Source organism: Rhinoraja longicauda, chromosome 14, assembly GCF_053455715.1.
Source record: "Rhinoraja longicauda isolate Sanriku21f chromosome 14, sRhiLon1.1, whole genome shotgun sequence".
In the NCBI taxonomy this organism is placed as follows: Eukaryota; Metazoa; Chordata; class Chondrichthyes; order Rajiformes; family Arhynchobatidae; genus Rhinoraja; species Rhinoraja longicauda.
In genome coordinates, this window is record NC_135966.1 from 48,229,189 (window position 1) to 49,326,309 (window position 1,097,121).

The 1,097,121-nt window shown below is 45.4% G+C and overlaps 3 protein-coding genes and 1 non-coding gene across 7 annotated transcripts; 1 reads left to right on the forward strand and 3 right to left on the reverse strand.

The window, feature by feature from the left end:
• Positions 1–52,514: 52,514 nt before the first annotated feature.
• Positions 52,515–52,586, reverse strand: trnaa-cgc (transfer RNA alanine (anticodon CGC)). The gene has a single exon. It is a non-coding gene; the product is annotated as a tRNA-Ala (tRNA).
• A 106,556-nt stretch (positions 52,587–159,142) lies between these two features.
• Positions 159,143–865,292, forward strand: LOC144600250 (dedicator of cytokinesis protein 2-like). Its single transcript, XM_078411810.1, has 52 exons — positions 159,143–159,257; positions 209,998–210,081; positions 213,409–213,449; positions 215,349–215,404; positions 219,370–219,466; positions 234,839–234,987; positions 238,057–238,192; positions 239,441–239,595; positions 241,140–241,221; positions 245,538–245,673; positions 259,080–259,155; positions 267,162–267,241; positions 280,444–280,569; positions 293,997–294,121; positions 295,171–295,269; positions 309,179–309,251; positions 310,038–310,141; positions 326,814–326,994; positions 331,611–331,708; positions 337,232–337,321; positions 345,944–346,044; positions 355,038–355,172; positions 366,062–366,170; positions 368,362–368,432; positions 374,883–374,989; positions 424,104–424,243; positions 456,655–456,747; positions 601,511–601,609; positions 626,416–626,510; positions 679,371–679,449; positions 685,055–685,155; positions 695,160–695,218; positions 696,757–696,905; positions 705,165–705,250; positions 708,542–708,698; positions 714,111–714,151; positions 736,527–736,617; positions 747,124–747,243; positions 751,058–751,147; positions 756,422–756,526; positions 816,666–816,807; positions 822,722–822,803; positions 829,783–829,867; positions 830,375–830,461; positions 833,305–833,481; positions 841,918–842,001; positions 846,564–846,701; positions 848,887–849,014; positions 853,888–854,065; positions 859,970–860,087; positions 863,309–863,469; positions 865,045–865,292. The coding sequence occupies exons 1-52, from the start codon at positions 159,215–159,217 to the stop codon at positions 865,072–865,074; spliced, it is 5,469 nt and encodes a 1,822-aa protein (XP_078267936.1). The 5' UTR covers positions 159,143–159,214; the 3' UTR covers positions 865,075–865,292.
• Positions 459,814–559,447, reverse strand: LOC144600251 (protein INSYN2B-like). Of its 4 annotated transcripts, XM_078411813.1 has the most exons (5): positions 558,962–559,446; positions 552,886–554,899; positions 531,122–531,196; positions 461,595–461,696; positions 459,814–460,921 (listed from the first exon to the last, which is right to left on the reverse strand). In XM_078411813.1, exons 2-4 carry the CDS (start codon positions 554,070–554,072, stop codon positions 461,642–461,644), a joined length of 1,317 nt encoding a protein of 438 aa, XP_078267939.1. In that variant the 5' UTR covers positions 554,073–554,899; positions 558,962–559,446; the 3' UTR covers positions 459,814–460,921; positions 461,595–461,641. The 4 variants fall into 4 exon arrangements, with proteins under 4 accessions (XP_078267939.1, XP_078267937.1, XP_078267940.1 ...); XM_078411811.1 differs by lacking the exons at positions 459,814–460,921; positions 461,595–461,696 and adding an exon at positions 471,283–476,094 and having other exon boundaries at positions 558,962–559,444; XM_078411814.1 differs by lacking the exons at positions 459,814–460,921; positions 461,595–461,696 and adding an exon at positions 475,955–476,089 and having other exon boundaries at positions 558,962–559,445.
• A 229,776-nt stretch (positions 865,293–1,095,068) lies between the features above and the next one.
• On the reverse strand, positions 1,095,069–1,097,121 carry LOC144599785 (forkhead box protein I1-ema-like; the record flags this gene model as incomplete). The annotated part of the gene is made up of 2 exons (XM_078411021.1): positions 1,095,069–1,095,586; positions 1,096,725–1,097,121. Coding segments are annotated over 2 exons (915 nt in total), but the record flags the coding sequence as incomplete, so codon positions are not given.

Consider the following 1,097,121-nt stretch of genomic DNA (forward strand, 5'->3'; position numbering starts at 1 on the left):
ATACATGAGGATTTTTCACACAGAGGGTAGTTAATTCAGTGAGGGGACATTGGTGCATAGGACATAGGAAATGGAGCACAGGGAGGGAGAAGATCAGATGTTTTCTGTACTACCCTTCAGGCCCTTTTTAGTGTTGCTGTATTTAGTGGTTGCTCAACTTATACTAACGCAGGAAAGCCAACAATATTCTGCTCTGAATTTACCCAGTCCGAACTTGAACCCTTCAGTCCACAATGTATGTGCCGAACATAATGCCCAGCTAAACTAATCTCATCAACCTGCTCCGTTACATGTTACATTGGTCCCGCCTGTTTGCCTGATTCCTCTTCCAAAAGGCTGATTATTAAGGGGTTGGACACGTTAGAGGCAGGAAACATGTTCCCAATGTTGGGGGAGTCCAGAACAAGGGGCCACAGTTTAAGAATAAGGGGTAGGCCATTTAGAACTGAGATGAGGAAAAACTTTTCAGTCAGAGAGTTGTGAATCTGTTGAATTCTCTGCCTCAGAAGGCAGTGGAGGCCAAGTCTCTGAATGCATTCAAGAGAGAGCTGGATAGAGCTCTTAAGGATAGCGGAGTCAGGGGGTATGGGGAGAGGGCAGGAATGGGGTACTGATTGAGAATGATCAGCCATGATCACATTGAATGGCGGTGCTGGCTCGAAGGGCCGAATGGCCTCCTCCTGCACCTTTTTGTCTATTGTCTATTGAAACCCAAATCACTAGAAAATGAAGGCCATTACCAGAACATGCACAAAGATATTCCGAATGAAAAATAAGCATAGAATTGTCTCTTCCTTGCCTCAGGGACTCTCAACTTACTGGTACATGTAAACTTTAGATTTCTGATTGACAATCTCTCTAAAAACAGGAAGGATTTTTAACTTAAAGAGTTTGTGGCGTGATCACTGATATAGCAATGGGAATGTGTGGATCATAAATGTGCCAATAGATCACCTGGACCTCCGCCATGAGGCTGGCCTTGGTCTCCCAATGGGAATGTAATGTCTTTGCTGGTCATGGAAATAGACCAAGATGCTGCAGTAACTCAGCGGGACAGGCGGGAGAGAAGGAATGGGTGACGTTCCGGGTCGAGACCCTTCTTCAGACCAACCCAAGCATTTTGTGTCTGTTTTCGGTGTAAACCAGCATCTGCAGTTCCTTCCTACACATGGAATTAGAACAAATCCAATGCTCTTCCTTTAATTGCAATAGCAACACTGGAGCAAATCGGCGTGAGTTTAGTACCCAGTTCAGCATTAGTGTGCAACATTGGAGTGAGGACTAGATACCAGGAAAGTTCCCCTGGAGCTGTTCTACCGGGTCTGACTAACATCACAGGAAGCACATTGAAGAAGCCGCAACAGTGCAGGATCACAGTAAAAATTCCCATCCATTATTTGTAATAAGGAAACAAAAGAAGCAGCTCCAACCTCATGATCATTGCTCGAATGATCTGATAGAAATGAATTAAAGAAAAAAAACACAAGGCGTCATTTATTGATGTAGTTTAGTTTAGAGATGCAGCGCGGAAACAGGCCCTTTGGCCCACCGAGTCCACCTTGACCAGCAACCCACACACGCTCGCACTATCCTACACGCCAGGGGCCATTTACAATTTTTATTGACGCCAATTAATCTGAAGAAGGGTCTCGACCCGAAACGTCACCCATTCCTTCCCCCCTGAGATGCTGCCAGACCCGCTGAGTTACTCCAGCATTTTGTGATACCTCCAATTAATCCCCAAATCTGTACCTCTTTGGAGTGTCGAAGGAAACTGGAGCACCCGGAGAAAACCCATGCGGCCAAAGGGAGAACGTACAAACTTCGTACAGACCGTACCCATAGTCAGGATTGAGAGAAAGCAATCACCACTGACGTTGTGCTCATCAACGAGTCTACATAAGGTCCAAGCTGTAACAGTCCACAAAGGCAATGAGGATGATAGCCATGGGAATGCAATTACTGCCAGACTGAACACATTGTGCATGTGAATACCTGCACAATGACCTGTTGCTGTTTTTGAACCAATATGTGGGAGTGAACACTTACGGCTACTGATGATTTTTTTTTAGAGAGATACAGCGCGGAAACAGGCCCTTCGGCCCACCGAGTCCGTGCCGCCCAGCGATCCCCGCACACTATCCTACACACACTAGGGACAATTTTTTACATTTGCCCAGCCAATTAACCTACATACCTACCTATACCTCTTTGGAGTGTGGGAGGAAACCGAGGATCTCGGAGAAAACCGACGCAGGTCACGGGGAGAACGTACAAACTCCGTACAGACGGCGCCCGTAGCCAGGATCGAACCTGAGTCTCCGGCGCTGCATTCGCTGTAAGGCATCAACTCTACCGCTGCGCCACCGTGCCGCCTCATTCTCATGTGTAATCTCATTAAGTCACATAACTCCAAGCCAGTGTGCTGATATTAAGAATGACACTCAGTGTAGTCGGTACACCGTGGAAGCGTTCACGCGAGGTTAAGATGGCGATGGCTTTATGTAACATCAACATGTATTCTGAGATCTATCCTCAATTCTACCACACTGGTAAAAGTTGCTTTTCAAGTTTGAGGGGGAAATGGCAGGATTTGATCAGAAGGAAAGAACCCTGCCCTGTGAATTACTGGACTTGTATGAAGTATTAGAATGTGGGAGTAACAATAGCAGGGACGACACAGCTTACCCCAAAACAAACCGGCAATACAAGAGACGGCTGTGTCCTGATACAAAGCATAAAGCTAAAGAAATGGCCCATTGATTTGGTGAGTATTTGTGTCAACTTGCTGTAAAAGATGATTTTTTGTTTGGCTTTGAATAAGAATGGCACAGTGTGCAGGCAATGTTGATGCCACCTAGCTCAAGTGACCCAAGTTTGATACTGATCTTCGGTGCTTTCTTTGCAGAGTTTTCACATTCTGCCCATGACTGGGTATTCAGGCTTCCATTGCCATCCCAAAGACATATTGGTTTGTAGATCAACTGGTTAATGTAAATTGTAGATCAACTGGGTTAATGTAAATTGTCCTTTGTGTAGGTGGGATGTGCGAAAATCAGGATTATGTTATGGACATAGAAACATAGAAACATAGAAAAATAGGTGCAGGAGAAGGCCATTCGGCCCTTCGAGCCGCCGCCGCCATTCAATTTGATCATGGCTGATCATCTAAAATCAGTACCCTGTTCCTGCTTTTTCCCCATGCCCCTTAATTCCTTTAGCCCTAAGAGCTAAACCTAACTCTCTCTTGAAAATTGGATGTTCGAGATATTTCATGTTTCATGTACGAGATATTTAATGACAAAGAAATCCGTGGGGGATTTGTGATTGATGGGATTGCTCTGGCAGTCATCGTCGACTCGATGAGCAAATGTCACAAGAACTAAAAGGAACAATTTGAGCAGAAAATACAGAGCAATGAAAGACACAGATCTATACAACCTCAATTGCACATCATTCAAAGGGTATAGCAACTGTCCATCCTGTTTGAGTCACGAAGGTCATTCTCACTTAGACCTGAACAGTTGATGTTAAAAGTTAATTCCTGCTGCAAGTCTGATGCTATTTTGATGTAAAAGTGATGAGACTGTAGAGGCCAATTGAATTCAGATGTGTTGAGATAACAAAATTGAATTGGAGACAAGTTTCGAAAAAAAGCTACTTATCCCAAGCAATCAATTTTGGTCTGAAGAAGGGTCTCGACCCGAAACATCACCCATTCCTTCTCTCCCGAGATGCTGCCTGACCCGCTGAGTTACTCCACCATTTTGTGTCTACCTTCGATTTTTTAACTAGCATCTGCAGTTTTTTTCCTAATCAATTTTGGAGCTTACCTTCTCGAATATTGCTATGTTCAGGAATAGGAATACTTTATTGTCACATGTGACCAGGCACAGTGAAATTCTTTGCTTGCATACCTCCAATGTACACAAATGTTTCATTGTACATTTCCTTTTTAAGTACATTACATGTATTTTGTCTTTAAATCAATGTGGATAATTGTGGAAAGACTGCAAGATATGGCTAAGAACAGAATTTGTGAAGAAAATACAAGCCAGGGCAGAAGGTTCCACACAATACATTTAGCAGAGAATAATCATCAATGTCAGTGAGATTAGTAGACCAATCATACCATGTCTCGGCCTCCCATAATTTTATGTAGATCTCACCTCAGCTTTTGATGCTGCAGACCAAACAACCCACATTTGCTTTGCTCATGCCCTCAAACCATTCTTTGCTCATGTGTTCAACAATGACGCGATCCAACTTATACCATAGACCCCCAGATGAGCTTGGAAGGATGAGAGGGGATCTTATCGAAATGTATAAGATTATTAAGGGGTTGGACATGTTAGAGGCAGGAAACATGTTCCCAATGTTGGGGGAGTCCAGAACAAGGGGCCACAGTTTAAGAATAAGGGGTAGGCCATTTAGAACTGAGATGAGGAAAAACTTTTTCAGTCAGAGAGTTGTGAATCTGTGGAATTCTCTGCCTCAGAAGGCGGTGGAGGCCAAGTCTCTGAATGCATTCAAGAGAGAGCTGGATAGAGCTCTTAAGGATAGCGGAGTCAGGGGGTATGGGGAGAAGGCAGGAACGGGGTACTGATTGAGAATGATCAGCCATGATCACATTGAATGGCGGTGTTGGCTTGAAGGCCGAATGGCCTCCTCCTGCACCTATTGTCTATTGTCTATTGTCTATTGACTTATCCTCAATCTCAGCAGATTCATTCCTGATTCAGCGCTGCCATCAGATCGTTACAGCACGTCACCAGAGCGTCAACAGAATGCACATAGACTGAAATTCACCGAAAATGAAGTTTGCTTGATCAAACAATGTCTAACTGCTGGTTTACAACAACCCAGAGAACAGCGTTCAGCTGATTGTGACACGCGCCCAGTCTGAATGATGTTTCGGGTCGAGACCCTTCTTCAGGCTGATGACATGGGAGTGGGCGGTACATAGATAAGGGGGTGTATAGATAAGGAAGTGTAAGGTGAGAAAACAGGACAAAGGGAATGGGATCAAGCAAAATGCAAAATAGACCATTGTTAGTTTGGAGAACTAAGTTTGGCGGCACGGTAGCGCAGCGGTAGAGTTGCTGCTTTACAGCGAATGCAGCGCCGGAGACTCAGGTTCGATCCTGACTACGGGTGCTGCACTGTAAGGAGTTTGTACGTTCTCCCCGTGACCTGCGTGGGTTTTCTCCGAGATCTTCGGTTTCCTCCCACACTCCAAAGACGTAGGTTAATTGGCTGGGTAAATGTAAAAATTGTCCCTAGTGGGTGTAGGATAGTGTTAATGTATGGGGATCGCTGGGAGGCGCGGACTTGGTGGGCCGAAAAGGCCTGTTTCCGTGCTGTATATATATGATATGATATGATATGAAGGTAACTACAAATGTAGTCAGAGATAGTCAGACTGGTCGGAGTACCATTTCCCTCTTCTGCCTTTAGCCGGCATCCTCTGTGTATAACTCTGGTCCCATGTTAACATGAGAGAGGGAAAGCAAGGGCTATTTGAAGTTAGAGAGGTCAATGTTCATACAGCTGGGGTGTAAGCTGCCCAAGCGAAATATGAGGTGCAGTTCCTCCAATTTGTGCTGGGCCTCACTATGACAGTGGAGGAGGCCCAGGACAGAAAGGTCAGTGTGGGAATGTAGCGGGAGCTGAAGTGTTTAGCAACTGGGAAATGAGGTAGGTTTAGGAGGACCGAGCAGCAGTGTTCAGCGAAACGATCGCCGAGCCTGCGCTTGGTCTCGCTGATGTACAGGAGTTGATACCTGGAACAGCGGATACAGTAGATGAGGTTGGAGGAGGTGCAAGTGAACCTCTGCCTCACCTGGAAAAACTGGTGGGGTCCTCGGACGGAGGCATGGGGGAAGGTATAGGGACAGGCGGTTGCAGGGGAAAGTACCTGGGGAGGGGGTGGTTTGGAAGGGACGAGTTGATCAGGGAGTTGCGGGGGGAACGGTCTCTGCAGAAAGCGGAAAGGGGTGGAGATGGGAACACATGGCCAGTAGTGGGATCCCGTTGAAGGTGGCGAAAATGTCAGTGGAGTTTGTGTCTCTTCGATTTCAACCAGCATCTGCAGTTCCTTCCTGCACTTTGCACCCAGTCTGAGCTTGCGTTTGAGTTTAGTTCATTGTCACGTGTACCGAGTTACAGTGAAAAGCTTTGCAGAAGGGTCTTGACCTGAAACGTCACCCATTCCTTTTCTCCAGAGATGCTGTCTGACCCGCTGAGTTACTCCAGATGTTTATGGCTATCTTGTGAGGAAACACATGGCTGGATCTGATTTATCGTCTTTCTAAGGATTGCATAACTTTGCACTTTGTTAGGCAACCGTCTGAGTTGCATGAGCACTGGAACAACTTTGCTGACACGACGGCCAACTCCAGAGTACCATTTCCCTCTTCTGCCTTTAGCTGGCAGCCTCTGTGTATAATGCCGGTCCCCATGTTAACATAATAATTTTTACCAGCTCAGCATGATTGCCATGATCAACCAGGGGCAGGCAATAAATACCAGCCTTGACAGAGATTCTGTAGCCAAAGGATAAGAAATAAATACTGATACGATAAATAACACTGCAAGTTTATAGTCAGGATATATTATCAGAACAGGTGAACAACTATTAACCAATAATATATGAAGCAATTGCAGATGTTGGTTTAAACCGAAGATAGATACAAAAAGCTGGAGTGGCTCAGCAAGACAGGCAGCATCTCTGGAGAAAAGGAACCGGTGATGTTTCGGGTTGATCCCCCTCTTCAGACCCAATCTGAAGAAGGGTTTGGACACAAAACATCACCCATTCCATCTCGCCAGAGATGCTGCCTCTCCCGTTGAGTTACTCCAGCTTTTTGTGTCTATTAACCAATAATATATCTGCCCAGGAAGAATCAAGACAGAAACTGAAGTTGAATTGTCCAATTGTATTTCCCGAGCTTCCCAAGTGATATTCTGGATGAAAACAAAATTAACCACCATGTCTGGTGTCTATTTCAGGCAGGTGCTATTGGGTCAATCATCTTTGTATCAATGGCACAACACGTTAGCGCAGCTGGTAGACCTGCTGCCTCACTAGGGCAGAGACTTGGCTTATATCCTGTCCTTGGGTGCTATCTGTGTGGAGTTTACACCTTCTCCCTGTATTTTGTGGGTTTCTTCCAGGTGCTCTGGTTTCCTTCCACATCCCAAAGACGTTTGGGTTTATAGGTTAATTGGCCTGTGTAAATTGTAAGGAGTGAATGAGAAAGTGGGATAGCGCAGAACTAGTATGAATATTCTATACTCAAGGCCAGCAGCATAATCAAGGACGAGTCTCACCCCCAATACTCTCTCTTCTCCCCTCTCCCATCAGGCAAGAGGAATAGAAGTGCCAAAAAGCTCACCTCCAGATTCTGGGACACCTTCTTCCCAACTGTTATAGACAATAGACAATAGGTGCAGGAGGAGGCCATTCGGCCCTTCGAGCCAGCACCGCCATTCAATGTGACCATGGCTGATCATTCTCAATAATAGACAATAGACAATAGGTGCAGGAGGAGGTAAATGACTCTTCCTATCACCAACTAGAGAGCAATCCTGACCTATTCATTGGAGACCCTCGGACTATCTTTAGTCGTATTTTACTGCACTTTATCTTGCACTAAACATTATTCCCTTTATCCTGTGTGTACATTGTTTGATTATAGTCTTTCCTCTGACCGCATAGCAAGAACACAAAAACGTTTTTACTGTATCTCAGTACATGTGACAATAAACTAAACTAAACTAAACTAAACCAAACCAAACTATACTAAGCTAAACTAAGCTAAAGTATAGTTTACCATGGACAAGTCTCACCCTGGATACTCTCTCGTCTCCCCTCTCCCATCAGCCATTACGAGCAAAGCACCAAGTCAAATTCCTCATATGTATACATACTTTGCCAATAACATTTTATTCTGATTCTGATTCTAAAGCTAAACTAAGCTAATTAGATTTGCCAATATAATCAGTGGCACTGACTAAAGAGGGAAGAAAGGCCATTCCTTTTTCTGTCAGTTGATGTCTGATCTGACCCTTTACTCAATACACCTGTCTATGAACCTTAATTCTTTGCCTGTTAAAAAATAAATTAGCAACTGTTTTAGAATTGTCATTCGATCCCTGCTTCTGCTACGTTTTATGATGGTGTGAGGAGAGAACCAGATTTCTGCAAACTCTTAACGGCTTCCAAAAGTCATTCCTCTATGTGGTAGTGATAAGTATAAGTTAGAGTATAGCATGGAAATCAATCGTCTGATTAAATTGTGCCAGAACACCAAACTTGCTCCTTCCCATCCCCTCCCCTTTCTGCATTCTGCAGAGACCGTTCCCTCCGTAACTCCCTGGTCCACTCGTCCCTTCCTACCCAAACCACCCCATCCCCGGGCACTTTCCCCTGCAACCTGCAACGAGATGCAACACTTGTCCCTTTACCTCCATCCAAGGACCCAAACAGTCTTTCCAGGTGAGACAGAGGTTCACCTGCACCTCCTCCAACCTCATCTATTGCATCCGCTGCTCTAGATGTCAACTTCTTTACATCGGCGAAACCAAATGCAGGCTCGGCGATCAATTCGCTCAACACCTTCGCTCAGTCCACCTTAACCAACCTGATCTCCCGGTGGCTGAGCACTTCAACTCCCCCTCCCATTCCCAGTCTGACCTTTCTGTCATGGGCCTCCTCCAGTGCCAGAAATTGGAGGAACAGCACCTCATATTTCGCTTGGGCAGCTCACAGCCAGTGGTATGAACATTGACTTCTCCAACTTTAGATAGTTCCTCTGTCCCTCTCTTCCCCTCCCCTTTCCCAGATCTCCCACTGTCTTCCTGTCTCCACCTTTATCCTTCCTTTGTCCCGCTCCCCTGAAATCACTCTGAAGAATGGTCTTGACCCGAAACGTCACTCATTCCTTCTTTCCTGAGATGCTGCCTGACCTGCTGAGTTACTCCAGCATTTTGTGAATAAATACCTTCGATTTGTACCAGCATCTGCAGTTATTTTCTTACACTAAACTTGCTCCCAACATCAGTAAGACCAAGGAGGTGTTTGTTCACTTCAGAAGAAGAAGGCCAAGGATCCACAAAGCTGTCTTCATCGATGGGTTGGTGGTGGAGGGAGTCGACAACTTCAAGTTCCTGGGCATGAATATCTCTGAAGATCAGTCCTGGGGCCTGCACATTGATGCAACCATGAAGCCTCCACAACCTTGGAAGATTGAGGAAATTCGGTGCGTTGATGAATACTCTCGTTTGGAAACCCAGTAAGATGCACCAAATTTTAATGCATGCACACACAAGCATTGCACACAGTTGCAGACACACAAGCACACACATTCCACTGGATAAAGTAATTTGTCATTGGTCGGTAGACCCTGGCAAACTTATATTTATATGATAAAGACATGATAGCACAGAATGGAACCTTCTGCTGCAATGCCAACGTCCCAATTACAGACCCGGCTACCTATGACCTGACTGCTTAATATTGCCAGTTTAGTTTAGTTTAGTTTATTGTCACGTGTACTGAGGTACAGTGAAAAGCTTTTGGTTGCGTCCTATCCAGTCAATGGAAAGACAATACATGATTACAATTGAGCCATTTACAGCGTATAGATACATGATAAGGGAATAACGTTTAGGTCAAGGTAAAACCAGTAAAGTCCGATCAAACAAAGTCCGAGGGTTGCCAATGAGGTAGATAGTAGTTCAGTACTGCTCTCTGGTTGTGGTAGGATGATTCAGTTGCCTGATAACAGCTGGGAAGAAACTGTCCCTGAATCTGGAGGTGTGCATTTTCACACTTCTATATCTTTTGCCTGATGGGAGAGGGGAGAAGAGGGAGTGGCCAGGGTGCGACTCGTCCTTGATTATGCTGCTGGTCTTGCCGAGGCAGCGTGAGGTATAAATGGAGTCAATGGAAGGGAGGTTGGTTTTGTTGCTGTCGTTGGTGGTAGTTCTTTTCACGATGGTCCCATAATCTAAAGGGTGGCATTAAGTCTGTCCTTAACTTCATTTCACATCACTCCAGTTTGAAATGAACCCAGGCTCTTGAATGTGATTTGTTTCCAATTCTTAGTTCCACATTGCTATCTTATTGGTATTGTTTCTCATACTTTATCCGACTGTTTCTGGATGGAAATAAGGGGACTCTTGAGGTGTATGAATAAAGTTTAGTTTCACCATAGATTAAGTGTCAATTAGATACTTTGGTCTGATACTTTTTTGCCCTGGGTCATTCACAACACCAAATCAGGAGTTCACAAATTATGTAGGGGATATCTTTTAACTAAATTGAATTGAGACCTGGGAATCCTGGGGCTTTCACAAGAAACTGTGATCTAGGTCATTAATTTCAATATTTATCTTGGTTAGCTTTATTTGGATTACTTGACTTAAAAACATCTTACTGTGAACAATAAAATATGATGGCTCTCTGTTCACGGCCCTCCCCACACGTCATAGTGTACACACACTTTCTCTGTTTCTGTGTCTGTGTCTGTGTGTGTGTCTGTGTGTGTGTGTCTCTCTCTCTCTCTCTCTCTCTCTCTCTCTCTCTCTCTCTCTCTCTCTCTCTCTCTCTCTCTCTCTCTCTCTCTCTCTCTCTCTCTCTCTCTCTCTCTCTCTCTCTCTCTCTCTCTCTCTCTCTCTCTCTCTCTCTCTCTCTCTCTCTCTCTCTCTCTCTCTCTCTCTCTCTCTCTCTCTCTCACTCTCTCTCTCTCTCTCTCTCCAGTGTAAAGTAATTGTCCAGTAGTATACAGCACATGCAAGCTTGAAGATAATTATAAATTATAAACTTTTAATTATAAAGACCACGGAAGCAGAACCTTCTCTGCACTGTCCAAGCCAACCATCGAACACATGTTTACACTAATCCTACTTTATTCTCACCACAGTCCCAGCAATTCCCTCAGATATTACCATTCATCCTACCAATCCAAACATCTTTGGGGAAAGTGGGGAACCTGGAGAATATGCAAACTCCACACAGACAATGCCAAGATCCCCCTGTATGTCAATGATATTAAGGGTCCTACCATTAACTGGATACTTTCCCCTTCCATTCGACCACCCTATGTGTCGACCACACATATTCGACCACACTTGTCCGGATTAAAGATAGGCACAAAATGCTGGAGTAACACAGTGGGACTGGCAGCATCTCTGGAGAGAAGGAATGGGTAACGTTTCGGGTCGAGACCCGTCTTCAGACTTGCTCGGATTAAACTCCATCCATTTTTCCGCCCATTTTCTTAGTTGATCTATAACTCGCTGTATACTTTGACAGCCTTCCTCACTGTTCACAACTCTACCAATTGTGGTGTTGGCTGCAAACGTACTAACAAAGCCATCTGCACTTATGTCCAATTCCTTTATATACATCCCAAACATCGGAGATCCCAGCATAGATCCCTGCAGAACCTCACTGTCCACACACCTCCAGCCAGAATAATACCTTTCCACCGTAACCCTCTGATCTCGATGGGTTCTGAATCCAAATGTCTTAGGAGTAGGCAAAGGTTAAGTGGGAGTGGCTGTTAATCAGTAAAAGGATGATTGACAGGTGGGAAGATTTTAAAAGTGAGATAGGGAGAGTTCAGGGTCAGTATGTTCCCGTTAGAGTGAGGAGCAACGCTGGAAGGTTTAGGGAATTCAGGCTAATCAGTGATGTTGAAGGTCCAGACACAAGGAGACATATATTTGGTATGGTCAACTGGGATCAACCAAATTCCTTGAAGTATAATGGTGGAGGAGTATACTTGAAAAGGAAATTATGAGAGCAAAAAAGGGGACGTGAGATATTCCTCAGGGAAAAGGTAAAGGAGAATCAAAACAAAAATGCTGTATGTATATTAAGAGCGAAAGATTAACTGGTGAGGGAGTGGATGCTTTGAGGATCAGTGCGGTCATCTATATTGGAGCCACATGACATGGACAAGGTCTTCAATGAAGACGTCTCGACTGAACTAACTGTGGAGAAGGTCTTGGGATATCATGAGTTTAGTGAAGAGAAGACTGATGTTCGGAATTCTATTTTATCTTCGTTGGCCCATGGGTAAGGTACCAGTAGTCTGAAGGATGGCCAATATTGTGCCTTTATCAAGAAAGTCTGGAAGTATAAGCTCAGGATCTATAGGCTGGTAAGCCAAACGTCGGTGGTCGGAAAGTCACCTGAGGGGATTCTGAGGGGCAGGATTTATTTGCAACTGGAGAGGCAATGATTGATTAGGGATCATGGGCATGGTTTTGGTTGTGGAAGATCATGGAAAATCATACATGTTGTTTGAGAAGCTGATTAGGAGGACTGATGAGGGCTAGGCCACATAGTCTTTAGTAAGGCCCTTGATAATGTTCTGCATGGTAGGCTGGTCTCAATCATATGGCGTTTAGGATGATAGAACAAATTGATTGTAAAATTGGCTTTGTGTGTGGTGGCAGAGGACAGTAGTGGAGGGTTGCTTATCAGATTGGAGATGAATTAGTGACTGGCAGTGAGTCCTTTACTGTTTGTTATATATAATAATGATTTGGAGGAAAATGTAGGTTGCATAATCAGTAAGTTTGCAGATGATGCCAAACTTGATGGCGTGGTGAATAATGAAAAAAGGTTGTCTACGATTCTAACATAATTTGGATAAACTGGGAAAGTGGCCAATCAAAGGCAAATGGAAATTCATTTGGAAAAGTGTGAACTGATGCATTTTGGAAGTGAAACCACGGCAAGAAATACAGATTGAATGGAAGGGTTCTGGGGAGTGTTATTAAAGATATCATTCTCTGATATACTTAACACAGGCAAACAATGGCAACACAGGTGAACAAAGTGGAGAAGAAGGCATATGGTTCACCAGACAGGGAATTGAGTGTAGGAGCTGGGACATCATGTTACAGTTACACAAATTGTTCTTTAGGCTGCACTGGGAGTATAGTATGTGATTAAGCAGGAGAGGGTGCATAGGTTTGGTAGTATACGCTTTTGAAGAAGATTGAACGACTTTGGTGAGAAGGTTCCTTGTCGCTGGACATACCGTTCTGAAATTCCCTCTGTCCTTTGGTAAATAGTGGAGTTACATCTCCACCATCTAATTGACAGGAACCATTCCATAACCTATAGAAATTTGGAAGATAACAACCAACACTGTAACAATAGATAGTATAAGAAAATAACTGCAGATGCTGGTACAAATCGAAGGTGTTTATTCACAAAATGCTGGAGTAACTCAGCAGGTCAGGCAGCATCTCAGGAGAGAAGGAATGGGTGACGTTTCGGGTTGAGACCCTTCCTCAGACTGATGTCAGGGGGGGGGACAAAGGAAGGATATAGGTGGAGACAGGAAGATAGAGGGAGATCTGGGAAGGGGGAGGGGAAGAGAGGGGCAGAGGAACTATCTAAAGTTGGAGAAGTCGATGTTCATACCACTGGGCTGCAAGCTGCCCAGGCGAAATATGAGGTGCTGTTCCTCCAATTTCCGGTGGGCCTCACTATGGCATTGCAGGAGGCCCATGACAGAAAGGTCAGACTGGGAATGGGAGGGGGAGTTGAAGTGCTCAGCCACCGGGAGATCAAATTGGTTAGCGCGGACCGAGCGCAGGTGTTTAGCGAAGCGATCGCCGAGCCTGCGCTTGGTTTCGCCGATGTAAATAAGTTGACATCTAGAGCAGCAGATGCAATAGATGAGGTTGGAGGAGGTGCAGGTGAACCTCTGTCTCACCTGGAAAGACTGTTTGGGTCCTTGGATGGAGTTGAGGGGGGAGGTAAAGGGACAGGTGTTGCATCTCGTGAGGTTGCAGGGGAAAGTGCCCGGGGATGGGGTGTTTTGGGTAGGAAGGGACGAGTGGACCAGGGAGTTACGGAGGGAACGGTCTCTGCCGAACACAGAGAGGGGAAGATATGGCCAGTGGTGGGGTCCCGTTGTAGGTGTCGGAAATGTTGGTGGATGATTTGTTGGATCCACTGGCTGGTGGGGTGGAAGGTGAGAACGAGGAGGATTCTGTCCTTGTTGCGAGTGGGGAGAGGGGGAGCAAGAGCAGAGCTGCGGGATGTAGAAGAGACCCTAGTGAGAGCCTCATCTATAATGGAGGAGGGGAAGCCCCGTTTCCTGAAGAATGAGGACATCTCTGATGCCCTAGTGTGAAACACCTCATCCCGGGCGCAGATGCGGCGTAGACGGAGGAATTGGGAGTAGGGGATAGACCTTTTGCAGGAGACCGGGTGGGAAGAAGTGTAGTCCAGATAGTTGTGCGAGTCAATGGGTTTATAGTAGATGTCAGTCACTAGGCTGTCTCCTATAATGGAGATGGTGAGGTCCAGAAACGGGAGGGAGATGTTGGAGATAGTCCAGGTGTATTTAAGGGCAGGATGGAAATTGGAAGTGAAGTGTTTGAAGTCAGTGAGTTCTGCATGGGTACAAGAGGTAGCACCAATGCAGTTGTCGATGTAGCAGAGGTAGAGTTCGGGGATGGGGCCGGTGTACGCCCGGAACAGGGATTGTTCGACGTACCCGACAAAGAGGCAGGCATAGCTAGGGCCCATGCGAGTGCCCATAGCTACGCCTCTGGTTTGGAGGAAGTGGGAGGAGTCAAAGGAGAAGTTGTTAAGGGTAAGAACCAGCTCTGCTAGGCGGAGGAGAGTGTTGGTAGATGGGGTTTGGCTGGTTCTACGGTCGAGGAAGAAACGGAGGGCTTCGAGACCATCCTTGTGGGGGATGGAAGTGTAGAGTGACTGGACATCCATGGTAAAGATGAGGGAGTGGGGGCCTGGGAGCCGTAAGTTATCGAGGAGATGGAGAGCGTGTGAGGTGCCTTGGACGTAGCTGGGGAGGGATTTAACCAGGGGGGATAGGATGTAGTCGAGGTAGGTGGAAATAACATTGTAGCAATGGTCACTATTTCAATGTGACCAATATGAGGCTTTGGGAATTTATCAGTTTCCAGACTGCTCTCTCATCTTAATTTCTTAATTTCTCCAGAACATTTTTTCCTCTTACTAATTTCTTTTAATTCCTCCTATTCATTAGATTCTTGGTTTTCGTGTACTTTTGGAAATTTATTTGTGTCATTTTCTATGAAAACAGTATTTGTTGAATTATTCTGCTATTTCTTTGTTCCTTATTATAAATTCAGTTTCTGACTGTGATGAATCTACTCTTCTGTTCACTATTCCTCTTCTTTTTGTATATGCTTTTTCGATCTATTTTTACATTCAGCACAAGTTTACTCTCATGGTCTATTTTGTCCTTTTATGCAATCTCTCAGTCCTATTTCACAATTCCTAATTGCTCCCAATCCTCAAGCTTGCTCTCTTTTCCGGCAACTATAAATGACTCTTCATGGATCTAACACTATTCTTTAAACTTTTTTGCCAGCCTTGGTTTGGTCAATTTTCTTTTGTGTTTTTATGAAGAAAAAATGTCCTTCATTCTTTTGTTAAATGCTAATTATTTCAATGGTGCTTACCAATATATCCCAGCTAACCCACTCCTCTAACTTAATTTCCTTGTTGAAATTTAGGGAAGTAGTTTGCAGCCGGTGTTATTTCACTTTACATCATTATGATGAATTCTGTCACGTTATGATCACACTTTCCCGGTCAACAATCTGATTAACTGTCTGACAGTGCTTTTACCGAGCACATCCATGCAAGCACCCTGTTCTTTTACGTTCAATTTGGGCCATACTAGAATCAAATACGACATGAAGAAATCCTGGTTTAAATCCTGGTGAGGATTTCCAGTTAAGTAGATAGTAGTTCAGGACTGCTCTTTAAAGGGCCTGTCCCACTTAGGCGATTTATCCTGGGCTAAACATCCAAGGACGTACACGCCACTGGAGATAGATGGGTCTACTGTGGATAGGGTGAGCAGTTTTAAATACTTGGGAGTCCGCATCACAGAGGATCTGACGTGGGCAACGCACATTGCCGCACTGGTGGGTAAGGCTAAGCAGCGCCTTTACCACCTTAGACAATTGAGGAAATTCAGAGTGTCTCTGAGGATCCTTCATTGCTTCTACTCTGGGGCTGTAGAGAGCATCCTGTCCGGCAACATTACAGTCTGGTTTGGGAACAGCTCTGCCCAGGACAGGATGGCCCTGCAGAGAGTAGTGCGTTCGGTAGAACGCACCATGGGAACTACACTCGTCCCCCTGCAGGACCTATACATCAGGAGGTGCAGATCCAGAGCAAGCAAGATCATGAGGGACCCCTGCCACCCCAGCAACGGACTGTTCCAGATGCTACGATCAGGCAAACGCCTCCGCTGTCACGCTGCGAAAACGGAGAGGATGAGACGGAGCTTCTTCCCACAGGCTATCTAAATTTTTGTCGACACTAATAGTAACTTATTAACTTTATTTATATGCTGTAACTGTAATTCTTTTTTGTGCACAATCCGCAGGCATTGCCACTTTCATTTCACTGCACATCGTGTATGTGTATGTGACAAATAAAATTTGACTTGACTTGACTTGACTTGGTTAGAAAATGTTAATTGACATCAAAAGGAAAATGGGACTCGCATCTTGCTGAATAATGAGTTTTTTAGTTTATTGTCATGTGTACCGAGGTACAGTGAAAAGCTTCTGTTGCGTGCTAACCAGTCAGTGGAAAGACAATACATAATTACAATCAAGCCATCAACAGTGTACAGATACATGATAAAGGGAATAACATGAATGATCTTGAGTGCAAGATAAGGTCCAGTAAAATCCGATGAAAGGTAGTCAGAGGATTTCCAGTTAAGTAGATAGTAGTTCAGGACTGCTCTTTAAAGGGCCTGTCCCACTTAGGCGATTTTAAGGCGACTGCCGGTGACTAGGCTGTCGCCAACAGTTCGCCGGGGTGTCGCGGGCATGATCGTGAGGAGTCTTCAAAGAATCGTAGTGGATCTCGGCGCGTCGCTGAGAAATCAACCGGTATGAAATTCTTCGGCGACAGCTGGCTTGTCGCCAGGTATCGTTGCTTATTGCGGGCGCTTTCGCATGCTGTCCCCAGGTTTGCTAGGTTCTCTTAGATGCATTTTTAAGCACGTAATATTAAATTAAGTAAAGTCATTTGAAGATACCATAAAATACTTGTGTTTAACCAATTTATTTACCGTCAGGACATTTGACAGGTAGATTGGAGGCGACAGTTTGACGGTCAGGTAAGCGTGGGAATTTTCGCGATGTTTATGGCCATCAGCGATTACATTTAAAGTGGGCTCCCAACCCAGATATGCAACCCAGAAACCAGATATGCATCTCCCGTATATTTGCAAAGAATGCCCACACTCCGCACAAAAATCCATTTAACCACTTATAAAATTACATTTCTTAATACTGCTATTAGTAAACTGGAAGTTAAACCAGTTTATGCCTTGTTACAGTGAAGCTTGGTTTTCAAGTAGCCCGGGCAAGATGTTATATTTCAAAACTCTCAAGTACTTACCGACTTGTCAGTGATTTCAGCGAAAATGAGGACGCCGGAGAAGCATTGATAAGCGTGGGAATTTTGCGATGTTCCCGAAGACGGTGTAATCTCGACCTGACTCGGCATTGTCGTGTTCATTGTCGTAGGGTAAAAGAAAATTTCGGTGATCTGCTGCGACTTAGACAGTCGCCTAAAAAATCGCCTAAGTGGGACAGGTCCTTTAGGTGTTGTACGATGGGTCAGATGCCTGATAACAGCCGGCTAGAAACTGTCCCTGAATCTGGAGGTGTGCATTTTCACACTTCTATACCTTTTACCCGATGGGAAAGGGGTGAAGTGGTCGGTGTGAGACCGTTCCTTGATTATGCTGCCGGCCTTGCCGAGGCAGCGTGAGGCATAAATGGAGTCAATGGAAGAGAGGTTGGTTTGTGTGATGGTCTGGGCCGCATCCACAGAGAAGTTCCTTCATTCTTTACCTAAATGCTAACTATTGCCTTCCACTAGTGCCTTTCAATAGTGCTCATCAATATATATATTACCAATATCCGTTACCAATAATGATAGTGTTTGTTGGAGGTAATGTACTGAACATCAGTTTGGAGTTCCTCATGGCAGTGTCTAATGCTCAACCATCTCGTTTACACTATTACACTTTGTTTCTCCTGTTTTATGAGCCCACCTTCTCTTTCCACCCATGCTTCTCTCTTCTCGGTTTCTATCCAGTTTCTATCGGAGCAAAAGGAGGCTACAGACTTTTGGTTGTTGAGTAGACCTCCAGATTCCTCTGGTTTCCTCCCACACCCCAAAAGACATGCGGCCTTGAAGGTTAATTGGCCTCTGTAAATTTCCCCTAGTGTGTCGGGAGTGGAAGCAAAAGTGGGGCAATGTAGTAGTGTGAACGGGTCATCAATGGACTCAGTGGGCCGAAGGGCCTGTTTTCATGCTGTATCTCCAAACTAAGCTAAACTAAAACTAAACCAACAGAACTCTCAATTGTGTGAAAGATTAACACTGATGGCTGTACTTTCTTTGCGAGCTTATTTCCTGTCATTTAAGGTTCTTGCAGCACTCAGTTTCTCTTAAATCACCACAGAGGTTTCGCACACAGCAGGTTCAACTCTCAGGAGGTACAAGAGACTGCAGATGTTGCAAACCCACGCAGTGGGTTTGTTCCATGCCCCATCCACACGCACAGTCATTTCAATAAAACTTTCACAGCTGCTGGAGTTAAAGGTAAAAATAAGGTGATATTTTAAGGTGGATTATTTAAGTTTGTGGTGATGATTTTAGGTCCTTAAACGTCTTTAAGTGCCAATGTGATTTTTATATCAGGGGCAATAAAAATCTTGAGTAGGAAGGAACTGCAGGTGCTGGTTTAGACCGAAGATGGACACAAAATGCTAGAGTAACTCAGTGGGACAGGTAGCATCGGTGGAGAGAAGGAATGGGTGACGTTTTGGGTCGAGACCCTTCTTCAGTCCGAAGAAGAGTCTCAACCAGAAACGTCACCCATTCCTTCGCTCCAGAGATGCTACCTCTGGGTGACGTTGCTTCAGTCTGAAGAAAGAGTCTGGACCCGAAACGTCTCTCATTCCTTCTCTCCAGAGATGCTGCCAGTCCCGCTGAGTTACTCAGGCATTTTGTGTCTCTCTTCCCTAGCCTATTATTCCTTGGAGATTCAACTGTTCATTCAAATGCTTCTAAAGTGTTCCAAGAGTCTCTGGCTTCACTCCCTTCAGTAAAAGTGTCCCAGACACAGTCACACAGGGTGAAACATTCTTCCTCACATTCCCTCTAATCCTCTGATCTTAGACAATTCTACCACAGGAAAAAGGCTTCTTATTATCCACCCCATCCATACTTTTGCAGACCCTACTCAGATCCACTTGCTCCAAGGAAAATAATTCCAACCCATACAGTCTTCACTTCATGACTGAAGAGCTTCATCAAAGGAAACACCCATGTTCTGGTCCACCATGTGTTTCAATTGCATTCAGCAAGGCATCCAGCTGGTACCACTCTGGGCTCACAGACAAGGTAACTGCAGATATCAATGGTTTCCTCTGCCTACCCAACATCATCTGGACTATAATCCTATGGTCAAAATAAACCTATTTTCTCTTTATGTTCTGACATTCAGAATCCAGCTGGATTAACCATAGCAGACTAACTATCGAACTTTTCTCTCCTCTCCCTAGTCACTTCTTAATGAGCGATAAAAAATAACCAATACTATACCATTTTGGTTCGGCCAACACTTTGTCCAGTGGACTTTACTGGGTGCTACTCTTTACTTTGTGCTTCAGAGAAAAAAAAAAACTTTCATGGGGTTCTGCTTCCACCAGGCGGTCCTCCATTCATGTCCATAATCAATGGTTCAATGGTCAACAGTTCATTATTCCCACGTGTATCGAGGTACACTGCCATTCATGTCCATAATCAATGGTTTAATGGTCAACATTTCATTATTCCCACATGTACCAAGGTACACTGCCATTCCTTTTTTGCATACAGTTCAGTTAAAATCTTAAATTAAACCCCCCACAACTAAAATGTGGATTACGGAAATGACCGAGACCTTGCATTTGGAAAAAATAAGGTTTGCCTTCATTAACAAACCAGATCTATTTTTTAAAATATGGTCTCCATTTATTGAATTTTTAAAAAAGTAAATGGGTTTGTCACAAAACTAAACTTTTAAAACTAAAGTTAAAACTTGAGTTTAGGGTTGGATGTTCAACTATACTCACTAACTCCCGGATCTATCCCCATAATTTTTATGTTTGTAATTCTCTATTTTCTTTGCTTTCTCTCTATTAGTTTATAGTCTTTTTTTTTTCAGTCTCTTTTCTTCTTTATTTTTTCTTTAAAATTTTTAAATTGAAGCTATGTAAGAACTCTATAACCAGTTTGTCGTTTATTATTATTTGTACATATGCTTTAAAAAATTAAAAATTAAAAAATAAATTAAAAAAAATCTTAAATTACTTTGCACAGTCAAGAGTAAGTACAAAGTGCAAGAATAGAGGACACCGTGGCGCCACACAAGAGTGGTCACATTTTCGGTCCCATCTCGCACCCCCCTTCAGGTTCAAAGATGTTAAAAATTCCATGAAGGCCCCTTATCCTGATGATGGCACTGGGTCAGAGGTCCAGAGGTCGGCCGGGCCAGATAATGCTGTCGATGTCTTCTGCCGCTGCTCTGCTGTTCTGCGCTGTTACTGGTCGCATCTGAGTTTGTGCGCTTGGACTCGGAGTGGTGCCCGATCCAGTCGAGCTCCAGGCAGCAGCAGGGCCTCCAGCGGCCCATGCCAACAGAACGACGATCCAGACACGACGGCCCACGATTGTGCTATCCCTTGCCTCACGTGCCACTGCTCAGCCTCCATGTCCCTAGGCACCTCCTGCACCTGACTTCAGAACACAAGAACGCCTTCGAAGATATGGGAGGATGTGCTGACACGCCTCATGTATAAGCCTGCAGCAGCTAGCAACATCACTTCCACTCCTAGCCTTGGCATCATTCCAGCTCATGGTTGCTGCCACATGACACATCTCACAGTATGCTGGTCACCAACATGTCAGGGAAGTAAATGACTCTCCAATGCCTAACACCACACTTTATCTACTTCTCAATCAACCCATGGCAGCAGGAATGCCAGTCACCGGTATTCATCTGTATTGTCAACGTCCCCAAAGTTCAGGCATTCTGGGCTGCATGCGCCCTTCCAAAGATCTCCCTGCAGTTTTATGTCTAAAATGCCCGGCTATTGTTTGCCAGGTGGAAATTTCTGCCACTGTATACATCAGCATACAGACTCAACCTTTGAACTACAATATTCAATATTCTGTTCTGCATGGTGGCGCAGCGGTAGAGTTGCTGCCTTACAGCGAATGCAGCGCCGGAGACTCAGGTTCGATCCTGACTAAGGCGCCATCTGTACGGAGTTTGTACGTTCTCCCCGTGACCTGCGTGGGTTTTCTCCGAGATCTTCGGTTTCCTCCCACACTCCAAAGACGTACAGGTATGTAGGTTAATTGACTGGGTAAATGTTTTTAAAAAAATTGTTCCTAGTGTGTATAGGATAGTGTTAATGTGCGGGGATCGCTGGGCGGCGCGGACCCGGTGGGCCAAAGGGCCTGTTTCTGCGCTGTGTCTCTAAATCTAAATATTGGTATTGCTAGTACTCCTGCCTTCTTTCCACGCTGAACAAAAAGTGATTCTAATTCAGTTAGCTAATTCAGCTAACAATGAACCATTCTACATTTCCTTACCATCATATGCTTTGATCGGTCGTTTTCACACCTTACCCTTCCATATCTCTGTGTCTCCCTCTCCCCTGAAGTTTGAAGAAGGGTCTCGACCCGAAATGTCACCCATTCCTTCTCTCCAGAGATGCTGCTCAGCAATGCTATTTCCCAGTTGCAGCTAACAAATTTAACAACCATATTTTAACATACAGAACATGCCGCTAATGAATTTCCAACCCATTGTTTTAAATTGTGTTATTGCCAAAAGAGATTTGTATTTCCTCTCTCTCCTTCCAAATGGAGAACTTCCTTGGCCTCGCCGAGCAATCTGATAGCATTGTGGTTTCAATTCACATGATTCTCGATGACTCATCCTTCGATGAGTTATTTCATGACCACTTGCAAGTTTCAATGAAAATCCAATTCTGACCAGATTTGGATACACGTGAGCATCTAATGGCCCATGATGCATGAGTAGTTTTGGCAATGCATGTATGATGTAAGTTTGCACATGTTATTGTTTGTCTCTATATATGTATATTTGTTTGGGTATACATGTGTGCACACGTGGGTACAGTCATAGAGTCATACCGTGTGGAATCAGGCCCTTCGGCCCAACTTGCCCACACCAGCCAACATGTCCCAGCTACACTAGTCCCATTTGCCTGTGTTTGGCCCATATCCTTCTAAACATGTCCTATCCAAGTACCTGTCTAATTGTTTCTTAAACGTTGCAATAGTCCCTGCCTCAATTACCTCCTCTGGTAGATCGTTCCATAGACCCACCACCCTTTGTGTGAAAATCTTTAAACCTATTAAATCTTTTCCCCTTCACCTTAAACCAATGTCCTCTGGACCTTGGTTCACTGTGCCTAATCTATTCCTCTCATGATTTTATACACTCCTATAAGATCACCCCTCTTCCTCCTGCGCTCCAAGGAATAGAGTTCCAGTCTATTCCACCTGTCCCTACAGCTCAGGTCCTCGAGTCCTGGCAACATCCTCATAAATCTTCTCTGTACCCTTTCCAACTTATGCATTGCTTGTGTGCAGATGTGTGCACATGCATGTGCGTATATATTTATTCAATGTATGTATTCATCTGTGTATGTGTGTGCATGTGTGTATGTGTACATATGTGCAATAGACAAAGCATCTGCAGTTCTTTCCTACACATCCTGTGTGTGTGTGTGTGTGTGTGTGTGTGTGTGTGTGTGTGTGTGTGTGTGTGTGTGTGTGTGTGTGTGTGTGTGTGTGTGTGTGTGTGTGTGTGTGTGTGTGTGTGTGGGTGTGTGTGTGTGTGTGTGTGTGTGTACATGCGGGTGCTTTGTGTGTATGTGAATGCCTGCATGTATTCAGGTCCTGCAGTCATTTGCAGGGATTTGCAAATGTGCATGTATTTACACATAGACAGAACATGCATGTAGGTCTGGATCTCCTGTATAGTGTAGTGTTTCTTAAACTATTTCAGTGTCGTTCACCCTTGAGTCTTTATCACAAAATTTCATTCACCCTCGACTATATTTTCTTATGTTTTTTGGTAATTTTCGTCTTATTCTCCCTTGTGTATAATTTGATATATAATTTATTTTGTCACCTGAGCAAAAAAACATAAATTAACTCATTTCTTAAGTGTTTATTTTATTCAACTTTTTGAAAATCCTAAAAATATGTAAAGAAAACTAGGAGTGAAAGACAAAAAAAAAAGTTTAATTACCACTGGAGTTGGAAAATCATTCTATTAGACGATGCTCCAGTGTTGCCATTTGTAAATTTATGATCCCACTAGTTCGTCTGGTCTTCCCTAAGATTCAAGATTCAAGAGATTCAAGATATCTTTATTTGTCATCCAAAAAACTAAAACGAAATTCAGTCACCCACAGTCCAACAATAAAAGCATTAAAATAGGCAAATTACACAATAAAAGCATTAAAATAGGCAAATTACACAACCCCAACCAACACACAAAAAAAAAGAAACATCCATCACAGTGAGTCCCCTCCAGTCCTCTCCTCTCTGTGATGGAAGGCCAGAATGTCTTTACAATAAATTCGGGAAATATCCTGCTACTTTGAAATTAGAAAACCATAGGTAGAGAGAAAAAAACATATCAAATTTCCATCTCCACTGCCATTAAAACCAATAAGAGCTTACTAACCACTTTAATGGCAATGCCTTTTTTAAGTATAGAAAAATATATATAAATATCTGAATAAATTAAGTCATTCACCCTTCATTCACCCCTCTAGTTTCATTCACCCCCCAAAAATAATTTCATTCACCCATGGGTGAACCATTGACCAGTTTAAGAAGCAATGGTCCAGTGCATCACCATCCACTAAAGTTTCCAAATGTCACTGGAATCTGAAATGGTGGGCAATGGGAATCCATCGGCATTGGGGGGACACAGATAGACCGGCGAAAGGAGAGGTATGGCCGACTAAAACTGGTGCAAATCATAATTAAATGTGGTGAATTTTGGAAGGAATAATGAGAGACTCTATAAATTAAATACAATACAATACAATATATCGTTATTGCCATTGTACAGGGGTACAACGAGATTGGGAATGCGCCTTCCATACGATGCAATAAATTAATTAGCTAGTCAGTATTAATTTAAACAACCCAATGAAACAAATTAGAACAGTTTTAAAACAGAATAAAGTTCAAGTAGATCTGTGCCGGATCACTGTGCGATGTGACCATCCGGCTCAGCAGGACCGGTTCATAGCAGCTATGGCCCTGGGGACGAAGCTGTTCCCGAGTCTGGAGGTGCGGGCGTAGAAGGCCTTGTATCATCTGCCCGATGGTAGAAGTTCGAACAGACTGTTGCAGGGGTGTGAAGAGTCTTTGTGGATGCTGGTGGCTTTTCTGAGGCATCGTGTGTTGTAGATGCCCTCCAAGGCTGGTAGCTGTGTTCCGATAGTCTTCTGAGCTCTATGGACTACCCGCTGAAGAGCTTTCCTCTCTGCCTCCGTGCAGCTGAGGTACCACACAGGGATGCCATGCGTTAGGATGCTCTCTATGGTGCAGTGGTAGAAGGTCGTCAGCAGCTGTTGGGGTAGACCAGACTTTTTCAGTGTTCTTAGGTAGAACAATCGTTGCTGTGCCTTCTTGACCAGTGCAGCGGTGTTAATGGACCATGTTAGGTCCTCCGAAATGTGAGTGCCCAGAAACCTGAAGCTGGACACTCTCTCCACACTGTCCCCGTTGATAAAGATCGGGGCGTATTCCCAGTTGTGTGACCTACGGAAGTTGATGATCAGCTCCTTGGTCTTGAATCATTGTGAACAAAGTTCAGGAATAGAAGATTGAAGCTGGTTTGATAAGAACATAACATAAAAATAGGAGCTGGGGCAGGCCATTCAGCCTGACGTATCCGCTCTGTTATTCAACGTGGTCATTGCTAATCTTTTATCTCAGTGCCACTTTGCTGTGCTAACCTCATATCACTTAATGTCCAAAAGTCTTGTCTATTAATAATAATAATAATAATAATTCATTTATTTTATATAGCGTCTTATCGGGTGCTCAAAGCGCTTTACAAAAACAATCAACATAAAAACAAACAGACAAACTATCCTAACGGAAAAGCGGCGAATAAACAACGCCAGCGTCCTCTCACGTCAGGGTCCGGCAGTAGACAACAAAAAGCACAGGACACACAGATACAATTTTTACACAAACAGCCATCACAGTGATTGCTCTAGGCACACCCTCACTGTGATGGAAGGCAAAGTGTTATCTCCTCCTCATTCTTCTCCCGTGGTGCCACGAGGCGATCGAGGTTCCCAACTTTTTGAAGCCCCCACCGGGCGATGGAAAGTCCCAGGGCCGAGCCGAGCAGGCCGATGAAAGTCCTGAGCCCCCACCGGGCGATGGAAAGTCCCAGGGCCGAGCCGAGCAGGCCGATGAAAGTCCTGAGCCCCCACCGGGCGATGGAAAGTGCTGCGGCCGAGCCACGCAGGGTGATGAAGGGCCTGCGAGCGGGTCGATCGTACCTCGCGCTTCGGGGCGGTCGAAGCTGCTACGGCTGGAGCTCCCAAAAACCGGTCGCCAGCCAGGGACCTGCGAACTCCCGATGTTGCGGTCTGCAGGGCCCACGGCCGAAGCCTCCGAGATGGTAAGTCCAGGCCCTGCGACCGGAGTCTTCAAGGTCGATCCCAGCTGGAGGCCGCCGACTCCACGGTGTTAGGCCGTAGCGCGAACGGAGATACGACACGGTAAAGGTCGCATCTCCGTTGAGGAAGAGATTAGAAAAAAAGGTTTCCCCCAACCCCCCCACCACCCCCCCACATACACAGAGTTAAAAATAGAACAAAACGTACATTAAACGATGACAATAGACAAAAAACAAAAAAAGACAGAGAGACTGCCGGTGAGCCGCAGCTGCAGAACACAGCCACGCCTTGAATATACTTGAATTAATGCCTTGAATATACTCAGCCTAAACAGCACTCCAGGATGGCACCTCCCAATTATCATTAGGGTCATAGAGTGGAAGCATGCCACGCTGGCCAACATGTCCCAGCTACACTAGTCCCAACTAGGCCCTTATCCCTCCAAACCTGTCCCCTCCATGTAGCGCAGCGGTAGAGTTGCTGCTTTACAGCGAATGCAGCGCCGGAGACTCAGGTTCGATCCTGACTACGGGTGCTGCACTGTAAGGAGTTTGTACGTTCTCCCCGTGACCTGCGTGGGTTTTCTCCGAGATCTTCGGTTTCCTCCCACACTCCAAAGACGTACAGGTATGTAGGTTAATTGGCTGGGTAAAGGTAAAAAAATATTGTCCCTAGTGGGTGTAGGATAGTGTTAATGTACGGGGATCGCTGGGCGGCACGGACTTGGAGGGCCGAAAAGGCCTGTTCCCGGCTGTATATATATGATATGATATGATACCTGTCTAACTGTTTCTTAAATGTTGGGATAGTCCCAGCCTCAACTACCTCCTCTGGCAGCTTGATCCATGCACCCACCACCCTTTGTGTGAAAACGTTACCCCTCAGATTCCTGTTAAATCTTTTCACCTTCACCTTGAACCTATGTCCTCTTGTCCTCGATTCATCTACTCTGGGCAAGAGATTCTGTGCATCTACCCGATCTATTACTCTCATGATTTTATACACCTCTACAAGATCATCGGTCATCCTCCTGTGCTCCAAGGAATAGAGTCCCAGCTTACCCAACCTCTCCCTATCGCTCAGACCCTCGAGTCCTGGCAACATCCTCATAAAGTCCTGGCAACATCCTCGTAAATTGTCCTCCTGTTGACAATTTCCCCTCACCTCAACCCTGAATGACTGACTTCTTGATCATCATTGGACCAAAAACGCTCACCAAATCCACCCACAAGTTCACCCTCAACATCGACGGTTTCTCAGTATCCACCTCCCCTCACATCCGGAATCTTGGAATCATCTTTGATCAAACCCTCTCCTTCGACACACACACTAAACACATCACCAAGACAGCCTTCTTCCATCTCAAAAACATCGCCCGTCTCCGTCCATTCCTCTCCTCCACAGCTGCAGAAACCCTCATCCACGCCTTCATCACCTCCCGTCTGGACTACTGCAACAGCCTCCTCTATGGTTCACCCTCAAAAATCATCAATAAACTCCAAAACATCCAGAACTCCGCTGCCCGTCTACTCACCCACTCCCCGACCCGTGACCATATCATCCCTGTCCTCTACAAGCTCCACTGGCTCCCCATCCCCCAAAGAATCCAGTACAAAATCCTCCTCATGACCTACAAAGCCCTCGATCACCTGGCCCCATCCTACCTGACTGACCTCCTCCACAGACACACTCCCACCCGCACCCTCCGCTCTGCTGCTGCTAACCTCCTGTCCCCCCCCCATCCGGACCAAACTCAGATCCTGAGGGGACAGGGCTTTCTCCATCGCTGCTCCCACCCTATGGAACTCACTACCCCAAACCGTCAGAGACTCCTCCTCATTCACCACATTCAAAACATCACTGAAGTCTCACCTGTTCAACACCGCCTTCAACCACTGACCGTCGCTTCACCTTATTCTTCCTTTTCTGTTCGTTTATTTATTTATTTTAATGTCTTATTTACCATGTAAAGCATCTTTGAGTGTCTAGAAAAGCGCTATACAAATGTAATGTGTTATTATTATTATTATTATTATTATTATTAAGGGAAATATTGTCCTTACATCTACCATGACAAGAATTCTGTATGTATCATGGAGATAGGCCCAATTTACACAATCCCACTGTAATGGCAGTTTCTATACCATCTCGAAACCCCACTTCGATAGCCATTACTTCTCGGGGATGAAATGTAGTTATAGTTTACGCACACGTCGCACCCTGATATGAGAAAACGAATCTTCCAAACTTCTTTTCTTCATTAATTGGTTTTATTAAAGTAGCACAAATCATAGAGTAATTCATCAGTTTCCGTACTTTATCAACTGTTTCTTCTTCTAACAATATCTAGAAATTCTTGCAGTTATTACCGTGTGGTTCTTACAAATATAGATGATACAAGCGTATGGTGCGAGCGCGTGGTAAAGAACTGTATGCTCGCCATCCTCCGAGTCTAAACTGACCCACAACCTCTGTCGACACACACTAGCCTCCTCCCATCTAGACACTCCCAATTACGCATTAAGTCACACCCACAAGCAGGCAAAAAAGACATCAACCAGAAATATTAAAACATAGCCATAACACAATGACAATAACTGAATTAAGCATAAATGGCTCCTACATACCGGCCCCTAATTGTTCTGCGTATATAACGAAGCAATTACTAATAGATATCAAAGCTGGCTCCTACACCCACCTCAACCCAAGGAGCAAGCTCGTGGGCTTTCGATGCACTCCCTCAAAGACAAGTATGTCCTTCCTTTGGTAGCAAGACCAGGCTTCCACAGGAAAATCTGAATATGTTCTCACCAGGGCATGACCTAAATTTAATCATTGCACCTTTATTTTGATGCTGAAATCTTCCTGCTATAAATGCCAACATACTGCTTGTCTCCCCTATTGTGTGATGTACCTGAATGTTAACTTACAGTGTTTCTTTAGACTTTGGACTTTAGAGATACAGTGTGGAAACAGGCCCTTCGGTCCACCGAGTGTGCGCCGACTAGCGATCGTACACTGGCACGATCCTACACACGAGGGACAATTTACAATTTTACCAAACCCAATTAACCTACAAACCTGGACGTCCTGGGAATGTGGAATGAAACCAGACCACCCGGAGAAAACCCACGCAGTCGCAGGGAGAACGTACAAACTCCTTTCAGACAGCACCCATAGTCAGGATTGAACCTGAGTCTCTGGTGATGTAAGGCAGCAACTCTTCTGTTACGCCACTGTGCTGCCCTAATACGTGTTTCATATATGAGGTATAAGAAGATAACTGCAGATGCTGGTACAAATCGAAGGTTTTTATTCACAAAATGCTGGAGTAACTCAGCAGGTCAGGCAGCATCTCGGGAGAGAAGGAATGGGTGACGTTTCGGGTCGAGACCCTTCTTCAGACTGATGTCAGGGGGGCGGGACACAGGAAGGATATAGGTGGAGATAGGAAGATAGAGGGAGATCTCGGAAGGAGGAGGGGACGGGAGGGACAGAGGAACTATCTAAAGTTGGAGAAGTCGATGTTCATACCGCTGGGCTGCAAGCTGCCCAGGCGAAATATGAGGTGCTGTTCCTCCAATTTCCGGTGGGCCTCACTATGGCACTGGAGGAGGCCCATGACAGAAAGGTCAGACTGGGAATGGGAGGGGGAGTTGAAGTGCTCAGCCACCGGGAGATCAGATTGATCATATATGAGGATTCAGTGGTCCCTCCAAACATCACCTCTCAGCCTCTCACCATTTTTAAGAATCTTGGTTTTCTATTTTTATTTTACCTCTGTGGATGGTCACACAGATTTTCCCACATCGGCTGTTAAGTAAGCATGTATAGCTGTTTTATTTTCAGAAACTGCAGTCGAGGGTTTGAAAGTTGTGATGAAGTTTATAAAAGCTAGCTCGACCTTTGCCTCTGATTCCGGCTAGCATTGGCCCTAGTCTGAGGCATTCTAGCCACATCCAGGGTGACCTGCAGGAGTGAACAGAGCAATGTTACTCAAGGGAGCCCAGCACAATTGTTTTCCACCTGCAGTGAACCAATTTTGCAACGACGTTTTCATGATCCCCCTTTCTCCTGCCAGGAGGTCATGAAGAGTATGGAGAACACTGACATGTGATGAACAATTGGATGCCACACATGTGTTGAGTGTGGCCGTGAGTGAGAGGCATGGTGTGGCTAGAAGGCAATTGATGGAAAATTGAGCTGGTAAAAGCTAGTAAAAAAGACAGGGGAGACTGCAAGATGTGTTCACGGGATGTAGAGAGGAGACTTGAAGGAACAGAGAGATGGGACTGATAGCTGAACTTGCTCCTCAAATCTGATGAACTCACTCATGCGATTGATGAATGACAGTTAAACTGATCACCGCCCGCCTGATCTTGCATGTTCAGCATGACGTCCAGTCACTAAACCGTTACTTGTCCACAGGTTATGTTCTACCTTCCTTGTATTAGGCTGCCTACTCCAAAATCTCTCAAGTGCCTGGTTTGAAATGTATTTTTGAATAGTAATGTGTGAGTTGGCTCGTCTATAAGTGTCATTCTCGTCGCCACTCATGCAGAGTTAAGTAGGTTTTATAAAAGCCACTTATCAGTGTGCGGCAGGAACCTGCTGTTTCCCCTGTACTCCCAAAGTAGACTCCCTCCTAGCTCCCTGTATGTTGTTAAGCTAAAGTGCAGCTCTGTGTGTTTTTGTGGGGTTTAGATTAGTTTAGTTAAGTTTCCACAGTGGAGCCGACAAAACGTGTAGGAAGGAAGCTACAATTGATGGAGTAACTTAGCGAAATTTCAATGTCTCCCTCTGCTTTTCCAAATACATGTATATCTTATCCCACAAAATCCTCTCCAGTAACTTTCTTACAACAGGCTTACTAGTCTATGGTGTCCAGGTTTTTATCCCAATGTTGGGAGAGTCCAGAACCAGGGGGCACAGTTTAAGAATAAGGGGTAGGCCATTTAAAACGGAGATGAGGAAAAACTTTTTCAGTCAGAAAGTTGTAAATTTGTGGAATTCTCTGCCTCAGAAGGCAGTGGAGGCCAATTCTCTGAATGCATTCAAGAGAGAGCTAGATACTCTTAAGGATAGCGGAGTCAGGGGGTATGGGGAGAAGGCAGGAAAGGGGCACTGATTGAGAATGATCAGCCATGATCACATTGAATGGCGGTGCTTGGTCGAAGGGCCGAATGGCCTACTCCTGCACCTATTGTCTATTGTCTATTGTATATTTGCAGCCCTTCTTAAATAGAGAACCACATTGACCAGCCTCTAGTCTTCTGGCACCTCGCCTGGGCCTAATGATGATTTGTCTATCACAGCCAGGGCTCCTGCAATTTCTTCTCTAGCATCCCACAGTGGTCTTGGATATAACTGATCAGTGCCGGAAGATTTGTCTACCTTCATATGTCTTAGGAAGCCCACCATCCAGAACATTGAACAGTACAGCACAAAACAAGCCCTTCGGCCCACAATGTTATGCTGAACATAACGCCAAGACCAACTTTTAACTGCCAACTTTTAACTGCTTTAACTGTGTTGAGCCTTCCTCCTTAGTGAAGAAGGCTCAACAACGCCTGTACTTCCTAAGGAGGCTAAAGAGAGTTGGTCTGGGTACATCCATTCTCTCCAGGTTCTACAGATGCACCATGGAGTCCACTCTGACCTGCTGCATCACTGTCCGGCATGGGACCAGTTCAGCTGCAGACAGGGAGGCCCTGCAGCGTGTTGTGGAGACAGCCCAGCACATCACTGCGACCAGATTCCCTGCCATCAGTGACATTTACAGAGGAAGGTGCAGAAGTAAAGCCTGCAGCATCACGAGGGACTCCTCTCACCCCTTCCAAGGTCTATTTGACCCGCTGCCTTCCGGGAGACGGCTGAGAAGCATCAGCTGCAGAAGCACCAGGTTCAGGAACAGCTTTTCCCCTCAGGCTGTTGATCTACTGAACTGCCCCACCTAACTCGAGTGCACTCTGCACTTTATAATCTCATTTAATGTGCAATTAATAATTTACCTGCTCTCATTGATGGTTTTAAATTCACCGTTTACATGCTTTAAACTCTAGGTTAAATGCTAGATAACTCTAGGTAAAATCCTTTTACCGTTTACATGCTTTAATGCCCTTCTATATGTATTGTATTGTGTTGCTAGGCAACACAAGGCTTGTATACACTGGAATTTAGAAGGATGAGAGGAGATCTTAACGAAACGTATAAGATTATTAAGGGGTTGGACACGTTAGAGGCAGGAAGCATGTTCCCAATGTTGGGGGAGTCCAGAACAAGGGGCCACAGTTTAAGAATAAGGGGTAGGCCATTTAGAACTGAGATGAGGAAAACCTTTTTCAGTCAGAGAGTTGTGAATCTGTGGAATTCTCTGCCTCAGAAGGCAGTGGAGGCCAATTCTCTGAATGCATTCAAGAGAGAGCTAGATAGAGCTCTTAAGGATAGCGGAGTCAGGGGGTATGGGGAGAAGGCAGGAACGGGGTACTGATTGAGAATGATCAGCCATGATCACATTGAATGGTGGTGCTGGCTCGAAGGGCCGAATGGCCACCTCCTGCACCTATTGTCTATTGTCTATAATGGACAAGTGAGGGAGAATAAGTGTTGTTGCCTTGAGGCGTTAGTAGTGAGCCACCTTCTTGAGCACCTTATGACTCTCATGAACCTACTCCGATGGAGTTGGATGGATAAAACTATTCTTTAATGTCAGCGCAAGAAGGATGAAGGATGGCAAATATTAAAGTAAGGCAGTGTAAGAAAATAACTGCAGATGCTGGTACAAATCGAAGGTATTTATTCACAAAATGCTGGATTAATCAGTGGGTCAGGCAGCATCTCAGGAGAGAAGGAATGGGTGACGTTTCGGGTCGAGACCCATCTTCAGACTGATGCGAGTGCATCATTTCAAGTCTAAGATAGACGTATGGGCGGCACGGTGGCACAGCGATAGAGTTGCTGTCTTACAGCACCAGAGAACCAGGTTCGATCCTGACTCCGTCTGCACGGAGTTTGTACGTTCTCCCCGTGACTCTGTGGGTTGTCAATGGGGTGCTCCGGTTTCCTCCCACACTCCAAAGACATGCAGGTATGTAGGCTAATTGGCTTCTGTAAATGATCCCTAATGTGTAGGATAGAACTACGGGTGCACGGGTGATCGCCGGTCAGTGCGGACTTGGTGGGCCGAAGGGCCTGTTTCCACACTGTATCTCTGAAACTAAAATTAAAATTGAAATAAGAAGGGGGGGGGGGGGGGGGGGAATGAAACTGAGGGGATTACTCTGCTGGGAGCCAACAAGGAGTTGATGCCTTAAATGGGCTCATTATTACAATGTAAGTGAGAGGTGAGTGGGAAGGTCTCTATGAGGGCAGACACTACATGTCTGTACTATGGGGAAGCTTTAGCTCTGACAGCTCCTGGGGGCTGAAGGGAAGGTCAATTGTGTCTCCACTCTTTGAATGCTGAGATGAGGACGCGCTGAGCAGTTTGGAAGCTGAGAGTGACAAGGAGAGAGTCTCTAAGAAACATATTTTCTTGGGTAGACACAAAATGCTGGAGTAACTCAGCGGATCAGGCAGCATCTCTGGAGAGAAGGAATGGGTGGCACCTCGGGTCGAGACCCTTCTTCAGACCGACCCCTTCTCCCATCTCCAGCGGAACCCCTCCTCTTGGACTCCCCCGGCTGCCCCTCTACCTTCATTAGACCTTTTCATTTCTAACTGCTGTTGGGACATCAACCACCTCAAATTTTCCACTCCCCTTACTTACTCTAACCTCTCCCTTCCTGAAGGTACAGCCCTATGCGTACTCTGCAGTAACATAAGTAGTTTAGCAACATCTTTTCTTGATGGTAAGCAGCACACAGCAAACAGCAAACAGCAGTGCAATAAAAGTCATACCACATGTACACATTATTTAAAGGTATGCACATTCATATATTCCATAGCCTTAGTAAATCAGATGAATGGATTCGCAAAACTTTATTATGGCATGATTAAATAGAGCTGTCAATTTTTAGGCCAGTCAGATCAAAAAATTCTGTTGCATCAACAATATTTTCAAGTGTGAAAGTTACTGAAAGTAAGGATTTGCGTTTCCCTTTGAGCACTAAGGCACATAGAATTGGGCTACTTCAGGTAAATCAAGTTCAACTGCCCAGGACAGGTCCACCATCGATTTTCCAGCAGATTGGAGCGGAAGTCCCGATGAGGTGGAGATTGGCCGCCTCATCCGGCACGAGGTGCCACATTTTCGGGGGGACTTCCAGGGGACGGGATTTCAAGTGCACTCTTGTAACTTTGTGCGGATTAAAGCAGGTGTCAGACCACCAGTTTAATTTAGTTTAGATTAGAGATACAGCGCGGAAACAGGCCCTTCGGCCCACCGGGTCGGCGCCAACAAACGAACCCGCACATTAACACTACCCTGCACACACGAGGGACAATGTTTACATTTACCAAGCCAATTTACCTACAGACCTGTACGTCTTTGGAGTGTGGGAGGAAACCGAAGATCTCGGAGAAAACCCACGCAGGTCACGGGGAGAATGTTGGGATCAAACCCACGCGGGTCTCCGGCGCTGCAAGCGCTGTAAGGAAGCAACTCTACCGCTGCGCCACCACCGTTGCCGGACAATCGGTGGTAGACCTGTACCATTTTCCTTTGGAACTGTGCAAAGGAATTTCCCAGCCCTGATCTGTTATCACATCTGTTACCAATGCGATCCTGCTGAACACAACGCCAAATACCTTTTTTAGATTGTGATAAAAGTGTGTCTCTTTGGATCACCCTGGAATGTCAGAGCCATAGAGTTGTATAGCACAGACACAGGCCTTTGACCCAATACGTCCATGTTGATCAAGATGCCCCATCCAAATTAGACCAGTTTGTGCCTTGCCCACATTCCTCTAACCTTTTCCTATCCATGTACCTGTCCAAATATCTTTTAAATGCTGTTATTGTACCCGGCTCAAGTACATTCTCAGGCACCTCGTTTCATATACCCACCACTCTCTGTGTGAAAATGTTGCCCCTCAGGTCCCTAGTAAATCTTTTCCCTTTTACTTTAAACCTATGCACTCTATTTCTCAAATCCCCTTCCCTGGGAAAAGATTTCACCCAAATATAGGCACAAAAAGCTGGAGTAACTCAGCGGGACAGGCAGCGTCTTTGGAGAGAATGACTGGGTGACGTTTCGGGTCGAGACCCTTCTTCAGACCCTATCTATTCCCCTCACGATTCTATGGACCGGTATAAGATCACCACTCAGCCTCCTACCCTCCAAGAAATAAAGACCGAGCCTTCCCAATCACTTCATGTCTTGAAGAGCTCATGTCTTGAGTTCTGGCAATATCTTTGTAAATGTTCTCTGTACTACTTCTCTGTATTAAGCCCATGGCATCTTTCCGATTGGCATCTTTCCTATTGCAGGCTGACCGAAGCTGAACACAATGCTCCAAATGCAGCCTTACTAATGACCTGTGCAGCTAAGTATTTTCATTTTCTGTGTTAAAATAATAGTTCCTTTCTAACTGCTGGATTTGTCTTGGGTTTACATGCCGAGTCAGAGCAATGGAATGAGAAAAACCACACACACAGCTGCAAGGCATTCATGATGCAATTTGCTTAATCTGAAATTTAATCTCAGTGCTGGCTCTGAGCTAAAGACACACCCACATCTTCCGTCACCTTCTTGGTTAGATTACAAATACCTTCACTTCATAACACTTCACTTCCAGACTACATGCGTGTTGATGTGTGCTAGCCCGTCCATTATTCTGCTTCGTTCCCTTTGCTTGTGTCTGGTACTCGTTAGTTCTTTTCCTTTCTGTTTCCAATCAAAACCTCATCAGTTGAATTGACACTCCTACCATTTTAATGAGACCTTTCTGTATTTCCATGAATATTTCAATCTAAACGTTTAGTTTTAGTTTAGAGACACAACACGGAAACAGGCCCTTTGGCCCATCGACTCCTGGTTTCATTCCTAAGTGGTTAAGATCCAATTTTAAGAATATTTTTCCTTATCCTGGTGCAGTAAGCAATTCCATCAGATCACTCCCAAGTCTTCCAAAATCAACGTATTCAAGCCAAGTTTCTCCAAGAGAGATACAAGGAACAGCAGGTGCTGGTTTACAAAAAAGGCACAAAGTGCTGGATTAACTCAGCAGGTCAGGAAGCATCTATTTAGTTTAGTTTAGAGATACAGCGCGGAAACAGGCCCTTTTGGCCCACCGGGTCCGTGCCAACCAGCGATCCCCGCACATTAACACTATCCTATACCCACCAGGGACAATCTTTACATTTACCAAGCCAATGAACCTTGGAACATCTTTGGAGTGTACATCTTGTACATCTTTGGAGTGTGGGAGGAAACCGAATTCTCGGAGAAAACCCACGCAGGTCACGGGGAGAACATACAAACTCCGTAGTCGGGTTCGAACCCGGGTCTCCGGCACTGCATTCGCTGTAAGGCAGCTACTCTACCGTTGCGCCACCGTGCCGACCACACATGTTCTCTGGGTATGTGATGTTTTAGGGCTGGACCCTGAAGGGTCCTAAATGTCCCATGAGGTTCCTGACCCAAGACATCATCTATCCATGTTCTCCAGAAATGCTCCCTGCCCCGTTGAGTTAACCAGCACTTTGTGCCAAGTTTTGCAATCTCCCCTTGGAATTTGCTAACAGTAATTCAGTGAGAGATTTGGGATTTTTTTCGGGATAACATTTTACGTCTTCATTAAGTATTCAATTTTTGCATAGATTTAACAGTTATTGTGCAATGACTTGGTGACAATCCATCAAATGCGTGTTGACATGTTATCTAAATTAGCTTTGCAGCACATTGATCAATGAGTTACAACTCATTGATCAATGACTTTCCTGCTCAGCAACATTCCTGCTCTTAACCTGTGATTGATCACAGCTTCAGCCTCCCCATTGTGCATGGCATATACGTGTGCGGAAAGAAAGGTTGTTTAGTTTAATTTGATAGAAAAGTATAGACAAGTGAGCAAGTGAGCAGTTGATTAAATATAGGAGACTGAAAAGTGAGGGACCTGTGTGACCTGTGTGACCTTATTTATGAGTCACTTAAAGTTAGTGTGCAGGCAATTAGATGGCGCTTATTGCAAAAGGTGTACGAACAAAAGTAATGTCTTATGTGGGCAGGGTCTGCCGCTGTAATATCATCTACAGGTCTGATCTCTGTGCTGTAGGAAGGATATGTTTGTGAGAGGGAATGTGCAGCTAAGGATCATCAGATCATTGGAGGCCGCGACGGCAGACGGCAGGAGGCCCCAGAGAGCCGGGCGGCAGATTCCCGCATCGATGGAGACTCCATCAACGGAGCCCCGCATCCGGACTCTGGGTTGGTGTCATGGAGGTGTCGGGCGTGGACCCGGCAGCGGTCATCGAGGAGGTGGGATTGCCGGTCATCGAGGGCACCGGGCCATCGAGGGCACCGGTCATCGAGGGCAAAGGTCATCGAGGACAACGGTCATTGAGGGCACCAGTCATCGAGGGCACTGGGTCATCGAGGGCACTGTGTCATACAGGGCACCGGTCATCGAGGGCAACGGTCATTGAGGGCACTGGGTCATCAAGGGCAACGGTCATCGAGGGATAGGGTCATCAAGGGCACTGGGTCATCGAGGGCACCGGTCATCGAGGGCAACGGTCATGGAGGGCCCTGGGTCATTGAGGGGACTGGATCATCGAGGGCACCGGTCATCGAGGGCAACGGTCATGGAGGGAACCGGTCATCGAGGGCAAGGGTCATCGAGGGCACTGAGTCATCAAGGGCACTGGGTCATCGAGGGCACTGGGTCATCGAGGGCACCGGTCATTGAGGGCACCAGGTCATCGAGGGCAACGGTCATCGAGGGCAAGGGTCATCGAGGGCACCGGTCATCGAGGGCACCGGTCATCGAGGGCAAGGGTCATCGAGGGCAAGGGTCATCGAGGGCACCGGTCATTGAAGGCACCGGTCATCGAGGGCAAGGGTCATCGAGGGCACTGGGTCATCGAGGGCACCGGTCATCGAGGGCAACGGTCGAGGGCACTGGAAAGGAAGCATGCAGGTACAGCAGGCAGTGAAGAAAGTCAATGGAATGTTGGCCTTCATAACAAGAGGAGTTGAGTATAGGAGCAAAGAGGTCCTTCTACAGTTGTACCGGGCCCTGGTGAGACCGCACCTGGAGTACTGTGTACAGTTTTGGTCTCCAAATTTGAGGAAGGATATTCTTGCTATTGAGGGCATGCAGCGTAGGTTCACTAGGTTAATTCCCGGAATGGCGGGACTGTTGTATGTTGAAAGGCTGGAGCAATTAGGCTTGTATACACTGGAATTTAGAAGGATGAGGGGGGATCTTATTGAAACATATAAGATAATTAGGGGATTGGACACATTAGAGGCAGGAAACATGTTCCCAATGTTGGGGGAGTCCAGAACAAGGGGCCACAGTTTAAGAATAAGGGGTAGGCCATTTAGAACGGAGATGAGGAAGAACTTTTTCAGTCAGAGAGTGGTGAAGGTGTGGAATTCTCTGCCTCAGAAGGCGGTGGAGGCCCGTTCGTTGGATGCTTTCAAGAGAGAGCTGGATAGAGCTCTTAAGGATAGCGGAGTGAGGGGGTATGGGGAGAAGGCAGGAACGGGGTACTGATTGAGAGTGATCAGCCATGATCGCATTGAATGGCGGTGCTGGCTCGAAGGGCTGAATGGCCTACTCCTGCACCTATTGTCTATTGTCTATTGTCTAACAGGCCCTATGGCCCAACTTGCCCACACCAGCCAACATATCCCAGCTACACTAGTCCTACCTGCCTGCGTTTGGTTTGTATCCTTCCAAACTTGTCCGATCCATGTACCAGGCGCATAAAATGTATTCAAGGTTTTTGAAAGGAACAGGGGGGTGAAGTAGTAGAGAATTTGACTAGGCAAGGGATGATATCAGGAATCTGGAAAACGTGTTATTATTTCGTGTCATCACGTTGGCCTCTGCAAGATCCCTTAGTGCATGTGTCATGGGCCGTAGCATGGGCCATAGCAGGAGCGATCTCGCCGCGGTCCCTGTCAGATTCTACAAGTATCTGTGAATACTGCTACCACACCACGCACTGTATCCATCTGGACAACTGCTAACATGGTATTGTTGACTATGCCTGATCCAGACATAAAGGGCCATCAGAGGTGGTAAAATTACACTAAACCCTCGCAATAACAGACCTCTATAGAGCAGATTTTGGCGTACCGTGTTGTCACCCACACTCCCCCCCCCACCCCCTTCACTTCCGCCCGTTACTCCATGAGCCGGTCACCTGGCCTGCTTTCAGGTGCGGGAGCAGAGAGAGCAAGCAGCAGGAAGGAGAACATGACAGATGCACTGTGGAGAAAGAGCTTTGGAAGCCTTGCTGATTTAGATTTCCCTGGTGAAGTTGAACATTTCTCTGTTCTGAGTATAGTGGCGATCATATATCATATATCATATATCATATATCATATATCTACAGCCGGAAACAGGCCTTTTCGGCCCTCCAAGTCCGTGCCGCCCAGTGATCCCCGTACATTAACACTATCCTACACCCACTAGGGACAATTTTTACATTTACCCAGCCAATTAACCTACATACCTGTACGTCTTTGGAGTGTGGGAGGAAACCGAAGATCTCGGAGAAAACCCGAGATCAGTTTGAGAATCAGTTTGCCACTAATTCATTAGCCTACACTGGATTTCTTTTATTTACATTTAGTGTAATGATTAATAATTATTGGTGGTATTTTTACTCAGTAATATTTGAAAACAAACATTGAGACATTTTAAAACCCACACTCTTGGAGATCAATATTGGTTTTTTTGGTGACACCCAGCTTGTATTTCTTGCTGGAATGAAAATAAGCCCGAGGGAGATTTATTTTAGTTTATTTTAGAGATACAGCGTGGAAACAGGCCCTTTCGGCCCACCGGGTCCGCGCCGACCAGCGATCCACACACATTAACACTATTCTATACCCACTAGGGACAATTTTTACATTTACCCAGCCAATTTAACTACACAGCTGTACGTCTTTGGAATGTGGGAGGAAACCGAAGATCTTGGAGAAAACCCACGCAGGTCACAGGGAGAACGTACACAGCACCCATAGGAAATCACCTGCAGTATCCATTCTCGGATCCATATTAGGATTAATATTAGAAGGACAGCAGAGGAGAGTATTTGGACAAGAGGTATTTTAAGTAGAGTAAGTGGAGCAATTGTGCTTGTTTTTCTTTCATCAGAGAAGATCAAGAGCCGCTCTGAAGAGGTTTTCAAAATGTTGAACGGTTTCGATATCATATCATATCATATATATACAGCGCAGATAGAGATGATTGTGTTTCCCTTGGTCAATAATTAGATGACGCAGATTTAAGATGGGTGCCAAAAGAACCTGATTATCTGATTACATGTGATGATCAGTTGACACGCATGAATGATCGGGAATGTCTGCATAGAAAGTGAGTGAAGTAGAAATGATCAGAACAAAACTGGGCATCACTTTCAAGAGGAATAAATGCAGGACCATGTGGGTTACTGGAGACACAATTAGCTGTGTGGCCTGTCCGTACACGACACCTTTCTATAATTCCATCACAAAGCAATGACAGTAATGTTGGCTGAATTAAGGCCATGAGCAAAGGCCAAATAAAGCTCTGTTGAATTAAGGCCATGACCAAAGTGTTGATTGTGGGAGGTGACATCTTACCACACTGCAACATTACCAACTGTCTTTCACCACTTTATTTGCCTAGACCATGAGATGGTGGAGTGAACATCACATTTTGACTACTGTATCTTCCCAACTCAGCTGCCACATTTTCCTCCTTAAGGCAGCCTCTCTACTTACCTGGTTGCTCATTTAAAGTCCATGTTCTCCAGCACCAATCCCAGCCCAAGAACACTAAGAATGGCTCCACTGAGTATATCTTCACTCTTTCTCAATCTTTTTAACCTACATCTCTGTTGACTTTGCTCTCTGAGTTTATTACCTTTTGTTCCTCTTTAACTCCAAACATGTAAAATCCCCAAACTAGACCGTTAGTTACCATTTGACCTTACTATCCCACAAGATCTCGTGATGCTCAATGTCTCAATCACAGCAAGTTTCTGATTACTTTCTTGCATTATTGCATTCCTCTCCTGACTCTACTTCCTGTTGTATCTTCCAAAGTGCTTACATCTGTATTTTCAAAAACTCAGTTGTGTGAATTTGGGCCTATTTTAGGCATTGCATCTTGGATCACCGACCAACTGCCAAATTCTTGTGCAGGAAGGAACTGCAGATTCTGGTTTACTCCAAAGATAGACACAAAGTGCTGGAGTAACTCAGCAGGACAGGCAGCATCTCTGGAGAGAAGGAATGGGTGACGTTTCATGTCTTCAGACTGAAAGTCAGGGGAGAGGGAGACACAGAGATAAGGAAGAGGTTTCATGGCAGTAGCAGCAGCAGCAATCAGCAGTAGCAGCAGCAGCAGCAATCACCAGTAGCAGCAGCAGCAGCAGCAGCAGCAGCAGCAGCAATCAGCAGTAGCAGCAGCAGCAAGCAGCACCTAGCTGTGTTGCTTGGGAAGTAGTGTGTGGGGATTGTGTGGGGATTGTGTGGGGATTGTGTGGGGATTGTGTGGGGATTGTGTGGGGATAGTAAGGAGTAAGACCTGTGTGATCTCCCGGACTAGTTTCGATCGCCTAGCTTGGGGTCGGAGAGGAATTTCCCGGATTTTTTCCCAAATTGGCCTGGGTTTTTTATCCGGTTTTTCGCCTCTCCCAGGAGATCACTCAGTTCTTTTGGGTGGGCGGTTGGAGCGGTTGGAGTAGCGGCCGGGCGGTAGGTTTAGTAACCGAGCGCGGGGCTTTGTTTGGAGAGTATGACTGCCAGGGCAGTTTTTTGTTCTGGGTGTCAGATGTGGGGAATCTGGGAGTCTGATAGTCTTCCAGACATCCACATCTGCGCCAGGTGTGACGAGATGGGGCTCCTAAGGGACCGTATTAGGAACCTGGAGCGGCAGATTGATGACCTCCGTCTGATCAGGGAGAGTGAGGAGGTTATAGATAGGAGTTACAGGGAGGTGGTCACTCCTAGACCACGGGAGGTAGACAAGTGGGTCACTGTTAGGGGGGGCAAGGAACAGAGGCAGGGACTAGGGAGTACCCCGGTGGCTGTACCCCTTGGAAATAAGTACTCCTGTTTAAGTACTGTTGGGGGGGACAGCCTACCTTGGGGCAATGACGGTGCCCGGGCCTCTGGCAAGGAGTCCGGCCCTGTTGCTCAGAAGGGTAGGGAAAGGAAGAGGAGAGCAGTAGTAATAGGGGACTCTATAGTGAGGGGGTCAGATAGGCGTTTCTGTGGACGCAGTCGGGAGACCCGGATGGTAGTTTGCCTCCCTGGTGCCAGTGTCCGGGATGTATCTGAACGTGTCCAGGATATCCTGAAAGGGGAGGGAGAGGAGCCAGAGGTCGTGGTACATATAGGTACCAACAATATAGGTAGGATAAGGGAAGAGGTCCTGAAAGGAGAATTCAGGGGGCTAGGAAGAGAGTTAAAAAAAAGGACTTCCAAAGTAATAATCTCAGGCTTACTGCCTGTGCCACGCGATAGTGAGAATAGGAATGGAGTGAGGTGGAGGATAAATACGTGGCTGAGGAACTGGTGCAGGGAGCAGGGTTTCAAGTTTCTGGATCATTGGGACCTCTTCTGGGGGAAGTATGACCTGTACAAAAAGGACGGGTTGCATCTGAACCCGAGGGGAACCAATATCCTGGCGGGGAGATTTGCTAAAATAACTGCGGAGACTTTAAACTAGTACGGTTGGGGGGAGGGACTCAAACACAGATAGCTAATAGGCAGTGTGTGAGGCAGGAGGCAGAAAAGGGAAACACTCAGACCCAATATGTAGGAGAGAAAGAAGGGAAAAGAAATAAACTGAGAATAAGAAATGATGGGTCCCTTAAATGTGTATATTTTAATGCTAGGAGCATTGTAAGAAAGGTGGATGAGCTTAGAGCCTGGATTGACATCTGGAAGTATGATGTTGTGGCGATCAGTGAAACATGGTTGCAGGAGGGTTGCGATTGGCAATTAAATATTCCAGGATTTCATTGTTTCAGATGTGATAGAATCGGAGGGGCAAGAGGTGGGGGTGTTGCATTGCTTGTCAGGGAGGATATCACAGCAGTGCTTTGGCAGGACAGACTAGAAGGCTCGATTAAGGAGGCTGTTTGGGTGGAACTCAGAAATGAGAAAGGTTTAGCAACACTTATAGGGGTGTATTATAGACCGCCAAATAGGGAACGAGAATTGGAAGATCAAATATGTAAGGAGATAGCAGATATTAGTAGTAAGCACAGAGTGGTGATTGTGGGTGATTTCAATTTTCCGTATATAGACTGGGAATCACATTCTGTTAAAGGGCTGGATGGTTTGGAGTTTGTAAAATGTGTGCAGGATAGTTTTTTGCAGCAATACGTAGAGGTGCCTACCAGAGAAGGGGCAGTGTTGGACCTCCTGTTAGGAAATGAGATGGGTCAGGTGACGGAGGTATGTGTTGAGGAGCACTTTGGGTCTAGTGATCATAATGCCATTAGTTTTAATATCATTATGGAGAAGGTCAAATCTGGACCAAGGGTTGAGATTTTGGATTGGAGAAAGGCTAATTTTGAGGAGATGAGAAAGGATTTAAAAGGAGTGAAATGGAAATTGTTGTTTTATGAAAAGGATATAATAGAGAAATGGAGGATATTTAAAGGTGAAATTTTGAGAGTACAGAGTCTTTATGTCCCTGTTCGGTGGAAAGGAAAGAATAATAATTTGAAAGAGCCATGGTTTTCCAGGGAAATTGGACACTTGGTTCGGAAAAAGAGGGAGATATACAATAAATATAAGCGGCAGGGAGTAAATGAGGTTCTTGAGGAATATAAAGAATGTAAAAGGAATCTTAAAAAGGAAATTAGAAAAGCGAAAAAAAGATATGAGGCTGCTTTGGCAAGTAATGTAAAAGTAAACCCCAAGGGGTTCTACAGATATGTCAATAGCAAAAGGATAGTGAGGGATAAAATTGGTCCATTAGAGAGTCAGAGTGGACAGCTATGTGCTGAGCCGGAAGAAATGGGGGAGATATTAAACAATTTCTTTTCTTCGGTATTTACCGAGGAGAAAGATATTGAATTATGTGAGGTAAGCGAAACAAGTAGAGTAGTGATGGAAATTAGGAGGATTAAAGAAGAGGAGGTACGGACACTTTTGAAGAATATAAAAGTGGATAAGTCTCCAGGTCCTGATAGGATATTCCCTAGGACATTGAGGGAAGTTAGTGCAGAAATAGCAGGGGCTATGACGGAAATATTTCAAACGTCATTAGAAACAGGGATGGTGCCGGAAGATTGGCGCATTGCGCATGTTGTGCCTTTGTTTAAAAAAGGTTCTAAAAGTAAACCTAGCAATTATAGACCTATTAGTTTGTGGTGGGAAAATTAATGGAAAAGATACTTAGGGACAATATATATAATTATTTGGATAATCAAGGCCTGATTAGAAACAGTCAACATGGATTTGTGCCTGGAAGGTCATGTTTGACTAATCTTCTTGAATTTTTTGAAGAGGTTACCAGGGAAATTGATAAGGGCAAGGCTGTGGATGTTGTCTATATGGACTTCAGTAAGGCATTTGACAAGGTTCCACATGGAAGGTTGATTAAGAAGGTTAAATCGTTGGGTATTAATAGTGAGGTTGCAAGATGGATTCAACAATGGCTGAATGGGAGATACCAGAGGGTAACGGTTGACAATTGTATGTCAGGTTGGAGGCCAGTGTCGAGTGGAGTGCCCCAAGGATCTGTGTTGGGTCCACTGTTGTTTGTCATTTACATTAATGATCTGGATGATGGTGTGGCAAATTGGATTAGTAAATATGCAGATGATACTAAGATAGGTGGAGTAGTTGATAGTGAGGTAGATTTTCAAAGTCTACAGAGAGACTTGGGCCTTTTGGAAGGGTGGGCTGAAAGATGGCAGATGGAGTTTAATGCTGATAAGTGTGAGGTGCTGCATTTTGGTAGGACAAATCAAAATAGGACGTACAGGGTAAATGGTAGGGAATTGAGGAATGCAGTGGAACAGAGGGATCTGGGAATAACTGTGCATTGTTCCCTGAAGGTGGAATCTCATGTGGATAGGGTGGTGAAGAAGGCGTTTGGTATGCTTGCCTTTATAAATCAGAGCATCGAGTATAGAAGTTGGGATGTAATGTTGAAATTGTACAGGGCATTGGTGAGGCCGAATCTGGAGTATGGTGTGCAGTTCTGGTCGCCAAATTATAGGAAGGATGTCGACAAAATGGAGAGGGTACAGAGGAGATTTACTAGAATGTTGCCTGGGTTTCAGCACTTAGGCTATAGAGAGAGGTTGAACAGGTTGGGTCTTTATTCTTTGGAGCGTAGAAGGTTGAGGGGGGACTTGATAGAGGTTTTTAAAATTTTGAGAGGGACGGACAGAGTTGACGTGGGTAGGCTTTTCCCTTTGAGAGTGGGGAAGATTCCAACAAGGGGACATAGCTTCAGAATTGAGGGACAAAGGTTTAGGGGTAACATGAGGGGGAACTTCTTTACTCAGAGGGTTGTGGCTGTATGGAATGGGCTTCCGGTGGAAGTGGTGGAGGCTGGCTCGATTTTATTATTTAAGAGTAAATTGGATAGGTATATGGATAGGAGGGGATTGGAGGGTTATGGTCTGAGTGCAGGTAGATGAGACTAGGTCAGGGAGAATGGTCGGCGTGGACTGGTAGGGCCGGACAGGCCTGTTTCCATGCTGTAGTTGTTATATGTTATATTTGTTATATGAAGGGTAAGGTGTGAAAATGAGACATCAAAAGAGATGCAGTGCAAGGAAAATGTAGAATAGATCATTGTTAACTAGGTGACAAACAGATCAAACAGTGTTAAAATGTAATTGGGGACAGTCAGACTGGTTAGAGAACTGGGAAGGGGAGAGAGGGATGGAGAGAGAGGGAAAGCAGGGGTTACTTGAAGATCGAGAAGTCAATGTCCATACCGCTGGAGTGTAAGGTGCCCAAGCGAAATATGAGGTGCTGTTCCTCCAATTTACGCTGGCCCTCACTCTGACAATGGAGGAGGCCCAGGACAGAAATGCCAGTGTAGGAATGGGAGGGGGAGATACAGTGTTCAACAACTGGGGGATCAGGTAGGTTATGCGGACTGAGCGGAGGTGTTCAGTGAAACGATCCCCGAGCCTGCACTTGGTCTTCAAACCCTTGTCTTCAGTTTGTTCCCATTATAACCATGGTGGTCCCTTACTTTGCCTGCTCTCTTACTGCCATTTATTTCAGTTCAAGGTACCTAGACTTGAATAGATGTGGTAGGTCAACCATTCGTCAACACATTTGGCTAGACCACATAAAAGAAAAATTGCAAATATTGTGCCTGCAAAAAGTAAAATAATTGTAATGCAAGGATCTTCCTGGACTGCCATGTCTTTGTTTCTCGATTTGTCAGTCAGTTTGTTTCTCGACTAGAAGCCATCTACTTAACTCTATCTTCCTACCATCGCCAATAACAAATGCAGGAGGGTTAGGTCATGGGTTTGTTTGGTACTAAGATTGAAACCACCTGTGTACCACATCTGCCACTTCCCCTCCTTCTTCAGCTCACTGGGTCAGCCACTTAATTGCTCTCCTAACTTGCAGCTTGAATTTCCTTCTCACCAGCCTGCATGCCACCAAATTCATCCTCATCAGATAACTTGCCTGACCAACTTCCCTTCCTGCGCTCTGATATTAATAATATATATATAATTTTCACATTTTCTCATTTGTCTCATTTTCACACCTTACCCTTCCTTATCTCTGTGTCTCCCTCTCCCCTGACTTTCAGTCTGAAGACCTGAAACGTCACCCATTCCTTCTCTCCAGAGATGCTGCCTGTCCTGCTGAGTTACTCCAGCATTTTGTGTCTATCTTTGGAGTAAACCAGAATCTGCAGTTCCTTCCTGCACAAGAATTTGGCAGTTCCTGCGCTCTGATATTATTAATAAATCTTCCTCCACTTAAAGCCTGCCATCATCAACTCTCTCTCCAGAAGAGTGACCGTTTACCTTTTCATCGTTGTAAACTGCTGTATTTTTTTCCAATCTCTTTATCCTCTCCAAATGCTTTAGATATATTCTACTTTCCAAAGTTCTTTGGCCACTTGTAACTCCACTTTGTATCACTCCAATCAGAATTGAAAAGATTTCAGCTCTGATCAGAGTCATGTATAAATTCCCATGGGACGTGCCCTGCATTGCATTTACACATTGCAAACCTGCAGTCGCTGCATATTTCTACTCACATCCCTGCATCAAAAGCCAAGAGTCGACAAAAAATTCACTTTCCATGACCCCATCATTACCTCTTGCTCCCTTGCATTTATCTGCAAAATGGCGGTTCTGGCAACATCACCTAATAGTTCAGTTTAGTTTAGTTTAGAGATACAGCGCGGAAACACGCCCTTCGACCCACCAGGTCCGCACCGACCAGCGATCCCCGCACACTAACGCTACCCTACACCCACTAGGGACAATTTACATTTGCCAAGTCAATTAACCTACAAACCTGTACGTCTTTGGAGTGTGGGAGGAAACCGAAGACCTCGGAGAAAAACCACGCAGGTCACGGGGAGAACGTACAAACTCCGTACAGACGGCACCCGTAGTCAGGATCGAACCCGGGTCTCCGGCGCTGCATTCGCTGTAAGGCAGCAACTCTACCGCTGCGCTACCGTGCCGCCCTAGTAGCAACATAAGTTTTTACAAATTTGGGAATGACACTGAACTTTACCTGATCATCATTTCTCTTGATCAGCTCCAAATTACCAGCCTGACACTCAACAGAAAGACATTCAATTAAAGTTCAGTTCAATTATAGTTAAATGCAAGTTTTGATGACCAAAAGCAAGGTTCTCTGGACTAATCACAAACTCTTCTTTCTAACAGATACTCCAATCTTTACCTGACAACAGCCTGAAACTGAACTAGACTGTTAAAACCTTGATGTCACATTTTAGTTCTGGACCTCTCATCTAATAGACTTTACTTTAGATTCCAGAGACACAGTGTGGAAACATGCCCCTCACCCCACTGAGTCCACGCCAACCAGAGATCGCCCTGTATTAAAATGTAAAATAAAACAAATACAAACATACTGGAGCTACACAGCTGGTAAGACTGTGGGAGAGAAAGAGTTAACTCTTCATCAGACCTGGAAAAGTTAGAAAATAATTATCTTTTTGGCTACAGAGGGGAAGAGGAATTCGAGTCCAAATGCAATCCCTACTCTGGGGCTGTAGAGAGCATCTTGTCCGGGAACATCACAATCTGGTTTGGGAACAGCTCTGCCCAAGACAGGAAGGCCCTGCACCGAGTAGTGCGTTCAGCTGAACGCACCATGGGAACTACACTCGCCCCCCTGCAGGACCTATACATCAGGAGGTGCAGATCCAGAGCTAGCAACATTATGGGGGACCCCTACCACCCCAGCAACGGACTGTTCCAGCTGCTACGGTCAGGCAAACGCCTCCGCTGTCACGCTGTGAAAACGGAGAGGATGAGACGGAGTTTCTTCCCACAGGCCATCAGGACTGTTAACTCTCATATCACCAGGGACTAATTTAATTTACTGTATTAATTTATTTTTTGTGTTAAAAAAAAAAAATCTATTGTGTTTTGTAGTTTTAGCACAATCCGCAGGCATTGCCACTTTCATTTCACTGCACATCTTGTGTATGAATGTGACAAATAAATGTGACTTGACTTCTAATCCAGTGTATTGAATTTGATGCTCACTATCTGTTCTCTAGAGAGACTATATTTAATTTTAGTTAGTTTAGTTTAGTTTGTTATTGTCACGTGTACTGAGGTACAATGGAAAGCTTTTATTTGCGTGTAATTCTGTCAAAGAAAAGGCTAAACATGAATACAATCAAGCTGTCCACAGTGCACAGGTAAAGGATAAAATGTACAAAATGTAATGCGAGATAAAGACTGATAAAGTCCAATTAAAGATAGTTTAAAGATCTCCAATTCAGTAGTTGGGAGGTCTAGAGCATGAGAGGACCGTTTAATTGCCTGATAACATAAAGTCATAAGGTCATAAGTGACAGGAGCAGAACTAGGCCATTCGGCCCATCAAGTCTACTCCGCCATTCAATCATGGCTGATCTATCTCTCCCATCTAAGCCCATTCTCCTGCCTTCGCTCCATAACCCCTGACACCTGTACTAATCAAGAATCTGTCTATCTCTGTGTTAAAAATATCCATGACTTGGCTTCCACAGCTTTCTGTAGCAAAGAATTCCACAAATTCACCACTAATTCACCTGTGACTAAATAAATTCCTTCTCATTTCCTTCCTAAAGGAACATCCTTTAATTCTGAGGCTATGACCTCTAGTCCTGGACTCTCCCACTCGTGGCAACATCCTCTCCACATCCACTCTATCCAAGACTTTCACTGTTTGTTAAGTTTCAAATAGTGAAACAGTGAATTGGTATGAGATATCAAAGAGCTAATTTCCTCGGTAATGGCGAGTTTTCCAAGCTCATTATTTCTTACTGTAGGGCGGTCTGGTGGTCTCAGTCCTGGAGTTTCACTGGAGTTTAGAAGGATGAGAGGGGATCTTATAGAGACATATAAAATTATAAAAGGACTGGACAAGCTCGACGCAGGAAAAATGTTCCCAATGTTGGGCGAGTCCAGAACCAGGGGTCACAGTCTTAGAATAAAGGGGAGGCCATTTAAAACTGAGGTGAGAAGGAACTTTTTCACCCAGAGAGTTGTGAATTTGTGGAATTCTCTGCCACAGATGGCAGTGGAGGCCAAATCACTGGATGGATTTAAGAGAGTTAGATAGATCTCTAGGGACTAATGGAATCAAGTGATAGGGGGAGAAGGCAGGCACGGGTTATTGATTATGGATGATCAGCCATGATCACAATGAATGGCGGTGCTGGCTCGAAAGGCCAAATGGCCTCCTCCTGCACCTATTTTCTATGTTTCTATGTTTCTATGTTTCCTGACAATGGGTCATAAGGTCATGTGATAGGAATTGAATTAGGCCATTCGGCCCATCAAGTCTACTCTGCCATTCAATCGTGGCTGATCTACCTCTCCCTCCTAACCCCATTCTCCTGCCTTCTCCCCATAACCTCTAACATCTGCACTAATCACGAATCTATCTCTGCCTTAAAAATATCCACTGACTTGGCCTCCATAACCTTCTGCGGCAAATAACTCCCTGTGGGGGAGTCCAGAACCGGGGGCCACAGTCTAAGAATAAAGGGGAGGCCATTTAAAACTGAGGTGAGAAAAAACTTTTTCACCCAGAGAGTTGTGAATTTGTGGAATTCTGCCACAGAAGGCAGTGGAGGTCGATTCACAGGATGAATTTAAAAGAGAGTTTGATAGAGCTCTAGGGGCTAGCGGAATCAAGGGATATGGGGAGAAGGCAGGCACGGGTTACTGATTGTGGGTGATCAGCCATGATCACATTGAATGGCGGTGTTGGCTCGAAGGGCCGAATGGCCTCCTCCTGCACCTATTTTCAATGTTTCTATGTAATTAGTCCTAAAAAGAACATCCTTTAATTCAACATCTGGGAAGAAACCGTCTGTGAATCAGAAGGTAGCATTTTCAAACTTCTGCACCTCGTGTCTGATGGGAGAGGGGTCAGACTGATTATGCTGGCTGCCTTGCTGAGGCAGTGTGAAGTGTAGATGGAGTCAATGGAAGGGAGGTTGGTCTGGACCATGTCCACAACGGAAATTTCTTACAGTCTTGTTTGGAGCTGTTCCCAAACCAAGTTATGATGCATCCTGGTAAAATGCTTCCAGGGCACATCTGTAGAAGTCGGTGAGGGCTGTTGGGGTCATGCCAAACCTCCTAAGCCTTCGAAGGAAGGAGAGGTGTTGATGTGCTCTCTCAGCCACAGCTTCGATGTGGCTGGTCCAGGACAAATTACTGGTGATATTTATTCCTAGGAATAAGTAGCTTTTGACTATCGCTACGTCTGTGCCATCGCTGTTTACTGGGTGAACTGCTTTGCTTCCAGAAAACAATCACAATCTCCTTCGTCTTGCTGACATTGAATGGGACGTTGTTGTCTTGGCACTAAGTTACAGGGTTCCCAATCTCCTTTCTGTACTCTGTCTCATCATTATTTGATATCCGGCCCACTAGAGTGGTGTCATCTGCGAACTTGCAGATTGAGTTGGATTGGTATTTGGCTGCACAGTCTTGAGTGTATAAGGAGTATAGTAGGTGGCTGAGTATAGTAGGTGGCTGAGAACGCATCCTTATCGGGCACCAGTGTTGAGCATTATCGTAGAGGATGATTTGTCCTTTATCCTCGCTCATTGTGGTCTGTTGTTCAGGAAGTCGAAGATCCTGTTGCAGAGGGGAGTGCTGACACCAAGTCCCATGAGTTTGAACTTGAGTTTGAAGATGAGCTTGGGTGGGATAATGGTATTGAAACCAGAGCTATAGTCGATGAAACGTAATCTGACATAGGTGTTCTTCTTATCCAGGTGTTCCTGGGATGAGTGTAGGACCAGGGAGGAGGCATCAGCCATGGACCTGTTGTGGCAGTAGGTGAACTGCAGTGGTGACACCTTCACAGAATACTTCTGCTCAGCCCCTCAAAGACTTACTTCAACAGCCAGTCCCCTGTCTTTGTGTGGAACACAAGAGGGAGCAGAAGAGCATCACCCACTTGGCATTTCTGTCCGAAATGCTTTAATGCATTAGCCTTATTATATGCACCTAGATGCAAGATGTTCCTCCTGTTATAGACAATAGACAATAGGTGCAGGAGGAGGCCATTCGGCCCTTCGAGCCAGCACCACCATTCAACGTGATCATGGCTGATCATTCTCAATCAGTACCCCGTTCTTGCCTTCTTCCCATACCCCCTGACTCCGCTATCCCTAAGAGCTCTATCTAGCTCTCTCTTGAATGCATTCAGAGAATTGGCCTCCACTGCCTTCTGAGGCAGAGAATTCCACAGATTTACAACTTTCTGACTGAAAATGTTTTTCCTCATCTCCGTTCTAAATGGCCTACCCCTTATTCTTAAACTGTGGCCCCTGGTTCTGGACTCCCCCAACATTGGGAACATGTTTCCTGCCTCTAACGTGTCCAACCCCTTAATAATCTTATACGTTTCGATAAGAACCCCTCTCATCCTTCTAAATTCCAGTGTATACAAGCCTAGCCGCTCCAGTCTTTCAACATACGACAATCCCGCCATTCCGGGAATAATTAGGTGTATAATTGTCCACCAACATCTGCAAACACAAGTGCACCTGCTGTGCTGTTTAATCTTGGTTGTCAGATTGCCAAGCATGGTCTATTGCAGGTTGATTTTGTTCTTCATCAACATGCATGATATCTCGTCTGCAGATATACATGATGCTCACCAGCATATCCTCCTGCACCCCTCATTGAAGTAAGGTTGATCCCTGGCTCAATAGTAATGGCAGAGCGGGTGGATATGCCAGGGTAGGCGGTTACAGATGGTGGTAGAGAGGGATATGCCAGGGTTGGCAGTTACAGATAGATCACATTTCAGCTGGTGTTGTTGGTCCACCATGCCACTATGCTGCCAAAAGAAAAGCAATGCTGGAGATGCCGGGGATTGAACCCGGGACCTCACACATGCGAAGCGTGCGCTCTACCACTGAGCTACATCCCCAAGCACTTGAAGTTGGATTATATTGCCTTGTATTTTGATCTGATCAAGGTTTCTAAATTAGGTTCATTTCTAAGATTAAACCTGGTTTGCTCATAAAACAAATGACGTGATTTTCCCCAGTGTAACAGAAAGCAGGAGTTTTCTTCCTGTAAGGCTGCTGATGCGGGAACAACAGGAACTTGCAGGACTGTGATGAACAGATTTTTGTTGGGTGTGGGCAATGGGTGATAAAGAGATCAGGAGGCAGTTCATGGTCTATGGTGTAGAACCAATGGGTGCAGTTAGTAGGGCTGCTGCCTCACATCTCCAGCAACCCGGGTTCGATCCTGACCTTGGGTGCAGGCCCTGTGGAGTTTACACAGCTCCCCTCTGACTGTGTGGTTTCTTTGTTTTCCTCCCAAAGATGTCCTGTTTGACGGATTAACTGGCCAATGTATATTGCCCTCTAGTGTGCAGGTGGGCGGTGAAACCTAGGTTCAGTTAATGAGAATGTGTGAAGAATAAAATAGGACTGGTGTAACTGGGTACTAGATGGTCAACACATACTCAGTGAGCTGAGGCCCTGTTTCTGTGTTGTCGGATTCTTCGGTTCCGAGATCTTCAGTTTCCTCCCACACTCCAAAGACGTACAGGTTTGTAGGTTAATTGGCTGGGCAAATGTAAAAATTGTCCCTAGTGGGTGTAGGATAGTGTTAGTGTGCGGGGATCGCTGGATGGCACGGACCCGGTGGGCCGAAGGGCCTGTTTCTGCACTGTATCTCTAAATCTAAAAAAAATCTATAGCTACAAATTCATATTTCATGCCAGAGAGTTATGGTTGAAGATGTATGGCTGGGAAAGGTTTGGAGGAACATGGGCCAAAGGCAGACACACGGGGGACTAGCTCAGATGGGCATTTTGGTTGGGCAAAGGCCCTGTTCATGTGCTGTATGTCTCAATGACTCTATGACTCTATATACATAGAAACATAGAAACATAGAAACATAGAAAATAAGTGCAGGAGGAGGCCATTCGGCCCTTTGAGCCAGCACCTCCATTCATTTTGATCATGGCTGATCGTCCCCAATCAATAACCCATGCCTGCCTTCTCCCCATATCCCTTGATTCCACTAGCCCCTAGAGCTCCATCTAACTATCTATACCATTTATGTTGTCAATCTTTGCACTAACTCTTGGCGACAACACCATAAGCCACTTCCAATTACAAATCACTGGAATGAAACAGAGACAGGAACAGGGACAGCTTTAACTGGAAACGGCAGCTACTCAAAGATAAAGAATGTAAAAGGAATCTTAAGAAGGAAATTAGAAAAGCGAAAAAAAGATATGAGGCTGCTTTGGCAAGTAATGTAAAAGTAAACCCCAAGGGGTTCTATAGATATGTCAATAGCAAAAGGATAGTGAGGGATAAAATTGGTCCATTAGAGAGTCAGAGTGGACAGCTATGTGCTGAGCCGGAAGAAATGGGGGAGATATTAAACAATTTATTTTCTTCGGTATTTACCGAGGAGAAGGATATTGAATTATGTGAGGTAAGCGAAACAAGTAGAGTAGTGATGGAAATTAGGAGGATTAAAGAAGAGGAGGTACGGACACTTTTGAAGAATATAAAAGTGGATAAGTCTCCAGGTCCTGATAGGATATTCCCTAGGACATTGAGGGAAGTTAGTGCAGAAATAGCAGGGGCTATGACAGAAATATTTCAAACGTCATTAGAAACAGGGATGGTGCCGGAAGATTGGCGCATTGCGCATGTTGTGCCGTTGTTTAAAAAAGGTTCTAAAAGTAAACCTAGCAATTATAGACCTATTAGTTTGACGTCTGTGGTGGGAAAATTAATGGAAAAGATACTTAGGGACAATATATATAATTATTTGGATAATCAAGGCCTGATTAGAAACAGTCAACATGGATTTGTGCCTGGAAGGTCATGTTTGACTAATCTTCTTGAATTTTTTGAAGAGGTTACCAGGGAAATTGATAAGGGCAAGGCTGTGGATGTTGTCTATATGGACTTCAGTAAGGCATTTGACAAGGTTCCACATGGAAGGTTGATTAAGAAGGTTAAATCGTTGGGTATTAATAGTGAGGTTGCAAGATGGATTCAACAATGGCTGAATGGGAGATACCAGAGGGTAACGGTTGACAATTGTATGTCAGGTTGGAGGCCAGTGTCTAGTGGAGTGCCCCAAGGATCTGTGTTGGGTCCACTGTTGTTTGTCATTTACATTAATGATCTGGATGATGGTGTGGCAAATTGGATTAGTAAATATGCAGATGATACTAAGATAGGTGGAGTAGTTGATAGTGAGGTAGATTTTCAAAGTCTACAGAGAGACTTGGGCCTTTTGGAAGGGTGGGCTGAAAGATGGCAGATGGAGTTTAATGCTGATAAGTGTGAGGTGCTGCATTTTGGTAGGACAAATCAAAATAGGACGTACAGGGTAAATGGTAGGGAATTGAGGAATGCAGTGGAACAGAGGGATCTGGGAATAACTGTGCATTGTTCCCTGAAGGTGGAATCTCATGTGGATAGGGTGGTGAAGAAGGCGTTTGGTATGCTTGCCTTTATAAATCAGAGCATCGAGTATAGAAGTTGGGATGTAATGTTGAAATTGTACAGGGCATTGGTGAGGCCAAATCTGGAGTATGGTGTGCAGTTCTGGTCGCCAAATTATAGGAAGGATGTCGACAAAATGGAGAGGGTACAGAGGAGATTTACTAGAATGTTGCCTGGGTTTCAGCACTTAGGCTACAGAGAGAGGTTGAACAGGTTGGGTCTTTATTCTTTGGAGCGTAGAAGGTTGAGGGGGGACTTGATAGAGGTTTTTTAAATTTTGAGAGGGACGGACAGAGTTGACGTGGGTAGGCTTTTCCCTTTGAGAGTGGGGAAGATTCCAACAAGGGGACATAGCTTCAGAATTGAGGGACAAAGGTTTAGGGGTAACATGAGGGGGAACTTCTTTACTCAGAGGGTTGTGGCTGTATGGAATGGACTTCCGGTGGAAGTGGTGGAGGCTGGCTCGATTTTATTATTTAAGAGTAAATTGGATAGGTATATGGATAGGAGGGGATTGGAGGGTTATGGTCTGAGTGCAGGTAGATGAGACTAGGTCAGGGAGAATGGTCAGCGTGGACTGGTAGGGCCGGACAGGCCTTTTTCCATGCTGTAGTTGTTATATGTTATATGTTATATGTTATATGTTATATATGATAAAATGCTGCATCGAAATCTAAAATCAATGTGCATCCCTCATCCAATTCAGTACTCCTGGTAGACTGGTCTTTTCATGATATCACTGGATAAATCAGAGCAACTTCAATGTTCAAAATTCACGCCATTTCGTCCAAGAATCCATGCGGCCCAAATATCCAGTAACTGATGGTCTACCCACCCCTATAATCTGTCAAAGTCATGAAAACTCGGTTGAAATTCCATGTGTGACCACAGGTGGCACTGTGTGTGTCGAGCGCTCTATCTAGTTGTGTCCCTCCATCCTGAAAGGGTTATTTGTTTACATCTAAAGATTGAAATATCTCCTTGGTCTTGTCTAATTCTATCTCTACTGGCACAATGTTGAGGTTTGTTGTGTTTTGACTCTGCCTGGACTCCACGACCCCTCCTCCCACCACTCCGGGGAGGGGTTAACAAATTGTGAATATGAAGATGAGGTAAAAGGGAATACAGGAGATATTGCAAAAGACTCTCGGAAGAATGGGAACAGAAGTTCTAGAGGGGAAAAGAAATTAAGGGCAGGGCCAATTGTGAACGATGTGAGAGGGGAGGTAAATACAGAAGTTAAAGTGTTGTACTTAAATGCGCGTAGTATAAAAAATAAAGTGGATGAGCTTGAGGCTCAGTTAGTCATGGGCAAGTATGATGTTGTAGGGATCACTGAGACATGGCTACAAGAGGACCAGGGCTGGGAACTGAATATTCAGGGGTACACAACGTATAGAAAAGACAGACAGGTGGGCAGAGGGGGTGGGGTTGCTCTGATGGTAAGGAATGATATTCATTCCCTTGCAAGGGGTGACATAGAATCAGGAGATGTTGAATCAGTATGGATAGAAATGAGAAATTGTATGGATAAAAAGACCCTAATGGGAGTTATCTATAGGCCCCCAAATAGTAGCCTCGACATAGGGTGCAAGTTGAATCAGGAGATAAAATTGGCGTGTCAAAAATGTAATGCTACGGTGGTTATGGGAGATTTCAACATGCAGGTAGACTGGGAAAATCAGGTTGGAAATGGACCCCAGGAAAGAGAGTTTGTAGAGTGCCTTCGAGATGGATTCTTAGAACAGCTTGTACTGGAGCCTACCAGGGAGAAGGCAATTCTGGATTTAGTGTTGTGTAATGATCCTGATCTGATAAGGGGACTAGAGGTAAAAGAGCCATTAGGAGGCAGTGATCACAACATGATAAGTTTTACTCTGCAAATGGAAAGGCAGAAGGGAAAATCGGAAGTGTCGGTATTACAGTATAGCAAAGGGGATTACAGAGGCATGAGGCAGGAGCTGGCCAAAATTGATTGGAAGGAGGCCCTAGCAGGGAAGACGGTAGAACAGCAATGGCAGGTATTCCTGGGAATAATGCAGAGGTTGCAGGATCAATTTATTCCAAAGAGGTGGAAAGACTCCAAGGGGAGTAAGAGACACCTGTGGCTGACGAGGGAAGTCAGGGACAGCATAAAAATTAAGGAGAGGAAGTATAACATAGCAAAGAAGAGTGGGAAGACAGAGGATGACATAGACTCTTTTAAAGAGCAACAAAAGTTAACTAAAAAGGCAATACGGGGAGAAAAGATGAGGTACAAGGGTAAACTAGCCAATAATATAAAGGAGGATAGCAAAAGTATTTTTAGGTACGTGAAGAGGAAAAAAATAGTCAAGGCAAATGTGGGTCCCTTGAAGACAGAAGCAGGGGAATTTATTATGGGGAACAAAGAAATGGCAGACGAGTTAAACCGTTACTTTGGATCTGTCTTCACTGAGGAAGATACACACAATCTCCCAAATGTTCTAGGGGCCGGAGAACCTAGGGTGATGGAGGAACTGAAGGAAATCCACATTAGGCAGGAAATGGTTTTGGGTAGACTGATGGGACTGAAGGCTGATAAATCCCCAGGGCCTGATGGTCTGCATCCCAGAGTACTTAAGGAGGTGGCTCTAGAAATAGTGGAAGCATTGGAGATCATTTTTCAATGTTCTATAGATTCAGGATCAGTTCCTGTGGATTGGAGGATAGCAAATGTTATCCCACTTTTTAAGAAAGGAGGGAGAGAGAAAACGGGTAATTATAGACCAGTTAGTCTGACATCAGTGGTGGGGAAGATGCTGGAGTCAATTATAAAAGACGAAATTGCTGAGCATTTGGATAGCAGTAACGGGATCATTCCGAGTCAGCATGGATTTACGAAGGGGAAATCATGCTTGACAAATCTACTGGAATTTTTTGAGGATGTAACTAGGAAAATTGACAAGGGAGAGTCAGTGGATGTGGTGTACCTCGACTTTCAGAAAGCCTTCGACAAGGTCCCACATAGGAGATTAGTGGGCAAAATTAGGGCACATGGTATTGGGGGTAGGGTACTGACATGGATAGAAAATTGGTTGACAGACAGAAAGCAAAGAGTGGGGATAAATGGGTCCCTTTCGGAATGGCAGGCAGTGACCAGTGGGGTACCGCAAGGTTCGGTGCTTGGACCCCAGCTATTTACGATATACATTAATGACATAGACGAAGGGATTAAAAGTACCATTAGCAAATTTGCATATGATATTAAGTTGGGGGGTAGTGTGAATTGTGAGGAAGATGCAATAAGGCTGCAGGGTGACTTGGACAGGTTGTGTGAGTGGGCGGATACATGGCAGATGCAGTTTAATGTAGATAAGTGTGAGGTTATTCACTTTGGAAGCAAGAATAGAAAGGCAGATTATTATCTGAATGGTGTCAAATTAGGAGGAGGGGGAGTTCAACGAGATCTGGGTGTCCTAGTGCATCAGTCAATGAAAGGAAGCATGCAGGTACAGCAGGCAGTGAAGAAAGCCAATGGAATGTTGGCCTTCGTAACAAGAGGAGTTGAGTATAGGAGCAAAGAGGTCCTTCTACAGTTGTACCGGGCCCTGGTGAGACCGCACCTGGAGTACTGTGTGCAGTTTTGGTCTCCAAATTTGAGGAAGGATATTCTTGCTATGGAGGGCGTGCAGCGTAGGTTCACTAGGTTAATTCCCGGAATGGCGGGACTGTCGTATGTTGAAAGGCTGGAGCGATTGGGCTTGTATACACTGGAATTTAGAAGGATGAGGGGGGATCTTATTGAAACATATAAGATAATTAGGGGATTGGACACATTAGAGGCAGATAACATCTTCCCAATGTTGGGGGAGTCCAGAACAAGGGGCCACAGTTTAAGAATAAGGGGTAGGCCATTTAGAACGGAGATGAGGAAGAACTTTTTCAGTCAGAGGGTGGTGAAGGTGTGGAATTCTCTGCCTCAGAAGGCAGTGGAGGCCAGTTCGTTGGATGCTTTCAAGAGAGAGCTGGATAGAGCTCTTAAGGATAGCGGAGTTAGGGGGTATGGGGAGAAGGCAGGAACGGGGTACTGATTGAGAGTGATCAGCCATGATCGCATTGAATGGCGGTGCTGGCTCGAAGGGCTGAATGGCCTACTCCTGCACCTATTGTCTATTGTCTATTGTCTATTGTCTATTGTCCGTTCAATTCTCATCTTACCCTCGAGAACTCTGAGCTTCCTGTCAAGCCCTTCTCTAATTCACTGGGCACCTTTAAAAGGCTGCTTCCCAAAATTCCCCTTCAACTATGCACAGAGGCATGGTGTTACAGCACGTTGATCATTATTCACAGTATTCCCTCCAACATGGATCCGCACACTCTGGATGGCTTGCTTGTAATCATCTATTGTCTTTCCACTGACTGGTTAGCACGCAACAAAAGCTTTTCACTCTGTGCCAGTTTAGTTTATTGTTACACGTGACAATAAACTAAACTACGAAACTAAAATTGCTACCTCACAGCTTCAGTGCCTTGGGTTAAATCCCAACTTTGGGTCAAGAGTTAAGAGTGTTTTATTGTCATGTGTCCCAGATAGAACAATGAAATTCTTACTTGCAGCAGCACAACAGAATATGTAAACATAATGCACTGTAAACAATATAATAAATGAGAGAGAAAATAGTTCAGTGTGTATATGTACACATACTCACAAATACACACACACACACACACAGTCTGAAGAAGGGTCTCGACCGATACGTCACCCATTCCTTCGCTCCTGAGATACTGCCTGACCCGCTGAGTTACTCCAGCTTTTTGTGATACCTTCGATTTGTACCAGCATCTGCAGTTATTTTCCTACACACATATATATATATGTATATTTCTACACACACGCATACATATGTGCACACAAAGACAAACAATAATAGTGCAATAATAATAATAATAATAATAATAGTCTATTGTAGTTGAGAGTTTATTTGAGGTTGTGGTGTGTAATAGCCTGATGGCTGTGGGGAAGAAGCTGTTCGTGAACCTGGACAGGTTACAGTTTTGGGGCTCCTGTACCTTCTTTGCAATGGCAGGGGTGAGATGAGTGCATGGCCAGGGTGGTGTGGGTCTCTGATGATGCCGGCTGCCTTTTTGAGGCAGCGACTCCTGTAAATCCCTTCGATGGTGGGGAGGTCAGAGCCGGGGATGGACTGGGCAGTGTTCACCACTTTTTGCAGTCTTCTGGGCGTTCAAGTTGCCGAACCAGGCCGTGACGCAACCAGTCAATGTGCTCTCCACTGCACACCTGTAGAGGTTCAGGATGAATCCTCTCTGACGTACCGAATCTCTGTAATCTTCTGAGGAAGTAGAGGCGGTGATGCCCACATGGAGATATCCTGTTCTCTCTGCGACCACATGAGTTTCTCCCACAAACCAAAGACATGCAGATTTGTTAGGTTTATCAGCCATTACAAATTGGCCCCAGTGCGTGGATGAGTAATGGAATATGTGAGCTGATGGTATTGGTGAAATGTGGTGGGTTTGGTGTAGATGAATGCTTGATGCTCATCACAGACGCGGTGGGAAAAAGGGACTGTTCTCATGCTGTATTAATCAAAAACAATTGGGAGTTGTTTTTGTCCTTATAAAAGGATGATATTTGTTCTGACTCCTCACCCACTCTTCCTTGATCACCCCCCACTGACAATGATTTACATCCAAGAAGCTGATCTCCTTTACAAAGTATGTGTCTGGCAAGGTTATTTGCCCTTACTCCAACATAAAACATTTGGTTTAGTTTAGTTTAGTTTAGAGAGGCAACGCAGATACAAATCCTATGGGCCACTGAGTCCGCACTGACCAGCGATTCCCGCACATTAACACTATCCTCCACGCACTAGGGCCAACCTACACTTATACAATACAATACAATACAATATATCTTTATTGTCATTGTACAGGGGTACAACGAGATTGGGAATGCGCCTCCCATACGATGCAATAAATTGATTAGCTAGTCAGTATTAATTTAAACAACCCAATGAAACAAATTAGAACAGTTTTAAAACAGAATAAAGTAGATCTGTGCCGGTTCACTGTGCGATGTGACCATCCGGCTCAGCAGGACCGGTTCATAGCAGCTATGGCCCTGGGGATGAAGCTGTTCCTGAGTCTGGAGGTGCGGGCGTAGAAGGCCTTGTATCGTCTGCCCGATGGTAGAAGTTCCCACAAACCCGTACGTCTTTGGAGTGTGGGAAGAAACCGAAGATTTCGGAGAAAACCCATGCGGTCACGGGGAGAACGTACAAACTCCGTACAGTCAAGCACCCTTTGTCTGGATCAAACCCGGGTCTCCGGCGTTGCAAACGCTGTAGGGCAGCAAGTCTACCGCTGTGCCATCATGCCACCCCTGCTCTATCTTTGACCCATTTTCTCTATCTATTTAAAATTCAGCTGAATTATGATTGGTGTCTCCCAAATCCTCTCTTGCTGCTGCCTTTTCACTTATCTGTGTTCTTTCTTTAAAACTCTCCAATACCACTCCTCTCCTGTTGGGCTTACTGTTATGCTGTGACTGTCTCAGTTATGGCAGAATAGCTAAAATTCCAATACCACAGTAAAACTCAAATAATTTGGCACCTTTAGGACTTTGGTGGGACTGGACCCACTGATTTTCCAGAGCATTGGACATTACAATTAATACCTCGAATCAGTTTCAATGCAGAGACATCAGTACTTGCAGTCTCTTGTGTCTGGCGTTTTAATTTGTTTTTTAAAAAATATTACACAGTAGAGTAATAAATGTTCCAGTGGAAACAGGAACAGCTGAGCCAAATGCCAAACCATTGGGCTTTCTGAATAATTGAATTGTAAATTATTAGAATTTTATTCTTTTACAGTTTGTTTGGACTTCTCAGAAACATGGACACATATTTTCTCATCTATTTCTCTCTGACTGTTGGCTCTTCAAAAGTACACGTCTAACAAGGCGATTGACACGAAAACAGAAAATGCTGAAAACCACAACCGATCAGGCAGGGAAAGAAGCAGTTAATGCTTTAGGTCTGTGACCGTTCATTAGAACCATACAAGTCGGCTGTAAATATTCTTTGCAGCGTCTCCTGCTTCTGTCCTGAATTCCCAACTTTCTGACCATCAACGATTAGTGTGTAGAAAGGAACTCCAGACACTGGTTGAAACCAAAAACAGACACAACAAAGCTGGGGTAACTCAGCGGGTCAAGCAGCATCTATGGAGAAAAGGAATAGGTGACGTTTCGGGTCGAGACCCTTCTCCAGACTGAGTCAGGGGAAAGGGAGGACCTGACTCTCAGTCTGAAGAAGGGTCTCGACCTAAAACGTCACCTATTCCTTTTCTCCATAGATACTGCCTGACCCGCTCAGTTACTCCAGCACGTTATGTCTGTCCAATGCTTAGCATAGCCTGTGTACATTTAGACTGGGTTGTTGTGCGCGGAGTTTGAGAATTGTCAGTTGACTGTGAAGCCTGCATGCTTTTTGTTCTATCAGACTGAGGGAACTGAAGCTGTCTCCATATTCCTTGATTCCCTCTATAAGATTACCTCAGTCACTATTCCTAAATATTCAACGGTAGAGGTGTGAAAATGAAGCCGTAACTGCCATTGATTTTATGGCCGACCCTTGATATATGGCTTATAACTGCGTTCTGTGTGGAAAACAGCAAGCAAACAAAAGTGCAGGAAATCATAAGGTGTGTTAATCAAAGGCACGTTATTTAACCATGATGCTTATGGATGTTTTAGTTCAACGGCACAATCCTCCAGCAAATGTTGGGTCATCCTGCATGCAGAACATCCCAATGCATTTTACAACTGATAAGTCATTCAGTAAAATGCAGTCATTATAATAAATGTCAAACGCAGCAAACTACTAACACAGAAGGAAAAAAAGTGCAGGAGTAACTCAGCAGCTCAACTGGTGATCGTGGATCGGTGACGTTTCGGGTCAGGACCCGACTTCAGACTGATTGTGGGGGAGGTGGAAAAAGGCTGGGCGAGAGGAGAGACAAACGAAGCATAGCGGATAATAGCCGGACACAGACGAGAGGGGCAGGGGGTTGATAGGAAGATTGCACAAAGGCCAGAGATTAGGACAAACAGATTGAAGAGTGGTGAATTGTGAAGAGAGAGAAAGGAATGTCGGAGTAGGGTGAGGAGTGAAATAGTTGCAAGTGGGGGGGGGAGACAGGGGGGGGGGGGGTAGGTAGAGAAGGGGAGGTGTGAGGGAGAAAGAAGAAGGGGGGGAGGTTTGTTAGAGATTATCTAAAATTAGAGAATGCAATGCTCATACTGTTGGATTGTAAGCTACCCAAGCAGAACATGAGGTGTTGTTCCTCCAGTTTGTGTGTGGTCTCACTCTGGCAATACAGGAGGCCCAGGACAGAAAGGTCAGTATAGGAATGGGAAGGGAAGTTAAAATGATTAGCAACAGGAAGATCCAGTAGGCCTTGGTGGACCGAATGCAAACGTTCGACGAAACGGTCACCGAGTCTAACCTGAAAGGACTGTTGCAGAGGTTCACTTACATCTCCTCCAACCTCATCTATTGTATCCGTTGTTCAAGGTGCGGGCGGCACGGTGGCGCAGCGGTAGAGTTGCTGCCTTGCAGCGAATGCAGTGCCGGCGACTCAGGTTCGATCCTGGCTACGGGCACCGTCTGTACGGAGTTTGTACATTCTCCCCGTGACCTGCGTGGGTTTTCTCCGAGATCTTCGGTTTCCTCCCACACTCCAAAGACGTACAGCTATGTAGGTTAATTGACTGGGTAAATGTAAAAATTGTCCCTAGTGTGTGTAGGATAGTGTTAATGTGCGGGGATCGCTGGGCGGCGCGGACCCGGTGGGCCGAATGGCCTGTTTCCGCGCTGTATCTCTAAATCTAAATCTAAAATCTAAATCTAAGGTGTGGACTTCATACATCGGCGAGACCAAATGTAGACTCGGCGATCGTTTCGCTGAACACCTTCACTCAGTCTGCCTGGACCTACCTGAACTCCCGGTTGACAAATATTTTAATTCCCCACACTGACCTCTCTGTCCTGGGCCACCTCCATTGTCAGAGTGAGGCCAAATGCAATTTGGAGGAACAGCATCTCGTATTTCGCTTGTGCAGATTACAACTTAGTGGTATGAGTATTGATTTCTCTCAAATCCTTGCATCCCCCCTCTCTCCATCCCCTCCCCCACTCAAGTCAAACCAGCTTCAAAGTCGGAAGAAGGGTCTCGACCCAGAGAGTCTGAAGAAGGGTCTCGACCCGAAGCGTCACCCATTCCTTCTCTCCCGAGATGCTGCCTGACCCGCTGAGTTACTCCAGCATTTTGTGTCTACCTTCAAAGTCGGCTTGTTGAGTTTCATTGTCTATACTCGTTTTCACCTTGGCCACAGTTAACAATGGCACAGTTATCATCATTACTTTTTTGCATAACATTCATTCATTTGTTCTATATCTCTCTACATCACCGTCTATTTTTCTCGTTTCCCTTTCCCCTGACTCTCAGTCTGAAAATAGTCTCGACCCGAAAAGTCACCTATTCCCTTACTCCAGGGATGCTGCCTGACCTGCTTTTTGTGTCTATCTTTTGCCTCTCAGCAAATAGGTTCTGCATGGGGTTAGGAAGGCTTGGATGGTCCGATCAACTAATAAGGAAAAAGTCTTATGCTTGATCTAAGCTGAAGGCAGCGTAGCTCAAACTAATCTATTTGTTGTGGTTTGGCACCTGCTGCCTTGACCTATGCTAGAGATTCAGCTTCCGTGTAGCGTTAGTTAGGATAATTGGCTCTGTGTCAAATACTGTGGTTACAGTGAATGGTGACACGACAGGAGCAGTTTGAGCCACCTGTGTCCAAAATAACTATTCCATCCAAGGGTGGGGGTGGTTGTTTTCACTTTTATCAATGGCAGAAAAAGCATGGAGCAGCCACTCAGACGCTTGTGAAAATGAAAGGCAATATTTACCTGTCAAAATCCAATTGTCATCCTGAACTACACAACGTAAACTGAAAGTATGCTCAGAGTTGGGAGGGTGTGGATTTGGGCTCAGGTTCGGACTTGGGAGAATAAACCATTGATCTGATGCGTTGCAACGTAATACCTTTCACTTGAGATATTTAATTGTTCAGGTCTCATGTCACTGCACAGAGTAGAACAGAAGAGCTTCTGTGCCTTTCCCAACTTCACCGGTTGCAGATTAGTCATTAATTCATTCGTTGCTCTGTTGCTCTGTTGCTCTGTTGCTCTGTTGCTCTGTTGCTCGTTGCTCTGTTCTGTGCAAATTGCCTGCTGCGTTGGTCTATGCAACAATGACAAAACTGAAGTGAGTCACCATTTCTAACGTCTGATGGGACATGTTAAGGCAGTGTGTAAGTGCAATTTTTCAAGTCACGTTTGCTAGTTTGTAACAGTTCCAAACTAAAGGATTCTTAGCACCATTCTAAACCAAATGGTTCATTACAGCCATTGATTGTGGGTTTACAAGTGCGGACCTGAATAATAAACAATTTAAACTAACAATATCTCTATGTACATCAGACTATCGAGAAATACAGTGTGAATAAATCATGCAACATTTGTGTTTACACAATTCTGTCAGTAAATTGATAATAATATTTTCCCTTACTCCAGGAAATGTGTCAGTGTAAAATTGCAAGATTTGTAATTGCACATGCCCTTTACTTACCAATAAGTTCCATTGGTTAAAGGGCACAAAGTGCTGGAGTAACTCAGCGGGTCAGGCAGCATCTCTGGAGAACATGGAGAGGTGACGTTTCGGGTCGAGATTATTTTCCAGACTGATTGTAGTGGTGGAGAAGAGAACTGGAAAAGAGGTGGACACAGGTGAGAAGGGAGTTGATGTTAGGCAAATGGTTGAAACAAAGGCAAGAGAAAAGAGCAGGAGGTGTGAACAGGTTTGGAGTTGCAGATTGCGGAGCCAGAGGGGGGAAAGTGGCGAGGGGGGTGGTGGTGTGGGGGGAGGGTGGGTGGGTGGGGAGAAGTAGGAGGGAGTCGAGGGTCGAGGTGGGGCATAAAGGGGAGGGAAGGGGGGAAGAAAGGAGGGGGCTTGGGGTGGGGTCTTGGGGGTTAGCTAAAATTGGAGAATTCAATGTTCATACCATTGGGTTATAAACTGCCCAAGCAGTATATGAAGTGCTGTTCCTCCAGTTTGCGCGCGGTCTCACTCTAGCAATGGAGGAGGCACAGGACAGGAGGGTCAGTGTGGGAATGGGAAGCAGAGTTAAAATGGTTTGCAACCAGGATATCCAGCAGGCTTTGGCAGACTGAGCACAGGTGCTCACCCTTTAGTTTTCCACTCCCCTACCCTGGGGAAAAGGCCACCCACCCTATCGATGCCTATATAGAAACAAGGAACTGCAGATGCTGGTGTGCACAAAAGGACACAAAGTGCTGGAGTAACCCAGTGGGTCAGACAGAATCTCTGGTAAACATGGATAAGTGACATTTCGGGTTGGGAACCTTCTTCAGACTGATTGTGAATAGAAACATAGAAACATAGAAAATAGGTGCAGGAGTAGGCCATTCGGACCTTCGAGCCTGCACCGCCATTCAATATGATCATGGCAGATCATCCAACTCAGTATCCCATACCTGCCTTCTCTCCATACCCCCTGATCCCTTTAGCCACAAGGGCCACATCTAACTCCCTCTTAAATATAGCCAATGAACTGGCCTCAACTACCTTCTGTGGCAGAGAATTCCACAGATTCACCACTCTCTGTGTGAAAAAAAACTTTCTCATCTCGGTCCTAAAAGACTTCCCCCTTATCCTTAAACTGTGACCCCTTGTTCTGGACTTCCACAACATCGGGAACAATCTTCCTGCATCTAGCCTGTCCAACCCCTTAAGAATTTTGTAAGTTTCTATAAGAGGTCTGACCTGCTGAGTTACTCCAGCACTTTGTGTCCTTTGATCTGTGCCCCTAATGATTTTACACACTGGATATTGCTTGTGATGCTGTCTGGCCTGCAGAATCTTTCCGTGATTCTCTATTTTTTGGGCAAAGAAGCGTTATGGCAGCTTTCTTTGATGTTGATGAGAAAGAGGCCGGGGAGTGACTAACAGAAATGAAAGCTCCATTCTGTAGCCCTGCATCCCCGGACAACTGAAAGGAATAACCCCGGTTACATCATAGCATTCACAACTTCAGTTATGACATAAAACACTTTACAGGTATGGAATTGCATCATGAGATGTAGTCTGTGTCGCAACAACAACTTCATGACCCGCATTGTAAATTGCACAACTGCAGTGACATGGACACCAAGTCGTTTGTCTCCGTGACGTTAGCTGAGGGATGGATGTCGGCCAAGTGTGAACTCAGGTGCTCTTTCTCTGCACAAATACTGACTGACATTGGGCAGTACTGTGCCTGTCATTACACTGACTGATTTCCCAACGTCCGAGCTGTTACATCCTTATTAACCACCCTGTGACTATTATTCAAAGAAAAGAAATAAAGGCTGGACGCCAATCTGCACATCTATCAACATTGCCAGTATACTCTTTCAGGTCAATTCCTCATGTTCAACTAGCTGTGATCCCACTCGCACTCCCCCTCCCACTCCCAGACTGACCTTTCTGTCATGGGCCTCCTCCAGTGCCATAGTGAGGCCCACTGGAAATTGGAGGAACAGCACCTCATATTTCGCTTGGGCAGCTTGCAGCCCAGCGGTATGAACATTGACTTCTCCAACTTTAGATAGTCCCTCTGTCCCTCTCTTCCCCTCCACCTTCCCAGTTCTCCCTCTATCTTCCTGTCTCCACCTATATCCTTCCTTTGTCCCGCCCCCCCCGGACATCAGTCTGAAGAAGGGTCTCGACCCGAAACGTCACCCATTCCTTCTCTCCTGAGATGCTGCCTGACCTACTCCAGCATTTTGCGAATAAATACCTTCGAATGAGGTCTCAAATGGTGCTATATAAAAACAAAGTTATTTCCTTTCTTTCTAAAGGTATTAGTTTATAATAGTCATGTGTACTGAGACACAGAGAAAATCTTTGTCTGTGCTACCCAGTAGAATCGTGCTGTACCTGAGTATAATCAAACTGTACAGAAATACAACCGGTAGAACAGAGGAAGATATGCAAGTGCAGAATATAGTGACCCGGTGTTATTAGTGACAAACTCGCCCCTTTAATAAGACTCATGGTACTATAAGGTTAACCATCAGCAGTGAGTTTTACTTGCACAAGAGGAGAAGTGTCTCAGTCAAAGGCTGTGATCACATCTCCAAAGTTAAGTCTGTACAGCAGGACATTTCTACACCAAAAAAAGATAACAACTGAGGAAGTTCGGATGTGAAGGAAAGAAAACTGCAGATGCTGGTTTAAATCGAAGGTAGACACAAAATGCCGGAGTAAATCAGCGGGTCAGGCAGCATCTCGGGAGAGAAGGGATGGATGATGTTTCGGGTTGTGAAGAAGGGTCTCGACCCTAAACGTCACCCATTCCTTCTCTCCAGAGATGCTGCCTGACCCGCTGAGTTACTCGAGCATTTTGTGTCTACTTACAGATGTGAGGTAGTTTGATATGTTAGTTACAGGTATTATGCTTCACTCTTACATTGTACGAAAGTAACAACTTCTCAGTTCCGAATGCAACAAGGTACAAAGGTAAGCATAACCTGACACTGGATCGTGACTTTTTGGGTCTTGGCTTAACGGGGCACACAGATCGGGAAGTAAATGTGTTTAATAGCAGATAACAGCTGGAGGCCTCTGAGTGTTGCATGTGTCAAGATAAGGACGATGAATATATTGACAATTGATACTAGCTGGCGTCCTCTCAACTTTACATGCAGTGGAGTTCAAAGGTCCTGACAACAAATGTGTTAATGGCAAGTCTGTGTGTGTACTGGAGGTACAATGGAGATAACAATGAGCATGTTAAATGGTCGATACCAGCTATCAACTTCTGAAAGACAGGGAAAATGAATATGTGAAGCAACAGATACCAACTGGCAGCTTGTTTTAATGTACTGATGAATTGCACAACTCCAACAGCTTTTGGGATTCCCACATTAGAGAAAGCGCAATTTTTAAAAAGTGCATGGCCGGCAACAAGGAAGGCTGGAAGATCGGGTCAGCAACCTAGTTTATGGTAGGACCACTCAGAGTCTGCTAACACCAGGGAAGATGGTGTTCCTGAATCTGGTAGTACATGCTTTCAAGCCTTTGTATTATCTATTTGATAGGAGATGGGAGAAGAAGAAATGGCCAGGGCGGAAAAGGTCCTTCATTATGTTGGCAGCTTTCCTGAAGCCACGTTGAAGTTGATGGAGGGATGGGTAGGGAACGCAGGGGGGGGGGGGGGGGGGGGTTGGCTGGTTTGTGTGATGGGCTACATCCACAACTCTCATCAATTTCCTGCACTGTTGGGCAGAACTGTCTGTGTCTCAAGTCAAGTCAAGTCAAGTCAAGTTTATTTGTCACATACACATACACGATGTGCAGTGAAATGAAAGTGGCAATGCCTGCGGATTGTGCACAAAAAAGAATTACAGTTACAGCATATAAATAAAGTTAATAAAGTTAATATAGAGAAGACAAAATTTAGTCCCTGGAGTTATAAAAGTTGACAGTCCTGATGGCCTGTGGGAAGAAACTCCGTCTCATCCTCTCCGTTTTCACAGCGTGACAGCGGAGGCGTTTGCCTGACCGTAGCATCTGGAACAGTCCATTGCTGGGGTGGCAGGGGTCCCTCATGATCTAAACTAAGTTGCAATATAACTTGATAGAATGTTTTCAAGACTCAATGGTCAAGAGGGTTTAATTGTCATATGTACTAATGTACTTCTTCTAACCATCCAATGGAATAATTAAATTCTTAGTTACAGCAGCAAACAGACCTGCAAACAGTTCCTTTTCTCTGGAGATGCTGGCTGACCCACTGAGTTAAGGGCCTGTACCAGTTGGGCGATGTTTAAGGCGACTGCCGGTGGACTAGGCTGTTACCGCACGTTTGCCGGGGTGTCGCGGGTATGATCGTGTGTAGTCTCCAATGAGTCGTAGCGGAAAATTGTTCTGTTCTAAATTTTTCGCTGGCAGCTGGCTTGACGCCAATGATCATCGCTTGTCGCGGGCGCTGTCGCAGGTTGGCGCCAGGTGTGGTAGGTTGTCGCCGGTACTGAGGACGGATGAATTTCATTGGCGACTACCAACGTCAACTGGCGACAGGTACCGGGATCAGGAGAAGACAAGTTGCGACAGGAACTGTCAAAACACGTCCACAGATGTTCAGCTGCAACAGCCAGCTGTGGAATGGGGGCGGAGACCACGATGCTGTCAAAAGGGGGGTGGACACCTGACCATACCGGTCGCCTCGGTAGGGGTCGAGCTGTCTGTCCGTGGGCATGGGGGTAGAGAGGGGAAGTTTTGTTGCCTTCCATCACAGTGAGGGGTTGTTTGGAGTCACTGTGATGGATGTTTGTGTTGGGGTCGTGTGTCTTGTGTTCTTTTCTTTTTTGTGTGTTCTGTGACTGCTGGAAATGTAATTTCGTTCGGTATCTCGGTACCGAATGACAATAAAGCTCATATCATATCATATCATATCATATCATCTTGCGATAGTCTTTATGCAGCACTGTAGCAGTGCGTGAGGCTGTAGCCCATCTACAAGGGACGGCTTTCACCCATTGGGAGAATCTGTCCACTGCGACCAATGCTTCAGAGAACCCTTGGCACAGCGGAAGGGAAATATAATCACCACCTTATAAATGCTGGACAGGTCCCAGCAGGGCAGGAGCTTGTAATGGGGGCAGGTCCATATTTGATGCTGGGTTAGTGTTTTGGCAAGTTACACAGAGGTCATAGATTTTTAGATTTAGAGATACAGCACGGAAACAGGCCCTTCGGCCCACCGGGTCCGCGCCGCCCAGCGATCCCCGCACACTAACACTATCCTACACACACTAGGGACAATTTTTACATTTCCCCAGTCTTTGGAGTGTGGGAGGAAACCGAAGATCTCGGAGAAAACCCACGCAGGTCACGGGGAGAACGTACAAACTCCGTACAGACGGCGCCCGTAGTCAGGATCGAACCTGAGTCTCCGGCGCTGCATTCGCTGCAAGGCAGCAACTCTACCGCTGCGCCACCGTGCCGCTGGGTCTATTTTCGGATTTCATGACCCCACCAGTTCTTTGGAACCGTGTTATCATTTGTAATGGAACCAGTTGCCCCCAGGAATGAATTTGATGATGCGAATAAGGCATTGATGCTTGTGGTGCAACTGATGGATGGCCCGGTCTCTTCATGTCTCCATTAGCCACTGGAGCACACTTTAATACCCTCCCCAAATCCAAGGACACTCTTCTTCTTTCAGGGCAGTTGTCTTGCATTTCTTTCAAGTCTCGACCTTCACCTGGAGTCTGAAGCTTGGAGAGGTGCATCTCATCACCAGTACGGGAGAGTACAGAGGCAGCTTCCCCAGCCATCTGATCGGCCATTGCATTTCCCCGGGCTTCTAGAGTCTTGCATTTAAGAATAGCAGATTCTTGTGGTAGGCAAAGAGCTTCTTGAAGATCCTCGCTTCCATCCCATTTCGGACAGGCATCCCCTTCGCTGTGAGGAAAATTCTTTTCCGCTGCAACTGTGCAAAGTTGTGGGCGATTCCAAAGGAAGATATGTGGATGTTAGATGTTCTTCCTTCTGCCATCTGACATCGTTCAGCTAATGCTCATAAATCTGTTTGCTGAGCTGACGTACCCACTGGTGGTGTAGGAAGGAACTGCAGATGCTGGTTCCAAACGACGATAGACACAAAAATGCTAGAGTAACAGGCAGCATCCCTGGGGAGAAGGAATGTTCCAAGATGGCTGCGGCTCGCCCGGCAGTCTGTTTGTCTTTTTTCTTTTTTTGTCTATGTTAGTGTTAGATGTGTGTAGTCGTCTATTTTAGCTGTGTATATGTGGGCGGAGAGGGGGGTGGTTGGGGGGGAGGGTGTGGGGAACCTTTCTTTTTTTAATAAATCTCTTCCTCGGCCACGGGGCCTACCATCGCCTGGCGCGGCTCGGCCGCGGGGCCTTCCATCGCCCGGTACGGCTCGGCCGCGGGGCCTTCCATCTCCTTGCGGGGGCTGCGCGAGTCGGGAGCCTCGGCAGAAGTCGAACTATCTGTCCGTGGGAGAAGCATGGGGGAAGAGAGAAGACTTTTTTTTTTTGCCTTCCCTCAAAGTGAAGGGGTATCTGGAGGAGTCACTGTGATGGATGTTTGTGTTAAAATTGTGTGTCTTGTGTCTTTTACTCTGAACTGTTGTGGCTGCGTGGCAAATGATTTCCGTTCAATTCATTTTGAAAGACAATAAAGGTAAATCAGATTCAGAGTCAGATTCAGAATGGGTGACGTTTTGGGTCTGAAGAAAGGTCTCGACCTGAAACGTTACCCATTCCTTCTCTCCTGAAATGCTGCCCGTACTCGCTGGTAGACTACCTTTTGCTATCATCCCATGCTAACCTTAGCTGCCATCCTGGTTTGCAAACACCATAACTCACGAGGCAGGAGACATCAGTATAGAGAGTCAGGTCGGGATTTTCCAGCGGTCTCTCTGCTGCGAGGTTGGAAACGTATAAGATTATTAAGGGGTTGGACACGTTAGAGGCAGGAAACATGTTCCAATGTTGGGGGAGTCCAGAACGAGGGGGCCACAGTTTAAGAATAAGGGGTAGGCCATTTAGAACGATGAGGAAAAACCTTTTCAGTCAAAGAGTTGTGAATCTGTGGAATTCTCTGCCTCAGAAGGCAGTGGAGGCCAATTCTCTGAATGCATTCAAGAGAGAGCTAGATAGAGCTCTTAAGGATAACGGAGTCAGGGGTTATGGGGAGAAGGCAGGAACGGGGTACTGTTTGAGAATGATCAGCCATGATCACATTGAATGGCGGTGCTGGCTCGAAGGGCTGAATGGCCTCCTCCTGCACCTATTGTCTATTGTCTATTGTGTAATACATTAGATTTTAATTTGTGTTACTGATTCCTGTGTTCAAATGTTTTCTTTTGTAAATTGAAGGATATATAGATAGATAGATAGATAGAATCCCCTTGTGTCCCGCACACTGATAAACAACATGGAAATCTGAAGTTTTGTGTGTAAGTTAGCAACAGCATTATTGTTGCACACTGCCCTCTTAGATTTTTATTTCCAAAACCCCCATCAGAGTCCCTGTGTAGTTTAAAGGGGAGGGCTAATTTTAATTTTCCCCCTCGAAACTTGATGAGATTTTGTTCAGGTCTGTTTACGAAATACTCATAAGGTCCTAACGTGAGGTCCGCCTGAACCACAAAGGGAAATTAAAATGTACGCGCGTAAGTTCTGTGGGAGATCAGTTACCTGTCAGATTAATATATTATCAGAGAAAGAAACAAGTTTAGTCAGATATCAAAGGAATGCCTGAGACAATATTGCAGAGGATCCTCAAAATAACCAAGCAAATGTTTTTTTTTTGCGCAGTGTCTAAATGACTTCCTGAAAGGGAACTAGGCATCAAGGGAAAATATTTAATGTGTAGGAAGGAACTGCAGATGCTGGTTTAAACCGAAGATAGACACAAAATGCTGGAGTAACTCAGCGGGGCAGGCAGCATCTCAGGAGAGAAGGAATGGGTGACGTTTCGGGTCTGCGCCGCAGGTGTCACATGTGGCTGCGCCTAACGGCTGCGGCTCGCTGGCAGTCTGTTTGTCTTTTTTGTTTGTGTGTCGGTGTTGGGATAGTTTTTGTTTCTGTTTTTGGCTGTGTATGTGTGGGGGGGTGTGGGGGGGTGGGGTGGGGGAAACCTTTCTTTTTTTAGGTCTCTTCCTCGGGGCGCGGCTCGGCCGCGGGGCCTTCCATCGCCCGCGGGGCCTTCCATCGCCCGGCGCGGCTCGGCCGCTAGACTTAACATCGCCGGCGCGGCTCGGCCGTGGGACGTTTCAGCGCTCGGTGCGGCTCGGCCGCGGGGCCTTCCATCACTCGGTACGGCTCGGCCGCTGGACTTAACATCGCCGGTGCGGCTAGGCCGCGGGACTTAGCAGCGCCCGGTGCGGCTCGGCGGCGGGGCCTTCCATCGCCCGGTATGGCTCGGCCACGGGACGTTTCAGTGCCCGGTGCGGCTCGGCCGCGGGGCCTTCCATCCCCTTGCGGGGGCTGTGCGGGTCGGTCGCCTCGGTAGGGGTCGAGCTGTCTGTCCGTGGGGGGAAGAGAGTGGAAGTTTTGTTGCCTTCCATCACAGTGAGGGGGTGTTTGGAGTCACTGTGATGGATGTTTGTGTTGGGGTCGTGTGTCCTGTGTTCTTTTCTTTTTTGTTGTGTTCCGAATGACAATAGAGCTCTGTATTGTACTGTATTGTATTGAGACCAACAATCGGTTGTAGACAAACTACATTGAAGCAACAACCAAGAGTCATACTTATACCTTTGCTTCCTCGTGAATCTTAAGGAAATTTGGCATGTTTCTGATGACGTTTACAACTTCTACTGATGAACCATAGAAAGCATCCTATCAGGTTGAATCACAGCTTGCTTTGGGAACAGCTCTACCTAATACCGCAAGAAATTGAGAGAGTTGTATACGTAGATCAGTCTGTCACTTAGACTGGTCTCCCTACCATTGATTCCATCCACACTTCACACTGCCTCGGGAAAACAGCTAACAAAATCAAAGAATGTTTTGATCCTAGTCATTCCATCTTAATCCTGCTCCCACTGGGCAGAAGATACAAAAGCTTGAAAGCAGAACCATCAGACTCAGGAACAGTTTAGAAACATAGAAATATAGAAAATAGGTGCAGGAGTAGGCCCTTCGGCCCTTCGAGCCTGCACCGCCATTCAATATGATCATGGCTGATCATCCAGCTCAGTAACCTGTACCTGCCTTCTCTCCATACCCCCTGATCCCTTTAGCAAAAATGGCCACATCTAACTCCCTCTTAAATATAGCCAATGAACTGGTCTCAACTACCTTCTGAGGCAGAGAATTCCACAGACTCACCACTCTCTGTGTGAAGAAATGTTTTCTCATCTCAGTCCTAAAAGACTTCCCCCTTATCCTTAAGCTGTGACCCCTGGTTCTGGACTCCCCCAACACCGGGAACAATCTTCCTGCATCTAGCCTCTCCAACCCCTTAAGAATTTTATATGTTTTTATAAGATCCCCCCTCAGTCTTCTAAATTCCAGCGAGTACAAGCCTAACTTCTGAATGGCTCTCCCATAATCCAGTGTGTGGTCTCAATCTTCCAACTTACCTCATTGTGGACATTGGACTTTTTCTCAGGAACTCAGGGTGGCACGGTGGCGCAACGATGGAGTCATTGCCTTACAGCGCCAGAGACCCACGTTTCAGCCTGACGACAGGTGTTGTCTGTACAGAGTTTGTACGTTCACCCTGTGACTGGATGGGTTTTCTCAGGGTGCTATTGTTTCCTCCCACATTCCAAAGACATGCAGCTTTGTATGTTAATTGTCCGTAAATTGTCCCATTGTCCCCAGTGAGTAAGATAGAACTAGTTGACAGGTGATTGCTGGTCGACATGGACTCAGTGGGCTGAAGGGCCAATTTCCATGCTGTATCTCTAAACTAAACTGAACTCAACTAAACTAAACCAAACTAAACTAAACTAAAATGCTAGTTGAAAGATGAAACAAACTACAGAGCGGAGGTGCAGAACCTGGCGGACTGGTGCTCTGATAACAACCTGTCCCTAAATACCACCAAGACCAAGGAGCTGATCATCAACTTCCGTAGGTCACACAACGGGGAATATGTCCCGATCTTTATCAATGGGGACAGTGTGGAGAGAGTGTCCAGCTTCAAGTTTCTGGGCACTCACATTTTGGAGGACCTCACATGGTTCAATAACACTGCTGCGCTGGTCAAGAAGGCACAGCAACGACTGTTCTACCTAAGAACACTGAAGAAGTCTGGTCTACCCCAACAGCTGCTGACGACATTCTACCGCTGCACCATAGAGAGCATCCTAACACATGGCATCCCTGTGTGGTACCTCAGCTGCACGGAGGCAGAGAGGAAATCTCTTCAGCGGGCAGTCCATAGAGCTCAGAGGACCATCGGAACACAGCTACCAGCCTTGGAGGACATCTACAACACACGATGCTTCAGAAAAGCTACCAGCATTCACAAAGACTCCTCATTCCCCTGCAATAGTCTGTTCGAAATTCTACCATCGGGCAGACAATACAATACAATACAATACAATACAATACAATACAATACAATACAATACAATATATCTTTATTGTCATTGTACCCAGGGATACAACGAGATTGGGAATGCGCCTCCCATACGATGCAATAATTTAGGTAATTTAGACAGCAGCAACCCAACGAAACGAAACAGTTGTAACAGTTTTGGACAGGGTAAAGTGCAAGTTGATCTATGCGTTGTGGCCATCCGGCTCAGCAGGACCGGTTCATAGCAGCTATGGCCCTGGGGATGAAGCTGTTCCTGAGTCTGGAGGTGCGGGCATAGAAGGCCTTGTATCGTCTGCCCGATGGAAGGAGTTCGAACAGACTGTTGCAGGGGTGTGAAGAGTCTTTGTGGATGCTGGTGGCTTTTCTGAGGCATCGTGTGTTGTAGATGCCCTCCAAGTCTGGTAGCTGTGTTCCGATGGCCCTCTGAGCTCTATGGACTACCCGCTGTAGAGCTTTCCTTTCTGCCTCCGTGCAGCTGAGGTACAACACAGGGATGCCATGCGTTAGGATGCTCTCTATGGTGCAGCGGTAGAAGGTCGTCAGCAGCTGTTGGGGTAGACCAGACTTTTCAGTGTTCTTAAGTAGAACAGTCTTTGTTGTGCCTTCTTGACCAGCGCAGCAGTGTTATTGGACCATGTTAGGTCCTCCGAAATGTTAGTGCCCAGAAACTTGAAGCTGGACACTCTCTCCACACTGTCCCCGTTGATAGAGATCGGGGCATATTCCCCGTTATGTGACCTACGCAAGTTGATGATCAGCTCCTTGGTCTTGGTGGTATTTAGGGACAGGTTGTTATCCGAGCACCAGTCCGCCAGGTTCTGCACCTCCGCTCTATAGTTTGTTTCAACCCCGTTGGTGATCAGCCCGATCACCGTTGTGTCATCTGCAAACTTGATACAAGGCCTTCTACGCCCACACCTCCAGACTCAGGAACAGCTTCATCCCCAGGGCCATAGCTGCTATGAACCGGTCCTGCTGAGCCGGATGGTCACATCGCACAGTGATCCGGCACAGATCTACTTGCACTTTATTCTGTTTTAAAACTGTTCTAATTTGTTTCATTGGGTTGTTTAAATCAATACTGACTAGCTAATTAATTTATTGCATCGTATGGGAGGCGCATTCCCAATCTCGTTGTACCCCTGTACAATGACAATAAAGATATATTGTAAACTAAACTAAACTAAACTAAACTAATCTACTCTAATCCAAACTATGCCACTGCAATGCCATAAAGTATTTTCTGCACTCTTGTATTGTTCTCTTTGCCCTGACTGTTGTACATTTGAATGATGTATAATTGTACTGATGGTTTGTGTTATCTGATTTAATTGGATAGCACACAAACAAAAGCTTTACACTGTATCTTGTGGCAGTAATAAATCAACCCAAATTAAACAAACGAAACACATCATGACTTAACAGAATAGTGTCAGAAGGTTGCAATCCGTAATGTTGGTTGTTTACACTCATTAAAACAAGGAGTAAATTGGAAACCACACACAGATTCAAGGGATGTGTAGGAAAGAACTGCAGGTGCTGGTTTAAATCAAAGGTAGACACCAAATGCTGGAGTAACTCAGCAGGTCAGGCAGCATCTCTGGAGAGGAGAAATGGGTGACGTTTCGGGTTGAGACCCTTCTTCAGAATGAAGCCAGGGGAGGGGGCGGGACAGAGATAAAATGTAGTTGGAGACAGTAAGACTGGTGGGAGAACTGGGAAAGGGGGAGGGGATGGGGAGAGGGGAAAGCAAGGGCTATTTGAAATTAGAGAAGTCAATGTTCATACCGCTGGGGTGTAAGCTACCCAAGCGAAATATGAGGTGCTGTTCCTCCAATTTGCGCTGGGCCTCACTATGGCACTGGAGGAGGCCCAGGGCAGAAAGGTCAGATTGGGAATGGGAGGGGGAGTTAGAGTGCTGAGCAACCGGGAGATCAGCTAGGTTAAGGCGGACATTTGCGGAGGTGTTCAGCGAAATGATCGCCGAGCCTGCTCTTGGTCTCGTCGATGTACAGAAGTTGAAACCTGGAACAGAGGATACAGTAGATGAGGTTGGAGGAGATTGGAGGAGGTGCAAGTATATTATCCCCCATCTGGCCCTATCCCCGAACTCTACCCCCGCAACGGGCCCTATCCTCGAACTCTACCTCCGCCACTGGCCCTATCCCCGAACTCTACCCCCGCCACTGGCCCCATCCCCGAACTCTACCTCCGCCACTGGCCCTATCCCCAAACACTACCTCCGCCACTGGCCCTATCCCCAAACTCTACCCCCGCCACTGGCCCCATCCCCGAACTCTACCCCCGCCACTGGCCCTATCCCCAAACACTACCTCCGCCACTGGCCCTATCCCCAAACTCTACCTCCGCCACTGGCCCCATCCCCGAACTCTACCCCCGCCACTGGCCCTATCCCCAAACACTACCTCCGCCACTGGCCCTATCCCCAAACTCTACCCCCGCCACTGGCCCCATCCCCGAACTCTACCCCCGCCACTGGCCCCATCCCCGAACTCTACCTCCGCCACTGGCCCCATCCCCGAACTCTACCCCCGCCACTGGCCCTATCCCCAAACATTACCTCCGCCACTGGCCCTATCCCCAAACTCTACCTCCACCACTGACCCTATCCCCGAACTCTACCTCCGCTACACTGATGACTGCATCGGTGCTGCCTCCTGCACCCATGCAGAACTCACTGACTTCATCAACTTCACAACTAATTTCCATCCTGCACTCAAGTTCACTTGGATCATCTCTGACATCTCCCTACCATTTCTGGATCTCACCGTCTCCATCACTAGGGTCTCCTCGATATCCCGCAGCTCCGCTCTTGCTTCCCCTCCCCCCATTCACAACGAGGCTAGAGTCCCCCTTGTCCTCACCTTCCACCCCATCAGCCGTCGCATACAGCACATAATCCACCAACTCTTTCGCCACCTCCAACAGGATCCCACTACTGGCCACATCTTCCCATCTCCACCCCTTTCTGCTTTCCGCAGAGACCGTTCCCTCTGCAGCTTCATGGTCAACTCGTCCCTTCCCACCCAAACCACCCCCTCCACAGGTACTTTGGAGTACCCGCCCCCTCCCCTGACATCAGTCCGAAGAAGTGTCTCGACCGGAAACGTCACCCATTCCTTCTTTCCAGAGATGCTGTCTGACCCGCTGAGTTACTCCAGCATTTTGTATCTACCGGCAAATTCAAGGGAGATGGTTTATGTTTGTTTTTATAGACTCCCACCCTGTGGATTTTCAAGCGCAGTTGTTTACAGTCAGGGAATGTGTAGCAGGTTGATGGTACATTGGAGTGGGGAAAGAACCTGATTAAAATCAGTCAAGGTACCATCATCCTTGGTACAATTTATGAATAAGGGGTAGGCCATTTAGAACGGAGATGAGGAAAAACCTTTTTCACTCAGAGAGTTGTGAATCTGTGGAATTCTCTGCCTCAGAAGGCAGTGGAGGCCAATTCTCTGGATGCTTTCAAGAGAGAGCTAGATAGAGGATAAGGATAGCGGAGTCAGGGGGTATGGGGAGAAGGCAGGAACGGGGTACTGATTGTGAATGATCAGCCATGATCACATTGAATGGCGGTGCTGGCTCGAAGGGCCGAATGGCCTACTCCTGCATCTATTGTCTATTGTCTATTGTCTATTGTCTATTGTCTATTGTCTATTGTCTATTGTCTATTGTCTATTGTCTATTGTCTATTGTCTATTGTCGATTGTCTATTGTCTATTGTCTATTGTCGATTGTCTATTGTCTATTGTCTATTGTCTATTGTATATTGCCCTCTTGTGCAAACAAAAGGTGTAAGGAAGAAAATCAGAAGTTGATGATCCATCTCAATGTTGAATGTGAATTAGAAGGATCGACTGGAGATGAGAGTCAAAATGGGGCAGAATTTGGGACGGTGGGAGAGGTGCACCCTCTGAATGGTTTGCAGTAACCTGGTCATCAGCTGTCAGGTGCCTTCAGTGTCACCATCTCAAGCACAGATGTGGCCCATGCTCTGCTCCTGGTTAATCTGACCTGATTTCCTGCCTTCACCATTGATTTCCTCCCCCTAGATTTCACAAAACACCCCTTATTCTGTCCTCACACCCCTCTTCCTGGTAGTCTCTGTCATAAGATCATACAGCTTTGAAACAGGCCCTTTGGCCAACATTGTCCATGCCAGCCAAGATGCCCCATCTAAACTAATCCCATTTACCTGCATTTGGCCCACATCACTCTAAACCTTTCCAATCCAAGTATCCAAGTTCATATCCTAATGGCTTCTAAATATTGTTATTCTACCTCCCTCAGCTACTTCCTCTGGCAGCTTATTACGCATATCCACCACACTCTGTGTGAAATCGTTGCCCCTCAGGTTCCTTTTAAATCTTTCCCCTCTCATCTTAAACCTATTTCTTGTTTTCCTCATCCTGTGAAAAAGACTCTGTGCAACTACCCTTTCTATTCATTCATGATTTCATACACCTCAATAAGACCACCCCTCAGTCTCCTTCACACCAAGGAATAAAATTCTAGCCTGCACAACCTCTCTTTTTGTAGCTCAGGCCCTCAAGTCCTGACAAGACTCTCGTAAATCTTCTCTGCACCCATTCCAGCTTAATGGCATTATTTCCTATCGCAGGATGGCTAAAACAGAACACAACAGCACAAGTGTAGTCTCACCAATGTTATATACAACTGTAACATCTCACCAATGGTAACATCTCACCAACTGTAACCTCTTTCCCAGGATGGGGAAAACAAGAAATAGAGGGCGTAGGTTTAAGATGAGAGGGGAAAGATTTAAAAGGAACCTGAGGGGCAATGATTTCACACAGTGTGGTGGATATGCGTAATAAGCTGCCAGAGGAAATTTGTCTACTCCATTTCAAGCATGCCAAAAGCCTTCTTCACCAACCTATATACTTGTGATGACACTTTCAGAAGGCTATGTACTTGTATGTTCGAATCCCTCTGCTCTCTGCAAGTCACTGTGAAGGTCCTGCCCTGGTTCGATTTCTCAAAATGCAACGTATCACACTTATCTTAATTAGCCATCCCTCCGCCCATTTGCTCAGTTGATCAAGATCTCACTGTAATTCTTGATGACCACGTTCACTGTCTATGACACCCCCTATTTTAGTGTCAACTACAGATAGGCACAAAAAGCTGGGGTAACTCAGCGGGTCAGGCAGCATCTCTGGAGAGAAGGAATGGGTGACGTTTCGGGTTGAGACCCTTCTTCAGACCCGAAACGTCACCCATTCCTTCTCTCCAGAGATGCTGCCTGTCCCGCTGAGTTACTCCAGCTTTTTGTGTCTATCTTTGGTTTAGACCAGCATCTGCAGTTCCTTCTTACACATTAGTGTCAACTGCAAACTTTTAATCATTCTTTGTACATGTTTTAATTTGATGAGACCTGATAAGTCGTTAGGACAAAATGTAAAGGTTAATAATGTCTAATTTCTAGATTGGAGTTTTATAAGGAAGCAAAAAATAAATGATGTTGGCTTAATTTTCCTGGTTTATATATTTGTCATACAACAACATTTTACTTATTTCCGTATGGATCTTTAGAGAAGATAGGACATCACGTGAACTGGCCCTTGGTCTTCAATGTCTACGCCGACCATGATACTATTTTAGATATGATCAGTCTGAAGAAGAGTCTCGACCCGAAACTTTTTTAGTCAGAGAGTTGTGAATCTGTGGAATTCTCTGCCTCAGAGGGCAGTGGAGGCCAATTCTCTGAATACATTCAAGAGAGAGTTAGATAGAGCTCTTAAGGATAGCAGAGTCAGGGGGTATGGGGAGAAGGCAGGAACGGGGTACTGATTGAGAATGATCAGCCATGATCACATTGAATGGCGGTGCTGGCTCGAAGGGCCGAATGGCCTCCTCCTGCACCTATTGTCTATTGTCTATTGTCTATTGTCACCCATTCCTTCTCTCCTGACATGCTGCCTGACCTGCTGAGTTGCTCCAGCATTTTGTGAATAAATACCTTCGATTTGTACCAGCATCTGCAGTTATTTTCTTATGATACTATTTTAAACTAATCACAACTCTCTGCATATGGTCTGTATGCCTCTGTACCCTGTTGGTTCATGTGTCTGTCTAAATTACATCCCAAACATTGCTATCAAACCTCTTGTGTTATATATTTTTTAAATTGTCTCATTAATATGCCATAAACTTTTGCTCTTTCACCTTAGAATTATACCATTCTGTATTTGACATTTCCACTCTGGAAAAAAGAAATGAGCAATCTGTACCTTCTTCCTCCTTGGATTACCGCAGTTCCAAGATATGTACCTGTTTATACAAGGAACAGGTAATTTCATCCCCTCAGTATTAACACCTACAAGAGAAAGCAACTCCTTTGAACTTTCAAAACACACTGCAACAAGGTTGAACTTTGAAATTTGATATTGTATGAAGTTTCATTAGTCCCACGTGAAACTCACAATAGTCCTTCATGTGGCAACTTCAACAGCCTGACCGCGGGACAAGACGGCAGGGGAAAATAAAAAACATTCTGGCCTTCCATCACAGTGAGGAGGTGCCTGGAGGAGTCTCACTGTGATGGATGTTTCTTTTTTTTGTTTTGTGTTGGTTTGTGATTGTGTGTGTTATTGCTTATTTTTATTGCTCTTATTGTTGGACTGTGGGTAACGGAATCTCATCCAAAAGACTTGTTTTTTTGGATGACAATGAGGGCTATTCTGATTCTGATTCTGATTCATATATAACGTAAAGAGAAAATGCTGGGAAAACTCACTCTCATCACATCCTGAGACTTACAATGTCATGTGTTGGCCAATGCTCTTGAACTCTTTCCACAACAACACAGACTCACTCTGTGTGGGAAGGAACTGCAGATGCACAAAACCGAAGATAGGCACAAAAAGCTGGAGTAACTCAGCGGGTCAGGCAGCATCTCTGGAGAAAAGGAATAGATGATGTTTTGGATCAAGACCCTTCGTCAGACTGAGAGTCAGGGGAAAAGGAAATGAGAGATATGGATGGTGATATATAGAGAGAGAGAGATATAACAAATGAATGAGATATAGAAAAAGTAACGATGATCCAAGAAAGGTGGAACCCACAATGATCCATTGTTGGCTGTGGGCTAGGTGATAACGAGTTATACAGACAGTGAAACTCAACAGGATGACAGTGAATTATTCACAAAATGCTGGAATAACTCAGCAGGTCGGGCAGCATCTCGGGAGAGAAGGAATGGGTGAAGAAGGGTCTCCTTCGTCTGAAGAAGGGTCTCGACCCGAAACGTCACCCATTCCTTCTCTCCCGAGATGCTGCCCGACCTGCTGAGTTACTCCAGCATTTTGTGAATAAATCGATTTGTATCAGCATCTGCAGTTATTTTCTTATATTTGGATGACAGTGAAGCTAGTACGACAACGACGGTGGGGGAGTTCAGAGAGAGAGGGAAGGCAAGGGTCACTTGAAGTTAGACAAATCAATATTCATAGCGCTGGGGTGTAAGCTGCCCAAGCGAAATATGTGGTGCTGTTCCTCCAATTTGAGGTTGATGAGGTTGAGATCGGTTGCCACATTTTTGGGGGGACTTCCGGGATTAAAGAGGGGGGGGGGGGGGGAGGGGGGGATGGCCGGACCACCAGTTGCTGGAAAATCAGAAGTTAACCTGTACATTTGACAAATAAATGCTCTTAACTCTCCTGACTCTTGACTCTTAATCTCCCCCACCACCATACCACTAATCTTCCTGCTAATTACAGCAGTCAATTAACATTTCAGCACATCTTTGTGATGTGAGAGGAATCCAGCGTGCCCAGGGGAAACCCACCCGGTCGGTCATCAGGAGGCCATGCAAACTCTTCACAGATGGGACATATCAATCGTACTTGCAATTTTTGTGAATTTCTCCAAGTAGTTTCGCATCATGGACTTTCCAATGAGGCAAGGCCAATTATAATGAAGCATCACGGTTTATTTTACATTTAACATATAATTGAGTATAGTTTGCAGTGAGATTTAAATTCTTCCTTCTTCATAATATCAAAATAACAAACAATAGAGCCTTTGCTTTAAAACCTACTTTCCCACTTGTCAGTAAGAATTCACAAAATGTTCTTTCTTTGAACTTAACATGAGCAATCCCTCCTCCTGAAGTTGATTCCGTGCTCTGATTTGTGGGTAGCTTCTACTCATATTTCAATATTCTAGTATCTCCAGTAGAGGCAGTTCTGTTTTAACATGATGGTTGTGCTGCTAAGAAAACTTGCATCATCTCTGACCCCTCTCACCCTGGCCACAAACTCTTTGAAGCACTTCCCTCTGGAAGGCAACTCCGGACTGTCAAAGCAGCCACAGCCAGGCATAGAAACAGTTTTTCTCCGCACGTAGTAGCTCTACTCAATAACCAAAAGTCTGTAGTCTCTTTTTGCTCTGGTTTATTTCACTCACACGTTTAAACCGTAATGTTGCATTCTTAATGTTTTAATGTTTCATGCTTTATTCTTAATTGTTACTCTATGTTCGTGTTGTTACTTGCGAGTGGAGCACCAAGGCACATTCCTTGTATGTGCACATACTTGGCCAATAAACATAAACTTATTCATCATAGAAAATGGTTTTAATAAAATCAATTGTGTCAATGGAGATTAAGAGGCTAAAGAGGCTGAAGGTTCAGACTCTCAATGATAAAGTTATTTCTTCTGCAGGATTTTCAAAAACAAAGGATTTTTTTAATAGCCCAAAGTTTATTTTTATTACTGCAAGCTAAAAATACTAAAGGCTATATGTTACATTGCTGGATGGAGTGAATGCTATTCAGTTTCTATGGCCACCGGTGGAAAGATTGATTGAATGTGTTCTTAGACAATAGACAATAGGTACAGGAGGAGGCCATTCGGCCCTTCGAGCCAGCACCGCCATTCAATGTGATCATGGCTGATCATGCATAATCAGGACCCCGCTCCTGCCCTCTCCCCATACCCCCTGACTCCGCTATCCTTAAGAGCTCTATCTAGCTCTCTCTTAAATGCATTCAGAGAATTGGCCTCCACTGCCTTCTGAGGCAGAGAATTCCACAGATTCACAACTCTGACTGAAAAGGTTTTTCCTCATCAACGTTCTAAATGGCCTACCCCTTATTCTTAAATTGTGGCCCCTCGTTCTGGACTCCCCAACATTGGGAACATGTTTCCTGCCTCTAACGTGTCCAACCCCTTAATAATCTTATACGTTTCGATAAGATCTCCTCTCATCCTTCTAAATTCCAGTGTATACAAGCCTAGTCGCTCCAGTCTTTCAACATATGACAGTCCCGCCTTTCCGGGAATTAATCTAGTAAACCTATGCTGCACACCCTCAATAGCAAGAATCCTATGCTGCAAGCCCTCAATAGCAAGAATTGGAAGACAATGCCGTCTAGTTACTGCAGGGAGAGTACTGCAAACTTTCCTCAGACTGTTTTATTCTGTGACAGCTTTTTTTCTGCTGTCAATTTCCAAATTAACTTTTAAATGCATTAATGTTCTCTAATTTTCATTCGAAATTGTGTTGTAACCATTTTGGTCAACATTATACAAAATAGCTTTTCCTAATTCATCAGTCACGTTGTGTACAATTTGCCTGATGGAAGAGTCAAGATTCAAGAGTGTTTTATTGTCATGTGTCCAGAAATGGAACAATGCGATCCTTACCTGCAGCAGCACAAGTGGTATGCAAACATAATATTTAGTAGATACCATTATAAGAACAAAAAGGGTCAATAAATTAAAATATATACAGACAATAGACAATAGACAATAGGTGCAGGACTAGGCCATTCGGCCCTTCGAGCCAGCACCGTCATTCACCGTGATCATGGCTGATCATGCACAATCAGTACCCCGTTCCTGCCCTCTCCCCATATCCCTTGACTCCGCTATCATTAAGAACTCTATCTAACTCTCTTTTGAAAACATCCAGAGAATTGGCTTCCACTGCCTTCTGAGGCAGAGAATTCCACAGCTTCACAACTCTCTGAGTGAAAACGTTTTTCCTCATCTCCGTTCTAAATGGCCTACCCCTTATTCTTAAACAGTGGCCCCTGGTTCGGGACTCCTGTTGATAGTGCATAAACAAAAACAAAGCCCCTAGTCCCTGGTGCAATCAAGGCAGTTCATTGTTCGGAGTTTGTCATGTTCAATAAAATATTGGTTGTTGGGAAGAAGCTATTCCTGAACCTGGTTGTTTCAGTTCCAGAAGAACTATCTGCAGTTTTTTTGTTTCATTGATGTGCTGTAGTCCCCTGCAACAGTATGGAGTTGTAGAGTCATACAATATTGAAATAGGTCCTTCAGTCCACCCCTTCCTTGTTATTATCAAGTACCCATTGGTACTAATCCCATTTGCCACTGCTTGGTGTTTAGACTTTTATGCTTTGGAGATTGAAGTGATTATGTAGAGGCATCTTCAATGTTGCCTGGGAATACCTGCCATCACTCCACTCTGTGCGTTCCAAACTTGTTTCCCGGCGTGTGGCTCGCCGGGAGTATTCCAGCGAGCGGGACTAAGCCCGACAGCAGACCCGGCCGAGGATTCCCTCAGCAAGGACGGAGGACCCACCTGACAGGCCCAGCTTGCCCACTGCAGGCCCTGAACCCACCCCCGAGCCACCGTTGTCGATGGGACCCGCTCCGTCGAGAGCGAGGAGGGACCCACAAGCAATTGGCGAGGGTGAGGGGACCATCGGGAGCGAGTAGGGCTATGAGAATGAGGTGGTCCACCCAGGGGTCGCTGAGAACGATGGGGAACTGTTCGGATCACCTTTGTAACTTTGTGTTTGTGCCAAAACATGGCAACACTTGGGTACAGCCCAGGTGAGGTCTGCCACATGATTTACCTGGTTGTGTGCAAAACAAAGCATTTACACTGTGCATATGTACATTTATATGTACATGTGTACATTTATATGTGCATGTGTACATTTATATGTGCATGTGTACATTTACACTGTACATGTGTACATTTATATGTACATGTGTACATTTACACTGCACATGTGTACACTTATATGTACATGTGTACATTTATATGTACATGTGTACACTTATATGTACATGTGTACACTTATATGTACATGTGTACATTTACACTGTACATGTGTACACTTATATGTACACGTGTACATTTATACGTACACGTGTACATTTATATGTACATGTGTACACTTATATGTACATGTGTACACTTATATGTGCATGTGTACATTTACACTGTACATGTGTACACTTATATGTACACGTGTACATTTATATGTGCATGTGTACATTTATATGTGCATGTGTACATTTACACTGTACATGTGTACACTTATATGTACATGTGTACATTTATATGTGCATGTGTACATTTACACTGTACATATGTACATTTATATGTACATGTGTACATTTACACTGCACATGTGTACACTTATATGTACATGTGTACATTTACACTGTACATATGTAAATTTATATGTGCATGTGTACATTTACACTGTACGTGTACATTTACACTGTACATGTGTACACTTATATGTACATGTGTACACTTATATGTACATGTGTACATTTACACTGTACATGTGTACACTTATATGTACACGTGTACATTTATACGTGCATGTGTACATTTATACGTACATGTGTACATTTACACTGTACATTTACATGTGACAATAAAGTATCATTGAAAGTATCATTGAAACTCCAACCATCCTTTTCATTTAAAAAATATCTTCTTTACGTCTTCTTCATATTCCCTCAATAGTTTGTACAAGATGCTATAAAGTGGATCTTTAACATTTCTATGTGACCAGGATCGTCGCCCGTCAACCCAAACTTCAACTTTGGAGGTAGACAATTCTCACTTTGCAAGTATATGGTCCTTTCAACTTCAATTCCGTGTTGCGTTGAAATGAAGGTAGAATTTCCAATTAATTAAATTCTGTTGTTGAAGTCCCATTTCCATAGGTTGATATGCTGAGTGGGAAGTAGCCTATAACTTAATCAGTCATTTAATATCGCTCAAAATGTGCAAAACTTTCAGTGATCTGATTAATTGAACAGCATGATAAAATAGACTGAAATCTTTCCTGGGGAATATAGTGAAAAATCCCAAACACAGCAGAAATAATTTTATTTTCTTTAGGGATTTTATCATAAAAATTGAAGAGAATAAATGCCACCTAAAGTCTGATTTCTGTTTTAAATGCAGTCTCTTCTGATGCAGTACCGTTTCGAGCGTCTTATCTTTCCTATATTTGATAATGCAAGGGCTTCCATCTTCTCAAGACAAATACTATCTTATGGCACTAATTTAAAGAAGCATAAGGGATTTCTCCCAATATACGAGGAAATATTTATTTGACAACCAATATCAGTAACAAAAACAGATGATCTGGTCATTGTCACATTGATGCTTGCAAGAACTTATCGAGTGCATTTTTCATACTGTAGTTACTCTACGTTAAAGTATCTTATTGAGTACAAAGATTTCGAGGAATGCTAATCTCTATAAAGACATTATATAAATCCTGGTTCTACTTTCTTTAGCTTTACTACCAGCCAAAGTTGTGTTAGTCAACATACCTAGCCAAAGGTGGGCAGTGGGCAAGTCCTAAATGGGACTTGTATGGGAGTTGGACGACCCCGCCCCCACGATGTCTCCACTGTCTTGTGTGCATGCCACATGTACAGTCGGCAAGTCGTTGGTTCCAGCGGCTTTAGGGCTTGTCTACGTAGCATGTGAAGCCTGGGTTCGGCAGATTGCGAGGAGGAAACCACCAGAAGGTTCAACGGGCAGAAAGACGATCCCAGCAAAGCGCCGTGGAGCGCAAACAGGGCAGAGTGAGATACGTGGGACACTTCTGACCATCCACTGCATCCTAACCTGTCCCCAGCTGTCCCCACTATGTCTTGCTGTTGGAACCCGATAGGCCGGGACGAGAGAGTGAGGCCGATGATCTGTGCAACTCCCCCTCACTTAAACCCAAGTCAAGCGCAAGTCGTGACCAACCCCATACCGTGCAAACTCAAGTCATGTGGCAATGGGAGAGTGGCGAAGCAGCAGGTGTGGATACACTGGAAGCTGTAGTCACAAACCTGCACACAGGTGGCCCAGGGCATAGGGTTGCCCTCTACTGGACCGAAGCAGCAGTGGAGTTCGGCAGTCCCCTGGGTGTCTGAGCAGCCATCTTTAGGATTCGCTCTGCTCACCTCCATGGAGGAAGGGGCTAGAAAAGGTGCCTCAAACATAGCCTGCTTCACGTCACCTTGGCCAGCGTACCGCGGCTGGCAGCGATCCCAATCAGCGGTCGAAATAATAATTAAAAACAAGTTGAAGGTGGTCAACCTTGGCACGTGGAACGTGTGAACCCTGCTGGACAACATCAAGGCAGATAGATGCACTGCAGAGGCCCAGAGGAAACGCACCGCGCGCAAGGCCCGGGCTACCTCCACTTCCACTGCAGCACCCATCCACTTGTGTCCTACGTGTGGGCGTGCCTTCCGGGCCCGGATTGGCCTCACCAGTCACTTCCGGACCCACAGTCACCAATCCTCCAACTGAAAGTGAAGTCATGGTCATCTTCCAACCCGAAGGACGAACAACAACACCTAGCCAAACAGTGAGAATGCAACAAAATAGTTTCAGCACTTCTGGGCATGGGACAAAAAGGGAGTATCCAAAATTATCAATCATTTCTGCTAGAAAATCTAAATGCTGAGGTTCAATTGAGATAAAATATGACTAATCTACACAATTAATATACACCGATCAGCCAAAACATTATGACCTGATGAGCCAAACCATTATGACCACCTGCCTAATATGCTGTTGGTCCTCCCGTGACCACCATTAACATTTTCTGTGACTTGTGCCACAGTCGACCTTCTGTCGGTTCGGACCAGACGGGATAGCCTTCGTTGCCCTCGCACATCGATGAGTCTTGGGCGCCCAACACCCTGTCGCCGGTTTGTGGTTTGTCCCTCCTCGGACCACTGTCGGTAGGTACTCACCACTGCTGACCGGGAGCACCCCACAAGCCTTGCCGTTTCAGAGATGCTCTGACCCAGTCGTCTGGCCATAACAATTTGGCCCTTGTCAAAATCGCTCCTGCCCATTTCTCCTGTATCCAACACATCAACTTCAAGAACTGACTGTTCACTTGCTGCCTAATATATCCCACCCCTTGACAGGTGCCATTGTAACAAGATAATCAATGTTATTCACTTCGCCTGTCAGTGGTCATAATGTTTTGGCTGATCGGTGTATGAGCAACAGTTTAAAATAATTACTCATTTAAGGCACAGGAAAGTGGTGGACATTGCCCTGTCCAACATGGCCTACACGATCTCCTGGTTGCTAAACATTTTAACTCCCCCTCCCATTCCCACACTGACCTTTCTGTCCTGGGCCTCCTCCACTGGCAGTGAGGCCACATGCACATCGGAGGAACAGCACCTCATATTTTGCTTGGGCAGCTTACAGCCCAGGGGTATGAATATTGATTTCTCCAATTTAAAGTAACCCCTGTATTTCCTCTCTCTCCGCACCTCTCCCACCATGGTCGTCCTGCCAGTTCCACTGTTCCCATCCATAAACCCCTTCGTTATCACCTCATTCACAGCCAACAATGAACCAATGTGGGCTCCATCTTTCCTTGGTCATCGGTGGCGGCTCGGATTTGTTCTGAACCTTTTCATACCTCTAGTTTCCCTTTCCCGTGACTCTCAGTTTGATGAAGGGTTTCAACACGAAATGTCACCCATTCCTTTTCTCCAGAGATACTGCCTGATCCACTGAGTTACTCCAGCATTCTGTACCTATCTACAGGATTCAACCCGCCCACTATTGAAGGGATCTACAGGAAACACGACCTCAAGAAGGCAGATACCATTCCAAAGACCCACACAGCTCTGGCCACACACTCATCTCACTGCGATCATCAAGGAGAAGGTGCAAGAGTCTGAGAACCATTACCTCCAGGTTCAGGATCAGCTACAGGATCAACATTCAGGCCCCTGAACCAAGCTGTGCAACCCTAACCACAACCCTATCTCAGCAATAAACTACTATGGACTTTGTATGAGTTGCACTATGTGATTTGTTTGCACTATTATGGTTTGGTTACCTAGTATTATTGATAATTTATTGCATTATTGATTATTGGATATTTATTTGTCATGTTATTGCATTAATGTGACCATAACGCTGCCATGGGTCAGAATTTCGCCCTTCTGTTCCTGGTGCGTCTGACAATTAAATATTAATACTTCAAGTAGCCCTTGCTTTCCCTCTCTCTCCATCCCCTCCCCCTTCCCAATTCTCCCACCAGTCTTACTGTCTCCGATTAGTTTAGAGATACAGCGCAGAAACAGGCCCTTTCGGCCCACCGGGTCCGCGTCGACCAGCGATCCCTGCACATTAAGGATAGCGGAGTGAGGGGGTATGGGGAGAAGGCAGGAACGGGGTACTGATTGAGAGTGATCAGCCATGATCGCATTGAATGGCGGTGCTGGCTCGAAGGGCTGAATGGCCTACTCCTGCACCTATTGTCTATTGTCTATTGTCTATTAACACTATCCCCACTAGGAACATTTTTCTTTTACATTTACCAACCCAATCAACCTACAAACCTGTACGTCTTTGGACTGTGGGAGGAAACCGAAGATCTCGGAGGAAACCCACGCAGGTCACGGGGAGAACGTACAAACTCCGTACAGATAGCACCCGCAGTCGGGAAAGTACCCGGGTCTCCGGAACTGCATTCACTGTAAGGCAGCAACTCTACCGCTGTAGCACCCTGACTACATTCTATCTCTGTACCGCCCACTCCTCTAACACCAGTCTGAAGAAAGGTCTCGACCCGAAACGTCACCCATTCCTTCTCTCCAGAGGTGCTGCCTGACCCGCTGAGTTACTCCAGCATTTTGTGTCTGTTATTGACAGCCATGGTTATTATTGTCTCTTGTGTTGAGACGGGTCTGTGTTGAGGTTGACAGAGGTTGAGCAGAGATCCTGGCAAGTGTCACAAGCAGAGACTTGAAACAGAGCATCTGTTCCCACTGGAGCACAAACGGCCACCAGAGTTAAAAGCACATTGTTAAAATGAGAAAGTATCTCAGTGGAGTGAGCATCTATATTTTTTTAGAAACATAAAAACATTGAAAATAGGTGCAGGAGTAGGCCATTGGTCCCTTCGAGCCAGCACCGCAATTCAATATGATCATGGCTGATCATCTAGAATTCAGTACCCCATTCCTTCTTTCTCCCCATATTCCTTGATTCCATTAGTTCAAGAGCTATATCCAACTCTCTCTTGAATACATCATTTTAATTAATGATTCGGCATGAAATGGGCATCACTGTAAGACAATCACTCGGACACCAAGAACTGAGAGAGGAGAAAGCTGGGGCTTTGGAAGATGTACCATAAGCAATGGCTGGCACAGAGACTATTGATAATTTTAAGGACAGATGATAGACTCGCAAAGCAGGGTCACAAGAGGCCAGTTTTGGATGCTTTAGTAAAACACAATAGACGTGATGAGCAAAATGATTTACTTCTACATTGAATGTCATTATTGGTCCAAGGGAGAGTCAGTGGATGTGGTGTACCTCGACTTTCAGAAAGCCTTCGACAAGGTACCACATAGGAGATTAGTGGGCAAAATTAGGGCACATGGTATTGGGGGTAGGGTACTGACATGGATAGAAAATTGGTTGACAGACAGAAAGCAAAGAGTGGGGATAAATGGGTCCCTTTCGGAATGGCAGGCAGTGACCAGTGGGGTACCGCAAGGTTCGGTGCTGGGACCCCAGCTATTTACGATATACATTAATGACTTAGACGAAGGGATTAAAAGTACCATTAGCAAATTTGCAGATGATACTAAGTTGGGGGGTAGTGTGAATTGTGAGGAAGATGCAATAAGGCTGCAGGGTGACTTGGACAGGTTGTGTGAGTGGGCGGATACATGGCAGATGCAGTTTAATGTAGGTAAGTGTGAGGTTATTCACTTTGGAAGTAAGAATAGAAAGGCAGATTATTATCTGAATGGTGTCAAGTTAGGAGGAGGGGGAGTTCAACGAGATCTGGGTGTCCTAGTGCATCAGTCAATGAAAGGAAGCATGCAGGTTCAGCAGGCAGTGAAGAAAGCCAATGGAATGTTGGCCTTCGTAACAAGAGGAGTTGAGTATAGGAGCAAAGAGGTCCTTCTACAGTTGTACCGGGCCCTGGTGAGACCGCACCTGGAGTACTGTGTGCAGTTTTGGTCTCCAAATTTGAGGAAGGATATTCTTGCTATGGAGGGCGTGCAGCGTAGGTTCACTAGGTTAATTCCCGGAATGGCGGGACTGTCGTATGTTGAAAGGCTGGAGCGATTGGGCTTGTATACACTGGAATTTAGAAGGATGAGGGGGGATCTTATTGAAACATATAAGATAATTAGGGGATTGGACACATTAGAGGCAGATAACATGTTCCCAATGTTGGGGGAGTCCAGAACAAGGGGCCACAGTTTGAGAATAAGGGGTAGGCCATTTAGAACGGAGATGAGGAAGAACTTTTTCAGTCAGAGGGTGGTGAAGGTGTGGAATTCTCTGCCTCAGAAGGCAGTGGAGGCCAGTTCGTTGGATGCTTTCAAGAGAGAGCTGGATAGAGCTCTTAAGGATAGCGGAGTGAGGGGGTATGGGGAGAAGGCAGGAACGGGGTACTGATTGAGAGTGATCAGCCATGATCGCATTGAATGGCGGTGCTGGCTCGAAGGGCTGAATGGCCTACTCCTGCACCTATTGTCTATTGTCTATTGTCTATTGGAGGGAGAGGCTTGAAAAGAGTATTAATGAGTAAATTTGTATTTGATCATTTGCAGAAATTCTGGTGGCATGGCCTGGTGAGACAGTGAAGGGGGGTTGGCTCAGTGTTTTCTTTCTGTTGGGGAGATTCCCAATCAGCTCTCAGCTCAGTTTTGGAAATACCCAAACATTCGTCCTTCCAATCCAAAATTAGTTGATGAGGAGCATTTTTGCTCAAATTACAAATCGAGAGGTAGTGATTAAAAATAGATCTAACATGTTAATTACTTGATATGACAATGCCATATTTGTGGAAAGTAAGGTACAAAATGGCAGGGTTTAGTGATTTTTGTAATATTTTGGGTTGCAACACTCAGTCCGTGTATATTCAACAGTCTGCAAGTGTGAAGAGACTCTACTTTGTATTCTCGCTAATGGGGAATCCAATAGAAATCAACACAAAGGGATTTTTTCCTGAGACTCATTGCAGTATTGTTTGCATTCTGCCCTGTCTCGTATCCTACCTCTTTAGAACAGCACTGCAATGTCTGTGCTGTACATGATGCCACGTTAAACTAATATCTGCCTGCACGTGATCCATATTCCTCCATTCTGCACATAACCATGTCCCTGTAGTGAGTCCAGACGAGTGGTTTTATCTGAATCCTTTATTAGTATCAAACCCGTAACAAACGCGACAGACTTCTTCCTGGACAAACACTACTTCACTTACTAATCTAATCTCTCTAATCTGGTTTGGCGCCAAGCATTTAAATACCCCGCGCTTCCTCACCCCGTGACCGTAATCCAATCCGAGGGTTCTATTACCTGGCCAATCCCTATGTCCCTACATGACCCCCCCCAGAACCCTCGAAACCATACCTCACGGGCGGCCGAACCTCCCGCCCAGAACGTGTACGGATGGGGGAAACCGATACCCCCAGTGTGACAGGAGGCGGGGGGGACGCCGCCGCTGGAGGCGATGGGAGGTTCACCGGAGCGGCGGGTGCAGGTGACGTGGGGCACTTGATGAACAACGGCAGCCCGGGACCAACCATAGGCGGCGGAGGCCCAAAAGGTGGTAAACTGGGCGCCGCTGACGGGACCAGTCGAGCAGCCACAGGCCGGCCCCGGCGCGGCGGCTGAGCCACCGACACGGGGAGGTCCTGGTCTAAATGGGCCGGCTTGAGACGGGACACTGAAACCAGCTCCTGACGATTTCCTACCTGCAAGGTGAAGGTTACAGTCCCTCTTTTGAGCACCTGGAACGGGCCCTGGTAAACCGGCTGCAGAGGGGGACGGTGGCAATCCTTCCGAAGAAACACGAAATCACAGCTCCGCAATTCCGAAGGAACGTGAACTGCTGTGCTTCCGTGACTAGAGGTGGGGACTGGAGCCAGAGAACCCACCCGTTCCCGGAGGGAGCCCAAGACTGACGTGACGGATGGCGGCAAGGCGGGAGTGGGAGGGAGAATATCGCCCGGCACCCGCAGGGGCGAACCGTAGACGAGCTCGGCCGAAGATGTGCCCAGTTCCGCCCGCGGGGCCGTACGGATGCCGAGGAGGACCCAAGGCAGCTGGTCAGCCCAATCGTAGCCAGTCAGGCGAGCACAGAGGGACGCCTTCAGCTGCCGATGGAAACGCTCAACCATCCCGTTGGCTTGGGGATGATAGGCGGTGGTCTGCTGTAATCGAGCACCATAAAGCTGCGCCAGCGCGGCCCAGAGAGACGAGGTGAACTGGGCTCCCCGATCTGTAGTAATAATAGCCGGGACCCCGAAACGAGCCACCCAATGCAACGCCAGGGCCCGTGCACAGGAGGCCGCCGAGGTGTCCGACAATAGGAGCGCCTCCAGCCAACGAGTGAACCGATCAACCACCGTCAGTAGATGAGTGTAACCCCTAGAATAGGGCAATGGACCCACCAAATCCACATGGATGTGGAAAAAACGGTCGGGGGGAACCTCGAATGTCTGGTGCGGGGGCTGGACATGACGATGGACTTTGGAGGTCTGGCACGGAATGCAGGCGCGTGCCCAGGCTGCCACCTGCTTTCGCAGGCCATGCCAGACAAACCGGTCGGCCACCATGGCTGAAGTCGCCCTGATGGACGGATGTGCCAGACCATGAATGGCCTCAAAAACCTTACGCCGCAGAGCGGCCGGCACCACCGGGCGAGGGCGTGGGAGAGTAACGTCGCACCACAACTTGGTACCTGTGGGGCCACACGCCACCTGTTCTAAACGCAGTCCCGAGGTTGTGGAGGCGTACACCGCAGCAGTTCCTTCCAGGCGCTGAGCCTCCGCTAGCTCCTGGAAATCCACATGTTTACCAACCACGGCTACGGAGGGAATGGCCGGCCGGGACAGGGCATCAGCAACGGCATTCAACCTACCCGCAATATGACGGACATCGGTCGTGAACTCCGAAATGAGGGTTAGGTGCCGCTGCTGGCGAGCCGACCATGGATCAGAAACCTTAGCGAAAGCGAATGTCAAAGGTTTGTGATCCGTGTAGGCCACGAAAGAACGGCCTTCTAAAAAGTAGCGGAAGTGCCGGACTGCTAAATAAAGGGCCAGGAGCTCCCTATCGAACGCACTGTACTTGAGCTCCGCTCGAGAGAGCTGCCGGCTGAAAAACGCAAGAGGCTGCCATTCACCGTCAACCTGCTGCTCCAAAACCCCACCCACTGCCACGTCTGAGGCGTCCACCGTCAGAGCTGTGGGGGTGGAGGAGCGCGGGTGCACCAGCATGGTGGCATTGGCGAGGGCCTGTTTGACCGCAACAAAAGCCGTCTCCGCAGCTACGGACCATACCAACTCCGCGGGGTTACCTGCGAGACACTGAAAAAGGGGACGCATAACCCGAGCTGCTGCAGGCACGAACCGATGATAAAAATTGACCATGCCCACAAATTCCTGCAAGCCCTTGATGGTAGTCGGGCGGGGGAAAGAGCGGACCGCGTCCACCTTAGCTGGTAAGGGAGTGGCCCCGGCCGGAGTAACCCGATGACCCAAAAAATCCACCGCGGACAGGCCGAATTGGCACTTGTCCGGATGGAGAATCAGGCCATGGTCTTGCAGCCTCTGGAACACCGTGCGGAGGTGGACCAAGTGCTCCTGGACCGAACGGCTGGCAATCAATATATCGTCTAGATAAATAAAGACGAACGGCAACCCTCGACCCACCCGGTCCATCAGACGCTGGAATGCCTGAGCTGCATTTTTAAGGCCGAAAGGCATACGCAACCACTCAAACAGTCCGAACGGGGTGATGGTCGCTGTTTTCGGAATATCCGGCGGGTGGACCGGGATCTGATGGTATCCCCGCACCAAATCAATTTTTGAAAATATTGTAGCCCCCTCCAGGCTAGCTGAAAAGTCCTGAATGTGTGGAATCGGGTAGCGGTCCGGCCGTGTTGCCACGTTGAGTCTACGGAAGTCACCACATGGTCTCCACCCCCCAGATGCTTTGGAAACCATGTGCAAAGGGGATGCCCACGGACTACTTGAAGGCCGAATGATTCCCAACCTCTCCAAGTTTAGGAACTCCTCTCGCGCCCTGGCCAGCTTGTCGGGTGGAAGGCGCCGTGCCCGGGCAAAAACCGGCGGCCCTTCGGTTGGAATGAAATGGACGACCCCGTGCTTCTCCGAAGGTGAATCAAAACGCTGGACGAGGAGCTGCGGGAAATCGGCCAGGACCGCATCGAACTGACCGGGAGCCGTGGTAATGGACTGGATGACTAGGCTGGGTGGGGCGGCGCTTGTAGAAGCCTCTGGCCCAGTATCCCGAGGCCGTACATCAGCCAAGGGTTGTAGGCCCCTCCCTCGGACGTCTGCGACCAAGGAAAACGCCCATAGGAAATCCGCCCCCAATATGGCCTGGCCCACATCCGCAACGATGAATTCCCAACGGTAAGTCCTGGACTCGAAGGACAAGGACATGGTCCTTTTACCGTACGTACGGATGGTGCTACAATTCACTGCAATTAGGGGCGGGCCCTTTTCCCCCACTCGAACTTCACAGTCATAGGGGGGCACAATACTTACGACCGCTCCCGTATCCACCAGGAAAACGATCCCGGTACTCTGATCCGTAGCGTAGAGGCGGTGGTTACGGCCAACCGAGACTGCCTCTACAGTCGATCGGCCCCGGCGTTTCCCGGAAACGAACACGGGGATCTACAGCTTCGTGCCTCGCTGCCCCACCGCCGATGGAAAGAGCACCAGCCACGCCTATCCGGCTCTGTTGGTCGAGCCCGCTGCCAATGAACAGGCGCCGCCGCCCTCTCTTGGCGGGCCGGCTGCGCAATAGCGGCCGATGCATCGCTCTCCCGGCCGCACCCCCGACTACCGCTGGGCCTCGAGACCCGGTTAACGGAGCCGTCTCGGGCGTTGCGTTCCCTCACGAGCGTGTCTGCCTTCTCGGCGAACGCTACCGGCTCTTCAAAAGGGACGTCCGCCAACACCAACCTGACGTCCCCAGGTAGCTTCTCCCGGAAGGCCGCCTCAAATATCATGCATGGCTGATGGTCGCCCGCCAAAGCCAGCATCTCGGACATCAGCTCCGACGGCAGCCGCTGCCCCAGGTCTGGCAAATGGAGGAGCTTCAGAGCCCGCTGGCTCTGGGCCCAGCCGAAGGTCCGCAGCAGGAGCTTCTTAAGCCCCACGTACTGGTCCGTTTGGGGTGGACTGGTCAGGTATCGGCTGACCCGCGCAGCCACCTCCGCCTGCAGACAGCTCACCACATGATGGTACTTCTCCTGGTCTTCCTCCACCTTCTTGAGATGGAACTGTGACTCTGCCTGCACAAACCACAGGTGCGGCTGATGGGCCCAGAACGGCGGTAGATGGATTTCGCCCGCGCTCGCTCCTGCCTGCGACATGCTGCTGCTTTCTTCCAACGTTCGAGGTCACCAATGTAGTGAGTCCAGACGAGTGGTTTTATCTGAATCATTTATTAGTATCAAACCCGTAACAAACGCGACAGACTTCTTCCTGGACAAACACTACTTCACTTACTAATCTAATCTCTCTAATCTGGTTTGGCGCCAAGCATTTAAATACCCCGCGCTTCCTCACCCCGTGACCGTAATCCAATCCGAGGGTTCTATTACCTGGCCAATCCCTATGTCCCTACATCCCTATCTAATCATAATCATAACCATACTTTATTAGCCAAGTATGTTTTGCAACATACGAGGAATTTGATTTGCCATACAGTCATACCAATAAAAAGCAACAGAACACACAAAATACATTTTAACATGAACATCCACCACAGCCACTCCTCCACATTCCTCACTGTGATGGAAGGCGAAAAAAAGTTCAATCTCTTCCCTTCTTTGTTCTCCCGCAGTTGGGGGCCTCGAGCCTTCCGTTGACGGGACGATCTTGGCTCCCGTAGCCTCTGCATCGGGGCGATCAAGCTCCTGCATCGGGGCGGGGGGGGGAATCTCAGCTCCCCCACGCCGGGCGATCGGACACCGGGTCGGGTCTAGTTGAACCTTCTGTGACTTTGGAGCTTCCCGACATCGGTCTCTACCTGGGACTGCGAGCTCCTCGATGTTGAAATCGATGTTGAAGCGTCGAACCCAGGCAAGGGATCGCAGCCTCCGATGGTAAGGCTCAAAGTGAGTCTCGAGCAAGGCCGCCAGCTCCACGATGTTAGGCCGCACAGCGATCGGAGATACGATCTGGAAAACAATCGCATCTCCGGCAAGGTAAGAGATTGAAAGAAAGTTTCACCTGACTCCCTCCCCCACCCCCCACATAAAACACACCAGAGAACATTAACACATACTTTTAAAACACACAAACAATAACAAAAGAGACAAAAAAGACAGACAGACCGTTGGCGAGGTGCCATCGCTGACGGCGCCACCCGGTGGAATCTCAAAGATTTAAATGTCAATATAGTAGCTGCCTCCGCCACCACACCTGGTAATGCATGGAAGGCTGCCACCACACTCTCTGTATAATATTTCCCCCACACATCTCCTTTAGTCTTTGCCCCTCTCACCTTAAAGCTCTGCCCATTAGTCCTTGACATTTCCACTTGAAGAAAAAATTGTTCTGACTGTTTACCCTTTCTGTTTCTCACCATTTTTTATACCTTTATCTTATTTAACCTGAATTGTGCTATCAATGTACGGTATTAATTAGTCTATTTATCCTCTCCTCTAACCTTTGATAGCTGAATCCTTACAAATTCTCTTTCAAGGGTTATTTTTGCTGACTACAAACCCCAGTGACATCTCATAGACCCTCCTTCATCTATGGGCTCAAACGTGGAGTTGAATCCAGCGCAGCCTTCACCTGATGCCTCTACACATTCGTTCAATAAAGTGCATTACCATCACCTTGTCAAGGGTCATTAGGGATGGGCAACACATGCTGACCTCATCATCATCATCATATATATACAGCCGGAAACAGGCCTTTTCGGCCCACCATGTCCGTGCCGCCCAGCAATCCCCGTACATTAACACTATCCTACACCCACTAGGGACAATTTTTTACATTTACCCAGCCAATTAACCTACATACCTGTACGTCTTTGGAAAAGTTGGTGTCCTAAAATATTTGAATAGACATCTCCACCAGCCAGCAGTGTTCAGGTGCACGACCTCCATTGCTGGCCCAAAAGGAGTTGAGGCCAATTGTAGAAACCCATCTGATTCCCACAGCAGAGAACAGATTAATCAACATGGTTTACAGTGGAAGTTGAGGCCTCAGAGACTGAATGGTCCAGAATCTGGAACTCTTTTCTGGGCTGGCTTTATGAAGATGTCAATGTGGTTAGTAGTGGTGCTTGCCACCCAACCTGCCGTTGTCCCCAACTCTGCTCTAAATTTATGGGTAACTGGGACTCATAGAACTCTGCTGCTGAATGGGAGCAGTCTCCCCACTGACTGACGCGACAATGGGAGGAAAGTGCACATCGTATACTGTCAACCTTGCAGTCTTCAAATCCTTCCAAAGATTATAAGGATGCGCACGCAAAACGATGATCAGGTTGTAAGTGGAGACAAAGATAAAATACCTTGCACTGAGGGGAGTGGTTGAAGTATCATGGCGTTATTTAAGGAACCTGGGATCGACAGCTTAAGCAAATAGACAGTGGGGGAGCGGGATTGTTTCTGAATTTCTCCAGCCAAGAGTCAGTATTTGATGAAGGTGGCTCGGTGGTGTAGCGGTTGAGATGCTGCCTTATAGCGCTGAAGACCTGGCTTTGATCCCACCTATGGATGCGTGCTGTACGGAGTTTGTACATTCTCCCTTTGACCGCCTGGGTTTTCTCCGAAATCTTCGGTTTCCTCCCACACTCCAAAGACGTACAAGTTTGTAGGTTAATTGGCTTTGTATAAGTGTAAATTGTCCCTTTGTGTGCAGGACAGTGTTAATGTGCGGGCTGAAGGGCCTGTTTCCGCGCTGTATCTCTAAACTGTATTAGGTGGTGTCCTTTCCTGTTGAAGTCCCCTTTCATGCTTCCTGCTGGTTCTTCCCAGTGTACCTTTCTGAGTAATCTTTTCCATCTCAAGATGGTCGATGTAACAAAATTGTGACTGAACACAGCCGTTCCTTTTCCACGTCACTTCCAACCTTGATGGCCTTGGCCTCATTTCGAAAGTCCTCACTGTGCGACAAACTTTCTCTCAGACATCCCGAGATTGTGAAATGCATTTATATTATTGCATGCTCTTTCCACTGTCTTAAATTACTCCGAGATTCGAAGCCATTCCAGGGTCAACACCCTCATGAGAATCTAAAAATCAAGATGAAAAGAAAGACAAAGTAAACTCAGGGACTGAGTTCCATTCTTTCATGTTAATCTGCAGGATTACCCAGCAACGTCAGAACCTTGGCAAATGTTATAGTCAATATTTAGCTCACGTCAATGACAATGACAAGCTCTGGAGAGGTTAACGGAAGCTGCTTGCTCTATAGCGTTCAGAGCTGGTGAGAACTCTGCAGCAAACAGTTGATATACACTGAGTACGAATGAACTGCAGATGCTGGTTTACACTGAAGGCAGACACAAAGTGCTGGAGCAACTCAGCGGGTCAGGTAGCATCTCTGGATAGAAGGAATGGGTGACCCTTCTTCAGACAGGTCTCGACCCGAAACATCACCCATTCCTTCCATCCAGAGATGCCCCCTAGTTGATACACACTGATTGCTGTTGGCTCTTTGCTGGGAGGTTGACGATATCCCGACTGGGAAAATCACAGTAGATGAGATGATTCCTGATCAACCTCACCAGAGCTCATTTTGAACATTTCCATCCAACATTTCGGACTTGTTCAAAGCACATAATGCTGGAGGAACTCAGTGGGTCAGGCAGTGTCCATGGAGGCAAAGGAGGAGTGGACGTTTAGGATCGAGACCCTGCAGGACCAAAGCGGTGATGCTCCCTTGACCTGCTGAGTTCCTCCAGCACCTTGCTTTTTGTTTCAGATTTCATCAACTGCAATCTCTCCTGTCTCCATTTTCCAATCTTGTGGTCGTCCAGATGCACACCTCCCTCTAGTGGAGACAAGTGGCATAGCTGTGCCACCGGATTCACCTGTGTCTTTGATTGCTGTGGACCATGAAGTGAATCACTTCAGCTTCTTGTTTTCTGTGAAACATCTATATACTAAAACTCTCGTTTGTTTGTTTGTTTGTTTGTTTGTTCCTGAACTACAGCCAAAACGGTACACGATAGCGCAACAATTTTAGGCCCACCTTGCTCACCGTCGTCCCTTTGGTGCTAATGGAAGAAGTTTAATTGAAATCGGTGTTATATTTTTTAAGTTATTCACATTTTAAAGTTTAAATCTATCTCCTAGGGTGGGGAGGGGAGGGGGAGGGGAGGAGGGAAGAGGGGGGGAGGGGAGGGAGGGGAGGGAGGGGAGGGAGGGGAGGAGGGGAGGAGGGAGGGGAGGAGGGAGGGGGGAGGAGAGGGTGCTGCATCAATGCAGGAGAGGTTTGGGCCCAACTTGGTCAAGTAATGAAATAACTCTTTATACATCTAAACATGCGCCTGTGTAACCTGTGTACAGGATAGGTGCTCCACCCAGTGGTGGCATGGGGACATGCGCCTTGAAGCACAACTCCCTGGTCCACTCGTCCCTTCCTACCCAAACCACCCCAACCCCGGGCACTTTCCCCTGCAACCGCACGAGATGCAACACCTGTCCCTTTACCTCCCCCCTCAACTCCATCCAAGGACCCAAACAGTCTTTCCAGGTGAGACAGAGGTTCACCTGCACCTCCTCCAACCTCATCTATTGTATCAGCTGCTCTAGATGGCAACTTATTTACATCGGCGAAACCAAGTGCGGGCTCGGCGATCGCTTCGCTCAACACCTGCGCTCGGTCCGCATTAACCAAACTGATCTCCCGGTGGCCGAGCACTTCAACTCCCCCTCCCATTCCCAGTCTGACCTTTCTGTCATGGGCCTCCTCCAGTGCCATAGTGCCATAGTGAGGCCCACCGGAAATTGGAGGAACAGCACCTCATATTTCGCCTGGGCAGCTTGCAGCCCAGTGGTATGAACATCGACTTCTCCAACTTTAGATAGTTCCCCTGTCCCTCTCTTCCCCTCCCCCTTCCCAGATCTCTCTCTATCTTCCTGTCTCCACCTATATCCTTCCTATGTCCCGCCCCCCTGACATCAGTCTGAAGAAGGGTCTCGACCCGAAACGTCACCCATTCCTTCTCTCCCGAGATGCTGCCTGACCTGCTGAGTTACTCCAGCATTTTGTGAATAAATCGATTTGTACCAGCATCTGCAGTTATTTTGTTATAGGATTCATTGCTGCCTCACTCGGCTGGTGACTCCAGATTAGCTCGCCTGCCTTGCTCATCCCCTTGGCTTCCCTTTCAGGCAACACCTCGCCAAGCAGCAAGCAATCATCCAATGTGATCAGAATATCTCAGGACCATCACAGCTGGGAAAGAGGCCATTCAGCCTGTCAAATCCATGCTGGCTCAATGCAGTCCAGTGAGTCCAACTCATCTCGCCTTCTCCATTAACCCTGCAAATTCGTCCTTTTCAAATCCTTATCCAGCCCCCCTCCCTTTGAATATTACCAGTAAATCTCCACCACTATCCCCTCCCCAGGTACCTTCCCCTGCAACCGCAGGAGATGCAACACCTGTCCCTTGACCTCCTCCCTCGACTCTGTCCAGGGACCCCGGCAGTCCTTTCAGGGGAGGCAGAGGTTCACTTGCACCTCCTCCAACCTCATCTACTCTATCCAATGTTCTCAGTGTGGACTCCTGTATATTGGCGCGACCAAGTGCATGCTCGGCGATCGTTTCGCTGAACACCTCCGCTTAGTCCGCCTATGTTTACGCTATCTCCCAGTTGCCAAACATTTTAACTTCCCTTCCAACTCCCACACTGACCTTTCTGTCCTGGGCCTCCTCCACTGTCAGAGTGAGGCCACATGCACATCGGAGGAACAGCACCTTATATTTCGCTTGGGCAGCTTACAGCCCAGCGGCATGAACTGTGATTTCTCTGACCTTAAGTAACCCATGCACTCCCTCTCTCTCTGTCCCTGCCCCACTCTGGTCCTCTTGCTAATTTCACCCTTTGTTATCACCTTGTCCCCAGCCAACAATGAACCATTGTGGGCTCCACCTGAGTCATCGATGCAGGCTCTGCTTTGTTCTGCGCCTTCCCATACCTCTAGTTTCCCCCTCCCTGACTCTCAGTCTGATGAAGGGTCTCAACCCGAAACGTCACCTGTTCCATTTCTCCAGAAATGCTACCTAACGACCTGAGTTACTCCAGCATTTTGTGTCTATTTTCAGTGTAAACCAGCATCTGCAGTTCCTTCCTACACTCTATATATTGGACACAGCGTCTGATGACTTAGTGATCATGAAATCCAAGGCTTGTACATATATTCACGATTATGGTTGACCAGTGTAGTTAAGCATCTGTTCCAGGGACATATTTGCTACAGGATTACAGCCAGATGTAATAGTTTTTTATATCTTTCATTTTCTTCTGACATTTCTCCTTCTCAAAGTGGAGGCTCAGGCTGCATCACAGTTCTGTGGGTGATATCATCCCATCTGTAATGCACTCGTGACCCACTCTTCATATCCATGCTTTGGCAATGAACACCGATAGCTTTGTCTTTGAATGGATGTTTATAACTAACCTGCCCCTGTCTCCATCTACATCTCTGCAAGGTGTCTCTCACTCATAGCTCACTGGCTAGCAACTTGCTGCAATCGGCTCACGATTATAGGAGCTAAGAGGTCCTTCTGCAGTTGTACAGGGCCCTAGTGAGACCGCACCTGGAGTACTGTGTGCAGTTTTGGTCTCCAAATTTGAGGAAGGATATTCTTGCTATTGAGGGCGTGCAGCGTAGGTTTACTAGGTTAATTCCTGGAATGGCGGGACTGTCGTATGTTGAATGACTGGAGCGACTAGGCTTGTATACACTTGAATTTAGAAGGATGAGAGGAGATCTTATCGAAACGTATAAGATTATTAAGTGGTTGGACACGTTAGAGGCAGGAAACATGTTCCCAATGTTGGGGGAGTCCAGAACAAGGGGCCACAGTTTAAGAATAAGGGGTAGGCCATTTAGAACTGAGTTGAGGAAAAACATTTTCAGTCAGAGAGTGGTGAATCTGTGGAATTCTCTGCCTCAGAAGGCAGTGGAGGCCAATTCTCTGAATGCATTCAAGAGAGAGCTGGATAGAGCTCTTAAGGAAAGCAGAGTCAGGGGGTATGGGGAGAAGGCAGGAACGGGGTACTGATTGAGAATGATCAGCCATGATCACATTGAATGGCGGTGCTGACTCGAAGGGGCGAATGGCCTCCTGCTGCACCTATTGTCTATTGTCTATTGTCTATTGATATGATATGATACAATAAGATACGGTAGAACTTTACTTATCCCAGGAGTGAAATTGGTCTGCCAACAGTCATAAAAACACAACCAGATACATGAAACATGAAATTAAAGTGATGAGTGGAGAGCCCAGGATTGGGGATGTGCAAATATTGAGGAGGGGGTGGGGGGGGGAGGAAGGGGAGTCAGTCTACCCCATGACAGAGGGGGGAAGGAGTTGTGCAGATTGATAGCCGCAGGGTAGAAGGATCTCCTGTGGCGTTCTGTGCTGCATCTCGGTGGAACCAGTCTGTTGCTGAAGGTGCTCCTCAGGTTGACCAGTGTGTCATGGAGCGGGTGAGCTGTATTGTCCAAGATGCTCCGCTGTTTGAAGAGTACCCTCCCCTCCAAGACCACCTCCAGTGAAACCAACTCCACCCCCAGGACGGAGCCAGCCTTCTTGATGAGCTTGTTCATTCTGTTGGCGTCTGTGGCCTTCGTCCTGCTGCCCCAGCACATAATAGCGAAGAGGATGGTGGTACTGAGTGATACTGATAGACAATAGACAATAGACAATAGACAATAGACAATAGGTGCAGGAGGAGGCCATTCGGCCCTTCGAGCCAGCACCGCCATTCAATGTGATCATGGCTGATCATTCTCAATCAGCACCCCGTTCCTGCCTTCTCCCCATACCCCCTGACTCCGCTATCCTTAAGAGCTCTATCTAGCTCTCTCTTGAATGCATTCAGAGAATTTGCCTCCACTGCCTTCTGAGGCAGAGAATTCCACAGATTCACAAATCTCTGACTGAAAAAGTTTTTCCTCATCTCCGTTCTAAATGGCCTACCCCTTATTCTTAAACTGTGGCCCCTTGTTCTGGACTCCCCCAACATTGGGAACATGTTTCCTGCCTCTAACGTGTCCAACCCCTTAATAATCTTATACCTTTCGATAAGATCCCCTCTCATTCTTCTAAATTCCAATGTATACAAGCCTCGTCGCTCCAGTCTTTCAACATATGATAGTCCCGCCATTCCGGGAATTAACCTAGTAAACCTACGCTGCACGCCCTCAATAGCAAGAATATCCTTCCTCAAATTTGGAGACCAAAACTGCACACAGTACTCCAGGTGCGGTCTCACTAGGGCCCTGTACAACTGCAGAAGGACCTCTTTGCTCTTATACTCAACTCCTCTTGTTATGAAGGCCAACATTCCATTGGCTTTCTTCACTGCCTGCTGTACCTGCATGCTTCCTTTCAGTGACTGATGCACTGGGACACCCAGATCTCGTTGTACATCCCCTGTTCCAAACTTGACACCATTCAGATAATACTCTGCCTTCCTATTCTTACCACCAAAGTGGATAACCTCACACTTATCCACATTAAACTGCATCTGCCTTGCATCTGCCCACTCACACAACCTGTCCAAGTCACCCTGCAACCTCATAGCATCTTCCTCACAGTTCACACTGCCACCTAGCTTTGTATCATCTGCATTTGGATCACCATTGGTTAATCTGATGTTGATTGGGACATTACGTGTGGTCTGCCTTCTCTGGTTGTTTTTGTTTGATGTATATGCTGCCACAGGATCCTCCCTGTCATGAAACTAATGCTAACTTTAAAGGAAGCCGTGTAACACAGTAAGGAATCGGGATATCCAATAAAAAGCCAACTCAGTCCTAACCCTAATTTTTCACTTACGTAAAGGCCACTGGAGACACGTTTTTTTGCTGTACTTTAGTTTAGATTAGAGATATAGGGTGGATACAGGCCCTTCAGCCCACCCACTCCACACCGACCTACACACACTGGGGACAATCTTTAAAACATTTTATACCAAGCCAATTAACCGACAAACCTGTACGCCTTTGGAGAGTGGGAGAAAACCAAAGATCTCAGAGAAAACCCATGCAGGTCACAGGGAGAACGTGCAAACTCCGTACAGACCGCACCCGTGGTCAGGATGGAACCCGGGTCTCTGGCGCTGTAAGGCAGTAGCTCTACCACCACGCCACCGTGTCACCCTGTGTATAAAGGATTATCAGTTAATAGACCAGTTAATCAGATAAGGTTAACAGATGATGTGAATTTCCCAGAAATTTGTAAAGAACCTTCTCTATTACCCAGTCTGACCACCCGTGCATAAGTGGCAAGCAGATATTTTAACAGATGGATGTACAGTTGCAAAGAACGCACTGAATCCTTACGGTGAACATCTACAAAATTGTTAGCTTCTACCAAATTTGATTTTGGCTTTTGAATCAGTTACTAGTGATCCGAAGAAAACGAGGACCATTATTCTCTCTCGTCAATCCGTACAATATGAACAGATGAACGTTGAGCTATTTTGATGAGTGAGCACTGAAACTGAATGTGGTTTTGCAGAATAATATCAGCCAGTGAAATCCTCGACCAGCAACTCATTTATACAATTGAACCAAGATTTGAGAGCTAGCGCTGTTTGTCTATCACTGCTCAATTTGTATTTTCAGTACAAACTCCTTCTGTACCAGCTAATACCTCTTGTCTGTACCTTCCTGAGGCACTGCCTGAGATTGATTGCACGTTTAACACCTCGTGAGAGGAAATTGGTGAATGGCAATAGTGGGAATGGGAAACGCTTTGGAATTTTTGTCGAAGTTAAATGTGAGGTCTTTCAGTGGTTAAGATGTGTGTTTAGCTAGTAAATATTCCATTAATGAGGTTTGGGAGGATGATTGCTCTCATCACAAGGTTTCTAGCAGCAGATGCTGAGGAGGTCAGATGGCGTTGGTCAATTCAAGGTAAACATACATTTCTGTTCATTAAATCTTTAATAATTGGAAAAAGTTCTGTTCAGGATCCTTAATTCCTGAACGTCTAATATTTCTCATTGTCATGGCAACCTGTCCACTGCAATTTGTTGAAAATGTCAAATGTCCCTGCAATCTATTTATTTAGTTTTTTTTATGATGTAACTGAAGTAACTCCACAGGACTCAACTCCCCAGCCCAAGTAGTGACCACACTGGCCTGCACCATTTTCTGATGCTTTACATCATTTGTTGTTTGTTGGCCCTTGCTGTGTGCATGTTGGTTGCTGTTTAGTTTAGTTTTGAGATGCAGCGTGGAAACAGGCCCTTCAGCCCATCGAGTACACACCGACCAGCGATCCTCGCACATTAACACTATCCTACATTGCATTTATACCAAACCAATCAACCTACAAACCTTTTCGTCTTCGGAGTGTGGGAGGAAACCGAAGAACTCGGAGAAAACCCACACAGGTCACGGGGCGTACGTACAAACTCCGTACAGACAGCGCCCGTAGTCGGGATGGAACTCGGACCTCTGGCGCTGCGAGCGTGGTAAGGCAGCAACTCTACCGCTGTGCCACCAGGCCGCCCTTTTCTGAGTTAAAACCATGACAACAATTGGTAATTACATTGCACCTTAAATGATGCGATTTATTCACAAGAAGCTGCATAAGACCGATGTCAATAAATAACTTCTAACACTGACCAGATACTTGCTCGAAGGGGTGAACTTTAAAGACCATCTTATTGGAGGAGAGAGATGCAGAGGGAGAAAAGCACAGGATGGGAATATATTGAATCTCGAATATCAAAAAGTACAGCACAGGATAGGGCCCTCCAGCCTGGAATGTTGGCACCAAGCATGATGCCTAGTTCAACTCATCTCAACTGCCTGTGCATGATGCACATCCCTCTATTCTCTGCACTTCAATGTGCCTATGTAAAAGCCTCTTAAACACCACTATTGTATTTAATACTTGAACTTACAGCCAAATTAGCGGGAGTGATCATTTATTGGAGATGGAGAGACTACATTTGGCGCTGACTGCCAGCTATTCAATAAGAGAATTACTGATTTCCCTTTTACCTTACTGCCACTTTTCTGTTCTAAGCCTCGAGCTATTCATTGCATTAAAATCCAAATATCAATCTTGACTGTACTTTAGTAAGGGAAAGCTTCCACTGGCTTTTTGAGCAGATGATTCCAAAGATTCAGCATCTTCTGCACATAGAACGGTCTTTACCTTTGTCCTGAATAGCCGACCCCCTACTTTGGGACTGTGACATGGTTCTCGACATGCCAGCCAATTCAAACATCTCCCGAACTACCCTCGAAGAACCGTGCATGTTTTAATGAAGTCATCTCTCTTTGTTTTAACCTCCAGGGGGAAAGGCCCAGTTTATTTAATCATTCCTTGCCCGACAAACTCCCCATCTCAGGAATCCATGCGGTGAAGCTTTGTAAGTGTATCCTTCCTTTGTTAGGAGGTGAACTCATTTATCCCAGAATCCAGAAGTGAAGGATTGCAGATGTTTCAAAGCTATACAGGGCTAGGGGAGAACATAAAATGGAAACGTTTGACAATAATGATGAGTATTTTCAAATGGAAGGCATGGGCAGTGAGCATGATGAAGTGGTGAACAACAGTCGGGAGAAGTCAAGTTAATGAACAACTGCACAAATACGGTGAGGTAAAGGTACAATGAAAGTCTTGCTGCATGGGAAAGAACTTCTTCTTTCATGTCCATCATCCATGTTTCAAATGTTACATCACTGTCATCGTCCGTCCTGAAAAGTACACTGGAATTTAGAAGGATGAGAGGAGATCTTATCGAAACGTATAAGATTATTAAGGGGTTGGACATGTTAGAGGCAGGAAACATGTTCCCAATGTTGGGGGAGTCCAGAACAAGGGGCCACAGTTTAAGAATAAGGGGTAGGCCATTTAGAACTGAGATGAGGAAAAACTTTTTCAGTCAGAGAGTTGTGAATCTGTGGAATTCTCTGCCTCAGAAGGCAGTGGAGGCCAATTCTCTGAATGCATTCAGGAGAGAGCTAGATAGAGCTCTTAAGGATAGCGGAGTCAGGGGGTATGGGGAGAAGGCAGGAACGGGCTACTGATTGAGAATGATCAGCCATGATCACATTGATTGGCGGTGCTGGCTCGAAGGGCCGAATGGCCTCCTGCACCTATTGTCTATTGTCTATTGTCTAAATGGACGCAAGCTTCCGGCGACAATCAGTGGGAGCCATCACTTGTACAATGGATGATGGTGGTAGCAGAATTAGATTTAGAGATACAGCGCGGAAACCGAAGATCTCGGAGAAAACCCACGCAGGTCACGGGGAGAACATACAAACTCCGTACAGATGGCGCCCGTAGTCAGGATCAAACCTGAGTCTCCGGCGCTGCATTCGCTGTAAGGCAGCAACTCTACCGCTGCGCCACCGTACTGAATTAGCTCAGGACACTTCCAGTTTCCAGCCCCGCGACGTGGGCACTTCTGCTATGGGGCCGGGAAAGAACTGCAGATGCTGGTTTAAATCGAAGGAAGAAAATCTTGCTTGCCGTAGCAACACTGGAACGTACAAAACAAAAGTTATACAGAAATTACACAAGTTATACAAGACAGTGAAAAGGAAAAAAGACTGATGTAAAACAAGACATTAGTGCAAAACACAATTCGAAAACAAGTTGCTGGAGGTGTAAGAGGTTTTAGTTTAGTTTCAAGATACAGCGCGGAAACGGGCACTTCGGCCCACCGGGTCTGTGCTAACCAGTGATCCCCGCACACTAACACTATCCAACACTCACTAGGGACAATTTACAATCTTATCACGTTAATTAGCCTACAAACCTGTACATCTTTGGAGTGTGGGAGGATACTGGAGCTCCCGGAGAAAGCCCACGCAGGGCACAGGAGAATGGACAAGCTCCATACAGACGCACGCTTAGTCAGGGTCGATCTCGGATCTCTGGCCCTGTAAGGCAGTAACTCTACCGCTGCGTCACTGTGCTGATCCGTAGTGTTCCATTACTGAGGTAGGATTTGGCTTGTGCAGCTCAGTTCAAGAACCTGCAGGTTGTAGGAAAGAATCTGGTCCTGAACCTGATGGTGCACAACTTTAGGCTTTTGAACCTGCTGCCAGATGGTAGCGAGGAGAACAGGACATGGCTTTGAAGGTGGGAATCCTTGATGATAGATGCTGGCTTTATGAGGCAGCACCTCATTGGCTGCACGGTGGCGCAGCGGTAGAGTTGCTGCCTTACAGCGAATGCAGCGCCTGAGACTCAGGTTCGATCCTGACTACGGGTTCTGTCTGTACGGAGTTTGTACGTTCTCCCTGTGACCTGCGTGGGTTTTCTCCGAGATCTTCGGTTTCCTCCTACACTCCAAAGACGTACAGGTATGTAGGTTAATTGACTGGGTAAAATGTAAAAATTGTCCCTAGTGTGTGTAAGATAGTGTTAATGTGCGGGGATCGCTGGGCGGCGCGGACTCGGTGGGACGAAGGGCCTGTTTCCGCGCTGTATCTCTAACTCTAAAAAATCTAAATCTAAAATCTAGATGCCTTTGATGGTAGGGAGGACTGCGCCCTTGATGGACCAGGCTGGATCACCACTCCCAGCAGTCTCTTGCGTTCCTCTGCATTGGACTCGCTGTACAAGGCCATGATGCAACCAGGCAGCATACTTTCTGTGAATTAAGATGAGGAAATACGAGTTAAGATGAGGGTGGCAGGTGTTTATTTGAGCTCAAATTGAATGTGGAAGATGGGAGGGGCCAATGAGGTTGGGTACCGGCCAGGAAAGTATAACAATAAGAACAGGAGTGGTGAGGACTTAAGCAACATGCGACCTTACCTTCATGGTCACTGGGCAGCACAGTGGTGCAACTGCTAGAGCTGGTGCCTTAAAGCTCTATCCCGCGGTCTAGGCTTAAGCTCAGGGGTGACCGTGCTTTTGCGGTTGCAGCTCCTAGACTGTGGAACAGCATCCCTCTCCCCATCAGAACTGCCCCCTCCATCGACTCCTTTAAGTCCAGGCTCAAAACCTATTTCTACTCCCTAGCGTTTGAGGCCCTCTGAGGGGGCGCTGTGAACTGTTTATGTATGTGCTGTTATGTTTGTGTGCCATTGTATGTTCGTTTTTAGTACCTGAACTGATTTACAGCACTTTGGTCAACGTGGGTTGTTTTTAAATGTGCTATACAAATAAAATTGACTTGACTTGACTTGATAGCTCCAAGGACACAGGTTTTATCATTGCAATGTGGCGCAGCGGTAGAGTTGTTGCCTTACAGTGAATGCAGCAGGTTCGATCCCGACTGCTGTCTGTACGGACTTTGCGCATTCTCCCCGTGACCAAGTGCGGTTTCTCCGAGATCTTCGGTTTCCTCCCACACTCCAACGACGTGCAGGTCTGTAGGTTAATTGGCCTGGTAAATGTAAAAGTTGTCCCTAGTGGGTGTAGGATAGTGTTAATGTGTGGGGATCGCTGGTCGGCGCGGACCCGGTGGGCCGAAAGGGCCTGTTTCCGTGCTGTATCTCTAAACTTCAGGTGTCTTCTGTGTAGAGTTTGCACATTCTCCTTGTGATCACGTGGGTTTTTCCTGGGTGATCTGGATTCCTCGCTCACATGTAAAATATGAAGGTTGCTGGGTTTATTGGCTACTGCAAAAATGCCCCCGGTCTGTCGGTGAATGGGGGTGTTGATGGGAGTGTGGGGACAACAGGCTACAAGAAAAGTCAGGGGTGGAATGGGATTTCTGCCTGAGCTGGAACTGATTGCCTCTATGGGCCAAACTAGTCTTCACCCTTATTGTAACAAGACAAGGAAATAATGTACTACAGAGGTGGACAGAGTTATCCTTGATGTTGGGGCTGGTGAGTGGTGACAAGCTCTACATGATGCCCGATGTCTCACTCAGCTTCAGTTTGCAGGGAAGAAATGTGTGGAGGAGGAGATGAATATTAAGGTTAGTCATCCCAGTTTTCGACTGCAGTATTTCTTGGTCATTCAAAGTCCGGCAACTGGGTAACAAATCAAGGGCAATAGTAGTATCTAGCTCAGTGGTGGAGAGGGGGAGGTGTTGCAGTACCTCACTGGCAGTCTGCATTGGCTTTTTGATGTTGTGAGAAACGTGACAAAAGTACATGTTTTATTGTGCCATAACCTTTTGCTGTGTAGGAAAGAACTGCAGATGCTGGTTTAAACTGAGGATAGACACAAAATGCTGGAGTAACTCAGCGGGACAGGCAGCATCTCTGGAGAGAAGGAATGGGTGATGTTTCAGATCTAGACCCTTCTTCGGTGTTGTTTCTTAAGAAATGCTGCCTCTTTGGTTTTCGTTTACAAGGTTTCCGCGTTATCTCAGCTCACTATCTGAGCCTTGTCTAGAATCTGTGTAAAATTCCTCAATTTCACTGGCAGTCAGCTCCAATGACCAAATAATTAATTTTCACTTATTGGAGAACCCTTTGTTCAAACTAGATAGGGTTGATATATTTTGTTTTAAGGAAGATACCAAATTGTTTTCATGGAGCACAAAAATGCCACTTCAAGTAAGCTCTGTGATTGTGGCTGGTTTCTATAGCAACCAGACCTGGCTAGCTCTGACTTTAATAGGAGGTGTGCAGATGAAAACTTCAATTTCAAGTTGACATACATATGAAATATAATAAAATTGCTATGTGGGCTGCATGCTTTATTAAAAAGAACTGCATTGAAAGTATTCCCTCTGGGAAAGTAATTGCAAACATCTCCCCACTTGCATACCGTGCCACTAGGTGGCGATAAGAGCACAAAATCAAAGACTATGAAGAGAAGGCCCACCAAAAACTTCAACTCCCCTTCCCATTCCCACACGGACCTTTCTGTCCTCGGCCTCCTCCATTGTCAGAGTGAGGCTAAACGCAAATTAGAGGAACTGCATCTCACATTTCGCTTGGGCAGCTTACAGCCCAGTGGTATGATATTGATTTTTCTATTTTTTTTTTTAGATTTAGAGATTTAGAGATACAGCGCGGAAACAGGCCCTTCGGCCCACCGAGTCCGCGCCGCCCAGCGATCCCCGCACATTAACACTATCCTACACACACTAGGGACAATTTTTATTTATTTTCTTTAACATTTTTTAACCAGTCAATTAACCTACATACCTGTACGTCTTTGGAGTGTGGGAGGAAACCGAAGATCTCGGAGAAAACCCACGCAGGTCACGGGGAGAACGTACAAACTCCGTACAGACGGCGCCCGTAGTCAGGATCGAACCTGAGTCTCTGGCGCTGCATTCGCTGTAAGGCAGCAACTCTACCGCTGCGCCACCATGCCACCGTGAATTAGACAATGCTATTTCTATTATGCTGGTTGCATTAGTTATAGCATGATTTCGATTAGGAACAAAAGACTCACTTAAAGTTACTTCGGTAATTGACAAGCAGAAAACAATCTGTCATGGGTTTAAACAGTACAGTGAAAAAAACCCAGTTTCAAGTAACCCCTGCATCCCCTCTCTCTCCATCCCTCCCCCACCCAAGTCACACCAGCTTCTTGTTCTCACCTGGCAAACAGCTAACAATGGCCTGTTTCCTTTATCATCGTTACTTTTTTTGCATATCTTTCACTCATTTGTTCTATATCTCTCCACATCATCATCTATATCTCTCGTTTCCCTTTCCCATGACTTTCAGTCTGAAGAGGATCTCAACCCGAAACATCACCCATTCCTTCTCTTCAGAGATGCTACCTGTCCTGCTGCGTTACTCCAGCATTTCAAGTCTATCTTCAGTTTAAACCAGCATCTGCAGCTCCTTCCTCAACATGTAGGCGATTTGGCCTCTCCCCCAACTACTCTTCCAGTTAATGAAATCACGGTCAACCGGTTTGTGTGTGTGCTTGTGTGTGTGTGGTTGTGTATGTGTGTGTGTGTATGTGGTTGTGTGTGTGTGTGTGTGTGTATGAGCGTGTGTGTGTGTTTGAGTGTGTGTGTGGTTGTGTGTGTCATTGTGTATGTGCGTATGTTTGTGTGTGTGTGTGTGTGTGTGAGTGTGTGTGAGCGTGTATGTGTGAGTGTGTGGTTGTGTATGTATGTGTGCGTATGAGTGCGTGTGTGTGTATGTGTGTGTGTGTGTTTGTGTGTATGAGGGTGTGTGTGTGTGAGTGTGAGTGGGTGTGTATGTGTGTGTGTGTGTGTATGAGTACGTATGTGTATGAGTGGGTGTATGTGTTTGTAAGTGTGTGTATGTGTGTCTGTGTGTGTGTGTGTGTTTGTGTGTATGAGTGTGAGTGTGAGTGTGTGTGTGAGTGTGTGTGCGTGTGTGTGTGGTGTCTATGCATTTGTGTCCATATGAGTGAATGTGCAATTGTGCGTGTGCATGTGTGTGTGTATGTGAGTGTGCATGAGTGCATGTGAGCATGTGTGCATACCTGTGTATGTGTGTGCATGGGTGAGTGTGAATGTGTGAAACTGTGTGCAAGTGTGTTTGTGCAATTGTTTGTATATGGCAAACATGTGTGTGTGTCCTCAAATAAGTGTGTGTGTGTGTGCGTTTTGTGTGTGCACACATGCACATGAAGTGGAATATTCAGCACAGGGAGCTCTCCTGTAATGCATTTCATAACAGAAGTTGGATATAACATGAGTGATGAATTAGATAATACTACTTCTATTATGCTAGTTGCATTAGTTATAAATCAGTTCCTGATTTCGATCAGGAACAAAAGACTCACTTAAATTTACTTCGGAAATTGACAAGCAGAAACAAATCTGTCATGGGTTTAAACAGTACAGTGGAGAAAAAACAGTTTCCACGTAACTTTCCTACAGTTATTAGACACTATTGTCTTTTCAGAGCACAGCTGCCATTTAACTGTGGATGGCCATTGAAATTGACAATCACTTCGATTGACATTTGTGCAATGATACTCTATAAAACAATGTAACATACTGCCTTGGGCATTTTAGCTTCCAGTAATAAAAATAAACCTATTGCTATTGAAAATACGTTTACTTGTAAAAGTCCTACAGCAAACATTACTTCGTTATTGCAAATTTAAAACTGTCGAGTCCTAGCCACCTTTTACCCATTGCTACAATTGTCTTTATAACACAATTTTCTACAATGTAAGCTTCTTAGGAACATCCCTGTCATGTTATAGCAGAACTATCTTTATGGCAAGCATCACTAGTGGAAGGGGAAGCAGAGCCAACATTAGGGCGTTCACGGTGGCGCAGCGGTAGAGTTGCTGCCTTACAGCGAATGCAGCGCCGGAGACCCGGGATCGATCCTGACTACGGGTGCTGTCTGTATGGAGTTTGTACGTTCTCACCGTGATCTGCATGGGTTTTCTCCGAGATCTTCGGGTTTCCTCCCACACTCCAAAGACGTACAGGTTTGTAGGTTAATTGGCTTGGTAACCCTTGTGGGTGTAGGATAGTGTTAATGCGCGGGGATCGCTGGTCGGCGTGGACCCGGTGGGCCAAAGTGCCTGTTTCCGCGCTGTATCTCTAAACTAAACTGAACACAGGTCAATGAGAACTAAGAAAAGGTCACCAGCCTGAAATGTTAGTCTCCTCCCTTTCTGTGTAGATGCTCCCCAACAAGTTCTCATTTGCTTCGGACTGCCAACAACCTCAGCTCTTTGCTTTTGTAACAGAAAAGTGTTTTTTAGAAAAAAAACCCTACTCTGTCTGTTTAGATTGAAACATCGAGAAAGGGTGAAGGATGTTGAAAATAAAATAGTCACTCCACAACTCATCTGCAATTAGGCACCTGTATAAAGGGCCTGTCCCACTTAGGCGATTGTTTAGGCGACTGCCGGCGACTGTCAAAGTCGTAGCAGATCGCCAAAATTTTCTTTTACCCTATGACAATGACCACGACAATGCTGAGTCAGGTCGATACAAGTTACTTTTTTTGTGAAACTAGCACCTGGCTAAGAGATTACACCGTCTTCAGAAACATCGCAAAATTCCCACGCTTATCAATGCTTCTCCAGCATCCTAATTTTCATTGAAATCACTGACAAGTCTGTAATTACTTGAGAGTTTTGAAATATAACATCTTGCCCGGGTTACTTGAAAACCAAGCTTCACGGTAACAAGGCATAAACTGGATTGATTTCCAGTTTACTAATAGCAGTATTAAGAAATTTAATTTTAAAAGTGGTTAATGGATTTTTGTGAAAAGTGTGTGGACATTCTTTGAAAATGTACGGGAGATGCATATCTGGTTTCCGGGTTGCATATCTGGGTTGGGAGCTTACTTTAAAAGTAATCGCTGATGGCCATAAACATCGCAAAATTCCCACGCTTACCTGACCGTCAAACTGTCGCCTCCAATCTACCTGTCAAATGTCCTGACGGTAAATAAATTGGTTAAACACAAGTATTTTATGGTATCTTCAAATGACTTTACTTAATTTAATATTACGTGCTTCTAAATGCATCTCAGAGAACCTAGCAAACCTGGGGACAGCATGCGACAGCGCCCGCAATAAGCAACGATACCTGGCGACAAGACAGCTGTCGCCGAGAAATTTCTATCCGGACAATTTCTCAGCGACGCGCCGAGATCCACTACGATTCTTTGAAGACTCCTCACGATCATGCCCGCGACACCCCGGCGAACTGTCGGCGACAGCCTAGTCGCCGGCAGTCGCCTTAAAATCACCTAAGGCCTTAACTATACAATATGGTACTGAAACATCAACCCAAAGGAATGGCTGAAGTACTGACACGAGACCATACAGGTCGAAGGTATCACAAAATTCTGGAGTAACTCAGCGGGTCAGGCAGCATTTCAGGAGAGAACGAATGGGTGACGTTTCGGGTCGAGACCCTTCTTCAGACATGCTCTCTCACTGCTCCCCCTCTGTACCAACACCTGCAGTTATTTTCCTACAGGAGTGAATTTAACAGAAAGATACCCAAGTCCCGTCTTCTCCCACCTAACTAAATAGTTAATCCATGCAGAGAAAGAAATCCACCCTGCAATTTCAATTTTATAAAGTGTTGTGATGGATAATAATGGATTTATAATGGATATAAACGGCACCATCTGCATTTGAAATATCCGCTTTTAATCTTTGTACCTCTTGGCTTCCAGTCACTCGAAAATGACTCTATAATAATCACTTTGTCATCTTTTAATCGTTTGAAACTATATCTGGAAATTTAGAACACCACATTAGTCAGGTGAAAGCCCATCACAATAATCACTAATGCTCTCTCCCAGCACACTAGATACTTACACAGTTTCACCTCACACTCCCGAGTCCCCTGTTCCTCTGCTCAGTCCGCCTAAACCTCCACGATCTCCCGGTTGCTAAACACTTTAACTCCCCATCCCATCCCCACACTGACCTTTCTGTCCTGGGCAGCTTACACCCCAGCGGTATGATTATTGACTTCTCTAACTTCAAGTAAGCCTTGCTTTCCCTCTCTCTCCATCCCTCCCCCTTCCCAGTTCTCCGACCAGTCTGACTGGTCACCTGATTACATTTTATCTCCCTTTGCTCTGTTGTCACCTTCTCCCAGCTAACAATGATTTATTCTAAGATATCAGTCTGAAGAAGGGTCTCGACCCGAAACGTCACCCATTCCTTCTCTCCCGAGATGCTGCCCGACCTGCTGAGTTACTCCAGCACTTTGTGAATAAATATGATTTATTCTACATTTTCCTTCATCAGCATCTCGTTTGAAGTCTCATTTTCACACCTTATCTCTGTGTTTCCCTCTCCCCTGACTCTCAGTCTGATGAAGGGTCTCGACCCAAAACGTCACCCATTCCTTCTATCCAGAGATGCTGCCTGTCCCGCTGAGTTGCTCCAGCATTTTGTGTCTATCTCCTGTTCTATCTTCAGGTGCAAGCAGAGAGTTGACTGTGAAGAGACGGTTGAATGTAAATGGTAGCCCTCCTCAACTCAGTGCAATGGTGTGTTCTCATGAGGATAGCGTGGTCCGATCTGTGGATCATGGAATGGAGCAGCACAGTGGTACAGCCAGTAAAGATGCTGCCTCATAACTGCAGCGACCCCTGTTCAATTCTGACTTTGGGTATAGTTTCATATTTCTAAAGGACTTGTAGTTGAGGCACACAATACTCAGCCTCTTAGACAGATATAGAAAGTCCCAAGTGGACACTATTTAGCTGTAATCAGGCAAATGAATCATCCAACCACAACCAGAGAGCAGTGCCGAACAACCTCTTTGGTGACCCTCGGACTATCCTTGATCAGACTTTGCACTAAACGTTATTCCCTTATCATGTATCTATGCACTGTAAATGGCTCAATTGTAATCATGTATAGTCTTTCTGTTGACTGCATAGCACGCAACAAAAGCTTTTCACTGTACCTCAGTACATGTGACAATAAACTAAACTGAACGGAACTGAAAGATTTAATTGAAAAAATGTCTGTGTGAAGTTTGCACATTTCACCAGATGCTCCCGTATCCCAAAGATGTGTGTGGGTTGTTGGATTAATTGGCCTCCTGTAAATTGCTTCCAGGGTCCAGGTGGTAGAAGGTACTGGGGAAAGATGATGGGCAATTGGGGAATTAAATTAATTGGGAATTAAACAGGACTAGTCTCAGTAAGTGGATGCTGAATGTTCAGCATGGTCTCGGTGGGCAGAGGGGGCTGCTTCTGTGCTGTATGACTGTGACACCATGCCAAAGGCTGGGCACACCAGGGCAACAAACATCCTGCTCACTTCGCACAGAAATGCAGAAAGCTTAGCCATGAACTAACTTGACTGAAAGAATGGACAATAGACAATAGGTGCAGGAGGAGGCCATTCGGCCCTTCGAGCCAGCACCCCCATTCTATGTGAGACTTCATTATCACATGTGACAAGCTACAGCAAAATTCTTTGTTTTGCATATCATACAGAAAGTAAGCAAGGACTCACCACCTAAAGGGCGGCAACAAATTTACAAGTGTTCAATGTATTCCAGTGGTAACTCTTCGTTCTCGGCATCACCACCCCCCCCCCCCCCCCCACCAGGCTGAGCCCCTATTTGTTAGTTTAGTTTAGTTTAGAGATACAGCGCGTAAACAGGCCCTTCGTTCCCCCGAGCCCACGCCGACCAGCGATCCCCGCACAATTACATTATCCTACACGCACTAGGGGAAATTTACAAATATACCAAGGCAATTAACCTACAAACCTGCACGTCTTTGGAGTGGGGGAGGAAACCGGAGCACCTGGTGAAAACCCATGCAGGTCAAGGGGAGAAAGTACAAACTCTGTACGGACAAGCCCATAGTTAGGATCAAACCCGGGTCTCTGGCGCTGTAAGGCAGCAACTCTACCAATGCGCCACCGTGCCACCACTATTCCCCCCCCCCCCACGCCGGTCCCTCTTTGTTCTCTCGGCGCGCTTCGTCGTCCAAACTCTGACAACCAACGTGAGCCTGTCCGATGTTTCAAGGCGGGACTCTTCTTCGCACTTTAGAAGGGACTAATGTTGGTCCCTTCTTTGTTGCCATAGCGCCATAGAGTGAGTGACACATTGTGGAAACAGGCCCTTCGGCCCAACCTGCCCACGCTGGCCAACATGTCCCAGCTACACTAGTCCCACCTGCCTGCACTTGGTCCATATCCCTCCAAACCTGTCCTATCCATGTACCTGTCTAACTGTTTCATAAATGTTGGGGTAGTCCCAACTTCAACTATCTCCTCTGGCAGCTTGTTCCATACACCCACCACCCTTTGTGTGAAAAAGTTACCCCTCAGATTCCTATTAAATCTTCTCCCACCCTTCTCTTTATTCTCCCATCTTCTCCCACCCTCCCTTTGTCGTTGGCTCATCCACCATGGGCCGACCTCAGGTACTCTGACCTCGGCCTGACCTCCGGGACTCCAATCTCTGTCTGTCCTCCAGCATCTCTAACCTTGGCCTTGTTATTATCACAGCTATTGAGATCATTTAACTTTTCATGTCCCCCTGAAGCCTCTCGGCAACCTCCTCATATCTCATGCTGTCACCCAGATTTGTATCTCTGCATGCTTAAATACATTGTATTTAGTTCTCTCATCTAAAGCGTTGAAATGGATTGTGACCATCGGAGATCTGACACAAAACCTTTTCATTACTACTTCTAAAAAACTCAAAAAGAACTCACAAGCGTGATTTCCTTTCCAAAAAACCATGTTGACTGCCCACCCCTGTTTCTATACCCTAAGTACGCTGTTTCCAATTCCTTAATAATGAAATGTAGCATTTTCCATTCTACCTAAATCGAGAAGATGCATTTTCTCATATTGATCTGAATAGAAACATAGAAACATAGAAAATAGGTGCAGGAGTAGGCCATTCGGCCATTCGAGCCTGCACCGCCATTCAATATGATCATGGCTGATCATCCAACTCAGTATCCCGTACCTGCCTTCTCTCCATACCCCCTGATCCCTTTAGCCACAAGGGCCACATCTAACTCCCTCTTAAATATAGCCAATGAACTGGCTTCAACTACCTTCTGTGGCAGAGAATTCCACAGCATCATCACTCTGTGTGAAAAAAAACCTTCTTATCTCGGTCCTAAAAGACTTCCCCCTTATCCTTAAACTGGGACCCCTTGTTCTGGACTTCCCCAACACCGGGAACAATCTTCCTGCATCTAGCCTGTCCAACCCCTTAAGAATTTTGTAAGTTTCTATAAGATCCCCCCTCAATCTTCTAAATTCCAGCGAGTACAAGCCGAGTCTATCCAGTCTTTCTGAATAGTAGGTTATAAATCCAATTGTAATGAAAAACAGAAACAATTCATGTAGAATATTTCCTGTCAACATTGAACCATCAAAACGTAAAACATTGAATAGTACATCCCTGGAACATGCCCCTCGGGCCACAATGTCTGTGCTGAACATGACGCCAAGACCAACTCTTATATGCTTACATATCTCTCTATTTCCTGCTTGTCCATGTGCCTATCCAAGTCACTTAAATGCCACCATCATACCTGTGTCCACCACCACACTGAGCAGTGTGTTCCAAGCCATCACCACCCTCTGTGTAAAAATAATTATTTCGCATGTGTAGGAAAAAAAACTGCAGATGCTGGTTTAAATCGAAGGTGAACACAAAATGCTGGAGTAACTCAGCGGGTCAGGCAGCATCTCGGGAGTGAAGGATTGGGTGACGTTTCGGGTCGAGACCCTTCTTCAGACTGATGTCAGGGGAGGGGGCGGAACAAAGATAGGATGCTGTCAGAGACAGGAAGACTGGTGGGAGAACGTTACTCTATTCCTTATCTCCAGCGATGCTGCCTGACCCACTGAGTTACTCCAGCTTTTTGTATTACCTGTGTCTACTTATTTCGCATGCCTCCTTGAAACTTTGGCCCGTTTACCTTGAAGCTGTGTCTTCTGGTATTTGATATTTCCACCCTGCGAGAAAGGTTCTGACTGTCAACCACATCTATGCCTCTCATAATTTTATATGTTTCTTTCAGGTCTCCCTCAACCTCTGGAATTCCAGGGAAAACAATCAAAGTCTGTCCGACCTCACCTTATAGCTAATACCCTGTAAACCAGGCATTGTTCTAGTAACGCTCTTCTGCAGCCTTTCCAATCCAAGTGTGTCCAACCTCACCTTATAGCTAATACCCTGTGAACCAGGCATTGTTCTAGTAACGCTCTTCTGCAGCCTTTACAACCAAAGTCTGTCCAACCTCACCTTATAGCTAATACCCTGTGAACCAGGCATTGTCCTGGTACCCCTCTTCTACAGCCTTTCCAGTCCTCCACATCCTTTCCATAATGGGGTGACCAGAACTGCACACAATATTCCAAATACAGCCGAACCAAAGTCGTAGAAAACTGCATCGAAACCTCCTGGCTCATACTCAATGCACCAATCGATGAAGGCAGGTATACCATATGCCTTGTTTACCACTCTACCGCTGAAGTGGAAGATATTTTTACGAAATGTTTGAATAAAAAATAACAGATAATGTTAGCAAATACAATATCACCTTGGCAACTCTGATCTGCGACATTACTGTGATGTGGGACCAGCAAGAATTCATTACCATTTTGAACGTTGTGCCTGGGTGTTCTTACTTTCTGTCAGCATTAAGCCACGGACCTGACTTCCAAATCCAACATTTGGCCACCGTCATTGGACATTTCATAAGTTGAAATTTCATCCCAGCTGCCCTCTCAGTCAAAAATAATTGTATACCCATCTGCAGTATCTTTTCAACTGATAAGTAAAATCATCCAAATAAATATATACAATTGAACAAAAATATTGGAAATAAAATCCCAGAGAGACCACACTTACTGATGTGGGATGTGTGTGTGTCTCTCTCTAGTTGGTTGGGTGTGTTTTGTGCCAAAACCACTTGTAAGGCTTGATGCAAAGAAACCAGTTGATGACACCTCTCCCACCATCCTAAACGTGCTCTCTCTCCACTACTGGTGCTAGGTGGGTACTTATTATCAGCAGTCTATAAAATACTCTGGAGCAATGCATCAGGGCTTCCTTTGCATCATCTTTCAAACCAAGGACCACCGCGGTCCAGAAAGACAAGGGCAGTAGGCATTTGGGAACATGAACACCAGTTGACTATCCACCAAGTCCTACGCTATCTCAATGTGGTGACACTTTGCCATTGCTCCATCAGTGTAAGGTTAAATTCCCAGAGGATTCATCCTCACCAGTGGAGTGAGGATTGCGGAGCTTCAAGAACTTGAACATTCCTGTGGAAGGTAAGGGCTGGCAAAATGCCTTAACCATGTAGGCTAGGGCTGGTCCCTAAAGACTTCTTGTAATTATTAGAATATTTTCAAAATGCCACTTACAATCCCACTCAAACTTCTAATCGTGGAAAAACGTTCAAAATCAGTCATTTTTACTTTGAGAAAACAAGAATGAAAGGGGGCGTGGCTGCATTCTGCAGCTGTGACTCACCGGCAGTCTCTCTGTCTTTTTTTTGTTTTTGTCTTTGTTATCGTTTAAATGTTTCTTTTGATTTATTTTTAACTCTGTTTATGTGGGGGGTGGTGGGGGGGTGGGGGAAACCTTTATTTCTAATCTCCTCCTCAACGGAGATGCGACCTTTACCGTGTCGTATCTCAGTTCGCGCTACGGCCTAACACCGTGGAGTCGGCGGCCTCCAGCTGGGATCGACCTTGAAGACTCCAGTCGCAGGGCCTGGACTTACCATCTCGGAGGCTTCGGCCGTGGGCCCTGCAGACCGCAACATCGGGAGCTCGCAGGTCCCTGGCTGGCGACCGGCTTTCGGGAGCTCCAGCCGTAGCAGCTTCGACCGCCCCGGAGCCCGAGGTTTGATTGACCCGCTCGCAGGCCCTTCATCGCCCTGCGTGGTCTGGCCGCGGCACTTTCCATCGCCCGGTGGGGGCTCAGGACCTTCATCGGCCTGCTCGGCTCGGCCCTGGGACTTTCCATCGCCCGGTGGGGGCTTCAAAAGTCGGGAGCCTTGATCGCCTCGTGGCACCACGGGAGAAGAATGAGGAGGAGATAAGACTTTTCTTTGCCTTCCATCACAGTGAGGGTTTGCCTGGAGCAATCACTGTGATGGCTGTTTGTGTTAAAAATTGTAATTGTGTGTCTTGTGTTCTTTATTGTCTACTGCCGGACCCTGACGTGAGAGGACGCTGGCGCTATTTGTTCGCCGCTTCTCCGTCAGGATAGTTTGTCTGTTTGTTTTTATGTCTTGACTGTTTTTGTAAAGCGTCTTTGAGCATTTCGAAAAGCGCTATATAAAATAAATGTTTATTATTATTATTATTATTATCTCTTTAGAGTGGGGAAAGATGGGCAGTTTTTAACAATGCTTTTCGATTCGCCCTCCGTTATCACCTTAACTCATTTTCAATGATTTCAGTACATGCAGCATTAAGCAAATGCAAAGTTATCTTTTTGCCATATTTATTTTTCTCACCGATGCCTTAAAGTAGCGACTGAAATCGAAATAAACACATCTTTTATTACACAATTCGGTCAAAACACAACATTGGCTTGATTTGCATTCAAATCATTTTCCAAACTTAAATATTCGTGGATACAGAGGCAACTTGAGCCAACCACTTGGAAAAGTACATGATGGAAGTATGAAATTTAATCAAAAGCTTTTCTGAGTACCTTCAAAACCACCAACTACTGGGGAAATTGCCCATTCACCCATGCAGGTGAATATCCCATGATATAGTGAACTAAAAGACATTGTCATTGTCATAGAGACATGGAGACATATAGCACATAAATAGGCCTTTTGGGCCCCACTCATGCTGACCAAGATGCCCCCTATCCCTCTAAACATTTCCTATCCGTGTACCTGTCCAAGCGTCTTTCAAATGTTGTTATTGTACCTCTGTTGGCAGCTCAGTCCATATACCCACCACTGAGTGAAAAGGTTGCCCCTCAGGTTCCTTTAAATCTTGCCCCCCCCCCCCTCTAACCTTAAACCTATATCCTCTGGTTCTTGATTCCCCTAGCCTTGGTAAAATACTCTGTACATTCACCCAATAAGTTCTCTCATGACTTTATATTTCTCTATAAATTCACCCCTTAGCCTTCAGGCATCAAGGAATAAAGTCTGCATTTGCCCAACCTTTCTCTATAGTTCAGGCTCTCAAGTCCAGGAAACATCCTCATAAATCTTCTCTGCACTCTTTCCAGTTTAATGATTTCCTTCCTATAGCAGGGTGACCAAAACTGAACTCAATGCTCTAAATGCAGCCTCACCAACATCTTGTATAATTGTAACATAACATCCCAACTTCTATACTCACTAACCTGACTGATTAAGGCCAAGATCCTTCTTTACCACCCTATTTACCTCTGGCGCCACTTTCAAGAGACTACACACCTGTAATCCTAGATCCCGCTGCTCTTCAATAGTCCCCATATCATTCACTATGAAGGTCCTGTCCTGGTTTTGACTTTTCAAGGTACACCACCTCACACCTATCTACATTGAATTCCATCAGTCATTTTCAGGCCACTTGGCCAGCTGATCAAGATCCTGTTACATTTTTTGATAACCCTCTTCACTCTCTATGATACCACCTACTTTAGTATCATCTGCAAGTTTACTAATCACACCTTGCACATTCTCATCTAAATTATTGATATAAACCACAAACAGCAATTGGCTCAGCATCGAACCCCGAGGCACACCACTAGCCACAGTCCTCTAGTTCAGTAAACAACCCTTCCATGCCCACTCTCTACTTCCTTCTATGAAGCCAGTTCTCTATCCAGGCAGCTAGCTCTCCCTGCATGCCATGTAATCTAACCTTCCAGAGCAACCTACCATGTGGAACCTCATCAAAAAACCACACTGCCGTCCAAATAGACTATTTCTATGGTCTCGCCCTCGTTTACCACCTTGTTTACTTCTTCAAAAACATCTATCAAATTTGTCAGACTCAATCTCCATGCACAAAACCATGTTAACGATTCCTAATTAGCCTCTGTCAATCCAATTACATGTATATATTATCCCACAGAATCCTCTCTAGTAATTGATATCTATCAAAAATGTTAGGCTCAATGGTCTACAGTTTCAAGACTTTTCCTTAAAACACTTCTTCGATAAAGGCACAACATTAGCCAGTCATCCAGCACCTCACTGGCTTCTAACAAAGATTGATAGATCTCCATCATAGCTCCTGCAATTTAGGCTCTGGCTTCCCAATGTGTCCTTGGAAATATCAGATCAGGTTCCAAACTGTAGGCTATATGTGCTTATATATGTCTTTACAGCTTTACTTTCCTATATTTTTTCTTTTTCTGATTTATTATCTTTGTGCTGGTTTCCTTTAACCTCTCTGTGATTTGCCTCTCTTTCTTATCATTTGTCACCCTGTTTCACGTCTGTCTTAGAGTTTCTCTTTCTATCTTCATCATCATCATCATCATATCATATATATACAGCCGGAAACAGGCCTTTTCGGCCCTCCAAGTCCGTGCCGCCCAGTGATCCCCGTACATTAACACTATCCGACACCCACTAGGGACAATTTTTACATTTACCCAGCCAATTATTTGGAGTTCTTGTGATTTCCTTTGGCTTCTCACTCCCGTACTTGGCTCCTGTCCAATTCCGGTTCTCTCGCCTTTCTCTCACGCTCATTATTATCCCCGCATCGTTTTACCTCTTTCTCTCCTTTTGCTTCTCTTACCCTTTATCTGGCGGTGGAGTGGATGAGAAAAGATTTGTGCCGGAGATAAGAACAGCTTTTAACTTAACTTGGAAGAAAAGTATGTTGGCTTTCAGCATGACAACGAGAAGGGGAGGGGTGTGTCTAGAATTAAAAGATTACGTGCCAGAAAGTCATAAAGCCAAAGAGGACGTTTCCGCATGCAGATAGTGCTGTACTACTGCAGGATGTGACAGAAATAGGATGATGTGATTCCTCTCATATAGGACACTTAATTCCCCATGGAGTGTCGGAATCCATGTCATTTTTGGGAAAGGAGGAGTGAGCAGACAGAAATAATCACAGCCATAGAGGCAGAGAGCACAGAAACAGGAGCTTCAGCCCAACAAGTCCAAACTAACCATCAAGACTCTTTTTTACCTTAACCATGGTCTAAGTCCATTTATTCTCCTCGTCAACTTCATCCAAATTCGACTATTAATCTTCACAGCAGGGACAATTTAGGATGGACAATTAATCTATGAATCAATCCCACGCAAATTTGGAGTGTGGGAGGAAACCAGACCTCTCAAAATAAGATCACGTGGTCACAGGGAGAACTTGCAAAGTCCCCACAAAGTCCACACAAAGTCCACACAAAGTCCACACAAAGTCCACACAAAGTCCACACAAAGTCCACACAAAGTCCACACAGGCAGCACACTGCAGTGTCCGAATGGAAACAAATGCACCGCAGATGCAGTTGATTTAAAATAAAAACAGAAATGCTGGAAATACTCAGTCGGGTAGGCAGCATCTGTGAAGAGGTGAGTTCAAGAACATAGAACGGTACTGCACAGGAACGGGCCCTTTATTTGTGTTGAACATGAAAGTCTGAAGAGAGGTCTCGACCCGAAACGTCACCCACTCCCTCTCTCCTAGATGCTGCTGTCGTGGTTACCGGTGTTCAAAATGAAGCAGATGACACGGAGAATTCTTCAAGAAGTTAAAAGCCTTTATTTGCAAACAACGGCTGGAACAATCAGGATGTCATCCGTCTGACTGCCCACTTAGTACATCGGGCAGTCTATGTTTATAGGATTATTCCAAACCTTATCTTCTTTACATTACCTCATACCCACACTCCTTTCTTCAGTCATTCATTTCTTTGCAGCCACCCGTCTGTCCCGCCACCATTAAATCCCATTCAGTAATGTATCCTTATCTCAATGCTCACATCCCCTGATACTTCGCCTCCCTTATTTCCCTGCTAGTCCATCCCTCACATCCATTCATCACCCCAAGGCCTATGTCTTTCTTTATCTGTCACCATTATCTTCTATTCTGGTTCATCCATTATTCCAACACATATGTTTCTCCTCCTTGCTCCACCATTAATTATCCGCCTGAGTAGAGCAGTTACAGACATGTGTCAAGGGTAAGGAATGTCTAGAGCGCCTTAATTAGTTACAGAGAGGCACCTAATGCCTAAGTAGTTACAAACCTTAAACAACAATGTTTAATGTATAAAATAATATCGTAACAATGTTTAATGTATAAAATAATATCGTATTATCTCCCATGCTGCCTCACCTGCTTGGTTACTCCAGCCATTTGTGATGATGCCTCGTTAAGCTCATTTCATCTGCCCGTACATAATTGATATCCCTCTTTTCCCTGCACTTTCATGTGCCCATCTAAAATTCTCTTAAACACCACTATTGTATCTGCCTTCACCACCACCCCTGGCAAAGCGTTCTCGGCCCCCACCACTCTCTGTGCCTCACACATCTGCATTGAACTTTACCCCTCTCACTTTATGGGACATTGCCACCCTGGGAAAATGGTTCCGACGATCCACCCTACCTTTTATAATCTTATATACTTCTCTCAAGTCTCCCCTCAACCTCCGACATTCCAGAGAAGACAGTCCAAGTTGATCCAACCTTGTAGTTGAACCTCCCTCATCCAGTCAGCATGCTGGTGAACCTCCTCTGTACCCTCTCTAAAACTTCCATATCGTTCCTGTAATGGGGCGACCAGAACTGCAGGCAATGTTGTGAATGTGGCCTAACCAAAGTCCTATAGAGCTGCATCATGACTACCTTACTCATATATTCAAAGCCCCTAGCAATGAAGGCAAGCATACGGTATGCCCTCTTTATTGTCCTGTGTACTTGTGCTACTACCTTTAGTGAGCTATGGACTTGGACTCCAAGATCCCTCTGCAAATCAATGCTGTGCAGAGTCTTATCATTAACTGCGTACTCTCCTTCCTGTCAATCTCCCAAAGTGCAACACTTCACACTTGCTTGGGTTAAACTCCATCTGCATTTCTCCACCCATTTCTGATCTGCGGCCTGCTGTATCTCCTGACAGCATCGCTCAATGTCTGCAGCTCCTTCTATGTTGGTGCCATCAGCAAACTTGCTCACCAACCCATTTACATTTTCTTCTGGGTCATTTATATAGTTCTGACAAAAGGTTTTCAACCTGAAACATCAATTCTCTTTCTAATGCTCCTTACCTGCTGAGTATTTTTATTACATTTCTAGCACAAAACTATACACCAGTCAGCTGTAGATGTTAATCTCCCCACCAGCGTACTGAAATCTCTTCTTATAAGCAGGTAGCACTGCGATACTGCTCTCTGCAGACATTGTTCATAGAGCACTTTCACTGATGAATGGATCCTCACAGAGCAACAAGTTCAAGCCAGGAATCTTCATTACAGAAATGAGCATAGGCATTTAGAATGAAAACACTGAGGGAAATGGCACACTGTCGTAGGGCTTCTTCGCAGTGAATGCATGAATAGGTGAAGAGGGATTCAGGATTTAAAATGACATTTTGAGACTTCTGTGCATGACCATGTCTGACCATGGAAGTGCACATCATTCTAATTCCCATCTCACATCTATCAATATAGAATTCTTGCACAGCTTCAGTATTTATTGGTATAAACCAGCTGTCCAAGTTCATGTTCAATCATTGATGGAGGTATCACGGCAGTAACATTGGTGGAAGTGCCTCCATGTTGTAGATATTGTATATATGGATTTGTATATATGGATGTTGTACATATGGATTTCAGCAGGCACTTGACAAGGCTCTGCAGGGTAGGCTGCTCTGGAAGGTTAGATCCCATGGGATTCAAGGAGAGATAGCTAAATGGATAGAAAATTGGCTTAATGGAAGACAGGAGAGGTCGATTTTGATAGTGGAAGGTTGCTTTTCAGACTGGAGGCCTGGGACTAGTGGTGTGCCTCAGCTGTTTGGCATTGGCAGAGAAGATTTGGCAAATTTTTCATGGGCGCAACCCATATACTCATCTCTGCTGCTCATCCCACAAATGCATGTTCCTTACAAATGTGGCACCATTTAAAAGGGAAATAAACAGGCTTTCCAACGGTATAAGATTTATTGCCAAGAAGCATTGTTACAACAAAGAAATAATCTACCAAACACAAATTTCCTTACTTTTTGTGCTATGTTTATATTAATGGATGAGAATGTACATGAATGTACAGTTAGCAAGCTTGCAGATGACACAAAAGTGGGTGGAATTGTAGATAATCTTACAAGATCCTTTAATATACAAGTGAAAAGCTTAATGCCAGTTTGAGTCTCATTTTGTAAAATTAGGATGCACACTAACACAAATGGATGGGATGATTTATCCAGACATTTGGCAAACAATCGGGGTTTATGGGTGGTGGACATTCTTACGGGGTGACCTTATGTGCTAGCAGGAGGTGGCGTGGGAGCCTCTCACAACCTCACCTGGATGTTTCCATTAGATCATGACTGCCACCTGCAGGTCACACAGGTGGTGAACAAATGAAGAACAATGTGTTTATCTGTGGTGGTCCATCACGGAAACAATTTTAGGAACAACTCCGTTTCTAGCCCATCCACTTGAGTAAGCGTCTGTCCCTTGAGACCACGGAGGAGAAAGAGGCAAAAAAGCCATTCATTTCCTCCTGGTTTCTTATGGCCTTGACGGCTCATCTATCAGAAGGATGAGAGGAGATCTTATCGAAACGTATAAGATTATTAAGGGGTTGGACACGTTAGAGGCAGGAAACATGTTCCCAATGTTGGGGGAGTCCAGAACAAGGGGCCACAGTTTAAGAATAAGGGGTAGGCCATTTAGAACTGAGATGAGGAAAATCTTTTTCAGTCAGAGAGTTGTGAATCTGTGGAATTCTCTGCCTCAGAAGGCAGTGGAGGCCAATTCTCTGAATGCATTCAAGAGAGAGCTAGATAGAGCTCTTAAGGATAGCGGAGTCAGGGGGTATGGGGAGAAGGCAGGAACGGGGTACTGATTGAGAATGATCAGCCATGATCACATTGAATGGCAGTGCTGGCTCGAAGGGCCGAATGGCCTCCTCCTGCACCTATTGTCTATTGTCTATCAGCCACAATTGCGAGCTGTAGAGAATCAAGCAACTGCCAAGCTACTTCACTCAAAACTAATCTTCAATCGACCTCAACATATGTCCACTTCGTCAACAGGGGGCTGCTGGGATTAAGGGCCAGATGTACCGCATTGGCTAAACGATAATGGAATTCCTGATGTCCGAAGAAAATGTTCTAAGTGGCCTTGCAGGTAGATGGATGGTGAAGAACGTTGAGCTGCAGTAGCGCTAAACCTCGACAGTTGGTGGCTTTTGACGGTGCCGCCTGGCCTGGGGAGGCGTGGCGTTTTGCGGTCTGCAGACGTGGCAAAGTCATTAGTTTCGCTTTAAGGGCTTATGAGCCTGTAAGCTACTCGTGGGGGAGGCCGCGTAGAGGCTGTCTTTGTCTCCACATAGTCACCAGTTGCCCCAAATACCGGCCACCGAATGGTGAACGAGGTCTAATTGACCTGGACGATGACACATTGGCCTGGCTCGCCTCAACGGAGCTGCAGGTCTAAAAGACATACGACAGAAGAAGAAGATGGTGAAGAAGGCTTTTGGTACACTGGCTTTCAGCGGTCAGGAAATTGAGCTTAAAATGTTGGGATGTTAAGTTACAGTTGTTAAAGATGTTAGTGAGGCTGCACTTGGAGTATTGGTATTGTACCTGCCCCAATGGCCATCAGCCTCCTGCGCTCCAGGGAATAAAGTCCTAGCCTCCCCCAATCTCTCCCTCTAGCTCAAGCCCTCAAGTCCTGGCAACATCCTCCTCAATCTGCTTTCCATCTTAATGCCATCTCTCCTGCAGCAGGGTGACCAAAAGCGAATACTCCAAGTGCAGCCTCACCAATGTATTGTACAGATACTGTGCAACAGCGGTCACGGTGGCGCAGCGGTAGAGTTGCTGCCTTACAACGAATGCAGCGCCGGAGACTCAGGTTCGATCCTGACTACGGGCGCCGTCTGTACGGAGTTTGTACGTTCTCCCCGTGACCTGCGTGGGTTTTCTCCGAGATCTTCGGTTTCCTCCCACATTCCAAAGACGTACAGGTTTGTAGGTTAATTGACTGGGTAAAATGTAAAAAATTGTCCCTAGTGTGTGTAGGATAGTGTTAATGTGCGGGGATCGCTGGGCGGCACGGACTCGGTAGGCCGAAGGGCCTGTTTCCCCGCTGTGTCATAATGGTCCAACTTCTCTGCTCTAAATTAATCAGAAAAATTGTCAGGGAATGGTAATGGAAGCAAAGGAAAGGGCTGTGCTACTGACAGAGAAGTTCAGAGGATCTTAAAGAGACGAAGAGAGGCAAATAATGTACGGGTCAAAATGGCTGAATGTAAAGCAGATGGTGGTGGGGTGACAGCGACAGAATCTCCGGGATCGGAGAGGTCAGAAAGATGCTGAAGTAAATTTCAGAGGCCTTCGAGAAAAAATACTCCTTGGCCCGATTGCTTACTGGAAATGATGAAGATCTCCAATAAGGCTCTTCCTAGTGGGAAATATCCTCCAAAAGTGCACTGTTCACATCCCTTCATTAGAAACTCTTCCTCAGCCAACAAGGGGGCTCCCCCTCCCTAGTCATCGGTGCCGGCTCGGATTTGTTCTGTACCTTTACATACCCCTAGTTTCCCTCTCCCCTGACTCTCAGTCTGAAGAAGGGTCTCAACCCGAAACATCGCCTATTCCTTTTCTCAAGAGATGCTGCCTGACCCGTTAGGTTACTCCAGCATTTTGTGCCTATCTTCGGTGTAAACCAGCATCTGCAGTTCCTTCCTGCACTGCCATATCTTGTGGTATAAGAAAATAACTGCAGATGCTGGTACAAATTGTAGGTATTTATTCACGAAGTGCTGGAGTAGCTCAGCAGGTCGGGCAGCATCTCAGGAGAGAAGGAATGGGTGACGTTTCGGGTCGAGACCCTTCTTCAGACTGATGTCAGGGAGGGCGGGACAAAGGAAGGATATAGGTGGAGACAGGAAGATAGAGGGAGATCTGGGAAGGAGGAGGGGAAGAGAGGGACAGAGGAACTATCTAAAGTTTGAGAAGTCGATGTTCATACCATTGGTCTGCAAGCTGCCCGAGCGAAATATGAGGTGCTGTTCCTCCAATTTCCGGTGGGCCTCACTATGGCACTGGAGGAGGCCCATGACAGAAAGGTCAGACTGGGAATGGGAGGGGGAGTTGAAGTGCTCGGCCACCGGGGGATCAGTTTGGTTAATGCGGACCGAGCGCAGGTGTTGAGCGAAGCGATCGCCGAGCCTGCGCTTGCTTTCGTCGATGTAAATAAGTTGACATCTAGAGCAGCGGATGCAATAGATGAGGTTGGAGGAGGTGCAGGTGAACCTGTGTCTCACCTGGAAAGACTGTTTGGGTCCTTGGATGGAGTTGAGGGGGGAGGTAAAGGGACAGGTGTTGCATCTCGTGCGGTTGCAGGGGAAAGTGCGCGGGGTTGGGGTGGTTTGGGTAGGAAGGGACGAGTGGACCAGGGAATTGCGGAGGGAATGGTCTCTGCGGAACGCAGAGAGGGGAGGGGATGGGAAGATCCAAAACTGTGTTGACAATGTCACCGTCGACAAACGCATCCGGTTGTATCCCAATCAAAAACCCTGGATGACAAAGGATGTCAGGTCTCTCCTCAAGGACCGTAACACCGCCTTCAGGTCTAGTGATAGAGCTCTATACAGTGCTGCTAGAACCAACCTGAAGAGAGGCATCAAGGATGCCAAAGCGTCCTACAAGAGGAAGATTGAGGACCACTTTTCCAACAATGACCCACGGCGGGTATGGCAAGGCATCCAGCACATCACCAACTACAAGACCAGCAACCGCACGACTGCCGACGGCGACGCCTCGCTGGCAGAGGAACTTAACTGTTTCTTTGCTCGTTTCGAGGTGAAAGCTACAGTGGCAGACATAACACCCTCTCCAGCACCTGACAGCAACACCTTCACTGTGCAGGAGTATGATGTTAAGCGCGTGCTCAGAGCAGTGAATCCCAGGAAAGCTGCAGGCCCCGATGGTGTGACGGGCAGAGTGCTGAGGGAATGTGCAGACCAATTATCTGAGGTCTTCACAAAAATCTTCAACCTGTCCCTTTTAAAATCCACCATCCCTCCCTGCCTGAAGTCCGCCACAATCATCCCACTGCCGAAAAAGTCTGTCATCAGCGGTCTTAACGACTACCGTCCGGTAGCACTCACACCGGTCATCACAAAGTGCTTCGAGAGACTGGTCCTGCAGCACATCAAAGCCAGCCTCCCACCCACCTTCGACCCACACCAGTTTGCCTACAGAGCAAATAGGTCTACAGGGGATGCCATCGACACTGCTCTTCACACTGCACTGACCCACCTTGAACACCAGGGGAGCTATGTGAGGATGCTCTTCCTCGACTTCAGCTCTGCCTTTAACACGGTCATCCCGAGCAGACTGGTCACCAAACTTTCCGACCTTGGATTTTCCCAAACCATCTGCCAATGGATCAAGGACTTCCTGACCAACCGCCCCCAGACCGTCAAAATAGGCCCTCACCTCTCCTCCACCATTACACTGAGCACCGGCTCACCACAGGGCTGTGTGTTGAGCCCCATCCTTTACTCCCTCTACACTCACGACTGCGCCCCCACCCATCCCACCAACACCATCATCAAGTTCGCGGATGACACGACTGTGGTTGGACTCATCTCAGAAGGAGATGAGACAGCCTATAGGGATGAAATCCAAAGGCTGGCAGCATGGTGTTCAGTGAACAATCTGGTCCTGAACTCCTCCAAAACAAAGGAACTTATAATTGACTTTAGAAAAACCAGTGGAGATTACGACCCACTCTACATCAATGGGGTCTGTGTGGAAAGGGTACCAGCTTTCAGGTTCCTGGGTACGCACATCGCAGAGGATCTTACCTGGTCTACCAACACCATCACCACAGTAAAAAAGGCACAGCAGAGACTCCACTTCCTGAGGATCCTCAGGAAAACCAACCTGCTCATGTTGTCCTTCTATCGCTGCTCCATCGAGAGTGTGCTGGCATACTGTATAACCACATGGTATGCCAGCTGCTCAGAAAAGGACAGGAAGGCCCTTCAGAGGGTCATCACGACGGCCCAGAAGATCATCGGCTGCTCACTGCCCTCCCTGGAGCACCTGTTCAGCCTACGCTGCCTCAGTAGAGCAGGCAAAATAATAAAAGATCCATCCCACCCCGGCCACCGTCTGTTTGTTCACCTGCCCTCTGGTCGACGTTTCAGGTCGATCAAATCCCGAACAAACAGACTTAAGAACAGTTTTTACCCCAGGGCCATACGAGAACTGAACACTACCTTTGCACTAGGCAACACCGTTAAAAAATCTTGTACTTAATATAATTGTATTTAATTGTATTTATGTATTTATTTGTTTTTGCATTTATTGCATATATGTTTGTACGCACCGTCAGGATTGGCTATTTTTTAATTTCGTTGTACTCGTTGCAATGACAATAAATGAATATTATTTATTTATTATTTATTTATATGGCCAATGGTGGGGTCCCGTTGTAGGTGACGGAAATGTTGGTGGATGATATGTTGGATCCGCTGGCTGGTGGGGTGGAAGGTGAGAACGAGGGGGATTCTGTCCTTGTTGCGAGTGGGGGGAGGGGGAGCAAGAGCGGAGCTGCGGGATGTAGAAGAGACCCTAGTGAGAGCCTCATCTATAATGGAGGAGGGGAAGCCCCGTTTCCTGAAGAACGAGGACATCTCCGAAGCCCTAGAGTGAAACACCTATCCCGGGCGCAGATGCGGCATAGACGGAGGAATTGGGAGTAGGGGATAGACTTTTTGCAGAGGACCGGGTGGGAAGAAGTGTAGTCCAGATAGTTGTGCGAGTCAGTGGGTTTATAGTAAATGTCCGTCACTAGTCTGTCTCCTGTGATGGAGATGGTGAGGTCCAGAAACGGGAGGGAGATGTCGGAGATAGTCCAGGTGTATTTAAGGGCAGGATGGAAATTGGAGGTGAAGTGTATGAAGTCAGTGAGTTCTGCATGGGTACAAGAGGTAGCACCAATGCAGTTGTCGATGTAGCAGAGGTAGAGTTCGGGGATGGGGCCGGTGTACGCCCGGAACAGGGATTGTTCGACGTACCCGACAAAGAGGCAGGCGTAGCTAGGGCCCATGCGAGTGCCCATAGCTACGCCTCTGGTTTGGAGGAAGTGGGAGGAGTCTTGTGGGTTCATTTCTTGTGGTGATGAGGAGACCAGGCAGGGAGCAGAGATACTCTCTCCTCCAGCTTCCTTAGCATAATGCTGTTGAATCCAGCAGATTTTTTTGGCAAAATGAACCAGTTCACTTCCAATCAGTCTGAAGAAGGGTCTCGACCCGAAACGTCACCCATTCATTCTCTGCTGAGATACTGCCTGACCTGCTGAGTTACTCCAGCATTTTATGAAATAGATACCTTTGATTTGTACCAGCATCTGCAGTTATTTTCTTACAGTTCACATCCAAGTTTTGTTCTCAGTCTGTGTTTAGTTCCCCAGTCTGAATCAGTCTGGCTGGAGCTGTACAACCTGACTCATCAGCATTTGGTTCATGGCATGTCATTTAGTCATAACTGTTTCAAGGCAGGGTGTCGTTCGGCTATGGCGCTACCCACCCCCGCTGGCAAGGTCTTTGCTGGGCGATGAAGCCAGCCTGGCTTTACTCCAGGCTTTGCAGGATACCAGTGCAAGGAGCTGCAATATATCAAGCATCTGTAAAGGGAGGGGAAGCTGGTAATGTTGAACAACACTTCCTCTCCTCGACACCATAAATGACAAGTATGTCCCACTGGTTTGCTCAAAGAGGAAGTATTCATTCAGGATGTATTTGCCACGGATTAATAAAAACACTTTTATAACCCCTGGTTATTTTTGTTCAACAAATTAAGGAGGAAGCCCGTACAATTCCGAATTAAAAAATAATAAAGAATGGGTCGACTGGGCTTGTATTCACTGGAACTTAGAAGGATGAGAGGAGATCTTATAGAAACATGTTAAATTCTTAAAGGTAAGATGCAGGAAAAATGTTCCCGATGCTGTGGGGGTCCAGAACCAGGGGTCGCAGTTTAAGAATAAGGGGCAGGCCATTTAGGACTGAGATGAGGAAAAACTTTATCACCCAAAGAGTTGTGAATCTGTGAAAATCTCTGTCACAGAAGGCAGTGGAGGCCAATTCACTGGATGTTTTCAAGAGAGAGTTAGATTTAGCTCCTAGAGCTAAAGGAATCAAGGGATATGGGGAGAAAGCAGGAACGGGGTTACAGATTTTAGATGATCAGCCATGAGCACATTGAATGGCGGTGCTGGCTCGAAGGGCCGAATGGCCTTCTCTTGCACCTGTTTTTCTATGTTTCGATAACTCACAACTCTCAGCAAGCTGTGCAAGCCTTCATGATGTTTCTAGAATGGCTGAAGACCGCTGCGATAAAGCATATTGTAGCGACCATGGAGAATGGTCTAGGTCGTCGAACCCTCGGATTGGCCAGCGAGGTCACGTGGGAACGCGACCATGGGGATTGGTCCAGGGAAGGACATCGCTGATTGGCCAGCGATGTCATGGGTGCGTTTGGCGCCCGATTTAGTTAGTTCGTCTAAGTCTTCAAGGAAGACAGTAAGTTTATATTGGTTGTCTTGCGACTTGTTGTTTTGATTCTGTATTCGTGTATTGCGGCTGCAATAAACTACATCTACAACTACAAGTTTCGGACTCGCCATATTGGTGACCCCGAACGTGATCTGGACGATCACCGACTGAGAAAAACCCGACGCCTCGTTGACGATGACTGAGCAGGGCACACCGGAGTCAAGCGCGGCGGACGTTCATCTTCCGTTATTTTGGACGTACGCACCGCAAGCTTGGTTTATCCATGCCGAGGCCCAATTCCATATAAAGAAGGTGTCGGATGATTCCACGAAGTACTTCTACCTCGTCAGCGCGCTATCGCCGGACACAACCAAGCGCGTGATGCGGTTCATAATAAATTCACCTGCGGAAGACAAGTATGAAACCATGAAGAAGGTATTACTGCGGACCTTCGGGTTAAAAAAGCATGGTGGTGCGGCAAAACTTCTGCACCTACCGGAGCTTGGAGACAAACTGCCTTCCGTCCTCATGGCCGAAATGATGGTGCTAGCCAGTGAGCATACGGATTGCCCGATGTTTGAGCAGGCATTCCGCGAAAAACTCCCCGAGGATGTCCGATTGCTGCTTACGGATTGTTCTTTTAAGGACCCCGAAGCATATGCAGCGAAAGCGGACGCGCTCATAGCGGGAAAAAACAAGGCAGGGGATTCCATCAACAAAGTCTCGACATCGGTGACCACGCCACAGCGACGGCAATTCTCCGAAAGCCCGCCAAAAAGATCCGCACAAGCACGGCTGGTGCTATTATCACCTACGATGGGGTAACGAATCCCGCAACTGCCGTTTGCCTTGTACCTTCGCGGGAAATGCCTCGGCCGATCGTACATAGGGGCAGTTACGATTGGCCAGAACCGGCGCCTCTATGTCCATGATCGATTCACGGACACAGAATTTTTGGTAGACACGGGAGCCATCGTCAGCATAGTGCCGCCGACCGACCTCGAAACCAGATCGGGTAAGACAGGTCCCACCCTCATCGCGGTGAACGGCAGCCCAATTCGCACTTTCGGTACACGGAAGATGTCCCTGGGTTTAGGCCTCCGCACGTACGAATGGCCATTCATCATAGCCGACGTCAAACAAGCGATCCTGGGCGCAGATTTTCTCTGGGCTTTTTCACTGGTTCCTGATGTCCGCGGTAACGACCTCCGACCTTCCGCCGAAGACGAGCACGTCGCTCCGACAATCGCCTCCTCGCTCAGCCCTACTGTCCAGGCCGTCGTCGCGGCCCCCGACTCGTATGCTGCGATTCTGGCCGAGTTCCCAGAGCTGCTCGTTCAACGTTTCGACGCACCTTCGGCTAAGCACGGTGTGGTCCATCACATCCGCACCGAAGGCCCTCCCGTTTTCGCTCGGGCCAGGAGACTACCGCCAGACAAACTGGTGGTGGCAAAGGAGGAGTTCAGGAAGATGGAGGAAATGGGAATTGTCCGTCAGTCTGACAGCCCGTGGGCCTCGCCGTTACACATGGTCTCCAAGGCATCTGGGGGGTGGAGGCCATGTGGCGATTATCGGCGTCTCAATGCTGTCACCACGGCTGATCGCTACCCCATACCGCACCTACAGGACTTTTCATCTGGGCTGGAAGGTGCGGTAGTGTTTTCCAAAATCGATTTGGTGCGAGGATATCATCAGATTCCGGTGCGACCGGAGGACATACAAAAAACTGCAACTATAACTCCGTTCGGGTTGTTTGAATGGTTGCGTATGCCTTTCGGTTTAAAGAACGCGGCACAGGCTTTCCAGCGACTGATGGACCGCGTGGGCCGGGGTTTACCCTTTTTGTTTATCTATCTAGACGACATCCTGGTAGCCAGCCCCTCCGTGCTGGAACACCAGGCCCATTTGAGGACCGTGTTCCAGCGGCTCCAAGACCACGGGCTCATTATCCAACCCTCCAAATGTCAATTCGGCCTGCCTGCCCTTGATTTTCTAGGGCACAGAATTACTCCTGCCGGTGCCGCCCCTTTACCCGAGAAGGTGGAAGCCATTCGGGCCTTTCCCAGGCCCACCACGGTAAAAGGGCTGCAGGAGTTCGTCGGTATGGTTAATTTCTACCATAGATTCGTTCCGGCAGCGGCGCGAGTCCTGCGCCCGCTTTTCCAATGCCTTGCAGGGAACCCGGTAGAGTTGTTGTGGTCCCCGGCCGCAGAGTCGGCTTTTACGGCAGCTAAGGCAGCCCTGGCAGACGCCACCATGTTGGTCCATCCGAGCCCCTCCGCCCCCACGGCCCTGACGGTTGACGCCTCTGACGTGGCGGTGGGTGGGGTTCTGGAGCAGCAGGTTGGTGGCCATTGGCAGCCTTTAGCCTTTTTCAGCCGGCAACTAAATTCGGCCGAGCTGAAATATAGTGCATTTGACCGAGAGCTTCTAGCTCTCTATTTAGCTGTCCGTCATTTTAGGTATTTCCTCGAGGGCCGCCCATTTGTGGCATTTACGGACCACAAGCCATTAACATTTGCGTTTTTGAAATTGTCTGACCCATGGTCGGCCCGCCAGCAGCGGCACCTGACTGCTATCTCCGAATTTACAACAGATGTCCGTCATGTCGTGGGTAAGCTTAATGCCGTTGCTGACGCCTTGTCTAGACCCGCTTTTCCCCCTATTTCGGCGGTGGACTGCGAGGTGGATCCCCAGGAGCTCGCGGAGGCGCAGCTTCTGGCGGATACCGTTTCGGCTTACCGGTCCACCACTTCGGAATTAAAGTTGGCCCAGGTGGCTTGTGGGTCGGAGGGCACGAAAGTCTGGTGCGATATTTCTCTTCCTCGTCCCAGGCCGGTAGTGCCGCCTTCCCTTCAGCGCCGAGTTTTCGATGCCATTCATGGGTTGGCGCACCCGTCCATCCGCTCCACCTCTGCCTTGGTAGCAGCGAGGTTTGTCTGGCATGGCCTGAGAAAACAGGTAGCGGGGTGGGCACGTTCCTGCGTGCCCTGTCAGACCGCTAAAGTCCAGCGCCACGTCCAGCCCCCCGTACAGGATTTCGAGGTCCCGGCCTTTCGTTTTTTTCACATCCACGTGGATTTGGTCGGACCTTTGCCTTCCTCCCGGGGCTACACCCACCTCCTCATGGTGGTGGATCGGTTCACCCGGTGGCCAGAGGCTTTCCCATTGTTTGATATCTCGTTAGCGTCTTGTGCTAGGACTTTGGCCCTCCATTGGGTAGCTCGTTTTGGGGTCCCGGCAGTTATTACCACTGACAGAGGGCCACAGTTCACTTCGTCCCTCTGGGCCGCGCTGGCAGAACTGTACGGGTCCAAGTTACAACCCACAACTGCATATCACCCCCAGGCAAATGGACTCGTAGAATGGTTCCACCGCCAACTTAAGGCGTCCCTCAGTGCAAGGCTTGAAGGCCCGGACTGGGTGGACCAACTCCCTTGGGTTCTTTTGGGCATCCGGACTGCTCCTAAGCCAGATCTCGGTGCGTCGTCTGCAGAGCTAGTATATGGCTCGACACTTCGAGTACCCGGAGACCTTTTTTCGGACCCTTCAGCCCTGCTCCCTTCGGTCCCATCAGCGTTAGCATCTCTCCGGGAACGGGTGGGCTCCCTGGCTCCAGTGCCGACTTCACGCCATGGGTGTTCCATGGTACATGAACCGGCTGCCCTGAAAGACTGTGAGTTTGTTTTTCTGCGTAAGGATGCCCATCGCGCCCCGTTGCAGAGGGTCTATCAAGGGCCGTTCCGGGTGTTACGTAAGGGAACGGCTACTTTCACCTTAGACATGGGCGGCAAGAGCGAACTGGTCTCGGTGTCCCGGCTTAAACCTGCCCATTTGGACCCGGATCAACCAGTTTTGGTCGGTCAAACCCCTCGGAGAGGCCGACCTCCGTTAGTTCCGCCCAGTCCAGAAACCCCCGTTCCGACAGTTCCTTCAGGACCTCCCGTTTCGGCAGTTCCTCCAGAGCCCCCCGTGCCGGTAGTTCCTCCAGAACCTCTCGTTCCGGCTGTTCCACCAAGTCCGGAACCTCCGGCTCCTGTGGTTCAGGCTGTCCCTCTCCGTACTCGTTGTGGTCGCGAAATCAGGCTCCCAGCTAGGTTCCGCACCTCGGGTTCTGGGGGGGGTCATGTAGCGACCATGGAGAATGGTCTAGGTCGTCGAACCCTCGGATTGGCCAGCGAGGTCACGTGGGAACGCGACCATGGGGATTGGTCCAGGGAAGGACATCGCTGATTGGCCAGCGATGTCATGGGTGCGTTTGGCGCCCGATTTAGTTAGTTCGTCTAAGTCTTCAAGGAAGACAGTAAGTTTATATTGGTTGTCCTGCGACTTGTTGTTTTGATTCTGTATTCGTGTATTGCGGTTGCAATAAACTACATCTACAACTACAAGTTTCGGACTCGCCATAATATAATCAAATTGAAAGAAGCATTCACATTTATATTTTATCTGTGGTAGTGGTAAGGGGTCGCCTGACAAGGGAGGGCAGTTGTACAGGATGTGTGGAAGCCACTACTGAGGCATGTAGTCTGTGTGTCAGTAACTCAAACTGTTCTATTTAGCAACTAAAAAAATAACCACAATTCATATCCTGATGATAACACAGTTCCCTCAAACGAATGATAATTTCGTAGAACAACCTTAAAGTCTGTAGACTTTATAAATCAGACAGTTTTGTGGTGAAATACAGATAGTTCTGTTATAATGTGTGTTATCCATTAGGCTAACTGAAAATAACGCGACTGGTTATTTAAAAATTCAGTTTAAAGTTATTTTGGAAATTGATAATCAGCAAAAATTGCTCTCTTGGGAGAAACAGTTTAGTTTAGTTTAGCTTAGAGATACAGTGTGGAAAAAGGCCCTTAGACTCAAGAGTGCATGCCCAGCCACAAACTGGTTCTCTCCTACACACCTGGGGCAATTTACAGAAATCTATTAACCTACAAACCTGCACATCTTTGGAATGTGGGAGGACACTGGAGCACCCTCAAGAAACTGATTAACGGGACTGATTATGTTGAAAGACTGGAGCGACTAGGCTTGTATACACTGGAATTTAGAAGGATGAGAGGGGATCTTATCGAAACGTATAAGATTATTGAGGTGTTGGACACATTAGAGGCAGGAAACATGTTCCCAATGTTGGGGGAGTCCAGAACAAGGGGCCACAGTTTAAGAATAAGGGGTAGGCCATTTAGAACAGAGATGAGGAAAAACCTTTTCAGTCAAAGAGTTGTGAATCTGTGGAATTCTCTGCCTCAGAGGGCAGTGGAGGCCAATTCTCTGAATACATTCAAGAGACAGCTAGATAGAGCTCTTAAGGACAGTGGAGTCATATTAAAACACTACCCCACACACACACTAGGGACAATTTATTTTTATATCTACCAAGCCAATTAACCTACAAATCTGCACGCCTTTGGAGTGTGGGAGAAAACTGAAGATCTCGGAGAAAACCCACGTGGTCGCGGGGAGAACGTCCAAACTCCGTACAAACAGCACCCACTGTCGGGATCGAACCCGGGTCTTTGCCGCTGCAAGTGCGGTAAGGCAGCAACTCTAACGCTGTGCCACCTTGCCATTGGGACCTTTCTTAGGACTGATTGTGTGGGGGGTGGGGGAAGAAAGCTGAGCGAGACGAGAGGCAGGACAAAGCTTGGCAAGTAATACGTGAATATAGGCAAGGCGGGGGGGGTTTCGATAGGCAGATGATTAACACTGGCCAGAGATTAAAATGGAAGATGTGAGGCAAAAGGATTGAAGGGTTGTGAATTGTGAAGCCAGAGGAAGGAATGGGAGTGAATGGGGAAGGGATGGAGGGGTGTGAGGGGGAAGGGTGAAGTAGGTATGGGTCTGTGAGGTGCGAATAGGGGCAGAGGAAAGGGTTTAAGGTATTGTGGGGGAGAAAGTGGAGAGGGAGGCTAGAAGTTGTTGGAGTTGTTGTACTTCGTGGTCCGGTACCTGTTGTACCTTTGTTGAGACTCTGGACGGACCACAAGTACACATGTGTAAAAGGTTACAATGCTGGAGCTTAACTCCAGGCTGTTTATTCCGTGGCCACCTGGAACCAGAGTGGCCACCTAATCACCTCATTCCCTTATATTCATGTTACTACACAGGCAAACAAAGTAGTCCTTGTGACACAACAAAGTAGTACCTGCAATATCACAACAGGAGTTACCTAAAATTTGAGAATTCAATGTTCATACCATTGGGTTGTGAAGGAAAAGAAAACTGCAGATGCTGGTTCAAATCGAAGGTAGACACAAAATACTGGAGTAACTCAGCAGTAACCAGGAATGGGTGACGTTTTGGGTCGAGACCCTTGATCAGACTGAAGAAGGGTCTCAACCCGAAACGTCACCCATTCCTTCTCTCCCAAGATGCTGCCTGACCCACTGAGTTACTCCAGCATTTTGTGTCTACCATTGGGTTGTAAGCTTTCCAAGGTAATTTATACTTGGTGCTAACAACGCAATGGGATGTACATTGAATTCTCCAATTTTAGTTAACCTCTGACACCCCCCTCGCCACCCCCTCCTCTTGCTCCCCCACACCCCAGGCCCTTCCCCCTCTGTAAGATTTGAGAAGTTTTCCCTAATTCTGAAAGCAACACCAAACCAAAGAGCTGCAGTTTGGACATTTTAAACGGGAGACTGGGGCTGATAGCGGAGAAAGGCTGCGGTCAGATTACCAAGGGATGTCACAATCTGTGGGTCCTAAGATGGCTGCAGGACCTCGTGACCAGCCACAAAAGTAAAAACCTTACAGCCCAGTCTCTAGGTTTCTGCAAAGCCACGGCCAGAACAATGGATGGGTATTGGCCATGCAGAAACCTGCGAAACCAGGTTGAAGTCCAGACACTGGGGCGCTGACATCAGCATACTCACAATGCCCCAAGCCGACCTACACAGTTAATCTCGTTAAGGGGGCACAATAGCCCATAGAAAACCTCCTGGTAGGTGATGGGAAACCAGTTAAACCCATCACCTCGCAACGAAATACCAATTAACACCGTCTGGCCATCCCCGGTACCCCTGGACATAAGCGCAGATCAAAGAGAAAACTCAATACATATCTTTTAAACAAAGAAATCCCGAGATCTGGCGGGAGATAGGACGGGTCAGAATAGTATAAATGGCCACGACTTTTGGGTTTTAAACTCATGCAACAAAGAAGTCAAACGGATGCAGGAGGAAGAAAAGACAGGCAAGAAGAAGCGAAGTGCAAGAGAGAGGAACCGGCACGCAACTCGAGAAGAAATACTGCAAGAAAACCTGCAAGGAACGCAAGAAACGGAAGGAAGAAACTCAGGGGACAAGCACGACCCTCACGGAAAGCAGCGGAGAAGCAGCACGAACAGCCAGTAACCCCAGTAATAGCCCCATGGTGAGCATGTACCCCAATCCTGCATATCCTGGACATAGTTTAGTGTAGAGGGGAGGGTGGTTTGAATAAACGTGGGTGTGTAAAGGAATATGTGTTGGTCAATTTTGCGATGTGTCGTACGTTCCCCATCTTACAGTTGTGTATATGTCTTGGAGAACTGTGCGTTTTAGAATTCAGAGTAAAAGGTATTCATGTATATGTCTTGTAGAACTGTGCATTTTATGATTCATAGTCAAAAGTATTCATGTAATTCGGTATGTGTCTTATGGATATGTCTTATAGAACTGTATAAGTATTCATGGACAATAGTCCCAAGCGCTCAATAAAAGCCTTTTCCATTTAAACCCTGGTCTTCAAATCTGGTCTGGTTGAGTTTTTTCTGCACTATCAACGCTCCTGCATCTAAGTCCAGTATCTAGAACCGTAGGGGGTGAGTGGGTCGAACCACTCACGGGGAACCAGTGTGCGCGGCCTGGTCAAGGGATCAGAGCACGGCACGGGGACCTTAGGTCGGGCGAAAGCTCGGCGCAGAAACCCATTACACCTCCTATCCCCTATTCTCCATCTGGACTCATAGTTGTTTCTCCCCTCCCCCTCCATCCACACCCCTTCTTGTGCCTTCACAGTTCACAGTTCTTTTGCCTCACACACCATCTGCATTAATTGTTGGCCTTTTGTTCCAACCATCGGCCATCAAATATTCCCAAAAGGTTAATCTGCAGGTTGCGTCGATGGTGAGGGAGGCTAATACAATGCATTCATTTCGAGAGGACTACAATATAAAAACAAAGATGTAACACTGTGGCTTTATAAGACTCTGGCGGGGCCTCATGTGGAATGTTGCAAACAGTTTTGGGCATCATATCTGAGGAAGGATGTGCTGGCCCTGGGGAGAGGTCAGAGGAGGTTTACGAGAATGGTCAGGTTAACGTGCAAGGGACATTTGATGGATAATGGACCAGTACTTGCTGGAGTTTAGAAGGGTGAGAGGGGATCTCATCAAAACCTACCGGATAATGAAAGACATAATGTAATGTCCCGTCAGATCTGTTAGTCTTGTGTCATGTTCTGTGTTTAGATTCTCATTTCAGGTCCCTTGACTTCCTGCCATTGTAATTGTCAGCCCCGCCTTGATTGTTTCCACCTGTGTGCCCTTACCTCATGTATATATAGTCCACGCCTCCCTTTGTCCTGTGCCAGTTCGTATTGTGATTCATGTGCTCTCGGTCGTAGTATAGCTAGTAAGTAATTTTTGTAACTAATGTTTTTTGTAGCTGAGTAAGTTTAGAGTTTTTGGTTCGAATCGCAGTGTTCTTTAATGTGAAAATTAAAGAACGCCTTTATTTTCTCCAAATTGACTCTTGTGTGTGAGTCGTGCGTTTGAGTCCAGTTCCTGTGTGCCCCAGAGCATAACAGAACGAACTGGCCATAATATGGACTCAGCCGACTCTAAGATTTGGAAATCAGCCCTTGCCAACCAGGGCACTAAGATCCAGCACCAGGAGGAGCAGCTGCGCTCAGTCAGTCACGGGGTGCGCGAGCTGAACGATAGACAAGGCGAGTTCCAGTCATCAGTGACGACCCAGATTAACCACCTCGCTGTACAACTCCATCAGGTTCTGGCTCGTCTCGACCCAACCTCGGCAGCTTCTCCACTGGCTCACATTGAACCTTCAGCCGGCCATCCGCCTGCTGTTCTGGCCACACCTGCGAACCCCACGCTGATTCTACGCCTGGCTTCACCAGATAAGTTCTCTGGAGACTCGGAGAATTGTAGATCATTCCTTGTACAATGTGATCTCCACTTCAAGCATAACCCCTGCACACTTCCCCTCAGACCAGGCCAGGGTAGCATTTATTGTGTCCCATTTGACGGGACGAGCCGCAGCATGGGCCACTGCGGAGTGGTCTCGGGGCTCCACAGTCTGTCAGGATCTAGACCTCTTCCAAAGAACATTTAGCAGTATTTTTGATCACACTTCCTCTGCTAGGGAAGCTTCCCGAGTCTTACTGCAGCTAAAACAGAACACTCGCCCAGTGATAGACTATGCCATTGACTTCCGAACCCTTGCAACAGACAGTGGGTGGAATATGCCTGCACAAGTGGATGCATTCATGAATGGGTTGTCGGAGGCTATAAAGGACAGACTTTCACCTTTTGAGTTACCCAGTGATCTAGAGACTTTAATTACCAGGGCTATTCGTGTCGATAACAGGATAAAGGAAAAGGAAAGACACCAGGCTGCTGATCGTCCTCCCAATCACCAGGGGCGCTCCTCCGGGTCCTTCACACCGAAGAAGTCATCGTTCCCTGTCCATCGTTGGTCAGAGAAAACAGCGTCCTCTCAGCAGTCGGAGGAACCCATGCAGCTAGGACGAACCAGGCTGACTCCGGAGCAGCGACAGCGCCGCCTGAAGGACGGAGCCTGCTTTTACTGCGGTCAACAAGGACACCGTCTGGCCGACTGCTCGGTAAAAGGGGGTGGCTCACCAGTGAAAAGGAGGACACTGGTGAGCCAATTCCCCGTTTCGGACTTACCTCCTCGACCTCTGACACAGGCCACCCTCACTCTGAATCAGCAAATTGTGACTCGGGGGGTTTTGATCGACTCCGGAGCCGACGAGAGTCTCATGGACTGGACTCTAGCTCGATCGTATAAGGTTAAATCTGTGCCCTTGTTGCAACCTATTGTGGCGAGCGCTTTAGATGGACGTCAGTTGTTTGAGATAACTCATCGTACAGAACCTGTCAAAGTCATGTTCAATGCTAACCATGTGGAGATAATGTCTTTTCACTTGTTAGACTCAGCTCAACATCCCTTGGTCTTTGGTTTCCCTTGGCTGCAGAAACACAATCCTCAGATTGATTGGCGATCTGGTAAGATCAGACGATGGGGGGTTGAGTGCACACAATCATGTCTTGTTGAACCAGTGAACAAAGGGGTGAGTTACGGGAAGATCGGGGCGGTTTTGGGAATAAATGTTCTTAAATCTGAAGAAATAAAGATTTCTAATGATGATGATGACTATCCCGATCTGTTGAAGGTTCCACCCTGTTACCATGAACTGAAGGAGGTGTTCAACAAGTCCAGGGCCACCACCCTACCTCCTCATTGCCCTTTTGACTGCGCTATCAACCTGCTGCCGGGGGCCCCTATTCCCAAGGGGCGACTGTACTCCATATCCGGCCCCGAGAGGAAGGCGATGGATGAGTACATTGAGTCCTCCCTGAGGACGGGCATTATTCACCCGTCCTCCTCGGCAGCAGGCGCGGGGTTTTTCTTTGTGGGCAAGAAAGATGGGTCACTTCGTCCCTGCATAGATTACAGCTTCCTAAACGAGATTACGATCAAGAATCGTTACCCACTTCCTTTGATGTCTTCTGCTTTTGAACTGTTGCACAAAGCCAAAGTATTCACTAAACTAGACTTAAGGAATGCATACCATCTAGTGAGAATCAGAGAGGGGGATGAGTGGAAAACGGGCACTACGAGTATTTGGTGATGCCGTTCGGGTTAACCAATGCCCCCGCAGTCTTCCAAGCTTTTATGAACGAGGTCCTCAGGGAATTTCTCAATGAGTGTGTTTTTGTCTACCTTGATGACATTCTTATCTTCTCTCCAGACATACAGTCTCATGAGCGTCATGTCAAGTGTGTGTTGCAGAAGCTCTTAGCTAACCGTCTGTATGTGAAGGCCGAGAAGTGCGACTTCCACGCAGACACAATGTCCTTTCTGGGCTACATTATATCGTCCGACCACATCCAGATGGACCCTGGTAAGGTCAGTGCGGTGGCCAATTGGCCCACCCCCACTAACAGAAAGAAGGTGCAACAGTTTCTCGGATTTGCAAACTTTTACATACGTTTTATTAGAGACTTCAGTGCTGTTGCTGCTCCTCTGCACTCTCTCACGTCTTCCAAGACCCAGTTCCAGTGGAATCCTCAGGCCGAAGCCGCCTTCCAGCGCCTCAAAACATTGTTCACCAACGCTCCTGTTCTGACCATCCCAGATCCCCAGAGACAGTTCATTGTGGAGGTGGATGCCTCCAACGAGGGGATTGGGGCGGTACTTTCCCAGAGAGCGGAGAAGGACAACCGGATTCATCCCTGTGCCTACCTGTCACGTAAGTTGACCCCAGCAGAAAAGAATTACGATGTCGGAAACAAAGAACTGCTGGCGGTCAGAGCCGCATTGGGGGAGTGGAGGCACTGGCTGGATGGGGCCGAGCAGCCTTTTCTGGTATGGACAGATCACAAGAACCTGGAATACATCCGTAAAGCCAAGAGACTCAACTCACGTCAGGCCAGATGGACTCTGTTTTTTAGTAGGTTCAACTTCTCTCTGTCTTACAGGCCCGGTTCCCAGAACACAAAACCAGACGCCCTGTCCCGACTTTATGACCCTGAACCTGATACCAGAGAACCCGAACCCATCCTGCCACTTAACCGTGTGGTAGGAGCGGTGTCTTGGCAGATCGAAACAGATGTGAAGCAGGCTAATGATGAGACTCCAGCACCGAGTGGCTGTCCTACTAACTGTTTGTTTGTTCCTGTGACATTGCGCCCCCAGGTAATCCACTGGGCTCACACGTCCCTGCTCACATGCCATCCAGGTGCCAAGAGAACTGTTTTTGTGGTTAAACAGCGTTTTTGGTGGCCTTCACTTGAGAAGGATGTAGCTGAATATGTGGCCGCCTGCCCTGTCTGTGCAAGGAGCAAGCCCTCCAGACAAGCCCAAGCGGGCCTGCTGCACCCACTTTCAGTCCCTCAGAGGCCCTGGTCCCACATCTCCATTGACTTTGTTACTGGGTTGCCGGCCTCCAAAGGTAACACAACTGTCCTGACGGTGGTAGACCGATTTTCAAAGATGGTACATTTTATCGCTGTGGCCAAGCTCCCCTCTGCCAAAGAGACGGCAGAGGTAATGATGTCTCACGTTTTCCGTATCCATGGTTTCCCTACAGACATTGTCTCGGACCGAGGTCCTCAGTTTGTGTCCAATTTTGGAGTGAGTTTTGTTCCCTCATAGGTGCCACCTGTCTTCTGGTTACCATCCGCAATCCAATGGCCAGACTGAGCGGATGAACCAGGAGCTCGAGACCTGCTTGCGCTGTCTGATCGCGCAGAACCAGACCACCTGGAGCGACCATCTCATCTGGGTCGAGTACGCACGCAACACGCTTCCTACGGCTGCCACGGGACTCACACCCTTCCAGTGTGCCTACGGCTACCAGCCCCCCTTGTTCTCGGCTTATGAGGGTGAGGTGACGGTGCCTTCTGCCCACGCCATGATCCGACGCTGTCGCCGAATCTGGGACGGAGCTCGGAGAGTTCTACTCTGGGGTTAGTCCCGGATGAAAGCGGCAGCCGACCGCCACCGCAGATCCGCTCCGCATTATCGCCCAGGCCAGAAGGTATGGCTGTCTACAAAGGACTTGCCACTTCACGTCCACGCCAGAAAGCTGGCTCCAAGGTTCGTGGGTCCATTTCCCATTTCGAAAGTCATTAACCCTGTTTTGGTCCGTCTACAACTCCCCAGGTAATTAAGGGTTCACCCTACATTCCACGTCAGCAAAATAAAACCGGTCAAGGAAAGTGCACTCGTGCCCGCCTCCAAGCCTCCTCCACCCCCCCGGCTCGTCGACGGTGGTCCGGTCTACACAGTTAAGGCACTTCTTGCAGTCCGCAAGAGAGGTCGCGGTCGCCAGTTTCTGGTCGACTGGGAAGGCTACGGTCCTGAGGAGAGGTGCTGGATTCCTGCCAGCTTCATTTTGGACAAAACTTTGATCAAGGACTTTGACAAGACTCATCCTGACCAGCCTGGACCATCAGAAGTCGGTCCTAAAGGGGGGGGGTACTGTAATGTCCCGTCAGATCTGTTAGTCTTTTGTCATGTTCTGTGTTTAGATTCTCATTTCAGGTCCCTTGACTTCCTGCCATTGTAATTGTCAGCCCCGCCTTGATTGTTTCCACCTGTGTGCCCTTACCTCATGTATATATAGTCCACGCCTCCCTTTGTCCTGTGCCAGTTCGTATTGTGATTCATGTGCTCCCGGTCGTAGTATAGCTAGTAAGTAATTTTTGTAACTAATGTTTTTTGTAGCTGAGTAAGTTTAGAGTTTTTGGTTCGAATCGCAGTGTTCTTTAATGTGAAAATTAAAGAACGCCTTTATTTTCTCCAAATTGACTCTTGTGTGTGAGTCGTGCATTTGAGTCCAGTTCCTGTGTGCCCCAGAGCATAACACATACGTAGAGTAGATGTGACAAGAATGCTTTCAGTAATGGGAGAGTCTAGAAGCAGAGGCCTCAGAATAAAAGGACGCAACCTCAGAATGGAAATGAGGAGAAATTCCTTCAGCCAGAGGTGCTGTATCTGTGGAATTCATTGCCACAAACAGTTGTGGAGGCCAAGATATTGGATATTGTTAAAGTGGAGATTGATGGATTTTGATTAGTAAGGGCATCAAAGGTTATGGTGTGAAGATAAGGGAATGGAGTTGAGACGGAAAAATAGACCAGCCATGATTGAATGGTGAAGTAGATTCATTGGGCCAAATGGCCTAATTCTGCTTCTGTCTTATGGTCTTACGGTCTACAAAACCCTCCTGCCTGTCTACACCTATTACCTGCCATACTATCCTGCCTCTCCTCACCCCTGACTTTCTTTCCCCCTCCCCTACAATCAGTCTGTAGAAGAATCCCGACCCAAAACATCGCTTATCCATGATCTCCAGGGATGCTGCCTGAACTTAGGGCGGCACGGTGGCGCAGCGGTAGAGTCATAGACAATAGACAATAGACAATAGGTGCAGAAGGAGGCCATTCGGCCCTTTGAGCCAGCACCGCCATTCAATGTGACCATGGCTGATCATTCTCAATCAGTACCCCGTTCCTGCCTTCTCCCCATACCCCCTGACTCCTCTATCCTTAAGCGCCTTTCAGCAAATGCAGCGCCGGAGACCCGGGTTCGATCTCGACTACGGGCGCCGTCTGTACAGAGTTTGTACGTTCTCCCCGTGACCTGCGTGGGTTTTCTCTGAGATCTTCAGTTTCCCCCCACACTCCAAAGGCGTACAGGCATGTAGGTTAATTGGCTTGGTAAATGTAAAAATTGTCCCTAGTGTGTGTAGGATAGTGTTAATGCGCGGAGATCGCTGGTCGGCGCGGACCCGGTGGGCCGAGGGGCCTGTTTCCTCGCTTGTATCTCTAAACTAAACTAAACTAAACTACTGAGTTACTCCAGCACTTTGTGTTCTTTTTCTATTAAACGGTGTAGCACTCAGCCTGTGGTATTTTCATCTTACAGTAACCAAAATAAACTTATATCTATTAAAAAGACCGACATTGTTTATTGTGAGATTGAAACTCTCTCGTTCCTATCCCCCCTTTCCCATTGATAAAATGATCCTTTCAATATGATTTTGTGTAACATGTTTTTCTTACAAACATGACTATCACGTTATAGCAGAAATACTTACATTAGGATGTGAATTCTTTCTGCATTTGGATTAAATTTCTTCAGTCCGATTACTCCAATTAATAAGGTTGGACCACTGACTCATGCAGGGCCAGAGTGTAAATCTGTGTGTAAGCAAAACCTTGGATTCAGTGCACTGTCTCAAGCCATGATTGCTGGGCATGGAGAACGGATGATGAAGACCTGGAAATGTCTTTCTGCGGCTGTGGCTCAAGTTTAGAGGCACACATCTGGATTGTTTTTAATTCACTTCTCGTTTGCTTGAATTGTGGATTGTAGAAATCTGGGCCACACAGGGACATAGTGCAGGGAGATTAGACTGGGGAGCAACTTGATGGGAGGGATGAACAAGACTGGAATAAGGAAAAGCAACAGACAATAGACAATAGGTGCAGGAGGAGACCATTCGGCCCTTCGAACCAGCACCCCTATTCAATGTGATCATGGCTGGTCATTCACAATCAGTACCCCGTTCCTGCCTTCTCCCCATACTCTGCTATCTTTAAGAGCTCTATCTAGCTCTCTTGAAAGCATCCAGAGAATTGGCCTCCACTGCCTTCTGAGGCAGAGAATTCCACAGATTTACAACTCTGACTGAAAAAGCACCCGGGATGGAGGATATAACTGCACCCTCTCTAGCTCAATCACATCCACTTGTCCTCCTGTGTCTTCAAACTGGGCACCCAAACATCCACTCCCTCAAAACATTGCTGTTTGTGAGTCCAAACTGTGTTATTATGTTACTTCCAAACGCTATTAGAATGAGCTCTGTTCAGTTCAGTTTATTGTCACGTGACCCAAGGTACACCAACAATCTTTTGTTGTGTGCCAACCAGTGTTTTAAACTTTGACAGTAAAACACCAGCACGACAGCAATGACATATTCTAAACTTACTGGAGAAGGAGGCATTGGCGGCACGGTGGCGCAGCGGTAGAGTTGCTGCCTTACAGCGAATGCAGCGCCGGAGATTCAGGTTCGATCCTGACTACGGGCGCCGTCTGTACGGAGTTTGTACGTTCTCCCCGCGACCTGTGTGGGTTTTCTCCAAGATCTTCGGTTTCCTCCCACACTCCAAAGACGTACAGGTATGTAGGTTAATTGGCTGGGCAAATGTTTAAAAAAAATTGTCCCTAGTTTGTGTAATGTTAATGTGCGGTGATCGCTGGGCGGCGCGGACTCGGTGGGCCGAAAGGCCTGTTTCCACGCTGTATCTCTAAAATCTAAATTGGGCCCATTATGTCAATGCCAGCTTTCATACAAATCCCATCAATTTCATTCCCTATGCCCAACACTCATGGGTTCCTTCATTGAGCTTCCTCAACGAAGTTGAACCAAATGTTGAGGCTGAAGGTACTGGAGTTGCATTATGGGAAGAGAGACCAGCCAATCTCCCATCAACGACATCCATGTCCATCTGTGCCAAAGAAGAAATCCCTCCTGGGGCCAAATCAAGCTGGGCTGAATGGAAATGCCAATAGACAATAGACAATAAACAATAGGTGCAGGAGTAGGCCAGTCTGCCTCAACAGACTGAGAGCTGGTCCTGCTCATTGTAAAGCCACTCTCAAGAAGTGGGGTTATATAGACACTGAAGACGTCATCTGCATATGTGGCACTGACCAACAAACTATGGAGCACCTATTGAGATGTCCTCTATTGGAGCACCAATGCAAAGCTGAGGACCTCGCAGAGAACAATGTACACATCTTGCTAAGAGCTGTGTTCAGTTTTGGCTGAAGCACAATATCTAGCATGTGTGGACATGATAATAATAAGAATTCCATTCCCCCAATTACTCCTGTGTATCCAATTCTCTCGCATGGCCCACCAACTCTAACCCCTGCTTCTCCTGCCACCCAACAGACAAGCTTGGATGCGATGAAGCTAGAGAGGGTGCAGAAATGATTTGAGGGGTGACTCAGTCTGAAGAAGGGTCTCGACCCGAAACATCACCCATTCCTTCTCTCCAGAGATGCTGCCTGTCCCGCTGAGTTACTCCAGCATTTTGTGTCTACCTTCGAGGGGTGACCCTGCTGAGGTTTGTAAAATCGTGAGGGACATGGACAAAGGGGGCAGTCACAGTCTTTTCCCCAGGGTGGGGAAACTAAAACTAAAGGGCCTAGGTTTAAGGTGAGAGAGGAAAGATAAAGGATGTGAGAGACAGTTTTTTTCACACAGAGGGTGATGGAATATGGAATGAGCTGTCAGAGAACGTGGTAAAAGTGAGTGCATTTACAATGTTTGAAAGACATTTGGGCAGGTACACAGCGAGGAAAGGTTAGGATAGATGTTGCGTGCACAGTTTGAAGGTTAGTTTAGTTCAGTTTATTTTAGTTTAGTTTAGATCAGTTTATTATCATGTGTACCGAGGTACAGTGAAAAGCTGTTGTCGACCCATTTACAGCGTATAGATACATGATAAGGGAGTAACGTTTAGTGCAAGGTAAAGCCAGCAAATTCCGATCGTGTACTCTGAGGATAACCAAGGAGGTAGATGGTAGTTCAGCTCTGCTCTCTAGTTGGCAAATATGATTAGTGTAGATAGACATGTTTGTCTGCATGGATGAGGGTTGAGTGATTTGTTTCCACGCTGTTTCACTCCATTTAACCTACACTAACAATAATTTATAAAAACCAATGAACCTACCAATCAGCACGCCTTTGAGACGTAGGAAGAAATTAGAGCATTCAGGAGAAACACACCCTGTCACAGGGAGAATACTGTATGTCATCTCCAGCCAGGCAGCACCTAGGATCAGGATGGAACCCAGGTCGATGGATCTGTGAGGCACCAGTTGCTATTCCTTCACCACTCGTTATGTGCACAACTATTCACATTTTTTGCCATTTTACCCTGCAGAGCTAACATCTTTTAGACAATATACAATAAACAATAGGTGCAGGAGGAGGCCATTCGGCCCTTCGAGCCAGCACCACCATTCAATGTGATCATGGCTGATCTTTCTTAATCAGTACCCCGTTCCTGCCTTCTCCCCATACCCCCTGACTCCGCTATCCTTAAGAGCTCTATCTAGCTCTCTCTTGAATGCATTCAGAGAATTGGCCTCCACTGCCTTCTGAGGCAGTAGTTTTCCTACTGTGTTCCTGCCCTGTGCTTCCTCAGAATTAATTTAGAAACCAGGATCCCAGTACTGGGTTAACGATGTCCATGAAACCCATGCGCATATGTCCAGTTATGTCAATCCTTAATAGTTGGAGATTAAGGAGGAGGTTCCTTTCTAGCTGGGCTGATTCCTTGCCCTTGTTTTAATGGGTAGCTATGTAACCTTTACATTCAACCTCACGTGCTGTCTCTGTGGATTTCCCCGTATGATTGCACAGGTTTCTTACAGGTACACTTGTTTTCCACCCAATCACAGAATGCCTTGGGGGGGGGGGGTTGTAGGCTGGCCACTGTGATTCGGTACCCCGTGACTCCATGACTCCAGCCAGACATTTGAAGTAACTAAATCTGACAATATACACCGATCAGCCAAAACATTATGACCACTGACAGGCGAAGTGAATAACATTGATTATCTTGTTACAATGGCACCTGCCAAGGGGTGGGATATATTAGGCAGCAAGTGAACAGTCAGTTCTTGAAGTTGATGTGTTGGATGCAGGAGAAATGGGCAGGAGTAAAGACCTGAGCGACTTTGACAAGGGCCAAATTGTTATGGCCAGACGATTGGGTCAGAGCATCTCTGAAACGGCAAGGCTTGTGGGGTGCTCCCGGTCAGCAGTGGTGAGTACCTACCGACAGTGGTCCGAGGAGGGACACACAGGGTGTTGGGCGCCCAAGGCTCATCGATGCACGAGGGCAACGAAGGCTATCCCGTCTGGTCCGAACCGACAGAAGGTCGACTGTGGCACAAATCACAGAACATTTTAATGGTGGTCACGGGAGGAATGTGTCATGATACACAGTGCATCGCACCCTGCTGCGTATGGGGCTGCGTAGTCGCAGACTGGTCAGAGTGCCCATGATGACCCGGGTCCACTGTCGAAAGTGCCTACATTGGGCACACAAGCGTCGGAACTGGACCTAGGAGCAGTGGAAGAAGGTTGCCTGGTCCAATGAGTCCCATTTTCTTGTTTTGCCCTGGCCTCCAAATTCTCCAGATCTCAATCCGATTGAGCATCTGTGGGATGTGCTGGATCGACAAGTCCACTTCGCAACTTACAGGACATGAAGGATCTGCTGCTAATGTTTTGATGCCAGATACCACAGGACACCTTCAGGGGTCTTGTAGAGTCCATGCCTCGGCGGGTCGGCGCTGCTTTAGAGGACCAACAGCATATTAGGCAGGTGGTCATAATGTTTTGGCTCATCACTGTATGGTTCTGAGGCAGACTTCAGAGTCTTCAGGGACCAAATCTTCATGCTGAAATGGTTGTCTGAGCTCCATCCACCTGGCCCATGAATATTTCAAACAAGAACCATTACCACAATTATGTCAAGCACACCATGTGCTCAAAGGGAGATTTCGAGTTATTCAGGATTAATGAATCAAACAATGAGATGGTGGAGAAAACAGTGCAGTTCAAGTTGCAAGTGGCCCTGTCTTATCAGTCAGTTGTTGGTGTCTTGTTTTCACACCTTACCCTTCCATATCTCTGTGTCTCCCTCTCCCCGACTCTCAGCTTGCAGAAGGGTCTCGAGCCAAAACGTCACCTGTTTCTTCTTTCCACAAATGCTGCCTGTCCCATTGAGTTACTCCAGCATTTTGTGTCTAATTTCGGTGTAAACCAGCACCTGCAGTTCCCTCCTACACATATTGATAAGGTCATAAGTGATAGGAGTAGAATTAGGCCATTCGGCCCATCAAGTCTACTCCACAATTCAATCATGGCTGACCTATCTCTCCCTCCTAACCCCATTCTCCTGCCTTCTCCCCATAACCTCTGACACCTGCACTAATCAAGAATCTATCTATCTCTGCCTTAAAAATATCCACTGACGTCCTCCACAGCCTTCTGTGGCAAAGAATTCCACAGATTCACCACACTCTGACTAAAGAAATTCCTTCTCATCTCCTTCCTAAAAGAACATCCTTTAATTCTGAGGCTGTGACCTCTGGTCCTGGACTCTCCCGCCAGTGGAAACATCCTCTCCACATCCACTCTGTCCAAGCCTTTCACTACGTAGTTGAAAGCCATCACTGCAGAGACTAGGGATCGGACCAATTGGTTTATGCCATTCAGTGTTGCTTGTCTGAAATCCTTCACCAGGTCCCCACAGCTTCATTTATTGCACCTTGCCGCCTTTGTGGTTGTAACGTCAGCACTGGTTCGTTGAGAACTTTCCGGAAATGCTGAAGTGAAAGCGCCTCAAACGCAACTCGACAAGATCTCAGCTCTGCTGGTTATCAACGGTCTCCAGATTGACGGCCCCACACACTGTTCATCCAACCATGCCTTCTTGGAGCAGGGCAGTGAGAGAGAGATACGGAGTGGGTAAGGGATGCCGGCTTCAACTATTTCAGAGCTTGTTTGTCACTAAATGGGTGCAGAAAATGTTCACATTTGCCAGTGTCGCACTCTGTCAACAGGATGTGGCTAACTTGCTTCAACACTGGGAACAGCTCAAAGAGCTGGTGCAAGATGGTATAAATCCAAGCTAAACTCTGTCAGATGCAATATAAAGATAGTTGTTTTAATTTTTTTTCTATGCTGTCATTGGTATTGATCACAGTCAGATGGGTTTTACTGCAAGACGGAGTTTTTTGTCACGGACTAATTTCAACTGCCTGATCAGTCCCGAGTTAATGTCAAGGTTTTTTTCTGCCTAACACCCATTTGACGAGCTTTGAAATAATTTAAAACAGACGCCCGGTTTGGATAGACACAGACTCGCGATGGAGGAAGTGGGATGTGTGTCTGATTGATGGTGGTTGTTTGAGGAACTTCTTCGCCGCACGAGCGCACAAACGCGCATTTTAGAAATGTAGAAACATAGAAAATAAGTGCAGGAGTAGGCCATTCGGCCCCTCGAACCAGCACCGCCATTCAATATGATCATGGCTGATCATTCTAGATCAGTACCCCGTTCCTGCTTTTTCCCCATATCCCTTGATTCCATTAGCCCTAAGAGCTAAATCTAACTCTCTCTTGAAAACGTCCAGTGAATTGGCCTCCACTGCCTTCTGTGGCAGAGAATACCACAGATTCACAACTCTCTGGGTGAAATTTCTTTTCCGCATCTCAGTCCTAAATGGCCCACCCCTTATTCTTAAACTGTGACCCCTGGTTCTGGACTCCTCCAACATCGGGAACATTTTTCCTGCATCTAGCCTGTCCAATCCCTTAAGAATTTTACATGTTTCTATAAGATCCCATCTCATCCTTCTAAATTCCAGTGAATATAAGCCCAGTCGACCCATTCTTTCATCATATGCCAACCTGGTGAACCTACGCTGCACTCCCTCATTTACCATCCTCTATGTCCTGTGCTAACCAACTATTTAGGTTGAGAACTTTATACATTATTTCAACCCCATCGAGTGAACTGGGGTACCTGAGAACCTAATATATCATTTTTGGCAAAGAGACCACAATCCCGTCTGTGCATGGCTTGCCCTTATCTCTGAGCATTTCCTTTAACACATAAGAGGTGTTATCCATCAATTTAAGATATGACTGTGTGAACCCGAGCTGTTTCAAAGAGAGTCTGCACCTCAGTTTCAAATTGCCATTTGATTCCCGGTCACGGTGGTGCAGCGGTAGAGTTGCTGCCTTACAGCGAATGCAGCGCCGGAGACCCGGGACCGATCTGCCCCCTCCCCTGACATCAGTCTGAAGAAGTGTCTCGACCCGAAACATCACCCATTCCTTCTCTGCTGAGATGCTGCCTGACCCGCTGAGTTACTCCAGCATTTTGTGATGCGGGTGCTGTACTGTACGGAGTTTGTACGTTCTCCCCGTGACCTGCGTGGGTTTTCTCCGAGCTCTTCGGTTTCCTCCCACACTCCAAAGACGTGCAGGTTTGTAGGTTAATTGGCTTGGTACATGTAAAAATTGTCCCTAGTGGGTGTAGGAGGGTGTTAATGTGTGGGGATCGCTGGTCGGCGCGGACCCGGTGGGCCGAAAGTACCTGTTTCTGCACTGTCTCTCTGAATTAAAATAAAATTCACCGGAGCTTTGTGTGAAATGCCTGCTGATTGTGAGTCCAGGCAAGGGAAGGGAATGGATGAGCAATGGTATCATTTTGCACCAATGTTTGTCTTGAGAAAGCGTACCTAAGCTGGGTTAATCAAAGAATCCCAGCAGGAGTCCAGTCTTTGAATCAGGAAAGTATAGAAGCATGGCTGTCAAGGATAATTAATGCTGAGCTGGGAAAGAGAGACGACTTCAAGGAAAAGCCTGTGGTTTAAAATCTCAAGAGGGAATGATTGTTGACTCAAAGTCAACGATAATTGTCCCAGGCCGCAAGTGACAGGAAAATGGTACTTTAATATTCTTTGAAAAGAAATTTAAAAAGCACTGCTTGTGCTTGGTGGAAAAATAACAATAATTATTGATCATTGCCACAGACAGCCTACGTCAGCTTTTCCTCTCATCCTTCAGTTTTTCCATGCATTATACACCTGGTTTCCAACATATATCAAATTTTACCAGGCTTATTTATACCTGTTGCCCTTCTTAAAATAGGGGACAACATTAGCCACACCACAGCCACATACCTGTGCTACTGCAGATGCAAACATTTCTGTCAAGGGTTCAGTTTTCTCCTCCACTGCTTTTCATAGGAGCCTGGGATTGATTTCATCTGGCCCTAAGGATTTATTAACTCCTCACCCATAGCATGGCATCTAACACCTCCTCCTTCTTAATACTGACCTGCCACACATACCCTTCTCCAAATTCGATTCTTTTCATTCGTAAATACAGATGAGATGTCTTTATTAGGATCTCAACAACATCACCAGACTCTGCTCATAGATGACCTCGAAAAGTCATATCATCATACAGCACGGAAACAGGCCCTTTGGTCGAACCAAGATGCCCCATCTAAGCTAGTCACATTTGCCCCCTTAACCTTCTCAACTTTTCCTATCCATGCACCTGTCCATGTGTCTTTTAAATGCAGTTATAGAACCTGCCTCAAGTACCCCTCATTCCATAAACCCTCCACCCTCTGAGTGAAAAACTTGCTCCTCAGTTCCTATTAAATCTTGCCCCTCTCACGCTAAACCTATGCCTTCTGGCTTTTGTTTCCTCTACCCTGTTAAAAGATTCTGTGTATTCATCTGTACACCATGATTTTATACACCTTTATAATATCACCCATCAGCCTTCTGCGCTCCAAGGAATAAAGTCGTGGCTTGCTCAACCTTTCCCTAGAGCTCAGGCCTTTGCATGCTGCAAACATCCTTCTAAATATTCCCTGCCCGCTTTCCAGCTTAATGACATCTGTCCAATAGCTGGGTGACCAGAACAGAAAACAATACTCTAAATGTTGCCTCACCAATGTCTTGTACAATTGTAATATAACGCCCCACGTCTATACCCAGTTCTCTGACTGGTGAAGGCCAATGTACCAAAAGCCTTCTTTACTATCCTACCTACCTGTGTCACCTCTTTCAGGGAGCCATCTACCTGTACCTGTACTCCTAGGTCCCTTTGCTCTACAACACACTCTATGGCCCGAACGTTCACTGTGGTTGGCTTGCCTGGTTTGACTTCCCAAAATGCAACATCTTGCACTTATTTGCATTAAACTCCATTAGCCATTCCTCAGCCCACTTGCCCACCTAATCAAAATCCTCTATGAATCAAATGCAACCTACTCTTTCACAAGCTGCTGTTCCCAGGCTCTGTTGCTCCTGATATACTGTAGAATTCTCTGCCACAGAAGGCAGTGGAGGCCACTTCACTGGATGTTTTCAAGAGCGAGTTAGTTAGAACTTAGAGCTAATAGAATCAAGGGATATGGGGAGAATACAGGAATGAGGTACTGATTTATGATGATCAGCCATGATCATATTGAATGGCGGTGTGATGGCTCGAAGGGCCGAAGGGCCGAATGGCCTACTCCTGCACCTTTATTTTATGTTTCTATGTTACAGTTTACCTTGGGATTATCCATAATCTTCCTTGCCCAATATATTTCATAGCCTCTATTTGCCCTCCTAATTCCTTTCTTTGCTCCTCCATAATTTATTTTCCTCAAGAATGGACCACGATTCCAATTGCATTGAGATGCCATATGTTTCCTTTTTTTCCCCTGATCAAACCTCCAATATCCTTCACCATCAAGGGGGTTCCCTAGCCTTGCCATCTTTGCCTTTCACCTTTCATGCTGGCCTGGATCTCTTACTAGCCACTGGACCTGGTTGATTTACCCTACCCACTTGCTGCATTGCTGCTCTGCTTCCCAAATCCCTGTCAAGCCAGTTTAAACCTCCTGTGCAGTGCGACCAAACCCCCCGGCAACATTATTGGAACCCCTCCAATTTAGGTTCAAATAGACCAAGTGGACCCGTTGGGCCCAAACCTCTCCTGCATTGGTGCAGCATCCTCTCCTCCTCCCCTCCTCCCCTCCCCCCCTCCCCCCCTCCCCCCCTCCCCCCCTCCCCCCCCTCCCCCCTCCCCCCTCCCCCCCTCCCCCCCTCCCCCCCTCCCCCCCTCCCCCCCTCCCCCCCTCCCCCCCTCCCCCCCTCCCCCCCTCCCCCCCCTCCCCCCCTCCCCCCCTCCCCCCCTCCCCCCCCCCCTCCCCCCCTCCCCCCTCCCCCCTCCCCCCCCTCCCCCCTCCCCCCTCCCCCCTCCCCCCTCCCCCCTCCCCCCTCCCCCCTCCCCCCTCCCCCCTCCCCCCTCCCCCCTCCCCCCTCCCCCCTCCCCCCTCCCCCCTCCCCCCTCCCCCCTCCTTCTCCCCCTCCCTCCCCCCTCCTTCTCCCTCCCTCCCTCCTCCCCTCCCCTCCCTTTCCTCTCCCTCCACCCCCTCCCCCTCCCCTAACCCTCCCCCCTCCCGTCCCCCTTCCCCCCTCCCCCTTCACCCCTCCCCCTCCCTCCCCTCAGGCCAGAGCTGCTGCTGAACCCGGAAGCAAAAGGAGAATGTTGGAGAGTCTGGAAAGAGACAAACAGAATTAATGTTACAGATGATTCTCAATAAATAGATCTTTAATTGCTTAGCGTGGAGAACGGTTCGGCCAAAGGGCCTGTTTCCATGTTGTATGATGATATTCTTGCTATTGTAGAAACGTATACAATTCTGAAGGGATTGGACAGGCTAGATGCAGGACAAATGTTCCCCATGTTGGGGGAGTCCAGAACCAGGGGATCACAGTATAAGAATAAGGGATAGGCCATTTATGGCTGAGATGAGGAAATACTTTTTCACCCAGAGAGTTGTGAATCTGTGGAATTCTCTGCCACAGCAGGCAGTGGAGCCCAATTCACTGGATGAATTCAAGAGAGATATTGCTCTTCGGGCTTATTGGATCAAAGGATATGGGGAGAAAGCAGGAACGGGGTACAGCCATGATCATATTGAATGGCGGTGCTGGGTCGAAGGGGTGAATGGCCAACTCCTATATTCTATGTTTCTATGTTTCTGGTATAGCCACACTGGATGGAAGCATTCAGCACTACCATTTACTGCATCTTTAATTGAGAAGGAAAGTAAACCTGGAACCAGCACTACAAGAAATGTTTTAAATCTGTTATACTTATTCTAAGATGCATATTGCATGCATCAAATGGTTGGTGACTTAGATTAGTACTAAAAATTCAGCATGTGTGCACATTTCCTTTCAACTTCTCACTTTTCTATAAATGGAATTTCTATAAATGAAAATGAAAATGTAAACTTTTCATGCTGTGTTAACACCCAATGGTTTGCCTTTTGTTCCTGTTTTCCCAGTCTGCATTGCAGGTAAACTTGCATGCTCTAATAAACCCTAACACTGCAAAATGTAGTTCTGTTCTGTGGTTTCGAGATTGTATCTGGCATGAGGTCCCGTGTTTGTACTGTGGGTTAAACAGAACATGGTATGGGTTGGGGCGTTCATGATTACACAAGCAACAGCCATCGAAAATATACAGGGTAGATGGAATCTGCAGGTGTACTTGTAATGCAGCTCGTAGAGCCATTGCCCCACAGTTCCAGTAATCTGGGATTAATTCTGATCTCAAGGGCTATCTAAGTGGAGTTTGCATGTTCCCCCTGGTGCTCCAGTGCCCTCTGAACATACTAACGCATAAGAGATCTAAAATGTGTTTCTCATTGTGCAGGTAGATTAATTGTCTGCTGTAAATTGATGTGAGGGTATGTAGGCGAGTGTAGAATCTGAGGGGGGGAACTCTGGAAATGTTGGGTTGAATAAAATGGGTTTATTCATACTAACGCATAAGAGATCTAAAATGTGTTTCTCATTGTGCAGGTAGATTAATTGTCTGCTGTAAATTGATGTGAGGGTGTGTAGGCGAGTGTAGAATCTGGGTGGGGGGGAATGCTGGAAATGTTGAATAAAATGGGTTTAGTGTGTGATCGGTGTAATGAATGGTTGGAGGTTGGTGTGGCATTGATGGGTTGAGGGGCTGGGTGGGGATCCGTGATCATACAACGTGCACTGCGATGTGCACACATGAAGTGGCTTTAGCACAGGTCAAATTCACCATCTCCAAGACGTCGTCATGATATTGTTTCCTTGTTTGAAAAGCGGGAAGATTTTGCAAACCGTCCGACGTGGGTGTGGGCGTTGGGCCTCAGTCGGGGAAGGATGAGGTGAACTTTAAAATGCTAGATTTGCATCCTGATAGATAGAGATTATCAGCAAATGAGCAATTCTGCAGCCTATACCTTCCACTTAGCTCTATCTATTGTACTAGATTTCGACCTGGTTTGTATTTATGTGTGGTACATCTGATCTGTTTGGAATGCATGCAAAACAAAGCTCTTCACTGTACCTCAGTGCTCGCGACAATATTTAACCCTAAGAGGGGCAGCCTAGTAAATCCTGGCGCAGAGGTAGAGTTGCTGCCTTACAGGGCCAGAGACCCAGGTTCGATCCTGACTACGGGCGCCGTCTGTACAGAGTTTGTACGTTCTCCCCATGACCACGTGGGTTTCCCCATATGCTCCCACGCTCCAAAGACATGCAGGTTCGCAGGTTAATTGATTTTGGTAAAGAATGTAAATTGTTCCCAGTGGGTGGGAAAGTCCTAGTGTACGGGATGATCGCTGGTCGTCGTGGACTCGGTGAGCCACTCCTGCCTGCTCCTAATATACTTGTGGAAGATTTTCTTTTCCGGCAGTCTGCTGCTCCATAAAAAATAGTGCAGATCTCTCCTCATCTTCACCAAGACCTCACTGAGTCTCGCAGAGTGAAGAGTCCATCATGTTTAATCGTCACATGTATAGACAATGGAACAATTCCATTCTTACTTGCAGCAGTATAACAGTCCTGCAAAGACAATACCCAGAGATACCATATAACACACAAGAGTTCAAATAAATTAATAGGCCCAATACAATCGTGCAAAATAAAAACCCGTGAAGTCCTCAGTGCAACCAAAGACAGTCCATATTTCATTAATATAGTCAGTGTTGTGTAGTGTTCAAGGACTCAATGGTCTTGGGGAAGAAGCTATTCATGAACCTGGTGGTTTTGGTTTCAGATTCCTCTTCCTTCTTCCCAATGCTATGCGTGAGATGGGAGTGTGGACATAATGGTGTGGATCATTGATGATGCGGGCTGGTTTTTTTGAGGCACACTTCCTACAGATCCCGTTAATAGTGGGGAGGTCAGTCCCTGTATAAATGAGCAACTGAGTAAGTTTGAAGACCTTCTCTCAGGTTGACTGAGCTCTCGAGCATCCAGCAGCTCCTGCTACTTACTTTAGTTTAGTTTAGTTTAGAGATACAGCGCGGAAACAGGCCCTTCGGCCCACCTAGTCCGCACCGCCCAGCGATCCCCGCACATTAACACTGCCCTACACACACTGGGGACAATTTACACTTAGACCAAGCCAATTAACCTACAAACCTGTACGTTTTTAGAGTGTGGGAGGAAACTGACCTTGGAGAAAACCCACATGGTCACGGGGAGAACGTGCAAACTCCGTACCAACAGCACCCGCAGTCAGGATTGAACCTGGGCCTCCGGCGCTGCAAGCATAATAAGGCAGCAACTCTACCGCTGCGCCACCGTGCTGCCCCAACGGTGCCACCACTATGCAGCGGCCGTTCAAAATTCCTTCCCTTTTCGAGATGTAGGTTGTCTACCTTTAACTAGGCCCCGTCTGATTAATTGACACGAGCAGAATGTAGTGATGTGTAAATATTGGCTCTCCGAGTCAAACATTGGCAAACAAGCACCCGTCTTTACACTAAACCCCCCCTAGCCCACGTTATTCTCTCCACATTCCCGTTAACGCTTCCCAGATTCCATCACTCCATGCAAATTGCGGGGGTCAATTAAACCCACGCGCTTTGAAACGTGGGACAAAACCAGAGCACACGGAGGAAAAGCATCTGGGAGAAATCCACACAGCAAATCCACACAGTCAGTACCAGGGCTTAGGATTGCACCTAGGTCATTGGAGATGTGAGGTGGCAGCTCTCAACACAACCGCAAATGTTAATTTCCTTTCTGAAAGTAGGGTGAGTAATAACTCACTTCTAGATGAAGTCAGCCCGGTCTATCTTATTTGGAGGTTGTTAACAATAAAGGAGGGGTTGGACAAACTTGAATTATTTTCTCTGGAGAGTCAAAGACTGAGGGGAGACTTGATAGGAGATTGCAAGGAATGGGGGGATATGAATTACGTAGAGGCGGAAAGGATTGGTTTAATGTGGCTTCATGTTCGGCACAGAAAACGTGGGCCGATGGGCCTGTTGCTCTATCGTGTCTGTGTTGTGCATTCTCTGTTTTATGTTTTATGAAAAAAAAAAATGATTGAGCTACCAAGCAAGACCATTATCACCGTATTAATTTCAGTTACCACAACCAATCATTTTATTCTGTGCATGCCACAGGAGATATAAATATAAACTGCACAGTTTTACTACAAGGTTCTTCCTGCCTTACAAATAATTGCTTTAAGTAACATCAAGCTTTTGTCACCATGTTTTAAGGCTTCTACTTTTTCTGTCACTTTTTAGTTAATTGGCTCAGAATTGAATGGTTATGATCCAGAAGTGAGATCTTGACAGGAAAATTGTACTGAGATTTCCAATTGTTTATATTGTTGCTAACAGAATGGAAGGGCTTTGTGTGGAAGATAATGCAGGGCATTTCTGAAGAAAGTTATTTGTTCATAGAGTTATACAGAGCAGATACAGGACCTTCGGCCCAACTCACCCAGGCTGACCATTAATTACGTCATTCTACTTTTCTGACGTCTTTGCCTTGGCAATTCAACTCAACTAGATTCTTATTAAAAGTAGTGAGAGTACCTGTCTCCACCATCTCCTCAGATCCCATCCATGTCCTGGGTGAAAGTAATTCTACCCTGGATTTCTTCTAATCCTCTTCCAGCTGAATGTATGCCCTTTGGCTTTTGTCACTTCTGGACAAGAGCTATTCTTAGGTTGCTTCATCAGCAACCCTCCCTCCACACTTTTCGAAGTGGCAATGTTTACTGATGTTTGCAAAACTGTTCAGTGTGTTCGCAGCAACTCGGGTAAGGAAGCAGAACGGGACAGCATCCAGCAGCTATGTCCAGCATTCAAGCTGGATCAGTGAATGTCAAGGGGTGTCTGTTATTGCATAGAGTGAGAAAATTGGCATCTCCAACAAGACAGAAGAACCATCTCCCCTCAACACTCAATGGTATTGACCAACCAAGGGGTGACCATTGACCATAAAGTTAGCTGGGCTTTCCGCATGTCGAGTGGCCTCGAGAGCAGCTACGAAATTGGGACTCCTTGATGAGCGTGGGATCTCCTGGTTTCTGGAAGCCAGAGATCAGGAGTGCAAGGAATACCCTCTATTTGATTGTACAAATGGAGTTCCAACACCACTGAAGGTGCTCGACACCATCCACAGCAAACTAGCCTTTTTAATGGTCATTCAGATCTGCATCTTGAACTTTACTCCTTCCACTGGTGGACATGGCCACAGTGTGTAGAGTTGGCAACTTCCAGTGCAACCACGCAACAAGACCCAGAAGATTAGGAAGCATGGAATCGACAGGGATTTGGTAGTTTGGATTCAGAACTGGCGTACCCAACATAGATCGAGTAGTGATGGAAGGGTCTTATTCTGGTTGGACGAGTGTGATCAATGGTGTTTCGCTGTGATCAGTGCAGGCAGCACTGATATTGATGGAGTCAGAGACAGAGCAGAAGGCGGTCAAGCATATGGCAGGACATAGATCAGGCTGCAAGTATGGGCAGAGAATTGACAGCTGGGGTTTAACCGAGCCATTGGGAGATGATGCTCTTAGAGAGGTTGAATGTAAAGGAAATGTATACTGTTAATGACAAGACCCCTAACAGCATTGATGTAGAGAGAGATCTTGAAATCCAAGTCCATCGGCCCCTGAAAGTGCCACACAGGTAGTTAGAGTGGTAGGGATATGGTCTGCTTGCCTTCATCAGTCGCTTCATTGAGTATAAGAGTCAGGAAGATACGATGCAGCAGTTCTAATCACCCCCATTACACGAATGAAGTGGAGGCCTTGGAGTGAATGGGGAAGCCTTTTACCGGGATGCTGCTTGGATTGGAGGGGTTTAGGTATGAGGAAAGGTTGAACAAACGGATTATATTCTCTGGAGTATCGGAACCTGAGGAGTGACTTGATAGAAGTGTATGAAATTCTGTATGAAACAATCTAAATATTTTTCCATGGTTGGAAACAACAAAGATTAGAGGCCATAGCTTTAAGGTCAGTGGGGAAAGTTTAAATGAGATGTATGAAACAAGATTGTTACACAGAGAGAGCTGGATGCTTGGAATATGTTGCCAGGGTTGGTGGTGGAAACAGATGCAATCGTGTTGTTTAAGAGGCCTTTAAATAGTCAGATGTAGTGAATGGAGGGATATGGATCACATGCAGGCAAAGGAGATTAGATTAACCTGACATCATGATTGGCGCAGACATTGTGAGCTAAAGGGCCTGTTTGTAAACAAAGCCTATTACAAAACCACCGGCCATGTTGACCAGATGAAAATGGGCAATGGATGCGTGGAAACAACGACTTAGTTTAGTTTAGTTTAATTTTGAGATACAGCATGGAAATAGGCCCTTTGGCCCACAGAGTCCACGCCGACCAGCGATTCCTGAACACTAACACCATCCTACACATTAGGGACAATTTATAATTTACAATTAAACCAAGTCAATTAACCTACAAACCTGTACGTCTTTGGAGTGGGGGAGGAAGCCGGAGATCCCGGAGAAAACCCACGCAGGTCAGAAGTACAAACTCCATACAGACAGCATCCGTAGTCAGGATTAAGCCCGAGTCTGTGGTGATGCAAGGCAGCAACTCTATCGCTGTGCCACCGTGCCGCCCATAAGTCTATCTTTGACTTGAAATCATGCACTAGCCTACTTAAATATTTTGCTACCCTTCATCCTTCTTGCGCTGAAATCAAACACTATCCTACACACACTAGGGACAATTTCTTTACATTTACCCAGTCAATTAACCTCCATCGGAGGTCAATCCAACTCCACAGAGTAGGTTCATGAGAGTCATAAGGTGCTCAAGAAGGTGGCTTACTACTAAAGCCTCAATGCAACAAAAGCACATCAGCAAAAGCTAGCTACCTTAGTCAGTGATAGTAAAGTGTGATGAAAGGACAAAATTAGCAGCTTTCCTCTTCTTAGTAAGGCTAGAATTGGAGAAACAGATGTTACTTCTGTTTTTACTGGTGTCTATTTACAGATAGTTGACCATTATGGGGTCATGGTTCATTGTGCAATTGCTTTTTGTGCTTAATGAGCCACGGTTTCAATTGCAATATGTAGCTGCTTAAGCCATGTTCAAAGTTGTGTCAAGGAACTTGTTAGGAAAGACACATTTTACTTGTCAACATAACTGCGAGTAGCTGAATTTATATCGAATAATAAAATGGTAACCTTGAAGAAAATAGTGCCAAATTAACCCTGGAACTTAGTAAGCAATGGCTGCAATGCATATTTGTTCCCACTTGGAACTCAAAGTAAACAAAGGCTCTTGTAAAGACACAGCGAACTGATAAGAAGCTGGTTTATTCAACCAATTATTGTACCAATAATCGTGTGTACATGCTTGCAACATATATATGGTCACATATTTAAAGACTCTGCATTATTTCCTCATTTGGAAAAGGAAGGGTGGTTCTGTGGTGTGTGATGTATGAGGTAGGTCCATGCTAACAAGTGCTGGTACTCCGCAAGACCCAAAGATGATCCGCACAGTGGCACAGTGGCGCAGCGGTAGAGTTGCTGCCTTACAGCGAATGCAGTGCCGGAGACTCAGGTTCGATCCTGACTACGGGCGCCGTCTGTACGGAGTTTGTACGTTCTCCCCGTGACCTGCGTGGGTTTTTTCCGAGATCTTCGGTTTCCTCCCACACTCCAAAGACGTACAGGTTTGTAGGTTAATTGACTGGGTAAAAGTTTTTAAAAAATTGTCCCTAGTGTGTGTAGGATAGTGTTAATGTGTGGGGATCGCTGGGCGGCGCGGACTCGGTGGGCCGAAGGGCCTGTTTCCGCGCTGTATCTCTAAATCTAAAAAAATCTAAAAACAATTTTCAGGATGCTCCGTGATGGCTCCCACTCTGCAAAATAAGTGGCCGGTGTTATCATGTGGCAAGAATACAGAGTGAACAATAGTGATCAGGAGGCCACAGCTACCATCTCAACTCTCATCACTTGACATTCACCTGGGTCCTGGGACTCATCTCACACCAGACTCTGGTTTCTGGGACTTAATTCAACCTGTGACCTGTGACAGGGTGGGGTACCAACCTCAAACAGGACTAAGTTTCAGCACAGTCTAATTGTTTGTGTCCATGTACCCAACAGTATAGGAACACGTTGTGTTCCTCCTAGACTGCTGAGTTCCTCCAGCACTCTGTGTTTTGCTCAAGATACCAACATCTGCAGTTTTAGTTGCCAATTTTATTCTCCCCACATTCCTGTCAAATCCCCCGAGATTCCACCGAACAACTACCCATGGGGGACAATTTACAGCGGCTGACTACTCAATCACAGGACTTCCGAGTTGCTTGTGCAGTTGGCATTTATATCCGTTCCTTGACTCAAAGTACTGCCTAACTTTGTTTAGTTTAGAGATACAGCGCGGAAACAGGCCCTTTCAGCCCACCGGGTCCGCGCCGACCAGCGATCCCCGCACATTAACACTATCCTACACCCATTAGGGACAATTTTTACATTTGCCCAGCCCATTAACCTACAAACCTGTACGTCTGTGGAGTGTGGTAGGAAACCGAAGATCTCGGAGAAAACCCACGCAGGTCACGGTGAGAACGTACAAACCCCGTACAGACAGCGCCCATAGTCGGGATCGAACCCGGTTCTCCGGCACTGCATTCGCTGTAAGGCAGCAACTCTACCGCTGTGCCACCCTGGTACCACCTTAACTCCCTGGTTAACTCATCCCTTCACACCCAAACCTCCCCCTCCCCAGGTACCTTCCCCTGCAACCGCAGAAGATGCAACATTTGTCCCTGTACCTCCTCCCTCAACTCTGTCCAGGGACCCCAACAATCATTTCAGGTTAGGCGGAGGTTCACTTGCACCTCCTCCAACCTCCTACTGTATCTGTTGTTTGAGGTGTGGACTCTTATACATCGACGAGACCAAACGTGGACTGGGCGATTGTTTCGCTGAACACCTTCGCTCAGTCCGTCTGGACCTACCTGATCTTTTCTGTCCTGGGCCTCCTCCATTGTCAGAGTGAGGCCAAATGCAAATTGGAGGAACAGCACCTCATATTTCACTTGGGCTGCTTACAACCCAGTGATATGAATACTGATTTCTCTAATTTCAAGTAACCCTTGCATTCCCTCTCTCTCTATCCCTACCTCACCCAAGTCGTACCAGCTTCAAAGTCAAGCCTCGTTGTCTGTACTCATTTCCATCTAGGCCACAGCTAACATTGGCCTGTTTCCTTTATCATCGTTACTTTTTTACATATCTTTCACTCATTTGTTCTATACCTCTCGTCATCACCGTCTACATCTCTTGATTTGCCTTTCCCCTGACTCTCAGACTGAAGGAGGGTCCCGACCTATTCTTTTTCTCCAGAAAAGGCTCTGTCTGACCCGCAGAGTTACTCCAGCTTTTTGTGCCTATCTTCAGTTTAAACCAGCATCTGCAGTTCCTTCCTAACCCAATTCAATTGATCCTTGCGTCACATGGAATAAACTAATAAGAAATGGGAGCAGGAGCAGACTGCCACACTTTCTCAATCATTAGGTAAGATGATGGTTGGACTGATATTGACTTCAGTTCCACTTTACTGTCCCACAACATTTGACTCTCTTATAATCAAAACCCTGTTCATAGCAGAATGAACCATGTTCAATGATTCATCCTTCAAAGCTCTTTCTGGAAGAGAATCCCAAAGATTCTAAACCCCTGAGGGAAAAGAAAACCTTTCTCATCTCCCTTTTTAAATTGGGGATTGCTTATTCTGAAACTTTGCCTCCAGTTCTAAACTCCCCTCTCTCATCTCCCTTATCAAGTCTGCACTGAGTTTTGAAAATCAAACAAGATCTACTACAAACCCACTGACTCCCATAGCTATCTTGACAACACTTCTTCCCACACTGTTTCCTCTAAAAACTCCACCCCCTACTCCCAATTCCTCCGTCTACGCCGCATCTGCGCCCAGGATGAGGTGTTCCATACCAGGGCATCGGAGATGTCCTCATTCTTTAGGAAATGGGGGTTCCCCTCTTCCATTATAGATGAGGCTCTCACTAGGGTCTCCTCAATATCCCGCAGCTCCGCTCTTGCTCCCCCTCCCCCCATTCGTAACAAGGACAGAATCCCCCTTGTCCTCACCTTCCACCCCACCAGCCAGCGTATCCAACACATTATCCTCCAACATTTCCGTCACCTCCAACGGGACCCTACCACTGGCCACATCTTCCCATCTCCATCCCTTTCTGCTTTCTGCAGAGACTGTTCCCTCCGAAACTCCCTGGTCAACTTGTCCCTTCCCACCCAAACCGCCCCCTCCCCAGGTACTTTCCCCTGCAACCGCAGGAGATGCAACACCTGTCCCTTTACCTACCCGCTCGACTCCATCCAAGGACCCAAACAGTCTTTCCAGGTGAGGCAGAGGTTCACCTGCACCTCCTCCAAACTCATCTATTGTATCCGCTGTTCCAGATGTCTACTTCTCTACACCAAATGTGAGACCAAACGCAGGCTCGGCGATCGTTTCGCTCAACACCTTCGCTCAGCCCGCCTTAACCAACTTGATCTCCCGGTGGCTCAGCACATCAACTTCCCCTCCCACTCCCAGTCTGACCTTTCTGTCCTGGGCCTCCTCCATTGTCAGAGTAAGACCCAGCACAAATTGGAGGAACAGCACCTCATATTTCACTTGGGCAGTTTACACCCCAGCGGTATGAACATTGACGTCTCCCACTTCAGGTCGCCCCTGCTTCCCCTCTCTATCCCCTCCCTCTTCCCAGTTTTCCCACCAGTCTTCCTGTCTCCGTCTACATCCTATCTTTGTCCCGCCCCCTCCCCTGACATCAGTCTGCAGAAGAGTCTCGACCCGAAACGTCACCCATTCCTTCTCTCCTGAGATGTTGCCTGACCCGCTGAGTTACTCCTACATTTTGTGTCTACCTTCGATTTAAACCAGCATCTGCAGTTTTATTTGCTAAGAACTGCAAATGCAGGACTCTGAAATGAAACTGCAAATGCTGGGAACATTTAAGGTTTCAGGTCAAAGGTTATGTCAGTACCTCAGTCTCGGGTCCAAGGCCGTGTCAGACCAGAGAGCCCTGGGCCCATTGTGGGCCTGGCCCCTGTACCAAAGTGGATATTTGGGAGAAGTTAGGCCTACCTTTTATCTGCATTGTCAGCCTCCTGAATGTCCCTTTCAGATGATGTGTTTGGACAATGGATTCAGGGAGATCCTAGCAAAACTATAGTTGGAACATTCAGGAACGTGAACACTCTCGTTCTTCTACCTGCTCCAACCTGCTCCAACCTGCTCCAACCGGCTCAAACCTGCTCCAACCTGCTCAAACCTGCTCAAACCTGCTCCAACCTGCTCCAACCTTCTCATCAGCTGAACCACAATCACCATTGGACCAGCTTCTGCAATGCGCACATAATCACATAACCTTTCAATATGAAGGTAGACACAAAGTGCTGGAGTAACTCAGCGGGTCAGGCAGCATATCTGGAGAGAAGGAATGGGCGACGCTTCGGGTCGAGACCCTTTTTCTTTCCAGAGATGCTGCCTGACCCACTGAGTTACTCCAGCTTTTTGTGTTTACCTTTGAATTAAACCATCATCTGCAGTTTTTTTTACCTAACTTTTCAATATTCTCTTACTTGTCCCTTGCTGTGACTGGACAGCTGATGCCTACACCTCTGCTTTCATCTCGCTTTCCCACAAGTTATCTATGCAATGCTTTTTTTATCACTTCAACATCGCATTTTCAAATGTCAAATTGGAAAGGAATCATTGGTTGATCCAGAGAGGACAGAGGGGAAGTGGTGGAAAGTTTTTTATTCTGTCTGGAGGTCTCTGACCAGTGGTGTTCCACAGGGTTATGTGTTGGGATTTCATAGTGTAGGAAAATAACTGCAGATGCTGGTACAAATCGAAGGTATTTATTCACAAAACGCTGGAGTAACTCAGCAGGTCAGGCAGCATCTCAGGAGAGAAGGAATGGGTGACGTTTTGGGTCGAGACCCTTCTTCAGACTGATGTCAGGGGGGAGGGACAAAGGAAGGATATAGGTGGAGACAGGAAGATAGAGGGAGAACTGGGAAGGGGGAGGGGAAGAGAGGGACAGAGGGACTATCTAAAGTTGGAGAAGTCAATGTTCATACCGCTGGGCTGCAAGCTGCCCAAGCGAAATATGAGGTGCTGTTTCTCCAATTTCCGGTGGATATCACTATGGCACTGGAGGAGGCCCATGACAGAAAGGTCAGACTGGGAGTGGGAGGGGGAGTTGAAGTGCTCAGCCACCGGGAGATCAGGTTGGTCTGCCTGACCTGCTGTGTTGGGATTTCCGTTGTTTGTGATATATAGAAATGACTTTGGCGTACATGTAGGTGTGATGTTTGATGGACTGTGTGAGGTGGGAGGACCTGTTTCTCCTCCCGTGCAGCAGGTGGCGCTGTACAGGACAAAGGGAGATGTTTGTGGGGTGGCAGCCATTTTAGTTGCCATTTTAGTTGTCTTGCTGCCAGCATTGAGTTACTGTAGTAAAGACTTCTGTTGTACCTTGAAGACTCGCAAAGTTTCATACAGGCATAGAACAAGAACATGAAAGTAGATAGCTTGGTTAGCAAGTTTGCAGATGGCAACAAAACTGATGGAGGTGCGGACAGTGAGGAAGGTAGTCACAGATATAGGTCAGTTACAGATAGAGAAATAGAGATTGAGTTTAATCTAAGTATTTGGAGGTTTGCATGTAGTTCTGGGCACACCATTACAGGAACAATGTGGAGGCTTTGGGGAGGGTGCAGAAGAGGTTTACTGGAATGCTGCCGGGATTAGAGGGTATTACTTATTTGGAGAGGTTGGCCAAACTTGGATCATTTTTTCTAGAGCATTTGAGGTTGAGGGAAGACCTCAAATGTAGAAATATATAAAATTCTGAGACACATAGAGAGGGTAGACAGTGGAATCTTTCTCCCATGGTGTAAATATCAAAGATGAGAGGGCATTGGTTTAAGTTCAGAAGGGGCGAAAGTTAAAAGGAGAGGTGTGGGACAAGTTTATTTACAAAGAGAGTGATGAGTGTGTCGAATGTGCTGCTAGGAGTTATGGTGGAAGCACATATGATAGTGGTGTTTAAGAATCCATGATTTTGCTTATACGTTTTTTCTTCTGTCTCATTGGCGGTCTCGGTGGCGCAGCGGTATAGTTGCTGCCTTACAGCAAATGCAGCGCCGGAGACCCGGGTTGCATCCTGACTACGGGTTCTTGTCTGTACGGAGTTTGTACGTTCCCCCCGTGACCTGCGTGGGTTTTCTCCAAGATCTTCGGTTTCCTCCCACATTCCAAAGACGTGCAGGTTTAGACAATAGACAATAGGTGCAGGAGGAGGCCATTTGGCCCTTCGAGCCAGCACCGCCATTCAATGTGATCATGGCTGATTATTCTCAATCAGTACCCCGTTCCTGCCTTCTCCCCATACCCCCTGACTCCGCTATCCTTAAGACCTCTATCTAGCTCTCTCTTGAATGCATTCAGAGAATTGGCCTCCACTGCCTTCTGAGGCAGAGAATTCCACAGATTCACAACTCTCTGACTGAAAAAAGTTTTTCCTCATCTCAGTTCTAAATGGCCTACCCCTTATTCTTAAACTGTGGCCCCTTGTTCTGGACTCCCCCAACATTGGGAACATGTTTCCTGCCTCTAACGTGTCCAACCCCTTAATAATCTTATACGTTTCGATAAGATCTCCTCTCATCCTTCGAAATTCCAGTGTATAGACATATCAACATATGATAGTCCCGCCATTCCGGGAATTAACCTAGTAAACCTATGCTGCACGCCCTCAATAGCAAGAATATCCTTCCTCAAATTTGGAGACCAAAACTGCACACAGTACTCCAGGTGCGGTTTGTAGGTTAATTGGCTTGGTAAATTTAAAAATTGTCCCTAGTGGATGTAGGATAGTGTTAATGTGTGGGGATCGCTGGTCAGCGCGGACCCGGTGGGCCGAAAGGGCCTGTTTCCTCGCTGTATCTCTAAACTAAACTAAACTAAACATTGAGGTCTGCTGAACTATGCTCAGTCTGAATCTCTTGTTATCTGTTGGAGAATGGCCGCGTTCTGCAGTTCAACAAAAAGTTAGCCCGTCAATGAATGATCGTTAACTTGAGCGCCCCTTAATGTTGGTTTCTTTGGAGCTGCTTTTGACAATTCTTATTCACCTCTTTGCTGCTGGATTCATTTGAAGCTGAGTTCACAAGGCACCCGAGCAGAAATGAAAGAAATTGAAGATTGTAATCCGAGAATATCTTTTCAGGTAAACCATGAGATGAAAAATGGATTTCAATCTTCTGCGGTACAAGACCCAACACATCTTACCTCAATCCATTACTGCCTTCGTATAATACCAGAATGTTCAGTGTAAATCCTTTCTGCAATTTGCCTTCTCAGCACACTTGGTTTGACACAACCTCCTGTCGAGAGTTCACATCTTCAGGTGCACTGTGGTCTCCCATCTTCATCAGGGCTGACGTCTGATGCAGGCTGCCATGTAATTTATTTTCATATAAGCCATTTTCTCAGCTCCCCTGTAACTATCTTCAATGTGACAATCATGCTTTAACCCTCTATCTGAATTCTTAAACAATAACCTTGACAATGAATTCTATTTTCAACTTTTATTTATTTAATCTTTTAGTTTAGAGATACAGCGCGCAAACAGGCCCATTCGGCCCACCGGGTCCACGTTGACCAGTGGTCCCAACACAATCCTACACACACTAGGGACAATTTTTTAACATTTACCAAGTCAATTAACCTACAAACTTGTACGTCTTTGGAGTGTGGGAGGAAACCGAAGATCTCGGAGAAAACCCACGCAGGTCACGGGGAGAAAGTACAAACTCTGTACAGACGGCGCCCGTAGTCGGGATGGAACCCGGGTCTCTGGCGTTGCATTCGCTGTAAGGCAGCAACTCTACCGCTGCGCCACCGTGCCAACGATTTTCAATCATATAATAATGTTGAGATGGCAATACTACTCAACTTTGCACTCCTGGGGCAGCTGTTGCCAGTGCAGGTGATTTAGACCCAGGAATGTCGCATAGGACAACGTATGACATGTCATTGTTGGAGCTGATTAAATATTTTCTGTCCAAATGTCTCCTTTGTCTCGTGAGTTTCATCTCACTCACTTTTTATCAATGTGACCCAAACACAATTTGTCTTCTATTGATCATCATTCTTTAAATGACGGACTACAATCTCCTGATCAATAACCCCAAGAATCACACACATTTTACAGTCCTTGATGGATTGAAGTGAACCAACAGAAACTTGCCTCCCAGTTTCTCCTTGCATAAGTCATATTCTCTCTACTTTTTTTCTGAAATTCCATTTTTCTTATGTATTCAAAAACTGATATCATGGCATCTGTCCAGTCACAATGTCTTACAAAAACCTAGCAGAATCCCATACCATGTCGAGGAATGAAGGGATTTACAATGTTTTCAGGTCTCCTTGCCTTCATGTTTGCTTCCACTTTTTTGTTTAATTGGCTTCATTCGTTTTTATCTCAGCCCAAAATAAATGATTTCTTTCACTGTGAATGCGCATATTTAAGCTTTACATTGTGTTTATGTAGCCACCCGACAGTCCTAATATTTGAGACTTAGCTCCTGGAAGTTATTATTATATTGAACTGATGCATGGCAAACAAACTACCTCTTCCCCTGCTTGAGTGAATGATGATTTTTAGTGGCAAACTCACAACATAAGGTTGTTTGTTTGCTGGTTTGAGGAGCCTTGCTTGTGTTCAGTTTAGTTTGGAGATACAGCACACTCAGGCCCTTCGGCCCATCGAGTCTGCACCAACCAGCGATCCCCGAATACCAATACTATCCTACACACACTAAGGACAATTTACATTTATACCAAGCCAATTAACCTACAAACCTGCACGTCTTTGGGGGTGTGGGAGGAAATGATGATCTTGGAGAAAACCCACGCGGTCATAGAGAGAAAATACAAACTCCGTACAGACAGCACCCGTAGTCGGGATCGATCCTGGATTTCTGGCGCTGTAAGCGCTGTAAGGCAGCAACTCTACCGCTGCGCCCCTTGGTGTTAAATACCAAATACTTAAGCCTCTCCTTATCCACACTTACCTGAACATCTTCATGAGACTGATCCAGCTCCTGCTAACTGCAATAAGACCCCACAAAGTAGATGAAGTCAATTGCTTGTTTCAATGTCACCTGGTGAAAATTACAAGGTCAGGAAGTTTTGTCCAATTCAGGTACTGTTGCCTATTTGTTGTTTAATCACTCATAATTATTGTAACAGAACTCCAGTGATTTGATGTAAACATCATTCCACATACACCTTCAATATCTATGGACAGGTCTCAGCCAGCAGTGGGTTGTTTTCACATGTCTTGATTAGGATAAGGCCATTGTAACTGTGTAGGCATCATGGAACATTTCAGCATACCTTCCCATTAGTACACCGAAGTATGATGTTGAACATTCATCCAGCATCAATGTTCAGAGGCAATCTCTACCCATTGACACTGGTTGCGTAGTGTAATAAGCTGTAGTCTTTGATGGCCATTAATCTATGTACTAAAACTCTCGTTTGTTATCTTGTTTGTGACTGAACTTCAGCCAAAACGGTACACGACAGCCTGACAATTTTAGGCCCACCTTACTCACCATTGTATTGAAATCGGTCATATATTTTTAAAGTTATTCACATTTTAAAGTTTAGAAGGAGGGGAGGGGGAGGGGAGGAGGGAAGGAGGGGGGAAGGGGGGGAGTGGGGGAGAAGAGAGAGGGGAGGGGGGGGTTGAGGAGAGAGGGGAAGGGGGGAGGGAAGGGTGTTGCACCAATGCAGGCGAGGTTTGGTCCCAACAGGTCCACTTGGTCTAGTATGCACTAAATCTTGCAACTGGCCTGATGTCATAAGTAATTTATCTGTATGTGTTTTCAAGTTGAATGTGAGTTTATTTATTGGTATATGGTTGAACTGACTTAGGCCTTTATCCTTGCCCTTTACTGAGTAGTCTGCTGCTCAGATCAATGAACAGACCATATTTTCGCGTGGGCAGCTTACAATCCAATGGTATAAATATTGATTTCTCCAACTTCAAGTAACCCTTGCTTTCCCTCTCTCTCTGTCCCTCCCCCACCCTAGTTCTCCGACTAGTTTCACCGTCCTTCTGATTAATTTCACTGATTGTCTGCCTCCTTGTCACCTTCCCCTCAGCGAACATTGAACCATTCTCCATTTCCTTTTCATCGTCTGCTTTGATCTGCTGTTTTCACACCTTACCTTTCCATATCTCTAGACTCCCCCTCCACTGACTCTCAGTTTGGACAAGGGTCCCGACCCAAACATCGTCCATTCCTTTTCTCTAGAGATACTGCCTGTCCCGCTGAGTTGCTCCAGCATTTTGTGTCTATCTTTCATTCAACCATAAAGTTGCTCTGTCTTTCACCATTGTTGCTGCTGATGTAAATACCACATACAACCAATTCTCCATTGGCACTGCATTCAACATTGTGTCAATTCCTTATCACGCCTTCCAGTTGCAAATGTGTCCCCTCAGTGAAGATTTATGAGGGGAATAGATAGGGTAAATGCACACTCTTTTACCCAGATTATCGTAATTCAAGAACCAAAGGAAGACCCAAAATGCTGGAGTAACTCAGCAGGTCAGGCAGCATCTCTGGAGAATATGGATAGGTGACGTTTTGGGTCAGGACCTTTCTTCAGACTGCCAAAGGGTCCTGACCCGAAACATCAACTAATCATGTTCTCCAGAGATGCTGCCAGACCTACTGAGATACTCCAACACTTTGTTTTTTTTTGTCCACTAGCATCTGCAGTTCTTTGTTTAAGGTGAATGGGGAAAGATTTAATAGGAACTTGAAGGACAACTTTTTCACTCTGACAGTGGTGAGTATGTGTAGCTGCTATTGGACGTAATTGAGGCAGGTACTTTTACAGTGTCTAGAAAACATTTGGACAGGAAAGGTTTAGAGGAATATGGGCAAAATGCTGGCAAATGTGACTAGCTTGGATGGGGCATCTTGGTTGGCATGGTCTTGGTGGGTCTAAGGGCCTGTTTCAGTGGTATATGACTCTAATAGAGGCCACAAACCTCATAGGAAACAATTCAAGAAGCATTTAATTCCAAAACACTGGCAGCAGTAATTTTCAGAAGAACTGAAATCAAAAAGTATTATTAAACTGCTGTTCCAATAAACCAGCATCAAACCTGCCAATGTTTAATAGCAATTTCTTTTTGAGATTTCTATTGGAGTCCGTAAACATTATGGACCTGGATTCCGACATGTTGAGATTGCATCACATGTTCCTTTGTTTACTATGGGGCAAGGATAATAAAGCACATTTTATTTGCTTGAGGATTGACAGAATCATGAACTCCTGATGTCCCCCACCTCCCCTCACTCTCCCATGAGCTGAAACCATAGAAATTCCTCAGCTCGACACAAAATGCTGGAGTAACTCAGCTGGACAGGCAGCATCTATGGAGAGAGGGAATGGGTGACGTTTCGGGTCAAGACCTTTCTTCAGATTCTTCGATTTAAACCAGTATCTGCAGTTCTTTCCCACACAAATTCCTTAGCTGTTGATTGGACTGCAGTTTGTCTTTTTCATTTGATTAGGAACCAATGTTTCATAACTGCTGCCCCATATTTCTCTCTTTGAGTCCCAAGTGTGAAAACGCACACCTCCAGATTCAGCGACAGTTTCTTCCCAGCTGTTATCAGGCAACTGAATAATCCTATCACAACCAGAGAGCAGTCCTATAGACAATAGACAATAGGTGCAGGAGGACGCCATTTGGCCCTTCGAGCCACACCACCATTCAATGTGATCATGGCTGATCATTCTCAATCAGTACCCCGTTCCTGCCTTTTCCCCATACCCCCTGACTCCGCTATCCTTGAGCTCTATCTAGCTCTCTCTTGAATGCATTCAGAGAATTGGCCTCCACTGCCTTCTGAGGCAGAGAATTCCACAGATTTACAACTCTCTGACTGAAAAAGGTTTTCCTCATCTCCATTCTAAATGGCCTACCCCCTATTCTTATACTGTGGCCCCTGGTTCTGGACTCCCCCAACATTGGCAACATGTTTCCTGCCTCTAACGTGTCCAACCCCTTAATAATCTTATATGTTTCGATAAGATCCCCTCTCACCCTTCTAAATTCCAGTGTATACAAGCCTAGTCGCTCCAGTCTTTCAACATACGACAGTCCAGCCATTCCGGGAATTAACCTAGTAAAAGCCCACAATAGCAAGAAAATCCTTCCTCAAATTTGGAGACCAAAACTGCACACAGTACTCCAGGTGTGGTCTCACTAGGGCCCTGTGCAACTGCAGAAGGACCTCTTTGCTCCTATACTCCAGTCCTGAACTACTATCTACCTCATTGGTGACCCTTGGACTATCCTTGATCGGACTTTGCTGGCTTTACCTTGCACTAATCGTTATTCCCTGTACCATGTATCTATACACTGTAAATGGCTCGATTGTAATCATGTATTGTCTCTCCGCTGATTGGATAGCACACAACAAGAGCTTTTGACTGTACCTCGGTACATGTGACAATAAACTAAACTGTAACTCTCCATTGCTCTACCCTAAGAACACAGTGGTACATCTGCTATTTTTCATTGCTGTCAGTATCATGAAATCATGCAGCCACAACGTGTGCCTTGTTTGAGTCATATCAGGATGCTGATATTCATTGAAGCGTGAGACATACCTGTGAAACTCCACAAAGGGGACTTTCCAGTATAATTGTCATCCTCTCAGGGGATGAAACTATTTAACTTCGGTACGTTGATTGCGGGTGTTTTCCAACCAAAGTCCATTTTGATTCTAATTAAACGTAGAGCACAAAGTGAGAATTGCAGGTTTGTAATCGATGAACATCTCAGAAGTCATCGTCTTATAGACTGGGAGCATCCGGAATCCCCAGGCACATGACCACTTGAATGGGGTAGACCCTCTCCAAATTAAATTTGATTTCATTTTGGGGATGAATGCATGCGTGATCATATACCCATTCAAGATGGGATGTGGTGGAAGTTTGCAGGATGTCCTCTAAACACTCATCCCTTTGTACACCTCAGTGGCCACTGGAGAACCATTGATGGCCATGTTCTTCCACAAATCTATCTATCTAGAATTAAGTTATTGATCCAAATTGCACCCTCTCCAGGGGCAGACCTATCAACAAACAAATATTTTCACTTTTACCCAATTGATCCTGGATTTGGCCAACTCTTAGACAAGCGGTGTTGGAAAAAAAAATCTGCAGATGTTGGTTTAAATCGAAGGTAGACACAAAATGCTGGAGCAACTCAGCGGGTCAGGCAGCATCTCGGGAGAGAAGGAATGGGTGACATTTCGGGTCGAGACCCTTCTTCAGACAAGCAGGTTGAGTTAGACTAAACTCGATCCTGGTATATGTCCTGATCCTGGATTTAAACATGATCTGTGAGTTGCATGGGCAGAATCAGGACCAGTTGATGGGAAAGTTAAGCTTCTCTCAATCAATAATGCTTGCGGAGTAGGCCAGGAACTATCAGGCCAGACGTTTGCCTCACATATGGAGAGCAGTTCACATTGTGGACATGTTTCATTGATGGCTAATGTTGAAGGATGAGGTGATAGAACAAAAGCACAAAATACTTGTAAGCCTGGGTTTCACATGGCAATGTGTGTTTGCCATTTTGCTTTACTCATGAGGGAACTATTGGTATTGGCATATTGAGGCAAGCCTGATGTGTCTGGTGAAAGGTTTAATGCCTGTGAATGTGACATGCCGTATTAGTTTTTTTTGGACATTTTACAAATCTGCACATTGTGTGCATTGGCTTCCTGCTCTTAACATAAGAAGCTCTTTGTGGTGATTGAATGTTTAACACATTACAGGGCACATTAACCTTGCAGCCGTAAGGGAAGAGGCCAATGCCATCGTAAAGACACTACAGATCAAGTGGTGGTAAACAGGATTCTTAAGCAAAGGTACTTGATGGCCAGCATGGACAAGGTGTGGCAGTAAGACTTGCCTCAATGCACAACAAAAATAAATAAAGTGGTTGAAGAACTCAGCAGCCAGCCAGCATCTGGAGAGAGACGACGTTCTAGGCCTGGTCAAGACCCTCCTTCAGACTGAAGCTGAACATTGCCTGTCTATTACCTCCCTACAGATGTTGCCTGACCCACAGAGTTCCTCCAGCACTTTGTGCTTTGCTTCGGATACCACTGTCGGCATTCCCTTGTGTCTCCTTGTCTCTGTGCCACATGGCTCCCTGACTCTATCATCAAATGAACCATTTGTAAATGAACAATTGAAAACATTTGTTAAAATATTTTACAAGACAATAAGAATTCAGAGCAGGCTGTTCAACACTCATCCCTCATACTTACCTCGTGATTCCCCCAATATCTATAAAACCTTTTTGCTGAACATCTTAGAGACTGAATCTCTGTGATCCTCAGGTAAAGATATTTGCAAAGATTCATTGGTGAAAAAAAATCTCCTCATTTCATAAGTTTATAAATTCTTAATTTATAGGAGCAGAATTATGCCATTCGGCCCTTCAAGTCTACTCTGCCGTTCGATCATGTCTGATCTATCTCTCCCTCTCAACCCCATTCTTCTGCCTTCTCCCCATAACTCCTGACACCCATACTAATCAAGAATCTATCTATCTCTGCCTTTAAAATACCCATTGACGGCCTCCACAGCTTTCTGTGGCAATGAATCCCACTGCTTCACCACCCTCTGACTAAAAAAATTCCTCCTCATCTCCTTTCTAAAGGTACGTCCTTTTATTCTGAAATGATGGCCTCTGGTCTTAAACTCTCCCATTAGTGGAAACGTTCTCTCCATATCCACTCTATCCAGGCCTTTCACTATTCGGTAAGATTCAATGAGGACCCCCTCATCCTAATAAACCCCAGCGAGTACAGGCCCAGTGCTGTCAAAATGGTTCTGACTTAAATGGTCGATTCTTTCTTTTGAGACTACAACCTTTGGTTCAAGGCACGCCATGCAAGGGAAACATCAATTAGTACGTACCCAGTTGAGCTGTTGTGGAAGTGTGTATGTCTCAATAGGGCAGTTCCTCTTACTTCCAAACATAAGAAAGTACAAGCCCAGTCTACTTAATCTCCCCTCATGCAACAAACCCAGCATTCCATTATATTACTTGCTGAATCTCCACTGCACTCCTCAGTCATAAGCACATCCTTCCTTAGAAAACTCAGATCTGCACATCATATCTCAGATAAAATCTCACAAGTTCTCCAATTGCAGCAAGAAGTCTCCACTGTTATACTCTTGCAACAAAGACCGACATTTGCCTTGCTAATTTCTTGCTGAACCTGCATTCTAACTCACAGTGATTAATGCAATTCAGAACACCGACACTTTACAACCTCACACCATTGTAAAAATGCTGCGCTGTTGTATATTTTCCATAGAAAGTGAATAATAGTCACGATAGCGGGACAGGCAGCATCTCTGGAGAGACGGAATGGGTGATGTTTCGGATTGGGACTCTTCTTCAGATTAGTTAGGGATAAGGGAAACGAGAGATATAGATGATGATGTGGAGAGATAAAGAATAATGAATGAAAGAGATGCAAAAAAGTAACGATGATAAAGGAAACGTGCCATTGTTAGCTGTTTGTTGGGTGAAAACGAGAAGCTGGTGCGACTTGGGTGGGGGAGGGATAGAGAGAGAGGGAATGCCAGGGCTACCTGAAGTGAGAGAAATCAACATTCATAGCACTGGGCTGTAAGATGACCATGCAAAATATGAGTTGCAGTTCCTCCAATTTGCATTTAGTCTCACTCTGACAATGGAGGAGACTGAGGGAATGGTGTCTAGCCTCACTCTATTTACATTTTTCCATATTATATTCCATCTGCCAATTACTTGCCCATTCACATGGGCTTCCCTTGTATCTCTGCACTCTCCACACTACACACAGTAGTTCTGTATCATCAGTAAACTTGAATATATTATTCTTGATCACCTTGCCAAATCTTTGGCGGCTTCAGAACTTATCCCTGCAGTTCTCCATTTGTCACGGCCTCCCAAATGGAAAATGTCATTTATTCCTTCTCTCCATTTCCAACCATGAACCAATCCTCAATCTATGCCAGTGTATTACTCCCCAATCCCATGTGCTATACTTTCTTTGACAATGTCCTGTGTGTCCCCTTATCAAAGTTCACATGTTCCACATTAACTGATCCCTTCTGTCTATCCAGGTGATTGCAATGACAAAAACATGTACAGATTTGTCAAACTTGTTTCCCTTTCACAAATCCATGTCAACTCTGCCCAGTCCTACAGGTAGTTCTGCTATGACCTGTGTTCCTATACCACAAGTTGGATGTAATGTGAATTATAAAACATTCTTGTATTACACGGGTCAAATTGTTTATGTCATGATTTTGATTGAGAACTAGAGAACCACTAAAAAGTTATTTTAGAAACTAACAAACAAAGAAAATAGTGTCTTAGATTTAAACAGTGCAGGGAATAAAAAACTGTTTCCAAGTAACCTCCCCACAGAAATCAGACACCGTTACCTCTTAAGAACACAGCTGTTATTTACACCATGCATGGCAAGCAATCACTTCTATTCACACTTCTGCAAAAATACTCTATTAAACACTATACACACATCCTTTAGTATTTTTACCTTGCAGTTAGTATAAAGATATACTTATCGTTATTGAAAAGACCTTTAATTTTGAAAACCCTGCAGGAAAAAAAACTTTGTTACTGTGAGTCTGAAAATCTTTATCCCTAAACACCCTTCTCCCATAGATTGTTCGTCTTTATAATATGATTTTTTATAACACGAGGTTTCATAGTAATGCGACCATTGCATTATAGCAGGTGTAACTATTATCATATCCCCAGTGCCTTATGACAAGTTTCCCACAATTCCTTCTTCTGAAGTGGCATAGTTCAGAAGATCCAGTGTGGTTGATAGTGATATAGTTGAAAAATAACAGTCCAAGTCAATGGTTTCCAACCTGTTTTTGTTTTTCTTCTCTGGATCCCTAAACAATTTTCAATTGAGAAGTGAACGCCTTGGGGGAATTTTGTGTCTGGTTGCCGAGTATTAGTTTGCTGTCAAGGAAAATGACATTTTAACATTTTATGATTTGTCTATATAGCCAAGGAGCTTTTAAACAGTCGGGTCATGATTGTTGGCTTTCTTAGTAATGCTGGGGGTTGGGTCCAGAGCGTTCACTAGCAAAGCACTTAATCTAAGTTTGACCTATCGAAAGGCTGATATAAAGATGCCGTGGACAATTATTAATGCACGGGGCAGCTTATAAATTAGAAGAAAGACAGAAAGACATTCTTGTTTATTTCTAAGTCATCGTTAACTGTAAAACAGATATGAAATCCTGGGTTCAATCCCAGCTATCACACAGTTATTTAGGAAAAGATATCACATGGTAGTGATTCTCAAGGTCTTGCTGTATCTTAAACACTCAAGAATAAAGGCGGCACATTGGTGCAGTGGTAGAGTTGCTGCCTTACAGCACCAGAGACCCGGATGCAATCCCGACTACGAGTGCTGTCTTTGCGGAGTTTGCACGTTCTCCCCATGACCTGCATGGGTTTTCTCCAAGATCTTCGGTTTCCTCCCACACTCCAAAGACGTACAGGTTAATTGTCTCCTGTAAATTGTCCCTCGTGTGTGGGATTGAACAGAGGGCGGTGTGTGTCTGCAGGAAGCTGCTGGGGGTGGTGGTGGAGGCAGACATAAGTATGGGATTTAAGAGACTTTGGATGGGGTCATGGTTATGCATGGAATGGAGGGATATGGATTATGTGCAGGCAGATGTGGTGGTTTTGGCTACATGTTCGGCACGGACATTGTGGGCTGAAGGGCCTGTTCTTGTGCTGTACTGTTCTATGTTTTATGTTCTATGTTCTATGGAATGGAAGGTAGTCCATTGCAGATTGATGCTCTGTCATTTATCATGCTTGACAGATCCAATGGTAGATTGGGCACATCGTTTTTATGGCCAGCTTTTGCAAACGCTTAATATATGGTCAGTAGGCCCCTCAGAGTCATGGCAACAAGTCAACACCAACAAGTGGCTTGCATTAGATAAATGATTAGGATCTGAATTCCTTTTTAATGCAACTGCACATAAACTCAATTAATTCCAGTGAAATATAGTGACAAAATACTCACTGCCTGAGTGAGGCCACATGTAAAAGAAGGACAGCATTTCATGTTCCCCTGAGTTGCCGACAACCAAAGAGTATGAACATTGAAATCTCCAGTTTCAAGTAAAACCATGTGACCTTCCCTTCTCTTGCCCCCCCCCCCCCCCCCCCCCACTATCAACCCCCTCCCCCATGTGCACATAATTCTCCCATTACCCCCATTACCCTGTTCCTTTTTTCTCCTCCTTATACTTGCGGGATGTTTCAGTGCCTGGTGCGGCTCGGCCGCGGGGACTTCCATCCCCTTGCGGGGACTGTGCGGGTCGGTCGGGGACGAGCTGTCTGTCCGTGGGCGTGGGGAAGAGAGTGGAAGTTTTGTTGCCTCCATCACAGTGAGGGGGTGTTTGGAGTCACTGTGATGGATGTTTGTGTTGGGGTCATGTGTCTTGTGTTCTTTTTTTTTTTTTTTTTGTGTGTGACTGCTGGAAATGTAATTTCATTCGGTACCTCGGTACCGAATGACAAATAAAGCTCTGTATTCTCTGTATTCTGTATTGTCTCCCGCCTCTCCCTACCGCGAGTCCAGTTCAACCATTCCAACTGTCTTCCTGATTAGATTTTATCTTTGTGTGCTTCGTTGTCAACTTCCCCAGCTAACAATGATCCATTCTACATTTTCCTTGAACTTCGTCCCCTTTGATGTCCAGCACAAGAACAGGCCCTTCAGCCCACAACGTCAGAAGGGCCTGTTTCTGTGCTGTATGTATTCACACCTTACACTTCCATATCTCTGTGTCTCCCTCTCCCCTGACTCTCAGTCCGAAGAAGGGTCTCGACCCGAAACATCACCCATTCCTTCTATCCCAAGACGCTGCCTGTCCCGCTGAGTTACTCCAGCATTTTGTGTCTATCTTCGAGTCTGCCATCTCATTTCCTCTCCCCTTCTTTCCCTTCCATCCATTTTCCTCCCACCAGCTTTACATTTCACTCCACCTCTCGTCTTTGTCACCATTTTCACTAGATAGAGCTCTTAAGGATAGCGGAGTCAGGGGGTATGGGGAGAAGGCAGGAACGGGGTACTGATTGAGAATGATCAGCCATGATCACATTGAATGGCGGTGCTGGCTCGAAGGGCCAAATGGCCTACTCCTGCACCTATTGTCTATTGTCTATTCACCCACTTGCCAACCACCCTAACAAGGGAATCCACCCATCACCTGCCAGGATTTGTCCCATCTTCACCTCTTTCCAGCTTTCTCCCCCCGACGCCATCTGTCTGAATAAGGGTCCCGACCCGAATCAACATCTGTCTATTTCTATCACAGATGTTGCCCGACAGGTGCATGGATAGGAAAGGGTTTAGAGAGTTATAGGCCAAACATAGGCAAATGCAACTAGCTTAGATGGAGCATCTTGATAGGCATGGATAAATTAGGCCGAAGGGCCTGTTTCTGTGCTGTATGTATCTATGACTATGACACTCTGACCTGCTGAGTTCCTCCAGCACCTAGTTTTTCTGGACAAAATACCAGTTCAGACCGAGCACAAGCCCTACCCACTGAATCACTCCGGAAATATAAGAACATAAAGAAAGCTTGAACGGCCTGCTACAAAGCTCGCTTCACCCAGTATCAGAGCCATTGAGCTATTTGAATACCTTTGAAAGTCGTGGGCACGGAGAAGCATTTGAAGGTGATAAAAGAATAAAATGTACGTTCAAAAAATGAAAACATGTTTTAAAAAATAGCAAATGCATGTGAAACGCATACAAAATACCAGTTCAGTGTTCATCCCGGTTGCGTTTATTGGCGTTTGAGATGCTTCGATTAGCCTCAAAGGACATACACCAATTTAAATGTTATTGATGAGTTCGGATGCAAGTGCATCAGTTGTTGCTGCTGTTCAGTGTAGACAGACCGTGGTCACATAAGGATATCCACATGCTCTGGATTTGCAACAGGAGAGTAGAATCTCACTGGAGAAGGGAACATGGGACAAATTGGACAAAACATTAGCAACTTGCAGCTGAATTAACCAATCCAGCATCAATAAATTGCATCAAATTGCTGGAGGAACTCAGCGAATCAGGCGGCATCTCTGGATAGAATGAATGGGTGGCGTTTCGGGTCGAGACCCTTCTTCAGACCCAAAACGTTACTCAATCCTTCTATATCCAGAGATGCTGCCTGTTCCGCTGAGCTATTCCAGCATTTTGTGCCTATCTTCGGTGTAAATCTGCAGTCCCTTCTTACACATCAATAGATTGCAGTCAGAATTGTAAAATTGTGAGGCGCAGAGAAGGCCATTCTGCCCAACGTTTGCTCTGGATCTTTGTAATTCCAAAGATTCCATTATTTCATTACATACGGGTGTCAGAGGTTATGGGGAGAAGGCAGCAGAATGGGGTTAGGTGGGAGAGATAGATCAGTCTGAAGAAGGGTCTTGATCTGAAAAATCACCCATTCCTTCTCTCCAGAGATGCTGCCTTTCCCTCTGACTTACTCCAGCCTCTCTTAGATCAGCCATGATTGAATGGTGGAGAAGTCTTGAATGGCCTAGTTCTATTCCTATCACTTATGATCTTATATCACAGTAAAACGTTTCAGGTAATCTTATAGGACTAAACCAGTCAATTGCTGAAGTACAGAAGTAGATACACAGGCCCAAAGCTGGGTCAAAAGTGTTGGAGGAATCAATTTCCAAGTTCAATTTCTATATGATTGAGGTTTAGTTTAGTTTAGATTACTATTATGTGTGTACCGAGGTACAGTGCAAAACAATTTGTTGAACGCTCCACCAGTTATCAAAAAAAGCTATACATGATTACAATTGTTCACTGTGCACAAATACAGGATAAAGGGTATAATGTTTGTTCCAAGATAAAGTCCGATTAAAGATAAAATTCAAAGGTCTCTAGTGAGATAGATGGGAGGTCAGGACTCCGCTCTCTAGTTGGTGAGAGGCCGGTACAGTTGCTTGGTAACAGCTGAGATGAAACTGTATTTGAAGACTTTTCCAGACATTTCCAGACTTCTGTACCTTTTTGCCTGATGGGAGAGGGGAGAAGAGGGAGTGATCTGGGTGAGACTGGATTATACAGGTGGCTTTGCCTAGGCAGAGTGAAGGGTAGTTAGAGTCAATGGAAGGAAGTTTAGTTTGTGTGAGAGTCTGGGCTATGTCCACAACTCTCAATAATTTCTTGCGGTCTTGGTTGGAGCTGTTCCCAAGCCATGTTGTCAGCTTACTCTTATCTCAATGACAATGGCACATGCATTTGAACATCTTTCTGCAAAATATAACGACGAAGAGCAGAAACCCTGTTCAATGCCTTTCCTCTCAGCCCAAGGAGATCAAAACATCATTCCAGCTGTAGGCACGGGAATCAGTATTTGAAATCAATGAGTAAAAGGCTGGAAATCTGAAATAAGACCGAAAATGGTGGAGACACTTAGCAGGTCAGGCAGCATCTGCGGAGAGTGAAACAATTAAAATTTCAGGTTGATGACCTCTCTTCACAAATTCTGAAATGGATTCCAGCATCGTTAGCCTGTTACGGCTGAATTCCGATTGTCTTTGCTTTAAACAATTTTTTTAAAAACTTGTATTCAAATGGAGCTTTCCAAGTATCCCAATACATTTCTTCGTGTTTTTGAAATACGGTCATTATTATGGGATATGTGGCAGCCAATCTGAACATAGTAAATTCCAAGCAAGTATCAATGGTTGGGGTTGCCATCAGTTGTTGGTGAATCACACCTAACTTATTTGGATCTACAATGGTGAGATTGCTGGTCGAGAGGATCTGTGACCTTATGGGTTCTGTGCGGTGCCAGGCACTTATGGACTAGGACAAGCCCTGCCCACTGAACCACTCTGGAAATATAAGAACATAAAGAAACCTCCAACTGTTTGCTACAACCCCATCACTATCAACGCCATTGAGGTATTGGAATACTTTTGAATGTTGCTGACCAGTTAAAAACATTTCAAGATGATAAAGGAACGAAATACACAGATAAATAATTAAAACATGTTTTTGAAAAGAGCAAAAGCATGTGAAAATATTTAATAATTGAAATCATTATTGCAAATCCCCCCAAAAAATATATATACCATGCCATATCTTATTCTGAGTCTTCCTCCCACAGCAGCAACATGTCCACTGAACTTCTAATAGTTCTAACATGGGAGCAAACATACCCCAGGCTAAGTCTTGGCGATTCACAGCAAGTTAGCATGTTCCTATTGGACTTAACAAAGACTTCAGAGGAAGGTCATGTGGACAGATCTGTTGGTTGGATTTGGCCAACGAATGTAGAGCTTCCATGGGCACCTTTGTTCCAAACCTACTTACATTCATCTAGACAATGATCAGCAGGTCGCCAATTGATCCATTATGATAAAGACCAGATAATCTATGTCTTTAGCGACATTGGTTGGGAAATTGCTGGAGGGTAGGACACTCGGATGAAGGAAAATTATCATTCCAGCCCAATCAACAGAAAACAATTTATTTACACTAAGTCACTAGTATTTACACTAATAGTATCAATTGCTCAAATGACTATTTGTTAGGAGATGAAGTTATCGGTACAATTCCAATGAGCCACCATTGTTCTTGATGGGATTCAATGTCCACTCAGTTTTGGTCACCACTTTCCAATTGCTGGCTTTGCTGGAGCAGGGAAGAGAGCAGAGGAGAAAAGAGTCTCTGAGAACATTCAATAGGAAGCTGCATATAATATCACAGACAGCATTTTGAAGACACCTCCAGAATGAAGATCATACATCTCAAAAACTAAATATGGTGAAATTCAGCAGAACTTTCTTTGTAACAGTTGTGAGGAAATAGGACTACATTATTCAGCTAGATCTGACTTCCTGAATTTTAAATGCTATGTGACTGGTTTAAAAATAAACTAAATTGGAGCATTACCAGAAGTCTGTTTCTCCCATGTCATAAGAGGTGAATTCAGTCCAAAATACTGTAGAGTTTATACTCACGGGTAAGGTGACAATACTTCCCCATTTATGATTTAATCCAAAGATAGACACAAAATGCTGGAGTAATTCAGTAGGTCAGGCAGCATCTCTGGAGAAAAGGAAAAGGTGACGTTCTGAGTTGGGACCATTCTTCAGATCCAAAACATCACCTGTTCATTTTCTCCTGTGTGAGATGCTGTCTGACCCGCTGAGTTACTCCAGCTTTGAATGAATGAATGAATGAATGAATGGATGAATGAATAAATAATGAATGAATGAATGAATGGATGAATGAATGAATAATGAATGAATGAATGAATGAATGAATGAATGAATGAATAAGTTTATTGGCCAAGTATGCATATACAAGGAATGTGCCTTGGTGCTCCGCTCACAAGCTCCGCTCACAAACTTTGTGTGTCTATCTTCGGTTTAAACCAGCGTCTGCAGTTCCTTCCGACACATATTATTTAGTCCAGTTTGGTGCCACAGATTGGGAAAGCTGACTCTCTCCAGTCACATCAACGTGAGTTGGGAATAATGAGCTGGAATGAAAGATAAGTAGGAGGAGGTGTCTGAGAGTTGTCGTCTGGCCTCAGTCTGGCGGAGGACAGCGGCCCGTCTACCACGGCACCTCCCTTGTCGGCAGGTGAAGAAGGGTCTCGACCCGAAACGTCACCCATTCCTCCCCTGAGATGCTGCCTGACCCGCTGAGTTACTCCAGCATTTTGTGTCTACATTGGGAATGATGATGTTGGATTCTAGCTGAAACTCAGTTGGACGAAGAAGGAAGAGGCTGGGTAAAACCCTGCTTTTTAAAGAAATTTTAGATTCCCAACAGACCACTGAATGTTTTTCTGATGGCATGGTTAATTCTGGTTTCTTATTAGACTATTGGGGAGGGTGAGGGGGGAGTTGTGTAGAATTCCTGACCAAATAATTTAGATAGGGAAGTTAAATATATTAGGACAGGAACTTTAATGAACACAATAGACAACCGTGGGTGTTGGAGAATACCAAGGTGGTCCCAGTAATGGATTGGCATGATTTGTTATCTCAAAACACCAGCCAAATAGACAGCACAGTAGTGCAGCTGTTAATGCCGGTGTCTCACAGCTCTAGGGACGCAGGTTCAATCCTCACCATGGGTGCTGACCGTACGAAATTTGCACATTCTCCTTGTGATCATGTGGAATTCCTCCTGCATCCCAAACATGTGCTAGGAAGAGAATACGCTGCTGGAAATTATCCCTTAGCACAGTCAGGGGCAGTAGAATTAAATAAAGATCAATAGGCATCAATTGTAGGGGCGGCACAATGGCGTAGCAGTAGAGCTACTGCCTTACAGCGCCAGAGATCCGGGTTCAATCCTGACTACGGGCGCCGTCTGTACGGAGTTTGTACGTTCTCCCCGTGACCTGCGTGGGTTTTCTCCGAGATCTTCGGTTTCCTCCCACACTCCAAAGACGTGCAGGATGGTAGGTTAATTGGCTTGGTATCAATGTAAAATTGTCCCTAGTGTGTGTAGAGTAGTGTTAATGTGTGGGGATCACTGGTGGGTGCGGACACGGTGGGCCGAAGGGGCCTGTTTCCCCTGGACCAAAACCAAACCAAACCAAACTAAACGGGAAATAGGAAAGAGGGACTTTGACTGCGTAGGATGGCTTCATGGGGAGCCAGGTTGAATTTGATGGGCCGAGTGTCCTTTTCCTCTGTCATTACAAGTATGTAAGATAAGTACAATATAAATGATGCAAGGAATATTGCCTGAGAATTTCATGTTGCCCAAATTCCCGGTCTTCCTGATGCTTACTGAGATCACGTTAGAGTAAAACAATGGGGTCCTAAGTGGTGGAAGGTCCTTCTTCATCAGAGTGGAGTGACGTGCTGGCCAGAACAAGCACCGCATATAAAAATACCTTTCCATGATGGCTGAAGATTTCTTCCAGCTCCAGCACCTGCCAAGGTTTCTCGATGCACTTGAACACTCCTGATACTCCGAGCCATTAACACCATTAAAAATGAAATCACCAATTTAAAAAAAAATAGTATTAAATACATGAAAGCATAAGAAACTGCAAATTATTGAATTTTGAGCAAAAAACAAAGTCCTGGAAGAACTCAATGGGCCAGGGAGCAGATGTGGAGGGAGAGGGACAGTTGTTTATTGGCCAAGTATGTGCATATACAAGGAATGTGCCTTGGTGCTCCGCTCACAAATGACAACAGAAACATACAGTTAACAATGAAAAATAAAGCATAAACACATCAAAACAACAAGGATACACCATTACTGTCTAAACATGTGGGTGAAAATAAACCAGAGCAAAAAAGAGACTACAGACTTCGGTTATTGAGTTGAACTACCACTCGTGGAAAAAAAACTGTTTTTATGTCTGGCTGTGGCTGCTTTGACAGTCCGGAGTCGCCTTCCAGAGGGAAGTGCTTCGAAGAGTTTGTGGCCCGGGTGAGAGGGGTCAGGATCCTTCTGCAGAGTTTTCAGAGGGGGGGGAGGAGATTGTGGGTGAGGGCGATGCTGGTCTGATGCAGGGGATGTAGGGCTGGGTAGTTGGGACTTCCCAGAGTGGTGCAACAGGTTGGATGTGATCCTGTGGGCTCAGCGGTAGAGTTGCTGCCTTACAGTGCCAGAGACACAGGTCCGATCCTGGCAACGGGTGCTGTCTGTACAGAATTTGTATGTTTTCCCCGTGACCTTCGTGGGTTCTCTCCGGGATCTCCGGTTTCCTCCTACTCTCCACAGGTTTGTAGGTTAATTGGCTTGGTATGATTGTAAATTGTCCCTAGTATGTGTAGAATAGTGTTAGTGTGATTAGATAGAGTGGGCACAGACTCAGTGGGCCAAAAGGCATGTTTCTGCACTCTATCTCTCAACTAAAAAAAAACTTAACTGCCTGTAGTGTTATGGTGTATGTGGTCATCTAATGTTTTGGAACTTATGTTGTCCTGTGATGTTTAGTGGAAGGGACGGTGTGATGTGAACTTTTTTGGTGACTGGTTAATGGTACAGACAATGGTCTTCATAGTACTTGCATGTGTTTAGTACAGGAGGTATTCGGACAAGGTGCTGATGATGGAATTGCCTTCTAATCCCTTGGAATGAGTGTAATGCTGGGTCTTTGATACAGGCATTTCCTCTTCCACAACCCCTTCCACCAGTCCATGCAGCAAAGCTGCTAACTGAGATCAAAGGAAGTCTACTCTTGTGGTGAACATTCATGTGACTGAGTCTGAACATCATGTGGATTCGTAGTCCACCTTTGCACTTTGCAGCTCCCAGAACAATAGCTCTAATTTTCCTGCATTGCACCAACGGAGTATTGCGCAGGGAATAACATAAGCTAATGCACATTGGACATGTAAATTGCATCAGACGCACAAATGCAGCTGATGTCCGGAAGTACCCGATTGCATTACAAGTGAAATGAGTCGTGGCTCTCATGAGACGGCCGACACAGTGGCACAGCGGTAGAGTTGCTGCCTTACAGCGCTTACAGCACCAGAGACCCGGGTTCGATCCCGACCACTGGCCCTGTCTGTACGGAGTTTGTGTATTCTTCCCCTGGCCTGCAAGGGGTCTTCTCCGAAAACTTCAATTTCCTCCTACACTCCTAAAGACGTACAGGTTTATGTTTGTAGGTTAATTGGCTCGGTGAAAATGTATAAATGTATAATGGTCCCTAGTTGGGATAGTGTTAATATTGAATTTCACTCTTTGATAAACACCGTTAATTGTGTCATTATGAATTAAGCGTTGCATGAAGGCATTTTCGTGCATTTCATGTCAAAATTGTGAGGATTTATCTTAAAATATTTTTCAAAAAGTAGGAATCTAACAGGCTTTGCAAGGGCATGCTTTGTGGACCCTTTAAAGTACCTTTACAATCAGTTTTAATTTATTAGATCCAAAATATATTCCCAACTGAAATAAGGAACTAAACCACTGGAATCTCCTTTTTGACCTGAACAGGCGTTGACTCTGTTTCTCTCTCCACAGACCTTGTCTGTCCTGCTGAGTGTTTCTGGCATTTTCGGGTTTTGTTTCAGACTTGCTGCATGTGCAGTTTTAATTTTGGTTTTCGTACCTCAGTTACTGATCTGCCGGGTGGATTGAAAGTGCCGACCTCAATGAGCACAATAATCAACACTTTCAGCTGCACCCGCCTGAAATGTCACAGCTTGCGAGCTCTTAATTGACTCGAGGCATGCAATGTGGCCACAGAGGATTTTTTTCAATATAAAGACAAAGAGAATTAACATTAAGAAAAACCCTCACGAATCTCTGATGCCCTGGTTGGTGGATGAGCCAAGTCACATGCATGGAGTCTGGAAAGTTGTAAGATTTTTCTTTACTTTTGCTGCTGGATGATCTCAGCTAAAGTGAAATTAATGGGCACAGTCTCCCTGAAAGGGGAAAGGGGGATGTAAGAAATCCAAATTTTCTTAACCCTGACTGGTAGCTTGTGATCTCAGCTGGAGACTGCCAACACACTGCTCGGGTAAGGACTGGCCTGCAATGAATCCCACCTGCTCATTATTTCTGAACCATCCCACAAACCCAACCCAACCCACCCCACCCCCACCAACCCCAAATATCTTTTGTTGTAAAACTTAAATTCAAGCCGTGTAGGAAGGAACTACAGATGCTGGTTTAAACCGAAGATAGACACAAAATGCTGGAGTAACTCAGCGGGCCAGGAAACATCTCTGGAGGAAGATGCGTGGAATGGGTGACGTTTCGGGTTAAGACCCTTCTTCAGACTGAGTGTCCGTTGAAAGACTGGAACCACTGGGCTTGTATACTCTGGAATTTAGAAGGATGAGAGGGGATCTTATTGAAACATATAAGATTATTAAGGGATTGGACACGCTAGAGGCAGGAAACATGTTCCCGATGTTGGGGGAGTCCCGAACCAGGGGCCACAGTTTAAGAATTAGGGGTAGGCCATTTAGAACGGAGATGGGGAAAAATGTTTTCACTCAAAGAGTTGTGCAGCTGTGGAATTCTCTGCCTCTGAAGGCCGCGGAGGCCAATTCACTGGAAGCTTTCAAGAGAGAGTTAGATAGAGCTCTTAAAGACAGCGGAGTCAAGGGATGTGGGGAGAGGGCAGGATCGGGGTACTGATTGTGCTTGATTAGGCATGATCACGGCTCGAAGGGCTGAATGGCCTACTCCTACACCTATTGTCTATTGTCTTTTGTCTTTGATGCGAAACGTCACCCATTCCAGGAGGTGCTGCCAGTCCCGCTGAGTTAAATTCAAGCCGCTTCTCTGTTCCAATGAGGGCTTTCAGACTGACTTAGGAGGAATACAATCCTCAAGGGCAGTTGCATTGATATGCCATTGCCCAGTCTGCTTCCTCAGCAGTTCAGACACGTCAGGCAGCTCCCTGCCCTTGTTCAATCAAGCATGAGCTAGCATCCAGTCAACGACCAGCTCCTTCCACCTGCTGCCAAATTGAATCATTATCTATGGTGCCTGGCGTACAATCTCTCATCAGCATGCTTACTGATACTGAAAGGCTGGGAAAATGAAGCTTGCATCAAGAATCATTCAACCCATCATATTAACTCCTTCCATTTCACGCATGACTACCTTAATTGGGCATTAGACATGCTATTTGTTTCTCTCTGCATGCCTCTGAAGGATGGGCAGTGAGACGGCGGTCATTATCTTTTGTCAATTTTGTCATCATCGTGGATGTTATGGCTGAATTATGGAACACGTTCACAGCTTGATGGAGCAGCTGTCAGTGTCAGTGTCAAATACCGTGTGCTGTAGCTGTTCATTCTCACTGTGCCACAGCTCACAATCACCTGTTTCCTTTATCATCGTTACTTTTTTGCATATCTTCCGTTCATTTGTTCTCTGCCTCTCCACATGGTCGTCGATATCTCTCGTTTCCCTTTCCCGTGACTTTCAGTCTAAGGGAGGGTCTCGAGCCGAAACATCACCCATTCCTTCTGTCGAGAGGTGCTGCTTGAGTTACCCCAGCATTTTGTATCTGTGAAGCACCTGCTGTTTTGGTGCTAGGTGTAACTCAGTGGAGGCTTTCAAACTCTGGGCTGATGTCTCACTCCACTGCTTCGGCACAAATAGTAGATTCACCTTGCAGTTCCGCGAGAGTGGAAATGGTGTTTGTGTTTAAGTGAAATATTACATCGAGACCTTGCCTACCCCTCGGGTGACTGTTTAAGACCTTACAGCTTGTTTTGAAGCTGATCGTGGGAGGAGTGTTGGCTGAATCAGTAATTACTGCTGAACCATGGTATAGAAAAATAGATTATTTGGCCTTGGTTTGCACGTGTAGATTTGCTGCCAGGTTTTTGTGTACATTTCAGCTGTGTTTTCACTCCTGAACTTACCTGGGGGACTGACAACACTTTGACATGTCCTGTGGTCATGAACGGTAGAGATGGAATGTGCTTCTTTCTGTTTTTAATGGAGCAGCGAAACAAAACACTTCCATTTCACGCCTTGTTGGGCAAGGTAATGCATTGCGGAAGCCTCAGCTGTGGCCAGGATCCCCCACAAGAGCTCGAGGGACGCTGGAATCAGCCCCACGCCCACTGGATGTTGCATGTAGTCTGTTGGAAACAATCGCTTCAAGGGCCAGAGCGCCTTTTACGCTGAATTACGGAGAGTACACAGGACAGAAACATATTGTAAAAACAATCAGTCCATGTCACTCATACTGTTTCCATCCTTGCTAACATAACAATCCTTAACTGCCAAAGTAAGCAATGCAATTTATCTCAGTCCTGTTGCGACAAGTTCCAAAGATTAGTCTCTCTTTGTTTTGTGAAAACAAAGTCTCTTCAAACTTCTGTGATTAATTTCTTCCTGCTTACTTGGTATTCTGGCCCCAAATTTTATTTCTCCTCTCTTTCTCTCTTTCTCTTTCCATTTTACATGGATAGGACAGGTTTGGAGGGAGATGGACCAAACGGTGGCAGGTGGGACTAGTGTAGCTGGGACATATTGGCTGGTGCGGGCAAGTTGGGCCAAGGGGCATGTTTCTACACTGTATCACTCTATGACTCTAAGACTCTAACTTTATCAATGTCACACATTATTTCAAATATATCTGTTAAACTAACCCTCAGTTTTCTAGTTTAAGTAGAAAAGAAGCCCAGTCCAGTTATCATTTTTTATAAATATACCATCATGGTTCTGCAGTTATTCTTTTAAATCTTTTGTTTGCCGTCCTTGTTCCATTATCTCTCTTTTTATCAAATGTTCATCAGAAATGGATATTGATATCCATTTGTGATCGAACCAAAGCTCAATGGCCAAGAAATCGACGCATGTCCTAAAATGGCCTCTATAAGGTCACTGAGTTGTCCAAGGCTAGACCTTGCGCCACTTAACATGGCTATATTCTTAGAACATATTGTGTATTAACCAGCATCAGCAGTTCGCTGTTTCTACTACTTTATGGCTATATGGAGTCAGAGTCATACAGCATGGAAACAGGCCATTCGGCCCAATTTGCTCATGCAGACTGACATGCCCCATCTATACTAACTAGTCCCACCTGTCTGCGCTTGGCCCATATCCCTCTAAGCCTATCCAATCCATGTATCTATCTAAATGTTTCTTAAGTGTTGTGGTAGTACCTGCCTTAACTACCTCCTCTGGCAGCACGTTCCATATGCCCACCACTCTTTGTGTATAAAAACATTACCACTCAGGTTCTCATTAAATTTTAGATTTAGATTTAGATTTAGAGGTACAGCGCGGAAACAGGCCCTTCGGCCCACCGGGTCCGCGCCGTCCAGCGATCCCCGCACATTAACACTATCCTACACTCACTAGGGACAATTTTTACATTTTGCCCAGCCAATTAACCTACAAACCTGCACATCTTTGGAGTGTGGGAGGAAACCGAAGATCTCGGAGAAAACCCACGCAGGTCACGGGGAGAACGTACAAACGCCATACAGTACAGCACCTGTAGTCAGGATCGAACCCGAGTCTCCGGCACTGCATTCGCTGTAAGGCAGCAACTCTACCGCTGCGCCACAGTGCCGCATGGGGGAATCTTTCCACCCTCACCTTAAACCGATGTCCTCTGGTTCTCAATTTCCTTACTCTGGGCAAAAGACTGTGCATTTACCCGATCTATTCCTCTCATGATTTTGTGCACCTCTATAAGATCACCCCTCATGCTCCTGCGCTCCAGGGAATAGAGCCCCAGCCTACTCAACCTATCCCTATAGTTCAGGCCCTCGAATCCTGGCAACATCCTCTTAAATCTTCTCTGACCGTTGCCAGCTTGACAACATTCTTTCCTATAACATTGTGACCAAAACTGAGCACAATTCTCTCAATGTAGCTTCATCACATCTTATATACTGTAGCTGCAACATGAACTCCCAATTTCTCGACTCTTATACTTTCCTTTGCATGTTCAGTAGTGCGTGAAGCAGATTACAGAGATCCTGAGGCAGTGACTGGAGAAATAGGGGCAGGACAGGGCCACTGTTTGGGGGAAAGTGGCTGTGGGTGGTTCTGGTTAGTTTGCAATTTGCCCTTTGACTTCAATATGTTGGGGACAGTGGGAGAGGCAGTAGGGTTAGGTAACTGGGGGTTGATCAGGGATCAGTGGGAAGGTAGACACAAAATGCTGGCTTGAAGGGGCGAATGGCCTCCTCCTGCACCTATTTTCTATGTTTCTAACTCAGCGGGACAGGCAGCCTCTCTGGTAGAAGGAATGGGTGATGTTTCGGGTCGAGACGCTTCTTCAAACTGAGTCAGGGGAGAGGGAGACACAGAGATACGGAAGTGTAAGGCGTGGAAGGGTCTCGACCTGAAACGTCACCCATTCCTTCTCTCCAGAGATGCTGCCTGTCCCGCTGAGTTACTCCAGCATTTTGTGTCGATCTTCGGTTTAAACCAGCATCTGCGGTTCCTTCCTACAACAACGATCAGTGAGAAGATCTTGAATGGAAGGGGAGGGGTGTTGGTGTGGGTGGGGAAATTCGCAAAGGAAGAGTTAAGTGATTAATTGGTCTTACAAGAGTGGTATTTCACTCAAGAGCAAAAGCCTTAAGACATGGTTGTTGTGGGAGTGTCAATGGCAGGCACCTCTGGAACATTGTGGAATTCTTGTCACTATGAGACTAATTGAGGGAGTGTTGCTCAGGAAATAGAATGTTTGCTTGTGTATCTGATGCACAAACCGTGTTAGGCATGCTGGTGGAGTTTCAGTTGGAAGCGTTTTGTGTGAGTTTTCAGAGAGCACAAAACCTGCGGGTGGCATTTACATTTCACACTGGAAAGAAATCAAATTTCAGATACTTAGAACTGAGGGGAAAGAAAATACCTTTAATATATCTGAATTTCCTGGCCAATAATTCTCACAACCACTTCATTGCTTGTCAATTCTTTCCTCTGGAACTAAGCCCTGGTGTTTACTTTACTTTTATTCCAGGCTCGTTAACTTGTGTGCTGCATTTGTGACTTGAATAATTACACAGAGAGATGATTTTATTCCTAGATTTAGGTTAGATTCTCGCTTTTCAAATAATTCGATAATTTTATATTTCGATCACAAAGTAAGTCCTTATTAATCTGTCCAGATTCATTCACTGATCATATCTCCTATCCGCAGAGCTTTTAGAATCTTCTTTAAAATGTTCTTCCTGATCCTCGCAGTGTTGACAACCCCTTAATTTGTTTTCATCTGAATGCAACACTTCCCTTTTGTTAGTACAGAAATGAAATTGCCAACTGTACACCTACTCTGCAAGAATATTAATGCCTTCCTATAATTTATCACTGGTAATGTTTCCACCAGCCAGTCCCAAATCGATGTTCTTTACACCTCAAGAAATTATATTTTTTTATTCCAATTTTAATTTTTTTGTATAAATGTCAAGTAATTTTAGTTCTCAGCACTGTTCTTTGTGAAGACACTTTCTATTTTGTCAGTCTGAATAGTCAAATTTAACCCCTACTCTTTGTTTTCTGCCTTAAACTCAGCTAATTATTCATTTTGTAAGTTCTCTAATTTTGAATATTTTCATGCATTATTCTTTCATGGCTACTAAATATTTACATTTACTAATTTTCTCTTGCCCACTCTCTCTATTGCTTGCTTGAAGAATTAATTCAATGAGGTAGGCCAAGCAAGACTTTTCTTTTTGAAGATGTTGACGGTTATGTTCACCTGTTCCTCCATTTTGTTCTTTACCCGAGTAAACACAAAAGGCTGGAGTAACTCAACGGGTCAGACAGCATCTCTGGAATCCTTTTCTCCAGAAATGTGCCTGACCCGCTGAGTCCTTCTCTCCAGAGATGCTGTCTGTCCCGCTGAGTTACTCCAGCTTTTTGTGTCTATCTTCGGGTTTAACCCAGCATTTGCACTTCCTTCCTACACATTGTTCTTTACCCAAGCAGGTACAGGCGCTCACTGAGTTAAGTAAGGGTTACTTAATTTCCTGTCGACCCTTGCGTAAGTCGGATGTTATGCAAGTCGGAAACGGAAGTGTGACTGCGCATGTGTAAATTTACCATTTGTACTGTGTGATATCAGTAGGAGACTATGAGGGAGCTATGACATGGAGACCATGAGGGAGCTCCGATGTGGAGACCATGTGGGAGCTCCGATGTGGAGCCCATGAGGGGGTTCCAATGCAGAGATCACGTGGGAGCTCCGATGTGGAGACCATGAGGGAGCTCCGATGTGGAGACCATGAGGGAGCTCCGATGTGGAGACCACGAGGGAGCTCCGATGTGGAGACCACGTGGAAGCTCCAATGTGGAGACCATGAGGGAGCTCCGATGTGGAGACCACATGAGAGCTCCGATGCGGAGACCATGAGGGAGCTCCAATGCAGAGCCCACGAGGGAGCTCTGATGTGGAGACCACGTGGGAGCTCCAATGTGGAGACCATGAGGGAGCTCTGATTTGAAGACCACATGGAGACCGATGTGGAGACCATGAGGGAGCTCCGATGTGGAGACCACGAGGGAGCTCCGATGTGGAGCCCATGAGGGAGCTCCGATGTGGAGACCACGAGGGAGCTCCGATGTGGAGACCATGAGGGAGCGTCCATGAAAAAAGCTGACCGGCTTATGGAAATGGCCGCATGCGCAGTAGTGCGTTTCTGCTGAGACAAGCAAATCAAAGTAAAGCAGCGGGCTTAAAGAATTGCTTACATAAGTGCAAGTTTATGTAGTCACCCATTCCGTAAGTTGGGTAGTGCCTGTACACTGATGTTAACCTTTAGTTATATACACTGTAGCTCTATAGTTCTCAGGGCATCCTGTAACTTCATGTTATCCTCCAGCCCTTGGTCTCAATAGCATTTGGTGTATAATCATTAAATATAGCCGCTATTACTAAACTGATAAAGTATCCACATCTAATCCATCCAAACAACTCATTCAATTATCCTCCTTCCTCCCTATTTTTTCATCTCATCTTCTGGTTCATCTCTCCCTGTCAAATTTCTAACGAGATACTAATTGCCGACATGAACAGGACCCAGTGGTGTTCTACAGGGACACAGATATAAAAGGGAATCAATCATATGAAGCAATGCTTGCTATTAAGGACCAAAGTTGGGAACTTGTACATGGACGATGAGAACACTGGCAGGGTGCAAAATTACAATGAAGGAACACCTTTACCATCTTCCTTAACCAGTGAAGATGGTGCTTTCACAGTTATAGTGAAGGAAGAGATGTTTGAGCTAAGATATTAGAAAAGTTGACTAAAGTCACCAGTACCAGATGGGATGCACCTTCGGAGAAAACTGTGGGGTGCTGACCATAATCTTGCAATGTTTTTTGAATATGGTGTGGTGCCACTGAAGAATGGAGAATGTTAATTGGACTTAATAGACCAAAGGAGCCATTCCTGTGCTCTACAACACCGTGACTCTAACACTATCACTCGAATTGTTAAGTGATGTATTTTGGTAGGAAGAACATGGAGAGACAATAAATGGCAAAATGGACACTGCTCTAAAAGACATTTAGGAGCAGTGAGACACAGATCAGTGAAAGAGGCAAGTGTAAGAAAATAACGGCAGATGCTGGTACAAATCGAAGGTATTTATTCACAAAATGCTAGAGTAACTCAGCAGGTCAGGCAGCATCTCAGGAGAGAAGGAATGGGCGACGTTTTGGGTCAAGACCCTTCTTCAGACTGATGTCAGGGGGGGCGGGACAAAGGAAGGATATAGTTGGAGACAGGAAGATAGAAGGTGAACTGGGAAGGGTGAGGGGAGGAGAGGGACAGGGGAACTATCTAAAGCTGGAGAAGTCGATGTCCATACCGCTGGGCTTCAAGCTGCCCAGGCGAAATATGAGGTGCTGGCAAGGTAGGTTGAGAAAGCAGTTAACATGGCATATGCAAGTTTGGGCTTCATCCAAAGAAGCATGAAATGAAAGGTCAAGGTCATGCTAACTCTTTATAAAGCACTGAACCAGCCTGAACTGCAATAGTGTGTTCAATTCTGCTCACTTCCGTATTGGAAGAAAGTGAAAGCATTAGAGAAGAACCAGGAAAGATTTTAGAGAATGGGTTCCTGGAAGACAGTTACACAGATAGATTAGAGAGACTGGACTGGACATTATTTGCTGAAGAGAAGGCTGAGGGTTGATTTGATAGAAATATATAAAATGATAAGGGGTCTGGACAGAGTGGATAGTGAAAGCTGTTTGCATTGGTGATCAGGGTTACAGACCAGAGGTTACAGGGATAATATAAGGGAAAGAGGATTACACACAATACAAGGTCAAACCTTTTTACACAGCGTGGTTGTAATCTGGATGGCATTGCCTGTAGATGTGATGGGAGCAGGTTCCACTGACGGTGGCGCAGCGGTAGAGTTGCTGCCTTACAGCGAATGCAGCGCCGGAGACTCGGGTTCGATCCTGACTACGGGCGCCGTCAGTACGGAGTTTGTACGTTCTCCCCGTGACCTGCATGGGTTTTCTCCGAGATCTTCGGTTTCTTCGCACACTGCAAAGACGTACAGGTATGTAGGTTAATTGGCTGGGCAAATGTAAAAATTGTCCCTATTGGGTGTAGTGTGCGAGGATCGCTGGGCGGCGCGGACCCGGTGAGCTGAAGGGCCTGTTTCAGCACTGTATCTCTAAATCTAAAAACAAATCTGACTTTCAAGGGGTTTCCCTCTCCACTGTTGCCACATGTCCTGTTTCCATTTTCATTCCTGCTACTTATCAGGGTTCGGAGACCAAGGCTAGTTTTACACCTCAATAAATAAAGCTTGGATTAGCTCTCCCACGGGACATATCTCAGTGTCACTGATGCTGCGAACACACTGAGCGGTTGGGTGGAGAACAGAGCTGCCCTCAGTCAGGCTACACGTTGGGATTTGAAATTGGATAAATATATGGTGGAGAAGAATCCGCCAGGCTACAGAGGAGGTGTTGGCAGGTAGAGTGAATGATTTGTTCTGGTAGAGAACCAGAGTGGAGACGATGGGTTAATTGGCCTCCAGTAATATCCACATTCTATGTTTCCCCTTTCCCTCCCTAACCAATTCTTTCCTCTCCTCTTGCAGTTATCTTCTCCAACCATTCTCCTCCAGTTCACATGCTTTGTTCTCCTCTTTCTTTACCAACAGCCCTTCCACTAGTCGTTCTTCATTATATTGACTCACCAATGTTTAATTTGTTGGCAGAAGATGTCACATAATTTGTCATGACCTCAGATGGTTTAATTCAATACATGTACTAAACTTGTGGGTCTACAGTCCAGCTGCCCCTATCCTTTAACAAGGAACGGAAAGCCAATTAAACCACGAAATTACATGTCCCTGCTCCATATCTCGAAGGCTCTGATTCCTTGCGGCTGCTTAAGACGGTAATGTTTTTGGCACAAGGGGAAGTGGCTCCATCAGTTGAAGTGCCAGGCGTGTTACTGAGCAGCTTGGACATGTCACTGAGCCCCATGGTGACTTGGGAAATGATTGCAGGTGGCTGCACAACTGGAGATAGAAACTGCCATCTGCTCACTTTGGTGACTTGCAAAAGATTGTGGCCACCTCCCGCCTTGCCATTTGACACTTATTTAGAAAGAGGACTGTTTAACGAATGTCTAAAACAATGACTTACCCACCATAAACACAGGACCTGACAAACCTTTAAATCATATTATCAGCCATTATCTGGTAAATTAAGGTCATCTATTTTAATTTCTATTTTCTAGGAGAATATTGTTGTGTTCCAATTTTCAATTTTTTTCCTTATTAATATTGCTTTGAATTGCTGTCTTGGCATCAGGCCTTGCCAAGTTAATTGGGTCATTCGTTAGTCTATAAAGTTCTGACCATTATGACATTTCCAAAGGATGAGCCTACAAAAGTAGAATTGCGTTCCTCCAGAGGTTTCATTGGCATTCTCAGATCAATGCAAATGCACTTATTTTCACATCAAGCAACATTACACATTGGAATGCAGTGGTCAAAAAGTCTCTTGCTCTTGTAATTGTGAGCCAGGTACTATTACAGAGCAGAAGGCAGACTAAATCACATGTCAGAGCTTGGAGCACAGGACACACGGGAACCTGGGGTGGAGGGTACTGCACCGAGGAGTCCTGTGCAACCTGTTCCTCTCGCGGTTCACAGACTCGCCAGCTGCCTGCCACTGTTGCGGGCTGGAAGAGCCTGTGTACCACGTGTACATGGAGTGTGTGTACCACGTGTACATGGAGTGTGTGAGTCTATGTACCACGTGTACATGGAGTGTGTGAGTCTGTGTACCACGTGTACATGGAGTGTGTGAGGTTGCAGCCCCAGTACCAATATCTAAAGGGGCTGCTCCTTGCCTTCTGGCTGCAATTCACTCCCACCATCCTCATCTTTGGACACCCTGTGATTAGGAGAGAGGGTGGGGTTGAAGATGTCCTGGTTGGGTAGCACCTGGGCCTGGCAAGGCCCGGCACCAGGCAGAAGAGGGGTCTGTCTGAGCTGGCTGCCTGCCCCTTTTCAGGGGTTACATCCGCGCCCGGGTGGGGTTAGAGAGGGACTACGCGCTGACCAAGGGCACCCTGGGGGATTTCCGGGACCGCTGGGCACCGCGGTGGGTGGAATCCTTAATAAGGATGGGGAAATAGTTGTTTATGGAAAATTTGTTTTGCTTGTATTGTGGTGGTGGGTTTGTTTTGAATAATTTAGTATTGCACACACTATTGCAAATAGTTGAATAAATTATTTTTGGTTAAAAGAAAGATAGGAGCGCAGCAGGAGAGAGCACGGCTTTAAGCTTGCTAATACATCGATTGGATATAGATCATAGATAACATTATAAGCTATAGTTCTGCTGAGGCAGCAGGGTAGTCCACCTTGTAAAGTACTGTGTGGAGGTCAGTCTGGGCCTCACATTATATTCCATCTATAGCTCTGCAAACATTTCGTAATCCCCAAATCCTAAAATGCCCTTTCCACCTGAACGCCCCATCTGGATTTGACTGGTCTATTCCAAACTGAAAAAGTACTGGAGGTGATGAAAGAAATAAACTGAAGCAGAAAATGCTGGAAGCACTCAGCAGGTCAGGCTGTCTCTGTGGAAAGAGAAGCAGAGTTAACAACTCTGCGTGAAGCGTAGGTTTACTAGGTTAATTCCTGGAATGGCGGGACTGTCATATGTTGAAAGACTGGAGCGACTAGGCTTGTATACATTGGAATTTAGAAGGATGAGAGGGGATCTTATCGAAACGTATAAGATTATTAAGGGGTTGGACACGTTAGAGGCAGGAAACATGTTCCCAATGTTGGGGGAGTCCAGAACAAGGGGCCACAGTTTAAGAATAAGGGGTAGGCCATTTAGAACTGAGTCTGAAGAAGGGTCTCGACCCGAAACATCACCCATTCCTTCTCTCCTGAGGTGCTGCCTGACCTGCTGAGTTAATCCAGCATTTTGTGAATAAATACCTTCGATTTGTACCAGCAGCTGCATTTATTTTCTTACACAACCTACCACATGCAATGCTAATGGTGTATGTAATTCTTCGGTGATGTGAAACTGCTTTATTTAGAAGCAGATCCCTGTAGAGAACTTGTACAAACTGAAAATGGCCAATGTTGCTTCCTAATACCATATTCTGATTTTGATTTTGTTTTATTATTTCTAGCTATTTTTAATTTTGAGGCTGAGAAGGATCGGCATCTCTCCCTATGCCTCGGAGATACAGTGCAAATCTTGGAAAAGTGTGAAGGTAAAATAAAGACCCGCAAAAAAATAATAATAGCCCGATGGACAGTCTTATCAGGAAGAAATGCAGCAGGAAACTCAATGGATTGTTTGTTGTAAATAACAGAAAGAGAAATACATATTTTCTCAACAGATATGATATGGAAAGCCATCAGTTCCCAATCAATTCCTTGAATTGTCATAGAATATTTTTTCATTTATACCCAGTCATTTCTGTTAATGACAAGGAAAATCAGCCTGGGGGGGGGGAAAAAATCACAAAAAATGAAAAGACATGGATTCTGGAAATCTTTAATAAAAGCAGAAAATGCTGAAAATACTCAAAGGATCAGTCTGCTTTTGTCGAGTCGGAAACCAATAATATTTCAGGTTGATAACATTTTACTACCAGAACATTATCCTTATTTATCTTGCCACAAGAGATGCCTAATTCATTGAGTATTCTCAGCATAATATTCAGGAACAAATATTTTCTCTTCTGGCATTTTCCAATTTGTTATATAAATCAATAACTACCGTCAGTTGATAATGGTTTCAACTTTTGTGTAAGAACACTGAAGGTTAGCAATTACCATTTAACTTAGTCTCCCAATTTGTCTCTTGGGAATATTTTGGATGTCTGACCTTTTGGAAATCTCTCACAATATCCTGCTTGCTCCATGAATTGTTTACTGGGTTTGTGAGCACGTAAGAAATATGAGCAGAAATAGGATGTATGGCTTACTTTTATCATACAAGAAGATGACGGCTGATCTGATCTTGGCCTCAAATCTAATTTTCTGCTTGTTCTTCTTAACTTCATCTATGACCAGTCTGAAGAAGGATCTCGGCCCGAAACGTCACCCATTCCTTCTCTCCAGGGATGCTGCCTGACCCGCTGAGTTACTCCAGCTTTTTGTGTCTCCGACTCAAATGAACCACCCATTCTATATGTTCGATGTTCACATTCTTCAAAGCTCTCCGAAATGCAGAATTCTGCTGTTTCATGTGCGTCTGAGAGAAATAGTTTTCCTTCATCCCTACCTTAAATGGCCAACTCCTTATCCTGAAAGAATGGCTCTAGGTACGATATTCCATTCCCCACATTATCCTCTTTTATCATCTCACTGTACGTTTCCTTACATTGGTTTGTCCAACCTGCACCAAATATCCCATACACAGAACCAGACATCCATGGGAGTAGTCAGAGGCTTTCAGTCGTAGACAGGTTCACATATCGTGGCAGCATTCTCCCAACATCAGTCAATAGTCAATAGACAATAGGTGCAGGAGTAGGCCTTTCGGCCCTTCCAGCTAGCACCACCATTCAATGTGATCATGGCTGATCATTCTCAATTAGTACCCCGTTCCCGCCTTCTCCCCATACCCCTTGACTCCGCTATCCTTAAGAGTTCTATCTAGCTCTCTCTTGAATGCATTCAGAGACTTGGCCTCCACTGCCTTCTGAGGCAGTGAATTCCACAGATTCACAACTCTCTGACTGAAAAAGTTTTTCCTCATCTCCGTTCTAAATGGCCTACCCCTTATTCTTAAACTGTGGCCCCTTGTTCTGGACTCCCCCAACATTGGGAACATGTTTCCTGGCTCTAACGTGTCCAACCCCTTAATAATCTTATATGTTTCAATAAGATCCCCTCTCATTCTTCCAAATTCCAGTGTATACAGTCTACAGTACTAGTCGCTCCAGTCTTTCAACATACGACAGTCCCACCATTCCGGGAATTAACCTAGTAAACCTACGCTGCATGCCCTCAATAGCAAGAATATCCTTCCTCAAATTTGGAGACGAAAAAACTGCACACAGTATCAACATTGATGATTGGTAAAAGCCAGCTCTGCTGTTGGAAGACTGTTGGAGTCTGCAGTCACAGTTTTAGAACTGACTAAACTCTTGCTCAACCCCATTCATTGCTCCTCGTTAAGATAACAATGTGAGAATTTTAAATGTGCCAAAATAGTGCTTCCCAGCCTGGCTCTGCGGTGATTTAGACCGCTGGTCTGGGGATGGGTGAACAGAGCTCGGTCTGGAAATCTGTGAGTCAGTCCATGAATCTGAGCAAAAGACAAAGTCGAGTCAATTGCATATGTTATCCTGAATGGAAACAGGCTGCTCAGTCCTTCATGTCCATTTTGACTATCAAGCACCCTATCTATACTAATTCTACTCCCCCTCCCATTCCCAGTCTGACCTTTCTGTCATGGGCCTCCTCCAGTGCCATAGTGAGGCCCACCGGAAATTGGAGGAACAGCACCTCATATTTCGCCTGGGCAGTTTGCAGCCCAGTCGTATGAACATCGACTTCTCCAACTTTAGATAGTTCCTCTGTCCCTCTCTTCCCCTCCTCCTTCCCAGTTCTCCCTCTATCTTCCTGTCTCCACCTATATCCTTCCTTTGTCCCGCCCCCCTTACATCAGTCTGAAGAAGGGTCTCGACCCGAAACGTCACCCATTCCTTCTCTCCTGAGATGCTGCCTGACCTGCTGAGTTACTCCAGCGTTTTGTGAATAAATGTATTTATTCATGTATGTTATAATTTGAGTGGATAGTACACAATAACATTTTTCACTGTATCTTGCTATACTTGACAATAATAACCCAGTACCAATGCCAATACATTTAGGGGAAGATAAATAAGTGCATAAGGTAGAAAGGCATAGTAGTTAGATGAAGAACCTTGTGAAAGGGTTGTGTACAGCACTGATATATGCCGATCAGTCAAAACATTATGACCACTGGCAGGCGAAGTGAATAACATTGGTTATCTTGTTACAATGGCACCTGTCAAGGGGTGGGATATATTAGGCAGCAGGTGAACAGTCAGTTCTTGAAGTTGATGTGTTGGATGCAGGAAGAAATGGGCAGGAGTAAAGACCTGAGCGACTTTGACAAGGGCCAAATTGTTATGGCCAGACGACTGGGTCAGAGCATCTCTGAAACGGCAAGGCTTGTGGGGTGCTCCCGTTCAGCAGTGGTGAGCACCTACCGACAGTGGTCCGAGGAGGGACAAACCACAAACCGGCGACACACAGGGTGTTGGGTGCCCAAGGCTCATCGATGCGCGAGGGCAACGAAGGCTATCCCGTCTGGTTCGAACCGACAGAAGGTCGACTGTGGCACAAGTCACAGAAAATTTTAATGGTGGTCACAGGAGGAATGTGTCACAATACACAGTGCATCGCACCCTGCAGTGTATGGGGCTGCACACGGAAGACCAACAGCATATTGGGCAGGTGGTCATAATGTTTTGGCTCAGCAGGTCATAATGTTTTGGCAGACTGTTGACAGCTGATTCTGTGCCCTGACTTTTGCCCATGTTCATCTTTCCCCACAGGCTGGTATAAAGGATGCTTGATGAAAAGCAAATCACAACTGGTAAGGCAACATTATGTTGAATTTCAGCTCTAGACTCTGTGTGCTGTTTCACTTTTTTTTGAAGGGTTAAATTCCTGTGTTCATGAAATTGGTCTTAATTTATGGTTGTGGTTTGATTCAGGTATTAATATACCAACTCGGTAAAGGACTGCATTTAAGTACTACAGAGAAAGGAAAAATGGGGTTGTGGAGAGCATGGATTTCCAGTATTTCAATTACAGCCAGGCTTGTCTGAACTGGTTGTAAATCCTGTAATCTGGTTTGCTGAAACATGTAACCCTATGGCAAACAAGATGTGGTTGAAATTCTCCGCTGTCTGTATTCTCCTACCTCCATCCAGAGCTGATGTCCTCTGGCAAACTTGCTCATTCATGAATACATCAAAGCTCATCCAGAAATCTTAGCATTTTCCCAGTAATAATATATTTTCATTCTTCCCTTTTCCCACACTGTGAAATGTTCCGTCTAATTTCGGCAATGGCATTACAAGCTTCAATTCAGAGGGCATTGGCTGCAGTTTTCATTTATTTCCTGTAGATGGGTATGTTTCATTAACTGTCAAGCAAGGCATCAGGCAAATCTTGTTAGAATAACAGACTGCTCTTTCCCCAGGTGACAAATGTCTGCTAAAGATTATACTAGACAAACTGTACAGCAATAATTAAGAGGCCGGAATCTTCAGTAGAAATGTTAACCTTTAGCCTTAATTCACATAGCACGTTTATAAACCTGCATCTTATGTGATGTATATCCCTTCTGGTAGTTCTCATAACAAAATTAGTTTACCAAATATTATTGAAACAGGCTTTGCTGCTCGAGGCAAATCTCATTGCTCAACAGCAATGGAATCTTGAGTTTCAATCTCTTGACCTTTACTGTTAAAGTTGTGCTGCAGTTTTTTTTCCAAATGTGTTAAGACATCTTCCAATGTGCCTCAGCAACCTATCGCTATATCTACAAATTGGGTGGGATGTTGAATAAATTAACTGTACTTTGCTGACAGCTTCCATGTGTACACCAGTGCTTTCAATGACAGCACCCTTCTATTCATATTTCTTGAAAACTTACATGGAACAACTGTTGTAATGGGCCTTGAAAACAGTATTGCCTTTATTTCATTTGAATAGACTTCTGAGTTACTCCGCATCAAAGCTATATGATCTTGTCTCCCAGCTAGCATTTCATAGTTGCCCCATGGTCACCATTCTGTTCCTGTGTTGTTAGTTTAGTTTAGTTTAGAGATACAGTATGGAATCAGGCTCTTGGGCTCACCGAGTCCGCGCTGATCAGCGATCCCCTGACACTAGCATTCTCTTACACACACTAGGGACAATTTTACATTGATAACAAGCCAATTTACTTACAAACCTGCACGTGTTTGCAGTGTGAAAGGAAACCGAAGATCTCGGAGAAAACCCACGCAGGTCACAGGGAGAACGTACAAACTCCGTACAGACAGCACCCGTAGTCAGGATCGAACCCGGGTCTCTGGGGCGCTGTAAGGCAGCAAGTCTACCGCTGTGCCATCGTGCCACCCCAATATCTAAAAAAACATAAAATGTAAAGTATTAGTGGTAGAAAAGTGATTTTATGTGACTATTTCAATGCTGATGAAATGATGGGGAATCTAACCCTTTCTTCAGGATTTACTTTTATAATGCTATTTCGAAAAGTCATTTAGATTTAGATTTAGAGATACAGCGCTGAAACAGGCCCTTCGGCCCACCGGGTCCGCTCTGGCCAGCGATCCCCGCACTTTAACACTATCCTACACACACTAGGGACAATTTTTAAAAAACATTTACCCAGTCAAATAACCTACATACCTGTACGTCTTTGGAATGTCATGAAGAGACATCAGTGATTGCATCACTAATAGAGATCTCCTTTACTTTGCAGGGTGTTTTTCCAGCATCATTCATCCATGTCAAAGAAGCAATCTGTGAGAAAAGAGGGTATGAGTTAAATATTACGTCTTCTTACCACCTTTAGCACTCTTTGAAGCTTTCATTTAAATGCAGCAAGCTGGTGTGTATTAAACAGTTAATTAGAAAGATGGTGTGCTGCAATGGATCGTGTCATGTTCTCCAGAGATGCTGCCTGACCTCACTGAGTTACTCCAGAACTTTGTGTCTTTCTTGGTAAATCAGCATCTGCAATTCCTTGTGTCTGTATGTTAATTTGCCTGTAAGTTGCATTTGCTTTTGTTTGGAGTGCTCATCTTATATTGAGATGGATTGATTAGAAAGTCGTGTCTTTTTCCTTAGCATTGTAATCGGTAGTTATACTGCAGGGGCCAGTCATGCAATGAGATGGAGGGGTGGGAAGCCATCAATATCTAAGGGGCTGCAGCTTTTGACTTTGAAGTGCATTGAGTAGTATCCATCCAATTCATAATGGAAGTGAAACCGAAGAGTTTAATGGTTTAAAAATTGACAATACAAATGGTGACTATGGAAATAAGCTGGCATTTAATTTAGCCATTGTTTGATGAGATGCCAACTGATGCATCAGCCTTGAATCTTTTAATTGCAAAATTTACTCTTTTGGCAACATTTTAAATCAGGATTTTCTCGGTCTCCCCGAATAAGATCTATTTATCGATTTATCCAGCTGCGTATTTATTTATTTATCTATTAATTCATGTATCTGTCTATCTATTTATTTAGTTGCCTGTTTATTTGTATATGAGATATGTTGTCAGCAACCAATAGGCTTGTACTCACTGGAGTTTAGAAGGATGAGAGGGGATCTTATAGAAACGTATAAAATTATAAAAGGACTGGACAAGCTAGATGCAGGAAAAATGTTCCCAATGTTGGGCGAGTCCAGAACCAGGGGCAACAGTCTTAGAATAAAGGGGAGGCCATTTAAAACTGAGGTGAGAAGAACCCAGAGAGTTGTGAATTTGTGGAATTCTCTGCCACAGAGGGCAGTGGAAGCCAAATCACTGGATGGATTTAAGAGCGAGTTGGATTGAGCTCTCGGGGCTAGTGGAATCGAGGGATATGGGGAAAAGGCAGGCACGGGTTACTGATTGTGGACGATCAGCCATGATCACAATGAATGGCGGTGCTGGCTCGAAGGGCCGAATGGCCTCCTCCTGCACCTATTTTCTATGTTTCTATGTTTCTATGTAAGATCTTCGCCATACATTTCTTCTTGATCCTCAACTGAATTATTTCTAGCGCCCTTTCAGAGTTAAAGGTCAACATCTCATTGGGTTTGGAGATTTGACAACACCATCACTGATACTAAATTTTCAATTCCAGATTTCTCTAACAATTTGGAGTTAGATTAAAACTTTTGTCTAGATCAAGGCCACAGATCTCTGTATACTTGTCCAATAACTTAACCACACTGTTACAACTTACTCTTATGGAGTTCCGGTGGTCTACTGGGAAACAACTACCAAATGCATTGTCATGCCTCAGACATGGGTCAACAGTGCTCCAGCCATTGTCCAAATGAAAGATAAACGTCAGCTGCAGTAAATGGTCGCGACCATGTTAAAAAGTTATCACTAGGTCAGGTCCATGGTTGTGCAGTAAAGTATGGGGAAGAAGGTCCAACTATATATGCAAAAATGAAACTGTGTAGGATCTCCAGTAAAGGAATTGTAAGAAAATCTTACTTGGCAGCACAAAGTGAATGTTTGAGATTAAACCGAATGGTTATGAAGATAGGTTTGGAGGGGACCTTGTGACGTTGACTTGTTTGGATGTGCATCGGGCAAGTTCCTGCCAAAGGCACTGTAGGCATTGAATGAATGAGTGAGGAGAATTGCTAAAGTTTGTGCACACAAACCTCAGGCAGTTCAAAGTAGGAGCTTGAATTGAGTACAAATCTTCTTTGTGCCTGATCATTATAAAAAGAGCATCCAAAGCAATTAACTATTATTGGCAATTTAAAACAAATGAGGCAATTTGTTAGCTATATTAAAACAGTAGAAAATTATAATGGAAAATGATGACATGCAGGAAACAATAATGTAAAAATGCTGAGACAACACAGTCATGTCAGTAATTGCTGGCTTTCCATTGAAATAACCTTCTTTATCCTTCAACAATTTTCACCCTTGGTTAAAACAAACGTATTTGGTTTATCAATGAAACAAATTCTTTGGAAGCTTAGAGTCATAGAGTGATACAGTGTGGAAATAGGCCCTTCAGCCCAACTTGCCCACACTGGCCAACATGTCCCAGCTACACTACTCCCACCTGCCTGTGTTTGGCCCATATCCCTCCAAACCTGATCTATCCATGTACCTGTCTAACTGTTTCTTAAACATTGGGATAGTCTCAGCATCAACTACCTCCTCTGGCAGCTTGCTCCATACACCCACCACCCTTTGTGTGAAAAAGTTACCCCTCAGATTCTCATTAAATCATTTTCCCTTCAGCTTAAACATATGTCCTCTGGTCCTCAATTCACCTACTCTGGGCAAGAGACTCTGTGCATCTACCCGATCTATTCCTCTCATGATTTTATACACCTGAATAAGATCACCCCTCATCCTTCTCCGCTACAGGGAATAGAGTCCTAGCCTACTCAACCTCTCCCTATAGCTCAGACCCTCTAGTCCTGGCAACATCCTCGTGAATCTTCTCTGTTCCCTTTCCAGCTTGACAACATCTTTCCTATAACATGGTGCCCAGTACTGAACACAATACTCCAAATGTGGTCTCCCCAACGTCTTATACAACTGCAACATGACCTCCCAACTTCTAAGCTGATGAAGGCCTATGTGCCAAAAGCTGCAGATAAAACAGTCTGGACGTTTTTAGGGTGGAACTTATTGCGTTATATTTTCGGGATCTGCATGATTTGATTTCATATCTGCGGATTGACCTGAGCCGGAACATCTAAGTAAAGCCCTTCCAATTAGTAAAAATTCCATTGAAAAAATAATTCACACATTCATTTCCTCCCGCCTAGACTACTGCAACTCCCTATACACTGGGATCAGCCAATCATCCCTGTCCCGCCTGCAATTGGTCCAAAACGCCGCAGCGAGACTCCTGACGGGTACCCGTAAAAGGGACCACATCACCCCGATTCTGGCCTCTCTCCACTGGCTCCCAGTACAGTACAGAATCAACTTCAACTCCTATTCACATACAAAGCCCTAAACAGGCTTGCCCCCCCTATATCAAAAATCTTCTAACCCACCACTCTATCTCCAGGTCCCTCAGGTCAGCCGACTTGGGGCTACTCACTATCCCGCGGTCTAGGCTTAAGCTCAGGGGTGACCGCGCTTTTGCGGTTGCAGCTCCTAGACTGTGGAACAGCATCCCTCTCCCCATCAGAACTGCCCCCTCCATCGACTCCTTTAAGTCCAGGCTCAAAACCTATTTCTACTCCCTAGCATTTGAGGCCCTCTGAGGGGGCGCTGTGAACTGTTTATGTATGTGCTGTTATGTTTGTGTGCCATTGTATGTTCGTTCTTAGTACCTGAACTGATGTACAGCATTTTGGTCAACGTGGGTTGTTTTTAAATGTGCTGTACAAATAAAATTGACTTGACTTGACTAGTAAAGCCCTTCCAATTAGTGTACGATGTTCTTTGGAAATCTCAATGTAAATTAAAACAGCAGCAAATTAATAACAGGGGGCTTCACGTGCAGTGGGCATCCTGGAAAAGAAGGGAAAATGAATATACAATGAAAATGGATATCGATGACAAGAGTTGGATAAGGCTGTCGCGACAAAGATCAATTGAGCTTAATTAGATTTAGTGTTATAAATTCCACTTAATTCCATGTAATTCTTTCTGCTGAAAGCGCTTGAATAAATGTGTTAATTTTGTGTAGTATTTAGAAAAATGAAAATTGACACTAACAGATGGTAAACTCTGCAGTCAGTAGGTGCATGATCCCTGTCTCTGTTTGTTCACGACGTGATGTTTTTTTCCTTCCAGAAACACGGAGAATGTTTTCTCTGCTGAAATGCCACTGGTGCAGGAGGTCACCACCACCCTGAGGGAGTGGGGCAACATCTGGAAACAACTGTATACGGTGAGAAGCTCTCATAGTTTACATCGAAGATAGACACAAAGTGCTGGAGTAACTCAATGGGACAGGCAGCATCTCTGGAGAGAACGAATGGGTGACGTTTCGGGTTCGAGAGACTCCTTCAGACTGAGAGTCAGGGAGACACAGAGATAAGGAAGTGTGAGGTGTGGAAACAAAACATCAAATGGGATAAAGGTCAAGGAAAATGTAGAAAAGATCATTTTTGGCTACGGGAAGTTGACAACGAAGCGTACAGAGATAAAATTTAATCAGGAGGACAGTCAGCCTGGTCAGAGACCTAGTAAGGGGGAGGGATGGAGAGAGAGGGAAAGCAAGGGTTACTGGAAGTTAGAGAAGTCAATATTCAGACCGCTGGGGTGTCAGCTGCCCAAGAGAAATATGAGTACTTGTTTTGCCCTTAAATTGGATAGTTTACCTGGTTATTTCAGAGGGCAGTCAAGTGGCAACCCTTTATTCAGCTGGAGTAACATATATACCAGACCTCTTGCAATCTTGGCAAAGAGATTGCAGAGTGATCTCTCTCTGTGGAGATTGCAGAGGCTAGTAGATGCAGCCCAGTATTGCAGAGAGTTGTAGATGCATCGCAGTTCATCACAGAAACCAACTTCCCTCCCATCGACTCAGTCTACGCTTCAGGCTGGCTTGGGAATGCAGCCAGCCAACATTGCCAGGAACCATTTCCACGTCTGGCATTCCATCTTATCCCCTTTTCCATCCGGCAGAGAAACAAAAGCTTGAAAGCACGTAACACCTGATTATGCTTCTTCCCTGCTGTTATCAGACTACTGAATGGTCCTCTCAAAAACTAGGGAGTGGTCCCAATCTTCCAACATACCTCATTACAGACCTTGCACTTTTTCTCCGTAACTGTAATACTATAATATTGTATCACTATATTCTGCACTCTTGTACTTTTCTCATTGCACTTGCGTATGACTTGATTGGACTCACGTAGCGTATGATTTGAATGGACAGCACATAAACAAAGATTTTCACATGTATCTCAGTACTTGTGACAATAACAAACTAATACCAAAATCAAACTATTATTAATCCAGGCAAGCTGGTAGATTGAAGATCGTCATTACACGTTCCCAATGTTGGGGGAGTCCAGAACAAGGGGCCACAGTTTAAGAATAAGGGGTAGGCCATTTAGAACTGAGATGAGGAAAAACTTTTCCAGTCAGAGAGTTGTGAATCTGTAGAATTCTCTGCCTCAGAAGGCAGTGGAGGCCAATTCTCTGAATGCATTCAAGAGAGAGCTAGATAGAGCTCTTAAGGATAGCGGAGTCAGGGGGTATGGGGAGAAGGCAGGAACGGGGTACTGATTGAGAATGATCAGCCATGATCACATTGAATGGCGGTGCGTACAGGCTCGAAGGGCCGAATGGCCTCCTCCTGCACCTATTGTCTATTGTCTATTGTTACTAATAGTGACTTATGAATCCCAAATTTATTTCATAAGTGAGATTTATATTCAAATTTAATATCCTTGCATTTCTCAGGAAGAGTATGGTTAATTACTAACACAAAACCCAATCATCATCTCAAGGAGCTTGCTGAGGATTCTGTGGTGGCTTTTCACCTTTCATATTGGCATTGAATGGTGATTGAACGGCGAGGTCGATTTTCTCCCTGTGGATGCTGAAGGGTGTTGGGCAGCTTGAATGGCATTTCTTTGTCAGAGGGGCTCACACCTCCTGATCAAAGGATGATGTTTCCATTTTTTTTGTGATGAATCTCACACGTTAGTGCGGGAACAGAAAATATTCAGACTGCAACCCCACAGGAACATAAGAGAAGATCTCAGTCTCTGGGGTCTCTTCTGTCGTCCAACTAGATGTGAGCTGATCCATCTCAGTTTTATCTATCTGTCACAATTCCATAACTATTAGAATCTTTGTGAACAAGGTCTCCCAAGTTCAACTTTAAACATCTCAGTCTTTCAACTGTTTGCTATATTCCATACATTTGATTCCCGACATCATATCATATCATATCATATATATACAGCCGGAAACAGGCCTTTTCGGCCCACCAAGTCCGTGCCGCCCAGCGATCCCCGTACATTAACACTATCCTACACCCACTAGGGACAATTTTTACATTTACCCAGCCAATTAACCTACATACCTGTACGTCTTTGGAGTGTGGGAGGAAACCGAAGATCTCGGAGAAAACCCACGCAGGTCACAGGGAGAACGTACAAACTCCTTACAGTGCAGCACCCGTAGTCAGGATCGAACCTGAGTCTCCGGTGCTGCATTCGCTGTAAAGCAGCAACTCTACCGCTGCGCTACCGTGCCGCCCATACATAGGTATACATCATACCTGAACTTCAAATGAAACGCAGCATGTTTGATCTGATGCGCTAACACTGCTTCTCTCTCCACCGATTCAGCCTGACCTATTTATTATGCTCAGAATTGTGTGTTTTTATTTTGTCTGACTCTTGTCCTAAACTAATAGTGACTTTTCAACTGTCCCAAACTCACTCGTAAATGTCCCCATCAGTTCCCATAATAGTAAAGGGCCTATGTAGATGACCACCTTATTTTTGAATACTCAAGCCTAGTTTGAGAAATTTGTCCAGCCATTTTAACCCTGCGCCTCAGCGATGTTCTGGTGCAATAATTACATAGTGGAAGCCCTCAGTGGGTCAAGCAGAACCTGTGGACAAAGAAACAAATGGATCATTGACTTCAGGCCGCCAAAGCCACGCCACCTTTAGTTAGAGGGTGGTGAATCAGTGGAATTTGTTGCCACAGAAGGCTGTGGAGGCCAAGTCAATGGATATTTTTAAGGCAGAGATAGATTCTTGATTAGTACATGGATCAGTGGTTGTGGGGAGAAGGCAGGAGTATGGGGTTGAGAGGGAGAGATAGATCTGCCATGATTGAATGGCAGAGTAGGCGTAATGGCTCCAAGGGCCAAATGGCCTCCTCCTGCACCTATTTTCTAATGGGCTGAATGGCCTAATTCTAGTCCTATCACTTATGAACTTATGAAACCCATCAATTATTAAATTGCTGGCAGATGTTGTAGGGAGAATGAAAGGCCTTGATGTCGGGATTAAAAATTCATGTTATTGCCTGCGCCACAAAAATATTATTTCTCTCATCAAAAAGGGAAGATATTTCAGAGTAATCCAACTTTCACTGTGAAGTCTTTCCCAATGTAATCACAGTGAGATTTCCTTCCACCGACCTTACACAGTTTAGTTCCAAACTTCTGACAGTGCAGAAGGAAAATGTAGTGACAATATTCAAGTCTAATTTTGGGACAGATCTCTATGCGATATATCTTTCAGTACATTGACTTGATGGGCTAAAATGGCCTTGTTCTATGCTGAAAGAAGATATGGGGAGTGGGGGGGGGGGGGGGGGGGGGGGGGGGGGGAGGGAAGAAATAGAAAGATATGATGATCGGCTACTGTGAGGGTAAGGAGAAGGACAGGAAGGAGTTGGGGTGAATGAAATGCCTTGTAACACAATGCACGAGAACCGTGGCTGATTGTTAAATAATGTCACGAATCAGCTACTTCAAGAGGCGGGGGATAAAAACTGTTGCTGGCAATATGGAGACAGATTAAACTTCATTCCAATCAACCCACATACAATCTGCTGAATGGTTTTCTTTTTATACTTTGTCCTTCTGAATTTGGCATCTGTGAAGGTTATGCCTTTCTCATCATCATCGCTAGCGTATCAGCCTTGCTTGCTTGTCACATCTGTTTTCCGAGGGAAATTGAAACAGTGAACCCTCTCTCATCTGTTCCCTCTGGGAGCTGTGCGAAAGAACTGTTAAATCATTGGTTGTCCTGCACATCACAGTCAAATTGTGGGGTCGTTAATACATTTTTAAATCACGAGCTACACTTCCAATATTTCTTTTGCAGGTGATGCTGTTGAAATCAACTTTTTATGGCAGATTTTGTGGTCAAGCAGCACTCTATGTATTGGGAATGCTAGGCTCAGATGGTACTCCATAGACTACAGAACATGATCTCTTAGCCCACTTGAGAATAAAAACCTGCAGTTGCTGGAAATCTGAAGTTAAACAGAAAATGCTGGGAAAAACTCAGCTGGTCAGGCCGAATCCGCGGAAAAGAAAAAAAAACGAGTTTCGAGAATGTTCAATATTTCTTGTCCCACAAAAAGATTTTGACCCGAATCGTTAACTCTGCTTCTTTCCACAAATGCTGGTGTGCCCCGACATTTTCTGTTTGTGCATGTTACAGCTCTTAACACAAGTGCGTTATATCCAGAGGTCAATTCACAGAATATCCATGGCTTCCCTGAAATGCCATTTTTAATATATTTCCAAAAATAAACTTTATTCAGAATATAAAGCATACACAGCACTAAAACTGGGCAAAAACTCTTCAGACACTCCCAGTGTCTATACATTCAATAGTATCATACTCAGTAGTGTTCGCACCTATCTTTAAGCAAAACACCCTTGCCACCCACATAGCTCCCCGGGGCTGATATCCATTCATTTGATTGAGGGTGGTCCCAATCACACTGTCCCCCATTGTCCAGCTGTAGAAGGACCCTAGACTGTGGTCCTTGAGTTTAGTTTTAGTTGAGAGATACAGTGGGGAAACAAGCCCTTCGGCCCACCGAGGCCGCACCGACCAACGATCCCCGCACACTAACACTATCCTACACACACCAGGGACAATTTACATTTATACCAAGCCAATTAAATTACAAACCTGTACATCTTTGGAGTGTGGGAGGAAACCGAAGATCTCGGGGAAAACCCTTGCGGTCACGGGGAGCACATACAAACTCCGTACAGACAGCGCCCGTAGTTGGGTTCGAACCTGGTTCTCTGGCGCTGTAAGCACTGTGAGGCAGCAACTCTACTGCTGCGCCACCGTACTGCCCTTGATGGGTGTAGCGCTGTGGGAAGATGTTGCTAGCGGGGACGGACGAGATATTTCTGCTTGGTGAATCCAATATGGGACCACACTTGTTTCGGTTCAGGGCGAGTGACATTCATAAAGCAGGTGGATCCATCCTTGAAAAATTACTTTAAAAAAACAATGATTTAAACATCCGGTGATTATTTGGGACGGGAAAGATAAGCGTACTTGCAGGCCACAAGGACCTTATCTTGCTTCTGCCAGTCAGTTGCCTGCCTGAAAATTGGTGTGTGGCGCGGTGGCGCAGCGGTAGAGTCGCTGCCTTACAGCGAATGCAGCGCCGGAGACCCAGGTTCGATCCCGACTACGGATGCTGTCTGTACGGAGTTTGTATGTTCTCCCCGTGACCTGCGTGGGTTTTCTCCGAGATCTTTGGTTTCCTCCCACACTCCAAAGACGTACAGGTTTATAGGTTTGGAGTTAAATGAAAATGGGTTTAGGATAGTGTTAATGTGTGCGGGGATCGCTGGTCAGCACGGACCCGGTGGGCCGAAGGGCCTGTTTCCATGCTGTATCTCTAAACTAAATAGAACTACCAGCAGCACCCTGGAATGGTCGGCATGAACTTGTTGGTCAAAGGGCCTGTTTCAGTGAGGTATCTTTCTATGGTGCTAAAATAAAAGTAAACTGCTTGTGGTGGAAATATAAAATAACAATGGAACAATAGCAAATTGGGTGGCACGGTGGTGCAGCGGTAGAGTTGCTGCCTTGTAGTGCCAGAGACCCAGGTTCAATCCTGACTATGGTTGCTGCCTGTACGGAGTTTGCACGTTCTCCCCGTGACCTGCGTGGGTTTTCTCCGGGATCTCCGGTATCGTCCCACACTCCAAAGACGTACAGGTTTGTAGGTTAACTGCTTGGTATAATTCTAAATTGTCCCCAGTGAGGATAGAGAGCATTAGTGTGTAGGAATCGTTGGTCGGCGCGGATTCGGTGGGCCGAAGGGCCTGTTTCCACACTGTACCTCTAAACGAAACTGAAAATGCTAGAAAAACTCATCAGCTCAGGCCACATATGTGGAAGGGGAAACAGAATAAATGTTTCAGGTCATAGACCCTTTGTCACATCTGAAAAGGAGATGTGAAGCTGCAGGGAGAGTGAGGGAGGAAGGGTGCCTGTGATAAAACCAAGCTCTCAACAAGGTTATCTGCTCACTGAGTGATTGGGAGTAGTTGTAGAGGGAGACTATCACTATTTATCTGCTCTGCTTTTTTCTGCTTTCTACTGCACAACCGCCAACAGCTGGGCGATCTCGTGCAGGTTTCGCTCGCGTGGGCACTGGTTGCAAAAAGGTTATTTAGGTTTTTATGTGGGCAAGTTTGGTGAGATGATCCATGTCCAAGCTGTCCAGCCGTGACTTGAGGAGTGACAAGGTTGGTGCACGTCTGGCAGTGTCGGGGAAGGATGTTCCACTCTGGGATCGTCCATGGATACAGTGACTGTAGGCAGCTATTTTTGTTTGCTCTAATTCTAGTATAAATGAAGTGAGCTGAGGACTGTCTTGTGAATTTCTGGGTATTGGATTGAATGAAGTGAGATATGTTACTGGGGATGATGCCATGAGTTTCCTTGTAGACAGTACATAAGCGGGCTTTGGCGCGTCTTGATAATACTCACGGCGATCGCTTTGCTCAACACCTGCGCTCGGTCCGCGTTGGCCAAACTGATCTTCCGGTGGCTGAGCACTTCAACTCCCCCTCCCACTCCGAGTCTGACCTTTCTGTCATGGGCCTCCTCCAGTGCCATAGTGAGTCCCACCGGAAATTGGAGGAACAGCACCTCATATTTCGCCTGGGCAGCTTGCAGCCCAGTGGTATGAACATCGACTTCTCCAACTTTAGATAGTTCCTCTGTCCCTCTCTTCCCCTCCCCCTTCCCAGATCTCCCTCTATCTTGTTGTCTCAACCTATATCCTTCCATGTCCCGCCCCCTGACATCAGTCTGAAGAAGGGTCTCGACCTGAAACGTCACCCATTCCTTCTCTCCTGAGGTGCTGCCTGACCTGCTGAGTTACTCCAGCATTTTGTGAATAAATACCTTCGATTTGTACCAGCATCTGCAGTTATTTTCTTATACTCAACTCCAAAGTCAACTCCTCTGGTGATGAAGGGCCAGCATGCCATTGCACACAATACACCAGGTGCGGTCTCACCAGGGCCCTGTGCAACTGCAGTAGGACCTTCTTGCTCCTAAACTCAAATCGCTGCCTGCTGTACTTGTATGTACAAAAGAAGGTAGAAGATGTAAATGCAGAGCAGGATGATGTGCCCGGCAGTTCAGGCTTGGCATGCCCACCAGATTCAGGGGGGAGATAAAGGGTAAACCACCAATAAGATAGACAATAGACAATAGGTGCAGGAGGAGGCCATTCGGCCCTTCGAGCCAGCACCGCCATTCAACGTGATCATGACTGATCATTCTCAATCAGTACCCCGTTCCTGCCTTCTCCCCATACCCCCTGACTCCGCTATCATTAAGAGCTCTATCTAGCTCTCTCTTGAATGCATTCAGAGAATTGGCCTCCACTGCCTTCTGAGGCTGAGAATTCCACAGATTCATAACTCTCTGACTGAAAAAGTTTTTTCTCATCTCAGTTCTAAATGGCCTACCCCTTATTCTTAAACTGTGGCCCCTTGTTCTGGACTCCCCCAACATTGGGAACATGTTTCCTGCCTCGAACGTGTCCAACCCTTTAAGATAAGCTAATATCATGGATAGGCGTCTGATCTGGATAGAGAAATCAACCTACCTGATGTCAAACTCATAGGCACCAGGAAACTCAGGAAATCCCCACCTGTAGATTGAACTCAGGTGTTCTGCAAAGCAGTCACCTATTCATCCAAAATGTAGATGGATGATTCCTTATCCTGTGAACACATTCCCAACCTGTAGCATTATAGCCTATTGAAGCAATATTAGTTCCTACCTTGTCAACTTCAGTTTCATCGCTCTCATTGATCCATGCTCCAGTGCATGTACAAGGCAATCTCCACACAATGGACAACCCACTCATCCCAGGGAGGTCAACTGTCCCAAAAGTAATATGTGTGCATGCTTTGGAAGGATGGGGAATATAATCTGCAGCGTATTCCAAGTCTGGTTTCACCAAAGCATTGTATAATTGCAACACAACTGTCAATAGACAATAGACAATAGACAATAAGTGCAGGAGTAGGCCATTCGGCCCTTCGAGCCAGCACTACCATTCAATGTGATCATGGCTGAACATTCAATACAATACAATACAATACAATATATCTTTATTGTCATTGTACCCAGGGGTACAACGAGATTGGGAATGCGCCTCCCATACGATGCAATAATTTAGGTAATTTAGACAGCAGCAACCCAACGAAACGAAACAGTTGTAACAGTTTTGGACAGGGTAAAGTGCAAGTTGATCTATGCGTTGTGGCCATCCGGCTCAGCAGGACCGGTTCATAGTAGCTATGGCCCTGGGGATGAAGCTGTTCCTGAGTCTGGAGGTGCGGGCATAGAAGGCCTTGTATGGTCTGCCCGATGGAAGGAGTTCGAACAGACTGTTGCAGGGGTGTGAAGAGTCTTTGTGGATGCTGGTGGCTTTTCTGAGGCATCGTGTGTTGTAGATGCCCTCCAAGTCTGGTAGCTGTGTTCCGATGGCCCTCTGAGCTCTATGGACTACCCGCTGTAGAGCTTTCCTTTCTGCCTCCGTGCAGCTGAGGTACCACACAGGGATGCCATGCGTTAGGATGCTCTCTATGGTGCAGCGGTAGAAGGTCGTCAGCAGCTGTTGGGGTAGACCGCAATTCTATCCTATTGCTGCATTGCAATACTCTTGAAACAAAGGCCGACAAACCATTTGACTTCTAAATTGTTTGCAATGACTTTATGTGAATGGGCATTTTGTAACTGGCACACCAATGTACAGTCAGGCAACTGAATCATCCCACTACAACTAGAGAGCAGTGCTGAACTACTATCTACCTCTTTGGTGACCTTTGAACTATGCTTGATCGGACTTTGCTGGCTTTACCTTGCACTAAACGTTATTCCCTTATCATGTATCTGTAGACTGCGAATGGCTCGGTTGTAATCATGTATTGTCTTTCTGCTGTCTGGTTGGCACGTGACAAAAGCTTTTCTCTGTACCTCGGTACACGTGACAATAAACTAAACTGAACTAAATACACCAACGTGTGCTAGCTTCTTACCAGTTTAAAATGTTCTTTTTAATTCTTTACATCAAAGTGGATGATATCACATTTCTCCACACAGTACCCCATCTTCCCTTCTCTTTCTCACTCTCTTAACCTGGCTGTGTTTCTTTGCAAACTGTTTGTCTTCTCCTCACATCTGACTTCCCCAATAGTTTTTTGCTTAATTAGCAAACTACATTGAAGCTACGCCCGCGTGATCACACCAACGCCTTTATTTCCTCAAACGTCTACAGATGCACTGTGTAAAAGCAACACTACTCTGATGTGTCACTGCTTGGGTTGGCACCAGCTCTGTCTAAAACCACAAGGAGTAGTAGTTGTAGCCCAGTCTGTCGCACAAATCAACCTCCCCCCCCCCCCCCATTAACCGTCTACACTTCACACTGTCCTGGGAAAAACGACAACATAATCAAGCACCATTTTCACCCCAGCCATTCCCCCCAACTTCCCTCTCCCACACAGGCAGAAGATAGAAACGCTTCAAAACACGGACAAACCAAATTCAGAAACAACTTCTTCTCCTCTGTTATTTCGACAGATTACTGAGTATTGACTACTCATCAGACCTCAGGATCACCCGGCTGAGAGACTGAGAGTATTGGAGATAGGAGTTATAGTGATGGCTCACATCAAGGTTACAGGCAGAAACTTGATGGGTGACCACCAGGAAAGGGAGTAGGCAGAGAATACAGGAATCCCCAATGGCCATTCTCTTTCAAACCAAGTATACCTTTAGAATACAGTTGTGGGGGGGGGTTAAACTTCTGGGGAGAGCAGTGGCAGTTCATACGTAAGGGGAATGTATACAGTTGATGGCAAGACACTATTGATGTACAGAGAAATCTTGAGATCCAAGTCCATAACTCCCTGAAAGTGGCAACGCAAATGGTGAAGAAGACATATGGTATGCGTGCCTTCATCGGTCAGGGTGCCATGTTGCAAATTTGTAGGACTTTGGTTAGGCTGCATTTGAGATATTGTAATAAAATGACTGCAGATGCTGGTACAAATCGAAGGTATTTATTCACAAAATGCTGGAGTAACTCAGCAGGTCAGGCAGCATCTCGGGAGAGAAGGAATGGGTGACGTTTCGGGTCGAGACCCTTCTTCAGACTGATGCCAGGGGGGGCGGGACAAAGGAAGGCTGTAGGTGGAGACAGGAAGACAGTGGGAGATCTGGGAAGGGGGAGGGGAAGAGAGGGACAGAGGAACTATCTAAAGTTGGAGAAGTCAATGTTCATACCGCTGGGCTGCATGAGGGCGCGGATCCGGCGATGAATAAAGTACAGTTGGGGCCCATTGCAGATGTGGGTGAGTGAGGCTCGGAGCTGTGGGAGAGTCAAAGCGAGGGCCTGCTGGCATCGCAGCCATTGAGATATTGTGTGCATTCTGCATTTGAGGGTACTAGCTAGAAGAAGAGGTTGGACAAAGTTGGATTGTTCTCTCTAGAGCATCAAGGGTTGAAGGGAGATCTAATGGAGGTGTATAACATTGCAAGGGTGGACAGTCAGAATTTTGGGACTGAAGGTTGATAAATCCCCAGGGTCTGATGGTCTGCATCCCAGGGTACTCAGGGAGGTGGCTCTAGAAATAGTGGACGCATTGGTGATCATTTTCCAATGTTCAATAGATTCAGGATCAGTTCCTGTGGATTGGAGGATAGCTAATGTTATCCCACTTTTCAAGAAAGGAGCGAGAGAGAAAACGGGGAATTACAGACCAGTTAGCCTGACATCGGTGGTGGGGAAGATGCTGGAGTCAATTATAAAAGAGTTAATAACGGTGCATTTGGATAGCTGTAAAAGGATAAGTCCAAGTCAGCATGGATTTATGAAAGGAAAATCATGCTTGACTAATCTTCTGGAATTTTTTGAGGATGTGACAAGTAAAATGGATGAAGGGGAGCCAGTGGATGTAGTGTACCTAGACTTTCAGAAAGCCTTTGATAAGGTCCCACACGGGAGATTGGTGAGCAAAATTAGAGCACATGGTATTGAGGGTACAGAATGTTGACATGGATAGAGAATTGGTTGACAGACAGGAAGCAAAGTGTAGGAGTAAACGGGTCCTTTTCAGAATGGCAGGCAGTGGCGAGTGGAGTGCCGCAAGGCTCGGTGTTGGGGCCACAACTATTTACAATATATAGTAATGATTTGGATGAGGGAATTAGAAGTAACACTAGCAAGTTTGCTGATGACACAAAGCTGGGTGGCAGTGTGAACTGCAAAGAGGCTGTTAGGAGGTTGCAGGGTGACCTGGACAGGTTGAGTGAGTGGGCAGATGTATGACAGATGCAGTATAATGTAGATAAATGTGAGGTTATCCACTTTGGCGGCAAAAACAAGGAGGCAGATTATTATCTCAATGGTGTCAGGTTAGGTAAGGGGGAGGTGCAGCAAGACCTGGGTGTCCTTGTACACCAGTCACTGAAAGTTGGCGTGCAGGTACAGCAGGCAGTGAAGAAAGCTAATGGCATGTTGGCCTTCATAACGAGAGGATTTCAATATGGGAGTAAAGAGGTTCTTCTGCAGTTGTATAGGGCCCTGGAAAGACCACATCTGGGGAATTTTGTACAGTTTTGGTCTCCTAATTTGAGGAAGGACATCCTTGTAATTGAGGCAGTGCAGCATAGGTTCACGAGATTGATCCCTGGGATGGTGGGACTGTCATATGAGGAAAGAGTGAAAAGACTAGGCTTGTATTCACTGGAGTTTAGAAGGATGAGAGGGGATCTTATAGAGACATAAAATTATAAAAGGACTGGACAAGCTAGATGCAGGAAAAATGTTCCAATGTTGGGCGAGTCCAGAACCAGGGGACACAGTCTTAGAATAAAGGGGAGGCCATTTAAAACTGAGGTGAGAAGAAACTTTTTCACCCGGAGAGTTGTGAATTTGTGGAATTCTCTGCCACAGAGGGCAGTGGAAGCCAAATCACTGGATGGATTTAAGAGAGAGTTAGATAGAGCTCTGGGGGCTAGTGGAATCAAGGGATATGGGGAGAAGGCAGACACGGGTTATTGATTGGGGACGATCAGCCATGATCACAATGAATGACGGTGCTGGCTCGAAGGGCCGAATTGCCTCCTCCCACACCTATTTTCGATGTTTCTATGTAAATGTGGTAAAATGCAGCCTTGATATTAAAGGCGATCATTCTTGCCTCATGTCGAGAAGTCAGCTCTTTGGCCCGGGTTTGGACCAAGGCTGCGGTGAACTCTCCAACCTAAACTGGGCAACAAGTCTTTGCTGAGTTTGTGCCACTTTATTGCACTGTCATCTGTGGCTTTTATCATTATTACTTTGTCGATGGTTGAGGATGATCTGATCAGCCAGTAACTTACTGGATTGGAGCGGTGCTGCTTTCTGAAGAGTGAGGGAAAGTTCAGACGGTGAGCTTTCAGATTGTAGGAATCTGTCACTGACAGTCCTCAGCACCTGATCGGTGCTCAATTCTGAGCTGTCAGGTCAGTTATGAGTCTATCCGAATTCCCATGTCGATGGTACCACTCCATCACACCAAGGACGGAGGACATCCTCAATTTGAAGACTGTCTCCAAAGGGCTGCGTGCTGGTGACTCCGAACAGTGCAGTCATGAACAGATGCAGTTGCCACAGATAAATTGGAGAGGGTGAAGTGGACTTATGCTCGAGCAGAGTACAAACCGCTGGAGGAACTCAGCGTTTGTGGAAGCAGGTGGATTGTTGATGATTTGGGTCAGGACCTTGCATCAGAACAGGATAGTCCTGATGCAGGGTCTTGCCCCTGACATGTTGACAATTCCTTTACCTCCACAGATGCTGCTCGCCCAAACAGTACATTTCTTTAATCAGATTCAAGTACCTGCAGTCTCCTGTCTCTCCAGCTTTATTCTCAACTGGGTCCCTCACTACCTTGCACAGATGTGGACTTGAAGCTATATCCTCAGCCAGTGTTGGGGGTGATGATACTAACTTGGTAACGGGCACTGGAATGCCTATCCAGTCTCTACAGTGTACCCCTGTTAGTTGTTCCACTATTGCATAGGGGAGCGCAATTAGATTGTTCATGTGGGGTTGATTGCATTATTCGAAACAGGATAGACCACGTGAAGGTTGCAATCTCCCAATTAAACCTTTCACCAGATTGATTCCTGGGATGGCAGGACTTTCATATGAAGAAAGACTGGATAGACTCGGCTTGTACTCGCTGGAATTTAGAAGATTGAGGGGGGATCTTATAGAAACTTACAAAATTCTTAAGGGGTTGGACAGGCTAGATGCAGGAAGATTGTTCCCGATGTTGGGGAAGTCCAGGACAAGGGGTCACAGTTTACCCTCGGCCTACAATTTAGGCTGTGCACGCCATACGCAAGAAGAAGATAGGGGAGCACTGATTCATCAACTGGGGAGAGCAGCAGATGCTGTTGTTTGACCTGAAAGTTGGAAGACCTGGAGTCAGTATTTTTTGAGGATTTTGTCAACAACAATGACAAAAGAAAATAAACCTTTCTCGTCTGTTTGTTTGCAAATGGTGAACCTGGGACTGTTTGAGGTGACGTGATATTGAGGAATCACCGCATTGGAAATTGAGTCGAAACTGACAGCCTCATTTCCTATTAATCTTCTCTGGGCAACTTGCTCTTTGTGCAATCTATTTTTTTTTAAATAATGTATCTGATTCAAAGTTCTGAATTTGCAGTGAGTGAGATCAGCAGTGACACTTTTTGCAGTCCGCGTTCTGTTCTGGTTATAAACAGCTCCCCTCGCATGCCACACAAGACAATAACATACGTTTTACTCGCAATTTAAAATATTTTCATACTTAGAAATTGGATTCTGCCCTTTTCTGTTGCGCTATTTTGGTGTGTGGCAGAAGAAAAAAATACACCTCATCTATCACAAGATAAACCTCTCAGATTGTAGCTCATCTGCCCTGTCCTGATATGAAAATCTTGTAAATCTGACCAGTTCATGATTTGTCTTCATCATTGCAGACAAAGTTGCTCCTCGTGGAAATCTCCATGGCAACCTTCTTCCGTGGCTGCCTGTTCTCTCCCTCTCTTCCCCCCCATCAAGGATGGAGTACATTGACTTGACCAGTCCTTCAAATGAAGTTGCTTCTGAGTCTTCCCAATTGGGTACAGGATAGTCAGGGTGAACAGCGAGTGGTCTTTATAAGACCAACATGATGGAAGATTTTGCAGATGATCTTTCGGTAAACTTTCCCCACAAGCCAGTTGTAAAACCAAAGATGAAAACCGTGAAGATAAATGAGGATGATATTACCAACAGGTAATGCAAGAAATGTGCCACAAAATTGCTTTCTTCTTCTGTTTCAGTTTAGTTTATTGTCACGTGTACCGAGGTACAACTGAAAAGCTTTTGTTGCGTGCTGATCCAGTCAGCAGAAAGACAATACATGATTACAATCGAGACATTTACCGTGTAAGGGAATAACGTTTAGTGCAAAGTCCGATCAAGGATTGTCCGAGGGGGAGATATTAGTTCAGCACTGCTCTCTGGTTGTGGTAGGTGGCAATTTTCAGCAGCAAAAGACTATGGCGAGTCTGGAAACTTGTTCTTTGTTGAAGAAGTTTATTGCGACAGCAATATTCGATTACAAAGTTTTCTTAACAAGATTACAGACAACCATTAAAACTAACTGTTTTCTTCGAAGACGTCTCCCAACTGACTCTTTTTGGGCGCCAAAAGCGCACATGACCACGCTGTCCAATCAGCGGTGTCACTCTCTGGACCAATCCCTACGGTCGCACCCACACGTGACCTTGCTGGCCAATCTGAGGGTTCGACAACTAGGACCACTTTCTATGGTCGCTACAAGACTGTTTTTCTTTGGAAATGGCGAGAGACCCATCCAACATCGAGTGTTCATTGAGGCACTGAATTGCTGGTCGTCTGACATACCTGCTACATTATACATTACAATTACAAAATCAATGCAAGACGAGAGAATTAGCCTTTCTCAGCATTCCCATTCCCACAGGCCGCTGAAAGTGAACAATAGAGGTAAGGGTCTCGACCCGAAACGTCACCCATTCCTTCTCTCCAGAGATGCTGCCTGACCCGCTGAGTTACTCCAGCATTTTGTGTCTACAATAGAGGTATCTCACTGGCAGGGGGATTCTGAGGTTTGGTCACAGATACAAAACTGAGGCAGGATTCATACTGTTAACAAGTTTTCGTACTCAGCTGACACTGATTAATTAACTCTTCCCTAATTAAGGTCGGAAAGAAGAAACGATTCCAGCAAGTCCACAACATGATGTCTGAATTGATGGAATGGCGATCCCAACTGCTTTCTGGGACACTGCCAAAGGATGAACTGAAGGAACTGAAGCAGAAAGTCACTTCCAGAATAGATTATGGAAATAGGTATGCAAAAATAACTCATTAACTACGACACCGTTGAAACCAGTGTGTTATCCTTCAGGTGGACATTTTTGTCCCATCCCTTCTTTCCTTCTTTCTCTCTTTTGTTCTTTCTTTCTCTCTTTCTTCCTCTCTCATTCTCTTGCTCTCTCTCTTTCACTCTCGCTCTCTCCCTTTTTTCTTTCTCTCTTTCACTCTCTCTCTCGCTCTCTCTTTCACTCTCTCTCCTGCTCTCTCACTTACTTTCTTTCATTCTCTTCTCTCTCTCTCTCTCTCTCTCTCTCTCTCTCTCTCTCTCTCTCTCTCTCTCTCTCTCTCTCTCTCTCTCTCTCTCTCTCTCTATCTCTCTCTCACTCTTTTTTTTCTTTTTAAGGACTTTATTCAACAAATACATTATACAGCGTGCCAAAATGTAAATAAACACTCAATGGTCACAATACAACAATCAATCAATACAGTACAATGGTGCAATCTCTATTTACAATAGCCTCAACCCTCCCCGCGGTGACCAGCTTCTCTGACTTCACAGCAGAATCAGCTGACAGTTATACTGTGCAGTAAACAACTTTTGTTTTTTGTTAGATACAACTTTACAAAAATAAACGATCTACTCCATGGGCACTAATTATTTCATCAGCCATAACACTCCTTTTGTTCATGTCTAACTTATTCAACGACAGATGGTTAATACAAGTCAAACACAATACAAGGGCATCTTGACATTATTCTATCTCACCTTATAGACAACAGACAATAGGTGCAGGAGGAGGCCATTCGGCCCTTCGACCCAGCACCGCCATTCAATGTGATCATGGCTGATCATTCTCAATCAGTACCCCGTTCCTGCCTTCTCCCCATACCCCCTGACTCCGCTATCCTTAAGAGCTCTATCTAGCTCTCTCTTGAATGCATTCAGAGAATTGGCCTCCACTGCCTTCTGAGGCAGAGAATTCCACAGATTCACAACTCTCTGACTGAAAAAGTTTTTCCTCATCTCAGTTCTAAATGGCCTACCCCTTATTCTTAAACTGTGGCCCCTTGTTCTGGACTCCCCCAACATTGGGAACATGTTTCCTGCCTCTAAAGTGTCCAACCCCTTATTAATCTTATATGTTTCGATAAGATCTCCTCTCATCCTTCTAAATTCCAAGCCTAGTCGCTCCAGTCTTTCAACATACGACAGTCCCGCCATTCCGGGAATTAACCTAGTAAACCTACGCTGCACGCCCTCAATAGCAAGAATATCCTTCCTCAAATTTGGAGACCAAAACTGCACACAGTACTCCAGGTGCGGTCTCACTAGGGCCCTCCCTTATAAGCTGCCCGTGTCACCATCCCCTCTCCGAGCCAATCATAAGCCCCCCATTTACAGTAACATTTCTATGCTACTAGCGGTAGGTGGTCTACTCTAACTTCTCACAAAGGAAAACAAGCTTCCTCGTCTCCTTCTACTATTTCATGTTTACATTTACCAGCCACCCTTCAACACATTCCCAAACAAGAGGTAATATATCTAATCGTACTTTGCTGATTCTCATGAAACTCTTCTGCACCTGGTCAACGAAAGATGCCAATTGTCACATCCAAGCACCCTTTCATTACCTTGTTCAATTCCAATCAAAATTAAGTAAGAAAGGATATTAATATTTTCTTCCGCACTCCCTCTGTCTCTTTCTCTCTCTGTCTTGCTCTCCCTCTCTCAGTCCCTTGTTCACTCTATTCTCTCTCCCTTGCTCTATCTCTTTCACTCCCTTTCACTCTCTTGCTCTCTCACTTTCTCTCTCTCGCTCTCTCACTTTCTCTCTCTCGCTCTCTTTCTCTCTCTCTCTCTCTCTTCTCTCTCTCTCTCTCTCTCTCTCTCTCTCTCTCTCTCTCTCTCTCTCTCTCTCTCACACACTCACTTTCTTTCTCTCTCTCTCTCTCTCTCTCTCTCTCTCTCTCTCACACTCACTTTCTTTCTCTCTCTCTCTCTCTCTCTCTCTCTCTCTCACTCACACTCACTTTCTTTCTCTCTCTCTAACTCACACACTCTCTCTCTCTCTCTCTCTCTCTCTCTCACTCACTCTCTCTCTCTCTCTCTCTCTCTCTCTCTCACTCTCTCACTCTCTCTCTCTCTCTCTCTCTTTCCTCTCCTTAGAAATAAGTAGTTTTTCTCCTCCTGGTGTATTGAATGGGATAGGTTGAATCAATACAGACCAGCATGCTCTGTGGATGGCTGGTGTTGTTCCCCAGTCCTCTTCTTCTGGTGTGGGTGGATGCCTGGTGTAAATATCAGAAAAGCTTTCCAGAAGTTTACAATCCTTATTTTTCTCCAAATTTGTTCCATGTTTTAAAATTATAACCCCCAGTACAATGATGCGAAGCGTCTTTGCTATTTTGTGAATACTTTATTTTACAGTTGAGTTACAGCGTTCAAAACAAGGCCCTTAACGAAGCCTAGGGAGATATAGCGCAAATCCTTCCTTCTCACCAACCAGGGACCCAAACAGCTCTTTCAGCTGAAGCAGAAAATCACCTTAACTTCCCAATCTAGTGCACTGCATTTGATGCTCCTGTACATACAAAGGGAAATACAAAGCCGAGATTGTGTGACCTCTTTACAGAACACTTCCAATCTGCACTAGTAACCTTGAACTTCCTGCTGCCTATCATTTGAACTCTCCTTCTCAGTTCCACTCTCACCACTTTTTGCCCCTCTGTTGAATTCCAATAAAACCCAATATAAGTTGGAGGAGCAGTATCTAATCTCTGAACGAGTCACAACAGAGAACTTGGGACTCAACACCGAATTCATCAATGAAAAGTCATCAATCTCTATAATTAACGATATTTATCTCTGCATCGATTGGGGATTTCCTTCTATTCGGTTTCTCCAACACTTTTTTCCTTTAAGATTTCCAACCGCTGTGATGTGCTATAATCTTCCAGTCTCTGCCCTCTTCCCCCGATTTTGATCCAATTCCTTCCCTTTACCTGCCCATGCCGACCACTGTACTGACCTATGTTTCGCCCACTTGCCCACGTTTGGCGCATTGCTTTCTATTTTCTAACCACCGTCTATTGTCTGTGCAGAATACTGGAGCTTGACCTTGTGGTCAGAGATGAGAACGGCAATATTATGGACCCGGACGTAACAAGTGTCATCAGCTTATTCCACGCTCACGAGCAGGCCACCAAGCAAATCACCGAGAGGATAAAGGAGGAAATGGTACCCATAATCTTTGCTGCGTGATGCATTGTCCACCTCAGGATGGGCACTGTAGTCCATGGAATCTCTGTTGGTGTTTACGTAGATTATCGTGTCTATCTCTGGGTGTTGTGCAAAGAACATTCAGCCAATCAACCGCAACACATGGAGTGGAGGGAGTAAAGTGGAGGGAGAGATTCTCCATGGAAGAGAAAATAAAAAGACTAACAAAAACTGGGTGCTTAGTGGAGGCTGAATAATCTAGCAAAGGAACAAATAGTGATAGAACTACAATAGATAATGGACAATAGACAATAGACAGTAGGTGCAGGAGTAGGCCATTCGGCCCTTCGAGCCAGCACCGCCATTCACAGTTTAAGGATAAAGGGGAAGTCTTTTAGGACCGAGATGAGAACGTTTTTTTTCACACAGAGAGTGGTGAATCTGTGGAATTCTCTGCCACAGAAGGTAGTTGAGGCCAGTTCATTGGCTATATTTAAGAGGGAATTAGATGTGGCCCTTGTGGCTAAAGGGATCAGGGGGTATGGAGAGAGGGCAGGTACAGGATACTGAGTTGGATGATCAGCCATGATCATATTGAATGGCGGTGCAGGCTCGAAGGGGCGAATGGCCTACTCCTGCACCTATTTTCTATGTTTCAATGTTTCTATTCAATGCGATCATGGCTGATCATCCACAAGCAGTACCCCGTTCCTGCCTTCTCCCCATACCCCCTGACTCCACTATCATTAACTCTATCTAACTCTCTCTTGAAAGCATCCAGAGAATCGGCCTTCACTGCCTTCTGGAAGGCTACATGAGGAAGGGAGGAGTGGGGGTTAAACTTAGAGTGGACATTTGAGAAGTTTAGTTTAGTTTAGTTTAGAGATACTGTGCGGAAACAGGCCCTTGTACCCACCGAGCCCGCGCCGACCAGCGATCCCCGCACGCTAACACGATCCTACACACACTAGGAACAATTTACACTTATACAAAGCCAATTAACCTACAAACCTGCACGTCTTTGGAGTGTGGGAGGAAATTGAAGGCCTCGGAGAAAACCCACGCAGGTCACGGGGAGAACGTACAAACTCAATACAGACAAGCTCCCGTAGTCGGGATCGAACCCGGGTCTCTGCCGCTGCAAGCGCCGTAAGGCAGCAACTCTACCGCTGCGCCATCGTGCCCTCTGAGTTATGACATCGAATCTGATCACTCGGTCTAAAATTTGAGGGGGAAAAAACAGATTTCTTCTCCTTGTTTCCACAGTCCCAGAGTCAATCTGACAGCTGCACCTTTGCCCGAATGGCCTCGTCCCCAACCCACGGCCTGTACGTGTTTGTCCGGAACTTTGTGTGTCGCATAGGGGAGGATTCGGAACTCTTCATGGCTCTGTACGATCCACAGAAACAGTCAATTATCAGGTGAGCCAGCAAGTAACCTTGCAGCAGCTGTGATTTGGGTACCAATACTTCATCTTAATCACACAGCTTGTGAGGAAACTACTTAACCTCTACATCTACCTCAATAAAATCCTTTACTTTAGATAATTAATCAAGTAAGTTAATTCAAAATAGTAATGAGAAAAGAAAGTTTCCAGGCTATACTCCTTGATAATGCTTCTCGAGGTGCATGTCTGTCTTGGAGTTACAGAGTCAGACGACTAATTAAGTAAGTTAATTCAAAATAGTAATGAGAAACTAAAGTTTTCAGGCACGAGTCTTTGACATGCATTTCTTGGCACATGTGTGTCTTAGAGTTAGTCAGACAGCACAAAGTGGGCCCCTCAACTGACCATGGTGCCCATCTACATGCGTCCCTATTGCCCGCAAGAGGACTGTATCCTTCCATGCGCTATTTAAGTTTCCATGTAAATGGCACGTAAACACAATAGTTTGCTTCTTTCCAACACCTCCACATGAAGCATGATCAGATATCAACCACTCTCTCAGTAAAGAGAATTACCCAGCAGATCCCCTTTCAAACTTCTACCTCTAACATAATACCTACAGTCTGAAGAAGGGTCTGGACCCAAAACGTCACCCATTCCTTCTCTCATGAGATGCTGCCCGACCTGCTGAGTTACTCCAGCATTTTGTGAATATATACCTTCGATTTGTACCAGCATCTGCAGTTATTTTCTTATACCTACAGTATGTCCTCTTGTTTTGTAGTGCCCATACCATGGGAAGAAAAGTAACCATCCACCCTATCTGTACCTCTATTTTGTGCACGATTATCAGCTCATCCCACAATCCCTTTCACGAGGCTCAGAATATGCAGTCTCGTCCCTGACTACAATCCTCCAAACTAGGCAACATCCTTGCAAATCTCTGCTCTCTCAGCAATGCAATCCAATCCTATTTTCCTGATGAATCTGCCTTCTGGCTTCCTCGTATCTCTGAGGATCATGAGGGCAATGGGAGGAGAAAGCCAGAAGATTGGAATGGAGGTCACGTTAACACACTGCTCATGGGTGTTACAGTAGATAGTTCCTCTGTCCCTCTCTTCCCCTCCTCCTTCCCAGATCTCCCTCTATCTTCCTGTCTCCACCTATATCCTTCCTTTGTCACGCCCCCCTGACATCAGTCTGAAGAAGGGTCTCGACCCGAAACGTCACCCATTCCTTCTCTCCCAAGATGCTGCCTGACCCGCTGAGTTACTCCAGCATTTTGTGAATATATACCTTCGATTTGTACCAGCATCTGCAGTTATTTTCTTATACAGTAGATAGGGTTGTACTTTTCTAAACGGCATGAGGTAAGAGAGGGGATGATTTCTAATTGTGTACCATTTGTATCTCACTTGAAAACACATGAACAATAACCATTAATTGAGGGGCAGAGGCACATGTTTCAGGGAGCTGTGTAACTAGTTCATAGCTGGAGGCATCTACAAGGCAGCTGGTGTGCCATACTCTGAACAGGTTCACTAAATTGGCCTTGTTTCACCTCTCCCTCTCTTCTAGTGAAAATTATTTGGTGCGATGGGGAAGTAAAGGGCTTCCAAAAGAAATTGACATGCTGAACAACCTGAAAGTTGTGTTCACTGTAAGTATTAAATTGCATCATGGAATAATGTAGCTGTTCTTTAAGGTCAGGCTTAACATCTTCGACTGAGATATTTATTCACAAAATGCTGGAGTAACTCAGCAGGCCAGGCAACATCTCAGGAGAGATGTTTCGGATCGACACCCTTCTTCATCTCCCGGTGGCCGAGCACTTCAACTCCTCCTCCCATTCCCAGTCTGACCTTTCTGTCATGGGCCTCCTCCAGTGCCATAGTGAGGCCCACCGGAAATTATAGGAACAGCACCTCATATTTTGCCTGGGCAGCTTGCAGCCCAGTGGTATGAACATTGACTTCTCCAACTTTAGATAGTTCCTCTGTCCCTCTCTTCCCCTCCCCTTCGCAGTTCTCCCTCTATCTTCCTGTCTCCTTCCTGTGTCCCGCCCCCCTGACATCAGTCTGAAGAAGGGTCTCGACCCGAAACGTCACCCATTCCTTCTCTCCTGAGATGCTGCCTGACCTGCTGAGTTACTCCAGCATTTTGTGAATAAATACCTTCGATTTGTACCAGCATCTGCAGTTATTTTCTTACATCTTCGACTGAGAAATCAGGGAAGCTTTGTTGCTTTGTTTGTTGGCTTTGAATAGGTGTGCTACATGGTATGATAGCAAGTAATTGAGTGTAAAGAGTTTTGTTTTGGTTTAATTTCGGGATCCAGGCACTTCCCACAAGGTCAGCATTTATTGCCCATCCCGACTTGTACAGGTGGCTCAGCGGTAGAGCTACTGCCTAGCAGCGCCAGAGACCCGGGTTCGATCCTGACTACGGGTGCTGTCTGTACAGAGTTTGTACGTTCTCCCCGTGACCTGCGTGGGTTTTCTCCGAGATTTTTGGTTTCCTCCCACACTCCAAAGGCGCACAGGTATGTAGGTTAATTGGCTTGGTGTGGATGTAAAGAATTGTCCCTAGTGTGTGTAGGGCAGTGTTAACGTGCTGGTGCGGGGATCACTGGTCGGTGCAGACTCAGTGGCCCAAAGGGCCTGTTTCAGCGCTGTATCTCTAAACTAAAATTTACCCTAAAGAAGGTTATGGTGAGCTCCCTACCTGTAGTAAGGGACCAGCAAAACATTTCCACATCAGGTCTGTGGTTGCCTTGGAGAGGAACCTGCAGCCTGTGGTGTTCCCACAGTGTTGTTCTTACAGCCCTGAGTAGAACAGGTCACGGGTTTGGGAGGTGCAGTTGTAGTAGCCCGTCTCAGTTGCAGCAAAGAATCTTGTAGCTCGTCCACACAGCAGCCAATTTAATGTTGTTGGTGGAGAGCATTAATGTTAATGGGCCCAGACAACGGTTGGAGCGCCAAACTGGCGTTTGATGATTGTGGGCCAGGTAGCAAGAGATCTCTGACTGTGTCCTGCTCATAATCACCATCCATTTGCCCTTTTAGTCATTGTGTGAGATGGTGTGCTGGACTCAGTGGAAAGCATGGTCTTAGTAGGGTGATCTTGTAAGATTTATTGCCTTGGGTCAGGACTGTAAATAATTAGGTGATCAATCAGTATCAGAACCTGCAGACAAGAGGTAATTATAACGATAAGATAATATTACACAGTGATGAACCTGAGATTTAACAATGCCTGCATTCAATATGAAATCACTTTAATAAGACGTGAAAGGTCTGTTAACAAGCAGGTCATTTATTTAACAAACTGTTGTTCAGTAAGGTCAATGTATTTGGATGAGCTTGTACTGTGAAATTATTTTTATTTGTGTACAGTTCAGAAAAAGTCTTACTGCACAAAAGCACAATCACAAGAGTGTAAGATTACACTGAGACAGCGAGAGTATGCAAGAGTCACCTCATTTCCCACACCATCTTGTACTCTTCAAGTTTAGATTTAGTTTAGTTTAGTTTCGAGATACAGCGTGGAAATAGGCCTTTTGGACCACCGAGTCTGTGCCGACCAGCGATCCCTGCGCACTAACACTACCCTATATACACTAGGGACAATAGACAATAGACAATAGACAATAGGTGCAGGAGGAGGCCATTTGGCCCTTTGAGCCAGCACCACCATTCAATGCGATCATGGCTGATCACTCTCAATCAGTACCCCGTTCCTGCCTTCTCCCCATACCCCCTAACTCTGCTATCCTTAAGAGCTCTATCTAGCTCTCTCTTGAATGCATTCAGAGAATTGGCCTCCACTGCCTTCTGAGGCAGAGAATTCCACAGATTCACAACTCTCTGACTGAAAAAGTTTTTCCTCTTCTCTGTTCTAAATGGCCTACTCCTTATTCTTAAACTGTGGCCCCTGGTTCTGGACTCCCCCAACATTGGGAACATGTTTCCTGCCTCTAACGTGTCCAACCCCTTAATAATCTTATACGTTTCAACAATTTACAATCATACCAAGCCAATTAACCTACAAACCTGTACGTCTTTTGAGTGTAGGAGGAAGCTGGAGATCCTGGAGAAAACCCATGCAGGTCACGGGGAGAACGTACAAACTCCGTTGAGACAGCAACCGTAGCCAGGATCGAACCCGGGTCTCTGGTGCTGTAAGGCAGCAACTCTACCACCATGCCACCGTGCCTGCCACCCCTTGTTAAAAATGTTAGAGTTTGAACCAGACTAGGACAAATTTGCAATTTGCCTGTGAATGGAACTAAACATAGTGTAATCAAAAGCAAACATCCCTGCATCTGATTTTATGAGGGAGTGAAAATCATTGATGAAACAGGTAATGATGGTTGCATCCAGGACGTCACAAGGACCTTCAGTGGTGTTCTGGGTCTGAGATTGTAAACAATAGACAATAGACAATAGGTGCAGGAGGAGGCCATTCGGCCCTTCGAGCCAGCACCGCCATTCAATGTGATTATGGCTGACCATTCTCAATCAGTACCCCGTTCCTGCCTTCTCCCCATACCCCCTGACTCCGCTATCATTAAGAGCTCTATCTTGCTCTCTCTTGAAAGCATCCAGGGAATTGGCCTCCACTGCCTTCTGAGGCAGAGGATTCCACGGATTTGCAACTCTCTGAGTGAAAATGTTTTTCCTCATCTCCGTTCTAAATGGCCTACCCCTTATTCTTAAAATGTGGCCCCTGGTTCTGGACTCCCCCAACATTGGGAGCATGTTTCCTGCCTCTAGCGTGTCCAATCCCTTAATAAACCCACAATACCACAATCACCACCAGGTTTGGCTGCAGATAGCGGACCAATTTTCTCTTGATTCTCATTCAATATATTTGTGGATCGAGATGTAAATTGCTGACTTGTGTTCAAGAGCAGTAATTAGTGACTTACCTTTGGTATTAAATTATTTTGCCCATGTTTGGGCCATTTCTGCAATAAGGCTCAAGGGTGATGGAATATTCCATAACTGCCTGGAAAGTTACAGCTTCAATTGCACTCCTAAGTGTCTCAATAATAACCAAACAAAGCATTACCTTAAATGTTAATTCCTTGGAGAACCCATGCAATGAGTAGGAATCGCTGAGTTAGTGCAGATTTGTAGCACTCTTCTATTCCTCTGTGAGTGATGTTCTTGAGTATTCAAGAGCCAAGAATCATATGCACTGGGACCGGAACAACAGGGCGGCACGGTGGCGCAGCAGTAGAGTTGCTGCCTTACAGCGAATGCAGCGCCGGAGACTCAGGTTCGATCCTGACTACGGGCGCCGTCTGTACGGAGTTTGTACTTTCTCCCCGTGACCTGCGTGGGTTTCCTCCGAGATCTTCGGTTTCCTCCCGCACTCCAAAGACGTACAGGTATGTAGGTTAATTGACTGGATAAATGTAAAAATTGCCCCTAGTGTCTGTAGGATAATGTTAATGTGCGGGGATCGCTGGGCGGCGCGGACTCAGTGGGCCGAAGGGCCTGTTTCCACACTGTATCTCTAAATCTAAATCTAAAAAAATCTAAACAATGAAATTCTTGCTTGCTTTACAGGCTATATTAAACACAACAACACAACAAACAAATATACAATAAGTTATTAGTTATTTAGGCAAACCACACTGTGATAGTGCAAGCCACAATATGAAAGGCAACCTCAGTAGTGCACAGTACATAGCTGTTCAATGCTGAGGTCCGGTAGTGGTTCGGGTTGTGCTTATTGATGCTTATTGGGAACAAGCTGTTCATGAACCTGGAGGTAATGGTTCTCATGCTCCTGTATCTTTTTACTGATGGGATCAGCTGGATGAGAACATATGCAGACTGGTATGGGTCTTTGATGATATTATCTGCCTTCTTGAGGCATTCTTGTATTAACTATTATTTGGAAAAATCTGGTTTTTATGACAGTATCAACTTCTAATCTCAATGCTCTTAAAATTATTTTCTGTAGGATCTAGGAAACAAGGATTTGAATCGGGATAGAATTTATCTGATTTGCCAAATTGTTCGAGTTGGGAAGATGGATCTGAAGGAGACAACCCAGAAGAAATGTACTCAGGGGTTAAGACGACCCTTTGGAGTGGCAGGTAAAGAGAGGAGCTACATAATGCCTTGTGCTCCAACATTGCTGACTGGAAATGTGGCAGAGTGGTCAGTATGATTTATTGTGACTGAAACAATGCTTGGCTTAGATAAGATGAATGAGAAAACATAAGAATCAGGCTTTGACCTGCAAAAAAAACAATAGATGATATTGTTGGCAAGAGATAATTCAGCTGTAAACAGCACGTTAAACTAACCGTAGGGATTCCTGTAAGCAGACTGGTGGAAAAACTAATACAGTTATTTTGATGGATTTTCATCATATATGAGGCAGCAGCATTACCTGCTGCACCATCATGTCAGTTGCATGTTGTAGCTCTGCTCACACTAAGAAACAGATAGAGATTTAATCCAAGGTAGACACAAAATGCTGGAGTAACTCAGCAGGTCAGGCAGCATCTCTGGAGAGAAGGAATGGGTGACGTTTCGGGTCGAGACTCTTCTTCAGACTGATCGAGATTTAATCCAATTTGGGTAAAGATTTTCATTCTGTCTCTCAGGCCTGTAAAGTGTCCCAGGAATTTAAATGCCGTGATGTAGATGTTTCTGACATTTGATGAACACAATTATTTATACAGTAATTGATTTCGGATTGGGTTTATTTTTGGATAGAAAAGAGTTTCACAAAACATTATTCTTCCAGATATTTGCCTGTGGTTAGAGACAAGAAGGCCTGCCAATGCTGCACTCTGTAGTTTAACAAAATAGTTGTTGGCGAAACTCAATGGGTCATGCAGCATCCATGGAGGTAAAAGGACAGTCAACATTTCACAACAAGACCCAAATGGCTCTCAAACTAAAATGTTGATTGTTTGCTTTTAGTTGATGCCTTCTTGAGATGATTTAATTGTTTGGCTTAGGTCTACTTTTGACAAGTATACCTAGATTATGATAAGAATGAACTTGATGGAATGATTTTTATTTTACATTCCTTTCCGTTCCAAATTCCTCTATTTTTACTTAGTAACTCAGGAACATGAGTCTAAGGGTTCACACATTGTGACAATAGAGAGTTTATAGTTACATCACAAAGCTTAAAACATTCTTATCCATCCATCCATCCATCCATCCATCCATCCATCCATCCATCCATCCATCCATCCATCCATCCATCCATCCATCCATCCATCCATCCATCCATCCATCCATCCATCCATCCATCCATCCATCCATCCATCCATCCATCCATCCATCCATCCATCCATCCATCCATCCATCCATCCATCCATCCATCCATCCATCCATCCATCCATCCATCCATCCACCCATCCACCCATCCATCCATCCATCTATCCATCTATCTATCTATCTATCCATCCATCCATCTATCCATCTATCTATCTATCAAACTCTCATCTTGTATAATCATTATCAGTTTGTTCCCGAAATAGAGCCAAAACGCTACACGATAGCATAACAATTTTAGGCCCTCCCCACTCACCATACCCCTGCGGTCTTGATTGATCAAGTATTGTTACGTTTTAAAAGCAATTAACTTTATAAACTTTAATAAATGCACCCCCACCCCCCGGCCGGGAGGACTGGCGCTCGTCCCGACGTGCCCCGCGCCTGACCTTCCTCCCTTGGTGCAGCGCGGCGGCAGAGGGTCAAACAAGATGGCCGTCGCCATCAAGCTGCCGCTGCAGGAGAGATTTCCACCCGACGGGTCCACGGCTCGCTCTGGCCGCCACGATGGCCGCCCGGGGCCGGGGTGAGTGGCTCTCTCTCCCCTTTCCTCTCCCCCGTCCCCCGCCCACGGCCCCGGGGGAGACCCCCCAGCTGGCAACGGGTCCACGGGTCGTCAGTTGGGGGAGGGTTGCCGGGCCCGCAGGAGAGGTTTGGACCCAACGGGGGTTGCCGTGCCCACAGGAGAGGTTTGGACCCAACGGGGGTTGCCGTGCCCGCAGGAGAGGTTTGGACCCAACGGGGGTTGCCGTGCCCGCAGGAGAGGTTTGGACCCAACGAGGGTTGCCATGCCCACAGGAGAGGTTTGGACCCAACGGGGGTTGCCATGCCCACAGGAGAGGTTTGGACCCAACGGGGGTTGCCATGCCCGCAGGAGAGGTTTACACCCAATGGGTCCATGCCCGTCTAGTTTAAAATAATTTTCCATTGTCTATATTACAATATAATCTATCCATTGTACAAAAAAGACAATTTGTTTCCTAACTGGCTCTTTCAATCAATAAAGATTACATTTTATTTATCTGTCCCTGAGCATATTGCTTACAAAATGATCCCTAAAGTAAAATTGTCTTGTCTCTTCACGTATTTCTCAGTGTATTTTTATAAGCAGTGCTTGGACAGAACTCACTGTGTGGAACATTTCAATCAGCTCCAGTTAGTTAAGTAACTAAAAAATTCATGTTAAGCGTAACAAATTAATCTAATGATAGCTCAAGTAAGCACAGATTGGCCATGGTCAAGGTTAACACTAACATAAAGAATTATCAACTCAGCTCATGGTGTTGAACTGTTGGATAATGAAGGCAAGTAGATTGGAACCAACATATTTGGATAGTTTTGGTAGATGCAGGTTACTTTTGGAGATATCACAAAATGCTGGAGTAACTCAGCGGGTCAGGCACCATTTCTGGAGAGAAGGAATGTGTGACGTTTCGGGTCGAGACCCTTCTTCAGACTGATGTCAGGGGGGACGGGACAAAGAACGGATATAGGTGGAGATAGGAAGACAGTGGGAGAAATGGGAAGGGGGAGGGGAAGGGAGGGACAGAGGAGCTATCCAAAGTTAGAGAAGTCAATGTTCATACCGCTGGGCTGTAAGCTGCCCAAGCGAAATATGAAGTGCTGTTCCTCCAATCTGCGGTGGGCCTCGCTATGACATTGGAGGAGGCCCACCTCCAGTTTTTCTTTTGGAGAGATGAATAATGGCCAAGTGGATTTGGACATCAGTATCTATTTCATGATTTAATAAATTGACATAATTTCACCTGAGCAGCATCTTTTCGAGTTATAGATTTTTCTAAAACCTTTCCTGTGACATTCCACACCTAAATGCGATACTATATGGACCTACAATGTAATGTGTTAACGCTCTATTTAAGTACTGCTGCCAATACTCTCTCGATATGGAAAATATATTGCCTTCTTTTCAAAGCCTTCGTTAGTTCTCCGCCTTGCTGTTACATTTATGTTGCTGATTTTCTCTTCCAAGCCTCAATAATTAGTCATTTTCAATATTACTTTTCATTTACAGTCTTTTGTTCCATTACACAGTAGATGTGAAACTTTCTGAAAAACATAATTTGTACAGTGCATAACTTATACAGTTGGGAGTGGTCATTCAGCCACATAAATTAATGATGGTACTTTCAAAGAGCATTGCAATTAGTGTCTCTCTACATGCTTTCCTATATCCCTACATTTTATTTCTCTGGCAGAGTACAATATATTTTCTGATACATATTTGGTATCCATAACCATTGCCCACACACCAAAAGACAATAGACAATAGGTGCAGGAGTAGGCCATTCGGCCCTTCAAGCCAGCACCACCATCCAATGTGATCATGGCTGATCATTCTCAATCAGTACCCCGTTCCTGCCTTCTCCCCATACCCACTGACTCCGCTATCCTTAAGAGCTCTATCTAGATCTCTCTTGAATGCATTCAGAGAATTGGCCTCCACTGCTTTCTGAGGCAGTGAATTCCACAGATTTCCAACTCTCTGACTGAAAAAGTTTTTCCTCATTTCCGTTTTAAATGGCCTACCCCTTATTCTTAAACTGTGGCCCCTGGTTCTGGACTCCCCCAACATTGGGAACATGTTTCCTGCCTCTAACGTGTCCAACCCCTTAATAATCCTATATGTTTTGATAAGATCCCCTCTTATCCTTCCATATTCCAGTGTATACAAGCTTAGCCGCTCCAGTCTTTCAACATATGATAGTCTCGCCATTCCGGGAATTAACCTAGTAAACCTACGCTGCACGCCCTCAATAGCAAGAATATCCTTCCTCAAATTTCGAGATCAAAACTGCACACAGTACTCCAAGTGCGGTCTCACTAGGGGCCTATACAACTGCAGAAGGACCTCTTTGCTCCTAACATCAAACATTCCTTCTCATGGGATGTACTTGAGCAGGTCAAACTTAACAATCCATTGCATAAAGTAGTCTTTCCTCATGTTGACTTTGATTCATTTGAGAAACACTCTTAAATCAGCTCCCTCTGGTTACTGACTTTTCACCTGGAAACTGATTCTTTATTTTCAATCTAGTTAAGTTGAGATAAGATTCTTGACACTCGCACAAATACAGTGAAGTACAAATACAATGAGAAATTTTGCTTGCAGCAGCATCTCAAGCAGATAAACTCAGACAACACACACACAAGAAAAAACAGAATTATACATTAAATTCACATAAATTCTGCAAGATAGTGAAAAGAAAAGAAGACAGAGCAAAACAGAAGGGTGTTAGTGCAATGCACAATTAGAAAAAACAAGGCCATAGAAACATAGAAAATAGGTGCAGGAGTAGGCCATTCGGCCCTTCAGCCCTGCGAGCCTGCACCACCATTCAATATGATCATGGCTGATCATCCAACTCAGTATCCCGTATCTGCCTTCTCTCCATACCCCCTGATACCTTTAGCCACAAGGGCCACATCTAACTCCCTCTTAAATATAGCCAATAAACTGGCCTCAACTATCTTCTGTGGCAGAGAATTCCACAGATTCACCACTCTGTGTGAAAAAAAACTTTCTCATCTCGGTCCTAAAAGACTTCCCCCTTATCCTTAAACTGTGACCCCTTGTCCTGGACTTCCCCAACATCGGGAACAATCTTCCTGCATCTAGCCTGTCCAACCCCTTAAGAATTTTGTACGTTTCTATAAGATCCCCCCTCAATCTTCTAAATTCCAGCGAGTACAAGCCGAGTCTATCCAGTCTTTCTTCATATGAAAGTCCTGCCATCCCAGGAATCAATCTGGTGAACCTTCTCTGTACGCCCTCTATGGCAAGAATGTCTTTCCTCAGATTAGGGGTAGTGCAAGAAGTGCATGAAGTGGTCCATAGCGTTCCGCTTGTCGAGGTATGATTAAGGTTGTGCACGTCGATACAAGATGTGCAACTTTCAGCTTCTGAACCATGTTAGCAATGAGACAAGGGCTTTACCTGGAAGGTGGGCATCCTTGATGATGGATGTCTTCCTGAGGCAGGATCTCATGTAGATGTTTTCAATGGTGGAGAGGGATGAGCCTGTGATTGACCGGGCTGAGTCTACCACTTTCTGCATCAGAAACGCTTGCGTTCCTGTGCGTGGGAATTGCTGCATCAGACCATGACTTAACCAGTTTCTATCTATTTCATAATTTTAACGTCTCCATCAAATCCAGTCTTTGTCTTCTTTGCTCTGAGGAGAGCAACTCCTAGTAAAACAACTACAGTTTAGCTGCAACTGCTCTCTACACTGGAGACATTTTAACTTTGTTAGCAACAGGACTCGAAGTAAGCATTTGTCAGAACAAATGAAAGCACATGTAGCTACCTCAGTCCAATCCGTATTGGTGCAATAACCCCTGGAAACAATCGCATAGCTTTATTCTTAACATAGTTGAAGTTCCAATCAATTTTGTTCATTTGAGCCACCCAGTATTAGAATCAAATCTACCATCTCAGATTCATGCCAATATCCGACAATATGTTGCACTATAAATATAAATAAATAAAACTAACATAGAAAATAGGTGCAGGAGTAGGCCATTCGGCCCTTTGAGCCAGCGCCGCCAATCAATGTGATCTTGGCTGATAATCCAGAATCAGTACCCTGTTCCTGCCCTCTCCCCAAATCTCTTGATTCTGTTAGCCCGAAGAGCTGCGTATATCCAACACTCTCTTTGAAACATCCAGTGAATTGGCCTCCGCTGCCTTCTGTGGCAGAGAATTCCACTGATCCACAACTCTCTGGATGATAAGGTTTTTCCTCATCTCAGTCCTAAATGGCCTACCCCTTATTCTTAAACTGTGACCCCTGGTTCTGGACTCCCCCAACATCGGGGACATTTTTCCTGCAGATAACTACGGATAATGTCTCCCCTAGCTACCTTATCTATTTCTAATCTATTTCACAAAATGCTGGAGTAACTCAGCAGGTCAGGCAGCATCTCAGGAGAGAAGGAATGGGTGACGTTTCGGGTCGAGACCCTTCTTCAGACTGATGTCGGGGGGCGGGTAAAAGGAAGGATATAGGTGGAGACAGGAAGATAGAGGGAGAACTGGGAAGGGGGAGGGGAAGAGAGGGACAGAGGAACTATCTAAAGTTGGAGAAGTCAATGTTCATACCGCTGGGCTGCAAGCAAAATATGAGGTGCTGTTCCTCCAATTTCCGGTGGGCCTCACTATGGCACTGGAGGAGGCCCATGACAGAAAGGTCAGACTGGGAGTGGGAGGGGGAGTTGAAGTGCTCAGCCACCGGGAGATCAGGTTGGTTAAGGCAGACTGAGCGAAGGTATTGAGCAAAACGATCGCCGAGCCTGCGTTTGGTTTCGCCGATGTAAAGAAGTTGCCATCTAGAGCAGCGGATGCAATAGATGAGGTTGGAGGAGGTGCAGGTGAACCTCTATCTCACCTGGAAAGACTGTTTGGGTCCTTGGATAGAGTTGAGGGGGGAGGTAAAGGGACAGGTGTTGCATCTCGTGCGGTTGCAGGGGAAAGTGCCCGGGGATGGGGTGGTTTGGGTAGGAAGGGACGAGTGGACCAGGGAGTTACAGAGGGAACGGTCTCTGCGGAACGCAGAAAGGGGAGGGGATGGGAAGATGTTGCCAGTAGTGGGGATATCTATTTCTAATCTCCTCTTCATAAGATTGCTCTGTGAATACCAAGTGGTACCAAGACGAACAGTGCTGTAGCTCAGAGCCATAGTAGAAACTAGGTTGAGAACATCCGAGTTTATACTATTTAAAGATTGCCAGAGAACATGACCTTCCATCCCACTAGTCTGGGAGTACTATTTAAAAAAAAATTCTAATCTAATCCAAACTAATCAGAACAGGATGCTCATTATTTAATAGACAACTATCAGAAAACCTTTGTGATATTCTAAAGACCAACTATATATCATGGTTTAAGCTGCAGGACTGACAGTGAATTCATTTCAATTGAATAAACCATTGACAATTGATTGTCAGCGCATTGAGATCAATGTAGAATCTAGTTTAATCTGATGGCAAACACTTTCATTTCTGCATTCCTTGATACCCTGCATTCTATCATTCTCTGACTAACAGACACTGCCGAAATGTAAATGTCACTAAAACTAAGTCAATCTGAGCAAGTGGTGAAAGTGTGGAATTCTCTGCCTCAGAAGGCAGTGGAGGCCAGTTCGTTGGATGCTTTCAAGAGAGAGCTGGATAGAGCTCTTAAGGATAGCGGAGTGAGGGGGTATGGGGAGAAGGCAGGAACGGGGTACTGATTGAGAGTGATCAGCCATGATCGCATTGAATGGCGGTGCTGGCTCGAAGGGCTGAATGGCCTACTCCTGCACCTATTGTCTATTGTCTATTGTCTATTGAAATGGAAATTTTAATGAAAATGAACATTAAAATCAGTTTTAAGACCCTTTTTGCTGCGTTGTGCATTGAATGTCCTTGTTTGATTTGATGTGATGATATACATTGTACTGTGCTTCAAGCTGAGAGAGGGGTGTGCAGAAGAATGGAACATATCAGTTCAGTTTGCATCCATGGATGTTGATTGCCTCCTGTTTGTTTTTACTCCTCTTTCGTATGTTTTTCTTGAGCAGGCCTTGCCTGTGCCATCAATCCACTACCCGCGCCGTTGTGTTTGGCTGCCTGCCACTGTATGTTTCTTTTTTTTTTCCTAGTCAGATGTGCAGCACTTTGGTCAACGTGGGTTGTTTTTAAATGTGCTATACAAATAAATTGACTTGACTTGACTTGACCCATGCGTACCCAACCTGTTCGGAAATTGCCAATCAATCTTAGGATTCAATTCTCCAGCAGTTTCACTCTCTTTTTTTGATGAAATCATTAAGAATAGTACTTACCAGGCTATCTTTGCTTGGAACATATTAAAGTTAAACCAATCCCACACGGATTCAGGAACTGGTTACAATAATCTGCATCAAAACCCGCCTGATGGAGATATACCATCCGACACCACAGGTGAGTTGTCTGCTTCTCTGATCGCTGCCTTTCATGGTGATCGATGAAGAAGTACCAGCGGTTGGCAAACGTCATTGGAATTTTGCGGGGCAACACAATTGCACAACTGGTGGAGCTGCTGCCACACAGCACCAGAGACCCAGGTTCGATCCTGGCCTCAGGTGTTGTCTCTGAGTTTATACATTATCCCAGTGACTGCATGGGCTTTCCTCTGGGTGCTCTGGTTTCCTACATCCCAAAGATGTGCGGGCTTGTGGGTTAAATGTCCTCTGTAGACAATAGACAATAGACAATAGGTGCGGGAGTAGGCCATTCGGCCCTTTGAGCCAGCACCACCATTCAATGTGATCATGGCTGATCATCCACAATCAGTACCCCGTTCCTGCCTTCTCCCCATACCCCCTGACTCCGCTATCATTAAGAGCTATTTCTAACTCTCTCTTGAACGCATCCAGAGAATTGGCCTCCACTGCCTTCTGAGGCAGAGCATTCCACAGATTTACAACACTCTGAATGAAAAAACATTTCCTCATCTCCGTTCTAAATGGCCTACCCCTTATTCTTAAACTCTGGACCCTGGTTCTGGACTCCCCTAACATTGGGATCATGTTTCCCGCCTCTAGCGTGTCCAATCCCTTAATAATTTTATATAACATATAACAACTACAGCACGGAAACAGGCCCGTTCGGCCCTACCAGTCCACGCCGACCACTCTCTCTGACCTAGTCTCATCTACCTGCTCTCAGACCATAACCCTCCAATCCCCTCTCATCCATATACCTATCCAACTTACTCTTAAATAATAAAATCGAGCCTGCCTCCACCACTTCCACCGGAAGCCCATTCCATACAGCCACCACCTTCTGAGTAAAGAAGTTACCCCTCATGTTACCCCTAAACTTTTGTCCCTCAATTCTAAAGTTATGTCCCCTTGTTGGAATCTTCCCCACTCTCAAGGGGAGAAGCCTACCCACATCAACTCTGTCCGTCCCTCTTAAAATTTTAAAAACCTCTATCAAGTCCCCCCTCAACCTTCTACGCTCCAAAGAATAAAGACCCAACCTGTTCAACCTCTCTCTGTAGCTTAAGTGCTGAAACCCAGGCAACATTCTAGTAAATCTCCTCTGTACCCTCTCCATTTTGTCGACATCCTTCCTATAATTTGGCGACCAGAACTGCACACCATACTCCAGATTCGGCCTCACCAATGCCCTGTACAATTTTAACATTACATCCCAACTTCTATATTCGATGCTCTGATTTATAAAGGCAAGCATACCAAACGCCTTCTTCACCACCCTATCCACATGAGATTCCACCTTCAGGGAACAATGCACAGTTATTCCCAGATCCCTCTGTTCCACTGCATTCCTCAATTCCCTACCATTTACCCTGTACGTCCTATTTTGATTTGTCCTACCAAAATGCAGCACCTCACACTTATCAGCATTAAACGCCATCTGCCATCTTTCAGCCCACCCTTCCAAAAGGCCCAAGTCTCTCTGTAGACTTTGAAACTCCACTTCATTATTAACTACACCACCTATCTTAGTATCATCTGCATATTTACTAATCCAATTTGCCACACCATCATCCAGATCATTAATGTAAATGACAAACAACAGTGGACCCAACACAGTGGACCCTTGGGGTACTCCACTGGACACTGGCCTCCAACCTGACATACAGTTGTCAACCATTACCCTCTGGTATCTCCCATTCAGCCATTGTTCAATCCATCTTGCAATCTCACTATTAATACCCAATGATTTAACCTTCTTAATCAACCTTCCATGTGGAACCATTATTATAAATGAATAATTCCTTAATAATCTATAATCTATAATCCCTTAATAATCTATAAAATGTCCCTATTTGTAGGGAGTGGATGAGAAAGTGGGACAAAGTATAGAACTAGTGTGAACTGGTGATTAATGGTTGGCGTGGTCTTGGTGGCCTGAAAGGCCTGTTTCCACGCTATATCTTTCAATCAATCAAAAAAAATGTAAATCTAACATATCCCAATTCATCCACGAGGATTCTGCCTGGGTACCAGAAAGATAAACCATTTCCGAAACATCTCGGTTTTATTCCATCTGCAGAAAATGGAATAAATGGCATCACCCATTGGATTCCAATCTAGCATTAGAAAGAGGGAAGGTTAAAGCTTGGAGCGCGAGGTTAATGATTTTACAAAGTGCTTCTTTTTATGACGGTTTTTTCGCTCTTTCAGCTTCACTAACAGAAATAGTACATTGTTTGAATTCTCCCACACAGTACCTCCCATCTTAATAAATGAAAGCATATGCTGAAGCAAATTAGTTCTGGGATTTATAGTCTCAGAACATAGAATATAGAAAAGGATAGTAGAGAAACAGGCCCTTTGACACGGATAGGGCGGCACGGTGGCGCAGTGGTAGAGTTGCTGCCTTACAGCGAATGCAGCGCCGGAGACTCAGGTTCGATCCTGACTACGGGCGCCGTCTGTACGGAGTTTGTACGTTCTCCCCGTGACCTGCGTTGGTTTTCTCCGAGATCTTCGGTTTCCTCCCACACTCCAAAGACGTACAGGTATGTAGGTTAATTGGCGGGGCAAATGTAATAAAAAAATTGTCCCTAGAGTGTGTAGGATAGTGTTAATGTGCGGGGATCGCTGGGCGGCGCGGACCCGGTGGGCCGAAGGGCCTGTTTCCGCGCTGTATCTCTAAAATCTAAAAAAAACTATTTCCATGCCAAGTTTCAATTGCATAGTAGTCTGCACAAGGTCTATATTGCTCAAATCATTAGGGTCAAGCAGCATTCAAGGAGGACATGGATAAGTGACAATTCAGATCAGGATGCTTCATCAGCATGAAGAAGGGTCCCAACCCAAAATGCCGCCCTATCCATGTCCTCCAAAGATGTTGCCTGACCCGCTAGGTTACTTCAGCTCTTTGTAGTTTTTTTGGTAAACCAGCATCTGCAGTTCCTTGCAATTCTCGGTTTTTGTTTATATGTCTGTCTAAATGCCCCTTAAACCTTGCTGTAGTATCTGGTTCCATCACCTTCCCTGGCAGCATTTAACGTGTTCCAAGCACCTCTCACCCTCGGTTAAAAAAAAACCTGCAAAGTAAATCTCATTCAAACATTCCCCCTTTCACCTTAAAGTTGAGCCCTAAAGAAGATGAAGAATGGCCAGCAACAACTCTCAAGGCAGATGTCAAGGCAGGAATCATGCAACTTGTCTTCCTAGGCTGCTGTCTCCCAGCCCATTTTGTTTTCAACCTTCTTTGATTTATTTTTGATTCCTCATAACGGGAAACCGACTGTAGCTGGAGAGAGCAAGAGAGTTAATGGGGGACAGGTCATTCCAGTTAACAAAAGAAGGATTAAAAGCTTTAATGAAAATGGAACTGTTCATTATTTAAACTGAGTTCAAATTCTCAGACATTGTGGTGGATAATTAGCCTTAACATTTCACAGCCGGTAAGAAAAACAGATGGCCATTGAGAGATATCCTCCCAGCTACCTGTTCTATCAATATATGCTGCACTCAGCTTTTTTGTCACTTTTTTTCTTTGACTTCTGGCATTTCGATTGGTTCTGTGTGTCTTCAAAGCTCAGGAGACATTAAAGAGATTCCGAGGAATCACAAAACCTCACAACACCAAAGGAATCTATTCAGCTTTTCATTCTTGCAGCTTTGACAGATCATCTCAATTAGCCCCACTTTCCCGTTCTTCCTCCTGCGTCTCGATGTTTTCTCGGTTTTAAAGATCTGTGGATAAAAGTTCCTTGATGTCACCTGAATGAGAACACATTGCTAATGACTCGGCTAATTCCATGGAACACTCGGTAATGCTCGATTCGGCCAACAACTCTCGGAGAAATAAGTGGGTTCACTCCTGAACACGAGACACAAAACAAATCAAGATAGATTAGCAAAACAACTTGGCAGAGAGAATAAAAATAATTTCCTGCTGATTAAACTGTGAGGGAATATGCAGTTCATGGGAGCAAACCAATTATTTCCTCACAGTAGATGGACACAAAATGCTGGAGTAACTCAACGGGACAGGCAGCATCTCTGGAGAGAAGGGATGGGTGACGTTTCGGGTCGAGACCCTTCTTCAGTCTGAAGTGCTGCAGATGCTCGAAACGTCACCCATTCCTTCTCTCCGGAGATGCTGCCTGTCCCGCTGAGTTACTCCTGCATTTTGTGTCTATCTTCGGATTAAACCAGCATCTGCAGTTCCTTCCTACACATTTCTTCACAGTCTTTTGATCTATTTGCTTGGTTTAAAAGCAATGATTTGGTGTGGTCAGCTCCAGAGACCTCTATTTGCTCCTAACCTCCGGTGCTGTTTGTGCAGAGTTTCCACCCTCTCTGTGTGTTTGCACAGGTTTCCTTGCACATCCCACAACATAGGGGTTGCTAAGCTAATTGGCGATTATAAATTCTCCTTAATGTGGATGAGTGGTAGAATTTAAAGGGATGGGGATTGTTTATTGGAAATTGAGTAATTACAATGGGTGAGTGTGGGATTAATACAAAAATGGGTGCTTGATTGTTGTGGTTGACTCAATGGACCAAAGAGGCTGTTCCTGTGCCACATATTTCTTGATTCGAAGACATGTTATTGAATATACCGTGACTCGATAAAACATGCTTTACATAGAGCCACAGAGTGATACAGCGTGGAAACAGGCCCCTTGGCCCAACTTGCTCACATCGGCCAACATGTCCCAGCTCCACTAGTCCCACCTGCCTGCGACTTTTTTGGCCCATATCCCTCCAAACCTGTCCTGTGCATGCACCTGTCTATCTGTTTCTACGTTAACCTACAAATTATTAGACTCGCTGAATCACTTTCTGCCACCTGCTTCAGTATAATTTTCAGATTACTGCGGTTGTGGTCAGAACTTATATCTAACGTTATCAGTCTGCTTGACAAGAGAATTAGCAAGGTTGTTCCTGGTTGTAAGCTAATTGGTGTATAGCGAGTTTGCTGGTTTATGTTACCCTTTAGATATTGGACCGAAAAATGGTGCACTTGAGCCCATAGTGAAGGTAAAATGTTTTTTTGATGACAGTAGAACTATGATTAACGATGCCTCTTCATTATTACACTTTTGATAGTCCTTGATGTATAGTTGGACTTGATGGAATTGGTAAAGTCAGTGGTATCTTATGATATGCTACCATTATAGGCTAATAATACTCCATCTTTGCTACATTGGCTCTTTTGTGTTTTCTTTCAGTTATGGACATCACTGATATAGTGAAAGGCAAAGCAGAGAGCGATGAAGAGAAGCATCATTTTATACCTTTCCATCCGTGAGTCCATCTCATGAATTTCTTGGCTTCAGTGTGCGTGGGCAGTCATCCGTTAGTTTTGAAAGGATAGTAATCGAAGGGATGTTTTCATAATCATACCTTTTTGTACAAGGCATCAAATGTAATGATTTGTTTGGGTCAATGGTTGTTATTAGCAATGCCAGTCCTTTACAAAAAAAAATCCCGTTAGTCTCTTACTTCCAGTGAGATCAGTCTGAACGTTTCTGAAGTCACTCTGAAGAAAATCCTCCCACAATACCAATGAACTCAAAATAATTGAAACCAAGAGACATCTTGCCTTGGTCTTTCAAAGTTTCCAACCATAAATGATATGTATAATTCTATCAAAATGGTGTAAACATCAGAAAATCCAAAACAACTTTCTGGAAATATATTTGGATATCCTGTCATATTGATTTTAATTATCATTGTTAGACACAAAATGCTGGAGTAACTCAACGGGTCAGACAGCATCCCGGAAGATAAGGAATGGGTACCGTTTCGGGTCGGGACCCTTCTTCAGACTGATGTCAGGGGAGGGGGCGGGACAAAGATAGGATGTAGTTGGAGACAGGAAGACTAGTGGGAGAACTGGGAAGGGGGAGGGGAAAGAGAGGGACAGAGGAACTATCTGAAATTGGAGAAGTCAATGTTCATACTGCTGGGGTGTAAAGTGCCCAAGCGAAATATGAGATGCTGTTTCTCCAATTTGCGCTGGGCCTCACTCTGACAATGGAGGAGGCCCAGGACAGAAAGGTCAGATGGGAATGGGAGGGGGGGGGGGGTTGAAGTGCTGAGCCACCAGGAGATCAGGTTGGTTGAGGTGGATCGAGCGAAAGTGTTGAGCGAAATTCAATTATCATTGTGGTTAATTGTTAGGGAAAAAAATTTCATGAGATATTTAATTCTAATTTGAAATTATATTTTTCGATGTCTCCAATTAAACTATGTCAGACGCTTTGGTGAAATAATTTTTCATCATTGAAAGAGGAGTCACACTTTAATTCCAAAAGGATAGGAAATCAAGAATAATTTTGCGATTGTATAATATTTTCAAAAACAAATCTTGAATTATTCCAAAGCACTTCAACACAATTTACTTTGAAAGTGATCTTTGTTACGTAAATACATGCACCAGTCAATTTGCACACAGAGATAGCCCATAAAAAGCAAATTACATCAAGAACAAGGTCGACACAAAATGCTGGAGTAACTCAGCAGGACAGGCAGCATCTCTTGAGAGAAGGAATGGGTGACGTTTCGGGTCGAGACCCTTCTTCAGACCAAGGTCATTTGTTAATGGCGGTGTTGGTTAAAGTAGAAATGCTCTCCAGAAGAGATAGAAAATATCTTGTTCCTTTGCAATACCAATGTTGCTTCTACACACAAAATGCTGGGGTAACTCAGCAGGTCAGGCAGCATCTCGGGAGAGAAGGAATGTTTCCCCATTCCTTCTCTCCTGAGATGCTGCCTGACCTGCTGAGTTACTCCAGCATTTTGTGAATAAAAACCTTCGATTTGTACCAGCATCTGCAGTTATGTTCTTATACTAATGTATCTTCTACACATCAGTTAACAAAAAAGCAGCATAGCATCCTGCACAAATGTCTTAAAGACTCAGGAAACAACTCAAGTTCTGCACTCTGACATAAGGTTTGTGTCAATAACCACATGACTGAGAGTTTGGAGTGTGGCCAATTAAGTGGACTTGACAGGATGTGATTTTGCAGAGTAATGCAGTTGGTAAGAGGATCACTAATTATAATGCAAAGCGACGAGGCTTGAGGTGTGACCTATGATGCAGGGACTTCGGCTGGCCGGGGCAAGACTTGGTCGGTGGATAGGAGTGGAGGTGATGCAGTGTTTCTTGGACTTAGCTTCAACGCCTGTATGCAAGAAAGCAAAAAACAACTGCACTTATTTCTGCCTGGTTACCATTCAATCTTCACGATTAAGTGGTGGAACTTATTAGGCTTCTTTTTGTCATAGTGGTGATGTGGTTGTTGATCACACTAAACGCTCAGAGTTTTGAACCATTGCTGGAGAGACATGTGCTTAAATTCCACCATGGGAAATTAATAAATCTGAAAATGAGAAAAAAATAGTTTCAATACCAATCGGAATGAAACTCCCAGCTGCAGGCAAACATCTCATCTAGTCCACAGTTGTCTTTGGGTGAAAGGAAATGAGCCATATTCACCCAGTTTGGTCTCCAAGTTGTCTCCAGATGTGGCTATTAACAGCTGGCAAAATGAGAAGGCAGATACTGATCACATGCAGACTGGCATTGCCCGCGTTATCCAAGCCTCATGGACAATGGAATAAAACAAAGATCTCTAGGCATTCATTGTCCACAGACTTCCATGGAGAATAAGCTTGAGGATGTCAAGAGAGTCTACATTTGCTACCTGTGCCATCTTCGTCAGGAGAGATTGATACCTATTAGTGTGAGGGTGTAATGTGAGAGTGAATGTAGACAATAGACAATAGACAATAATAATAATAATAATAATACATTTTATTTATATAGCGCTTTTCATATACTCAAAGACGCTTTACAGAGATTTTGAGAACATAGGGGAAATGAATAAATAGATAAATAAGTAAATAAATAAATGAACAGAGAAAGGAGACAGAAGGTGAGGTGACACAATAGGTGCAGGAGGAGGCCATTCAGCCCTTCGAGCCATCACCGCCATTCAATGTGATCATGGCTGATCATTCTCAATCAGTACCCTGTTCCTGCCTTCTCCTCATACCCCCTGACTCCACTATCATTAAGAGCTCTATCTAGCTCTCTCTTGAAAGCATCCAGGGAATTGGCCTCCACTGCCTTCTGAGGCAGAGGATTCCACGGATTTGCAACTCTGAGTGAAAATGTTTTTCCTCATCTCCATTCTAAATGGCCTACCCCTTATTCTTAAAATGTGGCCCCTGGTTCTGGACTCCCCCAACATTGGGAGCATGTTTCCTGCCTCTAGCGTGTCCAATCCCTTAATAAACCTACAATACCACAATACCACCAGGTTTGGCTGCAGATAGCGGACCAATTTTCTCTTGATTCTCATTCAATATATTTGTGGATCGAGATGTAAATTGCTGACTTGTGTTCAAGAGCAGTAATTAGTGACTTACCTTTGGTATTAAATTATTTTGCCCATGTTTGGGAGTGTGTGTGCGTGTTGTGTAATGTGAATGTACGTGCATGTGGGCGATGCTGTTGGCAAAGAAAATTCAATCATTTTTCATTACGATGAAAAGCAAACATTATTTTTCCTCCTACACATATGCATGCATATGTAAGCTCTCATTATACTTAATTAAAAATAAATGTTCTACTAATTCAATTTCAAATTTGGGTTTGTTCTTTGAAGGGTGAAAAATTCAGATTGCAGAGATTCAATCAGTTATCCAAACCCTGAATTAATGCTGTCCAGTGGCAAGTCCTTCTCCTGTCTCCAACATGCTCTCAAGCCTTTCTCCACCCAACTGCCCCCCAATGAATCCAGCCCATCGGCCTGTCTAGTTTATCTCCATCCCCCCTGACCTCCCTCTTTCTGATGCAGAATGGTCAGTCCTCAGCAGAGGCCTTGCCTTGGTACTCCTCCTCCCACACCAAATCGAATTCCGAGCCCTGCATGGTGCTCTTTTTCCATCAGCTCTGCCTCTGAGCCCAGGGCCGTCTTAACGCATGGACCTGATGGGCACTTGCCCGGTGCCCCACGAGCATAGGGGCCCCATGCTGATCTGTGTATGTTAAGTGACTTGCAATAAATAAATACTACTTTAAAAATGTAGGTTCAATAAGTGCTTTTTTCGCAACATTTTCAATCCCTAATTGCTTCTCACAGCGATCTGTAAGTGCTTTTCGCAACAATGTAGCACCCTAAGTCCATCGCTAAGTGCTTTTCGGTAAGTGCTTTTCGCAACAATGTAGCACCCTAAGTTCATCGCTAAGTGCTTTTCGGTAAGTGCTTTTCGCCGGCACGACAGGGGGGGGGGCTGGTAGGGAAAGGGGGGTGGGGGAGAGTAACGGTAGGGGCCCCAGTACACTGCTTTGCCCGGGGGCCCATAATGCTGTAAAAACGGCCCTGTCTGAGCCGTTTTAGTTTATTTTATTTTAGAGTTACAGCATGATACAGCCCCTTCGGCCCGCTGAGTCTGAGATAACCAGCGATCCCCACATACCAGCGCTCCCCTGCACACAGGTTCAATTTACAATTTTACCGAAGCCAATTAACCTACAAATTGTATGTCTTTGGAGTGTGGGAGGAAACCGGACCACGAGTCCCAGAGAGAAAGTACATACTCAGTACAGACAGCACCCGTAGTCAGGATCGAATCCGGATCCCTGGCACTGTAAGGCAGCCTCTCTACTGCTGCGCCACCATGCCGCCCAGGCAAGGAGTCCTCACCGCCCGATGACCCCTTCTCCCATCTCCAACTGTGTAAGAATCTGAAGAAGGGTCCTGACCTGAAACGTCACATATCCATGCTCTCCTGACATGCTGCCTGACCCACTGAGCTACTCATCCAGCATGGTCCATCAAACAATCCAGCATTCCAGCCCCCTTCCACACCCCCCTGGGAAAGCAATAGACAATAGACAATAGGTGCAGTAGTAGGCCATTCGGCCCTTCGAGCCAGCACCGCCATTCAATGTGATCATGGCTGATCATTCTCAATCAGTACCCCGTTCCTGCCTTCTCCCCATACCCCCTGACTCCGCTATCCTTAAGAGCAGCCAACTTCATCACAGCCACTCACATCCCGCTCATTTTCCCTCCTCCCCTCTCCCATCACGCAGCAGATCTAAAAGCCTGAAAGCATGTACCACTAGATTCAAGAATAGATTCCTGCTCTTATGAGACTATTGAACTAACCTCTGATATGTTATAAATTAATTCCTGATCTCTCAGTCTACCTCGGTGTGACCCTTGCACTTTTTTTTTTTTTTTTTTTTTTTTGGGGACAAAGACCCAGCATTTATTAATTTGCTTCTGTACTTCACAATTTGAGATTTGTAATAGAAAAAATCACATGTGGTTAAAGTGCACATCGTCATATTCTATTAAAGGGTATTTTTATACATTTTGCTTTCACCATGTACAAATTACAGCTGTGTTTATACATAGTCCCCCCATTTCAGGGCACCATAATGTTTGGGACACATGACTTAACAGGCGTTTGTAATTGCTAAGGTGTGTTTAAATGCCTCTTTAATGCAGGTATAAGAGAGCTCTCAGCACCTAGTCTTTCCTCCAGTCTTTCCATCACCTTTGGAAACTTTTATTGCGGTTTATCAATATGAGGACCAAAGTTGTGCCAATGAAGTCAAAGAAGCCATTATGAGACTGAGAAACACGAATAAAACTGTTACTTTTCTTTTGTATCTGCACTTTGTCTGAAGCTGTAAACTACATTCTGCACTCTGTTTCCTTTCTCTTTTTGCCCTACCTGTTGTTATCATGTATGGTATGCCTTGTCTGGATAGCATAGGAAAGTAACTGGAAATGCTGGTACAAATCTAAGGTATTTATTCACAAAATGCTGGAGTAACTCAGCAGGTCAGGCAGCATCTCAGGAGACAATAGACAATAGACAATAGGTGCAGGAGTAGGCCATTCAGCCCTTCGAGCCAGCACCGCCATTCAATGCGATCATGGCTGATCACTATCAATCAGTACCCCGTTCCTGCCTTCTCCCCATACCCCCTCACTCCGCTATCCTTAAGAGCTCTATCCAGCTCTCTCTTGAAAGCATCCAACGAACTGGCCTCCACTGCCTTCTGAGGCAGAGAATTCCACACCTTCACCACCCTCTGACTGAAAAAGTTCTTCCTCATCTCCGTTCTAAATGGCCTACCCCTTATTCTCAAACTGTGGCCCCTTGTTCTGGACTCCCCCAACATTGGGAACATGTTATCTGCCTCTAATGTGTCCAATCCCCTAATTATCTTATATGTTTCAATAAGATCCCCCCTCATCCTTCTAAAGGGTGACGTTTCGGGTTGAAAGAAGGGTCTCGACCCGAAACGTCACCCATTCCTTCTCTCCTGAGATGCTGCCTGGCCTGCTGAAAATAAATGACATTTATTTTGTAAATAAATGTCTGGATAGCATGCTAAACGAAGCTGTTCACTATATATTGGTCCATGCGTCAATAATAAACAACACCAATACATCCTGGTGTAAAAAAAAACAATCCCTTTCTCCCGTTTCACTCGAGAGTTAAGAGCAAGTGTTAGGTCATCATGTTACACCTGTACAAGACGTTGGTGAGACCACAGGTGGAATATGGTGTGCAGTTATGTTCATCGCACTATAGGAAGATTTTGATTTAGCCTGAGGGGAACAGATAAAATGCACAAGGATATTTCTTCCATGAGTGGGCTTGTAACATGAGGAAACTGGATAGGGTGGGATGGTTTTCTTTGGAGTGAAGGATGCTGAAGAGTGAGCTGATCGAGATGTATAGAAAGATGAGAAGCATGGAGAAGGTGATGGTCACAGTCTTTGTTCCAGGGCATCTAAAACTTGAGGGCATCAGTTTAAGGTGAGATGGGAAAGTTTTAAAAGAAGCACAGGAGGTAGAATTTTCACATGGAGGATGGTGGGTACATGGAATGAGCTGCCTGATGAAGTGGTTAAGGCAGGCACAGCTACAACATTGAAATGCCATTTCGACAGGTACATGGATAGGAAAGGTTTCGAGAGATATGCGCCAAATGCAGACAAATGCAGACTAGTTTAGGAAGGCACCCTGATGGCATAGATGCGTTGAGGCAAAGGGGTTGTTTCCGTGCTGTATAAGAAACAGAGAAACATAGAAAAATAGGTGCAGGCCATTCAATATGATCATGGCAGATCATCTAAAATCAGTATACGTACACTGCGGCTGCACTGCCCAGGCAGCTGCGGTGTACCTGCAGTCCGTCTGCCTTTGTGTTTTTATGTTGTTTTTTTGTCTTGATTGTACTGTAAATGTGATGTAGTTTGTTGGGGTTGTGTACTATGGGGGGAGGAACAGGAACTGTAAATGGAAAATTGTCTCTTCCGAACAGAGACGTGACCTTTTGTTTCTGGGTCATGTCTCCGTTCATGCTGCGGCCTACCATCGGCCAAACCCCTGGAGCTGGCGGCCTCCAGCTGGGACGTGCCTTTGGAGGCTCCGGCCGCGTGGACGTCGGAAGCTCGCAGTCCCCTTGCCCTGGGTGGGGGCGACATCGGGAGCTCCGGCAGCGGCGGCGTCTTCGCCCGACCCGGATCGCAGGGCTTGGGTCGGCCCGCCGCGGACCTTTCACCGTCCACCGCGGCCTGGAACGTGGCAACTTCAACAGCCTGACCGCGGGAGAAGACGGCAGGGGAAGAGAAAATACATTCTGGCCTTCAATCACAGTGAGGAGGTGACTGGAGGAGACTCACTGTGATGGATGTTTCTTTTTGTTTGGTGTTGGTTTATGATTGTGTATGTTATTGTTTATTTTTATTGCTTATTTTTATTGCTCTTATTGTTGGACTGTGGGTAATCTTTCATTTCACTGCACATTTATGTGTATGTGACAAATAAACTTGACTATTGACTACCCCAGTCCTGCTTTTTCCCCATATCCCTTGATTCCTTTAACACGAAGAGCTAAATCTAACTCTATGACTGTGGCTCGTAACTCTATCTATTATGGGAATAAGATGCAGGAAACCTCAGGTGGAAATTCAGTGGACGATTTCTCCCGTTGAATATAACTGAACTGGGTTTGGTGATGCTGGTACCAACCTAAACATCTGAAGCATTTCGAGCTTGGACCCTTCGCATGTCTACAATAATGAACAGCAACATTTTATTTCACGGTTATCACTTTTTCGTAAACATCCACTGCACAATGTGTGAGTTTCTGAGCGATGTATCCAGGTGCCTCTACATCCACCACTTTGCATTCATGTATTGCTGTTCCTTTATCCTGTACCCATTGCATCCCAATCGTGTTCATTACCATTTTTGTTTTGCAGGTTTGTCGCAGAGAATGATTTTCTGCACTCCTTACTCAATCGAGTAATTTCCACCAAATGTGGAGATGAGAAAGGACAAGGTAATCCTTTTGATCGTGCTACTAATTCTTCCTTCCTGGGTTATTTGCACATTAGAATAAAATCGATTTATGTGTTGTTAATATCTGTCTGCAAGCTAGTCCCTCTGCTTCCAGTGGCAATGACTCAAGGAAGTGGTCTGCATGTTGGGCTAGATTCAAGCAGCTTTGTGTGTGTCGGTACACTCTGACTGCAATAATATCTAGTAGACATCAGAAGCTAGAATACGGGATATTTATTCACAAAATGCTGGAGTAACTCAGCGGGTCAGGCAGCATCTCGGGAGAGAAGGAATGGGCGACGTTTCGGGTTGAGACCCTTCTTCAGACTGATGTCAGGGGGGCGGGACAAAGGAAGGATATAGGTGGAGACAGGAAAATAGAGGGAGATCTGGGAAGGAGGAGGGGAAGAGAGGGATTATATACTTTACTGAAGATCACACAGACATGCCTCATAATGATGACACTTTGATTATTAACATATAGCACGGGGCAGCACAGTGGTGTAGCGGTAGAGATACTGCCTTACAGCGCCAAGGACCTGGGTTCGATCCTGACTACAGTTGCTTGTCTGTACGGAGTTTGTATGTTCTCCCCATGACCTGCGTGGGTTTTCTCCGAGATCTTCGGTTTCCTCCTACGCTCCAAAGACGTACAGGTTTGTAGGTTAATTGGCTTGGTATGAATGTAAATTGTCCCTAGTGGAGGATAGTGTTAAAGTGCGGGGATCGCTAGTCGGTGCGGACCCAGTGGGCTGAAGGGCCTGTTTCCGCGCTATATCTCTGAACTAAACTAAACTACATAAGCATACTACAGGACCAACACAAAGCGCGTTATGATGTTCTTTGATTAGAACTTAATAACAATGTGGTTTTCTGTTCAGATGTTATTCGGAGGTTATATCCGCATATAAATACATGTGTATGCCCCACAGAGGAATTTAAAGGCTCAAATGCTTTTATATAAAGTAAAGATGATTTGAATAAGAGTCAAAGAATTAGGGCTCAAGTTAATCTGAGATTACACCTAATTACATTATGCCAGAAGCTAGATCTGGTGAGATGTCATTCTGAAGTGTCACTTAGTCTTTCTACATGATAAAGGAGTTGCCTTGGAGGGAAAGGAATGTACTGCTGTTGTGCTTAAAATGAAATAGGAACTGCAAATGCTAGTTTACACTAAAGATATACACCAAATGCTGGAGTAACTCAGCGGGTCAGGTCAGGCAGCATCTCTGCAGAGACGGGATGGGTGACGTTTCACATCTGAAGGTCTCGACCCGAAACGTCACCCATTCTTTCTCTCCAGAGATGCGGAGTTACTCCAGCATTTTGTGCCTATCTTCAATAGAATAAACTTATCGGATTAGTCAAATCTCATGAGGAGTTGGCTTCTTGTAATGGCAAAGTAGCGCGATTCTTTGAATAATCCCATTTAGGTACAGAGATCAAATCATTTACTTGGTTTCCACTCTGCAAATGCTGTTCTCCACTCAATGATTTGACTGCTCACCTCAGTCATTGCCTGACCTTGAAACTCAACTCCCACTTGACCTTAAATTAAGCTTTTGACCTTATTTCTTAATAATATTTATCCCTGCTCTCTCCCATATTTAATAATCTTTATTTTCTCCTGGGCCATTAATACAGGAAATGTAAAATGCTCCTCCTAGGTTTCTGTTCAACATTCTCTTCAAATCTTTCCAAGAAATTGCCCCGTCCACATTCCTAAATGCTTCAAGTTCAATGATCCCAGTCTGAAATGATAAAACAAAAATTATTGTGTTACTTGTCTTGGTGAGACCGCACCTGGAGTATTGCGTACAGTTTTGGTCTCCTAATCTGAGGAAAGACATTCTAGCCTTAGAGGGAGTACAGAGAATGTTCACCAGATTGATCTTTGGGATGGCAGGACTTTCATATGAAGAAAGACTGGATAGACTAGGCTTATACTCGCTGGAATTTAGAAGACTGAGGGGAGATCTTATAGAAACATATAAAATTCTTAAGGGGTTGGAGAGGCTAGATGCGGGAAGATTGTTCCCGATGTTGGGGAAGTCCAGAACCAGGGGTCACAGCTTAAGGATAAGGGGGAAGTCTTTTAGGACCGAGATGAGAAAACATTTCTTCACACAGAGAGTGGTGAGTCTGTGGAATTCTATGCCACAGAAGGTAGTTGAGGCCAGTTCATTGGCTATATTTAAGAGGGAGTTAGATGTGGCCCTTGTGGCTAAAGGGATCAGGGGGTATGGAGAGAAGGCAGGTACAGGTTACTGAGCTGGATGATCAGCCATGATCATATTGAATGGCGGTGCAGGCTCGAAGGGCCGAATGGCCTACTCCTGCACCTATTTTCTATGTTTCTATGTTTCTATGTTAATGAAGTGACTTACTGCTAACATTATTTTCTTATTCAAAGCACAAAGGGCTGGAGTAACTCAACAGGTCAGCTGGAATCTTTGGAGGGAAAGGATTGGCAGCATTTCGGCTCAAGCTTGTTCTTCAGCACTTTGGGTTTTGCTCCAGGTTCCAGTGTCTGCAGTTCCTAGTGTCTCTATCATGTTTTGTTTATTGCTGAAAACTGTTCCCCATTCAGAAACCAACTTCAGAACCAATAGTTCAAACAATCAACACATTCCTAAAATGTTTGCAGACATAAATATTCTACTCTTTTCTTCCTCAGCAAAAAAATACACAACTGGAGGAGCTCAACAGGTCAGACAGCATCTGTGGAAGGAAATGGATTAAATATGTTGGTTCGGAAGCCTTCTTTAGATTGAGGGAGTAGATGGGAGTTTTTTTTTAGTTTAGAGATACAGCACGGAAACAGGTCCTTACTCCAGCATTTTGTGAATAAATCGATTTGTACCAGCATCTGCATTTATTTTCTTGTATTGCTTGCAGTGAGTTGATTCAGATCAAGAGAAAGTGTACGGATCATTGAAAAAAGCTTGAGAAAGAAACAGAATCATAGAAAAATACTGATACAAATAAAAGCAGAAGTAGGCCACGTCGTTCCTTCAACCCACTTTATTATTCATTAATATCCTGGATACGTCTTGCCCTCTAATTCCCTCTCATCCACATTCCAAATCCTCTGGATAAAAAAAGAAAAAGCTGGAAATACTCAGCAACAGTTTCGGACGTTATTGAAGAACACAAGATCATGAATGGGATGGACAAAATAATGCTCACAGCCTTTTTCCCAGGATAGTGGATTCTATCATCGGCCGACGTCATCGGCTTGAGATAAGAAGCAAGAGATTTAACTAGGACCTCAGGGGACAACCTTTCCACACAGTCTAGTCTGAATTCGAACAACCTGCTGGAGGAAGCTACAGAAAGAAGCAAATACAGTTTCAACTTTATAATCGTAATCGAACAGATAGGAGGATTTGAGGTGTAAGAAAATAACTGCAGATGCTGGTACAAGTCGAAGGTATTTATTCACAAAATGCTGGAGTAACTCAGCAGGTCAGGCAGCATCTCAGGAGAGAAGGAATGGGTGACGTTTTGGGTCGAGACCCTTCTTCAGACTGTGGGTATTATGTGAGAGGTAGAAGTTTGAAAGGGGATCTGCTGGGTAATTCTCTTTACTGAGAGAATGGTTGATATCTGATCATGCTTCATAGACTAAGTAGACTAAATAGAATCGGAATCTTGCACAATATCTCAAAAGACCTTGAAAGATACATAAGAAAATAACTGCAGATGCTGGTACAAAGTGATAGGTAGATCCAGGTGAGGAGGGGTTGCTTGACAAATTTGTCGTCAGAGGGAGTGAAGTCAGGGGGCGGGACAAAGGAAGGATATAGGTGGAGACAGGAAGATAGAGGGAGATCTGGGAAGGGGGAGGGGAAGAGTGGGACAGAGGAACTATCTAAAGTTGGAGAAGTCAATGTTCATACCACTGGGCTGCAAGCTGCCCAGGCGAAATATGAGGTGATGTTCCTCCAATTTGCGGTGGGCCTCACTATGGCACTGAAGGAGGCCCATGACTGGGAATGGGAGGGGGAGTTGAAGTGCTCGGCCACTGGGAGATCAGATTGGTTAAGGCAGACTGAGCGCAGGTGTTGAGCAAAGCGATCGCTGAGCCTGCATTTGGTTTCGCCGATGTAAAGAAGATTTGAGGGATACGGGCCAAATGTAGGCAAATGGAACGAGCCCAGAATGTCAACTTGGTCACTATGGATAAGTTGGGCCGAAGGGCCTGTTTCTATGCTGTATCACTCTACGACTATTTGTGGTCTTTGTTCAGATGGAGCAAAGTTTAGAAATGCAGATATTGTATTTTGCTTTGTAAAAGCAAGGTAATGAGAACATAGGAAATGTCTATAATGGGGCTGAGGGCAAAGGTGAACGAATGACACATGTTATTGGGCCCACACAGAGAGAGTGGTAGAGGGGCTGGAAATGGAGTGAAAACAAAAAGAGATGAAAAAGAAAATATATGTTGAAACTGCAAAGTGATAACATTGAGGTTGCTCGAAACCCAAAATTAAAGTGAACTCTGGAAATGCCCAGCAGATCAGGCAGCATATTTGGCAAGACAATAACAAAATTAACCTCGCGGAACAATGACCTTGCATCAGAACAGGCCAATTGGAACATAAACTGAAAAGGCAGGTTATTTGAAATTGTTGAATCCAATGTTGAGTTCTAAGGACGGCACGGTGGCGCAGCGGTAGAGTTGCTGCCTTACAGCGAATGCAGCGCCGGAGACTCAGGTTCGATCCTGACTACTGGCGCCGTCTGTACGGAGTTTGTACGTTCTCCCCGTGACCTGCGTGGGTTTTCTCCGAGATCTTCGGTTTCCTCCCACACTCCAAAGACGTACAGGTATGTAGGTTAATTGACTGGGTAAAATGTAAAAATTGTCCCTCGTGTGTTTAGGATAGTGTTAGTGTGCGGGGATCGCTGGGCGGCACGGACCCGGTGGGCCGAAGGGCCTGTTTCCGCGCTGTATCTCTAAATCTAAATCTAAGACCGTCGAATGGGACATAAATTAGCTTAATTTGAGCTTTATAGATGAGGTTTATAGATTGAGCTTTATAGATGAGGCTCTCACTTGGGTCTCCTCTATATCCCGCAGCTCCACTCTTGCTCCCCCTCCCCCCATTCGCAACAAGGACAGAGTCCCCCTTGTCCTCACCTTCCACCCCATCAGCCATCACATGAAACATATAAACCTCCGACACTTTCGCCACCACCTCCGGGATCCCACTACTGGCCACGTCTTCCCATCTCCACCCCTTTTTGCTTTCCGCAGAGACCTTTCCCATCACAACTCCCTGGTCAACTCGTCCCTTCCCACCCAAACCAGCCCCTCCCCAGGTACTTTCCCCTGGAGATGCAACACCTGTCCTTTTACCTCCCCCCACGACTCCATCCAAGGACCCCAACAGTCTTTTCTGGTGAGGCAGAGGTTCACTTGCACCTCCTCCAACCTCATCTACTGCATCCGCTCTTCCAGGTGTCAACTCGTGTACATCGGCGAGACCAAGCGCAGGCTCGGTGATTGTTTCGTTGAACACCTCCGCTCAGTCCGTTTTAAAGTACCTGATCTCCCGGTGGCTCAGCATTTCAACTCCCCCTCCCATTCCCAATCTGACCTTTCTGTCCTGGGCCTCCTCCATTGTCAGAGTGAGGCCCAGCGCAAATTGGAGGAACAGCACCTCATATTTTGCTTGGGTAGCTTACACCCCAGCGGTATGAACATTGACTTCTACAAGTAGTCCCTTGCTTTCCTTTTCTCTCCATCCCCTCCCCCTTCCCAGTTCTCCCACCAGTCTTACTGTCTCCGACTACATTCTATCTCTGTCCCGTCCACTCGCCTGATATCAGTCTGAAGAAGGGTCTCGACCCGAAACGTCGCCCACTCCTTCTCTCCAGAGATGCTGCCTGACCCGCTGAGTTACTCCAGCATTTTTGTGTCGACCTTTAATTGGAGCATTATTGGAATAGTAAATGAGGCCAAAGACAAAGGGATAGAGTGAGAGTGCAATTGAGGATATAATTTATGGGTGACTGGATTTTCAGGGTTCGAATTTGCTAATCAGAGGAGAAGGGTTGTGACCTGAAATGTCACCTATCCATGTCTTCCACAGATGACACCTGGTCCGCTGAGTTACTCCAGCACTTTGTGTATTTCATTAGTAAACCAGCATCTATAGATCCTTGCGTTCAATGTTCTGCGCAGCGGTTACACAATCTGCACGTGGTTTGTTCACCGTTGAGGGGGTCTAATCAGCACCATTGAATGTAATCACCATGCCTATAATCACCATTGGAATTCTGTGTTCAGAATGAGCTTTTTGATGCTGAGTTTGGCATCTCACATGTTGCAGTGTTTCTCCTCTCCTCTGCCCCCATTTAGTTCCTTCTGTTTAAAGCTCCTCAAGACAGATCAGCTGTATTTACCAAGCCTTTCCCAAACTCCCTCGGCCTCCGCCATCCATCACTTCTCTCATTCAATCTCTCTCTCTCAGTCCCCACCTGATCACAGGCATTCCCTTTGTTCTCTCCTCTCATGTGTTTCTCTGCAACGTGGAGTGCGTGAAGTAAGGTCATACAGCATGGAAACATACCCTTTGGCCTAACTCATCCATGCTGACCATTAAAACCCTATCTGTCAGTCCCATTTGTCTGTGCTTGACCCATATCCTTCCACAAACCTTTCCTTTCGATTTACCTGTCCAAACGACTTTTAAATACCTGCCTCAACTATTTCCTTTGGCACATCATTTCATGTACCCATCACCCTCTATGTGAAAAAGGTGTCCCTCAGGTTTTTATTAAATTGTTCCCCTCTCACCTTAAACCTATGCCTGCTAGTTCTTGATTCTCCTTCTCTGGTGAAAAGACTTTGTGTATTGAACTTATCTATCCTGTCATGATTTTATACACCATTATAACAATAGACACCAGACAATAGGTGCAGGAGTAGGCTATTCGGCCCTTCGAGCCAGCACCACCATTCAATGTGATCATGGTTGAACGTTAGCACTCAGCCTCCTGTGCTCCAAGGAATGTAGCCTTGGTCTGCCCCACCTCTCCCTATAACACAGGCCCTTGTGTCCTGACAACATCCTCATAAATTTTCTCTGCACTTTTTGCAGTCAAATGAAATCTTTCCTTTAGCAGGGTGACCAAAATTGAACACAATATTCCAAATACGGCCTCATCACATCTTGTAAAAGTATAACGCAACATCCCAACTTCTATATTCAGTTCCATGACTGACGAAGACCAGTGTGCTGAATGCCTTCTTCACCACCCCATCTACCTGCGATGTCAATTTTAGGAAAGTACTAGACCAAGTGGACCCGTTGGGCCCAAACCTCTCCTGCATTGGTGCAGCACCCTCTCCTCTCCCCAACTCCCCCCTCCCCTCCTCCCCCCCACTCTCCCCTCCCCCTCTCCCCCCTCCCTCCCTCCCCGCTTCCCCCCACCTCCCCTCCCCCTCCTCTCCCCTCCCCTCTTCCCTCTCCCCTCTCCCCATCCCTCCCCCCTTCCCCCACCTCCCCTCCCCCTCCCCTCCCCTCTCCCTCTCCCTCTCCCTCTCTCTCTCCCTCTCCCTCTCCCTCTCCCTCTCCCTCTCCCTCTCCCTCTCCCTCTCCCTCTCCCTCTCCCTCTCCCTCTCCCTCTCCCTCTCCCTCTCCCTCTCCCTCTCCCTCTCCCTCTCCCTCTCCCTCTCCCTCTCCCTCTCCCTCTCCCTCTCCCTCTCCCTCTCCCTCTCCCTCTCCCCTCTCCCCTCTCCCCTCTCCCCTCTCCCCTCTCCCCTCTCCCCTCTCCCCTCTCCCCTCACCCCTCTCCCCTCTCCCCTCTCCCCTCTCCCCCTCTCCCCCTCTCCCCCTCTCCCCCCTCCCTTCTTAATCAGAGGCACCACAATTAGCCACCCTCCATCTCAACTGTGTCCAATGATGCTTCATGCACCTCAGCCAGGACTCCTCTAATTTCTTCTCTGGCTTCCCACAGCCTCCATAGATATATTTGGTCAAGCTGAGGAGATTTATTAGCCATACATATTAGGACGTTCGACCTTCCTTAACTGTAATACGGACAGCCCTCGAGACATTTCCATTAATTTTTCTAAGTTCCCTCGTCTTAAAGCATTTCTGCACATAAACACTGAGGAGAAATATTAATTGAGGACCTTGCCCTTTCTCTGCACCTCCACACCTACTTTGGTTCATGAGGGGTCCTATTCCCTCTCTTGCCATCCTATTTCCCTTAATATACTGATAAAATCTCTTTGAATTCTCCTTAATCTTACATGCCAGATCTATCTCATGCCCCCTTTTCCCCTCCTGTATACTCCGCAATCCCTTATACTCCTATAGGGATTTACTTGCTCACAACTGCCTGTACCTGAACCAGGCCACCTTTTCCTTGACCAGAGTCTCGATTTCTCTCATCATGCAGAGGTCTTTATTCCTACCTAACAGGACTATGCATACCTTTAATTCTCACTTTCACTCTTAAAAGTGTCTTACTTTCCGGGCATCCCTTTGCCAGATGCAACTACTCCAGTCAAATTATTGTAGTTCTTGTCTGAGACCATCAATGTTGGGCTTGACCCAGTTTAGAACTATGTCTTGTGGCCCAGCCTTATCCAAATCCCCACCATACTAGGTTAATTCCCGGAATGGCGGGACTGTCATATGTTGAAAGACTGGAGCGACTAGGCTTGTACACACTGGAATTTAGAAGGATGAGAGGGGATCTTATCGAAACATATAAGATTATTAAGGGGTTGGACACATTAGAGGCAGGAAACATGTTCCCAATATTGGGGGAGTCCAGAACCAGGGGCCACAGTTTAAGAATAAGGGGTAGGCCATTTAGAACGGAGATGAGGATAAACTTTTTCAGTCAGAGAGTTGTAAATCTGTGGAATTCTCTGCCTCAGAAGGCAGTGGAGGCCAATTCTCTGAATGCATTCAAGAGAGAGCTAGATAGAGCTCTTAAGGATAGCGGAGTCAGGGGGTATGGGGAGAAGGCAGGAACGGGGTACTGATTGAGAATGATCAGCCATGATCACATTGAATGGTGGTGCTGGCTCAAAGGGCTGAATGGCCTACTCCTGCACCTATTGTCTATTGTCTATTGTCTATTGTCCATAACTACTTTTAAGCTCATAGAGCTGTGGTTGCTGGTTCCAAAAGGCTTGCGCACATTTACGTTCGTCACTTGGCCTGTCCAATTCCCTCAGGCAAGTTCAAGCTTTGCATTAAGTTAATGCAAGCTCTCCCTTGCATTAGCCACGCTAGTAGGCTGAGGAAACTTTCCTGAATGCATTTAATGAATTCCACCATTTCCAAGCGCATGGCACAATGGCAATCCCAGCTGATAATAGGAATGTTAAAACCCTCTATTGTGTCAACTCTATTATTCTTTCATTGTCTGCAATTCTCTGACAACCTTTCTTGGTTCTGATCATTGACCCAAAATGATAACTTTGATTCTCACTCCACAGCTGCTGCCTGAAATGCTGAGCATTCCCAGTATTTTCTGTTTCTCGTTCAGATCTCCAGCCTCTACAGTTTTTGTTTTGTTTTGCATTGCCTCAAACCCTCTTGCCTCCTTACTTTCAAAAGATCGACCAATGTTAACTTAGAACATGTTTCAAGAGCAGAGTCCTTCGCCTTGTGTGGTATTCAATAGCAGATTCACAACTCTCTGCAAAAAAATATTTTTTGTTTTTCTTAGTGCTGGTTGACTGAACTTTACCCTGAGACAATACCCTCTGGTTAAGTTATCTTCATAGAGATGTAACGGTGTCTGTACTGTCAGTCCCTGTCACAATCCCAGGAACCGCTATAAAGCACAAGAGCCAACCACAAGCAGAGTACTGCAGGGGCATGAACAAATTGGCTTGGTGCATATTCCACAGGCAGACCGAAATGAGAAGCTTTCACCCTGAATCACCAATCAAATTGGTTCAAAGATATCAGGGCACATGAGAATATTTCCCGATGCCCTTGATGCAACTTTGATGAACCTATAAAATGAGACTGCACACATACAATTGAAGTGTTAAGCTACAGTGCAGTCTGATGTGGTATATCTACCCGCTTTACAATACCTTTGCCACCCCAGTGTGATCTGTTGTTCAAAAGTTTCACCTCAGAGCTTTTGCCTTTGCGGTCCAGTGGATCAATGGACAGAGCCTCACAATATGACAGTGTTCACTTAAAATTTAGTTTTATAGAAATTTCTTCTTGCAGAGATGGTGAATCTTTGCAATCCTCTGCCCCTCAGGGAAGATGTTTAAAGAAGAGGTAGATTAATTTTTGAAAGATTGGAGGCCATGTTGTGCAGATGTAAGAGGAGTTGCGGCCTTTGTAGATCAACAAAATGCCATTGACGTCAGTCACGGCGACTTCTGAATGTATACTATCAATAGGATGGACAATGTTATGATGATTCATTTCACAACCTGGAATATATTGAATGATTCTGAAATTGTCCTGTCCAGAATAAAATTATCTCTCTGTATTATTGTTTTTTAAATATGTAGAAAACAGACTAATAAACTAAAATATAACAGAAACTGGAAAGGCACACATCAAATGCTTCCCCCCCCCCCCCCCTCCCACCCTAGAAGTTGTGCCAAACATATTGGTAATTGGTGCCTGATCTTGAAATGTTCATGAATGAAACAATCTTCAAAGCATATAACTTGTTTACTGTATAATTGGGACAGTCTAGGTAACTATATTAGAAGTCACATTCCCACGATGTGTCAGCACTAAATCAGTTTCAGTATGTTTATATCGGTCATAGAGTCCTACAGTGTGGAAACAGGCCCTTCTGCCTAACTTGCCCACACTGGCCAACATGTCCCAGTTACACTAGTCTTACCTGCGTTTGGCCCATATCCCTCCAAACATGTACCTATCTAACTGTTTCTTAAACGTTGGGATAGTCCCAGCCTCATCTACCTCCTCTGGCAGCTTGTTACATACACCCACCACCCTTAGTGTGACAAGGTTACCCCTCAGATTCCTATTAAATCTTTTCCACTTCACCTTAAACCTATGTCCTCTGGTCCTCGATTCACATACTCTGGGCAAGAGACTTTGTGCATCAACCCAATCTATTCCTTTCATGATTTTATATACTCTGAATTTATACATTATGAAAACACGTTTAACAAATTCTATAGAGGCCACAAGTGCCTTGTGTTAAGTACTTTCTTTCAGCTCTGACTTTGCACCAAAATTAATTTAAACCTGTTTTCTTTAGGCTTGTACACACTGGAATTTAGAAGGAGGAGAGGGGATCTTATCGAAACGTATAAGATTATTAAGCAGGTTGGACACGTTAGAGGCAGGAAACATGTTGCCAATGTTGGGGGAGTCCAGAACCAGGGGCCATAGTTTAAGAATAAGGGATAGGCCATTTAGAACGGAGATGAGGAAAAACTTTTTCAGTCAGAGAGTTGTAAATATGTGGAATTCACTGCCTCAGATGGCAGTGGAGGCCAATTCTCTGAATGCATTCAAGAGAGAACTAGATAGAGCTCTTAAGGATAGCAGAGTCAGGAGGTATGGGGAGAAGGCAGGAGCGGGGTACTGATTGAGAATGATCAGCCATGATCACATTGAATGGTGGTGCTGACTCGAAGGGCCGAATGGCCTACTCCTGCACCTATTGTCTATTGTCTATTTAGTTATAGAAACATAGAAACATAGAAACATAGAAAATAGGTGCAGGAGTAGGCCATTCGGCCCTTCGAGCCTGCACCGCCATTCAATATGATCATGGCTGATCATTCAGCTCAGTAGCCTGTACCTGCCTTCTCTCCATACCCCCTGATCCCTTTAGCAAAAAGGGCCACATCTAACTCCCTCTTAAATATAGCCAATGAACTGGCCTCAACTACCTTCTGTGGCAGAGAATTCCACAGACTCACCACTCTCTGTGTGAAGAAATGTTTTCTCATCTCGGTCCTAAAAGACTTCCCCCTTATCCTTAAGCTGTGACCCCTGGTTCTGGATTCCCCCAACATCGGGAACAATCTTCCCGCATCTAGCCTCTCCAACCCCTTAAGAATTTTATATGTTTCTATAAGATCCCCCCTCAGTCTTCTAAATTCCAGCGAGTACAAGCCCAGTCTATCCAGTCTTTCCTCATATGAAAGTCCCGCCATCCCAGGGATCAATCTGGTGAACCTTCTCTGCACTCCCTCTAAGGCAAGAACATCTTTCCTCAGGTTAGGAGACCAAAACTGCACACAATACTCCAGGTGCGGTCTCACCAAGGCCCTGTACAACTGCAGCAGAACCTCCCTGCTCCTAAACTCAAATCCTCTTGCTATGAATGCCAACATACCATTCGCTTTCTTCACTGCCTGCTGCACCTGCATGCTTGCTTTCAATGACTGGTGCACCATGACACCCAGGTCACGTTGCATCTCCCCTTCTCCCAATCGGTCACCATTCAGGTAATACTCTGCTTTCCTGTTCTTGCCGCCAAAGTGGATAACCTCACATTTATCCACATTATATTGCATCTGCCATGCATTTGCCCACTCGCCTAATCTATCCAAGTCACTCTGCAGCCTCCTAGCATCCTCCTCGCAGCTAACACTGCCACCCAGTTTCGTGTCATCCGCAAACTTAGAGATGTTGCATTCAATTCCCTCGTCCAAATCATCAATATACACTGTAAATAACTGGGGTCCCAGCACTGAGCCTTGCTGTACCCCACTAGTCACTGCCTGCCATTCCGAAAAGGACCCGTTTATTCCTACTCTTTGCTTCCTGTCCGCCAACCAATTTTCTATCCACCTCAACACTGAACCCTCAATACCGTGTGCTTTAAGTTTGTACACCAATCTCCTATGTGAGACCTTGTCGAAGGCCTTCTGAAAGTCCAGATATAACACATCGACTGGTTCTCCTTTATCCACTCAACCTACGTTAAGTTATGAACAATTGGGTCAGATGTGACCATCTTTGAAGAGCCATAAAGCAACTTTGCCAATGACATGATCTTATATTGAATAACTATAATGTATTTTTTATCAAGCTACTAACTATTTAAATGTTTCACTTTCTCGCCTGGGTAAAAATATATAGCAAGAAGTTGTCTTCTCCAGGTGCCAACATTTGGAACCCAGCAGGGGATTGTTTGTAAAACTCAATTTTCAGGTGACATTAAGAAGTGTTGAACGAGGTTCCATGGTTTCTTTTGTAGGTCTGTGGGTAACAATGAAAATGTTGGTGGGGGACGTGTCCCAGATCAGAAAAGATTATCCGCATCTGGTGGACAGGAACACAGTGGTAGCCAGGAAGCTGGGATTCCCCGAGATCATCATGCCAGGTGAGTGTACACTGGTCTTCACTCCATTAAACGTGAGAGGAGTGGAAAGGACTTTCCAAAGAAAAACAAGAGGGCATGTTTGATCTATATCGTCAGCGATGTTGCTGACAATAAAAAAAATAGGAATACTGACCTTCAGGTGAATGGCATTGCAGAACATCGACTTCTACAATTTTAGATAGTTCTTCTGTCCCTCCTGTCCCCTCCCCCTTCCCAGATCTCCCTCTATCTTCCTGTCTCCACCTATATCCTTCCTTTGTCCCGCCCCCCTGACATCACTCTGAAGAAGGGTCTCGACCCGAAACGTCACCCATTCCTTCTCTCCCGAGATGCTGCCTGACCTGCTGAGTTACTCCAGCATTTTGTGAATAAATACCTTCGATTTGTACCAGCATCTGCAGTTATCTTCTTATACTACTTAGCTGTGTCCTCTCTCTCTGATCAATGGAACAGTTCTGCTAAATGGCCTCTACCTTATAAACATGTTTCATCGCTTTTCTAGCTAACAGTTCAACAGATATTATTCAACTAACATTATTTAATCATAAATTTATTTACTCATTTATCCCGTTGGTGTTAATTGGACCTTATCTTTTGCAAGCTATCCGCCTAGTTGCTACAGTTGGTAAGACGATAGACAATAGACAATAGGTGCAGGAGGAGGCCATTCGGCCCTTCGAGCCAGCACTGCCATTCAATGTGATCATGGCTGATCATTCTCAATCAGTACCCCGTTCCTGCCTTCTCCCCATACACCCTGACTCCGCTATCCATAAGAGCTCTATCCAGCTCTCTCTTGAATGCATTCAGAGAATTGGCCTCCACTGCCTTCTGAAGGCAGAGAATTCCACAGATTCACAACTCTCTGACTGAAAAAGTTTTTCCTCATCTCAGTTCTAAATGGCCTACCCCTTATTCTTAAACTGTGGCCCCTGGTTCTGGACTCCCCCAACATTGGGAACATGTTTCCTGCCTCTAACATATCCAACCCCTTAATGATCTTATACATTTCGATAAGATCCCCTCTCATCCTTCTAAATTCCAGTGTATACAAGCCTAGTCGCTCCAGTCTTTCAACATATGACAGTCCCGCCATTCCGGAAATTAACCTAGTAAACCTACGCTGCACGCCAAATGTATGAGGCTTGAGTCCCATTAGTGATGATGTTGTCAAGGGTGACTTGCAAAGAAAACAGCCACCAGTAAGTGGAACATGATGGTCTCCAGCATGCAACACCAATTTATCATGAATGGTGCTAATCTTTAGTTAACACCGCTGAAACATGCACTGCTCAACTAGTGCAGTTGCTGGAAGGGCCCTGTCGGTTCCAAAAGCATTAGCTGATTGATTTCTGTAGATTGGTCCTGTGAATCACAAGTTCTCGGTGCTTTCTAGACTTGTTTTATTCAGCCAAAGCTTGTATTAACTGATTTCAAGGTCTCACTGCCTCGGGAAAGCACCGAACATAATCAAAGACCTTACCCACCCCAGTTATTCCTTCTCATCCCTGCTCTTATTGGGCAGAAGATACAGAAGTTTGAAACACTGCACCACCAGACTTAGGAACAACATCTTCCCCTCTGTTATCAGGCTTCTGTTATCAGGCTTCTGTAGTTAGGGGATAGTCCAATTCTCCTCTATCTCATGGCGGACATTGGAATAGGTCTCTGGAACTGTAACGCAACAATGCTGACAACTACACTATTGATATGTTTCCTTTGCTCTACCTATTGGACTTAATTTTGGGTTGACTATATTTCTGTACAGTAATGTTTTCTTTGATGGGATAGCATGCACTACCAAGATTTTCACTATACCTCAGAAAACGTATCAAATAAAAAACCTGAACCTAAACAGCATTCATTGGTGCTTGGACATGAGTTCATAGGTGGCATTTCTTTTGCAATTCAGCATTTTTGGGGAAATAAGCAAAGACTACTCTTGTACTTCGACAGTGATTGAAATGTCTGCATTTCAGTCAGGACATCTTCACTGAAATCTGCAACTCCGGTCACAACTTCCAACTGAGAACAGGAGGAGAACCATTGTGTCTGCTGCTTTTGAGATCACAATAGCCACGCACTGGAATCTCTGCACTCCAAACTCGGACAGTTCAGCTCCAACAGAAGCATGGGCAAATAGAACCTTGAGATTTTTTCTATGTGTCATATGACATCTTGACTTGGAAAGACGTTACTGGTCATAATCTCTGGACACAATCTTGGAAATCTTTACATTCAGTTGGCCAACATCATGGTTTATGGGCATCTTCTCGAGGGCAGTTAAGGATGGTTATGAAATGCTGGGCCTGTCAGATGTCGAGATCCCATGAATGAGCAGGGGAAAACGTCCACAGCCATGGTGAATTTGCATTGCTGCAAAATGAACACCCAGAACTTCTGAAGAAGGGTCTCGACCCGAAACGTCACCCATTCCTTCTCTCCTGGGATGCTGCCTGACCTGCTGAGTTACTCCAGCATTTTGTGAAATAAATACCCAGAACAACACTGAGGGTCTTGGAAACACTGAACTTGTTTCTCTTTCCTCAGACTCTCAGGCTGAAGAAGGGTCTCGACCCAAAACATCACCCATTCCCTTTCTACAGAGATGCTGTCTGACCGGCTGAGTTGCTCCAACATTTTTGAGTCTACCTTCGGTTTAAACCAGCATCTGCAGTTCCTTCCAACACCTGAGGTCTTGGCATTTGTTTCTATTGTTGCCGATTCAGGATCAGTTTTGTGAATGCACCAATGAATTTGAGTACCATTTCTCTGCTGGAAAGGACTGGCTCCAAACTCTGAGTCTTGGACTATTGAGGACTGAATTCCCCATGCAGGCTTTCCAACAGTCCGAAACCTTCATTGTCCATGGTCGTCAGCCGCCCACCACACCACTCATGCAAGTTCCTTGCAGGAGAACGCATGCACAGCATGCAGGCTGGGCATTAGGTGACTGCAATACTTCCTCTCAGTGCTTGTGCTGCAGACCTGTGTTAGAGGACGACATCCCACGTGCTGACATGCTTGCCACCCAAATATTATCCAACCAATTAGGCTCAAGTTTAGCCTATGCTTCGGCTAAAGTTTAGGCTATGCTTCTAGGAGTTAGCGTTCCTAATGCAACACAAAGACAACAGCGTCTCAAGATAACAACCTCGCCTTTTAATGTCACCAAGACAAAATAGATAATCATTGTCTTCGGGAAGCAAAGCAATATGCACACCCCAGTCTACATTGTCGATGTTGAAGTAGAGATGGTCGAAGGCTGAAAGTTCCTAGGAATAAATATCACCAGCAATTTGCCCAGGACCAGCCACATCACGGCTGTGGCCAAAGAAGCACGCCAATGCCTCTACTTCACTAGAAGGCTCAGGAGGTTTGGCACGCCCCCAGTAAACCTCACCAACCTCTACAGATGGGGCATGGAGAGCATCCTGTCAGGATGCCTTGCAGCCTCGTTGGGAACAGCTCCCATCCAAGACCACAAGTAATTGCAGAGAGTTGTGGACATAGCCCAGACCATCACACAAGCCAGCCTTCCTTCCATTGACTCCATCTGCACTTCACGCTGCTTGGGCAAGGGCGGCAGCATAATCGAGGACCAGTCTCATGCTGGTTACTCCTTCCTCTCCCTTCTCCGAATGGACAAGGAGGCACAGACATTTGGAAACGCATATCTTCAGATTTAGGAGCAGTTTCTTCCCAAATCTGATTTCAAGTCGCCGCATCAGCTGGAATTCAGTCCCAACCTTCCATCTAACTCATTTGAGACCTTTGAACTATCTTTATTCAGACTTTGTCAGAACTTCAGTGTTATATTTTTACACCAAATGTTTGCCCTTTATCCTTCATCAGTGTACTGTGGATGGCCTGATTGTATGGTCTTCTTTGAACGGATAGCACGCAAACAAAAGCTTTTCACTGTACCTCGGTACACATACCAATAAAAACGAAACTTAACTAAACTCCATATTTTTTCAGAATGCAACGGGTATCTGAAAGGGCTGCTCCTCTTGCACTTAAATCCCATTCTCTATTGGCACTCGATGCAGAGAGCTTCTCCTGAGCCAGGCCAAAGGGAGCCATTTACAAACCAAGGCAGCAGGCCAGCAAATGGTCTGCCTGTTCTGATCAGCTGGCTCTTTGCCAAGGCAGCATTTGTGCCTGGGAATCTCTGGAGAGGGAATGTGCATGTCCTGGATGCATTCCATACACGGGCTGGCATCTAAAGACAATATATTGATTTGATCATGTTTTATTTGTTGTGATAAGTGTTGTACTTCGTGGTCCGGTATCTGTTGTACCTTTGTTATGACCCTGGACAGACCACATGTTTAAAAGTTTATAATGCTGGAGCTTAAATCCAGGCTGTTTATTCCGTGGCCACCTGGAACCAGAGTGGCCACCTAATCACCTCATTCTCTTATACAGACATAACTACACAGGCAAACAAAGTAGTCCTTGTGATACAACAAAGTAGTCCCTGCAATATCACAAACAAAAAGAGGCAAAATAAAACATTTAACGTTGTAATAGCAACCGAGATGACCATGGCCATGTTCGTGGCAACCTCAGGCAGGTTGATTGCCACCATCATGGCAGTCAGTGTTAGGATTGTGCGACTGAAAGAGAATACGGAGAGAATGAAGTCACAATGGTATTAACGTGGGACTGGAGAAAAATGTGTGATCGGCCGTGCTGTACAGCTTTATGACTGTGTGACCCTGTGGATGTCTAGACATTGGAAGCTCAAACTCAAGGCCTCTATCAGGCCTCTAACAGCAAGGATAATAGGCACAAGAGCAATTTCCAACATGGAGTCTCCTTGGGTGTCACACGCCCCCCTGACATGAAAATATATCGCCATTCATTATTAAACTGCTGGGGGGTCCATGGTTACCCACAATACAAGATGTACTGCAGCTTTAGAAACCTGTTCATGTCTGGGCATGTGGAAGTTTCATTTATTGTCCCATGTACCGAGGTACAGAGAAAAGCTTTTTGTCGCGTGCTATTCAGTCAGTCGAAAGACAAGACATGATTGCAATTGATCCATTTACAGTGTTCAGATACATGACAAGGGAATAACGTTTAGTGCAAGGTAAAGCCAGCAAAGTCCAATCAAGGATAGTCATAGGTATTTATTCACAAAATGCTGGAGTAACTCAGCAGGTCAGGCAGCTTCTCAGGAGAGAAGGAATGGGTGACGTTTCGTGTCGAGACCCTTCTTCAGTCTGAAGAAGGGTCTCGACCCGAAACGTCACCTATTCCTTCTCTCCTGAGATGCTGCCTGACCTGCTGAGTTACTCCAGCATTTTGTGAATAAATACCTTTGATTTGTACCAGCATCTGCAGTTATTTTCCTACACTAAGGATAGTCCTAGGGTTATCAGAGAGGTAGATAGTAGTTCAGCGTTGCTCTCTGGTTGTGGTAGGACGATTCAATTGCCTGATAACAGCTGGGAAGAATCAGGCGGTGTAGGTTTTCACACTTCTATATCTTTTGCCTGATGGGAGAGGGGAGAAGAGGGAGTGGCCAGGGTGCGACTGGTCCTTGATTATGCTGCTGGCCTTGCCGTGGCAGCGTGAGGTATAAATGGAGTCAATAGAAGAGAGGTTGGTTTGACAATAGACAATAGGTGCAGGAGGAGGCCATTCGGCCCTTCGAGTCAGCATCGCCATTCAATGTGATCATTCTCAATCAGTACCCCGTTCCTGCCTTCTCCTCATACCCCCTGACTCCGCTATCCTTAAGAGCTCTATCTAGCTCTCTCTTGAATGCATTCAGAGAATTGGCATCCACTGCCCTCTGAGGCAGAGAATTCCACAGATTCACAACTCTCTGACTGACTGCAATTTCTTAGGGTCCTGGATGAAGCTGTTCCCAAACCAAGCTGTGATGCATCCTGATAAAATGCTTTGTATGGTGCATCTGCAGAAGTTGGTGAGAGTTGTAGGGGACATGCTGAACTTCCTCAGCCTTCCATAGAAGTGGAAGCGTTGGTGTGCCTTCTTGGTCGTGGCTTCAATGCGGGTGGTCCAGGACAGGTTGTTGGTGATATTGACTCCTAGGGATTGGATGTTTTCCACCATCTCAACTTCGCCACCTGGGGCATGTGTACCGCTTTGCTTCCTGAAGTCGATCACTATCTCCTTTGTCTTGCTGACCTTGAGAGAATGTTTGCTGTCTCGACGCCAGGACACGAGGTTCTCAATCTCCTTCCGGTTCTCCGTCTCATCATTATTTGATTTGATTTTAAAGAGAGGCCTGCATGTTAACTGTCTTGCTCCTCCATCACCAAACTGTCGGTTACAGTCCCTGGCATCTGAAAGGGGAGTTGTGATGATGAAAGAAGGAGGCAAGATGGACGTCCATACTTCAATCAGCTGAAGACAGAGACAAAAAGCTGGAGTAATTCAGCAGGTCTCGACCTGAAACGTCACCTATTCCTTTTCTCCAGAGATGCTGTCTGACCCGCTGAGTTACTCCAGTTTTTTGTGTTTATCTTCGGATTAAACCAGCATCTGCAGTACCTTCCTACACCCCCCATCATTTGATGCTTCGTATCGGATCTGGGTATGAGATGAAAGGGACATAGGATAATTAAAGGTGAGAAGACAGTGCCAATGGCTTCAGCACTACTGCTGGCCTCTGTAAACGGCCAGTCAGTAATAGAAAGCACTGGAGTACTGTCAGTCCATCAGTCTGAAGAGTACAGCTAGTCGACCTGAAACGTCACCCATTCCTTCTCTCCCGAGATGCTGCCTGCCCCGTTGAGTTACTCCAGCATTTTGTGTCTACCTTCGATTTAGACCAGCATCTGCAGTTCTCTCCTACACACTTTGTCCACACTGTGATAATGCGTTCTCTCATTCACAAAATGCTGGAGTAATAACTCAGCGAGTCAGGCAGCATCTCAGGCGAGAAGGAATGGGCGACGTTTCGGGTCAAGACCCTTCTTCAGACTATTTGTACCAGCATCTGCAGTTATTTTCTTACACTATGCTCTCTCTCATGATCAACTAGTTGATGTTTGCCGAGTTCTCCTCCCAACTGCTGACGCCTCCTTAAACAGTGCTCACTTTGAACTTACCTGGTTCACTGGGAAATTGGTGTAATACTATGTAACATTTAAAAAAAGGAACAAAAATGCATTGGTATTAATTAGAACCAGAAAATCGGCTAGTCAGGTGCTACCATGCTCGATATCAGGGTTTGACTGTATCTCCTCTGATGGAAAAGATTGGTGCTGATTCATTAGTTTCTTGCCAGATAGCTGTTGTTGTTGATCGTTATCTCCCATCCCATCCCATGTTCAGCTGGGAAGAGGGGGGGAGAGTGAGTGTTGAGTTTCCTGCATATTCCAGTGTTGTCGTGAACAACTGATAGCATGTAAAAGCTGTGGGATGTAGATTTTTGAGCACTAGACGATCATTAGGTGCGTGTCCCATTAACAGAGATTATTGGTAGGTGAGATAAGGAGAGTATCAGGGTGTGAAGTTTAGTTTAGTTTAGAGATACAGCGCGGAAACGGGCCCTTCATCCCACCGGGTCCGCGCCAACCAGCGATCCCCGCATATTAACACTATCCTACACCCACTAGGGACAATTTTTACATTTACCAAGCCAATTAACTTACTTACCTGTACGTCTTTGGAGTGCGAGAGGGAACCGAAGATCTCGGAGAAAACCCACGCAGGTCATGGGGAGAACGTACAAACTCCGTACAGACAGCACCCGTAGTCGGGATCACACCCGGGTCTCCGGCGCTGTATTAGCTGTAAAGCAGCAACTCTACCGCTGTGCCACCTAGTTTCTGGTGGAGGATGTGAGATCTGATTATTGACCATGACCACATGAACTAGATATGGACATTCTTGCAGAGATGCACCCTGGTCCTTGGGGCCTGGCTGCTACGATTGACCACTGATCCCATTACCTCATAAGCCCGTGTCTGGAAGACTTCTGGGACACCGGCAATGGAGAATCTCTCTTTGTAATTCCTTACATAATGGTTCCAGTGTTTAAAATCATGCAGCCAACTTTCTCTTATTTATAGTGATCTTCAACCAAGGTTAAAATGAGCTCCTAAACATGACACTTCCTCATTAAGAAGTAAAGGCCAGCTTTAAGTGGCATTAGGCACTGGTCACTAATGTGTAGAAAGGAAGTGCAGATGCTGGTCTAGTGAAGTAGTTGAGGCCAGTTCATTGGCTATATTTAAGAGGGAGTTCGATGCGGCCCTTGTGGCTAAAGGGATCAGGGGGTATGGAGAGAAGGCAGGTATGGGATACTGAGTTGGATGATCAGCCATGATCATATTGAATGGCGGTGCAGGCTCGAAGGGCCGAATGGCCTACTCCTGCACCTATTTTCTATGTTTCTATGAATGGGCCATCTCTGAGGAACATAACAGGTCATGAGGCAGCACCCAGACTCCATGCAAATGTGAACTTGGCATGTGCCCGCTTGAGAAGCAATGGGCACAGGTCATGAGTCATGTCATCCCCATAACTTTAGAAGGGTCTTGAATCGAAACGTCACCCAGAGATGCTGCCTGTCCCACTGAGATACCAGCATTTTGTGTCTATTCCCAATATCTTGTTCCTTTTCTGGAGTCGTCACTACAATTGAACCCTTTTTGCCAGAAATTGTCCCCCTGGATCGCCATTTTACATCTGCCTGCTACTCAGCTTACAAGGAGCAAGAAAGCACATGCTTTTCTCTGGTACCCTGCATGAACTCAGTAAAATCAATACAGTACGTCTGAATCGTAGGCTCTGACTGAACATCAATAAACATACCAACCCATTTCAGCAAAAGCTCTTAAACAGAGGAGGATAAGTGTCTAAATAAACTGTGTTATGGCATTAGTTGAGGTCAGGACGTCATTGACATTCCATTACCTATTAAACACGAGATCTTTCCCATCTGATGATAAACTTGTCAAAGTTCAACTTCCTAAAGATTGTGCCTTCAGCCATAAAATTCTCCCTCTTGTCCCGTACTGGAGCAATGGTCCAGATTATTTGGCTACGACTCAAAGTTCACAATTTAAGCCTTTTAACTAATAGAACACTGAACTCAGTCTCAACTCTCCCAATAGCTCTCAGCTTCCCAACATAACTGATTATTTTTTTCATTGTGTGAGAGTCAAAATGCAAATTTAAGGAACAAAATCAGACTAAGTGCAGGGGCATGATTTAAAAATAGGGAATAGTGTTATGCCAAAATACTGCCCACTCTCAAATTCAGTTCATTGAACAATGCATTTGGTTTCATGTCCTGGCATAAATACACATAAGATATATATTATGCTAGGTTAATACATTCAGTAACTTTCAAAGATGCCTGCAATTCCTTTTGCCGTTAACCTAACAACAGTTTAAGAGATACCTACCTTACCCAAATTTGAGGCATGTTATGAACTTATTTACATCGGCGAAACCAAACGCAGGCTTGGCGATCGCTTCGCTCAACACCTGCGCTCGGTCCGCGTTGGCCAAACTGATCTCCCGGTGGCCGAGCACTTCAACTCACCCTCCCATTCCCAGTCTGACCTTTCTGTCATGGGCCTCCTCCAGTGCCATGATGAGTCCCACCGGAAATTGGAGGAACAGCACCTCATATTTCGCCTGGGCAGCTTGCAGCCCAGTGGTATGAACATCGACTTCTCCAACTTTAGATAGTTCCTCTGTCCCTCTCTTCCCCTCCCCCTTCCCAGATCTCCCTCTATCTTCCTGTCTCCACCTATATCCTTCCTTTGTCCCGCCCCCCTGACATCAGTCTGAAGAAGGATCTCGACCCGAAACGTCACCCATTCCTTCTCTCCTGAGATGCTGCCTGACCTGCTGAGTTACTCCAGCATTTTGTGAATAAATACCTTTGATTTGTACCAGCATCTGCTGTTAATTTCTTATACATTATGATCAGCCATGATCACATTGAATGGTGGTGCTGGCTCGAAGGGCCGAATGGCCTACTCCTGCACCTATTGTCTATTGTCTATTGATATTGTTATCCATACTGTGTCGTGTAAGACCACTGTCTGTCTAAGTCTGCACCCAGAGGCTGCAGTGTTTATTCTGATGGTTCTAGGGTTACAGGTGGTCATGGACCTTCCTGTTGTGATATAACTTTGAGCAGCTGTGAATTGACGTCATTTGGCTGGTGTCTCAATGCCGGCAATCTTTTAATAACTTTGACAAGGGGATTTATTCTTGTCCACGAGGGACTAGATTAGGTTGGCAAGCATTACCATACGTATGGAGATCGGACAAAAATTCAGGTGGTGGTTTTTTAATTTACTACCCTTCTTGAATTATTTCTAGTCTTCCCAAGACCAATAGTTAACAACTTTATATTTGCCATCTCAGAACTTGTCCATTTTCATTAGGTTTCTTCCATGCCACAGGTGTTTTCACTGTAAAGAGTAAAATTCATTGGAGATGAAAGGAATGGGATGTGTTTTTGATTCAACAGTGGAGAGAATGAAGAGGGAATTTTCTGTTAGCTGGTGTGATGGAGATGATGACTAGTTAAACATTCAACAGCTAACTTGATGCATTTAAATGGAAAAGAGTTCCAGGAGAATTGAAGTTGATTGATATGGAACAGGTTTTCATCCCAATATTGGGGTAACTGTACTGCCCTTTGTGTTTGAGTTGTATATTCTGGCCACCCATTGCCCTGCATTGGGAACACTGGTTGTGCGACCTTGCTCGAGACTGACTTTGAGCCCCACCGCGGGGCCATGGACTTACCATCGGAGCCTGCGATCCCTTGCCTGAGGATTTCAACATTGAGGAGCTCGCAGTCTTGGGTAGAGACTGATGTCGGGAAGCTCAAAAGTCGCAGAAGGTTCGACTAGCCCCGACTTGGGGTCCAATCACCCGGCGCGGGGGAGCTGAGATCCTCCTGATGTGGGTGCTTGATCAGCCCAATGTGGAGGGCCCGACTGCCAGCTACGGGAGTCAAGATCATCCCGTCAACGGAAGGCTCGAGGCCCCTGACTGCGGGAGGACAAAGAAGGGAAGAGATTGAACTTTTTTCTCGCCTTCCATCACAGAGAGGAATGTGGAGGGAGTCACTCTGGTGGATGTTTATGTTAAAATGTATTTTGTGTATTTTGTTGCTTTTTATTGGTATGACTGTATGGCAAATCAAATTCCTCGTATGTTGCAAAACATACTTGGCTAATAAAGTATGGTCATGATTATGATTGTGATTATGATTCAGTTTCTCCAATAAGGAACTAAAGTGTGAAATGCAATGGCGGCTTCTGCCCCTGTCGCTCCTTCACTCTGTGTACTTATAGAGTCATGGAGTTTATTAAAAATAAATAAAACAGTTAATTAGCTTTAATTTAAAAGCAAAGCAGCTGGTCCCTACAATGATGATGCTGGGTGAGAAACAGCTCCTCTATGAATCCATATGGTTCAATAACATTCTTCAGGGGAGGAAACCTGTACCATATAACCATATAACAACTACAGCACGGAAACAGGCCCGTTCGGCCCTACCAGTCCACGCCGACCACTTTCTCTGACCTAGTCTCATCTACCTGCACTCAGACCATAACCCTCTAATCCCCTCTTATAACAGTATAACAGCATAACAGAGCTTTATTTGTCGTTCGGTACCGAAGTACCGAACGAAACTACATAGCAGTCATAGAAAAAAAAAACACAAGACACATAACCCCAACACAAACGTCCATCACAGTGACTCCAAACACCCCCTCACTGTGATGGAGGCAACAAAACTTCCCCTCTCTTCCCCCACGCCCACGGACAGACAGCTCGTCCCCGACCGACCCGCACAGTCCCCGCACCGGGCGCTGAAACTTCTCGCGGCTGAACCGGGCGATGAAAGGCCCGCGACCAAGCCTTGCGCAGCTAAGTCCCGCAGCCGAGCCGCAGCAGCGGTGAAAAGTCCCGCAGCCGAGCCGCACCGGGCGGTGTTAAGTCCCGCAGCCGAGTTGCACCGGGCGGTGTTAAGCCCCGCAGCCGAGCTGCACCGGGCGGTGTTAAGCCCCGCAGCCGAGCTGCACCGGGCGATGTTAAGCCCCGCAGCCGAGCTGCACCGGGCGATGTTAAGCCCCGCAGCCGAGCTGCACCGGGCGGTGTTAAGCCCCGCAGCCGAGCCGCACCGGGGTGTAAAGTCCAGCGGCCGAGCCGCACCGGGGGATGTTAGGCCCCGCAGCCGAGCTGCACCGGGCGATGTAAGTCCAGCGGCCAAGCCGCACCGGGGTGTAAAGTCCAGCGGCCGAGCCGCACCGGGGGATGTTAGGCCCCGCAGCCGAGCCGCACCCCGCGCCGTGAGGAAGAGAAAAGTTCCCCACACCCACCCACCCACACCCACACCCCACACACCACCACCCCCTCCCACACATACACAACCAAAAAAATATATATAAAAATCATCCCAACACCGACACTCAACAAAAAAAAGACGGACAGACTGCTAGTCAGCCGCTGCCGTTAGGCGCCGCCACGTATATCCATATACCTATCCAATTTACTCTTAAATAATAAAATCGAGCCTGCCTCCACCACTTCCACCGGAAGCTCATTCCACACAGCCACCACCCTCTGAGTAAAGAAGTTACCCCTCATGTTACCCCTAAACTTTTGTCCCTTAATTCTGAAGTTATGTCTCCTTGTTGGAATCTTCCCCACTCTTAAAGGGAAAAGCCTACCCACGTCAACTCTGTCCGTCCCTCTTAAAATTTTAAAAACCTCTATCAAGTCCCCCCTCAACCTTCTACGCTCCAAAGAATAAAGACCCAACTTGTTCAACCTCTCTCTGTAGCTTAAGTGCTGAAACCCAGACAATAATCTAGTAAATCTCCTCTGTACCCTCTCCATTTTGTCGACATCCTTCCAATAATTTAGTACGTAACTAATGTGGTTGACACTGAAATAGATTGATCAGAGATGGACACTAAAAGCTGGTGTGTAATTCCCATATCCTGATAAGTAAATAATTTAAAAAGTCTCCTCTGTCATCTCTAGAGTTACCATATCCTACCAATAATGTGAGATTGCTCGTGATAGAGTCAAGGAGTTACTGATCACAGAAATAGGCCAGTCTGCCACGATCTCCATGCCAATCATTTATACTAATCCCATTCATCAGCTTTTGCTCTATTGCCGACTATCCCTTGTGATCCAAGTACTTCTTAAATATTGTGACCGTTTCTGCCGCCACCTTCTGGGAGAGACTCTGCATTTGTGTCCCAACTGTGTCCCTAGTGCAACCTTAAGTGTCTTCCTAACTGCCTTATCCACTGTCCTGGTTCCTCTTGGCTTCATAGACTTTAGAGATACTCAATGTTTTTTTTGTTTCAATGTCTCTTTCCTGATGTGCCAACATATTGCAAAACTGCTCATGGAAGAACATTTTCCTCTCCTTCACTCTGCAGGTGATGTGAGGAATGACATTTATATCAACGTCCAGTATGGAGATTTTGACAAGTACAATAAGACAACTCAGAAGAACGTGGAAGTAATAATGTGTGTCTGCAATGAAGACGGTAAAATTATTCCGGTGAGGACTTTTGCGCGGAATTAATAGAGGCTAATTAATTGCAACTGGTGGAGAGATAATCTGAGGCCTTCATCACTTGCCTCTCAGTTGAAGATTGGTTCAACTAAATTAATCTTGGTTAGCATCACCAATCTGAACTGTGGAGCATGGGGGAATAAAAGGCACTCATCTCCCACTCCAAATTATCAGCATCACCTGCTGAAAAATCCAAAGGCATGGGAGTCCAGTGGAGAAAAAGATGAACTCACCGTTGAAGCATGCACTGGTTGGGTCAGAAGCAGAATGGTGGGTCTTTTTCACGGTATTCTGCAAAGACCAAGGTCTGTGTGAGATGTTGGATCACTGGTGACTATGGACCCATTGTCCAGCTGCCAGACCTGAAAGGAGAAGGATAGGTGGGGTAGGTCTGTAGCCAATAATGAGAGAATATGGACAATTAGATTTAGATTTAGATTTAGAGAAACAGCGCGGAAACAGGCCCTTCGGCCCACCGGGTCCGCGCCGCCCAGCGATCCCGCACATTAACACTATCCTACACACATTAGGAACAATTTTTTACATTTACCCAGTCAATTAACCTACATTTTAACCTACAATTAACCCAATTAACCTAAATACCTGTACGTCTTTGGAATGTGGGAGGAAACCGAAGATCTCAGAGAAAACCCACGCAGGTCACGGGGAGAACGTATAAACTTCGTACAGACAGCACCCATGGTCGGGATCGAACCCGGGTCTCTGGCGCTGCATTCGCTGTAAGGCAGCAACTCTACCGCTGCGCCACCGTGCCGCCCTTTAGTAAAAGTTGAGGAAAAATATTTTTATATCGAGGGTTATTGGGATTTTACAGAGCTGGGGGTGAAGTAGGAATGGTGGAGGAAACATGATCAAATCACTTGTAAAATGTGTACATGTTAAAAAGAAATCATGGGACATTCTGCATCAATATTTGGTTATAATTTAGCTGATTAGTTATTTGAGGCAGTGTTCTTATCAATGCAGGCAATCTATTTACTTTTTATTTACACAACTAACCTGTTTTGATGCAGAATTCCATTTGCCTGGGAGCCGGAGACAAGCTGGTCAGTGAATATCGATCGGTCATCTATTATCAGGTCAAACAACCACGCTGGATGGAGACAATCAAGGTCAGTGCGACTATTACAGACCTGCATATAAACATGGGTTATAAGGCAAGCTGGTAGGCATCATCTACCTAGACCTCAGCAAAGTTTTTGACAAGGTCCTGATGATAATCATGGGAACCCTGTTGAGTTGGCCAATACAAAGTTGTCTTGAGAGTAGGAGTCAGACGATGATAGTGGAAAGTTGGTTTCAGATTGGAGGTCTGTGCCACAGAGATTGGTGATGGGAATTTTTGTCATCTCAATTTTTGTCATCTTTAATTTTTGTCCTCAATCTGATGGGAATGTGGCTAGCACGGTTAGCCGTTTTGCAGAAAATCACCAAACTGAAGAACAGTGAAGAAAATTATTTAAGATTGCAGCAAGATCTAGAACTTCTGGGAAAGCAAGCCAAGGATGTCCATCCGTCTGTCCATCTGTCTATCCTTCTCTTCATCCCTCCATCTCTTCTCTCCATTTATCACAAGACAGACTTTGCATTTATACACTAAATTATTCCAAGACTACAAGGCATTCCGAAATGTGTCACAACCAGAGGAGTACATTTGAAGTGAAGGCAGGGTTTAGATTTTAGATTTTTTTAGATTTAGAGATACAGCGCGGAAACAGGCCCTTCGGCCCACCGAGTCCGCGCCGCCCATCGATCCCCGCACACTAACACTGTCCTACACACACTAGGGACAATTTTTAAAAAACATTTACCCAGTCAATTAACCTACATACCTGTACGTCTTTGGAGTGTGGGAGGAAACCGAAGATCTCGGAGAAAACCCACGCAGGTCACGGGGAGAACGTACAAACTCCATACAGATGGCGCCCGTAGTCAGGATCGAACCTGAGTCTCTGGCGCTGCATTCGCTGTAAGGCAGCAACTCTACCGCTGCGCCACCGTGCCTCCGTTGTAGTGTTGGGAAATGAAATAGTCATCAGACCTACATCAGACTTCTAGTTATTGATGATAGCTTCACCTTCAACGATATAAACTCATCTCCAACCTCACAGACTGGGAGCCAGCATTCCCCTGTGCCAGAGTATCCTCAACTTCCTGATCCACCGAAAACAAGCAGTGAGGATAGAAGACAAAATATCCTCCACAATAGTTCACTACACTGGTGTCCCACACTGATGCATTCTCAGCCCCCTACTACACTCCCTATTCACTCACGACTGCGTGGGGGCAATTTCTACTCTAACTCTATCTACAAGTTTGCAGATGACAACAGAGTCGTGGGCTGGATCACAAACTAACGAGATGGTGTACATGTAGGACTTTAGCTTACTAAAATGTATCAAGGCAATAACCGGTGTTTGATGTGTTTATGCTTTATTCTTAATTGTTAACTGTATGTTTGTGTTGTCATTTGTGGGTGGAGCACCAAGGCACATTCCTTGTGTATGCACATACTTGGCCAATAAACCTATTCAATTCAATTCAACGTGTGCAGGAGGCAGGGGTATGTTACTGATTTCAGGAAGCATGGTGGAGTACATTCGCCAATCTGCATCAATGATGCTGAAGTGGAAATGGTTGACATCTGCAAGCTCCTAAGCGTAAATATTTATAATAATCTGTCCTGGACCAACCAGATTGAAGCAATGGCCAAAAACGCACTCCCATGCCTCTACCTCCTCAGGAGACTAAAGAAATTTGCATGTCTCCAATGAGCTTTACCAACTTCTACAGATGCACTGTAGAAGGCATACGATCTGGTTGCTTCACAGCTCTGTTTGGGAACATCTCTGCCTAAGACCACAAGAAATTGCAGAGTTGTGGATGTAGCCCAGTCCATCACACCGTCCAGAATCCCCACCATTGACTCCATCTACACTTCACGCTGCCTCGGGAAGGCAGCCAACATATCCCACCCGGGCGGGCCATTCACTCTTCTCTGCATTACTGTTGGGCAGAAAATAGACAAGCTTGGGAGCACATACCACCAGACTCAGCAACAGCTTCGTCCCCGCTGTTTTCAGTCTTCTGAATGGTTCTCCCTTAAGCTAGAGTGAGTTCACAATCATCCAACCTACCGCGATACAGAGACTGGACTTATTCTCTGGAACTGTCACGTTGCAATGCTGAAAACTATCCTGCACAGTATTTTTTCTCTTTACTCTACCTGTTTGACTTGTGTATGGCTTGATTCAATCTATGTATAGTATTATCTGATGTAACAGAATAGCATGCAAACAACAGAATCGCACGCATGTCACTGTATCTCGGTATATGTGACAGTAATAAGCCAACACCATAGCATTTCAGTTGCATGATGTTGCTTTATTAGCTGGAGTGAAACATGATCTTTACACATTCCATATTGTTATGGTGCCTCAGCCATCTCACAAGCTAGAGCGTGCTGATACCTCCATTATATGGAATCTTTCCTTCCATATCCTCCACTTTCTTATGCACAGGCATTTGTTCAATATTTCACTATCACAACAACTTAAATACACAATAAAAGTCAAAAAGCTGCAGCTGCTGGAAATCATAAATATAAACAGAAAATTCTCGCTATTGAGGGCGTGCAGCGTAGATTTACTAGGTTAATGGCGGGACTGTCATATGTTGAAAGACTGGAGCGACTAGGCTTGTATACACTGGAATTTAGGATGAGAGGAGATCTTATCGAAACGTATAAGATTATTAAGGGGTTGGACACGTTAGAGGCAGGAAACATGTTCCCAATGTTGGGGGAGTCCAGAACAAGGGGCCACAGTTTAAGAATAAGGGGTAGGCCATTTAGAACGGAGATGAGGAAAAACTTTTTCAGTCAGAGAGTTGTGAATCTGTGGAATTCTCTGCCTCAGAAGGCAGTGGAGGCCAATTCTCTGAATGCATTCAAGAGAGAGCTAGATAGAGCTCTTAAGGATAACGGAGTCAGGGGGTATGGGGAGAAGGCAGGAATGGGGTACTGATTGAGAATGATCAGCCATGATCACATTGAATGGTGGTGCTGGCTCAAAGGGCCGAATGGCCTCCTCCTGCACCTATTGTCTTTTGACACGTGTTTTCATAAAGCTAGTTGGGGAAAATGCAAGTGATGAGGGATTAGGGAACACTATGCATGTTACACAGGCCGAGTTGATTGTAATTTTGATCAGGAACTAGAGAATTACTTAAAAGTTACTTTGGAAGTTAACAGCCAGGGGAAAAAAAGCTGTCTTGGATTTAAACAAAATAGGGGACAAAAACCTGTTTCTGTGTCACTTCCCTGCAGTGATCTGACAACGTTGTCTCTTAGGAACATAGCTGCTAACTTCACCGTATGAGCCCATATAAATTGACAACCAATCGCTTCCATCGACACATGTGCAGTGATACTTCCTTGAACAATGTATCATACAGCCTTTAGAAGGGTCTGAAGAAGGGTCTCAACCCGAAACGTCACCCATAATAATAACAATAATAAACATTTATTTTATATAGCGCTTTTCCAAATGCTCAAAGACGCTTTACAAAACAGTCAAAACATAAAAACAAACAAACTGACAAACTGACGGAAAAGCGGCGAACAAATAGCGCCAGTGTCCTCTCACGTCAGGGTCCGGCAGTAGACAATAAAAAAACACAAGACACACAATTACAATTTAACACAAACAGCCATCACAGTGATTGCTCCAGGCACACCCTCACTGTGATGGAAGGCAAAGAAAAGTCTTATCTCCTCCTCATTCTTCTCCCGTGGTCAGGCAGTCAAACTGCTGCCACGAGGCGATCGAGGCTCCCAACTTTTGAAGCCCCCACCGGGTGATGGAAAGTCCCAGGCCGAGTCGAGCAGGCCGATGAAGGTCCTGAGCCCCCACCGGGCGATGCAAAGTGCCGCGGCCGAGCCACGCAGGGCGATGAAGGTCCTGCGAGCGGATCGATCGTACCTCGCGCTTCGGGGCGGTCGAAGCTGCAACGGCTGGAGCTCCCGAAAGCCGGTCGCCAGCCAGGGACCTGCGAACTCCAGATGTTGCGGTCTGCAGGGCCACGGCCGAAGCCTCAGAGATGGAAAGTCCAGGCCCTGCGACCGGAGTCTTCAAGGTCGATCCCAGCTGGAGGCCACCGACTCCACGGTGTTAGGCCGTAGCACGAACGGAGATACGACACGGTAAAGATCGCATCTCCGTTAAGGAGGAGATTAGAAAAAAAGGTTTCCCCCCTCCCCCCACCACCCCCCACATATACAGAGTTAAAAATAAATCAAGACATACATTTATACAAAAAATCATCAGTAAACTTCAATACATTCAAAACTCCGCTGCCCGTCTACTCACCCACACCCCGATCCGTGACCATATCACCCCCGTCCTTTACAAACTCCACTGGCTCCCCATCCCCCAGAGAATCCAGTACAAAATCCTCCTCATAACCTACAAAGCCCTCCATAACCTGGCCCCATCCTACCTGACCGACCTCCTCCACAGGCACACTCCCACCTGCACCCTCCGCTCTGCTGCTGCCAATCTCCTATCCCCCCACATCCGGACCAAACTCAGATCCTGGGGGGACAGGGCTTTCTCCATCGCTGCTCCCACCCTATGGAACTCACTACCCCAAACCGTTAGAGACTCCTCCACACTCACCACATTCAAAACATCGCTGAAGTCTCACCTGTTCAGTACTGCCTTCAACCACTGAAGGTCACCTCACCTTCTGTCTCCTTTCTCTGTTCGTTTATTTATTTACTTATTTATCTATTTATTCATTTCCCTATGTTCTCTAAATCTCTGTAAAGCGTCTTTGAGTATATGAAAAGCGCTATATAAATAAAATACATTATTATTATTATTATTATTACATTTAACGATAACAATAGACAAAAACAAAACCAGAGAGACTGCCGGTGAGCCGCAGCTGCAGAACACAGCCATGCCCCCCTATGCCCCCCATTCCTTCTCTCCAGAGATGCTGCCTGTCCCGCTGAGTTACTCCAGCATTTTGTGTCTACCTTCGATTTAAACCAGCATCTGCGGTTTTGTTTCCTGCACAAACAGCCTTTGGTATTTTTTAATAATTTGCAGTCACAGAAATAAATTTATTGCTATTGAAATGACTTTTTATTTTTGAAAATCCTGTAGGAAAAATAACTTTGCTATTGCGGATGTGAAATTCTTTTGCAAAAACCCCTTTTTTCCATTGACACAACTGTTTTTATAATGCAATTTTCTTAAAATATGAGGTTCAGCTGAAACACAATTATCATGTTATGGCAGAATTACTTGTGTTATTACTTTCCAAGTGCCTTAATACCACTTCCCCAATAGCAGAAATAGTTTCCCCCTTCCACTTTATCAGTTCTCCTATTTACTGCTTAATTCCAGATCTGTATACAGTCAACTTTTATTTTGTTATTTGTTTACATGAAGAGCTAAAAAGATACATGAACAACCACCATCCCTTCTCTCCAGAGATGCTGCCTGTCCCGCTGAGTTACTCCAGCATTTTGTGTCTACCTTCAACTAAAGCCAAGAAGCTTTGCATCATTTTAAAAAAAACAACAGGCTGGTCACTGAGGTATATAGGAATTTTTGTTTGTAGTGAATCCTTGGAAATTTCTACGCTAAAGTGCTGTGGAAGCTAGAACATTTGAGATAGTCAAAGGTATATTTTCAATTATCTAAAAATTGAGGACTGTGGGGAACAGACACAGAAGATGAGCTGAGGCCTGGGGCCACTAATATTGAATATTGGGTCGATTCCTGGTTCTCTGGCAGGCCTCTACAATGTCGAAAGCTTGATGAAGTTCAGTTCTGTTTTGTTTTGTTTATTATCGTCATGTGTACCGAGGTACAGTGAAAAGCTTTTGTTTGCAAGCTATCCAGTCAGAAAAGACTATACATGAATACAATCAAGCTGTCCACCGTGCACAGGTAGAAGCTAAAGGGTACAGCATTTAGTCCAAGATATGAGATTAAGATGCGACAAAGTCTGATTAAAGATAGTTTAAATGTCTCCATTGAGGTAGATTGGAACATTGAGGTAGATTGGAAGTCAGAACCTCTAGCTGATGAGAGGGCAATTCAGTTGCCTGATAACAGCTGGAAAATAACTGTTCTTGAACCTGGATGTATGTGTTTTCAAACTTCTGTACATTTAGCCTGAGGGGAGAAGAGGTGACCGGAGTGTGACTGGTCTTTCATTATGCTGCTGGCCTTGCTGAGGCAGTATGAAGTGTAGATGGAGTTAATGGAAGGGAGCCTGCTTTGTGTGATTGTCTGGGCTACAACACTCTGCAATTTCCTGCAGTCTTGCATGGAGGTGTTCCCAAACCGGGTTGTGATGCATCCGATAAGATGCTTTCTACGGCACATCTGTGGAAGTTGGTGAGAGTTGTTGGGGACATGCCAAACTTCCTCAGCTTTCTGAAGAAGGAGAACCATTGGTGTGCTTTCTTGGCAATAGCTTTGATGCGGCTAGTCCAGGACAAATTACTATTGATATTTGATCTTAGGGGCTTGAAACTTTTGGCGCCATCAATGTAATCTGGGGTGTGCCTACTGCTTAGCTTCCTGAGGTCAATCACAATCTCCTTCATCTTGCTGACCTTGAGGGAGAGATTGTTGTCTTGGCACAAAGTTACAAGGTTCTCAATCTCCTTTCTGTACTCTGGCTCGTCATTATTCGATATATGCAGCACTGCAGCGGTGTGGTCTGTGAATTTACAGATTGAGTTGGATTGGTATTTGGCTGTACAGTCAAGAGCATGTAACGAATATAGTGAGGGGCTGTGAACGCATCCTTGCAAGGCACCAGTGTTGAGGATTATCATCCAGGATAACTTGTCACCTATCCTCAGCTCAGGAAGTCAAGGATCCAATTGCAGAGACGCGTGCTATCTCCAAATTCCACGAGTTTGAAGATGAGCTTGGTCAAGTCAAGTCAAGTCAAATTTATTTGTCACATACACATACACGATGTGCAGTGAAATGAAAGTGGCAATGCCTGCGGATTGTGCACAAAAAGAATTACAGTTACAGCATATAAATAAAGTTAATAAGTTACTATTAGTGTCGACAAAAATTTAGTCTCTGGGGTTATAAAAGTTGACAGTCCTGATGGCCTGTGGGAAGACGCTCCGTCTCATCCTCTCCGTTTTCACAGCGTGACAGCGGAGGCGTTTGCCTGATCGTAGCATCTGGAACAGTCCGTTACTGGGGTGGCAGGGGTCCCTCATGATCTTGCTTGCTCTGGATCTGCACCTCCTGATGTATAGGTCCTGCAGGGGGACGAGTGTAGTTCCCATGGTGCGTTCTGCCGAACGCACTACTCTCTGCAGGGCCATCCTGTCCTGGGCAGAGCTGTTCCCAAACCAGACTGTAATGTTGCCGGACAGGATGCTCTCTACAGCCCCAGAGTAGAAGCAATGAAGGATCCTCAGAGACACTCTGAATTTCCTCAATTGTCTAAGGTGGTAAAGGTGCTGCTTAGCCTTACCCACCAGTGCGGCAATGTGCGTTGCCCACGTCAGATCCTCTGTGATGCGGACTCCCAAGTATTTAAAACTGCTCACCCTATCCACAGCAGACCCATCTATCTCCAGTGGCGTGTACGTCCCTGGATGTTTAGCCCTTCTGAAGTCCACAATCAGCTCCTGTGTTTTAGAGACATTCAAGAGGAGGCTATTGTCCTGACACCAGAGTGCCAGATCAGCCACCTCCTCCCGGTAGGCCTTCTCATCGTTGTTGGAGATCCGGCCCACCACCACAGTGTCATCAGCAAACTTGATGATGGAGTTTGAGCTGAACCTGGCCCCACAGTCATGTGTGTACAGGGAGTACAGTAGGGGGCTAAGGACGCAGCCCTGGGGGGATCCTATGTTCAGGGTGAGGGAGCTAGATGTGTGTTCCCCCATCCTGACCACTTGGGGCCTGGCAGTGAGAAAGTCCATGACCCAGGCACACAGAGGGGTGCTAAGCCCTAGTTCCATCAGCTTCTCAACCAGTCTGCTGGGGACTATTGTGTTGAATGCTGAACTAAAGTCAATGAACAGCATCCTCACATGGCCCCCCTGGCTGTCCAGATGAGAGAGAGCGGTGTGTAGAACCTGGGGGACCGCATCATCCGTGGACCTGTTCGGACGGTATGCGAACTGTAGTGGGTCCATGTTGCGAGGAAGGAGGGCGCAGATGTGCTTCTTGACTAGCCTCTCAAAGCATTTCATGACAACCGAGGTGAGGGCCACCGGTCGGTAGTAATTTAAACACGCTGGAGAGGCATTCTTTGGCACCGGTACAATGATGGATCTTTTGAGGCATGAGGTTGCGATAATGGTATTGAAAGCGGAGCAATAGTCGATGAATGTGTCCTTATCCAGGTGTTGCAGGGAAATAGGGCGGGGAGATGAGGCGGGGAGATGAGGCGGGGAGATGGGGCGGGGAGATGGGGCGGGGAAATGGGGCGGGGAGATGGGGCGGGGAGATGGGGCGGGGAGATGGGGCGGGGAGATGGGGCGGGGAGATGGGGTGATGGGGCGGGGAGATGGGGCGGGGAGATGGGGCGGGGGGATGGGGCGGGGGGATGGGGCGGGGGGATGGGGCGGGGGGATGGGTCGGGGGGATGGGGCGTGGAGATGGCATCAGAAGTGGGCCTGTTGTGGCAGCAGGCAAACTATAGCGGATCAAGGCTGCTTGGTCGGCTGGAGTTAACGAGTGCCATAACCAGCCTCTCGAATCAGGGCAGAAGTTTGACCATGGTTAAAATACCTGATGAATTCCAGACTTGTACTTGAAGACTAGATACTTAAATAGGATTTCAGAGAATTGCCTGTTGACTTCTAGCTCAGAAAGCATTATCAGCTTCATTATGGTTAGGATGAATAAAGAGATTCTTTACAACTTCACCACGATTGTTAAAAAAGGCAATTGATGTCCGATATACCCCGATTCAATTTCTGTGACATTTATTAATGTTACTTGAGAACTCTTCAAGAATTAATACATCTCAGAGTGGGAGTTTAATTTCCGTGCTGACTGCAGCTTCTGAAGAACAATATTATTGTGGCATTCCGTGTACTTGTGGGGAGAAATGATCAATAATTAATCACGACATTTTCAAAGTGAGCAAGTGTGTGTCGAGTATTTGATTGTTTTTGGTGAACTACTGTTAGGATCTGATTGATGGGGAAGTCAACCACTGTGTCAAAACTGGAAGGTTGCCTGGGCCTGATGGACCATGCATTGCATCCTTGGATTTTGATAATTCAACATTTAAAATGTGTGCAAAATTAATGGAAAGCTTCACTACATTACATGAAGCTGGTTATTCAGTCCTTTAATGATTTAATATTTCATCACCAAACAACTACCCAACAGTCGGCTCATTTGTTTTGCATTTGATTGCTCTTTCTTCTCCTTGTACTGTGTTGAATGACTTGTTAGAACATTATGTGCTCATCTGTTTGACATACTTGAGAGACCATGTTAATAGTCACTTTGTAAAGCCCCTAGGAATTTGTGAAAAGGTCTTTGGTTCTGCACTCTGTGATGCTACAGAAATCTTTGCTCCCTGTTTATTAGGCCCAGAGCAGCCAGCCTCATGGTCCACCATGATGTTTTGACTGATTACTTTAGCAGGCATATGAAATTTGAGGTCATACACAGCAGATTAACCTTAACTTGGTGGGTCCTCAGTTACCTGAAGAAAAAGTGCAACTTTATTCCTGCACGGTGGCGCAGCGGTAGAGTTGCTGCTTTACAGCGAATGCAGCGCCGGAGACTCAGGTTCGATCCTGACTACGGGTGCTGCACTGTAAGGAGTTTGTACGTTCTCCCCGTGACCTGCGTGGGTTTACTCCGAGATCTTCGGTTTCCTCCCACACTCCAAAGACGTACAGGTATGTAGGTTAATTGGCTGGGTAAATGTAAAAATTGTCCCTAGTGGGTGTAGGATAATGTTAATGTACGGGGATCACTGGGCGGCACGGACTTGGAGGGCCGAAAAGGCCTGTTTCCGGCTGTATGTATATGATATGATATGATATGAAGCTTATATACTTCACTTAAACCTTTGGTTAAGAAGTATAAAACCCTGCTGGAGGACACAAAGTGCTGGAGTAACTCAGCAGGTCAGGAAGCATCTCTGAAGAACATGGATCAGTGATGTTTAGGGTCGAGATCGTTCACTTCACTGATCCATGTTCTCCAGAGATGCTGCCTGATCTGCTGAGTTACTCCAGCACTTTGTGTCCATTTGTGCTCATAAGTGATAGGAGCAGAATTAGGCCATTCGGCTCATCAAGTCTACTCCGCCATTCATTCGGCGGCACGGTGGCGCAGCGGTAGAGTTGCTGCCTTACAGCGAATGCAGCGCCGGAGACTCAGGTTCGATCCTGACTACGGGCGCCGTCTGTACGGAGTTTGTACGTTCTCCCCGTGACCTGCGTGGGTTTTCTCCGAGATCTTCGGTTTCCTCCCACACTCCAAAGACGTACAGGTATGTAGGTTAATTGGCTGGGCAAATGTAAAAATTGTCCCTAGTGCATGTAGGATAGTGTTAGTGTGCGGGGATCGCTGGGCGGCGTGGACCCGGTGGGCCGAAGGGCCTGTTTCTGCGCTGTATCTCTAAATCTAAAAAAAATCTAAATCTAAAGTTTCTTTCCCTCCCAACCCTATTCGCCTGCCTTCTCATCATGACCCCTGACACCCGTACTAATCAAGAATGTATCATCCTCTGCTTTAAAAATATCAATTGACTTGGCCTCCACAGCCTTCTGTTGCAATGAATTCCACAGATTCACCACCCACTGACTAAAGAAATACCGCCTAATCTCCTTCTTAAAAGTATATCCTTTTATTCTGAAGCTTGGCCTCTGGTCCTGGACTCTACCCATAATGGAAACATCCTCTCTACATCTACTCTATCCAGGCTTTGATAGGGTGATCCAAGTGTATTAACCAGCATCTGCAATTCCTTGTTTCTATTCAATAAAATACTGGTTTGTTTTACAAACAAGGGGTTGGACACGTTAGAGGCAGGAAACATGTTCCCAATGTTGGGGGAGTCCAGAACAAGGGGCCACAGTTTAAGAATAAGGGGTAGGCCATTTAGAACTGAGACGAGGAAAAACTTTTTCAGTCAGAGAGTGGAATTCTCTGCCTCAGAAGGCAGTGGAGGCTAATTTTCTGAATGCATTCAAAAGAGAGCTAGATAGAGCTCTTAATGATAGCGGAGTCAGGGGGTATGGGGAGAAGGCAGGAACGGGGTACTGATTGAGAATGATCAGCCATGATCACGTTGAATGGCGGTGCTGGCTCGAAGGGCCGAATGGCCTCCTCCTGCACCTATTGTCTATTGTTTTAGGATTTAGTCGAAGGTACAAAGATGCATTCCTCCTTCAAATAAGTCAAGACATTCAGCCCTAAATTGTTGGCAATGAATGGTGGGCTTGCTGTGCTTGCCACTAATGTACACAAATGAAAGAGTCACCTTCATTGGTGAGTGTTGTCCTGGTCAACGTAAATTGTGGCAGGACCTCCTGTGATGTACTTCTCCCAAGTGGGTGGACTACATCTAACCATGACCATGGAATGGCTGAACAGATCTTTGATAACTGAGTAAACAGTGCACCTGGTTTTATTGGCCCATCAGATTTATGTTTCCAAATACACAGGACAAGATGTTAGAAATCCAAAGTGCCAAATGTCAACTTGCCCCCGGTGGTGATGGGAGGCTTATGCACTCACCTATGCTCCTCCGATGTTGAGAAAGGCTGGGCAGACACGTCATTGGGGTTATCAAGTGGGCACCTACTTTCATCGACGTTTCGCTGATTGGACCCACAACGTCTCCAGTAGGCTCAGCAGTGCATTCTGGCGTCCCAGAACCACCCCCCTCTGCATCTGCTTAGCCGGCTTATTTGGGAGACCAGATGGGGTCTTTCCTCTTCAGCCAGAGCCACTGGCTACTCCGCTCTGCCACCTGTGATGTTTCCTTGATAGCCTGGCATAGGGCTTGTCCGCTGATCCCCAGGTCCTTCATCAGTCTTACGGTAGATGTTGCCACAAATCCTCGACATCCAACTTCTACCGGGCAGATCTTTGCTCTCCAGCCCCGCTGTTCTGCCTCCGCTGCAAGGTCTGTGTAGCGCAGTTTATTTCTTTCGAAGGCTTCCTGCACAGCATCCTCCCAAGGGACTGTGAGCTCCACAAAATACACCATGCGCTGAGAGTTGGACCAGAGGACAAGATCAGGCCTCAAGTTGGTGATGGCTATCTCTGGTGGAACTGTAAGCCGTTGGTCCACATCCACCAGCATCTGCCAGTCCCGGGCTGCCTCCAGCTGTCCAAACCTTGTCCTTGGTGGAATTTTCCGTTGCTTTTGTTCCCCCTCCCGAACAAAGACAATTGGCATAACTGGATTGGTTGTTCTGGGCGGCAGGGCATTGTTGGTTGTTCTCCTGCTTTCCAGAGTCGCTGCCAGGCATTTGAGCACTTGATTATGTCTCCAGGTGTACCGTCCTTGGGAGAGGCTTACTTTACACCCAGTGAGGATGTGCTTAAGCGTGGCTGGTGTTGAACACAGGGGGCATGATGGATCTTCGCCCAGCCATTGGTTGAGATTTTTTGGGCTAGGAAGGACATCATAGATTCAGAGATACAGCGCAGAAACAGGTCCTTCGGCCCACCGAGTCCACGCCGCCCAGCGATCCCCGCACATTAACACTATCCTACACACACTAGGGACAATTTTTACATTTACCCAGTCAATTGACCTACATACCTGTACATCTTTGGAGTGTGGGAGGAAACCGAAGATCTCGGAGAAAACCCACCCACGCAGGTCACCCAAGTACATCAGATCAGTTCAAATTATAAAAATAAAATTAAACATATAAAATCAGAAATATTATTTTTGTTCCCTTTCCACTACAATGATGATTGTCAACATGTACTACATGTACAACATGTACTACAGCAGAAATGTGCCTTACTTCCTTTATATTTAAAATGCCTTCAGGTGCCTAAATGTGACCTTGTTGTTGATGTGCCTTGTTATGTTATGTTACGTTAAGTATTTTTATATGCTATTTGGAAAAAGCAATAAAAATATTAATTAAAAAACATTAAAAAAAATAAAATTTTAAGAAATCTTTTTTTAAAATCTTTATTTTTAATGAAACATATTTGTTAAAACATACACATATATAGTTCAAAATATATTATTTCAGTTCAGTTTATTGTCACGTGTACCAAGGTACAGTGAAAAGCTTTTGTTGCGTGCTATCCAGTCAACTGAAAGACAAAACTTCATTACAATCGAGCCATTTACTGTGCTTAGATGCCCTTCTCCTCAATAGTTGTTCCTTTTCACTCAAATGTAAGGTCATACGTTCCTGAGCCAGGTGCACACTGATGCAGGTTCAACAGAATGCTCCTCAGTGTCACTGTTGGCCACTGGATTTCATGCAGAATTCACATAGAACTACACCTGCAAAGTTCTCAGTGGTTGGGGTTGGTGAGGGGGTTTGATGGAGTGAGTGAGTGGTTAAATGCTAACACTTTGCTATTCCCAAATCCTGGCCTGCTGTTCCTGGCACTATGTCCTCCTGTACTCAAGCTATTTCACTGATCATATAATCAGAATGTGGACACAAAATGCTGGAGTAACTCAGCGGGTCAGGCAGCATCTCTGGAGAGAAGGAATGGGTGGCGTTTCGACCTTGTTCAGAATTCTGTTTACTGATTGTTCCCAAGAATACAGGAAGTGGAGGAACTTCTCAGGCAATGTATGAACTTTTATTACAATGATTCGTCCAGAATTCTTACATTTCTTCTCAATCAGTGAACCCTGCAGAAATTATATGAACGGGAATCGTTTTGAAAGTGTGAAAAGCAAAATGTAATATCATGCCTTAGTGTCTTAGTTATTATGTTAATTATATAATGAATGACAACGGACTGATTTTCTTACATTTCTGCTTTTTACTAGTTGGCTATTCCAATGGAAGAAATGCAAAGAATACACTTGAGGTTCATGTTTAGACACCGGTCATCACTAGAATGTAAGTGTAATTTGTATTTATGCAACAGTTATATTCATGCAGCGTACTTCATCAAGGTGTGTTGTGGTGGTGAATTACTCCTCCCCAAAGGGTGTCGCAGCGGTAGAGTTGCTGCCTTACAGCGCTTGCAGTGCCAGAGACCCGGGTTCGAACCCGACTACGGGTGTTGTCTGTACGGAGTTTGTACGTTCTCCTCGTGACTGCGCGGGTTTTCCCCGAGATCTTCGGTTTCCTCCCACACTCCAAAGACGTACAGGTTTGTAGGTTAATTGGCTTGGTATAAGTGTAAATTGTCCCGTGTGTGTGTGTGTGTGTGTGTGTGTGTGTGTGTGTGTGTGTGTGTGTGTGTGTGTGTGTGTGTGTGTGTGTGTGTGTGTGTGTGTGTGTGTGTGTGTGTGTGTGTGTCTGTCTGTGTGTCTGTCTGTGTGTCTGTCTGTCTGTCTGTCTGTCTGTCTGTCTGTCTGTCTGTCTGTCTGTCTGTCTGTCTGTCTGTCTGTCTGTCTGTCTGTCTGTCTGTCTGTCTGTCTGTCGCTGGTCGGCAGGGACTTGGTTGGCTGAAAGGCCTGTTTCCGAGATGTATCTCTAAACTAAACTAAATCGTTGCCTGCATGCTCTTCCCACTCTTCCTTTTTCTACTACATTTCTCTTCGTGCACTATTTCCTCTCAAACCTCACCCTTGCGCACCTATGCCTCACTCTGCATGCACTCTTTGGCTTACCTTGTCTTCTCTGTTCTCCCTCCCGATACATGTTCTTCAAGTTTAATGGACTTCGCTTTCTTTGCAGCAAAAGACAAAAGTGAGAAAAATTTTGCAATGGCCTTTGTACGGCTGATGAAAGATGATGGTACGACCCTGCAGGATGGCACTCATGAACTCCTGGTGTACAAGGTATGTGGCTTAGTTTCTCCAAATTAGGCCAAATATTGATCTTCTGACAGTAGCATATTACCTGTTGAGGTATTGAGTTGATTTTAGATTGCTGGCTTGAATATCTACTTGTATACTGTTCAGTTGTACGGCTTTGGTAAAAGTTTATGACCAACTTTGGGTGGGATTTGAAAGTGGTCATGGAAGACCATCTATACAAGGCACCAGATGTCAGCAGTGCAGAGAAAAGCTCTCTCTGTCCATGTTAGAGGAAGAAACAGGAAGTGGACAGCCCAAGGAACAACCAAAAGGAAGGGCATTCATTGCCCTTTCCTCTTCACTCCGAAAAAGGTGCCAAGTCTTCTCTTTAATCCATTGTAGGATCTATATAGCTGGTGCTGCCATTGTGGCATTTTTGAGGATTTCAGCACATTGATGTGGCGACTATGGTGTGGTGACCTGACCCCACATCAAACTCATTACAATATCCAAAATCATCTTAGAGGATAGATATTCATCTGCACTCAATGCATCAATGAAGGAATTTTTCCAACCATCAATAATAAATTCAATGTGCAATGAACAAACTGACTCAATGGGTCAGGCAGCATCTGGGGAGGGGAGTGGACAGACAATGTTTTGGACTGGAACCCTTCAATTTAACATATTGGGTCGGTCTATGCTCTCTTTTGGCTATTGGCTGACTTCAGAATAGAGCTCACGATTTACAGTATAAGACAATAACTGCAGATGCTGGTACAAATCGAAGGTATTTATTCACAAAATGCTGGAGTAACTCAGCAGGTCAGGCAGCATCTCAGGAGGGAAGGAATGGGCGACGTTTCGGGTCGAGACCCTTCTTCAGACTGATGTCAGGGGGGCGGGACAAAGGAAGGATATAGGTGGAGACAGGAAGATAAAGGGAGATCTGGGGAGGGGAAGAGAGGGACAGAGGAACTATCTAAAGTTGGAGAAGTCAATGTTCATACCACTGGGCTGCAAGCTGCCCAGGCGAAATATGAGGTGCGGTTCCTCCAATTTGCGGTGGGCCTCACTATGGCACTGGAGGAGGCCCATGACCAAAAGGTCAGACTGGGAGTGGGAGGGGGAGTTGAAGTGCTCGGCCACCGGGAGATCAGATTGGTTAACATGGACCGATTTACAGTATGTTCATAATTCTTTTCTCTTGTCATGTAGTTTTAGCAGGGACAATATACTCATCCCTAAGTGCCTAAACACCCCATTACAGTTAGAGATACTGAACAAAGCATCAAGATTAAAGATGATGTGGTACTAGAAGATTTGTAGGACAATATGTGAGAAATAAAGAGGTTAAGGAGAGTTTTGTTTTGTTCACCATTCCTCTTGAACCAGTATTTCTCGCTCAAACCTACTTGTCCTCGTGACATTAATTTCTAACCACAGAGCACAGCGTTATCACCAATAGAGGATGCTATTTTGGTGTGACATATTATCTTACTCGAATCAATTTGGTTTCCTTGACAATCCAGCAGTTTATTTAATCCTGCTACTGTTTAGCCTAATTGTTGTATATTTTAAAATAAAAATGAGACAATTTCTCAACACTTCTTTTGGACCATGACATTTGGGAATTTTTGTTGTGTAGTTTAGAGATAGAGCGTGGGAGCAGGCCCTTCAGCCCACTGAATCAGCACCCACCAGCAATCACCCCCCACACACACTATCCCCACACACACTAGAGACAATTTACAATCAAACCAAGCCGATTAGCCGACAAACCTGTATTTTTTTGGAGTGTGGGAGGAAAACCGCAGATTCTGGAGAAAACCAGGTCACGAGGAGAACGTACAAACTCCGTATAGACAAGCACCTCATAGTCAGGATGGAACCCGGGTCTCTGGCGCTGTAAGGCAGCAACTCTACCGCCGCGCCACCATGCTGCCCTACTCAATTTCTTAATAATTGTTCATTTCTTAGTAATAAGATCTGTTAATTGTCATTCCTGACTTTCTGTGCTGTTTGGTTGGAGATTATTGCTGAAATGCTTGTAGACATTTCTAAACAGTTACAAGGAGTCTGAAGGGTAGTAGGAATAAGGTTCAGCAACTTAAGGGGATTTCCAGCTGAATGTGCATTGACTAATAATTCTGTGCCGCAGAAATGCACATTTAATACTGGCAGTAAATTCTGTCCTATTGCCTTGTGGAATAAAGGTAGCACAAAGTTGTCTTTTTTTGATAAAGTGAATATAAAACATTGTGGGAAATCCATTTGTTATATTCAAAATATTTGACATTATTTTTTGTCAAGATAGACAGACAGAAAAAAATCTCATCTTATTCTGTTCTCCCTCGCTCACAGCTCACGGGTTGTGGTGTGATGCTTTCCCTGAAAGCAGGTAGCACTAATGGTATTTTATCCATTTCCATCTCTCTTCACTACACTGACAGCCAAATGTATTTTGTGTTTCTTCTTCTGACAACTGGGACTGAAGAAAATTCAATGTTCATCGTCATCATTCATGCACTGACCTTCCACACCCATCAGACCGTGGAGACCTTTCCTGGCACTTGCAAGTCTCCAAATGAAGGGACTGGGAATTTCAAGGGCAGCCTGTCGCCATTGTCCAACATTTGACTTTGGTCAAGCGAACGTTGTGGTACTGCCAATAAAACCTGGATTGAAGGAGTACTGAATTGTTCTTGCAAGTAGACCCTCAGAAATTTACTGCTGCACTGGAAAGGTCTCGGGCATGACAAGCGTGTCAAAGTAAAGCAGAACTCATGAAGCTATTCTTGGGTTCCCAAACGAAATTCAGCGGAGAGTCATATGAAAGGTTACTGAGGTAGTATGGCTGTTTGGTAATTCGAATTTCACTGTACCTTAATTGGTACATGGGACAATAAACTGACCTTAATATTGAAACCTTTTTGCTGAGAAGGTAATCCTCAGCTGCAGAACACTAAATCGCCAAGATGTGCAGAGCGATGGCCAATGGGAAAATGTAAATGTAAATGTAAATGTTTGCATTTTAAAATGGACTCAGAAGACCAGGATGTATTGAACAGATGTTAGGATTTTCGGAAGTACTGCAGAGCTAAGTGATCGTGATATATAGCACCAGGGATTCCGGAAAGAAGTAGTGCAGGTAGAATTGTTGTTGATGAAGTGGGATTCCTGCCTTCATTAGCTGGGTTTGGAATATAAAAGCATGGCGGTACAAAAGGTGTCAAATATATATTAGTTAGGACACAGGTGAAATGTGAGACACAAAGGGGTCCTGTTTAGATTTCCCACACTGCCCCTCCTCACGACAGTCCACTGGCAAGTGACACTGACTTGTCCCCTAAGACTTTATTGCCTTCCTTCACAGTGAGGAATGTGGGGAATCCGCTGTGGTGGATGTTTATGTTAATTTTTATATAGTTGTGTGTCTCGTTCCTTTTTTTTTAGTATGGCTGTTTGGTAATTCGAATTTCACTGTACCTTAATTGGTACATGGGACAATAAACTGACCTTAATATTGAAACCTTTTTGCCACTTTATAGACAATAGACAATAGACAATGGGTGCAGGAGGAGGCCATTCGGCCCTTCGAGCCAGCACCACCATTCAATGTGATCTAGGTTGATCATTCTCAATCAGTACCCCGTTCCTGCCTTCTCCCCATACCCCCTGACTCCGCTATCCTTAAGAGCTCTATCTAGCTCTCTCTTGAATGCATTCAGAGAACTGGCCTCCACTGCCTTCTGAGGCAGTGAATTCTACAGATTTACAACTCTCTGACTGTCTTGACCTGAAACGTCACCCATTCCGTCTCTCCAGAGGTGCTGCCTGTCCCGCTGAGTTACTCCAGATTTTTGTGTCTATCACTAGTACCCAAGTCCTTTTCTAATGTACACGCCTTGTGCGTTGAAGAAACTGCCTCGCATTTGAAGAGTGTGGTAGTGTGACTGTTCACATGTCCTTGAAAGGGAGAGGTGTTGCAGAGGGGTCTCCGCTGTGACTGTCTACCCTGTCCACACAGTGACATCATATCCAGATCTGTTCGAGTGACTACAAAATGGCAACATCTGTACTCTCTTTTTTCTTTTTGCTTTTCGTGTTCATCCCTTGAGTCTAATGTTGGGTCTCAGCTGTTAAATAACAGCAGTGGGTCACTTTGTCATTGCCAACAAAATGGCTTAACATCAGAGCAAAGCATCCTGCAGTATTGGATTCAATAGGTCAAAGGAAGTTTGTGTTACAGTGGCTCATTAATCATCTAATCTGCAGAGAGTCGTAGAGTGACACAGTGTTGAAGCAGGCCAACATGTCCCAGCTACACTAGTTCCACCTGCCTGCGCTAAGTCCATATCCCTCCAAACCTGTCCTATCCATGTACCTGTCTAATTGTTTATTAAATGGTGGGATAGTCCCAGCATCAACTACCTCCTCTGGCAGTTTGTTCCATACACCCACCACCCTTTGTGTGAAAAGGTTACCCCTCAGATTCCTATTAAATATTTTCCCCTTCACCTTGAACTGATGTCCTCTGGTCCTCGATTCCCCTACTCTGGGCAAGAGACTCTGTGCATCTACCCGATCTATTCCTCTCATGATTTTGTACACCTCTATAAGATCACCCCTCATCCTCCTGTGCTCCAAGGAATAGAGACCAAGCCTACTCAACCTCTCCCTATAGCTCACAACCTCTAGTCCTGGCAACATCCTCGTAAATCTTCTCTGAACCCTTTCAAGGTTGACCAAATCTTTCCAAAACATGGTGTTGAGAACTGAACACAATATTCTAAATGTGGTCTCACCAACGTCTTATCCAATGGCAACAAGACCTCTCAACTTCTATACTCTATACTTTGACTGATGAAGGCCAAAGTGCCAAAAGCCTTTTGGACCACCTTATCTACCTGCAACTCGACCTTCAGGGAACCATGCACCTGCACTCCTAGATCCCTCTGCTCTGCTACACTCCCCAGAGCCTGCCATTTACCGTGTAGGTCCTGCCCTTGTTAGATGTCCCAAAATGTAGCACCTCACACTTCTTTGTATTAAATTCCACCAACCATTCCTCAGCCCACCTGGCCAATCGATCCAGATCCTGCTGCAATCGTTCACAACCATCTTCACTATCTGCAAAACCACTCACTTTTGTATCATCAGCAAACTTGCTAATCTTGCCCTGTATGTTCTCATCCAAATCATTGATGTCGATGACAAACAGTAACGGGCCCAGCACCGAACCCTGAGGCACACCACTAGTCACAGGCCTCCAGTCAGAGAAGCAACCTTCCACCATCACCCTCTGCTTCCTTCCATGGAGCCAATTTGCTATCCATTCAGCTATCTCTCCTTTGATCCCATGCGATCTAACCTTCCAGAGCAGCCTACAATGTGGAACCTTGTCAAGTGCCTTACTGAAATCCATGTACACAACATTTACAGCTCTTCCCTCATCGACCTTTTTGGTCACGTCTTCAAAAAACAATCAGATTTGTGAGACACGACCATGCTGACTGTTCCTAATCAGCCCTTGCCCATCCAAATGCCTGTGTAGCCTATCCCTCAGAATACTCTCCTGGAGGAAGGGAAACTAAAGTATGGCAATAGTATCTGCAAAGGAATAAAGGCAGGTTAAGTATGTGGGCAAAATCATTGCAGATGGAGTATAATAAGAGGAAGTGTGAGGTGGTAGAGACAAGGAACACATTTAGAATATTGTGCTGGAGTTTAGAATATTGTGCTGGAATATTGTGCTGGTTTGCACAAAAGGACACAAAGTGCTGGAGTTACTCAGTGGGTCAGGGAGCAAGTCTGGAGAATCCAATAGGTAATAGGTAGAGTGACACAGTGTTGAAGCAGGCCAACATGTCCCAGCTACACTAGTTCCACCTGCCTGCGCTAAGTCCATATCCCTCCAAACCTGTCCTATCCATGTACCTGTCTAATTGTTTCTTAAATGGTGGGATAGTCCCAGCCTCAACTACCTCCTCTGGCAGCTTGTTCCATACACCCACCACCCTTTGTGTGAAAAGGTTACCCCTCAGATTCACGTTCATGTTCTCCAGAGATGCTGCTTGACCTGCTGAGTTACTCCAGCAGTGTGAGGTTATTCACTTTGGAAGGAAGAATAAAAATCCGGGCATTATTTCAATATTATGAGACGACTAAATATTGGGGCTCAGAGAGATCTGGATGTACAGAAAGCACAGAAAGATAGTGTTATGCCTATTGAAAGAAATTAAGGAAACCCAACTGAATGCTGGCCTTTATTTCAGCACAGACACCATACAGGAAGGAGTAAGGAAATTGCACTGTTACAACTGTATTGGTTGCAGTGTGATGCATTGGCCTGTCTTGCAATTAAAGTAAGGATGTATTTGCTTCAGAAGCAGTACAAAGAGAGTTCATTCAGCGGATTCCTGGGCTTAAGGGGTTGTCTAATGAAGAAAGACTGTGGAGATTGGGTACATACTCAGGAGGTTGCAAAATGGGGAGATAATCTAACCGAAACACGATTCTGAAGATTCTTTACAGGGTAAATGCTGAGAGAGTATTTCCACAGGTGAATCCTTGTAATCCCCGAGTCCGGATTGTCTTAGTTGTTCGAGTTCTAATGAAGGCTGAAATGGGAAGATGTTGGACTCGAGGGAAGTTGAGGTTTGTGTGGGTCAAACAGAAAAATGTCGAGCCAAGGATTAGATCGACCTCACAATGCCAGAGCAAACTCAAAGAGCCGCATGGCTGCACCTTGCTGGTATTTCTTGTATTCTTATTTAAGAATAATTATGCTTTTCAAATACTGAACATGTGTTCACTAATTCAGGCGGCAAAGTGCACTTAGAATTACTCTTGAATTATCGTAGAATTTGTTGCAAGTAGACTGACGATGGCCTGGACTGATCCCTTTTTAGCGGGGAAAGCTGAATTTTCGTCTCTGAACATGGTTCTGCTTTCCCCACTTGCTGATAAAAAGGATTTTTTTTTCCAGCCAGGAGGCTGTGGGGTGACCGAGGGGCCAATGTCATGCAAAAGGCACTGGCCAAGGTTTGAAGGTATCAAACAACCAATTGCAGCTGATAAAATGATGCCAATAGGTTATGCTTTTGCCAAGGAGCGGAGGTCTCTGCCCAGCTGGATCTGTTTAGTAGCTGGGATGGAGCGGGATGCGAGCAGAGGTGTATTTGAGCCCAGAAATCGGGGTGTGGTGAATGGGTGCGAGGGAGAGGCAGATGGTGTTTGAGATGTGGTGGGTTTTAAATCCACCAGCCTCTCGCTGTAAAAAAAGGTGCCACCTGCATTCGGGGCAGGATTAAGGGTGGATTTGGGAGTTTGGGATTAGGTTTGAGAATGGAGACCACAACAGGTTGAAACATCACAGAGATGGTGTATCTGGAAAATGTTAGGATCTGGGTGAGCTGGGCTGGAATGTGCCAATTCTACACATGGATTAGACATTAGGCAATAGACAATAGACAATAGGTGCAGGAGTAGGCCATTGGCCCTTCGAGGTAGCACCACCATTCAATGTGATCATGGCTGATCGTTCTCAATCAGAACCCCGTTCCTGCCTTCTCCCCATACCCCCTGACTCCGCCATCCTTAAGAGCTCTATCTAGCTCTTAAGGATTAGTTGTACAAGACATTGTTGAGGCCACACTTGGAGGTTTGTGTTCAGTTTCTGGTTAGCCTGGTAGAGGGAAAAATATTATGAAGCTGGAAAGGCTGGAAAGAAGATTGTTAAGTATGTTGCCAGAGGCTGAGCTAAAGGGAGAGGTTGGGTAGGCTGGGACTCGTTAGAGCATAGGAGGCTGACGGGTGATCTTATGGAGGTGTATAAAATCATGAGGGAATTAGATAAGGGGGAGTCCAGAACCAGGGGTCACAGCCAGGATAAGGGGGAAAAGGGGGAAGTCTTTTAGGACCGAGATGAGAAAACATTTCTTCACACAGAGAGTGGTGAGTCTGTGGAATTCTCTGCCACAGAAGGTAGTTGAGGCCAGTTCATTGGCTATATTTAAGAGGGAGTTAGATGTGGCCCTTTTTGCTAAAGGGATCAGGGGGTATGGAGAGAAGGCAGGTACAGGCTACTGAGCTGGATGATCAGCCATGATCATATTGAATGGCGGTGCAGGCTCGAAGGGCCGAATGGCCTACTCCTGCACCTATTTTCTATGTTTCTATGTTTCTATGAATGCATGTAATTTTTTTTCCAGGGTTGGGGAAATTAAGAACTAGAGGGTACAGGTATAAGGTGAGAGGGGAAAGGTTTAATAGGAACCGGAGGTGCAACTTTCTCATGCAGAGGCTGGTGGGCATGTGGAATAAGCTGCCAGAGGAGGTAGTTAAGGCAGGTGCAATAACAACATTAAAAAAATTAAACTGGTACATGGATAGGAAAGATTGGAATGAAATGGGTAAATGTGGGCAAAGGGACTAGCTTAGATAGGGTGCCCTGGTTGGCATCGACCAGCTAGGCCGAAGGGCTTGTTTCCATGTGGTTTGGCTCTATGACTATCTGAAGAGGATTAGTCATATTTGATGCCATGGTTACAGATTATGGGTGTTGGGGGAGACTCAAGCTACTTCAAAGAAGTAAGTAAGTAGTTTATTTACCTGGCAGTTATTACCATCGGTTGCTATTGCTGTTGTGGTGCATGCTGTTCTGGTAATGCTTCCAACAGATACATCCAGGATAACATGGTCTAACGAGCCCGCATTGCAGCACAAGTCGGTATTTTGTTTCATCCCTGTAGTAAAATAATTTTCAATTGCATAATGTGATGTGCAATTAATTTTTTAAGCACCTAATCTTGTGCAATATGCATATTTTGTTTGTCTTATTAGCAGAAATTCAACCACGTATCCCAAGTCATGGGACGATAATAATGAGTTTACATAAAACTTGAACACACTTGGAGTGTTGTGCAAAGGATGGGAAAAGAAGTGAGGCTTCAGGGAGGGCAGCAAAATCAATGGGATGCTGCCGGGCACAAGAAAATATGGACAGAAAGAAATAATCGAAAGATAGACAATAAACAATAGACAATAGGCGCAGGAGGAGGCCATTCGGCCCTTCGAGCCAGCACCGCCATTCAATGTGATCATTGCTGATCATTCTCAATCAGTACCCCGTTCCTGCCTTCTCCCCATACCCCCTGACTCTGCTATCCTTAAGAGCTCTATCCAGCTCTCTCTTGAATGCATTCAGAGAATTGGCCTCCACTGCCTTCTGAGGCAGAGAATTCCACAGATTCACAACTCTCTGACTGAAAAAGTTTTTCCTCATCTCAGTTCTAATGATGTTTTTTTTTAAATTGGAATAAAACAAATTAAATCAAGATAGAACATTTGGAACTATGGAAATGTTGGGCAATATCGATTGAGCAGAGGGACACATCAACAAGATTAAATGTTAAAAATGAGATACAACGAGGTAGAAGGAACTTCACACACAGCTGAAATATTGGAGATTCAGTTCTGTGCTCAGTGTTTTAGACAGGAGTTGTATCATCTCGTTAAATTTAGTTTAGTTTCGAGGAGCAAAGAGGTCCTTCTGCAGTTGTATAGGACCCTAGTGAGACCGCACCTGGAGTACCGTGTGCAGTTTTGGTCTCCAAATCTGAGGAAGGATATTCTTGCTATTGAGGGCGTGCAGCGTAGGTTTACTAGGTTAATTCCCGGAATGGCGGGACTGTCATATGTTGAAAGACTGGAGTGGCTAGGCACTGGAATTTAGAAGGATGAGAGGGGATCTTATTGAAACATAAGATTATTAAGGGGTTGGACACGTTAGAGGCAGGAAACATGTTCCCAATGTTGGGGGAGTCCAGAACCAGGGGCCACAGTTTAAGAATAACGGGTAGGCCATTTAGGCCGGAGATTAGGAAAAACTTTTTCAGTCAGAGAGTTGTAAATCTGTGGAATTCATTGCCTCAGAAGGCAGTGGAGGCAAATTCTTTGAATGCATTCAAGAGAGAGCTAGATAGAGCTCTTAAGGATAGCGGAGTCAGTGGGTATGGGGAGAAGGCAGGAACGGGGTACTGATTGAGAATGATCAGCCATGATCACATTGAATGGTGGTGCTGGCTCGAAGGGCCGAATGGTCTACTGCACCTATTGTCTATTGAGATACAGCATGGAAACAGGCCCTTCGGCCCAGAGTCCATGCCAACCATTAATCACTCAGACTCTAGTTCTATGTCACCCCACGTATGTATGCTTTACACTCGGTGGGAATTTACAGAAGCCTGCACATCTTTGCAACGTCATAGAAACCCTCGCAGTCACATGGAGAACGTACTGACTCCACACAGAGAACATCTGTAGTCAGGATGGAACACCGGGTCCCTGGTGCTGTGAGGCAGCAGCTCTACTGCTGCGCCACCGTGCCATGCTTTCTCAAGACAAGGGAATAAAGGAAAAAAGAGTTGAAGGTGGATGGGGGTGCAACTGGTAAATGAGTTTGGAATAGTCCCGCGTGATTGGAAAATGCCAATGCAGGCACTGTGTGCTCAGTCACTTGCTTCCATGTGTTTCAGTGGGTCCCTGTGGCACCCAACATGGATCCATGTGAGGATGAAGAATGTAATTATTCTCACAAGGCCATTTGAACAAGCTAATTCAGTCAGAGAGGGAGAGTCTAATTATGTTTTATAGTCTGAACTCAATTTATATTCTCGCATTAAACTGATTCCCGATTGAGGTGCGGGTCTCTTGGGCTTTGATAGCCAACTTTAATTGGCGGGAGATACACTTTTTTCCCCCCTTCAGAGCCTGATGGCACAGAAGCAGTGTTTGGCTCGGCAAGTACGCGGAGTATTAATATTAACTCCCGAGCCAGTTCATTCCCGGCACATTCCCATCAACTCCCTTCAGACTCTCCCACTCGTAGAGCGGATGATCAGTTGACCAACCCACACATCCTTGGGATGTAGGAAGAACCTAGAGCAGCTGGGGGTGGAGGGTGGAAGCCCACATGGCCAGAGGCTGCGGTTGAACCTGGCTTGCAGATGTTGGATGGCAGCCTCGCCGCATCATTGAGGTGACTCTTGTGCCATTATAGACTAGACTAGACTGGATAGACTAGGCTTATACTCGCTGGAACTGGATAGACTAGGCTTGTACTCGCTGGAATTTAGATGACTGAGGGGAGATCTTATAGAAACATATAAAATTCTTAAGGGGTTGGAGAGGCTAGATGCGGGAAGATTGTTCCCGATGTTGGGGAAGTCCAGAACCAGGGGTCACAGTTTAAGGATAAGGGGGAAGTCTTTTAGGACCGAGATGAGAAAACATTTCTTCACACAGAGAGTGGTGAGTCTGTGGAATTCTCTGCCACAGAAGGTAGTTGAGGCCAGTTCATTGGCTATATTTAAGACGGAGTTAGATGTGACCCTTGTGGCTAAAGGGATCAGGGGGTATGGAGAGAAGGCAGGTACAGGATACTGAGCTGGATGATCAGCCATGATCATATTGAATGGCAGTGCAGGCTCGAAGGGCCGAATGGCCTACTCCTGCACCTATTTTCTATGTTTCTATGTATAAAGAACACATTTCTCCTCCTTTTGTGAAATTCTCCAACTTGCGCTTCGGTACCGATTCACTGGGGTTGTAGAGGGAAAGAACTCGCACAGAGCACTGAGTTTGTTCACCCTCAGAGCACAGAGTTCACCCTCAGAGCACAGAGTTCACTCTCAGAGCACAGAGTGAGTTCACCCTCAGAGCACAGAGTGAGTTCACCCTCAGAGCACAGAGTTCGTTCACCCTCAGAGCACAGAGTGAGTTCACCCTCAGAGCACAGAGTGAGTTCACACTCAGAGCACAGAGTGAGTTCACCCTCAGAGCACAGAGTGAGTTCACCCTCAGAGCACAGAGTGAGTTCACCCTCAGAGCACAGAGTTCACCCTCAGAGCACAGAGTGAGTTCACCCTCAGAGTACAGAGTGAGTTCACCCTCAGAGCACAGAGTGAGTTCACCCTCAGAGCACAGAGTGAGTTCACCCTCAGAGCACAGAGTGAGTTCACCTTCAGAGCACAGAGTGAGTTCACCCTCAGAGCACAGAGTTCACCCTCAGAGCACATTCTTTATTGCAGATTGGCCATCCTGGGAGCAATCTGTCTCGGGGCAGATGCTCCCTGATCCAAAGCATACTTTTATTTTTAGACTGTTGTTTATCTACTCTTCCCCGCTCCCATTATCTCTACCCCACGTGTGTAGTGAGTGCACAGGATGAGGTAAGGTGTTTTGGCCACTCTAGGTTTTCAGGTGCTGCATGCTACTGTAAGGGGTTTCTGCGCCGAGCTTTCGCCCGACCTAAGGTCCCCGTGCCTTGCTCTGATCCCTTGACCAGGCCGTGCACACTGGTTCCCCGTGAGTGGTTCGACCCACTCACCCCTTACGGTTCTAGACACTGGACTTAGATGCAGGAGCGTTTATAGTGCAGAAAAATTCAACCAGACCAGATTTGAAAACCAGGGTTTAAATGAAAAAGGCTTTTATTCAGCACTTGGGACTATTGTCCATGAATATATTTATGCAGTTCTATAATACACATACCAAATACATGAATACCTTTGATTTATTAATCACGAAACGCACAGTTCACAAGACATATACCCGAATACCCTTTTCGCTGAAAACTTAAAAACACACAGTTCCACGAGACATATATCCGAATACCTTCTTCGCTGAATTCTTGAAACACACAGTTCCACAAAACATAGACACGAATACCCTTTTACTTATGAATTCTTAAACACAGTTCTGCAAGACACATACACGACTGTAAGATGGGGAACGTACGACGCATCGCAACCTTGACCAACACATATTTTAATACACACCCAACGTTTATTAACAACCACCCTCCCCTCTACACTAAACTATGTCCAGGATATGTAGGATTTGGAGTGCATGCTCACCATGGGGCTATTACTGGGGTTACTGGCTGTTCGTTTTGCAGTATTTCTTCTCGAGTTGCGTGCCTGTTCCTCTCTCTTGCATCTGTTCTTCTTGCCTATCGTTTCTTCCTCCTGTATTCGTTTGACTTCCTTCTGACTTGCCTGCTTGCGTTCCTTGCAGGTTTTCTTCTTGAGTTGACTTAACTTATTCACCCAAAAGTAGTGGCCAGTTATACTGTTTCTGACCCGTCCTATCTCCTGCCAGATCTTGGAATCTCTTTGTTCAAAAAGATATGTATGAGGTTTTCTTCTGATCTGCGCTTATGTTCGGGGATACCGGGGATGGCCAGATGGTGTTAATTGGGATTTCGTTGTGAGGTGATGGGTGTTAACTGGTTTCCCATCACCTACCAGGTAGTTTTCTATGGGCTATTGTGCCCCCTCACTGAGATGAACTGTTTAGGTCGGCTTGGGGCATTGTGAGTATGCTGATGTCAGCGCCCCAGTGTCTGGACTCCGACCTGGTTTCGTAGGTTTCTGCATGGCCAATACCCATCCTTTGTTCTGGCCGTGGCTTTGCAGAAACCTAGAGACTGGGTTGTAAGGTTTTTTACCTTTTGTGGCTGGTCACGAGGTCCTGCAGCCATTTTAGGACCCACAGATTGTGACATCCTTTGGTAAACTGACTGCAGCCTTTCTCCGCTATCAGCCCCAGTCTCCCGTTTAAAATGTCCAAACTGCAGCTCTTTGGTTTTGTGTTGATTTCAGAATGAGGGAAAACTTCTCAAATCTTACACTACATACTGCAGGTCGTGTGCAGTACTGTTTTCACCACGTACGCCCAATGATAAGTTTCTGCTCTGGGGTCTGTGCACTAGTTGCTGTGCAGTATCCAGGCTTAGCTTCATTTTAGTCAGCTTGCAGCTGGTGGCTGACCATAAGACATAGGAGCAGATTTAGGACCATCGGAACACAGCTACCAGCCTTGGAGGGCATCTACAACACACGATGCCTCAGAAAAGCCACCAGCATCCACAAAGACTCTTCACACCCCTGCAACAGTCTGTTCGAACTTCTACCATCGGGCAGACGATACAAGGCCTTCTACGCCCGCACCTCCAGACTCAGGAACAGCTTCATCCCCAGGGCCATAGCTGCTATGAACCGGTCCTGCTGAGCCGGATGGTCACATCGCACAGTGAACCGGCACAGATCTACTTGCACTTTATTCTGTTTTAAAACTGTTCTAATTTGTTTCATTGGGTTGTTTAAATTAATACTGACTAGCTAATTAAATTATTGCATCGTATGGGAGGCGCATTCCCAATCTCGTTGTACCCTGTACAATGACAATAAAGATATATTGTATTGTATTGTATTGTATTGCATTCAGCCCATCGAGTCTACTCCGTCTTCAATCATGGCTGATCTATTTTTCCCTTTCAATTCCACTCTCCTGCCTTGTTCCTAAAACCTTTGATGCCCTTACTAATCAAGAACCTATCAAGTTCCACTTTATAAAATACCCAATAACTTGGCGTCCACAGACATTCATGCCAATGAATTCCACAGATTCACCACCCTCTGGCTAACAAAATTGCTCATCATCTCCATTCTAAAGGTACATCCTTTAATTCTAAGGCTGTGCCCTCTGGTGCTAGACTCTCCCATTACTTGAAATGATCCTTTCCCCATCTACTCCATCTCGGTCTTTCATTATCCAGTAGGTTTGAAGTGCTGGAGCAACTGGGCACGGTAGGCAGTATCTCTTGAGGGCAAGGCCAGAAGATGTTCCGAGTTAACATCTTTCTTCAGACTCACTCATGCAGTCTGAAGAAGGCCCCGACTTGGAGCCTCACTAATCCTTGTCCTCCAGAGATGCTTAATGTTGGTGGCACTGTGGTACAGCTGGTAGTAGACCTGCTGCCTCTCAGAGTCAGAGACCCGAGCCAGGTCCTCATCCTTCTAAACTCCAGTGAGTACAGGCCCAGAGCCATCAAACGCTTCTCGTACGTTAACCCAATCACCCCAGGATCATTCTAGTAACCCGCCTTTAGTCCCCATCCAACACATCCTTCCCCAGATTGGGCCCTAAACTGGCCTCAACAGCACCTTATAAATCCTCAGCAGTACATTCTTGCTTTTGAATGTCAGCGTTGCGTTTTCCTTACTTAATGGTGACGGAGCCTGCAAAATTACCTGTTGGGAGTCTTGCAGCAACACTCCCATGTCCCGCTGCACCTTTGATTACTGAACCTTCTCTCCATTTAGAAAATAGGCTCTAGGATTTGTTCCTGCTACCGGAGTGCATGACCATACATTTTGCTCTGCTGTATTCCATTTGCCACTTCTTTGACCATTCTCCCAACCTGTCCAAGTCCTTCTGAAGACCCCGTGCATTCTCAACACCACCTGATCCTCCATCTATCTTCATGTCATCCACAAACTTGTCCCCAAAGCCATCAATCCCATCACCCGGATCATTAACATGTGACGTGAGAAGCAGAAATCCCACGCCCACCCCTACGGAACACAACTAGGCCCAAGCAGCCCAGCAGAAAAGGCCTCCTCTATTCCCACTCTTTGCCTTCTGCCAGTCAGCCAATCTTATTACCATGATGCTAGCACCTTCCCTCTAATACCACAGGGCCCTCTCTTGTTTAGCAGCCTCACATGCAGCACCTTATCAAAGGCCTTCTGAAAATCCAAGGAAACGACATCCACTGACTCTCCTTTGTCTATCCTGTTTCGTACCTCCTCAAAAACCTCCACCAGATTTGTCATGCAAGATCTCCCCTTAGCAGAACCTTGCTGACTTTGGCCTACTTTATCAGGTGCTTGCAAGTACCCAGAAAACTCATCCTTAATCATGGCCAAGACTGGTATTATCAAGCTTTGGCCTGTTTTCCAGCGAGCCCTCTTGCCCAGCCTTGCAAATCATCCCGCTGCCTCCCTTTGCAGCCTGACGAGTAATACAATACAATACAATACAATACAATATATCTTTGTTGTCATTGTACAGGGGTACAACGAGATTGGGAATGCGCCTCCCATACGATGTAATAAATTAATTATTTTAAACAATAACAACCCCATGAGACAAATTGTAACAGTTTTAAGACAGAATAAAGTGCAAGTAGATCTGTGCCGGTTCACTGTGCGATGTGACCATCCGGCTCAGCAGGACCGGTTCATAGCAGCTATGGCCCTGGGGATGAAGCTGTTCCTGAGTCTGGAGGTGCGGTCGTAGAAGGCCTTGTATCATCTGCCCGATGGTAGAAGTTCGAACAGACTGTTGCAGGGGTGTGAAGAGTCTTTGTGGATGCTGGTGGCTTTTCTGAGGCATTGTGTGTTGTCGATGCCCTCCAAGGCTGGTAGCTGTGTTCCGATGGTCCTCTAAGCTCTATGGACTACCCGCTGAAGAGCTTTCCTTTCTGCCTCCGTGCCGCTGAGGTACCACACAGGGATGCCATGTGTTAGGATGCTCTCTATGGTGCAGCGGTAGAATGTCGTCAGCAGCTGTTGGGGTAGACCAGACTTCTTCAGTGTTCTTAGGTAGAACAGTCGTTGCTGTGCCTTCATGACCAGCGCAGCAGTGTTATTGGACCATGTTAGGTCCTCCGAAATGTGAGTGCCCAGAAACTTGAAGCTGGACACTCTCTCCACACTGTCCCCGTTGATAAAGATCGGGGCGTATTCCCCGTTGTGTGGAGAGTTTACTCCAACGCCAGGTGATGCATTTACACTCCCAGTTCACCAATCCTCAGAGGACATAGAGTTCATCTCCTTCTCTGCTTGTTCTTGGCTTTCAGGGTGACAGCAAAAAGATGGAAGACGCCAGTATCTACTCCAAGCTGCAGTCCAGCCGCCAGGCGTCCGACTACAAAGGCTCCACGCTCAGTCGCAGCAGCATGAGTGCCGGCCTCTCCAACAGCTTCAGAGACACCTTCGTCATCACGTCACTTGTGTGCTCCACGAAGCTCACACAGAATGGTATGCACATGTCGAGCCTCTTACCAATGTAACTGTGTCATCTGAAGATAGACCCTAAAGGCTGGAGTAACTCAACGGGTCAGACAGCATCTCTGGAGAAAAGGAGTGGGTGAAAAGGAGAGTTGTAGATCTGTGGAATTCTCTGCCTCAGAAGGCAGTGGAGGCCAATTCTCTGAATGCATTCAAGAGAGAGCTGGATAGAGCTCTTAAGGGTAGTGGAGTCAGGGGGTATGGGGAGAAGGCAGGAACGGGGTACTGATTGAGAATGATCAGCCATGCTCACATTGAATGGCGGTGCTGGCTCGAAGGGCCGAATGGTCTACTGCACCTATTGTCTATTGTCCATTGTTTCGGATTGAGACCTTTGTAATCTGGCTGCTGCTGGGGTTTTTTGGATGAGGTGGTCAAATGTGGGGCATGAAGATTTGTCCGGCACGGTGGCGCAGCAGTAGAGTTGCCGCCTTACAGCGCTAGAGACCCGAGTTCGATCCCGACTACGGGTGCCGTCTGTACGGAGTTTGTACATTCCCCCCGTGACCTGCGTGGGTTTTCTCCGAGATCTTTGGTTTCCTCCCACATTCCAAAGATGTACAGGTTTGTCGGTTAATTGGCTTGGTATAAGTGTAAAATTGGCCCCAATGTGTGTGTAGGGTAGTGTTAATGTGTGGGGATCGTTGGTTGGTGCAGACTCGGTGGGCCAAAGGGCCTGTTTCCGCACTGTATCCCTAAACGAAACTAAAATTAAATTTCTATGCAAAAACTTGGATAGCTTGCTGGTGGTTACGTTGTCAGGCATCCAAAGGTCTCCATTGGTAATCTATAGAAATACCTAGAGTTATATTATACCTTGCATGGTGTCAGGATGTCCTGAAGCATTTTGGAGCCAATTAGTCACCTTGTGAGGAGATGGTATCCTGTGGGATCAGTGGAAATCAGATACTGAGTTGTTGCAGTCGTGACAATAAAACTCTGAAGGTTTGGACTAAGCATGCATTTTTCAGGCTAATCTCCGATTATTAGGCTTTAAATATTCCCAGCAATCCCAAAACTAACATCACTTTTCCATCCCGTCTGCTTCCACAGAAGGGATGGACTGTGCTAGCTGGTTAATCAGCAGGTTGGAGTGGCCAGGGATTGTGTGAATGCCTGCACATGAGGCTGGATGCTCGGCTGGTGGATACAAGGTGGATCGAAGACATCCATCTCACCCTCTTGCACGCTTATCACCGCCACTCAGCAGCTGCTTTGGCTGTGTACTTCCCACTGTCTCCACCTGCCCTCTGCTTCTCTACCATAAGGTCGTCAGTGATGGGAGTAGAATTAGGCCATTTGGCCCATCTAGTCCACTCTGCCATTCAATCACGGCTGATCTATCTCTCCCTCCTAACCCCATTCTCCTGCCTTCGCCCCATAACCCCTGACACATGTACTATTCAACTCTGCCCTAACCCTTGCTCCTCCCTCATGACCCTGCTCCCTCCTCCTGCTCTCCATTCCCACCCTCTGCCCTCCGTGCCCTCCTGCCCCTTCCTCCAGCCCATCACTCCTTCCACCTTCCATCCCTGCTCTCTCGTCCTGCTCTGTCCCCTCTTTCTGCACCATGCTCCAACTCTATGCTCCATTAACCTCCACCTCTGCCCCCTTCTCCTGCCCTGATTCCACTACCTGCCCACTGGTTCCTCCCTCCTGCCTCAGAAGGCAGTGGAGGCCAGTTCTCTGAATGCATTCAAGAGAGAGCTAGATAGAGCTCTTAAGGATAGCGGAGTCAGGGGGTATGGGGAGAAGGCAGGAACGGGGTACTGATTGAGAATGATCAGCCATGATCACATTGAATGGTGGTGCTGGCTCGAAGGGCCGAATGGCCTCCTCCTGCACCTATTGTCTATTGTCTATTGCCACATTAGTGCAATGTTTACAATCTCAAGGATTCAGTATTGATCCTCTCTCCCCCTCTCTCTCCCCCTCTCTCTTCCCCTCTCTCTCCCCCTCTCTCTCCCCCCTCTCTCCCCCTCTCTCTCCCCCTCTATCTCTCCCCTCCTCTCTCTCCCCTCCTCTCTCCCCCTCTCTCTCCCCCTCTCTCTCCCCCCTCTCTCTCCCCCTCTCTCTCCCCCCTCTCTCTCCCCCTCTCTCTCCCCCCTCTCTCTCCCCCTCTCCCCCCTCTCCCTCCCCCCTCTCTCTCCCTCCTCTCTCTCCCCCCCTTACTCTCTCCGGAGAGAAGGAAGTGGAGAGAATCCAGGGAACTGTAGGCTGGTGAGCCCCTCGTCAGTGGGAGGGAAACTGTGGCATTGAATTTTTCGAGATAAGGTTTACTCCCATTTGGAAGAGAATGGGGATTAGGGATGATTAGGGGTAACCAGCACAGCTTTGCAAGTGGCAGGACATATCCTACTAACTTCATTGAGTTTCTTTGAGGAGGTGACAATGGAGATTGATGAACCTATAATGTGAGAAGGGGACAGTTTAAAGGAGGTGTGTGAGGCATTTTACTTTGTTTTGGGGTGGTAAGTGCCTGGAATGCATTTCCAGAGGTGGGGGTTGAGGTAGATACCATACTGGTGTTTAATACACTTTTCGATAAGCACATAGGAGTGCAGGGAATAGAGGGATATGGATCTTGTGCAAGCACATGAGATCAGTTAAACTGTCAGTCTGAAGAAGGGGCTCGACCCGAAACGTCACCCATTCCTTCTCTCCCGAGATGCTGCCTGACCCGCTGAGTTACTCCAGAATTTTATGCTGAATAAATACCTTCAGTTAAACTAGACATCACGTTCGGCACAAATGATGCCCGTTCCTGTGCTGTGCTGTTCTAAAACCAGATGCTTTCCATTATTAAGAAGTCCCTTACCAAATGTTCTATTTGCCTGGTGTACAAAGCTCATCAATAATAAGGTATTTATTCGCAAAATGCTGGAGTAACTCAGCAGGTCAGGCAGCCATCTCAGAGATGCTGCCTGTCCCGTTGAGTTACTCCAGCATTGTGTGTCTACCATCGATTTAAACCAGCACCTGCAGTTCCTTCCCACACATCCATGTTGATAATTTGGACCAATACAGAAGCAATGCATTTGCCAAGGACTAGAAATGCACCACCAGAATCAGAATGACCAGATAAATCAGATTGTGCAATTTTGAATGCAACATATTTTGATATTTTGGATTCAGAAGAGTGCATACTTGCAGCTGTGAATGAATTGGGGCAAATGACCTGTTTTCCGGCTGTATGATTTTATGACTATATTTTGCAATATTAATATCTGGAGAGGGAAGATGCATAAGCTGGGATGTTAAACTGAGTTTCAGGTGAGTATATGGCATCTGATGGCAACATGTCATAAAGAATAGGAGTAGAATCAAGCCATTCGGCCCATCAAGTCTACTCCATCATTCAATCATGGCTAATCGATCTCTCCCTCCTAACCCCATTCTCCTGCCTTCTCCCCATAACCCCTGACACCTGTACTAATCAAGATTCTATCTATCTCTGCCTTAAGAATATCCACTGACTTGGCCTCCACAGCTGTCTGTGGCAACGAATTCCACAGATTCACCACCCTCTGTCTAAAGAAATTTCTCCTCATCTCCTTCCTAAAAGAACGTCCTTTAGTTCTGAGGCTATGACCTCTGGTCCTGGACTCTCCCACTAGTAGGAAACATCCTCTCCACATCCACTCTATCCAAGCATTTCACTACTCTGTACGTTTCAATGAGGTCCCCCCTCATTCTTGTAAACTCCAGTGTGACACTCCCCAGCATCCTAGGCACCTGTTTAATTGCGGCAGTTTACACCACCACATTGTGGATGCTGTGCTCCAACACAGTGTAGTTAAACCTTAAAACAGACACTGTTGGAAATTCCCAGCAGGTCGGGCAGCATCTGTGGAGAGAGAGAAACAGAATTAATGTTTCAAACTGATAACATTTCACCACAACTCTGTTGCTCAAATTTGCTGAGAGTTTCCAGCATTTTCTGCAGTCATAATCAAACATTAATCTGAAACACTTTGAACTGATGTGATAAATAGACATTTGAAAACAATTGTCCATGTATATAGTTAGGAACCATTTTTGTCTTGTACTCTTCTTATCGAGTCCACATCACAAGATTAGATATTGTTCAGCCAGAACGGATCACACTTGGTATGGGGAGAAGGCAGGAACGGGGTACTGATTAAGAATGATCAGCCATGATCACATTGAATGGTGGTGCTGGCTCGAAGGGCCGAATGGCCTACTCCTGCACCTATTGTCTATTGTCTATTGACTTCTCGGCATCTGCGTACAATGGCGTCTTGCGCTTCTTGTGCGTGGCGGTGGAAAGATTGGTGGAAACAGGGTCGCGACGTGAACGCTCTTTCCTTGACCCCATCTTATACTCATTAGCACCAACTAAATGAGAAGACCATAGTTCAAGTTCCAAACAAAGAATATCCAGGCTGCTTTCTGATCAGAATGATTTTGCTTCCTCCTCTCCAGATGCTGTCCAACCCATCCATCAATGTCAGCATGTTCTCTCTTTGCTCCAGGTTCTGTGACATCTGCGGGATTTTGCCTTTGGTTTAAGTCAAACCCTATTGATCAGCATGGATAACAATGGGTTGCTTTCTTTCACACAGTGGGCTTGCTGGGCCTCTTGAAGTGGAGAATGAAACCAGAGCTGTTGCAAGAAAACCTGGAGAAACTGAAGAATGTGGACGGTGAAGAGATAGTTAAGGTACGGTCAAGTCCTATGCTAAATCAGAGTGACCCCCCTTGTATGTGTTTCCTGCAACCCCAAAATAATTTCGTTATTTTCCATTCTTGAGTTTGTTTGCAAACCCACATCTCACATGTTCATTCACAAAATGCTGGAGTAACTCAGCAGGTCAGGCAGCATCTCTGGAGGGAAGGAATGGGTGACGTTTCGGGTCACCCATTCCTTCTCTCCAGAGATGCTGCCTGACCTGCTGAGTTACTCCAGCATTTTGTGAATAAATACCTTCGATTTGTACCAGCAATTATTTTCTTACTCTTTCTCTCACATGCTCACGGCTGTTCATCATCGATCAAGATTCAGCAAGACTGTTCCTGAGGGGAGACCATAGTCTGAGGGTGACAAGGGTTCATAGGTTTTTCAGGAAAAGCCACTATTTTCAATTCAATATGCTTTACAAAAGGTTGGGCCAAAATCTGTTATTGTGCAGAGAGCTGGATGGCTTTATCAAAGCGTCTAGTTTATCAATTTAACAATGACCTAGTTGAGTGATAGAATAGGTTTCAAGACTGAAATAGACCATTGCTACTCCTAATCCTTTAACACCTTTATAACTGAATCACTCTTACAGTTTACTATCATATAATGACAAAAAATATCCAAATTGTCCAATAATGAATATTAAACAATGAACTTGCCAAGTCAAAATCCATTCGGAAAATCATAACAACCTGATAAATTAAGCTAAACAACTTTGAATCCAGTGTATTTCTGTCATGTTCCTTAATAATTTTATGCATCACCGGAAGCAGCCTTCAAATTTGAGGTCAGTGACTTCATAATGAAGCAAAATCAAAAGGAAAGAAAAATTGGAACTCCGAGCTGGAAAGTTGCACAGTTTTTTGTATTTTTGCATTAATAAACACATCATAATCAAGTTCATTTCTACCGAATCCTCAGGCAAACTCATTAACACTGAAGTTCTTTGTTGCAGTCATACCTAGAGGCTTCCCATCTGTTGGGTAATATGTTACTTCAATTGATTAGTCTTCAGAAAGAAGACTGACTGGAATGACACCAAATCTTTTTATCAACTGTACGACTTCTTAGCACTTTAATCTAGCCTGCAGGGATTTTGTAAACTCAAGATTGGTAAATTGATTAGCCATTGTACAACACTCCCATTCTTTGGAGCTTCAGTGTTCACCAACAGTAGGACCCAATATCCTCACAAGTTGCATTGGAGTCAAGGCCAATTGGGACCTCCAAGTTAAGGAAATGGAAAGTCAGAAAGGCAATAGGGACAGTGTTACTAATGCAGCAAATTGTTGCCACCTGGGATCCACATCCTTATGAGAAAGTGGAAGCTAATTAAGTAGTAACTTTCTATAGCAAATTTTATGTGTATATTTATAATGGACAATAATGGACAATGACGGCACGGTAGCGCAGCGGTAGAGTTGCTGCTTTACAGCGAATGCAGCGCCGGAGACTCAGGTTCGATCCTGACTACGGGTGCTGCACTGTAAGGAGTTTGTACGTTCTCCCCGTGACCTACGTGGGTTTTCTCCGAGATCTTCGGTTTCCTCCCACACTCCAAAGACGTACAGGTATGTAGGTTAATTGGCTGGGTAAAATGTAAAAATTGTCCCTAGTGGGTGTAGGATAGTGTTAATGTGCGGGGATCGCTGGGCGGCACGGACTTGGTGGGCCGAAAAGGCCTGTTTCCGGCTGTATATATATGATATGATATGATATGATATGATAAGGCAACCATAAGGAGAATGACTTGCTCTTTCAAAGAGTTGGCATAAGGACAATGGGCCAAATGGCCTTAATGCCGGTTTGATCACATGACCAATATGTTGTTGACAGCTGTATCTTTTCAATACCTGGCACAGTCTCTGAGTTTGAGGGCTCACAGCCTACAGTATGTGATTGTCTGCCTGAGTTAATTCTGCATACACGTTTAATATGGGTTGGCAATGTAGCTGGAGCACTGAACCCTCACATCATCAACAGAAGTTACTGCAATGTTATCCATAGGGTGGCACAGTGGTGCAGCGGTAGAGTTGCTGCCTTACAGTGCCAGAGACCTGGGTTCCATCCTGACTACGGGTGCTGTCTGGGCAGAGTTTGTACGTTCTCCCGGTGACTGCTTGAGTTTTCTCCGGGTGCTCCGGTTTCCTCCCATTTTCCAAAGACGTGCAGGTTTATAGGTTAATTGGCTTCTGTCAATTGTCCCCAGAGTGTAAGGGTGATCGCTGGTCGGCACGGACTCGTTTGGCCGAAGGGCCTGTTTCCATGCTGTATCTCTAAATTACAACTACATTTGGTGGTTTGTACTGCTTGTCCGCTCTCAATATATGAGCAGGTTGTGGGGGAAGAAAGGGTTGTGGCTGTTCGATGTGGATAACTTTGAGGGTTTCAGAAACAAGGAACCTGATCTTATCATCGAAGCCAGACAAATGGGGATTGAAGATGGGGACCAATGCAGGTTAGTTAATCACTCAAGCTCTTTCCACAGATAAATGATATTGTGGATAACCTGTAACATAACCCCATCATTAATTTTTAAATTGACATTATTCATTATTAAAATTTAAAAAAACACAATCATATTTAAAGTTTGCTATTGATTTGGATTTATTTGCAAAAGTTCCAAACATCTTCCACCCTCTGTTTATGGAAATATTTCTGAGTTTCATCCTGAAAAGGCAGGATTAATTATCTTACCATCTCCAGAAACAGTCCCTATGTCTCCAACTTTATCAGTTCTATTAATGGAAAGTGCAATACATGACCCCTTAATAGACTAAATAGAATCTGAATCTTGCACAATATCTCAAAAGACCTTGAAAGATGCATAAGAAAATAACTGCAGATGCTGGTACAAATCGAAGGTATTTATTCACAAAATGCTGGAGTAACTAAACAGGTCAGGCAGCATCTCAGGAGAGAAGGAATGGGTGACGTTTCGGGTCGAGATCCTTCTTCAGACTGATGTCAGGGGGGCGGGACAAAGGAAGGATATAGGTGGAGACAGGAAGACAGAGGGAGATCTGGGAAGGGGGAGGGGAAGAGAGGGACAGAGGAACTATCTAAAGTTTGAGAAGTCAATGTTCATACCACTGGGCTGCAAGCTGCCCAGGCGAAATATGAGATGCTGTTCCTCCAATTTCCAGTGGGACTCACTATGGCACTGGAGGAGGCCCATGACAGAAAGGTCAGACTGGGAATGGGAGGGGGAGTTGAAGTGCTCGGCCACCGGGAGATCAGTTTGGCCAACGCGGACCGAGCGCAGGTGTTGAGTGAAGCGATCGCCGAGCCTGCGTTTAATTTCGCCGATGTAAATAAGTTGACATCTGGAGCAGCGGATGCAATAGATGCAGGAGGTGCAGGTGAACCTCTGTCTCACCTGGAAAGACTGTTTGGGTCCTTGGATGGAGTTGAGGGGGGAGCTAAAGGGACAGGTGTTGCATCTTGTGCGGTTGCAGGGGAAAGTGCCCGGGGATGGGATGGTTTGGGTAGGAAGGAACGAGTGGACCAGGGAGTTACGGAGGGAATGGTCTCTGCGGGACGCAGAAAGGGGAGGGGATGGGAAGATGCGGCCAGTAGTGGGGTCCTGTTGTAGGTGACGGAAATGTTGGCGGATGATTTGTTGGATCCGCTGGCTGGTGGGGTGGAAGGTGAGAACGAGGGGGATTCTGTCCTTGTTGCAAGTAGGGGGAGGGGGAGCAAGAGCGGAGCTGCGGGATGTAGAAGAGACCCTATGAGAGCCTCATCTATAATGGAGGAGGGGAAGCCCCGTTTCCTGAAGAATGAGGACATCTCTGACGCCCTAGTGTGAAACACCTCATCCCGGGCGCAGATGTGGCGTAGATGGAGGAATTGGGAGTAGTGGATAGACTTTTTGCAGGAGACCGGGTGGGAAGAAGTGTAGTCCAGATAGCTGTGCGAGTCAGTGGGTTTATAGTAGATGTCAGTCACTAGTCTGTCTCCTATAATGGAGATGATGAGGTCCAGAAACGGGAGGGAGATGTTGGAGATAGTCCAGGTATATTTAAGAGCAGGATGGAAATTGGAAGTGAAGTGTATGAAGTCAGTGAGTTCTGCATGGGTACAAGAGGTAGCACCAATGCAGTCGTCGATGTAGCGGAGGTAGAGTTTGGGGATGGGGCCGGTGTACGCCCGGAACAGGGATTGTTCGACGTACCCGACAAAGAGCCAGGCGTAGCTAGGGCCCATGCGAGTGCCCATAGCTACGCCTCTGGTTTGGAGGAAGTGGAAGGAGTCAAAGGAGAAGTTGTTAAGAAGTTGAAAGATGCATCTCTTTCGCAGTAATATACACATCATAATCAAGATCCTTTCTTCCGAACCCCCACAAATGTTAGACTCCGAGAAACGGGTTGTATAAATCACGTTGTACTTCCACTGATATTCCCTTCTGAAATGACGATACCCAATTCTTCTCACGGTTCTCCAATTCTGGTTCATTTGCGGGCGATTACATAGTATTCCATTTACCTCGCTGTTTATTGTCCCAAGCTTTTAGTGATGTGCACACACAAAACTCCAGAGCATCTTTATGCATCCATTACTTCACACTGTGCATCACCTCCATAGAATCATGGAATCGTACTCTATGGGTCCATGTTGGACTACTTTGCATTTCCACAGGAAGCGTCATTTTGCAGAGAGGATAGTGGGAATCTGTAAATCATGGGATGTAACATTGAGACTAATAGGAATGAGTCACTGGGAGTAAGACAAAATTATGGGATTAAAGTGTGAAGCAGTAGTGGAAATAATGAAGGAGCCTAAACTGGTTATTAGTTTATGCCTTTCCTAAATATTTCCTGAATATGTCTGATTGTGCGGCACGGTGGCACAGCAGTAGAGTTGTTGCCTTACAGCGCCAGGGACCCGGGTTCGATCCCGACTACGGGCGCTGTCTGTACAGAGTTTGTATTTTCTCCCCGTGACCTGCATGCATTTTCTCCGAGATCTTCGGTTTCCTCCCGCATTCCAAAGACGCACAGGTTTGTGGGTTAATTGGCTTGGTATAATTGTAAATTATCCCTCGTGTGTGTAGGGTAGTGTTAATGTGCAGGGGATCGCTGGTCGGTGCGGACTCAGTGGGCAGAAGGGCTTGTTTCCGTGCTGTATCTCTAAACTAGACTAAGAGTTCCGATCTGAAACGTCACCCATACTTTTTCTCCAGAGATGCTGCCTGACCTGTTGAGTTACTCCAGCACTTTGTGTCAATCGCCAAATATTTCCTCATCTCTTAACTATTAGTGCAGGTAACTAAAAATATGTTGGAGACATCTGTGAATAAAGTGCTTCAGAATTCAGGAAGATGGGTATTAACATTAATGTTTTGGGGGAAGAGCTCGTAAGATCAATCTGGTGATTCCATGCAGAAGACCAATGCACAGATTTGGAACTGTGTATAGGTAGATCTGTCAGAGGTCACTAGGGTGAAAACTATTATTTTTCACAACATAACATTGGCTCATCCTTTGTTCTGCATAATTAAAGTTCCTTCAGGATATTCTGGACGCGCTGTTCAACATCATGATGGAACATTCCGACACAGAGAAATATGACATCCTCGTCTTTGATGCTTTGGTAAGGCTCTTTTATTTTTCACTTTACAAATACAACTGGTGCAATTTCCTTGCGCGGGTCGGATTTTTCCTGTGCAGAGTAAAGAAAAATCATGAAAGGAGTGAGATGCCGATCAAGTCTGCATAGACTGCTCCTTCTGTTTCAGTGCCCATCCTTATGCTCGTCGATAAGAGTATTTCTAAGGGCATTTATGAGATTTGATCATTGCTTGCAAAGTCAGCATTTGATCCCTTCTTTTAACTGTCTTCGAGAAAGTGGAGGTTGCCCACATTTGTTGAAAGGCTCCAGGGTGCATTGGGAAGGATGCACCTCACTGGAGACCGCATGCTGAGGCAGAGATGGTGATAATTTGCCATGCGGGGGAGTTTGGAAACTGGATTGTAATTCTGTACCCAGCTGCTGCCCATGTCCTCTCGGCCGCAGGGCCTTCCATCGCCCTGTGCGGCTCGGCCGCGGGGCCTTCCATCGCCCGGCGTGGCTCGGCCGCGGGGCCTTCCATCTCCTTGCGGGGGCTGCACGAGTCGGGAGCCTCGGCAGAAGTCGATCTGTCCGTGGGAGAAGCATGGGGGAAGAGAGAAGAATTTTTGTTTTGCCTTCCATCACAGTGAGGGGGTGTCTGGAGGAATCACTGTGATGGATGTTTGTGTTAAAATTGTTTGTCTTGTGTCTTTTACTCTGTACTGTTGTGGCTGCGTGGCAAATGATTTTCGTTCAATTCATTTTGAATGACAATAAAGATCGTTCAGATTCAGATGGAGACTGCCCATTCAAAAGGGGCAAGGCAAGTTGGCCACAGTGAATCACAAATTGATGATTCTCCTCATACTCTGTGATCTGAGCATCATTGTGGATGGGAATCCAGATCTTGGAGCCAGAGCTCTAGACTTCAAGGGGCAAGTTTGACCACATTTTGCAGCGGTCACTATAAAAAAATGGAATTGTGCTAGGTTCTTCACCAATTCTATTATCGACCACTGGTAGGAAAGGCTGCCAGTGTGGAGGGAAAGTTGAAACCTTCTCTCACAAACCTTGCCGTTATTTCATGCTTAACAGTAAAATCATTGAAACTGAAGGTCAGTTAAACATTTTTAACGTTAATTTGTTCATGAGTCAGGAAAATCTTTATCTTGCTGAGCAACCTCTCGCGACAGGGCAATGCTGAAATGCTCTGTGAGTGATGTCAAAGCACCAAACCCAGGCTGTCCTTAACTAATAGCACCAGATATCAAGCAATGATAACATACCAAGGTAGTTTTGTTTTTGTGCTGTGACATTATGTGCTATTTGCTGCAGGTAAATAAATAATTATATTCAGATCACACAAATGGTGTGGGATCCTCCCGGCCTTAGAAGGCTGAGGACATTCGGCATGCCCCCCACAACTCTCACAAACTTCTACTGATGCACTCTAGAAAGCATTTTATCAAGATACATCACAGCTTGGTTCAGGAACAGCTCCATCCAAAACCGCAAGAAATTGTGGACACAGCCCAGACTATCACGCAAACCAACCTCCCTTCCATTGACTCCATTTTACCTCGCGCTGCCTCGGCAAGGCCAGCAGCATAATCAAGGACCAGCCGCACCCCGGCCACTCCCTCTTCTCCCCTCTCCCATCAGGCAAAAGGTACAGAAGTGTGAAAACGCACACCTCCAGATTCAGGGACAGTTTCTTCCCAGCTGTTATCAGGCAACTGAATCATCCCACCACAACCAGAGAGCAGTGCTGAACTACTATCTACCTCATTTGGGACCCCCGATCTATCCTTGATCGGACTTTGCTGGCTTTATCTTGCACTAAACGTTATTCCCTTATGTACCTATACACTGTAATTGGCTTGATTGTAATCATGTATTGTGTTTCTGTTGACTGAATAGCACGCAACAAAAGCTCTTCATTGTACCTCAGTACCAGTGACAATTAACTATTCTAAACTAAAGCTTGAATCTGCAATTGGTTTCTGATGCAGTTTAGTGATCTACTCAGATGAATTAAATCATGGGAACACTGCACACAGTATTCAGGGGATGCCTTACACAGTGTGACACACTCTCAGTGGCATTGTAAATAGTGACATAGGTACAAAACACTTTTCAAACGATCACACAGTTCTAAAGATTTAATACAAATAGTGACACACTCACAAAGACGCTGCAAATAATGGCAATCTCCTGAAGACTTTGAAAATAGACATTCCCCTCACAAGACGTTCTGAATAGTAACACACTTCTGTTGACTCTTTCTACATAACAGCAAACACTTGTGTGCAATTACTGATACCCTTTAGGAATCTCCTCCCCCCCCCAATACTAATAAATCCCCAAGAGTTCACCATCAATTTAATAATAATAATAATAATAATCCATTTATTTTATATAGCGCCTTATCGCATGCTCAAAGCGCTTTACAAAAACAATTAACATAGAAACAAACAGACAAACTATCCTGACGGAAAAGTGGCGAATACTCAACGCCAGCGTCCTCTCACGTCAGGGTCCGGCAGTAGACATTAAAGAGCACAAGACACACAGATAATTTTTTTTACATAAAACAGCCATCACAGTGATTGCTCTAGGCATACCCTCACTGTGATGGAAGGCAAAGTCTTATCTCCTCCTCGTTCTTCTCCCGTGGTGCCACGAGGTGATCGAGGCTCCCAACTTTTTGAAGCCCCCACTGGGCGATGGAAAGTCCCAGGGCCGAGCTGAGCCGAGCAGGCCGATGAAAGTCCTGAGCCCCCACCGGGCGATGGAAAGTCCCAGGGCCGAGCCGAGCAGGCCGATGAAAGTCCTGAGCCCCCACCGGGCGATGGAAAGTGCTGCGGCCGAGCCACGCAGGGTGATGAAGGGCCTGCGGGCGGGTTGATCGTACCTCGCGCTTCTGGGCGGTCGAAGCTGCTACGGCTGGAGCTCCCAAAAGCCGGTCGCCAGCCAGGGACCTGCGAGCTCCCGATGTTGCGGTCTGCAGGGCCCACGGCCGAAGCCTCCGAGATGGTAAGTCCAGGCCCTGCGACCGGAGTCTTCAAGGTCGATCCCAGCTGGAGGCCGCCGACTCCACGATGTTAGGCCGTAGCGCGAACGGAGATACGACACGGTAAAGGTCGCATCTCCGTTGAGGAGGAGATTTGAAAAAAGGTTTCCCCCAACCCCCCCACCACCCCCCTACATACACAGAATTAAAAATAAAACAAAACGTACATTTAACAACGACAATGACAAAAAAAACAACAAAAAAACAGAGAGACTGCCGGTGAGCCGCAGCTGCAGAACACAGCCACGCCCCTATGAGTCACGCTTCACCCCAGTGTCTGCCCACTTGGTCTCAGCTTCACGTAGAAGATGTTAGAGCTGTGAGCAGGCATCGATCGAACCTGCAGCCTGAGAGGTCTCGGTGTCGGCCTGTGTGGAGGCTTCTTGGTCTTCCCTGCAATCTCTGGCAAACTCTCAGAGAACTCCGTCAAATAGTCCAACATCCAAAGTCTCACGAGGACCCGTGCTGGCACACATTTGGCACTCTCTAACTCCAACTTCAAAGGGAGTAATAATAATAATAATAATAATGCATTACATTTATATAGCGCTTTTCATATACTCAAAGACGCTTTACAGGGATTTAGAGAACATAGGGAAGTGAATAAATAGATAAATAAATAAGTAAACGAACAGAGAAAGGAGACAGAAGGTGAGGTGACCTTCAGTGGTTGAAGGCAGTACTGAATAGGTGAGACTTCAGTGATGTTTTGAATGTGGTGAGTGTGGAGGAGTCTCTGACGGTTTGAGGTAGTGAGTTCCATAGGGTGGGAGCAGCGATGGAGAAAGCCCTGTCCCCCCAGGATCTGAGTTTGGTCCGGATGTGGGGGGATAGGAGATTGGCAGCAGCAGAGCGGAGGGTGCATGTGGGAGTGTGCCTGTGGAGGAGGTCGGTCAGGTAGGATGGGGCCAGGTTATGGAGGGCTTTGTAGGTTATGAGGAGGATTTTGTACTGGATTCTCTGGGGGATGGGGAGCCAGTGGAGTTTGTAAAGGACTGGGGTGATATGGTCACGGATCGGGGTGTGGGTGAGTAGACGGGCAGCGGAGTTTTGAATGTATTGAAGTTTACTGATGATTTTTGAGGGTGCTCCTTAGAGGAGGCTGTTGCAGTAGTCCAGACGGGAGGTGATGAAGGCGTGGATGAGGGTTTCTGCAGCTGTGGAGGAGAGGCATGGACGGAGACGGGCAATGTTTTTGAGGTGGAAGAAGGCTGTCTTTGTGATGTGTTTGATGTGTTTGTCGAAGGAGAGGGTTTGATCAAAGATGATTCCAAGATTCCGGATGTGAGGGGAGGTGGATACTGGGAGACCATCAATGTTGAGGATGAAGTTTTGGGTGGATTTGGTGAGCGTTTTGATATGATGTTTTAATATTCTTATCATGGCCTGTCATAAGGGACTTGAGTATGGTTTGCCATTAGTTGGCTGTTGCAGCAGCTTATCTAGCCACTAATGGAAGTAATCCTATTTTGTGAGATTGCTTGTGGATCCTCGAGAGTATAAATTTCTGAGAAATGCTGACATAATTTCCCACACACACCGACAAAACAATCATGCACTCCCGGGGACTCACGGAAGTGCTGATATTTTTCCTCGAGACTACCTAAACTCCTGGGGATTAGCACTCTTATGGATGAAAACAGAATTTCCTCACACCACAATGGAAATAACAGAGCAGCAAGTCGGCAGAAGGGAATCTTATACAACAAGTGACTGCACCATATAAAACAATGTACCCAATGATACACCGAGGTGGATGGAGATTATAAGAAAATAACTGCAGGTGCTGGTACAAATCGAAGGTATTTATTCACAAAATGCTGGAGTAACTCAGCAGGTCAGGCAGCATCTCAGGAGAGAAGGAATGGGTGACGTTTCGGGTCGAGACCCTTCTTCAGTCAGCAACACAGCAATGAGCTGACCACAATGTGAGACCGGTTAGAAGGTGGATAAAGATGAAGACCATGTCCTTTGCCTAACCCTTGTTAAGAGAAGTCATTTTTTTTACCAGCAGTTACTTGTAGGCCTTCCAATTCTATGTTGGATGTTCCAACACCTACGATCATCTGTGCTACAGCATTTACACAGTCATTCATTCATTTAAGTCAGCAACAAATATCACCTCGATGGTCAATGGTTCTTTGTTTTGACATATACTGAGGTACAGTGAAATTTTTCTTTTGTATACAGTTCAGCAAATTATTACCATACGGAAGTACAATCCCAGATTAAGTACAAAGTGAATAGAAACAGCCCACTGACGCCATTATTAAGAGTTGCCAGGGTTTGGCGCCATTTTCAAAGTCAAAGCTGCAGCTGGCCACAAAGGCCTGTTTGTAGCCCTCACCTCCATCAGGATCGTCCAGCGAAGCGTCATCCCTCTCCTCGCCCGGCCACCATTGGTGCTCTAGGTGGCACTTCCTACAGACGATCTTGAGGGCACTCAGAAGGCAGTGCTTTAAATGCCCATCTCCCTTACCAGTGAATTGCTGGAGAGCAGTTTGCAGATTTGATTATTATTTTCTGGTGGAACTAACTCTGAGGAAAATTCTGAGCGTTTTGGTTCACAACTCCTATGCAGAAAGATTTGTGGAAGTAGGCGCACGTTGCCTTGAGTTTGCCTGCATAACCTGACCACAGGGAATGCAAGCTATCTTCTTGAACGTGCAACGTGAGGGACTCATCTGGAATGGTGCTGTTGCTATGCAAACCCTCTGTGGTAGTAGCACCTGCCATTTCTTTAATAACACAGGTTCAAGAGTGATAAGGTGATTATAATGAGGGCTCTCAGCGGTTCCTCCCCTCCAACTGGCTCTTTTGATGCAATCCGGCAATTCAACTTAATTTGATGACCCTCGCAGAGCTGAGATTGTCTTGATCTAGAGGAAGAACAGCAAGGGATCACAATATAGTGATTATGGGACTAATAATGCAGAAACCGAAGAATAAGAGTCAAGTCCTCAGTGAGTCTAGTTATGTTCCATGTTCCGTGTGCAGTGAGATCGGGCATCGCTGCTCGCTTTGACCTTTGTGTGGCTCAGGCTCAAGATAACTCTTATCTTGAGCCAGGCGCAGCACGGTGGCGCAGCGGTAGAATTGCTGCCTTACAGCGAATGCAGCGCCGGAGACTCGGGTTCGATCCTGACTACGGGGGCCGTCTGTACGGAGTTTGTACGTTCTCCCCGTGACCTGCGTGCGTTTTCTCCAAGATCTTCGGTTTCCTCCCACACTCCAAAGACGTAGAGGTATGTAGGTTAATTGGCTGGGCAACTGTAAAAATTGTCCCGTGTGGGTGTAGGATAGTGTTAATGTGCGGGGATCGCTGGGCGGCGCAGACCCAGTGGGCCGAAGGGCCTGTTTCTGCGCTGTATCTCTAAATCTAAAATCTAAATCTAAAAATCTACCCAAACAATTTACACTTGGCCTTTTGCCTACGTTCGCCTCGTAACCCTCTACACCTTCTTTATCCATGTATGTGTCCAAGTGTCTTTTAAATGTTATTCACAAGTTCACAGGTTATAGGAGTAGAATTAGGTCATTCGGCCCATCGAGTCCACTCTGCCATTCAATCATGGCTGATCTCTGCCGCTTAATCCCATTTTCCTGCCTTCTCCCCAGAACCCTTGAAGCCTGTTCCAATCAAGTATTGACTGTATCATATCATATCATATCATATATCTACAGCCGGAAACAGGCCTTTTCGGCCCTCCAAGTCCGTGCCGCCCAGTGATCCCCGTACATTAACACTATCCTACACCCACTAGGGACAATTTTTACATTTTACCCAGCCAATTAACCTACATACCTGTACGTCTTTGGAGTGTGGGAGGAAACCGAAGATCTCGGAGAAAACCCACGCAGGTCACGGGGAGAACGTACAAACTCCTTACAGTGCAGCACCCGTAGTCAGGATCGAACCTGTGTCTCCGGCGCTGCATTCGCTGTAAAGCAGCAACTCTACCGCTGCGCTACCGTGCCTCAAGTACCTCCTCTGGCAGCTCATTCCATATGCCCGTCACCCTCTGAGTGGAAATGTTGCCCCTTGGGTTCCTATTAAATCTTTCCCATCTCATTTTAAACCTATCTCCTCTGGTTCTTGACTCCCCCACTCTGGGTAAACAATTCTTATCTGGTTAACTCTTGTCTGGCGAATCAATTCTGAATGGACAGTAACAGTCAGTCAAGCTGTTACTCCCACAATGCACAGGTAAATAACAATGAATAATTAAGAAAGACACAATCAGAAATGGTTCTCCCAAGTTCTTCACTATCCCAGTTTGGACATGAACAAATGGTCCAACTTTGCCAGAGGGTTGGAACTTTGGTATTTCCTGCCCCATGATTGCCATGGAGGGGTCATTAGTGCAAAACTGTAGCACTTCAAGGAGTAACATGAACAACATCTACTCCGATAATATGATAAGGCATTTAAGGATGTGCTCACAGACCTTGTCTATGTGTGTGAGATCGTGGACCTAGGACTTAGCAACCCACCCACCCACCCCTTTGATCTGTGTTTTCACACCTTACCCTTCAATATCTCTGGAGTCCCTCTGCCCTGACTCTCTGTTTGAAGAAGGGTCCTGACACGAAACATCACCCATTCCTTCTCTCCAGAGATGCTGCCTGACCCACTGAGCTACTCCAGCATTTTGTGTCTATCTTTGGTGTAAACCAGCACCTGCAGTTCCACCTTCCACACCCGCTCCCAATTCTGCTTCCGCCACTGGATCCTCAACTTTGTGACCCATGGACCCTCATCAGTGAAAATAGGCAACAAAACATCTTCCACTATAACTCTTAATGCTGGTGGCCCACAAGGATGCGTTCTCAGCGCCTGACTCTACTCCTTGTGCACTCATGACGATGTGCCACATTCTGTTCTCGCTCGGTTTACAAGTTTGCAGGTGACGCCATCAGCAGTGAGCCAGACCTTGACCAATGACAAGATGATGTAAACGAAGGAGAAAGCTTGGTAACATGGGGTCAACACAACAACTTCCCCCTCGCTCTCAGCAAGACAAAAGAGCTAGATATTGACTCCAGCAAGCTAAGGTGGTGTACATGCCCAAGTCTGCATCAACAGTGGCAACATGGAGTTGGTGGAGAGCTTCAAGTTCATCGGCGTAAATATCACCAACAATCTGTCCCGACCCAGTGGCCAAGAAGCAATGGCCAAGAAAGCGCACCATTGCCTCTACTTCCTCAGAAGACAGGAAGTTCAGCATGTCTTCAACAACTCCTACCAACGTTTATTGATGCACCATAGAAAGCATCTGTTTTTCCGCATCACAGCTTGGTTTGGCTACTGCTGCAAAAATTGCAGATAGTTGTAGATGTAGCCCAGTCCATTATACGGAACCCCTCCACTTGCTCCCCATTCTCCTCCACCCCGACTGTCTCCATCGACACTTCGTGCAGTAGTTCCAATGTCTTTCTCTAACTTAGCACCAGTGAAACATGCTGGTCAAATGAAACAAAGCAAACTCTACAAGAGAACTTAGACGAAACAAAAGCTCTTATTTGCAGTATTTCGGCAGACCCTGTCACCTGTGCTGTTGACGGTATTATTATTATTTTTGTTTTCACAGATATACATAATAGGGCTGATTGCAGACAGGAAATTCCAGCATTTCAATGCTGTTCTGGAAGCCTACATCAAGCAACATTTCAGCGCCACCTTGGCTTATAGGTGAGTCCCATTGCTACGCCCTTGCGTTCTCTTAGATAGTCCTATACTGTTGCAAGATCAAAAGGTGACAAAGCGTAGCCTATGGTTAGAGTAACCTGATGTATTTGCCTTCCGGCAATCGAGCACTAACAATAAAAGCCAATCATGTAGAATGTACAGTTATGGTCACTGTGAGAAGACAAGTATCTCATATTTTCTTCAGCGGCAGATTTAGGAATAAGTTTCGATATGGGAATTCCAATGAAAGGCAATAAAAATATAATGGTCACTAATAAGGGCAGTGATGGATTCAAGGGAAACATCTTTACCTCAGAGCGCTGGAAGGCATAACTTACTTTCGTTTGGACTAATTGCAACAAATTGCAATGATGCTTTGAAGGAAATGTTTAATAGGGGGAATAAAGTTTAATGGACAGGTTTATGTTTGAATGGGAGATTGCTGATGGAGAACATCAACATTATCATTGACTCATTGGTCGCTTGGACCAATTAACCAATTTCTGTGTTGTTTCACATGATCCCACTGACGAGCAGCAGGCCTTAATCTCACCACCATTACTGATTTCATCACTTCTGGCTGCCTGCCTTCCACAGCCTCCAACCTTATCGTTTCCCAGCCCCGCACAGACCGTTTTTACCTTCTCCCCAAAATCCACAAACACAACTGCCCTGGCAGACCCATTGTTTCTGCCTGCTCCTGTCCCACGTAAATGATTTCCACCTACCTCTACTCCATCCTATCCCCCCTGGTCCAATCTCTCCCGACCTATGTCCAAGATACCCCACATGCCCTCCGTCTCTTTAATGACTTCCGCTTTCTGAGCTCCCACTCCCTCATCTTTACTGTGGACGTTCATTCACTCCACACCTCCATCCCCCACCAGGACGGCCTTAAAGCCCTCCATTTCTTCCTCGACCGCAGAACCATCCAATTTCCCTCCACTAACACTCTACTCCGCCTAGTGGAGCTGGTCCTCACCCTCAACAACTTTTCCTTCAACTCCTCCCACTTCCTCCAAGTCCAAGGCGTAGCTATGGGCACCCGCATGGGTCCAAGCTATGCCTACATCTTTGTCGGGTACGTTGAACAATCCCTGTTCCAAGCATACACTGGCCCTATCCCCAAACTCTACCTCTGTTACACTGATGACTGCATCGGTGCTGCCTTCTGCACAACTCATGGACTTCATCAACTTCACCACCAATTTCCATCCTGCACTCAAATTTACTTGAACCATCTCCGACACCTCCCTCCCCTTTCTTGATCTCACAGTCTCCATCACAGGAAATAGACTATTGACTGACGTCTGTTACAAACCCACTGGCTCCCACAACTATCTCGACTACATTTCTTCCCACCCTGCTTCCTGCAAAGCCTCTATCCCCTACTCCCAATTCCTCCGTCTACGTCGCATCTGCACCCAAGATGAGGTGTTCCACACTAGGACATCTGAGATGTCTTCATTCTTTAGGGAATGGGAGTTCCCCTCTCCCATCATAGATGAGGACAGCACTCGTGTGTCCTCGGTACCCTGCAGCTCTGCCCTTGCTCCCCCTCCCCCTAGTCCTTACCTTCCACCCCATCAGCCGTCGGATACAACACATAAACCTCCAAAATTTCCGCCACCTCCAACGGTATTCCACCACTAGCTCCATTTTCCCCATCTCCACCAATTTCTGTCTTCCGCAACTCCCTGATTAACGCATCCTTTCCCACCCAAACCACCCCCTCCCCAGGTACCTTCCCCTGCAACCGCAGGAGATGCAAAACCTTTCGCTATACCTCCACCCTCGACTCTGTCCAGCAGTTCTTTCAGGTTAGGCAGAGGTTCACTTGCACCTCCTCCAACCTCATCTACTGTATCCGTTGTTCAAGATGTGGACTCTTGTATATCGACGAGACCAAAAACTGACTGGGCGATCGTTTCGTTGAACACCTTCACTCAGCCCACCTGAACCTACCTGATCTCCTGGTTGCTAAACACTTTAACTCTCCTTCTCATTCCTACACAGACTTTTCTGTCCTCGGTCTCCTCCATTGTCAGAGTGAGGCTAACACAAATTGGAGGAACAGCATCTCATATTTCGCTTGGGCAGCTTACAGCCCAGTGGTATAAATTCTGATTTCTCTCACTTCAGGTAGCCCCGGCATTCCCTCTCTCTCTATCCCTCCCCCACCCAAGTCACACTAGCTTCTCATTTTCACCCTACAAACAGCTAACAATGGCCTGTTTCCTTTATCATCGTTACTTTTTTGCATATCTTTCATTCATTGTGCTGTACCTCTCCACATCACTATCTATATCTCTTGTTTCCTTATCCCTAACCAGTCTGAAGAAGGGTCTCGACTCGAAACATCACCCATTCCTTCTCTCCAGAGATGCTGCCTGTCCTGCTGAGTTACTCCAGAATTTTGTGTCTATCTTCTGTGTTGTTCATTCTGTATTATTCTGTATGATTAAAGTTGCTTGTGCTGTGAAATTGTCTCCTAAAACAACTGGTTTGCATCCCCTTCACCCTCTCTGTCGAAAGCCACAGTTAATTTTGGGATACTTTATTCCATTCTGAGGATACCTCTCTGTGACTTGATCGGGTGATCAATTTTCATGTATGTCATCCTGTGTCAACCAGCTGGAGCTGCAGAGAAATTTCTTCTGTTCTCTTGGATGTCTGGAATTCTCTGCCTTTTGAATGATTGGACAGTGTTGAGAGGAACAGTCCTATTATCGTGCAAGGTGAAGGCCAGGTCATTTTATTTATTTAAGACGGAGACAGATAAATATTTGAAAGATTGAAGGTTCTGGGGAACTGGCACAGAGAAGCATAGACCAGCCATGATCATATTGAATGATTGGAGAGTTTTGAGGGGCATGGGCCTGTTTTCTTGTGTCTTTGGATTTATACATAGGTAAAGGCAATTTCCAAAATGGCCAACCCGAATGATTGGCATCCAGAGAGAAACGTCCTAAAGGGAGAAAATTGGAAACAGCGATCAAAAAAGAAAGTGCACATTTGAGATAATCAGAGTGCAAGCATCATGATGATGGCTGGGCAGACTTCCAAATGTTACACCAGAAACACAAAAGTGACAATATCTTCTTTTTCGTCTCAAGCGTTTGTCCACCCGCCTGCAAATCAAAGCCCCCCTCACTTGTATCCACCTATCACTTGCCAGGCTTTGTCCTACCTTCAACTTTCCAACTTTCTCTCCCCTACTACAAACAGTCAAATGAAGGGTCCCGCTTAGAAACATTGCCTCTCCGTGAGCTTCAGAGATGTTGCCTGACCCGCTGAGTTGCATCTGGAGTTAGTTATTTTGTTTAGAGATACAGCGCGGAAACGGGCCCTTCGGCCCAGCCAGTCCATGCTGACCAGCAATCCCCGCACATTAACATTATCTTACACACACCAGGGACAATTTACACAAACATCAAGCCAATTAACCTACAAACCTGCACGCCTTTGGAGTGTGGGAGGAAACCGGAGCACGTGGAGAAAACCCACTCGGTCACAGGGAGAACGTACAAACTCCGCACAAACAGCACCTGTAGTCAGGATCGAGCCCGGGTCTCTGGCGCTGTGAGGCAGCAACTCTACCGCTGCACCACCGTGATGCCCAATTATTGTCCTGTATCATAGGTTTGCATAATCAATTTAGATAGTACTTTGGGCTTGGTTTTCTTGGTTGAGCTCATATCCCAGTGTTATAGCACAAGTACTTTGTGTTTTAATTGTAATTAATCCAGCACTTTGTGCTTCTCTGCCCATTAATTTTGGCTATCAATGTTTCATTGAGAATTTAGCCTGAGTGGATAGATGGCAACCAAAATCAGAGGGGCTACTTAGGCCCAACCTTGCATCTGTCCACATCTGGTGCACTGCATCCTCAATATTGCCATTAGCACAAATGTTGTAGAGTCATATAGTTTTACAGCATGGAAACAGGCCCTTTGACCCAATTAATCCATGATGACCAAGAGGCCCCATCTAAAATAATCTCATTTACCTACATTTGCCCCATATCCTTCTACACTTGTTTTAAATCCATGTACGGGTCCAAGTGACTTTTAAATGTTGTTATTATTGTACCTGCTTCAAGTACTTCCTCTGGCAGCTTATTCCATATAACCTTCACCCACTGAGTGGAATACAGTACAATACAATACAATACAATACAATACAATACAACACAATACAATACAATACAATACAATACAATACAATACAATACAATACAATACAATACAATACAATACAATACAATACAATACAATACAATACAATACAATACAATACAATACAATACAATACAATACAATACAATACAACACAATACAATACAATACAATACAATACAACACAACACAACACAATACAATACAATACAATACAATACAATACAATACAATACAATACAATACAATACAATACAATACAATACAATACAATATATCTTTATTGTCATTGTACAAGGGTACAACGAGATTGGGAATGCACCTCCCATACGATGCAATAAATTAATTAGCTAGTCAGTATTAATTTAAACAACCCAATGAAACAAATTAGAACAGTTTTAAAACAGAATAAAGTGCAAGTAGATCTGTGCCGGTTCACTGTGCGATGTGACCATCCGGCTCAGCAGGACCGGTTCATAGCAGCTATGGCCCTGGGGATGAAGCTGTTCCTGAGTCTGGAGGTGCGGACGTAGAAGGCCTTGTATTATCTGCCCGATGGTAGAAGTTCGAACAGACTGTTGCAGGGGTGTGAAGAGTCTTTGTGGATGCTGGTGGCTTTTCTGAGGCATCGTGTGTTGTAGATGCCCTCCAAGGCTGGTAGCTGTGTTCCGATGGTCCTCTGAGCTCTATGGACTACCCGCTGAAGAGCTTTCCTCTCTGCCTCCGTGCAGCTGAGGGACCACACAGGGATGCCATGTGTTAGGATGCTCTCTATGGTGCAGCGGTAGAATGTCGTCAGCAGCTGTTGGGGTAGACCAGACTTTTTCAGTGTTCTTAGGTAGAACAGTCGTTGCTGTGCCTTCTTGACCAGCGCAGCCGTGTTAGTGGACCATGTTAGGTCCTCCAAAATGTGAGTGCACAGAAACTTGAAGCTGGACTCTCTCTCCACACTGTCCCCATTAATAAAGATCGGGGCGTATTCCCCGTTGTGTGACCTACGGAAGTTGATGATCAGCTCCTTGGTCATGGTGGTGTTTAGGGACAGGTTGTTAACTGAGCACCATTCCACCAGGTTCTGCACCTTCGCTCTGTAGTTTGTTTCATCACCGTTGGTGATCAGCCCGATCACCGTTGTGTCGTCTGCCCCTCAGGTTCCTTTTAAAATGTTTCCTTCTCACCGTAAAACTATCTCCTCTGATTCTTGCTGCCCCCACCCTGGGTAAAAAAAACTCTCTGTATTCACCCGCTCAATTCCCCTCATGATGTTAGCGTGAGCGATAACGTTCAAATAAGGTGAGATCAATATGACTAATCCAGATTGTCCTTACGGGAATTAATAAGAAGTGAGATTGAATGGCAGTGAAATAGATCATTAAAGGAAGGAGAGGTAAATGGTTGATGTCGCAGGAAAAACAAAGAGTTGGAGCCATGGATTGGGGAGATTTATTTGGGGATCTGCAAAATAAACACTGGCAGCATCAACTGACAGGAGAACGATTGGGGTAAATAGTTGTGAGGACTGGAGGCAGAAGATAAGATTACAAAGGCTGAATAGCATTTAGGGGAAGGAATAGACAGAGGAAAGAGTCTCACAGCTCACCAAACTGCTCGCCATTCAATCAGATCATGTTTGATCTTATAACTCACGTCAGCTTTCTGGCATCGGCCTATATTCGTCAATGCCCTTGGTTTTCAGAAGTCTATTGATTTCAGCATGGAGAATATGAACATACACCTCGCTCAGGGGCAGAGACCAAAGCAATTCCTACTCATCTCAGCCCTAAATGGACAACCTGTTTTCAGTCAGAAGAATCTTTCTACATCAGCTCTACCATATCAGAAATTTTAAAATAAAAAAGTACATCTCTGAAAGTTATGAATTTAATATTATTTTTGTTCCTTTGCAAAATGCTGTTTATTTTCTCCCTTCAATAGATGTGAAGGTATTGTGCATGGTACCATGTAGGTTAGAGTTGTGCTTCGGCTTTTCAGTATTTTTCTGAAATTAGGGGGCTTGGGGTGGGTTTAGTTTTGATTGCTTTCGAGGTAATAATATTTTGTCATCGTTCTGCATTAATCAGTAAAACAACTCTACATGAAACATTTGTGCAGTTCAAAGATTCCCAAACTGTTTCTGTTCCTGGCGCAAAGTTGATTATAGACACTTCTTTCATCTGGAACTTGGTGTCTTATGTTATTAAGATCAGGTGCTGAGTTAATAATTGCTGTATTCATCGAAGGAAATTGGATCATGCAGGACTTTGAGTTTGCTTTACAGTGACCTGTTATAAATTCATCAATGCCAAGGGTACCTTTTGGAGTTCAGTGAAATCATTTGTTTCTTTAAATAATCTGTAGCAATTTTTAAATGGACGTCGATTCCTGTGTGTATAATAATTGGACCCAGGAGTATAATCGTGAAATTCTAATGTGATTGGATTCAATGGCCTCATTCAAACCTTTCGCAAATCTTCTACCTGTCTGAAAGTAGGCTTATTAGAGGCTGGGCAAGCCAATGTTCAGTTAAATTAAAACCTACTTTGTTACAAAGGAGAGCACAATAGTAAGTAATAATCAGAGTCACCAAGTTCAGAAAGTACAAAATAATCAGACAATGGTACAAAGTAAAGAGTATGCCATGCTACCTTACATTGCACAGAATATTCATTCTGCATCCAGCCTTGTAGGCTGATTTATTTTTAATATTTTAATTTTTCAATATTTTTTCATATTCTTAATATTCTTTCACTGCCTGGAACAAAAAGTGAACTGATGGAGGAACTTAGCAAGCCAGATAGCATCTGTGGAGGGAAAGGAATGGTTGACGTTATAAGGTTGAGGACTTGCATCAGTTCTGATGTAGGGTCTTGACCCAAAATATCAACCAATCCTTTCCCCCACTGATGCTGCCTAACATTTAATGCTGTTTGAAGAAGAGTCTCGACCCAAAACGTCACCCATTCCTTCTCTCCAGAGATGCCGCCTGTCCCGCTGAGTTACTCCAGCATTTTGTGTCCATCTTTGATGTAAACCAGCATCTGCAGTTCCTTCTTTAACATCTAACATGCTGAATTCCTCCAGCATCTGCGGTTTCATCAACCACTGCCCTGACTGTGACATCCTTTTGCTGACTGTCTGACATCTTTTTAAAGCCTCATTTACAGTGAAGGAGAATTGAAGAGTTTATCCATTCCATGTTAAGGGTCATATTTTGGTTACTAGTAAACCCAGCAATTTGCTTATTGTTTAAGGCAGAGAGAAATGATTCTCCATTTAAACCGTTTCTCACATCTCAAAAGAATGTTTTTTTTTCCTTAAGTTCCTTTTGAAACCCATCTGCCCCATCTCCTTGGCCAACCCAAGCTAAATAAAGCTGGAAAAGGGTCAAAAACAAAGAAACATCACAAATGTTTCTAAATTCGAGATCACGCATTTGTGTTGTTCATGAAGACCTATTGGCCTGCTCGTCATGTAAAGTTCTCAAACGGTGCTCGAGTTTCCAAAGAAATGTATGTTGAATCTTTACCTTTGAAGAATTTCCTATGTTTGCCCAACATTTCACTTTTTATGCATTGGAAATGTGCTCAGTTCACAGATTAATCAGCCTTAAATTCCCCCCTGTCTGCACACTGTATTTCTTATTTCACCAAAGCCACTTCCAATTCTTGCGTTTTGAGATCTGAAAGCTTAAGAGTCCTCTGTCTTTCACACAATGGTCAGAATTGTAGCTCGTCTTTGCGGCTTGTTTTAGGGCTCTAATGCCTTAGTTTGTCTCAGTAACTGGAGATGAGCACTCTCTGAAGGTGTGTTCTACTTTTACCTTGTACTGGAAGGCTTCCACCCAACATACAACCTCCATTTCTCTGTGCCATTTCTAGTTCAGCAACAGCACTTTTGCTCCTCAGTCAAGGGCTGGTAGATTCAATTCATTTTGAGAGTCTTGCACATGAATAGTAAGCAGTACTGTGGGATTTCTGTAACATTGAATATCCTGTCCTGAGGAAGCATTTTAAAAGGAAGGATGCTCTCCCCTCCCACACTCTCCCCTCCCATAAGATCTTGGGGCACAATTAATAAAATTATCTTTGGTGCTTCTTTCTCAATCAACAACTCTTAAAACACACATTCTGGTTTTAATCTCACTTTTTGTGGCATTCCTTTTTGCGGGTAAATGGACTTTTTCATTTCTCATAAAGGATTTAATTGTTCATTGGGTATGTTGATTGTCATAAGCACACTTCATATAAGGCAGTATTTTATTTTCTTCAGTAAGTGCTGCTTTTCAGTTTCTAGAGACTAACCCTCCAAATTATCTTAAAGTTCTTTCAATATATCAGTAGGAAAATAACTGCAGATGCTGGTACAAATCGAAAGTATCACAAAAATGCTGGAGTAACTCAGCGGGTCAGGCAGCATCTCTGGAGAGAAGGAATGGGTGATGTTTCGGATCGAGACCTTTCTTCAGACTGATGTCAGGTGGAGCGGGACAAAGAAAGTATATAGGTGAAGACAGGAAGACATAGAAACATAGAAAATAGGTGCAGGAGTAGGCCATTCGGCCCTTCAAGCCTGCACCGCCATTCAATATGATCATGGCTGATCATCCAACTCAGTATCCCGTACCTGCCTTCTCTCCAGAGGCAGTGGGAGAACTGGGAAGGGGGAGAGGAAGGGAGGGACAGAGGAGCTATCTAAAGTTAATCAGTAGATATATCAGTAGATATTTCAACATAAGTTATATTTTGAAATATTTCACTGTTCCATGTGCATTTAACTAAGTCGTTCATTCATTACTTTGTTCCATTGATATCATTCCAGAAAATTGATGAGGGTCTTGAAGAACTACCTTGATATATGTTGTGAAGGCAAGCAGTGTGAACCAATCCTACGAACGTTAAAAGCGCTGGAGTATATCTTTAAGTTCATTGTGAGGTCGCGCTCATTATTTGCACAGTAAGTTCCAGATCTTGATTTAATTCATTTATTAAATAATTACTTCATTTTTCATAACCTTAATCAGTCTGTTTAATGAAAAAAAAATTTCCAGCTTAATTTTTAATTTTGAAAAAGAACCGCAATTTTCCAGTATTTCAAAAGAGTAAAGTGGCGCTGCGGTAGAGTTGCTGCCTTACAGCGCTTACAGCGCCAGAGACCCGGGTTCCATCCCGACTACTGGTGCTGTCTGTACGAAGTGTGTACATTCTCCCTGTGACCTGCGTGGGTTTTATCCAAGATCTTAGCTGTCCTCCCACACTCCAAAGACGTACAGGTTTGTGGGTTAATTTGCTTGGTATCATTTAAAATTTGTCCCTCGTGTGTGTAGGATAGTGTTAGTGTGCAGGGATCACTGGTCGGCGTGGACTCGGTGGGACGAAGGGGCTGTTTCCACGCTGTATCTCTAAACTAAACTAAACTTTAGTTATCAGCCAGTTAAAATAGCACTGCCATGTGATGGGACAATTTAGAAGGATGCATGGGCGTTCAAATGGAAAGCTACAGTGAATCCCAATACAAAGAGACGAGAAAAAGACCGCTGGAACAAACAATAGCTAGATCAGTTATTTATTGCCCTCAGCAATGGATAACAAAATTTTAAATAATGAACAAACGAGTGTGCCTTTCCTACCATGTTTACTGACACTTTATGTAGAGCAGCTGGTAGACCTGGTACTTTACAGGGCGGCACGGTGGCGCAGCGGTAGAGTTGCTGCCTTACAGTGAATGCAGCGCCGGAGACTCAGGTTCGATCCTGACTATGGGCGCTGTCTGTACGGAGTTTGTACGCTCTCCCCATGACCAGCGTGGGTTTTCTCCGAAATCTTCCGTTTCCTCCCACACTCCAAAGACGTACAGGAATGTAGGTTAATTGGCTTGGCAAAATGTAAAAATTGTCCCTAGTGTGTGTAGGATAGTGTTAGTGTGCGGGGATCGCTGGGCGGCGCGGACCCGGTCGGCCGAAGGGCCAGTTTCTACGGTTTGTGTGGTCTGTGTGGGTTTCGTCTGGGTGCTCTGATTTTCTTCCACATCCCAGGGACATGCAGGTTGCTAGGCTAAGTGGCATCCATGAATTATCTGTAATATTGCAGGTTGATGGTTGAATCTGGGGGGGGGAGGGTGTGAGAGGTGACAGAAATGCGGGGAGATAAACGTAATTAATGTAGGATTAGTGTAAATGAGTGGGCAGTGGGCAAGTGTTATAGACCTGCACGGGAAGGTAGACGCTCCTACCCCCACGAGTCTCGGGCAGATGAGGCTCGTCTCCGGGGAAGGCAGTCCATCGAGGAGAGGGAAAACTCAGATCTAAAACCTCCACTGCCTTGTGGCCATGTCCAGTCATGGAAAAGGCTCCAGGAGTAAACCTCAAGAAACATCCGGAGTCGGAGTCCCTGAGGCAGTTCTACAACCTCGTTCTGGCAGCTCCTACAATGGCGCTGGTGCCAAACTGTAATGGCCCTGCTGTTCCTGGCGGGACTGTCGTATGTTGAAAGACTGGAGCGACTAGGCTTGTATACACTGGAATTTAGAAGGATGAGAGGAGATCTTATCGAAACGTATACGATTATTAAGGGGTTGGACACGTTAGAGGCAGGAAACATGTTCTCAATGTTGGGGGAGTCCAGAACCAGGGGCCACAGTTTAAGAATAAGGGGTAGGCCATTTAGAACGGAGATGAGGAAAAACTTTTCCAGTCAGAGAGTTGTGAATCTGTGGAATTCTCTGCCTCAGAAGGCAGTGGAGGCCAATTCTCTGAATGCATTCAAGAGAGAGCTAGATAGAGCTCTTAAGGATAGCGGAGTCAGGGGGTATGGGGAGAAGGCAGGAATGGGGTACTGATTGAGAATGATCAGCCATGATCACATTGAATGGCGGTGCTGGCTCAAAGGGCCGAATGGCCTCCTCCTGCACCTATTGTCTATTGTCTATTGTCCTTTGGATGGATCAGCGACATGGAGAGTGGGGGATGTGCTGCATGGGCCTGTTGACATCGCCCAGGCTTGCATCCGACCACACATCATTGCAAACCTACAGCTACACCTACAGAGGACACTCCAGCTTTACCTGCGGCGTCGACACAACATGGGGAGCAACAGTTACCGGTTATAAGATCACTAGATTGGCGTAATGCCAGGCGCCAGGTGTTGCTCCCGACGGTGGGAGGGATTTTCGGATCTCACTGGACAGCTACCGCCCGCCTCAAGCTGGGCACCCCCCAGCCAATAAGGTTCTGGCCCGCCACGGCCTGCTACCCTCACTGGGTGCACCGGGATTAGGAGCCATCCAAACAGCAGATCGCAACCATCGCACCTGCCAACAAAATGCTCTAGCCGAGGTGTGGAGCAAGCAGCCAACTAGGCTGCATCACCCATGGTCAGCCATGACCGAGGGGGGCCTAAGACAAGACAAGTGTAAATGAGTGACTGATGGATGGCATGGACTCAGTGGGAAGAAGGGCATCTTTCCTTGCTCTGTGTCACAATGGCTTTATAATTGTCCTCAACAGAGACTGCACAAACTGGCTTTCAAAGAGTCATCTTAGCTCATGTGACAGATTGCATGTTTCAGCGGGCCACATGGGTGTTGGGTTATTATTGTTACATGTACCGAGGTACAGTGAACAACTTTTTTTTCAATGCTTCACTCCAACACCAGAGCACATTAACGAGGAATAACATTTCTTGCATTGCTGGAGAAGTGCTGTGTTTCCAGAAGGATTAGTTGTGTAATAACTGGAGCCCACTGACCTTTCAGGAAGCTCTCCTTGTGACAGTTTATTAGGTGTGAATTGTGCTGAGATGTTTCGGAGGGTTGACAACTGCTATCAATTTTAAGTTTCAAACGCATTGCTCAAGAATGATGAAGTACAGATACAATGAAAAATCTTGCCTGCAGCAATCTCACGGGCACATAGACACAGCCAAACAAACAACAACAAAAAAATTATACATAAACTGTACATAAATTACATATAAAATGCTAAAAGAAAGGAGATTGTGCAAAAACACAATAAACAATTAGTGCAAAAAGGGCAGCACGGTGGCGCAGCGGTAGAGTTGCTGCCTTGCAGTGCTAGAGTCCCGGGTTTGATCGCAACTATGGGTGCTGTCTGTACAGAGTCTGTACGTTCTCACCGTGACCGCATACGTTTTCTTCAGTTTCTTCCCACGCTCGAAAGGCATACAGGTTTGTTGGTTACTTGGCTGGTATAAGTGTGTAAATTATCCCTAGTGTGTGTAAGTTAGTGTTGATGTGGAGGGATCACTGGTCGGTGGGGACTCAGTAGGCCGAAGGGCCTGATTCCGCGCTGTGTCTCTAAACTAAACTAAAAAGACAATTAAAAAAGTAAAACCGGACATATCAATAGCAGTGCAAGAGGCATCACATGGAAGGTTTTAGATTAAATGGGGCTTTTCATAAATTGGAAAGGAGTAACTAGTGGAGATTTCTAAGGTTCAATGATTGGGCCTTGATTGTTTATTCCCAATTTTAAAGACTTTGAGAAGTGGGTGGAGTGTAAGATATCCAAATTTTCTGATGGCACGAAAATGGGCGGGAGGCCATATTGTGGTGAGGATGTGTGTTCTCTGCAGCTGAATATAGATCAGTTGAGTGAGCGGGCAGAATCTTGGCAAATAGTGTTTAACGTGGGAAAGTGTGATATCAGGCACGCTGGTAAGAGGAATCAAAAGGTGGACTTACCCAAATGGAGAGGGACTGATAATCAGTGGAGTAATGCTGGTTCTTCTACAAAGTGATAGTCATGTTCATAAGAGGTAATAAGGTCATGTGATAGCAGAATTGGGCCATTTGGCCCATCAAGTCTATTCTACCATTCATTCATGGCTGATCTATCTCTCCCTCCTAAACCCCATTCTCCTGCCTTCTCCCCATAACCCCATGTACTAATGAAGAATCTATCTAGCTCTGCCTTAAAAATATCCATTGACGTGGCCTCCACAGCCTTCTGTGGCAATGTTGTGCTTTAGAAAATCATGCCGTTTAAAACAATTTGTGCCAATGAGGAAAAGGCCTTCCTGGCTGGAGTTTCAAATTCGCAACAACAAAGTTATTTTTCTTTCGTCATTTTCCAAAAACAAAGGTATTTCAATAGCATTAAGTTTCTTTTTGTTACTGCACCACACGAAGGCATACTGATGGTTGTGTGTTACATTGTTTAATAGTATCATTGCAGAAGTGTTAAGAGAAGTGATTGCCATGGCTACCTGTGGTGAAACTGACAGAGTGCGTAAGAGTCAATGTTGTCTGATTACTGCAGGTGACATGGAAACTTTTCTTTGAGTTTGTTTGAGACAGCTTTTCTTCTGTTTGTCAGTTTCTAAAATAACTATGAAGTGGATTTATTCTTCCTGACCAGAATCATGTTATAACCAATTTGGCCCACATGTTACAAATAACATTCCCTAATTTGTCAGTGGGATTATATCCAATTCACATGATGGGAACACAATTTAGCACAACTGCTGTACAGTGAGATCTATGTGTTCTTGTCGAAGAAAACAGAAAATCTTTGCAGCCCACAAAGAGTAAATAAGTAGGCAGAAAAATTGCCTTCCTTTGTCCCGCCCACCTGAGGAAGGGTCTCGACCCACATCGTCACCCATTCCTTCTCTCCTGAGATGCTGCCTGACCTGCTGAGTTACTCCAGCATTTTGTGGAATAAATACCTTCGATTTGTAACAGCATCTGCAGTTAGAAACATAGAAACATAGAAGCAGAAAATAGGTGCAGGAGTAGGCCATTCGGCCCTTCGAGCCTGCACCGCCATTCAATATGATCATGGCTGATCATTCAGCTCAGTAGCCTGTACCTGCCTTCTCTCCATACCCCCTGATCCCTTTAGCAAAAAGGGCCACATCTAACTCCCTCTTAAATATAGCCAATGAACTGGCTTCAACTACCTTCTGTGGCAGAGAATTCCACAGACTCACCACTCTCTGTGTGAAGAAATGTTTTCTCATCTCGGTCCTAAAAGACTTCCCCCTTATCCTTAAGCTGTGACCCCTGGTTCTGGACTCCCCCAACATCGGGAACAATCTTCCCGCATCTAGCCTCTCCAACCCCTTAAGAATTTTATATGTTTCTATAAGATCCCCCCTCAGTCTTCTAAATTCCAGCGAGTACAAGCCCAGTCTATCCAGTCTTTCCTCATATGTAAGTCCCGCCATCCCAGGGATCAATCTGGTGAACCTTCTCTGTACTCCCTCTAAGGCAAGAACGTCTTTCCTCAGGTTAGGAGACCAAAACTGCACACAATACTCCAGGTGCGGTCTCACCAAGGCCCTGTACAACTGCAGCAGAACCTCCCTGCTCCTAAACTCAAATCCTCTTGCTATGAATGCCAACATACCATTCGCTTTCTTCACTGCCTGCTGCACCTGCATGCTTGCTTTCAATGACTGGTGCACCATGACACCCAGGTCCCGTTGCATCTCCCCTTCTCCCAATCGGTCACCATTCAGGTAATACTCTGCTTTCCTGTTCTTACCGCCAAAGTGGATAACCTCACATTTATCCACATTATATTGCATCTGCCATGCATTTGCCCACTCGCCTAATCTATCCAAGTCACTCTGCAGCCTCCTAGCAACCTCCTCGCAGCTAACACTGCCACCCAGCTTCGTGTCATCCGCAAACTTAGAGATGTTGCATTCAATTCCCTCGTCCAAATCATTAATATACACTGTAAATAACTGGGGTCCCAGCACTGAGCCTTGCGGTACCCCACTAGTCACTGCCTGCCATTCCGAAAAGGACCCATTTATTCCTACTCTTTGCTTCCTGTCCGCCAACCAATTTTCTATCCACCTCAACACTGAACCCTCAATACTGTGTGCTTTACGTTTGTACACCAATCTCCTATGTGGGACCTTGTCGAAGGCCTTCTGAAAGTCCAGATATAACACATCGACTGGTTCTCCCTTATCCACTCTACTAGTTACATCCTCGAAAAATTCTATAAGATTCGTCAGACATGATTTGCCTTTGGTAAATCCATGCTGACTTTGTCCGATGATATCACCACTTTCCAAATGTAATGCTATCACATCTTTACAGGCAAAATAAGAAGGTTAATATGACTTTATTACTAGGGGTAAGAGGTTTTAGGTTTAGTTTTATTATTATTGTCACGTATACCGAGATACGGTGAAAAACTTTGTTTTACATGCTATTAAATCAGATCAGATATTAATATAGGATAAATACAAAAAATATAATTGGTAGAGCTAAGGGGATGATCCAGAGTGTAGAATATATCACAGAATGTAGCACATCAGGTCCCTAGACAAAGTCCAATGTCTGCACTAGGGTAAAGGTAACCAAGCTTCTGGATGGACTGTTCAGAAGCCTGATAAGAGAGGGCAAGAAGCTGTTCCTGAGACTGCTGAAATGTGCTTTCAAGCTTCTGCCCATCGGGTGAAGAGAGAAAAAGGAATGACCAGGGTGGGACAAGTTGTGTAGGAAAATAACTGCAGATGCTGGTACAAATCGAAGGTATCACAAAATGTTGGAGTAACTCAGCGGGTCAGGCAGCATCTCTGGAGAGAAGGAATGTGTGACGTTTCGGGTCGAGACCCTTCTTCAGATTGATCCACAAAATGCTGGAGTAACTCAGCAGGTCAGGCAGCATCTCTGGAGAGAAGGAATGTGTGATGTTTCGGGTCGAGACCGGAAACGTCACACATTCCTTCTCTCCAGAGATGCTGCTTGACCTGTTGAGTTACTCCAGCATTTTATGAAACCTTCGAGGGTAGGACAAGTCTTTGATTAGGTTGACTGTTTTTCCAGCATACTGTAGCATGAATTATAGATGGAGTCATTGGTCGGTAGTCTGGTCTTTGTGATGGACTGGGCTACATCCACAACTATGAAGTTGAACCAGTCTGAATAAAGGTCCCAACCCAAAATGATATCTATCCATGCTCTCCAGGGATGTTGCCTGACCTGTTGTTACTCCAACACATTGTGTTTTCTTTTGTAAACACTGCATTTTCTTGCAGTTTAAAGATTTACAGATAAAGAAGCATAGTTGCACATGTATAGGGCGTTGGTAAACCGGCATCTGCAGTTCCTTCCTACACATTTGGCCTCCCTTCTCCTCCTGGTTCATTCCACCATCATCATTCACCCCTCCTCAGTTCAATTATCAACTGCTAGCCCCTGTCTCATCCTTCCTCTTCTCCTCTTTATACCAGCTGCCTTTCCTTTCTACTTTCAGTCCCGATGTAGGGTTTCTACCCAAAACGTCAATAATTCCTTCCCTAGCTTGGTAAGGTCCTGCAGCAGTTTGTTTTTTTGCTCCAAGTTCCAGCAACTGCAGTCTCTTGAGCTTACAAGAATAATGACGGTGATAGCAAGGAATGATTTCAAAGGACGATCAGCTGGATATCTCCCCAGAGGAGCGGCAGATGGAACTTAATCAAAATAAGTGTGAAATGTGGAATTTTGAATGAATTTTGGAACGCCAAATGCAAAAGTGCATGTAGGAATGCAGTAAATCACAGGGCTTGGGAACATTGATGGACAACAGGATGTTGGCTGCAAATCCAAGAGGTATCCAAGACCAATCGGGCAAGTGGTATAGAAGTGTGGAAACACACACCTCCAGATTCAGGGACAGTTTCTTACCAGCTGTTATCAGGCAACTGAACCATCCTACAACAACCAGAGAGCAATCCTGAACGACTATCTACCTCATTGGAGATATCACAAAATGCTGGAGTAACTCAGCGGGTCAGAAGGAATTCCGTCTCTCCAGAGATGCTGCCTGACCCGCTGAGTTACTCCAGCATTTTGTGATACCTTCGATTTGTACCAGCATCTGCAGTTATTTTCCCACACAATCTACCTCATTGGAGACACTCTGACTATCTTTGATCGGACTTTACTGGACTTCATCCGGCACTAAATGTTATTCACATTATTCCCTTCATCATGTGCACTGTGGACGGCTCGATTGGAATCATATATTGTCTTTCCGCTGAAGTTTAGCGCACTACAAGAGCTTTTCACTGTATCTCAGTGCATGTGACAATAAACTAAACTCAGATCAATAGCTCCCTGAAAATGGCAAAACAGGAAAAGAGTGATAGAGAAGGCATTTGTCATAATAATAATAATAATAATAATAATATAATAAATGTTATTTGTCAAGTGTAGGTTAGAAACATAGAAACATAGAAAATAGGTGCAGGAGTAGGCCATTCGGCCCTTCAAGCCTGCACCACCTTTCAATATGATCATGGCTCATCATCCAACTCAGTATCCTGTACCTGCCTTCTCTTCATACCCCCTGATCCCTTTAGCCACAAGGGCCACATCTAACTCCCTCTTAAATATAGCCAATGAACTGGCCTCAACTACCTTCTGCGGCAGAGAATTCCACAGATTCACCACTCTCTGTGTGAAAAAAAACTTTCTCATCTCGGTCCTAAAAGACTTCCCCCTTATCCTTAAACTGTGACCCCTAGTTCTGGACTTCCCCAACATCGGGAACAATCTTCCTGCATCTAGCCTGTCCAACCCCTTAAGAATTTTGTAAGTTTCTATAAGATCCCCCCTGTTGGCACAGGGTCAACGGTACAATGAAATGTATTTGACAAGACAACGGGTCACCTCAGCAGTAATATTCCAAGGATAAATAAGATTTTTAAAATGACATTAGTAAGGTAAAAAGACAATATTAAAAATAGGTAAAAAGACAATATTAAAAATAATCAACATATATGATTTGAAATGTGTTTATGAGTTCAGAAGCCTGATGGCCTGATGGTAGAAACTGTTCTTAAGTCTGGTGGTACGCACAGCCATACTCCTGCATCGTCTGCCTGACGGTAACAAGGAGAACAGCCTGTGTGCTGGGTGGCTGTGGTCCTTGATGATGCTGCATGCCTTCCGCAGGCACCGCCGGTAGTCATGCACAAGCAATGGTCATGCCATTGAGTATAAAAATTAGGAAGTCATGCTGCAGCCATATAAAGCATCATTGGACCACATTTAAAATCCTGTGTGTAGTTCTGGTTACCACAATGTAGTAGGGACGTCGGGGCTTTGAAGAAGTTCACCAGGATGTTTAGGAAAGAACCCCGGATTCTTAAATCAAAGATCGACACAAAATGCTGGAGTAACTCGGCCCCGAAGCGTCACCTATGCCTGGCCCACTGAGTTACTCCAGCACTTTGTGTCTATCTTCTGAGGAGGGAGATCAAATGCGTGATGAGGAGCTGTGGGGTGGAGGTGGTATGGGATTGGGGACAAAATAGGGGGATCTAGAGATAGGTTGGAAGGAGAGAGAGAGAGGGGAACACAGGAGGTAAGGATTACTCAAAATTAGAACATTCAATCTTCATACCATGTAGACCATACAAGTGGAATATAAGGTGCAATTTTTTTTTGTGCCATCTTTCATTTTTGTGTGAAATGCATGGAGCTCTAGGTCAGACAAGGTGCTGGAGTAACTCAGAGGGACAGGCAGCAACTCTAGAGAGAAGGAATGGGTGATGTTTCGGGTTGAGACAGTCTGAAGAGAGGTCTCGACCCGAAACGTCACCCAATCCTTCTCTCCAGAGATGCTGCCTGCCCTGCTGAGTTACTCCAGCTTTTTGTGTCTATCTTTGGTTTAAGGCAGCATCTGTGGTTCCTTCCTATACATTTCGTGGAGTTCTCAGTTTTTAAGGTTCAAAAGTCACCCAGAGTGGGTGAGTGGAGGAGGGGAAGGGGGGAGTGGGGGGGGGGGGGGGGGAAGGGGGGAGTGGGGGGAGTGGGGGGAGTGGGGGGAGTGGGGGGAGTGGGGGTTGGAAGAGTGCTAGACCAATGCAGGAGAGATTTGGGCCCACCCTGTTCTAGTAACTAATATAATTTAGGCCTACCAAAGAGCTTCACGTTCCTTTCTCAGAAGTGTTCTACTTATAACTGGGAAGGACCCGTTCTTTTTTTTCCCCTACACCTTTGCCACTTTCCTTGTTGGGTTTTCATGAAGCATGTTGATGGGCAGATACACAGTCCAATGAATTACAACCTCAGTCAAAATTCACATTCAGACGGCACTTACGTATCGATTTGGTAATGAGTCGGATTCACAAATTAGGAGGCTGCACAACGTGGGAACCATATTGAAGTTGTCCAGCCACGTTTCAACATCCTTCAATTGAGTAGATTGACCATGCTTTGTTCATGATTTTGGACAAATGCACCATCAGAGCCTTGAGCTGGAAGGCAGGAGAATGCACGAACAATAGGATAACCGAACCTGGCATGAACTGAGGCAGCATTGTGGTTCAACCAGTGGAACTGCTGTGTCACGGCTCCAATGATCCCCAGTTCAATCCTGACCTCCGATGTTGTTCTGTACGGAGTTTTCATGTTTTCCCTGTGAATGCATTGGTTTCGTATGTGTGCTCCCCTTTCAGCTCGCATCCAAAAGACGTGTGGGTTTGTAGGGTGATTGACTTCTGTAAATGGTCAATTGATAAACTGGTCACTGTAGGTGAATGGTCGAATCTGGGGAGAGATAATAGGAACTTGGGGTAGGTAAGCCTGGGTTGAGGAGGATGGATCGGGGGAGGGGAGGAGGGGGGATGGAGTGGGTGAGTGGGGGAGGGGAAGGGGGGAGTGGGGGAGGGGAGGGTTCTGGACCAATGCAGGAGAGATTTGGGCTAGTAACTAATATAATTTAGGCCTAACAAAGAGCTTCACGTTCCTTTCTCAGAACTGTTCTACTTATAAACGTTCACTTATTATTTGCCGTTCATGAAAAATTGTATCTTGTGCTTGAAAAATCAATTTTCAGTCTCTCGATGTCAAAGCCTTTTTTTTCTTTTTCTCAGACTGTATGAGGAGAAGGAGCAAGCTGAGTTTGAAGATTCATTGAAAAGACTGTTTGAATCCATCAACAGACTCATGAAGAATCAACAAGGGACAACAATCCTCTTGCAGGTTAGGTGTCCACTTCACACACTACAGATGTACGAATCCTGTTGGAAGGCAATAACGATTGCTGAATAAAATGGCGTATTTTTCATAATCAGCTGCAGAAAAACAATCCACACTCACCTCTGTTATCGTGGAGTGTAATTGGCTCTGTAAGGGGTATATAGTTAATTGCAATATTCAGTGTTTTTTTCGTCAATCGTCTCAAAAGACATTTTCATTTCATGCCTATGTATGTTTCCTTTTTGAAAACGGGCAACGATTTCATCTGGTGTGCACGGTTTAAAAGGATGGGATGGTGAACACAGATCTAATAAGCAGCCTTCTAAAAGGAATTGTCTAAAAGCTGGAAGGAGAAACATTTGCAAGAGAAGGATGGGTTAAGGATCACTGGACTCGATGGACTGATTGGCATTCTTCCATCCCACATCATTTATCATTCTACACATGCTGATTTTATATATTCATTTTCATTATCAGACCCACCTTCTTCACCAGCCAACTCTCCAGCTGTGACAATGTGTATTGGGAGAGCTTCATGAACATAAATATTTCTTCAAGGAGTTGTCCATGAGACTCAGTAGATTATATGAAGGAGTGGAGAAGGAATGGGTGACGTTTCGGGTCGAGACCCTTCTTCAGACTGAAGAAGGGTCTCGACCCGAAAAGTCACCCATTCCTTCTCTCCTGAGATGCTGCCTGACCCGCTGAGTTACTCCAGCATTTTGTGAAATAAATACCTTCGATTTGTACCAGCATCTGCAGTTATTTTCCTATATCACCGCCTATATCTCTAGTTTCCCTTTCCCCTGACTCTCAGTCTGAACAAGGGTCTTGACCCGAAACAACGCCTATTCCTTTTCTCCAGAGATGCCGTCTGACCCGCCGGGTTACTCCAGCTTTTTGTGCCCATTTTCTGTCTTGCGCTAAATTCTACTTGCCCTTGATATCATTCCTTGCTGACATATGCCTCCTCTCCCATCCTTCCACACATTCAACTGACAAAAACAAACCTCATTCTTAAAGAATGAGGGGCAGAAGTGAATGAAATAAGTGTAGGGAAATTTTAAAAGGAAGAAACAAGAAACAAAAAAACAATTCCTTTTTATACCCCTATAACACATTTCAAACTCCCTCACTCAACGAGCATATTTTTCCATGTTCGATCATAAGAGATAGCAGAGCAAGCTAATGAAATATTCCTTGAGTTGCTCGATGTCGGAGTTGAAAAATAAAGGCCGGAGTTACTCAGCATCTGTGGAGCTAAAGGGATGGTCAGTGTTTCAGGCTGGAACTCTGCAGTGTTGCCTGTTTGCAATTAATAAGTTATGAAGGTTCACCAGATTGATCCCTGGGATGGCAGGACTTTCATATGAAGAAAGACTGGATAGACTCGGCTTATACTCGCTGGAATTTAGAAGACTGAGGGGGGATCTTATTGAAACATATAAAATTCTTAAGGGGTTGGAGAGGCTAGATGCGGGAAGATTGTTCCCGATGTTGGGGAGGTCCAGAACCAGGGGTCACAGCTTAAGGATAAGGGGGAAGTCTTTTAGGACCGAGGTGAGAAAACATTTATTCACACAGAGAGTGGTGAGTCTGTGGAATTCTCTGCCACAGAAGGTAGTTGAGGCCAGTTCATTGGCTATATTTAAGAGGAAGTTCGATATGGCCCTTGTGGCTAAAGGGATCAGGGGGTATGGAGAGAAGGCAGGTACAGGTTACTGAGCTGGATGATCAGCCATGATTATATTGAATGGCGGTGCAGGCTCAAAGGGCCGAATGGCCTACTCCTGCACCTATTTTCTATGTTTCTAAGGCAATTGGAAGTCCAGGTCCCTGTCAGTCCAAGCCTGAAGAGAGTGGTGGGCATGAGGAACAATCATCCTCCACTGAAGTTCACTTAAAATTGGTGTCCAAGAGGAATTTAGAAGCAGAAATTCATATCAGACACGTTCAGTCCTCCTATTAAAATGATATGTTGGAAATGGTGCAAAGATGATTCGTAACCTTGGATGGAGAATGTAGCAAGTCTGGAGAGGTTTAAAGAATGCTTCAGCAGCAGATGAAACATTGACAGTTTCAACACACAAGGTATTGTCAGCCCATCAGTTCTCAAGCTGTGAAGACAATTGATGTGCATGAACAGCAGGCTTGTAAGGCTTCACTAATTCATATATATGTTTTTGTTTATCAGGTTGCTTCTTTGAAGTACTTACCATCAGTGCTGCAAGACGTGGAGACAGTCTTTGACGTCAAGTTACTGAGGTAAGATACGTCAAGTTACTGAGGCAATACTCCAAATGCGGCCTGACCAGCATCTTATAGAGCCTCAGCATTACATCCCTGTTTTTGTATTCCAGCCCTCCTGAAATAAATGCTAGCATTGTATTTGCCTTCCTTACTACCGATTCGACTTGCAGATTAACTTGTGGGGAATCCTACACCAGCACTCCCAAGTCTATTTGCACCTCCATTTTCTGGATTGTCTCCCCATTTAGAAAATAGTCTACGCCTTTATTCCTACTACCAAAATGCCTGGGTGTGCACTGTGCTGCACTTTATTCCATCTGCCACTTCTCCTCCCACTCTCCCAACCTGTCCAGGTCCTTCTGCAGAGTCCCTGCTTTCTCTACACTACCTGACCCTCCACCTCTTTTCGTTTCATCTGCAAACTTGGCCACAAAGCCTTCAATCCCCTCGTCCAAATCATTAATATACAACGTGAAAAGTAGTGGCCCCAGCACCGAGCTCTGCGGAATTCCACTGGTCACTGGCAGCCAACCAGGAAATGCCCCTTTTATTGCCACACTTAGCCTTCCGCCATCCAGCCAACCTGTTGTCCATGCTAGTGTCTTCCCTTTGATACCATGGGTTCCCATCTTCCTTAGCAGCCTCACAGGTGGCACCTTATCAAAAGCTTTCTGAAAATCCAGAGAAACAACATCTGCTGACTCTCCTTTTTCGAGGAATTCCAGCAGATTTGTCAGGCAAGACCTCACCTTCACAAAGCCATGCTGACTACGGCCTATTTTATCATGTACTTCTAAGTACTCCGTTACCTCATCCTTTATAATGGACTCTAAAATTGTACCAACCACTGAGGTTAGCCTAACAGCCTATAGTTTCCACTATTCTGCTTTGCAGACAGTGGGGGTAATATTGGCTATTTTCCGATGGTCTGAAACAGAAGATCTCGGAGAAAACCCACGTAGGTCACGGGGAGATCGTACAAACTCCGTACAGACAAGCACGCCTAGTCAGGATCGAACCTGGGTCTCTGGCGCTGTAAGGCAGTAGCTCTACCACTACGCCACCGTGTCGCCTTGTAGTGTGGGAAGAGTAAAATGGGATTAGTGTCAGTGCGTGCTTGACAGTTGGCACAGGCTCAATGGGCTGAAGGGTCTATTCCTATGCTGTATGACTCTGATATTTCCATTTCTTCACAGAGATCCCCAATTAATGGCTTTTTCCAGTAAGGCCTTTTTTTGTTGTAGTTCCTTTGCTCATGGTGACTTATTTCAAAGAACATCCTTTGGCTAATTGACCTTAGAGAGTTTGATTTAGAAGGAATGGGTGAAGTTTCGGGTCAAGATCTTTCTTCAACCTGAGCCTGAAGAAGGGTCTCAACCCACAACGTCACTCATTCATCTCTCCAGAGATGCTGCCTGACCCGCTGAGTAACTCCAGCATTTTGTGTCTATCTTCGGTGTAAACCAGCATCTGCAGTTCCTTCCTACACAGAATCCCCTAGTTGTAAGTGCCAAATGAGGACAATTTCAAAACGAGTAGGTCATTTTTATTTCTTTATTCAGGTGGCTATTTTGATTGGGGTGGCACTGCTCAAAGAATGGTGGCTGCAGTTTCAATAGCACCTTTTAAAAGGGAATTAAAGAAACACTCAAGTATGGTATCAGTCAAAGATCTTGAAAACATTCCTCAGATTAACGCAATAGACAATAGACAATAGGTGCAGAAGGAGGCCAATCGGCCCTTCGAGCCAGCACCGCCATTCAATGTGATCATGGCTGATCATTCTCAATCAGTACCCCGTTCCTGCCTTCTCCCCATACCCCCTGACTCCGCTATCCTTAAGAGCTCTATCCAGCTCTCTCTTGAATGCATTCAGAGAATTGGCCTCCACTGCCTTCTGAGGCAGAGAATTCCACAGATTCACAACTCTCTGACTGAAAAAGTTTTTCCTCAGACTGAATGTAAAATCATATCATGATGAATGACCTCAAGTGTGAATGTTTTATGCCTTGGAAACTGTCTCTTAAGGTTCACAGAGCAGCACTAATCAGGAGATCTCCAGAGAAGCTGCCTGTCCCGCTGAGTTACTCCAACTTTTTGTGTCTCTCTTTGGTTTAAACCAGCATCTGCAGTTCCTTCCCACACAGAAGTTATTTAATGTTCATTAAGAATGAGCAAACACTATAAATGAAATAATATATAGCCAATCACTACAAGTAGCACCAGGCATTGCAATAAGATTACATAACATAAAATATTACAGGATGTAATTCTCTAATGCAACTGCTGTACAGGTGACCACACATTATGGTTGTTCATAAATTTGTCCTTGCAGAATTCACAAACCACTACCCAAGAAATTGGGATGCAGAATAAAATTTACACTCGTGTAATTTACGTGAGGGGGAGAAAAGAGTCAATCAACACGTTTTTCTTTGTATTTCTTGATGCGTGTCAATGCTTCGTGTTACGCATAATGGCGATACAAACCATTTAATAGGAATGCAAACCTTCATAATGCTGGGGGCTACGAGTATTCTAATGGCCTTGTACAGCATTAACCCTTGACAATGACATACACGCACTTGTCTCCAATACTTAGTCTAAGCACAACCTATTCTAGCAAAGACAATAGACAATAGACAATAGGTGCAGGTGGAGGCCATTCGGCCCTTTGAGCCAGCACCGCCATTCAATGTGATCATGGCTGATCATTCTCAATCAGTACCCCGTTCCTGCCTTCTCCCCATACCCCCTGACTCCGCTATCCTTAAGAGCTCTAGCTAGCTCTCTCTTGAATGCATTCAGAGAATTGGCCTGAGGCAGAGAATTCCACAGCTTCACAACTCTCTGACGGAAAAGGTTTTTCCTCATCTCAGTTCTAAATGGCCTACCCCTTATTCTTAAACTATGGCCCCTGGTTCTGGTCTCCCCCAACATTGGGACCATGTTTTCTGCCTCTCGCGTGTCCAACCCCTTAATAATCTTATACGTTTCGATAAGATCCCCTCTCATCCTTCTAAATTCCAGTGTGTACAAGCCTCGTCGCTCCAAAGGACGCCATTTGTAAATGTGTAGGAGAATGGTTCCCTTGGCAGTTTCCCAAATTTGCCCTGAAGCCTCCTTATATTCTAGTATGAAAATGAAACCCATAACAATCTGATTGATGCAACTGTACCTGTGACCGTACCTTCATTTTAACCTTTTATGTTTGCAGTGCTTGTGCCACTGAATTAGTCTATTGCCCTCACAGCCTGGTCGTCCTGTTTGATGTTTTGCCCTATTCTTACTCAAAGTTATTATTCTGGATTGATCACCATTTTGAAGGCTGATGAACAGGGACAATTATTTGGATGTTAGTGTCTCCAGAGAGGACAATTATTTGGATGTTAATGTCTCCAGAGAGCCGTGGTGGAAGCGCAATTGCTCCTTCTCTGTGGATTTGAATGTTTTGTTGATGACCAAACCACAGGGGCTCAGAGAAGGCAGCAGACCGATCAATTCCATCATTTCCCATCCTGTTGATAAAGTTCATTCCAGAGTCCTGTGGTTGCTCACAGCTTGCGGATGGTGAGGCCTGGTCGGTGTTAGTCTGTGAAGACTGCCTGACCTGTGTCGCTGCCAGTTTACTTTGAGTTAAATGCATTCTCCGCAGGTTTAGCTATGTGCGCTAATAAACAGACAGGGTTGCCTGCTGTGCTCTGAATCCATGCTGCAATTTGACATGACCAGCATAACCAATGAGTAACAAACCAGCAATGTTTATAATCTGGCCAGACTGAGGAATGTTCTCCTCCCTGAGCCAAAATGAGTTGCTCTTTCCCAATTCTTTTAGGTTGATACCATCAGCTGTACCAGCAAACTTATTAAGTCGGGCAATAACCAACACAGCCCTCATTCTTTATTATTAATCTATTCAAAGGCTGAATATATCAACTGGACTGAAATATTCATACAGCATCTTAATGACTTTGTGAAATGCTCTCTAATCAAACAGAAGAAGCAACACATTTTAGGTGTCTCACTGTCCCAATGCACCAAGTTAGAATGTAGAACAGTATGATACAGGAACAGGCCCTTTGGCCCACCGAGTCTGAGCCGACCATAATGCCCAGCTGATCTCTGCCTGAACATGATCCACATCCTTCTATTCCCTGCCGATTCACGTACCTATCTAAAAGCCTCTTAAACACCACTGCTCTATCTGATTCTAGCACCAGTTCTGGCAGTGTGTTCCAGGTGCCAATTATTCTCTATGTAAAATAAACCTGCCCTTCCCATCGCCTTTAAACTTCCCCTCCCCTCACTCACTCAGTCACTCACTCAGTCACTCCCCTCCCCTCCCCTCCCCTCCCCTCCCCTCCCCTCCCCTCCCCTCCCCTCCCCTCCCCTCCCCTCCCCTCCCCTCCCCTCCCCTCCCCTCCCCTCCCTCCCTCCCTCCCTCCCTCCCTCCCTCCCTCCCTCCCTCCCTCCCTCCCTCCCTCCCTCTCTCCCTCCCTCCCTCCCTTCCTCCCTCCCTCCCTCCTTCCCTCCCTCCCTCCCTCTCCCTCCCCTCCCCTCCCCTCCTATGCATTCACCCCTTCCCTCTCCCACTGCCCTTACACTTATCAAGGGCTTGTCCGCAGTAATAAGAAGAATAACAGATTCTATTTTCTATACGAAGGCCATTCGGCCCATCGGGTCTGTGGTGCTTCACAGAGCATTCCCATCCCCCAGTGATTCAGTCTGTCTGCTGTTGCTCTCACATGCCTGTCATTGGCCCCAGATAAGGGCAGCACAGTGATGCAGCTAGTAGAGCTGCTCCCTTACAGTGTCAGAGATCAGGGTTCGATCCTGCCCTTGGCTACTGTCTGCGTGAAGTTTGCACGTTCTCCTTGTGATCACTTGGGTTTCCTTCAGATGCTCCGGTTTCCTCCCTCATCCCAAAGATGTGTGGGCTTTGTAGGATAATTGGGCTCTGTAAATTCCCCCTGTCATGCAGGGGATGGATGTGAAAGTGGAATAACATAAAACAACAGCTGTGAACGGGTGACTGATAGCCAGCATGGACTTGGTGGGCCCAAGGGGGCGGCACAGTGATGCAGCGGTAGAGTTGCTGCCTTAAAGCCGCAGGTTCCCGGGTTCGATCCTGACTAGGGGTGCTGTCTGTATGGAGTTTGCACGTTCTCCCTGTGACCACGTGGGTTTTCTTCAGGAGCTCCGGTTTCCTTCCACACTCTAACGATGTGCAGGTTTGTAAGCTAATTGACCTTGGCAAATTTGTAAATCGTCGCTAGTGTGTAGGATAGTGCTCATGTACGGGGTGATTGATAGTCTGTGCGGACTCGGTGGGCTGAAAGGCCTGTTTCTGTGCTGTATCTGTAAAGTCTAAAGTCTGAAGAAGGGTCTCGACCCGAAACGTCACCCATTCCTTCTCTCCAGAGATGCTGCCTGTCCCGCTGAGTTAATCCAGCTTTTTGTGTCTTTCTTAAGTCTAAAGGCCTGTTTCCATGCTGTATCTTTCAATCAATTCAATCAATCAAGTCTACCACTTACCTGTGCACTCAGGGCAATTTACAGTGGCTAATTAACCTCCCAACCACCACATCTTTGGGATGCGAGATTAAACAAGAATTCCTGTAGGAAACCCATGCACTTACGGGGCAATGTACATGCTAAAGAGACTCAGGTTCGATCCTGACTATGGGTGCTGCACTGTAAGGAGTTTGTACGTTCTCCCCGTGACCTGCGTGGGTTTTCTCCGAGATCTTCGGTTTCCTCCCACACTCCAAAGACGTACAGGTATGTAGGTTAATTGGCTGGGTAAATATAAAAAAAAATAACAAAAAATTGTCCATAGTGGGTGTAGGATAGTGTTAATGTACGAGGATCGCTGGGCGGCACGGACTTGGAGGGCCGAAAAGGCCTGTTTACGGCTGTACATATATGATATGATATGATATGATAAAATACATGCAAGCTCCACGTAGACAGCGTGAGAGCTTAAGGTTAAACCAGGGTCACTGGAACAGTGAGGCCACACCTGCACCACTACCGAGTTTTTGTTAATGTAAGAAAATAACTGCAGATGCTGGTACAAATCGAAGGTATTTATTCACAAAATGCTGGAGTAACTCAGCAGGTCAGGAAGCATCTCAGGAGAAAAGTCTGAAGAAGGGTCTCGACCCGAAACGTCACCCATTCCTTCTCTCCTGAGATGCTGCCTGACCTGCTGAGTTACTCCAGCATTTTGTGAATAAATGCCTTCTAGCTTTTGTTAATTATTTCTTGGTACTGCGGACGACTGAAGTGTGTTTGGTTACCGGGGCTAAACTCTACCACAGTATGGAACTGTTTTATTTCACTGGTTTTTAGTTTAACAACCATTTCCCACTAAGCCAGCCGGCTGTGACATTGCAGTTCTGGTCTTACTTATATCCTGGAGTGCCAGGGCAGGTAATAATTGTTTTGCCTCTTTCTATGCAGTCGGCTCCTGTTGGAGTTTTACACTGGCATTCCACCCAATAAGCTGCAGAAACAGAAGATCCAGTCTTTGACCAACATTGTGCGCAGTGACCTCTTCAAGAGAAAAGGTGAGTGACTCGCAGGACTCTCAACACCCAACCGTGGATGTGGTGTGGGGTGGTGAGGATGTGGGGTGCAAGAGTTGGAGGGGGTTTGGGTGTATTATTGTCATGTGTACTGAGGTACAGTGAAATGCTTTGTTTTGCGTGCCATCCAAACGGAGCAGATGTACCATACATTAGTAGAGCTAACTAATAATGATTAGTTGATGTTTCAATCCCTGTGGTCAGTCGGCACCCCTGATGTTGGCAGTGGGATTGGAGGGGTGAAAGGGAGGGTAGGTACGCCATCAGGTGAGAGAGGGAGTGATGACTTTTTAACCACAGCTGATCCGTCTGTGGGAGATGTAGATAGAAGGAAATAAATGAGAACAGGGGAGAGAAAAAATAATTAACCTGGAATGCTAAGATGCAAGGAAAATGAAAGAGGAGCAAGAGTAGGTCATTCAGTCTTTTGGGGCTGTTGCACCATTCAGTTCAATCACAGGTGGTCCTTTATCTAGATATCATCTTCCCGCTCTCTCCCCAGACCCATTGAGGCTCCGTGTATTAAAAAAATCCATCTACCTCATTGCTAAGTCGATTAATCAACTTGGTCTCTGTGGATAGATACTCAATGGGTCAGACAGCCTCTCTGGAGAAAAGGAATAGGTGAGGTTTTGGGTCGAGACCCTTCCTCAGACCGAGAATCAGGGGTCAGAGAAAGGAGAGATATGGAACGAGAGATATAGACAGTGATGTAGAGAGATATAGAACAAACGAATGAAAGATATGCATGGAAGTAGCAGTGATATAGGAGAGAAGGAATGGGTGACGTTTCGGGAGAGATGCTGCCTGACCTGCTGAGTTACTCCAGCATTTTGTGTCTACCTTCGATTTAAACGAAGCAACTGCAGTTTTCTTTCCTACGGTGATAAAGGAAGCAGGCCATTATTAAGTATGTGCTTGTCAACCCTACTCAGCCTATGAGGGAGGGTATGAGATGAGGAGAAATGTCTTTAGTCAGCGGGGTGGTGAATCTGTGGAATTCTTTGCCGCAGAAGGCTGTGGAGGCCGTCAGTGGATATTTTAAAGGCAGAGATAGATGGATTCTTGATTAGTATAGGTGTCAGAGGTGATGGGGAGAAGGCAGGAGAATGGGGTTAGGAGGGAGAGACAGATGAGTCATGATTGAATGGCAGAGTAGACTTGATGGGCCGAGTGGCCTACTTCTACTCCTATCACTTATGGCCTTATGACCTTACACAAAAGTCTCATTACTCCATGAATCAGTCTGATGAACCTTTGTTGCACTCCCTGTGTAACCTTTCTCATGTAAGGATATTCAACAAAATATTGCAGGTGTAGTCAGACCAAGCCCACATGTAATTTGTAACAGATATCCTTGCTTCCTTTGTCAAACTTAAGCAAACATATCATTTGGTTTCTTAACTGGCTTTCACGACCTGCATGTTGCTTTAGGAGGCTGGTGAACAAACACAATTACCATAGTTTTTAGATCAATATTTCCCAGTCTGTTGCCTTTTAAGTTTCACTCTGCTTTCCGTTTTCTTTACCAGTGTGATTTAGTTTTGCTTTTATCCACATTATTTGTCACCTCATTCAAAGTATGAATGACTCAGAAATCTCTGCTTTCCACACAAAATTCACAATCCCACCCAGTTTGGCGTTGTCAGCAAAACACAAAATTATCACATTTAGTTTGCAAATCATTGGTATCTATCTGTTGAAGCTCGCTGGAGCCCAAGCATTGACCCCTGTGTGAAACTATCAGACACCGCCTCGAAACCATGAGAAAGGAGCTGAGTGGCAGGAGCTGTGGTTAAGATAGTGAAGGGTGTATGTGAGCAGGCAATGAAAGCTTGCTGATATTGAAACATCTATATTGGCGATTTTGGTTTTTTTGTTTAATGGCTTGGGAACTTTCAATTAAGTTGATGTGTGTCAGGTCAGATTTCCATAATAGTCATCATGGTGGCACAGTCATCAGTAGAGCAGCTGCCTTACGCCACTTGGGACCCATGTTCGATCCTGACTATGGTTGCTCGTCTGTATGGAGTTTGTACGTTCGCCCCGTGACCGCGTGGGTTTTCTCCGAGATTTCTGTTTTCCTCCCACACTCCAAACATGTACAGGTTAGTAGGTTAATTGGTTTGGTAGACATGTAATTGTCCCTGTTGTGTGTAGGATAGTGTAAGGGCGCGGGGATCGCTGGTCGGCGCGGACTCGTGCCGAAGGGCCTGTTTCCGTGCCATATCTCTAAACTAAACTAAGATAGTTGCATATCTAAGGATTCAGTACGATGCTGGTCTAATTGTGGCTAATGTTTACTTGCAGTTGTTAGCTACAGTTCCATTATTTATCTGTATATAAATTTGACTCGGTCCCGTTTTCAGTGAAAGAGTGACAGCAATGAATATATCATGATATAGTTCCATTAACCGTCTGACAACTGTACTGATCATAGATTTTCCTTCACTACTGCACATGAAGCTTATCAACCGTGAATGTCATAATCAGTTGTGTCTTGTCTTAAAAGACTTTATTGTCAGCTTTGATTATTGGTTTCAGTGCTGCTTAGTAAAACCAACACTTGTCGAGACCACTGTATATATTACCGTGACCAGAGGTGGGGTTTATTTGCTTGCGGGACTTGAATGTAACCTTATGTCAGTCCAGCAGATGAGTTTGGGCGAGCTCAGTTCTTTATTTACCAGCTGGAAACCATCACACCAGGTCTAGGCATAATTGAGAGCAAATTAATCAGTTTTGAACAGCAGGGCAGATGGGGGAGCATTACAGTGAGTGGAGGCTGGAATATTTTGTTCGTAGTTCATTTTTATTTTGGCCAGAACAATAGGAGTGTTGAGCACGGAGATAACTCCCAATATGCCCACAGTAATGAACTTGGGCACGGATTTCAAAAGCAGTGTGCCAACAGCGTCAGTGTGGGAGTCAAAGTGGCTGCAAAGGAAAAAAATAAAATAAAAGATCCTTCAGGTTAGAGATTCCACCCGTGAGTTTATAAAACGGACAGCATCGCAAGAATTCTCATCATCCTTCCCCAGTCATTTTCAGGTTGATGGGGATATACCTTGGCCAGCCATTAGCAAGGCAGTTTGTGAAATTGTTAAGATGGTCTGGTCCCAGGGAGTTCAGCCAGGCTGATGTTGCATTCACTTCATGGAATCACCGCATCAGTATGACGCGATGCAAGAAAATAACGTGGTGTGTGAAAGTTTTCCATAGGTAATTCAAGTTATAATACTTTCTCTTACTCTCTCCCTGTGCTTGTGAATTGGCATGACAGGGTAATAACACAGTGGCACTCACAGAATAAAAATAAGGCTGTTTCCAATTTGGCCATCACTTTCAATGCAATCAACGATCTGCAATTGTGAAACAAGGGACAACAAATCATTTGTAAAGCTAACGGAATATTATTGTTTCAGGCTGAATACAGACAAAGGGAGTTTATGATTCAGTTATATAGGGGATTGGCAAGACCGCATGTGTGATCGTTTGCACAGTATTGGTCCCTCTATTTAAGATAGGATGTAGATACTTTGAAAACTGTTCAGAGACTAATATCTTTAAAATGTGAAAACAAGGAACTACAGATGCTTGTTTACACAAAAGAACACAAAGTACTGGAGTAACTCAGCTGGTCAGGCTGCATCTCTGCGTAACATGGATAGGTGATGTTTCGTGTTGGGATCCTCCTTCAGACTGTCGAAAGAAGGGCCCTGAGCCACAATATCACCTATCCATGTTCTCCAGAGATGCAGCCTGACCTGCTGAGTTACTCCTTTTACCTGATAAGTGTGGATTGTCGTATGTGTGAAAGGCTAGACTAGCTAGATTTGCAACTGCTGGAGGAGTGAGAGAAGACTCGATGGGATGGATGTTTCCTCATGTCAGGGAAACCAAAGGGATCAATTTAAAATGGAGATTAGATGACATTTTCTTTCTGAGGGTCATGAGTAAATGAAGCCCTCATTCTCAAACGCTGGTTGGTGCAGACATTCACATGTTTTAAGGGAGAGGCAGATAAATTATTGATAAATGATGGGTGAAAAGATTACTCCGGGTAGATGGGAATGTGGAGTTGAAGTTACAATCAGTCCTGATCTGGTGAAGTGTTAAACAGGGTCCAGGGACCTACTCCTGCACCTAAATCAAATGCTACAAATGTATTCCTATCGGTTCGATCTGTTCCACTGCCTCATCAACAGCTCATTAATCAGGTCGGAAGGGAAAGAATTAGGATGAGAGGGAAAAGATTTAACTGGAACCCAAGGTGCAAGTTTTTTCACGGAGAATTTGGTTTATACATGGAACAAGCTGCCAGGGAAAATGGTTGTGGCAGGCATAATAACATTTAAAAGACTTTTCAATAGGAACATGGACAGGAAAGGTTTATAGGGATATAGGTCAAATGCAAGCAAGTGGGACGAGTTTTACTTTAGTTTCAGTTTTACTTTAGTTTGTTGTCACATATACTGAAAAGCTTTTGTTACGTGCTAACCAGTCAGCGGAAAGACAATACATGATTACAGTCGAGCCATTGCAGCGTATCGATATCATAGTTAAAGTAAGAAATGTTGCTGTAGGAATAGAGATACAAGAATGTGGAGTGATTGTAATATGCGTGTGTAGATCTGCTTCTGTGGTTTGGGCGCCATCTTGGAAGTGATCTTGCAATCTTGGAGTACGGATGGCTGCCTTTGAGTTGTTTCCTGGCTCGATTACTCCATGACTGTATTAATGCTGTTCTATCAATTGCAAATTGATCGATGTTATTTCCCAATAATCTATGCAGTACTAAATAGAAGCAGTTAACATTGAACAGTGACCAATTATCCAGAGAAGATGGCAGTCCAAAAATAGGAGCTTTGTTGAAGTAAAACTAGTAATAAATCAGTTGTGACCGTGAAGCTGTTGGATTGTTATGAAGATGCTGCCCCAGGTGACTGAAGTCCTCAGCTGGAGGAAACCCATTGTCTTATGTGGAATTCTGGTCTGAAGTGACAGAGTGTATAGTTAGCAGAACTGCTGCCAGACAGCTCCAGCAACCTTGCATCAACCCTGACCTTGGATACTACCTGGTTGGAATTTGCATTCCATCCCTGTGATCATATAGGTTTCCTCTGGCCACTCTGTCATTGAGTCATTGAGGCATACATCACGGAAACAGCTCCTTTAGCCCACTGAGTCTGTGTTGATCCAATTTTATGCTCCCCACACTCCCCTCAACTCCCCCCCCCCCCCACATACTTCCATGCTCCTACACACTGGAGGCAATTTATAGTAGCCAGTTTTTAGTTTAATTTATTGTTGTCATGTGTACCAAAGTGCAGTGAAAAGCTTTTTGTAGCGTGTGATCCAGTCAAAGAAAATTCTGTACACGATTACAATCAAGTCATTCACAGATAAAGGATAAAGGGTTCAACGTTTAGTGCTAGATAAAGTCCGATTAAAGGTAGTTCAAAGGTCTCCAGTGAGGTAGGTGGGAAGTCAGGCTGGTGAGAGGACGGTTCAGTTGTCTGATAACAGCTGGGAAGAAACTCTCCCTGAATCACGAGGTATGCATTTTCACACTTCTGTACCTCTTGCCTACTACGAGAGAGGGGAGAAGAGGGAGTGACCGAGGTGAGACTGGTCCTTGATTATGCTGACAGCTTTGCTGAGACAGGGTGGCCTACCGATGCACATGTCTTTGGGATGTGGGGTGGAAACCCACACATTCAGAGTGAGAATATGCAAACTTGACATGGAGGGCACCCAAGGTCAGGATTGAACCCGGATCCCTGGTGCTGGGAGGCAGTGGATCTACCAGCTACACACTCGTTCCACCCCAACATCCCAGATGTGTGCAGGTTGGTAGTTTAATTGATCACTGTAAATCACTTGGTGTGTCAATGAGGGGTAGAATCTAGGGGCAGTTGATGGAAATACAGGAGAATAAAATTGATATATGAAATTTTAGATTTAGAGATACAGCGCGGAAATAGGCCCTTCGGCCCACCGGGTCCGTGCCGCCCAGCGATCCCCACACATTAACACTATCCTACACCCACTAGGGACAATTTTTAAAAACATTTACCCAGTCAATTAACCTACACACCTGTACGTCTTTGGAGATTAATGATTAATAATAATGCTGATTAGTGTAAATTGGGTGCTAGGTGCTCACTTGATGGGCTGAAGGGTCTATTTCCATGTCTTATGCTCTATGACCATTAGTCTCGCAATTCTTTTAAATATCCATGTCGTCTCAGAAGACCTATCGATGGGGAGAAGGCAGGAACGGGGTACAGATTGTGGATGATCAGCCATGATCACGGTGAATGGCGGTGCTGGGTCAAAGGACCGAATGGCCTCCTCCTGCATCTATTGTCTATTGATACTCGTGTATTAAGGAAAACAATGCTTGCTAATATTTTTCGCATCTCAGTTATTCGTATAAAATTTAAAAGGATGAGGGGGGATCTTATTGAAACATATAAGATTATTAAGGAATTGGACACGCTTGAGGCAGGAAACATGTTCCCGATGTTGGGGGAGTCCCGAGCCAGGGGCCACAGTTTAAGAATAAGGGGTAGGCCATTTAGAACAGAGATGAGGAAAAACTTTTTCACTCAGAGAGTTGTAAATCTGTGGAATTCTCTGCCTCAGATGCTTTCAAGAGAGAGCTAGATAGAGCTCTTAATGATAATGGAGTCAAGGGATATGGGGAGAAGGCAGGAACGGGGTACTGATTGTGGATGATCAGCCATGATCACAGTGAATGGCGGTGCTGGCTCGAAGGGCTGAATGGCCTACTCCTGCACCTATTGTCTATTAAAATTTGCATAAAATAAAAAGGAGCATTTGCCATTAATAAATGTTAACTAAGCATTGGTCTCATTATTCTGACACCACAGATAAAATTGCCCAACAATTCCTGTTATATTTGAGTTAGAGTGTAGAAGGTGGAACAGTACCGCACAGTAACAGGCCCTTCAGCCCACAAGGTAGACACAAAATGCTGGAGTAACTCAGCGGATCAGGCAGCATCTCTGGAGAGAAGGACTCTGTGACGTTTCGGGTCGAGACCCTTCTTCAGACCTGAAACGTCATCCATTCCTTCTCTCCAGAGATGCTGCCTGACCCGCTGAGTTGCTCCAGCATTTTGTGTCTACCTTCGATTTTAACCAGCATCTGCAGTTATTTTTCCTACACCTTCAGCCCACAATGTCTGTGCCGTACATGATTTCCAGTTAAATCATCCTGCACATGATCCATATCCCTCCGCTCCATGCATATCCATGTGCCTATTTGATAGCCTCTTAAATGCTACTATTGTACCTGCCCCCAGTAACACCTCTGCCTGCACATTCCAGGTATCACCACTCTCTGTGTAAACTTTGGCCCTCTCAGAGTGAAAGCTATGTCCTCTGATCTTTGAGCAAGGAAGCAAGCTGGAAAACTGTTGGACTCTACTCACTGTGCGGATTCCCACAGTGATAGACGAGGCTGGCTGTGAAGATCAATGTGCCGGATTCACAACACTCATCATTTTATGGCAATTGATTTTAATCACCAGTCGTGGGAATGAAACTAATGAGGTGCATTAATCTTTGAGTTGCACTTCTCACAGAATGATACACAGGCATGAACCTTGCAATTTTGTGGGCCTGTTAAAGCAGCCTTGTATAGTTTCCAAAACTGCGAGCATTATGCCAGTGGTGAAGCCAAGTCTCAACTGCACTATTGTACAATTTTGACCATTTCTGCTTCCATTTGTCATTGCAATCATGATCAAATCTTGAATCAAAAGGTATTTGGTTTCAATCCTGTCCCAGAAGCTGAAGCACATAACCTGGGCTATATTCCCATGAAATAATGAGACCTGGACTGTTCTTTTGGATGAGATGTTAACCCAAGACTCATCTGCCCTCTCCAGTAGAAGATTAATCATGCCTTGCCAAGTGTTTATTTTTCTACCAATACCAATGAAACATCCTGGTTGGGAGACCTTGTAACATTTAAAGTGTCCTACCTCACCTCCTGCACAGTGGCAGGGGATGCACTTCAACAATACTGCATCATCCATTATCCAAGACTGAGGTACAATGTATTAAAAACATCCGTCCTTCCCACTAGTCCCACATCTAATCACCCAGATGATCATCCAGCATTAAAGCAGAAAATGTTAGAAATACTCAGCAGGACACTTGGAAAACTTGGAAAAGTTAGGAATAATGTAACTTAAAGTTGCTGAGTAAGAGGGGGTTTGGGAAGGTCAGAATAATAGTGAATAGTAAACAGAATAAAAGAGGCAGTGCAGCGTAGGTTCACGAGGTTAATCCCTGGGATGGAGGGACTGTCATATGAGGAAAGATTGGATAGACTGGGCATGTATTCACTGGAATTTAGAAGGAAGAGAGGGGATCTTACAGAAACGTATAAAATGATAAAAGGACTGGACAAGGTAGATGGAGGAAAAAATGTTCCTAATGTTGGGGGAGTCCACAACCAGGGGCCACAGTCTAAGAATAAAGGGGAGGCCATTTAAAACTGAGATGAGAAAAACACTTTTTAACCCAGAGAGTTGTGAATTTGTGGGATTCTCTACCACAGAAGGCAGTGGAGGCCAATTCACTGGATGAATTTAAAAGAGAGTTAGATTGAGCTCTAGGGGCTAGTGGAATCAAGGGGTATGGGGAGAAGGCAGGCACGGGTTACTGATTGTGGATGATCAGCCATGATCACAATGAATGGCGGTGCTGGCTCGAAGGGCAAAATGGCCTCCTCCTGCACCTATTTTCTATGTTTCTATTAAGAAATAGGGTGGTGCACAGAATGGAATATTTGACGCAGGTTAGGGTGGTGTGGGCTGAGAAAGGTTTGTAAAGGTTGGGTAATGTCAGGCAGTGTCCGAGCGAGGAGCAAATAGAACGAGGTGAATGAAGTCTGAAATATCAGAAAAGGTGGGGTCCAAATGCTGGAAATGTGCTATTTTAAACTGATATGCCCGATGAATGGAAATTGCTGTATTCAGTGTTGAGTGCTGTAAGCTGTAATGTGCCAAGTTAGGGGCCAAGGTGCCTTTTCCCAAGCTTCCATTGTGCTTGACCTTGAGGTCAGAGTGGGAAATGGGATGGTGAATCTGTTGTTGGTCCCCCCGATATAGAGGAGACACATTGTAGGCACTGGATAGTCGACCTCATTGGAAGAAAGGCAAGTGAAAGGCAAGTTTCGCTTGAAGGGAAAGTTTGTGTTGCTAAACAACAGTGAGTGGATAGGTAAAGGGGCAGGTGTTGCATTTCTTGTGGTTGCATGAGATCGTGTCACGGGAAGGGTAGTGGGCGCTGCGGGAGTTTGGGCGAAAGGTCCCTTAGAACTCTGAAGGGGGATGGGGGCGGGGAGCAAAAATATATCGGGCTGCCATTGGAGTTGAACTCCTGGCTGAAATTCCAGAGGTTGGTGGGGTGGAAGACGAGGTTAAGGTGAGGATCTGGGTGAGTGTGAGAGCAAAGATGCAGCAAATGGCAGAGACATGGCTGGGAGCCCTGTGAATTATGGATGAGGAGAAAGAAAGATCTATCAATGGGGAAAGTAATGTCATCTGAGCAGATTCAATAACATTGGGGGAGACAGAGAACGAATTGGAGTCCCTGAAAGAAGCAAAATGGTAGTGAGATAGAGGCAGGGAGTACTTGGAAATCTCCATGGGTTTCCAGTGGACATTGGATGCCAACATCGGGCTTAAAATGCAGATGGAGAATTTCAGTAATGGAATGGGAGAGTCAAATTATTGTGAAAACGAGATCTGAGTGAAAGTTGGCAGCAAATCTGATGAAACATTCGACTTCTGTGCAAACATCCTGAATATAGTTCCCAATGGACCGAGAAACAGAGGTGGCAGGGTGGAGTTTGCTGCCTTTCGATCTGCACCGAAACATTGCTTGCTCCAAATACTTCACATAAAAATACATCAATAGCTGAGACGAAATATGCAGATGCTGGTTTACACCGAAGATAGACACAAAATGCTGGAACAACTCAGTGGGTCAGGCAGCATCTTTGGAGGGAAGGAATGGGTGACATTTCAGGTCGAGACCCTTCTTCAGACTTCAGACCCGAAACGTCACCCATTCCTTCTATCCAAAGATGCTGCCTGTCCCGCTGAGTTACTCCAGCATTTTGTGTCTAACGAGGTAGTTAAATCAGTTATTATTATTGCACAATGCTCGAAGGAGGCGAGAAAGCTTAATTAAATGTTTCACCTTGTGAACATAAGGAACAGAATATAAAATACGATCTGTTGAAGCTAATCTGCAATATTTCCAGCCAGGGTTCTACAGCTTTCTAACTGAATGTGGTTGATTCATGGTGCCAATTGTGTCCTCTTGGCAGCTTATATGCACTCACAGCTATTTATTGCACAGTATCGGGGCTTTGTGCATGGGGCCTCAGTCCATTCAATCTGGCACCTTTGCTACTTTCAGATCAGATTACAGCACAGCAACATAATGATCTCATTGTGACCATGAAGGCAGCAATTTATTCCACATTCATTGACATGTTTCATAATAAAACTATTGGTTCAAAACTTTCCACAGAAGTTTCACTCAGGAGGTTTGGATATTGGTGTATCCCTTTCCCTTTCCCTTATTCTCTCTTGCCGTGAAAGGTTCCCAGTCCTGAAGCATAAACTGTTTCTCTTTTCACAGTGCTACTTGACACCTTGACCGTTTCTAGCATTTTCTGCTTTTTATTTCAGATTACTAACATCTGCAGTTATTTCAAAATTTCCTTTCAAGATTGCCCTGAGAAGACATGACAGGTAGTTCTGCTACGATGGATAGTTCTGCTACGATGGATAGTTCTGCTGTTATGTGGTAGAACCATAATCTACCATGAATCGAAGGACACAGAGTGCTGCAGTAACTCAGCGGGCCAGGCAGCAAGTCTGGAAAACATGGATAGGTGATAGTTTGGGTTGGAACCCTTCTTCAGCCTGATTGTAGGGGGGTGGAAAGCAAGCTGGGAGATTGGAGAGGCAGGACAGAGCGCGGCAGGCAAATGTCCTTATCTGCTGGTACATGTAATTCCTGGTTTCCACAATCCACGATGGTTGGATCCACTTGTCAACTTCCAAAGCATCTTTCAAGTGGTTCTTTAGTTGCTGATCAAAATTGTGCTTTACCCAATTTGCCCTGAGTAATACAAATTGTGTGATTCATCAATCCCATAATATCCAATTTGCCTTATGGAAACACTCATTGAGGCAGAACTCCTATAGATAAGCTCACCTCCATAAATTATTTTGATTTTTAAACTGAGTTAATACAACTGAGTATGTCAAGTTTATAGATAGTTGAGAGTCAACCACACTGTTGTGGAACTGGAGTCACAGATGGGTCAGTCTGGGTGAACAACATAGGTTTTGTTCACTGAATGTGTGGCAGTTATTAGTGTTTCAGGACAATCCAACTGTTGTGGTGACACACTTATCCACATTAGTCTTTGGAAACTACTCAAATCCACAATTTGCCATCGTTGGATTTGAGTTTATGTCTTCTGAAGTATTACTTTGACCCTCTCACTGTTAGTCATTGATGTGTAATGTATTGGAATAAAGTCGAGGTGTAAATGGCAAACAAAGAAATGGGAATTAGGCTTTTAAAGAGATTACAAGATTTAATCAATACCATGGATGTTTAGCAAGAAAAAAGGCACTGCTGGATCTGGTAATGGGTAATGAAGCAGAACAGATACGGGAAGTGGCTCTTAGTTACAGTGATCACAGCAAAGCCCGTTTCAAGGTTAGGACTGACAGCAACATAGGGAGAACAATGAGTAACGCAATAGATTGAAAAAAGAGCAAAATGTAAGAAAGGTTTGCTGAGGGATATGGATTATGTGCAGATAGATAAGAGTTGGTCTTGGCATCATGATCATCACAGACATAGTGGTCCAAAAGGGCCTGTTATGGTGCTGTACTGTTTTGTGTTCTGTGTTTTAACTCCCTCAGCACTGCAACCAAATGCCAGCTTAGTTTTTTTAAACATAAGTTACTCAAGCAGGGCTGTGTCGGAGCTCACAAAGTGAGTCACAACTGACATGCAGAAAGGAAAGGACAAAGAAAGAGATGCCAAAAGGCATCGATAAGGTAGGAGAATTCTAAGGAGACGACACTCATAAAGAGTACTTGAGCTGAATGGCCTGATTATTGGCTCAAAGGGCCATATTATCCAACCTCACTTACGGTTTCAGTAAAGCAGACATCCAGTTGAATAGCAAAACATCATACTACTTTTAAGTTCTATTTCCCTTGTCCCTAAAGAGCAATCAGTTCTGACAGAGAATAGGTTTCAGTTGCTTAGAGCAATTCTTCCAGGGTAAACAACAACTAGAGAATGGAGGATAATAATAAGGATCCCAACCTGAGTACCGACAACGATTCTCATTTAAGAAGCTTCTCCAAAGAAAATCATTCTTCTTGGAGCACAGAAAATTGGATGTGCAAGCCTGCTAGGAAAGTTTTCAAATTCATGGACCTGGGGTTTAATTTTGAGCTCTCCATTAATCTTTATATACAGAGCACTGACACCCAGAAATGAAACCAGACACACACAACACATTAGCTGTAAAACTGAACCATGTAGCATTGTCTTTAGACGCTCTAGGTGACAGTTAGCTTCTCCTATAAATCTTGCATTGAGCGTACGTATTTAGTACGCCCTGTGAGGTCGAGCAATTTCGGTGGGAATGTAATGCGGATGTGAAATATTACCAGGAGTGTTTCGTGACATCAGTCCTGGTGGGATGTTAATTTGTGACCAATCTTGCCAAATTACTCTGTGAAGATCTAAGTGAGAGGGCGGCACAGTGGTGTAGCGGTAGAGCTACTGCCTTGCAGCGGCAGAGACCAGAGTTCGATCCTGACAAGGTGCTTGTCTGTACGGAGTTTGTACGTTCTCCCCATGACCTGCGTGGGTTTTTTTTTAGATCTTCGGTTTCCTCCCGCACTCCAAAGTCATGCAGTTTTGTAGGTCTTGTAGGCTTGGCATATTGCATAAAAATGTAAAAATTGTCCCTGATTGTGTGCATGGGGTAGTGTTAACGTGTGGAGATCGCTGGTCAGTGCGGACTCGGTGGGCCGAAGAGCCTGTTTCCGCACTGCATCTCTAAACTAAATCTAAACTAAACTGATACTGTGTGCTAACCATCAACTTGGCATTCGCCAGCTGAGTGGCTGGACCTGCATCAAAAGAAGTAATAAAAAGGGACCGCAGAAAATGGATGGGTGACCTTGCAGGGCGTGACCCTTCTTCAGACTGATTATAGTGGAGGGGAGAAAATGGATGTGAGAGAGAAAAAAAACAGGACACTCAGGGCCAGCAACTGGTGATCTCAGGTAAGGAGGTTTCCTGATAAGCCGATTGTTGGCAAGAGGCAATGTGAGCCCAAGAGAGATACATCATTGCAAACGGTGGACTGGTTCATTGACGTTTAGTGGAGGAAGGGGAGGGGGGAGAAGGAGGTGGGGGGGGAGAAGGAGGTGGGGGGGGAGTGACATGTTTGTAGAGTTACCTAAAATTGTTCAAATTGCTGGGTTGTAAGCTACCCAAGTGAATTATGCGGAACTGCTCCTCCAATTTGCGTGTGGCCTCATCCTGGAAACGCGGTGGGTGGTGGATATATGGAACGAGCTGCCAGAAGATGTAGTTGAGGCAGATACGATTGCAATCTTTAAAAGATATTTCGACAGGTACATACAGTAGATAGGAAATGTTTAAAGGGGTATGGGCCAAACATGGGCAGATGGGACCAGTGTAGACGGGGCAGTTTGGTCTTCATGGAAAGTTGGGCCAAACTGGTAATTGAAAATTGGTCCTAGTGTGCAGATGAGTGGTAGAATCCGGTAGTTGTTGACAGGAATGCGAGAATAAAAAATGGGATGAATGTAGGAATGTTGGAAATATGTGGTTGATGGTCAAATTGGACTCAGTGGGTTGAGGGGCCTGTTACCATGCTGTATCTTTCACTGACTTTTGGACTCAAAACAAAAATCAACAATTGCGGGCGGCACGGTGGCGCAGCGGTAGAGTTGCTGCCTAACAGCGTTTGCAGCGCCGGAGACCCGGGTTCGATCCCGACTAGGGGTGCTGTCTGTAGGGAGTTTGTACGTTCTCCCCGTGGCCACGTGGGCTTTCTCCGAGATCTTCGGTTTCCTCCCACATTCCAAAGACGTACAGGTATGTAGGTTAATTGGCTTGGTATAAGTTTAAATTGTCCCTACTGTGTGTAGGATAATGTTAATGTGCGGGGATCGCTGGTCGGTGAGGACGGGCCTGTTTCTGCGCTGTATCTCTAAACTAAACTAAACAAAAATTATTATTTAAAGCTGTATTTATAAACTGGTCAAGTCAAAGAATATCAATAAGATCTTCTAGATTCTTCTAGATTCTTAGATCTGTAAGATCAGAGATATAATTGCCAATGTTGTGCCCATATCCTTCTAATCCTGTCCTTTTCATCCACCCATCCAGATGTATTTTAAATGTTGTTATAGTACCTACCTAAAAACCCTCCTCCAGCGCTTCATTCCATATACCCACCCCCTTCTGTGTGAAATAGTTGCCCCTCAGGGGTTCCTATTAAATCTTTCCCCTGTCACAAACATATACCCTCTGGTTCCTGATTCTCCTACTCTAGGTAAATGACTATGCATTCACCCCATCCATTCCTGCCATGATCTCGTACACTTGTATCGGATTCCGGCGCTCCAAGGAATAAAGGCCTAGCTTGCCCAACCTCGTAAGCCTGCACATACAGGATGACCAAACCTGAACACAATATTCCAAATGTGGCCCGACCAAGCCATGTCCAACTATAACTAAGATATTGCATCATGGTTTGGTTTGCAGGTGTAGTATTACACCTGGTCACCTCCATGTTGGAGAATAAGAGAATAACTGCAGATGCTGGTACAAATCGAAGGTATTTATTCACAAAATGCTGGAGTAACTCAGCAGGTCAGGCAGCATCTCAGGAGAGAAGGAAAGAAGGAAAGAAAGAACCAGGGGGTATATGTTTGTGAGAGGGGAAAGATTTAATAGGAACCCCTGAGGGGCAACTATTTCACACAGAAGGGGGTGGGTATATGGAAACGTCGCCCATTCCTTCTCTCCTGAGATGCTGCCTGACCTGCTGAGTTACAGCATTTTGTGAATAAATACCTGCCTTGCTGGAGAGGATTGATTGCAACTCCACCCTGTGCAGGTTAGGAGCTGGTATCTCCTACGGCCTTCAACTCCTCACACACATTTCCAGGTTTCAAGTGTCCCATCAGACTTCAGTTGCAGGCCGTCGCGCCAAGGTCTCGGAGAAAAACCTGCTTACAACCTCAGCGTCTGGATCCTCCTGATCTCACGCTTGCCTGGTGACCAACCAAACGTGGCCATAGTGAGGCCCACCGGAAATTGGAGGAACAGCACCTCATATTTCGCCTGGGCAGCTTGCAGCCCAGCGGTATGAACATCGATTTCTCCAACTTTAGATAATTCCTCTGTCCCTCTCTTCCCCTCCTCCTTCCCAGATCTCCCTCTATCTTCCTGTCTCCACCTATATCCTTCCTTTGTCCCGCCCCCCTGACATCAGTCTGAAGAAGGGTCTCGACCCGAAACGTCACCCATTCCTTCTCTCCTGAGATGCTGCCTGACCTGCTGAGTTACTCCAGCATTTTGTGAATAAATACCTTCGATTTGTACCAGCATCTGCAGTTATTTTCTTATATAACCAAACGTCAGGACTCAGCTGGTACTGCGCATGTCAGATCAAGCGATGGTGAGGAAATAGAGCAGGATGTGAGGGGGAGGATTAGAAAAATAGAAAAACAGGTGCAGGAGTAGGCCATTCGGCCCTTCGGCCCATTCAATATGATCATGGCTGATCATCTAAAATCAGCACCCCGTTCCTGCTTTTGTCCCCATATCCCTTGATTCCTTTAGTCCTAAGAACTAAATCTAACTCTCTGTTGAAAGAGGAAGTGAGGAGGAGGGATGAATGTGAGTGCACTGGCATTTTTCATAAAGCCGTAGAGACTTAAGGCATGGGAGCAGGGTCTATGGCCCACTGAGTCCATTCTGACCGTCACCAGCCATTTACGCCCACAGTATGTTATTCCCACATTTTTATTTTCCCATTACATCCCTCATTGACTCCACCTGCATTTCTTACTGACTCGGAATAGCAGCCTACATACTCAAGGGCCAGTTACACCTCGGTCATTTCTACTTCTCCGTAACAGTAGCCGTGTAACACTATATGTAACACTATATTACACTGTAACACTATATTCTGCACTCTTCCATTTTTTTTTGCACTGTACTTGTGTATATTATGATTTGACAGGACAACACACGCTGTTTTTCCCAGTGTATCTCAGTGTACGGGACAAAAACAACAAACAAACCTGTGGCAAGTTACTCCATGCTGCAAATTTCCATCACACATCCTGCAATATCCTCCACAATTCCTGATTTATCCCGTTGTCAGCTTCAAGTGTTTCTAGTACCTCAGAAAACGACAGCCTGTGGATCATGATTGGGACATGGACCCAGCCAGGGGCTGACATAGTAACAGGGCTCATCTGATTAGACCGTGTTGTTCGAGGTGTGTGGATCCATGTCAATGGTGTTTTTTTTACCCTGGAGTCAATTCCACCTTTCTGAAAGTATGTCACTGACAGTGTGTTCAGGTCATTACTGGGGTGAAACACATTCTTCAGTCCTTCAATTTGCTGATCATTCCAGAACTAAGGGTTAAGCAGGAAATAGTGTGGCATCTCCTTGAGGGTAATGGGCTGTCTCACAAAATGGACTAATTTGTGGAATTAAAGAAACTGAATAGAGATGGTATAAATGGCTTGTGAGGCAGTGCATGGTGAGGTTTATTAGCCTCTGGACCAAGTGGACCCGTTGGGCCCAAACCTCTCCTGCATTGGTGCAGCACCCTCTCCTCCCCCCCTTCCTCCCCTCCCCCCCTTCCCTCCCCCCCTCCCAGCCCTACCTCCCTTCCCTTCCTCCCTCCTCCCCTTCCTCCCTCCTCCCCTCCCCTGAAGAAGAGTCCCAGGACTGCACATCACAAAATAAGATCCATTATTTGTTAAATCTCATTCTTTGCCTGGAAGAAATGTAGGTAGGTTTAATGGAGATGTGTGGGAAGGAACTGCAGATGCTGGTTTACATCGTAGACACAAAATGCTGGACAGGCAGCATCTCTGGAGAGAAGGAATGGGTGATGTTTCGGGGCAAGACCCTTCTTCAGACTGGTCCATTCTTGATGCATATTAAGACACTCACAGACATGCCTCATAATGATGCACTTGGATTATAAACATATAGTATGCGGAGAGGGAAACTAGAGATATGGAAGGGTAAGGTGTGAAAATGACAGGTCAAAGCAGATGGTTATCAAGGAAATGTAGAATGGTACGTTGTTGGGTGAGGGGAAGGTGACAATGAAGGTATTTATTCACAAAATGCTGGAGTAACTCAGCAGGTCAGGCAGCATCTCGGGAGAGAAGGAATGGTTGACGTTTCGGGTCGAGACCCTTCTTCAGACTGAGTTATCTGCAGAGCATCTGGAGTTATTTTCTTACACAGAAGGTGACAATGAGGCATACAAACAGTAGCAATAGTCAGGACCATGAAACTAGTCAGAGAACGAGGGTGGGGGAAGGATGGAGAGGGTGGAAAAACAAGGCTTACCTGAAGTTAAAGAGATCAATAATTGTCTCTGTTCAAGGGCCACGACCTGCTGGTCCTTATAATGTATGGTATTTATCCAGTGAACATTGGCGACAAACATGAGGAAACATTTAAAGTGCATTGAGTCCCAGGAATGCTTGACTGACTACTGACTGCTGACTGCCAGCTGGAAGTATTTAGTACAATACTCCCTTGGTACAAAACAGGTTTCTTTCGACCATAAGGTTAACCACACTAAAAGTCCAACAGTGTGGAAGAGCCTGACACTCTTGAGTTAGAAGTGAAGGTGTCCATTTTATTGGCAGTCAGCCACTAACACTAACAACCGTATGATCAGGCCTTTTGCATCCTACTTATTGGTTTTATATTCAGAATGCATCCCTGCCAGTTAAAGTAGATTAAATTGGAAAAAGAATATAAAAAGACCTAGATTTATTTCACAGTTTTGCATTGCCAGCACTCCTCATGCCCAATAAATTATATTTTTTAGTGCGTTCATAACAGTTGAGATAGCCACACATACTGCACGCTTGCTCACAAGGTAAACCCTCCAGGATGAAACAAGATCAACTATTTTGGAAGGACAAATGTTGGTGGTAGAAACAAGGATATGCCCTTTTGTTTCTTCAAATTGGACCAGATCAGGCTGTTAATTAACACACTATTGATAACGGCACTTCTGTCCCCAGTTCAACCCTCCTTCAACTTTACCATATTATCAATATTGACACATTAGTGTAAAATTTTGATCTGGGCTTTGAAGCAATTATCACCAAACATAGAAGCAAGAATTCTACATTATTACCAAATGAAGTCTTCATACATGGGAACTAATTCAGTCTTATCCATCATTGGCTTTGGTTGCCCAAGTCAATTTCGACTGCCTTAAAGAGATCAACTACCTATGCAATCAGTGCAAATTTTTTGGGATCACCAGTGACTATCAGTCACACATCTATTTCCATTTGGTCAGAAATTGCTGATCTGTCATCCTCACTCGATCAATGTTTAGGGGTTTTGTGACAAATTGTGGTGGTACCCTCTTGTAAATCTTGTCAGAATTGTCCCAAAACCAAATAAACACATATAAAAACACACACACAAAAATAGCTTTAATCAGGATAGATGAGTTTGCTCTGCTTAATGGATCAGATTAATAAAGCCCCTTCTTCCAATTCTCCAAACTTTCCCAAAACAAGTACATTTCGTCTATCCTGGACTGAATTTGAATTGGCAGCTCTCAGTATTGAAGAACACTCACTGAGTCAAAAGTATACCCAATCATTCCACCAACAGAGGTAAAGTCCAATGTTAATTAATAAAGCTGCTGTTTAAATATGATATGAGGCGTTAACTTCCAAGCACGGGTGCACTTGGATTTTCTCTCCATGATTGGAACCGGTGGCTGAATTCATAAGGAAAAAAAAAGAGCTTATGCTAAACAGTGCAGAAATGTTAATTTCCCACAGGATTTCTAAAGCTCACCAAAGCCAACAAATTTAAACATGACAAATAAAAGGAGAATAACTTTAGAGCAGAGTTGTGAGAGAATTGGCCCCAATATAATACAACATTGCAAGAAGAGAGTGATTTATTTGAGATGCTTGTTATCATTCTAACGTCCTGCATCCCAGTTGAATGTAGACTGCACATTGAGGCAGGGGGGCGTGAAGAGTAGAACATTTGTAACTAACAGTATTATAAGAAATGAATGTGAGCATAGTGACTGTAAGCGAAACAAGTAGAGTAGTGATGGAAATTAGGATGATTAAAGAAGAGGAGGTACGGACACTTTTGAAGAATATAAAAGTGGATAAGTCTCCAGGTCCTGATAGGATATTCCCTAGGACATTGAGGGAAGTTAGTGCAGAAATAGCAGGGGCTATGACGGAAATATTTCAAACGTCATTAGAAACAGGGATGGTGCCGGAAGATTGGTGCATTGCGCATGTTGTGCCTTTGTTTAAAAAAGGTTCTAAAAGTAAACCTAGCAATTATAGACCTATTAGTTTGACGTCTGTGGTGGGAAAATTAATGGAAAAGATACTTAGGGACAATATATATAATTATTTGGATAATCAAGGCCTGATTAGAAACAGTCAACATGGATTTGTGCCTGGAAGGTCATGTTTGACTAATCTTCTTGAATTTTTTGAAGAGGTTACCAGGGAAATTGATAAGGGCAAGGCTGTGGATGTTGTCTATATGGACTTCAGTAAGGCATTTGACAAGGTTCCACATGGAAGGTTGATTAAGAAGGTTAAATCGTTGGGTATTAATAGTGAGGTTGCAAGATGGATTCAACAATGGCTGAATGGGAGATACCAGAGGGTAACGGTTGACAATTGTATGTCAGGTTGGAGGCCAGTGTCTAGTGGAGTGCCCCAAGGATCTGTGTTGGGTCCACTGTTGTTTGTCATTTACATTAATGATCTGGATGATGGTGTGGCAAATTGGATTAGTAAATATGCAGATGATACTAAGATAGGTGGAGTAGTTGATAGTGAGGTAGATTTTCAAAGTCTACAGAGAGACTTGGGCCTTTTGGAAGGGTGGGCTGAAAGATGGCAGATGGAGTTTAATGCTGATAAGTGTGAGGTGCTGCATTTTGGTAGGACAAATCAAAATAGGACGTACAGGGTAAATGGTAGGGAATTGAGGAATGCAGTGGAACAGAGGGATCTGGGAATAACTGTGCATTGTTCCCTGAAGGTGGAATCTCATGTGGATAGGGTGGTGAAGAAGGCGTTTGGTATGCTTGCCTTTATAAATCAGAGCATCAAGTATAGAAGTTGGGATGTAATGTTGAAATTGTACAGGGCATTGGTGAGGCCGAATCTGGAGTATGGTGTGCAGTTCTGGTCGCCAAATTATAGGAAGGATGTCGACAAAATGGAGAGGGTACAGAGGAGATTTACTAGAATGTTGCCTGGGTTTCAGCACTTAGGCTACAGAGAGAGGTTGAACAGGTTGGGTCTTTATTCTTTGGAGCGTAGAAGGTTAAGGGGGGACTTGATAGAGGTTTTTAAAATTATGAGAGGGACGGACAGAGTTGACGTGGGTAGGCTTTTCCCTTTGAGAGTGGGGAAGATTCCAACAAGGGGACATAGCTTCAGAATTGAGGGACAAAGGTTTAGGGGTAACATGAGGGGGAACTTCTTTACTCAGAGGGTTGTGGCTGTATGGAATGGGCTTCCGGTGGAAGTGGTGGAGGCTGGCTCGATTTTATTATTTAAGAGTAAATTGGATAGGTATATGGATAGGAGGGGATTGGAGGGTTATGGTCTGAGTGCAGGTAGATGAGACTAGGTCAGGGAGAATGGTCGGCGTGGACTGGTAGGGCCGGACAGGCCTGTTTCCATGCTGTAGTTGTTATATGTTATATGTTATATGAAATGAAACAAAGCTGTTTTTTAAAGGCCTATTATAACTAAATAGTCATAATAATATAGTGATAATTGTTATACTGTTAACATTTCTCAATAAATTCATTCTCTAAAACATGCAAGCTGAAAAAAATAGAGAGCCTTTCATGTTGACATCCAAATTGACTGCAATGGCACTGAGATCAAATAGGGTTTTTTTTTGTTTCTTTTTCGAAAATTAAATTATTTTTTCTATTTGAAGGCGCTTAAACAATTAAACATGATAAATGAATGGTGAATCAAAATACTAAACAACACTAAAGGGCAGCACGGTGGCGCAGCAGTAGAGTTGCTGCCTTGCAGCACTTGTAGCACCGGAGACCCGGGTTCTATCCCAACTACGGGTGCTGTCTGTACGGAGTTTGCACGTTCTCCCCGTGACCGCGAGGGTTTTCTCTGAGATCTACAGTTTCCTCCCATACACCAAAGACGGACAGGTTTGTAGGTTACTTGGCTTTCTATAAATATAAATTGTCCCTAGCGTGTGTAAGATAATGTTAATGTGCGGGGATAGTTGGTCTGGCCCTGCTTGGTGGGCCGAAGGGCATGTTTCTGAGCTGTATCTCTAAACTAAACTAACCATCTGAAATCAAACAGAGACATCTAGAATCATTAAATTGGTCAGGCAGCATTTATGGAAAATAAAACAGAACTCGAATGAAGGGTCCAGATCAAGTTCAAAGTCGTTTATTGTCAGGTGCACAGGTTTGGTGAGGTACAGGTATGATGAAACATCTTGCTTGCAATACCATCCCTCGACTTCTCTATTGCACTCTGTTTACTCTGTTTCTCTGTCCACCTATGCAACCTGACCTGCCGAGTGTTTCTGTAAATGAAATGGGAATGCACTGTAATTACTTGTCAGCATCTCCCAACTCATGACTTCCATGTCCAGGAAGAACAAACATTTAAGCTGCATGGAATTAACTAACCCACGAAGGTCCACTACCAAATTCCAACCCTCCAAATTAGACGGTGCCTTTTAGATCTAAATCTTACCAGCGCTATGTGCGACCCTTCACCAGTCGGGCTCTAACGGTCCATGTAGGCGACTTACCTTCTTCAAGTTAATGAGGGATGGACAATTCCAGCACTGTCCATATTCTAAGAGAGAATAAGTTAAAAATGTGTCTGTTCAGAAGTTGTGTGGACATAAACCACCCATTTTGTTTTACTTAGATGTAGCACCACAAATATTACATGCACTGTAAATGGGAACTGACATTTAATCAGATGGCAATCCAAATGAACAACAATTAGTTTAATGATTTGGAGGAAGGCCATTTGTTTAAGTGTCACTTCCATGACAGTAAAGAGCAGAAAACAAGAGCTGGGACAAAGAATTGAAAGAACTGGAACAGTATACATTTACAACGAGGAAGAAGAAAAGCAGTAAGGAAACCCAAAGGAAAAAAATGAACAATAATATTTCAAGGCGAGCAGGAAAATACAAAAAAAGAGAGAGAGAGTAACTAGCCTGTGGAGAGTTAAAGGAAAAACATTGGGTGACCTAACAAAATGATTTTGCAGTAAAGGAGCTGAGGGAATGGATGTTAACCAAACTATTGGTCTGCTTCCAAAACCATTGCATTTCACCATAAACAACAAAATCCAAACCCTGCAACAATTTCCTGTATGAATCCTAGTGGTCATTGTAAAACTGTTTTACTTATCATCTAATGATGATAAGATCATCATTATATACCGTACGCCAGGTAATTAATTAGTTGCATTCAATCGTCGTAAACAGCTAATACATTTAATCCTCTAAGTTGTCTCTTGTGCCCCCATCTATTAAGGAGTCTTTCCATTTTGTTTTAGAGATTGTAACAATACCCAAAATATTTCAGGATGAAGTTAGCCTCAATACACCAAGACTTAAGGTTCCCAGACAAGCGCAGTGCATTATTTATGTATTGGGTTATTCAGTTGATAATGTTTTGGGACACAATTTGCAATATATATTCATGACATTGGACCTAGTGACATGATGAGTGTGAAGCACTGATATGCAGCAAGCAATCTATTAATATACCTAATATGTAATGACTTCCAATATGGATACTTCTTTCTTCTAAGACAGTCCCTTGGGAATGTGGACGACTTTCTATCACTCCATTTCTGTGGGTTCTGAGGTGCCTGATGACACCCTTGTGGGATGGATAAGTTCTTCCACTGAAGATGGGGTGAGGCATGTGTGTGTAGTTTTGTGAAGTGGTGTAATTCTTCTATAGTTTACACCATGTGCACACAATGTATAGGGCTTTAGTTTAGAGATACAGCACAGAAACAGCCCACCGAGTCCGCACCGACCCGCGATCCCCATGCATTAACACTACTCTGCACACACTAGGGAAAATTTTACATTTATACCAAGCCAACCAACCTACCAACCTGCATGGTTTGGAATGTGGGACGAAAACAAAGATCTCGGGGGAAAGCCCCGCAGGTCATGGGGAGACCATAAAATTCCGTACGGACAGCACCCGTAGTCGAAATGGAACCCGGGTCTCCGGAAGCTGCAAACAGTGCAAAGCAGTATCTCTGCAGCTGTGCAACCGTGCTGCCCTGCATGTATTTAAACCAATTTCTGAGATGCTTGCTTTAGCTGGTCCAGATTTCAGCAGAGTAGAGGAAAGCAGAGATCACAGCTCCCCAGCAGATCATGGGTTTTGTGCTTTAATCTCCAATTGACCATTTCCTCTGTAGGAGCCATTTTACAGTTATTAGTTATTTTTGATTATTGATATTATTACCTTGTATCCTGCTGTAGTCTGGACACTATAGAGTTAATGCAATGCTTACGTAGGGGCTGGGCGGAGCCAGAGTACGGGCAGTGGGGTACGTGCTGGCATAGTGTGTGAGCTGGGAGGTGCTGACAGAGGGTCAGCTAGAAGCTCCGCCAGAAGATTTATCAGCCATGATGTAATCGCCTGTAAGTTTTATTAACTAGAAGATTAATACAAACTGCGTCGAAGTTCTATCTGGCAACCGGTATCGATCGCATAGACTGTGGTAAGATATGGAATTTTACCTAGCAATTAATAACCAGTCGATGACAAGAGATATGCCAATATGTTTATTGCACCTTCAAATAAAGAAGACTAACTATTAAACATGAAGGAGGATCTCTGTTATTATTTGTTTGAGTCATTACGCTTATCGCTGACCCGGTCTATGGAAGTGGCAGCTTGGGAGCTCATTGATATAGATGAGAAGCTGCCCACTACATCCTCAATCAACTAAAGGCTGCAGATGGGTTTTGGAGATGATAGTGACTATTGAGGACACATAGAAACATAGAAACATTATTACATAAATGCAGGAATAGGCCATTCAGTCCTTCGAGCCTTCACCGCCATTCAGTATGATCATGGCTGATCATCCAAAATCAGTACCCAGTTCCTGCTTTCTCTGCATATTCCTTGATTCCTTTAGCCCTAAGAGCTGTATCTGACGCTCTCTTGAGAACATCCAGTGAATTGGCCTCCACTGCCTTCTGTGGCAGTGAATTCTGGGTGAAAAAGCTTTTCCTCATCTCAGTGCTAAATGGCCTACTCCTTATTCTTAAACTGTGACCCCTGTTTCTGGACTTCTGTGAACCCTGTTCCAACATCGGGAACATTTTTCCTGCATTTAGCCTGTCCAATCCCTTAAGAATGTTATATGTTTCTATAAGATCCCCTCTCATCCTTCTAAATTCCAGTGAATATAAGCCCAGTCGACCCATTCTTTCATCATATGTCAGTCCCGCCATCCCGGGAATTAACCTGGCGAACCTACGCTGCACTCCCTCAATAGCAAGAATATCCTTCCTCAAATTAGGAGACCTAAACTGCACACAATACTCTAGGTGTAGTCTCACCAGGGTCCTGTACAACTGCAGTAGGACCTTCTTGCTCCTACACACAAATCCTCTCTTTATGAAGGCCAACATGCCATTTGCTTTCTTCACTGCCTGCTGTACCTGCATGCTTACTTTCAGTGACTGATGTACAAGGACACCCAGGTCTCGTTGGACCTCCACTTTTCCTAATCTGACACCATTCAGATAATAATCTTCCTTCTTCTTCTTGCCACCAAAGCGGATAACTTCACATTTATCCACATTATACTGCTTCTGCCCACTCACCCAACCTATCCAAATCACCCTGCAGCATCATATCATCTTCCTCGCAGCACACACTGCCACCCAGCTTTGTGTCATCCGCTAACTTGGAGATGTCACATTTAATTCCCTCGTCTAAATCTTTAATATGTATTGTAAATAACTGGGGTCCCAGCACCGAGCCTTGCGGCACCCCACTAGTCACTGCCTGCCATTCTGAAAAGGACTCGTTAATTCCTATTCTTTGCTTCCTGTCTGCCAACCAGCTCTCTGTCCATGTTAATACCCTACCCCCAATACCATGTGCTCTACATTTGCACACTAATCTCTTGTGTGGAACCTTGGGGAAGGCTTTTTGAAAGTCCAGATACCCTACATCCACTGGCTCTCCCTTATCCATTCTACTTGTCACATCCTCAAAACTTTCCAGAAGATTAGCCAAGCATGATTTCCCCTTCACAAATCCATGCTGACTTTGACCGATCCTATCTCTGCTTTCCAAATGCTATAACATCTTTAACAATCGACTCAAGCATCTTCCCCACCACCGATGTCAGGCTAACTGGTCTATAATTCATTTCTCTCCTTTCCTTTCTTGAAAAATGAGGCTACATTAGCTACCCTCCAGTCCACAGGAACTGATCCAGAGTCGATAGAACATTGGAAAATGATCACCAATGCATCCACAATTTCTAGGGCCAACTCCTTGAGTACTCTGGGATGCAGACCATCAGGCCCTGGGGATTTATCTGCCTTCAGTCCCAACAGTTTAACTAACACCATTTCCTGACTAATGTGGATTCCCTTTAGAACCTCCCTCCCACTCGATCCTAGATCCTCAGCTTGAGGAAGGGGGAGGGAGGGGGGAGGGGAGGGGGGGAGGAGAGGGTGCTGCACCAATGCAGGAGAGGTTTGGGCCCAACGGGTCCACTTAGTCTAGTGTTATGATAAATTCAGAGTAATTTCAATCCAAATACTGTGCATTTGTGGGCTGCAAGGTGATTATTTGTCACAGGGCACCAATTTAATTTAACAGCACTTTAGCAAAAAAACAAATTGCTGGCGGAACACAGAGGGTCAGGCAGCATCTGTGGAGGCAGAGGGACTGTTGATATTTCGGGGTGAGACCCTGTGCCAGATCTGCACAGTCGACGTGAAATGCTGACTGTCCCTCTCCCTCCACAGACGCTGCCTGGCCTGGTGAGTTGCTCCAACCACTTGCCGATTCGCTCCAGTTCCAGCATCTGCACTCTCTCATGCCTCTTTTATAATACTCTTCGCCAGCAAGGCTCAATAAATTCATTGCAACTTTCTGCAAAAATAAAACTTTACAAGATTTGTTTTTGATGGACATAGTTATATGAAATAGAGCAGGAAGGAAATATCCCAGTTGGGTTTTATTCAGTATCTAATATTGAGACTTTTAATTAAATTCATTGGGCAACCTGCAGAATGTTTTTAATGCCAGTAAAACCAAAGAATTTAATCCTCATTGGGAACAATGAATGGCGAAAGGCCAGGGTAGAGTGGATGTGGAGAGGATATTTCCACTAGTGGACCAGGCATCATAGCCTCAGAATTAAAGGACGTTCCTTTAGGAAGGAGATGAGGAGGGATTTCTTTAGTCAGAAGGTAGTGAATCTGTGGAATTCATTGGCACAGATGGCTCTGGAGGCCATCAATGGATATTTACAAGGCAGAGATAGATAGATTCTTGATTAGTACGGGTGTCAGGGGTTATGGGGAGAAGGCAGGAGAATAGGGTTAGGAGGGGGAGATAGATCAGCCATGATTGAATGGCGGAGTAGACTTGATGGGCCGAATGGCTTAATTCTACTCCTATCACTTATGAACCTATGAACCTATGAACAACAGGAGAAGACGTTAGCCACATGGCTTCTTGAGCTTGTGCTTTTATTCCATCCAGTAAGATTATGGCTGGTCTTTTCCTTCCAACTTTCCATCCAATTCTCTCCCCCCCCTATTTCTTGTACTGATTTTTAGGCCTTTGTTATCTTTTTAGCTCAGCATCTACAATCCTCTGGAATAGAGAATCCAAAGATTCACAACTCTGCAACTCATGAGATTATTCTCTCATTTAAGAACGGAAAATGTTTGAAACTATCAGGCAGCATTTTGTGCAAAATGAAATAGAGTTAATGTCCCAACGCCAGGATCCTTTGTCAGAGCTGGAAAGAGAACAAACTAGAGAGCTCGAGGTTTTGAAGTAGGTAGGAGAGTGATGGATAGACTGGAGGGAATGAAGACCAAATGAGTTAATGTTGCAGTTATTGGAAGTTTATGTTTGTCTGTCTCTGTTATGTGTGGCTAATAGCAAAAGGCTGTGGTACATGCTCAGCAAACCAACTTTTTTAGATTTTTTAGATTTAGATTTAGAGATACAGTGCAGAAACAGGCCCTTCGGCCCACCGGGTCCGCGCCGCCCAGCGATCCCCGCACACTAACACTTTCCTACACCCACCTGAACAGCATCCCTCTCCCCATCAGAACTGCCCCCTCCATCGACTCCTTTAAGTCCAGGCTCAAAACCTATTTCTACTCCCTAGCGTTTGAGGCTCATTGAGGAGGCGCTGTGAACTGTTTGCGTGCTACTGTATGTTTCATTTTTTTTCCATTGGAACCTAATCAGATGTACAGCACTTTGGTCAACGTGGGTTGTTTTTAAATGTGCTATACAAATAAAATTGACTTGACTTGACTTGACTAGGGACAATTTTTACATTTGCCCAGCCAATTAACCTACAAACCTGTACGTCTTTGGAGTGTGGGAGGAAACCGAAGATCTCGGAGAAAACCCACGCAGGTCATGGGGAGAACGTACAAACTCCGTACAGACGGCGCCCATAGTCAGGATCAAACCTGAGCTGCATTCGGTGTAAGGCAGCAACTCTACCGCTGCGCCACCGTGCCGCTTTTGTTCACAGAGAGAGAAAAACTGAGACAAAATCTCAAGATTGTACTTCCTCTCCCTCTGTCACGAGAACTACTGACCAAATTCACACCCACATCCCCCTAAACCCTTCCTTTCTAAGTTTCTAGCATGTTTTTAATGATTCTATCTTTATTACAACTCCCTCCCTTGCTTAGTTTAGTTAGTTTCGAGACACAGCGTAGAAACAGGCCCTTTGGCCCACCGAGTCCGCGCCAACCAAAGATCACCTGTACACTAGTCACACTCTGCACACCAGGGGCAACATACAGAAGCCGATTCAACCTTCAAATCTGCTGGGTTTTGAAATGTGGGAGGAATCCGGAGCACCTGCAGAAAATCAGCGTGGTCACAGGGAGAACGTGCAAACATTGTGCAGGCAGCGGCCATCGCCAGGATTGAACCCAGGGCTCTGATGCTGTGTGGCAGCAGCTCTATCTCCGTGCCCCCGTGTCACTTGGTGCGACGGTAGGTTTACTCATAAAGTCATATAGCCCAGAAACAGGCCTTTCAACCCATTATCTCTGCATCCACTATTAATCACCCAGCTATCCTAATCTGATTTATTTATTCCTTATTATTCCTATGGAGGACAGAGATGTGTGGGGCGTCCGTCACCGTGCCCGTCAGAAACCAGCACCACTGCATCACTAATGGTTTTAACGATTTTAATTAATGAATTAATGTAAGTGAGTGCTGAATTGGGTGAAGGTGGTTTCTCCCAATTCACCACTCACTTACATTAATTCATTAATTAAAATTGTTAAAACCATTAGTGATGCAGTGGTGCTGGTTTCCAACGGGCACAGTGACGGACGCCCCACACATCTCTGTCCTCCATACAGCGGGCAAGCCCCTCTTTTGTCTCTACATGTGCGTCTTCCATCAACGTCTTCAGCATGGTCTTGTTTGGTCGTCCCGGGTTCCGTCTTCTGGGTGGCGGTGGCAAGACCAGCGAGCCTCATCCTTCTCCACCTGATCTTCTCGGTCAGAGGTGGGATCTCCCCGTAGAGCTGGGCGTTGGTGATGCGGTCCCTCCTACTGACATTTTGAACTTTTCGGGTGTAGTCACCATCGAGAGACATACACATGCGAGGCAATTCACAGTGGTTAATTACCCAGGTGTATTTGACACGTGGAGAGAAAGCTAGAGCACCTGGGAAACCCATACGGCAAACTCCGGATAGGCAGTAGCCGAGATTACAGCTGGGAGGCCAAAAAACTGCTTCCTGCACCACTATGCTACTTCTAAACTGGAAGAACCTCAGGAGAGAAAGTCAATACAAGGACTTTTTGTGCAAAGTCTATGCTCTAAAAAACAAACAAAGCTAAACCAGGTATTATGCAAAGTGCACAAATTTTGATATTGCTTAACCCATGTTGTTCCTCCCACTATTTGTTTTTTTGCTGCATATTCTAGCATCTGGAGTCTCTTGTGTCCCTAAAACACTGCACAGAATCAATTGTGCACTGATGTATGGTGTATATATGACGAACATCTCCTGAATATGCACAGATCAAGGTTTTACATGGATTGCACTCATGACTGATTTTTAGATTTTAGATTTAGAGATACAGCGCAGAAACAGGCCCTTCAGCCCATAACTGGGCACATATCTGGAGTATATTCTTCAGACTTTGGGGAATGACTTGCTTCTGCACTCGTTTCGTTGATCCAGACGTGGCTGTGACTCTTATGTGTGCCCCAAGTACTCTCACTTCCACCCCCGTGGTTGTGGCTCGTTGATCACTGTAAAATGCCCGAGTGTGCAGCTGAGCGGTATGAGGGGCGCAGCAGTTTCTGCCACAGTTGGGACAGGGGATGGAGAGAAGGGGAAGAGTGTCGATTGAATGACAGAAAACTTCCTTCTTTGGCTGTTCTCGACTTCCATGCTCTTTCTCCTGAGACACTCAGAGCCCTCTGTAATGAAATGGTGGTTTCTAGACCTTCTCAAAGTCCAACTTCGATAGCCATTACTGCTCGGGGATGTGGTGGAGGTATAGCTTACGCACACACCACACTCTGAGATAGCACAAAGGAATCTTCCAAACGCTGTTTCGTGATTAATTGCTCTTTATTAAAGTAGCACAACTCAAGAGAATAATTCATAGGTTATCGCTCTTATCAACTGTTTCCTCTTCAAACAACACAGTCGTTACCGTGTGGTCGTTACCGTGTGTTGTTCCCTCCATCCTCCGAGACTAAACTGACCCCCAGTCCCTGTGGCTACACCAGCCTCCTCAGATGTAGTCACGAGTGAGATACGTGGGGCACTTCTGACCATCCACCCCATCCCGACCTGTCCCCAGCCGTCCCGACTATGTCTTGCTGCTGGAACCCGATAGGCCGGGACGAGAGAGTGAGGCCGGCGATCTGCGTAACTCCCCCTCACTTAAATCCAAGTCAAACGTAAGTCGTGACTTCAACCTCGTACACACCGCGGCTGGCGGCGATCCCAATCAGCGGTCAAAATAATGATTGAAAGTGAAGTCATGGTCATCTTCCAACCCGAAGGACGAACAACAACAAAAACACCAACAGACACGCCCCCCTACGTACCAAATCCCACCTACCAAAGTACAGACCAATAGAAATTAGAAATATTAAACATGGCCATAATAAAATAACAGTAACTAATTTAAGGGTAAACGGCTCCGACACTCTCAATGGATCCTAAGATTGGGAAGTGATCCACATTGATCCTATCGTTATCGGCTGAAAATAGAAAAAGTTCCGTGTTAAGGGTAAAAAAAAGTGCTGCCTAGACTTTGCACGTTCTTCTTACGACCGTATCTTGTAACCCCGGGTGCTCCAGCTTCCTCCTACGTTCTAACGACATGTGGGTTCACAGGTTAATTGGCGACTCTGAATTGCCCCAAATGTGTTGGTGAGTGGTAGAGTCCAGGGGAGAGTTGGCAGGAGCGTGGGGAGAATAGTATGGGGGTGGCACGGTGGCACAGCGGTAGAGTTGCTGCCTCACAGCGAGTGCAGCGCAGGAGGGTGCTGTCTGTACAGAATTTGGACGTTTTGTGGGTTTTCTCCGAGATCTTCGGTTTCCTCCCACACTCCAAAGACGTACAGGTTTGTAGGTCAATTGGCTTGGTAAATGTAAAAATTGTCCCTAGTGGGTGTAGGATAGTGTTAATAAACGGGGATAGACACAAAATGCTGGAGTAACTCAGCGGGTCAGGCAGCATCTCTGGAGAGAAGGAATGGATGACGTTTTGGGTCGAGACCCTTCTTCAGACTGATGTACGGTGTACTGATGACTTAATCAATGAGGATCGCTGGTCGGCACGGACCCGGTGGGCCTGTTTCCGCGATGTATCTCTAAACTAAACTAAACTAAAATGGATTATGGTACAATTAGTGCCACAATCGGTGCTTGATGGCTATTGTACAACTGTTTCTGTACCGCATGTGACTATGATTTTCAAAATCGAAATCCTGAATCTGTAAAGTTTTTGTCGAACAGTCAAACGGCATTGAAATAGGTTCTTCAGCCTTTCATTCAACTTTCAAGCTCCCACTGAAACAAATTCCACACGATTCCCACTTTATTGGCTTCACATTCAAAACACCTCCTCCTGGATTCGACCGCTCATTGGAACAGTCGGCCCAATTTCCAGAGCTGTCACTTGTACAACTTTGGATGTGGGAGGAAACTGAAACATCCAGAGAGAGACCTGGAGAGACAGGGAGAACGTGGAAACTTCACACGAGCAGCACTGGAGTTTAGGGCTGAACCCGGGTCCTTGGAACTGTAAGGTAACGGCCCCACTAGTTGTGTCAATGTCCTATCCTGGACATGCTCTCCTCTTCCCAAAATGGGGCAGAAATCTGTGAACTTATCTTCGACATATTTTAAAACTTCAGTAGCGATTTTACCTGCTCCAAAGCCCCTGCCAGGTTGGAGTAGCATCAAGCAGGTCGTACACGGTGAAATTGAGTAAGGACACTCAAGTCCCTCTTGTTTGTGGAGATCTTTGAAGTGCTACAAAAAATATCTTCAGATGTAAATGGTGTAAATAACATATGGCTAAATGACATCATTCCCCATTCATTAGAACACTGAAATTAAACTCCTGCCTGTTTCTAACAAGAACATCCTGCACTCGCAATGATCCTCTGTAGGGAAATCTACCACATTAGCACTTATAATTCCTGATACAATTTCATTGTGAACATCCAGTTGCTTAAAATCCTCGACATCGTCTTGTATTTTGGTCCCACTGCTTAGATTTTGTTATTTGCCCCTTCCCAACTTCTTCCTCCACCCCCACTTCCTTAAAAGTATTTAAACTGAGAACGAGGGAGTGTACTGACTTTACATCACAGGTTCAAGCATCTGCCTAAAGCAACATTGAACTATTGAGCAGTCTCCTGTGTCTCTCGGCTTTAGGCTTGCCTGAAGGTAGACACAAAATGCTGGAGTAACCCAGCAGGACAGGCAGTATCTCTGGATAGAAGGAACGGGTGACGTATCGGGTCGAGACCCTTCTTCAGGCCCCCACAGCCTCATCTTTCCTATGGATTTTTTAGATTTTTTTTAGATTTAGATTTAGAGATACAGCGCGGAAACAGGCCCTTCAGCCCATCGAGTCCGCGCCGCCCAGCGATCCCCGCACATTAACACTATCCTACACCCACTAGGGACAATTTTTACATTTACCCAGTCAATTAACCTACATACCTGTACGTCTTTGGAGTGTGGGAGGAAACCGGAGATCTCGGAGAAAACCCACGCAGGTCACGGGGAGAACGTACAAACTCCGTGCAGACGGCGCCCGTAGTCAGGAACGAACCTGAGTCTCCGGCGCTGCATTCGCTGTAAGGCACCAACTCTACCGCTGCGCCACCGTGACCGCACTAAGTGATGTCCAGTCACCCTACACTTCCATCTCCCACCAGGAAGGTCTTAAATCCAGCAGTTTCTGCCACGACCACATCTTTCTTATGATGAAGGGTCTCAACCGGAAACATCACCCATTCCTTCTATCCATAAATGCTGCCTGTCCCGCTGAGTTACTCCAGCATTTTGTGTCTATCTTTGGTGTAAACCAGTATCTGCAGTTCCTTCCCACACTTTAAGTTTGCCTGGTTTGGATGTATATCCTTTTGTGTATGATCCAAAAGTTTTTGCATCAAGTCCCTCTACTTTGATGCAATTTTGGGGCGATCAATGGGGGTGGAGTGTGTTCTGTGTCTCTGTATGTCCCAGTACACACAGGCCCCTATTGAACCAGAGTAAAGACCCAGAAACAACAGTTCTCTGTGAAGTCCCAGTGCAAAGATATGGTGAATCATAAAGGATTAGAGGGTGATAGAACTAAGCAATGTATCACCTTATAACACTATCCAAACTGTTTTCCTTTCAATCAACTCCTTTGGTAGTCCGAAAGTAGACACAAAATACTGGAGTAACTCAGCAGGTCAGGCAGCATCTCGGGAAAGAAGGAATGGGTGACGTTTCGGGTCGAGACCCTTCTTCAGGTAGTCCATTGGATTAGGGCTTTTATTTTTGCAGTGGCACGTAAACTAACTCTGGGCATGTTTGAAGTCTGTTTGAGAAGGGTCCTGACCCATAATGTCACCTATACATGCTCTCCAGACATTCTGCCTGACCGCTTGAGTTATTCCAGCACTTTGTGTCTTTTGTTTTAACGTTGGAACTCCTTGCTATTCACTGTTCTCCAAAAGCATACCGGCATTTCGATCCACAGCCACACATTCTTCAAAGTTGCTTCTGTGAGAACTCTTCTCCCCACCATGGCATTGTGGCTTGGCCTTGCACATTTGATTAAAAATTGCCCACAGTGAAGTTTGGTGCCATCTGAGTCCATATATCAAGGAGTTCCCATTCCACCGATATGAATCTATATGCTAAAACTCTTGTTTGTTTGTTTGTTCCTGAACTACAGCCAAAACGGTACACGATAGCGCGACAATTTTAGGCCCACCTTACTCACCGTCATCCCTTTGGTGCTAATGGAAGAAGTTTCATTGAAATCGGTGTTATATTTTTAAAGTTATTCACATTTTAAAGTTTATATCTATCTCCGAGGGAGGGAGGAGGGAGGGGAGAGGGAGGGAGGGAGGGGTGGGAGGGAGGGAGAGGGGAGGGGGGAGGATAAGGGGGGTTGAAGGGGATGGAGTAGGGGGTAGGGAGTAGGGGTAGGGGAGGGGAGGGGAATGGAGGGGAGGAGGGAGGGGGTAGGAGGGAGGATAAGGGGGGTTGGAGATGGAATGGGGGGAGGGGGAGGGAGGGGGAGTGGGGTTGGAGGGAGGAGGGGAGGGGAGGGGAGGGGAGGGGAGGGGAAGGGAGGGGAGGGAGGGAGGGAGGGAGGGAGGGAGGGAGGGAGGGAGGGAGGGAGGGAGGGAGGGAGGGAGGGAGGGAGGGAGGGAGGGAGGGAGGGAGGGAGGGAGGGAGGGAGGGAGGGAGGGAGGGAGGGAGGGAGGGAGGGAGGGAGGGAGGGAGGGAGGGAGGGAGGGAGGGAGGGAGGGAGGGAGGGGAGGGAGGGAGGGGAGGGAGGGGAGGGAGGGGAAGGGGGGAGGGGGTGCTGCACCAATGCAGGAGAGGTGCCCCAATGGGTCCACTTGGTCTAGTACTTTATTATAATATATCCACATAATCCCTTAATAATCTTATATGTTTCGATAAGATCCCCTCTCATCCTTCTAAATTCCAGTGTATACAAGCCTAGTCGCTCCAGTCTTTCAACATACAACAGTCCCACCATTCCGGGAATTAACCTAGTAAACCTACGCTGCACGCCCTCAATAGCAAGAATATCCTTCCTCAAATTTGGAGACCAGAACTGCACACAGTACTCCAGGTGCGGTCTCACTAGGGCCCTGTACAACTGCAGAAGAACCTCTGTGCTCCTATACTCAACTCCTCTTGTTATGAAGGCCAACATTCCATTGGCTTTCTTCACTGCCTGCTGTACCTGCATGCTTCCTTTCAGTGAATGATGCACTATGACACCCAGATCTCGTTGTACGTCCCCTTTTCCTAACTTGACATCATTCAGATAATAATCTGCCTTCCTATTCTTACCACCAAAGTGGATAACCTCACACTTATCCACATTATACTGCATCTGCCATGCATCCGCCCACTCACACAACCTGTCCAAGTAACCCAAGTGGGTGTATTGTTTGGGGATATCAAATGTTGATGTCATTCCCTTCCCACATTGACTCTCTCGCTCCCCGCCCAAGCGCTCAGGCTGATGGGAGTTGTAGTCCACTTCTGCCCAATGGCGACTCCTTCACATTGACTACAACCCCCAGCATGCCCCAGATGCGCATTGACTGCCCCCAGCGCTGCCCTTCACGCCTCAGGCTGCCACAGCACCGACGACCGTTTGTCCTCGAGTACTATTTGGGCTAAATAAACGTTGGTGTCTAACGTGTAGGAAGCAACTGCAGATGCTGGTTTACACCGAAGATAGACACAAAGGGTTGGAGTAACTCAGCGGGACAGGCAGCATCTCTGGAGAGAAGGAATGGGTGGCGTTCCAGGTCGAGACCCTTCTTCAGTCTGATGAAGGGTCTCGACCCGAAACGTCACCCGTTCCTTCTATCCCGGGGTGCTGCCTGTCCCACTGAGTTACTCCAGCCTTTTGTGTCCATCTTTGATGTCTAAGGGCTTCATAAAAAAATGCTTTCATCCAAAGGTTTTGAGGAGTGAAAAATAACAGCAATGGTGATTCTCTGAAACTATTTGGGAGTAGAAACAGTGAGCCCAGATGAAATAAAAATCATACCAAGCAAGAGCATTTTGCTAACCTTTCCTCATTTGAAGACAAGGCTAATTAGAACATAGCACACAAACAGCTCTTCATCCCACAGTGTCTGTGCTGAACATGATGACAAGATAAACTAATTAAATGGTACCCACCACCTTCTTAAAGCAGATTAATCAAGTCAACATAAACTGAGAAGAGCCTTGCTGTGGGCTTCAGTATTGACGGGTAATTATTTCACTAAATACAGAAAGACAGATAATTTTGCTTCAGAGAATGCCAGACTAAACACCAAAAGGAATAACATAGCCCGTTCACTAACTAATTTCAATTGTTGAAATGTTGTTAGTCAAAAACAGTGGAGAGTTGACCTAATTTATGGGTGGACGTTTATTCTTCAACCAAAGCAGCTAAAGGAGATCAAATGATTTTTAGCCTTACTGTTTTTTGGAACCTGCTGGGTGCTAATTGGCTTCTGCATTTTCCAACTTTGCAACAGTGTCATTGCAGCAGTGCGTTTTGGTAAAGACTGGGAAATAAGGAAGTTAAAATTAAGCTCTTGCTACATGAAGAAAACCCTGGTTACATCACAACTGCTGCTGTGCTCTGCATTTGAGAAAAGATAGAAGTGAATATTGTAGATATGTTTGGGCACCAAGGCTTGAATTACAAACATCACAGGAACATAGGAAACAGGAGCAGCAGTGAAGCTACTGCCCCTGAGCTTGTTCCAACATTCAATAAAAGCATGGCTTAACCGATGCTGGGCCTTAATTCCAATTGCCTGCCTCATGCCCAGAACTGTTGATTCCTGCAACATAGGCATATCAATGAAGGCCTTTGACTCAGCATCCATTGCCCTCTGTGGTAGCAACTTCCAAAGATTCAGTGATCTCTGAAAGAAGACAACACAGGCTCTTCACCACTTCAGCCCGTCACCCCATCCTGAAACAATACTCAATGTTCTAGTTTTCCCCCATCAGTGGAAACATCCTCATCGTATTTACCATGTCAAGCACCCTCTGAATTTTGTATTTCAATAAGCTCATCTCTCATTCTTGAAACCTCCAGAGAGCACAAGTCCAGTTTGTCAGATCTCTCCTCATTCCACCGAACCTTGCTGTATTATTTGGCCCATTGGGTACATGCTGAGAGAATCAATTATGATTCTTGTCTCAGCACACCTGTGCAAGTGTCACCTGTGTTCTCGTGGTCAGTGAGTGAGGTTGGAGTTGAGTTTGATTCTGGGATGGAGATGGCACAGGTTAAACACTTTCCTGTTCGTTTTGTGGGTTGGGTGGGTGGGGTGGTAGATAGGGAACGGGGGGAACCATTGATGGATATAAGGTGCGGCATTATGGCGATTAATATTAATGAAAGGCCAATGGCTCAGACATCTTTGAGTCCGATTGCACTGGGAGAACGTCTTATAGTCCCATTTCTTCGAACCCTATCTTGCCATTATAGGATCTTTCCAACTGGTCTTCCAACAATACATCTCTGCTGCCTCACAATTTCCATCCAAGGAAGAAATCAATTCATCTCCTCTGATGCTACTGTGGTGGGATCTTGGGCACTGAGGTTTGTCAGTATTGCTGCATTTCCCACAGCAGCAGACAGCCATAGCTAGCAATCATGTGACCACAATGAAGTTTTGAGAAAACTTCCAACCTTCTTCTTACGGAAGTTTTTTTTGTTGATTGCTCGTTGTTCAAGGCAGTTGTAGAACACCAGAAAACCTTCCTCATAGTCAGCTGCATATTTCATTGAAGCACCGGGGTGCTATGGTGGCTTGGTAGCAGCGCTACTGCCTTACAGCATCTCGGGAGAGAAGGAATGGGTGACGTTTCGGGTCGAGACCCTTCTTCAGCTCGTCTCGACCCGAAACGTCTCGACCCGAAACGTCACCCATTCCTTCTCTCCTGAGATGCTGCCTGACCTGCTGAGTTACTCCAGGATTTTGTTAATAAATACCTTCGATTTGTACCAGCATCTGCAGTTATTTTCTTATACTGCCTTACAGCGCCAGAGACCCGGTTTCGATCCTCACTACAGGTGCTTATCTGTACGGAGTTTGTACGTTCTCCCCGTGACTTGCGTGGATTTTCTCCGAGATCTTCGGTTTCCTCCCACACTCCAAAGACATACAGGCTTGTAGGTTAATTGGCCTGGTACAAATGCAAAATTGTCCCTATTGCGTGTACGGTAATGTTAATCTGCGGGGATCGCGGGTCGGTGCGGGCTCGGTGGGCCGAAGGGCCTGTTTCCGCGCTGTATCACTAAACTAAATAAACTAAACACACAGGAAGAACTTCATTGAGTTCATGGTCAGGGAGACTGAGTGGCTAGACGTTGCTCAGCCATCATTGCCCAGCAGATGGGCACTGGGGAGTCGGGGCGGCCTTCGATTTCTCTGGTTCCTGGCATCAATTCCTGGTCTTGCAGCACTTGTTGAGCGGCGCTACAACGAGAGCCGTAACGGTATCGTTATCGTTGTGCTGCTAGGTATAAGATCCCAGTGCTTACAATGGTATAGGCAAGCCCTCCAGCACATAACCTGGCAGATGCAGCCACCTCATTATTTTGCGTTGCATACGCTGCGTGACTCAGTAAAGCAAGGGGAAGATCAGCATTCAGACTCGGAGCCCTAGGCGCGTAAGGCACAGGTTGTAGAATGACAGCAACAATCGGACGAGGAAAGGTAGTGAGGAGGTCTCATCAACAGCTTCAGTACCTAGGATGCATTGATTGCCGAGGGGGGAAGGACTCCCAAGCAGAGAGGTATTTTTCAACAAGGAATCTGATAAATCTGATATATTTTTAGTCCGCAATGTAGGAAAAAGGATCCTAGCTGCACTCCAGTGCTTAATGTCATGATTGCTCACCAGTGCTCAGCTGGAGAGAACCAGAAAACACAGAACCATCCCTCGACCCGTAACGTCACCCATTCCTTTGACGCAACTCCGAAAGACTCTGCTGCCATTCAAAAGTCCATCGAAGACCTTGAAGCCTGGCTCACCAAAGTCGACAAGTCAGGCCTACCTGGCAGATTCAAGGCCTGGATCTATCAGCATTCCATCCTGCCCCATGTCCTGTGGCCCCTGCTGGCTTACGCTGTTCCATTGACCACAGTTGAGTCCCTCGAAAGGAAGATCAGTGGCTTTCTTCGCAAGTGGCTTGGCCTTCCCCACAGCCTCAACAGTGCAGCACTGTATGGGACCAGTAACATCTTACAGCTCCCATTCAGTGGTCTCACTGAAGAGTTTATGGTGGCACGGACAAGAGAAGCCCTACAGTACAGGGACTCCAGGGACCAGAAGGTGTCATCGGCTGGCATCGAGGTGAGACAGGGAGGAAATGGAGGGCGGAGAAAGCAGTGGAGGTGGCAGAGTCACGCCTAAGACAAAAGGCATTGGTGGGAGTCATGGCAACTGGCAGAGTGGGCTTGGGATACTTCCCTAAGACCCATGTTGGCAAGGCCCAGGGCAAGGCCCAGGGCAAGGAGAGACACCATCTCATCCAGGAGGAGGTGCGAGCAGGTGTGGAGGAAGAGCTTGTGAGCAGGATGGTGAGGCTCAGGCAGCAGGGAGCGTGGACAAGGTGGGAGAGCATACCGCAGCGCAGGATTACCTGGTCAAACATCATGCAGGCAGACGTCCAGCGCGTCCAGTTCCTTGTCCAAGCTGTCTACGATGCCCTACCAAGCCCAGCAAACCTCCACGTCTGGGGCAAGAGCGTGACACCTTCCTGCCCACTTTGCACTGGAAGGGGATCATTAGAACATCTCCTCAGCAGCTGCCCAAAGTCCCTTGGGGAAGGTCGCTATCGGTGGCGCCACGACCAGGTGCTTAAGGTGGCTGCTGAGAGCATAGCCACTGCCATCAGTAGCAGCAAATACCACCATGCCCCGAAGAAATCAATCACTTTTGTCAAAGCTGGAGAGAAGCCTCGCCCACAACCAAAAACAAGGGCGGGCCTCCTCTACACGGCCACTGACTGGCAGCTGCACGTCGATCTGGGCACACAGCTGACATTTCCGCAGCACTCCGGCCAGACATGATCATCACCTCCGAAGTGACAAAACAGCTGATCATTCTGGAACTGACAGTGCCCTGGGAAGAGCGTATGGAAGAAGCAAATGAGAGGAAACGCGCAAAGTACCAGGAGCTGGTGGAGATGTGCCGGCACAGAGGCTGGAAGACACGCTATGAACCCATAGAGGTGGGCTGCAGAGGCTTTGCAGGACGCTCACTCTGCAAAGCACTCAACCAATTGGGTATTACGGGGCTGGCAAAGAAGAGGGCCATTCAATCCGCAAGTGAAGCCGCAGAGAAAGCCACTAGATGGCTTTGGATCAAGAGGGCTGATCCATGGGCAGTTGCTGCTGGGATGCAAGTCGGGGCCTGATCAACCCCGGCTGGGTCGCCTGGGCGAGGGTGTCTGCTGTTGTGAGATCCAAAACACCCCATGACCCCAGGCCACATCACTGAGGATGCGTCCCAGTGCATCCAGAAGATGTATCTTGCACACGTTGGAAACTTGAAATTGGAGTGAATACCCAGCAGGTCGTTCAGCACTTATTGGTTCAGGGTAATAAGCCACTAATAATTTAACTGGGTTGTGGTATGTGGACCAAACAGAAGAGATGCTGGTTTGCCATCATCCTCCTCTCTCCCACCGCCTGCACTGAGTCGAGGGGGCAACCCAGGACAGAGCTGGCCTTCCTGACCAGCTTGTCGAGTCTCTTCCTATCAGCAGTTGAGACGCTGCAGCTCCAGCAGACCACTCCATAGAAAATGGCCGATTCCAGCACAGTGTCGAAGAAGGTCCTCAGGGGTGCCCCCTGCACTCCAAATGACCCGAGTCACCTCAGCAGGTGCAGTCTGCTCTGGCCTTTCATATACAGTGCATTAATATTATCAGTCCAGTCCAGTTTATTGTTGAGCTAAACACCCAGGTACTTATAAGAGTCCACTCTCTCAATGTCCATTCCCTGGATATTCACCGGTGTCGGGGGGACCTGGCTGCGCCTGCGGAAATCCACCACCATCTCCCTGGTTTTCCCCGCGTTGATCTGGAGGCGGTTCCACTGGCACCAGTCCACAAAGTCCTGGGTCAGGACCGCTGGCACCAGTCCACAAAGTCTTGAGCAAAAAATAAAGTGCTGGAGGAACTCAACAGATCAAGCAGCAAGCATCCGTGAAGGGCAGTGCACAGACAATGTTTTGGGTCCAAACCCATCTCCAGTCTGAGAAAGACTCTTACCTAAAGCATCATTTGTCCTTTTCCCCTCATGGACGCTGCCTGGCCCGCTGAGTTCCTCCAGCAGTTTGTTTTGTTTTCTCTGATAGAAGAGCAGACCGGACTGTTAACTCTGTTTCTCTTTCAACGGACGCTGCCTGACCTGCCGAGTATCATCAGCGTTTTCAGTTTTTTATTTGTTTTCAGCAGTATGCAGTTTACCCTGATGTTTGTTAGGGGAATTACCTGTGTATTTGGGCAATATCACATCTAGGAGAAACAGCTGGAGCCACTCTTGCCAGGCTCTTCCCCTGATAGGCATTACATGTTTCCTTGTCCAAATGGCACAGAGAGACCACCTCTTGCCAACTGTGTCCAGTTCCCTTTCACCGAGTCCAGGAGCTCTCTCCGTCTCTCCTCCAGCCTTCGGCTGCTCCAAGGTACCCATAACGTGTGCTGCTGTTGCCTTTCTGCTGTTGGGAGTGTGCCTTTAAGGGCAGACACCCATGGAAGCATAAAAGGAATAGATAGGGTGCCTACACAGAGTCTTTCCAGGAGAGTGAAATCATGAACTAGAGTGCTTAGGTTTAAGGTAAGAGAGGCAAGGCTTAATATGAACCTGAGGGGCAACGTTTTCATATAGGGGGTGGTGGGCATATGGATCGAGCTGCCCGAGGAAGTACCTGAGGCAGGTATACTAATAACATTTAGTAGACATTCGGATAGGTACATGGATAAAAAAGTTAGAAAGGGATATGGACTGAACTCAGGCGAATGGGACAAGGCTTGATGGAGCATCTTGGTTGGCACGGACACCCGCCTCACAGATGTGCAGCAGATTGCCAGTAGCTGTGTTCTCCTGAGACTCTAGAGATACAGCATAAAAACAGGCCCTTCGGCCCACCAAGTTCATGCCAACCAGCGATCGTCCCCTAGCACTAGCACTACCCTACACACCAGGGACAATTTGATTTTTTTTTTTTAACAAAGTCAATTAATTTACAAACTTCTACATCTTTGGAGTGTGGGAGAAAACCGGAGCACCGGAAGAAAACCCACGCCGTCTCAGGGTGAATGTACAAACTCCGTACAGACGGCACCTGTATTCAGGATCGAACCCGGGTGTCTGGTACTGAAAGGCAGCAACTCTACTGCTGCGCTACTCCTAATGAGAAACAGCAACGTTTCCATTTCAGTGATTTATTCACAAAATGCTGGAGTAACTCAGCAGGTCAGGCAGCATCTCGGGGGAGAAGGAATTGGTGACGTTTCGGGTCGAGACCCTTCTTCAGTCTGAAGAAGGGCCTCGACCCGAAACGTCACCCATTTCTTCTCTCCCGAGATGCTGCCTGACCTGCTGAGTTACTCTAGCATTTTGTGAATAAATCGATTTGTACCAGCATCTGCAGTTATTTTCTTATACCCGAAACGTCACCCATTCCTTCTCTCCCGAGATGCTGCCTGACCTGCTGAGTTACTCCAGCATTTTGTGAATAAATCGATTTGTACCAGCACCTGCAGTTATTTTCTTATACTTTCCATTTCAGTGCTTGGATCTGCGTGTAAATCACTCTGAAACCTCTTTAATCTAGATTTTGGACAATATTTTAATTTCTTTTTTCAGTAAGTCCTGCATGAGTTCCAGTGTTAAACAAAACGGCACCCCATTAAGGGTGAAATCCAATTTACAGGCAAGGCAAGAGCCCGCACTATTCCATTTTCTATCCATATAAAATAGCAATTTCTATTCCCGCTTCCCTTCAAAGTGAACAAAAGTATTACAATAAATTATTTTTAACTCTTTAACATTGTCGAGGTTTCCAGTTGCATTGTGAAAGTCTGCAGTAATGCATTGTGTGGGTGGCTCAGTGAATAACTGCACTGAAGCCTGTGACAAAGGGCAAGTCAATTGGAAGTCCCTATGGCTTTTATCCATGGCTTGTGTCAGTTAACTAATTTTACCCCATAGTTACTGGAATTGATACCTGCACTAGTGCTGCAGGCATGGTGAAAAAAACATCAGATTTGTAGTATCTCCTGTTTAAAGGTAAATGGGGCAAGACTTGCCAGTGTGGGCACCCTACTCACATTGAGCATTCATGGCCATCTTATGCCATTGTGACCAGGTCTGGACATGGATTGGCATCCAGCACCACAGTGATGTGGCATGAGTGATGCCAAGGTCTCTAAAAAGCAGATGCCCACTCCCCGATCCCAAAACGCCCTGAAAGATTCAGTAGCTGACTAGGTTCTGATCCAGCATTGTAGCTGTCAAAGCTGTGGAGATACTTAATGCCTCTGGCAATCGGAGACATTTAAAAAACTGCAAGACATAAAATAAATCGTTTAAAAGATAAAGACAATTAATGTAAGCAAAAATATTAAATAAACCAACTCGGTGGCTCAGCACTTCAACTCCCCCTCCCACTCCCAGTCTGACCTTTCTGTCCTGGGCCTCCTCCATTGTCATAGTGAGGCCCACAGCAAATTGGAGGAACAGCATCTCATATTTTGCTTGGGCAGTTTGCACCCCAGCGGTATGAACATTGACTTCTCCAACTTCAGATAGTTCCTCTGTCCCTCTCTTTCCCCTCCCCCTTCCCAGTTCTCCCACTGTCTTCCTGTCTCCTGCTACATCTTATCTTTGTCCCGCCCCCTCCCCTGACATCAGACTGAAGAGGGGTCTCAACCCGAAACGTCACCCATTCCTTCTCTCCTGAGATGCTGCCTGACCCGTTGAGCTACTCCAGCATTTTGTGAATAAATACCTTTGATTTGTGCCAGCATCTGCAGTTATTTTCCAACACAAATCAACCAACTTAATTTCTGAGAAATGGTTCTTATTTATAAAGTATTATTGTGATTGTGATTGCGATTATTTTCCCTTCTACTTTCTTTTTTGCTGCCTCACAAATCATCGTGAGATCAGGGTGGCCCATGCACCTGACACCAGGTTTAACTTGTGCAGTATCGTACAGCCAGGTCCCTGAGTCAATCTGGGTTCTCAGCAAGATCAATCTCTGCCACTGGATTCTATTAGGAAACCACTCAGCAAGTCATTTTGACAGATGTAATGCCCTTAAGAATAAGGGGTAGTTCATTTAGGACTGAGATGAGGGAAAACATTTTCACCCAGAGAGTTGTGAATCTGTGGAGTTCTCTGCCACAGAAGGCAGTGGAGGCCAATTCACTGGATGTTTTCAAGAGAGAGTTAGATTTAGCTCTATGGGCTAACAGAATCAAGGGATATGGGGAAAAAGCCGGAAAGGGGTTGATTTTGGATGATCAGCCATGAGGGGGTCACAGTTCAAGGATAAGGGGGAAGTCTTTTAGGACCGAGATGAGAAAGTTTTTTTTCACACAGAGAGTGGTGAATCTGTGGAATTCTCTGCCACAGAAGGCCCTTGTGGCCCTTGTGGCTCAAGGGATCAGGGGGTATGGAGAGAAGGCAGGTACAGGATACCGAGTTGGATGATCAGCCATGATCATATTGAATGGCGGTGCAGGCTCGAAGGGCCGAATGGCCTACTCCTGCACCTATTTTCTATGTTTTCTATGTTTTCTATGATTATATTGAATGGCAGTGCTGGCTTGAAGGGCCAAAAGGCCTACTCCTGTACCTATTTTCGATGTTTCTATGTTTCTATGTTTTTACCATTGCCTAGTTAGTTGAAGACATATTTGTTTGTTTTACTACACATCTGCAGGACCCTCGGGCTTGGTTGCGTTTGCTGACCATGTACAGGTCTCGGTGCTGATACAGAGCAGTGATAAGACCGTCTGAGTTGGCCTGAGATACTTGGTGCCAAGTGTGCTTTAATGCTCCTGTGGGTTGAATAAGCCACAAATTCTGATAGTCTGGGACCGCACGTAACACTGAACGTGGATCCGTGAAGATTTGAAGTTTTCCTCTGTGCGGTTTATTTATTGGCCCTCTGTACCTGCATTACTTGTGCATGATTCATCTGTTATTTCTGTTGCATTACTCAGTCCAAATACGTTGACTTTGAAGTGGATGTTATTTTATCGAAAACTGTTCTGCAGTGTGATATTGACAACACATCTCTGTTTCAAATTCTAATAATGGTAAAACGCCTAGCTTTTGTCTTACCCTTTGTTGAGCCTATTTACTCATCAATTGCAAATTGACCAACTCTCCTTGAAACTGTTGACCAACTTTTCCTGAATTTTCATCACTCTTGTTTCACCTCGGTAGCTACTCTTTCTCAAATGCTTTAGCATTCGCTCTGACAGTGTTGATTTATCTCCTGTGAACATATTGACCACTTTATCATGAAGCTTTTGCCACAGTTCTCTGGATGCATGGGGCATCTATCCTCATGGTGTTGACTAGCCACACTCACTGAAGACGAAGGTTACCATCTGCATCTCAACTGTTGTTGGTTAGCCTTCACAAAGCAGATGCACCAGACTGTCGTGAAAGTGTCTGCCATACTCCACTGAAGATATTCATCTCCTTCTCTTGAAAGCATTGGTAGCTTTACTAAAGATATTGATAACATCCCCTGAATGTAGCGTAGGTTTACTAGGTTAATTCCCGGAATGGCGGGACTTTCCTATGTTGAAAGACTGGAGCAGCTAGGCTTGTATACACTGGAATTTAGGATGAGCGGGGATCTTATTGAAACATATAAGATTATTAAGGGGTTGGACACGTTAGAGGCAGGAAACATTAAACTATCCATGTACCAGTTTAAGAATAAGGGGTAGGCCATTTAGAACGGAGATGAGGAAAAACTTTTTCAGTCAGAGAGTTGTAAATCTGTGGAATTCCCTGCCTCAGAAGGCAGTGGAGGCCAATTCTCTGAATGCATTCAAGAGAGAGCTAGATAGAGCTCTTAAGGATAGCGTAGTCAGGGGGTATGGGGAAAAGGCAGGAGCGGGGTACTGATTGAGAATGATCAGCCATGATCATGTTGAATGGCGGTGCTGGCTCAAAGGGTGGAATGGCCTCCTCCTGCACCTATTGTCTATTGTCTATTGTCTATAATGTGTGATCAATATCTCCAAAATATCTTGAGCACTGTACCATGAGATTGCGATTGGAGATGATTCCTAAGAGATTCCAGTGGTATGAAGTGTAAGTGATCACTGTTCTCTCATGGCAACAAGTATCTCAGGCCAACTCAACATTGTTAGCAAGATTAGTCCTCTCTCCTGCATTCACACCTTTTGGTGTTGGTTTTGAATAGCGATGAGGTTCAGGAAGCCGAGTAGATTTTCTTCTCTGGCCAGAGTACAAAGGTCATTGATTGCATCCATCAGCTGCTGCCTGAGGAGTTTCATCTGAGATCAGAAATCACAGCTGGCTGATTTGACCTGTTAACTTGGTGGTATACTGTGCTTGACACTATGAGAAAGGCAGTGAAATTATTTAAAGAATGAAATTAGTTATTGTCCAGATTTTTTTTGCAATTTCAGTGCTTTATGCAGTTGACCTCCAAGGCTAATTTTAAAGATTCCTCATCCTGAATGGCAAAACAAAATTGCATTTTGAAATGAAATTGGTTTAGTGAATGATTCATATCCGCCCTCACAAAATAAAATATCTTATTTCACCTCTGAGCTAACAGGCATTTAAAATTGCTTCTTACTGGTCATCTCGTTGGTGTTGACTGTTGTGGGATACAATTCCAGGGGAGGCGTTGCTAAAATGCATGTGTGAATCTGGGTTCAATCATCAGACTGACTGGTGATCTGGGCTGAACCTGCTATCAACCTGACCCAAGTTTAATCTTTGTATTATTGAATCGTAGGCTGTGCATGCCACTGATAAGAATGACATTTATTCTCCTTGAGACGTTTTAGCCAGATGGCCTACCGGGAGGAGGTGGCTGATCTGGCACTCTGGTGTCAGGACAATAGCCTCCTCTTGAATGTCAAAAAAATTAAGGAGCTGATTGTGGACTTTAGAAGGGCTCAACATCCAAGGACGTACACGCCACTGGAAATAAATGGGTCTACTGTGGATAGGGTGAGCAGCTTTAAATACCTGGGAGTTCACATCAAAGAGGATCTGACGTGGGCAACGCACATTGCCGCACTGGTGGGTAAGGCAAAGCAGCGCCTTTACCACCTTAGACAGCTGAGGAAATTCAGAGTGTCTCTGAAGATCCTTCAATGCTTCTACTCTGGGGCTGTAGAGAGCATCCTGTCCGGCAACACTGCAGTCTGGTTTGGGAACAGCTCTGCCCAGGAGAGGAAGGCCCTGCAGAGAGTAGTGCGTTCGGCAGAACGCACCATGGGAACTACACTCGCCCCCCTGCAGGACCTATACATCAGGAGGTGTAGATCGAGCACAAGCAAGATTATGAGGGACCCCTGCCGCCCCAGTAACGGACTGTTCCAGCTGCTACGGTCAGGCAAACGCCTCCGCTGTCACGCTGTGAAAACGGAGAGGATGAGACGGAGTTTCTTCCCACAGGCCATCAGGACTGTTAACTATTATAACTCCAGGGACTAAATTTTGTCTTCTCTGTATTAACTTTAATTTATATACTGTAAATGTAATTCATTTTTTGCACAATCCGCAGGCATTGCCACTTTCATTTCACTGCACATCGTGTATGTGTATGTGACAAATAAACTTGACTTGACTTGACTTGACTTGATGCTGCAGATAGAGGTTTATTATAGATGTATGGCTTCCTAGACCATTCTGGTGGGAGTTGGATACCAAGTGTGGGCAGCGGCTTTCTTCCTGTAAAGGACATCGATTAACGAGGTGCATTTCAACATCTATCTTTATTTACTTACTGATCACGACACTGAAGGAGGACACATGGCTCATCGAGCTTAGACTGGCCCCCTACAGAGCAATTATATCAGTCCCATTCCCTCTAGTTCACTGAGGCCTTGCAACTTATTCCTTTTTGCTTATTATGCCTCATCTACACGAAGGGTAGATTAATAATGGTTAATTAACCAACTGGGCAATGTTAATTGCATATGATACTCAATGGAAGTATCAGTGTTATAGAGTTGTAGAGCATGGAAACAGACCCTTGAGATGCACTAACCATCTCGCTCCCATCTATGATAATCCCAATTCCATTCTCTCCACCTTCTCATCATTCCCCCACATTCTACCACTCATCTTGGGGGAATTTAAAAAAAGTCTTATTGACCTCCCAATCTGCATTGGTAGAGGGCATAGGATGAAGTTGAGAGGGGAAAGGTTTAAGGTTTAAGGGGGATATGAGAGGCAAGTGTTTCACACAAGGGTGGTGGGTGTATGTAAGGAGGTTTTGGAGGAGGTACAACTACAAGCTTTAAAACACATTTGGTCAGGTACATGGATAGGAAAGGTTCCAAGGGTTATGAGGTGGAATTCTCTGCCACAGAGGGTAGTTGAGGCCAGTTCATTGGCTATATTTAAGAGGGAGTTAGATGTGGCCCTTGTGGCTAAAGGGATCAGGGGGTATGGAGAGAAGGCAGGAACGGGATACTGAGTTGGATGATCGGCCATGATCATATTGAATGGCGGTGCAGGCTCGAAGGGCCGATTGGCCTACTCCTGCACCTGTTTTCTATGTTTCTATGTTTCTAAAGCAGGAAAATGGGATTAGCACATCTTGGTTGGCAAGGATGAGTTTGGCCATGGGGCTGTAATGACACTACGAATCTAAATGTCCGAGCAAGCCGCTCAATTCAAGGGATGCCGGTGATGGATAAAATAATCATGACCTTGCCAGGGATGGCAAATATTGAAAGCTGGATTAAAAATAATTAGCATCCGACAGTTTTGTGATCAGGTCCACTGTTTATCAGGTGGTTTCAAATCTTCAAGCCTGTGCCCCTTCCTGCTCATCATGTCTGTTCTCAGTATGTGGCTCTCACACGCCTGTGCTTTCTGCAGAATGCCGGGACGTGCTGCTTCCCATGATGACCGAAGAGCTGAAGGCCCTGTTGTTACAAAAGGATGAGCAACACCAAGAGCTGAAGTATTGCATTGAATTACTCAACAGCATTCTTGAAGTGCTGAGTGCACCTAGTGAGGTATGTGATTCCAGGAACACCTATTCCATGTCTTTTCCTAATGATAATCAACCTATTTCTGTCCCCGCGCTCTGTGCTAATGGTGAAGTAGAGTCTCTGAACAACATGAAAATTATGTAAGTATAATGGTGTTGGCTGCAGCAGTTATCAATTAAACCTGGATAGATCAAATCCTGCCTTGTACCTCTTAACACATGAAAGAAACAGTTTAAACTCCAACAGGAATTGGAACTGCAAGCACTGAAGTCATTATCAATCAGCCTACACATGCCTCATTCTACACCGATCTTGCTAAAAACACAAGTTTCTATTGTGAGCAGAATCAACTCAACATATATTGGAAGTGTCAACGATAATCTTCCAGATAAGGCAGAATCAAAGCTAATTTGGAAGTGTGGAACCATCACCAGGACAAGATCTATGGAAATTCACGTTTTCATACCTCCCTTCATCATTCTTTCCACTGCACATTTTGGATGTGACTTTCTTGAAGCAACTAATCCTGCTCAAGCCCATGATTTGATCAAAGCCTCGGCTGCTTTTTGTTGGGAGATTGATAGGTTGTGGCTTCTGCCCCTGCTGAGACTGGTTTACATACTTTAGCATTTTTAAGCATTTGCTAAATACGATAATGGATACCTCATCCCCACCCCCACAACCATCTCATGCTCACAGACCACAAGTGTATTCAAAACAATGGATCACGTCTGAAACTGTGGTTTGCAGAAGATTTTTCTGGCCTGGGAATTTTCTTGCAGGAACTGGCCATTCCATGTAGGACATGAGGTTAAATGTACATGTGAACTAAAGTGTTACGGAAGTTGTTTAAGTTTCCATCATGTGCAGGAAGGGCACCTTTACTCATTACTTTCCTTCTCCTGGTGTTATCTCTTGTAAAGACTCATGTTGGCATGGTTACATATTACGCTTTTCTTAACTCCAATAAATGCTGGCTTTGCCACCAATACCAGGTCCCATTAAAATTAATTAAAAAATAATTAACTGCAGGGATGTTCATTTCGATCTGAGCCATTTTTCTCAGAACATATATATTAACATGAAACCTATCACCTGGATCTTATGTTAACAATTATACAGTTATCCAAAGGGGCCTATGGCACAATATAGATGGGATCACTCTTGATCACTTCAGTATACATGGGAAAGATAAAGTGAGTCAAAGTACTCAACAAACTACGTGAACAGATAAAGAGTCTTAATGTGGAATAAGTATTTTTGATCCTATTGTGGTAATGTTTCATATGGCTGAAATTAAACGTCAGTGGGTAACTCAACCACTTTGTGTTCTTCTATTTTTAAATGTTCTGTATGTTTTGGGGAAGTATGTAGGTTTGAGTCTCTGGAACACTCAAAGGTGAGGGTTTCATCCAAAATTGCCTGGGCACACAATGAACAGAGAACAGAATGAAGTGATACTTGCACTCTGCATTGAAGAGTAGACATGGCAATACCAACAGATCTAGAAACATAGAAACATAGAAAATAGGTGCAGGAGTAGGCCATTCGGCCCTTCGAGCCTGCACCGCCATTCAATATGATCATGGCTGATCATCCAACTCAGTATCCTGTACCTGCCTTCTCTCCATACCCCCTGATCCCTTTAGCCACAAGGGCCACATCTAACTCCCTCTTAAATATAGCCCATGATCTGACCTCAACTACCCTCTGTGGCAGAGAATTCCACAGATTCACCACTCTCTGTGTGAAGAAATGTTTTCCCATCTCGGTCCTAAAAGACTTCCCCCTTACCCTTAAACTGTGACCCCTTGTTCTGGACTTCCCCAACATCAGGAACAATCTTCCTGCATCTAGCCTGTCCAACCCCTTAAGAATTTTGTACGTTTCTATAAGATCCCCCCTCAATCTTCTAAATTCCAGCGAGTACAAGCCGAGTCTATCCAGTCTCGTCGAGTCTATCGAGTCTATCTAATCTAGCCTGGATGCATAAAATTGAAGGTCACAATAAAGCTGTCTTGTAAAGAAGAGCAACAGAACTAGTAGCTTAAAGCAATGAATACTAAAATGAATATAATTGAAACAAAATAGTTTGAAAAAATGAGCACAGTGATGCACTAGTAAAACTGCTACTTCACAGCTCCAGTGTGTCATGTTCAATTCTAACTTTGCGTGGTGTTTACATGTTCTCTCTGTGACTGTATAGAGTCCTTCTTTGCACTCTGGATTACTATCACATCCCAGAGATGTAGAAAGTGGAAGATTGAATGGTTGCTTAAAGTTTGCCTTGGTGAGAAGGGAGTTGATGGGAATGCGGGGAGATTTTTTTTAAAAATTAGATTATTTTTGGATCAATGGGAATGGGAGGAAATGATCGGCATGTGTCGAGTCCTTGTTTCCTTGCTGTAAATCTCTATGAAACGAGGATGGGATGGGGTTGCGGGGGAGCTGTGCAGCTGGCAATATTATAAAAAGCAAATGTACTTGCAATAAAATGGAAACAAATGGGTTGATATCAGATGTTAGTAGAGGTAAAGGTTAGCTAGAATGCACCACTACAATGACTGGTAAGAAAGTGGCCAACACCACCTTCATAATGGTAAGAAATACCTGTCAAACAGCAGTACACTTGTTTGTACAATATGTGATTTTAGGAAAGGATTAATGTTTTTTAAATGAGTTTATTACTCTCTCAGATAAACACAATTGGCCAGTATGATTGCAGCCCACAGACCTCCATTTATCAGGGATTATCACAGAGCGTGGGAGATATAATGAAGCCCTTTTCACACATCGAAGCTACGAGGAGGTGGAGAGAAGGGGGCGGCAAAAATGTCTTTGGCTTTTCTTTTAACGCCCTACGTGTGTGGCAGTGATGGATTAAAACAAAACTTTTACATCCACTTAAATAGGTTTAAAAAAAATGTCTGGAGTGATCTCTCCAATTGCTGAGTGACGTGTGACATTCCAAAACAGACGAGAAGCCAGAGAGTTCCTCAGAATGTAGAACGTACAACAGTACAGCATCCCAGAGGCCTGGCTGTGGAGGCCAAGGCAAGGGATACTTTTAAGGCAGAGATGGATAGATTCTTGATTAGCACACGGGGTTATGGGGAGAAGGCAGGTGAATGGTGTTGAGAGGGGAAGATAGATCGTTTGGAGTAGACTTGATGGGACGAATAGCCTAATTCTGCTCCTATCACTTATGAACAGGCCCTTCAGCCCACAATGACCATGTTGAACATGATGCCAAGATCGACTAATCCGAATTACCTTTATTGTCATTCAAAATGAATTGAACGAAAATCATTTGCCACGCAGCCACAACAATACAGAGTAAAAGACACAAGACACACAATTTTAACACAAACATCCATCACAGTGACTCCTCCAGACACCCCTTCACTGTGATGGAAGGCAAAAAAAAATCTTCTCTCTTCCCCCATGCTTCTCCCACGGACAGATAGTTCGACTTCTGCCGAGACTTCCTCTGCCTGCCTGCTGAATCTCATCTGCCTGCACATGATCCATGTTCCTCCCTTTACTGTATATCCATGCACCTTTCTAAAAGTCTCTAAAACACCACTATCACATCTGCTTCCACTGTCACCCATGCAGTGTGTTCTCGGCACCAAGCACTCTGTGTAAAAAAAGCTTGCCCCACAAATCTCCTTTAAATTTCCCCTCTTTGATCTGAAAGTTATGCCCTCCAGTCTTTGACATTTCCACCCTGAGGAAAAGGTTCTGAATATCTGTCCCAGCTACACCTCTCTTAATGTTAGATATCTCCATCAGGTCTCCCCTCCACTTCCAGCACTCTAGAAAATAATCAAACTTGGATTGTTTTCTGCCTCTAACCCTGGCAGTATTCTGATCAACCTCTTCTGCAAGAGGTTTCTAAAGCCACAACATCTTTCCTGTAAAGGAGGGCAAAAACTGCACACTAAAACCCATGTGGGCAACGTCCACTGCCTTACCCTCATCAAGCATCTCTGTCACCACCTCAGAAAAATCAATCAAGTTAGTAAGACATGACCTACTTCGGACAAAGCCTTGCTGACTATCCCTAATCATTCCTGCCTCCTCCAAATGCGAGTCAATTCAGGTCCTGAGAAAATCCTCTCCAATTGCTTCACGGCCACTGACTTGGGGCTCTCCCACCCCATAATTCCCTGGATTATCTCTAGTTCTGAAGCAAAGGAACAACTTTGGATATTCTCCAGTCCTCTGGGGGCCTCGCCTGTGGCTAGGGAGGATCCAAAAATCTTTGTCACAGCCCCCGTAATCTCCTCTCCTGCCTCCCTCAATAAACTGGGACAGATCACATCACGTCCTGGGGATTGACCCACCTTACTGCCTTTCAAAAGACCCGTCACCACTTCCTTCTTGATCTTAAAGTGTCCCAGCGTGTTATAGACAATAGACAATAGACAATAGACAATAGGTGCAGGAGTAGGCCATTCAGCCCTTCGAGCCAGCACCGCCATTCAATGCGATCATGGCTGATCACTCTCAATCAGTACCCCGTTCCTGCCTTCTCCCCATACCCCCTCACTCCGCTATCCTTAAGAGCTCTATCCAGCTCTCTCTTGAAAGCATCCAACGAACTGGCCTCCACTGCCTTCTGAGGCAGAGAATTCCACACCTTCACCACTCTCTGACTGAAAAAGTTCTTCCTCATCTCCGTTCTAAATGGCCTACCCCTTATTCTTAAACTGTGGCCCCTTGTTCTGGACTCCCCCAACATCGGGAACATGTTTCCTGCCTCTAATGTGTCCAATCCCCTAATTATCTTATATGTTTTATGCAGGAACGGGGTACTGATTGAGAGTGATCAGCCATGATCGCATTGAATGGCGGTGCTGGCTCGAAGGGCTGAAAGGCCTACTCCTGCACCTATTGTCTATTGTCTATTGTCCATAACACGCTGGGACACTTTAAGATCAAGAAGGAAGTGGTGACGGGTCTTTTGAAAGGCAGTAAGGTTATATGTTATTATATGTTATTATATCCTGCCATGCTTCGATGATTCTCCATGACCTTTTCCTTGGTGGACACAGATGCAAAGTTGTAGTTTAGTACCCCCCTCACATTCTCTGACTTGAACCATAAACTCCCTCCTTTATCCTTGAGTGCTTCTACCTTCTCCCTAGTTTTACCTTCTCTCTTGTTTTATTGTACATATAAAGAAACTGGATTTTCTTTCACCAATGACAGTTCCTGGCCTCTTACAATATATCTTTATTGTCATTGTATAGGGGTACAACGAGATTGGGAATGTTCCTCCCATACGATGCAATAATTTAATTAATTTAAACAACAACAACCCAACGAGACAAATTGTAACAGTTTCTTTTGGCCGTGTCAATTTTTCTAATTCCCTGCTAGAACCTCTCCAGCCTTTATTCTGGTCCATTATTGATTGCAGAGCAGACAATTGTGCTGGGCTGTCGGGAAGGGAGAATCAGCCATGTTTCAGCTTGGCTCTTGGGTAAGGATGGAACCCATAGTTAAGATTTCAGGTCAACGGCTCTTTATGAATTCTTCCAAGGGGTCTTTTTGGTTCCACTGGTGTCTTACCTGCTGGGTGTTTGGAGCATTTTCTGTTTTCATTTCAGCTTTCCAGCACCTGCAGTCTTGTTTTATTTCCAAGAATGGAGTCCGGCTTGGCTGAGATGCTTCCCCTGTGTCAGGCATACCTGCAGTGCAGTTTCTTGGTGTGTAATGCAAGCATTGTGTTAGTGTCTAGCCTTAGTGATGATTCCTACAGCTATCCCTTGGTAATAGTATAGCATCTGATCAACTGTGGTTCACTGATGACCTTTTACTAATCAGTAAAAGAAATTGAGAATCCAGGTCACTCCAGGGAGACTTACGTACAGTACATGAGCTTCCCTCACTCCATTAAGACTTTGTACTCAAGCCTATCTGCTCCCTCGGGTGGAACAGATAGGGTATCTTAAATTCTAATCTGGACATAGCAAAATGGCCGAATTCTGTGCACAAGCCTATTTAGAGTTACATTTCTGGAACATATCAACAATAGGCTGTTGTTTTTTACTTGTTGGTAATTGTCCGCTTTGTTTCTGACTGATATTTATCCCTCAGCAGAATTCACCAAAGCAAATGATCTCATTATTTACACGTGAGTGCTTTTGGTTGCAAATAGGCTGCAGTCACACCATTCCCTACATCACTGTTATGATTCACGTGAGAAGTATTTCATTGGGGAAAGAAGTTCTTTCTCACAAGAATGCCCGGAAATAGGATCAGGAGTCGGAGACTTGGTCCCTCAAGCCTGGGTTGCCATTCAATATTATCAAAGTTAACCTGCCACGGGCCTTAACTCCTCCTGACTTCCCCATAGCCCTCAATTCCAAAATCTTTCAAAAATATATCTACCTCCGCTTTGAAAACTTCTCATGATCAGGCTCCTACAGCCCCCTGAGGTAGGAAACTCAAAAGATTCACCTCTCGCTGAGAGAAGAAATTTCAACGCTCTTTGGTTTTAACTGACCGCATGCATCCTTTATCTTGAAACTTGAACGACGACTTAAGACCATTGTAAACTATTCCTGTCACACCTATAAGGATGCAAACGGATCCTTTGGAAACAAGGTTTTTTTAAATTTTAAAGCATAGAGCCTTAGATATTGTTATGTCTAAGAAGACATAAACATTATGTCGTCAATGTGCACGTACGTTCTGTGGAAGAATTTCAGCTGGATATCCATTTGCTGTAAACAATGAGGAAAGTTCATGACATTTCTCCTGAGTCCAGCACACTGGACGCACCGTAAAGCACGCTGAGAATGGTGAGTGTCTGGAATATGCTACCGGAGTTAGTGGCGGAAGCAGATGCCATAGTGGTATTTTTAGATAAGCAGTGTGTGTAGGAATGACCTGCCAATGCTGGCTTAAATCAAAGACGGACACAAAACGCTGGAGTAACTCAGCGGGACGGGCAGCATCTCTGGAGAGAAACAATGGGCGACGTTTCGGGTCGAGACCCTTCTTCAGACTGAATAATAAAAGTTTTAGATAAGCACATCGATAAACAGGGAATAGAGGGATACAGATCCTCTGCGAGCAGATGAGGTTAGTTCAACGAGGCATCATGTTTGGCACAGACATTGTTGGCTGAGGGGCCTGTTCCTGTACTGTACATATATTCTATGTTCTAATAGTTGTAGATGGCATGGCATGACAGTGAGTCCATGCACATGGCAAGATGGTGCTGCATGTTTGGCGTCATTTCCAGAAAATTCAATTGCATTTGTGCTTGTCCAAGCAAAGGCCTCACAGTGACAGCGAAGGCTGGTTCTTGTCACTTAAAGGGAACCTGGTTGAAGGTCACTGAGTTCATTGTCTGGAACCACCTTCAGGTAGACCTCTGTTGCACAAAGAATTGGCCCTCTTGCTGCAGATTTCCACTTTCCACTCGATCCCAACAGCATGACAATGACACAGCAAGCATTGGACTTGAGATGTACAAAGCTCTGGAAGCATTGGCCTGGTGGGCAACAGAACCGGGCAGTGATGGTCAAGTTAAGTCAAGTCAAGTCAATTTTATTTGTATAGCACATTTAAAAACAACCCACGTTGACCAAAGTGCTGTACATCAGTTCAGGTACTATGAAACGAACATACAATGGCACACAAACATAACAGCACATACATAAACAGTTCACAGTGCCCCCTCAGAGGGCCTCAAATGCCAGGGAGTAGAAATAGGTTTTGAGCCTCGACTTAAAGGAGTCGATGGAGGGGGCAGTTCTGATGGGAAGAGGGATGCTGTTCCACAGTCTCGGAGCTGCAACCGCAAAAGCGCGGTCACCCCTGAGCTTAAGCCTAGACCGTGGGATAGTGAGTAGCCCCAAGTCGGCCGACCTGATGGTCCTCTCTTGGAGCACATATTGCCTGCCTTGTGCCGCACTACTGCCATAATGTGCCATTCTTGCCAACCACTTTGCATTTACAGATGAAACAAAGCTCTTGCAATAACTATCGATTAATGATAATTAAACTGGAGATGCGGATCAATCAGCACATTCTGCCGTGCTAAATCGTTAGGAATATTCTGGAATGATTTAATACCCCTAAAATTACATGGATATTAATAACAGATGAATGAGTTAATTATGCCTACCTCACCAACCCATCACAAAAAAACACCCAGATTTTATTCACTATCTTTCCAGCCGAGTTGCACTACCTTAATTTCCCCTGAGGGTTCCTGACTTATTTGTTGAAGACCACAAAGAAACATTTTTTTTCCGATTACTTAATTGGGAACGCAGGTGCTTGTTATTGGGTTGAGAGCAGCCATTTTACACAGGAAGGCCTGACATCAGAGAAGCTGAATAGACTGGAAATGTAAGTGAACATGGGGAAAATGTATGCTCTGTGGGTTTCCTCTGGGTGCTCCACTTTCCTCCCACATCACAACGACATGCAAGTTGGCTGATTAATTGTCTGTTGTAAACTAGGGTGTGGATGAGTGGTCAAATTTGTGGAGAGTTCATTTTAGATATACAAAATGGAAACAGGCCCTTAGGCCCATTTAGTTTAGTTTAGTTTAGTTAAGAGATGCAGCGCGGAAACAGGGCCTTCGGCCCACCGAGTCCGCACCGACCATGCTGGATGATTTCATGACTCTATAACAACTCGGGACCCTGATCATCACTCTGTCTTGGGCCCTCTCGAAACTCAATATAGTTTTGATAGTGAGGAGCCCCAGAAAAAGTAGCAAAAACAGGAGAGCTGCAGGAAGAACTTTGTGGATCAGGCAATTTCCAACTGTGGAGGCAAATTGCTAGCCATGTATCGGGTCAGGACTCTTCACCTAGACTCTAACCTAGACTTCAGATGAAGGGGCTCAACCCAAAATGTCCACTATCCATTTCCTGCTAAAGTTGCTGCCTGATCTGCTGAGTTTCTCCATTACCTGTCTATTATAATAATAATAATAATAATGCATTACATTTATATAGCGCTTTTCATATACTCAAAGACGCTTTACAGGGATTTAGAGAACATAGGGAAGTGAATAAATAGATAAATAAGTAAACGAACAGAGAACGGAGACAGAAGGTGAGGTGACCTTTAGTGGTTGAAGGCAGTACTGAACAGGTGAGACTTCAGTGATGTTTTGAATGTGGTGAGTGTGGAGGAGTCTCTGACGGTTATTATGCCCCAGATTCCAGCCTCTGCAGTCCCTTGTGCCTCTGGTACTGTACACCCTATCCTTACAGTAATCTTATTAAGATTTTATATGGGCAGTTCATTGCATCTTCGCTTTTATATCGTACAATTTTGATTAGCATTTTACAACCTTATCGACCTTCAGTGTCCTATTAACCTGGACCTTGGCTTCCTCTGCTCATTGGAGTGATGGGGCTTCTGCTATAACGGTTTTATTGCATTGGCAAGTGTTTACAACTCCTTGCTAACCTCATAAACTGTTATCAAGCCCACAAGCCTATCAAGCCTACAATGACTTAATAATGAACAAGACTGTCGAAGGGGATGGAAGGCTTGCCTTTATGTAGTGCCTCATGTGTCCCTTTCACAACATCCCATGGGTTTTGGAGCTGATAAAATACATTTAATGTGCAGCCACTGTGGCACAGTAGTGTACAAGGCGACTGGTGTGTGCAGAGCAAGCCTCCCGCATCCTAAATGGTTATGCCCACAAACGTTGTCGTTTAATAACCAGAGGTGAGCGATACATATTGGCCAGTGTACTAATGGCACCTCCCCCGTTCCTCTTGGAATTGATGTGATGGGAATTTCTGTATTCCGCTGAGAAGAGAGACAGGAATTGTGGCTTTGTTTTCCATCTGAAGGATATCATTACTGACCGTGCAGCTCACCCACAGCACAGTGCTGCAATAAAAGGCCTGACGGGACTTTCACATTCAGTTCCAGAAAATAGAACGTTGAACACTACGGCACAGGAACAAATCGTTCGGCCCACTGTGTCTGTGCTGAATATGACACCAACCTAAACAAATCCCCTGTCCCAGATCCCTCCATTCCTTGCATATCCATATGCCTACCCAAAAGCTTTTTTAAATGCCACAATTGTGTCTGCATTCAGGAACACCCTGATAACATGTTCTCAGGACCCACCACTCTGTAAAAAAAGACTTGCCCAGCACATCTCCTTTAAATATTCCCCCTCTGATCTTGAAGCAGTCCTCTAATAGACAATAGACAATAGACAATAGGTGCAGGAGGAGGCCATCTGGCCCTTCGAGCCTGCACCGCCATTCAATATGATCATTGGTGACCATTCTCAATCAGTACCCCGTTCCTGCCTTCTCCCCATACTTCCTGACTCCGCTATCCTTAAGAGCTCTATCTAGCTCTCTCTTGAATGCATTCAGAGAATTGGCCTCCACTGCCTTCTGAGGCAGAGAATTCCACAGATTCACAACTCTCTGACTGAAAAAGTTTTTCCTCATCTCAGTTCTAAATGGCCTACCCCTTATTCTTAAACTGTGGCCCCTTGTTCTGGACTCCCCCAACATTGGGAACATGTTTCCTGCCTCTAACGTGTCCAACCCCTTAATAATCTTATACGTTTCGATAAGATCTCCTCTCATCCTTCTAAATTCCAGTGTATACAAGCCTAGACGCTCCAGTCTTTCAACATATGACAGTCCCGCCATTCCGGGAATTAACCTAATAAATGTACGCTGCACGCCCTCAATAGCAAGAATATCCATCCTCAAATTTGGAGAACAAAACTGAAACCAAATCTTTCACATTTCCACTCTGGCATAACATTTCTGAACATCTACCCTATCTAACCCTCTTGTGATTGTATATACAGTAGTTCTATCGGGTCACCCCTTAATCTCCAGCACTTCAGAGATAACAATCCAAATTATCTACTGGAAAATGTTGATCTCAATTCCATTCTCATGTCAATTCCCTTCAGATTCTACCAGTGATGTACACTAGGGACAATTTACACTGGCCAATTAATCTGCCGATAAGCACATAGTTGGCATGAGGGGGGATACTAGAGCCAAGGAGACACGCATGGTGACAGAAAGGACATACAAACTCCAGATAGACAGGGCGAGAGGTCAGAATGGCCATATTAGTTCCATCCATAGGGCATTCAAGGCTTGCCTCTGAGCATGTGCAGCTACCACACGCAGGAAGCCCTCAACCGTGTGAAATGGCAGCATCAGTGTTGATGTTAGTGAGCATCAGCTCCAGTAATGGGATGTCTTCTTGTTGGCATTCATGCAGCTCAGCAGCCAGGAAGAGCTCAGGGAGAGACTCGGTTTTCAAAACAAGACAGGGTCATGATCGCCGTCGTTGTAAGAGAGTTGTAAGATGCACATGTTTATGCTTCCTGCCTCTTGCAAGTCAGAAAGGGTTTTGAACTGTGATGTGTGTGAGATGCGAGGCAGAGAATTAGAGTGAGGGCTGTCAGTTCTGCTCTTTCGTGCGTTTCCACACTGCAAATTCAACACAACACAGATGGGGAATTAGGGAATGCCATCTGTGGTAACCTGGACAAATTGGTTGTAACACGATTTCAAGTGGGAACTAGAGAACTATTTCGAAACTTTAAGTTTGGAAATTGACAAGCAAAAAAGCCATATTGCAAAGAAAATCAGTTTACAGAGATTAAAAAAAAATGCTTCTGAATAAACTTCCCACAGTAATCATGGTTATGGGGTGTCAGAGGTTATGGGGAGAAGGCAGGGGAATGGGGTCAGAAGGGAGAGATAGTTCAGCCATATAAGAAAATAACTGCAGATGCTGGTACAAATCGATTTATTCACAAAATGCTGGAGTAACTCAGCAGGTCAGGCAGCATCTCGGGAGATGCTGCCTGACCTGCTGAGTTACTCCAGCATTTTGTGAATAGATAGATCAGTCATGATTGAATGGCAGAGTAGACTTGATGGGCCGAATGGCCTAATTCTGCACCTATCACTTGACCTTATTGTCTCTTATGAACAGAGTCCTTCCAGTTTCACCATAGGCGGCCATTGAAATTGCCAAGCTTCACTTTTACTGACTCTTGTGCAATGATGCTCTTAACAATGTCACACGCAGCCTTTGCTATTTTTTGGGTTGCAGTGACAGAAATAAATTTAGAGCTATTGCGGAAAAAAATCCTTTAATTTTTCAAAGTCCTGCAGGGAAAAGAAACCCTCAGTTATTGTGAGTCTGTAATTCGCTAGCCCCCAACTCTCTTTCCCCGTGGACAGACGTGTCTCACTGTATCACGAGTCTTTTTAGGAATGCAGCTGCTGCAGTACAGCAGAGGTACCTGCATGGTGCCTGCTTCAAAGATGACAACCTTCTTCTCTGGACTGCTGAGCCAGCAGAAATACTACTGACTGCCATTTGTTTTATTGAAGGTGCAATTTCCTCACCCAAGGGTGGTAGATCTTTGCAACTCTCTGCCCGAGAGGACAGTGGTTCAGTTTATTCAGGAATTTTACATTTTACCTGAATCAAGGGTTGATGAGATTATTGCTGGAAAGTGACACTGAGGCAAAAGATCAACTGGCATGGTGAGTAGGAAAATAACTGCAGATGTTGGTACAAATTAAAGGTATCTCAAAATGCTGAGTAACTCAGCAGGTCAGGCAGCATCTAGGAGAGAAGGAATGGGTGACGTTTTGAGTCAAGACCCTTCTTCAGAGTCTGGGTCAAGACCCTTCTTCAGAGTCTGAAGAAGGGTCTCGACCCGAAACGTCACCCATTCCTTCTCTCCTAGATGCTGCCTGACCTGCTGAGTTACTCCAGCATTTTGTGATACCTTCAACTGGTATGGTGAGGTACTTTATTTGCCTCACGCACCGAGGTACAGTGAAAATCATTTCTGTGTACCGTTTAATACAAGTATCACTTTACCAAAGCAGGTAAAGATCTCAGATACAGTAGATACATCTCAGATACATCTCAGATACAGTAGAAGTGTACAGCAGTAGTACACTGAGACTGTACACAGAGCCATCAGTTTGGCGCCATACTCAAGTCCCAGGTGTTGTAAGTGCAGGGATTTTGATCTGACCATGAAGGTCTGTTGTCCTGGCAACGTTACAGGTTCGGCCTGGTCAAATATAGCCGTGGTGTCCTCCACCATTGTATACTCTTAAAGTTTATACTGTAAACTATACTCTTTTTGAATGGAGGGGCCGAATGGCCCATTCTTGAACCTCATTTGTTAATGTTCTGATGTTCATTCAGTAGTGAATGGCTTCAGCCAGAGCCAGACTCCCGAAACATCACCATGTGAACACGCTAATCAGTGTTTTTATCGTTGGTCAGATGCTGCAGTCAATATAATGAGGTGTCAGCACTAATCTCATCTGGGATCTGTGCTGCAAAGCCAAAGCAAGGTGTTTAGCATTGTACAGTTCCCTCAGCCAATGCATTCTTGTGGTGCCTGCCAGATTTCTGTTCCTGGGTGTCCAAATTAAAAAGGAAAACGTGTGCAGGGAAGGGGATTTACAAAGTGGTGTGAATACCATCAGCAGTCATAGACTCATTCAGCAGGGAAGTGGGCCTTCATCTCAACTCGTACCTGCTGACCAAGTTTTATAATTGAGCTAGTCCCATTTGCCTGGGTTTGGCCCATATCCCTCTAAACATCACCATAGTAAACACCTTCACTGCTTCCGCTGGCACCTTGTTCCATATCCCCTGCTCTCTCTGTATGAAGAAATTGCCCCTCGGGTCTCTTTTAATTATTTTCCCTTTCACTTTAAACTTATGCTATCTAGTTCCAGACTCCTCTGCTCTGGAACATACACTGTGATTATTCACCTTATCTGTACCTCTCATGATCTTGTAAACCTCTGTTAGGTTCCTGCACTCCAGGGAAAAATCTTCCAGTTATTCAACTTCTCCTTAAAACTCAGGCACCCAGTAGCATCAACATCGACTTCTCCAACTTTAGATAGTTCCTCTGTCCCTCTCTTCCCCTCCCCCTTCCCAGATCTCCCTCTATCTTCCCGTCTCCACCTATATCCTTCCTTTGTCCCGCCTCCCTGACATCAGTCTGATGAAGGGTCTCGACCCGAAACGTCACCCATTCCTTCTCTCCTGAGATGCTGCCTGACCTGCTGAGTTACTCCAGCATTTTGTGAATAAATACCTTCGATTTGTACCAGCATCTGCAGTTATTTTCTTATACTGATAACACCCTGGTGAGTCTTTTCTGCACCTTTTCCGGCTTTCAAGTCTTATAACCTTATATAGCTTACAAGACAAAAAAGTGAGACGGGGAGAAGTTGGTATTTTAGGCTGAGAACTCGATTTAAGGATGGAGACATTTTCTATATTGAGACTCAGGTTCGTTCCTGACTACTGGCGCCGTCTGTACGGAGTTTGTACGTTCTCCCCGTGACCTGCGTGGGTTTTCTCCGAGATCTTCGGTTTCCTCCCACACTCCAAAGACGTACAGGTATGTAGGTTAATTGACTGGGTAAATGTAAAAATTGTCCCGAGTGTGTGTAGGATAGTGTTAATGTGCAGGGATCGCTGGGCGGCGCGGACTCGGTGGGCCGAAGGGCCTGTTTCCGCGCTGTATCTCTAAATCTAAAATCTAAATAGTTGCAACATATTGTTGGAGGATGCTAGTTAGTGGAACTAATGCTCCCAAAGGTCAGTAATGATATTGCCACTCTGCGTCTGTAGACAGAAGCTGGGAATGAACATCACACTTCTGGCATGTGAATGTTATGTATCACTCTTGATCCTGAGTTATTGGTAGGAATTGGTATTGAGTGGGATGTGGTGATGCATTGACTGGTCTTGATCATCCAGCAACGTGACCAGAATGCTTGGGTCCTATTCTCTGCTAGATTCTGCCATTCTTTGCTGTCTCCAGATCAGATTCCACCCAGTGTCAGCATCGGCTACATGCCGTAAAACATTGTGTGAGTCGACAGCAGGATGCCAGGGCGTCACTTGCAATTCATCACATTCCCCATGCCTGGATCCAGACTATCGAATTTACATTCAAAATGGGGACAGGATGGGAAAGTTCGCAAGGATTTTCTTGAATGTAACAAAATGGGAGAAGGCAGGAGATGGGGGCCAGGTTTGAATGAGGTAGCAGAGGCATGATAGGCTGAATAGACAATAGACAATAGGTGCAGGAGGAGGCCATTCGGCCCTTCGAGCCAGCACCGCCATTCAATGTGATCATGGCTGATCATTCTCAATCAGTACCCCGTTCCTGCCTTCTTCCCATACCCCCTGACTCCGCTATCCTTAAGAGCTCGATCTAGCTCTCTCTTGAATGCATTCAGAGAATGGTCGCTTGCTGCATCGGGATGTCTCAGCTGTTTATTGTAAATCTTTCCCTGCCAAAAAATTGATGGAATCAGCAACTTCATTGCAGCAGTGTGACATGAAATCTGCAACATATACTTTGCCATTAAGTGGACCCTATTTTGGATGCAGCACGACTTTGTGCCAGCATTATAAACTTCATGAGTATTATCAGGAAAGGCTTGGCGCTGGGTTTTTTCTCCAAAATCATTTGGTGTTTTTTTTAAAATTTCCATTATTCAGCCCCAACCCCTGTCCAGTTTTACAAAGAGTCACTCACGAGGATGGAAAACGATTCTTCCATCTAGGACAGTGAGCCAGTGTGAGCGTGGGGAATATTAACTGGTGATTGCAGACCGCAGTTCTCAAAGTCAGATTCCAAATTACGAGAGGATTCGGCAGCTGAGACTGATCACAGAATGTACATCCTGCTTTATATCTGAGCAGACAACTGTCACGCTCTAAGTGTATACATGCTTCAATTTTCTTTTCCCCGGCTAAATTGCGCACAAATATTGTTAGAATAAATTGACGCATCAAAACACAGGTGATTGAAAAATCGTAAGCACATCAGAGCCGAGTCAGTCAGATGCATCTGCTTTTCACATTTATTCAGATTAATTGCATTGTGATACAAGCATTAAATTGAACCACCACCGTCTTAACGAATCATTATTCTGACTAGAAATTGTCCTAATGGTGAGCTGAATTTATCCAGTGGGTTACTGAAGCTGGAGATCAAGAAGTTGGTAAATCCTGTTTCTGGTTTTCCGAACTCAGGCATAGAAAGGATGGGACTGATCCTGGGATATTTAGTTTAGTTTAGAGATACAGCGCAGAAACAGGCGCTTTGGCCGACTGTGTCCGCACCGACCAGCGGTCCCTGCATATTAACACTACCCTACACACACGAGAGACAATTTACATTCATACCAAGCCAATTAACGTCTTTGGAGTGTGGGAGGAGACCGCAGATCTCAGAAAAAAACCCACTCAGGTCACGGGGAGAACGTAGAAACTGCGTACAGATAAGCACCCGTAGACAGAATGGAATCCCTGGCGCTGTAAGGCTGCAACTCTACGGCTGAACCACCATGCTGCCCAAAAAAGTAAAAGGTGGGCAACTCATTCGAGCCTGAAATGAACCAGCAACCGAAGGATGACTGTGTTTCCACTATAGTCCTCTGCACTAACTGAGCTAGCGAAGGAAATATACCAAGCAATTTTCTGGATCTTATGTAATTAGGAATCAGTATGTCAATAGGCAATAGACAATAGACAATAGGTGCAGGAGTAGGCCTTCGAGTCAGCACCACCATTCAATGTGATCCGAAATGCATGTAAACGAATCAACTACAAGGAAAGAGTCGGGAAGATTAGCTCTGGCAGTCCTTCTCTTGGAGAATGACCTTGGCTTATTGAACACCTTGTTTTGTCAGAGGGACAAGCACAAGACATCATGGCAACATGCCCAGTCGAATCACTGGCAAGTGTCAGATTACACCATTGTCTGATCATGGGATTGCCAAGATTTCCTCATGATGTGCGTCATTGCAGACACTGACGTTTGTTGGACTGACTGTTACCTAATCCACTTAGTTATCTCCATTGACCTGCTCACAAAACGTTAGCATCAAAGGAAGCATTGTCTCATAGAGATGAATACTGAAGCTCTCAATTACCCCAGCATGCCAGGTCTTCACGGCCAACCTGTCAAACTCTCAGCGTACATGAGAACTCTGAAAGGTGACAGCTTTTCTGGGACAACCTGCCAATGTGATGTCCTTGAAGGCTTCAACATTAATCTTTTTGGGACAATGCTACAGTTGATGCTAATGTTTTGAGACCAGGTCATTGGGAATCTTGTAGTCACTAAATGCTGGAGTAACTCAGCGGGTCAGGCAGCATCTCTGGAGAGAAGGAATGGGTGACGTTTCGGGTCGAGACCCTTCTTCAGACTGATGTCAGGGGAGGGGGTGGGGCAAAGATAGGATGTAGTAGGAGTCAGGAAGACTGGTGGGAGAAGTGGGAAGGGGGGGGGGAAGAGAGGGAAAGCAGGGACTATCTGAAGTTAGAGGTCAATGTTCATACCGCTGGGGTGTAAACTGCCCAAGCGAAATATGAGATGCTGTTCCTCCAATTTGCGCCGGGCTTCACTATGACAATGGAGGAGGCCCAGGACAGAAAGGTCAGATTGGGAATGGGAGGGGGTGTTGAAGTGCTGAGCCACAGGGAGATCAGGTTGGTTAAGGCGGACTGGGTGAAGTGGTCCGAGGTAATGGTCAGTCCAATCCATGGGAGCTTTAGCGGGTCTGAAGTCCACCACAAATGGCAGCTGCAACAAAATTCTTGGTTTATTCATGTTGATCAGTGATAGGAGCAGAATTAGGCCATTTGGCCCATCAAGCCTACTCCGCCATTCAATCATGGCTGACCTATCTTTCCCTCTTAACCCCATTCTCCTGCCTTCTCCCCATAACCCCTGATGCTCGTACTAATCAAGAATCTATCTTTCTCTGCCTCAAAAATATCCATTGACTTGGCCTCCACAGCCTTCTTTAACTACCAAGAAGAACGAGAACTAGATTGACGAAAATGACCAGCAGATTGTGGTTCTAATTAACTGCAGTCTAAATGGCTACACTTTGTTAGTGGATCCATACATCTGTGATGACAGATGATTTCCTCAAGGGAAAAATAAATTACCTTATGGGTGTCTAAACTTTGAGGTCCATTAGAAAACCCTGGACCAAAAGTCTCTTTGGTATCTGGAGAGTGGTAGCCATGATTTCATGGGTTCTTCAACACTGTAAAAATCATTTTCTACCTTGCCCCCATGTGAATGAACTCACCTGGGGCAATTGTGAGCAATTTTGGGCCCCATATCTGAGGAAGGATGTGCTGGCTCTGGAGAGGGTCCAGAGGAGGTTTACAAGAATGATCCCAGGAATGAGTAGGTTAACATATGATGAGAGTTTGTTGGCACTGGGCCTGTACTCACTGGAGTTTAGAAGGATGAGGGGGGGCGACCTCGTTGAAACTTACAGAATAGTGAAAGGCTTGGATAGAGTGGATGTGGAGAGGATGTCTCCACTACTTTGAGAGTCTAGAACTAGCGGTCATAGTCTCAGAATTAAAGGACGTTCTTTTAGGAAGGAAAGTTCTAGATGGGATAAGAGAGTAAGGTCAGGGCCAATGGTGACTGGTGTGAGAGGGAAGGTGAATACCAAAGTTAAAGTGTTGTATTTAAATGCGCAAAGTATAAAAAATAAAGTGGATGAGCTTGAGGCTCAGTTAGACATTGGCAAGTATGATGTTGTGGGAATTACAGAGACATGGCCACAAGAGGACCAGGGCTGGGAACTGAATATTCAGGGGTACACAACGTATAGAAAGGACAGACAGGTGGGCAGAGGGGGTGGGGGTCACTCTGTTTGTGAGGAATGATATTCACTCCCTTGCAAGGGGTGACATAGAATCAGGAGGTGTAGAATCAGTATGGATAGAGATGAGGATTGGTAAGTGTAAAAATACCCTAATGGGAGTTATCTACAGGCCCCCAAACAGTAGCCTCGACATAGGGTGCAAGTTGAATCAAGAGCTAAAATTGGCATGTCGCAAATGTAATGCTACGGTGGTTATGGGAGATTTCAACATGCAGGTAGACTGGGAAAATCAGGTTGGTAATGGACCCCAGGAAAGAGAGTTTGTGGAGTGTCTCCGAGATGGATTCTTAGAACAGCTTGTACTGGAGCCTACCAGGGAGAAGGCAATTCTGGATTTCGTGTTGTGTAATGAACCTGATTTGATAAGGGGACTCAAGGTAAAAGAGCCATTAGGAGGCAGTGATCACAATATGATAAGTTTTATTCTGCAAATTGAGAGGGAGAAGGGAAAATCGGAAGTGTCAGTATTACAGTATAGCAAAGGGGATTACAGAGGCATGAGGCAGGAGCTGGCCAGAATTGACTGGAAGGAGGCCCTAGCAGGGAAGAGGGTGGAACAGCAATGGCAGGTATTCCTGGGAATAATGCAGAAGTTGCAGGATCAATTTATCCCAAAGAGGAGGAAAGATTCTAAGGGGAGTAAGAGGCACCCGTGGCTGACAAGGGAAGTCAAGGACAGCATAAAAATAAAAGAGAAGAAGTATAACATAGCAAAGAAGAGTGGGAAGCCAGAGGATTGGGACTCTTTTAAAGAGCAACAGAAGACAACTAAAAAGGCAATACAGGGAGAAAAGATGAGGTACGAGGGTAAACTAGCCAATAATATAAAGGAGGATAGTAAAAGCTTTTTTAGGTATGTGAAGAGGAAAAAAATAGTCAAGGCAAATGTGGGTCCCTTGAAGACAGAAGCAGGGGAATTTATTATGGGGAACAAGGAAATGGCAGACGAGTTGAACCGGTACTTTGGATCTGTCTTCACTAAGGAAGATACAAACAATCTCCCAGATGTTCTAGTGGCCAGAGATCCTAGGGTGACGGAGGAACTGAAGGAAATTCACATTACGCAGGAAATGGTGTTGGGTAGACTGATGGGACTGAAGGCTGATAAATCCCCAGGGCCTGATGGTCTGCATCCCAGGGTACTTAAGGAGGTGGCTCTAGAAATCGTGTACGCATTGGTGATAATTTTCCAATGTTCTATAGGTTCAGGATCAGTTCCTGTGGATTGGAGGGTAGCTAATGTTGTCCCACTTTTTAAGAAAGGAGGGAGAGAGAAAACGGGAAATTATAGACCAGTTAGTCTGGCATCAGTGGTGGGGAAGATGCTGGAGTCAATTATAAAAGACGAAATTGCAGAGCATTTGGATAGTAGTAACAGGATTGTTCCGAGTCAGCATGGATTTACGAAGGGGAAATCATGCTTGACTAATCTTCTGGAATTCTTTGAGGATGTAACTAGGAAAATTGACAGGGGAGAGCCGGTGGATGAGGTGTACCTCGACTTTCAGAAAGCTTTTGACAAGGTCCCACAAAGGAGATTAGTGGGCAAAATTAGAGCACATGGTATTGGGGGTAGGGTACTGACATGGATAGAAAATTGGTTGGCCGACAGAATGCAAAGAGTGGGGATAAATGGGTCTCTTTCAGAATTGCAGGCAGTGACTAGTGGGGTACCGCAAGGTTCGGTGCTGGGACCCCAGCTATTTACAATATACATTAATGACTTGGATGAAGGGATTAAAAGTACCATTAGCAAATTTGCAGGCGATACAAAGCTGGGTGGTAGTGTGAACTGTGAGGAAGATGCTATGAGGTTGCAAGGTACCTTGGACAGGTTGTGTTAGTGGGCGGATGCATGGCAGATGCAGTTTAATGTGGATAAGTGTGAGGTTATCCACTTTGGTGGTAAGAATAGCAAGGCAGATTATTATCTGAATGGTGTCAAGTTAGGAACAGGGGACGTACAACGAGATCTGGGTGTTCTAGTGTATCAGTCACTGAAAGGAAGCATGCAGGTACAGCAGGCAGTGAAGAAAGCCAATGGAATGTTGGCCTTCATAACAAGAGGAGTTGAGTATAGGAGCAAAGAGGTCCTTCTGCAGTTGTACAGAGCCCTAGTGAGACCGCACCTGGAGTACTGTGTGCAGTTTTGGTCTCCAAATTTGAGGAAGGATATTCTTGCTATTGAGGGCGTGCAGCCCAGGTTTACCAAGTTAATTCCCGGAATGGCGGGACTTTCGTATGTTGAAAGACTGGAGCGACTAGGCTTGTATACACTGGAATTTAGAAGGATGAGAGGGGATCTTATTGAAACATATAAGATTATTAAGGGTTTGGACACGTTAGAGGCAGGAAACATGTTCCCAATGTTGGGGGAGTCCAGAACCAGGGGCCACAGTTTAAGAATAAGGGGTAGGCTATTTAGAACGGAGATGAGGAAAAACATTTTCACACAGACAGTTGTCAACCTGTGGAATTCTCTGCCTCAGAAGGCAGTGGAGGCCAATTCTCTGAATGCATTCAAGAGAGAGCTAGATAGAGCTCTTAAGGATAGCGGAGTCAGGGGGTATGGGGAGAAGGCAGGAACTGATTGAGAATGATCAGCCATGATCACATTGAATGGTGGTGCTGGCTCGAAGGGCCGAAGGGCCTACTCCTGCACCTATTGTCTATTGTCTATTGTCTATTGAGATGAGGAGGAATTTCTTTAGTCAGAGGGCGGTGAATCTTTGGAATTCTTTGCCACACAAGGTGTATATTTTTAAGGTAGAGCTAGGTAGATTCTTGATTAGTACGGGTGTCAGAGGTTATGGGGAGAAGGCAGGAGAATGGGGTTAGGAGGGAGAGATAGATTAGCCATGATTGAATGGCAGAGTAGACTTGATGGGCCAAATGGCCTAATTCCACTTTTATTCCTTATGGCCTTATGACCCTATGAGGAGCAGAGGGCTGCTGGAAGAAAGACTTTGATGAGGTAACTCTGTCCTTGACATAAGGGTTCGTGATTCTCTGCCACACCAAACCATTCAGGCTGCTTTGCCTCTTGGCCTACGAGGAACCCTCCTGTCTGAATATTGACCTAGAATGTGGAATTGCTACGACTTTTAAATGTAAAATGTGAAATAAAACGAAAGACTACATGATTGTGCACCAGGCTGTGAGTATATTATGAAGCATGACTCTGGGAAAACCAGACAAAGGTCACAGTACCATTGGGATTGACCATTTGATCATGTGCTTCATTGTGCCTGACATTCATTATGAATGGCCCAGCCTGTAATTAGTTCAAGATTCACTGGTTCAGACAGCTTGGGAGACCATTGACTAGTTTGTACATATATGCAGAAATGCTTCTTGTTGGAGTGTGTGAACTGTTCACAGGCAGAAACAGAAGAGAATGGTCATTTCAAACGAGGAACAAAAGGAATCCTAATATCACAATCTTTTTAGGGGCCGATGCCCATTTTCAAGCTTCTCCATTGTTGTTTCTAAACATACCATGAAAGAGACTAGGTGTACTTCTGAAGCACCTTATTTTCTTTTACCCAAAAGGGCTCCACTTTACATCTGGATTCTGCTATCTGTGACAATAACCAACTGAGTCACAAATTATCATTCCAATCCAACCCCCACCATTGCCGGGTGTTCACCATCCCCCCTGACCTCCCCCTTTCAGACACCGAACGGTCTGTCCTCAGCAGAGGCCTCACCTTTGTTCCCCTCCTCCCCCACATCAACGAGTTCAGGGTCCGCCATGATGTGGAGCTCTTCTTCCGCCGCCTCCGCCTCCGAGCCTTTTTCCATAGGAAGGAGTCCTCACCCCCCAGTGATGACCCCTTCTCCCGTCTCCAACGGATCCCCTCCTCTTGGACATCCCCGGTGGCCAACTACCCTCACTAGAACTTTTCATCTCCAACTGCCGACGTGACATTAACTGCCTCAAATTCTCCACTCCCCTGACTCACTCTAACCTCTCCCCTCCTGAACGTGCAGCCCTCCACTCACTCCGCAACGACCCGGACTCAATCATCAAACCCGCTGACAAGGGAGGTGCTGTGGTAGTCTGGCGTGCTGACCTCTACCGGACCGAGGCCAGACGACAACTCTCACACACCTCCTCCTACTTATCCTTGGACCATGACCCCTTGGCGACGAGCACCAGACCTTAATCATCAACACCATCACTGACATCACCATTTCCGGCGCTCTACCCTCTAATGCCTCCAAACTTATCGTTCCCCAGCCCCGCACGGCCCGATTTTACCTTCTACCTAAAATCCATAAACAGAACTGTCCCGGCAGACCCATTGTCTCTGCCTGCTCATGTCCCACCAACTTATTTCCACCTACCTCGACTCCATCCTATCCCCCCCCTTGTCAAATCCCTCCCCACCTACGTCCAAGACACCTCACATGCTCTCCGTCTCCTCGATAACTTCCGGTTTCCAGGCCCCCACTCCCTCATCTGAACAGTGTGAAGAAGGGTCTCGACCCGAAACATCACCCATTCCTTCTCTCCTGAGTACTTAAGGATAGCAGAGTCAGGGGGTATGGGGAGAAGGCAGGAACGGGGTACTGATTGAGAATGATCAGCCATGATCACATTGAATGGCGGTGCTGGCTCAAAGGGCCGAATGGCCTCCTCCCGCACCTATTGTCTATTGTCTATTGAGATGCTGCCTGACCTGCTGAGTTACTCCAGCATTTTGTGAATAAATACCTTCGATTTGTACCAGCATCTGCAGTTATTTTCCTACATTCCAATCAGGCTGATCCAAAACTGGGCAATATCTCACACAACGAAGCAAACTTGGAACCAGATGCCACAAAATCACGGTTGCATTTCCCCATCGGGTCCCAGGTGTGAAGGTGCCAATGCAATACCATAATTTCTGTGCCAGCTCATTTAGCAGGGGCTATGAACTGAACATAACTTCTTTGGGCTGGCTTGTTCAAGAGAACACCAATGATTGTCTCATGAGGAGATAATTGTTGCAGTAATGAATGTGGCCTGATTGTGCATTCACAAAAAAAATGAATAAGGATGTTCATTGTTGAACTGCAGTGCCCAATCAGAGAAAATAATAGATGAAACAGCGAGAGGGGATGTTGCAGAACTCTCGTCAGAGAGAGGAGGAGAACTTCTTCGAAGTGGAATGTCGTTCTAAGTGCCAACATTTCTGAGGATATTTGGTTTCAGCTCAGAAGAGAGGTGATGAGGTCCACACGTCTCCTCTTTATCCTTCTGGGTGATGAATATCTCAGGCTTAGGAGGTAGTTATCAAGAAAACCTTGTCACGGTGTGCCATTGCAATTGTCTCCATGCCCTTTAACATCTATGTTCCAAGTAAGACTTTGTGTACCCTAAGTGCTTCTACCTAGAAGGTCTGCAGCTGTTTCTACTACATGCTATCTACATGAACATACATGCACCATTGTCTATGGCAAAGCCATCTCTTGTTTTCATCTCTTTTTGTCGCTTTAGTCGATCTAATTATTTCTCTAATTTATTTGCCTTTTTTTCATGCTGAGATGGATATCACAAATCACTAAAGGTGCTAAAGGAGGAAAAGAACTGAAAGGCCAAGGAAACATTTTATGCAGGAAGGAACTGCAGATGGTGGTTTACACCGAAGATAGACTCAAAATGCTGGAGTAACTCAACGGGACAGGCAGCATCTCTGGAGAGAAGGATTGGGTGACGTTTCGGGTCGAAACCCTTCTTCAGTCTGAAGACGTCTCGACCCGAAACGTCGGCCATTCCTTCTATCCAGGGAGACATTTTAAACTGATTCAACTATTCTTTAGTTTTGGTATCAGTACATTATGAAGAGAGATAAAAGACATCAAGGCAGAGTTGTGAAATGTGGCTGGTTGGTTGCAGGATGCACGCCAGAGATGAGAACAGGAAATAATATAATTACTGCTTTGTTCACTGGGAGACAGAATCTAGTAAGGAACTATTTGATAAGTAGATGTATGGAGAATGTTGGAAAGATTAAGAAATAAAGATGATAAATATCCACAATAGTTGCAAATTGATTGTATGTGGGATTCAGGGTATATTTTCTTACTGGGAGATAGGTTAGTGTGTGAAAATGCTGCAAAGTGCACTTCAAGAGAATAACCCAGATGCTTTAGGGGGACACAGTGGATCATCAGTAGAGGTGCTGCCTTCCATCCTCAGGGACAAAGCCAGGTACTGAAGATAGAAGTGGCATGCACAGTTGTTCATTGATGGCACTGATATCATGTGAGGTGAACGATCTCTCTCTTTGCTGCAAATTCTACGACTTGGGAGAATAACATGTAGTCAGACAGTGGCGCAGCGGTAGAGTTGCTGCCTTACAGCACTTGCAGCGCCAGAGACCCAGGTTCAATCCTGAATATGGGTGCAGTCTACACGGAATTTCAACGTTCTCCCCATGATCGCATGAGTTTTCTCCGAGATCTTCGGTTTCCTCCCACACTCCAAAGATGTACAGGTTTGTAGGTTAATTGACTTGGTATAAGTGCAATTTGTCCCTGGTGTGTGTTGGATAATGTTAATGTGCGGGGATCGCTGGTTGGTGCGGACTTGGTGGGCCGAAGGGCCTGTTTCCGCGCTGTATCTCTAAACGAAACTAAACTAACTTTGAATAGAAAGCTTGCTAAAAGCATGAAGGAGAAAGGAATATAAGGGCATGCTGATGGAGACAGTAGAAGGAAGGTGGCTCAGAGCAATGGTCGACTTAAACATTAGTGAAGAGCAGAGGACATAATGATTTCTTATTGTGTGGTGTCAAGTTAGGAAAAGGGGACATACAACGAGATCTGGGTGTCCTAGTGCATCAGTCACTGAAAGGAAGCATGCAGGTATAGCAGGCAGTGAAGAAAGCCAATGGAATGTTGGCCTTCATAACAAGAGGAGTTGAGTGTAGGAGCAAAGAGGTCCTTCTGCAGTTGTACAGGGCCCTAGTGAGACCGCACTTGGAGTACTGTGTGCAGTTTTGGTCTCCAAATTTGAGGAAGGATATTCTTGCTATTGAGGGCGTGCAGCGTAGGTTCACTAGGTTAATTCCCGGAATGGCGGGACTGTCATATGTTGAAAGACTGGAGCGACTAGGCTTGTATACACTGGAATTTAAAAGGATGAGAGGGGATCTTATCGAAACATATAAGATTATTAAGAGGTTGGACACGTTAGAGGCAGGAAACATGTTCCCAATGTTGGGGGAGTCCAGAACCAGGGGCCACAGTTTAAGAATAAGGGGTAGGCCATTTAGAACGGAGATGAGGAAAACCTTTTTCACCCAGAGAGTTGTGAATCTGTGGAATTCTCTGCCTCAGAAGGCAGTGGAGGCCAATTCTCTGAATGCATTCAAGAGAGAGCTAGATAGAGCTCTTAAGGATAGCGGAGTCAGGGGGGTATGGGGAGAAGGCAGGAACGGGGTACTGATTGAGAATGGTCAGCCATGTTCACATTGAATGGTGGTGCTGGCTCGAAGGGCCGAATGGCCTACTCCTGCACCTATTGTCTATTGTCCATTTGATGTCCGACACGTCAGTACTCAAATCATGGGGCAGTGTTGCTTCATGAAAATGGTGTCTCACCGTTGAAATGCATTCAACAGCAAGAGATTGCTCCATCTGTGCAGTACTTTTAAATTGAACTCATCACTACAAGTTAAGTCATACTATTTTATGTCTAAATAGACTTGAACAAGATGAGAAGTTTTTAATTACCGGCAATCAACCTCTCTGGGGCTGAAACTTAATTATTTCATACATGGAATTGCATTCTTTTGGGCATTTGTTTATCAGCCAGTTTGTTTTAACTGCAGGGAGGTTGAGAGATAAGTGTATGAAGTTCTCTCTTTGTTTCCAGGGACTTGTGTCTTCCAAGCATCTTGGAGTTTATAATACAGTTAACTTTTAATAAGCCAACAGCCCCTGGCTGCACTAACAGAAGGCCAACTTTCGAACACAAAATGTTGGTTGAAATTTCTCGCTCTCTTAATAGCTTGACAAACTCTTGAATAATTTTTCCCCAGAGAGGTTACAGAGGGCATCACAAGGACATTGCCAAATTTGGAGAGTTATAGTACAGAGGAGACATTGGGTAGGTGGGGAACAAAGGAGGCTGACGAGAGATTTAATTGAGATGTTTAACGTTGTCAGAGGCCTGAAAAAGGGCAAAGAGAAATAAGTTATTTTTCTTGACAGAAAAGTCAATATTTAAGGGACAAAGTTAATTTAAATGGCAGAAGGATTAATGGGGATTTGAAGAAAAAACCTTCTCAGCCTAAATTCTCTGCTTCAAAGGTTGGTGGAGGTGAGAAGATTTAAATATATATTCCCACGAGCACGGAATTGCTTAACCGACAAAGCTGTGTACTGAAGATAGAATTGGCATGCACAGTTGTTCATTGCTGGCACTGATATCCTGTGAGGTGAATGATCTCTCCCTTTGCTGCAAATTCTACATCTTGGGAGAATAACATGTCATCAGATGGCGGCGCAGCGGTAGAGTTTCTGCCTGACAGCGCCTGCAGCGCCAGAGACCCGGGTTCCATCCTGAATATGGGTGCAGTCTGTACGGAGTTTGTCCGTTTTCCCCGTGACCGCGTGGGTTTTCTCCGAGATCTTTGGTTTCCTCCCACACTCCAAAGACGTACAGGTTTGTAGGTTAATTTAGAAGGATGAGAGGAGATCTTATCGAAACGTATAAGATTATTAAGGGGTTGGACACGTTAGAGGCAGGAAACATGTTCCCAATGTTGGGGGAGTCCAGAACAAGGGGCCACAGTTTAAGAATAAGGGGTGGGCCATTTAGAACTGAGATGAGGAAAAACTTTTTCAGTCAGAGAGTTGTGAATCTGTGGAATTCTCTGCCTCAGGAGGCAGTGGAGACCAATTCTCTGAATGCATTCAAGAGAGAGCTGGATAGAGCTCTTAAGGATAGAGGAGCCAGGGGGTATGGGGAGAAGGCAGGAACGGGGTACTGATTGAAAATGATCAGCCATGATCACATTGAATGGCGGTGCTGGCTCGAAGGGCCGAATGGCCTCCTCCTGCACCTATTGTCTATTGTCTATTAATTGACTTGGTATAAGTGCAATTTGTCCCTGGTGTGAGTAGGATAGTGTAAATGTGCAGGGATCGCTGGTCGGTGTGGACTCAATGGCCGCAGGGCCAGTTTCCGCACTGTAATTCTAAATTAAACTAAACTAAACTAAATTTAAGCAACATCAAGAACGCTGTCCATGTTGCCATTGTTAATTATTTTTTGGTGTAAATCACAATGGTTACAGTTGTGGCACAAATGGTCACCACACATGCAGACAGATGGCAGCCTCGTCAACAGTCTGTCTGTCTTTTCGTCTTTTTAATTATTTTTAATATTTTTATTTTGAAAAGTTCGTGTTAATGTTCTCTGGTTTGTTTTATGTGGGGGTGGGGGAGGGGGTGGGGGCAAACTATTTTTTCAATCTCTTACCTTGCCAAGATGCAACTGTTTTGTGGATCGTATCTCCGGTTGCTCTGCGGCCTAACATCATGGAGCTGGAGGCCTTGCCCGAGACTGACTTTGAGCCCTGCCACGGGGTCGTGGACTTACCATCGGAGCCTGCGATCCCTTGCCTCGGGCTGCGGATTTCACCATCGAGGAGCTCGCAGTCCCGGGTAGAGACCGTTGTCGGGAAGCTCCAAAGTCACAGGTCCAATCGCCTGGTGCAGGGAGCTGAGATCCCCCCCAATGTGGGAGTTTGATCGCTCCGATGCAGAGGGCCCGGCCGCCGGCTACGGGAGCCAAGTTCGCCCCGTCAACGGAAGGCTCGAGGCCCCCGATCAAGGGAGAACAAAGAAGGGAAGAGATTGAGCTTTTTTTTCGCCTTCCATCCAGTAAGGAATGTGGAGGAGTCACTGTGGTGGATGTTTATGTTAAAATGTATTTTGTGTGTTCTGTTGCTTTTTATTGGTATGACTGTATGGCAAATCAAATTCCTCGTATGTTGCAAAACATACTTGGCTAATAAAGTATGGTCATGATTATGATTATGATTAATCAGTTGTTCTGGAACAATAGTTCTTGGACTTGAACAGAAGGTTTACAATGTTCTACATTTATTGCATCATGAAGTCTGACAAAGTAGAAGCATTTTGCCATCTTCAAAACTTCTGAGTGCTTCTTCGCCAAGCAAGTACTTTTGAAGGATAATCGCTGTTCAAGTGCTGATTCATGCACAATAAGGTCCCAAAACAGTAGTGAAAAAATATCCCCAATTATGAGCAGGTAGTTAAAGAAAAAAAGTATTAATTGTTACTTTGCTTTTTAGTATTTAGAGTCATCCAGCACAAAAACAGGCTTATTTGCCTAACTCGTTCATGTCGACCAAGATATCAATCCGAAGAGTCCCATTGCCCATGTGTAATTGGAAATAGATTTACCCATTAGTGCTTTTTTAGTTTAGTTTAGTTTATTGTCATGTGTACCGAGGTACAGTGAAAGTTTTTTTGTTGCGTCAGCAGTTCCTCACATCAATGACCATTATCTAACCCCCTCGTGATCACTCTCAGGGGCACAATGCAACTTCAGGCCAGGGCGTTCCCATAGTATTCCCTGGCCAGTTCTCCTTTGGTGAACTTGGACCAAGGAGCACCTGCTGTTGCCACTCCAGTAGCTGTGGACTGAGGCGTGCTGCAGCTGCAGCTCAGTGAAACGCTGAACACCATCCTGCCTCTGTCCTCCATTGCCCCTCTTAATGCGACCCCTAATTGACCCTACAATATCACTTATACCCCTCCTCTAACCCGCAACGCAATACCTACAGATGATTTCCTGGCCTCTGGTCTATGCACAGTAACACCTGCCCCTCCTTGCCTTCAAACGTGGCCACACACACGCATGCACGCACGCACACACACAAAAACACACACACACACACACGGGCACTCATAAGCACCCACATGCACACACGCACACACACACACGCACACATACACACACACACACACATACGTGCACATGCACACGCACACACAAACTCTCACACACACGTACACACTCACACACATGCACACTCCACGGATGCACTAGTGCACACACTTGCGCACACACATCACACAGTTTGTTCCACATCTCGTATGCTCTCCTCCACATGCACTTCATCGCAGAAACGAGGGTTCATCTCGGGTGGCTGATCTCCCAAGCTTGACCTCAGGAGCAGAGGACCAGTCCTTGATTCCCAAAGCACGGATGCAACTGAAGTTTGATGGAGCAAGTCAAAGACCAACATGGCAGATGACCTAATGCATCCACACCACCCACGAACATTGCTGCTACTGTGTGGTGGAGCAGGACCTAGATCAACATGGCAGATGACCCAATGCATCCACACCATCCTAGAACATTGCTGCTACTGTGTGGTGGAGCAGGACCTAGATCAACATGGCAGATGACCCAATGCATCCACACCATCCTAGAACATTGCTGCTCCTGTGTGGTGGAGCAGGACCTAGATCAACATGGCAGATGACCCAATGCATCCACACCTCCTAGAACATTGCTACTACTGTGTTGTGGAGCAAAGAATCACACACACCATCTGCTCACAGATCAAGTAGATGTTTAATTATTTCCACTGACCTCACACTTACAGTGGGCATTAATGCCACCAGACATGGATTACACACTGTCTCTGATTACACAAAACATGGTGTTGTATTGAACTCCAATACAAGGTACCATATCTTGCACATAATGCACAAATATATCACTGTTAGTCCCGATGAGCTTGTGATGAGTGATGTTTGATGTTACAGGACCTGTTTGATCAGTTCCTTGGAGTCATGCGGTTATACAGCATGAAGCTTGTAAGCATGCTCTTTGGTCCAATATGCTGGACAGGGTGTCTATCCAAGCTGCGTAGGAAGGAACCGCAGATGCTGGTTTAAATCGAAGATAGACACAAAATGCTGGAGTAACTCAGTGGGACAGACTTCAGCCAGTCTGAAGAAGGGATTCGACCCAAAACGTTACCTATTCCTTCTCTCCAGAGATGCTGCCTGGCCCGCTGAGTTACTCCAGCATTATGTGTCTCTCCAAGCTAATCTCATATGCCTTCATTTGGCCCATACCCAGCTAAACATTTTCTATCCATGTTTCTGCCCAAGTCTGTTTTAAATATTCAGACAGTATACTCTCGTGGTCTGTTTGTCAAGTTTCAGTTCTAAGGTAGTGGATTACTCCAAGGATGTCTCTATCCTTGGACACTGTCCAGAGCCATCTCCGCTGCTATACTTGAACCTTCCTGGTCCTCCCCATACACACTAACACAGAGCCTGGTTAGCCTGGCCTGTTATGATGAGAGAGACACTCCCTAAGAACTCCACAAATATGCTGTTGTGAGCCAGGGCAAACTGAGGAATTTATATGCCTCTTTTCTGTTCTGTATCTGTTGGGCTGTTGCCTAGTTTTTTTCAGAATTGTTAGAGCAAAAGGTTTGACAGCTGAGTACAAAATTCACTGTCCCCTAATATTTAGAGATAGATAGATAGATAGATAGATAGATAGATAGATAGATAGATAGATAGATAGATAGATAGATAGATAGATAGATAGATAGATAGATAGATAGATAGATAGATAGATAGATAGATAGATAGATAGATAGATAGATAGATAGATAGATAGATAGAGCGAGAGAGAGACAGAGAGAGAGAGAGTGATAGAGACAGAGTGTGTATGCGAGAGGTAAATAGAGAGAGAGATAGTGAGTGTGTGTGAGAGAGAGAGAGAGAGATAGTGAGTGTGTGTGTGTGTGTGTGTGTGTGTGTGAGAGAGAGAGAGAGAGAGAGAGAGAGAGAGAGAGAGAGAGAGAGAGAGAGAGAGAGAGAGAGAGAGAGAGAGAGAGAGAAGAGAGAGAGAGAGAGAAGAGAGAGAGAGAGAGAGAGAGAGAGAGAGAGAGAGAGAGAGATAGAGAGAGAGAGAGAGAGAGAGAGAGAGAGAGAGAGAGAGAGAGAGAGAGAGAGAGAGAGAGAGAGAGAGAGAGAGAGAGAGAGAGAGCAGTAAGTGTATAGTGTCACTGTTTCTTGCTGGACAGGGTAATGCATTGTGCTAATTGTTATATTTTCCAATTTGCCTAAGCAATCTGAATTCTCACTTCAGGTTGCACTGCCATTTTTCGGCACAACTGGTGTAGTTATTGGCCGAGAAATAACTATTGACTGGGACACCAGAGAGACTTCCTGTGCTGCTCTTGAACATCCTCCACTGTATGTCCAAATGTGGCAGCAATATTGCACTTGCGGTTGATTCCAACATTTCACCGAGCCCACCTCAATTACCATTCGTGTCTCTTCTGGATAGTGGGAACTTGAACTAATTTTACCATTGGTCTGTGAGGCTACTGAACTGAAGTTGGGCAGCTAGGCATCGTAACCCTGGGAGTAGAAACAGAAAATAAACATGCACAAAATACAGGCGGATAACAGAAAGAAAACCCATAGCTATCGGTGATGTATCATTGTTGTTATTAAATAGACCTGATTCTGGCCCGAAAACCGTGTTGGAGTTTTGTCCACATTCTGGTGTTTATTGCCCCATCCCTGAGTAAAAAGTACTTTCTGCACCCGATGTCCCCCCGCTATGAACCACCTTCCTAAACTGTGATCTTTTCTTTTCCCCAGGGCTCAACTCACAGCCATCTTCAGGGAATCATCAATAATCTGCTGCGAATTGTGAACCAAATGGTGATTAAGATGGGAGACCACATCCTGGTTGTAAGTAATTTCACCGGGGTGATTATTTTCCTTCCAGTTTCTCCGTCTATTTTATGTGTTTGAGCTCTGCTCTACTGCATCTGGAATATATCATCAATATTCAAAGGATTTAGTGGCTGTTCCTGAGGCACAGGTTGACAAGTGATTGACTGAAGGCTCATAAACTACAACCAACTCCTCCTGTTTTACTCTTCCCAGCAGCAAGCTTTGCCGAAGCTCCCATTTCCCATGATCCCGACTTCTAACAGTTCTGAGCTATCCTGTTGAAGACTAGTTGATGACAAGCATAATCATACCCCTAGTCTCCCTCTCCATTGACTCTCAGTCTGAAGAACCCGAAACATCACCCATTCCTTCTCTCCAGAGATGCTGCCTGACCCGCTGAGTTACTCCAGCATTTGGGGTCTCTCAGCGATAGGTATAGGCGCAAAATGCTGGAGTAACTCAGCGGGACAGGCAGCATCTCTGGATAGAAGGAACGGGTGACGTTTCGGGTCGAGGCCCTTCTTCATTATCTGCAGTTCCTTCCTGCAGTTCCTTCCTGCTCATGCCATAGAAATAATGTGTTTGCTGCGGTGATATCATTAGCAAATATGAAGTGATTTCATACATGGTAAATAATGAATACACAAATGTGGTTAACGGAACAGATGATTCGCTCATTCCTTTGAAACTTTGGACCGATGTTTCTTTTATCATTTCATTCCACTGGATGGACCCAGGCATTAGGAATAAGGGCAACACCCAAAGGGGCCAACTTCTCAATAACAGGCCAATAAACAAAATGGAGGCTTTATGGTTGCGCACAGGAGTTGTTTCCATAGGAACAGTTAATGTAAAAGTGTTTCTTATTACTTGCTCTTGCCCAAAGCTCAGTCTTTGGGTGCGGGAGGGTGGGGGCGGGGGGGGGGGGGGGGGGGAGTGGGGAGCAGTTGGTACTGCAATTGCAAATTTACCTCGTTGGTTCTCGGGTCAAAATTGGACCTTTTCTTGCACACAAAAAAAATGATTTTCACAAAAATGTTTGCCATGAGTTTTATGTATGCTTCTCCGATGCTTCTGCTTTCTTGTGCTACTAATGTTTTTTTTTACTGGGAGCTGAATGGCAATTCAATTAATTGCTGTAGATCCATATGGTTTGACACAGAACAGCACTATGGATGACCATTCGGGCCTTTGGGGCAGTCCCAGTTCTGGGGCATGGCAGGGTTTATTGGTTATTCGGGTGGACTGCTTTGAACATGGCACGCTCGCAAGACCAGAACGCAAAATCATGGTAGCAACCAGAACCCATTTTGTTAACTTCAGGCTCAGTCACTTCAGAATGGGCCTTTAGGATAAAGCACAGTGTAAGGGTGATCAGCAAGGTTGTTGCATTTCCTTGATCCAGAGGGAGCATCATGAAATGGAGTTTGAATATCAGAGAGAGAATTAGCTACAACTTGCAGCCGGAACATGTGTTTCCATCAGACATGTGGCTGACTGACAATTAGGCAGGTCCTTTGCTGAACTGTGCGGCATGGTGGCGCAGCGGTAGAGTTGCTGCCTTACAGCGAATGCAGCGCTGGAGACTCAGGTTCGATCCTGACTACGGGCGCCGTCTGTACGGAGTTTGTACATTCTCCCCGTGACCTGCGTGGGTTTTCTTCGGTTTCCTCCCACACTCCAAAGACGTGCAGGTATATAGGTTAATTGACTGGGTAAATGTAAAAATTGTCCCTAGTGTGTGTAGGATAGTGTTAATGTGCGGGGATCGCTGGGCAGCGCGGACTCGGTGGGCCGAAGGGCCTGTTTCCGCGCTGTATCTCTAAATCTAAATCTAAATCTAAAACTGGTCGGTTCTGAGGGGCAGGTGATCGCAAAACCAGGCTTTTAAGGTTGCAGCAACAAATTTGTTGTATGCTTAGAATAAAAGAACATAAACAAGAGCACAAGTCGTCCATTTGGCCCTTTGGAGCTGTTGTAATTTCTGAAGATCATGGTCACAGCCATTTTCCTGCACCATCCCCATAAGCCTGGTTCCCTGGTGAGCAGTATATTCATCAGTTACTGTAAACAACCTATGGTGTTACTGATGGGAGGGTTCATGACATGTGAGAGGGAAAATGGGATTGATGGGAAAAGTCTGAGAACCGTCATTGACTCAATAGACCAAATTTCCACCTTTGTCATAAAAGAAAAAATATGTACAACACTGGATATATTCAGAAATGTATTTGTTCTCCGTTTTGAATTAATTCAAGTGCGTTAGCTTCCTGGGTGCTTAATCACTGCGCACTGCATGAAGACATTTCTCTTTATCTCACTCCTAAATTACTTACCCATATCCTGGGACACTGATCTTTTGGCATAGATTCCTCTGCCAGAGGAAATAGCATTTCTACATCCACCTGTTCATTCCTGTAAAAAATGTTCTTTGATTCACAATTGCATTTTTTGGGACTGTTAAAGCAACAAAAAACAACACAATTGCTGGATGCTTTTATTTGAAAGCCCTCTGAGTGCTGAGAGTTAGGCTGTACAAGAGCAAAGCAATTAGTGAGGGAACCTCTGCCGTTTTATTGCTGAGTATTACAACAGTCCTGTTAGCAATCTCAATGCCTGTTCTCAAGGTTACCTGCAGCAGTGCATACTTGCTGCACTGCCCAAGCACGACAGAATTGAACACAATATTCAGAAGTTTCAACTGATTTGCACCTGAATCAAAAGCAAGCAGAGCTTGAAATTCATCCTTGTTGTGCCAATCACCATTTGCTTTTGACGCTAGCTTCTTTTAGTATTGATTTCTAGTTATTTAGCACATTTTTCTGACAAGATTTGAGCATCCTTGATGTGCGTGGCAATGTGTGCAGAAGTTTGACGAGGAAATTTGCTTCCAAATCTGTTCCATTGTTAAACCAAAATAATCTGGAAATATGAATTATTCCTGGTTTTCTCCTTTAATTAGATTGCGGCCATTTGAACAGTTGATAAAGACTTGCCAGAATAAGCTGCCCTGGCTGTTGGTTAGGTTGAATAACCAAAGATAGCTCAGTCTGAAACTATTCCGGATTAATTTGTTTTCTGAGGTTGGAATTGAAGCCAAAAGTCACGGCAATTAAGGATGCAGGTTCTGATGGCTTCTATAGGATAGTTTAATACTTTCAGCGAGAGTATTGGTTTTCAACTTAGAAAGCCGACGTAGACAACCTGAAGGAGCTTGCATTTTGCCGTGTAAATGGTGGCGTAAAACAGAGCTAATAATGTATGTGCATCGCTCAAACTGACCGTTACTGTGTCACAATCCTGGAATGAATTAGCTAGCAGCGTTGTGCGATGACTTTTCACTGTTACCTTCTCAGCGGCAAATGCCAGCCCTGCTAACAATGCCTGCGACCAAAGAATTCACACTGATTCTTCATTTTATTTGCCATGTTTACTCGTTCTAAAAGATGTGGACAGCGTTTATAACCCATCCCTGAACAGAATGCCTTACAAAGTCATTTCGTGGTGAGTGACTAGAGCCACAGGTGGGAGTGGCAGGTTTCCTCACCAGATGACATTGGCTTGGCAGATGGGGGTCTTATAATAGTCCACTACATTTGTGGTCACCACTGGCAACGTTAGCTGTTTCTGTTTTAGAATGTTTTGATTTCTAATTTTTATTTTTTTTAAAACAACATTGCCAAAGCTTATTCTTGTATCCAACTGCTGAATAATTCTGGGTACATTGCATAAGAGATGGACCTCCATTTACAAATGAGAATGAAAATATTACCAGTTTTCTTTTCCCTCAAGAACGTAACCTTTAACACTTCATCAAACATGCACAACCCGTTTGTAGAATTGGAAGCAGAATGATGTGTGCTTCAGTGCCAGTGTCCATTAAAATGTATCCAGTAGTTTCTCAAGTTTCACAATTACCTCAGCTTTTCTGCATTCCTCCGTTTGCACATTCTCTCTGTGATCGCATGCGTTTTCTCAGGGTTGTCCGGTTTTGTCCCCTGTCCCAAAGATGTGCTGGGCGCGTTGTTAATTGGCTGCCGTAAATTGTCCCTGGTGTGCGGGTGATTGTTAGAATCCGGGAGGTAGTTGAGTCTGAAGAAGGGTCTCGACCCGAAACGTCATCCATTCCTTCCATCCGGGGATGCTGCCTGTCCCGCTGAGTTACTCCAGCACTTTGTGTCTATCTTAGCTAATTGATGGGAATGTGGGGGAAATGAAAACTGCGATTGGTGTAGGGTTAGTATAAGTAGGTACATTTAGAGGTAATAAAAGCATTCTCCAGATGGTCATTAAAGAGCTAGAGAGCTGAAACCATAGCTAACTGTGCTATCTCCCTCTGCACACTCATTAGGATGAAACAAAGCAGTACTAGCCAAGAGGATGATAATCACTCTGGATTGTTAGTCATAAACCTTTCATAAGCATAATATTGTCATTACTTGAAGGAAAGAACATGTTGAACCATCATTTCAGATGACAGCAAACTTAAATCAGAGTTTATTTCCCAGCTCGGAAGTAAACTGGGCACAAACGCTGTGTGTGATCATTTGTTTCATCCCAAACTGTCGTTGTGGGGATCTCGATTGGTTTTGCTGCTTGACATCATAAATATATCAATCCCATCTTTCCCAAATTCTGGTTGAAAAACTTGAGGTTAAAGAGCTGGAGTCACATAAGCACAGCAAAAGAGCTGGTTCCCCAGAGATGGATCATCGGACATTGGAAGACAACCATCTGTTATGTGGCATGATTCAGAGTAACGCAACAATAGACAGACGTCATCTAGAGATGAGGTTCTGGAACCTAAAAGGCATCTGCTTCTCTTGTTGATCAATAAAACAAACTAACATTAAATAACTCACCTTCTGGCCACTCTTCAGTTCTGCCTCTCCCTTCATCTCTTATCTAGTCAGGGTTTGACAGATGCCGTTATCGTTGGAGGACAAGAAATCAAATGAGGTCTCCTGAGGAAGGAGGGAACTCAGTAAAGTAATGGATTGAAGCAAATACAAACTCCTGGACAATAGACAATAGACAATAGGTGCAGGAGGAGGCCATTTGGCCCTTCGAGCCAGCACCGCCATTCAATGTGATCACGTCTGATCATTCACAATCAGTACCCCGTTCCTACCTTCTCCCCATACCCCCTTACTCCGCTATCATTAAGAGCTCTATCTAACTCTCTCATGAAAGCATCCAGAAAATTGGCCTCCACTGCCTTCTGAAGCAGAGAATTCCACAGATTTACAACTCTCTGAGTGAAAAAGTTTTTCCTCATCTCCGTTCTAAATGGCCTACCCCTTATTCTTAACCTGTGGCCCCTGGTTCTGGACTCCCCCAACATTGGAAACATGTTTCCTGCCTCTAGCGTGTCCAACCCCTTAATAATCTTATATTTTTCAATAAGATCCCCTCTCATCCTTCTAAGTTCCAGTGTATACAAGCCCAGTCGCTCCATGCATGTCTATTATTAATGTATATTGTAAATAGCTGTGGTCCCAGCAGCGAGCCTTGCGGTTCCCCCCTGCACATGTTTCAGAGCTAAAGAGCTGGAAAGTTCTAAAGGTTGACACAAAGTGCTGGAGAAACTCAGAAGGTCAGGCAGCATCTCTGGAGGAAAGTCATGGGTGAGGTTTTGGGTCGGGACCCTTCCTCAGACTGAATGTAGAGGGGAGAACGCTGGACGTAAGAAAAGGCCAGAACAAAGAAGGGCGGGCAACAGATGACCAAGGAAGGGTGGAGCCCACAATGGTTCACTGTTGGCCAGGATGGAGGTGATAACAAAGGGATACAAGGATGCGAACAGTGGAACTCGTAGGACGTCTAGGGTGGGGGAAGTGGGGAGGGAGGGACTGCAAGGATTACTTGAGATGAAAGAAATCAACGTTCGTTCATACAGCTGGATTGTAAGCTCCAGACCTTTCCATAGTCCCAGGACCTTTCTAGAGAGCACCGGCATTTCCTGATCTCATTAACATTAGGAACTCTGTAGGTCAAAAGCGCCTTAAGGTTTTTGAAGATCATCCAATAATGCAGCGATTGATGATGGATAGCTGTTCAAGATGTAGCATGCTCCAATTCACGAAGGGAGCAATTGTGGAATTAGTCTCTGAGTCAGGAAAGGTATGAGTCTGGCACAGTTGGTGGAGCTGTTCCCTCATATCCTCAGCGACTCAGGTTTGATCCCGACCTCTGGTGCTGTCAGTATGGAGTTTGTGCGTTCTCCCGGTCACGTAGATTTCCTTTGGCTATTCCATGCAGGTTGTTAGGTTAATTGGTCACTGTAAATTGTCACAAATTTTGTAAGGTACATTGCAAAATCTAGAGAGATTTCTGTGATAATTCAATAGGATTTATGTAAAATGAGTGCAAGGACGCTTAATAGTTGGCTTGGTCCCAATGCGCCAAAGGACCTGTTTCTGCACTGTTTCTTTCTATGACAAGTGATGAACCCAGAGATGGTGAAAATGCCTTTCAGAGTGGTGCATAAAACCTATGCAAAATGAAGCTTAAAGACATTAATTGCCCAACAGCAAGAAGAAAACTTTCCAAAGGCTTAAGGCTGTGGTATCATCTTTTTGAAAGATGGTTGATATGGAGTATTTTACTCCAATAATGTGCAGGCTTCCAGCTGCAGGTCCCAACTCCACAAGTCTCTGCGGCAATGTGCAAGGACCAGACTCGACAAAGACACGTCCACAGTGGATTACTATTGTGGCCAGATTCTACTATTTGTAGTTTGAACACAAAAGCCTTTGTGGTTTGGGTAGTGGAAAACTGGAGCACAGGGCAGATTCACGGTCATACTAGGCGGGCTACGCACAACACCAAGGGTTTATAGCACCTTACTTCAGAGGTGGCTATAATTACATTGTCACTGCTGCTCATCTTTTATGGAGATATATGCATTCATAACTGGAAAATGTCGTCAGTGAGTGTACACAGGCAGAAGAATCTTGGAAGGATTTATTATGGAAAGGGAGATTCCATTATCTGGGTTTGGATAAAATTTAGCATTAACATAGCTGCCTCACATAAGTCATTGGTTATATAAGAAAATAACTGCAGATGCTGGTACAAATCGAAGGTATTTATTCACAAAATGCTGGAGTAACACAGCAGGTCAGGCAGCATCTCAGGAGAGTAGGAATGGGCGACGTTTCGGGTCGAGACCCTTCGTCTCGACCCGAAACGTCGCCCATTCCTTCTCTCCTGAGATGCTGCCTGACCTGCTGAGTTACTCCAGCATTTTGTGAATAAGTCATTGGTTATGTTGGTGAGCCTCTTAACCAGTCAATGATGGGAATCTGGAATATGCATTTGGCTATAGACCTTCAGAGAGCGGTGCCTGTGATTGCTTGTGTTCCTGCAGCCTTCTCCAAAGCCATCTGAGTAAATCACTGAGGTACTGAGAACTTTACCAGCTATTCTTGCTCTCAAAAATCTGGGAAATGTTCATTCATTTTTTTTTTAATGATTCGCTCATCAGCAGCAGTGAAGGTCTGGAACACTCTGTTCAAAGAGGTAGCAGAAGCAGAAATCTTTAAAGCATTTAAAAAGTCTTTGGTTTTACATTTGAATTACTGTGGTGTTCAAGGATATAGGCTGAGAGCTGAAAAAAATGGATGAGATCAACAGTTAGCATGGATGCCATGCAAAAGCTAAGAGTTATTTCCCACAACCCAAAGATGTGCAGGTTGTTAGGTTAATTGGTCACTGTAAATTGTCACAAATTTGTAGGGTACATTGCAAAATCTAGAGCTTTCATCCTGCACATTTCTGTGAATTACTCCCTCATTCCATAAAACTGATTTTGTTACATATTACATAAATATTGCAGAGTTCTGCATTGAAAATTAATTTGTACTTTGATTTTAAGATATTTATGAAGTTTACCTTTATCCCAAATATGTGGCCTAGTCTATCTTTCATTCTATGAAAATTGTTCAAAATGTTAGTTAGAAATTACCAACTTTCTAATTTCTCATTTGCTATCTGTGAGATTTCCTCAACTTAACTACCTCTTAGCCTTCTGCACAACTTTAATGTTCAGCTTAACTGAGTTTAGTTTAGGTCAGGAATACAGCAGGGAAAGAACCGTGTGGCCCGTCATGTCCACACTGACCATTGATCACACTAGTTCTATGTGACCCCACTTTCTCACCCACAACCTACACATCAGGGGCAAGTTCACGAAGGCCAATTAACCTACAAACCGGTATGTCTTTGGGAAGTGAAGGAAACCGGAGCAGCCTGACGAAACCTCAGGGAGGTCTCAGGGAGAACGTGCAAACTCCACACAGAGGTCAGGATTGAACCTGGGTCTCTGGCGCTGGGAGTGACCACCTCTGTAGCTGAGACACTGTTGACATATGCACAAGGTCTTGTGGAACTGGCGCTTGACAACTAATGCAAGGAAGTGCAAAATCGGGGCCACATAGAACGTTAACCCTTTGCGAAAGCTTTCCTTGACTGATGGCACCATACCATTTACTGCAAAGCCCAGCCCATTGCATTAACCTCCCCATTTCAAACTGACTGCATGTATTCAGGAGCATTTTTAACAGGCACCCAACATTTTCTGCAGCTAATCCATGACCCTGCTTGTACAGCGAAACGTTTTATTATTCAGTGGGCTATTGTCATGGTTTCATGAAGGCAAGTTGCCGATTTTATGCTCTGAAGATTTCATTTTCAATTTGTCTCAGCCAATCACCTTTGGGTCAATAGCTGTTTAATTCCAATCCATTGCATTCAAATTAGTTAAATAGGTTAAGTTCAGTAATTCAGAGTCATGCAGCATGGAAACAAACCCTTTGGCCTACTGAGCCCATATTAATCATTACGCTGCCATGTACATTCAAACTATATCAACCGCAATTCAATCTTCCCACATTCCCATCAACTCCTCCCAGATTCCACCACTCATCTACACACTCAGAGCAACTCGAAGCAGCCAATTAAAATGTTAACCTGTAGAAAACCAATGCGGTCGTAGGCAAAAAATGTGAACTCCACACAGACAGCACCAGAGGTCAGGATTTAACCCGCATTAGAGTCATAGAGTCATAGCGTGATTGAGCGTGAAAACAGGCCCTTCGGCCCAACTTGCCCATACCGGCCAACATGTCCCAGCTACACTAGTCCCACCTGCCTGCATTTGGCCCATATCCCTCCAAACCTTTCCTATCCATGTGCCATGTGGCACGGTGGTGCAGCGGTAGAGTTGCTGCCTTACAGCGAATGCAGCGCCAGAGACTCAGGTTCGATCCTGACTAAGGGCGCCGTCTGTAAGGAGTTTGTATGTTCTCCCCGTGACCTGCGTGGGTTTTCTCCGAGATCTTCGGTTTCCTCCCACACTCCAAAGACGTACAGGTATGTAGGTTAATTGACTGGGCAAATGTTTTTAAAAAATTGTCGCTGGTGTGTGTAGGATAGTGTTAATGTGCGGGGATCATTGGGCGGCGCGGACTCGGTGGGCCGAAGGGCCTGTTTCCGCGCTGTATCTCTAAATCTAATTAAAAAATTAAAAAATCTAACTGTCTAACTGTTTCGTAAATGTTGAGATAGTCCCTGCCTCAACTATCTCATCGGCACCCTGACCAGCTTGTTGGAGTTGTGCCAGTTTGCTGTACTGTGGCAGAAGCCCCGATAGAATAGTGAATGCATTCTGCAGTGTTTTTCGGGTGGACAATGAAACCTAATGCTACTTCTTGAAAAATAGCTTTTTCAAAAGTGTTCTCAAAATCCATCTTTCCAGACACATATTAGACCAGCTGTCTTAATTTCTTTCCATGTTTGTTCAGGTTCATTACAGAACTGTAAAGCTTTGGCATTCATGGTTACATTACCAGCATCATACAGTACTGGCAGCGATGCTGAGTGTCTTGTACAGCATTCTTTCATGATCAACCTCTCCTAGAACATTAATTAATAAGCTCAAGGGTAATATGGGGACATTGCTGCAGTATAAAAGCTCTGGTTTATATATCTATATACTAAAACTCTTGTTTGTTTGTATGTTTGTTCCTGAACTACAGCCAAAACGGTACACGATAGCGCAATCATTTTTAGGCCCATCTTACTCGGTGCTAATGGAAGAAGTGTCATTGAAATCAGTGTTATATTTTTTAAGTTATTCACACTTTATAGTTGAAATCTATCTCCCAGGGAGGGAGGGGGGAGGGAGGGAAGGAGGGAGGGGGGATAAGGGGGTTGAGGAGGAGGGGAAGGGGAAGGGGAAGGGGGGAGGGGAAGGGGGGAGGAGAAGGGGGGAAGGGGAGGGGGGTAATGGGGGGGGAGGAGGGGGGAGGAGGGGGGAGGAGGGGGGAGGGAAAGGGGAGGGAGGGGTGGAGGGAGGGGGGGGGAGGGAAAGGGGAGGGAGGGGTGGAGGGAGGGGGGGAGGAAGGGGGGGGGAAGGGAGAGGAGAGGGTACTGCACCAATGCAGGAGAGGTTTGGGCCCAACTTGGTCTAGTATTGAACAAAAATCATTGCAGTCCCAAAGAAATTCATGCGCAGGTGGTTTTAGATCTTGGCATGATCAGATGCTCGTGTGGAACAAATATTTATTTCTAGATGTTGATCAGCAGAAGCGGCAGACTGATCAGTGGGAAATGAAAAGTCAAATGAAAAATGACATATTTTTAAAAATATCATTGCTTGAATGTATTGTACAATTATATTCAATGCCATACAAAGAAAATCTCTACTGTACAGACAGTATACAAATTCAACTGTGCCTCCCATGCCTTTTGCAGAAGTGCTACTCTTATTTACTAAGGTAAGAAACATATCTTACAGGATCACAAATAACTCTCAGTTTTTCTATTTCGTTCCCATTCATATTTTTCAAAATATACTTCAATATATCAATCTCTAACAACTGATAGAATACATTTTTTTTCTTTCCTTGGCAAATCTAACCATTTATGACAGACTTCATTACTAATGTCAGAACATTTTCTTCTGACATGTTAGTGCTCTGGTAACGCATTCAATAGTCCAGACTTCATGTGTGAGTGTGAGGTTCATATAGTTGATCTATATATGGATGCGAAGGAAGAGAGAGCAGGTATCATCATCCAGGTCAGTCTGCTCCATCTTGACACCCACTAAAATTACATCTTCCAGCCAGAATGACCGGCAAATGTTTCGGAGCAACTCCCAAGCTTATTTGAATGCTCCATACCAGCTTGGTGTCGTTTGTTTACAGTCAATGTGATGGAGATCACCTGACTTGGCACTGGTTGAGGATCAAGTGTGAAACATCTTTATTCAAGTTTCAGAACAATTTCTGGTCTTGTACAATCCAATGTGTATGTCTCTTGCACATTAGGCCTGTGCATTGAGAGCACATGCTTTACAGTATCTAGGCTGTTTGTCATGAAATCTCCTCCAGTCTATGCTTGTGATCTCTGATTTTGAGAAGCACTGGGTTGCATTCTTTATTTCTCCTTAGACTGAGTGAAATTCACAATTAAATGCTACCTTTACCTTGGTTACTCTCTCCCCTCTGCAAGGCTCAAGTCGATCGTGATTTCAGAAGCACCGCCATTTTGGAATAGGTCTTCCACACATCTGGACAGGTCACAATCACAAGTAAATGGAATTGATAAAAGATTCACAGATAGATTACTCCGTGCTTCTCCGAACTCCTCCATTTTTCTTCCCTCCATCCAAAAGCTATTCATCTTCTTTGTGCTCTCGCTGTGCTCAAAACTTAAATATTAGCGGTGATTGAGTCTTTTGGATAGGCAAAAGGAACTGCAGGGAACAGAGGGATATGGATCGTGTATGGACAGATGAGATCAGTTTAACTTTGCATCGTGTTCGACACAAACATTGTGGGTGAAAGTATCTGATCCCTTGCTGTTCTGTTCTATGTTCTATCTCATCCCTTTCATTGATATTCCAGCTTCTGAACACAAACTGATGTTCACTTTCAGGCCAGTGCTGTTTACCCCGACTTCCCCCTCACTTGTTGGCCTTTCATTTACCCTGGACTGTTCGTCAAAAGAGTAATTATAGGTAAAAGCGAGGTCCGAATACATTGCATTCATCCAGGATTACCCACTTAACCTCACATTTATTATCAGTTCACATCGTATGATACTGAAAACAAAACAGATTTATAGATACACCCATGACGCTATTTCACAGTATTGACATTTCCTGGAGACTTTGTAGGAGAGATAACAGCAAAAGCAATCTCAAAGTCTGAGAAACCAAAATAAGAATCGAAATGTTTTCCAGCATCGATAACCAAGTAGAGGTGGATTTCTGGAGCATTTAAAAAAATCTTGTCGGCATTGATCAATTTCAAATTGGGGGTACATTATTTAATACATGCAGTTTTTCCTATAGCATTATCGAGTTGAAAATGTTAATTAATTTGCAAGTGGCTGTTCCATTTTTTTCGGAGTATTGAGTCCACTCTTGCATAGCGGTTAGTAGCGGGATGATTAATGGAAGCCATTGGCAATGTGATACATGGAACATCTAAAGAAACGGGGATTGCTCTCCTTTGCAGCAGGGGAGTTGTTGGAGAGAACAAGATGTTCAAAATTGTGAGGGATTTTCATGTAGCTCTTAGGGAAAGACTCTACCGGTGAGGACTTCAAGATTTATGCTTCAGCCAAGAGAGAAGATGAAGACAAATTTGTGATCTGGAATGCACTGCCCAAAATAAATGGCGGTGTGGTGATAATGGCTGTGGAAGAAGCTTCAGTAGTAAGCTTAATAAAGAAATGTGTTTGCAAGCAATGGGAAAGGAATAAGAAGTGAGCTTAGCTTTTTCAATGAGCAGGAACAGACAAGGAGCATGATTTATGGAACTCCGGGAATCCAGTTATTATGCGATGCTAACTTTAAGATGTAAAATACATCTGGTTGTGGAGAGAAGCTAATAGCAGTGTTACCGAGGCACCCTGCTGCTTTGTGCAGATGGCAGGAGAGCTTGGCTCCAATGCTCACACTGGGCACAGAATCAGGGGCGAACTGCAGAGCAAACTGCACCAAGCTTGTTGTGTCCTCTGCCACTGGCTGGAAGATGCAATCTAGTTTCCTGATAGAATGAGACCGTTGTTGGCAAGGGTAGGCTCAACTCATAGAATGGCAGCTGCAGAATGTGAATTCAGTGTAACAGTTCTCAATATAAAACCATAACAATGGAATAGAGTGTCCTCCATTGTCAGAGTGAGGCCCAGAGCAAATTGGAGGAACAACATCTCTTTTTTCGCTTGGGCAGCTTACACCCCAGCGGTATGAATATTGACTTCTCTAACTTCAAGTAACCCTTGTCTTCCCTCTCTCTCCATCCCTCCCCCCTTCCCAGTTCTCTGCCTAGTCTGACTGCCTTCATTTACATTTTATCTCTGTTTGCTTTGTAGTTACCTTCTCTGAGCTGACAATGATCTATGCTACATTTTCCTTGATCTCCATTCCCGCTGTCTCGATTTCACACCTTACACATCCTTATCTCTGTATCTCCCTCTCCCCTGACTCAGTCTGAAGAAGGGTCTGGACCCCAAACATCCCCCATTCCTTCTATCCAGAGATGCTGCCAATCCTGCCGAGTTACTCCAGTTTTTTTGTGTCTATAACAATAGAAAGGTTGACTTCTCAGAATAATTTAACTGCTTTGGTTTCTCTGTGAAAATCTGCAATTCGTGTTCTGGTCTGTAAGTTCCAATGTGTTTGATTCTTCACTGCCTTTTGAGGTGGCCTAGCAAACCACATCTATCTGGAGAAGGGTCACTATAACATCGTTAAGGGTAAGAATGGGCAATAGATAAGGACTTTGCCATAGACCAGAGACCATACCTTCCCTGAATTAATACAAACAACAAATATTATTAACTACCCCTTCATTGATGCCTGAATTTCAGTTGTTACTTTTGAAAAAGTGTTAAAATTCTTTATAATAGGCACAGAGTTAGACAGCATGGACAAAGGGTCCTTTGACCCAAGTCAACCATGCAGTCCAAGATGCCCATCTATGCTTACCCCATTAGTCAATGTTTTTCCCATATCCCTCTAAACTTTGCTCCCCATGTACGCATCCAAATGGCTTTTAAATGTTATTGTACCTGCTTCAACCACATCATCTGGCAACTCATTCCATATATGCACCACCATGTGTGTGAAGGAGTTACCCCTCAGGTCCTAGTTAAATCTTTCTCCTCCCATCTTTTACCCATGCCCTCTAGTTTTTGATTCCACATCCATGAGAAAAAGAATGGTTGCATTCATCTTATCTATGGCCCTTATCATTATATATATATATATATATATATATATATATATATATATATATATATATATATATATATATATATATATATATATATATATATATACATACATACATACACACACACATACATATATATATATACACATATACATACACACACACACACACACACACACACACACACACATATATGGGTGACGTTTCGGATCGAGACCCTTCTTCAGACTGATCAGTCTGTCTGTCAGACTTCAGTCTGAAGAAGGGTCTCGACCCGAAACGTCACCCATTCCTTTTCTCCTGAGATGCTGCCTGACTTGCTGAGTTACTCCAGCATTTTGTGATATAAATATATATATGTATATATGATGATAAGGGCCATAGATAAGATGAATATATATATACATATATATATATATCACACCTCAGTTTCCTGCACAAGAACTGCCAGCCTGCACAACCCCCTCTATAACTCACCCCTTGAGTCCTGGCAACATTCTTGTACATAGATGATACTTTTCCTCTGGACAATCTTGCTATTGAGGGAGCTGCTTTCAGGCAATTCTTGCTATTGAGGTCGTGCACCGTAGGTTTACTAGGTTAATTCCCGGAATGGCGGGACTGTCATATGTTGAAAGATTGGAGCGACTAGGCTTGTATACACTGGAATTTAGAAGGATGAGAGGAGATCTTATCGAAACGTATAAGATTATTAAGGGATTGGACACGTTAGAGGCAGGAAACATGTTCCCAATGTTGGGGGAGTCCAGAACCAGGGGCCACAGTTTAAGAATAAGGGACAGGCCATTTAGAACGGAGATGAGGAAAAACTTCTTCAGTCAGAGTTGTAAATCTGTGGAATTCTCTGCCTCAGAAGGCAGTGGAGGCCAATTCTCTGGATGCTTTCAAGCGAGAACTAGATAGAGCTCTTAAGGATAGCGGAGTCAGGGGGTTTGGGAAGAAGGCAGGAACGGGGTACTGATTGAGATTGATCAGCCATGATCGCATTGAATGGTGGTGTGGGCTCGAAGGGCCGAATGGCCTCCTCCTGCACCTATTGTAAATAGGTTCACCATTGTCTTGTACAACTGCAACACAGCATCCCAACTGTACTCGTTACCTGACTGATGAAGGCCAGTATGCCAAAAGCCTTCTTCACCACCCTTGTCTACCTGCAACACTGCTTTCAGGCAACTATGTACTTATACTCCTCGATCCCTCTGTTTCACAACATACTCCCCGGCCCAACCGTTCACTCCGGAAGTCCTATCCTGGTTTGACTTCTCAAAATGTCACACCTCACATTTATCTGAATTGGACACCATTTCCATTCCTCGGGCCACTTACCAAAGTAAGTGATCAAAATCTCCCTGTAATTTTTGATTTCCTTCTTCACTATCTACGATAGTTTCGTTTTTATTTTTATTTTTAGAGCTACAGCAAGGAAACGGGCCCCTTCGGCCCACTGAGTCCGCACCGACCAGCGATCCCCGCACATTAGCACTATCCTACACATACTCGGGACAATTTACAATTTTACCAAGCCAATTAACCCACAAACCTGTACGTCTTTGGAGTGTGGGAGGAAACCGGAACTCCGGGGGAAAATCCACGCAGGGAGACCATACAAACTCTGTATGGACAAACACCAGTGGTCAGGATCGAACCCGGGTCTCTGCCGCTGTAAGGCAGCAACTCCACCGCTTCGCCACTATGCCACCCTGATGTCATATCATATCATATATATACAGCCGGAAACAGGCCTTTTCGGCCCACCAAGTCCGTGCCGCCCAGCGATCCCCGTACATTAACACTATCCTACACCCACTAGGGACAATTTTTACATTTACCCAGCCAATTAACCTACATACCTGTACGTCTTTGGAGTGTGGGAGGAAACCGAAGATCTCGGAGAAAACCCACGCAGGTCACGGGGAGAACGTACAAACTCCTTACAGTGCAGCACCCGTAGTCAGGATCGAACCTGAGTCTCCGGCGCTGCATTCGCTGTAAAGCAGCAACTCTACCGCTGCGCTATCCGATGCTATACCGATGCTATCCATTTTAGTGTAATCTGCAATCACTGTCTCTTATGCTGCTTATATTGGTGTCATCTACATGAATAATCTTATCCATAATAACTCGTCTCCTATTCTCTTTCTCTGATGCTAATACTGCGTGCACATCTCTTGTTACTGCTTATGTAAACTAGAGAAATAATTCACCGCTTGCTTTCTTAAATCCTTTCCAAATTCTGAGCAGTTCTATCCTCTCCTGTTGGAACACAGCATTTGTTTTCCAAGTAACCAGCGATCGCAATGCAATGAATCATGGCTGCCCTTGTTACACGGTTAGCCCTTCCATAGTTTGGTATTTATAAGGGCAATAAATATTAACTTTGACAGAGACACCTCCATGTTGAAAATGAATTTTCAAATAAATGTAGAGACAGTGTTCCAGAGAGACAGTTGACTCCATGACTCCACATGCAGCACAGTGGTGCAGTGACAGAGTTACTGCCTTGTAGCACCAGAGACCTGGGCTCGATCCTGACTATGGGTACTTGTCTGTACAGAGTTTGTACGTTCTCCCCGTGACCTGCGTGGGTTTTCTCTGAGATCTCCGCTTTCCTCCCACACTCCAAAGATGGACAGTTTGTAGGTTAGTTGGCTTGGTATGAAATATAAAATTGTCCCTAGTGTGTGTAGGGTAGTGATTCCCAAGTGCGTGGATCGCTGGGCGGTGCGGGCTCGGAGGGCCGAAGGGCCTGTTTCCCCCTGTATCTCTCAACTGAACTAAACTCCAGTATTGTGACTCCAATCTGAAAATGTCTCAACAAAATGAGTGTTTTATACAAATTCATCTTCTGTTCCATGCCTTCAAAAGCAATGGCCTCATGTTTAAACCCTTAACCTGCCAGTGAGGGGACAGTGTGTGGTAAAAGCAGATAAGTCCATTTTGTTACGTGGGAGGAACTGAGTGTGGGTACGTAATGTGTGACATTTAGATTTTTTAGCATTGCCTAGGTCTGTATCAGAAGATAAAATCACGTTGAACATTTCTAAAATAGCTTGTTTATGCAGCAACTGTTATAATGTTTGGCAGAATCTGTGTTTCTGTGGTAACCGGCATTGCGGTTCTCAAACCAGTGTCTCTGTCGAGCGTCCTGCTTTGCCCACACTCTCTGAAAGAAGCCTCTTGCTTCAACCATGCTCGTAGATCTGAGCTGCTGAAGGGTCTCGTGTCTTCAATCCACCCCTTTTGTCTGCTCTCGATTCCTCTAACAAGGCATTGTTTTGCACTCGAGCCTATCCCTTTTGTTTGCAAGCACCCCAGGACATTTTTGCGGCATTCTTTGCAGTTTTCTAAACCTACAGGTTGGCCGTGGTTGTTACAAGATCACCCACTACCCTGTAAATGCCGGTTGAGAATGTTGGGGCAATCAACAAATAATGGGCTCATAACAATATCTCACTTTGTGCTCTTGCTCTCTCACTTGCTCTCTCACTTTGTCAGTGCTGATGCAGCCATTCACCTGATTACCTGGGTCATTATCATCATATCATATCATATCATATCATATATATACAGCCGGAAACAGGCCTTTTCGGCCCACCAAGTCCGTGCCGCCCAGTGATCCCCGTACATTAACACTATCCTACACCCACTAGGAACAATTTTTACATTTACCCAGCCAATTAACCTACATACCTGTACGTCTTTGGAGTGTGGGAGGAAACCGAAGATCTCGGAGAAAACCCACGCAGGTCACGGGGAGAACGTACAAACTCCTTACAGTGCAGCACCCGTAGTCAGGATCGAACCTCAGTCTCCGGTGCTGCATTCGCTGTAAAGCAGCAACTCTACCGCTGCGCTACCGTGCCGCCCTAATTATGAGACAGATATGTCCCTGCACTGACTATTTTTAGGCTCTTATCTAAAAGCCCACTATGGCCACTCCTTGGGATTCATGACAGCTTTGCGAACGTTTATGTCTTTATCAAATGATGCATCTCATATAGCAAATGCAACTGATGAAATGAGGCCCTTTCCACTGCAGGAAGTGGTTGTGGTGAAGAGTAAAAATATACTTAAAGAGATTACCATGGAGGAGAACGGATAGAATGTAGTTGAGGCGAGGTGAAAGAAAGCTTATGTGGAACACAAATATAGTGCTTGGCTCTAGCGGGCCATATGGTTTGTTTCTGTGCAGAACATGCAGGACAAAAGGACCCCTGCCAGAAAGAGGGTTTGGGTTTTGGGTGGATTTGAGTCATGACATTTGTGACCAAGGAGCTCAGCTTTCAACTCACTATCTAGCACAAGCCGATCTTCTTATAAATGTACAAAAGAGGCACTGCTTGGACACCAACAGTGGGACAGAACTGTAATGCTGCATCTGACATTATAAAGCAGAAAGATCGTGACCATTAAAAACACCAGAATGTGCATGCTTCCTCCTTTGTCAATAATGAATGAGGCTGCAATCATTATTATTGGGCTGAATTGATTTTACTTGCTAACTCGGAAGCTTAAATGCTCCATTGCATCCATTTATTGCTGCGTTCTCCTCTGTTCATTAATCAAAAATAAACTCATTATCAGTCAGAGTGCTGCATTAACTGGACGTAGTTCTAAAATGATCCATCAGCCTGAGTTCATCAGATGACATTGGGTCGCCTACACTGTGCAGCTCCACAGAGCCGCAGCAGTAGAAGGGGGTCTCAGTGCAAATTGTCTTACCTCTATAGTTTGCCCCTGTGCAAATACCTGGGGGAGCTGAGCTACTTGCCCTGACTAATCCAACTGGCTGCAGCTCCCTTGAAATGCAGAAAATGTCCCATCAACAGCCCTTGATCTCCCAGGAATCACACGGGAAAGAGAAAGCACTATTTTTGTGGCAGTTATTTTGACAGCCGATGCTCACAGACACCAAAAACATGTTTTCTTCGGCTTGCGTGCCTTGTTCTTCAGCTCCTGTTTCTGGCTAGTCTGGTTGTCAGCGCTCCCTCTGGATAGATGCTGATGCTGTGAACCTTCATCCTCGGCTTCCAGGTCACGGAGCACATGGTGGAATCTGCCCTCCTGCTGTCTAAAGTCATATTCTACACTGGGGGAAAAAATACAGATAGATCAAATAGAACTGCCGCCAAATAAAAATATATTAGTAGCATAGAGAGGACGACCAGCATATATATCACATACATTGTCAATTACATTGACTTCCCTTTTATTGTTAACCTGAGAGAGACGTTGGAACCTGAGCCCAAATCCTTCTTCAGGCAATGTAATGAAAGCTTCTTTGCTACGTTAAGGGCTTGATCAGTTTTCAGGGGTAAATGTCAACAATTCTCCATTGATCGGTAATCTTCCCCAGGGTCATGTGAAGAAGGCATGTTGGAAAATAAAAAGTCGCTGCACTTTTGTTACAAGATTATTCTTTTCAATTGGGGCTATACAGAGGGAGAGGTGTGAATGTTGTCAGTTAATGAATACCTGAAGATTCCTTCCTTCCATTGTCTTTCTTTGCCAGGACATAATCATTTGGTTGCATTGTGTTAATAATATTACTAATAATGTTCTATATTGCACTACATTCTTTGTGTGGGAACGATTTGGGAAACCATTCCCTTCTTCCTCTCAGCTCAATTCTTTGGGATGTCCAAAATTCCACCCAAGGTAGACACAAAATGCTGGAGTAACTCAGCGGGTCAGGCAGCATCTCCTGGAGAGAAGGAATGTGTGACGTTTCACGTCGAGACCCTTCTTCAGACTCAGGGCAGGAGGAATCACAGAGGGGGAGCAGTGAGAGAGCATGTTGCTAAACTCTCGTCGAAGAGAGGAGGAGAACTTCTTCAAAGTAGACATACCTTGAGGAGGATTCGCAGTGGAGCGGCAAGATGTGTAGGAAAACGTCACCCATTCCTTCTCCCGATATGTTGCCTGACCCGCTGAGTTACTCCAGCATTTTGTGTCTACATTTGATTTAAACCAGTATCTGCAGTTTTTTTCCTACAAAATTCCACCCATTTCTTCATTGATGGTGCATGTACTGGGAACATCCTTGGATAGTTCCTAGCCATCAGTCTATTAAACACTACAGCCTCCATTAAGCCCTGAACTACATAGACTATTGGTGTTATTATTGTACTATCATTGTTTGTTTGTGTACGTATGTGTGCGTGTGCATGTGCATATATATATATGTATATTTATATATTCACAAAATGCTGGAGTAACTCAGCAGGTCGGGCAGCATCTCAGGAGAGAAGGAATGGGTGACGTTTCGGGTCGAGACCCTTCTTCAGACTGATGTCAGGGGGGGACAAAGGAAGGATATAGGTGGAGACAGGAAGACAGTGGGAGATCCGGGAAGGGGGAGGGGAAGAGAGGGACAGAGGAACTATTTAAAGTTGAAATATATTTATATATATACTTATTATATATATATATTATATATATTTATATACACATATATGTGTGTGTGTGTGTGTGTGTGTGTCTGTGTATGTATATGTGTATATATACACACTGAATCTTTTTCTCGTTCATTGTATTGTTTACAGTGCACTATGTTTACATATTCTGTTGTGCTGCTGCAAGTAAGAGTTTCTTTGTTCTATCTGGGACACACGACAATCAATCACTCTTGACTCTATTTCACGTGAGTACATAGAAACATAGAAACATAGAAACATAGAAAATAGGTGCAGGAGTAGGCCATTCGGCCCTTCGATCATGCACCGCCATTCAATATGATCATGGCTGATCATCCAACTCAGTATCCCGTACCTGCCTTATCTCCATACCCCCTGATCCCTTTAGCCACAAGGGTCACATCTAACTCCCTCTTAAATATAGCCAATGAACTGGCCTCAACTACCTTCTGTGGCAGAGAATTCCACAGATTCACCACTCTCTGTGTGAAAAAAAACGTTCTCATCTCGGTCCTAAAAGACTTCCCCCCTTATCCTTAAACTGTGACCCCTTGTTCAGGACTTCCCCAACATCGGGAACAATCTTCCTGCATCTAGCCTGTCCAACCCCTTAAGAATTTTGTAAGTTTCTATAAGATCCAATTACGAAAGCAATGAGTTTTCTATTGCAACCCCTGTAACATAGTGCAGGAAGTGCAGGAATAATGCTGAACAGTATTCTGTCCATTGGCACTGGGAACATATCCAGGTGAAAATCACGAGGAAGTTGGCTTCTCTAAGTATCATTTTCAATATGGTCACCATCGCCCTGCAAATGGAGAAGCTGTTCATTTATTGTCCAATGCAATAAATTCCTTTTAGAATTCTTTTTACATTTTTCATTACATACAAAGAAAGGCTAAATGCTGATCTCGAGATGAAATAAACCGTTACTCACTATTAACTTCAGTCTGAAGAAGGGTCTTGACCCGAAACGTCACCCATTCCTTCTCCCCTGAGATGCTGCCTGACCTGCTGAGTTACTCCAGCATTTTGTGAAATAAATACCTTCGATTTGTACCAGCATCTGCAGTTATTTTCTTACATTAACTTTCAGCAGTTTATTAAATATCTTGCTTCACCTATTGAGAATATTTTAATTGCTACTGCGATCAGTTGAGCATTAGTGCACTGTAAAAAACAGGTTGTGTTTGCCCCCAAATAGCAGAAGCCTGCAGCTTCAGCCAAACTAACTTTAAGGAATCACATTTGAGATCAGTTTAAGGTTAGTCTCTCTTGAATTGACATAATGATATGTAAATGTCTGCAGCAGGTTAAGGCCATATTATTGAAACACCAACTTATTTGATTCAGAAAATAATATTAAAGTATAAGTGACAATAGCGTGAAGCCAAATCCCAATTATTTTCCACCAGAAACCAATTGAAGTCCACCTGAAAAGAAACCATTAAATGTACACCAAGTAGGCATGGATGAGGAACAGCCATGGCTCATTTCATCTCGTTTATCTAGATCACCATTGAAGATTCATTGCATGATATTGGTCAGTAAGAGGCCTTTCAGGCCAATGTCCATGTGCTGATGCTCAGGCTAGCTCATTTCCCATCCTCTTCTTTTTTATCCCTCATAATCCTTAAAATTGCTCTTTCACCAGTATCTGTTCGACGTGTTATTGAATTTACCATCACCACCTTTACAGAAATCCCCTTTCAAATGATAACAGTTGACTGTCTACAACTATTTTCCTCATCTGCACAACAAATGGAATCCTTTCTGGAATGGAATTATTACTACGGCTCAAATCAATGACACTTGGTATGTGTTTCCAGCTGATTGGCAAAGCAATGAGTCTTGATGTGTAGGAAGAGACTGCAGGTGCTGGTTCAAACCGAAGATAGACACAAAATGCTGGAGTAACTCAGCGGGACAGGCAACATCTCTGGAGAGAAGGATTGGGTGATGTTTCAGGTCAAAACCCTTCTTCAGACTGAAGACTGAAGTCTGAAGAAGGGTCTCGACCCGAAACGTCACCCATTCCTTCTCTCCAGAGATGCTGCCTGACCCGCTGAGTTACTCCAGCATTTTGTGTCTCTGATGATTGTTGATATCTGTTTTACACTTGGCCTTTTAGTAACATACTAGACCAAGTGAACACGTTGTGCCCAAAGCCTCTCGTCCCCCCTCCCCACTCCCCCTCCACTTCCCCCCTCCCCCCTCCTGTCCCCCCCCTCCACCCCTTCCCTCCACACCCCCCTCCCCCTCCCTCCACCTCCACCTCCCCCTCCCTCCACCCCCTCCCCTCTCCCTCCCCTCCTTCCCCGCCCTCTCCCTCCCCCACCCCTTCCCCTCCCTCTCCCCCCCACTCCATCCCCCTCAACCCCCTTTATCCTCCCTCCCCCCCTCCCTCCCTCCCCTCCCTTTCTCCCTCCCTCCCCCCTCCCTCCCTAGGAGATAGATTTAAACGTTAAAATGTGAATAACTTAAAAAATATTACACTGATTTCAATGACATTTCTTCCATTAGCACCAAAGGGCTGATGGTGAGTAAGGTGGGCCTAAAATTGTTGCACTATGGTGTACCGTTTTAGCTGTAGTTCAGGAACAAACAAACGAGTTTTAGTAAATAGATGGGCTCTCAAACAACTATATGTGTGCATATGGTTGCAATTTTCCTGTGTTTGTGTTCCTATTCTATTGTGCATCGAATATTAACAATTTTTACTAATGTTGCCTTTTCTTAAACTTTGACTTTACGATATTAGAAATAATCTCTCCTGTTTGTGCTTCTTGAGTTTGACTTCATTTGCTCTTTATATTATCCTGAGCATTTCAATCTGTTTGCATTTCAAGCTCTATATTAACAGACAAACAGCACATAAAATGTATCTTAATAACAAAGTAATTTAGTTTCTGTTTTTAAAATTTTATTCAGTGATTTCTATATTTCTATTAAGCTCCCAACGGCACTACTTTAGTAGAATCATTCACTTTTAATGAAGGAGTTAACAAACAGTTTGTATAATTGCCAACATAATATACAACCAACACATTAATCAATGAAATTAAATAGTGCACAGGGGGAACTTAACTACAGAATATCTTTCATTGTTATTATTGTTCATTGTGGTTTCACATTAGTTCGCTAATAAAGCATAATATGTTTCTGAGCTTGGTGAATCTTACAGCTCCAGCAGATTTCAGAAAAGAATATTTGACATTTCCTCATGTTAACCAGAAGTAGCTATGCCATGGATCCAAAATATTCTGCATACGTTTATTGATCTGAATCATTAGTCTCCATCAGATGGTATTTGTTGAAATTTAAATGAAGTTCAAAATTCCCATTAAGCCTCGTCATTCATATGTCACTGTATTGATTATGGGCAGTCTCAGCTTAAACTGACTTTACATATCTTTGCACAAGGTTAAACTGGGTTAAATATCTAGTTTCTGATGTTTGGATCCAAACCTGGCCTATTCTTTGGAAGGCTAATGCTCAAGTCCTCCCTCTGGGAAACATGTTCTCAACATGCAAACCCAGGTAATTATCAGACATGAGAGGCTATTTGTATTTTTTAAGCTTCTGGTCGGCCTTTGGCTCCCTGTTGCATGTAACAGAGTCTACATAAATTATTCGAATAGGGATTTATTGCATTGAGCTTAAAATAAACTGAAGACTTCTGTGTTTTCAGAATTTACCATGGCAACCATATTTAAAACAACACATTATGAGACCGACCTTTTGAGGCACCCAGATGAAGGAAACTATACTAATGTAAAAAAGATATTTAAAATGCTGGGGTAACTCAGCGGGACAGGCCACATCTCTGGATAGAAGGAATGGGTGGCGTTTTGAGTCGAGACCCTCCTTATGACGTAGTCTTCAATGTAAAAATCCATACTGCAGGATATTGGGAAATGAGTGAGGATTGAGATTAATTGCACAGCTTTTACCAATGGCCTGCAAATGCATTGCAGTCCAAATTGCTTTAATCTGTGCTGTAAGATTCTCGAAATAATTTTAAAGTCCATTAACTGTTTTAGAGGAGGCACCATTGAGGATTTTGGAACAATAGCTTGAGAAAAATATTTTCCTACGTAATCAGCAAAGCAATATTGATTGAATATTTAAATGTTAGAAAAAAATGGTAAGATAAATATTGATCTTTATCTCCAAGGGGTTTGGAATGTACAAAAATGGAAATTAAGTAAAGTTTTATCTGTAAACATCACCTATTCCTTTTCTCCAGAGATGCTGCCTGACCCGTTGAGTTACTCCAGCATGTTATGTGTAGCTTGAGTATCTTCGATGTAATCCAACACATTTGCACATTTATGTGTATGTGACAAATAAACTTGACTATTGACTATTGACATCTGCAATTCCTTCCTACGCAAAGTTTTACATTATATAGTTAAATGAAGGTAAGCTTCAGTCAAACCTAGAGTTAACATCATAGAGCTGGCACAGTGGGCGACACCAAGGGCAGCCCGGTGGTGCAGCGGTAGAGGTGCTGCCTTACAGTACCAGAGACCCGGGTTCGATCCTGACTACGGACACTGTCTGTACAGAGTTTGTACACTCTTCCTGTGTTTGCGTGAGTTTCCTCCGGGAGCATCGGTTTCTTCCCACACTCCAAAGACAGACAGGTTTGAAGATTAATTGGCTCCGGTAAAAATTGTACATAGCCCATCTTGTGCAAGATAGTGTGGTGTATAGGGATCGCTGGTCAGCGCGACTCAGTGGGCCGAAAGGCCTGTTTCCATGCTGTATCTCCAAACAAAACAAAAAAAATCTAATCTGCTCTAAAACAGGCCATTCAACCCAACTTGTTCAGTTCTGCATTAAGTTCTGTGTATTGGATGTATTCATGATGGAGGAGTTACCCAAATGAAACTGGGCCAGGAAGATTCAATTATAAATTGTGCAGATTTGCTTTGTGATGTCATTGTGCTTCGAAAATTAAAGTTCATCTGATCAGAGTTCTTCGGGTGATGAAAGGATTTGAGAGGATATGTTGTCAGTGGTGAGATCAGGAAGGATTCAGGAGATCAGAAAGCTCTGGGTTAAGCCATATCTGTGCTTACAAACGGCAGACGTGAGGCGGTCCTTCAAAAAGGTCAACGACCGCAAAGCTCCAGGGCCCGATGGTATTCAAGATTCAAGATTCAAGATTCAAGATATCTTTATTTGTCATCCAAAAAAACAAGTTTTTTGGACGAAATTCAGTCACCCACAGTCCAATAACACAAGCAATAAAACAAGCAAATTACACAACCCCAACCAACACACAAAAAAAAGAAACATCCATCACAGTGAGTCTCCTCCAGTCCCCTCCTCACTGTGATGGAAGGCCAGAATGTCTTTTCCCTTCCCCTGCCATCTTCTCCCGCGGTCAGGCTGGTGTCGTTGCCACGTTCCAGGCCGCGCCGGACGGTGAAAGGTCCGCAGCGGGCCGACCCAAGCCCCGCGATCCGGGGCGGGCGAACACGCTGTCGCTGCTGCTGCCGCTGAACGTCGGGGCGCCCGACACTGAAGCCCCCGCCGAGCAGAGAAAAATCCCGCGGCCTATTTCAGGGCGGGCCCTCAGAGCATGTGCTGATCAACTGGCAGAGGTGTTCACCAACATCTTCAACCTCTCTCTGAGTCAGTCTGTGGTTCCCACCTCCTTCAAAGCACCCATCATCGTTCCTGTTCCAAAGAAACCAGTAACCTCCTGTTTAAATGACTACCGTCCTGTCGCACTGACATCAGTCATCATTTGGAGTCAATTATAAAAGACGAAATTGCGGAGCATTTGGATAGTAGTAACAGGATTGTTCCGGGTCAGCATGGATTTACGAAGGGGAAATCATGCTTGACTAATCTTCTGGAATTCTTTGAGGATGTAACTAGGAAAATTGACAGGGGAGAGCCGGTGGATGTGGTGTACCTTGACTTTCAGAAAGCCTTTGACAAGGTTCCACATAGGAGATTAGTGGGCAAAATTAGAGCACATGGTATTAGGGGTAGGGTACTGACATGGATAGAAAATGGGTTGACAGACAGAAAGCAAAGAGTGGGGATAAATGAACACAGCTACCAGCCTTGGAGGGCATCTACAACACACGATGCCTCAGAAAAGCCACCAGCATCCTCACACCCCTGCAACAGTCTGTTCGAACTCCTTCCATCGGGCAGACAATACAAGACCTTCTACGCCCGCACCTCCAGACTCAGGAACAGCTTCATCCTAAGGGCCATAGCTGCTATGAACCGGTCCTGCTGAGCCGGATGGTCACATCGCACAGTGATCTGGCACAGATCTACTTGCACTTTATTCTGTTTTAAAACTGTTACAATTTGTTTCATTGGGTTGTTTAAATTAATACTGACTAGCTAATTAAATTATTGCATCATATGGGAGGCGCATTCCCAATCTCGTTGTACCCTTGTGCAATGACCCTTGTGGCTAAAGGGATCAGGGGGTATGGAGAGATGGCAGGTACGGGATACTGAGTTGGATGATCAGCCATGATCACATTGAATAGCGGTGCAGGCTCGAAGGGCCGAATGGCCTACTCTTGCACCTATTTTCTGTGTTTCTATGACAATAAAGATATATTGTATTGTATTGTATTGCATATCAACCTTAATTCTGCTTACAAACAAATATTCAAACAGTTCATACTCTTTCTTTATCAGGGAGATCGAAAATATGGTGGCAATTAATTTTGGTCAGTGTCTTCAACTAGCTACTAATGTGTGGGAATAAAACGATCACACAACGTTTAATACCACTGCAACTTTCCAGTTTTCAAACTGATAAACTCTCGTTTGAATATGATTAACTCTCTGAATGAATTAAGCATGAAATCAGTACTAAGACAACTTTACTAACCTGGCTATCTTTACGAAGCTCAATCCTAGTATCATAAGAATTTGTGTCTTACGTTTAATCTTTCCACCAACCTCCGAATGAATTGTAATAAGATTTTGAATGATTACCAAAAGGGGGTTATCCTGACAATGAATTCTTCGGGATAAACTTATCGATCGTCAACTTTTGACGCAAGGCATTTGAGATTTCTTGGACCAGTTAGTTGAGAGGTGAACATGTTCACATATTCCATGGCTTGGATCAAACTCGTGAGCAATTGCGGAGAGAGGTTGGAGAGGATCGGACTATTGCCATTCATGGCCCTTCTTCGCATCAGTTAATCAATAACCTCTGGCTCCACAGCAAATTTCCTAACATTTGGGTGATGTTCAACTCAGTGGCTCAAGATTGCTATTCAGAAATGAGCACATTGAACAATTGCTTTATCTGGAAACCTCAAAATATCCACTCTACTAACTCATCCTGGATTTTTAGTCATTTCGTTACTTCAGACTTCAAATACCTTATGTTGACTTGTATTTCCCATATTTTAATAATCAGTCGTTTTTTTCAATTAGATGAATTTTGTGAGATTTGTTTGCATTGTTTAATGGACTTGGACGAGACGGTGAAAGCCTAATAATCCAGCACCCTTTGAGCTTTGTAGATTTTCTCAACTATTGGATGGTATTCTTATTAATAACCAAATACACTTTTTATTCACATCTTTTTACACGTCACATGTAGTAGCATAGATTTTACATTCTGAGCAGGAAATATACAAAGCTCCAGATTCCAGCTATTCCATGTTCCTGATTCCACCCCCTGGCTCCAGTTACCCGCGGTCTGACCTCCAATCCTGACTGCACTCAGGCCCATTGGCCCAGGCTGGATGGAGAGCCCACTTGTGCACATACCGATTAACGGATGGGAAAAATGCCAAACCATCTTGATTTCTGAAAAATTAAGATGGCAACTTATCAGAATTTTACAAACCAACCTCCCTTCCATTGACTCAAGGCCAGCAGCGTCATCAAGGATGAGTCCCACCCCGGCCACTCCCTCTTCTCCCCTCTCCCATCAGGCAAAAGGTACAGAAATGTAAAAACGCACAGCTCCAGATTCAGGGACAGTTTCCTCCCAGCTGTAATCAGGCAACTGAATCATCCTACCACAACCAGAGAGCAGTGCTGAACTACTATCTGTATAAGAAGATAACTGCAGATGCTGGTACAAATCGAAGGTATTTATTCACAAAATGCTGGAGTAACTCAGCAAGTCAGGCAGCATCTCGGGAGAGAAGGAATGGGTAATGTTTCGGGTCGAGCCCCTTCTTCAGACTGAACTACTATCTACCTCTTTGACCCTCGGACTATTCTTGATCAGACTTTACCTTGCACTAAACGTTATTCCCTTAAATGGCTCAATTGTCATCATGTCTTGTCTTTCTGCTGACTGGATAACACACAACAAAAGCTTTTCACTGTACCTCGGTACACGTGACAATAAACTAAACTGAATTGAATTGAATTTGTTCAGCCTTCGATACTAGTTCCTAACATCATCCACATGTTGCCTCTCCAACATAGTTTGAGGTCTTTTCTAGTTCTGACATCAGACTGAATTTTAGCTTTCACCACATTGTTGGTGTCCTGGCAGAGAAGGCTCTTGCTCATCATTGATTGCAACTATAAGTCCATGGACAGAAATTTGGGGAGGTTTTATTAAAATATATTGAAATGTTCTCTTTATATATTACAGTGGGTTAGGGGTGAGCCAAATTGTTCGGCACCCGACTAATTTGATTAGAAGGTCAAACGTAACAATATTCCAAGTTCTGAACCCCTTGATATTATTCTCCACTTTGACTAAATTAGCAACTTAACTTTCAACTCCAAGAATCCTCACTTTCATTTAAAATAGCGTTGTCAGATGTTATATATAGAGTCTCCATCAACAGCCATCTTTATCACATCTTGCATTTTTACTCACAAAACAACTGAGTTGATAAGTTATGATGCCGAAAGTGGTAATTTAATAGCTTCCTTTCCAAATGCATCTGCTGCTAGTAACTGTGAGGGCAGCTTTTTTTTTCTTTTCTGATTTCTTCAATATTTTACCCCCATTTATTGAAAATTCAATATTAAATTCCAAGTTTGGCTTCTCGGTTTTTGAGGTGCAAATGATTTATACCGACATTCAATCAGAGTTTGGGTTCGTGTTTTCTCTCCTCAATAAATATCTCTGGTAACTCAAAAGGCCGCAGATTCTGGTATCTGGAGCAATAGACGACCTGCTGGAGGAATTCAGTGGGACAAGCAGAATCTGTGGCGGGGAAGTGTTGCTGTTTCAAGTTGAGACTCTGCATCCCTAATATCTCAATATTTCAGTCAATCTGTATTCATGAACTGTGTTCACAGTTTTCCCCGTTGATATGCAAAAAAACAACTCGAACAGCTTACCCAAAACACAAAGAGCTGGAGCAACTCAGTTGGTCAGGCAGCATCTATGGAGGTCCACAAAAAAAGGCCATTCAAACTGTTGCCTATCCATGTCCTCCAGAGATACTCCTGACACACTGGGTCACTGAAGTAAGTTGAGTTGTGCTCAAGATTCCTTGTTTCTTGAGCAGCATATCCAATGATTAGCTGCATTTGCCTGTTGCAAACTTGCTGTTTGATTTTGGCAATTAGTAACCTAATTCTATTTAACAGTGACCGGCCTTATCTCGACCAGCACTGGATAGGCCTGATTATGCAGCTGTGGAGGATTTTTCATTGTATTCAGAAGAAACGTTATCAGGAACACTGAAGTGCTGTCCTCGGACTCATTTACATGACAAAAGCATCCATGCCAAGAGCATCAGAACTAATGTTTATTGAGGCTGGAGATTAAATTATGGATGGGTTTCAATTTTCCTTCTGCCTCCGTTCTTTGTCCTTTCCCTTTATCCGTTTAAATCATGATTATGTTCACTGAATGATTGCAAAATCAAGCGTGTAGCTGGATTACAAATTAAACTTGTCAATTATCCAACTCCACCAGGCAGATTTCATGAACTAGAGATTGTTCAAGAAGTCATTAAGAGCTGTCTCTGCTGAAGATTTGTCTAACCTGAAAATTACCAGCTTTGTTTCCATTTTAAAATTGTGTGGAATTGTATTCATCCAAAAAAAGATAATGAACCCATTCCAAATGACTTGCTTGGGGGCAGATTTGTCTTGGAATGACACCCACGATTGTAGGAATTTGGTTGTAAGGCTCATCCCTGCGCATTTAAGTAAACATAATCCCACGATTTCAAGTAAATATTGGAAAGAAAGCAACGAATTCTTCACTGTTAGCCAGATACCTGTAACTGAGAAGTTGCGAGAATCTGTTATAAAAGGTGCAGTAACTGGCACCAAAAAATATCAAGGGGACCGGACAAAATCAAGCAAAACAGAGTGCTGGAGGAACTTAGCAGGTCAGGCAGCATCTGTGGAGGTAATAGAAGTCAATTACCTCTGTGGAGGTAATAGATAGGCAATGTTTTGGGCCAGAACCCTTCTTCGGACTGATTACAGTAGGGAAGAGAATGCTGGTAAAGAGAGGCAGGGGCAAGACAAAGCATGGAAAATGATAGATAGATAAACACAAAATGCTGGAGTAACTCAACGGGACAGGCATCATCTCTGGAGAGAAGGGATGGGTGACATTTCGGGTCGAGACCCTTCTTTTGACTGAAGAAAAGTCTCAAACCGAAACATCACCCATTCCTTCTCTCCAGCATTTTGTGACTATCTTCGCTTTAAACCAGCATCTGCAGTTCCTTCCTACGCACCTGCCAAATGAGAGCTAGATACAGGTAGGGAGGGAGGTTTCCATTGAACTCCTCTCGCAGTTTGTATTTTGCTCAACATTCCAGCATCTGCAGTAACTGCCTTCATTCCCCATTTTCCTCCTCATCTGGACCAAGTCAAAGTGGATTCATGAATGAGAAATCATATTGGCTAGAGTGTTTTGGGAGCAAAATAAATAAATAGATAATAGAGTGCTGTATTTGGACTTGATAAAATGCCCATTAAGAGGTGAGATCCAACATTAAAGCACACAGGATTGAGGGTAATCTCCTGCCTTGAATTGAAAATGGGTTGACAGATATGAAACAGTGTAGGAATGAGCAGATCATTTTGAGATGTTTTCAGTGGTATACCATGATCAACTCGTGTGGCTCCATCTCTTCCGAGTATACATGGACAATTTTGATGTGCAAACTAGATAGAGTCATAGAGCGATACAGTGTGGAAACAGGCCCTTCGGCCCAACTTGCCGACACCAGCCAACAATGTCCCAGCTACACTCGTCCCACTTGCCCACGCTTGGTCCATATTCCTCCAAACCTGTCCTATCCATGTATCTGTCGGTCTCTTAATCGATGGTATAGTCCCAGCCTCAACTACCTCCATACACCCACCACCCTTTGTGTGAAAAAGTTACCCCTTGGATTCCTATTAAATCTTTTCCCCTTCACCTTGAACATATGTCAGCTGTTCTTCGATTCCCCTACTCTGGGCAAGAGACTCTGTGTGTCTACCCGATCTATTCCTCTCATGATTTTGTATACCTCTATAAGATCTCCCCTCATCCTCCTGCGCTCCATGGAATAGAGACCCAGCCTACTCAACCTCTCCTTATAGCTCACACCCTCTAGTCCTGGCAACATCCTCGTAAATCTTTTCTGAACCCTTTCACGCTTGACAATATCTTTCCTATAACATGGTGCCCAGAAGTGAACACAATATTTTAAATGCGGTCTCACCAACATTTTATACAACTGCAACATGACCTCCCAACTTCTATACTCAATACTCTGACTGATGAAGGCCAAAATGCGAAAAGCCTTTTTGACCACCTTATCTCCTTGCGACTCGACCTTCAGGGAACCATGCACCTGAACTCCTAGATCCCTCTGCTCTACAACACTACCCAGAGACCTACCATTTACTGTGTAGGTCCTGCCCTTTTTCGACATTCTAATATGCAACAACTGACACTTCTCTGTATTAAATTCCATCAACCATTCCTCCGCCCACCTGGCCAATCGATCCAAATCCTGCTGCAATCTTTCACAACCTTCGTCACTATCTGCAAAACCACTCACTTTTGTATCATCAGCAAACTTGCTAATCTTGCCCTGGATGTTCTTATCCAATTCTTTGATGTCGATGACAAACAGTAGCGGGCCCAGCACCGAACCCTGAGGCACACCACTACTGCAAGGTAACATTTCTACTGCAAGCATAAATGATGTAAAAAAAACTGGTTATGATTATGAAGTTGAAAAGAGGATGCAAAGATGTTTCAAGGTGATTCAGGCAGATTCACTGAGTGGATAAATACCTGACAGATAAAGCATAGCATGGATCAATATGACATTCATCACCTTTGGTAGGAAAACAGGAGACGAGGAGTATTAGATATATGTCGATAGACTGGAAATGTTGAAGTGCAAAAGGATCTGGTGGACTTTGTATTCCTGAAAGCAAACATGCAGATGTAACAAGCCGTTAAGATGGCAGAAGGTATTTTGGTTTTTATTGAAAGAGCTTTGAGAATGGGAGCATGGAACTCTTAGTATAATTATATAGGAACTCAATGATATCTCGTCCTGAGTAATGTGGCAGTTTTCCTCTCCTTTCTTGTGTGTACTTATCACAGCAAAGGTTCACCACCTGATTCATGGGGTGTCGAGACTACCCAAAGGGGTGAGTTTGGCCTGAATACTGATGGTGTTCTATAGATTGTTTGCTGGAAGAATGTTTCCCTTGGTCAACTAGCCTAGAACTGGGGGTTACATTCTCAGGACTTCGGATGAGAACTTTAGGACTGGAATGAGGAGAAATGGTTCATTTGGAGAGGAGAGAACTTGTAGAATTCTCTGCCACTGAGAAGTTCGTGACACCAGAAGTTCATAGGTCGCAGGATCAGAATTAGGCCATTCGGCCCATTGATTCTACTCTGCCATTCAATCATGGCTGATCTATCTTTCCCTCTCAACCCCGTTCTCCTGCCTTCACCCCATAAACCTTGACATCTGACTAATCAAGAATCTGTCAATCTCCGCCTAAAAATACCCAATGACTTAGCCTCCACAGCCATCTGTGGCAATGACTTCCACCGATTCACCGCCCTCTGACTCAAGAAATACCTTGCTTTTCTAAAGGGCCTTGCTTTTATTCTGAGGCTATGCCCTCTGGTTCTAGACTCTCCCACTAGTGGATACATCCTCTCCAGATCCACTCTGTCAAAGCCTTTCACTATTGGGTAACCTTCAATGAGATCCCCCCTCATCCTTCTAAACTCCAGCGAGTGCAGGCCCAGTGCTCATCATATTTTAACCCACATCCCCAGGAACATTCTCATAAACCTCCTCTGGACCCTCTCCAATGCTAGAACACCCTTCTTCAGATATGGGGCTGAAAGTTGCTCACAATATCCAAATATGGTCTGACCGGTGGCTTATCAAGCCTCAGCTTTACATCCCTGGTTTTATACTCTAGTCCTCTCAAAATAAATGCTAACATTGCATTTGCCTTCCTTACTACCGATTCAACTTGCAAATGAACCTTTTGGGAATCCTGCACCAGCACTCCCAAGTTCCCTTGCATCTCTGATTTCAGAATTATTTCCCCATTTAGAAAATAGTCAATCCCTTTATTCCTACCTCCAAAATGTATGACTCAACACTTTGCTACACTGTATTCTATCTGCCACTTCTCTGCCCACTCTCCCAACCTGTCCAAGTCCTTCTGCAGAGTCCCTGCTTTCTCTCCACTACCTGCCCCTCCACCTATCTTCATATAGAAACATAGAAACTTGGAAAATAGGTGCAGGAGTAAGCCATTCGGCCCTTCGAGCCTGCACCGCCATTCAATATGATCATGGCTGGTCATCCAACTCAGTATCCCGTACCTGCCTTCTCTCCCTACCCCCTGATCCCTTTAGCCACAAGGGCCACATCTAACTCCCTCTTAAATATAGCCAATGAACTGGCCTCAACTACCTTCTGTGGCAGAGAATTCCGCAGATTCACCACTCTCTGTGTGAAAAAAAACTTTCTCATCTCGGTCCTAAAAGACTTCCCCCTTATCCTTAAACTGTGACCCCTTGTTCTGGACTTCCCCAACATCGGGAACAATCTTCCTGCATCTAGCCTGTCCAACCCCCTAATATCATCTGCAAACTTGACCACAAAGCCTTCAATTCCCTCATCCACATCATTAATATGCAACATGAAGAGTCGAGGCCCTTTGTTCCCACTCATTGCCTTCTGCCATCCAGCCGCCCTGCTATCCATGCTAGTATCTTCCCTTGGTGTGGAGGTCAAGTGATTGAATATTGGGACTGATATAGGACTGATTGGCTTGTTTAATCTGATTAAGGGGTTAATTTGGGATAATGGAGGGGAGCCCCTTTCTCGCATGTGGTGGACCACAGTGAAGAGATGGACCCATAAAATAACAACTGGGTTTTCAAATGTCGATACCAATGGGAACTGGGAGAGACTTTCCTGACCAAGTGCCAAGGCTGATATCACGGGTTTTATTTCACTGCAATAATTGAAACATACCCCCAGTGCTTTTAATTCCCCCCACCCCCAGCAATCAGTTAGTTAAATTGACATATTTCTGGACAATGAAGGTATGGCAAGAGGTATGGGAAGAGAATGACAAAATGGGACTGAGAATGGGAATTGGCAATGATCATATTGAATGGTGGCGTAGTCTCACAGGGTTGAATGGCTTCCTTCTCCTTTTGGGGTTAAAAAGCACTGGAGGTATTTTGCAATGAAATAAGACCAGTGCAATTTTTAAGGCAGAGATGGATTCTTGATTAGTATGGGTGTCAGGAGTTATGGGGAGAAGGCAGGAGAATGGGGTCAGGAGGAAAGGATTGATCAGCCATGATTGAGTGGTGAAGTAGACTTGATGGGCCGAATGGCCTAATTCTGCTCCTATCACTTATGACCATGTGCAGGTAAATGGGACTACAAATGTCAGCATTGGCAAAGTGGTTCAAAGAACCTCTTTCTGTGCTGTATAACATCACGACTCTATTAAAGAGCAAAGGCCCACACTAATTATTGGAAATGGTGAATACGGTCGTATTTGATGAAAGGTCCTGACTTGACACCATCACAGAGTAATCAGGTTACTTGTTAAAAAAAAAAAGGATTTTGGTAGAAGGTTAAATGAGAATAGTGGGAGGATTGTGACCAATTTTCCTTCACTGGTGGTCAGGAAAGTTTCTCCTAGTGTACAGTGGTAACAACATTTGAAAGCCCTGTTCTTATTTTATGGTTCCACTCTTTACTGTGGTCTACCACATGCGAGCAAGGGAGCTCCTCTCCGTTATCCCCAGTGTACCCCTTTATCACACTAGGGTCCAAACCAATCAGTTCACACCGCCGTGCTTTAAATTCCAGCAAAACCAAGCTCGGTTTAGGAAATTTGACTTCACAATTTAACCTATTATGCTCCGAGAGTGTTTGGGTGAATTTGGTGCTTAAAAAATACTTCAAACCCAACAATGTGTTTAAAGAGCAAAGGCTCACACTAATTATTGGAAATGGTGAATACGGTCGTATTTGATGAAAGGTCCTGACTTGGTAGACACAGGACACAGGAAGACACAGGAAGACACAGGAAATTGGTTTAAACTGTGCAGAATCTGCTATCTGATAGCAGATTCTGCACAGTTTAAACCAACTTCCCTTAGCAATCCAGCCCACTTGAGATAAAGGTTAGCATTCTATTAGCCTCCTTGATCAATATCTGTGTGTGCATTCGAGCTTTCCCTTCAGTTTTTACTCCGCACTCTCACAAGTAGTTTCCAGCTGAAGTTAATGGATAGTATTATAAGGATGTGATTACAGAGGAAAAGGTACAGAAGTGATTCACTAGGATGTTCTCTGGAATGGATCGTTTCAATTTTGCGAGATTGGATGGTCTGGGTTTACTTTCCCTGGAGCTGAATACAAAATAACAAGGGAGGGAGGATAAATCAGGTAATCGCCAGTAGACAATAGACAATAGGTGCAGGAGTAGGCCATTCGGCCCCCTCGAGCCAGCACCGCCATTCAATGTGATCATGGCTGATCATTCACAATCAGTACCCCGTTCCTACCCCCTGACTCCTCTATCCTTAAGAGCTCTATCTAGCTCTCTCTTGAAAGCATCCAGAGAATTGGCCTCCACTGCCTTCTGAGGCAGAGAATTCCACAGATTCACAACTCTCTGTGTGAAAAAGTTTCTCCTCATCTCCGTTCTAAATGACCCACCCCTTATTCGTAAACTGTGGCCCCTGGTTCTGGACTCCCCCAACATTGGGAACATGTTTCCTGCCTCTAACGTGTCCAATCCCGTAATAATCATATGTTTCAATAAGATCCCCTCTCATCCTTCTAAATTCCAGTGTATACAAGCCTAGTCGCTCCAGTCTTTCAACATATGACAGTCCCGCCATTCCGGGAATTAACCTAGTGAACCTACGCTGCACGCCCTCAATAGCAAGAATGTCCTTCCTCAAATTTGGAGACCAAAACTGCACACAGTACTCCAGGTGAGGTCTCAATAGGTCCCTGTACAACTGCAGAAGGACCTCTTTGCTCCTATACTCAACTCCTCTTGTCATAAAGGCAGGTAAGAATCTTGTCATCAAGGTAGACAGTAAGAATCTTTGACCCATGGTGTGGTTGTCCAACACAAGAGGCCACAGACACTAGTGTAGACGTAAGGGGTTTAGAAGTGATCCGAGGGGGAGGGTTTGTTACACAGAGAGCGGTTGGAATCAGGAACATGCTGCCGATGGAGGCAGGTTCTCTCATAACAATTAAGAAGCACCGAGACATGCATTTGAAACACTGAGGTGTAAACAGCTATGGAGCAAGGCTTGGATAGCGTGGGTGTGGAGAGGATGTTTCCACAAGTGGGAGAGTCTAGCACGAGAGGTCATAGCCTCAGAATTGCAGGATGTTCCTTTGGGAAGGAGATGAGGAGGAACTTCTTTCATCAGAGGGTGGTGAATCGGTGGAATTCTTTGCCACAGAAGGCTGTGGAGGCCAAGTCAATTAATATTTTTAAGGCAGAGTTAGATGGATTCTTGATTAGTACGGGTGTCAGGAGTTATGGGGAGAAGGCAGGAGAATGGGGTCAGGAGGGAGAGATTGATCAGCCATGATTGCATGGCGAAGTAGACTTGATGGGCCGAATGGCCTAATTCTGCTCCTATCACTTATGACAATGTGCAGGTAAATGGGACTACAAATGTCAGCATGGGCAAAGTGGTTCAAAGGTCCTCTTTCTGTGCTGTATAACTTCACGACTCTATTAAAGAGCAAAGGCCCACACTAATTATTGGAAATGGTGAATACGGTCGTATTTGATGAAAGGACCTGACTTGACACCATCACAGAGTAATCAGGTTACTTGTTAAAAAAAAGGATTTTGGTAGAAGGTTAAATGAGAATAGTGGGAAGATTGTGACCAACTTTCCTTCACTCAGTATTAATTTCTTTATGGTTATAAAACTATCCATCACATGCAAAAATAGGTCATGGCAAAAAAATATAGTTTAGTTCCCTAGAGAAATAAAAAAATTTGTGCAAAGGTATTTGTGCGAAAATTCTGTTGTAGGGCAAAATAGAACAGATGTTTAATGACAAAAGGAATTTTGAAGGCCATTCGCAATCTTACACATTACACAACTAATCATTATTCAGAGTGCCACACTTCATTGGTATTAAAATATTTTCAATTATCAAAGAAAATAACCATCAAATATTAATGCCAAGTACAAAAAGAATCAAATCGAGGCACGTTTAGAGAAAAAAAATGATGCCTTTACAGCACTGATTACTGTATCAATGGATGGGAATAAAGCTGAGCTCAGAAGCAAACAGCTGGGGAAGACTGAGAGAAGGAGGGTTACAGTTGATGACTTTGAGTGAATTATGTGATGCAATGTTGTCATTGAGGAACGTTGGGGGAGTCCAGAACAAGGGGCCACAGTTTAAGAATAAGGGGTAGGCCATTTAGAACGGAGATGAGGAAAAACTTTTTCAGTCAGAGAGTTGTGAATCTGTGGAATTCTCTGCCTCAGAAGGCAGTGGAGGCCAATTCTCTGAATGCATTCAAGAGAGAGCTAGATAGAGCTCTTAAGGATCGCGGAGTCAGGGGGTATGGGGAGAAGGCAGGAACGGGCTACTGATTGAGAATGATCAGCCATGATCGCATTGAATGGCGGTGCTGGCTCGAAGGGCCGAATGGCCTCCTCCTGCACCTATTGTCTATTGTCTATTGTCTATTGTGTCAGGTAGAATACCAGCTCTGTGCTGAGGTGGTGTTAACAGTATTGAGGTTGAACTGCACCATGGTGCAGCTGGTAGAGCTGCTGCCAGAGACCCATGTTTCATCCTGACCTTGGCTGTTGTCTTTGTGGAGTTTGCAATGTTCTCCCTGTGACCACATGGGTTTTGCTTTGTGTGCATCGTTTTCCTCCCCCATCCCAAAGACACGCGGGTTTGTAGGTTAATTGGCCTCAGAAAATTGGCCTTGTTTATTCATTGGTCACTGCCCCTAGTGTGCAGGGAGTGGATGAGAAAGTGATATAACATAGAACGGCGGCATAGTGGTGCAGTGGTAGAATTGCCGCCTTACAGCACCGGAGACTCGGGTTCGATCCTGACTATGGGTGCTGTCTGTGGGGAGTTTGTACATTATCCCCGTAACCTGTGTGGGCTCTCTCCGGGTGCTCTGATTTCCTTCCATACTCCAAAGACGTACAGGTTTGTAGGTTAATTGGCTTAGTAAAATTGTAAATTGTCCCTAACGTGTGTAGGATAGTTTTAATATGTGGAGCCCCAGTACTTTTGCTTTCTTGTTAAAATTAGAGACATTCACACATATTTAACTTTGCTGATGATATAAAGTGGAAGTGAAGCTTAATCAGCTGTCAAAGTAACTAGGGTGGTGGTAACTGTAAGTTTCACTCGGAAAATCTTTGTGTTTGGGTGGACCTCAATAATCAGCTCAGTGCCACTCACCAATGGAAATCTGCAGCCAAAGTCCTATTCAAAAAATAGTGTTTTATATCTGTGAGAGCAAGCGCAGGCTCGGCGATCGTTTTGCTGAACACCTCTGCTCAGTCTGCGTAGGCCTACGTGATCTCCCGGTTGCTAAACACTAACTCCCCCTCCCATTCCTGCACTGATCTCCCTGCCCTAGGTGTCCTCCAATGTCAGAGTGAGGCCCAGCACAGATTGGAGGAACAGCACCTCATTTTTCACTTCTGCAGCTTACAACCCAGCGGTATGACATTGATTTCTCTGCTTCACGTAACCCTTGCCTTCCCTCTCTCTCCACCCCTCCCCTACTTTAGTTCTCCAACTAGTATCACTATCCTTCTGATTAATTTTACACTGATTGTATGCCTCCTTGTTACCTTCCCCTCAGCTAACAATGAACCATTCTACATTTCCTTGCTTTGATCTGTCATTGTCACACCTTGTCCCTCCATATCCCCAGACTACCTCTTCCCTGACCTTCAGTCTGAAGAAGGGTCTCGACCCAAAATGTCACCCATTGCTTCTCCCCAGAGATGCTGCCTGCCCCGCTGAGTGTAATTTACCTTTGCTGTTTTAATATTTCCAGTGGCTGAAACCTTTTTCAGAAGTCTGATTTACAGAGGAATACTCCTCTCAGCGATCCGTTTAAAATATAAACATTTTTGTCTTGGATTCATGAGATGCATCATGACTATGACTCATTCAACTGCCGCTCATTTACATGTGGGAGCTGTGTTCTACTTTGTTATACTGCAGCCATTTACTACCATTGTGCTGCAAGGAAAGCTTTTACATGGTAATAAATCTGTGACAGAGGTGAATGGGGGGTACAACAAAACCACTGCACTTAGCTGCGATTTTGGAATTGCAGCCAGAAAACTCAAGCTCAAAACACTGAAGCCGAATTCATGATAAGAACGAACTCTTGTCAGGGGAAAAAAAACATTGGCTGTGATTCTGAAGAAGGGTCTTGACCCAAAATGTCGCCTATTCCTTTTCTCCAGAGATGCTGAATCTGACCCGTTGAGTTACTCCGGCTTTTTGTGTCCATCTTCGGTGTAAACCAGCGCCTGCAGTTCCTTCCTACACATGGGATGTGATCCCGGTAATTACTTCTCAACATCCACCAGGGTTGAATCCACTCGAATTTATAAAGACAATAGCACTGAGAGGTTCTGGTAGAAGAAGGTGCACGTTGAGTTCTTTGGTGTCATATGTATTCATTGTTTGGGATCTAAGCATCACTGGCAAGGACATCATTTACTATCCGTCCCTACTTGCTTATCTTCAACTGCTACTCAACGTTTGGTCTGGGCGTTCCCACCGTACCATTGGAATGAGTTCCAGGATTTGGACTCAGTGAAGGAACAAGCCCTCGAAGGGCCGAATGGCCTCCTCCTGCACCTATTGTCTATTGTCTATGTCGGGATGGTGCAGGTTGGAGAAGAGCATACAGTTGATGGTCTCATGCTGACTTTGTAATCTTTGGTGGTACAAGTCACAGGTTTGAGAAGTTGAAGTGGAATAGCCCTGGTGAATAACTACAATGCATTTCAATTTCATAGAAGGTACACACTGCAGCCACTGTCCATCACAATGAATAGTCTGATATGTTGCAGCCTAACTGATCTGGCATTTTGTTTCATGTGTGCCTGCTGCTGCCTTAGCGTATCCTTCTGTACTACTGCTTGTACACCACTCATTGAACCAGGCTTGATCCTCTGTCTTGATTGTAAAAATACCGTGAGGGCAAGTTGGGATGTGAAGTTATTGACTGTGATGGTATACATTTAATATTGGTTTTGGCTTATTATTGCCAATTGCACAAAGATACAGTACAAAAAACTTTGTACAAATCTATTCAGTCAAATCATACTATGCATGAGTACAAAAGACAGACACAAAATGCTGGAGTAACTCAGCGGGACCTGCAGAATTTCTGGGATAGTAGGAATGGGTGACGTTTCGGTTCGAGACCCTTCTTCAGACCGGTCCCGAAACGTCACCCATTCCATCGCTCCAGAGATGCTGCCTGTCCCGCTGAGTTACTCCAACATTTTGTGTCTACCTTCAGTGTCAACCAATATCTGCAGTTCCTTCCCACACACGCACGAGTACAATCAAGCCACACACAAGTACAACGGGCACGGAGAAAAATACCTGATCGCAGAACGTGGTGTTACAGTTTTATCGCGCTGCTGTGCAGAGAATGCACAATGAGATAGATGGGAAGATTGGGACAACCCACAGTTTATGGGAAAATAATTCAGTAGTCTGATAACAGTGGGGGGAAAGCTCTTCCTGAATCTGGTGGTACGTGCTTTCAAACCTTTGTATTATCTGCCTGATGGGAGAGGGTAGTAAAGGGAATGACCGGGGTGAAAATGGTCCTTAAATATATTGGCTGCTTTCCCAAAGTAGTGTGAAGTGTAGATGTAGTCAATGGCGATGGAGGTGTGGAGGGGAGGGAGGAGGGTGGTTGGAATTTGCTCTGGGCTGGGCTACATCCACAACTCTTTTCCATTTCTTACTGTCTTGGGTAGAGCTGTTGCCAAACCAAGCCGTGAGGCATCCCAGTAGGATGCTTTCTATATATCTGTAGAAATATCTGTAATGCATATTACATTATAAATATCTGTAATGCATATAAATATCTGTAGTGCATCTGTAGAAGGTGGTAAGGGTCGTTGGAGTCATGCCAAACTTCCTTAGTCGGCTGAGGAAGTGCAGGCACTGGAGTACTTTCTTAGCCATAAGAAAAGTGCAATAAGAGTAAGGGGTAGGCTATTTCGGACTGAGATGAGGAAAAACGTTTTCACCCAGAGAGTCGTGAATCTGTGGAATTCTCTGCCACAGAAGGCAGAGTAGGTCAATTCACTGGATGTTTTCAAGAGAGTTAGATTTAGCTTTTAGGGCTAAAGGAATCAAGGGATATGGGGAAAAAGCAGGAACGGGGTACTGATTTTGGATGATCAGCCATGATCATATTGAATGGCGGTGCTGGTTCAAAGGGCCGAATGGCCAACTCCTGCACCTATTTTCTATGTTTCTATAACATTTGTGCAGCTGTGCACAAATTTGGATGCCAACTTTTGAGATGCTTTTGATTTATCTTAATATTTCCTTCTTTGGTTCAGCAACATACTTTGAAAGATTATGCACATGTGAAACACATTGGGACTTTTTTTCTCCGTCGAAGGTTCCACATAAACATGAACAGCTGTTGCTTTCTTGTTTGAAATGCTTGCACTTATGTACAAATTAGCCGGGCACCGTCAGCCTGGGAGGTTTAGGTTCTGGGCTTTGTAACTGATTATATTTACTGCTATAGCTTTACTTTACCAGGTGATTTTGAAGCAGCTTTTAAATTAGGCTCCTTGAAAATATGACATTGGTCATTAATCAGGAAAGGTTATCGCTACTGTTCCAGTCAGTGTCTCCACGACCTTGTCAATCGGCTCTAGATCTCCCCCTATCTCATCACTGAAGTGTGATGCACTGATTACTTGCTGGGCCAATATCTGTCAATCAGCTGGTTTCTCGGGGGTCGTTATGGGCACTTTGTAGAAAAAATATTTTCCCTGAGATTAGTTGAATAAATTTTTTTGAAAAGAGAAGCACAAATGAAGGACATTCACCACCCTGGTTAATTTGCAATGGTCAAACAAGAAGCTTTTTCTCCGGGATTCAGTTCGTTTTTAAAAGCTATGTGCCAGATATCCCTAGCTAACTATGATCTATCTACATTTTCCTTGAGCTGCATCCCCTTTTATGTCTCATTTTCACACCTCACCCTTCCATATCTTACTGTCTCCTTCACCCCTGATTCTCAGTTTGAAGGTCTCGACCCGAAACATCACCCATTCCTTCTCTCCCGAGATGCTGCCTGGCCCACTGAGTTACTCCAGCATTTTGTGTCTATCGTTTATTTGCCTGACTTTGCCCATCACCACAAAATCATTTACCGTTAATATACCATTTCCACTAGAGCATGAATTAAGAGCAGGGATAGATCAAGTATCTGTTTCAACATGTTCAAGCTCTCAGTACAACTGTGACCTATTCTATGCCTCATCCACTCTAAGACACAATCCTTACGTCCTCTGATTTATCAATACCCTTTCTCGCTTTTGTCTGTGTTATAAATATATCTACTTATACTGTGAAAGAAAATTCTAAAGTGTTGACCCTTCTCCTCATTTCTTAATGTCCAACTTCTTATCCTGAAACAGTTTGGATGAACTTAAGAATGGAATTATAGCTTACGTAACAAATCTATCCCTGCACAGGGAGTTACAATCCAATCGTTTGATTCCCATACAGAGATCTTGTTGGGTATAACATTAACTATTAAACATCACTTCACCTTTATCACAATCCCTTTCTATCTGCCAATTACCCCTCTTCACCTGCTTCTATCCATCACTTGCAAGGGCTTTGCCTCCCCTCTACCTCTCTTTTCCAGCTTTCTCCTCCCGACTCCATCAGTCTGAACAATACAATACAATATATCTTTATTGTCATTGTACAGGGTACAACGAGATTGGGAATGCAACTTCCATACGATGCAATAAATTAATTAGCTAATCAGTATAAATTTAGACAACCCATTGAAACAAAATTAGAAACAGTTTTAAAATAGAATAAAGTGCAAGTAGATCTGTGCCGGTTCACTGTGCGATGTGATCATCTGGCTCAACAGGACCGGTTCATAGCAGCTATGGCCCTGGGGATGAAGCTGTTCCTGAGTCTGGAGGTGCGGGCATAGAAGGCCTTGTAGCATCTGCCCGATGGTAGAGTTTCGAACAGACTATTGCAGGGGTATGAAGAGTCTTTGTGGATGCTGGTGGCTTTTCTGAGGCATCGTGTGTTGTAGATGTCCTCCAAGGCTGGTAGCTGTGTTCCGATGGTCCTCTGAGCTCTATGGACTACCCGCTGAAGAGCTTTCCTCTCTGCCTCCGTGCAGCTGAGATACCACACAGGGATGCCATGCGTTAGGATGCTCTCTATGGTGCAGCGGTAGAAGGTCGTTAGCAGCTGTTGGGGCTGACCAGGCTTTTTCAGTGTTCTCAGGTAGAACAGTCATTGCTGTGCCTTCTTGACCAGCGCAGCAGTGTTATTGGACCATGTTAGGTCCTCTGAAATGTGAGTGCCCAGAAACTTGAAGCTGGACACTCTCTCCACACTGTCCCCGTTGATAAAGATCGGGGCGTATTCCCCGTTGTGTGATCTACGGAAGTTGATGATCAGCTTCTTGGTCTTGGAGGTATTTAGGGACAGGTTGTTAACTGAGCACCAGTCCGCCAGGTTCTGCACCTCCGCTCTGTAGTTTGTTTCATCACCGTTGGAGATCAGCCCGATCACCCTTGTGTCGTCTGCAAACTTGACAATGGTGTCGAATGGTGTCGAATGCAGGAACACAGTCGTGTCTCGTCCTGAAGTGTCATCTGTCCACAGATGCTGCCTGATCCCTTGTTCTTCCAACCCTTTGTTTTTTTGCTCATGATTGCAGCATCTGCACGCTCTTGCATATCTCTCTATCTTGGACTCACTGGCTACATTGTGCCAAAACCATAGCCCTTGAGGGCCATATTTCCAGTTCAGTTTGCTGGTGGTGAGGTTGGTCATAAAAGACTGTGGGTTGCATTGAGTTAGTTTAAGAGCTCATTATTTTCAAAATTTCGGTCGTCTTTAAATGGTGTAAAAGAGGACAATTAAAAATGGGCAGAAAGATTCATGCCAGAGTAAGCTTGAGATAGATGAGAATAAGCTATTGGAAAATGTAGCGATCAAGAAAGCAGGAAGAAGGAAAACTGAAACCATATTGCATGTTTTAGTCCGAGAAGATTAATTAAGGGCACTACTGTGCCTCAAATACTTCTCTGAAATGCAAGTCCCTGTCATCTGATTTGCAAATAATTGCCAACACCACAGTTCGCAGAGTTTTATGTTCATCAAACTGATGACAACTGGTGTGAAAGTGGGACTTAGATGGCAGCAGCTTGTCTCCAAGTCAAAAGCCGGGGCATTGATATTCGCTTCAGAAATTGTGCATAACATCTGAGACGGATCCCGTGGTGGATTAGTGAGAAATACTGAATTGTCAGAAGTGGTGGGCCTCTGAACGAGACATTAAGCCAAGACTCTGTCCATTCAAGCGCGAATATAATGTCATTACTTGTGGGATAAATATTGGCCAGGAGCAGAGGAATTAGGCCAAGTGTCCAGGCCAATGTTTAGCCCACGAGCAACATCACGAGCAGCTTTTTGTGAATAAATCGATTTGTACCAGCATCTGCAGTTATTTTCTTATATATCACGATAACAGACTTACATCTGCCTGTGCATGATCCATATCCTCCCATTCCCTGCTTGTGTGTCTGTTTAAATGACCCTTAAAGAATACATACAATACAATACAATATATCTTTATTGTCATTGTACAGGGGTACAACGAGATTGGGAATGCGCCTCCCATACGATGCAATAATTTAACCACGATCATGTCTTCTTATGTCACCTCCCCCCCCCCACATCCTGATAATGAATTTCAGACACCCACTAATCTGTGTATAAAATACTTGTTCCGCGTGTCTCCTGTAAACTTTCTCCCTCTGACCATAAACCTATGCCCTCTCGTCGGTTACATTTTCCCCTGCAAATAGGATTCTGACTGGTTATCTAATCAATGCCTCTCATAATTTTATAAACTTCTAACAGGTCTCCTCTCAGCCTCCGGCGCACTGGAGAAATAATCCATGTGTGTCCAACATTTGCTCTAGTTAGTATTCTCGAATCCAAGCAGCGCCCTGGGGAACCCCTTCACTGGTCTCATCAAACCCTCTATATGCTTCCTGTAACATGGCAACCAGAACTGCACAGAGTATTCCAAATGATAAAAGCAACCTAACCAACATTTTATACTGCTGCAACATGTCGTGCTGACTCTTAAACTTCATGCCTCAACCAAAGAAGACAAACATGTCCGATGCTTTCCTTGCCGCCCTATCTACTTGCATTGTCACTGTCTGGGAGCTGTGGGCTTACTTGTACCTCAAGATCCTTCTGTACATCTATGCTCTGGTGAAGCGCTCCATCTAGTTGTCCATTTTGTGAAGGGATATCTAAGGATCTGAGATTATCTGGGTCTTAACTTCATCTTTTCGGTATGCCCTGGTGCCCAGAACTCCTGAATCCACCTACAGTCTGTCTGATGCCTCAGTGACCAGATGGTCAAATCTTCCTCATTGTTACATATTGTCTGTTGTCTATTGTCTGTTGTCTATTGTCTATTCCATTTGCAATGTGCTAAAGTCTACCAGAATCCACACTTAGCACAGCAAGTTTAGAAAAGAAACCCCCCAAAAATAGTCTCAAATTATCCCAAAGACACGAACCCAACTCTGCCTTTGAATAGCACTGTGCATGCTAGGAAATTAACCATGAAGAAAGATTTTAAATGCTGCCAATAGCTTCAATCTAACTTTACGGTAGATTTTTGAACCTTTCTCCTGGGTGCAAGTCAGCGTGAAAGGTTGGACAGACATTACAAATTTATTCTGTTAATTTTTATTGTAATAAAAATGTGTATGCCTCAACAGTTGACTGATCCTCAATAATGGTCTCAACTTGTGTGAAGTTCAGAATCTGCTCTGTGGCATATTATTAAAGTCGAGAATCGCAGCTGATAGCTTGATGGCCAGTGACTGTTTAAAAACTATCTCTGCAACATAGCATGGCAGGGGTTGAAGTTGTTACTTGCACCGTGCTGCAAGATCTGGAAAATTTGCCCGCCCCGGATCGCAGGGCTTGGGTCGGCCCGCTGCGGACCTTTCACTGTCCGGCGCGGCCAGAAATAGGCCGTGGGATTTTTTTCTGCCCGGCGGGGGCTTCAATATCGGGAGCCACGACCGCCCCGACGTGCAGCGGCAGCGACTTCGCCCGCCCCGGATCGCGGGGCTTGGGTCGGCCCGCTGCGGACCTTTCACCGTCCGGCGCGGCCTGGAACGTGGCAACTTCAACAGCCTGACAGCGGGAGAAGACGGCAGGGGAAGAGAAAAGACATTCTGGCCTTCCATCACAGTGAGGAGGGGACTGGAGGAGACTCACTGTGATGGATGTTTCTTTTCTTTGGTGTTGGTTGTGATTGTGTGTGAAATTGCTTATTTTTATTGCTCTATTGCTGGACTGTGGGTGACCTTTCATTTCACTGCACATCTTGTATGTGTATGTGACAAATAAACTGGACTTGACTTGTACATAGGCCAAATGTTCTAATTCCAGGGCAATCATAGGCAGAAGGCTCCAATGCCTAAATGTTGGATGATGACAGAGATGGAATGGTGGGGAGGACAATGCTGACTGTATACAGGTCCACACGTCCTCTCTAATTGCCACTTAATGTATACCTTGAAATTTCCACAAATTTCACTGGTCTGTGAATGACCGCTAGTGCAAAACCCGTCGCCAATATGTTTCCAAATATAGACACAAAATGGTGGAGCAACTCAGCGGGACAGGCAGCATCTGCGGAGAGAAGGGATGGGTGAGGTTTCAGAAGAAGAATCTCGACCTGAAACGTCACCCATTCCTTCTCAGCAGAGATGCTGCCTGACCCGCTGAGTGACTCCAGCATTTTGTGTCGGCCAATAGGTTTCCAATGGGTGACCCTTCTGTTCCGATGCATCGAGGCCAGCGATGGGAAAGCCGTGCCATCGCCTAAGCCCTTGCCCTGGATGTTCACCAGCTCGCAGTCCACAGGGTCTGAGATACCACTGGAGGGCCCAGTTAACCCACTCGAGCTGCAGCATGGGTAGAAACCAAAACATAGCAACCAAAGCTCTTTATGGATGTCTCTGATAAATGTAAAAGATGCCTTTGGAGCTCCTCAACAAAATAGAGAGGGTCTGATAGTATTTACACCTCAGCAGAAACACTAGAAATAGATAACCTTATCATTATCACGGTGGTGTTTGCGAGACCTTACCATGTACAATTTGGCTGCTAAACAGCTGATATAATATTTCAAGTACAGTTACTTGGCAATCAGTCTCACTGGATCCTCTGAGCGCCTCCTTCACGCCTTCTTCATTTATTCCCCAACCAGTCTTTTCTCTTCCTCCCGTTATTCAAAACCTTCACATTTCTTTTTTTAAAAAGAATAATTTTCCTCTTCAGTTGCCCGCACTGGCAGAAATAATTCCTCTAATAATCCTTCTGCAGTTGTACAGGGCCCGAGTGAGACCGCACCTGGAGTACTGTGTGCAGTTTTGGTCTCCAAATTTGAGGAAGGATATTCTTGCTATTGAGGGCGTGCAGCGTAGGTTTACTAGGCTAATTCCCGGAATGGCGGAACTATCATATGTTGAAAGACTGGAGCGACTAGGCTTGTATACACTGGAATTTAGAAGGATGAGAGGAGATCTTATCGAAACGTATACGATTATTAAGGGGTTGGACACGTTAGAGGCAGGAAACATGTTCCCAATGGAGGGATGGGGAGGAGGGGGAGGGGGAAAGCGAGGGGGAGGAGAGGGGGAGGGGGGAGGGGAAGGGGGGAGAGGGGAGGGGGGAGTGGGGGAGGAGAGAGCACTGCACCAATGCAGGCGAGGTTTGGGCCCAACGGTTCCACTTGGTCTATTCCCTTTAAAACATGTTCCTCTCACCTCAAGGCTATGCTATCTTGTTTTTGATATCTGCTGCATGGGAAAAATAATTCAAGTATCTACACTATTCTATGCCTTTTGAATTAAAGTGGTTGAATTTGTTGAGGAATTAAGAAGACGGGTTGATAAAGGGAATAGAAGTAAAACAAAAATGGGTAGCTGATGCAATGCTGCTGTCAGCAGGTCAAGTGGCAATCTGTGGAACGAGATATCGCATTTCAGATCTCACACCCCCCTGAGGAAGGAACGTCTGATGTTTTCTTATTTGGCTCCCGAATGGACATTTGATTGAATTGAAATGAATTGAATTAAATTGAATGCTTTATTGCCACATGTGACAAGTTACAGTGAAATTCTTTGCTTGCTTACCTTGCCAAGGTATGCAAATAGTCGCCCATAAAGGGCGCGATCACAAAGCTACAAATCCCCTCCCCTCCGCTCCAGTTCCCCCTTTGTTCTTCTCCCCCCAGGCCAGGTCCCCATTGTCCATTGATGAAGTCCCACATGGCAGGTCCATTAGGAAAGCAGAATAATATGCGATCCAAGTTTGTATCCATGACAGCTGGTGTTAAAATTAATTCTGAAGTGGTTGTGAATAATAATTCATAGGACATTTGTTTTGTTGGGAGAATGTATGCAATTGCCTTTCGTTTGTTTCAGTGCATGTTCCTTGCTTTTGAGAAAAATATTTAAGGTTTACTAGACCAAGTGGACCCATTGGATCCAAACCTCTCCTGCATTGGTGCAGCACCCTCTCCTCCCACCTTTCCTCCCCCCCTCCCTCCCTCCTCCCCCTCCCTCCCCCCTCTCTGCTCCCTTCCCCTCCCCCTCACCCCTCCCTCCAACCCCCCTCCCCCTCCCCTCCCCCCTTTCCCAATCCCCCCCCACTCCATCTCCCTCAACCCCCCTTATCCACCCTCCTCCCCTCATCCCTCGGAGATAGATTTAAACTTTAAAATGTGAAGGTGGGCCTAAAATTGTCACTCTATAATGTACCGTTTTGGCTGTCGTTCAGGAACAAACAAACAAACAAGAGTTTTAGTATATAGATATTGAAATGTTGGGGCTATAATTAATAATATTGGAGATGATACTAAAATTGGCGCGGGGCTCTTTGGAACATTTGTCTTTTCCTCTCCTCTCCTTCGTATTCTACATTTGCTGTAGCTCCCCTCTCCTTGTTTCCAAAGGCATAGTTGTGCACTTTCCGGATTCAACTGTATTTCATGTGCCCTCTCAATCGTTGAAATCTTTCTGCAATGTAGAATATTAATTTCCATGACCAGCCACACTACCAAGTTTTGGCTGTGGAGAAAGGATGTGATAAGACTCTGGAAAGTACTGCGAAGATTTATGAGTACATCGCCAAGGCTGCAGAACTGTCGTGACAAAGAGAAACTGCTTAGATTCCGGCTGGGGTTTTTTTTCTGGAGCAAAGAAAGAAAATATCTACTTGCAGTGAATAAACTAATGAGAGGCCTCGAGAGAGTGAACAGGGAAAATCTATTTACCTTGTAAGTGAGATTAATAACCATGGGAATGTAGATTGAAATTAATTGCTGGAAAAGTAAGGGAGCAATGAGGGGAAAAATGTTTCACCCAAAAAGGAATGGGGTCTGGAACTCAATGCCTCACGTAATGGTGGAGGGGGGAACACCTGTCGCTTGAAGACTGTAATTTGAAGAGCTTTGGGCTGAGCAAAACCGTATACAGGCCCACCACCGATGTTCTAGCAACCGATGATCCAGTATCCAGTTTCGTTTGGCTGGTCCACTTTCTTTCAGGACCTATGCCTCCTTCCTGAAAGAGTAAATTGTTTACTTCTATGTGAATTGTTCATTCTTTATTGAAGTATCTGGCAGTCCATGGTGCTTTAGAGACACGGGAGGCGGTTATAAACTGTGGTTCGGGGGCGTATTGTTGAACTATTATTACGTGACCTCTGTTGGTCTGGCAAAATGGATAACCCGGCAGGGTTCTGGAACCAAGGGTGCCGGATAATCGATGGTCGACCTCCATTTTTGGCCCATGTGAAAATGACAGGTTGAATGAGCCCCTCCAATGGCCTAAGTCTCCATGAACCCACGATATGAGTTGAGTGATGAATGTGCAGCCTAGGAATGCCCTGCCCATTCCTTCTTTATCTCATGATTTGTACATCCACTATGGTTTAAAACCCCATCTCAAGACAGCACATACATCACTAGATTAGTAGTGTAGGAAAGTAACTGCAGATGCTGGTATAAATGGTACAAATTGGAGGAACAGCACCTCATATTTCGCTTGGCCAGCTGACAGCCCAGAGGTATGAACATTGACTTCCCCAACTTTAGATAGCTCCTCTGACCCTCCCTTCCCCTCTCCCTTCCCAGTTCTCCCACTGTTTTCCTGTCTCCACCTATATCTTTTCTTTGTCCCGCCCCCCTGACGTCAGTCTGAAGAAGGGTTTCGACCCGAAAAGTCACCCATTCCTTCTCTCCAGAGATGCTGCCTGACCTGCTGAGTTACTCCAGCATTTTGTGATACCTTCAATAGATTAGTCATTCAGTGCAGTACTGAAGAATCAGATCCAGAGTACATGCTTTGGTTTTGGACTGAGACGTTTGACTCTTTCTGGTTAGCATACAGTATGTGCCAATCCTAGAAATGTGGTTAAAATAAAATGAGCAATAATACTGGGCACTTGTTCCCAGTAACATGTTCCCAATATTGGGGGAGTCCAGAACCAAGGGCCACAGTTTAAGAATAAGGGGTAGGCCATTTAGAACGGAGATGAGGAAAAACTTTTTGTAAATCTGTTGAATTCACTGCCTCAGAAGGCTGTAGAGGCCAATTCTCTGAATGCATTCAAGAGAGAGCTGGATAGAGCTCTTAGGGATAGCGGAGTCAGGGGGTATGGGGAGAAGGCAGGAACGGGGTACTGATTGAGAATGAACAGCCATGATCACATTGAATGGCGGTGCTGGCTCAAAGGGCCGAATGGCCTACTCCTGCACCTATTGTCTATTGTCTATTGTCTTCAATCAGGAAAGCAACTTGGATGGTTTGGGTCTGAACAGCATGTTGCTGTACAGTTCATGTGGGATCTAGGATTGACCCCATGTTGAGATGCTAAGCCAAGAGGGTGAGAGACGAGTTTAGAAAAAAATATAAAGTGCTGGAGTAAATTAGTCGGTCAGGCAGCAACTCTGGAGGACATGGACAGGTGACGTTCTGGGTCGGGCCCCTTTACAGACTGTGTTAGAATGATAATTTATAGTTATAGTTATAGTTCTGAAGAAGGATCTCGACCCGAAACGTCACCCATTCTTTCTCTCCTGAGATGCTGCCTGTCCCGCTGAGTTACTCCGGCACTTTGTACCAGCATCTGTAGTTATTTTCTTACACTATTTATAGTTACAGAGTCATGGAGTCATCCAGCACATTCATACTTGTCGATGATGACCAAGATTCCCCATCTATACCAGTCCCACCTGCTTGCATTTGGCCCATTTCCATCAAAATGTTTCCTATACATGTGATTGACCAAATACTATTTGAAATATTATTTTCGTACCTGCCTCAAACTCCACCTCTGGCAACTTGTTACATCTACTCACCACCCTCTGCCCGAAAAAGTTGCCCCTTGAGGTCCTGTTAAATCTTTCCCCTCTCACATTAAACCAACATTCTCTGGTTCCTGATCCTGGGTAAATGATTCTATGCATTCACCCCTATCTATTCCCGATCTATTCCCCTCGTGATCTTATACATCTCTACAAGGTCACGTCCCCCATCCTCCTGCTCTACATGAAATATTGTCCTAGCCTGCCCAACCTCTCCCTATAGCTCAGCCCCTCAAGTCCTGGCAACATCCTCGTAAATCTTCTCCACACTTTTTCCAACTTAACGCCACTATGTTCCTCTACTCCTAAAGCTGTCTGCTCTACAACACTCCTCTGGGCACTGCTATATAATATGTGGGTCCTGCCTTGGTTGACCTCCCAAAATGCAATGCCTTGCTTTAAACTCCAAATTCCTTATCAAAATTCAGTTTGCAGTTGTGAGGAAATTCAATGAACTCAGCATGGTTCCGCACATCTTATTTTGGACTTGGATGCCCAATCTCATGTTATCTGTAGCCAACACCAGCATGGCAGGAGGGACCTTTGTATCTTTGTTTAACAGAGGCCTCCTCCTTTACCTGGCTGAACTGGTTCTCACTTTACAGAATGTTTTTCTGTAACTCCACTGTAAATAGAGGCGTTCTTGTGGGAGCTCGCTTGTATCCAAAGTACGCCCATGTCTTTGTGGGGTGGATAGAATAGTTCTTATGTTGGTCGCACTAGGCAACTTCTCTCCTATCTTTTCATGGTTTCTTCGTCTAGAATGCACTGTCCGAGATAGCAGTGGAAGTAGAGTCACCTACAGCATTTTAGAGGGGTCTAGATGAGCATTTCAATCACGCAGAAATAGGAGGCTATGGGCACAGTGCTGGAAGATGGGATTAATATGAATATGTGCCCACTGGTTGGTGTGGACATGCTAAATCGAATGGTCCATTTCCACGCTGTGTGATTCTACTCCTCCATGACTCTATGACCATTAGTGATGCTTCCTGCTTTGACCTTGAACCAGAAAGTGATATCATCTCTGCTTCTAATTTCTCTCCTCTTCTCCCTTTCACACAGTTCATTTCTGAGTCTCCTCTTCATTGACCTCTTTGCCCCGTTATAGTGGGCAGCTTAACAACCCGTATCTGCTGCAGCATCAAGGAATCTCACATGCACTTTCTGACGTAGACATTAGAGCTGTCCGGACTCACCGTTGCGTTTAGACATGCTGGCAGACTAGTTCGCCACCTCACAGCTCCAATGACCCTGGATCAATCCTAACCTCTGGTCCGAAGATGGACACAAAATTCTGGAGAAACTCAGCGGTTACACCTATTCCTTCTCTCCAGAGATGCTGCCTGTCCCGCTGAGTTACTCCAGCATTTTGTGTCTATCTTCGTTTTAAACCAGCATCAGGGGTTCCTTCCTACACATCTAACCTCTGTGTGGAGAGGTTCCATGTGGAGTTTGCACATTCTCCCTGTGACCTCGTCTGCCTGCCCCTCCAGTTTCCTCCCCGTTCCAGCATTTTGTGTCGGCCTTCCTGCTAAAGTAACTCAGCAGGTTAGGCAGCACCTTTGGAGAACATGAATAGGTAACGTGTGTGGGAAGGAACTGCAGATGCTGGTTTAAACGAAAGATAGACCCAAAATGCTGGGGTAACCCAGCGGGACAGGCAGCATCTCTGCAGAGAAGGAATGGGTGAGACATTTCGGGTCGAGACCCTTCTTCTGAAGAAGTCACCCATTCCTTCTCTCCAGAGATGCTGCCTGTCCCACTGAGTTACTCCAGCATTTTGCGTCTATCATGAATGGGTAACATATCGGGAATGTATTCTGAAGAAGAATCCTGACGTGAAATGTCACCTATCCACTTTCTCCAGAGATGGTGCTTGACCCACTGAGTTACTTCAGCACTTTGTGTCTATTGTTGTACACCAACATCTGTAGTTCCTTGCATCGACAAGCTGTAAGATGACAATGCTTGGCTGCTTACCTGCTATCTCACATGCGCTGCAGTTGGGAGAAGTAAATAGAGGAATCTGGAACAGAATTGGGTCTGGAAGACTTTGTCGGTGGGTAGGAATGGAGGAGTTTGTAGGTAAGGGCAAGGGGTGTTTGGAGGATTCTGAGTGGGGTCTAAAGGTTTTAGGAGAGGTTTTAGAATTCACAGCCTTGGTAACAGGTTGGAAGGAGGTAGTGTGGCAATCCAAATCACCTTGGTGGTGGAGGACTGGGGGCATGGTGTGTAAAAGTTCAGAATTTGTGTTCTTTTTGTGGAATGGGCAGACGATGGGTTCTGTGGATACTGACTTTGTAGGTTTCAAGAGTCAAGGCTTGTATCTAGAGATTGGGGCCCATAAGGTGGGCTCTGGAGACCATGGTTGGAGGAGAGATGTTGAGTCCAAAGATTGGGCTTTCTGGTCTGGGGTGTGGGGATACCCGGAGTTTGGGGTCTGATGTTTGAGGCCTTGGGATGAGGGTGGACAAATCAGAAATCGGGAGAACATCAGGAGTTCATGGCAGCCTGGATTTCATCACAGTAGGAGGGAATAGATCAGGGATGGTTTGGAGGGAAGGCATGGATGGAAGGCAAGTCTTTAAAAAAATGCCTAGAAAGTCGTTGTTTATTAGTTCTGCTACAGATCACTTATCAGCCGAGAACCAGGTTTGTTCTCGTGTTTCTATCTCGTTTAGAAGTGATACAGAAATCAGGTTGTGTCGGAGGGAACTGCAATTGCTGTTTACACCGAAGATAGACACAAAATGGTGGAGTAATTCAGCAGAACAGGCAGCATCTCCGGATAGAAGGAATTGGTGACATTTTGGGTCGAGGCCCTTCTTCAGACTGAGGGACCTTTCAGGTCGTGACCCTTCTTCACGGTGGCGCAGCGGTAGAGTTGCTGCCTTACAGCGAATGCAGCGCCGGAGACTCAGGTTCGATCCTGACTACGGGCGCCATCTGTACGGAGTTTGTACGTTCTCCCCGTGACCTGCGTGGGTTTTCTCCGAGATCTTTGGTTTCCTCCCACACTCCAAAGACGTACAGGTATGTAGGTTAATTGACTGGGTAAATGTAAAAATTGTCCCTAGTCTGTGTAGGATAGTGTTAATGTGCGGGGATCGCTGGGCGGCGCGGACTCGGTGGGCCGAAGGGCCTGTTTCCGCGCTGTATCTCTAAATCTAAAAAAAAATCTTCAGGCTGAAGAAGGGTCTTGACCCGAAATGTCATCCCTTCCTTCTATTCAGAAATCACGTTACTACTGTCAGGGTTATTCATGATCAGAAAATGCTTTGGCAAATTTCTAGTGTGGCTTGCTTCATCATGAGAATTATTGCAACCTCTTTCTTCAGAAGTGATCTTCAGATACATTGCACTGAAATCAAGTTAACATATAGTTGGGCAACAGTTTTTTCCAGGTGGAAATGTATTGCAAAGGAAAAAAATGGAGTATAAGTAGTCTTCTCCTTCACAGAGCCAGGAGAGGAAAGATGGGCCAAATGGTCTCCTCCTGTAACCCTTGATTCCATTAACTCTCCTTTGCAACATCTGTGTATATTTTTTTCAGAAGAGCAAGGACAGAATCGTTGGAAAGGAAAATTAAATGTAAATGCCAGTAATCTGAGAAAAAAATAGAAAATGTTGGAAATACTCAATAGGTCAGAGAGCATTCAAATAGAGAAAAGCAGGGTCAAAGACTTGAAACATTAACTTCTTAATGTTGATGGATTGTCTTTGACCTGTAATGTTGACCTGGTATTTCTCTCGACAGATGCTGCTTCTCTTTTTACATCAGCTTTATTGATGATTTTGGCACTTCCATGAAACTACCAGATAAATAGCTTTAAGGGCTCGGGCTTGCTCAGATGATCTGGGATATCATTCGTGAAATTAATCCTAATCTCAGTTCATTGACGCTTACACGATTGACTGCCCATAGAGGTAAATAGTATTGCCTTATCCCTACATGCTTTCTGCTTGTCTACACATAATGTGCTGCATTAAAGCAAACCCAGTGGCTGGGCTCCACTGGAATATATTTGCAGCAACATTACTTTGATGGTTAAAATAGATATTTATTTCATATAACAGGGCCACTCTTCCAGAATCCATGTTAAAATCATTCACAAGTCTTAAACATCACCTTAATCGAATGCATCAAATCCTCCGCATTGATCTATAAACTTGAGAATGCCTCCACAAGTCGTCCAACCGATAGAAGGCAGCTCTTGTCAAGCTTCTGCTGGCATTAGTGTCTTTGGGCGAAGGTGTAGGTGCGGCTGGGAGTGATGGTGGGAGGGGGCGGTAAGTCAGGCTACAGGTTACTCTCTGACGAGCATTGATACTGATCATTATGTGGTGGTGTGTGAATATCGGGATAAGCCTAGGTCTGACACATAACCGGGTAGTGGTTCCTCAATAAGCTGGCACCGCTGAATCCTGTTCAAAGCATTGCTGGAAATGTGATCACAAAATGCTGGAGTAACTCAGCAGGTCAGGCAGCATCTCAGGAGAGAAGGAATGGGTGACGTTTCGGGTCGAGACCCTTCTTCAGACATGTGATCGTCTCGTGTTCTGACCCCGTGATATCCAACCAAAAAGTTGGTCACGTCACACCTCTGCATTTTAATTTAATTTCTTTGCAGCCTTAGGGCACCTGTAAGTGTTGCTTTCCTCTCGGGGCTGTTGCGAATGTACACAGAGGGGAGGCAGAAGATGATAGAACAATTCACTGTGATGGGATTCATTTTGTTTAACTTGAAAACCCTATGATTTCCCTTCTATCTTAATAATACCTCAAATGCACATAATAATAAAGGTTGCAAACCCAAATACACCAATCCTTCGATAGACACAGAAAACTGGAGTAACTCAGCGGGTCAGGCAGCATCTCTGGGGAAATGTAATAGGTGACGTTTCGGGTCGAGACCCTTCCTCAGACCCTATAAAAGTAAGAAGGGTCTGAAGAAGGTTTTCATTCCGAAACATCACCCATTCCTTTTCTCCAGAGTTGCTGTCTGACCCTTTGAGTTACTCCAGCTTTTTGTGTCTATCTTCGGTTTAAACCAGCATCTGCAGTTCATTCCCACACCTACTCTTATTCTCTGATGTGCAAGAATTGTTCGGCACTGCGCATGGTCTTGTGATGTTTTCCCTGTATATCCCCGTTTCAATGAATTTCAATTTCATCTCCATTCTGTCTCCTTGGTTTCTGTACTAAAGTTGTTTGAAGATGGCAACTTTGAAGTGGGAGTCTCAGTTTGAGGCTCAAATTTAGGATGACAAAACAGATCAGGCTGGCAATGATTAACGCTTTTTATCATGCCTTTAACAATGTAAAACATACAGGCAGCTTCATTCAAAATTAAATAACATTTGACATTAGCTCACGTGGAGTATTTGGGCAAACTAAAATGTTCTCAAAGAGGTCGTTTTTGAAGAGTGATTTACAAAGCGGGAGAGATGGAGAGACAGAAAGATTTAGAAGGGAACTAGACCAAGTGGACCCGTTGGACCCAAACCTCTCCTGCATTGGTGCAGCACCCCCTCCCCCTCTTCCACCCTCCCCCTCAACCCCCCTCCCCCCTCCCTTCCCTCCCTCCTCCCTCCTCCTCCCTCCCCTCCCTCCCCCTCCCCTCCCCTTCCCTCCCTCTCCCCTCCCACTCCCCCTCCATTCCCCCTCCCCCTTCCCCTCCCCCTTCCCCTTCCCCTTCCCCTCCACCCTTCCCTTCCCCTACTCCATCCCCCTCAACCCCCCTTATCCTCCCTCCTTCCCCCTCCCTCCACCCCCACCCTCCCACCACCCCCTCCACCCCCCTCTCTCCCTTCCCCCTCCCTCCCTCGGAGATAGATTTAAACTTTAAAATGCGAATAACTTTTAAAAATAACACCAATTTCAATGAAACTTCTTCCATTAGCACCAAAGGGACGACGGTGAGTAAGGTGGGCCTGAAATTGTTGCACTATCGTTTGCTGTTTTGGCTGTAGTTTAGGAACAAACAAACAAACAAACAAACGAGAGTTTTAGTATATGGATGAACTAAACAGAGGTTTAGGTTTTGGTTGTGTACGAAAATAACTGCAGATGCTGGTACAAATCGAAGGTATTTATTCACAAAATGCTGGAGTTACTCAGCAGGTCAGGCAGCATCTCAGGAGAGAAGGAATGGGTGACATTTCAGGTCGAGACCCTTAGGTTTATCATTGTCACGTGTACCTAGGTACAATGATAAGCTTTGTTTTGCACGCTATCCAAACAGATCTGGGGTGGCACGGTGGCACAGCGGTAGAGTTTTTGCACCAAAGATACAGGTTCAACCCTGACTATGGGTGCTATCTCTAGGGCGTCTTTACATTCTTCCTGGGTCTGCATGGGTTTTCTCCAGGTGCTCCTGTTTCCTCCCACACTTCAAACATCTACAGGTTTGTAGGTTATTTGGCTTTGGTAAAAATTTGTAAATTGTCCCAGGTGTGTCGGATGGTGTTAGTGTACGCAGATCACTGGTCAGCACAGACTCGGTGGGCCAAAGGGCCTGTTTCTGCACTCTATCTCTAAAATATAAGCTCTAAAGTAAAGATTAGTTCTACCAAAAAAAATCATAAATTATATTACAGAAATACAATCAAGACAAACTCAAATGCAATAGACGGAGCAAATAGGAAGATGCAGTGTGCAGAATATATCTGTTGGTATTGTGGTATATCAGCTGCATAGACAGTCCAATATCTACAATGGGGTAGAAGTCGATTGGAGAGTAGCCAAGCTAATGGGAGGATCATTCAGAAGCCTGATAATTGAGGGGAAGAAGCTGTCCCTGAGTCCAGTGGTGCATGTTTCAAGCTTCTGTGGCTTCCGCTGGACGGGAGCAGGGAGAAGCAGGAATGATCGGCTTGGGTCGAGTCTTTGATTGTGTTGGCTGCTTTACTGAGGCAGCGAGAAGTGTAGATGGAATCAGTGGTGGGAGGTCTGTTCTGTGTGGTGGACTGGACTACATCTACTACTCTCTGCAGTTTCCTGCGGTCTTGTGCAGAGCTGTTCCCAAACCGAGCTGTGATGCAACCCGACAGTGTGCGTTCTCTTGTGCATCGGTAGAGGTACTGTATGTAAACGTCATTTGAGACGTGCTGAGAAAGTGGCAATGCAATTCCCTGCAGATCATATTACATATATCCTAAAAGCTTTTAAATGGTAAATGGTCTGTCTAACCGACTTTGCTGCAGTGAGACGTACAATCTTCTAATGGCCCAGAGCATTTTTCTTTATTCACCTCATGCATTTTTACATTCCTGTGGGAAATCTATGTATCCATACTGAAGATGCCAGAAGTCACAAACCCAGTTATTGGATGCATCCTCCTCTGCTGAGGTCCCATTGTTCTTGGCTTTGCTGCAGGTCTCAGTTTCTGTGACTGGGCATGTTGGCAGACATGTTGGGCCCATTCCACAGTTTTTCTCCCTTCTTTCCGTCCTTCCTTCCAGTTCCCTTACAAATGCTGGACTCCCTTTTCAAATTTTGACAGTGCCATCCTCTTCCCCATAATCTTTGTGCCCAGTGATCGTCTTTGCTGAACTCCCACCTCACAATCTCTCTTTCTCTCGCCAACATCAAATTCCCTTTTTCTCTCTCTTGTTCTTTCTTCTTCTGATTCCTCAGCTTTTCTTGAACAACCCCAGTGGGTGATGCAGCGGTAGAGTTGCTGCCTTACAGCACCAGGGACCTGGGTTCGATCCTGAACACGGGTGCTGTCTGTACAGAGTTTGTGCGTTCTCCCCGTGACCTGTGTGGGTTTTATCCAGGATCTGTGGTTTCCTTCCACACTCCAAAGACGTACAGGTTTGTAGGTTAATTGGCTTGGTATAATTCTAAATTGTCCCTAGTGTGTGTAGGATAGTGTTAGTGTGCGGGGATCGCTGGTCGGCATGGACACAGTGGGCCAAAGGGCCTGTTTCTGTGCTGTACTTTAAAACTAAACTAAACTAAACTAAACCCCCCACCCTTAATTTTCCCAGCACGTCAGCAGGTCCCGATTTCTACGAATGCTGGGCTGACTACATTGGGCAGCAATGGGAAGGAGCACTTTCACAGATCTCCATGCACTATTCTATCAAGCTCTTGAACATTTAAATGAGGTACATCAACATGCCATCTGCAGTGCACCAATGTTCTTTATGTTCACTGAAGCTTGCCAGACACTCTCCCAAGTCAGACGCTTGTCCCACTCAAGAGAACTGAGAGGATGTTTTGGCAGGCTGGCGCACTGCCGTGGCTGAACATGGCTCCCAGCTGAAACGCTAACAAAGGCCTTGTAAGGCCGCCCAAGATGTCGGGGAAGAATGTTCAAGAGCTTGATAGAATAGTGCATGGAGATCTGTGAAAGTGCTCCATCCCATTGCTGACCAATGTAGTCAGCCCAGCATTCGTAGAAATCGGGACCTGCTGACGTGCTGGGAAAATTAAGGATGGGGGGTTTAGTTTAGTTTAGTTTAGTTTTAAAGTACAGCACAGAAACTGCATGATACTTTTCACAGAACATCTGTGGAATTATCGTCAACATCACCAAATATCAAGTATCTTTTCATTTATCTGCTTGTCATTTCTGCTACTTTCTTTTGTCGAGTCGACAATTCATGTCTTGCAAAGCATTATTGGATGTTCTGTGGAAATGAAGGGCGGCACATAAAAGCAATTTCTTTCCCAGTCACGGCTTTGCTACTGCCAGAGCTGATTCTGTGACTAAAACCACTGGCGAAATGCCAGCAAGCTGCAACAAGTACCTTCGCTGGCATGAACTGCACCCTCGATCATTTTGGAAACCGTTTCAGTGGTACGCATCTTGTTTACCAGTGCCACGCATTAATCCTCACTCAAACCATCTGCTTTCCTGTTTTCTTTTAAAACAAGCCTACACTGTGAGCAATCTGTTCATGACAGCAACTAATTAGGTCGCAGTCAAGTCAGTTGTTAGTGTTTACAGTCCTGTATCATTGGAATAGAGCCAGTTGCTTTGCATTCAGGAATACGAGCCAAGTACAGTACCCGCCTTCGGACTTGAAACCTTTCTGGTGCCGGTTGTACAATGATACAGACATCTAGTATCGCTAAAGGTTTATTTTTTCATTCAGTTTTATGAATGTGGGTATTGCTCTCAATGTCAGCATTTACTGTCCATCCATAGTTTGCCTCAGGAGAGAGTTGGTGAACATACTCTGGAACTGATGCACCTCCTCTGTTGAAAACACTACGATAATGCTGTTTGAATCAGGAGTTCCAGGATTAAATCCACTGTAATCATTGGAGGGCAGCACAGTGACGCAGCGGTAGAGTTGCTGCCAGACACCCAGGTTCCATCCTGACTGCGGGCGCTGTCTGTACGTTTGTACATTCTTCCCGTGACCTGTGTGGGTTTTCTCCAAGATCTTCGGTTTCCTCCCACATTCTAAAGACGTACAGATTGGTGGGTTAATTGGCTTGGTATAAATCTAAATTGTCCCTAGTGTGTGTAGGATAGTGTTAATGTGTGGGGATCGCTGGTCGGTGCGGACTCAGAGTTTGTACATTCTTCCCGTGACCTGCGTGGATTTTCTCCGAGATCTTCGGTTTCCTCCCACACTCCAAAGACGTACAGGTATGTAGGTTAATTGGCTTGGTATATGTTAAAAAATGTTCCTAGTGGGTGTAGGATAGTGTTAGTGTGTGGGGATCGCTGGTTGACGCGGACCCGGTGAGCCGAAAGGGCCTGTTTCCACGCTGTATCTCCAAACTAAACTAAACTAAAGAGGGCCGAAAGGCCTGGTGCCGCACTGTATCTCTAAACTAAACTAAACTAAACTAAACTAAACTAAACTAAACTAAACTAAACTAAACTAAACTAAACTAAACTAAACTAAACTAAACTAAACTAAACATGGCCGATCAGTTGGAGGGCATGGTCCTGATTTGTGAATGGGGTGTGAAATCAAGGGGCTCCTTTGTCCTGAGTGGTGTTGAAATTTTTGAATGTTTTTGAAGCTGTAATCATCCGGGCAAGTGGAGAGTACTCCAGCGTGCTCCCAACGTGTTTCTTGTAGATGGTAGAAAGGCTTTGGGGTGTCAGGAGGTGAGTCATTCTTTGCAGCACACCCAATCCCTGACTACTTTTGTAATCATAATATGAATAATAATAATAATAATAATAATGCATTACATTTATATAGCGCTTTTCATATACTCAAAGACGCTTTACAGGGATTTAGAGAACATAGGGAAGTGAATAAATAGATAAATAAGTAAACGAACAGAGAAAGGAGACATAAGGTGAGGTGACGGTCAGTGGTTGAAGGCAGTACTGAACAGGTGAGACTTCAGTGATGTTTTGAATGTGGTGAGTGAGGAGGAGTCTCTGACGGTTTGGGGTAGTGAGTTCCATAGGGTGGGAGCAGCGATGGAGAAAGCCCTGTCCCCCCAGGATCTGAGTTTGGTCCGGATGTGGGGGGATAGGAGATTGGCAGCAGCAGAGCGGAGGGTGCAGGTGGGAGTGTGCCTGTGGAGGAGGTCGGTCAGGTAGGATGGGGCCAGGTTATGGAGGGCTTTGTAGGTCATGAGGAGGATTTTGTACTGGATTCTCTGGGGGATGGGGAGCCAGTGGCGTTTGTAAAGGACGGGGGTGATATGGTCATGGATCGGGTGTGGGTGAGTAGACGGGCAGCGGAGTTTTGAATGTATTGAATAGGGTTGGTCCAGTTAAGTTTCTGTATTGCAAGGACCGAACAAGGAGAATTACTGAACAATGCCAGGCATAAGGCATAAGGAAGCATGCAGGTACAGCAGGCAGTGAAGAAAGCCAATGGAATGTTGCCCTTCATAACAAGAGGAGTTGAGTATAGGAGCAAAGAGGTCCTTTTACAGTTGTACCGGGCCCTGGTGAGACCGCACCTGGAGTACTGTATGCAGTTTTGGTCTCCAAATTTGAGGAAGGATATTCTTGCTATTGAGGGCGTGCAGCGTAGGTTCACTAGGTTAATTCCCGGAATGGCGGGACTGTCGTATGTTGAAAGGTTGGAGCAATTAGGCTTGTATACACTGGAATTTAGAAGGATGAGGGGGGATCTTATTGAAGCATATAAGATAATTAGGGGATTGGACACATTAGAGGCAGGAAACATGTTCCCAATGTTGGGGGAGTCCAGAACAAGGGGCCACAGTTTAAGAATAAGGGGTAGGCCATTTAGAACGGAGATGAGGAAGAACTTTTTCAGTCAGAGAGTGGTGAAGGTGTGGAATTCTCTGCCTCAGAAGGCAGTGGAGGCCAGTTCGTTGGATGCTTTCAAGAGAGAGCTGGATAGAGCTCTTAAGGATAGCGGAGTGAGGGGGTATGGGGAGAAGGCAGGAACGGGGTACTGATTGAGAGTGATCAGCCATGATCGCATTGAATGGCAGTGCTGGCTCGAAGGGCCGAATGGCCTACTCCTGCACCTATTGTCTATTGTCTATTGTCTATAAGAGTGTTCAGCAAAGTGGAGTAACGAGAGATGCCTGGTTAGACTAATGCAGTGAATGTGGAGCAGAGAAGGTTGGTGTAGGAAGGAAGATAGGCACAGATTGCTGGAGTAACTCAGCGGGACAGGTAGCATCTCTGGAGAGAAGGAATGGGTGACGTTTCGGGTCGAGACCCTTCTTCAGACTGAAATTCACGGGAAAGGGAAACAAGAGATATAGACGATGATGTAAAGAGATATAGACCAAATGAATGAAAGATATGCAAAAAAATCAAAATGATAAGGGAAACGGGCTATTGTTAGCTGTTTGCTAGGTGAGAACAAAAAGCTGGTGTGACTTGGGTGGGGGAGGGATGGAGAGAGAGGGGATGCAAGGGTTACCTGAAGTTAGAGAAATCAATATTCATGTTGTAAGCTACCCAAGCGAAATATGAGATGCTGTTCCTCCAATTTGCATTTGGACACTCTGACAATGGAGGAGGCCTAGGACAGAAAGGTCATTGTGCTCAGTCTGCCTGGACCTATCTGATCTCCTGGTTGCTCACCACTTTAATTGCCCTTCCCATTCCCACACTGACCTGTTGATGATGATGGTAGGGTCTCGCTGATGGTGATGCCATTGAATCAATGTAGCTTTCTCTTGTGGATATGGCCATTGCCGTGGTGTGCATGTTACTGGCCACTTATCACCCCTTGCCTAATCATTACCGAAGTCTTACATTTTCTTAATCAGTTCAGAAATGGAGATGGGGAGTTGAACATTGTACAAACATCCTCATCCATCCATTTACTCCAACTCTCTCATGTTTTCCACACTGAATACAATGCCTTTACATCAAGTGTGTACCAACTCCCAGTAGAGAGAGAAATACATGTCTGAAAGATGGAATTTGCTTCCATCACATTTTGTAGCATCATAACTTCCTTTGTAAATCAACCTTTTACTCAGACATCTTAAAACCACATCCTTTACTTATGTGCCCATCTGCCAATGCAGATCATTTCTCTCCACTGCCTTCCATATTTTTGAACAGCTCTACTAAATCTCACTCCAACCTTCTCTGCTCCACACTTACACTCCATAGCTGAATGCCTTCATGCCTGGCACTGCTCAGTAATTCTCCTTGTCCAGACCTTACTATCCCTCTTCAAGTGGGACACTGACATCTGATAGACAATAGACAATAGGTGCAGGAGGAGGCCATTCGGCCCTTTGAGCCAGCACCACCATTCAATGTGATCATGGCTGAGCTTTAACGACAGTCTACCCAATGGCTTTGAAAGGTTTAGCTTAACTATGAAGATGCTACTCCTGTAAATGTTAATAAAAGGACCAGCATTGCCATATTTCTCTCTTTTATACCAAAGTTATTCCATGGAGAATTGACAGCAATCTTGCATTTGACTTTGGAGATGAGCAGGAATCCCTAGCCTTTGGATACTTGCCTTCAGCACCCCTCACTTGATTGCCACGTGCATTTTAATGGAGAGAACAGTTAGACGTTTAACTCTACCTATTATTAATGCACAAGATAGTGTCACCTTAAAGCATGTGATGATAAAGAATGACATATTTCATTAGTCTGAAGAAGGGTCTCGACCCGAAACATCACCCATTCCCTCTCTCCTAGATGCTGCCTGACCCGCTGAGTTACTCCAGCATTTTGTGATACCTTCGACATTTTTCATAAAATTATTTAAAATACAGCGAGATATAGAACTTCATAACCCTTGCATCCACTCTCTCCCCGTCCCTCCCCCACCCCAGTCGTCGTACTAGTTTCACTGTCGTCTTGGTGAGTCTCATTGTCTGTAACTCGTTTTCACCTAGCCCACAGCTAACAATGGCCCGTTTCCTTTATCATTGTTACTTTTTTGCATTTTTTTCATTAATTTATTCCATATCTCCTTATATCACTGACTGTGTCTCTCGTTTCCCTTTCCCCGAATCTCAGTCTGAAGAAGGTTCTCCACCCGAAACATCACCAATTCCTTTTCTCCAGAGATGCTGTCTGAGCCTCTGAGTTACTCCAACTTTTTGAGTCTGTTTAAATATTTAAATATATATATATATATATATATATATACACACTCACACATATATACACAATTGTCTTGCTATTGCCTCGAGACTAATTATTTGTGGGCTGACGAGTACATAATCTCCAGTCACTCTGTTTATTTACAATTCATTCAAATCTCATGGATCTCTTCAGGAAGTTCGGCATTAATATTTCACGCAAGGGGTCAAGAGATTTGATGAATGTCAAGGATGCTGGAGAAATGATAGCATTGAATGAAAAAGGCTGTTGGATAATGTGAAATGGAGTTTAAAAGGTGGATGCAATATTTCTCACACACTTCGATGGAAATTTACAAAATTGCCCAAGGAGATGTTGATTAGGTTATATCAATTTCTGTGTAGTTTTAAAGCTGGAGTAAAGATGTCACTTGACATAAGTCATGTCGGTTCCTATATGTTGGCTCCATTAATTTGGGTTCAATTCTGATACCTGGTGCTGCTTGCCTGGTGCTTTCCATGTGACTTTGTCGTTTCCTCTGGGCTTATATTCACTGGAATTTAGAAGGGTATCTTACAGAAACATATAAAATTCTTAAGGGATTGGACAGGCTAGATGCAGGAAAAATGTTCCCGATGTTGGGGGAGTCACAGTTTAAGAATAAGGGGAGGCCATTTAGGACTGAGATGAGAAAAAAACATTTTCACCCAGAGAGTTGTGAATCTGTAGAATTCTCTGCCGCAGAAGGCAGTTGAGGCCAATTCATTGGGTGTTTTCCAAGAGAGAGTTAGATATAGTTCTTCGGGCTAATAGAATCAAGGGATATGGGGGGAAAAGCAGGAAGGGGGTACTGATTTTGGATGTCCAGCGATGATCATATTGAATGGCTTTAAGGGCCGAATGACCTACCCCTGCACCTGTTTTCTGTATTTTTCTGGATGCCCTGGTTTCCTCCCAAGCTCAAATATGTATGAGTTTGTGGCCTAATTGGCTACTCTGAATGACCTCTGCTCTGCAGGTGGGTCGTAGAGTCAGGGCAACTTGCTAGGAATGTGGGGAGATTCAAACAGTTTGATGTAAATCGGTGCTTGATGGTCGGCATCGTCATGGTGGGCTGAAGGGATCGGTTCTATGCTGCGTGAATCTTTGATTCCAAGAGGGCAGAGAAGAGACTGGCGTGCAAGGCGGTCAATGCATCATGTTCTGAGTGCTGTATTGATCGACGACAAGGAGCATCAACCTCGATAAGGGGAGTGGTGTTCCTTCAGTGCACCTGATGCTAGCTTCGTTGATACCCTGTGTGATGGGACTGGAGTTGGCGGTGCATTCTCACACTGAACTGGGGTTGACTGCTGCAGAACATAAGGCAAGGTTCGACAATAAGTTCACACACTGTGTGCCTTCACCTTGGGCCCCTTGTCCCTTCCATTTCCTGCATGGGAAGATTATCTACTGTACGTAGTCCACTGTATATTATCCACAGGGACTATCCCAACATTTAAGAAACCGTTAGACAGGTACATGGATAGGGCAGGTTTGGAGGGATATGGGTCAAACATGGGTTGGTGAGACTAGTGTAGCTGGGACATGTTGGCCGGTGTGGGCAAGTTGAGCTGAAGGGCCTGTTTCCACGCTGTATCACTCTCTGACTCTATGATTCTACTAATCCACTGTATGTTATCTACTATAACAAATAGGGACAGGAATAGACTAGTCAGTCATTTAAGGTTGCTCCCCTACTTATTAAGATCATGGCTAATCTCCTCACAGAATATCTTATTTTTCATCGCCATGCCCTTATCCCTTTATTCCTTGTAGAGCTTAGAATACAATGAGGAGGAAGAACTGAAGATGCTGGTTTACACCGAAGATAGACACAAAATGCTGGAGTCTGAAGGCAAGATTGTGGATGACCAGCCATGATCACAGTGAATGGTGGTGCTGGCTCCAAGGGCTAAATGGCCTCCTCCTGCACCTATTGTCTATTGTCTATTGGCTGAAGAAGGGTCTCAATCTGAAACGTCACCCGTACCTTCTCTCCAGCAATGCTGCCTGTCCCGCTGAGTTACTCCAGCAATTTGTGTCCATCTTAGGAATATAATGATCTCTGTTTTGAATCTGGTCAATGATTGAGCCCTCGTAGTCCCCTGAGGTGGAGAATTCCAATGATTCACCACCCTCGGGAAGAAGAAATTCCTCCACATTTCAGTACTCAATAAGCAAACTCCTAAATCGAGATTGGGATCCCTACTTCCAGTTCCTTAGTTTGGGGAAACTCCCTCCCTGCTTCCACCCTTGCCCACTAGTTTTGTATGTTTCAATGATTCTCATTATTCTAACCTGATTAGAATGGAGGCATGTCCCATAATCACAGAAACCATTACAAATCTTTGCCATATTCCCTGCAGAAGCAAATATATAAGGTATATTTAATAACATATATGTTATAATAGGTCAGAAATAATGGAATGTACAGGTATTTATGTTATAATGAGATCGTTGTGTTCCTAAGGAACCTTGTGTTATAGAAAATCATGTTAGAAAATAAATAATGTTCTTGCGTAAAAGGGGATTAGGTGCTACAGGGATTCAGAGTTACAATAACAATGTTTTTTTCCCCATAGGATTTTTAAAAACATGTGTTTTTAATAGCGATAAGTTTATTTTTGTTACCACAAGCTAAAAATAATAAGAACTATATGTTACACATTGTGTAATAGAGCATCACCGTTCAAGTGGCAATAGAAGTGATTGCTCATCAATATCAAGGGCCTCCTGTGGTAAGACATTGTGTTCTTATTGGACAATGGTGTCTATTGCGAGGAGGTTGTATAGAAATATATTTTTCCCCAAGACAGCTTTTTTTCTGCTTGCCAATTTCTGAAGTACCGTTTAAACTCAATTGGGAATTTTAGTTTTTAAATTAAACTAAATTCCCAATCGAAACTGTGTAATAACCAATGAGGCCCATGTAACACTAATTGTATTCCCTGATTCATCTGTTGCATAATATCCAATTTGTGTAGTGGAGCTACATGTTACAGCAGAACTACCCATAATCCCTTTTAGGTAAGGATGCCAGGGCACACAATAAACATGGAGACGTGTCAGGGGTAGCTTAGGGTCTGGGCTTCTCCTTAATTCAGTCATTCCCACTAATGTTTTCACTACCGACTGTCTGCCCTCCAAAGCCTCCAACCTTATTGTTCTCCAGCCCCATACGGCCCGGTTTTATCTTCTCCCCAAGAAAGTCAGAAGAAGTGAGCCATTCGTTTTCTCCAGAGATGCTGTCTGACCTGCTGAGTCACTCCAGCTTTTTGTGTCTATCTAATGTTTTCACAATCCCGACTGATCTCCAATGACCTACATCCCCCCCTCTCCCCCCCCCCCCCCCCCTCCCCCCCCCCCCCGCCAACCTCCAACTTCAGGAAAGAGAATGGTGTGACTCTCTGGGATATGGGGATGGTGGTGGGAAATGGCACTGAGGTAAAGGATGAGCCATGATCTTGATGGCCGGTGGAGTGGGCTCGAACTGGTGGATGCTCCTGCTTCTGACGTTCTCTGATTCCAGGATACCAGACTTCCCATTTCCCATTTCATCTTGCGGGATGAAGTTATTAACTTAGTATTTAGCTGTCTGCTTTTGAATTCAGACCCTTGAACACTTGGCATTGTTTGGGAGCTAGTCCAGCATTCTTGTGAGGATAGGAAGCAAAATGCTTTCTTCCAGTTTGGCTTGGGCTGGATTTAAGCACAAGAAGAAAAGGGGCTTTGAGGTTTAACCCACCCAGCCATTCTTCAGGTCGATACAGCCGCCTTCATTGGGTGCTCAGAATGGGGAATCTCTGTGAATCACAGGAAGCTGAGCCGATGTATTTCCACTCAGCTACAACCTAACTGGAAGATATAGGTCAGGATTAATTAGTGCCTCGCGCTCAATAAAGACAAACGTACACGACTTGGTTCTTTAATCAATCTCAGAAATGTCAATTTGGGGACACGGTGCATCATATTCAGCACAGAGATATTTATTTATTTATTTGTTCACCCGATTTCCTGCCATTAAAACAAGAAATCAAAAGCATAATCGTCAATCATCTGAGCCTATTTCTCTCATCAAAACTAACCTTGACTTTATAACATCATCATCAGCTATTTTTAGTTGTGCCAAGGGAAGAGTGTAGAGCGACAGAAGAACATTCATTTTCTTTTAAAGATATTGCGCTCTTGTTATCAGGCCCCTTTGTACCTGAGCCTGAAACCTCAAACACACTGACCTACTTCTCCAGCCTGAGATTACAATTTCCTTCAATCCTTCTCTTTGACATAGTTCTCATCAGGCAAGCGGTGAAGCTGAAAGCCATTAATATATGCTGCGCTACAACATCCATTGGGAACTGGACTGAGATGGTTTGAATTGATACAACATTGTTTTTTTACAAAAATGTCAAGTGTTTTGTGGGTGGTTGAATGACAACATGAGACCTTCACTGTTTTTTAGCGGTTAATGTTTCAACTCATGCTTTCTTAATGAAACAGATTGTCTTACGGAGCAAACAAAGCTACCCATTGTTGGGAAAGTCATCTCAGTTGTTCATTCAAATACAGCATCATATAGTATCCACCATATGTGGCACGGTGGCACAGCGGTAGAGCTGTTGCCTCAGAGTGCCAAAGACTTGAATTTTCATGCCCATTCTCTCAGCGTGGATTTAGATAGTAATTCCTTTGGTGTGGAAACTGTCTCTTAGACTAATAGTGGTGTTACCATCTGAACCACAGTTGATGCCGATGGGAAAGCTAACACACCAAATGGGTGGCACGGTGGCATAGCGGTAGAACTACCGGCTTGCAGCACCAGAGACATGGTTTTGATCCTGACCGCGGGTGCTGTCTGTGCAGAGTTTGTACATTCTCTCCGCGACCTGTGTGGGTTTTCTCCGAGATCTTTGGTTTCCTCCCACACTCAAAGGTTTGTAGGTTAATTGGCTTGGTATAAATGTAAAATGGTCCCTGGTGTTAATGTGCGGGGATCGCTGGTTGGTGCAGACTCGGTGGGTCAAAGCGTCTGTTTTCACTCTGTGTCTTTAAACTAAGCTAAACTAAACCAAATAGTCTCAAATTATTCCTGACCCGAAACGTCACCTATCCATGTCCAGCAGAGATGCTGCCTGACCCATTGAGCTCCTCCATCACTTTGAGTTTTTGCTCAAGATTTCATCATCTGCAGTTCCTTGAGTCTACATCTAATGGTCTGTCACTCCCTCAACACTACACCAACGTACCAACCGAGGCAAAGACTAATCAATTGGATAAGAATCCTAGTAATTGGATGAGGAGTAGCAAATTGGGGTGGGGAGTCGTATCATTTAGTTTAGTTGAGAGATACAGCGTGCATTCAGGCCCTTCGGCCCACCGAGTCCATACAATAGTTCTATCCCACACACTCGGGACAATTTACAGAAGCTAATTAACCTATGAACCTGCACGTCTTTGAATTGTGGGAGAAAACTGGAGCACCCGGAGAAAACCATCAAGGTCACGGGGAGGATGTACAAACTCCGTACAGATAGGACCCGTAGTCAGGATTGAACCCGGGTCTCTGGTGCCGTAAGGCAGTAACTCTACCATTGTGCCATCCCTGTATGCTGGAACTTGTGCCATCCCTGTATGCAGGGCGGCACAGTGGCGCAGCGGTAGAGTTGCTGCCTTACAGCGAATGCAGCGCCGGAGACTCAGGTTCGATCCTGACTATGGGCGCCGTCTGTACGGTTTGTACGTTCTCCCCGTGACCTGCGTGGGTTTTCTCCGAGATCTTCGGTTTCCTCCCACACTCCAAAGACGTACAGGTATGTAGGTTAATTGGCTGGGCAAATGTAAAAAAAATAAAAAATTGTCCCTAGTGTTAATGTGCGGGGATCGCTGGGCGGTGCGGAACCGGTGGGCCGAAGGGCCTGTTTCCGCACTGTATCTCTAAATCTAAAATCGAAAAAATCTAAAAACTTATTATACGCATTTAATATGAAGATATTAAACATCATTGCACTTGATCATTTTCAACTGTAATTTCTTTGTACCTCAGTGTAACATTACTATGAGTTGCAAACCAGAGAAAAGGTATTCAGAATGATTACATTTGCCACCTAAAACCTTCAGTATCTCCCCAACCATGGTTTAACTGTACACATCACTCTTACTCTTCTCATAATACCATGACATTTTAGTTCCAATTTTCACACTTTGCTACGCATTGGCATGCAAAAGAAGATTTTGCATTTATATTGTATCTATCACAACCTTAGTTCAAATGTAAAAAGTTCCAGGCACTGAATAATTGGAATACATACAATAAATGCTGGAAATACTTAGCAGGTCAGGACACACCAGGACACACAGGAACACAAACGTTGCTTGATCTGGTGATTATTTCCAGCACTTAAGGTTTCACGCTCTTAAGAATGACCAAATTAGTTTATTGCCAATAAAGTACGTTGGAATGTTGCCGCTTAAACGCAGAGAATGGGGCAGAAATTCGTTGCACGAGTGTGAACAAGTAGCTGTGACAATAAATCCAAGAGGTCAGGAGGTCTAGAATATTTTATCATCATATGTCCTGAAACAGAACAATGAAATTCTTACTTGCAGCAACACTACAGATATTTAGCTTATTATTCACAAAATGCTGGAGTAACTCAGCAGGTCAGGCAGCATCTCGGGAGAGAAGGAATGGGTGACGTTTCGGGTCGAGACCCTTCTTCAGACTGAGATGCTGCCTGACCTGCTGAGTTACTCCAGCATTTTGTGAATAAATACCTTCGATTTGTACCAGCATCTGCAGTTATTCTCTTATACTAGATATTTAGCTTAGTTTAGTTTAGAGATACAGTGTGGAAACATGCCCTCCGGCCTACCGAGTTAGTGCCAACCACAATCACGCACACACTAGTTCTATCCTACACACCGGGAACAATTTAAAGAAGCCAATCTTCAAACCTGTACGTCTTTGGAATGTGGGAGGAATCTGGAGCACCCGGAGAAAACTCACGTGGTCACAGGGAGAACGTACAAACTCCGTACGGACAGCACCCAAAGTCAGGATCGAACCTGGGTTTCTGCCGCTGCAAGGCAGCAACTCTACCGCTGTGCCACCATGCTGCCACAAAACATTGTTAACGTTGTAAACATTGTACGAAGTGGACACCATAATAGGCACCAAAAAGAGGTTCAATACATATTTAAAAAACAAACAATATTGTGGACGATAACAACAATGTCCCCCCTCCCCATCGCCCCCCCCCCCCCCCCCCCAGTCCCTAATGCAATCAAGGCAGTCTGTAGTTTGGATCATTTATTAACCATTGAAGCATTATTGGGCAGCGCATTAGGATAACTCTCCTGCTCTTTTTGACTTGTATCATTTGATCTCTCAGTTGTCCCGTTGTCAATGGAGATGTCGCCTAATCGATAGTTCGTCCCCAGAGGGCAAGGGCTCTGATAGCTTGCGCCCACATTAGTGCAGTCAGGAGGACCCAGATGTTACAGACTCCATTCCCTCTTGTAGGACTGAAGCCCTCAAGCTTTCACAAGCTTCACAATCGGTCAAATAAACAGATAAAGTGTGACACCTTTGATGGTATTCTTTGAACAAATTCTGTGCACTTTAGAATGGGTATATCATACGGTGCACTGTGAATTGACTAAACATGTAAACATAGCGCTAGCAATTGTCTAAGCATTTGAATTCGTCGTTTATACTTGTCGACTTATTTCTCCTCCTTTACAATGCCTTTTAAAAATTCTCCCTCTGACCAAGTTTATGGTAAGTGCTGACATCTCCTCACATGGTTAATGAGTCGACTGACTAAGAGAGGAAACCTGAGAAGGGCAATGGATGTTTTTTTCTGCATCAAAGACACTGCATAAATACAAGTTGTTGTCAACAAACATGAGAGAATAATAATAAATGAGTGAACTGCTGTACCTGTAGATGATACAGGCAGTGTTCTGACACGTGCTGCAGTTACTGAGGTCCTGGCCAGTCCGATAGAAGTTCCTCCTTTAACGTAAAGACAATCAATGTAAATAAAGGGAAACAGCATTTCACACCAAATGATTGCACTGGGGTGGGCAGTGATGTAATGTGGAGACAGTTGCTCCATTCAGTCAACACAATCTGCTCACAAACATCTGTTTGAAACATTCATAGTCCTTTTCCAAGAAAATCTACTTTACAGCTCCCTGGTTGACTTTAGCATCTTTTAAGCTGTTAATCTCATTGTGATTTAAAGAATTATGGAAACATATGTGTGTGTGTACGTCGTGTGTGTGTGCGCGTGTGTACTTGTGTGTGCGTGCATGTTCATGCATGTGTGTGCGCTTGCGGTGTGTGTGTACATCGTGTGTGTGTGCTTGTGTGTGCGTGCATGTACATGCATGTGTGTGCGTGTATGTGTGTGTGCATGTGCACTTGTGGTGTATTTGCGGTGTGTGTGTGTACGCCAAGTGTGTGTGCGCGTGTGTGCTTGTGTGTGCGTGTATGTGCATATGTGTGTGTGCGTGTATGTGTGTGTGCATGTGCACTTGTGATGTGTTTGTGTGTACATTCATGTGTGTGTGAGCGTGTCAGTGCTTTTGGAGAAACAGAGTAATGGGAGTTTTAGGAAGGGTGGTCACGTCAGTCCATATTGGGTCAGAGCAGATGGGGGATAAAATGGGAGAATGATGAGATAACAGCATTCAGAAAACAAGCACCTGGTTAGAGTGCAGGTGATTTGGTCATTCCTGTCTCAATAACATTCTAGTGCAAATGACAATAATTGATTTTGTATTTGTAATTTACCTTACATACCTATCCATTACTTTCAGTATTTTACTGGAGAAAATAACCTGATTTTTATCAGGTGACGTTACAATAATTTTAGTCATGGCTGCAGTTTGCTACAGTTTTGCTATGACTTTAAATAAGATCCTGTTATTGAGAAAATAAATAAGTCGCTGTAAAAGGTAATGAGAATAAACTGTGACTATTTAAACAATTGCAACAATATTCTGTTCAAATACAAACGTTAGTGAGTAAATAAGTTCATTGGCTGACACACTGGTGTCCACAGATACAGTCAAATCTGTGGCATATGCCGTGATAAGGTCAAAAAGGACATTCAGTGATAATGAACCTGGGGATGATTATACATTCAAAAGGCATGAACAAAATGGAGGTTTAATGTCTGACAGTAGATTGAATAAAAAGCAACTGTTCTGAGGAAAGAAAACCACATAAATACATTTATTTAAAGCTTAATGAATTTTATACTTAAGGTAAAAGTGATAATCTTTGAGTGACTGCCCAAAATGGGGAGAGATTGGATGGTCCAGGGACAGGGGTGGAGGAGGGATGGTCCAGGGAACAAATGGTGAGCTTCAGGGCAGGGAACAGTTTCTTCAGAGAAGCGTAAAAAGTAAACTCTCAATTGTTGATGAGTGGCCAAAATGTGTGTGAGAAGAGGCAAAGATTAATTATGGGTCATGGGAGAATGGTGAGGACTAGGTGATTTTCAGTGTCTTTTTTAAGTCACCTGAAAACACATCGGCACCTCTCTTGTCTCCTGTTTTTATCTGGAAGGATCAATACAATCTAAATCAGGGAAAGACTAAAGTACACCTTGTATCTGCAGGAACATGACAAGACTGCATTTAGAGCACAGTTAGACAGGAATCATGGAGTCGTAGAGAGATACAGCATGGAAGACAGGCCCAATGGCTCATTGAGTCCATGTCAACCATTAACCGCCTAATTATACGAAGCTAATATTAATCTCACTTTTCTAAATTCTCTCAATTCTCCCCACATTCCTCGATTTCGTCACTCATCCACACATTGGGGGCAACGTACGCTGGCCAATTAAGCTACCAACCTGCATGTCTTTAAGAGAAGGAATGGGTGACGTTTCGGGGCGAGACCCTTCTTCAGAAGAAGGGTCTCGACCTGAAACGTCACCCTTTCCTTCTCTCCAGAGACGCTGCCTGCCCCGCTGAGTTACTCCAGCATTTCGTGTCTAACTTCGGTTTAAACCAGCATCTGCAATTCCTTCCGACACATCCATAACTTTAAGATATGTGAGGAAACGATGCAGACACAAAGGGGACATGCAAACTCTACGCGGGCAACAACTGATTTACGGCAATTGTGTAAACCAGGGCAATATGTTGGTTTAGCTTCTTTGGATCGTATTCTCTCCCGATGCCCCCCGCTGTTAATAGATGTGGCACCGTCACAAATTCCTTTATATCTCACCAAGCTAATTATCCATGTTCCACTCACAATGACATGTGCCCACTGCCTCATGTCATCATAGACAAAACAGTCAAGGCCCACATATGTGTCTAAAATCAGAAGTGGTTGGTAAATAATGATCCGTGTACCTCCTGTCACTTAATCGGTTGCCTCGTCCCCTAAAGAACAAGTTCATACATATCAGAACAATCGCAATGCTCTTAAACTTGAGCTGAGATGAGAGAAGGAGAAACTGAGATGGGTCTCCTTGGAGTAGAGTAGATTAAGGTGAGAACTGTTCCAAATTGCTGTGGGTTCTGATGGAGAAAAGAAGATGCAGTTTTCCTTGGCTGTTTCGATGGTAACCAGAGGACACAATGTTTTTGTTAATGGGAAATAAGGAGATAAACATTTTGTGGTTGATTGATTTTGAAAGCACTGCCTGAAATGGCTTTGACAAGAGATTCACCGGCAACTTTACAAAGTTTATATACTTCATTAAGAAAAAAAAATTCTAAGGCAATGGGGAAAGAATAGGGGAATAGGTGATAATTTGACAGCTCTTTCATAGCTAAACACAACATGCTGGAGTAACTCAGCGGGTCAGGCAGCATCTCTGGGGACAAGGAATGGGTGATGTTTCGGGTCGAGACCCTTCTTCAGACTCCTTCATTCAGAGCTACCTGCTGCGTTGTAAGGTTCTATGTTTAACTAGGGGCTGCCACGCTTTGCTGATGCCAGCTGGTTCAGCACTGAATGTGAAGCAAACCCTCGTGGCCATAATATCCGGCTAGCTTCCAACGCGGCCAACTCAGTCAAACAAGGAAGCAATCTATCAATGGCACTAATCAAAGAGCAAAGGATCAGCTCGATGATCTGATCAGCATTCAGCCTCCGAGCAACATTAGAGAACGCAGGCTGTCTCGTGTAGGAAACTAACTGCAGATGCTGGTTCAAATTGAAGGTAGACCCAAAGTGCTGGAGTAACTCAGCGGGTCAGGCAGCATCTCAGAAGAGAAGGAATGGGCGACGTTTCAGGTCGAGACCCTTCTTCAGACTATCTCGTGATCATCATATTGGGCTGTGGGAAATTGGCTATCATTATGCAACTACGACAACGTTCCAGAGGTGCCTCGTTAACTTTTGGCCTGTTCCAACATTATAAGAAAATGCCAGAGAAATCCAAGTTTCTTTTCCTGATGAACAAATATGTTATGAATTAATACTTTATTGTCACATGTGACAAGTCGCTGTGAAATCCTTTGCTTGCACACCCAGGGTGTGCAAATAGTTCGCCCATAAAGGGCCGCTTACAAAGTTACAAAGCGTTCGTGCCAGGCTCCCTTTGTTCTCCCCCCCTCCCCCACTCCCCCCCATCTTCCCCCTCCCCCACTCCCCCCCATCTTCCCCCTCCCCTCCTCCTTATGGAGGTCTCCCCATGCCAGGTCCTCCATGGCTCATGTTATTAACTTTGAGGAACTGCTATGCCCGATCATTAATTAATAAGCAGAGATGAACTGACTAACTCGCTGACAGGACTTTGGATTAATGACTGTATCTCTTGCCCCATTAATTTAACCGCATCGCGCTGCCACAAGTCGGCTTCCTGCTTCTTTCATGTACTCTACCTTCAAAAGAATGTCAACAACATAATGAAAAAATAGACTGGCAAATCATGAAACATAAAAGCACATTAAAGTGGCATCGTTTGAAAACCTGGCAAATGGGATTCAATTGATTTAAAAATCCTACTGTGGAACAGCTCTTGAATAAACAGGAATGGAATAGACTATGGATTACTGAGGTCTGGTCCGTTATTCAATGAGATCACAGATCTCCCTATATCTCTATTTTTTCATCATATCCCGCATAACCTTTGATGCCATCATCTAACAAAATATATCGATCTCGGTCTCAAAGGCTTCAATTAGCCCTCAGCCTACAGACTCCAAAGACGTACAGGTTTGTAGGTTAATTGGCTTGGTAAATGTAATGTGCGTAGGGTAGTGTTAATGTGCGGGGATCGCTGGTCGGCGCGGACCCGGTGGGCCGAAGGGCCTGTTTCCACGCTGTATCTCTGAACTAAACTAAACTAAGAGGGTGTTCCAGATTTTCATGAACCCTTTAAGGGGAAAGATGAAAGTCACTCTAATTTACACATCAAGGCCTTGCCTCAAAGTTGAGATAATGGTCTCTCTAGGTTGCCCTCCACAGAAATGAATTTCATGTATTGATCTAAATGAATTTACACAATTTAGATGCTTTGAATTGATCGCTGAATCACGCAGCAACAAAACAAGCCCTTTGGCTCCTTCACCCTTTGAGTCCACGCTGATCATGAAGCATATATTTACGCTCGTCCCATTTTATTCTCTCTCCTCATTCCCATCAACTGCCCCCAAATTCCACCACTCGCAGACACACTGGGGGGGATTTAAAGTGGGCAGTTGGCCGACCAAACCTCGAATCTTTAAGGTGTGTGCAGAAATAGGTGCACCCTGCAAAGCCTATGGTGTCACACGAAGAACATGCAAACTCCATCCACACAGCGGCAGATTGAACCAGATCATTGGAGCTGTGAAGTCGAAGCTTCTCTAACTGCAGCACGAGCTGAACAGTGAAAGGCTTGGGTAGAGTGGACGTGGAGAGGATGCTTCCGCTAGTGGGAGAGTCTAGGACCAGAGGTCACAGCCTCAGAATTAAAGGACGTTTCTCTAGGAAGAGTTGAGGAGACATTCCTTTAGTCAGAGGGTGGTGAATGTGTGGAATTCTTTGCCACTGAAGGCTGTGGAGGCCAAGTCAATTAATATTTTTAAGGCAGAGATTGATAAATTCTTGATTAGTATGTGTGTCAATGGTTGTGGGGAGAAGGCAGGGGATTGGGGTTAGGAGGGAGAGATAGATCAGCCATGATTGAATAGCGGAGTAGACTTGATGGGCCGAATGGCCTAATTCTGCTCCTATTACATATGATCCGATGATCACTGCAGATCTACCAACCCTTGAACCCTCAGAACTCAATGGAATATAGCCCATATCTCTGTGTCACGACCCCAGGGATTAATTCTCTCACCTTGTGAAATGATGTCACCAATTAACTGGTGTAAGGTGACAAAACAAAAAAACTTTTGAAAATAAAATGATGTCTGCACTGAATCCGTTCCACTAACACTCTGTTCTGATATTAGAGCTGATGATACTGGTGGAAGAATATGCCGTGTGATGTTATGTCGTTTCCCTGTCCATAACTTGCGGGGGTAGCTAAGGCGGGGGAAGGGGAGGTGAAGATGATATTTCAACCAACGTTTTGTTTGGTAGTATAGTGCAGAGTTGAACAAATCAAGGACACAAACTATAACTCTGTGTCACAGTGTGAACAAAGATTCGTTTCTGTAGCTGGGGTTTTAGTGTGTAACAGTATTTTTCATGACAAATACACAAAGGCTGGATTAAGATGAAACGGAGGAGTCAATGATAAAACAGAAAGTAATGGGAGCTGTTGGCTGCTTCACATTCACAGAATGCGGCTGTGTTCTGACCCAGATACTTTGACGAGAGTCAGTGAATTATTGAAGCTCTTCAAAGAGGAAACATTATGCAGACGAAGGAAGGGGAAAGGAGAAGGGAGGGCGATAAGGAGGGGGAGGGATGAAGCCGTAAAACTCCCAATATGCTAATGTTATTACATTACTGCATCAGCAGCCTCTCCTGCCCAGAGCTTCGAGCTGAGCTGAATGACGTGACATTCAAGCTCCATTTCACATTAGTGTCTGAATATTTGGAGTGTCCTCACTGGAGTCTCCTCTGTGTACCTGAGTTACTGGAGGTCAGAATTGCAGATCATATTCCTCACAGTCTCACAGCCAGACAAGTACTGTCAAACTGCCTGAGCTCCCACCCCATCCATTCACCCTTGCTGAGATGACCATCACTAAGATGCAGCATCTTTGGATAGAAGGAATGGGTGACTTTTCAGCATGAGACCCTTCTTCTGACTGAGAGTCAAGGGAGGGGGAGTCTAGAGATATGGAAGGATGTCTATTTTCGGTGTTAATCCCCGGGATGGCGGGACTGTCATATGAGGAAAGATTGGAAAGACTAGGCTTGTACTCACCGGAGTTTAGAAGGATGAGAGGGGATCTTATAGAGACGTATAAAATTATAAAAGAACTGGACAAGCTAGATGCAGGAAAAATGCTCCCAATGTTGGGGGAGTCCAGAACCAGGGGCCACAGTCTAAGAATAAAGGGGAGGCCATTTCAAACTGAGGTGAGGAAACTTTTCACCCAGAGAGTTGTGAAATTGTGGAATTCTCTGCCACAATTCTCTGTCATGGAGGCCAATTCACTGGATGAATTTAAAAGAGAGTTAGATAGAGCTCTAGGGGCTAGTGGAATCAAGGGATATGGGTAGATGGCAGGCATGGGTTATTGATTGTGGATGATCAGCCATGATCACAATGAATGGCGGTGCTGGCTCGAAGGCCCTAATGGCCTCCTCCTGCACCTATTTTCTACATTTCTGAGTTTAAACCAGCATCTGCAGTTCCTTCCTACACGAACACCTCTACATCCTCGTTTGAGTCTGAGAATCCTAGTCTGAAGAAGGGTCTCAACCTGAAACATCACCCATTCCTTCTATCCAGAGATGCTGCCTGTCTCGCTGAGTTTCTCCAGCACTTTGTGTCTATCTTCGGTGTAAACCAGCATCTGCAGTTCCATCCTACACATCACTGAGGTGGAAAAATGGTGAACTTCAACCTTTCTCTTTCTCCATAGATGCTGCCTGATCTGTTGCACAATTCCAGCATTTCCGGTTTGGGTTTCAGATTTACAGCATCACTGTAATGTCACTGTAATTTTACCTTAACTATGCTGCTTTGCACATTAGTTACAACCTCTTCCCTAATAAGGAACTTTCTCCTGAATCCCCCATTAGAACTAATGGTGAGCATCTGTGAGTCATCACATCTAGTTTTGACCTTGTCAGGTAGCAACTCATTTTTATTATTGATACTGTCAGACGTTTGCATTCTACAAAATACATTGCAGTTATTTACCCAGAACTGCTCTGATGGCCAAACCTATTGGTCCTAGCCACAAGGAGAACAAGGGCAGCGGGCACAAAGTTACCTCCATTCCCTAATTTGAAAATATTAAGGTATTCCTTTGTTATGGAGGATTTAAATCCTGGAACTTTCCGCCCAAGGGCTCTGGTCAAGTTGCAGTTCGGGGAAGTAATCTACTCAAGGGCAGTTAGAAATGGGCAATAATACCAATCACCTTGGAATTCCATCTTGAAAAATTAGCAACACCACCACCTCCTTCTCAAGGGAAATCATCCACCTGAAATGTTTCTCTTTCTAATGATCCTGCTTGACTTTTTAATTATTCGCAGTATTTCCTGAATTTATTTCTGATTTTCATCATCTGCCTAGGCCCAGCGGTGAACAATTCATAAATTGGACTTCCCTCTGTTCCTTTGACTTCTCCTCTTCCTGCTCCCTCTACAATTCACAAGCATTCCCATTAAATTAGGTATATTCCTACAATGAGGTCAAGAGCAAGGCTATGGTGAAGCGGAAGCCAGGATCTAAAAGCTCATCCAAATTTCACTTGATAATCCCACATCTCCTTCGAAAAAGACCACGTGAATTCTTCCCCAGAGACCTGGTCAATATTTGGCATTCAAGTGACCACCAAAATAAGTGATTTACTGCCTGTGGAATTTGTGGCATCTTGCGTCAGGAATACTTAATAGGTAGTCCAGCACTTTGGAAAGCCCTCGTGTTGCTCTCTGTGTCTCCCTCTGCCCTGCCTCTCAGTCTGAAGAAGGGTCTCGCCCCAAAACGTCACCCATTCCTTCTCTTCAGAGACGCTGCCTGTCCCACTGAGTTACTCCAGCATTTTGCGTCAATCTTCGGTGCTGCTCTAGAAGTCCAAGTTATCTCTTCCTGCTTAAGCCACTCTTTGTTGTTGAGTGGTAACATTGTGCTTTATGCAGGATCTGGTGATGACTGGGTAGTGCTTTGTGCTCTAGTGAGTTTTGCGGGTGAATCTATATTTCTGGATCAATATTAACTTCAAAGAGAACGTCAGCACTGGGAACGGTGCAGTGCTGGACTCACCTAATGCATACTTGATTCACAGAACAAGTTTGAATTTTTAAATGATTATCGTGAAGTTTTCTTATTTGTACTCTGGTGCATAAGGTCTGTAATATGAAACTGTCTCAGGAAAGTACAACCATGCAAACGGTGAAACCATTAAAAATATATGAAAGGGCTCAATTCTTCCTTCGCAATGCTGGCAGTAAGCCCTCTACTAAAACAAAACCAGAAAATGCTGGGCACAGTCGGCAGCTCAGATAACATCGGTGGCAAAAGAAACAGTGAACATTTAAGGTCTGAGACCTGAAGGGAGAAGGAGGGAGGACAAATTATTTTTAATTTAGTCCCCATTCTCTATCTCCAATTTACAAATAATGTGTTCTCTCTCTTTCCCCAGTTGTGTCCATGGGCTTCAGACCTGAAATGCTAACTCTGTTTTCCTCTCCACTGATGCTCCCCGACTTGCACTTTCTGTTTTTATTTCACAATTCCAGCATCTTCAGCTCTTTCCTAAAGTATCACTTCCGACCTCAGTTCATGATTGGTCACGGTCTCTGGACGATACCTGCACGAGTCCAATCTTAAATCTACAACTTCTAATATGTTGATGCTATCATTACTCTGCGGAGAGGCCCGGCACACTGGCATTACATTTTCCTGTCAGAAGTAGCTTGAAATATAGGGTAAAGAGGTGTGCGTTGGAAAACTGAAGGTTTCCACTGTGGGTGCAGAGTGGTGTAGCTAGTGGAGCAGGTGTTTGACACGTCCACTGATCTAGGTTTGATCTTGACCTTGCATATTGGGCTTGTAATCACCTCAGTCTCCAGTTTCCTCCCACATCCCAAAGACGCGTTGGGTTTCAGGTTAATTGGCGCCTGTAAATTGGCCCTGATGTGTATGGAATGGATCAGAAACATAGAACTCGAATGTATGGCTTTTGAGTGTGTGTGGTTGGCATGGACTCAGTGGGCCGAAGGGCCAAATTCCACGTTGTATCTCTAAACTCAATGAATGTGCCTGGGTTTCCTCAATATCCCCAAACATTAAAAAGATTTATGAAATGGAAAGTTAATTTTACACCGTTAATTGCCCAAATGTAGTAGGAAAGTACGAGGAAGGAGGAGGGATGATGGGAGTGTTGTGAGAATAGGTTACAGTGGAAATTAGTTGGGGAATGGGAATGCTCTGAAAATCAGCAGAGACTCAACGGTCTGAATAACCGTGCTCTGTGTGAAAAGGAGGCTAGACCAAACCAAAGGAAGCCATATTTCTGCAGAGGAAGCAGGCGGAGGTGGAGTCTCTGCGGCTCTGGATGGTTTCTTGAGGAAGGCAGCTGATCAATTCACAAATAAATAGTGAGGAATTTACCGAGACAGAGGTTCACCTGCACCTCCTCCAACCTCATAGATGCAACACCTGTCCCTTTACCTCCCCCCTCAACTCCATCCAAGGACCCAAACAGTCTTTCCAGGTGAGACAGAGGTTCACCTGCACCTCCTCCAACCTCATCTATTGCATCCGCTGCTCCAGATGTCAACTTATTTACATCGGCAAAACCAAACGCAGGCTCGGCAATCGCTTCGCTCAACACCTGCGCTCAGTCCGCGTTAACCAATCTGATCTCCCGGTGGCTGAGCACTTCAACTCTCCCTCCCATTCCCAGTCTGACCTTTCAGTCATGGGCCTCCTCCAGTGCCATAGTGAGTCCCACCGGAAATTGGAGGAACAACACCTCATATTTCGCCTGAGCAGCTTGCAGCCCAGTGGTATGAACATTGACTTCTCTAACTTAGATAGTTCCTCTGTCCCTCTCTTCCCCTCCCCCTTCCCAGATCTCCCTCTATCTTCCTGTCTCCACCTATATCCTTCCTTTGTCCCGCCCCCCTGACATCAGTCTGAAGAAGGGTCTCGACCCGAAACGTCGCCCATTCTCCTGAGATGCTGCCTGACCTGCTGAGTTACTCCAGCATTTTGTGAATAAATACCTTTGATTTGTACCAGCATCTGCAGTTATTTTCTTACACTTCCTCCTGGCCAGTTCACTGGTAACATGTGAATGGGCTCCTAATTTTATCAGAGGCATCTCAACTGACAACAGCCTGAGGACCTCCCCAGCTTTCTGGTTGCAAACTTGGTGAATGTTACCATGGTGACCGTGTTGGCAGCAATATGCATTATCCATTAGATTGAATTGGAATTAAATGTGCCAACATGAATTTAAGAAGTTATTCCAAGTAAACATTTTACGGACAGAGAGGGATTAACTAAGATATAAATGAGTGGAAATATTCGATGCAAGCGTTTATCTCAATTGGTAACTCCAAAATAATCGTCATTGCACAATTTTAGATTATAAAGTGATAATGAGTGAGGAAAACATTTATTTTCCTTGAAGCACACAATTAGCCTTCAGTCACTCCTGCCCATGATTTGTCACTGTTGATCTGCACTGCTGTTCACCTCTGCGATGCCCATGTGGAACTGAGGGAGGGAGTGCAGCGTCTGTTCACTAGGTTAATTCCCAGAATGGCAGGACTGTCGTTTGTTGAAAGACTGGAGCGACTAGGCTTGAATACACTGGAATTTAGAAGGATGAGAGGGGATCTTATCGAAACATATAAGATTATTGAGGGATTGGACGCGTTAGAGGCAGGAAACATGTTCCCAATGTTGGGGGAATCCAGAACCAGGGACTACAGTTTAAGAATAAGGGTTAGGCCATTTAATACGGAGATGAGGAAAAACTTTTTCACTCAGAGTTGTAAATCTGTGGAATTCTCTGCCTCAGAAGGCAGTGGAGGCCAATTCTCTGGGTGCTTTCAAGAGAGAGCTAGATAGAGCTCTTAAGGATAGCAGAGTCAGGGGGTATGGCGAGAAGGCAGGAACAGGGTACTGATTGTGAATGATCAGCCATGATCACATTGAATGGCGGTGCTGAAAACACAGACAAAAATCAGAATTGTGTTAGGACGAAAACAAAGATAAGGATTGTTAAGAATTGATTTATTCACAAAATGCTGGAGTAACTCAGCAGGTCAGGCAGCATCTCGGGAGAGGAGGAATGGGTGACGTTTCTGGTCGAGACCCTTCTTCAGACGGTTAAGAAGGTGCATTAAAAAGATTTAACAACCTCCAAAATAAAAAAAATAGCAAAAGCTTTTACACAGCCATTAGGGCATGAAAAAAAAATCTTGGAAGGCAAAGGGCTCACTAAGGCATTAATGGTGCCACATTTCATATCAGAACAAGGAGCTTGATTGAAATGCACTTTTAAATGTTTTTGACAAAGGCAGGTGGAAGTAGGACTATAGGAGACTCTTGAGTGGGATGTGAAGAGCTTTTACTGGAAGCCATTATCTAGAAGGATGCAACACTAAAAATGTATACATATACTACTGGATGGTTTTCAACTCAGAAGAATGAGGAAGGCAAGGGAGGAGCCAAAGGAGGCACTAACCAAATTGTTTTAAATGACTGCTGTTGACAGCAGCAAATGTAAGAATCTCTGCCCAATTTCAAATCAATGGGGGCGAAGATCAGGCCAGGCTTCTAATGCCGGGCGGGTGATAGAGACACCACTTCCATGTTCTGATGCAAATTTGATGATCAGCCACTCAGAGGATCACAAATGGTCAAGGTCAGGAGCTAGACACAAAATGCTGGAGTAGCTCAGCGGGACAGGCAGCATCTCTGGAGAGAAGGAATGGGTGACGTTTCGGGTCGAGACCCATCTTCAAACTGATGTCAGGAGCTAATGTGTGAGCAGAATGGGAGGATTGAGAGCGCAGGATTACAGAGTGCAGATCCAGCTTGACTAATTGACGCGGACTTCTTGGGAGCAGCGGAGTAAAGGAATGTGTGAAGGCTGAAGAAGGGTCTCGACCCAAAACGTCACCCATTCCTTCTCTCCCGAGATGCTGCCTGACCTGCTGAGTTACTCCAGCATTTTGTGAATAAATATCTTCGATTTGTACCAGCATCTGCAGTTATTTTCTTACACTAAAGGAATGTGTGAGATACTGTGTGCATTGTTTTAGATGTTTTTAAATAAAGAGCAGAAAATAAACAAAACGTCTTGCCCTCCATCTCTATTCACTTGAAGGTTATACGGCAGCTTTAGCGGATTAGAGTATAGAGTTAAGTCCAAAGGTTATGAGTAGAATTAGGCCTTTTGGCCCATCAAGTCTACTCCGCCAATTAATCATAGCTGATCGATCTCTCCCTCTTAAACCCATTTTCCTGCCTTCTCCCCAAAACCTCTGACACCCATACTTATCAAGAATCTATCTATCTCTCTCTGCCTTAAAAATATCCACTGACTTGGCCTCCATAGCTTTCTCTGGCAAAGAATTCCACAGATTCACCACCAAAGGTCATTGCGTGGCCCAAGAACCTACAATAAAATGAGAGCACATGTTATGAAAATTAGGTGGATCAATTACTGGGACGGAAACTGTTTTTTTCCGTTTTCAGAACTTCCATTGGCTTGCCCCTCCCTACCTCAGAAGGTATCTCCAACCTCACAGCCTTTATAAACGTCCAAGTTTGGTCTCTTGTCTTTTCCATGTTTCTATTCACCATTGCTGGGCCTGCACACGGTCCCCTCCAGAAACCTCTCTGCCTCTCCTTCCCAAAAGATGCCAACAAACTGAACTCCTTGTCAAAGTATTTTTGGTGCTAATAATTTATGATATGGGTCATCGTTAAATTTAGTCTGATTACATACTTGCAAATCCTTTGGGACACTTAATTAGTGATGATATATTTAACACAAGTTGATGTTGACGTTGTGGCTGCACATGGAGACTGGTGCTGAGTAGATGCGGAGATATGGGCTAGGGTGTTAATGGCTGAACTTCACCTTTAGTTTGGGATGCGGGTGGCTGCATGCCTGGTTCTCTCTGGTGCTTTCAATTTATAACAACAATTTGAACACAAGCATGAGGGAAAAGGCATCAGGTCCACAAATCCCCAAAATCCATAGATCCAGTCTGCAGGGAGAAGCCGGTAATGGGGCGACCAGAACGGCGTGTAATACTCTAAATACAGCCTAACCAAAGCCCTAGAGAGCTGCTCCATGACTTCCTGACTCTTACATTCAATGCCCCTAGCAATGAAGGCAAGCCGACCATAACCCTACTTTCCTATCCTATCTACTTGTGCTGCCACCTTCAGTGGGCTATGAACTTGGGCTCCAAGATCCCTCTTGTATACACTGGAATATAGGCTTGTATACACTGGAATATAGAAGGATGAGGGGGGATCTTATTGAAACATATAAGATAATTAGGGGATTGGACACATTAGAGGCAGGAAACATGTTCCCAATGTTGGGGGAGTCCAGAACAAGGGGCCACAGTTTAAGAATAAGGGGTAGGCCATTTAGAACGGAGATGAGGAAGAACTTTTTCAGTCAGAGAGTTGTAAATCTGTGGTGAAGGTGTGGAATTCTCTGCCTCAGAAGGCAGTGGAGGCCAGTTCGTTGGATGCTTTCAAGAGAGAGCTGGATAGAGCTCTTAAGGATAGCGGAGTGAGGGGGTATGGGGAGAAGGCAGGAACGGGGTACTGATTGAGAGTGATCAGCCATGATCGCATTGAATGGCGGTGCTGGCTCGAAGGGCTGAATGGCCTACTCCTGCACCTATTGTCTATTGTCTGCACATCAATAGTGGTTAATGGTCATACCATTAACTTTATACTCTCTCCTTACATTCAACCTCTCAAAGTACAATGTCTAACACTTGCTTGGGTTAAACTCTATCTGCCATTTCTCCATCCATTTTTGCAGCTGATCTATACCAGGCTGTATCTTCGGACAGCATTCCTCACTGTCTGCAACTCCTCCAATGTTGGTCTTGTCACTTATTCACCAACCCATCTACATTATGTTTTAATCGTTTATATATATATATATATATATATATATATATAGATTACAAACAGCAAGAGTCCCAGCACAGATCCTAAGGAACTCCACTGGTCACAGATGTCCTGCCAGAATATCTATTTTCCACCACAACCCTCTGTCTTCTATGAATAAGCCAGTTTTTAATCCATATGATAAAGTCATTGTGAATTCCATACATCTTAAGAAGATCCTAAGGTCATAAGTGATACGAACAGAATTAGGCCATTCAGCCCATCAAGTCTACTCCGCCATTCAATCATGGCTGATCTATCTCGCCCTCCTAACCCCATTCTCCTGCCTTCTCCCCATAACCCCAGACACATGTGCTAATCAAGAATTTATCTATCGCTGCCTTGAAAATATCCATTGACTTGGCCTCCACAGCCTTCCGTGGCAAAGAATTCCACAGATTTACCACCGTCTGACCAAAAAAAATCCTCTTCATCTCCTTCCTAAAGGAACGTCCTTTAATTCTGAGGCTGTGACCTCTAGTCCTGCCACCAACATCATAGCCTTTGGGTCCTTGGTGATGCCATTGCTCAATTTGTTTGGTCCATGTGAGTAAGTTATTTGTCACCTTTAGTCCGTCAAGTCTATGAGTCTCAGAACGATCTCTTCGACCCCATTTCTCCACTTATTTCTCTGTAACCCACTCCCTCGCATGCTCATTAATTCCAACATCCCCCAACTCTCCTGCATTTAGGATCACATACACTGGCCAATTAATCTACAACGGGCACGTCACTGGAAGGTGGGAGCAGACCTGACCACCTGATGGTTGTAAAGGTTTAAGAAGGCTCGCTGTTAATTAGAAACAGCCTATAACTTGTGCCTGACCAGTGCTGGACACTTCTCTGAAACAAGTTTAAATAAGAAAAGTAGAATCAATAAAACAAGCATAGCCCAGATGGGAAAACTAATTGGTGTATAGGCGAAGAAAATCAGATTTTTATAATTACACTGCAATTATCACACTATATACCCTATAATACCCTAACGGCAGCGGCTGACTAGCAGTCTGTCCGTCTTTTTTTTGTTGAGTGTCGGTGTTGGGATGATTTTTATATATATTTTTTTGGTTGTGTATGTGTGGGAGGGGGTGGTGGTGTGTGGGGGGTGGGTGGGTGTGGGGAACTTTTCTCTTCCTCACGGCGCGGGGTGCGGCTCGGCTGCGGGGCCTAACATCCCCCGGTGCGGCTCGGCCGCTGGACTTTACATCCCGGTGCAGCTTGGCCGCTGGACTTACATCGCCCGGTGCAGCTCGGCTGCGGGGCTTAACACCGCCCGGTGCAGCTCGGCTGCGGGGCTTAACACCGCCCGGTGCAGCTCGGCTGCGGGGCTTAACACCGCCCGGTGCAACTCGGCTGCGGGACTTAACACCGCCCGGTGCAGCTCGGCTGCGGGGCTTAACACAGCCCGGTGCAACTCGGCTGCGGGACTTAACACCGCCCGGTGCAGCTCGGCTGCGGGGCTTAACACCGCCCGGTGCAGCTCGGCTGCGGGGCTTAACACCGCCCGGTGCAACTCGGCTGCGGGACTTAACACCGCCCGGTGCGGCTCGGCTGCGGGACTTAACACCGCCCAGTGCAACTCGGCTGCGGGACTTAACACCGCCCGGTGCGGCTCGGCTGTGGGACTTAACACCGCCCGGTGCGGCTCGGCTGCGGGACTTAACACCGCCCGGTGCAGCTCGGCTGCGGGGCTTAACACCGCCCGGTGCAACTCGGCTGCGGGACTTAACACCGCCTGGTGCGGCTTGGCTGCGGGACTTTTCACCGCTGGTGCGGCTCGGCTGCGGGACTTAGCTGCGCAAGGCTTGGTCGCGGGCCTTTCATCGCCCGGTTCGGCCGCGAGACGTTTCAGTGCCCGGTGCGGGGACTGTGCGGGTCGGTCGGGGACGAGCTGTCTGTCCGTGGGCGTGGGGAAGAGAGTGGAAGTTTTGTTGCCTCCATCACAGTGAGGGGGTGTTTGGAGTCACTGTGATGGACGTTTGTGTTGGGGTTATGTGTCTTGTGTTCTTTTTTTTTTCTATGACTGCTATGTAGTTTCCTTCGGTACTTCGGTACCGAACGACAAATAAAGCTCTGTTATACCTGTTATTTCTGGCATTGTCTTTATGCAAATGATGGGATTTTATCAAGTGCTGTTCAACAGTGATGGTACGTGGATGCTGATTTTGTGTGGTATTGTAAAACTCGTGTTGGCAGACCATCTTAAGGCTCCTAATTTTTTAATTTGATGATAACTTAGGGATGTAACACGGGTTGCAGAAACTTGCTATTGCCTGCTTTAGCTCATAAGCCACGATGTAACCCATTTCTATCAACGTTATATAACGTTCTTTATCAACAGATGGGGTCTACTTATAGAAGGTTTAATAGTACATTGCAGTCATCTGTTACTATTGCAAATGTGAGAGCAAACAAGAACGGTTATTCTACTTAAACTTTCTCGTTTGATGACACATTCCGGCTTCTTGCAGTAGAAACATAGAAACGTAGGTGCAGGAGGAGGCCATTTGGCCCTTCGAGCCAGCACCACCATTCATTGTGATCATGGCTGATCATCTACAATCAGTAACCTGTGCCTGCCTTCTCCCCATATCCCTTGATTCCACTAGCCCCTAGAGCTCTATCGAACTCTTTTAAATTCATCCAGTTAATTGGCCTCCACTTCCTTCTGTGGCAGAGAATTCCACAGATTCACAACTCTCTGGGTGAAAAAGTTTCTTCTCACCTCAGTTTTAAATGGCCCTCCCTTTATTCTTATACTGTGTCCCCTGGTTCTGGACTCCCCCAACATTGGGAACATTTTTCCTGCATCTAGCTTGTCTAGTCCCTTTATAATTTTATACATCTCTATAAGATCCCCTCTCAACCATCCTAGTTTTTCCAATCTTTCCTCATACGACAGTCCCTCCATCCCAGGGATTAACCTCGTGAACCTACGCTGTACTGCCTCAATAGCAAGGACGTCCTTCCTCAAATTAGGATAACTGTTATGTATCTCCCCAACTGCAAATCTGACATTTCCAAGTGTTCCAAGATCTCTTGGGATTGCCCAGTGGGTGAACAGAAATGGATGGAGAGGGTCACACACATCAAGACACACGGCAAACACTCATGATGCAGATGATATGTTGGTTCATGCATGAATTATGCAATCCAATGTTGTTCACTGTGAATGGCTTATACATGGACTTTAAACATTCCATACCCATTCCTGGTTAATAATTTTGGCAATTCATGTCTGTGTGCATGGATAGGCAACACAATGGTGCATCGGATAAGCTGCTACCTCACAGCGTCAGAGACCGGGATTCGGTCCTGACCTTAAGTGCTATCTGAGTGGAGTTTGCACGTTCTCGCTATGACTGCATGGATTTCCTCCGGGTGCTCTGGTTTCCTCCCACATCCCCAGAAACGTGCGTGTTTGTAGGTTGATTGGCCTCTATAAATTGCCCCTGGTGTGTAAGGAGTGGATGAGAAAGTGAGATCACATTGAACTAGTGTAACAGAGTGATTCATGGTCTGCATGGACTCAGTGGGCCGAAGGGCCTGTTTCCAGGCTTCATCTCTAAACTAAACTAAACTAAACTAAACTAAACTAAACTAAACTAAACTAAACTAAACTAAACTAGCGGCAGGGAGTAAATAAGGTTCTTGAGGAATATAAAGAATGTAAAAGGAATCTTAAGAAGGAAATTAGAAAAGCAAAAAAAAGATATGAGGTTGCTTTGGCAAGTAATGTAAAAGTAAACCCCAAGGGTTTCTACAGATATGTCAATAGCAAAAGGATAGCGAGGGACAAAATTGGTCCATTGGAGAGTCAGAGTGGACAGCTATGTGCTGAGCCGGAAGAAATGGGGGAGATATTAAACAATTTCTTTTCTTCGGCATTCACCAAGGAGAAGGATATTGAGTTATGCGAGGTAAGCGAAACAAGTAGAGTAGTGATGGAAACCATGAGGATCAAAGAAGAGGAGGTACGGACACTTTAAAAAAATATAAAAGTGGATAAGTCTCCAGGTCCTGACAGGATATTCCCTAGGACATTGAGGGAAGTTAGTGCAGAAATAGCAGGGGCTATGACGGAAATATTTCAAACGTCATTAGAAACGGGGATGGTGCCGGAAGATTGGCGCATTGCGCATGTTGTGCCCTTGTTTAAAAAAGGTTCTAAAAGTAAACCTAGCAATTATAGACCTGTTAGTTTGACGTCTGTGGTGGGAAATTTAATGGAAAAGATACTTAGGGACAATATATATAAACATATGGATAAACAAGGCCTGATTAGGAACAGTCAACATGGATTTGTGCCTGGAAGGTCATGTTTGACTAATCTTCTTGAATTTTTTGAAGAGGTTACCAGGGAAATTGATGAGGGCAAGACTGTGGATGTTGTCTATATGGACTTCAGTAAGGCATTTGACAAAGTTCCACATGGAAGGTTGATTAAGAAGGTTAAATCGTTGGGTATTAATAGTGAAGTTGCAAGATGGATTCAACAATGGCTGAATGGGAGATACCAGAGGGTAATGGTTGACAACTGTATGTCAGGTTGGAGGCCAGTGTCTAGTGGAGTACCCCAAGGATCTGTGTTGGGTCCGCTGTTGTTTGTCATTTACATCAATGATCTGGATGATGGTGTGGCAAATTGGATTAGTAAGTATGCAGATGATACTAAGATAGGTGGTGTAGTTAATAATGAAGTAGATTTTCAAAGTCTACAGAGAGATTTGGGCCTTTTGGAAGGGTGGGCTGAAAGATGGCAGATGGAGTTTAATGCTGATAAGTGTGAGGTGCTGCATTTTGGTAGGACAAATCAAAATAGGACGTACAGGGTAAATGGTAGGGAATTGAGGAATGCAGTGGAACAGAGGGATCTGGGAATAACTGTGCATTGTTCCCTGAAGGTGGAATCTCATGTGGATAGGGTGGTGAAGAAGGCGTTTGGTATGCTTGCCTTTATAAATCAGAGCATCGAATATAGAAGTTGGGACGTAATGTTAAAATTGTACAAGGCATTGGTGAGGCCGAATCTGGAATATGGTGTGCAGTTCTGGTCGCCAAATTATAGGAAGGATGTCAACAAAATAGAGAGAGTACAGAGGAGATTTACTAGAATGTTGCCTGGGTTTCAGCACTTAAGCTACAGAGAGAGATTGAACAGGTTGGGTCTTTATTCTTTGGAGCGTAGAAGGTTAAGGGGGGATTTTAAGAGGGACGGACAGAGTTGACGTGGGTAAGCTTTTCCCTTTGAGAGTGGGGAAGATTCAAACAAGGGGACATAACTTCAGAATTAAGGGACAAAAGTTTAGGGGTAACATGAGGGGTAACTTTTTTACTCAGAGGGTGGTGGCTGTATGGAATGAGCTTCCGGTGGAAGTGGTGGAGGCAGGCTCGATTTTATTATTTAAGAGTAAATTAGATAGGTATATGGATGGGAGGGGATTGGAGGGTTATGGTCTGAGAGCAGGTAGATGGGGCTAGGTCGGAGAAAGTGTTCGGCGTGGACTAGAAGGGCCAAACTGGCCTGTTTCCGTGCTGTAATTGTTATATGGTTATATGGTTAAACTAAACTAAACTAAACTAAACTAAACTAAACTAATCTAAACTAAAGTGTTCTTCTTGTCACAAAGAAGGCAACAGGAAGGGTGTAGAAAAGTCTTACAAAGAAAATACCTGAGGTGGTCATAAGACTAACCAGGCTAGGGGTTCTTTCTCGAGACATTGGAAGGCTTGGGAACACTAGTAAAAGTACTTTTTAAAATTACGCTTTTAAGCATAAGAAGCACATTTGATGGGGAATTGGATTAAGGGCCATAATTATAAAAGAGTATAATATTATAGGAGGAGTATATAAGGAGTTCAGAGGAGGTAGTTCCAGGAGTGGTGAGGATTTTCAACCCACTGCTACAGAGGGTATTCATGGAGTTCACATTTAAGGACACATTGGAATAGGTACTCAAGGAATAAATCATCAAGGAAGTAAGGTAGGGGAGTACCTCAATGACCAGTTTCAATGCTCTATCCTCTGCACGCTGGATCTCAACCTGACATGGCTAATTTAAAACCAGGCAAATGAAAACTTTTTTAAAAAGTTAAAGTGTAAATCTGAAATAACAATGAGTCAGATGGCATTTGTGGTAAGAGAAGCAACACTAGCATTTCAGGTCAAAGATCTCTCATCAGTTTTGGGCTAGGTGGGCCTGTGGTGCAGCAGTGGTGCTTGCAGCTGTATCGCAGCTTACACGACTGCAATGGAATCCCAGAATCCTTGCAATGTTTGCACGCTCTCCCTGAGATGATGGAATGGAATGGAATACGCTCTTGTCACATGTGACTAGGCACAGTGAAGTTCTTCGCTTGCATACCCAATGTACACAAATTGAAGGGTTAGGTGGACCTGGATGGGGTGGGCTTCCTCCTGATGCTCTGCTTTTGTGCTGGATGAGGGTTTGGGGTTGATAGGTTAATTAGCCAATGTAAATTGCTTCGAGTGCACGTTGTTGGTATGGGAACAAAGGGGGAGTTGATGTGAGTGGGGAAGAGTTGGAAAATTGGGAAGTAAGTGGGGTGTGGCATTTTGCTGAGGCTTGCGTTGTGTTCCGTGGGCATGTGTTCCATGGGCGCGTGTTCCATGGGCGCGTGTTCCATGGGCGCGTGTTCCGTGGGCGTGTGTTTCGTGGGCGTGTGTTCCATGGGCGCGTGTTCCATGGGCGTGTGTTCCATGGGCACGTGTTCCATGGGTGCGTGTTCCGTGGGCGCGTGTTCCATGGGCGTGTGTTCCGTGGGCGCGTGTTCCATGGGCGTGTGTTTCGTGGCATCTTTCCACGTCATGGAAAAACATGGGAGCAACCTGAAATGTTTACTGCTACTTTCTCCACAGATGCTACCTAACATGTTTAGAAGTAGAAGTAGGCTTGTATACACTGGAATTTAGAAGGATGAGAGGGGATCTTATCAAAACATATAAGATTATTAAGGGGTTGGACACATTAGAGGCAGGAAACATGTTCCCAATGTTGGGGGAGTCTAGAACCAGGGGACACAATTTAAGAATAAGGGGTAGGCCATTTAGAACGGAGATGAGGAAAAACTTTTTCAGTCAGAGTTGTAAATCTGTGGAATTCTCTGCGCTCAATTCAGTCATCTCGCTGCACATATCCACCTGGTAAACCATCGGACCTCAGCAGACGAGGACACAGCGGTTTAGACAATAGACAATAGACAATAGGTGCAGGAGGAGGCCATTCGGCCCTTTGAGCCAGCACCGCCATTCAATGTGATCATGGCTGATCAGTCTCAATCAGTACCCCATTCCTGCCTTCTCCCCATACCCCCTGTGACTGAACGCCAAACCTCAACATGTTAAAAATTGGGAAATAAATGGGGGGGAGAGGGGGGGGAGACAAATGTTACAAAAAAACTGAAAATGTAATAAAAGCCATCGTACCCTTCATTAAGTGCTTTTGTTTTCTCCATGTCCTGAATTACATTCAGAAGGACTTTGATCTTGTGTTCGTTTGACTGTAGGGTGTCCTCGATGAACTGCATCCGGCCTTGTAGATCAAACAAGTCCCCTTGTGTCAGATGGATTTGATTAATTTCCTTAATCCTTTTGCTTGTTTGAGCTTTGATTTCCGTGTTACAGGAGGCTGTGTGATTAGTAGCAGTGTCAGAAGCAGGGTCGGTGCCTGAGATGCCTGCCCTGTCCTGGTTTAGTGTGCACAATGTGGGCTTTGGAACGTCCGTGCCCGCTCGTTCACTCTTGCCGACACACTCGGGAGGGCAGTCTGCACACTCCGGCCAAACCTCGTCCTTGCACTGGCCTTCCCCTCCAGGCACGGCTGCAAGACACAGCTGTGCGGACACTGATTCCACTTTGTGCAGACCAGGACAGTTTGGGTGTGACCCATTCCCATTCTGCGCACTTCCAGCCAAGGAGTCACCAGTGTTGGAATGAGGATGTCCAGGATCTGATGGATGGTCCAACACCATTAGTCTCCCAGAGTTGTGTGCATCGGCGGAGATACCTGGGCAGTGGCAGGAAGCTGACCCCTCGCACTGTGTCTCTGGTAGTTTGGGCTCTGGTGATTTTGATAAGGGCTTCCTCCTGACCATGCTACAGGTGCTCGGCTCAGAAGATCCTCCCACAGCTGCTTTCACCTGGGTTAAACTGGGCTCAGTCCGTTCAACCTGTGTGGCAGCATCGGTCACATCCAAGGCCAGGCCTTTGCCAGTGGCAGTGACCGCTTCACCTTTAGCCGACTCCATTAACATGGAGCCCTTGGCCGATTTGCTGGAGTTCCTCAGTTTACCCTTGAACCTTGGAAGGTGCTTTCTCAGACTTGGCGAGGTCTGAATAGCGATGCTTTTGAAGACGCCTTGTCTCTTGGGTATCGCCAGCGAGCAGCTGGCCAGTCCCTCTGGCCTGGGACGTTGTGCTTTGCCCTTTGGTGCAGGTTTTCCTTCAGCCTTCTCCCTCATGTTGGCCGCGTGTTCCTCTTTGAAGTGCACTTGGCTGGCGGTGTCACCTGAAGTCTGTCCTTGCTTGAGCTCAAGGGAGCGAACCTTTGTGTCCTCCAGCGGCGTGCTGTGACATCGAGAAACTTGCAAGCAATTGCTTTCTTTCCGGCCCATCACAGTGGTCGATGGCAAGGGGCAGAATCGTGGCGGTGCATGTGAGTTGCGGTTGAAAGTAACTCCCTGGCCAAAACAGCTAAAGTCAGCGTGTCTCAGACTGAACCACAGCGAAAGATCAATGGCGAAGGTCGAAATTGTTCATAATGCTTGGTAAACTGAAGGATGTGTAACAGCTGCCAGACAGGTAGGCGGACAAGGAAAAAACATTCTGTCAAAAGTTGAAGTGCGAATCAGAAAAGAGAAGTAAAGACCTTGACATCTCTGTGTTTAATTGAAACTGTACAAACTGTGCTTTGTGGCTTCGCAATGCATCCTGGCCCCCATTGTAAAATGATACAAAAGCTATTTTAAGGGCTGCCACATGAGCACTGAACAAAACTGTACCAAAGAAAGCAATTCTGCGCAGGCAGTCGGTCTCAGAGAGCGATAGTTTCTCAAGTTTCTGGGAAGGCTTGGAATCTGCAAAGTGAGAAGCCACAACAGATCCCGTGACAAGTTCCTTGGGTGGCCTCCCTTACTCGTGGTGATAGGTTCCACTGGGTCCCACCGACAACAGTCTCCATTCCTCCAAGTCCTTTCCTCCTCAGCCGGAGATACCCAATCAGCTCCGAGTCAGGGGGGTGGTGGGGGAGAGAGAGATCAGTGGCGGGCAATTAAATCAGAGCGAGGTCTATTGGAATAGATCCCATTGGTTTCTGGTGCATGCCAGGTGTAGACTGCTGAGGCAATCTTCAATGACTCTCGAATGGAGGCAGGCCCCTAAAAATAGAGCTGGAGACTTGAGAACACTGTGGACAATTGGTTGTGGACAATCACAGTTGTTTCTAGAAATGGAATACAAAAGGTAAAGCATTTAATGTTTTGCTCGGGGTGAACATTTCAATTTAAGAAAAAAGATTTCCAATTCTAAAGCACCTTCAAAGTTGGTTCTCTTTCATTTCCTTCAAAGCCATATCTCAATCACCAAAGGCTCAGTTGCTGAAGGGTTTTGGGCTGAAGGATTTCGTTTTTGGTCGAGCTTCCATTTACAGTGTTTGGTATTAGGTTTATGTTTAGGTTTATTATTGCCACATGTACCGAGGTACAGTGAAAAGCTTTGTTTTGCATGGTATCCAAACAGATCGGATATGCTCAGCAGGCAGGTCTGAAGAAGGGTCTCGAGCCGAAACGTCACCCATTCCTTCTTTCCAGAAATGCTGCCTGTCCCGCTGAGTTACTCCAGCATTTTGTGTCTACCTTTGGTTTAAACCAGCACCTGCAGTTCCTTCCCACACAGATCAGACACGCTATACGAGGTACCAATTATTCAGTATTAGCCAGAAAACCACAGTCAGGACAAGATTTGTTACTAAATAGTCGGGATTTGTTTCCAGCAACAGCTGCTGGAGTTGTTGGTGGTACATGTCACCTCAGCAAGGATGGGAATAACTTTGCAGCGATGGCTCTCAAAGTCCACCAGGTGCCCAGCACTGTGGCAGGGACAGTCAATGAAGAGTGATGAGCAATTTTGCTGGAGGACACAGAGCGGGTCGAGCAGCATCTGTGGAGTGGGGAGACGGAAGATATGGTCAATGTTTTGGATCAAAACCTTGCATCAGGTCATAGCCTTAGAATGAAAGGACGTTCCTTTAGGAAGGAGATGAGGAGGAATCTCATTGTGATGAATCTGTGGAATTCTTTGCCACAGAAGGCTGTGGAGGCAGAATCAATTGATATTTTTAAGGCAGAGATAGATAGATTCTTGATTAGTACGGGTGTCAGGGGTGATGGGGAGATGGTAGGAGAATGGGGATAGGAAGGGAGAGATAGATCAGTCATGTTTGAATGGCGGAGTAGACTTGATGGGCTGAATGGCCTAATTCTGCCTCTATCACTTATAAACTTATGATCAGGACTGGAGAACGGTGATGCAAGGTATCGACCGAAACATTAACCACTCCTTTCTCACTGATGCTGTCTATCCAAGTGAGTCCTTCCAACAGACTTTTGTTGTGCTGGATTCTATCTGCAGTCTCTGTGTCACCAGTTAATGAAGAGTGATGAGTTGGGGGACAGTACTGAGGGGTAGAATGTCTATGGCATGACTATATTTGAACAATCGGAGTCTAAGGGAAAGTGAATTTAAAACAAGAGTATGGAGCATTTTAAAAAGTTGAACCGAGAAGAGTTAAAATTGAATCCATGCCCACAATCCACTGTTATTGTATTTTGACTTTAAGTAGGAATATGAAGAGAGAACTTGCAAAATGTAGAACATTTAACAATTTCAGCTTGTCCCAGAGGGATTGCATGCCAAGTACTTAACTGAACTATTTTTCTCCTTATAGTAATGCAGGATAATGCAGTAAAATTATTGACTCAAGAACATTCACTGGAGGTTCAGTTGTAGAAGTGTGGCTGACATTCCAGGTTTATCTGCAGGATTGGAACAATCGGAAAATCCACTTTAATGGACAAAGGCCATTAAAATAAACACTTCTATCTCCATTCCATGGAATGCTACATTTGATAATTATAACTATGCTGTGGACAGGTGAGGTGGTTAAAGACAGTTAACTTTGATGTGAAATCTTTTGTAGGTCCACCAAGGTTAAGTAATAGCTGACACCAATGCATGTCCCAAACATGCCTTTGTTAGTGCAGTGCTGGGTTGGGTGGGTGTTGTACACCATACTAGATGTATAATCAAGTACCAACACCAGACTTGTGCCTCTGTTCACAGTTATTCTGCGCAGAAAACATTGAACAGACCAGGTCTAGTTAAGGCAAGGGGATGCATTAGCACATTTTATACTAATAGATTCTCATGAAATGATTAACCTCCTTAAAGGCTAGTGTTACATTTTGCCTAATTAGGACAGCATAAGGAAAAGCTGTTAGAAAAACAATCACTTAAATCAGTTTACCATTTTATAGTGAAGGTCGATACTAAATTTATCCAGTGCATCTACGACCCTTTTGAAAATTATTTAGAATATAAAGGATGTTTCATATGTTTTTAAAGATTTTTATACTGTTTATGTTCAATATAAGCATGGATTGGAAATTAGATTGCCTAAGCAAATCCTCATCTGATCTGAGTATGCTCTTAAATACTACAACCAGACTTAATAACCAGGGTTAAGCAGAGAAAAGCTTCTGATCACTGTTCACTGACCTCTGGTGGTGTATGGGTGTCAGGATATAAACAGGATGGGACTGGACCATTGCCACTATTTGTTGTCTAGACGAGGAAGGAAGAAAGGCTAATGAAGAAAAAGGCCTCGGGGAGAAATTGTCCTTGATCACCCGGACTAATTTCACGTTGGGAATAATGGCCACAGTTTTGACTCACCTCTGCGCACGCAGTTCCACTGAAGTTTCATATTCTCACACATGCTTATTGCCAGTTGACTAAGTTGAATTTCGATCCCCTGATCTCCCTGGAGCCTAACCCCAGCAAAGATGGACATCTCAGGGAGGGGTGAAGAACAGACACGAGAAGGAAGCTTGGACTGTGCTGAAACTGTTAGAGACGAGATATCAAGCTTGCCTGAAACCCACACAGAACTGTTGGCATCCTTGCAAGCTCCCCATGCCCACTGCTAATAAAGGCTTCTTAAATGACCATTTTAAAGGGAAATAATGTAACATGACCTTAACATTTGCCAGCTTATATTAACTGGAAAGTAAACATTTTGTTGGGAATCTGTTAAAAATGGGTCAGCCCTCAAGAGGATTGTCAAGTAAGTAGAGATGAGGGAGACCATTTGGCCCATCTAACCAGTTTATGCTACATTTCTACTCCCATCTCTGTTCCTCTTCAAGGCACAGAGGCTGTTTGTTGCCTGTGCAAGGTTTCCAGTACATTGGGCAGTGGGATGGGAAGGGTGGTGCAAGTTAAGGTGTTCCTCTCTCATTTAAAAAAAAAAGGTTTCAGTCTCTGCTTCCTGATACTCTTCATTTTGACTTAAATTTACAGTGAAACGGCAAAAAAGTAAAGACTTTAGCACAACAGGTCTGATATTTTCCCACCTCCAACACCCTACAATACTTCAGTGAAGCCTGAGGGATTGAGCTGAGGTATTAATGCATATTTACATGCCCACTGCCGCACTTCCAATCATCCACAGACCTGTTTCGGAACATCTTTAGAGAACAAATATTGGGCCAGTGTAAAAGTTGGGGTGTTGCATAAGTAGAAAAATAAATATATCCATTGTTATTCACTTTGAACTATCCCTCCACTCTTCCTCCAAGTGACTGCAAAGTGCCACTAGCTAGTTGTTCAGGGCAAGCCACTAAGGAAATACCGACAAGGATTCCTGTCTCATTTCCCCTTCATTTGACACGACAGTCTCACTCTCAGTTTCTCCCCCCAACTCTCCTCGTCTCTCCCTGTGTTTCTCCTTCTCACTCCCTCTCTCTCTTTCAGCCCCCTGTCTCCGTTTCTCCTTCTTGCTGTCTCTCCGTCTCCGCCGGTCCCTGTGGCCAGGTGTGGATCTCGGGCGCCTGAAGTGCCTTGCGGCCGCCGCCACGGATTGAACGGAGAGGCTTAGGCCGGGCAGGGGAGACGGGTCCGAACAACCTTGAGCGAGCCACTGTTTATATGATATATTAGATCAAGCACCAGAATAACTCAGCAGTTACAGAGCAGGAAGCAGATGTGAAGATGAGGTGATTAAAATGCAGAGCCTCTCTGAAAACATACCTGTCATCTCATAGATCATTAAAGCTGCAGGCTTAACACTGATTTAAGATGCTGATTTGACTCAAACGTGGAGGTTAATGCACATTGACAAGGCAGTTTAAGAGCATATCAGGAGTTCCCCCTTTTTACAAGCAACATGCTTTTGGATTACATGGCAAGTTCTTTGGGTTAATAAGGTTATTGAAATACTCCTCACCTGCTAATTCTCCGCCGTTGTGCGATATCCATGGCATGCTATGAGGGCGAACACAGGAGTCCATTTTCAACTCTTCTCTCGAGGAGACCTCTGAAGTTAGCAACCTGACTGAACCAGGGCAGGCTTCAGTGAGTCCAGCTCCACAATCACCCCTTCCCCACCCCCAGCCCACATTTTATCGCAGCAAGGTGTAATTCGGACAAATTCGTGACTTCTCGTCCCGGTGGAGCATGAAGCAGAGGAGAAAAAAATCCCGTCAGAGCTCCGTTCAATGGTACTGTGCCATGCCACCGAGAAGCAGCTTTAGAATATTTACAATCTGAGCTGCAGCGCTGGTAGCAAATAAAGCAGAGGCAAACTAACAGTGCTGTCGCTGTGTGTCTCTCTCTCTCTCTCCTCTCTCTCCTCTCTCTCCTCTCTCTCTCTCTCTCTCTCTCTCTCTCTCTCTACACATTCCACGTGAGGACTGTGCACCACATTCAGACCAGAGGGGTTCTGGGTCAGGAGTAGAGGTGGGATTTGGGTAACTAATTATCAGTGACTCAGTCAGTTCAGCCTCGCCAAGTCTGTCTGAGATTCTAAATTGCTGGTGCTTTTGTAAATACTGTTCACTCCATCCAGTCTCAATCTGTTCCACAGTCTGCCTATCAGTGCAATCTGTTCATTCCTGGGCATCATTAAAAGGGCAATGAAGCTGTACATTTGTTCCTGTTGATTCCATGATTACAGCAGATCCCGGTTTCCCTGTCATGTGCTGCTATTTTCCCTAAAGCATCACAAACATGATCGATCATTAAACATGCTGCAATGCATTCATTCGTACCGTGGAGGGAGTCTCTGACTCGCTGGTCTCATTGCTGCCCCTCGAGTCCCGCCAGACAGAGGGTGGGGATTGGTGTGTAATGTCCACCTGCAGGTATGGTGTCCGGAGGGGATTGGGCATTCGCTCCTGGCTTTGAAAGAGGCAGGTTGGGTTTCTGCAATACCTCACTCGTTTCCCATGAAGCAGAGCTCAGAGCACTGGCACTAAATGCTCCATCAATGTGCCGTGGGTTCACATGCCTAGTGGGTGTGGATAAGCACCCCTAACTGTGATAGGTTCACTTCTTTAATCTAGCCCACCTCGTAGAAGTGCTCCTTGAAGCCAAGGCCAAACCACACCAGTGAGTGTCTCCATCCTTGAGTTAAGACTTTTCCTACTATCCCTTCATTATTATCCCTCTGAATGTGATGCTGAATGATGAAACTCAGATAGAGTCCTTTGGACCATCTTCCTCCCAGCCTCTACTTCGTGCGGGGAAAGTTATTACTATTTGACTTTAGGGTCAAAAAGACTGCCAGATTCTTCCACCAACCATGCCTTGGACGGTGCTCGAGCAGAGGATAGAGTGCTCAGCACTGAGGCCAACTGTGTGTGTGTGTGTGTACCCACAAATGGTGGTGTGATTCAGCTCAGCTAACTCAGCACTGATGGTTCCAGGGACTGAAGTCCTGCATGGTTCAATAATCCACAGAATAAATCTCTACTGATAAACTATCTGTCCTGGGAATCTTTTCAGCTGAAATGAACTACTTGCAGTCCATTGAAACCGAGCTGAGTTACGATGTGAAATGTTAATCTCAACCAGGCAGTCTTATTGCACCCTGCTACTGACAACCGCAGATTTAAAGACTAAAAGAATGGGATTCTTTTTTCTTATTCACTAACCAGTCACTATGGTTGGAGAGCAGTGAAAGATGGGATGGCATCAATGGGGCCCAGTCCTCTCCTTCACTCTCATCCTGTCCCCCACCCCCCTTCACCGTCTCTCGGACATGTGGGAACAATGGCTCATCAGCTGAGGTGGCCAGTGGTCAGAGAACTTCTGTTTTCAAATGCTGCAGCGACTCAGCGGGTCAGGCAGCATCTCTGGAGAAAAGGAATGGGTCACGTGACTCTCGGTCTGAAGAAGGGTCTCGACCCAAAACGACACCTATCCCTTTTCTCCACAGATGCTGCCTGACCCGCTGTGTTACCCCAGCATTTTGTGTGTGTCGTCGGAGTAAACCAACGTCTGCAGTTCCTTCCCAAACGTGAGGTTTAATATTGTTTCCCTGCTTTGGAGTTACACAAGCTCGCGTTCTGTAATATGAAATCCCTGCTCATTGCAGGTACATTGGCAATGATGCTGACCTTCCATAAGGCAGCAGAAATGTCAGTGAAATGCATCTCACAACCCTTGTGAGGATACTTCTCCTGGCTTCCACTTGAAATCAATCCAGCAGTAATTGATATTAAGTTGGTAATCTCATTTGTCTAGGCGGTGGAATGGCTTAGGAGAGAAAGAGGAGTGTTGCACTGGTCCATTAGATATTATTTCTCTGAGGGTTTATGATTTCTAATGCTTGTCAGACTAACATATGTGCTTACACAGATACATAGATATTTCCATGCAAGCACCACATGGGGGTACGAACTCCGATAAACACCCACACGGATGCGCACACAGCCACACGCCCATAACAACACACATCCACCCACACACAGACCCATAAACATTCACCAACACAGACTGAGACTCGTGGATCGCAGTGATTCTAGACCCACACAGTTACAAAAAGCTGGAGGAACTCAGCGGGTCAGACAGCATCAGTGGAGAAAAGGAATAGGTGGCCCGACTCTCAGTCTGAAGAAGGGTCTCGACCCAAAACGTCACCTATTCCTTTTCTCCACAGATGCCGTCTGACCCGCTGAGTTACTCCAGCTTTTTGTGTCTATGCTCGCTTTAAACCAGCATCTGCAGTTCCTTCCGACCAACACAGTTACACATGGAACCCCTCGCACACACAGAGACATTTTCCTCATTTGGAGGCAATTATTCATCCTTATAGACTTGTGTTATTGCAAACCTCTGCAGTGAATGATTCATAGAAACATAGAAAATAGGTGCAGGAGGAGGCCATTCGGCCCTTCGAGCCAGCGCCGCCATTCATTGTGATCATGGCTGATCATCCACAATCAGTAACCCGTTACTGCCGTCTCCACTAGCCCCTAGAGCTCTATCTAACTCTCTCAAATTCCTTTATCATTGTTCTGTTTCCTCAATTGTTTTAAAGCTAGGTGCTGCTTTATCATGAACACTTCAATTAAGCTTAATGAACATCTTTTTATAAAAGCGGCTTTAGACGTGCCTGTGATTTATTGATGGTGCAGTCCTGGCTGCCAGATTCATTCCACCTCACACCATTCACGCTTGTTTTCATTTTTGCTGATTATTTTGTCTCTTTTCCTTTCTGAGGGAAACGATCCTCACAGGGCTTGGATCTTGCAGGTTCATTATTTCCTCTTTTCTCATGCAACCCTTGTAAATGAATGTTGTCCATCTTCTCAAAGGCATCAGAGCCAAAGCTCAAAGGAACAACAAACCGGGCTGATTGATGGAAAGCAGAAGCAGCACTTCGCACTCCTGCCCCCAGCCACGATTTCTGTCCCGCTGCATTTTTTATATTATATTTCTCTCTTATCTTAGGGGCGGTAGAGTGACACAGCTGGTAGAGCTGCTGCCTCACAGCACCACAGACCCGGTTCCGATCCTGACCTCAGCTGATGTCTGTGTGACGTTTGCACATTACCCCTTTGACCGCGTGGGTTTCCTCTGGGTGCTCCAGTTTCCTCTCGCATCCCAAAGACATGCTGGTTTGGAGGTCAATTGGGTAGGAAGGAACTACAGATGCTGGTTTACACCGAAAAGCTGGAGTAACTCAGCGGGCCAGGCAGCGTCTCTGGAGAGAAGGAATGGTGACGTTTCGGGTCGAGACCCTTCTTCAGGTTAATTGGCCTCTGTAAATTTGCCTCTAATGTGCAGGCAGTGGGATTACATAGAACTAGTGTTGACGGGTGATCGAAGGTCAGCGTGCACTCGGTGGGATGAAGGGGCTGTATCAATGCTCTATCTCTAAACTAAAACTAGCTAAAGGTTAGGTGGCCTTCTAATGCAAATCAGGCAGTTCAGCACAGAATAAGTGTGGATCTGTCTTCAGGGTTCTCTGCACATCATGCGATGCACGAATTCACACTACCATTAGGGAAAGTACACAATACACAATAGGTGCAGGAGGAGGCCATTCGGCCCTTCGAGCCTGTACGCACCGCCATTCAATGTGATCATGGCTGATCATTCTCAATCAGTACCCCGTTCCTGCCTTCTCCCCATACCCCCTGACTCCGCTATCCTTAACAGCTCTATCTAGCTCTCTCTTGAATGCATTCAGAGAATTGGCCTCCACTGCCTTCTGAGGCAGAGAATTCCACAGATTTACAACTCTCTGACTGAAAAAGTTTTTCCTCGTCTCCGTTCTAAATGGCCTACCCCTTATTCTTAAACTGTGGCCCCTTGTTCTGGATTCCCCCAACATTGGGAACATGTTTCCTGCCTCTAACGTGTCCAACACCTTAATAATCTTATATGTTTCGATAAGATCCCCTCTCATCCTTCTAAGTAGAGGTAGGTAGGATGTTAGCACATAGTGGTTGATTTAAACTAAGAACATGAATTGAAAGAGGGAGGCTCTTGATTGTAATGTTCAACTGATACACACCACACTCCCATGTTGACATGAAAGGTACAACTGAAAAAAAGAGCAAGGAGGACTTCTCTCTGTTATATGTGGCCAGTCTTCCTGCTTTAGAACATAGAGCATAGGACAGTGCAGAACAGGCCCTTCGGCCCACAATGTCTGTGCCTTACATAATGCTGCCTGCATATAATCCACATCCCTCCATCCCCGGCCTATCCATGGGCCTATTCAAAAGCCTCTTAAATATCACTATTGTATCTTTAACTGACACTAATTCGACAATTAACTGATCAGAAAATCCCTTTTCTGTGTGTGAGTGTTGACTGAGTTCTGATGGGCTGTTACGATTGCCAATGCTCAAGGTAAGATATCACACCAAGCACAGTTTGAGTTGTTTGCCGGGGAGATCTTAAAGAGGCTGTACAAAAAGGGAGCCGCATTTACGTCTTTTAAATTCACAGGGAATAAGTTGTAATATGCATTTTGGCTAATTGTATTGCTTTCTGTCAGCCAGTCTGCAGTGTGGTTGCTAATGAACCGCGTAGACAGATTTATAATAACATACTTAAAAAGTGTTCAATTAATAATTCAGCTCGAAGTGTCATCGTTAATTATGGTGAGGAACCCACAAATCAAAAACGCAGTTAAAAAAAAAAAATGGGGATGCTTTAATTATTAAAGGCTGCCAATAATTTAATTCTGCTGTTGACCTATGGCTGAGTTGGCAGCACTCTTGCCTCTGATGCTGAATCCACGTGTTCAGGCCACATGCTGGGGGCTTGGGCACAGAGTGTGGGCTGACAGCTCAGTGTTGAGCATGTGCTAAATACCTTGGATGAGTTGATTAAATCGAGCTTACACATGTTTGTGGCATCTATCCCCTTACAAGCTGCTTCTAGATTCGTCTACCTGAACCAGTCACTGACTTTCAATAGACAATAGGTGCAGGAGTAGGCCATTCGGCCCTTCGAGCCAGCACCGCCATTCAATGTGATCATGGCTGATCATTCTCAATCAGTACCCCGTTCCTGCCTTCTCCCCATACCTCCTGACTCCGCTATCCTTAAGAGCTCTATCTAGCTCTTTCAGTCTGAAGAAGGGGCTCGTCCCAAAACGTCACACATTCCTTCTCTCCAGAGATGCTGCCTGACCCGCTGAGTTACTCCAGCATTTTGTGATCCCACTGACTTTCACAGAATACCAAGTTCACCTCGGTGAAGCACCCAGGCAGTCGACAGACGTCTGAGGAAGGGTCTCGACCCAAAACTTTGCCCACTCCTTCTACCAGAAATGCTGCCCGTCCCGCTGAGTTACGCCAGCATTTTTCTGTCCGGCTTCAACATAATCGAGGGCCGTTTTCACCCCAGTCATTCCCTCACCTGCCCTCTCTCATCGAGCAGCATACACAAAAGCTTGCAAGCGCATACCATCTGATTCAAGAACCTCTCCTTCCCTGCTGTTATCAGACGGCTGAACGGTTTTCCCGTAACCTAGGATGTAGTCCCGAACTTCCAACCAACCTCATTGTGACCCTTGCACTTTTTAAAATATGTATTTTTTCTGTGACTGTAAGGCTACTGTAAATTGCGCATTCAGACATCTTCCCTCTTTGCTCTCCCCATTATATCAGTGCATGGCTTGATTGCACTAACGGAGAGTATGATTTGGTATGACTGGATAGGAGAAAAAAACAAAGCCTTTCACTGCATCTCAGTACACATGACAATAATAACGGATACAACACAATACTGTGGATGTGCTAGGATGCTACGTGAACGCAATTTTAAATGTATTTTACTGGAGCGATTAATCAGAACTGTTTTGCGTGCACAGCATGAGGTAGTTTCACATCCCCAACTATCATGTGGATGGAACTTGACATTTTTCTATCAAGGCTTGTAGCCACACTTGCTCTCAAGATTGTGAAGTTCTTTTAGCAGCAAACAAGCACGGCTGATTGAATAGCAGTGTGCTTGACAGGTACATACTGTGTGACAACTGATCTAACAAATCGCAGGTACATTACAACTCAACTATGCAATCGTTTGCTTTCCTCAAAGCTGTGGTTAGCTGATGTAATGAATTTTTAATTAAAGGGGCTTCACCAAGCCTCCATAATCTTCACCTTCTCCGAATGCCTGCTGGCTTGCCGCAACATCCTTTAACCATTACTCTCATTGATTGATACTGGCTCCATTTCGACGTGCCTCCATTTTATTCTTCTCATCCCTCCATGTCCTCTTGCCTCCTATCTCTGTAAGGCAGTAAGGCGGCGCAGCGGTAGAGTTGCTGCCTTGCGGCGCTTACAGCGCAAGAGACCCGTGTTCGATCCCGACTATGGGTGTTCTCTGTAGGGAGTTTGAACGTTCTCACCATGACCACGTGGGTTTTCTCCGGGTGCTACGGTTCCCCGCACACTTCAAAGACGTACAGGTTTGTAGGTTAATTGGCTTGGTATAAATGTAAATTGTCCCTGATTTGTGCAGGGTAGTGTTAATGTGTGGGGATCGCTGGTCGGTGCGGACTCAGTGGGCTGAAAGGCCTGTTTCCGCGCTATATCTCTAAACTAAACTAGACGACAACCTTCCAGGGTCTCGGTGTTTGTCTAGCTTTTACCCACTCCCCATTTTGCTTTAACCTCTGTGGCTGCCAAAGCCGAGAGCTCATGACTTTTTTCCCCCAAATCTCTGCCTCTTCCTTCTTCATAATGCCCCCCCTGCCCTCCCCCTCTACCACCCCTATAACTCTAAAGCCACCTTTAGCTTGGCACTGTAATATATTAAAGGCACTACATCAATGTCAAATGGCAATGAAGGGTTCTTAGTGAGTTTTGCAAAAATAGTGACAATTCCCTCATCTGAGACAAGAAGACTCCCGAACCAAAACATTACGATATGATATGATATGATATGATATGATATGATATGATACATTATGATATGATATGATATGATATGATATGATATGATATGATATGATATGATATGATATGAGCAGAAATGTAATGTTGAGCAGACAGTTCAACTCCATGGCCATAAGAGGTCAAAACACATGCAGTAGATAACAGCAAGCACCACCCTCTGCCATCGTCCCCGCAGGACACGCACCATTTTGAAATGCACTTCCATTCCTTTCTATCCCTTGCATCAACACTCCTCAATTCCCTGCTCACAGCTCACAACTGTGTGTGGTACGGTGGCTCAGCGGTAAAGTTGCTGCCGTACAGAGGCCCGGGTTCGATCCTGACTACGGGCGCCGTCTGTACGGAGTTTGTACGTTCTCCCCGTGACCTGCGTGGGTTTTCTCCGAGATCTTCGGTTTCCTCCCACTCTCCAAAGATGCACAGGTATGTAGGTTAATTGGTTTGGTGTAGGTGTAAATTGTCCCTAGTGTGTGTAGGATAGTGTTAATGTGCGGGGATCGCTGGTCGGCGTGGACTCGGTGGGCTGAAGGGCCTGTGTCCGCGCTGTACCTCTGGATTAAACTAAACTAAACTGGCCCAGTTCCAGTGGGACAGCTGGCCATCCAGTGGTGATTTTCCATCCAGTGGTGATTTTCCATCCAGTGGTGATTTTCCATCCACTGGAAGTTAGTGCTGATTTTTCCAGTGATGCCAATGCCCCGGAAATTAAGTGAAGTGCACTCTGCCTAAATCTAGATTGGACAATAGTCCATGTAGACAAAATGAATTTAATTCCGAATATCCAAGACTATTAACAGGAGTATCAGTGCTTTTCTTTATTCTGCACGACATTAAGAATATGATGAAATACATTGTGCACCTTTATCAGAAATGACTTATGATATGAAATTAAATTGGCTCATTGGTTAATAATTGGCCAAGTCACCCATGAGTAATTATCCATCCATCTTTTGGGGAAGTGGAAATGTCGATTGTAACGCAGTTTCAACAACAAGGGATCCCTTGATGTACAGCTTCAGTCCAGTTATCTTATAATTAATATTGGCCAATTAAGGTGAAATCCTGCTTTCTGGAGAACACAGAACTCGTCTGTGCATGCAAACAGTGATGGTGAATGGAAATGTAGCAATGCTTACCTCTGTGGCAACAGCACTAACCGCTGTGCTGAACACCGAGGCAATAGGGCCCACAAGGTGAATGACACCACCAGGGCTTTCAGGAATGAAGAGTGGTCCTAACTCAGAGCAAAGAGAGTTCTACGGAGGCAAAGCTTCATTCAATGTACTATCTTGAGTCTTCCTCAGATATATTCTCGTGTGTAGAGAGAGACCCAGACCACCTTTGATCGTGGCCTGCACCAATCACATCTGAAGTCGGTTAAGGTCTAGATAGCATGAATGTGGAGGGATGTTTCTAGTGGTGGGAGAGTCCAGGACCAGAGGGCACAGATTCAGAATAAAAGGACGTACCTTTACAATGGGGATGTGGAGGAATTTCGTTAGCCAGAAGGTGGTGAATCTGTGGAATTCATTACCACAAAAGTCTTTGGAGGCCAAGTCATCGGGTATTTTTTAAAGTAGAGTGTGGTAGGTTCCTGATTAATAAGGATATCAAAGGTTACAGTGAGAAGGCAAAAAAATGGGGTGGAGAGGGAAAAATAGACCAGCCATGATCAAATGGCAGAGCGGATTCAATGGGCTGATTGGCATAATTCTGCTTTGATTATGAAGTCTTGCCCACCTTTTCTGAAAGTGGACTGGAAACATTTCACTGGGCCAAGACCAAATGCAATCCCTGACACTGTTTTACTGTAGATATTGCACATGAACAAAAGGAGTAATTTTTAGTATTAAACTAGCACAAGTGTGCCCGTTGGGCCCGTCCTCGTAGGGTTTCCATTGTAACCGGGAGGGGAGAGGGGGGGAGGGAAGGGGGAGGGTGGGGGCGAGGGAAGGGGGAGGGAGGGAGGAGGGGAGGGGGAGGGAGGGGGGGAGGGGAGGGGGGAAGGGGGAAGGGGGGAGGGAGAGGGGAGGGAGGGGGGTAGGGGGGGTAGGGGGGAGGGGGGGGGGCAGAGCGGATTCAATGGGCTGATTGGCATAATTCTGCTTTGATTATGAAGTCTTGCCCACCTTTTCTGAAAGTGGACTGGAAACATTTCACTGGGCCAAGACCAAATGCAATCCCTGACACTGTTTTACTGTAGATATGGCACATGAACAAAAGGAGTAATTTTTAGTATTAAATTACACAGCTAGATTCATTCTATTCCATTGGGAATAAGGCGCATTATAAATGTGAACACACTGCCCTATTAATGGTCTCCCGTCTTTTCTTAGTCAGTTATCTGGTACTTCCGACCATTGATCTGAGATGAGTGAGTCTCTCTTCATCAGGCCAAGCTCTCTGTTCAGACTTAGCTGGTCAATAGATTGCCCACAGATAATTCAGAGTAAAAGGACGTTCTTCTAGGAAGGAGATGAGGAGAAATTCCTTTAGTCAGAGGGTGATGAATCTGTGGAATTCTTTGCCACAGACGGCTGTGGAGGCGAAATCAGTGGATATTTTTAAGGCAGAGGTAGATAGATTCTTGATTAGTGCAGGTGTTAATGGTGAAGGGGAGAAGGCAGGAGAATGGGGTTGGGAGGGGGAGATAGATCAGCCATGATTGAATGGCGGAGTAGACTTGATGGGCCGAATGGCCTAATTCTGCTCCTATTCCTTATGACCTTATGTCCTTATGAGCTGATGCTACCTGCCACTTTTTTTCTCCTCATATGCACTGAAAGTGACTAACTGGCAAAGTGAATGGAAGGTCTCTCTGGACAGATGCACGCCTTCAACTGATGTGACTTCAGCTCCTGACACGAGATCACATTTTTCTGAGTCTGGTGGCGGGTCCTTTCAAGCTTCTGCACCTTCTGCCCAACGGGAGCAGGGAGAAGGAGGAATGGCTCTCAGGACGGACTTTGGGTGCTTACAGGGGGAGTAGATACATTTTGGAAAAATAGAGATTTTGGGATTAAGGAGAACTAGCATGGTGTGACAGTGTGGGACAGATCAGCCATGATGGTATTGGGTGGTCACGGTGGCGCAGCGGTAGAGTTGCTGCCTTACAGCGAATGCAGCGCCGGAGACCCGGGTTCGATCCCGACTACGGGCGCCGTCTGTACGGAGTTTGTACGTTCTCCCGTGACCTGCGTGGATTTTCTCCGAGATCTTCGGTTTCCTCCTACACTCCAAAGACGCACAGGTTTGCAGGTTAATTGACTTGGTAAATGTTTTAAAAAATGTCCCCAGTGGGTGTAGGATGGTGTTAATGTGCGGGGATCGCTGGGCGGCGCGGACCCGGTGGGCCGAAGGGCCTGTTTCCGCTCTGTATCTCTAAGCATTTAGATCAGTGTCTCAAGTCATTGTGCAGCCATTCTTTGATAACTGGTTGTCTATCACCTGAAGTCCTGCCCCTCCCCTGGTTCTATTGGTTGCAGCCTGCAGATTTCCAATAGCATTCACCTTCACTTCTTTTCACAAAGAGCAACCCTAAATCCTAACCCATTCCAATCTCTGTGGGAGCTTTCTGTTAGTCTCCAGTTCGACGGGGGGGGGGGGGGGGGGTGGACACTGGTGAGATAGACTCCATTAAAGAGGAGAGACACCCTAGGATGAGTAAACTCCAGGCTTCGGTGCCCAATTAGCACTCACTGTGAACCAGTTTACAAGTTGAATTAGTCGCCTTCTAGCCTTAAAATTCAGTAATGCTGGGTTTTTGTGGGGAAGTGCCAGTGAGCGTAAGTGATTGCAATAAATAAGTAAATAGATAAATGGATCTGGATAATATTTACAACTGTTTCAAACTTACTGGATTGAACAGCCGTCTGTTATACAAGGTTACTCATGTTGGCACAACATTAAAATTACGTAGAAATATAGAAAATGGGTGCAGGAGGAGGCCATTTGGTCCATCGAGCCAGCACCGCCATTCATTGTGATCATTGCTGATCATCCACAATCAGTAACCTGTGCCTGCCTTCTCCCCATATCCCTTGATTCTGCTAGCCCCTAGAGCTCTATCTAACTCTCTTTTAAATTCATCCAATTAATTGGCCTCCACTGCCTTCTGTGGCAGAGAATTCCACAAATTCACAACTCTCTGGGTGAAAAACTTTTTTTCTCACCTCAGTTTTAAATGGCCTCCCCTTTATTCTAAGACTGTGGCCCCTGGTTCTGGACTCCCCCAACATTGGGAACATTTTTCCTGCATCAAGCTTGTCCAGTCCTTGTATAATTTTATATGTTTCTAATTGAAGCGAACATTATGTGTATTTACTTACCTTAATGTTATGGCAGATTTGCTTTTAAACTTGCTGACAATATGAATCTATGTGCAAGAGGCAGTACGATAATCAGTCGACAGATGTCTGACCGATAGAAATGCTTTGCATTGGCCAGTTTATTCCAGTCAGCATGTCAACTGACAAACACGTTTAAGAGAAAGAGAAAATTGGGCCTATTTGCACTTGTCTGAGTTTTTAAAAAATGACAAGAGTGACTGAGTCGAAACCATGGGTGACAGAAAGCAGGGAGCTTCATTCAACATAACCTGACAGCAGTGTAAGTGCTGTGAGAGGTTTTAGTTAAGATGCCAACCGCTTGCTTTCTCTATTATTTGGCAATGTCGTTTTCCTTTAGGTTGAAGTAACTTGAGAGTTCTGTAAAAATAATTTAACTCAACAGAGATGGTTTATTCTGGAAAGGTTTATTCTCTCGCAAAGCTGTTGGCCTTTCTACACCTTCTTTCTATTGTGTTTGTTTAATCCCATTTCTTACGTTGGGCCCCTTGCTCATCACTTGCTTCATTCTACACCCACTAAGGCAGCAACTCTACCGCCGCGCCACCGTTTGTGGTGTTCAATAGCCTAATAGTTGGGTTTTGGCTCAAAATGGGCTGGGCAGTTTACTATATCAAAACAAAAATTCTTTAATTTAATTTAGTTTAGAGATACAGCACTGAATGCAGGTACAGCAGGCGGTGAAGAAAGCCAATGGAATGTTGGCCTTCATAACAAGAGGAGTTGAGTATAGGAGCAAAGAGGTCCTTCTGCAGTTGTACAGGGCCCTAGTGAGACCTCACCTGGAGTATTGCGTGCAGTTTTGGTCTCCAAATTTGAGGAAGGATATTCTTGCTATTGAGGGCATGCAGCGTAGGTTTACATATGTTGAAAGACTGGAGCGACTAGGCTAGTATACACTGGAATTTAGAAGGATGAGAGGGGATCTTATCAAAATGTATAAGATTATTAAAGGGTTGGACACGTTAGAGGCAGGAAACATGTTCCCAATGTTGGGGGAGTCCAGAACAAGGGGCCACAGTTTAAGAATAAGGAGTAGGCCATTTAGAACTGAGATGAGGAAAAACTTTTTCAATCAGAGAGTTGTGAATCTGTGGAACTCTCTGCCTCGGAAGGCAGTGGGGGCCTATTCTCTAGATGCATTCAAGAGAGAGCTGGATAGAGCTCTTAAGGATAGCGGAGTCAGGGGTATGGGGAGAAGGCAGGAACGGGGTACTGATTGAGAATGATCAGCCATGATCACATTGAATCCTTGTGCTAGTTCGAAGGGCCGAATGGCCTCCTCCTACACCTATTGTCTATTGTCTATTGAAACATCCCATTTGGCCCACCGAGTCCGCACCGACCAGCGATCCCCGCACATTAACACTCTCCTACACACACACAAGGGACAGTTTTTTAACATTTATACCAAGCCAATTAACCTACAAACATGCACGTCTTTGGAGTGTGGGAGGAAACCGAAGATCTTGGAGAAAACCCACGCAGGTCACAGGGAGAAGGTACAAACTCTGTACAGATGGCGCCCGTAGTCAGGATCGAACCCGGGTCTCTGCCGCTGTCAGGTAGTAGCTCCACCTTTGTGCCGTCTCTTGTGGGACAACTTGATTTATATTTTGGAAACAGCAAGTAACGTTGAGGGTGGAGATGAGAATGTGATTTTAAGGCCAATAAAATAGATCTCTTTTCTGAGTCTGTTAATGGGTAGTTAGGTTAAACTTTTAGTCTTCTGACCAACGATGTTCATGCCAATCCAGTGTGGGGCCTTTCATGAGAGGCCCCACTTGCATGTCTTTTTATCATTCTGCCTCAGCCCTGACAGACAGTGCGATCTATTATAGATTGCTGTGTGTGGGTTCTTACTCTGTGTATTTCATTTGGCTCCTGCCCCACAACAAACAGCAACTACCCTTCACAACAATTTCACTCAACATAACATGTATTGGCAAGTACTGAGTTTGTGAGAGATGCTTTGTAAGTAAGCAGGTCTTTCTTTAATCACTGCAATATCTCAACTGTCAGCCTCAATGTAACCATCCTAATGTGCTGTTGAATCAACATTGAAGACTGGCATGTGGCCTTAACAAGATCACATATGCCTCCACACATAAGACTTGTTTGGTCTCTCCTTTCAACAAAGATGAATGAGGGGACAGGCATTGGACCTGTGCTCGCTGGAGTCTAGAAGAATGAGGGGGGACCTCATTGAAATGTACCGAACAGTGAAAGGCTTGGATAGAGTGGATGTGGAGAGGATGTTTCCACTGGTGGGAGAGTCTAGGACAAGAGCTCATAGCCTCAGAATGAAAGGAATTACGTACCTTTAGGAAAGAGATGAGAAGGAATTTCTTTAGCCATAGGGTGGTGAATCTGTGGAATTATTTGCCTCAGAAGGCTGTGGAGGGCGTCTATGGGTATTTTTAAAGCCAAAATAGATAGATTCTTGATTAGTGCGGGTGTCAGGGGTTAAGGCAGGAGAATGGGGTTAGGAGGGAGAGATAGATCAGCCATGATTGAATGGTGGAGTAGACTTGATGGGCCGAATGGCTTAATTCTGCTCCTATCGCTTATGAATATGAACGAGACCTCTGTTCTTCATCCTGAGCAGAGTGCTGGTGTGGAACATTTCACCAACACCCTGCAAACTCAGCGCTGCCATCTCTTCATTCCTATAAACAGACTGAGCCGGCATTGTGCCATAAATCCACTTGCTTTTATGTAAGTTTGAAAATTAATTCCAATATCCCAGCTGGTGAATAAACAAAGGATAGCTGAGGGGGGTTATTCTTCTCACCACATATATTTATAGTGTTATTCTATTTTCGATTTAGCTTATGGTTTCTGATTGGTGCTTTCAGTGTAACTCTCCCGTAGTGTGTAGGAGATTTCTCAGAGGGCTGGAAAGTGGTGGCTTTTGCCAATGACTGATGGGGTGGTGTCAGCAGGGAAGCTCACCAGAACTAAAGCATCGGAATGCTGGAGGAACTCAGCAGGTCATGCAGCATCTGTGGGGGGAAAAAGGCGGCCATGGTGGTGCAGCGGTAGAGTTGCTGCTTTACAGCGCTTGCAGCGCCGGAGACCCGGGTTCGATCCCGACTACGGATGCTGCCTGTATGGAGTTTGTACGTTCTCGCCGTGACGACGTGGGTTTCCTCCGATATCTTCGGTTTCCTCCCACTTTCCAAAGACGTGCAGGTTGGTAGGTTAATTGGCTTGGTGTAGGTGTAAATTGTCCCTAGCGGCGTGTAGGATGGTGTTAATGTGCGGGGATCGTTGGTCGGACGGACTCGGTGGGCCGAAGGGCCTGTTTCTGCACTGTGTCTCTCTCAAACTAAAGTAAATGAACAAACAAAGTTTCGGGTTGGGACGAAGGGCCCTGACCCAAAGCATTGCCTGTCTATTGCACTCCTCAGCTGAGCTCTTCCACCACTTTGTTTTTGCTCAGGATTCCAGCATCTGCGGACTCTCAGGTTTCCAGCAAAAAAAGTCTTCGGGCCATTCGGTGGGAGAGTGAGAGGCAACGAAGCAAAGGATAGATGTGAGAAGAGGAAGGGTTGAAATGGGGAGTGGACTGAGAGGAAGAAAGTGTGTAAAAGAGGAGAGATAACAGGAAAAATAAGGCAATGTGGAAATGATGATATGGGTCAGTTATTGATATTGATTTGAACGATTGTGGATATAAGACGATTTGTTTATTTGTGATTGACAGAATCTGTACTGGAGCTTCATATATTCACCACTAAAGACTCAGTTAAAGGAATATCTGATATCACTGAATTAGTAAGCACTGTGTGTTGTGTGAGTGGGAAGAGCTAAACTGAATGTGCCAACTATTGCAGGTGGAATTCAATGTGCAAAACTGTGGGACTGTTTGCTTTGTGTTTGAAAAAAAAAAGATGAAATGGTTTCTTAATGGCTAAAGCTATGGAAAGAATTTAGATGTGCATGCGTGCATACCTCTAAAGGCCAGAAGTTTAGTTTAGTTTAGTTTAGTTTACATCAGAGATACAGCGCGGAAACAGGCCCTTTCGGCCCACCGGGTCCGCGCCGACCAACGATCCTATACATTATAAGTCCTCATTATCTACAAGAAATAGGGACACTGACTTCCACTAATAATAAAAGCACTGAATCCCCTCTTCCTTTGAAAGCCATGCGCCACTCTGAATAAAGATAATATTCTAAAAGCATTAGCATGCATTAATGAACACATTAACACATTTAAATTTCTAAAGGAAAATGATGTAGCCTACTTCCATTGAAACTGACAAGCAGTGGGAGATTTTGAACTCATAATCTCCCATTGAGCTGTTTAAATAAAGACTGCCCTCCATATGGGCAGTGCATAGTTTAGTGTAGAAATACAGGATGGAAACCGGCCCGCCCTTCAGCCCATCGGGTCCATGCCAACCATCGCTCACCCGTTCACACTGGTTCTACGCTATTCCATTGTTTCATCCACCCCCCACACACTATGGAGTTTGTACCTTCTCCTCGTGACTGCATTGGTTTTCTCAGAGATCTCCCACACTCCAAAGACGTACTGGTTTGTAGTTTAAATGGCTTAGCATAAATATAAATTGTCCCTAGTGTGCGTAGGATGGTGTTAATGTGCGGGGATCGCTGGTCGGCGCGAACCCGGTGGGCCGAAGGGCCTGTTTCTGCACTGTATCTCTAAACTAATAGAAGGATCTTATAGAGACGTATAAAATATAAAAGGACTAGACAAGCTAGATGCAGGAAAAATGTTCCCAATGTTGGGGGAGTCCAGAACCGGGGTACACAGTCTAAGAATAAAGGGGAGGCCATTTAAAACTGAGGTGAGGAAAAACCTTTTCACCCAGAGAGTTGTGAATTTGTGGAATTCTCTACCACAGAAGGCAGTGGAGGCAATTCACTGGATGAATTTAAAAGAGAGTTAGATAGAGCTCTAGGGGCTTGTGGAATCAGGGGATATGGGTAGAAGGCAGGCACGGGTTACTGATTGTGGATGATCAGCCATGATCACAATGAATGGCGGTGCTGGCTCGAAGGGCCAAATGTCCTCCTCCTGCACTTATTTTCTATGTTTCTATCCTTCTATGTAAACTAAACTAAACTAAACACTAGGACAATTTACAGAGGCCAATTAACCCCAAAACCTGCAGGTCTTTGGGATGTGGAAAGTAACCAGGGCACCCAAAGAAAACCCACGAGTTCAGAGGAATGATGTGCAAACTCCATACAGAGAGCAGCAATGGTCAGGATCGAACCCGGGTCTCCGCGGTGATAATGCTGTGAGGCATATTTGGTTTTTAAGTATAGCAGGAAGCCACTCGATAAATTAATCTGGCAACTGATTGCCATATCTACATAGACTAATGTTGGTTCCTTAATATATACATGTACGTTGAATTTAGAAGGATGAGAGGGGATCTTATCGAAACGTATAAGATTATTAAGGGGTTGGACACGTTAGAGGCAGGAAACATGTTCCCAATATTGGGGGAGTCCAGAACAAGGGGCCACAGTTTAAAAATAATGGGTAGGCCATTTAGAACTTAGATGAGGAAAAACGTTTTCAGCCAGAGAGTTGTAAATCTGTGGAATTCTCTGCCTCAGAAGGCAGTGGAGGCCAATTCTCTGAATGCATTCAAGAGAGAGCTAGATAGAGCTCTTAAGGATAGCGGAGTCAGGGGGTATGGGGAGAAGGCAGGAACGGGGTACTGATTGAGAATGATCAGCCATGATCACATTGAATGGCGGTGCTGGCTCGAAGGGCCGAATGGCCTCCTCCTGCACCTATTGTCTATTGATGTTTATTTATTTGCAAAAATCTTCAGACGAGGCCTGGAGTAGATATCAAGGAGAGAGTGCAGACAGCTTCAACAAGCATTCAGATGGGCTGATACAACGTCGGCCTTTATCTCCAACATGTCTCGGCTATCAAGATGATATATGATACTCTGCTGGTGGGCAGTACCAGGAGTGCCAGCCCCTCTTCTGGCCATCACAAATGAACATTAGCTTTCCACAGGATACAATGCAGATTCAGCATCATATTATTTCAAAAGTTACAGGGGTTAAATGATCAGGATTATTTGCTGGTACTCCCTAGCATTAAAATGTTGAGATGCTACCTAATTTAAAGAGAAATTAATTAGGGATCTGACAAGGAGAGTACAGAAAAAAGTGCTGTCCTCTGATGAAGCAATCTAGAACGCCAGGATATAATGAAGTGTGAGCTCGGTCAACAGGGTCGGTAATTATTCACAAAATGCTGGAGTAACTCAGCAGGTCAGGCAGCATCTCGGGAGAGAAGAAATGGCCATTCCTTCTCTCCCGAGATGCTGCCTGACCTGCTGAGTTAATCCAGCATTTTGTGAATAAAAACCTTCGATTTGTACCAGCATCTGCAGTTATCTTCTTATAGGGACAGTAATTAGAAGGCTCTTAGCCATATAAAGCAAAGTGTGAGAGAGCATTTTGACAGCACAGATCTGAGTCAGTGGGGGTACAATTTGTGTTCCCACTTGACAGCAGCAGTCAAAGGATGTTCCGAACTGGCTGGGCTGCAGACACTGACACAAACAAAAGGGTTGAATCTTCTGCCATAAAGGCGTATCCCAAATCTGCAATACCACGTACATGCACCTCTCTAAATGTTTTCACAAGTTCACAGGTTATAGGAGTAGAATTAGGCCATTCGGCCCATCGAGTCCACACTCCGCCATTCAATCATGGCTGATCTCTGCCTCCTAATCCCATTTTCCTGCCTTCTCCCGATAAACCGTTGACACCCGTTCTAATCAAGAATTTGTCTATCTCTTAAAAATATCCACTGACTTGGCCTCCACAGCACCTCTGACTAAAGGAGTTCCTCCTCACCTCCTTTCTAAAATGCGGCCTTTAATCCTGAGGTTATGACTTCAAGCGCTCATCATGTGCTAACCCACTCATTCCTGGAATCAGTCTTGTAAACCTCCTCTGGACCCTCTCCAGAGCCAGCACATCCTTCCTCAGATATGGGGCCCAAATTTGCTCACAGTGCTCCAAATGGAGCCTGACCAGCGCCTTATAGAGCCTCAGCATTACATCTCAGTTTTTGTATTCCATTCCTCTTGATGTAAATGAATTTGCCTTCCTTACTACCGAAGTTTTGTGGGTCTTGTGTGACTGTCTGAGGAAGGGTCCACCTCCTGCCTTCCATGGGGACCGCTCCCTTTGCAACTCCTCGGTTCAATCATCTTTTCCCACACACACCAGTCCGAAGAAGGGTCTCGACCATGAAACGTCGCCTCCAGAGATGCTGACTGACCCACTGAGTTACTGCAGCTTTTTGTGCCTATCTTCCTTTTGTGCGACATCTCTCTCTTATCGACTGAATAGCTTTCCGCAGACAAAAGCGGAGTTAAGGCATGGCTCTGTGAATGCTGAAGAGGGATGTGGTTATTTGAAAAGAAATTAAGATCTTACTTATTAAGATTAATTAACTATCTCGCCATTTGATTAATCTGGTATAAGCTGTGTTCTGTCGGCTTGCGGGTCTCAATTCAACTAAAGCGGATTTAGTCGCAGTGTCAAAGCCCCTTGTTGACTTATTATTCCTGCAATCACTCGAAGTTAATCTCAGATCAACACCGTCAGTTGGTCCAAACAGGACATTAAAATCAAAGATAGACCACTCGACCCTAAAAACCATAGTACGCCATGGCGCCATTTTAGTAGGCAGAAACTTGCAGAAACATTTTAAAAGAAAAATGACAAAAATCTGTAAATTGATAGATGAGGTATATTCTGCATTTTAATGGTATCATAACACATACTGTTCCCCCAAAACACTGATTACACTGCGAGAGGCAGAGCGAACGGCGGGTTTTGCCTACTAAAATGGCTCCTTTGCGTACTACACTTCAGGATAGGTGATTTCAACAGAGTGGTCCATCTTGTTCCTCTAGTATCTTTGATTAAATTGGAGAAGATTACATGCGCGGAATAAAATATTTAATTCAGAGCATGGTTCAGGTACCAAGTCCTCCGGGAAATGAAGATCTAGTGAAAAGGATGGTGATTTCCTGATGATAAGTCGCATAACATGAGAAAAACTGTTTTGAAATGTATTATTGAAAAGCGGCTGACAATTTACATACACCAAAATCCCGCAAACAGTAAGAAGGTAATGATTGGGCCAAGGTTAGTAGGCAGCATGAAATGAAAGAAGGGTGGCATGGACAACAACAGCAATGCAATAAAGAACAGACTCGAACCATCAGCAAATTAACCAAGGAACCAAAGAGGAAGGAAGAGTTTAAATGGCATATTGTTTAGCCCAAGAATGATGATGCTAGTAAAAGTAGATACAATGGTACAGCTCCTTCCCAGGTTACGAATACCCAAGTAATGTACAGTTCGTACACATACGAACAAGCATTTGAGAGAGTGATGGGATGGATTTGCTGCCTGCCGCAGAACTGTAGGCATCTTCTGCCATGTAAGAGCTTGGTTCTGAATGGTGGCGTGGTTGAATGATTGAGTTAAATCTCCTAGTCCAACTCCAGATTGCTCTTGGTTGGCTTATGTTTTTCATTTAGAGATAATGTAGACAGCCGCATTTCCGATTTTTGTACCGTTCGAGTGACAGACAATTCTCTGTACCAGAACCCTGCTGTAATGTGGGATGGGCTTGTAAGTCAGAGGGATCCTGGATATGGAAGTGAGTTTAGATTCCATGATGAGGAAGCTGCCGCAGGTTACAGGCCGGATATGTTTTACCTGTTCATGACTGGCACTACTGTTCCTACACAGTTTGTTTTGGGAGAGTGAAAAAATCAGCTCGACAGGGCATTGGAAAGCTGAGCAAGGATTCTGAACGGAGAAAAACTGAACCGAAAATGAAAGGGAGAGGATCAATGAGAGAGTATAAAAGGCTGCATCGCATCCTCCCATCCTCACCGCTCTCTGCCTTCCGTGGTGACCGCTCCCTTTGCAACTGCTTGGTTCAATCATCCTTTCACACCCAAACCACCCCCTGCCCAGGTACTTTCCCCATTCAACCGCAGGAGATGCAACACCTGTCCCTATACCTCCTCCTACAACTAGATACAGACACCAAGGCAGTCCGTCCAGGGAGGTAGAGGTTCATATCCACCTCCTCGAAACTTATCCACTGCATCCCGTGTTCCCGATGTGTCCTCCTGTACATTGGCAAGACCAAGCACAGGCTTGGCGAGCGTTTTGGCGAACACATGCGCTCGGTCAACCAAGGCCTACTGCACCTTCCGATTGCTAATCATTTTAACTCCTCTTCTCATTCCCATTCTGACCATTCTGTCCTGGGCCTCCTCCATTGCCAGAGTGAGGCCACAAGCAAACTGGAGGAACAGCAACTCATATTCCGCTTGGGTAGCTTACAGCTCAATGGTATGAATATTGAATTCTCCAATTATAGGTGATCACCAAATCAACCCCCTACATCCCAAGGGCACCTTACCCCCTTTTCCCCTGTGCCCCACCTGCACTCATACCTATTTCTCCTTCCCCTTCCCCCTTCATTCCTTCCTCTAGCTTTACAATTTACAAGTCTTCAATCCTTTTGTCTCCCACCTTTTGAATTTTCAACTCTAGCCTTTATCCAACCATCTGCCTAAAAACCCACACCCCCTCACCTGTATCCACCTATAACCTGCCAATCATTGTCCTGCCCCTCCTCTCTTCCAGCTGTCTCCCCCCCCCCCCCCCCCCCACAATCAGTCTGAAGAAGGGTCCTTCCTGATCCTTAACATCACCTATCCATGTCCCCAAGAGATGCTTGCTGGCCCGCTATGTCACTCCAGCATTTTGTGTCTTTTTATTAACGGTGAAAAGAAAGGTTAGCATGTAGTCAGAAAAAGCAGTGTGCTTAATACTGTACACCAAAATGCACGGAACACAGTGGAGAAAGCATATTAGTCAAGAGCACTGTTAGACTGGAGGAAGTGTGAAATGATAGCTATTACAGAAACAGGCAGGGATGGCAATTTAACATTCCTGCTTACAGAGTGTTCAGGTCAGATGAGGACAGTGATTTAAAAGGAAGGGGGTGGAGGGTGGCAGTATATTCGTAACAATAAAAAGCAATGTGGTGATGTAAGGAACAGGTAATGAAGTGGAATGGGCTGCATTAAATAATGAATAAACCTCCACAATAATGAATAAACCTCCACACCTCCACATTGTCCAGACCTCCACACAGTCTGAGAGACCTAGAAGCCACAATATGAAAGCAAATTATTAACTAATATGTGTGCATTTGTGCAGGAATGGTGGAAGACTTCAATTACTTGAATATTAAGAGAAGCAATGTACAGAAAGTGCAGAATTCCTAAAGTGTATTCAAAGTAATTTTTTCAGTGAGTATGTCATAAACTAATAAGGGTAGAGCAGCTCTGGACCTAATTTAGGCTGGATGGAAGGAACCTTTTTGTGGTAAGTGATCATAATTCAGTTAGGTTTAGAACAATTATAGAAAATAATAAACATTAGATAGCAAGAACGATTTTAAATTGGGGTAAAGCCAATTTTATAAGAATGAGATGTGATTTAGTTAAAGAGTATCGATAACAGCAGCTTGATGGTAACTCTCTCAGAGTAAAGGGAAGCATTCAAGAAGGAGATTTAGAAGGTTGAAGGTGGACACCTTCTCACAAAGATAAAGGGCAAAGTTACAAAGATACACTAAAGTGCATAAAATGTAGAATAAGGCAGAAAAGGAAAACTAATAGTGGGAAAACAAGAGCTGGAAACAGCAGTTGGCTTGTAAGACCACAGAAATTGTAGAAGTGAAATTAGGAAATGCAAAGAAAAGATATGAAAACGTATTGGCATACAACATTAAAGACAATCCATAGATGTTGTGGAAATAAATTAAAAGGAGAACCGAGAAAAGAGCAGAGCTAATTTGAGAATGGAAAGGAGTGTGGCGATGGACAATAAATACGAGTTTTCAAAGAATCTTCTGCAATTATCTTCACAGCAGAGGATATGATGTTGATGTTAAAAAAAAGTTGTGGTGTGAGTATTGGATGGGATAAACATAATAAAAGGAGTTTTAACGATATTATTAACAATATCTTTGAAGGTGGATAAATGACCAGGCCTGGGCAAAATATATCCTCAGATGGCTCGAAAATTACTATAGGGAAAGTTACAGAGAGTCCATCTGTAATTTTTCAAACCTTCATGTGTCATCCTTATGCAGAAGAGCAAGGTTAATCGTGGACATCCAGCATGGATTTGTTGAGGGAACGTTGATGTACTGATTTGATTGGAGTTCTGTAGGTGGTTCAGTCAGGGAGATGCAGATTTTTTGCAACGTTTTTGATAAAATCCCTCTTTGCCAGATAGCCAAGACAAAGTTAAAACCCCACGGAATTGGCAGATGAGACAGAAAAAGACAGCGTGTTTTAGTCATCATCTGGACAGTGTGATGGTGAATATAAACAAGAACTACAAAAGGGTCAATAGACAGATAAGTCATAAAGAACTGGAGTAACTCAGCAGGTCAGTCAGCATCTCAGGAAACCATTGATAGTTGAGGTTTTGGATTGGTACCCATCATAAACAAACTATTCAGTACATAAGGGTCCTGACCCGAAACGTCACTTATCCATGTTCTCCAGAGATGCTGTCTGACCTGCTGAGCTACTCCAACATTTTGTGTCTTTATTTTGTAAACTGGCATCTGGAGTTTCTTGTTCCTACAAACAAGAAGTGAATGACAGTTTAAAACAAAAACAGGAATCCAAGGCCTGCTACATGTATCTTCAGAGTAAAATGGTGTGTAAAAGATTTGGCGGCCGAATTGTGGGTTAAAATAAAGATCTCCCAGTTTGAGGTGGTAACTGAATAATTTGTTTATGATGATTCAGGACTTAACTAAAATAATTATAAACAAAGATGTTATACAGATCATGTAAATTGTATAAGATGAATATCAAAGAAAGACTGACAGTCCCTAAAGTAGACAAGTCTGTCAGTTTTCTAAGAATGCAAACAAACTAAGGGCAGAATTTTTTCACTGAACCTCAATACATGTGACAATTATAAATCAATATATCAAAACAAGCTGCTATTCACAAACTTCCAAACGTGTTTGAATTGAAAAATTGTGCCAGAGGACTGGAGATTTGCAGATGCAGTGGCCTGAGGATAAAATAATTATTTATCTGCAATGTTATAAATTGATGGTATTAGACATGATAAGAATGCACGAATGTTCCTTTTATTTAGTATCTTTGACAACTTCAGCATGTCCTAAAGCACAGTACAACCCTTGAAGTCCTTTGAAGTTAATGCCGTTACATAAAAGATGCAATATTCTGTTTGTACACAGCAAGGGCCATGGGCTTTCATTGGCTTTGGTTAAGGGGTAAATATTGACAAGATTACTAGAAAGAAATCCTACCATGCATAATCTGATATCCATCTGAGAGAACACATGAACTTGGTTTAGCTTCTCATTAAGTTACCATTCTCCAAACAGTATTGCTCTCAGTATTTTACTGGAGTGTCAGCTCGACTTTGCATAGAAGGAAATGATTATCGAATGCTAATGTTACAGACTGAGACACGGGTAATTATGTTGTCAAATCAGGAAACAGCAGAGAAAGTAAACAAATATTTAGTAGCTGACTGCACAGAAGGCACGGGAAACCTCCTGGAAATAATGGAGAACTCGGATCCAAGAGTAAACGAGGAGCTCAGAGAAATTGTGATCAGTTAAAAAAAAGTGCAGGAGAAATCAATAGACTGATGATAATAAAACTGATATCCTGTATTTTTGAGCATGTGTTGAGAGTTTGTAAATAAGCAAAAAAAAGTGGAGAGGAGTAAAAAGATTACCTTTAAGTTGGGAGGTTGTGACAAGTGCTACTGGGCCCAGCTTTGCATCTTCTACAGGAGTGATTTGGTAAAGGATCTAATCCTAAATATGGTACAAAGCTGGATAATAGGTGGGCTGTAGTGGGACAGGCAATATCTCTAGAGACAATGATTAGGTGACATTTTGGTTTGAGTCTGAAGAAGGGTCTCGACCCAAAACGTCACCCATTCCTTCACTCCAAAGATGCTGTCTGTCCCGTTGAGTTACTCCAGCATTTTGTGCCTATCTTCTAGTATAGGAAGGATGTATTTTCAGTAGGGATAAAGCAGTAAAGGTGTACCGATTGATTCCTGGGGTGGTGGCTTTATTGTAGGATGAGAAATTAAGCAGACTGTGCCTATACTCTCCCACGTTAAGAACAATAGGGGATGAGTTCTTAGAAAAGTACATTTTTAAGTGGTTTAACAGGGTAAGTGCAAGATTGATATTTTCTTTGGCTTCAGTGCCTGGAGCCAGGAGGCACAGCCTAACAATCAAAGTTCAACCATTCAACACAGGGATGAGAAGAAAAATCTTCACTTAGGGGATAGTGGATATTTGGAATTTTCTGAGCAATAAGATGGCAGAGGCACAGTCGCTGAGTATATTCAACAGCAGAGAAAGTAAACAAATATTTAGTAGCTGACTGCACAGAAGGCACGGGAAACCTCCTGGAAATAATGGAGAACTCGGATCCAAGAGTAAATGAGGAGCTCAGAGAAATTGTGATCAGTTCAAAAAAAGTACAGGAGAAATCAATAGACTGATGATAATAAATCTCCCAAACCTGAAAACTGATATCCTGTTTTTTTGAGGGAGGTAACTATGGAGTAACTATGGATGCATTGGTTGCCATTTCACAGAATTCCATAAATTTTACAATGGATCCTATTGATTTAAAGATAACAAATGTAACTCGACCATTTGAGAAGGGAGGGGGAGGGAGAGAGAGAAATCATGAGAAAATAAATCAGACGGCTTAAATCTGTAGGAGAGGAAACACTGGAATCTATTATTAAGAAAGTCATAACAATGAGAATGTAAGTCATAATAATAAGAATGGGCATATTCAACATGGATTTTAGAAAAGGAGACCTTACAAATCTACTTTTTTAAAGTTGTAATCAGAAAAATAGGTCAGGGTGAAACTCTTGTTTTGATTAATTTGAACCTTGGGAATTTGAACTTTAACTATTGCTAAAGTGGGAAGCACAAGAGAGTAGATACTGCCTGAATATAGTCGCTGAATATATTCAAGGCAGAGGCCTGCAGAGAGTAGATACTGCCTGTAGTCGCTGAATATATTCACGGCAGAGGCCTGCAGATCTTTAGATACTGAAGGGATCAAGGGTATGAGGGAGGTTCGTGCAATTGAAGTCATGCTGAGGTAAATAATCAACCAAGCTCATATTGAATGGTGAAGAGACTTGAAGGGACAAATGGCCATTGGATTTCTTGTGTTGTCAGGGTTCTGGATTGGCTCTTGAAGTAATAAACATTCAAATTCAGAAGTGCGTTTATTCACAAAATGCTGGAGTAACTCAGCAGGTCACGCAGCATCTCAGGAGAGAAGGAATGGGTGACGTTTCGGGTCGAGACCCTTCTTCAGACTGATGTCAGGGGGCAGGACAAAGGAAGGATATAGGTGAAGACAGGAAGATAGAGGGAGATCTGGGAAGGGTGGAGACAGGAAGATAGAGGGAGGGTGGAGACAGGAAGATAGAGGGAATGTGAGTGCCACAAATCAGCCCCCTGTGATTCCAAATGAAGATGGGGTTGCAATGGAAAAACACTTTATCTGCTTTTGAGAAACAAAAACAAATCTTGGATGAACAAAGTGCAACAAAAGAAAATTGACAGAACATTAACTAATGACCTAAAAAAAATACAGATACGGGGACAATAACCCTGAGCGCCACTGCTCTGTAAGTAATGTTGGTGCTTCACTTAAGTAGGGAGATTAATGAGGTGGAAAGAGGAATCGGAAGGATTGGATGGCGAGAATAGTTCATAGGCTTCCTTGATTATGGTTCATATTTTTTATGCTGAATTAAGCACAAAGCTATATCACTATATGAATTCCAAAGCAATAACATATTTAAGAGCAAATGCAAAGGCTAATTGTCTTCAACTAGCAGTAGCTCAAGGGCTCCTTGCTTAGCTTTTAATCAGACTTGCCCCATTACCCCTTTGCCTGGTGACCAAAATTAGCTCCTGGTCCAACAATAATTGGAATTTAAAACTCTTGTACTCTCCCACTTTGTCCTTATTTTATGCATTAGTTAAGTTGGCCTTCATTGTACAGGAGGACAACAACCAGAAGGGATTGCTGAGGCATTGCAAGATTTGAATGAGACCACATTAGGTTTTGCAGTTTTGGTCTCTTTACTTTTAACTGAAGTATTGTGGTGAAAGATAAATGGACACTGTATGTTTATTCCATGGATTAGGAGTTGCCCAATGAAAAAAGACATAGAGTAAGGAGGAATTTCTTTAGCCAGAGGGTGGTGAATCTGTGGAATTAATTGCCACAGACAGTACAGGAGGCCAAGTCACTGGCACTTTTAAAGTGTATATTGGTAGGTTCTTGATCGGTAAGGTTAAAGGTAATGGGGAGAAGGCAGGAGAATGGGGTTGAGAGGGAAATACAGATCAGCCATGATCGATTGTGTCGGAAGGAACAGCAGATGCTGGTTTACACTGAAGCAAAGATACTAGAGGAACAAGGTGGACCACTCCGTCAAAATCGCCTATACCGAAGTGTAGTACGCAAAGGAGCGTAACGTCCACCATTTTAGTAAGCAAAACCCGCCGTTCGCTCTGCCTCTCGAGGTGTAATCAGTGTTTTGGGGAACAGTATGTGTGATGATACCATTAAAATGCAGAATATATCAATTCACAGATTTTTGTTATTTTTCTCTTTAAATGTTTCTGCAAGTTTCTGCCCAGTAAAATGGCGCCATGACATACTACGGTTTTTAGGGTCGAGTGGTCTATTATCTTTGCACCGAAGATAGACACAAAATGCTGGAGTAACTCAGTGGGTCAGGCAGCATCCCTGGATAAAATAAATAGGTAATGTTTTGGGTCGAGACCCTTCTTCAGACATAATGTTAATGTTAATGTTCTTCAGACCTAATGATCGAATGTTAGAGTAGGCTCGATGGGCCGAATGGACTAATTCTGCTCCTATGCCTTATCGTGTGATCTTATGATTATTCAACACTCGCTGGTGTATTGAGGAACGTGAACTGATCTGATCGAGAGGAGTTAACAAGAATGGTGCTGACTTATTGTTTCCTCAGACTGAATAATCCAGAACTCCGGGGCACAGTCTCAGTGCATTTAGGACAAAGATGATACATTTGTTGTATTGTAGGCTAAAAATCTTTGGAGTTTTTCTCTCAGAGACTGTGAATTCTCAATTGTTGAGTGCCATCAAGGCTGAGACAAATTGGACAGCTATTTAAAGAAACAGGCTGGGCATTAAGGTCCTGGAATTTAGAAAGATATAATGCCTCCTTTAGCTATTTTCTCAAAACATTCTTTGGTCTCTGCGGGTGTTTGCATAAGCAGAATATCAGTGTCACATTGATTCCTTGTTTAAAATGATTTCTATGGAGTGCTTCATTGTATAATGGGATCATGTTAATATGAGATTGTGAGCTACAGCAATCCTTGCAGCAGGCTTGTCAGTTGTTTGAAGATTGACACAAAAAGCTGGAGTAAAGGCTGGAACCAAGAGGTGCAAAACATCACAATTGTTGGCAACCTGAAATGAACAAAGAATGGTGCAAATACCCAGCTGATCAGGTATCGTCTGTGGAGAGAGTAGAACCGAGCTAAAGTTGCAGGTGGATGATCTTATGACTTCCAAAGATAGTATTAAGAACGAAGGCCAATTTAAACAGATGGGTAGCATTTTGAAATAGAAGGTAAGAGATGAAGTAAGCACATAATTGAAGATTAAAATGGAGCAATTCGACGAACAACCATTTCATCTCAACAAAGCTAATGCCCTGCTTACACATGATAGACAGCAAATACGAAACTTGCATTTGTGCAATGTCTACCTTATCAAAGCAATTGAAATTACTTCACTGGTAATGTCAGTCTGGAATTCTGATGGCTATATATCAATATGGTTGCCATTTCCCGTAGAGCACACTCAGACAACAGCCATGAGATGAATGATTTATTAGCCTTTTCTTGATGGTTTAGTGGAAACACATTGGCCGAATGCCTAAAGGAATCTTCTTTGCTGAGGTGAGCCGATGGAACATCTCATTTGAAAATCAGTGTCTCCGACTGTAACACATTTGCTCAGTAATGGCAGCTTGACTTGTCAAATAATAGCCATGAACTCCCAATTTAGAATAATGAGCATTTAATATCAGCTGACCCCATGCCCATACCTAATGAACTTCCAACGCCTCGTTGCAGTCACATGCAGCATTCACTGCAGCAGATCAACCCGCTGATAATCCAACACCTAACTATTTGAAAATGTCAATGATTTGCCAACTGGCTTGCAGGTGATGATATCCATGCTGCCCTGATGCTCAATAGGTGCCTGGTACCAGCACAATGTTTAAACTGGGTTCATGCAGAGTAGATATTGAGATCCTTTCATTAATAGGGCACGGTGGCGCAGCGGTAGAGTTGCTGCCTTACAGCGAATGCAGCGCCTGAGACTCAGGTTCGATCCTGACTATGGGCGCTGTCTGTACGGAGTTTGTACGTTCCCCCGTGACCTGCGTGGGTTTTCTCCGAGATCTTCGGTTTCCTACCACACTCCAAAGACTTACAGGTTTGTAGGTTAATTGGCTGGCCAAATGTAAAGATTGTCCCTAGTGTGTGTAGGATAGTGTTAATGTGTGGGGATCGCTGGGCGGCGCGGACTCGGTGGGCCGAAGGGCCTGTTTCCGCGCTGTATCTCTAAATCTAAAATCTAAAATCTAAATAATAGACTCCTGAATATGGTGATATAGTCAATAGAGAAGGGCGGCAGTCAAACACCAACTGCTCCACAAACTGTGGAGCATCTTGGACAATACAACTCACCCCCTCCATGACACACTGGTCAACCTCAGGAGCACCTTCAGCGACAGAGTGGCCACACCAAGATGCACCACAGTACGCCACAGGAGATCCTTCTTCCCCGTGGCTATCAAACAGGACAACTCCTCCCCCTTTGTTCGTGGGGTAGACTCCATCCTACCCCCCCCCCCCCCACCCCCACCCCCCCTCCCCAATCCTTTCCACATCTCTTTAATTTAATGTTTCATGTATCTTGTGTTTTATGACTGTTGGCAGATGAATTTCCCTCCTGGGAAAAATCAAGTTCTATCATATCGTATCGTACAATTGACTTGTGGGGGAGTTTCTTCTCAGAGCGGATGGAAAATCGCTGGACTTGGCCACAGCAGGAGGCTGCCGAGGAAAGATCACTGGAGGCACTTAAAGAGGAGTAGATACGTCTTTGATAGGACATGGAATGGAATGCTGTGGGGAACCGGCACAGAAGAAGCTCATGTGAATTGTCAGGGCAGGCTTGAGGGGCTGAGCAGTCTTGCCCGGCTCATGTTTCCTTGTGTGGTCTTGTGTGCTTGCTGAATAATTCTTAGGGTAGAACATGAACCCATAACCAATGGTACTTTCTTTGTCACATACGCATCTGCACAGTGAAGTTCCTTTTGCATATATTACTCATGCGGGTAGCTGCAGGTTTTGCTGCAATTATTCAAAGACCAGAGTCCGGGCGGGCCGCATGCTTGATGTACTGGAGCAGTTCCCGCAAACCGACGTCCCTCTCCTCTCCCGGCCCGGCCATCTCTGTGTCCCCCGGTTCACCCTCCTACTGGTCCTTGCTCCTTGTGCCCGACTTCTCCAGCTCCCTCCCGGTCATGCCATCTGCTGATCCATCGGGCGGGTTCCAGATCCCACTGATCGGCGAGCCTTCAGGTGGACTTCCAGTCCCACTGACCGACGAGCCTTCAGGCAGGTTCCCGCAGCACGGCCCATCGGGAAGTCCTCCGCACCTCGGAAAGGCCTGACAGGCTGACAGCATCTGCATCACCCTGCTTAGCCAGTCAGATGGTTGGAGCTGCTCACTATCCCCTGTGCTTCTCCCAGTTCATTTGCAGTTGGATTAACCTGGGGTAGAAACATAGAAACATAGAAAATAGGTGCAGGAGTAGGCCATTCGGCCCTTTGAGCCTGCACCGCCATTCAATATGATCATGGCTGATCATCCAACTCAGTATCCTGTACCTGCCTTCTCTCCATACCCCCGGATCCCTTTAACCACAAGGGCCACATCTAACTCCTTCTTAAATATAGCCAATGAACTGGCCTCAACTACCCTCTGTGGCAGAGAATTCCACAGAGTCACCACTCTCTGTCTGAAAAAAAACTTTCTCATCTCGGTCCTAGAAGACTTCCCCCTTATCCTTAAACTGTGACCCCTTGTTCTGGACTTCCCCAACATCGGGAACAATCTTCCTGCATCTAGCCTGTCCAACCCCTTAAGGGTGATTTTTCCATCCCCAGGCTCGCAGTCAAATGATCTTGATGCCAGTGAGAATAGCTAAGGCAAATCAGAAATGAAAGAAGATGACTGTAAGGTAAACTGTAGAAGATGCCTCAAAGTCAAGAGTCATACAGCATGGAAACAGGTCCACCAGGCCACTCAATCTCTGCCAACCCTTAGCCACCCATTTACACCGATCTTGTACAAACCCCACATCCCATAGTCCAAACAGACCCCCCCCAGTTTCAAGCCTTCACCAACATACCAAGATTCAAGATTCAAGATTTATTGTCACATGTACCAATTAAGGTGCAGTGAAATTTGAGTTACCATACAGCCATACTAAGTAAAAAGCAACAAGACCAGGGACAAATTACAGTGGACACTTAATCTGAGGAAGGGTCTCGACCCAAAATGTCACCCAATCCTTCTCTCCAGAGATGCTGCCTGTCTTGCTGAGTTACTCCAGCATTGGTGTCTATCTTCGGTTTAAACCAGCATCTGCAGTTCCTTCCGACACAAATAATTTACCAACCTGCATGACTTTGAGGTGTACGAGGAAAACAGAAAAAACTCGTGCAGTCATTGGGAGTACTGTGTGCAGTTTTGGTCTCCAAATTTGAGGAAGGATATTCTTGTTATTGAGGGCGTGCAGCGTAGGTTTACTAGGTTAATTCCTGGAATGGCGGGACTGTCATATGTTGAAAGACTGGAGCGACGAGGCTTGTATACACTGGAATTTAGAAGGATGAGAGGGGATCATCGACATGTATAAGATTATTAAGGGGTTGGACACGTTAGAGGCAGGAAACATGTTCCCAATGTTGGGGGAGTCCAGAACAAGGGGCTACAGTTTAAGAATAAGGGGTAGGCCATTTAGAACGGAGATGAGGAAAAACCTTTTCAGTCAGAGAGTTGTGAATCTGTGGAATTCTCTGCCTCAGAAGGCAGTGGAGGCCAATTCTCTGAATGCATTCAAGAGAGAGCTAGATAGAGCTCTTAAGGATAGCGGAGTCAGGGGGTATGGGGAGAAGGCAGGAACGGGGTACTGATTGAGAATGATCAGCCATGATCACATTGAATGGCGGTGCTGGCTCGAAGGGCTGAATGGCCTCCTCCTGCACCTATTGTCTAAGTCCAAATTCCACACACATGGGTAAAATATATATTTTTCGTATATAAGGGATAGATTAGAAGGTTCAGTGCAAAGGAGAAGTGCAGAGATATAGGCATGTTAATTAAGACCATTTCATCGCCAAGAGACTAAACAGGTGCAAAGAGATCAAGGACCTTAGTTACATGTAGCTTCATCTTTATGTTCAAAACGTTTATTCACTGAGCAAGGGACTGGGTGACTGTAGCTGAACTCAATTCCATGTTCCTCTGTCACATGCAGACCCTTTCCACCCACTGAGGTAATTACTGTGGCAGCCACAAAGTGTCGGTACAAATATATTTTTGTACTTTAAAAAAAAAAGAGCTTTGGCAGACTTCGAGACTTACTTTCCCACCCACCTAGCTAATAATTCCTAGAGAATAATGAAAATGAAAGAATGACAGGCATGAGAGGGAGAGAACTTATCAGAGGTTGATGGAAAAGATATTCACATTTTTTTAAAAAATCACTCTTAATTAAGTGCCGTTCATTATTGTAACTCCAACCCAGCTTTTGGAGATGGTGAATATTATCAAAAACCACAATTCAACAGCCCCCAGGATGTTTCTCATTACTCCTAACGTGCAGGAATGATATTCTGCTGGATAAGTAAGATAAATCCTCGAAAAGCCTGCTTTAAGTTCTTGACCTTTCTTCAAATTATTCTCTGCAAATCCAGCAAAAGTAATTGAAGATGGTCGTGGTCTGTAAACAGGGGAACATCAGAGGCGATCTGGAGAGACATTATTTCATTGAGAAAGTGGTTCATCTTTCAAAAGAAAGCAAAAGCAGCTGGCATTGATGGATTCACATGAAGAGTAAATGACTTTCAAGTAGTAAAATCTTGAGATGCTGCACATGCACAGTTTGAAACATGAGCCTTGCCAATATGCTGTGATGACTTTCGAATTAAGATTCGTAGAGGTCCCCACCAATAGATTTCCTCACACCACATCTGGGTCTGTTATGGACTAATGGGCAGTGATTAAATTAATAGATAACCCATTCATTATTTTACATGTGCCAATCTTCCAGTCCGGTAGACAACATACCTTTGATTTACATTCAGAGAGTTGTGAATCTGTGGAATTCTCTGCCTCAGAAGGCAGAGGCCAATTCTCTGAATGCTTTCAAAAGGGAGTTAGATAGAGCTCTTAATGATAGCGGAATCAGGGGGTATGGGGAGAGGGCAAGAACGGGGTACTGATTGTGAATGATCATATTGAATGGCGGTAGAGCATTCCTTCTCTCCTGAGATGCTGCCTGACCTGCTGAGTTACTCCAGCATTTTGTGATACCTTCGCTATTGAATACGTACAGGTACGTAGGTTAATTGGCTGGGTAAATGTAAAAATTGTCCCTAGTGGGTGTAGGATAGTGTTAATGTACGGGGATCGCTGGGCGGCATGGACTTGGAGGGCCAAAAAGGCCTGTTTCCGGCTGTATATATATGATGATATGATATGATATGATATTGAATGGCGGTGCTGGCTCGAAGGGCCGAATGGCCTACTCCCTACATAGACTATATTGTCTATTGCCCATTCACAATTATCGGGAATGGTTATTTAACCTCATTTATAACAAGATAACCATTTATATTATACCAATCAACATAATACTGATTATTTAGAGCTACGAAAATGTAAGCACAATGTACGACCTGTATATGTATCTTAGACATTTGCAGAAATTAAGGGATTTTGAAACTGAAATGAAACACGAGGAGCCATGATTTTGATCCTCTGTCTCTCTGTTACCTGTTACCAACGATGCTGGGGGTTGGCCTCTCTTGGTCTGTCAGCCAGTGATCGGGATCAGAGTGGCATCCAAGGGAGGGGGCGCTGTAACAACGGCACTTTTCTTGTCCAAGGAATGTCCCAAGGACTTTACAGCAAGGTGAATATTATAAACGTCTTATCACTATTATTGTGCAGGACTTGCTGCACTCAATTTCTGCCTTGCAAGACCCCAGAGATCGCATTGTAATGCCATCATAGTTTATGAACTGCGACTTCACTTGTGTGATTCTGGGGTAACTGAGGCTGGGAAAGGTTCACCTCCAAAGGCGCTGATCAAACCTAAAGACATTGCTGCTTTTATACCAAAATGCCAAGTGTAGCAGTGGTGCTTCTATGGGATTGGCTTGAAGAGATTGCATTGTTGATGGAGCCTTGATGAGGAGGAGAAATAACGTTTCTTCTTTCTAGTACCTACAGTGGTAATGTAAGATTGTGGCATGGGGTGTCAATACTTTATTTGCTGGCTTAATACATTAAAATAAAAGACTTATGACAGACCCGGAGTAATATAAATAATTAAACATGAGAGAGTGCATTGTGTTTTGGGATGTGTAGGAAGGAACCTGCAGATGCTGGTTTACACCGAAGGTAGACTCAAAATGCTGGAGTAACTCAGCGGGACAGGCAGCATCTCTGGATAGAAGGAATGGGTGACGTTTCAGGTTGAGACCCTTCTTCAAGTCGAGCAGATCTGAGCTTCAGTCTGAAGAAGGGTCTCGACCTGAAATGTCACCCATTCCTCCCATCCAGAGATGTTGCCTGTCCCTCTGAGTTACTCCAGCGTTTTGTGTATTGAGATTGCAGATTGTTGGTAGTTTTGGAATGCAAGGCAATTCCGAGTGAACAAGTGTGCATGCAATCTCATTACTTTGAGCTTCTCTTCCTCAAAATTATTGAGTTGGAATGTGAGATGGAGATACCTGAAAAAAACAGTGGCGCCTGGCCCAGTTACTAATTTTAAATCAGAGATGTATTTCACAAAATGCTGGAGTAACTCAGCAGGTCAGGCAGCATCTCAGGAGAGAAGGAATGGGTGACGTTTCGGGTCGAGACCCTTGATCAGTCTGAAGAAGGGTCTCGACCCGAAACGTCACCCATTCCTTCTCTCCTGAGATGCTGCCTGACCTGCTGAGTTACTCCAGCATTTTGTGAAATAAAAACCTTCGAATTTGTACCAGCATCTGCAGTTATTTTCTTAAATCAGAGATGGATAGCTTTATGTCAATCAATGTATTAAAGGTTATAGCAGAATGGTGCGTATACACAATCAGGTAACACATTAGCCACATTCTCATTGAAAGGCAGAACAGGCTTAGAAGGCTAAATAGCTGACTCCAATGTGTCTGTGTTCTGTGGATTATACGTTATCAATAGTGAAGTGCTCTCTTACTGGGGAAATCATCACATGTCAATCCACTATCCATGGCCATCACTTTGCAAGTTGTTCATTAGTAAGATCAAACTTTTGTTTCTGCGTTTCCAAGTCATGTCCTGATTTTACCTCAGCTTCTGGTTAACTCTCCAGTGCAAAGGTAGCTTCAGAAGATCAATTCAACTTGTTAGCCTGCTGTCGACTCTGTGCTGTCAAACTCCGCGTCTTAAGTCTCTATTTTGTAGCTGGTGAAATTATCAAATGAATTGTAATAGGTGCTTATTAATGCACATCTTAAGTCTTTATGCTGAATGGCTTTCATGAAACTAAAGTCTAGATGGCTTTCATGAAACATAATGCAGACAGGTCCCCATGAGAGGGGACAGAGCTAGAGAAATATTAGGAGCATTTTATTTTTTTCCTTAACAACTTCAGTTGCATCTAATGAGGGTATAGTTGGGCTGCTTTCAGGAATGATTATCAGTGCAGTGTTGACAACATAAGTAATTCATTGCACTCAACCTTTCTTTATCAGCGGTTCAAAACCCATATCTCTGTTATCTAAAACAAAGGCTCCAGGTGCATGGAGCACAGCCACTTCCAAATGACACACTGGCTTGACTTCAACGATATAACAGTGTCCGTTCATTGTCGCCAAATCAAGTTTCCAGGACTCGAGACCTCACAGTAATTTGGGAATCCTACCACCACACAACACTTTACAATTCAGGAAGAAGACAGTTCAACAATACCTGCTCTAAGCCTATTGGGGATGTGTGATAAATGTACTTTCTGTTCGTGATACCCGCATCTGAAATGTGATTTTTCATTAAGTACAGTGCCAACACTTTAACACTGAACCTGTGGTGGATTACATAGAAACATAGAAACGTAGAAACATAGAAAACAGGTGCAGGAGGAGGCCATTTGGCCCTTCGAGCCAGCACCACCATTCATTGTGATCATTGCTGATCATCTACAATCAGTAACCGGTGCCTGCCTTCTCCCCATATCCCTTGATTCCACAAGCCCCTTGAGCTCTATCTAACTCTCTTTTAAATTCATCCAATTTGGCCTCCACTGCCTTCTGTGGCAGAGAATTCCACAAATTCACAACTCTCTGGGTGAAAACGTTTCTTTTCACCTCAGTTATAAATGGCCTCCCCTTTATTCTTAGACTGTGTCCCCTGGTTCTGGACTCCCCCAACATTGGCAACATTTTTCCTGCATCTAGCTTGTCTAGTCCTTTTATAATTTTATACAGTTCCTCCATCCCAGGGATTAACCTCGTGAACCTACGCTGTACTGCCCAAATAGCAAGGACGTCCTTCCTCAAATTAGACCAAAACTGCACACAATACTCCAGATGTGGTCTCACCAGGGCCCTATACAACTGCAGAACGACTTCTTTGCTCCTGTGCTCAAATCCTCTCGTTATGAAGGCCAACATGCCATTAGCTTTCTTCACTGCCTGCTGTACCTGCATGCTTACTTTCAGTGACTGGTGTACAAGGACACCAAGGTCTCGTTGCACTTCCCCTTTACCTAATCTGACACCATTGAGAAAATAATCTGCCTCCTTATTTTTGCCGCCAAAGTGGATAAACTCACATTGCTCTTGGCTGAGGTCATGGATGGGGTCGAGCAGTCTGCGGTATTTCACTGGAGCTTTGAATTTTCATTCGTACTCGTGTTGCATGTCAGCAAGCATTCAGCTGTGGACCCATTATGATCAAAAACAATTCTTGGATGCAACTTTTGCCCGCGCGCTTTTCATGAGCAGCAAATCAGCGGTAGGAATCCCTGACCAAAAGCGGAGCAGGGGGGATCTTATAGAAACGTATAGTTCATTGGCTATATTTAAGAGGGAGTTAGATGTGGCCCTTGTGGCTAAAGGGATCAGGGGGTATGGAGAGAAGGCAGGTACAGGATACTGAGTTGGATGATCAGCCATGATCATATTGAATGGCGGTGCAGGCTCGAAGGGCCGAATGGCCTACTCCAGCACCTATTTTCTATGTTTCTATGTCTATGTCTATGTTTCTAATAAAGTCATTCAGCCCATCAAGTCTACTCCACCACTCAATGGCTGATCTATCTCTCTCTCTCAACCCCATTCTCCTGCCTTCATCCCATAACCCCTGACACCCGCACTAATCAAAAATCTGTCAATCTCTGACTTAAAACTATCCATTGACGGCCTCCACAGCCTTCTGTGGCAATGCATTCTACAGATTCACCACCCTCTGACTAAAGAAATTCCTTCTCATCTCCTTTCGAAAGGTTACAACTTTTTATTCTGAGGCTGTGGCCTCTGGTCCTAGACTCTCCCACTAGTGGAAACATCCTCTCCACATCCAATCCATTCAGGCCTTCCACATTCGATACGTTACAATGAAGTCCCCCCTCATACTTTTGAACTCCAGCGAGTACAGGCCCAGTGACTTCAAACGCTCATTATATGTTAAGCCACTCATTCCTGGGATTATTCTCGTAAAATTCTCGTTACTTTTATTTCACAAATTAGCTACCCATTATTTACGTCTGTACTGTCATCAAGTTAATGTATCTGGAGTGTCATCATGTTAATATGTTATGCCTTTAAACAATCAATGCCTCTTTGAACAATATACCCTTCAGCTACTTGCATGGCTCTTCCACAAGACCTCAGACCTTCAGTGCCCAGTAGCAGCAGGAGCTTAGATAGAAAACCTTCCCCACAAGGCCTTTGAGTTGGACAAATCATGCTTCAGTGTGTCCCTCAGCATATACTCCTGCAACCTGAAATCTCCCTGTGACTTCCAGCTAAGCAATCAATGGAATAGGACACGAATTTCGGGGCTCCTGCAATAATCTAAAAAAAAACCGTCTCTAGGCACACTTTTTTGGGGGGTTTTGGTGTAAGTTTTACCCAATACTTAAACTTCGATTTCTTGCTGATCAAGTTTGCTCTGGGTTCTCCATCGTTTGGGGATGGGTCGATGTAAGTGCTATGAGGGGAGGTGGTGGGGTTGTTTTGTATCCAGGAATATTGCACTGGAAGACCAACAGGTTTTGGGCTGACCAAAAAGCTTCTTTCATCGAGATGATGATCTTTGTCTTGGTGCTCATCCCTGGAAAGAGCTTGTAGATCAGAGAGGCCTCTGTTAGGCAACTGCCCAGGATAAACCTCAACAAGAAGACATGCATCATTTCCAGACCTTCTTTGCAAATCTGCATCTACAACGAGCTGGACCCAATATAGAAAACCTATTGTTTTCAAGATGTTTTGAGGAATTGGTCATAAAAGCATGGAAAAAGGGACCTTTGTTCCACTGCCTTCCTGTTGACTACCAAGCCCTTATTTGAACAGTTTATCCTTGAACATTCCCATCAACTGCCCACCGCAACCCACCTTCAGAATTTACCATACACTCACCACACACTAGGCAATTAAACCAGCATCGCAAGCACCTCTAGATAGGGGAGGAAACGTGGACATGCAAGACCAAGGAAGTACACAGTGAGACAGAGAGAGAGAGAGAGAGAGAGAGAGAGAGAGAGAGAGAGAGAGAGAGAGAGAGAGAGAGAGAGAGAGAGAGAGAGAGAGAGAGAGAGAGAGAGAGAGAGAGAGAGAGAGAGAGAGAGAGAGAGAGAGAGAGAGAGAGAGATTGTGAGAGGGATCGAGAGAGAGAGAGAGAGAGAGAGAGAGAGAGAGAGAGAGAGAGAGAGAGAGAGAGAGAGAGAGAGAGAGAGAGAGAGAGAGAGAGAGAGAGAGAGAGAGAGGAAGAAACAGAAAATAAAAGGAGGAAGAAACAGAGACAGGAGGTGTTAGAAGAAACTTGCTGCTGAAGCAATTGATGATTGGGATTCATGCCATAAACGTAAAAGACTGGCCTTTCAGAAGTGCAATGAAGAAATCCATGTTGAGGATGGCAAAAATTTGGGACTATCCTCAAGAGACAATTTTTGTTTGGTTTATTGTTAATATTAAATCTGTGATTGACATGCTTCTGGAAAGCAAAGCAATTAAGGTAAAATGGGAAAAGGTAACGATGTAGGGTTGGTTTATCAACTATGACGTTGCTGAGTGGTGGAAAAGGATTGAAGATTCTCTTTTTATGTTACTATTTTCCAAAGTAAACAAAATAAGTCTTGTGTGTAAAAAAATAAGAGTTTGATGAAGTGTCAGTCAGAAAGTGACTGGTCTAGGACTGGGCCCATTGGTATTTTAAGATAGGGAATTGTAACAACACAAATAGGACCATTCAGCCATTGACTCTACATCCATTCATGGGGGAGCTGTGCATCATCCCTCTTCTGTCATTTTCGATAATCCTGCAGGTGTAGGACTGTGAAGAAAAATATATTTGCAAAAGAGACACATAGAAACATAGAAAATAGGTGCAGGAGTAGGCCATCCGGCCCTTCGAGCCTGCACCGCCATTCAATATGATCATGGCTGATCATCCAACTCAGTATCCTGTACCTGCCTTCTCTCCATATCCCCTGATCCCTTTAGCCACAAGGGCCACATCTAACTCCCTCTTAAATATAGCCAATGAACTGGCCTCAACTACCTTCTGTGGCAGAGAATTCCACAGATTCACCATTCTCTGTGTGAAAAAAAACTTTCTCATCTCGGTCCTAAAAGACTTCCCCCTTTTCCTTAAACTGTGACCCCTTGTTCTGGACTTCCCCAACATCGGGAACAATCTTCCTGCATCTAGCCTGTCCAACCCCTTAAGAATTTTGTAAGTTTCTATAAGATCCCCCCTCAATCTTCTAAATTCCAGCGAGTAAAAGTCGAGTCTATCCAGTCTTTCTTCATATGAAAGTCCTGCCATCCCAGGACACTTAGCAGTTTAAGCACCAGTCAGATAGACACAAAATGCTGGAGTAACTCAGCGGACAGGCAGCATCTCTGGAGCCTGAAGAAGGGTCTTGACTCGAAACGTCACCCATCCCTTCTCTCCAGAGACGCTGCCTGTCCCGCTGAGTTACTCCAGCATTTTGTGTCTATCTTCGGTTTAAATCAGCATCTGCACATGGAGGTTAGCTAAGTTGGCTCTTTTAGGTTTAAAACTTAATTGACACATATCCTATCATTTCCCATCCCGTCTGCGTTAGCCTGGTCAACTCTTTGGAACACCCATCTGCCATGAACAGTATTTGTCTCTGAAAATAGCATTTTCCATCTGAGTCCCCTTCATGTCCTTCAACATCACTGAGCTTTGGAGTCATTCATTTCTGTTCTGTTAACACAAATTGCTTTCTCAACACAAACTTCTCCTTCTCTCATTATTTGTTTGAAACCACTAAGTGCAACAATGAGACAGAACTGCAAGGAAGGGGCTGCTCATTTAAAACCCAGGTATTTCTTCTCTCAGTGGGTAGTGAAGCTCTGGAATCCTCTGCTCCTGAGGGAGGTAGAGGCCAGATCTTGGAGTGTATTTAAAGTGGAGATTGAAAAAAATGTGAAAGATCGAGGCATTGAGGGTGAAAGGGATCTAGTACTGAAGAAGAGTTAAGGCCAGTTTATATCAGCCATGATCATGTTGAATGATGCAGCAGATTAAAGAAGCCTGGTAACCTACTCCTATAATTGACACAAAATGCTGGAGTAACTCAACAGTTCAGGTAGAATCTCTGGATAGAATGAATGGGTGATGTTTCAGATCGAGACCCTACTTCAGACTGAAGCAGTTTGTGTCCAGCATCTGCAGTTCCTGCCAACACAACCTACTCCTACTTCTTGTGCCTTGTATCTCTGTGTGTTGCCCATTCCACCACAGCCAAATATTCATGCTGTGTGGCCCAAGACACGACTCTTGGCATCTACTGGCGAGATAGCCCATGGTCTTGTTACTTCCAGGGAATCAGTGCGTGAATGTAGAGAGAGGCAGAGAGATTTCACAACACATTGCTGTACCAGCTGGAACTACCAACCTCACACAACTCCTGATTAAGCACATTCTCCAACTCCAGAAGTTTGGGAAATGTAATTCTGGCAATAATCAAAATATTTCAGCACAGTGATGCAAAGCCTGATGATATTTATGCAGTGCTTCTCAGAAGCCTGCTAAATTTAAAGTGTAACTTCCATGGGTGCTATTGTCTTTCACAAAATTGCTACTTGTGTTAAAGATTAATTTTCAACTTCCCAGATGGGATTAGCGGGCATGAAGCCTGTTCAGTGCAGGAAGAGGAGTGGGTGTAACAAGTTGAAGGGTGCAAGCTGGCAGTGGAGAGGGGAATGTCTTTTTTTAATCAGACTCCTCATTTCACACATAGAGTCACTTCACTCTCTACCAAAGACAAAAAAAAACATAAGGAGGTTATTATCTTTGTGATCCATGTGGCCCCTCTGTCAATGCATTTATAAAATCTATATACTAAAACTCTCGTTTGTTTGTTTGATGGTTCCTGAACTACAGCCAAAATGGTACACGATAGCGCAACAATTTTAGTCCCACCTTACTCACCGTCGTCCCTTTGGTGCTAATGGAAGAAGTTTCATTGAAATCGGTGTTATATTCTTAAAGTTATTCACATTTTAAAGTTTAAATCTATCTCCTATGGAGGGATAGGGGAGGGGAGGGGCGGGAAGAGGGGACTGGGGGAAGGGAAGGGCGGGAGGGGGGAGGAGGGGAGAGGGGAGGGGGGGAGGAGAGGGTGCTGCACCAATGCAGGAGAGGTTTGGGCCCAACTTGGTCTAGTTACTATTAAAACACATATCCTATAACACCAGGATAAGCGTTCAACCAAGAAAACCAAGCCCAAAGCCAAAGTAGCATCTAAACTGTGTATACATACTTATGGTAAGCACAATAACTAGCTCCATATGCAACAATAAGCTATCTACATGTTAACAAGCACATAAAAAATGAATCATGTAGATGCAAGTCAGTACCTCCCTTCAGAAAGAAATGAAAAGAATGACATGGAAAGAGGGCTTGACATAATATAATGTTGTTCATGGATGATTCTTTCTCTCTACTACAGAGTAACTTTGTGGCATGCATGACTGCAATACTCAAACAGATGACCAATGAACATTACTCCCGTTACCTGGAATCGTTCAGCACAAACCGAGACTTGGTTGTGAGTAAACTTTCATTTACTGATCAGTGAGCAATGAAGCGTTTATGCATTAATCCAAATGATATTGTTAACTTGATTCTTTCTCTAAGTAAGAAAAGTCACCTTCATTTTAATGTGTTATTTACAAAGCTTTGGTGGTAGAGAAGAAAAATGTAATGCCATTTTGTAATTTCCTATTTTGTATGTCAGTCTGAGGTGAAAGCAGGAAAAGTGGCCTGGATTTGGCATTGACCCACAAATAATTACATTTTAAGACCCTCTGCCAGAAGATGCTGATATTGACCAGTTTAGTTTTGTTTAGTTTAGAAATACAGCGCAGAAACAGGCCCTTTGGCCAACTGAGTCCACACCGACCAGCGATCCCCGCACATTAATTCCACCCCACACATTAGGGATAATTTAACATTTATACATTTTTACCAAGCCAATTAACCTACAAAGCTGTATGTCTTTGGAGTGTGGGAGGAAACCGAAGATCTCAGAGGAAACCCGCACCAGTTACAGGAAGAATGTACAAACTCCATACAGACAGCCCCCATAGTCAGGATCGAACCCGGGTCTCTGACGCTGTAAGCCAGTAGCTAATCTGCTGCGCCACCGTGCCATCTAAAACTAAAATGTGTTCCGTATTTTCTTAAGACATAGAGGAAAACCAATTTACCAGATGATACAAAGCTGGGTGGTATTATGAACTGTGAGGAAGATGCTATGAGGTTGCAGGGTGACTTGGACAGGTTGTGTGAGTGGGCGGATGCATGGCAGATGCAGTTTAATTTGAGGAAGGATATTCTTGCTATTGAGGGCATGCAGCATAGGTTTACTAGGTTAATTCCCGGAATGGCGGGACTGTCATATGTTGAAAGACTGGAGCGACTAGGTTTGTATACACTGGAATTTAGAAGGATGAGAGGGGATCTTATCGAAACTTATAACATTATTAAGGGGTTGGACACGTTAGAGGCAGGAAACATGTTCCCAATGTTGGGGGAGTTCAGAACAAGGGGCCACAGTTTAAGAATAACGCGTAGGACATTTAGAACGGAGATGAGGAAAAACATTTTTAGTCAGAGAGTTGTGAATCTGTGGAATTCTCTGCCTCAGAAGGCAGTGGAGGCCAATTCTCTGAATGCATTCAAGAGAGAGCTAGATAGAGCTCTTAAGGATAGTGGAGTTAGGAGGTATGGGGAGAAGGCAGGAACGGGGTACTGATTGAGAATGATCAGCCATGATCACATTGAATGGCGGTGCTGGCTCGAAGGGCTGAATGCCTACTCCTGTACCCATTGTCTATTGTCTATTGTCTATTAGTGTAGTGAGTCAATGTTGGCTCACAAAGCAATCTGATTCCCCCAATAGTTTTGCCAGTGACCTACACACCCCACATTCCCATCAATATCTCCCAAGATTCTACCATGTACCTGCTCACTAGATGGCAAAATTAAGCTACCAGACAAAAATATTTGGGATATGGGAGAAAACTGGAGCACCTCGGGAAACCTACATTGTCACAGAAGGGAAGGGTGAACTCCATCGATGCAGTGCCAGTGTTTAGGTTTGGCCAGGGTGACTGGAGCTGTGGGGCAGCAGCTCCACCAGCTGCACCACTGTGCACAGTGCCTGCCTGAGAGAGTGGCTACGAAGTCACCATTGTGAGTTCAGACTGCTGCTTGTTGTGCTGCTGCACACCGTGTGCTCTTTGGTGTCGTTTTAAGCAGCAGTCATACATTCTTAATGCAACCAAGGCTCACAAGGTGACTCCTTAGTAAACCCAGTCACGTTATCCAGCCCTAGACTGCCCACGCTAAGACAATACGCTGTGTTTGTACAGGTTGCACGCAACATGAAAGGCTGTGACCGCCCGCACTAATATTTCATTATACGTTAACTTGGAAGATCCTTCCAATGCTCACGCCTCCGTTCATGGCCACTGACAAGTTATAGCAAGTTGCAAAGTCGATGCAAAGTAAAACACCTGGTGAGTTCCAGAACCAGGGGCCACAGTTTAAGAATAAGGGGTAGGCCATTTAGAACAGAGATGAGGAAAATCTTTTTTAGTCAGAGAGTTGTGAATCTGTGGAATTCTCTGCCTCAGAGGGCAGTGGAGGCCAATTCTCTGAATGCATTCAAGAGAGAGCTAGATAGAGCTCTTAAGGATAGCGGAGTCAGGGGGTATGGGGAGAAGGCAGGAACGGGGTACTGATTGAGAATGATCAGCCATGATCACATTGAATGGCGGTGCTGGCTCGAAGGGCCGAATGGCCTCCTCCTGCACCTATTGTATATTGTCTATTGTCTATTGAGTGGTGAGACAACAACAACTTCTTACTCAACATCATCAAGCCGTAGGAACTAACCCTCGACTCCAGAAAGGGGAAGTCGGGACACCACACGCCGACTTCCATTGGTGAATCGGTGGTGGGGAGAGTTAGTAGCTTCAAATTTCTCCAGCACATAGATGTAGATACCATCGGAGTCTCTCGATGGTGTCTACACCCGAATGCTCAGAAAAGTTCAAAATGTCAGTTGGAGGGACCGCACCACCAACGCCCAGCTCTACGGGGGAGATTCCACCTCTGACCGAGAAGATCAGGTGGAGAAGGATGAGGCTCGCTGGTCATTGCCACCGCCACCCAGAAACACCAGCAAACAAGGTTGTGCTGTGGGAACCCACCCATGGAAGATGGAACCCAGGACGACCAAACAAGACGTTGATGGAAGGCGCACATGTAGAGACAAAAGGGGAGCTTGCCCACTGTATGGAGGACAGAGATGTGTGGGGCGTCCGTCACTGTGCCCATCGGAAACCAGCACCACTGCGTCACTAATGTTTTCAATTATTTTAATTTTTTTTTAAATGAACACAGATGTAATCACGCTGAGGGCATGCCAGTGCCTCTACTTTCATGGACGTTTAAGGAGATTCATCATGTTACTGAATACTTCTACAATCTTTCTCAGATGTACTGTAGAAAGTATCTTGACTGGTTATGTCATGGCCCAGTACGCATTTTGAACATGCAGGAACGTAAGCAGATACAGAGAGTGATGGAATGAAGATAGACACAAAAAGCTGGATGCAGGTAGCATCTCTGTAGAGAAGGAATGGGTGACGTTTCAGGTCGAGACCCATCTTCAGACTATGGGATGATGGAATGAGCCTGTTCCATCGTGGGCACAGCCCTTCCCTCCATCGAAAGCATCTACATGAGGAGCTGCCGCAAGAAAGCAGCACCTGTCATCAAGGACCTCCACCATCTAGGTCACACTATCTGCTCACTGCTACCATAGAGACCGAGAAGCCTGAAGACCCACCCCACCAAGTTCATGAACAACCACTTCCCTACAAGTATCAGGATCTTGAACCAACCTCTACAACTCTAATCCCACCTCAACACCAGGACACTACAGACCAGGTCTTGCAATACCACGGACTTTTCTTTTCTGATTGTGTTTTACACTGATGTCATGTTTTTCTCACAGTCTTCATTCTTTTAGAAATGTAATGTGTCATTTATGTATAATGTATGATTTTGTGTGTTTGTCTGAATCGAGTGTGCGTTGCTACTGAAGGCAAGATTTTTATCGCATCTGTACTCACCGATCTTGTACACAGAGGGTGGTGAGTGTATGGAACAAGCTGCCAGAGGAGGTAGTTGAGGCAGGGACTATCCCAACATTTAAGAAACAGTTAGACAGGTACATGGATAGGACAGGTTTGGAGGGATATGGACCAAATGTAGACGTGGGACTAGTGTAGCTATTCACAAAATGCTGGAGTAACTCAGCAGGTCAGGCAGCATCTCAGGAGAGAAGGAATGGGTGACGTTTCGGGTCGAGACCCTTCCTCAGTCTGAAGAAGGGTCTCGACCCGAAACGTCACCCATTCCTTCTCTGCTGAGATGCTGCCTGACCTGCTGAGTTACTCCAACATTTTGTGAATAAATACCTTCGATTTGTACTAGCATCTGCAGTTATTTTCTTGGACTAGTGTAGCTGGTATATTGTTGGCCGATGTGGGCAAGTTGGGCCGAAGGGCCTGTTTCCACACTGTGTCACTCTTTGTGAGAGTAAACTCAACTTAACTTGGCTTGACTTTGCATTAAGTCTGGGATGTCATTTTAGTAGATGGAGTTCAATGCAGACCCACTTTGAACTGCTTGAAGGTAGATCAGCGAGCATCATCAAGGAGAAACTGGAGAAGAGAGTGATTTTTAGAAGTCCCTCAGTAATATCACTGAAGGCAAGTGAATAGATTCAAAAGTTAATTTAACAAAGGTTTCTGCTAACCATTCTCTAAAAGAGATTGAAATGTAAATAAGCGGAAGGTAATTATAATTAATTAAACTGGTGAGACCCCAGCTGGGAGAATTATATTCAAATCTTCATGCACTTCAAGAAGAATATTACATCTCATTGAACTCCATCTCAGTCTAAAAAAGTTACATTTGGAGAGAATTAATGATGTAACTAAGGTGAGACATAGCTGAGGTGTTTAAAGTAATTAAATGATTTTGAAAGGTAGATAAAAATTATTGTCACTGATGGATAACTTGAAGGGTGGCTGTAAAATTAAAAGTAAGCTAAGAAGGGGTGATGTGCAAAATCTGTAATGCTCTCTCTCTCTCTCTCTCTCTCTCTCTCTCTCTCTCTATCTCGCTCTCTCTCTCTCACACTCATTCTCTCTCTCTCTCCCTCTCTCTCTTTTTTTCTTTCTCTTTTCTCTCTCTTTCTCTTTCTCTCTCTCTCTCTCTCAAGGGGCTCAATTAAAATCAACTAGAATGGGTTTTTTTTGTTACCAAGTGTTTAGGCTTATAGAAACATAGAAACATAGAAAATAGGTGCAGGAGTAGGCCATTCGGCCCTTCGAGCCTGCACCGCCATTCAATATGATCATGGCTGATCATCCAACTCAGTATCCCGTACCTGCCTTCTCTCCATACCCCCTGATCCCTTTAGCCACAAGGGCCACATCTAACTCCCTCTTAAATATATAATGGATCTGGTAAGGTTAAAGTGCCCAGCATCCATGATCTAACAGAATAATGAAACAAGCTCAGAAATCTGAATATCCCAGTCCATTTCCTCTGTTTCCCATGAAATTCTGCTCCCTCTGGTGGTTGGTCGGGACAGAGGTGAAAGGTTATTGGAGTATTTGGAATATCCCTCCATGACCTATTCACACCAATTTGAAAGCATGGGTGCTCCAGTTTCCTCCCCGGTCTCAAAGACGAGCAGGTTGGCAGTTTAGGAAGGAACCCTTCAACTTGTTACACCCACTCCTCTTCCTGCACTGAACAGGCTACATGCCCACTAATCCCATCTGGGAAGTTGAAAATTAATCTTTAACACAAGTAGCAATTTTGTGAAAGACAATAGCACCCATGGAAGTTACACTTTAAATTTAGCAGGCTTCTGAGAAACACTGCATAAATATCATCAGACTTTGCATCACTGTGCTGAAATATTTTGATTATTGCCAGAATTACATTTCCCAAACTTCTGGAGTTGGAGAATGTGCTTCATCAGGAGTTGTGTGAGGTTGGTAGTTCCAGCTGGTACAGCACTGTGTTGTGAAATCTCTCCGCCTCTCTCCACATTCACGCACTGATTCCCTGGAAGTAACAAGACCATGGGTTATCTCGCCAGTAGATGCCAAGAGGAGTGTCTTGAGCCACACAGCATGAATATTTGGCAGTGGTAGAATGGAAAACACACAGAGATACAAGACACAAAAAGTAGGAGTAGGTTGTGTTGGCTGGAACTGCAGATGCTGGTTTATATTGAAGATAGGCACAGAATGCTGGAGTAACTCAGCAGAACAGGCAGCATCTCTAGATAGAAGGAATGGGTAACGTTTCCGATCGATACCCTTCTTCAGGTTGGTAGTTTAATTGTCCATGTACGTTATTCCTAGTGAATAGGTGGGTGAGAGAATACAGGGGGATGTTAACAAGAATGTGCGGAGAAGAAAAATGGAATTGGTGTAGCATTAGTGTAAGTGGGTGGCTTATAGTTGCCACAAACTCAGTGGGCCGAAGGGCCTTTTTCTATGCTATACATATCTACGGCGCAGTGACACATTCTATGCCCAGTCGGACGAACAGTTTCTCCCCTCTCAGTCCAATATTCCTTCCTCTCCACAGACTTTTACAATGGATTGCTTGCATTGGTCTCTAAGAAATTAATTTTCAATTCCTGGCGAATCCAGTGCAGACCAGCAAGATGGGCTCCACCTGGAGATGCTTAGTTGCTGCAGCTTCAAGTCTTTGGCCAAATCACCCTGCGATCTTGTTTTATTTTGAAAGAAGCGCACAGCTGTGCTTGGCTGGTATTTGGACGGGAGTTAGCCTGGAGCGGCAGGCTTTCGGAGAAACTGTACCTTTTCATTCTGTGCACATTTCAAAATTCCCGTTCCAATGCTCAGTCTCTTATTTTTATCCACGTTAATAACCAGCTGGTCTTCCTTTTTGTATTGTAAACCAGAATTTCATGATTCAATTGTTGCAGGGAAAACTCTACTTGGCATTGGGGAGGCTTGAAGGTGGAATGGTTCCATTCCATTTCCAAGTACTGAGCTTGTGTATGCACTTGCTTCAGTGCTCACATAATGTTCCAATCACAAATTTCTGGATGACAAGCAGATGGCTGTTAAAGTGGATAAAAATAAGAGACTGTATGTTGGAACAAGAATATTGAGATGTGCAGCGAATTAAAAGGCACAGTTTAAAGCTCCGGGCTAAATAGCAGCCAATCGCCACCGTGCTCAGCTTTCAAAATCAGACGATATCTCGGGGCGATTTAGCTGCAAACCTGAAACCACAACAACTAAGTATCTCCAGGTGGTTTGTCATTCAAAACGGAGAATTGGATTTGAACCAGAAACTTCACTCACGGAGATTTGGTGAGGTTTGAAGTGTACATTGCAGGCATGATCCCAACACAGACCAAAGAGCAGAATTACAGAGGTGAGAGAACAGTGGTTGCCCCCGTCATTAACACCGCATGTGATCTTGTGGGGCCAAGGAGCTCTTCTCAAGCTAACGGCAATGGACTTCAAGGAAAAAGTGGTTGAAATCATATGAAGGAAGATGGTTATGGGTGTTGGAGAGAGTCTGAAGAAGGGTCTCGACCCGAAACATCACCCATTCCTTCCATCCAGAGATGCTGCCTGACCCGCTGAGCCACTCCAGCATTTTGTGTCTATCTATGGGTGATGGAGGTCAGTTCAGCCCCTCACGAAAGGAGTTACCTTGACCACCCTCTAAGACCAAACATTTTCACCTGTTTCATCCATAATGAAACACAGCACGGTGGCGCAGCGGTAGAGTTGCTGCCTTACAGCGAATGCAGAGCCGGAGACCTGGGTTCGATCCCGACTACGGGCGCTGTCTGTACGGAGTTCCTACGTTCTCCCAGTGACCTGCATCCGATATCTTCGGTTTTCTCCCACACTCCAAAGACGTACAGGTCTGTAGTTTAATTGGCTTGGTAACTGTGTAAAAACAAACTGTCCCCAGTGGGTGTAGGATAGTGTTAATGTGCAGGGATCACTGGTCAGCGCAGACCCGGTGGGCCGAAAGGGCCTGTTTCCGCGCTGTATCTCTAAACTAGAAAAAAATGACCTTCCTGCCAGCAAAAGGTCAGAATGAAGGATGAGTGGACAATGTTCAATTACATTTTCAACTCCTTAGTTAATAGAATATTCTTTATCTGCATCCAGCATGACCTGGACAATATTTCGGCTTGGGCTGAAAAAAAGCAAGCAACAATCATGCCACGCAAATGTACATCTCCAACAGCACTGTATACACCGTCCCTTTGACCTTCAGTGGCCTTGCCATCACCCTAACCTGGCTAACATGCTGAGGAGTCAGCATTGATCAGAACATGAATTGGACCAGACACACACAGTAATGGAAGAGGTAGTATAAGAAAGTAACTGCAGATGCTGGTACAAATCGAAGGTATTTATTCACAAAATGCTGGAGTAACTCAGCAGGTCAGGCAGCATCTCAGGAGAGAAGGAATGGGTGACGTTTCGTGTCGAGACCGCTGAAGAAGGGTCTCGACCCGAAACGTCACCCATTCCTTCTCTCCTGAGATGCTGCCTGACCTGCTGAGTTACTCCAGCATTTTGTGAATAAATACCTTCGTAATGGAAGAGGTGGTCTGTAGTCTGTATTCTGTTTTTCGAGGTAGGGTTAGAGTTGTCCAGGTTGGTTCAATAACATGTTATGGCCACAAGAGCAGGTCGGAGCTGGGTGTGTGTTTGCTCGAGCAATTCATCTTCAGGCTACTTAAAATTTAAAGGATGTGAGTGACTGGGGTGGTGGAATATTCCTATTTGCCTGGGAGCGGGTCTGCAACTCCACCAACATGCAAGATGCTCAACATTACACAGGACAACATAGCTTCATAACATCCTTCCTCATGTATTCATTCCCTTCACTAACCATGACAGCCCCCTGCAGTGGGCCCTGACCTCCGCACCAGATGTGCACATTGAAAGGACTTTTGTAGACGTTCATTACCAGAACCGCTTGATGCTTGATGCACTCTTGGCCCTTGGGTTCATCTGCAGAAATTTCTCACCATTGCAGAGACATCCCACAATGAAAAGGTGACTCCTGTTCCACTTTCTCTCCTGCAAACGTAAATCCAGCTGGCCTGTTCCACTTTCCCTCCTAACGTAGCTGTGGAGATTGAGCCTATCAAGCGATACAAGGAACTGTTGATGCTGGTTTACGGGAAAAAAAGACACAAAGTGCTGGAGTGACTCAGTGGGCCAGGCAGCGTCTCTGGAGAACACGGACGGACGTTGTTTTGAGTTGCCACCCTTCTTCTGACTGATTTCAGCGTTGGGAGGGGAAAGTTGAGGAGTGGAGGGGCCCATTCGAAGCCTGGTGAATGATAAACAGATGCAGGTGAGGGCAGCTTTTGATAGATAGATGGTTGGACAAAGGCCAGAAATAAAAAGACAAAAAGTGTGAGATAAAGATACAAGAGGTGAAAATTGTGAAGCCAGATGAAGGAATATAGGTGGAAGGGGGATAGGTGGAGGGGAAGGAGAGAAGGTGGTGTGAGTCCAGGTGGGGCACGGGGAGAGAGGGAGAAGAAAGAAAGAGAAAAAATGGGGCATTGTTCGTTAGTTAACTAAACTGGAGAATACAATGTTCATAACATTAGGTTGTAAGCTACCCAGGCAGAATATCTGGTCCTGTTCCTCAATTTTCAATGTGGCTTCACTCTGCCAATGGAGGAGACCCAGTTTAGTTTTGTGTAGAGTTTTAGTTTAGTTTCATTTATTGTCACGTGTACCGAGGTACAGTGAAAAGCTTTTGTTGCGTGCTCACCCAGGACAGAAAGGTCAGTGTCGGAATGGGGATGGGGAGTTAAAATCTCAACCAGTGATCCAGCAGACCTTGGCAGACCAAGTGTTCAGTGAATTGGTCACCGAGTCCACGCTTGGTCTTGCCGTTGTAAAGGGGGCCACATCGGGAGAACGGGATACAGTAGACGAGGTTATAGGAGGACCACATGAACCTCTGTCTCATCTGGATGGACCGCTAGGGTCCCTGGATGGATGTGAGGGAAGAGGTATAGATACAGGTGGCACGGTGGCGCAGCGGTAGAGTTGCTGCCTTACAGCGAATGCAGCGCCGGAAACTCAGGTTCGATCCTGACTACGGGCGCCGTCTGTACGGAGTTTGTACGTTCTCCCCGTGACCTGCGTGGGTTTTCTCCGAGATCTTCGGTTTCCTCCCACACTCCAAAGGCGTACAGGTTTGTAGGTTAATTGGCTGGGCAAATGTAAAAAATTGTCCCTAGTGGGTGTAGGATAGTGTTAGTGTGCGGGGATCGCTGGGTGGCACGGACCCGGTGGGCTGAGGGACCTGTTTCTGCGCTGTATCTCTAAATCTAAAAAAGAAAAAAATACAAAAAAAACCTCTCCTGCAGTTACATAGAAACATAGAAAATAGGTGCAGGGGGAGGCCGTTCGGCCCTTCGAGCCAGCACCGCCATTCATTGTGATCATGGCTGATCATCCACAATCAGTAACCCGTGCCTGCCTTCTCCCCATATCCCTTGATTCCGCTCTCCCCTACAGCTCTATCTAACTCTCTTTTAAACGCATCCAGTGAATTGGCCTCCACTGCCTTCTGTGGCAGAGAATTCCACAGAGAGTTGCAGGGGAACATACCTGGGGAGGGGATGGTTTGGGTGGGAAGGGAAGGGATGAGTGGACCAAGGAGTTGAAGAGGGAGTGATCTCTGTGAAACTTGGAAAACCGTGGAGATGGGAAGATGAGACCGGTGAAGGTGGCGGAAATGTCAGGGAACGATGTGTTAAATGTAGAGGCTAGTGGAGTGAAATAATAATAATAATAATAATACATTACATTTATATAGCGCTTTTCTAACACTCAAAGACGCTTTATAAGGTTTACTAAGACATAAAAGAAAATAAGTAGATAAATGAGTTAACGAAGAGAAAAGGAAAAAGAAGGAGAGGTAACGGTCAGTGATTGAAGACAGTGCTGAACAGATGAGAATTCAGTGATGTTTTGAATGTGGTGAGTGAGGAGGAGTCTCTGACGGTTTGGGGTAGTGAGTTCCAGAGGGTGGGAGCAGCGATGGAGAAAGCCCTGTCCCCCCAGGATCTGAGTTTGGTCCGGATGGGGGAGGACAGGAGGTTAGCAGCAGCAGAGCGGAGGGTGCAGGTGGGAGTGTATCTGTGGAGGAGGTCAGTCAGGTAGGATGGGGCAAGGTTATGGAGGGCTTTGTATGTCATGAGAAGGAGTTTGTACTGGATTCTCTGGGGGATGGGGAGCCAGAAATGAATGTTTCCTGGTATTTTCCTCCCTCTCTTGCATGTTGCACTAAATTTTGTCCCGCAAGACCCTTCCCAATCATTCCTTGCTCTGAACTGATGTATTTCTTTAACCTGTGTAGGAAAATAACTGCAGATGCTGGTACAAATCGAAGGTATCACAAAATGCTGGAGTAACTCAGCAGGTCAGGCAGCATTTAGGAGAGAAGGAATGGGTGACGTTTCGGGTCGAGACCCTTCTTCAGACTGAAAAGGTTTCAGGTCTCGACCCCCCTTCAGTCTGAAGAAGGGTCTCGACCCGAAACGTCACCCATTGCTTCTCTCCTAAATGCTGCCTGACCCGCTGAGTTACTCCAGCATTTTGTGATACCTTTGATTTCTTTAACCTGTTTTCTTTTAGCTTTAAGCCATAGTTTATTTGACAGATCCACCTTATCCCTTGGCTCTGTGCTCACTCTACTGCTGAATGTTCGACCTCCCCTTCTGAAACCACCTTACCTGATATTGTTCCCTCAAAAATAAGCAATTTAATTCTCTGTTCCTTTGAATACCAGACTGCGGAAGCCCGTCATGAAAGAATGTCCAGGATATAAAGTGTGAAGAACTGGCCCTGTCTCCTTGACTCTCGCTCGGGCTCCTTTAGCATGAGAGAGCATAGGAGAAAGGAGAATAAAGGGGAAAGGATGCAGTAGAGAAACAAGAGCAAAGCAAAAACAGTGCAAGAGAGGAGAAAGAAGGAACACAACAGAGCAGAGAGATGGAGCCATTCAAGAAAGGAAACCGAGGGGGAATGAAAGAGAGGATGGAGATAGTTTAAACGAAGCAGAGCAAACAAAGAGAGAAAGAATTACCAAAAAGATGCGAATGGAAAGATAAATGGAGAGAGGAAAAGTGAAAGAATTTAGGGGAAGATTTGTACTGAGATCTAGCTGGAAACAGGCCCTTGGGCCCACCGGGTCATAGAAACATAGAAACATAGAAAATAGGTGCAGGAGTAGGCCATTCGGCCCTTCGAGCCTGCACCGCCATTCAATATGATCATGGCTGATCATCCAACTCAGTATCCCGTACCTGCCTTCTCTCCATACCCCCTGATCCCTTCAGCCACAAGGGCCACATCTAAATCCCTCTTAAATATAGCCAATGAACTGGCCTCAACTACCTTCTGTGGCAGAGAATTCCACAGATTCACCACTCTCTGTGTGAAAAAAAACTTTCTCATCTCGGTCCTAAAAGACTTCCCCCTTTTCCTTAAACCCCTTGTTCTGGACTTCCCCAACATCGGGAACAATCTTCCTGCATTTAGCCTGTCCAACCCCTTAAGAATTTTGTAAGTTTATATAAGATCCCCCCTCAATCTTCTAAATTCCAGCGAGTACAAGCCGAGTCTATCCAGTCTTTCTTCATATGAAAGTCCTGCCATCCCAGGAATCAATCTGGTGAACCTTCTCTGTACTCCCTCTATGGCAAGAATGTCTTTCCTCAGATTAGGAGACCAAAACTGTACGCAACACTCCAGGTGTGGTCTCACCAATGCCCTGTACAACTGCAGCAGAACCTCCCTGCTCCTAAACTCAAACCAGCGTTCCCCACACATTAGCACCATCCAACACACTAGGCATCATTTACAATTTTACCAAAACCAATTAACTTACAAACCTGTACGTCTTTGGGGTGTGGGAGGAAACCAGAGCACCTGGAGAAAACCCACGTGGTCACGGGGAGAATGTACAAACTCCATACAGACAGCACCGGTAATCAGGATCAAACCCGGGTCTCCGGTGCTGTAAGGCAGCAACTCTACCACCGCGCCACCATGCCACAACCTTCACAGAATTGGTGACAAATTAGTAAATATCCTACTTTAAAAGAGCCCCTATGGAGGAGATTTTTTCACCAGTGGGAGATACTCAAAAAAAAGGATGTAGTTTCTGGGTCAGAGGTTGGTCATTTTAAACCGAGCTATGTAGAAATTGTACCTTGCATTGGCAATGAATATCTGCATTTCTCTACCTGGAAGAGTTGTGGAGGCCAGCTCATTACAAATATTTAAGGGGGAGGTAACAACAATTCTGAAAGTGCGGGGGATTTTGAGCTGTGGGGATTTGACAAAGAGCAGGAGGTAGAACAGCCGTGATCATATTGGAAGATGGGACAGGCCTGAGGGGCTGAGTGGCCTCCTCCTGCTCTTATTTTGTCAGAGACACAAGGGATTGCAGATGCTGGAAACTTGAGCAAAAGCAAACTGCTGGAAGAACTCAGTGCATCAGGCAGCATCCGTGGAGGGAAACGTTTTGAGTTGGGGCAAGGGTCCTGAATTGCTCCAGTGGTTTGCTTTGTGCTCCCATTTTCTTGAGATAGATATATTGGCCAAGAGAAGTTCTGCAGTGAGAGGGACAGATGAAAGAAATCAGAAGGGGCAGAGAGAAAGTATCAGATGGAAATGTGATTTATTACAAAAGTTTTTGAAACGATAGGAGAGCTACAGGAAGAATTTGAACATGCTTGAGGTTATTGTTCTCTTATTGTTGACATTCATTCAGGATAATTGGCCTCTTGCACAGCCTTCAGGAAAACATTGGGTAATCCTAAAAAGGCACAAAGTGATGGTCAATAAGTAAAGGGGAGCAGAGGAGAAAACCAACATCCAAATACTCCCCCATGAAAGTCCCCAGTTTGTTGAGCTTTTGATTGAGCACTGATAATGTACAGTTCCCCAGTTTACCTCATCCAACCACACCAGTATACAGCCATCCCCAGTGCACAGGTTCATCATTCAGAAGGTCATGCCACCACCTGACCGATTGGAACACATTAGCACAGATGCCCGGAAATCCTAATTTGATCATAAAAGGCAATTGATAGCAATTGCACTTTTATTTTCATGCATCGATCAATATTTCTGAGCCAAAATTTATTGAGTTCATATCTGAGCTGCCAAGGAAATTGATTTCCACACTTTGGATAACAGGAGCATAAAAATCCTTAAAACAAACTTCTGAAGTCTGAGAAATCGGATGGGTCAGTGGCACAGTGGTAGAGTGTCTGCCTCACAGTGCCAGAGACCCAGATACAATGCTGACTACGGCTGATGTCTGCATAGACTTTGTACGTCCCCCCGGTGGGCTTTCTCAGGGAACTCCAATTTCCTGCCACACTCCAAAGACGTAACGTCACCCATTCCTTCTCTCCTGAGATGCTGCCTGACTCGCTGAGTTACTCCAGCATTTTGTGATACCTTCGATTTGTACCAGCATCTGCAGTTATTTTCCTACTAAACTAAATCTACAGGAGAGTGTGGGAGGAAACTGAAGATCTCGGAGAAAACCCACGCAGGTCACGGGGAGAACGTACAAACTCCGTAGAGACAGGACCCGCAGTTGGGATGGAACCCGGGTCTCCGGCGCTGCAAGCGCTGTAAGGCAGCAACTCTACCGCTGCACCACCATATATGGCGGGTATATAGCCTCAGAGGAATATTACATTACCAAGATGCAGAATGATCAAGGTTCAACAAACCCACCATCTTCCATCCGAGTATTTGCATAAAACAGCGATGATATTACTAACTAAACAAAGGGGTCAATCTCTATCAATTGATCAACAACAATACCACATAAAGAAAATGTGCCAGCTTTGATAACCATAGATTTAGTTTAGTAGGAAAATAAATGCAGATGCTGGTACAAATCGAAGGTATCACAAAATGCTGGAGTAACTCAGCGGGTCAGGCAGCATCTCCGGAGAGACGGAATGGGTGACGTTTCGGGTCGAGACCCTTCTTCAGACAGTCTGAAGAAGAGTCATAACCCGAAACGTCACCCATTCCTTCTCTCCAAGATGCTGCCTGACCCGCTGAGTTACTCCAGCATTTTGTGATACTTTCGATTTAGTTTAGCTTAGTTTAGAGATACAGCGTGGAAAGAGGCCCTTCAGTCCATTGAGTCCACGTCGACCAGTGTTCCCCACACATTAAAACTATCCTACACACACTAGGGACAATTTACATTTTTTTATAGCAAGCCAATTAACCTACAAACCTCTATGTCTTTGGATTGTGGGAGGAAACCGAAGATCTCAGAGAAGCACTGGCAGAACTCAGTGGGTCAGGCAACATCTATGGAGGGAATGGAAAGTTGATGTTTCAGGTCAGGACTCTTCTTCAGACCTATCCCAATACAAAATGTCACCTCCCCATTCTCTTCACGGATGCTGCCTGTCCTGCTGAGGACCTTCAGCACTTACTTATTTTTTGCTCAAGATTCCAGCATCTGCAGTCTCTGTGTCTCCACTCCCTGCTTTACTGGTTTTATGCATCTGTGTATCAATCATCGGATTCCTTATGCTGGCCTAACCTCTCTGAAAGTGGCTGTGAACGACAAGGTTTCATGCGCCTGTAAAGTCGGATCTGACTCTTGCTCAGCCTTTAACATTGTCTCATTGTTTCTTTCTGCTCAAGTGTATGACCTCACGCTCTTCTGCGTTTCATCTTTACTGACCATTTGTCTGCCCATTCAGCTGATAGTCATTGAAAGACACAGGCGCATCGGCCCACCAACAATCTACCACTCTTTTACACTTATCCTATGTTAATCCCATTGAGAAACATATTCCTGCATCCCCTCAAGTTTCCCTAGATTTTACCACTCACTGGGACAATTTACACTATGGCAAATTAAACCCCTGTCCCACTTAGGTGATGCTTTAGACGACTATAGGTGACTAGGCTGCCACCACACGGTTGCCGGGGTGTCGCCTGTACGGTCGTGAGTCATCTCCAAAGAGTCGTAGCGTCTTTCTGGTCGCCGCTGAATTTTCAGAATATTGAAAGTTTTTTGGTGACAGTGGGTTTGACGCCGATGAGCGTAGCTTGACGTCTCCTGACATAAGTGCTGTCGTAGGTTGTCGCCAGGTGACGTAGGTTGTCACCTACGGTACTGACTTCGGTGAATTCCATTGGCGACTACCTACGTCAACCGGCGACAGGTACCGGCGTCAAAACCGGAGGCCAAAATGACGTGAATTGTCTTCAGTTGTCGCCGACACGGTCGTAGCTTGTCGTAGCTAGTCGCGGGTAGACGTAGATTGACTATGGTTGTCGTAGGCTGTCGCCTGTGTGGTCGTAGGTTGTCGTAGGTGCGGTCGTAGGTGGACGTCCTACTCATGACGATTGGGTCGCCGGTTGTCGGTAGCTTGCCGTAGCTTGACGTCGACTAGGTGGTAGGTTGTTGTAGCTTGTCGTAGACATTGTCGTAGGGGGGTCCAGTCGCCGTTTTTTCGGCCACCTGCTACAACTATGGCAGTCGCCTAAAAAATCGCCTAAGTGGGGCAGGCCCTTAAATCTACCAACCTGCACATTTCTGGAATGTGGGATGAAAGTGCCCATACAGTGGAAAGTGCCCATCCATGCAAGGCTACACCTACGTTGAGGATTAAACCTGGGTCTTTGCAACCGTGACGCAGTAGCTATCCTCCACGTATTTCAAGATTTATGTTATCTGTAAATTATAAAATATTATTCATATACCCTTTGGCAAGTCATTAATATATATATATTTTTTTTTTAATACTGACACGCCTCTTCTCTATCTCACCACTGAACAGTACCATCTACTATCCTTCAGTCTGAGAAACAAGCATTTAGCAATCCTGGATAACCGGAAATCAAAAGGTTTAGATGTTGGAAACCTGATATAAAACTGGACATGCTGGAAGCACTCAGCAAGTCAGCCAGCATCTGTGGAGAGAGGAACATGATTAACATTTCGGCTTGGAGACCCTTAATCAAAACAAGGAAAGAGAGAAAACAAATGAAGGGGTGAGGGAGGAATAGACAAGATGGATGACAGGGAATATCACTGATGGGGTGAATCTATAGTTAGACAATAGACAATAGACAATAGGTGCAGGAGTAGGCCATTTGGCCCTTCGAGCCAGCACCACCATTCAATGTGATCATGGCTGATCATTCTCAATCAGTACCCCGTTCCTGCCTTCTCCCCATACCCCCTGACTCCGCTATCCTTAAGAGCTCTATCTAGCTCTCTCTTGAATGCATTCAGAGACTTGGCCTCCACTGCCTTCTGATGTCTTCAGAGTTGGTTGGAGAGTGGTATTTTGGTTAATGGTAGCAGTGAAGGAAGAGAAAATGAACGAGAACAATGAAATAAGTTAAAGTGTGACAATACTAACAAAACAAGGTAAAAAGGTGTGGATTGCAGGGCTGTGGGACTGGCACAGCAAATCAGGATTCACTAACGGAGAGAGAAACATTGAGCCAATGTCACAAATGGATGAGTTTGAATAGAAGTAGTCAGTTCCGATGCAGAGAAAGTGAGTTTCCAAGGTTGTAAAATTGATGTTGAGTTCAGAAAGACAATGTACTGCATACCCACACAGAAGATGGGTCAAAGTTACACTGAGTTTCATTGTAACAGTGCATGAGGCTACAGATTAGGAATGGGTTGGAGTCGTTAAATAGGTGGCAACGGATAGCTCTGACTTGCAGATGTGGACCGAATGCAGATGTTCCATAAAGAGATCGCCCAGCCTCCAATTAGAAGGAACCACATTATGAACATGTAATTTAGAACATGAAACAGTACAGCACCGGAATAAATCCTTTGACCAACAATGTCTGTGCTAAAAAGGATTCCATGTTTCGCTGCCTGCATGTGAGCAATTTATTTTATTCCCTGCATATCCACATGCTTATCAAAAAGTCTCTTAAACATCACTTTTGTGTGTGCTTCCACCACCCACCCCTGGCAGCTTGTACCAGGAACCCACCACACTCCATGTACACAATTTGCCCGTACATCTATATACTAAACCTCTCGTTTGTTTGTTCCTGAACTACAGCCAAAATGGTACATGATAGCGCGACAATTTCAGGCCCACCTTACTCACCGTCGTCCCTTTGGTGCTAATGGAAGAAGTTTCATTGAAATCGGTGTTATATTTTTTAAGTTATTCACATTTTAAAGTCTAAATCTATCTCCTAGGGAGGGAGGGGGGAGGGATGGAGGGGGGAGGAGGGAGGATGAGGGGGGTTGAGGGGGGTTGAGGGGGATGGAGTGGGGGGAGGGGAAGAGGGGGAATGGGGGAGGGGAGGAGGAAGGGAGAGGGGGGGAGGGGAGGGGGAGAGCGGGAGGGGAGGGGGAGAGGGGGAGGAGAGGGTGCTGTACCAATGCAGGAGAGGTTTGGGCCCAACGGGTCCACTTGGTCTAGTCTGCTTTAAAGTTCCCCCTCTGGCCTCAAGTTATGCCCTCTGGTTTTGACATTTCCACCCTGGGAACGTTCTGACTGTCCACCCTCTGTTTTCCTCATAGTTTTCTGTACTTTTATCTGGTGTCTACTCAACCACCAAGGCTCCAGAGAAAACAGTCCAAGTTGGTCCAACTTTTCCTTGTAGTTAGACACAAAATGTTGGAGTAACTCAGCGGGACAGGCAGCATCTCTGGAGAGAAGGACCTGGTGGCTTCTCAGGTCGAGAGCCTTCTTCCTTGTAAGCTAATAGCGTTTAATTCAGGCAGCGTTCTGGTAAACCTTTTTTTTTTGCACCTTTTTCAAAGCCTCCACATCCTTTTATCTGTGTGAAACCAGAACTCCACAGAGTTACGATCTCACCAACGATTTATAAAGCTGCCTCATGACTTCCTGTTTTTTTTTAGTTTAGAGATACAGCGCGGAAACAGGCCCATCGGCCCACCGAGTCCGCACCGACCAGCGATACCCACACATTAACATTATCCTATACAAACTAGGGACAATTTACATTCATACCAAGCCTTACAAACCTATACGTCTTTGAAATGTGGGTGGAAACCAAATATCTCGGAGAAAACCCACACGTTCTCGTGGAGAACGTACACATTCCGTACAGACAGAACCTGTGGTTAGGATCGAACCCGGGTCTACTGCTGCGATAAGGCAGCAACTCTACCGCTGCGCCACCGTGCCGCCCTTACACGCAATGCCCCAACAAATGAAGGCAAGCATATCATACACCTTCTTTACCGCTCCATCTACTTGTGTTGCCACTCTCAGCAAGCAATGCACTTGGAACCACAGATCCCAATGTTGGATACATTTCAGCAGATGAGATGAATCTCTGCTTCTCTGTCAGGACTATTTGTGTCCCTGGCTGGTGGAAAGAAAAGAGGTGAAACACACAGATGTTGCATCTCCAGACTTTCTCAAATCACTTGTCCATTCTGGTCCACGTGAGAAGAGATTTCTTCACCAAGAGGCAGATAAATCTTTGGTGTTGTCTATCTACGAGGATTCTCTATCCAAGAAGGTTCGAGAAAGGAATTGTTAGATATTTGAATATCAAGAGAATCGAGAAATATGGAATTGGGCTAGAAAGTAGTGCTGAGATAAAGCTGCCTGGGTGCCAGAGTGGGTAGGAAGGGCTGAATGGCCTCCTCTTGCTCCCCTTCTTGTGTTACATTTGTCTGCACATTAAATCCAGCCATTCAATTCAATCCAGTAGTTCAATTCCATTTGAAGTCCTGAGGGGAAACGTTTTACTTTTGCATCTGTAAACGTCAATATTTTTTGTGTTATTCTTGAATATTTAATAGAAAAATAAGTTTCCGTTTTGCGCACGAAAGGTTGCACGAATAAAATAAGAAAGCAAAGCAAAAACATTGGCCTGAAAACCGCAAAGTTAAAATAAAATCAATGGCAGGTTTTAAAAGGGTGCTTAAATGTGGGAATATGTACCTTGAGAGAGAGAGAGACATCCTTATGGTCCTAATAGGAGGCAGGGCTTGTCAGGAAAAGGGTCTCCACCCAAAATGTCACCTATTCCTTTTCTCCAGAGATGCTGTCTCTGACTCGCTGAGTTACTCCAGCTTATTGTGTCGAGCTTCAGGAGAAATTGGCCTGTAATTTTATTGATCCCCCCACTCTCCTCCCAGTCCCCCCTCCCCCTCCCCCCTCCCTCCCTCCTCCCCTCCCCCCTCACTCCCCGTCCCTCCTCCCCTCCCCCTCTCCATCCCCCCTTCCCTGCCCGTACACACCAATGAGCATTGTGAGAGACCAACAGGATGGACTTGCTGGTTGTAGTAGGGCCGCAGGCATCTTCTCCACATGTGAACTAAATAGCTTCACTTCAATATCCCAAGGGCTGCAGTTAAATGCCTGGTGTTAATTACACATTGCTCTTGGTTGGGACTATGTTTTTATTTATATACTAGACCAAGTGGACCCGTTGTGCCCAAACCTCTCCTGCATTGGTGCAGCACCCTCTCCTCCCCCACTCCCGCCCACCCCTCTCCCCTCCTCCCCTCCCCCTCTCCCTCCCCCTCCCTCCTCCCCTCCTTCCCTTCCCCCCTCACTCCATCCCCCTCAACCCCCTTATCTTCCCTCCTCCCTCCCTCCCTCCCTCCCTCCCTCCCTCCCTCCCTCCCTCCCTCCCTCCCTCCCTCCCTCCCTCCCTCCCTCCCTCCCTCCCTCCCTCCCTCCCTCCCTCCCTCCCTCCCTCCCTCCCTCCCTCCCTCCCTCCCTCCCTCCCTCCCTCCCTCCCTCCCTCCCTCCCTCCTCCCCCCCCCACTCCCCTCCCCCTCCCCCTCCCCTCCCCCTCCCTCCCCTCCTCCCCTCCCCCTCTCCCTCCCCCTTCCCTGCCCCCTTTCCCTCCCCCTCAACCCCACTTATCCGCCCTCCTCCCTCCCCCCTTCCTCCCTAGGAGATAGATTTAAACTTTTAAATGTGAATAATATTAAAAATATAACACCGATTTCAATGAAACTTCTTCCATCAGCACCAAAGGGACGACGGTGAGTAAGGTGGGCCTAAAGTTGTTGCGCTATCGTGTACTATTTTGGCTGTAGTTCAGGTTCAAACAAACAAACAAACGAGAGTTTTAGTATATAGATATTACCTGCCAGCACCACAGTTTACAATCAGTTCTCAGGGACAGAACCCTGTTATAACATGGGGGCAAACTCCACACATGGCACATCTTCACTTGTCTGAAGAAACGTCACCCATTCCTTCTCTCCTGAGATGCTGCCTGACCCGCTGAGTTACTCCAGCATTTTGTGAATATATACCTTCGATTTGTACCAGCATCTGCAGTTATTTTCTTACACTGTACTGCCACCAATGTCACTTCACCTCAACAGTGAAGCACAGTGAACCAAAAATGAAGATAGACACAAAATGCTGGAGTAACTCAGCAGGTCAGGCAGCATGTCCGGAGTGAAGGAATGGGTGACGTTTCAGGTCGAGACCCTTCTTCAGACGAGTGAAGATGTGCCATGTGTGGAGTTTGCACATTCTCCCTGTAATTGGGCAAGTTCCCCCCAATGGCCCGAAGACAAAGGAATGAGGAGTATAATTGGCCATTAATCTGTGAATGAGTGGTAGGATCTCGGGGAGCAGATGGAATGTGGAGAGAAAGCAATGAGTTCTGAAGAAGGGTCTCGACCTGAAACATCACCCATTCCTTCACTCCAGAGATGCTGCCTGTCCCGCTGAGTTACTCCAGCTTTTTGTGTCTATATTCGGTTTATACCGGCATCTGCAGTTCCTTCCTACCCGGAACAAAAATGAACCCATTCTCGATGAATAGCAATAACAATTTGTGCCTTTGTAGTGTTTGTAGCACCATGAAACATCCAAAGGCATTTCACAAAAGAATCAGAAGAGAGAACGTCACATTGGGGATGACGGAAGGGATAGATAATGGAAGCCTGCTCAAAAGAGGCAGAAATGAAGGTGCTATTTGACCATGGTGAGATTCCCATTGTTTAAATTGACAGTCAGCTTCTTTCTCTGCCGTCAGGTAGGATGGCAGTGGACCGGCCTCTTAGTTTCCAAACAAGACTTTTATTATAAGACCGTAGGACATAGGAGCAGCAGTAAGACATTCGGCCCATCTGGTCTACTCCGCCATTCGATCTTGGCTGATCTACTTAGATTTTTAGATTCAGATTTAGAGATACGGCGCGGAAACAGGCCCTTCGGCCCACCGAGTCCGCGCCGCCCAGCGATCCCCGCACATTAACACTATCCTACACACACTGGGGACAATTTTTACATTTACCCAGTCAATTAACCTACATTCCGGTACGACTTTGGAGTGCGGGAAGAAACCGAAGATCTCGGAGAAAACCCACGCAGGTCACGGGGAGAACGTACAAACTCCGTACAGACGGCGCCCGTAGTCAGGATCAAACCTGAGCCTCCGGCGCTGCATTCGCTGTAAGGCAGCAACTCTACCGTGCCGCCCTTTCAACCCCATTCTCCTGCATTCTCTCTGTAATTTTTGACACGCTTTCAAGGCAAAAGCCTATCAATCTCTGCTTTAAAAATACCCGATGTCTTGGCTTCCACTGCCGTCTGTGATTTTGTACTTCGCACTTCATACTTGTCGTATTTCTTACTTGTCTCCATTGGCTTTATGCCTGGGCAAAACATTCAACATTTAAAAGAGTCTCAGAAGGAACTACAAAATTAATCTACTCCAAACTTTTGAGGAAGGCATCATCCGTTGGAGGACTGCATACTGTTCTCTTGGTTCGACTCAGAGTATGGATAATATCACAGGGCTTCAGGCATGTTGTAGGCAGGGGAGGCAACAACAATGTTTAATAGAACATATTCTATTTTCTGATACAATTTTGTTTATTTTGGAGACTGTGCACGAGTTAAAATTGAGGAGGGTTTTGCAAGATTGAGTTGGTGCTTTCTGCAGTTGAATAACCTGCTGGGCATGAGGGGAAATAATGTTGCTTTGATGCCTCAGATGCAAGCTACAGAAAGCATTTTATCGGGAAGCATCACAGCTTGGTTTGGGAACAGCTCCATCCAGGACCGTAAGAAATTGCAGCAAATTGTGGACGCAGCCCAGACCATCACACACACCAACCTCCTTTCTATTGCCTCGGCAAGGCCAGCAGCATAATCAAGGACGAGTCACACCCTGGCCACTCCCTCTTCTCCCCTCTCCCATCAGGCAAAAGGTATAGAAGTGTGAAAATGCACACCTCCGGATTCAGGGACAGTTTCTTCCCAGCTGTTATCAGGCAACTGAATCATCCTGCCACAACCAGAGAGCAGTGCTGAACTACTATCTGTCTCTTTGGTGACCCTCAGACTATCCTTGACTGGACTTTGCTTGCTTTACCTTGCACTAAGCGTTATTCCCTTATGTATCTATACACTGTAAATGGATCGATTGTAATCATGTATTGTCTTTCTGCTGACCAGTTAGTTCACAACAATAGGCTTTTCACTGTACCTCGGGTACATGTGACAGTAAACTTAACTGGACTATATTCCCCCAGCTCTTCCAGCAAGACCCGCTGGACTTCATCAAGTGGTAAATGTGATGTAAATGAGAGTGAGAGCTGTCCCTTAAACTAGTTTCAACCATCTCAGGGAGTCTAAAGAATCTTTATTTCCGATATTTGAACTTTCCCAGATCATACTGTCGAGAGAGATTATCCACACACTTGTGCAGGAAAGAACCGTGGAAGCTGGTTTAAATCAAAGGTAGAAGTAAAATGCTGGACAATAGACAATAGGTGCAGGAGGAGACCATTCGGCCCTTTGAGCCAGCACCGCCATTCAATGTGATCATGGCTGATCATTCTCAATCAGTACCCCGTTCCTGCCTTCTCCCCATACCCCCTGACTCTGCTGTCCTTAAGAGCTCTATCTAGCTCTCTCTTGAATGCATTCAGAGAATTGGCCTCCACTGCCTTCTGAGGCAGAGAATTCCACAGATTCACAACTCTCTGACTGAAAACGTTTTTCCTCATCTCAGTTCTAAATGGCCTACCCCTTATTCTTAAACTGTGGCCCCTTGTTCTGGACTCCCCCAACATTGGGAACATGTTTCCTGCCTCTAACGTGTCCAACCCCTTAATAATCTTATATGTTTCGATAAGATCTCCTCTCATCCTTCTAAATTGCAGTGTATACAAACCTAGTCGCTCCAGTCTTTCAACATATGACAGTCCCGCCATTCCGGGAATTAACCTAGTAAACCTACGCTGCATGCCCTCAATAGCAAGAATATCCTCAGCGGGACAGGAAGCATTATCCATACACTTTCCAGCTTGAGGAAAGGCTGCTAGCATCAAAGTCCATCATTTGAATATTATTTTAGATGAGTGTCAACCAAAATGATCGGTCAATTATTTTTGTGCTGTATGTAATCGGTAATTTCCTTTTGTTTTTGGGTCACTGATTTTGTCCCTTGTTCCTAACCTCAGATTTTCTTCATGAAAACTTTCCATCTAATCAATTTTAATTGATTTCCCTGCGCAAGTCCCAACCCCTGCATCCAAAGTGGAGGTTCTTGCTCTTTGAGGAGCTGTTGGTGTGTGAGGATCGGTGTGTCTCGGGCTGAATCTAGGGCCTCTATAAAAGCATCACGCTCTATTATTGAAGGACGAAGACATTGTTTTCATGGGGTGGCACTATCATTCATTAACGCACGAAGCAAACAGGCGATGGTAGTGAAAGTGGTCATGCAGATGGAAGAGATGTGTGTTCACATAGCCAAGACTAACGTCACAGTTACATTAGTTGTGAATGCTCAAAGATTGGCCTGTTCTCTTAGAGAAGGATATGCTCGATATCCTGTCATTATTACTTATGATTTGATAGGTTAAGTCCTGCAAGGTTTGGGAATTCTCAACACACTACAGCTTTACAATCAGAAGAAATGTAAGATTTGCCAGTGTTCATTTTTACAACATGTTTAATGGCCCATTGTTCATCATTGAACATGAGATTATAGTCTGTGATTATGCTGTTAGATCATTGAACTCCTGGTTCAAAGACAGGTTACAATTGGAAGAAGTCCCTTCATTTGCTCTTTGCTGTTATCATGAGAGGAGTTTAAACCATAAGGATCGATCAGTTATTTCAGTGCGAAATGTAATCGATAATTTCCTCTTGCTCTTGGGTCACTGATTTTGTCACTTGTTCCTAACCAATGGATTTTCCCTTAGGATTTCTTCATGGAAACCTTCATCTTGTTCATGGCTTTAATTAAAAAAAGTGTCTACCCTGCTGACTGGATGGCTATGAGTATGGTGCAAAACAGGTAGGAACTGGCCTATTACCCTTTATTATGTCAGCTCTGGGTTACTTGGGTGAACTCTCCTTGTCTCTGAGCTATCTATATACTAAAACTCTCGTTTGTTTGTTTGTTTGTTTGTTTGTTCCTGAACGACAGCCAAAACGTGCATGATAGCAAGGCAATTTTAGGCCCACATTACTCACCGTCAAAGAAGTTTCATTGAAATCGGTGTTATATTTTTAAAGTTATTCACATTTTAAAGTTCCCGATGTTGGGGGAGTCCAGAACCAGGGGTCACAGCTTAAGGATAAGGGGGAAGTCTTTTAGGACCGAGATGAGAAAACATTTCTTCACACAGAGAGTGGTGAGTCTGTGGAATTCTCTGCCACAGAAGGTAGTCGAGGCCAGTTCATTGCCTATATTTAAGAGGGAGTTAGATGTGGCCCTTATGGCTAAAGGGATCAGGGGGTATGGAGAGAAGGCAGGTACAGGCTACTGAGCTGGATGATCAGCCATGATCATATTGAATGGCGGTGCAGGCTCGAAGGGCCGAATGGCCTACTCCTGCACCTATTTTCTATGTCTATGTCTATGTCTAAATCTATCGTCCTTGTGTAAGGACTTGTGGGGGATACTCAAGGAACTATGTCATCCTCGACAATTATGCATGAGTTAATCATATCCTCGAGTCTGTGAAAAATCAGCCCGGGAGAAAGAAAGTTCATCTTCAGAAATATGAAGAAGTCAAAAGCTTAGAAGGAAAAAGATGAATGAAAGAGAGATGCAACACTCTGCAGATGCTGAAATCTCGAGCAAAAAACAAGCTGCTGGAGGAATTCAGCAGGCCAGGCAGCAACTATGGAGGGAAATGGACAGATGACTATTTCGGGATGGGACCACTCATCAGACAAAGGAGAGCGTTGTTAACATGAAATTACCCAAATAAAAGATGGGAAGCATGGGTTTATGAGCATAAGGAACTCGTAAAGTAGATGTTTATTTGAGCGTGGAGATGGAGGTGTGGGCCCCAATTGGCTGGACAATGCTCCTGTGTAAACATGATACACACGGGTTCAAGGGTTTTCCATGGTATAGTCTACTTCGGCATGCTCATCCCAGATATAAGCCCGATACCTCTGCGTGCATGATATATTTTGTACGGCTCATGATGTCTTTTGGCAAACCCATCAAAATCAATCTTCAGTACCTTCCCAATGATGAATCTGCCTCCCTATACAATTACAGTGTTTCCAAAAACGATTTAAAAAAATTTAAAGTAAAATTATATCCAACCATTCACTCTGAGTTTGGGTGCTGGCCATACACTGGAGCTTTGTTTAAGTTACTGTTCTCCTTGCATGACCCTAAACCTGCCTCTGGGTTGATGTCTAACTGAGGAAGGATTTAAACCAGTGAAGTCTTATCTGAACCAGGTCTTGTCAAAGCTCTGTACACCCTGGACCTCCTCACAGGGACTCTACTCCAAGCTTACCAAAGGGATTGACCTCTTCAGCAAAAAACTGATCCAACCTTCCACCTATCACTGCCACAGTATCCAACTTCTAACTTGAGAGATCCAACTTAAAAGACCCTTAAAAAAGCTGGAACAATTTAAAAAATGGAAACAATAAAACTGGTGAAGCTAAAAATGAATATGATGTTCATCAGTCACAGAATATGATCCCACAAATGATGAGATTCCCTTTGTATAAATTGACAATTTGTTTCTTACTCTGCCAATAGACAATAGACTATAGACAATGGGTGCAGGAGGAGGCCATTCGGCCCTTCGAGCCAGCACCGCCATTCAATGTGATCATGGCTGATCATTCTCAATCAGTACCCCGTTCCTGCCTTCTCCCCATACCCCCTGACTCCGCTATCCTTAAGAGCTCTATCTAGCTCTCGCTTGAATGCATTCAGAGAATTGGCCTCCACTGCCTTCTGAGGCAGAGAATTCCACATATTCACAACTCTCTGACTGAAAACGTTTTTCCTCATCTCAGTTCTAAATGGCCTATCCCTGCCATCAGTTAGGATGGCAGTGCTAGTGTGGACAGGTTTCTTACTTTCCAAACAAGACTTTTATTATAAGACCAGAAAACCACAAGACAAAGGAGCAGAAATAAGCCGTTCTTCCCGTTGAGTCTACTCCGCCATTCAATCATGGCTGATCTTTTGTTCCCTTTCAACCCCTTTATCCTGCCTTCTCTCTGTAGCTTTTGATGCCTTTACTAATCAAAAACCTATCAATCTCCGCTTTAAAAATACCCAGTGTCTTGGCTTCCACTGCTGTCTCTGGTTCCGTACTTGTATTTCATATGTGTCTCCATGCCTTCATGCATTAAATATTTAAAAGAGTCCCAGAAGGAACTACAAAACTGAATCTGCTCCAAACTTTTGAGGAAGGCATCATCATCCATAGGGGGACTGAATACTTTTCTCCTGGTTAGATCAGAGTGTGGATAATATAACAGGGCTTCAGGCGCCTTGTATGCAGGGGAGGCAACAATAATGTGTGGGAAGGAACTGCAGATGCTGGTTCTACACCAGAAATATGACACAAAATGCTGGAGTAACTCAACGGGACAGGCAGCATCTTTGGAGAGAAGGAATGGGTGATGTTTCAGGTCGAGACCCTTCTTCAGACTGACAGTCAGTGAGAAAGGGAATCCAGAGATATGGAATGGTACGGTGTGAAAATGACGGATCAAAGCAGACGATGCTAAGGAAATGTAGAACGGTTCATTGTTAGTTGAGGGGAAAGTGACAAGGAGGCAGACAATCGGTAAAATTCATCAGAAGGACAGTGAAACTAGTCAGAGAATTGGGAAGGGGAGGGACGGGGAGAGAGGGAAAGCAAGGGTAAGAAGACGTTAGAGAAATCAATATTCATACCGTTGGGTTGTAAGCTGCCCAAGCTAAATATGACAGGCTGTTCCTCCAATTTGGGTTGGGCCTCAGGCTCTCAGTGGAGAAGGCCCAGGACGAAAAGGTCAGATTGGGAATGGGAGGGGGATTAGTGTTTAGCAACCGGGAGATTTTAGATTTAGATTTAGAGATACAACCCACCGGGTCCGCGCCGCCCAGCGATCCCTGCACATTAACACTATCCTACACCCACTAGGGACAATTTTTACATTTACCCAGTCAATTAACATACATACCTGTACGTCTTTGGAGTGTGGAAGGAAACTGAAGATCTCGGAGAAAACCCAACCAGGTCACGGGAAGAACGTACAAACTCCGTACATACGGCGCCCGTAGTCAGGATCGAACCTGAATCTCCGGCGCTGCATTCGCTGTAAGGCAGCAACTCTACCGCTGCGCCACCATGCCGCCCTTCAGATCACGTAGGCCTAAGCAGACTGAGCAGAGATGTTCAGCGAAAAGATCGTCGAGCCTGCGCTTGGTCTCGACGATATTTAGGAGTCCACACCTGGAACAGAGATCCCACTTAAACGATCCTTAAAAAAGTTGGAACATTTAAAAAAATCAAAACAATGAAACTGGTGAAGCTAAAAATGAATGTGAAGCTCATCAGTCACAGAATATGATCCCATAGATAATAGCAGAAGGTAATAATAGACAATAGGTGCAGGAGGAGGCCATTCGGCCCTTCGAGCCAGCACCACCATTCAATGTGATCATGGCTGATCATTCTCAATCAGTACCCCGTTCCTGCCTTCTCCCCATACCCCCTGACTCCGCTATCCTTAAGAGCTCTATCTAGCTCTCTCTTGAATGCATTCAGAGAATTGGCCTCCACTGCCTTCTGAAGCAGAGAATTCCACAGATTCACAACTTTCTGACTGAAAAGGTTTTTCCTCATCTCCATTCTAAATGGCCTAGCCCTTATTGTTAAACTGTGGCCCCTGGTTCTGGATTCTCCCAAAATTGGGAACATGTTTCCTGCCTCTAACGTGTCCAACCCCTTAATAATCTTATATGTTTCGATAAGATCCCCTCTCATCCTTCTAAATTCCAGTGTATACAAGCCTAGTCGCTCCAGTCTTTCAACATACGACAGTCCTGCCATTCCGGGAATTAACCTAGTAAACCTACGCTGATAGGGTGGGAAGAAAAAATGCAGATGCTGGTTTAAATCGAAGGTAGACACAAAAAGCTGGAGTAACTCAGCGGGTCAGGCAGCATCTCTGGAGAGAAGAAATGGGTGACGTTTCGGGTCGAGACCCTTCTTCAGACTGATGTTAGGGGAGGGGGTGGGACAAAGATAAGATGTAGTCATAGCGAGGAGGACTAGTGGGAAAACTGGGAAGGGGGAGGGGATAGAGAGGGAAAGCAGGGACTATCTGAAGTTAGAGAAGTCAATGTTCATACCACTGGGGTGTAAACTACCCGAGCGAAATATGAGGTGCTGTTCCTCCAATTTGCGCTGGGCCTCACTCTAACAATGCAGGAGGCCCAGGACAGAAAGGTCAGATTGGGAATGGGAGGGGGAGTTGAAGTGCTGAGGCACCGGGAGATCGGGTTGGTTAAGATGGTCTGAACGGAGTGTTCAGCAAAACAATCACCAAGCCTGATAGGGTGAGTCAAAGTGGCACATTTGTGAGCACATTAAGCTTCCATGTCTGGGACATGACCATCAATCAAAGTAGAGCAAGTAGAACAGGGAAATTAAGCCACAATGATGAGCGGCAGAAATGGCTCGTTCTGGTACAGCCAGAAGAAAGTGTGAGATACTTGAAGTTGGAGAATTTGACATTGAACCCAATAGATGTTGTGGTATACAGACAAGAAGATAAGGAAGATAGACACAAAATTCTGGAGTAAATCAGCAGGACCAGCAGCATCTCTGGAGAGAAGGAGTGGGTGACGTTCTGGGTCGAGACCCTTCTTCAGACTGAGTTACTCCAACATTTTGAGTCCATCTTCGGTTTGAACCAGCAACTGAAGTTCCTTCCTACATGACAGAAGGTAAGGTCTTGCTCCTCAAACCTGCATTGGATAGAAGTCAGAAAGAATGACTTTCTATTTAAATATTTGCTTCCTCAAACCCTTTACAGTACATGGATTGGTTTAGAGGTACAGCGTGGAAACAGGCCCTTCGGCCCACCAAGTCCACACCGACCAGTGATCATTGGTTCACATTGGTTCTATCCTACACACTTGGGTCAATTCACAGAGCCCAATTAACCGACAAACCTGCATGTCTTTGGAGTGTGGGAGGAAACCGGAGCACCCGGAGAAAACCCAGGTAGTCACAGAGAGAACGTTTAAACTCCACACAGACAGCACCCGGAGACAGGATCGAACCTGAGTCTCTGGCGCTATAAGGCGGCACCTCTACTGCTGCACCACTGTGCCACCCGACTGTGCCACCGTGCCACCCTGCCAACCCTGCCAACCCATATACTTATGATGTTGGCTTTATATTATTATGGTGACAATTCTAGCCATTAATATGTGCACAATGTTGGTCTTCAAATAGGCATATGGATGAATGACTGACGACAAATATTGGTTTGGTCCCACATCCCGTTTACTAACAGGCAATCCATGCATCAACAGATTCAGTGGGGCAGGAAGGGGGACTGTCATCCTATTGAGTTTTAAACCTAGTTTAGTCATGGATTGGCTCAGACTCACACACTGCTTATATCATCTTTAAATCACTAGTGTATGAAAATAACTGCAGATGCTGGTACAAATCGAAGGTATTTATTCACAAAATGCTGGAGTAACTCAGCGGGTCAGGCAGCATCTCAGGAGAGAAGGAATGGGTGACGTTTCGGGTCGAAACCCTTCTTCAGACTCAGTTGCTTCTCAGTAACATATCATCTTTAAATCACTAGTGTATGAAAATAACTGCAGATGCTGGTACAAATCGAAGGTATTTATTCACAAAATGCTGGAGTAACTCAGCAGGTCAGGCAGCATCTCAGGAGAGAAGGAATGGGTGACGTTTCGGGTCGAGACCCTTGAAGGGTCTCGACCCGAAACGTCGCCCATTCCTTCTCTCCAGAGACGCTGCCTGACCTGCTGAGTTACTCCAGCATTTTGTGAATAAATATCTTTAAATCACTGTTTACTTGAAATCAAAACTCCGAGCAATCTTGCTATGTATTATACATCCCCAATGTTTCATTAATTATTGACAACCTGCCTTGCCTTGCCTTGCACACAAAATGAGTCATTATCTGATGAAGGAGGTTGTTTCCCCATGGTGTTGATGTGGAAGCAATGCTGAGGTGGGATATTGTCTCCACATGACACTTGGACCACGCAGGCAGAGCTGGGTGCTTGTATCTTTAAGCATAAGCCCGGATGCCACTTAAATGCTGAACAAGAACGGAGAGTTGTCAAGACGATCGGCCTTGCACAGAAACCACGGGTTCATCTCACTTAAGCAAAAGGAGAGCCGTAAGCACTCGAGACCAGGCTTGAGGAAGTACTTAGATGACTGGGATCCGTTACAAATAAACAACTTCTCAACAGAAGAAGAGAACTTATAGACTAATTGCTGGCAGCTGAGATGAATGTAGATGGGTAATTGATGGTCAGTGTGGACAAAGTGGGCTGAAAAGCCTGTTTTATGCTGCATCACTCATAGGGAGGAGAGTCATGGGGAAAGGTGCAGTGGTAGGTAGGGCAGCAAAGCATGGAGCATAGAACAGTACAGACATAAAGTGTTGGAATGACTCAGGAGGCCAGGCAGCATCTTTGGACTTGTTTGTTCTGGAACCGTTCTTCAGACCCAACGCCAAACGTCACCTATCCAGGTTCTTCAGAGATGCTGCCTGACCTGCTGAGTTACTCCAGCACTTTGTGACTTTTTTGTTGTAATCTAGCATCTGCAGTTCCTTGATTCTCCGTAGAACAGGACAGCACGGGAACAGGGTCTTGGGCCAACAATGTCTGTGCCAAGCAGAATGCCAAGTTAAACTCATCCCTGCCTGCACGCGATCCATATCATTTCATTCTCTGCATAACCCAGTGCCTATGCAAAAATATCTTAAACGTATAAAATTATAAAAGGACTGGATAAGCTAGATGCAGGAAAACTGTTCCCAATGTTGGGCGAGTCCAGAACCGGGGGACACAGTCTAAGAATAAAGGGGAGGCCATTTAAAACTGAGGTGAGAAGAAACTTTTTCACCCAGAGAGTTGTGAATTTGTGGAATTCTCTGCCACAGAGGGCAGTGGAGGCCAATTCACTGGATGAATTTAAAAGAGAGTTAGATAGAGCTCTAGGGGCTAGCGCGATCAAGGGATATGGGGAGAAGGCAGGCACGGGTTACTGATTGTGGATGATCAGCCACGATCACAATGAATGACGGTGCTGGCTCGAACGGCCAAATGGCCTCCTCCTGCACCTGTTTTCTATGTTTTCTATGTTTTCCATGCCACTATCGTATCTGTCCCCATCACCACCACTGGAAGAATGGTCCAGGCATCCACCATTCTCTTTGTAAAAAGTTGCCCGATCATCTCCTTTTAAACTTCCCCCTCTCACCTTAAAGCTATGCTCTCTAGTATTTGACATTTGCACCCTGGGAAAAGGGATTTGACTGACTACCTTACATTGTTCAATACAGCCTAGTCTCTCAGTGAATACCAAAGGAAAATAAAAATGCAGATACTGGAAATCTGAAACAAGCTGAGAAAGTGCAAAAATACATTCAGTAGGTTGGGCAGCGTCTTTGGTTAATGTTCTGTGTCTGGAACCTTTCACCAGAACGGAGGAAAAAGTAAAGAAGTAGTAAAGAAAGACATAAGTGGTCAGGCAAAGATGGAAACAGCGATGGTGACAGGTGAGAGGAGAACCTGGGAGATATAAAGGTAGCTGACCTGTGGTGGTGATGCTCAAAGGATAGAATTAAACATTATGTGGGAAATCTGACAAAATGGGCAAGGCTTCTGTGGTCTGCTGGTGTGGTGAGCAGCACAGTGGTGCAGCGGTAAAGTTGCTGCTTTTCAGCGCACAGGTTCGATCCTGGCTCCGGGTGCTTGTCTGTACAGAGTTTGTACGTTCACCCCATGATTTGTTTGGGTTTTCTCTGAGAACTTTGGTTTCCTCCCACACTCCCAAGATGTGCAGGTTTGCAGGTTAATTGGCTTGGTATAAAAATGTAAAAAATCTCCCTTGTGTTGGATAGTGGTAATGTGCGGGGATCACTGGTCGGTGTGGACTTGGCGGGCCTGTTTCCACGCTGTATCTCTTAACGAAACTAAACTAAACTAAACGAAACGAAACGAAACGAAACGAAACGAAATGAAACTAAACTAAACTAAACTAAACTAAACTAAACTAAACTAAACTAAACGAAACTAAACTAAACTAAACTAAACTAAACGAAACGAAACGAAACTAAACTAAACTAAACTAAACTATACTATACTATACTATACTATACTAAACTAAACTAAACTAAACTATACTATACTAAACTAAACTAAACTAAACTATACTATACTAAACTAAACTGTACTATACTATACTATACTAAACTAAACTATACTATACTATACTATACTAAACTAAACTAAACTAAACTAAACTAAACTAAACTATACTATACTATACTATACTATACTATACTATACTATACTATACTAAACTAAACTAAACTATACTATACTATACTATTCTATACTAAACTAAACTATACTATACTATACTATACTAAACTAAACTTGAAGGCAGCAGGACAGGTGGGTCAAAAAGGCATATGGGTTACTGGCCTTCATTAGCCGGGGCATCGAATATAAAAGTAGGGGGGTAATGATGGAATTGTACAGAACACTGGTGAGGCCACAGCTGGAGTATTGTGTACAGTTCTGGTCACCACATTATAGAAAGGATGTGATAGCTTTGGAGAGGGTGCAGAGGAGATTCACCAGGATGCTGCCAGGGATGAAGGGCCTCGGCTATGAGGAGAGACTGAGCAGACTGGGGTTGTTTTCCCTGGAGCAGAGAAGGCTGAGAGGGGACATGATCGAGGTGTAGAAGATCATGAGGGGCATAGATAAGGTAGATGGCAGGGAACTTCTTCCACTGGTGGAAGGTTCAACAACGAGGGGACATAGATACAGGGTAAGGAGAGGGAGGTTTCAGGGGGATGTGAGAAAGAACTTTTTCACCCAGAGGGTGGTTGGAGTCTGGAACTCACTGCCTGGGGTGGTGGTGGAGGCGGGAACACTCACAACGTTTAAGAGGCATTTGGATGGGCACTTGAAATGCTACAACATTCAGGGCTACGGTCCAAATGCGGGAAAATGGGATTAAAATTAGACTGTGTTTGGTAACGGGTGGCACGGACACGATGGGCCGAAGGGCCTCTTTCTGTGCTGTAGGACTCTATGACTCTATGACTCTAAACTAAACTAAACTAAACTATACTATACTATACTATACTATACTATACTATACTATACTATACTATACTATACTATACTATACTATACTATACCATACCATACCAAACTAAACTAAACTAAACTAAACTAAACTAAACTAAACTAAGTAGGCAAGTATAACTGTGGCTGTGAATCATTCTAGCAGCCATGCATCTTTACAGGAAGCCCCTACAAATTGCCTGAAAGAAAGTGGGGTTTTGCACTACAGTGCAGTCAATGGCGAGACTGGAAAACTGCGGAGTTCTCAGTACAACTGCGAGGAACTGTACCTCCAGCCGAATAGTGTAGGAAGCTGCGAATGAAGAAGAATTAGGTAGCACAATGATGCTGCTAGTGGACCTGTTGCCTCACAGTTCTAGCTTTCTATGTGAAGACTTCCACGTTCTTCCTGTGACCATGTGGGTTGTGTCCAGTTGAGGATTCAGTTTTGCTCCCATATCTGAAAAATGAGAGGGCTGCTGGGTTAATTGGCTGATTGGGCTGATTAATTGGGCTGATTGTCCTGAAAACTCTTAGACAATAGACAATAGGCGCAGGAGTAGGCCATTCGTCCCTTCGAGCCAGCACCGCCATTCAATGTGATCATGGCTGATCATTCTCAATCAGTACCCCGTTCCTGCCTTCTCCCCATGCCCCCTGACTCCGCTATCCTTAAGAGCTCTATCTAACTCTCTCTTGAAAGCATCCAGAGAATTGGCCTCCACTGCCTTCTGAGGCAGAGAATTCCACAGATTTACAACTCTCTGAGTGAAAATGTTTTTCCTCATCTCCGTTCGAAATGGCCTACCCCTTATTCTTAAACTGTGGCCCCTGGTTCTGGACTCCCCCAACATTGGGAACGTTTCCTGCCTCTAACGTGTCCAACCCCTTAGTAATCTTTTATGTTTCAATAAGATTCCCTCTCATCCTTCTAAATTCCAGCATATACGAGCCCAGTCGCTCCAGTCTTTCAACATACGACAGTCCCGCCATTCCGGGAATTAACCTCGTGAACCTACGCTGCACGCCCTCAATAGCAAGAATATCCTTCCTCAAATATGGAGACCAAATCTTCATTCTTGACCTGCATTGACGCGTCAATTGTGTGTCGGAGAGTGGTAGAGTCCGGGGGAGCTGGTGGGAATGTGGGGAGTATAAACTGGGTGAGGGTTGGAATAGTGTGAAAATGTATGCTTGATGGTTGGCCACAGAACCGGTTTCCATGGTGTATCTCTCTATGACTAAGAATTATAGAAGGACACATTAGAACTGTTAATATCCCAGTAGGGGACAGAAGAAAGGCTCTGAACCAGACCACAGGCTAATTTGTTCTGGTATCACGTTGATTAATATGTTTGTGCCTAATTCCTTGCTGCATTGCTTTAACAGTCATTAAAGTGAAATAAACCGACTGGCAGAAGGCATAGTACACAAACTTGATTACCAAACACACCACCTGGGGAAATTACACAGCAGAAAAATGATATCACCACAGATACCACAGGGAAGCAGAGTCATAAAATTGTGTGTGCGATCATTAAACATCAGATAAAGCACAGGGGCTCAAAAGCGCACATTCCAAACTCAGCGTAATTCAACTATGAACACGTTGGTGCATTTTGAGGTGAGAGTGACCTGAATACAGTTGTACCGGGCCCTGGTGAGACCGCACCTGGAGTACTGTGTGCAGTTTTGGTCTCCAAATTTGAGGAAGGATATTCTTGCTATGGAGGGCGTGCAGCGTAGGTTCACTAGGTTAATTCCCGGAATGGCGGGACTGTCGTATGTTGAAAGGCTGGAGCGATTGGGCTTGTATACACTGGAATTTAGAAGGATGAGGGGGGATCTTATTGAAACATATAAGATAATTAGGGGATTGGACACATTAGAGGCAGATAACATGTTCCCAATGTTAGGGGAGTCCAGAACAAGGGGCCACAGTTTGAGAATAAGGGGTAGGCCATTTAGAACGGAGATGAGGAAGAACTTTTTCAGTCAGAGGGTGGTGAAGGTGTGGAATTCTCTGCCTCAGAAGGCAGTGGAGGCCAGTTCGTTGGATGCTTTCAAGAGAGAGCTGGATAGAGCTCTTGAGGATAGCGGAGTGAGGGGGTATGGGGAGAAGGCAGGAACGGGGTACTGATTGAGTGATCAGCCATGATCGCATTGAATGGCGGTGCTGGCTCGAAGGGCTGAATGGCCTACTCCTGCACCTATTGTCTATTGTCTATTGTCTATTGAATAAGCATCTGCAAGGAATGTATGCACGGGTGTGTGGAGAGGGAGATAAAAGGAGGGCGGAAGAGTACAACGGACCTTTCACCGTCCGGCGCGGCCTGGAACGTGGCAAGTACAACAGCCTGACCACGGGAGAAGACGGCAGGGAAGAGAAAAGACATTCTGGCCTTCCATCACAGTGAGGAGGGGACTGGAGGAGACTCACTGTGATGGATGTTTATTTTTTTTGTGTTTTGTGTTTTGTGTTTTGTGTTGGTTGGGGTTGTGTAATTTGCTTATTTTATTGCTCTTATTGTTGGACTGTGGGTGACGACATTTTGTCCCAAAAACTTGTTTTTTGGATGACAAATAAAGATATTGTAGCGACCATAGGGATTGGTCCTGAGAGTCGAACCCTCGGATTGGCCAGCAAGGTCACGTGGTGGTGCGACCATAGGGATTGGTACTGAGAGTCGAACCCGCTGATTGGCCAGCTAGGTCAGGTGGTGGTTTTGGGGCCCAAAAACCAGGCAGTGGGAAGAGAACTTCGATGTGAACAGTTTGAGTTAATGGTTGTCTGTAATCTCGTTTGTTATCCTTTGTAATTGAATATTGCTGCCGCAATAAACTTCTTTAACAAAGTACAAGCCTCCAGACTCGCCATATTGGTGACCCCGACGTGATCTAGCCGATCATCTACCATGGAGGGACAAGACACCCCTTCTTTGGTTCTAACGCCCGGTGTACCGCAGCTAAACGCGGTCAGCGTTCATTTTCCTCCGTTTTGGGCGCATCAACCACAACTTGGGTTTGCCCATGCTGAAGCTCAGTTCCACCTGAGAAACATCTCGGTGGACGAGACGGAGTATTATTACCTGGTCAGCGCTCTACTGCCTGAGACGTCCGTGCGGGTGATGCAGTTCATCACCTCCCCTCCTGCAGACGGCAAGTACGAGGCGCTGAAGATACTCTTGCTTCGAACCTTCGGATTCAGTAGGCATGATCGAGCTGAGAGGCTTATGCACCTGCCGGATCTCGGAGATCGGCTGCCGTCCGCCGTCATGGCCGAAATGTTGGCGCTGGCAGGTGAGCACAAGGGTTGCCTCATGTTCGAGCAGGCATTCCGAGAGCAACTTCCAGAAGATGTTAGGCTTATGCTCACGGATTGTTCTTTTAAGGACCCCGTGGCATATGCGGAGAAAGCCGATGCGCTCATGGCGTCCAAATAAAAAAAACACAGTTCGATCAACAGGGTCTCGGCACCATTAGGCAGCCCGCAGCGGCACCAAGATGGCGCCGCGACTCCCGCCATTTTTTCAAAAGCCCGCCAAAAAGATCCGCACAAGTGCGGCTGGTGTGATTATCATCTGCGATGGGGTGGAGAAGCCCGCAACTGCCGCTCACCTTGCACCTTCTCGGGAAATGCCTCGGCCGATCGTACATAGAGGCAGTTGCAATTGGCCAGAACCGACGCCTCTACGTCCGAGATCGATTCACGGACACAGAATTCTTGGTCGACACGGGAGCCATAGTCAGCATCGTGCCGCCGACCGACCTCGAAGCCCGATCGGGTAAGAGAGGGCCTCCCCTCATCGCGGTTAACGGTAGCCCCATCCGCACGTATGGTACGCGGGCAATGTCTCTGTCCTTAGGCACCCGCACGTACGAATGGTCGTTTATCGTCGCGGAAGTCGGTCAGGCGATCCTGGGCGCAGATTTCCTCTGGGCCTTTTCGCTAGTTCCCAATGTCTGAGGTAAAGGCCTTCGACCCTCCGCTGGCAGCGATGAGCCCACTGCTTCACCGCCGGCCACCCCGCCCAGCCCGACTGTCCAGGCCGTTGTCGCGGCCTCCGACCCATATGCTGCGGTCCTGGCTGAGTTTCCGGAGCTGCTCGTTCAGCGTTTCGACGCCCCTTCGGCCAGGCACGGCATTGTCCATCACATTCCCACCGAGGGGCCCCCCGTTTTCGCTCGGGCCCGGAGGTTGCCGCCGGACAAACTGGTGGTGGCGCGTGCAGAATTCCGGAAGATGGAACGAATGGGCATTGTCCGTCGGTCCGACAGCCCGTGGGCCTCTCCGTTGCATATGGTCTCCAAAGCATCTGGGGGGTGGAGACCATGTGGAGATTACCGACGCCTTAACGCCATCACCACGGCAGACCGCTACCCCATACCGCACATCCTGGACTTCTCGTCTGGGCTGGAAGGTGCCACGGTATTCTCCAAAATTGATTTGGTGCGGGGCTACCACCAGATTCCTGTGCGTCCGGAAGACATTCCAAAGACTGCCACGATCACTCCGTTCGGGTTGTTCGAATGGTTGCGTATGCCTTTCGGTTTGAAGAACGCGGCACAGGCTTTCCAGCGGCTTATGGACCATGTTGGTCGGGATTTGTCTTTTGTTTTCATTTATTTGGATGATATCCTGGTCGCCAGTCGCTCGGAGCAGGAACACCTGGTCCATTTGCGGACGTGTTCCGGCGGCTTCAAGAACACGGGCTCATCGTCCACCCCTCCAAGTGTCAATTTGGCCTCCACTCTATTGATTTCTTAGGACACCGGATCACCTCTGCCGGCGCCACTCCCTTGCCCGAAAAAGTGGAGGCTGTCCTTCTCACGACCCACCACAGTAAAGGGGTTGCAGGAGTTCGTGGGCATGGTGAATTTCTACCATAGGTTCGTACCGGCAGCGGCACGGGTCATGCGTCCGCTCTTCCAGTGTCTCGCAGGCAAACCTTTCGAGTTGGAGTGGTCCACGGCAGCTGAGACGGCCTTTGAGGCAGCTAAAGTGTCTCTGGCAGACGCCACCATGCTCGTCCACCCAAGCGCCTCCGCCCCCGCCCCCATGGCCCTGACGGTCGATGCGTCGGACGTGGCGGTGGGAGGGGTTTTGGAACAGCAGGTAGATGGCAGTTGGCAGCCCTTGGCGTTTTTCAGCCGACAGCTTAATCCGGCTGAGCTGAAGTATAGCACCTTTGACCGAGAGCTTCTAGCTCTCTATTTAGCTGTCCGCCACTTTAGGTATTTTCTAGAAGGCCGCCCATTTGTGGCCTTTACGGACCACAAACCATTGACTTTTGCTTTTTCGAAAGTGTCGGACCCATGGTCGGCCCGCCAGCAGCGGCACCTGACTGCCATCTCAGAGTTTACTACCAATGTCCGACACGTCGCGGGTAAGCTTAATGCCGTTGCTGATGCCCTGTCCCAGCCAGCCATTTCCCCAATTTCAGCGGTGGAATGCGAGGGGGATTTCCAGGAGCTTGCGGAGGCACAGTGCCTGGCAGACACTGCCTCAGCATACCAGTCCACCACTTCGGGGATGAAGTTGGCCCAAGTGGCTTGCGGGCCTGTGGGTACAAAAGGCTGGTGTGATGTTTCCCTTCCCCGCCCTAGGCCGGTGGTGCCGGCCGCCCTTCAGCGCCGGGTGTTTGATGCCATTCATGGGCTGGCGCACCCGTCCATTCGCTCCACCTCTGCCTTAGTAGCCGCTAGGTTTGTGTGGCATGGCCTGCGGAAACAAGTAGCCGCTTGGGCCCGATCCTGTGTTCCCTGCCAGACCGCTAAAGTTCACCGGCATGTCCAACCTCCGGTGCAGGAGTTTGCGGTCCCTGCGGTCCGTTTTGTTCATATTCACGTTGATTTAGTTGGGCCTTTACCTTCCTCCAGGGGTTACACTCACCTACTCACGGTGGTTGACCGATTTACCCGTTGGCCAGAGGCCTTCCCGTTGTCCGACACCTCCGCCGCCTCTTGTGCCCAGGCCCTGGCCCTCCATTGGGTGGCCCGTTTCGGTGTTCCGTCCGTCATTACCACCGACCGGGGGTCCCAGTTCACCTCTGCCCTTTGGGCTATGCTTGCGGAGCTGTACGGTTCCCGGTTGCAGCAGACCATGGCGTACCACCCACAGGCTAATGGGCTCGTGGAGAGGTTTCACCGGCAGCTTAAGGCGGCCCTCAGTGCGCGGCTGGACGGCCCTGACTGGGTAGACCAGCTCCCCTGGGTCCTTTTGGGCATCCGTACTGCTCCTAAGCAGGATCACGGAACTTCGTCCGCGGAACTGGTATATGGCTCGCCACTCACAGTGCCCGGGGATTTCCTTCCGGAATCCTCTGGTCAGCAGCCCTCGGTTACGTCGGTTTTAGCATCCCTCCGGGCGCGAGTGGGTTCCTTGGTTCCTACTTCACGTCACGGGTGTTCCATGGTGCACGAACCGCCTGCCTTGAAGGACTGTGAATTTGTGTTTCTGCGTAGAGATGCCCATCGTTCCCCGTTGCAGAGGGTCTACGAAGGACCGTTCCGCGTGTTGCGTAAAGGGTCGGTCACCTTCACCTTGGATGTTGGGGGCAGGAGTGAGCTCGTCTCTGTGTCCAGGCTCAAACCTGCACACTTGGATCAGGACCACCCTGTCTTGGTTGGCCAACCACCTCGGCGGGGCCGTCCTCCTGCAATTCCCCCTGATCCGGGACCCCCTGCTCCTGTGGTTCCTGCAGCCCCTCTCCTTACTCGTTCTGGTCGCGAAATCCGGCTCCCTGCTAGGTTCCGTACCTCGGGTTCTGGGGGGGGGGGGTCATGTAGCGACCATAGGGATTGGTCCTGAGAGTCGAACCCTCGGATTGGCCAGCAAGGTCACATGGTGGTGCGACCATAGGGATTGGTCCTGAGAGTCGAACCCGCTGATTGGCCAGCAAGGTCAGGTGGTGGTTTTGGGGCCCAAAAACCAGGCAGTGGGAAGAGAACTTCGATGTGAACAGTTTGAGTTAATGGTTGTCTGTAATCTCGTTTGTTATCCTTTGTAATTGAATATTGCTGTTGCAATAAACTTCTTTAACAAAGTACAAGCCTCCAGACTCGCCATATTGGTGACCCCGACGTGATCTAGCCGATCATCTACCATGGAGGGACAAGACACCCCTTCTTTGGTTCTAACGCCCGGTGTACCGCAGCTAAACGCGGTCAGCGTTCATTTTCCTCCGTTTTGGACACATCAACCACAACTTTGGTTTGCCCATGCTGAAGCTCAGTTCCACCTGAGAAACATCTCGGTGGACGAGACGGAGTATTATTACCTGGTCAGCGCTCTACCGCCTGAGACGTCCGCGCGGGTGATGCAGTTCATCACCTCCCCTCCTGCAGACGGCAAGTACGAGGCAAGTAATCTCGTTTGTTATCCTTTGTAATTGAATATTGCTGCCGCAATAAACTTCTTTAACAAAGTACAAGCCTCCAGACTCGCCATAATATCCTGAATCCTGAATTTCTCTTCCATGGATCCAGTATAAGGGTTTGACAAAGCTGAATGGTCTTGTTCTCTGATTAATTAATAATACCTCCCGACATCTCCATCAAGCCAGCTGGCAACTAGTCTAATGGAGTCCACATCGTTGAAACTAACTAAATTGGTCGTCAATAATGCAAATAGAAAACGTAGCAACTTTCCAATATTAAATAATTATCCAATAAGTGATACTGAAACTGTGTCAATTACTGCAGAATAAGGCAGGTTCTAATTATTGAAATTCTGCAACATTAACTTCACAATCAGTATTTTTAATTGCTTAATTGTAAACATAGCTGCCTTGTTAGCTTGAAGATAGACACAAAGTGATGAAGTAACTCAGCAGGACAGGCAGCATCTCTGGACAGATGCCAAAGGTGACGTTTTGGGTCGAGACACTTCTTCTTGCTACCTTCCTTGTATTCTCTCTTCCAATTTCTAATTTTTCCCTGACCTCTAAAATCCCCACACCCCCTCCAACCCTAAATGTGCTGAGTTTATGTTTTCTTCCCAGGTTTCTCTCATACTCTCTCTCCGAGCATGAGTTTGTACAATGTCAGCAAGCTAACTATGCAGGGACTTGTTCCGAGGCCATGTCTGACCTTGACCCTGTTCCTCCTGCTACCAGCACACTTGTTTACTCAGCAACCAATTGTTAGACATTAATGGAGAATTACAGGACGATCTTTATCAACCCTAAGTTAATTCAATCACATCCTACCTTCTCAGTGTCACATTCTCACCTCTCAGCCAAGGATCAAAGCCCTCCTCCTCAGATGTTGTGTTCCAATTAAATCATTTCTGGATTTGCTTCACTCCCAAGAGGTTAGATGCAGATTGCCACAAAATATAGTACAAACTTGGCATTTTGTTGCGTCAAAAAGCAATTTCACTTCATGGCCAAAAGACAAAACCTTCCCTCCCCCACCCAAAGCTAATGCCTTTTTGAAATACAACGATAAAACCTCGTTTAGCATTTGCTTGCAGCATGCAACCTTCATAGCCCAGGAGACGTTCATAAGCTCATAAGTGATAGGAGATTTAGGCCATTCGGTCCATCTAGTCGCCCCTGCCATTCAATCGTGGCTGATCTATCTCTCCCTCCTAACCCCATTCTCCTGTCTTTTCCCCATAACCCCTGACACCCGTACTAATCAAGAATCTATCTAGGAGTCCAGAACCAGGGCCCACAGTTTAAGAATAAGGGGTAGGCCATTTAGAACGGAGATGAGGAAAAACTTTTTCAGTCGGAGAGTTGTGAATCTGTGGAATTCTCTGCCTCAGAAGGCAGTGGAGGCCAGTTCTCTGAATGCATTCAAGAGAGAGCTAGATAGAGCTCTTAAGGATAGCGGAGTCAGGGAGAAGGCAGGAACGGGGTACTGATTGAGAATGATCAGCCATGATCACATTGAATGGTGGTGCCGGCTCGAGGGGCCGAATGGCCTACTCCTGCACCTATTGTCTATTGTCTATTGTCTGCCTTAAAAATATCAATTGACGACCTCCACAGCCTTCTGTGGCAAAGAATTCCACAGATTCACCACCCTCTGACTAAAGTTGAATAGACCTGGTGGAAATATAATTTTAAAATGCACTGGGATGCAAACCAACCTTTGTTTTCTTGTGCTAAGCAAACACTGTCATATCAGCTGGGCATTGTAGCCCTAAATGACACCTTATCACTGTGCAACACTGGCGGACGAGTGCATATCTCATTGCCTCAGATGCACAAATTCCAAATCAATTTTGTTTGAATGAAAGATAAACAAGATATATTTTGTGTCAGTTAATCCGATTACTAACTTCTCCTTGGATTGATATTCAAGTCGGGGCAGAGAGAGCAAAACCCAAACATTGAGTCAGCGATGTATTTCCTGGGGTAGAAGATTGCTCAACTCAGTGTGGGGAGATGATTCAAAGCCTAAAGTAGATTTAACAATGGAAGCTTACATTTTCAGACTTCCACTTATCCTTGCTGCACCTAGAACACCTATCACCTCCCAACCCGGTTTCTCCCCGTCCACTTCAGGAGACCGAGCATGCGGACGGGCGGTTTTTTTTTTTTTAAAGTGTCAAAACCTGACAAGTGGTCTATTTCTATGCACTCTGTACTAATCAGGGATTGTGCTTAGGTGCGGCAATACTTTACTGAACTGTATGCAAAACAAAAAAAAATCACTACGTATGTACATCTGACAACAAAGAACCATTGATTTTAGATTTTTTTTAAGATTTAGAGATACAGCGCGGAAACAGGCCCTTCGGCCCACCGAGTCGGCGCCGCCCAGCGATCCCCGCACATTAACACTATCCTACACACACACTAGGGACAATTTTCTTTTAACATTTACCCAGTCAATTAACCTACATACCTGTACGTCTTTGGAGTGTGGGAGGAAACCGAAGATATCGGAGAAAACCCACTCCGTACAGACGGCGCCCGTAGTCAGGATCGAACCTGAGTCTCCGGCACTGCATTCGCTGTAAGGCAGCAACTCTACCACTGCGCCACCGTGCCGCACCATTGACTATTATCTCTTTAAATTGGCTATCTTCCCTCTCTCAGAACTGATGTAGGGACTGACCTGAAAGGTTGACCATACTTTTTGCCATCACAGATACTGCTCAACCCACTGAGCTCCTCCAGCAGTTTGTTTCTGCTTCCATTAAGCACCCTCTACTCTCATTTGACAGGTACACAAATATTCTGGTATTGTGAAAATACTGTCTCTAACTTAGTAGTTTTATCATCGTGAATACAAAGCATGAGATTTGTTTTTTCACATAGTTACTAGTGAATCAATCACCCCTTGATTCCTCCTCCAGCCTCCCTCTCTCATTCCTTCCATCTTTACATCCGTGATTTGTCTAATCTATTCCACTTTCCCTCCAATCGTGTTTCTTTCCCAATCCTTTACTTTCATTGTAGGCATTGTATTTATATATCGCCTAACTCATTCCTCGAAGCATTTAAACACACTGGAGTCTGAAGAAGGACCCGAAACGTCACCTGTCCATCTCCTCCAGAGATGCTGCCGGAACTGCTGAGTTATCCCAGCACTTAGTGTTCTCTGCAAGATCTCAGCACCTCCAGTTCATTGTGTCTCCCTGTTGCATACACTGCTGTTATGTAGGAAATGTTGCTTCTAATTTAAGCATAGTGGCAGAGAGAACTGGCAATCAGACAATCTGTTTTATGTAATGTTGAGTAATGAAACAAAGTATTGAGCAGAATACAGCAATAAGTCACGAGTCAAGAGTATTTTATTGTCATGTGTCCCAGATAGAACAATGAAATTCTTACTTGCAGCAAGAAGTCCTCTGACCTTCTCTTTTCAACAAGGTGCCATTTTGAACCTTTAAGTTCACCGAGACTGCATGTGAAATCTGACACCTCTTCCAAAAGTAGGCACCTTCAACACCAGCAGTGCAGGACTGTTAATGTTGAGGTAATGATAAGGAGCTGGGCCAGAGGGTGGGGACAGAAGCCGAGATCCTCTCATTAACCACTTCCCCTATCATGGACTGGTTCATGTGTGTAATATGCACCTGTTTAAAGCACTTCAAATTGTACTTCTGTGCATTGCACTGACAGAGAGGGACACTGTTGATCTTGTCAGTCACCACAACTCAGGTGCCACAATGATTTCGCTGGACTGTAATCAGCTGCCACTGCCAACAACTTGCATTTGTACAAAGTCCAAGGGAAAATGTCTCGTGAATTAGATGCCCCACGATCAGCCTCAATTCAGAAAATTCTGGGCAAAACAATTTGACACAGAGAACTCCTCTGCTAACTTTGTTCCAATGACGTACAGTACTTCTGTGGAAAATAGTGCAGTTACATTACTGCTCACGATACTACCTAGCATTTTGATTGTCCGTGAATTTCCTTAGAATAACGTCCCCTGCTCTAACCTGTTCTCTGACCCACTGGGTTTGAGCATAACCTGGCCTGAATCTGCTGAACTGAGGGAACTCTACACTGCTCAGAGTAGAGCAGTGCCTTCAGACTGTTGAATAGTCCACTGCCTGAAAGTTTTCAGCAAACAAGTACACCATCCCCTCATGCATTCACAAGCATTAAAACTATTTAATGGGTGGCACAGTGGCACAACTGCCCAGTTGCTGTGGACAAGCTGTGTAGAGCTTGTACGTTCTCCTTGTGACCCGCCTGCGATTCCTCTGGGTGCTCCAGTTTCCAAAGCCATTCAGGGTTGTAGGTTAATTGGCCTCTGTAAATTGTCCCTCGTGTGTCGGATCGAACTAGTGTATGGGTGATTGCTGGTCGGCAAGGACTTGGTGGGCCGAAGGGCCTGTTTCCACGCTGCATCTTCAAACTAAACAAAACCAAACCTTAAATTAATCATTTTTTAATGTTAAAATGCTTATAGTTTTTTTTTAAAAAAGGTGTTTAAGCATGAACAGCATGAGGAAACTGAAGCTAAAACAAATTACATTTAAGTAACTGGGCAGGTTCCCAGTCCAACTGTTCAAATCCTTTAAGACTTTGAGGAAGCCAACATCAAAATGACAGTGGCAAGAGTTCTCTGGAGATTTGGGATTTATTTGCAAGGACTTCTGCCCTTCTTGAGAGACATGAGGAAATTGCATTTGTATTTTCTAAGGAATACCTGTTTTTTTTAATGTCCATCGTAGTTTTGCAGGCAATTGATTCACTCTCACATAGTGGGGAGATAAATGACAGTCAGTTGAATGGCGTGGGTTGAAGGATACATGTAGATCTAACTTTCAGGGAAACTCTTCTGCTATTCTTCAAATAATACCATGGGATTTTTCATATCCAGTAATGCAGTAAAAAATAACAGCACATCCGAAAATATGGCTGTCCACCAGCACTGTGCTGGGGAGTCTGGCTGGACTGCGTCTGACTTGAGCCCACCAATCTATAGCTGGTAACCAAACGTAAAACACCATGCCAAAACGGCACTCGTAAAACACCGCTTTACAGTGACTGACCTCTTATAGCACTAGTGCATTTAAGGTCATGTCATAAGTAATAGGAGTAGAATTAGGCCATTTGGCCCATCAAGTCTACTCCACCATTCAATCATGGCTGATCTATCTCTCCCTCTTAACCCCATTCTCCTGTCTTCCTGATGTCTTTCAAGAAGGGCAGGAGTCCCTGCAAATAAATCCCAAATCTCCAGGGATCTCTTGCCACTGTCATTTTGATCTTGGCCTCTTCAAAGTCTTAAAGGATTTGAACAGTTGGACTGGGAACCTGGTTATTTAAATGTAATTGATTTGTTTTGGCTTCAGTTTCCTCATGCTGTTCATGCTTAAACACCTTTTTTTTAAAAACTATAAGTTTTTTTACATTTTAAAATGATTAATTTAAGATTCGGTTAGTTTAGTTTGAAGATGCAGCGTGGAAACAGGCCCTTCGGCCCACCGAGTCCTTGGCGACCAACAATCGCCCATGCACTAGTTCTACTCTACACACTAGGTACAATTCACAGAAGCCAATTAACCTACAACCCTGCATGGCTTCAGAAAATGGAGCATTTACACTCTTGGTACATTTACACTCTTGGTACACTGTTAGCCATGCCCTACCAGTATGGCACCATCAGTTAAAGTTGAATTGGGAGCAATATTGAATTTTGTTCAACCTGGCCAGAATTCATAGCGTACAAAACACCCCTTGTCATTGTACAGTCTTTGACCTAATCTTTGATCTGGTCTGGAGACAAAGCATGGTTGCCACACGTTGAACTTCTGTGCCTGCTTAAATAATCGGAGGACAGGGCGGACCACAACGATAATTAAAAGGGGCAATGATCACTTTCTTTCTGCAGAGAAACTCAGTTAAAACATTTAAATGTTTATCTTACCTGCTTTGCAAAGGGTCACATGGTCACCCCACTGTTACTTCACTAACTTACTTTTTTACAAGGATATTACCAAGACTTGAGGGCCTGAGCTGTAGGGAGAGGTTGGGCAGGCTAGGACTTTATTCCTTGGATCGCAGGAGGAAGAGGGGTGATCTTATAGAGGAGTTTAAGATCAAGAGGGGAATACATAGGGCAAATGCACAGTCTTTTACCCAGAGTAGGGGAATCAACAACCAGAGGAAATATGTTTAAGGTGAGAAAGGAACGATTTAATAGGAACCTGAGGGGGGGACTTTTTCACACAGGGTGGTGCATTTGTGGAAAGAACTTCCAGTTGCAGCATGCACTATAACAAAATACTATTTAATAATTAAGGACAATTGGACAGGTACATGGATAGGAAAGGTTTAGAGGGATATGAGCCAAGCATAGGAAGGTGGCACTTGTGTAGATGGGACAACTTTGTCAGCATTGGCAAGTTGGGCCAAGAGGCCAAGTTGTATGACTCCATAACTTTATTGATATTAGAGCATCTGTTTCCATATGTTAGCACTTAGTTGAAAATATCACAAAATGCTGGAGTAACTCAACGGGTCAGGCAGCATCTCAGGAGAGAAAGAATGGGTGACGTTTCGGGTCGAGACCCTTCTTCAGACTGATTTGAAGATATAATTTTCCCATGTTCACAGCACTGAAAGTACAAGAAAGCACAAAAACAAGCAAAGGCCATTTAGTTTGTTCAATCAATAATCACGGTCCACCATTATTAAAGCGGGTCTATGTCTCCCTTTCATCTTTGGAGAATTAATGCTCGACTACATAGGTCATTTCTTCCGAGGGACTGCAGTCCTTGAGCAATTGGGCCTGAATTAGAAGACCCTTTCTGTTCTTTGCACTCATTTCCCATGTGTCTAATGACTGGGGGCCGAACACTGAACCCAGACTCCATCCTGCAGAACTCTACGCATTTACATTAATCACCTCAATTCAGATAACAGTTTCCTGCTCTGTTTCTGCTCAGACAACACAACGAGCCACCTATCACATTGCTTATCTCTGTCGAAAATGCAGTCAGATCTCCATGTATACAGCCAACAAGGCAGTTGCAATCAAATTATTATTTTCAATTCATGCACAAGCACACTACTTTTCCACAGAAATTGCATTTCACTATGACAGATAGGACAATATACATCTGGTTTAATGCTGCTTTAAGCCCCAGGCTTTTATTATCTGGAACTGGGTAGCGGGAGAGTGTATTACAAGGAGGAAGGGAGAGAACAAGTGAATGAAATTAAACACAATGGAAAGTTATATATCAAAAAACAAACAAATAGTGCTGCCTTCTTCCTCCTGCAAGGAGGTTGGCACCAAAAATTGATAAAAAGAAAATAATGTGAACTTAGGAGGAGGTCATCAGCCCTCAGATGGAGTGATTTGCAGAACTATAATCTGAGGAATTCTCTGCCACAGAAGACAGTGGAGGCCAATTCACTGGGTGTTTTCAAGAGAGAGTTAGATTTAACTCTTAGGGCTAACGGAATCAAGGGATATGGGGAGAAAGTAGGAACGGGGTACTGATTCTGGGTGATCAGCCATGATCATATTGAATGGCGGTGCTGGCTCGAAGGGCTGAATGGCCTTCCCCTGCACCTATTTTCTATGTTTCTATGTTTCTAAGGAAGCTTAGACCTTTGCAGTACATATGGGGCCCATTATATTTGTAAGAGATATTTGAAAATATCTGACGAACTATTTGACAATATTCCTCGACTTTTTCACAATTTCCCATAATGGGGAAACCACTTTTATTCACTTTTGTCCATTTGGTTTCCAGGATTTGGGAAAAACAGTTTAAAAAAAACTATTTTGTCTTACTGTGATTTTATTCAGTCCCCTGAGAATGAATAGTTAGCTCTTCCACCCTTTACCCATTTACCTTCTCCCTCACTGTCGATCCTTACACCTGTGCTTCCAGCGTCCACCCAAACCCATCCCTCCACCATCCACCCTTCCCCTCCCCCCACCACCCACCCTTCCCCTCCCCCCACCATCCACCCTACCCCTCCCCATCACATGTAATCCCTCTCCCTCACCATCCACCCTTCCCCTACCCCCACCATCCACCCTTCCCCTCCCCCTGCCATCCACCCTTCCCCTCCCCCCGCCATCCACCCTTCCCCTCCCCCCACCATCCACCCTTCCCCTACCCCCACCATCCACCCTTCCCCTCCCCCTGCCATCCACCCTTCCCCTCCCCCCTCCATCCACCCTTCCCCTCCCCCCGCCATCCACCCTTCCCCTCCCCCCGCCATCCACCCTTCCCCTCCCCCCGCCATCCACCCTTCCCCTCCCCACCCCATCCACCCTTCCCCTCCCCCCACCATCCACCCTTCCCCTCCCCCCACCATCCACCCTTCCCCTCCCCCACCACCCACCCTTCCCCCACCAACCACCCTTCCCCTCCCCCCACCATCCACCCTTCCCCCACCAACCACCCTTCCCCTCCCCCCACCATCCACCCTTCCCCTCCCCCACCATCCACCCTTCCCCTCCCCCACCATCCACCCTTCCCCTCCCCCCACCATCCACCCTTCCCCTCCCCCCACCATCCACCCTTCCCCTCCCCCCACCATCCACCCTTCCCCTCCCCCCACCATCCACCCTTCCCCTCCCCCCACCATCCACCCTTCCCCTCCCCCCACCATCCACCCTTCCCCTCCCCCCACCATCCACCCTTCCCCTCCCCACACCATCCACCCTTCCCCTCCCCCCACCATCCACCCTTCCCCTCCCCCCACCACCCACCCTTCCCCTCCCCCCACCATCCACCCTTCCCCTCCCCACACCATCCACCCTTCCCCTCCCCCCACCATCCACCCTTCCCCTCCCCCCACCACCCACCCTTCCCCTCCCCCCACCATCCACCCTTCCCCTCCCTACACCATCCACCCTTCCCCTCCTCCCACCATCCACCCTTCCCCTCCCCCCACCATCTACCCTTCCCCTCCCCCACCATCCACCCTTACCCTCCCCACACCATCCACCCTTCCCCTCCCCAACCATCCATCCTTCCCCTCCCCCCACCATCCACCCTTACCCTCCCCACACCATCCACCCTTCCCCTCCCCACACCATCCACCCTTCCCATCCCCACCATCCATCCTTCCCCTCCCCCCACCACCCACCCTTCCCCTCCCCCACCATCCACCCTACCCCTCCCCCCACCACCCACCCTTCCCCTCCCCCCACCATCCACCCTTCCCCTCCCCCCGCAATCCACCCTTCCCCTCCCCCCACCATCCACCTCCCCCTCCCCCCAATCCACACTTAATCCCTCTCCCTCACCACCCACCATGCCCCAGCTGCTTCTGTAAAACTAGAAGAGGACAGTTTGAATCTAGGTTTGTTCAGTTTAGTTTATTGTCACGTGTACCAGCGGAAAGACAAAACATGATTACAATCGAGCCATTCACAGTTTACAGATACATGATAAGGGAATAACGTTTAGTGCAAGGTAAAGCCAGTAAAGTCCGATCAACGGTAGTCTGAGGGTCCCAAATGAGGTAGATAGTAGTTCAGCACTGCTCTCTGGTTGTGGTAGGATGGTTTAGTTGCCTGATAACAGCTGGGAAGAAACTGTCCCTGAATCTGGAGGTGTGCGTTTTCACACTTCTGTACTTTTTGCCCGATGGGAGAGGGGAGAAGAGGGAGTGGCCAGGGTGCGACTCATCCTTGATTATGCTGCTGGCCTTGCCGAGGCAGCGTGAGGTATAAATGGAGTCAATGGAAGGGAAGGTTCGTTTGTGCGATGGTCTTGGCTGCGTCCACAATTCACTGTAATTTCTGGCGGTCTTGGATGGAGCTGTTCCCAAACCAAGCTGTGATGCATCCCAATAAAATGCTTTCAAGGGTGCATCAACAGAGGTTGGTGAGGGTGAGGGGTGTTGGGTATATTTAAACCAACCCCTTCTGTTTCTGCCCATCTCAGCAATTTAAGTAAACTCGAGAGGCTTTCTATTGTGCGAAAGATGCCATAGTTTAAACAAAAGAGTCATTTTGCCTCATTACAGGCCGCCCATTCCTATCCATCAAAGTGTAGAATTGTTCTGGTTTTGGATTAAACTTTTACTATGTACACGAGGTGGATTTCAGATTAAGATTAATTCCCCAGCTGCATTTTATTGTTTCAACTGAGGTGGCAGGTGCGTAGATAATCCTACTGGATACGGGCTGATCTGCTCAGTCAGATTTCTGCTTCCCTGACCCTGTCATGTTCAACTCAGACCACCTGTGCCAAACTTTAATTACACCGTTTCAGGAATGTGACAGCATTTTATCATTCCAAATGAAAAGAGCTGATTGCAACTCGATGTAGACCGATTGTTTACCTCAGAGATTGCTTGACTACCTCCCAGCATTCGTCTGATGTTCTATTTATCATTTTAGCTTTCCTGCTGGTTTAACCATTGTACACTCACTTTGAGACCTGACTTTGAATCCTGTCTGTACCTGGTGGGGATAAGCCATTCCCTGCACCACTGTTCCGCAGGTTCTGGTACAAGCTCAGCTTGTTGCAGTTTCAGCCCAGTTTTTAATGGGTATGAACAGACAGTGCCAAATTGGCTAATTGGGATGGTGCCAGTGTGCTGTCATAGTTGGCAGAATGTAAAAATCAGGAACGACTGCCAGCATACGTTAACGTTTCTCAGAGAATTAAAGTTCAGAAATGTTCCCAAGTGTTGCATCTCATCGCTGGGTAGCTACAAGTGGACATGTTAATAACTCATCCCATGTTTTTTATTATAACCATATAACCATATAACAATTACAGCATGGAAACAGGCCCGTTCGGCCCTACCAGTCCACGCCGACCACTCTCCCTGACCTAGTCTCATCTACCTGCTCTCAGACCATAACCCTCCAATCCCCTCTCATCCATATACCTATCCAATTTACTCTTAAATAATAAAATCGAGCCTGCCTCCACCACTTCCACCGGAAGCTCATTCCACACAGCCACCACCCTCTGAGTAAAGAAGTTACCCCTCATGTTACCCCTAAACCTTTGTCCCTTAATTCTGAAGTTATGTCCCCTTGTTGGAATCTTCCCCACTCTCAAAGGGAAAAGCCTACCCACGTCAACTCTGTCCGTCCCTCTTAAAATTTTAAAAACCTCTATCAAGTCCCCCCTCAACTATTCTGTTGTAATTAAACATTCTGGCCAGGAGATGATACGTCAGACATTTACATGCACAAAATAGTCTGAAAGGGAAACAAACACCTCTTCATCCGAAGATGAATATTGAAATGTAGAGCAAAACACAAAATGTTGGATGAACTCAACAGGTCAGGCAGCATCTGTGGAGCGAATGGATTGGGGACGTTTGGGGCGGGACACTTCTTCAGACTGATATTATAGACAGTGAAGATGGTTGCAGAAATTGCAGCAGGATCTTGATCGGTTGGGCAGGTGGGCTGAAGAATGGTTGATAGAATACAGAGAAATGTGAGGTGTTGCATTTTGGGAGCTCTAACATGGGCAGCACCTGGACAGTGATCCGGGGGAGTGTTGTGGAGCAGAGGGATCTAGGAGTACAGGTACATAGTTCATTGCAAGTGGCGTCACAGGCAGAGAGGGTGGTCAAAAAGGCTTTTGGCACATTGGCCACCAGTCAGAGGATTGAGCATAGAAGCTTGGAGGTCATGTTGCAGTTGTGTAAGACATTAGTGAGGCCGCATTTAGAGTATTCTGTTCAGTTTTCGGCACCGTTATGGGAAAGATGTTTTCAAGCTGGAAAGAATGCAGAGAAGATTTACGAGGATGTTGCCAGGACACGAGGGCCTGAGCGATCGGGAGAGGGGATCGGGAGAGTTAGGGAAAGGGGACGTACAACGTGATCTGGGTGTCCTAGTGCATCAGTCACTGAAAGGAAGCATGCAGGTATAGCAGGCAGTGAAGAAAGCCAATGGAATGTTGGCCTTCATAACAAGAGGAGTTGAGTATAGGAGCAAAGAGGTCCTTCTGCAGTTGTACAGGGCCCTAGTGAGACCGCACCTGGAGTACTGTGTGCAGTTTTGGTCTCCAAATTTGAGGAAGGATATTCTTGCTATTGAGGGTGTGCAGCGTAGGTTTACTAGGTAAATTCCCGGAATGGCAGGACTGTCATATGTTGAAAGACTGGAGCGACTAGGCTTGTATACACTGCTCTTATCGAAATGTATAAAATTATTAAGGGGTTGGACACGTTAGAGGCAGGAAACATGTTCCCAATGTTGGGCGAGTCCAGAATCAGGGGCCATAGTTTAAGAATAAGGGGTAGGCCATTTAGAACAGAGATGAGGAAAAACTTTTTTAGTCAGAGAGTTGTGAATCTGTGGAATTCTCTGCCTCAGAAGGCAGTGGAGGCCAATTCTCTGAATACATTCAAGAGAGAGCTAGATTGAGCTCTTAAGGATAGCGGAGTCAGGGGGTATGGGGAGAAGGAAGGAACGGGGTACTGATTGATAATGATCAGCCATGATCACATTGAATGGCGGTGCTGGCTCGAAGGGCCGAATGGCCTTCTCCTGCACCTATTTTCTATTGTCTATTGTCTATTGAGAGGTTGAGCAGGCTAGGACTCCCTTCTTTGGAGCACTGGAGGATGAGGGGCAATCTTATTTAGAGATACAGCGCGGAAACAGGCCCTTCGGCCCACCGAGTCCACACCGCTCAGCGATCCCCGCACATTAACACTATCCTACACACACTAGGGACAATTTTTATATTTACCCAGTCAATTAACCTACATACCTGTACGTCTTTGGAGTGTGCAAGGAAACCGAAGATCTCGGAGAAAACCCACGCAGGTCACGGGGAGAACGTACAAACTCCGTACAGACGGCGCCCGTAGCCAGGATTGAACCTGAGTCTCCGGCGCTGCATTTGCTGTAAGGCAGCAACTCTACCGCTGCGCCACCGTGCCGCTAAGAGGTGCACAAAATCATGAGTGAATTAGATCGGGTAGACTCACAGAGTCTCTTGTGCAGAGTAGGGAAATCGAGAACCAGACAACATAGGTTTAAGGCAAGGGCTGAAAGATTTAATAGGAAACTGAAGGGTAGTTTTTTCACGCTAAGGTTGGTAGTTGTATGGAACAGGCTGCCGGAGGAGGTAGTTGAGGCAGGTACTATAGCAACGTTTAAGAAACATTTAGACAGGTATATGGATAGGATAGGTTTAGAGGGATATGGGCCAAATGCAGGCAGGTGGAACTAGAGTAGATGGGACATATTGGCCGGTGTGGGCAAGTTGGGCCGAAGGGCCCGTTGCCATGTTGTAAGACTATAGACTCAAGGTTCTCAGTGCTTTCTCGAATGGTATTTCTCCACTGTAGTGCTCATGGGATGTGCATTCCGATAAATTACGAGCTATTACACATTTTCAAGGAAGCTTTGAGAACGCCTCCATTTTTCCCCTCCTTCTTAGAGATAATTCATTTCCAAGACAGATCACATCATTAATTGCCTGTATTGAAGTCCGATGCCAATATGATCAGCACTCTCTGCCCAATGAAGCTTGCTGTGTTTAATTAAGACCTCTCGCACTAGGGATAATAGGCTCACTTATCCTGCCAATGTACTTGAAGGGTTTTGAGAAGGCAGCATTGGTGATGTTGCGCTTTCGTGCTCTGAAGTGCCGTCTGTGGCTGGACCACATCTCGGAAGCATAAAGGAGGCTGGGAGATCGCAGCGGCCAAGTGAACAATCAGCTTTGCCAGGTTTCAGGGCTTGATCTTCAACGCTCTTTTCCTCAGTCAGCCTCAGGCTGTGCTGGAGTGCTGAAGGTAATGATGAGTTAGAGGCAGGAAACATGTTCCCGATTTTGGGGGAAGTCCAGAACCAGGGGGCACAGTTTAAGAATAAGGGGTAGGCCATTTAGAACGGAGATGAGGAAAAATGTTTTCACACAGAGAATTGTAAATCTGTGGAATTCTCTGCCTCAGAAGGCAGTGGAGGCCAATTCTCTGGATGCATTCAAGAGAGAGCTATCAATAGTCAATAGTCGTTTATTTGTCACATACACATAAATGTGTAGTGAAATGAAACATTACCCGCAGTTGAACAATAAGACCAATAAGATTAATCAATAAAAATGCAATAACACATACAATCACAACTAACACCAAACAAAAAGAAACATCCATCACAGTGAGTCTCCTCCAGTCCCTCCTCACTGTGATGGAAGGCCAGAATGTATTTTTCTCTTCCCTGCCGTCTTGTCCCGCGGTCAGGCTGTTGGAGTTGCCACGTCGGGGCGGTCAGGGCTCCCGATATTGAAGCCACCGCTGGGCGGTGAAAAATCCCGCGGCCTATTCCAGGCCGCGCCGGATGGTGAAAGGTCCGTGGCGGGCCGACCCAAGCCCCGCGATTCGGGGCGGGCGAACACGCTGCCTCTGCCGGAGCTCCCGATGTCGGCCCCCACCCAGGGGCCTGCGGGCTTCCGACGTCCACGCGGCCCACGCCGGAGCCTCCGGAGACGAATCGCAGCCACTCCCGTAGCATCCGCAGGCAGCCAGCGCCGCAGGTGGTGAGTCCGGGCCGCGGGCTCTGCGAACCAGAGCCCCAGGTGGTCCCAGGTGCATGGCCGGTGGTAGGCCGCAACGGGAACGGAGACACGACACAGAACAAAGTTCGTGTCTCCGTTCGGGAGAGAGAATGTTACAGTTCCCGTTCCCTCCCACCCCCCCCCCCCCAAAACATAACATACAACACTACATCATATTAAAACTACAATTCAGACAAAAACAACAAAAAACACAAAAGACAGACGGACTGCAGGCAAGCCGCAGCTGCGACGGCAGCGCTGGCTCCCTCCCGCTCTTAGAGCTCTTAAGGATAGCGGAGTCAGGGGGTATGGGGAGAAGGCAGGAACGGGGTACTGATTGTGGATGATCAGCCATGATCACATTGAATGGCGGTGCTGGCTCGAAGGGCCGAATGGCCTCCTCCTGCCTATTGTCTATTGTCTATTGTCTATTGAGTTTCATCATTAATATCATCATCTTGCTTTCTTGAGAGGTGCCGCTTGAGAAATGGGCAATGACATGTTTACAAGGTTCTTACCTTGGACCTTTATTGTTGGAGGTGAAAATTGGTGGAAGACCTTTATTTGTAGATGTGGCAGCCCATCCCTTGTAAGTTTTGGTGAATGATTAAAAAATGATATTAAATGTACAGAGCATGCCGAGAATACTAAGTACGGTAGTTCAAGCAGTATCTCTAGGCAGTGAAACATTTAACAATGCGAATTGATGAACTGAGTTTCTGAGTTTAGTTTATTGTCACGTGTGCAGTGCAAAGCTTTTGTTGCACGCTATCCAGTCAGCGGAAAGACTGTACATGATTACAATCGCGCCATTCAATAAACAATAGACAATAGACAATAGACAATAGGTGCAGGAGGCAGGCCATTCGACCCTTCGAGCCAGCACCGCCATTCAATGTGATCATGGCTGATCATTCTCAATCAGTACCCCGTTCCTGCCTTCTCCCCATACTCCCTGACTCCGCTATCCTTAAGAGCTCTATCCAGATCTCTCTTGAATGCATTCAGAGAATTGGCCTCCACTGCCTTCTGAGGCAGAGAATTCCACAGTGTACAGATACGCGATGAAGGAAATACAGATGCTTCCCGCCATACGACGCTTCGACTTGCGATATTTTGACGTTGCGATGGTGCAAACGGCAGTGGTCCGTGGCGAGCCGCAGCTAGCTTCCGGCCGTGATCACGTGGATTCAATGCATTTCGACTTATGATGTTTTCGGTTTCCGATGGGTTCTCGGAGCGGAACCCCATCGTAAGTTGAGGAGCACCTGTAACGCAAATAACGCTCATAGAGCCCTTGCTCTGAACGGGGAATATACGGTTTGTGTTAAAATGGAATACCTTATAACTTTGTCGGTGCCTTTTACAGTTGGAGGCAGGAAACGTGTTCCCAATGTTGGGGGAAGTCCAGAACCAGGGGCCACTGTTTAAGAATAAGGGGTAGGCCATTTAGAACGGAGATGAGAAAAAACTTTTTCACACAGAGAGTTGTAAATCTGTGGAATTCTTTGCCTCAGAAGGCAGTGGAGGCCAATTCTCTGGATGCTTTCAAGAGAGAGTTAGATAGAGCTCTTAAAGATAGCGGAGTCTGGGGGCATGGGGAGAAGGTAACTGATTGTTATTGACTTTGCATAGCTTGGTGACGCAAAACAAAGAACCTCACTGTGACGGGTTACGTGTGACATTAAAATACCATTTATTCATTCAAAGTTAGAACATGAGCACTTTTTAAGTTGCAGAGAAGATCATGCAGTATCTGTAGGCGGTGAAACATTTCATAATTCAAGTTGAAGAACTTTGATTTGAATGGGGAAAAAATTAGAACATTTACACTTTTTAAGCTGCAGAGAAAAGGGAGGAGAGAACAAAGGGAATGTTTGTGATTATTTGAAGATCAAGCTGCAGATTGTTACCCACTGAATGATGTATGCAATAGCTTGCTAATGACAGCTCATTTAAACTGAGGTGTGCTACTTCCAATTTGATGTATTACAATGAGCCCTGACAATGCAGCCTCCAGTTGGAACTGTTTGATGTCAAGGGCACTGGATTCATGTAGGGAGAAGCTTGAGGCAATAATGAGAAAACTATGTGCTTCATCTGTTCTTTTTCAGTTTAGTTTATTGTCACATGTACCGAGGTATGGTGAAAAGCTTTTGTCGTGTTCCATCCAGTCAGCAGAAAGACAATACATGATTCCAATCGAGCCATTTACAGTGTATGAATACGTGACAAGGGAATGACGTTTAGTGCAAGGTGAAGCCAGCAAAGTCTGATCAAGGATAGTCTGAGAGTCACCAAAGAGGTAGATAGTAGTTCAGCACTGCTCTCTAGTTGTGGAAGGATGATTCAGTTGCCTGAAAACAGCTGGGAGGAAACTGTCCCTGAATCTGGAGGTGTGCGTTTTCACCCCTCGAGATTGGAGGAACAGCACCATAGTGAGGCCACCGGAAATTGGAGGAACAGCACCTCATATTTCGCTTGGGGAGCTTGCAGCCCAGTGGTATGATCATTGACTTCTCCAATTTTAGGTAGTTCCTCTGTCCCTCTCTTCCCCTCCCCCTTCCCAGATCTCCCACTGTCTTCCTGTCTCCACCTATATCCTTCCTTTGTCCCGCCCCCCTGACATCGGTCTGAAGAAGGGTCTCGACCCGAAACCGTCACCCATTCCTTCGCCCCTGAGATGCTGCCTGACCTGCTGAGTTACTCCAGCATTTTGTGAAATAAATACCTTCGGTTTGTACCAGCATCTGCAGTTATTTCCTTACACTTACACTTACTATACCTTTTGTCTGGTGATGACGAGGGAAGGCACGGTTATCTTCTGATTTAGGAGTGATTGTACCGCGAGGTTAAAACAATGATTTCATTCTACACGTGATTTGGTCACTGAAGTGTAACTCAATCAGTATCTCCGCTGAAAGGTTGAAAATTGTTTCTATCGAGGTGACCACTCCACTGCCACAGGCGTTAAACAGCTCCTGATAAATCTGCCTCATCCAACTGCTTCACTAGTCTGGGGTTGAGAAAAAAATCAATTAATGCAGCCAGCATCTCACATTGATGGAGAGAGGCATCCATGGATATAATTCCTGCTCGGGAGGACAGCCAGGAAGATAGTTAGAAGTTAATGAAAACAACTCTGATTTACAAGAATGATTCCAGGAATTAGTAGGTTAACCTGTGATGAGCGTTTGTCAGCACTGGGCCTGTACTCGCTGGAGTTTAGAAGAATGAGGGGGGACCTCATTGAAACATACAGAATAGTGAAAGGATTAGATAGAGTGGATGTGGAGAGGATGTTTCCACTCGAGGGAGAGTCTAGGACTAGAGGTCACAGCCTCAGAATTAAAGGACGCTCTTTTAGGAAGGAGATGAGGAGAAATTTATTTAGTCAGAGGGTGGTGAATCTGTGGAACTCTTTGCCACAGAAGGCTGTAGAGGTCAAGTCAGTGGATTTTTTTAAGGCATAGATTCTTGATTAGTGCAGGTATCAGAGGTTATGGGGAAAAGGCAGGAGAATGGGGTTAGGAGGGAGAGATTGAAAGACAATATACAATAGGTGCAGGAGTAGGCCATTCGGCCCTTCGAGCCAGCACCGCCATTCAATGTGATCATGGCTGATCATTCTCAATCAGTACCCTGTTCCTGCCTTCTCCCCATACCCCCTGACTTTGCTATACCTTAAGAGCTCTATCTAGCTCTCTCTTGAATGCATTCAGAGAATTGGCCTCCACTGCCTTCTGAGGCAGATAATTCCACAGATTCACAACTCTCTGACTGAAAAAGTTTTTCCTCATCTCAGTTCCAAATATCCTACCCCTTATTCTTAAACTGTGGCCCCTTGTTTTGGACTCCCCCAACACTGGGAACATGTTTCCTGCCTCTAACGTGTCCAACCCCTTAATAATCTTATACGTTTCGATAAGATCTCCTCTCATCCTTCTAAATTCCAGTGTATACAAGCCTAGTCGCTCCAGTCTTTCAACATATGACAGTCCTGCCATTCCGGGAATTAACCTAGTAAACCTACGCTGTACGCTCTCAATAGCAAGAATATCCTTCTTCAAATTTGGAGAACAAAACTGCACACAGTACTCCAGGTGCGGTCTCACTAGGGCCCTGTACAACTGTAGAAGGACCAATTTGGTCCTATACTCAACTCCTCTTGTTATGAAGGCCAACATTCCTTTGGTTTTCTTCACTGCCTGATCAGCTATGATTGAATGGCAGAGTAGACATGATGGGCTGAATGGCCTAATTCTACTCCTATCACTTATGACCTGATAACCTCGCATTTCAGTAGCAGCTTTCGTAACCTCAGAATGTCCTGAGACGATTTGCAGCCAATAATGGCAAATTGCTGCTACGTGCAGTGAATTTATGAGTAACCATTATCGGTAGGAAAAAACCCCACAGATGCTGGTTTAAGTTGAAGGTAGACACAAAATGCTGGAGTAACTCAGCGGGTCAGGCAGCATCTCTGAAAAGATGGAATGGGTGATGTTTCGGGTCGAGACCCTTCTTCAGATCATTGATGAGTAGCCATTAGGTCATGAGGTGAAATAAAGTTATTAAAAATGAAATTATTCTTGTACTGCAGCAGTTTTGCACCATCATGGACCCATAAATGACATGTGTAGGAAGGAACCGCAGATGCTGGTTTACACCAAAGATAGACACAAAATGCTGGAGTAACTCAGAGGGACAGGCAGCATCTCTGGATAGAAGGAATCGGTTACGTTTCAGGTTGAGAGATGCTGTCTATGCCGCTGAGTTACTCCAGAATGTTATGTCTATCTTCGATGTAAACCAGCAACTAGAGTTCCTTCCTACACATTTTGTTCGCTCCACAGGGAAATCTCCACAAGGTATGCCAACTTTGAAGGCTCTCCTCCTCTCTCCGACGGGACTTCTGCAACGTCCTCTCTCGCTGCTCCCCCTCTGTGGAAGGGTCTCGACCAGAAACGTCACCCATTCCTTCTATCCAGAGATGCTGCCTGTCCTGCAGAATTACTCCAGCATTTTGTGCCTACCCATCAATGACATATTGATACTGATTACATAGTCCGTTTCAATGAAGCAGCTTTAAAAGATAAATAATTTGGCAGAAGTCAAAAGGCTACTTCTTTTTAACGTAATGCTGAGTAATATCTTTAATCAGGATGACTGGGTAAACAGTGTAACTACTGGTATTTCATCTTGCTGAAGGAATTACTAGGACGTTGCAGAAATCCCGTCGGAGAGAGGAGAACTTCTTCAAAGTAGGCTCCAAAGTGTGAGGTTATCCACTTTGGTGGTAAGAATAGGAAGGCAGAGTATTATCTGAATGGTGTCAAGTTAGGAAAAGGGGACGTACAACGAGATCTGGGTGTCCTAGTGCATCAGTCACTGAAAGGAAGCATGCAGGTACAGCAGGCAGTGAAGAAAGCCAATGGAATGTTGGCCTTCATAACAAGAGGAGTTGAGTATAGGAGCAAAGAGGTCCTTCTGCAGTTGTACAGGGCCCTAGTGAGACCGCACCTGGAGTAATGTGTGCAGTTTTGGTTTCCAAATTTGAGGAAGGATATTCTTGCTATTGAGGGCGTGCAGCGTAGGTTTACTAGGTTAATTCCCGGAATGGCGGGACTGTCATATGTTGAAAGACTGGAGCGACTAGGCTTGTATACACTGGAATTTAGAAGGATGAGAGGGGATCTTATCGAAACATATAAGATTATTAATGGGTTGGACACGTTAGAGGCAGGAAACATGTTCCCAATGTTGGGGGAGTCCAGAACAATGGGCCACAGTTTAAGAATAAGGGGTAGGCCATTTAGAACTGGGATGAGGAAAAAAAATTTCAGTCAGAGAGTTGTGAATCTGTGGAATTCTCTGCCTCAGAAGGTAGTGGAGGCCAATTCTCTGAATGCATTCAAGAGAGAGCTAGATAGAGCTCTTAAGGATAGTGGAGTCAGAGGGTATGGGGAGAAGGCAGGAACAGGGTACTGATTGAGAATGATCAGCCATGATCACATTGAATGGCGGTGCTGGCTCGAAGGGCCAAATGGCCTCCTCCTGCACCTATTGTCTATTGTCTATTGTCTGTAGGCATACCTTGTGGAGATTTTGCTGTGGAGCAGACGAAATGTGTAGGATGGAACTGCAAATACTGGTTTACATCGAAGATAGACATAAAATGCTGGAGTAACTCAGCGGCACAGACAGCATCCTTGGAAATAGCTCCCTTTACATCTGAATTATAAAGTTATAAAGATGTACAGGTTTGTAGGTTAATTGTTTTGGTATGAATGTAAAATTGTCACTCGTCGTGGCTCTCCCTCGAGGTCGAGGTTGATGTTCTACTTTCCCTTGTTTTCATGAACTCTCAGGTGGCTTATGAGTCCAATCCTGGCTGTGAAAGTTCTTTGGTATTCAGGGCAGGTAATTCCAGCTGTCAGATCGGGCTTTGGTAGTTGCTGCCTCTCTTTCCGTTTACTTCTCTTTTCTTCTAATTCTGTGTATCTGTTGGCTGTGAAGGTCGCTGTTCCCTTTTGAATGACGGTTGGCCAGAGTTCCCTGTCCTTGGCATTAGATTCCCAATTGTCTGTGCCGATTTCACATCTCTTCATGCTGGCTTTTGAATCTCTCCTTTTGTCCGCCTTTTTTACGTTTGCCTTCTTTAAGCTGGGAGTAGACGGTTTGCTTTGGGTGTCACTAGTGAGTGTAGGATAGTGTTAGTGTGCGGGGATCGCTGGTTGGCGAGGACTCGTTGGGCCGAAGGGCTGTTTTCAGTGCTGTAGCTCTAAACTAAACTAAAACCAAAACGTACAGTATGCTGATGGTGAGCATACGATGTGAAACCATTGGCTGATGAGCGGTGTGCTGTGCTTTACAATGGCAATGACAGAGTGAAAGTGGCGCATTACACAAGACTTGTTTGCATGGAAGATCTGTTTACATCCGGCTGAAACACATATGCACACAGTGTGTGCGCCCTTGCTTGAATAAAATGGCTGCCGTGGTTTTGCAAGTGAATTGTGGGTACCCATGAGACAGCAATACGCTTTAAACAACAGTAGCAAACAACAAATGTAACATATCAAAAGTTGTGGGTACCCATGAGACAGCAATACGCTTTAAACAACAGTAGCAAACACCAAACGTAACATATCAAAAGTTCATCCATTTGGTGAGATTAAATTACCACAGTCCCTGCACTACGGTATGAAGTGGATGCTTCAGCTACCTTTGTCTTGTAAGCTGATGTTTACAACAGGCTGGTAATTGAATTACCTCTGCCTGACTAGAGATTTTAAATAAACAACAGATCAGAATGCCTTACAGTCGCTCGGTTGAGAGATTATAGTAATTTTAATGTAACCACTGACACTACGATACATTTCCCTTTCTCTCTACTCCGTTACGCTATGAATGTAACCCTGGTATATGCACAGCCATTTGGACCGGGAGAGAGACAATCTACACTAAACTCATGAGCTGCAACCTGTTGTGACTGTGCATGTAACCCTTCCTTTGACAGAAGTACATTCCTGGCTTGGAGGTCTTACTAAGGTAAAATCCTGCTGAACATAGACAATTGTGATTGTAACATTTCCTTTGAATGAGTTTTTATTCTCCCCGCCCCACCCCTGCACCACCCCTGCACCACCTCTGCAGACTTCAGCTTCTTCTTTCTCCCCTGGATGGGGTGTATCTGCCAACAGTTTGATAGAATCGTTAAAATATTACAAAGTCACATTGCTGAATAACTTTGCAAGTGCTCAAATTGTGTTACTTAGAGTAGGCTTTCACATGGAAAGGCAGTTTTAATGGAATTACGTGTTCACAGTGGAGCTACATTGGGGTTACATTTTTGGAAAATACAGACATGTATATCCTCCTGCACCGGCTCTCTCCACTGTTAATACCAGTTAACTAAGTACTGTAATGAACTGCCATGTTTAAACGGACTATTTGTTTCCAACTGTGGAGTCTTTAGTATAAGAAAATAACAGCAGATGCTGGTACAAATCGAAGGTATTTATTCACAAAATGCTGGAGTAACTCAGCAGGTCAGGCAGCATCTCGGGAGAGAAGGAATGGGTGACGTTTCGGGTCGAGACCCTTCTTCAGTCTGAAGAAGGGCCTCGACCCGAAACGTCACCCATTCCTTCTCTCCTGAGATGCTGCCTGACCTGCTGAGTTACTCCAGCATTTTGTGAATAAATACCGTGGAGTCCTTTAGTACTCTACTGTGAATATTACAGCTCATAGAGACATAGAGCGTTACAGTGTGGAAACAGGCCTTTCAGCCCAACTTACCCACACTGGCCCTTCTGCCCAACTTGCCAACATGCCCCAACTACACTAGTCCCACCTGCCCGTGTTAGGCCCATATCCCTCCAAACCTGTCCTCTTCATGTACTTGTCTAACTGTTTCTTAAACGTTGGGATAGTCCCTGCTTCAGCTACCTCCTCTGGCAGCTTGTTCCATACACCCACCACTCTTTGTGTGAAAAGGTTCCCCTCAGATTCATATTAATTTTTTTCCTCTTTACCTCAAACCTATGTCCTCTTGTCCTTGATTCACCTATTCTGGGCAAGGGACTCTGCATCTATCTGATCTATTCCTCCCATGATCTTATACACCTCTATAAGATCACCCCTCATCCTCCTGCGCTCCAAGGAATAGAGTCGCAGCCTACTCAACCTCTCCCTGTAGCTCACACCCTCGTGTCCTGGCAATATCCTCATAAACATTCTCTGTTGATGGTCAAAAACTACTGATGGTTAGGTACACACCTCGCTCTCTGTCCATTTCATTTTCTTCCCACAGTTTGTAAACTCACAACCCTTGGTTCTCTCAGGAAATGCTCTGATACCAGAGCTATGGTCAATTTCTGAGTATATGTGCCACAACTAGTATTTCTACTTTACCATTGCCCCGTAGCCAACATCAGTCCTAGGGTCCTAACAACCCTAACCCATATGCACAGTTAGCCAATTTTCCATCTGAAATGACCACAATGTCCCTTTTTGTGAAATTTCCGTAACTAATCAAAATGAAGGATACAGTCAGATGAATGTTTTGCTTGGTTTGATAATTCATTTTAAATTATGATAACTACTCATCATATAGTTATAGGGGTGGCATGGTGGCGCAGCGGTAGAGTTGCTGCCTCACAGCACCAGAGACTCGGGTTCGATCCTGACCGTGGGTGCTGTCTGTATGGAGTTTGTACGTTCTCCCTGTGACCTGCGTGGGTTTTCTCCTGGTGCTCGAATGTGTGTTTACTCCCACATTCCAAAGACATACAGGTTTGTAGGTTAATTGACTTGGTATAATTGTAAATTGTCCCTAGTGTGCGTAGGATAGTGTTAATGTGCGGGGATCGCTGGTCGGTGCGGACTCGGTGGTCTGAAGGGCCTGTTTCCGCGCTGTATCTCTAAACTAAACTAAACTAAACTAAACTAAACTAAACTAAACTAAACTAAACTAAACTAAACTAAACTAAACTAAACTAAACTAAACATCAAAATATATAATATAGCTACCTGTATATTCATGTAATGAAATGCAATGTGCATAATCCTTCATTAACTGTCTAACATGCACAACACACAAAGGAAGTTAAACTTATTCTAAATTACACTGACATAGAAGTCCATGGAGAAATTTTGTTTACTTTTCCAAAGTACAGCCTAAAGGGAGACTTATCTCTTTCTGGGTTTGTATGTGACGGTTAAAGTCTTAATAACATGGGGAGCTTGTCAGAAATGCTGTGTTTACATTCTCTTAATCATTACTGCTGGCCTGCAGTGTTTAGTTTTATTGAAGAAGTGTCTGAAGAATAGTCACAAGTCTAATAATTTAGACAAAACCATATCTCTTGGTGTCAGGGCAGCACCCTCTCCTCAGTCTTCCTTCAATTGTCTGTTTAAAATGCTTTTCTTCCTCACTGTATTTTCATCGTGTTGCAATCAAAGTATGGGACATGTTTTATTCCTTCTGGCTTCTGAGCACCTTCTAGGCATCTACCAATTTATAATCGGTGAGTTGGTGGGTTTATTCACAAAATGCTGGAGTAACTCAGCAGGTCGGGCAGCATCTCGGGAGAGAAGGAATGGGAGAGTTGGTGGGTTAATTTAGAATGGAGAACTATCCCCCATGTAGGTGGGTGGGTGGTCAGAGAATCAAAATAGAATCAGTGGCCATTTGGAAGAGAACAGGTAATCGGGGAATAAGTAGGGGAATGGGATGGATAATTTGCTTGAAGAGAGAGGATAGACCCATTAGGCTAAGTGGACCCCAACTGTGTTGTAGGAAGATGTAAAAATCTGAAAATGTTGATATATGTTCAGAACAAAATACACGATTTAGGCCTGTGCATGCATCTGCAAATGTAATCCAGCAGTGAATTGTAAATTAATTGAGGAAAAATAAATTTAAAACAATTAAGAATAGTTGTGAAAAAATGTGACAAAACCATTCTCACCCACAGGCAATTGAGAACTAGTCCAAGAAATCCCTCAGGATTGGTTAATTCCATTCAGTATCTATATCTTGTACAAAATGGTGTCCACCCCAGAGAAAGACAGCTCCACCTCTCACTGTCTAACACAAAAATGCTGGAGTCACTCAGCAGGTCAGACAGCATCATTGGAGAACATGGATAGATTACTTTTTGGGTCGAGACCATTCTTCAAACCTCTTCAGTCATTAAGAAGGGGCTCGACCCAAAACGTCACTTATCCATGTCCTCCAGAGATGCTGTCTGACCTGTTGGGTTGATCAAGCACTTTACATTCTTTTATGCATTAACCAGCATCTGCACATCCTTGTTTTCTTTAATCTCTCACTGTCTATTGCACTCAAAATACAAAATATTCTTCTCAGCAAAGATTCAGCCTTTGTGCAGGAAAGCTTTCTTCAAAATAGACTGTGTCCTGCCTGACTTTGGAAGTAAATACATTAGTATTGACATCAATTTTCAGGTAACAGAGCTCAGTGTGGAACTGGTATGAGAAGCACCCAGAACGCCTCCCAAACATTCTCTTTCAAACGGGAGTAAAGGAAGTGATAAAGGCCATAGTGAGGGCAGACATAAAAAGCTGGAGTAATTCAGCGGGTCAAACAACATCTCAGTCTAACATCAGACTGAGAGTCAGGGGTTAGATTTAAATTTTGAGTTAGATTTAGCTCTTAGGGCTAAAGGAATCAAGGGATATGGGGAAAAAGCAGGAACGGGGTACTGATTTTAGATGATCAGCCATGATCATATTGAATGGCAGTGCTGGCTCCAACAGCCAAATGGCCTACTCCTGCACCTATTTTTCTATGTTTCTATGTTTCTATGAAAGGGCAACAAGAGACAGACGGTGATATAGAGAGATATAGAACAAATGAATGAAAGACATTCAAAAAAGTAACAATAATAAAGGGAACAGGACATTGTTAGCTGAGGTCCAGGTGAAAACCAGTTACATGCAATGAGACTCAACAAGACAACTTTGAAACTAGTACAGTGACGGGTGGGGAGAGACAGAGAGAGAGGGGATGCAGGGGTTAATTGACGTTTTGGAGAAATCAACATTCATACCAATGGGCTGTAAGCTGCCCAAGTGAAATATGAGATGCTGTTCCTCCAATTTGCATTTAGCCTCACTCTGACAATGGAGGAGACCCAGGACAGAAAGGTCAGTGTGGGAATGGGAAGGGGAATTAAAGTGTTTTGCAACCGGGAGGTCAGGTAGGCTGAGGCAGACTGAGCGAAGGTGTTCAGCGAAACGATTGCATAGTCCACGTTTGCTCTCACCGATGTATAAGAATCCACATCTCGAACAACGGATACGGCAGATAAGGTTGGAGGAGGTGCAAGTGCAGTTTTTTCTGCCTAACCTGAAAAGACTGTCGGGGTCCCTGGACAATAGGCAATAGACAATAGGTGCAGGAGGAGGCCATTTGGCCCTTCGAGCCAGCACCGCCATTCAATGTGAACATGGCTGATCATTCTCAATCAGTACCTCGTTCCTGCCTTCTCCCCATACCCCCTGACTCTGCCATCCTTAAGAGCTCTACCTAGCTCTCTCTTGGATGCATTCAGAGAATTGGCCTCCACTGCCTTCTGAGGCAATGAATTCCACATATTCACAACTCTCTGACTGAAAAAGTTTTTCCTCATCTCAGTTCTAAATGGCCTACCCCTTATTCTTAAACTGTGGCCCCTTGTTCTGGACTCCCCCAACTTTGGGAACATGTTTCCTGCCTCTAACGTGTCCAACCCCTTAATAATCTTATACGTTTCGATAATATCCCCTCTCATCCTTCTAAATTCCAGTGTGTACAAGCCTAGTCGCTCCAGTCTTTCTGCCTAGGCAGCGACAGAGTTGAGGGAGGAGGTATAGGGGCAGTTGTTGCATCTCCTGCAGTTGCAGGGGAACGTACCTGGGGAGAGGGTGGTTCGGCTGGGAAGGGATGAGCAGTGAGGGCATTGCATCCAGTCTGATGCACATATTTACTGGGCTGAGTGGTATCAATCAGTCCCATTACATTTTGAATGCACTCAATTTATGGTAGGCGATCCAGACTGGCCAATGTCCACTTGCTCGATTGCATTAGCAACGGATATGATGGTAGCTGGTTATTTGCATCATTCACATGAATGCTTCTTCATTGCCTAAAGGTGCAAGCTAAGCACGGCTTTGGAAGGATGAAGTCTGACAAGAATTGACAGGCTGTTTTATTGTGCACCATGAGAGACACGCAGTTCGGTCCTGACTCAATTCGATCAGTGTAGCATTATGATGGAAAATATAGATTTTGCCATACCACCCCATCATTCTCTATTAAACACAATGCCTGCAGTTCACAGTTTTAACAAAAGCCTTTTCAGGTGCTTATAATAGCAGATGTCAGATTCAGTGGAAAGCTTATTGGCCAGACAGGTATTGTTATTTCTCATTACCTACCTGTTTCCAAAGTTACCCATTCTAACATATGAAACACTGCCATTGACTGAGGCTCTGAATGATAGATTACAACATTTAATGCAGTTTCATTTGTGCAATCCCAAGGAAAGTTTGTAATTATCCCAAGTGAATCCCACATTTCTCCTGCAGTGTTCATGTGTTTTTCACAACCGGCCTGAAGTAATTGAAGGGGGATGTGCTGCCACTGGAGAGGGTCCAGAGGAGATTCGCCAGCATGATCCCGGGATGATCGGTTTAATGTATGATCAGCGTTTTTGACGCCACTGGGCCTGTGCTCGCTGGAGTTTAGAAGGATGAAGAGGGACCTCATTGAAACTTATCAAATGGTGAAAAGAGTGGATGCGGAGAGGATGTTTCCACTAGTGGGAGAGTCTCGGACCAGAGGGCACAGCCTCAGAATAAAAGGACGTACCTTTAGAAAGGAGACGAGGAGGAATTTGTTTAAGAAAATAACTGCAGATGCTGGTACAAATCAAAGGTATTTATTCACAAAATGCTGGAGTAACTCAGCAGGTCAGGCAGCATCTCAGGAGAGAAGGAATGGGTGACATTTCGGGTCGAGACCCTTGTGTTTAGTCAGAGGGTGGTAAATCTGTGAAAATCATTGCCACAGACTGCTGTGGGGGCCAGGTCATTGGGGACTTTTAAGGTGGAGATTGACAGATTCTTGATTAGTTAAGGGTGTCAAGGGTTATGGGGAGAAGGCGGGAGAGTACGGTTGAGAGGGAGAGATAGATCATTATGATTGAATGGCAGAGTAGACTCGATGGGCTGAAAGGTGTACCTCTGCTCCTATGACATGAACTTGTGAACTTATATGGGGCAGTGATCACCTTGCTTTGGATGGGTGCAAAACCAACAAAGACCCAGCCCCTCTTTCATCATAGGTGTCAGTCAACACTTTTAGTTTAGTTTAGTCTAGTTTGGTTTAGAGACACAACGTGTGAAAACAGGCCTTTCGGCCCACAGAGTCTGTGCTGACCAACGATCGCCCATGCACGAGTTTCATTCCACACACTGGGGACAATTTACAGAAGCCAATTAGCCGACATACCTGCATGTCTTTCGAATGTAGGAAGAGTGTAGGAGCATCCGATAAAAACACACAGGGAGAATGAACAAACTCCCTGCAGACAGCACCCATAGTCAGGATCAGACTGGGTCTCTGGTGTTGGAAGGCAGTAACTCTACCTCTGCGCCACCATACCATCTTGATTAAGACTGCTGGTTGTATGAGTCAAAGGTGGATGAAAGTGGATTGCGTGAGTTGTGTTCATGCTAGGCACAAATGTCTCAAAATCTTCACAAGTTGGCAAGGCAACTCGGGCTGTTCGATGTTATATGGAGTAATATCAGCCAAGTGCATTAGGGAGTGCTTTTAATGTGACTGAGTCTGAAGAATGTCGTGGAGGCAGAATGGAACAAGCTGAAGGCTACCTCTGACTGTGAGTGATCTGATGTGGAAGTGGCTGGGCCTGGCTTTGGCAACATGAAGTTAAAAGCAACATTTCTCAGCTCTGACTTACTTTGTGTGTTGTGACAGGAGAAGGTGATTGAGGCTGCTCAGGTATTTATGAACCAACCGTGCTTCTTTACTTCTGCGTCTTTCTTCATACTCCTGAATCTTATTACTCTTGAAGGCTCTGTCCCCTTTCAAAAACCTGGATGTTCTTGCAATCATGGTATTTGGGGGAAACAGTTTTGAAATTCCCCTCAAATGGTCATAACAACAAGTTTCCAAAGATCAACTATTAAGCAGATGAGGTTGGATTTGAGTGCCAATTCTGCACTAATGGAAACCCCCAACATTAGCGTTGGCACAGTGGCACAGTGGTGGAGTTGCATCCTTACAGCGCCATTGCGCTGGGTTCTATTCTGTCCACGGCTGCTGTCTGTATGGGGTTTGTATGTTCTCTCTGTGACCGTGTGGGTTTTCTCCAGGAGATCCAGTTTCCTCACACGTTTCAAACACGTGCAGGTTTGTAGGTTAGTTGGCTTCTGTAAATCGTCCTGAGTGTAGGATCGATCTAGTGTGCGGAAGACCATTGGTCGGCGTTGACTTGGAGGGCGGAAGGGTCTGATTCCACATTGTATCTCTAAACTAAACTAAACCAAACTAAACTAAACTAAACTAAACTAAACTAAACTAAACTAAATTAAACTAAACTAAACTAAACTAAACTAAACTAAACTAAACTAAACTAAACTAAACTAAACTAAACTAAACTAAACTAAACTAAACTAAACTAAACTAAACTAAACTAAACTAAACTAGCTGTCCATAATGGATTAGAAATTGTAAGACACACAGTGCATTCAGAAAGTATTCAGACCCCTTCACTTTTTCCCCATTTTGCTATGTTACAGCCTTATTTTAAAATGGATTAATTTAATTTTTTTTTAATGATATCTTCCAAATAAAATCACTTATTTACCGTATGAAACGTTGACATCCCAGAAACAATGCCTCCGAGATTCCACTTGTTTAGTTTAGTTTAGTTTATTGTCACATGTACCAAGATACAGTGAAAAGCTTTTGTTGCGTGCTAACCAGTTAGCGGAAAGACAATACATGATTACAATAGAGCCATTCACTGTGTACAGATAAATGGTAAAGGGAATAACATGAATCACTTTCAGTGCAAAATAAAGTCAGTAAAGTCCGATCAAAGATAGTCCGAGGTTCTCCAATGAGGTAGATAGAAGTTCAGGACTGTTCTCTAGTTGTGGTAAGATGGTTCAGTGGCCTGATAACAGCTGGGAAGAAACTGAATCTGGAGGTGTGCGTTTTCACACTTCTGCACCTTTTGCTTGATGGGAGAGGGGGGAGAAGAGGGAGTGGCCAGGGTGCGAGTCATCCCTGGGTTATGCTGCTGGCCTTGCTGAGGCAGCGTGAGGTATAAATAGAGTCAATGGAAGGGATTTGTAGGAAAGAACTGCAGATGCTTGTTTAAGTCGAAGGTAGCCACAAAATGCTGGAGTAACCGAGTCAATGGAAGGGAGGTTGGTTCGTGTGATGGTCTGGGCTGTGCCAACAATTTCCTGCAATTTCTTGCGTTCTTGGATGCTGCCATGCATCCCAATAAAGTAGAAGCTTTCGACTGTAGAAGTTGGTGAGAGTTGTTGGGTGCCTAACAAACTTCCCAAGCCTTCTAAGCAAGTAGAGACGATGGTGAGCTTTGCCTCGTGAAGGCACTGACCATCTGTGAGAGAATACTCCTTATGTGTGCTCACCTTTTTCCCAATTATCCTTGCATGTTACAAGACTTTTTTTGTTTTCTCTGTAGTCCTGCAACTTATTCCCTCTAACATGCCCATCAGCTTCCCTTTGACTCCTCTGCCACTTACCTGCATTAGCCATCATTTACATTCGTCAGATAAACTCTGAGCACATCCGTGGGATGTGGAAATCCATGTGGTCAAAGTTGGAATGTGCAAACTGTGCACACATCAGGGTTGAACCTGGAATGCTGGTGGTCTGATGCGACAGGACAAACTGCTCAGCCACTGTGCAACTTTGCTGAATTATGAAACTGCTCTGACAACTTCACAAAGAAAGCAAACTCACTGCAAGCATTTATTTCAAGAGAACGTATACAAAAACAGGGATGTAATGCTGAGGCCCTATAAGGTGCTGGTAAGGCCGCATTTGGAATATGGTGAGCAATTTTGCGCACTATATCTGAGGAAGGATGTGCTGGCTCTGGAGAGGGTCCAGAGGAGGTTTACAAGGATGATCCCAGGAATGAGTGGGTTAACCTATGACGAGCGTTTGTCGGCACTGGGCCTGTACTCGCTGGAGTTTAGAAGAATGATTAACCTACATACCTGTACGTCTTTGGAGTGTGGGAGGAAACCGAAGATCTCGGAGAAAACCCACGCAGGTCACGGGGAGAACGTACAAACTCCTACAGACGACGCCCGTAGTCAGGATCGAACCTGAGTCTCCGGCGCTGCATTCACTGTAAGGCAGCAACTCTACCGCTGCGCCACAGTGCCGCCGTGAGGGGGGGGGGCCTCATTGAAACATACAGAATAGTGAAAGGCTGGGGTAGAGTGGATGTGGAGAGGATGTTTCCACTAGTGGGAGAGTCTAGGATGAGAGGTCATAGCCTCAGAATTAAAGGACCTTCCTTTAGCTAGGAGACTAGGAGATGAGGAGAAATTTCTTTAGTCAGAGGGTGGTGAATCTGTGGAATTCTTTGCCACAAAAGGCTGTGGAGTCCGTCAGTGGATATATTTAAGGCAGAGATAGATAGATTCTTGATTAGTACGGGTGTCAGAGGTTATGGGGATTCGGCAGGAGAATGGGGTTAGGAGAGAGAGCCTAATGGCAGAGTAGACATGATGGGCCGAATGGCCTAATTCTACTCCTGTCACTTCTGACCTCATGACAATGTAGGAAGATGACTGTGGTCTTCATGGAGAACTCGTTCAAATATATTTTCAGATTCCATGGTACGATCTCCATCCATCCATTTGTAAGCGCAACTCAAGTGCACCATCAAAGAAAAACTCTATTAGGTTTGTTAAACGTAATCAACCTTACACCAAACCCTGTTGAATCTTCCTAATCAGCTAATACTTTGCTAAGTGCTCACTTACTCTGATCCCAGTGATGAATTCGAGCAATTTTCCCCACGACTGGTGCTGGATTAATTGGCCTGTAGTCATTCTGCTTTATTCCTTTCTTCTCTTTGAAATAAATTTAACTTTAATGAGCAAAACTGGGTACAGATTCTGCACCGGAAGAGCACATTGGATGTGAATTCTCTGGTTCATTGAGTTGATGAAAGTATGAGATCTGGGTGAGGCTGCCTGCTTTTTGCCTTGGGCATCATATATAGGACTCGGACAAAGAGTCCCTGATGATCTGATTCCTTTCAACAAAGCCTTCCAGCTGTGCTCATCGAGATATCCATTTGATGGGCACTGCCCCCTTGTAGTTATAGTATTTAAGATCCTATTCTCCTCTTTTCAGGCTTGGGATGATCAAATTGTGTATGTATTTATTAAGTCCCAATTCTCAGATTTTCGTCACTTAATCACTGGGGTGGCACGGTGGCGCAGCGGTAGAGTTGCTGCCTTACAGCGTATGCAGCGCCGGAGCCTCAGGTTCGATCCTGACTATGGGCGCCGTCTGTACGGAGTTTGTACGTTCTCCCCGTGACCAGCGTGGGTTTTCTCCGAGATCTTCGGTTTCCTCCCACACTCCAAAGACGTACAGGTATGTAGGTTAATTGACTGGGTAAATGTAAAAATTGTCCCTAGTGTGTGTAGGATAGTGTTAATGTGCGGGGATCGCTGGGCGGCGTGGACCCGGTGGGCCAAAGGGCCTGTTTCCGCGCTGTATCTCTAAATCTAAATCTAAACTTTCCAACTTACCAAATCTGAAGAAGGGTCTCGACCCCAAACGTCACCTATTCCTTTTCTCCAGAGATGCTGTCTGAACCGTTGAGTTACTCCAGCTTTTTGTGTCTATCGTTGGTTTAAACCGGCATCTGCAGTTCCTTCCTACCAAAAATGCAATTTGGGTTCACACCGAGATTGTTAGTTCAACTCCAGGACCACTTGAATATGAAGGTCCTGGAATTTTCAAGTTGTATTGAAGAGCTGAATGCAGAATCTAGGTACACACTGAATGAGGTGTTGAGCATGGCCTACTCCATAGGGTTCTGATGCAGACTCGACCCGAAACGGCAACCAGCCACCTGCCTCCACAGATGTTGCTTTTCCTCCAGTTGTTTGTTGTTTGCTCCTGGCCTCTGCATCGCCCCCTGGCAAAAGGAAATGTTGGATTGCCCATTTCCATGTGTTTTCCCAGCAGGGTTTAGTGGCCGTGATATTTGATTCCTCGAAGTGAATACAATAGGAGGTACAGCATCTCATATTTTGCTTGGGCAGCTTACAGCCCAGTGGTATGAGTATATTGATTTCTCTCACTTCAGGTAGCCCCGGCATTCCCTCTCTCTCTAACCCTCCCACAACCAAGTTGCACTAGCTTCTCATTTTCACCCTGCTAACAAGAAGGGTCTCGACCCGAAACGTCACCCATTCCTTCTCTCCTGAGATGCTGCCTGACCTGCTGAGTTACTCCAGCATTTTGTGAAATAAAAACAGATTACAATGGCCTGTTTCCTTTTGTCATCGTTACCTTTTAGCATATCTTTCATCCATTGTTTTTATCTCTCCACATCACCGTCTATATCTCTCATTTCCCATATCCCTAACCAGTCTGAAGAAGGGTCTCGACCCAAAACGTCACCCATTCCTTCTCTGCAGAGATGCTGCCTGACCCGCTGAGTTACTCCAGCTTTTTATGTCTCTCTCTCTTCGGTTTAAACCAGCATCTGCAGTTCCTTCTTACACACTTGGCATCCATTTAAGATGTCTTGCTACCTTTTGCGGAAATGGCCATGCTTATGTTATCGCACCTTGGCCGACTGGCTTGGTGTATCTGACAAAGGAGGTTTGGTAATGCCGGAAGCTGATTAAGATCCCTTGTAACAAGAAACATAACAAATCCCTTAATTGCAATTTATTGTTGCAATACAACGGTATCCACATTAACTTTAATGGGCAGTAAATAATTTAGGAGCTCAAGTTGCAAGTATGCATTCACAGTGTTTGTGGGCAGACTCCTCTGTACTTCAATATCACCAAACTGATTTGCTTACATGCTGATAGAGTGAGAATGGTGGTATTAATCTCTGCTATACACAAATGAGAATGTTGAGAGCAGGGGGTTCATTTTTGCCAGACAAGCAAAAAATAATTTGTAGGCAAGCATTCTTTATCATTGTTTATTCAATTGAAGGATAATGATTACTTAATTAGTCCAGTCCACTGGAACGGATACGTGTGAGGGTCTTGCAGAAAGAAACCAACGCAATTACATGTTAATGTCACCAAGTGTAGAAGCAACACATATTCACTGATAATGTCACACATTCTTGTAACCCTTTAACTAATGAAGCACTTTGGATCCTCACTCAGTATTGTAATGTCGGAAGGCCGGCCATTAAAGAATGGCAAAGCCCCACCGATTGAAACTTTGATAATGAACCAGATAATTGATTTGGTTGAAGGGTAAGTGTTGTCTCTGGAGTCAGAAGGTTCAGGAATTTTGAACTTGTAATCAAGAATTGAGTGCAGACTCTCGGCACTTACTACGATACAGAGTGTATGCTAATGGCTGGGGATGACACATTAATGTGAAGCCCTTTCTGCTCTTTGAAGTAGACAGCTTTGATTCCACATTAGTCGAAGGAGATGTTTTTTCCCCTAAGGGTCAATAATCCTTATGGCCCCAATTTAAAACTAATTTAAAATATCTGGGAGGGGAGGTGAGGGGAGGGGAAGAGGGGAGGGAGGAGGGGGGAGGGGAGAGGGGGGAGGGGAGAGGGGGGAGGGGAGAGGGGGGAGGGGGAGGGGGGAGGGGGAGGGGGAGGGGGAGGGGGAGGGGAGGGGGAGGGGGGAGGGGGGGGAGGGGGAGGGAGGGGGAGGGGGAGGGGGAGGGGGAGGGGGGGGAGGGGGAGGGGGAGGGGGAGGGGGAGGGGGAGGGGGAGGGGGAGGGGGAGGGGGAGGGGGAGGGGGAGGGGGAGAGGGGAGGGGGAGAGAGAGGGTGCTGCACCAATGCAGGTGAGGTTTGGGCCCAGGGTCCACTTGGTCTAGTAGTAAATAAATAAAGACAATTTTCTTTTAATTTTAAACTGGTATTTCATGACGCCTGCACAGATGGCACAGTCTTGCATGACAGAAAATTGCGACCATTCTCGGGGAATGCAGCACGCAACACAGGGTCACGAGTGCTCTTTATAGCTCATGCTTTCTATTGTGTCCACACAAGTCATTCTTTTGGTTCTTACAATTATAATGAAGAAAGCCACATGATGCATTGGGCCAAATGACAATCCCGGCCTTAGTCTCATTATCCCGCTCCTCATTTCTCAATGTCCCTGAAATTAATCTTGGCGTACACATGTCTATCAACTCCCCTGCCTTGACCCTTTATTGCTATCATCCATGCCATGGGAATTAACAAGTGGCCAATTAACTTCACGGCACTTATTTAACACGTGAGAGAGAACCAAGGCCCCAAGGGGAATCCCACACAGACATGGGGAGAATGAACAAATTTCACACCAACAGCCCCAGAGGTCGGAACCGAACCAACATCTTTGGAGCTGTGGAGCAGCAGCACTACCTGCTGTGTCATCATGCTGTACCTTCTCTGAATGACAATACCAAATTATGAGCAGCTTTGTACCATAGTGCCCTCTTTGGGAAATCCTATCATTATACAAAGTGCCCTGGTATATTGTGAAAACGCATTGTCCAAGAACTAACTAATTTACAGAGTGTAAATGTAAAGATGAGGAGGGCTTACATAAATAGGCCACTGTAAAGGAAACAAGAGCCCAGGATGGAAAATTCTACCTTAGAGTGGAAACATTTCTCCTCTTTTCACCTACGATTGACTAAAATGAGGGCTTTTATGTTATCTGCCTGGGCTCCCTTTTACAGAATGTAAAGAAGGCACCCCTTTAATACCTTGCAAACCGGCAAGCTAATAAAAGTGGATTGATTAACTGATTGCATTTGTTTAATTGCAGGGTGTTTTTAGGAGCCATTAACAAGTTTGCAGAAACCATGAATCAAAGATTCTTGGAGAACATGAATTTTGAGCAACAGGTAAGAGATTACAGTACTCAGCATCAGAAGCATCACTTAAATGATCAGAGCCTGTGGTAGCCAAGATGTGCAGGAAGGAACTGCAGATAGACAATAGACAATAGACAATAGGTGCAGGAGGAGGCCATTCGGCCCTTCGAGCCAGCACCACCATTCAATGTGATCATGGCTGATCATTCTCAATCAGTACCCCGTTCCTGCCTTCACCCCTTACCCCCTGACTCCGCTATCCTTAAGAGCTCTATCTAGCTCTCTCTTGAATGCATTCGGAGAATTGGCCTCCACTGCCTTCTGAGGTTTAAACCAAAGATAGACACAAAATGCTGGGGCAACTCAGCGCGACAGGCAGCATCTCTTAAGGGAAGGAATGGTGACATTTCGGGTCGAGACCCATCTTCAGTCAACCTGAAACGTCGCCCATTCCTTCTCTCCAGATATGTTGCCTGTCCCTCTGAGTTACTCCAGCATTTTGAATCTATCTTCTGTTGTAGCCAAGTGCAGACTCAAGAATGCAGTCCAAATTGACACTGACAAACATAGTCACAATATTCAGGGCTATCTTTCATTCAAAGCTGGCTGGGGGTAAAGTAGTTGGATTACAACATGGTGAACTTAATGTAGAAGCAATTGCCCTTCAGTGCTTAACAGAGGTTTTAATAAAATGATTAAATTAATGAAAATTATTTGGATATTCCAAGGGCTTAGTCAGGAAAGAGGATTTTAAGGATATAAGTTGTATTTCTTTCAGCCAACTTTCATGATTGAAGGCCATCAACCATGCCATGATAATTAACGGTAGCCCGCTTTGTTTCATGAATTAGTTAGCTGAGGGGCATGAGAGACTATTGAATGAAATACAAACAGGGAATTAGACACAACCTATTGTCATGAGTAGAAAAGTGGGCAAAAGGTGAAGTGATTAAAAAAGCACACACCTATATTGTCAACATCGATCAACAAAGTCTCCCAACGACTTCAGCACTTCAATACATGAATGAAGTTTAGTTTAGTTTAGTTTATTTATTGTCACGTGTACCGAGGTACAGTGAAAAGCTTTTGTTGCGTGCTAACCAACCAGCGGAAATACAAGCCATGATTACAATCGATCCATTCACAGTGTACAGGTGCATGATAAGGGAATAACGTTTAGTGCAAGCTAAAGCCAGCAAAGTCCGATCCAAGGTAGTCCGATAGTATTTCAGGACTGCTCTCTGGTTGCGGTCGGATGGTTCAGTTGCCTGATAACAGGAATAGAGAGATGAAGGAAGAATGGGTTTGCTGTGGATACTAATTTAGGAAGTAGAATAGTCCTGTAGAAGTGGCCAGACAAAAAAACAAAATGGTGGCGCGCACGGTTGCAGCGTCTTCTCCGGTTCCGGATCAATAGTGCTTTGTTTGTCTGCTTTTCGTTCGTTCTGTGTTTGAATCATGCAATCTGAGCAGAGATATGCACACAGCCACTCTGCACTGCTGAACATTAAAGCTAAAATCAAGGAAGAACATGTAACACGATTGCTAATGGAGAAGCTGTGCGGACACAAGCTGCTACGGAAGAACACGCACTCCCTGAGTCGACATTCCCGGCCCAGGAGGCGCCGAAAGCGGTGTGAGCGGTCACAGAAGCGCAGTAAGAGAAGCGGTACACACGAGAGACTAAAAGTGAACCCGTACAGACCGGCTGTACCAACGATTCTGCCGGCAAATGTACGATCATTGGACAATAAAATGGACTTGCTACGGCTAAGAATGACTGCACAACGGGAGGTGAGGGACTGCGGCCTTTTAACTTTTACTGCAATATACAGGACTCGGTATTGCAACTGGATGGACAAGCTTCTGTCCGGGCTGTCAGGAATTCACTCTCTGGGAAAATTAGGGGAGGTGGACTGGGAGTCTATGTGAACAAAGGTTGGCGCACAAATATTTCTGTCGAATCCAGCCACTGCTCTGTAGCGGTGGAATATTTAACGTTAAAGTGCCGTCCTCACTACTTACTGAGAGAGATCACAACCATCATCATCACAGCCACCTAACGCAAATGCAAATGATGCACTGGAGAAGCTGTACGACGCCATCAATCAGCTACAGAATAAACATCCTGAGGGCTTCTTCATCATTGCAGGTGATTTTAACCACGCCAATCTCAACAACATCCGACCCCAATTTCACCAGCATGACTCCATTCCAGCAAAGGGAGAGAACACACTGGATCACGTATACACCAACATTAAAGGTGCATACAATGCGGTCCCACCGATCACTCTGGGTCACTCTGATCACATCTCTGTACTGTTAACCCCGGCTGACCAACCACGGTTTAAAAAATAAAAAACAGTCACCTTGAACATCACTGTGTGGCAGGAGGGGGCAACTTGAGCATTGCGAGACCACTGACTGGTCGGTTTTCAACGAGGCAGCCACATGCAGAGGCCACATGGACCTGGAGTAGTATGCAACGACTGTCACCAGCTACATCAACAAATGGGCGGGTGATGTTGCAACCACCAGAGACGTTTCAGCACCCGGTGCGATTCGGCCACGGGGACTTCCACCCCCTTGCGGGGACTGTGCGGGTCGGTCGGGGACGAGCTGTCTGTCCGTGGGCGTGGGGAAGAGAGGGGAAGTTTTGTTGCCTCCATCACAGTGAGGGGGTGTTTGGAGTCACTGTGATGGACGTTTGTGTTGGGGTTATGTGTCTTGTGTTCTTTTTTTGTGTGACTGCTATGTAGTTTTGTTCGGTACCTCGGTACCGAATGACAAATAAAGCTCAGTTATACTGTTATACTGTTATGAAAGCACAACCCAACCAAAAGCCCTGGCTGAACGCTGAATTCTGAGGTCTGCTCATTGCTCAAAGCCCGTGATGCTACTTTCAGATCTGGGGACTAAGGGCAGCCAGGAATAGCCTCACTACCCGTGTTAAAAGAGCTAAAGCTTCCTACGCTCTGAAAATACAAGATCACTTTCAGCAGGATGACCCCCGACACAAGTGGCGGGGCATTTAAACAATATCCAACTGCAAGAGAAATAGCCCTGATGCCTGTACGGATGATGATAGCTCCCTGCCAGACACACTAAATTCTTTCTACACATGCTTTGAAGCCACCAACAACAAGCCAGCCCTGAAGACCACACCCCCCCCCCTCCCACCCCCCCCCTCCCACCCCCGCCCCCCCCCCTCCCACCCCCGCCCCCCCCCTCCCGCCCCCCCCCCCCAGGCGACCAGGTACTGTCTGTTACAACAAACGATGTGAGTGGAACCCCGCTGAGGGTGAACCCACACAAAGCTGGCGGCCCAGATAACATCTCCAGTCGCGTGCTCAAAGAGTGGCCCACCAGCTGACAGACGTGCTAACGGACATCTTCAACATCTCCCTGACCCAAGCTGTTGTTCCCTCGTGCTTCAAATCTGCTGCCATTATCCCAGTACCCAGGAAATCCCCAGTAACGTGCCTCAATGACTATTGTCTATTGTCAATGACTGCCGCCCCATGGCACTGACTTCGGTCGTCATGAAGTGTTTCGAGCGGCTGGTCAAGGCACACATTAGCGCCCCCATCCCAGACACACTGGACCCCCACCACTATGCATACAGGCAGAACCACTCCACTGAGGATGCAATCGCTTCTGCCACCCATCTAGTCCTGTCTCACCTCGAGAATAAAAACACCTATGCACGTCTGCTGTTTATCGCCTTCAGCTCAGCGCTTAACACCATCATCCCCCAGACCCTGATCAGTAAGCTGAGCTCTCTTGGTCTGAGCAACTCAATGTGCAATTGGATTTTGGACTTTGTAAGTTACAGGACACAGATGGTCAGAGTCCACACTCGGTCATCTCTCAGTGCCACTGTGAACACTGGAGCCCCCCAGGGCTGTGTGCTGAGCCCATTTCTGTTTACACTGCTGACCCACGACTGTGCCGCCATGCACCAGGCCAACCACATCATCAAACACGCGGATGACACCACAGTCGAGGGGCTCATCACCAACGCCGATGAATCCGCCTACAGGGACGAGGTGAGGCAGCTTGAGCTCTGGTGCACAGACAACAACCTCTCTCTGAATGTTGACAAGACGAAGTAGATGATTGTCGACTTCAGAAGGGCTGGAGCAACTCACTCCCCCTGCAGATCGATGGCAGGACTGTGGAGACAGTGCACAGTTACAAGTTCCTGGGAGTGCACATCACAGACAATCTCTCCTGGAGTCAGAACACCTCCTCCTTAGTGAAGAAGGTTCAACAACGCCTGCACTTCCTAATGAGGCTAAAGGGAGTTGGTCTGGGTACATCCATTCTCTCCAGGTTCTACAGATGCACCATGGAGTCCACTCTGACCTGCTGCATCACTGTCACCACTTCAGCTGCAGACAGGGAGGCCCTGCAGCGTGTTGTGGAGACAGCCCATCACATTCACTGGGACCTGATTCCCTGCCATCAGTGACATTTACAGAGGAAGGTGCAGAAGTAAAGCCTGCAGCATCATGAGGGACTCCTCTCACCCCTTCCAAGGTCTATTTGACCCGCTGCCTTCCGGGAGACGGCTGAGAAGCATCAGCTGCAGAAGCACCAGGTTCAGGAACAGCTTTTCCCCTCAGGCTGTTGATCTACTGAACTGCCCCACCTAACACGAGTGCACTCTGCACTTTATAATCTCATTTAATGTGCAATTAATAATTTACCTGCTCTCATTGATGGTTTTAAATTCACCGTTCACATGCTTTAAACTCTAGGTTCAATGCTTTGTATTGTATTGTATTACACTGTGTAATTGTATTGTACTGTATCGTATTGTACTGGACTGTCAAGTTAACTATATGTTTTGCATTGGTATTGCACTATGGCCCCCGGAGGCACTGTGTTTCGTCCCATTCGTTGTATGATCTGTCAGGAATGGAATGACAACTAAACTAACTATTATTACTATTATACTATTATAACATTTATTGGTACTATAACGGCACTTAAAATAAATCTGAACAGGTACATGGATGGGAAAGGTTTAGAGGGATATGGGCCAAAGGCAGGCAGATCGAACTAGAATAGATGTGGCACATTGGTCAGCGTGGGCAGGCTGGGCCGAAGGGCCTGTTTCTGTGCTGTATGACTCTACGACTCCGTAACCAAGACATATATTGCTCAGGTAATAATATTAAAGATCCAAGGCACAGAAATAGTTGAGATACAAGCACTCAGCGTGTAGTGGATGAGCAGCACAGTGCTTACTATTACTATGGACAAAGGAGTCTGATTGAATGGTACATCAGGCTGGAAGGATGGAATGACATCACCATTGCAATGATCCATCTTGCATTTGATGTTTCTTCAGCTCCATTTGGTCTCCTCATTATATAAAAGAATAATGCAGAGAATGGTTCAAAATACAAAGATCTCATATAAAACATGTAAACTAGAAAGATTGGCACAATTAGATTCTTACGTATTTAAAAATATTGTTTAGAAATATTGTTTAAAAACGTCAATTTCTTCCAAATAATTAAAATGCCAGGCTAAGCCATTACACTGAGGTGTTGCTTAAGTGGTGATGGGTTACGACATTTATGTTTTGTTTTTGGGTGAGTTAAAATGTTTTTATTCTCTTCAGCTGTGGAATAACTACTTTCTTCTGGCTGTGGTCTTCATTACGCAAGATTCACTGCAGTTAGAACACTTTTCTCAAGCTAAAGGCACCAAGATCTTGAACAAGTAAGTGCTGTACTCTTAACTGTGTGTGATTCGGGCTTGGATATGACCATTAATAATCAGAAAAGAAACTTTCCTGAATAACCATTTAATCTCAAATGTCCCTTCTGACTTGATACAATAGTCTCACGGTGTGCATAAAACCTACTCTGTGGAATATAAGGGGCTTTTGACAATCAGTGCCTCAGAAACCCAATCTCATCTGGTCCTTCGGCTGCTGATTTATCCTGTTTTAAAAGTAAGGGTGCTTTGATAAAAACATTTCTTGCAGCGTTTTTCCCTCATTAGTGGATAAAATGCATTGTCCTCTCCATGGTGGCCCATCATCATGCCCAGTTAACACATCACCATCCGCCCAACCCACCCCAATCCCCTACCCACTGTAATCTCACCTCCTCCACATCTCTGAACATAATCTCCCACTGATTACTCATCTGTCCTGCCTGTGGTGAGTTACATTGGCATTCAGCTCGACTAGACTTCCAATTTAACACTGTCATTCTCCTATTTAAATCGTAGCATAACCTTGTTATCATATTTCTCTCTTCCATTCCTGCGTGATCCACAAGCTCACTATTTTTTCTACTTTGATGCCATACAGTATATCCTTCACTCTGACACATCACTCTTTGTGAGTGCTGTTCTCAGATGCTTGGGCCCACACTTTGCTTTCTCTTACTAAACCATGCTCTCTTTTTAAATTGTTGTTCCTTTTATAATAATCTTCTGTAGAGCTAACAGGGTTTTTAATCACACCCTCGTAATTCATTCCTTTCGAGATGCTTTGGGGTTTTTTTTGTACATTTTCTTGTTCAAATCTAAGTCAGGACACCAAGAACTCTCATCTGTAGCAGGTTTGAAGCATTGCATCAGTGAAGGTAAATGAGCAGATGGGGTGTGTGAAGGGAGGGTGGTGAGCCTCTGGACTTCTCTATCCTGGGTGATTACGGAGCCTAGATCACTTGGGCTAGTTAAAGCGAATGTAGATTCATTTTTGAAAGATGGTGGAATTAAGAGCCCTGGGAAGTTGGCACACAAGGGGAGATGAAGCCTGGGGCAGGTCAGCCATGATCATATTGGACAGCTGAGAAGGGAAAGAAAGTGGCCTATTCCTGCTAATATTCTCGTCTTTATTTTGAGTCACAGGGGGCTTGAATCTGAATGATATACATGAACTACCAGTGACCAGGGTATTCTACTCTAAGCCTGGAAGGTGCTTTACTTAGTGTTCATCCTCCCTGCTGGCAGAGTTTTGCAAACATACTCTCTCATTGGATGGTCAAGCTAATTAAAAGTCACGTTGTTCTTTCCGGTTCACATTATGATCGTACGTATTCTGCAGCTTGGCAGTGCAAGGACTCTCATGCCAGTCGGGTATTTAAGATGGTTAAAAAAAAGTGGAAAACAGCTGGAAGAACTAAGTGGTCAGGTAGCTTCTCTGGAGGGACATGGGCAGTTTTTTTGGGGGTTCTAGCTTCTTCATCTAGACTAAAATTGACCCTTGTTTCATGCACACTAATTAGTTTTAACATCTTGATGCATTTGTAAATTTGCACTTGCCAAAGAAAGGCCGGGGCGAAGCAACATAACAAATTGCCGATTGATAGAGGGTTAATCAATCAATCAAAAAAGTAGAGAGCAGAGTGCCTTCTCCTGGGCCACAGAGCTCTGATAGTTTTGCCTGCTTTCATTTGGTTGATTCGTTGGACAGAATATCACCCGGAGAGCAGGAATCTCTGATCTGACTCCTGGTTTATTCCAGGCTCGGTGATCGTTTCGCTCAACACCTTCGCTCAGTCTACCTTAGTATGTTGAAAGGCTGGAGCGATTGGGCTTGTATACACTGGAATTTAGAAGGATGAGGGGGGATCTTATTGAAACATATAAGATAATTAGGGGATTGGACACATTAGAGGCAGGAAACATGTTCCCAATGTTGGGGGAGTCCAGAACAAGGGGCCACAGTTTAAGAATAAGGGGTAGGCCATTTAGAACGGAGATGAGGAAGAACTTTATCAGTCAGAGAGTGGTGAAGGTGTGGAATTCTCTGCCTCAGAAGGCAGTGGAGGCTAGTTCGTTGGATGCTTTCAAGAGAGAGCTGGATAGAGAGAGCTCTTAAGGATAGCGGAGTGAGGGGGTATGGGGAGAAGGCAGGAACGGGGTACTGATTGAGAGTGATCAGCCATGATCACATTGAATGGCGGTGCTGGCTCGAAGGGCTGAATGGCCTACTCCTGCACCTATTGTCTATTGTCTATTGTCTATTGTCTTTGCCAACCTGATCTCCCGATGGCTCCCCCTCCCACTCCCAGTCTGACCTTTCTGTCCTGGGCCTCCTCCATTGTTGTAGTGAGGCCCAGCACAAATTGGAGGAACAGCACCTCATATTTTGCTTGGGCAGCTTCATACCCAGCGGTATGAACATTGACTTCTCCAACTTCAGATAGTTCCTCTGTCCCTCTCTTTCCCCTCCCCCTTCCCAGATCTCCCACTGTCTTCCTGTCTCTTACTACATCCTATCTTTGTCCCGACCCCTCCCCTGTCCCGCCCACCTGACATCAGTCTGAAGAAGGGACTCGACCCAAAACGTCACCCATTCCTTCTCTCCTGAGATGCTGCCTGACCCGCTGAGTTACTGCAGCATTTTGTGTCTACCCTGGTTTATTAAACAGTATTTGAAAGAAAAAAGAAAGCCTTGAATTTATTCCTTGTCTTTCATCATTTCAGGGTGTCCTGGACCATTTTACTATTAATTAAGTGTTTAACTTGAAGTGTAATCACTTCAGTAAGATAATAGAAGTGGCAGCCAATTTGCAAAAAAATAAGGTCTCACTAATAGCAGTGCAATGCTAATCAGATGATCTGTTTCAAAGCCAATGTCAGAGCAGAGAGTACTGAGCCTGACACCAGAGCTAACTCCATTGCAAGAGAGTGCAACCTCAGAGAGTAGGTATCACATCCATGGGCCACACCTCGGGCAGTGAGGCACTCTCTAACTACCTGACTAGACTGGCTCATGAATCCGGAGTAGGACTATGAAATTCGAATGGTGAGGCAACAGTATCATCGCCGAAGCAAAGCTGACACAAGTCATGCTTTTACAATTCAAAACTCTTTAGTTTTAGCGATGCAGCGCAGAAACAGGCCCTTCGGCCCACCGTGTCCGCACCGACCAGCGATCCCCAGACTTTAAAATTATCCTACACACACTAGGGCCAATTTACTTTTATACCAGGTCAATTAACCTACAAGCCTCTACGTCTTTAGAGTGTGGGAGGAAACCGAAGATCGCGGAGAAAACCCACGCGGTCACGTGGTGAATGTACAAACTCCGTACTGGCAGCACCAATAGGCAGGATCGAACCCGGGTCTCTGGCATTGTAAGCACAACTTTACCACAACACCACTGCTGAATGATTGCAGCAGGATTTGGATCGATTGGCCAGGTGGGCGGAGGAATGGTTGATGGAATTTAATACATAGAAGTGTGAGGTGTTACATTTTGGGATGTCGAACAAGGGCAGGACTTACACAGTAAATGGTAGGCCTCTGGGTAGTGTTGTAGAGCAGAGGGATCTAGGAGTTCAGGCGCATGGTTCTTTGAAGGTCGAGCTGCAGTTAGATAAAGTGGTCAGAAAGGCTTGTGGCATTTTGGCCTTCATCAGTCAGAGTATTGAGTATAGAAGTTGGGAGGTCATGTTGCAGTTGTATAAGACGTTGGTGAGACCGCATTTAGAATATTGTGTTCAGTTCTGGGCACCATGTTTCTAGGAAAGATTTTGTCAAGCTTGAAAGGGTTCAGAAAAGATTTACGAGGATGTTGCCAGGACTAGAGGGTGTGAGCTATAGGGAGAGGTTGAGTTGGCTGGGACTCTATTCCATGGAGTGCAGGAGGATGAGGGGGGATCTTATCGAGGTGCACAAAATCATGAGAGGAATAGATCGGGTAGATGCACAGAGTCTTTTGTCCAGAGTAGGGGAATCAATGGCCAGAGGACATAGGTTCAAGATGAAGGGGAAAAGATTTAATAGGAATCCGAGGGGTAACTTTTTCACACAAAGGGTGGAGGGTGTATGGAACAAGCTGCCAGAGGAGGTAGTTGAGGCTAATTTATCCAATTGTTTCAGAAACACTTAGACAGGTACATGGATAGGACATGTTTGGAGGGATATGGACAAAGTGCAGGCAAGTGGGACTAGGGTATCTGGGATATTGTTGGCCAGTGAGGGCGAGTTGGGCCGAAGGGCCTGTTTCTACACTGTATCACTTTATGACTCCATGACTGTGACCACCTTGCCAACCTGTTTCAATGGCATTCTAAAGCTGCCTTTAGTACTTCAGTCAGACACAAAATGCTGGAGTAACTCAGTGGGTCAGGCAGCATCTCTGGAGAAAAGGAATAGGTGACGTTTCGGGTCGAGACTCTTATTCAGACTGAGAGTCAGGGGAGAGGGAACCAAGAGATATGAAAAGATACATGGAACAAATGTATGAAAGATATGCAAAAAGTCAGATCAAAGTCAGTGGAGCCCACAATGGTCCATTGTTGGCTGTGGGGAAGGTAATGACGAGTGATACAAGCAGTAAAACTCAACAGGACGACAGTGAAACTAGTACGATGACCAGGGTGGGGGGAGAGACAGAGAGAGAGGTGATGCAAGGGTTACTTGAAGTTCGAGGAAACAATATTCATGCCGCTGGGGTGTAAGCTGCCCAAGCAAAATATGAGGTGCTGTTCCTCAAATTTGTGTTTGGCCTCACTCTGACAGTGGAGGAGACCCAGGTCAGTGTGGGAGTGGGAGTTAAAGTGTGTGTTTTTTTTCTTGATCTGGTCAAGATTAAGTACGCAGGATCCTTGCGTGAGAGCTTGAGACTAAGAGTACGAAATTCAGGTCAGTAGATCCTTTCCTGAATGCAATGGCTGACTGTGGAACCCCAAGATAGCACCTCTGCTGTGTGTGGTGATTTGTGGTGCTAATTCCTTCACACCCTATATTGACCTTGACATTTACATTTACTGTGCTCCCTTCATTTTAGTTTTTAATGCTCCAACTAATCCCTCTCTTACCTTTGAAAGGATCAACATATGTTCAACAGCAGGAAGTAACTCCCTGTCAATACTATTTAAAATCAGCATAAACCATTTATTTTTTATTGTTGGTTATTTTTGCTAACAAGTGCAGGCAGAAGATACAGGGTCCATCTCTTCCTCCATCCCCTAACTTATCTGCCAATGCCACCCCTCCTTATTTGGATGCACATTTCACCGAAGAAGGGCCTTGAACCAAAGCGTCACCCATTCCTTCTCTCCAGAGATGCTGCCTGCCCCACTGAGTTACTCCAGCATTTTGTGTCTACCTTCCACATATCACTTGCCAGCTCTCCCCACCCCATTCTCTGATTGTCTCTCTATTTCCCTTCTACTCCATCAGAGAGAATAAGGGTCCCGACCCAGAACGTTGTGTGTCTATTTCCCACCACAGGTGCTGCACGCCCCGCCGAGTTCCTCTGGCAGTCCGTTTCTTTTGCTCTCAGCAACACATGATAACCGCGCACAGAGTTCAAGGAGCAAACCAGCTACCTGAGCAGCATGAGAATATGTGTGAGGCAATGCTGTTCAGGCAGGGGCATTCCTGCTGATATCATCCACTGGTGCAATTGCTTTGATATCAATGGATGAAGAAAGCAGGCTGATACGTTTTACTCAGTATCATTCTCTAAAGCACGCATTGAGTGGGAGACCAAAACATCACAGGTCTGGACACAAGATCGCGGAGTAGACTTGATGGGCCGAATGGCCTAATTCTACTCCTATCACTTATGACCTTCTGACCTTATGACCTTATGATAGCATGGGAGAGGGTGCTGAGGAGATAATAGACAATAGACAATAGGTGCAGGATTAGGCCATTCGGCCCTTCGAGCCAGCACCGCCATTCAATGTGATCATGGCTGATCATTCTCAGTCAGTGCCCCGTTCCTGCCTTCTCCCCATATCCCCTGACTCCGCTATCCTTAAGAGCTCTATCTGGCTCTCTCTTGAATGCATTCAGAGAATTGGCCTCCACTGCCTTCTGAGGCAGAGAATTCCACAAATTTACAGCTCTCTGACTGAAAAAGTTTTTCCTCATCTCAGTTCTAAATGGCCTACCCCTTATTCTTAAACTGTGGCCCCTTGTTCCTGACTCCCCCAACATTGGGAACATGTTTCCTGCCTCTAACATGTCCAACCCCTTAATAATCTTATACGTTTTGATAAGATCTAACAGATGTAACAAATGTTGCTGGGGATGGTGCATTTTTGCTTGGAAGGGCATCTGACTGAGTAAGCTGTGTTCATTTACCCCAGAGTAGAGGTGGCTGAGAAGGAACCTGATGTACACAAAATGGTGAGGAGTTTTAATAGTGAAGATAGTGGAAAGGTTTTCACGTGGCAGAGGTATCAGACAGCATGTGTAAGAAAATAACTGCAGATGCTGGTACAAATCGAAGGTATTTATTCACAAAATGCTGGAGTAACTCAGCAGGTCAGGCAGCATCTCAGGGGAGAAGGAATGGGCGATGTTTCGGGTCGAGACCCTTCTTCAGACTGATGTCAGGGGGGCGGGACAAAGGAAGGATATAAATGGAGACAGGAAGATCGAGGGAGAACTGGGAAGGGGGAGGGGAAGGGAGGGACAGAGGAACTATCTAAAGTTGGAGAAGTCAATGTTCATACCACTGGGCTGCAAGTTGCCCAAGCGAAATATGAGGTGCTGTTCCTCCAATTTCCGGTGGGCCTCACTATGGCACTGGAGGAGGCCCATGACAGAAAGGTCAGACTCGGAGTGGGAGGGGGAGTTGAAGTGCTCAGCCACCGGGAGATCAGGTTGGTTAAGTTCCAATTTCCAGTGGGCATCAAACAGCATGGGTGTACAGTAAATAGAGGAGATTTAGAGGGGATTATCGGAAGCAAGTTTTCATCCACAGGGTGATTGAACCCTGAAACACACTGCCTGAGTGGGTGGTGGAGGCAGGTTTTCTCACAAGGATAGATAGTCATAGAGGCATACAGCACAGAAACAGGCCCTTTGGCTCAGCTCATCCATGCCAACCAAGATGCTTCAGCTAAAATTGATCCATTTGCTTGCATTTGGCCCATATCCATCTAAATCTTTCCTATCCATACACCTGTCCAAATGTATTCTAAATGTTGTTTTAACACCTGCCTCAATTCACATGATGTTATAGCTGGAGGCTTTTCCCAGGGCAGGGACCTCAGAACTCGAGGTGAGAGGGGAGGAATTTAAAGAAGATCTAAGGAGTAAGTTACACTCAGAGGCTGGTGATTGTCTGGAACGAGCTGTCAGAGAAAATGGCAGAGGCAGATACAATTACAGCATCTAAAAGACAATTGGACAGGTATTTAGACAGGAAATAAATAGGATATGAACCTAATGTAAGCAAACGGGATCAGCAAAGATTGGGATCGTGGTTACCATGGGTGATGTGGGCTGAGAAGGCTTGTTTTATGCTGCATCATGCTAGGATTCACAACATTTTACCAAGTACCTGGAAGAGCACCTAAATCACTAATGTGTTGAAGGCAACAGAAGCAGGTGCAGGTAAATGTGATTAGTGTAGATAGGTACTTGATGGTCAACTTGGCCATTTTCTATGCTTGTGACTCTGTGGCCCTAGGTTATTGGAGCATCTCAATCTTTACAATCTCTTTCAAGGGCTTTTGAGTTCACTTTCCAAAAGTCAGCAGTCACCTTATTTAGATCATCTCCTCTGTCTCATCATTTCTACTGGTAAATGGCGGGCCTCTACTAGCTGAGGGGAAGACAATTATGGATGAGAAGAATGTGAACGTAGGAGCCATGTGGAGTGGAGCCATGAACTTTGCATCTACTTTTCCATCTGATTCCTCCATCTTGGGCGGCCAGGTGGCATAGCGGTAGAGCTACTGCTTAACAGCGCCAGAGACCCGGGTTCGATCCTGACTAGAGGTGCTGTCTGTATGGAGTTTGTACGTTCTCCCCGTGACCTGCCTGGGCTTTCTTCGAGATCTTCGGTTTCCTCTCACCTTCCAAAGACGTACTGTTTTTTAGGTTAATTGGTACAAATGTAAAATTGTCCCTCGTGTGTGTAGGGCATTGTAAGTGTGCGGGTCGGTGCAGACTCGGTGGGCCGAAGGGCCTGTTTCCGTGCAATATCTGAACAACTAAATCTTCTGACTCTTTTTTGCTCAAAAACATGTCAGTCTAACCTGGAATGAACTCAGCTGCTCTGCGTTGATTAGATATCTAGAAATGAAAATTCTAAGGACAGACACAAATTCACTTTCTCTCAGATCTAAATGGATGATCATTTATCCTGAGAATCAGCTGGTTTCTTTCACATTTATCTTCTAAAGATAATGGAAAATAAATCAGCACACTGTCGGGAAGCTGGCCAATTTTTCCCATGTGTTGTTCTACAGTACTCCCTCCCAAAGTTCAGTGAAATTCTTTTTTTGCATTCAGTTCAATAAATTATTATTATACAAAAGCATAATCCTAGATTAAGTCCAAAGTATATAGAAATAGTCCATTGAGACCAGGTTTTGGCACCATATTTGAGTCAAAGACATGTAGAGGAAATGTTAATGATTACAGGATAAAGTGGAGAAATACACATTATACTCATAATCACAATCATACCTTATGGTATGTTGGCATTCATAGCAGCGAATGGTATGTTGGCATTCATAGCAGCGAATGGTATGTTGGCATTCATAGCAAGAGGATTTGAGTTTAGGAGCAGGGAGGTTCTGCTGCAGTTGTACAGGGCCTTGGTGAGACCGCACCTGGAGTATTGTGTGCAGTTTTGGTCTCCTAACCTGAGGAAAGACGTTCTTGCCTTAGAGGGAGTACAGAGAAGGTTCACCAGATTAATGCCTGGGATGGCGGGACTTGCATATGAGGAAAGACTGGATAGACTGGGCTTGTACTCGCTGGAATTTAGAAGACTGAGGGGGGATCTTATAGAAACATATAAAATTCTTAAGGGGTTGGAGAGGCAAGATGCGGGAAGATTGCTCCCGATGTTGGGGGAGTCCAGAACCAGGGGTCACAGCTTAAGGATAAGGGGGAAGTCTTTTAGGACCGAGATGAGAAAACATTTCTTCACACAGAGAGTGGTGAGTCTGTGGAATTCTCTGCCACAGAAGGTAGTTGAGGCCAGTTCATTGGCTATATTTAAGAGGGAGTTAGATGTGGCCCTTTTTGCTAAAGGGATCAGGGGGTATGGAGAGAAGGCAGGTACAGGATACTGAGCTGGATGATCAGCCATGATCATATTGAATGGCGGTGCAGGCTCGAAGGGCCGAATGGCCTACTCCTGCACCTATTTTCTATGTTTCTATTTCTATTAGCCAAGTATGTTTTGCAACATACGAGGAATTTGATTTGTCATACCAATAAAAAGCAACAAGACACACAAAATACATTTTAACATAAACATCCACCACAGTGACTCCTCCACATTCCTCACTGTGATGTAAGGCAACAGAAAAGTTCAACGTCTTCTCTTCTTTGTTCTCCCACGGTCGGGGGCCTCGAGTCTTCCATTGTCGGGGCGATCTTGGCTCCCGTGGCCGGCAGTTGGGCCCTCCTTGTCAGGGCGATCAAGCTCCCGCATCGGGGGGGAATCTCAGCTCCCCCCTGCCGGGAAATCGGGGCTGGTCGAACCTTCTGCGACTTTGGAGCTTCCCGACATCAGTCTCCACCCGAGACTGCGAGCTCCTCGATGGTGAAATCCGCAGGCCGCGGTTGGAGTGTAGGATCCCAGGTAAGGGATCGCAGGCTCCGATGGTAAGTCCACGGCCCCACTGTGGGGCTCAAAGTCAGTCTCAAGCAAGGCTGCCAGCTCCATGATGTTAGGCCGCAGAGCGACCGGAGATACGATCCGGAAAACAATTATTTACACATTTTGGCTGTGTTGCAATTTAAAAAAAAGATAATGCTGTTTCTTTCTTTTTCAGATATGGAGACATGAGGCGTCAGATTGGGTTTGATATTCGTGATATGTGGTACAAGCTTGGTGAGTGAAATGTTGTGGCCCAGAAATTCTAATGCAGTGGCTGTGTTCAACTCCCAATACATCTTCAATCGGTAAACAATTGTTCAGCACAATCAACGACTTGGTACGAATATCATCGCACTTCACCCTTGCATCTCAATGCAAACTCCAAGTTTTTCCTCCTCTACACTTTCTAGAAGTCTGATCCGTGCACAAAGCCTGGCAGGTCTGGTTTACAACACATGGCAACATGGATCTGATCTGATCTGATCTACGACACAGGAACACATGACTCTCCCCCGCTATATAATTGAGCAGCATCAGATCCCTAAAATAAACATTCATTGGGTTCCTGTATTTCCGTGCACTGAAATGATTGACATAATTTCCTAGTGGGAAGTCCTGTGGCTTTTTAGTGGCCATTCATTGTTAACACATATTGATTCTAGGAATGCTCTATCCAGTGTGTCACAGTGTTTCTAATTAGCACTCAGCTCCCTGCTTCAGTCCCAAGAACATTATTCTGAGCCAGGACACGTCCAACATGGCCAGACTGCCATTGAGCAAGAAAGGACTACAAACTCAATTAGAATCCTTATCTCTGAACGTTTTGGGCTAAGGTACTTAGCACTCCTCACCAGCCTCGCCATTTTCTGTTCCATTTGCTAGCTAGTTATCGTTCCAGGTAGCATCCTTGAGTGGGTGTCAGGAGGAAAGGAATATAAGTTTGCTGCAGGCTTCCCTCACTGAATATGATCCTCTGAATCAAATCATACGTGAAACTTTGTCTGCAAGGCTTGGTAAACATTAATCAATAACACCCAGGGAATGGGACTTGAGGAGAGGAGAGTAGAAAACTAGGAGTAATGACAATGGATGCAACAATTCACATTAGTTCCAATCGTACACGAGCAAAGCCGATTAAAACATTTTAAAAAACACTGCAAATACAGGCAGCATTGTGGCACAGTGGTAGAGTTGCTGCCTTCCAGCGCCTGAGACCCGGGTTTGATCCTAACTATGGGTGCCGACTGAACAGAGTTTGTACGTTTACCCTGTGACCGGGTGGGCTTTTTCCAGGTGCTCCAGTTTCCTCCCACATCTAAAGACGTACAGGTTTGTTGGTTAATTGGCTTCTGTAAAAGTGTAAATTGTCCCTCGTGTGTAGGATGGTGCTGGTGTACGGGGGTGATCACTGATCGGCAAGGACTCGATGGGCCAGAGGGCCTGTTTCCACGCTGTATCACTAAACTAAACTAAACACCCAGAGGGTGAGGCTTCAGGAGAGGAGGGTAGAAAATGTGGCGTAAAGATAATAGACAAAGCAATTCAAATGAGTTCCAATTGTACACCAGCAAAACACTGCAAATATTCAGGGTGTGTTTCTCTCCACAAAGACTGCTTGACCTGTTAAAGTGGTTCAGTGCTTGCTGTTTGTTCATCATTTCAAATTTCCTGCAACTGCTCTCCTTTTGCTCTCTAGAGTCTCGTTTGCAGTAAGGAATATTTCCAGGCCACCCACATCACTAATCAGTTTTCATGTTCATATTGAATAACAGCGCAGAACAAAATCCACTTCATCCCGGAGATGGTCGGCCCAATCCTAGAAATGACCCTGATTCCAGAGGTGGAACTTCGCAAGGCTACTATTCCCATCTTCTTTGACATGATGCTGTGCGAGTACTCTGTGTTCAATAACTTCAGGAAGGTATGTAGGGGAAGGTGATCGGCCGTGCACAAACCTTTACATGTCGGCAAGCCCAGGGGGAATTAAAACCTCACAAGACACTTCTGCCTGAGAAACAGGATCTCTCAGACGGAGGTGGGGGTGGTGTTTGGGGAAATAGATGGAACAATGTCGCGTGATAATTGCACAGTTAGGATGGCGATCAACAACTCGAATGGGATGAGCTCAAAATTGCTGGAGCTCGTGGACGTTAGAAATAATGATGGATGTTACTGCACTCTATTGGGCACTTACTGAATGAGTTTTGTTTGTACAGAGGAAGACGCATAATTGCCAGCCTAAACAAAACATGTTGCACAGTGATATTAATGCATTGTTTTCTATCTCTGAGATTAAATTTGCTGCAATCAATGGATGGAAGTTTGAAGGGAGAGTTCAATGCACGGTTGTGATTATGTTACGTGAAGGGACTGAGTGGGGATATATTTTTTATTTATTTACTTGATGGATGTGGACAAGGCTGACATTTATTGTCCATCACTAACTGAATGAATGAATGAATGAATGAATGAATGAATGAATGAATGAATGAATGAATGAATGAATGAATGAATGAACGAACGAACTGCTCCTGAAATAAGGAGCCAGTTAAGAATATGGCCTAAAGTCACATGTAGGATATTAGGCATCGTTGGGCATAAGCAAAGGTACTAGAGGAGCAAGATAGACCACTCGACCCTAAAAACCGTAGTATGTCACGGCCCCATTTTAGTAGGCAGAAACTTGCTGAAACATTTTAAAAGAAAAATAACAAAATTCTATGAATTGATAGATGAGATATATTTTGCATTTTTATGGTATCATCACACATACTGTTCCCCCAAAACACTGATTACACTGCGAGAGGCAGTAGGCGGGTTTTGCCTACTAAAATGGCGGACGTTACGCTCCTTTGCGTACTACACTTCAGTATAGGCGATTTCAACGGAGTGGTTCATCTTGTTCCTCTGGTATCTTTGGGCATGAGGCATCTTTCAGGAATTATTGAATTGGGATAGCAGCCAGTTAATACAAACAGGAATGAGTCTTCGAACAAACTTGATACTTTAAGGACTTTGAAAACAACCAGAGAACACCGGGCATTTTGGTCTTGCACGATTGCAAGTCCCACACGGCTAAACAATTGAAGGATGTTTATTTGAATCATCCAATATTGTAACTGTCAGGGTATGATCAGGGAACAAATTAAATGGTCATCATGTCACTCAACATATTTGTTCTGTCAATCAATATTTGGAATGTTTGTTTATCCAGGGAGTGATTTCTCAAAAAATGTAACATCAGAGGTATATTTGTGGGCCTGGATTTTTCTGCTCAGAATCCTTGGGCCCAGCTAAAGGTGTTCAATATTAAAAGGTGTCTGGTCAGTTGAGGAGTGCCCCCATTATAAATATATCCAGTCTCCACGGGGCTCATTCATTATCACTACATCGGACAGCATAGTTCCATACTGATGGACATTAGTTAGTTAATGTCTGATAGTTTTACTATTACCTTAACCAAGGGCAATAGGCTCACAACAGATTGAATCTCAAAACCGACTAAAATAAGGCAAACACTGTGTAAGCATACCAACATTAAGGGGTTGGACACGTTAGAGGCAGGCAACATGTTCCTAATGTTGGGGGAGTCCAGAACCAGGGGCCATAGTTTAAGAATAAGGGGTAGGCCATTTAGAACGGAGATGAGGAAAAACTTTTTCAGTCAGAGAGTTGTAAATCTGTGGAATTCTCTGCCTCAGAAGGCAGTGGGGGCCAAGTCTCTGAATGTATTCAAAAGAGAGCTAGATAGAGCTCTTAAGGATAGCGGAGTCAGGAGGTATGGGGAGAAGGCAGGAACGGGGTACTGATTGAGAATGATCAGCCATGATCACATTGAATGGTGGTGCTGGCTCGAAGGGCCAAATGGCTTCCTCCTGCACCTATTGTCTATTGTCTATTGTCTAACATGTTTCTTGATCTTTCTCCCTACAATTTTGCACCTCCCCTCCGACCAGTTTCTTGCTAGAGCAAAGCTGTATGGGCCCCTCTAAGGGGTGGCACGGTGGTGCAGTGGTAGAGTTGCTGCCTTCCAGCGCTTGCAGCGCCAGAGACCCGAGTTCGATCCCGACTACGGGTGCTGTCTGTGCCAGTTTGTACGTTCTCCTCCTGATCACGTGGGTTTTCTCCGAGATCTTCGGTTTCATCCCACACTCCAGTAGGTTAATTGGCTCAGTATAAATGTAAATTGTCCCTCGTGTGTGTAGCATAGTGTTAATGTGCTGAGATCGCTGGTCGGTGTGGACTCGGTGGGCTGAGGGGCCTGTTTCTGCACTGTATCTCTAAACTAAACTAAACTAAAGAAAAGGAATGGGGAATTATTTAACTTGCATCATCTCCACTCATGAACCAAGGGCAGTTTTTGAGCAGCGCTCTATTTTCCGCACAGTGTCTCATCGGGTACTTCTTGATTCATCTGTAGAGAAGGGAATCTGGTTCCCACATTGGCTTCATCAGTCACTTCAGAACCCATCTTACTCAAATCCCCCTTGATACTGACTGCCTCAGATGAAGAGTGCGGCAATAACATCTGCATTTGCATGGGCTTGCTCATGGAGATTTGGGGGAGGATTAGCCTTGCATGCCTTTTCTGCAAACAAAGGTCCTTTGCCATGTGTACCTGTGACAACACCACTGTCAACAACAATGGTTTGCAATGGAAGCTGGACTGCTCCCCACATCTCAGAAGTCATCTCTTACTGAAGGTGGACTTTGATGATGAAACCCACCATTACTTCCTGCGCTCCAGTAAGATTTCTGTCACCCTGAGGAAGAAACTGTCCAAGGATTAATACCTCAAACGAGGCACCAAGCTCTTTTCTGATCTCTATCATGACAAGAGATTACCAGGTGAAAGATCATCGTGATACATGATAGGAGCAGAATTAGGCCTTATGGCCCATCAAGTCTACTCCGCCATTCAATCATGGCCGATCTATCTCTCCCTCCTAACCTCATTCTCTTGCCTTCTCCCCGTAACCCCTGACACCCGTACTAATCATGAATCTATCTCTCTCTCCGCCTTAAAAATATCCACTGACTTGGCCTCCACAGCCTTCTGTGGCAAACAATTCTGCAGATTCACCACCCTCTGACTAAAGAAATTCCTCCTCAACTCCTTCCTAAAAGAACGTCCTTTAATTCTGAGACTGTGTCCTCTGGTCCTGGATTCTTCCACATGTGGAAACATCCTCTCCACATCCACTCTATCCATGCCTTTCACTATTCTGTACGTTTCAATGAGGTCCCCCTCATCCTTCTAAACTCCAACGAGTACAGGCCCAGTGCCGTCAAATGCTCATCATGGGAAACCGAGAAAAAGGTTTAAGGATGTTCTCAAAACCCCTTTGAAAAAATGCAAGGTTCTCACTTGCTGGGGAATCGTTGGCACAAGGGCACTTAAATAGAGAAGTTGCATTTACAATGGCTTTGGCACCGGCTGGGGAATTGACAGAGCCCTAGTGTAAATAGCAGGGGTCTTCACCACATTCCAGACCACCCACCCCAGCAGGCAATTCCCCTGACAACCTGGGCAGAGTTTGCCATTCCCACTTTGGACTCATTGATCGCAGAAATGCAGCACAAGCAAGTCAGAGTTTCTGCTCTGATCGACGTTTGTGAAGCAGATGGGTTTGAAATGATTTAATAGTTTCATTGCAGTAGCATTGCAGAGACTAGTCTATTTTATAAATTGCAGATTTATTTAATTACTCAAATTTAAATTCTCCAATTGCCATTGATGTGATTTGGAATGAGGACTCTGTATCAATGATGCAGACGGGTCGGCACAGTGGCACAGCGGTAGAGTTGCTGTCTTACAGCGCCAGAGACCCAAGTTCGATCCAGACTACGGGTGCTGTCTGGACCGAGTTTGTACATTCCCCCCGTGACTGCTTGGGTTTCCCCCGGTCGCTTCGGTTTCCTCCCATGTTCCCAAGACGTACAGACCGTAATGTTGTATCCTTATTGTTTTCATGTGGTTATGCTTTATTCTTAATTGTTAACTGTATGTTTGTGTTGTCATTTGTGAGCGGAGCACCAAGGCACATTCCTTGTATATGCACATACTTGGCCAATAAACGTATTAATTAATTAATTCATTCATTCATTCATTCATTTGTAGGTTGATTGACTTCAGTAAAGATTGTAAATTGTCCCGAGTGTGTAGGATAGTGTTTGTGTACGGGGATCGCTGGTTGGCCCAGACTCAGTGGGCCGAAGGGCCTGACCCTGCACTGTATCTCTAAACTAAGCTAAAACTAAAATGACCCAAAACTGTTGCTGATGGTAACTTAATGTAACAACCACCACACCATGTATACATAGGTCGACGAATCCTAAAATATGGAAAGAACAAAGCCGCCCTATTACTTTCAAATGGTTAAGCAATTAGTCACATTTCACAGAGCGATCTTTCCCATTTTTTAGATATATATCCACATGGGAACAACTCCACTTACACGATTTATTCAAGTTGAAGTCCATGCTGCATTGAAAATATATTGATGATCCTTCAACCTCTCCGGCACTAAATCCTGGAAATCCCTCCTCAGTAGCAACGCAGGAAGATTTTCTGCGTTGGTTCAGAAAAGCAACTCTCCATCACCTTCTCAAGGGCAGTTCGTGATCAGCAATAAACACTGGCCTTGCCAACAATGGCCACATCCCAAAAAATATAGTCAAAAAAGCCTAAGGAAACATTCCACTGTAAAATCAGCACCTGGGTTCTCAGGGAGGGAGGGGAAGCTTGAATTAATTGGAACTGGGTCTAGAAGAGAACAGAGGTTGGTGCTGAGTGGATAAGGCCTGTGTGGACATATGGTCTGTTATGTCTGTTCGACGTTGAAGGGTTTTCTGCTAATCAACATGACAGAAGCTTAGGGATATCTTGATAAGCCTCTCTGAGAGAGGCAGAAAGGGTCTTGAATTTATGAACTCTGGGAACAAATCCAAAAGTAGCAGCTGTGAAGTGCTGGAAAAATAATGCCAAAGTCTTTCTCGAGTCCAATGGAACATAAGTGAATTAATGAGAAATTATTTTTATACCATTGAAATGTTTACCGCGCCTTAAACTAAATAGGGGGGTTGGGGGTGTATCAAATGGGATCGTCAAGGATGGAGTTAAAGGGAAAGAGAGTAAAGGGATAGTTAATGACCCCAGAATTAACGGGAAAGAAAACTCACAAAGGGATAGGAGAGTATGGCCAAGTGTAATAAGAATTGATGTGAAAGGTGAGATGAGTAAGGAATTAAAAGTATTGTATATGAATGTGCGAAGTATAAGAAGTAAAGTAGATGAGCTTGAGGCTCGGTTAGAGGTTGGTAGATATGACATTGTGGGGATTACAGAGACGTGGCTGCAGGAGGATCGGGCCTGGGAACTTAATATTCAGGGTTATACATCCTATAGAAAGGACAGGCAGGTGGGCGGAGGAGGTGGGGTAGCTCTGTTGGTGAGGGACGAAATTCAGTCGCTTGTGAGAGGTAACATAGAGACTGATGGGGTAGAGTCACTGTGGGTAGAGTTGAGGAATTGTAAAGGTAAGAAGACACTAATTGGAGTTATCTACAGACCCACAAATAGTAGCCCGGATGTAGGGTGTAAGTTGCAGCAGGAGTTAAAGCTGGCATGTAACAAAGGTAATGCCACTGTGGTGATGGGGGAATTCAATATGCAGGCAGACGGGGAAAATCATGTTGGTTCTGGGCCCCAAGAAAGAGAGTTTGTCGAGTGCCTCCGAGATGGAATTTTAGAGCCTACCAGAGAAAAGGCAATTCTGGATTTAGTGTTGTCCAATGAACCAGATTTGATAAGAGAACTCGAGGTAAAGGAGCCGCTTGGAGGTAGTGATCATAATATGATTAGTTTCAATCTGCAATTTGAGAGGGAGAAGGTTAAATTGGAAGTGTCAGTGTTGCAGTTGATCAAAGGGGACTATGAAGGCATGAGAGAGGAGCTGGCCAAGGAATCCTAGCAGGAATGATGGTGGAACAGCAATGGCAGGAATTTCTGGGCATAATCCAGAAGATGCAGGATCATTTCAGTCCAAAGAAGAAGAAAGATTCTATGGGGAGTAAGAGACAACTGTGGCTGACAAGGGAAGTTGGGGATGGAATAAAACTAAAAGAAAAGATGTATAACACAGCAAAGAGTAACAGGAAGCCAGAGGATTGGGAAACTTTCAAAGGACAACAGAAGGTAACAAAACGGGCTGAAAAGATGAAGTACGAGGGGAAGCTGGCCAAGAATATAAAGAAGGACAGTAAAAGCTTCTTTAGATATGTTAAGAGAAAAAGATTAGCAAAGACAAATGTGGGTCCCTTGAAGGCAGACACGGGTGAAATTATTATGGGTAACAAGGAAATTGCAGAAGAGTTGAACAGGTACTTCGGATCTGTCTTCACTAAGGAAGAGACAAACAATCTCCCAGATGTACTGGAGGACAGAGGATCTCGGGAGATAGAGGAACTGAAATAAATTTGCATTAGGCGAGAAATAGTATTGGGTAGACTGATGGGACTGAAGATTGAAAAATCCCCAAGGCCTGATGGTCTGCATCCCAGGGTCCTCAGGGAGGTGGCTCTAGAAATAGTGGACGCATTGGTGATCATTTTCCAATGTTCAATAGATTCAGGATCAGTTCCTGTGGATTGGAGGATAGCTAATGTTATCCCACTTTTCAAGAAAGGAGCGAGAGAGAAAACGGGGAATTACAGACCAGTTAGCCTGACATCGGTGGTGGGGAAGATGCTGGAGTCAATTATTAAAGAGGTAATAATGGTGCATTTGGATAGCAGTGAAAGGATAAGTCCAAGTCAGCATGGATTTATGAAAGGGAAATTATGCTTGACTAATCTTCTGGAATGTTGTGAGGATGTGACAAGTAAAATGGATGAAGGGGAGCCAGTGAATGTAGTGTATCTGGACTTTCAGAAAGCCTTTAATAAGGTCCCACAAGGGTGATTGGTGAGAAAAATTCGAGCACATGGTATTGGGGGTAGAGTGTTGACATGGATAGAGAATTGGTTGGCAGACAGGAAGCAAAGAGTAGGAGTAAACGGGTCCTTTTCAGAATGGCAGGCAGTGGCAAGTGGAGTGCCGCAAGGCTCGGTGTTGGGGCCACAACTATTTACAATATATATTAATGATTTGGATGAGGGAATTAGAAGTAACACTAGCAAGTTTGCTGATGACACAAAGCTGGGTGGCAGTGTGAACTGCAAAGAGGATGTTAGGTGGTTGCAGGGTGACCTGGACAGGTTGAGTGAATGGGCAGATGCGTGGCAGATGCAGTATAATGTAGATAAATGTGAGGTTATCCACTTTGGCGGCAAAAACAAGGGGGCAGATTATTATCTCAATGGTGTCAGGTTAGGTAAGGGAGAAGTGCAGCGAGACCTGGGTGTCCTTGTACACCAGTCACTGAAAGTTGGCGTGCAGGTACAGCAGGCAATGAAGAAAGCTAATGGCATGTTGGCCTTCATAACGAGAGGATTTCAGTATTTCAGTAAAGAGGTTCTTCTGCAGGTGTAAAGGGCCCTGGTAAGACCACATCTGGAGTATTGTGTACAGTTTTGGTCTCCTAATTTAAGGAAGGACATCCTTGTAATTGAGGCAGTGCACGAGATTGATCCCTGGGATGGCGGGACTGTCATATGAGGAAAGATTGAAAAGACTAGGCTTGTTTTCACTGGAGTTTAGAAAGATGAGTGGGGATTTTATAGAAACATATAAAATTATAAAAGGACTGGACAAGCTAGATGCAGAATTTTTTTTCCCAATGTTGGGGGAGTCCAGAACCAGGGACCACAGTCTTAGAATAAAGTGGAGGCCATTTAAAACTGACGTGAGAAGGAACATTTTCACCCAGAGAGTTGTGAATTTGTGGAATTCTCTGCCACAGAGGGCAGTGGAGGCCAAATCACTGGATGCATTTAAGAGAGAGTTAGATAGATCTCTAGGGGCTAGTGGAATCAAGGGATATGGGGAGAGGTTGGGCACGGGTTACTGATTGTGGATGATCAGCCATGATCACAATGAATGGCGGTGCTAGCTCGAAGGGCCAAATGGCCTCCTGCACCTATTTTCTATGTTACAAAATAATGTTTGCACAAAAACTGTACTGCTCCTTTGTTCATTGTCTTCTCAGATATCCCAAGTAATTAATGATTATTTTAACAGTTTGAAGATGAGATTATCTTGAAGTTGGACCATGCGGTGGAAGGTGGCTGTGGTGACGAGCAATACATGCAACTCTTCCAGACAATGTAAGATTGCATTCATTTACAAATTTCAACCAACAGGCGTAGAGAAAGTCACGTACACATGTATCAAGCTTAATGGCAAGGGGTGAGACATAATGGGTTAAAAACATTATGGTTCAGCAGCTAAAAATGCTGAGCTTGACACATTTCAGGAATCAACCTTTGCTTCATCGGTAGACACAAAACGCTGGAGTAACTCAGCGGGTCAGGCAGCATCTCAGGAGAGAAGAAATGGGTGACGTTTCGGGTCGAGACCCTTCTTCAGACTGAAGAAGCGTCTCGACCCGAAACGTGGTCCCACACTCCAAAGACGTACAGGTTTGTAGGTTAATTGACTGGGTAAATGTAAAAATTGTCCCTAGTGTGTGTAGGATAGTGTTAATGTGCGGGGATCGCTGGGCGGCGCGGACCCGGTGGGCCGAAGGGCCTGTTTCCGCGCTGTATCTCTAAATCTAAAAAAAAAATCTAAACCATTCCTTCTCTCCTGAGATGCTGCCTGACCTGCTGAGTTACTCCAACGTTTTGTGTCGACCTTCGATTTAAACCAGCATCTGCAGTTATTTTCCTACAAACCTTTGCTTCGAGCTCTGCTTCTCTGTTTGGTTCAGAATTCTTCCTAATTTAAACTGTAAAGCTGATCAAGCCAATGGTTTATTGTTGCCACAAGTACCAAGATACAGTGGAAAACATTGTTATGTTTACTATCCAGGCAAACGCCAGGCTTCATTGGTGCACATATTAGGAATTGGGGCAATTACCAGTTATTTATTCTGGCAGCCTATCAACTTATTTTGACTTTACTTACCTGTAATGCTCCATGCCAAAGTCAATAGTGATGAAGAGCTAGCCTTGCAATACCTCCCTGCCTTCCTCATTAAGATGCTGGCATTGCACATTTGGTTCTTGGACCATTGTTTAAAGTTCTTGGGTGGTATCCAGACTTATTTTCCTTCTTGGTGCTTAATTCCCTACTGTGGTTGCAGAGTCAAGAGTGTTTAATTGCCAATAAACACCGGGAAAGGAACAGTGTCAATTCTTACTTGTTGCAGTTTTACATTATCACAACAATGTGGCAAATAAATATACAATAATTAATAAGTTATCAGTATAAGACAATAACTGCAGATGCTGGTACAAATCAAAGGTATTTATTCACAAAATGCTGGAGTAACTCAGCAGGTCAGGCAGCATCTCAGGAGAGAAGGAATGGGTGACGTTTCGGGTCGAGACCCTTCTTCAGACTGAACTGTAAAGTTATCAGTAATACTAGGCAGCAAGACCATTACAGCGCAGTTCGAAGTACATTATACCACATTAACAAAGTCCATGGTAGATCGTTGCTGAGGCTGGGTTGTGGTTAGGGTTGTGCAATCTACTTCAGGAGCCTGATGGTTGATGGGGAGAAGCTGTTTTTGAATCTGGAGGTCACAATTCTCAGGTTCCTGGTGGTAGCAGCAATTTGAGAACTTGACCAGGGTGTTGTTAGTCATTGGTAATATTAGCTGCCTTTTTGAAGCAGCACGTCTCGTAGCTATTGTCGATGGTGGAGGGGTCAATGCCTGTGATGGGCTGGGCAATACCCACCCCTTTCTGCAGCCTCCTTTAGTGGTCGGCATTAAAGGTACCAAACCAGTCTGTGATGCAACCAACCAATAGGCTCTCTACTGTACACCGGCAGAGGGGTGATTCGAGTATTCCTTCACCATGCCAAAACTCTTCAAACGTCTGAGGAAGTAAAGACACCGATGGGCTTTCTTTAGCATTGGGGCAGCCGTTCTATCCTAATTTACAACTTTAAGTGGCATGGTGATGCAACTAGAGGAGGTGCCACTTCAGAACCTCCTGACCGCTGATGGTTTTTAAAATTGTCTTGTGGCTGTGAGGGTTTCCTACGGGTGCTCCATTTGCCTTCCACATCCCAAAGGGGCGGCACGGTGGCGCAGCGGTAGAGTTGCTGCCTTACAGCGAAGGCAGCACCGGAGACTCAGGTTCGATCCTGACTACGGGCGCCGTCTGTACGGAGTTTGTACGTTCTCCCCGTGACCTGCGTGGGTTTTCTCCGAGATCTTCGGTTTCCTCCCACACTCCAAAGACTCGACTCAAAATGTCAGCCATTCCTTCTCTCCAGAGATGCTGAGTTACTCCAGCTTTTTGTGTCTAACCGAAGATACGCATGTTGGTGGATTAATTGGTCATTGCAAATCAGTCTCGGCATGTAGGTGAGCAATGGAACCTGGAGGGAGTTGATGGAAATGTGGAGAGAATAACATGGGATCAGCATAGGTTTGGTTTAAAGAGGTGCTGAATGATCAGAGCATACTCGGTGGTCTGCGGTGCCTGTTTTTATATTACACTAGACTAAGTGGACCCGTTGGGCCGAAACCTCTCCTGCATTGGTGCAGCACCCTCCTCACCCCCTCACCCCCTCCCCTCTCCTCCTCTCCCTCCCCCCCTTCCCCCCTACCCCTCCCCCCCACTGCATCCCCCTCAACCCCCCTTATCCTCCCTCCTCCCTCCCACCCCACCCTCCCCCTCCCCCCACCCCACCCTCCCCCTCCCCTTCCCCTCCCCCACTCCATCCCCCTCAACCCCCCTTATCCTCCCCCACTCCATCCCCCTCAACCCCCCTTATCCTCCCTCCTCCCTCCCACCCCACCCTCCCCCTCCCCCACCCCACCCTCCCCCCACCCCACCCTCCCCCTCCCCTTCCCCTCCCCACCCTCCCCCTCCCCCTTCCCCTCCCCCACTCCATCCCCCTCAACCCCCCTTATCCTCCCTCCTCCCCCCCTCCCCCCCTCCCACCCCACCCTCCACCCCCCTCCCCTCCCCCCACTCCACCCCCCTCAGCCCCCCTTATCCTCCCTCCCTCCCTCCCTCCCTCCCTCCACTCCCCTCCATCCCTCCTTCCCTCCCATCTCCCCCTCCCTCCTCACCCTCCCCCCTTCTCCCCCTTCCCCCCTTCCCCATCCCCCACTCCATCCCCCTCAACCCCCCTTATCCTCCCTCCTCCCCCCCTACCCCCCTCCCTCCACTCCCCTCCATCCCTCCCTCCCTCCCTCCCCCTCCCACCCTAGGAGATAGATTTAAACTTTAAAATGTGAATAACTTTTAAAACATAACACCGATTTCAATGAATCTTCTTCCATCAGCACCAAAGAGACGACGGTGAGTAAGGTGGGCCTAAAATTGTTGCGCTACCGTGTACCGTTTTGGCTGTAGTTCAGGAACAAACAAACAAACAAACGAGAGTTTTAGTATATGGATGACTTTGTTACTCTATAATCTTTTCTTCAGCCTTTTAGAACATGCTTCAAAACATCCGAACATTGAAAAGTCAGTGCAACACTTTGTCAACTTGGCCAAGGGTCTCCTGGAGAAACTGTTGGACTACAGGCTGGTGTTGAGTGACGAGAGCAGGGGAAACCGCATGAGCTGCACTGTCAACTTGCTGGTACGTGCACTGGGCAAATCTTCAGCCTCTCTGCTTGGTACCTTCACTCTGCCAATTCCCTCTCTGGGAACCTGTAAGTTTGGGAGTGGCTTTTTCCTAATTATCAAAGCCCATTGCTGGCCTTGTGGGCTTATGATGTGCCGGCATCATCCAGAATGTGATGGTGCTGATTAGCCAAACTAATACACCCTCAGTTAGGTAGGGGGCGGCAGGGAGGCACAGATTGCCACCAAGGGGTGGCACAATGGCCCAGCTGGGAGAGCTGGAGTGACCTGGGTTCGATCCTGCCTCAGGGTGCTGTCTGTGTGGAGTTAGCGAGCACTCCCTGTGATCTGGTGGGATTCTACCAAGCGCTCCAGTTTTCCCCCACATCCCAAAGACATGCAGGTTGATAGATTAATTGGCCTCTTTAAAACAAAATGCCACTAATGTGTAAGTAATGGTTGTGAAAGAGGGTTTACACAGAATTAGTGTGAATTATGTAACTATGTAAGGTGATTAATGGTCAGTGTGGACTCGGTGGGCCAAAGGGCCTCTTTCTATTCAATATCTCTAAACTAAATGGGTGTCAAGGGTTATGGGGAGAAGGCAGGAAAATGGAGGCAGAGATCAGCCATGATTGAATGGTGGCGCACTCAATGGGCCGAATGGCCTAATTCTACTCCTATAATTTGTAAACTAAATTTATTACCCTCATTGCCAGGCAGTCCCTAACGAATCCTTTTGTGGAGAAAGAATTGTTGGCTGAGACCATTCTGCAGGCTGGTGATATGGTGGATGATGAAGGCCACTTGATTGAGGCATTTGAAAGGAGCTGAGGTTAATTTGAAGCCATTCTGAGAATGAGCCAGCAATGATAGGGAGAAAATATTCAGTCCCTTAGAGCTTTGATCTATTCAAGGCTGACAGACTTTGCATGCTTTCATTGGGGACAAATCATCCCTAACTAACCTTCATGTGAATTGACAGAATGTTTCCAGAGTTTAGCAAGCCAGGATTGTACAGTGTGTTTATACTTGCTATCTGCATAACTTAGCATATTATTGTTCTGTTGAATTTCCAACTGGCAATCAGTGAATTAACACAATGAACTACCTGATCTTAATTACCTAGCTGCGCGTTTTATCTGACAACAGGGAGCTGGGTTGTTTAATTTAATCTTGAGAGGCAACAAACGACTCGAATTACATAATTGAAGGAGTGTTTGGAATAGCTTAGGAGGTAATCAAATCCATTATGTCACAGTGTAATGTTTCACTCATGCACCTTCGCTCCCACTTTTATTTTTTATGTTTACCTTGTGACACAGAAGGGAGTATTTGGCCCGTCGAATCTCTGCTGGCCCTTCGAGCATTCCCATCAGTGCCCCCCCCCACTTATTCTCCCTGCTATCTCGTCTCTTTCGCATCCCATCAACTTCTCCCGATTCTCCTGCTGCATAAATGCACCATGGTGATCGACAGCGGCTAATCAACCTGCTGCGTATCTTTGCGATGTGGGAGAGGGGCAGAGCACCAAGCTGAGTCACGACCAGCTGCGCAAGAACATGCAGAAACGCACAACAAAACTGTCCCCTTTTCTAAGCTGTGCCACTTTGCCATTTAAAAGTGATTGGAGTGCTGGAGGATATGCCCCTGATGTCTCTCACCCGTCCCTAAGCCGAGGGTTTAAAGATGATTGCGATCCCACATATTGAGAATTTGAATTCAGTTGTAAGTAGCCTTGATGTAATAGCCTGGCAGTGGTGAAAGTAATATCGATGTTATTTGAAACCTAACATATCCCCAAATATTCTTTTGGGAAATAAGCTGTTGGTTGAGAACGTCATCTGCAAAGTCCAGTAGATGAATTTCATGTTTTTTGGTCAATCACAGAAATATGGTTGTTTTTCATGATTGATGGGTTACACAATTGTCCATCTGGTGTTTCACAGCAGTATACAGTAGCTGTGTCATTCAGAAACAGGGCCTTTAGGCCACCTTGTCCATGCCAACCAAGCTGGCATTTGGGCGGGTGTTTAATGTTTAGTTTAGTTTAGTTTTAGTCTAGAGATACAGCGTGGAAACAGGCCCTTCGGCCCACCAGGCCCTCGCCGACCAGCGATCCCCTCCCACTAGCGACAATTTTTACATTTACCCAGCCAATTAACCTACAAACCTGTACATCTTTGGAGTGTGGGAGGAAACCGAAGATCTCGGAGAAAACCCACGGGGAGAACATACAAACTCCGTACAGACAGCGCCCGTAGTCGGGATCGAACCGGGGTCTCCGGCGCTGCATTCGCTGTAAGGCAGCAACTCTACCGCTGTGCCACCATGCCACCATAATGTGAAACACTTTATCCTTTATCTGTACACTCACTGTGGCCGGCTTGATTGTATCATGTCTTTCCTTTGACTGGCTAACACGCAGCAAAAACTTTCCACTGTACCTCAGTGTCCATGACAATAATAATATACTAAACTAAACTAAACTAAACTAGTCCCAATTGCCTGCATTTAACCCACATCCCTCTAAACCTTCTCATCCATACATGTGTCCAAATCTCTTTTAAAACTCATAATTGTATTTGCTTCTATAACTTCCTCTGGCAGCTCATTGCAGGTATGGATTACCCGCTGAATGGAAAAGTTGCCCTGACGTCCCTCTTAAATCTCTTTGCTCTCACCATAAGCCTATGCCCTCCACTTCTTGAATTCTCTCCCCTGGCAAAAAAATGACTGTGACCGTGACTCCTTCTCGATTCCCCTCGTGATCTTGTGCATCCCAGTAAGGTCACCACTCAGCCCCCTACACCCCAAAGAAAACTGTCCCAGCCTATTCAACCTTTCCTTATGATTCAAGTCTGCAAGCCCAGTTAACATCTTGATTGATGTCTTTTGCACCCTTTGCAACTTAATGGCATCCTCCGTTTCGCTGGGTGACCAGAATTGCACACAGTCCTCCAGATGCGATCTAATGACTCGTATAGCTGCATTACGAAGTCTCAATGTTTGTACGCAACACCCTTCCCAATGAATATCTTCTTCACTACACTGTCCACCTGACTCACGGCTTTGAGGGAACTGCGCACCTGTGCACCCAGAAAAGTGCGGCACGGTGGCGCAGCGGTAGAGTTGCTGCCTTACAGCGAATGCAGCGCCGGAGACTCAGGTTCGATCCTGACTACGACGCCGTCTATATGGAGTTTGTACGTTCTCCCCGTGACCGGCTTGGGTTTTCTCCGAGATCTTCGGTTTCCTCCCACACTCCAAAGACGTACAGGTATGTTAGGTTAATTGACTGGGTAAATGTAAAAATTGTCCCTAGTGTGTGCAGGATAGTGTTAGTGTGCGGGGATCGCTGGGCGGCGCGGACTCGGTGGGCCGAAGGGCCTGTTTCCGCGCTGTATCTCTCTAAACCTCTAAAATCTCTCAGGACTCTATCATTTACTGTGCAAGTCCTGCCTTGGTTTGACATACCAAAGTGCAACACCTCATACTTGTCAGAGTTCAATTCTATTTGCCGTTCCCTGGCCCACTTCCCCAACTGACCTACACCTTATCTAAGTATTGTAAAGTTAGATAACCTTCCTCACTGCCTAATATATTGCCAATTTCGGTGTCATCTGCAATTTTACTAACAGTGTCAACTACATCGTCATCCGATTTGTTGATATGAATAACAAAGAGATGGGGCTTTAGCACCAAACCATGTGTTTTAGAGGGGCTGCTTCTTAATGTTTAAAGCTCAGTACTGTCCCGGTGGGATACGATCAGCTAACCCATGTGCAATGCCTCGAACGTGTAGGAAGGGACTGCAGATGCTGGTTTACACTGAAGATCGACCCTTCTTCTTCTCTGAAGAATGGTCTCAACCCGAAACGTCACCCATTCGTTCTCCCCAGAGAGGCTGCCCATCCGGCTGAGTTACTCCAGCATTTTGTGTCTATCTACAATACCCAGCATGCAGAACATGCACCAAATGACAACATGTGTTAATGACTGTCATTTGTAGCATAATTCGTCAAAATGGCTTTTTTTTCAGCTTTGGAAACGTCATGGGGAACTCAGGGGATATAGGCTGTCAGAGCATTCTAAAAACAATAAATGAAATATCTAAAGGGTTATTCAGCTACTGTTCCCTAATGATTATAGTAGTTCTGTTTAATAGAACATTGAACAGTACAGCACAGGAACAAGACCTCCACCCCATAATGTCTGTGCTGAACATGATGCCAAGATATACTCAATCTATCATGTGCCTGCCTAAAATGGCACTATCACATCTGCCCGGTCTTTATCAACGGGGACAGTGTGGAGAGAGTGTCTAGCTTCAAGTTTCTGGGCACTCACATTTCGGAGGACCTAACATGGTCCAATAACACTGCTGCGCTGGTCAAGAAGGCACAGCAACGACTGTTCTACCTAAGAACACTGAAAAAGTCTGGTCTGCCCCAACAGCTGCTGACGACATTCTACCGCTGCACCATAGAGAGCATCCTAACACATGGCATCCCTGTGTGGTATCTCAGCTGCACGGAGGCAGAGAGGAAAGCTCTTCAGCGGGTAGTCCATAGAGCTCAGAGGACCGTCGGAACACAGCTACCAGCCTTGGAGGGCATCTACAACACACGATGCCTCAGAAAAGCCACCAGCATCCACAAAGACTCTTCACACCCCTGCAACAGTCTGTTCGAACTTCTACCATCGGGCAGACGCTACAAGGCCTTCTACGCCCGCACCTCCAGACTCAGGAACAGCTTCATCCCCAGGGCCATAGCTGCTATGAACCGGTCCTGCTGAGCCGGATGGTCACATCGCACAGTGAACCGGCACAGACCTACTTGCACTTTATTCTGTTTTAAAACTGTTCTCATTTGTTTCATTGGGTTGTTTAAATTAATACTGACTAGCTAATTAATTTATTACATCGTATGGGAGGCGCATTCCCAATCTCGTTGTACCCCTATGCAATGACAATAAAGATATATTGTATTGTATTGTATTGTATTGTCTCCACCACCACCTCTGACAGCACATTCCAGCAACTATCACCACCATTAATTTAACCTTTTGCACATATGTGAAACGAGCAGCCAGAGAAAGAGGTTGAGGCAGGTGCAATACCAACATTTAAAATACATTTGGATCGGTATATGGATAGGAACTGTTTTGTGGAATTTGGGTTAAACACTGGCAAATGTGATGAGCTTAGATGAGCATGTTGGTCATCAAGGACAAGTCGGGCCGATGGGCCTGTTTCCATGCTGTATGACTGTATGACTCTCGAGTTTTGGGTCATACACCATGGAAGCAGGTCCTTTAGCCCAGTTTGCTCTGACCATCACGCACGCATCTACACTACATTTTAATGCAACTTAATTTTGTCTGCGTTATTGAAATAACGAGATGTTATTATTTATCTCCACAGAATTTCTACAAAGATATTAATCGGGAAGAGATGTACATAAGGTACGTGGGTAATATCATTTAGTCAATTTCCTGTGATCTGCTTTGTTAATAAGGTCAGTGCTGTAGAGTCATATTTCGCTTGAGATATATTTCATTCTTTTTACTGAGGTAAAATGAAGAGTAAACATTTGCTGTTAAGAAGCTGCACATTACTTTAAATTAAAAATTGGGACCAAAATGAAACATTGGGTACTCAAGAGGAAGCAAACAGGGTTGAAGACAAACATAAACCGTAGCTAATAACAGGCTCATTCAGGTGCCTTTGCGTCTTTTCAGACTGTGATTGAATCAGAAACACAGCTGATGGCCCTTGCTCAATCCATTGGAACGCGTTATCTGCAAGGAACTTTACAGCCTCCGGACCTTTGTGGGATCGGTGCAATCTCTGTTCACAACCTTCACTGTGCTTAATCGGAGCCTAGACTGATGAGATTCAAGAAAGTATATCAGGCATTTTTAAAACTACCAAACTCGCGATCAATGATTTCAACAACCAGGAGGAATGGAACATAAAAAATTGATTTCCAGTTCAGTCTCGGCACCTTTGGAAGATCCATGCGTGGACATAGTAGAATTCTTTAAACAGTCAGGAGCATTATTTCTTTACAACATACAGTCATAGCAAGATATAGCATGGAAACAGGCCCTTCAGCCCACCAGGTTTGCACTGTCTGTGAACCTACCCTGGTGTCAAGTTAGGAAAAGGGGAAGTACAAAGAGATCTGGGTGTCCTTGTACATCAGTCACTGAAAGTAAGCATGCAGGTACAGCAGGCAGTGAAGAAAGTTAACGGCATGTTGGCCTTCATGACAAGAGGAGTTGAGTATAGAAGCAAAGAGGTCCTTCTGCAGTTGTACAGGGCCCTAGTGAGACCGCACCTGGAGTACTGTGTGCAATTTTGGTCTCCAAATTTGAGGAAGGACATTCTTGCTATTGAGGGAGTGCAGCATAGGTTCACTAGGTTAATTCCCGGAATGGTGGGACTGTCATATGTTGAAGGACTAGAGCGACTGGGCTTGTATACACTGGAATTTAGAAGGATGAGAGGGGATCTTATTGAAACATATAAGATTATTAAAGGATTGCACACGCTAGAGGCAGGAAACATGTTCCCAATGTTGGGGGAGTCCAGAACCAGGGGCCACAGTTTAAGAATAAGGGGTAAGCCATTTAGAACGGAGACGAGGAAAAACTTTGTCACTCAGAGAATTGTAAATCTGTGGAATTCTCTGCCTCAGAAGGCAGTGGAGGCCAATTCTCTGGTTGCTTTCAAGAGAGAGCAAGATAGAGCTCTTAAAGATAGCGGAGTCAGGGGGTATGGGGAGAAGGCAGGAATAGGGTACTGATTGAGAATGATCAGCCATGATCACATTGAATGGCGGTGCTGGCTCGAAGGGCCGAATGGCCTGCTCCAGCACCTTTTGTCTATTGTCTATAATGTTGAGAGTCAAGTCAAGTTGAGTTTATTGTCATATGCATCAGGTACGGTGAGGTACAGATACAGCGAGCAACTCTTAAAGATAGTGGAGTCAGGGTGTATGGGAAGAAGGCAGGAACTGATTATGGATGATCAGCCATGATCACATTAAATGGCGGTGCAGGCTCGAAGGGCCGAATGGCCTATCCTGCACCTATTGTCTATTGTCTATTGTCTACCCATTTACATTAATCCCACATTCTCATCAATTCCCCCCAGATTCTACCACACACGAACACATTAGGAGAACTTTACACCAGCCAGTTAACCTACCAACCCCTACATCTTAGGGGTGTGTGAGGGAAAAGAGAGCACCCAGAGGAAACTCATACGGTCACAGGGGAAACGGGCAAACTCTGTGCACACAGGACCCGAGGTCAGGATTGAACCTGAATCTTTGAGGCTGTGGGACAACTGTACAATCTGCTGCACCACAGTGTTGCTGTAGCAATGAGAAAAACATTGGGGTCAGAGTTTGCTCAGCAGCGAAGGGAAGATGATGACAAACTTCAAAACTAGCTTGTGTTACCATATGTGTGTTGTTGTCATAGTTATGTTACCGGAGTAATATTCCAAGAAGATGAACTCTAATCTCACTGTAAGAATTCTGCGAGTGTGGTTTAAAAAAATAACATTGAAATGGTTCCAGTAAAAATGAAGGTGAATCTTGTTGGCGAGTTACCGAAACGTAACTGTTTTTAACTGTCTTATCTACATGGGACTTCAGTGTCACATCAGCATGATTAACTCTTTGCTGTACCCTGAACTTTGTAACCCATTCAGTTTTGTAAACTCCATGTTCTATTATATTCTATCATTGGGTGGAACAATGGCACAACTGGTAGAGTTGCTGTTCTAGCAGCACCAGAGTCTTAGTTTAGTTTAGTTTAGTTTACAGATACAGCACAGAAACAGGCCCTACAGCCCATCGAGCGCTCACGGCAGCGGTCCCCGCACATTATCACTACCCCACACACACCAGGGGACAGTTTTACACTTATACCAAGTAAACAAACCCAATTAACCTACAAACCTGTACATCTTGAGAGTGTGGGAGGAAACTGAAGATCTCAGGGAAAACCTACGAGGTGAATGTACAAACTCTGAGCAGACAGGGCCCATGGTCAAGACCGAACCCGGGTTTCTGGCGCAGCAAGCGCTGTAAGGCAACAGCTTGCCCGTTGCCCAGGGTTCGATCCTGACCTTGGGCGCTGTCTGTTTGGAGTTTGCACGTTCACCCTGTGGATTTTCCCCAGCTGCTCCCGTTTCCTCACACATTCCAAAGGCGTGCAGGTTTGTAGGTTAATTGGCCTCTGTAACTTGGCCTAGTGTGTAGGGAGTGCATGACAAAGTGTAATGGCATAGACCAAGTGTGAAGGGATGATTGGTGGTTGGTGTGGACTCGGGCCGAAGGACCCGTTTCTCTAAAATGAAAAAAAAATCTTTCTCTTTCAATTTCAACAATAAATCTTTGCTCTGACCCACTTGTGTAAATCTAAATCTGGCCAATATCATTGACTGACCACTCTTCACTGCCAAAGTGAGTTTCAATGAATCATCACACTATCCCTAGTCGAATGGGACATTCAGAGACAGTCCAATCTTGTCCTTTTTGGTCGTCTCAAAGACATGACCAAAAGAAACAAGAAATGAACAAGGACTTTATTACATTGCAAAAGCCTTGTTTAAAAAGTCCTTGTTTATTTCAAATGAATTTAAGTCAACCAGTTATAAAGTCCATGAGATTATTAAGGGGTTGGTCACGTTTGAGGCAGGAAAAATATTCCCAATGTTGGGGGAGTCCAGAACCAGGGATTACAGTTTAAGAATAAGGGGTAGGCCATTTAGAACAGAGATGAGGAAAAACTTTTTCAGTCAGTGAGTTGTGAATCTGTGGAATTCTCTGCCTCAGAAGGCGGTGGAGGCCAATTCTCTGAATGCATTCAAGAGAGAGCTAGATAGATCTCTTAAGGATAGCGGAGTCAGGGGGTATGGGGAGAAGGCAGGAACGGGGTACTGATTGAGAATGATCAGCCATGATCACATTGAATGGTGGTGCTGGTTCGAAGGGCCGAATGGCCTCCTCCTGCACCTATTGTCTATTGTCTATTGTCTATTAACAGATTTGCAGGTAAGATGGAGCACTGCCAGAGGCTAGAGAAGCTCCCTCAACTTGCCTCAACCCTCTTTCCCACCAAACCTCTCAATAATACGGGACTATTTGGACTCTTGCTTACCTTCATTTTGAGGCTTTTTGTCGTCCACAGTACCTCATCGATGCCCAGTTTTGAGTTGCCAGGTGTGTTCTGAGTTGATTCCATGGGCATGTTTTTACAAGCCATGCAACACAATGGAGATGTGAAGCAAAACCTGGTCTTCACAAAGAATCTGCAGCGGACAATAGACAATAGACAATAGGTGCAGGAGGAGGCCATTCGGCCCTTCGAGCCAGCACCACCATTCAATGTGATCATGGCTGATCATTCTCAATCAGTACCCCGTTCCTGCCTTCTCCCCATACCCCCTGACTCCGCTATCCTTAAGAGCTCTATCTAGGTCTCTCTTGAATGCATTCAGAGAACTGGCCTCCATGGCCTTCTGAGGCAGAGAATTCCACAGATTCACAACTCTCTGACTGAAAAAGTTTTTCCTCATCTCAGTTCTAAATGGCCTATCCCTTATTCTTGAACTGTGGCCCCTGGTTCTGGACTCCCCCAACATTGGGAACATGTTTCCTGCCTCTAACATGTCCAACCCCTTAATAATCTTATACGTTTCGATAAGATCCCCTCTCATCCTTCTAAATTCCAGTGTATACAAGCCTAGTTGCTCCAGTCTTTCAACATACGACAGTCCGGCCATTCCTGGAATTTACCTAGTAAACCTACGCTGCACGCCCTCAATAGCAAGAATATCCTTCCTCAAATTTGGAGACCAAAACTGCACACAGTACTCCAGGTGCGGTCTCACTAGGGCCCTGTACAACTGCAGAAGGACCTCTTTGCTCCTATACTCAACTCCTCTTGTTATAAAGGCCAACATTCCATTGGCTTTCTTCACTGCCTGCTGTACCTGCATGCTTCCACTTGCGCTATCACGGACGGATGAAATCAAATAGGTTCACCTCACTTGTTGGTTCACGTACATTCTGTCTCCTTGCTATCGTCAGTGCTTCTTCCAAGTGGTGTTTAACATGAGGCACTCTGATTCAAACGCTGACTGAGGACTGTAGGAGGTATTCAAGAGTAATTTTGCCTGACCCGCTACGGTCCTCCAGCACATTGTTTCTTGTTCAAGATTATAGTTTCCTCTGGCTCCTTGTGTCTCCAAGTCATGCTGATATTGTGAGGAGTTTTGATGAGACCTCATTTAAGGCACTGGAAACAGTTTGGGTCTTTGTACCACAAAGGGGATACTCCTGCCTTGCAGTGAGTGCAGCGTAGATTCCGTAGTTGTGGGCATGGAAGAGTGGGGGTTGAGGGCCTGGCGTTGAAAGGGTGGAGAGGGAGAAAGGAGAGGACAGGGGAATCGAGTAAATCTTTTCAAAGAATTTGGAGATCTAAGTGAGGCATGAAGGGTTCTGGTGAGGATTGAAAAGTTAGGGGTTTAGCCCCATGATGAGAGCTCACCAGTGGTCTTTGGAAGCTCAAACAGTCAGTTTATTCAAGTTTGAAATACATTTTTTAGTGTGAGTGGATCCGTTGGAAATCATAGCTTAAGGCAACAGCTCTGCTGTTTTCTGATTGAACAGTGGGTGCAGTCAGAGAGGGTGCAACTTCACTAGTTCACAAGTTATAGGAGTAGAATTAGGCCATTCGGCCCATCGAGTCCACACTCCGCCATTCAATCATGGCTGATCTCTGCCTCCTAATCCCATTTTTCTGCCTTCTCCCCATAACCCTTGACACCCGTTCTAATCAAGAATTTGTCTATCTCTGCCTTAAAAATATCCCCTGACTTGGCCTCCACAGATTAACTACGGACAGCTGTGAAGGCAAAGCTATTGGGTATTTTTAAAGCAGAAATTGATAGGTTCTTAATTATTAAGGGCGTGAAAGATTATGGGAGAAAGCAGGAGAATGGGGAAAATATATCAGCCACGATGGGGTAGACATGATGGGCCAAATGGCCTAATTCTGTTCCGATGTATTATGGTTTTATGGTCTTACGGACACCTTCATTCTGCTCCCTATCAGGGATATGCTACCTAATGTCTTCATCCACCTCCCCTGCAACATAACACTTCTTTTCCAGTTCTGATGAAGGACCCTTGACCTGAAACATTGGCCCTTTTAATCTCCCTGCTGGTGCTAGCCTGACCCATTGAGTGCTTCCAGCAATCTCTTTTTGATTTGCATATCCACCATCACTGAATTTTGCTGCAGTTATGAACTACTACAATACAATACAATACAATACAATACAATACAATACAATACAATATATCTTTATTGTCATTGTACAGGGGTACAACGAGATTGGGAATGCACCTCCCATACGATGCAATAAATTAATTAGCTAGTCAGTATTAATTTAAACAACTCAATGAAACAAGTTAGAACAGTTTTAAAACAGAATAAAGTGCAAGTAGGTCTGTGCCGGTTCACTGTGCGATGTGACCATCTGGCTCAGCAGGACCGGTTCATAGCAGCTATGGCCCTGGGGATGAAGCTGTTCCTGAGTCTGGAGGTGCGGGCGTAGAAGGCCTTGTATCATCTGCCCGACGGTAGAAGTTCGAACAGACTGTTGCAGGGGTGTGAAGAGTCTTTGTGGATGCTGGTGGCTTTTCTGAGGCATTGTGTGTTGTAGATGCCCTCCAATGTAGATGCCCTGGAATTTTTTGAGGATGTAACTAGGAAAATTGACAAGGGAGAGTCAGTGGATGTGGTGTACCTCGACTTTCAGAAAGCCTTCGACAAGGTCCCACATAGGAGATTAGTGGGCAAAATTAGGGCACATGGTATTGGGGGTAGGGTACTGACATGGATAGAAAATTGGTTGACAGACAGAAAGCAAAGAGTGGGGATAAATGGGTCCCTTTCGGAATGGCAGGCAGTGACCAGTGGGGTACTGCAAGGTTCGGTGCTGGGACCCCAGCTATTTACGATATACATTAATGACTTAGACGAAGGGATTAAAAGTACCATTAGCAAATTTGCAGATGATACTAAGTTGGGGGGTAGTGTGAATTGTGAGGAAGATGCAATAAGGCTGCAGGGTGACTTGGACAGGTTGTGTGAGTGGGCGGATACATGGCAGATGCAGTTTAATGTAGATAAGTGTGAGGTTATTCACTTTGGAAGTAAGAATAGAAAGGCAGATTATTATCTGAATGGTGTCAAGTTAGGAGGAGGGGGAGTTCAACGAGATCTGGGTGTCCTAGTGCATCAGTCAATGAAAGGAAGCATGCAGGTACAGCAGGCAGTGAAGAAAGCCAATGGAATGTTGGCCTTCGTAACAAGAGGAGTTGAGTATAGGAGCAAAGAGGTCCTTCTACAGTTGTACCGGGCCCTGGTGAGACCGCACCTGGAGTACTGTGTGCAGTTTTGGTCTCCAAATTTGAGGAAGGATATTCTTGCTATGGAGGGCGTGCAGCGTAGGTTCACTAGGTTAATTCCCGGAATGGCGGGACTGTCGTATGTTGAAAGGCTGGAGCGATTGGGCTTGTATACACTGGAATTTAGAAGGATGAGGGGGGATCTTATTGAAACATATAAGATAATTAGGGGATTGGACACATTAGAGGCAGATAACATGTTCCCAATGTTGGGGGAGTCCAGAACAAGGGGCCACAGTTTAAGAATAAGGGGTAGGCCATTTAGAACGGAGATGAGGAAGAACTTTTTCAGTCAGAGAGTGGTGAAGGTGTGGAATTCTCTGCCTCAGAAGGCAGTGGAGGCCAGTTCGTTGGATGCTTTCAAGAGAGAGCTGGATAGAGCTCTTAAGGATAGTGGAGTGAGGGGGTATGGCGAGAAGGCAGGAACGGGGTACTGATTGAGAGTGATCAGCCATGATCGCATTGAATGGCGGTGCTGGCTCGAAGGGCTGAATGGCCTACTCCTGCACCTATTGTCTATTGTCTAAGGCTGGTAGCTGTGTTCCAATTAGTCACATTAGAGAAAGTCCATATTGTGATACTAGATACCACAATTCTGGATGAATCAATGTATTGTGTCCTACCTGCCTAAGTAATTATCCCATCAGCTCCTACCAGCACGTTGTCCTACACGTTGTCCAAAGACGTACAGGTATGTAGGTTAATTGACTGGGTAAATGTAAAAATTGTCCCTAGTGTGAGTAGGATAGTGTTAGTGTGCGGGGATCACTGGGCGGTGTGGACTTGGTGGGCCGAAAAGGCCTGTTTCCGCGCTGTATCTGAAATATGAAAAAAAATAATAATAATACAGATCCCGGAAGTAACGTTTGCATGGGGATGTGGATGTATCGCTAACTGTTGGAGTCTGCTTCAGCCCAAGCTAAAATTAAACTCCCACATGGAGCTGAAGCTGTGTATATTAGCCATCAATAAGATCGCTGTACATAGACCATAATCTGATTCTTGCACTCAGGTGGAACATATTGGAGCTTTGCTGCCATGGTTTATAATGTGATTGGAACATTTCAATTAGATTACTGCCTTGTAATCACTCTTAGGTATTGAATCTAAGCAAGTGAAATTGCTCTCTAATTCGTAGTGTTTTTCCAAAACGTTGTTGGAGTCGTCCCTTTGGTTTATTTTCAACCCAACCCCTATCATATTACCAGCTCCAAGGGACAATGTTGGTCCTTTGACCTGAAGGCCAAGGATGGCTCCAGAATCTCCTCCATCTCTCCAATCTTCCATCTCACTGAAGTCAGTCTACGCTTGACCAAGACATCAGCGGTAGTCTTTGGGTCGGGCAGCTGGACATTAACCCAGTATTTCCTCATCTAAATTCCACAAGGATGCACTCATGTGACTGGATGGGCTAAGATACAGCAACACAATAGTCAATAGTCAATAGTCAATTTATTTGTCACATACACATAAATGTGCAGTTAAATGAAAAATTACCCGCAGTTCAACAATAAGACCAATAAAAATAAGCAATAAAAATATGCAATAACACATACAATCATAAACCAACACCAAACAAAAGAAACATCCATCACAGTGAGTCTCCTCCAGTCACCTCCTCACTGTGATGGAAGGCCAGAATGTCTTTTCTCTTCTCCTGCCGTCTTCTCCTGCGGTCAGGCTGTTGAAGTTGCCATGCCGGAGCGGTCGGGGCACCCGACATTGAAGCCCCCGCCGGGCGGAGAAAAATCCCGCGGCGGGCCGAACTAAGCCCCGCGATTCGGGGCGGGCGAAGACGCTGTCGCTGCCGGAGTTCCCGATGTGGGCCCCCACCCAGAGCAGGGGCTGCGAGCTTCCGACGTCCACGCGGCCCGCGGCCGAAGTAGCCTCCGGAGACGAGTCGCAGCGAGGAAGTGGAAGATGCTCACCTGGATACGTACTGAAGAAGGTTGAATCCTGGAGGATAGCACTGAGTAGGAGCCTGTATCTTCAGCGAGGCAGAGAAAATCCTGGATAGGAAAGCATATGGTAGTCTGGTGACCTTCTCCCTCCCCAATCTGTTGAAATGTACTTAATAACAAGACAGAATTTTTTATGAAGGTATTTATTCACAAAATGCTGGAGTAACTCAGTAGGTCAGGCAGCATCTCGGGAGAGAAGGAATGGGCGACGTTTCGGGTCGAGACCCTTCTTCAGTCTGAAGAAGAGTCTCAACCCGAAACGTCGCCCATTCCTTCTCTCCCGAGATGCTGCCTGATCTGCTGAGTTACTCCAGCATTTTGTGAATAAATACCTTTGATTTGTACCAGCATCTACAGTTATTTTCTTATACGATTTTTTAATGAAGTTCAGTTCAGCTGGTTGAATACTCAGTTCATTTTCAGTTATGTCACGTGTACTGAGGTAGAATGAAAAGCTTTTTGTGGCGTGCTATCCAGTTAGCAGAGACACAATACATGATTACAATCGATCCATTTATAGACAATAGACAATAGACAATAGGTGCAGGAGTAGGCCATTCAGCCCTTCGAGCCAGCACCGCCATTCAATGCGATCATGGCTGATCACTATCAATCAGTACCCCGTTCCTGCCTTCTCCCCATACCCCCTCACTCCGCTATCCTTAAGAGCTCTATCCAGCTCTCTCTTGAAAGCATCCAACGAACTGGCCTCCACTGCCTTCTGAGGCAGATAATTCCACACCTTCACCACCCTCTGACTGAAAAAGTTCTTCCTCATCTCCGTTCTAAATGGCCTACCCCTTATTCTCAAACTGTGGCCCCTTGTTCTGGACTCCCCCAACATTGGGAACATGTTATCTGCCTCTAATGTGTCCAATCCCCTAATTATCTTATATGTTTCAATAAGATCCCCCCTCATCCTTCTAAATTCCAGTGTATACAAGCCCAATCGCTCCAGCCTTTCAACATACGACAGTCCCGCCATTCCGGGAATTAATCTAGTGAACCTACGCTGCACGCCCTCCATAGCAAGAATATCCTTCCTCAAATTTGGAGACCAAAACTGCACACAGTACTCCAGGTGCGGTCTCACCAGGGCCCGGTACAACTGTAGAAGGACCTCTTTGCTCCTATACTCAACTCAACATAGTAAGGGAATAACGTTTGGTACAAGGTACAAGGTAAAGCCAGCAAAGTCCGATCAAGGATGGTTAACTCTAACTAATAAATTCTCAGCTATCAGGTCCAAAGTTGTTTTTCAGAGGGTCAGGGAATGATCCTTGTGGCATTCTGTGTGACTGTGGAATCTGGGTGTTTCATAATCGGTCCAATGCTTTGAGGACACATTTCAGGCCAATGCCTCTGTTCAGCTGGGATGGAGTGCAGCATTGTCAGAGTTACTGCTTTGCCCGTGACATGTTCAGCCAAATCGTTTCTGTCCTTTCAGGAAGATGCAGGATGTTCCTTGCTATTACTTAAAGAGCAAATGTTCTGGACAATATTTACTTCCTAAACAAGTTGATAAGAGCATACATCCTGGTCAATATTGCATTGTTGAGATTACTTGCTTCCTCTGCACAACCCTTTAACGCTATGGATATGTTGTGGGCAGCACGGACTTGGTGGGACGAAAAGGCCTGTTTCCGGCTGTATATATATGATATGATATGATATGATATGTTGGTGGCATAGCAGTTAAACTACTGGGCCAGTAACCCAGAGACCTGTCGTACATCAAACAGATACAACATGGCCATAGGCCCTTCAACCCATCAAGTCCATGCCAACCATCAATCTGCAACTGAATAAGTTATATATAAACTATGAACAGGGATGGCAGGACTTTCATATGAAGAAAGATTGGATAGACTCGGCTTGTACTCGCTGGAATTTAGAAGATTGAGGGGGGATCTTATAGAAACTTACAAAATTCTTAAGGGGTTGGACAGGCTAGATGCGGGAAGATTGTTCCCGATGTTGGGGAAGTCCAGAACAAGGGGTCACAGTTTAAGGATAAGGGGGAAGTCTTTTAGGACCGAGATGAGAAAGTTTTTTTTCACACAGAGAGTGGTGAATCTGTGGAATTCTCTGCCACAGAAGGTAGTTGAGGCCAGTTAATTGGCTATATTTAAGAGGGAGTTGGATGTGGCCCTTGTGGCTAAAGGGATCAGGGGGTATGGAGAGAAGGCAGGTACGGGATACTGAGTTGGATGATCAGCCATGATCATATTGAATGGCGGTGCAGGCTCGAAGGGCCAAATGGCCTACTCCTGCACCTATTTTCTATGTTTCTATGTTTCTATCTAACAGTTTACAATAGCCAATTCAGCTACCAAACTGCGTGCCTTTGGGATATCAAAGAAAACTGGAGGCGATACACACAGTCACAGGGTGAGCATGCAAACTCTATACAGACAGCACCAGAAGGAGCTGTGAGGTTGCAGATCGATGAGCTGTGCCAATGTGCAGTCCCCAAACCAAGCTAGCTCTGGAATTTAAATTCCCAACATAATCAGGGATGCGCGAGAAAAAAATAAATCAAGCTTTGCAAATCGAAAGCTGACTGGATTGTTGTAAAAACACATCTGGTTTCACCAATATCATTTAGATGAGAAAGCTGTCTCTTTCCCCAGTCCAGCTTCCATGTGATTCCAGGCCAGCCCGTGCGGTTGGCTGTGTCAAGTCAAGAGTGTCGACTGTGATGTTAACTCAAGTGAGTCTGTGATCAAGGCTGTGTTCTGTCAAATGCACCAGGCAGGAACAGAACAATGGCATTCTTACTTGCTGGAGTTTTCTCAAGCACATTACTGCACCAGCACCACAAATAAATATAAAATAAACCATAATAATAACAATCCATTTTTGGTTATCATATCATATATCTACAGCCGGAAACAGGCCTTTTCGGCCCTCCAAGTCCGTGCCGCCCAGTGATCCCCGTACATTAACACTATCCTACACCCACTAGGGACAATTTTTACATTTACCCAGCCAATTAACCTACATACCTGTACGTCTTTGGAGTGTGGGAGGAAACCGAAGATCTCGGAGAAAACCCACGCAGGTCACGGGGAGAACGTACAAACTCCTTACAGTGCAGCACCCGTAGTCAGGATCGAACCTGTGTCTCCGGCGCTGCATTCGCTGTAAAGCAGCAACTCTACCGCTGCGCCACCGTGCCGCCCTGAACTTGTGAACTGAACCATAACAGTGCTAGCTGAAGTACCTAGTGTGACTCTTACACAAAATCCATAGTAGTTTGTTGCTGAGGTAGGACTGCGGTTAGCTTGTGATGTATGCTTGAAAAGTCTGTTGGTTGCTGGGCAGAAGCTGTTCTTGAACCCAGAGGTGACAGTAGAGGTAACCTAGAGATAGAGGTTACAAGCAGCTCAACAGGATGGAATATATGTGCATGACCTTTGATGCAGCAGTGAGCAGCCAATCGGGAGACGGGAGATATCAGGTGAAGCCACTTGGAAAGAGATTGCAGTGAGGAAGTTGACAGTCAAGGTGACATTCATCTCCAAGAGGGGCCAGACACAGGGGTCTTCCCATAGATCATCACGCACCTCAGTAGTGACAGCCTTGGAAAATCTAAGCCTGTGAATATACCCTTCTTAATACCATCCCAATCTTAAAGTTTTTATACCCTGAACTTAAATTCCCCGACAGTTAATTCTGCGACTCAGCAATCCAGTCAGGGTGCCCACAGTGAGTTAGCAATCCTCTCACGTTAACAAAGAGTCAGGCAATTAGGAGAGGAATACAGTTGCCCTGTTTCTGACTGCCCACCCCTGAAGCATATCAATTCTCTAACAGCCTGGTATAACCACAAATCTGGGTCCACTAATCTCAGTTTGTACAATAGCTCATGAGAACATCACAGCAGCAGTAATCTGCAAGACTCCTCAAGCCAGCTCTGCCCTTCAAAAACTGAGCTTCTTTATCAATTCCAGTCCCTATAGTGTGAAATCTTCAGAACCTATAAATCTATTGCTTAATCTTTCATGAACACAGCCTTTCAGTTCAAGACTTTTATTTCTTCCTTTCTCCACGATGTATGTGAAGGAATAGATTGGCTTCCAAATTCAAAACATTCACGATGGTTCTGTTATGAAGTCAATTTACTCAAAGAACTATAAAAAAAAAATTCTCTCTTAATCATAATTGCAATGGTCTTTCTCCGAAGTTAATTGTCTTTACTTGACCCTGCCTCAGTCCTGTCTCAGAACACTTTGATTTTAACACTTCAATTCTCGTTTCCAAATATTGCCATTGTTTCCACATCTGTGAATGACTTGGCCGTTTGAATTGAGAACTGGCATAGAAGACAGAGAGTAGTGATGGAACAGTGTCGTTCTGACTGGAAGTCTATGACCAGTGGTGTTCTACAGAAACCAGTGCTGGGACCTCTGTTGTTTATTATATATATAAATGACTTGGATGAGAATTCAGAGAGGTTAGTTAGTATCATCCTTAAACAAGAGCAAGATTAGGAGTAACGACTAGGAGCGATAAGGCTTGTATACACTGGAATTTAGAAGGATGAGAGGAGATCTTATCGAAATGTATAAGATTATTAAGGGGTTGGACACGTTAGAGGCAGGAAACATGTTCCCAATGTTGGGGGAGTCCAGAACAAGGGGCCACAGTTTAAGAATAAGGGGTAGGCCATTTAGAACGGAGATGAGGAAAAACTTTTTCAGTCAGAGAGTTGTGAATCTGTGGAATTCTCTGCCTCAGAAGGCAGTGGAGGCCAATTCTCTGAATGCATTCAAGAGAGAGCTGGATAGAGCTCTTAAGGATAGCGGAGTCAGGGGGTATGGGGAGAAGGCAGGAACGGGGTACTGATTGAGAATGATCAGCCATGATCACATTGAATGGCGGTGCTGGCTCGAAGGGCCGAATGGCCTCCTCCTGGACCACCCCTGCACCTATTGTCTATTGTCTATTATCTAACGTTGCCTTAACTTGCATGCGTAAATGACCACCCTCTGGTGCCTCTGACATTCCACCATCGTGAAATGCTTTTACATACAAGTCATGGATCATATCAATTCCAGCCTCCAGGCCAACCTTGAACCACTGCAGATGGCATGTCTCTGGCCCTACACTCATCCTTGGAACATCTGGATAACAAGGACACCTCTATTGCATTGACTGCATCAACTTCATGGACGACAGTTCTGCCTTCAACACCATAATTTTAAGCAAACTCATCTCCCATCTCCTGAACCAAGGACTCAGCATCACCCTCTGCAACTGGATCCTTGACTTCCTGACCCAAAGACCACAATCTGTGAAAATAAACATCCTCCACGAGAATTGCCAACATTGACGCCCTGCTGGACTTCATTACTAGCCCTTTACTGCACTCCCTGTACCATTGCGACTATGAAGCCAAATTCTTACACTAACTCCCTTTATAAGTTTGCAGGTGATACCACAATGGTGGGCTGGATCTTGAACAATGATGAAATGGAATACAGGAATGAGACAGAGAGCTTACCAGAGAGCAGCCAACAAATTCAAAGAGCATTCCCTCTTTCATCTCCTGTCGGGCAAAAGAAACAAAAGCTTGATGCTATTCCTTCCCTGCTATTATCAGACTTTTGCACGAACCTCTTATATACCAAGGAGGTATTCCTCATCCCCCATCCAACCTCATTGCACCCCTTACACTCTCTCTTTCATCTGTATTTTCTCTGTAGATGTAACACTATATTCTGCATGGCTTGATGGTATTAATGTCTGTATGTTTTACCTGAATAACACACAAAAGGCTTTTCACTGTATATCAATACATGTGACAGTAAGAAACCAATACCAATACCAAATGGGGTTTAAACCTGGGCAAGTGTGAGGTATTGCACTTTGGAGGTCAAATGTGAGGGCAAAATCTACAGTTCGTGGCAAGACCCTTAACACCATTGATATTCAAAGACATCTTGAGATACAAGTCAATTGCTCCCTGGAAATGTATGCGAAGGTGTTTAGTATGCTTGTCTTCATTGGCTCAGGCATCGAGTACAAGATTCAGGAATTCATGTTGTAAGGCCACATTTCCAGTGTTGTGTGCAGTCCCATTCACTCAATGTTGTGAAGGTTTTTGAGAGGGTGCAAAGGTGGATTGCCAGGTTGCTGCTTGGATTAGAGGGCTTGGTAATAGAAGTTCATAAAATGATGAAAGGCATACAGTAGATAGAATAGGCAATCACATTGTGTTCCCAGGATGGAAATGACCACACTGGTGGGCACAGCTTTAAAGTGAAAGGGGGAAAGTTTAAAGGAGATGTGTGGGAAAGTTGTTTTACACTTTTCCGTTTATTTTAGTTTAGTTTAGAGATACAGTGCGGAAACGGGCCGTTTAGCCCACTGAGTCTACACTGACCTGCGATCCCCATGCACGAACACTATCCTACACACACGAGGGACAATTTACATTTATACCAAGGCAATTAACCTACAAAACCAATAAGTCTTTGGAGTGTGGGCGGAAACCGAAGAACTCGGTCAAAATCTGCGCAGGTCACGGGGAGAACGTACAAGCTCTGTACAAACAGCACCCGTAGAGGGGCGGCACGGTGGCGCAGTGGTAGAGTTGCTGCCTTACAGCGAATGCAGCGCCGGAGACTCAGGTTCGATCCTGACTACGGGCGCCGTCTGTACGGAGTTTGTACGTTCTCCCCGTGACCTGCGTGGGATTTCTCCGAGATCTTCGGTTTCCTCCCACACTCCAAAGACGTACAGGTATGTAGGTTAATTGACTGGGTAAATGTAAAAATAAATAAAAAATTGTCCCTAGTGTGTGTAGGATAGTGTTAAGATGCGGGGATCGCTGGGCGGCGCGGACTCGTTGGGCCGAAGGGCCTGTTCCTGCGCTGTATCTCTAAATCTAAATCTAAATCTAGATCGAACCCGGATCTCTGGCACTGCAGGTGCTGTAAGGCAGCAACTCTACCGCTGCGCCACTGTGCCGCCCACCTATACAGTGATAGGTGTTTGGTACCACGGCCTGTTGTGGTGGAAGTAATCACAATAGTGTTGTTTAAGCGACTTTTAGATAGGTACCCAAAATGCTTCACATTTACTAAAGTTATGTGACCCATTAACCACCTTCCACATAACAAATTCTGAAGCAGTTATCATCCAGTGGAATTGATCCTTGACTCTAATCCCCAAACCATTACATAACTAACGCGAACCAAAGTGAAGTGTCAAGATTGAATAATAGAAGGTATATAGACGAACGTTGTGGAAATAAAGTCTCCAAGCACTGAAAGATTGAGGTGATCTTTCCTTTCACAAGGCTAGTCCCTCTTGTATATTACCATCATGTTCTTTGCTTAGCTTTTGAACCTTATTTTCCTCTGCACCGAACATTAATCAAACATTTTAAGCACCTTTTTGTAGGTCTAGTTTCCTTCCTCCCTGATTCTCAGCTTTCGACCCGAAACATCACCTATTCAATAGACAATAGACAATTGACAATAGGTGCAGGAGGAGGCCATTCGGCCCTTTGAGCCAGCACCGCCATTCAATGTGATCATGGCTGATCATTCTCAATCAGTACCCCGTTCCTGCCTTCTCCCCATAACCCCTGACTCCGCTATCCTTAAGAGCTCTATGTAGCTCTCTCTTGAATGCATTCAGAGAATTGGCCTCCACTGCCTTCTGAGGCAGAGAATTCCACAGATTCACAACTCTCTGACTGAAAATGTTTTTCCTCATCACTGTTCTAAATGGCCTACCCCTTATTCTTAAACTGTGGCCCCTTGTTCTGGACTTCCCCAACATTGGGAACATGTTTCCTGGCTCTATCGTGTCCAACCCCTTAATAATCTTATACGTTTCGATAAGATCCCCTCTCATCCTTCTAAATTCCAGTGTATACAAGCCTGGTCGCTCCAGTCTTTCAACATATGACAGTCTCGCCATTCCGGGAAATAACCTAGTAAACCTACGCTGCACGCCCTCAATAGCAAGAATATCCTTCCTCAAATTTGGAGACCAAAACTGCACACAGTACTCCAGGTGCGGTCTCACTAGGGCCCTGTACAACTGCAGAAGGACCTCTTTGCTCCTATACTCAACTCCTCTTGTTATGAAGGCCAACATTCCATTGGCTTTCTTCACTGCCTGCTGTACCTGCTTTCCTCCAGAGATGCCGCCTGACCCGCTGAGCTACTCCAGCATTTTGTGCCTATCTTTGGTGTAAAACAGCATCTGCTGTCCCTTCCTACGCACTTTAAGCATGGAACTTCAGATGGAATCTGTTGGCGTTGGCACATTTTGAAACTCATAGTGTGGGATGGGAGAGTTGAATTTTGAGGTTGATTTGCAAAGGTGTGTTTCATGTTCGCTTGGGCTGCAGATACCTGAGGAGTGGTCCCAATAGAAAACAATGCTTGCATTGTGGGCCAAGTCAAGTGATTACCTAGAGATTGGACAGAGCTGTTTTGGAATTAGATTTCATTTTCTGCCAAAGATTTAGCCTTTAGCTTGGCTTGTCCATTTCCCTGCTCGAGTATGATTATCTCATCCTAGGTGTTCATACAGGGGCAGCACTGCCTAGCAGTAGAGTTACTGCTTTACAGCGCCAGAGACCCGGATTCAATCCTGTCTGTCCAGAGGTTAGACAATAGACAATAGACAATAGACAATAGACAATAGGTGTAGGAGTAGGCCATTCGGCCCTTCAAGCCAGCACCGCCATTCAATGTGATCATGGCTGATCATTCTCAATCAGTACCCTGTTCCTGCCTTCTCCCCATACCCCCTGACTCCGCTATCCTTAAGAGCTCTATCTAGCTCTCTCCTGAATGCATTCAGAGAATTGGCCTCCACTGCCTTCTGAGGTAGAGAATTCCACAGATTCACAACTCTCTAACTGAAAAAGTTTTTCCTCATCTCCGTTCTAAATGGCCTACCCCTTATTCTTAAACTGTGGCCCCTTGTTCTGGACTTCCCCAACATTGGGAACATGTTTCCTGGCTCTATCGTGTCCAACCCCTTAATAATCTTATACGTTTCGATAAGATCCCCTCTCATCTTTCTAAATTCCAGTGCATACAAGCCCAGTCGATCCAGTCTTTCAACATACGACAGTCCCGCCATTCCGGGAATGAACCTAGTAAACCTACGCTGCACGCTCTGAATAGCAAGAATATCCTTTCTCAAATTTGGAGACCAAAACTGCACACAGTACTCCAGGTACGGTCTCACCAGGGCCCTGTACAACTGCAGAAGGACCTCTTTGCTCCAATACTCAACGCCTCTTGTTATGAAGGCCAACATTCCATTGGTTCTCCCCGTGACCTGCGGGGAGTTTGTTCTTCCCGTGACCTGCGAGGCTTTACTCCAAGATCTTTGGTTTCCTCCCACACTCCTAAGATGTACAGGTTTGTAGGTTAATTGGCTTGCTGAAAGAAATGTAAAAAATGGCTCTTGTGTGTGTAGTGTAGTGTTCGTGTGTGGGAATCACAAGTCGGTGCAGACTCAGTGGACCAAAGGGCCTGTATCTCTAAACTAAACCCAACTAAACTAAACTAAACATTGTAGACCGTGTTCTCTTCTATTTTCTTTACATGATTATGATGTCTCTGAAAGCTCCTCAGAGGGGGAAGTGACGTGAGGGTGTGAGGGAGATGAAGGGAAGGAATGCTTACAATCACCTTTTTCAAGTAATGCCAAACAATCTGGGTAAAGAGAAACAGGAGTTTGCAATTATATTTTCAGGGAAAAAGGAACTGACAGATGGATACTCAGGGCCAAGCAAGAAGAGGTGGTCGGAATGTGTAGGAAAGAACTGCAGATGCTGGTTTAAATCGAAGATAGACAAGGTAGAAGGTTGAGTTCTTGTCTACCCAAGAAGAGGTGGTCCTTGGACAATTCTGGTGGACTGGGAGTAGGCAGCATATAGTATAAGAATCATGAAGAGATGTTCAAAAGACAAGGGAACCCATTCACCCTCGCAATCATGGCTCAGATCAGGAAAACACACAGCGTAAATCTCATACACCATTGGCGAGTTTTCTAAGCAAGTCGGTTTTTTTCAGATTGTCACGGCAGCACTTTAAGTGTGGGCTTGCACATGCTTCACTAATTCGAAAGTCTGTAATTAATGTATTCACTTTGCAATGTTTATGTGCAAATTTTATATTTTCACCATAATTCACCAGTAATCCACTTTTTTTTGTAGTCTTCGTACAATGTTTCATCTCCTCGGGAGTAGCAGTTATCTATCTGATGTGATCTTAAGGTTATCTTTACTGTGCTGGCCAAATTTCTCATCATCTTTTTCCAATATGTAAGGCTCTTGGTTTCTTATCCATGAAACAAACTTGCCTGATTTTCTTACAATTTCTGGAGATTTATTTCATTAGGGTGGCAAGGTGGCGCAGAAGTAGAGTTGCTGCCGTACAGCACCAGTAGACCTGACTTAGACCTGTAGACCTGACGTAGTCAATCCTGACTACGGGCGCTGTCTGTACAGAGTTTGTACGTTCTCCCCATGACCGCATGGGTTTTCTCCGAGATCTTCGGTTTCCTCCCACATTCCAAAGATGTACAGGTTTGTAGGTTAATTGGCTGGGTAGACAATAGACAATAGGTGCAGGAGGAGGCCATTCGGCCCTTCGAGCCAGCACCGCCATTCAATGTATAAATGTAAATTGTCCCTAGTGTGTGTGGGAAAATTTTAATATACAGGGATCGCTGGTTGGTACAAACTTGGTGGACCAAAGGTCCTGTTTCTGTGCTGTATCTCTAAACTAAACTAAACTAATTTCTTCTTCACACACTCATCTGCTTTCATTCATCGCGAACGTAAATATATATGACAAAATGCTAAAACCCCAGTACAGTTCACTTGTCACTTCCAGAGAACAAATCGATCATTACTCTGGGCTGGCATGGAATCCAAGTCATTTTGGAAACTGGATCCAAAGTTGGGTTGGTGATAGGAGGCAGTGGATACTAATGGAGGTTTCATTTTCTTACTGCAACTCTACAACCAGGGGTGTATCACAGCTATCAGTGCTGACATCTTTGTTATTTGTCATTTATATAAATTACTTAGAAGAGAATGCCTGTGGGCTGATAAATAGATTTAATGATCACTTGAAGATTGGTGGAATTGCAGATGAGAAGATAATTGCTAAGAATGCAGAGGCATTGGTCAGTGAGTGGAGGGGTGGCAGATGGAATTTAATCCAGACAAGTGTGGGGTGATGTACTTTGGGTCATCTAATACAGGCCAGACATCTGCGGTAATTGGCAGAGACCTTAGAATTGTTAATGTGCAGAGTGCCCTTGAGGTGCATGTTAACTGCTTCATGAAAATAATGGCACAGGTGGACAGGATAGTGAGGAAAACATTTAGTGTAGCAAGGAACAGCAGATGCTGGTTCATACCGAAGATAGACGCACAATGCTGGAGTAACTCAGCGGGTCAAGCAGCATCTCTGGAGAAAGGGTCTAAGAAAGGGTCTCGACCCGAAACGTCTCCAGAGATGCTGCCTGACCCAATGACCTACTCCAGCATTTTGTGTCAACTTTCAAAGAAGACATTTAATTTGCTTTTTCTTCTTGCACAGAGGTATTGAGTCTGAGAGCTGGCACATCAAGTTGCAGCTGCACAAAACATTGGTTAGGCCAAACTTGGAATAATATGTGCAGTTCTGGTGATCACACTATATGCATCACATCTACTCTATCGGAACGGAAGCGGTAGTGCTAGAAAAAGTGCAGAAGTGAAGAGATTCACCAGGATATAGGCTGGAGTGAAAGACTTGTTAGTTACAAGGATTGGCTGAGATCGTTCTCACTGAAATGCAGGAGGCTGAGGGGAACCTCTATAAAATAGTGAAGGGCCTGGATAGGAGAGATAGCCACAGTCTTTTTGAAAACGTGAAGGAGTCCACAATTAGAATCTGTGCGTTTAAGGTGAGAGGGGGAAATATTCAAAGGGCAGGGCTTTTTACAAGGAGGTTGGTGGATGTATGGAACAAGCTGGTAGAGGAGGTGGTGGAGCGTTTAAAAACCATTCAGCCAGGTACTGTGGAATATGATACAAACACAGGAAAATGGGATTCGTGTGGCATTTCCGCGGCATGGAAGAGTTGGGCCGATCGGCCTGTTGTACAACTCTACAACCTTCTGACTATATGATGTAAGGAGATAGAGAAATGCAATATGGGCTCATAAAATTAGCTGTGGCATAAGGGAAAGGGAGTGGGAGGAAAGGTAGAAGAGAATAAAAAGGACAAAAGGGACTTGCTGAGTTGCGTGCTAAACTGCTCAAAGTTTGGGACTTTGTTGTAGATTAGACGTGTGCATCCGCTAACTCATAGCTCCAGCAACCCATGTGTTTGCTCTTGATTGCCCGTGCTGTATCTGCGTACGTTACACATTCTTCTGTGAATGCAAGGTCCCCCCCCCCCCCCCGCCCCAGGGTGCTGAACTCCAATTTCCTCCCACATCTTCGAGAATTGCAAGCCAGTCGGTTAAATGGCAACTGTTGACTACCCACAGTGTGAGCAGGTAGTAGGGGAATCATTGGGAGCTGATGGGATTGTGAAGGAGAATAGGGGAATGGGATTGCTGTGAGACCCAACACAGACTCGATGGGACAAACAACGTTCTCCTATGTTGCAAAAAATTAAGAAAACGTAGATTTGAATGTAGAAAATGTTCAACAGTTTTGGCAGTTTTGGCAGCATGGTGAGATAAACGAAACAGGCCATGTAAGTTTGAGCTTGATGCCCCTGCAAGAGATAAGATGAAAGGTCATCAACCTGAAATGTTGACTCTGTTTCTCTCTCCGCCAATGCTGCCTGACCCACTGAGTAATTTCAAAATTGTCTGTTTTTATTTAATCTTATTTTATTTAATGGTTCTACTCTTTTGTAGAAACAATAGACAATAGACTAGACACAAGGACTTTCCAGGATAAGCAAAATCAGTTACTGAAAATGATATGGATTGATATTATCAGATATTATTGAAATTATCAGATGACTCTCAAAGACTTCTTTTTAGATTGCTCTCTTTGCCATTTTAGTGGTAGTGATAATCCATTTTAAATAAATAGGGATGGGAACAGGAGATAAGGGCCTTCACACAACAGCTTCAGTGACAGTAATTTCTAATCATTAACAAGTTGCTCCAGAAAGTCTTGTTACCAAACATTATCCGAGCCTTGCATCCTTTGGGAACAATCATGTACACTAATGAATGTTATTTTGACAATACTGTTCAGTGTAACCATCCAAATTCATATCATTTATCCAATTTTTATCTGAAGTTAATTACAGCTCGGTAATTGTAGGGGAGCATAGTAGCTTCAGCATTGCTCACTGCTTTGTTTGTGCTCTACAGATATCTGTACAAGCTTCGAGATCTGCACTTGGAGTGTGAAAACTACACCGAAGCTGCCTATACACTGCTCTTGCATGCTAAACTGCTCAAGGTATGGAATGTTCCCTGCATTGTACCCACTCGAAAGACAGCTCAGCTGCCTGTTCACATGCAAGTGGCAACTTTATCACAGAGGGTGGTTTGTATATGGAATGAGTTGCCAGAGGAAGTAGTTGAGGCAGATACTATAACAGCAATGAAAAGACACTTGGATAGATAGATAGACAGGAAAGGCTCAGAGGGATGTGTCGAAAGGAACTGCAGATGCTGGTTTAAACCGAAGACAGACACAAAAAGCTGGAGCAATTCAGCGGGTCAGACAGCATCTCTGGAGAAATTCCTCCAGAGACGCTGTCTGACCCGCTGAGTTACCTAAGCTTTTTGTGTCCATCCAAGGTTTAGAGGGATATTGGTCAAACACAGTCAAATGGGATGAGGTTAGATGAAGCATGTTGGTCGGCATGGACAGTTGGGCAGAAGGGCCTGTTCCCGTGCTGTATGTCTCATTGTCTCTATGTTACATTAAATTATTTATCATAACATTTAGAGCTGTGCTGGAAGAATGCAAAGGAGAATTATCGTTGAGTGGGACTGTCATATGTCATATGTTGAAAGACGATCGACTAGGCTTGTACACACTGGAATTTAGAAGGATGAGAGGAGATCTTATCGAAATGTATAAGATTATTGAGGGGTTGGACACGTTAGATGCAGGAAACATGTTCCCAATGTTGAACAAGGGGCCACAGTTTAAGAATAAGGGGTAGGCCATTTAGAACTGGGATGAGGAAAAACTTTTTCAGTCAGAGAGTTGTGAATCTGTGGAATTCTCTGCCTCAGAAGGCAGTGGAGGCCAATTCTCTGAATGCATTCAAGAGAGAGCTAGATAGAGCTCTTAAGAATAGCGGAGTCAGTGGGCATGGGGAGAAGGCAGGAACGGGGTACTGATTGAGAATGATCAGCCATGATCACATTGAATGGTGGTGCTGGCTTGAAGGGCCGAATGGCCTCCTCCTGCACCTATTGTCTATTGTCTACATACAACCTTACTAAAATTGGTATCAATTGTTACATCCATTGGACATTTAATAAGTACAGACTGATCCAATAAAGGGCACAAGAGGAAGATCCTTTGGGCATGTTGGTGTGGTGCAAGCGCACATGGTGATCCTGGTGGCCAGAGTGGTGACATACGCTTTTGGCATGCTGGCCTCTATTAGTAGAGGCACTGAGTATAGAATGTGTAGGAAAATAACTGCAGATGCTGGTTCAAACCGAAGGTGTCACAAAATGCTGGAGTAACTCAGTTGGTCAGGCAGCATCACAGGAGAGAAGATAAAGGGTGACGTTTTGGGTCAAGACCCTTCATTATGTTACGGTTATACAAGGAGTTGGTGAGGCCACACTTGGAGTATAGTGTTCAGTTTTGGTCACCCACCCTATAGAAAAGATGCTACTGATCTGGAAAGTGTGCAGAAAAGATTTGTGAATATGTTGCCAGGTCTCATGCAACTAAATTATCGTGAGCGGTTGGGCAGGCTGGGACTTACTTTCTTGGAGTACAGGAGACTGAGGGGTGATCCTATTGAGGTGTGTAAAATCATGAGGGACATAGATAGGATGAAAACACAGTCTTTTTCCCCCAGAGTTGGGGAATCAAGGGCCAAAGGCTATAGGTTTAAAATCAGAAGGGAAAGATTTAATAGGAACCTGAAGGGCAACTTTTTAACATGGACTATTGTGTGCGTATGGAATAAGCTTGCAGAAGGAAGTGGAAGAGGTAGTAAATTAACTTTTAGTCAGGTGTAGGAAAGAAAACTGCAGATGCTGGTTTAAATCGAAGGTAGACACAAAAAGCTGGAGTAACTCAGCGGGTCAGGCAGCATCTCTTGAGAGAAGGAATAGGTGACGTTTCGGGTCGAGACCCTTCTTCAGACTGTCTCGACCCGAAACGTCACCCATTCCTTTTCTCCAGAGATGCTGCCTGACCCGCTGAGTTACTCCAGCATTGTGTGTCTAACTTCCTTTTAGTCAGGTGCATGGATATGAAAGTTTTAGAGGGATATAAGGGTCAAATGTGGGCAAATGAGATTTGTGGAGATGGGCAGCAAGCTCGGTAAGGATGAGTTGGGCCAAGGGGCAGCTCCCTATGCCATATTAACTCTATGTCTCCATGATTCTATAACCACTCCATGTTCTAACTACGCTCGAAAGAAATGGCCACATCTTAACAGCTGACTAATTAAAACAAATAAAAGTATTTCTGCTGTCACACATATTTCCTAAGCGCAAATTGGTTATAATGTGGTCGAGAGATAAGGGAACACAATTGAATTACGTGGGTTGGTCTGGTTAGAATGCAATTATGAAGGGAAAAATCTGTATAAATCTGTGCTTTGAAGGCAACTATAACTTATTCTGATGTGAAGCGACTCTCTATAATGTGAGATGTCTAAGGAACATAACTATCGTGTTGTAGCATGTGGGATATCATTAAGGTACCATAGGGAAGGGTTCTATATGAAAAATATCCTTATAATCTCATCTCTTTGTTATCATAGTCTTTTATTTTATTGGCACTATTCTCCAAGGCCTTGATTGATATGAAGATGAGATTTATAGTGATGGAGTTTATGAAAAAGTAGAGTGGAATTATTGTGGTTACAGTTAGAGCTTCATGACCTGGGAGAATTTTATTTGTCTCTGTGACATTTTGTTCTTGGTTGTTCAAGAACTGCTACCTGGTGCAGATCATTAATTGATCCAACTTCAAGGCTCCTCTGTCGATTCACAAGCACATATGAGACAGAGGAAAATAAAGCAGGCATTTGGGCTGATTCTCCCAGGATACCAACTTTGTTCTCTCGCAGAAATAAAATGAGAATATACTGGAAATCCTTGAACAGGCCGGGCCACAACTGGGAAAAGAGAATCCGTTAATATTTACTATTCAGGACCTTTCATTCGATGGGGGAAATGAGCAAACAAGTTAGATTTCAGAAACTGAAAGGGTGGGGGAAGGATAGGTTGGACAAAAAGGAGTGGGGATGCAGACCTCTACAGGCAGGCCAAGTACAAGCTGAGAAGAGGAATCAGAGCTGTCAAGGAAAGGCACTCTGAGAAGCCGAGGAGCAAGTTCTCAGCTAATGATTCATCTTCAGTGTGGAAGGGCTTGCAAGAAATCACCAGCTACAAGAGGAAAACCCCCCACTCCTTGGACAATCGTCAACTGACCAACGACCTGAACGTGTGTTACTGCATGTTCGATATGTTGGGCATGCCCTCATCCACTGCCCAACATCAGTCTGGCCACTTCTCCATCACTAACAATAGAAATTGAGGAGGTGGAGAGGCTATTCAGGAGACAGAAAAGCCAGAAATCACCAGGACCGGACAATGTTTCCCCCTCTACCCTCAAGCTCTGTGCCGATCAACTGGCACCGATCTACACAGACATTTTCAACCAGTCCCTGCAAACCTGCACTGTCCCTGCCTGCTTCAAAGTCCCCATTTTTGTTCCTGTACCCAAAAAGACAAGGATTACTGGTCTAAATGACTACAGGCCTGTCGCACTGAACTCTGTAGTCATGAAGACCTTTGGAAGACGTGCTGGCCCAGCTGAAAAACATCACAAACCCCCTGCTGGACTGCCTGCAGTTTGCATACAGGGCCAATAGATCGGTGGATGATGCAGTCAACCTAGGCCTGCACTTCATCCTCCAGCACCTAGATCACAAGGGGACCTATGCCAGGATTCTGTTTGTGGACTTTAGCTCTGCATTTAACACCATTGTGCCAGAGCTACTACACTACAAACTCTCCCAGCTGACTGTGCCTGAACCCCTCTGTCAGTGGATCATCAACTTCCTGACAGACAGGAAGCAGCATGTGAGGCTGGGAAAGCACATCTCGGACCCGCAGACCCTCAGCATAGGAGCACCGCAAGGCTGCGTACTCTCCCCTCTCCTTTACTCTCTCTACACCAACGACTGCATCTCCACAGACTCCTCTGTCAAGCTCCTCAAGTTTGCAGATGACACAACCCTGATTGGACTGATCCAGGATGGGGAGGAATCTGCCTACAGAGGGGAAGTGACACAGCTGGCGTCCTGGTGCCATCGCAACAACCTGGAGCTCAATGCTCTCAAGACAGTGGAACTAATTGTAGACTTTCGAAGAGCTCCCCCTCCCCTCCCCCCACTCACCATCAACAACACCACAGTCACATCTGTGGAGTCATTTAAGTTCCTTGGAACCATCATCTCCAGGGACCTTAAATGGGAGGCCACCATCGACTCCACAGTCAAAAAGGCCCAACAGAGGATGTACTTCCTGCAGGTGCTGAGAAAACACAATCTGCCACAGGCAATGATGGTCCAATTCTATACTGCCATCATGGAGTCTGTCCTCACCTTCTCCATCATGGTCTGGTTTGGCTCAGCCACCAAGCACGACATCCAGAAGCTGCAACGGATCGTTCGCACAGCTGAGAAAGTTGTTGGCTGCAACCTTCCCCCCATTGACGAACTGTACACTGCAAGGGCCAGGAAGCGAGCGGGCAAGATCATCTCTGACCCCTCTCACCCTGGCCACAAACTCTTTGAAGCACTTCCCTCTGGAAGGCGACTCCGGACTGTCAAAGCAGCCACAGCCAGACATAAACACAGCTCTTTTTCCACGAGCAGTAGCTCTACTCAACAGCCAAAAGTCTGTAGCCTCCTTGTGCTCTGGTATTTTATTTCATTCTTCACATGTTTAAATTATAATGTTTTATTTTTAATTGTCTACTGTATGTCGTGTTGTTACTTGCGAGCAAAGCACCAAGGCAAGTTCATCGTATGTGTACACACTTGGCTAATAAAACTTATTCAATGATTCAATTATTATTATTCCATTATTCAAAAGAATATCTCTGAGAAGCTGAGATCAAATGAGTTAATGTAGTTTGGATCAAATGATCCTTTTTGTCTGTACATTATACCGCTAATTTCTTGTCTGTGGGACATATCTAGCAAGTCAGAACATATGAACGCAAAAATAAATCAGATGCCAGGCAGATGGGCGGCACGGTGGCGCAGCGGTAGAGTTGCTGCCTTACAGCGTTTGCAGCGCCGGAGACCCAGGTTCGATCCCGACTACGGGTGCTGTCTGTATGAAGTTTGCACGTTCTCCCCGTGAACGTGTGGGCTTTCTCCGATATCTTCGGTTTCCTCCCACGCTCCAAAGACGTGCATGTTTGTAGGTTGTGTAGGAAAGAAAACTGCAGATGCTCGTTTAAATCGAAAGTAGACACAAAATGCTGGAGTAACTCAGCGGGTCAGGCAGCACCTCTGGAGAGAAGGAACATGTGACGCTTCTGAAGAAGGTTCTCGACCCGAAACGTCACGCATTCCTTCTCTCCAGAGATGCTGCCTGACCCGCTGAGTTACCCCAGCATTTTGTGTCTACTAGGTTTGTAGGTTAATTGGCTTGGGTTTGCACACTTGGTAAGTGTAAATTGTCCCTGGCGTGTTAGTCTGCGGGGATCGCTGGTCGGCGCGGACTCGGTGGCCAAAGGACCTGTTTCCGCGCTGCATCGCTAAACTAAACTAAACTAAATGGACAGTTCTAATACAAAAAATAGAGTGAAAAAGTGAGTTAGCCAAAGCGTAGAATTCTATATTGAGTTCAGAAGGCTGGAATAAGACAAGGTTTTATTTCTGAAGCCTGTATTGAGCCTCATTGTAATAGTGCAGTGGGTCACAGACTGAAGCTCAGAGTGGGAGTGAACTGGGGAATGAAAGCCACTGGTAACCTAAAGGTGAACACCACTCCTGCAGAACAGTTGCTTTGAGTTTCAACTTCATAACCACAGCGGGTACTCAAGACATCTCTAGAGGTTATGTGGGAGAAATAGTGTAACAATGAAACTTCTCCCAAATACTTAAAGAACGATTCAAAAAAGAGATCTCAACGAATGTGTCACTATTATAAATATTTTCAAAGAGTATGTCAATATTTAAACGGGGTCTCCAGAGAAAATGTCAAATAAGGATATTCAGGAAGATTGTATGCGTACGTTTTTATAGAGATTTCCAGGGAAGGTTTCTGTATTTCCCAAAATCCCCAGGGAATGTTTCAGTATTTACACATCTCTCCTGTGATCTTGTCAGCAGATATAGAAATCTTCAAGGAACGTGTTGGTATTTAGGGAGATGTCCAGGGAATTTGTCGGTATTTTTAGATATCTCCGGGGAGCGAGGTATTGTTTATAGAAATCTCCGGGCAATTTATTTGTATTTGTAGAGAAATCCCGGGAGTGTGTCAGCGTTTGCAGAGAACTCCAGGGAATATATCAGCATTTACCGCCATCTCCATTCGACGTGTCAGTATTTACAGGGGTCTCTTGTGAGCGTGTCAGTATTTACAGTGACCCTTATTTACATGGGTCTCCAGGGAGTGAGGTAGTGCTCAGAAACATCTTTAGAGATGTGTTATTGTCTGTAGTGCAAGAAAATAACTGCAGATGCTGGTACAAATCTTTGAGGGCGTGCAGCGTAGGTTCACTAGGTTGATTCCCGGAATGGCGGGACTGTCATATGTTGAAAGGCAGGAGCAATTAGGCTTGTATACACTGGAATTTAGAAGGATGAGGGGGGATCTTATTGAAACATATAAGATAATTAGGGGATTGGACACATTAGAGGCAGGAAACATGTTCCCAATGTTGGGGGAGTCCAGAACAAGGGGCCACAGTTTAAGAATAAGGGGTAGGCCATTTAGAACGGAGATGAGGAAGAACTTTTTCAGTCAGAGAGTGGTGAAGGTGTGGAATTCTCTGCCTCAGAAGGCAGTGGAGGCCAGTTCGTTGGATGCTTTCAAGAGAGAGCTGGATAGAGCTCTTAAGGATAGCGGAGTGAGGGGGTATGGGGAGAAGGCAAGAACGGGGTACTGATTGAGAGTGATCAGCCATGATCGCATTGAATGGCGGTGCTGGCTCGAAGGGCTGAATGGCCTACTCCTGCACCTATTGTCTATTGTCTATTGTCTAAATCGAAGGTATTTATTTACAAAATGCTGGAGTAACTCAGCAGGTCAGGCTGCATCTCGGGAGAGAAGGAATGGGTGACGTTGGTTTATGGGAGGAATTGGGGTTTTCTGAATTTCCTTGTGCTTCACTCATCCTCTTTAATGTTCCGTTGTTAAATTGCAGAAGTGCGGTAATCATGAAACGCATGGCCAGTGTCATTCTTGTATTAGCTGTCAGACGTGACCATGTGTCAGAGCAGTACACCTCATTTTGGTCTGAGGGAATGACAGGACTTGGGAACGTACTGGGTTGGTCAACGTTTATTCCTTACTAGACTGAGGTGGACCCGTCTCTCCTGCGGGCATCTCCTGGGGCAACCCTCCCCCAACTGATGACCCTGCCCGGCAACCCTCTCCATCTGACGAAGCCCGTTGCTGGGCAGGGAGTGTTCCGAGGGGCCGTGGGCGGGCGAGGGGGGACAGCGAAGGGGAGAGGGAGCCACTCACCACGGCCCCGTGTCGCCAGCGCTGCAGTCAGAGTGAGCTGTGGAACCAAAGCCTCTCCTGCATTGGTCTAGCCCCATCCCTTCCCCCATTCCCTCTCCCCTCCACCCCCACTCACCCCTTCCCCCTCCCCTCCCATCCCCTCCCCATCCCACCACCACTCCCCCCTTCCTCCCCACACCCTCCCATCCCCTCCACCCCACCCCCACTCCCCCCTCTCCCCATCCCCACTCCCCCTTCCCCTCCCCTCCCCCACTCCCCCCTCCCCCCAATCCCCTCCCTGCCACACCCTAACTCCCCCCTCCCATCCCCTTCACCCCACCCCCACTCCCCGCCCACTCCCCCCACCCCCTCCCATCCCCTCCACCCCACCCCCACTTCCCCCCCCACTCCCCCCACCCCTACCCTTCCCCTCCCCTCCCCCACTCCCTCTCCCCTCCCTCCCCCACTCCCCCCACCCCCTCTCATCCCCTCCACCCAAACCCCCACTCCCCCCTTCCTCCTCACCCCCTCCCATCCCCTCCACCCCACCCCCACTCCCCCCCCCCACTCCCCCCACCCCCACCCTTCCCCTCCCCTCCCCCAGAGGAACACAGCAGGTCAGGCAGCAAATGCGAGGGGAAATGGACAGACAACATTTGGTTGGGGAAATGTCCTCACGCGGTCTCAAGCCCAAACTCTCTCAGTAGGAGCCTGAAGAAGGATGCCGACCCACAACATTTTTCTCCACCAATGCTGCCTGACACATTGAGTTCCTCCAGCACTTTTCTTAATGCTCGGGATTCCAGCATCTGCAGTCTCTTGTGTCTCTATTGAAAACATGTGGTGCGCTGGGTGATAAGCAGAATGAACTGCAGCAGTTTGGGGATTATTTTTTTTAACAACATTTAGTAATATATCTTACTAATTTAATGATTTACACAATCCTTTTCACAATGTTAAATTTGAGAAAAAAAAGAGAATAAATCATAAATGTATCCAGCCTTATCTGGAGAAAGGTAACATGGAATGTAGAACAATATATATATATAAGAAGATAACTGCAGATGCTGGTACAAATCAAAGGTATTTATTCACAAAATGCTGGAGTAACTCAGCAGGTCAGGCAACATCTCAGGAGAGAAGGAATGGGTGACGTTTCTTCAGTGTGAAGAAGGGTCTCGACCCAAAACGTCACCCATTCCTTCTCTCCCGAGATGCTGCCTGACCTGCTGAGTTACTCCAGCATTTTGTGAATGGAATGTAGAACATTGTGCATTGATCAGTGCAGCACAGGAACAGAGCCGTTGGCCCACAATGTTTGTGCCGAACATGATGCCAAGACCAACTCTCATTTCCCTGCACATAATCCATCCATTTCCTGCGTTACCATATTCCTAGCCAAATGTCTCTTAAATGCCACTATCATATCTATCTCAACCACCACCCCAAAGCATTTTTCAGACACTCATCACCCAGTGTGAAAGATTTGCTCCACACATCTCCGTTAGACTTTGCCCCTCTCATCTTAAAGTTATGACCATTCATATTTGGCTTTTTTCCATCCTGGGGATGAAATCTGTTTTGACTACCCTGTCCATGCCTCCCACCATGTTAGAGTATACACCTCCATCAGGTCTCCCCACAACCTCTGGTGCTTCTGGAGAAGTTAGTCAAAGTCTGTCCAACCTCTCCCTATAGGTAATACCCTCAAATCCAGGCAACATTCTGGTAAACCTCCTGCTCTGCAGTCAATAGACAATAGGTGCAGGAGTAGGCCATTCGGCCCTTCGAGCCAGCACCGTCATTCACCGTGATTACGGCTGATCATTCACAATCAGTACCCCGTTCCTGCCTTCTCCCCATATCCCTTGACTCCGCTATCTTTAAGAACTCTATCTAACTCTCCCTTGAATGCATTCAGAGAATTGGCCTCCACTGCCTTCTGAGGCAGAGAATGCCACAGATTCACAACTCTCTGAGTGAAAAAGTTTGTCCTCATCTCCGTTCTAAATGGCCTACCCCTTATTATTAAACTGTGGCCTCTGGTTCTGGACTCCCCCAACATTGGGAACATGTTTCCTGCCTCTAACGTGTCCAATCCCTTAATAATCTTATATGTTTCAATAAGATCCCCTCTCATCCTTCTAAATTCCAGTGTATACAAGTCGTTCCAAGGAGTTCACATCCATCCTGTGATGGGGCAACCAGAACTTCCTGCAATACTCCAATTGCGGTCTAACCAGAATTCTATAAAGCTGCATCATGACTTCCCGACTCTTGTACTCAATGCCCTGACCTAATGAAGCATACCATATACCAGTACTGCCACTTTCAGAGGGTTATGAATTTGGACACCAAGGTACCTCTGTACATCAATGCTGTTAAGGTCATACCATTGACTATATATGTTCTCCTTTCATTTGACCTCCCAAACTGCAACACTTCACACTTTCTTAGATTAAACCCCAGGTGCCATTTCTTCGCTCATTTCTGTAGCTGATCTACATGTAGATCTATATCCCGCGATAAAGAGTACGAAGAGCTGGTGTCTCTGGTCTAAAATTAAAATGTACTCATATCTATATGGGGCAGAGTGCTGGACATTTTAGGTGGCACAGTGGCGCAGCGGTAGTTGCTGCCTTACAGCGCCAGAGACCCAGGTTCAATCCTGACTACCGGTGCTGTCTGTACAGAGCCTGTACGTTCTCCCTGTGACTGCGTGGGTTTTCTCTGGATGCCCCGGTTTCCTTCCACACGTACAGGTTTGAAGGTTAATTTGCTTCTGTAAAATTGTATCTTGCCCCTAGCGTACGGGTTGGCACAGACTCGTTGGGCCGAAGGGCCTGTTTCCGCGCTGTATCTCTAAAGTCTATAAGCAACACCAGCCTTAAGCACGGTGATTACTAGCTCTCTTTGTTGGGGCAGTTACGTGGAATTGTACAACTTTGGGAAAAAAATGGAAGAATAAGGAATGTCACCTTCAAAACAGATTTCTTCTCGGCAGTGGTTCCATTACATGTATGAGTTTGTGTAAAGCTGACCCAGTTTTCATTTTCTGCTTTAGTGGTCTGATGAACAGTGTACTTCCCACGTCATGCCAAGAGATTTTCACATTTCGCTAACGCAGCGGCACTTGAAAGAGAGCCTGTACAAAACCATCGTTAATTACTTTGACAAGGGAAAGGTGAGTGGAAAGTGATTGTGGTGGAAGCTTGCCAGATCGGCAGCAGTTGTACGGAATTTAAAGTCGGTGCTTGACGTGGCGGAGAATGCGTGGCGATGAAATAAACGGGAGGAGGGGATTGATGGGATTACTTTGAAAACTGGTCTTGACTTAAGGGCCAAATAGACATTTTATATTTGTAAGAGAATGTGACATTTGTAAACCTTTCCTCATTTGGGCTTTATGTAACTCCAGACCAACCACTTATGTTGTCTCTTAAATGCCCTCGGAAAATGGCCTGGTCGTCATTCGGTTCATGTCAAGGCAAATCGAGTTTCCTGTCATATACGCACGTTTGGTGAGGTACAGCTACAACAAAACATTTTGCTTGGAGCTGCATCACAGGAGGGCAGATACGCACGTCACGACATCATACATAAATCACACATAATGTTTCTCAAAGGAAGAAGGTTGTGCAATTCAAAAACATATTTGCAAAACACAAAGACAGTACATCCATGGTATCCACGGTGGTGCAAGATATGGACCACAGTGTTCCGTTCAATATTTGTGGTAGGATTAAGGTTGTGCAGTTGGTTCAAGGAATTGATCGTTGTAGGAATGTAGACACAAAGTGCTGGAGTAACTCAGAGTTATTCCAATACTTTGTATCTGCTTTTCTACAACAATCAGTTTCTCGAACAACTGCACAACCCTGTTACCTCCCCATGCCCAGACTAACCTATCTGTCCCGGGCATCCTCCATTGCCAGAGTGAGGCCACACACATACTGGAGGAATAACACTTCATCTTCAGCATTAGCAACCGAGAGATCCACCTGCATCAACCTGCATCAGGCTTTGGCCTGCGTCTCCTCTCTTCCAACTTTCTTCCCCCCTCTACAATCAGACTGAAGAAGGGTCCCGTCCCGAAATATCACCTATGCATGTTCTCCAGAGATGCTGCATGACTTGCTGAGTTACTCCAACACTGTGTAACCTCTTTTGTAAACCAGCATCTGCACTTCCTTGTTTCAACAGCTGTAGAAAAGTAACTGTTCCTGAACCTGGTGATGTGATTCTTTGGGCTTCCGTGCCTCCTACCTGACTATAGCACAGATTCAAAGGCAATTAAGGATGGGCATTAAATGCTATCATTTTCAGCAATGCCCAGCTCCCCACCAATGTATAAAACAGAAAATGTCTCCGTCTTGCTCCCAATCAGAAGGATGAGAGGGGATCTTATCGAAACGTATAAGATTATTAAGGGGTTGGACACGTTAGAGGCAGGAAACATGTTCTCAATGTTGGGGGAGTCCAGAACAAGGGGCCATAGTTTAAGAATAAGGGGTAGGCCATTTAGAACTGAGATGAGGAAAAACTTTTTCAGTCAGAGAGTTGTAAATCTGTGGAATTCTCTGCCTCAGAAGGCAGTCGAGGCCAATTCTCTGAATGCAGTCAAGAGAGAGCTAGATAGAACTCTTAAGGATAGCGGAGTCAGGGGGTATGGGGAGAAGGCAGGAATGGGGTACTGATTGAGAATGATCAGCCATGATCACATTGAATGGCAGTGCTGGCTCGAAGGGCCGAATGGCCTCCTCCTGCTCCTATTGTCTATTGTCTATTGTCTATTGTCCCTATAAAAGTCCAGCAGCATATGGCCCTGACTCCTTGACTGTGTCTAGTTCACACCCAATGATTTAGGTTATGGACTTGTCTTCATTAGGTAGTGTAAGAAAATAACTGCAGATGCTGGTCTGAAGAAGGGTCTCGACCCGAAACGTCACCTATTCCTTCTCTCCCGAGATGCTGCCTGACCTGCTGAGTTACTCCAGCATTTTGTGAATAAATGTCTTCATTAGGAATGATTCAAAGAAAGCGAAAACATTTTGTTCCTCCTGCAGCATTTTTCTGAGAACCTTATAATGTGCATCACTGCCAATAAATTGTCAAATAAATAAAGCCCAACTGTGGCCAGGTTCCCACAAAAGGCATTCAGAAAAAGTTTTTGTTATGCACTAAAGTGAGGACGTTTATCTCAATACAAGAGAACTTCTCAGCTTGTCTTCAACTCGGGCTGTGAAAGCTTAGTTCAAAGTCTCATCGGAAAGTCAGTCGGACAAAGGTTGCAATGACTTTCTCAGTGCTGCACTGCTCTTCCAATGGATCACCCGTTGAACTGGGAATAAACCCCTCAGGCCTCTGATAAGGGTGCCCATGCCACTGCTGAAAGTGCGTTCCTACCTGCATTTGGTCACTGCATGGAAATGTTCAGCTTTTTACAGCTAATCTTTCTCTTTTGCATCTATTTACTTTTCTTCTCGTTGCTTCATATCACCTTGCTGTCGTTCATGGTACTATCCATGGTATCCTCCAGATAGGATGGAGAGGAAGAGGAAAATCATTCTCTGGTCAGATCTATGAGGTGGGGTCCATTTCCCGACCCATGAAGAGAGACTAAGTGGAGCAGAAGACAAAACAAATAAAGTAGGAAAATATATCAAGGCAGGCTTTTCGACCCAACTTCCACCATCCAGGATTCATTTTGGATTCAACATATGCCAACCAGCATGGTTAATACAGTTCTGGACCAAACATATGCCAAGCAGTGTGGTTGAAACAATTGTGCCAACATGTGCCAGCCAGCATGGGTGATATAATTCTGAACCAAACATATGCCAACCAGCATAGTTAATACAATTTTGCACTCAATATCTGCCAGCCAGCATGTGCAATACAACTTTTCACCCAACCTGTGCAAGCCAGCATGAGTGATGCAATTAGGGATCTCAGCAGTAATTCCAACTTGAGCTAAGTGCTGATGACTGCTATTCCTGGCAACCATGACCTTGTCTGCACATGACAACGTGACAGACTAAAGCAGCAAACCATTTCTTGAAGGTCGTCACTGAAAAGCCTTGCTGGCAAAATGAATGGGAAGGCCAAGGCAACAATTTTCACATCACCTTTTACTAAAAAGAAATGAAAGCAATAAATATAAGATAAACATCTTTGAAGAGTAATCTCAACAATCTCAGCACTCAAATCACCTTACAGTCGATTAAAATGCTTTGAAGTACAATCACTTACAACATATATTAAATTCAGTAACTAAATTATGCTCAGTAAGGCTTGCAAGATGTAATAAGGTGACGATGAGATAATCTAGGTTTAATGGTTTTTATTAAGGGATGAATATCGAGTCGGATACTGGGGTGAATTTCCTCACTCTTGCCTTGTTCCTCCGCTCTTCATTTTGTATTTAATAGTAGTCTGAGAGCCTTCACACCCAGTGTACAGCCAACGGAATGCATTATTCTGTTGGCTGGGCACTGGAAGACTAACTCATGTTATGGACAAGGTGAAGATAAAGGTTAAATTTCCCCAGTGTGGGACGAATAAAGGAATATATTATTATTAAATTAGGGAACCCCTGTGTCTCCCAATTACCTCAACTCTTTCCATGGTTTCTGACCATTCACCACCACTCTCCAAACTGATCTTGGCCCAGAGTCCTCCCTTGCTGTTACCCTCCTCATTGCAAGGGACCTTTCCAGACTTACGATGCAACTAGTCTTTCCGAAATGCTGGTTTGATGCTCACAAAATATGAATCAGTACCGGACATAGTACAACTCCCAATGCCCACTCTTGATTTGAGAGTGGGCTTTATCATTAGTCAGAGGTACATTCAGTCCCAAGAGATGGAGCAAAAGCAGTAAAAGGAGATGGAAAGGTTTACTGATGTGGACACCCACCAGTCCTCCACTAAATCACCAATACCTAGAACGGTCACATCTCAATGGACACTTGCTAATGAGACTGCTTCTCTTTTAGATGTGGGAGGAAGCCTTGAACCTCTGCAAAGAGATGGCAGAACAGTTTGAAATGGAAATTTTTGACTATGAGCTTCTCAGCCAGAACCTGGTAAGTTTCCATGAGCGGGCCGCTGTGAAAAAGTGCTTCAAAATGCCAATTCTCAAGCTGTCAGTTCCAAAAAACATTTTTTTAACGATCCAAAGCTTAATGTGTCTCTGGGACCTGCTAGTTGCCAGATACCTGTTGGGCAGCATATATTGTCTCATCATCCCTGCTATTGTTTGCTGGTTCCAGGCTCACTGAATGATGTTGCACTGGTTGCAAAATCCATGAGGAGTATCAAATGGACAAGGATGTTCCTCTAGTTACACTCTTGAAACTTAGGATCTTCTTGTCCAGAAGGCTAAGGGATAGAGGAACTAGGGAACCATCATTATATGTGACTGCAAAGTACTCAGTGCAAGCATTCGGAAAATACTGGGATCCCAGAGATCATATCCCTCAGGAAAATAGGACATGAGACCAAAAAGATGCATGCTTAAACTCACCTAAAATGACTGTTACCGTCTGATCAGCAGCACTAGTTATATATTTCTGAAAGAGACCTTCCACCAAAGTATAATGCACACGCAATGCAGGGGTCGTTCCCACTGTGTCGTGGCAGACTTGATCAATAAAGCACTATTGAACTATTGAATCTTTACTATTGCTGGGTAAAAAAAAATCTCTCAATACTTCTATCTTTAGATTTAGATTTTTTTTAGATTTAGAGATACAGCGCGGAAACAGGCCCTTCGGCCCACCGAGTCCGCGCCGCCCAGCGATCCCCGCACACTAACACTATCCTACACACACTAGGGACAATTTTTACATTTACCCAGTCAATTAACCTACGTACCTGTACGTCTTTGGACTGTGGGAGGAAACCGAAGATCTCGGAGAAAACCCACGCAGGTCACGGGGAGAACGTACAAACTCCGTACAGACGGCGCCCGTAGTCAGGATCGAACCTGATCTTCCCAAGGTTAATTGGATGTTGGGAATAGTTTCTGTTCCATTTCACTATAATTCTTCATATGTAAAGGAGAAATGTCCTCTGATATAATAGTTTAACAAAAAGGACCACAAGTCAGAGGTTTAAAGCGGTACACCATATTATCTAGGGCACTAACACGCATAAAAACAGAGAAGAGGGAAGCAGAAAAATCGGAATGTTAAGACATATCAGGGACCATTCTCATACTTCAATTCCACTCTTAATTACATACACACATATCAAAGACTCTACTCAACCATAAAATTATCAGAGCCTAAAACATCAATACAACTAACAATAGGTTGCCATATCAATGTAAACTTGTCAGCTGATTCCCTAACAGTATACCTAATCTTCTCCAATTTAACAAAATACAACATATCCCTAATCCACTGTGCAAATGTTGGAAGGTTACAATCTTTCCATCTGATCAAGATTTGTCGTCTGGCCACCAGCGTGGCAAAAGACAAAAGATTTAGTTTATTATTATTTTGTGTTACCACACCAAATAAAGCAAGGAGAGCGGATGGTTCTAAGGATTCATTAGTAGTCTGGGAGAGCATATCGAATATTAATTGCCAAAAATTAGATAACTTAGGACATATGAATGAAAGTGGCTTGGTTCTGCCTGCAGCGGTCACACATGGGGTCTATATTGGGTGTGAATTGGGCTAGCTTAGCTTTGGTCCAGTGCAGTGGGTGGAAAATCTTAAACTGCGTAATAGTATGCTTCATGCATATCGAAGATGTGTATATACCCCCAATCATCTGACCAGAAGGAGCCTGATATTTTCATACCCCAGATCCCCTTCCTACTGCTCTTTTAGGGAGTTAAGACTTGTCATGTTTTCTCACGTTAATAAAGAATATATGTCACCTATCTTTCCCTTTCTGAATGAAGTGATGTCATTGATTGAGTCTAGGAGTGTGTCTGAGGGCTGTGAAGGGAGTGATATTAGAAGATATGAAGCTGTGGATTTGCATATACCTAAAGAAGTGCGACCTAGAGAGATTGAATTCCTGAACAATCTGTGCAAAAGATGCAAACAAACCATTTATAAACATGTCTTTAAATGAACAGACCCCATGATTGAGCCAAGCACTGAACGAAGCATCTGTCGAAGGTGGCAGGAATGCATGGTTCCTTACAATAGGAGCGAGTATTGAGAATTTTTCAGATATCAAAGGATTGTCTGAATTGCTTCCATATTTTTAAAGAATTAATAACAACTGGGTTAGAAGTGTATTTGGTAATAGGCTCTGGATATGGCAGACCTAAGGCAAATAATGAGGTGTTCTTACAAGAGTCTCTCTCTAGAATTAGCCATTCAGGTACAGTGGTTAACACATTTATTTCCATCCAATAAGAAATACTTTTAATATTTGCTGCCCAATAGAAGAACTGAAAGTTTGGCAGTCCAAGCCCTCCCTGCTGATGAGGTCTCTGTCGTATAGCTTTGCGGAAACGTGGATTCTTTTTATTCCAAATAAAGGAAGAAAGCTTTCTATCCAGAGAAATGAGGAACGTTTTAGTTAAGAAAACTTGAATACACTGAAACATATAAAGAAGCTTGGGCAATATGTTCATTTTTATTGTGTTAATCCTACCTGCCAGAGATAGAAGTAACAGATCCCAACGGTCAATAACCTCTTTAATAGAGGACAGGAGAGGGGGAAAATCTGCTGAGAAAAGGTCATTAACTTTATGTGTGACCCAGATACCAAGATATTTTATTTTGTCCATGCACACTTTAAACAGGACCGTACGTATACACAGGGATTCTCTTGCCACCAGATTTAAGGGCATTAATTCATTTTCTTGTGTGTTAACTTTGTCGCCAGAGATTTTGCCAAATTTACTTAAGAGATTAAGAACTGCAGGAAGAGATGAGGAAGGATCAGACAAATAAAGTAACATATCGTCTGCATATAGCGAGACTTTATGTTCCAACCCGTCCCTTGTAATACCTTTAATATCTTTATTGGTACGTAAGGCTATAGTCAACGGCTCAATTGTAATCGCAAAAAGGAGGGGGGACAGTGGAGAAACCTGTCTTGTCCCTCGTGTCAGTGAAAAATAAGGTGATATATTATTATTAGTAGGTACTGCCGCCATTGGCGAGCTATATAGAATTTTGATCCATGATTAAAAAATTGGTCCAAATCCAAATCTCTCAAGAGTATGAAATAAATAGTCCCACTCCACCCGATCAAAAGCCTTTTCAGCATCTAGAGATATAGATGGAGAAGGGAGGAGAAGGGCTATAAATTATGTTATACAGGCGCCTAATGTTGAAGGAGGATTGCCGACTTTTTATGAAGCCCGTCTGGTCTGGTGAGATTATTGTTGGAAGGATTTTTTCAAGTCGGAGGCGAGCAATCATTTTTGCAAAAATGTTGCTGTGCACATTGAGCAAAGAGATAGGATGATAGGAGCCACATCCCCATTGATTTTTGCTCTTTTTCAGAATAAGTGAAATGGTAGCTTGTGGCAATGTTTCAGGCAGTGAGCCAACTGACAAGGAGTCATCATGCACAGATTTTAAAATAGGAGCCAATTGATTAGAAAATTTCTTAAAGAATTCTGTTAGATATCCATCTGGACCAGGGGATTTTCCACACTGCACACCTCAATTTCTCCTGTTGAAAACGGAGACACTAGCTCAGCTGCTGACACTGGGTCATCTCAACGCTTTCAAGAAATGATTTAATTAATTGATCATCCTTCAGCGATTCAGATGAATACAAGTTATGGTAAAACCTCATAAAGGATGAGTTGATGACAGAATGATCCATACAGATCATACCAGATTCATCCCGGATCTCAGGGATTGCCTGACTTGCTGCTTTTTGACGAAGTTGGTGTGCAAGGATCCTCCCTGTTTTATCGCCATGCTCATAGTAAGTATAGCGGGACCTAACCAAGAGGTTCTCCGCTTTTAGTGTGGTTAGTAGGTCAAATTATTTTTGGAGGAGTAGGCATTCTTGTCATCAGCTGATGGGGATGTTGTTAATCGTGAATCAAGGTCACTAATCTTATTCATCAATTCATTTGTACGGGTATTTCTCGTTTTTCGTAACTGAAAAAGAAATAATCTGACCTCTTAAGTATGCTTTAAGTGCTTCCCATACTGTTGATGATGACATATTTGGTGTTTGATTAATTTCTAGAAAGAGATCAATCTGTGATGAGATAAAATCTGAAAATGTTTTATCTGAAAGAAAAATTGGGTTGAGATGCCAAGGCCTGTGAACAGGTTTTGTGGCTGGTGGATTAAGCTTCAGTTTATGGGGAGCATGATCAGAAATAGCGATCGCATGAGAGTCACATTCCTGAACCGAAGGAATAAGACACTTATCCATTAAAATATAATCGATGCGTGAGAATGTTTCGTGAACAGCTGAAAAAATGGAAAACTTGCGAGCAGTGGGATTAACATCCACAATACCATAGGTATCAAGAAACAACTGAATTGAAAGCGCAGCCTTAGAGGTTGGCATAGTTTTAACAGAGCTATGGTCTAGGCTAGGGGTCAACACACTAGGGGTCAACACACAGTTCATATCTCCACCTATTATCAAATGATGTTCATTTAAATCGGGTAATCGGGAGAAGAAATTAGTGAAGAACGCAGTGTCATCCCAAGTAGGGGCATAAACACTAGTTAAGGTAACTGGGGTGTTATATAATTTGCCTGTAACAATGACATATCGGCCCAAAGTGTCTGCGTCAATCTGGGAAGAGATGAAAGGCACACGTTTACCAATAAGAAGTGCTGCCCCTCTTGACTTAGATTGAAACTTGGAATGATAAACTTCACCAACCCATCTAGCACACAAACGTGAATGGCTAGCTATATTTAGGTGAGTTTTCCTGAAGGAAAACAATGTCCACCTTTCACTGATGTAAATGCGTCAGGACCCTTCTACGTTTCACAGTAGAAGTTCATCCCCTTAACATCCCAGCTCACAAAGGAGACTGGGCAAGTAGCCATCCCTCCTCTGTGCCATGACCAGAGATAATGAGTATATCTAGAGACAAATGATCATTTGCATGTCAGGCCCCTATCGTTACATAATTTAAAAAAAAAATATTAATAAATAAATAAATAAATAAATAAATAAATAGAAAGCATGACATATCCAGAGCCACAGACAGTCCAGTGGTCCTACAAGGTAACTCATCATCACCTTCTCAACAACAGTAGAGTTGGACATTGAAGTCGCACATTGACATTGACACTGAAGTCCCACGTGTGTGTAGAAAAACTATAAACATGCAAACATTTTGACTGAAATTCAGATTTCATTGCAAATAACCAGCAGCTTTGCATATCTGCCCACAGAAAGAGCAAGCAACATTCTACGAGAACATCATGAAGATCCTACGGCCAACTCCTGATTACTTTGCCGTGGGTTTCTATGGCCGTGGTTTCCCACTATTCCTGAGGGTGAGTCTTGATTTCAGGATGTTTTGGCATCAGCGTGGATGTGGTGTATTGGGCCAACCACTGTGACCAAGAGGGATTTACATGGCAAAAAATACCCTCAGTTTGACCTTGCCAATGTGTAAATATGTAGTCGGGTGAACAGTTTGGCTCATTTTGTTTTGGATTGGTGTTGGCATTAATATTGGTTCTTTATTGTCATGTGCATCGAGACACTTTGAAAAACGTTGGTTTACTTATTATCCAGGAAAATCACAGCATCTGTGAGTAGAATCAAATCACATAGTGTTACAGCTACAGAGAAAGTGCAAAGATAACATTGTGCAAGGGCCACCATGCGGGAGGGTGGGAGATTGGGAGTACATCCTTCATTGTTGAGAGGACTGTTCAGAGGGCTGATAACAGTCGGGAAGAAGCTGTTCTTGAATCTGGTGCTATCATATCATCATATCATATATATACAGCCGGAAACAGGCCTTTTCGGCCCACCAAGTCCGTGCCGCCCAGCGATCCCCGTACATTAACACTATCCTACACCCACTAGGGACAATTTTTACATTTACCCAGCCAATTAACCTACATACCTGTACGTCTATGTGCTTTCAAGCTTTTACATATTCTGCCCAAAGGGAAGAAAAGGGAATCACCGAGTGTGAGTGGTCTTTGATTATGTTGGCTGCTTTCCCAGGGCAATGTGAAGTTTAGGTGTAGTTAAGTTTAGAGATACAGCATGGAAACAGACCTGTCAGTCCAGAAAGTCTGTGCCAACCAACAATCACCCGTACACTGGTTCTATCCTACACCCTAGGGACAATTTGCAGAAGCCAATTAACCTACAAACCTGCACGTCTTTGGAAGGTGGGAGGAAACCGGAGCATTTGGAGAAAACCCACGCGGTCACGGGGAGAACGTAAATACTCCGAACAGACAGTACCCCTGGTCAGGACTGAACCCGGATCTCTGGCACTGTAAGGCAGCAGCTCTACTGCTGCACCACTGTGCCGCCCCTGTTGATGTTGGGGAGCCTGGTTTATGTGATGGACTGGGCTATGTTCACAATTCTCTGCTATTTCTTACAATCTTGGGCAGTGCAGATGCTGAGCCAAGCTGTGATGTATTCCGATAGGTTTGTTCCTTTCATCTGTAGAAAACGGACGGTCATTTGACACATGCCCAGTTTCCTTTACGTTTTGAGGAAGGAGAGGCATGGATGTGGGTTCTTTTTGGCCAGTACAAATTGTTTGGTAAAATTGACACCAAGAAACTGGTAGCTCTTGACCATCTCCACATCAGCACTGTTGCTGCTGACTAGTGTGTATACTCCACCGCATTTCCTGAAATCCATAACTAGCTCCTTTGCTTTGATTTAGATTTTGTTTAGATTTAGAGATACAGCGCGGAAACAGGCCCTTCAGCCCACCGAGTCCGCGCCGCCCAGCGATCCCCGCACATTAACACTATCCTACACACACTAGGGACAATTTTTACATATTACCCAGTCAATTAACCTACATACCTGTACGTCATTGGAGTGTGGGAGGAAACCGAAGGTCTCGGAGAAAACCCACGCAGGTCATGGGCAAACTCCGTACAGGCGGCACCCGTAGTCAGGATCGAACCTGAGTCTCCGGCGCTGCATTCGCTGTAAGGCAGCAACTCTACCGCTGCGCCACCGTTTTGCTGACATTGTGTGAGATTGTGGTGTTGACACCATATTGCTAAGCTCTCTACCTCATTTTGGGTGTTGGACAAGCAGCTTTGCTATTCAATAACTGTGGAAACATTAAGTAAATTGACTGAACACCTTCGCTCAGTCCGCCTTGACCTACGCAATCTCCCGGTTGCCATATACTTTAACCCCCTCTCCCATTTCCATACTGACCTTTCTGTCCTGAGCCTACTCCTCTGTCAGACTGAGGCCCAATGCAGATTACAGGAACAGCACCCATATTTTGCTTGGGCAGTTTACACCATTTCTCTAACTTCAAGTCACCCTTTCTTTCCCTCTCACTCCATCCTTTCCCCAACCTAGTTCTCCAACTACTTTCATTGTCCTCCTGATTAATTTTACTGATTGTACACCTCGTTGTCACCTTCCCCTCAGCCAACAATGAATCATTCTACATTTCCATGTACAACATCTGCTTTGATCTGTCGTTTTCACACCCTACCCTTCTGCATCTCCAGTTCACCTCTGCCCTGACTCTCAGTCTGAAGAAGGGTCTCGACCTGAAATGTCACCCATTTCTTCTCTCCAGAGATGCTGCCTGAGTTACTCCAGTGTGTTTTGTCTATCTTAAGTAATTTGATGGCAAGTTCGAGGTGGCTGTGCAGGGCACGTGTAAAACCTAACATGTTTTCTGATGATGCAACTTTGGTGGTAAGAATAGGAAGGCAGAGTATTATCTGAATGGTGTCAAGTTAGGAACAGGGGATGTACAATGATACCTGGTTGTCCTAGTGCATCAGTCACTGAAAGGAAGCATGCAGGTACAGCAGGCAGTGAAGAAAGCCAATGGAATGTTGCCCTTCATAACAAGAGGAGTTGTATAGGAGCAAAGAGGTCCTTCTGCAGTTGTACAGGGCCCTAGTGAGACCACACCTGGAGTACTGTGTGCAGTTTTGGTCTCCAAATTTGAGGAAGGATATTCTTGCTATTAAGGGCATGCAGCGTAGGTTTACTAGGTTAATTCCCGGAATGGCGGGACTATCATATGTTGAAAGACTGGAGCGACTAGGCTTGTATACACTGGAATTTAGAAGGATGAGAGGAGATCTTATCGAAACGTATAAGATTATTAAGGGGCTGGACACGTTAGAGGCAGGAAACATGTTCCCAATGTTGGGGGAGTCCAGAACAAGGGGCCACAATTTAAGAATAAGGGGTAGGCCATTTAGAACTGAGATGAGGAAAAACTTTTTCAGTCAGAGAGTTGTGAATCTGTGGAATTCTCTGCCTCAGAAGGCAGTGGAGGCCAATTCTCTGAATGCATTCAAGAGAGCTAGATAGAACTCTTAAGGATAGCGGAGTCAGGGGGTATGGGGAGAAGGCAGGAACGGGGTACTGATTGAGAATGATCAGCCATGATCACATTGAATGGCGGTGCTGGCTCGAAGGGCCGAAAGGCCTACTCCTGCACCTATTGTCTATTGTCTATTGCAACTGAGTAAAAGTAAGTAGCTCAAAAATACCGGGGAGTCAAAGTTAGATTCTCGAAAGAGTTGTGAGGTAATAGTGTGGAATCTCAAAGACATGCCATTTGTTGGTCGTCAACTGCCTATGATGGAATGATAAAAATAGAAACAGGTGAATGTGATCCCAAACAACTGAAGAATGGTGGTGAGGCAATACATGTGAGCGTTGTGGTCAGGTAAATCTGATCCCCAGTTACAATCGATGACAAGAATAAGAGGAAAAGTTACAAGGCATAACAAGAGGAGACAAAAAAATATGGGTTTGACAGGAAGGATGAGTATAGATTTGGATGTGAGATACTGTGCAGTATACTGTTGAGAGGTGGGACCTAGGCCATAATTTGCAAGGAAAAAATGGACCAAATAGACATTTTTTCAAGAGAAGAGATGCTGATTATAGACAAAATGTGTAGGAAAGGGCTCAACCTGAAACGTCACCTATGCCTTCTCTCTCCAGAGATGCTGTTAAGTTACTCCAACATTTTGTGTCAATGCTGACTGTAGAAACAGTATCGTGTCTGTGAAGAATTGCTCACAGTTACTGGAAAATTTCAATGGTCAGTGATTAGGCAGGGTTGGGGTCAAAAGATTAAGAGCAGGCTCTACGATACGATACGATACGATAAACATTATTCGTCCCCGGAGGGAGGTTGGTCTGCCGACAGTCACAACACACGAGGTACGCAAAAACGTGAAATTAAAAGTGAAAACAAAAAGAAAAAGACAAGCGACTGTTGGCTGGCTGCCGTGTGCACAGCGCCTTCACCGGAACAAATGAACAGACAAACAAACAAACACAGACTTATCTTCTGGGCAGAGGATTCTAAACTAGAGTGCCCCCCCCCTCCATACCTTTGTTCTCCCACCACCCGTCACCTTGATTGACCACGAGGCCCCATCACCACCGAGGCTTCCGTAACCGCCAAGGCGTTTATTATCTCATCAATGAGATAAACCAGGAGAGCATGAGGGTATATTAATAGAAAGTCCTGGACAAGGTGGAGGCAGGTTTGCCCCAATGTCCTTTGGCTGGGACAGAATTCAGAAGTGGAACTGATCAGATAGTCTGTGTCTTTGAAATAAAGATGTTTACGAGCTTTATGGTCATGTCCGCTATGTATGTGAAGAAGACAAGGGGAAAAGATTTAAAATGGCCACATTCTCTACTAGAGTTCTTATGATAAAATCAGTTAGAAAATAAATTAGGAAATACGTTATCACAAAGTATTTGTGCATCTGAACTGTTTTCTCAAAGACATCAGTACCGGGGTATAATTAAGGCTTTCAGGGCTGTTTAAAAAAAATTAGGTCAGCACATCAAAGAAAATGGATAATGGTATTAATTTGCAGGTCAAATGCCTGTGAACTGAACAGCAGGGCTGGGTTAAGTGGCTGCTCTTTTTAATGAAATAATTCAGAAAGTGACTGAAAGGCATAATTGGAAAATTTGAGAAATGAAGGTCACCGAACAAGAAAGCAAAGTATGGAGGATGGAAAGGAACACAAAATGAAGGTGGGTTTATGTTGTGTCAGGTTGGACAGTGTCCGTGAGACCTTGGGTGAAGAGTTAATGTCTCACATGGGAAATATGCTCTATTATAATACTCCAAATAGAGACTGTCACCGAGATGATTGCAGATCAGGATGTCAGGAACTGTCCCAACAACAGTTCCTCGTCCATCCTTTGACAATAGCTTGATGATGAGAGTTGACATCAGTGAGGTTACCCTGGGAAGAGATTGGGTCACCATGATCAGGAAACGTCAAACAGTGTCTGTACGGAGTTTGTACGTTCTCCCCGTGACCGCGTGGGTTTTCTCTGAGATTTTCGGTTTCCTCCCACACTCCAAAGACATACAGGTTTGTCATTTAATTGGCTTGGTAAATGTAAAACATTGTCCCCAGTGGGTGTAGGATAGTGTTAATGTGCGGGGATCGCTGGTCGGTGCGGACCCGGTGGGCCGAAGGGCCTGTTTCCGCGCTGTATCTCTAAAATAAATTAAACAGTGAATTTAAATTCAGCAGATAATGAATGGAACAATAAATTAATCGATAGGTGTGGAAGAGGGAGAGGGTGGTCGAGTGGTTGGGAAGTTGAACACATTGCAATGGCGGTTCATTTCAGACCAACAGGCCCCAATCAGTGAGGATAGGGAACAAATCATCCTCTATGATAATCCTCAACACTGGTGGTCCACAAGGGTGCGTTCTCAGCCCCCTTCTTTACTCCTTGTACACCCACAACTGTGCAGCCTTGTACAAATTCGGCACGGTGGCGCAGCCTTAGAGTTGCTACCTTACAGCACCAGAGACCCGAGTCCCGGGTTCGATCCTGACTACGGCTGCTTGTCTGTACAGAGTTTGTACGTTCTCCCCGTGACCTGCGTGGGTTTTTTTAACGAGATCTTCGGTTTCCTCCCACACTCCAAAGACGTACAGGTTTGTAGGTTAATTGGCTTGGTATAAATGTAAATTGTCCCGTGTGTGTGTAGAACAGAGTTAATGTGTGGGGATCACTGGTCGGTGTGGACACGGTGGGCCGAAGGGCCTGTTGCCGTGATGTATTTCTAAACAGTCAATATGCTCTCTACTGTAAACATTTAGAAATTTAAGAACGTCATCTCTGATATACTGAATCTCCACAATCTACCAACAAATGTACTAAAGGAGTATTAAAGTAAAATGCTCACTAAGTATATCTGAACCCCTATCCTGTGTAGGTCATGGAAGGCACTTCCAGTTTTATGTAACATGATCATTATATTAAACCAGTACTTGAGCAGTCTTTTGAATGCAGTGCAAGTGACCTAAAAGTAAGAAGGGTCTCGACCCGAAACATCAGCTATTCCTTTCCTCCAGAGATGCTGCCTGACCCACAGAGTTATTGCAGCTTTTTGTGCCTACCACCACTGATGAAGTTTGTCACGGAGCTCATGCCAAATATCCTCTGCCTTCCTCGTTGTCACAGAGTTATGGGGAGATACAGCATGCAAATCAGCCCTTTAACCCACTGAGCCTGTGCTGACCAGCAAGCAACCAATTACACTATCTTATAATAACCTCACCGTAATATTATTAACAGCCCCTTCTCACTGAGATATTGGAGGCAATTTACACAGACCGACTCACCTAATAGCTTGCAACTCTATGTGGTGTGGGAGGAAATTGGTGCATATGGGGGAAGATCAAACAGTCTCAGGAAGGATATGCAAACTCCACACAGACGGCACCAGCCAGCACCGGCTCCACGCTCACAGCACCAGAGACCCGGGTTCCATCCTGTCGGTGCGGCGTTTTTACGTTCTCCCTATGACTGCGTGGGCTTTCTCCGGGTGCTCCGGTTTCCTCCTGCTTTCCAAAGATGTGCAGATGTGTGGGGTAATTGGCTTCTGTCAATTGCCTCCAGTGTGTAAGATGGGTAAGTGGGAGAACTTAGTGCATGGGTGATCGATGGTCGGCAAGGACTCGATGGGCCAAAGGGGCCATATTTCCACTCTGCATCTACAAACTCTAAACCAGAGGTCAGGATTGAACCTGGGTTGCTGGAGGAGCTGTGCATGTCTATTGTCTGCACTAGTATGCCATCCTAGTGTCAACACTCAGTGTTTTGGGTAGTGTGAGAAAGAGCATCAGTCATCACTCACCCCATTGAAACAAGATATTTTCCTTCTGGCATCTTTGGAGGCCCCAGCATTTAACTCGCCCACAGCACTCTGATACAATACAATACAATACAATACAATATATCTTTATTGTCATTGTACAGGGAAACAACGAGATTGGGAATGCGCCTCCCATACGATGCAATAAATTAATTAGCTAGTCAGTATTAATTTAAACAACCCAATGAAACAAATTACAACAGTTTTAAAACAGAATAAAGTGCAAGTAGGTCTGTGCCGGTTCACTGTGCGATGTGACCATCCGGCTCAGCAGGACCGGTTCATAGCAGCTATGGCCCTGGATGAAGCTGTTCCTGAGTCTGGAGGTGCGGGCGTAGAAGGCCTTGTATCTGACTCAGAATAAAGGAACTCGAAAGATTGCTGGGAATATATTTCATGAGTTTTATCACAATTTTTATAACAGCAGACTAGTTTACCTCGCCTGTCATTGGACAACAGTTGTATGGGATTTTGCACTGGGATATCATTTGAAAATGATGCCTAAAATTGCACTTATGTTGAAAATATCCACTTATGGCCCAATTTGCCAGCTGATAGCAAGGAAATGAAAGGTGAATGCAAGGATAAGCTGCTATTACTTGAAGAAAAGGTCCCTTTCATACCACATCTTAAGTATGAAAATTAAATTTTCAAGCCATCTAGCTATTATTCATGCAAATTAGTCACTTTAGAACCTGCAACTGGGAAGGATTTTCAATTTTTAATGCGAGTCATTCTGAAGCCACAAAAATGCATTAAAAGATAGAATATCAAGAACAGGTCGCAGTATGGATAATTTTTAAAGGCACTTTCAAATATCACCCTAAAATGTCACAAAAAATAACTTTGCGTTTCGATTGTGAATTCAATATCCCGAGTTATAAAGTAATTAAAGTGGGCAGGGAAATAGTATGGGATTTTGTTTTTAGTTTAGTTTAGAGATACAGCGTGGAAACAGGCCCTTCGGCCCACCGAGTCCACGCCGACCAGCGATCCCCTTACACTTACACTTACACTGTCCAACACACACTAGGGACAATTTACACATATAACAAGCCAATTAGCCTACACGCCTGTACATCTTTGGAGTGTGGGGAGATACTAAAGATCTGGGAGATAGCCCAAGGGGAGAACGTACAAACTCCGTACAGACAGCACCCGTCGTGGGGATTGAACCTGGGTCTCCGGCGCTGCAAGTGCTGTAAGGCAGCAACTCTACCGCTGCGCCATCGTACCGTCCAATTTTAATGACACCACGTGGATAAGGGATAATGTAGGTCACGGTGCATGCTCTGTGGTTGGAAACGTGTGATTAGTAACGTGACGCAATAGTTAAGCAACAGGATATATTTAGACAGATGACAGAGGGCTGTAGATAAAGCAAAGTTATTCATCAGGAAACTTCACTTTGCAAATTAATCAGAACGATGGTATGATCTAAGGCAGGAGGACAGTAACCTTGAGATTCTATTTCTGCAACACATGATTAAATTTACTACAAACATTGTCACAGGGTTCCCCAATTATAGATGTGCCATCAGCAAAGAGGCTGCGGGAAATGAGCAGAGACATCAAATAGTGGGCACTGTTCATTTCGACATCTCCTTGCACAACCCTGTTTTGAGTTGCAGGGCCTGCGCAGAACATGCTCACTCATGCTGAAACCTGCCTGCCCTAAGCCAGATTAAACCATGATTAAAGCAAGTCTGATCAGGTTCACTGGAGACATTCCATAGTTGGTGCTATGAATATCGATTTAGAGTCATAGAGTGATACAGTGTGGAAACAGGCCCTTCAGCCCAACTTGCCGTACAACCATCTTTACTATCTGCAAAAACCACCCACTTCTGTATCATCAGCAAACTTGTTAATCTTGCCCTGGATGGTCTCATCCAAACCATTGATGTAGATGACAAACAGAAACATGACCAGCACCGAACCCTGAGGCACACTACTAGTCACAGGCCTCCAGTCTGAGAAACAGCCTTCCACCATAGCCCTCTGCTTCCTTCCTTGAAGCTAATTTGCTATCCATTCAGCTATCTCTCCTTGGATCCCATGCGATCTAACTTCAAGTAATCCTTGCTTTCTCTCTCTCTCTCTCTCTCTCTCTCTCTCTCTCCTCTCTCTCTCTCTCTCTCTCTCTCTCTCCTCCTCTCTCTCTCTCTCTCTCTCTCTCTCTCTCTCCTCTCTCTCTCTCTCTCTCTCCTCTCTCTCTCTCTCTCTCTCTCTCTCTCTCTCTCTCTCTCTCTCTCTCTCTCTCTCTCTCTCTCTCTCTCTCTCTCTCTCTCTCTCTCTCTCTCTCTCTCTCTCTCTCTCTCTCTCTCTCTCTCTCTCTCTCTCTCTCTCTCTCTCTTGTCTCTCTCTCTCTCTCTCTATCCCTCCCCCTTTCCAGTTCTCCGACCAGTCTGACTGTCCCTCTGATTACATTTTATCTCTGTTTGCTTTGTTGTCACCTTCTCCTCGCTAACACTGATCTACTCGACATCTTCCTTGAACCTCATCTCTTTTGATGTCCCAGCTACACTAGTCCCACCTGGCTGCACTTGGTCCATATCCCTCCAAACCTGTCCTATCCATGTACCTGTCTAACTGTTTCTTAAACGTTGGGATAGTCCCAACCGTCAACTACCTCCTCTGGCAACTTGTTCCATACACCCACCACCCTCTGTGTGAAAAAGTTACCCATCAAATTCCTACTAAATATTTTCCCCTTCACCTTGAACCTATGTCCTCTTGTTCTCGATTCCCCTACTCTGGCAAGAGACTCTGTGCATCTACCCGATCTATTCCTCTCATGATTTTATACACCTCTATAAGATCACTCCTCATCCTCCCGCGCTCCAAGGAATAGAGACCAGCCTGCTCAACCTCTCCCTATAGCTCACACCCTCTAGTCCTGGCAACATCCTCATAAATCTTCTCAGACCCTTTCAAGCTTGATAAAAAAAATTCTATAACATGGTGCCTAGAACTGAACATAATACTCTAAATGGCAGTCTCACCAAAGTCTTGTACAACTGCAACATGAACTTCCAACTTCTATTCTCAATACTCTGACTGATGAAGGCCAATGTGCCAAAAGCCTTTTTGACCACCTTTTGTACCATCGACTCAACCTTTAAGAAACAATGCACCTGCACTCCTAGATCTCTCTGCTCTGCAAACACTACCCAGAGGCCTGCCATTCACTGTGTAGGTCCTGCCTTTGTTAGAAGTCCCAAAATGCAATACCTCACATTTCTCTGTATTAAATTCCAACAACCATTCCTCTGCCCACCTGGCCAATCGATCCAGATCCTGCTGCAATTGTTCACAACCATCTTCACTATCTGCAAAACCACCCACTTCTGTATCATCAGCAAACTTGCTAATCTTGCCCTGGATGTTCTCATCCAAATCATTGATGTCGATGACAAACAGAAACATGACCAGCACCGAACCCTGAGGCACACCACTAGTCACAGGCCTCCAGTCTGAGAAGCAGCCTTCCCACCATCACCCTCTGCTTCCTTCCTTGAAGCTAATTTGCTATCCATTCAGCTATCTCTCCTTGGGTCCCATGCGATCTAACTTCAAGTAATCCTTGCTTTCTCTCTCTCTCTCTATCCCTCCTCTTTTCCAGTTTCTCCGACCAGTCTGACTGTCCCTCTGATTACATTTTATCTCTGTTTGCATTGTTGTCACCTTCTCCTAGCTAACACTGATCTACTCGAACATCTTCCTTGAACCTCATCTCTTTTGATCTCTTACACGTCCTTATCTCTGCGACTACCTCTCCCCTAACTCTCAGTCTGAAGAAGGGTCTCGATCTGAAACGTCACCCATTCCTTCTATCCAGAGATGCTGCCTGCCCCGCTGAGTTACTGAGTTTTGTGTCTATCTTCCATAGTTTGTTGCTGTTTTCATGTATGTTAATCCCCCCTGCTGTTGGCATCTTCGAAGTCCTTGTACCAGTACAGAAAATGCCAGACCATAGACTTTGTCCCGAGAACCTCCTACCGAAGCATTTGCATGAGACCTTGGCTTGCCAGTTCATGCTGCATATTATTGCTATGTTATAACAAGTAGAATAATCTTTGAGGATGTAACTAGGAAAATGGACAGGGGAGAGCCGGTGGATGTAGTGTACCTCGACTTTCAGAAAGCCTTCGACAAGGTCCCACATAGGAGATTAGTGGGCAAAATGAAAGCACATGGTATTGGGGGTAGGGTACTGACATGGATAGAAAATTGGTTGGCAGACAGAAAGCAAAGAGTGGGGATAAATGGGTCCCTTTCAGAATGGCAGGCAGTGACTAGTGGGGTACCGCAAGGCTCGGTGCTTGGACCGCAGCTACTTACAATATACATTAATGACTTGGATGAAGGGATTAAAAGTAACATTAGCAAATTTTCAGATGATACAAAGCTGGGTGGTAGTGTGAACTGTGAGGAAGATGCTATGAGGTTGCAGGGTGACTTGGACAGGTTGTGTGAGTGGGCAGATGCAAGGCAGATGCAGTTTAATGTGGATAAGTGTGAGGTTATCCACTTTGGTGGTAAGAATATGAAGGCAGATTATTATCTGAATGGTGTCAAGTTAGGAACAGGGGACGTACAACGAGATCTGGGTGTCCTAGTGCATCAGTCACTGAAAGGAAGCATGCAGGTACAGCAGGCAGTGAAGAAAGCCAATGGAATGTTGGCCTTCATAACAAGAGGAGTTGAGTATAGGAGCAAAGAGGTCCTTCTGCAGTTGTACAGGGCCCTGGTGAGACCGCACCTGGAATACTATCTGCATTTTTGGTCTCCAAATTTGAGGAAGGATATTCTTGCTATTGAGGGCGTGCAGCATAGGTTTACTAGGTTAATTCCCGGAATGGCGGGACTGTCGTATGTTGAAAGACTGGATCGACTAGGCATGTATACACTGGAATTTAGAAGGATGAGAGGGGATCTTATTAAAACATATAAGATTATTAAGGGGTTGGACACGTTAGAGGCAGGAAACATGTTCCCAATGTTGGGGGAGTCCAGAACAAGGGGCCACAGTTCAAGAATAAGGGGTAGGCCATTTAAAACGGAGACGAGGAAAAACCTTTAGTCAGGGAGTTGTAAATCTGTAGAATTCTCTGCCTCAGAGGGCAGTGGAGGCCAATTCTCTGGAGGCTATCAAGAGAGAGCAAGATAGAGCTCTTAAAGATAGCGGAGTCAGTGGGTATGGGGAGAAGGCAGGAATGGGGTACTGATTGGGAATGATCAGCCATGATCACATTGAATGGTGGTGCTGGCTCGAAGGGCCGAATGGCCTCCTCCTGCACCTATTGTCTAAACCTTAAAGTGGAATATAACACTATCATTAATAATATCAGAAATTGTTATTTTATTATTTTATAAAATATAATGTGAAGCTTACAATTGAAAAGCTCCACTGTTCTTTCAGTTATATTTCATTCTGTTGCAACATATGTGTATCTATAATGAATTAAAGCAGGAAAAGACTGAAAGTAGATATAAAGATGCAGGATAGTATGGCATTGCTAATGGAACCACTCTAGTTACTGCAAACTAATGGTGCTGTTCAAAACCTGCTGAATACCGAGCTTCTGGACCGCAAAATGATGGACGAGAGAGTTTCAATCAGTGAAGGCGGCCGGAGGCCTTCATCGAAGCGCCGCGGTCCCGATGCCTTCCAGATCACCGCGCAGTAGCCTGGGTCGGGGCCCGGTCGAGGCCTCGCAGGTCGGACGAAAGAACCGGGCCTCACGGGTCAGTGTGCGGGTCGGTGGAGCAGCCGACAGCTGGGGCCCGGATCGGCACCACGGAGGCATGAAGTGGGGCGTCGACAGTGAAGCCTCGCGTAGGTGGTGGCGATGGCTCGCAGTCAGTCAATGGTCGATGAGTGTGGAGGACCACCGTGAGGGAGGAGGAGGAGAAGAACAATGGAGGACCCCGTTTGGAGGAGCATTGTGAGAGGGGAGGGGAAGAATAATGGAGGACACGGCGTGGGGGAACACCGTTAGGGCAGAACATTGGAGGACCTGGCTTGGAGGACCACCGTGGGGAGGGAGGGGTAGAACATTGGAGGGCACGGCGTGGAGGATCATCGTGAGAGGGGAGGGAAAGAACAATGGAGGGCACGGCGTGGGGGAGGTGGGGGGAGAACAAAGGATAATTGGGGAGGGAGGGAGACCAATGAACATTTGGGGACCCTGTGGGCGGGGAGCCACTGGGGGGGAAGGTTGAGAACAAAAGGAGGAGCCGGCATGCTTTGAACGTCTGTCAGCGTAGTAGGTGGCCGCTATTTGTATACATTGGGAATGCAGCAAAGAGAACCTTACTGTGCCCAGTCACATGTGACAACAAGTATTCCATTCCATTCCAAACTAATGGCGTTAAATTCAAAACCTGCGGAATAGCAGGTGTTGCTGGACTAGAGAGTTTCAATCAGTGTTTTGTTGGATTTTGAGGGGGAAATATTGAAAAGCAAAGGAAGAGAGAAAACGTACCGAGACTGCAAGAAGGAAAGAATGAAACAAGCTGCAAGGAAAGCTGGGTGGACATCACACATTAAAATTGCACATATTTCCAAATAAAAGAGTAATCAAGTGGAACACTAGGCTTTGAAAAATAGATGGGAATTTTGCAAATGGAAACGTGGAATTGAAAGATTTCAGTCTGGAGAAGGATCTCGACCCGAAACGGCACCCATTCCTTCTCTCCAGAGATGCTGCCAGTCCTGCTGCGTTACTCCAGCATTTTGTGTCTAACATGGAATTGAAAGCCTTGTTTAGGAATTGGCATCAGAGTCCACAGTGGAGGAAGTTGCATTAATTGGCAAATAATAATGTAACGTGGGCTGCACCTCACTAAAACTAAAGCTGAGGTTCTGCAATAAATGCAATTGTAGTGCAGCCAGATCCATATTGGCTGCAATGTGGGATATTCTGAACATCCCTTCTTAAAATACCTGTTGTTTTTTTTTGGAATGAATATATTGCAGCTTCACTGGAATTTTGACAGGTATTTTTTAAAGGGTCAAGTTATCAAGAGAGATTACTAGGTCTAATTGTGCTTGGAACTTAAAATGTGATAGGTTGATTTAAGGATTATAGTGAATTAAGGATTATAGAATAAAATGAATTGATCAGATAGCTTGAGAGAAATGTCTTATGTTGATGAACGAGTTAGTTAATGGTGGCCACAATCTTTATATCAGTGCTAGGCCATGATGTAAAATTCCATGCTGTATCTCTAAACTAAACTAAACTAAACTAAACTAAACTAAACTAAACTAAACTAAACTAAACTAAACTAAACTAAACTAAACTAAACTAAACTAAACTAAACTAAACTAAACTAAACTAAACTAAACTAAACTAAACTAAACTAAACGCCCTCTGGGGTACTGGGCAATCAGGGAAATTGCTCCTAGAAGGTTTTCCGGTTGACTCATTTCTTGTCAAACTAAACCAAAAATTAGGAAGGTATTTTCATTCGTGCTTTGATACTAAAGTATGGAACACTCTCCAACTGAGCAATGGTCCTCTGTTCAATTGGTAATATTGAATTTGGGTTCATTAGGTTTTGAGATGTTAACAAAAGTAGGCAGATCAATGAATGAGATCATCTGTGATCTATTGAGTTCTGTGCAAACCTGGGGGCTAAATGGCCTAAATGGATTTTTAAATTCAGAAGCTGCTTTTGAATGCATAGAGATAATGTACACCTGTTTTGAATCAACCTAATTGCAAGGTATTTCTTTGTATTGCTCTTTAATCTAGCGTTTGAACTTGAAGAATGAGCCGACGTGGGCAGATGTAAACAGTCTGAGGCAATTTGCAAGTAATATCATTATATGCCTTGGTTTTTGTTGTGTGCCTCAGGATGAATCAATATCATTAGCACACAGTATCTGTTTATATAGATACAGAAGGGATAAAAGGCAGTTACCATCCTACATTCCAAGTGAGGTCTTGGGCAGGTTTTGCCCCATTCTTTTGTTTTGTTTTCCTCTCCCTTTTATTCCAGTCGTTAACTGGATGCCTCTGCTTAAACCCATCTTCAAACTGTCCAAGAAGCAGGATTTTCACACTCACTCTCGGCTTGTGGGGCAACTTCTCAATGATCACACCAACTGCGTTGTAGTTATTGAAGCTCTCTTACCTTCCACGGTCATGCATACCTGGAGAACTGTACGCAGATCAGGCGACAGTTGCGTTGATGGTGAGTGAGGCAAAGGAGAGTCTTGTTGTAGGAAGGAAAACATAAATGTTCTTCTGTTTTGTACCCTGTCCATCCCACTAATTTATTGAGCTGGGGAACCTCCCAATTTCCTACCGCTAAATAATGCCACAACTAGACACAAACTAGGCAGTGGAGGCCAATTCACTGGATGAATTTAAAAGAGAGTTAGATAGAGCTCTAGGGGCTAGTGGAATCAAGGGATATGGGGAGAAGGCAGGCACGGGTTACTGATTGTGGATGATCAGCCATGAGTGCTGACTCAAAGGTCCAAATGGCTTCCTCCTGCATCTGTTTTCTATGTCTATGTCTATGTCTAATAGGTCAAGACTGTCCTTCACTTATCTCAATAAACAAGTTGCAACAGATGGTTATATCATAGGAACATTCACTTGCTTCTTCCCTTCCTAGCCCAGGAGGCTGTGGTTTTAAGGCTAAACCCAGGGATTGAACAAGGGAGGTTTCAGAGTCACACAGTGTGGAAACAGGCCATTGGGCCCACCTCATTCACCACTCCATTTTAACTCCATCTTCCAGCACTTAGCCCTTAACCTTCACAGCAATTGCCTCAGCAATTTTATTGCTCAGCTAGATACTTGTTAAATGTAGTCTGCAATCCTGCTTTCACCATTCTCTCTGGCAATGTGTTCCAGGTACTCACCACTCTCTGGGTGACCAAGGTTCCCTTTAAATCTCTTGCCTTCCTTTTTCAGTGCCGTAGCAACCCACGTCTTTACCTGTTGAACAAAATTTTATTATATTCCTGACATGACTTCTTGACATATGATTTTGCAATTATTTGCCTTTAGTAGTATATTCTGGAAGTTATATCAGGAATATAATAACATTTTGATGTGTTTATACTGAACCAATTTTGTTCCAATCTAAGCCTGCATTTGTTCCAATAAAAAATCTTGCATGATGGATGTTATCATTAAAATCTCCAGTCTGACCCCCTCTGTCTTTGCATTGGAGATTATTTTCAAGTGTAAAGCACGATAGTCTGTTCTAGCCCCATATTCTGGCTATTAAGAATGCTTGCTGACAAGTGGGGTGTAAAACATGATTATTCATTCATTCATTCATTCATATGCCTTAATGAATATGTGCAAAGGCCTCAAAGGAACAATCTATCTGCAGTGCCTCCACCAAAATCTGTGATCAAACATGAAGGGAGAGAGGAACTATCTAAGCATGGTTTACAACATGAATCATCTCTAATACTGTTTATGAGTGTTCTGGGTTTGATGCAGATTCCCCCTCCTCATGTTCCAAAGCCCTAGAAACAAGATTTGATTTGTGGTTGAGTGACTGAAGCCCACGTTAGTCATGGCCTTTACTTCCTTCCTCTTTTTGCTAACGAGCCTTAATGCATTCTTCGGCTGTGCCACAGGGTAATGTAGAGCCTTTATTGCAATTGACTGCATAGATTCAAGAGTCATAACTTCATAAGTGATGGGAGCAGAATTAGGCCATTAAGCCTATCGTCTACTCCGCCATTCAATCATGGCTGATCTATCTCTCCTTCCTGACCCCATTCTCTCCTGCCTTCTCCCCATAACCCCTAACACCCGTAATACTCACCGTCAACTGATAAGTCATATGCTCATCATATTCACCGAGACAGGAACAATGAAATTCTTACCTGCTACAACTGTACAATACATTAATGCAATAACACAGTAAATAAAAGTACAATAATCAATAAGATACTAAATTATTAATTATACTACATAACCAGATCATAATAGTGTAAGGTGAAGTACATAGGGCAAGCAGTGAAAAATGCAAAGTGGTCAATGGTAAGGTGGTCAGGATTGCTTCAAGAGCCTAATGACTGGTGAGAAGAAGCTGTTTTTAGACCTGGAGGTCACAGTTCTCAGCTCCTATATCTTCCTCCCAATAGCAGCAGCGAGATGAAACCATTGCCAGGTTGCTGTGGGTCTTTGATATTAACTGCTCTCTCTAGGTAGTGCTTTCTGTGGATCCATTCGATTATGGGAAGGTCAGTACCTACGATGGCCAGCGAATGTCCACCACTTTCGGCAGCATCCTGCATTCGCGGGTGTTTGAGTTACCAAGCTCGGCCATGATGCAACCAGTCAGTAGGCGCTCTATCGTACACCTCTGGAAGTTCGATAGCACTCAGAGACACGCCAAACATGACATTTTCAGCAATTGCCTCAGCAATTTTATTGCTCATCTAGATACTTGTTAAATGTAGTCTGCAATCCTGCTTTCACCATTCTCTCTGGCAATGTGTTCCAGGTACTCACCACTCTCTGTGTGAACAAGCTTCCCTTTAAATCTCTTGCCTTCCTTTTCCAGTGCCGTAGCAGCCCACGTCTTTACCTGTTGAACAAAATTTTATTATATCCCTGATATGACATCCTGACATATGATTTTGCAATTATTTGCCTTTAGTAGTATATTCTGGAAGTTATATCAGGAATATAATAAAATTTTGTTGTGTTTACACTGTACCAAATTTATTCCAATCTAAACCTGCATTTGTTCCAATAAAAATCTTGCATGATGGATGTTATCATTAAAATCACCAGCCTGACCCCCTCTGTCTTTGCATTGGAGATTATTTACAGGTGTAGAGCACGATAGTCTGCCCCAGCCCCGTATTCTGGCTATTAAGAATTCTTGCTGACAAATGGGGTGTAAAACATGATTATTACACAACTCAAAACCTTAATGAATATGTGCAAAGGCCTCAAAGGAACAATCTATTTGCAGTGCCTCCACCAAAATCTGTGGTCAAACATGAAGGAAGAGAGGAACTATCTAAGCATGGTTTACGACATGAATCATCTCTAATACTGGTTATGAGTGTTCTGGGTTTGATGCAGATTCCCCCTCCTCATGTTCCAAAGCCCTAGAAACAAGATTTGATTTGTGGTTGGGTGACTGAAGCCCACGTTAGTCATGGCCTTTACTTCCTTCCTCTTTTTGCTAAGGAGCCTTAATGCATTCTTAGGCTGTGCCACAGGGTAATGTAGAGCCTTTATTGCAATTGACTGCATAGATTCAAGAGTCAAGTGGCCTATGTTCATAAGTGATAGGAGCAGAATTAGGCCATTTGGCCCATCAAGTCTACTCCGCCATTCAATCATGGCTGATCTATCTCTCCTTCCTGACCCCATTCTCCTGCATTCTCCCCATAACTCCTGACACCCGTAATACTCATCGTCAACTGATAAGTCAAGTCAAGTCAAGTCAATTTTATTTGTATAGCACATTTAAAAACAACCCATATTGACCAAAGTGCTGTACATCAGTTCAGGTACTAAGAACGAACATACAATGGCACACAAACATAACAGCACATACATAAACAGTTCACAGCGCCCCCTCAGAGGGTCTCAAACGCAAGGGAGTAAAAATAGGTTTTGAGCCTGGACTTAAAGGAGTCGATGGAGGGGGCAGTTCTGATGGGGAGAGGGATGCTGTTCCACAGTCTCGGAGCTGCAACCGCAAAAGCGCCGTCACCCCTGAGCTTAAGCCTAGACCGCGGGATAGTGAGTAACCCCAAGTCGGCCGACCTGAGGGACCTGGAGATAGAGTGGTGGGTTAGAAGATTTTTGATATGGGGGGGGAGGGGGCAAGCCCGTTTAGGGCTTTGAGAGGCTTTGTAAGTCGTATACTCATCATATTCACCGGGATAGGAACAATAAAATTCTTACCTGCTGCAACTTTACAAGTACATTAATGCAACAACACCGTAAATAAAAGTACAATAATCAATAAGATACTAAATTATTAATTATACTACATAACCAGACCATAATAGTGTACGGTGAAGTACATAGGGCAAGCTGTGACAAATGCATAGTGGTCAATGGTAAGGTGGTCAGGATTGTGCAGGGTGCTTCAAGAGCCTAATGACTGATGAGAAGAAGGTGTTTCTTCCTTCACTCATTCCTTCTCTCCTGAGATGCTGCCTGACCTGCTGAGCTACTCAAGCATTTTATGAATAAATATCTTCGATTTGTACTAGCATCTGCAGTTATTTTCTTACATCACCCATACGCCAGTTCTATCCTACACACTAGGAACAATTTACAGAAGCCAATTAACCTACAAACCTGTACATCTTTGGGATGTGGGAGGAAACCCGCCCACTCGGAGGAAACTCACACGGTCACATGGAGAACGTGCAAACTCTGTGCAGACAGCACCCATAGCCCGGATCAAACCCAGGTTTCTAGCACTATAAGGCAGCAACTCTACCGCTGTGCCACTATGCCAGCCCTATTGCCACTGTGCCATCCTGTGAGGTTGCTTGGCACTTTTCAAACAGGAGCAGAGAATTTCCTAGAAACCCAGAATTTCAGAAAGATATTAATTCATGGATTCCTGAATGACTGGTAAGGGCCCTGTTTGTTGGCCAGACTGAATTGCCTTTGGGAAAATAATAGTTGAAATTACGATGTGCACAATAGTTCTCTAATGGAATTGCAAGACTCTGGACTGTTTCAGTTAAGCCACAAACTCTTGTTCTTGATGTCAAGTCACAAGCACTGTAGGCTTACTAGAAGGTCAAGTGCATTTCTCTCAGACACTTGAGATTTAGGTGTGGTTTTCAAACAATCAGAGTTTCCTGGCCATCATTACTGATGCCAGGTTATTGCAGATTTATTTAATTCATTTTCTATATTGAAATTTTCAGTTGCCATGTTGCGATTTGAAGTGTTGGCTCACAATTAATGGTCGAACTCAGTAACATAGAAATTTATCTGCCATAATCCATGGTGACTGCCAAATTAAGAGAATCGAAGACCCACTAGAGCTGCCTTCTACCAGTCCCATGATATAATGTACAGAGAGAGAAAAAAAAGGTTAATGTTTCAAGTCAATGTTGTTTCATCAATTCTGATGAAAGGTCATTGTAGACTCTGCTTCTTTCTGCATGGATGCTGACTGACCTGAAGAGTAGCCACAAAACATTCATTCTGGCTTCTTTACTGCCATCTTTAATATGGTGTGAGTCTCATTTGGCCAAACAGGATTGTGGTTCCTTGGCCAGTTTTCTCCTTCCAAAGGCAGAAGACCAAGAGCCTTGGCAACTGACCACAATCTATCTCTGCCTCCCAATTTACAATATGTAGATGCGGAACTCAGGAAAGAGGTGCACGGCAAGCCGGAGAGGGCAGGCAAAGGGTTAAACATGATCCAGCCAGACTTTGAAGATGTTGAGCAATGTTGCCTCAGCTTTTGGAACAGAGAAAATCCTAAAAAGCACTAGCAGCAACAGAAGTTTCCAGTGAAGAGGGAAATGGAAGAACGAAATGGGATGTTTTGAAGGTGCAGCATGGGATTGAAAAGATTCAGAACCCTCCTGGATTTTCCTAACATCCCCAGGAATGGTAGAATAGTCTCCAAGAAAATTGTGCAGCCTTGGATGAAAATCACAGAGGCATCCAAGCTTTTGATATTCTCGTCCTTAGCATTCATTGATGGATTATAAAAGTATTTGAGTTGTGTTGAATGTCTTTTGGCTGAGACTGAGGAATCGCCAGTTTGGTAAACATACTGTCTGTCCCCCAGTCCTAAATGAAAAAGAAACCAGGATTAACAATAGGGAGCATGGACTAACTTCTGTTGAAAAGTACATCCGTATAAGACTGCAAAGGTTCCAGGTACTGCATGATTCAGCTAAATGAGCAGAATTTAACACATGTGGTGCAAAATTTCTAAATTCAACAACAGTACAGAGTATTCTGTTCAATAGCATCCTTTTCACTCAAAACATATGATCAAAGATTATTTGGCCTGAGACCATTTTGGTATGTTGGAATTCATGCTACATACCCAAGGATGAAAATTGAAGTTATGTTCTTTGGAGTGTAGATGGACTCCTGTGCTGAGATGTTGTAGAGAGATTTGAAAGGCTAAATGTGGAAAGATTATTTCTGATGTTCAGTGAATCAACAAATGCAAAAGTATTTCTAGAGGTATCAACGGAAAAATTAAGAGATATTATTCAGATGACGGATTTAGCCTGCAGATTAAATTATCACTAGATAATGTAATAGATGAACTCTAAGTGCCTTACTGAGAGTGCTGCTACATTGAAAGAGCTGGATTATGGTTAAATTAAGGGCATATAATCATGTCAAGGTTCAACTTGTGGAAATTGCACTGTATAATAACATTTACTGTGCTTCCAAGTTATTTTCAGTGTGTTGCAAAGTTTTAAGGATGTCTTGAAAGATGTTTTGAAAATGAAGATAGCTTAGGTGTTAGTGTTTAGTTTGCGTTAGTTTATTGTTACTGTATGTATACCGAGATACAGCGAAAAGCTTTTGTTACATGCTGACCAGTCAGCGGAAAAACAATACATGATTACAATCAAGCCATTCACAGTGCACAAAGTATATAAATAAAATAAATAAATTAAAATCCTTTATTCGTCCCACAACGGGGAAATTTGCAGGGTTACAGCGGCAAAGTGGAGAGCAAAAATAAATAAGCATTCATTAAAAAATAAAATAACGGCAATTATCTTTATTTACTGGTCTGGTATGATAAAGGGAATAACGTGAATAACGTTTAGTGTCAGGTAAAGCCAGTAAAGTCCAATCAAAGATTGTCCAAGGGTCTCCAATGAGGTAGATAGTAGTTCAAGACTGCTCTCTAGTTGGGTAGGATGGTTCAGTTGCCTGATAACAGCTGGGAAGAAACTGGCTCTGAATCTGGTGGTGTGCGTTTCACACTCCTATACCTTTTCCCAGATGGGAGAGGGGAGAAGAGGGAGTGGCTGGGGTGAGACACGTCCTTGATTATGCTGCTGGCCTTGCCGAGGCAGCGTGAGGTATAAATGGAGTCAATGGAAGGGAGGTTGGTTTGCATGATCATGTTCCGGAGACGAGTACTCAACTCTGACTTTAGTCCTTGTACTTCTACATTCTTCTGTGGGGGCGTGGGTGTCTGCTGACTGTTCTCATTTCCTCACACACCCCAGCAATGAAAGGGCAGGTTAACAGACTACTGCGTGTGAGGAAGAAGATGTTTCAGTGATACAAGGAAAGTCAGGAGAGGAGGAATGGGATTGTTCTATTGATAAGAGCATGGACCCAATGAGCCAAAATATCTTCTTCTGTGTCGTAGTAAGTCTGCCCCATTCTCCTTTAACAGAACAGTGAATCAAATAGGGTGTTTTTCAGCAGAGATTCTGATTCAGTTGGAGTCATCTCATTTATTGAACAGAATTTGAAGATAGCATTACTTAGTATTTACATTAACATTAATATTTCCATCTAGTCCTGCTCTCTACTCCCGTTCAGACAACTTTTTAAAAGGAGATAGAAATGATCCTTGTCCTCTTATCTTCTGTTCTCCCATCCTGGGAATCAAATGCTCACTCCACATTTACTTTCTGTAATTTATTTCCACAATTTATATTTTCGCTCTTTGATTTGGTAAACAGCATTCGCTGATTGCAAAGGAGTTTCCTCGACAATGCAATCACCCGATGCAGATTGGATGGTTGCTTCACGCAACGGTACTTCATCAGATTTTTTAAATTTCCAGTTGCTTTTCACGTTACTTCTCCACTTGTCATGGAAGTTAAGTAGAAACTGAATGAATCGCATCTCATCTTCCCACCTTCCACATTCAACACTGAGGCCAACAGTTTTGATTATCCTCAATTTGTGTTAGATGTCTCGCATTCATAAATCCATAAGTTCTAGGAGCTTACAGGTCATCAGAGGTTATTGGGAGAAGGCAGGAGAATTGGGTTAGGAGGGAGAGCCATGAATGAATGGTGGAGTTGACTTGATGGGCCGAATGGCCTAATTCTGCCCTTCTGACCTTATGACCTTCTGAGCAGAATTAGCCGATTCGGCCCTTCAAGTCAACTCCACCATTCAATCATGGCTGATCTATCTCTCCCATTCTCCTGTCTTCCATCCCCATTCCTTGGGTCATTTCACATCATTATTCTGCTTTCATGCTTCACCTAGCTCTCCTTTATTTTTGTTTAGAACTTTATCTATTACCATTGTTGTTTCATGTTGGCCACTATCCCTTCTGTGTGATTTTTTACTCTCGTGCTTTCCGTCAGTTCGCAAACTTTCCCTTTTGTTTCGCGTTCCCTTTTATTTCTCTTCCCCGGCCCCCCCTCCTCCCTCGGCATCTTAAAAGTCGTTTTATCTCCCAGTTCTAACAACAGATCATTGACCTGTGTGGCGTTAATCCAAATTTCTTCTGCCAGGGGTGCCAACTGACCCATTAAAAGCTTTCAGCCTAACGTTTTTATTATCGATTTATAACATCTATGGTATGTTGCCCTTGTGTAGCTGAACCTTTGGAAAAGTGAGGCCACGAAGTACTTCATCATAAATTTGGGGATTTTAAAAGCAACCTACAGGGAGACTGTCAAAGCTGCTTTGCTCTCTGAGGTGTGATGAATTGGTTCTGGTTTAAGGCAATGGCCTGAGCCTCATCTATTTCTTCAGATGGTCTGTGCACTGTTTCGTAGCAGAGGCAACCTGTGCACCAAGGAGTCTAACAAACCAACTGACTCACAGGATTGCCAATTCTCAAGCCAAACTCTGCGGTAGATGCCAATTATTGTCAAGGCTTAAAGATCCTCCTGTGAAACACAGAGAATAGGTGCAGGAGGAGGCCATTTGGCCCTTCCAGCCAGCACTGCAATCCGTGAAACTGGCATCATCGGCAGTCGACACCAGGTACTTTCCCCCATGGTTGATCACCGCATCCAGACCTCTCGTAGCTTTCTGGTTTCTTGGTCTTCACCAAAAAAATGGGGCTGTTGAAGTGGAGGAGGCTGACGATTTTTAGATTTTAGATTTTTAGATTCTGATTTAGAGATACAGCGCAGAAACAGGCCCTTTGGCCCACCGGGTCCGCGCCGCCCAGCGATCCCCGCACATTAACACTATCCTACACCCACTCGGGACAATTTTTACATTTGCCCAGCCAATTAACCTGCAAACCTGTACGTCTTTGGAGTGTGGGAGGAAACCGAAGATCTCGGAGAAAACCCACGCAGGTCACGGGGAGAACGTACAAACTCCATGCAGACGGCGCCCGTAGTCAGGATCGAACCTGAGTCTCCAGCGCTGCATTCGCTGTAAGGCAGCAACTCTACCTCTATGCCACCGTGCGCAGAATGAGGATTCTGAACAAAATTATGAAGGCCATAGACAGGGTAGATGGCAAGAACCTTTTCCCCATCTCAGTGGCTTACAGTGCGCATAGACTGAAGTAAAGGGACAGAGTTTAGAAGGGATATGAGGGAGAACCTTTCACACAATGGGTGGCTGGATTCTGGAACGCGCTGTCCGAGGAGGTAGATTCTCAACAAAATATAAAAAATATCCAGATGAACACTTGAATTACTTGATTCACCATGGCCCAGAGATGATGGACCACATGCTGTTAAAAGCAATTGGTGTGGATGGGTACTTGGTGGTTGGCATGAATATGGAGAGCCAAAGGACTTTCTTTTGCTTGGTGCAACTCTGTAGCATTCCAGGGATTGCACGGTGTCTGAGAGGTAGAGCTACTGCCTTAAGGGCCTGTCCCAGTTATGTGATTTTGAAGGTGACTGCTGGCAACTGTCAAAGTCGTAGCAGACCGTCAAAATTTTATTTTACCCTACGACAATGACCACGACAATGCCGAGTCAGGTCGATACAAGTCACTTTTGTTGTGAAACTAGCACCTGGCTAAGAGATTACACCGTCTTCGGAAACATCGCGAAATCCCCACACTTACCTGACCGTCAAACTGTCGCCTGCAATCTACCTGTCAAATGTCCTGACGGTAAATAAATTGGTTAAACAAAACTATCTTCTGGTATCTTCAAATGCCTTTTCTTAATTTAATATTACATGCTTCTAATGCATCTGCGACAACCTAACAAACCCGGGGACAGCATGCGACAGACAGCGCCCGCAATAAGCTACGATACCTGGCGACAAGCCAGCTGTCGCCGAGAAATTTCTATCTGGAAAATGTTTCTGTGATGCGCCGAGATACGCTACGATTCATTGAAGACTCCTCACGATCATTCCCGCCACACCCCGGCGATCGTTCAGCTACAGCCTAGTTGCCGTTAGTCGCCTTAAAATTGCCTAACTGGGACAGGCCCTTTACAGTGGCAGAGATCCGGGTTCAATCCTGACTACGGGCGCTGTCTGTACGGAATTTTGTACATTCTCCCCGTGACCTGCATAGGTTTTTTTTGAGATCTTCGGTTTCTTCCCACACTCCAAGGACGTACAGGTTTGTAGGTTAATTGGCTTGGTACAAAAATGTAAATTGTCCCTAGTTGTGTGTAGGATAGTGTAAGTGTGCGGGGATCGTCGGTCGGTGCGGGCTCATTGGGCTGAAGAGTCTGTTTCCACTCTGTATCTCTAAAGTAAACTAAACTAAACTAAGAAGAAGGGTCTCGACCCGAAACGTCACCCATTCCTTCTCTCCTGAGATGCTGCCTGACCTGCTGAGTTACTCCAGCATTTTGTGAATAAATACCTTCGATTTGTACCAGCATCTGCAATTATTTTCTTATACTATCTAAAAAATTAACTAAAGCTCATCTCTCACTCTATTCACACCCCTCCTTACCCAGTCTCTCCTAGAATTGGCTAGCAGACTACTGGGAACCTGTCACAATTGACTAGAAATTGGATGGCTTAGCACTGACAAAAACCAATGCTTTGTGGTGCACTGCTGATTTTGAACAGAGTAATTCATTTTACCCATGGTTATACTAAAACTCTAATAACCTGGTGCCTTTAGGTAATGGTACTGCTGGAATGGCAGATATTCAAAAATAATTGGATATTACTCCTGCCAATATCACAACCCACTTTCAATTCGCTTCATTTTAGATTTCACACAGCAATAGAACAAACTTGTCCTGTCAACTTAAACAGTGAGTTTAAAGGGAGCAAGAAAAATGGAGCCATGTAAGGATGTTAAATGCTGAGCCATGGAGATTTGCAGACGATGGGAGGGCAGACTGCTGGAGTTTTAAAGCACTGGCTGAAATCTCAGCAGCTGTGAAAGTGCATCGCAGGCTAGCAGTCACTGAGCAAATTAGATGTTTAAACTGTGCACAACAATCATTCTGGTCCACATCATAATCTGAGGAAAGACATTCTTGCCATAGAGAGAGTACAGAGAAGGTTCACCAGATTGATTCCTGGGATGGCAGGACTTTCATATGAAGAAAGACTGGATAGACTCGGCTTGTACTCGCTGGAATTTAGACGATTGAGGGGAGATCTTATAGAAAATTACAAAATTCTTAAGGGGTTGGACAGGCTAGATGCAGGAAGATTGTTCCCGATGTTGGGGAAGTCCAGAACAAGGGGTCACAGTTTAAGGATAAGGGGGAAGTCTTTTAGGACCGAGATGAGAAAGTTTTTTTTCACACAGTGGTGAATCTGTGGAATTCTCTGCCACAGAAGGTAGTTGAGGCCAGTTCATTTGCTATATTTAAGAGGGAGTTAGATGTGGCCCTTGTGGCTAAAGGGATCAGGGGGTATGGAGAGAAGGCAGGTACAGGATACTGAGTTGGATGATCAGCCATGATCATATTGAATGGTGGTGCAGGTTCGAAGGGCCGAATGGCCTACTCCTGCACCTATTTTCTATGTTTCTATGTGCATCTAATGATATCATTATTTGCACAACACTTATTCTGGTCCACATTTGCTGTTGCTCACTGCTCTACACTGCGATTGCAACGGAGCAGTTTCAATGGAACTCAGAGCGCATCATGCTGGTTTATTCTTCATGGTTATTTAAAGGGACATTTTGCTGACATGGGGAGACTTGATAGGGCAACTGCAGGGCTGACTGCAGGCTGTCGGACAGCTTCGGCACAACGGTCAGAGAATGTTCTTCTGGCGTTTAGCTGTCAAAAAACGTGCACATTATGTGCCTCAGTAGTGACACCATTGGCAGCTTTCCCGTGCTATTGTAGCTATGCCTCATGACAGGTCAGAAGCACTCGAAGACTTGAAGCAGGAGGAAAATACATGCCTACCAGTGAAGACAATATGCCCAGAACATTTTCAGAGACTCCGTAATGAACTAGGACTTCTCCGATGAACAGTGTCATTAATAGGCTGGTAAATTAAGTGACCGATGGGAAATTCTCCTGTTGTGTAGATGAGTGGTAGAATCTGATTGAAATTTGTGGAGAATAAAGTGCGCTTGCAGTAGGATTTGTGTTAAAATGGATGCGATGGGTTGCATAGATTCAGTGGCTGAAGGGTTTGATTCCCACCTGTATCTCTCGTCATGTAGGAAGGAACTGCACATGCTGGTTTACACCAAAGATAGACACAAAATGTATGGAGTAACTCAGCGAGACAGGCAACATCTCTGGATAGAAGGGAATGGGTGACGTTTCGGGTCGAGACACTTCTTCAGTCTTGACCCATAACGTCACCCATTCCTTCTATCCAGAGATGCTGCCTGTCCCCGCTGAGTTACACCAGCATTTTGTGTCTATCTCTCCTCGACTGGACTCAGGTTTTCCAGGGAAGTCATTGTGAAGTATGTGATGGTTTGTGGGAAGATCTTCCATCACACCATTGTGCCTGGATTGCTTTCCCCATGGACATCCACATCACATTGACTTTCACCAACATTGACACAGAATATTTCCACATGGCCCCAGCTGTCTCTGCCAACTCGCAAAGTTTGGTGATCATCGCATTCTAAGGGAGACACAAAATGGTGGAGTAACTCAGCAGGTCAGGCAGCATGTCTGGAGAGAAGAAATGGGTGACGTTTCGGGTCGAGACCCTTCTTCAGACTGATGTCAGGGGAGGGGGCGGATAGGATGTAGTAGGAGACAGGAAAACTAGTGGGAGAACTATGAAGTGGGAGGGGAAAGAGAGGGACAGAGGAACTATCTGAAGTTGGAGAAGTCAATGTTCATAGATACCACTGGGGTGTAAACTGCCCAAGCGAAATATGAGATGCTGGAGATCACCCAGACCTCTACACACTTTTAGGAACATTCTTTGTTCTTTATCTCTCTACATCATCTTCTATATCTCTCGTTTCCCATTCCCGTGACTTTCAGTCTGAAGAGGGTCTCGACCCGAAACGTCACCCATTCCTTCTCTCCAGAGATGCTGCCTGTCCCGCTGGGTTACTCCAGCATTTGTGTCTTTCTTCCCGAAGGAATGAATACATCTTGTTTTGATTGACTGAGGAGAAACTGTTAACTTGACACAAGGACTTGCCAGCATTGCTGGCTTCCATTAGTATGGGCAGCAGATCTAACCATCCAAGTGGGTTCCTCCTAACATGTGGCAAAACACAAAGTGCTGAAGGAACTCAGCAAGTCAGGCAGCATCTGGGGAGGGAATGTAGTGTCTAGGTTTGGGTCCAATGGTTCAATGGTACTTTATTACCGCTTGTACCTAGATATAGTGAAAATCTTTGGGTTGCATACAATTTGGCAAAATCTTACTTTGCATTCTTACAATGCAATCATTGCACATAAGCACATAAGTAGCATTGTAGCGTACGTACTACGCCACAGTTATTGCAACGTAAGTATACACAAGCACAATCATTCTGAAGTACAAGAGTGCAATGATTGCATTGTAAGAATAGTAGATTACACTGGGACAGTACAGAAAGAGTCACAACGTTTCTGACAATATGTTATATCCTTCGAGTTTCAACGTTCTGTTCACAATGCTCCGGATGCGGTCTCACCAACAACCTGTAGAGCTGAAACATGAGGCCTCTATTATTGTGTTCAATCCTGGAGTTGATAAAGTGTGCCCAGGTAGAGCTCTTAAGGATAGCGGAGTCAGGGGGTATGGGGAGAAGGCAGGAACGGGGTACTGATTGAGAATGATCAGCCATGATCACATTGAATGGCGGTGCTGGCTCGAGGGGCCGAATGGCCTCCTCCTGCACCTATTGTCTATTGTCTATTATTGTCAAACACCTTCTTCAGCACCAAATAGCTTCGTTGTGTGGCCATTTTCAGTGAAGATGAACATAGATCTGCAGATTGAAGAAGAGACCCAAACTAAAATGTTACTTGTTCATTTCCTCCATAGTTGCTGCCTGACCTGCTGAGTTACTCCAGCACTTTGTGTTTTACCTGTGTCTTCAACTCATTGTATCACCTTCTCTCCATGGAAGGGTACTGCCTCTACTGCTGATCAGAGCCATACTGTGTGGATAGGTCCCAGGCATAGAATGATGCGGAGTGTGCTCATCTTAGATGTGTTACTGATGGATTACTGCTATCATTGACACAGAGGGAAGTGTGGAGGCAAGGTGGGGATAGAATGGAGTAAGATCATACAGTGGAAGTTTCGGGAAGCAAAGATTATCACACCATCAGATTCCAGGTAGACATCAACATTTTCAAAACCATTCATTTAAAAAAAAATCAAGGGTAGAGAAAAGATGTTAATATTGATATGATAACCATTTTTAAGACAAATGATTTATTGGTGAAGCCCTGCTAACTTTTATTAGAAATTAGTTTTGAAAAACATCTCACTTGTCTGTCTGAATCACAGACATGTTTGAAGCATAAAGTGCAGGGCAGATTGTGATCAAAAGGAAGAATGTCATTAAATAAATACCCAGCATTACATTAGCAGCAGTTCATAGACATGAAGACGGGAGATTGCTGCATTATTTATATAAACATGATGCCTACAGTACAAAGCACACCTCTGAGTGCACTTCATGAAAGTTTGAAGCTTGTGAAAAAGAGTTATACATCAGGGACCTAGCGTAATGCTGTATGGGAACGGGCAAAGCAGAGTAGAATCAGAATCCTTGCATCCCTCAGATCACCTACTGTTCTGCTAAGGACCTTCCATAATACAGTATGTGCCATCACAGGTAGATAAGGTGGTAAAGAGGGTTTTTGATACATTGGCCGTCATCAGTCAGGTAGATGTTGGGACATTGTGTTTCAGTTGCACAAAACGTTGGTGGAACTACATTTGGAGCATTCTGTTCAGTCTTCGTCTCACTGCGACAGAAGGAATGTCATTAAACTGGGAAGAGTGAAGGGAAGATTTACGATGATGTTGCCTGGGGTCGAGGGCCTGAGCTACAGGGAGTGATTTGATAAGTGAAGATTTTATTCGCTGGAGCACAGGAGGCTAAGAGATGATCCACAGAGATGCATAAAATAATGAGGGTAATTGATAGGGTGAATGCACAATAGTTTTTTAAAAACCAGGATAGGGGAATCAAGAACCAGGGGACATAGGTTTAAGGTGAGAGGAACAAGATTTAATAGGAACCTGAGGGACAACCTTTCCATTCAGCTGGTGGTGAGAATATGGAAAGAGCTGTCAGAGGAGGTAGTAATTACATTTAAAAGGCACTTGGAAAGGTACATAGATAGGAAAGGCTCAGAGAGATATGGGCAAATGGGACTAGCTTAGATGGGGCATCTTGGTTGTTATGTACAGGTTGGGCCGAAGGCTCTATTTCCATACCGTGTGACACTACGACTATAACTTTCTATCTGCTGCTATTTTTTTACATATTGTGTTAATTTTAATCCCCTTTCTAATTATCAGCCATTGCTGAGTGGTAACAATCTATTATCAGAGCATGACAGTTCAACACTCACTTCCAAGACTAGAGTATAAAAGTTAGCATCAACCAGGGGTTCATATTCAAGTCCATCCAAAGTCCTTATGAATTTCCTCTGCCCACTCTCCATTGTAATCACTTCCTTCCCGTGACAGGGTGGCCAGAACTGTACACAGTTCACAAGTTCAGTTTAGTTTAGTTTAGAGATACAGCACGGAAACAGGTCTGAAGAAGGGTCTCGACCCGAAACGTTACCCATCCCTTCTCTCCAGAGATGCTGCCTGTCCCGCTGAGTTACTCCAGCATTTTGTATCTATCTTCGATTTAAACCGGCATCTGCAGTTCTTTCCTAAACTACACTACTACTCTCTGCAATTTCCTGCAGCTGTTCCCAAAGCAACCAGAGTTGCAACATCAGTATGCTCTCAATGGTGCATCTGTGGAAGTTCGTAACCGTCATTGGAGACATGCCTAACTTCCTCTGTCTCCTGAGGTAGTAGAGGCCTGCTGTGCCTTCTCTGCTCTCGTTTCAAAGTGGGTTGGTCCACCACAGATTGTTGGTGACGCTCACAACAAGGAACTTGAGTTGGATAGAGCTCTAGGGGCTAGCGGAATTAAGGGATATGGGGAGAAGGCAGGCACGGGTTACTGATTGTGGACGATCAACCATGATCACAATGAATGGCGGTGCTGCTTCGAAGGGCCAAATGGCCTCCTCCTGCAGCTATTTTCTATGTTTCTATGTTTCTATTAACTTGAAACTCTCAACGATTTCCACTTTGCCCACTTTGACATTGATTGGGGCATGTAGTCCACCATGCTTGCTGAAGTTGATAACTAGCTGCTTTGCCTTGCTAACTTTGAGGAATCGTTGTTGGCCTGACCCAATGTTACTAAGTTTTCTATCTCCTTTCTGTACTCTGTCTCGTCATTGTTCCTAATCCAGCCCACCACAGTGATGGTGTCTGTAGTCTTGCATGCTCGTCTCCACATTCAATATGTGCAATATGAGGAGCTGAGCTGGAAGCTGCAAGGCCAAAGTTAAATCATTATTACCTTCCTGTTTTTTTAGCACTGTCCAAAATGTTTAACTTAGTTTAGCTTTGTGATACAGCGCGGAAACAGGCCCTTCGACCCACTGAGTCTGCTCAAACCAGCGATCTCTGCACATTGACACTATCCTACACACACTAGGGACAATTTACAATTATACCAAACCAATTAACCTATAAATCTGCACGTCTTTGGAGTGTGGGAGGAAACCAGAAATCCTGGAGAAAACCCACGCCGGTCGCAGGGAGAACGTATAAACTCCGTACATAAAGCACCCGTAGTCAGGATCGAACCAGGGTCTCTGGCGCAGCAACTTTACCGCTGTGCCACTGTGCTGTCCTTGGATATGTGAAGCGGCAAGACTCGGGACTGCAGTAAGAAGAGAACAGAAGGCAAGGGGAGTATTCAGGGGGGAGAATTAGATCAGATCCCATCATCATCTTCATAGGCTTCAGCCACTCATTGCCCCAGAATCTACAATACCACCTCCCAGCACAGTCCATTCTACGGGCAACAGAGCATAGTTGTGTCTCTCGGCTCTCAGTTAGAACCTCATGTTTCTAGTTGTCACGTACCTCATCCTGCACAAGATCAGAAGTCTATCTCAAGAGTCAAGCGTGTGGCATTGTCATTTGTACCAAGAAATTGAACAATTACATTCTTACTTGCATGAGCATAACAGTTCTGCAAACACAGTACTCATAGATAACAGAATAAACAAGAATGGTCAATCAATTAAAAAGATATTAGTGCAAAACAAAAGCCCAAAGTGCTTCGTGCAACCAAGACACTTCGTGGTTCGTAGTTTAGTTGATGTTTGTAATGTTCAAGAGCCTGGTGTAGTTCTGTGGGTCAGAATGCTTTGTGGATGCCCTTGTTAAATAGCTGTAAGTGTGTGCAAGCTGGCACATGTGGTAATGAGTCAGTTGGCGGACTAAATATGGTGCCCCTGTGAACTCTGTAGACAGAGGTGGTTGATAGATGTGTGTAAATTGCAAAGTGAATAAGACTTGCAATGCAGCTGATGCAGAATAGCATTTGAAGATAAATTGACTGAAGGAAACTACTAGTCCAATCCCATTCAACCCTCACCCTCTCCATCACCATATCCGGATCCCAGGGCTAAGTCCCTGCTATTAACCTCTATTATTGTTACCACGTGTTCAAATTATGTATCTGGAGAGCTTCGAACTCGCTCAATGACACAGGGCAATTTCCCTTTCTTTGTCAATCTCCAGTTCTGCCCCAGGAGAACCATGGAAGGTAGACCCAAAGAACTGGAGTAACTCAGTGGGGCAGGCAGCATCCCTAACGAAGAAGGATGGGTTACGCTTCAGATAGGGACTTTTCTTCAGTATGAAAAAGGGTCCCGAGCCGAAACATCACCCATCCTTCTCCAGAGATGCTGCCTGACCCGCTGAGTTACCCCAGCACAGTGTGTCTATCTTCGGTATATGCCAGCGTCTGCAGTTTCCATCATTACACCAAAGGAACTATGGGTGGGAGTTGGTCCATGTTCATCCCCTGTACACAGCTGTTCCTCTCTCTATCTGAGACAGATCCAATGTACTTGCAGTGGCCATGGCATGCTGTCCTTTTAAGAGATTCAAGCTCACCAGAAGCAGTGCAATTGCAATTGTGCTCGACGTTGACTTTAAGCCAATAAATATCATGCTCGAGACGGAAATCATTCTCATTGTTAGGATAAGAAAATAACTGCAGATGCTGGTACAATATCGAAGGTATTTATTCACAAAATGCTGGAGTAACTCAGCAGGTCAGGCAGCATCTCGGGAGAGAAGGAATGGGCGACGTTTCGGGTCGAGACCCTTCTTCAGACTGAAGGGTTAGGAACTTCCTCATTGTTAGGAAGTCGAAACCTGGTATCTTACCTCCACTTCACCCATCAGTTGAAGATTACCACTCCTCACTTACATTTTAGAGCTATGAAATGTAACCTCTGCTGACATTCCTGGGGTGGGGACATTGGGACCAGGGACACTGCTCTTCCTGTTCTATCCATCTGTCAGCAGATGTTCCAACGAGATTGCCTTTTCTGGAGGGACTTGTCTTCAGGCCAGGATGACATTTCTATTTCTTCGACATGTTATCTGTGTGGAAACACAAATATATTTAAATGAATAGTGCTGGGGGTGAATTCAAAGGCAGAATTGAATGTCAGCCGGTGTTAGAGTAATGATGCTGATGAGCGAACATTTATTTATATCCTCAGCTAATAGACACTGAGGCAAAAAGTCAAAGAACATCCAATTTAAATTATCTGAATGAAAAGTTTCGGAAGTATATTGGAAAAGGATAAGAAAGAAGAAATAGGCACGGATCTCTTCCTTCAAGGCTTCTTTACTAATCCAACACATTAACTACATTTTCCTGCCTTTCCTTTATCCTCCTTGGTACCTTTAACCAACCATCACAGTTTTAGAAGCAACCGCCTCCAATCTCATCTACTGTATCCGTTGTTCAAGATGTGGACTCTCATACATCGGCGAGATCAAACGTAGACTGGGCGATCGCTTCGCTGAACACCTTCGCTCAGTCTGCCTGGACCTACCTGATCTCCTGGTTGCCAAAAACTTTAATTCCCCTTCCTATTCCCACGTTGCCCTTTCTGTCCTAGGTCTCCTCCAATGACAGTCATTGAGGCTAATTGCAAATTGGAGGAACAGCATCTCATATTTCGCTTCAGCAGCTTTACAACCCAGTGGTACGAATATTCATTTCTCTTACTTCAAGTGACCCCTACACTCCCTCTCTCTCCTTCCCTCCCCCACCCACGTCACACCAGGGTCACGTTCTCACCTAGCAAACAGCTAACAATGGCCTGTTTCCTTTGCTATCGTTACTTTTTTTACATATCTTTCATTCATTTGTTCTATATTTCTCTACATCACCGTCTATATGTAGGTTAATTGACTGGGTAATATGTAAAAATTGTCCCTAGTGTGCGTAGGACAGTGTTAATGTGCGGGGATCGCTGGGCGGCGCGGACCCGGTGGGCCGAAGGGCCTGTTTCCGCACTGTATCTCTAAATCTAAATCTAAAATCTAAAAATCTCTCATTTCCCTTTCCCCTGACTAGTCTGAAGAAAGGTCTCGACCCGAAACGTCACCCATTCCTTCTGTCCAGAGATGCTGCCTGTTACTGAGTTACTCCAGCATTGTGTATCAGAGTTACTCCAGCAACCTTATCCCATTGGGAAAATGAGCATCATGTTCCAACTCTTGAACAGACTGACTCTCACTTTTAGATGCTCTTTAATTCTGTTTTCCCACACTAGGTAAAAGAATATATCTTTGATTTATTCCCTTTTCACCGGCAAGACTTCCATTTATTGCCCAGCAATAACAGACATTGAATTGAGTGTCTTGCTGGAGCATTTCAGAGAGTGTTTAACAATAGACCGGAGTAGTGAATCTGTAATTACATTTTCAGTGCATTCAGAAAGTATTCAGACCCCTTCACTTTCTCTACATTTTGGTACGTTATAGCCTTATTTTTAAATGAATTAAATTCATTTTTTTTATCATCAATCTACACACAATACCCCAGAATGAAGAAGCGAAAACAGGTGTTTAGAAATTTTTGCAAAGTAATTAAAAAGAAATAACTGAAATATCACGTTTACATAAATGTTCAGACCCTTTGCTACGACACTCAAAATTGAGCTTAGGTTCATCCTGTTTCCATTGATTATCCTTGAGATGTTTCTACAACTAGATTGGAGTCCACCAGTGGTAAATTAAATTGATTGGACATGATTTGGAAAGGCATACACCTGTCTATATAAGGTCCCACAGTTGACAGTGCATGTCAGAGCAAAAACCAAGTCATAAAGAAATTGTCCGTAGACTTCCGAGACAGGATTGTGTCGAGACACAGATCTGGGGAAGGGTATAAAACAATTTCTGCAGCATTGCAGGTCCCGAAGAGTACAGTGGTCTCCGTCATTCTTAAATGGAAGAACTTTGGAACCACCAGGACTCTTCATAGAACAGTCTGCCCGGCCAAACTGAGCAATCGTGGGAGAAGGGCCTTGGTCAGGGAGGTGACCAAGAACCCGAGGGTCACTCTGACAGAGTTCCAGAGTTCCTCTGTGTAGATGGGAGAACCTTCCAGAAGGACAACTATTTCTGCAGCACTCCACCAATCGGGCCTTTATGGTAGAGTGACCACTCCTCAGTAAAAGGCATATGACAGCCCGCTTGGAGTTTGCCAAAAGGCACCTAAAAGACTCTCAGACCATGAGAAACAATATTCTCTGGTCTGATGAAACCAAGATTGAACTCTTTGGCCTGAAAGCCAAGCGGCACCGCTCATCACCTGGCCAATACCATACCTACGGTGAAGCATGGTAGTGGCAGCATCATGCTGTGGGGATGTTTTTCAGCAGCAGGATCTGGGACACTAGTCAGGATTGAGAGAAAGATGAATGGAGAAAAGTACAGAGATATCCTTGATGAAAACCTGCTCCAGAGCGTTCTGGACCTCAGACTGGGGCAGAGGTTCACCTTCCAACAGGACAACGACCCTAAGCACACAGCCAAGACAACGCAGGAGTGGCTTCATGACAAGTCTGTGAATGTCCTTGAGTAGCCCAGCCAGAGCCCGGACTTGAACCCGATCAAACATCTCTGGAGGGACCTGAAAATAGCTGTGCATCGACGTTCCTCATCCAACCTGACAGAGCTTGAGAGGATCTGCAGAGAAGGATGGGAGAAATTACCCAAATACAGGTGTGCCAAACTTGTAGCGTCATACCCAAGAAGACTTGAGGCTGTAATCACTGCCAAAGGTACCTCAACAAAGTACTGAGTAAAGGGTCTGAATACTTATGTAAATCTGATATTTCAGTTATTTCTTTTTAATTACTTTGCAAAAATTCCTAAACACCTGTTTTCGCTTTTTTTATTATGGGGTACTGTGTGTAGATTGATGATTAAAAAAAGAATTTAATCCATTTTAAAATAAGGCTGTAACGTAACAAAATGTGGAAAAAGTGAAGGGGTCTGAATACTTTCTGAATGCACTGTAGGTCAGGACAGGTGAGGATGGCATGACAAAAGTGAACAAGATGGAGTTTTATGACAATGTGCACGTTTTGTGCTCACTGATACCAATCTGCCTCGTACTCGGGTCGCTCTGCTGTTAGTCAAGATCGCCGTACGATACTGTACGGAGTTTGCACGTTCTGCTTGTGACCGCTTGGGTATTCTCTAGGTGCTCCAGTGCCCTCCCACATTCAAAAGGCATGCAGGTTTGTTGGTTGTTTGGCTTCTGTACATCGTTGCTGTGTGTAGGATAGAACTAGTGTACGTGTGATCATTGGTCAGCGCGGACTCGGCAGGCCGAAGGGCCTGTTTCCATGCTGTGGCTCTAAAACTAAAACAGAAACAGAAATTAAAACGAAAACGAAAACGAAAACTACTGAATCAGTAAGTTGACCACCACCCCACCACTTTCGATTCTTCTACTTTTAAGAGAGTGTAGGCACCTGTTTGCTTAATATCTCCTCTGTGCAATAGAGAATAGACAATAGGTGCAGGAGGAGGCCATTCGGCCCTTCGAGCCAACACCGCCATTCAATGTGATCATGGCTGATCATTCTCAATCAGTACCCCGTTCCTGCCTTCTCCCCATACCCCCTGACTCCGCTGTCCTTAAGAGCTCTATCCAGCTCTCTCTTACTTCTTACTTTTTTTGTGGGATATTTTATATATTAACCTTCCGCTGAATGGAAACGCACCTCATGAATCTTGCTGATGCTCAATTCTCTACAATGAGTTAAGTTCATCCTTGACCCCTGTCTATATCCAGTTCACTCTTGTTCACTCAGAGGTCCTGTATCTTTGCCGTTGCAATCATACCTTGCTCATGTTGTATGCGTTACTGTGTGTGCAAACTCGTGTAAATAATAGTCAAACTTTAGTTTAGAGTTTGGAGATACGGTGTGGAAACAGGCCCTTTGGTCCACCGATTCCACGCTGACCATCGATCAACCATACACTAGTACTATCCTAGGGCGGCACGGTGGCGCAGCGGTAGAGTTGCTGACTTAAAGCAAATGCAGCGCCGGAGACTCAGGTTCGATCCTGACTACGGGTGCCGTCTGTACGGAGTTTGTACGTTCTCCCCGTGACCTGCGTGGGTTTTCTCCGAGATCTTCGCTTTCCTCCCACACTCCAAAGACGTACAGGTTTGTAGGTTAATTGGCTGGGTAATATGTAAAAATTGTCCCTAGTGTGTGTAGGATAGTGTTAGTGTGCGGGGATCGCTGGGCGGCGCGGACTCTGTGTGCCGAAGGGCCTGTTTCCGCGCTGTATCTCTAAATCTAAATCTAAAAAAATCTTACACACTAAGGACAATTTACAGAAGCCAATTAACCTCAAAACCTGTACGTCTTTGGATGTGGGAGGAAACGGATACCCTGAGAAAACCCACGCTGTCAAAAGTAGAACATCTAAACTCCATACAGACAGCACCCATAATCAGATTCAAAACCAGGTCTCTGGTGCGGTATGGCAGCAAGTCAACTGCTGTGTCACTGTGCCACCCACACTGTGTATGAATAATATATAAACTCACCTTTTGGTTTGGTCAAGATCATGATCTTTCCCCATCTTCTCGTGTGTCCTTTGATCACCAGCCTTGCTCTGTAATTAAATGATCAACAACAGGTACTTCTATCTGCAGCCTCCTCCCTCACATCCATCCAAGGACCACAACAGTTCTTCCAAGTGAGACAGAGGTTCATGTGCACCTCCTCTAATCTTATCTACTGCATTTGGTGCTCCCAATGTGGTCTCCTGTACATCAGCGAGACCAAGCATACACTAGCCGACTATTTCGCCAAACACTTCTTGCCCAGGCCTGCTGGATCTCTCTGTTGCTAAGCATTTTAATCTCCTTCCTATTCCCATTCTGACTTTTCTGTCCTGTGCTTCCTGTATTACCAGCATGAGTACACATGCAAACAGGAGGGACAGCACCTCATGTTCTGGGTAGCTCACATTAGGTACATTGGGTGGCTTGCAACCCAACAGTATGACCATTTAAAATCTCCAAATTTAGGTAACTAACCTACAAACACACCACCTTCCTGGTGTGTCAGGGGATATGGGGAGAAGGCAGGAGAATGGAGTTGAGAGGGAAGGGTAGAGCAGCCATGATTGAATGGCAGAGTACACTTGATGCTCCTAACTGCTTAAATCTGCTTCTATAACTTATGAACTCCCCCCTTTCCGATCCCCACCTTTCCCCCCCCTCTTCCCTGTGCCCCACTTGAATGCACATCATTTCTCCCTTCCCCCTTTCCCCCGTTCCCTTCTATATGTATCCCTTCATTTTGCGGCACATTTCTTGCCTCTTCTGTCCTTATCTCCTTATCTCACATTTTTTAATCTTTTCATCTCTCTCCTTTGTCCAACTATCTACCAATCCAAAACCCCCCTCACCAATATCCACCGATCGCTTGCCGGGCTTTGTCCTGTCCCCGCCTCTCTTCTAGCTTTCTCCTCTACTACAATCAGTCTGAAGAAGGATCCCGACCCAACACGCCTGACCCACAGAGTTACGCCAGTAACTTTGTGTCCTTTTGTGCCCCTTGGTGTTTCTGTGCAACCACATCTCTTTGTTCTGCCACAGTTTCTCATCTTTCACTCGTATGAAAATATTCTGCTTTATCTTTTTTAGAACCAAAGTTGGATTCACAGTCTCCTACATTGAAATCCATCTGCAACATTTCACTGCTTAGGTTACCTACATCCCTTGGTGCCCTTCTGCTCCTATCTGCATAACTTACAGACCCTTGAAGATAGTGTCATTTATAAACACTGATGCAATTCATGCTCGTTTCGGCCAACTCATTTATATATTTTAGACTTGATCTGACAATAAAGTATTATTATCGTATCGTATCGTATACAAACTGAAAAGCTGGGGGTCACTATGCGCTTCTGGGAAAACCAGTCACATTTCCTATAAACTCCCGTAAATTCATATTTCAAGTCCAAAAAGCCACTCATTTGTCCAATATGTTATCGATTGACTAAAATTGTTTGGTCACGTCTTTTACGCAAAGCGTGGTGGGTGGCTGGATCGTGCTGCTAGGGGTGGTGGTAGAGACATGTATCGAGCAGTCAAAAGGCTTTTAGGTAGGCACGTGGATATGCAGGGAACAGAGGGGTATGGAACATGTGCAGGCAGGGGAGACTAGTCGAATTTGCCGTCAAGTAGACGCAAGGAACTGCAGATGCTGGTTTACAAAAAAAGACACAAAGTGCTAGAGTAACTCAGCGGTCATGCCACATCTCAGGAGAACATGGAGACGTGAGGTTTTGGGTTGGGACCCTTCTTCAGTCTGATTCTGGTAGAGGGAGGGAGGGGGGAGGAGTGGGGGGGGGGGGGGGGTGGGAGAAAGCTGGAGAGATCTTTCTTTTTTATATTCCTTCTGGTTCACAATTCACAACTCCCTCTCCTTATCTCACACCATTAGTCTTTTCATCTCTAGCCTATGTCTAACCATCTGCCTATCAACCCTCCCCCCCCTCACTTGTATCCCCTATCAGTCACCATGCTTTGTCCTGTCTCTCCTCTCATGTAGTTCTCTCCCCCCTTGCCCCCCACACCAATTAGTCTGAAGATAGCCCCCGATCCAAAACGTCACCAAGTCATGTTCTCCCCAAATGCTGCCTGAGATACTCCAGAACTTTGTGCTTTTTAAAAAAAATTGGCATCATGTTCACCATGAACATTGTGGCCTAAGATCCTCTTCTTGTGCAGTAATGTTATATGATCTATATCCAAAATTACTTATTCACACTGAGTTCCTTCAATCAGTTCATGCTTATTTCAATAAGCATTTGTTTTGGTGCTGATGATAATGTGATACTTTCCAGTATTTTTTTCATCAGTGAGGCTTAAGAAATACCAGCGATAAACATCTTGTTAAGAACCAAAAAGTCATTTGTTTTTTCTGTGTTCCTCAATAGCCCAATGGATTTATGCCTGCCGCATTCTAATACTGTTTGACAATGCATTCACTTCTCATAAAAGATACCTCTAAATTTCACCATCTCCTCCCTTAACTTCATAGAATCATAGAATCAGAGATACAGGGAATACCTGTTGGCTCATTGTGTCTATGTAAATCAACATGAATCTACACATCCTAATCTTATGAAGACTCTTTGACTTGAAACAATAACTCTGTTTCTCTTTCCACGTATGCTGCCTGACCTGCTGGTTATGCCCAGCATTTCTTATCTTATTTCAGCTTTCTAGTGTCTGTTTTTTTTTAAAAAATCATCGGAGCCTACCTAATCTACTTGCATCTAATTTATTGTCACTCAATTGTCAAAGTAGGGCAATGTTGGACGGTAAGAATTTTATTCCCAAACAAGTATTATTGGGCAGGTCTTGGAATTCTCTGCCTCAGAAGCCAGTGGAGGCCAATTCTCTGGATCCTTTCAAGAGAGAGTTGGATAGAGCTCTTAATGACAGTGGAGTCAGGGGGTATGGGGAAAAGGCAGGAACGGGGTACTGATTGTGAATGATCAGCCATGATCACATTGAATGAAGGTGCTGGCTCGAAGGGCCAAATGGCCTACTCCTGCACCTATTGTCTATTGTCTATAAAGTCTTTAGATCCTACAGCAAGCTCTGCTCGTGAACCAGCTTCCTCCCTCTGCCATTTAAAATGTTAGAGTCTAACTGCATCCCAACATCAACTCTCAAGAGCATTTTTCACCATCACAGTGGCCTCCTACTTTAAGCTCCATATCAATGACCGAATGAGACTCAGCCTCACCTTGCCTACTGGTCAAACGCTCGTCCGTGCTTTTGTTCCACCAAACGTGTCTCTTCTACCTCACCTCTTGCAGGATTCTTACTTTTCACCTTGCATCAAAAATACTGCTGAATGCATCCTAACCCCCACCAAGTCCCATTCACCCACCCTCAGCCTGACAGGGACGGGGCTTCCCCTCCTCCATTATAGATGAGGCTCTCACTAGGGTCTCTTCTACATCCCGCAGCTCCGCTCTTGCTCCCCATCCCCCCACTCGCAACAAGGACAGGATCCCCCTCGTTCTCACCTTCCACCCCACCAGCCAGCGGATCCAACATATCATCCACCAACATTTCCGTCACCTACAACAGGACCCCACCACTGGCCATATCTTCCCATCCCCTCCCCTCTCTGCATTCCGCAGAGACCGTTCCCTCCGCAACTCCCTGGTCCACTCGTCCCTTCCTACCCAAATCACCCTAACCCCGGGCACTTTCCCTTGCAACCGCACGAGATGCAACACCTGTCCCTTTACCTCCCCCCTCAACTCCATCAAAGGACCCAAACATTCTTTCCAGGTGAGACAAAGGTTCACCTGCACCTCCTCCAACCTCATCTATTGCATCCGCTGCTCTAGATGTCAACTCATCTATATCGGCGAAACCAAGCGCAGGCTCGGCGATCGCTTCGCTGAACACCTGCGCTCGGTCCGCATTAACGCCACTGATCTCCCGGTGGCCCAGCACTTCAACTCCCCCTCCCATTCCCAGTCTGACCTCTCTGTCATGGGCCTCCTCCAGTGCCATAGTGAGGCCCGCCGGAAATTGGAGGAGCAGCACCTCATATTTCGCCTGGGCAGTTTGCGGCCCGGTGGTATGAACGTCGACTTCTCCAACTTCAGATAGCTCCTCTGTCCCTCCCTTCCCCTCCTCCTTCCCAGATCTCCCTCTATCTTCCTGTCTCCACCTATATCCTTCCTTTGTCCCACCCCCGACATCAGTCTGAAGAAGGGTCTCGACCCGAAACGTCACCCATTCCTTCTCTCCCGAGATGCTGCCTGACCTGCTGAGTTACTCCAGCATTTTGTGAATAAATCGATTTGTACCAGCATCTGCAGTTATTTTCTTATACCAGGATAAGCAATGTTTCCTTTCTAACCTTCTCTTCTTAAGCTTCTGTGATCTTTTTCAGTTGCCTCTTTAGGTCCTACAATCAAGAGGTCTGTAGGCGTGTCCCATATCTGCCCTCCCCTAAATCCTGCACTGAATTGCTGGAACATTGGGATTCTGTCTTTTCTTCAGCTGCCTGAGCTCTACACATTATCCTGCTATTTGTCAAATTTTTCATCTCCATTTTAAACAAAATCTTTAACCAGATACTGGCCTTCTGTATTAATAATACAGAAAAAGACATGAAGTACTGAAGGTTTTCAAGGGGTCAGGGTTTTTTTTTCTCCGAGATCTTCGGTTTCCTCCCACATTCCAAAGACGTACAGGTTTGTAGGTTAATTAGCTTGGTGTATATGTAAATTCTCCCTCGTGTGGGCCAAATACAAGCAAACCCAGTATGCCAAGTTGGTTGGCATGGCCTAAGGGCCTGTTTCTATGTTGTGTAGCTCTATGATGCTATGATTCTACATTGGAAGACATTCATAAATATAGAATTTTGGCAGGCCAGCAAAACAAAAATAAACATGGTTTTGTTGCTGATTAACATTCATTATCTTTCATTTATGGATTCAGTTCAGCTCTGGCCATGAGAGCATGGCCCATCTGCAATGGACCTGTGATTGCCCCACTCTTACGCCAACCATCTGCTCCTCAAATAATTCCCAGGCTCTTGCCTCTTTATCTACTTAGGAATTATTCTGGCGCTCATCAGTCTTAATGTGATAGAAATCTCGGAGGCTTTGGTAAATGCTGAATCTAAATTGTGAAATTCTTTATTGATAGCACAGTGGAACAACATTATTCTTAGCCTTGATTCTACATCCTCCAGTTCAAACTGATTGGGTCTGTGATCAAAGACATATCATGAAGTCCCATTTCTAGTATCCTCCTGGTAAATTCAAGTTAAGGTCAAGTACTCTTTGACCTTTCCTCTAAGTCATTTTATTACATTTTGGCTCATCGCAGCACCACTTCCTGGGCTTGAATATTCCTTTTGCCACATTCAAGTCACAATGTGGACATTCTACATTCTTTATTTCTAACATGGTTATTGTCTTGACCGAAATATTCAAGAGATAAACGTTCCCCATATTGGCAATCACCAGGTTCTGGTCTCCATCTTCCCACTAAAACTCTCGTTTGTTTGTTTGTTTGTTCCTGAACTACAGCCAAAACGGTACACGACAGCGTGACAATTTTAGGCCCAGCTTACTCACCGTCGTCCCTTTGGTGCTAATGGAAGAAGTTTCATTGAAATCCGTGTTATATTTTAAAAGTTATTCACATTTTAAAGTTTAAATCAATCTCCGAGGGAGGGAGGGAGGGAGGGAGGGAGGGAGGGAGGGAGGGAGGGAGGGAGGGAGGGAGGGAGGGAGGGAGGGAGGGAGGGAGGGAGGTGGAGGGAGGATAAGTGGGATGGTTGAGGGGGATGGAGTGGGGGCAGGGGAGAGGGGAGGGGATGGGGAGGAGGGAGAGGGGGAGGGGGAGGGGGAGGGGGAGGGGGAGGGGGAGGGGGAGGGGGAGGGGGAGGGGGAGGGGGAGGGGGAGGGGGAGGGGGAGGGGTAAAATGAGGGGGAGGAGTGGGGGAGGGGGTGGAGGGAGGGGGATGGGGAGGGGTGGAGGGAGGGGGAGGGATGGGGGAAGGGGGTGAGAGGGGGGGAGGAGAGGGTGCTGCACCAATGCAGGAGAGGTTTGGGCCCAACGGGTCCACTTGGTCTAGTTCTGTATATAACCATGCTGACAGGTCTACTTTAGACACATCTCCAATTAAATTGCACAAAGGAAAAATCATGATTTCCAATGAAGTTTAGGTTGGCTTTAGGTTTAGGTTTAAGTTTAAGTTTAAGTTTAGGTTTAGGTTTAGGTTTGCCTGACCTGCTGAGTTACACTTTGTGCTTTGCTCAAGATTTCAGCATCTGCAATTCTTTGTACGTCTCTCTAAAATTTGTTTTTTTCTCAGGAAAACTTATGCCTTTATATCAGTTATATGAGTTATCCTAACCTAATATCCTGCCAGGAAAGGTGATCTAGGCAGATTGAATGCTAGTACTTCAAAGGGCTATTGGATACATAGCCAAAACATTATGACCACCTGCCTAATATGCTGTTGGTCCTCCGTGTGCCGCCAAAACAGCGCCGACCCGCCGAGGCATGGACTCTACAAGACCCCTGAAGGTGTCCTGTTGGTATCTGGCACCAAAACATCAGCAGCAGATCCTTCAAGTCCTGTAAGTTGTGAGGTGGAGCCGCCGTGGATCGGACTTGTCGATCCAGCACATCCCACAGATGCTCAATCGGATTGAGGTCTGGAGAATGTGGAGGCCAGGGCAACAACGTGAACACTTCATCATGTTCCTCAAACCATTCCCCAACAATGTGTGCATTGGCAGGGTGCATTATCCTGCTGAAAGAGGTCACTGCCATCAGTGAATACCATTGCCATGAAGGGGTGTACCTGGTCTGCAACGATGTTTAGGTGGGTGACACGTGTCAAATTGACGTCCACATGAATGGCCGGACCCAGGGTTTCCCAGCAGAACATTGCCCAGAGCATCACACTCCCTCCATCGGCTAGTCGTCTTCCCCAGGTTAACAGCGCACATGTACACGGTCATCCACGTGATCTCAAAGAAAACGGGACTCATTGGACCAGGCGACCTTCTTCCACTGCTCCAAGGTCCAGTTCCGACGTTCACGTGTCCAATGTAGGCGCTTTTGACGGTGGACTTGGGTCATCATGGACACTCTGACCGGTCTGCGGCTACGCAGCCCCATACGCAGCAGTGTGCGATGCACTGTGTATTGTGACACATTCCTCCCGTGACCACCATTAACATTTTCTGTGTCTTGTGCCGTAGTAGACCTTCTGTCGGTTCGGACCTGACCGGATAGCCTTCGTTAGCCTCGCGCATTGGGCGCCCAACACCCTGTGGTTTGTGGTTTGTCCCTCCTCGGACCACTGTCATCTAGCCATAACAATTTGGCCCTTGTCAAAGTCGCTCAGGTCTTTACTCCTGCCCATTTCTCCTGCATCCAACACATCAACTTCAAGAACTGACTGTTCACTTGCTGCCTAATATATCCCACCCCTTGACAGGTGCCATTGGAACAAGATAATCAATGTTATTCACTTCACCTGTCAATGGTCATAATGTTTTGGCTCATCGGTGTATATATATATATATATATCAGAGATTAAAAAATAATAAAAGGGCAGCTAAGAAAAAAAAGAGTACGTTTGTGAAGGTAATATGTAATGATTTTACAGAGACTGCATGGTGTTATAAGTCAAATTGCTTCATCTTCATCTTAAATTAGCAGAACTAAATAGCACAGAGGCTGACCAGTGTGGGCATAGAAGCGAGTTTCTTGCAGAAAAATAATATTTACTCAAAGAATGAAATTTCCTGAAGCGATTCCACACTGCAGCTATTCTGCACGACCATTGATGCAAAAGAAATACAGAAAGTGGTTCCATGCACCATCAGAGACATTCCTTATCATCAAAGGGTGCAGGAACAGGGAAAGAAGAGAGATAACCAGGGGTGAAAGAAAATTGCATTTTATTTAGTTGTAAATAGGAATTGAAAATGTTGTTAACAGCACATTATTCAAGCACATAATCATTTCGAACAGTTCTCACACACATTTCATTTATCTCGAGTCTTAATCCTCTGTACTATTTTTCTCCTTAAAGGATCCTTTTTGCTTGTGCGATGAAAGGTTAGAAAGTTTAATCCTCTTCCGTTTTCTCTAAACTGAATTCTTGTGCTTCTGTGTATTTGCTGGTATTTACCCAATCTCCAGCTGGACCACATTTGCCCCCTCGTCCTGCTTCGACCAATTGCAGCCCAAAATACCAGGCACACTTAAGGAAAGAAAAGTATCTACTCTTATGATCAGTGCTTTCCTTTTGTATCGTAGTCATTGTGATTACAATACAATGGAGTGATTGTAATATAGACAGCACAGCGATGCAGTGGGTACAGCTCCAGCGATCCTGGTTCAATCCTGACTTCGGGTGCTGTCTTCCATGATCACATTGAATGGCGGTGCTGGCTCAAAGGGCCGAATGGGCTAATCCTGCACCTATTGTCTATTGTCTTTGTGGAGCTTGCATATTCTCCCTGTCTTCACAGGGTGTTCCCCCAGGATCTCACACTTCCTTCCACAACCCTCACAGATTTGGGCTGACAGGTTAATTGCCCACTCTAAACTACTCCTCATGTAAGTAGGTCGCGGAGAGGGAATGAATTGTAGAGAAACAATTGTAGAGAAACTCTCTGGTTAAGAAGGCACAACAGCGGCTTCACTTCCTACGAACACTCAGGAAGGTCGACCTGCCACAACAGCAGCTAGTGTCCTTCTACTGCTGCTCCTTTGAGAGTGCCCTGACACATGGGGTCCTGGTGTGGTATGGGCACCAGTTCTGCGGTTGACAAGAAGGCTCTGCAGAGAGTCACCAACACAGCCCAGAAGACCACCAACACACGTCTGCCTTCCCTGGAAGACATCTATAGCTCCCGTTGCCTGCGGAAGGCATCCTACATCCTAAAGGACCCAGCTCATCTCGCCCATCACTTGCTTGCCCTTCTGCCCTCAGGAAAGCACTACAGGTCCATCAAAGCGCACACCTCAAGACCAACAAACAGTTTCTACCCTCAGGCCATCACCACACTGAACTCTGCACTGAAAGCACCCCCCCCATAAACAATATTCATACTGTGCAATACCTACCTTTGTGCAATACTGATATATTCATTTATAATAATTATTTTTATAATACTATTCTGTGCAATATCTTATATTCTGACAATGACCTTCTGAGTGCAATATCTTATATTCTGATAAGGGTGCATATGCTGGCATAATGTGTATGCGTGTGTGAATCTGTGTGCACGTGAGTGTATGAACAGTTTTTATTTTTCTCACCTTTTAGTGTTAGTTTATTGTTATTTTTTATCTTGTACATTTGAGCTCCGCTCAGGCAGTGCGCCTGAATTTCGTTATATGCACCACTACAATGACAATAAAGTCATGAGGTGAGGTGAGATGAGATGAGATGAGATGAGATGAGATGAGATGAGATGAGATGAGATGAGATGAGATGAGATGAGATGAGATGAGATGAGATGAGATGAGATGATATAAGAAAATAACTGCAGATGCTGGTACAAATCGAAGGTATTTATTCACAAAATGCTGGAGTAACTCAGCAGGTCAGGCAGCATCTCAGGAGAGAAGGCATCTCAGGAGAGAAGGGTCTGAAGAAGGGTCTTGACCCGAAACGTCACCCATTCCTTCTCTCCTGTGATGCTGCCTGACCTGCTGAGTTACTCCAGTATTTTGTGAATAAATACAGATGAGATGAGATGAGATGAGATGAGATGAGATGAGATGAGATGAGATGAGATGAGATGAGATGAGATTTGTGGGAATAAGTTTGATGTGGTTGCTCTGAAAATGGACATAGACTCAATGGGCTGAATAGCACCAATGTGCTATGAAAAAAATATGAATATATAGGAATAGTGAGAACTGATTCTCATGCAGGAAAGTCTCATTGCAATCACAACACAACAATCTGGGTTTTTTTCGCCCAGTAAGTTGAAGGATAAAAGTCGGCATATTACACATGGATATGTTCCCTGCACTTCCATGAGAAGTGCCAAGGGATCATTATGTACATCTGAAAGGATGGGGTTCTCAGCAAAAGTAATGTATCCAGTAACAGACAAAATGCTGGAGTAACTCAGCGGGACAGGCAGCATCTCTGGAGAGAAGGAATGGGTGACGTTTCGGGGCAAGACCCTTCTTCAGACTGAGAGTCAGGGGAGAAGGAGACACAGAGATGAGGTAGTGTAAAGTGTAAAAATGAGACATCAAATGGGATGCGGATTAAAAAAAGCCCAATAAATCATTGTTAGCTGAGGGAAGGTGACAACGAAGCATACAGAGATAACATTTAATCAGGGGAACAGTCAGACTGGTCGGAGAACTAGGAAGCAGGAGGAATGGAAAGAGAGGGAAAGCAAGGGTTACTAGAAGTTATGGAAGTCAATATTCATATTGCTAGAGTGTAAGCTGCCCAAGCTGATTATAAGGTGCTGTTCCTCCAATTTGTGCTGGGCCTCACTCTGACTGGGCCTCACTCTAACATGCTGCTTTGTATGCGTTGCCTTGAAAGATTGACCAACATTGTGAATTGTGGATGGGCTCAGAATTGTTTGACCACAGTTGAACCAGGGAGGCGGAACCCAACCCAAGTTTGATGTGTGTAGGATGGGACTGCAGATGCTGGTTTAAACCGGTGATACACACAAAAAGCTGGAGGAACTCAACGGGCCAGGCAGCATCTCTGGAGAAAAGGAATAGATGACGTTTTGGGTCAAGAACCTTCTTTAGATTGCCAAATCAAGGGGAAAGGAAACACGAGATATAGATGGTGATGTCGGGAGATATAGAACAAATGAATGAAAGATATGCAAAAAAGTAACAATGATAAAGGAAATGGGTCAATGTTAGCCATGTGCTAGGTGAGAACGAGTTATAGGCAATGAGACTCAACGAAGGAACTTTGAAGCTGGTACAACTTGGGTGGGGGAGGGATGGAGAGAGAGGGAATGCAGGAGGTTAATTGAAGTTAGAAAAACCAAATTCATACAACTGGGTTGTAAGCTGCCCAAGCGAAATTCAAGGTGCTGTTCTGGTAGGAATCAATTCCAGTCCCTGTCTAGTGGCGATGTATGTATATGATGGTCTTGCTTCTAATTAATATCATGAAATAGATGTGTGCAGATAATTGAGATTCAAGATTCAAGATTCAAGATTCAAGATTCAAGATTCAATTTATTGTCACGTGTACCAATTAAGGCACAGTGAAATTTAGATCAGGACATCCGGAAAGAGAAGAAAGTCTGATATACATTGTTAGTGATAATTACCAAGAGGCAAAACATCTCCCTGGGTCCACAATCTTCACTGTTGTAAATTTATCATAGAATACATATTACCATTCACCAAACAGTGTTTTTTTGTTTTACCAAGTCAGATGATTTCAACTAAGGCATGCAGGTCCTGGAATGTATACTGCAGCAGCTAAAATCCTGTTTCTATGGCAACGCAAAAACTCACAGTTCATACAATATTTCAACGGACTTTGAGCTCTGAACTACACTTCGCAAAGAGCTTCTATTTTTTTTCCCCCCAAATAGCAAGCTGCATCCTCACAATTTTTAGCCTTCAGAAATAAGGTGGTCTTGAGATCAATGAAAAGTAACAATGTCACGAAGGCCCAATCCAAACTCACCTCCATTTATTTTCACTAGAGTTGGGAGAAGTAACCAAACCACTTCCGAGAGGTATAATGCTTGTTTAAGTATCCTGTTCAGATCCCTCCTACACGCACCAGTTCAATCTTTATTTCCAGCTGGCGATATTTTTTGGGACTTCTCAAGAGCATCAAAGAATGTAGGAAATAGAAGCAGGAGAATCTATGTAAAAAATGTTTCCACAAAGTAGGGCGCAGCGGTAGAGTTGCTGCCTTACAGCAAATGCAACGCTGGAGACTCAGGTTCGATCCTGACTACGGGCGCCGTCTGTACGGAGTTTGTACATTCTCCCCGTGACCTGCGTGGGTTTTCTCCGAGATCTTCGGTTTCCTCCCACACTCCAAAGATGTACAGGTATGTAGGTTAATTGGCTGGGCAAATGTAAAAAATTGTCCCTAGTGTGTGTAGGATAGTGTTAATGTGCGGGGATCGCTGGGCGGCGCGGACCCGATGGGCCGAAGGGCCTGTTTCCGCGCTGTATCACTAAAAAAAAAAATCTTTAAAAAATCTAAATGTCTCATGAAGTCCTGAACTATCACGGAAAATTGTGGGAGTGCCACCTAATCACATGTGTAGAAAAAAAACCTGCAGTTGCTGGTTAAAATCAAAGGTGGACACAAAATGCTGGAGTAACTCAGCATTTCGGGAGAGAAGGAATGGGTGACGTTTCGGGTCGAGAACCTTTCTTCTCTTTTGGGCTGCCCTGATCTAAATTTCACTGTGGCTTAATTGGTACATGTGACAATAAATTGAATCTTGAATCTTGAATCTTAATTATCTGCACATCTATTTCATGATATTAATTAGAAGCAACACCACCATATACATCGCCACTAGACAGGGACAGGAAGGGACAGACTGAAGAAGGGTCTCGACCCGAAATGTCACCCGTTCCTTCTCTCCCGAGGTGCTGCCTGACCCGTTGAGTTACTCCAGCATTTTGTGTCTACCCACCTAATCCCATGTTGCACATTATCAAGTGTCTCTGCATGTGTTATGAGAATAATATAAATAGGGACAGAGGTAACACATTTGGTCCCTTGCTTCTCGTCTTTCGTTCAATGAGGTCATGATTGACCTTATTGATTGCCTAGTTCTTTTGGTGCTCTGAGGTAGTCTCCACTGGCTATGTCATCGGTTCACCTTCTAATTATGGGTTGTTTCAAGGATAAGCACTTTTGCACAAAGTTTTTCACAAAGTTTTTCAACAATAAACCAATACCAAGAATAGTCTGAGTACAAGGGATTAAAAAAAACACATGATTTTTTTCCAGTATCAGCCAAGCCATGTAATGAAGGAGCAGGGAAGTTGTGCCAGATTTAAGTACAAGACTATTTTGGCCAGAGCTTTGTGCTGCTTTGGTCGCTAGATGTAGCCAGAACTGTAAAATTGTAACTCTGGCAGAGTGACGGCTGAAGGCAGACATAATTGAGGTGTAAGAAATTAAAAGGGGCCCAGGTGGTGAAAATACGAAGAGCTTCATTCTGTATTCTGAAGTGGTCAGCAAACCAGGGATAGAATAGATTTAAAAAGAATGGAAGAAGGATCTGAGAGGAGACGAGGACAGAGAAAACATTGAGAAAACATGTAAGAAACCGTTAGACAGGTACATGGATCGGACAGATTTGGAGGGGTATGAACCAAACGCAGGCAGGTGGGACTAGTGTAACTTGGACATGTTGGGTGTTGTGGGCAAGTTGGGCTGAAGGGCACACTTGTGTCGGTCTATGACAGAGGGTGTGAACTTCTGAACTTTGATCCCTAATGAAAATTGAGCAAAGGGAATGGTGGGGAAGAGTGTGATAGAGGCAGGACCCTCATCACATGTAAAAACTGCCCAGATGTGACGTACAATCAAGCATTGCAAGGTGGGACGTGGTTGGATTGATCTTTTCGAGCTGGCATGGTCGTAGTGGAACAAATGGCTTCCTCCTGTGTGATACATTATCCATGATTCAGTAATTCTAAACCACCATTATGACTTTGCACCAGCACCAGTTCCCCAGAGAACGGACAGAACACATTGCTCATACTCAGTGACACTTCTGTAAGATGCAGCACGAAAAGGAAGCATCGTCATTACTAAGGCAGCCTTCTCAAAGACATGTCAACCCTGGCCAGGATTCGGAGAATATCTGCTGGAGGTGAATCCTTTCATTTCATTCCATCAGCCCGGATCCATAACAATAAAGTAGCCATACATGGCATCACTTTGTGGGGACTTCAGCCAAATTAATCTCCATTGCCGAAGTAATGTGCCAGTGTTTCAACTGGGAAAGGAAATGCTTAACTGCAATACTTCCAAAATTAGCTAGTTGGAGGTAGTTGTGTAGAATAAAGGGTTGAGTTAGTGCGGCCTTTATTTATAGCGAGACTAATCATCTGTTATTTATTCAGGTAGAATGTACTTTCACACAGCAATTCCCAATAGTCTAGGTGGCAGATGTCCTGACTGGTGTAGATCTGAGTTGTGTAGATCAGAACGAGCACTAGTTTTTGCAGCCTCTGTGACATGCTACAGATGGTGGTTATAGGCAAGGTGATCATACGCCAAGGGTATTAGGAGGCCAGAGTGTTGTGAAGTCAAACATCTGGCAGGTTGGAGTAAATGTCAGTGTTATTTGGAAGTGAGAAAGACTAGGCTGCATGGTAATGGGGGGGGGGGGGGGGTGGGATTGATGGGGTTAATCTGACAGCTGCCATAGACTTGATGAGCCCAATGGTCCTTCTGTACCGTGAGGCACTCCTGAGAATGAGAAATGTGCTATTTGGACCAACTGGTTCATTTGACCACATTGGCAAAAACGCCTACTCCTTGACCTTATATTTCAGACTGAAATATCTTGGACACAAGGAACTGCAAATACCGATTTATTAAAAAAGACACAAAGTCCCGGAGTACGTCAGTGGGCCAGGCAGCATCAAGATAACATGAATAAGTGAGGTTTCAGGTCGGGACTCCCGTTATACAATATTTAATGCACTTTGCCTCCAACTATTTCCATATTTCACATTTTAACTCTCTTTGGGTAAAGGTGGTTCTCCTGACTCTCTGTTGTATTTGTTAATTATCTGATATATTTATGGCCATTGGTTTTTGTTGCTGCCACAATCGCAAATGTCTTCCCTACATCTATCCTGTTGAACTTGTCTGTAATCCTAAATCCTCCACCAGATCACTCAACCTTCTCTTTTAGTGAAAGACCCAACCTATTCAGTCTCTTCTCTTGGATTCAACATTCTTCCTGTAAATAATGTTTGGAGTTTGTGCTCTGCAGTGAGTGTTGTGTATCACACACAGAGGCGACTGGGCATGTGCGCCACTGTCGAAGGGTGTACAATACTTTCATGATATCATCCGCAAAATCCTACCTTGCGAAAGATGAAATGAACCAGAGGATTGAAGCCTGACTCAGTGCTAGTGAAAGAGCAAGTACCAGGCTGAGTAGCCGCTATAAAGTCTGAAAAGGGTCTGGAGATGGACCTCGACCCAAAACGTCACCCATTCATTCTATCCAGAGATGCTGCCTGTCCCACTGAGTTACTCCAGCATTTTGTCTATCTTCGGATTGTACAGAACAATAGACAATAGACAATAGACAATAGACAATAGGTGCAGGAGTAGGCCATTCAGCCCTTCGAGCCAGCACCGCCATTCAATGCGATCATGGCTGATCACTCTCAATCAGTACCCCGTTCCTGCCTTCTCCCCATACCCCCTCACTCCGCTATCCTTAAGAGCTCTATCCAGCTCTCTCTTGAAAGCATCCAACGAACTAGCCTCCACTGCCTTCTGAGGCAGAGAATTCCACACCTTCACCACTCTCTGACTGAAAAAGTTCTTCCTCATCTCCGTTCTAAATGGCCTACCCCTTATTCTTAAACTGTGGCCCCTTGTTCTGGACTCCCCCAACATTGGGAACATGTTTCCTGCCTCTAATGTGTCCAATCCCCTAATTATCTTATATGTTTCAATAAGATCCCCCCTCATCCTTCTAAATTCCAGTGTATACAAGCCCAATCGCTCCAGCCTTTCAACATACGACAGTCCCGCCATTCCGGGAATTAACCTAGTGAACCTACGCTGTACGCCCTCCATAGCCAAGAGAGGTTGCCACGTGGGCCAAAAATAAGCCATCCTTGTGCTATTTTAGCCTTTCATTACACTTTCTGCAATATCTCACATCCTTTTTGTAATGCAGAGACTAAATCTGTTCACAATCTTATCAGTGTCATATCACCAAAACTCCGAGTACACACGTTGAAATAGGAAAACAGCTCTCGAGTCTGTCCAGCCACTCGATATGACAATGGCTAATCGGTCCTCACCTTAACTCTTCTTCAGTGCAGTTCCACAAAATTCTCATTCCCCCATCTTTCAATACGTATCTACCTTCTCATAGAAACATATAAACTTAAAAAATAGGTGCAGGGGTAGGCCATTCGGCCCTTCGAGCCTGCACCGCCATTCAATATGATCATGGCTGATCATCCAACTCAGTATCCTGTACCTGCCTTCTCTCCATACCCCCTGATCCCTTTAGCCACAAGGGCCACATCTAACTCCCTCTTAAATATAGCCAATGAACTGGCCTCAACTACCCTCTGTGGCAGAGAATTCCACAGATTCACCACTCTCTGTGTGAAAAAAAACTTTCTCATCTCGGTCCTAAAAGACTTCCCCCCTTATCCTTAAACTGTGACCCCTTGTTCTGGACTTCCCCAACATCGGGAACAATCTTCCTGCATCTAGCTAGCCTGTCCAACCCCTTAAGAATTTTGTAAGTTTCTATAAGATCCCCCCTCAATCTTCTAAATTCCAGCGAGTTCTCTTTCTATAACTTCATTGATCTTGCCACCATAAAGCTCTCGGGTGGAGAATTCCAGAGATTATTCCAGAGACTGTGAGAAAAAAATCCTGCATTACTCAATTTGAAATATCCCTTTATCTTATAGCTATGTCCCCTCATCTGAGAGTCTCTTACTGTTGGAAGCAACTCAATCTCTCCCCTATCAAACCCCATTTATGATCTTATATGTTTCAATAAGATCACCACTAATTCTTCTAAATGCCAAAGGAAGCAGATGCGACTTTTTTTTAAAACATTCATGAGAGGATAACCCATTCGTTTCTGGAATTAACCAAGGGATCTCTTCAGAACTGTCTCAAATGCCAGGATATCCTTTCCTAAATAAGTGGACCAAATCTGTGGCAGTACTCCAGGTGTGGCCAACGTCCGATATGGTTGTAACAAAAACACCTCAATTTCTAAACTCCAACTCCTTAACAAAAAAAAGTAATTTGTCTTTCTACTTATTTGTCGTACCAGCCTACGATCCTTATGTGTTTCATGCACGAGCTTCGGATCCCATCTTAGTTTCAATCACCCACACTTCCATGTAGATTTAATATCTCCCACCATTTATCAATGAGAGTAATATATTTAACTCCTTGATTAGTTATCGACTTGCTTTTCATTCTGCTACAGCATTCTCCTTCTGCAATATGATATCTTATTGCAAGCTTTTTGAGATTTAAAAAAAAATCCGCATTCCCTTTTATTTCATCAAAGTGTTCAGTCAGATTGACTTTCCTGTTTGTTGAAATCCAGGTTGCCTACTCATTACTACATTTATGCTTCTAGAATTAATTTCTATTATGTCTTTGCACAAGGATTTCAATATCTTTCTCTCATTGATATTAAGCTAACTGGTCTGTGGTTTCCAAGATATTATATTTCCCTTTCTATTTAAAAGGACTCATATTAGATGTCTGTCAGACGAACACTGTTTTAATAGATAACAGTTATAAATCTATAGCAATAGTATTCCATCTTTTTGCCATTTCTCATGTTGGCCCACATATTCTCATCTGCTATTTTCCACCATCAGGTGGCTTTTAGTATTAATCAAATCTCCCTTTATCTTTTCTTTCAAGCCATAAAGATTCTAACTTTATTAGTTGTGTCCCATTACTACTCCTATTATGTTATCTATCATTAGTGAAACTATCATACTCACTTCTTCAGTTCTTGTTCCATCTGATGATTCTGCACATGGGCTTAGTTTGGTAGCCAGTTGAACAAGACCTTAGTTTTTAAAACTGTCATTTTGTTTTCAACTCCTTCCAGAACAGAACAGAACTTTATTGTCATTCGGTATAAATACCGAACGAAATTTCAGCAGTCACAAAACTCAGCAAGAAAGAAAAGAACACACGACCCCAACACAAACATCCATCACAGTGAATCCAAACATCCCCTCACTGTGATGGAAGGCAACAAAACTTCCACTCTCTTCCCCCCGCACCCACGGACAGGCAGCTCGACCCCTACCATGGCGACCGACACGCACAGCCCCCGCAAGGGGATGGAAGGCCCCGCGGCCGAGCCGCACCGGGCGCTGCTAAGTCCCGCGGCCGAGCCGCACCGGGCACTGAAACGTCCCGCAGCCGAGCCGCGCCGGGCGATGGAAGGCCCCGCGGCCGCGCCGGGCGCTGAACCATTCCGCGGCCGAGCCGCACCGGGCGATGGAAGGCCTCGCGGCCGAGCCGCGCCGGGCACTGTTAGGTCCCGCGGCCGAGCTGCGCCGTCGATGTTAAGTCCAGCGGCCAAGCCGCGCCGGGCGATGGATCAGTGCATCAGTCACTGAAAGGAAGCATGCAGGTACAGCAGGCAGTGAAGAAAGCCAATGGAATGTTGGCCTTCATAACAAGAGGAGTTGAGTATAGGAGCAAAGAAGTCCTTCTACAGTTGTACCGGGCCCTGGTGAGACCGCACCTGGAGTACTGTGTGCAGTTTTGGTCTCCAAATTTGAGGAAGGATATTCTTGCTATTGAGGGCGTGCAGCGTAGGTTCACTAGGTTAATTCCCGGAATGGCGGGACTGTCGTATGTTGAAAGGCTGGAGCAATTAGGCTTGTATACACTGGAATTTAGAAGGATGAGGGGGGATCTTATTGAAACATATAAGATAATTAGGGGATTGGACACATTAGAGGCAGGAAACATGTTCCCAATGTTGGGGGAGTCCAGAACAAGGGGCCACAGTTTAAGAATAAGGGGTAGGCCATTTAGAACGGAGATGAGGAAGAACTTTTTCAGTCAGAGAGTGGTGAAGGTGTGGAATTCTCTGCCTCAGAAGGCAGTGGAGGCCAGTTCGTTGGATGCTTTCAAGAGAGAGCTGGATAGAGCTCTTAAGGATAGCGGAGTGAGGGGGTATGGGGAGAAGGCAGGAACGGGGTACTGATTGAGAGTGATCAGCCATGATTGCATTGAATGGCGGTGCTGGCTCGAAGGGCTGAATGGCCTACTCCTGCACCTATTGTCTATTGTCTATTTTCTATTGTCTATTGCCCCGCGGGCGATGGAAGGCCCCGCGGCCGAGCTGCGCCCCGGGGAAGAGACCTAATAAAGGAAAGGTTCCCCCCCCCCACCCGCCCCCCCCCCCCCCTACACATACACAGCCAAAAAAACAGAAACAAAAACCATCCCAACACCGACACAAACAAAAAAAAAGGAAAAAAAGACAAACAGACTGCCAGAGAGCCGCAGCCGTTAGGCGCAGCCACACGTGACAAGCGTGATTTCATGATTTCATCCCTTCATTTCACATCTGAAAACTCTCTTGCTCCCTTCCCTCCAACACATCATAAGCAGCCTGTATTTAAATGCCCTAATCAAACTTCATCCCTCCGTTTTTGTAAAGCAGCATCTACAGTTCCTGGTTTCTACAGAGAAGTAGACCACTGTGTTCATTGAGTATAGGCAGCTCACAGAGCAAAGCCATTCCTCCAGTAATTTTCACTGAATACAATTCTCTTGCAGTTCTCCCAATTCTTCTTGGTTCTTGTTCTTGATTCTTGGTCCTCCAAAATATTCCAAATGGAATTTAAACTGGAGGTGGCGGAGTATGAACTTAAGCAAGAAGGGCTTCTTGGAGAAGAAGAGCTGCCTTAAATGTAGTTGTGTCTGGTTTAGTAACTAGCATAGGGTGAAGACTATTCCATGCTTTAATTATGCGAGGGAAGAATGCATTGCTATACACATCTGTCTTGATAGCTGGTATCTCAAATTGAATCGAATGCCCTCGTCTACTCCTGATAGGTTTGGGTTTGGTGTAGATGTGGCAATCTATGTCGAGCTGACCATTTAACATTCTGTAAAAACAGGTCAAACGGTGGGCTTTAAGTTTGTCTTGGAGAGTGTTCCACCCCAGTGAATTTAGAAGTTCGGTAACACTCGCTTCTCTCTCATAGGTATTTGTAACACATCGAGCTGCCTGTCTTTGGACACGTTCGATGGAAGAAATGTTTTTATTTGTGTATGGATCCCATGCTGCAACAGCATAGTCCAAATGTGGTCTAACAAGGGTGAAGCATAACTTCTCCTTGATAGAAGTTGAACAATGATAAAAGTTGCGTCTCAGAAAATTTAGGACACCTGTTGCTTTCACCGTTGCGTGATGAGTCTGACCATTCCAACGTAGATCAATCCCTTGATCAATGTCAGGAGCAATTATTCACAAAATGCTGGAGTAACTCAGCTGGTCAGGCAGTATCTCGGGAGTTGCTGCCTGACCTGCTGAGTTACTCCAGCATTTTGTGAATAAATACCTTCGATTTGTACCAGCATCTGCAGTTATTTTCTTATATAATGTCAGGAGCAATGTTACAGTGGCCAGTTAAGATACTGGCATCCATTACAATCCAACGCCACAATAGGCACTGTATCTGTGATCTTCATTTGTTGTTTTTTTTACAGGATGATAACATCACTCAAGCCCGGGTATTAATTAACTGATAGATTTAAATGAAATTTTCAATTACTTGCTGGTTATTGTTTATGTCTGGTAAATATATAATGTTTACTGTTTAGTTTAGCCAAAACACAAGAAGAATGGAAGGCAATGTGGTTAATCTGCAATTAAAATCATTTGCAGTTTTATTATCCCATTATAAGCAGGACATTAAACCGAAGAGAACACATAAAACACGGAATGCACAGGTCCAGAAGAGATACCTGAGATATTAAGATTATTACCAACAGAAAACAAAGAAGTGACTCAATAAAATGTTCCACAGGCTAACCCATTCTAAAATGTTTGTCACAAAGGGTTTAGTTGGTCCATTTTGTTACTTGTATTTGTGAGACATTCTTGTGCTTTGTTTGGCTGTCTAATATCCTCAGTATTATGGCACCAACTGTATTTCATTTGCTGTGAATGGCTTGGGGATAGACAGTGTTTCAGTATGAATATTGATTTCTCTAACATCAAGTAACCCTTGCATCCCCTCTCGCTCCATCCCACCCCCACCCAAGTTGTAGTACTAGGTTCAAAGTTGTCTTGTTGAGTCTCATTGTCTATAACTCGTTTTCACCTAGGCCACAGCTAACAAAGGCCTGTTCCCTTTATCATTGTTAATTTTTTGCACATCTTTCATTCATTTGTTCTACAGTATATCTCTCTATATCACCATTTGTATCTCTTGTTTCCCTTTCCCCTGACTCTCAGTCTGACGAAGAGTCTCGACCCGAGACGTCATCTATTCCTTTTCTCCAGAGATGCTGTCTGACCGGCTGAGTTACTCCAGCTTTTTGTGTCTATCTTCAGTTTAAACCGGCATCTGCAGTTCCTTCCTACACCCCTCAAATCAATTGTTTGTTGACTCAATGCAATTCTCCTATTGAGCATACCTAAAACAGATATCTCTCAACTTCTGGTCAAAGTACATGCACCACAGTGCTTACAGGTCTTGTTTGCTTTTTCCATGAAAGAAATTCATTTATAATGTATCTTTAACTTAACTTCCCCCATTTTCACCTATTCCTTTTCTGCATAGATGCTGTCCGACCCCTAGAGCTACTCCATCTTTTTATGGCTATCTTCCCTATAAAATGAACCACACTGATACAAACTTTTATTATGAATGGGCCATTTTTCACCTTTACCCACAAGCTCGGGCGTGATTTGTTTGCCTGAGGGAGTTGGCTGATAAAGCATCTATCAGCTGCCGAGTCCTGTCCATCGGAGTCGACTGAGAGTGGCCAATTTCGTGTAACTAAGGAAACTGGCTAAGAAAAGGTCTTGTTATGTTTCCACGCACAGAACAAAGTGTTTATCTACCGTGGGAAGGAATATGAGCGCAGAGAAGACTTTCAAGGTCAGTTGATGACAGAGTTTCCCAATGCTGAAAGGATGAACACAACATCGCCTCCAGGAAATGACATCAAATACTCCCCCGGACAGTGTATCCTTCAGGGTGGTCTGCAATACAGATAGCATTATTAGCTGTGTAGTAATCTGCTCTTTACCCTGTCACAGGATGGCTCAAAGAAGAAGCGTTTCACAGTTCTGTTGCTGCTGCTTTTGTTCAAAGATGATGGAGTTTGTGCGTTAACTCCTTCTCACATCCCATTGCTGTTCTCATTACGAAAGCAATACTCATTCAGTTAACACAACGGCGGATCCACAGACACTTCGTACGGGCGTCAGGGGTTATGGGGAGAAAGCAGGAGAACGGGGTTGAGAGAGAAAGATAGACCAGCCATGGTTGAATGGTGGAGAAGACTTGATGGGCGGAACAGCCTAATTCTGCTCCTATCACTTATGAACTTGTGAACACTTCTGGCATGGCAGCACAGTACTTAGCACAGCTGTCTCACAACCACAGGGGCCCAATTTCCATCCCGACCTTGTGACCAGATGCTAAGTTTACTCCTATATTCAGCTTACTCTCACATTTCAACAAACTGATAAGTTGCTTTGGTATTGTAAGTTACCCCTAAATGTGAATGTCTATGGTAAAAAGAATCAAGTGGGAATTAGGAACGTTGTAGAAGGAATAAGTCAAAGAGATACAGGTAAGTACAAAAAGGTAAGGAATTCCTCTACTTTGAGCCAATGGACCTGATGGGCTCATTCTGTCTTTATAAGGTAATAATTAGCATTGGTCTGCACAACTAAATACACAATACACTCATGGGTGCATTTATAAGTTCATAAGTTTTAGGAGCAGAATTAGGCCATGTGGCCCGTCAAGTCTACTCCGCCATTCAATCATGGCTAATCGATCTTGCCCTCCTAACTCCATTCTCCTGCCTTCTCCCCGTAATCCCTGACACCCTTACTCATCACGAGTCTGTTAATCTCCACCTTAAAAATATCCATCGACTTGGTCTCCACAGGTGTTGGCTTCAATAAATTCAACACCCTCTGACTAGAGACACTCCTCCTCATCTCTTTCTAAAGGTACGTCCTTTTATTCGGAGGCTATGGCTTCCGATCCTTGGTTATCCCACTAATGGAAACATCCTCTCCACATTCACTCTACCCAAGCCTTTCACTATTCGGTAAGTTTCAATGAAGTCCCCACTCAACCTTCTAAACTCCAGCGAGTGCAGGCCCAGTGCCTTCAAACGCTCATCGTATGTGAACCCAATCAATCCTGGGATACAAAATCAATATTTCCATTTCCAGAATTCAGCTGCATTAAAGTCGCTATATTACACATTGAGTACCTCTGACTGAGGGTGAATTTGCAGCCACTGAAATCAAAGAGAAGCCATTAAAAAGTGCCGTGCATTTTAACCAGGGTAGTGCTGATAAACCATGTGAGCCACAGCACTTGTGGAGAGATCTCTTGCAGAGTGAACGGCTGATAAAGGCAATGTGATGTGGGATCAGCGCCCAAATTCAGAAGGAAAAACTCCTGATGCTGCAAGCCCTGAAATAAAAACAGAAAATGCTGGAAACTCACAAAAGGTCAGAGAGCAGCTGCGGAAGGTGGAACAATTAACGTTTCACGTCTGGGAACTTCATTTGTTTTGTTAACTCTTTCTCCTCCTTAAGATGCTGTCTGGCCTGCTGATTTTTTTATTGGCACGTGCTGTTTTATACTGCCGGTCCATGGTCCTGTCGGTGGTTCCCAGTGACCGCTCTTTATCAAATTGGATGTAAATCCTCTGCAAGTCAGACACATCAACCTCTATGTGATTCTGACCCAGTTAGCAGGATGAGAATGCGGGAAGAGTAGAAATGGGCTGAATGTAGGATCAGCATAAATGTGTGCTTTGGTCACCAGAGAATAAACATAGATTCCAGTATTAAATCCACTTGTCAAAAATGTAATAAGCCACACCCGAGGCTTTTGTTCAAGATTTCTCTAATCTAAAATAGCATCTATTGAATGATAGATCTGATTTGGGTGTAAAAAATCATGGGAGGAATAGATCGGGTGGATGCACAGAGTCTCTTGCCCAGAGTAGGGGAATCGAGGATCGTTCCTGTGCAGGCCTATTCCTATGCAGTAAATCTGTATGACAACGCACTGGACTAAAACCATGTAAAAGTCACCCTGTATTGTGGTGACTAATCCATCATTCTGCAGGTCCACTGTGCACAGACCAGCAAATCTCTACAATGCCGAGTGTGGGAGATGATGTACATTCTGGAGGTTTTAGGTCAACCCCTTGGGTGGTTTGCCACTCAACCGATCCCAGCAGGAACCCAAATAAGTGGGCTACTGTTGACAACCTTGTGGCACGGTGGCGCAGCGGTAGAGTTGCTGCCTTACAGCGAATGCAGAGCCGGAGACTGAGGTTCGATCCTGACTACGGGAGCCGTCTATACGGAGTTTGTACGTTCTCCCCGTGACCTGCGTGGGTTTTCCCCGAGGTCTTCGGTTTCCTCCCACACTCCAAAGACGTACAGGTATGTAGGTTAATTGACTGAGTAAATGTAAAAATTGTCCCTAGTGTGTGTAGGATAGTGTTAGTGTGTGGGGATCGCTGGGCGACGCGGACTCGGTGGGCCGAAGGGCCTGTTTCCGCGCTGTATCTCTAAATCTAAAAAAAAATCTAAATCTAAAAATCTAAAAAAATCACTGGTAGCTGTAGATAGATGGCAAGTTGTTCATTGATAGGGAGAAAATGTTTCCTCTTGTGAGTGATTCCAGAAAAAAAAAGGCAGTATTAATATAAGACAGATGGTGACAGATCAAATATAGAACTGTGAACAGGGCTGAGAACATTCCACGCAATGCTGTGTAGAATGTTGAAGCAGAGCCTTGGCACAGAGGGGTGATCTTATTCGGGTGTATAAAATCATGGGAGGAATAGATCGGGTGGATGCACAGAGTCTCTTGCCCAGAGTTGGTGAATCGAGGACCAGAGGACACAGGTTTAAGGTGAAGGGGAAAAGCTTTAATAGCAATCTGAGGGGTAACTTTTTCATACAAAGTGGGGTGGGTGTAAGGAACAAGCTGCCAGAGGAGATAGTTGAGGCAGGGACTATCCCAACATTTAAGAAACAGTACCTGAGGGGCAACCTTATTTTTACACAAAGGGTGGTAAGCATATGGAACGAGCTGCTGGAGGAAATAGTTGTGGCAGGTACGATCACATTCAAGAAACATTTGGACAGGGACATGGATAGGTGAGGTTTATAATGATATGGGTCAAATTCAGGCAGGTGAGATGCATACAGAGGGAGCATGTTTGTAGGGTGTTGAGGCAGGGACTATCGCACCATTTAAGAAACATGTGAGACAGGTACATGGATAGGACAGGTTTGAAGGATATGGACCAAATGCGGGCAAGTGGGACTAGTGTAGCTGGGACATGTTGGCCAATTTGGGCAAGTTGGGCCGAAGGGCCTGTTTCCAAACTGTATCACTCTATGACTCTCTATGTAGCTGGGGGCTAGATGAGCGACATGGAAAAGGATGAGAAGGCAGGGGAAGGGTAGGGAAAAATAATTTAGAGTCACACAGTCAGTCATACAGTGTGCAAACAGGCCCATCAGCCAAACTTGCCCATGCTGACAAACATGTCCCAGCTACACTAGTCCCACCTGCCCGCTTTTGGTCCACATCCCTCCAAACCTCACCTATCCATGTACCTGTCCAAATGTTTCTTAAACATGATCGTACCAGCTGCAACTACCTCCTCCAACAGATCGTTCCAAATACTTACCACCCTTTGTGTCAAACAAGTCGCCCATCAGGTTCCTATTAAATCTTTCCCCCCCCCCCCGGATGCTGGGAATTTTAATTTAAAGAAACACTGAAAATACTGGAAACACTCAGCAGGTCAAGCAGCATCTGTGAAGGGAGAAACACAGTGAATGTTTCGAGCCAAAGTCCTTTCATCAGACACAGGAATGTCTCAGCTAAGATAGACAACTTAATCACTCTCCATTCCACATTCTCTGAGGAAAGCACCCAACCTTTGGCCAACCCAGCGGCTGACTGCAAGGGAATTACAGATGGCGAAATGTGGCCATCTCTGCATGTCCTCAGCAGGAGCAGCCACCAGTAAAACCATTAACACACTTAGTGACAGCAGTCTAAGAGACAGAGTGAGCATTACAAGAGTAGAAGCAGGTGGGCAGAAACTATTGCAGAGCAAACACTAAAAAAACAACAAGACACACAACTACATAAACGTTAACATAAACATCCCCCACAGTGGATTCCCCACGTTCCTCACTGTGATAAATAAAGTCCAATCTCCCTTCCTCTTTATCCTCTTTATCCCCTCCTCGTTAACCAGACGTTGAGTCTGAAGAAGGGTCTCGACCCGAAACGTCACCCACTCCTTCTCTCCAGAGATGCTGCCTGACCCGCTGAGTTACTCCAGCATTTTGTGTCGACCTTCGATTTAAACCAGCATCTGCAGTTCCTTCCTACACAGGGAGGATTTACCTCTGTGCTTGTAATTCAGTCAACAATGATGTGTGAGAAGACATCATTGGTTTCCATAGACTCCTCATCAAGTTCCAGGAAGTTGGCTCTAACCAACCCCCAACTCTGCAGCTTAATGTCTTGAAGTGATTCTGATATTTTGGGAATTCTGCCACAACAAGGACAAGACTGAAAGACCTACCGGCACTGACGAAGAAATCCATCCAACGCACAAATTGTTGCAGCTCCCAGAATGAACCAACCTGGTGCTGTCAAGAAAGTTTGCACTGCCAAGCGGTGCAGATGTTGGAAATCTCCAATAAAATCAGAAAGTGGAGATAGAGCCAGATAGAGCCAGCAATGGCTGCCTCGCCAACAGCCTGTCTGTCCTTTCCTGCTTTGTGTCTGTTTTCTATGTGTTAAATGTATGTTTTTGGTGTTCTTTAGCTTGTTTTATGGGGGGGGGGGGGGGGAGTTGGGGGAAACTTTTTCTAATCTCTTACCTCGACGGAGATGCGATTTTTTTTTCTCTGTATCGTATCTCCATCCGCTCTGCGGCCTAACATTGTGGAGTTGGTGGCCTTTGCTGGAGACCGACTGGGAGCTCCATCGTGGGAGCCTGCGGAACTTTAACCTCGCGGAGCCTGCGGTCTCTGGTTAGAGACCAACATCGGGGACTCCAAGCCGTAGGGGTTTCGACAGCCCCAATGTGGGAGTTTCGATCGCCCCGATGCGGGGGCTTCGATCGTCCGACGCGGGAGTTTTGATCGCCCCGATGCAGGAGGTTCGACTGCCCCTGACCTCGTGAGAATAAAGAGGAAGGGAGATTGGACTTTATTTTTTTTCCATCACAGTGAGGAACGTGGGGAATCCACTGTGGGGGATGTTTATGTTAACGTTTATGTAGTTGTGTGCCTTGTTGTGTTTTTCAGTATGGCTGCATGGTAATTCGGATTTCACTGTACCTTAATTGGTACATGTGACAATAAACTGACCTTGAAACCTTGAAACATTCATCAGGTCAGGCAGCATCTGTGGAGAGCAACAGAGAATTAACTTTTCGGTTTGCCCTTTCATTAGAGCTGGGAATGTTTGGAGATAGACATTTGTTAAGATGCAGAGAAAAATGGAAGTGGAGGAGAAAACAAAAGGTAAGATCTATAACAGGGCGGAAGCATGAGATCCGATGACAACGTGAGATGATAGTGCAAGGTGGTAGGACAAATAAGTAAAGGAACTGCAAGCTAAAAGTGTAAATGGATCATCTGTGGATCCTAAATAAAACAGCGATCTAATAACAATGACAATAACTACCAGTATTTATCTTTTGCAAAGCAAAATATCCCATGGTGTTTCATTTTGTTTAGCATCTTCCCTCTCCGCTCTGATGTAGTTGTGATGTGGCGTTTTAACATGGGCATTATTAACTGCAACTGTTACGTTGTGCTGTTCATTGTGTCCTTAACCTGCGTTCACACAGTCATTCAGTGCTTCACTGTCCAGCCTGTCCTCGAGGAGCAGCCACGCTTTAAGAACAAGCCCGTGCCCGACCAGGTTATCAAGTGAGTATGGCAGCAGCTCATTGGCATTGCTTGAATGGATCATTTCCTGACCATCACTACCATTCCGTCAGCTCTGTCCTGGCGGGCGGTACATGGGGTATGATTGATGTAGTACAGCTCTAACTGAGCTGAACCACTGGATTTGGGATTCAGGGATCTCCCTCTTTGGCTCTTATCCTCTACTGAGAGAGAAACAAAAAAGGTGTGTGTGTGATTAGGATGGAGGGGATCTCCATTGTGGTCGGCTGAGACTAAAGACCATGTTCACTTCAGGGGGATCTTGAGCTGGAGGCAGTGTAGAAGAAACGTTGATTCACACTCGTCTCCTTTCCCTTCACCTGAGCCAATTGCTGGTAAATGGGGTGTGCCCTTCAACTGTGTAGGGAAGACCTGCAGATGCTAGTTTAAACCTAAGGTAGACACAAAAAGCCGGACATAGACACAAAATCCCTTCAGTCCTGAAGAAGGGTCTTGATCCTAAACGTCACCTATTTCATTTCTACAGAGTGACCCGCTGAGTTACTCCAACTTTTTGTGTCCATCTTGTGTTCTTCAACTCTCAGAGGTCATGAGTAAAGTGCCTCACCATTGATCGGAGAGTTCTGGTGTGTTCAGTCCCCTCGCACAGTACTCCTCTGGGTCTTTAAGCACCGTAAATGGTAACATCATGGAAGTCTGTTGAGGCTTATCTCAGGCTGACGTGCCAAAGGGGTGTTGAGGGGCGGGCAAAATTGTGGATGAAGCGTTCAAACCCTGCATTGTCACTTGGGTGGATATCAGGTAACCCATGCAAATTAAAGAATAAGAATAAAGGGGAGGCCATTTAAAACTGAGGTGAGAAGAAACTTTTTCACCCAGAGAGTTGTAAATTTGTGGAATTCTCTGCCACAGAGGGCAGTGGAGGCCAATTCATTGGATGAATTTAAAAGAGAGTTAGATAGAGCTCTGGGGGCTAGTGGAATCAAGGGATATGGGGAGAAGGCAGGCACGGGTTACTGATTGTGGATGATCAGCCATGATCACAATGAATGGTGGTGCTGGCTCGAAGGGCAAAAATGGCCTCCTCCTGCACCTATTTTCTATGTTTCTATGTAAAATGCTGAAGATGAGCAAGGTTGTTCTTTCTATTGCTGTGTTGGAAGCAGTTCTCCAGAGTCAGAAGGCAATTAAAAGTCCTGTTTTTTATTTATTTTGATTTTTTGATAATTGGCTATGATAGAACACATTTGCCAACCGAAAAACTATTGTGAATCTAGACCCCAGTCCAGAACCATTTAGCTGGATGCAGGGGCTATTTCCCAATTTAGTTGAATTTATTATTGTTGTCATGTGTAGCAAGATACAGTGAAAAACTTTATTTGCATGCTGTCCATTGAAATCATATGCTATACGAGTACAAACAAGCCATACACAGGCCATTAAAGAGAAAAATATCAGAGTGCAGTTATAGAGAACGTGCTAACAACAGAAAATATGTGCATAGTCTGCAAAGAATTAGGTTGGGAGATCAGGACTACACCCTAGCTTCTGGGAGTACTATTCAGTCGTCTGATAACAACTGGGAAGAAGTTATTCCTGAACCTGGTGGAATATGCTTTCAGGTTTTACTATATTCTGCCTGATGGGAGAGGGGAGAAGAGGGAACAACCAGGATCAACAAAGTCCTTGATTACATTGGCTGCTTTTGAGAGGCAACAAAAAGTGTAGATGGAGTTATTGGAGACGGAGACAGGTTTATGTGATTGACTAGGCTATGTCCACATCCCTCATCAATTCCTTGCTGTCTCTGCCGACAGAGCTGTTGCAAACCGAGGAATACGTATCAAGGATACAATGATAGGAAGTGCATGGGGTTGTAAAAGGTTGAAGACCACGTGATGGAATGTGGACATCTAAGCTGGGGCTCCAGGAGGACTGTGCTCTGTGGATCCAAAGACCTTTGTCATTTTGCATCCACCTGCAGCTCTCTGTACATGGTTTATGTGCCAGGATCTTGCTTCCCTTCTCACTGCCTCTGACAAAATGGGGTGGCTTGACATTTGGAGTAGGAGGTTTTATCACAATGTCGACATACTTTTATCATGAGGGATGGTTCTCACTTTTAGATCTGCGCTGCCCCCTTGTGCTCACTCTGTTAATTATTTTTACAAACCCTTTGTGCTGGTTGGACTTGGGGCAGCGAGGAAGGTGACTCTGGCTGTTGTCCACAGTTAGCAGTATCAGAGTGGCTTCCCATCAGAGTGGCTTCCCATCATAATTAGGTTTAGGGAACTCAACATCAATACAGCATAAACTGGGCTATACGATACGATATGATAGAACTTCATTTATCCAAGGAAGGAAATTGGTCTGCCAACAGTCATAAAACACAACAAGATACATGAAACATGAAATTAAACATATAAAAATTCTTAAGGGCTGGATAGGCTAGATGCAGGAAAAATGTTCCCAATGTTGGGGGAGTCCAGAACTAGGGGTCACAGTGAAAGAATAAGGAGTTGGCCATTTAGGACTGTGATGAGGAAAAACCTTTTCACCCAGAGTTGTGCATCTGTGGAATTCTCTGCCACAGAAGACAGTGGAGGCCAATTCACTGGATGTATTCAAGAGAGAGTTAGATTCAGATCTTAGGGCTAACGGAATCAAGGGATATGGGGAAAAAAGCAGGAACAGAGTACTGTCTTCCATGCTACACAGGGTTCAGCCAGGTCTCTGTTCGAATCCATATAGGTATCTGTTAATATCTGTTGATAGCTGGTAGGTCATAAGGTCATAAGTAATGAGCAGAATTAGGCCATTCGGCCCATCAAGTTTACTCCACCATTCAATCATGGCTGATCTATCTCTCCCTCCTAACCCCATTCTCCTGCCTTCTCCCCATAACCTCTGACACCTGTACTAATCAAGAATCTATCAATCTCTGCCTTAAAAATATCCATTGACTTGGCCTCCACACCCTTCTGTGGCAAAGAATTCCACAGATTTTTTTGTTTTGTTTTGTTTTGTTTGTTTGTCTTTTTCTTTTCTTCCCCTTATACTGCGCATAATTGTAAAATGAATTCTCATTTGTATTTTTGTGAAGCTCAATAAAATAATTTAAAAAAAAAAAAGAATTCCACAGATTCACCACCCTCTGACTAAATAAATTCTTTCTCATTTCCTTCCTAAGAGAACGTCCTTTAATTCTTAGGCTATGATCTCTCGTCCTAGACTCCTCTCCCACTAGTGGAACCATCCTCCCCACATCCACTCTATCCAAGCCTTTCACTATTCTGTAAGTTTCAATGAGGTCCCCCCCCCTCATTCTTCTAAACTCCAGCGAGTACAGGCCCAGTGCCGTCAAACGCTCATCATGAGTGAACCCACGCATTCCTGGGATCATTCTCATAAACCTCCTCTGGACCTTCTCCAGGACCGGCACATCCTTCCTCTGATATGGTGCCCAAAATTCTTCACAATACTCCAAACGCGGCCTGACCAGCACCTTATACAGCATCAGCATTACATCCCTGTTTAACAGTAGATAGACAATAGACAATAGGTGCAGGAGTAGGCCATTCGGCCCTTTGAGCCAGCACCGCCATTCAATGTGATCATGGCTGATCATTCTCAATCAGTACCCTGTTCCTGCCTTCTCCCCATACCCCCTGACTCCGCTATCCTTAAGAGCACTATCTAGCTCTTTCTTGAATGCATTCAGAGAAATGGCCTCCACTGCCTTCTGAGGCAGAGAATTCCATATTTACAACTCTCTGACTGAAAAAGTTTTTCCTCATCTCCGTTCTAAATGGCCTACCCCTTATTCTTAAACTGTGGCCCCTGGTTCTGGACTCCCCCAACATTGGGAACATGTTTCCTGCCTCTAACGTGTCCAACCCCTTAATAATCTTATATGTTTCGAGATCCTCTCTCATCCTTCTAAATTCCAGTGTATGTTTGACAGTGCGTGTTGGGCGAGTGAAACCACATGCGTTGACTGGCGGACAGCCCAGTGGGGTGGATACAGGTAGTTTCTTGCGGTGGAGCTTGACTTGGTTCAGGTATAGCACACCCCCAGAGGAAAAATCCCGGATGCATCCTCTACAAAGATGGGCATGAACTGTGTGGAAATAAGGACATCACGACACTGATTCCAATCTCCTGGTCACTCATTAATCTAGTGAAGGTCTCTGGTCAGGAAGTCCCTGAATTATTCGATCTATATTTCTCCTTACCTTTTTTTATGAAAATCTCTTACAATCAGTCCTCCCTTTTCTTTCTCTGTGTGATGGATAGAATCTTCTCCAGGTCCTCTCCCCCTTCTTCTTCTTCTTCTTGCGTTTGAGGCAGCAGAAGTTATGTAACGCCCTCCAGGCGCTGTAGCCAGTGCAATGTGCTGTTGTCAAGGGCCGTGAGGTCTACCCCTCCACCAGGGGGACGGAGGACAGTGCAGTTGATAATGCCGTGCTGCGCTGTTTGCTGGTCTGCTCCACACACGCCGGCTGCTGATGGACGCAACCCCCAACGATGCATATTGGCGTTGAACCGGCCGACCCCTGTGCGGAGCCGGTTCAGGGCGACCCACTCTTTGCGGGACATGTCCGAGCCGGGTGGGGCTGTGGTGTTCGGTGCGACAGTGAATTGAGGAGGTGGCGATGTCTGTACCCAGCTGGTTCTCTATGCTCCTAGTATGTTGAAACCGGAGCCACAGAGGGTCGCTGCATGACGGGAGAAAGGGTGACGAGATGACAGGCGTTGAGGTCCCAGTTGCTGTTAATCCTGGGCGAGGTGGTGCAAAGGATGTTTGGCGTCCAATGGGGCCTTGCACACCAGCCTGTGAGTGAAGAACTCTCTGCGAAGCTTGGCGGGTGCGATACCTGCGAGCACCGGCAGGAGATCCGTGGGAGTAGGGTGTAGGCAGCCGGTGATGATCCGCATGGTGTCGTTGAGGGTGGCGTCTAGCTTGCTCTCTCCCTTTAAAACACTGAGATCTTGTGCTGACACAACCAGTCATCGAAGACTGTAATTATTATCTCTATTGATGTCAATGAAAGTTAGTGGGGTGGCTCCACACACAACAGCACCTCAGGAATGCAGGCACTCTATTAATATTCAACTGGCTCACAACACAGTTGACCAGCTCCATTGCCCCGGGTCAGATCTGTCACTGGTGATAATTTTGTGGTGTGCTTACCTGCTGTTTTATTTCTGTATTTATTGCAATAAAAGCTAGTTTGGATGCGGCTGAAGTCTGTTAATAAGCATCAACATAACCCATGAATCAGAGACAGTATCTATAACAGGATTACAGCAGTGTATCCAAATAATGATTAAATCGCAAGATCAGATTAAAGTTTGAGTCTACTAACATTACAGATTTTCCACTTTCTTCAAAATTGCCTTTCTCACCTCTTGAAAACGGAAGCATGTCATGTTGATAAAATTCAACGTGATTCCCCCCTCTTCACCACAACTCCTTACATTTTAACCTCTGGCTACAAAATAAGGCAGTGGAGAACAAGAAAAGGCTTCAAATAGTGACCACTTCAAATAGTGGCTTCAAATAGAGGCCACTCACACATTTCTGCAATTGAACTACTGTAGGACTGAGAGAGGACAGGAGTAATGGCAAAGATGAGAGAGTGGGGGGCTCGGAAAGCGGAAGTCTTGAAAGAGACGAAGGGCGTGTGAGGTATCTTGGGCATAGGACCAGGGGGGATAGGATGGAGCCGAGGTACGAGGAAATGATTTCAGTGGGACAGGAGCAGGCAGAAACAATGGGTCTGCCAGGGCAGTTGTGTTTGTGGATTTTGGGGAGAAGGTAAGTGAAAATACTGAAACATTTGACTTGTGAAAATTACCTTGCCTCATGTTTTTGTGTATTTGTCTTTTTTGTCACATTGTAGTTATGTTTTTTTTAAATTTATTTTTATTTATTTATTTGTTTGTTTTTGTTTGTTTGTTTTCATGATTTTGTAGGGAAGGGGAGGGGTGGGGTTTACTGCTGTTGTTATATGCACTGTAATTAATTAAATGAAATTAAAATTTTTAAAAAGAAACATTAAATTTTTTTAAAAAGAAGGTAAAAACGGGCCGTGCGCGGGGCTGGGAAACGATAAGGTTGGAGGCTGTGGAGGGCAAACAGCTGGGAGTGATGAAATCAGAAATGGTTTGAGAGATGATGGCCTGGTGCCCATCTGCGGGATCGTGGTCCAAGGATAAGTCGGAGGAGGAGTCTAGAGAGCTGGTGCCCGGCATCAGTGCGGTTGAGGTCAGCTCGCCTGAAGAAGGGTCTCCACCTGAAACTTCACCTATTCCTTTTATCCAGAGGTGCTGCGTAACCCGCTGAGTTACTCCAGCTTTCTGTGTCTATCTACTGTAGGATCGATACCGCCTCAAAGTAATCAAATAAGGTTGTACAAGGCTCTTCCATCCCCGTCAATCTGATCCTACCTACTGCACAGTGACTCAATATTTTCCAGTGGCTTAATGTATAACTCCCAGCGATTGACGTGCTTCCCACCTGCTCCAAATAAACAGCGATGCCATTGCCTGCAGCCATTTGTACTCCAAAGATTTAAAAGCACTCATTCAATCTACTTGTATACACATGAAAGCGGGAGTGGTGAGAACATCCCATTCACACAGAACTTCAGCTGAAGAAAGCCTGGGAGAAGGCGGATTCAGCACAGGGCAATTAATTCAAAAGACGAGAGGACCCTCGAACTGTTTGTTGCTGCTTTAACTTTCCACCCATGGGCCTAAGTGTATGGGAAGTCCTGGTGGGAGGGCAAAAAATGAATTTTATCAGCACAATTTGTTTGTTTTTTTTAATCCCACGTCTATTTATCCCATGCATTAATAATAGATGGGAACTGATCCATTAATAACAACTGAATGCCTGTTTCAAGAGGTGCCGGTACCATGGGGTTAGCTATGTGTTGTTCCTGCAACATTGTGCTTCACTGTATGCATCTCCTCGTGTCTTTGATTTCCTCAGCTTCTACAAAGCAAACTACGTACAAAAGTTCCAGTACTCAAGACCAGTCCGGAAAGGAGTAGTGGATCCTGACAACGAATTTGCCGTAAGAGACATGTATTTATTATGTTCATCAGTATTAAGTAAGTTTGTAAAGAAACATGCCACATTATAAAAAAAATTTTAGTCAGAAAAGAGGCCTTTGTTTCTTTTTTCTTACCAAATCTGGTGTTCCCCAGTAGAAAGATAAACTACAGAGCTCAAAATATTGCTAAGGAAAGACAAGACACAAAGATCCTCTCTATTATCCTGTGTAGGAAGGAACTGCAGACGCTGGTTTAAACCGAAGATAGACACAAAATGCTGGAGTAACTCAGCGGGACAGGCAGCATCTCTGGAGAGGAGGAATGGGTGACATTTCGGGTTGAGACCCTTCTTCAGACGGGTCTTGACATGAAACGTCACCCATTCCTTTTCTCCAGAGATGCTGCCTGTCCTGCTGAGTTTCGCCAGCATTTTATGCCCATCTCTCCTGTATCATTCTGCTAAGACAACAGTCACTTCTACAATTGGAAAATAAGTAATTAATTTATCATTCATTTATTTCTTTCAGTCCATGTGGATAGAGAGGGCCACTTTCATCACTGTCTACAAACTACCTGGCATTCTCCGTTGGTTTGAAGTCAGTTCCATTTCTCCTGTGAGTACAACATTGCTCATATCAATCCTCATAGACTTGTGAATATCCTTGAAAGGTAGCAGTGCACTCACCTGTTAACTGTGGTTATAATATGATACCCAACTGGTAACCATGCCTATAATACCCTACCCAACTGGTAACCATGCCTATAATACCCTACCCAACTGGTAACCATGCCTATAATACCCTACCCAACTGGTAACCATGCCTATAATACCCTACCCAACTGGTAACCATGCCTATAATACCCTACCCAACTGGTAACCATGCCTATAATACCCTACCCAACTGGTAACCATGCCTATAATACCCTACCCAACTGGTAACCATGCCTATAATACCCTACCCAACTGGTAACCATGCCTATAATACCCTACCCAACTGGTAACCATGCCTATAATACCCTACCCAACTGGTAACCATGCCTATAATACCCTACCCAACTGGTAACCATGCCTATAATACCCTACCCAACTTGTAACCATGCCTATAATACCCTACCCAACTGGTAACCATGCCTATAATACCCTACCCAACTGGTAACCATGCCTATAATACCCTACCCAACTGGTAACCATGCCTATAATACCCTACCCAACTGGTAACCATGCCTATAATACCGAACCCAATTGGTAACCATGCCTATAATACCCTACCCAACTGGTAACCATGCCTATAATACCCTACCCAACTGGTAACCATGCCTATAATACCCTACCCAACTTGTAACCATGCCTATAATACCCTACCCAACTGGTAACCATGCCTATAATACCCTACCCAACTGGTAACCATGCCTATAATACCCTACCCAACTGGTAACCATGCCTATAATACCCAACCCAATTGGTAACCATGCCTATAATACCCTACCCAACTGGTAACCATGCCTATAATACCCTACCCAACTGGTAACCATGCCTATAATACCCTACCCAACTGGTAACCATGCCTATAATACCCTACCCAACTGGTAACTGTGCCTATAATACCCTACCCAACTGGTAACTGTGCCATAACACCACAACCAACTGCTAACTGTGCCTATTATACCACACTCACCTGTAACTGTGCGTATAATACCAAACCCACCTGTAACTGTGTGTACAACACCACACCCACCTGTAACTGTGTGTATAACACCTAACCCACCTGTAACTGTGTGTACAACACCTAACCCACCTGTAACTGTGTATATAACACCAAACCCACCTGTAACTGTGTTATAACACCACACCCACCTGTAACTGTGTGTACAACACCACACCCACCTGTAACTGTGTGTACAACACCTAACCCACCTGTAACTGTGTGTACAACACCACACCCACCTGTAACTGTGTGTACAACACCTAACCCACCTGTAACTGTGTGTATAACACCACACCCACCTGTAACTGTGTGTATAACACCACACCCACCTGTAACCATGCCTATTATACCACACCCACCTGTAACTGTGCAGGTAATACCTAACCCACCTGTAACTGTGTGTATAATACCACACTCACCTGTAACTGTGCTTCCATACCTAACCCACCTGTAACTGTGCCTATTATACCTCACTCACCTGTAGCTGCGTATAATACCACACTCACCTGTAATTGTGCAGGTAATACCTCACTCCATGTAACTGTGCGTATTATACCACACTCACCTGTACCTGTGCAGGTAATACCTCATTCACCCAGTATCTGTGCCCATAACATCATACTCACATAGTAACTGTGTCTGCAACAAAATACTTACGTGATAACCATGTCCGTAACATCACACTCACTTGGTGACTGTATCTGCAACAACAAACTCACCCAGTAATTGATGGGAACATCATCACCCGTGCCCACAACACTACACTCACTTGGTAAATGTTTCTGTAATCACCGATCACCATCTCCGCAGTAATGACACTAGGTATAAACTTGTCTGTGTTCAAATCCACTCTACACATTCACATACATGCCGTGATCACATTAGCATGAGTGTACATAACAGCATCACAATCAGTGTGAGAATCTGAATGTCATTGTTAGTTCTGAAATTACCAGAGAGTAGAAATAAGGAACTGCAGATGCTAGATTACAAAAAAAAGGCACAAAGTGCTGGAGTAACTCAGCGACTTCTCTGCAGAACATGGAGGGGTGATGTTTCAGAACAGGACCCTTATTCAGACTCCCCTTACCAACTTTAATCTCATCCCCTCTGAACGCACAGCCCTCTGAGTCTGAAGATGGGTCCAGACTTGAATCATCACCTATCCATGTTGTTCAGAGATGCTGCCTGACCCGCTGAGTTACTCCAGCACGTTGTGTCTTCTTCTCAAATTACCACTGCAGAGATGGATCATCTTTAGCCTGCAGTTTAGTTCATTAAAAATGTAAGACTGGGGCATGATTATGTCTGTTTGTTGCAGTTACATGACAGCTAGATTTATTCTTATGAGATAACATCAGATGCTCTGTAAGATTAATAGTCTCTAACAAACTCTTGCTCTCTATCTGAGATCACCTTTGTTTCTCACCATAAATACCTAATTGCACGCACTTAATACAAAAGCTAAAAAGTGAAGTTACTATAAATGAGAAATAAATACAGAAACTAACACAGTAATACTGAGCAGCATCTGAGGGGAAAGAAACAGAGCTAACTTTTCAGATTGGTCTCCTCTCCTTTGCCCCTTTGCAAGGTGCACAGACCATTAACTAATACGCTGAAAATGCTGAACCCTAGCCCTAATGCGCAGGAACGAACTGTGTATAATCTCGGATGGATAGTTTCTACACTCCATCTTCCCTGGTGTACCCGATGAAAGCCGAACGCCAGTTTATTTTGCTGTGTTACAGAGTACCATTAGCCCCCTGGAAAATGCCATTGAGACGATGGAGAAAACTAATGAGAAGATCCTAACCCTGATCACCCAGTACCAGGGTGATGATCACCTCCCCATCAACCCGCTCTCCATGTTGCTCAACGGCATTGTGGATCCAGCAGTCATGGGAGGATTTGCCAAATACGAGAAGGTAAAGAACATATTGGTTTGCTCTAAAAGCTTGCTTTAGTAACGTAATCAAGGAACGAGCAAATTGTAAAAGTCCGTCTGGTTCACTGAATGCTTTTAAGGAAGGAAATCCTTCCAGCAACTCACTAGGTAAACCATCTGATGGGGATAGGCACAAAAAGCTGGAGTAGCTCAGCGGGTCAGACAGCATCTGGGGAGAAAAGTGGATAAATGTGGATAAGTGTGAGGTTATCCACTTTGGTGGTAAGAATAGGAAGGCAGAGTATTATCTGAATGGTGTCAAGTTAGGAACAGGAGACGGACAACGAGGTCTGGGTGTCCTAGTGCATCAGTCACTGAAAGGAAGCATGCAGGTACAGCAGGCAGTGAAGAAAGCCATTGGAATGTTGGCCTCAATAACAAGAGGAGTTGAGTATAGGAGCAAAGAGGTTCTTCTGCAGTTGTACAGGGCCCTAGTGAGACCGCACCTGGAGTACTGTGTGCAGTTTTGGTCTCCAAATTTGAGGAAGGATATTCTTGCTATTGAGGGTGTGCAGCGTAGGTTTACTAGGTTAATTCCTGGAATGGCGGGACTGTCATATGTTGAAAGACTGGAGCGACTAGGCTTGTATACACTGGAATTTAGGATGAGAGGAGATCTTATCGAAACGTATAAGATTATTAAGGGGTTGGACACGTTAGAGGCAGGAAACATGTTCCCAATGTTGGGGGAGTCCAGAACAAGGGGCCACAGTTTAAGAATAAGTGGTAGGCCATTTAGAACGGAGATGAGGAAAAACGTTTTCAGTCAGAGAGTTGTGAATCTGTGGAATTCTCTGCCTCAGAAGGCAGTGGAGGCCAATTCTCTGAATACATTCAAGAGAGAGCTAGATAGAGCTCTTAAGGATAGCGGAGTCAGGGGGTATGGGGAGAAGGCAAGAACGGGGTACTGATTGAGAATGATCAGCCATGATCACATTGAATGGCGGTGCTGGCTCGAAGGGCCGAATGGCCTCCTTCTGCACCTATGGTCTATTGTCTATTATCTATAAAAGGAATAGGTGATGTTTCGGGTCGTGACCCATTCTCAGAAATTTCACGTCAAGTGAAGAATGGCACTGGAGATCCGACTGAAATGTAAAAGAACAAGGCAGCCAAATTCAATTTTCGAGCAAGCGTTTGCATTATTCCTGCTCCTACGTGGGCTCATTGTGCTAACCCCTGCTTCGTGTTATTTTATTACACATTTATTTTTTAAGATTGTGTGCTTATGTTTTAAAAGCAGCTGCTAGACCAGAGGCACCCACAGATGTCTGTTGTATAGCATGCACAGTGGTGGTCTAAGTTAAATGGTTATTGAAAATGCACATGGAATACTCAACTGAAAAACAAAGAAACATTACTGACGATCCGGTTGGACTCAGCTGGAATCTTACATTCATTTCTGGCCAGCGCTTTCGAAGGATGTCAAGGATGCAGAAGAGTTGCAGCTTGGAGGGATGATTGGAAAGACAGGGCTTGTATTCACTGGGGTTTGGAGGGATGAGAGGGGGATCTTATCGAGAAGTAAAAAATTATAAAAGGACTGGACAAGTTTGATGCAGGAAAAATGTTCCCAATGTCGGGGGAGTCCAGGACCAGGGGTCACAGTCTAAAAATAAAGGGGAGGCTATTTAAAACTGAGGTGAAAAGAACACTTTTTCACCCAGAGAGTTGTGAATTTGTGGAATTCTCTGCCACAGAAGGCAGTGGAGGCCAATTCACTGGATGGATTTAAAAGAGAGTTAAACCTCTGTCCCACTTAGGCGATGTTTTAGACGACTACAGGTGACTAGGCTGTCACCACACGGTCGCCGGGGTGTCACCTGTACGGTCGTTAGTCGTCTCCAAAGAGTCGTAGCGTTTTTCTGGTCGCCGCTGGATTTTGAAATGTTTAAACTTTTTCAGCGACTGTTGGTTTGACGCCAATGATCGTAGCTTGACGTCTCCTGACATAGGCGCTGCCGTAGGTTGTCGCCAGGTTGTCGCCAGGTGATGTAGGTTGTCGCCCGTAATGAATTCCATTGGCGACTACCTACGTCAACCGGCGACAGGTACCGGCATCAAAACCAGAGGCCAAAATGACGTGAATTGTCTTCAGTTGTCGCAGACACGGTCGTAGCTTGTCGCTGGTAGACGTAGGTTGACTTCAGTTGTCGTAGGTTGCCGCATGTGTGGTCAAAGGTTGTCGTAGGTGCGGTCGTAGGTGGACGTCCTAAGTCGCGACGATTGGGTCGCCGGTTGTCGGTAGCTTGCCGTAGCTTGACGTTGACTCGGTGGTCGGTTGTTGTAGCTTGTCGTAGACATTGTCGTAGAGGGGGGTCCAGTCACCGTTTTTTTTGCGAACTGTTACAACTATGACAGTCGCCGTCAGTCCCCTAAAAAAAATGCCTAAGTGGGACAGGCCCCTTAGATAGAGCTCCAGGGGCTAGTGGAATCAGGGGATACGGGGAGAAGGCAGGCACAGGTTACTGATTGGGGATGATCAGCCATGATCACAATGAATGGCGGTGCTGGCTCGAAGGACCAAATGGCCTCCTCCTGCACCTATTTTCTATGTTTCTATGTTTCTATGAATGAGAGACCTTGAGAGTATGAGAGGATAGTGATCGGGGGAGGATGAAGTGACTGAGGGTACGGGGGTCAAACAAGGATGGAAATTTCTGAATCAAAAAATAATTTTTAGCATAGAATTAGTTTGAAAACACACACACACACACATACACTGACACAGATACTCACACACACACACAACACATTCACACACATGCATATACATAGAGATGTACACATGCATATACAGGCATACACATAACACACATTCACATACATTTCACACATACATCCACATGTGCACACGCACACACACACTCAGATGTGCATGCATTTGTGTGTGTGTGTGAAGCCAGACATGCACTCACGCATAATGTATCTAGTGTGCAATAAAATGTATTTATTTTGATGTGAGCTATGAAATGCTACATGACATTAGGTGGATATAAGCTCATAGGGACAGATGAGTGCAACATTAGTTTCTTTCACGCTTTGTTAAGGAGAGAATGGGATACTATTACAGGTGATAACAAAAATGTAATGTGAAAATGCAACAGAGTACATCAAATGTCCTGTTGTTGCTCAGGGTACAGATGATATAAGAGCGCTGAAGGAACATGATGATGATTGATCAGATTTTATTCAGATTTTATTGAAAATCACTGGTAAATCTGTGGAATTCTCTGCCTCAGAAGGCAGTGGAGGCCGAGTCTCTGAATGCATTCAAGAGAGAACTAGATAGAGTTCTTTAGGATAGCGGAGTCAGGAGGTATGGGGAGAAGGCAGGCACGGGGTACTGATTGAGAATGATCAGCCATGATCACATTGAATGGTGGTGCTGGCTCGAAGGGCCGAATGGCCTACTCCTGCACCTATTGTCTATTGTCTATTGGTCATTAAGTCATCTGTGAAGCATGGTATACAAAACACAGCAGTATATAAAATGCACATAATTGAAAACACTCTCCAACAAAATATACGTGAACCCAAAAGAAGGCACTGGTGCTCCTAACCAATTATGGGACATTAAGTCATGTCATTCAACCGGGTTACAGCAAAAGAGTCAGCCATCTCGACAGACCCATTGCTCGTGGTAATCTAAAGGTCCAGCCGTTTTCACGAGTAATATGCAGATAATGCTCAGAATGAGCAATGGCATTGAATGGAGACTTAAGCAAGTCACTGCAGGTCCTTTGGGGCGGGGACTTTAAATTCAGCTGAAGAAATATCCAACATTGCAACAATAATTTTGCAAGAAATAATTCCTGTGTAGCAAATATCTAATGGGGAAGCACAGTGTAGAAAAGCATCACTTCTTTCTTCCCAATATTGTTTTATCTGTGTAGGAAGGAACTGCAGATGCTGGTTTAAACCGAAGAGAGACGCAAAATGCTGGAGTAACTCAGCGGGACGGGCAGCATCTCTGGAGAGAAGGAAAGGGTGACGTTTCGGGTCGAGACCCTTCTTCAGACCTGAAGAAGTCTGAAGAGGGGTCTCGACCCAAGAAGTCACCCTTTCCTTCTCTCCAGAGATGCTGCACATCCCGCTGAGTTACTTCAGCATTTTGCGTCCATCTTTTTATCTGTAACAGCTTATAATATGCCCGGAAGGTACACGTGCTGGATTTTATTGAAAATCACTCAGTATTTGCTCTTTTGCGAATCAATGCCTCTTTTTTGTTTGTTTTAAGGCTTTTATTCTCTTCGACATTTTGATAAAGGTTTAATCTATCTTTCATTTATTAAAAGCTGCTTAATGCTAATTCAAGTTTATGCATATTATCTGCTCAATAATTATCTCACAGCCACATCTGCTCAATAATCATTGAATGAGGGATGGAAACTTTAACACAACGTTCTCTAATGTGCAAACCCTCGCCCCCATTAGATTGACAGTCCATGTTAATCCAGAATGAATATATTTTCATTTTAAGCAACAAGAGGATTATTGTATGTTGACCTTCAGTCATGGAGGACAGAGTAATGTCACACTGGGTACCACAGTTATGTCACATCCAACCAGCAGATCAAGAGCTCAACCTGTGACCATAGGTTCATAAGTTCACAAGTGATAGGATCAGAATTAGGCCATTCGGCCCATCAAGTCTACTCCGCCATTCAATCATGGCTGACCTATCTTTCCCTCTTAACCCCATTCTCTTGGCTTCTCCCCATAACCCCTAACCACATTGAGGGCAATGAAAAGTGTGCAATAGATACAATTGTTGCCCCACATGCTCACAAACATCCAAACATTTAGAATATACCACAAACTAAAAAGATATCACCTAATGTTGACATAATTGCAATCTCTTTCAGGTGGAGATGTCCCAACTGTGAAATTGCACAGTGTTGTTGAAGTGCTGGTTCTTGGCCTTTTCCTGACATCAGGTGCTCACTCTTGATATCAGTAGTGGCACAACAACAATTTTTATCCTTAATGACATAATTTTTTTTAGTTTACTTTAGTTTAGAGATACTAAACAGTTAGAGATACTAAACAGGCCCTTCGTCCCACCGGGTCCACGCCGACCAGCGATCCCCGCACATTAACACCATCCTACACCCACTGGGGACAATTTTTACATTTACCAAACCAATTAACCTACAAACTTGTACGCCTTTGGAGTGTGGGAGGAAACCGAAGATCTCAGAGAAAACCCATGCAGGTCACGGGGATAATGTATAAACTCCGTACAGGCAGCACCCCTAGTTGGGATGGAACCCGGGTCTCCGGCGCTGCATTCGCTGTAAGGCAGCAACTCTACCGCTGCGCCACCGTGACCGTCCAAATTAGAGCGGAAAGCTTCAATTTACAACCATCATGGAGAAATCTCATCCAAACTCAGAATATGCTGAGCTAGCTAATTGTTACTTTGCTATTTAAGGAGACACGCTACTGACATCAGGAGACATGACTGGGCAGCCACAACCCAGACACCTTCCAAAGTCCACCTCTGTCATTTATCTGCCGAGACATCAATCGCCATGGTAATCCCTCTAGTGGTAATTCTGCCAGAGGTGGTCTACCACTGGAGCTACTACTGAAGCCCTGACAGGGAACTCAGTGTGGGTTGAGAATCTCAGAAGCAAAGGCATCCCTGGAGAATCTCGAGAAACATTGGACCTCACAGATGAACAATGCATTTGGTGCCTCAGGTCTTCCAAGACTGTTCTCACTGAGATGTATGATCTTCTGCAAGAGGCTCATTAGTCACACTTTCCATACTTGGACTGCTCCCTCCATCGAGATCAAGCACACTCTCAACTTTCACGCCACTGGATATTTCCATGTGCCCTAAGCAGATCTCAGCATGGTCTCCCAACACTCTGCTCGCCACAGCATCAGAGTTCACCCAAGCATTATATGTGTAGAGAAATAATCCCATCTCCTCGGTGCAATGATAGCTCAGGTACTGGGATGTGCCAGCATTGCTGGTTAATATTAGCACCTGGAGTACTGTGTGCAGTTGTACAGGGCCCTAGTGAGACCACACCTGGAGTACTGTGTGCAGTTGTACTGGGCCCTAGTGAGACCACACCTGGAGTACTGTGTGCAGTTTTTGTCTCCAAATTTGAGGAAGGATATTCTTGCTATTGAGGGCGTGCAGCGTAGGTTTACTACATTAATTCCCGGAATGGCGGGACTATCATATGTTGAAAGACTGGAGCGACTAGGCTTGTATACACTGGAATTTAGAAGGATGAGAGGAGATCTTATCGAAACGTATAAGATTATTAAGAGGTTGGACACGTTAGAGGCAGGAAACATGTTCCCAATGTTGGGGGAGTCCAGAACAAGGGGCCACAGTTTAAGAATAAGGGGTAGGCCATTTAGAACTGAGATGAGGAAAAACTTTTTCAGTCAGAGAGTTGTGAATCTGTGGAATTCTCTGCCTCAGAAGGCAGTGGAGGCCAATTCTCTGAATGCATTCAAGAGAGAGCTGGTTAGAGCTCTTAAGGATAGCGGAGTCAGGGGGTATGGGGAGAAGGCAGGAACGGGGTACTGATTGAGAATGATCAGCCATGATCACATTGAATGGCGGTGCTGGCTGGAAGGGCCAAATGGCCTCCTCCTGCACCTATTGTCTATTGTCTATTGTCTATTGTCAAAGACAACCATTGATTACACTCTGCTGCTGATAAGGATCTCAAGCAGAACTCATATATTTTCGTCAACACACCACCAGGAAATGTCTCCACACCTGCCATGTGCAGCTCTTTGTAGGTATGAGAAGAATTTCATATTGGTGAAGGACAATGTTCTAGGACGCTCCTCATGCTGAATGAGTCTACACTGCTGGGCATTTTCAACATCCATCACTGCCCAGGGTCGATGAATCCCAGGGAACAGAATTTACTTTCACCCCTCCTGGCTCCTCACACCAAGGTGCTCCGAGACGATAGCAGTTGGGCACATAAGGTCATAAGGAACAGGAATTGAATTAGGCCATTCAGCCCATCAAGTCTTCTCCGCCATTCAATCACGGCTGATCTACCTCTCCCACCTAACCCCATTCTCCTGCCTTCTCCTCATCACCTCTGACACCTGTACTAATCAAGAATCTATCTATCCCTGCCTTAAAAATATCCACTGACTTGGCCTCCACAGCCTTCTGTGGCAAAGAATTCCACAAAGAATCTGTGCTTTCTGTGGCAAAGAATTTGAACAGATACAAAAGACATGCCTGTACTGGTGCAGGAATGGAAAATGTCAATGGATTCGCCGTGGTGGGATTCTGCCACCTGTATCACTTGGGGGTCAGCTTGCAGTACCCGGAGGTTTCATTATTGTGTCCTGTACACTGACCAATGCTGCAAACCATAGGCAGTAGCCTAAGCAGGGCTTAGAAGACCGAGAGCTTTAGGGTCAAGAGGTAAAGACTGGGCAAGGGATGTCCTTGCTCAATGTCCTTGGAAGCAAGTATTACCAGCACTGATAATGAGCCACTCCAACAGAAAGTGAGGCTTCTCTTAAGGAACCAGACAGAATACTGTCCCTAATTCAAACTGTGTGATCCTCTTATTACGCCAGTCAATACTGTCACAGTAGATTAATAAAGCACGGAGCCCAGGCCATGCATAATGTCTCTCTCATCGTGCAATGAATATAACACATGAAGCTATAAATCTCTGCTCTGATTATGGCAATGATAATATCTCCATGTCTCCCAAAGACTGCCACCTGACTTACGACGCTCGGCTCTCCACTCCACAAAGAAGTTGTGGATTGTTGTGTGTAAATCGCGCTAACCTATCCTGCCAGGAGATGAGTTACTTGTCAGCAATCCCCAGTCCTGGAAGACAATACTCCTGCCTGGATCGTATGGTGGTGCTATCAGGATTTATGACTCCCCATCCCACCAAACCTCTTGCCACTTGGGACCTTGCGCCGGCCATGTGTCTCATTGAACAAGGCTCTAATTTTAATGAATGCAAGAACTTTTTCCTGCCTGCCTTCTTCATTGCAACCATAGTGCTTGCTGCAGTTGTGTGGTTACCATGAAAAGTTTGCCTTTAAGGCCTCTTGCACTTGTGCAAGACTATTGACTATTGACTATTCACTATTGTACAGCAAAGTGTGGGAACCCATACTAGAATAACTGATGGCCCACTGAGAATTTTGTATGATCTGTTTCTGGATGCAAACTGTCTTAATGCAGTGTCACCATAGGTTTGTGTTAATTTTACTTTTTTTTCCCCACTCATAATTTTTCATAGCAATATTTTAGCACATTGGCAACAAGTACCGGCCAGTTTTTCTGGCAGGAGTATTTAACATGGGCTATCTTACCAAAACACTTTGATACTATTTAGGTAAAAGGCAAATGTGTGGTTTTGAATCCATAATTAATCTGTTCTTTTAGGCTTTTTTCACAGAGGCTTATTCAGATGAGCACCCTGGAGATTGGGAGAAACTGGCTCGATTAAAGGATCTCATAGCATGGCAGGTAAGAATGGAGCGTGGATCAGTGCATCGAATCCTTTTATATCTTGCGCAAACTCCTAACTCTTTAATATACACATATTTTCCATATGGATTCCACTAACACTCATCACACAGTGGATAGATACAAAGTGCTGGAGTAACTCAGAGGGTCAGGCGGCAACTCTGGAGAAAATGGATGGGTGAAATTTTGGGTCGAGGCCCTTCAGACTTCTTCAGTTTGAGGAATGGTCCCGGCCCAAATTCTCACCCATCCTTTTTCTCCAGAGATGCTGCCTGACCCATTGCATTATTCTGTGTCTTTTTCAGTGTAGGATATTTGTTTTCTTTAATTCCTTGTGAAATCCTTGCACAGATACTGTGTTGACATGTTACAAATCAGAACTGGCCCCAAGATGACTTGCCTCAGCTGTCAGAACATAGTTTGTCGCCAACTATTTTAATTGAACGAGTTTGTATTCTCATCCATTCATCTTCAGATGTTTATATTGATCCAGCAATAATTCTTTCTGCAACTATGCTATTCTTTCATCAAGAACCCTGTATTTACATGGGTAACACAGCATAACTTAGTTGGTGGTGTGAGCCACAGGGTGTTGCATGTGTTCAGTGCCCTGGTATAAATCCAGATACCGCTGGCTAGCAATCTATGCGAGAAAGTGAGCGGAGTGCGTGAGCCTCCCCTTGCCAGTACACAACCTCTGCATCATCAAGACTCTCGCAGTGCCTCCTCGTGGCAACACATGGTAACTGCGGCCACCTTCAGTCCCAGGCTAAACTGCGCAAGGATCTCGGAGGAACTCTGGCCCCCAGAGATGCGACGTGCCGGCCCCACCAGCGTGTGGACACGCCCTGACGTCCATCACCCAGGTCCCAACTAAGGGGTTAAATAGCAGCCCACTGCCTTGTGGGTAAGGCTCAGGAGAGCCAACGGCACTGGAGCTGGAGTCCCTAGAGACGGTCGGCTGATCCCTCGTGTGTCCGCCTTCCGGCAACTCCTGCAACCGCGTAGGCCCCAGACGCAGCAGCCAGGCCGTTCCTCTGGAATCAGCCTACTAGGCCGAGAGGGGAACGCAGATGCCGGGCAAGTTTGTATTCCCATTTATCTGCCCAGGCTCAGAGGCCAAATCAAATGGAGAGGACACTTCATCCTTGCTGGGCACAGTGAGATGTAACCACAGATGAACAATCCCCCTCTCCAAGCAGGACAACGCCAAGCCACACCATCATCCCCCGCAGATGGACGGAAACCAGAAACAGCATAACTGGTAAAGATTCACAATCACTGATATAATATCTAATTATGCAACAACGCTTCAGTGATTACGAATCAAACCCCCTCTTCTAAAACAATATAATGAGGAGTGACTGTAAGTAGACAACTTTCAGATGCTAATTCTGATAACCACTGAACAAAAGTGTTATAGAACCACAGTAGCAAAAAACACACTTGATAATATCCCCTTGATTTATTTTCAGATTTCTTACTACAGTGTTCAAAAATTAATGCTTAGTTCCTGAAAACTCCAGGATAATCCTTTCTCCTGGAGGCTTTGTGAATGGGAGCAAAAGACAAAGAGATTTTGCTGCATTTTTTGGACTGCATTCCTGTTTGAGAAGATTTGGTGATTTTTGGTGAAGGCATCAATAAAATATATTTTCCGAAAAGGATAATTAGTATAGAAGTTGAGAGGTCATGTTGCAGTTATATTAGACATTGGGGAGACCACATTTAGAGTATTGTGTTCGGTTCTGTGCATCATGTTATAGGAAAGATGTTGTCAAGCTGGAAAAGGGGCAGAGAAGATTAACGAGGATGTTGCCAGGACACGAGGGCCTGAGCTATATGGAGAGGTTGAGCAGGCTAGGGCACTATTCTTGGAGCGCAGGAAGATGAGGGGTGATCTTAGCTGGAATAGATCGGATAGACGCACAAAGTCTCTTGCCCAGAGTAGGCGAATCAAGAACCAAAGGATATAGGTTTGAACTGAGAGGGGGAAAGATGGATGGATTTAAGAGAGAGTTAGATAGAGCTCTAGGGGCTAGTGGAATCGAGGGATATGGGGAGAAGGCAGGCACGGGTTACTGATTTGGGACGATCAGCCATGATCACAGTGAATGGCGGTGCTGGCTCGATGGGCCGAATGGCCTCTTCATGCACCTATTTTCTATGTCTCTATATTTCTATGTTTCAATGTAATAGAAACCTGAGGCATGACCTTTTCAAACAGAGGGTGGTGGGTGTATGGTACGAGCTGCTGGAGGAGGTAGTTGAGGTAGGTAGTATTGCAATGTTTAGGAAACATTTGGTCCAGTTACATGGATAGGACAGGTTTAGAGGGATATGGGCCAAACTCAGGCAGGTGGGACTAGTGTAGATGAGACATGTTTGTCGGTGTGGGCAAGTTGAGCCAAAGGGCTCTTTTCCACACTGTATGGCTCTAAGACTCTATGACTCTATGACTGTGATATAAGAAAATAACTGCAGATGCTGATACAAATCGAAGGTATTTATTCACAAAATGCTGGAGTAACTCAGCAGGTCAGGCAGCATCTCAGGAGAGAAGGAATGGGTGACGTTTTGGGTCGAGACCCTTCTTCAGACTGACTGTGATATTAGCTGTTGACTGTTTGTCTCATGACGAGTTGTGCTGTGAATGATCCTACATGACCACAAAAGAATAAGATAGCTTGTCCCGTGTTTGTGGCACTCAGGTTACAAAGTGCAAACTTAAGCTTGTTTTTATACATATCGAAGCAGAACATTTCGGGATCAGTGAGCTTGGTCCTTAGCTCTGTCACCACCCTTCAACATACAGCAGTAGCATTTACCTTTCACCAGATGGCACCTGGTGACTGTGATTTGCTGTTATTAACTCACAGGAGAAAAAGCATTTCACATCGATAGGCACGAAAAGTTGGAATATCTCAGCGGGACAGGCAGCATCTCTGGGGAAAAGGAATAGGTGACATTTTGGGTCAAAACCCTTCTTCAGACTGAGAGTTAGGAGAAAGGGAAATGAGAGATACAGACAGTGACGTAGAGAGATATAGAACAAATGAATGAAAAATATACAAAAAAGTAGCGATGATAAAGGAAAGGCCATTGTTCGATGTGGGCTAGGTGAAAACGAGTTACAGACAATGAGACTCAACAAGACGGCTTTGAAGCTGGTACAATGATGTGGGTGGGCGGGATGGAGAGAGAAGGGATGCAAGGGTTAATTGGTTAGAGAAATCAATATTCATACCGCTGGGTTGTAAGCTGCCCGAGCAAAATATGAGGTGCTCTTCCTCCAGTTTGAGTTTGGTCTCACTCTGTTTTCACGCTGACTGGTTCTCAGCTGTTACTCAGTAACGCTCCGTCGCAATCTTGCTCAGAGCTGCTCTCTCCATCATGGTGGGATCTGACCCGGTACCTGCGATTCTCAACACATTGAGCCCCAGGTTTTAGTTTTGACTAGACCAAGTGGACCCGTTGGCACCAAACCTCTCCTGGATTGGTGCAGCACCCTCTCCTCCTCCCCTCTCCCCTCTCCCCTCTCCCCTCTCCCCTCTCCCCTCTCCCCTCTCCCCTCTCCCCTCTCCCCTCTCCCCTCTCCCCTCTCCCCTCTCCCCTCTCCCCTCTCCCCTCTCCCCTCTCCCCTCTCCCCTCTCCCCTCTCCCCTCTCCCCTCTCCCCTCTCCCCTCTCCTCTCTCCTCTCTCCCCTCTCCCCTACCCCCTCCCCATCCCCTCCCCCTTCCCCCTCCACCTCCCTCCTCCCCTTCCGTCCCCCCTCCCTCCACCCCTCCTCCCCCTCCATTCCCTCTCCCCCCCACTCCATCCCCTCCTCCCTCCCCCCTCCCTCCCACCCTAGGAGATAGATTTAAACTTTAAAATGTGAACAACTTTAAAAATATTACACCGATTTCAATGAAACTTCTTCCATTAGCACCAAAGGGGGACGACGGTGAGTAAGGTGGGCCTAAAATTGTCGCGCTATGGTGTACCGTTTAGGCTGTAGTTCAGGAACAAACAAACAAACAAACGAGAGATTTAGTATATAGATGCTGAGAGCAATGAACCAGGCCGTGGCCCAGTGTTCAGATCCAAGGCCCAGATCTAGAACTGTGATAGGTTATGGATGGGGACCATAGGGAAAGAAATATGCATAAAACTGCCAAATTCTCCAAAAAAAATCCTTTAAGGTCATAAATATTTTTAACTGGTCTGAAACCCATTGGATTTCATTCACTTTCTGTGGTTAATGTGACGTCTTTGAAGATAATTTTGCAAATGAACCAGTCTCACTCATGAAGAAAATATAAAATTTCAAGCCGACATGAGATGGTTAAAGACAAAATCCCAAGGCAACTAAACATGATAACTCTTTTATCCCCAAATTAAATGAAAGTAATTTGGAAGCCATTCACCGAATTTTGCAGAGCTGGGATATTACCCCTTCGTGAAAGCCTTCTTCCTCAAACAGGCACCAATCCCACTGTGATAGTTGCAATAATCTGGGGTTCCAGTGAGGTATTTGAGTATCAGTGTGCTGAGAATGTTCTCCTCTTCATCTTCACCAGCTGCCGCTGCTCGGAGCAGGGATAAAACTTCATGGGAAGAGGGTGACGGACGACCTGCGGCCATTCCAAGATCGGATGGAGGAATGTTTCAAGCAGCTAAAGGTCAAAGTAGAGAAGGAGTATGGAACAAGGGAGTTGGTAAGAGGACTTGAGTCAAGGCAGACACACAATGCTGGAGTAACTCAGCGGGTCAGGCAGCATCTCTGGAGAGAAGGAATGGGCGACGCTTCGGGTCGAGACCCTTCTTCAGACAGATGTCAGGGGAGGGGGTGGAACAAAGATAGGATGTAGTCAGAGACAGGAAGACTAGTGGGAGAACTGGGAAGGGGGAGGGGATAGAGAGGGAAAGCAGGGACTATCTGAAGTTAGAGAAGTCAATGTTCATACCGCTGGGGTGTAAACTGCCCAAGCAAAATATGAGGTGCTGTTCCTCCAATTTGCGCTGGGCCTCACTCTGACAATGGAGGAGGCCCAGGACAGAAAGGTCAGATTGGGAGTGGGGGGGGGAGTTGAAGTGCTGAGCCACCGGGAGATCAGGTTGGTTAAGACGAACAGAGCAGAGGTGTTCACCGAAACAATCGCCGAGCCTGCGCTTGGTGTCGCCGATGTAGAGAAGTTGACACCTGGAAGAGCGGATACAGTAGATGAGGTTGGAGGAGGTGCAGGTGAACCTCTGCCTCACCTGGAAAGACTGTTTGGGTCCTTGGATGGAGTCGAGGGGGGCGGTAAAGGGACAGGTGTTGCATCTCCTGCGGTTTCTGGGGAAAGTACCCCCTCCCTCCACCCCTCCTCCCCCTCCATTCCCTCTCCCCCCCACTCCATCCCCTCCTCCCTCCCCCCTCCCTCCCACCCTAGGAGATAGATTTAAACTTTAAAATGTGAACAACTTTAAAAATATTACACCGATTTCAATGAAACTTCTTCCATTAGCACCAAAGGGGGACGACGGTGAGTAAGGTGGGCCTAAAATTGTCGCGCTATGGTGTACCGTTTAGGCTGTAGTTCAGGAACAAACAAACAAACAAACGAGAGATTTAGTATATAGATGCTGAGAGCAATGAACCAGGCCGTGGCCCAGTGTTCAGATCCAAGGCCCAGATCTAGAACTGTGATAGGTTATGGATGGGGACCATAGGGAAAGAAATATGCATAAAACTGCCAAAGTACCTGGGGAGGGGGTGGTTTGGGTGGGAAGGGACGAGTGGACCAGGGAGTTACGGAGGGAACGGTCTCTGCGGAAAGATGAAAGGGGTGGAGATGGGAAGATATGGCCAGTGGTGGGGTCCCGTTGGAGTTGACGGAAATGTTGGAGGATTATATGCTGTATGTGACGACTGATGGGGTGGAAGGTGAGGACAAGGGGGGCTCTGTCCTTGTTACGAATGGGGGGAGGGGGAGCAAGAGTGGAGCTGTGGGATATTGAGGAGACCCTAGTGAGAGCCTCATCTATAATGGAAGAGGGGCACTCCCGTTTCCTAAAGAATGAGGACATCTCCGATGCCCTGGTATGGAACACCTCATCCTGGACGCAGATGCGGCGTAGACGGAGGAATTGGGAGTAGGGGATAGAGTCTTTATGGGAAACAGGGTGGGAAGAAGTGTCGTAAAGATAGCTATGGGAGTCAGTAGGTTTGTACTCACCAGCTTGAGTCAAGGCACCTTGGTTCATTCTTGGCAAAAATGAGCAATGTTGCAGGACCTTCCTTCCACTGGATTTTTGATCGCATAGCCCAATGGTGTGGAGGGGCAGGAACCATCACTTACGAGGTTCAACTCTTACTCTTCCCTGAAAATGGAGATCCGTTGTAGAGCCATGGCTTCAAAATAAATGCTCTCGATTCTTTTTGTAATCATCGGCCAAGGGGGCAGGATGCAAGATGCCCCAGTAGAGGGAAAGCCCATCACAATCTTCTTTAGCTCCACAGTTTTCAGAAGAGTAAATAGAGGTTGTGTTGATTTTGAGTAACAAAGGTACTGATGTGTTTGGAGGGAATTCTCCTGCTCGGCATGTTAACAAAAGTCATAATTCAGGCAGCACATTTTTTGGTCCAAGCCTAAATATTGATCTGGACACCAGAAGGTATTTGTGCTTAATGCCAGTATGTGGGGCATGCATTTTGTTTGCATCAGGCCTGAAGAGCAAGCCATGTCTTGCTCTACTGAGCGATGCCCCGTAGAGTGCCCACTCGTTCAGCACTACACCGCTGAGGCAGTTAGGATCAATGGGGTCAAGGGTGTGGGGAGGGATGTCAGGCATCGTTAGCGATCCAAAGTTGATTCCCCCGTGACTTCACACGCCTGCTCTCCTGGATTTATCTTGCAGCCAGATATTGATGACAAGCGGGCAAGTCGGCCAAGATCCATGCTGAGGTCCTACCGACAGGTGTCCATGATCTCCCTCTCTTCCATCAACACGGAATGCAGCACACCGACCAAAGCCAGTGCTGAGATGTAAGGCACAACCATCATGTCATTGCCATTACTGGCAGTAGTTGGTCAGCACACTATTAACTGTTACATTTGCAGAAGCCGAGATGCTAGCTGTCTATAAGATGCTTATTGTGAAAATACATAAAGTCGCGGTAAGACTTGTCACAATCCCCAAACTCTGAACGTCAAGGATTAATATCTATGTAATTATTGAGAGAATCAGAGATACAGCAGAGATTCTCTGCCCCAGAAGGCAGTGGAGGCCAATTCTGTTAATGCATTAAAGAGAGAGCTAGATAGAGCTCTTAAGGATAGCGGAGTCAGGGGGTATGGGGAGAAGGCAGGAACGGGGTACTGATTGAGAATGATCAGCCGTGATCACATTGAATGGTGGTGCGTACAGGCTCGAAGGACCGAATGGCCTCCTCCTGCACCTATTGTCTATTGTCTATTGCCAAGAATTTATATAAAAATTAAGGGCAAAGGTATATTTTGTAATTAGATATAATCCACATACATACTCTCACCATCTTTCATTCCATCCGAACAGTCTACTCGTCTAACCCATGCCTAACTCAAAAGTTACCACATATCCCCACCTGAGCTCAGTTTCTGGTTCATCCCATTCTCTCCCACAACCACCTCATTCCATACTCCCCACTCTGTCCCACTCTCTCCCATCCCATTCCACTCTCTCCCACGAAATTCCACACTCCCTCATCCATTAGGAACACCCAATCCTATCCCAAGCTCCCCTAGCTTATCCCACTTCCCCCCATCCCTCCTACTCCCTATTCTACACCCTCCCCATTGCATAACCTACCGCACACTCTCACACACCCTATCCAACAATCCCACACCCACCCTTTCCCACACTTCCCCTACCCTTCCCCACACCCTCCCTATACCATCCGCACCCCATACCACAGTATCCCACCCTATCCTATTCTCCCCACTTATCCCACACCCACCCTAACCCACATCCCTACACCATATCCCACACTCCCGCTCCCATCACACTCTTCCCACCCTACCCAGCACTCTCCCTACCCAATCCCATACACTCCACCCTATTCCACACTCCCACTGGCCACACTATCTGCCATTTTTCACTGTCACCATTTCCACATGCACCATTCCTCTGGGCAGTTCAACATCCCTGTCTGACCCTACACTAAAGGTCACAAAGTGCTGGAGTAACTCAATAGGTCAAACAGCATCTTTGGAGATCATGAACAGGTGACGTTTCGGGTTAGGACCCTTCGTCGTGAACCAATCCAGGTTCCCCAGAGATGTTGCATGACACGCTGACTTATTCCAGCACTTTATGTCCTTTTGTGTAAACCAGCATCTGTAGTTCTTGTTTCTCCGCCCTGCAGCTCCCACTCCTCATCCTGTCAGTCTTTATTTCTTCAAATTCAGTCAGTTCCCTTGTGTGCCCATTGAAATCATTCGCTTCTCATCTCCATGTGGAATGAAAATCAACTTCCCACCCTGCTCCTGACTCCCCTCCTCAACCCTGCCAGACATTGTAGAACTTTTATCAGCGGTCTAATTCCAACGTGTAGATGCAGGATGCACTTGGCAAGCCGGAAAGGGTTCAGAGAAGATTTACGAGGATGTTGCCAGGACTCGAGGGCTGGAACTATAGGGAGAGGTTGAGCAGGCTGGGACTCTATTACTTGGAGTGTGGGAGGATGAGGGGTGATCGTATAGAGCTGTACAAAATCATGAGAGGAATAGATCAGTGAAACGCAGAGTCTCTTGCCCAGAGTAGGGGAATCGAAAAATGAAGGACATGGGTTTAAGGTGAGGGGGGGAGATTTAATAGGAACATAAGGGGTAACCTTTTCACACAACGGGTGGTGGGTGTGTGGAATGAGCTGCCGGAAGAAGTAGTTGAGACGGGTACTATTAGAACGTTTAAGAAACATTTAGACAGGTACATGGATAGGACAGGTTTAGAGGGATATGGGCCAACTGCAGGCTGGTGGGACTAGTGTAGATAGGACATGTTGGTCAGTGTGGGCAAGTTGCACTGAAGGGTCTGTTTCCACACTGTTTGACTCTACAACTGTAGCTGATGGAGTCTGCATTTTATGGCAAGCCACCTGTCGATAAAATATGTCGATGGTCCCCATTTGCTTCTGGCAGGGAAGAATTGGCCTCCTGTCCTCAATCCAGATGGCCCATGAGAGTGCAATGGTCTTTGGTAGGGTTAATATCATTGATGATGCCCTGCAGAGGCATACAGGCTACTTGTGTTCACTAAATGGTCTCACACAGAATGGCTCTGAGCTAAATAAAGTTGGATGAGCAAAAAGCAAGGTTTTGCTGAGAGTAGGAATGGCCTCGACACATGTTTGGTGAAACTATGCATCAAATGTCTGCCAAATGATAGCACCAAACATTTTAAAGGACCCACAGGGCTAACGGTGCAGATGCAATCAGATCTGAACAGACAGTGAACGAAAATAAGCAAAACGTGTTCCAAAACTGCAGGCCCATCCATTGTTCACACATTGAAATTCCAACAAAATCAGTAGCTGATCAGTTGGGTGCTGAGGTGGCACAGTGGTAGAGTTGCTGCCTTACAGCGCCAGAGACCTGGGTTCGATCTTGATTACGTGTGCTTATCTGTACGGAGTTTGTACGTTCTTCCTGTGACTGCATTGGTTTTCTCTCGGTTTCCTCCCACACTCCAAAAACATACAGGTTTGTAGGTCGACCACAGAACCTACCTTCGATTTCAACCAGCATCTACAGTACTTTCTTACACAGGCTTGGAGGTTAATTGGCTTGGTGTAAATGTAAAATTGTCCATAGTGCTAATGTAGGATACTGTTAATGTGCGGGGATCGCTGGTCGGCGCGGACTCAGTGGGTCAAAGGGCCTGTTTCCGCAGGGTATCTCTAAACTCTATCACCATCCATTCACAGCCAGTAACCTTCCCTCAAAATCAATCAGTACCAATTCTTTACAATCTGGAATCACCAAACTTGTAGCCCGTGTAATCATCCTTTCCTTCACAGCTAGTATTCCACACACGCACAACTAGTGAACATCCTTTACAACCAGTAACCATTCCTTTTCAATCAATTACTCTTCTTTACAGCCAGTACCCCCTCACAGCCATGAGCCTCTCTCATAACCAATTACCACCCCTTTACAAACAGTACATGCACCTCATAACTGATAATGAACCCACATAGGCAGTAATCATTCACTTACAACCAATAACCTACACCCTCGCAACCAATTACAATACAATACAATACAATACAATATATCTTTATTGTCATTGTACAGGGGTACAACGAGATTGGGAATGCGCCTCCCATACGATGCAATAAATTAATTAGCTAGTCAGTATTAATTTAAACAACCCAATGAAACAAATCAGAACAGTTTTAAAACAGAATAAAGTGCAAGTAGATCTGTGCTGGATCACTGTGCGATGTGACCATCCGGCTCAGCAGGACCGGTTCATAGCAGCTATGGCCCTGGGGATGAAGCTGTTCCTGAGTCTGGAGGTGTGGGTGTACCATTCCATACAAGCTGTAACCATCCCTTCATTACCAATAACTACTCCCTTATGGCAGTAACCATCCCCCCACAACCTGTATCATCCTTCACAACTAGGGACTCACATCCCAACATCCAACCTCATTGCCAGCCATTCAGCTTGATCTACTTACGACCTTAATTTCAGACTCTCTACTTTTCAATCATTCCTGGGCCCTCTTCTAATCCCCACTGCTACCTCCTACAACTGGACCTTTCTGTGCATCAAACCCCTCAATGGCCTACCTGATCTCCTGGTTGCCAAACACTTTATCTCTACTTCCCATTCCCATACTGACCTTTCTGTCCTGGGCCTCCGCCATTGTCAGAGTGAGGCCAAACGCAAATTGGTGGAACAGCACCTCATATTTTGTTTGGGCAAAATACAGCCCAGCGGTATGAATGTTGATTTTTCTAACATCAAGTATCCTTTGCATCCCCTCTCTCTCCGTCTCTCCCCCAAGTCATTGTATTAGCTTCAAAGTCATCTTGTTGAGTCTCATGGGTAGACACAAAATGCTGGAGTAACTCAGCAGGTCAGGCAGCAGCTCAGGAGAGAAGGAATGGGTGACGTTTTGGGTCAAGACTCTTCTTCAGACTGATATCAGGGGAGGGGGCGGGACAAAGATAGGATGTAGCAGGAGATAAGAAGACTAGTGGGAGAACTGGGAAGGGGAGGGGAAAGAGAGTGGCAGAGGAGCTATCTGAAGTTGGAGAAGTTAAGTCACATTATCTGCAACTCATTATCACTTGGGCCACAGCAAACAATGGCCTGTTTCCTTTTTTGCATGTCCTTCATTCATTCATTCTATATCTAATATATCACAGTCTCTACCTCTCGTTTCTTTTTCCCTTGGCTCTCAATTTGAAGACAGATCTCGACCCTAAACATCACCTATTCCTTTTCCCCAGAGATGCTGTCTGACCCGCTGAGTTACTCCAGCTTTTTGTGTCTAACTTCAGTTTAAACCTGCATCTGTGGTTCCTCCCTACACCCCTCAATCAATCGTTTGTTGACCCAATGCAATTCTCCTCTTGAGCAGATATCGTTCAACTTCTGGTCAAAGTACATGCACCACAGGGCTCACAGGTCTTGTTTGCTTTTTCTGTGGAAGAAATTAAGGTATAATATATCTTTAACTTAACTCCCACCAGCTGCACTCTTGTCTACTTCAGCTACAGAAAGAATGTCCAAAATATTTTGCCAGTTGAACTCTTTTATTAGTTTGATTAACCCACTGGGAGTAGACTTTATGTTTATTTGTCCAATTGAAATCAACTGATTGAACGTGGTGCTTACCTTACACATGTGTTCCTTATGCTCTTACAGCAGCATCATTCCAGACAGCCCGAGAACAAAGACACCAATCCTGAAGGTGGAAGAGAAGGCACCTGAAAGGCCAGTCAAGGAGGAAGGGGAGATCAAGTTAAGGAAGGAGAGAAAGCGGCAGAAGAGGAGCAGTGTGGTGTTTGCAGATATGAGGACAGAGCCGACAGAGTCCAAAAGGGTAAGCCGTGCAGGCAGCGTACACTGCAGGAGGAAGAAACTAGCTTCACATAGTCCTGAGCACAAAAATAAAAATGCTGGAGTAACTCAAAGCGGCAGAGGACATCTCTGGAGGGAATCCACAGATGGCCTTTAGGGTCGGGATCCTTCCTCAGATCAATGGGGTAGAGGGGAGAGAGCTGGAAAAGAGAGGTGGACACCATCCTGTTCATCTGCCAGGTGCCATGCTGAACAGTGTCAGCACAGAACGTAGACACAAAACCTGGAGTAACTCAGCGGGACAGGCAGCATCTCTGGAGAGAAGGAATGGGTCGAGACCCATTCGGGTCGAGACCCTTCTTCAGACTGAACAATTGGAGTCTACACCACAGGAAGCAGGCGTGACATGTAGACAAAGATTTTTTTTTGATCGGAGGCATCATGTTCATATCCTTAACTGTTGCACACAGTCCAAACTCCAGCCAAAAGCATCTCAAGATGCCAGTGAACCAATTCACCTGGTCTCTCCATAATCTGATAATCTTGTAGTGTCCTTTGAATTAGCATCAGTGAAACTTTGCTCTGTTCTGGGCACCTGTCAGTCATGCATATCTGCAGGTTAAAACCTCATGCAATAACTCTGTGACCAAGTACCTTGAATCAGGTCCAGGGTGGCAAGTTCGTTAACCTTCACCAAGTCACCTTTTGCACACTGGTGTGGGAATGGCATATGCAGTGCATGCAACTCTCAAGTAACTGATGAGTTAAAGTTGTAATGATGGTACAGGCAAAGATGAGTTGATGTCCTTGGATAAGACATAAAGAAGAGACCTGTGATGTTTGGTGGACCGTGTGGGGTGGGAGGACCCGTTGCTCCTCCCGTGCAGCAGGTGGCGCTGCACAGGACAAAGGGAGATAGAAACATAGAAACATAGAAAATAGGTGCAGGAGTAGGCCATTCGGCCCTTCGAGCCTGCACCACCATTCAATATGATCATGGCTGATCATCCAACTCAGTATCCCGTACCTGCCTTCTCTCCATACCCCCTGATCCCTTTAGCCACAAGGGCCACATCTAACTCCCTCGTAAATATAGCCAATGAACTGGCCTCAACTACCTTCTGTGGCAGAGAATTCCACAGATTCACCACTCTCTGTGTGAAAAAAAACTTTCTCATCTCAGTCCTAAAAGACTTCCCCCTTATCCTTAAACTATGACCCCTTGTTCTGGACTTCCCCAACATCGGGAACAATCTTCCTGCATCTAGCCTGTCCAACCCCTTAAGAATTTTGTAAGTTTCTATAAGATCCCCCCTCAATCTTCTAAATTCCAGCGAGTACAAGCCGAGTCTATCCAGTCTTTCTTCATATGAAAGTCCTGCCATCCCAGGAATCAATCTGTTGAACATTCTCTGTACTCCCTCTATGGCAAGAAAGTCTTTCCTCAGATTAGGAGACCAAAACTGTACGCAATACTCCAGGTGTGGTCTCACCAATGCCCTGTACAACTGCAGCAGAACCTCCCTGCTCCTATACTCAAATCCCCTCGCTATGAATGCCAACATACCATTCGCTTTCTTCACTGCCTGCTGCACCTGCATGCCTACTTTCAATGATTGGTGTACCACGACACCCAGGTCTCGTTGCATCTCCCCTTTTCCGAATCGGCCACCATTCAGATAATAGTCTGCTTTCCTGTTCTTGCCACCAAAGTGGATTTATCCACATTATACTGCATCTGCCATGCACATAGTTGTACATAGTTATCTCTGTCTGTACATAGTGTGTGAGTGTACAGTCAGATTGTGTGGTTGCAGCCATTTTTAGTTGTCTTGCTGCCAGCATTGAGTTAATGTATTAAAGACTTCTGTTGTACCCTGAAGACTTGTAAGTTTTATACAGACATAGACTAAGAACGCAAATAGACCGTGTGGTAGAGGTGTTTAAATTCAGGCACCCAACAGAGTACGTGAAGAGAAAGTTTCCAATGGTTTTAGGATTAATAATCAGCAGGCACATCTTTAGTTGATAAGTAGAAAAATCAGAGATGAATTGAAAACCTACCCAAAGTGCGAACATTGTGATGCAGCTGTACATGTGGTTGGTGGGACCACACTTGTAATATTGTGTGCAGTTCTGCTTGGCCAGATATAAGAGGAAGGATGTAATTAAGTTGGAAAGGGTACAGTAGTGATTCACCAGGCTGTTACCTGAACTTGTGTTTTTTTATTGTAAGGAGAGACTTTGTAGGCTGAGACTTTTTTTCTTTGGAGCGTAGGAGGATAAATGATGAGCTTAATGAAACAAACAAAATCATTCGGGGCATCATTAAAGTGAATGCTCACAATCTTTTTCCCAGATTAATGGATTCTAAAACTGGGGTTACATAGGGTTAAGATGAGTAGGCAGATATTTAAGAGGGGGCAGCTTTTTCGCTCAGAGTATGGACCCTATCTGAAAAAAAGCTGCTAGAAAATGCTAGAGCAACGAATATATTTATGTTTTCCAAGGAGATTTGTGCAGATATATGGATAGGAAGGGTTGAGAAAGATATGGGCCAAATGCAGGCAAATAGGGCTCACCTAGAATGCTAACCTGGTCGCCATGGATACGTTTGACGAAAGGACTGGTTTCCATGCTGTATGACTTCATGATCTTCAGCAGTTTAGTTTAGTTTAGTTTAGGGATACAGCACGGAAAAAGGCCCTTCGGCCCACCGCGTCCGCTCTGACCAGCGGTCCCCGCGCATTAACACCATCCTACACACACTGGGGACAATTCACAGTTATACCAAGCCAATTAACCTACAAACCTGTACATCTTTGGAGTGTGGGAGGGAAACCAAGATCTCGGAGAAAACCCACCGGTCACAGGGAGAACGTACAAACTCCGTACAGACGGCGCCCGTAGTCGGCATCGAACCCGGGCATCTGGCACTGGAAGCGCTGAAAGGAAGCAACCATGCCACCCTGTACATATTCAATGGGCTAAATTTCATCCATACAATCTGTTCCTTTACTTCAAGGGTTCCCAACCTGGGGTAAATTTCCCCTACCCAGGGGATAAATTTGTTGATTCTGGATTTGTACATATTGACTGACTGTGTTTGGTTCTGGTATCTGTTCATCATTAGTTGTTCATAAATAAGTGAAATAACATTGTTATCTGCTATTATTATTGTTATTAGAACTTAAAATAATAATATTAAAAACAGTATTTTTAAATTTCCCCTTTGTCGGTTGCTTTATTATGGTAGAAGTGTAAACTCAAATTACTGAACAAAACCGGCTGGGGGTAAATTTACTTTCGAAAAGTTGCAAAGGGATAAACGGGACAAAAAAGTTTTGATACCCCTGCGGCACGGTAGCGCAGCGGTAGAGTTGCTGCTTTACAGCGAATGCAGCGCCGGAGACTCAGGTTCGATCCTGACTACGGGTGCTGCACTGTAAGGAGTTTGTACGTTCTCCCCGTGACCTGCGTGGGTTTTCTCCGAGATCTTCGGTTTCCTCCCACACTCCAAAGACGTACAGGTATGTAGGTTAATTGGCTGGGTAAATGTAAAAAAAAAAAATTGTCCCTAGTGGGTGTAGGATAGTGTTAATGTACGGGGATCACTGGGCGGCACTGACTTGGTGGGCCGAAAAAGGCCTGTTTCCGGCTGTATATATATGATATGATATGATTACTGACTTCTCTCTCGCCATATGGGTCTACATTGCCGAGAAGAAATATACTCAGTTGCTTATCAACAATGGAATTAAAGAGTGGAAATACAATTCATAGATCACCGATGATGAGACCAAAGCAACTGTAAGCTGTATTCTGCAGTCCCGCGGACTCTTCCATGTCTTCAGTTTTTTCCATTGAGAATGTATTTCCCCGGCTTTCCCCTCTCAGACCCAGCCCATCCCAATGTGCCATTTGTGTGCACAGTGTTATATAGCAGGGGAAATGCCAGCAACTACAAAAAGCAAAAAATGAGTTTGCAATGGTCTCAACTAGTTCCTACTGGATTCGTTGGACTACAGTTCAAAAAACTGGTTTAAGGTTCAACACCCCTTGACAATCTGATGATATGATTAGTGTTTGAAGGCACTGGGCCTGCAGTCGCTGGAGTTTAGAAGGATGAGGGGGGGGGATCTCATTGAAACTTTCCGAACAGTGAAAGGCTTGGATAGAGTGGATGTGGAGAGGATGTTTCCACTAGTGGGAGAATCTAGGACTAGAAGTCGTGGCCTCAGAATTAAAGGATGTTCCTTTAGGAAGGAGATGAGAAGGAATTTCTTTAGTCAGAGGGTGGAAATCTGTGGAATTCTTTGCCACAGAAGGCTGTGAAGGCCAAGTCATTGGATATTTTAAACACAGAGATAGATAGATAGATTCTTGATTAGTACAGGTGTCAGGGGTAATGGGGAGAAGGCAGGAGAATGGGGTTAGGAGGGAGAGATAGATCAGCCATGATTGAATGGCGGAGTAGACCTGATGGGCCGAATGGCCTAATTCTGCTAATTACTTATGACCTTATGACCTACCAGCTATCTACAGATATAAAGTCTTCTGCAATTTGAAATAATTTATTTCACAATTGTTTTAATGGGAGGGGTTGGCTGCAGGCTGGAGCAGCGTGATAGACTTTAACGTGTGTGCATTACCGCAGTGCCCAGGGAAGGTACTGTTGGTAAAATACGCAATGTGGGCAGAGCCTCAACAACTTTCCCTCAGGAGGCAACTTCAAATAAAACTAACTATTGGGGCAAAAAAGCTTGCAGAATGAACCTTATCACCCAAGTATGGGATCACACAGTCCCTTAACACAGGGAGAGGGGATACGTAAGGGCTTTATATACTGACAGGCTTAACAGGGCCTGAAGAAGGGTCTCAATGCAAAACATCATCTATTCCTTTTCTCCAGAGTTGCTGTCTGACCTGCTGAGTAACTCCAGGTTTATTGTGTCTGTCTTAGGCATAACATATTCCTTTTACACGGAGTCAACAACACTACCGGAATGTTTCTCAGTAGTTTGTAAAAGAGCCTAGAATCCCCAAGAGTGTTTGCTAAAACCTATATGGATTCGAACAGAGACCTGGCTGAACCCTGTGTAGCATGGAAGACATGACTTCTAACGTCAAGCTAATTTCTTTCTGGCAGGCCTCATTAACAAGAAGGCTGTGGAGGTCGTTAATAGATATTTTTAAGGCTGAGATAGATAGATTCTTGATCAGTACGGGTGTCAGGGGTTATGGGGCAAAGGCAGGAGAATGGGGTTAGGAGGGAGAGATCGATCAGCCATGATAGAATGGTGGAATAGACTTGATGGGCCGAATGGCCTAAATCTGCTCCTATCACTTATGACCTTATGACAATCCCATTAAAAGACCATGGCTTGGTTGGTTTGGGAAGCAACTGCGACATAGATGGAGTTTTCTTCTCTGTGTTGCCTGCCCTTGGAGTGTTTGCTGGGATAGTGGAGAGGGAGCTTCACTTTTTAATGAACCCCTGTGTCGTGAAGAAGCTTTACTCTACAATCTGTCATAAGATCACGGATCAATAATATTGTCAGCTATACTGACAATAATCCTGACCTGTTGAATCTTCCCAGCATTTTCCGTTTTTATTTCAGTTTTCTGTTACGTGCAGTTATTTTCTTTTGCTTAGTCATGTATTCTGACACATTTGATCAAGTCAAGTCAAGTCAATTTTATTTGTGTAGCACATTTAAAAACAACCCACGTTGACCAAAGTGTGATGGCACATTGCACAAGATGCTTGTTCGTATTTAAATGCAAAGTTCCTGATCTGGACTGAGAAGAGTTCCCTCAACATGTACCCATTTTCTGAGATGAACACTGTCTTCTTAACAACTCCCACCCTACGTACCGCAGCCCTCTAACCCTTTGACATGAGTGTTTATTTTGCCTTTTTTAGCTGTCAAGGAAGCAGGAGTTTATGAGTGACACAAACCTGTCGGACTCTGTCGAGAAGCGCCCATCTTCAATGCTCAAACAGATGAGTTTTGCAAGCAGATCCATGCCAACAATCCCAGGTACAGTACAGAGAGATCAAGGTACTACTAACACAGTGCTATTTTATATAAAAAGAGCCCACTCTATCTTCGTAAAGCGTCTTGGAATTGGTAGATTAAAAATCCCCAAGATCCATCAAATTTGCCTTCTCTCGTCTCAATGGTCCATGCAATACAATAACAGTCGAGTTGCCAACTGATCAGAGCACACCATCTCCATTTATTTCACAAAATGCAGGAGTAACTCAGCAGGTCAGGCAGCATCTCCTGAGATGCTGCCTGACCTGCTGAGTTACTCCAGCATTTTGTGAAATAAATACCTTCGCTTTGTACCAGCATCTGCAGTTATTTTCTTACACTATCTCCATTGATTCATCTGCAAGAGATGTAGATATAAAGCTGGAAAAGGCCATGTGAAGGCAAGCATTGTGAATTACACAGACAGACACAAAATGCTGGAGTGCCTCAGTGGGTCAGGCACAGTGGGTCAGACTGAAGGAGGGTCTCGACCCAAAAAGTCACCTATTCCTTTTTGGCACATTCTGTTACTCCAGCATTTTGTGTCTATTTTTGGTGTAAACCAGCATCTGCAGTTCCTTCCTGCACATTGTATTACATTGTAGGTCCAAAGTCACCAGACCTTTTCAGGCATGCAGTTCATGCCTCAAAATACTCACAAATAACAATACGGTTAATTCACAAGCTCCTCCAAGACCAATTACACTTCAAATGACAACATTTGCCACATATCTGTGCAGTTTGAACTGACAAATTCTGATTCCAACAATCCTGACAGAGTCAGAGTTGACAAGACAAGTAGCAATTAAACGCAGGGGATATGTGCAGGAAGGAACTGCAGATGCTGGTTTAAATCGAAGATAGACACAAAATTCTGGAGTAACTCAGTGGGTCAGGCAGCATCTCTGGAGAGAAGGAGTGGGCGACGCTTCGGGTCGAGACCCTTCTTCAGACTGAAAGTCACGGGAAAGGGAAACGAGAGATATAGATGCTGATGTCTAAAGAGAAAAGAACAAATGAATTAAAGATACACAAAAAGGAGGAGCAGCGAGAGAGGGTGTCGCAGAACTGTTGGTGTTGGGCAACAGAGGTGTTGGGCGGCACGGTGGCGCAGCGGTAGAGTTGCTGCCTTACAGTGAATGCAGCGCCGGAGACTCAGGTTCGATCCTGACTACGGGCGCCGTCTGTACGGAGTTCGTACGTTCTCCCCGTGACCTGCGTGGGTTTTCTCCGAGATCTTCGGTTTCCTCCTACACTCCAAAGACGTACAGGTATGTAGGTTAATTGACTGGGTAACATGTAAAAATTGTCCCTAGTGTTAGTGCAGGATAGTGTTAATGTGCGGGGATCGCTGGGCGGCGCGGACCCGGTGGGCCGAAGGGCCTGTTTCTGCGCTGTATCTCTAAATCTAAAAAATCTAACTCTCTCTCGAGAGAGAACCTTCAAAACCTTGAGAAGATATTGCAGTGGAGCAGATGAAATGTGTAGGAAGGAGCTGCAGATGCCGGTTGGAGATAGATAGAGTGGCAAAGTATGTTTGGATTCATTAATTGAGGCATTGAGTATAAGAGCCAGGAAGTCACATTGCAGCTTTATAAAACTTTGGTTAGGCCACATTTGGAGTGTTGTGTGCAATTGGAAATAGTGCCAAAGCATAGCAGTGCCTGCATGTATATTATATGCAAACAGAATAGACAATAGACAATAGGTGCAGGAGGAGGCCATTCGGCCCTTCGAGCCAGCACCGCCATTCAATGTGATAATGGCTGATCATTCACAATCAGTACCCCGTTCCTGCCTTCTCCCCATACCCCCCTGACTCCGCTATCTTTAAGAGCTCTATCTAGCTCTCTCTTGAAAGCATCCACAGAATTGGCCTCCACTGCCTTCTGAGGCAGAGAATTCCACAGATTTACAACTCTGACTGAAAAAGTTTTTCCTCATCTCCGTTCTAAATGGCCTACCCCTTATTCTTAAACTGTGGCCCCTGGTTCTGGACTCGCCCAACATTGGGAACATGTTTCCTGTGTCCAATCCCTTAATAATCTTATATGTTTCAATAAGGTCCCCTCTCATCCTAAATTCCAGCGTATACAAGCCTACCTAAATTCCAGTGTATATAAGCCTATAAGAATGTTACTGTACAGTTGCCCATGTGTCAAATAAAGCACCATTGTACCATTGCATTCTGGTCAAATATTACAGGAACGATATGGAGGCTTTAAGGGGGGATCTTATAGAAACTTACAAAATTCTTAAGGGGTTGGACAGGCTAGATGCAGGAAGATTGTTCCCGATGTTGGGGAAGTCCAGAACAAGGGGTCACAGTTTAAGGATAAGGGGGAAGTCTTTTAGGACCGAGATGAGAAAGTTTTTTTTCACACAGAGAGTGGTGAATCTGTGGAATTCTCTGCCACAGAAGGTAGTTGAGGCCAGTTCATTAGCTATATTTAAGAGGGAATTAGATGTGGCCCTTGTGGAGAGAAGGCAGGTACGGGATACTGAGTTGGGTGATCAGCCATGATCATATTGAATGGCGGTGCAGGCTCGAAGGGCCGAATGGCCTACTCCTGCACCTATTTTCTATGTTTCTATGCTTTGGAGAGGATGCAGAGAGGCTCACTGGGATGGTGCCTGCTTTAGAGGGCATTAGCTGTAAGGAGAGCTTGGACAAGCAGGGATTGTTTTCTTTGGCATTGGAGACTGAGATGCCACCTGATCGAGGTTTATGAAATGATGAGAGACATCAGTAGGGTAGACAGTCAGAACCTTTTCTCCAGGGTGGAATTGCCAAATATTAGAGAGCGTAAGGTCAGCGGGAGAAAGTTTAAAGGAGATACGTCAAGCAATTTTTTTTAACATACACTGTGGCATTGGCCTGAAACACAATGCAGGGATGTCAGTGGATCAGATATAAAAGACATTTAAGAGGCTTTTAGATAGACACATGAACACACAGTGAATTGAGGTTTTTGAGGATTTATTTAAGTGGGCTTCATGTTCAGTATGGACGTTCTGGGCTGAAGGGCCTGTTCTGCTGTTCTTGTATTCCATGTTCAATGCTATTGTCTATTGTTAACACTAATCCAGACTCTAGATTGTTACCCTGGCCTATGAGATGTCAGTTTATCGACCACTTTGGCTGTTGGCTACTGACTTAGGACTGAAGGCTCTTCATCGATTACAGTACTTGCCCTTTCACAGAGATTACCTATCCTTTGCAGCTCTAATTTTTGCTGTGGCAAATGGAGGCGAAGAACAGACCTTTGAGCAGAATGCAATGAAGAGGATGAGTCAACCGATGTTTGTGCTGCCCCCAGAGGAGAATGATGGAGACAAGAAGGGCACTCTCAGAGGCAAAAAAGCTTCATTTTTTAAGAACCGGGTGAGTTTTTGTTACCTCAGATTGAATTCACGGGATTCTCATTCCTGGACTAGTAATGTGTTTAGTTGGTGTTTAGTTTAGTTTAGTTTCGAGATGCAGCACAGAAACAGGCCCTTCGGCCCACCAAATCCGTGCAGACCAGCGACCCCTTCACACTAACATTATCCTACACACACTCGGGACAATTTTCATTTATACCAAGCCGATTAATCCACATACCTGTACGTCTTTGGAGTGTGGGAGGAAACTGAAGATCTGGGAGGAAACCCACGCAGGTCACGGTGAGAACATACAAACACCGTACAGACAGCGCCCGTAGTCGGCAATGAACCCAGGTCTCTGGTGCTGTAAGGCAGTAGCTCTACCGCCGCGCCACCGTGCTGCCCACTTATTGAAGAATCTGGCTGTCACAATCAACTTCCATTACACCCAACATGAACGTCATCATGAGCTATGCACGTTCTATCCACATTAATCTGGCGGGAGCGATTTCTCCAACTCTTAAACTCTATGTGCTTTGGTAGCAAGTCTTAACTGAGAAATTGTCCAGTTAGACAGGAATAGGAGAAACCTGTTCAGCCATTTATTCAGCTCATGGCTTCTCTGTGTCTCAATTCCTGGTATCCATTTCTTGCTAAATATCCCGGACTTTCATTCCTGCCTATTCCCACATCTCTTAATACCGGGAAATACATTTATCTCCGTTCTCAATTGACTCAGTGAAAAAATCTCCACAGCCTTCCAGAATTGAGTATTTCTGTGAGATTTACCTCTAAGAAACCATTGACCTTAGTGTCTTGAGAGCGTGTGCCAAGATAATGTGAAGAAAAGATTCCTAATTATACTCGAAGCTGTGAGATATCTGTGACTGGGCCACAAGATCCAGGTGCCTCACTCCCAATCTACTCCAACACCCTGCACCACCAACATAATTCATTATCAGGGTGCTTTGCTGCTTAGAAGGGAGCCTGCAATATGTATCTGCTACCCTTGTGTTCCTTGGTGGTAGAGGCCACAGGTTTGAGAGCTGCAAATGGAGATCCTAACCAAAGTGGTCCATTTGATCGGTATCCCATCCCACCTCCCTGTCCGTCGTCATGGGCATTCTGCAGTTGTAGTGTGTTGTATTTACAAAGGGCACTGCACCAACCCTCCAGCCCAGTTTTGGCAACTCCACCCAAATCAGGATTCCCACCATCTAGAAGGACAAGGGCAAAAAGGCATCTGGTGAAAGCACCTTCACGATGCACGCAACTGGTACATGGGAGCTTGTCAACCTACAGGCTCCCTTCCAAGTCACTTTCTCCATTTGGAACTGCGTCACCACCGTCTTGAGTCCAGGGCCTGAAACTGCCTCCCGAACATCATCGCGAAGGTGCTTTCACCAGAGCCCATGAAGGTGGCTCATCTTTACCTTCCCCGGGGCTGGCAAAGGGGGTGCCCATAAATTACCACTCTCACCAGAGAAGCTAATGTGTGAGGAAGCGAAATAAAATAATGTAGGAATCTGCACCATGCCTTCCACCTTCGTTTTAATTTCAGAAATGTGATTCATTTATGTCTTCTTTTTTTCAGCTGAGCTCAAAAAGCTCAGAAGACAAGTAGTCCAGCGATAAACATCCTTCACAGGTCGGTGAAGTGGACGTGTTGGTGTGGTCTGCCTGACTGAGGAGATGCAGCTCCTGTGCCTCTGTCTTCTCAACACAAACACCAATATATATTTCTAAACATTGTCGGTGTACCATTTATGCAGCAAATGTAAAATTTATTTTTGTTTTACAAGCTCGTGTTCAGTAACATTAACCCCATTCTGCTGGGATACTCAGAAATAAATCATGTTGAACCGTTGTGGTTTGGTTTGGTCTCTCCTCCAGTCTCCGTTTTCCAGAGGCAGTGGAGGTTGCTATGGCAATACAGAATCAGGAATGAATCAGTGGGCCGTTTCGACAAAATTAATTCCTAAAGGTTTGGGAATATGAAGCACGAAACACACACGAGAGTCCGTCTTGTTTCGTGACTAAAGAGGAAGCCAAAGGTTAGACACAAAATGCTGGAGTAACTCAGCGGGTCAGGCAGCATCTCTGGAGAGAAGGAATGGGTGACGTTTCGGGTCGAGACCCTTCTGAAAGTCATGGGAAAGGGAAACGAGAGATATAGACGATGATGTAAAGAGATGTATAGAACAAATGAATGAAAGATATGCCAAAAAGTAATCACAGAGGGTAGCAGTGTGAGAGGGTGTTGCGAATCTCCTCCTGAGAGAGGAGGAGAACGTCTCGGACGAAACATCACCGATTGTTTGTCTCCAGAGATGCGTCTTGACCCGCTGAGTTACTCCAGCATTTTATGTCTTATCTTCGGTGTAAACCAGCATCTGCAGTTCCTTCCTTCACATGAGGCCAAAGGTTGTTGATTTGATGTTCTTTATCTGCACTGATTAAGCCGTACTGTCTGATTAGGATGTCTCTGCTTCGGATGTGTTGTCAAAAGGACAGGACATTCCTGACACAGTGATTGATACTGCATCCAATTAGCAGGAGGCAATTTCGATGGCCTAAATGGGCAGGCAACAGGTCACCCAAGACCATGGGACATGGGAAATTTGGCCGCTTGGAAAGTGGACAAATGGGAACTGATGGGGGCCATTCAGCCCTTCAGCCAATCCTCCATTCCTTTAGACCAGATCCTCTGTGCAGCTCAATCTCATTTTCCTGACTTTGCTTCATCTATAAACTGAAATTCTAATTTGTTTGTTTGTTTGTTTGTTTGTTCCTGAACTACAGCCAAAATGGTACATGATAGCGCAACAATTTTAGGCCCACCTTACTCACCATCGTCCCTTTGGTGCTAATGGAAGAAGGAGGGAGGGGGGAGGGGATGGGGAGGGGAGGGGGAGGGGAGGAGGGAAAGGGGAATGGGGGGAGGGAGGGGGAGAGGGGGGAGGAGGGAGGGAGGGGGGAGGGGATGGGGAGGGGAGGGGGAGGGGAGGAGGGAAAGGGGAATGGGGGGAGAGAGGGGGAGAGGGGGGAGGAGGGAGGGAGGGGGAGAGGGGAGAGGGGGGAGAGGGGGGAGGAGGGAGGGAGGGGGAGGGGGGAGGGGGGAGGAGAGGCTGCTGAACCAATGCAGGAAAGGTTTGGGCCCAACAGGTCCACTTGGTCTAGTATCCTTTGAAACCAACCTACAAAATATATCTCATTATCAACAGCTAAGACCGATTGCTGACCCTTCAAGGGTCGAATTTCCACCATTCCTCCTGCAAAATATTCCCTGATTTACATCCAGAATGTGCTGACCCTGAATATCATCTTTGTCTTGAATCTCCCCACAGGCAAATGGATTTCATTATCTTCTCCAACAAATCTGTTCAACATACATTGTTTTGATCATTCGTCGTACATTAGAAAATGTACAAACGTTATTGAAATAGAGCGCGGAAATAGGCCCTTCGGCCCACTGAGTCCGTGCCAACCAGCGATCACCCCCCCCCCCCCAACACTATCCTACACACTAGGGACAATTTACAATTTCGCCTAAGTCAATTAACCTACAAACCTGCATGCCTTTGGAGTGTGGGAGGAAACCCACACAGTCACAGGGAGGACATACAATCTGTACACAGACAGCACCCGTGATCAGGATCAAGCCAAGTCTCGCACTGTCAGGCAGTAGCTCTACCGCTGCATCACCACGCCTCCCTTGAGACAAGTTGTAGAGGACAATCCATCGTTATGCAACTCATGCTCAGAATTTAAACTCTTTAAACAAGAATATTACTCAACGGACAATGCTATAAAATTGATAAATTCTATAATCATACACAAACAAGTTTTGGTGTGTTGGATCCACTGTTAGCTTTTGGTAGGCTACAATTGTTTACACAGGGAACAACTGCAGTCTGAAGAAGGGTCTCGACCCGAAACGTCACCCATTCCTTCTCTCCACAGATGCTGCCTGTCCTGCTGAGTTACTCCAGTTTTTTTGTGTCTAACTGCAGCCAAGGCAAGGAAACATAGAAACATAGAAAATAGGTGCCAGGAGCAGGCCATTCGGCCCTTTGAGCCAGTACCGCCATTCAATATGATCACGGCTGATCAGACCCGAGTAGAACTAAGCTGGTGCACAGAAGCAGCTCAAGGCAGTGAAGGTCCATGCACCACGTGCATGTCCACTGGAAACACTCGGGGTTCAAATTTGAACGAGGTGAAGAAATAGTTGGATTTTTATCAAATTTCTAAAAACACTCCACACCTGCTGCAGTTACAGTTGTAAAGTAATCACAAGAAAACACATCCAGTTTCCTTGAAACTCATCAAATGGTGCCACGATTCTGTTTTTTACATACGGACCGCTTCCCACTTTAGCAAATCGTCCGAAAGGCAGCACCTCCAATAGTGCAGCAGTCCCATGGTATTAAAATTGTGTGTTAGCCTGAACTGTGAGCTCTGAAAGGGCACTTGAATCATCAGAGCTTTGGGATATAATGGAGTTATCTGAAGGTTTATCTTCGATGTACCTGGTAATTCACCTCAAACGATGAAATACTTCTCTTCATACAACTCCTCAAACATCGATCCCTTATTCCCTTTGCATTTAACTTTCTTACCTTTCCGCAAAATAGCTTCTATCTGATTGGGACACTGGCAAATCGCATCCCCCCTGTAACCACGGCAACCAGCGTACGGACACATGTTGAACTCGGCCATGGCTGGCCTTTGAAGTGGGAATCTGCTCTGCCGAATCAAACTTTACTGGAAGAATGATTCACACAAGAACAGCTCAGCCACCAAACTCAGCAATCACAAGGTTGAAGAACTGCCAGGGGATGAAGGGAGGGGGAGGAGAGCAGAAATTAAACAACATCCAGCAAGAGAACGAAGAGTAATTCACTAAAGGATACAATATAGAAACAATCCCCTTGGTCAACCGAGTCCACACTGATCATTGATCACACATTCACACCACATCTATGTTATCCCACTTCTGCATCCACTCCCTACACTCCAGGGACAATTTGCAGAAGCCATTTAATCTGCGAACCCACATATCCTTGGGATGTGGCAGGAAACTGAAGCACCTGAGAAAACCCATGCACCCCAGGCCAGGCTCAAACCCGGGTCTCTGGCGCTGTGAAGATTCAGCTTTACCATTGTTCCCTATTCACTCAAAGATTACCTTCCAAATTTTGGGACATAGAAATGAGGAGCAGGAGTTTCCATCTTGTGGTTCTCCATCTTTTAATATGATCACAGCCGGATATCAACTTTCATACCATGCCTCCACATTCTCCCCATCTCCATTGATATTATTTGCAGTGAGAAATATACCTATTGCCTTCTTGGATAGAGTCATACAGTATGGAATCAGGACCTTTGACCCAACATATCCCTGCCATCCAAGATGTCCATCTAAGCGAATCCCATTTGCTTGCCTTTGACCAAGATTCCTCTAAATCTTTATGATTTATTCACCGGTGAAAATATATATATATGTTCCATACATGTACCACCTTCTATGTGAGAAAGTTGCCCCTCAGGTTCCTATTAAATCTTAAATTTATTAAAAGCTTAAATCTTAAATCTATTAAACTGTTTTCACGTGAATATGTGAATATCTATGTGAATATTGAGTGAAGTGAAATCCCTACCACCATAAACATCTTTCTCTTTTTTTTGCTACCTTTCCTTGAAGAATCATCTGGAGTAATCTTCATCTTTACTACAGTAATGGAGTCCTAAATCATCAAAGCAATGCCACCTGCTCTTTAATAACTCCCTCCATCACGCCTGAGGATGCTACACTCTGGAGCGCTGAGACGTCAGTTCTGCCTTTCCTTCGATCATGTCTCAGTGATGGACTCGGTATCATAATCCCACGTGTTCACCGGCACTTTAAGTTCATCCACCTTTACAGCCAGACTCCTGGAAAGGCAGATGAAGTGACCTCTTGCATTATTGTAGATGTAATTGAGCTTCCCCATCCTGTTACTGATGGGTTCAAGTCTCAGTGGTCCAGTGGGCAGCAGCGATTCATGACCTCCTACATGTTAACTAACAGGCTTTCATAGAGCATCTTCACCCATCAGCATTCTGAGATTCTCCATTGACCAAAAGCTTAAGTGAACAGTCTATTTAATAATAGGGCTACAAAACGAGATCAGAGCTGGGTATATTTTTGATTAATTTAATTTAATTTAAAGATACAGCGCAGAAACAGGCCCTTCGACCCACTGAGTTCACACCGACCAGTGATCCCCGCACACTAACACAATACCACACACTTGGGACAATTTATTATTTTTACCTAAGCCAATTAACCTAAAAACCTGTACATGTTTGGAGCGTGGGAGGAAACCGGAGCACCCGGAGAAAACCCACGCAGGTCACGGGGAGAACGTGCAAACTCCACACAGACAGCACCCACGGTCAGGTACATACCCTGGTCTCTGCTCTGTGAGCCGCTGCGCCACCGTGCCGCCCTAGTACAGAGTGGCGTGACTTTCCTGGGCTCTAACCACCAGGCACAAGTCAGGAGTATGATCAAAGACTTGCCATTTGTCAGGATAAGCACAGCTCTAAAAACAAACAAAATTATTTGGCACACAATGTCTGCTTGGATATATTAGATGTTGCAGATGCTGAAACCTTGAGTACAAAATAAAATGCTGGAGAAGTCAGGTAGCATCGGTGGAGGGAAAAGGAATGATGATGTTTTGGGTCGGGAGCATTCTTTATAGCGATTAGGTCTGTTTGTGTGACATCCCATCCCATCCACCACCCTAAATGTCCACTGCTTCCACCATCAGTGCACCGTGAGTGACTGGAGACTAGACCTGGCTTGTGCTCAGGCAGTTACATCCACACACATGCAAAATATGGCAAAGCTTCTTGAACTACTTTCCAATCCTCACCACTGGCTGGGTTGAGGCAGGTGGGCAGATGGAACACCATAAGATCACAAGATCATAAGTGATTGGAGTAGAATTAGGCCATTTGGCCCAATAATTCTATTCCGCCATTCAATCATGGCTGATCTATCTCTCCCTCCTAACCCCATTCTCCTGCCTTCTCACCATAACCTCTGACACCTGTACTAATCAAGGTATTTATTCACAAAATGCTGGAGTAACTCAGCAGGTCAGGCAGTATCTCAGGAGAGAAGGAATGGGCGGCGTTTCGGATCGAGACCCTTCTTCAGACTGATCAACAATCTATCTCTGCCTTAAATATATCCACTGACTTTGCCTCCACAGCCTTCTGCGGCAAATAATAGACAATAGACAATAGGTGCAGGAGTAGGCCATTCGGCCCTTCAAGCCAGCACCACCATTCAATGTGATCATGGATGATCATTCTCAATCAGTACCCCGTTCCTGCCTTCTCCCCATACCCCCTGACTCCGCTATCCTTAAGAGCTCTATCTAGATCTCTCTTGAATGCATTCAGAGAATTGGCCTCCACTGCCTTCTGAGGCAGAGAGTTACACAGATTTACAACTCTCTGACTGAAAAGGTTTTTCCTCGTCTCCGTTCTAAATGGCCTACCCCTTATTCTTAAACTGTGTTCTGGACTCCCCCAACATTGGGAACATGTTTCCTGCCTCTAATGGGTCTAATCCCCTAATTATCTTATATGTTTCAATAAGATCCCCCCTCATCCTTCTAAATTCCAGTGTATACAAGCCTAATTGCTCCAGCCTTTCAACATACGACAGTCCCGCCATTCCGGAAATTAACCTAGTGAACCTACGCTGCACGCCCTCAATAGCAAGAATATCCTTCCTCAAATTTGGAGACCAAAACTGCACACAGTACTCCAGGTGCGGTCTCACCAGGGCCCTGTACAACTGCAGAAGGACCTCTTTGCTCCTATACTCAACTCCTCTTGTTACGAAGGCCAACATTCCATTGGCTTTCTTCACTGCCTGCTGTACCTGCATGCTTCCTTTCAGTGACTGATGCACTAGGACACCCAGATCTCGTTGAATATCCCCTCTTCCTAACTTGACACCATTCAGATAATAATCTGCCTTTCTATTCTTACTTCCAAACATGGACTTCACAGGCCGAGAAACTGAAGACTGTGAGGAGAGACTGTGAAGGGGGCAATGGCAGAGTTGCTGCCTTACAGATACAACGTCACCCCCCCCCCCCCCCCCCGTCCCCCGTCCCCCCCCCCCTCCAGCCTTGCGGCTCAAATGGATTAAAAAAAGATCAGAGTTGATCCTCTATTCTTCTTCATTTCCATCTGGTTCTCATTTTCTTTGATTCGTTTAGTATCAAAAATTCATTCATCTGAGCCTCGAAAACAATCAGACACCAAGGATCTCTCAGTTAGAGTTTTCCAAAGATTCACAATCCTCCAAACAGGGAACCTCCAACAGAACAATAAGCTACAGGAACAGTCCTTTCAGCCCATAATGTTTCTGCCAAATATAATGCCAAGTTATACTCTCCCCTGCCTGAATGTGATCCATATCCCTCCATACCCCTCCATTCCCTGCATATTAATATGCCTATCTAAAAGCCTGTTAAACACTATTCTCATATCTGCTTCTGCCACCACCTCTGGCAGCAGGCCCCAGGTATGTGCCACTCTCTGTGTAAAAATCTTTGCCCGCACATCTCATTTAAACTTTGCCCCTCTCGCCTTCTAGTTAAGCCCACCAGTGTTTCACATTTCCACGCTGGGTAACATCCCATCTATGCCCCCCATCATTTTACAGACCTCTATCAAGTCTCCAAACTCTAGAGAAAACATTCCAGGTTTGTCCGAATTAAAAGATTTCTCCTCACCCCATTCCTAAATGGGCAGTCCTTCGTACTGAGACTTCAACAGAAAAATCAACCTCTCAATATTTATACTGTAAAGCCTACCCCTGTGTGTTTAAAGGGGATTATATCTTGTTCTAAATTCTACCGAGTAAATGGTAATCTTTATTAATCTTCTTCTGAAGCCAAACTTCCTCATCTAGGAGGACATCCAGTGAACCAAGTGGGCTGCCTTTAACTAAGGAAGTTTCTCTGTCTTTTGGTATTAAGTGTGGACATTGCATGCAAAGTTGCTTATTTCTAACTGGTGAAGGTCAAGCATGTGAAACCCACCAATTTTCTCACACACAGCAGGATGATGCTCGTATCAGATGGGGATGACTGTAGAATGTCACTGGTCTCCAGCCGATGAGGTTTGCCAATGGCCTGAGAACAGACCAAGCAAACACCTTATCGCCAGGTACTGCATGCTGCACATCGCAGCAATGCATGGACTGCAGCCGTGCTGGGGGAGGAGCAGAGAGGACAGCAAGAGACAAAGGAACCCGACGTAGAGACTGGAGAGCAGATGGAGCAAGAGGAGTAGGAGGAAGAGCAAGGCTGCAGGGAGACATGTCTACTCAGCGCCCACATCCTCATCTCCCAGGTGCATGGGGAGGGAGGTGTTGTCGACACAGACCATAGGGCAACCTCTGATGCAAAGTTGGCGTGCAGGTACAGCAGGCAGTGAAGAAAGCTGGCCTTCATAACGAGAGGAGTTCAGTATAGGAGTATAGGAACTTTTTCACCCAGAGAGTTGTGAATTTGTGGAATTCTCTGCCACAAAGGGCAGTGGAGGCCAAATCACTGGATGGATTTAAGAGAGAGTTAGATAGAGCTTTAGGGGCTAGTGGAATCAATGGATATGGGGAGAAGGCAGGCACGGATTATTGATCGTGGATGATCAGCCACGATCACAATGAATGGCGGTGCTGGCTCGAAGGGCCTAATGGGCTCCTCCTGCACTAATTTTCTATGTTTCTAAAGGCACCCCCTGAGGAGCTTGCAAAGTCCCCAATGCAAGCTGAACGATGCTCTCCAAGATCTAATCATTACAACAAATTTAGAGCATTGCGTTCAGTTCTGGGCACCGTGTTATAGGAATGATGTTGTCAAGCTGGAAATGGCACAGAGAAGATTTATGAGAATATTGCCAGGACTAGAGGGTGTGAGCTAAAGGCAGAGGTTGAGTAGGCTGGGGCTCTATTCTTTGGAGCGCAGGAGAATGAGGGGTGATCTTATAGAGGTGTATAAAATCATGAGAGGACTAGATCAGGTAGATGCACAGAGTCTCTTGCCCAGAGTAGGGGAATCGAGGACCAGAGGGCATAGGTTTAAGGTGAAGGGGAAAAGACTAAATAGGAATCTGAGGGGTACATTTTTCACACAAGGGTGGTGGATGTATGGAACAAGCTGCCAGAGGAGGTAGTTGAAGCAGGGACTATCCCATCGTTTAAGAAGCAGTTTGACAGGTACATGGATAGGACAGGTTTGGAGGGATATGGGTCAAATGCATGCAGGTGGGACTAGTGTAGCTGGGACATGTTGGCCAGTGTGGGCAAGTTGGACCGAAGGGCTTGTTTCCACACTATATCACTCTATGACTCTATGACTCTATGCCAAATGGAATACACCAATAATTATATGGGGGATCTGAGATGCTGCTCATATATATCCCTTGCTTCCTGACCTACAGGTCCACATACATTGCATGCAACACATGATTGAATGTATCCTCTGCACCAATTATTTAAAAACCTAGCTGTTCCATCTCCACGTTTCCTGAAGAGTGGCGGATCCCCCTGTGCTGTTACAAAGAGCGGCGCACAGAGCACTTTGGCGTATCTGTGACAAAATGATATTTCTTTCTGCATTGCTCCATTGCAAGGAGATTCTGGAGGTGATAGTTGTAGCTAATTCTCACCATGATGGAAATCAGAGAAAAACTGCAGAAGCTGCAATTTAATATTTTAAAAAACTAATAATACTAGAAATACTCAGCAGGTCAGGCGTAACTGCAGATTTAATTTAATTTTCACTAACCCCATGAATGGGTGGCATGGTGGCACAGCGGTAGAGTTGCTGTCTTACAGCGCCAGAGGCCTGGGTTTGATCCTGGCTATGGATGCTGTCTGTACGGAGTTTGTACGTTCTCCGCGTGACCACGTGGGTTTTTCTCCGAGAACTTCGATTTCCTCCCACACTCCAAAAAAAGTAAAGGTTTGTAGGTTAATTGGCTTGGTATAAATGTTTTAAAAAATTGCCCCCAGCATGTGTAGGATAGTGTTAATGTGCAGGGATCGCTGGTCGGTGCGGACTCGGTGGGCCGAAGGGCCTGTTTCTGCGCTGTGTCTCTAAACAAGTTGCAGGACCGAATGCCAAAGGAGATCCTTCTTCCCTGTGGCTATCAAACTGTCCAACTCCTCACCCTTCTGTCATGGGGTAGACTGACTCCTCCCCCCCCCGACCCCCCCCCCCCCCCCCTATCTTTGCACATCCCCAATCTTCTCCACTCATTGCTTTAATTTCATGTTTCATGTATTTTGAGTTTTACGACTGTTGGCAGATCAAGGGATAAATAAAGTTCTATCGTATCGTATCCTAACTAACCTGGTTTAAATTACTTCCACTTGACTTCCAGGAATGCCTAACGTGAAGAAGCCCTCCTCTTGGATTAAAGGGTAACCGACTATTTGCATTGCTAATGATTCTCAGGGAAATTTCAGAAACAGCCAAGCAAGGATAACATACCAAGTCTGGAGACTGCACCACTATTGGTTGTATACAGGCCACTACTCAATTTTATGTTGGTGATCATTAGGCAAAGGTGAATTTGCTCTTTAAATTTAGGTCTTCAAAGAGAATAATGTTTTGCCTTTTTTTGGTTTGTGTCTCCGTGGCATATTAAGAGCCAGTGAATGAGGGATATGTTATTACTTCAAACATCAGGCAAGCAGCTACCGACACCAGCTGCAGGTGGATGTGCTTTTTTTTGCCAAACACAGCATATCCCAAAATATTTCAGTGTGCTTTGAAGGGCACAGAGGTCAGAAAATGCTTTGCAAATTCTTCACTGTCATTTTATATGTCCGGTGGCTTCAGGTACCCTCAAAGCAGGAAGAAGTAATCACAAATCAAGAGCTCGGGAAATGCAAATTCTCAAAAACATTTCCATTCAAAAGATACACACTGAGTGGCGCAGCGGTAGAGTTGCTGCCCTACAGCGCTTGCAGCGCCGGAGACCCGGGTTCCATCCCGGCTCAGGATGCTGTCTGTACGGAGTTTGCACGTTCTCCCTGTGAGTGCGTGGGTTTTCTCCGAGATCTTCGGTTTCCTCCAACACCAGAGACGTACAGGTTTGTAGGTTAATTGGCTTGGTGTAAATGTAAATTGTCCCTAGTGTGTGTAGGGTGGTGTTAGAGTGCAGGGATCACTGGTCTGTGTGGACTGGGTTGGCCGAAGGGCCTGGTTCTGCTCTGTATCTCTAAACTAAACCAAAGGCCAAAGGAGAACTTCTTCCAATGTTAACTCCTGGGTAGGGATTAATTGAGCTCAAAATTAGAATCTCTTAAATGCTGTTTTATTTTTTCCCTTCTGCATAATGTTATGGAGCAACAAGGAATTGAAACGTATCCTTGGTGATAGGTGATTATCACACAGTGTAGGAGAAATGTCCATGGAACCCAGCATCGAAACATTGGTTCCATTGAATTCAATGGATTTAAGAAATGGGTTAAGAACTGAATTTAAGCATGGGTGACCACAAAGAAACTGCTACTGCAGAACCTCTTCTCCAAAGAGTTTGCCACGACCACTATCATCACATATCTCCCTTCCCCAGCCACCAATGTCTCCCTCACCGCCCCATTCAAATACACACACACAGAACAGACCAATTACAAATCTGGGTAAATTTGACATGGCTGTTGGACGTCACAACGTGTTGATTCTTTACTTCCCCTGTAGTTCCTTCATGGATTTTCCAACAGGTGGCAGTGAGAATCCACCATAAGCTCAAACATTAAGCTAACAATATGGTCTGAGAAGGGTCCCGATCCAAAACGTCACTTCTCCATTCCCTCCACAGACCTGGTCGGACCTGCTGAGTTCCTCCAACACTTTGAGTTTAAGGGTGGCACGGTGGCGCAGCGGTAGAATTGCTGCCTTGGAACCCGGGTTCGATCCTGACAACGGGCCCTTGTCTGTACGGAGTTTGTATGTTCTCCCCGTGACCTGCGTGGGTTTTTTCTTTTGTTATTTCTTTTGTTTCCTCACACACTCCAAAGACGTACTGGTATGTAGGTAAATTGGCTTGGTAAATGTAAAAACTGTCCTTAGTGTGTGTAGGAGAGTGTCACTGTGCGGGAATCGCTGGTCGGCTTGGGTCTGGCCTGTTTCCGTGGTGTATCTTTAAAACCAAAACTAAAAACTAAAAGCTCTTGTCGCTCAACTGATAAATTGACCAAGAGCAAAGATTAAACCTGGGATCTTCTGGTTCCTGCACCCACAATCCGAAGCTCCTTCAATGATAAAGACCACAGCAAGCTCCTTCCCATACACTAGAAACACTGCTCATATCCTATTGTGCCATGGAGGCCAGGTTACGGCCAGAGCATTTCAAGGACTAGAGAATAATTAATTTACAAATAAAAACAGTCAAAATTAATTAAATGAGCTTCAAGAAAATTGTCTTTGCTTGATTCATACATACTCATTTGCATCTTACCAAGTGTAACTGCGAAATTAAATAATACTTTAGACTTTAGAGATACAGGGCAGAAATAGGCCCTTCGACCAGCGGTCAGTGGGGCCTGACCAGTGATCACCAGTATACTCACACTATCCTACACTCTAGGGATCATTTACAATTTTTACCGGAGCCAATTAACCTACAAACCCGTACGTCTTGGAATTTGTGGGAAGAAACCGGAGCACCCGGAGAAAACCCACATGGTCACAGGAGTGTGTGAGTGTGGGGACCCAACACAGACAGTGGAGCACATAGTCACCAGTTGCCCCAAATACCGCCCACCGAATGGTGAACGAGGTCTGATTGACCTGGACGATGACACGTTGGCCTGGCTCGCCTCAATGGAGCTGCAGGTCTAAAAGACACACGACAGAAGAAGAAGAAGTCACGGGAGAATGTAGAAACTTCATGCAGACAGCAACCGTAGTCAGGATTGAACCCGGGTCTCTGGCGCTGCAAGGCTGCGCCACCGTGCCACACTGAATACAATTGAGCAAAGTTTCAGAATGCAATTCTTCTCAAAAAATTGCTTTTGAAATGTTTATTAATCTAGTTAAGAGCTTTGATTTAGAATGGCTTTACTACAGAGTTAAAAGTAATAAAGGATGATCACAAAAGAAGAGAGAATAAAGTGATTTTTAGTTTTAGTATTAGGTGTACAGCGTGGAAACAAGCCCCTCGACCGACCAAGCCAGGTCCACGCTGAATATTAATCAACCGTTCACATTACTTTATGTTATCCCACTTTCTCATTCACTCCCTACACATCCGGGTCAATTTAATTTACAGGAGTTAATTAATCTACAAGCCCAAGCATCTTTGGAACGTGGGGGGAAACTGGAGCACCTGAAGGCCACCCACGTGGGCACAGGGAGAACGTGTAAACTCCACACAGACGGCATCCAAAGTTGGGTTAGATCTGGGTCTCTGGCTCTGCATGCACCAGCTCCACCAACTGTGCATTGAGCAACCTTAAAGTATTGCACTGATACCTGGTGGGACTATGATATTTTTTCACTCATGTTTTACAACTCTAGGCAGACAGGGCTCCAAATTCATGCTTCTGCATACTATCAGAATGTCAGTGTCTGCTAACTGAGCTGCACCGATCAGCCAAAACATTTTGACCTGATGAGCCAAACCATTATGGCCACCTGCCTAATATGCTGTTGGTCTCCGTGTGCAGCCCCATATGCAGCAGGGTGCGATGCACTGTGTATAGGTCTGTTTCCGTGTTGAACAATTCTGACTTTAGGGCAAAACGACAATAACAAAGGAAAAACCCAGCAGGTCAGGCAACATCTGTGAAGAAGGGTTATTAATGATTCAGACCCAGGACCCTTTGAGTGGCTTCTCTTCCCACAGGTACTACTTGGCCTGCTGAGTGTTTCCAGCATTTTCTGTTTGCATTTCGGATTTCTAACAATGACATTTTTCAGCTTTCAAACAACCACATTAATTATCAAAGTGAAGATATTCCAATTTGGTCACGGTGATTAAACATTTGAGCACAAGGTAACACCTCAGTACACGTGACAAACTATATACCAAAACTCTCGTTTGTTTGTTTGTTTGTTCCTGAACTACAGCCAAAATGGTACACGATAGCGTGACAATTTTAGGCCCACCTTGCTCACCGTCGTCCCTTTGGTGCTAATGGAAGAAGTTTCATTGAAATCGGTGTTATAATTTTTAAGTTATTCACATTTTTAAAATTAAATCTATCTCCTAGGGAGTTAGAGGGGAGGGAGGGAGGGGGGAGGATAAGGGCGGAAGGGAAGGGGAGGGCGGGGGGGAGGGGGGGGGAGGAGAGGGTGCTGCACCAATGCAGGAGAGGCTTGGGCCCAACGGGTCCACTTGGTCTAATAATAAGCTAAAACTAAACTAATCCAACTTCACGGCTTTCATATCCACCTAGGAATCTACGCTACAAATTCACCACCCACAACCTTAATAAATAGTCCAGCTTCTGAACTCATGACGATTAGTATTTTGCTCAATTGCCATGGCTCAGGTACTCTCCCACCTCTGGGTCAGAATGAAGAGGCTTCAAGTGCCAGTGTGAAAACTTGAGCTTCTCTTGATGTCCTTGCCAGAGTTGAGGAACCACTGCATTTTTGGCTCTGCTTCCCAGGGCCAATGTCCTTGCAAGTGGGTGCCACTCATTGACATTTAGTGGGAAATCTCCCTTGGTATCTGTGCAACACTGAACCTTCAATGATGAGCCAAATGGCCTAATCCCACTTATCAACTTATCAACTTCATTAATGCAGTTGAATAAATTAGTATAGTGAGCAATCGGTGGGACAAAATGGTCACTTTATTTCCTAAATTATTCAGGAGACCGCACTTCATAATCAAGCAATTAATTAGCCACAAAGCACTTTTAGATGTCCTCGATGGGAAAAAAAACTGCAGATTCTGGTTTAAATCGAAGGTAGACACAAAATGCTGGAGTAACTCAGCGGATCAGGCAGTATCTCGGGAGAGAAGGAATGGGTGACGTTTTGGGTCGAGACCCTTTGGTCTCGACCCGAAATGTCATCCATTCCTTCTCACCCGAGATGCTGCCTGACCCGCTGAGTTACTCCAGCATTTTGTGTCCATTTTAGATGTCCTGGAATAAGTTAAATTAAAGCAATTCTTTTTACAGCCATCTAAAGCAATTTACATTATAAATTCACCATCTGCGAATATTATAAAAGGCCCACCTCATCCTTTTTGAACTCCTGAGGATTAGCTGAGAAAGTATTTTATTTTTCAACCTACCTTATTTTAAGGACAGATTTGTTTGGTTTAGGTTTCCATCGAAGCACTGTTAACAGAGGCAGACTTTCTTCAGCACACCTGTGCTTAACATTCCCAGTGGATCTACTGCTTGGGTACTTGCGATTAACAACTACAGATCATTTAAAATGTTAGCGGGTAACTATAGATAGAAAACATTGCTTGTTGCCTGGTTATATCATTCAGCTCCTCCTGTAACAGTCATCAGCACAATCTGGGGTATCTCTATAAGCAGGTAAATAAGCCATGACTGTTGACAATGATAATATTTTATTCCAAAATAGTCTTTTTTCCTGTATTTTCTTGCATTACACGAGACCTCCAGATGTTAAAATACCTCTTTTATTTGTGCCTTACTCTCCCCAATGAATGATTATCAAGCAGACAATTGTGGATTATAACCTTCCAAGGAGAATAGCTTGGCAACATTTGTCTTATCGATGGTGAGTATAACGTGAAAAGGAAGATTCTCTTGTTTCTCTGCCTCTGTTTGCCTGGTTTTGTTTCAGCTTCCAGCTGTAGAGTAACATGTTCCTGACTGGTGGCTCTGTGACTTTGGTGTACAGTGTACAGTGCGGGGGCCTGCAAGTCTATGAACAACCTCTGCACTGCACTGATTTTGTTCATCACCACCAAGATAACATTCGGCGGCTGGAAGAGCAAAGATCAGCTCCATCTCCACCAACCTCCCCCCCCCCCCCCCCCCCCCCCCCCCCCTGCTTCACCCTTGAGTGAAGCTCACAAATCGACGTGGACAGGGGTTGAATACTGGGCGAGGGCAGGACTGGATGTGTGCACAAGTTCCTCAGCTGGCTCAGGGCAGCATGAGACCAAAGAATGGGATCTGGCACGGGTGGTTCTTCCAGTGGCTGTGAAGTTATTCGGGGCAGCGTGCACGGAACTGTCTGGTAGTGAGCCAGCTGTGAGGGATCAGCACCCGAGTGCCTGTGCTGCCCTGCGGTCTTGGAATTTGCCTGAGCATGAACCAGCCCCATGAGCTCAGCACAGACAGAGGGTGTGGTCAGAAAAACAAAGGGGTTTCAAATTTGCTCAATTCCACCGTGCCTATAGAGCTCCCAAAACTGGACAATTAAAATGCAAGCCATCCCCATGAACGTTAACAGTGGAGAGTTAAAAGGCTTACAAAATTATCATTAGAATTCAAAATGTTTGGAATTCAGGGTTTTAAATCTCTTCAGCTGCTGGTGCTTCTATTGCTTGCAGATCAGTTTGTGGCAACAAATGTCATTCTCATTTCTAGTTGGATTGTTTCCCCTACTAGTTTACTGACTTTTAAGTGACAAAGTGAGATATAAACTCACTTTCTTTGGATTATTGAGCTGGTCCGATAGTTAACAAGTCCAGTGACATCATTGCAATATATAGTGCCCCGGCATAGGTTTACCTTTAATTATTCTTTTGATTAATCTACTATTCTGCAACAAATTCCACAATATGGGAACTGCTGGCTCCATTATGATGATGATGCATTATTGTCACATGTACCTAGGTGCAGAAAAACTCTTTGTTTTTGCATACAAAGTGCACAAAAGTCACCACAAAGATGTCAATAAAGTTACGTAAAGTACATCATTCTGAAGAAGGGTCTCGACCCGAAACGTCCATCAGTCTGAAGAAGGGTCTCGACCCAAAACGTCACCCATTCCTTCTCTCCCGAGATGCTGCCTGACCCGCTGAGTTACTCCAGCATTTTGTGTCTACCGACTCTTTAAGTAATGTTGGTCCCTTCTTCGTTAGCCCCCCCCTCCTCCCCCATCTTTAGTTCTAAAGGTTCCCCTTAGTTCTCAGAGACTCCCCCACGCTGGGACCTCCTTTGTTCTCAGCGGCCCGCTTTTGGTTCCCAGAATTAACATTAAATAACATAAGATACCTATTGAGGGACAGAGTCCAGCAGGGACATCCTTCAAATAAGGGAAAGGAATATCACCCGGGGGGGTCACATGAGTGGAAAGGGTGTTTTGTTTAAAGACAGGTGCGAACACTACTGAGTATGACACAACTGAATGTTTAGACGTGGAGAGATTTTGCACATTTATTTGTTTTATATATATTTTTATTCTGACTAATGTTTAGTTTTGTAAAAAAAATGTCTAAGCTTCATAATGGGCCGGTAATGTGAGGCTTCTCACCTTGGGTGGTGGGAGGGGGGGGAGCAATTTTCAGTGTTCAATCAGCCTTTGTGTTTTAAAAATTAATTCATTCTGAACTCAGCCCCGAGTGGTCAGGTTCAAAAGGTAAGTGTATTCTCGTTTTTGATCGAGATCCTTTCCAGTCCCACCAGGGAGTGTTACTGGAGAAGGGAATTACCAGCCACAGCAGTACTTTTCATTGATGGGTGATGGTCCTCAGGAATTCCCTATCCCGAGAGGTTGTGGCAGCTGGATCATTGGAGCGAATTTTATGGAAAAGTATATTCCAGGGAATCGAGGTTCTCTGGGGAACTGACACAGAAGTGTGTTAAAGTATGGGGCAGATCAGCCATGTTCAAATTAAATGGCACGGCAGATTTGAAACATATGAAAACAGGTGCAGGAGTCGGCCATTCGGCCCTTCGAGCCAGCACCGCCATTCAATATATTCATGGCTGATCATCCAAAATCTGTACCCCGTTCCTGCTTTCTCCCCATCTCCCTTGATTCCGTCAGCCCGAAGAGCTAAATCTAACTCTCTCTTGAATACATGTGACATTTGAGAGGTGGTAGGGGCAAAGTGGCCCACTCCTGCTTCTATTATGTATTTCCGTGGATTCTTTGCTTCTGGGAGTATTTTTGTAGAGGGACAGATTAAAGGAATGGATATTGAGTCATTATGGAAGAGACCATAATGGTGCAGCGGTAGAGTTGCTGCCTTACAGCGAATGCAGCGCCAGAGACTCAGGTTCGATCCTGATTACGGGTGCTTGTCTGTATGGAGTTTGTACGTTCTCCCCGTGACCCACGTGGGTTTTCTCCGAGATCTTCGGTTTCCTCCCACACTCCAAAGACATACAGGTTTGTAGGTTAATTGGCTGGGCAAATGTAAAAATTGTCCCTAGTGTGTGTAGGATAGTGTTAATGTGCTGGGATCGCTGGGTGGCGCGGACCCGGTGGGCCAAAGGGCCTGTTTCTGCGCTGTATCTCTAAATCTAAAAAATCTAAAACCAGAGAGGTGGGCAGAAGAGTTAGTTGACCAGCGGGGCAGGCATCTTCTCTGGATGTACACATTCCTTCTCCCCAGAGATGCTGCCTGTTGAGGTGTTGAATGCTGAGTTACTCCAGCATTTTGTGTCTCTCTTCGGCGTAAACTAGCATCTGCAGTTCCTTCCTACAGTTGGCCGATGGGCTTTGGGAGACTTTCTAAAGGTTGAGTAGGAATTGACAAATTGGAGGGTCTTCAGGCTGATGGAGGAGATTAGAGAATGCAAAAGGCAGAGGACAAGGGGTTGCTATCACTTAATTGAAGGGCAAAGGAGGTAGGGGTGGTTACGCAAAGATGCTAACAAGAATGATGTAAGGTTAAAGACCATTAGAGAAAACAGGTGAATCAGGGATTTGAGGATAAAGATCAAGTCAAGTCACATTTATTTGTCACATACATATACAAGATGTGCAGTGAAATGAAAGTGGCAATGCCTGCGGAACTAACTACAAAACAGAATATAATTTTTTTTTTAACACAAAAAATAAATTAATACAGTAAATTAAATTAGTCCCTGGTGATATGACAGTTAACAGTCCTGATGGCCTGTGGGAAGAAACTCCATCTCATCCTCTCTGTTTTCACAGCGTGACAGCGGAGGTGCTTGCCTGACCGTAGCAGCTGGAGCAGTCCGTTGCTGGGGTGGCAGGGGTCCACATAATGTTGCTGGCTCTGGATTTGCACCTCCTGATGTATAGGTCCTGCAGGAGGGCGAGTGTAGTTCCCATGGTGCGTTCAGCCGAACGCACTACTCTCCACAGAGCCTTCCTGTCCTGGGCAGAGCTGTTCCCAAACCAGATTGTGATGTTCCCGGACAAGATGCTTTCTACAGCCCCAGAGTAGAAGCACTGAAGGATCCTCAGAGAGACTCTGAATTTCCTCAACTGTCTGAGGTGGTAAAGGCGCTGCCTTGCCTTACTCACCAGTGCAGCAATGTGTGTTGTCCGTGTCAGATCCTCTGTGATGTGGACTCCCAGGTATTTAAAGCTGCTCACCCTATCCACAGTAGACCCATTTATCTCCAGTGGCGTGTACGTCCTTGGATGTTGAGCCCTTCTAAAGTCCACAATCAGCTCCTTAGTTTTTGTGACATTCAAGAGGAGGCTATTGTCCTGACACCAGAGTGCCAGATCAGCCACCTCCTCCCGTTAGGCCTTCTCATCGTTATCGGAGATCAGGCCCACCACCACAGTGTCATCAGCAAACTTGATGATGGAGTTGGAGCTGAACCTGGCCACACAGTCACGTGTGTACAGGGAGTACAGTAGGTGGCTAAGGACGCAACCCTGGGGGATCCTGTGTTCAGGGTGAGGGGGTTAGATGTATGTCTCCCCATCTTGACCACTTGGGGCCTGGCGGTGAGAAAATCCAGGACCCAGGCACACAGAGGGGTGCTAAGATGAGGGACTGTCAGTGGGGTCAGTCATGAGCTACAAGTTTAGTTTATTGTCAAGTGCACTGAGGTGCAGTGAAAAGCTTTTGTTGCATGCTAGCCAGTCAGCGGAAATCAATACATGATTACAATCGAGCCATCCATAGTGTACAGATACATGATAAAGGGAACAATGGGAGGAGATAAAGGGCCCTACATGGGGCGGCACGGTAGCGCAGCGGTAGAGTTGCTGCTTTACAGCGAATGCAGCGCCGGAGACTCAGGTTCGATCCTGACTACGGGTGCTGCACTGTAAGGAGTTTGTACGTTCTCCCCGTGACCTGCGTGGGTTTTCTCCGAGATCTTCGGTTTCCTCCTACACTCCAAAGACGTACAGGTATGTAGGTTAATTGGCTGGGTAAATGTAAAAATTGTCCCTAGTGTGTGTACCCAGTGTTAATGTACGGGGATCGCTGGGCGGCACGGACTTGGTGGGCCGAAAAGGCCTGTTTCCGGCTGTATGTGTATGGTATGGTATGGTATGGTATGGGATAGGATGTCATCAGCTGAAATCTGTAAAAGTTGCTGTTTATTAGTACATTGCAAAATGTCAATCCATTGATAACAAAGGCAGTGAAAAAGATTTCTTAACAACCAGGTTGGGAGGGGGGGTGGGGGTGGAGAGGGGATGGAGGGGAGCATTGTGGATTGGCAGTCTCAAGATAAATCAAAATACTGAAGCTCCTTGCCAATGGAAATCCACTTCCTCGCTGATTCTGCTCCAGTGCCAGACTCCATCTCTGCCCAGCAGTCTTCTCATTGGTGAGAAACAAGAGACGGAATGGGATTAGTAGTAGAGATTCAATGCTTCTCTGCATCGGGAAATGTGAAAGTCTGTAGACTAAACATTGGAGGGAAGTGGGTCATGAATGAAGGGTGGGAGAATTGCCTGGCCTTGGGTATATTTTACCACAGAGTGGTAGTGCTAGAGATCTGAACGAAAACTTGTTCCTCAATCACAGGATAGCCAAATGAGCCAATCTTTGACAGGAACCTGCAATATTTCACTGCACCCCAGTGGAAAGCAGCAATGGGGCGACGTTGTAGTGTACAAGGTTCGAGGTTCTGCACCACCAATGGAGCCCAGCAGCTGAATGAAGGACAAGCTCCACAAGGGTGGCAGAAATGGCCAATCGAAAGTTGCTGAGTTAATGGGCAACACAAGTGCAAAGTTTAGTAAACAGGCTGCACCCAGGAAGCAGCTGACGGACTGTTGGAAACACATTGGCCCTTTGAAATGGAAAATATTGCACAAAATGTTTGTTACCACAACAGAGAAGACTAGCTCAAAGCCACTTCCATTGACCTTTGGAGTCGAATTTTTGGGTACTTTCCATTCCCTTGTGCATTTTCTTTCTCTTATTTATTTAAGGTAGCTCAAAAATAAAAGATACCTTCAATTGCTTTTCAACGGTGCTATTTTTGAGTGGCGGGGACAAGGAGGGAGAGGTTTGTCTCTCATCATTAGCAAAAGCATGTGTGTGAATTCTAATTGCTTCATGGATTCCACTCTGCACATTCAGCTGTTTTTGATTTCTATAAAATGCTATTGAAATTGGGGGTAAGATGCCAATATGGATTGAGAATTAGTTAACAGAAAGACAAGCTAGAGCTGGAATGAATGGGTCTTTCTCTGATTAGCAGGCTGTGATTAGTGGAGGTTCCACAAGGAGTGGTGCTTTGTCCCAATAACATCATTGATTCAGCTGAGGGACCAAATGTTCTTTAACCTCCTTCATGGAAGCATTTGGGAAATATAAAAACACTACATCTTTTTTTTTAATCCCTACATCCTGCTCAAACTTATATTCATTTTGACTCCATTTATACCTCACGCTGCCTCGGCAAGGCCAGCAGCATAATCAAGGACGAGTCGCACCCTGGCCACTCCCTCTTCTCTGAGGAAGGGTCTCGACCTGAAACGTCACCCATTCCTTCTCTCCCGAGATGCTGCCTGACCTGCTGAGTTACTCCAGCATTTTGTGAATAAAAACCTTCGATTTATACCAGCATCTGCAGTTATCTTCTTATATTCCCTCTTCTCCCCTCTCCCATCAGGCAAAAGGTACAGAAGTGTAAAAATGCACACCTCCAGATTCAGGGACAGTTTCTCCCCAGCTGTTATCAGGCAACTGAATCATCCTGCCACAGCCAGAGAGCAGTGCTGAACTACTATCTACCTCTTTGATGACCCCTCGGACTATCCCTGATCAGACTTTGCTGGCTTTGCCCTGCACTAAACGTTATTCCCTTATCAGGTATCCATCCATACAATGTAAACGGATCGATTGTAATCATGGATTGTCTTTCTGCTGACTGGTTGGCACGCAACAAAAGCTTTTCACTGTACACGTGACAATAAACTAAACTGAACTGAAGAATCGATAACACATGATTTAATATTAATCACATAATAATCACACATGATTTCCCTTTCATTAATTCACGCCGACTCTGCCCATTATTTTCTTCTTGATTTCACATCCTTTAACATTCCATTGTTTTCTCAACTGTCAATGTCAGTTGTGGTCTGTTTCTATGTCTGGTCTGTGGATTAACTCTGAGTATCAACAACTCGAAACCATCTAGATTATATCTGCAAAAGCAAGTTTATTTCATCCTTATAATTCTTCTCTTATAATGGTTCCAATATGTCAGCATGAATCTCACTGGCGTTACGTTGCCTGACCGCATGAATTGACTGAGAATCAAAGTGGAGTGGATCCTTCTTGTTCTGGCCTCTCAATAGTTGAACAGACTAAAGTAGTTCTGTTACAACGTGTTAACTGTGTTCCAAAGAAAACTCACGTTATAGAATAGTATGTTATCAAGAAAATGGTGTAAATGGGGAAAAGGCGGGGTTAAGGGTTAGAGATTTTCAGATTAGTTTAGTTTACTTTAGAGATACAGCGCGGAAACAATAATAATAATAATAATAATAATAATAATAATAATAATAATAATAATAATAATAATAATATTCATTTATTGTCATTGCAACGAGTACAACGAAATTAAAAAATAACCAATCCTGACGGTGCGTACAAACATATATGCAATAAATGCAAAAACAAATAAATACATAAATACAATTAAATACAATTATATTAAGTACAAGATTTTTTAACGGTGTTGCCTAGTGCAAAGGTAGTGTTCAGTTCTCGTATGGCCCTGGGGTAAAAACTGTTCTTAAGTCTGTTTGTTCGGGATTTGATCGACCTGAAACGTCGACCAGAGGGCAGATGAACAAACAGACGGTGGCCGGGGTGGGATGGATCTTTTATTATTTTGCCTGCTCTACTGAGGCAGCGTAGGCTGAACAGGTGCTCCAGGGAGGGCAGTGAGCAGCCGATGATCTTCTGGGCCGTCGTGATGACCCTCTGAAGGGCCTTCCTGTCCTTTTCTGAGCAGCTGGCATACCATGTGGTTATACAGTATGCCAGCACACTCTCGATGGAGCAGCGATAGAAGGACAACATGAGCTTCTCCTGCAGGTTGGTTTTCCTGAGGATCCTCAGGAAGTGGAGTCTCTGCTGTGCCTTCTTTACTGTGGTGATGGTGTTGGTAGACCAGGTAAGATCCTCTGCGATGTGCGTACCCAGGAACCTGAAAGCTGGTACCCTTTCCACACAGACCCCATTGATGTAGAGTGGGTCGTAATCTCCACTGGTTTTTCTAAAGTCAATTATAAGTTCCTTTGTTTTGGAGGAGTTCAGGACCAGATTGTTCACTGAACACCATGCTGCCAGCCTTGGATTTCATCCCTATAGGCTGTCTCATCTCCTTCTGAGATGAGTCCAACCACAGTCGTGTCATCCGCGAACTTGATGATGGTGTTGGTGGGATGGGTGGGGGCGCAGTCGTGAGTGTAGAGGGAGTAAAGGATGGGGCTCAACACACAGCCCTGTGGTGAGCCGGTGCTCAGTGTAATGGTGGAGGAGAGGTGAGGGCCTATTTTGACGGTCTGGGGGCGGTTGGTCAGGAAGTCCTTGATCCATTGGCAGATGGTTTGGGAAAATCCAAGGTCGGAAAGTTTGGTGACCAGTCTGCTCGGGATGACCGTGTTAAAGGCAGAGCTGAAGTCGAGGAAGAGCATCCTCACATAGCTCCCCTGGTGTTCAAGGTGGGTCAGTGCAGTGTGAAGAGCAGTGTCGATGGCATCCCCTGTAGACCTATTTGCTCTGTAGGCAAACTGGTGTGGGTCGAAGGTGGGTGGGAGGCTGGCTTTGATGTGCTGCAGGACCAGTCTCTCGAAGCACTTTGTGATGACCGGTGTGAGTGCTACCGGACGGTAGTCGTTAAGACCGCTGATGACAGACTTTTTCGGCAGTGGGATGATTATGGCGGACTTCAGGCAGGGAGGGATGGTGGATTTTAAAAGGGACAGGTTGAAGATTTTTGTGAAGACCTCAGATAATTGGTCTGCACATTCCCTCAGCACTCTGCCCGTCACACCATCGGGGCCTGCAGCTTTCCTGGGATTCATTGCTCTGAGCACGCGCTTAACATCATACTCCTGCACAGTGAAGGTGTTGCTGTCAGGTGCTGGAGAGGGTGTTATGTCTGCCACTGTAGCTTTCACCTCGAAACGAGCAAAGAAACAGTTAAGTTCCTCTGCCAGCGAGGCGTCGCCGTCGGCAGTCGTGCGGTTGCTGGTCTTGTAGTTGGTGATGTGCTGGATGCCTTGCCATACCCGCCGTGGGTCATTGTTGGAAAAGTGGTCCTCAATCTTCCTCTTCGGTCCACCGAGTCCGCACTGACCAACGATCCCCACCCACTAACACTACGCTACACACATTAGGGACAGTTTCACATTCATACCAGGCCAATTAACCTACAAACCTGAACGTCTTTGGAGTGTGGGAGGAAACTGAAGGTCTTGGAGAAAACCCACGCAGGTCACGGGGAGAACGTATAAACTCCGAACAGACAGCACCCGTAGTCGGGATCGAACCCGGGTCTCTGGTGCTGTAAGGCAGTAGTTCTTCCGCTATGCCACTCTGCTGCCGTCCTATATCCACACGAACATTTTTTTTCCTCCAGGATTTTCAAAAATAAATAATAGCTATATTTATTTTTTAACTGCAAGCTTAAAGCATGGAAGGCTGCGTGTTACATTGTTTAATAGCGTATCATTGCAAAAGGTTGATATAAATAATAGCTCCTCAATCACAATGATCACCTGACTGTTATTTGTTTTGCAAGACAGATTTTTTTCTCTGCTTGTCAATTACCAAATTAATTTTTAAATGGTTCTCTAGTTCTCGACTGACATCGCTTTGTAATAATTTTGTCCCGCGAAATACAAACAGCATTCCCTAATTCATCCATCGTGCTATACACCATTTGCTGTGTGGACGCAGGTGTAATAGTAAAACTACTTGTACTGTGTTCTGAGCCAGGCGGCTTAACAGCTGAGGGAGTACTTTATTATATATCCCATCTTGGACTTACAGTCTGTGTGACCAGTCTGTCATGTTAATCCTACTGTCCAGTGATTAGTCAGTGGATCAATGGCAGGCATCAGGTGCACTTCGAGAAAAGCTGGTTGATTTGACACCATTTTGTCTTCTATTTGCTTTCAATACATCCATATACTAAAACTCTTGTTCGTTTGTTCCTGAACTACTGCCAAAATGGTGCACGATAGCACAACAATTTTAGGCCCACCTTGCTCATCGTCGTCCCTTTGGTGCTAATGGAAGAAGTTTCATTGAAATCGGTGTTATATTTTTAAAGTTATTCACATTTTAAATTTATCTCCTAGGGAGGGAGGGGGGTGGAGGGACGGGGGGAGGAGGGAGGATAAGGAAGTTGAGGGGGATGGAGTGGGGGGAGTGGAAGAGGGAGGTGGAGGGGGGTAGAGGGAGGGGTGAGGGGAGGAGGGAGGGAAAGGTTGGAGGGGGAGGGTGATGGAGGGAGGGGTGAGAGGAAGAGGGAGGGGGAGGAGGGAGGGACGGGAGAGGGGGAGGGGTGAAGCGGGAGGGGTAGGAGAGGGTGCTGCACCAATGTAGGAGAGGTTTGGGCCCAATGGGTCCACTTAGTCTAGTTATCTCTAATATTTGACAGCACATGGTTCCCACGTTGCACTCTGTCCATCTTGTTTAGTTCCTTTGCTATTTCCTCGTTCTCCATTTTAAGATTCCTGTCAGTGAAGGGCCCACCTTTGCACTCACAAGTCTTGTCCTTCTTAAAAAAACCTATAGAAGCTCCAACAATCTGTTGTATGCTTCCGGTTAGTCCTCATTTCCTCTCATCTGCAACTTTACCATTATCAAATCTTTGGACGCACTTTGCCCAGTACTAAAATTTTCCCCAATCTTCAGATTTGCTAGCTTTTCATAACATTTCATGCTATGTTAAATTTCTCATATAATACATGACTGGACCACTTTTCCAGCAGTGTTTTATGTGCCTCAGAAGTGTGTACATTTCCCAAGTTTTAAAAAGGAAACTCACCATTTCTTGCTGTCATAAGTTGTATCCCACTTTCGCTTCCAATCCCTGCACACTAGGGGCAATTTACAGAGGCCAATTAATCCACAAAACCCAATGTCTTTGTGATGTGGGAGTAAACTGGGCACAACCCACATGGTTACAGGGAGAACGTGCAAGCTCCACTCAGACAGCACCGGAGGTCAGGATTGAACCCAGATCTCTGGCACGGAGAGGCAACAGTTCTCCCATTAAACCTCAAGTCTTCACTAATGATCGAACAGGTAACCTAAAATCAGCTGGGTTGCCCAAATAATTTCTTCAAAATCTTTCCACATACCTGTGTCCTATTTCCCTTGCATGCATGGCACCCATCCATGTTAGAATCAACTGCCCTTCTTACAGTATAGAATTCTGTTGCTGTCAAGAAGGTGAAACATAGAAACATAGAAAATAGGTGTAGGAGGAGGCCATTTGGCCTTTCGAGCCAGCACCGCCATTCATTGTGATCATGGCTGATCATCCACAATCAGTAACCTATGCCTGCCTTCTCCCCATATCCCTTGATTCCACTAGCCCCTCGAGCTCTATCTAACTCTCTCTTAAATTCATCCAGTGAATTGGCCACTGCCTTCTGTGGCAGAGAATTCCACAAATTCACAACTCTCTGGGTGAAAATGTTACTTCTCACCTCAGTTTTAAATGGCCTCCCCTTTATTCTTAGACTGGGTCCCTTGGTTCTGGACTTCCCCCTACATTGGGAACATTTTTCCTGCATTTAGCTTGTCTAGTCCTTTTATAATTTTATACGTCTCTATAAGATACCCTCTCATCCTTCTAAACTCTAGTGAATCCAAGCCCAATCTTTCCAATCTTTCCTCATATAACAGTCCCTCCATCCCAGGGATTAACTTTGTGAACCTACCTGCACTGCCTCCATAGCAAGGATGTCCTTCCTCAAATTAGGAGACCAAAACTGCACACAATACTCCAGTTGAGGCCTCACTAGGGCCCAATACAACTACAGAAGGACTTCTTTGTTCCTATACTCAAATCCTCTCGTTATGAAGGCCAACATGCCATAAGCTTTCTTCACTGCCTGCTGTACCTGCACACTTACTTTCAGTGACTGATGTACAAGGAAACCAAGGTCTCGTTGCACTACCCCTTTACCTAATCTGACACCATTGAGATAATAATCTGCCTCCTTATTTTTGCCGCCAAAGTGGATAACCTCACATTTATCTACATTATACTGCATCTGCCATGCATCTGCCCACTCACTCAACCTGTCCAAGTCACCCTGCAACCTCCTAACATCATCTTCGCAGTTCACACTGCCACCCAGCTTTGTGTCATCCGCAAACTTGCTGGTGTTACTTCTAATTCCATCATCCAAATCATTAATATATATTGTAAATAGTTGTGGCCTCAGCACCGAGCCTTGCGGCACTCCACTCGCCACTGCCTGCCATTCTGAAAAGGACTCGTTTAAGTCCCAGGTGTTTTCCTGGATTAACTGCAAGAAAAGCCATTCAATCCATGTAAACAATTCTTCACTGCTCCAATCACAGCGTACAGCCTACCTTACTCCAGAGTTTCTGGGTTCATTACTCTGCAGCAAAATCCATACCACATGCCCATCCCTATCTCATCAAAAAATCTCTGATATTAGTCCTAAAGTTAAGTCATAAAATCATACAATATAGAAGCAGGTCCTTCTGCGAACTCATCCATGTTGACCAAGGTGCCTTTCTGAGCTAATCCCATTTGCTTGCATTTGACCCAACTCTCCCTGAACCTTGCCTGTTCATGCACCTATCAAAATGTACTTTAAATGTTGTGATTGTACCTACCTCCACCACTTCCTCTGGTGGTTTATTCCATTTACCTACCACTAACACGGCGGCACGGTGGCGCAGCGGTAGAGTTGCTGCCTTACAGCGCTTTCAGCGCCGGAGACCCGGGTTCAATCCCGACTACGGGCGCCGTCTGTACGGAGTTTGTACGTTCTCCCCGTGACCTGCGTGGGTTTTCTCCGAGATCTTCGGTTTCCTCCCACACTCCAAAGACGTACAGGTATGTAGGTTAATTGACTGGGTAATATTTAGAAATTGGCCCTAGTGTGTGTAGGATAGTGTTAATGTGCGGGGATCGCTGGGCAGGGCGGACTCGGTGGGCCGAAGGGCCTGTTTCCACGCTGTATCTCTAAATCTAAAAAAAATCTGAAAAACAATGTGAAAAAATCTCCTCTCAAATCCCCTTTAGATCTTTTCCCTCTATGCTTAAATCTATGCCATCTTGTCTTAGACTCCCCTATCCTGGTGAAACTCACCTAGGGACAATTTACAGCCATCATCTAACCGAACAATCTGTACACCTTTTGGATGTGGGAGTAAACTGGAGCAACTGGAAGGAGATCCATTGAGTCTCCAGATAAGTTGCATGGAGATCAGTATTGAACTTGGATCACCACAGCGGTGAGGCACTTGCTATGCCATTAGCCCCCCGCCCCTATTTCTGTTCAATTCAGCGATTGCTCAGTTCCGTGTCCTTCAGCTTCTCTCCCGTGACCTTCTTGGACTTGCTGTTTCCAGTCAGGAACAGAGCACTCATACCAAATGAATGTTATTAGCACTTACTCATTTTTCCGATGTTTTATATAAACATGCATCAGTAAGCATTAATTAGGACGCAACCGAAATGACATAGGCAAGGTGATACAATCACATCGACGAGAATGTTCTAAAAAGTCCACGCCAGTCATATCTATCACAGCACTCTCAAGATATTGCCCACAAATTACGGCTTTTAATGTTTACAGAGGTCGGACAATAATTCAGCTTCTTTCCCTAAATCGTGCAATGCAATTATGTTGCTGAATAAATCTTTCAACTGTCTGAACCAGTTAAAAACCTTCCGCACTTGAATGATGCCAGATATAACTCGAGGATGAAAATTTATTGTATCACTATCCCACTACTGAACTGAACTTACCATAGTAGCATGTTCCAGGTCTTTCACATCAGTACTTAGTACTTACCTATATATTAAAATAATTTTCATCTCCTTTTTCTCCCACAGTATGTTTGCAATTCAAACCAAAGTTGTCATTGATGGCATTGCTCAGCTAAACCTTTCCCTCCGCCATTAAATAACAACACGTAAAGGACATTGGAACAGGTACATGGATAGGAAAGGTTTAGAGGGATATGGTTTGATAGGGCACCCAAGTCGACCCCAAGGACTCGTTTCCATGCAGTACGACTCTATGATTCTAGAACCAAATGGTATCCAAAGATGATCTCGACCACCAGGGCAACAGTAAAATTGCAAGGCTGTTGATGTCCTTCAAATGAGATGCGAGACCAAGCTTTCACCTGCTCTCCCAATCCACATGATATGTTAAGCTAGCATTTATTTCGAGCACAGGAATGTAATGCTGAGGCCCTATAAGGCGCTGGTCAGGCCACATTTGGAGTATTGTGAGCAATTTTGGGCCCCATATCTGAGGAAGGATGTCCTGGCTCTGGAGAGGGTCCAGAGGAGGTTTACAAGAATAATCCCAGGAATGAGTGGGTTAACATATGATGAGCATTTGACGGCACTGGGCCTGTACTCGCTGGAGTTTAGAAGGATGAGGGGGGACCTCATTGAAACATGAGGGTGGGATAGAGTGGAGGTGGAGAGGATGTTTCCACTAATGGGAGTGTCTAGGACAAGATGCCAGAGCCTCAGAATTAAAGGACGTTCCTTTAGGGAGGAATTTCTTTCGTCAGATTGTGGTGAATCTATGGAATTCTTTGCCACAGAAGACTGTGGAAGACAATTAAAGGATATTTTTAAGGCAGAGATAGATTCTTGATTAGTACAGGTTTCAGGGGTTATGGGGAGAAGGCAGGAGAATGGGGTTAGGAGGGAGAGATAGAGCCGCCATTATTGAATGGGGGAATAGACTTGATGGGCCGAATGGCCTAATTCTGCTCTTATCACTTATATCTCTTATGACCTTATGTTCCAATTTGGGGGGAAAACCCAGTATCCTGAACAGCAGTTAATGGTCAGTCAACATCACTGAAATATAATAGTTATTGATTGATGGAAAACTACAGCAAGCAAAATGGTCCTTCGGCCCACAGAGTCTATGCCAACCATCAATCACCCTTTCACTCTAGTTTTATGTTGCACACTTTCGCAGTTCCTACACACTATGGGGCAACGTGCAGAGGAAACATAAACCTACAAACCCGCAGATTTCTGGGATGTGGAGGAAACCCGAGCACCTGACGAAACCCACTCATGCACAGGGAGAACTTACAAACTAACTCCACACAGACAGCACCCAAAGTCAGGATCGAGGGGACTCTGGAGGCCTTCCGTGAACGCTGGTCGCCGCGGGGGGTTGAATGTATTGTTGACAGAGATGGCGGGATTTTAATGTGATAATTGTTTATTTTGTAAACTGCCGATACAGGTGGCTTTTGTTTGATCACATTTTGCTTAGTATGTTTGTATGTTTTTCTTTGGAATAAAACTTTTATATTAAAATTTTTTTAAAAAAAAGTCAGGATTGAACCTGGGTCCCTGCTGCTGTGAGTCAGCAACACTACCCGCTGTGCAACCGTGCTGCCCACTTTGTGATCACGTTCATATTTGTGGCATTTAGCTACTCCTGTTAAGTTAAAATATTTAAATAAATTGTACTCCGAGTTGGTGAACAGTATTTGATATGGCGTGGCATGGTATCCACCGGGTGGCGCCGCTGTGGCTGCCTCGCCAACAGTCTGTCTCGTACCTTTCTTCTTTGTTGTTTTATTGTATGTGTTAAACGTATGTTTTAGTGTTCTTGAGCTTTGTTATATGTGGGGGGTGGGGGAGGGGGGGGGGTTGGGGGAAACTTTTTTTAATCTCTTACCTCGACGGTGATGCAATTTCTTTCTGTATCGTATCTCTGTCCGCGCTGCGGCCTAACATCGAGGAGCTGGTGGCCTTTGCTGGGGACCGAGTTTGGGAGCTCCAACCGCGGGAGCTTAACATCGTGGAGCTGACGGTCCCTGGTTAGGGACCGACTTCGGGAGCTCCAAGCCACAGGAGCTTCGACCGCCCCAATCGCGGGGGCTTCGACCGCCCCGACGCGGGGGCTTCGATCACCGGCTGCGGGAGCTTCGAATGCCCCGATCGCGGGAGCTTTGACCGCCCCGATCACGGGGGCTTCGAACACCCCGACGCGGGGGCTTCGATCACCGGTTGCGGGAGCTTCAGTCGCCCCGAATGCGGATGGTTCGACTGCCCCGTCTGCAGAAAAATAAATAGGAAGAAGATTAGACTTTATTGCCTTCCATCACAATGAGGAATGTGGAGTGTGGTGGATGTTTATGTTAACTTTTATGTAGTTATGTGTCTTGTTGCTTTTTTTAGCATGGCTGTAAATCAAGTTTTACTGTACCTTAATTGGTGCACGTGACAATAAAATACCTTTTGAACCTTTTAACTTTCTTTCTCCTTGGAAGCTGCCTGACCCCATAGTCTTGGAGTCATAGAGATATACATCGTGTAAACAGGACCCTGAGCCCAACTTGCCCAGGTCATCTACACTAATCCCACCTACCTGCTTTTGGCCCATATCCCTCTAAATCCCACTTGCCCATATCCCTTTGAACCTGTCCAAATGCTTCTTAAACGTTCTCCCTCAATTACCTCCTCTGGCAGCTTGTTCCATTCACTACCTCCCCTTTGTGTAAAAAAGTCACCTCTCAGATTCCCACTTAATCTTTCCCACTTCACCTGAAACCTATGTCCCCTGGTTCTCAGTTCTCCTACTCTGGGCAAAAGACTTTGTGATCGATTTAATACCCGATCTATTAATCTCATGATTTTGTACACCTCTATTAGATCACTCTTCATCTTCCTGCACTCCATGGAGTAACGCCCTAGCCTGTTCAACCTCTCCCTCGAGTCCTGGCAACATCCTGGTAAATCCTCTCTGAACCCTTTCAAGCTGGAAGACATCTTTCCTATAACATGGTGTCCAAAACTGAACACAATACCCTAAATGTGATCTCACCAATGTCTTATATAACTGCATCATGACTTCTATACTCAATATTCTGACTGATGAAGGCCAATGTGCCGAAAGCCTTCTGGACCATCCTGTCCACCTATGACACCACTTTCAAGGAACTATGCACCTGCACTCCAAGATCCCTCTGCCCTACAGCACTCCCCAGAACTCTACCATTCACTGTGTAGGTCCTGCCCATGTTAGTCTTCCCAAAATGTAACACCACACATTTCTCTGTATTAAATTTGATCAACCATTCCTCAGCCCACCTGCCCAACCGATTAAGGTCCTGCTGAGTGTTTCCAACATTTGTTGCTTTTATTTCAGATTTCTAGCATCAGCGTTTTTATTTTTTGCTTTTCATTTGAAGTACAGCGTCACATTCAAGTGCTTTGGGTTGACTGAAGAGCATGTTGGATGATTTAAAAGCAGAAACCTTTCTTCATCTTTCTAATTAACTCCCCTCAGTATCTGTTCTAATCAACGCTGGCATCTAATATTAATCTACCTTCCTACGGTTTTGTTAAAGGGAGTGATGTCCTGACCTCTTCCCTCAAACGCACTGTGATAAAGTTCACTGCTATTTTTCTACTAATGCGAGAATGCACTTAAATGGCAAGGGAAAGGTATTTGCCATGAATATTTCCGAAGAAAATTCACCATTAAGCTTTTGGATCTTCGAGCAAATGACCAGAACCCAGGTCAAAGGATGTGAGCTGTAATGAGCGTATGAAAAGAAGGAAGGCAAGTAGTGAGGGGGAGAGGGACGGAGAAGGATTTACTGCTGGTGCCTGTCAGTTGAAAGCCCAGCTGCCAATAATAGAATGATTAAAATCATAGATGTGCAAGAGATTGAATATGCAAATGTCTCGGGCGGGAGAACAAAATTGAGATGTAGAGAGAAAGGAGAATCGGGTCATTGGAGAGGTTTCAAAGCATGGATGCAAATTTTCAAGCTGTGTCGTTGATTGACTGGTAGCCAAAGTGCTTGGCTGCACTTGTCCAACTCTGAGATGCTTTACCTCGCTGTTTCCTTCCTCTCCAATCCCAGATGGCGTCTGCCTGTGGATCACTGGACCCACCCTACAGAAATCTCCACAAAATCCTTCACCTTTCCACCTCCCTCAGCATGCTTAAGACCACACTTATAATCCACTCATTTGACCAAGGTTTCATCCAAACATTTTGTGCTCTATTTGCAATGGGCCTATTTTGTCTGCCAATATTACAAGATCTGCCTTGTAACTTTTATTTACATTAAAATCGTCATATAAATATTGTTTCTGTGCTCTACTTGCCCGGGAATTTGCAACCAGACAGTGAAGGGGGAGCTTTTCAATAGACAATAGACAATAGACAATAGGTGCAGAAGGAGGCCATTTGGCCCTTCGAGCCACCACCGCCATTCACCGTGATCATGGCTGATCATCCACAATCAGTACCCCATTCCTGCCTTCTCCCCATACCCCCTGACTCCGTTATCTTTAAGATCTCTATCTAGCTCTCTCTTGAAAGCAACCAGAGAGTTGGCCTCCACTGCCTTCTGAGGCAGAGAATTCCACAGATTCACAAGTCTCTGAGTGAAAATTTCCATTCAATGAATTCATCCTGTTCTTGCCCTAGATTATATTAACGTAATAATACATATAGGTTTAGGTTCAGGTGTAATGAGATACAGTGAAAAGCTTTGTTGTGATGCTCTCCGATCAGATAATACAACGCACAAGTTGGGGTGGGAGCTGCTTTACATCCTCATCGTCCGCCCTGGGTAGTTCTACAGGACTGGCAACATTTGCAGCAAAGCGTTAACTACGGCACTCTGAAGCACCGATTGCCACTTTTGATTGTTGTAGTTGACATACGAAAGAAAGAATACACAAATTCAATCAAGTCAAACTCAAGTACAGTGTAGGAAGGAACTGCAGATGCTGGTTTACACCGAAGATTGGCACAAAATGCTGGAGTAATTCAGCGGGACAGGCAGCATCTCTGGAGAGAAGGAATGGGTGACGTTTCGAGACGAGACCCTTCTTCAGAGCAAATGGAAAGGACAGTAGAGTCACAGACATACAGCGTTCGCACAACCCATCCATGCTGGTCAAGGTGCCCCATCTAAGCTGATCCCATTTGTCAGCATTTGTCCCTTAACCCTCTAAACCTTTCCTGTACCTTTTATGTACCCTATCCAAATGTATTTGAAATGTTGTGATAACTTCTGGCTTAACTATCTCCTCTGGCAGCTCGTTCCATACACCAACCAGCCTCTGAGTGAAAGAAGTTGCACCTCAGGTTTGTATTAAATCTTGTGCCACCCACCTTAAATATATGTCCTTTTCTTGTTCATTCCTCTGTCCTTGTGTAAAAGACTCTGTGCATTCACTCTATCTATTCCCTTCATGATTTAAAGGGAGCTCTATTGTGTATGTAAACAGTAGACAGTAGGCAATAGACAATAGGTGCAGGAGTAGGCCATTCAGCCCTTCGTGTTAGCACCACCATTCAATGTGATCATGGCTGATCATTCTCAATCAGTACCCCGTTCCTGCCTTCTCCCCATACCCCCTGACTCCGCTATCCTTAAGAGCTCTATCTAGCTCTCTCTTGAATGCATTCCGAGAACTGGCCTCCACTGCCTTCTGGGGCAGAGATGTACAACTCTCTGACTGAAAAGGTTTTTCCTCATCTCCGTTCGAAATGGCCTAACCCTTATTCTTAAACTGTGGCCCCTGGTTCTGGACTCCCCCAACATTGGGAACATGTTTCCTGCCTCTAACGTGTCCAACCCCTTAATAATCTTATATGTTTCGATAAGATCCCCTCTCATCCTTCTAAATTCCAGTGTATACAAGCCTAACCGCTCCAGTCTTTCAACATATGACAGTCCCGCCATTCCGTGAATTAACCTAGTAAACCTACGCTGCACGCCCTCAATAGCAAGAATATCCTTCCTCAAATTTGGAGACCAAAACTGCACACAGTACTCCAGGTGCGGTCTCACTAGGATCACTTCCCACTTCCTAGACTGTCCCTCAGAGCTGAAGGTGGCATGCTTCCACTCCAGCTCTCGGCCCTAAAGGTCCTGAGGCCAATCCGAGGCCCTCATTCTGTGTCTCAGTGGAGGCAGGAGGGGTGTGACCAGACAAGTGGATTGGTTATTTGGAAGGTTTTGTGCTCCTTGTGACATCTATCGTTCGCCTTCACACGCCAACACTGGCTACTAAAACTAGAATCAATGATGATCGCTACGTTTTTAAAAAAAACGTTGGAAACATCGAAGCACAAGTAGGCCATTCAGCCCCTCGGAATCTAGTCCATCGTTCAACAGAATCATGACCGATCATTCATTTCAGTGCCCTGTTCTCACCTTATCATCATTTCCCTTAATAGTGTGTAAGATTGTGAGTGGAATAAATAGAGTAGATGCACAGTCTTTTACCCAGAGTAGGGGAATCAAAAACCAAAGGGTATAGGTTTAAAACAAAAGGAGAAATGTGTAATAGGAATCGGAGGGGCACCTTTTTCACACAGAGGGTGGTGGGTTTTTGGAATGAGCTGCTAGAGGAGTTAAGGCGAACACTATTACAACATTTAAAAGATATTTGGACAGGTACATGGACAGAAAATGTTTAGAAGGTTATGAGCCAAGTGCAGGCAGGTTGGACGTGTAGATGAGGCAGGTTGGTCAGCATGGGCAAGTTGGGCCGAAGGGCTTGTTTCTGTGCTGCATGGCTCTGTGACTTTTTTCCATTGGTGTTTATAAAAATCTATCTCTTTCTTGAATAAGTTTAATGACCTGTCTTTCACTGTCTTCAGTGGAAGAGAATTGCATAGGTTCACTACCTCTGAAAGAAGAAGTTGTTCAAAGCATTTTCTCTGTCCTCCTGGAAATCTATTAATGTAATGGAGCTCAGAATAGAGGCATCAATCAGACGTGATCTGCTTAATGGAATATGCTTCAAGAGTTGGCACGGTGGCACTGTAGTCAGGATCGAACCCAGGTCTCTAGTACTGTAAGGCAGCAGCAGAGCTAGCAAACCAAGCGCAGGCTCGGCGATCGCTTCGCTGAACACCTGCGCTCGGGCCGCATTGACCAAACTGATCGAGCACTTCAACTCCCCCTCCCATTCCCAGTCTGACCTTTCTGTCATGGGCCTCCTCCAGTGCCATAGTGAGGCCCACCGGTAATTGGAGGAACAGCACCTCATATTTCGCCTGGGCAGTTTGCAGCCCAGTGGTATGAACATCGACTTCTCCAACTTTACATAGTTCCTCTGTCCCTCTCTTCCCCTCCTCTTACCTTCCCAGATCTCCCACTATCTTCCTGTCTCCACCTATATCCTTCTTTTGTCCAGCCCCCCTGACATCAGTCTGAAGAAGGGTCTCGACCCGAAACATCACCCATTCCTTCCCTCCTGAGATGCTGCCTGACCTGCTGAGTTACTCCAGCATTTTGTGAATAAATACCTTTGATTTGTACCAACATCTGCAGTTATTTTCTTATACTGTCTTACAGCGCCAGAGACCTGGGTTCGATCCTGACTACAGTGCTGGTCTGTATGGAGTTTGTACGTTCTCCCCGTGACCTGCGTGGGTTTTCTCCGAGATCTTCGGTTTCCTCCCACACTCCAAAGAGGTACAGGTTTGTAGGTGAGCAGGCTTGGTTATAAATGTAAAATTGTCCCTAGTGTGTGTAGGGTACTATTACCAGCAGGAATCGCTGGTCGGCGCGGACTTGGTGGGCCGAAGGGCCTGTTTCCCTGCGGTATCTCTACACTAAACTAAAGTCAAGAGTGTTTAATTGGTGTATGCGCCAGAAACAAAACAATGAAATCTGACTTGCTCTCAATTTCTAGGCATATTAACACATCATAACAAATAAATATACAAGGATAGAATAAATTTTCCATCTGAAGAAGGGTCTCGACCTGAAACGTCACCCATTCTTTCTATCCAGAGATGCTGCCTGTCCCGCTAAGTTACTCCAACATTTTGTGTCTATCTTCGGTTTAAACTAGCATCAGCAGTTCCTTCCTATACAATAAATTCTCAGTTATATTAGGTAACCAGACCATAAGAGTGCAAGCTGAAGTACAGAGTGCAGTGAATAATTGAAGTGTTATTGCTGGGGAAGCAGTCCCAGGAGAGAACATTGGCTTCGGTCGACTTCCACCTGTAGAGTACAGATAGATCTGATTGTGTTTCTTGCCCATGCTGTGTTTCATTGATGGGTAGAGCAAAGGCAGATTTACTGTGACGTGCAGAGTATTCCCTGGGAATGGTTCACGAGACAGTAGATGGAGCTTTACTCCATGCGAAACCCTTGTTATACAATGTTTTTTAATGCTTGATAAAACAGTAGAGGGAGTTTTATTCTGTAACTGCACAATGTAAAGTGACATTTAGCGTGTGCTTTACCTGACTGTTGCTGCAGAGCAGAGGGACATTTGTTCTTTTCAACTGATCTGCAAAAATGTGGAATTGAAGAAAATCCCTTTCTGCTGCAGTGGAATCTGTTCCTTTGGTCAACTAATAGCATGCAAAATAACTAAATCATGCCGGACATCCACACAATATTCCAATGCACCAATCCCTTTGTTTTCGTGGTGTGCATTATTTTATTCATTCATTCATTTCACTTATTGTGACTTTGAACAAAACACAACTTGCACAAAATGCAACTTGTCTGGATTTTTGATGGTAAGCTGTCACAGGTACAGTGAAATTCACTTTTGTGTACAATTCAGTACGAGTATCACCATACATAAGCACTGAGATGCATGTTTATTAAGCATCTCAGATACAGTGCAAGTGCATAGCAGTAGTACACTGAGACCGCATGTGGAGTCTAGACACAAAATGCTGGAGTAACTCAGCGGGACAGGCAGCATCTCTGGAGAGAGGGAATGGGTGACGTTTTGGGTCGAGGCCCTTCAGACTGAAGAAGTCAGAGTACCCACATTCCCACATGTCCCACACCACTTTCTGCTGTGTTTCACTGATCAGGATCACTCAATGCCAGAAATCTGTCACAGTTTCAATGTATTTTAATCCTCTGCCCCATGAAAAATAATGGGATTAGCGAAGTATTAGGGTGAATGGGTGGTTGGTGCAAGGCATGGACTCGAAGGGCCAAAGGGCTTGGTTTTCTGCTTTATTTCTCAATGACTCTCAGACTCTCTATGACTTGAGTTACTCCAGCATTTTGTGTTAGCCATCACAACCCTGTTATCTTTCAATGGTACTTCATTACAGCTGACCGAGTTGATTTACATAGGTCTATGTTCACGTAAACTGGCATGCACGTCTTTCTTTTTCATTTCTTTTGACATGAAACTGGAAATTGATGTCCGATGGCTATCCTATACACCTGAACCTCCACCACCCACTCCCCGCCCTCTCACCCCCAAACATCCCTGCCTCACTCGTCTTCTCTAAGGTGAGAAATCGATCCTTAAAAAACCACATTTGGAAAGTGGTGAAATCATCGGACAAAGTCAGCATGGATTTATGAAAGGCAAATCAAGCCTGACGAATCTTATAGAATTTTTCGAGGATGTAACTAGTAGAGTGGATAAGGGAGAACCAATCGATGTGTTATATCTGGACTTTCAGAAGGCCTTCGACAAGGTCCCACATAGGAGATTGGGGTACAAACTTAAAGCACATGGTATTGAGGGTTCAGTGTTGAGGTGGATAGAGAATTGGTTGGCGGACAGGAAGCAAAGAGTAGGAATAACGGGTCCTTTTCGGAATGGCAGGCAGTGACTAGTGGGGTACCGCAAGGCTCAGTGCTGGGACCCCAGTTATTTATAATATATATTAATGATTTGGACGAGGGAATTGAATGCAACATCTCTAAGTTTGCGGATGACATGAAGCTGGGTGGCAGTGTTAGCTGCGAGGAGGATGCTAGGAGGCTGCAGAGTGACTTGGATAGATTAGGCGAGTGGGCAAATGCATGGCAGATGCAATATAATGTGGATAAATGTGAGGTTACCCACTTTGGCCGCAAGAACAGGAAAGCAGAGTATTACCTGAATGGTGGCCAATTAGGAAAAAGGGAGATGCAACGTGACCTGGGTGTCATGGTACACCAGTCATTGAAAGCAAGCGTGCAGGTGCAGCAGGCAGTGAAGAAAGCGAATGGTATGTTAGCATTCATAGCAAGAGGATTTGAGTATAGGAGCAGGGAGGTTCTGCTGCAGTTGTACAGGGCCTTGGTGAGACCGCACCTGGAGTATTGTGTACAGTTTTGGTCTCCTAATCTGAGGAAAGACATTCTAGCCTTAGAGGGAGTACAGAGAAGGTTCACCAGATTGATCCCTGGGATGGCAGGACTTTCATATGAAGAAAGACTGGATAGACTAGGCTTATACTCGCTGGAATTTAGAAGACTGAGGGGACAGGTTGTGTGAGTGGGCGGATACATGGCAGATGCAGTTTAATGTAGATAAGTGTGAGGTTATTCACTTTGGAAGTAAGAATAGAAAGGCAGATTATTATCTGAATGGTGTCAAGTTAGGAAGAGGGGATGTTCAACGAGATCTGGGTGTCCTAGTGCATCAGTCACTAAAAGGAAGCATGCAAGTACAGCAGGCAGTGAAGAAAGCCAATGGAATTTTGGCCTTCGTAACAAGAGGAGTTGAGTATGGGGGCAAAGAGGTCCTTCTACAGTTGTACCGGGCCCTGGTGAGACCGCACCTGGAGTACTGTGTGCAGTTTTGGTCTCCAAATTTGAGGAAGGATATTCTTGCTATTGAGGGCGTGCAGCGTAAGTTCACTAGGTTAATTCCCGGAATGGCGGGACTGTCGTATGTTGAAAGGCTGGAGCAATTAGGCTTGTATACACTGGAATTTAGAAGGATGAGGGAGGATCTTATTGAAACATATAAGATAATTAGGGGATTGGACACATTAGAGGAAGGAAACATGTTCCCAATGTTGGGGGAGTCCAGAACAAGGGGCCACAGTTTAAGAATAAGGGGTAGGCCATTTAGAACGGAGATGAGGAAGAACTTTTTCAGTCAGAGAGTGGTGAAGGTGTGGAATTCTCTGCCTCAGAAGGCAGTGGAGGCCAGTTCGTTGGATGCTTTCAAGAGAGAGCTGGATAGAGCTCTTAAGGATAGCGGAGTGAGGGGGTATGGGGAGAAGGCAGGAACGGGGTACTGATTGAGAGTGATCAGCCATGATCGCATTGAATGGCGGTGCTGGCTCGAAGGGCTGAATGGCCTACTCCTGCACCTATTGTCTATTGTCTATTGTCTAATAACCTAATAGCTAATAAACTTCCCATGAAGTTCCCTGGAAAGTTTTACTTCATGCATTCTAAAGGCCATCCTTATTTGAAAGTATATTAGAAACTTGCAGCCATTCAGCATTGAAATAAATCCTTCAGCCCACCCAGTCCATCCTGGTCATTAAGCTCCCAAGTAAACTAATCCCACACTAATCCTATTTTTATTCTCCCCACTTTCACATCAAATCCCTCCCCCATATTATACAAAAAAATACCTCAGATATTTTACAATGGCCAGTTAAAACACCAACGTACACTCTGAAGTATCACAAAATGCTGGAGTAACTCAGCGGGTCAGGCAGCATCTCTGGAGAGAAGGAATGGGTGACGTTTTGGGTCGAGACCCTTCTTTCGACCCGAAACGTCACCCATTCCTTCTCTCCAGAGATGCTGCCTGACCTGCTGAGTTACTGCAGCTTTTTGTGATACCTTCGATTTGTACCAGCATCTGCAGTTATTTTCCTACACAACTTACACCCTGAGCTCTCTGCAAGACTGCAAGAAATTGCAACGAATTGTGGACACAGCCCAGACTATCATGCAAACCAACCTCCCTTCCATTGAACTCATTTATACCTCTCGCTGCCTCGGCAAGGCCAGCAGCATAATCAAGGACGAGTCGCACCCTGGCCACTCCCTCTTCTCCCCTCTCCCATCAGGCAAAAGGTACAGAAGTGTGAAAACGCACACCTCCAGATTCAGGGACAGTTTCTTCCCAGCTGTTATCAGGCAACTGATCCATCCCACCACAACCAGAGAGCAATGTTGAACCACTATCTACCTCATTGGTGACCCTCAGACTATCTTTGATCAGACTTTGCTGGCTTTACCTTGCACTAAACATTATTCCCTTATCATGTATCTGTACACTGTGAATGGCTCAATTGTAATCATGCATTTAGTCTTTCCGCTGACTGGTTAGCACACAACAAAAGCTTTTCACTGTAGCTCGGTAAACTAAAAATAAAAATAAACTATTTTTGACAATAAACTAAACTGAACTGAGATTGAACTGTTTTGAAGGAACAAGATCACCCAAAGCAATTCCATGCAGTTACAGAGCATACGTGTAAACTGTACGTGACTGACGGCCAGGATTTACTGGTGGGAGGGGGGAGGGGGGGTTTGGGGTGGGTAAGTAGCAGGTCCACCAGCTATGCAAATATGCCACTCCCTCTGGTCACATGTGACAATTGGGCATCATTATGCTTTACTTTATTGACAGCATTTTCATTTGCAACTTATTCCTTCCAAATTGCCCACCTGTAAGTCAGGATGCCCTGGTTACTAATCATCAGGCTACTTGCCCCACATTCCCAATAATACTGAATAACCCTCATCATTGCTTCAAGATTCAACAAGGTAAAGTTCTGATTAAGTTCGTTGACTCGAAATGTTAACTCTGTTTCTTTCTTCGCAGATGCTGCTTGACAGGCCGAGTATTTCTAGCTCTCAATGATTCCGTGATATTTTATTGCCACATGTACTTTGTCACAGTGAATTTTCTTTTGCGTAAACCCGGTAAAATCATGTAGCAGACCTCACCCAGGCAGTACAAAAGTGTGGCCATGTTTTGACACTGACAAAGTTACAAAAGTGACTCTTGTTCATATCTATATACTATGGGGGTGAGGGGAGGGGAGGGGGCAGTGGGGGTGGAGAGGATGCTGCACCAATGCAGAAGAGGTTTGGCTCTGAGCCAGCGCTGCCCTCACAGCTGCGGCTTGCCTGCAGTCCGTTTGTCTTTTGTGTTTTTTGTTGTTTTTGTCTGAATTGTAGTTTTAATGTGATGTCTCTCCCGAACGGAGACCCGACCTTTGTTTTCTGTGTCGTGTCTCCGTTCCCGCTGCGGCCTACCACCGGCCATGCACCTGGAGCTGGCGGGCTCCGGCTGGAACCACCTGGGCTCTGGTTCGCAGAGCCCGCGGCCCGGACTCACCACCTGCGGCCCTGGCTGCCTTCGGATGCTGCGGGAGCGGCTGCGACTCGTCTCCGGAGGCTCCGGCGCGGGCCGTCTGGACGTCGGAGGCCCGCAGCCCCCTGAGTGGTGGCCCACATCGGGAGCTCCGGCAGCGGCAGAGTGTTCGCCCGCCCCGAATCGCGGGGCTTGGGACGGCCCACCGCGGACCTTTCACCGTCCAGCGCGGCCTGAAATAGGCCGCTGGATTTTCTCTGCCCGACGGGGGCTTCAATGTCGGGAGCCCCGACCGCCCCGACGTGGCAACTCCAACAGCCTAACCGCGGGAGAAGACGGCAGGTGAAGAGAAAATACATTCTGGCCTTCCATCACAGTGAGGAGGGGACTGGAGGAGACTCACTGTGATGGATGTTTCTTTTGTTTGGTGTTGGTTTATGATTATATGTGTTATTGCATATTTTTATTGCTTATTTTTATTGGTCTTATTGTTGAACTGTGGGTCATTTTTCATTTCACTGCACATTAAGTGTATGTGACAAATAAATTGACTATTGACTATTGCCTATTGATTGAACGGGTCCACTTGGTCTAGTTTCTACTAAGTTTTCTTTGGCTTGTAACAACTAACCCAAGAAGAAATACAGAAAATGTCCAGGTGATGAACATTGAACTCCTGACTTAAAAATATAAGTCATCACAAAGATATAAGTGGAGCAATGGGACAAAAGGGATAGCTCAATGAGCCAGCATTAATTGATGGGCTGCATGGCCTCCTGCTCTGTCAAGAGAAAATATGAAAGAATATGAAATATGTATTCAATTCCTTTCTAAAAGCTATTGAATCTGCTCCCATCATCATTTCAGGTGGGACGTTCCAGATTGTGACAGAGCATCCAATAAACAATTCTCCTCATTTCCCCCTCTGTTACTTAATGAGCCTGTTTTCCCCGATCCTCGGTCTGTGGCATCAGCCTCTCTTACAGGCTGCTCTGTCAGATTCACGGACAGGCACAGTGAGGAATGGTGGGAGAACAAAGGGGGACCCAGTGTGGGGAAGGGGACTTTAGTTTGTGAATCCTCTGCCCAGGAGGTAAGCCTGCCTTCGTTTGTTCGTTCGTTCGTTCCCGTGAAGGCGCTGTGCACACGGCAGCCAGCCAACAGTCGCTTGTCTATTTAATTTTTTTTAACTTTTCTCTTGTTCACCTTTAATTTAATTTTAATTTCAATTTTTCTGTACCAAATGCTGCCTGGATTAGAGGGTATTAGCTAGAGAACTTAAGAGCAGAGAGCAGTACAGCACAGGAATGGGCCCCTTTGGCCCACAATATCTCCGCCGAACATGATGCTAATGTAAACTAACCTTCACTGCATATCTACACTGCGTGTGCATATGGTCCACACACCTCAATTCCCTACATATCCCTCAGCCTAGCCCACAGTCTCTTAAATCCCACCATCTTAACTGCCTCCACCAGCATGTCTGGCAGTACATTCCAAGTACACACCACTATCTGTGTACAACGTTTGCCCTACACATCTCGTTTAATCTTTGCTCCCCTCACCGTAAAGCTATGCCCTTCAGTGTTTGCCATCTCCATCCTGGGAGAGGCCGTTCCGACTGTCCACTCTATCCATGCCTCTTACGATTCATATACTTCTATCAGGTCTCTCCTCGGTCACCGACACTCCAGAGAAAACGACCCAAGTTTGTCCACCCTCTCCTTGTCGCTAATGCCCTCTAATCTCTAAACATCTTCTGCACCCGTTCTTAAGTCTCCACGTCCTTCCTGTAATGGGACGACCAAAACTGCACTCAATACTCCAAAAGCAGTCAAACCAAATATTGTACAAAGCTGCAACATTACTTCCTGACTCGTATACTCAATGTCTCGACCTCTAAAGGCAAGCATGCCATATGCCTTCTTCACCACTATATCCACGCGCGACCACTTTCAGAGAGCTGTGGACTTATCCCCCAAGATCACTCTGTACATCAATGCAATTAGGAGTCTTGCCATTAACTGGGTTCAGTCCTCTTTGACCTCCCAAAGTGTAACATTTGGATTAAGCTCCATCTTCCATTTCTCCGCCCGCCTTCTTCTAAGGTTGATTAATATTCTGATGTAAACTTTGACAGCCTTCCCCACTGTCGGCAACTACACAGATTTTTGTGTTGCCTGCAAACATACTAACCAGCCTATTTACATTTACATGCAAGTCATTTGAATAATATATACCACAAACAACAGAGGTCCGACACAGATCACAGCCGAACGGAGATGAGGAAAAACTTTTTCAATCAGAGAGTTGTGAATCTGTGGAATTCTCTGCCTCAGAAGGCAGTGGAGGCCAATTCTCTGAACGCATTCAAGAGAGAGCTAGATAGAGCTCTTAAGGATAGCGGAGTCAGGGGGTATGGGGAGAAGGCAGGAACGGGGTACTGATTGTGAATGATCAGCCATGATCACATTGAATGGCGGTGCTGGCTCGAGGGGCCGAATGGTCTACTCCTGCACCTATTGTCTATTGTCTAATACCATTGAACGCAGACCTCCTGCCAGAATAGCATCCAGACAACACAACCCTACGTCTTTTAGTTTTAGTTTTTAGTTTTAGAGATACAGCGTGGAAACAGGCCCTTCGGCCCATCGAGTCCTTGCCGACCACTGATCACGCATACACTAGTTCAGGCCCACTCCCCTGACGTCAGTCTGAAGAAGGGTTTCGACCTGAAACGTCACCCATTCCTTCTCCCCAGAGATGCTGCCTGTCCCGCTGAGTTACTCCAGCATTTTGTGCCTACTTTCCATTTAAACCAGCATCTGCAGTTCCTTCCTACACTAGTTGTATGTTATCCCACGTATGCATCCAACACACCAGGGGCCATTTACAGAAGTCAATTAACCTACAAACCTGCGCATCTTCGGAATGTGGGAGGAAACCAGAGCACCCGGAGAAAATCCACGTGCTCACAGGGAGAATGTACAAACTATGCACAGACAACACCCACAGATAAGATCGATCCGGGGTCTCTGGCACTGTGAGGCAGCAGTCCCACTGTGCCGCCTTCTTCTGTGAGTAAGCTCGTTCTGAATCTAAATAACCAAGTCACTGTGGATCCCATGTATCTTAATCTTACTTACCATGAGGGACTTTGTCAAATGGGCCTACTAAATTCCATGTAGATAACATCCACTGCCCTACCCACTTATTTACATCGGCGAAACCAAACGCAGGCTCGGCGATCGCTTCGCTCAACACCTGCGCTCGGTCCGCGTTAACCAACCTGATCTCCCGGTGGCTGAGCACTTCAACTCTCCCTCCCATTCCCAGTCTGACCTTTCTGTCATGGGCCTCCTCCAGTGCCATAGTGAGGCCCACCGGAAATTAGAGGAACAGCACCTCATATTTCGCCTGGGCAGCTTGCAGCCCAGTGGTATGAACATTGACTTCTCCAATTTTAGATAGTTCCTCTGTCCCTCTCTTCCACTCCCTCTTCCCAGATCTCCCTCTATCTTCCTGTCTCCACCTATATCCTTCCTTTGTCCCGCCCCCCTAACATCAGTCTGAAGAAGGGTCTCGACCCGAAACGTCGCCCATTCCTTCTCTCCCGAGATGCTGCCTGACCTGCTGAGTTACTCTAGCATTTTGTGAATAAATCCCATTGATAACATTCATCACTTCCACAAAACACACACTCGAGTCCACAAGACATGACCTGCCGTGTACAAAGCCATGTTAACTGTCCCGAATTAGTCGATCTTCCTCCAAATGAGACTGTCCGAACAGAAAGAATCCTTGCCAAGAGCCTCCCAATACTTGACGTGAGGCTCACTGGCCTATAATTTCCTGAATTATTTCTCCTTCCCTTCTTAAACAAAGGAACAACATTGGCTTCTCCACAGTCCACTGGGACCTTGCCTCTGGCTGGGGAAGATACAAATGTTTTTGTCAACGTTCCTGCCTGCCTGGAATTTAGAAGGATGAGAGGAGATCTTATCGAAACGTATAAGATTATTAAGGGGTTGGACACGTTAGAGGCAGGAAACATGTTCCCAATGTTGGGGGAGTCCAGAGCAAGGGGCCACAGTTTAAGAATAAGGGTAGGCCATTTAGAACTGAGACGAGGAAAAACTTTTTCAGTCAGAGAGTTGTGAATCTGTGAAATTCTCTGCCTCAGAAGGCAGTGGAGGCCAATTCTCTGAATGCATTCAAGAGAGAGCTAGATACAGCTCTTAAGGATAGCGGAGTCAGGGGGTATGGGGAGAAGGCAAGAATGGGGTACTGATTGAGAATGATCAGCCATGATCACATTGAATGGCGGTGCTGGCTCGAAGGGCCGAATGGCCTCCTCCTGCACCTATTGTCTATTGTCTATTGTCTATTGTCTATTGTCTATTGTCTATTGTCTATTGTCTATTGTCCGTTCCCATTGCCTCTCTAAGGAGAGGTTGGGCTAACTTGGATTGTTTTCTCTGGAGCATTGAAGAATGTGGGGAGACCAGATGGAAGTATAGAAAATGAAAATCAGCATAGATAGGATAGACTGTCAGAACTTTTCTACCAGGGTGGAAATGCCAAAGACCATAAGGCATAGGTTTAAGTGGGAGGGGCAAAATGTAAAGGAAATCTGCGGGGCAAGTTTTTTTACACAGTGTTCAGTGTCTGGAATGCGTGGCCAGTGCTATTAAGAGTGCATTAACATATGATGAGCCTTTGTTGCCACTGGCTAGAGTTTAGAAGAATGAAGGGGGACCTCATTGAAACGTACCGAATAGTGGAAGGCTTTGGATAGAGCGGACGTGGAGGGGATGTTTCCACTAGTGGGTGTGTCTTGGACCGGAGGTCATAGCCACAGACTTAAAGGACGTTCTTTTGGGAAGGAGATGAGGAGGAGTTTCTTTAGTTAGAGGCTGGTGAATCTGTGGAATTCTTTGCCACAGAAGGCTGTGGAGGCCAAGTCATTTGGATATATTTAAGGCAGAGATAGATAGATTCTTGATTAGTACGGGTGTCGGAGGTTATGGGGAGAAGGCTGGAGAATGGGGTTGGGAGGGAGAGAAAAATTAGCCATGGTTGAATGGCGTAGTAGATTTGATGGGCCGAATGGCCTAATTCTGCACCTATTACTTATGACCTTATGATAAGAATCTTTTAGGCAGGCACATGGATGTGCAGGGAATGGAGGCATCGAGGTCACATGCAGACAGCAGGCATTAGTTTAACGTTTATGGCGGCACGGTGGCGCAGCGGTAGAGTTGCTGCCTTACAGCGAATGCAGCGCTGGAGACTCAGGTTCGATCCTGACTACGGGCGCCGTCTGTATGGAGTTTGTACCTGCGTGGGTTTTCTCCGAGATCTTCGGTTTCCTCCCACACTCCAAAGACGCACAGGTATATAGGTTAATTGACTGGGTAAATGTAAAAATTGTCCCTAATATGTGTAGGATAGTGTTAATGTGCGGGGATCACTGGGCGGCGCGAACTCGGTGGGCCGAAGGGCCTGTTTCCGCGCTGTATCTCTAAATCTAAATCTAAACGTAGCTGCATGTTTGGTACGAAAGGGCTGAAAGACCTGTAGCTTTGCTACCACTTCAATGTTCCATGTATCTATGCATGAAAGAAATGGGTTGGTCAATAATAAGCAGTTTGAAACAATATCGTAAAATGCAAATGAAGCTATTAACAAAGACAAATTGTTCCGGCCGCGGGATACTGAAATCATTAGAAGGGTGATCCACACGCTACAAACCCAGTGCAGGTTCCAACCATTAATGGGCCGGCAATTTGTGAGAAGCACATGGCAATGTTTTATTTCAGGCTTCCCCCCTGCGTACGATTGCCCCTGGGCCCTGTTGCTCTGATTAATGGGTTCTGGACGATGTTTGTTTTGAGCACAGGGATGGAAGTTGCTGCTCAGTGCCAGCTCGGAGCTGGGAGCTGCCAGGTGTGAGACATCTGCCCAAACCAGCCCTCGACAGCAAGCCCAGCGCACGCGCTGTGTTTCCATGTAATTACCGCAGGCTGCTGCGACCAGCTGAAAACCAGTCCCAGCTGCACAAGACAGAACAGGAACACCGCCTCCAAAGTGCTTGTTTGGTAAGCTAACAAGGCTGCTCTCTCTGACTGTGAGCTTGCAACCTCACATCAATCACTTGCAGTTATGACAACTTTAAAGTTGCCTGGGCTGTCCTCTGCTTTCTCAGCTCAAATTGTTTTTCTTCCTCCTAGTTAGTTCATCAATAAGTTCAGATTTGCAGAAAGAAGTGTAAAGTTGCGAAACTTCTCTTCATTCTAAGGGAGCAGGATTAATAGAGGGGCTTCAAGAGCAGAAATAATAAACCAGGGCAATTTCTTTATGTGCATTAGTGGGAGAGTCATGAATAAGGAAAACAGCGCTGTAAAATAAAGGGCAGTCATTTCACACAGAGGTGTTTCTCCTCTCATGGGCAGTGAATCCTTCTCTGGAATTCTCTTGCCTCGAAGGTAATGGAAGCCAGATCGCTTAATATATTTAAGTTGGAGATTTTAAAAAGGTATTTGGAAGATTGAGTAATTGAGCATTCTGGGGAACAAAATACAGAAGAGGAGTTGAACTCGACATAGTGGCCAGCACCGTGGCATCATAAGATCATAAGTGACAGGAGCAGAATTCGGCCATTCGGCCCATCAAGTCTACTCTGCCATTCAATCGTGGCTGATCTATCTCTCCATCCCAACCCCATTCTCCTGCTTTCTTCCCATAACCCCTGACGCCCACACTAATGAAGAATCTATCTATCTCTGCCTTAAATCACACTGAATGTTAGAGTCTCCTAAAGGGAGAGTGGGAACCAGAGCTCTGAGGAGTTTTAAGGGAACACAGGAACCAGAGTTCAGGTGAGGTTAAAATTGTGCCTACGTGTGTTGGAGTGTAGTTTTGTTTAGTTAAGATACAGCATGGAAACACGCTCCTCAGCCCACACTGACCATCGATCACCCATTCACATTGAGGTTCACCTGCACCTCCTCCAACCTCATCTACTGTATCCGCTGTTCCAAGTGTCAACCTCTCTACATCGGCGAGACCAGGCGCAGGCTCGGCGATCGTTTCGCTGAACACCTCCATTCAGTCCGTCTTAACCTACCTGATCTCCCGGTGGCTCAGCACTTCAACTCCCCCTCCCACTCCCAATCTGACCTTTCTGGGCCTCCTCCATTGTCAGAGTGAGGCCTAGCGCAAATTGGAGGAACAGCACCTCATATTTCGCTTGGGCAGCTTACTTCCCAGCGGTATGAACATTGACTTCTCTAACTTCAGATAGTCCCTTGCTTTCCCTCTCTATCCCCTCCCCCTTCCCAGTTCTCCCACCAGTCTTCCTGTCTCCGACTACATCCTATCTTTGCATCGCCCCCTCCCCTGACATCAGTCTGAAGAAGGGTCTCGACCCAAAACGTCACCCATTCCTCCTCTCCAGAGATGCTGCCTGACCTGCTGAGTTACTCCAGCATTTTGTGTCTATCTTCGATTTAAACCAGCATCTGCAGGTTATTTCTGTTATCCCATTCCCTACAAAATATGGTCAATTTAATGAGGCCAATTAACCTACAAACCTCCACATCTTTGGGGTGTGGGAGGAAACCGGAGCGCCCGGAAGAAACCCACGCAGTCACAGGGAGAACATGCAAACTCCACACCGACAGACCCTGAAGTCAGGATCAAACCCAGGTCTATGGTACTGTGAATCAGCGGCTCTACCTGGTGTGCCACTGTGCTGAGAAGAGAGAAAAGGGACTTGACTGAAAAATGCAAAATCTTGCTTCAGGACAGAGCAGAGTGTTAGTTCCTCTTTTGGGAAAATGTTGCCTAAAAACAAGGGTTCACCCATTTAAGACAGAGATGAGGTAAGATTTTATTCTCTCGGAAGGATATGACAGCTTTCTTCCTCAAAGTCTTGTTGATGCAGAGTTTGTGAGCAATTCTAAGGATGACGTAGATAGATTCTTGATGAGCAAGGTAGTGAAAGGTTACTATTTGTAGAAGGGATCGCAGAGTTGGGTCACAGTCAGATCGTTCATAATTTTGATGAATGGCAGAGCAGGTTTGGTGGGATGCATGGTCTACTCCCACTCCTGCATTGTATGCTTGTATCGTGGAACAGTTGGACCGCAGAGCTTAGATGACTACAAGTTAATGCAAAGATCTGCAACAGGCAAGGTATCGGAATTATCCAACCTGCAGGTTACAACGGCATGGGTCAGAATTTCAGGCACAGTTACAGAGCTGCGTAAAGCCTATGTGGTCCAAAACTCTTCTCACGGACAGATTTGACAGCAAGTTTGCAAACACTCTGGTTCAGTTTCAGACACTTACAAAGGTGAACGCTCTCTGGCCAGGGATGGAGTAAGTGATGGAGCTGTAAGGAATAGATGCAAGGCCAGTCCCTTAGCCCCATCCTTCCTGTTCCCCCATGCAGAAGTCAAGTCAAGTCACGTTTATTTGTCACATACATATACAAGATGTGCAGTGAAATGAAAGTGGCAATGCCTGCGGATTGTGCTAAAACTACAAAACACAATAGAAAAAAAAATGTTAACACAAAAAATTTATTAATACAGTAAATTAAATTAGTCCCTGGTGATATGAGAATTAACAGTCCTGATGGCCTGTGGGAAGAAACTCAGTCTCATCCTCTCTGTTTTCACAGCGTGACAGCGGAGGCGCTTGCCTGACCGTAGCAGCTGGAACAGTCCGTTGCTGGGGTGGTAGGGGTCCCCCATAATGTTGCTGGCTCTGGATCTGCACCTCCTGATGTATAGGTCCTGCAGGGGGGCGAGTGTAGTTCCCATGGTGCGTTCAGCTGAACGCACTACTCTCCGCAGGGCTTTCCTGTCCTGGGCAGAACTGTTCCCACACCAGACTGTGATGTTCCCGGACAAGATGCTCTCCACAGCCCCAGAGTAGAAGCACTGAAGGATCCTCAGAGACACTCTGAATTTCCTCAGCTGTCTAAGGTGGTAAAGGCGCTGCCTTGTCTTACCCACCAGTGCGGCAATGTGCGTTGTCCATGTCAGATCCTCTGTGATGTGGACTCCCAGGTATTTAAAGCTGAAAGATCATGGCTAACCTTAAACCAAGTGCCACTTTCTTGCTCTAACCCCGTAGCCCTTTAATAACAGCTTTGACATTCCCAATATTTCTTTTGGGACATTTCTGCTCACTCATTACTACATGCTGCAGAAGCATCAGGAGAAGAGAAGTGAAGGGAAGGTAAAACTGTGTTATCAGTGCGTCTGTGGAGAGTGATGTTTGCAGTTGATGTTGTTGGGGACGGTATGTATATGAAACATTGGAAGGGACTTTAGAGTTACAGCATGGCAACAGGCCCTTCGGCCCACAGTCCACATCCTACACACTAGGGGCAATTTACAGAAGCCAATTACCTACAAGCTAGAAACCGAGAAACCTGCACATCTTTTGAACGTGGGAGGAAACCAGAGCACCCGGAGAAAACCCACGCGTTCACAGAGGGAATGTACAAACTCTGCACAGCAGCCCCCTTAGTCAGGATCGAACCTGAATCTCTGGCGCTGTGAGGCAGCAACTCTACCGCTGCACCACTGTACTGCAGTGCGTGGAACTGCTGCCTGACAGTTCCTGTGACATGGGTTCAATCCTGACATCAGGTGCTATCTGTGTGGAGTTTGCATGTTCTCCAGTTTGGTTTAGTTTTTAATCTAGTTTAGGGATACAGCGCGGAAACAGGCCCTTCGGCCCACCGAGTCCGCAAAGACCAGCGATCCCCGCATACTAACACTGTGCTGCACACCCTAGGGACAATTCTACATTCATTCAAGGCCAATTAACTACAAACCTGTACGTCTCTGGGGTGTGTGAGGAAACCGAATATCTGGGAGAAATCCCACGCAGGTCACGGGGAGGATGTACAAACACAGTATGGAGAGCACCTGTAGTCAGGATCGAACCGGGGTCTCTGGAGCTGTCAGGCAGAAGCTCTACTGCTTCACCACTGTGCTGCCCATTACACACCTTTCTTCACAAGTGAGTTCAAAGAATATTGTAGGTATTTCCCGGAACAAGGCCTGGTCTGTGAGGATGGGGAAGTGGATTCAGGAGTCAGAAATCTGCCGAAACCTCAGGTGGAGTTATAGAGCCATACAGTCATATGGTGTGGAAACAGGCAACCTCAGCCCAACCTGCCCATACCAACCAACATGTCCCATCCACACTAGTCCCACTTGCTTGTATTTAGCCCACATACATCTCAACCTTTCCATTCCATGTACCTGCCTAATTGCTTCTTATACATTGCCATTGTCCCTGCCTCAGCTACCTCCTCCGGCACCTCGTTCCATACACCCACCACCCTTTGTGAGAAAAGGTTACCCCTCAGATTCATTCCCCCTTCACCTTAAACCTATGTCCTCTGGTTCTGGATTTCCCTACTCGGGGGATAGAACGTTTATCAGGGCTTTGGTTTGTGTATCAGTGGTCTAATCATGACCTGGGTTAGGAATTAGTAGTCCAATTAAAGCTTGTCTTAAGGGCATAAGTGATAGGAGTAGAATTAGGCCATTCGGCCCATCAAGTCTACTCTACCATTCAATCATGGCTGATCTATCTTTCCCTCCTAACCCCATTCTCCTGCCTTCTCCCCATAACCTCTGACACCGGTACTAATCAAGAATCTATCTATCTCTGCCTTAAACATATCCACTGACTTGGCCTCCACAGCCTTCTGTGGCAAAGAATTCCGCAGATTCACCACCCTCTGACTAAAGAAATTTCTCCTCATCTCCTTCCTAAATGAACGTCCTTTAATTCTGAGGCTATGACCTCTAGTCAGTCCTAGACTCTCCCACTAGTGGAAACATCCTCTCCATATCCACTCTATCCCAAGCCTTTTACTATTCTGTATGTTTTCATGAGGTCCCCCCCTCATTCTTCTAAACTCCAGTGAGTGCAGGCCCAGTGCCAACAAACGCTCATCATAGATTATTCATTCCTGGGATCATTCTTGTAAACCTCCTCTGGACCCTCTCCAGAGCCAGCACATCCTTCCTCAGATATGGTGCCAAAATTGTTCACAATATTCCGAATGCGGCCTGACCAGCGCCTACTCTGAGCTCTGTGTTGGGGAATACTAGTCCTGTTAAGACCTGAGGTGGGGGTTGGTGCTCTGACTGTTACCTGAGAAGGAATTGTCAGTCTAATTGGGATCAGGGACACAGTGGGTTGTGTAGTGCGACTAGGGGTCCCGTATTAGCCAGGACATCCCGTATATTGGGCTAAATTGGTTTGTCCCGTACGGGACCGCCCTTGTCTCGTATTAGGCCGGGGCGCGCTGTAGGCCCAGACAATGTAAGCCCGGACAGTGTAGGCCCGGACACTGCAGACCCGGACACTGTAGGCCCGGACACTGTAGACCCGGACACTGTAGGCCCGGACAGTGTAGGCCCGGACACTGTAGGCCCGGACACTGTAAGCCCGGACAATGTAGGTCCGGACACTGTAGACCCGGACACTGTAGGCCCGGACACTGTAGACCCGGACACTGTAGGCCCGGGTGCCGCTGTAGGCCCGGACAGTGTAGGCCCGGAGGCCTTGGCGCCGCCTAACAGAGGTTGCATAGCAACCCGCCTCCCGGCCCGGGCGGCCGCCATTGGTGGAGTGGGAGCACATGGCCGCTGGCTGGGTGATGTCACCTTTTGTCCCTTATTTGGGAGTGAGAAGGTTGGCACCCCTAAGTGCGATTGAGGCCCGGTTTGAAGGTCTGGGATCTGACTGGGGTCTGCCAAGAGTATCAGTGGTCTGACTGCCGGGATAGGGATTACTCATCTATAGAAGCTGCAGAACGACTGATTTTTTTACAGTGGGAGAGCCCAACAACAGGAGCACCTCAGAACAAAATCATCTATTTTCTCGGATGTTATCATGAGGAAGTCTAATTACAAGCTGGAAATGGCACAGAGAAGATTTACGAGGATGTTGCCAGGACTCGAGGGTCTGGGCTATAGGGAGAGGTTGAGTAGGCTGGGACTCTATTCCTTGGAATGTTGGAGGATGAGGGGTGATCTTATAGAGGTGTACAAAAATCATGAGAGGAGTAGATTGGCTGGATGCACAGAGTCTCTTGCCCAGAGTAGGTGAATCGAGGTCCAGAGGACGTAGTTTAAGGTGAGGGGAGAAACATTTGATAGTCATCTGAGGGGTAACCTTTTCACACAATGGGTGGGGGGGGGGGTGTATGGAACAAGCTGCCAGAGGAGGTAGTTGAGGCAGGAACTATTGCAACATTTATGAAACAGTTAGACAGGTACATGGATAAGACAGGTTTGGAGGGATATGGGCCAAACGCAGGCAGGTGGGACTAGTGTAGCTGGGACATGTTGGCCGGTGTGAACAAGTTGGGCTGAAGGGCCTGTTTCCAACCTTGTATGACTACATGACTCTGACAAGCAATGTAAGAAGGAACTACAGATGCTGGTTTACACCAAAGATAGACACAAACTGCTGGAGTAACTCAGTGGGACATGCAGCATCTCTGGGGAGAAGGAATCAATTTGCTTTCTCCAGAGATGCTGCCTGACCCGCTGAGTTATAGACAGTAGACAATAGACAATAGGTGCAGGAGGAGGCCATTTGGCCCCTCGAGCCAGCACCGCCATTCAATGTGATCATGGCTGATCATTCTCAATCAGTACCCCGTTCCTGCCTTCTCCCCATACCCCCTGACTCCGCTATCCTTAAGAGCTCTATCTAGCTCTCTCTTGAGTGCATTCAGACAATTGGCTTCCACTGCCTTCAGAGTTACTCCAGCATTTTGTGTCTGCCGAATGGCCTCCTCCTGCACCTATTGTCTATTGTCTACTGTCTATAACTCAGCGGGTCAGGCAGCATCTCTGGAGAAAGCAAATTGATTCCATCTCCCCAGAGATGCTGCATGTCCCACTGAGTTACTCCAGCAGTTTGTGTCTATCTTTGGAGTTCTGTCAGTTTTGTTTTGTTTGCACAACTTGAATGCACTCAGAGAATTGGCCTCCACTGCCTTCAGAGTTACTCCAGCATTTTGTGTCTGTCTAGTTACAAGCACGCGGCTTGGAAAATCTATCGTCTGAGTAAAAGCAATGTGCAGTTGGAAGTGTGCTGCATGGCTTTGCTGAGTTTAAGATTTCAATCACAGTAGATTACAGAGCTGACCATGTTATATTTGCATTGTGCTGGAAAGCAGAGGTGATCAATTGTGAAGTCACATCACGTTTGAAATGTCACAATATTTTTCTCTCCTGAGATTACTGCGAGACAAGCATAAATTCTGCTGCACTCCTGGGGAAATGGCAAGCCTAATAACAACCCCAGAGGAGCTGGCCATGTGATCACACTTACAAATAGGTGGGATTCTAGAGTTATTGTATTTACCGGTGCAACATGTACGCGGCACCTTGTGAACCGACCACGCGACACAAGACTCCCAAGGTAACCCAACTGGTTAGCAGCACCTGCTGTGTATACACACCTCTATCTCTGCAGCCACCACACACCTGCTCTTTTGTTGTGAGCAACCGCAGCAGAACCACAAAAGATTGATTAGCGATCTCTTTAATTCTGACATTCCATCTATTGACCCTCAAAGGACAGCAGAATCTTCTGACAAGAGAAGAAAAAAAACTATCCCCTCAAGTCTTTCTCGCCTTGGCGGATTGTACAGCAGCAAGTTAGTTTGGACTGTGTTCAAACGCCCTTCTCTTGGAGCGGGCGGCAGGGCCTTTAAGTAATGGAGGATGCACCATTGAAAGCTTATTAATCAATAGACAATAGGCAATAGGTGCAGGAGGAGGCCATTCAGCACCTCGAGCCAGCACCGCCATTCAATGTGATCATGGCTGATCATTCTCAATCAGTACCCCGTTCCTGCCTTCTCCCCATACCCCCTGACTCCGCTATCCTTAAGAGCTCTATCTAGCTCTCTCTTGAATGCATACAGAGAATTTGCCTCCACTGACTTCTGAGGCAGTGAATTCCACAGATTCACAACTCTCTGACTGAAAAAGTTTTTCCTCATCTCCGTTCTAAATGGCCTACCCCTTATTCTTAAACTGTGGCCCCTTGTTCTGGACTCCCCCAACATTGGGAACATGTTTCCTGCCTCTAACGTGTCCAACCCCTTAATAATCTTATACGTTTCGATAAGACCCCCTCTCATCCATCTAAATTCCAGTGTATACAAGCCTAGCCAATCCAGTCTTTCAACATAGGACAGTCCCGCCATTCTGGGAATTAACCTAGTAAACCTACGCTGCACGCCCTCAATAGCAAGAATATCCTTCCTCAAATTTGGAGACCAAAATTGCACACAGTACTCCAGGTGCGGTCTCACTAGGGCCCTGTACAACTGCAGAAAGACCTCTTTGCTCCTATACTCAACTCCTCTTGTTATGAAGGCCAACATTCCATTGGCTTTCTTCACTGCCTGCTGTACCTGCATGCTTCCTTTCAGTGACTGATGCACTAGGACACCCAGATCTCGTTGTACGTCCCCTTTTCCTAACTTGTGCATTACAGCATGGTTTAGGTACAGCTCTGCATAAGACCACAAGGAATTGCAGAGATGGGGATGTGTGGACATGACTGTCCTAAGTAGAAATCATCCTCCCCCCTCCATCATTTGCGTACATCTACACTGATGCTACATCGGGAAAGCAGCCAACATGATCACAGACAGGTTTGACCCCCGGCATTCCCTCTTCTTTACTCTCCTGCAGGACTGAAGATGCAAGAGCTTGAAAGCACCTACTACCAGATTCAGAGAAAGATTCCTCCCTGCTGTTATCAGAATAGTAAATAAACCTCTCACAAGCTAAAGCTGCAGTCACAACCTACGTCAATGTAGCCCTTACACTATTTGTTATCGTCTCTTTCTCTGTAATTGTAACACTATAATTGTAGTACACAAAGTACTGGAGTAACTCAGCAGGTCAGGCAGCATCCCTGGAGAACATGGACATGTGACACAAAGCTGGAGTAACTCAGCGGGTTAGGGTTAGGGTTAGGGTTATGTGACATTTTGGGTCGGGACACTTCTTCAGACTGTTTGTAGGGAGGGGAGGGGGGAAGAAAGCTGGAAGAGTGGAAGGAAAGGACAAAACATGGCAGGTAATAGGTGAATAGGTGAAAGGAAGCATGCAGGTACAGCAGGCAGTGAAGAAAGCCAATGGAATGTTGGCCTTCATAACAAAAGGAGTTGAGTATAGGAGCAAAGAGGTCCTTCTGCAGTTGTACAGGGCCCTAGTGAGACCGCACCTGGAGTACTGTGTGCAATTTTGGTCTCCAAATTTGAGGAAGGATATTCTTGCTATTGAGGGCGTGCAGCGTAGGTTTACTAGGTTAATTCCCGGAATGGCGGGACTATCATATGTTGAAAGACTGGAGCGACTAGGCTTGTATACACTGGGATTTAGATGGATGAGAGTAGATCTTATCGAAATGTATCAGATTATTAAGGGGTTGGACACATTAGAGGCAGGAACATGTTCCCAATGTTGGGGGAGTCCAGAACAAGGGGCCACAGTTTAAGAATAAGGGGTAGGCCATTTAGAACGGAGATGAGAAAAAACGTTTTCAGTCAGAGAGTTGTGAAACTGTGGAATTCTCTGCCTCAGAAGGCAGTGGAGGCCAATTCTCTGAATGCATTCAAGAGAGAGCTAGATAGAGCTTTTAAGGATAGCGGAGTCAGGGGGTATGGGGAGAAGGCAGGAACGGGGTACTGATTGAGAATGATCAGCCATGATCACATTGAATGGCGGTGCTGGGGGCTCGAAGGGCCGAATGGCCTCCTCCTGCACCTATTGTCTATTGTCTATTGAACACAGGTGAAGGGGTATTTTGTTGGACAAAAGCCAGAGATGAAAAATAAACAGAAGATGTGAGACAAAAGGATTGTGGAGTTATAAATTGTGAAGCCAGAGGAAGGAACATAGGTTGAGGGGGAAGGGGAGAGGAGAAATAGGTTCAGGTCTAGGTGGGGTACAGGGGAGGGGGAAACGAAGGGGGAGGTGTGTGGGAGAAGAGGGGAGAGGGTTGAGGGGGTTTAGAGGTGAATTGGAGAATTCAATGTCCATACCGTTGGGTTGTAAGCTACCCAAGCTGAAGATAAGGCGCAGATCCTCCAGTTTGCATGTGGCCTCACTCTGGCAATGGAGTGGGCCCAGTGCAGAAGGTCAGTATGGGAATGGGAAGGGGAGTTAAGATGGCTAGCGATTGGGAGATCCAAAGACAGACACAGAATGCTGGAGTAACTCAGCAGGACAGGCAGCATCTCTGGAGAGAAGGAATGGGTGACGTTTTGGATCGAGACACTTCCTACACAATTGTGAGATCCAGCAGGCCTTGAGCGCAAGTTTTCGGGGAAACAGTCGCCAAGTCTAAGCCAATGGTCTCGCCGATGTGCAGGAAGCTACATCGGAAACACCGGATGCAGTAGATGAGGTTAGAGGAGGTTCACATGAATCTCTGTCTCACCTGGATGGATTGCTGAGGGTCACTGGATGGAGACCAGGGAGGAGGTATAAGGAAAGCTATTGCATCCCCTGCAGGGAAAATGTACCTGGGAAGTGGGTGGAATGGGTCGGAAGGGATGAGTGAACTTAGGGGTTGCAGAGGGAGCAGTATCTGCAGAAGGCAGAAGGGGTGGTGATGGGAAGATGTGACTGGTGGTGGGATCACGTTGGAGGTTGTTAGAGGATGATGTGTTGGATGGAGCTGCTGCTGGGGTGAAAGGTGAGGACCAGGTGAACTCTGTCCTTTGTCTGACTGCAAGTGAGCAGAGGGCTGTGCGTTCAAAGGGGTGGGATTGGAGTTCGTAAGGGGAGCAGAGAAATCAAGGCGGTCAAAGTCGCATTGGCAATTCGAAATAAAATGGCCCAGAGAGTGTGGAAAGTCAGCAGGAAGAGTCCCAAGAGGAGAAAGAATATTGGGAGATGGATGAAGCGATTGTCACTGGGCGGTGAGGGCTCTTTGCCAGAGTAAAAGGTCCAGAGGCGGAGGCCACAGACGAAGAGCTCTGCATCATGGTGGGCCCGGAACCCGTTGAGGAGAGGGCACCTGGGTACAAAGCTAAGGCATCTGCTGAGGTCCGACCATTCTGTATCCAAAAGAGGGAAGTCTCGAGGAATGGTGAAAGTTTGACAGGGGTGCGAGCTGGGGTCAGAGGGTGACAGAGGGGTAGAGGCAGGGTGGGGGGAGGCCCGGGTGAGGCACTGTTGGGGGCATGATAGGGACTGAGAGGGGAGGGGGTGCATTGTGCAGTGTGGGGTGGTAGGAGTGGTAACATGGTTGGTATTGGGGGTAAGGGCAGCAGGACCCACTGGTGCCATTACTGAATTGTCCTCTTGGAAGGGTGGGGCACTAGGACAGGCAGTGAAGAAAGCCAATGGCATGTTAGCCTTCGTAACCAGAGGTGTTGAGTATAGGAGCAAAGAAGTCCTTCTGCAGTTGTACACGGCCCTAGTGAGATCACACCTGGAGTACTGTGTGCAGTTTTGGCCTCCTAATTTGAGGAAGGACATTCTTGCTATTGAGGCAGTGCAGCATAGGTTCACAAAGTTAATTCCCGGGATGGCGGGACTGTCGTATGTTGAAAGAATGGGTCGACTGGGCTTGAATACACTGGAATTTAGAAGGATGAGAGGGGATCTTATTGAAACATTTAAGATGGTTAAGGAATTGGACATGCTAGAGGCAGGAAACATGTTCCCGATGTTGGGGGAGTCCAAAACCAGGGGCCACAGTTTAAGAATAAGGGGTAGGCCATTTAGATCTGAGATGAGGTAAAACTTTTTCAGCCAGAGAGTTGTGAATTTGTGGAATTCTCTGCCTGAGAAGGCAGTGGAGGCCGATTCACTGGATGCATTCAAAAGAGAGTTAGATAGAGCTCTTAGAGCTAGCAGAATCAAGGGAAATGGGGAGAAGGCAGGAACGGGGTACTGATTGTGGATGATCAGCCATGATCACATTGAATGGCGGTGCTGGCTCGAAGGGCCAGAGGTAGTGGTGGAGGCAAATAAGATAGACCTTTTAGTAGATAAGATAGTGGCATTTAAGAGATGTGTAGATAGGCACATGGATATGCATGGAATTTATGGATATGGATCATGTGCAGGCCGATGAGATTGGTTTGACTTAACATAATGTTTGACACTTGAACATTGTGGACTGGAAGGTGTGCTCCTGTGCTGTACTTTCCCACGTTCCATGTGTTACTTTCTCTTCCCACACTAGTTTTCTCCACCTTCTTTCAAACGGTCTTTCGATCATGTATCTTTGACTGACCACAATGATGTGCAGTGAATGTGTATGATATTTGTGATTAATGGCCATGAAGCAGCAGGAGAAACTACTGTTGGGAGAGGTTGGCGACACAGGAAAGCAGTTGAAAAATAATGCTGCAATTAAAAAAGATTTCAACAGAGAAACAAAAAGCCAAAGGAAGGGCAGCTGAACATTGAACGCAGTAGACAGTTTACAAGCTGAAATTTATAGATTGCAATTTATTACATTATTTGCTGTAGTGCTGTTGGTGACATTTCAGATACATCATGGCAGGCAGTGATTAGTGGGATGCCGCAAGGCTCAGTGCTGGGACCCCAGTTAGTTACGATATATATTAACGATTTAGACGAAGGGATTAGATGTAACCTCTAAGTTTGTGGATGACACAAACCTGGGTGGCAGTGTGAACTGCGAGGAGGATGCTATGAGGCTGCAGTGTGACTTGGACAGGTTGGGAGAGTGGGAAGATGCATGGCAGATGCAGTATAATGTGGATAAATGTGAGAACAGGAAGGCAGATTATTATCTGAATGGTGTCAGATTAGGAAAAGGGGAGGTGCAACGAGACCTGGGTGTCCTTGTACATCAGTCACTGGAAGTAAGCATGCAGGCACAGCAGGCGGTGAAGAAAGCAAATGGCATGTTGGCCTTCAAAGCGAGAGGATTTGAGTTCAGGAGCAAGGAGGTCCTATTGCAGTTGTACGGGGCCCTGGTGAGACAACACCTGGAGTATTGTGTGCAGTTTTGGTCTCCTAATTTGAGGAAGGTCATTCTTGCTATTGAGGGAGTGCAGCGTAGGTTCACCAGGTTAATTCCCGGGATGGCGGGACTGACATTTTATGAAAGAATGGATTCACTGGGCTTATAATTCACTGGAATTTAGAAAGATGAGAGGGGATCTTATAGAAACATATAACATTCTTAAGAGATTGGACAGGCTAGATGCAGGAAAAAATGTTCCCGATATTGGGGGGAGTCCAGAACCAGGGATCACAGTTTAAGAATAAAGGGGAGGCCATTTAGGACTGAGATAAAGAAAACCCTTTTGTAGGGAAAGTGGGTGAAACGTAAATTGTCTTCAGTTGTCTTCAGGGTCGTAGCTTGTCATAGCTTGTGACGGGTGGACATAGGTTGACTTTGGTTGTCGTAGGTTGTCGCCTGTGTGGTCGTAGTTTGTCGTAGGCGCGGTCGTAGGTGGACGTCCTACTTGCGACGATTGGGTCGCCGGTCGCGATTGCATTGAAAAATATGCAGAAGAGCTTTACGAGAGGTTGCCTGGATTTGAGGACTTTAGTTATGGGAAGAGATTGCATAGGCTGGGCCTGTTTTCATTGGAAATACCGAAATACCGAAACTTAAAGGTGACCAAATAAATATTTGAGATTAGATGAGGCTAGATAGTCACAATTTGTTCCAATAATCTGGGTATCAAAATCAAGAAGGCAAGAAGGCATAGCTTTAAAGTGAGATGAAGGAACTTTAAATAGGATCTGAGGGGTACGTTTGGTAGAATTTGGCTTTATGGGCCTTTAGTCCTGACATCCGTACAGTAAATCATTATGTTTTAAACTTAGAAAACTCACTTAATTGTCCGCAATGGCTGCCTCGCCAACAGTCTATCTCGACACATCCTTCTTTGTTGTTTTATAGTTTGTGTTAAATGTATGCTGTAGTGTTCTTTAGCTTGTTTTATGTGGGGGTGGGGGGGGGGGGGATGTTGGGGGAAACTCTTTTTAATCTTTTACCTCGAAGGAGATGCGATTTTTTTTCCGTATCGTATCTGCATCCGCACTGCGGCCTAACATCGTGGAACTGGCAGCCTCTGCTGGAGACCGACTTCGGGAGCTCCAACCGCGGGAGCCTGCGGGACTTAACATCGTGGAGCTGGCGGTCCCTGACGGGGATCGACCTTGGAGCTCCAACTGCGGGAGCCTGCGGGACTTAACATCGTGGAGCTCGCGGTCCCTGATTAGAGACCGTCTTCGGGAGCACCAAGCCGCGGGAGCTTCGATCGCCCCAACGCGGGGGCTTCGACTTTTGTGCCTTCCATCACAGTGAGGAATGTGTAATCCGCTGTGGTGGATGTTTATATTAACTTTTATGTAGTTGTGTGTCTTGTTCTTTTTAGTATGGCTGTATGGTAATCCGAGTTTCACTGTACCTTAATTGGTACATGTCACGATAAACAGACCTTTGAACCTTTGCACCTTTCTCCATTGTCCTAGATAAAATGGTTAGATCTGCATGCCTATGAGTTTTCATTCCAAGGGTTACAAGCACACTCGTGACAGGACGGCACGGTGGTGCAGCGGTAGAGTTGCTGCCTTACAGCGCTTGCAGTGCCCGGAGACCCAGGTTCGATCCCGACTAAGGGTGCTGTCTGTATGGAGTTTGTACCTTCTCCCTGTGACTGCGTGGATTTACTCCGAGATCTTCGGTTTCCTCCCACATTCCAAAGACATACAGGTTCGAAGTTTAATTGGCTTGGGTTTGTATATTGGTATAAATGTAAATTGTCCCTTGTGTGTGCAGGATAGTGTTAGTGTGCGGGGATCGCTGGTCGTTGCGAACTCGATGGGCCAAAGGGCCTATTTCCTCCCTGTATCTCTAAAATAAAAAACATTTTTGGATACTTGCATCAAGATGACTATTAAATCTCAGTCCAATTTTCACTAGCTTGAATGGACCCATGTAAATATACAGATGTTAAACTGCCTTGTGTACATGTGTAGCTGTGATCCTAAGCCCTCTGTCCCACTTAGGCGATGTTTTGGACGACTACAGGCGACTAGGCTGTCACCACACGGTTGCCGGGGTGTCGCCTGTACAGTCGTGAGTCGTCTCCAAAGAGTCATAGCGTTTTTCTGGTCGCCGCTGGATTTTGAAATGTTTAAACATTTTCGGCGACTGTTGGTTTGACGCCAATGATCGTAGCTTGACGTCACCTGATGTGACGCTGTCATAGGTTGTCGCCAGGTGACGTAGGTTGTCGCCGGTGCTGACTTCGTTGAATTGCAATGGCGACTACCTACGCCAACCGGCGACAGGTACCGGCGTCAAAACCAGAGGTCAAAATGACGTGAATTGTCTTCAGTTGTCGCCGACACGGTCGTAGCTTGTCGTAGCTTGTTGCGGGTAGATGTAGCTTGACTTCGGTTGTCGTAGGTTGCCGCCTGTGTGGTCATAGGTTGTCGTAGGTGCGGTCGTAGGTAGACGTCCTACTTGCAACGATTGGGTCGCCGGTTGTCGGTAGCTTGCCGTAGCTTGACATCGACTAGGTGGTAGGTTGTTGTAGCTTGTCGTAGACATTGTCGTAGGGGTTTCCAGTCGCCAGTTTTTCGGTGACCTGCTACGACTGTTGCAGTAACCGGCAGTCAACTAAAAAAAACGCCAAAGTGGGACAGGCCCCTTTAAGTGGGTAGATTAATGAAGAATGGGTCTGTTTTAATAATGAATGCACGTGGATGTACTTGTGATGAAAGCTTGCTGTTTTTAGAAGTCAGCCTTGATATACAATTGCAGAATGCACTCCTTTGAAACTGCTTCCACACATGTACATTGAGGTGTAAGAAAATAACTGCAGATGCTGGTACAAATCGAAGGTATTTATTTCCCAAAATGCTGGAGTAACTCAGCAGGTCAGGCAGCATCTCAGGAGAGAAGGAATGGGTGACGTTTCGGGTCGAGACCCTTCTTCCGACTGATGTCAGGGGGGCGGGACAAAGGAAGGATATTGAGGTACATTGAGGTAGTGACGCCGATTGCTTGTTTGATGCCATTGGAGTGGAGAAGTGCACCACCAAACACAGGAGGTTTGGAGTATGAAGATTTAGATTTAGATTTAGAGATACAGCGCGGAAACAGGCCCTTCGGCCCATCGGGTGCGTGCCGCCCTGCGATCCCCACACATTAACACTATCCTACACACACTAGGGACAATTTTTACATTTTGCTCAGCCAATTAACCTACAAACCTGTACGTCTTTGGAGTGTGGGAGGAAACCGAAGATCTCGGAGAAAACCCACGCAGGTCACGGGGAGAACGTACAAACTCCGTACAGACGGCGCCCGTAGTCAGGATCGAACCTGAGTCTCCGGCGCTGCATTTGCTGTAAGGCAGCAACTCTACCGCTGCGCCACCGTGCCGCCCACACGGGGTAACAGAAGAGGTAAGGCTTCTTTAGGAGGTCATTAAATGGATAGTCCTCCCTTGCTCTAGTTGCGGGCTTGACCCCAGAGGGCAACTTCTCCCCTGCAGAGCACCACCGGCAGGGTGTCTGTGCTTTACAGATGAGACCGATTACTATTTTTGAGAAGGTGGGGTGATAGAGTGCTCAGATGTCCCTGCTATTGTGATGCTTTGGTGAGCATTGGCCAAGGAGCGCATCTCTTTCCATAACCATCCTTTCCCCCCGACCATTAATTGACCCAATCCCTCCCCACTTATTTAAATCTCCTCTGACCCACCATCTTCAGACCTTTCAGTAAGGCAGACATCCCACAAGTAAGCCCACACTTCTCCTATGGATATGCATTAATATACTGCTTTGTTGTTTCACCTGTCTGGGAAGCACCCTCGCTCGGACTATCCTTGATCGGACTTTGCTAGCTCTACCTTGCACTAAACCTTATTCCCTTATCATGTATCTATACACTGTAAATGGCTCGGTTGTAATCATGTAATGTCTTTCTGCTGATTGGATAGCACGCAACAAAAGCTTCTCACTGTACCTCGGTACACGTGACAATAAACCAAACTGAATTACGTGCCATGTGGGCATCATGCCTTGCATGTGAAAACCGCCCTCTCTTACCACCCCGGATGAAACCTGCTTAGGTCCTTCACTCAATAACATTTGAGCATGTATTTCAATGTGTGGTAGAACTTTTAGTGCTGATGTATCGTGCATGTGGGCACGAACGACGTCGGGAGGAAGAGGAAGGAGATACTGCAATGTGAGTTATAGAGTTAGGAAGAAGACTGAGAAGTGGGACGTCGAAGGTGGTTATCTCTGGACTGCTACCTGTACCTCGTGCTGGTGAGGGCAGGAACAGAGAGATCGGGGATATAAATGTATGGCTGAGGGGCTGGTGCAGGGAGCAGGGATTTTGATTTCTAGACCACTGGGATCTCTTCTGGGGTAGGGGTGACCTGTACAAAAGGGACGGGTTACACCTTAACAGCAGGGGGACCAACATTCTGGCAGGCAGTGCTACACATGTGGGTTTAAACTAAGTAGTGGGGGGGAGGGGTTGACCAATTGGGAATATGAAGATGGAGTTAAAGGCGAAGCGAATACAGGAGAAATTGCAAAGGACTCTCGAATAAATGGGAAGGGAAGTTCTAGAAGGGATATGAGAGTAAGGTCAGGGCCAATTGTGACCGGTGGGAGAGGGGTGGTGAATACCGAAGTTAAAGTGTTGTATTTAAATGCGCAAAGTGTTAAAAATAAAATGGATGAGCTTGAGGCACAGTTAGTCATTGGCAAGTATGATGTTGTGGGAATCACTGAGACATGGCTACAAGACGACCAGGGCTGGGAACTGAATATTCAGGGGTACACAACGTATAGAAAAGACAGACAGGTTGGCAGAGGGGGTGGGGTCGCCCTGTTGGTAAGGGGTGACATAGAATCAGGAGATGTAGAATCAGTATGGATAGAGATGAGGAATTGTAAGGGTAAAATGACCCTAATGGGAGTTATCTAAAGGCCCCCAAACAGTAGCCTCGACATAGGGTGCAAGTTGAATCAAGAGCTAAAATTGGCATGTCGCAAATGTAATGCTACGGTGGTTATGGGAGATTTCAACATGCAGGTAGACTGGGAAAATCAGGTTGGTAATGGACCTCAGGAAAGAGAGTTTGTGGAGTGCCTCCGAGATGGATTCTTAGAACAGCTTGTACTGGAGCCTACTAGGGAGAAGGCAATTCTGGATTTAGTGTTGTTTAATGAACCTGATCTGATAAGGGGACTCAAGGTAAAAGAGCCATTAGGAGGCAGTGATCACAATATGATAAGTGATGTTTCGGATCGAGACCCTTCTTCGAGTATGATGTTGTGAGTAGGAAGTAGGGTCTCGACCCGAAACGTCGCCCATTCCTTCTCTCCTGAGATGCTGCCTGACCAGCATTTTGTGAATAAATACCTTCGATTTGTACCAGCATCTGCAGTTATTTTCTTATAATATGATAAGTTTTACTCTACAAATTGAGAGGGAGATAGAGCTCTTAAGGATAGCGGAGTCAGGGGGTATGGGGAGAAGGCAGGAACGGGGTGCTGATTGAGAATGATCAGCCATGATCACAGTGAATGGTGGTGCTGGCTCGAAGGCCCGAATGGCCTATTCCTGCACCTATTGTCTATTGTCTATTGTCTATTAACTCATTCATAAATGCATGCCTGTACTTCTGTTATATTCCTGTTAATTATCTTATTCTGTCTGTGTTCATTTTTTATCTCCTCACATCTGTGATGAATGGATTTCTGTTAAATATGTACGTACGATGATGATAATGCATCCGCGCTGATATATTTTTGATTGTCTGTCTCAATGTGTTTACTTGTGATGATTGTCCACCTACTTTTACCTGCTCTTGTGTGTGCATGTTAGGTGAAGTGGCTGCATTTGAGATCAAATGTGCACATTTGTGAAGAAGTGCATTTGTGATAAAGTGTGTATAGATTTTTGATGAATGCGTGTGTACCTAATAGAAAACCGGGCAGCAGAGGCTTTCACTGAAGGGAGCACTTCACAAATGCAGAGACGAAACTCGACAATAAATCATCACAAGTGCCTGGTGAGTAAGCAGGATATTTACAGTAAGTTGTGGCCCGAACCAGGACTTGGCTCAATGGCTTTTGAACTAGAAGTGGTAACAGCCGGGTAATTAATAATCAATCTACTTACTACAGGTATTTATAACCAGTAAGATTTCCCCAATTTTCAGCATAAAAGCATTTCTGGAATCTCAGATTGTCACGGAGTTCTGTTGCTGCAAGCTTTTCATTAATGTTTTAGTTTGTCTTAGAGACACAGCAAGGAATCAGGCCTTCAGGTTTGTAGGTTAATTGGCTTGGTATAAATGTAAAAAATGTCCTTAGTGTGTGTGGGATAGTGTTAGTGTGCGGGGATCGCTGGTCGGTGTGGACTGCACCTATTGTCTGCACCGACCAGTGATCCCCGCACACTAACACTATCCCACACACACTAAGGACATTTTTTACATTTATACCAAGCCAATTAACCTACAAACCTGTACGCCATTGGAGTGTGGGAGGAAACCGAAAATTGTGGAGAAAACCCACGCGGGTCACGGGGAGAACGAACAAACTCGTTACAGACGGCACCCATGGTCAGGATCGAACCCGGGTCTCTGGCGCTGTAAGACAGAAACTCCACCACTCCACCACCGTGCAGCCCTGATCTACGGAGATCCATCCTCAACCCTGTGGATAGACACAGAATGCTGGAGTAACTCAGCGGGACAGGCAGCATCTCTGGAGAGAAAGAATGGGTGGCGTTTCTTCAGACTGACCCGAGCCTCGACCTAAAACGTCACCCATTCCTTCTCTCCAGAGATGCTGCCTGTCCCGCTGAGTTACTCCAGCATTTTGTGTCTACCTTCGCTTTAAGCCAGCATCTGCAGTTCCTTCCTACACACGATACAGTGGCTGCCTGACGTGATCGATGGATGCATGTTTATCAATATGCTGGCACCATCGACACAAACGTGCACACGGCGATCATGACAAATAAATGAAGCAGCCTGGAGATTATGCCCCACACAGAGATACGTGGTATAAGGCCATAATAATGGTGACCCTTCCAATTTATTTGGGACAATGGAGAAGTTCTATACATATAAGACATGCACATAGTAAGCCCGGTTTTCTGCGATACAAACATTTCTTCACATAGAAATCCGGGCATCAATGAGAACTCCTTGAAATGCACATGGAATATTCTTCTCATGATAATAGATACTTCAGGGTCCAAGCCTTTGAGTGTCTGATTCAATTCACCTCCAGCAATTTTATCAGACTGACTTTGACCACAGTTTCCCCATCACCAAGAAAGCCAGCTGTAATGTCATATTGTGCCCCACCTCCACACCATTACCACTGTTCCCTTCTGTTCCTTGTTTATTTTGCCTCTCGCTAACAATAGCCAATACACAATGGTTGCACATGCCCACAAACAATGCGCACAAATATTCTCTTGAGGTGTTTCAAGACTTGGCGACTTAGACAATTGACAATAGACAATAGACAATAGACAATAGACAGTAGACAATAGACAATAGGTGCAGGAGTAGGCCATTCGCCCCTTCGTGCCAGCACCGCCATTCACTCTGATCATGGCTGATCATCCACAATCAGTACCCCGTTCCTGCCTTCTCCCCATATCCCTTGATTCCGCTACCTTTAAGAGCTCTATCTAACTCTCCCTTGAAAGCGTGTCCAATCCCTTAATAAGCTTATCTTGCAATAAGATCCCCTCTCATCCTTCTAAATTCCAGTGTATACAAGCCCAGTCGCTCCATTCTTTCAACATATGACAGTCCCGCTATCCCGGGAATTAATTACATTGAACGTGGTGATATTTGCTCACGTTCTAGTGAGAGTAAGAACAGGAAGATAGGGGAGATGAATGTGTGGTTGAGGAATTGGTGCAGGGGGCAGGGATTCAGATTACTGGACCCATTGGGATCTCTTCTGGGGCAAGGGTGACCTGTAGAAGAGAGATGGGCTACACCTTAACTGGAGGGGTATCAATATCCTGGCAGGCAGGTTTGCTAATGTTACACGGGTTGACTAAACTGATTGTCAGGGAGGATAAGCAGGGCAGCAGGCAGTGAAGAAAGCCAATGGAATGTTGGCCTTCATAACAAGATGAGTTAAGTATCGGAGCAAAGATGTCCTTCTGCAGTTGTACAGGGCCCTGGTGAGACCACACCTGGAGTACTGTGTGCAGTTTTGGTCTCCAAATTTGAGGAAGGACATTCTTGCTATTTAAGGAGTTAGAGCTAAGGTTCACGAACTTAATTCCAGGAATGGCAGGACTGTCATATGTTGAAAGAATGGAGCCATTGGGCTTGTATACACTGGAATTTAGAAGGATGAGAGGGGATCTTATTGAAACATTTCAGATTATTAAGGGATTGGACATGCTAGAGGCAGGAAACATGTTCCCAATGTTGGGGGAGTCTAGAACCAGGGGCCACAGTTTAAGAATAAGGGGGAGGCCATTTAGAACGGAGATGAGGAAAATCTTTTTCACACAGACAGTTGTGAATGTGTGGAATTCTCTGCCTCAGAAGGCAGTGGCGGCCGATTCGCTGGATGCTTTCAAGAGAAAGTTAGATAGAGCTCTTAAAGATAGTGGAGTCAAGGGATATGGGGAGAAGGCAGGAACGGGGCACTGATTGTGGATGATCAGCCATGATCATGGTGAATGGCGGTGCTGGCTCGAAGGGCCGAATGGCCTACTCCTGCACCTATTGTCTGTTGCCTATAAGACCTTTTACAGGACAGGGGCAGGTGACGGACAGAAAGACCAGGTGACGGACAGAGGGACACAAGTCAGAAAGTTATAGGAGAGTATTCTGAGGCATAGGATAGAATGGAATTTAGACGGGCAAGGGCTGATTCGGGACAGTCAGCATGGTTTTGTACGTGGGAGGTCGTGTCTCACAAATCTGATTGAGTTTTTTGAAGATGTGACCAAAAATGTTGATGAGGGCAGAGCTGTATATGTTGTGTACATGGTTTTCAGCAAAGCATACGGAAAAGGTTCTACATGGTTGGCTGCTCTGGAAGGTTAGATCGCATTGGGATCCAAGGAGAGAGAGCTGAATGGATAGAAATTTGGCTTCATGAAAGGAAGCAGAGGGTGATAGTGGAAAGTAGCTTCTCAGACTGGAGGCCTGTGACTAGTGGTGTACCTCAGGGTTTGGTCCTGGGCCCGTTACTATTTGTCATCTATATCAATACACATGGCAAGATGAGCAAGTTTGCTGACCATATAAAAGTGGGTATTTATTCACAAAATGCTGGAGTAACTCAGCAGGTCAGGCAGCATCTCAGGAGAGAAGGAATGGGTGACGTTTCGGGTCGAGACCCTTCTTCAGACTGTTGGGGGGCGGGTCAAAGGAAGGATATAGGTGGAGACAGGAAGATAGAGGGAGATCTGGGAAGGAGGAGGGGAAGAGAGGGACGGAGGAACTATCTAAAGTTGGATAATATAAGAAAATAACTGCAGATGCTGGTACAAATCGATTTATTCACAAAATGCTGGAGTAACTCAGCAGGTCAGGCAGCATCTCGGGAGAGAAAGAATGGGTGACGTTTCGGGTCGAGACCCTTCTTCAGACTGATGTCGGGGGTGGGACAAAGGAAGGATATAGGTGGAGACAGGAAGATAGAGGGAGATCTGGGAAGGAGGAGGGGAAGGGAGGGACAGAGGAGCTATCTGAAGTTGGAGAAGTCGACGTTCATACCACCGGGCCGCAAACTGCCCAGGCGAAATATGAGGTGCTGATCCTCCAATTTCCGGCGGGCCTCACTATGGCACTGGAGGAGGCCCATGACAGATAGGTCAGACTGGGAGTGGGAGGGGGAGTTGAAGTGCTCAGCCACCGGGAGATCAAGTTGGTTAAGGCGGACTGAACGAAGGTGTTGAGCGAAAAGATCGTCGAGCCTGTGTTTGGTTTCGATGTAAAGAAGTTGACATCTAGAGCAGCGGATACAATAGATAAGGTTGGAGGAGGTGCAGGTGAACCTCTGTCTCACCTGGAAAGACTGTTTGGGTCCTTGGATGGAGTTGAGGGGGGAGGTAAAGGGATAGGTGTTGCATCTCCTGCGGTTGCAGGGGAAAGTGCCCGGGGATGGGGTGGTTTGGGTAGGAAGGGACGAGTGGACCAGGGAGTTACGGAGGGAACGGTCTCTGTGGAACGCAGAAAGGGGAGGGGATGGGAAGATATGGCCAGTAGTGGGGTCCCGTTGTAGGTGACGGAAATGTTGGAGGAAAAAAAGTGGGTGGTACTACAGATAGTGAAGTTGGTATGCAGATAGTGAAGGTGAAAATTGCAACAGGATCTTGATCAGTTGGCCTGGTGGGATGAGGAATGATTGATGGAATTTAATACTGAGAAATGTGAAGTGTTGCATTTTGGATAGTCTAACATGGGCAGTACCTACACTGTGAATGGTGGGGCTTTGGGGAGTGTTGTAGAGCAGAGGGTTCTTGGAGTGCAGGTGCATGTTTTTTTGAAGGTGGAATCATAGATATATGTGGTGGTCATAAAGGCTTTTGGCATGTTGGTCCTCATCAGTCAGAGTATTGAGTGTAGAAGTTGGGAGGTCAAGTTGCAGTTGTATAAGATGTTGGTGTGATTGCATTTAGAGTATTGCGTTCTGGGCATATGTTGTAGGAAAGATGTTAAGATGAAAAGGGTGCAGAGAGGATTTACAAGGATGTTGCCAGGACTTGAGGGTCTGAGCTGGAGGGAGAGGTTGAGTAGGCTGGGACTCTATTCCCTGTAGTGCAGGAGGATGAGGGGGGCTCTGAAAGCAGTGCATAAAATCATGAGAGGAATAGATTGGGTAGACACTCTGTGTGGATGTATGGAATGAGCTGCAGGAGGAGGTAATTGAGGCAGGGACTATTGCAACATTTAAGAAGCAATTAGACAGGTACATAGATAGGACAGGTTTAGAGGGATATGGATGAAATGCTGACAAGTGGGACTAGAGTTAGCTGGGAGGTTTTGGTCGGTTTGGGCAAGTTGGGTCGAAGGGCATATTCCCATGCTGTTCGATTCCATGACTCTATAACTATACAGCATGTAAGCAGGCCCCTCATCCGACCGAGTCACTGCCGACCAGCAATCGCCATGCGCACTAGCATAATCCTACACACTAGGGACAGTTTACAATTGTCACTTCAGCCTCCATTCCCTGCACACTAGGAGCAATTTACAGTAGCCAATTAACCTATAAACCTGCACGTCTCTGGAGTGTAGGAGGAAATCGGAGCACACGGATGAAACCCACGCTGTCACAGGGAAAACGTACAAACTTCGTACATCCGTACAGGCTGTGTGGGGTTTGCACATTCTCCCTCTAACCACACCGGTTTTCTTTGACAATATACAATAGACAATAGACAATTGGTGCAGGAGGAGGCCATTCGGCCCTTCGAGCCAGCACCACCATTCAATGTGATCATGGCTGATCATTCTCAATCAGTACCCCGTTCCTGCCTTCTCCCCATACCCCCTGACTCCGCTATCCTTAAGAGCTCTATCTAGTTCTCTCCTGAATGCATTCAGAGACTTGGCCTCCACTGCCTTCTGAGGCAGAGAATTCCACAGATTCACAACTCTCTGACTGAAAAAGTTTTTCCTCACCTCAGCTCGAAATGGCCTACCCCTTATTCTTAAACTGTGGTCCCTGGTTCTGGACTTCCCCAACATTGGGAACATGTTTCCTGCCTCTAACGTGTCCAACCCGTGTTATATGTTTCAGTTTGGTTTGCTTTCCTCCCACATCCAAAAGACGTGCAAGTTTATACGTTAATTGGCATCTGTAAATTGCTCCCAATGTGCAGTGAATGGGCGTTAAAGTGGGACAACACAGAACTAGTGTGAATGGGTGATAGATGGTCGGTGTGGACTCGGTGGACCGATCGGCCTGTTTCCATCCTATATCTTTCAATCAATCAGTCAGTAAATCAGTGTGGTGCCCAGAAAGGGTACAGTTTGAAAATTCTCAGCCTTGTCTTCAAATACCTCCATGTCTTTACAATACAATACAATACAATACAATACAATACAATATATCTTTATTGTCATTGTACCCAGGGGTACAACGAGATTGGGAATGCGCCTCCCATACGATGCACTAATTTAGGTAATTTAGACAGCAGCAACCCAACGAAACGAACAGTTGTAACAGTTTTGGACAGGGTAAAGTGCAAGTTGATCTATGCGTTGTGGCCATCCGGCTCAGCAGGACCGGTTCATAGCAGCTATGGCCCTGGGGATGAAGCTGTTCCTGAGTCTGGAGGTGCGGGCATAGAAGGCCTTGTATCGTCTGCCCGATGGAAGGAGTTCGAACAGACTGTTGCAGGGGTGTGAAGAGTCTTTGTGGATGCTGGTGGCTTTTCTGAGGCATCGTGTGTTGTAGATGCCCTCCAAGTCTGGTAGCTGTGTTCCGATGGCCCTCTGAGCTCTATGGACTACCCGCTGTAGAGCTTTCCTTTCTGCCTCCGTGCAGCTGAGGTACCACACAGGGATTCCATGCGTTAGGATGCTCTCTATGGTGCAGCGGTAGAAGGTCTTCAGCAGCTGTTGGGGTAGACCAGACTTTTTCAGTGTTCTTAAGTAGAACAGTCTTTGTTGTGCCTTCTTGACCAGCGCAGCAGTGTTATTGGACCATGTTAGGTCCTCCGAAATGTGAGTGCCCAGAAACTTGAAGCTGGACACTCTCTCCACACTGTCCCCGTTGATAGAGATCGGGGCATATTCCCCGTTATGTGACCTACGGAAGTTGATGATCAGCTCCTTTAGTCCTTACCATTACCAGTGAGTTCTTCCAGCTCAATGGATCTTGGCAGCACTGCAGTCCAATTTATAGCATCATATATATCCGTATTTTTAATCCACTCAGAATCAGAATCAGAATCACCTTTATCATCATCCAAGAAAACAAGTCTTTTGGACGGAATTCCAGGCCGCGGTGGACGGTGAAAGGTCCACAGCGGACCGACCCAAGCGTCGCAATTCGGGGCGGGCGAACACACTGCCGCTGCCGGAGCTCCCGATGTTGACCCCCACCCAGGGGGCTGCGAGCTTCCGATATCCGATAGTCGTGTTTAGTTTAGAAAAACAGCGCGGAAACAGGCCCTTCTTCCCACCAAGTCCGCACCCACCAACGATCCCCACACATTAACACTACCCTACACAAACTAGGGGCAATTCACAATTATACCAAGCCAATTAACCTACACACCTGCACGTCTTTGGAGTGTGGGAGGAAACCAAAGATCTCTGAGAAAACCCACGTGGTCACAGGGAGAACGTACAAACTCCATACAGATAGCGCCCGTGGTCGGGATGGAACCCGGGTCTCCAGCATTGCAAGCGCTGTAAGGCAGCAACTCTACCGCTGCGCCACCGTGCCACCCATTTTCGATAGCTCTACTATTAGGAATTGTGGGCCCAGCTGCTGAGGTTGTAATTACTTTCTTAAACTCACCCAACATTCGAACAGACCAGGCATAGACTAGGCAGCCATTTTGCCAAACACTTGCGCTCAATACACCAAGATCGCACAGTTGCTGGCCATTTTAATCTCCCTTCCTATTCCCATACTGACCTTCCTGGCATGAGCCTCCTCCTTTGGCAGAGTGAGATCACACACACACTGGAGGAACAGCGCCACCCATTTAGCCTCTGTAGCTTCCAACTATTAAATATCCCCCCTCCTTTCCCCACCTTTCTGCTGCCCTAAAACCCCACCTCCCCCACCTTACGCACACACATTTCCCCCACTATCCCGCATCTTTCCACTCCCCCCTACCATTCTCTTCTAACACCTTTGCCTCTGGCTTTTCATTTCACTCCTCTTCTCTCCTCATCTAAGACACTTCTGTGCCCTTTTCATCCCTCGCCTTCGTCACTGATTCCACCTATCTGACGATCAAACCTCCCCTCACTTCTCCAACTTCAGATAGCTCCTCTGTCCCTCTCTTCCCCTCCCCTTCCCAGATCTCCCTCTATCTTCCCGTCTCCACCTATATCCTTCCTTTGTCCCGCCCCCCTGACATCAGTCTGAAGAAGGGTCTCGACCTGAAACGTCACCCATTCCTTCTCTCCCGAGATGCTGCCTGACCTGCTGAGTTACTCCAGCATTTTGTGAATAAATACTCTCTCTTTGAGTAAACAGTTTACCACATTGCTTATTCCTTCTTCTGTGTGTCATTGTCACTGCTGAGCTTGGATACCCGCAAAGGTCAATGTTAACATGGGCTGGTCTTTGCTCTTTATGCATCATTGATCACTACTTTGTGATGTTCCCTGAGACAGTTTGTTCCCGTAAAGGTTTCATACATTCACAAGTTATCGGAAGGGAATTAGCAGATTAAGGATGGGAACAGAAATGTTTCCTTACATTCAATTATCATTGCTTTGTTTCCGATGTTTGAGTTTTTGGATTGGTGCACTGTTAATGTCTTCCACAAACACAGGAGAGACAGTGGAGCAGGTTTTCAATCATGCTGTCAGTTGTTGGCAGCCAGCTGCAGTTTTCCTTCATATTACCAAGGAAGTTAAATAACCATGACAGTGTGTCTAATAAATCAGCATTTAAGAAGGTAGTCTGGTTCTCCCGTAATGTGATTGATGCGGACATTTCTGCTGCATCAGAATTAACAGAGTTGGCTTCGGCTCATTCTGCTACATAGCAATTTGAGGTTTTATTCAAATGGAGGGAATTTGGAAAGCCCAAATTCAAACTGAATTGACTGGATGAGTGCCAAGCAGACCTGAGAGGTTGCTCTCAAATCCAAATGCAACCACTACTCCTGATGCACAGTATGTGGGCTGGGTGCAAGCAGGGGCAGAGACACCGATCGGAAAGACCCTACAAGAGCATAGGAAAGAACAGTCTGAAGAAGGGTCTCGACCCGAAACGTCACCCATTCCTTCCCTCCAGAGATGCTGCCTGTCCCGCTGAGGTACTCCAGCATTTTGTGTTTATCTTGGTGTAAACCAGCATCTGCGGTCCCTTCCTACATGGAAAGAACATATATTCAGTGTGGTCCTGAGGTATATGAAATAGCCAAGCAGTACTGACCCAGGGCAGTACTTCAGTAACAGGTCTCCCTCAGCAACTCAATAAAGGTAAAGGCACAATGAAGAGTTATTCCTCTGGTATGTTATTTATTGATTATTATTGTCACATGTACCGAGATCCAGTAAGAAAAAGACCATACATGAATACAATCAAGCTCTCCACAGCACAAAGATAAAGGATAAAAGGCACACATTTAGTGGAATAGACTTAATTTAGTATAACAAGGTATAACAATGAAGTCTGATAAAGTCTGATTGAAGAAAGATCAGTAGTCTCCAATGAGCTGGATGGGGAGTCAGGAGCCTACTCCAGCTGATGAGAGGACCATTCAGTTGCCTGATGAAACTATCCCTGAATCTGGAGGTGTGAGCTTTCAAACTTCTTTACCTCCTGCCTAATGGACGAGGAGCGAAGAGGGAGTGAGACTGGTCCTTGATCCTGCTGGCAGCCATGCCGATGCAAAATGAGGCGTGGATGAAGTTGATAGAGGGGAGTGTAGGAAACTAACTGCAGATGCTGGTACAAATCGAAGGTATATATTCACAAAATGCTGGAGTAACTCAGCAGGTCAGGCAGCATCTCAGGAGAGAAGGAATGGGCGGCGTTTCGGGTCGAGACCCTTCTTCAGACTGATGTCAGGGGGGTGGGACAAAGGAAGGATATAGGTGGAGACAGGAAGATGGAGGGAGACCTGGGAAGGGGAGGGGAAGAGAGGGACAGAGGAACTATCTAAAGTTGGAGAAGTCAATGTTCATACCGCTGGGCTGCAAGCTGCCCAAGCGAAATATGAGGTGCTGTTCCTCCAGCAGCATCTCGGGGGAAGGAATGGGTGACGTTTTGGGTCGAGATGCTTCTTCAGGCTGACCCGAGTCAGGGGAAAAGGAAACAAGAGATTTAGACAGGGATTTAGAGAGATATAGAGCAAATGAATGAAAGATATGCAGAAAAGGGACAATGAGAAAAAGAAACAATGGCCTGTTTCCTTGTTTATGCAGGAAGCATGCAGGTACAGCAGGCAGTGAAGAAAGCCAATGGAATGTTGGCCTTCATAACAAGAAGAGTTGAGTATAGGAGCAAAGAGGTCCTTCTGCAGTTGTACAGGGCCCTCGTGAGACCGCACCTGGAGTACTGTGTGCAGTTTTTGTCTCCAAATTTGAGGAAGGATATTCTTGCTATTGAGGGCGTGCAGCGTAGGTTTACTAGGTTAATTCCCGGAATGGCGGGACTGTCATATGTTGAAAGACTGGAGCAACTAGGCTTGTATACACTGGAATTTAGAAGGATGAAAGGAGATCTTATCGAAACGTATAAGATTATAAAGGGGTTGGACACGTTAGAGGCAGGAAACATGTTCCCAATGTTGGGGGAGTCCAGAACAAGGGGCCACAGTTTAAGAATAAGGGGTAAGCCATTTAGAACTGAGATGAGGAAAAACATTTTCAGTCAGAGAGTTGTGAATCTGTGGAATTCTCTGCCTCAGAAGGCAGTGGAGGCCAATTCTCTGAATGCATTCAAGACAGAGCTAGATAGAGCTCTTAAGGATAGCGGAGTCAGGGGGTATGGGGAGAAGGCAGGAACGGGGTACTGATTGAGAATGATCAGCCATGATCACATTGAATGGCGGTGCTGGGGGCTCGAAGGGCCGAATGGCCTCCTCCTGCACCTATTGTCTATTGATCTTGTTTCCTTTTCCCCTGACTCTCAGTATGAAGAAGGGTTTCGACACGAAACGTCACCCATTCCTTCTCTCCAGAGATGCTGCCTGTCCCTCTGAGATACTCCAGCATTTTGTGTCTACCTTTGGTTTAAACCAGCATCTGCAGTTCCTTCCTACACTATTTATTTCTTATGTGTTTATATGCTCAAAAGCAAAAATATCCAGTATGAATCAGCCAGTTACAGCAGAGAGAAGGATCTCTACTCCATGGATCAGACGTCTGTCACTACACCCACTGCTTGTTCTCTTACCCCCACCTTTCAATGTGCATTGTGGACAGAAATGCCTTCATTTCCAACAACTTCACACTTTTCAGATGAAATTGCACCACTTATAAAATCAGCCTGGCACTTCTGAACATGATCCCTGCTCGTAAAGTTAGTACCTGTCCTGTATTAGGCACACACCTGTTTGAAGTCTTTCTCACGTTAGCAGGACCTTCAGAGAGCTATTGTCATTTGACAGTCACCGAGAAAATTGCTATCATCGCCAATGCACTTTTGGCCACTTCAGTAATAAATCAATGGTACTAAAGAACTAAAACATGGTATGATTACTTCTGTCTTTCTTTATTGTATTCTTTCTTGTTTTCTCTTTCTCTCTCTTTTCTTTCTTACCGTTTCTCTTTGTTTTTCTCTTTGTCTCTCTTTTTCTTTCTTTCTCTCTCTTCCTTTCTCTCTCTCTTTCTCTTTTTCTCCTCTCTCTCGCTTTCTCTTTTTCCCCTTCTCTCTCTCTCTCTCTCTCTCTCTCTCTCTCTCTCTCTCTCTCTCTCTCTCTCTCTCTCTCTCTCTCTCTCTCTCTCTCTCTCTCTCTCTCTCTCTCTCTCTCTCTCTCTCTCTCTCTCTCTCTCTCTCTCTCTCTCTCTCTCTCTCTCTCTCTCTCTCTCTCTCTCTCTCTCACGTTATTTATCTCTTTCTCTCTCCTGTTCTTTCTCTCTTTCTTTCTTTCTTTCCATTCCTCTTTCCCTCTTTCCCTCTCTCTTTCCCTCTCCCTTTTCCTCTTTCCCTCTCCCTTTTTCTCTTTCCCTCTCTCTCTCTGGAGACATGCCCATTCCAGGAGGCGGCTCATCGCTATCCTCTCGTGATCAAGCAGCAATGACCAACAAATGCAGGAGTTATCAGGGAAGCCCACATTCCAGTAGCCGATTGAAATTCTCTAGAGTATGGATGAATGAGTCTCCTGCATGAGGTATTTATTCTCAAAGTGCTGGAGTAACTCAGCAGGTCAGGCAGCATCTCGGGAGAGAAGGAATGGGTGATGTTTCAGGTCCTGCATGAGGTAGCCCACTTTGCAAGGCACATGTACCACCGCTGCAGGTTTGCTGTGCTATCCAGTGTGTACTGTGTAAAGATCGACACACTTACAGCAGCAAATAAAATACATTAAAATCGAATGAGAAAACTTGACCCAAAACATTGGCCATCCTTCCCTTTGTTTACATGGATGCTGCCTGACCAGTCAGTTTGGTTTTTTTGCTCCAGACTCCAGCATCAGTAGTTTCTTCAGTCTGCACATAGACGTGATTTTCGTTCCATTTGTTTGAAAACTATCAACACAACAGCAGTGGGCTGCAGGCTGAAACAACCCACTGCTGTTTACACTGTATACAGATTTCCATTCACTGCTGTTGCACTGGCTCTTATTACTTATTCGGTCACAGAATGCTTGCGTCCCGTTGATCTATCATGGCTCAGCTATCAGGTGAAAGGTGTGGGGGCAATAGAAATATCATGGGACATCAGTGCTGCAACCTTCTGTCCAAAACTAGAATTAGGATCTGTGCCTCTCTTTCTGCTGCCCAATTTTAGTCCTCCCTCTTGTTGTAACTTCTCCCCTGTTTTGTGGTGGGATCTCATTCTCTCTCTGTCTTTCCATGTTAGTCTCCCTCCAACTCTCTGGTCTCCTGCTTCATTTCACCCTTCTCACTCTTTCCTTCTCACTTGTCTTCTGCATGTGTTGTATTTCTTTCCCCATCGCTCTCCCTTTCTTCTCGCTCCTGGTTTATGCTCTCTCTCTCTCTCTCTCTCTCTCTCTCTCTGTCTCTCTCTCTCTCTCTCTCTCTCTCTCTCTCTCTGTCTCTCTCTCTCCTGCCTGGTGAATACTCCTCTGTACATACTGTAGATGAGCAGTGAAGGATTAACAACCTTTATGTGATAGGTCGACAAAATGAAATAGAGAAAAAGGAGCATTTCAAACGGACAGATTCCTATTAAATCTTTTCCCCTTCACCTTAACCCTATGTCCTCTGGTCCTCGATTCACTTACTCTGGGCAAGAGACCCTGTAGGGAAATCAATAACCAGAGACCATTGTTTTAAGATGAGAGGGGAAAGATTTAATAGGAACCTGAGGGGCAACTACACCGATCAGCCAAAACATTATGACCACTGACAGGTGAAGTGAATAACATTGGTTATCTTGTTACAATGGCACCTGTCAAGGGGTGGGATATATTAGGCAGCAAGTGAACAGTCAGTTCTTGAAGTTGATGTGTTGGATGCAGGAGAAATGGGCAGCAGTAAAGACCTGAGCAACTTTGACAAGGGCCAAATTGTTATGGCCAGACGACTGGGTCAGAGCATCTCTGAAACGGCAAGGCTTGTGGGGTGCTCCCGGTCAGCAGTGGTGAGTACCTACCGACAGTGGTCCGAGGAGGGACAAACCACAAACTGGCGACAGGGTGTTGGGCGCCCAAGGCTCATCGATGCGCGAGGGCAACGAAGGCTATCCCGTCTGGTCTGAACCGACAGAAGGTCGACTGTGGCGCAAGTCACAGAAAATGTTAATGGTGGTCACGGGAGGAATGTGTCACAATACACAGTGCATCGCACCCTGCTGCGTATGGGGCTGCACACGGAGGACCAACAGCATATTAGGCAGGTGGTCATAATGTTTTGGCTCATCAGGTCACAATGTTTTGGCTCATCATTGTATTTCACACAGAGGGTAGTGGGTATAAGGAACAAGCTGCCAGAGGAGGTGGTTGAGGCAGATATGATAACAACATTGAAAACACATTTAGATAGATACATGAAGATAGACACAAATGTTGGTGTAACTCAGCGGGACAGGCAGCATCTCGCGAGAGAAGGAATGGGCGATGTATCGGGTCGAGACCCTTCTTCAGACTGATGTCAGGGGGACATAGATAAGGAAGTGTAAGGTGTGAAAACAGGACAAAGGGAATGAAGTTCAAGGAAAATGTGGAATAGATCATTGTTAGCCGGGAGTAGGAAACAACAAAGCAAACAGAGATAAAATGTAAAATGTAGTCAGAGACAGAAGACTGGTCAGAGAACTGGGAATGGGGAGGGAAGGAGAGAGAGGGAAAGCAAGGGTTACTTGAAGTTCGATAAGTCAATGTTCATACTGCTGGAGTGTAAGCTGCCCAAGTGAAATATGAGGTGCAGTTCCTCCAATTTGCCCTGAGCCTCACTCTGCAATGGAGGAGGCCCAGGATAGAAAGGTCAGTGTGGGAATGGGAGGGGGAGTTAAAGCGCTGAGCAACCGGGAGATCAGGTAGGTTAAGGCGGACTGAGGGGAGGTGTTCAGCAAAACTATCGCCGAGCCTGCGCTTGGTCTCGCCGATGTAGAGAAGTTAACACCTGGAACAGCAGATACAGTAGATGAGGTTGGAGGAGGTGCAGGTGAACCTCTGCCTCACCTGGAAAGACGTCGGGGTCCTTTGACAAAGTCGAGGAGGGAGGTATAGGGACATGGATAGACACGTTTTAAAGAGATAAGGGCAAAATGTGGGCAGGTGGGTCTTTGGGCACTCGACTAATGCAGAGGAGGGTGAAAAGTAAACATAGATAATAACCAAATGTGCGATATGTTCAGTATTAGAAAGAAGCCATTGATTTTACTGTCAGCCTTTGAATTAGGTTAATTTACCCTGAGACAGGTCCCTGTTTTCTTCCAGGATCAAGTGTGGACATGGGTTGAATTATGTGTGAGTGTGTGTGTGTGTGTGTGTGTGTGTGTGTGTGTGTGTGTGTGTGTGTGTGTGTGTGTGTGTGTGTGTGTGTGTGTGTGTGTGTGTGTGTGTGTGTGTGTGTGTGTGTGTGTGTGTGTGTGTGTGTGTGTGTGTGTGGTGTATGTGGTGTGTGTGGTGTGGTGTGTGATGTGGTGGTGTGTGTGTGCGTGTGCGCGTGCGCGTGTGCGTGTGCGTATATGTCTGTGTGTATGTGCATGTGTGTGGGTTTGTGAGTGTTTGTGTGAGTGTGAGTGTGTGCGTGTGGTGTGCGTGTGCGTGTATGTGTGTGGGTGTGCGTGTGTATGTGTGTGGGTGTATGGGTGTGTGTGCGTGTGTGCACGTGTGTGTGTGCGTATGTGTGCGTGTGTGCGCGTGTGTGTGCGTGTGCGTGTGCGCGTGTGTGTATGTCTGTGTGTATGTGCATGTGTGTGGGTTTGTGAGTGTGTGAGTGTGTGCGTGTGGTGTGTGCGTGTGCGTGTATGTGTGTGGGTGTGCATGTGTGTGGGTGTGTGGGTGTGTGTGTGTGTGCGTGTGCGCGCGTGTGTGCGCGTGTGTGTGTGCGTGTGCGTGCATGTGCGTGTGTGCGCGTGTGTGCGTGTGTGCGCGTGTGTGGGGGGGTGTTATCCAGACCCTGCTATTATGAGGGTGCAATCCATTTGGGGGCCTTGATCAGAAGGTATTCTAGCTTCTTTAAGTCCCAGCAGGCATCATTGTTTTAAGAGATCTACACAATGGAACCCGTGATATTTTCAATCCTTTCCTATTAAAATAGAGGCCACGTTATCACGTTATCACATTATCACGTAAGGTCAAAGAAAGAGCTGAATGATGTCGGACTGAACAGATATGGGAACATGGAAGACCACATGGGGTCAGAACTACAACTTCTGAAGAGGGCAATATCGGATGGACCAAATAGATTGTTTCTGCATTGCAGTTATGATCTAACTATATATTTCTGAGTGGTAGTTCACTAATAGCATTAGTGTGGCAGTTTCATCCCTTTAAAAGTGGAGGATGAACCGTCCAACCCTCTTCCATTGCTTCCTCACTTGGATGTTTCCACTAGGGGAGCGTCTCAGACCAGAGAGGACAGCCCCAGAATAAAAGGACGTGCCTTTAGAACGGAGATGAGGAGGGATTTCTTTAGTCAGAGGGTGGTGAATCTGTGGAATTCATCGCCACAGATGGCTGTGAATGCCAAGTCTTTGGGTATCTTTAAAGCAGAGATTGACAGGTTCTTGACTAATACGGGTGTCAAAGGTTCCAGGGAGAAGGACGAAGCAGGGTTTGAGTGAGGAAGATAGATCAGCCATGATGGAATGTCAGAGTAAACTCCATGGGCCGAATGGCCTAATTCAACTGTGATTTGAACATGAACCTATGAACCCCTTCCATCCCTTGTCTCATCTTTACTCCTCCTTTTACCTACACCCTACCTTTAGCATCTTCTGTCCCCACTCTTTCTCCTCTCCCCCTTTTCTTGCCCTTATAGCCTTGAATTCCGCCCCCCCCCCCCCCATCTCTTCACGCTCCATTCACCCTTTCTTCTCCACTCCTCCCTTCCCCTGTTCTCCCTGTGTCTGGTGTCATCCAGCAGACCCAACATCCCTTTTCAATACATGGCATCCCATTCAATGTAAAACTGACAATTGGAGGCTATACTCTTGTTGTCTTGTCTTGCCTTGTTGCTACTGCACCAGCCGCTGCTGTTGGGCTATAGACGTGCAGTCCCTCATGCATGCAGTTGCAGATTTAAAATGTAGTGTTTGCAAGCAACTGTTTGAAAGATTTACTATCAGCAGCAGATTTTATATGCGGTGGCAAAGGATTCCAAACAGGGATGGTTCTGGTGTACAGCGAGCAGCGGAGACAGTCTTTGTTGGTCTGGATGGTTCTATAATTCAAGGGTTGGTTTAGTCGAGCTCCTGGACTGTTGTTCTGACTGTATGAAAGATGGGCAATGTTGGATGGAGCTAATGAATGGGTTTCTTTGTAGACTGCTGTACGCCTGGTTATTATACGATGTCTTTGGAGGGTGTCCCAAAGACACTGGACATCTGGATGAAGATTGATCGTCGACTAATACCTTCTGGTGTCGTTTGGTTAGAAAGTTTTCGATCCATTTCTTGATAGGACATCAGATGCCAGATGGTCAAGTTTTGCTAACAGGTGTTGGTGGGGCACCACATGAAGTATTTCTGTGACACTGCTGGTCTTTCTATAGTTACCGGTTACAAACCTGGCAGCTCCTCTCTGGACCTGCTCAAGGTTGTTAATGTGGGTCGCTTGGTAGGGATCCCAGATGGCACTACAGTATTCCAGTCTTGGACGTACTAGCGTTTAGTAAGCAATGTCCTTCGTGGATTTTGTACAGTTCCAGACATTTCGTAGCAGGAGACCAAGGATTTTGTTTGAGCTTGAGATAGTTTGGTTAATATGTTTTGCCCAGCTGAGGTTGTCTGTCAGTTTGAAGGCATTTATTTCACAAAATGCTGGAGTAACTCAGCAGGTCAGGCAGCATCTCAGGGGAGAAGGAATGGGTGACGTTTCGGGTCGTGACCCTTCTTCAGACTGATGTCAGGGGGCGGGACAAAGGAAGGATATAGGTGGAGACAGAAAGATAGAGGGAGAACTGTGAAGGGGGAGGGGAAGAGAGCTCGCACAGCTAAATATACTTGGACTATCTCTGACATCTCCCTCCCATTTCTGGACCTCACCATCTCCATCACAGGAGACAGACTAGTGACTGACATCTACTATAAACCCACTGACTCGCACAGCCCTTGGAACTTGTCTGACAGTTCGATACCCAAATAGGGGTGATGTTTTACCTCCTGGAGTGCAAAGTCTCCCATGAAGTACTGATGAAAACTCTTCTTGTGGGTCATTACCATGACGTAGCACTTGGATTTGTTGAATTTCATCTGCCAAGAAGATTCCCACTTGCGGAGTGAATTGATGTCTTGTTGAAGGGTATCGCAGCCATTCAGAGAGTGTATGGGTCTGTAGAGAATCAGATCATCTGCCAATAATCTCACCTCAGATGTTACACAAGTTGAAAGGACATTAAAGTAGGTTAGAAAGAACAGTGGTCCCAGGACAGTACCCTGGGATACTTCTGAAGACACTGGACATCTGGATGAAGATTGATCGTCGACTAATACCTTCTGGTGTCGTTTGGTTAGAAAGTTTTCGATCCATTTCTTGATAGGACATCGGATGCCAGATGGTCAAGTTTTGCTAACAGACGTTGGTGGGGCAGCACATCAAAAGCTTTACTGAAATCCATGATGCAAAGGTCGACTTGACCCTTCGCATCTAAAACTTGGGCGAGGTCATTAACCAGACCAGCTAGCTGAGTTTCACAAGATCGTCCTCTCCTAAATCCGCGCTGTCTGTCACAGAGAAGTGAGAATCTCTCCAGATGCCCCATAATGTTGCTGTGCCTAATATGTTCCAATCGCTCGCTCGCAATACAAGTAAGTGACACTGGACGGTAGTCGGACGGTGAAGACCTGTCCCCTTTCCTAAAGATTGGGGTACATTTGCATAGAGACAGTCTTTAGGCAAGGTTCCAGTAATTAACGACTTTTGGTAGATCTTTTGGAGTATTGGAGCAGCACTAGTAGCACGTTCTTTGAAGGCTCGAGCCGGCACATTATCAGGTGCCGTGGATTTATGAGCCTGGAGGTTTTTCAATAATTTTTCGACCCCTGCTGTGGTAACATTGATGCTCGGCATATCTGGAACACTGCTATGTCCCAAGTCCGGTACTGACGAAATGTCTTCCTTCGTAAAGACAGAACAGAAATGTTGGTTGAGTTCTTCTGCTACATCCTTCGCACCAGACGCAATCTTGCTCATTGATAATAATGGAGATACACCAAACACTTCTCGACGTAGAGCTTTCACGTAATTCCAGAAAGGTTTGGCGTTTTCACTCTGGAGGCCTGTACCAATATCATGCACATAATCACCATGAAGATTTCTCATTTGCCTGTCGATCTGGCCGATCGAGGGTCTTAAACTGGTCTCATGTAGAAAAATCATCTGTGCTTCTTGCCCGGTCATATAGCTTATAGAAACTTACAAAATTCTTAAGGGGTTGGACAGGCTAGATGCAGGAAGATTGTTCCCGATGTTGGGGAAGTCCAGAACAAGGGGTCACAGTTTAAGAATAAGGGGTAGGCCATTTAGAACTGAGATGAGGAAAAACGTTTTCAGTCAGAGAGTTGTGAATTTGTGGAATTCTCTGCCTCAGAAGGAAGTGGAGGCCAATTCTCTGAATGCATTCAAGAGAGAGCTGGATGGAGTTTTTAAGGATAACGGAGTCAGGGGGTATGGGGAGAAGGCAGGAACGGGGTACTGATTGAGAGTGATCAGCCATGATCACATTGAATGGCGGTGCTGGCTCGAAGGGCCGAATGGCCTCCTCCTGCACCTATTGTCTATTGTCTATTAAACAAAACAAAATTATCGGTAAAGGAAAATAAAGTAGGTGGTGCATACACCGAGCAGAAAACAAAGTACCAGAGAAACTCAATGGGTCAGGCAGCATCTGTGAAGGGAAATGGACAGGTGATGTTTTAGGTCAGGGACCCTCTAATTTCCTCCAGCACTTTGCTTCATCTGATTCAAGATCCCAGCTTCTGCAGTGTTCTGTGTCTCTCTGGAATACACTGAGGTGATTCAAAAAAATGTTTCTCTCATTCTCAAGAAAGTATCCCTATAAATGTGAACAACTATGGAAAAATGGGGGGAGTAAAAGTTTTGAGGGCAAAGAGAAGGGGAGAAGGGAAAGAAAGACACAGAAGATGCCAAAGACAAGGCATAGGGAAGAGAAGGCAGAGAGAGGCGAGAAGGAATGGATGGGGTAGGGGAGGTAGTGTTGGAGGGATAGAAACATAGACAATAGGTGCAAGAGTAGGCCATTCTGCCCTTCGAGCCATTCAATATGATCATGGCTGATCATCCAAAATCTGGATCCAAAACCCGTTCCTGCTTTCTCCCCATACCCCTTGATTCTGTTAGCCCTCAGAGGGATAGACAATAGACAATAGACAATAGGTGCAGGAGGAGGCCATTCGGTCCTTCGAGTCAGCACCGCCATTCAATGTGATCATGGCTGATCATCCAAAATCTGTAACCCGTTCCTGCTTTCTCCCCATACCCCTTGATTCTGTTAGCCCTCAGAGGGATAGACAACAGACAATAAACAATAGACGATAGGTGCAGGAGTAGGCCATTCGGCCCTTTGAGTCAGCACCGCCATTCAATATGATCATGGCTGATCATCCAAAATTTGTACCCCGTTCCTGCTTTCTCCCCATACCCCTTGATTCTGTTAGCCCTCAGAGGGATAGACAATAGACAATAGGTGCAGGAGGAGGCCATTCGGCCCTTCGAGCCAGCACCGCCATCCAATGTGTTCATGGCTGATCATTCTCAATCAGTACCCCATTATGGATCTAATTTCGCAGTGAAACTCCTCAGTGAAGACGTTTATGGAAGAGTTTAGACAACGGTGGATAAACACTGGTCACGATTGGATTCTCCAATACACAGCCTTTCATTTCTGAACGGTGGTGCTGGACTTGGCTTGCACTTGGCCTAGCATCGTTCTTCTTTGCATAACAGAACTGATTTAGTTACCTTCCTGATGGCAACAGTTGGTGGAGTTTATTTAATCCCCTTTTGAATAATTCTAGGATAATGTTTCTAATGTATCAATCAGCCTGCCAACAATTAATGCCGCATTTGCATGAAGACAAAGGATTGTCTTGGACTTGTGGTGGTTCCCACTTCCCCTGAAGTACAAACGCCCGCTCTCCTGGAGTACCTCATTTAATTGGTTGTTTAAGAAGCTTAGTGAGTAAAACTTAGCCCCAAGGCATTTCAGCAAAACTCAACAATATTAATCTACTCTCATTACAATTTGCATTACTCAGGCTGAATGAAGAATGCTCCACAGATGTCACGATGGAAAATAACTGGTGAGGAAAAAAGAGGAAGGGGAGTTGCATTCTTCGTTAAGGAGGATGTCACGGCTGTGTTCAGAGGTGACATTACGGATGGTTCGTCTAGTGAGATTACATGGGTGGAGCTGAAGAACAAGAAAGGGATGTAAGAAAATAACTGCAGATGCTGGTACAGATCGAAGGTATTTATTCACAAAATGCTGGAGTAACTCAGCAGGTCGGGCAGCATCTCGGGAGAAGGAATGGGCAACGTTTCGGGTCGAGACCCTTCTTCAGACTGATGTCAGGGGAGCGGGACAAAGGAAGGACATCTACTATAAACCCACTGACACGCACAGCTCTTGGAACTTGTCTGACAGCTCGATACCCAAATAGGGGTGATGTTGTACCTCCTGGAGTGCAGAGTCTCCCATGAAGTACTGATCATGATGAAAATTCTTCTTGTGGGTCATTCTCAGGAAAAAAAACTGCAAATGCTGGTTTAAATCGTAGGTAGACACAAAATGCTGGAGTAACTCAGCAGGTCAGGCAGCATCTCTGGAGAGAAGGAATGGGTGACGTTTCGGGTCGAGACCCTTCTTCAGACTGAGAACGGGATGATCACCTTGTTGGGGGTGTACTACAGACCCCCGAATAGTCAACGGGAATTAGAAGAGCAAATGTGTCGGATGATTGCAGACAGCTGCAGGTCAAATAAGGTTGTTGTAGTAGGGGATTTCATCTTTCCCAATATAGACTGGGAAAATCATAGCCTGAAGCGTTTAGATAGGGTGCAATTCCTCAAAAGTGTTCAGGAGAGTTTTCTTAAGCTGTATGTGGAGGCCCCTACACGAGAGAGGGCAATGCCGGATCTAGTATTGGGAAATTGGGAAGGGCAAGTTAATGATGTGTGTGTGGAGAAGACTTTTGGGGCAAGTGACCACAATTCGGTTAGGTTTAAGATCGTTACGGGTAGGGACAGAAAGGGTCCACTTATTAAAATGATCAACTTGGGTAAGGCCAACTTTGAGGATATGAAATAAGGTCTCGCTCAAGTTAACTGGAGCAGGTTATTTGAGGAGAAAGGAACATCGGCCAAGTGGGATGTTTTTAAAAGTGTGCTGAAGAGAGCTCAGGATGTGTACATCCCCATTAGAGTGAAGGGCAAAGCAGGCAAAGGTAAGGAAGCTTGGCTAACGAGGGAAATTGAGACGTTAGTCAAAAACAATAAGGATGCATGGGACAGGTACAGGCAGCTGGGATCAACTGCATCCCTGGAGGAGTTTCGGGAACTAAGGAGCAAACTAAAAAAGGAGATCAGAAGGGCAAAAAGGGGCCAGGAGATAGCTCTGGCGGGTAGCATAAAAGACAAACCCAAAAGATTTTATAAATACATAAGGGGGAAAGGGTAACTAGAGAGAGAGTGGGACCTCTCAGGAATAAAAGCGGTCACCTCTGGGTGGAGCCACAGGCAATGGGCATGGTCCTCAATGCGTATTTCTCCTCTGTATTTACCGAGGAGAAAGACAGTAGGACAGAGGAACTTGGGGCAGTCACTGGAAGTGTCTTGAGAGCAGTCAGGGTTACCGTCGAGGAAGTACTGAAGGTACTGTCGTGTTTGAAGGTAGACAAATCTCCGGGGCCTGATCCGATATATCCGAGGACATTGCGGGAAACTAGGGAGGAAATTGCGGGAGTCCTGGTTAAAATTTACGAGTCGTCCTTAAATACAGGAGAGGTGCCGGAAGACTGGAGGGTGGCAAATGTTGTGCCTCTTTTCAACAGATCAACAGACAGTTCAACAGAGCTTTATTTGTCATTCGGTACCAAGGTACCGAACGAAACTACATAGCAGTCACACACAAAAAAGAACACAAGACACATGACCCCAACACATAACGTCCATCACAGTGACTCCAAACACCCCCTCACTGTGATGGAGGCAACAAAACTTCCACTCTCTTCCCCACGCCCACGGACAGACAGCTCGTCCCCGACCGGCCCGCACAGTCCCCGCAAGGGGATGGAAGTCCCCGCGGCCAAGTCGCACCTGGCGCTGAGACGTCTCGCGGCCGAACCGGGCGGTGGAAGGCCCCGCGACCGAGCCGTGCGCAGCTAAGTCCCACAGCCGAGCCGCTCCGGGCGATGTTAAGTCCAGCGGTCGAGCCGCACCGGGCGATGTTAGGCCCCGCGGCCGAGCCGCACCGGGCGATGAAAGGCCCCGCGGCCAAGCCGCACCGGGCGATGTTAAGTCCAGCGGCCGAGCCGCACCAGCGATGAAAAGTCCAGCGGCCGAGCCACACCAGCGATGTTAGGCCCCGCGGTCGAGCCGCACCGGGCACTGTTAAGTCTCGCGGCCGAGCCGCACCAGCGATGTTAGGCCCCATGGCCGAGCCGCACCCGTGAGGAAGAGACCTAAAAGAGAAAGGTTTCCCCCACCCACACCCACACCACCACCCCCCCCCCACCCACATCACCACCACCCCCCACACATACACAACCAAAAAAAAACAAAAAAACATCCCAACACCGACACACAACAAAAAAAAAAGGAAAAAAGACGAACAGACTGCAAGAAGGACTGCAGGGAAAATGCTGGGAACTATGGGCCGGTGAGCTTAACATCTGTAGCTGGTGAGTTACTGGAGAATATTCTGAGGGATAGGATATACAGGCATTTGGATTGTCAAGGGCTGATTAGAGATAGTCAGCATGGTTTTGTACGTGGGAGGTCGTGTCTCACAAATCTGATTAATATTTTTGAAGACGTGAGCAAAAAGGTTGATGAGGGCAGAGCTGTAGATGTTGTGTACATGGACTTCAGTAAGGCTTTCGACGGTTCCACATGGTAGGCTGCTCTGGAAGGTTAGATCTCATGGGATCCAAGGAGAGATAGCTGAACGGATAGCAAATTGGCTCCATGGAAGGAAGCAGAGGGTGATGGTGGAAGGTTGCTTCTCAGACTGGAGGCCTGTGACTAGTGGTGTGCCTCAGGGTTCGGTGCTGGGCCCGTTACTGTTTGTCATCTACATCAATGATTTGGATGAGAACATACAGGGCAAGATGGACAAGTTTGCTGATGATACAAAAGGTTAGTCGTTTTGCAGATAGTGAAGATAGTTGTGAACGATTGCAGCAGGATCTGGATCGATTGGCCAGGTGGGCGGAGGAATGGTTGATGGAATTTAATACAGAGAAGTGTGAGGTGTTGCATTTTGGGATGTCGAACAAGGGCAGGACCTACACAGTGAATGGTAGCCTCTGGGTAGTGTTGTAGAGCAGAGGGATCTAGGAGTTCAGGTGCAATGATCCTTGAAGGTCGAGTCACAGATAGATAAGGTGGTCAAAAAGGCTTTTGGCATTTTGGCCTTCATCAGTCAGAGTATTGAGTATAGAAGTTGGAAGGTCATGTTGCAGTTGTATAAGACATTGGCGAGACTGCATTTAGAAAATTGTGTTCAGTTCTGGGCACCATGTTATAGGAAAGATATTGTCAAGCTTGAAAGGCTTCAGAAAAGATTTACGAGGATGTTGCCAGGACTAGAGGGCGTGAGCTACAGGGAGAGGTTGAGTAGGCTGGGTCTCTATTCCATGGAGCGTAGGAGGATGAGGGGAGATCTTATAGAGGTGTACAAAATCATGAGAGGAATAGATCGGGTAGACGCACACAGTCTTTTACCCAGAGTAGGGGAATCGAGGACTATAGGACATAGGTTCAAGGTGAAGGGGAAAAGATTTAATAGGAATCCGAGGGGTAACTTTTTCACACAGAGGGTGGTGGGTGTATGGAACAAGCTTCCTGAGGAGGTAGTTGAGGCTGGGTCTTGAGTTGAGGCCAGGTAGTTGAGTTGACCCGCTGAGTTACTCCAGCATTTTGTGTCTACCTTCAATTTTAACCAGCATCTGCAGTTTTTTTCCTAGACTTTCTCAATGATGGTCAAAGGATATGGTCAGAACCTCATAGAGCAGTAACATGACACCTTTAGAGGCGTTGAAGGGTGAAGATGTTAAACCAAAGTCCCAATTGTCTCCTAGTATGGATGGCACCGTTTTGCAGATGAGTAGATGAGATTTGTCCATTTCCCTACCTTATCCCCAGTTCTACAAGCTGTTATATTTGGTGTCTGTGCCTATCTGAGTAAAGTCAGATATCGTGTGCGGGTAAAGTACAAACTTCCCTCCAACAGTGAAGCACGGGTCGGCGCAGAGACGGTGAGCCAAAGGGCTGGTTTCCGCGCTGAGTCTCTAAAGTAAAGTCTAAATTCTTATTAGGTAGACACACAATGCTGGAGTAACTCAGCGGGTCATGCAGCATCTCGGGAGGGAAGGAATGGGTTACATTTTGGGTCGAGATGCTGCATGACCCGCTGAGTTACTCCAGCATTATGTGTCTACCTTCGATTTTAACCGGCATCTGCAGTTTTTTTTCCTACACCTCTAAATTCTTATTATCTGGGCATTATCATGGTGCCATGTGGGACTTTGTTCACCAGTGGCCTCTCCTTATCTTCTTAGATAAAATAGAGTGACTTTCTTCCATTCCAATTCTGTGGGTTTGGAGACGAATGATGAGGCCAATATTGAGAACGGGAGGTGTTTTATGGGATAGCTGTACGCGACGTTTGGCAGGTGGTACTCTCCTTCCATTCACACTGAGCTTTCTTACGGTCTGACTCACTTCCAAAGAGTATTGTGATGTCCTGCGGGCATGAAACCCGTTAAATAAACATGACCTGTATTTTTATGTTCCGACATTTTTATGTATTTTAATGTGAGGTCTCATTAACTGTCATTTGTTATTAAACACATGAATGAGTCTGGAAGCATTTATTCCAACTGAGAAAACATTCACCCTGCTGCGCGCAGTGGCTGCGTAGTTTGGGTCCAAGGTTTCAAACACAGCTCCATGTGTAAAAGGCATCCGTTCAGATCATGATACCAAATTAGATCAAGAAAGCATTTGACAAGCTTGCCTTCATTTGGATGAGTATTGAGTACAAAAGTTGGGACATCATGATGCAGCTGTACAAATCGTTGGTGAGACCACACTAGGTGTACAGTGTGCAGTTATAGTCACCCAGCTCTCGGAAGGATGTCATGAAGCTAGAAAGAGTGGAGAACAAATTGATTTGCATGTTATCTGGGCTTGGGGGCTTGAGTTGTGGGGTGAGGTTGGAATTAATTGGGACTATTTTCTTTGGAGCATATGTGGTTGAGTGGTGACCTTGTTGACTTGAACGAGATTATGGATGGAGTGGATGCTCACAGTTTAGTTTAGTTTAGTTTAGTTTAAAGATACAGCGCGGAAACAGGCCATTCGGCCCACCGAGTCCACACCGACCAACAATCCCTGCATATTAACACTATCCTACACACACTAGGGACAATTTTGACATTTACCGAATCAATTTACCTACATACTTCTGTCAGGATAGAGGATTCTAAAATGAGAGGGCGCAGACTAATGGTAAGAGGGAAAAGATAAACGAGGCACCTCAGGGGCATTTCTTTCACTCAGAGGGTAGTCTGTATCTGGATTGAGCTACCAGAGGAAGCTATAGAATCGGATACCATTTTGTGTCTATCTTCTCTTTCAACTTCCTTGTCATGATACATTTCCAAGTAGTTTCAGCCGATCTCTGCCCTGTCTTGGCAATTTGTTGCTCTTGGCAGCTTCAGAGAGACCACACTAGGCACGGTTAGTCACATCGAGGTCATTTCAGAGACAACCTGGTGGCCTCTCATCTACTGGAATTTCAATGGTTCAAAATGGCGGCGCTGCCCTAGCAGCTGCTGCTCACCTGCGGTCCGTTTGTCTTTTGTGTTTCTTGTTGTTTTTTGTCTTAATTGTAGTGTTTAGATGTGATGTGGTGTTTTTTTGTGGGTGTGTACTATGTGTGGGGGGGTGGGGGGGAACTGTAAAATAGTCTCTTCCAAACGGAGACCCGACCTTTGTTTCTGGGTGGTGTCTCCATTCCCGCTGCAGCCTACCATCGGCCAAACACCTGGAGCTGGCAGCCTCCAGCTGGGACCACCTGGGCTCTGGTTCACAGAGCCCGCAGACCGGACTTACCACCTGCGGAGCCGGCTGCCTTTGGAGGCTGTGGTGGCGCTGCGAGAGCGGCTGCGACTCGCCTTCGGAGGCTTCGGCCGCGGGCCGCGTGAATGTCGGAAGCTCGCAGGCCCCTGGGTGAGGGCACGACATCTGGAGCTCCGGCAGCGTCAGAATTTTTTGCCCGCCCCGGATCGCGGGTCTTGGGTCGGCCAACCGTGGACCTTTCACCGTCCGGCACGGCCTGGAATAGGCCGCGGGATTTTTCTCCGCCCAGCAGGGGCTTCAATGTTGGGAGCCACGACCGCCCCAACATGCAGCGGCAGCGTCTTCGCCCGCCCCAAGTCGCTGGGCATGGGTCGGCCCACTGCGGACCTTTCACTGTCCGGCGCGGCATGGAACGTGGCAACTTCAACAACCTGACCGCGGGAGAAGACGGCAGAGGAAGAGAGAAGATATTCTGGCCTTCCATCACAGTGAGGAGGTGACTGGAGGAGACTCACTGTGATGGATGTTTCTTTTTGTTTTGTGTTGGTTTGTGATTGTGTGTGAAATTGCTTATTTTTATTACTCTTATTGTTGGAATGTGGGTAATGGAATCTTGTCCAAAAGACGTGTTTTTTTGGATGACGATAAAGGTAATTCTGATTTGTCAGCATTGCATTGGTGGCTTCCCGCAAATGCAAACAACCATTAACTACATTTGTGTACCTAAGGGCTTAAACAAGGATACACTTTCCTTGACAAGAAAGCTGCTCATTATTTAGGTGGCGGCAAACATCGGAGGATTTTCCTGACAGTGAAAGTTATGTTTACCAGGACTAATCCATGTCACCGCCAACCTCTGGCATTTCCTATGTACAACATGCATAGAGCAAGCCGTCCTTGGAAGAAGAGCTGGTTAGAACTTTTCTGGTTTCTTACACAGGATTTGAGTACAGGAGCAAAGAAGTCACCTACTCATTGTGAAGAGAGAGAACAGCAGAGCACAGGAAAATGCCTTTTGGCCCATGATCCAGTATCTGTGTCATAGAAACATAGAAACATAAAAACATAGAAACATAGAAACAGAAAATAGGTGCGGGAGGAGACCATTTGGCCCTTCGAGCCAGCACCGCCATTCATTGTGATCATGGCTGATCATCCACAGTCAGTAACCCGTGCCTGCCTTCTCCCCGTATCCCATGATTCCACTAGCCCCTAGAGCTCTATTTAACTCTCTTTTAAATTCATTCAGTGAATTGGCCTCCACTGTCTTCTGTGGCAGAGAATTCCACAAATTCACAACTCTCTGGGTGAAAAAGGTTTTTCCTCACCTCAGTTTTAAATGGCCTCCCCTTTATTCTTAGACTGTGTCCCCTGGTTCTGGACTCCCCCAACATTGGGAACATTTTTCCTGCATCTAGCTTGTCTGGTCCTTTTATGATTCTATACGTCTCTATAAGATCCCCTCTCATCCTTCTAAACTCCAGTGAATACAAGCCCAGTCTTTCCAATCTTTCCTCATATGCCAGTCCCTCCATCCCAGGGATTAACCTCGTGAACCTAGGCTGCACTGCCTCAATAGCAAGGATGTCCTTCCTCAAATTAGGAGACAAAAGCTGCACACAGTACTCCAGGTGCGGTCTCACCAGGGCCCAATACAACTGCAGAAGGACCTTTGCTCCTGTACTCAAATCCTCTCGTTATGAAGGCCAACATCCCATTAGACAATAGACAATAGGTGCAGGAGGAGGCCATTTGGCCCTTCGAGCCAGCACTGCCATTCAATGTGATCATGGCTGATCATTCTCAATCAGTACCCCGTTCCTGCCTTCTCCCCATACCTCCTGACTCTGCTATCCTTAAGAGCTCTATCTAGCTCTCTCTTGAATGCATTCAGAGAATTGGCCTCCACTGCCTTCTGAGGCAGAGAATTCCACAGATTCACAACTCTCTGACTGAATTTTTTTTTCCTCATCTCAGTTCTAATTGGCCTACCCCTTATTCTTAAACTGTGGCCCCTGGTGCTGGACTCCCCCAACATTGGGAACATGTTTCCTGCCTCTAATGTGTCCAACCCCTTAATAATCTTATACGTTTCGATAAGCTTTCTTCACTGCCTGCTGTACTTGCATGCTTACTTTCAGTGACTGGTGTACAAGGACACCAGGGTCTCATTGCACTTCCCCTTTACCTAATCTGACACCACTGAGATAATAATTTGCCTTCTTATTTTTGCCGCCAAAGTGGATATCTACATTATACTGCATCTGCCATGCATCTGGCCACTCACTCAACCTGTCCAAGTCACCCTGCAACCACCTAACATCCTCTTCGCAGTTCACACGACCACCCAGCTTTGTGTCATCCACAAACTTGCTAGTGTTACTTCTAATTTCATCATCCAAATCATTAATATATATTGTAAATAGTTGCAGCCCAAGTACCGAGCCTTGTGACACTCCACTCGCCACTGCCTGCCATTCTGAGAAGGAACGGTTACTCCTACTATTTGCTTCCTGTCTGCCAACCAATTCTCTCCCCATGACAATACCCTACCCCCGATACCATGTGCTCTAATTTTGCTCACCAATCTCCTGTGTGGGACCTTATCAAAGGCTTTCTGAAAGTCTAGATACACTACATCCATTGGCTCCCATTCATCCATTTTACTTGTCACATCTTCAAAACATTCCAGAAGATTAGTCAAGCAGGATTTCCCTTTCATAAATCCATGCTGACTTGGACTTATCCTTTTACCACTATCCAAATGCACCATTATTAATGTCGAACATGCTGTGGACTTCAACTAATATGTAGGAAGGAACTGCTGATGCTGATTTAAACCAAAGATAGACACAAAATGCTGGAGTAACTCAGCCGGTCAGGCAGCATCTCTGAGAGTGGGAATGGGTGACGTTTCAGGTCGAGACCCTTCTTCAGACTGGTTAGGGATAAGGGAAACGAGAGATATAGACGATGACGTAGAGAGATAAAGAACAATGAATGAAAGATATGTGTAAAAGTATCGATGATAAAGGCAACAGGCCACTGTTCGCTGTTTGTTGGGTGAAAACGAGAAGCTGGTGCGACTTGGGTGGGGGAGGGATAGAGAGAGAGGGAATGTCGGGGCTACCTGAAGTGAGAGAAATCAATATTCATACCACTGGGCTGCAAGCTGCTCAAGCGAAATATGAGATGCTGTACCTTGATCTCGATCCCTCTACCTGCACATACTCCATAACCCTCCATTCCCTGCATACCCACATGTATATCTATCTGTATCATTACTAATATATCTGCTCTACCACCATCCCCGGCAGCTCCTTCCTGGCACTCCACTCATTGTGTAAGAGCCTTGCCCCAAACACAGGCGCAGGCTCGCCGATCATTTCGCTGAAAAACCAAGCGTAGGCTTGGCGATCGTTTCGCTGAACACCTCCGCTCAGTCCGCCTTAACCTACCTGATTTATTCACAAAATGCTGGAGTAACTCAGCAGGTCAGGCAGCATCTCGGGAGAGAAGGAATGGGTGACGTCTCGGGTCGAGACCCTTCTTCAGACTGATGTCGGGGGTGGGACAAAGGAAGGATATAGGTGGAGACAGGAAGATAGACGGAGATCTGGGAAGGAGGAGGGGAAGGGAGGGACAGAGGAGCTATCTGAAGTTGGAGAAGTCGACGTTCATACCACCGGGCTGCAAACTGCCCAGGCGAAATATGAGGTGCTGTTCCTCCAATTTCCGGCGGGCCTCACTGTGGCACTGGAGGAGGCCCATGACAGAGAGGTCAGACTGGGAATGGGAGGGGGAGTTAAAGTGCTGGGCCACCGGGAGATCAGTTGCGTTAATGCGGACCGAGCGCAGGTGTTCAGCGAAGCGATCGCCGAGCCTGCGCTTGGTTTCGCCGATATAAATAAGTTGACATCTAGAGCAGCGGATGCAATAGATGAGGTTGGAGGAGGTGCAGGTGAACCTCTGTCTCACCTGGAAAGACTGTTTGGGTCCTTTGATGGAGTTGAGGGGGGAGGTAAAGGGACAGGTGTTGCATCTCGTGCGGTTGCAAGGGAAAGTGCCCGGGGTTGGGGTGGTTTGGGTAGGAAGGGACGAGTGGACCATGGAGTTATGGAGGGAACGGTCTCTGCGGAACGCAGAGAGGGGAGGGGATGGGAAGATATGGCCAGTGGTGGGGTCCCGTTGTAGGTGACGGAAATGTTGATGGATGATATGTTGGATCCGCTGGCTGGTGGGGTGGAAGGTGAGAACAAGGGGGATCCTGTCCTTGTTGCGAGTGGGGGGAGGGGGAGCAAGAGCGGAGCTGCGGGATGTAGAAGAGACCCTAGTGAGAGCCTCATCTATAATGGAGGAGGGGAAGCCCCGTTTTCCGAAGAACGAGGACATCTTGGAAGCCCTAGTCTGAAACACCTCATCCAGGGCGCAGATGCGGCGTAGACGGAGGAATTGGGAGTAGGGGATAGACTTTTTGCAGGGGACCGGGTGGGAAGAAGTGTAGTCCAGATAGCTGTGCGAGTCGGTGGGCTTGTAGTAAATGTCCGTCACTAGTCTGTCTCCTGTGATGGAGATGGTGAGGTCCAGAAACGGGAGGGAGATGTCAGAGATAGTCCAGGTATATTTAAGGGCAGGATGGAAATTGGAGGTGAAATGTATGAAGTCAGTGAGTTCTGCATGGGGGCAGATGTGGCTGTGGTAGCTTGTCTGGGTCAAGATGTGGTCGTAGAGCAGGAGGGCAGGACAAATCACAGAGGGGGAGCAGCGAGAGAGCATGTTGTTAAACTCTCGTCGAAGAGAGGAGGAGAACTTCTTCAAAGTGGACATACCTCGAAGAGCAATCGCAGTAGAGCAACCAGTAGTATAAGAAAATAAGCAGATGTGGCTGTGGTAGCGAGTCTGGGTCAACCTTAACCTACCTGATCTCCCGGTGGCTCAGCACTTCAACTCCCCCTCTCATTCCCAATCTGACGTTTCTGCCCTGGGCCTCCTCCATTGTCAGAGTGAGGCCCAGCGCAAATTGGAGGAACAGCGCCTCATATTTCGCTTGGGTAGCTTACATCCCAGCGGTATGAACATTGACTTCTCTAACTTCAAATAACCCTTGCTTTCCCTCTCTCTCTCCATCCCCTCCCCCTTCCCAGTTCTCCCACCAATCTTACTGTCTCTGACAACATTCTATCTCTGTCCCATCCACTCCCCTGACATCTGTCTGAAGAAGGCTCTCGACTTGAAACGTCACCCATTCCTTCCCTCCAGAGATGCTGCCTGTCCCGCTGAGTTACTCCAGCATTACCTTTCTACCTTCCCCCAAATATCTCATTTAAACTTTCCCTATTTGATATTTCCTCTCTGGATAAGAGTTTCTGAGTACTTACCCTATCAATGCCTCTTATAAATTTTATGTTCATAAGTCATAGGAGCAGAATTAGGCCATTCGGCCCATTGAGTCTACTCCTCCATTCGATCATGGCTGATATGTGTTTCCATCTCAATCCCATTCTCCTGCCTTCTCCCCATAACCCATGACACCCGCACTAATCAAGAACCTATCAATTTCTGCCTTAATAATGTTTTTACAATAATGTCTTGTTTCTTGCACACTCTTTTAGAATTTTATGCATAATTGATGCATCATTTATGCATAATTTATTTGTATCTGTCGGTGTGAGTCTCTGAGCCTTTGATGTTGCTGGAAGCATGATTTTGCATTGTACCTGTACCTCATCTTCATGCATGTGACAATAAACATGAACTTGAACTTTCTTTGTTCACATTCTTCCTAACTTTTCTCATTAACCCATCAAACAGTTGAATTCATCTAATTTATTTCCATGGCACTCTTGGGTTCCCTCAATCAGAGTGTTCTTTTAGGTCTATTCAAACCGATTAAAACTAACTTATGGAATCAAAGGGCACAGAAGCTCTTCCATCAGCTGACAGTAAGGGTTGCCAACTATCTCACTCCCAAAAAAGGGACAAAAGGTGATGTCACCACCCGCGCCCCACGTGACCTCACCTAGCCAGCGGCCACGTGCTCCCGCTCCACCAATGGTGGCCGCCCGGGCCGGGAGGCGGGTTGCTACGCAACCTCCATTAGGCGAACACATCAGCCCCGCTCCCCGAACACACTCTGTTAGCCTACACTGTCTGGGCCTACAGCAGCCCACCGGCCTCCAGTGTCCGGGCCTACAGCATCCATGCCTACAGCAACCCCCGGGCCTAATGCGGGACAAGGGCGGTCCCATACGGGGCAAACCAATTTAGCCCAAAATACGGGATGTCCTGGCTAATACGGGACAGTTGGCAACCCTAGCTGACAGAGTCCACACTGATCAATCACCCACTTATACTACTCCTACCCACTGCCACCCTTACCCTTACCACTCCGTCCCTACTCCTGGATTCCATCACATACCATAACATAGGGGCAATTTACAATGGCCAGTTAACTTAACAAACTGTGGGTCTTTAGGATGTGGGAGGAAACCAACGCACCTAAGGGAAGTCCATGCAATCACATGGAGAAAGTGTAAACTCTACACAGATAGGACCCCAGGTCAGGATGGAACGTAGATTACTGGAGCAGTGAGACAGCACCTCTACCGGATGCACCTTTGTACCGGCCCGTGGCTTGGAAGAATGCTGACTTGAGCTGGACATAAAGTGCGAGAGGAACTCAGTGAGTCAGGCAGCATCTGTGCGGGGGAATGGACAGATGACGTTTCATTTCGGCACCTTTCTTCAGACTGATGGAGTGTTCCCTCTTCATACCATTGGGTTGGAGGCTACCGAAGTGGAATAGGAGACGCTGTTCTTCCAGTTTGTATGTGGCCTCACTCTGGCAGTGGAGGAGGCCAAGGGCTGAAAGGTAGGAAAGAGAAGGGGATTTAAACTGGCTTGCAGTCAGGAAAGGTGAAAACATTGCTTTACATTAACAGACGGTCAATAATGCTGAGGTTAGAGTTAGAGGAACAAGAAAAGGTTGATTCTGATAGTGAGAAGGTGACTGTACACTTCCAACCCGGAGCGATCCTGTGGTGTCAAATATCCAAAACGTGCATTTAAAATCTTAACAACCAACCGTTGGAAGATACCAGAGGTGAGTAATAGGTAAACATGAATGACTACCAGTTGGCCTCAGGCATTCTATTTCAGCAATGATAAAATCTCAGGACAATCATTTGGTTAGGAGCCAAAAGACAAGGCACCTAAAGTAATTGTATAACTGTCATTACCACATATTTATTTTGAAAGCCAACACTCGCTCGAGAAACTCGATATACTGCACTCTCCCAGGCTCTGCAGTTAATGATTTTTTAACAGTAGAGTCTCCCCCTATCTGTGTTTATTGACTGAAACCATTTTGTACCCAGATTAGAGTTATTGCTTCATCTGACTCAAAGCCCACCATTATCACTTGGCCAATGTTTATGCATTTTGTACCCAGATTAGAGTTATTGCTTCATCTGACTCAAAGCCCACCATTATCACTTGGCCAATGTTTATGCATTTTCGTGCAAGGTTTTCCGCAATGTTTGTTTTCTTTTGGATCGTAGACTTGAGCAGCAGGTGTGGGGGGTTTGCAGAGGAAGGAAGGAAGAATCGGAGATCTGTGGAATTTGGGGGAGTTGAAGAGTTTGTGGGAGTTGGGAGTTTGTGGAGCTGAGGGGTGTTTGGGGAGATGAGGGATTTGGGGGCGGTGATGAGTTGGGAAGTTGTGGATGTTGCGAGTCGAGGGCTCTGGGAGAAGTGAGAGGATTGGGCAGATAAAGGGGTTTGGGAGGGGAGGAGGTTGCAGGAGTTGAAGAAGTTTGGAAAGGGGAGTGGATTTGTAGAGGGGAGAGGGTTGGAAGTGGGGAAGTGATGGGTTTCATGAGGTGAGGAGATTGCGGAGGTTGGTCGCATTGGGGAAGTGAGTGAGTTTGGGATTTGGAGAGTTGATGGGGTTGGGGAGGTGAGTGGGTCACGGAGGTTAAGGGGGGTTGCGGTGGTGAGGATGTCTGGGCAGGTGAGGGTTTTGGTGAAGGGGTTTGTGGTGATGAATTTGTTACGGGAGATGAGTGAGTCTGAGAGCCGAGGTGGCGAGAGGGACGGGAGGAGATGAGGTTTGAGGGGCTGAGGGGTTTCAAGTGACAGGGTTTGTGGAGGTGGCGTGGTTTGGGGGATGGGGAGTTTGGGGTAGGGAGGAGTTGTGTGGAATTGAGAGGATGTAGGAGGTGGGCCTGAGGGATTTGAGGAGGTCATTTAGTTGGAAAGGTGTGCAGTTTGGGGCGATGAGAGGATTTTTGGTGGTAAGTTGGTTCAGGGGGGTTGTAGGGTTAAGGAGGGTGGGACGATGAGTTGAGGGGGTTTGGAAGGTGGACATGTGTGGTTTGGGGGGGATAAGGATATTTGCAGAGGCGTAGGGGTTGAAAAGTTGAGAGAATTTGGGAAGGTGAGGTATTTGCGGAGGTAAGTTGCTTGAAGGATTTAGAATTCGAGGGAGTTGTGGTTTGGATGATGGTGAGAATGGGTATCCTGTGAAACATCAGTCAGCCAACCCTAGTTAGTTTAGTTAGATTAGCTTATTGTCACTTGTACCAAGGTACGATGAAAAGCTTTTTTGGTGCATGCTATCCAATCAGCGGAAAAACTGTATATGATTACAATCAAGCCGTCCACAGTGTACAGATACTAGATAAAGGGAATAATGTTTAGTGCAAGATGTTGCCTGACGCACTGAGTTTCTCCAGCACTTTGTGTCTTTTTTTGTAAACCAGCATCTGCAGTTCTTTGTATCACAACCTTGACTTTACGAGAGAACAAGTTGCTTTATCCAGAAATGTCTGTCCTCCTCTCTATCTCTGATGCACTCCACAGTCTGAAGAAGGGTCTCGACCCAATAGATCAGCCACTCCTTCACTCCAGAGATGCTGCCTGTCTCGCTGAGTTACTCCAGCTTTTTGTGTCTAGTTCAGAGACATTGATTCTGAAAAGAGCCAGACTCTGTCATCTAGCTGTGACAAAGGCCTAGTTATTTTCTCTCCAATGGTACGTTACACGGGCCTGGGTTTTGCAATTCTCAGATTCCTTTGTTCCTCCAGCACATTGAGCGGCACGGTGGCGCAGCGGTAGAGTTGCTGTCTTACAGCGAATGCAGCGCCGGAGACTCAGGTTGGATCCTGACTACGGGCACCGTCTGTACGGAGTTTGTACGTTCTCCCCGTGACCTGCGTGGGTTTTCTCCGAGATCTTCGGTTTCCTCCCACACTCCAAAGACATACAGGTTTGTAGGTTAATTGGCTGGGCAAATGTAAAAATTGTCCCTAGTGGGTGTAGGATAGTGTTAGTGTGCGGGGATCGCTGGGCGGCGCGGACCCGGTGGGCCGAAGGGCCTGTTTCTGCGCTGTATCTCTAAATCTAAAAAAAAATCCAGCAGCCCTCAGTTCATAACTTCTACAGAAAAAATACGATATTCTTCCTCTCCAGCTGCCACATGATCCATAGTCCATTCACTAAATGACCTTTCTTGCAGTTTAACCACCTAACAAACCTAACCTCACCCCATCGGAGATACCCCCTTTGTCCTAAACATGCTTCACCCATTATCCCTACCTTTATTATTGGCTGACCTGCTGAGTGTTTCCAGCAGTTTTATTTTGATTTCCAAAGAGCCAGAACATTGTTTTTTTCCTTTCAAACTTGATTTATTGGAAATTATTTTGATGGAATCATATGTAGATTTATATAACACATCACACATCCTTGACAAGTCATTTGCAAAGTGATTTACACTTGACAAAATGCATTCACTGTCGGGAACGCAAACAAAGTAATTTTCACCCAAAGAAACAACAGTAAGATAACAACCCCCTTTTTTTTACACCTTACCCTTCCATATCTCTTGGTTCCCCCTCACCTGACTCTCAGTCTGAAGAAGGGTCTCGACCCGAAATATCAACCATTCCTTCTATCCAGAGATGCTGCCTGTCCCGCTGAGTTGCTCCAGCATTCTGTGTCTGTCTAAACCCCATTATCTGTTTGGGAACTGTTAGATAGTGGGTATGAAGAACGACCAGGTCACCAGCGATCATTTCCCAGCTTTTCATTGATTTATTGCAATGGAAGGTCTTCATTAAAAGGCAGGTAAAGCCTCAGATGTTCTCTTCAGACTTCCACACCAGCGACTGTGTGGCACTCTCATGGTACTCCACTGGAAGAGTGGCCTTATGTTTAATGCTTCATGTTGCAGAGTAACATGTTCCAGGGACAACTGCTCCTAACACCCACAGGCAACTGAGTTGAAGCATTATATCACAAGTCCTATTATTATGCAAGTTGTTGTTTAGTTTCTATTTGTCTTTTATTATGATGCATTATGATCCGTGATGATGACCAGATCATTAAATATAGTTTAGGTGGGGAATAAATACATTTCTGTAAGATTAAAGAAATTGAGGGTTGCTAGGAATAGACACAGAAGAGGTCTTGCATTAATCAAGCACAGTTATATTAGATAATGGGGCAGGCTTGACAGGCCAAGTGACCTATTCCTGCTCCTATTTTTTCATGTGTTCTTTCTAATCCAACATGAATGCAGAACATGTTGGGCCAACAGGGCAGAAAGTAGCTATGGATAAAATAATCAACACTCTGCTTATCTAATTCAATGGTTATCCACACAGTTATGAAGCATGGAAGCAGGCCCTTCGGCCCAACGATGCTGTGCTGACCATCAGTTACATAATTACACTAATCCTATACCCATCTAAGTTCTTTCTCCCCATGTTCCAATCTCCTTCCCACAGATTCCACCACACACCTGTGCCGGGGGCAATGTGCGGAGGACAATTAACCTCTCAGCCTGCATGTCTGTGGAGGCAACTGGAGTACATGATGAAACCAGCTGGAGTAACTCAGTGGGACAGGCAGCATCTCTGGAAAGAAGGAATGGGTGACCTTTCGGGTCGAGACCTTTCTTCAGACTCGACCCAAAACGTCACACGTTCCTTTTCTCCAGAGATGCTGCCTGACCCGCTGAGTTACTCCAGCTTTTTGGGTCCATCTTCAGTTTAAATCAGAGTTTGCAGTTCCTTCCTATACATGAGGAAACGTGTAGTCACAGGGAGAATGTGTAAACTTCACACAGAGAGCATCACATGTCAAGGTTGAATCCCACCAAGAGTTTAAAACCAAAAAATATATACTTAAATAATTCTCAGTTGGTTAAAGGAATTAATCGCAATTAAATTTTTTATTAAAATGCAGAGAAGCTTTGCTTTAACCCAGACTAAGCTTTTCACTGTACCTCATTACACGTGACAATAAACTAAAATAAGACTAAAACTAAAACTATTATGATCCAAGCTGAAGCTGGTACTCCAGCAGGAAGTGACAAATGCTTCCGAGATGCAATGGTTCCTTCGGGTTTGATCCCAAAGCCTGTTGGAATATCTCACACTTTCAGAGAAATTGGTTAATCTCCCTGTTATGTTTCACATGTAAAGAAAATAACTTTGATTTCTCCAGTTTCTCCCCTGTTCCTGACAGGCCGCGCACAACATAAATCGCCGATGGGCCACGTGGGCAGACGCTACCGACGGGCTGTGCACCGGGCCTGCCACACCCCGGCAGCAAGCAAGGCTCCACGGGACCGCCGCAGAACCGAGAACCTGCCCGGCGGGGGCTTCAGTGTCAGGAGCCACGACCGCCCCGACGTGCAGCGGCAGCGTCTTCGCCCGCCCTGAATCGCGTGGCTTGGGTCGGCCCGCTGCGGACCTTTCACCGTCCAGCGCGGCTTGAAATAGGCCACGGGTTTTTCTCTGCCCGGCGGGGGCTTCAATGTCGGGAGACACGACCGCCCCGACGCGCAGCGGCAGCGTCTTCGCCCGCCCCGGATCACGGGGCTTGGGTCGGCCCGCTGAGGACCTTTCACCGTCCGGCGCGGCCTGGAACGTGGTAACTTCAACAGCCTGACCGCGGGAGAAGACGGCAGGGGAAGAGAAAAGACATTCTTGCCTTCCATCACAGTGAGGAGGTGTCTGGAGGAGACTCACTGTGATGGATGTTTCTTTTGTTTTGTTTTGTGTTGGTTTGTGATTGTGTGTGTTATTGCTCGTTTTTATTGCTCTTATTGTTGGGCTGTGGGTGACGGAACTTCGTCCAAAAGACTTGTTTTTTTGGATGACGATAAAGGTGATTCTGATTCTGATTCTGATTCTGAGTGGGAAGCCGATGGGCCCGGCTCCTGCTCGCCCCTGAGGACCAGGAGCCAGAGGGGCGGGTGGAAGGAGTCGGCGATGGCAGCGGAAGTAGAACTGGTGAGAAGAACCTGGGCTTAGAAGAACAAGGGCTGGTGAGAAGAACCTGCGGTCTTACCTTCAGCGCCCTCATGAGGGCATCTGAGGGAGGTGCCCCGGGGCATAAAGGCTGGAGGTGGCCGGGCGAGAAGAGGGACAACAGTTTGCTGGACGATCCGGATGAAGGCGATGGCCGCAATAGGCTGTTCTGGCAGGCTGCACCTGGGACTTTTAAAATGCTGCCATAACCTGGCTACTCTTGCATATGGACTCATTGAGCTGTTTCCATAATCAGGGATGGTACCTACACTATGTGTGGCAATAACCTTACTGGTCTGTATATAAAAAATTATTTTGGTATACGTGATAATAAAGAACCAGTGAAAGGTGAAAAACTTTTTGTGTGAAAGATTACTGGGTATAGGTAAAAACAAAATAAAATACAAGGGCAGCAATAATAAGATCATCTCAATTAAACTTGGATTAAAATCCACTGTCAATTCAGGATTAGGTCGTGGGATCATGAGTTTAATAACAATTAAATCTCTTAACCACTTCCAAAACTTAATTCATTCATGACAAATCTCCTGCTCCAACTTTTTGAAGTTTTGATGACTTCAAATTGGTTTGAGAAACATAAACACTTTTTTTTTATTATTCACAGGTGCTTCCTAGTCTGAGTCTGTTGAGTCTTTCAAGTGTTCTTTTATTTGGGATTTTCCACACCAACAGTATTTTGTGGCAGTGTTGTATTATCAGATAGCAGCTTTATAGGACTTGGGTCAGGCTGGATTCGGAGGGAGTATCTTGTATCTTGTATCTTGCGGTCATCACTTCCGAAGAGTCCACCAGGGACTATACTGGAAGTATCCTGTACACACTAGGGACAATTTACCAAGCCTACAAACCTGTACGTCTTTGGAGTGTGGGAGGAAACCGAAGATCTCGAAGAAAACCCACGCAGGTCACAGGGAGAACGTACAAACTCCGTACAGACAGCGCCCGTAGTCAGGATCGAACCCGAGTCACTAGCGCTGCATTCGCTGTAAGGCAGCAACTCTACTGCTGTGCGTAATTCTGGTTGCCCTTTTACAGGAAGATTACTAGGTATAGGTATGTGGAGGCTTTGGAGAGGGTGCAGAAGTAGTTTACCAGAATGCTGCCTGGATTGGAGTATATTAGCTTTAAGGAAGGTTTGGCCAAACTTGGACTGTTTTCTCTAGTGCATGGGTGACTGAGGGGAGACCTAATAGATGTGTATGTAATTAAGGGAGGTACAGGTAGGGTGGATCAGAAATGTCAAAGACAAAAGGCCATTGTTTTAAGGTAGGAGGGGCAAGTTCTTTATAAATGAGTGGTGGGTGCCTGAAACTCGCTGCCAGGTGTGGTGGGGAATGCAGACATGATAGTGGCATTTACGAGGCTTTCAGATAGGAACCTGGACATGTAGGGAATCAAGGGGCATGCATCACGTGCATGCTTAGAACATTGTTTTTAACTTGGCTTCGAGTTCAGCCATTTCTGTGCCGTTCCCATGCTGCACTATTCCATGTTCTATTCACAAAATGCTGGAGTAACTCAGCAGGTCAGGCAGCATCTCAGGAGAGAAGGAATGGGCGACGTTTCGGGTCGAGACCCTTCTTCAGACTGATGTCAGGGGGGCGGGACAAAGGAAGGATATAGGTGGAGACAGGAAGACAGAGGGAGATCTGGGAAGGGGGAGGGGATGAGAGGGACAGAGGAACTATCTAAAGTTGGAGAAGTCGATGTTCATACCATTGGGCTGCAAGCTGCCCAGGCGAAATATGAGGTGCTGTTCCTCCAATTTCCGGTGGGACTCACTATGGCACTGGAGGAGGCATGTTCTATGTTCTATATATATGGTTTTAATCTTTCACTTAAAATTTTCATTAACTGTCTCCACTTCAAAGATAAAGTCTAGAAAGTTAGTACAGGTGTCAGGGGTTGTGGGGAGAAGACAGGAGAATGGGGTTAGGAGGGAGAGATAGATCAGCCATGATCGAATGGCAGAGTATATTTGATGGGCCGAATGGCCTAATTCTACTCCTATCACCTGTGACCTTATGACTTTAATTCACTGACTTAGATCGTGGTGGAGATGGAAACACAACTTGCATGTATCAAGAACGAGGATCAAAAGAGTAGGTAAAATTAGACCAGGCTACCCAGCTAGATAGACACAGAATGCTGGGGTAACTCAGCGGGACAGGCAGCATCTATGGGAGAATGAATGGGTAACACTTTGTGTATCTGCAATTCCCTCCTATCCAGCTAGATAGGTCTTTCTTAGCCTGAACATATTGTGGATTGAATGGTCTCTGACTCTGCCTCGATACCAATGAATTTAGGGGGAGTTTAGTCATAAAGAGAGTAAAGATAATGTGAAACGCTCTTTAATCTTCAGTAATTGAAGAAGACAGCACTGGTGCATTTAAGACAAGGTGTAATGCTTACACATCGGAGAAGAATCTAAGGGAATAAAAAGTGAATGAGAGTAACAAGTTTATGTGGAACAGGTTTGTGTGGAGTATAGAGATGACAACATATAGGAAGGAAATACAGACATTGGTTTAAACTGAAGATAGACTAAAAAAACTGGAGTAACGCAGTGGGCCAGAGAACGTCTCTGGGGAAAAGGAATGGGTGACGTTTCGGGTCGGGCACCCTCTTCAGACTCTTCAAACGTCATCTATAAAGATGACAGGCATACTTCAGCCAAATGGCTTGCTTCTGTGCGATTGTGTAATCGATCGTCACAGTGAGGAGTAAGTTGCTTGTGTCTTGTCCTGTCCATGGGAAAACCCTGTTCCAGGGATGGTGAGATTTACTCCTGCAGGTGGAGCTGCTGCAAGACTACAATGTGGGCCTTCCAGCACCAGTTCAAAAAACGTCAGCTGAACTAGATGGAATGCATCTATCCACGTTTCAAAGCCAATAATCTGCTACTCAGAAATATATTTTCCTTTCATCTTATCTGTAAGGGAAAGAATTGTATATTCTACACATTCGTCCGATCAAAATTTCCCCACGCTGTTTATCTATTAACTGGCAGCTGATACTTCTCCCAATTTATCCATCCCGAAAAATTATATTAAGCACCACTCTCAGCACTCAAAAGGTAAACCCAGGGGTAGGTGATCCCCAGAGAACATAACCCCCCACGTCCCCAACCCTACATTAGCATGGGCGCACACAAGCACGTGCACACACATATACACACACACGCACATGCACGCACACACGCGCACACACATGCGCACACACATGCGCACATACACACATGCACACACGCGTGCACACACACACACACATGCTATCGCACACACACAATTACACACGCACAAACACACACATACACGCACATGCATCACACACACATACACATTATTGCACACACGCACACACAATTACACACACTTGCACATGCACCCACACAAAAACACAAGAAGTGTATCGTTTAGTTCTAATTTAATTTATTGGCACGCATACTGAGGTCCAGTGAAAAGCTTTATGCTGTGTGCTATCCAGTTAAAGAAAAGACTACGTATTGATCTTGTGTTAACAGTGCACACATAAAGCATAAAGGGTACAACATTTAGTACAAGATTAAGTCCGGTTAAAGGTAGTTCGAAGATTTCCTATGAGGTTTGGACCGCACTCCAGCTGATGAGAGGACCATTCAGTTGCCTGATAACCACTGGGAAAAAATTATCCCTGAATCTGGAGGTGTGCATTTTCACACTACTGGACGTCTTTCCAGAGGGGAGAGGGGAGAAGAGGGAGTGACCGGGGTGAGGATTGTCCTTAATTATGCTGGTGGCTGTATAGTTGGAGTCCATGTAAGGAAGGTTGGTTTGTGTGATGGTCTGGGCTATATTCATAACGTTCTGAATATATTGCGGTCTTGCATGGAGCTGTTCCCAATGAGCCACATCACATCATGTCAGACAGAAGCCTCAGTGACCTGCAAGTAGAAAAGGGGAGAAGGATTTGAACCGGGCCTATTAATCCTAGGCATTTCCAAAGACAGCAGAAAGAATGAATGTGGGATGGTTTGGACATTTTGCAACAGAGAAATATCTCGGAGATTATTGAGGATAATTGCGGGGAATTATAACTGGGTAAATATAATTAAGTTGAGAGAGATGGAGTACAATGGCTTCCACAACAAAATTGCAGGAGAATGTTGTTTTCTTACTCAACAAAATGAGTTCCTAGACAAGCATTCACCCAAATGCATGGTCCACATACTGCTTCAGGATATCCCTAACAAATTCTGCCAAAGCTAAGCCTTTTGCACTAAGTAAGTCCCAGTTCATGTGTGGGAAGCTAAAGCCAGTTAATGACAACCTGGTTGCTTTTGCATCCTCCATAAACCGTCGACATATTTCTTTCCTCTATCTCCCGTTGGCTGTTGGGGAACTTCTAGTACAATCCCTGACGGCACCTTTCTTATTTTGAGCTCCAACTATGTCTCCTCAGAAGATGAACCCTCCAACATGTCATCTCTGAGTGTCGCCATTACGTTCTCCATGATTAGTAGAGCAACTTGCTCCAGGGTGATAAGGGCAATGCCATTGATGTTGTCTACATGGACTTCAGCAAGGCCTTTGACAAGGTTCTGCATGGTAGGCTACTCCGCAGGGTCAGATCGCATGGAATCCAGGAAGAGCTAGCTAACTGGATACAGAACTGGCTTCAGGTAAGGAAGCAGAAGGTGGTGGTGGAAAGGTGTGTTTGACAATAGACAATAGACAATCGACCATAGACAATAGAATGTTTTGAGGATGTAATTAGGAAAATTGACAGGGGAGAGCCGGTGGATGTGGTGTACCTTGACTTTCAGAAAGCCTTCGACAAGGTCCCACATAGGAGATTGGTGGGCAAAATTAGAGCACATGGTATTGGAGGTAGGGTACTGACATGGATAGAAAATTGGTTGACAGACAGAAAGCAAAGAGTGGGGATAAATGGGTCCCTTTCAGAATGGCAGGCAGTGACTAGTGGGGTACCGCAAGGCTCGGTGCTGGGACCGCTGCTATTTACAATATACATTAATGACTTGGATGAAGGGATTAAAAGTACCATTAGCAAATTTGCAGATGATACAAAGCTGGGTGGCAGTGTGAACTGTGAGGAAGATGCTATGAGGTTGCAGGGTGACTTGGACAGGTTGTGTGAGTGGGCGGATGCTGGCTCGAAGGGCTGAATGGCCTACTCCTGCACCTATTGTCTATTGTCTATTGTCTATTGTCTACAGAACTGGCTTCAGGTAAGGAAGCAGAAGGTGGTGGTGGAAAGGTGTGTTTGGACTGGAGTGGTGAGTGGTGTACCTTCAGGATCAGTGCTGGACGTTGCTGTTTGTGGTTTATATTAATGATTTGGATGAGAATGTTCAAGGCATAATTAGTAAGTTTGCAGATGATACAAAACTAGGTGGTTTCGTAGGTAGTGAAGATGGTTATCAAAAATTACAGCAGGCTCTTGATCAGATGGGCACCTGGGCTAAGGAATGGAGTTTAATGTAAATAAGTAATGATGTCCACATCAGTCTGAAGAAGGCTCTCGACCCGAAACGTCACCCATTCCTTCTCTCCAAGATGCTGCCTGACCTGCTGAGTTACTCCAGCATTTTGTGATACCTTAATGTAAATAAGTGTGAGGTGTTGCATTTTGGGAAGTCAAACCAGGACATGACCTTCACAGTGAATAGACAATAGACAATAGACAATAGGTGCAGGAATAGGCCATTCAGCCCTTCGAGCCAGCACCACCATTCAATGTGATCATGGCTGATCATTCTCAATCAGTACTCCGTTCCTGCCTTCTCCCCATACCCCCTGACTCCGCTATCCTTAAGAGCTCTATCTAGCTCTCTCTTGAATGCATTCAGAGAATTGGCCTCAACTACCTTCTGAGGCAGTGAATTCTACAGATTTACAACTCTCTGACTGAAAATGTTTTTCCTCATCTCCGTTCTAAATGGCCTACCCCTTATTCTTAAACTGTGGCCCTTGGTTCTGGACTCCGCCATCATTGGGAACATGTTTCCTGCCTCTAATGTGTCCAACCCCTTAATAATCTTATACGTTTCGATAAGATCCCTTCTCATCCTTCTAAATTCAAGTGTTTACAAGCCTAGCCGCTCCAGTCTTTCAACATATGACAGTCCCGCCATTCCGGGAATTAACCTAGTAAACCTACACTGCATGCCCTCAATAGCAAGAATATCCTTCCTCAAATTTGGAGACCAAAACTGCACACAGTACTCCAGGTGCGGTCTCACTAGGGCCCTATACAACTGCAGAAGGACCACTTTGCTCCTATACTCAACTCCTCTTGTTATGAAGGCCAACATTCCATTGGCTTTCTTCACTGCCTGCTGTACCTGCATGCTTCCTTTCAGTGACTGATGCACTAGGACACCCAGATCTCGTTGTACGTCCCCTTTTCCTAACTTGACACCATTCAGATAATAATTTGCCTTCTTATTCTTACCACCAAAGTGGATAACCTCACACTTATCCACATTAAACTGCATCTGCCAAGCATCTGCCCACTCACACAACCTGTCCAAGTCACCCTGCAACCTCATAGCATCTTCCTCACAGCTCACTCTGCCACCCAGCTTTGTATCATCTGCAAATTTGCTAATGGTACTTTTAATCCCTTCATCCATGGTAGGGTGCAGGTGAGCAGTGCAGAACAGAGGGAATTAAGAGTACAGGTATATAGTCCCAGAAAGAGGCATCACAGATGGATAGGGCAGTCAAGAAAGCTATTTGACATAGTGGCTTTCATCAGTCAGGATATTGAAATTAGACTCTGGGACATTATGTTACAGTTGTACAAGATGCTGGTGATGCCATATTTGGATTATTCTGCTCAGTTTTGCTATAGGAAAGATGCCATTAAGGTGGAAAGAGTGCGGGGAAGATCTACAACGATGTTGCCAGGACTTGAGGGGCTGAGTTATAGGGAGAGGTTGGGCAGTCTAGGACTTTATTCATTGGAGTGCAGGAGGCTGAGGGGTGATCTTATAAGGGGTGTATAAATCATGAGGGGCATAGATAGGGTGAATGTAGAGCCTTTATTCCAGTGAAGGGGAATCAGAGGTTTGAGGAGCAAGATTTAATAGGAACCTGAGGGGCAACATTTTCACTACGAAGGTGATAGGTATCAGGAAGGAGCTGCCAGAGGAGGTATTTGAGGCAGGTAATATAACAGCATTTAAAAGGCGTTTGGACAGGTACATGCATAGGAAAGGTTCAGAGGGATACGGGCCCAAAGCAGGCAAATGGGGCTTGATGAGATGGCCCATCTCGGTCAGTGTGGATGGGTTGAGCCAAAGGGTGAGTCTCCATGCTAAATGATTCTATGGCACTATGAACCCCTTCACCTATTTTACCTCCCTCTTTATCACACTTGAAACGTCGAAACTCTGGAACGTTGAGCTGGAAGTTGTGTCCCTCTCGCAACCAACCCCATTATTTTCCTCCATATCCCGATCCTCCCCACTTTTCCAATATCTTCTTTTCCCCTCTCCCTCTCCTCTCTCTTCCCAGTTGGCATTGGATCCGGCCATTCCATCACAAGCCAATTCTGGTGCCCCACGCCTGGCCAGCTGTGATATTATATTTATATTATATTATATCTCAGTTATATTACAACAATGCCTCCATTAAGGGCCCATGCCAAATGATTCTGAGACAACAAAAAAAGGCAGTTGACACGTTATCTGTGTTTGTCATCACGTTTGTAGAGGAGACATTGAGAACAGCGCGCTGTAAATCTATAGCCAAGAAAGCAAAATGACCTTCACAAACTGACAATATGATTGATTACTCCGCAACACCCATCAGTTTAGAAAAAAATAAACTGTTCATGTAAAACTGGAAGAAAAAAAAAATCCAACACATTCCCTTATGAAATTCAAATTCACTTGGTTCAGGGAAAAGTCCCTTTTGAAACGGACTGTCTCGTTCTTTTGTAAACATGAGGGTATTGCAAATGTCCTTGAACTTGCGATCGCAGCCCCAGAGGACAAAGTGAAAAAAAAAGCTCCTGTTAGGGTGAGACCTGGACAGCAACAAAATAAAAAGAAACAGATCCTCGGCCAAAGGAATAATTACTCTTGGAAGAGCATTTGTGGTTGAAGTCGTAAAAAGCAGAGACAAAAAAATTATATGTCTACCTCACTATGCCCTGAAGCATTTTGCAGCCAATTTGGCACTAAAGTGTGATTTCTGTTGTACCATAAAGAGACGTAGAATTAAATTAGCAGTGTGATTTCATAATCAGCCAAGCATAAGGTAATTGAAGAAGGATACATTGGTGCCGCACTTGATGTCTTTCGTGCCCTGGTTGCAAAAAATCATTGGTCGATGTATCTTATCTGGTCACTTTTGGATCATTCGAATTACGCTGTTGGAATTGGCTGTGATTTTTGTGCCTGCAATCAAGGGATTTGACTGTTTACTTTCAGAAACAAAGCACTGCAGCTGACCCTCTGAGTTACTCCAGGACTTTGTGTCCTTTTGTGTAAACCAGCATCTGCAGTTAGACACAAAATGCTGGAGTAACTCAGCGGGGCAGGCAGTATCCCTGGATTGAAAGAATGGGGTGAGGTTTCTGGGTCGAGGACCCGCCTGAAGAAGGGTGTCCATCTTTGGTGTAAGCCAGCAGCTGCAGTTCCTTGTTTCTACATTCTGACTGCGAGACCTCCTCAAGGTGTGCCTACTTTGGAGAAGTAGGCCTCCCAGAAGCTCCATGAGGCCCTAACTCTCTGTTACCTGCCGCACTTTGTCCTGCCTTTCCTCTCCCTTCCTTCCAGTTTCAAACCTGGAAAACAGAATGTGATTAACTCCTAGTATAAGAAAATAACTGCAGATGCTGGTACAAATCGAAGGTATTTATTCACAAAATGCTGGAGTAACTCAGCAGGTCAGGCAGCATCTCGGGAGAGAAGGAATGGGTGACGTTTCGGGTCGAGACCCTTCTTCAGACTGATGTCAGGGGGGCGGGACAAAGGAAGGATGTAGGTGGAGACAGGAAGATAGAGGGAGATCTGGGAAGGAGGAGGGGAAGAGAGGGACAGAGGTGTGATCCACCTATGGCCCTCACATTTTAACAAAAAATTCAATATGGTCACCTCTCAGGTTACATTGCTCCAGGGAAAACAATCACTCCGTATAACTCAGGCCCTCCAGTCCCAGCAATATTTATGGAATTTTTGTTTTGTGCCCTCTCTCGATTATGAGATGAGAGTGATCCCAGGAATGAATGGGTTAACACACGATGAGCGTTTGACAGCACTGGGCTCTAGTCACTGCAGTTTAGTAGGATGAGGGGAGACCTCATTGAAGCTTACCGAATAGTGAAAGGCCTGGATAGAGTGGGTGTGGAGAGGATGCTTCCACTAGTGGGAGAGTCTAGGACCAGAGGTCACAGCCTCGGAATTAAAGGACGTTCCTTTAGGAAGGAGATGAGGGGAAATTTCTTTAGTCAGAGGGTGGTGAATCTGTTGAATTCATTGCCACAGAAGCCTATGGAGGAGAAGTCAACGGATATTTCTAAGGCAGAGATAGATAGGTTAAGAGGGAATGATAGATCAGACTTGATGGGCTGAATGGTCTCATTCTGCTCCTATCCCTTATGAACTTATTATTCTCCTCATTTTTTGGCATCGTCCTAGTGTCTTCACATCCTATGGGTAATTTGGAGACAGGAAATATGGATGCTTTGTAAACTCACTTTGACAGCACTTCTCTTGTCTGTGATTTCTACTGATAAAAAAGACAAGATCAACACTTTTGTGGAAATGGAAAAATTCTCCGCCAAGCCACCTATTGCACATTTCAATGTCCTCATCGTTGCAGCTAAAGACCCTGAAGTTTTCTAGCTCATCAGGAAATGATAAGGGCCCTGGGATGTGTTGGACAGCAGAGGGATCCAGGAATACAGGTACATACTTCCATGAACGTGGTGTCACGGGTAGATACGGTAGTCAAGAAAGCCATTGGTTCATTGCCTTCATCAGTCAAAGTAATGAGTATTGATGTTGGTCTGTTATAAAAGATGGTGGTGAGGCCACACTTGAAGTACTGTGTTCAGTTTTGGTCACACTGCTATGAGGAAGATGCCATTAAGCTGGAAAGAGTGCAGAAAAGATTTACAAGGATGTTGCCACTCAAAGGCCTGAAATATAGGCAAGGGTGGGACGGGTGGGACTTTATACCTTGGAGTGCAGGAGGCTGAGAGATGATCTCATGAAGATGTATAAGAAAATAACTCCAGATGCTGGTACAAATCGAAGGTATTTATTCACAAAATGCTGGAGTAACTCAGCAGGTCAGGCAGCATCTCAGGAGAGAAAGACCGGGCGACGTTTCGGGTCAAGACCCTTCTTCAGTCTTTTGGGTCGAGACCCTTCTTCAGTTCTTCAGTCTGAAGAAGGGTCTCGACCCGAAACATCACCCATTCCTTCTCTCCTGAGATGCTGCCTGACCTGCTGAGTTACTCCAGCATTTCATGGGGATGTATAAATTCACGAGGGGAATAGATATGATGAATGCAGTCACCACGGTCTTTTACAATGTGTAGGGAAATCAACAACCTATTTAAACGTCACATGGACAGGTACATGGTTAAGAAAGGTTTAGAGGGATATATGGCCAAACATTAACAAATAGGACTAGCTAAGATTTATTTGAGACTTTAGACTTTAGACTTTAGTGCTGAAACAGGCCCTTTGGCCCATCGATTCTGCAACGACCAGAAATCACCCCAGGCACTAACACCATCTTAAATACTAGGGACTATTTACAATTTTACCAAAGCCAATTAACCAACAAACCTGGATATCTTTAGAATGTGGGAGAAAACCAGAGTACCCGGTGAAAACCCACACGGTCACAGGGAGAACATGCAAACTCCGTACAGACAGCACTCGTAGTCAGGATTGAACGTGGATCTCTGGTGCTGTAAGGCAGCAGCTCTACCGCTGCGCTGCCATGCAACCCCAGTGACAGTCAGGGCATCTTGGTCGGCATGGGCAAGTTGGGCCGAAGGGCCTGTTTCTGTGCTGGGACTATGGCTCATGCTATTGTCACAAAGATTCCGCGTTAAAAGAGAAAGTAGACACAAAATGCTGGAGTAACTCAGCGGGACAGGCTGCATCTCTGGAGAGAAGGAATGGGTGACGTTTCGGGTCGAGACCCTTCTTCAGACTGAAGGGAGAAAGTGCTTCCCACCCCCCCACCCTTCCCCAGGAATGTAGGATTCAGATAGCCTCAAACTGGTCTGATCTCCCCGTGACTAGATGGTGGCAGCACCATTGTTTCAGCTCACCTGAAGTGTTAACCTTCAGTATTAACCTAAAACAGCGATTCTGTTTTTCCTTTTCCAGAACCTGCCATACCTGATGATTTTCTGTTCACATTTTGGGAGCGTCGTTGTTCAGGACTAAGTTGAGAAAGACATAAAAGACTTTGAGACAATTTTAAGGAGCAAAATAAAAAGAGATCGTCCACCCTATCTATCTATTCTCTCCATGCAACTCAACCTATTCACAAAAGAAACTAACCAAACACCTAAATCTAAACAAGGAAGAAAAACAGTTTAAAAAAATGACTCAAAGTGCTGGAGTAACTCAGCGTGTCAGACAGCATCTCTGGAGAGAAGGAATAAGTCGAGACCCTTCTTCAGACTTTGAGCACACAGGTGATGATGGGAAGGGGGGTGTTGATCAGCAGACGGTTGGAACAAAGGCCAGAGATTAAAACAAAAGGTGTAAAAACTAGAAGGCAGAGGTTTAAGGTGAGAGGGAAAAGATTTAAAGGGGATCTGAGGGACAAGCTTTTCACACAGCTAGCAGTAAATATGTCGAATGAGTTACAAGAGAAAATGGTAGAAGCAGGTACAATTACAATGAGTAAAGGTTATTTGAGCAGGAATATGGATAAGAAAAAATTAAAGGGATAGAGGCTGAACTCAGGCAAACGGGATTAGTTTAGATAGACATCTCGGTCGTATGATAGACACAAAAAGCTGGAGTAACTCAGAGGATCATGAACCGAGGTACAGTGAAAACTTTGTTTTGTATGCTGACCCATTAAATGATATCGTACACGAGATGCAACACCTGTACCTTGACCTCCTCCCTCGTCTCAACTCCCCCTCCCATTCCCAATCTGACCCTTCTGTCCTGGGCCTCCTCCATTGTCAGAGTGAGGCCCAGCTCCAATTGGAGGAACAGCACCTCATATTTCGCTTGGGCAGCTTACACCCCAGCGGTATGAACATTGACTTCTCTAACTTCAGGTAGTCCCTGCTTCCCCCCTCTATCCCCTCCCCCTTCCCAGTTCTCCCACTGGTCTTGCTGTCTCTGACTACATCCCATTTTTGTCCTGCCCCCTCCCCTGACATCAGCCTGAAGAAGGGTCTCGACCCGAAACATCACCCATTCCTTCTCTCCAGAGATGCTGCCTGACCCGCTGAGTTACTCCAGCATTTTGTGTCTACCTTCGATTTAAACCGCCATCTGCATTTGTTTTTCCTATACCTCATGCACGAGTACGATCAAACCACACAGAAGTACCGCAAAAGAGATAATTCAATGGAGTTCTGATGAGAGTGCAACACCTACATAGAAAATACAATTAAAAAAATTGCAGAGAGGTGGAAACACACCGGGGGAGAGGGTCACAGCAAAAGAGGAAAGACAAAGAGACAGAAACAGAGTGAGAGGCAAGAGTCAAGAGTGTTTGTCATATGTGACAGGACTGGATGTGCATGTCTAACTGTAGCATGTGTAACTGAACATTGAACACAACAAAACAATGAAAATACAGAAAATATCAGTTATTCTCAGTGAACCAGATGTGCTCATACAAGCCAAGGTTTGCAATGCAACCTTAGTACTACTTCTTCTTTCGTGTCCGTTGCAATACATGATGGTGGTAGCAGAATTAGCTCAGGACACTTCCAGTTTCCAGCCCCGCGACGTGGACGCTTCTGCTATGGGGCCAACCTTAGTACTGCAAGGTCCTTAGCAGATCATTGTTGAGACAGAGCAGAGCAGTGGTTAGAGTTGTGCAGTGTGGTACAAGAGCCTGATCGTTCATAAGGTCATTAGTGATATGAGCAGAATTAGGCCAATTCGGCCCATCAAGTCTACTCCCCATTCAACCATTGCTGATCTATCTCTCCCTCTTAATCCCATTCTCCTGCTTTCTCCCCACAACCCCTGACACCCGTACTAATCAAGAATCTATCTATTTCTGCCTTAAAAATATCCATTGACTGCCTCCACAGCCTTCTGTGGCAACGAATTCCACAGATTCGCCATTATCTGACTGAAGAAATTCCTCCTCATCTCCTTCCTACAGGAACGTCAATAGACAATAGACAATAGACGCAGGAGGAGGTCATTCGGCCCTTCGAGCCAGCACCGCCATTCAATGTGATCATGGCTGATCATTCTCAATCAGTAATTCTTTCATTCTGAGGATATGGCCTCTGGTTCTAGACTGTCCCTCAAGTGGAAACGTCCTCTCCATGTCCACTATATCCAAGCCTTTCACTATTCGGTGAGTTGGTGGGAAGAAGTTCCTGAAACTGGACATTACAGTTCTCAGGCTTTTGTACCTTCTTCCCAACAGTAGCAGAGAGAGAAGAGTGTGGCCAGGGTGGTGCAGATCTTTAATGAGGCAGCACTTCCTGTAGTTCCCTTCAATGGTGGGAGGTCAGTACCCATGACGGATTGGGCAATGTCCACCACAACTTTTCAGCTTTCTTCATTCTTGAATGCTTGAAAGATATGTTTCATGTCATGCAGGACAAGTTATTCACCGATGCTGCTTCCCGACTCTCAGATGTAAACACAAGCGAGTGCAGTTCATACCGCTTGACTGAAACACGCAACCACACGAGAATTGATTTTGGATTCCAGGGCAGACTGATCTGGGTTTTGTCCCACCAAAGCTGGAACACTGTGGCGCGGTGCAGTCTTTACTGTGTATAAACACGGTCTTCACGACTAAAGAAAGCTCCCCGCACCACTGAAGAATGGCCGTGTTCATTGCTTTGATGAAACAAAAGTTTACTTAGGAAGGCAATGCTCCTCCATCTGCAAAGCTAATAACAGCAATGTCACTTCTGGTGATAAACCTAATTATAGTCATGTCAACTGGGATAATGCAAACAGTTCAACACTGCACCCAGCTATAAACAAGTTGACAATAAATAGTAATATATCCTGAAAATAGGTTAACGTGCAAAGTTTTGTTTGGTTGAGTAATTGAGAGGATACATTGATGCTACTGTTGGAGGGGAAATCTTTCAATCTCCGGGTATAATAGATACCTGCACTCCCACCTGAGACAGCATGATCGATGTTAGATTCCCTGCTCAGGATTGTCCCAGCCAGGAAATCATTCAACAGGTAAACTATTTATGGTAACAGTCTTGATTTCCAGAATGTTATGTGTTTGGTGTATCAGGGGCCACCCATCTACAAGCCATAACTTTGATAGTAATCTTCGCTGTATGTCCCATTTAAATTTAGTTGTACAAAGTTTACCTCAAAATAAGTACCCTTCACCCTTTCGTATTCTGTTTGAATTACCCAACCCCCCACCCCTCATCGCCGCCATCACTGAGTGGGCCTTCTGGTTTCAGCAGAAGTCCTATGGGGGTGGTAACAGCAGGCTACGGTCTCCACGGTGCCTTTTATTTTGGGATTGCAAGATTATTATGAGAAAAGCGTGTGACTAAACTTTACAGGAGTCTCAAGTTGCAAGAACCGCGACTATCTTTGGAAGAGAAAACAAACAGGGCCTCCCAAAGACCGAGATAAGAGTCTGTAGAGATTGGTGTTGTACAAATCTGGGTGCACTAGGCTGGCATGCTTTGTGTATTTACAGCAAACACTTGCCACGGGGTGAATTGATAGTCAATAACCACGAGATTCACTGAGACCTCCTGCGATCTCAACGTTACACGTGGAGCACATGAACATGATGGAGGTCAACGATTACAGGCAAAATAATCTCCCTTTGAAACAGTTACTGTTTAAGTGATGTGGAAATAAAATTTGAAAACAATGAAAGTGCCGTAGTGATAGAGATATACAACCCAGAAATTGGCCCTCATCCATGCCAACCAAGTTGTTGCTCTGGACGATTCCTATTTGGTCTATACCCTCTAAATCATTTCTATCCATATGTCCGTCCAAATATCTTTTGAAAGTCATAATTACATCCTCTTTTATAGCTTCGTCTGGCAGCTCATTCAGATACAGACCACCCTCTGATTGAAGAAGACACCCCTGAAGTTCCTTTGAAATCTCTCTCCTCTCACCTGAAGCTTATGCCCTCTAGTTTTACAATCCTCTACTCTGGGGAAAAGACTGCTCACTTTATACGACACCTTCATGATTCTGAATATTCCGTAAGGCCAAGGGGCAAGAGAGTCGAAAGTAACTATCCTAGGTACCGAACCAGAACAATTACATTTTAGAAGGATGAGAGGGGATCTTAGACAATAGACAATAGACAATAGGTGCAGGAGTAGGCCATTCAGCCCTTCGAGCCAGCACCGCCATTCAATGCGATCATGGCTGATCACTCTCAATCAGTACCCCGTTCCTGCCTTCTCCCCATACCCCATTGAAACATATAAGATTATTAAGGGGTTGGACACGTTAGAGGCAAGAAACATGTTCCCAATGTTGGGGGAGTCCAGAACCAGGGGCCACAGTTTAAGAATAAGTGGTAGGCCATTTAGAACGGATATGAGGAAAAACTTATTCAGTCAGAGAGGTGTAAATCAGTGGAATTCTCTGCCTCAGAAGGCAGTGGAGGCCAATTCTCGGGATGCTTTCAAGAGAGAGCTAGATAGAGCTCTTAACGACAGCAGAGTCAGGGGGTCTGGGGAGAGGGCAGGAACGGGGTACTGATTGTGAATGATCAGCCATGATCACATTGAATGGTTGTGCTGGCTCGAAGGGTTGAATGGCCTCCTCCTGCACCTTTTGTCTATTGTCTATTGTCTTATTTTACTAGCACCAGCACAACTGGTTTGCAAACACAGTACTCAATGAATAACTAACCAAAAAATTAAATTCAATAAATAACAAGAGACAATGTAGTGCAAAAACAAGACAAAGCACAAGTCCCTAGTTTGAAGTTTAGTTGGAGTTTGAAGTCATAGAATCATACAGCACAGAAACAGGCACTTAGAAACATAGAAACATAGAAAATAGGTGCAGGAGGAGGCCATTTGGCCCTTCGAGCCAGTACCGCCATTCATTGTGATCATGGCTGATCATCCACAATCAGTAACCTGTGTCTGCCTTCTCCCATATCCCTTGATCCGCTAGCCCCTAGAGCTCTATCTAACTCTCTTTTAAATTCATCCAGTGAATTGGCCTCCACTGCCTTCTGTGGCAGAGAATTCCACAAATTCATAACTCTCTGGCTGAAAAAGTTTCATCTCACCTCCGTTTTAAATGGCCTTCCCTTTATTCTTAGGCTGTGTCCCTGGTTCTGGACTCGCCCAACATTGGGAACATTTTTCCTGCATCATGCTGACCAAGATGCCCCTCTACATTAGTCCCATTTGCCTGTGTTCGAATCAGATCCCTCTAAATTTTCTATCAATTACCCAGTCCAAGTGTTTTTCAAATATTGTTACTGTAGTTTTGATAGCCTTGTTTTTGTTGGGAATAAGCTGTTTCTGAACCTTTGTCACAGCTTTCAGACTCCTATACCTTCTTAGACACAAAATGCTGGAGTAACTCTGTGGGACAAGCAGCATCTCCGGAGAGAAGGGATGGGTGACGTTTCGGGTCGAGACCCCTCTTCAGACTGAAGGGTCTCAACCTGAAACATCGCCCATTCCTTCTCTCCAGAGATGCTGCCAGTCTGAAGAAGGGTCTCAACCCGAAAACCTCACGCATCCCTTCTCTCCAGAGTTGCTGCCTGTCCCGCTGAGTTACTCCAGCATTTTGTGCTATCTTTGGTTTAAACCAGCATCTGCAGTTCCTTCCTATACCTTCTTCCCAATGACAGGAGTGAAACGAGAGCTTATCAGGGAGGTATGACACAGTGGCGAGGCGGTAGAGTTGACGCCCTACAGTGCCAGAGTCCAGGGTTCAATCCTGACTACGGGTGCGGTCTGTACGGAGTTTGTACGTTCCCCCTGTGATGGCGTGGGTTTTCTCCGGATGCTTTGGTTTCCTCCCACACTCCAAAGACGGGCAGGTGTGTCGGATAATTGGCTTCTGTTAAATTGTGAATAGTCCCTAGAGTGTAGGATAGTGCTAGTGTACAGGACAATCACTGGTCGGTGCGGACTCAGTGGGACACAGGGTCTGTTTCCACACTGTACCTCTAAAGTCTAAAGTCTAAAAGTTGAGTCCAAAAATAGAGGGTACAGATTTAAGTGGAGAGCGGAAGTATATAAAGGGGATCTAGAGAGAATGTTTTCACATGGATGGATGAGTATATGGGTACATGAAGCTGTTTAAAAGCCATCTGTTCAGGTACAAGGACAGGAAAGATTTAGATGAATAAGGGCCAAAGGCAGGTAAAGGAAATTTCGCTTGGGCAGCTTACACCCCAGCGGTATGAACATTGACTTCTCCAACTTCAGATAGTTCCTCTGACCCTCTCTTTCCCCTCCCCCTTCCCAGATCTCCCACTGACTTCCTGTCTCCGACTACATTCAATCTTTGTCCCGCCCCCCTGACATCAGTCTGAAGAAGGGTCTCGACCCAAAACGTCACCCATTCCTTCTCTCCCGAGATGCTGCCCGACCCGCTGAGTTACTCCACCATTTTGTGTCTGCCTTCGATTTGAACCAGCATCTGCAGTTATTTTCCTACGAAGGAAATTAGCTTCGATAAACATCTGTATAACTCTCTGACTATGTTTAATTACATTAAAATGGTGTACAGATGCACAAAGTGTAAAGGCTAAAACCTTGAGGATGCTGTCTGCCTTTTTGAGACAGCACCTCCTGCAGATTCCTTCAATGATGAGGAGGTTCATACTGACGATGGTGGTGTTCACCACTCTTTGTAATCTCCTTCATTCCTGGGCATTTGAGCTGCCACACCATGCTATTATGTGACCAGTCAATATGCTCTCTACCGTACACATTATTACCCATAATTCGTCCAACAACAATGGTGTCATCGGCGAATTTAAAGATGGAGTTGGAATTGTGTCGTGGGTATGGAGTGAGTAGAGCACAGGAGACTGAGCACACAGCCTTGAGGTGTCCCTATGCTGGTGGGTATTAAGGAGGAAGTCTTGTTACCAAGTCCTCCCAATTGTGTTGATGAGGAAGTTAAGGATCCAGTTGCAAAGGGATGCGTTGAGATCCAGTTCCCTGAGCTTGGTAACAAGTTTGGAACCCGTGATGATGTTGACCTCTCAGACTCCTCTGCTCTAGGGGAAAAAAAAGACCTAACCTATCCAATATCTCCCAAAAACTCAAGCCTGCAAGTCCAGGTAATAACTTGGTTAATGTCATTCGTACTCTTACAAACTTAAGGACATCAATCCAATGGCTGGGCAACCAATACTGCACATAATACTTCATGTCTAATCATGTCAATTATGTCTTAACTCGTTCCTGAGTATTCCGCCTCTAGTTGATATTCCCTTGGTGATTTGTTCTTGGGCCTGGCTTCGCAATCCTTTGATGAAAGACGTTTGGAGCTGAAGGGCGTTCCTGAGAATGTCTAGTTTCAGTGTTAACTAGGAAAGGAGTTTTATACAATTGTAAATAAAATATTTTTTTAAATGCTGGAATAATGCCATGAGATGTTATTTCCTATCTGGACAAGTAGATTATAATATATAATATCATATAGTATATCATAGTTATATATAAAGAAATCTCTATATATGTTGGCATGAAAATTCCAAAGATGTGGTAGGTTAATTGTGTTGGTAGGTTAATTGTGTACTGAGTGGTCGAATCAGGCGTGAATTGATGAGAATGTGTGTTAAATGTAGAATAAGTAAAAGGTTGATGGTCGTTGTGGACTTAATGGGCCGAATGGTCTCTTTCTGTGCTGTATGTCTTCATGATTCTATGACACTATGACAATTGTATAAAATAAAAACAGAAAATGCTGGAAATACTCAGCAGGACTGGCAGTATCTTTGGAAAAAGAAGTAGGATTAATGTGATAGACACAAAAAGCTGGAGCAACTCAATGAGTCAGATGGCTTCTCTGGAGAAAAGGAATAGGTGACGTTTCGGGTCTCGACCCGAAATGTTACCTACTAGTTTTCTCCCGAGATACTGCCTGACCAGCTGAGTCACTCCATCTTTTTGTGTCGTGCTTCAGTTTAAACCGCCATCTGCAGTCTCTTCCTGCACAACAGAATTAATGTATCACTTTGCAGATAATTCTGACAGTCTTTGTTAATTGTTTCTCTTTTCATGGATGCTGCTTTAATGGCTGAGTGTTTCCAACATTATCTGTTTTATATTTTATTTTTAATGGGACATAAAATCAAGCCTCCTTTACCATTCAAGGTAAAAACTCAAATGCCGTAGAATTTGCAGCGTGGAAAATTGCTGTTGAGTTTCTGAAATTGCAACAGTTAAACACACTTTTAGAGCATTTAATTGGTTGTAAAATGCCTTTGGGTAGCATAAGGCTGTAAAAGACTTAAAAAGACTGCATGTTGCCAATGCAAATTCCAAGTTTGGCTTTATGTGAGATGTGTGTATTTTCTCCTCTCAGCTAAACGCAACGATCTCTCATCACTTACACTGAAGATTTGCTAAGCTTAGCCCCAAGAAAGAACATCTGGGGGAATAATCAAATATGATGAAAGAAAATAATCGGGAAGAGAAAAGAGATCTTTCCTGGTAGCATGGGTGGTCATGGTGGCGTGGTAGTAGAGTTGCTGCCTCACAGCACCAGAGACCCGGGTTCCATCCTGACTACGGGCGCCGTCTGTACCGAGTTTGTACGTTCTCCCCGTGACCTGCGTGGGTTTTCAACGAGATCTTTGGTTTCCTTCCACACTCCAAAGACGTACAGGTTTGTAGGTTAATTGCCTTGGTATAAATGTTAAAGAAAATTGGCCCTAGTGTGTGTAGGATAGTGTTAATGGGGATCGCTGATCATCGCGGACTCGGTGGGCCGAAGGGCCTGTTTCCACTCAGTACCTCTAAACTAAACTAAACTAAACTAAACCAATGGAAGCACACAAGCTTGGTGCTTCTTCAGCATATCACCCCAACATATTCCTCCTTTACAGAAGTATCCAATTAAGCCATACAGATGGGCAATGACCTTCACTCACCTGGTCCAAGACATTGTGTCTAACACAGTGGCCCACCACCAATAAGGTGCAAGGTAATGCCTTTCTGGTCTGTATGCCAACTCGCGTTATAAACTTAAGAAGGCATAAGGACACATGATTAGCTAAACTTATGAACATACTGGCAAGTGTGTAGGAAGGAACTGCAGATGCTAGTCTAAACTGACGATGGACACAAAAATGCTGGAGTAACTCAGCGGGACAGGCAGCATCTCTGGTTAGAAGGAATGGGTGACGTTTCAGGTCAGGATACCTAGATACAGGATAGAGGGAATAACGTTTAGTGCATGATAAAGTCCAGTGAAGTCCAATTAAAGATTATCTGAGGGTCTCCAAAGTGATAGATGGGAGGTCGGGACTGCTCCCTGGTTGGTATTCTGAACTCCTCCCCCTCAAACAGTCCAGCCTGATTTAGTTTTGTATCCTGTTTGGTGGAGCAACCCTGTGATTCCTTGTGCGGAATCTGCTCGTAGAGCACAGTACCTCGTGCTTTGTGCGCATCTGAATTTTTCCCACACCAGACCCTCAATGGTGTGTTAGTTGGTCTTCCACAAAGTTAAACCAACATCTTTCGATTTCAAGCCTCGTTTAAATACACACATGGACGAGATCGATATCAAAGGAGTTCTTCATCTTAGTTTGAGCCTTGCTTGGCTCCGGTCAGTTTGGCTTTCGGTCGACTTTTCGTTTTATGCCACTAACGTGCATCTCGCAAGTGCTTCAGAAGTGCACAGTCACTAGTTACAATGCAAGCAATGCTGCATCGTTTCAGATTGCTAATTGGACAAGTTTCTGTGCAAAACCCCATTGGATTTCATGGGCCGACATGTGCAGACATTAGCAAATTTGCAAATGATACTAAGCTGGGGGGTAGTGTGAATTGTGAGGAAGATGCAATAAGGCTGCAGGGTGACTTGGACAGGTTGTGTGAGTGGGCGGATACATGGCAGATGCAGTTTAATGTAGATAAGTGTGAGGTTATTCACTTTGGAAGTAAGAATAGAAAGGCAGATTATTATCTGAATGGTGTCAAGTTAGGAAGAGGGGATGTTCAATGAGATCTGGGTGTCCTAGTGCATCAGTCACTGAAAGGAAGCATGCAGGTACAGCAGGCAGTGAAGAAAGCCAATGGAATGTTGGCCTTCATAACAAGAGGAGTTGAGTATAGGAGCAAAGAGGTCCTTCTACAGTTGTACCGGGCCCTGGTGAGACCGCACCTGGAGTACTGTGTGCAGTTTTGGTCTCCAAATTTGAGGAAGGATATTCTTGCTATTGAGGGCGTGCAGCGTAGGTTCACTAGGTTAATTCCCGGAATGGCGGGACTGTCGTATGTTGAAAGGCTGGAGCAATTAGGCTTGTATACACTGGAATTTAGAAGGATGAGGGGGGATCTTATTGAAACATATAAGATAATTAGGGGATTGGACACATTAGAGGCAGGAAACATGTTCCCGATGTTGGGGGAGTCCAGAACAAGGGGCCACAGTTTAAGAATAAGGGGTAGGCCATTTAGAACGGAGATGAGGAAGAACTTTTTCAGTCAGAGAGTGGTGAAGGTGTGGAATTCTCTGCCTCAGAAGGCAGTGGAGGCCAGTTCGTTGGATGCTTTCAAGAGAGAGCTGGATAGAGCTCTTAAGGATAGCGGAGTGAGGGGGTATGGGGAGAAGGCAGGAACGGGGTACTGATTGAGAGTGATCAGCCATGATCGCATTGAATGGCGGTGCTGGCTCGAAGGGCTGAATGGCCTACTCCTGCACCTATTGTCTATTGTCTATTGTCTATTGTGAACAACAGCAAGCACCAATTATTTACCACCAAAGAAAAGTCCGGGCCAACATTTTCTCATTGTCATAAGGTCATAGGTTCATAAGGGATAGGAGTACATTTATGCCATTCGGCCCATCATGTCTACTCCACCGTTCAATCTTGGCTGATCTATCTCTCCCTCTCAACCCCATTCTCCTGCCTTCCCCCCATAACCTCTGACACCTGTACTAATCAAGAATCTATCTGTTGTGAGCTTAGAACAGAAATAAAATAGCTCTAAAACCTATTATTGGGTTCTGTAAAAGGTAGCTGGTAGCTGAAGAAGGGTCTCGACCCGAAACGTCACCCATTCCTTCTCTCCCGAGATGCTGCCTGACCTGCTGAGTTACTCCAGCATTTTGTGAATAAAAAGCTGGTAATGCCCTCCAGGTCTGGATTTCCAGCACATAAAATATAGTTGGTTCTTAATGAATCAAGGATGTGGGGAATGATTAATAAATATTGTCATGGTAATATTCCGTTGGTGGAAAGCTTTGGAAAAAAACAGGTCAAAAGTCTTCTGTTCCTCCCAACAATGCAGCAAACACTATGCATCTCGTCTCAAATTACTTTTATACTGCATTCCTGATTATTTTATGAAGGGAATCGTCTGATTTGTATCTGACGGATTGAAAGTGGCTGTATTTTGTAAACTTTGGAAAATGCGTTGATGTTTCCTGTGTTTATTTTGATAAATAGAATGACATCATCTAATTTTATTTTTTAATTATTAGTTGAGCACCATAAACAAAATGTCTCATGTTCATTAAGGTCTAGAAATTAGAAGTGCCCTCTGTGGTTTCGGTCAATGTGCATTTTGGCATTACAAGTTTTCACTCAAAGCCTACGATAGAAAATATACACGTCAATTGTTCAACTCAATTCAATCTGGGGGTAAAATCTTTGGTGGGGAGTCAGTGAGCAGTGACTGAGGATTGAGTGGAAGGTGATGGGAGTCTGAGCCGATGGACACCAGGTGGGTGCAGAAGAGGGGGGACGTTAAACTGTGTAGTATTGTGCCCCTCCCACCTCTCCCCCAGATATTGCTATGATTCTAATCAGTTGTCGCATTGAAAACTCTATCTAAAAGCTACCAAAAATGCTGTAAGATCTCAAATTACCCTGGTGAAGCACTTGTGGTACGATCATTAGCTTTGCAATAATTATGACAATTATGTTCTTGAGAAAGCCCTTATTGTTAGATTGAGTAGCAAGTGAGCATTTTTCAATATGAATCAGCAGACTGGCGTAGGGCTTGGAGCCCTGGGAAGTGTGTTAATGTCAACATTTCCTTTTAAAATGAACCCTAAATCATATTAATCATGCTTTGGTTTCAAAACCAATTTCTCATGCTGCCAATTCTAAAGGTTTAATTCTAAAGCATTCATAATCTTTTCCTCAGGTACGGTTGAATTGCTGGCGCAGAGCTGAGTACTGCTATCTGCCAGCCAGGGGGTCGTGGGTTCGATTCTGGACTCTGGTTCTCACTGGGCGGAGCTTTCAAGCTCCCCCTCACATCAATGGAAAACATTTGGGGAGAATGAGCAGGAATAGGATCGACTCGCAAATGGAAGGGAGTGAATTAAGTGAATGACAGTCAGCATTGCTTTCTGCTGAGCAGGCCATGTCTGACACACTTGATTGAGATTTTGTGGAAGTGATAAAGGTAATTGATGAGGATAGGGCAGTGGATGCTGATTACATGGACTTAAGTAAGGCATCGATAAAGTACCCCATGGCAGGCTGATCCATATCATATCATATCATATCATATATATACAGCCGGAAACAGGCCTTTTCGGCCCACCAAGTCCGTGCCGCCCAGTGATCCCCGTACATTAACACTATCCTACACCCACTAGGGACAATTTTTACATTTACCCAGCCAATTAACCTACATACCTGTACGTCTTTGGAGTGTGGGAGGAAACCGAAGATCTCGGAGAAAACCCACGCAGGTCACGGGGAGAACGTACAAACTCCTTACAGTGCAGCACCCGTAGTCAGGATCGAACCTGAGTCTCCGGCGCTGCATTCGCTGTAAAGCAGCAACTCTACCGCTGCGCTACCGTGCCGCCCAGAAGATTAAGATGCTTGCGATCCACAGTGATCTGGTCATTTGGATTTAGAACTGGCTTACTCCAAAGAAGATAGAGAGGAGTACTGGAAGGGTGTTATTCAGGCTGGAGGTCTTTGACCTGTGCTGTTCTGTATGTATATATATGTGTGTGTTCATTTTATGTATATATATCTACATATCTATATATCTATCTCTCTCTCTCGTGGCAAAGAAGTCTGGAGAAGCGTCTTGACCTGAAATATCACCCATTCCTTCTCTCCAGAGATGCTGCCTGACCCGCTGTTACTCCAGCATTCTCTCCCCCTCTCCCCCTCTCCCCCTCTCCCCCTCTCCCCCTCTCCCCCTCTCCCCCTCTCCCCCTCTCCCCCTCCCCCTCTCCCTCTCCCTCTCCCTCTCCCTCTCCCTCTCTCTCATATTAATGGCTTGGACAAAATGCATTTGGGTTGGATAGTAAGTTTACAGACAACAGAAGAATTTGTAGAGTTGCAGACAGTGAAAGAGGATATCAGGATTCAGCCTGATTTACGTCTATTACAGAATTGCGCATAAAAACTGTAAATTTAGTTTAAATCCAGGCTTGTGAAAGATGTTGCACTTTGGGAGGTCAGATGTAATGGGAAAGTATACATTGTAAGGAGAAAGTATACAATTAAAGGCTGGGTCCTTAACACCATTGATGTGTAGAAGGAACATGTCTTTAGTTACCTGAAAGTGTCATCATATATAGACTGTGTGGTAACGAAAGCCCGGTGGTAAGGAATGGTATGCTTGGCTTCATTGGCCGGGAGATTGAGTACGAGAGTCTTGTTGCAGCTGTGTACAACTTTGGTTTGCTGCATTTGGATTATCGTGTGCTCTCTAGTCACACACTAGGGAAAGCATGAGAAGGCTTTGGACAATGTGCAGAAGTTTACCAGGATGCTGTACGGCCTAGAAGGTATCAGCTATAAAGAGAGGCTGAACAAACTTGTTTTCCTGGAGTGTCAGAGGTTGAGGAGAGACCTGATAAAAGTTTAGAAAATGGTGAGAGGCTGGAGCAGACAGTCGTTGCCATTTCCCCAGGGTTGATATGTCAAATACTGCCGGGCATAGCTTCAAGGAGATGTGTGGGTCAAGTTTTCTTACATGGAATGGAAGGTGCCAGGAATGTAATGCCTGGGTATTGGTGGATGCAGATATGATAGTACATTTAAGAGACTTTTAAATTGACAATGAATATGTAGGGATGGAGGGATATGACTCATGTGCAGGCAGAAGGAATGAATTTAATTTGGCATCCACCTAGTTTAATTTGGTGTCAGGTTCAGTACAAATTCACTCATGGGCTGAAGTTCCCGTGCTGTACTGTTCTATGCTCTGTGTTTCTTGTTACAGGGTGGGTTTTATTTAGGCACTCTACTCTCCCCCTATGTCCTAAAGTCAGTCCTGTATATGAATTGTCTCCTATCAATTACCGTCAGTAAGTGGCCGAAGAATAGAAGGTGAGTTTGGTTTTAGTTTTGTTTAGAGATACAGTGTGGAAACAGGCCCTTCGGCCCACCAAGTCAGCACCGACCAGCGATCCCCGCACATTAACTCTATCCGACACACACTAGGGACAATTTTACATTTAAACCTAGCCAATTAAGCTACAAACCTGTACGTCTTTAGAGTGTGGGAGGAAACCGAAGATCTCGGAGAAAACCCATGCGGTTGTGAGGTGAAGGTACAAACTCCTAGTAGATGTAACTAGTAGAGTGGATAAGGGAGAACCAGTCGATGTGTTGTATCTGGACTTTCAGAAGGCCTTCGATAAGGTCCCACATAGGAGATTGGTGTACAAACTTAAAGCACACGGTATTGAGGGTTCAGTGTTGAGGTGGATAGAAAATTGGTTGGCGGACAGGAAGCAAAGAGTAGGAATAAACGGGTCCTTTTCGGAATGGCAGGCAGTGACTAGTGGGGTACCACAAGGCTCAGTGCTGGGACCCCAGTTATTTACAGTGTATATTAATGATTTGGACGAGGGAATTGAATGCAACATCTCTAAGTTTGCGGATGACACGAAGCTGGGTGGCAGTGTTAGCTGCGAGGAGGATGCTAGGAGGCTGCAGAGTGACTTGGATAGATTAGGCGAGTGGGCAAATGCATGGCAGATGCAATATAATGTGGATAAATGTGAGGTTATCCACTTTGGCGGCAAGAACAGGAAAGCAGAGTATTACCTGAATGGTGACCGATTGGGAGAAGGGGAGATGCAACGTGACCTGGGTGTCATGGTGCACCAGTCATTGAAAGCAAGCATGCAGGTGCAGCAGGCAGTGAAGAAAGCGAATGGTATGTTGGCATTCATAGCAAGAGGATTTGAGTTTAGGAGCAGGGAGGTTCTGCTGCAGTTGTACAGGGCCTTGGTGAGACCGCACCTGGAGTATTGTGTGCAGTTTTGGTCTCCTAACCTGAGGAAAGACGTTCTTGCCTTAGAGGGAGTACAGAGAAGGTTCACCAGATTGATCCCTGGGATGGCGGGACTTACATATGAGGAAAGACTAGATAGACTGGGCTTGTACTCGCTGGAATTTAGAAGACTGAGGGGGGATCTTATAGAAACATATAAAATTCTTAAGGGGTTGGAGAGGCTAGATGCGGGAAAATTGTTCCCGATGTTGGGGGAGTCCAGAACCAGGGGTCACAGCTTAAGGATAAGGGGGAAGTCTTTTAGGACCGAGATGAGAAAACATTTCTTCACACAGAGAGTGGTGAGTCTGTGGAATTCTCTGTCACAGAAGGTAGTTGAGGCCAGTTCATTGGCTATATTTAAGAGGGAGTTAGATGTGGCCCTTTTTGCTAAAGGGATCAGGGGGTATGGAGAGAAGGCAGGTACAGGATACTGAGCTGAATGATCAGCCATGATCATATTGAATGGCGGTGCAGGCTCGAAGGGCCGAATGGCCTACTCCTGCACCTATTTTCTATGTTTCTATGTTTCTAACTCCGTACAGACAGCACCCGGAGTCAGGATCAAACCCACATCTCTGGCACTGAAAGCGCTGCAAGGCAGCAACTCTACTGCTGTGCCACTGTGCCAACCCATGATGGATGGAGAAATAAACATTTGCTGGATCCTGGGGAAATGTGTAAGTGAATGGGATTGATGAGGTTGGGATGTGGGGAAGTAAAATGGAGCCAATGGGCTGGAATGGCCTCTTCCTCTATCACACTGTGAGAATGATTTCTCCTTCCTCGATGCTTGCTCTGCCTGCAGGTTTACCTTTTGCACTTAATGAACCAGTACATTAAGTTCCCACTGTGCACTGATATTTGCTGGGTTTCTCACCAATAATAGAAAACTGTGTTCTGCTGATCACTTTCAACTTTGCATTGCATCCCATCCACACAGTCACCCATCCCTTTACAGACTCCTCCTCTCTTCCTCAGATTGCCCTTCATCATCCAGCAGGTTGGTAGACATGCTGGTGGGCATGGTGGCGCAGCGGTAGAGTTGCTGCCTTACAGCGCATGCAGCGTAAGAGACCCGGGTTTGGTCCTGACTACTGGTGCTGTCTCTACGGAGTATTACGTTCTCCCTGTGACCGCATGGGTTTTCTCTGACATCTTCGGTTTCGTCCCACGCTCCAAAGACGTACAGGAATGTAGGTTAATTGGCTTGGTGTATGTGTAAATTGTCCCTAGTGTGTGTAGGATAGTGTTAATGTGTGGGGATAGCTGGTCGGCGCGGACTCGGTGGGCCGAAGGGCCTGTTTCCGTGCTGTATCTCTAAATCTAAACTAAATGAATACACTGTAGCGTGTCTGATAGCGGATGGGTGTTGCAGACGAAGTTTATTGCATGGTCCAAAAACTCCATGACAATCGCAACACTCAAACTGTAGACAACTACCTAACGTCTTACCTAAACAGAGTTCAAAGCTAGACTGACTATCTCTCCCGCGCTGGCACACCTGGTGACCTCGCTAGCCAATCCGAGGGTTCGAACTCTCCCAGCCAATCCCTATGTCCCTACAACATGTTGCCTGGAGATGAGATTGTAAAATGTCGTATTTTTTGTGCACTGTGCGATCAAATTCAAATACAGAATCACACGAATTTGAAAACCTGAGACATTTCGGAGGACCTAACACGGTCCACTAACACTGCTGCGCTGGTCAAGAAGGCACAGCAACGACTGTTCTACCTAAGAACACTGAAAAAGTCTGGTCTACCCCAACAGCTGCTGACGACATTCTACCGCTGCACCATAGAGAGCATCCTAACACATGGCATCCCTGTGTGATACCTCAGCTGCACGGAGGCAGAGGGGAAAGCTCTTCAGCGGGTAGTCCATAGAGCTCAGAGGAACATCGGAACACAGCTATCAGCCTTGGAGGGCATCTACAACACACAATGCTTCAGAAAAGCCACCAGCATTCACAAAGACTCTTCACACCCCTGCAACAGTCTGTTCGAACTTCTACCATCGGGCAGACGATACAAGGCCTCCTTCGCCCGCACCTCCAGACTCAGGAACAGCTTCATCCCCAGGGCCATAGCTGCTATGAACCGGTCCTGCTGAGCCGGATGGTCACATCGCACAGTGAACCAGCACAGATCTACTTGCACTTTATTCTGTTTTAAAGCTGTTACAATTTGTTTCATTGGGTTGTTTAAATTAATACTGACTAGCTAATTAAATTATTGCATCGTATGGGAGGCGCATTCCCAATCTCGTTGTACCCTGTACAATGACAATAAAGATATATTGTATTGTATTGTATTGTAATATAATTTCTACAGGACCAGAAAAAAAACTGAATTCTGTAAACACTCAGCAGGTCAGGATGTCTATGGAATAAGAAGCAGTTAATGATTCAAATCAAAGACCATCCATCAGAAGTGATTTTCATTTAAGGTCCCACGTGCATCCAGTGTGCTAATGTTGGGATGATCCTGGACAAAGCCCATGGTTTCTGGAGTTACAAACCTCTTGCACCTGGAGCGCCACTTCCATAACGTTCAATGCTGTGGATAGGTTACTTAGCTGAACAGGCCCTGTGAGTTGTGCTTTACCTTGACGTAAAGGGGACAAGTCTGAGCTGGTGCCAAGCTGATGCTGGGAACCTGATAAAGGCTAGACGCACTTTGATTTCTTTACCCACCTCTTCACAGAGTGTGGATTTGCCAAGAGAGTCTGGAGAGGTTTGCAGGGGTCCGTGTCACGATTTATTCCGAGCAGCTCCGTCACAGAGGACTCTGTGATCTATGGACTGTTCCCAGGGACGCATTCAGAGACTGACATTGAGTGCTGCTGGAAGGTCATCAACTACCGAGTTGATGACCTTCCAGCAGCACTCAATGTCAGTCTCTTTGGTCTGCCCGAGCTTTGTTGGCCTCCCAGCGGAGCGAGCTGTCCGTCGGGGAATGTTGCCGACTGGCCCGCTGCAGACTGCAGGAGTACGTGCTGAGAGACGCACTGAAGCTTGGTGCAGCCAACGCCAAGGCCCTGTGGGGGAGGACCACAGTCTAGGGTCCTTCCGCTGCTGGACATGGGGGGCAGGGTGTGGTGGAGAGAGACGCCCCTCCAAATAAGGGATACTGTGTACATTTCAATGTAAATTTGGAAATGAATACCTGTATTGAACGTGTAACCTCCGGAAATGTCAGATGGGGTTGTTGAAAAGAAGATGTTTTGTAAATATTTATTACTTGAATAAAGTATTTTTTGATATTAAAAAAAATCTTCTTTTCCAAGCCTGCCCCTCATCGCCACATGAAGAAACCCAGGTCACAAACATTGCCTGACCTCAGCCCCTACATCCACTCTGTCAATCTGACACCCCCTCATGTACTCCACTGCCAATCCAATTACTCTGGGCCAAACGCAAATTGGAGGAACAGCATCTCATATTTCTTCAGGCAAATCCCTGGACGACTTTGACCCCAAGACTGAGTGGTGCGGAGCCTGGAAAGATGCCAACACCAACAACGGAGAGGTCATCACAGGCCCCACAGTGAAACCACCGGGATTTGACCTCCATCGCAAGCAATGGCTGACCCTGAACAGGATCCACACCCTCCATGCAAGAACAGCCCGTCACCTGCACAAGTGGAGGATGACAGACAGACAGCCCTGCTTGCGACTGCAGATATCCAGACCAGACCACCCCACATATTGTGTAGTCCACCATCAAATGCTTTTGTCTGGCATGGTCCAAGCTGCAGTAGAGTAATAAGGGACACGCTGAAACTCCATGTGACTATTGATTAGGCCCTATGTAGAAAAGCTACAGAGCATGGTATTCCCTCCACTGAATCAAAATGTTTGCTGATTTAATGTAGTTGAGTTCAGACATACAGCGTGGACATAAGCCCTTCGGCCCAGCAAGTCCATGCAATCCCCGAACACTAACACTATCCTACACACTGGGGACAATTTACAATCTTTACCAAGGCCTATTAATCTACAAACCTGTACGCTTTTGGAGTGTGGGAGGAAACCGGAGTTCCTGGCGTAAACCCAGGTGGTACCAGGGGGAACGTATAAACTCCATACAGACAGCACCTGTAGTCTGGATTGAACCCCGGTCTCTGGCGCTGTAAGGCAGCAACTCTACCGCTGCGCCACCGTGCCACACCTGCCCGGATGGAACATTTGGGACTGAAAATCTGACACCATGTTGACATAATATAGGTATTGTAAGCAGACACAATGATATACTTTACACAGTGAATGGAAACAATGCAATATCCCAGCCTGTTCAACGGTAAAGTTTATGGATAAAGTGTAATTTTCAAATAAAATGTTGTTGCCGTTTCTGTCTTAAATATCTGGAATATTTGGAAGATTTGCATTCCAGCCTCCTCTTTTGAACCACTCTGCTCATGCGGGACTTCAGGTCGAGTTTAGTTTAGTTTAGTTTCGAGATGCAGCCTGGAAACAGGCCCGTCTGCCCACTGAGTCCACGCTGACCATGAATCACCCGTTTACAGCAGTTATCTCACTGCACACCAGCACCAATTTACATAGGCCAATTAACCCACAAACCCGCAAGTCTTTGGGATGTGGGAGGAAAACAGAGCACCTGGAGGAAACCCGCGCGGTTACAGGGAGAACGTACAAACTCCACGCCCAAGGTCAGGATCAAACCCGGGTCACTGGTGCTGGGACACAAAATTAGGTGGTATCGTAGGTAGTGAAGATAGTTATCCAAAATGACAGCAGGCTCTGTAATTTGCTCAGATGGGCACCTGGGCTAAGGAATGGAGTTTAATGTAAATAAGTAATGACGTCCACATCAGTCTGAAGAAGGGTCTCGACCCGAAACGTCACCCATTCCTTCTCTCCAAGATGCTGCCTGACCTGTTGAGTTACTCCAGCATTTTGTGATACCTTAATGTAAATAAGTGTGAGGTGTTGCATTTTGGGAAGTCAAACCAGGGCATGACCTTCACAGTGAATAGACAATAGACAATAGACAATAGGTGCAGGAGGAGGCCATTCGGCCCTTCGAGCCAGCACCACCATTCAATGTGATCATGGCTGATCATTCACAATCAGTACCCCGTTCCTGCCTTCTCTCCCCATACCCGCTGACTCCGCTATCCTTAAGAGCTTTAAATTCACCAGCATATCATCTTTGCTTTTCCCCTGTTGGTGTGACATGTGTTGCAGTTCATCTGATGGGATCTGAACTCAGGAGCCAGAGCTCATGATCAAATCCATGGTACTGCATTTGTTCTCGATCTTGTGACTAACAGTAAGACCTCTAAGGTCTGAAACTCCAATTCATGTATGATTCATGATGTATTCAAGGGAGAGTTAGAGTCAGCTCTTCGGGCTAACGGAATCAAGGGATATGGGGAGAAGGCAGGAATGGGGTACTGATCTTAAATGATCAGCCATGATCATATTGAATGGTGGTGCTGGCTCGAAGGGCCGAATGGCCAACTCCTGCACCTATTTTCTATGCTTTCATGTGTCTAAACGTTTGTAAGTTCGAGGAGCAGAATTAGGCCATTCGGCCCATCAAGTCGACTCTGCCATACAATCATGGCTGATGTATTTTTCCCTCTCAACCCCATTCTCCTGCCTTCAACCTCTGACACCCATACTAATCAAGAATCTGTCTATGTCTGCCTTTAAAATATTCATGGACTTGGCCTCCACAGAACTTCTATGGCAAAGAATTGCACAGATTCACCACCCTCTGACTAAAGAAATTCCTCCTCAACTCCTTTCTAAAGGTACATCTGTTTATTCTGAGGCAGTGGCCTCTGGTCCGAGACAATTGATTTAGCATCTTTAATGTGAGGAAAAAGTAATGTGCGCCGCCCAGCGATCCCCGCACATTAGCACTATCCTACACACACTAGGGACAATTTTTACATTTACCCAGTCAATTAACCTACATACCTGTACGTCTTTGACGTGTAGGAGGAAACCGAAGATCTCGGAGAAAACCCACGCAGGTCACGGGGAGAACGTACAAACTCCGTACAGACGGCGCCCGTAATCCGGATCGAACCTGAATCTCAGGCGCTGCATTCGTTATAAGGCAGCAACTCTACCGCTGTGCCACCGTGCCGCATATTTCAACCCTCTATCCCCAAGATGCTGGTATATCTGCCCTGCGCGCCCTCTAGATCAGTACATTATACTGATGCCTGGGATGGGATGCATTATTCCAGATAGGACTTCATGTAAACTGTGCACTACTGAAGTTATCTGAAGAAGGTCTGAAGATGGTTCTCGACCCGAAACGTCACCCATTCCTTCTCTCCTGAGATGTTGCCTGACCCGCTGAGTTACTCCAGCTTTTTGTGATACCTTCAATTTGTACCAGCATCTGCAGTTATTTTCGTGCACAACTGAAGAATCATTTCCTTCCCTCATTAACTTCCAGACCACCAGCCAACTTTCTATTTAGCTGAAGGCTTAAATGATTTGTGTACTTCCAACCGTTATGGATTTTATTTCGGAGTCACGTGAGTGACTACGTGAAGACCCCGTCCTGCACGCATGCGCGACATTAGCGTTCACGCAATGCACCCGCGACGAACGGGAGTCCAAGGTGCTCCCGCTACAATTTAAAAAGTCGGGCCGACAGGTAAGTTCTACTGTGGCCGTGAATATTTCTCTGTGCTCTGCTTTAGGAAGCATTGGCGACCCAAGATGAGCAAGACCAGAGGAAGGAAAATTGCAGTTCGCCCCCGTTCGTTTCCCGTTGAGGAACGTTCTTTGGAGGGGGGGCAAGAGGCGGCAGTAACTACCGAGCCGAGCCCAGCACCGCTAGTGCAGCCTGAGCAGCGGGCTGGAGGTACCTGCAGCCAGAACCGGGCGGTAGTGTCCGACGATTCGGATGAAGATGCTACACCGCTACACAGCGGCTCTGGCAGCCGCCTAAGCCGAATGGAACGGCTTATGGAGCAAATGCTCCAGCGAGACCTGCTAAGAGAGCAGCAGCAGACTCGCCAAGGGAGGGCTCAGAGCGCCCAGGCACTCCCGCAGTACCCTTTAGGGGCACTGGCCATTGTGTCACCTTCTAATGAAGGCAGCAGTGGCGACCAGGCCTGGGCTGGTCAAGAAGAGGGGTTGTTGGCTGAAGATGTCCGGAGTACGCAGAGTGTACAGGATCAGGAAGAGCTGCTGGGGGTGGTCAACCGCTACGTGGTCATTCCACGAGGGGGTCGGCCTTTAGAGCCGAAACTTGCAGCCAGCATTGACCACCTGTCCTCAAAACCCCTACAAGAACGGGTGGTCAATGAGGCTCTTGAGCTATACACAGCCCCAGAAAATTGTACATCATTAAATGTACCAGCTGTAAACAGCCAAATTTGGGGACATTTGGGGCCGAATATCAGGACCCTGGAGTTGAAGCTCCAGAAGATCCTTAAACTCCTGACTGCAGGAATAACATCATATGCTCGGTCCATTGATGCGGTGGACATTTCCACAAACCAGCAAGACACATTAGCTCTGCTGTGTACCACCCAATACCAGATAAATATCCTACGGAAGGAAAACATCAAGCCTGCCCTCAACCCTAAGTTTGCGGGACTCTGCAAAACACCGGGTTCAGAACCTCCAATTCTGCTCTTTGGGAAGGATCTTCCAAAAAAGGTGAAAGACCTAGAGGAAGAATCCAAGACCTTTGGTCTCGTGAGGGTAGGTTTAGGACCGAGCAGACCTAACAAACCCAGGCGGCAGTACCTCACGGCGTCCACCAGTCATAGACCACCATATGGGACTGGTGAAAGCTCGGGGTCCGCAATTATTCCCCGTAAGCCTTTTTTAGGCCAGGGCCCAGAGCGGACCCCATGGAAAATGCGCCACCCCCAACAACAACAACATCAACGTCAACAGCAGCCCTCTACAGCCCAGCAGACACCTCATCGTCTAGCGAAGAGGCGCAAGAAAAATTAATACCAATAACCATGGAGGTAGGTGGGTCTGGTACCTCTCGGCATATGAGCAGTAGGGGCTCTATATTATCAGGGGGGAGATTGCACTTGTTTTTGGATGCATGGGAAACCATTACTAATGACAAATACATACTAACCTGCATTCATGGTTATAAGATTGAATTTGTTCATGAAAACGTTCCGCCAGTTCAGCACATACCCCAAAGGGTATTCACCCTCTCAGTCAAAGACAAACAAGAGGGTCAAGCTGAACTTGTGAGGCTACTAGCAAAAGGTGTCATTGAAAGAACAAATCATGAACCTTTGGAATTTGTGTCTAATATTTTCACCAAAACTAAAAAAGATGGTGGATGTCGCATCATCATTGACTTAACTACGTTAAACGACTCAGTTAAGTATACACATTTTAAGATGGAAACTTTTGAAACCGCCAGACTTTTGATTTCTACAGGTTACTTTCTAGCAGGCATTGATTTAAAAGATGCCTACTACTCAGTACCCATACACAAGGAGCACCGTAAATATTTAAAATTTATCTGGATGAAACAGCTATGGCAATTTAAAGTCTTACCAAATGGACTAACCTCCGCTCCAAGGTTGTTCACTAAAATCTTAAAACCCGCCTTGGCGTTATTAAGAAAACAAAAGCATATAGTCATGGCGTACTTAGACGACATTTTAATAGTAGGGAAAACCTTGGAGACAGCTATTTTGGCAGTAGCAGCCACCAAACGTTTGTTTGAAACTTTGGGGTTTGTCATACATCCAGATAAATCCAATCTTACACCGTCCACTACCATGGACTATCTTGGATTTACGATTGATACTGTTCGCATGGTTGTAACTCTGCCAAAGGGGAAAGCATCAAAATTGGCACTATCATGCCACGAACTAATGCATAAACGTCAGCCAACCATACGGCAGGTAGCTAGAGTTATTGGCAAAATGGTAGCAGCCTTTCCAGCTGTACAATTAGGGCCTTTGCACTACCAAAATTTACAAAGAGCAAAAGTGCACGCACTAAAGCAAAACTCAGGTCACTTTGACCGAGCTATGTATTTAACTGCTGAATCCATTACAGAGTTACAATGGTGGACAAGGAACATTAGCCTCAGTTCCAGTCCCATAATTATCACTAACCCAGTATTAACCATTCAAACGGATGCCAGTGCTTTGGGTTGGGGAGCAACTAACATGCAATCCAGCACAGGGGGCAGATGGACTAATTCTGAATCATCTTGCCTACAGACACGAGGTATCAACTATTTAGAAATGTTGGGTGCGTTTTATGGTTTAAAAGCATATTCATCTAATACGCATCATGCACATGTCCGGTTGCAATTAGATAATACCACGGTGGTGGCCTATATCAACCACATGGGTGGTATAAAGTCAACATCGTGTGACAAATTGGTCAACATAATTTGGCAATGGTGTGTCGAAAGACATACTTGGTTATCAGCAACTTACCTACCAGGTAAGCAAAATACAGTGGCAGACACCAGGTCACGCAAATTTAACGATAACATCGAATGGATGTTAAATCCCAAAGTATTTGCCGAAATTACAAAACAATATGGCACACCAGATATCGATCTATTTGCATCCAGGCTAAATCACCAGGTACCAACGTATGTCGCTTGGGAACCAGACCCTGAGGCAGCAGCAGTTGATGCATTCACGCTGTATTGGGGGAAAATGTTCTTTTATGCTTTTCCACCCTTCTGCCTCATCAGTCGGGTGTTACGCAAGATTCAATTGGATTCCGCTTCAGGAATCTTGATAATACCCGACTGGCCTACACAGCCATGGTTCCCAGTGGCCCTCGACATGGCTGTCGAAACACCGTTGGAATTCCCCAGCAGTCCGGAATTATTAATCCACCCAGTGTCAGGCATTAGTCACCCGTGCCATGACAGAGTCAATCTCCTGGCTTGCAGATTCTAAAAAGACCTATACTGGGCCTGGGACTGTCTGAGGACGCCATCAACATGATGACCGCATCCCACCGGGAGTCCACCAGGCGACAATACCTGACCAACATAAGAAAATGGGAACGGTATTGCTCCGAAACAGGAACTACCTACACTACAGCAACACCCACCAGTGTTGTAGAATTCCTGGTTGGATTACATCGGGAAGGACTCAGCTACAGCGCCATAAATACAGCCAGGAGTGCGTTGTCAGCTTATTTGGTTCCAGCAGCAGGACAACTGGCTTTGGGGTCCCATCCACTAGTAACCAAAGTCATGAGGGGCATTTTTAACACTAACCCTCCCAGACCAAGGTACACTCAGATCTGGGATGTCAGCATTGTGCTGACGCACCTTAGGGGATGGCCACCACCCAGGGCACTCACGCTGGAACAACTTACACTGAAATCAGTCATGCTCATGGCACTAGTGTCAGCTCAAAGGGTACAATCCCTCCACCTTCTGAGGCTGGACAGCATGACAGAAACATTGGACTGTTTCACATTCCACATTCAGGGACTGGTCAAACAAACTAGACCAGGTACCACGCCTCCAGTTATGGAGTTCTGCACATATTTATCTGACCCACGGCTGTGTGCCAAAACCCATCTCGCCAATTACATAGACACAACACTCAACTTAAGAGGGAGAGAAAAAGCCTTATGGATAAGCCACAAGAAGCCTCATGGTCAGGTGACGAGCCAAACCATTTCAAGGTGGCTCAAGCAGGTGCTTAAGTCCGCGGGAGTAAATACCAATGTTTTCAAATCTCACTCCACCAGGGCTGCATCTACGTCGGCGGCAAGTCGAATGGACGTGCCTATGGACCATATACTGGCCAGAGCAGGATGGTCCTCGGAAAGAACTTTCCAAAGGTTTTATAATAAACCGCTGGCGCAACCTGCTACATTTGCAGACAGAATTTTAGAGTCTGCAGATAATATTTAATTTGAGCCCTGGGGAGCTCTCTGTTTTTTGTTGTCATTAATAAACCTTTTTTGTTCACAAACAGGCTCTTTATTGCGATAACATACTTCCTCCCTCTAAGGTCTTCAGACAGTGAGTGAAGCATGAGCTGGTACACGGTTCGGAATCACAGAGCTTTGAAGTCTTCACGTAGTCACTCACGTGACTCCGAAATAAAATAGTAAGATTAAATGAGAACTTACCAGTTCGAAGTTTGATCTGTATTTTATGAGGAGTTACGATGAGGGACTACGTGCCCTCCGCTCCCACCCTTTTTTATACAGATCAACTGGTAATCAAGTTCTTATTTTTTCTTTACTATATTTATTTCAATCGTTGTGTTTTTTCTGTGAATCCACACCGCTGCTTTGAAGAATGTCGCGCATGCGTGCAGGACGGGGTCTTCACGTAGTCCCTCATCGTAACTCCTCATAAAATACAGATCAAACTTCGAACTGGTAAGTTCTCATTTAATCTTACTATTTTTCAGCACTCTCATGATCGAATGAATAACTTTGCATCTCATGGAAACGGAGCCTTCAGTCCAACATCGTCCCTTGCCGACCAAGGTGCAAATTTAAGCTAGTCCTATTTGCCTGCGTTTGACCCAGCCACTTCCAAATACGTGCCACGCTCTAAATTTAAAAAATGCTGGAAATCTTATCGAAACGTATAAGATTACTAAGGGGTTGGACAAGTTAGAGGTAGGAAACATGTTCCCAATGTTGGGGGAGTCCAAAACCGGGGGCCACAGTTTAAGAATAAGGGGTAGGCCATTTAGAACGGAGATGAGGAAAAACTTTTTCAGTCAGAGAGTTGTGAATCTGTGGAATTCTCTGCTTCAGAAGGCAGTGGAGGCCAATTCTCTGAATGCATTCAAGAGAGAGCTAGATAGAGCTCTTAAGGATAGCGGAGTCAGGGGGTATGGGGAGAAGGCAGGAACTGGGTACTGATTGAGAATGATCAGCCATGATCACTTGGAATGGTGGTGCTGGCTCGAAGGGCCGAATGGCCTCCTCCTGCACCTATTGTCTATTGTCTAAATACCTGACCGCAGATCAGCTCGTGCTTATCGAAGAGCAACAAAGCTGATGTTTTGGATCAAAGGCCCTTTGATAAATAAATTTGACTTGACTTGACTTGACTTGACTTGGCAGAACTGGGAAGGAGGCAAAAGGAGCCCTTTATAGCCCAGGGAGGGTGGGAGAGGGAGATTCCTCTGACTGGGTAAAACTGGGGTGAGCAAGCGGTAAATGATGCAGTCCGGTCAACGAATGAATGGAAGCAGCAGGAGAGTGAGAAAACAAAATGGACAAAAGTCTTCCTGTCTCTGACTACATCCTATCTTTGTCCCGCCACTCCCCTGACATGGCTGGTACAAATCGAAGGTATTTATTCATAAAATGCTGGAGTAACTCATGTAAGGGGTTTCTGCGCCGAGCTTTCGCCCGACCTAAGGTCCCCGTGCCTTGCTCTGATCCCTTGACCAGGCCGTGCACACTGGTTCCCCATGAGTGGTTCGACCCACTCACCCCTTACGGTTCTAGACACTGGACTTAGATGCAGGAGCTCTTATAGTGCAGAAAAATTCAACCAGACCAGATTTTATAACCAGGGTTTAAATGAAAAAGGCTTTTATTCAGCACTTGGGACTATTGTCCATGAATACTTATACAGTTCTATAATACATGTCTATGAAACACATACCGAATCACACGAATACTTATAACTATGAATCATAAAACACAGTTCTATAAGACATATACACGAATACCTTTTACTTATGAATTCTTAAACACAGTTCTGCAAGACACATACACGACTGTAAGATGGGGAACGCACGACGCATCGCAACCTTGACCAACACATATTTTAGTACACACCCAACGTTTATTCACAACCACCCTCCCCTCTACACTAAACTATGTCCAGGATATGTAGGATTTGGAATGCATGCTCACCATGGGGCTATTACTGGGGTTACTGGCTGTTCGTTTGGCAGTATTTCTCCTCGAGTTGCGTGCCTGTTCCTCTCTCTTGCATCCGTTTTTCTTGCCTGTCTTTTCTTCCTCCTGCATTCGTTTTCTTGCCTGCTTGCGTTTCCTGCAGGTTTTCTTCTCGAGTTGACTTAACTTCTTCTTCCAGTATTTCTTCTTGAGTTTAAAACCCAAAAGTAGTGGCCAGTTATACTGTTTCTGACCCGTCCTATCTCCCGCTAGATCTTGGAATCTCTTTGTTCAAAAAGATATGTATGAGGTTTTCTTCTGATCTGCGCTTATGTTCGGGGATACCGGGGATGGCCAGAAGGTGTAAATTGGGATTTCATTGTGAGGTGATGGGTGTTAATTGGTTTCCCATCACCTACCAGGTAGTTTTCTATGGGCTATTGTGCCCCCTCACTGAGATGAACTGTTTAGGTCGGCTTGGGGCATTGTGAGTATGCTGATGTCAGCGCCCCAGTGTCTGGACTCCGACCTGGTTTCGTAGGTTTCTGCATGGCCAATACCCATCCTTTGTTCTGGCCATGGCTTTGTAGAAAACCTAGAGACTGGGATGTAAGGTTTTTACCTTTTTTGTGGCTGGTCACGAGGTCCTGCAACCATTTTAGGACCCACAGATTGTGACATCCTTTGGTAAACTGACTGCAGCCTTTCTCCGCTATCAGCCCCAGTCTCCCGTTTAAAATGTCCAAACTGCAGCTCTTTGGTTTTGTGTTGATTTCAGAATGAGGGAAAACTTCTCAAATCTTACACTCAGCAGGTCAGGCAGCATCTCAGGAGAGAAGGGTCTCAACCCGTAAGGTCACGCATTCCTTCTCTCCAGAGATGCTGCCTGACCCGCTGAGTTACTCCAGCATTTTTTGTCTACCTTCGATTTAAACTAGCATCTGCAGTTTTCTTTTCTGCAAAGAATGTGAGATTTGCAAAATGCAGAGTTAGAAGACCTGTGTTGAAATCCATCTGTCAATATTCATCACTCCTATTTCCACTCTGTACCTACTGATATGCCATCAGTATGCCTCACCTTCTGTCTCCTTTCTCTGTTCATTTATTTATTTACTTATTTATCTATTTATTCATTTCCCTATGTTCTCAAAATCTCTGTAAAGCGTCTTTGAGTATATGAAAAGCGCTATATAAATAAAATGCATTATTATTATTATTATTATCATCTTGAATATTATTGATCTATTTGCATGGTTCCAGTAATTTCTTATCTATTTCTCCTCCTGTTAAAGGTCACAGCACTGCAGCAATTTCTTCGCACTTTCATTTTTGCCGTGCTGAAACTAATTAAAAAGCAATTGGACTGTGGCTGTGAGAGAGCTCGTGACAAGGTAGTTTGAAAATGCAATTGCAAGTGTGTTTGGGAATAGTTGATTCAGCAATTCATTTCTAAAATAGTGCCTTGGTCCAGGTGCTGGCCCAGGTGTCAGCAGTGGGACCCAAAGTAAGAACCTTCTAACTCTGAAGGAAAGAGTACGACCATTTACGTTAGTTTAGTTTAGTTTAGAGATACAGCGCGGAAACAGGCCCTTCGGCCCACAGTCCGTGCTGACCTGCAATCCCCGCACATGAACACTATCCTACACACACTAGGGACAATTTTACATATACACCAAGCCAATTAACCTACAAACCTGTTCGCCTTTGGAGTGTGGGAGAAGATCTTGGGGAAGACCCACTCGGTCATGGGGGAAACGTGCAAACTCCACACAGACAGCACCCATAGTCAGGACCAAAACTTTTTTTTTATATATCAAAAAATACTTTATTCAAGTAATAAATATTTACAAAACATCTTCTTTTCAAAAACCCCATCTGACATCTCCGGAGGTTATACGTTCAATACAGGTATTCATTTCCAAATTTACACCGAAATTTACACAGAATCCCTTATTTGGAGGGGCGTCTCTCTCCACCACACCCTGCCCCCCCATGTCCAGCAGCGGAAGGACCCTAGACTGTGGTCCTCCCCCACAGGGCCTTGGCGTTGGCTGCACCAAGCTTCAGTGCATCCCTCAGCACGTACTCCTGCAGTCTGCAGCGGGCCAGTCGGCAACATTCCCCGACGGACAGCTCGCTCTGCCGGGAGGCCAACAAAGCTCGGGCAGACCAACGAGCGTCTTTCACCGAGTTGATGATCTTCCAGCAGCAATCGATGTCAGTCTCTGAATGCGTCCCTGGGAACAGTCCGTAGATCACAGAGTCCTCTGTGACGGAGCTGCTCGGAATAAATCATGACAGGGACCCCCGCAGACCTCTCCAGACTCTCTTGGCAAATCCACACTCTGTGAAGAGGTGGGCCACCGTCTCCTCTCCATAGCAGCCGTCCCGAGGGCAGCGTGCGCCGGTAGTGAGGTTCCGGCGGTGCAGGAAGGACCTGACTGGGAGGGCTCCCCTCACCGCCAGTCAAGCCAGGACTTGGAAAACACACGTGGTCTCAAGAAGAACACGCAGACTCCATACAGACAGTATCCGTAGTCAGAATCGAACCTGGGTCTCTGGCGCTGTGAAGCAGGGACTCTACCGCTGCGCCACTGTGCCGTAGTCAGGACCAAAACCGGTGCTGCAAGTGCTGTAAGGCAGCAACTCTACTGCTGTGCCACCGTGCCGCCCTTAAGTTACAGTTGAGTCACAGCTGGTTACCCTTAGGTGGGATGGTGGAGATACAATGTACACATCCACCCCAACACTGGGCTTAGTAGAACTACCTGCCATTCCTGTCAACTGCTCCTTTCCCCTGTTCTTTACACTCATCTCCCACCCCTCCCATCTGCGATTCACCCAAGATAGACGCAAAATGCCGAAATAACTCAGCGGATCAGGCAGCATCTCTGGAGAAAAAGATCTGATGAAGGACCTTGGCCCGCAGCATTACCTATCCATGTTCTCCAGAGATGCTGCCTGACCCACTGAATTACTCCAGCATTTCTGTGTCTATTTTCAGTGTAAATCAGCATCTGCAGTTCCTTCTTACACATGCAAGTCACCCATTTCCCTTTTATTCCTTCTCTTTCCCCTCCCTCCATCTCATTCCACCCATATCCCTCCCTCCAGCTTTACATTTCACTCTTCATCTTCTTTATCATCCAACATCCTTTTGTCTCCTATGATTTTGCTCTATCTCCACCTATCTCCAAATTCCCCCCCCCCCCCCCACCCCCCTGCCTGTATTCATTAATGACTTACTAGGAATTGCCCCACTCCTACCTGTGTTTGCCAGAGTTCTCCTCCCTAGCCTATCAGTCTGTAGAAGGGGGCTAAGCTGAAACCTCATCTGTCTGCAGCCTGCTGGCCCGTTGAGTTTCACCCGCTCCTAGTTTTTGCCTTATCATTCAACCTTCACATCGGAAACTACACATCACCCCACTTCTACCAGGCTGGAATATAACTGAGGTGAGGGATATAACTTTAAAACTGAGGTGAGAAGAAACTTTCTCACCCAGAGAGTTGTGAATTTGTGGAATTGTCTTCCACTCAATAGGTATAACTGTGATAAATTAACGACTGCAGTTGAATCTAACAACCTACTGTTTAGAGACAAGATCTTAAGTTTCCAACCTGGCAGCTTTTGAAAAGTGTGCTCCATTGACAATCAATTAATTCCTTTCGCCTGCTGCCAAAATACTAATATGACACATTTCATACTTCTCTCACTGGTAATCCTTCTCAAATGTGGGCTGAAAGATATGCAAATGAAACAGATTTATGAGGTGGTAGTGGATCCTTTCACTTCTATTTATCAATCCAGGGCTTTTATGTAATTCTACTATTACACATCTTTTATTGCACTAATTACACTTCTGTTCAGTAATATGAGAAGAGAAAACGAACAATAAACTTGCTTCACCTCTCCCTCAGCTGCTGAATTTTGCCTTTCTGTCTAGATCAAGAGCTGGAGATTAAGAACGACATCTACCCATGTTCTCCAGAGATGCTGACTGACTTTTGAGTTACGCTAGCACTTTGTATTGAAGATAGAACGCAAATGCTGGAGTAACTCAGCGGGACAGGCAGCATTTCTGGAGAGAAGGCATGGGTGACGTTTCGGGTCGAGACCCTTCTTCAGAATGGTTAGGGATATGGGAAACGAGAGATATAGACGGTGATGTGGAGAGATAAAGAACAATGAATGAAAGATATGCAAAAAAGTAACGATGATAAAGGGAACAGGCCCTTGTAAGCTGTTTGTAGGGTGAAAATGAGAAGCTAGTGCAACTTGGGTGGGGGAGGCATAGATTTAGATTTAGATTTAGAGATACAGCGCAGAAACAGGCCCTTCGGCCCACCGAGGCCGTGCTGCCCAGCGATCCCCGCACATTAACACTATCCTACACACACTAGGGACAATTTTTACAATTACCCAGTCAATTAACCTACATGCCTGTACGTCTTTGGAGAGTGGGAGGAAACCGAAGATCTCGGAGAAAATCCACGCAAGTCATGGGGAGAACGTACAAACTCCGTACAGACGGCGCCCGTAGTCAGGATCAAACCTGAGTCTCCGGCGCTGCATTCGCTGTAAGGCAGCAACTCTACTGCTGTGCCACTGTGCCGCCTTTTGAGAGAGAGAGGGAATGCCGGGGCTACCTGAAGTGAGAAAAATCAATATTCAGACCACTGGGCTGTAAGCTGCCCAAGCAAAATATGAGATGCTCTTCCTCCAATTTGCGTTTATCCTCACTCTGTCAGTGGAAGAGACCGAGAACAGAAAGGTCTGTGCAGGAATTGGAAAGAGAATTAAAGTATCCAGCAACCGGGAGATCAGGTTGGTTCACGCGGACTGAGCGAAGGAACTGATTTTAGATGATCAGCCATGATCATATGGCGGTGCTGGCTTGAATGGGCCAAATGGCCTCATCCTGCACCTAATTTTCTATGTTTCTATGTTTCTATTCCAAAAGACCTTTGTCCAATTGTTCTTCCTGGTGATTGATTGAGCCAAGACACTGTAAATGAGTGGGATGCATTAGGTTCATTAAGTCATGGAGCATGGGGCACTGAATCTGGCACACCATGTCTGTGCCACCATCAGTAACCCTACCATCAAACCATTTTTGATGTTCTGATGTTTTGATGTTATCATCGGGTGTCCTGTCCCCACGGTTACTCTCACAGATGTCAGATTGGCCTTCCTGAGAGTGAACGAATAGAGGTAACCTGAGAGAGGGCCCATGAAACTGGCGTGGATGTAGTGCCAGGCCACATCCTTAGGGCCTGTGTGTACCAACTGGCAAGACTATTCTTTTAACCCCTGCCTGGTCGATTCTAAGGTTCCCACCTGCTCTACGAAGACAATAGACAATAGACAATAGGTGCAGGAGGAGGCCATTCGGCCCTTTGAGCCAGCACCGCCATTCAATGTGATCATGGCTAATCATTCTCAATCAGTACCCCGTTCCTGCCTTCTCCCCATACCCCCTGACTCCACTATCCTTAAGAGCTCTATCTAGCTCTCTCTTGAATGCATTCAGAGAATTGGCCTCCACTGCCTTCACTGCCTTCTGAGGCAGAGAATTCCACAGATTCACAACTCTCTGACTGAAAAAGTTTTTTTCTCATCTCAGTTCTAAATGGCCTACCCCTTATTCTTAAACTGTGGCCCCTTGTTCTGGACTCCCCCAACATTGGGAACATGTTTCCTGCCTCTAACGTGTCCAACCCCTTAATAATCTTATACGTTTCGATAAGATCCCCTCTCATCCTTCTAAATTCCAGTGTATACAAGCCCAGTCGCTCCAGTCTTTCAACATATGACAGTCCCGCCATTCCGGGAATTAACCTAGTAAACCTACGCTGCACGCCCTCAATAGCAAGAATATCCTTCCTCAAATTTGGAGACCGAAACTGCACACAGTACTCCAGGTGCGGTCTCACTAGGCACAGTAGTCCAGGTGCGGTCTCACCAGTCCATCCAGTGCCACAGAAAAAGTAAAGATCAAGGAACTGCAGATGTTGGTTTACAAAAGAATATGGAGTGTTGCAGTAGCTCTGCAAATCACACAACATCTCAGGAGAACATGAGAAAGCAACGGTTCAGGTCCTGACCTGAAACGTCACCTCTCCATGTTCTCCTGAGATGCTCCCTGACCAGCTGAGCCCATGCGGCACTCTGTGTCTGCTAAAGGTAAGCATTTCCATGTGCCTTAATGACTGCTGTAACAGTCGCTGTCATGCTTTGAGAGGCTGGTCAAGGCGCTCACCAACTTCAGCCTCTCAGACAGCCTTGGTCCGCTACAGTTGGCCTACCACTGCAACGGGTTCACAGCAGATGGCTTCTCACTGGCCCGACACTCATTGCTGGAGAATTGGGATCTCGAGAACACTTGCATCAGACTCCGATTTATTGACCATAATCCCGACCAAACGTATCTCCAACGCACCTAGATCTTCCACTTCCTGGCCCATTAGACCACAATGAGTGACTACAGGTGACAACACCTAGACCACAATAATTCTCAACACTTCTGCTGACAAGGATGCCTTTTCAGCCCCTTACTAAACTCATGAGGGGGGATCTTATAGAAACTTACAAAATTCTTAAGGGGTTGGACAGGCTAGTTGCAGGAAGATTGTTCCCGATGTTGGGGAAGTCCAGAACAAGGGGTCACAGTTTAAGGATAAGGGGGAAGTCTTTTAGGACCGAGATGAGAACGTTTTTTTTCACACAGAGAGTGGTGAATCTGTGGAATTCTCTGCCACAGAAGGTAGTTGAGGCCAGTTCATTGGCTATATTTAAGAGGGAGTTAGATGTGGCCCTTGTGGCTAAAGGGATCAGGGGGTATGGAGAGAAGGCAGGTACGGGATACTGAGTTGGATGATCAGCCATGATCATATTGGATGGCGGTGCAGGCTCGAAGGGCCGAATGGCCTACTCCTGCACCTATTTTCTATGTTTCTATGTTTCTATGTTTCTATGATATACCCACTGCCCTCTGCCAAATTCTGCTCAGATTCCATTGACAGGTTTGCAGATTGTACTACTGTGGTGGCCTAGATCGCAAGTGACGAAGAGCTAGAGTACCGGAAGGTGATTGGGAGCAGAGTAACATGGCGAGACAACAATCTCTCCCTCTAGGATCACAAAATGCTGGAGTAACTCAGCGGCTGGGATGGGAGGTGCTTTACGTCCTCCTCATCCGCCCTGGGTAGTTCTGCAGAACGGGCAAAGTTTGTAGCAGAGCATCAACTACGGCAATCTGAAGCACCAATTGCCACTTTTGATTGTTGTAGTTGACATACGAAAGAAAGAAAGAACTCAACGGGTCGGGCAGCATCTCAGGAGAGAAGGAATTGGTGACGTTTCGGGTCGAGACCCTTCTTCAGACTGATGTCAGCCGAGGGGGCGGGACAAAGGTAGGATGTAGTAGGAGACAGGAAGACAGTGGGAGAACTGTGAAGGGGGAGGGGAAAGAGAGGTCAGAGGTGGCACAGTTATGGTCAAGTTATGGTGGCACAGGCAAGTTCCGAGAAAACAGATGTGGCTGTGGATCTTATCGAAACGTATAAGATCTTATCGAAACGTATAAGATTATTAAGGGGTTGGACACGTTAGAGGCACGAAACATGTTCCCAATGTTGGGAGAGTCCGGAACAAGGGGCCACAGTTTAAGAATAAGGGGTAGGCAATTTAGAACTGAGATGAGGAAAAACTTTTTCAGTCAGAGAGTTGTGAATCTGTGGAATTCTCTGCCTCAGAAGGCAATGGAGGCCAATTCTCTGAATGCATTCAAGAGTGAGCTAGATAGAGCTCTTAAGGATAGCGGAGTCAGGGGGTATGGGGAGAAGGTAGAAACGGGATACTGATTGAGAATGATCAGCCATGATCACATTGAATGGCGGTGCTGGCTCGAAGGGCCGAATGGCCTCCTCCTGCACCTATTGTCTATTGTCTATTGTCTATTGATACCTTCGATTTGTACCAGCATCTGCAGTTATTTTCCTACACAATCCCTCTCTCTACGTGAGCAAGCAGAAGCTAGCTATTGACTTGAGGAAGTGAGTTGGTGTACACGCACTTGCCACAGTGAGTGAGGGTGAAGTGGAGGTGGTTGAGAGCTTCGAGAGTCGATGTGTAAATGCCACCACCAACCCGTCCTAGATCAAACACATTGAAACAGTGGCACAGGAACCGCACCAACACCTCGACTTCCCCAAACAACTAAGGCATATTATCAGGTAGACACAAAATGCTGGAGTAACTCAGCGGGACAGGCAGCATCTCTGGAGAGAAGGAATGGGTGACGTTTTGGGTTGGGACCCTTCTTCCTTCTCTCCTGAGATGCTGCCTGACCCGCTGAGTTACTCCAGCATTTTGTGTCTACCGTCGATTTAAACCAGCATCTGCAGTTTTCTTTCCTGCCCAAGGAATATAAACATGTCGCCTGCAACTCTTTCCAATTTCTACAGATGCACGGTAGAAAGTATCCTATCGGGATGTTTCAATAGACAATAGACAATAGGCCATTCGGCCCTTCGACCCAGCACCGCCATTCAATGTGATCATGGCTGATCATTCTCCGGGATCTTCGGTTTCATCCCACACTCCAAAGACGTACAGGTATGTAGGTTAATTGGCTTGGTAAATGTAAAAATTGTTCGTAGTGGGTATAGGATAGTATTAATGTGCGGGGATCACTGGTCGGCGCGGACCCGGTGGGCCGAAAGGGCCTGTTTCCGCGCTGTATCTCTAAACTAAACACTGGCATGATGGAGGTGTGAGCTTTGCGGGATTGCAGATGACTGTTCTTGACGCTGGCTGGGAGTTTGCCACATCGAACCCAGGAAGAATACATTTTAGATAGACAAAAAATGCTGGAGTAACTCAGCGGGACAAGCAGGAACTCTGGAGAGAAGGAATGGGTGACATTTCAGGTCAAGATCATTCTTCAGGCTGAAAGTCCAAAAGTCTGAAAGTATGAAGACGGGTCTCGACCCACTCTGGCCTGTTGAGTTACTCCAGCATTTTGTGTCTATCTTTGGTATAAACCAGCATCTGCAGTTCCTTCCAACACAAGAACACATTAGAGTTGACGTAATTTTGTGATGTCGTTATCTCTGGATCTTATCCAGGCCAACAGCAGTGCCTTTCGTAAAACCAAAAGGATTTAGATCGTCAATTGCAGTAACATCTTTAAAAAGAATATCATTATTAGCCCGAGATAGATTTGGGGTAAATTTGTCAACATCAGCTTTATTATTAAGAATAGCAAAACAAGATTAAATATGCTTCTCTGTACTATCTGTTCCTATGGGACAAATCACCTCAGGCATCTTCTGCCTTGTGGGATGTTCGTTCACAGTGACATTTCGACTTGCGACCTGTTTGGATTGTTAAGAGGCCTAGAAACCCTTGTTATCAAACTGTTCGAAAGATCAATAAATGGCTTCTCAGCTAATCTCAAACGTTTGCGGAGTGCAGCCTCTCAGACAAGGCCCAGAAGGTGGCCGAGGCAGAGGAACACCCATGTCCCCTGTCTCCATCAATGGTGTGGATGTGCATTTTACCAATGAGTGCAATTACCTTGGAGTGTACCTGAACAGCAAGGCTGGACTGGTCCAGGAACGCTGAGGCCCTGTACAAGAAGGGACAGAGCCGGCTGTACTTTTTGAGAAGGCTCCGCTCCTTCAACGTCTGCAGTGAGATGCTGCAGATGTTCTACCAATCGGTGGTAGCCAGTGCCATCTTCTTCGCTGCCGTGTGCTGGGGCAGCAGGGCAAAGGCCGCGGACGCCAATGGGATCAACAAACTCATCAGGAAGGCTGGCTCCGTCCTGGGCGTGGAGTTGGATTCATGGGAGGTGGTCTTAGAGTGAAGGATGCTTCTGAAACTGCGAAGCATCCTGGACAATACAGTCACACCATCCATGACATACTGGTCAACCTGCAACAGACTGGTTCCACCAAGATGCATATCAGGAGGGAAATTGCCACAAGTGATTCTTTTTCCCTTTGGCTATCAAACTGTACAACTCCTCCCCCTTCTGTCATGGGCTAGACCCTCCCCCCCCCCCCCCCCCCGCCCTCCCCAATCTTTGCACATCTCCAATCCTTTCCACTCGACACTTTAATTTCATGTTTCATGTATCTTGGGTTTTATGACTGTTGGCAGACTAATTTCCCTCCTGGGATGAATAAAGTTCTATCGTATCGTATCGCATCGTTTGTTATGCGGATCTCAACTGGAAAGAGCTTCAGGGTGCTGCTGGGTGCATGGCTTGGTTAGTAGATGACCAAGTAATGATACTGCAGTCAATGATAAGACTCAAGGAATAACTCTTCCACTGCTGACGTTCGAGTGTAGAATGGGTCACTCCCAGAGGGCATCGAGTAATGCGCATTAGTAGAAACTGACATGAAGGACGACAAACCTCAAAAACTAGCTTCTGCGAGCACCGCAAGCTTCTTGTGCAAGATTAAATGTACGGTTGGCTTGCACTATAATTAGAATGTCATCTCATGTTGAAAGGTGTCTAAAAGTAGACATTCCAAACCCATCCCAAAGACTTTCAGTTTGGTCGGTTAATTGGACATTGTCAATTGAACATGTTGGACATTCCCCTGTGTACCAGGAAATGGCTGAATCTTGGGGGGGGGCGGGGTGGGTAGTTGATGAGATTGTGGCGAGAATGTAAAACTGGATAAACGTAGGATGAATAGAGCCATAGATTCATAGAGTGATACAGCGTGGAAACAGGCCCTTCGGCCCAACTTGCCCACACTGGCCAAAATGTCCCAGCTACACTAGTCCCACTTGCCTTTTTTTTTACCCATATCCCTCCAAACCTGTCCTGTCCAACATGTACCTGTCTAACTGTTTCTTAAACGCTGGGATAGTCCCAGCTTCAACTACCTCCTCTGGCAGCTCGTTCCACACCCCCCACCAGCCTTTGTGTGAAAAAGTTACCCCTCAGATTCCTACTAAATCTTTTCCCCTTCACCTTAAACCTATGTCCTCTTGTCCTCGATTCACCCACTTTGGGCAAGAGACTCTGTGCATCTACCCGATCTATTCCTCATGTGAAATGTAAAGAGAGTTGTTGGTCAGTATGGACTGTGGGCTGAGGGGCCTGTTTCTAAGCTGTATCTCTCTATAGTGTAAGAAAATAACTGCAGATGCTGGTTCAAATCAAAGGTATTTATTCACAAAATGCTGGAGTAACTCAGCAGGTCAGGGAGCATCTCAGGAGAGAAGGAATGGGTGACGTTTCGGGTTGAGATGAGAGGAGATCTTATCGAAACGTATAAGATTATTAAGGGGTTGGACACGTTAGAGGCAGGAAACATGTTCCCAATGTTGGGGGAGTCCAGAACAAGGGGCCACAGTTTAAGAATAAGGGGTAGGCCATTTAGAACTGAGATGAGGAAAAACCTTTTCAGTCAGAGAGTTGTGAAACTGTGGAATTCTCTGCCTCAGAAGGCAATGGAAGCCAATTCTCTGAATGCATTCAAGAGAGAGCTAGATAAAGCTCTTAAGGATAGCGGAGTCAGGGGGTATGGGGAGAAGGCAGGAATGGGGTACTGATTGAGAACGATCAGCCATGATCACATTGAATGGCGGTGCTGGCTCGAAGGGCCGAATGGCCTCCTCCTGCACCTATTGTCTATTGTCTATTGAGACACTTCATCAGACTGTATCTCTCTATAGTTAGTAGTGAAGGCTGAGGGGCCTGTTTCTATGCTGTAACTCTTGAAAGTTGGTAGTGAAGGCTGAGGGGCCTGTTTCTATGCTGTAACTCTTGAAAGTTGGTAATGAAGGCTGAGGGATGAGTATTGGCTAAGACTCTGTCTTAAAAAATGACAAAGATGTTTAATTGTTTACTAAAACCACTAATAAACAAGCATTCAGTGTAACATTGAAGTACAGGTATGTAGGTTAATTTGACTGGGTAAATGTAAAAATTGTCCCTAGTGTGTGTAGGATAGTGTTAATGTGCGGGGATCGCTGGGCGGCGCGGACTTGGTGGGCCGAATGGCCTGTTTCTGCGCTGTATCTGAAATATGAAATAATATCTCACCTGAGCAATGATCCAACACTGCAGCAAAACCTAGTGGGATTAAATCAATTGATTACTGCAGTGTAATTCAGTAACTAGGGCATTGGATGTAACTGGGAGAAAATGACTTCAAATTCCATGAAGGGATTCCCTGCAGCTTTATAAAAAAGAAACAGATTCCTTTGATTTGGGACTTCCAAGGTTTAATGATCCTAACAGGGAAAATGATGGCCAGTGAACTGTGAGGCCAGTATTTTGAGGCCGCATTCACGATTTGTATTTCACACGAACGAGGAGTTGCACAGAAAAGGCAAAATCTGCTCAAGAAAGTCTGAAGCCAATTCCATCAATAACGTACTGTCTGCAACATTAAAAAAAGTTTTGTCAAACTTTAGCTTGCCACCTGCTGTGATGAAACAAAAAAGATGGGACGCAAACTACGAGAATAAGATCGAAGGTAGACACAAAATGCTGGAGTAACTCAGCAGGTCGGGCAGCATCTCTGGAGAGAAGGAATGGGCGACGTTTCGGGTCGAGACCCTTCTTCAGACTGATGTCAGGGGAGGGGGTGGGACAAAGATAGGATGTCTGAAGAAGATATCTCGACCCGAAGATGTCTTGACCCAGAGATGCTGCCTGACCCGCTGAGTTACTCCAGCATTTTGTGTCTACCTTCGATTTAAACCAGAGTCTGCAGTTTATTTTCCCTACACTAGAATAAGATGGCTAATATTGAGAATGTTAATTAAGTTTAATTGATTTATTGAGGGTTTTGACTGGGGATCAATCAATTCCTTTGCTATGGGAGTTTATGATGTGAAGTAATTAATTTGCAGCATTCAAGAAAGACTACATTTTTAAGTACTTTGAACTTGAAGGGTACAAATGGTGCCAGAAACATGGCGGCTCTTATGTACTACCTCAGTTTAATCTACTATTCTTACAATCTTGTACTTGGGTGTAATTGTGCCGATGTATGGTGATATATTTACTAAACTGTGTGCAAAAAAGGAATTTCACTGTACCTAGTACATGCGATAACAAAGTACCATTGAACTACTGAACCATTGAAGACCAGATAAATATATACTGTTGCTATTTGTGTGGAGTTAAACACACAGAGCAGAGGAGGCCACAGGCCAGCAGGATAATAGCATCCATTTGATGTGCAGACCTTGGTCTATCAGGACTTAAAGTCATTGAGTCGCTTAATCACATTCTTGAAAAATGGTGTCATAAAATTCATTTCACAAACGTGAGGAATTTGCCAACTCTATTGCCATGAAAGACATCCTGCTCTAAAACTTGATGGAATTTCTTATTACACAGTAGGTCGACCTTAATATATAACCCAATATTATAAGACAGCTAATGAAGTCAATCCATACACTATGAACAGAACGCCTTGACAAAATTGTCCCTTGAGGCTCAGAAGGCTGATAATAGACAATAGACAATAGACAATAGGTGCAGGAGTATGCCATTCGGCCCTTCGAGCCAGCCATTCAATGTGATCATGGCTGATCATTCTCAACCAGTACCCCGTTCCTGCCTTCTCCCCATACCCCCTGACTCCACTATCCTTAAGAGCTCTATCTAGCTCTCTCTTGAATGTATTCAGAGAATTGGCCTCCACTGCCTTCTGAGGCAGAGAATTCCACAGATTCACAACTCTGACTGAAAAAGTTTTTCCTCATCTCCGTTCTAAATGGCCTACTCCTTAAGAGGGATGCGTAGGACCAATATTAAGACTCAAGAGGATGCAAAACGTTTTTTCATTTCCTGAGTCTTCTTGCTTGTCGCTGACTGTAACACAAGTTTATGTTTGAGAAAATATCCAGGATTTGCATAACCCTTTGGCAGTGGCATATTTGAAGGCATTGATCCCAAGGTTATAATGAAATAGTCAGGTCTGTACATGGATCACTTCAAACAGTTGCCTTAAAGACATATTCAAAGCTTCATGGTTTAAACGGCCACTTATCCAGCCCCTCCTCTCCTAATGCTGTTGCTTCTCATTGAGGGTATGATTCCACCAACTTGCCATTTTCACAGCACTGGCTTCCGACATGTTTGGGCTGATCGATTGTGCCATCAGTCCACATGATCATTGAAGGGTGTGCAGTTAAGTCTGATCACAGACTGAAGAAGGGTCTCGACCGGACACGTCACCCATTCCTTCTCTCCAGAGATGCTGCCTGTCCCGTTGAGTTACTCCAGCATTTTGTGTCTATCTTCTGTTTAAACCAGCATCTGCAGTTCCTTCCTACACTGATCACATACCCATTTGATTCTCCTTTAAACTATACATGAATATGGAAGTATGAAAATTGTTATGTTTTACTAAGGGGGTTTGGGGAGAAGGCAGAAACGGGGTACTGATTGTGGATGATCAGCCGTGATCACAGTGAATGGCGGTGCTGGCTCGAAGGGCCGAATGGCCTCCTCCTGCACCTATTGTCTATTGTCTATTGTCATGGAAGGAGGCAGAGGGTGATGATGGAAGGCTGTTCTTCGGACTGGAAGCCTGTGACGATTGGTTCAAGTGTTGGGTCCATTGCTGTTTGTGGCTTAAATCAATGATTTGGATGAGAATGTGCAAGGCATAATTAGTAAGTTTGCAGATGACACTAAAGTGTTGTATTGTTGTCAGCGAAGATGGTTATCAAAAATTACAACAGGAACTTGATCAGTGGACAAGTGGGCTGGGGGATAGTTAGTGGAGTTTAATGCAGGTAAGTTGAGATGTTGAATTTTGGGAAGTTAAACAGGGAAGGACCTTCACAATGAATGGCAGGGCTCTGGGTATTGTGGTAGAGCAGAAGAATCTAGGAGTATAGGGACATAGTTCCTTGAAATTGGTGGCACAGGTAGAAAAGGTGGCAGGTAGGTTTTCAGCTGGTTGGCATTCATCAGTCAGGGTATTGAGCATAGAAGTTGGGATGTTGTGTTACAGTTGTACACGTCATTGGTGAGGCTACATTTAGAGTAATGTGTTCAGTTGTGGTCACCCTGTATAGAAAAGATGATGATAATCTGGAAGGAGTGCAGAGAAGATATACAAGGATGTTGCTAGGACGTTAGGGCAAAGGAAGAGGTTGAGCAGCAAGGACTTTATTCCCTGAAGTGCAGGAGGATGAGGGGTAAATCGTTCGAGGTGCCTGAGATCATGAGGGGAATAGATAAAGTAGATGCACAGAGCATTTTACCCAGAATAGGGGAATCAAGAACCAGAGGTCACAGGTTGAGGTTGAGAGGGGAAAGATTTAGTAGGAGCCTGAGGGGCAACCTTTTCACACAGAGGGTGGTGGGTATATGGAATAGGTTGCCGGAGGACGTAGTTGAGCCAGGTGCGATAAGACCTGATCTCCCGGTGGCTCAGCACTTCAACTCCCCCTCCCATTCCCAATCTGACCTCTCTGTCCTGGGCCTCCTCCATTGTCAGAGTGAGGCCCAGCGCAAATTGGAGGAACAGCACCTCATATTTTGCTTGGGCAGTTTGCACCCCAGCGGCATGAAGACTGACTTCACTAACTTCAGATAGTTCCTCTGTCCCTCTCTTTCCCCTCCCCCTTCCCAGTTTTCCCACTAGTCTTCCTGTCTCCTACTACATTCTATCTTTGTCCTGCCCCCCTGACATCACTCTGAAGAAGGGTCTTGAAGCGTCACCCATTCCTTCTCTCCTGAGATGCTGCCTGACCCACTGAGTTACTCCAGCATTTTGTGTCTACCATAAGAACAATTAAAATACACTTGGACAGGTACATGGATGGGGGAGATTTAGAGGGTGTGAGCCAAATGCGAGCAGGTGAGACTAGTGTAGATGGGGCTTGTTGGTCGGTGTGGGAAATATGGACTGTAAGGCCTGTTTCCATGCTGCATGACTCGATGACTCTATGACTCTCTGACACTATGACTCCATGACTCGATGATTCTATGACTGTATAGCACCATGCCTCTAGGACACGATGACACTATGATTGACTCTATGACTCGATGACTCGATGATTCTATGACTCCATAACACTATGACTCTTGAATCACTGTAAAGATTTCACATTTAGCAAATTTTCTAGACTGAACCAGGCAGGCATGAGCCTGGCTCACAGGCCCAGGTATAATTCAATAGACAATAGACAATAGACAATAGGTGCAGGAGTAGGCCATTCAGCCCTTCGAGCCAGCACCGCCATTCAATGCGATCATGGCTGATCACTCTCAATCAGTACCCCGTTCCTGCCTTCTCCCCATACCCCCTCACTCCACTATCCTTAAAAGCTCTATCCAGCTCTCTCTTGAAAGCATCCAACGAACTGGCCTCCACTGCCTTCTGAGGCAAAGAATTCCACACCTTCACCACTCTCTGACTGAAAAAGTTCTTCCTCATCTCCGTTCTAAATGGCCTACCCCTTATTCTTAAACTGTGGCCCCTTGTTCTGGACTCCCCCAACATTGGGAACATGTTTCCTGCCTCTAATGTGTCCAATCCCCTAATTATCTTATATGTTTCAATAAGATCCCCCCTCATCCTTCTAAATTCCAGTGTATACAAGCCTAATTGCTCCAGCCTTTCAACATACGACAGTCCCGCCATTCCGGGAATTAACCTAGTGAACCTACGCTGCACGCCCTCAATAGCAAGAATATCCTTCCTCAAATTTGGAGACCAAAACTGCACACATCACTCCAGGTGCGGTCTCACCAGGGCCCGGTACAACTGCAGAAGGACCTCTTTGCTCTTGTTATGAAGGCCAACATTCCATTGGCTTTCTTCACTGCCTGCTGTACCTGCATGCTTCCTTTCAGTGACTGATGCACTAGGACACCCAGATCTCGTTGAACATCCCCTCTTCCTAACTTGACACCATTCAGATAATAATCTGCCTTTCTATTCTTACTTCCAAAGTGAATAACCTCACACTTATCTACATTAAACTGCATCTGCCATGTATCCGCCCACTCACACAACCTGTCCAAGTCACCCTGCAGCCTTATTGCATCTTCCTCACAATTCACACTACCCCCCAGCTTAGTATCATGGAAAATTCCAACAGTTGCACTTTTTTAACTACTTGCTGTGCCCAGTTTCAATGTTTAGTTTTCATTTTCCTCGGTGCCAGTGTTATCCCTAGATCAAGAAAGAAACTGATATGCAGATTATTTCTTAACACCAAAGTAGTTACTCAGCATTCTTGGCTCTTAAATGTGTTGTGACCTCATCATTGACGTGAACAGCCTGGGACAACGTATTCTCCTTATATTTTCTGACACTTGAGTGCCTTTGAAAAGACAAGCTTGGAGCAATGCTGAGGGATCTCTGAATTGATGGTGGCGCCTCTTTCAACCCCCAGGGACACATGCACCTGCTTGGGTTTCTTATTTACACCTCAGAATGTGCAGGAAGGAACTGCAGATGCCGGGTTACACGGAAGAAAAGCACAAAATGCTGGAGTAACTCAGAGGGACAGGCAGTGTCTCTGGAGAGATGGAACGGGTGACGTTTTGGGTCAAAGACCCTTCTTCAGACTGAGAGTCAGTGGTGAGGGAAATGAGATGTGGAAGGGTTAAAAGAACATGTAAGGTGTGAAAAGAACAGATCAAAGCAGATGCTGCTCAAGGAAATGTACAATGCTTCATTGTTGGATGAGGGGAAGGTGACAACGAGGCATAAAACAACAATAAAATTAATCAGGAGGACGGTGAAACTAGTAGGCGAACTAGGGTGGGGGAGGGATGGAGAGGGAAAGTAAGGATTACTGAAAGTTAGAGAAATCAATATCCATATCACTGGGTTGTAAGCTGCCCAAGCGAAATATGAGGTGCTGTTCCTCCAATTTGCGTTTGGTCTCACTCTGATAGTGTTTAATTTTTTAGTTTAGAGATACAGCGCGGAAACAGGCCCTTCGGCCCACCGAGTCCGCACCGACCAGCGATCCCCACACATTAACACTATCCTATACACACTAGGGGCAATTTATACATACACCAAGCCAATTGACCTACATACCTGTACGTCTGTTGAGCGTGGGAGGAAACCGAAGATCTCGGAGAAAACCCACACGGTTATGGGGAGAACATAAACACTCCGTACAGACAGCACCCGTAATCGGGATCGAACCCGGGTCTCCGGCGCTGCAAGTGCTGTCAGTCTACAACTCTACCACTGCGCCACCATGACCGCCCAAAGGAGGGGGCCAAGGACAGAAAGGTCAGTGTTGGAATGGGAGGGGGAGTTAAAGTGTTCAGCAACCGGAAGATCGTATAGGCCCAGGCGGACTGAGCGAAGGTATTCAGTGGAAGGATCGCCGAACTAGGTCTCGCCAATATATCGGAGGCCCACCTAGAACAGCTGGTACAGTAGATGTGTTGCTAGGAATCAGAATGCGTGGAAGAACAGCAGGAAATCAGACCATTATTGTATTTTATATAAAATCCATTATGTACAGCACTGTGGTGTGCAAACCATTGCCTTCTATTTTTTGTTGTTGTTTTAATCAAAAAATCTATTCAATTATTAAAAAATAATATTTACAAATGCAATAAAACAAAACAGAACCCACCCCCAGAATACAATACAAACAAATATACCAAATGAAACTATTATACAACTATATTTCAATCCCCATCCTGAATGCATCCAATCCCCACGCGGTGCCCAGCGGTCCCGGAAATCCCCCAGGGTGCCCGTGGACAGCGCGTGGTCCCTCTCCAACACCACCCGGGCACGGACGTAACCCCGGAAAAGGGGCAGGCAGCCGGCTCGGGCAGAGCCCTATTCCGCCTGGCGTCGTGACTCGCGGATGGCCAGCTTGGCCAGGCCCAGGAGCACAGTGGCGCAGCGGTAGTGTTGCTGCCTTACAGCGAATGCAGCGCCGGAGACTCAGGTTCGATCTTTCCTTAAGCAGGGTGACCAAAACTGAGCACAATACTGCAAATGCGGCCTCACCAACATCTTGTCCCTGCCCTTTATAGTGTGGCTGCTTCACTCACCCCAGTCCTGTTGTTTCACTGTGCTCAAGAGTAAAGAATGTTTAATTGCCAGGAGATACAAGAGAACGCAGATGGTGGAATCTTGACCAAAAACCAACGTGAAAAACCTATGGATCTTGATCGGACGGGCAGCTGGGCTGAGGAATGGAGTTTAATACTGAGGTGTGTGAGGTGTTGTATTTTGGGAAGAATAACAAGGGCAGGACCTACACAGTGGATGGTAAGGTTCTGGGGAGTATTATAGGCCAGAGGGATCTAGGAATGTAGGTACATAGTTTGTTAAAAGTGACACCACAGGTAGATAGGGTGGTCAAAAAGGCACATTGGCCTTCATCCATCAGGGTATTGTGTACAGAGGTTGGGAGGTCGTGTTGCAGTTATATAAGACTTTGATGAGGTCACATTTAGAGTACTGTATTCAGTTCTGGGCGCCATGTTAGAGGAAAGATGTTGTCAAGCTGGAAAGGGTACAGAGAAAATTTACCCGGACTGGTGGGCCTGAGGTATGGGGAGAAATCGAGCAGGCTAGGACTATTCCTTAGAGTGCAGGAGGATGAGGGATAAACTTATAAAGGTGTACAAAATCATGAGATGTTTAAATCGGTAGTCTGTAGCCCATAGAAGGGGAATCGAGAACCAGAGAACATAGGTTTAAGGTGATGGGGGAAAGAATTAATAGCAACCTTGAGAGGAAACTTTTTCACACAAAGCACGGAGGGTATATTGAACGAGCTGCCAGAGGAGGTAGTTGACCTAGGTTCAATCGCAACGTTTAAGAAACATTCAGACAGGTACATGGATAGGACAGGTTTAGAGAGATATGGGGCAAATGCAGGCAGGTGGGACTAGAGTAGATGGGACATTTTGGTGGTTTCTACACTGTATGCTCTATGACTATGCGGGTGGACCTCAATGGGTCAGGCAGCATCTGTGGTGGGAAATGGACAGACTACATTTAGGGTTAGGACCTGAAGTCTAAAGAAGAGTTCCGAGTCAAATTGTCATCTGTCCATTTCCCTCCACAGATGCTGCCTGACTCACTGAGTTCATCCAGCACTTTGATTCTCATGTTTAATTATTACGTGCACCAGTGCGGGAACAAAGAAACTCTTATCTGCTGCAGCTTTGCAGGGAAATTAAATGCAACAGCACATCAGACAAAAGTACAATAAATTAGGAGAAATATCAAGTAAGCCAGACCATAATCGTGCAAGCTGAATTACTTAGGCGATGTTTTAGACGACTACAGACGACTAGGCTGTCACCACACGGTTTCCGGGGTGTCGCCTGTACGGTCGTGAGTTGTCTCCATAGAGTCGTAGCGTTTTTCTGGTCGCCGCTGGATTTTGAAATCTTTAAACATTTTTGGCGACTGTTGGTTTGACGCCAATGATCGTAGCTTGACGTCTCCTGACGGGGGCGCTGTCGTAGGTTGTCGCCAGGTTGTCGCCAGTGCTGACTTCGGTGAATTCCATTGGCGACTACCTACGTCAACCGGCGTCAAAACCGGAGGCCAAAATGACGTGAATTGTCTTCAGTTGTCGCCGACACGGTCGTAGCTTGTCGTAGCTTGTCGCGGGTAGACGTAGGTTGACTTCAGTTGTCGTAGGTTGCCGCCTGTGTGGTCGAAGGTTGTCGTAGGTGCGGTCGTGGGTGGATGTCCTAAGTCGCGACGATTGGGTCGCCGGTTGTCAGTAGCTTGCCGTAGCTTGACGTCGACTAGGTGGTAGGTTGTTGTAGCTTGTCGTAAACGTTGTCGTTCGGGGGGGTCCAGTCGCCGGTTTTTCGGTGAACTGCTACGACTATTGCAGTACGTGGGACAGGCCTCTTAGTGCCACTTTAGTAGTACTATAATCACAGTAGTTCAGCCTTGAGGTGAGGTTGTGGTTAAGGTTGTGCAGGGTGGTTCAAGAGCCTAATGATTGATGAATTCCTGAACCTGGATGTAATGGTTCTCAGGCACTTGTCCCTTCTTTCCAAAGGTAGCAGTGGATGAGAGTCTGGCTGGGGCAGTATGGGCCTTCGATGATGTTAGCTGGCTTCTTGAGGCAGCACATCCTCTACACCCCCTTGATGCTGTGGACCATCAAGGTCAGCAGTGTCACTCTCTATTTGTTTTGGGTCAGGAAAGAGCTGAACTGCCAAACAAGAAGAGGGCAGCTGTCATCACATCTAACGGGAGGTGATAAGATCGACTGTCCTTCCTTGAAAGTCTGTCAACACCTAGTCCAGGTCTGCTAGTCCCCAACAATGGGCCGCGCTCCCCCATTTTATCCAGGGTGTAGTATTGATCCCCCTATTGCAGTGTTGACAGGCCACAGTACCCTCCCTGGAACCCCCACCCAAACACTCAGCTACAGCCACGCCACAAACAAATGCTGTGAACGGTTCCTTATTGGCAGAGCGCCACTGAAGGGCAAAGATTCGCTAGAGGTCCCTGGCAAAGCAGCCCTTTTTAAAAGCGTGAATGAGTCCCAAGAGCTCCAGAATCAATCAGGGTCATCTGGTGCAGAAACGAGCCCTTTGGATCACCATGTCCATGCTGATTCGTCTGTCCATGGACGCTAATCCCGTTTTCCTTTGCTATGTTGGGTCATATTAAATGGCACCACTGTAAGTGACAAGGAAAGGCCAGTCACAATGGAGAACCTTACTGTGTTTCACCTCAAAAGGGTCCAGAGCAACGAAACTCTTTGCCAGATATAATGTTGGATCTGTAGATCTTATGCAGAGCTGAATGAAATGTGTGCTTAGATAGGGGCAATGATCATTTAATCCCTCAAGCCAGCCCTGCAATTCAGTGAAATAAAGATTTATCGGCCTCTCATATGCATTTACTTGTTATCATCCTCCAAAAATCCATCTATTCCTGTCTTGAAATTTTCAATTAATCTACCTTCAAACGATCACGGATCCAAAGATTATGTAAGAAAATAACTGGAGATGCTGGTACAAATCGAAGGTATTTATTCACAAAATGCTGGAGTAACTCAGCGGGTCAGGCAGCATCTCTGGAGAGAAGGAATGGGTGACGTTTCAGGCCGAGACTCTTCTTCAGTCTGAAGAAGGGTCTCGACCTGAAACGTCACCCATTCTATCTCTCCAGAGATGCTGCCTGACCCGCTGAGTTACTCCAGCATTTTGTGAACGGATCCAAAGATTTACACTACGTTGCGTTTATCTTGAGCCTCAATAAACCTCTCTGCCCCAGAGCCACTGATTGTGTTACAGGGAGTCAATGTGTGGCTCAGCACAGGAACGTGCCTTCTACCCCAACCACAGGCACTTGTTTGCTCCTCCCTCGACTCTGTCCAGGGACCCCAACAGTTCTTTCAGGTTTGGCAGTGGTTCACTTGCACCTCCTCCAACCTCATCTACTGTATCCGTTGTTCAAGGTGTAGACTCTTATACACCTTGTGTAAGACCAAACGTAGACTGGCCTATCGTTTCGCGGAACACCTTCGCTCAGTCTACCTGGATCTATTTGATCTCCTGGTTGCTAAACACTTTAATTCCCCTTCCCATTCCCACACTGCCCTTTCTGTCCTCGGTCTCCTCCATTGTCAGAGTGAGGCTAATTGCAAATTGCAGGAACAGCATCTCATATTTCGCTTTGGGCAGCTTACAATCCAGGGGTATGAATATTGATTTCTCCAGCTTCAAGGAACCCCTGCATCCCCTCTCTCTCCACCCCTCCCCCACCCAAGTCACACCAGCTTTTCATTCTCACCTAGCTGCAGCTAACAATAACCTGTCTCCTTTATCATCGTTACCTTTTTTCATATCTTTCATTCATTTGTTGTATATCTCTCTACATCATATCTCTCGTTTCCCTCTCCTGTGACTTTCAGTCTGAAGAAGGATCTCGACCCGAAACGTCACCTATTCCTTCTCTCCAGAGATGCTGCCTGACCCGCTGAGTTACTCCGGCATTTTGTGTCCATCAGCCCATTGCTATATCCCCACCTTCCCCAGAGTGTACCACTTACTTGCACACAAGAAGCAATTTTCAGTGGTCAGCTAACTTACCAGCTTGCGTCTGAAATTCCCCACTTGAGCTTCTCCATCTCTTTACAGCTTTCAATTCTTCAAAGATTTTCCTTAATATCTATTTATTTTACCAAGCTTCTGGTCAGATGTCACAAAGTACGGGCCCTATTATGACCCCTGAATGACCTGGCTGTGATGTTAAGACGTTTTCTTGTTAGATATTCCTAAAGGGGAATAAATGCTCTTGTATACTCTGTTATTTCCTTTAATTATCTTAAACCTTATCAATATTATCCATAATAGCTCCGGTAGCGGCAGCGTCTTCGCCCGCCCCGAATCGCTGGGCTTGGGTCGGCTCGCTGCGGGCCATTCACCTTCCGGCGCGGCCTGGAATAGGCCGCGGGATTTTTCTCCGCCCGGCGGATGCTTCAATGTCGGGAGCCACGACCGCCCCGACGTGCAGCGGCAGTGTCTTCGCCCGCCCCGAATCGCGGGGCTTGGGTCGGCCCACTGCGGACCTTTCACCGTCCGGCGCGGCCTGGAACGTGGCAACTCCAACAGCCTGACCGCGGGAGAAGACGGCAGGGGAAGAGAAAAGACATTCTGGCCTTCTATCACAGTGAGGAGGTGACTGGAGGAGACTCACTGTGATGGATGTTTCTTTTTGTTTTGTGTTGGTTGTGATTGTGTGTGTTATTGCTTATTTTTATTGCTCTTATTGTTGGACTGTGGGTAACGGAATCTCGTCCAAAAGACTTGTTTTTGTGGATGACAATAAAAGTGATTCTGATTCTGATTCGGAATGATTAAATCCACTTCATGAAAAATGTTAACTGTAATCAAATAGATTTAGCCTACCATTTCAGCTTTACCTCCATGTTATTCCTCAGGTCTGGTACACCATACTGAAGGGTAATGATCACAGCTCTGTATAACAGGAGCAATACATTCATGCTTTGGAATCCTCAAGTGGGACCGGGTGTCAGTGCAGTTAGTGCATTGACACAAAAAGCTGGAGTAACTCAGCGGGTCAGACAGCATCTCTGGAGAGATGGAATAGATGATATTTCGGGTCGAGACCCTTCTTTAGACTCAGTCCTCAAGACTCAGTGTTCAGACTCAAACCTGAGTTTCTCCAACTTTTTGTGTCTATCTTCAGTTTAAACCAGTGTCTGCAGTTCCTTCCCACGCAGTTAGTGCATCTCCAGGGACTCGGGTTCAATGCTGATCTTGTGTGGGCTTTGTATGCTGTCCTTGTGACTGTGTGAGGTTTCCTCTGCTTTCCCTCCACCTCCCAAAACAAAATGTGCAGCAAAGTTAATTGTCAGCCATAAGTGACCCCTTGAACGCAGATGAGCACCAAAAGGTTATAAAGGAGGTTGATCAGCTATAACTGTGTAGGAAGGAACTGCAGATGCTGGTTTAAACCTGAGTAATCCAGCATTTTGTGTCTATCTTCGGTTTAAACCAGAAACTGCAGTTCCTTCCTAAACGTAACTTGCAGGACTTCAGGGAATGAAGGCCAGGGGAATGGGACTAATGGGGTTGATGTATTGGGAGGCAGCATTAGATTCAATGGCTCATTCTTTAAGAGGAGCCAGCGCTGCCCTCGCAGCTGCGGCTTGCCTGCAGTCCGTTTGTCTTTTGTGTTTTTGTTGTTTTTGTCTGAATTGTAGTTTAAATATGATGTAGTGTTTGCGGTTGTGTGTTATGTGGGGGAGGGGGGGTGGGAACTGTAACATTGTCTCTCCTGAACGGAGACCCGACCTTTGTTTCTGTGTCGTGTTTCCGTTCCCGCTGCGGCCTACCACCGGCCGTGCACCTGGAGCTGGCTGGCTCCGGCTGGGACCACCCTGGCCCGGACTCACCACCTGCGGCGCTGGCCGCCTTCGGATGCTGCGGGAGTGGCTGCGACTCGTCTCCGGAGGTTTCGGCGCGGGCCGCGTGGACGTCGGAAGCTCGCAGGCCCCTGGGTGGGGGCCGACATCGGGAGCACCGGCAGCGGCAGCGTCTTCGCCCGCCCCGAATCGCGGGGCTTGGGTCGGCCCGCCGCGGACCTTTCACCGTTCGGCGGGGGCTTCAATGTCGGTAGCCCCAACCGCCCCGATGTGGCAACTCCAACAGTCTGACCGCGGGAGAAGACGGCAGGGGAAGAGAAAGGACATTGTGGCCATCCATCACAGTGAGGAGGGACTGGAGGAGACTCACTGTGATGGATGTTTCTTTTGTTTGGTGTTGGTTTATGATTGTATGTGTTATTGCATTTTTATTGATTATTCTTATTGGTCTTATTGTTGAACTGCGGGTAATTTTTCATTTCACTGCACATTTATGTGTATGTGACAAATAAATGACTATTGACTATTGACTTTGTAGTCGCAAGTAACTCCTTGAAATAAAGCCCAACTTTCTATTAGCTTTTGTACACGAACAAATGCTTTTCAGGGCAAGGGTTTTTGTATTGCCTAGCGTATCCTTCAACATGTGGATGTCCTCAATTATCATGATTTGCTTGACTGAGAACCACAACTTTGCATAAATAACCCTGGAGGCTAGTTTCTAAGCTGCAACACGGTTGATGCAATAAATAATTTATCTCCGTCACTCTCCAGCCTCATCCACTCCCTCCCAAATTGCTTTCAACTTTCACCTGCTGTTTTTCATGAGTAATAAATAACCAACCCAGGAACTGTCAAAACACAGTGCAAAACAACGGGTGGAGTTTGAGTGCGGAGGTATTGTCGGTAGTTTTTCACACGACTCGCTGAAAGTTCTCAACACGATCTAATACTCATAAAGGGGAAACCGGAGCACCCGGAGAAAACGCGCGAGGTCACGGGGAGAACGTACAAACTCCATACAGACAGGGTCGAACCAGGGCTTCTGGCGCTGTAAGGCAGCAACTCAACCGCAGCACCACTGTGCTGCCCCAGAATGCTCCCTCTGTTCCAGAGCAACTGGGATGTACAGGTTACATATTAATGGACACATCTAACAAATGGCTATTTTAGTTTTAGTTTTAGTGTTTTTAGTTTTAGGGATACAGCGCGGAAACAGGCCCCTCGGCCCACCGGGTCCAAGCCGACCAGCGATCACCGCGCATTAACGCTATCCTACACACACTAGGGACAACTTTTTTTACATTCACCAAGCCAATTAACCTACAAACCTGTACGTCTTTGGAGTGTGGGAGGAAACCGAAGATCGCGGAGAAAACCCACGCAGGTCACGGGGAGAACGTACAAACTCCGTACAGACAGCGCCCGCGGTCGGGATGGAACCCGGGACTCCGGCGCTGCAAGTGCTGTAAGGCAGCAACTCAACCACTGCGCCACCATATCCTCTCAGCCTCTCCCCGTTAAAACCTACCTCCCTGCCAAAGTTATTAGCCACCTATCTGAATACTTCTTTATATATAGGAATGAACTGCAGCCCTATTTCAAATTCAGTCCAGCAGCCAGTGTTGCAGGATACTTATTGATACTTATTGTTATGAATTACTGTATTTGTTATGAATTTATGCCATGCAGAATGGTATCAAACATATTCTCATTCCTTCATTATTTTCCCACTTTCAAATGGAACACCTGGCAAGACAGTTCAAGACGTTATGAAGACGTTATGCAGGGAAATTAGGCATTACCAAGCCAGTTACTCGTGGAGGCACAGACCAAGTCCTTATGTGCAGGGTCAAATCCAAGCAAGTCTAACAGAGAAATGGAAACCAGAAACAAATAGAGTTGTGAATCTGTAGAGAGTTGTGAATCTGTGGAATTCTCTGCCTCAGAGGGCAGTGGAGGCCAATTCTCTGAATACATTCAAGAGAGAGCTAGATAGACCTCTTAAGGATAGCGGAGTCAGGGGGTATGGGGAGAAGGCAGGAATGGGGTACTGATTGAGAATGATCAGCCATGATCACATTGAATGGCGGTGCTTGCTCGAAGGGCCGAATGGCCTACTCCTGCACCTATTGTCTATTGTCTATTGTCTAAGGCCTGTAGCTTCAGACCAATGTGAGTACTGGAGCTTTAGTGCTCGTGGGATAGCCTTTAAACATATCTTCATCCCTGTCTGTCAGTAAGTATCAGTGATGAAAAGCTTTTCCCAATCTGCCAGGGAATGTATTAACCAGTCCTTCCTATTAAAGTACACTGCCTTTGGTACTCATGAGTGGAGAAATCAGATGCAGATTGAATGAGCATTTTGCCTTGTTCAGTCCATAACAGCAATCCTGAGCATCCAGTCACTTGTTACTTTAATTCTCCATCCCATTCCCAATTTGTCCTCTTCTTTTTTTAGCCTCCAATATTGGCCTCCAACAACATCGCAGAAACAGTTATTCATTTTTTTTACTCTGGGTACATTGAAGTCCTCGAGACTTAATATTAAATTTAACAATTTTGGGTAACCACCACGTTGCTTCATTATCTCTCTCCACAGATGCACTGTACATTTCTGTTCCAGTTTTTTTAATCTTCTTTTCTATCTTCAAATGCTGCCTTCTAAAGTAATTGTCACCTTGGCAACGTAAGTATGCACCCTGTCACTGTCTGTTTGCTGCCATTTACTTTACAATCCCAGAGTTACCGTACAATCCCAGTCCCTCATTGCCTAAATGGAAAGAATGCAGAAGGCTATGAATGCAGTCACCCCCAAATAATGGCCGTTTGGCTTAGGAAAATGTAACCTTACATTGAGTATGTCAATAGTCAATAGTCAATAGTCGTTTATTTGTCACATACACATAAATGTGTAGTGAAATGAAAAATTACCCGCAGTTCAACAATAAGACCAATAAGAATAATCAATAAAAATGCAATAACACATACAATCATAAACTAACACCAAACAAAAGAAACATCCATCACAGTGAGTCTCCTCCAGTCACCTCCTCACTGTGATGGAAGGCCAGAATGTCTTTCTCTCTTCCCCTGCTTTCTTCTCCCGTGGTCAGGCTGTTGGAGTTGGCCCGCGGCCTATTCCAGGCCACGCCGGACGGTGAAAGGTCAGTGGCGGGCCGACCCAAGCCCCGCGATTCCGGGCGGGCGAAGTATGTGAAGTCAATTTGACCTTACATTGGAGTATGTAAGAACAAGACTTGTCCAGCCTTGGTCATTCCTTCTCCTCCCTGTCTAAATCCTATCGAATCTGTTCCAGACATCAACATTGTGGCTGCTGACCAACATGGCTTCCTAGTTTTAGACTTTTCAATCCTGGTGGGTTTCCTCTTCACTATCTGTTTTATCCAGCCCTGTTTCAACTGGACTGCAGCTGGAATCCCAGTATTCAGTTGTTAAAAACGCTAATCTTGGAGATCCTCACCTCCTCCCAACAATCCTCTCAGCTTTTCCCTGTTAAAACCTACCTCCCTGCCAAAGTTATTAGCCACCTATCTGAATACTTCTTTATATATAGGAAGGAACTGCAGATGCTGGTTTGAACCAAAGATGGACACAAAAAGCTGGAGTGACAGCGGATCAGACAGCATCTCTGGAGAGAAGGACTAGGTGACATTTCGGGTCTCGACCTGAAGAAGGGTCCCGACCGAAACATCACTTATTCCTTCTCTCCAGAGATGTTGTCAGATTGATCCCTGGGATGGCAGGACTTTCATATGAAGAAAGACTGGATAGACTGGGCTTATACTCGCTGGAATTTAGAAGACTGAGGGGGGATCTTATTGAAACATCTAAAATTCTTAAGGGGTTGGAGAGGCTAGATGCGGGAAGATTGTTCCCGATGTTGGGGGAGTCCAGAACCAGGGGTCACAGCTTAAGGATAAGGGGGAAGTCTTTTAGGACCGAGATGAGAAAACATTTCTTCACACAGAGAGTGGTGCGTCTGTGGAATTCTCTGCCGCAGAAGGTAGTTGAGGCCAGTTCATTGGCTATATTTAAGAGGGAGTTAGATGTGGCCCTTATGGCTAAAGGGATCAGGGGGTATGGAGAGAAGGCAGGTACAGGTTGCTGAGCTGGATGATCAGCCATGATCATATTGAATGGCGGTGCAGGCTCGAAGGGCCGAATGGCCTACTCCTGCACCTATTTTCTATGTTTCTATGTTTCTATGTTTCAGGTTTTTGTGTCTAACTGTTTCTGTGGCTCATTCTCACATGTTGCTTCATAGTGCTCCTTTAAAGCGGTACGTGGGATTTTGCTATCCTGAAGCTGTTATACAAAGATGTTGTATGGAAATGAAATGAACGGTCAACGTCTAATAAAAAAATGTTTTTGCTAACTTTTATCTATTCAGACATTCGTGCCAAATGATGAAATAAAGACTTCTAAAGAGAAAGACAACTTTCTGGCTTGTGCTCACCCCCACGAGTCCTTACTGTTTTATGAGAATACGAGGCAGATGGGCCAACACAAGAACAATCATTTCAGCTTTTGTATCAGAACAGCAGCATCCATAAATTTGTTTAATAGGCTGAGCTGAATTTGAATAACAGTTTTAAAGTGAAAATTTATGACAATTTTCATTTCTAAATACTTCAACTGCTTATTACTGTTAGCACTGTCAGTTTGTTCTATTTAGAAAAGAAGGTAACTTTTCAAATGATCACCCAGGCAAAAACTTGACTTTGATTCACAGCCACCATTACAAACATTTCCTTGTTTTCATTTCCATACGGAGATGAGCACAGGGTGATTTCAACAACGGGGAGCAACGATATGCAATAAAACAACACACTGTGAATGCAGAGGACCTGAAACTGAAGATGCCGGAAACAATTTGTGATAGAGTGGCACAGTGGCACAGCTGGTAGGGTTGCCACCTCACAGCGCTAGAGACCCGTATTCAACTTTAACATTGTGTAAGAAAATAACTGCAGATGCTGTACAAATCGAAGGTATTTATTCACAAAATGCTGGAGTAACTCAGCAGGTCAGGCAGCATCTCAGGAGAGAAGGAATGGGTGACGTTTCGGGTTGAGACCCTTCTTCAGTCTAAAGAAGGGTCTCGACCCAAAACGTCACCCAAGTTTGACATCAGCTACTGTCTGTGTGCAGTTTGCATGTTCTTCCTGTGACCATGCGGGTTTCCTTCAGCTGTTCCACTTTCCTCCCACAACCTAAAGATGTGCGGGTTTCTGGGTTAATTGGCCTCTGAACATTTTTAACCAGTGTGCAGGAAAAGGATGAGTTATTGCGATAACACAGAACTAGTGTGAATGGGTGATCCGAGGTTGGCTCGGACTCGGTGGGCCGAAGGGCTTGTTTCCACGCCCTATCTTTCAAACAATCAATCAATCAATAGTAGAGAGAGAAGCAAAGGTAATGCTTCAGGCCGATGACTAGTCTTACTTCATCTTTTACCACTCCATTGATGCTTCTTACATTTGGGCAGCAAATATTTTCCACAGGAATATGTACAACAGCCCTATATGTGCAGGTCTATAAGATGGAAACTGGCAAATAGCCAAAAAAAGGATACGATCCAAAAAAGATTCAAGATTGTTGCCGTTAAAGCGTGGAGATGCAGTCATCCCTGTTTTGCAGGTCCTATTTTAGAGCACAGCAGGTTTACTAACCAAGAATGTAGAAGCATCGACCTGCTAAGTGTGACAAGGTCATCTAGGCGAGGACAATGCAAAGACAGATAAGATTGCCGTAAACCCGCAGTGGTTCAGTTTGTCAGAGGTCTTGGCGGTTTGTGTTTGAATAATGCCACAGCTGTCTCGCTGGTATTGGATGACATTGTCGGTGAAACATTCTTCAGTCTGAGTTACAGAAGCTGTTACACAACGGTGGGGTCAAATCAAGTTCAAAGGGGAAGGAAACTCGCTTCAACTTGACTCAAGTTGGCATCATGCCCCAAGACTATTGTGGATTTATGGAGAATAATTATCTTGATAGCGCCAAACTATTTTGTCTTTTACACATGCAACCAGTTTGAATAACCATCCTCTGTAATGCTCCACTTCAATGTTTTAAAATTACCAATAGTCTGATAGATTTGACGTTTTGAGTGTTAAAGTCTTTATTTACCATCCATTGTCCAGGTGGCCAGAGATGACAGCTCTATTACTGCCTTGTGGAATTATGGCCACTAATAACTTATCGCAAATTACTTCGCAAAATGGGTCTACTGTGGATAGGGTGAGCAGTTTCAAATACTTGGGAGTCCGCATCACAGAGGATCTGGCATGGGCAACACACATTGCCGCACTGGTGGGTAAGGCAAAGCAGCGCCTTTACCACCTCAAACAGCTGAGGAAATTCAGAGTGTCTCTGAGGATCCTTCATTGCTTCTACTCTGGGGCTGTAGAGAGCATCCTGTCCGGCAACATTACAGTCTGGTTTGGGAACAGCTCTGCCCAGGACAGGATGGCCCTGCAGAGAGTAGTGCGTTCAGCAGAACGCACCATGGGAACTACACTCGTCCCCCTGCAGGACCTATACATCAGGAGGTGCAGATCCAGAGCAAGCAAGATTATGAGGCCCCAGTAACGGTCTGTTCCAGATGCTACGGTCAGGCAAACGCCTCCGCTGTCACGCTGTGAAAACGGAGAGGATGAGACGGAGTTTCTTCCCACAGGCCATCAGGACTGTCAATTTTTATAACTCCAGAGACTAATTTTTTTTGTCTACACTATAGTAACTTATTAACTTTATTTATATGCTGTACCTGTAATTCTTTTTTTGTGCACAATCCGCAGGCATTGCCACTTTCATTTCACTGCACATCGTGTATGTGTATGTGACAAATAAACTTGACTTGACTTCCTCCAAATGTGCACATGGACGGATGTCTCTGAACCTGAAGTATTCACTCTAGACCAGTGCGAAAGCTATTAGTTTTCAATTATAGTCTTGGGACAACTCAACAAATGGTGGATCGAAAGGCAAGAAGTGTTTTCATTCAAAACCATTCATATGAATCAAACCACAACTAATGTAATATAATCTCTTTGAGTCATAGAGCCGTGCATCATGGAAACAGGCCCTTCACCCCAATTTGCCCCTGCCAAACACGTTGGCATTCTAGACTCGTCAAATGTACCTGCATTTGGCCCATATCCCTCCAAACCCTTCCTGTCCATGAATCTTTTCAAATGCCTTTTCAACGTCTGAAATGTACCTGCGTCTATAGTTTGCTCTGGCAAAATGATCCCAATATATTATTGGTAATCTCCTCAAACAAATTTAGCAGTCATCAGCCCTGACTCGTATAATATCGCTTTCTGTATTCAAAACATTGGAAAAGATGAAAATGGGTTGCTAACTTGCTGGGCTTCAAAGCTGGCACTGCAAAGATGCATAAGGAACTGACTCTGCTCGGCAGATCGGCACCAGAGCTTACAATTGAGCCTTTGGAAGAGGAATATTTTGACAACTACTAGGATTCCAAATTCCTGTCCTGGTTATGCAGCGAAATCATTGTAGCAGTCTGGCCATTAACGTTGGCAAACAAATTGTTGGATTGGATTTCACATACCGAATAGTGAAAGGCTTGGACAGAGTGGGTGTGGAGAGGATGTTTCCACTAGTGGGAGAGTCTAGGAGTAGAGGTCGTAGCCTCAGATTTAAAGGACGTTCCTTTAGGAAGGTGATGAGGAGGAATTTCTTTAGTCAGGGGGTGGTGAATCTGTGGATTTTTTTGCCACAGAAGGCTTTGGAGGCAAAGTCAATAGATATATTTAAGGCAGAGATAGATAGATTGTTGATTAGTATGGGTGGCAGGGGTTATGGGGAGAAGGCAGGAAAATGGGGTTAGGAGGGAGAGATAGGGCAGCCATGATTGAATGGTAGAGCAGACCTGATGGGCCGAATGGCCTAATTCTGCTCTTATCACTTATCACTTATGACCTGAATGGTTTCAGTCGGAGCTTGCTTACATTGCAATGACAATCACACTTTGTTGAAATCTTGTGGCAGAAGTACCAGACCTCATATCTTTTCCTAATTGTTTCCCAACAAAACCTCATTGCGGATTCCCTTTGCCTTTCCTCAGGTTGCCCTTCAGGTTACGTTACCAAATGTCAAAATATTTAATTGATTTCAGAAGACAAGGTTTGTGACAAGTGCTTATATTAAATTGTAAATGATTAGCTTGAACGGTCTGCAATAAGATTATCCCCTCTGATGTTAAATATACACATAATACTAAGAATTAATATTAAAAGTTGAATTATTTTGTTTTCCAATGTGATTGATAGAAGTAGAGTATCTTTACAGTTGGTAAGTTAAAAGTGAGATCTATTAATACAAATCGTTTAAAGCCCGGAGCAGGATTTGTGCAAATGCGACTTCCTTATATTTCCAATTGCCTGGACCAAACGATTTTAACTCTTTTAGTGTGTTGTATTCAACAGACATACCAGATCAGGTACAGTCACAACAGGTCCAAGGCAGACAACATCTATCTGATCCTATCGTGTCCCAGGAACATCTGGATAATAAGGACTCCTCTGTCAGAGTCTCCTCTCCTCTGTCAGCTCTGCCTTCAACATCATAACTCCAACCAAATCATCTCCAAACTCCTAGTCTCCATCAGTCTCGACCCAAAACGTCACCCATTCCTTCTCTCCTGAGATGCTGCCTGACCTGCTGAGTTACTCCAGCATTTTGTGAATAAATACCTTCGATTTGTACCAGCATCTGCAGTTATTTTCCTACACTACCTGTTGCTCCACTGCGATTTATCCTCAAGGTACGTCCACTTTGAAGAAGTTCTCCTCCTCTCTTCGACGAGAGTTTAGAACATGCTCCCTCGCTGCTCCCCCTCTGTGATTACTGCTGCCCTCCTAAAGGTCAGTCTGAAGAAGGGTCTCGACCCGAAACTTCGCCCATTCCTTCTCTCCTGAGATGCTGCCTGACCTGCTGAGTTACTCCAGCATTTTGTGAATAAATACCTTCGATTTGTACCAGCATCTGCAGTTATTTTCTTATATATATCCAAACTCCTAGAGTCGGCAAAGGGGTCAGCTCCTCTGCAACTAGATCTTGACCCTTAGACTGCAATGAGTAAGGATATGCGACAAAATACCCTCCATCATAATTCTCAGCACCAGTGGCCCACAAAGCTATTTCCTCAGCCCCCTACTATACTCATAAGTCATTGGAGCAGAATTAGGCAATTCGGCCTATCGAGTCTGCTCCGCCATTCAATCATGGCTGATCGATTTTTCCCTCTCAACCCTGTTCTTTTGCCTTCTCTCAGTAACCTTTAACACCTTTACTAGTCAAGAACCTATCTATCTCCCCTTTAAAAATACCCAATTACTTTGCTTTCACTGCCACCTGTGGCAATGAATTCCACAGATTCACCACCCTCTGACTAAAGAAACTCCTCCTCATCTCCATTCTAAAGGTATGTCCCTTTTATTCTGAGGCTGTGCTCTCTGGTTCTGGACTCTCCCACTAATAGAACCATCCTCTCCACATTCACTCTATCTAGGCCTTTCATTATTCGGTAGGTTTCAGTAAGATCACCCCTGCGAGTACAGGCCCAGACGAATTAAATGCTCCTCATAAGTTATACAATAGACAATAGACAATAGACAATAGGTGCAGGAGGAGGCCATTCGGCCCTTCGAGCCAGCACCGCCATTCAATGTGGTCATGGCTGATCATTCTCAATCAGTACCCCGTTCCTGCCTTCTCCCCATACCCCCTGACTCTGCTATCCTTAAGAGCTCTATCTAGCTCTCTCTTGAATGCATTCAGAGAATTGGCCTCCACTGCCTTCTGAGGCAGAGAATTCCACAAATTCACAACTCTCTGACTGAAAAAGGTTTTTCCTCATCTCCGTTCTAAATGGCCTACCCCTTATTCTTAAACTGTGGCCCCTTGTTCTGGACTCCCCCAACATTGGGAACATGTTTCCTGCCTCTAACGTGTCCAACCCCTTAATAATCTTATACGTTAACCCAATCATCCCCGGGATCATTCTCATGAACCTCCTTTTGACACCCTCCAATGTCTGCACATCCTTCCTTAGATATTGGGCCCAAAACTGTTCACAATATTCCAAATGTAGTCTGACCAGTGCTGTATAAAGCCTCAGTGTTACATCCTTGCTTTAATATTCTACTAGTCCCAAAATGAATGTCTCAAACATTGAATTAAATTGAATTGAATACTTTATTGTCACATGTGATAAGTCGCAGTGAAATTCTTTGCTTACAAACCCAAGGTATGCAAATAGTCACCCATGAAGGGCATTGACAAAGTTACAAATTCCACCCCGCCGCCCCCCCCCCCCCCCCCTCCGCGCCAGTTTTGCCTTTGTTCTTCCCCCCTCCCTCACGGCAGTCCCCACACTCCGGGTCCCTCGCTGTTCCTTCCCTTCTGCGTTTGCCTCCAAATAAACCCTTCGTGAATCCTACACCAGCACTCCCAAGTCCCTTTGCACTTTCAATTTCTGAATACTCTCCCCATTTAGAAAATAGCCTACGCCTTTATATTCCTTCTACCAAATTGCATGAACATGCCCTGGGCTGCACTGTATTCCATTTGCCCACTCTTCCAACCTGTCCACACTCCTCTCGAGACTCTCTACTTCCTCAAAGTAGTGTGTAATTGCATATTTTATTGCTCTTACTGTTGGACTGTGGGTGCCGAAATCTCGTCCAAAAGACTTGTGTTTTGGATGACAATAAAGGTAATTCTGATTCTGATTCTGAACACTACCTGCCCCTCCACCTATCTTCATATCATTCGGAAACTTGGCCACAAGGCCATTAATGCCACCATTTAAATCAATAACACATAATGTGAAAAGTAGCGGCCCCAACACCGGCTCCTGTGGAACACCATTAGTCACTGGCCGCCAACCAATAAAGGTCTCCTTTATTCCCGCTTTTTGCCTTCTGCAAGTCAGTCAATCATCTACATATGCTGAAGGTATTTATTTCACAAAATGCTGGAGTAACTCAGCAGGTCAGGCAGCATCTCAGGAGAGAAGGAATGGGTGATGTTTCGGGTCGACACCCTTCTTCAGACATATGCTTGCACATTGCCTCTCAGGCCATCAGCTCATATCTTATTTAACAGCCTGACTCATGGCACCTCATCAAAGGCGTTCTGAAAATCCAAGTAAACAAACAGATTTGTCAGGCAAGGTCTCTTCTGAAAAAAAGGCCATGCTGATTTTGGCCTATTTTATCATATGCTTCCAAACACCCTGAAACCTCATCTGTAATAATGGACTCTAAAATCTTATCAAACACTGGTCAGGCTAACCGACCTATCATTTCCTTTCTTTTGCCTTCTGGCATGCGTCCATCTGCGGGGGATGATGGTGTGGCTTGGCGTTGCCCTGCTTAGAGAGGGGGATTGTTCATCTGTGGTTACATCTCACTGTGCCCAGCAAGGATGAAGTGTCCTCTCCATTTGATTTGGCCGCTGAGCCTGGCATCTGCGTTCCCCTCTCCACCTGGTAGGCTGATTCCAGAGGAACGGCGTGGCTGCTACGTCTGGGCCTGCGCGGTTGCAGGAGTTGCCGGAAGGCGGACACACGAGGGATCAGCCGACCGTCTCTAGGGACTCCAGCTCCAATGCCGTTGGCTCTCCTGAGCCTTACCCACAAGGCAGCAGGGCGCTATTTAACCCATAGTCGGGACCTGGTTGATGGACGTCAGGACGTGTCCACACGCCGGTGGGGCCGGCATGTCACATCTCTGGGGGCCAGAGTTCCTCCGAGATCCCCACGCAGTTTAGCCTGGGACTGAAGGTGGCCGCAGTTACCATGTGTTGCCATCAGGAGGCACTGCGAGGGTCTTGATGATGCAGAGGTTGTGTACTGGCAGAGGGAGGCTCACGCACTCCGCTCACTTTTGCGCAAAACCTGCTAGCCAGCGGCATCTGGATTTATACCAGGGCACTGGACACATGCAACACCCTGTGGCTCACACCACCAACACAAATGCCTTACTCCCTTCTTAAACGGTGGAAGTAGATTTGTGATTTTCCATTCTTCTGGAACCATTCCTAACTCTTGAGATTCATGAAAGATCACTACTAATGCCTTCACAATCTCCACAGCAATCTCTTTCAGAACCCTGTGGTGCAGTCCATCTGGTCCAGATGACTTCTCCACCTTCAGAACTTTGAGCTTCCCAAACACCTTCTCCTACAATTCTACAAATTCCTTCTATTGGGACCCAATACCAACTTGCATATCTATCTGCCTATTGAAATACTCCTCAAGCACTGTAACACTGTCTTTCTTATATGCTTTTTCTATCTCCTGATACAACGTGTAGCCTACATCCTGGCAGCCATTCTGTATATAACTCCCATCAGGGTCTTTTTACCCTTACAGTTTCTGAACTCTTCCCTCAAAGATATTACATCTTCTGATCCTATGTTGTTTCTTGCTAAGGATTGGATTTCATTCCTTTACCAATAAAGCCCCCCCTCCCCACCTGCCCACCTGCCTGTCTTTTCTCTAATTCTATTTACAAATTTGCACGTTGGTGGGACAAATCTCGAAAAATGACGAGACAGAGAATAGAAACAAGATGGAAAACTTCGTAACATGGAGTCAGAACAACAATCTCTCCCTCAATGTCGGTCAAGCGAAGAAGCTGGTCAACAACTTCAGGAAGTAGGGTGGAGTACATGCCCCAGTCTACGTCAATAGTGCTGGAGTGGAGATGTTTGACAGCTTTAAGTTCCCAGGTGTAAATATCATCCACAATTTGACCTGGTGCATTGATAAATTGGGCAAGAAAGCACATCATACTTCCCCAGAATATCCAGGAGATCTGTTATGTCCCCATTGACTCTTACCAATTTCTACAGGGGCATTGCAGAAAACATCCGATCAGGATACATAGAGATTACCATCGCAACTACTCTGCTCTAGATCGGCAACTACAGAGCGTTGTTTGATGCAGCCCAGTCCATTACACAGATCAGCCCCCCTCACAGACTTCATGTACACTTCATGATGCCTCGGGGAAACAGGGCACATTTTCAAGAAACTTCCACACCATGGTCATTCCCCCTTCTAGATAGAACTCTTAAGGATAGCAGAGTCAGGAGAAGGGTATGGGGAGAAGGCAGGAATGGGGTACTGATTGAGAATGATCAGCCATGATCACATTGAATGGTGGTGCTGGCTGGAAGGGCCGAATGGCCTACTCCTGCACCTATTGTCTATTGTCTATTGTCTATTGTCTATTGTCTATTGTCTATTGTCTATTGTCTATTCTCCTCTCTCCCATTGCGCAGAAGATACAAATTCTTTAAAACATACCATCAGATTCTGGAACAGCTCTTCCCGTCTTCATGTCTTGACTGGACCTCTCATACGCAAATAATGCATTCCCCATCACCCAATCTACCTGGTTGCACACATTATTTATTGGCACTCTTTCTGTAGCTGCAACATTGTATTCTGAACTCTGGTGATTTTCTTTGTTGCACAACCTGTTGTACTCATGTATGGTGTGTGTCGTTCATCAAAGCTGTATCTTTCATCAGTGATCCCTTACCACCCATGCTATGCCTTCCTCTTACAGCTGCCATCAGCAAGGAGAAACAGAAACCTGAAGTGCACATCACCAGGTTCAGCAACAGCTACTTTCTTGTAACCATTAGGATCTTGAAACAAAAGTCTACTCCGTCATTCAATCATGGCTGATCGATCTCTTCCTCCTAACCCCATTCTCCTGCCTTCTCCCCATAACCTCTGACACCCGTACTAATCAAGAATCTATCTATCTCTGCCTTAAAAATATCCACTGACTTGGCCTCTGCAGCCTTAATGTGGCAAAGGTGGGACTAGTGTAGCTGGGATATGTTGGCCGGTGTGGGAATGTTGGGCCGAAGTGTCTGTTTACACACTGTATCAGTCTGTGACTCCATGATTCTAACCTGCACAACCCTAATCCTACCTCAACAACAGAACACTGCAAGCCACCACTTGAACTAGCGTAGTCTTGTTCTTTTTTCTTATTGTATTTTGCAAAAAAAATAAATTTCTACTGTCTTTTTTTTCTTTTTACTGTTTTGCAGAATTTTAGGTGTAATTTATATACATTTTATGTATAATTAATGCTTTTGTATGCATGCCTGATTCCATGAGCCCGTGATGCTTCTGCACCTCTCCGTATCTGTGCATGTGGCAACAAACACAACTTGATTTAAAACATAAAAACATAGACAATAGGTGCAGGAGGAGGCCATTCGGCCCTTCGAGCCAGCACCGCCATTCATTGTGATCATGGCTGATCATCCACAATCAGTAACCTGTGCCTGCGTTCTCCCCATACCCCTTGATTCCACTAGCCCCTAGAGCTCTATCTAACTCTCTTTTAAATCCGTCCACTGAATTGGCCTCCACTGCCCTCTGTGGCGGAGAATTCCACAAATTCACAACTTTTCTGGGTGGGAACGTTTCTTCTCACCTCAGTTTCGGTATGATTTGCTTGGATAGTAGGCAAGACGAAGTATTTCACTGTATCACAGTGCACGTGATAATAAGCAACCAATGTCAGTGATTACATCTCAAATGACACAAAAACACTTCTGCGTGTCCAGAGTTTGCTCGCTGCAGACAATTACTCCAGCTGCTGTCTTTGTTCTGGAGTATTCACTGGCTCCCAGCCCATAGCCCTTGAAGGGTGTCTCCCACCTAACCATACCCACAATCCCTAACAGCAAGCATGAATTTCTTTGATTGCCATTACAGGTAATCATATTTGTTAATATTCCAGAATGAATCAGTCCTGTTGACTACTCCCAATCTGCACTGTTTTGTGACTCAAACCCCACTTCATTGCTGTTGATTCCAATTGCCCTCTGCATGGTTTCAGCATACCACTCAGTTTGATCCCAGGTTTGGGGAGAAGGCAGGAGAATGGGGTTAGGAAGGAGAGATAGGTCAACCATGACTGAAGAAGGGTCTCGACCAGAAACATCACCCATTCCTTCTCTCCAGAGATGCTGCCTGTCCCGCTGAGTTACTCCAGCTTTTTGTGTCTAGCCATGATTGAATGGCAGGGTAGACTCGATGGGCTGAATGGCCGAATTCTACTCCGATCACCTATGACCTTATGGTAGACACAGAATGCTGGAGTAACTCAGCGGGTCAGGCAGCATCTCAGGAGAGAAGGAATGGGTGAAGTTTCGGGTCACCCATTCCTTCTCTCCTTAGATGCTGCCTGACTCGCTGAGTTACTCCAGCATTTTGTGTCTACCTTGGATTTGAACCGGCATCTGCAGTTATTTTCCTGCACTTATGACCTTATGATCCACACCACAACAAAACAGGGCCACCACTCCCAAATAAACCCTCTCTTTAGCAGCGGTGCCCACATTCAAAGAAACTGGCAGACATTGCTCTGATTGAAAAGTGTGCTTCCCAGCTTTGCTTTTGCCTGGGCACCTGTTGCACAATGACAGCGCTGACATCAAAGCACGTCATTGCATGCAAAGCTGTCACCTTATCATCAGCACCCCACGCCACTGTGTCAACTATGGCGCATGCAGGTCCCCCCAACTTCGCACACTGCACGTCACGTCTTCGGAATCACCTGCAAATGAACAGCTCGGCGACATTCTGTCCTGGGATCTCATGGGTTTTTCACAAGAGACTGTTTACCCTGGGTCTGGGAGGTAGTGAGGCATGAAGCAGTCAAGGAATCAAGTTGGACTGGGTTTGTATATGGGTGAGTTAGTGCAGTGTTTGTTTGTTTAGCATGCCCAAGTCAATTTGCAAAATTGGAATACTCTCAGTCCAACAGGTTCAAAAAGCTTGTTGTCCCAGGAATTAATCTGATAATTTAATTAGCGTATACTCCAACGGATGGATTCAGTGAAAATTGATCATATTTTGTGTATCTTTGAATAAAATCAGCTTCTTCTTCTTTCTTCTTTCGTGTCCATCGTCTATGTTACATCTGTCACCGTCCATCCTAAAAAGGACACAAGCTTCCGGCGACAATCAGTGGGAGCCGTCACTTGTACAACAGACGATGGTGGTAGCAGAATTAGCTCAGGACACTTCCAGTTTCCAGCCCCGCCACATGGGCGCTTCTGCTATGGGGCCAATAAAATCAGCTAGGAATTAGCGTCACGAAATAGGTCATTGAGATCTGGAAATGCAAGACTCTGCTGATGCTGGAACCTGGAACAACAAGCAAACAGATGGAGGAACTCAATGCATCAGGCAGCATCTATGGAGGGAAGTGGTCAGTGGATATTTTGGGTTGGGACCCTTCAGCTGAACAGGTCACGGAAGACTTCTCAGGTGTTTTGAAGTGGAAGGCCTCATCTCCAGAACAGATACGGCAGAGACAAAGAAACTGAGTGAAATGGGATGGTGTCCTCACAAGAGATAGTTTGGGGGAAGGTGTAGTATACATTGTCAGTGGAGTTTGCAGTAAATCTCAGTGGGTCGCTTGTGTGCTGACGTTAAGTCCAGGAGTGTTCAATATTGTTCCCTGTAGTTTTGCAGCACAGTGCCGCAGCGGTGGAGTTACTGTTTTACAGCGCCAGGGACCCGGGTTCAATCCCGACCACGGGTGCTGTAAGTATGGAGTTTGTGCGTTCTTCCCCTGACCTGCGTGTGTTTGCTCTGGGTGCTCCGGTTTCCTCCCACACTCCAAAGAGGTTTGTAGGTCAATTGGCTTGGTGAAATTGTAAATCGCCCCTAGTGTGCGTAGGACAGTGTTAGTGTGCGTGGATCGCTGGTCGGCGCGGTCTCGGTGGGCCGAAGGGCCTGTTTTCATGCTGTCTCTCTAAACTAACCCAAACTAAACTTTGATTTGGACGAAGTGAATGGATGTAAAGGAAGATTGTCACATAATTGTTCAGCCTAGTGAGCAACAGTGTTGAGGATTATCATATCATATCATATCATATATATACAGCCGGAAACAGGCCTTTTCGGCCCTCCAAGTCCGTGCCGCCCAGCGATCCCCGCACATTAACACTAGGGTGTTAGGGTGAAGGAAATGGTATCAACAATTGTAATCAATTCAGAACTGCACATCAAGAAGTCCAGAAAACAATTGCAGATGGAGGCCACAATGCTAAAGTCTAGAAGTTTAGTGCTGAGCTTATTCCGCATCTCCAGAGATGCTGCATGCCCGTTGAGTTACTCCAGCATTTTGTGTCTATTTTCAGTGTAAACCAGCATCTGCAGTTCCTTCCTGCTGCATTATGTTGAGGCTGAGCTTTAGTCAATGAATAACATTCTGGCGTAGGTGTTCATCTTGTCAAAGTGAACCCGAGCTGAGTGCAGTGCTACAGAGATGGTGTACTCCACACATCCAATTTTCCTGTGTGCAGATTGCTAGATGGTTGATGTTCTGGCGACTGTTATTGCGGTGGGCCGCAAGCAATCTTTCAAAGCAGTTCATTATGGTCAATGTTGGAACCATTTCTTATTAAGAGAGGTCACTTTATTTTTCTTGGGGACTGGGATGGTGGAGATTTCCATGAAGGGAATCGGGACAGTAGATTGTCGAAGTGAGAGGTGGGGACGTCGCCAAGGATCGTAACCAGTTATTGGCCAGGGACGCCATCTGGGAGGACGGCTTGTTAAGACTTTACCCTCGTGAAGCACATCTGTCTTCTGCCACTGAGATGTATGGGGCAGAGCCAGCAGAGGATGGGCATTATGCCTGGAGGAGTTTTGTTTGCCTGTTCAAATTGGGTGCAAAAAGAGCTAAGCTCTAGAGATATGTCATTGGTAGAGGTGGCCCCCAACTTGGCTTGTGGCTCTTGATGATATCAGACTCTGTTGCAGTTATCTGGCATCCAAGTGATTCAATTGATCACTTCAACTCAAGCTTCATTTGGAGTTCTCTCCTGGCATCCCTGATAGCCTTGTAGCGATCAGGCTTGGCCCCGTTATCCAGTCTGGGCTCCAATAGGCTTTTCACAGCTCATTTGCTTGAGTTTGTAACATCTTGATCTGCTTTCAGGTAAGCTATTGGCATATGTGCAATGATTCAAAAATTGTGTCAAATCAACCCTGTCTCTCTGTGTCATGAGCTCAATGTAGTACATTGTCACACTTCCCCTGCACGCAGCTTTACACATTGCCTGGCTAATGGAAACAGAAACATAGACAATAGGTGCAGGAGGAGGCCATTAGGCCCTTCGAGCCAGTACCGCCATTCATTGTGATCATGGCTGATCATTCACAATCAGTAACCTGTGCCTGTCTTCTCCCCATACCCCTGGACCCCACTAGCCCCTAGAGCTCTATCTCTAGAGCTCTGTCAAATGCTTGTTTGTAATTCAGTGTCTTCCCACCTTGATGCACTCATACCCTGGATTCCACAAGCGCTCCAATTCCCCAGAAATCTGCTCCAAACGTCTCCACTTCACCAATTTGCCACAAAGCCCTAGAAACGTCCACAAATGACTTCAAAAACAAAAGAACAGAATACAATTGAAGTTCTCAGCAGTTCAGGCTGCATCTATGGGGAGAGAATCAGGAGACAATGTTTCAGGTCAGAGACCCTTCATCAGAATCGTCTTCACGAACTGAAATTTTGAAGCAATCCAAATGGAAAACCAAATTGGTTCAATGATGCGTGCAGGAACGGAACAAACTGCAGATGCTGGTTTAAACCGAAGATAGATACAAAAAGCCGGAGTAACTCAGCGGGACAGGCAGCATCTCTGGAGAAAAGGAATAGGTGATGTTTCGGGTCGAGACCCTTCTTCAGACTGAGAGTCAGGGGAGAGGGGAACAAGGGACCTATTCCCTCTCTCCAGAGATGCTATCTGGCCCGCTGAGATACTCCAGGATTTTGGGTCTGTCTTTGGTTCAATGATACCTTATTTCTATCGTTTGAGCTGACATGTTAGCTCTGTTTCTGTTCTCATAGATGCAGCCTGACCTGCTGAATATTTCTAGGGTTTTTATTTTTAAGTTTGAGATTTTCTTTTTGATCTCCACAATGACGTCATCTGGGTGCTGATTCTGCCCATTAATCTTGTCCAACTCAAGTAAAAGACTGGACGTGGAACTTACATGTTTTTCAGAGTATTTTGTTCAGTTCTGCGCACCGTGTTATAAGAAAGATGTTGTCAAGTTGGAAAGGGTGCAGAGAAAATTTACAAGGATGTTGCCAGGACTCGAGGGTGTGAGCTACAGGAGGAGGTTGAGCAGGCTGGGACTGTATTCTCTGGAGTGCAGGAGGATGAGGGGTGATCTTATAGAGGTGTACAAAATCATGAGAGGAATAGATCGGGTAGACACACACAATCTCTCGCCCAGAGTAGGAGAATCAGGAACCAGGGGGCATAGGGTTAAAGTGAGGGGGAAAGACCTTATAGGAATTTGAGGGGTAACTTTTTCACACAAAGGGTGGTGGGTGTGTGGAAAGAGCTGCCGGAGGTGATAGTTGACGCTGGGACTATCCTAACGTTTAAGAAGTAATTAGGCAGGTATGTGGATAGGACAGGTATGGTCCAAACGCCGGTAAGTGGGACTAGTGTAGATGGGACATACAATATGTCCGAAGGAACTGCAGATGCTGATTTACACCAAAGATAGACACAAAATGGTGGAGTAACTCAGCGGGACAGGCAGCATCTCTGGAGAGAAGGAATGGGTGATGTTTTGGGTTGAGACCCTTCTTCAGACACATGTTGGGCGGTGTGGACAAGTTGGGCCAGAGGGCCACACTGTATGACTCTATGACTCTATAACCAAACCATTGAGTATCTTCTGCCCTGCTTTGCCTGGACAACTTGAAACAGCTGCATCTGGAAACAAAATAAATCGTTCCTCCCTTTAGGTGATGTCTTTCCACATGAATCAAATGGAAATGAGATTAAACTTGCCACCTTTTGACTTGCTTATGCCACAGCACAAATGGCTGAAGCATAAAGGACAGCATGGCACAAGTATGTAGTTGCCTGAAAGTGGTGACACTGTAGACAAGTTAGTGAAATAGGCACATAGCATACTTCCCTTCATTGGACAGAACATTGAATACGAGAGGCTGGACATTGTGTTCCAGTTGAATGAGACTTTGTGAGATCACTCAAGTTTCCAACTAACTGCTGAGAAACCAACTACACTGAACCAATGCTGGCAGTATCCTAAAACCATAACAGTAACTAGGGCATAAATGGACGTAAAGTTTTTTTGGAAAGTTCAGAGTCCACGTGAGGAGTTATTGTTCTTATTTAGGTCTGCAATTTACCACCTGGATCCAAAGTAAGATTATTCTGCATTTGGCCTGCCAAAACTAAAATCTTGCTGGTTTTCCAATGGGTTTTAGGAATTTCAAAACAATACTCCTGCCCTTGTAAACGCGACCCCTGCTATCAATAAACTGATCTGCAATCAAAAAAAGCCCATCTGCTGCTATTGGCTAATAGCAATGGTAAAGGCTAATGACTTGCTTCCCCGCCAAGTAAAAGCACACTTCATTTGTGTTTACTGTCGCCTTGTATCACCTCAAGTGGGATTCGGTCTCTGTTTATGAATAAGCACTGAACACGCTCCTTCTTTAAGAGGACAGTGTTTACTAAACTGCAGCACCTTCTTTGTTCAGTTTAATCCGGAGTAGAAGCAAAAGGCAACTCAAACCTGCGGGGTGGGGCACATGAACGCTCCCGATCCGAAGAGTTTAGGGGCATTTGTATCACCAACTCGGGAGAGAATAAATGAATCTGCTTGAATTTTAATGACGGAGGCATTAGCAATATTAGCAGTATCACCTCAGCAACACTGATCGTGATGCATGCGCGCAGTGACTTCAAGCTTCTGCTGTTTAGATCTTCAGATGTTTAAACATAAAGTGGTCTGTCTGCACCTCCTCATTGATACCTCCCTGAAAGACTTGGCAACGAAATCCACATTAAGTCCACAAAGCAGCAATATTCAAACACTGGCTCGCAACCAAACAGAACAAAATAATTGGTGCTTTAGTTGGTCATTTTAACTGGCGTGGTATATCTTGCAGCCTTCCAGCATCTCTTGCACTTCATGGATGGACCTTAATTCTACAGATCCTAAATATAGATGGATTTTCCTTTTACTTATTTCTTCTGTTTAATTCATTCCCCTCTCCCTAATCAATCTAATCGTTGTCGATGCTACTTTATTTTTGCCCCCTATACCCGAGATTGCAGTTAATCAAAGAGCGGCACGGTGGCGCAGCGGTAGAGTTGCTGCCTTACAGCGAATGCAGCGCCGGAGACTCAGGTTCGATCCTGACTATGGGCGCCGTCTGTACGGAGTTTGTACGTTCTCCCCGTGACCTGCGTGGGTTTTCTCCGAGATCTTCGGTTTCCTCCCACACTCCAAAGACGTACAGGTATGTAGGTTAATTGGCTGGGTAAATGTAAAAATTGCCCAAGTGTGTGTAGGATAGTGTTAGTGTGCGGGGATCGCTGGGCGGCACGGACTCGGTGGGCCGAAGGGCCTGTTTCCGCGCTGTATCTCTAAATCTAAAAAAAACAAAAAAAACTTTTATTTATACATCCTGGTTGAGATCCTATCAGAACTAAATTCAATTCCTTGATTTATAACACTAAATTTATAAAAATATTTTGGTACATAGCCATTGTCTCTTCGGGGTATTTTTTGTTTACAACAACCAGCGTTCCTCTCCGAGCAAGGGAACACATTGTGTGATGTTGCCCCAATTCAGTGCTCTTATTATATCCGATTGAATTATGGAAACTATAACTGCGTTATAGCAGAACTAGCAGAACAATTGCAGGAAAAATATTCCCAATGTTGTGCGAGTCCAGAACCAGGGGCCACAGTCTTAGAATAAAGGGGAGGCCATTTAAAACTGAGGTGAGAAGGAACTTTTTCACCCAGAGAGTTGTGAATTTGTGGAATTCTCTGCCACGGAGGGCAGTGGAGGCCAAGTCACTGGAAGAATTTAAAAGAGAGTCAGATAGAGCTCTAGGGGCTAGTGGAATCGAGGGATATGGGGAGAATGCATGCATGTGTTACTGATTGTGGATGATCAGCCATGATCACAATGAATGGCGGTGCTGGCTCGAAGGGCCGAATGACCTCCTCCTGCACCTATTTTCTATGTTTCTATGTTTCTAAGTACTTATACTGGATCCCAGCTCACTGAAGTCTTCACAGACCAAATGACCTGCCTCCTCCTTCCTCTGTCCTCCTTATGCTCTCACCCTAAGATGGTCACCATGGGGCAACATATGTGCCATTGCCACTGCATCAATGGAGCTTGATGTCTGAAACACACCGCAGAAGTGTTGCTTCAATATACCCACTCCCTCAGCTACCCCATTCACATGGGCACCCGGCTTTCAGTGTGTACATCGTGGATATTTTTACAGGACGCGATAGATATCAGCAAATAATCATTATTAGACCCAGTGGCTCCTGTTGGCTACTGTTGTGTCCCAGTTACGGCTGGCACTGCAGATAGCAATAGACAGGATCATGACTGCTGCCAAGACAACTGACATTTTCCTGCATAATCCGCTGCCCTTGAGCACGTCGGCTCAAGGTTCAGGGAATGGAGTTCCCTTCAATCTGTGTGTGAGGCAGGTTTAACTTGTCGATGACATTTTAAAAGGTTAGAAACACTAGGACAGCCTGGTGGTAGAGCAAGTAGGTTGACCTGAGTTCGATCCTCACCTTCTGTGCCATCTGTGTGGAGTTTGCATGTTCTCCCTGTGACTGCATGGTTTTTCTCTGGGTGCTCTATTTATCTCCCTCATCCCAGACAGATCCGGTAGATTAATTGGCCACTGTAAATCTACCCTCAGTGTAGGTGAGTTTAGTTTAGTTAAGGAAGCGCAGATGCTGGTTTACAAAAGAAAAACACAAAGTGCTGGAACAATTCAGCAGGTCAGAAGAACTGGATAATGTGGGTGACGTTTCAGGTTGGGACCCTTCTTCAGGTTCAAACCAACTCAAAACACCACATCCATGTTCACCAGAGATAATGCCTGACCCACTGAATTATCCAGCACTTTGTGTCTTGTTTTTCTTTAAACCAGGATCTGTGTTTCCTTGTTCCTTCACAAAAACATAAAATTATACATACATGACACATAACATTATACATACATGACACATAAAATTTTACATACATGACACATAACATTCAGCAAGACCGTGAGAAAGAAAGAGAGATTGCAAATAAAGCAAGACAATAGTGCAAAATTCAATTAGAAGAAAAACATGCCCATGATAATGCAAATAGAGGTTATTTATTTCACAAAATGCTGGAGTAACTCAGCAGGTCAGGCAGCATCTCAGGAGAGAAGGAATGGGTGATAGAGGTGGTCTCTCGTGCTTTGTGTCGAGGTAGGATTAGGATAGTGCGGGTTGGTTCAAGAACCTGAAAGTTTTGTAGGTGGGTAGCTGTTCTTGAACAGCTGTTTATACATCTGTACATGTATATTTACAGTTTGATGCTGAGTGTCAGATTGCACTATTTTCCCTTTCCCCTGAGTCTCAGTCTGAAGAAGGGTCTCGACCCGAAACGTCTCTTGTTCCTGTGCTCCAGGGATGCTATCTGACCCATTGAGTTACTCCAGCTTTTTGTGTCTGTCTATTTAAAATGTGTTGTGCATTGCATTAGTTTGAAATACAAGTGCTTTAAGATAAGTGCATGATTAACACCAACTTTAATCTGCATCTTTAGTGAGTTAAAGGTTACAGTTTTCCAGCACACGAAGCGTTAAATGCAAGGTGCAATGTTAAACAGCCTGCACTTGCTTAGCCAGACACCTGCACTTAAAACAGGAAGGGCAGGTTAGTAATAGCTCAGTCCTACCAGCACTTAAACACCAGCTTGTGGGTGTTGTGCTAGATCCAGCGCAAGCTCTTTTCATACCGTTCCCTTTAAAATCATTACCTTTTCCAACATCATTGGCCCTCTTCATAATTCCCTTTCCATCATTTGGCATCATTATTTTATTTAGGCTTAAGACTGCCTGATCTATACCTCACGCTGCCTCGGCAAGGCCAGCAGCATAATCAAGGGCGAGTCGCACCCTGGCCACTCCCTCTTCTCCCCTCTCCCATCAGGCAAAAGGTACAGAAGTGTGAAAACGCACACCTCCAGATTCAGGGACAGTTTCTTCCCAGCTGTTATCAGGCTATTAAATCATCCTTTCACAACCAGAGAGCAGTGCTGAACTACTATCTAACTCTTTGATGACCCTCGGACTATCCTTGATCGGACTTTGCTGGCTTTACCTTGCACTCAATGTTATTCCCTTGTCATGTATCTGTACACTGTAGATGGATCGATTGTAGCCATGCTATGGCAATGGCTATTGGATTTGCCATCATGGGATTCATTGGATTCTTTGCGAAGGAACACAGCAAGGAACACTTTATGTTTTGTGCTTCAGTCAATAAAACTTGTTTTGATTTGTAAAGAAAAGTGTATTGTCTTTCCGCTGACTGGGTAGCACGCAACAAAAGCTTTTCACCGTACCTTCGGTACATGTAACAATAAACGAAACTGAACTGAACTGAACTAAACTGAGTACATAATAAGACCATCAGCAAAATAAAATAATTTCTGCTCTGATGGAAGATTGTTAATTGCTGGATGATTTTATTTGTAAGACTGTATATTGATGTTTCTGTTTGAAATGTGTGAGTATGTGTATATATCTGTTGGTGGGAGCGTATGTCTTTACTAGCAAGAAATGCATGAATGACTCAGTCTTTGTGTATGGACATCTGTGCTCCAAGGAGATAGCTTGTACATTTGTCACTGTGTGAATTGCCAGGAGGATACTGTATATACATTCATGTTGCAGTTGTATAAGACATTGGTAAGTGCATTTAGAATATTGTGTTCGGTTCTGGGCACCGTGTTATAGGAAAGATATCGTCAAGCTTGAAAGGGTTCAAAAACGATTTACGAGGATCTTGCCAGGACTAGAGGGTGTGAGCTGTAGGGAGAGGTTAAACATAGAAACATAGAAAATAGGTGCAGGCGGAGGCCATTTGGCCTTTCGAGCCAGCACCGCCATTCATTGTGATCATGGCTGATCATCTACAATCAGTCACCTGTGCCTGCCTTCTCCCCATATCCCTTGATTCCGCTAGCCCCTAGAGCTTCATCTAACGCTCTTTTAAATTCATCCAGTAAATTGGCCTCCACTGCCTTCTGTGGCAGAGAATTCCACAAATTCACAACTCTCTGGGTGAAAAAGTTCCTTCTCACCTCAGTTTTAAATGGCCTCCCCTTTATTCTTAGACTGTGGCCCCTGGTTCTGGACTCCCCCAACATTTGGAACATTTTTCCTGCATCCAGCTTGTCCAGTCCTTTTATAATTTTATACATCTCTATAAGATCCCCTCTCATCCTTCTAAACTCCAGTGAATACAAGTTCAGTCTTTCCAATCTTTCCTCATATGACAATCCCGCGATCCCAGGGATTATACTCGTAAACTTATGCTGCACTGCCTCAACTGCAGAAGGACCTCTTTGTTCCTATACTCAAATCCTTTCGTTATGAAGGCCAACATGCCATTAGCTTTCTTCACTGCCTGCTGTACCTGCACGCCTACTTTCAGTAACTGGTGTACAAGGACAACCAGGTCTCGCTGCACATCCCCCTTACCTAACCTGACACCATTGAGATAATGGTGATTCTGAAGAAGGGTCTCGACCCGAAATGTCACCCATTCCTTCTCTCCCGAGATGCTGCCTGACCTGCTGAGTTACTCCAGCATTTTGTGAATAAATCGATTTGTACCAGCATCTGCAGTTATTTTCTTATACCATTGAGATAATAATCTGCCTCCTTGATTTTGCCGCCAAAGTGGATAACCTCACATTTATCTACATTATACTGCATCTGCCATGCATCTGCCCACTCACTCAACCTGTCCAGGGCACCCTGCAATCTTCTAACTTCCTCTTCGCAGTTCACACTGCCACCCAGCTTTGTGTCATCTGCAAACTTGCTGGTGTTACTTCTAATTCCATCATCCAAATCATTAATATATATTGTAAATAGTTGCAGCCCCAGCACCGAGCCTTGCGGCACTCCACTCACCACTGCCTGTCATTCTGAAAAGGACCCGTTTATTTCTACTCTTTGCTTCCTGTCTGCCAACCAATTATCTATCCATGTCAATACCCTGCCCCCAATACCATGTTCTGTAATTTTGCTCACCAATCTCCCGTGTGGGACCTTATCAAAGGCTTTCTGAAAGTCTGGATACACTACATCCACTGGCTCCCCTTCATCCATTTTACTTGTCACATCCTTAAAAAATTCCAGATCGGAATTAAGTAGGCTGGGTCTCTATTCCATGGAGTGTAGGAGGATGAGGGAAGATCTTATGGAGTATACAAAATCATGAGAGGAATAGATCGGGTAGATGCAGTCTTTTACCCAGAGTAGGGGAATCGAGAACCAGAGGACATAGGTTCAAGGTGAAGGGGAAAATATTTAATAGGAATCCGAGGGGTAACTTTTTCACACAGAAGGTGGTGGATGTGTGGAACAAGCTGCCGGAGGAGGTAGATGAGGCAATTTTTTAAGAAGCAGTTGGACAGGTACATTGGATAGGACAGGTTTGGAGGGGATATGGACCAAGCGCAGGCAAGTGGGACTAGTATAGCTGGGACATTGTTGGCCGGTGTGGGCAGGTTGGGCCGAAGGGCCTGTTTCCACACTGTATCACTCTATGACTGTCTGACTCTATCTGCAAATGTCTATGTGTGAGATCCCTGAAGGGAAACTGTGGCTCTTCTATCTGACCAACAACCGTCTCATCTCTGGCTCTGGAAGGAGGTTTGTGGGGTTGAGTGTGGCAAATAGAGTCACTGCTTCACAGCTCCCGAGCCCCGGGTTTGAAACCTGATCAAAGGTGCTGTCATGTATGCAGTTTGCACATTCGCCTGGTAACTGAGTAAGTTTTCCAACAGGTGCTGTGGTTTTCCTGGCACATCCCAAAAAACGTGAGTGTCAGTAGGTGATTTGACCATTACAAGTTGTCCTTAGCATTTTGGTGAATGGTCACAATGAGAGTTTTAGTATATAGATGCCTCAGAATGATGTAGAATCAGGACAATTACAATATTTAAGGACATTTAACCAGATACAGGGTATATGGATAGTAAAAGTTTAGAGGAATACTGGACCAAGTGGACCCGTTGGGCTCAAACCTCTCCTGCATTGGTGCAGCACCCTCTCCTCCCCCACTCCCACCTCCCCTCCCTCCCTCCCCCTCCTCCCCTCTCCCTCCTCTGCTCCTCCTCCCTCCACCCCCCTCCCCCTCCCTTCCCCCTCCCCCCCTTCCCCTCCCCCCCATTCCATCCCCCTCAACCCCCCTTATCTTCCCTCCTCCCCCCCTCCCTCCTTCCCTCCCTCCCGCTCTAGGAGATAGATTTAAACTTTAAAATGTGAATAATTAAGAAAAATGTAACACCAATTTCAATGAAACGTCTTCCATTAGCACCAAAGGGACGACGGTGAGTAAGGATGGCTAAAAATCGTCGCGCTATCGTGTACCGTATTGGCTGTAGTTCCGGAACAAACAAACAAACAAACGAGAGTTTTAGTATATAGATAGAGGAATATAGACCAGACACAGGCAGAAGGTCGGTGTGGATTATTTGGCCCGTAGGTCCACTTTCCATACTGTGTCACTCTATGACTCTGTGACCATTGACAGCCACTGACCTGCCACAGGAACAGGACTTTCTATACTTGTGCGTGTGGGGGAATGGTAGACTGTTGCTGGGTAAATCCAAACTGACAGCTGCCTTAACGCTGTGCACATTTGACCGTCTGGATCTAAAACTGGATCTACACAGAATTGGTTTTCACACCAGTGAGGGAGTTGAGCTTTACTAACCTCGATGTGGCGAAGCAAACAATTACGAGTGGAAGGATCACCCTGCAGGTAAACTGACAAGGCATGGGATTTACACTCGTCCACTCAGTACGATCTTATCTTTAAACAGAGTCTGAAGCATTTCATTCGAAGAATACCACATAGAACACCAGTGGTCACGAAGGGGCGGGCGTGAGATGATATATAGCTGTATTCAGTTGTCAAACCCGTTTGTTCAGACCCCAGAGTGGAGCTCGCTGACGAGAAAAACATAACATTCACTGTGTAGGAAAGAACTGCAGATGCTGGTTTAAATCGAAGGTAAACATATAAGTTTATTAAGGGATTGGACATGGTAGAAGCAGGAAACATGTTCCCGATGTTGGGGGAGTCCAGAACTCAGCGGGCCACAGTGTAAGAATAAGGGGTAGGCCATTAAGAACAGAGATGAGGAAAAACTTTTTCACTCAGAGAGTTATAAATCTGTGGAATTCTCTGCCTCAGAAGGCAGTGGAGGCCAATTCCCTGGATGCTTTCAAGAGAGAGTTAGACAATAGACAATAGACAATAGGTGCAGGAGTAGGCCATTCGGCCCTTCGAGCCAGCACCACCATTCAATGTGATCAACGCTGATCATTCTCAATTAGTACCCCGTTCCTGCCTTCTCCCCATACCCCCTGACTCCGCTATCCTTAAGAGCTCTATCTAACTCACTCTTGAATGCATTCAGAGAACTGGCCTCCACTGCCTTCTGAGGCAGTGAATTCCACAGATTTACAACTCTCTGACTGAAAAAGGTTTTTCCTCATCTCAGTTCTAAATGGCCTACCCCTTATTCTTAAACTGTGGCCCCTGGTTCTGGACTCCCCCAACATTGGGAACATGTTTCCTGCCTCTAATGTGTCCAATCACTTAATAATCTTATATGTTTCGATAAGATCCCCTCTCATCCTTCTAAATTCCAGTGTGTACAAGCCTAGTCGCTCCAGTCTTTCAACATATGACAGTCCCGCCATTCCGGGAGTTAACCTAGTAAACCTACGCTGCATGCCCTCAATAGCAAGAATATCCTTCCTCAAATTTGGAGACCAAAACTGCACACAGTACTCCAGGTGCGGTCTCTCTAGGGCCCTGTACAACTGCAGTTAGATAGAGCTCTTAATAATAGCGTAGTCAAGGGATATGGGGGAGAAGGCAGGGACGGGGTACTGATTGTAGACGATCTGCCAAGATCACGGTGAATGGCGGTGCTGGCTCGAAGGGCCGAATGGCCTACTCCTGCACCTATTGGCTATTGTCTATTGACACAAAAGTCTGGAGCGACTCAGCGGGACAGGCAGCATCTCTGGAGAGAAGGAATGGGTGACATTTTGGGTCGAGGCCCTTCTTCAGGCATTACATTTACTGTTGTGTTCTGGCTTCAAGGTGCATTACTGGCTCACCACGACTGCAGTTTATACAATCTGTTGCAGCTTCCTCCTGTTGTATTCACAGCACCTCCAAAATTCACAGTCTAATAGCGACTTGGGAGGTAAGTTCATGAGGGCAGCACCACCTGTAGCTTCCACACTCAGTCTCACTTAGAAATATATATTCTGTTCCTTTGCCATTGCAGAATCTAAATCTCGTTACTCCTTCCCAAAGTGCACTTGGGAGTGCCTTCACTGGAAGTTCTGTCATGGTTCAAGAAGACAGCTCAGTACTATTTTCTATCAGACAATTAGGGTTTGGCACCAATTATCAGCATTGGCAATGACACCAGCCGCTCAAGAAAGAATAGAGAGTTATTCACAAAATGCTGGAGTAACTCAGCAGGTCAGGCAGCATCTCGGGAGAGAAGGAATGGGTGACGTTTCAGGTCGAGACCCTTCTTCAGACCTAATTGGTCTGAAGAAGGGTCTCGACCCAAAACGTCACCCATTCCTTCTCTCCCGAGATGCTGTCTGGCCTGCTGAGTTACTCCAGCATTTTGTGAATAAATCGATTTGTACCAGCATCTGCAGTTATTTTCTTATAAGAATAGAGAGTTTATTGATGCAAGATTAGTGACAGCACTTGCTCCGAGTCAGATGTTCAAATGCTCAATGATCATAAGTTCATCAGTTCTAGAACCAGAATTAGGCAATTAGTCTGCTCCACCATTCATTCATGGCTTACCCACCTTTCCCTCTCAACCCCATTCTCCTGCCTTCGCCCCATAATCCCTGACACCTGTACGAATCAAGAATCTGGCAATCTCCGCCTTAAAAATACACATTGACGGCCCCCATAGCCTTCTGTGACAATGAATCCCACAGATTCATCACCCTCTGGCTAAAGAAATTCCTCTCATCTCCTTTCTGACGGTAGGTCCTTTTATTCTGAGGCTACGACCTCTGGTCCTAGACACTCCCACTAGGATAGACATCCTCTACACAGTTATTTTATCCAGACCCAATCCTTCTAAACTCCAGCGAGCACAGGCCAACTGCCTTCAAACGTTTACCATATGTCAACCCATTCATTCCGGGGATCATTCTCGTAAACCTCCCCTGGACCCTCTCCAGAGCCAGCACATCCTTCCTCAGATGGCTTGTAAGTGATCAAAGGCTTGTAAGTTCTTGGCTGACATCCATTAAGCCAATGGATGAAGTGACCACTCTGTCCGTAATATATTACGACCTCTGGGTTAGACCAATTGAGTTCAATCCCCACTAAAACAAACCTAAAGACCTTCAAAATGACAGGTAACAGAGGATTTGGAATGGGTTTGGGTGTCTTCTTCATCCTGAAGGCAAGTTGGGGTTTGTTAATCTTGTGTGCAGAAGCCAGGAAGAAAGCACTCTGAAAATAAAGTCCAAGTAGACCAGATGCAAAAGGGCTCCTAAGGACACTATTGGACTCAATTACATAATAATTCTGCCTGTGTCTTGACCATTGTTTAAGGACATTAAAAGGTTCACAATTGAGAAAAGGAACAGGGCCTTGAGCCCACAATGTCCATGGAAAATACAGAACAATACGTGTATAATCGAATTTATAATGTAGTTATTATTGTTTATTATGAAATTTAAAATGTATGAGTTCTGTTAAAACTTAAATAAAATATATATTTTTAAATTTTTTTAAAAATGTCCATGTCAAAGATGCCACCAAGTTAAACTAATCCCCTTTACCTGCTTGTGGTCCACATCTCTCCATTCCCCACAAATCTAAGAGCCTATCCTAAACATTCCTAAATTGATTTTATTTTCATAGCCTGAATTTAAATTCTATAATTGGCATAGTGATCTTTCAGCTGAGCTGGTGATCCTCCTGCACCAGCAGTTGGTTCACAAACACATCACTGCTCGCTTCCATGGCTGGAGTTTAATGTTGGCTACTCTTGGAACGGCGCGGGTTGGATTGCAGCGAGCGTCGTCAGCACTCAGTTCTTACCGGGTCACGGTTCAAGGGCTAGTGAGCGAAGGATTCTTTGAGATCTGCTTGAACCCAAGCGTAATATGAGGTGCTGTTCCTCCAGTCTGCATGTGGCCGCACTCCGTTAACGAAGGATAGCAGCCAGCCATCTTGGCCAGCCATCTTGGCTGCCGATCGTTTTGCTGAACACTTATGCTCATTCTGCCTTGGTTGCCTCAGTCTGAAGAAGGGTCTCGACCCAAAACGGCACGATGGCACAGCGGTAGAGTTGCTGCTTTACAGCGAATGCAGCGCCAGAGACTCAGGTTCGATCCTGACTACGGGTGCTGTCTGTACAGAGTTTGTACGTTTTCCCCGTGACCTACGTGGGTTTTCTCCGAGAACTTCGGTTTCCTCCCAAACTCCAAAGACGTACAGGTATGTAGGTTAATTGGCTGGGCAAATGTAAAAATGGTCCCTAGTGGGTGTAGGATAGTGTTAGTGTGCGGGGATCGCTGGGCGGCGCGGACCCGGTGGGCCGAAGGGCCTGTTTCTGCGCTGTATCTCTAAATCTAAATCGAAATCATTCCTTCTCTCCTGAGATGCTGCCTGACCTACTGAGTTACACCAGCATTTTGTGCAATAAATACCTTCGATTTGTACCAGCATCTGCAGTTACTTTCTTACACTGCCTTGGTTGGCAATCGTTACGCTGAACACTTAAGCTCAGTCCGCCTGGGCATACGTAATCTCACGGTTTCCAAACATTTTAACTCCCCTTCCCATTCCCATACTGACCTTTCTGTCCTGTCAGAGTGAGGCCACCAGCAAATTGGAGGAACACCACCTCATATTTCCCTTGGGCATCTTACAACCCAACAGTTTGAACATTGATTTCTCTAATTTCAAGTAAGTCCTGAATTCCTTTCCTCCCACATCTCTGCCACCTCCCCCACCCTAGTCATCCCACTAGTTCCACTGTTGGCATCCTTGTCTCCCTATCATTAGCACATCTTCCCCAGCCAACAATGGGCCATTGTGGGCTCCACCCATCCCCAGGTCATCTGTTGCCGGCTACGCTTTGTTCTGGCCTTAGCTATCTTTCAATCTGAAGCAGGGTTCCCACCCAAAACATTACCTATTCCTTTACTCCAGGGATGCTGCCTGACCCGCTGAGATACTCCAGTATTATGTGCCTATCTTCGATATAAACCAGCATCTGCAGTTTCTTCCAACACAACAGATCAGCAATGTTCCTTGTGACCATATTGAAAGACCTGTATGCCCTATTTCATCTCCAATGTTCTGAACAAAGGTACTACATATTCAAAGTGTGTTTGTGAATTGCAGTGCACACTTTAACACTACAAACAGTTCCTTTGGGAAACAGAGAGTGTTGGAAATACTCAGTATGTCAAGTAGCAGCATCTGTGGAATGCCGACTGTTTCTCTCAGTACTCAGTATTTCCATTGCGTTCTGTTTTCTTTATTTCAGATTTAATTTATTTCAGATTTATTTCAGACTAGACCAAGTGGACCCGTTGGGCCCAAACCTCTCCTGCATTGGTGCAGCGCCCTCTCCTCCCCCTCCCCCTCCCCCCTCCCCCCTCCCCTTCCCCACCCCTCCCCTTCCCCCTCCCCCTCTCCCCCACTACCCCCTCTCCCCCTCCCCTCCCCCCCTCTCCCCTTCCCCCTCTCCCCTCCCTTCTCCCCCTCCCCTCCCCCTCCCTCCCACTCCCCCCTCCCCCCCTCCCCCTCCCCTCCCCTACCCATCCCTCCCCCTCCCTCCTTCTCCCCCTCCACCACTCCCCCTCCCCTCCCCCACCCCCGCCTCCCCTTCCCCTCCCCCCACCACCACTCCCCCTCCCTCCCTCCCCCTCCTCTCCCCCACCCCCTCCTCCCCTTCCCCTCCCCCCACTCCATCCCCCTCAACTTCCTTTATCCTCCCTCCTCCCCCCTCCCTCCCTCCCTCCAACCCCCCTCCCTCCCTACCTCCCTCCTTCCTCCCTAGGAGATAGATTTAAACTTTAAAATGCGAATAACTTAAAAATTATAACAACCATTTCAATTAAACTTCTTCCATTAGCACCAAAGGGACGACGGTGAGTAAGGTGGGCTTAAAATTGTCGCGCTATCGTGTACCGTTTTGGCTGTAGTTCAGGAACAAACAAACAAACAAATGAGAGTTTTAGTATATAGATGCCTCAGAATGCTGTGGAGGCCAAGTCAATAGATATTTTTAAGGCAGAGATGGATAGATTCTTGATTAATACAGGTTATGAGGAGAAAGCAGGAGAATGGGGTTAGGAGGGAGAGATAGATCAGCCATGATTGAATGGCGGAGTAGACTTGATGGACCGAATGGCCTAATTCTACTCCTATCACGTATGATTTCTGGCATCTGCAGATTTTGTGCTTTTCCCTTGTAGGAAGTAGACAAGCTAGATGCGGGAAGACAAGCTAGATGTGGAAATGTCAGGAAGGGCCTTGTGACTAAATCTCAACACAATTTTCTTTAACACAATGTTGTGAGCATCTGTGTGCACTGCTTACAATACAAACAGAAGCAGGAGGTCCTTTGGAATGGCAGAAGTAAGGGCAAGAGTTTTGAGGTTTTGAGTTAATTGCTTTTTGTAATGGCTTAATTCCTTTCAACAAAGGTTTATTATTTTCACAATTCTATCTTTCTTTTGCAATTATAAAATGTTCCAGGGAGTAACTCTGAGCTCGGAATTGTCACGAGATGTTCTGCCCAAGTGGGTTTGTTTGTTATTAGGTTATAACACAACCAGTGAACACATGCTGCAGAATGTTTAAATCAACATCAGTCTTATCACTTATACAAAGGGTATAAGTGATACCAATCTGATCTCCCGGTGGCCAAGCACTTCAATTCCCCCTCCCACTCCCAGTCTGACCTTTCTGTCATGGGTCTCCTCCAGTGCCATAGTGAGGCCCACTGGAAATTGGAGGAACAGCACCTCATATTTCGCCTGGGCAGCTTGCAGCCCAGTGGTATGAACATCGACTTCTCCAACTTTAGATAGTTCCTCTGTCCCTCTCTTCCCCTCCCCCTTCCCAGATCTCCCTCTATCTTCCTGTCTCCATCTATATCCTTCCTTTGTCCCGGCCCCCTGACATCAGTCTGAAGAAGGGTCTCGACCCGAAACTTCACCCATTCCTTCTCTCCTGAGATGCTGCCTGACCTGCTGAGTTACTCCAGCATTTTGTGAATAAATACCTTTGATTTGTACGAGCATCTGCAGTTATTTTCTTATATTATATATACAAAGGGTAATCAGTTTGGTTTATTGTCACATATGCTGAGGTACAGTGAAAAGCCTTTGTTGCGTGCTATACAGACAGTGGAAAGACAATACATGATTACAATTGAGCCATCCAGAGTGTATAGATACATGATAAGGGACTAACGTTTGGTGCAAGGTAAAGCCAGCAAAGTCTGATCAAAGATAGTCTAAGGGTCACCAATAAGGTAGATAGTAGCTCTAAGAAAATAACTGCAGATGCTGGTAGAAATCGAAGGTATTTATTCACAAAATGCTGGAGTAACTCAGCAGGTCAGGCAGCATCTCAGGAGAGAAGGAATGGGTGACATTTCGGGTCGAGACCCTTCTTCAGAATCACCATTATCTCAATGGTGTCAGGTTAGGTAAGGGGGATGTGCAGCGAGACCTGGTTGTCCTTGTACACCAGTTACTGAAAGTAGGCGTGCAGGTACAGCAGGCAGTGAAGAAAGCTAATGGCATGTTGGCCTTCATAACGAAAGGATTTGAGTCTTGACCCGAAACGTCACCCATTCTTTCTCCTGAGATGCTGCCTGACCTGCTGAGTTACTCCAGCATTTTGTGAATAAATAGGTAGATAATAGCTCGTTGGTTGCGGTAGGATGGTTCATGCATAAATAGGGAAGTTAAAAGGGAAATGCTTCATCTTAGGGGCTGATGGTTTGTTTGCAAATCTCTATTGTGTGGATGATTGGGAATAGAAAACCGAGTGCGTTAACCCAGGCAACTTTGGGTAGATGGCAAAGGGGAGGGTGGAAAAAGGGTGGGGATTATTGGGAAAGATTTCATTATTTTTTCATGACAATGGAGGAGAACATTTAAACCCAATCACCGATCAATCTCAATCCCCCCATTAATTTCTCTGTAACAGCTGGAGATAATCGGGGAGAGGCATGTGAGTCTGAAAGCTGTATTCTCCAGTTTCAGGATAAGCTTCCTCCCAACAACCATCAGGTTATTAAACATTATAAACGCCAACTAAACACTGAACTACAAACTGCCTGGGTTGTGCGAGGGACTTTGGACTTTGCTTTTTACACGACTTTGTTTTGTTTTTATTGATTGAAGTTCTAGGGGTATGGGGAGAAAGCAGGAACGGGGTACTGATTTTGGATGATCAGCCATGATCATATTGAATGGCGGTGCAGGCTCGAAGGGCCGAATGGCCCACTCCTGCACCTGGTTTCCATGTTTCTTCTTTTGTTTGATTAGTAATTCATTTATTGAATACTTTGCTTACAAACCTGTTATGCTGCTGCTGCTGCATGTAAGATTGTCAATGTTCTATTTTAGGACATATGACAATAAAACATTCTTGCACTTGACTCTTTTTTTTAGTTTAGTTTATCTAGTTTAGTTTCGTTTATGTCAGGTGTGCCGACGTACAGTGAAAAACTTTTGTTGCATGCTAACCAGTCAGCAGAAAGACAAAACATGATTACAATCAAGCCGTTTACAGTGTATAGATACATGATGCATTCCCAATCTCGTTGTACCCCTGTACAATGACAATAAAGATATATTGTATTGTATTGTATTGTATAAGGGAATAATGTTTAGTACAAGGTAAAGCCGGCAAAGTCCAATCAAAGATCGTCCGAAGTTCACCAATGAGGTAGATAATAGTTCAGCACTGCTTCTGGACTCTAGACTTCATTATCTTGCCACTTACCAACACAGTGGTAATTTACAGGAGCCAATTAAGCTGCCAACACATCTCTAGAACATGGAGCAGTACAGCACAGGAACAGGCCCTTCGGTCATCATATCTGTGCTGACCATGATGTCAACATTAAAATAACCCCTTCTGCCTGGGATCTTATCGAAACATATAAGATTATTAAGGGGTTGGACACGTTAGAGGCAGGAAACATGTTCCCAATGTTGGGGGAGTCCAGAACAAGGGGCCACAGTTTAAAAATAAGGGGTAGGCCATTTAGAACGGAAACGAGGAAAAACGTTTTCAGTCAGAGAGTTGTAAATCTGTGGAATTCTCTGCCTCAGAAGGCAGTGGAGGCCAATTCTCTGGATGCTTTCAAGAGAGAGCTAGATAGAGCTCTTAAGGATAGCGGAGTCAGGGGGTATGGGGAGAAGGCAGGAACGGGGTACTGATTGTGAATAATCTGCCATGATCACATTGAATGGTTGTGCTGGCTCAAAGGGCCGAATGGCCTACTCCTGCACCTTTTGTCTATTGTGTCTATAAATGGCTCTTAAATGCCAATATTGCGTCTGCTTCCACCACCTCCCTTGGCAGTGTGTTCTAGACACCTATAACTCTCTGTGCAAAAGCAAACTTGCCTGCACATCTCCTGCAAACACTTCCCCTCTCTGCTTAGCCCGATGCTCTTTGGCATTTGACATTTCCACCTTTACCAATTTATAATTCTCAAATTGTACAGATTTCTAGATAGCAGACTTACAAGTGTTATTCTAAGTTTCTCATTAAATTAATTAATTTGATGAGAAGTGTTGTGTACATAACTGCTGCAAAGAGCAATTAATTTGTTGAATGACGCCGTTCACTATCGGCTCTGCAAATGTTTGCATGCATTTCATGTTGTTTTGATCGCATCCCCACAAGGTTGACAATGTAAACAATACTTAGAAGTCAAAACAATTTCCAGATTTTAAAAAATCTCTTTGCAACTTGGTGGTATGCTGGAAGCCCTGACGTTCCTGGTCGTTATCCATTGGGCACAAATGGCCGCGATCCATTGAGCACAACTGAAGTTGAGGAAAAGGAGGAGAAATCGACCATGAAGAAGACCACTCTGCCCAACATGCTTGTGTCAACTCAGTGTTAGACCCAAGATGGACACAAAAAGCTGGAGTAACTCAGCGGGTCAGACAGCATCTCTGGAGAAAGAGAATAGGTGATGTTTCGGGTCGAGACCCTTCTTCAGTCTGACCCGCTGAGTCGCTCCAGCTTTTTGTGTCTATCTTCGGTTTAAACCAGCATCTGCTGTTCCTTCATATACATCAGTGTTAGATCCATCTGATTGGTCTTATTCCATAATTTTCTCAAATGCATGCATGCTTAATCTTAACTAATATAAATGCAATTATCATTTAGTGCAGCATCCTTTCATTCTAAGTCATAATACCTCAGTGTATTTTCAAAAAGAATCCCTTTCCTTCTCTCTGCTCTTTTAACATTGGTCCTACTAACTTTCAGTTGTTACTGATATCTAGAGCCAGGATTTTGCCATATGTGCCTTTTCATGCTTTTTTAAAATGATTTCAGCAAGATAATGCCCTTTTCATGACCGAGTACCTAAATCAGACTTTTTTTGCCGTGTTAACGTAACTTACGAGAAAATTTCCACCACTGGGGGTGAAACAGGGTGCCCCACCATCGGTCGTTCATTCGTGGGTAGTGGACGAGGCCCCAGTCATTTGCAGTCAGGCTGTAAGTGGGTGTTAAGTGGTGATTGGAGTGGGTGGGGAAAGATCCAGTCTTTTCAAACTGAAGTCAGGCTTTGAGTAGGTGTGAAGTGTTGGTAGGGGAGGGGGGGGAAGGGGGTACCAGGGTTAAGCTTCTGTTTATCAAACCTGCAGTAGAACTCGTTCAGGTCGTTGGGCACCTGACGATTGTCCAAGGAGCTGATGATTTTTTGCAAGCCCTTCCAAACTGAAGATGGGTCATTAACTGAGAACTTGCTCCTCAACCTCTCAGAGTACCTTTCCTTGGCAGCTCTGATTCCCCTTCTCAGCTTGTACTTGGCCTGCCTGTAGAGGTCTGCATCTTCGCTCCTGTAGGATCTACCCCTGCAAGCGTCAAAATGCCTAAAGTCAGGTCAACGCCTTGTAAAAAACTGAACGATTTGGTGAGAGTGTACGGGAGTGATATATTCTCTACAGACAACTGTGTGCTGTTTTGAAAAGCATGTGAGAAGGCAGTGAATCATGAGAAGAAATATTTTGTCTCCCGGCATGTACAGACAAGCTAAACACAAATCGGCGGCAGAGAAACTGAAGGTGGGAAATACACAAGCTTGTCTCCACACTACATTTACTGCTGGCTCCAGTCACAAATCTGAGTTTTCAAGTGATCTGTGCAAGGCATTCATTGATGCTCAAATTCCACTGTGGAAATTGGAAAACAAATCTCTCAGAGGTTTTTTGGAGAAATACACAGAGGAACATATACCGAGCGAGTCATCATTACGGAAACATTATGTTGACAGCAGCTTCGACATTGTTTTGCAGAAAATTATAGATGAAGTTGCATGCAACAAAATATGTATCTCAATAGATGAGACAAGCGATGCTGTGGGGAGATATGTTGCCAATGTGGTCATCGGTATGTGGTCATGTGGTCATTGGAGGCAGGTCAACCATCAAAGGAGTATTTGTTGACATCGGAAGTATTGGAGAAGTCAAACAGCTCAACTATTGCTCAGTTGTTTACATCTTCACTTGCTGTACTTTGGCCAGATGGTATAAAACACGAGAATGTTCTTCTGTTTGTGACTGGTGCAGCTCCGTACACGGTAGCGCAGCGGTAGAGTTGCTGCTTTACAGCGAATGCAGCGCCGGAGACTCAAGTTCGATCCTGACTACGGGTGCTGCACTATAAGGAGTTTGTACGTTCTCCCCGTGACCTGCGTGGGTTTTCTCCGAGATCTTCGGTTTCCTCCCACACTCCAAAGACGTACAGGTATGTAGGTTAATTGGCTGGGTAAATGTAAAAATTGTCCCTAGTGGGTGTAGGATAGTGTTAATGTACGGGGATCGCTGGGCGGCACGGACTTGGTGGGCCGAAAAGGCCTGTTTCCGGCTGTATATATATGATGATGATATGATATGAAAAAAGCTGCTCGTGCTCTTAAAGTTTTATTCCCCCTTGCTTAGCTTGCGGACTCCATAGAATTGTTGAGCACATACGTAGCTTGTTTCCAAATGTTGATCGCCTAGTTTCCAATGTCAAGAAAATCTTCCTCAAAGCAGTTGTTCAAGAAAATGGCACCCGAGATTCCACTACCTCCTCAGCCCATTTGACTAGGTGGGGTACATGGCTCCCTGCTGTAATTTACTACGCTGCAAATTTTGAAAAGATAAAATAAATCATCAACTGTTTTGAAGAAGAAGAATCTGCTGCAGTCAGGATCGTCAGTGAAATCATGCAGAGAAAGTCCCTCCACCACGATCTTGTGCTTATTGCTTCCAATTTTGCAAACTTCCCACCAGCTATCACTTCCCTTGAGAAATGTGGTGAAATATTAGTGAATAACTTGCAGGTTTTCAACAATGTAAATGACGATATTCGTAAAGTTCCTGACGATGTGGGTAAAGACATACAAGGAAAATGTGAGAGTGATTTTAGGTAACAAAGATCTTGAATAAATACAAAACATAGCTAAAGTTCTCAAAGGTAGTTGTTATGCACAAGATATCGACATGAATATGGAGTCTGTAGCTTGTTTCGGGTATGCACCAGTGACCTCAGCTGCAGTAGAAAGAAGTTTTTCACAACTGAAGCATATTCTGTCTGACAGACGGCATAAAAATGCTAGGAATTATGTGCAACCAGGCAACTTTGGTCATTTAAAGTAGTATACCTTTATATTATCATTTTTAACCATATTTAAATGGTGGAAATACATGCCTTTTTAAGCCTTTTTTGTCAATAAATGCCTTTTTCGTGCCTTTTTTGTAATTTTATTATGCTTATTTGCCTGCCTATTTCAGAGATTTTTAGTGCCTAAACATCCTGGCTCTACTAATATCAATTAGTTTCTCCTTAGAATGTGGATGTGTGATAATGGTCGAGAGCAGGTGTTGAGAGTGTAGAGTGTATTTTGTCAAAGTGCAGCTTAACCTTGTCAGAAACTTGGAGAACATATAACAGCTTCACTCTTAAAATATGCCGACATTTCAAATCAGAGACTTTGAACCTAGTTCCCAAGGCTAACTTCCTTAGAATGTAACTTTGAGTGTCTTGAAATAACTTTCTTGACCACGTTAGAGGCAGGAAACATGTTCCCAATGTTGGGGGAGTCCAGAACAAGGGGCCACAGGTTAAGAATAAGGGGTAGGCCATTTAGAACTAAAACTTTTTCAGTCAGAGAGTTGTGAATCTGTGGAATTCTCTGCTTCAGAAGGCAGTGGAGGCCAATTCTCTGAATGCATTCAAGAGAGAGCTAGATAGAGCTCTTAAGGATAGCGGAGTCAGGGGGTATGGGGAGAAGGCAGGAACGGGGTACTGATTGAGAACGATCAGCCATGATCACATTGAATGGCGGTGCTGGCTCAAAGTTATTTTCCTAAAGATCCTGCTGTAATTTTTTATAACCATTTTCGCTAACATCAATACCCCACACTTTTGTGTCATCAGCAAACTTACTAATCACACCTTCTACATTCTCTTCCGAATTATTCATATAAACCACAAACAGCACCAATCTCTGAGGTACACTGAACCAGGAATTGATGGGTTAACATATGATGAGTGTTTGACAGCACTGGGCCTGTAATCGCTGGAGTTTAGAAAGACGAGGGGGGCCTCATTGAAACTTACCGAATAGTGAGCGGCCTGGATAGAGTGGATGTGGAGAGGATGTTTCCACCAGTGGGAGAGTCTAGGACCAGAGGTTATAGCCTCAGAATTAAAGGACGTTCCTATAGGAAGGAGATTTATTTAGTCAGAGGGTGGTGAATCTACGTAATTCATTCATTAAGTCTACTCCTCCATTTAATCAGGGTTGATCTATCTCTCCCTCCTAACCCTATTCTCCTGTCTTCTCCCCATAACCGCTGACACCCGTACTAATCAAGAATCTATCAATCTCTGCCTAAAAAATATCCATTGACTTGGTCTCCACAACCTACTGTGGCAATGAATTCCACAGATTCACCGCCCTCTGACTAAAGAAGGTCCTCATCATCTCCTTCCTAAAGGAATGTCCTTTAATTCAGAGGCTATGACCTCTGATTCTAGACTCTCCCACTGGTGGAAACATCCTCTCCACATCCACTCTATCCAGGCCTTTCACTAATTGGTAAGTTTCAATGAGGTCCCCCGTCATCCTTCGAAACTGCAGCGAGTACAGGCCCAGTGCCATCAAATGTTGGCTAATAACTTTGGAGTTACAATGGAGTGGGTGCAGAAGAGGTTTACCAAATGCTGTCTGCATAAGGTCATAAGGTCATACAATAAGTGATATGAGCAGAATTAGCCCATTCGGCCCATCAAGTCTACTCTGCCGTTCAATCATGGCTGATCTATCTCTCCCTCCGAACCCCTTTCTCCTGACTTCTCCCTGACATCCGTACTAATCAAGAATCTATCTATCTCTGCCTTAAAAATATCCACTGACATGACCTCCACAGTCTTTTGTGGCAATGAATTTCACAGATTCACCACCCTCTGACTGAAGAAATTCTTTCTCATCTCCTTCCCAAAGGAACGACCTTGTATTCTGAGATTCTGAGAATCTGCCTCTGATTCATGCAGACATCAGATTTTGCATAATACTGGAATATCGGAATCTCCTTTCATTTTCATGGGGATTCCAGACCTAGAGGGTAAAATATAATTTAAGTAACTGAATAACTATTTACTTATAGTTACATATTAATGTTTTAATGTACTTCTGATAAATTTTACTTCTATTAAGTTACTATAATAATGTTTAAAAAAAATAAAATATTTAAAGCATTAGATTTTAAATGTCTCAGAGGCACTTAGGAACACTGCCAAAGCCAGAAGCGACACAGTGGAGCAGCAGTAAATTTGCGGCCTTCCACTCCAGAGACCCGAGTTTGATCCTGACCACGGGTGCCTGGCCGTATGATGTGGCCTTGTCCACAGTGTGTTTTCTCAGGATGTTCTGATTTTGAAACACATTCCAAAGACATGCAGGTTCGTACGTTAATTGGCTTCTGGAAAGTTCCCCAGAGTGCAGGATGCAAACCTGGGATACAAGGTGATCGTTGGTCAGCCCTTCGAGTCCGCACCGACCAGCGATCCCCGTACCAACCTGCACACACCTGGAGACAATTTACACTATTAGATTTTTAGATTTAGATTTAGAGATACAGCGCGGAAACAGGCCCTTCGGCCCACCGAGTCTGCGCCGCCCAGCGATCCCCGCACATTAACACTATCTATCCTACACACACTAGGGACAATTTTTTATTTATTTTTTACTCTTTTTTTTAACACACATTTACCCAGTCAATTAAACTACAAACCTGTACGTCTTTGGAGTGTGGGAGGAAACCGAAAATCTCGGAGAAAACCCACGCAGGTCACGGGGAGAACGTACAAACTCCGTACAGACGGCGCCCGTAGTCAGGATCGAACCTGAGTCTCCGGTGCTGCGCCACCGTGCCGGCCTATGACCAAGCCAACTATAACCAAGCCAACTTACCTGCATACTGCACCTGTAAACATTTGGAGTGTGGGAAGAAACCAAAGATCTCGGAGACAACCCACGCTGTCACGGGAAGAACGTTCAAACTCCGTACAAACATCACCCATAGTCGGGATCGAACCCAAGTTTCCGGCGTTGCAAGCGCTGTAAGGCAGCAACTCTACCGCTGCGCCACCGTGCCGCCACTAAAATGTTCTTTAATGTTATTTCAAAAAACTGAACATATGTTCAGAAAGTGCAGAATAGGCTTTTGACTGAAGTAACTGAGTCCATAGCCAGAGAAAAGATGATTTGGATTGAAGGACAAATATTGGCCACATCTTCATTTCCACCTGTCGGGCAAAATATCAGTGTGAACTCATTCCTAGTGTTTGGGTTTGAATTCTGTTTCTTGTCACGTGTACTGACGTACAGTGAAAAGCTTTTGTTGCGTGCTAACCAGTCAGCGGAAAGACAATACATGTTTACAATCGAGCCATTTACAGATACATGATAAAGGGAATAACATGAATAAAGATTAGTGCAAGAATACGTCCAGAAAAGTCCGAGCAAAACTAGTCCAAATGTCTACAATGAGGTAGATAGTAGCTCAGCACAGTTCTCTAGTTGTTGGTAGGATGGTTCAGTTGCCTGATAACAACGGGATAAAAACTGTCCCTGAATCTGGAGGTGTGCGTTTTCACACTTCTGCAACTCTTACCTGATGGGAAAGGGGCGTAGAGAGAGTGGCCACGGTGCAACTCGTTCTTGATTATGCTGCTGGCCTTGCTGAGTCAACGTGAGGTGTAAATGGAGTATATAAATAGAGAGGTTGGCTCGCGTGATAGACAATAGACAATAGACAATAGGTGCAGGAGTAGGCCATTCGGCCCTTCGAGCCAGCACCGCCATTCAATGTGATCATGGCTGATCATTCTCAATCAGTACCCCGTTCCTGCTTTCTCCCCATACCCCCTGATTCCGCTATCCTTAAGAGCTCTATCTATCTCTCTCTTGAATGTATTCAGAGAATTGACCTCCACTGCCCTCTGAGGCAGAGAATTGCACAGATTCACAACTCTCTGACTGAAAAAGTTTTTCCTCATTTCTGTTCTAAATGGCCTACCCCTTATTATTAAACTGTGGCCCCTGGTTCTGGGTACATCTATAATCCTCTGCAATTTCTTACGGTCTTGGATGGAGCTGTTTCCAAACCACGCTGTGATGCACGCTGATAAAATGCTTTCTATGGCGCATTTGTAGAAGATGGTGAGAGTTGTTGGGAACAAGCTGAACTTCCTACCCCTTCTAAGGAAGTAGAGGCGTCGGTGTGCTTTCTTGACCATGGCTTCAATATGGGTGGTCCAGGAGAAGTTGTTGGTGATATTGATTCCTAGCAACGTGAGGTTTTCAACCATCTCCACTTCGGCTCCGGAAATGCAAACCAGAGTATGTGTTCCTGACACTGATCACTATCTCATGGGTATTGACGACATCGAGAGAAAGGTCGTTGTCTCGACACCAGGACACGAGGTTCTCAAACTCCTTCCTGTACTCTGCCTTATCATTATTTGATATCCGGCCCACAATGGTGGTGTTGTCTGTGAATTTGTAAATTTCCTTGCTCATGTTGGAAATAAGTCATCTATGTCCATGTCAGACAGTGGACCGGGCACATCTATGGACCGGGCACGTCAGACAGTGGACCGGGCACATCTATGGACCGGGCACGTCAGACAATGGACCGGGTACATCTATGGACCGGGCACGTCAAACAGTGGACCGGGCACATCTATGGACCGGGCACGTCAGACAGTGGACCGGGCACATCTATGGACCGGGCACGTCAGACAGTGGACAGGGCCTTGCTATAACACCTCCACGCAGAATATTGCACCACCCGAATGGGCAAATCTACATTCTGTGCGTCGATCTGGATTCTGTGGCCAAGACTTTGATGCAAACCCTGAAGACTGAAGAAGGATCTCGACCCGAAACGTCACCCATTCCTTCTCTCCTGAGATGCTGCCTGACCTGCTGAGTTACTCCAGCATTTTGTGAATAAACACCTTCCATTTGTACCAGCATCTGCAGTTATTTTCTTATACTATTGATGCAAACCCTTAACCTCCTGACGCAGAGACAACAGTGCTATCACCATGGAGCCGAGTGATGGAATTTAGAAGGATGAGAGGAGATCTTATCGAAACGTATAAGAGTATTAAGGGGTTGGACACGTTAGAGGCAGGAAACATGTTCCCAATGTTGGGGGAGTCCAGAACAAGGGGCCACAGTTTAAGAATAAGGGGTAGGCCATTTAGAACTGAGATGAGGAAAAACTTTTTAAGTCAGAGAGTTGTGAATCTGTGGAATTCTCTGCCTCAGAAGGCAGTGGAGGCCAATTCTCTGAATGCATTCAAGAGAGAGCTAGATAGAGCTCTTAAGGATAGCGGAGTCAGGGGGTATGGGGAGAAGGCAGGAATGGGGTACTGATTGAGAATGATCAGCCATGATCACATTGAATGGCGGTGCTGGCTCGAAGGGCCGAATGGCCTCCTCCTGCACCTATTGCCTATTGTCTATCACCTTGGAGCCAAGTAATGCATACAAAATCACAACAGGAGGCGGGAAAGGGGAAATATTTAAAAAGAAAACATAAACAGGGAACAAAGATGGACAAACAATGACTCAGAAGGCCAGCCAAACTAATAGGCTGATCAAGAGAGATGGGTAAAAATCAGGAACGGGGTACTGATTTTGGATGATCAGCCATGATCATATTGACTGGCGGTGCTGGCTCGAAGGGCCGAATTGCCTACTCATGCACCTGTTTTCTATGTTTCTACGTTTCTAATTATTCTAAGCAGTAATTATTGGATGTTTGCACGCTTGTGTGGGGCCAGGGTGAGCCTTGTTCTAATAAGACAAATTGTGATCCATGCAGACTCAAGAAGGGTCCTGTGGCTGGCTTCAAGGTTTCAGAATCTGGGAGCAATGAAATCAATGACGATAAAGAGGCCAAGGTGACACTTTGAATCAAAAGCAGTGGGCATCATTACAGAAGTGAACAACTGAACAAAACCGGCTGGTTGTGTGGAAAGGAACTGCAGATGCTGGTTTATACTGAAAAAGGGTTCAGACCTAAAACATCACCCATTGCTGATCTTTGCCCTGACTCCATGGCCTATATTCTTTACTTGGTTGTCAAAAACCCAAGTGTCTGAATAAGAGATACCAAATAGGCGACATCACTTGGCTAGTCAGCATCGGTGGAAGCAAACAGGTTGCCAGTTTAGTTTAGTTTAATGCAGCACGGAAACAGGCCCTTCAGCCCACCGAGACCACACCGACCAGCGTTCCTCACACATTAACACAACCCTACATACCCTAGGGTCAATCTTACATTTATACCAAGCCAATTAACCGACAAACCTGTATGTCTTTAGAATGTGGGTGGAAACCGAAGATCTTGTAAAAAAAAACCCACACAGGTCACGGGGGGAACGTATGAATTTCGTACAGACAGGCACTCGTAGTCAGGTCTCTGGCACTGTAAGGCGGCAACTCTACCACTACGCCACCGTGCCAATGTTTTGGGCCATTACCCTACACTGGTCCTAAAGCAGAAACAACGACAACCCGTTTTTGCTTGCATAGATGCTCCTTGACCTGCTGAGTTCCTCCAGCAGTTTGTTTCTTGCTTCAGGGTTCTGCAGTCCCTTGTGTGGCCAACATCACTTCTTACTTGTGGTAGGGATTCCAAATTCCCACTACACGCTGCTGAATTATACCTTCACTTCTGAAAGATCTGGCTGTGTATCTTTTACTCCCAATTTACTCTCCTTAGCTCCTACCTATTAATGCTCTAATTTGGCCTTCCCCAATTTAGGACGTTCCCCAATGTCCCGACTTATCAGACCTTTTGGAAAACTTATGGAGCTGTGGTCACTGTTCCCAAAATGCTCTCCCACTGAAGCTAACTGGGCTGGTTTCCCAATTCAAGGTCCAGTATATTCCCTCCTCTAGTTGAATATCCATGTCCTGTTTTAAGAAAGCCTCTTGGATTTATTGAACAGACTGTGCCCAAACTAAGCCTCTAGCAGTAAGTGAGTCCCAGTCGATAGTGAAGTGAAAGTTACCCGCTACCACAATCGTGTCATTTGTTAAATATTTCCATATTCCAAGCTAATGAATGAATGAAATGAATGAATGAATGAATGAATGAATGAATGTATGAATGAATGAATACGTTTATTGGCCAAGTATGTGCATATACAAGGAATGTGCCTTGGTGCTCCGCTCACAAATGACAACACAAACATACAGTTAACAATTAAGAATAAAGCATAACCACATCAAAACAATAAGGATACAACATTACGGTCTAAACATGTGGGTGAAAATAAACCAGAGCAAAAAAGAGACTACAGAATTTAGTTATTGAGTAGAACTACCACTCGTGGAAAAAAAGCTGTTTTTATGTCTGGCTGTGGCTGCTTTGACAGTCCGGAGTCGCCTTCCAGAGGGAAGTGCTTCAAAGAGTTTGTGGCCAGGGTGAGAGGGGCCAGAGATGATCTTGCCCGCTCGCTTCCTGGCCCTTGCAGTGTACAGTTCGTCAATGGGGGGAATATTGCAGCCAACAACCTTCTCAGCTGATCGAACGATCCGTTGCAGCCTCCGGATGTCGTGCTTGGTGGCTGAGCCAAACCAGACCATGATGGAGAAGGTGAGGACGGACTCTATGATGCCAGTATAAAACTGGACCATCATTGCCTGTGGCAGATTGTGTTTCCTCAGTTGCTGCAGGAAGTACATCCTCTGTTGGGCCTTTTTGACTGTGGAGTCGATGGTGGCCCCACATTTAAGGTCCCTGGAGATGATGGTTCCAAGGAACTTAAATGACTCCACAGATGTGACTGTGGTGTTGTTGATGGTGAGTGGGGGGGGGGGAGGGGGAGGGGAAGTTCTTCAAAAGTCTACAATTAGTTCCACTGTCTTAAGAGCATTGAGCTCCAGGTTGTTGCGATGGCACCAGGACGCCAGCTGTGTCACTTCCCGTCTGTAGGCAGATTCCTCCCCATCCTGGATCAGTCCAATCAGGGTTGTGTCATCCGCAAACTTGAGGAGCTTGACAGAGGAGTCTGTGGAGCTGCTGTCGTTGGTGACATGTTGGCCTTCATAGCGAGAGGATTTGAGTATAGGAGCAAGGAGGTCCTACTGGGTTGTACAGGGCCCTGGTGAGACCACACCTGGAGTACTATGTGCAGTTTTGGTCTTCTAATTTGAGGAAGGACATTCTTGCTACTGAAGGAGTGCAGTGTAGGTTCACCAGGTTAACTCTCAGGATGGCAGGACTGTCCTACAGTATGATGAAAGAATGGATCAACTGGTCTTATATTTTCACTGGAATTCAGAAGGATGAGAGGAGATCATATAGAAACATAAAATTCTTAAGGAATTGGACAGGCTAGATGCAGGAAAAATGATCCCAATGTTGGGGGAGTCCAGAACCAGGGGTCATAGTTTAGCATTAAGGGGTAGGCCATTTAGGACTGAGATGAGGAAAAACTTTTTCATCAAGAGAGTTTTAAATCTGTGGAATTCTCTGCCACAGAAGGCATTGGAGGCTAATTCACCAGATATTTTCAAGAGAGAGTTAGAATTAACTCTTAGGGCTGAAGGAATCAAGGGATATGGGGAGAAGGCTTGATTTTGGATGATCAGCCTTGATCATATTGAATAGCTCGAAGGGCCGAATGGCCTCCTGCACCTATTTTCAATGTTTCTATGTTTGTACACTTCTGTTCCTCTGTTTCTGGTGCTCTAGCTGTTGGGAGACCTACAATATAATCCCGTGAGAGTGAATATTTTTGAGCTCTACCTTGAAAGGGTTCAGAAGCATGAAAGGATTCAGAAAAGATTTACGAGGATGTTGCCAGGACTAGAAGTTATGAGCTATGGGGAGAGGTTGAGTAGGCTGGGTCTCTATTCTATGGAGTGTAGGAGGATGAGGGGGGATCTTACAGAGATGTACAAAATCATGCGAGGAATAGATCGGGTGGATGCACAAACTCTTTTACCCAGAGTAGGGGAATCGAGGGCCAGAGGACATAGGTTCTAGGTGAAAGGGAAAAGATTTAATGGGAATACGAGGGGTAATTGTTTCACACAGAGGGTGGTGGGTGTATGGAACAAGCTGCCAGAGGAGGTAGTTGAGGCTGGGACTATCCCATCGTTTAAGAAACAGCTTGAAAGGTACATGGTTTTGAATTTAAATTTGAATTTGAATTTCTTTATTGTCGCTGTAGAGGTGCATACAATAATATTCAGGTGCACTGCCTTAGCGGTGCTCAAATGTACAAGATAAAGAATAACAATAAAATAACAGTAAAAGAATGAGGAAAATAAAAACTGTTCATACACTCATGTGCACACACTGTGACACATACACACAGATTCACACACGCGTACACATTATGCCTATGTATGCACCCTTATCAGAATATAAGATATTGCACAGAATAGCATTATAAAAATAAATATTATAAATTAATATATCAGTATATTCACCTGGATAGGACAGGTTTGGAGGGTTATGGACCAAGCGCATGCAAGTGGGACTAGTGTAACTGGGACATTGTTGGCCGGTGTGGGCAAGTTGGGCCGAAGGGCCTGTTTCCACACTGTATCACTCTCTGACTCTATGACTCCACCCATATCATTTCAGTGGAGAAAACCTCCAGTACGTCTTCTCAGTGAGGCTGTGGTATTTACCCTGTTAGTCTTGCAACTGCTCCACTTCTTCTACCGCCCTTCCCATCACATCTGAGACCATGGATCATTGAGCTGGCTATCCCTTCTCCCTCATAACCAAGTATCCGTATTGGCCACAACGTCACAGTTCAACGCACTGGTCCAGGCTCGAAACTCACCCCTTTTCCTCCTTTGTATTGAAATAAGCTCACTTCTGCCCATCAGTCTCACCAATGTCCATTACCCATTCTTCTGACTTGTAAACTGTCTTTCCTTGAGACTTACTTGTCATAACCTCTAAATTCCCAACAATCTCTCCACTTGCTGGATTATTTTGTTTAAACTTTTACTCAGACAAGTGAGAAATTTAGATTTTTAGATTTTTTTTTTAGATTTAGAGATACAGCGGGGAAACAGGCCCTTCGGCCCACCGAGTCCGCGCCGCCCAGCAATCTCCGCACATTAACACTATCCTACACGCACTAGGGACAATTTTGTTTTACATTTTACCCAGCCAATTAACCTACATACCTGTACATCTTTGGAGTGTGGGAGGAAACTGAAGATCTCGGAGAATACCCACGCAGGTCACGGGGAGAACGTACAAACTCCGTACAGACGGCGCCCGTAGTCAGGATCGAACCTGAGTCTCCGGTGCTGCATTCGCTGTAAGGCAGCAACTCTACCACCGCACCACCGAGCTGCCGGTATTTGCTTAACTTACTAAAATTAGCATTTTAGTAAGTTAAGGTAGCTTGGGGCTTACACATTAAATGACAGGGCTCTGAGAGGTTTTCTACAACAGAGAGACCTGTTTAACATGCATAGTTCCCTGAAAGCAGTGACACTGGTAGACAGTATGGTGAAGAAAGTCTTTGGCAAGTTTGCCTTCATTAGTCAGATAATTTTGTACAAATGTTGAGTATGATAGGTAACTATGCGAGATATTAGTTTACTTTAGAGAAACAGTGTGGAACTAGGTCCTTCGGCACATAGAGTCCGTGCTGACCAGCGATCCCCGTACACCACACACTAGGGACAATTTACAATTTTACCAAAGCTAATTAACCTACAGACCTGTACGTCTTTGGAGTGTGGGAGGAAACTGGAACACCTGAAGAAAACCCACGTGGCCACAGCAGAACATACTGTAGTGAGGATCAAAGCCAGCTCTCTGGTGCTGTAGGGAAGCAACTCCACCTCTGTGCCACTGTGCTGGCCTAGTGGTGATACCACGCTTTGAGTATGGTATGTGGTTCCAGTCGCCCAGCAATCTGAAGGATGTCACGAAGCTGGAAAGGGTGAAAAAGAAAAATTACAGCACATTACTGTGACTGGAGGTCTCCAGTTACAGGGGGCAGACTAGAGCATAGGAGGTCGAGAAGTAATCTTATAGAGGTATATGTAATCATGAGGGGCATTGATATGGTGAATGGTTGCAGTATTTTTCTTAAGGTAGGGAGCCAAAAAAATAGGGGGTTCTCATCTGGGGAATGAAGTGATAAGGTTCTAACCTGCCAGTCGAGTAATAAAATACAATGACATAATTTAAAAGGCATTTGTACAGTTACCGGGATAGGAGTGATTGAGAGGGATATGGGCCAAACACAGGCAGATATTCAAGGAGGCAACCTAGTCGCCATGAACAAGATAGACCAAAGAAGTAAAACCCTTTATGCTTTAATGATCTTATCGAAACATATAAGATTATTAAGGGGTTGGACACGCTAGAGGCAGGAAACATGTTCCCAATGTTGGGGGAGTCCAGAACAAGGGGCCACAGTTTAAGAATAAGGGGTAGGCCATTTAGAACGGAGATGAGGAAAAACTTTTTCTGTCAGAGAGATGTAAATCTGTGGAATTCTCTGCCTCAGAAGGCAGTGGAGGCCAATTCTCTGAATGCATTCAAGAGAGAGCTAGATAGAGCTTTTAAGGATAGCGGAGTCAGGGGGTATGCGGAGAAGGCAGATTTACTGATTGAGAATGATCAGCCAAGATCACATTGAATGGTGGTGCTTGCTCGAAGGGCCGAATGGCCTACTCCTGCACCTATTGTCTATTGTCTATGACGATATTTTATAAATGGTGAGAGAGAATGTAGGTTGTTAGCTTACAGAGGATGTCCCTGTACATGAATTGCTTCATGTAACATCAGCAAACAATTAAGAAGGCAAACATATGTTGGCCTTTATTGCAAGAGGAATTGAATTCAAGAGCAAAGCTGACTTATTCGTAACATATTGGGCCCTGGCTAGCTCTCACCTTTGTATTATGAATGTTTGATTTGGAACCTTACTTATGATTGAGGAAATGCATCTGTAGTTGAGGCAGGGACTATCCCAACATTTAAGAAGCAATTAGACAGGTACATGGATAGGAAAAGTTTGGAGGGATATGGGCCAAATGCTGGCAGGTGGGACTAGTGTAGCTGGGACATGTTGGCCGGTGTGTGCATGTTGGGCTGAAGGGCCTGTTTCCACACTGTTTCATTCTATGACTCTATGACTCTATTACACATTCTTGACAGATATTAGAAGACTTTCTTTCAGATACAGGGCGGTGAATCGTTGGATTTCCCTCATCTGGAAGGGAGTGCAGGCTTAGCCACTGAGTATATTAAAGACAATGAATGATTATTGGAGATTCAAGGAATTGAGGGACATGGAGTATGGCTTGCACTACACATGGAGCGCAGTGTTTAGTCAGTGCAGCACAATGGTGGAGATGGTACAACTGTTGCTTCACAGCTCCCGAGACCCGGGATTGATCCTAACCATGGATACTGTCTGTATGGTGTTTGCACGTTCTCCATGTGAAACTCACGAGTTTCTACCGGGTGCTCCAGCTTCCTCCCACATCACAAAGACATGCAAGTTTGCAGGTTAATGGGCCTCTGCAAATTGCCCCTAGTGTGGTAGGAATAGGTGTAAAGTGGGATACCATAGAACTAGTGTATCTTTCAATCACTCAATCAATGATAGATCAGCAGTAATGGTAAGTAATGGCAGAGCAGTCACAAGAACCATGACATAACTTGCTCCCACCTCCATTTCTTATGTTCTTGTGTGACTGCCCCCTTTAAGCTCTTGATAAATGGTGACCTGACTAATCGGCAAGATGGCGGCGCGCACGGACGCAGCGGCTCACAGCTCTCCCTTTCGGTGCGTTTTATGTGTGTTATCTGTGTTATGTCTGTTAGTCAAATTTAGTCAGGAAAATCAGGAAAATCAGGCAAATCCTACCTACAACCGAAAGGATCTTCTGTTCATAGGATTCCAGTGCAATCGGGACCTTGTGCGCGAATTTCCACACCCGCGAAATATACCGGAAGAGATAGCCAGGACACCGGGCGCTCCGTGGATAGTTGTCGGCACGAACAGGCGTCGCAGACGGAGGAGAAACAGGAAGCAAAAGCGAGGATGCCGGTCCGGTATACTTGCCAAGCTAAAGAGACAGCCACACAAACCACCGCTACCTAGCATGTTTCTCACCAACGCCAGATCCATCATCAACAAAATGGACGAACTAAAACTACAGATATCAGCAAACAAACTCGTGGAGGACTGTTGCATTCTCTTAGTAACAGAGACATGGCTTCATCCACTTATCCCAGACGGAGCCATTGAGCTAGCCGGGCGTACAGCGTTTCGTTGGGACAGAAACATCGACTCCGGTAAGAGCAAGGGGGGGGGGTTATGCATTTACGTGCACAACAGCTGGTGCACTAACATCCAAATCATAGATAGCCACTGTTCTCCTGATCTGGAGTCCCTAACAGTTAAATGCAGGCCTTTTTACCTTCCTCGCGAATTTACAGGGGTTATAGTAACAGCAGTCTACATCACACCGAATGCTAACGCTAGCACAGCTTTAGGCTACCTGCTCGGTGCAATAAACTCACAACAGAGCACATATCCAGAAGCAGCCCACATCATAGCCGGGGACTTCAACCATGCAGACCTAAAGTCAGTTCTCCCGAAACTTGAACAACACATAAGATGTGCTACCAGGGGGAAAAACACACTAGACAAGGTTTACTCAAATATTAAGAAGGGTTTCAGGTCAGCACCACTACCACACCTGGGGCAGTCAGATCACCTGTCCATATTCCTAACTCCAGCATACACCCCACTCAGGAGGAAAGCTCCAGTCACCATAAAGACTGTTAAGACATGGCCTGAAGGAGCTTCCTCGCAGCTGCAGGATTGCTTCGAAAGGACCAACTGGGATATTTTTGAGGATCAGGACTTGGAGGAGTACACATCAACTGTACTTTGCTACATCAAAAACTGTGTTGACAATGTCACCGTCGACAAACGCATCCGGTTGTATCCCAATCAAAAACCCTGGATGACAAAGGATGTCAGGTCTCTCCTCAAGGACCGTAACACCGCCTTCAGGTCTAGTGATGGAGCTCTATACAGTGCTGCTAGAACCAACCTGAAGAGAGGCATCAAGGATGCCAAAGCGTCCTACAAGAGGAAGATTGAGGACCACTTTTCCAACAATGACCCACGGCGGGTATGGCAAGGCATCCAGCATATCACCAACTACAAGACCAGCAACCGCACGACTGCCGACGGCGACGCCTCGCTGGCAGAGGAACTTAACTGTTTCTTTGCTCGTTTCGAGGTGAAAGCTACAGTGGCAGACATAACACCCTCTCCAGCACCTGACAGCAACACCTTCACTGTGCAGGAGTATGATGTTAAGCGCGTGCTCAGAGCAGTGAATCCCAGGAAAGCTGCAGGCCCCGATGGTGTGACGGGCAGAGTGCTGAGGGAATGTGCAGACCAATTATCTGAGGTCTTCACAAAAATCTTCAACCTGTCCCTTTTAAAATCCACCATCCCTCCCTGCCTGAAGTCCGCCACAATCATCCCACTGCCGAAAAAGTCTGTCATCAGCGGTCTTAACGACTACCGTCCGGTAGCACTCACACCGGTCATCACAAAGTGCTTCGAGAGACTGGTCCTGCAGCACATCAAAGCCAGCCTCCCACCCACCTTCGACCCACACCAGTTTGCCTACAGAGCAAATAGGTCTACAGGGGATGCCATCGACACTGCTCTTCACACTGCACTGACCCACCTTGAACACCAGGGGAGCTATGTGAGGATGCTCTTCCTCGACTTCAGCTCTGCCTTTAACACGGTCATCCCGAGCAGACTGGTCACCAAACTTTCCGACCTTGGATTTTCCCAAACCATCTGCCAATGGATCAAGGACTTCCTGACCAACCGCCCCCAGACCGTCAAAATAGGCCCTCACCTCTCCTCCACCATTACACTGAGCACCGGCTCACCACAGGGCTGTGTGTTGAGCCCCATCCTTTACTCCCTCTACACTCACGACTGCGCCCCCACCCATCCCACCAACACCATCATCAAGTTCGCGGATGACACGACTGTGGTTGGACTCATCTCAGAAGGAGATGAGACAGCCTATAGGGATGAAATCCAAAGGCTGGCAGCATGGTGTTCAGTGAACAATCTGGTCCTGAACTCCTCCAAAACAAAGGAACTTATAATTGACTTTAGAAAAACCAGTGGAGATTACGACCCACTCTACATCAATGGGGTCTGTGTGGAAAGGGTACCAGCTTTCAGGTTCCTGGGTACGCACATCGCAGAGGATCTTACCTGGTCTACCAACACCATCACCACAGTAAAGAAGGCACAGCAGAGACTCCACTTCCTGAGGATCCTCAGGAAAACCAACCTGCAGGAGAAGCTTATGTTGTCCTTCTATCGCTGCTCCATCGAGAGTGTGCTGGCATACTGTATAACCACATGGTATGCCAGCTGCTCAGAAAAGGACAGGAAGGCCCTTCAGAGGGACATCACGACGGCCCAGAAGATCATCGGCTGCTCACTGCCCTCCCTGGAGCACCTGTTCAGACTACGCTGCCTCAGTAGAGCAGGCAAAATAATAAAAGATCCATCCCACCCCGGCCACCGTCTGTTTGTTCATCTGCCCTCTGGTCGACGTTTCAGGTCGATCAAATCCCGAACAAACAGACTTAAGAACAGTTTTTACCCCAGGGCCATACGAGAACTGAACACTACCTTTGCACTAGGCAACTACCTTTGCACTAGGCAACACCGTTAAAAAATCTTGTACTTAATATAATTGTATTTAATTGTATTTATGTATTTATTTGTTTTTGCATTTATTGCATATATGTTTGTACGCACCGTCAGGATTGGCTATTTTTTAATTTCGTTGTACTCGTTGCAATGACAATAAATGAATATTATTATTATTATTAAAAGTACCATTAGCAAATTTGCAGATGATACTAAGTTGGGGGGTAGTGTGAATTGTGAGGAAGATGCAATAAGGCTGCAGGGTGACCTGGACAGGTTGTGTGAGTGGGCGGATACATGGCAGATGCAGTTTAATGTAGATAAGTGTGAGGTTATTCACTTTGGAAGTAAGAATAGAAAGGCAGATTATTATCTGAATGGTGTCAAGTTAGGAGGAGGGGGAGTTCAACGAGATCTGGGTGTCCTAGTGCATCAGTCAATGAAAGGAAGCATGCAGGTTCAGCAGGCAGTGAAGAAAGCCAATGGAATGTTGGCCTTCGTAACAAGAGGAGTTGAGTATAGGAGCAAAGAGGTCCTTCTACAGTTGTACCGGGCCCTGGTGAGACCGCACCTGGAGTACTGTGTGCAGTTTTGGTCTCCAAATTTGAGGAAGGATATTCTTGCTATGGAGGGCGTGCAGCGTAGGTTCACTAGATTAATTCCCGGAATGGCGGGACTGTCGTATGTTGAAAGGCTGGAGCGATTGGGCTTGTATACACTGGAATTTAGAAGGATGAGGGGGGATCTTATTGAAACATATAAGATAATTAGGGGATTGGACACATTAGAGGCAGATAACATGTTCCCAATGTTGGGGGAGTCCAGAACAAGGGGCCACAGTTTGAGAATAAGGGGTAGGCCATTTAGAACGGAGATGAGGAAGAACTTTTTCAGTCAGAGGGTGGTGAAGGTGTGGAATTCTCTGCCTCAGAAGGCAGTGGAGGCCAGTTCGTTGGATGCTTTCAAGAGAGAGCTGGATAGAGCTCTTAAGGATAGCGGAGTGAGGGGGTATGGGGAGAAGGCAGGAAGGGGATACTGATTGATAGTGATCAGCCATGATCGCATTGAATGGCGGTGCTGGCTCGAAGGGCTGAATGGCCTACTCCTGCACCTATTGTCTATTGTCTATTGACCTCCACCGCAGGATGTTAATGAGAGGGCATTCAGTGAAGGTAATGTTTCTGTCATGGTGAGGTGATTTTAATCTGTCTTGCTTGAATTGGCTATGGTTTAACACTTTTGATGTGAGATTAATACTTGCCATTTGTCTGATGTGACTAAATGTTCTCCAGTTCCTGCCATATGCAGGCAGAGACTGCTTCATGAAAACAGAATCTGTGAGAGGAATAAGTGCCAGGCTACTGTCAGGGAATATCTTGCCGTTCCTGGTCGAATGCCATCTTAAGGACGCGAGATATTATCTCCTCAACTCTGAACTCTTGCCCACATTGGAAGCAATGCTGCAAGGTGAGCTGGAGTCAAGTGATCCTGACAAACCCATATCTTATCATCAATAAACAGGTTGAGTTTAGTTTAGTTTTGTTTAGAGATACAATGCGTAAACAGGCCCTTCGGCTCACGAAGCCCGAACCGCCCAGCGATCCCCGCACACTAACACTATCCTACACACAATCGGGACAATTTTACATTTTCACCAAGCCAATTAACCTGCAAACCTGTACGTCTTTGGAGTGTGGGGGGAAACCGAAGATACCGGAGAAAACCTACGCAGGTCATGGGGTGAACGTACAAAGCCCGTACAGACAGCGCCCGTAGTCAGGATCAAACCCGGGTCTCTGGCGCTGTAAGGCAGTAGCTCATCCGTACCAATCTTTTTGCCCATCTACTCTATCAAGAGTCAAGTGTTTTATTGTCATACGTCCCATAACGGAACAATGAAATTGTTACCTGCAGTAGCACAACACTCCTTGCCTATTTAAGAATCTGTTTAAACACCTCTTAAACTGAGTCATTGCAGCTGTTTCTACTGACAGTAACTTTCCAGATATCAACAACTCTCTGTGGCTATCTGAAACCTTCAGTGGGACATTGTTGAAGGAATATGGCTCTAAAACTCCCTGGTTTGGGAGTGCCTGACAAGGCTCAGAAAATGGTCACCCATTCCTTCCTTCTCCCCAGAGATGCTGCCTGCCCCATTGAGTTACTCCAGCATTTTTGTGTCTACCTTCGGTTTAAACCAGCATCTGCAGTTCCTTCATACACTTTGCTCATCTCGCCTCTGAGCTTTCTATATAAAGTTGAGGGATCTAAACTGTGAATCACACTTCACTATAATTGCTGGAGAGCTATTGATGCTGCTATTGTGTGCCTGAAACTAAACAAACCCCACTCGCAACAGCAAACAAATATTTGCATCAAATTCATGAGAAAAATGTTGATAAATGTTCATTTATGTATTTTTTTTCAATCACAGTAACAAGCCTGAGAATGAAGTAATGCCCCTTTATAAAATGTTTTATTGTAAGTTTCTCCCTTTATCCTCTGAGGTTATATTTTACAAAGCACAACATTGGACATAAGAAAAAATATACAAATTACAAACTGCAATTAGATGTTTGTTGAAAACAGTGGACAATTAATCTATAACAACTGAATGCCATTTAACAATCACACAAACGTAACACGCTACAGAAAGCTTAAAACACTCACCAGAGCATTACACTATCTACAATCAGTCCATTTAAATAATGAGCTGAGATTAACACCATCAGAATTGAAATGCATTTACTTGTATTGTTCAATCTTTACCAGCTATGCTCTCTCCTGCCCTGATCACCCGTATTGTGTTAATACAAGTGTTCTTACTCATTGTAAACCCAGGGAGTGAATATTGACAAGTTAATCAGCCATGAAGGTCATCACAGTGAAGTCTGTTCCCAGTCCTTAAACAAAAGCTCACACATGTGGTTTCTAGATTGCAATCAGAAACCACAAGCCATGTTTTATCCTTTGTTAGTTCAGGAAAGAAGAGTCTTAGTTGGGGTGTCCCGGAAAGTGCAGTTTTCTGCATTCGATCCCACCCTGTAAGGCCACCCCGACTTGTGTTGGTGCAGCCTCATGTGGAATGGCAGAGAAATGAAGGTTAACATGGTTTCCAAACTCTACCCCAAGAGCCAGGGGAAGCCCTTCATGCCAGGTGAAACCTAGCTCCCAAACCCAGGAGATTCATGCCAATTTTTGTGTTATTATTTCCCCCTTTCTGGTCTGACCCTCTCGAATATTGGGAGCTGGGTTGGAAAGCGGGAACAAATCAAGACAACAGGAACTGTCAACTCAGCGATTTGGGACTCATGCAAATGAAGGAGGGCCTGATTCGAACTCTACGCCACGTTCTGAGAAGCCAAGGTGCCCAGATTAAAGACTCTCGGTTTAATTTAACTGCGTATTCAACTTCTTTTATCCCCAAGATACTGGAGCACAATGCCCTTGAAATGTTTTTTTCTCATAAATATGCCACATAGCATCAAATTAATATTTTTTTGTCACAAGTATTTCATTGTTTTACTGCCGATCCTTCATTCAGCAGATCTCCCTTTCATGCCTCTGTCCCTTCTCTGGAGAACAGCAGACTGTTTGCATTGATGGTGTTGTAGAAGTGGTTGTTGAACTGGTTCAGCACAGAGGAGTAGCCGTAGCGATTCGATGGCCCCGGATCGGCCCACTCCGACCCAGGCTGGCTCAGGATGTTACCGGAGGGTGCGTACGAGCTGAATCCCATCATGCTTTGGGAAGAGTCATTGACTAATCCGAGGGAAGGCTGTCTCCCTCCGATAGGGTTATTGTAGGTGGACATACTGGAGATGAAGTTGCTGAGGCAGGGGGTGGAGATCGGGGTGGGGGATTTCTTTTCAGGAGTGGTCCCTGTCCGGGCAGTGGAGCTGTCCATAAGCCCCGGGCTTTGAGGTGGCTTTTGGCTGCCGTCGTCGGACTTTTCCGTGCCAATGCTGCCCGCGCTGGAGTTGGGATCTGACTTCCTCTTCCTCTTGCGCCGAAAGTTCCCATTGTCAAACATCTTTTCGCAGTTCGGGTCCAAAGTCCAGTAATTTCCTTTACCTGGAACAGAAGAGGGCAAGAAGGGGGGAGACATGAAACAATATCCCATCAGAGCGCAACGTCATCAACAAATCTGTCAATCTAATCTGAGATCAGCATGAAGCCAGCTGGAAATTCTCATCCATCGAGCTAAATCTGTAACATTTCTAACCTCTTTCTAAGGTATTTATTCACAAAAAGCTGGAGTAACTCAGCAGGTCAGGCAGCATCTCAGGAGAGAAGGAATGGGTGACGTTTCGGGTCGAGACCCTCCTTCAGACTCCAGTTACTCCAGCATTTTGTGAATAAATACCTTCGATTTGTACCAGCATCTGCAGTTATTTTCTTATATAACCTCTTTCTAAGCTCTTTCGAATCATTCAAATTAGATCTTTCTGTCTCTTATACCTTTCATCCGTGTCCTTGCTGATTTGAAATCAAAATTCATAGTCATGTCCCACATTCCCATTCCAAAGATGAACATCTCCTCATTTTTCCTTTCCCCCTTTAATTTACAGCCCCCTCAAGTCCAGGATTGGCACTGTGGAGACTTTGGAACAGGACCTCCTCTCCTGTTCTATGTTGACCTTGTGTCTTCACAATTTGACTGGGTCGGTTGCTGAAAGTAAAAGCGCATGAGAAGGGGGATTCGCCCGCACTGGTGTAGCATTGACACAGTAGGGGTTTCGAAGACCCTTTGTGCCACGCCAGATAACAAAAGTCATGCTTATCATCATATATCATATCATATATATACAGCCGGAAACAGGCCTTTTCGTCCCACCAAGTCCGTGCCGCCCAGCGATCCCCGTACATTAACACTATCCCACACCCACTAGGGACAATTTTTACATTTACCCAGCCAATTAACCTACATACCTGTACGTTTTTGGAGTGTGGGAGGAAACCGAAGATCTCGGAGAAAACCCACGCAGGTCACGGGGAGAACGTACAAACTCCTTACAACTCCTTATAAACTCATAAAAATCAACACTCCCAATCGCCACAGAATTCTTGAAAATAAATGAACATTTTGACCACGGACAAATGGCGATGAGGTGAAGTGTGGGCATTAATCCACAGAGGCTATATGACTTCACTGTTGTCCCATCAGAGAAAAAGGCCGATGAAAGGAACTCAAAATGAACTGGCGACTTACCTGGGTCATCCTCGTCTCTGGGGACCTTCTTGAAGCAGTCGTTGAGAGACAGGTTGTGTCTGATGGAGTTCTGCCAGCCAGCTTTACTCTTGTTGTAGAAGGGGAAATTGTCCGCCACGTACTGGTAGATTTGGCTCAGGGTCAGCCTTTTGTCCGGAGCCCCGTGGATTGCCATTGCGATCAGAGCCGAGTAGGAGTAAGGAGGTCTCACCAGCTTCAGTAGCTCTTCCTGATTGGGAATGGACAGCCACCCAAGGTCCGACCCTCCCAAGCCGGTGCTGCTGGGTAGGAACTGTCTCGGCATCCCGTAGGACTGCGGGATGAAAGGGCTGGCGCTGGAGCCGGACAGGTACGACGTTGTGTTCATGGACGGGCCGTTTAGCCAGAGGTAGGGATT

Bases quoted from the DNA above. Each gene is read 5' to 3' on its own strand.
- LOC144600250 (XM_078411810.1), top strand. From the start codon at position 159,215: ATGCCTTCTTGGAGCAGGGCAGTGAGAGAGAGATACGGAGTGG. The intron at 267,242-280,443 runs GTAATCCTTTTG...TTTCTTTTGTAG, and splicing joins TGGAGATGAGAAAGGACAAG to GTCTGTGGGTAACAATGAAA. The intron at 696,906-705,164 runs GTATGTAGGGGA...TTATTTTAACAG, and splicing joins TGTTCAATAACTTCAGGAAG to TTTGAAGATGAGATTATCTT.
- LOC144600251 (XM_078411811.1), bottom strand. From the start codon at position 554,072: ATGGGCCGGAAAGAAAGCAATTGCTTGCAAGTTTCTCGATGTCACAGC. The intron at 531,197-552,885 runs GTACGATGGCTT...TTTACGTTAAAG, and splicing joins ACAAAAGCACTTAATGAAGG to GAGGAACTTCTATCGGACTG. The intron at 476,095-531,121 runs GTACAGCAGTTC...TTTTTCCCCCAG, and splicing joins ACTGCCTGTATCATCTACAG to TGTAGAATATGACTTTAGAC.